This window comes from Ranitomeya imitator, chromosome 6 (assembly GCF_032444005.1).
Source record: "Ranitomeya imitator isolate aRanImi1 chromosome 6, aRanImi1.pri, whole genome shotgun sequence".
Classification (NCBI taxonomy): domain Eukaryota; kingdom Metazoa; phylum Chordata; class Amphibia; order Anura; family Dendrobatidae; genus Ranitomeya; species Ranitomeya imitator.
In genome coordinates this window covers 504,094,043-505,216,040 of record NC_091287.1, presented here as the reverse complement: position 1 = coordinate 505,216,040, position 1,121,998 = coordinate 504,094,043, and the positions used below count along the sequence as shown (strand labels likewise).

At 43.5% G+C, this 1,121,998-nt stretch overlaps 6 protein-coding genes and 1 pseudogene across 27 annotated transcripts; 3 read left to right on the top strand and 4 right to left on the bottom strand.

Moving 5' to 3' along the window:
• The first annotated feature begins 24,167 nt into the window (after positions 1-24,167).
• Positions 24,168-120,675, top strand: DPYS (dihydropyrimidinase). 2 transcript variants are annotated; one of them, XM_069731762.1, is made up of 10 exons: positions 24,168-24,578; positions 45,206-45,364; positions 45,845-46,024; positions 46,245-46,434; positions 65,493-65,649; positions 86,863-87,004; positions 88,130-88,272; positions 109,256-109,463; positions 113,405-113,470; positions 115,361-115,497. In XM_069731762.1, the coding sequence occupies exons 1-9, from the start codon at positions 24,324-24,326 to the stop codon at positions 113,465-113,467; spliced, it is 1,497 nt and encodes a 498-aa protein (XP_069587863.1). In that variant the 5' UTR covers positions 24,168-24,323; the 3' UTR covers positions 113,468-113,470; positions 115,361-115,497. The 2 variants fall into 2 exon arrangements, with proteins under 2 accessions (XP_069587863.1, XP_069587862.1); XM_069731761.1 differs by lacking the exon at positions 24,168-24,578 and adding an exon at positions 38,947-39,251 and having other exon boundaries at positions 115,361-120,675.
• Positions 120,676-134,808: 14,133 nt separating this feature from the next.
• On the top strand, positions 134,809-136,272 carry LOC138643442 (zinc finger MYM-type protein 1-like; annotated as a pseudogene).
• A 3,152-nt stretch (positions 136,273-139,424) lies between these two features.
• Positions 139,425-165,999, bottom strand: DCSTAMP (dendrocyte expressed seven transmembrane protein). Its single transcript, XM_069732351.1, has 3 exons — positions 164,953-165,999; positions 157,440-157,778; positions 139,425-139,514 (listed from the first exon to the last, which is right to left on the bottom strand). The coding sequence occupies exons 1-3, from the start codon at positions 165,997-165,999 to the stop codon at positions 139,425-139,427; spliced, it is 1,476 nt and encodes a 491-aa protein (XP_069588452.1).
• A 41,881-nt stretch (positions 166,000-207,880) lies between these two features.
• On the bottom strand, positions 207,881-944,746 carry RIMS2 (regulating synaptic membrane exocytosis 2). Of its 21 annotated transcripts, XM_069731750.1 has the most exons (35): positions 944,309-944,746; positions 872,020-872,052; positions 871,523-871,609; positions 796,720-796,930; positions 785,669-785,680; positions 721,959-722,269; positions 596,407-597,314; positions 505,053-505,261; positions 491,384-491,503; positions 481,946-482,045; positions 478,931-479,054; positions 477,119-477,165; positions 474,378-474,490; positions 466,765-466,812; positions 453,387-453,517; positions 448,987-449,158; positions 437,966-438,119; positions 432,693-432,719; positions 428,761-428,829; positions 419,393-419,546; positions 412,797-412,913; positions 384,253-384,432; positions 381,252-381,361; positions 330,314-330,403; positions 320,599-320,631; positions 315,589-315,624; positions 311,138-311,244; positions 302,923-303,095; positions 300,678-300,968; positions 289,374-289,615; positions 218,892-219,033; positions 218,537-218,649; positions 217,205-217,306; positions 214,272-214,411; positions 207,881-211,732 (listed from the first exon to the last, which is right to left on the bottom strand). In XM_069731750.1, the coding sequence occupies exons 1-35, from the start codon at positions 944,470-944,472 to the stop codon at positions 211,514-211,516; spliced, it is 5,289 nt and encodes a 1,762-aa protein (XP_069587851.1). In that variant the 5' UTR covers positions 944,473-944,746; the 3' UTR covers positions 207,881-211,513. The 21 variants fall into 21 exon arrangements, with proteins under 21 accessions (XP_069587851.1, XP_069587853.1, XP_069587854.1 ...); XM_069731752.1 differs by lacking the exons at positions 300,678-300,968; positions 320,599-320,631; positions 330,314-330,403; positions 432,693-432,719; positions 505,053-505,261 and adding exons at positions 410,172-410,237; positions 505,417-505,481 and having other exon boundaries at positions 412,797-412,910; XM_069731753.1 differs by lacking the exons at positions 300,678-300,968; positions 315,589-315,624; positions 330,314-330,403; ... (1 more) ...; positions 466,765-466,812; positions 505,053-505,261 and adding an exon at positions 505,417-505,481.
• Positions 944,747-1,023,485: 78,739 nt separating this feature from the next.
• Positions 1,023,486-1,047,133, bottom strand: DCAF13 (DDB1 and CUL4 associated factor 13). Its single transcript, XM_069731738.1, has 11 exons — positions 1,046,994-1,047,133; positions 1,043,199-1,043,398; positions 1,042,103-1,042,210; positions 1,041,615-1,041,704; positions 1,041,106-1,041,261; positions 1,040,504-1,040,581; positions 1,039,846-1,039,928; positions 1,038,432-1,038,596; positions 1,030,198-1,030,333; positions 1,025,385-1,025,548; positions 1,023,486-1,024,263 (listed from the first exon to the last, which is right to left on the bottom strand). The coding sequence occupies exons 1-11, from the start codon at positions 1,047,061-1,047,063 to the stop codon at positions 1,024,176-1,024,178; spliced, it is 1,338 nt and encodes a 445-aa protein (XP_069587839.1). The 5' UTR covers positions 1,047,064-1,047,133; the 3' UTR covers positions 1,023,486-1,024,175.
• Positions 1,047,134-1,047,263: 130 nt separating this feature from the next.
• SLC25A32 (solute carrier family 25 member 32) lies at positions 1,047,264-1,054,754 on the top strand. Its single transcript, XM_069731737.1, has 7 exons — positions 1,047,264-1,047,471; positions 1,048,947-1,049,097; positions 1,050,165-1,050,250; positions 1,051,209-1,051,369; positions 1,051,453-1,051,566; positions 1,052,672-1,052,817; positions 1,053,297-1,054,754. The coding sequence occupies exons 1-7, from the start codon at positions 1,047,315-1,047,317 to the stop codon at positions 1,053,430-1,053,432; spliced, it is 951 nt and encodes a 316-aa protein (XP_069587838.1). The 5' UTR covers positions 1,047,264-1,047,314; the 3' UTR covers positions 1,053,433-1,054,754.
• Positions 1,054,755-1,076,083: 21,329 nt separating this feature from the next.
• On the bottom strand, positions 1,076,084-1,103,146 carry CTHRC1 (collagen triple helix repeat containing 1). The gene is made up of 4 exons (XM_069731736.1): positions 1,102,890-1,103,146; positions 1,088,735-1,088,956; positions 1,077,612-1,077,828; positions 1,076,084-1,076,552 (listed from the first exon to the last, which is right to left on the bottom strand). The coding sequence occupies exons 1-4, from the start codon at positions 1,103,013-1,103,015 to the stop codon at positions 1,076,410-1,076,412; spliced, it is 708 nt and encodes a 235-aa protein (XP_069587837.1). The 5' UTR covers positions 1,103,016-1,103,146; the 3' UTR covers positions 1,076,084-1,076,409.
• Positions 1,103,147-1,121,998: the final 18,852 nt, after the last annotated feature.

Genomic DNA, 1,121,998 nt, shown 5'->3' with positions numbered 1-1,121,998 from the left:
TGTTTCCTGGCCTCTTTACAGCGGCTGAGGAAAAGTGAACAATTACTAATAGATCAATCTGCCGCCATACAGTATTATGTTATCAGCAGCACATTTGCAGTTTTCACCGGGCGATGTGCTTCGTAGAACAATGATTTCTGTTCTAGCATAAACAATATAATCACTCGATGAATAAGTAGAATTTTTCTTGTTTAGTATAGTATATCCCATAGTCCTCCATATAGTATAATACACCCCATAGTCCTCCCCATAGTATAATGCACACCCTATAGGCCTCCATATAGTATAATTCACCCCATACTCCTCCATATAGTATAATGTGCCATTTAGTCCTCCATATAGTATAATGTGCCTCATATCCCTACATATACTTTAATGCACTCCCTATATTCCTCCATATAGTATAATGCATCCCACAGTCCTCCACATTGTGTAATGCACCCCATAAGCCTATAGTATAGTGCATTCCCCATAGTCCTCGATACAGTATAATGCAAGTCCCATATTGTACACATAGTATAATGAAGTCTCATATCCCCACACACAGTATAATGCAGCCCCCCATACGTACAGTATAATGCAGCGCCCAACCCCCACCCACAGTATAATGTAGCTCCAATCCCCTCCCCAACACACAGTATAATGCAGCCCTCAACCCCCCAAACACACAATATAATGAAGCCCCCACCCCCACACAGTTTAATGCAGCTCCAACCCCCCTAAATACATACACAGTATAATGCAGCTCTCAACCTCTGACAACCATACAGTATAATGCAGCTACACACACTATAACACATATACACATACTCACAAAAACACATGATAATGCAGCCCCACAGTCCAGCAGTATTACACACAGCATAATGCAGACATACACACATAATACATACCTCTACCTGTTCCCCCACTGCTCTGGCTTCTGCAGCGCCTCTCATCAGCTCGACTGCTGGCAGTGCGTGGCGCATGATGAAGTGACATCATCGCATGTCCCCTGAGTCAGATACAGAGGGGGACTGATGGGAGAGGAAACGTCATCTGATGCTCTCTACTCCATCACTGCTCTCTTTCAACTGTATTGGCATCAATGATGAAGATAATTTTAATGTGCAATGCTGGTATGGGGGCACGGCGCCGGGCCCCAGAGTGGCTGCGTGGCATGCCGCTATTAGCGGCACCACACTGGCTGTGGGCCCCTGGGGGAGCAAGGGCCCTAGGCACCTGCCTAGTCTTCCTGCCCCGAACGCCGGCCCTGAGGACACCTACGATAAAAAGTACAAACCTCTCCATTTGTAGGTGGGAAAACTTGCAAAATTGGCAGTGTATCAAATACTTAATTACCCTACTGTATTGGTCCTATTAACTCTCACAGTGCCTCCTATACAAGATTATGCCAGCTGCTTGTCTACACCACTCTATTCTTAGCTTCAAAACGGCAAAGCCGCTTACAGTTGCTCTGATTCATTCTCGTCTTGATTGCTGAAATACTCTACTAATCGGTTTCCCTCTTACTAAACAATCCTTTTCCCAATCTATCATGAATGCAGCAGCCAAGATCATACTTTTATTGATATACTATACAGCTATGCTTCCACCTTGTGCCAGTCATTGCACTGGTTGCCCATCCCAGGGGGCCGTAATCAGGGCATTACTACGCTTACTGCTGTATAAGGGCCAGTGAGCAAAAGTAAAGAGGGGGGTCAGACCAAGTCCTCTTGTGCTTCTGCTTACCGAGCCCCAGGGTATAATGAAGCATTGTGTGCCGGCGCTTTGCCATCGGCGGCACACATCTCAGCGCAGGGAATCATCCTGGAGCTCCATAGAACAGCCGCATAGCTACAAGGGAGTCTCTCCACCTCTTATGTGATGCACTGGTGACTGCATGTATGCAATGATGTCATCGCGTACGCACTTCACTTGCCATAACACCAGAAGCTGAGCTGCGCCTGCAGTGGATTGAATGAGAGGTATGAAAAACTTTTTTTTTTTTTTAATAAAATGAATTAAATGAACTTGGGAAGCAAATGATGATGAATTGAGGGTGTAGGATGAGTGTCAGTGAATGATGACTTATTGTGGTAGGTGGAGCGCAAATGGTGAATTGGGGGAGAGAGCAAATGATGAATTGAGGATGGGGAACAGCAAATGTTAATGAATTGTGGTTGGGGGAGCAAATGATGAATTGAGGGTGGAGTCGGAGATAGAGAGGACATGACATAATAAATGTAAATATACTGCTCAAGAAAATAAAGGGAACACTAAAAACCCACATCCTAGATATCACTGAATGAAATATTCCAGTTGTAAATCTTTATTCATTACATAGTAGAATGTGTTGAGAACAATAAAACCTAAAAATGATCAATGTAAATCACAACTAATATCTCACAGAGGTCTAGAGTTGGGATGATGCTCAAAATCAAAGTGGAAAATGAAGTTACAGGCTTATCCAACTTCAGTGGACATGCCTCAAGACAAGGAAATGATGCTCAGTAGTGTGTGTGTGGTTTTCATGTGCCAGTATGATCTCTCTACAACACAGATAAGTCGCTCCACGGGTTAGGGGTTACTCGGTACTGGGTCCTTCAGTTCACAGGGGGATGTCACGGTGGCTGTGACCCGGCCCGTGGCCCTGGGTGCCCATGTAAAAGGGAAAAGTCTTTAAAGGGATAAAGTTTATGTTCATGATGCCACCTGTGGTAGTCAGTCAGGGTGACCACTGCTTTAAGGGGTCCGCTGGGGTGATGTTATGGCAGCTAGATGGTATACCTTCCCACAGGTGAAGTATATCCCCAGGGTTCCCGTTGTGTAGATGGTGGTATGGTGAAAAGTGCAGAGAAGAACGAGGGCACAGAATTGCAATCTCTTTACCTTGTTTTTGGTTTCAGCAGCCACAGTCCAGGGCACCAGACCACAGGGCAGTCAGAGAAGTCCGGGCAGTCCAGAGACAAGCAAGTTCCCCTGGGTAAGTCTGGTGGGAATACTGAGTCGCTTGGGGGCGATAGAAAGCTGGTAACTCAATCTCTTCTAGTGCTTCCGGATCTTCCCCCACCTCTGGTAAGTTGGGCATCCTGGACAGCACATCAGCATTTGCATTCTTTTGCCCTGCACTGTACTTGATGTTGAATTCATAGTTGGAAAACCGAGCAATCCATCGCTGCTCCAATGCACCTAGTTTTGCCGACTCCAGGTGTGTCAGCGGGATGTTTTCCGTGAAAACTGTGAATCCTGCTGAGGCCAGGTAGTGTTTGAAGAGCTCTGTTACCGTCCAGACTATGGCGAGGAACTCCAGCTTAAAGGAACTGTAGTTTTTGGGGTTCCTTTCAGTGGGACGAAGTTTCCTGCTGGCGTACTCTTTCTTTGCCTTTCTGCACCTGGGACCTTACTGCTCCCAATTCCAAGTTGCTAGCGTCCATGTACAGCACAAACGGTTGGTCATAATCAGGGTAGGCCAGTACCTCATCTCCTGTGAGAGCCAACTTCAACTGAGTGAAGGATCCTTCCAGCCTGTCGTTCTACTCAAATGAAGGGCCCTTGCTCTTGGTCTTCTTGGATTGACCCACTAACAGGTCTTGCAAGGGTGCGGCTATCTTCATGAAGTCTTTAACGAACCTTCTGTAGTAGCCTACCAACCCGAGGAACTGCCGGATTTCGTAGATGTTACTGGGTTTCGGCCAGTCCCTGCTAATGGTGACCTTGCCAGGGTCTGGTGCCACACCTTCAGTGCTTACCACATGGCCCAGGTACTGCACTTTGGGCTTTAACAGGTGACACTTGGATGGCTTTACCTTCAGGCCAAAGATAGACAGAGCTTCAATCACCTTGGCCAGGTGCTTCAGGTGGACCTCATAAGCTTGGAGAAGATGATGACATCATCCAGGTACAACAGGACGGTTTCAAAGTTCTTGTGCCCGAGACAGCACTCCATTATCCTCTGGAATGTCCGTGGTACATTGCAAAGTCCGAACGGCATGTAGTTGAATTCAGAGAGGCCCATCGGTGTCGTCAAGGCAGTCTTTTCTTTATCCGCCTCTGCTACGGGTACCTGCCAATACCCACTCTGAGGCCTCTTGCTGCCCGTCACCATATTACCATTTCACTCCTGGGGGGTATTGCAATGGGGATCGGATCACTCACTGTGACACGTCCAATTTCTCCACCAGACAATTCTACCTGTTGTCTCTGCACCAGGGCTCTGATTTCTTTTTGCAGGACACATTGTTCACTGGAACCAGCAGTTTCGGCCACCTTCAGTTTGGCTGATGTCTCTCCTCCTGAGTCTGCAGCGGTTCCTCCTGTGCGCGGTTAGTCACTCTTTCCGGTCCTCCGTCCAGGACTTTGCATCATCTTCACTTGCAGTTCTCCTGCACGGCATCCTCACTTGCGGCTCACTTCAGGCTTCGCCCACAATGGCACACCCCTCTTTTCCTGTGCTCCTCGCAGCGCTCTTTCTGGCGGCTGTTGGCAGTTATTTTGAAAACACAGTGCGCGCACCATGTGACGCAGTTATGGCGGCAGTTATGGTATGATGCAGTTATGCCGATGTTTTGATGGCGATGTTTTAGAAACCCATTAAAGTCTCTGGCACACAACTCAATAAAGTCTCTTAGGTGCACAAGACCTAAGTCAAAGGGTCAGTCAATCCTGTTCGTGATGCCAAAGTTGAGTCACCCATCAGGGCACTGGGGTTACTCGGTACAGGGTCCGGTCGCTCATAAAGGGGATGTCACGGTGGCTGCGACCCGGTCCGTGGCCCTCGGACTCAATTAAAGGGGAACGGTCTTTTAAGAGGTATTGTGAAAGTCTATTTTCGTGACACCACCTGTGGTTCTCGGTCAGTAGGGACCGACGCCGCTTAAAGGGGTCTTCTGGGGTGATGGTATGGCGGCTGGATGGTGTCCCCAGGGCTCCTAAGGTGTATGGCGATGATGGTGTATGCCAGTGAATGAGTAAAGGACACAGCATTGCAGTCTTTACCTGGTTTACTGTAGTTGTAACAGGCCTCAGTCCAGGGTACCAGCAACATGTACATAAGGAGTCCAGGCAGCCTGAAAACAAGTGAAATCCCCTTGGCAAGTCAGGTTGGAGCCTACCACTCTGCGCTTTCTGTCTCTAAGTCCCTGCTGCCACTAAGTGTCTCATCAAGGTCTTTAATTGTTCTGCTGTCCAAGGGCAGGTACCTGTATGGCAGGCAGCTCGAGCCGTGTGAACTGGGGTCTGTTCTCAGTAACTCCAGGCTCCTAGGTGCTGCTGTGCCACAGGTAATTATGGGCAAAGTCTTTGTAGAACAATACCCTCCAGTTCTGCTCTGTGTTTTATAATCCACAAAAGCCTCGGGCTCCCGGTACTCGGATTCTTGCGCTGTAGCTCTTCAGAGGCCTGCTCGTGGCCTCCTGGAGCTCTCACTTTCCTCTGTGCTCAGCTCCTGTCTGTCCTCGCACACAAACTCCTACTTCAGACTGAGCTCTCTCCGCCTCCAAACCAGGATCTTTATTGAGGGAAGCTGCCCTAAAACAGGGCTTTGAGCTCCCCCTCCTGGCCTGTAATTGGAAGGTGTTGTGTGTGTGTGTAAACCTACCAAAGGAAATCCCACTTGTCTCCCAACATAGCACTACCCTCCCCAAGAGGAAGACAGCATAACTGTGATACCCGAACTCCTGGGGTGCCACACCTAGGCATGCTCCTGATGAGGCAGCAGATGGTCTACTGAGGGATCTCCTCCCAGACCTGGACTAAAGCATCCGCCAACTCCTGGACAGTCTGTGGTGCAACATGATGTTGGTGGATGGGGCGAGACATGACGTCCCAGATGTGTTCAATCAGATTCAGGTTTGGTGAACGGGGGGGCCAGTCCATAGCTTCGATGCCTTCATATTGCAGGAACTGCTTACACACTCCAGCCACATGAGGTCTGGCATTGTCCTGCATTAGGAGGAACCCAGGGCCAACCGCACCAGCATATGGTCTCACAAGGGGTCTGAGGATCTCATCTCGGTACCTAATGGCAGTCAGGCTACCTCTGGCAAGCACATGGATGGCTGTGCGGCCCTTCAAACAATGCCACCCCACACCATTACTGACCCACTGCCAAACCGGTCATGCTGAAGGATGTTGCAGGCAGCAGATCACTCTCCACAGCATCTCCAGACTCTGCCACGTCTGTCACATGTGCTCAGTGTGAACCTGCTTTCATCTGTGAAGAGCACAGGGCGCCAGTGGCGAATTTGCCAATCCTGGTGCTCTGTGGCAAATGCCAAGCGTCCTGCGCGGTGTTGGGCTGTGAGCACAACCCCCATCTGTGGATGTCGGGCACTGAGACCATCCTCATGGAGTCGGTATCTAACCCTTTGTGCAGGCACATGCACATTTGTGGCCTGCTGGAGGTCATTTTGCAGGGCTCTAGCAGTGCTCCTCCTGTTCCTCCTTCCACAAAGACTGAGGTAGCGGTCCTGCTGCTGGGTTGTTGCCCTCCTACAGCCCCCTCCACATCTCCTAGTGTACTGGCCTATCTCCTGGTAGCACCTCCAGCCTCTGATCACTACGCTGACAGACACAGCAAACCTTCTTGCCACAGCTCGTATTGATGTGCCATCCTGGATGAGCTGCACTACCTGAGCCACTTGTATGGATTGTAGAGTGCGTCTCATGCTACCACGAGTGTGAAAGCACAACCAACATTCAAAAGTGACCAAAACATCAGCCAGAAAGCATTGGTAATGAGATGTGGTCTGTGGTCCCCACCTGCAGAACCACTCCTTTATTGAGTGTGTCTTGATAATTGCCAATAATTTCTATCTGGTGTCTATTCCATTTGCACAACAGCATGTGAAATTGATTGTCAAACAGTGTTTATTCCTAAGAGGACAGTTTGATTTCACAGAAGTTTGATTTACTTGGCATTAATATTCTGTTGTTTAAGTGTTCCCTTTATTTTTTTGAGCAGTGTATAATGAATCGGGTGAACGGGAGGTACAGAGTGGGGGCGTTGAGGACGCAGGAGTGTTACTGGTAATGAACTGGGGAAAAAAGTACAGGTTGAAATTAATTTATATATGTATTGGGTGAGGAAATTTGCTATTTTTAATTAGTGGGGGGCACAGTGGTAGATTAGAGTTTATATTTGTAATGGTGGGATACATACTAACTAATTTATTAATGGTGAGTGCACATCTGTATTCAGTTCTGTAGTGTACAAGTTGAGGGAAAAGTGGTTAATGTGCTCTGGAAGTGGTGCTCTAGATAACTGTGTGCTATTTTCTGCAGACTTGTCCTGGCTGGAAGAATTGATGCGGTCTGCGCTGGAAGAAGAAGAAAAGTGAAGATGAAGGACTTCAACTAGAGACTTCTCCGCTGAGTCAATGTGTTGTGCTTTTTTTTTTATTAATGATCAGTATTGTATTATTTGGCAACTGTGGTGGTAATAGGTGGTGTGGACATGATGTGGTATTCGTTCCCTGTATGGGGTATTATTCGCTTACTATGTAGTCTGGTAGTGGCATTTCTCACTTGTACATGGTATTATTCAGTCACTATGTGGTGGTAATATGTGGTCCGGCCATGATGTGACAGTATTTGTTCCTTGCATGTGGTATTATTGGGTCACTATGTGGTGGTAATATGTGGTCAGGTCACAGTGTGACGGTGTTTGTCTCTTCTATGTGGTATTATTGGTCTTTTTAAAAAATGTATGTGACTCATACCCTTAAAGAAACATAAATAAAAATATACATAAAAAGAGTATTGGATATTATAAGAAAGGTTTAATAGGTTAGAGTAGATTAGGGCCCTGCCAAAAGAGTAACGTGTCGTGATTGCAGGCTTAAAAAAATCTTTTGCCCAAAATAAAAGCTGATGGCTATGTATGTGTGTTAGTATCTAGTCCTGGAATCTGTTTCTCTTGCCATTAGACTTGCCCTTAGTTAACATGGATCTTGATGTTTCACGTCGGCCATCTTGCTTCCTGCCAAAGTTGTGTATAAGGCCAGCACCTGCTCTGTTTCATTGCTTGTGTATTATGTTTTGGACATTGTTCCTCTACAGTCCCAAGCCTGGACTTACTATCCCTGTTGGTCCTTTCCTAACGGCGGAGTCCTCTGCCAACCTGCACGTCTGGATCCCTGCCTGCTGACCAAGTGATTGCTGGACACCTGACTTCAGAAACCTCTGACTGACCACACCTGCGGTGAAGTAAGAAATCCAGCCAGCTTGTGTGTTCCTCTGCCCTGCAAGAGACTGTCAGTGCTGGACATTCTTGTGCACTCATTGCTCAGTGACTTTGCATGCTGTGTCGCAGAGTATCAGCTCTGCTATTACTGTTTATCAGATTGACTGAACATTTATCTGGACTTACATGCTATATTGCATTCAGATCACAAATACAATTCTGCTTGTTCAAACCAATGTGTCTGCAGTCTCTTTGACCTAGCCACTGGTGTCCAGTTGTATCCACTAGTATCGTGACAGGATACACAAGCCTGAAAAAATGGATGCCGCTGGGTCAGAGACTTTAGAGGTGCGTGTTAAGAAGCTAAATAATATCACTGCCACTGTACACGCTGAAGTGCAGACATGGAAGAGCAGAATGGAAGGCCTAGAGGGGCAGACTAAATATGATATACAAGTGCTCATTCAGACCCTTCAGGAATTGCGTGGTCGAGTTGCGGCTCTGGAGGCACAACCTCAGGCTTCTGTTCCTGCCATCCCCAAACTACCACCATTTAGGTTTGGTGGCGACCGAGACAAATACCGTGGGTTTCTGAACCAATGTCGTTTATACTTTGCTGCACATGTCACACAGTTTACTACGGACCGATCCAAAGTATTGACTATTATCATGTTGCTGACTAACAAGGCTCTTGCCTGGGCAAACCCTCTGATAGAATCGCAGGATGCATGTCTGAATGACTTCAATATGTTTATCGCCGCCATGGGGCAGATGTTTGACGATCCGAACCATGGTCTTACAGCGGAGACGGCCCTGTTAAATTTGCGTCAGGGTAAACGCCCAGTGACTGAGTATGCTATGGACTTTAGAAGGTGGGTTCAGGATACCACCTGGAATAGTGCAGCAAAGTACTCAATATTTAAGAAGGGGTTGTCCAGTTCTATCAAGGACGAGCTTGCACGTGCGGAGGCTCCCACTGCTCTAGGAGATTTCATCAATCACTGTATTCGCCTAGACGCTCGCATCTCCGAACGAAAACTAGAAAGGTGGACTGAGATGAACCGCAGCAATAAATCGCTTCTTCCTTTTCTTCCTAAGGAGATTCCAGACTCGAGTCCTCAGGAGTCCGCACCCAAGCCGATGCAGGTAAATTCCCTACGAAGTCGAGTAAGTGACGAACGGAAGGAATTTCGTTTCAAGGAGAACTTATGTTTTTACTGCGGGAAGTCAGGACATTTTATTATCAACTGCCCTAGTCGTTCTCGCAGGACAACCGCAGCCGTGGTAGAACGCAACTTCTCTGAATCATACTCTGTGACTTCCGAATTAGGGCCACCCGAAATTGCAGCAACTGTTCCGGATTATGACTTTTCAGATATGAACTCTGTAACCTCCGAAACGGTATTACCCATTAATGCTGTTATTCTATCTTCTGCAGTTTCATACCCTGACAATTAAAAAAAAGACTCACATTGTTACCTCCCTATCAAGATCTGGATTGACTCCCATTGGGTGAACAGTTCCGCCATGATAGACTCTGGGGCCAGCGGTAACTTCATGGACACTTCTTTTGCTAAGAAATATGGAATCCGATCACAGAGAAGAGAATCTTCAATTTTGATGGAGACTGTGGATGGATCTCCTTTGACCTCGGGCCCAGTAGACCAGCAGACTGAATCACTGAAGGTCCTCATGGGAGATGATCACCAGGAGAAATTGCCCTTCCTTCTGATTTCCTCTCCACATTTCCCTATTATCTTGGGTTTACCCTGGTTGCAGGCTCAAAATCCCATCATTGACTGGGAGACAAAGAGATTGCGCTTCCCAGCTAAGGAGGTAACTTCTGGGAATTCGATTGATCCATCTCCGGGCGACCCATCATCGGACCTAAGTTTACCGACAGTTTATAAAGAATTTTCGGATGTGTGCGATAAAAAGAATGCAGACAAATTGCCGCCACACCGCTCTTATGACTGCCCAATCGAGCTTCTGCCTGCTGCTACCATTCCTTTTGGAAATATTTATCCATTGTCCGGGCCTGAGCTCAAGACTCTCAAGGAATATATCGACGAGAACCTGTCTAAGGGGTTCATACGCCCCTCATCCTCTCCAGCCGGTGCACCCATCTTTTTCGTTAAAAAGAAGGATGGATCTCTCAGACCCTGTGTTGATTACCGGGAAATTAACAAGGTGACCATCAAGAACCGCTACCCCCTGCCATTAATTCCGGAGCTTCTCGAGAGAGTTCGGCAGGCCAAGGTCTTTTCAAAATTGGACTTACGCGGGGCATACAATCTAGTCCGTATAAGACCTGGAGACGAATGGAAAACAGCATTTAGGTCTCGATATGGACACTTTGAGTATTTAGTCATGCCATTTGGACTTTGCAATGCCCCAGCAACCTTCCAACACCTAGTAAATGATATTTTTAGAGACATTCTTGATCTTTTTGTCGTAATCTATTTGGATGACATTCTGATTTTTTTCTAGCTCCATGGAGGAACATCAGCAACATGTCAAGACTGTCTTGCAGCGTTTGAGGGAACACCATCTGTACATCAAGCTGGGGAAGTGCGAATTTCACAAGTCGGAGATCCAATTCTTAGGTTATGTAATTTCTCCACAGGGTCTGAGTATGGATAACAGCAAGATCAAGGCGATTCAGGAGTGGCCAATCCCCAAGAACGTCAAGGAAGTCCAACGTTTCATTGGATTTGCTAACTTCTACAGACGTTTCATCAAGAACTTCTCTGACATCGTCTCGCCCATCACTCGGTTGACACAGAAGAAGACAGCATTTATTTGGTCCCCTCAAGCCCAAGAAGCATTCTCTCAACTCAAGACCAAGTTCACGTTAGCACCAGTACTGATCCATCCTGACTCAGAACTCGCCTTCATTATTGAAGTAGATGCCTCAAACTGTGCCGTCGGGGCTATACTGTCCCAAAGAACAGGTGAGAAGAATTTACTTCATCCTTGTGCTTTTCTTTCCAAGCGACTGTCTCCTGCCGAAAAGAACTGTGATGTAGGAAATAAAGAATTACTGGCTATCATCGCCGCCTTCAAGGAGTGGAGACATCTTCTGCAAGGAGCTTCACAGCCGATCGTTGTCCTCACGGATCACCGCAACCTTGAGTTCATCAGGTCAGCAAGATGCCTGACCCCACGGCAGGCCCGTTGGAGTCTTTTCCTTAACCAATTCAATTTTACAATCTCTTATAGACCAGGTTCTCGCAATGGAAAAGCAGATGCTCTATCCCGGATGTACTCTACTGACACTGTTCCAGATGCTCCACCTAAGACCATACTTTCTGATTGCAATTTTGTAGGTGTCATTCATAACCAAGATTTGTTGCAGGTCATCAAAGAAGCTTACAATTCTGATCTTTTCCTGTCTCAGCCATCTGATGAGGTAAGCCTTCTTTTTAGGAATGGAGTTTGGACCCGGGAACGGCGCCTCTACATTCCTGAAGCCGTGAGGTTAAGAGTGTTGAAAATGGTTCATGACTCTAAGGTTGCAGGGCACAGAGGAATTCAGAAGACTCAAGAATTCTTATCTCGCTTCTTCTGGTGGCCAGGTCTTCGGAAGGATGTTCAGAAGTATGTTTCATCTTGTGAGGTATGTGCCAAATTCAAGGTCCCACGTGCCCCCCCTACTGGTCTGTTACAGCCTTTGCCGGTGCCGTCTCGCCCATGGGGATCCATTTCTATGGACTTTATTGTAGAACTGCCCCTTTCTGAGGGAAAGAGTACAATTTTGGTGGTGGTCGATCGCTTGACCAAGGCGGCCCATTTCATCCCTTGTTCCGGCTTACCCTCTGCGAAGGACACTGCTGATCTAATTATCCAGAACATCTTTCGTCTGCACGGGGTTCCGGATGAAGTTGTTTCGGACCGTGGAGTTCAATTTACTTCAAAGTTTTGGAGAAGCTTTTGTTCGGCATTAGGCATAGAAGTTAACTTATCTTCTGCTTTCCACCCACAGTCCAATGGGCAGACAGAACGTACCAATCAAACACTGGAGCAATACCTTCGCTGCTACGTTTGCCATTTGCAAGATGATTGGGTAAGGCTACTCCCATTGGCTGAATTTTCTTATAACAACTCTGAGTGCCTCCACCAAGCAGTCTCCATTCTACGCTAACCTGGGATATCACCCTAGCATTCTTCCCAGATTACCGGTAGATACATCTTTACCAGCAGTTGCCGACAGGATCTCTTCACTTCAACAGAACCTTGAACTTCTGAAAGAGACTTTGGGTTCCGCACAAGATAGGTACAAGAATGCAGCTGACAGATTTCGCAAACCAACACCAAAATTTAAGGTAGGAGATTTAGTCTGGTTATCTACAAAGAATTTAAAGATGAAGATCCCTTCTCCTAAATTGGGACAGAAGTACATCGGTCCTTATAGGATCAGTGGTCTGGTAGGTGCTGTTGCTTGTCGCTTAAAACTCCCAAGAACAATGAAGATACATCCTGTCTTTCATACTTCCCTACTAAAGGCTGTAGTACCAAATCCTTTTCCAGGACGTTCATCTCCTCCTCCCGATCCCGTTCTTGTGGATGGTCAAGAGCAGTTCATCGTTGAGAGGATTCTGGATTCAAGAATCTACAGAAATCGATTGGAGTATCTGATTAAATGGCAAGGCTATTCTTCAGAGGAAAATTCCTGGGAACCTGTGAACAATATTAATGCCTCCCGACTGATTGAGCAGTTCCATCAAAGGTACCCTGGCAAACCTGGTTTTGGGTCGTCCGGAGGCCGTTCTTGAGGTGGGAGTAATGTCAGTATCTATTCCTGGAATCTGTTTCTCTTGCCCTTAGTTAACATGGATCTTGATGTTTCACGTCGGCCATCTTGCTTCCTGCCAAAGTTGTGTATAAGGCCAGCACCTGCTCTGTTTCATTGCTTGTGTATTATGTTTTGGGCATTGTTCCTCTGCAGTCCCAAGCCTGGACTTACTATCCCTGTTGGTCCTTTCCTAACGGCGGAGTCCTCTGCCAACCTGCACGTCTGGATCCCTGCCTGCTGACCAAGTGATTGCTGGACACCTGACTTCAGAAACCTCTGACTGACCACACCTGCGGTGAAGTAAGAAATCCAGCCAGCTTGTGTGTTCCTCTGCTCTGCAAGACACTGTCAGTGCTGGACATTCTTGTGCACTCATTGCTCAGTGACTTTGCATGCTGTGTTGCAGAGTATCAGCTCTGCTATTACTGTTTATCAGATTGACTGAACATTTATCTGGACTTACATGCTATATTGCATTCAGATCACAAATACAATTCTGCTTGTTCAAACCAATGTGTCTGCAGTCTCTTTGACCTAGCCACTGGTGTCCAGTTGTATCCACTAGTATCGTGACAATGTGATGTGGTGTTCGATGGGAACTGTTAATGTGTTATTGTTGAGGATGTGGTGCAGTGGAGTTTTTCCAAGAGTGGGCGGTGGGGCTGTGGAAGGTACGAGGGGTGGAGGTGAAGCTGTGCTATAGCCAAGACGGAGTTTCAAGGGGGCCCAAAAATGTTGCCAGTATGGGGCCTTGCAGTTAATGGTGGCAGCCCAGTCCAAAGTGCTACAGAGTGTAAGAGAACAAATAATGGAAAGGACCAGATTCTGAGGAAAATATAGGAAGTTAAACAAATCGTAGTAAGTAATCATACGAATCGAGCATAAACATACAGAAAATCTTAAAATTGCCAATTTTATTCAATATATTTGTCATGATATTGTATGAAATATAATATGATGTTGTAGCTTGTCCCTCAGCCCACACTGGGGGCTAAAAACCCCCTTCTCTTCCTGGCTCTCTTTGTCTCTTTGTGTTGGAATGTATGGTAGAAGAGGGTTTTATTGCCCTAGCCATAAATTCCAGGCTCAAGAAAGTTACTCCTACCCCTCCCAACTGCACTAGTTGTAACTAGTAGAGAAGCTTCCAGAATCCATGAGAGTCTTTGTTCTAATATAATAAGATATTGGGCCAACGACTCGGAATATGAGAATATTGAATATATATTCTTAATGTCCATCGGCGGATCTGTCACCCACTGTAAACATGAGCTTCTAACTCCACCAGGTAGAAAAGTAGGAATTTCTCTGTAATTATGCATCACCCATAGGACACATTTGATCCCATTAGAATGCCAATGTTAATACGAGATGAATGCCGGGTTTGTTATGTATATGACATGTTCTGTAGCGGAGTTACAGGCATTAGACAAATTTGTGTTAAATCTAGTAAGACTGAAGATGTAGGACGGACTGGGTAAACCAACCCCTTTCTGTGATGTCACAGGCTGCAGCTATAAGTTTTTTGGCCTGACCTCAGCAGTGAGTCTGCTGCTGGAGCCTATGTGAACCTGGCGTGAAGAGCTGTTCCTAACCAGTCCTAATACACTGGGACAGATGGAAACTCCACCACTAGCCTGGTTGCCTCACATGATCTGAACGCATGTAAGTGTTATTTTTCATTTAACCCCTGTTTATTTTACAATTACCTTGTACATATTTTCAATTGTCTCATATTGTAACATCTTTATATGACTTTTTATAAACACTGCCTGAAACTTTTGACGGAGTATAATATTTAATAATAGCAAAACTAGGCAACATGTTAGCAGGGAAACTAAAGCACTAAGTAGTGCTGAAAGAACCCGCAACCAAAAAAGCAAGCTAACTCCATATAAACCATAGGGAAACAGGAGTAGAGACGGATCAAGAGAATAGTGCAAAATATAATTTATTAATTCACAGGCAGATAGTGCATAAATACATATTAAACAGTACAAAAGGATGATTAAAAGGGAGTGAGTCACCACCGGTGGACACCCTGCCAAACAGAGGTGCATGTATTGAGCTGCTTCCTTAGTGTTACCTATTAATGGGATATTGATAGATAAGATAAGAGTCGGTCTTCATGCTCTAAAACGTACCCTAAGGGTATGTGCACACGTCAGGATTTCTTGCAGAAATTTTCCTGACAAAAACCGGACATTTCTGCCAGAGATCCGCATGCGTTTTTACCGCGATTTTGACGAGTTTTTGGTGCGTTTTTTGCGCGTTTTTCCCAAATGCGTAGAATTGCGGGAAAAATGCAGAAAATCCGCAAAAATAATGAACATGCTCATTTTTTTACCGCGATGCGTTTTTTTCGCGGAAAAAAACGCATCCATGTGCACATAACATGCAGAATGCATTCTAAATGATAGAATACATAATGTATGCGTTTTTAATGAGTTTTTATAGCGTTTACCGCAAAAAACCGCAAAAAAAGGCGAAAAAACCTGAACGTGTGCACATGGCCTTCTAAGTCTTCTGAAGGGAATTACGCTACTGTTTTGGGTTAGCTTCTGACCCGTTTAATCGAAGCTGGTGGCAGCATACATTTGTACTGGGTAGTTGGGTGTCATTGTAGCGACTGCAGCGTTGATAAGTATTGTTCCTGCCTGAGTGGGAGTAGTTTATCGCGTCGCTGCAGCGTGCCCAATAGCCAGTACATAGCAGGCAGCCTTTCTGGCGACTAATTCCCCTAGGTGCAGTACCTAATCTGACCTGAGAGTAAGGGGGGCGCCAGAGAGCTGCAAGTTTCAAGTGGAACTGTGAGTGGGATATACATAAATCCCTGCAGTTCGTGGTATATTGAAGAGCAGTGGGATACCTAAAATAAGCCCCTGCTGTAAACTAAGAGGTCAATAGCCTTGTGTGTGTTATTTCATCACATTGTGGAGTGGAGGAATAACTAAGAGAATCCCCCCTGCACATGTGATAGCCGTCTGTTGGCCTAAAGTCACCCTGATCTGTGACGGTCACGGTGTGAATCGTGACAATATTTAAAAAATCACTTTTTTAAAATATATCTAATAAAATTGGCAATTTTAAAGTTTTCCGAAAATGTAAGAAGGGAGAACTTAAAAAAAGTTCTTTTAATCAGCCACTATGACACGGTAGAATAAGAGTCAGTGATGAGCGGTCTTATAGGAGCGCTTAGGAAGCAGCCCGGGGGTGGACAGGATGTCTGGTCTCCACCGTAGCTCCAGCAGAGCACCTCAAATGGAGGATGGGAGCAATGAGACCATGAAAAACGGCGTTAGGGTACCGTCACATTAAGCGACGCTGCAGCGATATAGGCAACGATGCCGATCGCTGCAGCGTCGCTGTGTGGTCGCTGGAGAGCTGTCAAACAGAAAAAAAAAACCTAAAAAAAAAAAAACACTACATACTTACATTCCGGTGTCTGTCGCATCCCTCGCAGTCACCGAGTGACGTCACCGCTGTGCTTTACGGCCGGCACTCACAGTCAGTGCGGGAAGCTGACTGCGAGGGATACGACAGACACCGGAATGTAAGTATGTAGTGTTTGTTTTTTTTAGGTAACCAGGGTAAACATCGTGTTACTAAGTGAAGACATCGCTGAATCGGCGTCACACACGCCGATTCAGCGGGTGATCCAGCGACGAAATAAAGTTCTGGCCTTCTAGCTCCGACCAGCAATCTCACAGCAGGATCCTGATCGCTGCTGCGTGTCAAACACAAGGATATCGCTATCCAGGACGCTGCAACGTCACGGATCGCTATCGTTATCGTTCTAAAGTCACTCAGTGTGAAGGTACCTTTAGGAGCGCAGGAAAGAGACTGACGAAAGATGGGGTTAACCACTTGTAGTTTAACCCCATCTCTCGTCTGTCTCTTTCTTGCGCTCCTAAGACCGTTTTTCATTGTTTCACTATGAAAAGGTAGACTATTTTCGCAGAGCCCTAATCTACTGTAACCTATTAAACATTTCTTAAAGGGACTCTGTCACCTGAATTTGGCGGGACTGGTTTTGGGTCATATGGGCGGAGTTTTCGGGTGTTTGATTCACCCTTTCCTTACCCGCTGGCTGCATGCTGGCTGCAATATTGGATTGAAGTTCATTCTCTGTCCTCCATAGTACACACCTGCACAAAGCAATCTTGCCTTGTGCAGGCATGTACTATGGAGGACAGAGAATGAACTTCAATCCAATATTGCAGCCAGCGGGTAAGGAAAGGGTGAATCAAACACCCGAAAACTCCGCCCATATGACCCAAAACCAGTCCCGCCAAATTCAGGTGACAGGTTCCCTTTAAAATACCCAATACTCTTTTCAGGTATATTTTTATTTATTTTTCTTTAAGGTAGTGAGACACATACCGTACATTTTTTTTAAAATTACCAATAATGCCACATACAAAGGACAAATACTGCCACACCATTACCAGATTGCATATTACCACCACACAGTGACCAGATACTACAATACTGATCATTAAAAAAAAAAAAATCCCTTAGCAACCAATGACGGATCTATCCATCATTGGACGCCTCCCACTGTTTGGTGCAGGCTTCGGCAATGAAACCGCACCTTTTCCAGCACATGACAGTTGATCTGATCAGCTGAAATGTGCTGCTGCTGTTAACCCGTTAAATGCCACTGTCAAATGCTGGCAGCAGCATTTAACATGAATTTCCGGCAATAGCACCGGAAATATGCCCACCGGTGACCCCTATCACTTGATCGCAGGTCCCGATGGGTTGGCCTGACAACAAGAGGTCTCCAAGAGACCTCTATAGTTGTCACTGCCAGATTGCTATCAGTGTCATCCGGTGGTCGGCGCTCATAGCAATTGATGTATTCTGCTACATGCAGACCTGATCATCGCCTGCATGTAGCAGAGCTGATCGAGTTATCGCAGCTTCTAGTCTCCCATGGAAACTATTGAAACATGGCAAAAGTGAAAAAAAAAAGTTTTTAAAAATATAAAGAAAAATGAAAGATCAGATCGCCCCCTTCACTTTCAAAAATAATTGTTTGCTGATTTTTGGCTTGTGTAGCATGGGATCAGTGGAGAAGGCTTGTTTTAGGGTCAGAAATGCATTCTCAGCATCCGGAGTTTATACCTTAGGATTGGCACCCATACGGATCAGCACTGAAATGAAGGCAGTTAGAGAGGAGAAATGGGAAATAAACTGGCAGTAATAGTTGGTAAATTCTAGGAACCGCCGAAGGACGCGGCCATTTGACAACTGAATACACCTTCTCCAGATCCATGTTCAACCCCATATTAGACATGATATATCCTAGAAAAGGCAGAGAGGTGTTCTCAAAAACACATTTGTCATTCTTGGCATACAGGCAGGCAGACATTTCTCCTATGAGAAAGCTGGTATGGAGAGAAAACCAAGATATCATCCAGGTACACCACTACATTTAGAATTAGAACAATGGAGTCAAAACTACTGTTTTTTTATGATACAAATATAATATTTATTCAATAACAAAATGAAGTATTAAAGACACCATGTACAACAATGTAAAAAGCATATAATCATTTCAGGGTAACTACAAAAACGAAGGACACTGGTAACATATCCACAACTCCACACTAATATAAAAAAATCCGACCCGAGGTATCAAGTTCTTAAAGTATATAGGCCGTGTAGTAACAGGCACTATATGTCCCAACAGACAATTAATCGCACACATACATGTAAGACTGATCCTCACCGGTCATGGCCGTAGTGTGGGAGTGGAATATCAGCCCCTACGCGCGTTTTGCGTAGGCTTCTTCGGGGGGTACACCACTACGTAGGAGTAAAGGAGATCTCAGAAGATGTCATTCGCAAATTCTTGGAAGAATGTTGGGACATTACTGAGTCCAAATTGCATAACATGGTATTCATAGTGGCTGTTCCAGGTATTAAAAGTAGTATTCCACTCAGCTCCTTGGCGGATGCAGATTAAATTATAGGTTCCTCTCAGATCCCGCTGGGTGAAGATCTGTGCTTCCCCTAAGCAAGAAAACCGTTCTTGGATTAGATGCAGTGGATATTTGTTTTTGATCATCATCTAGTTGAGACCTCTATAGTCGATACATGGTCGTAGAGTACCATCCTTATTTTTAACAAAAAAATGCGAACTCCAGCCAGTGAGGAGGCCTTCTTGATGAATCCCCTAGCCAGATACTCCTTTATATACTCAGACATGGCTAGGGTCTCAGCTTGCCACCAATACATAATAAAATACAACTTTGAACTTCAAGGTTGGAGGCCACTGTTCCTCTAATTGCTTGTAAGGACCAATCTTTCCAGTTATTTAACCTTTTGATTACTGCAGATTTCTGTTGTTACAGGAATAGCATCACAACCCGACAGTCACTGGCACAGTTTCCTGTATCAGGTTCCCTAAATGCCATTAGCCTTGTCATGTTATTATTCCACAAGCTTACACCTCTTAGTTTGTATAAACGTTACTTACTGTATGATTATGTTGTTGTTTGCTATGAGACTTACAAAAACATTTGCAAAACCTATCTTTAAGTGCTAATAGTTTTTTTCAGACATGAGTGGTTTCCACAAACGGCTGCATAAATGACAGATACTTACAATGAGCCCCAAGCAACTCTGGTTCATGTCACCACTTGTTTTGACCAGTAAGTGTAAGGCCATATTCGCACGTTCAGTATTTGGTCAGTATTTTACATCAGTATTTGTAAGCCAAAACCAGGAGTGGAACAATCAGAGGAAAAGTATAATAGAAACAGGTCACCATTTATGTATATTTTACCCACTCCTGGTTTTGGTTTACAAATAGTGATGAAAAATTGTGACCAAATACTGAATGTGTTAACGTGGCCTGTAAGGGGGTGAAAGTGGACTCTAACCACTCTCTTGTCTCTTGGGTCTGTTATTATTATGGTGGAATGTTGCCTTTATAATTTTGCATTGTTCTTTTGCCCTTTATGTTTCTATATGCCATTGTAATTTATGACCAGGCCACAGAATTGTCAGAGGAAAAAGATGACTTCTGAGATGTATATTTTTCAATTTCTCACATGGACTTATGTTCAGTACACTTGTTTGTGTTTTCATTGTTCAGTTCCCAGCAGTGTATTTTGTGTGTGCTGTGTGAATGTGAATCATGATAATGCTGCAACAGTTTAGGAGGTGATGCATGTTGTCCTGAATACGGATAGAGCAGGGATGTCAAACTCAAATACACAGAGGGCCAAAACAAAAAACAGGACAAAGTTGTGGGCCATTCTTGATATATATTGAAAAAAGTCTTCAATTAGTGAAGTTTTTCCTTATCATCAAATATAACCATGAACCTTTCCATATGTCAACAAATTTAACCCCTTCATGACCCAGCCTATTTTAACCTTAATGACCTGGCCGTTTTTTGCAATTCTGACCAGTGTCCCTTTATGAGGTAATAACTCGGGAACGCTTCAACGGATCCAAACGGTTCTGAGATTGTTTTTTCGTGACATATTGGGCTTCATGTTAGTGGTAAATTTAGGTCAATAATTTTTGCGTTTATTTGTGAAAAAAAATGGAAATTTGGCTAAAATGTTGAAAATTTCACAGTTTTCAAATTTGAATTTTTATTCTGTTAAAGCAGAGAGTTATGTGACACAAAACAGTTAATAAATAACATTTCCCACATGTCTACTTTACATCAGCACAATTTTGGAAACAAAAATTTTTTTTGCTAGGAAGTTATAAGGGTTAAAATTCGACCAGCGATTTCTCATTTTTACAACGAAATTTACAAAACCATTTTTTTTTAGGGATCACCTTACATTTGAAGTCAGTTTGAGGGGTCTGTATGCCTGAAAATACCCAAAAGTGACACCATTCTAAAAACTGCACCCCTCAAGGTGCTCAAAACCACATTCAAGAAGTTTATTTACCCTTCAGGTGCTTCACAGCAGCAGAAGCAACATGGAAGGAAAAATAGAACATTTAACTTTTTAGTCACAAAAATGATGTTTTAGCAACAATTTTTTTATTTTCCCAAGAGTAAAAAGAGAAAATGGACACCAAGTGTTATTGTACAATTTGTCCTGAGTACACCGATACCTCATATGTGGGGGGAACCACTGTCTGGGCGCACGACAGGGCTCGGAAGGGAAGGAGCGCCATTTGACTTTTGAATGAAAAATTAGCTCCAATCGTTAGCGGACACCATGTCGCATTTGGAGAGCCCCTGTGTGCCTAAACATTGGAGCTCCCCCACATGTGACCCCATTTTCGAAACTACACCCCCCAAGGAACTTATCTAGATGCGTAGTGAGCACTTTGAACCCCCAGGTGCTTCACAAATTGATCCGAAAAAATGAAAAAGTACTTTTTTTTCCACTAAATTTTTTATTTAGCCTCAATTTGTTCATTTCCACATGGGCAACAGGATAAAATGGATCCTAAAATTTATTGTGCAATGTCTACTGAGTACACTGATACCTCACATGTGGGGGTAAACCACTGTTTGGGCACGCGGCAGGGCTCAGAAGGGAAGGAGCGCCATTTGACTTTTTGAATGAAAAATTAGCTCCAATCGTTAGCGGACACCATGTCTCGTTTGGAGAGCCCCTGTGTGCCTAAACATTGGAGCTTCCCCACATGTGACCCTATTTTGGAAACTAGACCTCCCATGGAACTAACCTAGATGTGCGGTGACCACTTTAAACCCCCAAGTGCTTCACAGAAGTTTATAACGCAGAGGCGGGAAAATAAAAAATCATTTTTCTTTCCTCAAAAATTATTTTTTAGCCTGAATTTTTTTGTTTTCACAAGATTAACAGGAGAAATTGGACCCCAAAAGTTGTTGTCCAGTTTGTCCTGAGTATGCTGATGCCCCATATGTGGGGGGGAACCACTGTTTGGGCACACGTCGGGGCTCAGAAGGGAAGTAGTGACTTTTGAAATGCAGACTTTGATGGAATGCTCTGCGGGCGTCACGTTGTGTTTGCAGAGCCCCTGATGTGCCTAAACAGTAGAAACCCCCACAAGTGACCCCATTTTGGAAACTAGACCCCCCAAGGAACTTATCTAGATATGTGGTGAGCACTTTAAACCCCCAAGTGCTTCACAGAAGTTTACAACGCAGAGCCGTGAAAATAAAAAATCATTTTTTTTCCTCAAAAATGATGTTTTAGCAAGCAATTTTTTATTTTCACAAGGGTAACAGGAGAAATTGGACCCCAATATTTGTTGCCGAGTTTGTCCTGAGTATGCTGGTACCCCATATGTGGGGGTAAACCACTGTTTGGACACATGTCGGGGCTCGGAAGGGAAGTAGTGACGTTTTGAAATGCAGACTTTGATGGAATGGTCTGCGGGCGTCATATTGCATTTGCAGAGCCCCTGATGCACCTAAACAGTAGAAACCCCCCACAAGTGACCCCATTTTGGAAACTAGACCCCCCAAGGAACTTATCTATATGTGTGGTGAGCACTTTCAACCCCCAAGTGCTTCATAGAAGTTTATAACGCAGAGCCGTGAAAATAAAAAATCATTTTTCTTTCCTCAAAAATTATGTTTTAGCAAGCGATTTTTTATTTTCACAAGGGTAACGGGAGAAATTGGACCCCAATAGTTGTTGCCCAGTTTGTCCTGAGTACGCTGGTACCCCATATGTGGGGGTAAACCACTGTTTGGGTGCACGTCGGGGCTCGGAAGGGAGGGAGCACCATTTGACTTTTTGAACGCAAGATTGGCTGGAATCAATGGTGGCGCCATGTTGCGTTTGGAGACCCCTGATGTGCCTAAACAGAGGAAACCCCTCAATTCTAACTTCAACACTAACCCCAACACACACCTAACCCTTATCCCAACTATAGCCATAACCCTAATCACAACCCTAACCCAAACGAGAATTTTTTTTTTTTTTTACAGCTCTTTAAAACGCATGCAGGAAATAAACTGAAAATATGTCTGGTCATGAATGGGGGAAAATGGTCTAGTCGTGAACTGGTAAAGATAACGAAGAAGAACGAGTCCTGGAAGTGATGATCTGACCCCAACAGAGCCCTGATCTCAGCATCATCCAGTCTGTTGTATTACATGAAGAGACAGAAGGATTTGCACAAGGTATATCCACAGAAGATCTGTGGTCAGTTCTCCATGATGTTTGGAACAATCTCCCAGCCAAGTTCCTTAAAAACAGTGTGCTAGAAGAATTGATGCTGTTTTGAATGCAAAAGGTGCAAAGGGTGGTCACTCCAAATATTGATTTGATATAGATTTTTTTTTTTGTTCATTCACTTTGCATTTTCTTTGTTGATTAAAATAAACTATTAACACTTCTTTTTGGGAAAGCATTTACTTGGCAGCATTCTTTCCGCACTTGCCTAAAATATTTTCACATTAATGTATTATTGCACATAATGTATGGACAGAAAAATGAAACCATGACTGATAACTTGCTCAGGTGAACACCATCATGAATAATTTTTAACAAACATTTACATGTAACTTTTTTCTCTTTACAGACTACGAGCAAGCCCAGCCAATCAGTCCCGGTCAAGTCTGCTAGTTGTGCTAGTCCGCCTTTCTCTGGTTTTGAAGTTACAACTTCCTATTGCTGTGCCACAGCTACTGCTAATTATGATGAGCGAGTATACTCGTTGCTCGGGTGACCTCCGAGTATTTGTTAGTATTCGGAGACTTAGTTTTCATCGCAGCAGCTGAATGATTTACAGCTTCTAGCCAGGCTGAGTACATGTGGGGGTTGCCTGGTTGCTAGGGAATCCCCACATATAATCAAGCTGGCTAGTAGCTGTAAATCATTCAGCTGCAGCAAGGAAAAGTAAATCTCCGAGCAGTCACAAATACCCGCAGACCACCCGAGCGTGCTCTGGAAAACCCGAGCAACGAGTACACTCGCTCATCACTACTGCTGATGTATTTATTCAAAAGATCCATTTTTATTTAATAAATAAGACTAGAAGGGCTACAAAAAATGAAAACCCAAATTTTTGTAATACAGTATATTATCGGCGCAAAAACACTATTTTTCGTACTCCACTGTATAAAGGTTAATGTTACGAATTCTGCTGTAAATCATAAACTTTGGTATACAAATGGAGGAATGGTTAATCATACATAGTTGTGCTGAATGAGTGTCCCGTAAAAGGCGGAGGAGTGGTTTGTGAAACCTGGCCGTAATATTTAAAGCTGGCTCTGGTATGTGCTATATCACATAACATACTAGACCAGAGCAGGGACAGAGTCCAGCTAAAAACCTGAGCTGCGAGGAGCAGCAAAGATCCCGGGCACATCTCCTATAGGATTGTACAAGTGGGAACTTTCTGGTTTCTTCTGCAATATTTCAGGTCAAGTCAACCAGGTCCATGGCGTCAAAGAGGATTTTGATCAAAGGTGGGAAAATAGTGAATAGCGACTTTTCCCAGATATCTGATGTTTACATAAACAATGGAATAATCCAAGACATTGGCGAGAACCTGCAACCTGATAACATTGCTGATGTGAAGATCATAGATGCCAGCGGTAAGCTGGTGATACCAGGGGGCATCGATAGCCACACACACTTGGAGTTCACATTCATGAATACATCTTCTGTGGATGATTTCTATATTGGAACAAAGGTAATGACTTGGTTTGTAATTGACTTAAATAATAATTTTAGAATTAAACATTCTGCAGATTTCTAATAAACCTTCTAGCAGATTTAACAATTTCTTAAAATTTGGGCTGAACTCCATAATTATCACCTGTGCCTTGTTGGACAGGACTTCATATTTTCATTTAGCATAATTTTCTATACTTTTAGACTTATGGTCAGAAAACAATACCAAGTCCGACCTGGCGTTGTCCTTAGCCTACAACAGATTCATCACTAGGGCATCGTCGGTTCATCAATCACTTTTTTTTTTTCAAATCCAGAAGATATGAAAGAGCTTTCGTCATGTGTAAATGACTTGTTGACTTTGGATGATTTCCTTTTGTCAAAAGATTGCCCCATCACATATAGGAACGGCAAATATAATCTCCAAGGAAACTGTCAATAAACATTCAGTTCTTCTAGAGCGCCACTACAAATGAAGCACTACAAAGTGTTCATTAAATATCAGTGACCTCTCCACATGATCAATCAATGCTCAAGGTTTCAAAGGAAACATAAGTCTTTTTTGTAGCTGCTCTCAATTCTGCACGTCTTGAACATTTCTATTAAGGTATTAAAACGTACAAAGCCCTGACTCTCCCACTCCCACCCCAATGAAGTAATCCACCCCAGAACATGAGTTCTCTCCCTGCTTAAGTCATCCACCCCAAAACTAATCGCAACTTGCACTATGAAACCGTTAAAGAGAAGGGGCAGTCTTTTCAGTTTGTGTTTCTTACCGGCAATCTACTCCAGCACAGGTGATATTACCGCTAGCCATTTCGCCAAACGATCAGAGGCACCTGTTTTCCTACCTAGCAGTTTTACCATTAACGAACCCCTAAGATTACCTTGGCCTTATGTGTGGGAGACCCATACCCATCAAAACAAACCTGAAGCCACTTAGTGGGTCCAGAACTTTGTTGGCTCTCCCCAACCATACATAATAAAAATCAATATCCAACTTCGAGAAGCGCCCTCAATTGCCATAACCTTTTAGCTGGTATGAAAAAAAATTCTATATCCAACTGTTGAGCATCTCAAATTCCAAACCTCAGCCTCCTTTCAAACTCACCCAACTCCAGTGTTCCCCCAAAGTAGCCAAGCCCAGGGTAGATTGGTGGTGGTTTCGACACCTCCCAACAACCACTCCCCCTTTCTTCTGAAGTCTCATCCATTCTCCTCCTGCCTTCTACTACATTCCTACTTAGACCCTCCCGTTTATGTTCTGCCTCTTTTGCAATTTGCATGGCACGTGTTCTTACTGACTTTGCGTCGGAGATGCAACATTAGAGAGATTGCATGCAAATGACGGCCATACCAAACAAACATTTGATTGTTTTTTTAGGACTGCTGCATCAGTAGCTAAATAGGAGCATTGCTTTTAGAAAAGAACATCTCTGTGATATGATGCCACACTGAGGCACTGCATGGCTGCACACAGAATCCTGTACAGGCTCCCTGCACACTGCTCTTCTATGTAACTGAGCCATAGCTTTGTAAATAATCACAGCTCCCAGATTGCCATGATCTTAGTTAATAGTAGAAAAAAGAATGCAAATTAATTAAAATCAATACCAACTAAATAAATGGTGCAAAGATAGGTAATAGAAAGCCACATACTTACATCAAGTGATGTCCCCAGATGGGAAAATGTATAGCGTGGTTACCAGGCCCCTACGCGCGTTTCACCCAAGCTTCGTCAGGGGCATCACACTTTCCATTTCTATCTGTACACCATCTGTCTAGTTATATTTACAGATGCATTTTGATCTGTTTGCTCTTGTGCACCTTTTGTGTTACTTGTATACTTGTGTGACTTGTGTGTTACTTGTGTGACAGCTCTCCAGCGACCAAACAGCGACGCTGCAGCGATCCGGATCGTTGTCGGTATCGCTGCAGCGTCGCTTAATGTGAAGGGGCCTTTAGTGTAGTCGTAGTCCAACTTTGTAGATACTCTGTACGTATGAGTGATCGTTATCATTGTTTTTAAAAACAATCTTTAATAAAATGGATGTTTTATGAGACTACTTAGCACGATTTATTTAGTTGGCATTGATTTTAATTATGATGTTTCTATGTTTTGTCACATACGCTCACTATTTGTCGGTATTAAAATGACTTAAAATGTAAAACTTTTTTTCAAGCAGAATTTTACTTCAAAGATGTTCTCGTTTTTTGATAAGCCCTACTTGTTACAATGGACCTTTTACAATACGCGGATTACAAAGTGTCCCTCTGCTGGAACGCCCAGTCATCAGCTGTAATGTAGGGGTGGTTCTTGCAGTTTGTTCAAGTGTTCCATTTTCTTGCAGCTCCCCCAGAGGGTAAATTAAGTATTACACGGTGGCCAATTAAATTATTAGGATGTCTGTGTAAAGCAGGACAGTAGAGGTCCTCCAGGCTGAGAGACACTCTTTACAGTTGCTCTTCACTCTGTTCAAAAGAGGAATATCCCGAACAGAGGACTTTTTCCTGGTTCTATTAATCAGAATTCCTTATTAAAGAAAATTAGTTTTCTACACTAGACAAGCACCTTGTGTGCAACATCTTGGCATAATTTAATCATTGCTCTAAAATGACATATGACGCAATTACCATGGGAGTGAGGAGTTAAATTAGGGAACGCAAAAAGAAAGAAAACATAATTCCACCAAGATAATATAAGGCCACCGGCCTCTGACAGCAGAGGGGATGTACGTTATATGGTGATTGACACTTAATGTGTTTCTGCAGTTCGATCTTCTCTATGAAGCTGTTTCTTTAAACAAGATTCTCTTGTCAGTCTACAGAAGTAAAGTAATAAAATATAACAGGAGCAAACGTAATGATGCTTATGGAACAACTCCATGCTTATAGCATGTAATCCATATCTCCCAACCATCTGCTCTGGCCATGTGGTGAACACACAGGAACTCATTAGAACTCAGAGCACTGATGCTGTAATGAGTTTAGCACCTGTGTGACCATCTTACATGAACAGCGCAGATTTTGTATCCTTTTTAAGTAATAAATAAGCAATGAGTGTACCTAGTGATGGGCAAAATATGAAGATTTTTGAAAACTGCAAGAAAATGGTACAGAAAGCACATAAACGTTTTCAGGGTCGGACTGGCCTACCGGAGAATTGGAGGATTCTCCGTTGGGCCCAGGCACTGACACATGCTGGCATACTGGCCAGCAGCTGCCTAGAGCCCCCACTGCTCCAGGGGCCCCAAGCTAGTGGTTTGTCGCTAATAGCGGCACTCCCAGCAGCTACGGGGCCCCTGAGTCAGGGGGGCCCGCCCGGTGTCAGCTGAGCAGGAGCTGGAGACAGGATCCTGTCCCGCTGCTAAAGAGAAATGAATGTTCATGCTTCCCCAAGCCCACACGGGTGTGTAGAGGAGTGAGTATTCATTTCACATGTAAATATGGTGCGGCTGCATTGGGGCCCTGGAGGTGGGCCCCTGCAAGGAGGCTAATCCCTGCAGCTTGGCAGCGAAGTGGAGCTGCAAGGATCCGATGCCATTCTGCTTTCTGTCCACTACCCGGCGTTTCCTGTCTGACACAGCGCGGCTGGATGACGTCATCATTCAACGCGGCTGGTTCAGAGAGAAAGCTGCCGGAGCTGAAGATGCTGCTTCCTGGATATGCTGCAGCTGCGAGGAACGTGCGGATAGGAGTGTTGCTGTGTCTCTGTCTGAATTCGTGAGTGTATGTGGTGCGGTGCTGTGTGTGTGCATATGTGATGCTGTGTGTGTTGTGTGTGTGGTGCTGTGTGTGTTCATATGTGGTGCTGTGTGTGTGGTGATGTGTGTGTTGTGTGTGTGGTGATGTGTGTGTGGTGCTCTGTGTGGTGCTGTGTGTGTCTGGTGCTGTGTGTGTATTGGAGATTGGCAATGATGTGGGTGATGGAAAGAGCAGTGATGGGAATGGTGGGGAAGAAGGCAATGTTGGTGGTGGATAGGATGATGGAGTGGTGGGGGAGGAGGCAATGATGGAGGTGGTGGAATTTGTAATGATGGGGTGGTGGGGGAGAAGGCAATGATGGGTGTGGTGGAAAGGATAATGATGGTGGTGGTGGGGGGAGGCAATGATGGAGGTGTTGGAATGAGCAATGCTTGGGGTGGTGGGGGAGAAAGCAATGATGGGGTGGTGGGAAGGACAGTGATGGTAGTGGTGGAAATGACAATGGTGGCTGTGGGGGAGAAGGCAATGATGGAGGTGGTGGAATGGGCAATGATGGGAGTGGTGGGGAAGAAAGCAATGATGGAGGTGGTGAAATGGGCATTGATAGGTGTTGTGGGTGAGAAGGCAATGATGGAGGTGGTGATGAGGACAATGATGGAGGTGGAGGGGGCTGCATTGTACCCTATGAGGGGAGCTGCGTTATACTTTGAGGGGGCTACATTATATTCTGGGGGGCTGCAACATATTCTGTGTGGGAGTTGCATTATTCTCTCAGGGGGCTACATTATATTCTGGGGGGCTACATAATACTATATGAGGGGGCTGCATTATGCCCTAAGAGGGGGCAGCAGTATATTCTATGGCTGCATTATACTCTGATGGGGCTACATTATATTCTGTGTGGAGGGGCTGCATTATACTGTATGAGGGGGGCTGCACTATATTTCTATGAGGGGCTGCATTATATTCCATGAGGGGGCTGCATTATACTCCATGAGGGGGGCTGCATGATATTTCATGAGGGGGGCTGCATTATATTCCATGGGGGAGGCTACATTATATTCTATGATGGGGCTGCATTATATTCTATGAGCGGGTTACCCCTACCCCTGAATCCATAACTTTTTGTATAGTTCAAAAGCAGGGAGATTCCTTACATTCTGCTCCCCAGTAGGTCAGCATGAAACCGATTATGGCTTAGACTTTAAACCTTAGAGTACGCACATCGTCTGTAAAAACGTAACAGCAAAATGATATAACTTTTTTATATACAGAAAAAAAAACTTTTTCATTATTTCATCTCCCTAGTTGCTAAGTTATTCCAATATTAATGGCCCTTAGATGTGGCTCCTATGCAGAACGAATGAGCAATAAAAGCTTTTTTTTTTATCTGAAACTGTACCCATGACACTTCTTGGCAGAATATACTCAGACTGCAGCTCGGTCATAAGAAATCCTTTCTCTTCAGTAATACGGCTTCAGTGGGTCCAGGGTCAGTGTGAGAAATAATGCCCTGAAGGCCCAGCAGAAGGCAACCTAATTTGGGGGTGACTACAGAGATAGTTAATCAATTATCCATAGGATTCTGTTTCCTGTGGTTTGATTTACAAATATTCTGCTTAGATTCAGAAACTTACAGCAATCTCTTTTAATTTGCACCACAGTTCATTGATTCTCAAGTCAAGAAAGATGTAGAAAATAATGTTTTTGTCCTATGATAACCTTTTTTCCTTTTGTTTCATGGCCAAAAAAAAGCTCTGCTTCTCTACTAGGATGCCTAGCCACCACTAATAAGCTTCATTGAATACATCAAGTATGGCATTCCTGAAAAAATGTATGCATCCAAATGCCCTGAGCTCCCACTAGTGGTGACTGTAGGCAGTCTAATTTTTTACACTCATTAGTGACTAAACATTTGTCATATATAATCAAAAGGATGTAAGGCCTTTGTTACTGCTTGCTGAAAGACCCGCAACAAGAAATCCACAGATCTGGATGTAATATGACCATCTCACCGCACTGGGCTGTACAGTTGGTGGGCAGGGTGGCCAGTTCTGCCCTTCCACTGACCCCACTCTGTCTGTGACTCGTCTTGGCACACAGTGGCTGCTCTTTTTTTCTTTGGGGATATTGTACCTGACTCATTTCTGTTCTGTTCGCTGCTTAGCACTAACACTACACAGGATCACATCTCCCAACTTACCCTTCCAACTTCCTATGCACCATCTAACAACCACCCAAGAACCTCTATGGGATCCATTGTCAGTAAACTGTGTCCTCTACTACAGGTTACACTGATGCTGTTTCCATATTTTGAAGACATGTTCTGACCTATTTTTCCAGCCAGATCCTTTTAAATATTTATCTGAAAAGACAAATATGGAACTTATTATAACAGCCATGGCAATGTGCAGGTCTATCATCTCCAGACCTTGGCGTGACATAAATCATTTTACCAGTCCTGGGGCATGAGTACGATTTTCTCCATATTCCACTTATATTAAAAGCCAAGTCGAATGTTTACATGGGCAAAAAGTACATAGATGTCATAAGATGCATGGTTAATTATTACAATTATTTTATAGAAGACGATAACGACTATTCCTGAATGTGGGCTGACACAGTCAGGAGAGGACCCCTGTGCAAGAACAATATTTGGGTCCTTTGCAGTCCGATAGCTCATCATTGCTTTGAAGGTGGTAGTGGGCTGCTTTACTTCTTGGCCCCTTTGCGGCTGCACAGATTGCACTAATAGTATGTCCGTCTGGGACTGTTTACCCTTAAAGAAATTTGGACAAAAAATTAATATGGGGCAGTGTTTTTATGACTGTCCTTTTTGTGAATGGAGCGGTACTGCATGATCACCATCGCTCCATTAATTTCTGTGGGTTTATGGGAACTCTATTTATTCTGACTCCATAACTAGGCTGTGAGTTTGGGGCGCTTGAGACATCGTTTCTATGGATGTCTCTATGTTCCAGTACTCACAAGAAGAGTTTTCATCAGACAGCTTGACTCGACTACAGAGGCAGAAGAGGTTTTATTTTCAAGCTGAATTCTTGTAGTTATACACAATTACTGTAGGTAAAAAAAAGACTATTCTGAGCCAGAGATGCAAAGACATGAGCTTCATAACATGGCTGACATACTCAGAATGAGGAGGGAGAAGAAGGGAGGAGTTACTGACATAAGAGCTACGGGGCCAGACGGGGAGTCAGTGGAGACAAACTTCTAAAGGGCAAACCTTATTGCATAGCAACATAACAGAAATATACAATACAATACTGTATGATTCCCAAGTCGTGAGACATGACAATATTGCTCATGCGTTACCACTGCACCCGTAGATAGTGATTAATGCAGCGGTGACACATGAGCACTATTGCTCCATTTAAACAAGAGACTCTGTGACCCTGGTTCTTAGGATTGATGAGGTTCCCAGTAGTCAAAGCCACAGCAATCATACAATTATCACCGATCCTGTAATGTAGCCAGGGTTTGGCACCCAGTTTTCCCAGGCTGATGCAAATCTTCCTAGTTATTGTACTTATATATTCTTCTTCCTGATATATCAGAGCAAACTAGACAAGACGTACAATGGGAAAAGTGGACGACAACCCCCTCAGGGACAACAGCATACAATAAGATATTTGGAGAGGGGAAGAAAAAGTCTTGATTGGTCCTCTTCTCTTTGCCATCGGGTGTGCGAGCCTGTATTGGAATCCCTTACCTGAAGGGACTATATTGTTTGCAGCCAACTAGGTCAGAAATTGACCTAAAAGGATGTGTGTGGTAAACCACACTCCAGACCTTTTTCTCCTGGGTGGATAAACCCTGCACTATAATGGTGGGTTCAGTTTGATCTTTGCTAAGAGGTCCCCTTTTTCTGTGTTCGCCACTGTGTTCATAGTGAGGGTACTTTTACACTGCGCTTTGTCGTACTTTAGTTGGTCTCATCCGGGCTTAGGTTCAAACTCCCCACAAAATGGGATTAGTGCGTATGTGCCGACGGGGCCATTGACTATGAAGCTAACGACTTAGTCAACATGTGCTTTGTCGTGCATCATTTTCGGGCGTATACACCTACTGGAAGCAGACATTCAGACACAGTATACTACGTGTGGGTGTCCACCTCCATTATTATATGAAAATGATGCACGACAGAGCGCATGTTGACTTTGTCAGCACCATTATAGTCAATCGCCTCATTGCCCATATCCTGTTTTGCGGAGGGAGGTCAGACGTAAGCCTCGATGGGACCACCAAACATAGCAAAATACGCAGTGTGAAAGTGTCCTTACTAAGGCCGGGTTCACATTTGCGTTTGGGAGCTTTGCGGAGGGCTGCTTGCATCCTCCGTTACATAGTTATTAAGGTTGAAGGAAGACTATATGTTCATCTAGTTCAACCCACAGCCTAACCTAACATGCCCTAACATGTTGATCCAGAGGAAGGCAAAAAAAACCCATGTGGCAAAGAGTAAGCTCCACATTGGGGAAAAAAATTCCTTCCCGACTCCACATACGGCAATCAGACTAGTTCCCTGAATCAACGCCCTATCAAGGAATCTAGTGTATATACCCTGTAACATTATACTTTTCCAGAAAGGTATCCAGTCCCCTCTTAAATTTAAGTAATGAATCACTCATTACAACATCATACGGCAGAGAGTTCCATAGTCTCACTGCTCTTACAGTAAAGAATCCGCGTCTGTTATTATGCTTAAACCTTTTTTCCTCCAACCGCAGAGGATGCCCCCTTGTCCCTGTTTCAGGTCTATGATTAAAAAGATCATCAGAAAGGTCTTTGTACTGTCCCCTCATATATTTATACATTAAAATAAGATCACCCCTTAGTCTTCGTTTTTCCAAACTAAATAGCCCCAAGTGTAATAACCTATCTTGGTATTGCAGACCCCCCAGTCCTATAATAACCTTGGTCGCTCTTCTCTGCACCCGCTCCAGTTCAGCTATGTCTTTCTTAAACACCGGAGACCAGAACTGTGCACAGTATTCTAAGTGTGGTCGAACTAGTGACTTGTATAGAGGTAAAATTATATTCTCCTCATGAGCATCTATGCCTCTTTTAATGCATCCCATTATTTTATTTGCCTTTGTAGCCGCTGCCTGACACCGGCCACTGAATTTAAGTTTGTCATCCACCCATACACCCAGGTCTTTTTCATTGACGGTTTTGCCCAGAGTTTTAGAATTAAGCACATAATTATTATTATTATTATTATTATTTATTATTATAGCGCCATTTATTCCATGGCGCTTTACATGTGAGGAGGGGTATACATAATAAAACAAGTACAATAATCTTGAAAAATACAAGTCACAACTGGTACAGGAGGAGAGAGGACCCTGCCCGCGAGGGCTCACAATCTACAAGGGATGGGTGAGGATACAGTAGGTGAGGGTAGAGCTGGCCGTGCAGCGGTTTGGTCAATCGGTGGTTACTGCAGGTTGTAGGCTTGTCGGAAGAGGTGGGTCTTCAGGTTCTTTTTGAAGGTTTCAATGGTAGGCGAGAGTCTGATATGTTGTGGTAGAGCATTCCAGAGTAGGGGGGATGCACGAGAGAAATCTTGTATGCGATTGTGGGAAGAGGGGATAATAGGGGAGTAGAGAAGGAGATCTTGTGAGGATCGGAGGTTGCGTGCAGGAAAGTACCGGGAGACGAGGTCACAGATGTATGGAGGAGACAGGTTGTGGATGGCTTTATATGTCATGGTTAGGCTTTTGTACTGGAGTCTCTGGGTGATGGGGAGCCAGTGCAGGGATTGACAGAGGGGAGAGGCCGGGGAATAGCGGGGGGACAGGTGGATTAGTCGGGCAGCAGAGTTTAGAATAGATTGGAGGGGTGCAAGAGTGTTAGAGGGGAGGCCACAGAGCAGGAGGTTACAGTAGTCAAGGCGGGAGATGATGAGGGCATGGACTAGGGTTTTTGCAGATTCTTGGTTTAGGAATGTGCGGATCCGTGAAATATTTTTGAGTTGGAGGCGGCAGGAAGTGGAAAGGGTTTGGATATGTGGTTTAAAGGAGAGATCAGTGTCAAGGATTACCCCAAGACAGCGGGCTTGTGGGACTGGGGAGAGTGGGCAGCCGTTTACTGTAATGGATAGGTTCGTTGGGGAGATCGCGTGAGATGGGGGAAAGATAATGAATTCTGTTTTGTCCATGTTAAGTTTTAGAAATCTAGTGGAGAAGAAGGATGAAATAGCAGACAGACATTGAGGGATTCTGGTTAGTAGGGAGGTGATATCTGGTCCAGAGATGTAGATCTGTGTGTCGTCAGCATAGAGATGATACTGAAAGCCGTGAGATTCTATGAGCTGTCCCAGGCTAATTATACATCTTACTACTTCTACCCAAGTGCATGACCTTACATTTATCCCCATTAAAGCTCATTTGCCATTTATCAGCCCAAGCTTCTAGTTTACATAAATCATCCTGTAATATAAAATTGTCCTCCTCTGTATTGATTACCCTGCAGAGTTTAGTGTCATCTGCAAATATTGAAATTCTACTCTGAATGCCCCCTACAAGGTCATTAATAAATATGTTAAAAAGTAGAGGGCCCAATACTGACCCCTGTGGTACCCCACTGCTAACCGCTACCCAGTCCGAGTGTGCTCCATTAATAACCACCCTTTGTTCCCTATCCCTGAGCCAGCTCTCAACCCACTTGCACATATTTTCCCCTATCCCCATTATTCTCATTTTATGTATCAACCTTTTGTGTGGCACCGTATCAAAAGCTTTTGAAAAGTCCATATACACTACATCCACTGGGTTCCCTTGGTCCAATCCGGAACTTACCTCTTCATAGAAACTGATCAAATTAGTCTGACATGAACGGTCCCTAGTAAACCCGTGCTAATACTGGGTCATGAGGTTATTCCTCTTCAGATACTCCAGTATAGCGTCCCTTAGAATGCCCTCCAGGATTTTACCCACAGTAGAGGTTAAGCTTACTGGCCTATAATTTCCGAGTTCAGTTTTTGTTCCCTTTTTGAATATTGGCACCACATTTGCTATACGCCAGTCCTGCGGCACAGACCCTGTTATTATGGAGTCTTTAAAGATTAAAAATAATGGTCTATCAATGACTGTACTTAATTCCTGCAGTACTCGAGGGTGTATCCCATCCGGGCCCGGAGATTTGTCAATTTTAGTGATTTTTAGACGCCGCCGCACTTCCTGCTGGGTTAAGCAGGTGACATTTAATTGGGAATTTTTATCACTAGACATTTTGTCTGCCATGGGATTTTCTTGTGTAAATACTGATGAAAAAAAGTCATTTAGCATATTGGCTTTTTCCTCATCCTCATCCACCATCTCACCCAGACTATTTTTAAGGGGGCCAACACTATCATTTTTTAGTTTCTTACTATTTATGTAGTTAAAGAATATTTTAGGATTATTTTTACTCTCTCTGGCAATGAGTCTCTCTGTCTCAATCTTTGCTGCCTTGATTTGCTTTTTACAGAATTTATTTAATTTTCTGTATTTATTTAATGCCTCCTCACTACCTACTTCCTTTAATTCTCTAAATGCTTTCTTTTTGTCACTTATTGCGCCACCTTACAGCTCTATTTAGCCATATTGGTTTCCTCCTATTTCTAGTATGTTTATTCCCATACGGTATATACTGTGCACAGGTCCTATCCAGGATGCTAATAAACGTCTCCCATTTTCTTTGTGTATTTTTGTGTCTCAGGATATCGTCCCAGTTAATTGCACCAAGATCCTCTCTCATCCGTTGGAAATTTGCCCTCCTGAAGTTTAGTGTCCTTGTAACCCCTCTACTACACATCTTTTTAAAGGATACATGAAAACGTATTATTTTGTGATCGCTATTTCCCAAGTGACCCCCAACCCTTATATTTGATATGCGGTCTGGCCTGTTGGTTAATATTAGGTCTAGCAGTGCCCCCCTTCTTGTTGGGTCCTGAACCAGTTGTGAAAGGTAATTGTCTCTCATAATTGTCAAAAACCGATTACCTTTGCTGGAACTGCAGGTTTCTGTTCCCCAATCTATTTCAGGGTAGTTGAAGTCCCCCATAATAATGACTTCTCCTTGAGTCGCAGCTTCATCTATTTGCTTTACGAGCATATTCTCCATTGCTTCCATTATTTTTGGAGATTTATAACAAACCCCTATCAGTAATTTATTATTTGTTCCCCCTCCCCTTATCTCCACCCACAGGGATTCTACATTTTCATTAAATTCACCTATATTATCGCGCAGGATGGGTTTTAAGGATGATTTTACATATAGACACACCCCTCCCCCTCGCTTATCTGTACGGTCATTTCTGAACAGGCTATAGCCCTGCAAGTTAACAGCCCAGTCATGGCTCTCATCCAGCCACGTTTCAGATATCCCCACCATGTCATAATTATGCTCCAACAACATTAGTTCTAATTCGTCCATTTTGTTGGCGAGGCTTCTGGCATTAGTATACATGCACTTTATGTTCCTCTCTGTACTTCTATTTCTTAAATTATTAACTGTTCTGACCCCACCCCCCATGCCACCGCCACCCCCAACTTCCTTATTTGTGCCCAGGTCTCTGTCTGCACTATCTTCCCCTCCTATAAAATGAATACCCTCCCCCCAATTCCTAGTTTAAACACTCCTCCAACCTTCTAGCCATTCTCTCCCCCAGCACAGCTGCACCCTCCCCATTGAGGTGCAGCCCGTCCCTAGCGTAGAGCCTGTAGCCAACTGAGAAGTCGGCCCAGTTCTGCAGGAACCCAAACCCCTCCTTCCTACACCAATTCTTGAGCCACTTATTAACCTCCCTAATCTCCTGTTGCCTCTCTGGCGTGGCACGTGGTACAGGCAGTATTTCGGAAAGTACCATGTTGGAGGTCCTTGCTTTCAGCTTGCAGCCTAATTCCCTGAAATCATCTTTAAGGACCTTCCACCTACCTCTAACTTTGTCATTAGTGCCAATGTGCACCATGACCGCTGGGTCCTCACCAGCCCCTCCCAATAATCTGTCCACCCGATCAGCGATGTGTCGGACTCGAGCGCCAGGTAGGCTGCACACCGTTCGACGATCCCTGTCTTTGTGACAGATTGCCCTATCTGTTCCCCTAATAATTGAGTCGCCCACTACCAGCACCTGTCTGGCCTGCCCTGCTCTCCTATTTCCCTCCTTACTGGAGCAGTCACTCCTCCGGCTTTCAGAGGACATGCCTGGCTGCAGCAGTGCTACCCCTGTACTGGCACCCCCCTCATCTGCCAACTTAGCAAACTTATTGGGGTGTTCCAGATCAGCACTAGCCTCCCTGGCACTCTTCCCTCTACCCCGCTTCCTAACTGTCACCCAGCTTGCTACTTCATTGTCCTGCAGCTCAATCCTACCATCCCCCCCCCCCTCATCTGTCCCATTGAGCGTCTGCTCCGTGAGCAGAAGACTCCTCTCCATATTGTCTATGGATCTCAGTGTTGCCAGCTGCACATTTAGAGTCAGAATCTGGGTTTCCAAATGCACAACGTGCTCACATCTCGCACAGCAGTATGCACCCTCGACCGGCTGCTCAAGGACTGCATACATGTGGCAAGATGTGCACTGGATGGCATTAACAATCGTGGAGCACATTTCCTAATGGGGATTGCACTAGACAGAACAGTTCAATAAAAAAAATAAAAATAATTACAAAGTATTAATAAAAATCAGACAGCAATTCAGTAATTCCTCCCTTGGAAACTCCCTGACTCCAAAGTCACTGAATCACAAGTCACACTTACCGCTGTCCACACTTACGCTCAGCTCACACTCAGCTCGCTCACACTCACTCTGCTGAAGATTTATAGATTTTTTTTTCTCTAGTTCCCCTCAACAGCAATCAACCTTGCTGTTCAAATGCACTTCCCCACCTACTTCCGCATACTTCTGCATGTGTCCTATCTTTAACATTGGGTACGCAGGACATGCAGATGTATACAGATGTATGCAGATGCGTCGCTTTGACACACCCGCCGTCCGCACAAAACGCAACTTGTTGCTTTCCCGTGCGGTCGGCGGGCACGTTAAAACAACGCATCCGCATACATCCGCATACATCCGCATGTCCTGTGTACCCAATGTTAAAGATAGGTACGGAGGCTTAACGGAGGATGCACGCTGCCCTCCGCAAAGCCCCCGAACGCAAATGTGAACTTAGCCTATGTTTGGGGCAAGATAAAATATTACCATGATAACTTTTAACCTAACCAGCAGCATAGTGACTTGTACTACAATCTGTCCTCTTGGAATTATAAAGGGGAACTCCAGTTTAAATAATCTTATTTTCAGGAAAAAAAACTTCACAAACAATGTAATCTATTTGCCCATAATTAAATAGACTCATTTTAATACACTGTGAACTTTACATTTACATTTCTGTCTTGAGTTTTGCTTTAATGTTTTGGTGGAAGCAAATATTTTGCATCTAAAAATCTGCCCTCAAAACATCCAAATCTGTTACTAATATATAAAGGCAGCTTATGTAACAGTAAAAGGGTCTACTGTTCTCAATCAAGTTGTGTTTATTGGCCTCGTGACATTCCTCCCTCTGGTACTGCTATGGTGCCCATTGCAGTGCCAAAAAATGATCGCCACTCCCTGCCTCTCCTGAGCTTTCACAGTCCACCCCTTATAAAAGTCAGGAGTTGCAGTAACCTGTGAATTCACAAGCCTGTTTGTACGAGCCTCAGCTGATCATTGAAAAAAATGGCATCACCTAATAGGATCTTACTAAGAGGGGGCAAAATAGTTAATGATGATTGCTCCTTTTTTGGGGACCTCTACATTGAAGATGGGCTGATAAAAGATATTGGAATAAATCTACGTCCTTCCAGACCTGATGGTTTAAAAATTATAGATGCCACAGGGAAACTGGTAATTCCTGGAGGCATCGATCCACACACACACTTCCAATTTCCATTCATGGGATCACAGTCTATTGATGACTTCTACCAAGGAACCAGGGTAAGACCTCAGAAAAATCTTCTCTCTCTTTTCGATACATTCCTTCTAATAGTATTTACAGTGTAGAGGACTGGGTAATTAAGATATGGTTGTAATTAGAGCCTATAATGACCCTCACCTACTGTATCCTCACCCATCCCTTGTAGATTGTGAGCCTTCGCGGGCAGGGTCCTCTCTCCTCCTGTACCAGTTATGACTTGTATTGTTTAAGATTATTGTACTTATTTTTATGTATACCCCTCCTCACATGTAAAGCGCCATGGAATAAATGGCGCTATAACAATAAATAATAATAATAATAATAATGAGAATTAGTTAGTCAACAATTATTGGAACTCTTATTGTAGTGAATGGAGGCAGAGGAGCATGAACGGCCACCTCTGTGTTCCCAGTAGCGTAAGATGGGACCCCGATCTCAGAATAGGTGCAGGTCTCAGGACAGGACCCACATCTTTCAGATATCTATGGCAAATGCCAACGAGATACACTGTAATTAGTACATTTTAGATAGATATATTTTAATAACATAACTATTACACAATATTGTGTTTAAAAATAAATCATATGTTACAATGTAAATAATAACCAGAATAAATCTTTTGCTATTTTTTTTCAGGTGAAGACATGCCTTAATACATTGTATATGTAGCACGTTTCTATATTATGAAATCAGACATTTAAGGCTGTGTGCACACGTTGCTGATTTTTCGCGTTTTTTCCAGTTTTTTCGCGATAAAAAACGCAAAAAAAAGCATACAATATGCATCCCATCATTTTGAATGAATTCTGCATGTTTTGTGCACATGATGCGGTTTTTTTTCCACGAAAAAAACACATCGCGGTAAAAAACACAGCATGTTCATTAATTTTGTGGGGTTTTTCCGGATTTCCCACTATAAGGCTATGTGCACACGTTCAGGATTTCTCGCAGAAAATTCCTGAGAAAAACCTGAAATTTTCTGCAAGAAATCTGCAATGCGTTTTTTTTACGCGTTTTTGCTGCGTTTTTGCCGTGTTTTTGATGCGTTTTTTTCTGGACATTTAGTGGGAAATCCGCAAAAAAAAAAAACGCAAAATTAATGAACATGCTGTGTTTTTTACCGCGATGCGTTTTTTTCACGGAAAAAACACAATTTGTGCACAAAACATGCAGAATTCATTCAAAATGATGGGATGCATATTGTATGCTGTTTTTGTGCAGTTTTATAGCGTTTTTATCGCGAAAAAAACACGAAAAAAAGTGAAAAATCTGCAACGTGTGCACACAGCCTAAAATGCATTGGGAAATGTCCGGAAAAAAACGCGCAAAACTATTGCATAACTGATCCAAAGGGAAGCAGAGAGACCCTATTGGTTATTATGGGCTCTGTTTGGGTTCTATTACTTGTCAGTCCTGCAAGATGCACTTTTTCTTGAATTCTAAACACTGACACATAATGGAACCCAGTCGTACCCCATACTTATCAATGGTGCCCCTGTCATTCAGCTTGCATCAGGTATGCAGTGGATCTATTTTGCATATGAAAATGGAACAAACAAGCAGAATGTACAAATAGAAACGAGATTTCCTAAAAAAAAAACGAGATTTCCTAAAAATAGTGTTATATGTGAATCATTTGGTGTAGCAGATAACTTCTAGTAAGAAACAAATACTAATCCTAAATATCGCTGTAACAGAAAGTTCCCACATTCAATGGCTCAAATACTGCACAGCTAATTATGCCATCTAGTGGAAAATTAATTTGTTGCATGCAGTAATAATAGAATTGCAACTATGAAAGATTAGTGATGGGCGGATGCCCATTAAAATGCTCGCATGCTCGTTACTTGAATCGAACAAATCGTAATGCTCGGGTGCTCAACCCAAGTAACGAGTATAATGGAAGTCAATAGAAAAATAATAATCTTTATTTTTATATAGCGCAAACATATTCCGCAGCGCTTTACAGTTTTGCACACATTATCACCTCTTACCATTATCAATCACCAAGAAGTCTGGGGGTCCGGAAAATAGTTGAAATTGTTGAAAACACGGCTGAAATGGAATGGGGACAGAATCGGGAAGACCCCTGGACACATCTATGAATCCTAGGTCGCTGCTGGGAACAATGTTGATGGAATATTACACCACTTGTACAGACTAATAAAACATTCAAAGCTAAAGACAAAATGGGTTTTACAGGAAAAAAAATGTTAGGAAACATTCTTTCCTGTATCATGACTTGTAAATAAGGCAAAATAAAAAAAAGAGAAGAAGAAAAGAAAGCCATCTATCATGGTATTTCCCTGGCGTTTTTAGAGATAAATAGTCCCCCTAATTTTAATAACCAGCTATGGCAAAGCAGACAGCTGTGAGCTGATATTATCAGGCTGGTCAGATACATGATTAATGGCCCCTTCCCAACCTAAAACTTCTAGCCCTCAGCCACCCGAGACCTGTTACATCACAAATTCTGTCTCAGCTGTTCCCGATTGCACTATTGCTGGAGCATTCGATAGAAAGAGATTTGGGATTGATGGCAGCTGTGATTTGTCAAAAAATCGCAGCTACCATCAAGTTCTGGGGTTAGTAATGGAAAGGTGTCAGTTCACACCCCCATTACTAACGTAAAAAACAGCAAAAAAGCAGACACACATAGAAAATGCCTTTATTTTTATTTTTTAAAACACAGACGCACTCTTTCAGCACTTTATTTCCCCCCAAAAAAATCCCACGCCATTCCGCCGTAATGCAATAAATCCACCGTAATCCACATCGATGTCCCACGACAAGCTTCGTCAAAAATCTGTCACACCAGCACTGACTGTCAGAGCTCTGTGCAATAGCGTGGAAACAACATCTGCAACTGGCGATAACCTTACTGATGTCACCGGCGATCACAGACACTGCCAAGTATCGCAGAGCACTGCAAGATCCGGCAGTGTGTGCTGGTGCGACACTCTATGAAGCCCCATTTTCGGAAGGAGGCTCCATATGGTGGAATTTTGGATGGGGCTCAAAGTGGGACATCAATGTAGATTATAAAGGATCCATTGGACTACAACAGATCAACGTGTGATATTTTGGGGGGAGATAGATTGGTGAAAGAGAGTGGGGCTTTTTTTTAAATAAAGAAGTGTGTGTGTGTGTGTGTGTGTGTGTGTGTGTGCGTGTGTGCATGCGTGTGTGCATGCGTGTTGATTTTACTTACAGGGTTAGTAATGGTGGTGTTTGACACTTCTCCATTACTAACCCCAGGGCTAGGTGCCAACGCCAGCTGCTAATATCAACTTCTAATACAGTAACCCCACTTGCCACCGCACCAGGGCAATTGGGAAGAGCTGAAAAAGGCCACCAGAATTGGTGCATCTAATATGATGTGCCATTTCTAGGGTGGCTGAAGGCTGGTATATTTAGGCTGGGAAGGGGCCAAAAACCATGGACCTTCCTAGCCTAATATCAGCCCGCAGCTGTCTACTTTTTCTTTGCTGGCTATTAAAAATAGGGTGACCCCACGCCATTTAAAAAACAAAAAAATGTATTTATTCCTAAAAAGCTGCCAGATATCTCCATCTCTCTGTATCTATCTATCTATCTATCTATCTATCTATCTATCTATCTATCTATCTATCTATCTATCTATCTATCTATCTAATTCCTTTTATCTATCTATCTATCTATCTATCTATCTATCTATCTATCTATCTATCTATCTTCTATCTATCTATTGTATCTATCTATCTGTCTATCTATTCTTCCATCTATCTTTTTAGCTAAGCCTTTTTTCCTTTGCTTTCAACTAGCTTTAAACAACATTCACTGCTATACAAAAACGCAGGTAAAAAATGCAGTAAAAAATGTGATGAAAATGCACACAGCCGGGAGACTTAAAAGTTACCAGAGTTCACAGCTGCCAGGTGTTCAAGCAGCTGGGAACTCCAGTAAGTCTCCCAACTGTGTGCACATGTTACATTTTTACAACATTTTTGCTTTTTTTTATTACATTTTTACCCATGTTTCTGTACAGCAATGAATGGTGTTTAAAGCTAGTTGTAAAAAAGGAAAAAAGGCTTAGATAGATAGATAGATAGATAGATAGATAGATAGATAGATAGATAGATAGCTAGCAGATAAGATAGCTAGCAGATATCCGAAAGCTTTCCAGGAATAAATAAATAAAAATGGCATGGGTTCCCACCTATTTTTAATAACCAGCCAAGGCAAAGCAGACAGCTGAGTGCCGATATAATCAGGTTTGGAAGGGCATGGTTATTGGTCCCTTCCCAGCCTTCAGAGAATGGGGCTTCACAGGCTGTCACACCAGCACACACTGCCGATCTCGCAGCGCTCGACGATAGCGGCAGTGTGTGACCAGCGGTGACACCAGTAAGGTTACAATACTGTAAGTAACCAGGCCCCTCGATCGACTTTCAACAGTATCCACATCTTTGATGCAGATACAGCTGACAGCAATGATGGAGGAGGGAGGGTCAGCTGGAGCTCCTTCTTCCATCATTCTCCCTGTGCGTGTGACGTCTCAGCGACATGATGTAATTGTATCATCTCTGTTGTCACAACCAATGGGGGAACAGGGAGAGGTAAGTATTTCATTTTTTAATGAATCAGTACTTTGTGGGGCCATTATTATATGTGGAGGGCTATTTGTGAGGTCATCATACTATATGAAGGACTATTTATGAAGCCATCATACTATGTAAAGGAGTATTAGTGTGGCTATCAATACTATGTGAAGGACTATTTGTGGGGCCATCATACTATGTGAAGACCTGTTTGTAGGGCCATCATACTATTTGGAGAGCTATTTGTGAGGCAATCATTCTATGTGAATAGCTATTTGTGAGGCCATCATTCTACGCGGAGGGCTATTTGTGAGGCCATATTTCTATATGAAGGGCTATTTGTGGGGCTATCATACTATGTGAAGGGCTATTTGCAGGGCCATCATACTATGTGAAGGACTATTTTTGGGGCCATCATACTATGTGACGAGCTATTTGTGAGGCAATCATACTATGTGAAGAGCTATTTTGGGCCCACCATGCTATGTGGATGACCATTTGCTGGGCCATCATACTATGTGGAGGACAATTTGTGGGGCCATCATATTATGTGGAAGGCTATTTGTGGGACCATCATACTATGTGAAGGACTGTGTGAGGGCAAGCGTGCTATGGTGAGGCCATCATACTATTTAGAGTGCTATGGGGGCCAATATACTGCGTGGAAGGTTGTTCAGGGGCCATTATACTGTGTGGAGGGTTGTGTGGGGGCCATTATACTGTGTGGATGGTTGTGCGGGGGCCATTATACTGTGTGGAGGATTGTGCGGGGGCCATTATACTGTGTGGAGGATTGTGCGGGGGCCATTATACTGTGTGGAGGATTGTGTGAGGGCCATTATACTGTGTGGAGGATTGTACGGGGGGGGCCATTATACTGTGTGGAGGGTTGTGAGGGGGGCCATTATACTGTGTGGAGGATCATGCGGGGCCATTATACTGTGTGGAGGATTGTGCGGAAGCCATTATACTGTATGGAGGGTTGTGCGGGTGCCACTATGCTCTGTGGAGGATAGTGTGGGGGCCAATATACTTTGTGGAGGCGATTATACTGTATGGAGGGTTGTGTGGGGGCCATTATACTGTCCAGACAACTATGTCGGGGGCATTATACTGTTTGGACTTCTTATGGGGGCCATTGGAGTGTGTGGTAACACAAGGGGCTTCAATAGGGGCAAAATTACTTTCTAATGGCTGCAAGATTGTAGTGTACTGTATGTCCGTGCCCCCAATGAATATTCTTCTCTTTTTTTTTTATGGGGGGAAGGCCAATTAGGACTTTTTCTATGGGGTCCTATGATGTACGATCTTCACAGGCCTGTATGTAAATTTGATGGACTGGATCCTCAGTGTCTGATCTTTACCTGATGGTTATTCCCTTCTCATTGTTTTAGGCTGCGGTTGCTGGAGGTACCACCATGATCATTGACTTTGCCATTCCAAAGAAAGGTTGCTCACTGATTGAAGCCTATGACATGTGGCGGAGCTGGGCTGACCCTAAAGTGTGCTGCGATTACTCTCTCCACGTGGCTGTAACTTGGTGGAGTAAAAAGGTAATTATTATATTTAGTGTCTACAGCGTAAATCATCGTATTTTACCGACAAGTCAAATGGAGACTATTGCATATGGTCTGACCCTGTAGTACCAGATCCCTTCCATCATCCCCATGCTTCTTAGTAGTATACAGTATATTGGGTGAGTGTGCAGGACGTAGGAACAGATGTAGGGGAATATAACAGGATCAGACCGCACAGGTTTACTTTGATTCTCTAACTATGGAGTCACATAATTCTGCATAGGAGCTGTGTACACAGAACGGCAGATTTATTTTTATTTATTTTTTAAATCAAGACTAGAAAAAAAATTATGCAAATCCATGAAAGTACCCATAGACGAAAAAAGAATTATAGAACTTTTGGGTACTGCAATGATTTGTCATTCCAAAGTAGGCATGTAATATTGGGGGTTTTACACAATTCATTTTATAAATCCCACAAACTGGCACTGTATTACCTGAAATAATTGTCTACAGGTAAAAGAGGAAATGGCAGTCCTTGCAAGAGATAAAGGAGTCAATTCCTTCAAGATGTTCATGGCCTACAAGGATCTGTACATGGTTAATGACATGGAGCTGTTCCAAGCCTTTTCCTGCTGTAAGGAGATAGGAGCCATCGCTCAGGTCCATGCAGAGAATGGAGATCTTATTGCAGAGGTCAGTGTCATCCTTCCCCTGGCAGATGGAAATGTTTATTGCATCTCCTGTACAATGGTGACATCTAGTGGCAGTTTATGATACTGCATCAAGATTTGGAAATAACTATTTTGATATCCATTGGCTGAAGTGTTACATATCCTACTAATATGTACAATGAAAGTGTCTGTTCATTTACTTGGGCTGCAGATGTATTGTCTGTTTAACTGATATTTTAAAGGGTGCTAAGAAGATGTTGTCCCTGGGAATCACCGGACCGGAAGGCCATGAGCTGTGCCGACCAGAGGAAGTGGAGGCAGAAGCCACACAAAGAGCCATCACTATCGCCAATTCTGTCAACTGTCCTCTATACGTGGTTCATGTGATGAGTAAATCTGCGGCCAAGGTCATTGCCAATGCCAGGAGAGACGGTAATGTCCGAGTAGTTACAATCCTGATTGCATAGTTAAATGGTCACTGTCATTTTAACAAAGTTTACCAAAATCAATAGTACAATAGAATATAGGAAACTTTGTAATATAATTCATTGTAGAAATCTGCTTCTGTCTCCATTTATGAGCCATTTCTTCCCATGCCAACTGATTATCCACTCTGCAAAAGCAGCTTAAATCCTTCTTGGTCAAAGCGAGCTAGACTGGCAGAACAGTGAGAAGGCATTATGACTAGTTATTAGAAAAGAAACAGATACAGGCAGGTCATGCTGCAATTAGTGACTTAGCTTATCTCAGAGCTGGATTCACAGCCACACAGCTCAGTGTTGCATATTATGTGCTTTATACTGTTGATGTTACTTTTGAACATGTTGTAAATAAAGAAAAGTGTGAATCCCCCCTGCTTCTCTGTACAGCAGTCATCATAGCACCTAAACTCCACGACTTGATCGGAGAAAACTGAAAATTGGAGATAAAGCTTTCAGAGTGGAAAACTGGTGACATGCCGGATACCAGTCATATAATGGCCAGAAATTGTGTAACTCCTCATGTACACACACATGATAACTTATTTTTAAAGGCTAACTGAAATGACAGGTATGATTTAGTATAATCCGGCCCCACCGATGTTGTTCCTCTACTTTTTACTATAAGGTGGGAGATCCATGCAATTCTGCCTTCTCTAAAGCACCTGCATTGTTAACAACTAAGCACTGGGAATGAAGACCAAGCGTCCTGAAAAGGATAGAAATCCCTGCTGCCCTGGGAAGTAAAAGCTGGTAATATAATAGGAGGCGGGCATTTTGATTAATAAGTATGGCGCTAAAGTTGCAGTGAGTTCACTTTAACTAAAGCTAATGCTACCTGGCAGCCTTTTGCTCACACTTTAATCATTCACATGTCCCTTTAAGAATACCAGCAGGATCATTGACTAGTATACCGCATACAATAGACATCAACTATTTCCCATTCTACACTCAGACTTCCATCCAGGGCACTGCCGACATCTCCAGAGGTGGCCAACAAGCCATAAAAATAATCCTACAAGACTGATGTGTGTCTATGGCGAGGTCTGCTGTATGAGTGATCAGTCATCAGCTATGTAATGTGTATGGCCAGATATAGACTTATGTCTAGGAAATATTGTACGAAAGTGGCAGCCACAATCACAGAAAGTGGAAACTCTGTCCACAGAAAACAAAAACTCCATCCAGTTAAAATAAGAGCTCTATTCAGAGAAAATGACCACTCCTTCCAGATAATGACCAGTCCTTCCAGATAATGACCACTCCACCCAGATAATGACCACTCCACCCAGATAATGACCACTCCACCCAGATAATGACCACTCCACCCAGATAATGACCACTCCTTCCAGATAATGACCACTCCTTCCAGATAATGACTACTCCTTCCAGATACTGACCACTCCTTCCAGATAATGACCACTCCACCCAGATAATGACCACTCCATCCAGATAATGACCACTCCACCCAGATAATGACCACTCCACCCAGATAATGACCACTCCACCCAGATAATGACCACTTCACCCAGATAATGACCACTCCACCCAGATAATGACCACTCCACCCAGATAATGACCACTCCTTCCAGATAATGACCACTCCTTCCAGATAATGACCACTCCACTCAGATAATGACCACTCCACCCAGATAATGGCCACTCCTTCCAGATAATGACCACTCCTTCCAGATAATGACCACTCCACTCAGATAATGACCACTCCACCCAGATAATGGCCACTTCTTCCAGATAATGACCACCCCTTCCAGGTAATGAGACCACTCCACCCAGATAATGGCCACTCCACCCAGATAATGACCACCCCTTCCAGGTAATGAGACCACTCCACCCAGATAATGACCACCCCTTCCAGGTAATGAGACCACTCCACCCAGATAATGACCACTCCACCCAGATAATGGCCACTCCACCCAGATAATGACCACTCCACCCAGATAATGGCCACTCCACCCAGATAATAACCACTCCATCTAGATAATAACCACTCCATCCAGATAATAACCACTCCACCCAGATAATGGCCACTCCACCCAGATAATAACCACTCCATCCAGATAATGACCACTTCACCCAGATAATGACCACTCCACCCAGATAATGACCACTCCACCCAGATAATGACCACTCTGCCCAGATAATGGCCACTCCACCCAGATAATGGCCACTCCACCCAGATAATGACCACTCCACCCAGATAATGATCACTCCACTCAGATAATGACCACCCCACGCAATGACCACTCCATCCAGATAATGACCACTCCACCCAGAAAATAACCACTCCATCCAGATAATGACCACTCCACCCAGACAATGACCACTCCACCCAGACAATGACCACTTCACCCAGATAATGACCACTCATTCCAGATAATGACCACTCATTCCAGACAATGACCACTTCACCCAGATAATGACCACTCCACCCAGACAATGACCACTCCACCCAGACAATGACCACTTCACCCAGATAATGACCACTCATTCCAGATAATGACCACTCATTCCAGACAATGACCACTTCATCCAGATAATGACCACTCCACCCAGACAATGACCACTTCACCCAGACAATGACCACTTCACCCAGATAATGACCACTCATTCCAGATAATGACCACTCATTCCAGACAATGACCACTTCACCCAGATAATGACCACTCCACCCAGACAATGACCACTTCACCCAGATAATGACCACGCATTCCAGATAATGACCACGCATTCCAGATAATGACCACTCATTCCAGATAATGACCACTCCACCCACATAAAGTGATAGCTTCACCCAATTAAAGTGGGGACTCCATTCAGTAAAGTAATAACCCATTCCAGATACACTGACAACTCCTTCCATATATTAGCCTGCAATTGAATTAACAGTCTTTGTATACTTACAAGGATCTGGATAAGTTGGAAACTTGGGCTGAAAGGTGGCAGATGAGGTTTAACAATGATAAATGTAAGGTTATACACATGGGAAGAAGGAATCAATATCACCATTACACACTGAATGGGAAACCACTGGGTAAATCTGACAGGGAGAAGGACTTGGGGATCCTAGTTAATGATAAACTTACCTGGAGCAGCCAGTGCCAGGCAGCAGCTGCCAAGGCAAACAGGATCATGGGGTGCATTAAAAGAGGTCTGGATCCACATGATGAGAGCATTATACTGCCTCTGTACAAATCCCTAGTTAGACCGCACATGGAGTACTGTGTCCAGTTTTGGGCACCGGTGCTCAGGAAGGATATAATGGAACTAGAGAGAGTACAAAGGAGGGCAACAAAATTAATAAAGGGGATGGGAGAACTACAATACCCAGATAGATTAGCTAAATTAGGATTATTTAGTCTAGAAAAAAGACGACTGAGGGGCGATCTAATAACCATGTATAAGTATATAAGGGGACAATACAAATATCTCGCTGAGGATCTGTTTATACCAAGGAAGGTGACGGGCACAAGGGGGCATTCTTTGCGTCTGGAGGAGAGAAGGTTTTTCCACCAACATAGAAGAGGATTCTTTACTGTTAGGGCAGTGAGAATCTGGAATTGCTTGCCTGAGGAGGTGGTGATGGCGAACTCAGTCGAGGGGTTCAAGAGAGGCCTGGATGTCTTTCTGGAGCAGAACAATATTGTATCATACAATTATTAGGTTCTGTAGAAGGACGTAGATCTGGGGATTTATTATGATGGAATATAGGCTGAACTGGATGGACAAATGTCTTTTTTCGGCCTTACTAACTATGTTACTATGTTACTATGTTACTATGTTACATTGGCTTAAAGACTGACAACAATTTTAACGTAATGTGTATAGGGGTCCTTACGATATTTGCTCCATTTTTTAGAGATATATTCGTAATTGATGATGTTTTTTATATCAGGGCTACATTTTTCTTGAACATTCCTCAGCCTCCTCCCCGCCCCCCCCCCCCCTGTTGTGAGTTCCGTTCTGGAGCTCCCTCCTGTGGTTGCTAATGGTATGTTTGCGAGTTCTGCCCTTGGGCTCCCTCTGGTGGTTTTGAGTGGAACTGCTGCTCCGTTAGGTAGCTGTAGCAGCTGCCTTCACTAATCGCCTTGCCTGGGTTTGTTATTTAAACCTGCTCTGGGCTTTAGTCCATGCCTGCTGTCAATGTTCTTGGTTGGATTTGATTCTTCCCTTGGATTTATCATATGGCCAGTCCTTGTCTGCAAAAGATAAGTTTTGCTAGTTTGTTTGTCCATTTGTTTGGACTCTACTGCTTTGCATTTTGTCTCTTTTGTCCAGCTTGTCACTATGTTTTATTTAGGCTAGCTGGAAGCTCTGGGAAAGCAGATTTGCCCCTCCACACCGTGAGTCGGCATGGAGTTCATTTTTGTACACTCTGCGTGGATTTTGTAGTTTTTAATACTGACCGCACAGTATCCTTTGCTCTCTGTCTATCTAGTTTAGTATTGGCCTCCCCTTTGCTGAATTCTAATTTCATTTCTGTGTTCGTCATTTCCCTCTCCTTTCACAGTCAATATTTGTGGGGGGCTGTCTTTCCTTTTGGGGGTTTCTCTGAGGCAAGATAGCTTTCTATTTCCTTCTTTAGGGGTAGTTATATCTTAGGCTGTGACGAGGTGTCTAGGGAGTGTCAGGAACATCCCACGGCTATTTCTAGTTGTGGTTAGGATTAGGGACTGCGGTCAGTAGAGATACCACCTTCTCAGAGCTCGTTCCATGTTGCGTTTTAGCCACCAGGTCATTTCAGTGTGGCCTCTTAACCACCAGGTCATAACAGTACAGCAGGCCAAGAATGAATTGAATGCATCTCAAAAGAAGGAAAAAAAAGAGTTCTGAACCATTTTTTTTCTGTGCTCTGTTCTGTCTCTTTTTTCCTCTTGATATCTGGGTGGTGCTGGATATATGCTCTGGTATGGAGGTTCAGGGTTTGTTTTCTCGTGTGGATCAACTTGCTGCAAGAGTCCAGAGTATCCAAGATTATATTGTTCAGACTCCGGCTCTAGAGCCAAGAATTCCTACTCCTGATTTGTTTTTTGGGGACAGATCCAAGTTTTTGAACTTTAAAAATAGCTGCAAATTGTTTTTTGCTTTGAAACCCCGTTCTTCTGGTGATCCCATTCAGCAAGTGAAAATCATCATATCCTTACTGCGTGGTGATCCTCAAGACTGGGCATTTGCTCTTGAAACAGGGAATCCGGCATTATTGAATGTAGATGCATTTTTTCAGGCGCTCGGATTGTTGTATGACGGACCTAACTCTGTAGAGCATGCTGAGAAAACACTGTTGGCCCTGTGTCAGGGTCAGGAAGCGGCAGAGTTATATTGCCAGAAATTTAGAAAATGGTCTGTGCTCACTAAATGGAATGAAGAGGCGCTGGCTGCTATTTTCAGAAAAGGTCTTTCTGAAACCATTAAAGATGTTATGGTGGGCTTTCCTGCGCCTGCCGGTTTGAGCGAGTCTATGTCTCTAGCAATTCAGATTGATCGGCGCTTGCGTGAGTGCAAGGCGGTGCACCATATGGCAGTATCCTCTGAGCGAAGTCCTGAGCCTATGCAATGTGATAGGATTTTGACTAGAGCAGAAAGGCAGAAATTCAGACGTCAGAATGGCCTGTGTTTTTACTGTGGTGATTCAGCTCATGCTATTTCTGATTGCCCTAAGCGTACCAGGAGGGTCCCTGGGTCTGTTACCATTAGTACTGTGCAGCCTAAATTTCTCTTGTCTGTTACCCTGATTTGCTCATTGTCGTCCTTTTCTGTTATGGCATTTGTGGATTCTGGCGCTGCCCTGAACTTAATGGATTTAGAGTTTGCCAGGCGCTGTGGTTTTTCCTTGGAACCTTTGCAGAATCCTATTCCCTTAAGGGGGATTGATGCTACACCATTGGCCAAGAATAAACCTCAGTATTGGACACAGTTAACCATGTGCATGGCTCCAGCACATCAGGAAAATATTCGTTTTTTGGTGTTGCATAATTTGCATGATGTTGTTGTGCTGGGTTTTCCATGGTTACAGGTACATAATCCAGTGCTGGATTGGAGATCTATGTCTGTGACTGATTGGGGTTGTCAGGGAATACATAGTGATATTCCTTTGATGTCCATTTCCTCGTCCCCCTCTTCTGAAGTTCCTGAGTTTTTGTCGGATTTCCAGGATGTATTTGATGAGCCCAAGTCCAGTTCCCTGCCTCCTCATAGGGACTGTGATTGTGCCATTAATTTGATTCCTGGCTGTAAGTTCCCTAAGGGCCGACTTTTCAATCTGTCTGTGCCAGAGCATGCCGCTATGCGGAGTTATGTAAAGGAGTCCTTGGAGAAAGGGCATATTCGCCCGTCTTCGTCACCGTTGGGAGCGGGATTTTTTTTTGTTGCCAAGAAGGATGGCTCCTTGAGACCCTGTATAGATTATCGCCTTCTCAATAAGATCACTGTCAAATTCCAGTATCCGTTACCTTTGCTTTCTGATTTGTTTGCTCGGATTAAGGGTGCTAGTTGGTTTACTAAAATCGACCTCCGAGGGGCGTATAATCTTGTGCGTATTAAACAAGGAGATGAATGGAAAACAGCATTTAATACGCCTGAAGGCGATTTTGAATATCTTGTGATGCCATTTGGGCTCTCTAATGCTCCATCGGTATTTCAGTCCTTTATGCATGATATCTTCCGGAATTATCTGGATAAATTTATGATTGTGTATTTGGATGATATTTTGGTTTTCTCCGATGATTGGGAGTCTCATGTGAAGCAGGTTAGGATGGTGTTTCAGGTCCTTCGTACTAATGCGTTGTTTGTGAAGGGGTCTAAGTGCCTCTTTGGAGTTCAGAGGGTTTCTTTTTTGGGTTTCATTTTTTCTCCCTCGGCTATTGAAATGGACCCTGTTAAAGTCCAGGCCATTCTTGATTGGACTCAACCTACATCTGTAAAGAGCCTTCAGAAATTTTTGGGCTTTGCCAATTTTTATCGTCGCTTTATTGCTAATTTTTCTAGTGTGGTGAAGCCTCTGACCGATTTGACGAGGAAGGGCGCTGATGTGGTGAATTGGTCCTCTGCGGTTGTTGGGGCCTTTCAGGAGCTTAAACGTCGTTTTACTTCTGCCCCTGTGTTGCGTCAGCCAGATGTTTCTCTCCCTTTTCAGGTTGAGGTTGATGCTTCTGAGATTGGGGCAGGGGCCGTTTTGTCTCAGAGAAATTCTGATGGCTCTTTGATGAAACCATGTGCCTTCTTCTCCAGAAAATTTTCGTCTTCTGAGCGTAATGATGATGTTGGCAATCGGGAGTTGTCGGCTATGAAGTGGGCATTTGAGGAGTGGCGACATTGGCTTGAGGGAGCCAAGCATCGCATGGTGGTCTTGACTGATCACAAGAATCTGATTTACCTCGAGTCTGCTAAGCGGTTGAATCCTAGACAGGCTCGGTGGTCTTTGTTTTTCTCACGTTTTGATTTTGTGGTCTCGTATATTCCTGGATCTAAGAATGAGAAGGCTGATGCCCTTTCTAGGAGTTTTTTGCCTGATTCTCCGGGAGTTCTTGAGCCGGCTGGGATCCTCAAGGAGGGGATGATTCTTTCTGCCATCTCCCCTGATTTACGGCGGGTACTTCAGGAGTTTCAGGCTGATAAACCTGACCGCTGTCCTGTGGAGAAATTGTTTGTTCCTGATAGATGGACTAGTAGGGTAATTTCTGAGGTTCATTGTTCGGTGTTGGCTGGTCACCCTGGGATTTTTGGTACCAGAGATTTGGTGGCTAGGTCCTTTTGGTGGCCTTCCTTGTCGCGGGATGTGCGTTTGTTTGTGCAGTCCTGTGGGACCTGTGCTCGGGCTAAGCCTTGCTGTTCCCGTGCCAGCGGGTTGCTTTTGCCTTTGCCTATTCCTGAGAGGTCCTGGACGCATATTTCCATGGATTTTATTTCTGATCTTCCTGTTTCTCAGAAGATGTCTGTCATCTGGGTGGTTTGTGACCGGTTTTCTAAGATGGTCCATTTGGTGCCGTTGCCTAAGTTGCCTTCCTCTTCTGGTTTGGTTCCATTATTTTTTCAGCATGTGGTTCGTTTGCATGGTATTCCGGAGAATATTGTGTCTGATAGAGGTTCCCAGTTCGTTTCTAGGTTTTGGCGGTCCTTTTTTGCTAGAATGGGCATTGATTATCTTTTTCTTCTGCATTCCATCCTCAGACAAATGGCCAAACGGAGCGAGCCAATCAGACCTTGGAAACCTATTTGATATGCTTCGTGTCTGCTGATCAGGATGATTGGGTGACCTTTTTGCCATTGGCCGAGCTTGCCCTTAATAATCGGGCTAGTTCGGCTACCTTGGTTTCGCCTTTTTTTTGTAACTTTGGTTTTCATCCTCGTTTTTCTTCAGGGCAGCTTGAGCCTTCTGACTGTCCTGGTGTGGATTCCGTGGTGGACAGGTTGCAGCAAATTTGGACTCATGTGGTGGACAATTTGACGTTGTCTCAGGAGAAGGCTCAGCGTTTTGCTAACCGTTGTCGGTGTGTTGGTCCCCGGCTTCGTGTTGGGGATTTGGTCTGGTTGTCTTCTCGTCATGTTCCTATGAAGGTTTCTTCCCCTAAGTTCAAGCCTCGCTTTATTGGGCCTTATAAGATTTCTGAAATTATCAATCCAGTGTCTTTTCGTTTGGCCCTTCCAGCTTCCTTTTCATAATGTGTTCCATAGATCCTTGTTGCGGAGATATGTGGTACCTATGGTTCCCTCCGTTGATCCTCCTGCTCTGGTGTTGGTTGAGGGGGAATTGGAATATGTGGTAGAGAAGATTTTGGATTCTCGTTTTTCGTGGCGGAAGCTTCAGTATCTGGTCAAGTGGAAGGGTTATGGCCAGGAGGATAATTCTTGGGTTGTTGCCTCCGATGTTCTTGCTCCCGATTTGGTTCATGCTTTCCATTTGGCTCGTCCTGATCGGCCTGGGAGCTCTGGTGAGGGTTCGGTGACCCTTCCTCAAGGGGGGAGTACTGTTGTGATTTCCGTTCTGGAGCTCCCTCCTGTGGTTGCTAATGGTATTTTTGCGAGTTCTGTCCTTGGGCTCCCTCTGGTGGTTTCGAGTGGAACTGCTGCTCCGTTAGGTAGCTGTAGCAGCTGCCTTCACTAATCGCCTTGCCTGGGTTTGTTATTTAAACCTGCTCTGGGCTTTAGTCCATGCCTGCTGTCAATGTTCTTGGTTGGATTTGATTCTTCCCTTGGATTTATCATATGGCCAGTCCTTGTCTGCAAAAGATAAGTTTTGCTAGTTTGTTTGTCCATTTGTTTGGACTCTATTGCTTTGCATTTTGTCTCTTTTGTCCAGCTTGTCACTATGTCTTATTTAGGCTAGCTGGAAGCTCTGGGAAAGCAGATTTGCCCCTCCACACTGTGAGTCGGCGTGGAGTTCATTTTTGTACACTCTGCGTGGATTTTGTAGTTTTTAATACTGACCGCACAGTATCCTTTGCTCTCTGTCTATCTAGTTTAGTATTGGCCTCCCCTTTGCTGAATTCTAATTTCATTTCTGTGTTCGTCATTTCCCTCTCCTTTCACAGTCAATATTTGTGGGGGGCTGTCTTTCCTTTTGGGGGTTTCTCTGAGGCAAGATAGCTTTCTATTTCCTTCTTTAGGGGTAGTTATATCTTAGGCTGTGACGAGGTGTCTAGGGAGTGTCAGGAACATCCCACGGCTATTTCTAGTTGTGTTGTTAGGATTAGGGACTGCGGTCAGTAGAGATACCACCTTCTCAGAGTTCGTTCCATGGTGCGTTTTAGCCACCAGGTCATTTCAGTGTGGCCTCTTAACCACCAGGTCATAACACACCCCCCCCCCCCCCCCCTCCTATGTATGAAAGATTATCATGGGTGTAAAAATATAATTCAGGTAAGTTTATGGACAACCACAAGAGCTGCAATAATGGCTATAATGGTTGTCACCTAGCTTTTTCCAGAAACCACTAAAGACAAGAGCGCAACAATCACTGATGCAGGGATTGCGAATGGGCCCTTTAGGAAAAGATGGACTGTCATGTTACAGCTTTTCTCCTGGCTTTTATACTCACCTTCTGAGATTTTCATAGCTCCTATTCCTTGGGGGCGGGGTTTCTCTCTTCTTAATGCATAAATTATATTGTAGTACTCACCTCTTCTTTCTCCTATGATCGGGTCTCACACGCGCTGTTGCTCTATCACTGAGCTACAGCCCACAATGATGTAGATTTTGGTTATTTTGACCTCTATTGCAGGCAATGAATCCAGAAACAGGTTATAAATATCCATAGAAGTACATTGGGTATAATGGCAGATATGAAGCTTTTTTAATAGTACAGAAAAGCTTTGATTCTGCACTTATACAGCGGGTACGGAAAGTATTCAGACCCCTTTAAATTTTTCACTCTTTGTTTCATTGCAGCCATTTGGTAAATTCAAAAAAGTTCATTTTTTTCTCATTAATGTACACTGCACCTCATCTTGACTGAAAAAAAAACAGAAATGTAGTAATTTTTGCAAATTTATTAAAAAAGAAAACCTGAAATATCACATGGTCATAAGTCTCAGACCCTTTGCTCAGTATTGAGCAGAAGCACATTTTGAGCTGGTACAGCCATGAGTCTTCTTGGGAATGATTCAACAAGTTTTTCACACCGGGATTTGGGGATCCTCTGCCATTCTTCCTTGCAGATCCTCCCCAGTTCCGTCAGGTTCGATGGTGAATGTTGGTGGACGCCATTTTAGGTCTCTCCAGAGATGCTCAATTGGGTTTAGGTCAGGGCTCTGGCTGGACCAGTCAAGAGTGGTCACAGAGTTGTTCTGAAGCCACTCCTTTGTTACTTTATTTGAGTGCATAGGGTCATTGTATTGTTGGAAGGTGAACCTTCGGCAAGTCTGAGGTCCAGAGCACTCTGGAAGAGGTTTTCATCCAGGATATCTCTGTACTTGGCCGCATTCATGTTTCCTTCAATGACAACCAGTCGTCCTGTCCCTGCAGCTGAGAAACACCCCCATAGCATCATGCTGCCACCACCATGTTTCACTGTTGGGATTGTATTGGGCAAGTGCCTGGTTTTCTCCACACATACCGCTTAGAATTATCACCAAAAAGGTCTATCTTCGTCTCATCAGACCAGAGAATCTTATTTCTCATAGTCTGGGAGTCCTTCATGTGTTTTTTAGCAAACTCTATGCAGGTTTCATATTTCTTGCACTGAGGAGAGGCTTCCGTCGGACAACTCTGCCATAAAGGCCCGACTGGTGGAGGGCTGCAGTGATAGTTGATTTTGTGAAACTTTCTCCCATCTCCCTACTGCATCTCTGAAGCTCAGCCACAGTGATCTTGGGGTTCTTCTTTACCTCTCACCAAGGTTATTCTCCCACCATTGCTCAGTTTGGCTGGACGGCCAGGTCTAGGAAGACTTCTGGTGGTCCCAAACTTCTTCCATTTAAGGATTATGAAGGCCACTGTGCTCTTAGGAGCCTTCAGTACTGCAGAAATTCTGTTGTAACCTTGGCCAGATCTGCGCCTTACCACAATTCTGTCTCTGAGCTCCTTGGCCAGTTCCTTTGACCTCATGATTCTCATTTGGTCTGACATGCACTGTGAGCTGTGAGGTCTTATATAGACAGATGTGCGCCTTTCCAAATCAAGTCCTATCAGTTTAATTAAACACAGCTGGCCCCCAAAGAAGGAGTAGAACCATCTCAAGGAGGAACACAAGGAAATGGACAGCACGTGACTTAAATATGAGTGTCTGAGCAAAGGGTCAAAATACTTATGACCATGTGATATTTCAGTTTATCTTTTTTATTAAATTTGCAAAAATTTCTATATTTCTGTTTTTTTCAGTCAAGAACTTTTTTTTATTTTACTATATGGCTGCAATGAAACAAAGAGTGAAACATTTAAAGGGGTCTGAATACTTTCTGTACCCAATGCAAATACAACGGCAATTTTTTCTTAATCCGAATTTTTTTTTTCTTTCAGAAGAAGCCTATAGAGAAAAAAATGCACCAAAACTGCAGAATTCAGCAGCATCTTCAGACCACAAAGAACATAGATTTCATAGAATCCTCTTTACTTTGAAATTTAGACCATGTAGGGTAATGCTACACATTTTCTGCTGCTTTTTTGTACAAATATTGTGCTGTGTTTAACTGTCCAAGCAAAGTGGATGTGATTTCAGTAAAATTGTGCCGCTGCGACACTGCTGATCTGTCCGGTTTTGTTGCTTTTTTTCTCTAGATGCTTTTATGGAGAACCTAAAAACGCATGTAAAAAGTCACAGTTACTTTATTAAGTGCAGAATCAAAGCTTTTCTGTACTATAAAAAACACATTAAAATGTGTATTGATATCTGCACCAAAAACCCATAAAATAAGGGGGAGAAGATTGTTATTGTGTAGTTTGTTGCGGACATCTGCAGAAAACAAAAAATACTGCATTTCTGCAACGTGTGTACACGGCCTTACAGACACCAGAAGCCGGAAGTCGTATCGTGACGCTACATAAAGATGAGAAAGTTCTGGCGGCTCTTACGGGAATGAAGAAACAAAAAATAAATCCCCAGGTCCCAACTAGAGATGAGCAGGACGCACAGATGTCGTCTCACAGCTCTGGGTGATCAAAAGCCGCACCGGGGACGCGGGAAGGTAAGAGATTTGCGGCCTCCTGTCCAGCCGTCAGGTAGCATTGACCTGGACGCTGGACCAGAGACCTGTGAATCCATCCGCTCATCTCTAGTCCCAACTGTCCCGGATACAGCGGACAGTCACAGATGTGGGTCCTACGCCCTGCAGTCTCGGGCGCTTCATGATCTGTCCCTCTTTGTGTTCTTCAAGAGTTGGGAGGAATGCCCTTGGGTAGACAGTGCTTTTAACTGTATTCATGTTTTTATGATACGGATACATTTAGGGTATGTGCACACGTCAGGATTTCTTGCAGAAATTTTCCTGGCAAAAATCGGACATTTCTGCCAGAAATCCGCATGCGTTTTTTTTGCGTTTTTCCATGCGTTTTTGGTGCGTTTTTTGTGCGTTTTTTTCCCAAATGCATGTAATAGCGGGAAAAACGCAGAAAATCTGCAAAATTAATGAACATGCTGCTTTTTTTACAGTGATGCGTTTTTTTTTCACGGAAAAAAAACGCATCATGTGCACAAAACATGCAGAATGCATTCTAAATGATAGGGTGCATAATGTATGTGTTTTTAATGAGTTTTTATTGCATTTTTACGGCGAAAAAAATGCGAAAAAACCTGAACGTGTGCACATAGCCTTAAAGGTAGCCTGTCACCAGAAATAACGTTGTTAGCCTGCAGATATGGGCTTAATCTGAATGTTAACCGCGCTATGATGCTGTCCGGCGCCTCCATGCAACTGAATGCAGCGGAGAGAAAATTATCTTTATTCTCACCCTCAGTAATCAGTAATCAGTCTTGGGAGCGGTGCGGCACCGATTCAGTCACGCTCAGACTATAAAGAGTGACCGCTGCAGCCGCGCCCCCCGGCCCTGACTGACGCTCCCTCTACATTGCAGCCGGTTGTCATTCAGGGCCGGGGATGCGGTTACAGCGGTCACTCTGTATAGTCCGAGCGTGACTGAACCAATGCTGCACCGCCCCGATGAGTGAATACCAAATGCTGGCAGGGAGAATAAAGATAATTTTCTCTCCTCTGCATTCGGCTGTGTGCAGGCATCGGACAGCATCATAACGCTACTAGTCTGCAGTTAAACCCCATAACTGCAGATTCACAGCGTTATTCCAGGTGACAGGTTCTCTTGAACTTGAGAAGCAGTGAGCTCTTGGCTCCCTGCTTCACTACTATCTTTGGTAAGTAACTTATGGCCTGCAACCTATCAGAGCCTATCAGAGCTTAGGAAAGTCAGGCAGACATCACCCCATTGCCATGTACTGCAGAGAGAAGGAGGATTGCGATGCTCCTCGTGGGAGCAGAGGGAGGTGAGATTGACTGTACATAGGTGAGCACAAAGAAGGACATCATCAGTATGCAGATGGCATCAGAGAGGCGCACTGCGCATGATCGGAAGTCTCTGCACGTGTACAGCCAGCTTCAGGGGATCAATGAGAGGGGAAGAAGCGAGGCAAGCATGGCGCTTAAGATGGACATTAAAAATACTTTTTTCTAAAGATCTGTTTATGTGTGTAATGTAATACAGGGATTGTTAGGCAGGGTGTGTACATATGCAGATACAACTGCTGGTGGTTCTGGGGGCAGTGGGGACCTGACAGGTTTAATAATCGCCATTGTTGCACTGCATGGTGTGTGAATAATAGAGATGAGTTGTCATGGGCAGAGCCCAGAAAAGGCCGCTAGAGCACTACCTGCCCACTGCAAGGACTTGAATGTGGAGAGAACTTGTCCATCAGGGGGACGGAACCGCCTCCTGATATGGCTGGCTGGAAAGAAGAAAAGGTACCACCCCAGAAAGAGGAACCACACATGAAGATGGGCATGATGCAGAGAAAGCACGGGAAACTGCGTGGACGGAGCAGCAGACCCGGGCAACGCCTTGGCTGAGGGAGGTGAGCGTGCGCCGGCTCATGGGGAGGAGCAGGAGGACTCCCCCTACCGGGACTCGCAAGAACTGTACCAGTCACCTGCAGTGGACCCAGACCTCTTGGGTGTTGAGGTAGAGAAGCTTACCTGCCAGCTTCTGCAAACTCAGCTTGCGTCAATAGCGGGATGGAAGGAGGCCTTCCTGGAGAAGCTGACCGGGCGGTGGACGGCCTCGCCATCAACAACATTGACCCCAGAGGAGAGGGGATCCAGCACCCAGGAAGTGGAGGTAAGGGGTGCGGTTCTGACCCCGGCAGTTGAGGAATCTGTAATAGGGTCCCTGCCACTTCCGCTGCTCTATACACCCGGCCAGGGTTTTGATCTTCTCGGGGAGCAGTCATCAGGCACCGGGAGCACCCAGGTGGCGGGTAATAACACCGCTTCCACGGCTGAGGAAACCCTGGTAGAGCCTCTAACACCCCCACCAACCCCAACACCAAGACATGCGTCCCAATTGCTCCACTGGGATCAGGGAAGCTGTATCTCAGACGAGATGCCAGCCCCACTGACACCAATGAGTGGGCCTCAGGAGGTGCACGCTGAGCCAGTGGTATTCAAAGGGGGACCCCAGGGGGCTGATATAATCGAGCTCCAAGGGGAAACCCAGGCCATCACGTGTGAAGAATATTGCAGGCAGCTGGCAGCAAAATATGATGCAGAAAGGAGTGCCCGGAAGGAGGCGAGGGAGAGTAGGAACCTGCAGGTTAAGGCCCAAGCCCATCAGAGTAAACGCATTGACCAAGGCCCACTGCGGCAAGGGGTGGTGGTTGCATTTCATCAAAAAAAGGGTGGTATGCTTTGAACGTTCGAAAATGTACCTCCATGTCAGAGAAACCAACAGCTGCGGACCAGGCAGCAGCCCCAACCAATGAAAGCGCAGCCAAGCCAGTCACCCAGCGCACACAAGCCACTCGGACACTCGTGGTGGAGTCAACTATCCTAGCATTATACGATGTAACTGTGGAAAGTTATGATCCAGAGTTTTCCCGGCCAGGGAGTGGCTGTCTTCAGATGCATCCTTGGAAAAGGAAGTAAACTGCTACAGAAATAAGAGAGCAAAATGTAAAAAGTTTGAAAGTTGCAATTATTGCTAACCAGTTTGAAAGACAATAGGATCATGAACAGTGAATGATCAAACTGCCTGTACATGGTTAGCACTTCTTAAAGTGCTTCTTAGTGGTTTTACCTCACATATTCAATGTGAGTAGAACCTTCCTTGTTTAATCTTGTATCACAGAACGAAAACCGTCTGGCGTGACCGAAGACGTGGTCCTATGTGGAGACCAGCTATGCTCTGCAATCACGCCCAGAGCCTACGTGGGTGGTTTGGGACGGTTCCCCCATAGCACACTGACTGGAGAAATGCCCCGGCTTGGGATCCCAAGAAAGCTTGATGAACTCTGTCAAGAATTGCACTTAATAGGAAAATGTTTTACTGATGTTTTACTGTTTTAATTAGGAGTGACCTGGTGAGCTCAAAGAAGAAGAGTTAATTGAAAGCAGTATTGATGTTTATTGAAAGTATGCTAATGTTTTATTGAAAGTAGTAATGCCAATGTTTATGCTTGATAGTTATGTAATGCAACGTTTAAGAGCCTCCTATAAAGGGAATAAATGTTTTTGCCTGTTCCCCTGTTTTACCTGTTGGAATGCATTCTACAAAATGTTTGCATTTGTTCACCAGTTGCCACAGTGGCATTGCCTCCCTCACAGGGGGCGATGCCATACCCGGAAGCAAGAGGGATCCCCTTTGCAGATAACACATCATGCAACACTTTCCTGACTCCAGACCAGAAGGGGGAGCTCTAAACCCAGTTTCAGGGGAGCCGTCCTATGAGTTCTTGTCTGCAGGCTGGGTTAGTTAGTCAGTCTGAGGGAGACAGTGAAGGAGGAAGCAAGTGTGGAGGCCTGGGTGTGGAGCTGCAACTGAGCTCACCCCAGGACTGAGCGCAAAAGACTGGACACCAGAGTCTGTGGTTGTGTGGGGACTGCATGCCCAGCAACCGAATCCGGAGGTCAGGAGATTACAGGTCTCCTGGCCACAACTGACACCCGAAGGCACAGCAGCAGACTAGAGCCCAGAGTCACCACGAGGGAGTGACACCTGGAAAAGGCTCGAGCTGCCTGCCATGGGGGTAGTGTTCCACTTAAGGGACAGACTGAGAGGGACTTGAAGAGAGCTTAAGGCATCAAGGACCTAAAGAACAGCGCAGTAGGAAGGACCCCAACCCCACCTGGCTAGGGGGATTCTAAGCTGCTTCCAGGCTGCCCGGTTCTCCAAGATCACCTGTCACCAGTACCCCGGATTGTACCACAGGTGGCGTCACGAACATTCCCTTTATCCCTTACAAACTTTATTTTCCATCATCCATCCCTTTAAATTGCGCACCCAGGGCCACGGACCGAGTCACCGCTGCCGTGACCACCCCTTTAAGAACCGTCCGACCTGGTTCTGAGTACCCCACGACTCTAGCTGGTGTTGCATTGGCCTAGGCCAGTTTATACCCCTCTGGGGCAGAATATACCTCGTTTATATTATGGCCAAGGCCAATCTATACCCCGCGGTATACATGGGCCTAGGCCAGATTATACCCCTCCAGGGCCAGAATATACCTCAGCTGCTGTAGATCAGATTTTTCACGCTTTTGAGAACCATTGAGTGATATACTTAATAACGGGGCCCCAGTCAGTGCACAGGGGCCTCAGGCAGTGCACAGGGGCGCCTGACATCACACAGGGGCCCCAGAAATTCCACAGGATTGAGTGATATACTCAAGAACGGAGCCCCAGGCAGCGCACAGGGGGCAGAGACAGCGCATAGGGCCCCAGACAGTGCAAGGAGTCCCAGACATGGCACAGGGGACCCAGACATCGCACAGGATTTAGTGATATACTCAAGAATGGGACCCCAGACAGCGCACAGGGGGGCAAAGACATCACACACGGGGGTAGAGATATTGCACAGGGGGCAGAGACAGCGCACGGGGGGGGGGTGTTACTATTAGTGTTAGTAAAATGGGTTTTGTTCAGCGACAGAGTGTTTTTTTACTTGTATGGCTTTATTATTTGCACATTTTAAGCCTATGATGTTAACATATTTGTGTTTATTTATTATGGCGGAGGGTACATATTGCAACGGGGTGCATGACAGAGCAGACAGGGACAGCAGACCAGTAAACAATTGAAAAGACCTTTATTGGGACTGGAAGAATATTCTATCAAATGTAAATACGATTCCTTAGAGTCTGCAATGTGGCCTCAACAAAATGAACAAATCTGGGGACGCTAACCATAATCCGACATCAAGGAAGGTGCAACAGCAGTCCTTAGACTAGTCCCACAAATCCAGCAAGGTGGGCAAGAAATAACAATCCATCAGGGCAACTGATCTCCAATCTTCCATATGCCAGGACCTAGCCACAGCAGCAGATCCTTGCCTTTTACAAGACACAGCACCATCTAACAAACCAAACCTGTGACTTATTGTTCTACCTCTCTTGGGATCAGCCCCAGGTTGGACAGCCCACCTCCTTAAACATTTGCTACAGGTAGATGAAGAAGCTTCCAAAAGGCCAGAGTCTGCCTGTCTGCAGGGTTGTGTGTTAGGGAGGCCCCCTGTTCTCACCAGATGCAGGATAGAAAAAGCTAGTATGGGCCTGATTAAAGTATGGTCCATGAAAACAAGATGGGGGTGACACTGTGTTACACGTTTATCATTATAGTCCTTAGCACTGCCACGGGTACATACGCATCAAAGAAACAACCTGGTGGTTGTCGAGCGATAGAGGGACGGTTTAAATGTTTCCCACTGCCCATAGACGACAAAGTATGCCCCTGAGATTAGGAAAGGTCAACTCAAAGACTTTCTTGGTAGTTTTTCCTTTCGTTATTTTCAGACATGAAGCCTCCTGCTGAAATTTCTTTGTTTAAGCCAGAGGCATGATTATTAACTACTTTCATTATAAATGCCATTTTTCCTATAAAGCTTGTACCGTCAGATATTACTGCGAGCTGAGGGTACGCAGGGCGATGGGGGGGCACCACCTTTAAAAGGCAACGACTGTGTGTATAAACCGCATTAGCATTATTGCACAGTAATCATCTTTTTATCGAGATGCGCTCTGTGTATGAGCCGCTCACACTTTCCATATTTTATACAGCGCGCAGCGCCTCGGCCTCGCTCTCTCGTGTTTAGAGAGCCTTTATTAACTGTAGGAGGCTCACTCTTCGGGGAAACATGTCAGATGAAGATTTATAGTGCGCTGGTAACAAAGCTGCATTTTCAGCATTAAGGAGCTGACGTTATTAGTTTGGGTTTTTTTGGTCACCGGGGGAGTCCTGCTGACATTTCTTTTCAAATTTAATTTTAATATTGGAAAAGGTGATAAGAGACAGAGGCCGATCCCCGATTCACAGCTCGTTAACTGTTTCCGATGGTTTTCTACAGGTAAAGTGGTATACGGGGAACCCATAGCTGCCGGCCTGGGCACTGATGGCACTAATTATTGGCACAAGGATTGGAGTCATGCTGCTGGACACGTGATGGGACCCCCACTTCGTCCAGACCCGAGCACCCCAAAATATCTAATGCAATTACTTGCAAAGTAAGTACACCTATGGCACCTAACATTTCATACCTATCGTCAATGTCATCATAAGTACCTCATTAAAGAAGTACTAAGGATTTATTAAATAATTATTATTACAACTAATTATTCTCCTCAACTTACAATAGCTAAAACTTTTTTTTACTTTGTGTTGGATACTGATTACTATTTTGGGGTCCATATGACTTTCTTATCTCTTTTTATTCTTTTTTTGGAAGGAGAAGTGAACAAAAAACAGCAATTCTACCATGTCTATTTTTTTTTTTAATTTCAAAATTCATTGTTGATAAATATTATACTATTGTTTTTGTTAGCACTTATGCAGGTGACCATACCAAATATGTTTATTTTTGTTTTTATTTTCATTTTGAGAAAAAGGAGGTGATTTGAACTTTTAAATTTTTTTCTACCTATTTTTCTTTTTTCTTTTTCTTTTAGCCCTCTAGTGGATTTGAGCCTATCATGGGAATCGTAATGACTCCTTTCCCAATTTCCAACCTTAAAAAAATGCTGTTGTCACAATTGACAGCGTCATTACAATTTTTTCAGACGGATTTGAAATGGGTCTGAAAACATACAGAAAAAACCTTGGAGCTTTACATTCCCAATGAAAACTAGTAAAGATATAATAATGAATGCCTGAAAAATTGATGCAAAAATATAACACTCTTTTTTTTTAAATTCGTTTATTAATTGCAGAATAAATCATACAATACACACATTTGCATTTGATTCTATCATTATCCATTATGACATACAATGTGAATCGTTACAATGCATAGTATTACAAAAGTAATAAACAGTGCATGTCAATCACAAGTATCTTATTGTAAAACCTTAACTACCTCAACTACTAAAAGAACGAAAAGAACTAAAAAAAAAAAAAAAAAAAACGCCGCCAAAAGAAAGTTCCGTATAGATTTCACCCTGTAAGTAATGTCTCCAAAACCACAGGCCTCACTTCCTATGTATATATTAGAGTATTATAGGTTATAGAGTAAGATGAGAGGAGTTCCATTTACCCCATATTTTCTCAAATTTATCTGGACATCCTCTATTCTGATATAGTGTCCGTTCATACGGGATAATTGAGTTCACTAAATCCACCCAAGCTCTAAGAGATGGGCAAGAACCACCCATCCATCTCAGCGCCAGTACTTTTCGCGCCAGGAACAGTGTCTCTCGCAAAAAAATCCCAGTGTGGTGGTCCCAAACTCCTGCATCCCACACCCCAAATAAGCAGGTCAATGGCTCAAGTGGGACAGGGATCAACAGCAAAGATGTCAACAATGTTGTCACCTCTTTCCAATAATGAGAGATAATGGGACATCTCCATATCATATGAATAAAATCCGCATCACTTAAGTGACATCTCAAACAATCTGACGAATGGAGACGTCCCATCTTGAAAAGACGAGTCGGGGTCAGATAGGATTGATATATTATGTACAGCTGAGTCATCCTATTGTTAATTGATGGGGAAACCTTAGTTGGAGATTCCAAAATGTCTTCCCATTCTTCCCCCAGCGTATCCGGAAGAAGCCCCTCCCACCTTTTCTTAATAGAATCTATAGTAGACCCCTCTCCTATGGATAATAGATAAGTGTATAAAGAGGAGATAAGTCCTTGAGGGCCTTGTGAATTGAGAATACCTATCAGTGGAAGAGATGAAATGGCTCGACCCGTACCCACATTTCGCATGTGTGATTGAAAGGCTGATCTCAACTGCAGATAGCGGAAAAACTGGGATCTTGGGATGTTATAAGTATTTTGTAATTGTTCAAAGGAGGTAAAAAAACCCTGGTTGTGTACATTTCCTACTGAGAGAACACCGTGTGATATCCAAAATTCCGTGGATGGGTGGCCTAACAATCCCGGGAGATAACTGTTATTCCACAGTGGCATTTCAGCCACTATATCAACAAATTTGGTTATTTTTTTTATTTGACTCCATATTGATCTTGCCAACCGAAGCAAAGGAAGCAAACGGGGAACACCGACCCTCTCCATCTCCAAAAACCCCAGTGGACAATCGATCCTAGCAGAGTAAAGCAGATGACTCTCTGAATTAGGAAGAGGATTAGAATTATTGGGCATCCACTTATTTATCATTTTAACCTGCCCGGCTAGATAATATAAGTAGAAGTCTGGCAAAGCCGCTCCTCCCCCCCGTCTCGGTCTCTGTAGAGTAGATAACCTAAGTTTAGGCCTACTTTTCCCCCATATAAAGGACGTGGTTAGGGAATTTAGAGTCGCAAAGAGGGATTTAGGTATTGGGACAGCACTATGTTGAAGGCAGTAGTTTAACTTGGGAAGCAGTATCATTTTGATCAAATTAATGCGGCCAGCCACAGAGAGAGGGAGTTTATCCCAAGTATTAAATTTAGATTTTACCAGATCAATTAATGGGTAAATGTTAAATTGTAAATCAAATCTACTATGTTGAGACATATGTATTCCTAGATATTTGAAATTAGAGACAATGGGTAACGCCGAGAGAGTCCCGAGACGCAACATTGGGACATGAGAAAGAGGCATCAGGGCAGACTTATCCCAATTTATATAAAGACCAGAGAATTTGCTAAATTTGTCAATAATTGTTATTACTTTTGGTAGCGTATCCTCTGTTTGATCCATAAATACCACCATATCATCAGCATAGAGGCCAATAATATCTACCCGATCTGCAATGCGTATCCCCTTGATGTCGCTGGAGGATCTCATCTGTATTGCCAGAGCCTCTATTGCCAATGCAAATAGAGCAGGGGAGAGAGGGCACCCCTGGCGAGTCCCTCTATGTAAAGAAAAAGGCTCGGATATTGAGCCATTCACTATCATACGCGCCCTAGGTTTCGTATATAATGTTCCTATCCCTTTCAGAAATCTGTCCCCAAAACCATACTTCCGCAAACATGCAAACAGAAAGGACCACTCGAGGGAGTCAAAAGCTTTGGCTGCATCCAGCGATGCCAATGCCCACTTATTATCTGGCTCCAAAGAGCTATATTGAATAACCGATTGGACCCGTCTAATATTGATGGAAGTACTTTTCCCAGGCATAAAGCCTGTTTGATCTGGGTGTATGAGATCTAATATAATCGTATTCAGTCTGGTAGCCAGAATTTTAGTAAAAATCTTGTAATCTACGTTCACCAGGGATATAGGTCGGTACGATCCACAATCGAGAGGATCCTTCCCCTCTTTCCTGTGTACTATAATATTGGCATCATAAAACGTTTCAGGGACAGACTCTCCCCTCCATATTCCCCCGAGTACCTTCAATAGAAGTGGTGCCAACTTGTCCCTGTATTTCCTATATAGCTCAATGGGGAACCCATCAGGACCCGGGGCCTTCCCTGTAGCCATGTCCGCTATAGCCTGCTCCACTTCCTCCAAAGTAAACTCCGCATCCATAAAGGTCTGTTGGGATGGGCTCAACGAGGGAAACGTTATATCCGATAAATAATCCAAACATTCATTAGTATCAAAACCGCTACCAGATTTATATAACAAATTATAATAATCGTGAAAACCTTGAAGTACCTCATCAGTAGAGGATACTAATGTACCATCAGGCATACGGATTTGTAATATTGTGTTGGATGTATTGTGTTGGCGCACTAAGAAAGCCAAGAGCGTACTGGCCTGGTTCCCCAGCTCAAAATAGGACTGGCGGGTAAAGAATAATTTACGTTTCGATTTAACGTCTATATGTTGGGCATATAATCTCTGGGAGGTGAGCCACTCAGCCCTGTTACTGCTGGTCTGATTTGCTATATATGTAGCCTCTGAATCCTTTAATCGTTGCTCCATCTCGTCATCCTCCCCCGCCGTCACCCTTTTAATGTAAGAGATTGTAGAGGACAAGCATCCCCTTAAATATGCCTTCAGAGTGTCCCAAAATAAACCAAGATTCTGGGGTTCTGGATGTGCTAAAATAAAACTATTTAATTGTTCGACTGTCCTGTCACTTGAATCTATCAATTTCAACCAGAAAGGGTTTAATTTCCAGGATCTATTGTTATTGGATTGACCATATTTAAGTTTAAGAATTACTGGACTGTGGTCCGAGATCCCCCTGTTACCATGTTCAATATTATCCACCTGCAGTGCCACGCCACTAGATCCAAATATATAATCTATACGAGATAAAGATTGTTTAGTGGATGAGTGGCAGGTATACCCTCTATCCTCTGGATGACTCATTCTCCACAAGTCCAACCAACCGCTGCCATCCATAAACAGCGCCAGCTGGGAGGGCGATTGAGGCAAAGACTCCCCGGATACTGTGTTATCCAACCTCACTCTGTCCTTAGAATGGTCCATTACTAGGTTGAAGTCACCCATGCAGATAACATTGGCATCTGGATATTTTAAGGAGAAACCCAATGCCATACGGAGAACCGACATATTAGCAGGGGGAGGGTTATAAACACAAAGTATCACATATTCACATGAATTGAGAATTGCATGTACAAAAACAAAGCGGCCCTCCGGATCCCGCCGTGCCTCCCTCGCCTCCCACCTAACCCCCCTGTGTATCAATAAGGAGACCCCTCTTGAGTAGCTAGTATGGAATGCATGGAGCGACCACTGTACCCATGGCTTTTGTATACATCGAACCGTATCCCTAGTCAGGTGTGTCTCCATCAATGCCACGACATGAGGATTGTGTTTTTTGATCTGTGAAAATACTTTAACTTTCTTCCGAGGAGTCTTAATACCCCGTATGTTCCAGGTCATATATATAATTTCAGATCCCATATTTATATAAAAAGAGAAAAATAATATATGTCAACAATATTATACGGGCGTGATCCAGAGACACCCCACAGAGCAAAAAAAAAATCAATATTGGCGGCAACCATATACATCAAACAGTCAGAACTAGTGCATAAACTCAAACCCAACATAACTTGAACAATAGAGGAGCATGCTTCCATACTCCCACAGTCAAATAGAAACGGGGATACCCTCACTGAATTCAGTGTCCGGTATTGTTGACTTCTTTCGCACCTATGTAAAGAGCTCTATTTATATTGCCATTTGATAAAGAACCCAAATTAGGAGTTTTTTTGGGCTTTGGACCGTCCGTGAGACCGCAACCATTCGGCCACTTCTGCTGGGTCTGTAAAAAATAAAGAGGATCCATCATGGACAATGCGGAGCCGGGCTGGATAGAGCATGGAATAAATTATATTCTTGTCTCGAAGTAGCTTTTTGACTTCCATAAATCGTGCCCGCTGTTTCTGGAGCTCCATGGAGAAATCCGGAAAAATCGATATGATGGTATTGTTGAGTTTAATGGGGCCCTTCTGCCTTGCCAAGCGAAGAATAGCATCTCTATCTCTGCAATTAAGGAGGCGTGCCAGAAACGGTCGAGGTGGAGTTCCAGGGGGCAGAGGTCTCGTTGGGACCCTATGGGCTCTTTCCACTGAGAATGTTGAGGAGAATCCATCTCCCAGGGTGGACTTAAGCCAGTCTTCCAGGAATTGCTCAGGCTGCTGACCCTCCGATCGCTCCGGGAGACCAATAATTCGAATATTATTGCGACGCAGTCTGTTTTCCAAATCATCCGCCTTTTGTTTCCATGCGTTTACGGAGCCAGCAGCTTTTGTCAGTTTAGCTTCCATGGGAGTAATAGTATCTTCTATATGTGACACTCTTGTTTCCACCTCCGAAATACGCCCTCTCATAGCTTGCATGTCATGTCGCAAACGACCCACCTCAGTATGCACATCCTCTATTTTTTCCGTAAGAGATGATCTAGTGAGGGAGATAGCCTGCATTAACTGCTCGGATGCTTGTTTAAGAGTCAGTTCGTCTTGTTCTCCCTCCTCGTTACTATCAGAAGGACGGCTCTTACGCTGGGTAAGTGCAGGATTATTTCTGAGAGTGCGCACATTGTCCGAGGAATCATCTCTGGCAAATTTCCTCAGTTTATCAGCCGCCCCTGCTCCCCTAGGGTGTTGCATGGTGGGCAAGCAGAGGAACTCCACAAAGTAATCCTGATTGTGATTGCAGATAAACCAAGCTCTAGCTTCAGGTCCTGTATAATATTAGACTGTACGTCAAAGGGGGTCACAGGGCTGGCAGACAGTAATAATGAGGGTCACAGGGTGGTTGTTCAGATGTTTACTCAGGCTCTATATAACTTAACGGGCTCTCAGTCCGCACACAGGGAGGTCAGCAGGAAGGGGGTTAATTCCCAGTTTTATGGTGCTGCTAAACGAAGCGGCTGTATGACAGGGGAGGCACAGGGCCCAATATTTCAGGGCACACACCGCACCACCCCCCCAGTTCCTTATTTGCGTGTTCTCCTTCCAAGCAGCACCGCAGGTATATGAGGCACTGCTCCCTTTGCTGTTAGGGAGCGTGCTATGCCAATGTCCGCCACTCCCGTGGGCACCGCTGTCCCCCTCAGGTCTCCCAACCTCCGTGCACAAGCACAGCTCTCACCGCTGCGATCCTGCTTCCGTTCGCCCCGACGAGAAGAGAGCCCGGCTTCAGCAGGAGACGGCGCCGCGTCCTGTGTCCTGGAGCGCGCGCACCGAAGATGGCCGCCACTGCACGTGGATCCTCCCGGCCTCTCTGTCCCTGCAGCTCCCGCCGCCTCAGATCACTACGGCAGCCGTCCGGAGGGCTCACAAGGTTCCTCTAAGTGTGGGGTCTCAGCCCCTGTCGGTTCTGTTTGCGGGGATGAGATATATGTGGCAGGATTGAATCAGGATGTATGGAGCTCTTACTCAGTGCGTCCTTCTTCTCCGGCTACATAGCCACGCCCCAATATAACACTCTTTATTAATTATATAGCATAAACAAGGCACACAAATATATGAAAAATCACATGAAATATACAAAAAATGACACCACAACTATTGGACAGGTCTGATAGCAAATGATGCACAAAATCTGGCATGGCAGGCTATTCATAACATGAGAGCATTCCCAGGACACACACATATGTGTATGCATAAAGGGGGGAAAAAAAGGAGAACCTCAAGGAATAAACCTGTAAAACTGGGCTAAAGACCATGCAGGTCTTGTCAATATTATGAATGAACCACAAGGCTACAAGTAAAGTGCAAATAGTGCATGTGAAAAAATCGACTAGCCCGTCTTACCCATCGGAAGCTCATCAAGAGAATGCCGAAAGCAGTCATCAAAGCAAAAGGTGGCTACTTTGAAGAACCTAGAACATAAGACATATTTTCAGTTGTTTCACACTTTTTTGTTAAGTACCGTATATAATCGAGTATAAGCCGACCCGAGTATAAGCCGACCCCCCTAATTTTGCCACAAAAAACTGGGAAAACTTATTGACTCGAGTATAAGCCTAGGGTGGAAATGCAGCAGCTACCGGTGAACTTCAAAAATAAAAATAGATGCTCCATACCGTTCATTATGGCCCCATAGCTGTGCCATATAGTGCTCTGCACCGTTCATTATTGCCCCATAGATGTGCCATATAGTGCTCTGCACCGTTCATTATTGCCCCATAGCTGTGCCATATAGTGCTCTGCACCGTTCATTATTGCCCCATAGCTGTGCCATATAGTGCTCTGCACCGTTCATTATTGCCCCATAGCTGTGCCATATAGTGCTCTGCACCGTTCATTATTGCCCCATAGCTGTGCCATATAGTGCTCTGCACCGTTCATTCTTGCCCCATATATGCTCCTTATAAAGCTGTGCACCGTTCATTCTTGCCCCATATATGCTCCTTATAAAGCTGTGCACCGTTCATTCTTGCCCCATATATGCTCCTTATAAAGCTGTGCACCGTTCATTCTTGCCCCATATATGCTCCTTATAAAGCTGTGCACCGTTCATTCTTGCCCCATATATGCTCCTTATAAAGCTGTGCACCGTTCATTCTTGCCCCATATATGCTCCTTATAAAGCTGTGCACCGTTCATCCTTGCCCCATATATGCTCCTTATAAAGCTGTGCACCGTTCATTCTTGCCCCATATATGCTCCTTATAAAGCTCTGCCATTGCTGCTGCTGCAATAATAAAAAAAAGCCATACTCAACCCCCCTTGATTGCAGCTCCCGGCGTCTCGTTCTGGCGTCTCGTCCCGGCGTCTCTTTGCACTGACTGTTCAGGCAGAGGGCGCCGCGCACACTATATGCGTCATCGCGCCCTCTGACCTGCACAGTCAGAGCGCAGAGACGCCGGGAAGACAGAGCGGCGCCGGGAAGATGGAGCGACGCCCGGCGTGTGGAACGCGGACAGGTGAATATAAAATACTTACCTAGTCCTGGCGCTCCTGACGCTGCCCCTGCCTGTCACACTGTCTCCAGGTGCCGCAGCTCTTCCTGTCAGCGGTCACTGGCACCGCTCAGACCCAGAGGAATGAATATGTGGCTCCACCCCCATGGGAGTGGAGTCCATATTCATTTCTCTAATGAGCGGTCCCACGTGACCGCTGACAGGAAGAGCTGCGGCACCCGGAGACAGTGTGACAGGCAGGGGCAGCATCAGGAGCGCCAGGACTAGGTGAGTATGCCTCAGCGCCCCCTCTCACCCTCACCTGCCGACCCTGCCGCCCACCGTGACTCGAGTATAAGCCGAGAGGGGCAATTTCAGCCCAAAAATTTGGGCTGAAAATCTCGGCTTATACTCGAGTATATACGGTATATAATTCCACATGTGTTAATTCATAGTTTTGATGTACATCTTCAGTGTGAATGTACAATTTTCATAGTCATGAAAATACAGAAAAATCTTCAAATGAGAAGGTGTGTGCAAACTTTTGGTCAGTACTGTATAAAAGGCACTCAAAGAGTCTCCTACAGTGGGGAAAATTAATATTTGATATGCAGCGCCCCAGGGTCCTGGTCGTTGCAGTAATGTCATTCTTCCACCAGGGGCAGTGATGTTACATCTGAAGGCAATAAAGGAGATCACTTTACCAGGTATCACAAACCACACAACACACTTCACACTCCAGTCCACCAGGGGTAGCTATGCTCCTATTTAGTAAGGCACTCTTCACAATTAGGTAAAACTGGTGGTCTGGATAGGAAGTTAGGCAGAAGTGAGCTGGGCTTCACCCAGTGAGCTGCTATCTGGGCTCCGCTCAGGTAGTGGGTCCCTGACAGGGGTGGGATCCTGTCAGAGGCCTAGACAGAAGGCCATGGAGCTGCGCCTGCCCACGTGCGGCAGCGTCATAAGAAAGAGACATTGAAGGAGAATTGTGTTGCAGAGAGTGAGAAACGAAGTGATAGCAAGAGGAGAGGAAACCAGAAGGAGTTCTGCCCTGTAAAAGGCTGCCTCCCTTCTAAGGCGCAGGATTCGGTAGCTGGAACACCGAGGGAGTCATCGTCTCCAAGCCTGGCTCCAGAGACCGGCAGGACAGCTAATTCCATATTAGTTGCCCAACCTTTACCCAGGAGGCCAGGAGGCACGGTGGCAACGATGGGAGGCCGGGGTATCTAAGAGCTCCTGTAAAAAGCCTTAAGCCACCAGTCATACGGGTTGTTCCTATCCATTTGGGGGACAGAGAGAAAGACCTAACATCTAGAACACCAACATCAGTTGTGAGGACCTTATGAGAAGCTTAGCAGTAAGGTACTACAACATCCAGGTGCTAGAGGAAGGCTACTGATTTCCACCTGGATAAGGGGACTCTGGATTTGCCTTCATACCGGCCGGACTCTGCCTACCCTTTGATCTGGTGCTCTGGACTGTGGATGCTGAAGCCTTCAGTAAAAAGGTAAAGAGACTGCACCCATGTGTCCTCGTTCTTCACTGCGCCTCACACCATCCATCATCCACACACTGGGAAGCCCTGGGGACATACTTCACCTGTGGGAAGGTATACCATCTAGCTGCCATAACATCACCCCAGCGGACCCCTAGGCAGCGTCGGTCACCCTGACCGAATACCACAGGTGGCGTCACGAACATTATCCTTTTAAAGACCTTTCCCCCATTTACAACGGACGCCCCTAGGGCCACGGACCGGGTCAGCCACCATGACATCCCCCTTGAGAACCGAAGAAGGCTTGGCTCCGAGTAACCCCTAGCCATTGGGGGCGCTCCAGATACACTGCAGATTTTGTAAGTTTTCCACCTACAAAAAATGGAGAGGTCTGTAATTTTTATTGTAGGTAAACTTCAACTATGAGAGACGGAATCTAAAAAAATTCTGGAAAAATCACATTGTATGATTTTTACATAATTAATTGCATTTTATTGCATGAAATAAGTATTTGATACAAGACAAAAGCAGAACTTAATATTTATTACAGAAACCTTTGTTTGCAATTACAGAGGTCAGATGTTTCCTGTATTTCTTGACTAAGGTTGCACACACTGCAGCAGGGATTTTGGCCCACTCCTGCATACAGATTTTCTCTAGATTTTTAAGGTTTCTGGGATGTCACTGGGCAACATTGAGTTTCAGCTCCTTCTAAAGTTTTTCAATTGGGTTCATGTCTAGAGACTGGCTAGCCCACTCCAGGACCTTGAAATGCTTCATACGGAGCACTTCCTTAGTTGCCCTAGCTGTCTGTTTTGGGTCATTGTCTGTTATGATACGGTGGTCTAGGAGCAACATGGAACGAGCTCTGAAGGAAGTGGTAACTGTACTGACCGCAGTCCCTAAGCTCAACACAACACTAGAAGTAGCCGTGGAGTGCTCCTAACTCTCCCTAGGCATCTCGTCACAGCCTAAGAGCTAACTACCCCTAAAGATAGAAGCAGGAAAGCTATCTTGCCTCAGAGAAAATCCCCAAAGGATAGATTAGCCCCCCACAAACAATGACTGTGAGTGGAGAGGGAAAAGACATACACAATGAAACCAGGATGAGCACAGGAGGCCAGTCTAGCTAAATAGATAGGACAGGATGGAATACTGTGCGGTCAGTATAAAACACTACAAAAAATCCACGCAGAGTTTACAAAAAATCTCCACACCTGACTAAAGGTGTGGAGGGTAAATCTGCCTCCCAGAGCTTCCAGAAAGACAGAATTAATTCATACTGATAAGCTGGACAAACATAGAAAGCACTGAATGGATAAGTCCACAATCTATGGACAGAAAAGAGCAAGCAAAAACTTAGCTTTGCTGAACTGGTCAGGATAACAGGGAAATCCAAAGAGATGTGAATCCAACCAGGAACCATTTACAAGTGGCACTGGCTAAAGGAAAGAGCCAGGCCTAAATAGCCGAGAAGAAGAGACGATAAGTGGAGGCAGCTGGAGACAGCTAACTCCAAGGAGCAGCCATACCACTTGAAACCACAAGAGGGAGCCCAAGAGCAGAACTCACAAAAGTGCCACTTACAACCACCGGAGGGAGCCCAAGAGCGGAATTCACAACAGTACCCCCCCCTTGAGGAGGGGTCACCGAACCTTCACCAGAGCCCCCAGGCCGATCAGGACGAGCCAAGTGAAAAGCACGAACCAAATCGGTGGTATGGACATCGGAGGCAACAACCCAAGAATTATCCTCCTGGCCATAACCCTTCCACTTGACAAGATACTGAAGCCTCCACCTCGAAAAACGAGAATCCAAAATCTTCTCAACCTCATATTCCAACTCTCCCTCAACCAACACCGGGGCAGGAGGGTCAACCGAGGGAACAACGGGCACCACATATCTCCGCAACAAAGATCTATGGAAAACATTATGAATGGCAAAAGAGGCTGGAAGAGCCAAACGAAAAGACACTGGATTAATAATTTCAGAAATTTTATAAGGACCAATAAACCGAGGCTTAAACTTAGGGGAAGAAACCTTCATAGGAACATGACGAGAGGACAACCAAACCTAATCCCCCACACGAAGCCGGGGACCAACACACCGACGGCGGTTAGCAAAACGTTGAGCCCTTTCCTGAGACGTCAAATTGTCCACCACATGAGTCCAAATCTGCTGCAGCCTGTCCACCACAGAATCAACACCAGGACAATCAGAAGGCTCAACCTGCCCAGAAGAAAAACGAGGATGAAAACCAAAATTACAAAAGAAAGGTGAAACCAAAGTAGCCGAACTAGCCCGATTATTAAGGGCAAACTCGGCCAACGGCAAGAAAGACACCCAATCATCCTGATCAGCAGACACAAAGCATCTCAAATAGGTCTCCAAGGTCTGATTAGTTCGCTCAGTTTGGCCATTAGTCTGAGGATGAAACGCCGAAGAAAAAGACAATTCGATGCCCATCCTAGCACAAAAGGCCCGCCAAAATCTAGAGACAAACTGAGAACCTCTGTCAGACACAATATTCTCCGGAATGCCATGCAAACGAACCACATGCTGAAAAAATAATGGAACCAGATCTGAGGAGGAAGGCAACTTAGGCAAAGGTACCAGATGGACCATTTTAGAGAACCGGTCACAAACAACCCAGATAACAGACATTTTCTGGGAAACAGGAAGATCTGAAATAAAATCCATGGAAATATGCGTCCAGGGCCTCTCAGGGACCAGCAAAGGCAAAAGCAACCCACTAGCGCGGGAACAGCAAGGCTTGGCCCGGGCGCAATTCCACAGGACTGCACAAAAGCACGCACATCGCGCGACAAGGAAGGCCACCAAAAGGACCTAGCAACCAAATCTCTGGTACCAAAAATCCCAGGATGACCAGCCAACACTGAACAATGAACCTCAGAAATTACCTTACTTGTCCATCTATCAGGAACAAACAGCTTCCCCACTGGACAGCGGTCAGGCCTATCAGCCTGAAATTCCTGAAGCACCCGCCGCAAATCAGGGGAGATAGCAGAAAGAATCACCCCCTCCTTAAGAATGCCAACCGGCTCAAGGACCCCAGGAGAATCAGGCGAAAAACTCCTAGAGAGGGCATCAGCCTTAACATTCTTAGATCCCGGAAGATACGAGACCACAAAATCAAAACGGGAGAAAAACAGGGACCATCGATCCTGTCTAGGATTCAGCCGCTTGGCCGACTCGAGTTAAATCAGATTCTTATGATCGGTCAGGACCACAACGCGGTGTTTAGCTCCCTCAAGCCAATGTCGCCACTCCTCAAACACCCACTTCATAGCCAACAACTCCCGATTGCCGACATCATAATTGCGTTCCGCAGGCGAAAACTTTCTGGAAAAAAAAGCACACGGTTTCATCAAAGAACCATCAGACTCCCTCTGAGACAAAACGGCCCCTGCCCCAATCTCAGAAGCGTCGACCTCAACCTGAAAAGGAAGAGAAACATCCGGCTGACGCAACAAAGGGGCAGAAGTAAATCGGCGTTTAAGCTCCTGAAAGGCCTCAACAGCCTCAGAGGACCAATTCGTCACATCAGCGCCTTTCTTCGTCAAATCAGTAAGGGGCTTAACCACACTGGAAAAGTTGGCAATGAAACGGCGATAGAAATTAGCAAAGCCCAAAAATTTTTGAAAGCCCTTCACAGATGTGGGTTGGATCCAGTCATGAATAGCTTGGACCTTAACAGGATCCATTTCTATAGACGAGGGAGAAAAAATAAATCCCAATAAAGAGACCTTCTGAACTCCGAATAGGCACTTAGACCCCTTCACAAACAAAGCATTATCACGAAGGATCTGGAACACCATCCTGACCTGCTTCACATGAGACTCCCAATCATTGGAAAAAATCAAAATATCATCCAAATATACGACCATGAATTTATCAAGATAATTGCGGAAAATATCATGCATGAAAGACTGGAACACATATGGAGCATTAGAGAGCCCAAATGGCATCACAAGGTATTCAAAATGGCCTTCGGGCGTATTAAATGCAGTTTTCCATTCGTCACCCTGTTTAATACGAACAAGATTATATGCCCCTCGGAGGTCAATCTTAGTAAACCAACAAGTCCCCTTAATCTGAGCAAACAAATCAGTAAGCAAAGGCAAGGGGTATTGGAATTTGACCGTGATCTTATTAAGAAGACGATAATCAATACAGAGTCTCAAGGAGCCATCCTTCTTAGCAACAAAAAAGAAACCCGCTCCCAATGGTGACGAAGAGGGCCGAATATGCCCTTTCTCCAAAGATTCCATAACATAGCTCCGCATGGCGGCATGCTCTGGCACAGACAGATTCAAAAGTCGGCCCTTAGGGAACTTACAACCAGGAATCAAGTTAATAGCACAATCACAGTCCCTATGTGGAGGAAGGGACTGGACTTGGGCTCATCATATACATCCTGGAAATCCGACAAAAACTCAGGGACCTCAGAAGAGGGGGAAGAGGAAATCAAACATCAAAGGAGCGTCACTATGTACTCCTCGACAACCCCAACTAGTCACCGACATAGTTTTCCAATCCAGCACCGGATTATGTTCCTGTAACCATGGAAATCCCAGTACAACAACATCATGCAGGTTATGCAACACCAGAAAACGGCAATCTTCCTGATGTGCAGGAGCCATGTACATAGTCATCTGTGTCCAGTACTGAGGTTTATCTTTGGCCAAGGGTGTAGCATCAATGCCCCTCCAAGGAATAGGGCTCTGCAAAGGCTGCAAAGAAAAACCACAGCGCCTGGCGAATTCTAAGTCCATTAAGTTCAGGGCAGCGCCTGAATCCACAAATGCCATGACAGAAAAGGACGACAATGAACAAATCAGGGTCACAGATAAGAGAAATTTAGGCTGTATAATACTAATGGTAACAGACCTAGCGACTCTCTTAGTACGCTTAGGGCAATCAGAGATAACATGAGCCGAATCACCACAGTAAAAACACAGCCTATTATGACGTCCGAATTCCTGCCGTTCTATTCTAGTCAAAATCCTATCACATTGCATAGGTTCAGGACTATGCTCAGAGGATACTGCCATATGGTGCACAGCTTTGCGCTCGCGCAGACGCCGATCAATCTGAATGGCTAGAGACATAGATTCGCTCAAACCGGCAGGCGTAGGAAAGCCCACCATAACATCTATAAGGGTTTCAGAAAGACCTTTTCTGAAAATAGCAGCCAGAGCCTCTTCATTCCATTTAGTGAGCACAGACCATTTTCTAAATTTCTGGCAGTATAACTCTGCTGCTTCCTGACCTTGACACAAGGCCAACAGGGTTTTTTCTGCATGATCCACAGAATTAGGTTCGTCATACAATAATCCGAGCGCTTGAAAAAATGCATCTACATTCAATAATGCCGGATCCCCTGTTTCAAGAGAAAAAGCCCAGTCTTGAGGGTCACCACGCAGCAAGGATATGATGATTTTCACCTGCTGAATGGGATCACCAGAAGAACGGGGTTTCAAAGCAAAAAACAATTTGCAGTTATTTTTAAAGTTCAAAAACTTGGATCTGTCCCCAAAAAACAAATCAGGAGTAGAAATTCTGGGCTCTAAAGCCGGAGTCTGGACAACATAGTCCTGGATACTCTGTACTCTTGCAGCAAGTTGATCCACACAAGAAAACAAACCCTGAACATCCATGCCAAAGCATATATCCTGAACCACCCAGATATCAAGAGGAAAAAAAAAAAGACAAACCAAAGCACAGAAAAAAAATGGTTCAGAACTTTCTTTTCCTTCTTTTGAGATACATTTAATTCATTTTGGGCCACTTGTACTGTTATGATCTGGTGGTTTAGGAACAACATGAGACAAGCTCTGAAGGAGGTGGTATCTGTACTGACCGCAAACCCTGAACCTAGCAGCGCAACTAAAAATAGCCGTGGGGGGTACCTGACGCTCCCTAGACCCCTCGGCACAGCCTAAGATCTAATTTCCCCTAAAGATGGAAACAGGAAACCTATCTTGCCTCAGAGAAAATCCCCAAAGGAAAGATAGCCCCCCACAAATATTGACGGTGAGAGGAGGGGAAAATAACATACGCAGAAATGAAATCAGATTTTAGCGTAGGAGGCCAGTCTAGCTTGATAGATGGACAGGAAAGGATACTGTGCGGTCAGTATAAAAACTACAAAACAATCCACACAGAGTTTACAAAATCTCCACACCTGACTAAAGGTGTGGAGGGTAAATCTGCTTCCCAGAGCTTCCAGCTAACAGAAATAATCCATACTGACAAGCTGGACAAATATAGAATGCACAGAACAATAAGTCCACAACATGTGGACTGAAATGAGCAAAGCCAGAACTAATATTTGCAGAACTGGTCAGGAAACCAGGAGAATCCAAGCAGAGATGTGAATCCCGCCAGGAAACATTGACAAGTGGCACAGGCTGAAGAAATAGCCAGACTTAAATAGCTGAGCAGAAGAGACGATAAGTGGAGGCAGCTGATGACAGCTAACTCCAAGGAGCAACCATACCACTAGAAACCCCAAGAGGGAGCCCAAGAGCAGAACTCACAAAAGTGCCACTTACAACCACCGGAGGGAGCCCAAGAGCGGAATTCACAACAGTGATGTATATGGATAGCCCCAACCAGGGCAGCGGGGTACTCGGTACCGGGTCCGGTCTTAAAGGGGATGTCACGGTGGCTGCGACCCGGTCCGTGGCCCTGGGCGCCCAATTAAAGGGAAAGGTCTTTAAGGGGATTTGTGAATAAAGTCTATTGTTCGTGATGCCACCTGTGGTGTTCACTCAGTAGGGACCGACGCTGCTTAAAGGGGTCCTCTGGGGTGATGTTGTTGCAGCAAGATGGTAACGCTTCCCACAGGTGAAGCAGGGTCCCCAGGACTCCCAAGGTGTGTGGCAAAGATGGTGTATGCTGAATAATAAGTGGAGGACACAGAGTTTGCTGTCTTTTACCTGGTTTACTGATGGTAGCAGTAGTAGTCCTCAGTCCAGGGTACCAAGTGCAGGGTTGCTGTGGTCCGGCCAGCTTGGAGGCAATAAGAGGTTCCTTTACCAGGTGAGGTCCGCAAGCCTTTCCTGCTAGCGCCGTTTAGTTTGTTAGGTCCCTGCTGCTTGAAGCTCAGTGCAAGTTCCCTCTCTCCTGTCCTAAGACAGATGTCTATACGATAGGCAGTTTGAGCCTGTTTATAGGATCTCTTAGATGACCCGGCACTTACAGTCACTGCTTCACCTCAGACTTGTTACAGGCAATTGACATAAAGTACTATGCCTTCCGTTTCTGTTGCGCGTCCTGGAGAACAACACGACCTCGGGCTCCTGGTACCCGGTTTCTACGCTCTGGCTCCTAAGGTGTCCTTCCACTGTTCCCCTCCTGAGCACTTTCCTCCTCTGTGCTTATTTCCTCTAAGCTCCTCCACAATTCAACTCTCCTTCTGCTTCTCTTTCCAGGGGTAGCAGCTCCCTCGTGGCTGCTCGGTTCCCACATCTTCTCCAGATGTCCTTCTCCACTACTGTCCTCCTTGGTCCCTCTGGACCAACTAACTAGCTCCTCCTCCAGACCAGGATACATAAAGTCTAAGGGAGCTCCCCTGAATCCGGGTCCTGAGCTCCCCCTCCTGGCCTAGATTCAGATGTGTTGAATGCGAGTGCCTTACCAGATAGATAGAATCTCCCTTGCCTCCAAGCGTGACATCACCCTCCCCAAAGGAGGCAACATCATTGCAGCAGCCGATTACCTGGGGGTGCTGCATATACAGCAGACCTCACACTGCTTGAGCTCTGAAAATGTAACATGAGCAGTGATGAAAGTCCCTCTTTGAGGAGATCTACAGTGCAATATACATCTGTGTTTGGAACAACTTGCATTGAGTTCTTTTCAAAAGTTGTCATCTCAAAGAGTTGACTGCGCTCCTGACCACCTCAAACCTAGAAAAGCATTGAAAAGCAGCAATGATGCGAGGGACCCATTACTGTGAGTGCTAGCTGTGTTACACAGCTCTGATGATGGCTCCTTCTCATAGGAGAATGTTAATTTTAGAATTCTTCAATTCTAATGTTTTGCAATATATTGTGCAAGAAATCACAGGTTGAAGTCTCCCATGATAAAACCGACGCAAACACTTTTTTCTTATGAAATAATAAAAAGAAAAAAAACAACTAAAATTTAAAATCATCCACACACAAAACCCCCCAGAAATGCCAGAATTGATTTTTTTTTGTGACACCCCCCTCTAAAAATATAAAATAAAAAGCAATCAGAAAGTTGTGTGTACTGTAACCCAAAATGGTAGCAATAGAAGCTGCAATTCACCTTGCAAAAAAATCAAGCCCTCATACAGCTCCATTATGGGTCTTAGAAAATGGTGGCACAAATCAATAAATGACTGAATTAAAAAAATATATATTATAAAGTAAAAAAAAAACTGCCATTTTGTATTGCTGTAATCATACAGACCAAGAGAATAAAGTTACAGGTTATTTTACTGCAGAATGATCACCATAAAAATGAAATCCCCCAAAACATTGAGAGATCGGCAAATGCACACACCTTTATTATAGCTAATGTCTCCCATTCAATTTTAAGATCCAAAATGCTGCAGGGCAACGCTTTTTTTTTTCTGATTTCATTATATTCCCACCACTAGGGGGAGCAACTACATCAGGATTATAGAACTCAGTGGGTGCTGCATTAACTTGTACGCAGTGAGCTCCCCCTAGTGGAAGCTGCATGTATATTTATGAACAATGTCATAGAAAACTACAATTTGTCCTGCTAAAAAAATACAAGCCCTCTTACAGCTATGTCCAAGGTAAATAAAAAACTGATGGCTTTCTGACGAAGGGAAGCAAAAAATGAAAGTGCATAACCTGAAAAAAAATGTCGTGGCAGAAAAGGGTTCATGACAGCAAACAGAGACCTTGAAAACAATAAGGAATTATTGAAAGTAAATAAAGTATTGTAAGATGTAACATAGTAACATAGTAACATAGTTAGTAAGGCCGAAAAAAGACATTTGTCCATCCAGTTCAGCCTATATTCCATCATAATAAATCCCCAGATCTACGTCCTTCTACAGAACCTAATAATTGTATGATACAATATTGTTCTGCTCCAGGAAGACATCCAGGCCTCTCTTGAACCCCTCGACTGAGTTCGCCATCACCACCTCCTCAGGCAAGCAATTCCAGATTCTCACTGCCCTAACAGTAAAGAATCCTCTTCTATGTTGGTGGAAAAACCTTCTCTCCTCCAGACGCAAAGAATGCCCCCTTGTGCCCGTCACCTTCCTTGGTATAAACAAATCCTCAGCGAGATATTTGTATTGTCCCCTTATATACTTATACATGGTTATTAGATCGCCCCTCAGTCGTCTTTTTTCTAGACTAAATAATCCTAATTTCGCTAATCTATCTGGGTATTGTAGTTCTCCCATCCCCTTTATTAATTTTGTTGCCTTCCTTTGTACTCTCTCTAGTTCCATTATATCCTTCCTGAGCACCGGTGCCCAAAACTGGACACAGTACTCCATGTGCGGTCTAACTAGGGATTTGTACAGAGGCAGTATAATGCTCTCATCATGTGTATCCAGACCTCTTTTAATGCACCCCATGATCCTGTTTGCCTTGGCAGCTGCTGCCTGGCACTGGCTGCTCCAGGTAAGTTTATCATTAACTAGGATCCCCAAGTCCTGCTCCCTGTCAGATTTACCCAGTGGTTTCCCGTTCAGTGTGTAATGGTGATATTGATTCCTTCTTCCCATGTGTATAACCTTACATTTATCATTGTTAAACCTCATCTGCCACCTTTCAGCCCAAGATTCCAACCTATCCAGATCCATCTGTAGCAGAATACTATCCTCTCTTGTATTAACTGCTTTACATAGTTTTGTATCATCTGCAAATATCGATATTTTACTGTGTAAACCTTCTACCAGATCATTAATGAATATGTTGAAGAGAACAGGTCCCAATACTGACCCCTGCGGTACCCCACTGGTCACGGCGACCCAGTTAGAGACTATACCATTTATAACCACCCTCTGCTTTCTATCACTAAGCCAGTTACTAACCCATTTACACACATTTTCCCCCAGACCAAGCATTCTCATTTTGTGTACCAACCTCTTGTGCGGCACGGTATCAAACGCTTTGGAAAAATCGAGATATACCACGTCCAATGACTCACCGTGGTCCAGTCTATAGCTTACCTCTTCATAAAAACTGATTAGATTGGTTTGACAGGAGCGATTTCTCATAAACCCATGCTGATATGGAGTTAAACAGTTATTCTCATTGAGATAATCCAGAATAACATCCCTCAGAAACCCTTCAAATATTTTACCAACAATAGAGGTTAGACTTACTGGCCTATAATTTCCAGGTTCACTTTTCCAGGTTCATGTATAATTATTCGATCCACCAAGAAAGGATGTTTAGTTGCCAGAACATTTTAACCCTTTAAAGTATGTTCTATGACTTAAGGCGTGTTCTGTAACTTAGGGTATGTACTATAACTTAGGGTATATTCTATGACTAAAGGGCATGTTCTATGACTTAGTATATGTTGGACATGTTCTATCATTTAGGGTATGGTCTATGACTTAGGCCGGTTTCACACGTCCAGATACTTCCGACACCAGAAAAATCGGTAGCGGAGATATCCATGTCCGTGTGCTCACGTAGTAGATCCGTGTGGCACACGTGCGGCAGCCATGTGCCACCCGTGTGGCGCATCAGGACCACACGGACGGCCGCCAGGAAGCATCAGGACCACACGAACGGCCACCGGGAAGAATCAGGACCACACGGACGGCTGCCGGGAAGCATCAGGACCACACGGACGGCCGCCGGGAAGCATCAGGACCACACGGACGGCCGCCGGGAAGCATCAGGACCACACGGACGGCTGCCGGAAAAGCATCAGGACCACACGGACGGCTGCTGGAGAAACAACGCCACAGTAAGCGCTGTTCCCCTGCTTGTGGTGCTGAAGCCGGCTGTCATCCATTCTCCTCTGCTCGGCTGAAAGCTGTGCGAGCAGGGGAGCAGGGATCAAAGAAAACCCGATGTGCGGTCCCCCGTACATTTTCCAACCAACCCAGCAAAACTCACAGGTGCGGGCTGCTATTCTCAGGCTGGTAAGGGGCCATGGCTATGGGCCCCCAGCCTTAAAACAGCAGCCCGCAGCTGCCCAGAAAAGGCGCATCTATTAGATCTGTCACTACACGTACCAGAGGTACTGACGTGAGAAACCGGCCTTAGAGTATGCTCTATGACTTAGGCTATGTTGGATATATTCTATAACTTAGGGTATGTTCTATGATGTAGGGCATGTTGGATATGTTCTATAATTTAGGGTATTTTCTGTGACTTAGGCTATGTTCTATGGCTTAGAGTATGTTCTATGATTTAGGGTATGTCCCCCTGTGAGTTCTGTCTATATCTCTATGATTGGAGCTGACCCCTCCTCACTTTCTTGCATGTTGCAGTGATGACCTGAGTGTTACCGGCACAGATAACTGCACATTTGACACTTGTCAGAAGGCGCTCGGCAAAGATGACTTCACTAAGATCCCCAATGGAGTGAACGGCGTGGAGGACAGGATGTCTGTGATCTGGGAAAAAGGGGTGGTAAGAAACTGAAAAAAAAAAACATAGAGAAATGTTTCCATCATGTCATTATCATTTGATTTTTCTATTACTTTTTATTAATCTCAACCTTTCAAATTTTGTCCATTTCAGACAGAGAAACTATAGGGAACCATAGCAAAAGTTAGAATAAGCCCCGCTCATATTGAGATCTGCAAATACACACACCTTTATTATAGCTAATATCTATATTAGGTGCAGTGAGCTCCCCCTAGTGGAGGCTACATGTAGCCATTTTTTTTAGTATTACTGCTAGTAAGGGAAGCAGTTTAACTGAAGATTCCCTTTTACCAGGGGTACCTTAACAGTAAGCTATATTTTAAGGGAAAAATGAATTGATAGTTTGATAGCTCTCAAAGTCTCACAGACAAGCACTAGTAACTTTACATCACACAGGCATATATTGTTAGATACTGAATATAAACGAGTGTTTTGTAATATACATATACTGTATATATTATATATATTCTATGTTTTTATATATATATATATATATATATATATATTATAGAAGACTTATTTAATAATAGTAGTCAGTATCTAATAATATGTCTGCGTGACATTACTAGCGTTTGCTTGTGAGCCTAAAAGTATATATATGTATATATAAATATTTGTTTTAATTTTTTCTGCTTTTGAATTTATCAATCATATATTTATAATATCATTTGTATAAGTTATTTGTGCCTCCTCCTCAATCATGGAACTTTTCCTATGGTGCAGTACCCAATCCTATCCTGTAGATGTCACTGTTGCTATTGAGGTCTATAGAAAGCGGTGGCTAGCTCCTCACTTACACAGCATTGAATGGGCTAGCAAAAGAAAGAATATTTAATTTATTGACAAAATCTTGAAGATAATCTTTCGATTTTGGCAGAAATATAACTTAAAGCTTTGCAGTACCGATATAAAATTAGCAAAAGGCACCCTACCTACCATAAGCCATTTATAACACTGGTGTCTTATGTGGCAGAGGGGTCTTTGGACCCCCTCAGGCACCAGGACCAGGGTAAGAATGCTACCACTTCACCCACTATAACTATATTCATGGGGTTAGGTAATAATATTACAGTCCTGGAGTTTTATACTTTTTCTTTTGCCCTTCAGCACAGTGGTGTTATGGATGAGAACAGATTTGTAGCTGTCACGAGCTCCAATGCCGCGAGGATTTTCAACATGTATCCGAGGAAGGGGAAAATAGCGAAAGGCTCCGATGCAGATGTTGTTATCTGGGATCCGGAAGCTACAAGGTAAAGGCATTAAAAAATATTACTGATATATGAGCGCCATCGCCTGATAACAAGGACCCTTAGAACGGTGTCAGGGACGCGCAGCAGAGACCAAAAGTCAATACTGAAAAGGCATGTGTCTCCAGATGTTACAATATAAATTACATACTTTATTAAATGGATCTCGTAGACCAGAAGAAGCTGGTGTACTAACTTAGCAAATCCACGTAAAAATAACCGTGCAAAGTTTCCCTGTCTAATATTAAATTGAGCACTTTATGGCTCGATCCTATTTTTATTTTAGGATTTTACATCCATTCAAGGATTTTCATAGTAAGAACACCAGCCTCATTAGGTGTAAGAGCTCTATTTAGTACTGTATGCAAAGTTCACCGAAAACTGGACTATTAACCATTAGAACCACAGATATTAGAATCCATATATATATAAATCAAAAGTATAATGTAAGTGGACACAATACATGATAATGGTGATCAAACCCCAAAAATTCACAGCCCAGGGAATCCCCAATACCCCTGACGGTATCCCTAGAAAAAAAACATGCGCTTATGGTGGAACGCAGATTGAAGCGCATGACTAATTCTGGGTCCTGCACAATCGATATGCGATATGCACATTCGCCTGCGTTGGAATAGACACTGAAGCGCCATCAGTTTTTCTCATTTCTGGTAACTAGTTATGTTAACTGGGCGCACTCCATAGTCTATGCACACGATTCTGACGGATATCTTCTCCATGGGCCAAGCGGGGCCTTATCAATGCAGCATGCCTGATGAACCTACCAAAGGCGAAACGCGTCGAGCTTAGCACACGGACAGCTCCTGTACTTGTTTAATGTCTCCTAGACTTTCCTTTTGTGCACCTATGTATGATATGGACTGTGGCTGATCTTCACATTGCTATCTACAGGATGCAGCATCACCTAAAATAGATAAATCTCCGGGTCCGGATGGCATACACCCACGAGTACTAAGAGAACTAAGTAATGTAATAGATAAACCATTATTTCTTATTTTTAGGGACTCTATAGCGACAGGGTCTGTTCCGCAGGATTGGCGCATAGCAAATGTGGTGCCAATATTCAAAAAGGGCTCTAAAAGTGAACCTGGAAAATATAGGCCAGTAAGTCTTACCTCTATTGTTGGTAAAATATTTGAAGGGTTTCTGAGGGATGTTATTCTGGATTATCTCAATGAGAATAACTGTTTAACTCCATATCAGCATGGGTTTATGAGAAATCGCTCCTGTCAAACCAATCTAATCAATTTTTATGAAGAGGTAAGCTATAGACTGGACCACGGTGAGTCATTGGACGTGGTATATCTCGATTTTTCCAAAGCGTTTGATACCGTGCCGCACAAGAGGTTGGTACACAAAATGAGAATGCTTGGCCTGGGGGAAAATGTGTGTAAATGGGTTAGTAACTGGCTTAGTGATAGAAAGCAGAGGGTGGTTATAAATGGTATAGTCTCTAACTGGGTCGCTGTGACCAGTGGGGTACCGCAGGGGTCAGTATTGGGACCTGTTCTCTTCAACATATTCATTAATGATCTGGTAGAAGGTTTACACAGTAAAATATCGATATTTGCAGATGATACAAAACTATGTAAAGCAGTTAATACAAGAGAAGATAGTATTCTGCTACAGATGGATCTGGATAAGTTGGAAACTTGGGCCGAGAGGTGGCAGATGAGGTTTAGCAATGATAAATGTAAGGTTATACACATGGGAAGAGGGAATCAATATCACCATTACACACTGAAAGGGAAACCACTGGGTAAATCTGACAGGGAGAAGGACTTGGGGATCCTAGTTAATGATAAACTTACCTGGAGCAGCCAGTGCCAGGCAGCAGCTGCCAAGGCAAACAGGATCATGGGGTGCATTAAAAGAGGTCTGGATACACATGATGAGAGCATTATACTGCCTCTGTACAAATCCCTAGTTAGACCGCACATGGAGTACTGTGTCCAGTTTTGGTCACCGGTGCTCAGGAAGGATATAATGGAACTAGAGAGAGTACAAAGGAGGGCAACAAAATTAATGAAGGGGATGGGAGAACTACAATACCCAGATAGATTAGCGAAATTAGGATTATTTAGTCTAGAAAAAAGACGACTGAGGGGCGATCTAATAACCATGTATAAGAATATAAGGGGACAATACAAATATCTCGCTGAGGATCTGTTTATACCAAGGAAGGTGACGGGCACAAGGGGGCATTCTTTGCGTCTGGAGGAGAGAAGGTTTTTCCACCAACATAGAAGAGGATTCTTTACTGTTAGGGCAGTGAGAATCTGGAATTGCTTGCCTGAGGAGGTGGTGATGGCGAACTCAGTCAAGGGGTTCAAGAGAGGCCTGGATGTCTTCCTGGAGCAGAACAATATTGTATCATACAATTATTAGGTTCTGTAGAAGGACGTAGATCTGGGGATTTATTATGATGGAATATAGGCTGAACTGGATGGACAAATGTCTTTTTTCGGCCTCACTAACTATGTTACTATGTTACCTTACAGCCTTTTACTTTAAGATGTTCATGCGAATATGTCATCAGATTTCAAAATACCAACTGCACACAGTATAAAAAAAATAACTAAAATAAGGTAAAAGGAGTACAAATACTAATGAAAAGTTCACTGAAAATGTTACTATTAAAACTAAATTTTATTTAAGCCATTTAAAACCACAAATATTAGTATATGTATCAAAACTATACTGTAAGTGGACTCCCTACACGATAATGGGGATCAAACCCAAGCCCAGCCCAGGAAATCCTCAAGATCCCTGATGGTATTCCTAGAAAAAAACCCTTCTGGCGGCGGAAATTGACACCCTAAATATGCAAGTGGCGCCCCACTCACCGATGTCTGGCCCTAGGGCGTCCTAGTAGGCCCTTCTAGTAATTCTTGTTTTATTTCAAGCCAAATGGGCTAGATAGAATAAACCCAGGGAAATTTCACAAAACAATTATGTGTCCAAAAACTACAACCATGTGGATAACAAGGTAGACGCCAGATAATAAACAAAATATGTAAAAAAAAAAAAGTCATAAATAGACTCAAATTATATAAGTATAACCTTATAGATACAGTCATCCCGAAAGTACTGGCACCCTGGGAATAATTCCAGAAAATGAAATATTTCTCCCCAGAAAATTATTGCAATTACACATGATTATTTCCTCTGGGTGTATTGGAGCAACCCCAAAAAAACAGAGAAAAAAAAAGCAAATTTCACACAAAACCCCCAAAATTAGTTTGTTTTTTTCCCCGTAAAGAATATTCCACTTTCGCATTAGTTGGTAAAAATGTTATGTGGTACATTAATAGTTACTTTTCCTGTATTAAAGTGGAGAAGCAGCCTAGACGACCTTTTTCCAAAATGTATAGTGGGCCATAAAATCGCGAGTGAAACAGCATTTGTAACATTACGTACTTCTGCTCGGCAAAGCCGAGGAATCTGATTCACGCCAGGATCTAATCCACTTAAACAAAGTACCGTGTTAAGTCAACAAAATGTCAGCAAAGCATAAATTCAGCATGATTAAATTGAAGAATATTCTGGAGTTGAAATCACTCCACTATTGGAGCATCAATTAGACAATTTGAAAGAAGTGTAAGTCAGCAAAGAATTGAGGCTAGTCTGGGTGTAGCCGTGCCAGACGCCTGGTGTCAGCAACTCAGTCCAACAGTCCAAACATAAATCTTATTTAAAGCTTGATGGAAATTTACCTGCATTAGGCAACACACAGGACACTAAGACTTATACTGTCCTAATTACAGAGGGGCAAAAATGTGTTTGTTTTTTTTTATTTCACGGCACATTGTTATAAAATTCTGTGAAGCACCTGTGTGTTCGAGGTGCTTATCATACATCTAGTTGAATTCCTTGAGAGATTTAGTTTCCAAAATGGGGTAACTTGTGGGGGGTTTCCTCTGTTTACGAACCCCAGGAGCTCTACAAACAGGACAGAGCCAATTTTGCATTCCAAAAGTCAAACAGTGCCTAGCCGTGCACCCAATAAGTAGTTTTCCCCCACATATGGGATATCGGCATACTCAGGAGAAATTTCTCAACAAATGTTATTGTCCATTTTCCCTGTTATCCTTGTGAAAATGCAAAATTTGTAGCTAAAGTACCATTTTTGTGAGAAAGATTTATTTTTTTTCTTCCACGTTGCTTTAATTCCTGTGAAGCACCTGAAGGGTTGTAAACTCCTTGAATGTGTTGTTGAGCAATTTGATGTGTGATAGTTTCACAAATAAATGCAAAAAATATCGACCTAAATGTACCACTATCATAAAGTACAATATGTCACACAAAAACAGTCTCAGAATCAGTGGGATCCATTGAAGCGTTCCAGAGTTATGACCTCATAAAGTGACAGTGACTAGAATTGTAAAAATTGGCCTGGTTAGGAAGGTGAAAACAGGCTCTGACGTGAAAGAGTTAATCACCAATCCTTAGGACAGTTCCTGAATATTGGTTCCCCGGATATTAGAAGAAATCCCGCTCCCCTCCTCTCTGCATACGTTGGGATGTCAATCATGACTTTGTGGGCGTGATACCAGCATGCTGTTGTAATGAGGGACAGCGGTCCCAGATTCGTCCAGGTACACACATGCCTGCATTAAACTTCATTTTAAACATACTACAGCAGCGCTTAGTGATAATGGGGGATCATTCAAAAAAGAATTAGGGGCTGATAAAACACATAGAATACCAACGAGGCAAAACCGGCTGTCAGATTTCTTTTAATTGTGCTTTTTGGCACTGTTTTTTTTGTATGAACATACTGTAGTGCTTTTTCATTTAGCCAGTGTATAACAGTATTATCTGAGTACTGTATCTCATGGTTATTGATGATGTAGTAGTATACAGTACTCAGGGGCGGACACAGACAGCTTGGGGCCCCTGTGCAGGAAATGTGTCTGGGCCCCCTCCTTTTAAGGCAACAATATATATATAGCCACACACACATACATGTTTATATTACATAGTCACCTTTATTATGTATATTGCCATCCCTTATTATACAGTACACACTCTTGTTATATACAGCACCGTCCCTTACATATTGGATTTGATAGAGCCCTGTTTTTTATTAAATACCGTCCTGTCTTGTTAGCTGTATAATGCAATGATGGCTGATGGAGCATGGGAAAGCTTCTTTTCTAAAGGAGGAGCTAATGGACTGGTAGTCTGGTCACCGGCTCCTACATCAGTAGTCATTTTACAGTGCCTTGCGAAAGTATTCAGCCCCCTTGAACTTTTCAACCTTTTCCCACATATCATGCTTCAAACATAAAAATACCAAATGTAAATTTTTGGTGAAGAATTAACAACAAGTGGAACACAATTGTGAAGTTGAACGAAATTTATTGGTTATTTTAAATTTTTGCGGAAATTCAAAAACTGAAAAGTGGGGCGTGCAATATTATTCGGCCCCTTTACTTTCAGTGCAGCAAACTCACTCCAGAAGTTCATTGTGGATTTCTGAATGATCCAATGTTGTCCTAAATGCCTAATGATGATAAATATAATCCACCTGTGTGTCATCAAGTCTCCGTATAAATGCACCTGCTCTGTGATAGTCTCAGGGTTCTGTTTGAAGCACAGAGAGCATCATGAAGACCAAGGAACACAACAGGCAGGTCCTTGATACTGTTGTGGAGAAGTTTAAAGCCGGATTTGGATACAAAATTATTTCCAAAACATTAAACATCCCAAGGAGCACTGTGCAAGCGACATATTGAAATGGAAGGAGTATCATACCACTGCAAATCTACCAAGACCCGGCCGTCCCTCTAAACTTTCATCTCAAAGTAGGAGAAGACTGATCAGAGATGCAGCCAAGAGGCCCGTGATCACTCTGGATGAACTACAGAGATCTACAGCTGAGGTGGGACAGTCTGTCCATAGGACAACAATCAGTCATACACTGCACAAATCTGGCCTTTATGGAAGAGTCGCAAGAAGAAAGCCATTTCTCAAAGATATCCATCAAAAGTGTTGTTTAAAGTTTGCAACAAGCCACCTGGGAGACACCAAACATGTGGAAGAAGGTGCTCTGGTCAGATGAAACCAAAATTCAACTTTTTGGCAACAATGCCAAATGATATGTTTGGTGTAAAGGCAACACAGCTCATCACCCTGAACACACCATCCCCACTGTCAAACATGGTGGTGGCAGCATCATGGTCTGGGCCTGCTTTTCTTCAGCAGGGACAGGGAAGATGGTTAAAATTGATGAGAAGATGGATGGAGCCAAATACAGGACCATTCTTGAAGAAAACCTGTTGGAGTCTGCAAAAGACCTGAGACTGGGACGGAGATTTGTCTTCCAACAAGACAATGATCCCAAACATAAAGCAAAATCAACAATGGAATGGTTCACAAATATACGTATCCAGGTGTTGGACTGGCCAAGTCAAAGTCCAGACCTCAATCCAATCGAGAATCTGTGGAAAGAGCTGAAAACTGCTGTTCACAAACGATCTCCATCAAACCTCACTGAGCTCGAGCTGTTTGCCAAGGAAGAATGGGCAAGAATTTCAGTCTCTCGATGTACAAAACTGATAGAGACATACCCCAAGTGACTTGCAGCTGTAATCGCAGCAAAAGGTGGAGCAACAAAGTATTAAGTTAAAGGGGCCGAATAATATTACACGCCCCACTTTTCAGTTTTTGAATTTCCACAAAAATTTAAAATGCCCAATAAATTTCGTTCAACTTCACAATTGTGTTCCACTTGTTGTTAATTCTTCACCAAAAATTTACATTTGGTATCTTTATATTTGAAGCGTGATATGTGGGAAAAGGTTGAAAAGTTCCAGGGGGCCACATACTTTCGCAAGGCACTGTATATCTAACAAGAGAGGGGACTATGTCATAAAAGAGGGCACTGTGAATGACTAAAATAACAAGAATACACTATGTAAGAGACAGCACTGTACATAACAGCAGAGGAAGCTAGGTAATAAGGGAGGGCATCATATATAACTAGAGAGGATGGTACGTAACAAGGGACGGTGTTATACATAACAAAAGAGGAAAAAATGTAACTAAGGATGGTATTATACATAATAAGTGAGTACACTTTATACTAAGGGACTGTGTTAGGCATAATAATCGATAATAATGTCTTCCTCCACCTCCCCGTTCCTAAATCCATTATATATCCCCCTGCTTCCCATCCAAATCCCCCACACCCCTCATTGTCCTCCTCCCCCCACCCCCATGATTGCCCTCTTCACCACCTCCATTATTGCTTTCTCCCCACCACCCCACTATTGCCCATTCCACCACTTCCATCATTGCCTCCTCCGCACCACCCCCATCATTGTCCTTTCCACCGCCAACATCATTGTCTTCTCCACCACAACCCCCATCTTTATCCATTCCATGACCTCCATCATTTCATCCTCCCCCACCATCCCCATCATTGCCCTTTCCACCACTACCATCATTGTCTTTTCCCCATCATCCTCATCATTGCCGCTGCTGTGTGAGACAGGAAGGGCAGGCAGGAAGCAGGACGGATCACTGCAGCTTCGCTCCGCTGCCATTTTCTCCTGCAGGCAGTGGAGCTTCAGGGATTGTGCCCTGCCCGCTGCACATGAGGGCAATCTGGTCAGGGGCCCCCCAGAGTCTTGGGGCCAGATAAACTGGCCAGATGCCCTCATTATTAGCTGCCCTGCAGGGGTCCCTCGGAGGCTCGGGGTTGGATAAACTGGCCAGATGCCCTCATTTTTAGCCACCCCCCAGGAGCCCCCTGGAGCCTCCAGGCCCCGGTGCAGTCGCATCGGCTGAACAGGTGGTATGTCCACCCATGACAGTACTACTATAGTGGTGTAGTAGTACACTATACCAATATATGTGAACGCTGTGGGCATTTTACATTACTGTTATTAAGTGTTATGTGACAGTATTATTTGGACACTGCATCTACTGTTCATTATGTATTGTATGGTTGTTTTTGGATATTCCTCCATCCTTAACCAAAGTATAGTGGAATTATTTCTACTGTTTATGTCACTGTTATTTTTTACTTTTGGTGATTATATGTGAACATTCTAGGGGACTGTTGTTTAGTGCTGTATGGTGTTGTTATTTGGATTAACAGGGCCAGCGTCAGCACCCGGCGCACCTGGGCAAGTGCCGGGGCCCTGAGCAGGCAGGGGGCCCACTCGCCATCAGGGACCCTGGCGTGCTTTAGTACCGGCCCCCGCGAGTGGACCCCCGCCTGCTCCGGGCCCCGGCACTTGCGATACTTACCTCTCCTGGTTCCAGCACGGAAGCGTCTTCCATCCTCTGACTGTGACGTTCAGGTCAGAGGGCGCAATGACATCACCAGTGCGCGCCCTCTGCCTGAGCAGTCGCAGCACAGAGAGCAGGAAGACGCCGACAGTGAGGAGTCCAGAACAGCGTCAAGCAACAAGAGGTGAGTATTTCATTTTTATTTTTTTTTTAATATTTGGAGCAATATATGGGGACCATCAGAAGGGGCCCATATATGGAGCATTATATGGGGCTAATTCTATATGGAGCATCTTATGGGGCCAATAATATAGGGAGCATCTTATGGGGCCAATTCTATAGGGAGCATTATATGGGGCCAATTTAATATGGAGCAGAATATGGGGACAATTACATATGGAGCTGTATATGGGGACAATAATATATGAAGCATCTTATGGGACTAATTATATATGGAGCATTATATGGGGCCCATTATACATGGAGCATCTTATGGGCCCAATTATTTTTAGAATATTATATGGGACCCATTCTGTATGGAGCATCATATGGGCCCATTCTGTATGGAGCAATATATGGGACTCAGTATACTGTATGGGGCCAATCATATACTGTATGGAGCATAAGGCTATGTGCACACGCTGCGGATTTTGCTGCGGATCCGCAGCGTTTCCGCAGCTGCGGATCCGCAGCAGTTTCCCATGCGTTTACAGTACAATGTAAACCTATGGGAAACGCAATCCGCAGTGCACATGCTGCAGAAAAAAACGCGCGGAAACGCAGCGGTTTACATTCCGCAGCATGTCAATTCTTTGTGCAGAATCCGCAGCGGTTTTACACCTGCTCCAATAGAAAACTGCAGTGGAAACCGCACAAAATCTGCAGTAAATCCGCGATAAATCCGCAGTAAAAAAAGCAGTGTTTTAGCACTGCGGATTTATCAAATACTGCTGCGCAAAAATCCGCAGTGGACCACTTCTACGTGTGCACATACCCTTATATGAGGCCCATTATATATGGAGCAATAGATGGGGCCCATCGTATACTGTATGGAGAATTATATGTGGCTCACTATACTGTATGGAGCATTATATGAGGCTCATTATTCTGTATGGAGCATAATATTGGGCTCATTATTCTGTTTGGAGCAATATATGGAGCTCATTATTCTGTTTGGAGCAATATATGGAGCTCATTATTCTGTATAGAGGACTATGTGGTGCCAATTATACTGTATGGAGCACTATATGGGGCCATTAAACTGTATGGGGCAATATATGGGGCTCATTATTCTGTATAGAGGACTATGTGGTGCCAATTATAATGTATGGAGCACTATATGAGGCCATTAAACTGTATGGGGCAATATATGGGGCTCATTATTCTGTTTGGGCTCATTATTCTGTATAGAGGACTATACTGTCTGGTTTCTGAGCTAATGTAGAATGTACAATAGATATCACTCATGTAATGTAGGAAGTAAGTGAAATCTTTGGCATTGTACTATACCTATATTTCTCTGCCGTATCGGTGCATTATGAATTGTGATATGTGTTAAAGGGGCCCACCGGGACTCTTTCGCCCAGGGCCCATGAAAACCTGGAGCCGGCCCTGTTTGGATACCGCATGTTCCTGTTAATTATCCGCCATGTGATAGTATTTTGATAATGTCCAGTATATAATAATATTACTTGTGCCTTTTGTGTCGCCCGTATTTATGTAATCTTTTACTATAGCACTGTATAGTAGTATTTGGGGGTCACTATACTGTACTGTTGTGTATATGGCGGTATTATTTGGATGCTACATAGTATAGTACTGATATCTATGCATTGTCTGGTAGCTTTTCAAAGATCGTTCTTGTGCTAATGTTTGTAATGTTTCAATATATTGCTGATGTAATGTTTCCAGCATTTTCCATGTATCCTGTTTTTTAGCTGCTGTTTATGTTATGTAATAGAAATATACAATCTAATAATATAATTGCCTAGAATACTACTTCCTGCAATTTGTGCCAACTTCCTGTCCGGAGCTAATGTCCGGAGCTAATGTCCGGAGCTAATGTCCGGAGCTAATGTCCGGAGATAAGTGACGTCAACAGTGTCCAGTGTCTGATTGGTTGCCGCCTGCTGCGATCGACCAATCAGAAACGTGCCGTACTGTGACACACTCCGCCCGCCATTTTGGTGTGATTTTTGAATTTTTACCTCACAGCAAGTTTCTACTGCGTGGAGGCGGGCCCAGTGACGTTGCTCTTCAAGCTCCTGCCGAATTTCGTCAAAAAAATGATAATACCATTTACCAAAACTATATATATTTAGTTGTGAAGTGGTTCAGTGACATTTTCACACCAATTTTGAACTTTTGTTTGGTGTTTTCTCCATATACTGCCTATTATTCACTGACTGTTATACTGAGAGACTGCCGTTTATTAACCTCTTCTTTGCCACATCTAATAATATAATTGCCTAGAATTCTACTTCCTGCCATTCGTGGCAACTTCCGTCCGGAGCTAACGTCCGGAGCTAACGTCCGGAGCTAACGTCCGGAGATAAGTGACGTCAACAGTGTCCAGTGTCTGATTGGTTGCCGCCTGCTGCGAGCGACCAATCAGAAACGTGCCGTACTGTGACACACTGCTGCGGCGCGGTCCCTGCAGTCCCTGGCTTCTCCGGCGCTGCAGATTCTTCCTGCACTGAGCGGTCACATGGCACCGCTCATTACAGAAATGAATAGGCAGCTCCACCCCCATAGGGGAGGAGCCGCATATTCATTGCTGTAAATGATCGGTGCCATGTGACCGCTCAATTACAGGAAGAAGCTGCAGCGCCGGAGAAGCCAGGGACTGCAGGGACCGCGCTGGGAGCAGGTAAGGGGAGCGCAGCGCTATAATTACCTGCTCCTCGCTCCGGCTCCGTCTGCAGCGTCCTCTAGCAGTGACGCTCAGGTTAGAGGGCGCGGTGACGTAGTCAGTGCGCGCCCTCTGCTGAGCGTCAGTGCTGGAGACGGAGCCGCAGAGGAGCAGGTAATTATTGAAAGCGCCGGCGTCCTGAGAAGAGAGGTGAGTATGTGATTTTTTTTTTTTTTATGGCAGCACCAGCAGCATTCTAAGGAGCACCTATGGGGCCATAATGAAAGGTGCAGAGCATATAAGGGGCAGCATTATAAGGAGCACCTATGGGGCCATAATCAAAGGTGCAGAGCATATATGGCACAGCATTCTAAGGAGCACCTATGGGGCCATGATCAAAGGTGCAGAGCATATATGGGGCACAGCATTATAAGGAGCATCTATGGGGCCATAATCAAAGGTGCAGAGCATATAAGGGGCACAACATTATAAGGAGCATCTATGGGGCCATAATCAAAGGTGCAGAGCATATATGGGGCACAACATTATAAGGAGCATCTATGGGGCCATAATCAAAGGTGCAGAGCATATATGGGGCACAACATTATAAGGAGCATCTATGGGGCCATAATCAAAGGTGCAGAGCATTATATATGGCACAGCATTATAAGGAGCATCCAGTGGCGTAACTACAAAGTTATGGGCCCCGGTGCGAACTTTCAAATGGGGCCCCCCCCGCCAAAATATTTTTCACCCAAATCCACATCCTGCCCATGCTCCTGCCCCATCCGACTCCGCACTCTGCCCCATCCGACTCCGCACTCTGCCCCATCCGACTCCGCACTCTGCCCCATCAGACTCCGCACTCTGCCCCATCAGACTCCGCACTCTGCCCCATCCGACTCCTCACTCTGCCCCATCCGACTCCTCACTCTGCCCCATCCGACTCCTCACTCTGCGCCATCCGACTCCTCACTCTGCCCCATCCGACTCCTCACTCTGCCCCATCCGACTCCTCACTCTGCCACTCTGCCCCATCCGACTCCTCACTCTGCCCCATCCGACTCCGCACTCTGCCCCATCCGTCTCCGCACTCTGCCCCATCCGTCTCCGCATTCTGCCCTATCCGACTCCTCACTCTGCCCCATCCGACTCCCCACTCTGCCCCATCCGACTCCGCACTCTGCCCCATCCGACTCCACACTCTGCCCCATCCGACTCCTCATTCTGCCCCATCCGACTCCTCACTCTGCCCCATCCGTCTCCGCACTCTGCCCCATCCGTCTCCGCACTCTGCCCCATCCGTCTCCGCACTCTGCCCCATCCGTCTCCCCACTCTGCCCCATCCGTCTCCACATTCTGCCCCATCCGTCTCCACATTCTGCCCCATCCGTCTCCACATTCTGCCCCATCCGTCTCCACATTCTGCCCCATCCGTCTCCACATTCTGCCCCTGTCTCCACATCTCACCAGAACAGCAGGAACCGGAAATCTGCTGCTGGTTGATACCAGAGAACACGAGCTGCACACAACCAGGACTGAGCTGCTGAGAGCTGAAGGACCTGTGGTGACGTCATCGTCATGTGATCAGGAGGCGGAGCTGATAAATGGTGAAAGCCCTATGATAGTGATGACGTCACCACAGGATCTTCAGCTCTTCCTTTCAGATCAGGCGTCGGCTGCTGATCTGATGTGTGCGCCCGGCAGGTCAGGTGGAGGGCCGGTCTGTCTGTTGCCGTGCGGGAGGAATCACCTGCACGGCAACAGTTTTTAACTTTTTGCTGGTGTCGGCGTGCATCTGACCTGCCGGGGCCCCTGACTTCCCCCGGGCCCGGTCGCAGTGGCGACTGCTGCGACCGTGGTAGTTACGCCACTGGGAGCATCTATGGGGCCATAATCAACGGTGCAGAGCATTCTATATAGCACAGTTGTATATGGAGCATCTATGGGGCAATAATGAACGGTATGGAGCATCTATTTTTATTTTTGAAATTCACCGGTAAATGCTGCATTTTCTACCCTAGGCTTATACTCGAGTCAATAAGTTTTCCCAGTTTTTTGTGGCAAAATTAGGGGGGTCGGCTTATAGTCGGGTCGGCTTATACTCGAGTATATACGGTATATATGGATTCTAGACTCCCGATTCTTTAGAATCGGGCTTCCATCTAGTATAACATAAACATATAAAGGGATTTAGGAACCGAATGATCTCCCCAGAAATGTAACATTCATCATCTATAATGTGGATTTATGAAAACTGCTTTATTTAATGAACACAAGAAAGGCTTAAAATATAACCAAGCAGTGAAATAGGGAATTCTTATTATTTTTATTTCTATCATATTGTAATGATTGTCAATTTTGGAAATCATATCCCTCTATACCGGAATAGAGGTAATATTTTCCACTGACAAGTACAGCAGCACATCCGTCTTCTTGCTGGGTGGTAGGACATACAAATTAATTTTCCTACCTGAATTGAATTTTCCTAACTGTACTGCTTTTATTTTCTTTATTTAACAACTTCCTTTTTTTATGTCACTTTGTTTGAGATTCCTAGTGCATGCTCTGAACAGCAACTGAGTGCACTGTCAGTGTGCGCTGTAAAATGAATACCCGGCATGCAGAGATCGGCACCACCCCATGGCCCTGGTCTGTGCAAGTCAGGTATTTGTCCGAAAACACGAACTTACAGTGCGCTCTGTTGCCGACTAGTTACTACTGGTCTGAGCCAGCAAGAGAGTGCACTGTCACTTTGCACATTGCACAGTGACAGAGCAGGCACAAGCCCAACACCTGAAATCAGCTTCACCAATGATGCTTCATTTCATGGAGGAGGCAATGACTTCAGCCACTGCCCCATAATTCTACTTAATTTACGGTAAGTGTTCCAGCATGCACTGGAATTCTCAAATGAAACATCATAAAAAAAGGTGTAAAAAAAGCAGATCGTGTAGTTAGGAAATGATAGGGAATTAGATTATGACATTAAATAGATTGGGATTTAGGATTAAAATTCATTTGTATTTCAGTTCAACCTGCAAAGTACGGCTTCAATAGGAGGAGATAAGCGAAGCGACGTCTGTGCAAAATCTTTCACGTTCTAAAATCAGTAATGTTTATACTAACATTGTTTTTTGAAAATGTCTTCAAAAATTACTAATATTTACTTACTCCTATCCAATGGAAACACTGGTTTACCATATTATCTTTTCTGATCTCATACGTGGCTGTTTTTTTTTTAACCCCCCCCCCCCCCACACACACACACACACACACACCTCTCTATAGGTTTTACCTGGTATTGCAACTCAACTCTATTGAAATGACACTGGCTAAGCTGCAATACCATAAACAGCCTGCAGATAGGTGTGGCGCTATTTTGCAACGAAGCAGTCTTTTTTTTTTAATCCTATACAAATAACATATTAGATGAAGCTTTTTCTTGACTGGTTCTTGCTGGAATGTTTTTTCCTTGCCTGAGAATAGCGTTGCGGTGGCACAAAGCTGTCATTCACGTCACATGGTTAGATATTTAAAGGATTGACAGTCAGATATAATGAGCGTTATTGTCATGTAGAGACATCTACGCTAATTCAAACAATTACCGACACTGCCGGAGATATTTAGTGTCACATTCACGTCAGTAGAGGTATGATTAGCCTAAGATTCTCGATTCTCGTTATGGAGCGCAATAAGAAATTTCTTTAAATCGTGAAACAGAAGCTTAAACCTTGTGTGTGGCTGCACCGAGGGCGATGACACACGGTCTGCATATTAAATGGACCAAGGTTGTTGTGAGCTCCTTACGAGCTGGTTGTGATGGATTCGGCACGACTGCTAAACCAGCAGAAACATATTGGTTTTGACAGATGGTGGGGAGGTTATGTTTGAGCTTTACTGTTGTGCGGTGCAGGTACGAGGGATGTTGTGCGCGTCTAATAGTCTATTTGTCATGTACAGCGAATCTATCTGTTTGGACATCAGCGCTCAGTGTGACCAGTTATCTTCCTTTGTACTGTTTCTGTCGATTTTTATTGTGTTTTTTTCGTTTGCTTTAAAGTGCATGTATCTGAAAATTACGGGTTTTTTTGCTTAAACATTTTCTCTTTTTAAATTTTTTAGTAATGTAATTTTTTTTTTCAAATGACTATTCTCATAAAAAAATTCTGCAACTTTGCAGTTTTCTGTAATTCTTGCTTCTGCTTCGCTGTATAGGCTGAGACAGAGTTAACAGAGATATCTTTATTATCATTAAAGAGCAAGAGATTTTAGGAGCATCTCCATAGTACTAAAGCTTATCGGGATCACGCTAAGATCATAGTAAGAGATGTCTAATGTACTGTTAGGTCACGTTCTCACAGTCAGTGTTTGGTCAGTATTTTACCTCAGTATTTGTAGCCAAAACCAGGAGTGGGTGATAAATGCAGAAGTGGTGCATATGTTTCTATTATACTTTTCCTCTAATTGTTCCACTCCTGGTTTTGGCTTGAAAATACTGATGTCAAATACTGACCAAATACTGAACATGTGACCATGGCCTCAGAAAGTATATGGAGAGGATGTATACACATGGATATTGACAGATTTACAAATAACGATCCAGGCCGTTAAAAGTCTGCCCCATCGGTTAAAGGCAGGCCGCATTTCTATATTATGTGCACGGAGCAATTGTTCTGTGCACAAAGAATACAATCGCTTTTGGCAGCACATTTCCTCTTTACACACAATATGCTGCCTATAATAATGATTTTCCAGCCTGCTTAGAAATCATTGCACCCTACGAACGAGCGTATGCTCATTAGTCAGGTGATCATGGGCCAATAATCAGGTACAAGCATTCTTAGGTTCGTTCATTACTTACATTTTGGTCCATCTAAATTAGCCTTTAAAGCACCACTCCAGCATTTTTTTACTTTACTGCTGGAGTGGTGCTTCTAATCTTAGGTCACTGCCCTAAGTCTCATGCTTACCTGCCACCGACTTCACCTTCTATCGTAACGCCTCCCATCGGCGTCCAGCAGTTTGTGACCTGCCGGATCACTCCAGTGTTTGCCCCGTTCTGGCTCTCATAGACTTGCATTGAGAGCTTTTGACTATTACTTCTGACTTCGGGCCAATCAGAAGTTGCTATCACAATATGGTGCCATGGGACTGGAGCGGCGCTGCTAAAAGGTGAAGATGCCAGCAGGTAAGTATAAGACTACGGACAGGGACCTTAAATTAGAAGCAGATGTATCCAACCATCAAGGAATGTCTAGAAGCAATTGTCTCTGGTGCTTCGAAAGCTTCCCATCTAACCTGGTCTTCCTTGTATGCATGCTTAAAGGGAACCTGTTATCAGGTTCCTTTCTTGAAGGAATCCGATCTTAATCTGCGCATGCGCTGACTCTGGCACCATTTTGCTGAAGACTCAAAAAACGGACGTGAAATCTCACACTTCGAAATTTCAAAACAGAGGCAGGTCTCTGAAACACAGGAGGCAGGTGGAGAAGCCGGAGCAGATGATGACCCAACCCTCCCCAGGTCCTCCCTGAAGCACAGACGATGTCATTAGAAGAAAATGTAAAACCATGATTAAAAGATAACCACTGATCGGATTCCTTCAATAAAGGTTCAATTTTTGTGCACGGTTTCTTCTCCTCTCATCATTGATCTTCGGAAGTCGGGTGGACGCGTGAAGCCTGAACACATCCACCCGGCTTCCGAAGATCAATGATGAGAGGGGAAGAAGCCGGAACCTGGCCAGAGGAGGCTAAAGGCCCACCTGGACAAGCCAGTTTCGTCTTATTAATATGTGCAGATCAGCTTTAAAAAAGTCGATCTTAGCTTATTTACTGTCCCATTGACATGGAGGACAATGAACACTATTTTTTATGGAGGAGACCATGTAAGCTTATTTATTTTGTAGGTGCAGAGGGGCTAATTTCTTTGCTTTAGGAGACACAGTGTATTGCACCTTTTCTATTGGCACAGTGTACATCATTATATTTAGGGGCACAATATTATATTACAAGGCTTCTCTTGTCCTTTGCAATATTGATTTTTACGGACCCGTAGACTTGTAGTTCAGTAACTGGGTATAAAAAAAAATATAATTTTCCTTATTTAATAAGTAAATAAACATAAACATCTCTCAAGGTTTTCAAAGATTTTACTTGGTTCTCAAATAAAAAATCTACAACTTCCTGAGGAAAAAGCAAGATCTCTCATGTCTACAGAAATTAAAATATAAAAAAAGTCATAAATGTGTGAAATACCGTAATTATACTAGTTTTTTTAAACAAAAAACTACATCTAGAGATATTATGCTCTAAAGAGAACACTAATACTGAGTCAACTACATGTACATAAGAAATAAATGTATACAATAAAAAGAAAAAATTGGGGGGATTGTTTCTGGGTTTTGGGTTTTTTTTTTTTTAGTTTTTCTGGCAGAGAAAGAGTTATTCTTAATATGGCTGCTATGGGTACATTTTGTCAATCTATTTTGTGCCATATAGAGTTAAATTACGATTGTCCAATTTTTCCCACTTTTGCTCAGAAAATAGAACACAGCCTTTACTGTAGACTAATTTGTAGACTGAACGTACTGCAGACTAAAGCCTCATTCAGACGTCTGTTTTTCACATACGTGTTGCATCTGTCATTTTCACAGATCGAGCATTTTCCCGGTATCGTCCATGGCGCTATTCACATGTCTGTATTTTTTGTGGACTATGTGTTTGCATGAAAAAATAATAAAAAATCACAGAGTCATGTACAGTTTTGATCTGAGACTTGGATCAAAATTCCCAATACAACTCAATGGGTCTGTGAAAATGATGGACAGCACACGGAAGTTTTGCAATTTTTTTTGTTCATATGTGAAAAATCACTGATGGTAAAAACACTGACCAAACACTGATAAAATCTGGATCCAAAACTCCGATGTACATCTGTACGCTGAGAATGACGGACGACCGAATGAGGGCTTAGTAATGGTACATGGTGGCCCCTGTTGGAGGTGAATTTTGGACTTGATAAACTTTTGTCTTTTTTCAACCATACTGAGTGTATTCAGACTAAAAGGACTTGTCAGAACTATTTGATCACCGTCCATGAAATGTTTTCGAGGTGTGCAGACAATTGGACGCTGTTGAGTTTGCTCGGTAGACTGTTACGGAAAACATGACTTGAACCTCGTAAAGCCGCTCGCTGCGTTTCCTGCCTCGTTTCATCAGAAGGCTGTCTTCTGAAGTGACAAAGTGCACACAGGAACATCCCGCTGGCATCTTTATCCCGCTCTTGACCATGGCTTATAAATTAGATAATTTAACATTACTAAATGTGTCTGAAGTGGCAATAATCCCCTTCAAACTGTTTGTGCAATCTGAAAAGGTTAAAGGCAAAATTAGAACATTTCAAAGAAGCAGGTAAGCAGAAAAAGCTCACTGACCTAGATTTATCAAGCCTGGACAAAATGTGTTCATTCCCGTCTGGCTGTATTCTGGCCATTTATCAGAGTGTCTGGAAAGTAGTTTGGTCTGAGAAGTTTGCTTTGGGGAATAAGTAACAATGGGGCGTAGTTAATATTTGTCACCGAGCACAAACTTTACTGATTCTCTATTTGAAGCCCCAATTCAGTGTAGCAAGAATACATCACATTAATGGTAATAAGAAAACTTGAGTTCATTGATGTTCGCTTCTTCTGTACATGTAGACATGCTTCCATGAGCATCTTTTCTAAGTTATGAATTTTTGCAATATACGGTACTTCATTATTGTAATTCGTGCCTGTTCCTTCTGTTTCTGCTTCGGGGGACATCTGACTATGTCGGTCCTGTTTTACTCCTGGGAATTTTGGTGAAATTAGATCAGGCAGGTATGGAGTTCATTGTTTGCTTTTGATTACCCCTTTCTGCTATTTAAACCCCTGGGTCTCTGACTTCTACTGCCAGTCAGTGAGTTCTGCTTACCTGGTTTGAAGCTCTAGTCCTTGCTGCTCTGTTGTCTTCCTGATTTCTACTGTTTTCTGGCCTTGACTTGAATACTGAGCATCTGATTGATTTCCGATTTTGTCCCTGATGTGAACACCTTCTATTGGCCCCACGTAGCAACCCTTCTTGACTCTGGTTCACTCTTCCAGCAGGCAGCCCTTCTGTGGAAGCAATCCAGTGGATCCCATTGTAAGGGTACCGTCACACAGTGGCATTTTGATCGCTACGACGGCAGGATTTGTGACGTTCCAGCGATATATCCGTGACGTTCCAGCGATCTCGCTGTGTCTGACACGCTCCTGCGATCAGGGACCCCGCTGAGAATCGTACGTCGTAGCAGATCGTTTGAAACTTTCTTTCGTCGTCTAGTGTCCCGCTGTGGCGGCATGATCGCATGGTGTAACAAAGGTGTGCACGATATTGTATATGATGTGCGCATAGTAACCAACGGCTTCTACATCGCACATACGTCATGAAATTATCGCTCCAGCGTCGTACATTGCAAAGTGTGACAGCAGTCTACGACGCTGGAGCGATATTGTTACGATGCTGGAGCGTCACGGATCGTGCCGTCGTAGCGATCAAAATGCCACTGTGTGACGGTACCCTAAGACTAAATCCCTGTACAGGGATTAAAGGGTGAAGGTCAGGGTTTCCTCTTGAATCTGCCAGAGGGATTGGCTTGTTCTAAGTCTGTTTGAGGTAGCTTTTTTGAATCTGTGGCCTCTGTCAGATGTGACAATTACCTCATTTTGCTTCCTTCTCTCCCAAACACTGTGCTTCAGGATTATTTTACTTCCCAGATCATGCTCCTTTAAAATCTGCTTTTAACTGCAGCTTAGTAAAGATCCATACTCTATAGTCAAATAATCTGTGTACAGGACGTTTGCTGTCTGAGCCAATCTGCTCCCCACTGCTGTACATAGACTGTTTGAACCTAGTATATTGATTTTTGTTGAATAGCAGATAAAAGGAGTTCCTAAAGGAGCAATAATCACTGTTTAAATGGTGTTTTTATCTATCCTCCAAAAGATTTAATGCATTGCTTCAACACTCTTCTGTCTTGATTAGAATTTAATTTATGAGGACCAGGATGATAAATTATAAGGACCACCTACACATATGACAGAAGTTGATCAATCACTCCGGCTCTGACATGTTTAGGGACCTTCCTGCTCACCCAAATATTTCAAGATGAGAAATATCAATGTCTGGTCCTTTTATTTTCAGTCCAGCTAAGCAGATGACAGAGGAGTCTCAAAGTGACTTTCTCCCCTCTGTCCATTAAAAAGGTATGAATGCTCGACCCAGCCTGCATCTCTGGAGATAACTGTTGGCAGAACAGAGTGCCCATTGTAAGACGAGTGCCCATTGTAATGTGTCATTTACAATACTGGTGACTCTTCATGTTTCAGGAGTGTCTTTGGGCCCCTTCAGGCACCAGGTAAACCTCTGCACTATCAAATTATACATCATATGCTCTTTAAACTGCTACTTTTAGCAGCAATAAATATAATTTTACTGATCTTATGATATTTTTATAAGAGTAATATTTAGAGATGAGCAAACCCAAACTTAAAGGTTTGGCGCTCGTACCGGACAGTTAGTGTCTGGTGCTAAACTCCAAATACGGACTTTCCCCGGAACTCCGTTGCAATGTGCGGAGCTCAGAGTGAGGTCCATTGGGGAGAGACCAGTCCCAAAGTTCTCCATTGTTTTCATTGGATTCTGGTTCAAGTTCGGGTACAGTTCTGGTACCCGAACCGTGCTTTGGATCCGATCAATGTTTGGGTAGGGTACCAGAACCCAAAGTTCCACGGGTTCGCTCATCCCTAGTAATATTGAAACATGTTATATACAATGTTTTATATATGGTCTTCTCTTTATGCAGGACCATTTCGGTGAAAACTCATCATCAAGCTGTGAATTTCAATATATTTGAGGGGATGGTTTGCCACGGAGTCCCTCTCGTCACCATTGCTGGTGGAAGAGTTGTATATGAAAATAGAGCCCTGTACACTGTACCCGGCCACGGCAAATTTATCCCAAGAAAACCATTTGCTGACTATGTTTACAGCAGGGTTTTAAAAAGAGATAAGGTAAGCCTATGGAGGGTGATTAAGAGAGAAGATCAATATCAGGAGGGAGGCTTAAAGGGCTTATCTCATTACAGACAACTTTGGATAAACAGTTGTTTCGCCTTGGCGCTCTCCATCTACCATTTTTATTGGATTATATTCCTTGTGATGAATGGTTCCAAAGGGATTCGTCTTATGCCGAAACTCTAAAGCCTGCAATCATACCACAGGATCTTCCGCTGGGTCTAAATGGGGTAACTCCCCTCTGCCCCCTCTCATTATGCACCTAGCTTCTTAAAGGCATACTTACCAACATTTACTATACCTAATTTAAGACCTGAATGCCCCTTCCATGAAAATGCTCCCAAAACCTCCACTTTTGAGCAACTGTCCCCCATTTTGCAGTCCAGTTTATAAAATTTTCAGGACTTTTGGAAAGTATGGGAATGCCCTATGTTTCATTGTTGTACTTCTTTTTATGCATTTATGGCCATCTATTTATTAATATTGAAATCCAAGTAGAAGGAGATACTAGTTACTTCTTCAATCACTGATGTCACCAAATAACTACATTTCTACCCATTTTATTAACCTACTGAAAAACAAGAAATGCTGAGAAGGTAGTGTTCACACAGTGCAGTAAGGAACAAAATGTATTGCTTTCTCTTTTTTTTGGCCAAAATCAGGGTTTTAGTGGCCGAATAATACCACATACGAGGAACAAATACTGCTACATCATGGCGAGACCACATATTACCACCAGTGACATTATACACAGGAGCTCTGTATATAGTATACAGTGTATGGTGTCAGTGTACAGGTAACACACTGACTCACCAGTGACGTCTCTAGCTGAAGTCCTTCATCTTTGCTTTTCTTTTTCATCCAGCACAGATCACCGTCACTTCTTCCAGCCAGGACTTGTTTCTGCATAAAATAACACAGTTACCTAGACCACTTCTTCCAGAGCACATTCCCCTCTTTTTCCCTTTCTTCTACTCTACACATCTGAATACAGAGGTGCACCCACCATTAATATATAATTGGTTATTATGCAACCCACCATTCCAAAAATAAATTATAATCCACCACTGTGCACCCACTAACTATTAGGCTATGTGCACACGTTCAGGAATGTCTGCAGAATTTTCCTGAACAAAAACTTTTTCTGCAAGAAATCCGCATGCGTTTTTTTCACGTTTTTATCACATTTTTGCTTGTTTTTCTCACAGATTTTTCGCTTCTTTTCCGGAGCTTCCCAATGCAATAATATAGTGGCAAAAATGCAAAAAAATCTGCAAAATTAATGAACATGCTGCGTTTTTTACCGGAATGCTTTTTTTGAGGAAAAAAACTCAGCATGTCCACAAAAATTGCGGAAAGCATTTAAAATGATGGGATGCTTATGTATGCTTTTTTTAGCGTTTTTTTCTGCGGAAAATGGCTGAAAAAAACGCAAAAAAATCCTGAATGTGTGCACATAGCCTCAATAGCCACTTCCCCATTTAATAGATAAATTAATTAGCACCTATACTCTTTCCCCCAATTCATTGCCAGTCACTTCATCCTCAACGGCCCCCACTATGTACCTCCTGCTCTAACCCTAACCGATTTATTATATTTATATGCCCCTCCCGCCCCAATTCATTGTGATGTCTTTCTTTCCCACCCTCTATTCATTATCAACTGTTCTATCCCACATTCAATACATAATTTACTCCCCCACCCTCAAAATTCATTATTTGTTCTCCTCCTAGATCATCATTTGCTCTCCCCACCCCCCACCTTCAATTCATCATTTGCTCTCCCCACCCCCACCTTCAATTAAATTGCTGTCCCTCGCTCTCACAGAATTCATCATTTGCAGTCCCCCATCCCCTCCCCCCACTTCATCATTTGCAGTCGACCCACTTTAATTTAATTTGAAGTCCCCTTACTTCATCCATTGCAGTCCCCTATCACCCCTTCACTTCATCTGCAGTGCCCCTTCATCATTTACAGCCCCTATCCCCCTTTTATTTCATCATGGGCAGTCTCCCCTCAGACACACTTCATCATGTGCAGTCCCCTTCCCCCGAACTTCATCATGTGCAGCCCCCTTTCACCCACTTCATCATGTGCAGTCCCCCTTACCCCCATTTCATCATGTGCAGCCCCACTCCCTGCACTTTATCATGTGCAGTCCCCCTTACCCCCCATTTCATCATGTGCAGTCCCCTTCCCCAACTTCATCATGTGCAGTCCCCCTTACCCCCATTTCATCATGTGCAGCCCCCTCTCCCCCACTTCATGTGCAGTCCACCTTACCCCCATTTCATCATGTGCAGCCCCACTCTCCACACTTCATCACGTGCAGTCCCCCTTACCCCCCACTTCATCATGTGCAGTCCCCTTCCCCCAACTTCATATGCAGTCCCGTTCCCCCCACTTCATCATGTGCAGTATCCTTCCCACACTTCATCATGTGCAGTCCCCCTTAACCCCCACTTCATGTGCAGCCCCACTCTCTATTGATCATGTGCAGTTCCCCTTACCCCCCACTCCATCATGTACAGCCCCGGTTCCACTCCCCCCACTTCATCATGTGCAATCTCCTTTAACCCCCAAACACCATCATGTGTAATCTCCTTACACTCCCCACTTCATCACTTGCAGATACCATCTCCCCCTCACCTATTGAATTCATTTTATAAAGAAAACCAAAAAGTTTTTCATACTTACCTCAAAGACGCTCCCCAGCAGCGTAGCTCTGCTTCCAGCGTCCTGTACATGTCGGCACGTGCGCACTGACGTCTTTACGCCGACACTTGACTCGGAAGTACAGAGAACAAGGAGGGAGTGGGAGCTGCGCAGCCATCAAGGTTAGACGGCCATGCACAGCTCCCGGCCCCGACGCAGACATGTGCGCTGATGTGTGTGCTGATGTGTGCGCCACAGGCCCGCAGCGCACAGCACTTGGGGCCCGATGAGTAGAAGCACAGGAGCGGGGCCCTGGACCTGTTGGCACCCTTCTGTACTGCTGCTCACTGGGCCCCATACAACTGTAAGGGCAGTAATGCCCTGATGGCGGCCCTGCACGCGTCAATATGTTTGCAGAGGACATGGCCCCTAGTGGTGACATAAGGCAGCTACAATTTCTACAGATGTTCATATGGAGTAGTAGCGCTCGTCACTGAAGAAACACAATGCAAATGTATTTGATATATTTATATTACTAAAAAGCTCCAAAATAATTCAGCTTGTTTCAACATTATTAAACTAGCATCAGTAGAAATAGAGCTGCTTCCTTAAAAAGTCACCAGTGACTACTATCTCCTTTTTATGCATCATAATATAAAAAATATATCAACAAAAAACAAATTTGTGCAATTTTGTAAAGCAATTTTGGAGAAGTTTATAACTCTGTTTCTAGTGCAGGTTTTTGATATGTAATCTGAGAGCATGATGTAGGGGCAGAGACCCTAGTTCCAGCGATGTGTCACTTACTGGACTGCTTTGGTGCAGTTTTGATAGAACCCCTGTTTTCTCTGCTTTAATTGTAGCAGTGCTCAGAATGCTAAGCTGTCTATAACACCACTGATTGGTAGATTCCTGTATACACTGTCAGCAAACTGCCAATCAGTGGTGGGGGTGGGGTTACAAGATTAGCTGGACTGGCCTGCACATGAGACCTAGTCAGGCTGTGATAATCTCCTGCTGATAAAACACTGATTGTATTAGAACTACAACTCACAGACTTATAAGATATGCTGTTCTAAGATTAAATAGGAAAAACTTGCTGACAGATTCCCTATAAATACAGTTTACAAGAAAAAGCCCTATTGTGAGGCTAACACAGCAAAGGCTCTGGCATAATGAATAACTGTACATCCCAATCGGCTCCAATCTGAGCCCTGATCACCATTCCTTTGTACTCCAGCACTTTGTCTATCAATGTATTTTACCAAGGCCTTCTTTTTCAGGTATGTCAACCAGTCCCAGTGCAGAGAGAGCCATATACAGGAGAAGTCATCCAGATCAAATAAATGGTGCGTCATTTACTATGACATTAATATAAGATGTACATATGACTTCTAGCATGACCAGGAAAGCTAAATGTACTCCTAAATTACACAAGTTTTCTCAAACTTCATAAATTCTGACTGAGTTAACATAAAAATACCTAATATTAGAAGATTGTGATATGACAATTGAGTTTCTTGGTTTAGAGCTGCAGCAGAGCCGATTTTGTCATTTAGCGCGAGGACCTGCCACTTGCCATACAAAAACCTGTCATGATAAAGTTTTAGTTAGGGCTCATTCACACGTCCGACTTTCACATACTAGTGCTATCTGTGTTTTTCATGGAAACCATTTGTGCCTGTGATAGTCTAGGGGTCCATTCACATGTCCATGATTTTTTGAGGACAAAAGAGTCCGTGGAAAATCGCCGAGATGTGTCCAATTTTGATATGAGGGTCAGATAAAAATTGGCAATACAAGTCAATGAGTCTGTGAAAAAAATTGGACCGGACTCAGATGACATCGAGTGGGGTCCGATTTTCACGAATTATCAGAATGGAGAAAGTGTAGAATTTTCTCTTTTTTTTGTATTATTTCTCCACTTACCAAATAAACAGATGACGCTCGGACCACACTCTGATCAAACTCTGATCAACGACCGATCAGAATACTTGTTCCATTTTTGTCGTATGTGGAAAAATCAGACACTTAAACGATCCTTTACAGGCCGGTTTCACACGTCAGTGTCTCCGGTACGTGAGGTGACAGTTTCCTCACGTACCGGAGACACTGACACACGTAGACACATAAAAATCACTGCATCTGTTCAGATGTCAGTGATTTTTTGCGGACCGTGTCTCCGTGTGCCAAACACGGAGACATGTCAGTGTTCGTGGGAGCGCACGAATTACACAAACCCATTAAAGTCAATGGGTCCGTGTAAAACACGTACCGCACACGGACGTTGTCCGTGTGCAGTCTGTGTGCCGTGCAGGAGACAGCGCTACATTAAGCGCTGTCCCCCCCACATGGTGCTGAAGCCGCAATTCATATCTTCCCTGCAGCAGCGTTTGCTGCATAGAAGATATGAATAATAGTGTTTAAAATAAAGATCTATGTTCCCCCCGCCCTCCCACCCCCTGTGCGCCCCCCCACCCTCTGTGCGCCCCCCCCCCCCCCCCCCCCCGCTGTTCTGAAAATACTCACCCGCCTCCCTCGTTGGCTGTCGCTGCTTCCTGGTCTGGCCGCATATTCTCCTGTATGTGGTCACGTGGGGCCGCCGATTACAGTCATGAATATGTGGCTCCACCTCCCATAGGTGAGACCACGTTAAAATGTTCAGTTTCTCTGATTTTTCTCTCTTTATAGGTATATTTTTTGCATAAAATGTACATTGTTGTTTTATTCTGTAAGCTACTGACAACATGTCTCCGAAATTCAAAGTTAAATTTTTTTAATTTTTTTGCAGCAAATGAAAAATCATCAAAATAATAAAAAAAGAAACAGTGCTTTCAGAACTCAAATCATGCAAAGAAAACAAGTTCTTATTAATTTAGAAACAGCATTACTCCTGTTTTAACCTATGAAGAGTTCAGAAATCAAATCAATATTTGGTGGAATAACCATGATTTTTAATCACAGCTTTTATGCATCTTGGCATGCGTCTTGATCACCTAATCAGAAGCACATTAAGTAGAATGAGGTGTACTTTGGTTGGAATTCAGCTGACACTGGAATGGAATGGCTGTCAGACATGTAGAGATGGTGATTTTTTAGAAAACTATGCAGTGGTCTCTTAATTTTTGCCAAAGTTGTACATAGAGCTAAGAAGATGTCATTACGTATTATTGTCTTGAGTTTATCTTTTTTTGCCTATTTAAAGCTTCTGCTTCTTTTCTTTTTTTTTCCTTCCTAAGGACAATACATCCGTGACGCCAATCAAAGCTGGAAACAAAAAAACAAAACAAAGCAAAAGTGGTGCACTGTACCGCACTGGCCATCATTCCTTCATTCCTTGACTCTGCATCTCTTATTTTTCTCAGAGCAACTACTTAAACATTTCCTCGTTTCCCATCAGTCGTCGTTCTTGCTCTTTTAACTAAAGCAACCCTTGCCAGCTAATTTGAAACCTATGGGCAATTTATCATCAAGACACTGAGCATACATTATATCATATTTTATGCAGTTTGAAGCTTTTATCTGCTATAATAACCAACCAGATATGTATGAAATATATCATAAGTATTAATATATCTGCCACATAATATAAGGTTTTTTTTATTTCCTAATCTCCATAGAGCTGGGTAGAAAAGCTAAATGGTATCATTTGCAGCAACTTATTATATATGGCTTTTTAAAAAGTTGGTTATACCTGTTACACCTGTTAAAGAAGCAAGACAGAAGAAGAATCGATGCCTTCGAAATGTGGTGCTGGAGAAGGATGTTATCAATACCATGGATGGCAAGAAGAAGAAACCAATCAATTTTGGAACAAATCAAGCCACACATGTCACTCGAAGCAAGGATCACCAAGCTACGACTTGTCTACTTTGAGCAAATCATACGAAGAGAGAAATCACTGGAGAAGGACATCATGGTCGGAAGAATAGAAAGAACAAGGCGAAGAGGAAGACCAGCAACCCGATGGCTTGATACTATCAAGATAAGACCCTGATGGACCTATCTAGGCTTGCACAAGATCGATTTTCCTACAGGGCGTTCATCCATCAAGTCACCATGGCTCGAGATCGAGCTGAAGGCCGTTAAATAATAATAATAATAATAATATACCTGTTACACAACTGTCAGCTAAACTCTTATACTGTCAGGAGCTATCTCTCCTCACCCTCCATACATATGACTTGGCCAAATGTGCATGTGCTCCAAATGAGGAGGCGGGGTATGCAGACACTGGGGGAAAAGAGGATTGGGTGTGCAAATTCATCATCTCTGATCCCTTTCTCCAAAAAACCATCTTTTGTTGGAGCAGATTCAGGAGGCCTTCTACACTTTAGATGGTCTGCAGCTCCTGTCAAAATCGACAGGTACAGCAAGCATTAATCTAATAAGTATGACTTACAAGTGCTTCTTACTAAATTAGAATATCATCAAAAAGTTAATTTATTTCAGTTCTTTAATACAAAAAGTGAAAATCATATATTATATAGAGTCATTACAAACAGAGTGATCTATTTCAAGTGTTTATTTCTGTTAATGTTGATGATTATGGATTACAGCCAATTAACACCCCAAAGTGATTATCTCAGTAAATTAGAATAATTAACAAAAAACACCTGCAAAGGCTTCCTAAACGTTTAAAATGGTCCCTAAAGGTACCGTCACACTCAGCGACGCTGCAGCGATATAGACAACGAGCCGATCGCTAGAGCGTCGCTGTTTAGGTCGCTGTAGAGACGTCAAACACAGCAGCTCCAGAACGATGCAGGAGCGATCCAGTGACGTAGCAGCGACTCACTTATCGTTCTCGCTGGTTGTTAGCTCCATGTAAAACATTGCTGGCATCATTGCTTTTGCTGTCAAACACGACGATACACGCCGACCAGACAACCAAATAAAGTTCTGGACTTCTAGCTCCGACCAGCGATGGCACAGCGGGATCCAGATCGCTGCTGTGTGTCAAACACAAAGAGATCGCTATCCAGGACGCTGCAACGTCACGGATCATTGTCGTTCTCGTTGTAAAGTTGCTGAGTGTGAAGGTACCTTTAGTCTGTTTCAGTAGGCTCCACAATCATGGAGAAGACTGATGACTTGACAGATGTCCAAAAAGCAGTCATTGACACACTCCACAAGGAGGGTATGCCACAAAAGGTCATTGCTAAAGAAGCTGGCTGTTCACAGAGTGCTGGATCCAATCCTAATAATGGCAAGTTGAGTGGAAGGAAAAAGTGTGGTAGAAAAATTTGCACAAACGACCTGCATAACCGCAGCCTTGAAAGGATTGTTAAGAAAAGGCCATTCAAAAATTTGGGGGAGATTCACAAGGAGTGGACTGCTGCTGGAGTCATTGCTTCAAGAGCCACCACACACAGACGTATCCAGGACATGGACTACAAGTGTCACATTTCTTGTGTCAAGCCACTCATGACCAACAGACAACGCCAGAAGCGCCTTACTTGGGCCAAGGAGAAAAAGAACTGGACTGTTGCTCAGTGGTCCAAGGTGTTGTTTTCATATGCAAGTATATTTTGCATTTAATTTGGAAATCAAGGTCCCAGATTCTGGAGGAAGAGTGGAGAGGCCACAATCCAAGCTGCTGGAGGTCTAGTGTGAAGTTTCCACAATCAGTGATGGTTTGGGGAGTCATGTCATCTGCTGGTGTAGGTCCACTGTGTTTTATCAAGACCAAAGTCAGTGCAGCCGTCCACCAGTAAATTTTACAGCACTTCATGCTTCCCTCTGCTGACAAGCTTTTTGGAGATGGAAATTTCATTCTCCAGCCGGACTTGGTCCCTGTCCACACTGCCAAAAGTACCAATACCTGGTTTACAAACAACAGTATCACTGTGCTTGATTGGCAGCAAACTCGCCTGACCTTAACCCCATAGAGAATCTATGGGGCATTGTCAAGAGGAAGATGAGAGACACCAGACCCAACAATGCAGACGAGCTGAAGGCTGCTATCAAAGCAACCTGGGCTTCCATAACACCTCAGCAGCGACACAGGCTGATCGCCTCCATGACACACCACACTGATGCAGTAATTGATGCAAAAGGATCTCTGACCAAGTATTGAGTGCATTTACTGAACATACATTTCAGTAGGCCAACATTTCGGATTTTAAAATCATTTTTCAAGCTGGTGTTATAAAGTATTCTAATTTACTGACATAATGACTTTTGGGTTTTCATTGTCTGTAAGTCATAATCATCAACATTAACAGAAATAAACACTTGAAATAGATCACTCTGTTTGTAATGACTCTATATAATATGAGTTTCACTTTTTGAATTGAAAAAAAATAATTTTTTGATGATATTCTAATTCAGTGAGATGCACTTGTAGGTCTTCTCGACAGGTAACTTCACTCTAGGCGTTTTTTCAACTTTTTTAATGCATATTTTTAACTGCGCTTTACAGTACCAGCTATGTCTATGAGATTTCAGAAATCTCATGCACACAGCTTGTTTTTTTTTGTCATTAACCCCTTAATGACAGCCAATACGTCTTTTAATTGACCTGACATATAAGAGACTAGCCTCCCCATACAGGGGACAATCCAGTAGCTGTCGGCTGTACACTATAGCTGACAACTTGCTGCATCAGCCACGATCAGTGTTTGCACCGTCCAACTCTGTTTAACCCCTTAGATGCTGCTGTCAATAGTGACTACACCATTATAAATGGTTAACAGAGTGTTGGGGCTTCCTATTTAACCAAATTGGTGCCCTCAGATCATGATTGTATGGTCCTGATGTTTACCATGGCAGTTTATGACCAAATAGCGGCCTTAGAGTCTGACGGCTGTAGTAATCTGTTCAGAAGTTACCGGCATTTAGGTGGTAAAAATACACATTTTCATTCCTGTCATGCCATTTTGCATTAATTCATGTAAAGCACCTGAAGAGTTAATAAACTACCTGACAGCAGTTTTCAATATGTCACGGGGTGCTGTTTTTTAAAATGGTATCACGTTTTGGGAGTTTCCCAATATATGAGACCCCTAAAGTCACTTCAATCATGGATAAGTCCCTAAAAAATTTTTTTGTACATTTCCTTGAAAAAAAATGAAAAATTGCTGCTACATTTTTAATCCTCCAAAAATGCTAACAAAATAAAATAACATTTTACAAATGGTGCTGATGTAAATTAGACATGTGGGAAATGTTATTTATTAATGTTTTGCTGTGGTATGACCATCTGGATTAAAGGGATAATCATTCAAAGTTTGAAAATTGCTAATTTTTTACCATTTTTCTCAAATTTTTGATATTTTTTATAAATAAACACAAAAAATATTGACCTAAATTTACCATTATCATAAAGTATAATGTGTCACGAAAAAACAGTCTCAAAATCACTGGGATTTGTTGAAGCCTTACAGAGTTATTACCACATAAAGTGACACTGGTCAGATTTAAAAAATGTAGCTCCGTCACTAAGGGGTTAATATTTTCGGCTTTGCATGTTTTTTTTTTGCGCAATAGAGCATGTCACTTCTTTCTCTCAAAAAGTCTGATAAATCCACAGGAAAAATGCAGGTATCAGGCTTTGCTGCATTTTTGGGGCCAAAACCGGATTCTGTAGAATAGGACATTTTTTTTTTCTTTTTTGCACTAAACTTTATCAGTATGCACAAGAGCCAAATCTAGCGTGCCAAAACCGCAGCAAAAATGCAGTGAAAAATGCAATGAAAACCTGCTTTTTTATGCAGCTTCTTTCCTGCCAAGAGATCAGGTTTTGCTGCAGAAAATAAAAACGCTGAAAAAACGTCTAGTGTGAAGGTGAAGATAGAATGGCACCAAGTGTTTCATCCACGAATATGGTATAACGTGGGGTATGCCTAGACTGTCAAACAAACAGCGCTGGAAAATGGAGACTCAATTTAGAACCACTGTGGCATGCGGTAATCAAAAGCATTAGGGTGGTGCTCAACGAAAAAGCAATGAAGGTCCAAGGAATGAAGAAAAAATAAAGTGGCACTCACCCAATATTGCTGTATGAAAAATGTCCTTTATTCAGAGTATACACTCACAGACATCGGGTGGAGAGGCGGCTTGGTAGGAAGGGAGGTGCAAGAGGACGACGGCCGTTTCGCGCCTGCGCGCTTCAACGGGTCCGTTCTTCATTCCTTGGAACGTCTAGTGTGAACTTACCCTACTACTTATTAGGAAACTGAGAAAAAAAACAATTAAATGACAATGGCAACTCTGCTACATGGAGGAAGGACTTGTAATGTGTTCTGATTGCTGGGAGCCACAGGCAGCACTAACAAGTCACGTTACCCTAACCGGGAATTTAAATAAAAGCCTATGGCATCAACCATCTTGTTCAGAATGTATATACAAAGGTTTCAGGGTTCACAGCGGTTCTTTATATGCAGGAGCTATGATGTAACAACGCCACAGTACATATTAAATGCTACAACTATATATTTGCTGCACAATATTTCTCACTGTCTTGTCTGATTATTTACTATGGACGTTGCTTTTTTTAAGCTACAATAAAAGTAAAATAATACATCTTCTAATAAAACATTTTATTTACAGATTTGGTGGTTTAGACATTTCAGGGTAATGTATAGAAAAGCTAAAAAAAAATGGCGTAGCATTGCATGGGCACGGCTGCGGGTTCTACCTTCATAATGTCGGCACCATTAACTGTTTTTATTTTTTAATACTATGATAAAAGGACTTCTGTATGGGACCATGGGTGCGGATTCTGTAAATTGGAAACTACTGTGTAGGTGCTAAGTGACCGTCGTGTGAAAACATACTACATGGAGAAAACCAAATTGTACAAAATATCCAGCAACACGTCCAAGAGGAAAGGGTAAGATAAAACTAAAGACTTATTGGATCATATCATATTATAGAGATGTGGATTATATGGAAAAATGTATTCGAGCATCTACATATTACACTTTGAGGACCTTTTACAACATTCTGTTCTAAATCCTTAACTATTGGAGGACTTGGGTCCTATTTTGCAGTTATAACACCTTCTGCTCTTCTGGGAAGATTTTCTGCAAGATTTTGGAGATGTGTGTCGGAATTTTTGCCCATTCATCCAGAAGAGCATTTGTGAAATGAGACACTGATGTTGGAGGAGAGGCCGAGCTCACAATCTACATATTAGTTCATCCCAAAGGTGTTGTATGGGGTTGAGCTCAGGGCTCAGTGCGGAAGGTCATGTTCTTCTACACTTCCAACTTTGATGCCTTGTTTTCATTGGGGTATAGTGATGCTGGAAAAGTGCCTTCTCCAAACCGTTTCCAACAATTTTGGAAGCTACAATTGTCCAAAATGTCCTGGTATGCTGAAGTATTAAGTTTTCCCTTCACTATAACTAAGGAGATAGGACAACTCCTCAAGAAAAACAATACATAGCATTATCCTTACCCCACCAAACTTTACAATTGGAATAATACAGTCAGGTGGGTAAACCCCAGACTCGTCCATTTTACTACCAGATTACCATACAGAACACATTTCCATTGCTCCAAAGTCCAGTGGTGGGGCTATATACCACCCCATCTGACGTCTGACATTGTGCCTGGTGATGTAAGGCTTGTATGTAGCTACTCAGGGTGGATACCCATGCAATGAGGCTCTCAGCACACAGCCTTCATGTGATGTTTGGACTCTGCAGTTATTGAATCAGCAGAGCTTTTATGTCCTTTGACCCTCAACATTCGATGACCCCGGTCTGTCATTATATATGGTGTCCGCTTTGTGACTGAGTTTCTGCGGTTCCAAAATGCAGAAGGAATGTCACAAATTGACTTCAGTAAAGTCCTATTACAGGACCACACTGGTAACCGTGACCTCTTTACCATCAGCCATTTTGTTAGTAAAGGAAGACATCAAGGCGAGGGGCAGGATTTTGTGCACCTGTGGCAATGGGACTGAATGAAAAACTAAAATGTAAAGATTAGGAGGTGTGTCCCAATACTTTTGTCCATGCATCTGTGCGCTTTTACTTGGCATCATCATTGGTATCACTTGTTCAGTGCACACAATTCAAGTAGCAGTATTTTTTTTTAAATGTACATGCACTTTCAAAAAACTTTAACAAAAGTTTACTAAAAGTGGGATCACACTCATGAACAATAATGACATCAGTGGTGTGTCCACATTATTTAGAGAAGTTAGATGATCAAGAAATTAATGACATATGGCTATGATTTTTGAGTGACTTGCATAGACAGCCATTATTGCCGATGGCTATCTATGCTGCCTTCCGTAGGTGGAGTGGCATGGCTTTACTCTTCTGTAGGCACCAGAACAATCCACTGTTACAATTCTATCCAGTCTACACAATTCAATGTGACCTTCTGATTTAAGTGTCAAAGAAAGCAAAATGCTCCCAAAATATTGGCTTGGGTGGGTACAATTATAGCAAACGCTCAGCTGTGGGAAGTATTCTTTTTATTCCTTTTAACAGGGAAAAAAATTAAGCAGAAATATCCAAAATGGTGAAAAATGAAAACCCAAATTAGAATACATCAGGAACATTTTATTACATGGTGATTAAGCTTTTTTTTTTTAAATAAAACTGGAAATGATTTACAATGGTCTCGGCTTTCAACAATCCTTACTTTTTAAATAGTTCACTTGACAATAAGCAGAACACAAAAGCCCAACCTCATTAAGGCTGGCATACAAAATACCATTTATTCTGACTCCATAACTAGGTTGCGAGTGTGATGGCTCTTGAGACACTGTTTCTTGTCTGTGTCTATCTTTGTACCAATACTCACATGAAAAGATTTCATCAGATAGCTTGACTATACTCCAGAGGCACGTAAGAAGATAACAGGAAACATATTGGAACAAATTATTAAACAGCATGCATGTAAGTACTTGGATAGGAATACAGTAATTATCTATAGATCCAGAATGGGATTATGGCAAACAAGTCATGCCAGAATAAACTAATTTCCTTGTATTATGGAACCACTGACTGGGTGGATCAGGGAAATGCGGTAGATATAGTACCATATTTTTCAGACTTTAAGAAGCAATTTTTTTCCTCCAAAAATGTGGAGGAAAATGGGTGGTGCATCTTATAGTCCAGATGTCCCTAATCTGGCTGCGGTGGGGAGGTGGGAGAGTGGCAGTGGCAGAGCTGCGGGTCACAGAGGCAGGAGCCGGCTGCTGCTGCTAACTTCTGTGCCCGCTGCTAAAGAGAAATGAATATTCACTCCATTCCATCCCATGGGAGTGGAAAGGAGTGAATATTAATTTCTCTTTAATAGCAAGCATAGCATTATCCGCAGCAGCTGGTTTCTTGCCGGCTAATTAAGGCAATAAATATTCACTGCATTTCACTCACATAGGCATGGAATGCAATGAATATACTTCCCTCAGCTGCGGCTGACACTGTGCTTGCTAAAGAGCAATTAATACTCACTGTGCTCCACACACACATCCCAGCACGGAGAACAGTGAGTATTCTGGCAGCTGTCCTCAGTGGCTTGTAAGCAGCGTGTGACGTCACTGCCATGCGCTGCTTACAAGCATAAAGCAGCTGCTGGCACCGCAGCAGGATGCTGCAAGGGCATGCAGGGAAGGTAAAAATGTTTTGTTTTCTGCTGTGGCCATGCATACCAGGTTTGGGAAGGTGGACAATCATACCAAGGTAAGGATGGGGCCATGCATACCAGGACGGAGATGGGGGCCCTGCATACCACAATAGGGATTGGGGATAAGGATGGGGCCGTGCATACGAGAATAAGGTTGGGGCCAATCATACCAGGATAAGGATGTGGCCATGCATACCAAAATAAGGATGGGGTCATGCATGCCAGGATAATGATGGGGTCATGCATACCAGGATAATGATGGGGCCATGTATACCAGGATAAGGATGGGGCTATGCATACCAGGACAGAGATGGGGTCCCTGCATACCATGATAGTGATTGGGGCCAATCATACCAGGATAAGGATGGGGCCATATATACCAGGACGGAGATGGGGACCCTACATACTACATACCAGGATAGGGATTGGGGCCATGCATACCAGGACTGAGATGGGGGCCCTGCATACCAGGATGGGGATGAAGGGGCTATGCATACCAAGACAGAGATAAGGGAGCCATGTATACCAGGATGAGGGATATTAAGTATAGAATTGACCACATTTTTTGCTACAATTTTTTTTCCTAATTTCCTCATCTAAAACCTAGGTGCATCTTATGGTCCAGTGTGTCTTATAGACCGAAAAATACGATATATCTCGACTTCAGCAAAGCAGTTAATAAAGGATAGTGAAACGATAGTAAGTGATTACCTGCGCTGTAAGGTGTACCTAAAGTTGAGCTCTAGAGTTGTGCATGGGGGCAACACATTCAATAAAGGCCTAAAAGAATGTAGTTATGCACTTACTAATGCTGCAGTGAACGTAGTCTCCAGGTGAGATGCGTGGATCCTCCCCAAAATAGTGTGACCGACTCCGTGCTGCAGGATAAAGAGGCTGGGGGATGGCGGTAGCGCCCAGATCCCCACACAGCAGCTCAGGCAATCGGATGCCGGGAACAGGTAGACACCGCCAACTTCTAGCGTGCCCCGGCCGGAAGCAACGCTGAAGCAGTGGCGGAGGGTGAGGGGGCGTGGCGGGTAGTGTGACGTCACACGGCAAGTGGGCGGGCGCGTATGGGGATTGTCCAATCCAACGCGTTTCGAAGATTGCGATCCTTCTCCGTCAGGGCTGGAGTTCCCCATGTAACCCTCCCCTTATATAGCAGTTGCCTGCCCGACCCCTTCAAAGGAAAACTACCTGTATACCTGATTGATGGGAGTACTAGTTGGGGAATTGAATGCAGAGTAATCAGTGCACCTGTGAACAGGCTAGATTGCGGCACATAGACCGGTAATAAGTTAGAGACTTGGGGGCATGCATAGATTGAGAACTGTGTAATCAGATGGAGAACATGGTGTTTAAAATTAGGGATACGCTGTACAAAATTCAATGCCCCCAGAATTCATAGGGCATGCATAGAGAGAAGTAGCAAGAGGATATGAAATAAATAAATGGCATTAAAACTAAGAAATTTGAACAAATATGGTTAAAATAAGTAAGAACATATCTAGATGTACAGCATCCAATAATAAGACACATATAATAATAAAAATAAAATCCTATGATTTTAATAAAAGGCAAATTTTGCAATAGATGAATCATGATAAAATTGGAATTGTAGGACTAAAATACGGGAACCCTCCAGGATCCCTAACTCCGACACCTTTTATTCATAGATGGCTGGGTATACATAAATTAATAAAAAATTCAAAAATTGTATTAAAAAGCATATAACTCAATTTCATGATTGAGTCCTTTGGGGGCCAGGCTATCTAGCATAAAAATCCACTTAGATTCAACCCTGGACATTGCTCGTAAAAAGTCCCCAACCCTAGGAATTTGCTGGACTGTTTGAATTCCACAAAAAAGAACAACTGCACACGATCGGTTGTGCTTTTCTAAGAAATGGCGGGATAATGGGTGACCCTTAAAGCCCTTCTGGATGTTGTCTAAGTGCTCCTTAACTCTGACCTTAAGGGGCCTCTTAGTTCGGCCCACATATATTTTATTGCAAGGACACTGTAATATATAGATTATGCTTGCCGTTTCACAGGATATGCTATTTTTGATTAGAAATTTCCTAGTGCCACTTGAGTCCATAAACGTGTTTTGGACAAACTGCTTTAGGGATGTGCGTTTACAACACGAACATCTGCCACATGACCTGAATCCCCACTTATGAGAATCTACTGCTTTGATGGGTGCCCCTTTTGAGAGAACTATTTTGGTTGTTGGCGCTAGAAGCAGGCCCAAATTTTGCGCCCTTGTATAAACAAATCTAGGCTTGATGGGTAATAAACCTCCAATGTTTTTGTCACCTTGCAAAATAGGCCAATGTTTCTTCTTTATATTCATAAACTTATTGTGCCCTGAATGGAATTGTGTGACTATAGGTAATTTTTTTATTTGCTGTTGGATATCTGGGGGGTTGTTTGTCGTCTTGGCTTTATAGATTAGGCTTTCTCTTGGCATATGACCAACTACCTGTCGAGCCACATCAAGGGTTTGTATTGCCCTATGAATTCTAGGGGCATTGAATTTTGTACAGCGTATCCCTAATTTTAAACACCATGATCTCAATCTGATTACACAGTTCTCAATCTATGCATGCCCCCAATTCTCTAACTTATTACTGGTCTAGGTGCCGCAATCTAGCCTGTTCACAGGTGCACTAATTACTCTGCATTCAATTCCCCAACTAGTACTCCCATCAATCAGGTATACAGGTAGTTTTCCTTTGAAGCGGTCAGGCAGGCAACCGCTATATAAGGGGAGGGTTACATGGGGAACTCCAGCCCTGACGAAGAAGGATCGCATCCTTCGAAACGCATTGGATTGGACAATCCCCATACGCGCCCGCCCACTAGCCGTGTGACGTCACACTACCCGCCACGCCCCCCTCACACTCCGCCACTACTTCAGCGTTGCTTCCGGCCGGGGCACGCTAGAAGTTGGCGGTGTCTACCTGTCCCCGGCATCCGATTGCCTGAGCTGCTGTGTGGGGATCTGGGTGCTACCGCCATCCCCCAGCCTCTTTATCCTGCAGCACGGAGCCGGTCACACTATTTTGGGGAGGATCCATGCATCTCACCTGGAGACTACGTTCACTGCAGCATTAGTAAGTGCATAACTACATTCTTTTAGGCCTTTATTGAATGTGTTGCCCACATGCACAACTCTAGAGCTCAACTTTAGGTACACCTTACAGCGCAGGTGATCACTTACTATTGTTTCACTATCTTTCCCATATACAGGGTGCTGCACAGACCCTGTCCACCACCAGCAGCTGTACCTGGTTCCTTTCTTATAACTTTCTCCCACCCATCTTTATTTATTTCAGCAGAGCGCCAGTGTATTTCTACTTGTTTCATCAGTTAATAAAGGATCTCATACGGTCCTTATTGAAAAAATGACCAAGTATGGGATTGACAAGGCTATGGTTAGGTGGATTCATAACTAGCTCAGTGATCGTGCTCAAAGAGTAGTAATAAATGGTTGCACATCCAATTGGATAAGTGTTTCAAGTGGGGTACCACAAGGCTCTGTCCTGGCCTTAGTGTTGTTCAACATTTTCATAAATGATCTGCATAAAAGAACTGAATGTGAAATTATCAAATTTGCAGACAATACAAAACTAGGAGGGATAGCTAACCCTAAAGAAGATGGAGAAAGGATTCAAAGGATCTGGATAAGATTAAACAATTGGCGGCGGCTAATAAAATGGTATTTAACAGGGAGAAATGCAAGATTCTACATCTGGGCAAGAAAAAAATTACATCTGTAGAATGGGAGGAATAGAACTAAGCAACAGCACGTGTGAAAGAGACAGGGGTATACTAATAGATCAGAGACTACACAAGTCAACAGTGTGATGCAGCACCAAAAAAGGCAAACACAGTTCTAGGATGTATTAAGAGAAGCATAGAGTCTAGATCACATGAAATAATAATCCACCTCTACTCCTCCTTGGTCAGGCCTCATCTGTAATACTGTGCCAGTTCTGGGCACATTTTAAATAACTGTGAGGCAGTGACCGGTGTCACATGCAAGGGTGGCTATGTGTTCCCCCCAGGATGCGCACAGAGGTGTATTGAGGCCGTGGGAGTGCATTGCAGTCACAGGCGTAGCTGTGATTGCATTGCAGAATAAAAGTAAATGTTGGTCTTGGGCAAGCTATTGGTTCAAGGCAGATTTAAGAAACCTGCTGGGCTTTTATTTTTTAAATGGACTACAGGATGGTAGTGGGGCAGTCTGTTTTCTTCCCGGTCTGGTTTTCCATGAGGCCTACAGCCACAGGTTCCTTGTTAAAAGTCCTGAAGCAGAAGGTTGGGTGTGTCAGTGTCAGTTTTGGTTTTGCAAGAGTGCAGAGCAGAAGGCTCTGCAGAGATCCACCTGTATGAGGCAATACAGGAAGGCAGAGCAGAAAGGCCTGGCACCCACAGCATACAAGGCGGTACAGTCACCCACGGCAACCGGTCTCGGAGGTAGACTGGAGTGTTTATCGGCTGCAATCTGGAGGATATGTTTCCCGGCTGTGATCCAGAGGATATGGTGTGCGGTGTATTTCTGTGAGTTGGACATTAAAACACATTTTGCTTTGAACTTTGCTGGTTCACTGTCTCATCACTGCGCAGTGTGGATACCGGTGCACTACAATAAGACATTAAAAACTGGAGCAAGTTCACAGATGAGCTACCAGGAATTGTGAGCGGACTGCAAAGTATGTCCTAAGAGGAACGGTTAAAGGATATGGGAATGTTTAGCTTGCAAAAAAGAAGGCTATGAGGAGACTTAATAGCTGTCTACAACTATCTGAAGGGCTGTGACAGTGTAAAAGATCACCATTATTCTTATTTAAACATGGAAACACGAGAAGCAATGGAATGAAATTAAAATGGAGAAAATACAGATTAGATATTAGAAAAAAAAACATTTTGACAGTGAGGGTAATCAATGAGTGGAGCAGCCTGCCACGAGAGGTGGCACTGGCGAGTTCTCCTTCAAAGGAAGTCTTCAAACAGAGGCTGGAGAGACATCTGTCTGAGATGGTTTAGTGAATCCTGCATTGAGCAGGGGGTTGGACATGATGAACCTTGAGGTCCCTTCAAACTATAACATTCTATCATTCTAGGATTCCAGAATATGGCTTATTTTCAAGCTGAGTACTTATAGTTATGCACAATTACAGCAGGTAAAAAGACTAAACTGAACCAGAGATGCAAGACATGAGCCTCATAACATGGCTGACATACTCAGAATGAGGAAGAATATGAAAAGGGTTACTGACATTAGGACAAACTTATAAAAGAGGCAAGCCTTATTGCATAGCAGAGTGACAGCAACAATTCAATGCAATACTGTATGATATCCAAGTCGTAGGACATAACACCATTCTTAGAGAAGTTAGGGCTGGAGTAACATGACAAGTTTATTAAGAAGTGTGCACCTCTTTAATGGTAGTATTTTACTCATATTTTGTGAGTGTAAATTGTGATGAATTTGTGCCTATTTTTCAAATAGTTGGTTCGGCCAGGACTGTCGTAAAAACAAAAATAGTCTACGGACATGGATTTTCTAAAGTGGAAAAAGCCTTAAATATTCACATTAATTCTAAATTATTTCTATTAACTGTGATAGATCGACTCACTCAGCTGTACACGGGGGACACGGGGAACACCGTCTCTATAAGAACTTCCTTTGGTTTATTATATGTGGCATAAACAGAGGTGAAGTAAAACAAACACAGCCCTCAGGGAAAAACAGAAAAACAAAACAAAATGGTAGCACAAAGCACAGTCTTTCTGATAGCAGGGTTCCTCCCTCTCACAGCAGAACACACATGGTGCAAGTTAGGGTACCCTCACATTAAGCGACGCTGCAGCGATATAGCCAACGATGCCGATCGCTGCAGTGTCGCTGTGTGGTCGCTGGAGAGCTGTCACACAGACAGCTCTCCAGCGACCAACGATGCCGAGGTCCCTGGGTAACCAGGGTAAACATCGGGTTACTAAGCACGGCCCTGCGCTTAGTAACCCGATGTTTACCCTGGTTACAAGTGAAGACATCGCTGAATCGGCGTCACACACGCCGATTCAGCGATGTCAGCGGGTGATCCAGTGACAAAATAAAGTTCTGGCCTTCTAGCTCCGACCAACGATGTCACAGCAGGATCCTGATCGCTGCTGCGTGTCAAACACAACGATATCGCTATCCAGGACGCTGCAACGTCACGGATCGCTATCGTTATCGTTCAGAAGTCGCTCAGTGTGAAGGTACCTTTAGTTCCAGCACAACCACTTCTCTGGAGTGTTTCCTCTCCAGATACTGAACACCTACTGCCTCAGGAAGCCAGCCCCTTGTACACAACCCTTAGATAAATTGGCTGTTAACATCTGGCAACACTTAATGTGCTGAAGGAAAAAACTCCTGGGTTTTGCATCACTGAAGCCACTAACCTCAGTTAAACATATCTCCCCTTGCCAGTGATTTTGTCACATAACATTTGAATTTTTTACATTTCATCTAGAATGCAGTGTGTTATGATTAGGTAATTCAGTACCACAATGGACATAGAAGTCAGAGCACATACAGTGACCTGACAATAACCCAAAAACATAGAACGAGCTCTGAGACGTGGGAACTCTGCTGACCGCAATCCCTAATCCTCTCTAACCACACTAAAGGCAGCCGTGGATTGCGCCTAACGCTCCCTATGCAACTCGGCACAGCCTGAGAAACTAGCTAGCCTGAAGATAGAAAATAAGCCTACCTTGCCTCAGAGAAATACCCCAAAGGAAAAGGCAGCCCCCCACATATAATGACTGTGAGTAAGATGAAAAGACAAACGCAGAGATGAAATAGATTTAGCAAAGTGAGGCCCGACTTTCTGAACAGAGCGAGGATAGGAAAGGTAACTTTGCGGTCAACACAAAACCCTACAAACAACCACGCAAAGGGGGCAAAAAGACCCTCCGTACCGACTAACGGTACGGAGGTACACCCTCTGCGTCCCAGAGCTTCCAGCAAGCAAGAAAAAACCAAATAAGCAAGCTGGACAGAAAAAACAGCAAACAAAAATAACAAAAGCGGAACTTAGCTATGCAGAGCAGCAGGTCACAGGAACGATCCAGGAGGAAGCAAGTCCAATACTAGAACATTGACTGGAAGCCAGGATCAAAGCACTAGGTGGAGTTAAATAGAGCAGCACCTAACGACTTCACCACATCACCTGAGGAAGGAAACTCAGAAGCAGCAGTACCACTTTCCTCCACCGACGGAAGCTCATAGAGAGAATCAGCCGAAGTACCACTTGTGACCACAGGAGGGAGCTCTGCCACAGAATTCACAACAGCAGTGCTACAGAAGTATTAAATCTGTAAAAGGACCCCACCCTACATGTGTCATTAATACTACTAGAGTCTTGTCAAGTGGCCTATGAGGTGCTATTTCAACCTCACTGCCTTCTATGTAGCTCTGTACTGTATCAGTGTATCTTTAAAAGCATTATGAAAAAGTATACAAATATTAGCCACTTAAATGGTAGTCCACTGTCAGGAAAGAGGACCCTAAATAATACCTAAAAAGCCAAACTCAGTAGGTGAGTGCAACACCCCAGGGAAACGATTGTTGCAGTGATATTTCCTTCCTTTCAGGGAGGGTGATGTCATGCTTGGAGGCAAGGGAGATTCTCTCTATCAGGTAAGGCAATCGCATTTAACACATCTGAATCTAGGCCAGGGGGGGGGCTCAGGACCCAGATTCAGGGGAGCTTCCTTACACTTTATGTATCCTGGTCTGGAGGAGGAGCCAGTCAGTTTGTAGTGAGTCTGAGAAGAGAGTAGAAAGACATATGGAGCAGACGTAGGAGCCGAGCAGCCACGAGGTAGCTGCTGCCCCTAGAAAGAGTGAGAAGCAGAAGGAGAGTTGAATAGTGGAGGAGCTTAGAGGGAAGAAGTGCAAAGGAGGAAGAGGCTCAGGAGGGGAACAGTGGAAGGACACCGTAGAAGCCAGAGCGTAGAAACTGGGTACTGGGAGTCCGAGGTCGTGTCGTTCTCCAGGACGCACGACAGAACCGGAGGGCATAGGACTGTATGTCAATTGCCTGCATCAAGTCTGAGGTGAAACAGTAACTTTAGAGCCCGGGGCATGATAGAGTCCCTATAAACAGGGTTGAACTGCCTATGACATCTGTCTTAGGACAGGAGAGAGGGGACTGGTACTGAGCTTCAAGTGGTAGGGACCTAACCAACTAAAAAGGGCAAGTAGGAAAGGCTTACGGACCTCACCTGGGAGAGGGATCTCCTATTGCCTCCTAGCCGGCCGGTCTACAGCTACCCTGCACTTGGTACCCTGGACTGAGGACTACTACTACCATCAGTAAACCAGGTAAAAACTTTGCAAACCTGTGTCCTCGTTCTTTGCTCATTTATCGTCTTACACCATCTATCCATACACTTGGGAAGCCCTGGGGACCACGCTTCACCTGTGGGAAGCTGCATACCATCACCCCAGAGGACCACTTTAAGCAGTGCCTGTCCTCACTGACCAAAAACCACAGGTGGCATCACGAACATAAACATTACAAATTCCCTTAAAAGACCTTCCCCTTTAATTGGACGCCCAGGGCCACGGACCAGGTCGCAACCACCGTGACATCCCCTTTAAGACTATACCCGGTACCGAGTACCCCGCTGCCCTGGTAGGGTGACTCATACGCATCCTCACAGGGTCCTGCGCCGGATTCCCACTGCCTCTCCAGTTTCAGGGTTTTGGCTGCAGCAGCAACATCACGTGAACAGCACATGTTACAGCTATAGCCAATCACTAAGCTCAGCAATGGTGTGCCATCAACCTAAGCTTAGAGCTCAGTGGTGTGATGTCACCACTGCAGCCAAAACACTGAGTCCAGAGCACTGGCCGGGAGCCAGTTTAACATGAATGTATATTTGGAAACACGTGTGGCTTAAAAAAAGATCTACTTTTGTCGCCTCATGTAATTTATTGCAGATCCATTTTTCAGAAGAGAAGAGGAAGTGAGATAGATTTGTCAGTCTGAATGTAGAAATGAAGTTCCCTTTTAAAAGCCACAAAAATTTCCAGTTATGATACTCATGAAAAAATAAAACAGATTTCCAATCATGTTACAAGCCTATCGTAGTCACACCAAACTCCTTATGCTAAAATAGCAGCCTGTGCGGGGGACCTTTACAGTAAAACAGCAGCACGTGCGGGGACCCAGGGCTGGCCGAACGTATAGGTGAACTAGGCGGCCGCCTAGGGTGCCGATCCAAAGGGGGCGCCAGAGAAAAAATAGAAAAAAATTGTAAAAAATCTTTCCAAAAGGCAAAAAGTTTTAGGGATGGAAAGAAAAGTGTACATAATTTTTTTAACCATAAATTTAAAAGAAAAACCGTTGAGCTTCAATTTACGCACGGAAAGGAGGCGCTAAACTACGGACGTGAGTCGTTTGCATTGTCTGCTGACAGGTGTTTGATCCCGCGCGTTTATTTTGCTCCTAAGTTTTACACTTAGCACACACTACACTAAGGGGGTGCCCGAGAAAAAAAAATACATATACTTAACCCTCCATCAGGAACAATGGATCTGACAGGCGCAGCTCTTCTACTTTCATTTCTCCCTTCTCACCAGATTTTCAGGAAAGCCCCTCCCTCTAGATAGTCTCCTGGCTCTAGCTGCTGTGTGAAACCTGATACCACAGTTGGTCTGCAGAGCTTCAGGAAGGAAGATATAGCTGTGTACTGGCTTCTCAGGCTCATTGGTCCCGAACCCATCACACTTTATAAGGTTGGTATTTACCGTATTTTCCGGCGTATAAGACGACTGGGCGTATAAGACGACCCCCCAACTTTTCCAGTTAAAATATAAAATCTTAAAAATCGGGGGTCTTCTTATACGCCGTATGTCATCTTATACGGCCGGTGACTAATGTGCCTTTTTTTGGGGGGGGGAGTGGTCCCGATGACGGAGGGGCGTCTCACAGGGAAGTGTGAGTATGCCCCATTACCTCATATTGTAGCTGCAGCGTCAGCGTGGGGTGCTGGGGAGCGGCGGCGGCTGCTCCTTTGTGCCGTGTGGGTGCTGTGGGGCGGCGGTTCCTTTTGGTACAGCGCCGGGGCTCTGTGCTGTGGGGCGGCAGCGGCGGCGTATCTTCAGGGAGAGTCATTTGGGGCTCCTCCGGCACCTCCCGAAATCCCGGAGGCGCCGGCAGCTCCATTGCTGCGATGCGGTGGCCTCCGGGAAAATGGCCGCTGGGGGCGGCGCAGGCTCAGATTCAGATCTCGTCTCCCGAGATCTCGGGACGAGATCTGAATCTGAGCCTGCGCCGCCCCCAGCGGCCATTTTCCCGGAGGCCACCGCATCGCAGCAATGAAGCTGCCGACGCCTCCGGGATTTCGGGAGATGCCGGAGGAGCCCCGACTGACTCTCCCTGAAGATACGCCGCCGCCCCACAGCACAGAGCCTCGGCGCTGTACCAAAAGGAACCGCCGCCCCACAGCACCCACGCGGCACAAAGGAGCAGCCGCCGCCGCTCCCCAGCACCCCACGCTGACGCTGCAGCTACAATATGAGGTAATGGGGCATACTCACACTTCCCTGTGAGACGCCCCCTCCGTCATCGGGACCACTCCCCCCCCACCCACCATAGATACCCGGCGTATAAGACGACCCCCGACTTTTAAGAAGATTTTCAGGGGTTAAAAAGTCGTCTTATACGCCAGAAAATACGGTAATGTTTTTAGTAAAACTCGGCCCCACACAAGTTAAAGATTTCAATTTTCCTTTGGACACTAATCGTAGAAAATTTTCTTGTGTTCACTATAAACGTCGTCTTGTCAATGGTGAAAGTCTTGAACGCAATTGGCTAATGTATTCTATTCAGAAAAATTCATTTTTTTGTGTTTGCTGCACGTTGTTTCCAGACTCATCACTTCAACTAGGAATCATCAAACGCTCAGCCTTAGGTACTGATGGTGTAAATGACTGGAAAAACATCTGCTATTTTAGCTAGCCACGAAAAAAGCAAAGATCACATGATTAGCTTTTAAAAATGGAAGGAACTCGAAAATAGACTTAAGATGAACAAGACCATTGATGAAGAACACTTACGCAAAATTGAAGAGCAAGAAAAATACTGGCATCAAATTTTAGAAAGGGTGATAGCTCTAGTGAGGGTACTAGGTACGCAAAACGTAGTGTTCCGTGGATCAAATGATGCATTGTTTGCATCTAATAATGGGAACTTTTTGAAATTTGTGGAGTATTTGGCTATGTTCGATCCCGTCATGTGTGAGCACATTCGGAAAATCCGGGACAAAGAGATTCATGCACATTATTTGGGAAAAACAATACAGAATGAGATGATTCAACTGCTAAGTAATGGTATTCAGGAAAAGATTCTTGACGATGTCAAAACTGCAAAATACTTTTCTGTAGTGCTGGATTGTACTTCAGACGTGTCTCATGTTGAACAAATGACTATCATTGTTCGGTTTGTTTCCACATCAGAAGATAAAAAGCTTGAAATTAAAGAGCACTTCTTGGGATTCATTCCTGTTTCTGATACAACTGGAGGTGGTTTGACAGCCGCTGTCTTGAACAAATTTGAAGAACTGTCGCTCTCTGTGGACAACTTACGAGGGCAAGGCTACGACAATGGGAGCAACATGAAGGGAAAAAACATTGGACTACAAAGACGAATTTTGGACATAAACCCACATGCATTCTTTGTGCCTTGCAGCTCCCATTCTCTTAACTTAGTCGTCAACGATGCCGCTAAATGTTGTTTTGGAGCGACAACTTTTTCCTGTAAGTTCAAAATCTCTACGTATTTTTCTCTTCGTCAACTCAGCGTTGGGAAGTACTCGTGCGTCATTTGCCATCTCTGACTCTAAAACCTCTAAGCAAAACAAGGTGGGAAAGTGGAATTGATGCTCTGGCCCCCTTCCGTTACCAATTAAGCAAAGTCCATGATGCCCTAATGGACATAGCAGAAAAAATTAGTCTCACAGGAAGCTCTGGAAATGTCTCCTGGCTAGAAGCTCAAGGTCTTGCTAAACAAGTTGGAACCTTTTCTTTTGTTACATCTGTTCTAGTATGGTTCAACATTTTGTACGAAATCAATTTGACAAGTAAGTTACTTCAGTCACAAGAATTCGATTTAGCTGCTGCTTCTCAACACCTTGACAAAACAAAGAAATATCTGCAATCATTAAGAAGCGATGAAGAGTTTGAGAAGCTGTTAGTTGATGCGAGGGAAATCGCAGAAGAGCTTGGCATACCAGCTAATTTTGAGTCAAGTTCTGCGCCAAAACGTTTAAAGAAAAAAAAACAGACAGTTCTCTTATGAAGGGAAAGATGAGCCTATAAGAGATGAGAAACAGAGTTTCAAAATTAACTTTTACGTTGCGATCTTAGATACTGCTATAAATTCAGTTGATGAGCGGTTCACTCAGCTGAAAGAAATGGAATTGAAATTTGGATTTTTGTACCACATCCGTTCACTTGAGGGAAAACCAAGCAAAATGTTCTGGATAGTGTAAAGTGTAAAGCTCTGGAAAAGTCTCTTACACACAACAAAGTAAAAGACATCGATGCCATAGAGCTATGTGGTGAACTGCAGGCAATGTCAAGACGTGTTCCAGAAGATTCATCACCAAAAGACGTTCTTGAACTTTTGCTTAAATCTGACTTGAAAGAAAGTGTCCCCAACCTGGTGGTGGCTCTAAGAATTCTTTTGACTCTGCCTGTGTCCGTGGCCTCAGGAGAGAGAAGCTTCTCAAAACTAAAGCTAATTAAAACATATTTAAGGGCAAATATGACGCAAGAGAGGTTGGTTGGGTTGGCAACAATTTCGATAGAATCTGAAGTTGCTAAACAAATTAATCTCGGTGACTTAGTGTCATCCTTTAAAAAAAAAAAGGCAAGGAAACAAAAATTTTAATTACCTATGGTCGTTTTTGTTTTGTGTTATTGATTACTTTGTATATATTTGTCCTATACAACTTCTCAGAAGATTAAAGAGTTAGGAGAGAGTTAATTAATCATTGTTGTTGTGGTTTATTTTGCTCCTAAATTTATATCCCAAGTTTTCATCTACTGCCAAGAATAGTAGGGGCGCAACAAAATAGTTTCGCCTAGGGCGCCGTAATCTCTCGGGCCGGCCCTGCAGGGACCTTATGGTAACATAGCAGACTGTGCGGGGGACCTTATGGTAAAATAGCAGACTGTGCGGGGGGGACCTTATGGTAAAATAGCAGCCTGTGCGGGGGGGGGGACCTTATGGTAAAATAGCAGCCTGTGCGGGGGGAGCTTATGGTAAAATAGCAGCCTGTGCGGGGGACCTTATGGTAAAATAGCAGACTGTGCGGGGGGGGGACCTTATGGTAAAATAGCAGCCTGTGCGGGGGGGGGGACCTTATGGTAAAATAGCAGCCTGTGCGGGGGGACCTTATGGTAAAATAGCAGCCTGTGCGGGGGGGGGGGATCTTATGGTAAAATAGCAGCCTGTGCGGGGGGACCTTATGGTAAAATAGCAGCCTGTGCGGGGGGACCTTATGGTAAAATAGCAGCCTGTGCGGGGGGGGGGGACCTTATGTTAAAATAGCAGCCTGTGCGGGGGACCTTATGGTAAAATAGCAACCTGTGCTGGTGGCCTTAGTTGCAGTTTTAAGTGATGGTACCTCCTCTTTTCAATGCCAGGATATCTTCCTGAGACATCAACTTTAACCATTGAGTTGCACTGTAAAACATAGTGATACTATGGAAACAAAGCACATTGGGGCATACAGTGGGGCAAAAAAGTATTTAGTCAGTCAGCAATAGTGCAAGTTCCACCACTTAAAAAGATGAGAGGCGTCTGTAATTTACATCATAGGTAGACCTCAACTATGGGAGACAAACTGAGATAAAAAAAATCCAGAAAATCACATTGTCTGTTTTTTTATCATTTTTTTTGCATATTATGGTGGAAAATAAGTATTTGGTCAGAAACAAAAAATCAAGATTTCTGGCTCTCACAGACCTGTAACTTCTTCTTTAAGAGTCTACTCTTTCCTCCACTCATTACCTGTAGTAATGGCACCTGTTTAAACTTGTTATCAGTATAAAAAGACACCTGTGCACACCCTCAAACAGTCTGACTCCAAACTCCACTGTGGTGAAGACCAAAGAGCTGTCAAAGGACACCAGAAACAAAATTGTAGCCCTGCACCAGGCTGGGAAGACTGAATCTGCAATAGCCAACCAGCTTGGAGTGAAGAAATCAACAGTGGGAGCAATAATTAGAAAATGGAAGACATACAAGACCACTGATAATCTCCCTCGATCTGGGGCTCCACGCAAAATCCCACCCCGTGGGGTCAGAATGATCACAAGAACGGTGAGCAAAAATCCCAGAACCACGCGGGGGGACCTAGTGAATGAACTGCAGAGAGCTGGGACCAATGTAACAAGGCCTACCATAAGTAACACACTACGCCACCATGGACTCAGATCCTGCAGTGCCAGACGTGTTCCACTGCTTAAGCCAGTACATGTCCGGGCCCGTCTGAAGTTTGCTAGAGAGCATTTGGATGATCCAGAGGAGTTTTGGGAGAATGTCCTATGGTCTGATGAAACCAAACTGGAACTGTTTGGTAGAAACACAACTTGTCGTGTTTGGAGGAAAAAGAATACTGAGTTGCATCCATCAAACACAATACCTACTGTAAAGCATGGTGGTGGAAACATCATGCTTTGGGGCTGTTTCTCTGCAAAGGGGCCAGGACGACTGATTCGGGTACATGAAAGAATGAATGGGGCCATGTATCGTGAGATTTTGAGTGCAAACCTCCTTCCATCAGCAAGGGCATTGAAGATGAAACGTGGCTGGGTCTTTCAACATGACAATGATCCAAAGCACACCGCCAGGGCAACGAAGGAGTGGCTTCGTAAGAAGCATTTCAAGGTCCTGGAGTGGCCTAGCCAGTCTCCAGATCTCAACCCTATAGAAAACCTTTGGAGGGAGTTGAAAGTCCGTGTTGCCAAGCGAAAAGCCAAAAACATCACTGCTCTAGAGGAGATCTGCATGGAGGAATGGGCCAACATACCAACAACAGTGTGTGGCAACCTTGTGAAGACTTACAGAAAACGTTTGACCTCTGTCATTGCCAACAAAGGATATATTACAAAGTATTGAGATGAAATTTTGTTTCTGACCAAATACTTATTTTCCACCATAATATGCAAATAAAATGTTAAAAAAATAGACAATGTGATTTTCTGGATTTTTTTTTCTCAGTTTGTCTCCCATAGTTGAGGTCTACCTATGATGTAAATTACAGACGCCTCTCATCTTTTTAAGTGGTGGAACTTGCACTATTGCTGACTGACTAAATACTTTTTTGCCCCACTGTATATACCACCACTGACTAATGCTTACACAGACCACACCCATTTTCCTTCAGACCCCACCCATTTCACACAATGCCACATCCTCTTAATTGAAAGGCATAGAAAGGGTCTGAAACACATAGCAAATAAGTTGTAAGTAATGAAAGACAGGCTTTAAAAAAATAATAATAAACTACACTAGAATTCTAGCACTTTTAGCTTGATAAATATGACCCATTGACCGTTTCTCATTGGTTCGATTAAGATAAAAAATTCGACTAATTTACAAATTTCTTTATTTTTTGCCCAGCATTTGAATAATTCACTTTTCATAATTTTTAGCATTGAATAAACTAATCATGAAGTACATTTTAATTGGATCAATTTCCAACAAAAACTTGGCCTCCAGTGACTGAAGAAAAGATGACAAACATTCAAATTACTGATTCTTGATTAAATGCTTTCTTGTGATTATCGGAAACCAGAAATCCACCTATAAGAGACAGAAGAAAGCATTAATCCTAATGAATATGCTTACTGGAAATGCTGGATGAGACACTTGCGATACTGAAAATAGACAAAATTGGGCCACTTTGTAGGGTTTACCCAAAGGGACCCAGTTTCAAGAGTGACCAGTTTTTGCTTTTGTTTTAATCCCGATGCTCCCCCTGAAAATTCATTTTTTTGTGTTTTTTTTATAACTTTACCATACTTTTTCAGAGATAATGGCCTTTTATTTAATGCAGATGTTTTGATCCTAATCAAGGGGTTGGCTGCTCAAGCGGTAATTATGCATAACAGTCTAAAGACATGTCCCCCAAGAATCCTGTGAGCTGCGTTCCCTTGGAAAAGACCATAAAAATTGGCAGAGAAACAAAAAGCCCATAATTCTGAAAAATGTATTGTGAAATTAAAACAAAAATAAATAATAAAAATCACAAAACTGGGCCACTTTTGATCTGATCACAGCTCCTTTTTAAACAACAATTTTAAAATGTGAGTACATGTGAGAAGCTGATCGAAGGATTTTTATTGCATCGGGCAGCCAACGAGTAAATGGCCAAAAAAGAAGCTAAATAGAGGGTAGTGTTCATACATGGCGCCCACGTAAGTCACGGAATGGTGGTCGACCTCTAGAGCCAATGGTTTCCATTTACAGAACTTTCAGCTCTGATTGGTTCAGGAGAATACGGGGTGTGGATCTGTTTGGGAAGAGGAAGTTCTAAACTTCAATCCTGAGAGCCAAAGACATTTAGAGCTCATCTTGTGTAAATTCTATCAATGTCTGTAGTTGCTATACCCCTGTAAGTTAGACATAGACCTAAGATACCTTTCGACTAAACCTCACTGAAAGCCCAAATCGAATGTCTATGGGGAACTTTGCTAAATCATTTATTCTGTAATCTGCAAAACTCATTGGTCCTTTATGTACCCATGACCGATGTATTATAGATGATAATCCAAGGTTTTGACTATCTATTTGGTGTCACTTGAAATTTCATATAAAAGAAGAGAATTAGGGCTAGAAAGTGACCAAACAGGGACCATCTGACAGAATAGAAAGTAAGCAGCTTGCAGTGCATGGAAATCACTTGATTGACAGTTGTCTTGGCATGCACACTCATACTGTCAATCACTAATTAGGACCACCCATTGGACGCATGGAAAAAGTAGGGATTTATATGAATAAATTATGAGTTATACTGAATCTTTTTGCATAAACCTATATATTATTCTGCTCAGCTTGTCTTCCTCTGTTCCCTTCTGCCCACAGGTTGGACTGCAAGTACAACGTGAGAGTTTCTCTTTAACTCCTTAGTAGTGATGAGCGTGTGTGCTCGTTACTCGAGTTTTCCGACCATGCTCAGGTGTTCTCCGAGTATTTTGGGCGTGCTCATAGATTATGTTTGTGTCCCCGCAGCTGCATGATTTGCGGATGTTAAATAACATATGCGTGGATTGCCTGTTTGTTGGGTAATCCCCACATGCATTCAGGCTGTCTAGCAGCCGCAAATCATGCAGCTGCGGGGGCTCAAACATAATCTACGAGCATGCCCAAGATACTCGGAGAACACCTGAACATGCTCGGAAAACTTGAGTAACGAGCACACTCACTCATCACTACTCCTTAGTGACAGAGCCAATCCTCAACTTCCTGACCAGGCCAAATTTTTGGATTTTGACCAGTGTCACTTCCTGGGGTAATAACTCTGGAACAATTCAATGTATCCCAGTGATTTTGAGACTGTTTCTTCGTGATACATTTTACCATTTTACTTTATGTTAGTGGTAAATTTAGGTTGATATGTTTTGTGTTTATTTGTGAAAATATCCGAATTTTGGCAAAAATTTAAAAAAATTCACAATTTTCAAACTTTCAACTTCGATATCCTTCAACTAGGTCGGTGTTAGGAGTCGAGTTTCCTCTGCTGCACAGGGGGAATCTCGATCCGTCTCCGCTGCGGTCTCCCATTCTCCTCCAGCCGCAGTGGAGTCTGCTCAGCAGGGACGTCGATCCCAGCGTCTCGCTCAGTCTGACTCTGTGCGAAGAGTTACTGCTGCTTCTCCAGCTTCTGCCATTGAAGCCAGTGCTGGGCAGCGGCGAGTGGACGTTTCTGGATCTAAGTCCTTATTTGCATACACTGAGCATGCCCAGGGCAAGATCTCCTGTTGGAGATCGAGGGTCACATGCTCAGGTACTGCAGCACATCCCATTGGTCCTTTTGGCAGGTCCTGAAAGGGCAAAACTTCTGTAGCTGTTTCCTGTGCTGCAGCTATATAAACTGCGCATGACCGCACGGCCATGCGCTAGTATTGTCTTGTAAATATGTGTGTGTGTTGTGAGTGAAAGTCGCTCTTTAAATACCCTCCCTATTGAATGTCTGTTCGCGGAAGGTGTATGTTTGCTATCTAGCGCCCGACTTATCCAACAGCACGTAACACACATTACAGCTACCAGTTGCTGTGTCCGCCTGTACGGCGCCGTGCGCTTGCTCTGCGCTTTCCTGACCCAATCCTGGGTGGTTAGTGGCGTCCGTCTGTGCGGCACCGCACGCACTCTTGTGCCTTTATATTATTATTTAGTTTCCTTACACACCCAGTTGCGGTGTTGTGCCAGCAAGTGTCTAATCGGACTTCAATCCTAGTTGGGGTTGAGTTCGCTGACTTATTGCTCGCGCTCTATGTGCGGTACCGCGGTCCTGTGACGCAACAGGGTGCAGTTAACCCGTGCGTGTATACTTGTAGTACCGCCATATAGTCCGTCTTACTAGCAGCAGGGTTTTTACCTGCACGGTGGACCTCGGTGTTGTGAATTCTGTGGCAGAGCTCCCTCCTGTGGTCACAAGTGGTACTTCGGCTGATTCTCTCTGAGCTTCCGTTGGTGGAGGAAAGTGGTACTGCGGCTTCTGAGTTTCCTTCCTCAGGTGAAGTGGTGAAGTCGTTAGGTGCTGCTCTATTTAACTCCACCTAGTGCTTTGATCCTGGCTTCCAGTCTATGTTCTAGTATTGGACTTGCTTCCTCCTGGATCGTTCCTGTGACCTGCTGCTCTGCATAGCTAAGTTCCGCTTTTGTTATTTTTGTTTGCTGTTTTTTCTGTCCAGCTTGCTTATTTGGTTTTTTCTTGCTTGCTGGAAGCTCTGGGACGCAGAGGGTGTACCTCCGTGCCGTTAGTCGGTACGTAGGGTCTTTTTGCCCTCTTTGCGTGGTTGTTTGTAGGGTTTTGTGTTGACCGCAAAGTTGCCTTTTCCTTTGGGGTATTTCTCTGAGGCAAGGTAGGCTTATTTTCTATCTTCAGGCTAGCTAGTTTCTCAGGCTGTGCCGAGTTGCATAGGGAGCGTTAGGCGCAATCCACGGCTGCCTTTAGTGTGGTTGGAGAGGATTAGGGATTGCGGTCAGCAGAGTTCCCACGTCTCAGAGCTCGTTCTATGTTTTTGGGTTATTGTCAGGTCACTGTATGTGCTCTGACTTCTATGTCCATTGTGGTACTGAATTACCTAATCATAACAGTACTGGAAGCCAAAAATACTAATGATTCTCAATAGAGGGAAAAAAGAAGTTCTGAGACCATTTTTTTTTCTCTGCACTGTTTTGCCTTTTTTTTCCCCTAGACATTTGGGTGGTTCAGGACACAGGTGTAGCGATGGACATTAAAGGTCTGTCATCATGTGTGGATCAGCTCACGGCAAGAGTACAAAATATTCAAGACTTTGTGGCTCAGAATTCTATGTTGGAACCAAGAATTCCTATTCCTGATTTGTTTTTTGGAGATAGAACTAAATTTCTGAGTTTCAAAAATAATTGTAAACTATTTCTGGCTTTGAAACCTCGCTCCTCTGGTGACCCAGTTCAACAAGTTAGGATCATTATTTCTTTTTTACGTGGCGACCCTCAGGACTGGGCGTTTTCTCTTGCGCCAGGAGATCCTGCATTGTGTAATATTGATGCGTTTTTCCTGGCGCTCGGATTGCTGTACGATGAACCTAATTCAGTTGATCAGGCAGAGAAAAATTTGCTGGCTCTGTGTCAGGGTCAGGATGAGATAGAGGTATATTGTCAGAAATTTAGAAAGTGGTCCGTACTCACTCAATGGAATGAAGGTGCGCTCGCAGCTATTTTCAGAAAGGGTCTCTCTGAAGCCCTTAAGGATGTCATGGTGGGATTTCCTATGCCTGCTGGTCTGAATGAGTCTATGTCTTTGGCTATTCAGATCGGTCGACGCTTGCGTGAGCGTAAATCTGTGCACCATTTGGCGGTATTATCTGAGCATAAACCTGAGCCTATGCAGTGCGATAGGACTTTGACCAGAGTTGAACGGCAAGAACACAGACGTCAGAATGGGCTGTGTTTCTACTGTGGTGATTCCACTCATGCTATCTCTGATTGTCCTAAGCGCACTAAGCGGTTCGCTAGGTCTGCCACCATTGGTACGGTACAGTCAAAATTTCTTTTGTCCGTTACCTTGATCTGCTCTTTGTCATCTTATTCTGTCATGGCATTTGTGGATTCAGGCGCTGCCCTGAATTTGATGGACTTGGAGTATGCTAGGCGATGTGCGTTTTTCTTGGAGCCCTTGCAGTGTCCTATTCCATTGAGAGGAATTGATGCTACGCCTTTGGCCAAGAATAAGCCTCAGTACTGGACCCAGCTGACCATGTGCATGGCTCCTGCACATCAGGAGGTTATTCGCTTTCTGGTGTTGCATAATCTGCATGATGTGGTCGTGTTGGGGTTGCTATGGCTACAAGTCCATAATCCAGTATTAGATTGGAAATCCATGTCTGTGTCCAGCTGGGGTTGTCAGGGGGTACATGGTGATGTCCCATTTCTGTCTATTTCGTCATCCACCCCTTCTGAGGTCCCAGAGTTCTTGTCTGATTACCGGGATGTATTTGATGAGCCCAAGTCCGATACCCTACCTCCGCATAGGGATTGTGATTGTGCTCTCGATTTGATTCCTGGTAGTAAATTCCCAAAAGGCCGACTGTTTAATTTATCTGTGCCTGAGCACGCCGCTATGCGGAGTTACGTGAAGGAGTTCTTGGAGAAGGGGCACATTCGCCCGTCATCGTCGCCATTAGGAGCGGGGTTCTTTTTTGTGGCCAAGAAGGATGGTTCGCTGAGACCTTGTATAGATTACCGCCTTCTAAATAAGATCACGGTTAAATTTCAGTACCCCTTGCCGCTGTTATCCGATTTGTTTGCTCGGATTAAGGGGGCTAGTTGGTTCACCAAGATAGATCTTCGTGGTGCGTATAATCTTGTGCGTATTAAGCGAGGCGATGAATGGAAAACTGCATTTAATACGCCCGAGGGCCATTTTGAGTACCTAGGAATGCCATTCGGACTTGCCAATGCTCCATCAGTGTTTCAGTCCTTTATGCATGACATCTTCCGAGAGTACCTAGATAAATTCCTGATTGTATACTTGGATGATATTTTGGTCTTCTCGGATGATTGGGAATCTCATGTGAAGCAGGTCAGAACGGTGTTTCAGGTCCTGCGTGCTAATTCTTTGTTTGTGAAGGGATCAAAGTGTCTCTTTGGTGTTCAGAAGATTTCATTTTTGGGGTTCATTTTTTCCCCTTCTACTATCGAGATGGACCCTGTTAAGGTCCAAGCCATCCATGATTGGACTCAGCCGACATCTCTGAAAAGTCTGCAAAAGTTACTGGGCTTTGCTAATTTTTATCGTCGCTTCATCTGCAATTTTTCTAGTATTGCTAAACCATTGACCGATTTGACCAAGAAGGTTGCTGATGTGGTCAATTGGTCTTCTGCTGCTGTGGAAGCTTTTCAAGAGTTGAAGCGTCGTTTTTCTTCTGCCCCTGTGTTGTGTCAACCAGATGTTTCGCTTCCATTCCAGGTCGAGGTTGATGCTTCTGAGATTGGAGCGGGGGCTGTTTTGTCGCAGAGAAGTTCTGATTGCTCGGTGATGAAACCATGCGCCTTCTTTTCCAGGAAGTTTTCGCCTGCTGAGCGAAATTATGATGTTGGCAATCGAGAGTTGCTGGCCATGAAGTGGGCATTCGAGGAGTGGCGTCATTGGCTTGAAGGAGCTAAGCATCGCGTGGTGGTCTTGACTGATCATAAGAACTTGACTTATCTCGAGTCTGCCAAGCGGTTGAATCCCAGACAGGCTCGTTGGTTGCTGTTTTTTGCCCGTTTTGACTTTGTGGTTTCGTACCTTCCGGGCTCTAAAAATGTGAAGGCGGATGCCCTGTCTAGGAGTTTTGTGCCCGACTCTCCGGGTTTATCTGAGCCGGCGGGTATTCTCAAAGAGGGAGTAATTGTGTCTGCCATCTCCCCTGATTTGCGGCGGGTGCTGCAAAAATTTCAGGCTAATAAACCTGATCGTTGCCCAGCGGAGAAACTGTTTGTCCCTGATAGGTGGACGAATAAAGTTATCTCTGAGGTTCATTGTTCGGTGTTGGCTGGTCATCCTGGAATCTTTGGTACCAGAGAGTTAGTGGCTAGATCCTTTTGGTGGCCATCTCTGTCGCGGGATATGCGTTCTTTTGTGCAGTCCTGTGGGATTTGTGCTCGGGCTAAGCCCTGCTGTTCTCGTGCCAGTAGGTTGCTTTTGCCCTTGCCAGTCCCGAAGAGGCCTTGGACACATATCTCTATGGATTTTATTTCAGATCTTCCCGTCTCTCAAAAAATGTCAGTCATTTGGGTGGTTTGTGATCGCTTCTCTAAGATGGTCCATTTGGTGCCCTTGTCTAAATTACCTTCCTCCTCTGATTTGGTGCCATTGTTCTTCCAGCATGTGGTTCGTTTGCATGGCATTCCAGAGAATATCGTTTCTGACAGAGGTTCCCAGTTTGTTTCGAGGTTTTGGCGAGCTTTTTGTGCTAGGATGGGCATTGACTTGTCTTTTTCCTCGGATTTCCATCCTCAGACCAATGGCCAGACCGAACGAACCAATCAGACCTTGGAAACATATCTGAGATGCTTTGTTTCTGCTGATCAGGATGACTGGGTGTCCTTTTTGCCTTTGGCTGAGTTCGCCCTTAATAATCGGGCCAGCTCGGCTACCTTGGTTTCGCCGTTTTTCTGCAACTCTGGGTTCCATCCTCGTTTCTCTTCAGGGCAGGTTGAGTCTTCGGACTGTCCTGGTGTGGATACTGTGGTGGACAGGTTGCAGCAGATTTGGACTCATGTAGTGGACAATTTGACCTTGTCCTAGGAGAAGGCTCAATGTTTCGCTAATCGCAGACGCTGTGTGGGTCCCCGACTTCGTGTTGGGGATTTGGTTTGGTTGTCTTCTCGTCATATTCCTATGAAGGTTTCCTCTCCTAAGTTTAATCCTCGTTTCATTGGTCCGTATAGGATTTCTGAGGTTCTTAATCCTGTGTCTTTTTGTTTGACCCTTCCAGATTCTTTTTCCATCCATAACGTATTCCATAGGTCATTGTTGCGGAGATACGTGGCACCTATGGTTCCATCTGTTGATCCTCCTGCTCCGGTTTTGGTGGAGGGGGAGTTGGAGTATATTGTGGAGAAGATTTTGGATTCTCGTGTTTCAAGACGGAAACTCCAGTATCTGGTTAAGTGGAAGGGTTATGCTCAGGAAGATAATTCCTGGGTCTTTGCCTCTGATGTCCATGCTCCCGATCTTGTTCGTGCCTTTCATATGGCTCATCCTGGTCGTCCTGGGGGCTCTGGTGAGGGTTCGGTTCAAGGGGGGGGGTACTGTTGTGAATTCTGTGTCAGAGCTCCCTCCTGTGGTCACAAGTGGTACTTCGGCTGACTCTCTCTGTGAGCTTCCGTTGGTGGAGGAAAGTGGTACTGCGGCTTCTGAGTTTCCTTCCTCAGGTGAAGTGGTGAAGTCGTTAGGTGCTGCTCTATTTAACTCCACCTAGTGCTTTGATCCTGGCTTCCAGTCTATGTTCTAGTATTGGACTTGCTTCAACCTGGATCATTCCTGTGGCCTGCTGCTCTGCATAGCTAAGTTCCGCTTTTGTTATTTTTGTTTGCTGTTTTTTTCTGTCCAGCTTGCTTATTTGGTTTTTTCTTGCTTGCTGGAAGCTCTGGGACGCAGAGGGTGTACCTCCGTGCCGTTAGTCGGTACGGAGGGTCTTTTTGCCCCCTTTGCGTGGTTGTTTGTAGGGTTTTGTGTTGATCGCAAAGTTGCCTTTTCCTTTGGGGTATTTCTCTGAGGCAAGGTAGGCTTATTTTCTATCTTCAGGCTAGCTAGTTTCTCAGGCTGTGCCGAGTTGCATAGGGAGCGTTAGGCGCAATCCACGGCTGCCTTTAGTGTGGTTGGAGAGGATTAGGGATTGCGGTCAGCAGAGTTCCCACGTCTCAGAGCTCGTTCTATGTTTTTGGGTTATTGTCAGGTCACTGTATGTGCTCTGACTTCTATGTCCATTGTGGTACTGAATTACCTAATCATAACACCTCGGACTGCGAACGCACCTAGTTCCATTTCATCTTGTACTTGGTGCGTTCCGCCAGTCCTAACAGTCGGATACATTCACATTGTGTTTATTGGTCGTGTCAGGGCATACGTTTGTCCCCCTCGCCACTCCTGCAAGACAAAGTCTGGACGCATGCGCAGACAGGGCCATAGACTGTAATGGTGACGGGAGAGGGAACGTGTGCTCTGTAGGGCATTATTTTCGGAACTGTACACGTACAGAAGGCAGACACCCAGACAAAGTCTACAATGTTTGAGCGTCCGCCTCCAGTAGGTGTACACTCCTGAAAACAATGCACAGCACCATTACAGTCTAGTGCCCCATCGGCTCATACAGCCAGACCCCGTATTGGGCTATAGGGGGCAGTCGTATGCCCTGACAGGGCCACTAAACGCAATGTGAAAGTACCCTTAGTCGTGCTATACAATAAAAGTAATAATAATAAACATTTCCTATATGTCTACGTTACATCTGCATCATTTTTCAAAAGTTATTTTATTTTCTTAGGATGCTAGAGAGGTTAAAAGTTTAGCAGCAATTTATCCTTTTTTCAAGAAATGGACAAGACCTGTTTCTTTAGGGACCCATTCAGATTTAAATGGACCTTGATGGGCCTGTATATTGGAACGTTCCCAAAAGTAAGGCCATTTTAAATACTGCACACATCAAATACTTCAAAAATTGTCGGGAATTTTTTTAACCCTTCAGTTGCTCAGTTGCTACACAGGAATTAATTCAAAGTCAAATGAAAAAATAAATAAATAAAATGTTACCTCTAAAATGTTGCTTTAGCCCCAATTTTTGCACTTTTACAATGATTAGGATGACAAAATGAACTACAAAATTTGTTACCCAGTTTATGATATCCCACATGTGGTCAGAAACTTGTGGACAAACTGCAGGGCACAGAAGGGAAGGAGTACCATTTGAATTTTGGAACACAAATTAGGCTGAATTAGATTGAGGGTGTCATGTTGCATTTGCAGAGCCCTGAAACCTCCATTTTGGAAACTACACCCCACAAGATTTTTATCCAGGGGTATAGTGAGCATTTTGAACCCATAGGTACTACACAGAATTTGATAACATTTGGTCGTCATATTGAACATTTTTTTCAAGAAAATGTTGCTTTAGCCCCAAACGTTTCACTTTTGCATGGGATAACATTAAAAAATGGACCCCACAGTTTGTTACCCACTTTTTTCTGGGAGTGACAATATCCCACATGTAGTCAAAAAGTTCTGAGATGGCTCGGATGGGAAGCCGCGACATTTGGTTTAAAATGTAAATTTATCTGGATTAGATTGGAGTCACTATGTGTAATATACAGAGCCCCTGAGGTACCTAAACAGAAGAAACCCCCACACGTGAACCCATTTTGGAAACTAGACCCATCAAGGAATTCATCCTGAGCTATGTTGAGCATGTTGAACCTATTAGGTGCTTCACAGAACATTTTACAATACGGATGTGAAAACGAAAACTAAATTTTTTCAGCTAAAATGTTGCTTTAGCTCCAAATTTGTCAATTTCACAATGCATTACAAGAGAAAATGAACCCATAATTTGTTAAGCAATTTCTTCAGAATGTGATGATACCCAATATTTGTACAAAAACTGCTGTTTGGGCACATGGCAGGGTTCGGAAAGTGCTATCTGATTTTTGTATTGTAAATTTATTTTGTTGAGGTTTTGTTTAAATTGCAGTTTTTGATATTTACATGAAAACCCTAACTTAAGCGCTCAGTGGAGAGCGCAGGATAAATGTAACCTGAGCCTTATTACGATTTTTGGGAGGTAGAATGAACAAATAGACATCAGTACAAGAATAGTTCTTATTTTTATTTTTGCGCTGTTCTCCGTACGTTATAAGTGACAAGAAGACTTTATTCTTCAAGTTGGTGCAAATACAGCGATACCAAATTTATATCTATTTTTGTTTCTATGCTGCTATCATACAGAAAAATGCTTTTTTATTAAAAAAGTCACTATATTCAGAGAACTGTAACTTTTTCATGAACAGAGCTGTGTGAGGGCTTTTTTTTTATTTACATGCCAAGTATCCCTTTGGAGCACATAATGTTTTTTAATCGCTTTTTATTCAGATTTTTCAGGCACAAAATGAATAATAACCAGCAATTCAATTTCTGTTTTTACTTTTTGCACAGTTCACCTTGCTGTAAAAACGATAAGACTTAGCAATGAGCGACTAGTGAAATATTCGAATTCCGGAAAATCGGCACAAATAATTTCTAATATCCGTGTATTCGTACCAAATAACGAATCCAATGCAAGTCAATGGGAAAGCCAAATATTTTTCTGTTGGACCAATCAAACAGGTCTGGTGGCATGGGAAAATGGCTGAAATGGATGGGAAAGAGCTAAAACTAAATGGGAACAGCATGGAAAAGAAGTCGGCATGCCTTTCTGACTCACATATTTTTTGCCTTCATAATTACATGTATATAATGCAAAATGAAAATACATTAATTTATTTTTTTAAATTTTACCTCCCTTTAGCATATGTTCACACAACATTTGTTAGAGCTCTCACGTTTACGTTTGGGAGGTTCCTCCCTCATTCAAAATTGTTAGATAGATAGTGGAATACATATTCCCCATACGCCCATTTGAATTTTTCGCATCGCCCACCACCACCACCAAGTCCACCGCCATGTCATTATGCGGCCCCCGCTTCACATTTTCAGAGGGCCAGGAGGTGCTGTGAGTTTTCTGAGCTCCACAGTTCATTTTGGCCGCCGGATCCCAGTGGAGCCACTGTCATAGCGGGTGAAGGCACTGTAAGGTGAATATAATACAGGAGTTGGGGGAGCTGTATGCTCAATGTCAGTAAATTGGATTCTATGAGACACCAAAAGCATTAGAATTAAATTCTGAATACAATGCAAGCGAGGGTGTGTATTGTGGTCAGTCTGTCAGGTCTGAAACCCATGTCAGGAATATGTACAAGCCTCATTTTACTTGGATGCAGCCTCCTCGAGGAAAAGAGACAGGAGTGCCATTGACCAATCTGCACAAGCCTATGCACTTCTGGAAACTACACAACCAGGCAGAATGTGTCTTTTGCATGTTTTTGAGCAACAATGGAATAATTACAGGATATGTCCCAGAGAGTGTTGAGGTCTGTGGAGTGCATTACTCAGGTGACAGGCAATGCTACAGAGCTCAGGTAGAGGAGTTAGCGTGGCAATGACCATGTTCCAATATGTATAAGGCTGCGGCCCGAATAAGTCTGTCGAGTGTATTAACCCAGTCTCTTAGACGTGCTTAAAATGTACAGACACTGGGCAATACCCCACCAGTATTTTTTTTTTTACCAAAATTTCTAAAAATTTTAGTGAAGCAACAGTTTAATAAAGAGAAACAAGTCTCATTTAGGAGCCTGGAAAAGCTGTCCAGCAGCGGATAATGTAAAGTGCTAACGAATATATATGCATTATCTAACTAACAAGGAACAGACATATATGCTGATAAGGGACAACTGAACGCTACGCTGGGACAACGAACTGGATGTGGTTGCTGACTGTTGTGTCTGTGCAACTGCAGGTTATGGGCAGGAGGCATCAGGGCCTCCTTCCTGGACAGCAGATTGGGAAGGACATGTCCAGTAGCATAGCTACTGGGGGAGCAGAGGTGGTGGTCGCCCCTGGCCCTGCACTCTGATGACATGGCCAGGACCAGATATTGAGGACTTCAATGAGGGAGACCTCTAGTCAAAAATTATCTTTTTACTTAATGATAACTTAATGGGTGCTATATATAATATATATAGTTATACATAAGACAGCGGGTACATATCTTTATGAACGTTTCCTTCACAATACGGAGCATTTCCACACACAGTCGCAACTCAATTCTCGTTACTCATTTGCTCTCTATCTCCACGGCTTCACTTTCCTTCACCACAACCCAGCTCAGTACTACAGTCAAGTTAACAAGGGTCCTATTCTTAACCCGTCGTTCCGTGTCTTCTTTCCACTCAAGGGAACTAAGTTTCTAGTATGGCTGGTACTTATCTTTTCTACTACTGACACCTTGGAACTCCCACCTGGGGCACTCTCTTCGTCTCATGATTACTGTAATGCCCTGGCCCATTACCTCTCTGAGTTATAATCTCTGGGTCGTACTGCTATGCATCCTCTCCCAGGACCCATCTCCGTTCGACAACTCTGTCTTCCTATCAGTTTTCCTCTCCTCGCTACTTTGATTCACTGTAATCACCGTCCTGGTCTCCCCTCACTTTGGGACACCCACGTCATGCGGCACTGCTTACTGTCTAGACCTTAGGTCTGCCCTATCTGACATCCCGTGCCTTCACCTTAGCCCTTTCCACTTTGGGCTAGTCCCAATCATTAATTCTAACTCTCCTTACTGTTGGGCAGAACACAAAACAAACACCACTGATGCATTTCATAGTTCACATTACACAACCTAACAATACACATGTTCTTCAAGAGGGAATGTGGGCAGTATGGCCATCTCCTTACAATTGCATTAAAGGGTTCAGAATGTATTTAATTAGAATTGTGAAATCTGATGACAGATCAACTTAAAAATTGCTTATAATTTTAAAATTCTATTATCATGGAGACAGTATAATTGCGGCTTTACCACTTAGAGCAAGCGCAATATTTTCTATAAAAATAATTAAAAATTTTGAGTTTCTGCTGCAACTTTTCTCTCTAACACTGAGGCAGTGCAAGAGCTCCATTTATCTCTACAGACAGCTCTGGCAAAAATTAAGAGACCACCGCACAGTTTTATAAAAATCAGCTTCTCTACATCTCTGACAGCCATTCCATTCCAGTGTCAGTTGAATTCCAACCAGAGTACACCTCATTCTACTTAATGTGCTTCTGATTAGGTGATCACTAGTGGTGAACAAGTATACTCGTTGCTCGGGTCTCCCCGGGCACGCTCGGGTGATCTCCGAGTATTTGGATGTGCTCGGAGAATTAGTTTTCATCACCTCAGCTGCATGATTTACGGCTGCTAGACAGGCTGAATACATGTGAGGATTGCCTGTTTGTTAGGGAATTCCCACATGTATTCAGGCTGTCCAGAAGCCGTAAATCATGCAGCTAAGAAATCTCCGAGCACATCCAAATACTCGGAGATCACCCGAGCGTGCTCGAGGAGACCCGAGCAACAATGCTAGTCGCTCATCACTAAGGATCAACTGAACCAAATCTTATTTAATGAAGGAAAGTACAGTATAAAAAACACTGCTGTGGTGTTCACAATCCTCTTGCAATAGGCCAAGCTGGATGGCAAAACAAGTGCTAGTTATATCCCAAAAGTAATAGGGATGAAAAAATAACTTTTAACCATGCCAAAGGAGTTGAAAAGAAAAGTATTGAATTAGGAAAAAAAGGGCTCAATTCTGGCTTTACTAGCAGAGGGATACAGTGAGTGTCTCGCTGCCTCCATCCTTAAAATTTCTAAGACGGCAGTCCATTACAACAAGGTCCAACAGCAGACATTGGGGACAACAAAGCTACAGACCGGCAGAGGGTGAAAACAACTCTCCGCTGACCAGGATGACCGTCATCTTATTCGCATGTCACTCAGCAACCGCAGGATGACATCAAGTGACCTACAAAAGGAATGGCAAATGGCAGCTGGAGTGAAGAGCGCGGCAAGAACAGTTCGTAAAAGTCTCCTAGAGGAAGGACTCAAGTCATGTAAATCTAGAAAAAAGCCTTTCAGCAATGAGCAGCAAAGGAGAACCAGGCTGAAGTTTGCAAAGGACCATAAGGATTGGACCATAGAGGACTGGAGTAAGGTAATCTTCTCTGATGAGTCTAATTTTTAGCTTTGCCCAACAATTGGTCATCTAGTGGTTAGACGAAGACCTGGAGAGGCATACAAGGCACAGTGTCTTGCACCCACTGTGAAATATGGTGGAGGATCGGTGATGATCTGGGGATGCTTCAGCAAGGCTGGAATTGGACAGGTTAATCTTTGTGAAGGACATCTGTTGTGGATTCTGTTTTTGGGCTCCCTCTGGTGGTTACAGATGGTACTGGGTGACTTGTGTTCTCTGCGGTCTCTGGTGTCCACCTGTTCTATCAGGATATGGGAGTTTCCTATTTAACCTGGCTTTCTTGTCATTTCCTCGCCGGCTATCAATGTAATCAGTGTGTCTTGTTACCTCTGCTTCCCGCTTCTGTATTCTTCAGGACAAGCTAAGTTTTTGATTTTCCTGTTCCACGTTTTGCTTAATTTTTGTCTTAGTCCAGCTTGCAGATATGTGATTCCTTTTTGCTGGTTGCTCTAGTGGGCTGATATTACTCCTCATGTTCCATGAGTTGGAACATGAGTTCAAGTAATTTCAGGATGGTTTTTTGTAGGGTTTTTCGCTGACCGCGCAGTTCACTTTTGTATCCTCTGCTATCTAGCTTTAGCGGGCCTCATTTTGCTGAATCTGTTTTCATAACTACATATGTGCTTTCCTCTCATTTCACCGTCATTACATGTGGGGGGCTGCTATTTCTGTGGGGTGTTTCTCTGGAGGCAAGAGAGGTCTGTGTTTCTTCTAATAGGGAAAGTTAGTTCTTCGGCTGGCGCGAGACGTCTAGAATCATCGTAGGCACATTCCCCGGCTACAGCTAGTTGTGTGTTGAGGTTCAGGATCGCGGTCAGCTCAGTTTCCATCACCCTAGAGCTTGTTTTGTTTTTTGTGCTTGTCCTTTTGTGATCCCCTGCCATTGGGATCATGACAGTATAGCCGGCCAAAAAGTGGTAATCGTATTGGCTGAAGTAGGAGGAAAAGTAGTCTGAGGAAGTTTTTTTTTTTTTTTTTCTCCCCTCAGAGTTTGCTGCATAGCCTTATTGCAGCCTGGCTGCGTCTTACCTCCTCTGAGTTGGTCCCTCTGTTTTTTCAGAACGTGGTTCGTTTGCATGGGATTCCGGAGAACATTGTTTCTGACAGGGGATCCTAGTTTGTGTCTAGATTTTGGCGGACGTTCTGTGCTAAGATGGGCATTGATTTGTCCTTTTCGTCTGCATTCCATCCTCAGACGAATGGTCAGACGGAACGAACTAATCAGACCTTGGAAACTTATTTAATGTGTTTTGTTTCTGCTGATCAAGATGACTGGGTTACCTTTTTGCCGCTTGCCGAATTTGCCCTTAATAATCGGGCTAGTTCTGCTACCTTGGTTTCTCCTTTCTTTTGTAATTCGGGGTTTCATCCTCGTTTTTCCTCTGGTCAGGTGGAGCCTTCTGATTGTCCTGGAGTGGACATGGTGGTGGATAGGTTGCATCAGATTTGGAGTCATGTGGTGGACAATTTGAAGTTGTCCCAGGAGAGGGCTCAGCAGTTTGCTAATCGCCGTCGCCGCGTGGGTCCTCGACTTCGTGTTGGGGACTTGGTGTGGTTGTCTTCTCGTTTTGTTCCTATGAAGGTCTCTTCTCCTAAGTTCAAGCCTCGGTTCATCGGTCCCTATAGGATCTTGGAAATTCTTAACCCTGTGTCGTTTCGTTTGGATCTCCCGGCATCGTTTGCTATTCATAATGTGTTCCATCGGTTGTTGTTGCGGAAGTATGAGGTACCTGTTGTTCCTTCGCTTGAGCCTCCTGCTCCGGTGCTGGTGGAGGGAGAATTGGAGTATGTTGTGGAGAAGATCTTGGATTCTCGTGTTTCCAGACGGAGACTCCAGTATTTGGTCAAGTGGAAGGGTTATGGTCAGGAGGATAATTCTTGGGTGGTTGCCTCTGATGTTCATGCTGCTGATTTGGTCCGTGCATTTCATAGGGCTCATCCTGGTCGCCCTGGTGGTTCTCGTGAGGGTTCGGTGACCCCTCCTCAAGGGGGGGGTACTGTTGTGGATTCTGTTTTTGGGCTCCCTCTGGTGGTTACAGATGGTACTGGGTGACTTGTGTTCTCTGCGGTCTCTGGTGTCCACCTGTTCTATCAGGATATGGGAGTTTCCTATTTAACCTGGCTTTCTTGTCATTTCCTCGCCGGCTATCAATGTAATCAGTGTGTCTTGTTACCTCTGCTTCCCGCTTCTGTATTCTTCAGGACAAGCTAAGTTTTTGATTTTCCTGTTCCACGTTTTGCTTAATTTTTGTCTTAGTCCAGCTTGCAGATATGTGATTCCTTTTTGCTGGTTGCTCTAGTGGGCTGATATTACTCCTCATGTTCCATGAGTTGGAACATGAGTTCAAGTAATTTCAGGATGGTTTTTTGTAGGGTTTTTCGCTGACCGCGCAGTTCACTTTTGTATCCTTTGCTATCTAGCTTTAGCGGGCCTCATTTTGCTGAATCTGTTTTCATAACTACGTATGTGCTTTCCTCTCATTTCACCGTCATTACATGTGGGGGGCTGCTATTTCTGTGGGGTGTTTCTCTGGAGGCAAGAGAGGTCTGTGTTTCTTCTAATAGGGAAAGTTAGTTCTTCGGCTGGCGCGAGACGTCTAGAATCATCGTAGGCACGTTCCCCGGCTACAGCTAGTTGTGTGTTGAGGTTCAGGATCGCGGTCAGCTCAGTTTCCATCACCCTAGAGCTTGTTTTGTTTTTTGTGCTTGTCCTTTTGTGATCCCCTGCCATTGGGATCATGACAGACATATGAATCAAGCAGCATACAAGGTTATCCTAGAAAAACAGTTGATTCCTTCTGCTCAGGCAATGTTCCCCATCTCTGAGGACTGTTTTTTTCCAGCAGGACAATGCGCCATGCCACACCGCTAGGTCAATCAAGGTGTGGATGAAGGACCACCACATCAAATCCCTGTCATGGACAGCCCAATCTCCAGACCTGAACCCCATTGAAAACCTCTGGAATGTAAACAAGAGGAAGATGGATAGTAACAAGCCATCAAACAAAGAAGAACTGCTTAAATTTTAGTACCAGGAGTGGCATAAGGTCACCCAGAAGCAGTGAGAAAGACTGGTGGAAAGCATGCCAAGACACATGAAAGCTTTGATTAAAAATCATGATTATTCCACAAAGTATTGATTTCTGAACTCTTCCTGAGTTACAACATTGTTGTTTCTAAATGATTATGAACTTGTTTTCTTTGCATTATTTTAGGTCTGCATGCAATGCATTTTTTTGTTATTTGACCATTTCTCGTTTTCAGAAAATAAATACAAAATGTATTGCTTGGAACTTTGGAGACATGTTGTCAGTAGTTTATAGAATAAAAGAACAATTTACATTTTACTCAAAAATATACCTATAAAGAGAAAAATCAGACAAACTGAAAATTTAGCAGTGGTCTCTTATTTTTGTTGCCAGAGCTGTATTGCGATGCACAGTGTTCTGTCTAGGAAGGTTGCCCTTCCATCCGGTTCCCCTATAGGTATAGGCCTACTACTGTGTTTATAGATAAATGCAGATCTGGTCCTCAATAAAAAAAAAAGAATGACTAATGACATCTTACCTTGGAAATAATTTTCTTGAGCTCTCCACTTTTAGAGGGTGATGACAGTAATGTCCGTTCTTGCTGTATCTTGTTATGAAGGTACTTGACCCGCTCTAGGTCTTTGTCAGGGTAGAATTCTGCAATCAGCAGCAACTTGACTTGTAAGAGGAAAGTAGAGATTAAACCAAGAAAAAGTAAAACACTGATTAATATGGCCAAAGGGATCCAGGTGGAGGAAAGAGAGAGCTCTGGTTTAGGGGTGCACTGAGGTTCAAACAGATTGATGTTCAGCTGGTTGTGGTAGATATCCTCTGTCCTTCTGGAATTAAATAAATCCTCAAGGTTTACCTGAATGTGCTTTACAAAGAAAAAAAAATCATGTTAAATTAGTAAATAAAAAAGCACGAGAAAAACTTGACATGACATAGGGCTTACATTGTTATCAGTGGAAGTAATTCAGGTCGGCATTTTTATGGCACTGTATAGCAGCATTATGGCACTGTACAGTATAGCAATATTATGGCACTGTACAGTATAGCAGCATTATGGCACTGTACAGTATAGCAGCATTATGGCACTGTATAGGAGCATTACAGCACTGTACAGCAGCATTATTGCACTATACAGTATAGCAGCATTATGGCACTGCACAGTATAGCATGATGGCACTGTATAGGAGCATTATGGCACTGTACAGTATAGCAGCATTATGGCACTGTATAGCAGCATTATGGCACTGCACAGTATAGCAGCATTATGGCACTGTACAGCAGCATTATGGCACTATACAGCAGAATTATGGCACTGTACAGTATAGCAGCATTATGGCACTGTATAAGAGCATTATGGCACTGCACAGTATAGCAGCATTATGGCACTGTATAGCAGCATTATGGCACTGCACAGCAGCATTATGGCACTGTACAGCAGAATTATGGCACTGTACAGTATAGCAGCATTATGGCACTGTATAGCAGCATTATGACACTGTACAGTATAGCAGCATTATGGCACTGTACAGTATAGCAGCATTATGGCACTGTATAGCAGCATTATGGCACTGTACAGTATAGCAGCATTATGGCACTGTACAGTATAGCAGCATTATGGCACTGTATAGCAGCATTATGGCACTGTATAACAGTTTTATATGTTATGTGAACAATTTTAATAAACAAATTACAATTAGTGTTGAGCATTCCGATACCGCAAGTATCGGGTATCGGCCGATACTTGCGGTATCGGAATTCCGATACCGAGTTCCGATACTTTTGTGGTATCGGGAATCGGTATCGGATCCATAGTGATGTGTAAAATAAAGAATTAAAATAAAAAATATTGATATATTCACCTCTCCGGCGGCCCCTGGACATCACCGCTGGTAACCGGCAGGCTTCTTTGTTTAAAATGAGCGCGTTTAGGACCTGAGAATGACGTCGCGGCTTCTGATTGGTCACGTGCCGCTCATGTGACCGCCACGCGACCAATCACAAGCCGCGACGTCATTCTCAGGCACTAAACTCCTCATTCTAGGAATTTAGGACCTGCGAATGACGTCGCGGCTTCCGATTGGTCGCGTGGCGGTCACATGAGCGGCACGCGACCAATCAGAAGCCGCGACGTCATTCTCAGGTCCTAAACACGCTCATTTTAAACAAAGAAGCCTGCCGGTTACCCGCGGTGATGTCCAGGGGCCGCCGGAGAGGTGAATATATCAATATTTTTTATTTTAATTCTTTATTTTACACATTAATATGGATCCCAGGGCCTGAAGGAGAGTTTCCTCTCCTTCAGACCCTGGGAACCATCAGGATACCTTCCGATACTTGGTGTCCCATTGACTTGTATTGGTATCGGATATCGGTATCGGCGATATCCGATACTTTTCGGGTATCGGCCGATACTATCCGATACCGATACTTTCAAGTATCGGACGGTATCGCTCAACACTAGTTACAATGCAAAATCTTAGTACTATGCAGCACAATCATGTGGCTGCTGTATTGCATTTTTAAATTATTAGATTTTGTGAATTTGTAGACTAGCTCTTTAGGAGAAGGAATTACACACTCTGTGGTGGCAAAATGGTAAAACTTTTTTAACGAAGACTATATCAAGCAATGCTTAATTTTGCATTTAGGAAACAAATGAACAATAACAAATCCACTGCAAAGGTACCATTAGCCTTAAGCCTTTAACCACTGTATTTAAATTGTAGGTTTGGACGGAAGGGCCAAATTTTGAAGAAGTTCTGACTGTGTGGACGATTGCATGGCACTTTTGTGCAGCCTAGGTAGCATGACATCAGCTAGTTTGTGGTTTCTCATAGTCAAGGCAGTGGAAACCTTCAGCTTTTTTGTGAGGAAGCTACAAAACAGTTTTTTTTTGTATTGCAGTTTTTATTTACCGTAATTATGAAACAGATAATGCAAGACTGAAAGTTGTTCTTTTTTTAGTTAAAAGGGTTCTCTGCTTTGGACAATCCCAAATTTTCAGCAAGGGTCATTGACAACAATAAACTAATCACAAAATGTCACCCTGTAGGGACCCCAGTATTCCTTTGCAATCTCTGGGGAAACCTGGTAGTAAGTGCCGAGTACAATGCAGGTCAGGAAGGGTCCTCCAGAGCAAAAAACTCTTTGTAAACGAGCCTAGTGCTGAACAGAGGACCCCCGCTGCTAACTGTGAAATTTCAAACATTTTCTGCAACTGTAAGTTATTTTGTGGGACTATCCTGAATTGTCAATTACAGTCCTGAGAAATTCTGGAATTGTCCCAGGAAATGTTGGGCAGAGTTTATGCAGACCCCGCCTAGAAGTAGATGGCCCTGGATTGGTTGCAAACATTCCCCAAGGAATCATAGAATGATAGAGTTGGAAGTGACCTCCGTGGTCATCTGGTTCAACCACCTGCTCAATGCAGGATTCACTAAATCATCCCAGACAGTTGTCTGTCCAGCCTCTGTCTGAAGGCTTTCATTGAAGGAGAACTCACCACCTCTCGTGGCAGCCTGATCCATTCATTGATCACCCCCACTGTCAATTTTTTTTTCTAATATCTAATCTGTATCTTCTCCCTTTCAGAGTTGGAAGGGACCTCCAGGGTCATCAATGGGACTGGGTGGCAGGACGCAAACTTCCCTTTTTACCCCAACATTAACCCCTAATCCCATATCAAGTACTATCCCTTCGAGGTGATCTGGAACTTAATTCCCAGTGACGGGATAGTACGTCATAGGCAATAGGCCACGCTTACGGGGGGAGCGCGGGCGATCGCCGCCGGCTGTCAGCTGATTATTACACCTGACATTCGGCACTATGTGCCAGAAGCGGTCACAGACCGCTCCCGGCACATTGACCTCCAGCACACTGCGATTAAACATGCACAGCGGCTCCCTGCGTGCTTCCCTGAGACCCTCGGAGCAACGCGACCTTCCGGGTCCTGCAGGGAGGTGGCTTGCTCAGAGCATGCAGCGGGAAGCCTCCCTGCAGTGCCTGTCAGATCGCTGATCTGACACACTGCTTTGCAAAGCGATCTGACACTATAGTATGATGCCCCCCCTGGGACAAAGTAAAGAAAAAATATTTACATGTGTAAAAAAAAAATTCCTAAATAAAGAAAAAATATATATATATTGTTCCAATAAATGTATTTCTTTATCTAAGTAAAAAAAAAAACAATAAAAGTACACATATTTAGTATCGCGGCGTCCGTAACGACCCGACCTATAAAACTGTCCCACTAGTTAACCTATTCAGTGAACACCGTAGTAAAAAAAACGAGGCAAAAAACAACGCTTTATTATCATACCGCTGAACAAAAAATGGAATAACGTGATCAAAAAGACAGATATAAATAACCATGGTACCGCTGAAAACGTCATCTTGTCCCGCAAAAAACGAGCTGCCACACAGCATCATCAGCGTAAAAATAAAAAAGTTATAGTCCTCAGAATAAAGCGATACACAAATAATTATTTTTGATATAAAATAGTTTTTATCGTATAAAAGCGCCAAAACATAGAAAAAGATATAAGTGAGGTATCGCTGTAATCGTACTGACCCGAGGAAAAAACTGCTTTATCCATTTTACCAAACGTGGAACGGTATAAAGGCCCCCCCCAAAGAAATTCATGAATAGCATGGTGGCTCAGTCGATAGCACAGCAGCCTTGCAGCGCTGGAGTCCTGGGTTCTAATCCCACCTTGGACAACATCTGCAAGGAGTTTGTATGTTCTTCCCGTGTTTGCAAGGGTTTCCTCCCACATTCCAAAGACATACTGATAGGGATTTTAGATTGTGAGCCCCATCAGGGACAGCGATGATAATGTGTGCAAAACTGTAAAGCGCTGCAGAATATGTTAGCGCTATATAAAAATAAAGATTATTATGAATAGCTGGTCTTTGGTCATTCTGACTCACAAAAATCAGAATAAAAAGTGATCAAAAAATGTCACATGCCCGAAAATGTTACAAATAAAAATGTCAACTCGTCCTTCAAAAAATATGACCTCACATGACTCTGTGGACCAAAATATGGAAAAATTATAGCTCACAAAATGTGGAGACGCAAAAACTATTTTTTGCAATAAAAAGCGTCTTTTAGTGTGTGACGGCTGCCAATCATAAAAATCCGCTAAAAAAACACTGTAAAAGTAAATCAAACCCCCCTTCATCACCCCCTTAGTTAGGGAAAAATAATAAAATTTAAAAAAAATGTATTTATTTCCATTTTTCCCATTAGGGTTAGGGTTGGGGCTAAAGTTAGGGTAAAGGTTGGGGCTAAAGTTAGGGTTGGGGCTATAGTTAGGGTTAGGGTTGGGGCTAAAGTTAGGGTAAGGGTTGGGGCTACAGTTAAGGTTGGGGCTACAGTTAGGGTTAGGGTAGGGGCTAAAGTTAGGGTTGGGGCTAAAGTTAGGGTTTGGATTACATTTACGGTTGGAATTAGGGTTGGGATTAGGGTTAGGGGTGTGGTTAGAATTAGGGGTGTGTTGGAGTTAGGGGTGTGCTTAGGGTTGGAATTAGGGTTAGGAGTGTGTTGGGGTTTGGGGTGTGTTGGGGTTATGGGTGTGGTTGGGATTAGGGCTAGCGGCATGTTCAAGTTAGGGGTGTGGTTAGGGTTATGGTTGGGATTAGGGTTAGGGGTGTGCTTGCATTAGGGTTTCAGTTATAATTGGGGGATTTCCACTGCTTAGACACATCAGGGGCTCTTCAAGCGCAACATGGCATCCGATCTCAATTGCAACCAATTCTGCTTTGAAAAAGTAAAACAGTGCTCCTTCCCTTCCGAGCTCTCCCGTGCGCCCAAAAAGGGGTTTACCCCAACATATGGGGTATCCGCGTACTCAGGACAAGATGGACAACAATTTTTGGGGTCCAATTTCTCCTGTTACCCATGGGAAAATACAAAACTGGGGGCTAAAAAATAATTTTTGCCGAAAAAAAGGATTTTTTTATTTTCATGGCTCTGCGTTATAAACTGTAGTGAAACACTTAGGGGTTCAAAGTTCTCACAACACATCTAGCCTTGCCTTCCGAGCTCTGCCATTCGCCCAAACGATGGTTCCCCCCCACATATGGGGTATCAGCGTACTCAGAACAAATTGGATAACAACTTTTGGGGTCCAATTTCTCCTATTCCCCTTGGGAAAATACAAAACTGGGGGCTAAAAAATAATTTTTGTGGAAGAAAAAGATTTTTTATTTTCACGGCTCTGCGTTATAAGCTGTAGTGAAACACTTGGGGGTTCACAGTTCTCACAACACATCTACATAAGTTCCTTAGGGGGTCTACTTTCCAAAATGGTGTCACTTGTGGGGTGTTTCCACTGTTTAAGCACATCAGGGGCTCTCCAAACGCGACATGGCATCCTTTCTCAATTCCAGTCAATTTTGCATTGAAAAGTCAAACGGCGCTCCTTCCCTTCCGAGCTCTCCCATGCGCCCAAACAGTGGTTTACCCCCACATATGGGGTATCAGCGTACTCAGGAAAAATTGTACAACAAGTTTTGGGGTCCAATTTCTCCTGCTACCCTTGGTAAAGAAAAACAAATTGGAACTGAAGTAAAACAAAATTTGAAAAAAAGAAAAATGTTCATTTTTTTTAAACATTCCAAAAATTCCTGTGAAACACCTGAAGGGTTAATAAACTTCTTGAATGTGGTTTTGAGCACCATGAGGGGTGCAGTTTTTAGAATGGTGTCACACTTGGGTATTTTCTATCATATAGACCCCTCAAAGTGACTTCAAATGTTATGTGGTCCCTAAAAAAAATAGTGTTGTAAAAATGAGAAATTGCTGATCAACTTTTAGAGAATGCCAAGAGTGTGCAAAGCAGTCATCAAAGCAACAGGTGGCTACTTTGAAGAACCTAGACTATAAGACATATTTTCAGTTTCTTCACACTTTTTTGTTAAGTATATACTGTAATTCCACATGTGTTAATTCATAGTTTTGATGACTTCAGTGTGAATGTACAATTTTCATAGTCATGAAAATACAGAAAAATCTTTAAATGAGGTGTGTCCAAACTTTTGGTCTGTACTGTACCTATAAAGAGAAAAATCAGACAAACTGAACATTTCGCAGTGGTCTTTTAATTTTTGCCAGAGCTGTATGTATGTATGTATGTATATATATATATACATATATATATATATATATATATATATATATATATATATATGTACATACATACATACATACAAAATGCGAAATGTTCAGTTTGTCTGATTTTCCCTTACAGGTACAGTACAGTATATATATATTTCTGGAGGTTATCTAATTATATATATGTATATTATATAGTTGTATATATATACAATATAGTTAGATAACCTCCAGAAACATATGCTCAAAAAAGTATAAGAAGTATAAAACTCTTAAATATGTATTTTCTCATACAGTTTATTAAGACATTAGACTAAATTCCCTCCATGTTGGCCAACTATGTTCATTGGGACCAGTTGACACAGTCCCATCGAGGCCAGCAGAGTTATATAGCTATATGCCTATACAGTTGAATATGACTGCCAAGAAAATTTGTAGTATTCTTTCATACAGTAATGGCTATGTATTTCCAACATTTTCCCAACAAAAGATCACTCTTATGACAGTAGACATTAGCGTTACCAAAAAACTGGATGGACATGTTGACATATACAGTATGTAAGTAGAGTTTCACTTCATATAGTAAGACCTAGTATAAATTCAGCCCTAAGAAGCCCATACATATTATATGCAGTTTAGCTAAACCCACTAATTTTTCACAAATTCAGTTGACCCCCTAATATGCACGGGAGTGCTTGGCTTTCTTCGACACCAGATATCGAAGGACAGAAGGAACGGACATTTTGATCCTCAATATACCCGACCCTCTGTCCTCCACTTCACCACTGAGAACACGGGCACAAAGGTCCCAAGCCAAGTGGGAATGTGAGCTGGAGAGATCCAGAACAATGGAAGTCAGCTGAATGTATGGCAATGTTTAGTTGTGGAAATTGACAGAAGCATATCCGCCTTGAATACTTACTGCATATGTCAATGTGATTGGAATTGTAACTGGCCGCAGATCTTGGAGATTTTTGCTGATTGTAAGAATAAGCCAGTAAAGCATGAGATCCAGGACAGAAATAAAAGTCCAGATAAAAATCTGCATTATCACCGGAATCAAAAACACCACCATTTTTCGCTTCTGTTTTCGTGAAATTTTTAGGCTAGGAATTGTGATGTAGATGTCTTGTTCTGTTTTGTTTAGTGGAAGAACACACAATGCATTTTGCTGCCTCTTGCTTTCATCATACTCTATAAACCTTCTTGTAATATACACATTTTCATACTTTTCGTTGTTGGCGGCCAGGAATTTTTTAAGAAATATTATGGATCCAATAAAAATGATGAAAACTCCAATGAATAGAAATGCTATATGTCCAATTAAAGTTATAATATTTAACTGGGTGGATATAGTGGAGGAAAAGTCTTGGATCTGTTGTTTTGTTTCGTTCAGTACAGTTTTCAGTGTTTCATCGGAGATCTTCACATTGCACTCAAAACTGTCTTTCAATTCTACAACATTGCCAAAAGGATTAAAAAACTGAAGCTTTGCGTGTTGATAGATTGAGTAAAGTGCCCTTATGTAATAGTCAAAGGGTATTATTTTTAGTAGCACACGTTTGGCCTCCAGGTTGCAGACGATACTATCGGCCAGGACTTTCAAATTCCCTAATATATTTTTCACATTATTGAATACAACAATACTAGTTCCAATGGCGATGAGCACATTCCGACCTTCTCTCATGCCGCAACACAAGAGGACCAGGAGCCCAGTAAAACGTACTGACTTAAAAACAAAGGCAAGAACAGATATGATCATCCCAAATGTGATGGCAATCATCGAGTTGACCAGCCCACCACCCACCTTTGACAAGACAAAAACAAGAATCAAACAACTACTTATCATCATCCCAAAAAACCAGCAAAGAAGGGCAAAAACAATCCTGTTCTTCCAGCCATCTTCTTTTCCCGAGACGAACAGCTTCTTACAGTAGGCGAGTACATAGAGAATTCTGAAAGTTTTCATCATTGAGCAGTATTAATCACTAGTGGTAAGGAAAGATCTTCTTTACAGAGGGGAAAATTTCAAAAACGTTCTTAGAGGACAAAAATAATACAAAAACAACACACCAATAAATCCGTGTCTGAGAATCCTTATAAACAGATTCTGAGTTCTGTAAATGCCAGTTTGAGTCCTGGTTCATATGTGGAGTCAATGCTGAGAACTGTGGTTACGAGTCTGCAGTGAATCATTGTGAAATCCCCCAAAATAACTAGTATTTTAAGTACTTATAGGAAGTTCAAAATTAGAGAATTACAAGTGTGATCTTCATATATGTTAAACAAAAATCCCACTTCCAGAAATGCAGCAGATTTAGAGACAACATTTTAAAGAGAGGTTTCCAGATCATTGGCCTACGCAGTCAGTGGCGTAACTACTGTCGTCGCAGCAGTCGCCACTGCGACGGGGCCCGGCAGGTCAGGGGCCCGCCGCCCGGCAGGTCAGACTGGCAGCGATACTACATAGCGGCGCGCACTATCCCTCCAGCCGGCCCTTTAAATGTTCCTGTATGCTCGTGTTTAGTTGCTCGCACTGACAAGGGCTGCCCACGGCGGCCGGCGTCAGTGCGGGTCGCGGGAGCAATGAGCATGGCCGCGGTCTTTGATCCTGCCGCCTGCGTGTGCTCGTCTGCTGCTGCTGCCCTTGCGAGCGCGGGCAAGCAGGAGACCCCGCGTGCACACTGCGATATTTGAAAAGGCTGGCGCGCAGTAGGGCGCGCGCCTCCACCTGTGTCTGACGCTGGCCGGCCCGAACCAGCGTCAGAGAAGACTGCTCTCACCAATGCTGGCTGCCTGCGGGATCCTCTGCCACCGACGCTGGGACCTCCACCTGTGTCTGACGCTGGCCGGCCTGAACCAGCGTCAGAGAAGACTGCGTGCTCGCCAATGCTGCCTGGCTGCGGCCTGGATCCTCTACCGCCGACGCTGGAACCTCCACCTGTGTGTCTGACGCTAGCCGGCCTGAACCAGCGTCAGAGAAGACTGCTCTGCCTCTCACCAATGCTGCCAGCCTGCCTGGGATCCTCTACCGCCGATGCTGGGACCCGACCCACCTCAGCCCTTTATCCTACCTCCCCCCCATCTCAGGGACCTGGGTAAGTCTCACGATGATTTTTTTTTAATGTGTATATACAGCAGTTGCACCTATAGACTGCTATATATACATTATATAGGTGATACTGCTGTACATAATCACTGTATCACCTATATAATGTATGTATAGCAGCCTATATACATTATATAGGGAATGCTGCTACTGATTTATATAGATTGTATAGGTGACACTGTGGTGTGTGTATATATATATATATATATATATATACACACACACCCGTACACATATACACAGCAGTATCACCTATATAACGTATATACACATCAGTAGCAGTATTCACTATATAATGTATATAGACTGCTATACATACATTATAGGTGATACAGTGATTATATACAGCAGTATCACATATATAATGTGTATATATATGTCTATATACATTATATAGGAAATACCGCTATTGATGTGTATATTCGTTATATAGGCCATACTGGTGTGTGTGTATATATACACACACACGTACATATATACACAGCAGTATCACCTATATTTAACGTATATACACATCAGTAGTAGTATTGCCTATAGAATGTATATAGACTGCTGTATATACAATATATAAGTGATACTGGCTGCTTCTGTATATAATGATAGTATCACCTATATAATGTATATACAGCAGTCTATATACATTCTATAGGCAATACTGCTACTGATGTGTATATTCGTTATAGTTGACACTGCGGACGGTGTATTTATATACACACACACACAGCAGTATCACCTATATATAACGTATATACAGTAGCAGTATTTCCTATAGAATGTGTATAGATTGCTGTATATACATTATATAGGTGATACTATCATTATATACAGCAGTAGCAGTATATATAACGTGTATCCAACATTTGCAGTATCATCTGTGTAATGCATAGACTACTTCAGTTTCGTTATATAGGTGATACTGCTGTATATAGTCGCAGTATCTATCTATATAATCGTCTAAGGGTCACTTCCGTCTGTTTGTCTGTCATGGAAAGCCGGCCACGACTAATCATCGACAGGCACAGTCCGGCCACGAATTGGCCCCTCCCTACACCCCTCCAGTCAGTGCCCCCATAGCGGTTTAGCAGTCCGTTAAACGGACTGCGTTACACCGTGGCATAACACGGTGTAATGCAGTCTGTTACCGCTGCTATTAACCCTGTGTGACCAACTTTTTACTATTGATGCTGCCTATGCAGCATCAATAGTAAAAAGATCTAATGTTAAAAATAATTTAAAAAAAAAAAAATCGTGCTATTCTCACCTTCCGGTGCCTTTCCCGCTGCTCCTCGCGACGCTCCGGTCCCAATATATTTAATATATGGAGGACTATGTGGAGTGTATAATACTAAATGGAGGACTGAGGAGTGTATTATACTATATGGAGGATTATGAGCAGTGTATTATACTATATGGAGCACTACGAAGAGTGTATTATGCTATATGGAGCACTATGAGGAGTGTATTTTAATATACGGAGCCTGAGGAGTGTATTATACTATATGGAGGACTGAGGAGTGTACAATACTATATGGGGGACTATGGGTAGTGTATTATACTATAAGGAGGACTATGGGGGTGCATTATACTTCTTATATGTCTCCCCATGACTTCTATGTTAGCTCCTGATGAGTATAATGGTTTATTTTCTTTTATACATTGCATAACAATGGCAGTACGGGGGACAAATATATGCCAGGATGCGGCACTGGATAGTTATGCAACTGAGGTCACACTATACAACTTTGCAATAAAGCTATAGTGTGCAAAATTAATAGGGAAAATGTGAATTTGGGTGGAAAATATTTTGGCATGGTGGGGGGGCCCCATTTGAAAGTTCGCACCGGGGCCCATAACTTTGTAGTTACGCCACTGTACGCAGTTATATACCATACATGCCAGAATCACCACTAAGGCCAATAATTGGCTGCGGGTACTGTTCCATCATGGGTGGATGGCTAGCAAGCAGCATAAATCCTCTCTTGAATCAAGAAATCCCAACTTTATTGTCACAAATGAAAAAAATGTCATAAAAAAAGATTAAAAAGTTTATGTCACCCTTTTGTCGATAGAGAGGGGTGTAACTCGTAAGCAGACACTTTTATTGGCAGCTTATTTCCTTTGAGAACAAAAGGATTGGGCATGTTGGACTCCAATTGCTCCATTCCTCTCTCCTCCAACATCTGCAGTTGTTATCATTGGAACTTGGAAGCTCCCATAGTTGACTGGAGTTCAGCGACATTAATCTAGTGTGCATGCTTATTTCCAAATCTGCAGTCATGCTAAGTGGGCATTAGCAGTAACTAACAGATCTTCTGACCTTCGGTTACATTCCATCTGTGAGCAGTGTTAGACCACATGAACAACATAGAGCACGTGAGTTGAGGGAGCCCAGTGCCAAAAGGTCCACCAAATACCCAGTTGGTATTCCCTTTCCCAAAATCCACTTTATAAGCATGAAAAAAGTTTGGAGCAGTTGCATGGAGTGGGCTCACACACTTAGCCAGCTACATACCTATCAGACATTCTGAGGAAACTGCTGCAATTAGAGCTAGCTCAGACTGCAGCAGTTTAACTCATTAAATCCTGTGGTGATCTGCGACCACATCATTGGGGTCATCGTTGTCATCCCATTTGGGCTCTCGTGACACTTGTGCATGGTTAACCATGTACTGTATATCAGTGGCTGCGGAACTAGAAGGAGCAAGTTCCTAGCTGTCATGAACCGGGAGTGTTTGGTTGCTCCCAGCTCGTTCTGCAGGGATTTATTTATATCCCATTTCCCAGTTCTAGTTTGGAACTTGCAGCTCTCTGGCGCCATCCTTACTTTCAGGTCGGTCCGGGAACTGCACCTAGGATAATTAGTCGCCAGAAAAGCTGCCTGCTATGTACTGGCTATTGGGCATGCTGCCGTGAGAGTGATATAATTATTCCCAGCTGCAGCCAAGCAATAGTCTTATAAACCCCATTCCGTCACTGCCAGCGTTACCCAACAAGCTCAGTATGCTCTGCTGCCACTAGCTCCTATTCCTATGATTAATAGCGGGTCAGTAGCCAACCCAATCAGTAGCGTAATTTACTTCAGAGGACACTGGAGGTACGTTTTAGAGCAAGGAGGACGAGACTAGTAAATATTATAACTTTTACTCCAAAAAAGATTAGGCAGTGTTTACAAAAGGTATGAAAAGATATTACTAAAATAAGACTATTATATATGTACCTGAACGATCACAAAATAAAAGGGATTAAAGATTAAAGTAAACTTACATTTGTCTTATATAAAGGCTGACCATGCGGCGTGGAGGAGAGGTGACATAAAAATGCATCACTGAGTCTCTCTTTAGCTGGCTCCCTGGGCAAAAAACTAGGGCAAAATGAGCTCCCACTATCGTATACCCCCCTGACCCATGACATCACTGAGTGGGCTGAGTTATGAAAGCACTCCTCTTTTCTAAGCAACCAAAACTTCCTTAATTTCATAACTCAGTGGGGCAAGCTTGTGGCACGACGACATGACCACCATTGATCTTGGTTCAAGAGTAGCGTTCTATTAAGTCTAAACATGACTTAGCTATGTATCTCGGGGAAGCAGTAATGTATTTCTCAGTTTCTGCTGGTATGGGACATTAGAAAAACACTGTGCATATTGCTCTACACTGGCATGTCCCAAATATGTAACTTTCACACCTATCTCCCTACCTGGGGTCGAATTATTCCCTCTTGAATAACTCTCATGCACAACAGAAAGCACATGGCTGGCAACAAAAAACTGGTGTCCTGCTAATCCCCGAATTCTTGAGGGAGGGAGAATAGAGTCGCACACTGGAGTTTCACATTATAGCTGTATTGTCAGCAGGGAGAAGGAGCTGGGAGGAAGGGGGGTCAAAAGCCCACAGCGTGTCTGTAACCAGACTTAATGGATGTAGCAGAGCTCAGTGTGCGTGATAATAGAGAATCAAATACATCATATTCCTGACACTAGCAAACTCTACAAAGTCACTCATTTTGGTGGAAATCTATCCGAGTCCATCTCCAGTTCTCATAAAAAAAGTATTGTTCCTTGTTTTATATTTTTACATGTATCACACTCCGCTAGTTGATCAGAAAAGAAAGTACAAAAATCTATTATTCACTATATGGGCCACTTAAAAAACATTTTACGGGCCACTTAAAGCACATTTTATAAATATTGAATTGTAACAAACGTACAATTGTGCGATATTAGTAAGTATTCAATGGACCAGTAGTACCTACCATAATGGTGATAAAGACCCAGGCAGGATTATGATTCCTGGTCATTATGATAAATGATTCACGGGCAATGTCTCAGGGCAATGGGTGACATATAGTGACTAGGGATCATCGAACGTGCTCGGTGATACTCGGATATCACTCTAGTATCTGGGTGCTGGGATGTGCTCGGCGCGCATTAGCCGGAGTAGTGTATAATCGGTATGATTCGTCAAACTCAATCTGACAGGTGCCCTGCCCCTATCAAAGTGTACCAAAGTGTGTAACCCCTCCCTTACCCTTGTCTGACGGCTGGTATCCAGCTGTCCCTCCTTGTTTGATTTCCCCTTTTGATATAGTTTGATATAGTTTGATATTATTCCCGTATTTGTAGCTCGAACTTGATTCTGTAAGCTGTGTTTTATTCACAGTGTACACATATAGTGCAGAACTTTGTTTTATAACACACCCAGCTGTTTATTTGTGTCTCTACTGACCATTAACTAAATGATGGTCACCTTATTTACACAAACAGAAAAGACAGATTTTCTCTTTGGGCCTGTAACTGTTATCTGAGGGTCATTTGCCGGGCAGTGTGTTTTATTTATGTTTTTATAACGCACCATGTTTGATATTGTTAATTTGATTCTGGGATAACACATGTTTAATGTCTCAGGCTTATTTTTGTACAAATCCAGGTTGTTTGCTGATCGATTTTTTGTATTTGCTTTCTCTTTGTGCCTGTAGTTGTTATCTGAGGGACCATTTGTTTTTGTATTCGCTTTCTCTTTGTGCCTGTAGTTGTTATCTGAGGGGTCATTTGTTTTTGTATTCGCTTTCTCTTTGTGGCTGTAGGTGTTATCTGTGGGTCATTTGTTTTTGTATTCGCTTTCTCTTTGTGGCTGTAGGTGTCATCTGAGGGTCAGTGGTTTATAAGTGGTGTGTTTTATACGAATATAAAACCAAAGACACGTTATTGTAAAATTTAAAAAGATTTTATTTCTCACAATAAAACAACATCTAAAAGACATTTCAATACTATAAAAATTCTTACAGAATATAAAAAGTAAAAACATTAAATAGTACAATGAACATACATCATTACACTTCTTACAAAATAAATTAGCTTTTTGATAATCCCCTATTAGATGACCGTGGTATATAATTATATCCTAGGATCTGTACGATTACATACGGCATTCTGTACAGAGGTCTCAGGCTTATTTTTGTACAAAGCCATGCTGTTTGGTGAACCCCTTTTTGTATGGCCTCTGCTTTTTCTTGTTTTTGTGTAAAATCTCGGTCAGGCAGGCACGAACACACACACACAACACAGAACCCACACACAACAAACACACATAACATACAAACACACACAACACATACAACACACACGACAAACATACACACACAACATACAGAACACATACAACACATGCGGCACACACAACACACACAACAAACACACAGAACACACACACACAAGAAATAGACATTTAGGACTTATTTATGTTATTATGTTTTTGCACTTTGCCTGTGCTGTCTATAATTTGACTCCTTTTTATTTTTGTATGGCCTCTGCTTTTTCTTGTTTTTGTGTAAAATCTCGGTCAGGCAGGCACGAACACACACACACAACACAGAACCCACACACAACAAACACACATAACATACAAAACACACACAACACATACAACACACACGACAAACATACACACACAACATACAGAACACATACAACACATGCGGCACACACAACACACACAACAAACACACAGAACACACACACACACACAAGAAATAGACATTTAGGACTTATTTATGTTATTATGTTTTTGCACTTTGCCTGTGCTGTCTATAATTTGACTCCTTTTTATTCAAAGACATGAATATGGCCTCTGCTTTTTCTTGTTTTTGTGTAAAATCTCGGTCAGGCAGGCACGAACACACACACACAACACAGAACCCACACACAACAAACACACATAACATACAAACACACACAACACACACGACAAACATACACACACAACATACAGAACACATACAACACATGCGGCACACACAACACACACAACAAACACACAGAACACACACACACAAGAAATAGACATTTAGGACTTATTTATGTTATTATGTTTTTGCACTTTGCCTGTGCTATCTATAATTTGACTCCTTTTTATTTTTGTATGGCCTCTGCTTTTTCTTGTTTTTGTGTAAAATCTCGGTCAGGCAGGCACGAACACACACACACAACACAGAACCCACACACAACAAACACACATAACATACAAAACACACACAACACATACAACACACACGACAAACATACACACACAACATACAGAACACATACAACTCATGCGGCACACACAACACACACAACAAACACACAGAACACACACACACACGCAAGAAATAGACATTTAGGACTTATTTATGTTATTATGTTTTTGCACTTTGCCTGTGCTGTCTATAATTTGACTCCTTTTTATTCAAAGACAGCTAACATATGCAGACTTTTAAAGTTTTTTTACATTTCTATTGGTGTTACATTTCTATTGGTGTTACTTTTGCACATGTATTACTGGATTCTTTAAAAATATGAATATTATCTAGTTTACTTATGTTGCAGTATTTTATTTTCCTGGTGTTACTTTTGCACATGTATTACTGTTTTTCTTGTTTTTGTGTAAAATCTCGGTCAGGCAGGCACGAACACACACACACACACAACACAGAACCCACACACAACAAACACACATAACATACAAAACACACACAACACATACAACACACACGACAAACATACACACACAACATACAGAACACATACAACACATGCGACACACACAACACACACACAACAAACACACAGAACACACACACACACACAAGAAATAGACATTTATGACTTATTTATGTTATTATGTTTATGCACTTTGCCTGTGCTGTCTATAATTTGACTCCTTTTTATTCAAAGACAGCTAACATATGCAGACTTTTAAAGCTTTTTTACATTTCTATTGGTGTTACATTTCTATTGGTGTTACTTTTGCACATGTATTACTGGATTCTTTAAAAATATGAATATTATCTAGTTTACTTATGTTGCAGTATTTTATTTTCCTGGTGTTACTTTTGCACATGTATTACTGGCGTCTTTAAAAATATGAATATTATTTAGTTTACTTATGTTACAGTATTTTATTTTCCGTGTGTTACTTATGCACATGTATTACTGGGGTCTTCAACAGTTATGATCCATACCTTTTCTATATAAATATGGGTAAATGAATACACCATTATAGAACCATTTCGAATCCATGTTTTGTTGAAAATAACTGGACATACATAAGAAACCGTGCAATATATCTTTATAGAAATAACACTTCTGCACCCACGGGCGCTTCTCAGCAACCCCTGCATCCGGTACTCATCAGGCACTGTGAAATAATGCAAAAATACATCTGTGTGCGGCTGGCGGGATCAACATTTTGCTATTATAAGTTTATGGTTCTGTAAAAGAACACACAACACATACAGAACACACACACACAACACACAACAAGCACATATTATGAAAAAATGACAATCATTGTATGTGATTTAAAAGACTTTAGTCGCTCACACGTATCACAGAAAGATTTAGTTTAAAAACTGCTTAGTCATGGGGATTTAGATTTATCAGCGGTGATTTAGTTTGAAAGCACACAGCTCCGCGATAATGTCGGGGGTTGGGCAGGCATTTAACAGTCTTTCATACAGTTAGGTCCATATATATTTGGACAGAGACAACATTTTTCTAATTTTGGTTATAGACATTACCACAATGAATTTTAAAGAAAACAATTCAGATGCAGTTGAAGTTCAGACTTTCAGCTTTCATTTGAGGGTATCCACATTTAAATTGGATGAAGGGTTTAGGAGTTTCAGCTCCTTAACATGAGCAACCCTGTTTTTAAAGGGACCAAAAGTAATTGGACAGATTTGAATAATTTTAAATAAAATGTTTATTTTAAAGACTTGTTTGAAAACCCTTTGTTGGCAATGACTGCCTGAAGTCTTGAGCTCATGGACATCACCAGACGCCGTGTTTCCTCCTTTTTGATGCTCTGCCAGGCCTTCACTGTGGTGGTTTTCAGTTGCTGTTTGTTTGTGGGCCTTTCTGTCTGAAGTTTAGTCTTTAACAAGTGAAATGCATGCTCAAATGGGTTGAGATCAGATGACTGACTTGGCCATTCAAGAATATTCCACTTCTTTGCTTTAATAAACTCCTGGGTTGCTTTGGCTTTATGTTTTGGGTCATTGTCCATCTGTAGTATGAAACGATGACCAATCAGTTTGGCTGCATTTGGCTGGATCTGAGCACACAGTATGTCTCTGAATACCTCAGAATTCATTTGGCTGCTTCTGTCCTGTGTCACATCATCAATAAACACTAACCATCACACTGCCTCCGCCGTATTTTTCAGATGATGTGGTATTCTTTGGATCATGAGCTGTACCACGCCTTCGCCATACTTTTTCCTTTCCATCATTCTGGTAGAGGTTGATCTTGGTTTCACCTGTCCAAAGAATGTTATTCCAGAACTGTGCTGGCTTTTTTAGATTTTTTTTTAGCAAAGTCCAGTCTAGCCTTTTTATTCTTGATGCTTATGAGTGGCTTGCACCGTGCAGTGAACCCTCTGTATTTCCTTTCATGCAGTCTTCTCTTTATGGTAGATTTGGATATTGATACGCCTACCTCCTGGAGAGTGTTGTTCACTTGGTTGGCTGTTGTGAAAGGGTTTCTCTTCACCATGGAGATTATTCTGCGATCATCCACCACTGTTGCCTTCCGTGGGCGGCCAGGTCTTTTTGCATTGATGAGTTCACCAGTGCTTTCTTTCTTCCTCAGGATGTACCAAACTGTAGATTGTTCCACTCCTAATATTGCAGCAATTTCTTGGATGGTTTTTTTCTGTTTTCTCAGCTTAAAGATGGCTTGTTTCACCTGCATGGAGAGCTCCTTTGACCGACTGTTTACTTCACAGCAAAACCTTCCAAATGCAAGCACCACACCTCAAATCAACTCCAGGCCTTTTATCTGCTTGAGAATGACATAACGAAGGGATTGCCCACACCTGCCCATGAAATAGCCTTGGAGTCAATTGTCCAATTACTTTTGGTCCCTTTAAAAACAGGGTGGCACATGTTAAGGAGCTGAAACTCCTAAACCCTTCATCCAATTTAAATGTGGATACCCTCAAATGAAAGCTGAAAGTCTGAACTTCAACTGCATCTGAATTGTTTTGTTTAAAATTCATTGTGGTAATGTCTATAGCCAAAATTAGAAAAATTTTGTCTCTGTCCAAATATATATGGACTTAACTGTATGTATCACAGAAAGATTTTAGTTCCATCTGTGCGAGTTTGCTTTGAGCGTACTGCGCAGCCATGTCAGTAAACATTTTGACATGGTCATCATCCCACGAAGGACGACCTGTGTAAGGTGTATGTACAGCAACTTTCTGTTTTTTACGTACACGGCGACGGGATACTGCGCGTTTCTTTAGAGGTAATACAGGGGCAAAAACGCTAGAAGAGCCTGCAAGAGCAGTATCTGCAGATTGCACAGTCTGGCACACAGGTATATTGAGGGGGTCTATGGGTGACCACATACCCTCGGAGAGCTGTTCAATTTCTCTGTTTTCAGGAGTAACTTGTGGTATGGCGACTGCGCTATTGGCGTCCCGAGTTATGCAGGGACTAGTGTTCTGCGATGCACGTCTCTCTCTTGAAACGTTCGTATATTTCTGATGGGGAATCTTGGGGCTTGGATTCCTGGGTTGTTTTGGGGCCGCGTAGCATTCATCACGATCCACAACACAGATGGGCAAAAGAGATGTTGTTCTCAACGCCGTATTAGCTCTTTGTGGTTGATTCTCTGCAGCTCCGTAATTACGCCGTTGCAAAACGCGTTGCGGAAGATCCGTCGTATCTAAAAGAAAAGATACAAGCATCGGATAGCCGCGAAACGGGGCAAAATTGGAAAAGCTAAACGGCGACGCATAGCTATGATCCTGCGTAATATTTGAAAAGTTAACGGTGCCAGTTACCCATGAAATCATTGTAACAATATTTACATAAACCTGTATAGAGCAGCCCAGATATATACTTACAAGTATGAAGCGGGAATTGCCCCACAACAGCTCCTGGTTTAACGGTCGGCGCAATGCTCAAACTCGCCGAGATGGGAATATTCTCTTTTTCAAGGTGTATTTTCCGGGCAACTAGATTAGCGGATGTAAGTAAAAATATAACGATTAGCTAACACAGAATTGATTTTCTACACAAAACTGCAGCGTTGAGACGGATATATATATATATATATATATATATATATATATATATATTTTTTCAAAATGAATTTTCTAACAGCTAGTTAGCAGCTGTAAGTAAATATGAGTATTACACAAAAGTGAGAATCGACTGTATTTCAAGTGAACAGATACCTTTTCTATTCTTGAAACACCTGCGTAACGAGCTGCCGCGTCTTTTAGGCGCATCGGGTTTCGATGAAATTGCAGGGTACTTGACATCTATGATCTCCACGTCTGAACCCAGCGTATCGCATGGCTCGGGAACACACCAGTTTTCAAGCATATCGTCAGATGTCTCCGTGTCAGTATCTGTATGAGAAATTGCAGAGTATTGACTCATTCTGATTGTGTCATTATATTATAAGTAATTTATATTAATTATATATTCATGCATTCTTTCTTATTTAAGAGCCGTGTATGTCGCCCGATTGGCGCAATAATTTCATAACGCAGAATTATGAGCACATTGAAGCCGTGGAGCCGCTAGCCGATAATGGGCCTGCTCTTCACCTCATCATGGGTAATTAGGAGCGCCTTTTTGCTTTTAGATAGGGAAAAATGTCATTGTAACACGGTACAAAGATATTTATCTTTCATGTATCACATGTAAGAAAGCTAAATATATATATATATATATATATATATATATATATATATATTATCTATGTTAATATATACTGTTTATGGCGTAAAACTATAGCATCTATTAACTATTGTATTACACAAATTATGTCATAATAAATATATGATTAAATTAATAAAACAAATAATAGCGGTAGCCACCAATATAATACTGAATTATTAAAATATAGCGGCATAAGTCTTGCTATATTAATTTTACACCGCAAATATGTTTATGCCGTAAAACTATATTATACTATGTCAGTTGCTTTAATCCTTTGTATGTAAACACGAACTACGTGCAATTTCTCATACAGATACTGACACGGAGACATCTGACGATATGCCTGAAAACTTGTGTGTTCCCGAGCCATGCGATACGCTGGGTTCAGACGTGGAGATCATAGATGTCAAGAACACTGCAATTTCATCGAAACCCGATGCGCCTAAAAGAAGCGGCAGCTCGTTACGCAGGTGTTTCAAGAATAGAAAAGGTATCTGTTCACTTGAAATACAGTTGATTCTCACTTTTGTGTAATACTCATATTTACTTACAGCTGCTAACTAGCTGTTAGAAAATTAATTTTGAAAAAAAAAAAAAAATATATATATATATATATATATATATACAGTTAGGTCCATATATATTTGGACAGAGACAACATTTTTCTAATTTTGGTTATAGACATTTCCACAATGAATTTTAAACAAAACAATTCAGATGCAGTTGAAGTTCAGACTTTCAGCTTTCATTTGAGGGTATCCACATTAAAATTGGATGAAGGGTTTAGGAGTTTCAGCTCCTTAACATGTGCCACCCTGTTTTAAAAGGGACCAAAAGTAATTGGACAATTGACTCCAAAGCTATTTCATGGACAGGTGTGGGCAATCCCTTCGTTATGACATTCTCAATTAAGCAGATAAAAGGCCTGGAGTTGATTTGAGGTGTGGTGCCTGCATTTGGAAGGTTTTGCTGTGAAGTAAACATGCGGTCAAAGGAGCTCTCCATGCAGGTGAAACAAGCCATCCTTAAGCTGTGAAAACAGAAAAAAACCATCTGAGAAATTGTTACAATATTAGGAGTGGCAAAATCTACAGTTTGGTACATCCTGAGAAAGAAAGAAAGCACTGGTGAACTCATCAATGCAAAAAAAACCTGGGCGCCCACGGAAGACAACAGTGGTGGATGATCGCAGAATAATATCCATGGTGAAGAGAAACCCCTTCACAACAGCCAACAACACTCTCCAGGAGGTCGGCGTATCAATATCCAAATCTACCATAAAGAGAAGACTGCATGAAAATAAATACAGAGGGTTCACTGCACGGTGCAAGCCACTCATAAGCATCAAGAATAAAAAGGCTAGACTGGACTTTGCTAAAAAACATCTAAAAAAGCCAGCACAGTTCTGGAAGAACATTCTTTGGACAGATGAAACCAAGATCAACCTCTAGCAGAATGATGGAAAGAGAAAAGTATGGTGAAGGCTTGGTACAGCTCATGATCCAAAGCATACCACATCATCTGTAAAACACGGCGGAGGCAGTGTGATGGCTTGGGCATGCATGGCTGCCAGTGACACTGGGTCACTAGTGTTTATTGATGATGTGACACAGAACAGAAGCAGCCAAATGAATTCTGAGGTATTCAGAGCCATATTGTGTGCTCAGATCCAGCCAAATGCAGCCAAACTGATTGGTCGTCGTTTCATACTACAGATGGACAATGACCCAAAACATAAAGCCAAAGCAACCCAGGAGTTTATTAAAGCAAAGAAGCAGAATATTCTTGAATGGCCAAGTCAGTCACCTGATCTCAACCCAATTGAGCATGCATTTCACTTGTTAAAGACTAAACTTCAGACAGAAAGGCCACAAACAAACAGCAACTGAAAACCACCGTAGTGAAGGCCTGGCAGAGCATCAAAAAGGACGAAACACAGCGTCTGGTGATGTCCATAAGTTCAAGACTTCAGGCAGTCATTGCCAACAAAGGGTTTTCAACCAAGTATTAGAAATGAACATTTTATTTAAAATTATTTAATCTGTCCAATTACTTTTGGTCCCTTTAAAAACAGGGTGGCACATGTTAAGGAGCTGGAACTCCTAAACCCTTCATCCAATTTTAATGTGGATAACCTCAAATGAAAGCTGAAAGTCCGAATTTCAACTGCATCTGAATTGTTTTCTTTAAAATTAATTGTGGTAATGTCTATAATCAAAATTAGAAAAATGTTGTCTCTGTCCAAATATATATGGACCTAACTGTATATATATATATATATACAGTGGGGCAAAAAAGTATTTAGTCAGTCAGCAATAGTGCAAGTTCCACCACTTAAAAAGATGAGAGGCGTCTGTAATTTACATCATAGGTAGACCTCAACTATGGGAGACAAACTGAGAAAAAAAAATCCAGAAAATCACATTGTCTGTTTTTTTAACATTTTATTTGCATATTATGGTGGAAAATAAGTATTTGGTCAGAAACAAACAATCAAGATTTCTGGCTCTCACAGACCTGTAACTTCTTCTTTAAGAGTCTACTCTTTCCTCCACTGATTACCTGTAGTAATGGCACCTGTTTAAACTTGTTATCAGTATAAAAAGACACCTGTGCACACCCTCAGACAGTCTGACTCCAAACTCCACTATGGTGAAGACCAAAGAGCTGTCAAAGGACACCAGAAACAAAATTGTAGCCCTGCACCAGGCTGGGAAGACTGAATCTGCAATAGCCAACTAGCTTGGAGTGAAGAAATCAACAGTGGCAGCAATAATTAGAAAATGGAAGACATACAAGACCACTGATTTTCTCCCTCGATCTGGGGCTCCACGCAAAATCTCACCCCGTGGGGTCAGAATGATCACAAGAACGGTGAGCAAAAAACCCAGAACCACGCGGGGGGACCTAGTGAATGAACTGCAGAGAGCTGGGACCAATGTAACAAGGCCTACCATAAGTAACACACTACGCCACCATGGACTCAGATCCTGCAGTGCCAGACGTGTCCCACTGCTTAAGCCAGTACATGTCCGGGCCCGTCTGAAGTTTGCTGGATGATCCAGAGGAGTTTTGGGAGAATGTCCTATGGTCTGATGAAACCAAACTGGAACTGTTTGGTAGAAACACAACTTGTCGTGTTTGGAGGAAAAAGAATACTGAGTTGCATCCATCAAACACTATACCTACTGTAAAGCATGGTGGTGGAAACATCATGCTTTGGGGCTGTTTCTCTGCAAAGGGGCCAGGACGACTGATCCGGGTACATGAAAGAATGAATGGGGCCATGTATCGTGAGATTTTGAATGCAAACCTCCTTCCGTCAGCAAGGGCATTGAAGATGAAACGTGGCTGGGTCTTTCAACATGACAATGATCCAAAGCACACCGCCAGGGCAATGAAGGAGTGGCTTCGTCAGAAGCATTTCAAGGTCCTGGAGTGGCCTAGCCAGTCTCCAGATCTCAACCCTATAGAAAACCTTTTGAGGGAGTTGAAAGTCCGTGTTGCCAAGCAAAAAGCCAAAAACATCACTGCTCTAGAGGAGATCTGCATGGAGGAATGGGCCAACAGACCAACAACAGTGTGTGGCAACCTTGTGAAGACTTACAGAAAACGTTTGACCTCTGTCATTGCCAACAAAGGATATATTACAAAGTATTGAGATGAAATTTTGTTTCTGACCAAATACTTATTTTCCACCATAATATGCAAATAAAATGTTAAAAAAACAGACAATGTGATTTTCTGGATTTTTTTTTCTCAGTTTGTCTCCCATAGTTGAGGTCTACCTATGATGTAAATTACAGACGCCTCTCATCTTTTTAAGTGGTGGAACTTGCACTATTGCTGACTGACTAAATACTTTTTTGCCCCACTGTATATCCGTCTCAACGTTGCAGTTTTGTGTAGAAAATCAATTCTGTGTTAGCTAATCGTTATATTTTTACTTACATCCGATAATCTAGTTGCCCGGAAAATACACCTTGAAAAAGAGAATATTCCCATCTCGGCGAGTTTGAGCATTGCGCCGACCGTTAAACCAGGAGCTGTTGTGGGGCAATTACCGCTTCATACTTGTAAGTATATATCTGGGCTGCTCTATACAGGTTTATATAAATATTGTTACAATGATTTCATGGGTAACTGGCACCGTTAACTTTTCAAATATTACGCAGGATCATAGCTATGCGTCGCCGTTTAGCTTTTCCAATTTTGCCCCGTTTCGTGGCTATCCGACGCTTGTATCTTTTCTTTTAGATACGACGGATCTTCAGCAACGCGTTTTGCAACGGTGTAATTACGGAGCTGCAGAGAATCAACCACAAAGAGCTAATATGGCGTTGAGAACAACATCTCTTTCGCCCATCTGTGTTATGGATCGTGATGAATGCTACGCGGCCCCAAAACAACCCAGGAATCCAAGCCCCAAGATTCCCCATCAGAAATATACGAACGTTTCAAGAGAGAGACGTGCATCACAGAATGCTAGTCCCTGCATAACTCGGGACGCCAATAGCGCAGTCGCCATACCACAAGTTACTCCTGAAAACAGAGAAATTGAACAGCTCTCCGAGGGTATGTGGTCACCCATAGACCCCCTCAATATACCTGTGTGCCAGACTGTGCAATCTGCAGATCCTGCTCTTGCAGGCTCTTCTAGCGTTTTTGCCCCTGTATTACCTCTAAAGAAACGTGCAGTATCCCGTTGCCGTGTAGGTAAAAAACAGAAAGTTGCTGTACATACACCTTACACAGGTCGTCCTTCGTGGGATGATGACCATGTCAAAATGTTTACTGACATGGCTGCGCAGTACGCTCAAAGCAAACTCGCACAGATGGAACTAAAATCTTTCTGCGATACATATGAAAGACTGTTAAATGCCTGCACAACCCCCGACATTATCGCGGAGCTGTGTGCTTTCAAACTAAATCACACCTGATAAATCTAAATACCCCATGACTAAACAGTGCTTTAAACTAAATCTTTCTGTGATATGTATGAGCGACTAAAGTCTTTTAAATCACATACAATGATTGTCATTTTTTCATAATATGTGCTTGTTGTGTGTTGTGTGTGTGTGTTCTGTATGTGTTGTGTGTTCTTTTACAGAACCATAAACTTATAATAGCAAAATGTTGATCCCGCCAGCCGCACACAGATGTATTTTTGCATTATTTCACAGTGCCTGATGAGTACCGGATGCAGGGGTTGCTGAGAAGCGCCCGTGGGTGCAGAAGTGTTATTTCTATAAAGATATATTGCACGGTTTCTTATGTATGCCCAGTTATTTTCAACAAAACATGGATTCGAAATGGTTCTATAATGGTGTATTCATTTACCCATATTTATATAGAAAAGGTATGGATCATAACTGTTGAAGACGCCAGTAATACATGTGCATAAGTAACACACGGAAAATAAAATACTGTAACATAAGTAAACTAAATAATATTCATATTTTTTAAAGACGCCAGTAATACATGTGCAAAAGTAACACCAGGAAAATAAAATACTGCAACATAAGTAAACTAGATAATATTCATATTTTTAAAGAATCCAGTAATACATGTGTGTGTTGTGTGTGTCGCATGTGTTGTATGTGTTCTGTATGTTGTGTGTGTATGTTTGTCGTGTGTGTTTGTTGTGTGTGTGGGTTCTGTGTTGTGTGTTTGTGTGTGTTCGTGCCTGCCTGACCGAGATTTTACACAAAAACAAGAAAAACAGTACTACATGTGCAAAAGTAACACCAGGAAAATAAAATACTGCAACAAAAGTAAACTAAATAATATTCATATTTTTAAAGAATCCAGTAATACATGTGCAAAAGTAACACCAATAGAAATGTAACACCAATAGAAATGTAAAAAAACTTTAAAAGTCTGCATATGTTAGCTGTCTTTGAATAAAAGGGAGTCAAATTATAGACAGCACAGGCAAAGTGCAAAAACATAATAACATAAATAAGTCCTAAATGTCTATTTCTTGTGTGTGTGTGTGTTATGTGTGTTTGTTATGTGTGTGTGTGTTGTGTGTGCCGCATGTGTTGTATGTGTTCTGTATGTTGTGTGTGTATGTTTGTCGTGTGTGTTGTATGTGTTGTGTGTGTTTTGTATGTTATGTGTGTTTGTTGTGTGTGGGTTCTGTGTTGTGTGTGTGTTCGTGCCTGCCTGACCGAGATTTTACACAAAAACAAGAAAAAGCAGAGGCCATACAAAAATAAAAAGGAGTCAAATTATAGACAGCACAGGCAAAGTGCAAAAACATAATAACATAAATAAGTCCTAAATGTCTATTTCTTGTGTGTGTGTGTGTGTTCTGTGTGTTTGTTGTGTGTGTGTGTTGTGTGTGCCGCATGTGTTGTGTGTGTATGTTTGTCGTGTGTGTTGTATGTGTTGTGTGTGTTTGTATGTTATGTGTGTTTGTTGTGTGTGGGTTCTGTGTTGTGTGTGTGTGTTCGTGCCTGCCTGACCGAGATTTTACACAAAAACAAGAAAAAGCAGAGGCCATACAAAAAGGGGTTCACCAAACAGCATGGCTTTGTACAAAAATAAGCCTGAGACCTCTGTACAGAATGCCGTATGTAATCGTACAGATCCTAGGATATAATTATATACCACCGTCATCTAATAGGGGATTATCAAAAAGCTAATTTATTTTGTAAGAAGTGTAATGATGTATGTTCATTGTACTATTTAATGTTTTTACTTTTTATATTCTGTAAGAATTTTTATAGTGTTGAAATGTCTTTTAGATGTTGTTTTATTGTGAGAAAATCTTTTTAAATTTTACAATAATGTGTCTTTGGTTTTATATTCGTATAAAACACACCGCTTATAAACCACTGACCCTCAGATGACACCTACAGCCACAAAGAGAAAGCGAATACAAAAACAAATGACCCACAGATAACACCTACAGCCACAAAGAGAAAGCGAATACAAAAACAAATGACCCCTCAGATAACAACTACAGGCACAAAGAGAAAGCGAATACAAAAACAAATGGTCCCTCAGATAACAACTACAGGCACAAAGAGAAAGCAAATACAAAAAATCGATCAGCAAACAACCTGGATTTGTACAAAAATAAGCCTGAGACATTAAACATGTGTTATCCCAGAATCAAATTAACAATATCAAACATGGTGCGTTATAAAAACATAAATAAAACACACTGCCCGGCAAATGACCCTCAGATAACAGCTACAGGCCCAAAGAGAAAATCTGTCTTTTCTGTTTGTGTAAATAAGGTGACCATCATTTAGTTAATGGTCAGTAGAGACACAAATAAACAGCTGGGTGTGTTATAAAACAAAGTTCTGCACTATATGTGTACACTGTGATTAAAACACAGCTTACAGAATCAAGCTTGAGCTACGTATAAAATCTAATATAAAACAAATACGGGAATAATATCAAACTATATCAAAAGGGGAAATCAAACAAGGAGGGACAGCTGGATACCAGCCGTCAGACAAGGGTAGGGGAGGGGTTACACACTTTGATACACTTTGATAGGGGCGGGACACCTGTCAGATTGAGTTTGACGAATCATACCGATTATACACTACTAGCCGGTGTTCAAATTTGAAACTTGAATCCATGCCCCACATGTTTGGCGCCATCTTGTTAGTGGCATTACTGTGATTGGCTAGCCGAATTACATCATCAGGGGTTATAAAAGGAGAGGCGCCGCCACGCTCGGCACACTGACGCCATTGCGCAGCTCAAGGACAGTTTTTATTGGAGGGAGAGTGCTTGTCTGTTATGATAAGGTAATTCAGTACCACAATGGACATAGAAGTCAGAGCACATACAGTGACCTGACAATAACCCAAAAACATAGAACGAGCTCTGAGACGTGGGAACTCTGCTGACCGCATTCCCTAATCCTCTCCAACCACACTAGAGGCAGCCGTGGATTGCGCCTAACGCTCCCTATGCAACTCGGCACAGCCTGAGGATAGAAAATAAGCCTACCTTGCCTCAGAGAAATACCCCAAAGGAAAAGGCAGCCCCCACATATAATGACTGTGAGTTAAGATGAAAAGACAAACGTAGAGATGAAATAGATTTAGCAAAGTGAGGCCCGACTTTCTGAACAGAGCGAGGATAGGAAAGGTAACTTTGCGGTCAACACAAAACCCTACAAAAAACCACGCAAAGGGGGCAAAAAGACCCTCCGTACCGAACTAACGGCACGGAGGTATACCCTCTGCGTCCCAGAGCTTCCAGCAAGCAAGAAAAAAACAAAATAAGCAAGCTGGACAGAAAAAGCAGCAAACAAAATAGCAAAAGCGGAACTTAGCTATGCAGAGCAGCAGGCCACAGGAACGATCCAGGAGGAAACAGGTCCAATACTAGAACATTGACTGGAGGCCAGGATCAAAGCACTAGGTGGAGTTAAATAGAGCAGCACCTAACGACTTCCCCACATCACCTGAGGAAGGAAACTCAGAAGCCGCAGTACCACTCTCCTCCACCAACGGAAGCTCACAGAGAGAATCAGCCGAAGTACCACTTGTGACCACAGGAGGGAGCTCTGCCACAGAATTCACAACACTTGTCCAGGCCTGTATGTCCAAAGTTGAAAGAATCAAAGTACTAGCATTGATACTGGTGCTGATTCTAAACCGTCATACTAACAGCCCTCAAATGAGCTAAATATGTGCTTTGCTGTTTGTATCAGATGCACTCTTCATTTAGCCTAGGGAGGGACATCTGCAGGAGCAGGGAGAGAGGTAGAATACAGTCTCTAGGCAGGGCTTAAGGCTTTGCATTCCGTTACTAAATATATTTCAAAAAGATGTATTGCCAGCACTTACTTCTGTGGTTATCACAGCTGAAATTGAAATCTGCCTGGGAGTAAGCTGTACACCAGACAAATGAGGAAATACGGGTGCACACCAAAAAGATGAATCAATTATAGTCCAAAAAAGAGAAAAAAAGGTGGCACTCATGATCAAGATAAAACAATCCAACAATCAGATGGTGAGTGCCACCTTTTTTCTCTTTTTTGGACTATCGTTGCTAAATATATTGCTGCTGCATGTGAGCACATTATTTTTTTTCTTTGGGGGGGGGGGGGGGGAAAAAATGTACTATATTACATGCTTTGTGGTACATAGAGTATTACTACATGCTTTGTGGTACATTTCTGTGCTATATAACACTACAAAAAAGTGTTCAACATTTTTTGCTGGATTCAATTAGTCATCCATGCAGTTTAATGTGGTTATTTTTACATTACAGTGGTATGTAATGCTCCAAAAAAGCATTCACTTTTTTTCTGGATTCAATTACTCATTCATAGAGTATTAGGTGCTTTGTGATACATTACAATAGTAATACTCAAAAAAGTGTTGAAAAAATTTTCTGGATTCAATTACTCATCCAAGAGTATTACATGATCTGTAATAAATTTCCGTGGAATAAAACGCCAAAAAAAAAAAAAAATTGTCTGGATTAAATTACTCATCCATACAGCATTACATGTTCTTGTGTTACATTTTGGTGGCATATAACACTCCAAAAAAGCTTTGACATTTTTTTCTGCATTCAATTAGTCATCCATGCAGTATTATGTGCTATCTGTTAGTTTGGTGGTATATAACACTCCAAAAAAACGCTGAAAAATGTGTCTTTATTCTATTACACATCCATACAGTTTTACATACGCTGTGTTAAAGTTTGGTGAAATATAACACTCCAAAAAAGCTTTGAAAAATGTGTCTGGATTCAGTTACTCACCCATAGAGTGTTAGGTGCTTTCGGTTACATTTAAATAGTATATAACACTCAAAAAAGCTTTAATACATTTTTTTGATTCAATTACTCTTCCATGGAGTTTTACGTGCTTTGTGGTAAATTTCAGTGGTATATAACACTCAAAAAAAGTGTTTAATTTTTTTTCTGGATTCAATTACTCATCCGTACAGTGTAACATGCTTAGTGGGCGAAAAAATGGTAGAATCCCACCAGACTCCCAAGGGAGCGACCAGGGTAAAATCAAAGTCAGACCAAGCTGGCACGACAGGGGAGGTGGCAGGAGCCTGTGGTCTGGAACCGGCCACTTTACCGGAACCACCAAGGCCCGAACCCATGCAGGGGTTCTTGCAGACTGAGGATGGGAGAGCCAGGATCCAACAATTAGTGAGCGGACTGAGGGGCCTAGGCTGGTTAGAATAGAGAAGGAGTTGAGTTAGGATCAGGGCTGGAAACATGCTGGCGGGCCTGCTAGCCGCAAGTTACCGACAATTTGTATCCTGGGGGAGGTTGTTACGTAAGATGGAAGTGGAGATGGTGGTCCATCGAAGAGTTTGGTACCCGTCATCACATTTCATTCAACCAGTGGGCAGTAGAGACAGAACATTTGTCTCAAAATCTGGAAAAAACTGACAGCTGGAACCAGGGTAATTTCTCACCATAAAGGGGCAACATCGCTGGTATGTGGTGGGTGTGATTCAAGAAGGAAGGATGAACTCTTTTTCGAAATGAATGTGCCTGGTAAGGACTGCTCGAGGCAGCTTGAGATGGGACTACTACCACTGAGAGATCTGTCTGTCTTTGGGGTTCCCCAACAATGTTGTGTGTTCAGGTCTCATACAGGCAAAGCCTATGGCCATCCCTAGGAATGCAGGAGGTCTGTCCACTAGGGAACCATACATTAGATAGGGATACAGTTTGCACTACACTAGGCATTGGATAGTTAATAGGGTTGGAATTAGCCCACAGTTTGGGAGGGAGTAGACCAGTTTTATAAGAAAATGTATTCTGGGTTATAGAGAGACAGATGCAGTCTTGTCAGAGTACAGTACTCGGTCAAGGACAAGGGCAATTCTGGGTTGAGTGGAGAGCAAGGCTAAACATAGCAGAGTTAACAGGTCCCAGTGCAGAAAAAGGTGCAGCAGAGAACGAGTTCAGTCAGTGCAATTTTCCTAGAAGAATGAGGACATATCTGCAGCCACGTCTGGACAGTCTTGGACCTAAGGTCCAGAAGAGGTATAGAGAGTCATGTCTCGGTCTCCCTGATGATGAAACTGTCAGCAGGGTCGCAGAGTGGGGTGAAGATGGTCGGTCTCAGGACAGGACGGAGACACGGACTGTTGGGACAGAAAACCAAGGAAACAGTCCCTGGAACACCTTTTCCTCCTGAAGCCATGCTGCAAATGCTATCTCTGACATGGATTTGCATCAGAGCCCAGATTATAAAGGGGAAGGAATAACCACCATTACAATGAAGAAGTGCTTCTTCTCAGCGCTGTAGTAGGAGCAATCAGACGCTACGGTCTTCTGGCTCCACACTGTCGTAGTAACCCCGTGACACCATTGTTCTCAACAGCGATCTGGGAGTTAGAGATACTTCCAGGGATCTTCCCCATGCTGTCCTCCTTTAATTCAGCATTTTTTCTATCCATTTCTACATTTTCATTGCCCCTCAAACCTCCTCGTAGGGTCTGCTGGAAAAATGCTCGGATTTCCCATCGACTCCCATCATACTCATTACTCGAAACGAGCATTATGAATTGCTTGGTTCGAGTAACGAGCATCCAAGCATTTTAGTGCTCGCTCATCTCTAATAGTGACACTAAACAGTTCACAGGTATGCCCAGCCTCTCCACTACAAGTCAGGTTGACAGATATTGGCTGCATGTCATTTTTATGCATTTGCATTTGCCATAAAAAAAAATGCTAAAGTGCAAAAAAACCTCTATCACAAGACCCAGCACCGATCATTTCCTCTACTACTACTATTATTAAACCTTATTTTCAGTTTGCTGCAATTTTCCTTTGTGGGTTAGTGTCTTATTGTTATTATGTCTTCAATCTGTCACACAATTTTCATTCATTTTATTTAATAGTTGATATTTCTGAGGCTAGAAACACATTTACCTACAATTCAGTATATTCCAACTGCTCCATTCATTCAGCACAAAAGCCCGTATTGTGTGCAACAACCATTGATGCAATGTAAATGTAAAAATAATATATAATGGAACGTGATGTTTCTATGGGAAATGCACGTCAGTTTTATGAATAAATACATACATTATGTGCACTCTACCTGGAAAGTCATCATGTGATTTACAGCAGGCAGCAAGGTAATGGGAGCGAGAAGTACAGCTCTCAACAAGCTGTAATATACCACTACTGCTCCATGTATACAACATAGCACCCTCTAGTGGCCACAACTACTGTATAAGGCTGGTTTCACATTTGCGTTTTTTTTTTTTGCGTTTTTGCGGTAAAAAATGCAAAAGCATGCGTTTTCCCCCTATATTTAACATTAAAAAACGCATGCGTTTTTTGCATGCGTTTTGACTCGTTTTTACAACGCATGCGTTTTTTCTCTGCATGCGTTGTGTTGCAGAAATGCAACATGTAGTAATTTTTGTGGCGTTTTTTTTTGCCGCAAAAAAACCTATTGATGTCTATGTAAACGCATGCGTTTTTAAGCACATGCGTTTGTTTGCGTTAAAAACGCATGAATTTTTATAAAAAAAACAGAAAACACACTGATATGCCACCCCCCACCATAAAGGTGATAAAGGGATCCTAACCCTATCCCTAACCCTACCCCTAAAGGGATCCTAACCCTACCCCTAAAGGGATCCTAACCCTAACCATACCCCCTTTAGGGTTAGGATTCCTTTAGGCTTAGGGTTAGGATCCCTTTAGGGTTAGGGTTAAGATCCCTACCCCTAACCCTACCCTTAACCCTAACTATTTCTGTTTATAGTGGGTTTTTTACTTTATTTTGATGATTGGCCGCTGTCACACATTTCTCAGCATGCGTTTAAAAAACGCAAACGCATGAAAAAACGCATGTAAACACGTCAAAACGCCGCGTTTTTTTCACCACATGCAAAAACGCATGCGTCAAAAAAACGCAGCGTTTGCACACGTTTACATGCGTTTTTTCACCATGAGTTTTTTTTAAAAAAACGAATGCGTTTTGAAACGCAAGTGTGAAACCAGCCTAATGTATGACATTTTATTCTGTTACCTGTTTTATTTTACATTTTACTTTCTCATCTTTAAATGCTGAAAAAATGTATGGCACCATTATAAATAATTCACACGTCATGAAAATAGAAACCCAATTCATCATAATCTGATATTTTGCATGCCCATAATCTTGGGCCTATATTTGACTCAGAACTTTCCTTCACTCCCTAAAAATACAAGTATTTAGGCAGCCCTATCATATCACCTCACTAATCTACTTTTCTCAGTTCTACCTTCCAACATCTTTCCTCCTGGTCCCTTATTTCATCTGTTCTGCTCTTACTCTGTGTACTCGGCAGCACTTCATATCTTTACACACACATATACCGGCTGTTGAATGATTCATGGAGTTTTATATGGATAGCCGTAGTTCTTATAAAAGATGGCTGAAGCCCACAATAAAAGCACTTTTTACATCTTAGATTACCTATCCTTCCTTATAGATTGTCAGGTCTTGTGAGCAGGACTCTCAATCTTCTTGAATTGTTGAATATTACGCCTCATATCGTTTGTACCGGTACCCTCCGAAGTGTAAAGTGCTGCAGGATACGTCGTCTATGTAAATAAAAAGTATATTTTTTTTACTCATATTGTGACGCGTTGATATTAGTTTGGGTTTAGATTGCATTATCTTGAATTTAGTTTCCTCTCTTCGGTCAACAATGTCTTTAAATGTCCGGCTAGTCTCATCGTATCAATAGTGACAGCAGCAGAAGAGGAGGATGCTGATTTTGTTGGAGGCAGTGACTTGTCCATTGATGATTACGTTGGTGAGAGCAGGAGGCACAAGTAATATGACAAGGATAAGGTGACTAACTTGTCACAGACCAGTAGTTAGATCTCGGAAGACTCAAGGATGTTTCGCTTGTAGTAATCATTTTATTGACATCTCGAGGTTAAAAAAAAAATGTTTGGAAATTGTTTGTCTCCGATCTGAGAGACTTTGCCATACACAGTTAATTTTTGAGGGAAAATAATGTATGAAGTTGACCCCAATTTAAAGAGAGCACCCTGCTAATAGGAGGAGTCTCCTGGTCAGGACCCTCATCTATTAACCTTAGTAAACAGCGTCTCTTTCTCTTCTTAGAACTTGAAACAGCTATTATTCGTTTCTCAGAGTTCACGGCGTGGAATACCCTATGATCAGCTTATCACCTCGGGACCTTTCTCCCATAAAATAAGTGATCAAGTCAGTCAAGCCCTATGAGGGGGATTTCCAAGTAAAAAAGTTATCTGGTTGTCTCTCTAATGAGTTCCCAAACCCTCCCTGCTACATTTATTTTCTTTTTTACAGCTACCCCGCAGACCCTATAGCCATCCATATGATCTATTCTTCTTTACAGTCAGAACATCCTGCTAATTCTCCCTCTCTGCATCTAGACTACATTTCCCAGAAGGCAGTGCGTTCTGGCTTCTCTGACAGCACTGCACCCCGGTACCACAGCTCACACACTCCCACCTTCAGTATCTGCCTACTCCACCCACAAAGCACCAAACTGAGACTTATACAGTCTCAAGATGGATAACTCAGTGCCCTATAGAGTTTTTCCCTCCTAATAATCCTCCCCTTCACGTATTATACACTGACTAGACACTGTCCTGCAGTCAGTAATGTTACAGGCGCTGACACTGGCACCACAAAGGTTCAATGTGCTGTAGGGAAGCAATGAGTCATAGAATAAATTCATTTATTATGATATGGTATAATCTAGCACTTTTGAACACTCGGTAAAATCCCATGCGGCCAAAGTCACCAGTTCATAAGACGAGCCTGTACCGTTTCTATGTTTTCTAACCCCTCAGGAAAAATGGCCGATGATCGTTTTCCTCCCATGGCGTCACTATTCGGAGCACTCTGGAGACTGAGTCCCGCCACGTGTATGCACATCTGTGTCTGACTGACAGGCTATGTTCCCTTCAAAGCACAGACAGGAAATCACTTTACTCTGTGCTTTGAAAGGACTGTAGCGGGAAGTAAAGAGCTGAAGGTATCTATTGTTCCTTTTGATAAAACCCAATAAGGAGACTACCACAAGTCTTCTCCATTTAATAGCCCATTTTAAGATGTTTCTTTTTGGTTGACAGGCATTTTTTTTCTTTTTTTTTAACTCCTTTACCCATCATTTGACTTGGTACCTAGTAGAGCTAAAACTATGTTATTATTATTATTTATTTATATAGCACCATGGATTCCATGGTGCTGTACATGAGAAGGGGGTTACATGCAAAAAACAGATATAAGTGACAGCAAACATGCTAACAATGACAGTCTGGTACAGAGGGGAGAGGACCCTGCCCTTGGGGGCTTACATTCTACAGGATGATGGGGAAGGACACAGTAGGACTGGGGTTGCAGTAGCTCCAATGGTGTTGAGGTGGCCGTGTGGTCATTACAGGCTGTAAGCTTCTTTGAAGAGATGGGTTTTCAGGTTCCATCTGAAGGATCCAAATGTGGTGGATAATCGAACATGTTGGGGCACAGAATTCCAGAGGATGGGGGATATTCGGGAGAAGTCTTGGAGGCGATTGGGTGAGGAACCAATAAGTGTGGAGGAGAGAAGGAAATCCTGGGAGGACCGGAGATTACGTAAGGGAAGATATCTGGGGATTAGTTTGGAAATATACAAGGGAGACAGGTTATGCATGGATATGTAGGTCAGTATTAACAGTTTGAACTGGATATACTGGGGAATGTTGTAATCCGTGCAGGAATAGGAAAAATCAAGACGCTGTGGTCTTCTGGCTGTTCCCTTTTGCGGTAAACCTGAGACAGATGATTACTTTCATACTTTTATTTCATAAGCCCATGTCTTCACTGTCTTGTAATCTATCAGCAAAGTCTTATGCAAATGATCTTGGAAGTTTAGAGGCTTGGCCACCACTTTCCATTCTCCAGTTTTTCCATCCTCTTTATCATCCGATCTCCGGGGTCCTGCCAGTGATCGACAGGTCACTCTTCTCTGTGACTTGCTTCCACGGCTGACGCAGGTGCCGTCATTAGTGAGGTAGCACACATGTAGTAACATCTTCATGACATTTCGAGAGCTGGATTATCCATCTGCGTATGCACCGCCCCTGGAAATGACAGCACCTGCGTGAAATGTTGTCCAAGACAGCATGTCTCAGAGAAGAGTGGCTTGTCAATCAATGGCAGGAGGCTGGCGCTCGGAGAAGAAAGAGGTTGAAGAAGCCGAAGAGCTGTAAGTGCAGGCCAAGCCCCTGCATTTGCGAGCTCATTTGCATTAGTATTTGCCTATAGATTACAAGACAATGGACTTCTAAAATAAAGGTATGAATGTAATCATAATTACAGGTACTTTACTGTGAGGACGTTAATTTGGGGGTCTTAAAACCTTGTTACAGTGGTCTTAAACGGAACCTGTTACAAAGTGTACCATCATATTTACCTGACACAAAAGTCCCTTTACAGAATTCTTCTGAACTGCCCTGGCAGGATTCATACAAAATTGCAACTATTGATGTTATTAGTCTGTATACTAGGATCACTCTAATGGAATTAAAGTGGCGAGAAGCTTTCTAGAGAGAGGGGACAAGGATATGGGGTGCATGGATTTTATATGTGAAGAACTCAAACTTGTGTAAAGTGATACTTTTTTTTAAATTTTGGTGACTACTGGTATGCCCATTGCACAGGAACTGCAATGCATATGCCAGAGGCACCTACATTACCTAACCTATTTTCTGCTATTTGGATAGCATGAGGTAGAATCTGAGACACCGATTTCAGCAATGTGTCATTTATTAGGCAATGTGCTGTGGTTTCAATACAATGAGTGTTTTATCAGCAGGAGATCATCACTGCCTGGACTGATGCCCATATGAGATCTAGTCCAATCCCGCCCCCAGCATTGATTCACTGCTTACTGTCAACATACATTGTAAACAGAAGGCTGTGGCGTGGGTGGGGTTAGCTTTGTGAGATCTGTTTCGTGCTCTAAAAACTCTGATTGTATCACAACTGATGCACACAGTAAATTAAGTGATACATCTTTGAAATCAGAGTCTCTTTTCCTACATTATGCCTCTTTTAAATGAGGTAGCAAAAACATGGTGACAGATTCCTTTTAAATACATACAATATTGGACTAGGTTCATAGACAATGTTTTAACTGTTTGGTCAGGCAGGCTTAGAACAAGAATTTGATACATTCTTGTCATATAATAATAGCAATCATAATAATATGCTATTTACGGGTGTATATTTTTAAATCAAATGATTCATTTCTTGGGTGTTCACATTAGAGCAGAGGAGTGTGGGTTGAACACGTGCAGTTCTAGAAAGCAAACCACAACTAACTCCCTGTGGTGACGCTGAGTCGTGAGACAGGGTATTGAGGAGGTCCGAGGTCACATACCAGGAGGGCTCGAAGTACAGAGGGGTAAGTCAAAGACATGGTCAGGTAAAAAAGTCAGGGGTCAAATGCCAGGGAGTACAACAAACAGATAGGCGGAGCCAATTCCAGGGTCAGATACCTAAAGTCAGAGAGCGTCAAAAGCAAAAGGGGGAATCCACAAGAGAAGTCATGGCAAATCTAAGATCCAGCAACAGGGTCAGAGGAAAGAGACACAGAGCTAAGCAAACAAATCCAGCTTAGGAAAAGCTACAACTGACACTGACTACTAACAGCTAGCCAGCTAAATACCTTGCAAACGATTAAAGACAGGAGGCACCTGAGGAAATGCCCGCAGACTAAACCAGATAGAACAGCAGGGCTGTCAATCAACATGCTGACAGCCCAGCACACCCCAGGATCAGATTGGATGACTGGACTGTCACTCACACAACAAACAGTCCAGCACACTTCAGAATCTATAGGGCAGACGAGCTGTCACTCACAGCGTTCCAATGAAACGGTCAGTTATGAAACCGTGACATCTGTTTTATTATACAATTTATCACCTTTTCCATGCTAAAATTTTCCTACCTTACAGCTGATTTTTTCACCTTTCATGTATTAATAGTGAATATAATGTTTTGTTACAGCGGTCACTGGAGTTGGCTCAGAGATTAATTCCGTAGCGATATGATAAACAGTTTGTCCAGGAGGTACTGAATAAAGCAATTTGGCTGGACTGCAGACAATTAATTGTTAAAAAAAAAAGAAAAATGGAAAAGAGATGGAAAAGTCTGTCTTCAGATTTCAATTCAGTCCATTAGCAGATAAAATTAAAAGTACAATAAGGAAATACAGGCTCATTGTTCAATCAGATCAGGAGCCAATTGACAGAACACATACTCCCCCTATTGTTACTTTCGATAGATGTAGAAACCTTAAAGATGAATTAGTAAGAGGTAGATATGTAAAGAAAAAAGAAAATTGGTTAGAACAATTGGTTTCCTAAAGGAAATCATAAATGAGGTTCAAGCTCATTTTGTGGTAAAATGTGTATGGAGACTAATCTAAGGGGTCACTTTTCATGGACTGCCAGGTGGCATGATACAACCGCCGATCAGTAAACTTTTACTGATCAGCGGTCTTTGAGATACCCTTTTACACAGGCAGACCAAAGTAAACGATGTGCACTGAGCGATGGACAGTAGATCGCTCAGTGCCCATAGGCTGCCATTGTTCTCAGCAGCGTGAGTCCTGTTTACATTGGACAATGCACCATCAAGAATGATGACTTTTTTGTGCTGCACAAAAGATCATTTCACTGGATGAACCAGAGTTTTGCTTGTTCCTCAAGTTATCGGTATCTATTTCTATCTTATTTTTACCGTTTCTAGTGGTAATGTTCTTCTACTAGACTGTATATGACAGTATTACTCCTTTAAACGCTACCACTCAAAGACTAAGTATATTCATTGATTTATTTACGTTGCCTAGTCTCTGCGCATGCGCGGATGCCTCTATTTGGGAGCGACACACACTTGCTAACAGAGCGCTTATCCTTTATCACAGGAGGTCCTCCTGTTGCTAATGCGCCGGCGCGCCTCCTAGCGTTTGTGCGCGTGCGCAGTGTTTTCTAGGCTGAGCGCTTGGATACGCTGTACATCTCTGTAAACAGGAAATGCATCTGATGCCATTTTTTTCAGCGTACCGCTAGCTTGCGTTCCAGGCTGGAGCGCAGAACATCGCTGCAGGTATCCGTTCTAAGTATAGATGTTTATAACAATAGTTTGATCCTAATCGGCCGTGTTGGTAGGGGACCAGCATGGTTTTATGGGCTTTTGATTATCTGATAAGTTCTGATCTATGGATTTGATTTATCCTATACCCGGTGCATTCTGGGATTGGGGGCGTGCTTTTGATTGTGGGGCATGATTGGTCTTTTGACTCCCTCCTGCACTATTTAAACTGGCCGCTCTGAGATCTGTACAGGTCTGTCCATTTATCAGGATGCCTGCATCTGCTGACTATCTGGTTCTATTTGCTGCCTCCTGATGAGCCGTGTGACGGGGAAACGCGTCGAGGCTGGGGCTATTGGCTAGAGCTAAGCTTTTTTCTCGGGCTAATACCCGTTTGTGCTTTTGTCTATTTACCATTGAACGTTCACAAGGCTTCGATTGTCCTTAGTCTTTATGTGAACTATGATGTGTTATTTACCTTGAACTGAGCCAGGTTATTCATCATTTTAACCACTTTGGTTTGCTACTTCCCCTTTGCTTATGACATTTGGAGTCCGCTTAGTATGGGCTTTGTGTATCCGTGAAATGATCAGTGTATAGTGCCATCTGGGACTATTAGTACTGTACTATTAGCTATTGTATATGCTATGTCATTTGCAATTATTTGTCTGGGGAATGTCATTTCCGTACCATACCTCCTTTAGCTAATTAAGCTCTCTCTTTTCATTTCTTTATTTTGCTTATTGTTTTCCCACCTTCAGTTTTGTTAGGTGCTAACAGGGATAGTTTGGGACAGCCGCCGCGGAGTGGGGGCGCCAAAAAACCTTTTCTATCAGGGTGCCAACCTCCACTGTTAGGAAGGGATAGCAGCTAAGTGTAGGGATACGGTTAGGTTATTGGTACGGTACAGATTATTTCAGTTTTTTCACTGGGATTTGGTATTTTTAATGTTTATACTAATGAAGTATTTTTAAGGGGATTACATGCTACACAAACACACACAAACAAACATTCCTCTAGTTATCGCCAATCTGTCTACACAGAAAAATAATCGTGAAACGGGCATTTTGAACAACCCTCGTTCATGATTATCTTGCATTGCAATTATCCCTTAAGAAGAGATCCTGTTACTCATATGGTTAAAAAAACTCATTACCTGCAGAACGAATCATATTGCATTTGTAATATTTTGCCCATGTGAATTTTATTAATTTTATTATATAGGGGAAACGATACGACCTTTATTTGTTTGTCTTGTTGGACATGTTAATTCCATTTCAACAGGAAAAGGTTGTCTACACCTAATTAATCTTGCAAAGGAAAAACATAATGGAAACTCATCGTGTCTCTGATTTCCTGGCATATAACATATTTATGTGCCATTTTCTGGTGGAGACAGGCATAAACAATTATTGAGATGTGAGGTTAACTGGATTATTAGAACAGATGCCACAGGTCCATTAGGCCGTAATGACCATAATGAATTCTTTGTGTTCTTCTAAAATTATACTTTATAGGGATTTATGTGTTTTTAAGTAATATTATTAAACTACCGTAATTGTTTTTATTGAATTTATATGTAACAATAGAGTTAATGCCGGAGGGTTCAAAAACGGTGTTTTTACCGTTTCCCAATGTATCTCAAGAAAGCACTCGGAGCGTGAAATGGCTGTAGGCTACTAACCTGCTGAATATTGTTCTTTTTGTGTACATCTCGACCACGTAAAGAAAAAAACATCTGCTTTATTATACTATGTGGTCAGCACCAATCTACTTTTTGGTATGTTACAATTACACCAGTTCACTAAGGCCAAACTGCTCGTTAGTATGAAGCTACCCAACCTCGTCTTCTATAAGCAATTGTTCTAGATCACCATTCCTTCAGACATACCACATACACTGTCCAAGGCACAGGGTTTTTTTTTTCTGGTAGATGGATATGGAATTCAACTAAAAAAAAAAAACCATTTCCGAATGTCAAAGATTGGTCCTGGTTTGATCTGTTTTCCAAATTACGTTCCCTGTGCCCAAAAGGATCTCAAAAATATATAACCATGTGATCTCACCAGCCAACTCTTATAAATCGACGTTTCTTCTTTCATGGGGAAAAGTAATTACCGTAAACTCACACAGTTTCTCCAGATGCATACTTTTGCAACAAAATTCCTATAAATTACAATTATGTTTGTAAAGGACTCATGAACTAGTACACCAACAAGTCCTTCTATGTAGGCCCAGGAAATATTTCAAACCTAAAACGCATGATTTGCTTACTCTTTTGTTAGGAACTGCAAAACCCACAACCTTCCCACACTGGAAACAAGTAACACCTCCTTCCCACTAAGACTGGAAAAATAAAATTCACCTATTACACCATCAGAAGTCTCCAGCTGGGAATCCCACACCCAACCACAATTTCTTAAAATTTGGGCACCATAGACCAGCAAAACCCAAATCCCACCATGCCAAAATTCACCTTCTCCATTACATCCCCAAACCCATATTGATTCCAATTCATCCTCTCTTTTTCCTCTTCTCACTGGATGGTACCATACTTTGACGTCAATTGTTATCCATCTCTTGTTTGTTCAATAGTTTTTATTCTGTGTCGGTCAACTTTTTTATCGTGGACAATCCTGACTATATTACCTACTATTTGTTAATTACTTGTATGAACTGGTATTTTTGTTTGTACTGAGACAGCAGTTGTTTCACCAACGACTGAAATTTTATATTAAAAGCTTCTTATATTGTATGTTGTGCACTATTCAATAGATAATTATTCGAAAAAACAAATGGAACATACAGAAACCAATTACAGCATTACAATATGGCCACACGCAGGAATCCTAAGCAGCCGCTATGACTGCAGTGTGGCCCTGGTGCTTCCTAAGTTTAAACTTAATACACATGAGAATGGCTAACTTATTAAAATCAGCATTTTTTTTACTAAAAAGCGTGCTGGAGTAACGTGCCTAATTTATTAAGAGCTTCTGAACACCTTATGTATACGAGTGCTTGTGTGGCTAGATACCGTTTTGTCAATTGGTTTTTTCATACCATGACCCTCCAGTATATGGTGATTTATTCATACATGACCCCTCCAGTATATGATGACTTATTCATACATGACCCTCCAGTATATGGTGATTTATTCATACATGACCCCTCCAGTATATGATGACTTATTCATACATGACCCTCCAGTATATGGTGATTTATTCATACATGACCCTCCAGTATATAGTGATTTATTCATACATGACCCTCCAGTATATGGTGATTTATTCATACATGACTCTCCAGTATATAGTGATTTATTCATACAATGACCCTCCAGTATATGATTTATTCATACATGACCCTCCAGTATATGGTGATTTATTCATACATGACCCTCCAGTATATGGTGATTTATTCATACATGACCCTCCAGTATATGGTGATTCATTCATACATGACCCTCCAGTATATGGTGATTTATTCATACATGACCCTCCAGTATATGGTGATTTATTCATACATGACCCTCCAGTATATGGTGATTTATTCATACATGACCCTCCAGTATATGGTGATTCATTCATACATGACCCTCCAGTATATGGTGATTTATTCATACATGACCCTCCAGTGTATGGTGATTTATTCATACATGACCCTCCAGTGTATGGTGATTTATTCATACAATGATCCCTCCAGTATATGGTATTTATTCATACATGACCCTCCTGTATATGGTGATTTATTCATACATGACCCTCCAGTATATAGTGATTTATTCATACATGACCCTCCAGTATATGGTGATTTATTCATACAATGATCCCTCCAGTATATGGTGATTTATTCATACATGACCCTCCAGTGTATGGTGATTTATTCATACATGACCCTCCAGTGTATGGTGATTCATTCATACATGACCCTCCAGTATATGGTGATTTATTCATACATGACCCTCCAGTATATGGTGATTTATTCATACATGACCCTCCAGTATATGGTGATTTATTCATACATGACCCTTCCAGTATATGGTGATTTATCCATACATGACCCCTCCAGTATATGGTGATTTATTCATACAATGACCCTCCAGTATATGGCGATTTATTCATACAATGATCCCTCCAGTATATGGTGATTCATTCATACATGACCCTCCAGTATATGGTGATTTATCCATACATGACCCCTCCAGTATATGGTGATTTATCCATACATGACCCTCCAGTTTATGGTGATTTATTCATACATGACCCTCCAGTTTATGGTGATTTATTCATACAATGACCCTCCAGTGTATGGTGATTTATTCATACATGACCCTCCAGTGTATGGTGATTCATTCATACATGACCCTCCAGTATATGGTGATTTATTCATACATGACCCTCCAGTATATGGTGATTTATTCATACATGACCCTCCAGTATATGGTGATTTATTCATACATGACCCTTCCAGTATATGGTGATTTATCCATACATGACCCCTCCAGTATATGGTGATTTATTCATACAATGACCCTCCAGTATATGGCGATTTATTCATACAATGATCCCTCCAGTATATGGTGATTCATTCATACATGACCCTCCAGTATATGGTGATTTATCCATACATGACCCCTCCAGTATATGGTGATTTATCCATACATGACCCTCCAGTTTATGGTGATTTATTCATACATGACCCTCCAGTTTATGGTGATTTATTCATACAATGACCCTCCAGTATATGGTGATTTATTCATACAATGACCCTCCAGTATATGGTGATTTATTCATACAATGATCCCTCCAGTATATGGTGATTCATTCATACGTGACCCTCCAGTATATGGTGATTTATTCATACATGACCCTCCAGTGTATGGTGATTTATTCATACATGACCCTCCAGTGTATGGTGATTTATTCATACAATGATCCCTCCAGTATATGGTATTTATTCATACATGACCCTCCTGTATATGGTGATTTATTCATACATGACCCTCCAGTATATAGTGATTTATTCATACATGACCCTCCAGTATATGGTGATTTATTCATACAATGATCCCTCCAGTATATGGTGATTTATTCATACATGACCCTCCAGTGTATGGTGATTTATTCATACATGACCCTCCAGTGTATGGTGATTTATTCATACATGACCCTCCAGTGTATGGTGATTTATTCATACATGACCCTCCAGTATATGGTGATTTATTCATACATGACCCTCCAGTGTATGGTGATTTATTCATACATGACCCTCCAGTGTATGGTGATTTATTCATACATGACCCTCCAGTATATGGTGATTTATTCATACATGACCCTCCAGTATATGGTGATTTATTCATACATGACCCTCCAGTATATAGTGATTTATTCATACATGACCCTCCAGTATATGGTGATTTATTCATACATGACCCTCCAGTGTATGGTGATTTATTCATACATGACCCTCCAGTATATGGTGATTTATTCAAACAATGATCCCTCCAGTATATGGTGATTTATTCATACATGACCCTCCAGTGTATGGTGATTTATTCATACATGACCCTCCATTGTATGGTGATTTATTCATACATGACCCTCCAGTATATGGTGATTTATTCATACATGACCCTCCAGTATATGGTGATTTATTCATACATGACCCTCCAGTATATAGTGATTTATTCATACAATGACCCTCCAGTATATGGTGATTCATTCATACATGACCCTCCAGTATATAGTGATTTATTCATACATGACCCTCCAGTATATGGTGATTTATTCATACAATGATCCCTCCAGTATATGGTGATTTATTCATACATGACCCTCCAGTGTATGGTGATTTATTCATACATGACCCTCCAGTATATGGTGATTTATTCATACAATGACCCTCCAGTATATGATTTATTCATACATGACCCTCCAGTATATGGTGATTCATTCATACATGACCCTCCAGTATATAGTGATTTATTCATACATGACCCTCCAGTATATGGTGATTTATTCATACATGACCCTCCAGTATATGGTGATTTAGTCATACAATGATCCCTCCAGTATATGATGACTTATTCATACATGACCCTCCAGTATATGGTGATTTATTCATACATGACCCTCCAGTATATGACGACTTATTCATACATGACCCTCCAGTATATGATTTATTCATACATGACCCTCCAGTATATGGTGATTTATTCATACATTACCCTCCAGTATATGGTGATTGATTCATACATGACCCTATATGGTGATTTATCCATACATGACCCTCCAGTATATGGTGATTCATTCATACATGACCCTCCAGTATATGGTGATTTATCCATACATGACCCCTCCAGTATATGGTGATTTATCCATACATGACCCTCCAGTTTATGGTGATTTATTCATACATGACCCTCCAGTTTATGGTGATTTATTCATACAATGACCCTCCAGTATATGGTGATTTATTCATACAATGACCCTCCAGTATATGGTGATTTATTCATACAATGATCCCTCCAGTATATGGTGATTCATTCATACATGACCCTCCAGTATATGGTGATTTATTCATACATGACCCTCCAGTGTATGGTGATTTATTCATACATGACCCTCCAGTGTATGGTGATTTATTCATACATGACCCTCCAGTGTATGGTGATTTATTCATACATGACCCTCCAGTGTATGGTGATTTATTCATACATGACCCTCCAGTGTATGGTGATTTATTCATACATGACCCTCCAGTATATAGTGATTTATTCATACATGACCCTCCAGTATATGGTGATTTATTCATACATGACCCTCCAGTATATGGTGATTTATTCATACATGACCCTCCAGTGTATGGTGATTTATTCATACATGACCCTCCAGTATATGGTGATTTATTCAAACAATGATCCCTCCAGTATATGGTGATTTATTCATACATGACCCTCCAGTATATGGTGATTTATTCATACAATGACCCTCCAGTATATGGTGATTTATTCATACATGACCCTCCAGTATATGGTGATTTATTCATACATGACCCTCCAGTGTATGGTGATTTATTCATACATGACCCTCCAGTGTATGGTGATTTATTCATACATGACCCTCCAGTATATGGTGATTTATTCATACATGACCCTCCAGTGTATGGTGATTTATTCATACATGACCCTCCAGTGTATGGTGATTTATTCATACATGACCCTCCAGTATATGGTGATTTATTCATACATGACCCTCCAGTATATGGTGATTTATTCATACATGACCCTCCAGTATATAGTGATTTATTCATACATGACCCTCCAGTATATGGTGATTTATTCATACATGACCCTCCAGTGTATGGTGATTTATTCATACATGACCCTCCAGTATATGGTGATTTATTCAAACAATGATCCCTCCAGTATATGGTGATTTATTCATACATGACCCTCCAGTGTATGGTGATTTATTCATACATGACCCTCCATTGTATGGTGATTTATTCATACATGACCCTCCAGTATATGGTGATTTATTCATACATGACCCTCCAGTATATGGTGATTTATTCATACATGACCCTCCAGTATATAGTGATTTATTCATACAATGACCCTCCAGTATATGGTGATTTATTCATACAATGATCCCTCCAGTATATGGTGATTTATTCATACATGACCCTCCAGTGTATGGTGATTTATTCATACATGACCCTCCAGTGTATGGTGATTTATTCATACATGACCCTCCAGTGTATGGTGATTTATTCATACATGACCCTCCAGTATATGGTGATTTATTCATACAATGACCCTCCAGTATATGATTTATTCATACATGACCCTCCAGTATATGGTGATTCATTCATACATGACCCTCCAGTATATAGTGATTTATTCATACATGACCCTCCAGTATATGGTGATTTATTCATACATGACCCTCCAGTATATGGTGATTTAGTCATACAATGATCCCTCCAGTATATGATGACTTATTCATACATGACCCTCCAGTATATGGTGATTTATTCATACATGACCCTCCAGTATATGACGACTTATTCATACATGACCCTCCAGTATATGATTTATTCATACATGACCCTCCAGTATATGGTGATTTATTCATACATTACCCTCCAGTATATGGTGATTTATTCATACAATGATCCCTCCAGTATATGGTGACTTATTCATACAATGACCCCTCCAGTATATGGTGATTTATCCATACTTGACCCCTCCAGTATATGGTGATTTATTCATACATGACCCTATATGGTGATTTATCCATACATGACCCTCCAGTATATGGTGATTCATTCATACATGACCCTCCAGTATATGGTGATTTATCCATACATGACCCCTCCAGTATATGGTGATTTATCCATACATGACCCTCCAGTTTATGGTGATTTATTCATACATGACCCTCCAGTTTATGGTGATTTATTCATACAATGACCCTCCAGTATATGGTGATTTATTCATACAATGACCCTCCAGTATATGGTGATTTATTCATACAATGATCCCTCCAGTATATGGTGATTCATTCATACATGACCCTCCAGTATATGGTGATTTATTCATACATGACCCTCCAGTGTATGGTGATTTATTCATACATGACCCTCCAGTGTATGGTGATTTATTCATACATGACCCTCCAGTGTATGGTGATTTATTCATACATGACCCTCCAGTGTATGGTGATTTATTCATACATGACCCTCCAGTATATGGTGATTTATTCATACATGACCCTCCAGTATATAGTGATTTATTCATACATGACCCTCCAGTATATGGTGATTTATTCATACATGACCCTCCAGTATATGGTGATTTATTCATACATGACCCTCCAGTGTATGGTGATTTATTCATACATGACCCTCCAGTATATGGTGATTTATTCAAACAATGATCCCTCCAGTATATGGTGATTTATTCATACATGACCCTCCAGTATATGGTGATTTATTCAAACAATGATCCCTCCAGTATATGGTGATTTATTCATACATGACCCTCCATTGTATGGTGATTTATTCATACATGACCCTCCAGTATATGGTGATTTATTCATACATGACCCTCCAGTATATAGTGATTTATTCATACAATGACCCTCCAGTATATGATTTATTCATACATGACCCTCCAGTATATGGTGATTCATTCATACATGACTCTCCAGTATATGGTGATTTATTCATACATGACTCTCCAGTATATGGTGATTTATTCATACATGACCCTCCAGTATATGGTGATTCATTCATACATGACTCTCCAGTATATGGTGATTTATTCATACATGACCCTCCAGTATATGGTGATTTAGTCATACAATGATCCCTCCAGTATATGATGACTTATTCATACATGACCCTCCAGTATATGGTGATTTATTCATACATGACCCTCCAGTATATGACGACTTATTCATACATGACCCTCCAGTATATGGTGATTTATTCATACATGACCCTCCAGTATATGACGACTTATTCATACATGACCCTCCAGTATATGATTTATTCATACATGACCCTCCAGTATATGATGACTTATTCATACATGACCCTCCAGTATATGGTGATTTATTCATACATGACCCTCCAGTATATGGTGATTTATTCATACATGACCCTCCAGTATATGGTGATTTATTCATACATGACCCTCCAGTATATGGTGATTTATTCATACATGACCCTCCAGTATATGGTGAGTTATTCATACAATGATCCCTCCAGTATATGATGACTTATTCATACATGACGCTTACAGTATATGGTGATTTACTCATATAATGGCCCCTCCAACGTATGGTTATTTATTCATACAATGATCCCTCCAGTATATGGTGATTTATTCATACATGACCCTCTAGTACAGGGGTCCCCAACTCCAGGCCTCGAGGGCCGCCAACAGTGCAGGTTTTCAGGATTTCTTTAGTATTGCATCGGTGGTAATGTGATCATCTGCACAGGTGATGATTCCAACCCCTATGCAATACTAAGGAAATCCTGAAAACCTGCACTGTTGGCGGCCCTCGAGGCCTGGAGTTGGGGACCACTGCTCTAGTATATGGTGATTTATTCATACATGACCCTCCAGTATATGGTGATTTATTCATACATGACCCTCTAGTATATGGTGATTTATTCATACATGACCCCTCCAGTATATGATGACTTATTCATACATGACGCTTACAGTATATGGTGATTTACTCATATAATGGCCCCTCCAACGTATGGTTATTTATTTTTATCCTGACCCATCCAGTCTATGATGATGTGTAATACCTTGAGGTTTGTAATTTCTTTTCAAACCAATATCCCCAAATATTCAAGCAAGATGTCAAACCCTCAAAAAAGAAAACAGCATGACCGCAAACATGTAAAGAAAATGTTTTATTTAAAGTGTTAAATACCACCATCGTAATTAATATGCTTTACATTAGTTGGTGCTCATTTGCAAGGCTAATCTGCCATATCACTCAACTGTAAATTCCTCTTGCTTTTAAAACGTACTATGTACAAGACTGCAGTAGTCACCGGGATAGTGCGGATACATGACTATACCATGGGCACAGCTGCAGACATCATGTGAAATTAAAAAAAAATACATCAACTTTGTTTTCTTTAAAATAAATACTGCATAATGATACTTATGTACAAATCTTATATACGGTCTTGTTCTCCCTATAAAAATTAGAAAGAAAAAAATGCATCTTGGGATTTTTTTATTTTGAGAAAATAACATATTACACTGCATTTTCAATACCAGAAATTGTTATTTATGACATGATACTGTAGATGGTACAGATATATATATATATATATATATATACAGATATATATATATCTTCTTTCTTTTGTTGGTTTACAGCTATCTAAATTAACTGTATTGACTCCATAATTCATATTAGATTTGGTGATCTATCTATATCATTGCTATACAACTACTTTAATTTAAAAGGCAATTATATGGCTAGTAGGCCTCAATTATCAAATCTGTTTAGCGGAAAATCAGGCCTATTAAAAATGTCTAAAACTAAACAAAACAGGCCTCGTGTTGCCTATAGCAACCAATCGGGACTCAGCTTTCATCTCCTAAGACAATATGAAAAATGAAAGCCAAGTTCTGATTGGTTGCTACAGGCCGATTTTCCCATGAGACAGCTTTAAATAAAATGAGGCCTGCTGACAGAAAATCAGGCCTTGTGTTGCCCATAGCAACCAACCAGAACCCAACTTATATCTTTCCATAGCAGCTTAAGAAATGAAAGCTGAGTTCTGATTGGTTGCCATAGGCAACACAAGGCCTGATTTTTATTTAGAGACTTTGAGGCCTACAATATTTTTACATTTTTTTTTGCCAAATGATACCTGCGGTGGGTGGGGGTGGGGAAGGGATAGGATAATGTAAATTACTAATATTTTTCCGTGAGCTGTCACATTCCAATAATCAAAGTCATTGCTGTCTATGTGTGTGCTTACGGATGTGTATCTTCATATACACACATTCTTATGCATAAACACATATATAAATATGCCTATTCACATTTGTGTACGTAAACACAAACTTACATGTAAGTATACCGTATGTCTGCATATAAACAATTTACAGTATATGCACATAAAAAAAAACTAAAATTCTATGTGCATTTTATATCACTGTTCATTATGGGAAGAGGTAGAGAAACTATGACTCTCCAGCCGATGCGGAACTCTACGTTTCTACACGCCTTGACGCCCCATTGCTGATATTCCGGGACTTTTAGTTGTACAAGAGCTGGAGAGCCACAGGCTACCTAAGAATTTGGGAAAATAGGGGGAAAAAAAAGGCAATATTGTACTTCATCGGTGGGAACCAATGAAATATATATTTGAAATTTCAAGTTGCAATACTCTCAACACACCCAAACACATATTTTTGGTATCCATCTTAGGAGGGGATTGAACAGGGATGTCCTACAGAACTCAACAGTTGTGTTCCCAGGATTGCGGGTCCACAAATATGGCAGCCAGAGCCCCGGCGGACAAAATGTTCTATATATTAATATATATTTCTATAACAACCTCACTGTTATTTTTTTTTTCATACTTTAATTTTATGAGTGCCATCAGCCAGCCAGACGATTAAGTCATTTCCAGCCAAGACACCGAGTGAACTGTCCTTAGTAACAAAGCGTTTGAAAAGTTAAGACCTTTGTAGCACTGAAAATTAAAGCGCAAGTAAAAACGTCACCTGGTATGATACAGAACTCTGACAAAGTGCAAAAAAGGGCGTCCGTTCTTTTAAAAATAGTGGATACTACAATGTTCCATGGTGGGAATTTCAGTTTTAACCCTCAAGAGAACAATGCTCGGTGCCGACAAAGAATTATTTTCTTCTTTATTTTTTTTTAATGGCCACGTAATTGTAATATTTCATATTTTTGTCCCGTTAAGACTCATTTGGATGGTGAAAAAAATAGTTACCATGCACTGTACAAGATATTGCAAAAAAGTTCAAATATCTTCTATATCAAATACATGCTGAATTACCTTAGGTATTCTCAAGCCATGTTGCAAAAATAGTTTTCAACATGCTTGAAATAAAGAAAGGTTGCTATGCAATGGAAGCCCGAAGGCAGGACGCTTCCATTCTTGCCAGGTCAAACTAGGTTTTTGTTTTTTTGTCAAAGAATTCAAGAATGCAGGGTAAAAAGTCTGCAAAACCTTTTTCAAATAAAGGCTAAAGGAGCAGTCATGGCACACGATGGGCAGGGTGGGGGGGGGAAGGGAAAAAACGTGTGCGCCATTTTCAAACCCTAAACATTGGGAGTCAGAAAAGAGGTTTGGGGGTCTGGAAGATGCATAGGACTGAAGGGCACAATGCAAAAAATCTGGGATCAGTGGGAGAAGACATGAGAGACATGTACAATTTGCACATAATGTTAAACTTTACAAGGCTTGTACCTTTCACATTTAAATAAATTGTATATGTTACATTTATTTCTTGTCACATAAAGAGAATTTTTTAATATTTGCTAGAAAGATTTTTTTTTTTATATATTTTACCGTTTTAATATATGTCTGCCAAAACACAGACCAGAATTGTTTTTTTTTTTTTTAATTTTTTTGTTGTGGTTTTTTTTTTTTTCGGCGGTTTTCTTTTTTAAGAATGAGAAATGTTGGTTTGTCTTTGTTTCACGCTGTTGCGTTCTCGCCCCATTAAAACCATGCACTAGTGAAATTTTGCTCTGTTTAAAAAGAATACAAATTGTTGAAAATGGCTGTATCTTTTCGGTCATTCTTGTTTTCTTTTTTTTTTGCAAGTTGCAGCTCAAAGAAAATTAAATTTCTATGTTCAATTAGATCCATGTCCATGCAAAATGAAGAGGAAAATAAAATAAAAGAAACAAAAAAAAAAGGTTTAGTTCTTTAAATTATGGATTAACCGCGGACCAAAATCTTCCCTGGAGAAATCGTCGTGTAATGGATCCCTTGGAGGATTACTATAAGCCAACTTCTTCAGACCATGGGGCCTATGTGACCTACCATCATGTTCATCTGGAATAACACTGGTGTTCTATCGTATGCCATCGTCTTCCACCGTCTCGCTGATTACATAGAACTTTTTTCAGTTGGGTTCCCAGTCCTTGGGGGCAAATACAAAAAGAAAATTTTGCAACAACGTGATATGCCACTGACGATGACTTTCGTTGCATGAAGCATTTCTTTTATTTTCTAGTGTCAGTAATCCATGGCTTCAGATTCGACTAGAACCGAGCTTCACCGATCTCCAAACCTGATGGTTAGCTCCACTCCACCTGAGAGCCTTCTATAGCGCACAATGTGTGCGACTTCCGCTGAGAACACAGGATCGCTCCTTATCCCTAGAAACAGGCTCAGAGGACACAACATTAAGCATGCAGTGTTTGCCAGGGTGCGCGACCTGTCAGGTTTTGATTTCTTGTGATTTTGTTTTTTGTTAATTTATTTGAAACGCTGGTTGCAGAAGACAACAGTTCTTCACAGGTGCTATGACCGAGAATAAGAAGGTCCTGTGGAGCTTTCCAGAGATGACTGGGATGCTCTCCGGGTTAAAGGAGCTAATGTTGGGTCTACTAGAGAGGAAGGGGGAAACAGTTTAAACCATCCAATCACCATATTGGACAGGTCCAGTTCATCTAACAGTATCTGTGCTACACCCATAAATGACTTGTGATCCATACGTCCATAGTCGCCCCAAACAATTATCTGTTGAAATAAAAGAGAGATGATGTAGATCAGCTTGGACCTCGAATCTACTTGGCAACACAAGATTTGGACAATGGGTGACATTCAGAGCGCCAACATGTGCATGAGTCCTTTCAATCATGGAGATTCGGCAAGTGTATGGGGTCATAATGTCAGTGGAGTACCCTGGATAATCCCTTTAAGACATTTATTTACGTGCACCAGATTTGCTTTAGAAACGTTCTTCAGAAAATCTGGCAGGGAAATCGGTAGCTAAATTGTGTGGATTTTGGGGCAGATTTTCATGAAGATTTACTATTACAAATCACCTAAAATAACAAATAAAAAAAATTTAACTACTTCCCTTGGAAGTTACGTTTTACCATTAGTTCTTGTACAACTGGTCTCCAGCGTCATCATATGTGACTATTGAAGTATTCGCAGGTCTATACGATAAACCATCGCTGAGGGCCAGGATACAAAGAGCAGTGGAGAACCAGCCAACTATTACCATCGGAGGGGCAGAAGATGAGTATACAGATTTTTTTATTTAAACATTTTTTAATTTTATTTTTGGAGTTTCCCAATTCCCAAACCCGATTTGTTGATATCTCGTATTCCAATACGGATTTTCGGTTACACCTTCCAGATGGAAAATCTGCAGCATTCACGTACAGTGGGGCAAAAAAGTATTTAGTCAGTCAGCAATAGTGCAAGTTCCACCACTTAAAAAGATGAGAGGCGTCTGTAATTTACATCATAGGTAGACCTCAACTATGGGAGACAAACTGAGAAAAAAAAATCCAGAAAATCACATTGTCTGTTTTTTTTACATTTTATTTGCATATTATGGTGGAAAATAAGTATTTGGTCAGAAACAAAATTTCATCTCAATACTTTGTAATATATCCTTTGTTGGCAATGACAGAGGTCAAACGTTTTCTGTAAGTCTTCACAAGGTTGCCACACACTGTTGTTGGTATGTTGGCCCATTCCTCCATGCAGATCTCCTCTAGAGCAGTGATGTTTTTGGCTTTTCGCTTGGCAACACGGACTTTCAACTCCCTCCAAAGGTTTTCTATAGGGTTGAGATCTGGAGACTGGCTAGGCCACTCCAGGACCTTGAAATGCTTCTTACAAAGCCACTCCTTCGTTGCCCTGGCGGTGTGCTTTGGATCATTGTCATGTTGAAAGACCCAGCCACGTTTCATCTTCAATGCCCTTGCTGATGGAAGGAGGTTTGCACTCAAAATCTCACGATACATGGCCCCATTCATTCTTTCATGTACCCGGATCAGTCGTCCTGGCCCCTTTGCAGAGAAACAGCCCCAAAGCATGATGTTTCCACCACCATGCTTTACAGTAGGTATGCTGTTTGATGGATGCAACTCAGTATTCTTTTTCCTCCAAACACGACAAGTTGTGTTTCTACCAAACAGTTCCAGTTTGGTTTCATCAGACCATAGGACATTCTCCCAAAACTCCTCTGGATCATCCAAATGCTCTCTAGCAAACTTCAGACGGGCCCGGACATGTACTGGCTTAAGCAGTGGGACACGTCTGGCACTGCAGGATATGAGTCCATGGTGGCATAGTGTGTTACTTATGGTAGGCCTTGTTACATTGGTCCCAGCTCTCTGCAGTTCATTCACTAGGTCCCCCCACGTGGTTCTGAGATTTTTGCTCACCGTTCTTGTGATCATTCTGACCCCACGGGGTGGGATTTTGCGTGGAGCCCCAGATCGAGGGAGATTATCAGTGGTCTTGTATGTCTTCCATTTTCTAATTATTGCTCCCACTGTTGATTTCTTCACTCCAAGCTGGTTGGCTATTGCAGATTCAGTCTTCCCAGCCTGGTGCAGGGCTACAATTTTGTTTCTGGTGTCCTTTGACAGCTCTTTGGTCTTCACCATAGTGGAGTTTGGAGTCAGACTGTTTGAGGGTGTGCACAGGTGTCTTTTTATACTGATAACAAGTTTAAACAGGTGCCATTACTACAGGTAATGAGTGGAGGAAAGAGGAGACTCTTAAAGAAGAAGTTACAGGTCTGTGAGAGCCAGAAATCTTGATTGTTTGTTTCTGACCAAATACTTATTTTCCACCATAATATGCAAATAAAATGTTAAAAAAACAGACAATGTGATTTTCTGGATTTTTTTTTCTCAGTTTGTCTCCCATAGTTGAGGTCTACCTATGATGTAAATTACAGACGCCTCTCATCTTTTTAGGTGGTGGAACTTGCACTATTGCTGACTGACTAAATACTTTTTTGCCCCACTGTATATGTGATGCTCCCTCCATCTGTTATCCACTCTGGGAAAAAAAGTATAAGGTCTAATGGGGCACTTTATGCCCTTGTGTAACCCCTGGGGGTACATAGTGCAAGATGCCGGGATCACGGATATCATACAGCACCCCCACAGGCCTTCTGTTATACATAATAAGACCCTTTTTCCTATTCTTATGGGCCCCAGGGAGAATAAATTTGGTGAAAGAGAGCACAACCGTAACAGGACAAAAGGTTCAATCCCAATACTCCTCCGGAGAAAAGCCACGTTACCTGTAAGACCTTTCCTTGCGGTGATTCTTCAAAAGATAACTGTTGCTGGTATAAAGGCTCCAGCGTTTTTCTTGCTACTTTTGTTTTCTTTTTGGCTATGCAGACCCCATTTTCCAAGAGATACACCTTTACGTATGGTGCTACAGGAGAGAAAGACCGACGCGGTGTTACACTTGACTTGCGCAGCGTATAACGAGGAGGTGAAAGATGACATTGATCAGGCTGAATAATGACATTATCAAAATTTCTCATTTCCAGTTTGTGTACAAAGCAAATGATGAGATTCATTAGCTGCGTGTATTTATAAAGTGACAGAGGGGAGAGGATAAATGTGGAGATTATCCTAACTAACAACCAAGTCAATCAATTTTGGAGTATTAGACCGCCTTTTAATCCGCTGAGGACTACGTTACTTTGTGTTTTATAGCCATCATTCATATGTTTCATTCTGTATTACTCGTGGTTACACATGTTATTTTGCTGTTCTGTAGCTACAGTATGAAACATTGACAGTCGTTCCTTATTTAAAGGGGTATTCTGATCATATCTCCATAAGATTAAGATCCCTGTCACGGGGCTACCGCGACAGAGAGGTTCCAGAGAACCGCAGCGCTCTGGGCCTCGTTCACACACAGTGAACAGAAGCTCGAACCTGTATTCTGACCTAGCTGCTTTGTACCAGCAGTGCAGGAGTTAACCTTATTGCTAAGTTGCTGAGAGCTGGATCTCTCAGCTGAAGTGGATTTTGTAATCTGATCCTCTATATAGACCCAGTCCTGACTTCAGCTATTGTCAGTGATCAGTTCTACTGCCTGGCTTGGAGGTTGAAGGAGCATAGTGTTGGAGTTGGATGTTTATTTACAGAAATTGGTGTCTACTGTTTTGGTTGCATGTTTAAACCCGTTTTCCTTCCTAGTTTATTCCTTCTCTTCCCTTCTCTGTGTTTCCTCTGTGGTTGTGTGAGCATTTGGTGAGTTTGAGACTTTTAGTTACCTTGTCTGTATACCGTTATTTGTTGTATTGTTACACTAGTGCAGTCCACCTCCTTTGGGGGGAAAGGGGGCCACTGATAGGGCCTGCACAGGAGACAGGGATACGCTGGCGGCTCAGGCCTCCTAACCATCATAGGTACCCCTGAGATAAGGGAAAGCCAGGGCCCCATTATAGTGGCAGGGACAGGTGCGGGTCCCAGTTCGCCATCCTGCCCCTTTATCGCCGCTTACGTAGTCACAATCCCCATACACAGATAGAAGTTAGCCAAACCCACTGACCGGCTGTCAGGGTGGGGGTCTCCAAACTTCTCCCCAACAGTTGATGTCAGGGAAGATACAGATCGGGAAGATATAATTCAGACCACTAATTATTTGTCTATTGATAATGTATGAACGTTCAGCTGAGCTAAGGGTTTATGTGCATGGGGGCATTGGGAGACAGTCTAATTCGACTTCCATTGGGGTAATCAAAAGGACCTAGAAATGAATGGCGTGCTTTGTTAAGTTGTACATTAATATATATACAGTAAATGTGTGCTGGATTGTGATGGATAGCTGGTACATCAATTGAGATTTCCCAAAGGCTTACAATAATTATAATTCCATGTTTCTTCAGCTATTTTTGACACTTCATCTGAAATATGTGTCCAAGGTCTCCATTAGGAGGAACCCCAGATGTGTGTATCTAAAGGTCCCACACAGATTAGGTAAAAGTCTTCTGATTCCGCTGATTTTGTCAGGATTAACCTACTATCTAATAATGTATAGGGGTCTCCCAACAAAAGGATTGAGCTGTTGGAATCCAATCGCATGATCCTTTTGTTGGTGGGTGGGATGATCTTCAGTAACAGAAGCATTTCTGTGCATGGGAGAGAGATATGTGTTAGCTGATAGTTGTCAGATGAGCAACTATCTAATGTGTATGGTCAGTTTAGCACATAAGGAGTTAAGTATTATCTAGGATTTTTTTTTTTTTAAACCAAATAATGTTTATTGAGGAGATGAAAAGGATTACATCCATGTCGGATATGACAATCAAAATAATTCCAAAATGCAACATCGGCATTCACTGTGCATAGTGGTATCATCATTGAAAGAAGAAAGATATAGAGTATTTTAACACCATTACAAATATATGTATTCGTGGGAACAACAAACAAAAAAGGACCCCATATTAATTAGACTAATTCAATTAATAGTCATTGCTGAAAAGAGATCTGTTGTTTAAATCAGGTTTTTATTTTAAATGTATATCTTAAAGTTTTGTATAATGCTTTTTTTTTAGTTTTCCCTATCTCTAGCTATACATGTTGGAATATTCCCACTGACCACTAGGCCTATTTTTCTAATGTTTTTTGAAATTTGCATATAGCACAAAAATAGAGATATTCTGCAAACTAGACTTTTCAGAAAACTCGTTACCATCATAGGCATGATGATCACAATGACAGGTAACACCTATCTACAGTAGATAGCACAGGATCTACCATTGCCAATGGATGATGTTACAGCTCACCTCCTCCCCCTTACTTCACAATGACCTTTGCCCTGATGACAGCATGCTCATGAAATACTTCAGTACAACTTAGTAAGGTCTCAATAAGGACTATGACTTCTAATGTACATGTGTGTTTCCTGTACGAAGTGCGAGTCTAAATTAAGGGTGAAAATTGTAATATTTCAGTTTTTTTTTATTTAATAAAGATTGTGATATGAATACAAAAAAAATGTAAGAATAAAATCAACTTTTTTTTTAACAAAATCATTTAATATAAAAACCTGGTTTAAACAATGGGCCATTTTCTGATTTACGTAATGATGGAGCATCCATTTTATCATCATTTATGGGATGTATAATATAGGATAATGTTGCTGTTCACTATGTAAAAAAACTGTCCAAAATCCGGTATAAATGACAATGTGATGTAATGCTGGTCTCACCTGGCAGTGTCTTTGATCCTGGTTTTACAACGAGACCCCGAGCTCTTATAATCTCCACTTCTAACTGTCCCTTCTTGTCCATCATCCCAACCTGGATGTCACCTACGGAAAAAACAAGAATGACCAGCCGTGTACATAGCCTCACGGATGTATCCGCATTCATACATGCATCCAAATACAAAGATCTACTGAATGACCCCGTGTCCAGTCCGAGGTACCGCCTATCTCTACCGATTCTTCAAAACACTTCACTTATGGGTTATTTAGATGACGTTATCATCAATTTGATGAAACTGTTGGGTGACAACACGGCACTGCAGAGCCCAGTTTGAATGGAGAGGATGGGGTCCACCACTAGGACCTCCATGGACCTCGAGAATGGGAATTGGAAGGGCGGTTGGGAATGAACACCACCGTTCTACTTAATGCTTATGGAACCGCCATAGATAAGCGAGCACCATGTACAATGAATGGAGCGGTGGAGGGCGTGATTGACTATCACCCCACTTAAATGAGACACTGCAGAGTTGGGGGTCTCCAAGATGAGACCCTCAGTGATCAGCAAGTAATCATATACCCTGTGAAAAAGTTGCTAACTTGGCACCATCACTTTAAGATGCCGGATTCTTCTTCTGTCAGTGGAGAATCGGGACAAAGCTCACCCCATTCACATCAGATGGTCATCTGGTGGTTGTTGGCTATCCCTCTATTTTTATACCTCAAGGTCATGCAGAAGAATAATCCGCATGGAGAGTATGGATGCAGAGTACAGAATGACAGGCCGAAGCTATACGTACATCAAACTATCGTATCAGCGTACACATTATTAAAGGGGATTTCTGGGTTCGGAAAACCACTGTACCCTGGCTGCAGTGTTTTTTTTTTCTTCAAAAAGCTGTGCTTTACTCCCCCCTCTCTGGGTCCAGTGTTGAGTGTCTGGCGCTGCTGCCGCTATCTGTAATTGTCTGCAGCGCTGATGTCACATTGACGGCACTGCAGCCAATAAACGAGCTCAGCAACGCTTCCCCGAATGACGGCACGAGCCACCGCGCTCAGATATTGGCTGCAGCGCCGTCGACGTGATGTCAGAGCTGCAGTCAATAACGCACCGTAAGCAGCGGCGGAAACTGGTCTTTTGACCGGGGGAGGGCGAGTAAAGCTCAGTTTGTCTTTTAAAACCATTTAACCTTTGCAATATATAGTATGTAGAAGAAAAAGCTCCAGAGGTTGGGACACAATGCACATTATACCGTCACTGCGAATGTGCGGATTCCGCCTGTAACAATCTCTGGGACTTTCTCTATGAATTCTGAAAATCTAGAAATGACGTACCCATAGAAGGAGTAGCTAAGGTCTGCCGTCCGACTAATTGTGCAGGACCGAGCCCATCGAGGAAGTCACTGAACTGACTGTCAGACCCCAACCGGACGCCGGGAAATATCAGGCTGTAAGAATGACAGAGACCAGGGTTATCATACAGATGTCACTGAGCCGAGCAACCGCAGCGCTGCTGAACGGGTCCTGAAATAATGCCGAGAAACACTTTCTACACTACAGAAGGATCATTTAGGACTTTCATCCCAGAGACGTTTGGATCTACAGGAGTAAACGAGGGCTGTCAGGGTCAAAATGCAAAATGGGTAACAAGCTCTTCGGAGCCATTTATCATCCACTTTCCGACACTTACTTCCCCTCGGAGCTGTAACTGTTCATACTCCCGTCATTAGACTCCCGACTCGCTTGTCTCGTCATCCAGTTCCTCATCTCCACTGCCAGACCCGTTTCCGTACTTCTCTGGATCGTACTTTTCAACTTCTTGCCTCCAACTTCTGTCAAAAAGACAACAACAAAAGAAAGATTAAAGTCTTCATCCTAGAACCTCCTCACCTCGTCTGTGAAAAGCTCTAAAAAAAAAAAAAAAAAAGGAACTCTTGATACCGCTTGTCATGGTAAATGATAGAGGTTCTCCCCATTTTAGACAGTCCCCTTAGGGTAAGTTCACACAGGACTTTTTTGTTGCATTTTTTTTATATGCCAATTTAGGTGCGTTTTTTTTGGTGCGTTTTTTTTTCCCCTCTTTTTCAAGGCTAATGTCCTTGGATTTTTAGCAGCAAAACGCAGCAAATAATGATACCTGCGTTTTTTTTCAACACCCATTCAAGTCAATGGGTGAAAAAACACAGCAAAAACGCTGAAAGGGTACGCTCACACAGGACTTTTTTGCTGCGTATTTTTATGCTTATTTTCATCTGCTTTTTACAGTACCAGCACAGCCTATGAGATTTCAGAAATCTCATGCACACACATTGGTTTTTTGTGTGATCAGTATTTTGTGCTTTGCTGCGTTTTTTTGACATAGAGCATGTCACTTCTTTCAGCGTTTTTGCTGCGTTTTTTCACCCATTGACTTGAATGGGTGTTGAAAAAAACGCAGCAAAAACGCAGGTATCATTATTTGCTGCGTTTTTGCTGCTGCAAATCCAAGGACATTAGCCTGGAAAAAGAGAAAAAATAAGCGCACCAAAAAAAGCAACAAATACGCACCTAAATTAGCATAAAGAAAAGCAGCAAAAATACGCAGCAAAAAAGTCCTGTGTCAACTTACCCAAAAAAGTGACATGCTCTATGTAAAAAAACCGCAGCAAAGCACAAAATACTGATCAAACAAAAAACCAATGTGTGTGCATGAGGTTTATGAAATCTCATAGGCTTTGCTGGTACTGTAAAAAGCAGCTGAAAATTAGCATAAAAAAACGCAGCAAAAAAGTCCTGTGTGAACGTACCCTTAAGTGTCTCTTCTTGCGACCCTCAGCTGTAATTTGTGGGGATATCCGACAGTAGGGCCTCATTCACATACGACCGTTATCCGTTTTATTTCACGGGTAGCACTCCTACCTATGACAATCTAGGTTGTTCACATGTCACAGTGATTTATGCAAAATCGCGTTAAAACATCCGATATTGATCCGAATGTCGGATCAAAGTCGGCAACACAATTGTATGGGACAGTGAAAAAATCTGACAGCGTTCAGATGCCGTCCGTTTTTCACTGACTGATAGATAAGAGATGTTGGAGAAACTTTACTTTTCTCATCAGTTAGAAAACTGATGAAAATCTGACCAAACTGATGAAAATCACTGATGAGTTTTTCTTATACGTAAAAAAACCCTGAAGCCTAAGTGTTCAATTTCCCTGCAGCGCCTCCACAGGGAGCATGAAGAACTACACATTACCCATATGTGTCCTCCACAGAGAGAGATGCCCCTGGTCTGAGAAATGCTATTCCGTTGTTTCATATCATCATGCACATATTTTTTTTTTTAGAAAAGATGGGTGATAACTAAAAGAATGGCTGTTACAGTCTCCATCTAAAGCGAATACAAATGGAGATGAGTGAACCCGAAATTAAAAGTTCAACTGGACAGTAACTTGTGCTTAACACCGAACACGGACTTTCCCCCGAAAGTCCGTTGCGGAGTAAATTTCTCCATTGTTTCAATGGGGTTTGGGTTTTGGCTCAAGTTCAGGTACAGTTCTCGTGCCCAAACTGAACTTGGGACTAAAGTTTGGTTCGGGTACCAGAACCCGAACTTCCACAGGTCCACTCATCCCTACTTTTCAGCAGACTCACCAACATCACAGAGAGGATTACAATTAAAAGTAGCACCTCTGGATACAGAAGAGATAATACAGCATCCATCATTCACAGTAAGCCATGTTACAGCTCACTTCCTCCCCCTCCCTTCACAGTGACCTATGCTCAGAGAGTAGAGCATGCCCAGTTTATCCTTACATTCAAACAAATAGGGTCTGAGTCGGTCTATTCCTTCTAAAGTCCGGGTGAAAAACAGGAAGTAGGAGTCTAATATTAGGCCTTTGGATAGCATGAATTATATATATATACACATGTCAGCAATTTTCTAAGAAAATATATTTCTATAGGTGCTGTGGACATTCTCTGGGCATAATTCGCAACCTAATTGTTGCAAACCATTCCCAAATTTTCCCAAGTCACTAAACATCTGGCTAACACGGTACCAAGATATGTAGCTTTCCTGTATAAACATCTGAGAAAAATTAAATGCGTCCATATTTTGCCAATAAAATAAGGATACCAAAAAATACCGAATTAATAATTTTGGGTCGCATTTATTAATATATATCATACATTACACTGGACCCAGTGTTCTACAATCGGTAGATTTCAAGCCGTTGTGAAATGACGACTGTGAATTGTGACATGTGGCGTAGAAGACACTTGTGTTATGATATCTGCCAGGACGTCTCATGGTTTGTTTGATTCCGGGTCCTTTATTAAAATTGTAATAGACGTAATTGAATATTGCCTGATTTGGAAGCACTGGAGACGTCTGACTGCCGGACGCCGACTCCTCCGAGGAGACGATTCAATTCACGTTTAATCTTGCAATAAAGTTTTCATCCTGATGGAAAACACTAATGTCATATTCTCCTGTGCTGGAGCCATCGGATGCATAGGGTGCATGATCACCAGGGCTGTGGAGTCGGAGCCCATTGTGGTGGAGTCGGAGTCAGTGTCATGAAAATTGAGGAGTCCGAGTCGGAGATTTGGCTTACCAACTCCACAGCCCTGGCAGGGTTGTGGCATTGGAGCCCATTTTGTCGGAGTCGGAGTCAGTGTCATGAAAATTGAGGAGTCCGAGTCGGAGATTTGGCTTATCAACTCCCTGGCAGGACTGTGGCATTGGAGCCCAGTTTGGTGGAATCGGTGTCCTGGAAATTGAGGAGTCGGAGGTTTGGCTTACCGACTCCACAGCCCTGATTGAGCACTGTATACTATATACACGGCATGCTGTTTTATGTAGCCTGTAAGGGTTTGCCTAACTTCAAAGCGCCGAGCATTCTGGTTTGTGCGTGTTTCAAAACAACGGAGTTATATCCAATGTCGTAACTTGAAGCTTGACGTCCCCAATGGAGACTCCCCAACTAATACAGGTCTGGAATAATAATAGTCTTTTATATGATCTTTTGGGTCCCAATAATCTCCAGACTCTTACATGATGGGTACACTGATTAGTAGCCATCTATTAGGACTGGGAAAGAGATTTCCGCTTTTCCATTTAGGTCACCGAAGATTAGATTGGATACACTAAAGAAAATCTACACTCTACGGGAGCAAAACGTGGTGATTTTTCATTCACTGATGGCAAGCAGAGATCTTCAAAGTGGTGAGGAATTGCTATAGTAATAAGGTGGCCAAATAATGATCAGTGAGGGTTGTAGTGCTGAGACAATAGGGGGGTCTCGGCTGAAACATTGGGGCAGAAACGATCAAGCGCCTCTATGGCGGCCATTGGCCATGGAAGAGTCAAGGTTAGCCATGTATGGACTCTCGATATACAACTTTCTGTGAGCCGATAGAGAACTTCAATATACTAGAATGGACTGAAGAAAATACAGAACAAGACCTGGCACGTGCCCCGGAGCGGCATCCCAATCTCTCGTAAAAGGCCGTGAAAGACATAGCTACAGATATATATATATATATATATATATATATATATATATACATATGTGCCCCCCCCCCCCATGTAATTCAGAATATGCTGCAATTTATTTCAATGATGCTAAAAGCACAAGGGGGGAAGGGCTCAAGAACACAAGACGGAGTATCTGGAACATCACATTATTCTCAGTAGTAAGGAAATGACACCATGACCTTTCAGACTGAAGTCTCTGCAATTACATTCATCCCTTTATATCAAGTGCACATAAAAAAAATAAAACCTCCCTGGCAAACACAAGTCCCCAGATAGTCCTCTGCTGTGAAGCTAGTGATGAGGATGTTTGAGGACCCGTCCACCAGAGTGTAGACCTCTCCTCGACCCCCTCAATCTGATCATCTACGGTGCTCGTGGCTTCGAGACGATCCTGCATTCTCCCTGCCTCCACCACTCCAGAGCGGCACAAAAAAACAAAAAACAAAACAAGTTTTTTTTTCACCAGGAAAGCGAGTGCATTTTAAAAAGGGATTTTTCTAATTACACAATCCCTTTAAATAATATGGGAGCACATATAAAACAGACTTTATAAAAGGCGCAAATAGAATCATGAAAATAAAAAAAGAAATCCAAAAAAAAAGGAGCAAAAGCAGTGATAAAATCGGGGCCAACAGGCTGAATCATTATTGGATTTGTGTCCGTTTTTTCCACCTGTTTTTCATTTGCATCTTATTTTTCTTTAAATTTGTGTCTTTTTTAAGGTTTATTTTATAAAGTGTCTTTTTTTTCTTTTTTTATGTTCGGCAAGGTGGGCTTGGGGCTTCCAGATGTTTTTTGGGGGTAATTCATCAATTTTCACAAATTGGCGCAAATGTACTATACCTTCCTTTCCTGAATTGATTTTATATTGTTTTTTATTTTGTTTTCCCTCTTTTAGTCCCGAGACATTTTAACAGAAACTATGACTTTTTGACCTAAAAAAAAGAGGCAAAAGGGATTAAAGATTTATTTTGCGCAGAATTCAAGAACCGCGTGCACCACTTTGATTAATTTGACGCAAACTAATACTAACAAAAAAAAAAAGAATTTTTTTTTCGGTGGTCTGCAGGAGCGTAATTATAGGGTGCAGGGACTATTGTCTCTCCCAGGCCCGGAGCACAGGGGGGCACAAAAGACCCCTCTGGCCCATATGAGAAGACCAATAATATTATAGAACCGTGATAGTTGGGGGCCCTACTGGAAATTTTGCATTGGGGTCCATGAACTTCAGGTTACACCACTGGTGGTCTGCAGCCTGTGAGAACTAGAAGACCTTGGGCTGTCAGGGCATGCTGGGAGTTGTAGTTTTTCAGCATTCACACAGGGGCAGGCATACTATTGGTGCACCGTGTGCAGCCGCACAGGGGCTTAAAAGGTTCGAGGGGGCTACTACCACCCCTAAAGCAGGTGGGATTGTTCACTTTGATGAGCTATTGGACTGCAGAGGGCCCATATATTATTACTGCACAGGGACCCTTTCCTTTCTCTGCCCGTCAGGTCAGCCACAGGTTGCTGACCACTGTCCGAAAGAAATAATGATGACGAGTCTGTCTGAGGGTACGTTAGGGGTTGTAGCTTCTCATCAAAGCCATAGGTTGCAGAATGCGGATATCAATTAATGTACATTATTTAAGGTGCAATCTGACCCAAAAGGGTTGTGCGAGCCTAAAAATTCATGACATATTCCTGGCAAGAAGCGAAAAGTCTGACATCCTAGTATTTCAGGGTGAGGACTATACTTTTATTCTAATGAAAGAAACCTTAGGCTGTGTGCACACGTTGAGCGTTTTTTCGCGGTTTTTTCTGATAAAAACGATATAAAACCGCAAAGAAAACAAACAAAACCACATATAATAAGCATCCCATCATTTAGAATGAATTCCGCATGTTTTGTGCACAAAAAAACACATCGCGGTAAAAACCGCAGCATGTTCATTAATTTTGCGTTTTTTTTTGCGGATTTCCCACTACAAAATGCATTGGGAAGTGTCCGGAAAAAAACGCGGCAAAACCGCATGCAGATTTTTTTCGGATTTCTTGCAGAAGATGTCCGGTTTTTCTCAGGAATTTTCTGCGAGAAATCGTGAACGTGTGCACATAGCCTTACGGAAGTGACTGGGAGAAGCCACTCGTGTCCCGAGGGCCACCCTTCCATCTTCCATGGTCACTTCCCTGCAGCAGCCGAAGCCGTACACCGGCCCCATTATAACGGGGGTGCGCAATAATGGCCACAAAGAGACCAGAAACATGCGTCACAATGGCGACATGATGTCCACAGCCATCGGCCAGCACGAGATAGGACATCCTTGTGGGAAATACAACCATGGAAGAGGATGGGACAGCGCCAGGGACATCGGACTGTCATGGATCCAAATTACATTTACCAGGGAAATCACGGCAGGAGGATGAATGTGCTGCTTGTATTTTATTATCATGAGTTATAGGGGTCTACAGTACATTATACACTTTTTGTATTTAGTTCCTAGTGTGTTATTGTTAATATAAATATATATAATTTATTTAATATTTTTATATTGATGAAAAATAATATATATACTGTATACATACCGTATGTATTTTCATCAATATGAAAACAATTATATTATTAATAATAAGATATATATTTATATTGTATTAATAATCATTATTGTTATTAATATGCTATACTTTTGAAAAATAATATATATACATATATATATATATATATATATATATATATATATATATATATATATATATATATTTCAGCAATATAAAAAATATTAAATATAGCAACAATAATAATATATAATGTAATATATAATATTTATATTAATATAAATTATTATTAATATAAATAGATGGCTGGACCATCATTGTAGATACACACCTGTACTTTGCATCTCCCCCACCTCATTGTAGATTGTAAACTCTCACGAGCAGGGTCGTCTTATTGTTCTTTAATTATTGTATTATTAACGTTGTTACTTATGACTGTTGTGTTTGAAACTGTTAAACTGTAAAGCGCTGCGGAATATGTTGGCGCTATATAAATAAAGATTATTATTATTAATATAATACTTTTATATTGCTGAAAAATTATATATATATACACACACACAGCTGATGGGCCATGCCTACACAGCACAGAATGCTGAAGATGGCAGTGAAATTGCAGAGATGTAGTCAGGTCAGCAGCTTAACAAGTTTTTAATATAAAGTCAAAAATAGCGCCATGTTGTACCTCTCCTCATCCTTTGGTACAATATGCAGGGTAAGGAATTAAGATTTTGGAAGCAGTAAAAAAAAGGATTTGGGGCAATTTTACAGCTCGGATGTTGAGCAGGTGATAGCATTAGCGTGCGGTACAGAGTGTCAGAGTTCTGTATGTGCAGCAGTAACTATGAGCCCCCAAACACTGACGCGTATGCCCCCCGAGTCTGATGGCCTTCAGTACTGTCAGAGAGATCTACCTACAAGCCACACAGCGACTGCCTGCAGCGGTCACATCGCACGCACTGCCCTCCTCCACAATGTCCGATAGCAACAGGACCAGAAACATTTCTTCTCAAAGTAAAGGTAAGAGCAAAAATCATAAATTCCTCATAATACTGCGGATATATGGGGTCATAAGGGCGAAACATCAGAGAGAAAGAAAAATGTGCAGTGATGACATCTCAGTGCTAATATTAATGTCCACCACTACGTGTCCTACTATGGGTGATACATGGAATTAGAGATTTAATAGATAGATAGAAAATTAGATAAATACAGATAGAAGATAGATAGATAGAAGATAGATAATAGATAGATAGATGATAGATAGATGATAGATAATAGATAGATGATAGATAGATAGATAATAGATAGATGATAGATAATAGATAGATGATAGATAATAGATAGATGATAGATAATAGATGATAGATGATATATAGATAGATAGATAGATAATAGATAGATAATAGATAGATAGATAGATGATATATAGATAGATGATAGACAGAAGATAGATAATAGACAGATAGATAATAGTGAGATAGATAGTAGATAGATAATAGATAGATAGATGATAGATAGATAATAGATAGATAGATAGATAATAGATAGATAGATGATAGATAGATAGATGATATATAGATAGATGATAGACAGAAGATAGATAATAGACAGATAGATAATAGTGAGATAGATAGTAGATAGATAATAGATAGATAGATGATAGATAGATAATAGATAGATAGATAATAGATAGATAGATGATAGATAGATAGATGATAGATAGATAATAGATAGATAGATAGATAATAGATAGATAGATGATAGATAGATAATAGATAGATAGATGATATATAGATAGATGATAGACAGAAGATAGATAATAGACAGATAGATAATAGTGAGATAGATAGTAGATAGATAATAGATAGATAGATGATAGATAGATAATAGATAGATAGACAGATAGATAATAGATAGATAGATGATAGATAGATAGATGATAGATAGATAATAGATAGATAGATAGATAATAGATAGATGATAGATAGATAGATGATAGATAGATAATAGATAGATAGATGATAGATAGATGATAGATAGATAATAGATAGATAGATAATAGATAGATAGATGATAGATAGATAGATAATAGATAGATAGATAGATAATAGATAGATGATAGATAGATAGATGATAGATAGATAATAGATAGATAGATGATAGATAGATGATAGATAGATAATAGATAGATAGATAATAGATAGATAGATAGATAATAGATAGATGATAGATAGATAGATGATAGATAGATAATAGATAGATAGATGATAGATAGATGATAGATAGATAATAGATAGATAGATAATAGATAGATAGATGATAGATAGATAGATAATAGATAGATAGATGATAGATAGATGATAGATAGATGATAGATAGATAGATAATAGACAGATAGATAATAGATAGATAGATAATAGATAGATAGATAGATAATAGATAGATAATAGATAGATGATAGATAGATAGATGATAGATAGATAATAGATAGATAGATGATAGATAGATGATAGATAGATAATAGATAGATAGATAATAGATAGATAGATGATAGATAGATAGATAATAGATAGATAGATGATAGATAGATGATAGATAGATGATAGATAGATAGATAATAGACAGATAGATAATAGATAGATAGATAATAGATAGATAGATAGATAATAGATAGATAATAGATAGATAGATGATAGATAGATGATAGATAGATGATAGATAGATAGATAATAGACAGATAGATAATAGATAGATAGATAATAGATAGATGATAGATAGAAGATAGATAATAGATAGATGATAGATAGAAGATAGATAATAGATAATAGACAGATAGATAATAGATAGTGAGATAGATAATAGATAATAGGCAGATAGATAATAGATAGATGATAGATAGATAATAGATAGATAATAGATAGATAATGGATAGATAATATAGATAATTAGATAATAGAGAGATAAATAGATACAGTACATAATAGATGAATAGATAGATAATACACAGACATTGCTAAACACATGAAAATCAATGATCACCACTTAATATCAGTCCGCCCCTTTGCCCCCAGATTTCCAGTTTCTGGGCAGCAGTCTGGTGACGATCACTGACCCCTCACAGGCTGCGGACCCCATTATTCTCTTGGTGCAGCATAAGGTGCTAGTTTTTACCAGACTAGATGCAAATGAAACCCAAATAGTTCCCAGCTTTCCTCAGCTCCTGCAGGTCACAGTGATGTGCGGGCTCCTTCCTCCTGCGCCATCAGTGAATGTCCCCTGACATGGAGAAACAATCAGACCCCACCTGGCTACAAGTGCTGAGGCCGAGCCGCCATCATCTCAGCGCCCGGTGCCGGCAGCTCAGCACAGCCGCCTCCCCAGAGCTCGCCGCCACCTGTCACTGCCCGCTGCCATGTCCGCCCGGTGCCCGCCGCCCTGCCCGTCCTGCTCACCCTCATCCTCCTCCAGAGAGTTCATACAGGGGAAGTATCCGGCCAGAGCCTCGAAGGAGGCGGACAGACTGCTGCGGCTCTGGGAGCGCGGGATGCGGTCGCCCGCTGCAGCCGATCTCTCCCGCTGCCGCTGCTCTCTGACCATCTTGGACGGTCCTCTGTACAATATCCGCGGCGTCTTGGCTGCTGGATGAGCCGCACGTCCAATGAGAACCGGAGCCGATCAGCCGCCACCCGTGCAGCATCCGCCGCGTCCTGGGCATCCACGGGCGGGAGATCCACAGATGGCACCGGCTGGAGATAGGCGGCTCCTGCGGGTCTGTAGCCGGAGCTCACACGGGATCTCACACACACGGGATCTCACACACACTGGATCTCACACACAGGAGCTCACACACTGGATCCTGCACTGCTTTCCTCCCTGTGACACACGTGTATCCTCGGCAGCAGGTCTGATACTGAGCGCTCAGCTCCGGTCTCTTCTCCTCCCTCATGGCTGGCACCAATGAGCGCACAGCGCAGATGTGCCAGCCACAGCCCCCTGCTGGTGATGTGCCAGCCTGCTCCCTCCTTACTGCCCCCTGCTGGTGATGTGCCAGCCGGCTCCCTCCTCACTCTGCCTCCTGCTGGTGATGTGCCAGCCTGCTCCCTCCTCACTGCCCTCTGCTGGTGATGTGCCAGCCTGCTCCCTCCTCACTCTGCCTCCTGCTGGTGATGTGCCTGCCTGCTCCCTCCTCACTCTGCCTCCTGCTGGTGATGTGCCAGCCTGCTCCCTCCTCACTGCCCCCTGCTGGTGATGTGCCAGCCTGCTCCCTCCTCACTGCCCTCTGCTGGTGATGTGCCAGCCTGCTCCCTCCTCACTCTGCCTCCTGCTGGTGATGTGCCTGCCTGCTCCCTCCTCACTCTGCCTCCTGCTGGTGATGTGCCAGCCTGCTCCCTCCTCACTGCCCCCTGCTGGTGATGTGCCAGCCTGCTCCCTCCTCACTCTGCCTCCTGCTGGTGATGTGCCAGCCTGCTCCCTCCTCACTCTGCCTCCTGCTGGTGATGTGCCAGCCTGCTCCCTCCTCACTCTGCCTCCTGCTGGTGATGTGCCAGCCTGCTCCCTCCTCACTCTGCCTCCTGCTGGTGATGTGCCAGCCTGCTCCCTCCTCACTCTGCCTCCTGCTGGTGATGTGCCAGCCTGATCCCTCCTCACTCTGCCTCCTGCTGGTGATGTGCCAGCCTGCTCCCTCCTCACTGCCCCCTGCTGGTGATGTGCCAGCCTGCTCCCTCCTCACTCTGCCTCCTGCTGGTGATGTGCCAGCCTGATCCCTCCTCACTCTGCCTCCTGCTGGTGATGTGCCAGCCTGCTCCCTCCTCACTGCCCCCTGCTGGTGATGTGCCAGCCTGCTCCCTCCTCACTCTGCCCCCTGCTGGTGATGTGCCAGCCTGCTCCCTCCTCACTGCCCCCTGCTGGTGATGTGCCAGCCTGCCCCCTCCTCACTCTGCCTCCTGCTGGTGATGTGCCAGCCTGCTCCCTCCTCACTCTGCCCCCTGCTGGTGATGTGCCAGCCTGCTCCCTTCTCACTCTGCCCCCTGCTGGTGATGTGCCAGCCTGCTCCCTCCTCACGCTGCCTCCTGCTGGTGATGTGCCAGCCTGCTCCCTCCTCACTCTGCCTCCTGCTGGTGATGTGCCAGCCTGCTCCCTCCTCCCTCTGCCTCCTGCTGGTGATGTGCCAGCCTGCTCCCTCCTCACTCTGCCTCCTGCTGGTGATGTGCCAGCCTGCTCCCTCCTCACTCTGCCTCCTGCTGGTGATGTGCCAGCCTGCTTCCTCCTCACTGCCCCCTGCTGGTGATGTGCCAGCCTGCTCCCTCCTCACTCTGCCCCCTGCTGGTGATGTGCCAGCCTGCTCCCTCCTCACTCTGCCTCCTGCTGGTGATGTGCCAGCCTGCTCCCTCCTCACTCTGCCTCCTGCTGGTGATGTGCCAGCCTGCTCCCTCCTCACTGCCCCCTGCTGGTGATGTGCCAGCCTGCTCCCTCCTCACTCTGCCCCCTGCTGATGTGCCAGCCTGCTCCCTCCTCACTGCCCCCTGCTGGTGATGTGCCAGCCTGCCCCCTCCTCACTCTGCCTCCTGCTGGTGATGTGCCAGCCTGCTCCCTCCTCACTCTGCCTCCTGGTGATGTGCCAGCCTGCTCCCTCCTCACTCTGCCCCCTGCTGGTGATGTGCCAGCCTGCTCCCTCCTCACTCTGCCCCTGCTGGTGATGTGCCAGCCTGCTCCCTCCTCACGCTGCCTCCTGCTGGTGATGTGCCAGCCTGCTCCCTCCTCACTCTGCCTCCTGCTGGTGATGTGCCAGCCTGCTCCCTCCTCACTCTGCCTCCTGCTGGTGATGTGCCAGCCTGCTCCCTCCTCACTCTGCCTCCTGCTGGTGATGTGCCAGCCTGCTCCCTCCTCACTGCCCCCTGCTGGTGATGTGCCAGCCTGCTCCCTCCTCACTCTGCCTCCGCTCCTCTGGCTTCTTGTAGTCTCATGTCTCCCTGTGCGTGGAATAGACAGAGCTGACTCCTCTCCAATTACCAGGAGCCCTGCTGTCACTGGGGGGAGACAGGGACTGGTGCATTGTGTCATGGAGTGGAGGATGATGATGATGGGGCAGCTCAAGCAGCAGGTGAGCAGCACTCAGGCTCATGTTTGCTCCCTCCACCCCACAGGCTGACAGCCAGGGACAGTAAACACCACACATGCTCCACTGGCTTTTACCAGGTATAGCTGCCAGCTGTCAGCACATTTACTAGCATCCTGCACAGCTGCAAGAGGTTCTGCAGGGCTGCGTCAATATGGATGGGGAAATATTTTTAAGTAGAGAAAGACAGCCAAAAAATCCAATTCCTTAACCCCTTTACCCCCAAGGGTGGTTCGAACGTTATGGACCGGGCCAATTTTTACAATTCTGACCACTGTCCCTTTATGAGGTTATAACTCTGTAACGCTTCAACGGATCCCGGTGATTCTGACATTGTTTTCTCGTGACATATTGTACTTCATGATAGTGGTAAAATTTCTTTGATATTACCTGCGTTTATTTGTGAAAAAAATTTAAATTTGGCAAAAATTTTGAAAATTTCGCAATTTTCCAACTTTGAATTTTTATGCATTTAAATCAGAGAGATATGTCACACAAAATACTTAATAAGTAACATTTCCCACATGTCTGCTTTACATCAGCACAATTTTGGAATAACATTTTTTTTTTGTTAGTGAGTTATAAGGGTTAAAAGTTGACCAGCAATTTCTCATTTTTCCAACACCATTTTGTTTTAGGGACCACATCTCATTTGAAGTCATTTTGAGGAGTCTATATGATAGAAAATACCCAAGTGTGACACCATTCTAAAAACTACACCCCTCAAGGTGCTCAAAACCATATTCAAGAAGTTTAATAACCCTTCTGGTGCTTCACAGGAATTTTTTTAATGTTTAAATAAAAATTAACATTTAACTTTTTTTCACAAAAATTTATTCAGCTCCAATTTGTTTTATTTTACCAAGGGTTACAGGAGAAAATGGACCGCAAAAGTTGTTGTACAATTTGTCCAGAGTACGCCAATACCCCACATGTGGGGGTAAACCACTGTTTGGGTGCATGACAGAGCTCAGAAGGGAAGGAGCGCTATTTGACTTTTCAATGCAAAATTGACAGGAATTGAGATGGGACGCCATGTTGCGTTTGGAGAGCCACTGATGTGCCTAAACATTGAAACCCCCCACAAGTGACACCATTTTGGAAAGTAGACCCCCTAAGGAACTTATCTAGAGGTGTGGTGAGCACTTTGACCCACCAAGTGCTTTACAGAAGTTTATAATGCAGAACCGTAAAAATAAAAAATCATTTTTTTTCACAAAAATTATCTTTTCGCCCCCAATTTTTTATTTTCCCAATGGTAAGAGAAGAAATTGGACCACAAAAGTTGTTGTACAATTTGTCCTGAGTACGCTGATACCCCATATGTGGGGGTAAACCACTGTTTGGGCGCACGGGAGAGCTCGGAAGGGAAGGAGCGCCGTTTGACTTTTCAATGCAAAATTGACAGGAATTGAGATGGGACGCCATGTTGCGTTTGGAGAGCCCCTGATGTGCCTAAACAGTGGAAACCCCCCAATTATAACTGAAACCCTAATCCAAATACACCCCTAACCCTAATCCCAACGGTAACCCTAACCACACCCCTAACCCTGACACACCCCTAACCCTAATCCCAACCGTAAATGTAATCCAAACCCTAACTGTAGCCTTAACCCTAGCCCCAACCCTAACCCCAACCCTAGCCCTAACCTTAGCCGTAACCCTAACCCTAGCTCTAACCCTAACTTTAGCCCCAACCCTAACTGTAGCCTTAACCCTAACCCTAGCCCTAACCCTAATGGGAAAATGGAAATAAATACATTTTTTAAATTTTTTTATTTTTCCCTAACTAAGGGGGTGATGAAGGGGGGTTTGATTTACTTTTATAGCGGGTTTTTTAGCGGATTTTTATGATTGGCAGTTGTCACACAGTGAAAGACGCTTTTATTGCAAAAAATATTTTTTGCGTTACCACATTTTGAGATACTAAATATGTGTACTTTTATTGTTTTTTTTTATTTAGATAAAGAAATGTATTTATGGGAATAATATATATATATTTTTCTTTATTTAGGAATTATTATTATTTTTTTTTTTTTACACATGTGGGAATTTTTTTTTTTTAACTTTTTTTTAACTTTGTCCCGGGGGGACATCACAGATCACTGATCTGACAGTTTGCACAGCACTCTGTCAGATCAGTGATCTGACTTACAGTGCTGCAGGCTTACCCAGCGCCTGCTCTGAGCAGGCACTTGGTAAGACACATCCCTCCCTGCAGGACCCGGATGCCGCGGCCATCTTAGATCCGGGCCTGGAGCAGGGAGGGAGATAAGGAGACCCTCGCAGCAACGCGATCACATCGCGTTGCTGCGGGGGTCTCAGGGAAGCCCGCAGGGAGCCCCCTCCCTGCGCGATGCTTCCCTATACCGCCGGCACACCGCGATCATGTTTGATCGTGGTGTGCCGGGGGTTAATGTGCCGGGGGCGGTCCGTGACCACTCCTGGCACATAGCGCCGGATGTCAGCTGCGATAGGCAGCTGACACCCGGCCACGATCGTCCGCGCTCCCCCCGTGAGCTGGACGTACTATTCTGTCCTTGGGAATTAGGGCCAACCCCACATGGACGGAATAGTACGTCCGATGGCAGAAAGGGGTTAAAGGGGTTCTCCACTTGATCTCAATTTTAACAGACAGGATTTTGGACATTATTTCATAATGTCATAATTCCCATGACCAATTCTTTTATTTTCTTATGCCTCGATTTAAAAAAAAAACAAAAAAACACTTCATTTTTAACCATCACGTATGGTAATCTTTATTGTAGCCAAAAATGAGCAGAATATTATATATAAAAATGTATTGAACATTCATTCTGCAACTTTTTGGGAAATTAGAGGGGTATTCCTATCTCCAAGATCCTATCCCAATATGTAGTAGGTGTAATAATAATATTAGCTTCATAGCTTCATACCTTTTTTTACCTTTGGACTTGTGTTCAATTGTTAAATTAAACATTTTTTTTTTCAATAAAAACTTACAGTTAAAAAAAAAAGTTAAAATATCAATGTAAATAAAATAAGTATAAAGAAAATACCACTATAATGCAAAAAAAAAAGACATTAAAATATATATACCGGTATATATATATATATTTAGGCTAAGATCACACAAGGGTAAGGTTACTGAATTGTGTATGTCCATACAGGCACTACATCACTTATATCATGGGTGAGATAAATACATCATCTGTGGGGTTTTATGTCATTTTTTTTTCTGCTGGCAAATTTTCATGTTTGATCATTTTGGTGCCTACTGTATGGCGAGAGGTTTTTTGCTGTTCGATTTTTCGCTTTGATCCTTTTTAAGTCGCAGAGTTTCGGTCCGAGTTCCTGGTCTTCTGCTTGGAGAACATTCCTATTGTAACCAGATCCAAGATCTCTCCGGCAATCTTCAGCTCGAGACTTCTTTACTTCCTAAAGAACCTCTTTATGTATCCTTAGTTTGGGGAAGGGGACAAGGCTGGAAATGTCCTTTTTTTTCTCCCCACCATTTATTTTTAGTGAGACCGTGACGCTCTATGGAGATAATTAGATGTAATGTGTTCCTAGAATACGAGAACAGGGACAGTAGGGAGAAAATGAGCCTGTTCTTATGACTTCCTTTAGGAAAATGAGAACATTCCGGAGCCCAACACAAAGCATCTGGTAATGTGCAGCACCCAATTCATTACAGTAATGACTAGATGAATGATGCCTCTGCATTGTACTCGCACATCATCCATTACACCCCGGTACATGCAGGTCCTATTCATTTTAACAAAAGAGAGGGGACCAAACTTCAGGACCCCAATCTATTGGCCAAGGTTGCAGAGAGGAACCGACATGTCTGTACATTACACAAGCAACTAACTGACTTCATAAAACTTTCATTATTAAGTAACTATAAAGTACCGAGCCGCTATATTAAATTATAGACCCCCTCAAAATCAGATCCCAGAACAGACCCCCAAGATACATTTAGACATCACACCCCAAAATTAGTTCACACCCCGAAACAAACCCATGACTTTATTCAGACCCCTAAATTAATCAAACTTTAAGCCAAACCCCCTACATCTCATCCTAAAATGAATGAGACCTCTACACAAGACTCCAGGTACGACCCCAAAATTAATTCAGACCCTCGACCATGCCCCTATATTCATTCTGACTGCAACACAGCGCGAATGGTGCGGGCCCACTGCTCCTTTCAATGACTAATGACTAAGCCAGCCTCCTTTTCTGACCATGTATCAGATGTGACAGACAAGGGGGCTGGCTTAGCTACAGTCACATACCAACACAAGAAACAATGTCCTGTGCTGACACGTGAATGTAAGCACAGAAGTAAGGACCCAGGACTGGATCGGCTTTGGGAGGATCAAGAAGCGAAGCTTAAAAAACCCAAAAACAACTATATTAGGAAAATACAGGTGCTTCTCACTATATTAGAATATCATCAAAAAGTTAATTTATTTCAGTTCTTCAATACAAAAAGTGAAACTCATGTATTATATAGAGTCAGTACAAACTGAGTGATCTATTTCACGGGTTTATTTCTGTTAATGTTGATGATTATGGCTTACAGCCAATGAAAACCCAAAAGTCATTATATCAGTAAATTACAATAATTAACAAAAACACCTGCAAAGGCTTCCTAAGCGTCTAAAAAGGTCTCTTACTCTGTTTCAGACAGTAGGCTCCACAATCATGGGGAAGACTGCTGACTTGACAGCTGTCCAGAAGGCAGTCACTGACACACTCCACAAGGAGGGGAAGCAACAAAAGGTCATTGCTAAAGAGGCTGGCTGTTCATTATAGTCCTCAATATTATTATAGCTCAGATTCTGAATGGCATTTGACCTTTTCATGCCCTTTTTCAGGTCTTTGTACATGGCTGTCATGCTACTGTGGGCGATGGCTTGGTGCTATCACCATACACAGACCCTGAGAATCGTCCGCTGACATCCCACATGTCCGAAAACCTAGCACTTTATTTGCATCCTGGCTAATGATTGACTACATTTGACTTTGGTGCTGGTCGGTGCGCTTTTGTCACAGCAACATGATATAAGAAATCTATAAACAGCAAAGGGTTCACATTTATACAGTGTTTTCCCCTGGATATATACCTGAATTGCAAAAAAAAAAACCCCATTGCATTTCCATAGACTAAAATGGGCAATATGTAGTCAAAAAATGTTTTCTGTCTATGTTTTGATAGATTTACATCATACTGCTATTTTGGGGAGGAGGGGAGGGATGTAAAAAAAAAATTTGACAAATTTTTTTGTTCACAAAAAATAATGTAAGAAAAACAATTTTTCTTATCGAGAATCATCAATGGGAGACATATTGAAATCTACAGCTGTAAGTCTCAATAATGTTTTCATGTCGATACTACTAAAAAAGCTACTTGAGAAAATAATGTAATGGATACATTAAAAGGAATAAACAGTATAGAGTATATTGTTGTAGATGGACGTATATGTCGAAATTCAGAAAACTGTTGGTCGACAGATGGCATCGGCACATGCTTGCACACGTTGTTGACATACGTCGGGATGCATACGTCTGCTGATGTACAGATGTGGACCTAGCCTAAATTCGGCATTCTGGATACAGACATTGGTGGCACAGCTCTAGGACAGTGTTCCCCAACTCCGGTCCTCGAGAGCCACCAACAGGTCATGTTTTCAGGATTTCCTTAGTATTGCACAGGTGATGGAATTATTGCCTGTGCAGATGATGCAATTATCACCTGGGTAATACTAAGGAAATCCTGAAAACATGACCTGTTGGTGGCTCTTGAGGACCGGAGTTGGGGAACACTGCTCTAGGATGACTGAACAGTGCGTTGCAGCTGCTGGGACCCCACCAGTCGTAAAAAAAATATGCCCCAAAAGGATGATGGCTTTCTGCTTTCCCTATGTTTAGCAAATTGCTATACAATCGCTCTCAACAAGGAATATTGCCAAAAATGGTCTGCTACAATCTTGTTTATTATACAGCAGATTCTCAGCTACTCTTCCCTCCCCCCATCCAGACATGGTATATTTACAGAATACATCTTTAATTAGGGCATAGCAGGGTAGAAAGGGTTATTGATGGAGAGTACTAGTGACTGTAGTATTTGTGCAACAATAAGGCTCGGCATAACTTCTGCTGTAACACATTCAGCTATCAGTGTTCGTTCTAGAGTCTAAACCGCTATCACTGTATTTACACATAGATAACAGAGAATTTGAACAAACTCACGGCTACAAACTGTGAGAGCCCCAAGCCATAATTAATAGACCTGCTCTGAAAGCTACAGGGCTGATGATTTTACTAGCTTTATAACAGCAGCACGGTCAGGAGCTGGGAAAGAGCTGCACGGAGGAGAGCTGCCAACTGCTGTATAGATACCAACGGTCTGGTCTGCTAAGAGCTAACTCCTCTTCTAAAATGTAGCTATTGCGCATTCTTGTCCAGGGTCTGGGCAGTCACTAGTGGCCGAGATCAACGGAAACCAGTTGTACACCATGTAAGATAAAAGCTCTCATCGCAGGAGAATGACAACAGATATAAAAAGCGGCAAACTTGCTTATTTTAATATTGTCTAACTAATTAAAAAATGTAACAATTTGAGAAAACCCGTCGTGTGCTGTCATGTAAGACATCATATACAATATATATAGTATATATCATACGCTATACCGTCACATCCTGAATCTATTACTGGCAGTATCATGGCTGTCAATTGATAAACCTTCTTCATTTCACCTTCTGTCCTGACATTTTTGTGGGGTATTTTTAGAAAACAACTCATTAGTATGACATCTGGGAAGATGCAATGAGCAGGGTGATTCATGTTTAGCTGTAATTGAGAATACTTTGAGTAACCGATTTTTGTATGATATTGGTAAGATGTCTGAACTTGGAATAATAATAATGTATGCTATTTTAGAGATGTAATTCTGGATAATGAAATACGTTCTACATAGCTATACCTCCATGGGGCTGCGATAAGACTCAAACTATCCTAGCTATGCAATACCAATGACAAATTCAGTTTTGCAACATCTGGACTTTGCAAAAGCATTTGATACTGGACCACACAGCAGCCTTGTACTGAAGCTCTAGAAGCAAGGACTGGGGGGCACTATAGGCAGATGGGTAAAAGACTGGTTAAGGGACAGGAAACAAAGAGTCGTTGTAAATGGTACATTCCCAAAATGGCATGAAGTCAGCAGTGGGGACCATAAGTATCAGCACTGGGATCAGTGGGAACCACAAGTATCGGCACTGGGAACAATGGGGACCACAAGTATTAGCACTAGGAGCAGTGGGGACCACAAGGATCAGTACTGGGAGAAGTAGGGACCACAAGGATCATACTGGGAACAGTGAGTACTAACGATGGGTGCACCCCTTGATGTTCAGGTCCGGCGGGTTAGGACGAACAGTTAAAAAAGTTTGGTTCGGGAACCAGAACAGTACCCGAACTCGCACTATGAAGGCCTGAACATCCATTGTTTGCCAAGCTGTCATGTGCATGACAGCACGGCAAACACTGCCTATGATGGATAAGCGTTTTATAGACTACTCTCCATTACTAATGTGCTTGATGTCACTAGAACTTGATGTCAAAGGTGACATCAACCCCATAAATATTACCCCATTTGCCACCGCCACAGGGCAAGTGGGAAGAGTCGGGCAAAGTGATAGAATTGACGCCTTTTCTGGGGCAGCTGCTTGTTGCTATTTTTAGGATGGGGGGCCAATATCCATGGCCACTTACCAGCCTGAGAATACCAGCCCCCAGCTGTCCACTTTAGCTTGGATGGTTGTCAAAAATGGGTGGACAACACATCGATTTTTAATTATTTATTTAAATAACCTTAAAAAAAATGGCATGGGGACCCCTCTATTTTTGATAACTAGCCTTGCTAAAGCTGACAGCTGAAGGTTGCAGCCCACAGCTGTCAGTTTTGCTTGGCTGGTTACAAAAAATACCGAGGGAAAAATTATTTATTTATAGCGCAGGAGCAGGCCAATGAATACTCCCATCAGCCACCGCCTACTCTCGCTGTTAGGCTGGGGTCACACTAGAGAGTTTTACGGACGTATGAGAGGTGCAAAAACTACGCATTGCACACGGACCAATGATTTTCTATGGGGCAGCTCCTATCTGCTGTATATTTCTCAGCTGTATTTTACGGGCGTAGAAAATCGCAGCATGCTGCGTTTGTCAACGTATTGTGCATGGGGTGAGAAAAATACGGATTACACACGAACCATCAGTGTGACTTGCGAGAAATATGCACCGGTGTTCTAGGGAAAAGCCGGTAATTCAGTGCGGTGTACAGTAAAATCACACTGACAGGTTAGAATAGAATAGATCAAATTAATGTCTACACATAGTATAGGTGTATATATATATATATATATATATATATATGTCAGTGAGATACACACACACACACACACATATATATATATATATACATACTAGCTGAAGAGCCCGGCGTTGCCTGGGCATAGTAAATATCTGTGGTTAGTTATAGCACCTCACTTTTCTTATTTTCCCATCACGCTTCTCATTTTCCCCCTCACATCTCTCATTTTCTCCCTTACACCTCTCATTTTCCCCCTCACTCCTCTCATTCCCCCCTAACACTTGTCATTTCAACCTCACGTCTGTCATTTTCCGATCACTCCACTATTTTCCCTCACTCCTCTCATTTTGCACTCACACCTTTTTATTTTCACCTCACACCCCTCATTTTCACCTCACACCTCTCATTTTCCCCTTAGTATATACATGTTTGTCATCTCCCTTATATATAGTATACACCTGTATGTCATCTCCTGTATATAGTATATACCTGTATGTCATCTTCCCTGTAAATAGTATATACCTGCTGTATGTCATCTCCTCCTGTATATTGTATATACCTATGTGTCATCTCCTCCTGTATATAGTATATACCTGTATGTCATCTCCCCTGTATATAGTATATACCTGCTGTATGTCATCTCCTCCTGTATATAGTATGTACCTGTGTGTCATCTACTATATATAGTATATACCTGTATGCCATCTCCTGTATATAGTATATACCTGTATGTCATCTCCCCTGTATATAGTATATACCAGTGTGTCATCTCCTCCTGTATATAGTATATACCTGTGTGTCATCTCCCCTGTATATAGTATATATGTGTGTGTCATCTCCTCCTGTATATAGTATATACCTGTATGTCATCTCCTGTATATAGTATATACCTGTATGTCATCTCCCCTGTATATAGTATATACCTGCTGTATGTCATCTCCTCCTCTATATACCTATGTGTCATCTCCTCTTTTATATAGTATATACTTGTATGTCATGTCCTCCTGTATATAGTATATACGTGTGTCATCTCCTCCTGTACATGGTATATACCTGTAAGTCATCTACTCCTGTATATAGTATATACCTGTGTGTCATCTGCTCCTGTATATAGTATATACCTGTGTGTCATCTCCTCCTGTATATAGTATGTACCTGTGTGTCATCTCCTGTATATAGTATATACCTGTGTGTCATCTCCCCTGTATATAGTATATACCTGTCTCATCTCCCCTGTATATGGTATATACCTGTGTGTCATCTGCTCCTGTATATAGTATATGTGTGTGTCATCTCCTTCTGTATTTAGTATATACGTGTGTCATCTCCCCTGTATATAGTATATACGTGTGTCATCTCCCCTGTATATAGTATATACCTGTATGTCATAGTAACATAGTAACATAGTAACATAGTTAGTAAGGCCGAAAAAAGACATTTGTCCATCCAGTTCAGCCTATATTCCATCATAATAAATACCCAGATCTACGTCCTTCTACAGAACCTAATAATTGTATATAGTAACATAGTTAGTAAGGCCGAAAAAAGACAATAATAATCTTTATTTTTATATAGCGCTAACATATTCCGCAGCGCTTTACAGTTTGCACACATTATTATCACTGTCCCCGTTGTGGCTCACAATCTAAATTCCCTATCAGTATGTCTTTGGAATGTGGGAGGAAACCGGAGTACCCGGAGGAAACCCACGCAAACACGGAGAGAACATACAAACTCTTTGCAGATGCTGTCCTTAGTGGGGCTTGAACCCAGGACTCCAGCGCTGCAAGGCTGCTGTGCTAACCACTGTGCCACCGTGCTGCTCCTGTATATAGTATATACATGTGTGTCATCTCCTCCTGTATATAGTATGTACCTGTATGTCATCTCCTCCTGTATATTGTATATACCGGTGTGTCATCTCCTCCTGTATATACCTGTGTGTCATCTCCCCTGTATATAGTACATACCTGTGTGTCATATCCCCTGTATATAGTATATACCTGTGTGTCATCTCCCCTGTATATAGTATGTACCTGTATGTCATCTCCCCTGTATATAGTATATACCAGTGTGTCATCTCCTCCTGTATATAGTATATACCTGTGTGTCATCTCCCCTGTATATAGTATATGTGTGTCATCTCCTCCTGTATATAGTATATACCTGTATGTCATTCCTCCTGTATAGTATACACCTGTGTGTCATCTCCCCTGTATATAGTATATATGTGTGTGTCATCTCCCCTGTATATAGTATATACCTGTGTGTCATCTCCTCCTGTATATAGTATATACATGTGTGTCATCTCCCCTGTATATAGTATAAACCTGTGTGTCATCTCCCCTGTATATAGTATATACCTTTGTGTCATCTCCCCTGTATATAGTATGTACCTGTATGTCATCTCCCCTGTATATAGTATATACCTGTGTGTCATCTCCCCTGTATATAGTACATATGTGTGTGTCATCTCCTCCTGTATATAGTATATATGTGTGTCATCTCCCCTGTATATAGTATATATCTGTGTGTCATCTCCCCTGTATATAGTATATATCTATATGTCATCTCCTCCTGTATTAGACCGCGTTCACACGTTATTTGGTCAGTATTTTTACCTCAGTATTTGTAAGCTAAATTGGCAGCCTGATAAATCCGCAGCCAACTGTTATGACCTGGTGGTTAGGACAATAATGGACCTGATGGTTAAGAGCACCCGGAAAGACCTGATAGCTACAAAAACACAGGACAAGCTCTGGGAAGTGGAAACTCTGCTGACCGCAATCCCTAATCCTATCACACACACTAGAAATAGCCGTGGATTGCTCCTAACGCTCCCTATGCAACTCGTCACAGCCTCAGAACTAGCTAGCCCTAAAGATAGGAAAATAAAGCCTACCTTGCCTCAGAGAAATTCCCCAAAGGAAAAGGCAGCCCCCCACATATATTGACTGTGAGTTAAGATGAAATCACAAACACAGAGATGAAATAGATTTAGCAAAGAGAGGCCCGACTTACTGAACAGACAGAGGATAGGAAAGGTCACTTTGCAGTCAGCAAAAAAACCTACAAAAAGCCACGCAGAGAGTGCAGGGAAAAAAAAACCTTACGCACCGACTCACGGTGCGGAGGCGCCCCACTGCGTCCCAGAGCTTCCAGCAAGCAAGGCAATATTCACAATAGCAAGCTGGACAGAAAAAATAGCAAACAAGAAAGTAGCAAAGAGGAACTTAGCTTCTGCTGGAGTAAACAGGTAACCAGAACGATCCAGGAGCGAACTAGACCAACAGTACAACATTGACAGCTGGCATGGGGCAAAGATCTAAGTGGAGTTAAATAGAGCAGCCCACTAACGAATTAGCCTCGTCACCTGTGGAAGGAAACTCAGAAACACCCACAGCCACCAGAGGAAGTCCATGGACAGAACCAGCCGAAGTACCATTCATGACCACAGGAGGGAGCTCGACAACAGAATTCACAACAGCCAACAGGAAGCCCTCCCTCCTGGCAGTATATATTAGTATATTAGCTCACACATACACATAATAGACAGGTCATGTGACTGACAGCCGCCGTATTTCCTATATGGTACAGTTGTTGCTCTTGTAGTTTGTCTGCTTATTAATCAGATTTTTTTTTTTAAGGATAATACCAGACTTGTGTGTGTTTTAGGGCGAGTTTCATGTGTCAAGTTGTGTGTGTTGAGTTGCATGTGGCGACATGCATGTAGCGAATTTTGTGAGTTGCACGTGGCGAGTTTTATGTGTGGTGCGTTTTGAGTATGTGCAAGTTTTGTGTGAGGCAACTTTTGCATGTGTTGCAACTTTTGTGCATGTGGCAATTTTTCAGCGTGTGCAAGTTTTGCGTGTGGCGAGTTTTCCATGAGGTGAGTTTTGCACGTGTGGGGAGTTTTGCGTGAGCCTAGTTTTGCATGTGGCGAGTTTTGCCCGTGGCGAGTTTTGAGCGGCGACTTTTGTGTTTCGACTTTTATGTGGCGAGGTTGGTGTATTTGTGGTGAAATGTGTCCTGAGGGCGGTATATGTGTTCAAGCACATGGTAGTGTGTGGAGCATTTTGTGTGTGTTCATATCCCCGTGTGTGGTGAGTATCCCATGTCGGGGCCCCACCTTAGCAACTGTACGGTATATACTCTTTGGCGCCGTCGCTCTCATTCTTTAAGTCCCCCTTGTTCACATCTGGCAGCTGTCAATTTGCCTCCAACACTTTTCCTTTCACTTTTTCCCCATTATGTAGATAGGGGCAAAATTGTTTGGTGAATTGGAACACACGGGGTTAAAATTTCACCTCACAACATAGCCTATGACGCTCTCGGGGTCCAGACGTGTGACTGTGCAAAAGTTTGTGGCTGTAGCTGCGACGGTGCAGATGCCAATCCCAGACATACACACACATACATATAGATCTAATATATAAAGCTGAATGTGTGTATGTATATTTCATACAGCGGTAGATAGCAGAAAAGCCGGTAATTCAATTGCCGGCTTTTGCTCTCTCCTTCCCAAGCCAGACAGGATATGAGACATGGTTTACATACAGTAAACCTTTTCATATCCCTTTTTTTTTTGCATATTCCTCACTACTAATGTTAGTAGTGTGTGTGTGTGCAAAATTTGGGGGCTCTAGCTGTTAAAATAAAGGGTTAAATCGCGGAAAAAAATGCCACCCCAGAAGAGGCACATCTGGAAGGTGCACCTATTCTGGCACTTAGCCACTCTCTTCCCTCTCCCCTGTAGTGGTGGGATATGGGGTAATAAAGGGTTAATGCCACCTTGATATTGTAAGGTGACATTAAGCCTGGTTAATAATGAAGAGTGAGGAATATGCAAAAAAAGGGATATGAAAACGTTTACCGCATGTAAGCCATGTCTCATATCATGTCGGGTTTGGGAAGGAGATAGCAAAAGCCGGCAATTGAATTACCGGCTTTTCTGCTATCTAGCGCTGTATGAAATATAAATATATGTATATATATATATATGTGTCTCACTGACATATAGACTGTGTATATGTTTTCACGAATATTTGAGCCCATGGATCCATTCTATGTCCATTTTGCAAGCCGGCGAGAAAATCTCGCTGTACGGACGCCATACGGATTACATACGGAGGATGACATGCGTAAAATACGCTGCCACACCCTGCCTACGGATGACATACGTATCACTGTTTTGGGATCATTTCTGCGTTTTACGCATGTAAAATACATACCGTATTTCCTTACGCTGAGTATGACTCCAGCCTTAGTAACGCCAGCAGGCATAGTCTGATGATAGTAGTATTCCCATCCGTCGACGCCTGTGACCGTAGGTAAACTTTTTAACTCCGGTCACAGTTGCTGGCTCAGATGACAGCATGGGAACCTCAGCGCTCTGACCGGTGGTAATGATCTTACCGCCAATCAGAGCCACCAATGTTTCTTGCTCTGTCATGCAGATGACAGCGCGAGAAACACCCGATGTTCGTGGTGCCGAACCCGAGCAGTAACACAAACTTCCTGGTGAAATCCGTGTTTGGGGTCCGTGCCCGAACAGTAGGTGTTCCCGAACTTTACTGTTCAGGTTTGCCCATCTCTTCAGGGGACCACAAGGATCAGTAATGGGAGTAGTGAGGACTACAAGGATCAGTACTGGGAGCAGTGAGGACCACAAGGATCATACTGGGAACAGTGAAGACTACAAGTATCAGCACTGGGAGCATTGGGGACCACAAGGATCAGTACTGGGAGCATTGGGGACCACAAGGATCAGAACTGGGAGCTGTGAGGACTACAAGGATCAGTACTGGGAGCAGTGGAGACTACTAGGATGTTTTGGGAGGTGTGGGAACCACCAGGTCATTACTACAAGCAGTGGGGTCCGACCAGGATCAGTACTGGGAGCTGTGGGCACCACAAGGATCAGTACCGGGAGCAGTGGGGACCGCAAGAATCAGTACTAGGAGCAGTGAGGACCACAAGGATCTGTACCAAGAGCAGTGGGGACCACAAGGATCTGTACCAAGAGCAGTGAGGACCACAAGGATCAGTACTGGGAGTAATGAGGACCACAATGATCTGTATTAGGATCAATTCTTTTTAATCTCTTTTTTAATGACTTTGTGGATGGGATTGAGAGTAAAGTGTCAGTTTTTGCTGATGACACAAAACGATTGAGAATAATAAAATCTGAACCAGACAGTGTAATATTACAAAACTATCTGGATAAGAAGTCTGCATGGGCAAACACTTGGCCGATGGGCTATAAAATGAAGAGTAAGGCTATGTGCACACGTTCAGGAATTCATGCAGAAAATTCCTGACAATTCCGGACATTTTCTGCATGAAATCCGCAAGAAAACCGCGTGCGTTTTTGCCGCGATTTTGCCGCGGTTTTTTCCGGACACTTCCCAATGCATTTTGGAGTGGGAAATGCGCAAAAAAAACGCAAAAAGATAGAGCATGTCCGGATTTTGTGCCTGATGCGTTTTTTTTGCGGAAAAAAAACGCATCATGTGCACAAAACATGCGGAATTCATTCTAAATGATGGGATGCTTATTGTATGCGGTTTTATAGCGTTTTTATCGGGAAAAAACGCGAAAAAAACGCGAAAAAACCGGAACGTGTGAACACAGCCTAATGCACCTGAGATGGAGTAATCCTATTGCTGCATATACAATAAATGGGAATATACTCGGGAACACAGAACAGGAGAAGGATGAGGGTATTCTGGTTACAAGTAAGCTGAGCGGCAGTACTCAATGTCAGGCAGCAGCCGCAAAAGCAAACAAGATTTTAGGATGTATAAAAAGAAAGATACCATCCTGTGATCCCCATGTAATGTTACCCCTCTATAAATCACTGGTGATGCCACATCTGGAATATGGGATCCAGTTTTGGGCTCCATATTTTAAAAAAGGATATTCAGAAGTTAGAGTAAGTTCAAAGGTGGCAACTAGATTATTACAAGGCATGGAGGCCTGTCATACGATGAGAGGTTGGAAAAGTTGGGCTTGTTTAGCTTGGAAAAAAAAGCTGTTTATACGTATAAATATATGTATGGCCAGTACAGTGGACTGGCACATGATTTATTCCTTCCAAAGACCATACTAAGGCCCAGGGGGCATTCATTACAGGAGGAAGAAAGACGATTACAACAGCTAAATAGGAAAGGGTTCTTTACAGTTAGAGCAGTCAGACTGTGGAATGCCGACCACAAGAGGTAGTAATGGCCAACACTATAACAGGGATGGAGCTTTTCTTACAACAAATGACATTGTGCAATATAAATAATCTAGCACTAGAGAATCTGGAGAGAAACTTGTGGAGAAAGGTAGAACTTGATGGACTGGTGTCTTTTTTCAATCTAATCTATAAAGATGTAACATTCCTATATATATATATATATATATATATATATATACTGTACTGTGCAAAAGTTTTAGGCAGGTGTAGAAAAAATACTGCAAAGTATAAATGCTTTAAAAATTGAAGTGTTAATATATTTTTAGCAGTTAATGCAAAGTGAATGAACAAATTAAAAATCTGAATCAAATCAATATTTGGTGTGACCACCCTTCGTATACAAAACAGCATCAATTCTTCTAGGCACACTTTCGTACGATTACAGTCAGGTGTATGAGAAACCAACTAAACCAAACAGGTGACAATGATCATCATTTTCATATGTAGGTTGAAACACAGTCTATAAGTCAAGCAGTAACGGTTTTGTAGGAGGCATAAAACTGGGTGAGGAACAGACAAACTCTGCTACAAAGGTGAGGTTGTAGAAGACAATTTCACGTCACACACCACTGCAAGAATGAGCAGTCAGTGTTCCAGCGTGTTCACTTTACAGAGAGAGCAGACGAAGATCTTCAAGAAAAATGAGTTAAAAACTATTAGTCACATGCTATTACAGAGTAAATCACAATTAGGCCTCTTTTAGTCATTAGTAATTTATCTAGTATGCCAAAAACAAAATGGTCCAAGTGTCATCAGTGCTTTTGATCTGATTTTCATCAGTGCTTACTCGGTTTCTACCATCAGATATTTTCTCGTATAAGAAAAAAATACATACGGTAAATTAAAAAGCTTCTCCTATCCTTTGCAATGTTAATCTCGGACAGCACACGGACTGTACACTGATGTCATCCGTGTGCTGTCCGTGTTTTTCACAGGCTCATACACTTGAAAGGGTAATTTTGATCTATGACTTGGTTCAAAAGTGGACATGTCTACCCGATTTTTTTTGTGGAACGTGAGGTCTGCAAAATAACATGGACATGTGAATAGCCCCACAGATTATAACTCAGACATGTTCTATGCGTAAAAATCATAGATAGGAAAGTCGTCTGAATTAGGCCTTAGAAAAAAAGAGATGTAAAACAATGCAAAAAAATAAGCCATCTTTTCTTACAATAAGTTAAAGCGAACCGGTCACCGAGTTGGGCTGATATGAGGTAAGGCCACCACCTTCCAGGGCTGATATACAACATTCTATAAGGCTGTATATCAGCCCCCAACCGACCTGAAAGACGAAAATGAGCGTTTATTATACTGACCTGGGGGCGGTCCGGCCTGAGGGGTGTCAATGTTCATGGTCCGGCGCCTCCCTTCTTCTTGTGATACCATCCTCTTGCTTGCTTCGTGTGGATGATGCGTCGCTGCATCATCCACACAGACTCCTCGGCATCGCGCTCCTGCTCAGGCACACTTCTCTGTCCTGTTGAGGGCAGCGCGCAGGTATCGGGAAAGGTCAAAGAGCCCTGGCGCATGTGCAAAGTATGCCTGCGCAGGAGCGCGATGCTGGGGAACATTGTAGATGAGGTAGGGACACGTCATCCACAAGAAGAAAGAAGGAGGACGGCATCGCGAGAAGAAGGGAGGAGCCGGACCAAGACCAGTGACACCCCTCAGACCGGACCGCCCCGCAGGGGAGTATAATATATGCTTTTTCCCCCCTATCTTTCAGGTCAGGTTGGAGATAGCTATACAGTATTATAGAATACTGTATTTCAGACCTGAAAGGTGGTGGCCATATCCCATATTGGCCTAACCATCTAAAGTAAATGTTAACCGATGAGCATAATTGTGTTTTTCAATCCAAGTGGTCCAGAATTTTGTGCTAATTTGTTCAGATCTTTATAAAGCTGTGAGAACCACTTTCTGTATAGACAAAAAAAGACGACACCAGTTTTTGTTTTTTTAAACTTTCTCACAAAAAGTTGGAAATCATACAAAAATGTTGTCACTCATCAAAAGAATTAAAAGGACAACGAAAAATGGTAGAGGCCTCTTAGAAGAGGATGTGGTCTCAAAGGAATGGAAGTTTTGGAGTTTTAGTTACATTTGAAGGTGAAAATTGGGCTAATTTTGGTGCAAATCTACACCAGCTGATAGATTTGGGGCTCAATATATTATTGCATTTGCACCTGTTTTTGTCAAGTTTTTAGTGTTTTGCACCTTTTTTTTGTTAGTGCCAACATTCATCTTTCCATTTGGTCCTTTATTTAAAGTTTACTTTATGTATTCTCGTATTTAGGTTTGGGGTTTCCAGATTTTTTTCGTCTGATTCATCATTTCCAAAGTCACAGAACTTGTCGCTGATGACCTCCAGTCCCCCCCCAGAATGATTTTATGTGTGCCAGATATTTACATGCATTTTCCCAAATCTGTGACTTTTTGCGTTATAGAGTCACGAAAATGTTAACAAAAACAGACAGCATTTTTTTTTCATTTTGCCCAGAAAAAGGCAAAATATATATTAGAAGAAAAAAAGGAAAAGTGAAAAAAACAGCAGATGAATCAGGGCTATGATATTTTCTTACTTTCTGACAGTCCCACATGCGCAATGTGTGTAGACATGCATCGTATATTAAGTTAGGAGCAAATCAATTTAGAAGGAGATCGGAAAGGTAGATCTACTATTGTATTTTTACTATTTTTAAGCATTCTATTTTTTTTTTTATAAATTTTTGACGGTTCTCTGCTTTTGTTTCACAAGAAGCGCCAGTCTTCTACATGGACTGTCTGGTATTCCAGCCCATTGACAAGAGTGGTAATGTTTCTGTAAAATGAAGTATACCATGTTTTCTGATCTTGGAAAATCTCCTATAAATCATCAAAGAACAAACATGTCACCACTGCAGCCAATCACTGGCTGCAGTGGTTACCACATGGTACTGTTGTGGCCACTGATTGGCTACAGCAATCTTGAGATCATCTGACCAGAACAGGAAGTACAGAGACTTGTACTGACCCACCAGAAGAGGTGGAAGAAGAGCATGGTGGTGGGAAGACGGTAAGGTGGAAGAAGAGCATGGTGGTGGGAAGACGGTAAGGTGGAAGAAGAGCATGGTGGTGGGAAGACGGTAAGGTGGAAGAAGAGCATGGTGGTGGGAAGACGGTAAGGTGGAAGAAGAGCATGGTGGTGGAAAGACGGTAAGGTGGAAGAAGAGCATGGTGGTGAGAAGACGGTAAGGTGGAAGAAGAGCATGGTGGTGGGAAGACGGTAAGGTGGAAGAAGAGCATGGTGGTGGGAAGACGGTAAGGTGGAAGAAGAGCATGGTGGTGGGAAGACGGTAAGGTGGAAGAAGAGCATGGTGGTGGGAAGACGGTAAGGTGGAAGAAGAGCATGGTGGTGGGAAGACGGTAAGGTGGAAGAAGAGCATGGTGGTGGGAAGACGGTAAGGTGGAAGAAGAGCATGGTGGTGGGAAGACGGTAAGGTGGAAGAAAAGCATGGTGGTGGGAAGACGGTAAGGTGGAAGAAGAGCATGCTGGTGGGAAGACGGTAAGATGGAAGAAGAGCATGGTGGTGGGAAGACGGTAAGGTGGAAGAAGAGCATGGTGGTGGGAAGACGGTAAGGTGGAAGAAGAACATGGTGGTGGGAAGACGGTAAGGTGGAAGAATAGCATGGTGGTGGGAAGACGTTAAGGTGGAAGAAAAGCATGGTGGTGGGAAGACGGTAAGGTGGAAGAAGAGCATGGTGGTGGGAAGACGGTAAGGTGGAAGAAGAGCATGGTGGTGGGAAGACGGTAAGGTGGAAGAAGAGCATGGTGGTGGGAAGACGGTAAGGTAGATGAAGAGCATGGTGGTGGGAAGACGGTAAGGTGAGTACACTATATTTTTAGCATTCTGGATGGTTTTCAGAATTAATTTTTTGGGGTGGAAAATCTCTTTAAGTTTCACTGGTATTCGGGTGGGGTTTGAAATTGCATTACAGCTGTCGAAATCTGGCTTTCCAGTGAATAAAGCCAGATTCAGCTATCAATCTAGGGCCTTATGGAATTAATTCTGTGTGATGTACCATTATTTCTGAAATGTCTCTTTTATTGTATGGCAGAATAGAACAAAATGACAATAATTAGAAGGTAACATCTCCCTGTACGAGAAGGAACGTGAAGCAATTGCCGCTCTATTAACACTTAATCTTGCTGAGCCGCACCTGTATGATACGGGAGAGCGGGGCGGTGAGTATATACACCCTACATTGTATCCGGGGAGTCATATAATATATACTCAGGAATATATATAATAGGACATATAACCAGTGTCCTGCATACACTTATGTTGCTGCTGTGAAAACACATGAAAGTAAAGTTTTTTTATGGAAGACGAAAAAAGGGGAAAAGTTTCTGATGTTATTTTACCATTGCTGGTCCAGGAAATCCTCTAGGAGCTGAAGCAAGGAGAAGAGCCGTATACATGCCATGTGCTGCTGTATGGAGTCATATGGTGATGCCCCCCAATACTGCTAATTCACAAAATGTATTGCTGCTATATTGTCTTCTGCTTATTGGGGGCCACAATTCCATGACCCCAACTAACAGCAATGAGGCTGTAAATTCAGACCACCGGTCCGGCCAGGAGTGGAAGCTCTAATATGGACGAGTACATATGGCCACCTAAGAGACAAGCACTCCATAATATGGCGTCTGATAAGAGTCTTTTGGAAAGTTGCGACTGCAGTAAAAAATAAATAAAAGGGTTGCACGAGTTTCTTACAAAAACAAAAAAAACACACTTCCCCGAAACGGTGACTGGGACTGTGAGTGGCACAATTGTAGGAAATAAAAGCCCATTTTTTTCTAATCTCGTAAATGTTTTTGTACATGAGACAGGACAATTCATTACCTTCTATCTCCCCACAATGAATGAATGGGGAGCGCAGCACAATACAGAGGCCGGTGCGGTGCATCATGCAGACACGTTCCCCGTACTATTTATCGGACATCATTGCGGTACTTACTGTGCATCGCAGCATATAAAGAAAGACCGAGTGATGCTCCCAGATAAATCTTTATGTGCATCGTATAATCGAGAGCTAAATAAAAGCTTTCCTAGAGAAGACATAAAGAAGCTGCTGCTGCTGCGCGCTCGCTCCTTGAAGTGGAGAGGACCATTGCGGTGTAATAATGAAACACCGGCTTGGCATAATCAGGGCTCTATATCTTTACAAGGGAAATGATCTTGGCAGCTACAAAACTGACTGACTCCAATAATTCTGAAAGTTACTGCAATGTCGTACGGGGAAACAGCTCACAATGGACAGAAACGATGCTCGGGACGGCTGCGGAGAGAACATAGTAACATAGTAACATAGTTAGTAAGGCCGAAAAAAGACATTTGTCCATCCAGTTCAGCCTATATTCCATCATAATAAATACCCAGATCTACGTCCTTCTACAGAACCTAATAATTGTATGATACAATATTGTTCTGCTCCAGGAAGACATCCAGGCCTCTCTTGAACCCCTCAACTGAGTTCGCCATCACCACCTCCTCAGGCAAGCAATTCCAGATTCTCACTGCCCTAACAGTAAAGAATCCTCTTCTATGTTGGTGGAAAAACCTTCTCTCCTCCAGACGCAAAGAATGCCCCCTTGTGCCCGTCACCTTCCTTGGTATAAACAGATCCTCAGCGAGATATTTGTATTGTCCCCTTATATACTTATACATGGTTATTAGATCGCCCCTCAGTCGTCTTTTTTCTAGACTAAATAATCCTAATTTCGCTAATCTATCTGGGTATTGTAGTTCTCCCATCCCCTTTATTAATTTTGTTGCCCTCCTTTGTACTCTCTCTAGTTCCATTATATCCTTCCTGAGCACCGGTGCCCAAAACTGGACACAGTACTCCATGTGCGGTCTAACTAGGGATTTGTACAGAGGCAGTATAATGCTCTCATCATGTGTATCCAGACCTCTTTTAATGCACCCCATGATCCTGTTTGCCTTGGCAGCTGCTGCCTGGCACTGACTGCTCCAGGTAAGTTTATCATTAACTAGGATCCCCAAGTCCTTCTCCCTGTCAGATTTACCCAGTGGTTTCCCGTTCAGTGTGTAATGGTGATATTGATTCCCTCTTCCCATGTGTATAACCTTACATTTATCATTGTTAAACCTCATCTGCCACCTTTCAGCCCAAGTTTCCAACTTATCCAGATCCATCTGTAGCAGAATACTATCTTCTCTTGTATTAACTGCTTTACATAGTTTTGTATCATCTGCAAATATCGATATTTTACTGTGTAAACCTTCTACCAGATCATGAATGAATATGTTGAAGAGAACAGGTCCCAATACTGACCCCTGCGGTACCCCACTGGTCACAGCGACCCAGTTAGAGACTATACCATTTATAACCACCCTCTGCTTTCTATCACTAAGCCAGTTACTAACCCATTTACACACATTTTCCCCCAGACCAAGCATTCTCATTTTGTGTACCAACCTCTTGTGCGGCACGGTATCAAACGCTTTGGAAAAATCGAGATATACCACGTCCAATGACTCACCGTGGTCCAGTCTATAGCTTACCTCTTCATAAAAACTGATTAGATTGGTTTGACAGGAGCGATTTCTCATAAACCCATGCTGATATGGAGTTAAACAGTTATTCTCATTGAGATAATCCAGAATAACATCCCTCAGAAACTCAGAAAGTGTGCTGTAATACCGTATAAATGACTAGTAGCAGCTGATCCCCTATGTTACGGGACCTATTACAGATGCGTGCTGTACGGATGTATAATATGTATGGTGCCCATCCCTTGCTATAGATTCGTGTTGTACCTCCTTGTTCCTCCGGGACGAAACGTATGGCACGCTTTATATTATGGCAGAATAATGGGGTACTCTACCCCAAACAAAAAACTCTACAAAAAGTGTCACCATGTGGCAGCACACACGGCGTACATAGTGTACACAGCTGCTCTAGAGGGTCTGCGCATGTGACCGCACCATGAAAATGAGTCATATGGTCATGGCTGTCACTTACCGGAGGGGTAGGTACATTATCAGCATAACTAGGACCATCCTTCTATTAGGCTATTGGATAGGTGGGTGATGGTGGCCGGTGCCTGGATGGGCACCTTCTTCCTAACTCCCACCCAACAGAAGCATTTCTATATGGGTTTATACAATATTTAAAAAAAAAAAAAAAAAGGCACTTTTAGGTAAAAACAGCGCCACACCTGGTTGTGTATGGTATTAAACCTCATTCCTATTCACTTCATTGGACCTATGCTTCAATACTAGACAAATCTAGAAGAGCCACTAAATAAAATGGAATTTCTCATTCAGAATTCCTTCTAAAGTGTTTGTCCAGTTTCGTGAAAAAAAAATGATGTACTACACACACCTCTCCCGGGGTCCAACGATGGGTCTTCGTCACTGCTCCCGGCGTCTGTTATTGTTTTCAGCTCTGAGGTTAAGTTGACAACGCTGCAGCCAATCGGTTATGCCTGAGATGACAGCACGAGCACAGCAGAATCGGTGACTGGCTGCAGCGCTGTCACAGGAGCAGCGGTGGAGACTCAGCACCGGACCTGGGTAGAGAGTGAAGAACAGTTTGGATTTTTATGTTTTTTTTGTAACTGCATCTTAAACCCCTTATATTAGCTGGATGAGACAACAGCTACAAGGACGTCTCGCTCTCCAGAGGATCCAACAGGTCCATGAATTACGCCATCTTTTAATTTCAGTGTGCCCGATGCAGTGTGGACGGAACTACAGCAGAATTTCATGGCAACTTTACCCAGGGTGGTTTTTACAGTAGGTTTTTATGGCTTTCATTGCAATCGTTACTTGCAGATCTTGTCGTAGATTTGAAGAGTATTTCATCCAATGCATCGAAAATCCGCCACCTATATTAGCATGCTGCTGACTTCAAATTTACGATGGATCTCAGTTTCTGTGTGTATTTTCCTAAGTAGGTTTGTGGATACTATATGTTGCCCATGAATCTAGACAGATTACCCACCCCCGATGAACATCCTGCAAAGAGGCCGTCCCACAATGGACATCTATCTCCTTCCTCAGGGTTTGTCTTCTCACTGCCTAACCCCTTTAAGGAGGAGTGAATAGTTTATCTATGGGACTGATATTAACAGCTGACTATAAGTACAAAAAGTGTAAAAAAAATGTAAATACTGACGTAGTGGTAGGGCTGTCTCCCAATAATAAAAAATATGCCTTTTTTTGTAGAGATACGATATGCCAGTAAGGAGAAATCTGGTGTAGAAGCAATATGCAAATCAGGCTGGCAATGCACTGAAGGTGGGGTCATGTCCAAGTACAGTGACACGCCCACAGTGCACTTCCAGCCTGATTTGCATATGACTTTTACACCAGTTTCTCATGACTGGCACATTGGATAGTTACAAAAAAGGTGTCTTTTTATTGGGGGAGAAGCACCTCTATAGCCATACCACTACTTCCATATAAAACAATGTTTTGGCATGTTGCCTTTAAAAAGTAGCTAAATTCCATGTTAATCAGAATAAATGAGAGCACCACTGTAAGTATCAGTATCTAAATGCTGGTTTTGCTTGCCAAACTAATTTCTCCTAATAATTGAGCATAGAAGGGGGTCACCCGGCACATCATATTCGTATATTTACGTGAACAATAGTCCAAATGTAAATTATTCAATCTGGCATGTCCACGGACACTTACCAGGACTGAAAAATGGGACACTGACACAATTTTATCGGCAACCGAAATGCAGATCCTCTCTCCCATACTGCCAAGCATCGGCTTATTAATACAGAAGGGTGTGGGGACATCTGCCCATGATCATGTATCACTCCAATTAAAATGAATTTCCATGTTACCTAACAGAGGGAGAAATTATTTCAAGACGCGCTTGAAGTGTGCTGTTCATGTGTATTTAGCCGCCATGATATGAATCAATGTGAGAATCGTTTTTTATGCATGTTGTAGCCACGTGGCTATTCAGTTATACTGATGTCCATAAATGTCTCCGATGCTCACATTTCAGTAGCCCAAATTCTGTATAATTCATTCTGCGCCCTTAACTTCTCCTGTCATGCTATGAGATTCTTGTATCGTCTTGCATCCTCTGCTATTTTGAGGTCTTGCCACAGATTTTCAATGATGTTCAGATCAGGGGACTGTGAGGGCCATTGTAAACCCTTCAGCTTGCGCCCTTTGAGGTTGTCTATTGTGGATTTTGACGTGTGTTTAGTATTATTAGCCATTTGTAGAAGCCATCCTCTTTTCACCTTCAGCTTTTTTTTTTTTTTACAGATGTTGTTATTTTTGCATCAAGGACTTGTTGAAATGTCATGGAATCCATTCTTCCCTCTAAATGTGAAATGTTCCCCGTGCCATTGGCTGCAACACAGCCCCAAAGCATGATTGATCCATGCTTAATGGTTGGCAAGATGTTCTTTTTTCTGAAATTATGTGTCCTCTTTTCTTCATACATACCTTTGATCATTGTGGCCAAAAAGTTAATTTTTAACCTCATCAGTCCACGGGACTTGTTTCCAAAATGCATCAGGCTTGTTTAGATTTTTTTTGCATACTTCTAATGCTGAATTTTATGGTGAGGACACTGGAGAGGCTTTCTTCTGGTGACTCTTCTATGAAGGTCATATTTGTGCAGCTGTCTCTGAACAGTAGAATAATGTACCACAACTCCAGAGTCTGCTAAATCTTTCAAGCCGGGGTCCTGATTTGCCTCTGCAGCAATATTACAAGCAGCTCTCACTGAAACTTTGCTTGGTCTTCCACACCTTATATTGACCTCCACTGTTCTTGTTAACTGCCATTTCTTAATTACATTTTGAACTGAGGAGAGGGCAACTTGAAAACACTTTGCTATGTCCTTATAGTCTTCTCCTACTTTGTGGGCCTCCACCATTTTCAGAGCGCTAGGCAGCTAGTTAGGAGAATACATGGCTGCTGTTTTTTTTACACAAAGTTAGAGGAAGCTGGGTATTTATAATGCTGAGAAATTTGCATCACCTGGCCTTTCCCAATGATGCTTATAAACAAGCCATAAACCTAACAGGCTAACTAAGGTCTGAAACCTCAGTCAAAGTTATCTGAGCACACAAATCTCCAAGGGTGCTCAAACCTTTGCATCAGCTCATTTTCCATTTTTTAATTTTTAAAAAGATGAATTTTTTTGTGTGCCTAAAATACAAAGGAAATGTGTCATCTTTAACTTAAGGTCTTTTAGAGATCACTTCATCTTCAGCTTGCTTACCGTAACTATTGACAATAACTAACTTTGACCAGGGTTGCCCAAACTATTACATGGCACTGTATGCCTAACCGTAGATATACGAGCTGCGTTGTCAAAAGGAATAGAAGAACCGTTACCACTGTGTTGACTTTAGGATATCCATTTTTACTAATTTATTAAAATATTCTAATAGTATTTGGAGCATTGTCTTTCTCAAATCGCTTCCATGGAGGAAGATGAAAACTTCTCATTATGTGCAGACACTACTAGGAGGTGCTTAGGTTTACACTACGTACTTTTTAGGTTATGCTCACAACTGCATGCACTTTATGGACGAAAGTATTGAAAGTCATGCCTTAATCACTTAATTCAGGGTCTCCATTCAGTCCCATTGCCCATAGTGCATAAAATCCCCCCCCACCCCCCGCCCCTGGTGGATAATATCCGGCCCCTCACCCCAGTGTATAACATCTGCTCCCTCGCTCCCGGAGTATAACATCTGGCCCCTCGCCCCTGATGTAGAACATCCAGCTTCTCAACCTGGCATATAACATTCGGCTCCTCTCAAGGTGTGGAACCTCCGACCCCTCATCATGCCATCTACCTTTACTAACATGTGACAGAATGGTTGGAGATAAAGAAGAGCTCACTCTTATCACTGCAGTCCTGTAATAGGAGACACTGGTGTAACGAGTCAACTCTTGACATTTCTTCCCTTCTAATATTTCACCATCACTTGTGAGTGATATCATTGAAAAGAGAAAATCAATATATTTTCCAAACACAATAACATCATATTATATCTCTAATTACTCTAATCATATCCCATAATATCAGAAACATGTAAGTGCCACTTAGACGAACAAATACATAAAGCATCAGATAGGGGGGAAGTTTACGATTTCACCCCCAACGCAGGTGATAATATACGAAATGCACAACAGTGGCCAAAGAAGTACAAAATCAGTATTAGCAGTAACGGACCACATACGGACATAAAAAAAAGGACATGTGAAGGGGTTTAATACAGTCATGTGCAGGTTACATGTGTTTTTAGTGCATTTCCGCTGTGTTTTTTTTTTTATACATCTAATGCAAGTCTATGGAGAAAATTTACACATAAAACTCAGCGTACCCGCAAGAGAAATCGACAAGTTTTGGATTTGAAACCCGCACCGCAGGTCATTTTATGCTGAGTAAACACAGAGCACAGAGGACATGAGATTTCTATAAATCCCATCCATTTTGCTGGAACTGTAAGATGCTATATTTTATTTTTTTGCGCTGCAAAAATACACAGTGTCAAAAACTCATTGTGGGAATTAAACCTTAACCTTCCAGTTCCTAAGTGTATGCCGTCCATCTGGGGCTAGGATTCCAGGTTGGATCTATGGGCTGAAGGGAACGGTTCCTGTCCGCTATATACCCTAAATTGAAAAAGGGGAGTAACAATGACCCTTCAGACCTAACCTCAGTTACCCCTTCCTTGTGAAAAAGCCAGGGACTGGAGCCTTGTCCTAATCACCAATCCCTTGTGCGCTTATACAGTAAAGAGAGGTTAAACTGATGAGAGGACCTGACCTTTACGACAGTGGTGCATCCCCCCTCTTTACATGCACATTATTATTATTTATTATTATTGCGCCATTTATTCCATGGCGCTTTACATGTAAGGAGGGGTATACCTAATAAAAACAAGTACAATAATCTTGAACAATACAAGTCACAACTGGTACAGGAGGAGAGAGGACCCTGCCCGCGAAGGCTCACAATCTACATCTAGTTTATTGACAGACGGTCTATAAGGTCAACCAGACATATAAAAGTACAGTTACTTGGGGGCAAGGTTTGTGAGAAATTGTCCTTGTTTTACACCCCGCCATTGCCTGTACTCATTATATGATGTGATCTCGCTGGAGAGCGCTCACAATACAAGACTTTGTTGTCTGGTCCTTCTCAGCGGGAGGTTAATGGTCTCAGTGAGACCGTCTCATTATCTTTTATAGAGCAATTAGTTCTGTAAATTCTACTTCTCCTTATTAAAGTAGGTCCTCCCATCTCCAGCCATGAAAGTTTGAGAACAGTAAAAATAGGCCAAGTCGGGCTATGAATAATTAAAACTATCAAACTGCTAATGGAAGTGAACGGCAGTGAAACATGAAGTATTAACTACAGCACCAGTGTCCTGCTCTAACATGGGGAAGGGGCATTATATCACATCACTAATGAAGTGCCCTTTCTCTACTATTCCCATCTGAAATGTTGTATTTTTATGTTAGGAGATAGACATATTGCCCACGTTCCCCATTGAAGAAACAAGTTTACAGTAATGTTCTGTGGTGTGAAATGCGAAATGTGAATTGTAATGAGTGTTAAAGGTGTTAGTAATAATTGATAGTGTGTGTAGTTTGACAGTAAGGATAGTGAGAGCTAATGTTTGGGACTATTCCAGAGTGGGAGAGGTTAAATAGAAGAGGAAGTGATAATTTTCTGTCAGATAGGGCCTGGAGTGCACGGATAGAGGATCTGAGGTCCAGTGTGAGCAGTGGTGTCTATAAAGATAGGAGACCAAAGGAAAGAGATATCGAGATCCAGAGCAGAAGTGACTAGGAGACAGAGTGATCTACCGGAGAAGGGTCTTTGGCAAGGACCCCTAGCAGAAAGGCCAAGAGTTTACAAGGCAACTGGCCCGGACAGGACTGAGTGCGAGAGATGAAACAAAAGACCCAGGTGGGAGTTCCAGAGTATCAGCATTAGGGACTATAAGTTCGGCCATACTAGCACCCTGAGGAGAGAAAAGATGCAAATCCGCGGGTTGAGTAAAGGGCTCTTGCTCAGCAGGACTGTAGTGTTGAGCTGGGTTGTGGTGAAGTAGTGAGGAACAGTGGGAACAGAGGACAAGTAAAAAGAGTAAAGAGGAAAGGAGAAGAATAGAGAAATTAAGGAAGGAAACGGTGTGGGAAATACTTCGAGATGTAAAGGAAACATTCATAAGACTGTGTACCTGCTATCTCTGTACTGTATATATTCCCTAAAAAAGTTCCCGTTTAGTAAAAAATTTTTTTTTAAAAAGTGGTGTCCCTCATTGATCTGTCCAACAACTGGTCCTGGTGAAGCAGCAACATCGGTTAGCTAGTCAGGACCCACACTTTCATGTAGTGTGCCGGGACATAAGAGACGAGTACCTCGCCCACGGCTACTGCCACATGCCACGTTACATTTACAGCTTATTCCAAATTTACTTTCGTCAAAACTGAATCTAATATGTTATGAACAGGTAATTCAGAACCACAATGGCCCTTGAAGTTCAGAGCACACAAGGTGACCTGACATTTACCAAAAACATAGGACGAGCTCTGAGACGTGGAAACTCTGCTGACCGCAATCCCTAATCCTATCATACCACACTAGAGGTAGCCGTGGATTGCGCCTAACGCTCCCTATGCAACTCGGCACAGCCTGAGAAACTAACTAGCCCTGAAGATAGAAAAATAAGCCTACCTTGCCTCAGAGAAATTCCCCAAAGGAAAAGGCTGCCCCCCACATATAATGACTGTGAGTAAAGATGAAATACAAACACAGAGATGAAATAGATTTAGCAAAGTGAGGCCCGACTTACTGAATAGACCAAGGATAGGAAAGATAGCTTTGCGGTCAACACAAAAACCTACAAACAACCACGCAGAGGGGCAAAAAGACCCTCCGCACCGACTAACGGTACGGAGGTGCTCCCTCTGCGTCTCAGAGCTTCCAGCAAGCAAGAAAAACCAATATAGCAAGCTGGACAGAAAATATAGCAAACAAAAATAACACAAGCAGAACTTAGCTTATGCAGGATAGAGAGGCCACAGGAACGATCCAGGAGGAAGCAAGACCAATACTAGAACATTGACTGGAGGCCAGGATCAAAGCACCAGGTGGAGTTAAATAGAGCAGCACCTAACGACTTAACCTCATCACCTGAGGAAGGAAACTCAGAAGCCGCAGTACCACTCTCATCCACCAAAGGAAGCTTATAGACAGAACCAGCCGCAGTACCACAAACGACCACAGGAGGGAGCTTGGCCACAGAATTCACAACAGTACCCCCCCCTTGAGGAGGGGTCACCGAACCCTCACCAGAGCCCCCAGGCCGACCAGGATGAGCCACATGAAAGGCACGAACCAGATCGGCAGCATGGACTTCAGAGGCAAAGACCCAGGAATTATCTTCCTGACCATAACCTTTCCACTTAACCAGATACTGGAGTTTCCGTCTCGAAACACGAGAATCCAAAATCTTCTCCACAATATACTCCAATTCCCCTTCAACCAAAACCGGAGCAGGAGGATCAATAGATGGAACCACAGGTGCCACGTATCTCCGCAACAATGACCTATGGAACACGTTATGGATGGAAAAAGAAGCCGGAAGAGTCAAACGAAAAGACACAGGATTAAGAACCTCAGAAATCCTATATGGACCAATGAAACGAGGCTTAAATTTAGGAGAGGAAACCTTCATAGGAATATAACGAGATGACAACCAAACCAAATCCCCAACACGAAGTCGGTGACCCACACAGCGCCTGCGGTTAGCGAAACGTTGAGCCTTCTCCTGGGACAAAGTCAGATTGTCCACTACATGAGTCCAAATCTGCTGCAACCTATCCACCACAGTATCCACACCAGGACAGTCCGAAGACTCAACCTGAGTTTCAAAGAGAAACGAGGGTGGAACCCAGAATTGCAGAAAAACGGCGAAACCAAAGTAGCCGAGCTGGCCCGATTATTAAGGGCGAACTCAGCCAAAGGCAAAAAGGACACCCAATCATCCTGATCAGCAGAAACAAAACATCTCAGATATGTTTCCAAGGTCTGATTGGTTCGTTCAGTCTGGCCATTTGTCTGAGGATGGAAAGCCGAGGAAAAAGACAAATCAATGCTCATCCTAGCACAAAAGGCTCGCTAAAACCTCGAAACAAACTGGGAACCTCTGTCAAACGATGTTCTCTGGAATGCCATGTAAACGAACCACATGCTGAAAAAACAATGGCACCAAATCAGAGGAGGAAGGCAATTTAGACAAGGGCACCAAATGGACCATCTTAGAGAAGCGATCACAAACCACCCAAATGACCGACATTCTTTGAGAGACGGGGAGATCTGAAATAAAATCCATAGAGATATGCGTCCAAGGCCTCTTCGGGACCGGCAAGGGCAAAAGCAACCCACTGGCACGAGAACAGCAGGGCTTAGCCCGAGCACAAATCCCACAGGACTGCACAAAAGAACGCACATCCCGCGACAGAGACGGCCACCAGGATGACCAGCCAACATCAAACAATGAACCTCAGAGATAACTTTATTCGTCCACCTATCAGGGACAAACAGTTTCTCCGCTGGGCAACGGTCAGGTCTATTAGCCTGAAATTTTTGCAGCACCCGCCGCAAATCAGGGGAGATGGCAGACAAAATTACCCCCTCTTTGAGAATACCCGCCGGCTCAGACAAACCCGGAGAATCGGGCACAAAACTTCTAGACAGGGCATCCGCCTTCACATTTTTAGAGCCCGGAAGGTACGAAACCACAAAGTCAAAACGGGAGAAAAACAGCGACCAACGAGCCCGTCTAGGATTCAATCGTTTGGCAGACTCGAGATAAGTCAAGTTTTTGTGATCAGTCAAGACCACCACGCGATGCTTGGCTCCTTCAAGCCAATGACGCCACTCCTCGAATGCCCACTTCATGGCTAGCAACTCTCGATTGCCAACATCATAATTTCGCTCAGCAGGCGAAAATTTCCTGGAAAAGAAGGCGCATGGTTTCATCACCGAGCAATCAGAACTTCTCTGCGACAAAACAGCCCCTGCTCCAATTTCGGAAGCATCAACCTCGACCTGGAACGGAAGCGAAACATCTGGTTGGCACAACACAGGGGCAGAAGAAAAACGACGCTTCAACTCCTGTAAAGCTTACACAGCAGCAGAAGACCAATTGACCACATCAGCACCCTTATTGGTTAAATCAGTCAACGGTTTAGCAATGCTAGAAAAATTAGCGATGAAGCGACGATAAAAATTAGCAAAGCCCAGGAACTTCTGCAGACTCTTCAGAGATGTTGGCTGAGTCCAATCATAAATGGCCTGAACTTTAACAGGGTCCATCTCGATAGTAGAAGGAGAAAAAATGAACCCCAAAAATGAAATCTTCTGAACACCAAAGAGACACTTTGACCCCTTCACAAACAAAGAATTAGCACGCAGGACCTGGAACACCATTCTGACCTGCTTCACATGAGACTCCCAATCATCCGAGAAGACCAAAATATCATCCAAGTATACAATCAGGAATTTATCCAGGTACTCTCGGAAGATGTCATGCATAAAGGACTGAAACACTGATGGAGCATTAGAAAGTCCGAATGGCATAACCAGGTACTCAAAATGGCCTTCGGGCGTATTAAATGCTGTTTTCCATTCATCGCCCCGTTTGATACGCACAAGATTATACGCACCACGAAGATCTATCTTGGTGAACCAACTAGCCCCCCTAATCCGAGCAAACAAATCAGACAGCAGCGCCAAGGGGTACTGAAATTTGACCGTAATTTTATTTAGAAGGCGGTAATCAATACAAGGTCTCAGCGAACCATCCTTCTTGGCCACAAAAAAGAAACCCGCTCCCAATGTCGACGATGACGGGCGAACATGACCCTTCTCCAAAGACTCCTTCACGTAACTCCACATAGCGGCGTGCTCAGGTACAGATAAATTAAACAGTCGACCCTTAGGAAACTTACTACCAGGAATCAAATCGATAGCACAATCACAATCCCTATGCAGAGGTAGGGCACTGGACTTGGGCTCATCACATACATCCCGGTAATCCGACAAGAACTCTGGGACCTCAGAAGGGGTGGATGATGAGATAGACAGAAATGGAACATCACCATGTACCCCCTGACAACCCCAGCTGGACACAGACATTGATTTCCAATCTAATACTGGGTTATGGACTTGTAGCCATGGCAACCCCAACACGACCACATCATGCAGATTATGCAACACCAGAAATCGAATATCCTCCTGGTGCGCAGGAGCCATGCACATGGTCAGCTGGGTCCAATACTGAGGCTTATTCTTGGCCAAAGGCGTAGCGTCAATTCCTCTCAATGGAATAGGACACTGCAAGGGCTCCAAGACAAACCCACAGCGCCTAGCAAACTCCAAGTCCATCAAATTCAGGGCAGCGCCTGAATCCACAAATGCCATGACAGAATAGGAAGACAAAGAACAGATCAAAGTAACGGACAAAAGAAATTTCGACTGTACCGTACCAATGGTGGCAGACCTAGCGAACCGCTTAGTGCGCTTGGGACAATCGGAGATAGCATGAGTGGAATCTGTCTGTGTTCTTGCCTTTCAGCTCTGGTCAAAGTCCTATCGCACTGCATAGGCTCAGGTTTATGCTCAGATAATACCGCCAAATGGTGCACAGATTTACGCTCGCGCAAGCGTCGACCGATCTGAATGGCCAAAGACATAGACTCATTCAGACCAGCAGGCATAGGAAATCCCACCATGACATCCTTAAGGGCTTCAGAGAGACCCTTTCTGAAAATAGCTGCCAGCGCACATTCATTCCATTGAGTGAGCACGGACCACTTTCTAAACTTCTGACAATAAATCTCTATCTCATCCTGACCCTGACACAGAGCCAGCAAATTTTTCTCTGCCTGATTCACTGAATTAGGTTCGTCGTACAGCAATCCGAGCGCCAGAAAAAACGCATCAATATTACATAATGCAGGATCTCCTGGCGCAAGGGAAAATGCCCAGTCTTGAGGGTCGCCACGTAATAAAGAAATAATGATTTTAACTTGTTGAACTGGGTCACCAGAGGAGCGGGGTTTCAAAGCCAGAAACAGTTTACAATTATTTTTAAAATTCAAAAACTTAGCTCTATCTCCAGAAAATAACTCAGGAATAGGAATCTTAGGTTCTAACATAGGATTCTGAACCACTAAATCTTGAATGTTCTGTACTCTTATAGTGAGATTATCCATCAAAGAGGACAGACCCTGAATGTCCATGTCCACACCTGTGTTCTGAACCACCCTGATGTAAAGGGGAAAAGAAAGACAGAACACAGTGCAAAAAAAAAAAAATGGTCTCAGAACTTCTCTTTTCCCTCTATTGAGAAGCATTAGTACTTTGGGCCTCCAGTACTGTTATGAACAGGTAATTCAGAACCACAATGGACCTTGAAGTTCAGAGCACACAAGGTGACCTGACATTTACCAAAAACATAGGACGAGCTCTGAGACGTGGAAACTCTGCTGACCGCAATCCCTAATCCTAACACACCACACTAGAGGTAGCCGTGGATTGCGCCTAACGCTCCCTATGCAACTCGGCACAGCCTGAGAAACTAACTAGCCCTGAAGATAGAAAAATAAGCCTACCATGCCTCAGAGAAATTCCCCAAAGGAAAAGGCTGCCCCCCACATATAATGACTGTGAGTAAAGATGAAATACAAACACAGAGATGAAATAGATTTAGCAAAGTGAGGCCCGACTTACTGAATAGACCGAGGATAGGATAGCTATGCGGTCAACACAAAAACCTACAAACAACCACGCAGAGGAGCAAAAAGACCCTCCGCACCGACTAACGGTACGGAGGTGCTCCCTCTGCGTCTCAGAGCTTCCAGCAAGCAAGAAAAACCAATATAGCAAGCTGGACAGAAAATATAGCAAACAAAAATAACACAAGCAGAACTTAGCTTATGCAGGATAGAGAGGCCACAGGAACGATCCAGGAGGAAGCAAGACCAATACTAGAACATTGACTGAAGGCCAGGATCAAAGCACCAGGTGGAGTTAAATAGAGCAGCACCTAACGACTTAACCTCATCACCTGAGGAAGGAAACTCAGAAGCCGCAGTACCACTCTCATCCACCAAAGGAAGCTTATAGACAGAACCAGCCGCAGTACCACTCACGACCACAGGAGGGAGCTTGGCCACAGAATTCACAACACTAATAGTATTCAAAACGCACATCCATAACATTATATAATGGGGTCTGATCTCTAGAACCTGCACTGATCTTCAGAATAATTATTTTTTTTCTTCTGATGCATACCAATGTGAGGAATTGCGATACAGTCTAATTAAAGTGAATTGGTCTATTCTGCAGTGGTGACCCGAGAACAACGCCACGCATGCAAACATTGTGAAAACAGCCCTCATTCTAAGGATCAAGGGGGTAACCAGTGTCATATTTCTACAAAAACTTTCCATGAAGCTTGGCCCCGAGCCTAAAGACCTTTAGCCCTACTGTGGCCTTTGAAATAGAAGCTGCTGCAGCGATCATCTGGTTGTGCCGCAGCCCGGATTTCCTCTTCATATTCAATTCGCAAAAAGGCGGGGACAGTGATGCCAACGCTGATTGGGCGCCAGGCACCACGTGTCACAACAACCGCATGAAAGCTCTGGGACAGCAAGTGCCGACACCGCTAGAACGGCAGTGGCACAAGAGTGTAGGCTATTTTAACGGCGCCAAACATTTAGATCAAGAAAGGGTTTGTCTTAGTAGTGTTCCTATGTATCTGCTCTGTGTATACAGGTGTGAAATGGTGCAAAATGCTGATTATTCATTGTACATTTCCCAGTGAAAATACAGATGGCTGCCGATAACATGATGTGCATGGGGACAGATTGATTTACTAGTAATTGTTCTGTCCCCATCATTCTTTCTCAGCCAGAGTAAACGGTCCGGAAAACTCACAGTGAACGACTTCAAGATTGTCGATCGGCCTGATCTGAGCGCACGTAAATGCAACTGAAATGTTTGAGTGATGGTGCAATATGTGAGCATTTGGGCCCCAACTTTAAACTACTGCCCCTTTTTGTCTAAAACCGGCCCTGATGCCCACAAGATACCTGGACATGTTTTAGAGCGTTTTGTCTGGTTTATTTATGTTAAAAAATGATAGCATCTATCTATATAATCGTCTAAGGATCACTTCCGTCTGTTTATCTGTCACGGAAATCCCGTGTCGGTGATTGGTCGCGAATTCGCACCTTCCTGCTCTCTGTCAGTGCCCCCTCCAGTCAGCGATCACACAGGGTTAATGGCTGCATTACACCGTGTTATGCCGCAGTGTAACGCAGTCCATTAACGCTGCTATTAACCCTGTGTGACCAACTTTTTACTATAGATGCTGCCTATGCAGCATCAATAGTAAAAAGATCTAATGTTATAAATAATAATTTAAAAAAATCATTATATTCTCACCTTCTGGCTCCTTTCCCGCTCCTCGCGACGCTCCTGTCCCAAGAATGCATTGCGGTCTCGCGAGATGATGACGTAGACCGCTACGTCATCATCTCGCGAGACCGCAATGCATTCTTGGGACCGGAGCGTCGTGCGGAGCATCGCTAAATGCCTGGCTTCGAGGGCCGCCGGAAGGTGAGTATATAACTATTTTTTATTTTAATTCTTTTTTTTTTAACAGGGATATGGTGCCCACATTGCTATATACTACGTGGGCTGTGTTATATACTGCATGAGCTGTGTTATATACTGCGTGGGCTGTGTTATATACTACGTCTCTGTGCTATATACTACATGGCTGTGCAATATATTACGTGGCTGTTATATACTGCGTGGGCTGTGCTATATACTACGTGGGCTGTGCTGTATACTACGTGGCTGTGTTATATACTACGTGGGTTGTGCAATATACTACGTGGGCTGTTATATACTGCGTGGGCAGTGCTATATACTACGTAGGCTGTGCTATATACTACATGGCTGTGTTATATACTACGTGGGTTGTGCAATATACTACGTGGGCTGTTATATACTGCGTGGGCAGTGCTATATACTACGTAGGCTGTGCTATATACTACGTGGGTTAAGCTATATACTACGTGGGCTGAGCTATATACTACGTGGCTGTGTAATATACTACGTGGGCTGTGTTATATACTACATGTGCTGTGCTATATACTAAGTAGGCTGTGCTATATACTAGGTGGCTGTGCAATATACGTGGCTGGGCAATATATTATGTGACTGTGCTATATACTACGTGAGCTGTGTTATATACTACGTGGCCTGTGTTATATACTATGTGGGCTGTGTTATATACTGCGTGGGCTGTGTTATATACTACGTGTTAGGAGTCGAGTTCCCGCCGCTGCACAGGGGGAATCTCGATCCATGTCTGCTGCGGTCTCCCATTCTACATCAGCCGCAGTAGAGCCTGCTCAGCGGAGACGTCGGTCCCAGCGTCTCACTCAGTCTGATACCGTGCAAAGGGTTACTGCTGCCTTTCCAAGCTCTGCTGTTGTAGCCTGCACTGGTCAGCGGCGAGCAGGCTTTTCTGGGACTAAGTCCTGCTTTGCACACACAGAGCATGCCCAAGGTAAGACCTTTCATTGGAGGTCAGGGGTCACATGCTCAAGTACTGCTGCAGCTCCCATTGGTCCTCTAGGAAGGTCCTGAAATTGCTCTGGTATTGCAGCAACTTCCATTGGTTCCCTAGGAAGGTCCTGAAGCTGCTGCAGCTATAAAAAGGTTTGCATGGCCGCACGGCCATGTGCTAGTATCACCTCATGTCATGAGCTTGTTATTTGTGGTCACGCCTGTATGTATGTATTCAGGAACCCAGCTGAAATAAGCCCCTAGAATACCGGCACCTCCGGTGAGGAGTTTTGAATGTATGTATTCAGGGACCCGGCTGAAATAAGCCCCTAGAATACCGGCACCTCTGGTGAGGAGTGTTTGTGTGCTTTTCTTGTGCGTGACCACTGGCTGCCATCAGCTAGGCAGGTAGCTGTGTTCCCCTGTGACACTAACAGGGCACAGTATCTTGTTTCTAGCGAATCTGCGGAGTTAGTTTGCTTATACCGCCATTTGCCAGCAGCAGGTTCCCCTCCTGCACAGTGGACCCCGGGTTGCGAGCGCACCCTTTTCTACATATATATTTATATATACTCGGCGCGTTTCGCCAACCCTAACACTAAGTGGCTGTGCTATATACTACGTGGGCTGTTATAAACTACGTGGGCTGTGCTTTATACTACGTGGGCTGTGCTATAAACTACATGGATGTGCAATATACTACGGGGCTGTGCTATATATTACGTGGCTGTGCTATATTTTACATGGCTGTGCTATATACTACGCGGCTGTGTTATATACTATGTGGGCTGTGCTATATACTACATAGCTGTGCAATATACGTGGCTGGCCAATATACCTGGCCGGCCGAATCCTGTGTATAAATTGCATTATTCTGAAAACTTCATAAATAAACTACATATATATTCTAGAATACCCGATGCGTTAGAATCGGGCCACCATCTAGTTTAATATATTGCTTAATGGATATAAAAAAACACTCATTCGAAAATCAGTCAAGAAAATGCTAAAGAACATCCCCCCCAAAAAACAGGCAAAAATGTTTACAAAAGACAGCAACAATGTAAAAAAAAAAATCACAAAATGTTAAATAAAAAAAGGTTAAGGTTAACCCCCCCCCCAACAAAAAAAAAAACCACTGGCATTTCCTGATGCAGTCTCTGCTTGGACACCTCATAGTTTTCCCTTGCCTGAACAAAAAACATTATGTAAACATTCTGTAGGGATTTAACTCTTCAGTAGTTGGCAGAGTTCACACAGGCACAGTTTCTTATCCAAACAGGAAAGTTTATTGACTCCATAAACATCCAGCAGAAAGTAATAACAAAACAAAGAGTCCATAGCGCAGTATTAGAAACACAGCAGTTCAGCTGTTCAATATTCAAAGTTCAATACTTGGCCACTATACAGATACAGACACAAACACAGATACAAACACAGATACAGACACAGATACAGACACAGATACAGACACAGATACAGACACAGATACAGACACAAAAACAGATTACAGACACAGATACACACACAGATACAGACACAAACACAGATACAGACACAGATACAGACACAGATACAGACAGATACAGACACAAACACAGAAACAGACACAGATACAGACACAAACACAGATACAGACACAGATACAGACACAAAAAAACAGATACAGACACAGATACACACACAGATACAGACACAAACACAGATACAGACACAAACACAGATACAAATACAGACACAGATACAGACACAGATACAGACAAAAACACAGACACACAGATACAGACACAGATACAGACACAAACACAGATACAGACACAGATACAGACACAAACACAGATACAGACACAGATACAGACACAGATACAGACAAAAACACAGACACAGATACAGACACAAACACAGATACAGACACAGATACAGACACAAACACAGATACAGATACAAATACAGACACAGATACAGACAAAAACACAGACACAAACACAGATACAGACACAGATACAGACACAAACACAGATACAGACACAGATACAGACACAAAAACAGATACAGACACAGATACAGACAAAAACACAGACACAAACACAGATACAGACACAAACACAGATACAGACACAGATACAGACACAAACACAGATACAGACACAGATACAGACACAGATACAGACACAAACACAGATACAAATACAGACACAGATACAGACACAGATACAGACAAAAACACAGACACAAACACAGATACAGACACAGATACAGACACAAACACAGATACATACACAGATACAGACACAAAAACAGATACAGACACAGATACAGACACAGATACAGACACAAAAACAGATACAGACACAAACACAGATACAGACACAAAAACAGATACAGACACAAGCACAGATACAGACACAAAAACAGATACAGACACAGATACAGACACAGATACAGACACAAACACAGACACAGATACAGACACAGATACAGACACAAACACAGATACAGACACAAATACAGACACAAATACAGACACAGATACAGATACAGACAAAAACACAGACACAAACACAGATACAGACACAGATACAGACACAAACACAGATACAGATACAAATACAGACACAGATACAGACACAGATACAGACAAAAACACAGACACAAACACAGATACAGACACAGATACAGACACAAACACAGATACATACACAGATACAGACACAAAAACAGATACAGACACAGATACAGACACAGATACAGACACAAAAACAGATACAGACACAAACACAGATACAGACACAAAAACAGATACAGACACAAGCACAGATACAGACACAAAAACAGATACAGACACAGATACAGACACAGATACAGACACAAACACAGACACAAATACAGACACAGATACAGACACAGACACAAACACAGATACAGACACAAATACAGACACAAATACAGACACAGATACAGATACAGACAAAAACACAGACACAAACACAGATACAGACACAGATACAGACACAAACACAGATACAGACACAAACACAGACACCAGAGGTGTTTGCACCTCCACTTCCAGACAAAGAATGAACAGCTCAGCTGCCCTTTTAAACCAGCTGCACCTCCTGGATTGGAGGGTGGAGTGACTAGTTAAATCCATCTCATCTAATGATTCCCAACAAACCTGGACCCATATATTGGTCTTATTAACCCTCTGTGCACCTCTATCCAGGATTCTGCCAGCTGCTTCTCTATAATACCCTTTTATGTGGCCATAAAACCAGCTGACAGGAGTTTAGTAAACATGAAATCTATGTGTCAGAAGGAGCTCACTGACAGATTCTCAGTTAAACAATTCTGCAGCCAGCAATAGACAGTGCAGCATTGAAGGCAATTTTTGTTTTACAAAACCCAATTGCGAAAATTGTTTTTAGTCCAAAATGCATGCATGTTAATAAAAAAAAATGTCCCTTATGATGTTCATATCCTATAAGGAAACAAGGAATAAGAAAATAACACAGATTTTATAACTGTGTAACATGCGCTCCCCGTGATGACCGAGTCTTCCCCCTACCGTCTTCCTAAGGGTACATCTATGTTATGTCTGTAGTGTTCGACGTCTCTGCTCTTGAATACTCCTGACTCACGTTGTCGGTGTATTCTGCGCAAGCAGCTATTTTTGATTTCTAACTATCCGCCGGGAAAACGATAGAAAGACGAGAGGAGTACTTGTGTGTGTAAACAAACCGATGAAATTAGATGAAGTGCGTCGAGCAGTCACATCTTCACTACTTTACCTCCCACCCAAGAGCAATGCCAACTGAGTGGGCAGCAGCCGAGATCCAAAACACGCTATCAGGAGCTTTCAAAGCGAAAGCTGAGTCACGGCTCTGAGCATGGCGGAAATAATAGACACCGAAAAGTTCCGAAAAATTAATTTCCCAATGTTGTGATATTTTAAGACTCTGATTCTTAGACTTATGCAAGGTCCACGTGTACGATCATCCACTCCAGGAGACCACCAGGGACGCATCAGACTATTAACATAAATGCTGTAGGCGGCGGGTTTATTTTTAACCAACTCAGAGTAAGAAAAATAAAAAAAATCCATGAAAACTTGTTGTAGCCAATTTCTTCATTTTGACAGTAGTAGGAAAAAAGGTAGAATGATGGCATCGAGATAATTGCTTGCGCCTCGGGGTGTTGAGAATCATTTCTGCTATTCTGTCAGGAGGGGCACGAGGATAATATTAGTAATTCAGAATTAACATAGGAAGAACAACTAAGGAATCAAGTATGCAGAAGAGAAACCCAAAATAGCCTGTACTGTAGATCTGGGCTGCCGCGGCGTAATGTAATGATCTGTATGGACCTAGGTGAACACAACCATTCTTCATGCAGTAATAGCTAGCTTTACTTAGTAATCTAAGAAAAATTAGGAAGAGAAATCAAGAAGAGCCCAAGTCAGCCTGGTGGAGAAGTGGTGGAGCACAGCTTGGATCAGGACTTCACCATAGGTAGTAGATATGACCTAGAGAGGACCTGTCATTAACCACTTGTTACTTGATATAAAGTCAGCCGTTCTCCTGGATCTTTAGAGGTTTTTCTTTTGTTTCTGTGTCTCTCTGTTCCTGAAATATGGCCCCCCATATAAATCTAGTCTTCTTGGCCAACTAGGTGTGATCATCAATGCAGCAGTCCCATCTGCCAGATCCTATCCTCATATGTAGTATAAGGCTATGTTCACATGCTGCGTTTTTGCAGCTTTCTTTATACAAATTTTAAGCTGTGCTTTACAGTACCAGCAAAGTCTATGAGATTTCAGAAATCTCATGCCCACACCTTGGTTTTATTTTCCTGACAGATTTGGAAAACTAGCAATCGTTTTGTCCTATTAGTTTTAAACTACTCTAAACAAATGGGTCATACTTCAACTAAATCGTTAATCACAAAAAAATTACCTAATAGCGAGTTTCATCAAGGTGAAAAGATTAAGTACAATTTTCTTCATAAAAAATAATATTTTATTTAATATAATTATAATAAAAAAAACAATTATCCCGAAGAAACAGAGCAAAACGCGCGTCGGGGCAGAGTTACGCCATTGTATTCATAGCGATCTACACTGACTTTTATGGGAAAGCTTTGGTTGTCATATCAGGTTCTGTGTGTCACTGCTTTAGGGGGGGGGCTCGGAATGGGGCTGACGACCATCTATCAGAGCTGAATGTGGCTCTCATGGTAAGGTCCCCTTCACATGTCCGTGTTTGCAGTACATGTGGTATCCGTTTTCTTTCACGGATGTCACAGTACCCATTAAAATCTATGGTGCTGCACACAGGTCCGTGCTTTTACATGCACCATATGTCCATCCAAACCACACAGAGACACGTGCGTTGTTTACCAGCAGCACAGATGGCAAGGGCCGATACAAGTCTATGGGTCCGAGTAGAACATGTACACCACACGGATGGCATCCGTGTGTCTGCTATGTGCCGTCTGTGTGCTGTACGTGTTTAACACTGTAGAGTACAGAAGAAGCTTTGGAATTCATTTTTCTGAAGCTATACTGGAAAGAAAACGCATGGCACAATGATGACACTGGTACCGGTATTATATGGATGTGTCAAAGGAGCCTAAGAAAGGTTGGGAACCACTGGTCTAGACACTTTAAGGGTAAGTGGAAACTTAGAACTATTAGTCATAAAATCTGTCATAAGGGTATATGCAAGAATATTTTTATTGGTACACAAACATAATATAAGCAGTAATATAGTCAATAAAATACGCCAATTTCTCCGTCTTGTTTGTGGATTGGAGATAGCTATTTCTGATTTATTCAGACGCTGTATATTTTGAACATTTGTTCTGAATTAATTTTTCACTTTAAGGGTAAGTAAGCAAGTAAAGGGTAAAAAAGTGTATAAAGGTCAGTTTTATTTTTCCCCAAAAAATTAACTGACCCGGCACTATCATTAAAATGGTGTGAAGGACCAAACACTGTGGTGCAAACCAAGATCTGGTGGTGCTTAGCTAACAGTTCCAAATGAGGAAAGCATATAAAATGTCCAGAGCAAAGATAATACAGCCGCACTCACCAGTAAAGATAAAACAGGTAAACTTTATTCAAAACCTTAAAACATGTCAGTGAGGAGAGGGTTGGCGGGTACGGCGGAGTAGACAATGGCCGTTTCGCGTCTTAGTACGCCTCCACAGGTCTGCTTTAAGGATTTTAATAAAGTTAACCTGTTTTATCTTTACCGGTGAGTGCGGCTAAACCTTCCGTGCTGTGGACATAGAGATAGTAATATGTCATCTTGGTGACTGTTTTTTATCTAGTTTTGAACCTTTTTTTGCTTGAACCCAATTCATTATTCTATTTGTGCCTTTTTTTAAGTCTATTGTTATTTGCCTTTTTAAATCCGACAGGTGAATTTACTGACATATCCTCCATTTCGACAGGCACAGGAGTTATCAATGATATCTACATTGGTAAAGTCAGAGTGTAGCGTACCAGTCAGTACATGGATTCTGCAAATTGTGTGTGCCTTGTGGCCTAGGAGCTTGGAGCTAACCTTCTGGGAGTAAGGTCGGGCTCACACAAGCATATTCCATGGTCCATATCCTGACCGCAATGCCCGGGACTCACCGGGGGTCTCTAGACCCAAACTCATAGCCTCATATATGTGTGTATGAGGCTTTACGTTTGGGTCAGGAGAATATGGACCCTGAAATACGCAGGTGTGAACTTGAACCTAATACTGAGCACTTTGGATCACGTTTCCTACTGACTTCTCTGCGCTTAATGTGCGATTGTTGTTGTGAAACTGAGTTATGAAGAATAAAGGGGTTGTTGCCTTTTAGAAAAATTCAGGAACCCGGGTGCTGTCTGTTACTAAAAAAGTCTATAGTCACCATCCCCAGGTCCACTGCGGAGTCTCGGCTACTTGCTCCAGATGTCTCATATTATTTGTAGCATCAACGTCACGTTGACAGTGCGGCAGCCCCTCATCGACTCTGAGCGGGGTATTCCACCTACACGGCCAGAGCCTCTGAGCTCATCGAATGGCTGCCGCATTGTTGACGTGACATCGACGCTGCAACCAATATCGGACACCAAGGAGTGATGATGGACCTGGGGAAAGTGAATGAACCCTGTTTGTTTTTCTAACATACTTACCCCAGGGAGCAGGATTTTTGTAAAGATGACGACCCGTAGCATAGAAGAATCAAGAAGAAGAGGAGCCTGCAGGACAGCGAAGTTAATTCTGAAGTCTTTACTGATTCCGATCCTTGTTTTGGCTACAAGATACTTAGAAAAACTGAACGGGACCCAAATTCGTCCTTGGATTGATCCAATCTATAATGAGGTCTCAATTCCAAAACAAATGCTTTCTTCTGGGAATCACGCTGCTAGTAAACAACATGGAGGCATCTAAATGACCCCTTCACCCTGAACACCAAGAACACTTCACCTCCAATGTAACATGAAAAACACTTCAGGTTTATTACAAGTGTTTATCTCTCAATTAGTTATGCTCGGCAATGAGTGTCCCTCAGGACCATGAAGTGATTACTACGGGGGTTATATACCTACTCAATGAGAAGCAATCCTATGCTGCAGCTGCTACTAGATGAGAACTTTATTTAGCATGTGAAGCTGTCAGCACGACTTCACCCTCCAAACTATTTCTATGTTTATGTAGATCTTTCACAGACAAGTCCAGCAATACCTTTACATGGCCGGTCTGTACCTCTGTTAATGAGAAATCAGGGTTTGAATTGATATGTAAATGAGGCTGAAGGACTGCAGTAGATCTGATGCCTCTGTCACTCCAGCTCTATTCCCTGCCCAGCCTTTACTTCCGGCTTGAATGATGGGTCATTTGTATCACCCAACTTTTACAAAGCAGAAAGAGGGATAAACTAGGCGGCCGTGTCCAATTTTGACCATGTCCCTAGCCACACACATTTACCATTTCTTTGCACCCTGGCAGGAGGAGATGTCAGAGCGGGCGATGGTAGTGAGGGACATTCAGCAGATGCCCGAGACTGAAGGGTGTGGAATCAAATCCTGGAGCGTCCCATTGTATCGGGACGGTTGTGGCTAGAGAAAAACAAATCGATTTGTGGGACTCCGATCCAACGTTCAGTTCAGTGGTACCTGGTGGCTAGATGGGAGGCCTGCAAATGTTTGACCTTCTCGGAGTGGCCTTCAATTAGCTAGGGCTGGCGCGATGTCACGATGTCCAGATGAAGCTGCTGTGTTAAAAATTGGTGTTTAATTTTTTTTTTTTTCATTTCAAAATCTCATCACAAGAGAAACGAAAACAGAAGTGCTCCATGGTGTGGATTGGAAAGACATACATCTTTGCGGGGTGGGGATTAGTTAAGATGCTGCTCAGCTGGCCTGATTGTGCTGCAACTGGCCCAACCCTGTGGAACCATGGTGGATGATAAATTTGTGACTGGCTGCAGCTCCAACCACTGACCCCAAGGATCCCAGACCCTAGAGATTGGTTTGGATTGAAAAATGCAGTTATTGGTGAACACTAATGGAGGCTTTATTTAAGGCAACGCGTTTCGGTTTTGATCCCACTCCTTCATCAAGAACATTTCAAACGGGATATTATTAACTATGACCTTTATCGTGGTCAGTGGTGATGTATTTCTCTAGGATCTGTGCATACGATAATCACACAAATCATTAAAAAAAGTTGTTTTTTTTTTAACCTGCATCGATCACTAGGTAGAAATGCTGCATCATTTACATGCATATATACAATTGTCATACCAAACAATAGATCATTTAAAATCCCTTTATGACATCAGGCGTAATAGTACGCCGATGATGGACTGCCCATGTTTGGTGCAGGTTGTGACAGAAATACCTATGGTTGTGAAAGGGTTAAAATAATATATATATAAAAAAGCATTATTAATTAAAAATACCTATAATCTTACATATACTAATGCGTATTTTCAATAGTTTAATTCAAACCTTCTGGTACGAGAGTAGATCGTTTGAAAATCCCCAAAAATTCTCTATTCACAAGTCTCTGAAACCAATTGGGAAGATACGGAGATCTGTTCTAATATACGCAGATTGCTGGGATCCCTTTGGTGTTAAAGGTCTGAAAAAGGCTGTGATTGAGAACTCCATTCCTAATATTGTGCCCATGTTTATTCATTCTATTGAATGGTTGAATGGTTCTCACCAAATGACATATGTGGCACTACAATTAAAAAAAAGGAATCTGCCAGTAGGATCATCCCTCCTATATAGGCATGTACGTCATAAGAAGCTGAGTAAAATGATAGCTTTGTATCTGTAATCCCATGTCTTATTCCAGAGAAATCCACATTTTTCTTAGTATGTAAATTAGCTGTTAAGATCTATGGGCCGGACATAGATCTCCCCGAGAATCTGCCTCCTCTTATTTTAAATGAAAAGGGGCGTTTCTACGGTAATGACTGACAGTCTGCTCTGCTGATTTACATGTCTCACACTGGTAATGCTTCCTTTCATTTACAAAAATAAGCTCTGGAGGCAGATTCTCGGAGAGATCTTCATCCATCCCATAGATCTTAACAGCTCATTTACATATTAAGACAAATGTGGATTTCTAGGGAGTAAAACATCGGATTGCAGATATTAAAGTACACGGCTTATTAGGGTGGATCCTACTGACAGACTTCCTGTACAAATCGCTTGACTGGGAAGTTCTTCTTGGTTATCATTGATTGATGTTTGATAATTTTACAACATTCACAGTTAGAACTACCAAATCAAAAAAAATCCTTTCAATTATGGGGAAAAAAAAATATCTTCCATATTTACCAGCGTGTTTGACTTCTCATATTATTTTTCAGATTCATGTTCAGTCTGAGTATAATATTAGTTTTGTCAAGAAGAATACTGTACTATAGAAAATATAATACGGTCAATAGAATATTTCTAATGTATTTGTGAGACTTACTAAAAGTGGTAATGAAACCGGATTCATATTTATTCTCATTATTGGATTTCCTTTTTAACGATTAAAAAAAAAAAAGTTTAATGTTTTAATTGTGTGATTATGATATGTAAAAATCCCAGAGTAATACATCACCACTGACCACCATAAAGATCAAAGGTAAAATATCCGGTTTTAAATGGAACTGATGACGATGCTGGATCAACTCCAAAACAAAGTTTCTGTTATTCTTTACCCACGTCCGCTCGTGTTCCATCTGGCAGCGCCCGCCAAGAACCGCATTGTTTATCAATCCAAACATATCCTTATCATCACAGGCAGGATTACAGCAACAGATAACACCTCAATGATCCACTGATAACACAGGATCCACCATTCACAATTGGTTTTGTCACAGCTATCCCTTCCCCTACTTTCACAATGGCCTTTGCACACGCTCATTAGATGCTTCAATATAAGATAGGGCAAGGGTCAGTCTATTGCTGCTAATGTACATGTGCATTTCCTCAAAGAGCAGGAGGTAGGAGTCTAGAACAGCCCCAGTGGCCAATGTGAAAATTGCAAGATTTTTTATTTTATTTTAACACAGATCGCTATATGAAAATTAATGATAAAAACATTACCAAAGAGTAAAAATAAATAAACCTTATTTGAAGTATTATAATGTCAGGCGTAGACATTCCTGCCTAGCAGCACAACATCATGTAAGGTCAATCCTCAAATACATAGTACACTTTGGAGCTGCTGATGACGGAGCACTTGAATTCTACTCTTACATGTAATTCTACAGTATTCACATTTCTGTATTTAATGCTCAAAATGCCATGACAGGTCCACATGTAGAGTTCTCCTTCAAGCAATGCTTTGATCAGCGCCACCCACACAAAGTATGTTAGGAGAAACTTAATTGCTCAGGACATGTTTGCAATCATCTGGATCTGAACGTCGGGTGAGAAAACATTCTTAGAACATTCTGCAGTTCTGCGCCAATGTATCAGTTCAGTATGGTCATGTTTTTACAGTAATAATGACCATATGGCTGAGCGTAATTCATCATGTGCTAATGGATGGTGCCTACTTTATACAATGCACGGATATCTAAAGGGATAGTAATCATACAAGGGTTAGAAGATCCTATTGGATCCACTGTATATTGTCACCTACACCTCTAGAGATGGTCTATGATCCCATAATATTATACTCTTGCCTCTAGTACTAAAATGTATTATGCGGCATTACATCGGAGCTTGATGCTCGGCCACAAAGCCGAGGGATGGAGCAGATATCCTTACTAGTAGTGTCGGGGAGCTGTGCGGCCTTTGCTCTGACTGCTTGGTGGCGTCTACTGAGCTCACTGATTGGCTGCAGTGCTGTCAACATACCGTCAGCGCTGCAAACAATAAGACTCCGGGAACAGAGATGGAGAGTCAGTAATAGACCAGGGGAGGGGGAGTAAAACCCAGTTTTCTTTTTAATTAAACTTTGACAGAATCAATCTGTAATAACATGGGTTACTCATATGATGGGACTTTTGCAGAAAATGTATTATGTATGATAATTAACCTATGTGAGTCATATGGGTGGAGCTCTTCTTCTCAACAGTCATGCAGTCCCTGCTGATTGCTGCGCCAGGACTTGTGCAGTAAGTTGGGCGATTGGCTTCATCAGAGCACAGGAAGGAGAGAGATAGGGTGCACGTACACCCGGTTCACTGCACGCACCCCGGAATCTGAACACGTTCGCTAATCACTACCATCTATCAGTCCAAAACAGGAGGGTTTGGACCCATCGTTAGGGATCTTTGGACTCGGACCACCCACTGATCCGCAGCACTGGACAACCCTAATAATAAAGGTTTTCAGAAAGGATAAGAAGACTTTAAGTTTTACATTAGAAAACATTTATTCTGCGCTTGCTCAAGGTATACATGTAATTTTCTGACTTTAGGACACCAACTCTTAGGTGGCACCTATCTTAATAAATGTGGTGCATTATGCTTCGATGTTCTTTTTGAGGCTCGTATATAACACAGGAGTCTTAAAAATCTGCCCAGTGTTTCTCCTTTTTTGATTAGGCCTTGTAAATCATATTCTATTTGGGCCACATGTCAGCGGCTCCATTAGGGCTTCCATGTGAAGCAATGTAAAAAGGGATTGAGGCCAAACCCCACAAGGGAACATTCACTTTAATGAGGAAGATGCTTTGTGTGGCCTCCGCGCAGACGACCACTCTTTTGTGCCTGCTTTAGAAAGGTGGAGACTGTCAAAACAGCAAGCAGGCAGAACAAAAATTTGACTCCAAAGGCCTGATTAAAGTGAATGGCCCTGTGAGGAGCTAGCCTCGGACTAAAGATTATTGGACCCATGGACGTAGAGCGGAGTCCACGGCTCTTAGGGATGCAGACTTTTTCCAGCACGGGACACCAGTTACGTCGATCTTATTGTTGTGTTTTATTAGAGATTTGCTTGCTCGTCAGTTTAAGATGTACAAATCTCCACTGGAAGCTCATCCTCAGGAATTGATGTTTCCATTCAGTGACAGTAAGTAGAGGAAGACATGCGGGTTGGATCTTATGTATACATAACGCCAGACACAAGATTGGTAATCAGGTAAATCAATCCGTCTATTACTCCTGTTAGTGTCTCAGAAGCCTCAATTGAGCCATTGTTTCATATGAAGCTGTACGTTGACTCTTGTGTGTTAATTTGTGGAATACCAGCTGATTATGTATTGCATCAGCCCTCTGCAGTTTAGTAATCTACACAAGTTAGGAAAATATGCAGGTTAATTGAACAATCGAACAATGAAGGATTATCCCCCCCCCCATTCCTGTGGAAGAATGTCTTGAATGGGTATAAAGTCTCTGGCTCCCTCTGCAGAAGGACTCTTCAGGAACAGCCCAAGAAAACCAAGGCTCCATCTGGTGGAATACAGATCTGCTCCAATGCCCATCACTGAACTCATGAAAACATTTGTGAAGCCCAGGTTGGGACAATTAGGTCACCTGGCGATATACCTCACTGTGCTTGGTCAGCCTCCTAAGCTTGTCGCTACCTCTTCTCTGTGGGTGCCCACCAAAAGCGGGGTAATACTGGTTGGGGTAGTTTGATCTTGATGCCCTGAAGTCACAGAAGTTCTAATCCGAGAGCCAGCGGTAGGATGAGACTCTTGACATTTGCACCAACTAATGTAATCGATGCTACTGTACTATAGGTTGATGCTGGCTGGCGCTGGATACATGTGCTACGGTCGTGGCATCCATCATCTAGAGGAGCATGAGCTGTGATAGCGGACTATACCGGCGGGAGATACAAAAGCTGTGGGCCAACCAATAGTTGGGAGACAGTGGATATTACACTACAAGCACCAGATTGGGATTTTGTGGACTGGGGTGTATTGCATTGTGGGCATCTACCCGGAGTTGCTGTAACACCAGGGATGTACAGAAAATAAAATAGTTGCATTGTTAACCTGCCTGGGTGATTAGTACAACCCACAACCTCAGATCTTCCCAGGCCCCATCAGGGGGTTGTGCCCAAATAATTTTTTTCAAGGCTTCAGAAATTGTGCAGCACCATAGATTACAATGAGTATGTGTGGTATCCATGAAAAAAATGGACACAACAAACATGGACACAACAAACACTGCAAACATGGACAAGGGAAGGGGCCTAATGGAGGAGCCATAAATGTTCATTTGAATTGTTTCATCATTATTTGACGTATCTGCACCTCTCGATCCCGGAGAATAGAGCTGTTTAGACTCCATGGAAGACATTAGACATTATAATAGCTGCATGCGCCTCTTAATAAATGTAGATTAAGCATCTGAAGCATCACAAGATTGTGGTTCTTGCACAGATTGATGATCATTATGGGGAATGTAGCCCAGGAATTGCAGTCTGTGTACCACAGAAGATGACAGATCATTATGGGATGTAACTGTGCCAGATGCCAGCTGGGCATCATAGAAGCTATAGTTCTGTACATTTACCCGTGCTTCATCTCGATAAACGTCAGTTCTTAATGAAATGTCCTGAATCTATGAGAAACTGTGGCTACAAAAGGAAATGAAATAGTCATGAGCTGCAGAATATGAAGAAAAATTACACAAATCAGATACTTCCACAGAGATCAAAGGCTCTTATTACAGGAATGCGAATAAATGAAGCATCTACTTATAGCAGAAAGATGTAGATGATGAGACATCTAGTCCAGTCCCTCCATGGGACACATCCCATCTTCACGAGTACTTCTATCCTCTAAAGCCCAGATGTGCCAGATCTGCCAAGACTGTCCCCATATTTCACCAGCAAATATGTCCCATGTCCAATGTTCCTTAGTGGGACCCGAGGCAGGGCTAAAACATCTCAAATAGAGTTGGTAACTATGGTCCTTTAAACGTAAGACATCTAGTGGAGGAAGTATATAGACAGCTCTATAGGTGCCTTTGCACCAACAAAACATCTTCCAGGTCATAACATTTCCATTGCTGAATCCAAAAAGTGCATGTTGCTTCGAGGCGAGTCTCGTTTTCTAATCTTATGCTCATTTGACTCCATAAAAGTGCCCAAAGCCTAAATCAGGCGAAAGTGGGAAGAAGACTCTGCCCAACACCTCTGGTGGAACATTATGTCCCCTGAGAACTAAGGGATAAAAAATAAACCAATACGCCTGATCCTTCTGCTTCCTCCCTACATCTACCCACGCATATTAGATGGTTGGTAGACTTGTTAAAAAAAATACGGTGATTCTCATGAGGACGACGAGTATCAGCCCTCATCCAGACGTCCTATTTTTGGGAAAGAGTGATTTTCACGGATAACAGTCCTATCTGTGATCGTTTATGGGACCATTCACATATCCATGATTGATCTGAGGGACAGATCAAAATTGTCAATGCAAGTCAATGGGACTGTGAAAAACAAAAAAATTGCACCAGACTCGAATATTATCAGAGTGCAGTCTGATTATCACAGACTGTCGGAATGGAGAAGGTGGAATTTTTTTTTTTTTTTTAATTTTTCCACATATGAGAAAATCGGAAGAGACTCGGACCACACTCTGAGGCTGGAGATTTAAGGGGCTTGTCAGGTATAAGATGTCCTTCAAATTGATTACAGTTGTTTGAGCTGGGTTCAGATTTACCTAGGCCTAAAAAAAAATACATATAAATCCGATCAAAGAAATTAATTTGGCACCCTTTCTATTCACACTCCTATGTGATGTCGTGGGTTTTGCACCATTTAAAGCATGCCACGTTTTAGCACAAATTGTGAAAATTTGTGTAAAATCCTGACACTACTAATTCTGTCATAAATCCCATAAGGTTATTTTATATTGATTTGCTGATTGTCTTTAAATTTACAAGTTATGAAAATTATTTCTTGAAGGGTTTGTTCCATTTCAACTTTTTTTAACTCATAAATTAGTGATGTATAAAAAAGTAAGAGACTGAAGCTTTAGTTACTCTCCCTGGGTCTGCCGTTTGCCCCGGTTTTTGTTGATTAGTTGCAGTGGTGACATCACGTGTAGGATGCTGCAGCCAATCACTGAGCTCAGCTGTAGATGGCACAAGTTGTTGAGCTCAGTGATTGGCTGCACCGCTGTGGAAGTGATGTCACCACTGCTGCCAATCAACAAAGAATAGGGCAGAGGTGGAAACAGCAAGTTGGACCTGGAAAGGGCATGTAAAGCTCATATTGTTATTTCACCGATCACGGGGCCTTCGGGCAAAAAATAGGTAACATAGTAACATAGTTAGTAAGGCCGAAAAAAGACATTTGTCCATCCAGTTCAGCCTATATTCCATCATAATAAATCCCCAGATCTACGTCCTTCTACAGAACCTAATAATCGTATGATACAATATTGTTCTGCTCCAGGAAGACATCCAGGCCTCTCTTGAACCCCTCGACTGTGCATCGCAGCATATAAAGAAAGACCGAGTGATGCTCCCAGATAAATCTTTATGTGCATCGTATAATCGAGAGCTAAATAAAAGCTTTCCTAGAGAAGACATAAAGAAGCTGCTGCTGCTGCGCGCTCGCTCCTTGAAGTGGAGAGGACCATTGCGGTGTAATAATGAAACACCGGCTTGGCATAATCAGGGCTCTATATCTTTACAAGGGAAATGATCTTGGCAGCTACAAAACTGACTGACTCCAATAATTCTGAAAGTTACTGCAATGTCGTACGGGGAAACAGCTCACAATGGACAGAAACGATGCTCGGGACGGCTGCGGAGAGAACATAGTAACATAGTAACATAGTTAGTAAGGCCGAAAAAAGACATTTGTCCATCCAGTTCAGCCTATATTCCATCATAATAAATACCCAGATCTACGTCCTTCTACAGAACCTAATAATTGTATGATACAATATTGTTCTGCTCCAGGAAGACATCCAGGCCTCTCTTGAACCCCTCAACTGAGTTCGCCATCACCACCTCCTCAGGCAAGCAATTCCAGATTCTCACTGCCCTAACAGTAAAGAATCCTCTTCTATGTTGGTGGAAAAACCTTCTCTCCTCCAGACGCAAAGAATGCCCCCTTGTGCCCGTCACCTTCCTTGGTATAAACAGATCCTCAGCGAGATATTTGTATTGTCCCCTTATATACTTATACATGGTTATTAGATCGCCCCTCAGTCGTCTTTTTTCTAGACTAAATAATCCTAATTTCGCTAATCTATCTGGGTATTGTAGTTCTCCCATCCCCTTTATTAATTTTGTTGCCCTCCTTTGTACTCTCTCTAGTTCCATTATATCCTTCCTGAGCACCGGTGCCCAAAACTGGACACAGTACTCCATGTGCGGTCTAACTAGGGATTTGTACAGAGGCAGTATAATGCTCTCATCATGTGTATCCAGACCTCTTTTAATGCACCCCATGATCCTGTTTGCCTTGGCAGCTGCTGCCTGGCACTGGCTGCTCCAGGTAAGTTTATCATTAACTAGGATCCCCAAGTCCTTCTCCCTGTCAGATTTACCCAGTGGTTTCCCGTTCAGTGTGTAATGGTGATATTGATTCCTTCTTCCCATGTGTAAAACCTTACATTTATCATTGTTAAACCTCATCTGCCACCTTTCAGCCCAAGTTTCCAACTTATCCAGATCCATCTGTAGCAGAATACTATCTTCTCTTGTATTAACTGCTTTACATAGTTTTGTATCATCTGCAAATATTGATATTTTACTGTGTAAACCTTCTACCAGATCATTAATGAATATGTTGAAGAGAACAGGTCCCAATACTGACCCCTGGTGAAGGTGAAGGTGAAGCGGCACAACCATTTGAGCTGTGTATACACATCATATGACATGTAGAAACAATATGGACGACCATATCCTAGTTTCCTGACACCATCCAATGTCACAGTCTTAAAATCCTGAAATTAGGACACTTTTTTCCATGAACGAAACAAGAGCGCAGCTCATGAAATAATGAGGCCTTGCTAGTGCCATTTATAATCAGCTCCTTAGACAAAGACCATCCAGTTTGATTGTGCAACAAGCCCCCAATTCCCAGCTCTGTTAATGTGTGTGGGACCGAGGGCCGACGCTAGAGTAACTCTTCACCCTTTCAATGTTTCATGGCTTTCATTGGTACAGACTACGCAAAAATATAAAATCAGATGAAGTTTATAAGTTTATCTGAACAAATGAGAGCAATGGGTATGAAACATCTGTTTGAATTTGTGTCTCATGGTTTGGAAAATTTAGGCTACGATAACCCTGGTGTGCACCTTGTAGCCAGGACAACTTGCCCATTTATTTAGCTTCATCACGGTAATTAACAAGAGTATTAACAAATAGGCACCTATTGCAAAGTCAACAATGGTTCCCCACCAATTTGACTGTGCGAATTTGCCCATTATGTCAATATGTCACTACAAACTAAGCTAATTTGCACATTTCATAGCTGTAACACTACCTATACCACCTGGATCTCCGCAGTACCGTCTAAGAGCTCCCTATAACAGTCCTGCACCTGAGTGGTCTCGTCAGCCTCTGGTCAGTCGCTTTAGAAACACGCTGTAAACTGGCCAGGACTTGTCCGCAAGTAACTAAAGGAAATTGGGCATCAATCAAAACTTTGTAACATTGCCTTCATGTGCCACGTGTCATCATAGCATTGATGTCAGAAAGGATATTAGCCCTTCAGGCACCAGGGCATGGGTGTAATTGCATCTCCAACTGGCCTATGTGGCTACAGTCCACCTCTCGGCCTAGGTTTGGATGGTATCTAGATACAAATCACATTATACAAATCTAGTTTCATGGTCCTTCACATCTACAAAGCTCCAAGCTCAATCATCTTGGGACACGGACATAACCACCCCTCTCGGTACTGTTGGACGACTACATGGGGGTACATCGGCATTGTACTTTTTGGAATGGTCTCACCTGCTTAGCGCTTTGTTGTTGCATTTGTTGGTCTCGCCTTCCCTTTATGATGGACGTGTTATTCAGGATCGGGTAAAGGCACATTAGGTCACTGCTTAATTATATAACAGGGTCTGATAGAGGCTCTTCTGCATAAGCGCTAACAATGGCTGTCGTGTAGATCTAATTGTTCTTATTACTGTTTTGTTGGGAGAATTATATCAAGCGTACAGGCACATAAACATATGGCATTTAATGGGGCTTTCAAATGAAAAACATCATATTTTATAAGATGATATCATCTACAGAACGGGTCAGAGAGCATGTCTAAGGCTCACAAGTGCCTTAAGAGACACAACACTGACCTTAGAGACAACCTTACTCGGAGGAGGGGGATGTCGGCTTTTCATTATACCCTATGCGAGTTATGGGAGCGTCCAGTCAAACCTGCTCATAAGAATATAAGGGAGAGAGAACAACACTTGCGTAAACTCTTCAAGTTTTAGAGCAAAACAGAGTCAAACCCTTGTTCTCCCGATTAGGCAGTCAATTACTGCGACTTGTGATGCCTAAGTTGGAAGGGCCGCTTAGCCCAATGATTGGCAGCGGTAACGTGACGTCACCACTGCAACTCTGTAAATAATGACTGGGAGCAGCGGTGGACAGTCGTTGCTAAATCATGGAATGATGATCTTATTTTTTTCATTTGAACTTTTGGAAACATCTGCTAAACAAAATATTAGTGGGAAAACCCATTTTATTGTAACCGGAGATTACTAATCAGTAGGAAAAAAACCAGAATGAGATCAATTCTAATTGAGCTGTAACCGCATCGTAAATGCCTTCTGAAAACGGTGTCTGGAGTACATCCTACACACATTAGTCAGACTGGAGAACATCTACAAAGAAAATCAATTGTCCTGGAGGACCTAACACATTTGTACCTTCAATGGTAACTGTGTAATGCTTCCCTTTCCCTGTGGAGGTGCTGCAGGGAAATAACCACATGGTGCCACGGTACTCCACAGAATATAGCTGACTCCCACTTATTATCAAAAATTATAAAAAGCAAACATTGCATAACAAGTATACAAACAATATAAGCCATGTGGTCTTCAACGTTAACAGTACTACTACTGCATGTGTTTAAAGGGAACCTGTCATCAGGATTTCATACCCCAAACTAGTGGTATGTTTAGACATGCACTTTAATGCTGATTAAACTCTTACCTTTCTTCTAGAAATCCACCACTTTGCTGTTTGAGAGAAATCCATACTTGAAATTATATGCTAATGTGTCGCAAGTGCAGTGGGTGAGAGCTGCACTTACAGCTCCTTATTCTCTCTTTATTCCCCGCCCACTGCCTGCCTCATGTCTCTGACACATAGATCACTCAAAGGAAGGCAGTGGGCAGGGAATAGGGAGAGAAGCAGGAGCTGTAAGTGCAGCGCTCGCCCACTGTGCCGACCCATTAGCATACAATTTCAAGTATGGATTTCTCTCAAACAGCATAGCAGATTTCTAGAAGAAAGGTAAGGATTTAATCAGAACTAAAACGCCTGAGGTAGACTAATGACAGGTTCTCTTGAAATTCAATCAAATCATCACTTTAGGAAATTAATTAAAATGATCGCTTAAAATGTCACCTCTCCCCTCATTCAAGCCCTCAAGTTTACCAACAACAGTGGAATAACATTTCAACCATCAAGAAATATAAAGCATTATACAGTGAAACATTTCAGAGAAATATCCTAAATTGCATTGAAAAGTGGTCTTCAATAGGGGGTGGTCTTCTTACAAATGGCCAGTATATAATATATGGTGGAACTGAAAATCTGGTCTGGATGGATAAGGAGTGGTCTTCCCATACAGGTGTTTTTTTTTTAGATATGTGGACATTCTTAATTAGAGTCAATGACTTCACTAACAGAACAAGTCCAATGTGTAAGTTTGTTTTTCCTTCCTACATTAAAATTTGTTCCGAGCGCTAAACCTAGGGGCCAGAACTATGGACGATGGTCATTATTTACTATACTTGTTTCTATACTGTCATCCATAGCGGCTTATTTAGAGAACTGATCGGTACATAGACCTCTGTTCCAAATCTGGAAATGGCCATATTAAAAAGTGCATGTGAATAACTCAACGCCAACCCTAGAGACAGACACAAACAACTGAGCAAGAACAGGAGATGTGCATCTTGCTCTCCAATGCCCCATCGTAGAGCGACCCTTGATCTCCTGAAGGATTCACCAGTAAATATGAACCATAAAATTAGTTTAGCAGCACAGTACTGCAAAAAAAAAAAAGTTGAAAAACAATTTCTGAATGAAAAAAGTCAAAATTGTAAGCCCTACCTGTTTGGCTGAGCTGTGAGGTACTTCGGCTTTTCCGTGAGAGGCCAACAATAGCCACCATTTTGGCGCCGATGCTGGATCTTCTCTTCTTATTGCCAGCACCCACTGTGCCCACTGCTGTGTCGGACTGGCTGCCATCGTTCTTCTCCAATGTATACATATCCCCTCCGATGCTGGTACTTTTAGTCATGTTCTTCCCCGAGGCGCCCATCTGTCTGCTTTGCATTTTGGATGTAAAAACACTGTCAGCCAATTGGCAGATAATGTTTGCACACAAAACAGGGGGGAAAGGGGGTGAAAAGACAGAAAAGTACAGGTTTTAGTTGATAAAATATGAAAAACTTAAGGAAAACAGACTACAATAAACTGGAGACTTTTAGACTTGAAGACATTATAGTATTGATATAAGAAAACACTGAAGTGTAAGAAAACAATGAAAAAATATTACACAGGACAGACATGACGTCACAAAACTCATCATAAAAGGTACTGGCACCTTCTACCTCGTCTTCAGTCACCGTGACAGTCTTAAAGTGTACTTACAATTAAAAAAAAAGATATCATAATAATATGTCAGTAGATTTAATCGCTGGTGACATAGGTGGTGAACCCTCCACTGATTGCTAAACCTAGGGGTCAGAATGGCTCAGCTGAACATGGTGCCAATTCATTTCTCAACGGACCTGCATGGATCATCTTGGAGAGCGGATGCACTTTAATGAGTAGGAAACCCTGCGGTAACTTTTGAAAAAATGTTTTAATGCTCACAAACAGATATGTGGATGTGGTTCAAGTCCTGAGACTCCCTGAAAAAAATGCTGAAAATTGTGTTATGTTCAGAAGAGATGGGTGGACAACTCCTTCATGAGTGCGCATGTAGAGTGCAGAAAGGATAGACTTTCTGTCTGATCGCCCACGCAGGCCGGATTATGGATGTAATTGAAGCAATTTGTATCCATAGAAAGCAAATTGGACTCCACTCTGTGTGCATGTTCAGGGAGGAGCCTTCATCTTCTCCTCATGGTTTTTGGGTAATTGGTGGGGGGGGTCTCAGAACCTGGACTCCCACTGCTCTGCTTGAAGTTAAAAGGATATCAAAATATATAAAAAAAAAGTTACCAAAGGTTTAGTTACTCTTTATGTGTTGTAACGTCTGCTCCGTTTTTTTTTTCCAAGATGAGTAAGACCAACCATCTAGTAGGACATCAAATTATATGAAATTGTGTATTTCTTGTTGGTAAGATAATTCATTCCACCCCATTAATTCACGGCTGTCGATAGACACTCAGTGTAGAAGTCCTGAGCATAAGCCTTTGTTGTGTGCCAGATATCTGCCTCTTATAGATGACTATCTAAAAGGATGAAGCATTGATGGTTGCTAGCTTCCGCCAGAAAAGTCAGAAGCAGTGGCTACAACCCTTACCAACCACTACACTCTCCTAGGACTACCCTAAGTCTAATGGTGCCCATAAACAATCAGATGAATGCTGGTCAAACCCAGCAGTGGGACCTGACAATTCTGTAAAGGGGAAGTCTCAACTCTTGTCTAAAGGCAGTTGCCCGGAGAAGAGAAAAAGGATTGAGCAGGTTACATTTTTAAATGCTTGATCCTTTTGGTCTCACCTAAAAAGCTGGCATCAGTGTCTGGAAGCATCTTCCTCTCCTATCACTATTTGACGAGACAATTACACTGGGCTGAGCTTTCATGTGTATGGGGCAGACGTTAGCTTTCGGTAGTCCAAAATTAGACATAGGGCCAGCTCAGCTGAGATCAGATGCCTCCAGGGTGCAATGACAGTGGGGAAGTGAGGGCATTCTGAATTTAGCAATGGATGTACAATACCCGGAATGTTCAGAATAAGTTTTCAGTTAGCCATTAAAAGGTATCAACCACTGAGGACTCTCAATTCTAAATATTTTTCAGAATAAGTTCAGAATCAAAGTAATTCTCTTAATTTTTCAATGATTTAGGAGTGAGACTATCTCTATTTCTATGACGGTAAAGTGAATGTCTTGGTCTAAGGGAACACCGCAGGCAAAAAACTGAGACCTTGTTTTACGAGACGGTTACTCTTTATAAGCTCCACCGATGTGAGCTTCCAAATGAGCAAATCAATAGAAAGTGTGGTGATAGCTGTCTACTACAGACTGGGAAACACAGAGCAAAAAAGGATACATGATCTTAGGGTCTCTTGTTGGGGAGGTTCATATTGGGAGAAGCCCTTATCAATGTCTGATAGGTGAATAATGCTTGCCCATTTGGTACATGAGGTCAATAAAAAAACTACTAATTGTGGCCTAACCACAAGATCAATTTTTCAACATACGAGAGAAACGGACTGATTATTCAGACCAGAGTTTGATCAGACTTTGATCAGTGTCTAGTCCTAGTGTCATTCGTTTTTCTCATATATGGAGAGATGAAAAAAAAAAAAGTTTCTCCACCTTCTCCATTCTGACAGTCATTGAGAATGAGGCCATCCAAGTTGGGTCTGATTTTTTTCTTAATAGTTTTATTTTTAATGGAGGAATTTTTTTTATATTTTAAATTTGTTTTTTAATATGCACTTGTTAGACCCCTTAGAGGACTTAAACCTACGATCTGAAGACTTCGGTCATGTTCACACACTCAGTATTTGACATCAGTATTTGTAAGCCAAATCCAGGAGTGGGTGAAAAATACAGAAGTGGTGACGTGTTTCTATTATACTTTTCCACTAACTCTTGCCCTCCTGATTTCGGCTTAAAAATACTGATGTAACATACTTTCCAAATAGTGAAGGTGTGAACGTGGCCTTATACTATATACAGCAATACTTCAGTATTTCTGTATATAGATAAAATCAAGATCTCCTTTGAAGCCAAGCCACAGGCTGGATTTCAGCGGAGTACCAAAATATCAGACAGAATGATATCACTGCAAGGAATGGCGCACCCTGCTCAGGTCCATGTGCTTTAAATGCCACTGTCGCAGATTGATAGCAGCATTTAAGTTGTTAAATCAAAATCAGATACACAAGTAGCATATATCCAAGTGGTTTGATCAGACCTAGCTGAAGCTACTGCAAAACGTACGTCGGGCATGCACATGCAAGGACAATTTAGCTGGTATATGCTACTTTTGTGTTACTAATTGATATTGTTATTTGCTCGGTAGCATCCCCCATTTTTATACTTTAGAAAGACTTTTTTCTTATCATTGTGAGTTAGGGAGTTAACTCATTTTTTGGTGTACCTTGGTATGGATTTATCCACGTAGGAAGTAGTAGTTTAAGCTACTATGGATTTACAGTATGTGACTAACTTGTTGTATTATATCTTATATGATTACATATGCACTTGCACTTTATAAAATGAATTGTATTTCATATATATATATATATATATTATTGACAATCACCACGCAGGATACTAACTGCACTTTTTTGTTATTTTATGACTTGTACGACCATTAACATGGTTACTTTGTGGTATGCTGATAGGTGGTACCATGATCCTTTGAACATAAATCGACAAAATAATTATAATGTATTATTTTAATGTTATTTTTAATGTACCTATTTGATGATAAATAAAGCTATAGTCTTTTTTAATTACTGTTTGATTGTAATCTCTTTGTAATAATGGTAGCACTGATGATAATTCATAAGTTAGATGTATCCTACCTCTCGGTGTCCCTAAGAACATAAGACTACAAGTGTCAAATATATTGAAAATTATTAGTAATACTAGCTGAAGAGCCCGGCATTGCCTGGGCATAGTAAATATCTGTGGTTAGTTATAGCACGTCACTTCTCTTATTTTCCCATCACGCCTCTCATTTCCCCCTCACAACTCTCATTTTCTCCCTTACACCTCTCATTTTCCCCCTCACTCCTTTTATTTCCCCCCTCACTTCTCTCATTCCCCCCTAACACTTGTCATTTTGACCTCACATCTGTCATTTTCCGATCACTCCACTATTTTCCCTCACTCCTCTCATTTTGCACTCACACCTTTTCATTTTCACCTCACACCCCTTATTTTCAACTCACACCTCTCATTTTCCCCTCAGTATATACATGTTTGTCATCTCCCTTATATATATTATACACCTGTATGTCATCTCCTGTATACAGTATATACCTGTATGTCATCTCCCCTGTAAATAGTATATACCTGCTGTATGTCATCTCCTCCTGGATATTGTATATACCTATGTGTCATCTCCTCCTGTATATAGAATATACCTGGATGTTATCTCTTCTGTATATAATATATACATGTATGTCATCTCCTCCTATAAATAGTATATACCTGTATGTCATCAACTGTATATAGTATATACCTGTATGTCATCTCCCCTGTATATACCTGCTGTATGTCATCTCCTCCTCTATACCTATGTGTCAACTCCTCTTTTATATAGTATATACCTGTAAGTCATCTCCTCCTGTATATAGTATATACCTGTGTGTCATCTGCTCCTGTATATAGTATATACCTGTGTGTCATCTCCTCCTGTATATAGTATGTACCTGTATGTCATCTCCTCCTGTATATAGTATATACCTGTGTGTCATCTCCTCCTGTAAATAGTATATACCTGTGTGTCATCTGCTCCTGTATATAGTATATACGTGTGTCATCTCCCCTGTATATAGTATATACCTGTGTGTCATCTTCTCCTGTATATAGTATATACCTGTGTGTCATCTCCTCCTGTATATAGTATATATCTGTGTCATCTCCCCTGTATATAGTATGTACCTGTATGTCATCTCCCCTTTATATAGTATATACCAGTGTGTCATCTCCTCCGGTATATAGTATATACCTGTGTGTCATCTCCCCTGTATATAGTATATATGTGTGTGTCATCTCCTCCTGTATATAGTATATACCTGTGTGTCATCTCCTCCTGTATATAGTATATATCTGTATGTCATCTCCTCCTGTATTAGACCTCGTTCACACGTTATTTGGTCAGTATTTTTACCTCAGTATTTGTAGGCTAAATTGGCAGCCTGATAAATCCTCAGCCAACAGGAAGCCCTCCCCCCTGGCAGTATATATTAGCTCACACATACACATAATAGACGGGTCATGTGACTGACAGCTGCCGTATTTCCTATATGGTACAGTTGTTGCTCTTGTAGTTTGTCTGCTAATTAATCAGATTTTAATTTTTGCAGGATAATACCAGACTTGTGTGTGTTTTAAGGCGAGTTTCATGTGTCAAATTGTGTGTGTTGAGTTGCGTGTGGCGACATGCATGTAGCGACTTTTGTGAAATGAGTTTTGTGTGGTGACATGCGTGTAGCAACTTTTTGTGTCGAGTTGCATGTGACAGGTTAGTGTAGCAAGTTGTGTGCAGCAAGTTTTGCGCATGGCGAGTTTTATGTGTGGTGCGTTTTGAGTATGTGCAAGTTTTGTGTGAGGCAACTTTTGCATGTGTTGCAGCTTTTGTGCATGTGGCAATTTTTCCGCGTGTGCAAGTTTTGCGTCTGGCGAGTTTTCCATGAGGTAAGTTTTGCACGTGTGGCGAGTTTTGCGTGAGCCTAGTTTTGCATGTGGTGAGTTTTGCTCGTGGCGAGTTTTGAGCGGCAACTTTTGTGTTTCGACTTTTATGTGGCGAGGTTGGTGTACGTGTGGTGAAATATGTGCTGAGGGTGGTATATGTGTTCAAGCACGTGGTAGTGTGTGGCCCATTTTGTGTGTGTTCATATCCCCGTGTGTGGTGAGTATCCCATGTCGGGGCCCCACCTTAGCAATTGTACGGTATATACTCTTTGGCGCCATCACTCTCACTTTTTAAGTCCCCCTTGTTCACATCTGGCAGCTGTCAATTTGCCTCCAACACTTTTCCTTTCACTTTTTCCCCATTATGTAAATGGGGCAAAATTGTTTGGTGAATTGGAACGCGCGGGGTTAAAATTTTGCCCAACAACATAGCCTATGATGCTCTCGGGGTCCAGACGTGTGACTGTGCAAAATTTTGTGGCTGTAGCTGCGACGGTGCAGATGCCAATCCCAGACATACACACTACACATACACACACACATTCAGCTTTATATATTAGATAAGAAAGGATTAGGTTGGGGCCACACATGTCGTACGACCATAGCTTGCTAGGTAGCGCTACTACACTGCTACTTGAATGGGGTAGCTTCAAAACCCCAAGGGTACTGTGACCACAATAAGTTGTAAGTAAAACGGCCTCATATTTTTAAGTACAATGGGGGTCTCTATACTATCCCATTCACTTGTTTTGTGCTGTGATGTAGCAGCGACACCTTTGTTTGTGCGACCGGTTTCGCAGCCAAAGTCACGGTGTAGCCCTAGCTTTACGGTTATCATTCATGATCTCCAGGTTTCCTTTGTAACTCTAAAATGAACACATTGACGAGACTCCCACCATCGCTAATGTGCAGCAACCTGACACCCCCAAAGAGACTAGAGTATTCCTCATGACCTAGAACTTAGGGGTGCAAAAGCTGAGCCCCTTTAAATGTGGTATATTGCGGCTGGCTATAGTCATGCATATAAAACAAGCAGATAAGTCAAGAAAGTCATCAGGTCATGCCAGAAAATATTTATGATTTCTCGAGAAGAAAAATGATGAAGTGGACAGGAAACTAGGAAAATATATTAACCATAACTTTGCAGAAAAAGAGTAGAAACATGCTAAGTAAACCCTAAAGAGCCTTATCCTCCCACCATAGCTGTCCCCACGGAGGTCCACGGAGGTCTCCTACAAGAGATAAGAAACATTCCAATATCCAAATCTTCATAAAATCTCTCTTTATTAAGTCAAGTCCGCAACCAACTGATTACATGCAAACACGTTTCCGACGGCTGCCTTTAGTCATTGCAATGCTGGAATTTTTCCTATTAGCAATTTTTGTGGCGCTGCAAGTTTTCACCGCATTGATCTTCGTCACATTTGTCAGCTGACCTTTTCCTTTTTATTTTTGCATTTTTTTCCTACAAGAACGTTCATGTCAGAATGCAGGAAGTAAAAAAAAGCCCTAAATGAGGCTTCTGCACGTACCGATTATTGGCACCCAATGTGGGATCTGTAATGAACTTTTATTGGGACATCAATGCGCAATGTCTTGTCGAGAATACGTGCACTTACAGGTAGACTATCTCTTGGTGACCATTGAAAACAATAAAATCCCGATAAAGCCCCCTCCGATGACTCTTGGCAGTAAGATACACCCTGTGATCAGTTGGCTATAATAATATACTTAATATTTTTTAAATAAAAAATTATTTTGGTCGCTACAGCCAAATGTAAGAATTAGGGGCACAGTATAATCTTCAGGATCATAAAATGCTCGGTCCAGTAGATTGTGTCCTTCATTTATAAGCTTTTATGACATTTGCTTGTTGGGTATATCGTCAGTGTGCTGGGGTTGGAAGGGTTAATCTCATCTTCTGCAACTTTTCTCCTCATTTCTTCTATATTTGTAGAAATAGTGAACAACAGCAGCAGTTTCGGGACGCGTATGATGATGCAAGCCGGCTATGTTACCATGGTAACTAGGCTTCGGGGAGCTGCACCAGTGTGCATCTGTCACTTCACATCGATGGAGGGGGCCACGGTTTTTAAACTATTATGACTACAGCGAACACGACTTTACCAAGACCTAATACACTTCACCGGTATTAATTTACCTATATGATAGAGGAATGTTCTATTATTATTATTACCGCCACTCCATGACGCCTGCCATATGGGTGACCGGTAGTGAGATATTGTACATGCACCCCATATGTCTGAAAGCTAGAGGCTATAGCCGACCAATGTGGAAAGCGGGCAACAGTGATGGGGTCTAAACTATATTATCTTACATTTATCATGAAATGAGTACAGTCCATGGTGTTTGGGGGGGTTATGTCTGTGTCTTGATGGACATCTGATGGAGCCAATACACCATATTGGATCCGTCAAGGTTTGCTAATATCTGTTCCTTCATGGATTTTGCCACGGCTCTTTTAATAATGGACTTAAAGGGTTTTTTATTACGTGAAGTGACCCAAAAAGTGATAAATCCCAGTGCCTCATTATCATCTTGACTGGGCTTGGCTTAGTCTAATGGTGTCTGCTATGCCCAAGCCCTGTTAATAGGTGAGAAGCTGGGTCCCATTTTTGTAGACCAGTCCGACACTACACAACTCCCTAAGAGTGTTCTTGGCTCGACGTCCAATAGTACTAGGCTCTGTGGATACCCTAGAGTTGAGAAAAAGATTTACAGCCACATCTGTGGTCAGTGGCCACCATAGCAGAGCACTGCAAACCTTCTACCACCTGCGGTATTCCCAGTGCATGGTAGGCCCCCGCGACGTCATGCGTGCTTCATTGTAATGACGTCACCAGAGCCTAATAATCGGAAGGGATGTTGGGGACACCACAGACAGTATGTGGTTGACAGTGCTCTGATTTGACGGCAAAGAGAACTATCAATGTGGCCGATAGACCAGATTCCAGCAAAGCTTTTTGCCAAACTCTAATATACACCTTTGTCTTCTAATGAATATTTTTAAGGAACCCAACTTCTCACAACACAAATTTAACACATTATTGAAAAATACTACCAAAATGTTCAACAGGTCCCCATACGCATCCCAACAAATAGGTGGCCACATATTGTACAGTATAAATATCTCCTGACAGAGTATCGTGAAATCATGTTTTTTTCTAAATTTGATCATCTCTTGCCACTCATCTCGGGATATGTTGAGGAAAGAAGAGGAAACGTAAGGAAAGACATCAGTACACTGATGCAGGAGATAATTATAATTCTTTTTGCTATTTAAGAAGGAATAGGGTGTCAATGAACACATTTGAGGGACATAGGAGGTAACTGCAGAGGAGGGACATGATGGTGACATGACCTGAGTACACATTTTTGAGAGGCCTCAGTAAAGCAGCTGTTTTCTGAGGTTGTGGCGATGGGATGTCTCCAAACCACAAAGAAAATCCTCAGCCATCCCACTGCTCAGTCTGACCGGCACATACTATAATATGTATTTTCAGGTCAATAATGTTCTCTTGCAAATCTACACAATCTGCGCCAAGAAACGTAGGAGGCAATTTTAGTTAATAAATTAATTTACATATTGTCTTAGGAAATAATTAGTACGACTAAACACTGGATACAAAATGTACCTGGCTTATTAGGCAGTGCCGGCAAACTACTACCCATCTGTCTGCTGGATAGCGACCAGTTTCCTGTACCAAGATACAGCAGATGAAAGTGGGACATGCAAGGTAAAATCAGGGCGCGGAACTTGATTATTCTGTCTCTGTCTCAAAATGGGTCAGTATTTGTCAGGGGAATAACCTTCACTTAATGGAAAGCTATTTCATGACTATATAACTAATAGTTCTGTATCAGATCTGACTGAGGGGGCATTCTTACAAGTGCTGGATATATGCATTGTTCAGTAGGACCTTCCCCAAAACAAGCAGAAAGCAATACGATGTGTTGTATGATCTATAAGCTTTTAATAAGAGGATTTTGATTTATAAATCCATGCTTATTATTTGTACTTCTATGGTCGTCCACAGGTTTTTCCATAAATGTCTGATAAATAGAATCCCAATTTTTGGAGCCTTCATCTATTGGGAGGACGTTCACCGGAGTCCATATGAACCAATCGAAGGAGATCGGAAGTCAAAAATACAAGAGGAAGATGAACTGTAACCCTACTCTATGCCCTCATGAGGGTGTGGGTATAGGTAATACACATCTGAAGATGTCTACAAAGGACCCCAACACTCTTCAGCTGGCGTGTAATCATACTTCCAACCAAATACTCTTCTTGGGTGAACTGGAAAAGGCTGGCAAAAGCACGGCTCCGTACACGGTTTAATGGCCGCTCCAAGGTACTGCTGCCCTGACTCTATACATTGCCTACATCCAGAGGCGTAACCATAATAGGTGCAGTGATTGAAATCACACCGGGGCCCTGGAAACTACGTGGCCCCAAAGGTCTCTTTGCCCCATATAAAAGACAATTACTATTAAAGACTGGTGTTAGTTGAGGACCCCATTGGAGATTTTGCTTTGGGGCCCACAAACTTCAAGTTATGCCATTGCTTACATCTATCTAATGCCGGAGCAGATAACAGCTGATCGGTGAGAATGCTGGGTGCCAGACCCCCACCGATCTGATATTGATAACCTACCCTTGGGAGTTCATTTATAAGTTAGTCCTGGATGACCCCTTTAACATGTATGTGTCTCATATTCAGTAGGGGGCAAAAAAGAACCATTGCAGGTTTATAGTCAGTTTTATTAATTTATCCAAATTTTGACATGACTCCAAAGATGGGGACCAAGGTATCTTTTAAGGCTCTATATCAGACCTGGGCAACGTCCAACCACTGAGACCAGTAGCAGAATGGGAAACTTATGCGCATCCTCGACCACTGCTGTATTCATTCCCTTCGGGACTGCCGATGCTAATCTCAACCTTTTCCACCAGCTTTAGGAAAAATGAATGGGGGTGGTGGTCTGGCACGCACACTGAAAGTTCATTGTAACTGGGGGAAAAAGTGCCCCGCTCTGCCGATCGCTGTTGATCCAAATAGTTGGACCACCACAGATTTATATGTCATCATGTCTCCGAAACAGTCTTGTAGAAATCCTCCAGAGAACAGAGGTTAGTCTCAGGGTAAGCCACGGAGCCAGGCTTATCAATGCTTTTGTTTTATTGCAGACAGTGCAGTGGGAGTAGGCTTCTGTTGCAGCCAGTTGTCATACAGCCAGACAAATAATAGTGAAGGATAGGAGGAGATATGTCTGATCTCCTGGATTGCATACAAATAAAATGAGATAAAATAGGATTCAGTGAAAAGAGAAGGTTTAAAATGATTTTGCTACTTTAAGAAAAGTGGACCCCATTGGCTTTTATATATGAAACCTAACAAACAGAACAGATACTCACCCTACTCAGATCCAGCACCAGCTCTTTGTTGACAGCGTGCATCACCGCTGCAGCCAGTCACTGACCATCGTCAGAGCTGAGCTCAGTGATTGGCTAATACGGAGATGTGAGCTATCCCCGTTGAGAAGAGTGAGAGCCGGCGCTGGACCTAGGGAGATTGATAGGTATGTAAAGGTGTTTGGGGTCCATTTTTTTTTAAAGTAAGGAAGGAAGGAAGCACCGAGATATTCCTTTTTGGTTTTTTTTTTTGGCAATTTGTATTTTTAGTGGTCCCTTAATTGAAATGCAAAGTTGTGATGAAATACTATGGGAAATGCTATAAACTATCTTGGAGGGTTACTTTGTGAGGAAGAACATGTTACCTGATATCATTCTCTGACAACCTCCTTGGCAGAGCCTCTTTGTGGTTTTCTTCATGTTCATACGTCTCTCCGTCTTTTCCAGCATGCAGGATCTCTTCTTCTATGGAGCCCTTACTTCCTCTCCTGGTTGAGTTCTCGCTGGCTCTCTGGGTCTCCTCCGCTACTTTCTCACTATCCTCCTCTTGCCTGACTTCCTCCTCATCCTCCTCAGGGAAGCCCGTGTCCTTGTGGTTCTCCCCATCCTGCCCTCCCCGTCTCCTATCACTTCTTTCCCCTATTTCTCTTAATCTTCTAATGAGTTCAACACACAGGAAAAGAAGCATGCAAGTAGAAAAGAAAAGATGAGGGTTAGCGCGAGAACATGCAAGACATGCAGGAGACTAAATCTGTGGCTCTGCGCCTACTAGCGTCAGGTCATATGTTTATAATGAAGCCATGGCAGCTATTCTTCCATCAGAAATAAGGAAAGACTCAGATGGAAACTGCATTATACAGTATGAACAGAGCCTCAGGGAAAAAACATGCAAAATAATAGACAGAATGACCGTAAATACCATAAATCAACTGGGAGGAATATGCTGACTCCTGAAAATCTCAGCTCCACGGTCAACAGCAAGGTTATAATCATGTAGTATTTGCTGACTGCCGAGATGCCCCGCGATGTCTGGAGTCCCCTGTTTGAATGGAGCAATGGATCGAGCTCTATTCACAGTCTATGGGAATGCCAGAAATTGTGAAAGGGTGCAATCTGGCAGTATGATCCCATGATCGAGGTCATATGAGGTCCTTACGCCTAGCGAGGCATCTTCTCGTATTGTAGCTCAGCTCCATTTATTTTAAGGGTTATTCCGGTGAACTCATTTTTTTCCCATCAGCTCCATAGACTGATAGTTGAGTGGGGGGGCATGTTCGATTGTCGGTCCATTTAAACTTTTTCCTATCAACAGTCTGGTAACTTGGGGAAAAATGGACAGGGGTCTGCTGTTCTTTCAATGAGTTCTGTTCCTTTGTTCTTTTCAATCACTGTTTATCATTTATTTATTCTTGTATGATGTTTAAATATATGTTCATACGATTAAATAACAATGGTGGGACCCCAATCATGCACCATTGTCACCAATCCACTGGAAACCGCTAAATGCTAGAATACCCATTTGAGACTAAAGCAGATAATAAGATGCTGGCAGTAATCTGGCACTGATAGATATTTATCTGGCCAATGGGTTTGGTTTATAGGTTTACTGATGGCTAAAGAAGGCGCGCAGGTATCAATAAACATGGGTATTCGGTTTCCAGAAACAGCAGCCAGCATTGCAGAGCTTTTGTCTGATACTGGAGCTAAGTGCTATGAATGGGGCACAATGGCGGAGTGGGCTCAGGGCCGATGATGCCCTGATTGTCTTATCCTTTGTAACCCCTATAATACACACTGGGAGGATGTATTATAAGTCATTATTATTGTGCATTAATCCCCAAAACATGTGAGCGAGTATGTGAGAAATGTTGCACAAGTTGTTGTGATCTTCCCCTAACTACACACTCCTGGCACATGTGGGTTGCTGGGTGGAGGGACACGTGGCCGCCCAGCAGATACACATGTAACACTCGCTGTTCCTAATCTTTTGCTATCGTCTGACCTTTTTGAGTCTCTTACATCTATGCGCTTTTTATTCTTTCATTTGCTGTGTTTCAAATACCTATTTGGTGTCCCACTGTTTGTGAGGCATCCTGTGCAATGATATCTAGATATTTATGTTATTTTATGGACTTGCAATAAAATTGGGACTATTAGTGATCAGCAAACGTGCTCTCATAAGGCGTTATCCATATATGCTCGTGTGCTAACTGAGTGACTTCAGCTTTCTCGAAAAATCCCTGTCCCTGCATGTCTCGCGGCTGTTAGACAGCAGCAACATATCCGTGAATTTCCTGTTGTTAGGGAATCCCTGCATGTGTTGCTGCTGTCTAACAGCCGTGAGACATGCAGCTGCGGGGACTCAAATATATTTTTCGAGCATGCTGAAGACACTCCGTTAGCGGGGAACACCTTATCCGAGCACGTTCTCTCATCACTATTTCCTATAAAATGTAATTATTAATTCTCTGAATACCTATGTTATGCTCCTTCACTTTAGGTCCTGCATGAGTCAAAACACAATGTGTTGATTTTCCCTGCAGTGCTCGTTCAGATTTACATGTAGTCACTCCCCGGCCTATGTTCAGAGCACATTATAACACAACTCACCTTATTTTGCTGTTCCCTCGCGGTCGTTCTGACTGCACAGACATGTAGCTGGTACTGCTAAAACGGGAGGCACTGCTAGTCCGGGACACAGCAGACACGTCACTCACATCACTGTCTGAAGACTTGTTGGAGACATTGTCTGATCCTCTCTGTGGATCCCGACCTGATCGATACTGAAAAACAAAGGATGCACGAGACTCAGCGCTTCTGAGAACACGGATACTTATGACCTACGGCATCTAGATTGCAATACATATAAGATGCAAACCCTATGGTATACATACAATGTATTTTTTTTTATGAATGTCTCCTTGAAAATTTGAGTTTATTGCTATTGGATTTTCATCCAATCTTACTTGGAAAAATTGTCCAGTTTTGTGAGACTCCTGAGTCGTCTTACCACACACAGATTTTCAATGATGTTCAGATCAGGGGACTGTGAGGGCCATTGTATAATCTATAATTCTTCTTTATTTAATTAGTCCACAAAAAAGCACATGACAAAAAAAGAGGGTAAAAATCCATGGAAAGCCAACACGTAAAATAACTTGAAGCACGTCAATTTTTCATGGATTTTTAAAAAAAATGTTATTTGGTTTTTGTAGACTAATCACATAAAGAAGAATATTTTATGAGATTTGTTTTGATGACACCTCTACTATCCGATGGTTGCAATAAGTACACAGGTTTTTATTTTTAAGTTTGGAAGCAGATAAGATGCACTGATTTGATCATGGGGCACAAATAAGTTAGCCTTCTTTATGCTGGAACTGCATTTGTGCAGTGCTAGTTGTAATCCCGATAAAATCTTACACCACTAAGTTAGACATTGCAAAGTCACACACTTGCATGGACGACCTGTACCCAACTGTGTGATATATGTAAATATATATGGTTTAGGACGAAACTACCAGGTTGGGAGGTGTAGCAGCGGTTATAGCGTGCAGTCGCTTAGACAGCGCCACCTCAATTCCTAAACGAGGTGAGGGGCAATCACTAAATTGTTTCTGTAGGATGACAGACAACTAGAGAGTACAGGGTGATACACTCGCAACTTCGCCTGAAAAAATTGCTGATGGTCGACTGTACTGAAATTTGGACTGTACTTACTTTGGTTCATGAAAAGTGAGAGTGCAATGAACCTCAGTGACCGTGATGAGAAACATCTTCGCACGGAGTGGTCTCACTGATTTGTCGCCTAGCCAGTTGCCTACAATACGGGATAGACTTGCTGTACACCTTTCTGTAGTTTATATTTGGAGCCGGGATTTCACTCCTGCCGAATTCCTTCTTCAATTGTTAATAATGTACAGATACAGATTGGAGGAGCGCGTTGTCATTGAGAAACTTATTGGAGTCCTTAAAGAAGAGTCAAAGTGAGTTCCTAAAGAAGTTTGGAGGTCAAAATCCGCCATCCAAACCATGTATTCCGTCATTTCTAAATAAGCTGGAACGTACAGGAACATTACTGGATAGGCATGATGGAGGACATCCGAAAAAATCTGCTGCATTTTTTCCTTTGGGGCCATTTGAAAGGTCGGGTATACAGTAACAAGCCACAAACATTACAGCGAGAAATTCAGGCTATGACCCCAGACATCCTGCAGAATCCATTCAACAAGATGGAACGGCACATGCAGCTTGGATGCAATCGGTGGACATTTTCAACACTTGGTTTAAAACATCAGTTTCTCATGAACCAAGGAATGTACAATCCAAATTTCAGTGCTATAGATTATGTCTTTTAGAAGTTACAGCAATTTTTTAGGGTAAGGTAACGAGTGAATCACCCTGTGTAAAGGTGAAAAATGGAATTTGAACGAAAAGTGAAAAGCAAAATAGTATGGAAGGTCCTAAAAGACTCTAGAGAAGAAGCACAATGTAGAAAAAAAAACAGATGGTAAAAAGTAAAACGGAAGACGTAGTAAATACAACTCAAACTTGTAGGATCCATACTTTTGCATGTTAGAGTGGGGTCCTATTCCAGTTTTTATTAAAGGGTCACATCCCTTTTTATTATGATCCTGTATGTGATTTTCCCCACAAAAAAAAGATAGAAAATCACTTTACCCAAAGACAGCAAATATATATTCTGATTCAATTAATAATGTAATTGATTAATAAAATAAATCTATGGTAAAATGTATAGCTGCCCACCCCACCAGCTGCCATCCTCTCTGCCCGACATGCCTAAGCTGAGGTCTCGGAACAGAGTCATGTACAATGCTTTCCTCTCAGGGTGGAGGGGGACTTGCCAGCGCTGAGCATGGTGCCAGGAACTGAAGTTACGTTAATTACGGGCTGGGAAATTATACATTTTAGAGATGTAAATGTGCGTGGAAGAACAACCTGTGCCGATTAGCATAACTTCTACTAATTGCCAACTAAACAGTCAAGAACATTTTGATACGTCTTTCTAAATTTATTTTTGTTTTTCTTTTAGTTTATACACTGTATATTACTGCAATTTCCATGCCATTAGAGGCAATCAGTCAATCAAAGATGAGACTGTCACAGCTAAGACTTATTCTTACTTGTGCTAATCGGGTTCATCCAAGGTTCTGTTTCGATTCATAGTATTCTTGCATGAAAGTGTGTTGCAGTCTGCCATACGGGTATTCGCCTCAAAAATATTGATAAACCCTGTTAAAATGAAAGGGATCTACCAGGATTTATTAATTTTTTTAGGGTTATGTTGTCACAATCCATTTTTGGATTTGTGGCAGCTCTGGTTCCACTTTGTTTTAAATCTAGCTTTTTTCCTTTCAGGATCAGCGGGGGTTAATGTCAGTTTTTCCCTCGCTGGCAATCTACTGTAGTTGCAGAGTTGCTGGGTCAGCTGATGTGGATGGTGACCACTCCCGCCATCCTTTAAATGGTAAAGAGAAAAATCCAGCAACAGGCGAGGGTGAAGTAAAAAAATAACCTTTATTCCATATTGTTAAAAATCGCTCCATATATATACATTTTCGGGCACATAGCTTTATATGAACATATCAACGCGTTTCGACATTAGTCTTTTTCAAGATCTCTTTGAGGGAGGTGACAGCGTGGGACGAGGGTCCTGACGGCAATGGGGGTAAGGACCCGCCTAGGGCATTAGGGGAGTGCAGGGACAGACTCAGGTTTCAGTTTAGGTGGTGACCATCACTCATTCCGTATCGATAGGGCCTTCCTCTCCCCTACATCATCCCGTTGTGTGTTGTGCCGTACGCTGACCGACCCCCGATGGGGTCGTTACATATTTTGTGACATATGTTTAGTAAAGCAAGAATTAACAATATAGAATAACAGAAGGTGTTATACAATCAGCATTGTTTGACCTGCGCACCATGCCCCTGGTCTTTACAGGTGCCGCAAGTCTTCACAGCCAGCCAACTACAAAAGATAGTGGTATGGCTGTAAGGATCCTGGTGCAACAAAAATACCAGTTTCGTAGTAACCTGTAGTAATTTTATAGTAACCAGAGCCACATACAAATTATCCTGGAAGTTCATAGAGAGCATGATATACTCAGACCACATCCTCCCTTCCAGGCTAATTTGATTTTTCAGCTCTGGTACATCGGGTTGCTATATAACTGGTATCATATTTATTATTGTAAGGACCTGTATTGCTATATTACTACTTCTGCAATAAAATCACCACGACAGATTCCCTTTAAAATTCTACATTTGGACTAGACATGGAAATTCTGGTTTTGCTTGGATCCAAATACCAACCATGCTTCACTCAGGACTAGTGGTGAGCCTGGGCTTTTTCCTACCAGTGGAGTACATATGTCAGAAGAGCCGTCATGCACACCGAGACGAGTCCAAGGTCCACAGTGATGATAAACATGGCTCCGATCCATAGAAGTGACTAGATATGACATTTTAATAGAGACAGCTCTATTTAATAGGTAAACAGCTCTAGCATAAGGTCTCCCCTTAACATAACTATGGTTCAGAAAACCAAACTTTCAAATACCCTATTAGTTAAAGAGGTTGTCCAGGACTATTTTTTTCTATGTGCCTAAAAACTAACAGGCAGGTAGTTGGTAACAGAGGCAGAACAGAACAATCACCGACCGCTCTTGCCAGTGATTCAGCTGCCCCACGTCAACAGAGCAGCTGTTCTTCTTCAGGGCTGCCCTGCAGATGGGGTGTGACTGCTGACGTCATGCTGATTGAGCTAGTCGGTTACCCGAAGTTAGGCAGCGAGGAGCAGACGGTCAATCAGCATGACATCGACAGTCATGCCCCATCAGCAGAGCAGAGCGGAAGACGAGCACTGTCTAAGCAGATGAATTACCGGCAGGAGCGGTCTGTAATCGTTCTGTGTCGGCAGAGATCGGTGCTGGGCACAACAGGCAGGTAGTTAGTTAACGATTACCTGCCTGTTAGTTCTTATGCACATTGTTGAAGATAAAAAAAAAAAATAGTCCCGGATAACTTCTTTAATAAAGTGAAGCCCTCTGTCCATGACCCTGTCTAAACCCGGGTGAAAAACAATTACAAAATGTATCTCTAGCTCTGGAAGACTCGACATATCCATGCAAAATGGTGGATCAGTGGTCAGCACTGGGGTCCTGGGTTCAAATCCCAAAAAGGACAACATCTGAAAGGAGTTTGTATATTCTCCCCATGTTCTGGTGGGTTTCCTCCGGGTTCTCCGGTTTCCTCCCACACTCCAAAAGACATACTGATAGGGAATCTAGATTGTGAGCGCTGTGGAATTAATTGTGCTATATAAGTGAGTAAAATAAATAAATTACACTGATAACCCATTAACTTAATAATTGTGTAACACTTCAATTAACCTGCGGGGGTGCTGCAGTAGAACTGAACACTTAGTAAGAGTTCACTTATTGCAGCACGAAGCCATTGGCCGAACTAGACAACAGCCTTTAATGGCTTTCAAACATTGTCACCTTTCTAGGATTTTTTTTTAATCTAGCGCTGTAATAATATATATGTTCTCAGAGAGTGTGCGAGCTTCAATGTATTATTTTTTTTTAGCGAGAATAAATTAGGCAAAATTCATCAGATCTGAATGATAATCTGCAATTACTGCTGAAACTGGGAAAGAAAGATTAAAATATATTCATGCTAGAGACTTGCAGCTGGCATCCTGCAAAACCGAGCCCGGCCCGGCCTGGTGACAGATTGCATTTTGTGCTTTGCTTCAAGGATATGAAAGAATACGTACAGTCTTGTAGCGGAGAGAAAATACTAATTAAAACGCTAAGTAGTCTTTTTCTGAAATGGAGATTATGCACGTTCACATTAAGAAAAGATATAGCGAGTTCTGCTGATGAGCCGTCTGGACCAGGAGAACTAACTACAAACACAAGAGTGCTATACGGAGAGATACAATCCCCCTGTATGTGCAGAAAATACTAAACCGGGCTCACTTACAGGGTATGTCCATTTTGAAATCAACTTATTTTAATGTTTAATAAGTCCTTAAAAAAATTAAAATTAAAGGGGTAGCTCACCTTTGCTGATTTTTTTTTCCCTTAAATGCATGTATTTGGGGTTAAAAAATACATTTTTGCCTTTGTGTTTCATTAAAAATGTAGCACCGTTTGACTTTTACAGGCTGTTTGTTTTCCTGTACTGTAGGTTACACTTTGTTATAAATCAGCTAAGAGGCATCCAGAAAAAGATCTAAAAACTCTGCGGTAAGACTGTCAGAAGGAGCCCACGGATGGATCCTCCTTTATCTTTCTGCAGCCAGCAAAAGACAACAACAGTGCAACATTTTTAATGAAGCCCAAATGCAAAAATATAGGCCCAAATACATACATTTAATAGATAAAATTAAAGGGGTATTCCCATCTCTAAATTCCGATCCCAATACGTATTAGGTGTAATATTAATAATATTAGCAAATACCTCCAATTACAAATTTAGTGTAGTTCTTGTGATTCACTATATCACTTACCCTATGTGCAGTGCATAACAGTAGCTTAGGTATCCATGGTTACGACCACTCATATAGTGACAGTTGTTAGTGGTCGTAACCATGGATACTTAAGCTCCTGCAAAGCCCTGCATGGAGAAAGCGACATAGCGAATCAGATCCTGATAACATGCGTTCAGTAGATCAGCAAGAAGAAAGCGACAAATGTAAGGGAGTATGGATGAAGGATCAGATACACAGGGTTTATCATTAGTCTGGAGCCACATGCATTAGAGGTACAATAAAAAAAATGATTATAGAGGTGGACAACATGTGAATGAATTCCCACCAAGCAGGTAAATAAATGTAATACCTTATGCTGACCTTGTTAGCTCCCAGGGTGCACTACATGGAGGGTAAAGATGTCTTCACATCCATTAATGCTACTTTAGCCATCAAACAAGACTGACTAGTCAAGTGTGCAGAGCCCCCCAAAAAAGATTTTTCAATTCAAGGACACAGGAGCTGAGTCCCCCTTACGGCATAACGGTCTTCGTCATGAACTGCTACATTCCCAAGATGTTCACTTTTGGTTGAACGTAAGGGTCCACTCTCTGGCATAGGTATGTCTCCAGGGCATTCTTGTTTCCTTTGATCAATGTCAACTGCTTTATCAAGTCCCCAGACACACTTTCTTTAGGCATCTGCAACTAAGGCATGTCCTAAATACCCAGTTCCCAGACTTTGGAAATTCCCTCAAATCTTCAGACCCCCTGATTGAGAATCTAAGGAGCCAAGGACCCAAGGGGTTGATCTACTCTTTATACACCCCGTTACTAAGCAGAAGATGCTCCTCATTGCCATTGCTGGCTCAGGCCAAATGGAGGACAGTAATAGCCTCCCTATCAGAGGAGGATTGGAACAAGGCCTTGACGTAGATGTGGGGAAGAGGCGGTAGGTTTTATACACCTGACCTCCTATGGCAGACTTTTGGAAAGAGGTCACAGCTATCCTCATCGAGACCCAACAATCCCCTGTACCACTCTGCCCTAAGGATTGTTTATTATGAATCCTACATGAGTAGACATGTCCTCACCACCCTCGCAGTCTTCTCAGGGAAACATTTTTTTTGGCTCCACAAGGTTATCGCCATGAGATGGATGGATAGTAGACTCTCGAGAATTTCACACTGGGTCAATACTGTAGCTTCCAAGAGAGGGTGATATGTAAAAATAGACACTGTACTGAAAAATGTGATAAGGTATGGAAACCTTGGTTTGATTTCCCTTTGACTCACATTAGCCCCCGGGCGATGAAGAGTATTCTCTCAGGATAAAGTATGTGATATTTGGGGCCTGACATGGGGGTCTTATGGTTTTGGTTACAATATTAGATCCATGGTATGTTATGGGCAAAGTTACCTTTGCCAGGCAGTATGAAAGAGCAATGAGACGTACTGCTTGTTCTTTTGTTCTATGATGTAACCTTTTTATGTTGGATAATCTTCACTAAAGCGAGTTTAGAAAACAAAACAAAAGCATGACTGAATAGCAGATGGAGGCCTCCAACGCAAAACCTTAATTGAGTTGGACCAAAAACATTGTATATCACCTATAAACAAGATTAGTGATAAATGTATGCCAGCCATGCGAACCCCACCGATCTCAAAAGCACGGGGTTCTTGGCCTCCATTCGAGTAGAGGTCATCTGGTGTACTAATGCTGCATTCGGAGGCCATGAGAGAGGCCATGATGGAGAGGTTAGGTTCACACCATAGCTTTCTGAGAAAAACGGTCCCATTATTCTGATCAGAGTTTGATTAGTGTAGCCTCAGTTCAGTTTTTCTTGGACATGCAGAGAAAAAGAAAAAAAAAAGTTTATTCACATTGTCCATTCTGTCAGTCTGTGAAAATCGGATAACACTGGGATGTCATTTTTTTCTTATAGCCTTGCATTGCCGATTTTGATCTGTCACTCTTATCAAAATCGGATATTTCACTGATGTTGAACCACAGATAGCGCTCATCTGAGAAAATCAGAGACCATATAGTGAGCGATGTACTTGGCTATATCGGTCAGTCCCATTGCTCCTTTCTAATGGTGGGACATGGGACCTCTGTCATCAGAAGTGGTAAGACACCCAGAAATCCTACATTTAGCACTTATCTTGTTGATAAATTTTGTGAATGGTCCAACCCTGTTAATAAATAAAGCATAATCAACGCTACAAACGAGGTGTGCATGGCAGTAAGCGCCGGGGTGGCGTGTGCGTGGCAAGTAACCAGGACTAGTCAGAGTCCCAACCCGATACACAAGGTCTCCTCCTCACCTTGGAATGATAATCTTTCTCTAGCCGGGAGTCGGACCCCGCCACCTGCTTGTACTTGTTCATCTTCATTTTCATCTGTCGATTCCTCTCTTCTACATCCATTGAACCTGTGAGGAGCAGAGCACAGCGTTTACCACCAAACTGTTGGCTATCAGTTCTTCAAATATAAAAATAATTTACCTTTAACAACCATAGGAAGCCGCTTATTAAAATGATCACTCACCACCTGTACAGCTGCAGAATTACCAATGGAGGCATAGCACGTCAGCCCCATGGGTACACCAGCTGGACGTGCACTTTGGGGTCTATCTGACATTCTATTATTATTGATGACTGCATAGGATTAGAACAACATGGCTGCTTTCTTCCATAGACAGTGCCACACCTGTCCACAGGATGTGTGCGGTATTGCAGTTATGCTCCATTCACTTCAATACACATAACTGGACAGGTGTGACACAGTTTAGGTTAGAAAGCTGCCATGTTATTCTAAGCCTACACAACAATGCCTCCACTGTGCAATAGACACGTAGACTTCATGGTGATGCTCAGAGCAAACAACAAATGCCTCTACTATTAAAATCTACTACATTGAATTAAGCCCAACCATGCATGAACTGCGGAGAATAAGATGGAAACTGCAGAATATCACCCCATTCAATGCACTGAGAATAATCACCCCGGGTGTTGCATGGTGAATGTGGTCTGCAGCTGATAAGAGTTTGCAATGATCAAATGCCTAGTTGTAAAAGCAATGGAGACCATGAAAGTGTGGAGAGGAAAATCAGTGTTGTAGCATCCCCTGCCAGCCAAGTCCAAGGAATAGAGTATTGTAATAGTCATTAATATTGGATCACCATCAAAGTTGGTGGAGCGTTTACACCGATTTAATAATTACAGATAGATAGATAGATAGAAAGATAATAAATAGATAGAAAGATAATAGATAGATAATAGTTAGATAGATAATTGATAGAAAGATAGATAGATAATAGATAGATAGATGACTGATAAATACATAGATAATAGATGATAGATAATAGATAGATGATAGATAATAAATAGATAGATAGATAACAGATAGATAATAGATAGATGATAGATAATAGATAGATAGATAACAGATAGATAATAGATGATAGATAGATGATAGATAGATGATAGATAGATAATAGATACAGATAATAGATAGATAGATAACAGATAGATAATAGATAGATAATAGATAGATGACATAGATAATAGATAAATAGATAGATAATAGATAATAAATAGATAGATAATAGATAGATGACATAGATAATAGATAAATAGATAGATAATAGATAATAAATAGATAGATAATAGACAGCTAGAAAGCAATAAGAGCACACGTTGCCAGACTTGTACAAACTATAGCTGTTTTCCCAAGTTCCCGTATATTGTGCGTGCTACTTTAGAGACTACTTGATAAATTATATTATAATCACAGCCTGAAATGGAAAATGATATGGCACTATCCCGAGCCGGCTATTTTCCCCTAATGTCCTGCTGACACAGTGCTAATCCTGCATTAATAGGTACAATTACAAAGCAAATATAAAAACTAGCAGTTTTACAATTTACTCCTGATCTAATAAATCCAGTTTATTCTCATAGAGTGAATTTTAATTCCAAGGCGTACATCTTATTGCTTAGGTTACCGGCCACCCTGCAAGGAGTATGCGCTGCTTGCTGGCCGCATTGCTGCACTTCTCCAGGGCTGCGGAGGCTAAGATGCCTTTGCTATCAACATGGAAGAGCCCTCAGTTCGAGGAAGTGGCGCAACCATGATGTTGGTCAATTATCAGTAGCGTAGAGTCAACCATCAAACAGGAACCCAGGAGGCACGGGAGTGGTGCACTCCTACAGACGAAAGGCATAGTCCCTAGACCAGAGACCACCAACGTTTCTGACCTTGAGAGCCACATTCAGCTCTGAGAGAAGGCTGGGAGCCACATCCAGCTCCTGCCCCACTCGCAGTAGTGCCCCCTATTACCGGTGTAATGACAGCCAAAGCTTTTCCACTGAAATCACAAGGCAGTATTCCAAACTCCAGGGTTTCCTATCTTACCCCTATTCAGATCTGCCCTTCAGGGGCTACACACAAAAGTCTCCTTCTAGAGATCTACTCTTAATAGCTGTAATGCACCAAACTGGTAGACAACCATGAGCCACACATCCCGGGCTGGCAGGAAACATGTGGTTTTCGAGCTACAGGTTGGGGATCCCTGCCCTAGATGAAAGCATAGTGCCAAAACCCACAGTAGCAGGAAGTAATGTATAAATAAGGCTATTCCTTGGCTTTACATCGTTATCCATCCTAATTATGTATAATCAGGCATTGTTTTGATGCTGGGTGTTTTCATTGGCTAATATCATAGAATAAGAAGCTGAAAAGGGGCTGCCGGCCCATGTGACTGCAGATTTGTGCACTGTGCGGTCGCGGAACCACGATTGGGGGGTCATGTAACGATATGAATGCGATATGCATAATTCCGGCCACAATCCAACTAGACGAGTCCAACCTCGCTCAGTACACTTGCATTGATAGAGGCCATGCATGTCTAGTTGGCATGTGACGGCATGTATGCAAATTGCTTACTTGCGGTCACGCACCCGCCGCTCCTAGCGCCAGCATTGGAGAATCCTGACAGTGTGCACACTGCAAGGATTCACAAGTCTGCTTTCATGTAGTCTGCAGTCCCACTCCTAAAGAAGGAACATGAGACCAAACCTTTAATTACACCAGTGGGACCGTAATGTATATACTGCTTATGTCACATTACAAACAAGTCTTCACATTTGTGCTGATTAAGAGTAGGAGGAAGTGTAGATTATTAATTTTATAGGAAAATATTTTTTTATAATGTGTATTTTATTCTTTATCCTTTCTCTTTCTATGCTTAAGAGTCCAGTGGGTGATTGTAATCAGTGACTGACAGCCCTATATATATGATGGTGTATACAAAAACTGCAGCTGTCAATCATGGAACAGTCCATCCATTGGACCAAAAAGTCTAGTAAATGTCCAGAAGATTTTGTCAGGACTTGTGAGATTTTCCAAACTTTTCGGGTATTCGGGAGGCCTTCCTTTTGTCTGAGAGAGTTGGGTAACTATGACCATCGTTATCTTTGTTAATTAGGGTGGAATACCCACTGTGTCCTATCTTTTACCTGGACAGACTAAAATGCGTGGGACCTTTTAGGAAAATACGGTAAAGCAATGTAATGAAAATAACAATGTAAACCCTCAAAGTGTACGTGGATCTCACTGACAATCTGATGGTTGCTTTGTCTGCTCAAAATAATTCCTTTGCTAAAAACGAGGGAAACATAGTAATATGGAAATGATACATCTTGTCAAACACAGAACGTAACTGTCCTATAAAGTGTAATGGTGCTTAGAAATTTGGTCTGCAGCAACCCAACGGGTACATTCATCATTTAGCACCATCTTCTCGGATGATCAGTTTTTGGTGCTTTCGGACTGCAGGCAAACCTGCCGTTGTGGCCGACAATCAGGACTACAACTCCCTGCCTCAAGCAATCAGCATACTTGTCAACTCTACCAGAATGTCTGTGAGGATCTCCAAAAAAAGACAAGACCTCTTGGACGGCCATTAAAGTAGGACCTGCACAAACATTCTGGATATCAATGATTTCAGAAGGTTTCTTGTGCTCTAGCGTTTCAGGGAAGTGGGCACCATAGCATTGAGAAGGTGGAAAATGGGCATGGGGTGCAAACTGGCTATGAAGGGTGTGGCCTACAAAGGGGAGCATGGCCTATTGCACCTGTTAGAGCTTGCATTCATTTCAGCAGACATGGAATTTATACATGGAATTACTGAAAAATAAATTGTAATGTTTTAAAAACGCACTGAAAGTCCTTTGTTAAAGGGGCTATCCAAGATTAAATAGTTTTTTTACTATGATCCAAAAAAGCTAGCAGGCAGGTAGTTGCTACCTAGTTATCAACTACCTTCCTTTTCTATCCGGCGCCACCTCGGATCGGTCACTGACGGCTCCTGCAGGCGATTCTACTGCTCCATATTAACAGAGCAGCTCTTGAGGACTGCTCTTTTGACGGGTTGTGAGTGCTGACGCCATGCTGATTGACAGCCGGCTCCTCAGAGTTATGCCAATCAGCAGGACGTTGGCAGTCATGCCCCATCAACAGAGCAGAGATGAAGAGAAGCCACTGCTCCGCTGATGTGACGTCAACGGAAGCAGCAGAATCACTGGCAGGAGCGGTGAGTGAACTCTCTGTTCGGGCAGAGATCTGCGCTGGGCAGAACAGGCAGGTTAGCAACTACCTGTCTGTTAGTTCTTAGGCGCACGGTAAAAATGAATATAGTCCTGGATAACCCCTTTAAAAACACTGATACACGAAAACAAAAATTCCACAACATGCTTCTAACTAAGTCCAATACCTGGATCCCCATTCTCTTGTTCTGCCGTTCTGTCTTCTAGAAACAAAAAATGATAAATGTAATGGAAGACTGAAATTAAAGCGATGATGCAACACAGGGACGCAAGCACATCAGAATTGAATAAAACATGGAAAATGGATGGAATTTGTCTCGTTATCCCTTCTATTACACTAGCAACACCAATGTCGGACTGGGGTAACAAGAGCCCACCAGTAATGTTGACTCTAGGGCCCACTGTTCAGCTACATGTAATATAACCTTACCCCAGTTCACAATTTTTTATGTTTCTATATAATCTGAAACTGAATAGTTTGTATATTGAATCAGTGGATGATGCTTTTCTCTGTAAATAATGAATCAAGTGTATTAGGAATGTTCGTTTTCACAAGGGCCCACCAGGGGATTCATCTGCTAACCGGTGGGCCAGACTAAGGTACACCCTAGAACTTTGCATGACCTTTTTTCCATTATATTTCACAATATATTTTTTTCACTCAGCTATCCCACAAATTTAATCTTTTTGTACTAGTTTTTTTCTCTCCATTTTTAAAGGGACAGTACTGTATCTACAATCTACTAAATTTATCATTACTTTCAATAATTTCTGTTTACTGCTAATCATTGATTGATTTTTCTCATATCTATCTATCTATTTATCTAAAGATTCAAAAGAAGAGGCAGCACTCCATTTCTTCAGTGAAAATTGTGGAAGATTTAATCAACCCACTTGTCTGGGCGACGTTTCGGCTCCATCTGAGCCCTTCTCAAGCAGAGAAAGACCTTGAGAAAAGCTCAGATGGAGCCGAAACGTCACCCAGACAAGTGGGTTGATTAAATCTTCCACAATTTTCACTGAAGAAATGGAGTGCTGCCTCTTCTTTTGAATCTTTATAAACCTGGTGCAATCGTTGGACTGGTTGCCTGGGGCCTTGGACCCGAAGATAAGCAAAAGTGTTGTGCTGTTCCGTTTTTTTGCTCTATCTATCTATCTATCTATCTATCTATCTATCTATCTATCTATCTATCTATCTATCATCTATCTATCTATCTATCTATCTATTATCTATCTATTATCTATCATCTATCTATCTATCATCTATCTATCTATCTATTATCTATCTATTATCTATCTATCTATTATCTATCTATTATCTATCTATCTATCTATCTATTATCTATCTATCTATTATCTATCTATCTGTCTATCTATCTGTCTATCTATCTATCATCTATCTATCTATTATCTATCTATCATCTATCTATCTGATATCTATCTATCTATCTATAATCTATCTATCTGTCTTTATCTATTATCTATCTCTATCTATCTATTATCTATCTATTATCTATCTATATCTGTCATTTTTTATATCTATTTATGTCTATCTATACTATGTCATATCTACCAGTTTATTCTGAATTTAAAGCACGTTAGTCAAATTCAGAAAACAATGTTCTGGTCTGCAAAAAAAAGGCTCGGCTTCTTTTTTTCATAATTTTAGACAACCCTTTTAATGATGTGTGCCTATGATGGCACTGACAGCAATTCTTGTATATTGTCATTTTTTTTCTATAGCATTCACCTTTTGCTATTACATTATCTCAAGAGAAACAGTTAAATGACAAATTCAGCTCTGCTACCTGCGTACCAATACAATAACTCTGCTGCAAACTCTACAATTATCCGTATATAAATGTCATTCATCAAAGCCCAGGCTTGAAATAGCAGCAAGACGTCTTCACTCTGTCACTGCAGTCTTCAAGTCATCTCAAGAGAATGAACGTTGCTGGTAGATTATCTGTATATATACACTGTGCGACATGGATGTCACTACTAGTCAAAAAGGATATTTTTCAGTTTTCCATGGAAGGAACTTTGTGACCTCTAAAATACAGTAAAAGCCTTTTATTCTGGCATTTAAAAGGCAATGACAAAATATGCAGTGTTTCCCAATCAATGGATCAAGAGCCACACGTGGCTCTCAACTCCGCTATGTGTGGCCCCTCCATTGGTGGCATCTACATATGATCGCATCCTAAAGGTACCCGAGATATGATAGTATTGTAAAACATGAAGCTATGGTTATAACTAGAGTTAGGAAATAAAATTTGCAGGACACTGGTCCAACGGCCACGTCACTAGTCCGTGGCTGCCGTACCAGAGAACTGCAAACCTTCTACCAGCAACATTCCCGGCTCCTCTTCTGATTAGCAGGTTGCCAATAAATCATGCGTGGCTTGCAACACAACGTAATGGCGTCCCGGTGGGCTCCTAATCAGAAGAGGCACTGGGGATGTCGTAGGAAGAGGTTTTCAGGGCTATGATCTGGCAGTCATGGACTACCGGCATGGCCATCGGACCAGAAACCTGCAAACCTTTTTGCTCATCTCACTGACAGTTACAGGAGCTGCAGACGGCCAGACATGTTTCCCTGTAGAGGCTGCTGCTTTATATTACATGCCAGCTCAGATAAAGACTTGAAAAGTTTGAATACAACTAAACAGGAGTACCCGAGTGGTGGACCCCCTGTATGACATTCATATGCCCTGGTCGGACATTTGCTTGAGTTTTCCATGCAATTCTGTCATATCTTAATACCTAGTACAGTCAACATAGATAAAGTACCTCTTGAAGTAAAAAAAAACAAAAAAAAAAACAAGAAAAATATATAAAGTATATAATCTATAAAATGTAATAACTTCAGGATTTTGGGCCTCAGTGCAAAAATTTGTGAGTCCATCTGCATTGTGAAGTATTCAATTCTGAAATGTTATCAACGGTATTGAACTTCCATGTATTCCTCCACCTCCGTCAGGTCTATCTATTATAATAATATCTATCTATAAATCTATCTATCAAATATATCCAATATCTATTGTCTATTATCTGTATTATCTATTTATTATCTATCATCTTTTATCTATCTATATCTATCTGCCATATCTATTAGCTATCTATTAAAGGGAACCTGTCACCCCGAAAATTGCAGGTGAGGTAATCCCACCGGCATCAGGGGCTTATCTGCAGCATTCTGTAATGCTGTAGACAAGCCCCCGATGTTACCTGAAAAAGGAGAAAAAGACGTTATATTATACTCACCCAGGGGCGGTCCCGCTGCTGGTCAGGTCAGATGGGCGTCTCCGGTCCGCTCCGGCGCCTCCTATCTTCATTACAAGACGTCCTCTTCTGGTCTTCAGCCACGGCTCCGGCGCAGGCGTACTTTGCTCTGCCCTGTTGAGGGCAGACAAAGTACTGCAGTGCGCAGGCGCCGGGCCTCTGACCTTTCCGGCGCCTGCGCACTGCAGTACTATCCTCTGCCCTCAAGAGGGCAGAGCAAAGTACGCCTGCGCCGGAGCCGTGGCTGAAGATCAGAAGAGGACGTCATGGAAAGAAGATAGGAGGCGCCGGAGCGGACCAGAGACGCCCATCCGACCTGACCAGCAGCGGGACCGCCCCTGGGTGAGAATAAACTAACGTCTTTTTCTCCTTTTTCAGGTAACATCGGGGGCTTATCTACAGCATGACAGAATGCTGCAGATAAGCCCCTGATGCCGGTGGGATTACCTCACCCGCGATTTTCGGGGTGACAGGTTCCCTTTAATATCTATCTATTTATCTACCGTATCTATCTATCTATCTATCTATCTATCTATCTATCTATCTATCTATCTATCTATCTATCTATCTATCTATCTATCGAATATCTACCTATGCATCTAATATGTATCTATCTCATATCTAGAAAAAAAGAGTAAAAAGCAGCACCATAGGGTGCAGAGTCTCATGCCAGCCCTTCAATACAGTCCAAAGAATTGAGGCAGCAAATCATATAAAGATATAATATATTTATTAGCCCATACGGTAATGTTTCGGTCCAGAAGTGTGGACCTTTCTCAAGCCTTGATTATATCTGTATATGGTGTGCTGCCTCAATTCTTTGGACTGCATCTCATATCTATCTATCCATCCATTCATCTATCTATCTACAGTGCCTTGCGAAAGTATTCGGCCCCCCTGGATCTTTTCAAACTTTTCCCACATATAATGCTTCAAACATAAAGATACCAAATGTAAATTTTTGGTGAAGAATCAACAAGTGGAACTCAATTGTGAAGTTGAACGAAATTAATTGGTTATTTTAAATTTTTGTTGAAAATCAAAAACTGAAAAGTGGGACGTGTAATATTATTCGGCCCCTTTAACTTAATACTTTGTTGCGCTACCTTTTGCTGCGATTACAGCTGCAAGTCGCTTGGGGTATGTCTCTATCAGTTTTGTACATCGAGGGACTGAAATTCTTGCCCATTCTTCCTTGGCAAACAGCTCGAGCTCAGTGAGGTTTGATGGAGATCGTTTGTGAACAGCAGTTTTCAGCTCTTTCCACAGATTCTCGATTGGATTGAGGTCTGGACTCCTGCATGATTTGCGGCTGCTGGACAGCCTGAATACATGTGGGGGTTGCCTGTTTTTTAGAGAATCCTCACAGGTATTCAGGCTGTCTAGCAGCTGAAAATCATGCAGCTGCGTCGACAAAAACTAAATCTCCGAGCACTCCAAATACTCGGAGGACACCTGAGCATGCTCGGGAAAACCCGAGTAACTACTATACTCGCTCATCACTAATTAACACATAAAGGGATTCTTTACAGTAAGAGCAGCGAGACTAAGAACCTCTCAGCACGAGCATGATGGCAAATCCAATTCAAACATTACGAAAGGTACCTAGACCTTTCTATTATATTACAGGCAATATTTAAAAAGGTCTGAAGGTGCCCAAGGTGAAGATTTCTGGAGTTTAGCATTGTCCTGCTCTTGTTTCTTTAAGAACCATACCATTTGCATTATGCCCATTCTAAAATAATAGTTTTCACACAGTTGTCATAAAGAGGACAAAAAAAAGTTATGTTTCATATGAAATTATTCCTTAGGAATGAAAAAAGATGCACCACGAAATAGACACAGCAACAATGACAAAGACAAAACAGGAAGCAAAGATTCAAGACACAGACCTGAGTTTCGTCTTCGTGGCAAGTCCAAGTCTTCTGTGGCAACACCATGCAATGACAGACAGAGACAAAGGAGATGGGAGTGAGTGTGAGACTCAGAGAAGAAAGCAATGTGGACACTCAAGGAAAAAAAAGAAACACCTTGTACAAATTGGGAAAAAGCACAGATTGTACGCAGACAGATGGCACAGAATGAACAGGAGCAAAAAGACAAAGAGGACAATAGAAAAGAGACTCCGAGAACACACAAGCTATGAGCGTAAATCATTTGGAAAGCAATTTAACATTCGGCACCCTGTGAATAAGTTGGTCAATCAATAACTATACTAAATGACACAGTTATATAGAAGTATATAAAAAAAACAAAGAAACATAAGTTGGTATACATGGAAAAAGTAAGAGCATGTTCACACTGTGGCCATTTCACAGACAAAGCCCCCCAAAAAACAAAATGAGCATATATACTATAAGTAAATAGTAAAAGTACATGTAAATAACTTGGGGTACTTGGTTAACACAATATTGATCAAAAATTTTGATCAAAAAGCGTTAAAGCCAGCCCACCGCGAAAAGGTCTATCAAGTCGGGTCAGTCTTATCCTGTCTCTAGAGTTAAAATCTTACCTTGTGTGTCAGCAGACCTAGAGACAGGATAGGACTTTTCCCGACTGGATACACCTTGTCGCGGTGGGATGGCTGTTACGCTTTTTTTTTCTATCAAAATAGTGTTAACCAAGTACCCCAAGTTATTTACATGTACTATTACTATCCACTTACTACAGGGTATATGCTCATTTTGTTTTTTTTTTCTTGGGTTTTAGAAGTAAAAAAAGGTCCACACAAAATAATATAAAATAAAATATATAAAGCTGTCTAATATGCATTGTGATGACTTTACCTAGTGTCCTATAAGATATCATGCTATTACTGTACAAATTTATATATATATACGGTATATATTAGTAAATCATGTGTGTGTATATACACACACATACGTACAATTTATAAAAAGATAAAAAGAAAACGTGATATTACCATATTATGAGATTACTATATATATATATATATATATATATATATATATATATATATATATATATATATATATGTATATATATATATATAGCACACATCTATAAAATTTATAAAAAGAAAACATATATATGGAAGTTTGCTTTTTATATATTCTATGTATGTGTGTATATACAGTATATAGATACGCAAAGTAATTTGATATTCTTTAGGGCACCAGGTAAATCTAGTGGGCCAACACAATGCATACATTTGACAGTTTTATATTGTAAGAACCATTGAATATGACTTTATGAGGTAATAACTGGTTTAGTGAAGAGTGGTTGGTTATCAATCAACCTTCATTCAAGTTATACATTTCCACCGTTATGTACAAATTCCATAGATTCACCACTAAAAAAAAATCTCCAAAAATGTTCTTAACATCTTATATACTGAGACAGGATCCCTTAGAGTTACAGGCCTGAAGCCTGAGGCTGCACTACTGGGAGACTCTGAGAACAACATGCCACCTTCTAGTTTCTGTCAGGTACAGTGTTGTCATGGAGATCTTGTTTGGATTAAGATTAAGTACATCAATGTCTACTCCATACATTGACGGTGGCAAATATCCGTACTGTATATGTGTAGCACTGATATACATGGTGATTCCACGCCATATCTTTCAGTAGACATGCTGTACCTCTCAGTAGTGCAGTCTAAGGGCTTGGGCCTGTAATCATTCACTACCATCTGAGGAATTCATTCTCCCTGTACTATTGCCAAAACTAAAACGGACCATAGAGGAATAAAAATGTACATATGACAACATTTAAGAAAAAGAATTCACAATAATGTACAAATCATGAAACGTAAATCATGAAAAAGCATTTTTTTTTTTACATTTACCTTAATAGAGGTAGTTACCCCTCCTTTAATAGCCTGAATTGTATCAATGAACAATGCAGGAAAATTCTAAGAAAAAATAAATCCTTTCTTTTGCTTGTTGCCTCTTATCTGTCCTCAGGCTGAGGGTTGACTTGGCACGAAAAGTCTATTAAGACAACAAACCCTTTTAATGGGAATTTCCTTACGAAAAGGTACAATTTGGCCACACAGTAGTAACCAAAAAGCGAGAGCGTTCGACGAGGTTAGATAATTAAATATGTTTGATTGCGGCAGCCATTTTTAAAAATTGAAAACAGGCAGTGTAGCCAATATGGACGTTCTAATTATCTCCCCAGAAACCTAAGGTAATTTATAAATTTATTGGAATATTCCGAAATAAGAAAGTTCCAATTTTATCATCAGTTTTGTGAGCAAATACAAAGATGCCAACCAATATGACAGCACTTTGTTGACATTTTTGCAGAGACAACTGCCCCTCCCTACCCCAAAAAAAAGACAAAAATAAAAAAAAAATCCTATAAAAGTATTTATAAGCTATTGCTAATTCACTAAAATATGGCAGAGTTGCGATTTTATGTGGAAATCCTTAAAGGTAATGGATCTACAATCTGCTATATGTAATTACGCATGGCTCCCATTGCAGTCATCAAATGGCACCAAGTGGCACAGGCGATTAACATGCTATGGTTCTCAACGAGTGTTGATGAATATGCAATAAACTTAGGAAAAGACCCTTCTGAATATATATGCCTTGGTGGAAATGAAGTCGGCATTCTCTATGAAATGGCTGGACTCATCACAGACCACTCCTGTAAAAAGAAGAAGCCCCTGGGTCCTTATCCAGAGACTTCCCGCAAACAGTTGATCTTGCCTGGTGAAGCTGGGGACAACGAGTTGGTTATGCCAGGGAAAATTTAGTATTATGTGGTGGCCATTCAGATGATTATAGCTCTCCATAGTGACTTATGCAGGTGGGTCCTGAGTGGGAAACGTCCCCCTCTATGCTGTCAATATGCCCTTATCTACTGGGGTGTCTTCATACGACAATGCCTTTTGGAAGAAATTCTATTGGCATATAATGAAACCAGAAAGAAGGAAGATGGTAGGCAATTCACTTATGCTATGAGAAAGAATTTCATGTATAGATGGGACTAGAAAGGATCTGGCGAGTGGTTATCATCTTTTTAACTTTTTTTAAGGAGTGTACCCCAAAAAAGGTATACAATAGAGCCGAGTATTCGTGAAGATAATTCTGGTCAAAACAGTCTACTTAATGGTCCTGTTGGCCCCATGTCAATGATTTCATGCCGTTCATGCCAATTTGGCTCAGCGGTCCTGACCACAGCGATTGGGTCAGGCTTTAAGGATCAGATACTGTATGTAATATAAAATATGACAGTGATCGTCCTGGACAAGTACAAAAAGTCCATGTTCCATAATCTTCCCCATTTAAGTCTATATAAAGGTTGCTGCCCCTGGGAGGTAAAGTCAATATACTTCTGAACTCGTTCAAATATCCCATCAAATGTTCAGTGGTTTAGGTTAATATTTAGTGACTTAATCTTAAAGTTAATGTAAATATAAAAGAATGAGAATATGAATATATCTGAATAGATTTAAACGTGGTTAATATAAATGATTATTCAGGAGAATAATCCAGTCTTCACAAGCCCTGGTTAAAGGAGATGACTGAGTTCTCTTTTTAGGTGTTCAATTTCAATTTGCAGCGCAACGACAGAGCCGGGACTAGTCCAGCGCCGTCCCCACCTGCTTCTGCCTACTCTGCTCCAGTTGATTGACAGGTCTCTCCCAATATATAGACATCAGAGAGAGCTGTCAGTGAGCAAGTGACGGGTCAGAGAGAAGCTAAATGTGGTTTTTAATCTTTGATGACATTTTAAAGAAAGGCGAGTTTCAGCTTTCAGAAGCTTGACTGTTTGAGATTTCCTTTTGTATGAATACCGCTTTTTACAGAATATGTTACCTAGAGAGAGTGACAGATCAATATTTGGAGAGAGAGAGCTGAGGAGCAAAAAAGCGGATCTTATCTGGTGAGAAGTTGGGATTCAATAAAGAAACTTAATCACTTGGTGGAGTTGTGTACTGCACAACAATGTAAATGGCGTAGAAATATTCAGCTGCTGCAGACTCACTGGTTAAAAAACATATAGGGATCCACAGGTTTAATGGAGATCCACACGAATAATACAGTAAACAAGGTAGCAAGAATGCGGTTTATTATGTACATGTTTCAAAGTCATCTGACTTCTTCATCAGGACACAACCACAGTCTGTGGATGTATACTGATGAAGAAGTCGGATGACTGAAAGCCTGTGGTTGTATCCTGATGAAGAAGTCGGATGACTGAAACAGACTGTGGTTGTATCCTGATGAAGAAGTCGGATGACTGAAACAGTCTGTGGTTGTATCCTGATGAAGAAGTCGGATGACTGAAAGCCTGTGGTTGTATCCTGATGAAGACGTCAAATGACTGAAACAGTCTGTGGTTGTATCCTGGTGAAGAAGTCGGATGAGAGAAACAGTCTGTGATTTAATCCTGATGAAGAAGTCGGATTACTGAAACAGTCTGTGGTTTATCCTGATGAAGAAGTCGGATGACTGAAAGTCTGTGGTTGGATCCTGATGAAGAAGTCGGATGACTGAAAGTCTGTGGTTGTATCCTGATGAAGAAGTTGGATGACTGAAAGTCTGTGGTTGGATCCTGATGAAGAAGTCAGATTACTGAAAGTCTGTGGTTGTATCCTGATGAAGAAGTCGGATTACTGAAACAGTCTGTGGTTGTATCCTGATGAAGAAGTCAGATGACTGAAAGTCTGTGGTTGTATCCTGATGAAGAAGTCGGATTACTGAAACAGTCTGTGGTTGTATCCTGATGAAGAAGTCGGATGACTGAAAATCTGTGGTTGTATCCTGTTGAAGAAGTCGGATTACTGAAACAGTCTGTGGTTGTATCCTGTTGAAGAAGTCGGATTACTGAAACAGTCTGTGGTTGTATCCTGATGAAGAAGTCGGATGACTGAAAATCTGTGATTGTATCCTGTTGAAGAAGTCGGATTACTGAAACAGTCTGTGGTTGTATCCTGATGAAGAAGTCGGATTACTGAAACAGTCTGTGGTTGTATCCTGATGAAGAAGTCGGATGACTGAAAGTCTGTGGTTGTATCCTGATGAAGAAGTCGGATTACTGAAACAGTCTGTGGTTGTATCCTGATGAAGAAGTCGGATGACTGAAACAGTCTGTGGTTTTATCCTGATAAAGAAGTCGGATGACTGAAACGCGTAGATAATAAACCGCATTCCTGCAATCATGTTTACTGGATTATTCCTGCAGATCTCCATTCACCCTGAGGGTCCCTATTAGGAACGCAAAGGATCCCCATTTTTGTTCATTCTAAATCAAGATTGTGGACATTATTCTATCTGCAGTCATCTACCATGGAGAAAGAAAAGTAGGACAACACTAGTGAAAGGCACTTGTCCAGGACAATAGTTACACATCTCGCCGTTTGCCGTTTATAATATACCTTTTATATTTAAGTACTGTTGCTTTCGATGTGGGACAATCAATAAAAACAACTACAAAAGAAGACTGAGACCTCATTTCCATATGATGCACAAAAGGAATATGTACTGTTCAAACTCCAAACCAAGTTCAAAGATAGGTGCAGAAGAGAGAGAGGACAGATAGATAGATGGACAGATAGTTAGATAGATGATAGATAGATGGGTAATAGATAGATGTGAGATAGATATGAGATAGCTGATAAGAGTAATAAATACAGCCCAAAATAGAAAGCATGAAAACAGATCTCTCACATGCTCAACACCAAGTGGAGGAGCCAATAGCAGAAAAATCACACCAAAATACCAATTGGACACTCCAAAACATAAATCAACACACCCAAAGAAAGTGGAGTTCAAGTCCAGATTAATTAAAAAGGTATACATTTATTACACATTAAATCATATACAAAGAATAAAGTTTGAATCAAATATCGCAAGGTTTTTACATATTCAACAAGGGAAGCTAAGATAGCACAGAAAAAACAGTGTGACCACCTAATAATACCACATGCAGATACATCAGTAAAGTGCACAGTGCATACTAAGTAGACGTGAGAAAACAGCAGGACAGGGTGGTAGGTATCACTAGTATGTAGGTCCATTTAGGAACCCGGAATCAAATGTTCCATCATTCAGAAGTCCTCCCCAGCCCGAGTTCCTTACCTATTCTGCAGTATCAAGGGGTCCACACCGTGGCCCCAACGCGCGTTTCGAGTCGGCTTCGTTGATACTGCAGAATGGGTAAGGAAGTCGGGCTGGGGAGGACTTCTGAATGATGGAACATTTGATTCCGGGTTCCTAAATGGACCTACATACTAGTGATACCTGCCACCCTGTCCTGCTGTTTTCTCACTTCTACTTAGTATGCACTGTGTACTTTACTGATGTATCTGCATGTGGTATTATTAGGTGGTCACACTGTTTTTCTGTGCTATCTTAGCTTAACTTTATTCTTTGTATATGATTTAATGTGTAATAAATGTATACCTTTTTAATTAATCTGGACTTGAACTCCACATTTTTTGGGTGTGTAGATAGATAAGAGATAGATAAGAGATAGATGATAGATCAGAGATCGATACGATAGATAATAGATAGATAATAGATAATCGATAGATAATAGAGAGATAAGAGATAGATGATAGATAAGAGATAGACAATAGAGACAGAGATAAATAGATATACATTTGCTTTCAGTGTTTAAGAACGGTGACTCCACCTTGCCATCCAATCCTCCTACCTGACCAGTCACCTTGTTGCAGCAGGTGGGCTCATACGTTTTAATCAAATTTCATACTTACCAAAATGCACATTCAAAATTTGGGATATTTTAGCCATGCCCCAAAGACTTGACTACACCCTAACTAAGAACACCCCCAAAACAGGCAACTTGTGGCTTAGTTTGGTTAAGCCCTTCCCTTCAGTAATCCAGTTCCCGTCAGTGTTTTGGATCAGATTTTATCAGTGTTTGGTCAGGTTTTACCATCAGTCTTTCATCAGTTTTTCTTGTATGCAAAAAAAAAAAAGTTCCTCAACAGTCTCCTAGCAAACAATTAAAAAGGACTACTAGGATGCAATTAGGATGGCATCAATGTGCAGTCTAAGTTTTTTAAAGACCCATAGATTAGCATTGACAAGTTTGATCAGTTTTTTTTGTTTGTGGACACGTGGCCTTCCACAAAGAGACATAAGGACAGCCCCACAAACTACAATGAGTACACCCGCTCCTCAATGTATGGAGCTGTGCTACAGTTCCCATGTGATATAGCTTCTTCAAGTCAGACCTGCCCTGATCTGATATACCAAGGATAGGTCATTATTGTCAAAAGGCTGAAACCTTTTTCGGCTGAAACCACCAGTTATCGATATTTATTGGTGGAAATTTTGAATGGCTGATCCTTTTTTTTGCTGAGAAAAAAGCAAAGACTCTTAGAGAGCACACAAGCACTCGGTCGCGTGAACGTTCCTATGCATGGGAGAGTTGGAGGAGATAGCCACCGGCCAAAAGATAGGCCAAACCATCGTTCATCCGACAGATCTCGAACATGTATCGGGGCACTTTACTCTGAAACAATTCAGAGTTTCAAAGGAAATATGAAAAGCCGACCAGCGACTATGTCTCTCAGCTGACTGGTCCAAGATGGGTTCCCAGCTGGTATCTTCCTGCCGTTGAGTGTTTCTAGAAAGGAAACCATAGCTTTTTCTCTAAAGCCGGACAATCCCTTTAATGTATGAGAGCTCTAATCTGTTTCTGTCAGTTCTTCTCCGAATATGAGCGAAGACGTTGTTAGACTGTGGCCTAGGGACCTTTCAGTACCAGCTTGGCATATGTGACTTGCTGTTGAGCTGAGCCTAGTTGCATAGTTCATCTATGGACAGAGTACATGGAAACCCACACAGGTCTACACGTGTCCCCGAGACGGAAATAAATGGGCAGAGAAAAATTCTGAAATAGATTCCAAGAATTTGCTAAATTGTAAAAATGACTTACTTTCATTTATGACCTTGATAGTGAAAGTAAGGTCATAGAGATAGAAGCACACGAGTGAAAAGTCTTCTATTGTGTAAACTTCTCATGTGTCCTAAAGTGAGCTTAGGGTACCGTCACACTATACGATTTACCAACGATCACGACCAGCGATACGACCTGGCCGTGATCGTTGGTAAGTCGTAGTGTGGTCGCTGGAGAGCTGTCACACAGACAGCTCTCCAGCGACCAACGATGCCGAAGTCCCCGGGTAACCAGGGTAAACATCGGGTCACTAAGCGCAGGGCCGCGCTTAGTAACCCGATGTTTACCCTGGTTACCAGCGTAAAAAAAACCAAACAGTATGACGTCACCGCTGTGCTCTGCTTTCACTTTACGGCCGGCAGTCAGTGAGTGCGGGAAGAAGACGGCAAGGGACCTGACGGACACCGGAATGTAAGTATGTACTGTTTTTTTTTTTTACATTTACGCTGGTAACCAGGGTAAACATCGGGTTACTAAGCGCGGCCGTGCGCTTAGTACCTGGTTACCCTGGTTACAAGCGAACGCATCGCTGGATCGGTGTCACACACACCGATCCAGCGATGACAGCGGGAGATCCAGCGACGAAAGAATGTTCCAAACTATCTGCTACGACGTACGATTCTCAGCAGGATCCCTGATCGCTGCTGCGTGTCAGACACAGCGATATTGTAACGATATCGCTGGAACGTCACGAATCGTACCGTCGTAGCGATCAAAATGGCACTGTGTGACGGTACCCTTACACCTTTTAACAAGGTCTAGATTGCCTTCAGATGGCGCTTACTGCATACTGTCAATACATTAAACCTTGAGAGTAACAGTATGCAGTAAACTCTTAAGCTCCCATAAAGGTAAATGCAGGATTCCAAAATCTGAACCCTTAACTGTAATCTGTCAGCAGGTTTTTACTATGGAATCTAAGATCTCCATGATGTAGGGGTAGAAAGCCTGGCTCCAGACTGCTTTTCTCTGCTGTAGGTGTAGCAGTGGTCAGAATGCTGAGTGTATAACCCCGCCCACACTCCTGATTGGCAGCTTTTATGCACACTCTACATAGTCATTGGTGAGGGCGGGGTTACACAGATTTGCTGGACTGGCTTGAATGAGACACCTAGTCCGGCACTGATAATCTCCTGCTGATAAAACACTGATTATATTGAAACTACAGCAAGCTGCTGAGTATGACACATCCCTGGAATAAGACTCTCTCCCCCCAACATTATGCTGCTCTCGGAGTACATAGTAAAAACCTGCTGACAGATTTCACCCTACTTATGCAGGGAGTCTGGAGCTGTGCATAGGAATCAAGCTTCTGTTGATAGAAAGGTATATTAGAAAAAGGAGTCAGAACAGAATTTTAAATTAAGAGTATCAAGGAGATCCTAAATTCTTCCACAATCGAGACAAGTTATCTCCTCCATTTCAGTGATACTTCAAGAATATTGTATAATTATTAAATAAATTCTGGAATGTCAAATTTGGATTTTTTTGTTGTTTTTGTAATGACCAAATATCTGTAAAGGGATGATACACAACACTGAGTTATAGGTCTCACTCTCACAGACTAAGCCTAAACATTTCACACCAAAGTGAGGAGCGCACATGATGAACACACTCGTTACAAAAGCATGAGCTCTCCTGTCCGCCATCCGGGTGCAAGCCTCATGCTTTTTAAGGTGGTTTCCAAAAACCCTGACAAACCTGGCTCAGAATGGGCTTTCTTTCTCGGCAACTGTTTGTCATCAGTTATTGCACCATTCACCTTTCTCTGCTGGTCTTCCCAAGTTACTTCTAGCACAAACCGAGAGAAATTAAAACTTGTCAGAAACACAACAGTAAGTGGACAAAAGACAAAGCCTGAAAACATGGTGGCGGTGGGGGGCAGCTTCATTTGGGAAGGACAAAGAGGGGGGGGCGGGAATGTGGTGCAGACAGATGGATTAGGATGTTTTTGATTTCTTGACAATTGTAAATTATCAAAAAAATTTGGTAAATGTTATCAGAAACGGTCAGTGCAATACCTTACATAGCAATGTGTGCCCAGTGTGGTTACCCTTTCTCTTTACCATACTGTATACAGACCTCCGGTAACTGAAGAATTGGGACTATAAAAACTAATCAAACTCAATAAAATCTAAATGTCAATGTGGCCCCATTATTCAGACCGTAACTCCCTTTTACAGATAGCAAGTCGCTTTTAATCACGCTACAGTGCGCTGGAATGAAGCAACCCTACACTTGCCGAAAAGTACCCCATATTTAGGAGAAGGGCTTCAATTTCAGCCAACCATGTGAATAGTTTTTTAAGTACGGTAGTTTTCTGTAGTTACAAGATTCTGATATGCAGGGTACTGTTTCAGTCAGTCACATGGAAGCCATCAGTTTGTGGAGGTTTAAAAGAAAAGCAGAAACTCACAAAAATATTAATTCATAGATATTTACGGTATATACCGTATTTTTCGGACTATAAGACGCACCGGACCATAAGACGCACCCCAAATTTGGGGTGAAAATTGCAGAAAAAAAGATTTTTTATAACATGGGGGTCCGTCTTATTGTCCGAATTTACAGTATCTTATGGCGGTGGCAGAGCAGGGTCACAGGAGGCAAGGTGGGGTGATGCTGGGATGAGGAGGTGCTGGGATGAGAAGGTGCTGGGATGAGAAGGTGCTGGGATGAGAAGGTGCTGGGATCAGGAGGTGCTGGGATCAGGAGGTGCTGGGATCAGGAGGTGCTGGGATCAGGAGGTGCTGGGATGAGAAGGTGCTGGGATCAGGAGGTGCTGGGATCAGGAGGTGCTGGGATCAGGAGGTGCTGGGATCAGGAGGTGCTGGGATCAGGAGGTGCAGTGAGAGGTATGGCGTGAGAGGGGTCCCTGGCGTACCATGCAGGCTTACCTAGGTGGCAGAGGTGCGGTGGCAGAGGTGCGGTGGCGGGGGTGTGGCAGCAGAGGAGGCGCAGGAAGCGGGGTCCCTTTCCCCGGTATGGTGATGCAGCAGGCCCGGTATGCAGCAGAGCCGGGTGAATCCTCTTGTTATCGGTGGGCGCGGCCATCTTCCTGAGGCCGCGCGTGTGCAGATGAAGCGCTCTGCTCCCGGGGCTTCAGGAAAATGGCCGCGGGAGGCCGCGCGTGCGCAGATGGAGATCGCGGCGGCCATTTTCCTGAAGCCCCGGGAAGCAGAGCGCTCCATCTGCGCACGCGCGGCCTCCGGAAAATGGCCGCCACCACCGATAACAAGAGGATTCACCCGGCTCTGCTGCATACCGGGCCTGCTGCATCACCATACCGGGGAAAGGGACCCCGCTTACTGCGCCTCCTCTGCCGCCACACCCCCGCAACCGCACCTCTGCCACCGGACCTCTGCCACCGCACCTCTGCCACCTAGGTAAGCCTGCATTGCGACTATTAGACGCACCCCCCATTTTCCCCCCTTTTTTGGGGGGGAAAAAGTGCGTCTTTTAGTCCGAAAAATACGGTAGATGCGAGAAAGACAGATAGATAGTATAGATACATAATAGATAGATAGATAAGAGATAGATAGATAAATATAGATAGATGACAGATAATAGATAGATGATCTGTCTATCTAGTATCTATTATTCATCTGTCATCTATTATCTATCATCTATCTATATCTATCTATTATCTATCTATCTATCTATTATTTATCTGTCATCTATTATCTATCATCTATCTATTTATATCTATCTATTGTCTATCTATTGATAGATAGATAATAGGTAGATAATAGAGATAGATAAATAATAGATAGATAATAGATGACAGATAAATGATAGATAGATAGATAGATAGATAGATAAAATATAAGTGCAGCACTAGAGGAGACACAAAATACAAAATTGGGTGCAACAAAGCAAAAAAAATAAATAAATAACGGCAGCACTCTATAGTCCAGTTTTCAATGGTTTATTGACCCATTTATGGCAAGGATACATTTCGTTCCAAGGCTTGAAAAAGTTCCACAACGAAATGTTGCCTTGCCATGATGAGTCAATTAATCATTGAAAATTGGACTGTGGAGTGCTGCCTTTATCTTTTTTCGATAGATAAGATACGGTATATAGATAGATAGATGATAGATAGATGATATATAGATAATAGATAGGATAGACAGACATAGAAAAAAATTAAAACAGAACGCTACATGTGTTTAGAATGAAGGGTGCAAGGCCTTCCAAGCAAACATATCCAATTTTGCAAAATACATAAAGTTGAAAAAAGCAGTCAGCACTCCAATACTACAAAAAAATAGTAGGGCTTTAATTAACCCATGTGGTGTGGCAGGCATGGGTTCATAGATAGATAGATAGATAGATAGATAGATAGATAGATAGATAGATAGAAGATACTATAGATAATAGATAGATAGATGATAGATAGATAGAAGATACGATAGATAGATAGATAGATAGATAGATAGATAGATAGATAGATAGATAGATAGATAGATAGGAGATACTATAGATAATAGATAGGTGGATAATAGATAGATAGATCCCCAATTCCAAAAAAGATGGAACACTGTGTAAAATGTAAAGAGAAGAAGAATGATTTGAAAATCTCATAAAGTCATATATTATTCAGGACATAGAACACAGATCAGATGCTGAACATTAACCCTTTTTCCATTTCATTTGAAAAAACTACGGTAACTTGTTTAAAAATTGATGGCATCAACAAATCTCAAAAAAGTTGGGACAGAGTTGACAAAACGCTGGTAAAGAAAGTGGTGCTAATGAAAAGCATCTGGAAGGTCAATTTTCAACTAAGTCACTGTGTATAAAAAGAGCATGGTAGAGAGTTTCTCTTAGAAACAAAGATGGACACAGTTTCACCAATTTGTGAATAACTGTCTCTAACGATTGTGGAACAATTAAAAAAAGTCTTCCTCAATGTAAAATTGCAAAGAATATGAATATCACACTTTCTACAGAACCATCAAAAGATTCAGAGATTCTGGAGAAATCTACGTGCACAAGGATTCTCATGATCTACAGCCCCCCAGGGGACACTGCACTAAAAACACGAATTGATTTGGTTGTGTACATCACTGTATGGGCTTAGACTTCTAGAAATCATTGTTCTCTGTGCAATCCACAAATGCAGGTTAAATCTCTATCATGTACAGAAGAAGTCATATAGCAACACAATCCAGAAAGCTGCCGCCGGCTGAAGCCCATTGAAATGGAAAACTGTTCTGTAATCGGATGAATCAAAGATTAGAATTTTTTTATGGGAACCTCAAAGCCGTGTCCTGTGGTCTCAAGAGGAGAAGGACCATCCAGCTTGTTATCGGCGAACAGATTAAAAGCCTGCAGTGCATGAATGCCTATGGCATGGGCAGCTAACACATTGTGAAGGCACTACCAATGCTGAGCATTATATTGAGGTTTTAGAACATATGTTCCCATCCAGACAATGTCTATTTCAAGGAAGATCTTGCATATTTCAGCAAGACAATGCTAAACTTCGTAGTGCAACCATCACAACAGCATGGTTCACAGAAGAAGAGTTGGGTGATGAACCAGCCGCCGGTAGTCCGTCCAGACCTTTCCCCAGTAGAAAACAGTTGGCTCATTATCAAATGAAAATTCCGAAGGAAAAAAAAAATATTCAGAACTATTGAGCAGCTACAGTCCGACATCAGACTAGAATGGGACAGCTCCCAAAACTCAATTGGTCTTCTCACTTCCCATTTACAAACTGTTGTAAAAGAAGAGGGGATGCACAACCATGCTGGACCTGCCCGTCTCAACCGTTATGACGTTTTGCTGCCATCAATTTCTAAATGAGTTATTTTTTTAAAAAAATGAAATGGAAAAATGTCCAACATTCAACTTCTGATCTCTGTTTCACTGTGAATAAAATAAGGTGATAACAGATTTGCAAATTATTGGTTTCTTGTTTTCTTTACATTTTAAGCAGCATCCCAACTTTGCTGAATTTGGGTTGTAGTTGTAGATAGAAGTCTTTCAACTCCAGAACACTTGGTTACATAAACATTCAAGTGGTAATGTGAGAGTGAACTAGACTACCGCTATCTTGTGATGATATGTATAAATATACTCACCTGTCTGCGTCAGCTCTCAGTGCCATCACCGCTCTACAGGCTCTCCCGGTCACACTGCGCTCTACGTGACCCAGAGGTGACTTTTACAGTGTATGTCTATGGAGCGTCAAAACAAGGCTCCATGGGCTCTCATTATAAAAGAGACTTCTGACTCATGCATAGCGAACAGAGTGATCCGAATAGTCTGAAGTGTGGTGACATCACTGAGAAGCAGAACGCGGTGCAGGACACCGGAGAGAATGGCGGTGGTTGAGTATATTAACACACTTAGACCGGCGTCACACTGGCATTTTAAATGGCCGAGTGCAATGCGATAAAAAAATCGCATTACACTCGGACCAATGTTAAACTATGGGGCAGCTCCCACCAGCCGGCTTTTTGTTGGCCGTTTTCCTCGGTCCGAGACAATCGCAGCATGCTGCATTTGTCTCGGGCCGAGGAAAACTCTCGGCTCACTCGCAACCATATAAGCCTATGGGTGCGAGTGAGACAGCGCACACCACTCGGATATCATCCGAGTGATGTGCGCTATAAGCGGACCCCAGCAATGGAGGAGATGGAGAAATTCATTCATTCATTCCAAACCGAACTTTGGACTAAAGCTCAGTCGGTTACCAGAACCTAAAGTTTCATGGGTTCACTCATCCCTAGTCAAGATCAAAGTTATCTCCGATTGTGGCCATTACAACAGCACATTGGATGTTAATTAATTACAATTATATTTTATCTGCTAATTACAGTTATCACCTAGTAGTGATGGCACAGACCCAGCGCCAGTGCCTGGCCCATCACTATGACTGTGCTTTGTGCTTCACATCCTTAAGGCTATGTGCACACGTTGCGGATTCTGTGGATCCGCAGCGTTTTTTTGCTGTGCAGAAACGCTGCCGATCCGCAATTGATTTACAGTACAATGTAAATCAATGAGAAAAAAAAATGCTGTGAAAACTTTGCGGAAAATCCGCTGCGGAAACGCTGCGGTTTAAAAGAAGTAGGATGTCACTTCTTTTTTTGTGAATCTGCAGCCTTTTTGTACCCTTTCCATTATAGAAAACCACAGGGGTAAAAAACGCAGCAAATCCGCAAAAAAAACGCACGAAAAACATCCGCAGGTGCGTTTTCTGCCAGGAGAGGCAGAATCCGCACCAGAAATTCCTAAGCCTAATCCGCAACGTGTGCACATAGCCTAAGACTATGTCCACTAATGTTCCTAATTTCCAGATTTTAAAGACTGTTGCAATAATATTCGATGTATCATTATCAGAGAAAAGTGGTGACCCTTAGGAGAAGACGGAAGCGGTTTACCACTATCTTTGCCTTCTCTTTTCCAGGTTGCATATCACTGAATCTCTGCTCAGTAAAACAAATCTGCAGAGTTCTAGCAGATCCAGATCAGTTGTCAGTTACTGTCGGTTTCAATAGCGGTCAATTTCAATAAAATTTTGAAATAGCTTCAGAATTTCTTTTAGTCTTTGCCTGATGAAGAGACCTGTGTAGTATCGAAAGCTTGCAATTTGTTACCATCTTTTCAGTTAGCCATTAAATGGTATCAACCACTGAGGACTCTCAATTCTAAATAGCTACCGTAATTCTTAGAAAAAAATAATTTCATTTCATTCCACGCATGTAACATAAAAAATAGATTTGCATAAAAATATAATAACCTGAAGAATTAAAGGGAATAGGTCATCAGAAAATTACCTATTGTTTAAATCAGGTTTTTATGTTAAATATATTCTTCAGCATTTTTGACAACTTTGTTTTATTTTTCATATGATATGATATGTATACTGTATAAAAAAGAAATCTAAAATCTTGTAATTTTCCCATTGGCCTCTGGTCCCACTGTTAGATATCTACTCCCTGTTGGTCCATTGCGAAGCAACGGTAGGACGTGAGCAGTGGCATCATCTATTGTGAAAGGTGGATCCTGTGTTATCTACTATAGAAAGAGTTTGCAATGAAAATGAGACTGCTGAAAAACCTTCTGCACAGAACAGGAAGTGTTAGTTTAGTCCAGGGGTCCCCAACTCCAGGCCTCGAGGGCCGCCAACAGTGCAGGTTTTCAGGATTTCTTTAGTATTGCATCGGTGGCAGGGCCGGCTCCAGGTTTTTGAGGGCCCCGGGCGAAAGAGTCTCAGTGGGCCCCCCCCCCCCTTTAACACATACGACGATTCATGATGCCCAGATACAGCAGAGAAATATAGGTATAGTCCAATGCCATAATTCACTTCTTACATGAGTGATAGCTATTGTAAATTCTGCAGTGTATATATACAGGACAGGAGGAGTGGTACTGTGCAGTGTATATACAGGACAGGAGGAGCGGTACTGTGCAGTGTATATATACAGGACAGGAGGAGCGGTACTGTGCAGTGTATATATACAGGACAGGAGGAGTGGTACTGTGCGGAGTATATATACAGGACAGGAGGAGTGGTACTGTGCAGTGTATATATACAGGACAGGAGGAGTGGTACTGTGCAGTGTATATATACAGGACAGGAGGAGTGGTACTGTGCAGTGTATATACAGGACAGGAGGAGTGGTACTGTGCAGTGTATATATACAGGACAGGAGGAGTGGTACTGTGCAGTGTATATATACAGGACAGGAGGAGTGGTACTGTGCAGTGTATATATACAGGACAGGAGGAGTGGTACTGTGCAGTGTATATATACAGGACAGGAGGAGTGGTACTGTGCGGAGTATATATACAGGACAGGAGGAGTGGTACTGTGCAGTGTATATACAGGACAGGAGGAGTGGTACTGTGCAGTGTATATATACAGGACAGGAGGAGTGGTACTGTGCAGTGTATATATACAGGACAGGAGGAGTGGTACTGTGCGGAGTATATATACAGGACAGGAGGAGTGGTACTGTGCAGTGTATATACAGGACAGGAGGAGTGGTACTGTGCAGTGTATATATACAGGACAGGAGGAGAGGTACTGTGCAGTGTATATATACAGGACAGGAGGAGTGGTACTGTGCAGTGTATATATACAGGACAGGAGGAGTGGTACTGTGCAGTGTATATATACAGGACAGGAGGAGTGGTACTGTGCAGTGTATATATACAGGATAGGAGGAGTGGTACTGTGCAGTGTATATATACAGGACAGGAGGAGTGGTACTGTGCAGTGTATATATACAGGACAGGAGGAGTGGTACTGTGCAGTGTATATATACAGGACAGGAGGAGTGGTACTGTGCAGTGTATATATACAGGACAGGAGGAGTGGTACTGTGCAGTGTATATATACAGGACAGGAGGAGTGGTACTGTGCAGTGTATATATACAGGATAGGAGGAGTGGTACTGTGCAGTGTATATATACAGGACAGGAGGAGTGGTACTGTGCAGTGTATATATACAGGACAGGAGGAGTGGTACTGTGCAGTGTATATATACAGGACAGGAGGAGTGGTACTGTGCGGAGTATATATACAGGACAGGAGGAGCGGTACTGTGCAGTGTATATACAGGACAGGAGGAGTGGTACTGTGCAGTGTATATATACAGGACAGGAGGAGCGGTACTGTGCAGTGTATATACAGGACAGGAGGAGTGGTACTGTGCGGAGTATATATACAGGACAGGAGGAGCGGTACTGTGCAGTGTATATACAGGACAGGAGGAGTGGTACTGTGCAGTGTATATACAGGACAGGAGGAGTGGTACTGTGCAGTGTATATATACAGGACAGGAGGAGTGGTACTGTGCAGTGTATATATACAGGATAGGAGGAGTGGTACTGTGCGGAGTATATATACAGGACAGGAGGAGCGGTACTGTGCAGTGTATATATACAGGACAGGAGGAGAGGTACTGTGCAGTGTATATACAGGACAGGAGGAGTGGTACTGTGCGGAGTATATATACAGGACAGGAGGAGCGGTACTGTGCAGTGTATATACAGGACAGGAGGAGTGGTACTGTGCAGTGTATATATACAGGACAGGAGGAGCGGTACTGTGCAGTGTATATACAGGACAGGAGGAGTGGTACTGTGCAGTGTATATATACAGGACAGGAGGAGTGGTACTGTGCAGTGTATATATACAGGATAGGAGGAGTGGTACTGTGCGGAGTATATATACAGGACAGGAGGAGCGGTACTGTGCAGTGTATATACACAGGACAGGAGGAGTGGTACTGTGCAGTGTATATATACAGGACAGGAGGAGTGGTACTGTGCAGTGTATATATACAGGTGGAGTGGTACTGTGCAGTGTATATACACAGGACAGGAGGAGAGGTACTGTGCAGTGTATATATACAGGACAGGAGAAGTGGTACTGTGCAGTGTATATATACAGGACAGGAGGAGTGGTACTGTGCAGTGTATATATACAGGACAGGAGGAGTGGTACTGTGCAGTGTATATATACAGGTGGAGTGGTACTGTGCAGTGTATATATACAGGACCGGAGGAGTGGTACTGTGCAGTGTATATATACAGGACAGGAGGAGTGGTACTGTGCAGTGTATATATACAGGACAGGAGGAGTGGTACTGTGCGGTGTATATATACAGGACAGGAGGAGTGGTACTGTGCGGTGTATATATACAGGACAGGAGGAGTGGTACTGTGCAGTATATATGCAGGAGGAGTGGTACTGTGCGGAGTATATATACAGGACAGGAGGAGTGGTACTGTGCAGTGTATATATACAGGACCGGAGGAGTGGTACTGTGCAGTGTATATATACAGGACAGGAGGAGTGGTACTGTGCAGTGTATATATACAGGACAGGAGGAGTGGTACTGTGCGGTGTATATATACAGGACAGGAGGAGTGGTACTGTGCAGTATATATGCAGGAGGAGTGGTACTGTGCGGAGTATATATACAGGACAGGAGGAGAGGTACTGTGCAGTGTATATATACAGGACAGGAGTGGTACTGTGCAGTGTATATATACAGGACCGGAGGAGTGGTACTGTGCAGTGTATATATACAGGACAGGAGGAGTGGTACTGTGCAGTGTATATATACAGGACAGGAGGAGTGGTACTGTGCGGAGTATATATACAGGATAGGAGGAGTGGTACTGTGCAGTGTATATATACAGGACAGGAGGAGTGGTACTGTGCAGTGTATATATACAGGACAGGAGGAGTGGTACTGTGCAGTGTATATATACAGGACAGGAGGAGTGGTACTGTGCAGTGTATATATACAGGACAGGAGGAGTGGTACTGTGCAGTGTATATATACAGGACAGGAGGAGTGGTACTGTGCGGAGTATATATACAGGACAGGAGGAGTGGTACTGTGCAGTATATATGCAGGAGGAGTGGTACTGTGCGGAGTATATATACAGGACAGGAGGAGAGGTACTGTGCAGTGTATATATACAGGACAGGAGGAGTGGTACTGTGCAGTGTATATATACAGGACAGGAGGAGTGGTACTGTGCAGTGTATATATACAGGACAGGAGGAGTGGTACTGTGCAGTGTATATATATAGGACAGGAGGAGTGGTACTGTGCAGTGTATATATACAGGTGGAGTGGTACTGTGCAGTGTATATATACAGGACCGGAGGAGTGGTACTGTGCAGTGTATATGCAGGAGGAGTGGTACTGTGCGGAGTATATATACAGGACAGGAGGAGAGGTACTGTGCAGTGTATATATACAGGACAGGAGGAGTGGTACTGTGCAGTGTATATATACAGGACAGGAGGAGTGGTACTGTGCAGTGTATATATACAGGATAGGAGGAGAGGTACTGTGCAGTGTATATATACAGGACAGGAGGAGTGGTACTGTGCAGTGTATATATACAGGATAGGAGGAGAGGTACTGTGCAGTGTATATATACAGGATAGGAGGAGTGGTACTGTGCAGTGTATATATACAGGACAGGAGGAGTGGTACTGTGCAGTGTATATATACAGGACAGGAGGAGTGGTACTGTGCAGTGTATATATACAGGTGGAGTGGTACTGTGCAGTGTATATATACAGGACCGGAGGAGTGGTACTGTGCAGTGTATATATACAGGACAGGAGGAGTGGTACTGTGCGGAGTATATATACAGGACAGGAGGAGTGGTACTGTGCAGTATATACGCAGGAGGAGTGGTACTGTGCGGAGTATATATACAGGACAGGAGGAGAGGTACTGTGCAGTGTATATATACAGGACAGGAGGAGTGGTACTGTGCAGTGTATATATACAGGACAGGAGGAGTGGTACTGTGCAGTGTATATATACAGGACAGGAGGAGTGGTACTGTGCAGTGTATATATATAGGACAGGAGGAGTGGTACTGTGCAGTGTATATATACAGGTGGAGTGGTACTGTGCAGTGTATATATACAGGACCGGAGGAGTGGTACTGTGCAGTGTATATGCAGGAGGAGTGGTACTGCGCGGAGTATATATACAGGACAGGAGGAGAGGTACTGTGCAGTGTATATATACAGGACAGGAGGAGTGGTACTGTGCAGTGTATATATACAGGACAGGAGGAGTGGTACTGTGCAGTGTATATATACAGGATAGGAGGAGAGGTACTGTGCAGTGTATATATACAGGACAGGAGGAGTGGTACTGTGCAGTGTATATATACAGGATAGGAGGAGAGGTACTGTGCAGTGTATATATACAGGATAGGAGGAGTGGTACTGTGCAGTGTATATATACAGGACAGGAGGAGTGGTACTGTGCAGTGTATATATACAGGACAGGAGGAGTGGTACTGTGCAGTGTATATATACAGGTGGAGTGGTACTGTGCAGTGTATATATACAGGACCGGAGGAGTGGTACTGTGCAGTGTATATATACAGGACAGGAGGAGTGGTACTGTGCGGAGTATATATACAGGACAGGAGGAGTGGTACTGTGCAGTATATATGCAGGAGGAGTGGTACTGTGCGGAGTATATAAACAGGACAGGAGGAGAGGTACTGTGCAGTGTATATATACAGGACAGGAGGAGTAGTACTGTGCAGTGTATATATACAGGACAGGAGGAGTGGTACTGTGCAGTGTATATATACAGGACAGGAGGAGTGGTACTGTGCAGTGTATATATACAGGACAGGAGGAGTGGTACTGTGCAGTGTATATATACAGGACAGGAGGAGTGGTACTGTGCAGTGTATATATACAGGATAGGAGGAGAGGTACTGTGCAGTGTATATATACAGGATAGGAGGAGTGGTACTGTGCAGTGTATATATACAGGACAGGAGGAGTGGTACTGTGCAGTGTATATATACAGGACAGGAGGAGTGGTACTGTGCAGTGTATATATACAGGACAGGAGGAGTGGTACTGTGCAGTGTATATATACAGGACAGGAGGAGTGGTACTGTGCAGTGTATATATACAGGACAGGAGGAGTGGTACTGTGCGGAGTATATATACAGGACAGGAGGAGTGGTACTGTGCAGTATATATGCAGGAGGAGTGGTACTGTGCGGAGTATATATACAGGACAGGAGGAGAGGTACTGTGCAGTGTATATATACAGGATAGGAGGAGTGGTACTGTGCAGTGTATATATACAGGACAGGAGGAGTGGTACTGTGCAGTGTATATATACAGGACAGGAGGAGTGGTACTGTGCGGTGTATATATACAGGACAGGAGGAGTGGTACTGTGCGGAGTATATATACAGGACAGGAGGAGTGGTACTGTGCAGTGTATATATACAGGACAGGAGGAGTGGTACTGTGCGGAGTATATATACAGGACAGGAGGAGTGGTACTGTGCGGTGTATATATACAGGACAGGAGGAGTGGTACTGTGCGGAGTATATATACAGGACAGGAGGAGTGGTACTGTGCGGAGTATATATACAGGACAGGAGGAGTGGTACTGTGCGGTGTATATATACAGGATAGGAGGAGTGGTACTGTGCGGTGTATATATACAGGACAGGAGGAGTGGTACTGTGCGGTGTATATATACAGGATAGGAGGAGTGGTACTGTGCGGTGTATATATACAGGACAGGAGGAGTGGTACTGTGCGGAGTATATATACAGGACAGGAGGAGTGGTACTGTGCAGTGTATATATACAGGACAGGAGGAGTGGTACTGTGCGGAGTATATATACAGGACAGGAGGAGTGGTACTGTGCAGTGTATATATACAGGATAGGAGGAGTGGTACTGTGCGGTGTATATATACAGGACAGGAGGAGTGGTACTGTGCGGTGTATATATACAGGACAGGAGGAGTGGTACTGTGCAGTGTATATATACAGGATAGGAGGAGTGGTACTGTGCGGTGTATATATACAGGGGAGAGGTACTGTGCAGTGTATATATACAGGACAGGAGGAGTGGTACTGTGCAGTATATATGCAGGAGGAGTGGTACTGTGCGGAGTATATATACAGGACAGGAGGAGCGGTACTGTGCAGTGTATATATACAGGATAGGAGGAGTGGTACTGCGCAGTGTATATATACAGGATAGGAGGAGTGGTACTGTGCGGAGTATATATACAGGGGAGAGGTACTGTGCGGAGTATATATAGAGGGGAGTGGTACTGTGCAGTGTATATATACAGGGGAGAGGTACTGTGCGGTGTATATATACAGGGGAGAGGTACTGTGCGGTGTATATATAGAGGGGAGAGGTGCTGTGCAGTGTATGTATACAGGGGAGAGGTACTGTGCAGTGTATATATACAGGGGAGAGGTACTGTGCAGTGTATATATACAGGGGAGAGGTACTGTGCAGTGTATATATACAGGGGAGAGGTACTGTGCAGTGTATATATACAGGGGAGAGGTACTGTGCGGTGTATATATACAGGGGAGAGGTACTGTGCAGTGTATATATACAGGGGAGAGGTACTGTGCGGTGTATATATACAGGACAGGAGGAGAGGTCAGGAGGAGAGGTACTGTGCGGTGTATATATACAGGGGAGAGGTACTGTGCAGTGTATATATACAGGACAGGAGGAGAGGTACTGTGCGGTGTATATATACAGGGGAGAGGTACTGTGCAGTGTATATATACAGGGGAGAGGTACTGTGCGGTGTATATATAGAGGGGAGAGGTACTGTGCGGTGTATATATACAGGGGAGAGGTACTGTGCAGTGTATATATACAGGACAGGAGGAGAGGTACTGTGCGGTGTATATATACAGGGGAGAGGTACTGTGCAGTGTATATATACAGGGGAGAGGTACTGTGCGGTGTATATATAGAGGGGAGAGGTACTGTGCGGTGTATATATACAGGGGAGAGGTACTGTGCAGTGTATATATACAGGGGAGAGGTACTGTGCGGTGTATATATACAGGGGAGAGGTACTGTGCAGTGTATATATACAGGGGAGAGGTACTGTGCAGTGTATATATACAGGTGAGAGGTACTGTGCAGTGTATATATACAGGGGAGAGGTACTGTGCGGTGTATATATACAGAGGAGAGGTACTGTGCGGTGTATATATAGAGGGGAGTGGTACTGTGCAGTGTATATATACAGGGGAGAGGTACTGTGCGGTGTATATATACAGGGGAGAGGTACTGTGCAGTGTATATATACAGGGGAGAGGTACTGTGCGGTGTATATATACAGGAGAGAGGTACTGTGCAGTGTATATATACAGGGGAGAGGTACTGTGCGTTGTATATATACAGGGGAGAGGTACTGTGCGGTGTATATATACAGGGGAGAGGTACTGTGCAGTGTATATATACAGGACAGGAGGAGAGGTACTGTGCGGTGTATATATACAGGGGAGAGGTACTGTGCGGTGTATATATAGAGGGGAGAGGTACTGTGCGGTGTATATCTACAGGGGAGAGGTACTGTGCAGTGTATATATACAGGGGAGAGGTACTGTGTGGTGTATATATACAGGGGAGAGGTACTGTGCAGTGTATATATACAGGACAGGAGGAGAGGTACTGTGCGGTGTATATATACAGGGGAGAGGTACTGTGCAGTGTATATATACAGGACAGGAGGAGAGGTACTGTGCGGTGTATATATACAGGGGAGAGGTACTGTGCAGTGTATATATACAGGGGAGAGGTACTGTGCAGTGTATATATACAGGGGAGAGGTACTGTGCGGTGTATATATACAGGGGAGAGGTACTGTGCAGTGTATATATACAGGGGAGAGGTACTGTGCAGTGTATATATACAGGGGAGAGGTACTGTGCAGTGTATATATAGAGGGGAGTGGTACTGTGCAGTGTATATATACAGGGGAGAGGTACTGTGCGGTGTATATATACAAGGGAGAGGTACTGTGCAGTGTATATATACAGGGGAGAGGTACTGTGCGGTGTATATATACAGAGGAGAGGTACTGTGCAGTGTATATATACAGGGGAGAGGTACTGTGCGGTGTATATATACAGGGGAGAGGTACTGTGCGGTGTATATATACAGAGGAGAGGTACTGTGCAGTGTATATATACAGGGGAGAGGTACTGTGCGGTGTATATATACAGGGGAGAGGTACTGTGCGGTGTATATATACAGGGGAGAGGTACTGTGCGGTGTATATATACAGAGGAGAGGTACTGTGCAGTGTATATATACAGGGGAGAGGTACTGTGCGGTGTATATATACAGGGGAGAGGTACTGTGCAGTGTATATATACAGGGGAGAGGTACTGTGCGGTGTATATATACAGGGGAGAGGTACTGTGCAGTGTATATATACAGGGGAGAGGTACTGTGCAGTGTATATATACAGGGGAGAGGTACTGTGCAGTGTATATATACAGGGGAGAGGTACTGTGCAGTGTATATATACAGGGGAGAGGTACTGTGCAGTGTATATATACAGGGTAAGAGGGTAAGACCCAGAAAGAAATTTCTCAACAAATAGGCTGTTCCCAGAGTGCTGTATCAAGGCACCTCAATGGTAAGTCTGTTGGAAGGAAACAATGTGGCAGAAAACGCTGTACAACGAGAAGAGGAGACCGGACCCTGAGGAAGATTGTGGAGAAGGACCGATTCCAGACCTTGGGGAACCTGAGGAAGCAGTGGACTGAGTCTGGTGTGGAAACATCCAGAGCCACCGTGCACAGGCGTGTGCAGGAAATGGGCTACAGGTGCCGCATTCCCCAGGTAAAGCCACTTTTGAGCTACAGAGAAGCAGCACTGGACTGTTGCTAAGTGGTCCCAAGTACTTTTTTCTGATGAAAGCAAATTTTGCATGTCATTCGGAAATCAAGGTGGCAGAGTCTGGAGGAAGACTGGGAAGAAGGAAATGCCAAAATGCCTGAAGTCCAGTGTCAAGTACCCACAGTCAGTGATGGTGTGGGGTGCCATGTCAGCTGCTGGTGTTGGTCCACTGTGTTTCATCAAGGGCAGGGTCAATGCAGCTAGCTATCAGGAGATTTTGGAGCACTTCATGCTTCCATCGGCTGAAATGCTTTATGAAGATGAAGATTTCATTTTTCAGCACGACCTGGCACCTGCTCACAGTGCCAAAACCACTGGTAAATGGTTTACTGACCATGGTATTACTGTGCTCAATTGGCCTGCCAACTCTCCTGACCTGAACCCCATAGAGAATCTGTGGGATATTGTGAAGAGAAAGTTGAGAGACGCAAGACCCAACACTCTGGATGAGCTTAAGGCCGCTATTGAAGCATCCTGGGCCTCCATAACATCTCAGCAGTGTCACAGGCTGATTGCCTCCATGCCACGCCGCATTGAAGCAGTCATTTCTGCCAAAGGATTCCCGACCAAGTATTGAGTGCATAACTGAACATTATTATTTGATGGTTTTTTTGTTTGTTATTAAAAAACACTTTTATTTGATTGGATGGGTGAAATATGCTAATTTATTGAGACAGGTTTTTTGGGTTATCAGGAGTTGTATGCCAAAATCATCAGTATTAAAACAATAAAAGACCTGACAAATTTCAGTTGGTGGATAATGAATCTATAATATATGAAAGTTTAATTGTAATCATTACATTATGGGAAATAATGAAATTTAACACTATATGCTAATTTTTTGAGAAGGACCTGTACAGGGGAGAGGTACTGTGCAGTGTATATATACAGGAGGAGAGGTACTGTGCAGTGTATATATACAGGAGGAGAGGTACTGTGCAGTGTATATATACAGGGGAGAGGTACTGTGCGGTGTATATATACAGGGGAGAGGTACTGTGCAGTGTATATATACAGGGGAGAGGTACTGTGCGGTGTATATATACAGGGGAGAGGTACTGTGCAGTGTATATATACAGGGGAGAGGTACTGTGCAGTGTATATATACAGGGGAGAGGTACTGTGCAGTGTATATATACAGGGGAGAGGTACTGTGCGGTGTATATATACAGGGGAGAGGTACTGTGCGGTGTATATATACAGGGGAGAGGTACTGTGCGGTGTATATATACAGGGGAGAGGTACTGTGCAGTGTATATATACAGGGGAGAGGTACTGTCTGGTGTATATATACAGGGGAGAGGTACTGTGCGGTGTATATATACAGGGGAGAGGTACTGTGCAGTGTATATATACAGGGGAGAGGTACTGTGCGGTGTATATATACAGGGGAGAGGTACTGTGCAGTGTATATATACAGGGGAGAGGTACTGTGCAGTGTATATATACAGGGGAGAGGTACTGTGCAGTGTATATATACAGGGGAGAGGTACTGTGCGGTGTATATATACAGGGGAGAGGTACTGTGCGGTGTATATACTTCAACAGCCGCCCAGCCCAGGCCCCCAGCACCTGTCCTGTATATATATTATATACACTGTATCTATACAGGCTGTGCTGGGGGCCTGGGCTGGGCGGCTGCTGTAGTATATATATATATATATATATATATATATATATATATGTCAGCTGCAGCCGCCCAGCCCATGGCCGCCCCCCCAGGTCACCCAGACTGTCAGAATATACAGCGATATAGCATGGCACTCACTCAGGTGCCGGTAGCAGCTCCTCCAGTCCGGAATCTGCCTGTGCCTGATTAGTTCAGCACTGCACACAGCCAGGAGAGCAGAGCAGGAGAACTCTCCGCCCACAATGTCACGCTGGCTGTGTCCTTAACCCCTATGTGCCTGGCCCTGCACTGACTAAGAAGATGCTTGTGCCAGGCAGGGCAAATTGAAAGGGTAGAAAGGGTTAAAGCGGCCAGATGGATGTATGACTGCGTGAGTGGGCCCCCCTGTCTTGTCAGGGCCCCGGCACTTGCCCGGGTGCGCCGGGTGCTGACGCCGGCCCTGATCGGTGGTAATGTGATCATCTGCACAGGTGAGGATTCCAACCCCTGTGCAATACTAAGGAAATCCTGAAAACCTGCACTGTTGGCGGCCCTCGAGGCCTGGAGTTGGGGACCACTGGTTTAGTATAAGTTCTGATGGCGTGTATAAGAACGTATGAAGCATTCCTTTATAAAGGGAAAGTGAGTGTGTCATCGGAAAATGACCAACTGCTTAAAACAGGATTTTGTGTTAAGTTTATATATTTTTTAATATTTTAGTAAAAGTCAAAACTCGTAATTTAATAATTTTCGCACTGGCCACCGGAGTTATTTTAGTTACTAAGTTCCTGTAATCACAGGGAGGTTTTACTGCAGTTTCATTATCATCAGAGACAGGATTACAAAGACTGATAACAGCTGTATACACAGGCTCCACCAATCACAAAAGACGATGTCACAGCTCACCCTACTCCCCCTCCCTTCACAATGGCTTTTACACACGCTCGTTAGGTGCATCAATACAGAAAAAATGGGTCAGAGTCTCTTCATTGCTGACAACATACTTTGTAAATTTCCTTAAGCAGCAGGAAGTCAGAATCTAAAAAAAAGTGGCCAGTTTGAAAATTGCAAGATTTCTAATTTTTACATTTTTAAAAAATATCACGAAAAAAAAAAAAACTTTCGCAAAATCAAAAATAAAATACATATAACACAATAACCTGATTTAAATAAAACGTAGTTCTGTTGACACATTTTCTGTAAGTCGTCGGGTGATTTATTGCAAAACAGTCAACATAGGAAATTATAAGAAAAAAGTCAAAAATCCTTTTCTCTATATTTACATTATAGAAAAAGTATAAGAATTACACAATAATTTGCATGTGTTCCCAAACAGCACCTCAAATAATACATTTTCTTCTGTATAAAACGCCTCATACAGCTCATCAGTGAATTTTTTTTTAAAAGTTGTAGTTGCTGAAATGCATAAAGGGCAAAAAAATTCTAGTAATTAAAGGGGTTGTCCACTACACAATGAAGTGTGTATCTATACATTCCAATCAATGCTGACAAGGTCAGAGTTATAGGGCCCCAGCTAATTGGAAGGTAATATAGCAATTTTTGCTACAAATTCACATAAGACGAATGGTGTAATTTAGAACTTAAAGTATTTTAGAGGATTAGAAATACTTAGTCAAAAGCATAATTCCAAAAACAGCAGCACCCTCAGGTCCGAGACGGTAAAGTTGAGATGCAATACCAGACATAACCTGTGGATATGTGAGGCGCTGTATTTGGATGAAAGCAAGCGTGTTTTCGAGTCTTGTGCAACAACTTTTAAGTCATAGTCATATTCTCTGATACTTTGCCAGCTTTTGCCTCACTCCTGGTCGCAAGATAAGCGGGGTTCCATTGTGGACAAACATTTATCCAAAGTCTGTTCTTCATCCTTCCTGTGGATAAGTCATGGAACTCTTGGCAAAGTGCATGTAGTATGATCCTAGAACGGATGTCCCAATGCTGAATATCTGCTGTACAAGAACAGAAGCACATTTTTCTGCCCGAAACCCAAGCCTTGCCCCAACTCTAACCATAACGTCTACATCAACCAAACCAAGCCTAGCTACGATCTCAAGACAACCTGAAGACCAAGCGACAGTGGTACAGATACTGCCCCCCAAAACCATTGAGACTGTAATGTTCACAGCTTTCCTTATCAATAGGTAAAACTTTAACTGGTTATTGCAGTCTCGGACATTTATCCGTAATATTTCTAGCATATGCTATTAATGTATAGCAGATGTTATTCCACTGGAGTTGGTGCAAATCGATTTGCAAGACCAGGACCGGCGGCCAGGTCAGTAGTCTGTGGGCCGTCGGATGGGAGCCTTGAAAGATGCCTCCTACCTCTTGGCATCTGCAGATCTTCTTTTGACTAGACGGTGTGGAATAACATCTTATGTGCATCACATCGCAATGAAGATGTTGCGACGGACCGGCTAATCAAAAAAAGAGCTGCGGGAGCCGGTTCTCAAGGTCCCATCCAATGGCTACAGATTGCTGATCATGATGCTGGACCGGGGTCCTGCAAATTTATAGGCACCAGCTCTAGATCCGGCCAATGGAAGCTGCATTTTTCGGGAGAATGAGGCGCTGACACGTGCCGCTGTGGTGGTCAATATTTTCATTCATTTGTATGGGAATACCGTTGACAGTAGTGTGAAATGGAGCCAATTCTCAAAACAGATATTGGAGGGATCCTCATCTACTAAACCTTTGTATAATATTATCTAGATTTACTTTAGCAATGAGTGAAGTAGCCTTGTAGAAGACGATGACACCAATGCACGGTTATATCTTCTATATTTGGCTATAGTAGTGAGTCAGGTGGAGTCAAGGTGGAAAGTTGTAAGGTTGTGGGACTAAGGGAGTGAAAAATGGAGTAGTCTATAACACTCAAGATTCCAACTTTAGTTTTATATGGTCACGAAAGATGGAACGTTGTTGGTTACCATGGAGAATAACTCCAATGTTCCATTGCCGTCATATTTTCATCAAATCTGCTCTAAAGTGCATTATTACATATATTCTCAAATCCACAATCGCTCACGCACTGACTGGGAAATCTAATGGAGGATATTAGCAATAAGTACTGCAAATTTGCTCTTTTAGTCCGACTCTTTCACAAGCCTTGCAATATGACTAGAGATATAAGACAATCCTGACTAGACAACTTTTGGGGTACAGAGCAGAGAGTTTGAAATGTCTCTGATGCAGCTTTGGAGGTGGCTTCTTGTTCCTACCTTTAGGAGCTCACCGCTCCCCTACTTCCTGAAGGCAGTGTGCTAGAGAAGATTGACATCTCAACCCAGCGGCATAGCTGAGCCTGTGGCCCAAACTGTGTGCTCTCACACACTGCTAGGATAAGCAGCATTGCCTCTGCAGACTGGGAGAAGTGCGAGCACAGAGTTAGCTTCAGAGCAGCGCTTACAAGCTGTAAAAGGGGGTGCCGTATGTTATCGACATCAGTGATGTGTGTCAAATCACCATGTGACACTGAGGCCTGTCACCGGTATCAACGCTGGAGGAACCGAAGTTGAGCATAGAGGACCGGGGAGCTGCTGCAGCAACAGCACTAAGGCTCCTTTCATACTGCATTTTTGCCCATGTTCGTTGACCCCATCAGAGCTCGAGTCCGAACCCCTTGCAAAATGGGATTCGGGGATATGTGATGAAGGGGCCGTAGACTATAATACTGCCGACACAATGAAGTGCACTCAGATGTGTATCAGTTTTGGGCGTATACGCCTACTGGAGGTGGAAATTCAGATGCAGTCTACTACAACTGGGTGTCTGCCTCCAGTAGGCATACACGCCCCAAAATGATGCACGTCTGAGCGCACGTTGACTCTGTCGACAGCATTATTGCCTATGGCCCACATATTCCTGAATCACATTTTGTGGGGGGTTCGGACTGAAGCCCTGATGGGGCCAACCAACATGGGCAAAAATGCAGTGAGAAAGGAGCCTAATCCAGGTGAGAATGTGTTTTATTACTTATTTGCCCCTTCTCTTCATTTATTATACCTTGGGGTCTATAGAGGTCTCAGACCATATTAAATAACAATTGGGCTGCATTTGATACTGACCATATATTTTCAGACCAAATCGAATTTACTGGACGAATTGAGCAAATAGGTCTGAAACGAATTTCAGCAAATTTGCTCATCTCTTGTAAGTTATTAATATGGTCAGGGGTGAAAATGGACTAAGAAAAATAGGTAATAAAGATATATTACATAGTGGGAGATTATAATATTTAGCTTTTGACTCCAACTTGTCTAAAAGGTGAACTTATGCTGAATACAAGTATCTACAGCGTATATCATTACATAGAATAATAACGCTGGAGCACATATAAAGAAAGTGAAACAAGATAAGAAATATGTTGCATTTTTCCCCTACTGATATATGCATATGATCAAAATATACAAGGCATGAATAAAAATAGCATGGCTTCTAGGTGACAGTGATTTGTTTCACTCTACTATTTAGAATCGGTGAATGCTTCCTATCGTTCAGAGCTTTATTTTACCGTATTGTATAATTATATTCGCGTCGGCCCGTGTGTTGAGTCAAAGGGTTAAAGAAAACCTGTCAGGACAGTTTTATTGCAGAAACTGATACTACAGCTGTATGGATCATACGACAAGAATAAAAGTGATACCTGTTTTGCAGAAATCTGATTTACCAGAGCTGAGAAATATATCCTGGAAGAGAGCTTGGAAATGCATTGGGGGAGGAGCATGTTGATGCACTCCGAGTGCAGTGACACACCTCCAATACATTTCTAGACAAATTTGCATGTGGCGAGATTGATATTAGTGATGAGCGAGTATGCCCGGCATGCTCAAAAGTCGACCGAGCATCGCGGTTATTGGGTATGTTCGTTACTCAATCGAGAATCTTGGTACTCTGGCTGTTGTGAATTCTGTTATCGAACTCCCTCCTGTGGTCATGAATGGTACTTCGGCGAGTTCTGTCCACGGACTCCCTCTGGTGGCTGTGAGTGGAGCTGCTGGTTCTGAGGTTCCTTCCACAGGTGACTTAGTTTATTCTTTGGCTGGCTGCTCTATTTAACTCCACTTAGATCGTTACTCCATGCCAGCTGTCAATGTTCTTGTACTGGTTCAGTTCGCTCTTGGATCTTTCTGGTGACCTGTCTACTCCAGCAGAAGCTAAGTCCCTGCTAGTTAATTATTTGTTCATTGTTTTTTTGTCCAGCTTGCTATCATGATTTTGCCTTGCTAGCTGGAAGCTCTGGGATGCAGAGTGGCACCTACGCACCGTGAGTCGGTGCGGGGGTCTTTTTGCACACTCTGCGTGGTCTTTTTGTAGTTTTTTGTGCTGACCGCAAAGATACCTTTCCTATCCTCAGTCTGTTTAGTAAGTCTGGCCTCCTTTGCTGAAACCTGTTTCATTTCTGTGTTTGTGACTTTCATCTTAACTCACAGTCAATATATGTGGGGGGCTGCCTTTTCCTTTGGGGAATTTCTCTGAGGCAAGGTAGGCTTTATTTTCTATCTCTAGGGCTAGTTAGCTCTTAGGCTGTGAAGAGGCGTCTAGGCAGAGTTAGGTACGCTCCACGGCTATTTCTAGTGTGTGTGATAGGATTAGGGGTTGCGGTCAGCAGAGCTTCCACTTCCCAGAGCTTGTCCTGTGTTAGTTTAACCATCAGGTCGTTCCGGGTGCTCCTAACCACCAGGTCCATAACATCTGGCATGCTCCTCACTCGATGGAGCATCGCGGTGATTGGGTATGGCCGTTACTTGATCGAGCATTGCGGTGCTGATATTCTCGTCACTTGATTGAGCATTGCGGTGCGCGGTGTTCTGGTATGCTCGACACTTGATTGAGCATCACGATGCTCAGGTATGTTCGTCATTTGATTGAGCATCACGGTGCTCTGGTATGCTCATCACTCGATAGAGCATTATGGTGATTGGGTATGCTTGTTACTCTATTGAGAACCACGGTGCTCTGGTATGCTCGCCACTTGATCAAGCATCCCGATGCGCGGATATGCTCGTTACTCGGGTGGGCTCATTACTCGATCACGTATCGTGGTGCTCAGGAATGCTCGTTACTCTATCAAGAATCATGGTGATTGGGTATGCTCATTACTTGATCGAGCATCGCAGTGCTTGGATATGCTGGTTACTCAGGTGTGCTCATTACTCGATCGAGCATCGTGGTGCTCAGGAATGCTCGTTGCTTAATCGAGAATCGTAGTGATTGGGCATGCTCGTTACTCGATCGAGCATCGCGGTGCTCTGGTATGCTCGTCACTCAATTAAGCATCGCGGTGCTCGGGTATGCTCGTTACTCAATCGAACATCGTGGTGCTCCGGCATGCACGTTACTTGATCCAGTATCACGATGCTCAGGTATGTTCGTCACTTGATCGAGCATCGCGGTGCTCTGGTATGCTCATCACTCGATCGAGCATTTCTGTGATTGGGTATGCTCGTTACTCTACTGAGAATCACGGTGCTCTGGTATGCTCGTCACTCGATCAAGCATTGCGGTGCTTGAATATGCTCGTTACTGGGGTGGGCTCGTTTTTCGATTGAGCATCGTGGTGCTCAGGAATGCTCGCTACTCCATCGAGAATCGTGGTGATTGGGCATGCTCGTTACCCGATCGAGCATCGCGGTGCTCTGGTATGCTCGTCACTCAATCGAGCATTGTTGAGCTCGGGTATGCTCGTTACTCGATCGAGCATCGTGGTGCTCCGGCATGCTCGTTACTTGATCAAGCATCGCAGTGCTCAGTTATGTCCGTTACTCAATCGAGCACTGCGGTACTCGGATATGCTCGTTACTCGATCGAGCATTGCGGTGCTTGGGAATGCTCGTCACTTGATATAGCATCGTGGTGCTTGGGTATGCTCGTTATTCGCGTATGCTCGTTTCTCGATTGAGCATCGTGGTGATTGGGAATGCTCGTTACTCGATCAAGTGTTGCTGGTGCTCGTGAGCATTTTTGAGTCGCCGGCCTGGGGGAGGGGGGAAGAAAGACTTCCATTATACTCGGTACTCGAGTACAGCCCGTCCGAGGGTCCGACCTGCTCGATTCCATTATCGAGCACTTAAGCATTTCAGTGCTCCATCATCACCACCAAACAGGTATTACTTTTAGGCCTCCTGCAAATGTCAATAAATTTCTCGTATGAGTAAATCGGTCTGAGTTTCATGGGAAGAAGAGTGGGGAAAAGTTTGTTCCCCAGCTCAGCACATTACAGGTGCCTGGAGCAGTCCTGTCCTGCTGTGCCCGACCTCTTTTGTGAGAAGGATACAGTAGAGATAGTTAGTGAATTTGTCACAATCTACAATACCAGTCAAAAGTTTGGATGCACCTGCGACGGTTATCCGTGCTCTTATTGGAATGTGCACATTGTAGTTTCAGACTGAGGGCAGCAAAACCGTGAAGACATGGAAACAACGAATAAAGAAACATGTGAAACAAACTAGAATATGTGTTAAGTTTGATTTCAAAATGTACCCCTCTTTTACTCTGATGTCAGCTTTACACTCCCTTGGTATCCTCTGTAAGTTTTGCTGCTGTTAGTTTGAATCTACTATGTGCACATTCCAATAAGAACAAGAAAAACTATTGCATTGTTAAGACTCACCAGGTGGGGTGGATCCTCCAAGCCTTATGTCCGGGAGGGCACATGGACCTTGGGCATCGGTGCAGCAACCAGGAAGGCATGTGGGCAGTGAAGACTGTAAAGACTTACCAGGAATCTCAGGATCAGGAGAATGGATGAAGTGGAACCCAGCACAAACATAATGCCAGCACAAACATAAAACGCACACAGCACATATGCTGGAGCACACCTAACATAGGACTAGGAGTCTTAATCCCAAGACAGAGGTGTGCGTGTCAATGGGCCATAAATAGGTCTAGGGAGATGATGTCATTGATCAACGATGGGCAACTTGCAAAAACTGATGTGGAGCACAACAGAGGGCAGCGAACAGAGGGGAATGGAGCAGATACCAAGATACCCAGCACAGGTGTGTAACATGCAAGAAGAGCTGTGTTCAAATGTTTCACCGGTACTATATATGTGTGAATCTATGCGTATATCTATATACGTATATATATATATAGATATATATATATATATCTATATATATATATATATAGTATATAATGTGTGTGTCTGTCACAATGTGTTTATGTGTGTGCGTATATTCATCCATTTATATGGGTGTGTGTTCATTTGTGCACGTATGATTTACTACGTAGATATGGTGAACTCACGACTTACCCCTTACAATATTCTACATTCGCCCCTGTACATATTGATTCCGTATCCAATAAGATAGAATAGATAGGCCAACGGTGTTAGAACCTTTAGTGAAAAGATGTTTTTTTTTTTATTGTCAGACTTTTGAGGGCATTTGTAGAATTTCCAATTCTGGGATTTGGGTTAAATCGATAATTAATTAATTGGCCAATGCTCAGGTTTTGCACTAATGAGATATATTGAGATTTGGTCATAGCACTGGTAAAGAGGTTTCTAAGATTTTTCGGCTTATTTATCTGTTGTACCAATCGGTACTATAAAGGGAATATGGTTCTTGCATATCACAACCCCTTCATTGTTAACTCTGGCACATGGCTATACAGATAAGTCAGGTGCAGACATACTATTGGTGCAACCACACAGAACTCAAAAGCTAAGAGGGTCAGATCTACCTCCAAAGCAGGTGGACGTGTGCATAATAATGAGCTATTGGACTGCAAACGGCACCTATATTGTTGCACAGGGGCCCTCTTCTGTCTGCATCAGTCTGTATGTATACACTGCTAAAAAAAATAAAGGGAACACTAAAACAGCACATCCTAGATATCACTGAATGAAATATTCCAGTTGCAAATCTGTGTTCATTACATAGTTGAATGCGTTGAGACCAAAAAATAAAAAAATGATCAATGTAAATCAAAATTAATATCCCTTGAAGGTCTGGAGTTGGAATGATACTCAAAATAAAAAGTGGAAAATCAAATTGCAGGCTTAGCCAACTTCAGTGGAAATGCCTCAAGACAAAGAAATGATGCTCAGTAGTGTGTGTGGCCTCCACGTGCCTGTATGATCTCCCTACAACGCCTGGGCATGCTCCTGATGAGGCGAAGTATGTTCTCTTGAAGGATCTCCTCCCAGACCTGGATTAAAGCATTATCCTGGACAGTCTGTGGAGTAACGTGGTGTTGATGGATGGAACAAGACTTGATGTCCCAGATGTGCGTGATTGGATTCAGGTCTGGTGAATGGGCGGCCCAGTCCATAGCATTAATGCCTTCACCATGCACGAAGTGCTGACATACTTAGCCACATGAGGCCTAGCACTGAATTCATCAGAAGGAACCCAGGGCCCACTGCAGCTGCATATAGTCTAATAAGGGGTCTGAGGATCTCATCCCGGTACCTAATGGCAGTCAGGCTACCTCTGGCGAGCACATGGAAGGTTGTGCGGCCCTCCAAAGAAATGCCTCCCCACACCATTACTGACCCACTTCCAAACTGGTCAAGCTGGAGGATGTTGCAGGCAGCAGTATGTTCTTGACGGCGTCTCCAGACCCTGTCACATGTGTTCAGTGTGAACCTGTTCTCATCCATGAAGAGAACAGGGTGCCAATGTTGAATCTGCCAATTTTGGTGTTCTCTGCATATGCCAATCACCTTGCATGGTGTTGGGCTGTAAACACAACACCCACTGGTGGACGTTGAGCCCTCATAGCACCCTCATGAAGTCTGTTTCTGACAGTTTGAGCAGACACAGATGTTAGTAGCCTGCGGGCTCTGGCACTTCTCCTACATGAGGAGATAGCAATCCTGCTGCTGGGTTGTTGCCCTCCTACGGCCCCCTTCATGTCTCCTGGTATCTGCTCCATACTCTGAACACTGTGCTGACAAACACAGCTACCCTTCTTGCCACCGCTCGCATTGATGTGCCATCTTGGATGAGCTGCACTACCTGAGCAACCATGTGGTTTGTAGACACAACCTCATGCTACTGTATCTCTAGGGGTGAGAGCAATGACAAAATGCAAAGTGACCAAAACAATAGCCAATAAGGATGAGAACAGAGAAATGGTCTGTGGTTCCCCCCCCCCCCCCTCCCCAGCAGAACCACTCCTTTATAGGGATTGTCTTGCTAATTGCCTCTAATTTCTTCCTGTTTTATGTTCCATTTGCACAACAGCAGGATATATTGATTCACAATCAGTGTTGCTTGATAACTGGATAGTTTGATTTCACAGTAGTGATTGACGTTGGAGTTACATTGTGTTAAGTGTTCCTATTATTTTTTCCAGCAGAGAATATTGTCTTATAAACATCAGTGTGCCATCAACTGAAACAATTTCAAAATCCCTTCAAAAAAAGAAAAAAAATGTCCTCACTGCGTCTGAGATGGTATAGGATTGGGTAAAACTGAGAAGGAGCTGTAACCGATTCCAGACAACTGCTGCCAAGGTAAATACAATCCAGAAAGGTGCCAAAAAAGGGGGAAAACATGCTGAAAATAATACTTAACCTTCATATGAGTAGTCATACTGTACACGGAATATTGTGCACATATAGGACAATCTATTTTTAAATTTCTGCTTTTTGAACTTAAAATCCTGTAGGGTTGGATTTTCCTTGTATGGAGGAACGTAGAGTCCCTATGAAGTCGTAGGCACTCTCAGTGACGCCATATGGTGCTCAGTACGGTGTCATATGATATCATGGGATTATTTTGCAGGTCTAATCTGAGGGGAGAATTTTAGAGGTTGTATGAAGTCATGAAATGTTTGCCTGTTCAAAAGCTATGAAAGGGATTTTCAGTTTTAAAAAAAAAATAAGCAAGGGCAGTACCTATGTACTGTATTAAATTCCCTGCTGTTCCAGCACTTACACCAGCGATTGGCCGCCCCAGTCATAGGAGCTGACAGCATGGGATCGCTGCAGCTAACTAAGCAGAGAACGATAGGGAGGGGGATTTAACTGGTATGTACTACACTTTCTATTATTTTAGCCCATCAACCTCGCGCTTTTATCCTTTTTAATACAAAAAAAACCCTTTAAGAATTACTTTGCCAAAACAAGTCTGCTGATAGGATAAAATGTACCATTAAGGGTCTCAGCCCAAAGTGAAAATATTTGACTAAGTGCCCTCATCATTTCCAATACGTAATGTTAGATGAGAGCAAATTTAGCAAAATAATTTTCCGGTTATTACCGTAATATAGAATATTGTTAATATGTTTCATTTTATATTGTGTTATAGTTATTATTATAGAATATTGGTATTATTTATTGTTTTTTATGATGTTATAGTTATTATGATAGATTAATGTCATCTATTGTTTTATGTTGTTCTGTTATTATTATTATTATTATTATTGAACATCGTTGTTATTTGCTTTATATTGTGTTATAGTTAGTGTTGAGCATTCCGATACCGCAAGTATCGGGTATCGGCCGATACTTGCGGTATCGGAATTCCGATACCGAGTTCCGATACTTTTGTGGTATCGGGAATCGGTATCGGATCCATAGTGATGTGTAAAATAAAGAATTAAAATAAAAAATATTGATATATTCACCTCTCCGGCGGCCCCTGGACATCACCGCTGGTAACCGGCAGGCTTCTTTGTTTAAAATGAGCGCGTTTAGGACCTGAGAATGACGTCGCGGCTTCTGATTGGTCACGTGCCGCTCATGTGACCGCCACGCGACCAATCACAAGCTGCGACGTCATTCTCAGGCACTAAACTCCTCATTCTAGGAATTTAGGACCTGCGAATGACGTCGCGGCTTCTGATTGGTCGCGTGGCGGTAACATGAGCGGCACGCGACCAATCAGAAGCCGCGACGTCATTCTCAGGTCCTAAACGCGCTCATTTTAAACAAAGAAGCCTGCCGGTTACCCGCGGTGATGTCCAGGGGCCGCCGGAGAGGTGAATATATCAATATTTTTTATTTTAATTCTTTATTTTACACATTAATATGGATCCCAGGGCCTGAAGGAGAGTTTCCTCTCCTTCAGAACCTGGGAACCATCAGAATACCTTCCGATACTTGGTGTCCCATTGACTTGTATTGGTATCGGATATCGGTATCGGCGATATCCGATACTTTTCGGGTATCGGCCGATACTATCCGATACCGATACTTTCAAGTATCGGACGGTATCGCTCAACACTAGTTATAGTTATCAATGTAGAATATTCTAATTATTTATTGTTTTATGTTGTTGCATTATTATTATTATTATTATTATTATAGAATATTGGTATTATTTATTGCTTTATGTTGTGGCGTTATGGTTATTATTATAGAATTCTGTTATTATTGTATTGTTTTTATGCTGTCATGTTATTGTTGCCGAATTATTGCCTTACATAATTGAAAAGAGAATCTTAAATATTACAAATAAATCTGGTGAATCGTAAATTGTTTGGAAAATCAGTGACTTGCAGTACGAATTGCAGGGAATATTTGCTCCTCTCTATGTGAAGAATAACGTAATAAGAGCCGCGGTGTTTGTCCTCACTCATCTACTGATCAGACATTACACAGCTCGCTGGTGCCCTCTCCTGGGGGATGAGCAGTACTATTTTTTTTTTTTTTTTTTTAAAGTTGGCTGAAAAAACATTGTCAAATTCACATTTTTTGTGCGCAAATTTTCAGTCTTGAAATCAGGTTGGGGAACAAGAATGTAGCATGTTGTCCACTAATAGGAGTAATATCTCTACAGTGGAGAAATTAGAGGATTTTAGAGAATGGGAAGAGAAAAGCTTGATTACATTAATAAACTTATAAGAGGTAGAATTTTTGAAGGAATTTAAAGTTTAATCGAGCTCTCCAGAAAACGCAGTGTTTACTAGTAAACAAATATAAAACAGAGAAGTTTCAGGATTTATAAAATATTAAATAGAGCACATATTTGGAATAAAAGTCAGAAGAGAACTTTAGAAAAGTGCTGGTGAATAGTAGATATTAGTGATGAGCGAACGTGCTCAGATAAGGTGTTATCCAAGCAAACCTGTGTGCTAAACGAGTGTCTTCGGCGTGCTCGAAAAATATGTTCGAGTCCCAGCGGCCGCCTGTCTCGGGGCTGTTAGACAGCCGCAACACATCAGGGATTCCCTGTTTGTTAGGCAATCACTGCATGTGTTGCGGCTGTCATACAGCTCCAAGACATGTAGCCGCGGGGACTCGAACATATTTTTCGAGCATGCCGAAAACACACGTTAGCACCCGAGCATGGCGGATAACACCTTATCTAAGCACGTTCCCTCATCACTAATCTCTACTATTCACCAGCACTTTTCTCAAGTTCTCTTCTGGCTTTTTGAGCACGCCGAAAACACACGTTAGCACCCGAGCATGGCGGATAACACCTTATCCGAGCACGTTCCCTCATCACTAATATCTACTATTCACAAGCACTTTTCTCAAGTTCTCTTCTGGATTTTCGAGCACGCCGAAAACACACATTAGCACCTGAGCATGGCGGATAACACCTTAGCCGAGCACGTTCCCTCATCACTAATCTCTACTATTCACCAGCACTTTTCTCAAGTTCTCTTCTGGATTTTCGAGCACGCCGAAAACACACATTAGCAACTGAGCATGGCGGATAACACCTTAGCCGAGCACGTTCCCTCATCACTAATCTCTACTATTCACCAGCACCTTTGTCAAGTTCTCTTCTGGATTTTCGAGCACGCCGAAAACACACGTTAGCACCTGAGCATGGCGGATAACACCTTATCCAAGCAGGTTCCCTCATCACTAATCTCTACTATTCACCAGCACTTTTCTAAAGTTCTCTTCTGGCTTTTCGAGCACGCTGAAAACACACCCGAGCATGGAGGATAACACCCTTTCTGAGCACGTTCCCTCATCACTAATATCTACTATTCACGAGCACTTTTCTCAAGTTTTCTTCTGGCGTTTTGAGAATGCCGAAACACACGTTAGCACCCGAGCATGGCGGATAACACCTTATCCGAGCACATTGCCAAATCACTAATCTCTACTATTCATCAGCACTTTTCTCAAGTTCTCTTCTGGCGTTTTGAGAATGCCGAAGACACACGTTAGCACCCGAGCATGGCGGATAACACCTTATCCGAGCACATTGCCAAATCACTAATCTCTACTATTCATCAGCACTTTTCTCAAGTTCTCTTCTGGCGTTTTGAGAATGCCGAAGACACACGTTAGCACCCGAGCATGGCGGATAACACCTTATCCGAGCACATTGCCAATCACTAATCTCTACTATTCATCAGCACTTTTCTCAAGTTCTCTTCTGGCGTTTTGAGAATGCCGAAGACAATCTGTTAGCACACGAGCATGCTCGGGTATCATCTTATCTGAGCACGTTCCCTCATCACTAGTAGACATTTCTATGTCTAATATTACCCTAGAGTCACTGTCCAAATTTCGATATAGAGATTCACCTACCTACTATGCCTGGTGAATATAGGATTAGTGATCCACTTGATATGAAAATTTACCCAAAATCTGAAGTTATTGGATAAAAGTTGTGGATAAGATAAATGAGGTTAGAGACAAATATTATCACTTGTTTGCAGGGGGATTATTATTATTACTTTTATTATTTTAATTAAGGAAAAAAGTTGACAACATGGTCAAAAACTAGGAGTTACATGATCAATAAATGCTGTTAGGAAGGTTGTGATAAAAATATGGATTTATCAGAAACAAAATCAGTCTTGCTTTACAGGATATTTGCATTAAGAACCACTATACAAAAATAATTTTCCTTTTCTACGACAGGATAGGCCATGACTAACAGATCGGTGAGAGTCTGCCAACCGGGACCGCCATCATTCAGCTGTTATCAGCTCCAGTAGTGGCATATACTGTGTAGTGGCCATTCCCAGGTACTGCAGTTCACCTCCTGTTGAAGTGAATAGAAGCTGAGCTGCGGTATGTGGAAACGGCAATGGTACAGTGAAGGGAGCGGTGCTGACCGGCTATTCTCACTGTCTACATCTGGCTGCCGCCGGAGCTGCAGACAATAGATAGATGGGGGGCTGGGTGTTGGACCACCCTCTCCAATCCTGTATTGTAAGTATAAGTCAACAATACTGTAGCCCCTTATGGTCTCTGTTCAATGAACTTTAATTACAATCTCCCTAAAAAACTCTAGCAAAGTGCAGGTATTTGTGTGTATCGGACACAAGGCCATGGAATTGTAATCTCTACCGGTTTTACTAGAAATAGCGGTGCGCTGTGCTTGGCTTTCTCCGGCAGCCCGAGGGACAATGGATAGTGTGAAGGTCGAGCATCTTTGCTCCATTTAGGGTTGGGATCTGCAGAGTCCTATTCTTACGATTTATAGGGATCAGCGTGTTACACTCTGTCCTATGGATAAAGGGGTCACTTTAGAGTTTGGGGATAACCCTTTAAGACTGGTATTTTATATGCCAATATTAAATTAAATAATGCTGGACTTTTTAAAAAAAAATTCCTTTACATATTTAAATCTACAAGTTGGCATAGATTTACTCTGTAATTAATGCCAATATCAGACATAAATGATAGTAAGTTATTGGACCAATGGTAGCTCCGCCACTTACCAATGAGAACGAAAAGGATCCCACAGCGATGACGTAGGGTAAGCATAAAACTTCACATTTATTTGTACATGTTAAAATCGAAATAATCACAGGAACCTTGTGTAGAACACGTTCCGGCCTCAATCATGGTCCTTTTCGCTCTAATTTTGCACCTGCAACTCTGACCTGGGCGGCTCCATGCGATGTCTCCACTGTGAGTTCCTGGTGAGCTGACTCTCCCTCCCACCGTCTTTTCCCTGCTTGGCACTTACCGCCTAAGGGTTCATCAAGATGTCCGCACCATTCGGTCCGAGATTGGATCGCTAATGCACGGACTGGCCGCGGCTCTCCTGGCCCAAGTGTGACAGCTTCATATGTTTCAATGAGGCTGAGGAGACCCCGTGGCCAGTCCGTGCATTACAGTCCAGTCTTGGACCGATTTGCATGGACTTCTGAATGAGCCACAACTCTGCCCACTTTTATAAATCAACTAGAGAAATAAAATATCAAATTCGCAACTATGACGTGCTCCAAAATCTGCCACAAAAACTGTGAAAAATTCCCCTCTCTATAGTTTAGTTTCTTGCCAGAAAGTTCTCTGCTTCTTGGCAATAAATGGAAGCATTTTTGTTGGCATTCATTGGCTGAAAACTAATCCTGACCATGTCCGACTAACAGAAGTCCATGGCGATATAGAGGCAAAATATCTGATACACTGGAACGACCTCTGCGCGTGACGAAGACGACAAGGGATCATTAGAGGTTTGCAGACAAAGGATGTGATAAAGAATATTCCTGTCTGCAGTCTGCAAGCAGCGCCAGACGACGGGCCTTGATCTGCTTCTCCAATAAATCTGGCCGTACATTGTACAAAGAGGTGATCGTGTGCTATGGGAGCCATTTTTCTTTAGCGCCTCTGGATTCTGGCTATTATAAGGAGGTCCTAAGTGCAGGACCCTCCTCCTGGACGTCCATATGTTACAAGACTGCAGAATATTGACATGGCTTCCATGTAATTAGACAAGGAGGGGAGGAAACAAGTACATGAAAACATGTCACCACAAACATGCTACATCGAACAGAAAGGTATGATGGGAAGCATTAGATACAATGACCGATTCATTTGAGATATACTTGTAATATCAACTATAAATTAAAAAAAAATGATTAAAGGAAATCTGCCACGTTGGACATTGATCTGCTGACATTATGGTATAGGGTGTGAAGAGATAAGCAGACATATTTATAAATAGACAGATCAGCAGCTTTTTTGCTATGTAATCTCAAGACTGCAGGAGATAGAGGCTGAAACACAGAATTCAGGGATGTGTCACTTGTCAAAGTGCGTTCTGTTGTTTACTAACTGTGAAGGATTTAGTACTATGAGATTAACATTGCTGGACTAATCCGACACGCCCCCTCCTGTGATAGGCAGCTCACTGTCTATGGACTTTGTACAGGGAGAGCCTGGTGTGGGAGGGGTTAGCGGTGGTGTGGGCGGGGTTAGCTTTCTCAGCTGTGCTTCATTCTAAACCTAAAAGCTCTGATTGTGTTAGAACGGCTGCACCCAGTAATCTAAGTGATACATCGTTGGATTCAGCTTCTCTGTGCCTACATCATGCTGCTCTCAGATGAAGTAGCGAAAACCTGCTGACAGATTCCCTTTACATGTAAGTTGTCTTTTCTTCATTTAAATCTCTGCTCATTCTTGGCTTAAAAGTCCAGTGGGAGGTCCTTATCAGCTATGTCTGTATGCACACTCATGGACTCCTCAGCTTAAAATGAACACAGATTTAAGGGAATAAAATATTTTAAAAAAATCTTTAAAATATTTCCGCAGCTCAGATCCTTCTGCTTTATTACATGCTGCCTGCAAAATGAACACCGTACAGCACTATAGCAGAGATATATGCTCGATGCGGGAAAACTTCTATGATAGAATGTGCCACATAGTCAGAAGCATTTGGCGGTATAATATGGTATCATGGGATTCTACGGGTTTATTTATGTCTCGGAACAGTTAAGAGTTGGCACATGATGCATAAAGATAAGAAAACCTCTTGATTAGAGTTTGTGAGAATCGATTCGGCCACGTCAGTAATCTGTGGTCGCGGGATTGGAGTTCTGATGACATCCATGGCTCTTCTTTTGATTAGCCGGCCTAGTGTGACATCAGGCCAAAACGATGACATTTCACCAGGCCAATTAATCAAAAGAAGAGCAACGGATGTCGTCAGATAAAAGGCTCCCGTCCGGCAGCCACAGGTTACTGATGTGGCCGACGGACGGGGCCGTGCAAATCATTTCACACCAGCTCTTCTCTTGATGTAACAGTGTTAGTGAATGCGACATAAAAAGACAGATATATGACCCCTTATGTATTACCAGAACACGTAAGACAATGATGGCAGGACACGCATAAAGCTACAGACTAAAGAGGAACGCATTTCCATCAAGTTCGAAAGAGGAAATGCAAAAATACAAATATATACGGTAGTTTAAGCCTAAAAACTGAAGCATGGGTCGCAGGAAGAAGGATGATTCCAGCAAATGTGGCAAAAATCCAGGGTTATATTTAAGAAAACAGGTGCATATGTGGAAATTAACTAAAAGAAACCATATTGTCCACACGTGATGGAGAAAGATCTGTTTTTATGTTGGGGTGTCTGTACACTGGCAGAGTAGGCTTACAAAATTAGTCACATTTAAAGGGAATCTGGATTTTGATATGTAATCTGACAGCACCATGATATAGGGACAAAACACCAAATTTCAGTAATGTATCACTTAGTATACTGAGTGCAGCAGTTATGATAGAAGCACAGATTTATCTGCTGAAGATTGAGCAAAGCTATGGTGGGGGAGTGGTTGGACTATCCTGCACGTGCCAAATTGTCCTGTAAAGAGCATGTGCCAAGTTGTCCTGCAAGAGCATGTGCCAAGTTGTCCTGTAATGAGCATGTTCCAAGTTGTCCTGCAATGAGCATGTTCCAAGTTGTCCTGCAATGATCATGTGCCAAGTTGTCCTGCAATGAGCATGTTCTAAGTTGTCCTGCAATGATCATGTGCCAAGTTGTCCTGCAATGAGCATGTGCCAAGTTGTCCTGTAATGAGCATGTGCCAAGTTGTCCTGCAATGAGCATGTTCCAAGTTGTCCTGCAATGATCATGTGCCAAGTTGTCCTGCAATGAGCATGTTCCAAGTTGTCCTGCAATGATCATGTGCCAAGTTGTCCTGCAATGAGCATGTGCCAAGTTGTCCTGTAATGAGCATGTGCCAAGTTGTCCTGTAATGAGCATGTGCCAAGTTGTCCTGTAATGAGCATGTGCCAAGTTGTCCTGCAATGATCATGTGCCAAGTTGTCCTGCAATGAGCATGTGCCAAGTTGTCCTGTAATGAGCATGTGCCAAGTTGTCCTGCAATGAGCATGTGCCAAGTTGTCCTGCAATGAGCATGTGCCAAGTTGTCCCGCAATGAGCATGTGCCAAGTTGTCCTGTAATGAGCATGTGCCAAGTTGTCCTGCAATGAGCATGTTCTAAGTTGTCCTGCAATGATCATGTGCCAAGTTGTCCTGCAATGATCATGCGCCAAGTTGTTCTGTAATGAGCATGTTCCAAGTTGTCCTGCAATGACCATGCGCAATTTGTCCTGCAATGATCATGCGCCAAGTTGTCCTGCAATGACCATGTGCCAAAAGTTGTCCTGCAATGAGCATGTGCCAAAAGTTGTTCTGCAATGAGCATGTGCCAAGTTGTCCTGTAATGAGCATGTGCCAAGTTGTCCTGTAATGAGCATGTGCCAAGTTTATCTGTTGCGTTGCAGCATGACAGGGTTAAAGTGCAAGCATTAGAAAAGTGCTTCATGGGAAAGGGAAGACTAGTCACTAAGATAATTTATGGTCGCCATTAGAGTGGGTGTGAATCAATATGCAGGACCAAGTCAGTGATCTGTGACCGCTGGATGGAAGCCCTCCTATCCCCCAACATCTGCTGCTCTTTTGATTACCTGGTCCTGGCACAACGTCACAAGTGCAGCACAATTTATTCTAAATCTTTGTAGGGGATTTGGTGCTCTGTATCAGGAAAATAGAGCTGCTAGTAGTATAAAGATATATTATGAAAGTAATCGGCACAGACCCTGATATGACATGGGGCTAAAAGGTGGGCTGTCACTTTAAATTATGAGTGGCATGGGTTGCTATAGGTTAAACACCTTTCTGCTTCCACCCGTGACCCCGTCATCTGTTTTCTTAAATGGCGCTCAGTGTGATCGATGAACAATGCGGGATGTGGACTCGCACAATCCCTACCTGCACGGATATCTGTAATGTGCCAAGTTAACATGTTGTAAGTAGAAAGAACTATTGAAAATAATTCAATTATATTTTTTTCCCACAGCCAGGGGCGAAGAGCTACAATGCGATAACTTAATCTCATGTCAAGTAATTAAGAGTATGGAAAATTGTGTTATCTCCAGCTATTAAGGAAGGATTTTTAATTAAACATTAAAATATTCGGTGTGGATGTACGATTGTAATGAGGTAGACGAGGTGGTCCCATGGCTTCCTTCACATTACTTACAGATGCACCGGAAATGGGGTTTACAAATGTAGCAGAGCTGAGTTTGCCATTTGCAAGTTTAGATCACAATTTCACCTCTGCTACATCTGTAGTCTGGAAGCCATCACAGTAGCAGTGAATGAGTAATACAACTATTGGAACAAACGTCTAAACCTCTAAGGAGAGACCAACCTGCCTCCACCTCTGAGCCCTGTTCTTCAATATGGTGGCACTCCTCTTCTTCATGGGTACATGCAAAGCAAATGACAGGAGATAAACATGCACATGCAATAAGATAACGGACATTGGGTGAATATAAACATACAATAAATGAAGACAACACGGTGTGACACAACAGGACCGCTTCAGTAGTGCAGACCACCACCTGTGACTCTCCAGTGGTTGGAAAACTACAAGTCCCCATCAATACAAATACCACTGTGCCCCATGAGCCCTTATAATGAGATCTGTTGAGTTTCAGCATAATGTGCATATTTTCAATGGGAATCTGTCTATAATATCAACCACCCCACCAACCGCATATATGGGCGTGCAGGTCTTTTAAATATAAATCCATCAAAACTAGTGATGAGCGAGTGTACGCGTTGCTCGGGTTTTCCCAAGCATGCTCGGGTGATCTCCGAGTATTTGTAACTGCTCGGAGATTTACAGTAGTTTTCATCACAGCAGCTGAATGATTTACAGCTAGTAGATAGCTGGATTAGATATGCGGATTCCCTAGCAACCAAGAAACACCCACATGTACTTATGCTGGCTAGTAGCTGTAAATCATTCAGCTGCTGCGATGAAAACTAAATCTCCAAACACTAACAAATACTCGGAGACCACCCAAGCGTGCTCGGGAAAACCCGAGCAACGAGTACACTCGCTCATCACTAATCAACACCTTTACATCTTCTACTTGTTGCTGCATTCCCCTATCCTGGGCCCTTCATGTATTAATGTCCCTCGTCTAGGCACTGCGATGCGGAGTCACTTCTCACGGCCAAGCTATGAGTCAGGATAGTCAAGGAGTCCAAGGTCAAAAGCTTGGAGGAACAGAATGAAGAGACAAAGGCATAGTCGGGTAAAGTTCCTAGGTCAGAATACCAAAAGGATACCGGATCAGAGCAGAAGGGGTTAAACAGACGGATGGTCAGAACGAGGTCCAAGGCCAGGAAACAAAAGATGTATAAACAGAATGCAAGGCACAGTGAAACAAATCACACAGTAGCTGAATGTATTTCTGGCAGAGGTCTGGGAGAAAGAGCTCAATTAAGTAGCCTGGCAATCACCTCGGAAAATGAACACCTGGAGACAGCTAGTACTTCCCAGTCTCAGATTGGACAGCTGAGCTGTCAATTAACACACTGACAGATCAGCATGCCCCTGCACCAGACTGAATGACTGAGCTGTCAATCAAAGCACTGTCAGCTTCAGCATGCCCCTGTACCACATTGGACAGCTGAGCTGCCAGTAACATCATTCCAGACACACTGAGGGTTGGAACTGTGATAGCACCCCCTCTTCTGGAGGGGCCACCGTACCCTAAGGCTTCCCTAAGGCTTTATCATCAGTTCTTTGGGCAAGGCAACATTTTTTTAGAAGTAAAGCACATGGACGCAGGTAGTCAGATTTGGCCCTGTGATAAAACTGCCCCCACTCTGACCTCCGAAGCATCCACCTCCGCAATGAACGGTTCTTAGAGATCAGGTTGGATCAGAATGGGTGCAGACATAAAACACTCTTAAGTTTCCGAAAGCCATGATACCACCCGATGACTAAATCTTGAGATTTGCCCACTCACCTGTAAGGTCAGTAAAAGTTTAGCAATCGGAGAAAAACTGTTGATAAATTTTCTATAATAGTTGGCAAATCCCAGAAAAAGCCTTAAAATCACGAGGTTGAACTCAATCAATTATGGCCTGCACCTTCCCAGGGTCCATCTTAAACCCTTCTGCTGACAAGATAAACACTAAGAATGAAATTTCCTGAACAGAAAAAACACATTTATCTAATTTAGCAAATAAAGAGTTCTCCCCCAATCCCTGTAACACATTACGTCTGGCCAATATGTTTTTCTTTTTTGCCAATATGGAGCCTGTTCACACGCTTTGTGACCAGGTGCTGAATTTGACGAAGATGACTCAGGATCTGGCTAAGGAATGCCAAAGTCTGGAGTCATCACAATGTCAGTTAGTGGGTCAGATAATTAATTTGATGAAGACCCCCTATAGCCCTCCATTGCTGGCAGTGACCCTCTCATGTACAGTTGGTCTCTTCCCAACCTGTAACTGCCCTCCCTGATAAATTTTTGGGATAAAAAGACCAGTTTAGGGTATTCAGGGAGAGCTGTAGGTTATTTTTTTACCCTCTGTCCCCGGTTGTCTCTGTCCCCGGTTGTCAGGGGAGGAGTTCCAGTGGGTGGGAATAATCATGTCCCTACTGCGAGGGGGTCCTCAGACCTGGGAATATTCTTTGTCCCCACAAACCCCAGAACAGTTTTCTGTTGACGCCATTTTTGACAGTTTAGGTCTAATATATGACGAACATGACAGGATTCAGGTCTCAACGGCTAAAATCATAAACCTGGCACAGGGGGTCGCACAGCTGGGCACTAAAGTACTGAGTTCCGACCGTGGTCCACTGAAGTTCTGTGGAACGATGCAGCTCTCAAGTGCCAGAACCACAAGGTTCTTTCCGATACCCTTAAGGATGCTTTGGTCCTTCATGACGCCCCTTGTTCTATGGTGGAGGCCATGACTTAGGCAACACGAATGGACCGCAGAATCCTTGCGAGACATGGTGAACTTTATACTTCCCTGGGGCAGATTGATTTCCCGGAGGTGGAGCCATTGGAGGTTGGAGTTGCCAGTCTTTGTGTTGTGGAGAAAAGATGTAGACAAGATCTCGGACTCTGTCTGTACTGTGGTCTCTCTGGACATTTTCTTAAGAATTCCCCAACTCGTTCTTAGGCTAGCAAACCTTCAGGAAAACATCTGAGTCTGGGTGATAGCTGAGGAGGTCACCAAGACTCCCTGGTATCTTTTTCATCCAGTACTGATAAATACAGTGTCATCCTTTGAGAACCAGGTATTAGCAGCAGACCCACAGTCAATAAACCCCAATGTTGATATCTTTATTGATTCGTAACTGTTTTTGAAGTTAGGGTTAAGGACAGTTAGTTTAGAAAGACCCCTTCAAATCATCGCGCTTGACAAGACACAGTTAGCCCGGAATTTGGTCAAGAGGGTAACAGTGGATTTCACTCTCCAAGTGGGAGCACTCCACTCTGAATCCATCTCCTGTTTTGTGTTGGGTAATTTATCTGCTGGGGCTTCCATGGTTGCAGATTCACACTGTTATTGATTGTTGTCAGAAGGAGATTGTGAATGGAGCCCCAATTGGTTGCAAGAAATATCTAAAAACTGTACAAATATGCTCAGCTAGTCTGAAGATTCTGCTGAAGTACCTAAAGGACTTCAGAGATGTGTTCTCAGAAAAAGAGGTGGAGATACTACCTCTCCATTGTCCTTCTGATTATACATATGCTATTGATCTTATTCCCAGCACCAAATTGCCTAAAGCTTGTCTTTACAATTTGTCGGGGCCTTAACGGACTGCCATAAGAGAATATGTTAACAAAAGTTTACGGAAGGGTCATATCCGTCCTTCCTCCTCCCCTATAGCTGCCAGATTTTTCCTTGTTAAAAAGAACAATGAGGGTCTCTGTCTTTGAATAAATTTCTGAGAACTAAACAAAATCATTGTTAATACGTCCTTACTTCCACTCATCCCTGACCTATATAATCAGCTTCTGGGAATCGGGATTTACTTCCTGTCAAATTGGCCTTTGAGGATTGGAGGCCTTTTTTGGAGGGGGTGGTTCATCCAGTTACGGTGGCCATTGATCACAAGAACCTAGCTATATTAAATTAACTAAAAGGTTAACTCCTAGACAGGCGAGACATAATGTGATACTGAGTCACTTCTCACGGCCTAGCCTTGAGCTAGGATGCTCAATGAGTCCAAGGTCAGAAGCCAGTACGTCATAAACAGAAGGAAGAGACAAAGGCATAGACAAGTAATGTTCCAAGGTCAGAATACCAGGAGGATAGCAGATTGGAGAAAAGGGTTAAACAGATAGATGGTCAGAATGAGGTCCAAGGTCAGGCAACAAAAGATCTATAAACAGAGAGTAAGGCACAGGGAGACAAACCACACAGTAGCTGAACATACATCTGGCAGAGGACTGGGAGAAACAACTCAGCTAATTAGCCTGGCAATCACCTGATAATCAAAGCATTGACAGCTTCAGCACACCCCTGTACCAGATTGGACAGCTGAGCTGTCAGTAACTGCATCCTAGACACACTGAGGGGTAAAACAGTGACAGGTCCCTTCCTGCAATAATGTCACTCATCATAGCCCCTTCCTGTCATAATGTCTCCTATCATGGCCCCTTCCTGTAATACTGTCCCCTGTCCAGACCCCTCTCTGCAATAATTTCTCCTATCCTCCCCCAATTCTGTAATAATGTCCCATCCTTCTTGTAATAATGTTTCCTATCCTTGCCTCTTCCTGTAATAATGTCCCCTGCCCTGTGCTCTTCCTGTAATAATGTACCTCATCTTGGCCCCTTACTGCAATAAAGTCTCCCATCCTGGCCCCTTCCTGCAATAATGTATCCCTTTCTGGCCCCTTCCTGTAACAATGTTTCTATCCTGGCCCCCTTCCTGTAGTGCCTTCCTCTGTCCTGGCCCCTTCCTGCAATAATGTCTCCCTTTCTGGCTCCTTCCTGTAACAATGTTTCTATCCTGGCCCCCTTCCTGTAGTGCCGTCCCCTGTCCTGGCCCCCTCCTGCAATAATTTCTCCCATACTGTCCCCTTCCAGTAATATCTCCTGTCCTGGGCCCTTTCCTGTAACAATGTACTTCATCTTGGCCACTTCCTGCAAAAATGTCTCCCATCCTGGCCCCCTCCTGTAACACTATCTCTTGTCTTGACCCCCTTCCTCCAAGAATTTCTCCCATCCTTGCCCAATACTGTTATAATGTCCCATCCATCCTGTAATAATGTTTCCTATCCTGGCCACTTCTTGCAAAAATTTCTCTCATCCTGGCACCTTCCTGTAATATTACCTCCTGTCCTGGTCCCTTCCTGTAATAATGTCCCTCATCTTGAACCCTTCCTGCAATAATGTTTCCCATCCTAGCCCCTTCCTGTAATAATTTCTCCCATAATGGCCCCTTCCTGTAATAATGTCCGCCCAGTGCACTTAGTGCCTTATCTGAATATGAGTTAAAACACTTTTTTTTAGGAGTGCAGCAACAGATAAAAGATATAAATGTATAATTGGATTTAGCTTTCAAAGACCTGCGTGCCTATATACAGTACAGACCAAAAATTTGGACACACCTTCTCATTTAAATATTTTTCTGTATTTTCATGACTATGAAAATTGTACATTCACACTGAAGGCATCAAAACTATGAATTAACACATGTGGAATTATATACTTAACAAAAAAGTGTGAAACAATTGAAATTATGCCTTATATTCTAGGTTCTTCAAAGTAGCCACCGTCCGAGGGCAGTGCCAGTCTAAACGATACAGATTATGATTTTAGAAAAAACTTTTTGACAGTGCGGGTGATCAATGAGTGGAACAGGCTGCCACAGGAGGTGGTGAGTTCTCCTTCAATGGAAGTCTTCAAACAGAGGCCGGACAGACATCTGCCTGAGATGGTTTAGTGACTCCTGAATTGAGCAGGGGGTTGGACACGATGACCCCCGATGCCCCTTCTAACTCTACAATTCTAGGATTCTAGTCTCTTCGCTGATCTAAGACCTCGGTGCGTTTCAGAGAAAAACAAAACTAGCTGCAATCGTGCATCCATTGATTGACGGGATTCCTTTAAAGTTTTAGGTGTAAACTATTGTGAAGGGGCATTTGTGAAAAGTAGTACACTGGGAAATGGGGCAATTATGTATACAAGTCAGATGGTGTTTTAGATATTACTGTGTGGTCGTTTCAGTCGGGATAATCAATAGAATACATAGGGGTCGCACAGGAAAAAGGTAGAAAGGGGCTTTAATAATGATGGAAGCTTGGTCCACTACACTCCCTTGGGTGGTTTCAATTATGGACATCGAGGAGAAAAATAGTGCTGTCAAATGCCGATATGTTCTCACTTACTTCTGCTCTTAAAGAATACGGGGTAATACGGGGAATACAAGACACCTTTGGGGTCATTTTTGCAATTCGGGATCCATAAAAATGTCGCCCCATTCAGGCGTTAAAGCATGCAGAATGAATTAACTGATAAAGAAGAATCTGTGAGCTTGCTCCTCTTTTTTCTGTGAGCTCCTCTCTTATTCATGAACACATCAAAGCTCATCTCAACTTTGATGTGGTCTATGGTCATAAATCAGCAGAGAAGAGCGGAGTAAAAGACAAATAAAAAAATAAGTTACCAACTCCGTCAGAACAAGATCACTGATGGACTTAATGTTATCCTGCAATCGGGGAACCAACAGCCAAATAGTGCTACATTTTTAATGGAAATCACATGGAAAAAAATGTTATAATCTAATATATATACATTTCAGTAAAAAAACAAAAACAAAAAAAACCAACGATTTCCCTGTAGGTGTTTATATCGTTTAACTAATATCCCAAGAAGCAAAATGGACAGAATAAAAGAAAAACATTCTATTGTAGTACTCTGTCACAAGATGTTTATGCCACTTGTGTTTCCATGTGGCCACCCAGTGGTTATGAGTTGAATTGCAGCTTGTCAAGGGTTCTACTAGCATGTCTTGACAATGTTTTATGAGAAATTAGTCCTTAAAGGGAATCTGTCAAGTGGTTAAAGCTGCCCGAACGATGGGCAGCAAGCGTCAAAGACTGGCCTCATCATGGTAAATACCTATCTTTCAATCTAAAATGCTGCAGAGTTTCACTGAACAGCTGGGAATGAGGAGTCTGAGATGACTAGACAGTAGGTAGGGCAGTAGGGTGGCTCAGTGGTTAGCACTGTATGGTGGCTCGGTGGTTAGCACTGCAGCCTTGCAGAGCTGGGGTCCAGGGTTCAAATCCCACCAAATACAACATCTGCAACGGGTTTGTATGTTCTCCCCATGTTTGTGTGGGTTTCCTCCGGGTTCTCCGGTTTGCTCCCACATTCCAAAGACATCCTGTATAAAATGAATGGAGCAACAGTGTACATATGCAAAAAGCCACCACCGTGGCAATCAGTGGGGTCTCGGGGCTCCACTCCCACCCATCCTGTGGACCGATGATAAGCTATTCTTGCCAGAATACCCCTTTAATCTTATTATACAGGTTAGATTATGGTTGGGAGAATCTGTCGCTTCTGGCGGGATCAGCCTACCATCTATTAGTTCTTACAGAAGATGGCAGTGCAAGATGAGTCTACCCCAACGGAGAGGATTGGGCAGCTAGAGGTTAATATGCCCGATCCTTTTGTCCTCAAGAGGTGTCTGTCAACAGTTTACTCCAATTTCCCCACTGAGAACATATTCACCCTCTGTAGAGCTGGGGGTGCATGTGATTGTGAGAGGGAGGAGGCAAATAGATTTGGGCCGGACGAGCGCCTGTCTTAGACTGGTCATGTCACAGAAGCTTCACTGTACGCTCCCTTTACTTTCATCCAATATTATGTTAGGACTATAGAATGGAAAATGGAGCCTTATTACACTCTCATATAGCAGGGATGCTTTGTATCTAGGGTTGTACAAGGTGCAATAAATAAAACATAACTCCTATCACACAGGAAACGTATGGAATGGATATGACTGCTGACTCGGCACAAGGCTGGACGCCATCGCAGCTGTTTATAGCAGCTAGAAAATACATTGTATATTTAAATATCCTCCAAATATATATAAATAAATATATATATATATATATATATATATATATATATATATATATATATATATATATATTACTACTTTTCGATCTGGTGCAAGCTGTGCTTCCAGATTTAATACAGAGAAGCGGCTCTTATAGACATTTATTATAATATCTTTACCGCTGCCGCCTTCTGTTTTTAGCAATTGCAGGTGTTTCAGAGGACGGAGAGGAATTAATGAAGTGAAAACAGCACAGAGAGAGGAAAATAACCACGCCATGAATTCTTCTTTGTAACAAATAAACGTAAAACTATTATTATTATTATTGTTATTATTATTATTATTATTAACAAGACCTGGGACTATTGAAAGTGGCAATGTAGTGCTGCACCCAGAAGCACACAGTCGTGGGTTGGAAATGCAGTTCGCAATATTTGGCTGCTTCTTATAGAATTAAAGAGGAGAAGGAATGGCGGGACACATGCCCCGGGTGTGGGCTTCCAGGCAGGGGGTCTAATAAGTGACTCTGCCTTTGCCAGTTTTTTACTTACAGGTTAAGGCCAGTGAACTGAAAATTGTTGCTGAGATGAATCAGCAACTTTGCGCTTTGTACGTAGGAGTGTAACGATCGCAGGCGAAGGATGGGGACATTATACCAGGAAGGAGCCAGGGAAGGGACAATATTGCAGTAAAGAGCTAATGATGGTGGCATTATAACAGGAAGGGGGAAAGGAAAGAGACATTATACCAGAGAGGGGCCAGGAAAGGGACATTTTTACAGGAAGGGGCTTACAATGGGTGACATTGTATCAGGAAGCGGCCAGCAAAGGGACATTATATCAGGAAGGAGCAAGGAAAGGGACATTTTTACAGGAAGAGGCTTACGATGGGTGACATATTAGGAAGCGGCCAGGAAAGGGACATTATACCAGGAAGGGGCAAGGAAAGGGCTTATGATGGGGGACATTATACCAGGAAGGGACCAAGATGTTGTACGTTATTACTGGAAGGGGCCCAGAATGAGGCACATTGTTACTGGAAGGGGCACAGGATGTTGGACATTAATAATGCAAGGAGCCCAGGATGATATTATTACTAGAAAGACCACAGGACAGTGGGCATTATTACAGGAAGTACAGGATGCAGAATAGTGTATCAAGAAGGGGCCAAGGATGGGTGACATTAGTACAGGATGGGGACAATATTAAGGGGTGGTGGGGGTTATGTATATCTTTATAGGATTTAGAACACTAGAAGAGCCCATACATCTAGGAAACATGCAGATATTGACCAGGTCAAAATATTGCCCATTGAACAAAATGTGAATATGACCCTAAAAAGAACCTGTCAAAAGCTTTAGGGTCACCTGGTCCCAAATGAATGTGGAATCACTGAAAAAAAATCAACTTTGAAACTTTCCCTAAATGAAAGCCAACTCCCAAAAAGTGCATAGATCCTCTATATTATTCCCCGCCTAAAATCATCCTTCATGTGCATGATTGATGTCTCTTGTGATCCACTACGTTACTGGCATCACCCATGAAATATCTCGCATGCGCGGTTTGTATCCGCCCTGGCGCATGCGCTCTCCATCCTATGGGCAAAGCCATAGACGTCGCACTGCCCGGAAGGAAGATTACTGCGCTTGTGCTCGGAGAGGTAGGAATCCTATATGACCCCTATTACTAGGAAGTGCCCACCTCTTCTTGTATTTTTAAGAGAGGTATGAATAGCATCTGTCTGAACTTTCATGGGCGTTGCCAGCAACAAAGTTGAGCAGAAGAGACATCAATCAAGCAAATATGAGGGCTCTCGGCGGGGGACAGATGCACTAGCCAAGAACTGTCTCGTCCTCTACACGGTCACAGCCACAAAGTGAATTTTCTCAGTGATCGTACATTCATACAGCGAGGAAGATACGTGTAAACCCGTCTTTTTCTACCCTACCCAGATATGTAATTAGTTTGATGACCCCGAAACAGTCTGACAGGTTCCGTATTACAGCTATGCAGCCGCCTACCAAGCGATTTATTTGCATTTTACATTTTTTCCGCCTCGATGAGCTATTGAGATTTGCTTGCTAAGGCTGCAGCTTTGCACGTCAGATCGGAGACTAGGCTAGAGTAAAAGATCTTTCTGCTCATAAGCGTAGGGTCACCTTTGGTTTCTAAGTTGAACCTACACTGTTCTCTAATATACCGTACTTCTATTGTTGGTATGACTCCTTTTAAATGCAGGAATGATGGGATAATAGAGCAGCGCGGCGGGGAGACTACACTTTAAATGTTGAAGAATCGGTAAAAAAAAAGTGAAGGTTAATGCAAAACCAATTACATTGTTGGCAGAGAGTCCGCAGTGCCACTGCAACACAGCAAGTCATATGAATACATGACCTTTCAACGAGCAAATCAATTAAGAATAACGCCTACCACTATTGAGTTAATCTGGTTAGAGTTAAATGCCTTATAAAGTATGAAAAATAAAATGGCATTGACTGTGATCGTGATGGAAAACCATATTATCGATGCCCATATGCCAACTACCATCAGCATCACGATCCGGCACAATATGTATGGCAGTATGTTAAGGGTTTCCCCATAATAACCATGTCCTAGGAGGTACCGCAATGGGGTTGGCAGCAGGGTGCGGAGGTAACAGTCATTCCTGCGCCCTGGTGCTCTCTGCCATATAAGAAGACACCAGTATTACCAATCCCAAATGACAGGTGGGGGGAAGACCTGTTACTAATTTTGCATTGTGGAGCTTCAAGTTACGCCTGTGGTCCTGGTGCCACGATCATTGTAATAAATTCAGGAAATATGGCTTTCATAGTGTCCAGTAGAGAGGAAGCTGCACCAGGACTCGGACTGACCCACAGGAAAGCGGGAGAATTCCCTGGTAGGCCTCTGTGCTGATAAAAAGTTCTAATACCCTTGATTTAATATTTACAGAGAAAATAATCATCTAATCAACAGCGGGTCCTTCTGGGATTCCATGTTACTGGTGGGCCCTTGCCAGCCCAGTCCGACACTGTTACAAGGCAGGGTTTAGCGAGTTCAGGGGTTACAGTAGTTCTAGGGCCCTGGAGAGTATGGGGGGATCCAAAAGTCAATTTGGCCCATGTGAGAAAACCAGTAGCCTTGATAGTTGGGGCCCTGTTACGGGGGTTGTATTGGGGCCCATGAGGTTACGCTACTGAAGCCCCAATGATGTAATGACGTGGGGTATAGCCCCACTGATGTCACTATTATCACAATAAATAAAAAGTGAGAAAAAAATCTCCGTTATTTCCAAGTGGCCATTCAGCGGCCAGTTGGAGCTTTCTTTCAGCTAACACTACAAACTGGGAATCAGCGATATGTTCAAAGCCTCGAGGAAAAAGCACAACATTACAATAAAAAAATAAAGCCCCTCCAAAAAAGTAGGAAAAAACAACCCAAGTGTAGAAGATATAGCAGACCCCTGCACGAAGTCATCGCCAGGACTCTGGTCAGTAAATGGAGCCAATGGTTGGATGACGCCCAGGGCAATACCGTGTGTTGTTGCCGGTGTTTTGGTGTAAATTGTCCACATAGTACAATTATAGTGATGCAAATTATCCAAACCACACTGTGAGCCTGACTGATCCCGAGAACGGGTGCCCAACATGAAAACTCACTCACTTTTACATTTTTACCACCGTATTCACCATGGATCTGGATTTTCCCCATAAGAATTGACATTGCGTATATTGATCAGGTGACCTCGTTTTAGGATGCCAGTCTTCCCATGTGCAGGACCTCATCAGAGGTGTCTCATTCAAGGGAGCTGGAACCGCTCTCCCTGCTACCGAGCCGTGCAAGGTGTCAGTGGCAGCGTGCAGTTCCGCACATGCTCAGTAGTATTAGGACTCATTGAGCATGCTCGGGCTTGGGCCGTCTCAAACATATAGCACATGTGCTTTAGTTTTGAACCAAACGGAACCTCTTAGCGTTACGGCTCCTGATGTGGAGGTACTGCTATGGGGGATGGAATATGAAGACAAGACTGACTGAGGCTACTGAATAAAACTGTTGCTTTTCTCACCCTCCCCAGGTTCAGTGCTGAGTCTCCATCGGTCAAAGGGTCCGGATTCTGTTATCGTCTGCAACGCTGACGTCACATTGGCAGTGCTGCAGCCAATCAGTGAGCTCAGCGCTAGAGTTGACGACACCAACCGCTCTCAGAGGCTGAGCTCATTGATTGGCTGCAGCGCCGTCAACTTAACGACAGTGCTTCAGACAATAATGTTCCCTCCCGGGGAAAGGCCTGGCTATTCACTGCTTGCGTCGAGAAACACGTGATGGTGTCTCCGCAGCTTCTTTGCATGCATCTGCATATTTCCTATAAGGGATGGGGGCAGTGTTCTGGAATCACTGCGTTGAGAAACACGTGATGGTGTCTCCGCGGTGTTGGATGTTTTGGTCTCCCCGAGGCCAATCATCTGTGCCTTTATAGCCTTTTTACTAGGCACTGCTCCTAATAGCCAGATTCCTACTCCACACTGATGAGGGGCAAAAACCCCGAAACAGCTGTCTGTGGATGGATACCATGCTTGGCATAGGTGGCTTTCCTTCATAGGATGCTGCCCTTCCCGTGGTTGTTCCTTCCCGGGGAAAGGCCTGGCTATTCACTGCTTGCGTCGAGAAACACGTGATGGTGTCTCCGCAGCTTCTTTACATGCTTAAGACAATAACAGACACCAAGAGGCAGCAGCAGAGACTCAACATCGGACCCAAGGAAGGTGGTTAAAATACAGTCCTCTTTTCTTTTTTAACAGGCTGTGCCTTGGGACAGGGGTTTTCCAAAACTGAAAACCCCTTTAAGGCTATCCCTGGCCTTTTAACAATATGTCTCTGTACAGATTTTTCAGTATCTCAATGTGAGGAAACTATAATCCAAAATGGTCATCTCTAAGAGGCAACAGAGGAGAAATATCAGACGATGACTATGGAATCATGAATTACACTACAGAGAGATTTCCTACCATTTATCTCACATTCTCACCTCACTACTAGGTCACTTGTGGTCGCGAAAGATGGGGACGGCCATTTAAGTGATTGAAAATGTAGTATAAGATCTGGTGACATAATGGAAGCAGCAGTACAATGATGTCCCTGATGGTACACTGACTATGGGGACACAATCTTGACTATTACAGGGCCTGTCTCCAGGCATTGGTGGGATGTCCACAGGAGCTGCAAACGAAATCCAAATGGTGGAAGTTACCACCTTCGGACCCTCATCGGTCGAACCTTTGTTACATATCCCAGAGATATACCACCAATGTGTGTCTGGAGACTGTCCCTTAAGTGTAACGGAACTTTCAGAACACTTTTGATATGACATAGAGACATGTCAGAAGTTTTGACCAGTGAAGGTCCAGGTGTTGAGACCTCTCCACCAAAAGCTAAAACGATGAACTGAAGCGATGCTCTCCTCTGAGACTGAAGAAGGCCTTATAGACCTTCTTATTCAGCTTGTTATCAGTCCCAGAGGAGGGACCCTCAGCACCCAGACCTCCGCTGACTAAAACGTCTGTACAAGTCTAAAAAAAACATTCAAAACAATATTCTAGCAAAGCAACAAACTTAGGTCAAAACCACAGTCATTACAGAACGGTGCATGCAGTACCGGGATACACAGACCACGCTTCTGTACTTCACACGACAGTCAGGAACCACAAATTAATGAATCAGATCACATCTGTAACAATGGATTTAGCATTTGGAAAATTTTGCACTTACTTCGGTCCAGCGAACCCTTTGGCGGAAGCTGTGGTAGCTGGCGGCCTCTACGTCCTGATAGTGGGGTGCTCGATGGGCTGGTCTGTACGGAGCCGGTGCGCGGATGTGCCCTAGAAGACATATGTTTAAACAAATTGCACATAGTTAAGATCCATACCACATACGTGATCATGTCATTCTACCAAGTTCTGGTGGAAAATGGGGACTAGCTCCCCGCAAGACAGACTGGACCGTGTCACTTTCTATCACTCAGTGGCGACATTGGCACAATGAAAGCAGAAGACACAGGAGAGAGAAAGCCAATATTCACATGTCAGCGCTCTGTGGACCTGATACATAGAGACAATCTCATCACACAGGTCAATACTCAATATTACAGTAAAGAAGCTGTTATGGGACATGATGATTAACAAAATTACTCAAAAGGTAATTAAGATGGTGAGAACAGAGGTGACACAGAGTAACCATTATATAGAACACCGAGGAATCTACGGAGGGAGAATGCTGCGGTCTAATGCTACGGAGGTGTATGTGCCGGGGAGAAGAGCGAGCGATCTCTCATATCTATCTATTATCTATCTATCTATCATCTATAATAATAATAATATCTATCATCTATCTATTATCTATCCCATATCTATTTATTATCTATCCCATATCTATCTATTATCTATCCCATATCTATCTATCTATCTCTCTCTCATATCTATCTATCTATTATCTTTCTATCTATCCCATATCTATCTATCATCTATCTATTATCTATCCCATATCTATCTATTATTATCTATCTATTATTATCTATCTATCAATCTATCTATCTATTATCTATCTATCTATTATCTATCTACCATCTACTTATTATCTATCTATCATCTATCTATTATGTATCCCATATCTATCTATTATTATCTATTTATCTTTCTATCTATCCCATATCTATCTATTATCTATCTATCTATTATCTATCATATATCTATTATCTATCTATTTATCATCTATTATCTATCGATCTATCTATTATCTATCTATCATCGATCCCATATCTATCTATTATCTATCTATCTATCTATCATCTATCTATTATCTATCTATCTATCCCATATCTATTTATTATCTATCCCATATCTATCATCTATCAATTATCTATCCCATATCTATGTATCTATCATCTATCTATTATGTATCCCATATCTATCTATTATTATCTATATCTATCTATCATCTATCTATCGCATATCTATTTATCTATCTATATTTCTATCTATTATCTATCTATCATCTATCTATTATCTATCGATCTATCTATTATCTATCTATCATCTATCCCATATCTATCTATTATCTATCTATCTATCTATCTATTATCTATCTATCTATCTATCTATCTATCTATCTATCTATCTATCTATCTATCTATCATCTATCTATCTATTATCTATCATCTATCCCATATCTATCTATTATCTATCTATTATCTATCTATCTATCTATCTATCTATCTATCTATCTATCTATCTATCATCTATTATCTATCTATCTATCTATCTATCTATCTATCAATTATCTATCCCATATCTATCTATTATCTATCCCACATCTATCTATCTATTATCTATCTATCTCATATCACAGCGGCTGTGATCCCTGTTATTCCCAGTATTGGGACCCTCTCTGGATGTGGCGGTCTTTCTGGTGGTCTACTTGGTCCCTGTAGGAGGAAACTACCAGGTGTGAAGGGAGAGGTGAGTACCACTCTCATCCGGGGATAGTGATGGCATAAACCAACATCAGGACCTTTTTCTTGTCCCTGTGGAAGGTCCTATGTCTACATCTTACTTCAGTCCAGTCCACTTTTTTCAGAACTGTCTCCCTGGTAATGTTTATTGGTCACCCATTTACCATAGTAATATTATCTCTCACAAAAGTACAGGACACATAATTACCTTTTTTCAAGGTATAGAGTTGATCTATAAGTCGCTGCCCAAGCAATTATTTAAAAGGGCATAAATAAGAATATTTTTTTCTCACCCCAAGCAGCGCCACTCTTACACATAGGCAGCATCTGGCATTTTATTTAGCCGCAGTACCAGACACAGCTACTAGCCAATGATGGCGCTGTTTGTGACTAAAAATCAAATCCTTGCAAAGCATGTATTATGCATTATTGTGACCAAGAAACATTTCCTGATGCCCCTTCTGAATAAATCAAACTTTTGAGAGGTTCCATTTCTCAACTAAGTCTTCGCCTATGCAAAATCCTAGAGAACACAATGGGTTTTGCCAAAATGACGAACCAAGCCCTGCTTCATCTGTGATTGATTTCCAGTGTCCTTGGACATTTCTTACTTCCGTAAATTCCTCTGTGATTTATAATAGGTTAATAAGTGCTGAAAAATATATCTTCTGCTGGAAAAAAGAAAACATCGCATGCAAGCTTGTTCTCCGAAACCAGAAGGGACCCGGGTCTCGTCTTCCAAGCTGTACCAAATGCTTTCTTTAGACAAGATACGACTTTCTGAACTTATTAACTGCTACAATGGAAAAAAAAAGAGCAAGAATCTCAATTATGAAGTCAATTAAAAATAAAACAACATGAAAAAAGGGCGATATGATGACATGGAGCCGCTGCTGGTTAAGCAATGTCTGATGAGGACAAACAAAGTTCTCACTCTGCAAGAGAAGACGTGATTGTTATGGGGTGGGGTGCTCTATGGGTTAAAACCAGGCTTTCCTGAACAATGAGAAATAATCACAAAACGAATGCAGTTAAATACGGTTAGTAAACAACGTACAATGGCATCCACACCATTATATCCAGCAGAGAATATAAGTAGTGTGCCAGCAGTCGGAACGTTAGTATCTACTGTTAAAGACGTGATCAGCCAAGAATGACAAAGAGACTGGAGAGAGCTACTGGGAAAATAAAATGGTGATTCTGTGGGGAGCGGGGAGGGAGAAGGAGAGGAATTAAGACTGAGCCATTGCTGGATTTTTTCACCTCGATAAGGCAGGTGAAGGAGGGGCTGATCTTCCCGTCATTAATGAAGGCATCGACCTCATGAGGTTTGAGTCAGGGCGTTCAGTGGATCGGGAGCGGCAGTTGGTCCGCTCAAGTACAGGCCGTTGTTCTGTGGACCTGGATCTCTGATATGGGTGTCTATCTGCCGCTTCGCAATTCCTGTAACGTTAGTCAAAAAGTCGCTCAGTTGACCGTCTGTTATATTTTCAGGGAGGAGAGATTTACATGTATTCATGTTTCTCTTGACCCAATATTATTCAACAATTAACATTAATCAAAACAGCAAAGAATAAAGAAATCACCTTTTTTACAGAATGATAAGTCATCGTCATTCACAAAAAAACATTGCTTGCAAATATTACTGTACGTTCAGGAGATATCAAGCTGAAATATGAATCGAAAGGGAATGTATCACACCAAAGAACAACATACTTGTGAGGGCCATTGTACCCATTATAATATTCCAAGAGCCATCGTACTATTCCGACAGCCATCGGACTATTCCGAAGGCCATCGTACTATTGCGACAGCCATCGTAGTATTGCGAGGGCCATCGTACTATTCCGAGGGCCATCGTAGTATTCTGAGGGCCATTGTACTATTCCGAGGGCCATCGTACTATTGTGAGGGCCATCGTAGTATTCTGAGGGCCATCGTACTATTGTGAGGGCCATCGTAGTATTCTGAGGGCCATCGTACTATTCTGAGGGCCATCGTACTATTCCGAGGGCCATCGTACTATTCCGAGGGCCATCGTACTATTCCGAGGGCCATCATAGTATTCTGAGGGCCATTGTACTATTCCGAGGGCCATCGTACTATTGTGAGGGCCATCGTAGTATTCTGAGGGCCATCGTACTATTCCGACAGCCATCGTACTATTCCGAGAGCCATCATACTATTCCGAGGGCCATTGTAGTGTTCTGAGGGCCATCGTAGTATTCCGAGGGCCATTGTAGTAATCTGACAGCCATCATACTATTCCGAAGGCCATCATACTACTCCGAGGGCAATCATAGTATTCCGAGGGCCATTGTAGCTTTCTGAAGGCCATCGTACTATTCCAGGGGCCATTGTACTATTCCATGATGAGGGCCATCATAGTAGTCAAAGAGCCATCATAGTAGTCAGAGGGCCATTGTGGTATTTCGAGGGCCATCATATCATTCTGAGGACCATCTTAATATTCTGGGGGCCATCATTGCATTCTGAGGACCATCTTACTATTCTGAGGGCCATCTTAGTATTCCGAAGGCCTTTGCAGTATGGATACTGAACGTAACAACAATCACTGTATGAGTCTTTATAGATTTAAGTTTGATTCAGCTAGTGTAGTGTGGCATCAGCACCAAAAAATTTCCAAACCTGAAATGAATGACTTGTCAATAAAGACAAATTCTCATGCGTAAAAAAAAAAAAAAGCTTGATATTGGCTGATGCTTACCCTGCTGACATTGAGATAACGGTGCAATATATTAATGGAGATAAAAGTTTCTCCACCAAAAGATCAAACTTGTCAAGACCCATTTAGACAAGGCGATCACTCCCAGGAGGAACACTTGTTCCCAATTATTGATAATGTGTGCAACCTGTAAAGCGCTGCAGAATATGTTAGCGCTATATAAAAATAAAGATTATTATTATTATTATTGGCCTGTCTAAAAAATCCGGCAAACACCTGACAAATGAGCAAAGGTTTAATGCATGCTTAAAGGGCATAAAGTGTATCTGTTAGCAGAACCAACCCTCCTAAGGCCTCATTCACATGTCCGTAGTTCTCATACGCTTTGCTCATATGGTTTTCAAGGAGAGAACTTGTATCTGTTAGGCTACTTTCACACTTGCATTGTTTGGCCTCTGTCGCAATGCGTCGTTTTGGGAAAAAAACGCATCCTGCAAATGTGCCCGCAGGATACGTTTTTTTCCCATAGACTTGTACTGCCGACGGATCACAAGGTATGGCATCATAAGTCGCATCCGTCGTGCACTGCATGCGTCGTGTTTTGGCGGACCGTCGTCACGAAAAAAAAAACGTTCAAGGGAACGTTTTTTTCGTACGTCGGATCCTGCATTTCCTACCGCGCATGCGCGGCCAAAACTCCGCCCCCTCCTCCCCAGGACTTTAGAATGGGCAGCGAATGCGTTGAATAACTGCATCCGCTGCCCGTGTTGTGCCGGATTTTCACAACGGCCGTCGGTACATCGCGCCGACGCTTAGCGACGGCTGCGTACCGACGCAAGTGTGAAAGTAGCCTTATAGTCTTTGGGGCCAGTCACATGTCCGTGATTTCTTGCAGACCGAGCGTTCCATGCAAAAATGTAGCGACACATCAGATTTTGATACGCTCAAAATCAGCAACATTAGTCCAGGAAAAAAAAATCGGACCACACTTGGATGACATCGGAGTGCGGTCTGATCGTCTTGAAAGGAGAAGATGGAGAAACTTTTTTTTTTTTTACAACTGATGATACTTGGACCAAATTCTGATTAAAAAAAATTGGTCCGTTTTTTTCGTACGTTGAAAATACTGACGAGTGAATGAGGCCTAAGCCATCTACATGGGCATGCAGATAGTAGAAAGTTGAATCAAAAGATCCATTTAATAACTACAATCTAATGAATGGTTTTGGAGAAATCCACGTTTTTTTTAAATATGTAAATGAGCTGAAATGATCTCTGTTCCAGAGTGCGATCTTTCCTAAAGATTTTTTCAGCTCATTTACATAGTTGAAAAATATGGATTTCTCAGGAACCATTCACTGGATCGCAGATATCAAGGTATCATTTAATTCGTGTTCTATGACCTACATGCCCATGTAGATGGCTTAGGAGGATCGATCCTACTGACAGATTCCCTTTAAAAATCATTGTTCTCGGCAGCACATCATCCTGTGTAAACGGTACATGTGCTGCCGATAACAATGGTTCCGCAGACAACTATCTAAATTGTATGGAGGCTTTCAAATTTGTCAAGAAGAAATTGTAAGACCGGCCATCCTCTGCCCATCAAAAGGGCTGCCATTCTGCACTTGGTAAGGCAGCATTTTCTGACGTCCTTCATTAGAACAGAGGTTCAGAAAGTAAATGTAGTTTTAGTAGGGGGCTCCAGTAAGAATAATGTTTAATATTATGTGACAGATGCACACAAGATGATCTCATTGGTGGTGTCTGATCTTCAGAACCAAAGTCCTCTAAGTATTGGTAGCACCAGACTCTGAAAATACCACTTGGTTGACTGTAGGTGCGGGGTCATTTTCTAGAGAGATGCTCCATTGTTCTTTAAAGGGAACCTGTCACCTGAATTTGGCGGGACCGGTTTTCGGTCATATGGGCGGAGTTTTCGAGTGTTTTATTCACCCTTTCCTTACCCGCTGGCTGCATGCTGGCCGCAATATTGGATTGAAGTTAGTTCTCTGTCCTCCGTAGTACACGCCTGCGCAAGGCAATCTTGCCTTGCGCACGCGCAGTATGCTTTGCCCAACTGCGGGCAAAGCCGAAAAGCATTAGTGCACATGCGCTGGCGGACTATGTCCCGAAACACAGCGACATACGTCCGGGACATAGTGCGCCGGAGCATGCGCACTAATGCTTTTCGGCTTTGCCCGCAGTTGGGCAAAGCATACTGCGCGTGCGCAAGGCAAGATTGCCTTGCGCAGGCGTGTACTACGGAGGACAGAGAACTAACTTCAATCCAATATTGCAGCCAGCATGCAGCCAGCGGGTAAGGAAAGGGTGAATAAAACACCCGAAAACTCCGCCCATATGACCGAAAAATGGTCCCGCCAAATTCAGGTGACAGGTTCCCTTTAAGGATGTAAAAGCTCAAAGCTAAAGAATATACCGTAATCTCATTATAGGGTCTTTCATTTTGTAATCAGTCAAGATATAAGATCAAACATCACCCTTGTGATCTTCTGACACGTACCTACAGCATCACATATCGGAAAATCATCTTCACCCTTGTCGATTTCCTTGGCAATAATATGGGCCTACACATTCGTAGTGATACATTCCTTTTAAAGCGGACGTGTCACCAATCTTGACACATTAGTTTTAGTAAATTCTTATAACCTCGATAAAAGAAAAACAATTCTGGAACATATACTCCTTTGTTTTTTCTGTTCTTCCATTATTTCTCCTAGTGATGTATGAATTAAATTGCCAATTGGGTGTTGCCAGCTGGAGGTCTGTCCGGTCCTACTCTGACACTGGCCAATCACTGCTGAGTGTGGTGACACACCCTTTTCACAAGGTAACATCCAGTTGGCAATTAGTTCATACATTTCTAGGTGAAACAATGGCGGAATGGCACAAAACGGCGTTGGAAGAAAAGATGATCTAGAATTGTTATTTCATGGGGAATACAAGTTTTCGCTAAAATAGACAGGTCAGGAGGGCGGACAGGTTCTCACTAAACAAACAATATGTCACCTTTCTTAACAAATATAAAGCATAAAAGTGGCTGTTCCAAAACCTGGCATGCATGTATTTGTAGTTCTCGCTGCCAATATGCCATTATTGCATTATTGGGGCAGCGTCGGGCGACCTGCTGTATGTTCAGGGAAATTTAACAGTAGAAACAGAATATTACATCTAACCATTCACAGCAAAATCAGCAACGTTGGTAAGTATTAACCTTTTAAGAGCTCATTCAGACATCCGTTTTTCGCGCAAGAATGCTATTCATGTTTTTTACGGACAGCACTTTGTACTCGTGATAATCTATGGATCCGTAATTTCTCGCGGACCGATCAGTTAGCGTAAAATCGCGTAGACATGTTCTGATCTACAATGCAAGCCTATGGGTCCGTGAAAAAATAAAAAAAATCGGACTTAGATGGCATATGAGTGAGGTCCGATTTTCACTGACTCTCACATAGGAGAAGGTGGAGAAACTTTTCTTTTCTCTTCACATACGAGAAAAAACTGTTGACACTCGGCCCACACTGTAATCAAGGTCTGATCAAAATAATCGTTTTTTTGCGTGCGGGAGAAAAAACGAATGTCTGAATGAGGCTTAATTATGGAAGATTACCTAAAGTAGGCTTCTGACGGTAAACACCCCTATCTTACCTTTTATACAGGACAGACTCCACAGACACAAGGCACCAAACAACCAAACACTGCCACAGGGGTACATGCAATACAGGCTCACATGTGCAACAATGGTAGAATCCATCAGCCGGGGAGGGTATGGGTAACAGTCATGTCTCCTTGCTATAAACAGGGGTCTACTCCAGGACGATGCTAGCTTTACGACATGGGGCTGGACAGGACTATGCGCCGTATTAAGCCAATGTGAATTCTGGGTTAAAACAGTAGAAAAACGCAAAAATGATCTTTCCCTCCCTCAACAACTAAGGAAACAAAGAACTGGACTTGTTTCGCTTCGACTTTCAGGACTTATTTTCTCAGGGTAATGGTAGGGGATTTTCCTGTGGTGTGAATTTTAAAGGGAACCTGTCACCTTATTCTTGCTGCCCAAGCCGCGGGCAGTATGAACCAAAGCCTGGCGGGAACCATAGACAGAGGTAAGTCCAACGCTTCACCCAGCGCCACTACATCTATAATTTATCACTCATGGTTAATACCACCATAAAAATGCAATAAGTGCTGGGTAGTTTCCCCACCAAGTCACCAAGAAATGACTGTAGTAAAAATTCTGTCCGGCGCACGAGCGGGGTACGTAAAACGGTTCTAGAAAAAATGGCAGATTCTTCATATTATGTGAATGGAATTTTTTTTTAAATTTTAATAAAAAAAAAATCGCTATAAATCTGTTCTTAGAATGTTTTTCCTAGTCATGTACATTCCTCGGTAAAGACCCCTTGGCGCTTCCGATTGCACCGATCAGCCGTTACCAGCAAGACCATATAGAAAATGTGTCCACTGTGCCCTTTCCTATCTGGGACAAGAAAGACTCAGAGCTTGTCCCCATCCCATCTATGGGCTTGGACTAGTTGGTCCTCTTCATCTGCTAACATTATAGAAGTCGTGAGGAAGTGCAGTATCCATTGTTGGTGGCCACCATTAGCTTGGGCCTCCTTCTTCGTGGGCTCCATAGTAGCATCTGCCTCCAAGTTACTAGTCATTGTAAATTTTCCAAATGTACGGTACACCTTGTCAAGACTTTTCTAAAGGATGTGAAATCAGAAACAGTTAAACATATTCCCTCCTCCAATGGTGCCCATGCATTGGACTGGTTTATAGCTTTAGTTTTTTCCTGGATAAAAGCGGTCTCCTTCACCATTCATGACCCTTCTAGATAATGGGACCCCTCCAATTCATCATGTCAGAGGCCTTCAAGTGAAGCAGTCATGAGGGATAAGTCATTTCGCACATCCCCTTGGCTACGGTACCCTGTCCTGCTAAAGATTTTTACTTAAAGTCGTTGTCCAGCAAGAAAAAAAAACTAAATATGCTTGTGCCAATGGAAAAAAAATGTGCGTAATATATATTTTAGCCCCAGTTTTCCCATTACACTTTTGAATATGTTCAGACACAGAAAGGAAACTCCGCCGACTCTCCATGTTGGAATATGTCTAGTGATACTTTCAATAGTCCACTCTCTACGCATAGTCATGTCAGAGAAGGGGGTTAGGAAGTGTCCAACATCCAGATCCCTGGCTGGAGAACTACTTTTGAGGTGCATCTAAAATCTTCAAGTAATCCCTTGTTACTAAAGACTCCCATACAGATTAAACTAAAGCTGGCCAAACTCTCCAATATCGGGATCGGGCAACAATCTTAAATGAATTTTGGCCTCTCGACTCTTCCCCGACAAATGAGGTAGAGGGAGAAAAGGATCCTGAATTTTATCAGTCTACCTTTGTTCTCCATGAGATAAGTTGCCACCAAGCAATGTCTCTCTCAAGGGGACATAGGTGTTGGCTAAATGATCATATGACGGACGGATAACTAATGTGTATGGCGGTCTTTAGAAGAACAGGACAATTGATTTCACCCGGTAAACAACAGTTTACCATCTCATGAACATTGGTTCTGTTGACAAAATGGCCATGATTCAACATTGATACTTGGAAAAATGTTTTCAAAATTTGCTGCCTTGAAATGATACAATACTACAGTCACAATAAAAAACACAAATCAGAAAGGCATAAAGCAATCTCATATGTGCATGAGACAAACCCTCAGAGGTTCAAAACACAATTCTAAATAGATGACTGAGCAAAATGTACATAGCTGCCCCCTGCCGGTAGTCATAGTGTGTATGGAGCCTACAATAATCGTATTGTGACGGCATACAGGCCCATAGACAACCTAAGTATTAGGCTCTGCTCACAAACGAAAATCATTACGCATTGCCAGATCTTCTACATCAGGGGTCCCCAACTCCAGTCCTCAAGGCCCACCAACAGGTCATGTTTTCAAGATTTCCTTTGCATTGCACAGGTGATGCAATTATTACCTGGGCAAGACTAAGGAAATCCTGAAAACATGACATGTTGGTGGGCCTTGAGGACTGGAGTTGGGGACCCCTGTTCTACATGACTGATACCGCCGGCGCCCAATATAGCCCACAAACTGTGACCGTACTCAAAAAACCCACTTGTAGGTGTCTGTCATTTTAATGGGAAAAATAGCGCGGTATGATACAGAAAAAAGAATGGAGACCCTGAACCTCTTTTACTAGAATCTGGATGAATTCAATACTAACAGTGATGAGCGGACATGCTGGAATAAGGTGTTATCTGAGCATGCTCGGGTGCTAACCGAGAGTCATCGGCGTGCTCGAAAAATATGTTCAAGTCTCCGCGCCTGCAGGCCTCATTGCTGTTCGAGAGCTGCAACACGTGCAGGTCTGTCTGTTTGACTACAATACCAGAAACAGCCAAAGGAAAAGAGTAAACCCCCCTCCCTAATCTTAAACAACCCTTTTAGCGCCCCTATGAGTTACTATTAAAATGGAAAAATTCAAATGGACGGAAAGGTCTGGGATGAAAGCAGAGTCATCCTAAGAGTATACAATTCTAGGAGATGCGTGTGTGCTGCGCTGCTGGTCGGTAGGAAATATATCCAGAGAGTCCGGGGTATTATGAAATAAGTGCGGTTTTATGCTCAACGCGTTTCGCAGTATCTATAGCTTCATCATCAGGAGAAACCACGGAATGAAACCAAGTATCTATAACTTCTTCATCAGGAGAAACCACGGAATGAAACAAAGTATCTATAACTTCATCATCAAGAGAAACCACGGAATGAAACCAAGTATCTATAACTTCATCATCAGGAGAAACCACGGAATGAAACCAAGTATCTATATATTCATCATCAGGAGAAACCACGGAATGAAACCAAGCATCTATATCTTCATCATCAGGAGAAACCATGGAATGAAACCAAGTATCTATAACTTCTTCATCAGGAGGAACCACGGAATGAAACAAAGTATCTATAACTTCATCATCAGGAGAAACCACGGAATGAAACCAAGTATCTATATCTTCATCATCAGGAGAAACCATGGAATGAAACCAAGCATCTATAACTTCATCATCAGGAGAAACCACGGAATGAAACCAAGTATATATATCTTCATCATCAGGAGAAATCATGGAATGAAACCAAGTATCTATAACTTCGTCATCAGGAGAAACCATGGAATGAAACCAAGCATCTATAACTTCATCATCAGGAGAAACCACGGAATGAAACCAAGTATCTATATCTTCATCATCAGGAGAAACCATGGAATGAAACCAAGCATCTATAACTTCATCATCAGGAGAAACCACGGAATGAAACCAAGTATCTATAACTTCATCATCAGGAGAAACCACGGAATGAAACCAAGTATCTATATATTCATCATCAGGAGAAACCACGGAATGAAACCAAGCATCTATAACTTCATCATCAGGAGAAACCACGGAATGAAACCAAGTATCTATAACTTCTTCATCAGGAGGAACCACGGAATGAAACAAAGTATTTATAACTTCATCATCAGGAGAAACTACGGAATGAAACCAAGTATCTATATATTCATCATCAGGAGAAACCACGGAATGAAACCAAGTATCTATAACTTCATCATCAGGAGAAACCACGGAATGAAACCAAGTATCTATAACTTCTTCATCAGGAGAAACCACGGAATGAAACAAAGTATCTATAACTTCATCATCAGGAGAAACCACGGAATGAAACCAAGTATCTATAACTTCATCATCAGGAGAAACCACGGAATGAAACCAAGTATCTATATATTCATCATCAGGAGAAACCACGGAATGAAACCAAGCATCTATAACTTCATCATCAGGAGAAACCACGGAATGAAACCAAGTATCTATAACTTCATCATCAGGAGAAACCACGGAATGAAACCAAGTATCTATAACTTCATCATCAGGAGAAACCACGGAATGAAACCAAGTATCTATAACTTCTTCATCAGGAGAAACCACGGAATGAAACCAAGTATCTATAACTTCTTCATCAGGAGATACCACAGAATGAAACAAAGTATCTATAACTTCTTCATCAGGAGAAACCATGGAATGAAACAAAGTATTTATAACTTCATCATCAGGAGAAACCACGGAATGAAACAAAGTATCTATAACTTCATCATCAGGAGAAACCATGGAATGAAACCAAGTATCTATAACTTCTTCATCAGGAGAAACCACGGAATGAAACAAAGTATTTATAACTTCATCATCAGGAGAAACCACGGAATGAAACAAAGTATCTATAACTTCATCATCAGGAGAAACCACGGAATTAAACAAAGTATCTATAACTTCATCATCAGGAGAAACCACGGAATGAAACAAAGTATCTATAACTTCATCAGGAGATACCACAGAATGAAACCAAGTATCTATAACTTCATCATCAGGAGAAACCACAGAATGAAACCAATTATCTATAACTTCATCATCAGGAGAAACCACGGAATGAAACAAAGTATCTATAACTTCATCAGGAGATACCACAGAATGAAACCAATTATCTATAACTTCATCATCAGGAGAAACCACGGAATGAAACAAAGTATCTATAACTTCATCATCAGGAGAAACCACGGAATGAAACCAAGTATCTATAACTTCATCAGGAGAAACCACGGAATGAAACCAATTATCTATAACTTCATCATCAGGAGAAACCACGGAATCAAACAAAGTATCTATAACTTCGTCATCAGAAGAATCCACAGAAACTTTCTGTGGTTCTTCTACTGAACAGGTTATAGATACTTTGAAACGAGTTGAGACTAAAACCGCAATTATTTCACAATCCTCTGGATTCTCTGTATTTTTCTATTTCCTAGCAGCACAGCACACCTGCATCTCCTACAATTGATTTCTACATTGTATCCCCCGCCCTGCGGAGCAGCAGCAGCTGGATTGATATCTTGAGCCCCCTAAAGTGTAGAGCTTTCCACCAACATCACCAAGTGACCACTTCTGCATCACCATAAAATGTGGATGTCTGGAGTTTGCCCTATTGCGCTTGTTTGTCCTCCAGGTTTCCCTCAGTCTAAAAGATTTAACACTTTACAAAACAGCTGCAAAAGGTTTTACGACACCTAATATTAGCCATTGAATATGAAGACATACGTGAAGAATGGTACACTATGTGCTCTATGCAATTATCACACAAGGGGAAATCCGTGGTCCAGCTGTATAATATGAGGGGTGATTAGCGTACTGGCTGCATCCAGCTTCCCAAATGTTAACATAACTTGTAAGAGCAATCAAAGAGACTACACAAAACAAATGCAACACACGGAGGAAGAAGACAGAGGGGGCTCTATGTGAAACCAGATGCAATTATTAATGGAAGGTCAACTAAAAGCAACCAAGACTTGGTGATTCTTCCGTCTTTACAACATAGGTGCCAACTTCTGCTATTTCAGGAGACACCATGTTTCCATTTGCATCTGTTTCCAAAAAAAAGCCCCAACCCCGCCAGAAAAAAAATATTTCATTATCCACTGCTTTTCTATCACACTACTCTGTACTTACCCTTGAGACTCAGCTGAACCATTGACTACATGATCAGCCCACGCACTTGCACCATTGTATAACCTTTACCATGCAGCCAGAATGAAAAATAAAAAGTGTTAAAACGGCAAACAAAATATGAACACGAAATGGCGTGAAATTATAAAAACTTCTCAAAGCAGCAAAATACTAAATGAAAGTCACATTTCTTGCTTTTTCTAGTGATTGTGGACTTTAATTAAATCTCAACATCATAAATAGGTAAAAGCAATCAACTTTACATTGTACTTCTTATTAAAAATCCTCTCAAGAATGGAGGGATCTTAGGCCCTTAGTTTACAGTGGGCTGTTAGCGGTGGCTGATCTTAGGTAATAAGTGCAGCATTGACAAGCTCTTTGCTATCCAGCTTGTAAGCGCTCCTCTAAAGCCATGAAGATTGCTGGATACTGCCAGCTTCAGTGTCCTGTGCTCCTCAGATGCGGTCTTCTACCCATTGTGAATATTGCAAACTTTGTTAAAGGGTCAGGCACTGACTTATAGAATAGCTGCTTACAATGGGCAGCGCTAGAAATATTGGCCCCGATTCATCAAAGCAATTTTGCAAGAATTCCGTTTTCAATTGCTTTGAAAAGTTGCTAAATGTTTATGCAGCTTGAAGTTGCTCAAAAATGTTGTAAATTTTTGGTGTTTTCATGCCAGTTTCTCCAAGCTCCACCAAAATGGGAGCTGGGGCTGGATTGGGCGTGACATAACTGCTTGACTAATTCATGAAGAGCATTCCTTCTGCCAGGGATCTTACTCCAGTCTATGGCTGGAGTAAGATTTGTGGCTAGTTTTAAGGAGACACACACCATTTGTCAGACCCTTCCGAATATGAATCAGAAGCGTCTGAATCCAATACACCCTCTTATCAAGGCCAATACTAAAAATCACCATTCTTCATGAAACGATGCCAGTGTTCTTCCTTCCAGGAGAGAGTTGAAGAGTTATTTCCATCTTCCTAAATGATGAGTATTGTCAGATAGTGCTTGCAAAAAGAAGTAGTTTTACAATTTACTGCTTATTAAAATTTTCAGCCATTCTTAAGATAAACACTTTTTTTTCCTGTTTACAATTCATTGCCCAGGAGACCGACCACCGCTGTTACTGCTATACTGCATAACATGGGCAGTGCTTAGAAAGTTTTTTTCTATTGAGCTTGTAAGCACAGTCTTGAAGCTGACCACGACTATAGCGCGCTGCTACCTCCTAATCTTTAGCCCAGCTTCAGCACAGGGCTTACAAGCTAAACAGGAGCGGTGGTGGTCGGTGTCCTAGGCAACAACCTGTACACAAAAGAGAAACAAAGTGTCATATCTCAGGAATGGCTTAAAATGTAATAATCAGAAAATTGTAAAATTCCTTGAATTTACAAGCATTATCCAATATCAAATGATGGGAAAAACTCTATAATTTACATGCAATGTTTTCAAAACATTACACACATGCTTCCTATACTAAGCGCTGAATAGGGGACCCCCCCTACATCCCTATATGACTTAACACAGTACAAGGAAATCCTCTAAGTTAGTGATGACACCAATGATCAGGGAGGTATCAGCCCCATCATCATATTCTGTATACACGGTATAGTATGGATTTTGGAATGTTCGTTATTCCACAATATTAAAGAGGTTTTCCACTATTTGGGCAACCCCTTCTCAATCAGTATGTTTGCCTTCCCCCCCCCCCCCAGTAAAATAGAAACACCTATACTCCCCTTTGGTGCCGGAGCTGTTCCAGCAGTATCGGCAGTGTTACTCCCAGGGCTCGCTTGACATTGTTATGTCATACAATCCCTGCGGCCAATCAATGGTGGCGAGCGAAGACAAGCAGCAGTTCTCACTTCCTGATTGGCTGCAGGGATCGTGTGATGTAACAATGTCAAGCGAGCCCCGCGAGGAAGAGTGCCGTCACAGCAGGTGAAGAGGGGCAAACATAGGGACTGGAAAGGGAATCCACTTTAACCCCTTCATGACCGGAGGTATTTTCGTTTTTGTTTTTTGCTCCACTTCTTTCCAGAGCCATAACTTCTTTTTTTTTTTCTGTCAATATGGTCATGTGAGGGCTTGTTTTTTGTGGGACGAGTTGTACTTTTGAACGACACCATTGGTGTTAACATATCGTGTGCTGGAAAAGAAGAAAAAATTCCAAGTGCGGTGAAATTGCAAAAAAAGTGCAATCCCACACTTGTTTTTTTGTTTTGCTTTGTTACTAGGTTCACTAAATGCTAAAACTGACCTGCCATTATGATTCTCCAGGTCATTACAAGTTCATAGACACCAAACATGTCTAGGTTCTTTTTTATTTAAGTGGTGAAAAAAATTACAAAGTTTGTTTTAAAAAAAAAACAACAAAAATTGCGCCATTTTCCGATGATACCCGTAGCGTCTCCATTTTTCATGATCTCAGGTTGGGCGAGGGCTTATTTTTTGCGTGCCGAGCTGATGTTTTTAATGATACTATTTTGGTGCAGATACAATCGTTTTATCAGGGTGACATCAGATCTGTCTAGGTGTCCCTTCGTGTTGCACTTAGCCTTTCCTACCGTAAAAAAAAGCAATCGTGTGCATGAAATTTCTGAAATCTTTTTTTCTGGTACTGTAAAAAGCAGCTTTCAATTTGCATTAAAAAAAACGCTGCAAAAAGGCAACGTGTGAACCTAGCCTTACTCTCCTCTCAATATGGAAGACACGAGTACTTTGTTGAACGGGCGTCGGGAGGAATATAGCATCAGCCCACAGTTATTGAAGGTGCAGGTCCAGATCAGGTGTGACCCTAGTAAAGTAATACACTGTAACCCATGTTTGTTATAGATTATCACATTTAACATAAGCGTCTATAAATCATATCAATCTTCAATGCAAAGTATACAGCGAGCTTATAACTACGTCTGTGGAGCAGGTGCAAATACCTTTCAGGCGAAGGGGAAGGTTCATTGCAATGTGAATTAGGCACTCGTCTCTCTTGTCTAGTTCTCCTAAACAGAGAACAAATGGCAGAGTTTTTTTCAACACGTCTAAATGTATTCCTTAGAGAAATCTATTCCATGCATTTCTTTGAATTGCAGATTGTTAAAGTCAATGTAGCGTTCTGCATCCTATTTACAAAAGCCTTGTAACGCTATATAGTACAAAGCCTGTTACGGGTGGGGCGAGGGGCAACGGAAAGTAGGCGCAGAGAATAGAGAAATAGGTGGGAGTCCAAAAGAGCATAACCAAAACTCTTGGTGACAGCTCAGAATTATCATCCGTAGGGGTCCTTAGGCCACCACCAAGTGCTATAATGACACTGTGGGACTGAGGTACCAAGGGCTCGACAGTGGGGGCACATTGTTCATTACCATTACCTGACCCTTGTTCACAAAATTTGCCTACACTATAATAAACTGGGTAGTTGAATGATGAGACACTGCCCTTGTCTGGACAGGTTTCATTAAAGGGCCACTACTTATTTTTATCGATGGCCATCAATATCTGATCGGTGGGGGTACAACACCCGGCAACCTCAATAACCAGAGGTTACCAGTGCCGGCCAGAAATTCTCGGCTGCTGTTGGAATAGAGCAATTCCATCATTTCTATAGTGATTGCAGCCGGGTATTGCAGATCCCCAACTCATAAGAATGGATCTGGATAAATACAGTATACCCGGCTGCGATCACTATCGTTTTGACAGAGCTGCTGTGCTCCACCAGCATCCGAGAACTTCCAGTCATCTGATAGACAGCAATGTTGGGTGACACAACCCAACCGATCAGATATTGATGGTCTATGATAAGAATAAGCCATTAAAAAAAAGTAGTGGCCTATCTGTTTTAAGTGTACTGTGCCAAACACTGCTCATGTAGAAGAGTAGAGGCCCACTCGTGCACTGGGGCCCACAGGGTGGATTCATCTGCTCCCCTGAGGACAAGCCGAACCTTTATAATGGAGTAGCAGAAGATGTGCCCTTTGATTTTTTTGCCCTGATTTTGCCACTACTACAAACATCAGTGGAAGATGAAGAATGGATGTGGATTATGTCCATTTTTTTGGGCACTTGTATACTGCATGCATGACACATGGCTGTCAGCTAGACACATCGTGGTACATGGTTAGTCCAAAACTGCTCATTAAACCATTCTTTTTGAGGTCTACAGAACTTTGGTGAGCAATTATCATTTTAGACAACAAGGATACGAATCTAGGATCTCAAAAGGGTTGTCCGTGAGTTTACAGTCTTACCAAACTTTTAAATATTGTTTTTAAATCTTATGTATATATATATTTGCGCTGGAGGTCCCAATAAGTTAAAAAAGACAAATAGTAACAAGGCTATCCGCATGAGGTAATATCTCTCATACCATGTCCAAACAATTACCTTATTTACGTCTTATTATCCTTCATCCATGTAGTCCAAACAATTAACAGGTGTTCCCATATATATGCATGTTACTGCAATCTCCCAACTGTATACACAGCAGTAGCTTTTCCTGAAATGTGTGAGGAAAGGGTGTACAACCTGTCCCGGCCGGTGACAGTCACCCCTTACCTCACAGGCGATACTCCCGGTTCTTCAGCGGTAAGACCACACTTCCACAGGCTAGTTCCCGGCGATGATTCCGGATCCACAGGCTAGTTCCCGGCGGTGATTCCGGAACTTCAGCGGTGAAACCGCGCTTCTCCAAGCAAGTTGCCGGCGAGGTGCAGTGAAGCTGCAGGACCTCGCGTGACGTCACATGCACGTGATGATACACGTGATCGGCTGACGGAATGCACCTAGGACCAAAAAGCTCATCCAACGCGTTTCGGAGTCGGCAGACTCCTTCAGGGATGGTCCGGTGCATCATAGAGGTGCTTTTATATCATACAGTGGGTGGAAGCGCTAGGTCTATTTATTAAAAGCAAAAAGTTCAATCTCGCTGTTCAGTCCGTTTGGGATTAGTGTATTCATTTCAAAAATCCACCTGCTCTCCTCTCTTGACATCTGATAAATGTTTTTTTTCACTTTTTTGATGCCAGTAACCACAATATCCTCCACTGAACCCCCATGATATTCCTCAAAATGTTGTGATAGGGGGTGTCCCGCAAACTTTTTACTAATATTGCGTAGATGTTGCCCAATACGTACGCTCATAGGTCTTATAGTACGGCCTATATATAATTTCCCACACGGGCACTTTATGCCATAAATTACTCCTCGAGTAGAGCAAGTTATAAAGTCCTTAATTTCTGCTTCATTATCTTTAGCAGTAATGCTTAATTGTTTTTTCGTGTTTAGTTTCCTACACGGTAGACATTTTTTACATGGAAAAAACCCGGACGGGGCTTTTGATGTAAACGGCAATATGGATGGCACAGGTTTGCGAACCGATGGGGCTATTAAAATGCCCAAAGCCTTGTTAATATTTGTCTTTTTTAACTTATTGGGACCTCCAGCGCAAATATATATATTACATATAGTTGCCTGTGTTTTTTTACACTTTACCCCAGACATTGTGGTAGTTATGTCCGTTTATTTGCAACAGGAGGATAATTAAATAATAACCCTTTGTGCAGCGCCCTTAGTTGTTTCTATATTTTGTTTTTAAATCTTGTAGATTCTCAAAAGGGAATTGACAAAAATGATCTATACATATGTTAGTGGTTACTTTTATGGAGCAGTCAGAAGGTCGCATAAACTTGACCAAGATTGGAACACAATGCTTGGAATTACTGGCGGCTCTCCTGAACCCAGCACGATAGCTTCATGTATTTCTATGCAGTTATGTTCGGGTCAGACAAGCCGCCAAGCAAACCAAGCATTGAATTTCGATCTCAGTCCGATTTATATGGCAGCCTGACTGCACCCTAGTGAAAATAATTGGTGGAGAAATGTTGAGTTTGATGGAGATATGTAACCATTGTGTATACAGTATACTGTTTTGTCTAGTGTGCCCTTAAAGAGATTAAATATATAATTTAACTTTGGACTGCTCTTTTATCTCGAGCCACGAATCCACATGTCAGTGTTCTCGGTTTTAACTTCACATGCTACCAGGGATGGTTGCTGTCCCGATATAATCATGTTAATGGATCGGGCTTATACCTAACGAGGAACTGGTGGCATTCTTGCCGGGATGGCAGAGCTCTGTTTCACTGGTGCTAGTGAAATGAGCCTTTCAGCCTGTCAGGTTTGTGAGAGAGTGTGGTGCCATATCAGCCACAGAGTGGGCCACCTTATCCCACTCCACGTTCCTCCCTGGGCCCATGTGAACAGGAGATGTCTGTGTAAAACTGTGCCAAACTGACCTTACGTGTCTCCACGGAGTGCGGAATGTCAAGTTGGTGCAAGTGAGGAGACCGTACTGTGTGATCCCACCGACGTAATGGTGATGTCAGGTGGGGTGGCGAGGTGCAGGTTCTTCACATGTGGTGGCAGTGGTGGGATCTGGTGTGATCTCTTCAGTGCCATCCTTCACATGTGGGAGCATGGTGGGATTGAGATAATAGTATGAATGTGGTGCCCATACACTCACACACTAAAGATTACCAGAAGCAGCTTTTTGCCGTGGGGGTCTTAAGATAAGCTTGGCACTAGACAGTCCGAGTGCAAATACTGTAAGGTTTTTTGTGTGCATCAGATTGCAGCTCTGTGTCAGTGACCAAAGATTGCATGGATGGCCGGTGGCACCAGGGGCAGAGCCAAGGAGATGGCCAATGCTGTGGATGGTGGGGAGAAGGTGGAAGACGATGTTGCTGAAGCAGAGGGGGAGTTCAGCCCAGGCTCCCCAATGAGCCAGTCACCGGTGGTCAGTCCCAAAGTGGGCCGCTCACGACATGCCCACCCCTACAGCCAGGCAGGCTCGGATACTCTCCTGCAAGCTGCTCAGATTCAAGGCCGGAGACAAGGCCACCTATGAGACCCTCATGGCAGCTGCAGGATGTCGCCAAGAAGCTGCAGAACGTCAGTGTGAACGCAAGCACCAGAGACAAATGCTTCAGCTCCAGCCAGAGACCCCTGCCAGTCGCAAGTTCCCCAAGTTCTGGGTCCTGAAACTGCGAGCGGAAGACTTCCCCCTGCTGGACAAAGGAGGGCACTTGGACACTTTCTTACTGGCATTTGAATAAACTTGCAATCGATACCATCTGCCTGAGGACTAGTGGGTCCGATTCTTAACCCATCGCCTCCGGGGTAATGTCGTGGAAATTTTTGGGTACCCACCCAGAGAGACCACCCTGAGCTATGAGGACATCAAGCAGGCTCTGGTCCGGCAGTACGACGTGACCCCTGAGACACACCAGAAGATGCTCCAGAGGATGTAGCGGGGTCCTGCAGACAGCTGTCCCCATCCCAGAAATTGTCCACTGTTTTGTGGGTAGGTGGGGGCAGTGGGAGGTCCCTTGACAACTTTCAGCCCGTCACAATTTGTCAGGCAGTGACCATGGGACTGTGTGACACTGGAGCGGAGATGACTCTTGTGCGGCAAGAGCTGGTGTCCCCACAGGATTTGCTACCTGGTAAAAGCATCATTGTTTGGGGGATTCGAGAAGTCGATAGGCACTGCCCATTGCCTAATTGCATTTTGAATGGGGCGCTGCGAAGGAAGTGACAAAGTGGGGGAATCCTGGAATATTCCAGCTAGTGTTTTGCTTGTGACAGATTTGGAGCGACTAGTTTCCCAGTATGGTGGTCAGTGAACCCCCAAGGCCTGATCCTCCAAAGACCAACATAATGTCCACCCCTGTTGATGTCAATGTGATTAACATGCGTACTGATGGGGATGTGGGGGTGGGTGATGTACTGTGTCCCTCTCTCCTTGGGGAGGACGATAGCAAGCTGTAATAATGCTCTAAAGGCATACTGCTGGCATACTGGAACCAGTTGTTCTGTGAGGTTGTCATAAAAGGGACAGAGAGGGGGCAGGCAGCTGCGGAGAGGGAGCATGAAATTGAGGGCAGGGATGTCCCAGAAGTGGTAGGGTTCCCAGGTTCCTCCACAATGGGATGTCAGTGGGCCAGCTTAGTCAGTCTGGACCTGCGACTTGATCAGAAGCAGAGGAGAAGCAGGCACTACCTGCGGTTGACGAGGCCGTGACCACTGTCACGTGCAGTATTAGCACCGGGGCCCCTTTGGGGGCTGACCACTTACCCTCTTCCAACCAAAAGGCTGCTGGGTCAGACAGAGACCAGGATACAGGTCCCAGGAAACTGCCAGAAGATGTGGCAGTCTCGTCTATTCTGGCCACGTTCAGTCAGGGGTTTCAGGCGGCGTTGGAAACTGATGACAGCCTGAAAGCTCTCAAGGAGCAGGTGGCACAGGCTCCTTTAGACTCTGACCTCAAGAGGGTTGACTGGGACCAAGTACCGATGTTACAGCTAATAGTCCAGCAGAGTTCACCGGAGGCATGTACTAGGGACTGATAGTGGTACCCTATTCGTTAAGGGTGGAGTTGTTGCGGATTGCACACGAGATTCCAATGGCCAGACATCTATGGATGACTAAGACAAAGGCCAGGCTAGCCCAGCATTTCTACTGACAAAGCCAAGGATAGGGGCCAATGTGGCTGCCTATTGCCGTGCGCGGCACCAGTCAGAGAGTGGGGAAGGCGGGGCAGTGACTCAATGTGAGAGGACAAACCAGGTGGGTCAAAAGAGGTGGGTACTGGTCCCTGTTAAACAGGACAAGCTTCAGGCAGCCTGGTAAGCCCCATACCTTCTGCACCAGCAGCTTAACGTCATATTGTCTCTAGTCACCATGGTCCACGCCCTGGGAAGGACTTCAACGTAAACATGATGAAGACACATCATGAGCAGGAGGCCTGCGCACTTCTCATATGCAACCTGCCAGAAGAGGGAAAGGCGGAGACCCTCCTGGATATGTACGCCCAAGCTAGGGCAGGTGGGACCATCGAGGATGTGGAGGATACAAGAAGCCGCACCAATGGTCCCAGAAGTAGGAAACCCTACATCCTTTCTGGGATTTGTTCAGCAACAAGAGTTGGCCGTCCATCACGTGGACACAGGGGATCACCCCCCAATCTGGCGTTCAGCATATCGGGTCTCCCTGGAGGTGCAGCGGCATATATGCCAGGAGATTGACGAGATGCTGAAGCTGGGGGTCGTCCAAACATCCAGCTGTGTAGTCTGTTCCAAAGAAGGACCGGACAAGCCGGTTCTGCATGGACCAAAGGGGGCTCAACGTTGTCAAAGTCATCGATGCACACCATATGCTGCGCTTCGAAACTTGCTCGACCAGTTGGCGAGGTCCAAGTACCTGACCATCATGGATCTGAGCCGGGGATATTGTCAGAGTCCCCTGACCTATGAGGCGCAGGAACACTCTGTTTTTATCATTCTATTCGGACTGTACGAGTCCACAGTGATACCATTCGGCATGAAGAATGCACCTGCCACTTTTCTGTGGATGGTCAACATACTGCTCAAGGGACTTGAAGTGTACGTGGCTGCTTACCTGGATGACATTGCCATTTTCAGTCCCACCTGGGAGGATCACCTAGAGCATCTGTTGCAGGTTCTCAGGGCAGATCCGCCAGACAGGCTTGACCATTAAACTGGAAAATTGCCAACTGGGCATGAGTGAGGTCCACTACCTGGGACACCGGGTAGGCGGGGTTGTTCTGAAGCCGGAGCCCGAGAAGGTGGATGCCATCGCATCCTGGCTTACCCCCAAGACCAAGAAACAGGTAATGTCATTCCTGGGCACCGCTGGGTACTATAGGAAGTTCGTCCCCCACTATAGTAGATTGGTGAAGCCTCTGACAGACCTCACCAAGAAAAAGCTGCCCTAAGCAGTAGATTGGACAAACGACAGTGATACAGCCTTCCGGGCACCGAAGACTGCCTCTTCCAGCTCCCCAGTACTACAAGCAGCCGACATCACACAGCCGTCTGTAACACAGACCGACGACAGTGACTTTATCCTTGGTGCTGTGCTCAGCAAGGTTTACTCTACGGACCAGGTCTTGAACCTGAGCTGAGAGCTCCTGCTGCGGGAGGTGGCCTACTCCACGATGTAAAAAGAATGTCTGGCAATTGTGTGGGCCCTGCAGCGTCTGCAGCCATGCTTTTACGGGATTTAAGTCATGCCCATCAACTGTATCATATCATACTACAGTCCTCCTTCAGCATATGAAGCTCTAACAGGACACCTGGCTCAGCAACTTGTGCAGCCTTCTCAGCTGCAATGGGAAAACTCAACACCCCACCCCCTCACCTCACTAGCTTTGCTGGTTTCTACACAGTATCATCCTGTGTAACTGCTTCATTCAGTCAGATGGGAATTTCATAAAGAGATTTAAGGAAATATGAAGTTATCGTATGTCCTTGCATTTTTGAGATCCATTCTAGCACGCCAGGGTGGGTAGATACGCAGAACAACTAGTAGAAGTCAGGTAAAGAAGCCGTGTTTGGTTGTAACGGGGCCCGGTCGGATCCGATGGTGCCAGAACCGCTGTCCTATGCCCTTTTCGCTACAAACACCTATAAGACCAACCCGGGGGTGGAACAGGGAGTAACCGACCAAGGGGTTACATGTTTGTGCAAGTCCATGTGCTCTCTCTCTTTGTCATCCTTGCTGTTCATTTTTAAAAGGGGCCACACTGCGTAACGTGCTGGAAGGAACTGAAACCAGCTGGCAGCCTCATGACCCCATGCGGCCCAGCACACATGGTTGAACATCAAACAGGTAACTGACATGATTCATATGCTTATATATTTTGTACTTCACCTGTATTTGCATATCTGATCACTGTATATGTATAACCATTGTGTACAGTTAGGGCCAGAAATATTTGGACAGTGACACAAGTTTTGTTATTTTAGCTGTTTACAAAAACATGTTCAGAAATACAATTATATATATAATATGGGCTGAAAGTGCACACTCCCAGCTGCAATATGATAGTTTCCACATCCAAATCGGAGAAAGGGTTTAGGAATCATAGCTCTGTAATGCATAGCGTCCTCTTTCTCAAGGGACCAAAAGTAATTGGACAATGGACTCTAAGGGCTGCAATTAACTCTGAAGGCGTCTCCCTCGTTAACCTGTAATCAATGAAGTAGTTAAAAGGTCAGGGGTGGATTCCAGGTGTGTGGTTTTGCATTTGGAAGCTGTTGCTGTGAGCAGACAACATGCGGTCAAAGGAACTCTCAATTGAGGTGAAGCAGAACATCCTGAGGCTGAAAAAAAAGAAAAAATCCATCAGAGAGATAGCAGACATGCTTGGAGTAGCAAAATCAACAGTTGGGTACATTCTGAGAAAAAAGGAATTGACTGGTGAGCTTGGGAACTCAAAAAGGCCTGGGCGTCCACGGATGACAACAGTGGTGGATGATCGCCGCATACTTAATTTGGTGAAGAAGAACCCGTTCACAACATCAACTGAAGTCCAGAACACTCTCAGTGAAGTAGGTGTATCTGTCTCTAAGCCAACAGTAAAGAGAAGACTCCATGACAGTAAATACAAAGGGTTCACATCTAGATGCAAACCATTCATCAATACCAAAAATAGACAGGCCAGAGTTAAATTTGCAGAAAAACACATCAAGAAGCCAGCTCAGTTCTGGAAAAGTATTCTATGGACAGATGAGACAAAGATCAACCTGTACCAGAATGATGGGAAGAAAAAAGTTTGGAGAAGAAAGGGAACGGCACATGATCCAAGGCACACCACATCCTCTGTAAAACATGGTGGAGGCAACGTGATGGCATGGGCATGCATGGCTTTCAATGGCACTGGGTCACTTGTGTTTATTGATGACATAAGAGCAGACAAGTGTAGCCGGATGAATTCTGAAGTGTACCGGGATATACTTTCAGCCCAGATTCAGCCAAATGCTGCAAAGTTGATTGGACGGTGCTTCATAGTACAGATGGACAATGACCCCAAGCATACAGCCAAAGCTACCCAGGAGTTCATGAGTGCCAAAAAGTGGCACATTCTGCAATGGCCAAGTCAATCTCCAGATCTAAACCCAATTGAGCATGCATTTCACTTGCTCAAATCCAGACTTAAGACGGAAAGACCCACAAACAAGCAAGACCTGAAGGCTGCGGCTGTAAAGGCCTGGCAAAGCATTAAGAAGGAGGAAACCCAGCGTTTGGTGATGTCCATGGGTTCCAGACTTAAGGCAGTGATTGCCTCCAAAGGATTTGCAACAAAATATTGAAAATAAAAATATTTTGTTTGGGTTATGTTTATTTGTCCAATTACTTTTGACCTCCTAAAATGTGGAGTGTTTGTAAAGAAATGTGTACAATTCCTACATTTTCTATCAGATATTTTTGTTCAACCCTTCAAATTAAACGTTACAATCTGCACTTGAATTCTGTTGTAGAGGTTTCATTTCAAATCCAATGTGGTGGCATGCAGAGCCCAACTCGCGAAAATTGTATCACTGTCCAAATATTTCTGGCCCTAACTGTATATAGTATTTTATCTAGTGTGTCCTTAAGGCAATTAAATATATAATTTAACCTTGGGAAGCGCTTTTATCTCGCTGCACTAATCCACATGTTTGCGTTTTCGGTTTTAACTTCACATGCTATCAGGGCTGGTTTCTGGCATGATATACCGTAATCCCATTAACGGACCGAGCTTATATTTAACGAGGAACTGGTGGCAGTTCTACCAGGCAGGCAGGGCTGTTTACTGGAGCTAGTGAAAGGGTTGTGAGTGTGGTGCTACGTCAACGGCTGTGTGGGACACTTCCCGTGTCTCCCTGGGCCCATGTGTACAGTGGGTGTCTGTGTAAAACTGAGCAAAGCTGACCTTACCTTCCAAAGGGGGGTGCAGAACACCGCGTGATCCCTTCGACGCAATAGCGACGTCAGGCAGGGTGGCGAAATGCGGGTACATCGCATGTGTAAATCACTTACTTGCAGTCACACGACTGCTCTCGGAAAATCCTGATAGTGTGCAGTGTGCACACTATGAGGATTCAAAAGTCTGCAGTCACAGTAACTGCAAACTTTCATCCTAAACCTGAACAACCCCTTTAATTCTTTTATTTTCAGCCCCCCTGACATGCATTTTGCAGTCTGACCCCCTTGAACATGAGCTATTATGTTATAAAGAGACTGGCAGGGGATATGCTGAATGGCAGGGAGGAAGGAGCATCAACAAGCCTTTCTGCCTTCACCAGGATATAATAGTAGATAAAGGGAAATGGATGTGACCTGAATTATTGGCCAGGGTGATGGAAAGCCTAACTAGTATTGTGTGTATATGAAAAGTAGCCTTTCTGCACTTTATTTTTTTCGTCAAAAGTGACGAAAACTCTCATGAAAGCTTCAGCGTGGCCTCAGCGGTCTTGTGAATGTGAACAGAGACTTATTTATCACTTCCTTCAAAGACAAAGCAACAGTAAAATCATCAGGTTGTCAAAAGACAGTGACACCGCTTCTGTACTACAACCCAAAACGCCAATACATATGAAAGCAAAACACACACATACACTCCATGCAGAAGACTACAAGCTACTGTGTGCATAGGCCACATATATATGATGAGCCACATATATGAGCGCACACAGCATGGAGGTGTTGGTCTACGTTTCACACTAAGTATACCTCTCGAGGTCATTGTAAGCACCCTCAGAATAAGTACGGCACATCTTACGGGAGCGCAGCAATCGGATAGCATCTTCACAAAAGATAGGATACATGGGGTGATCCGTGCTGGCAAGAAATGGGACAATAAACTCATTATCCTTGATTGTTAACAATCTGAATAGGAAATCACTGCAAAATCAAACCAGAAACACCACAAAACCACACACAGCGGGAGCGCGTACTGGCAGCTTTTATGCTACTGTACCCACCGGTAGGAATCATGCAATGGGTTAAAGTGCCCTGGATATCTATAGGGTATAGGCAATAATTTTGCCGTCAGAACCAACACTCATGAGAATGCGGCATAGTAAACCACCCCTTCAAGACTTTATAGTAATACAGACATATAGCTTGGGGTAAGACAACAGAGGGTAATTTCGGATTCATGGCTATCAAAAAGGTAAGAGCTACACAGTTACTTGTGCCACGTGAAACAAGATGGGACTTATGTCCTAAAAGAAGACACTAAATAGAACAATCAGTGCTAGGGTTGAGCGAAACGGATCGTTCATTTTCAAAAGTCGCCGACTTTTGGCAAAGTCGGGTTTCATAAAACCCGACCCGATCCCTGTGTGGGGTCGGCCATGCGGTACGCGACTTTCGCGCCAAAGTCGCGTTTCGTATGACGCGCTTGGCGCCATTTTTTCAGCCAATGAAGGAGCGTGGGCAGAGTGATGACATAGGTCTTAGGGGCGTGGACGCCTATCGTCATCCTGTCGCTTGTGCGCTGTAGCGATTTGAAATGTGTAACAGCAGCTTTTCTGTTCAGGGACGGAGGAGGGAGGGAGGGAGGGAGAGAGAGAGAGAGAGAGAGAGAGAGAGAAAAATAAAATAAAATAAAAAAAAAAAAATCCCATTGACTTTGCATTGGGTTTCGTGTTTCGGTCGATCCCCGACTTTTCGCCATAATCGGCCGATTTCACTCGACTCGACTTTAGAGATAGTCGAGTTTCGCGAAACCTGACTCGACCCTAAAAAAGTAAAAGTCGCTCAACCCTAATCAGTGCAATTCAATGCGTCTCTCCACCAACCACTGATGGTGCCAACTCGGAAGAACACTTCCTCCAACAAATTAGAGAAAAACGTAAAAAAATAAATAAAAAGCTCCATCACTTGATATTAGTCTCGTGGCACAAGCTGCCTAGCTCTACCCTGTAGGGGGTCAACCAAGGATAAACCTAACCTTTAAGGGAGGGTGCATCACACAAGACTGGTGTCCTATGTTCCCATACTGGGTCACACGGCACCACATTTGGAAGGTTTGGCATACACACAATTTATACCTTGGTTCTCTTAGATGATGGTCAAAGGACTGACTGAACCTGGTGCGAGGTAGTGTGAGATATTGACTAGAGAGGTGGCAAAAAAAAAAGAGACAAGAACATTTAGATCTTGAAGTGATGGATAGAAGGACACTATATCACAAGAACGGTAGGACCAAGGGGTCGGGAGATCTACATTTCAACTGGTTTTCAAAAGGGTATTCCCAACAGAAGAACTTTTACTCATGGTCTGCATCTGATTACTAGACGTAGTCCAGAGTCTTGGTCTCCAACCTTACCTTTTTCACTAGGACATCCAATCTCTCACCACACAGTTCTATACATTGTCATGCAGCCACGTACAGCATACATTTCTAAGCTGCTCTTTTGACTCATGCGGGAGTAACTTGAAGCTCATGACCCCCAATGCAAAGTCTCCAACAAGACCTCTAACTATCACGGATCTTTAACAGTACTGGTCTTCTCATATGGGCCGCTTAGGCTTCAAGGTGTAAAGTCAAGAAGGTCCGGGCACTGACAACGTTTTTTTTTTTAATTGATTTTTTTTATTTGACAAAACTGGACGCGTTTCGGCCCATCCAAAGCTTTCATCGGACTGCTCATGAAAGCTTTAGGTGGGATGAAACACGTAATAAAAGAATCAAGAAAAAGCCTACGTGAGGGCCGTAACGTTCTTGACTTTGCATTGTCTATCTTTCTACATACACCACAACCACCAGTGAAGTGCTGATGGTTTATGGATCACGCCAAGGCTCAAGGGCAACTACAACGCCTGGGCCCACTGTAGTTACACCACAGGGGTCAATTATCCAGTGCTCCGTCATGTTATGTAATGAACTGCCTCCTTAAGCCACACGTATGTGTAGCTGCCCCTGACTGTCCAAGATGCAGCCGTGAAACAACTACACACCACAGTGATGGTTGACATCTGCACAATTTTTCAGGTGAAGATCACTTTTACCTACAAAAAATGTGCGGGTAGGCTGTATCTTGGCTCTACAGGGCCGTTAGTGCATGTCTGTATCCTTAAAGAGGACCTGTGGCTAGTTATTGCTTTTATTTTAATCCTGCTGATCCCGAGAATTCTATTTTTTTTTATAAATCCACCATACTGTTAAACAGATATTGCCCTTTTATTCAGTGATAATTTTTCTGGTCTATACGAAGGGGAAGTTTCTCACAGGATCCTCTGGGGCGTGTCTTTTGGTTGCTCCGCATAATTATCTTGTGAGCTACGCCTACCTAGTAAAGACCATAAAAAACTGGACACTTTTGACCCTATTCTAAACAGGACCTGTCCCGTCTCATAAAATATGTAAAAATTTTTTTTAGCCTGGTGTAAATGTCGCTGTTCTCTTGAATCTGGCAGTGTTTAATTTTTATTCCTGCACCTTTCTGTACTGAGATATGCCCCCCTGTTCACTGTTTATATATCTAGTCTTTTTAGCCAACTGGGTGTGGTTAAACACCCATAAAGAACAGTGGAAGATAAATAGTTTTGGATTACTGCAGTAATTATAGGGAGCATTTGCGGTAATGATACTGTATTATATTAATGAAATAAGCCCTTATTAATTTTAAATAAGTCCAAAAAATGGAGCTATCAAAACAACATAAAACTTTTCACTCCTGCAGAATAATAAAGACGCTGCTGAACATGTTTTATCGACCCACCATTAGTCTGGCAGGACACCAACCCTAAGAGGGAGCACACCGGTAAGTAAAGGCTTTATCCATGCAAATACAATCTGCCATATTACTGAGCGAGATGACTACAGCTTCCGCCCTACTATCACTCACTATCGCTATCCCTACATAATAAAACCATTAGTAATACATAATACTGGCATAGTACGATCACTGCGCTGCTGCATGCGGAGCAAAATGTACAGATGTAGCAGAACTCACCATGATATAACTGACGGTAGATTAGTTTTACCTGCAGTCCTATGCAAATCTCCATACATGGTATCACAAAATGCGTACCAAAGGACAAACTCAGCTCAGCGACAATTGGTCATCTCGGCTCTGCTACATTTGCATCCAGATATAAATCACAGAACAGTCATTAAATGTTCTAGGTCAGATCCACTAGAATAAAAAGATTATTCCCATCTTCATAGATGGGTATTGTTGGAGAGCGCCAGCACTTTTGCAACTCACTGCTTATTAAAATTTGCAGCCGTTCCCGAGATATTAATACTTTTCTGTTCTTTTGTGTTTTTTGTTTACATTGCGTTGCCTTGGAGACCGACCACAGCTGCAGTCGCTGTCTTGCTTGTCGTTACTGGCTGTGAGTAAGGAGGTAACAGTGCGCTATATCGATCCTTCAAGACTTCAAAACAGAATAGAAAACAGTTTGTAAGCGCTGCCTATATGCTCATCTGTCTAGCAGTGGTGGTCGGTCTCCAAGACAACGAGCTGTAAATAAACAAACAAAAAAGTCTTAATATCTCAAGAACGGCTGAAAATTTTGACAAGCAATAAATTGCAAAATTGCTTGTGTTTACAAGGACTATCCGAAAATATCCATCTAAAATAGATGGGAATAACCCTTTATTCTCTAGCCCTCTCTAGGATATGGTATATGCTCTATTCAAGGCCTCTACTATGTTCTTTAGTTACCTTTCTCTGTCTGGGGAGTAGTGGTTATCTAATACACGATGTCTTTCCACTCTGCCCATGACATTGCATTGTGCAGGGCCAGATCTTGTCGCTCTTGGTCCCTGTTCCAAACTCCTACTGGAAGAAAGGGAAGCTTGTCAGTTCCAGAGTCATGGTCCCTGGGCAGCTTGACAAACTACAGTTAATACCGCACAGCCCTATTAAAGACATCTATATAAGATGCAGCTGATACCTAAACAATACGGAGGACTGCTGTTTTATGCAATATATTGATAACCTGCCTATAAAAAAAGGAACCACAGATGTCAACAATATGGCAATGTAATAGCACCGGGAATAAATGTATGTTTATTAGCGATGGATGACCTATAAAGGGGATGTGAAGCTGCAGCTATCGACTGATTTCATCATCCAAGACTGGCCATTGGCTGCTTGTTTGCTCTGCAGTGGCCGCTACAGGAGAAATGCAGTATTACATGTGACTATTTTAATTATTTTCTGTCCATATAATATATGAATAGACCAAATCTGGTTCATATAGAAGGTCTCAGGCCGGCGTACTGATTCCAATGGGTACTCTGTAAAGCTTCATACGCCTTCAGCAATATCGCAGTAACTATTAGCAAATTAACTTGAAGGATATGGATAGCATCATGGACATTCTTTTTTTACCTGCACTTTACATTTATTTTGAGCTAAAATATCCTTTTTGCAGTTGGGTTTCATATAAACATCATTTGCCTTTTAAAGTCTTGCGCTGTCTATAGACGGCTGTAGAACGAGGTAACTGAGAATCCACCAGTGAGCTCCTTCTCACAGGGAGTATGTGACTGTTATCTTCCTTCTTCACAGCTTCTCTGGGCTGGCTTATGGCCACATGAGAGTCACGTTGGTCATAAATCAGCTGAGAAGACCCGAGAAGAAGAAAGATAAGAGGTATAAGCTCTCCTGTCAGAATGAGAACTGGCTGATGAATTCCCAATAATCCCGTTCTCCAACCAGCAACAAAGATTGCAAAGAAGAAAAAAACGCTATTGGGAGAAAATGGTGAAATTTTTTAGCTAAAAATACATTCATTTAAGTATTAAGGTGACTGTATTCATTAAAGAGTAACTGTAATTAAAATTTGTATGTCATATATCAATAATATACATGAAAAGAAGCAACTTTGCAATAGATCTTTTCAAAGAAATCTGCTCAATTCTCCTCCTGGACCGGACTGATCTGTCATTCACAAAATTCTTGATTCCCAGGTCAAATCTGTATTTAATGAATTCCCATTACGGAGATAGGAAGGATATGACAGTTAGTGCGCATTAAGCTCTACGCAGAGGGGAGGAGCTCTGTCTCTAGCTCCTCCCTCCTACATAGAATCTCATCAGAACCAACCGTCACCTTCCTATCCCGGTAATGGGAAAGTCGGTCTCCACTGTAGACAGGTTTTTACCCGGGAATTGAACATTTTGAGAATAAAATATCAGTCTGAGAGGAAAAAGAAGCAGATTTCTCCAATAAGATATATTACATTGTTTTTTATTTTCATGTGTACTATTGATTTATGGAATAAAAATTAAAACAACGGATACTCTTTAAGCAAGACAGCAGGTTTTCTGATCATTGCCTAATTCAGATAATTCCTTAAGGCTATGTTCACATGTTGCGGATTTTGCTGCGGGTCCGCAGCGGTTTCCCATGCGTTTACAGTACAATGTAAACCTATGGGAAACGCAATCCGCAGTGCACATGCTGCGGGAAAAAAACCGTGCGGAAACGCAGCGGTTTACATTCCGCAGCAGGTCAATTCTTTGTGCGGAAATGCAGCGGTTTACATTCTGCAGCAGGTCAATTCTTTGTGCGGAAACGCAGCGGTTTACATTCCGCAGCATGTCAATTTTTTGTGCGGAATCTGCAGCGGTTTACATTCCGCAGCAGGTCAATTCTTTGTGCGGAAACGCAGCGGTTTACATTCTGCAGCATGTCAATTCTTTGTGCGGAATCTGCAGCGGTTTACATTCCGCAGCAGGTCAATTCTTTGTGCGGAAACGCAGTGGTTTACATTCCGCAGCATGTCAATTCTTTGTGCGGAATCTGCAGCGGTTTACATTCCGCAGCAGGTCAATTCTTTGTGCGGAAACGCAGTGGTTTACATTCCGCAGCATGTCAATTCTTTGTGCGGAAACGCAGTGGATTACATTCCGCAGCATGTCAATTCTTTGTGCGGAATCCGCAGCGGTTTTACACCTGCTCCATAATAGAGAACCGCAGTGGAATCCGCACAAAAACTGCGGTAAATCCGCGGTAATTCCGCAGGTAAAACGAAGTGCCTTTTACTTGCAGTTTTCACAAATCCGCTGCGGAAAAAGCTGAAGAATACGTGTGCACATACCCTTAATCTGTGACAAACCGTCTTAAGTATCCTACGTATATAGCAAGACAAATAACCAGAAAACATGACATTATGCGTGTATTTTACATCTAACTCGTGCACACGCTCGGATCCATCATCCACCAACCATTGCACATGTAACACTCTACACTGCAGACCCCTGTACAGTGCAAACAATATACACATTTGCATAAACCTAAAAAAAAAAAAAATTCTACATCTTAAAACGTATATATAATATATGACACTAATAAAGACATAAAATAGATCAGACATAGCAAAAATACTCACCAGACTCTGCCAGGTTCTCCACACTTGAGCTAATTAATTTTTTTAATTTTTTTAGAGCCCCCTTACAAACAAATCAAACATTTATCAATTTTGTTCTACAAGTTAAGGCATCAGCTAAAATCATGCAAAATATGTAATAAAACATCGTGGACCTGGCAGTAGCTAAAGCACATAGAATGGAATAAAAAATAATAATGATTTTTCACGGCTTGCAGGTCATGTTAGGTATGGGACCTATTTTCCTTTTTCTTATTGTAAGTATTTGGGGCTAAAAATAATTTTTGCAATTAGGTTTCATTAAAAAAGTTTGATTTTACAGGCTCTTTGTCTCCCTTTGCATTCAACTTGGGCATAAATCATCTGAGAAGAGATCAGAAAAAGACTGATAAGAGAGATACCAACTCTCATTGTCAGACCATAAAAATGAGCTCACTGATGGAGCCTCAGTTATCTCACTGTGCAGACAGCAATAGACCGTGCAAGATAGAGGCTATAGAAAAAAAAAGGGTGGAACATTTTTCAGTCAATACAATTTCAAAAATTATTTTTAGCCCTAAATACCATACATGTAACAAAAAAACAACAACTTTGTCCCGCAAAGGTGGGTAAACCCTTTAAACATTAACAGGAATTGAAGAACAGACTAATAAATAACATTCCCATATCTGAGACATATATCTTTAGACTGGACAATTTTTAATTTGACTAATGACTCAAGTTGTCAAGTCTAAAAGTCACAATTATAACTTTTTTTTTTGTAATTTTTGACTGTCTTGGATACCTAAGGATCTATATAAAAATCTTCAATATTCACACTGGCTAATAGTAGACTCTTACTTTCTGTTGGTCACGTGCACATTAGCAGCAAGGGACCGACTCAGACGCTTCTGAATAGTGTTAAAATATGTAATGATTGTGAAGGGAGGGGGAGGAGGTGTGCTGTGACCTCTACTATTGAGAACAGGGATGAGTGGACCCGTGGAAATTTGGGTTCATCTGGGCCGACCAAACTCTAATCCAAAGTTCAGTTCCGGTACCAAAACTGTACCCAAATCCCATAGAAATCAATGGTGACCCAAACTTTGGAGCTGGAAAACCTCTCTCCCTCTCCTCCCTGGACTCTGCACCAGACTTTACAGTTCGGGTTCGCTCATCTCTAATTGTGGTGGATTTTATATATCCTGCTGTTATCTGTCATTATAGTCCTGTCTATGATGATAATGAAATTGCTGAAAAACCTTCTGTTCAGAACAGAAAGTATGAGATAGACATAAGGCCCAGTGGCCCAGTGTGCAAGATTTCAGTTTGTTTTTTTAATATAGGAATTTTTGTTTTTTTTTCAAAATATTTAGCTTTTAATAAGTTATTATTGTTATTAACTTATTTTTTAATGGTTAATTGCTTAAATCTGGGTTTTTTTGCATAAAGAAAAGAAAAAAATATATATATACAGTACAGACCAAAAGTTTGGACACACCTTCTCATTTAAAGATTTTTCTATATTTTCATGACTATGAAAATTGTACATTCACACTGAAGGCATCAAAACTATGAATGAACACATGTGGAATTTTATACTTAACAAAAAAGTGTGAAACAACGGAAATTATGTCTTATATTCTAGGTTCTTCAAAGTAGCCACCTTTTGCTTTGATGACTGCTTTGCACATTCTTGGCATTCTCTTGATGAGCTTCAAGAGGTAGTCACCGGAAATGGTTTTCACTGCACAGGTGTGCCCTGTCAGGTTTAATAAGTGGGATTTCTTGCCTTATAAATGGGGTTGGGACCATCAGTTGTGTTGCGCAGAAATCTGGTGGATACACAGCTGATAGTCCTACTGAATAGACTGTTAGAATTTGTATTATGGCAATAAAAAAGCAGCTAAGTAAAGAAAAACGAGTGGCCATCATTACTTTAAGACATGAAGGTCAGTCAGTCCGAAAAATTGGGAAAACTTTGAAAGTGTCCCCAAGTGCAGTGGCAAAAACCATCAAGCGCTACAAAGAAACTGGCTCACATGAGGACCGCCACAGGAAAGGAAGACCAAGAGTCACCTCTGCTTCTGAGGATAAGTTTATCCGAGTCACCAGACTCAGAAATCGCATGTTAACAGCAGCTCAGATTAGAGACCAGGTCAATGCCACACAGAGTACTAGCAGCAGACACATCTCTACAACAACTGTTAAGAGGAGACTTTGTGCAGCAAGCCTTCATGGTAAAATAGCTGCTAGGAAACCACTGCTAAGGACAGGCAACAAGCAGAAGAGACTTGTTTGAGCTAAAGAACACAAGGAATGAACATTAGACCAGTGGAAATCTGTGCTTTGGTCTGATGAGTTCAAATTTGAGATCTTTGGTTCCAACCACCGTGTCTTTGTGCGACGCAGAAAAGGTGAACGGATGGACTCTACATGCCTGGTTCCCACCGTGAAGCATGGAGGAGGAGGTGTGATGGTGTGGGGGTGCTTTGCTGGTGACACTGTTGGGGATTTATTCAGAATTGAAGGCATACTGAACCAGCATGGCTACCACAGCATCTTGCAGCGGCATGCTATTCTATCCGGTTTGCGTTTAGTTGGACCATCATTTATTTTTCAACAGGAAAATGATCCAAAACACACCTCCAGGCTGTGTAAGGGCTATTTGACCAAGAAGGAGAATGATGGGTGCTAGGCCAGATGACCTGGCCTCCACAGTCACCAGACCTGAACCCAATCGAGATGGTTTGGGGTGAGCTGGACCGCAGAGTGAAGGCAAAAGGGCCAACAAGTGCTAAGCATCTCTGTGAACTCCTTCAAGATTGTTGGAAGACCATTCCCAGTGACTACCTCTTGAAGCTCATCAAGAGAATGCCAAGAGTGTGCAAAGCAGTCATCAAAGCAAAAGGTGGCTACTTTGAAGAACCTAGGATATAAGACATAATTTGAGTTGTTTCACACTTTTTTGTTAAGTATATAATTCCACATGTGTTAATTCATAGTTTTGATGCCCTCATTGTGAATTTACAATTTTCATAGTCATGAAAATACAGAAAAATCTTTAAATGAGAAGGTGTGTCCAAACTTTTGGTCTGTACTGTGTATATATTTATTATCTAATATACCTTAATAAAAATATTTTTTTTTATTTATTCAACATAAAATCAGATTTGAGCAATTCAGCATTTTCTGATGACTCGTACTCTTTAAGTCTCAATTATTCTTCTGACAAATCTTTGTAATAAACTGACAATTGGCTGTTACCATCGAAAGAGGGAATGTCCCAATTTGTCATCTCTTCTTGGACAATTTCAACATTTTTAGGAACACCTCCCCAATTTAGTCACACATTTCGAAGAGGAAAAACTAAGAAACAACACAATGTGCAGAAAAATGGCGCAGAATTGTTCCATTTTACAACTAAGAATTATGGAAGAAAGGACAGGTCCAGACCTTCGTGCATATCCATTTCCAATAACGGACACTGTGAAGTTACTATTGATGACCATTGATGTCCTTGTCGACCTTCCAAGGATCCAACCTTTGATTGTCGCAGAGTTGGTGGGAGTAAGTTGAGGAGCGCGGCTGGAAGGTTGGAAATCATTGGGAGGGCTAACATATTTGTAGAATGGTGACCAAGAGGAGAAATGTAATCTGCAGCGACGTCTCATGCCGTACAATACAGGATATTCAATAATCCCCCTATCGTATATTTTATTTTTTAGCACATTCTGAAGTTCTTTATTGAATTCCAATCCACCTGTAATGATAGAAAATACAGCAACCACAACCATAGAGGCATGCGTAAAAAACAGGGTAAAGGATATATGATTCCAATAGTTAAAAAAAGGGATTCCTGGCAAAGGTATGTTACTAAAAAACAAAAACCAAGGCAAGCAATGAGAGAATAGGTAGATTTTGTTTAAGCCACAGGCAGTACCTTTGAGGAGGTGGAACACTAGGAGACCAGGATCTAGTCCGACCTATACTATCTACATGGAGGGATCCTGTCCGAGAACAGTGATTCGACGACATGACCTGCTCTGGTACGGATAATGTTGAACTTTGCATATCACGACCATTGTGCCGAAAATCTGTGAAAAGTAAAAAAAAAAAAAAAAAATTAAAAAATAAGAGAATTTTGTTAAGGTTGAGTCATTGTAAGTGAAGACACAAGGAGCATAGCACAGGGACGTATGAGAGTGGGAAGCCATGCTTAGATTACGGTCCGGGGCGTGGAGAATGAGGGGACGAGGCTACAGGTTTCACAAACATCTTTTAGGGCCGTTCTTCACAAAGCCATGACTTATTAAAGCTATAAATCGCTGATTGATCAAATCACCTTGCCTGGACTTCATCTGGTACAAATAATATGACAAGTATTGCCAACTATCAACTTATCATCAGACTTCTGTCTGTGCCATCATAGAAAGTTGCATAATATGATACCTGCAATCGGAAACCTTACTCCAGGGAAATTTAAAGGGGTATCCCATCTCCAAAATCCTATCCCAATATGTAGTAGGTGAAATAATAATAATATTAGAAAATGCCTCTGATTAGAAATGTAATATAGTTTTTCTTTTTTGCCATGTCTCTTTCCTCATGTACAGGCATTGCAGGACCTTAGGTATCCATGGTTACGGCCACTGATGAAGTGACAGCTAGTTGCTAGTGGTCATAACTAGGGTTGAGCGAAACGGATCGGCCAATTTCATAAGTCGCCGACTTTCGGCAAAGTCGGGTTTCATGAAACCCGACCCGATCCCACTGTGGGATCGGCCATGCGGTACACGATCTTCGCACCAAAGTCGCATTTCATATGATGCGTTCAGCGCCATTTCTCAGCCAATGAAGGTGGACGCAGAGTGTGGGCAGCGTGATGACATAGGTCTCAGTCCCCACCATCTTAGAGAAGGGCATTACAGTGATTGGCTTGCTTTCTGCGGCGTCACAGGGGCTATAAAGGGGCGTTCCCGCCGACCGCCATCTTACTGCTGCTGATAGGAGCATAGGGAGAGGTTGCTGCCGCGTCGTCAGAAGCAGGGATATTGTTAGGGAGGGAAGATTAACCCCCAAAACGCTTGTGCTGTAGCGATTTCCACTGTCCAACACCACCTTTTCTTTGCAGGGACAGTAGAGGCTAGATTTCTGTGCATCAGCTCTGTAGCTTATAAGGCTCCCTGATAGCTGCATTGCTGTGTGTACGCCGCTGTGCAGACCAACTGCTTTTTTCAAAGCAAAAATCCTGTTGCTCCTTCTTTTCTGCACAGTTCTCTTGTTTCTTTGTCCAAACTGTTGTGTGCAGAAGTCCTTTTTATTGCGGCCATACTTGTCCTTTGATCATTGTAGGGAGATTGAAATTCTACTACAGCCCTTGTATTTTTTTATATATCTGCCAACCACTTTCTGCCACTCAAACTGTGTAGTGTAATACAGTATGCCTGATTTTTTCCTGCATTCTCCCACACATAAAAAAGGGAGATTTATATTGACACTGAGTGCATCTGCGTCAGTCCTGTTTGTGGCATAGATGTCATCCACTTCCTGCCACTCAAACTGTGTAGTGTAATACAGTGGGACTGATTTTCCCAGCAGTCTCACACACCTATAAAGGGAGAGTTAAACTCACAACAAGTTAACGTACACCTTCTAACTGGTTTTACAGTACCATATAATGTTTGTTAGTTTAGTTACATTTTTCCAAGAATGAGGAAGTCTGGTGGAAGAGGTCGTGGCCATGGGCGGTCATTGCCAGCTGGTAATGATGGTAGTGGTGGTAGAGCATCAGGTGGTCGTGGGAAAAGCAATAAAGCACCTAAGTCTCGAGTTGTTGAGCCAGCGTCATTGTCTGGCTACACAAGGCCTCGAACGCTCCCTTTTCTGGGAGTAGGAAAACCGCTTTTAAAGCCGGAGCAGCAGGAACAAGTTTTGGCTTTCCTTGCTGACTCTGCCTCTAGCTCTTTCGCCTCCTCTTCGGAAAGTACAAAATTTAAAAGCAGCGCGTCGTCAGTGGATGCTCCCGGTCAGGAACAAGTCGCTTCCTTGTGTCCTTCACCCAGAACAACAGAGAAGGATGCGTCAGGCGACACAACGGGTTACTCCATGGAGCTCTTTACACATACCGTGCCTGGGTTAGAAAGGGAAATTGTGAAAAGGCCATGCCCATAACAAGATGAATCGGACATGGAGTGCACAGATGCACAGCCACAGCTGAGTTATTATGCTGTTCCATTGACTCACATCACAACATTGCCCTCGCAGTGTACTGAGCCAGAATCTGACCCTGATGAGACTATGGTGCCCTGTCCCGAATGCTATAGCACCGGCTTACACGGTGACACAGAGGAAGGTGCACAAGACATAGAAGAGGTGATAGATGACCCAGTTGTTGACCCCGATTGGCAGCCATTGGGGGAACAGGGTGCAGCTGGCAGTAGCTCTGAAGCGGAGGAGGATGAGCCGCAGCAGGCATCAACATCGCAACAGCTTTCGTCTGGCAGGCCCGTATCTGGCCAAAAACGTGTGTCAAAACCAAAAACAGTTGTAGGACAGCGTGGTCATCCGGTTACAGTAGCTCAGTGTGCAATGCCTGAAAAGGTATTCGATAGTAGGAAGAGTGAAGTCTGGCAATTTTTTACCAAGATCCGAATGATCGGTGCAAAGTGATCTGTAAGAAATGCTCAAGGACCTTTAGCAGAGGTCAGAATGTCAAAAATTTAAATACAAGTTGCATGCGTAGACATTTAACCACCATGCACTTGCAAGCCTGGACTAACTACCAAACGTCCCGTAAAGTTGTTGCACCCGCTCACAATGAAGCTAGTCAGCAACGCTACATTCCTTCCCTCACTGTAAGCCCACCATTTACGACACCACCTGCAGCAAATGTGGAGGTATCGTCGCAAGGCCAAAGCAGTTAGGGAATCACCAGGTTCTTGGTAGGAAACACTGTATGTAGGCCAACAGCAAGAATACTATCACCAACCCTCTCTCAGTCTGCCATGTCCACCACCACCCCCGCTAGTTCCACCATATGCAGCTCTCCAGTCCAGCTCACCCTACAAGAGACTCTCCTTAGGAAAAGGATGTACTCATCCTCTCATCCGCGTACACAGGGTTTGAACGCCCACATTGCTAGACTAATCTCGTTAGAGATGATACCCTACCGGTTGGTTGAAAGCGAAGCTTTCAAAGCCCTGATGGCCTACGCAGTACCACGCTATGACCTACCAAGTCGACACTTCTTTGCGAGAAAAGCCATCCCAGCCCTCCACCAGCATGTCAAAGATCGCATTGTCCATGCACTCAGGCAATCAGTCAGAAGAAAGGTGCACCTCCCAACAGATGCATGGACCAGTAGGCATGGCCAGGGACGTTACGTCTCTATCACGGCGCACTGGGCTAATGTGGTGGATGCAGGGTACACAGGGGACAGCCATAGTGGCACAGTTTTGCCACTGCGGAAGTCCTGTCCCAATTCTTGCAGCAAGAAACTAAGTCAAGGCTGGGCAGTGTACATCTTGAGGCAGGCAAGGTAGTCAGTGATAACGGAAGGAATTTTATGGCTGCCATAGCCCTTTCACAACTGAAACACATTCCTTGCCTGGCTCACACCTTGAACCTGGTGGTGCAGTGCTTCCTGAAAAGTTATCCAGGGTTACCCGCCCTGCTCCTGAAGGTGCGAACACTTTGCTCGCACATCCGCCGTTCGCCCGTACACTCCAGCCGTATGCAAAACCATCAGCGATCTTTGAATCTTCCCCAGCACCGCCTAATAATCGACGTTACAACAAGGTGGAGCTCCACACTGCACATGCTTCAGGGGCTGTGCGAACAGAGGCGTGCTGTTATGTATTTGTGGGAGGATACACATACACGGGCAGGCAGTTGGATGGCAGACATGGAGTTGTCAGGTGTGCAGTGGTCGAAGCCACAAGATCTGTGTCAAGTCCTTCAATGTTTTGAGGAATGCACACGCCTGGTTAGTGCAGACGACGCCATCATAAGCATGAGCATCCCCCTAATGCGTCTGCTGATGCAAAGTTTGATGCACATAAAGGAGCAGGCATCTGCAGCCGAGGACAAGGGTAGCCTTGATGACAGTCAGCCACTGTCTGCTCAGGGAAGTCTTCTGGACGAGGTGGCGGACGAAGAGGAGGAGGACGAAGAGGATGATGGGGATGAATATTTATGGGAGGAGGAAGCTTCTCAGGGGGCAATAGAAACTGGTGGCGTTGCAAGGTCAGGTACAGGGTTTTTGAGGGAGACAAGTGATGTTGATTTGCCAGAAAGTGCTCCTCAACCCAGCACAAGCAGTGAATTGACACTTGGAACATTGGCCTACATGGCGGATTATGCCTTGCGTATCCTAAAAAGGGACCCCCGCATTATCAAAATGATGACGATTACTGGTTGGCCTGCCTCCTGGATCCACGCTATAAAGGGAAATTGCAAAATATTATGCCACATGAGAACCTTGAGCAAATATTGGCTACCAAACAAGCAACTCTTGTAGACCGTTTTGGTTCAGGCATTCCCAGCACACAGCGGAGGTGATGGTTCTCACACAAGCTGCAGGGGGCAACATGGCAGAGGTGTTAGAGGTGCACAAATCAGAAGTGGGGTTGGACAGAGGGGTTTTATGACCAGGTTGTGGAGTGATTTTGCAATGACCGCAGACACGACAGGTACTGCAGCATCAATTCAAAGTGACAGGAGACAACATTTGTCCAGTATGGTTACTAACTATTTTTCCTCCCTTATCGATGTTCTCCCTCACAAGTCATTCCCATTTGATTACTGGGCATCCAAAATAGACACCTGGCCTGAATTGGCCGAATATGCATTGCAGGAGCTTGCTTGCCCGGCAGCTAGTGTGCTATCAGAAAGAGTATTCAGTGCTGCTGGGTCAATACTGACCGAAAAAAGGAGTCGTCTGGCTACCCAAAATGTTGATGATCTAACCTTCATTAAAATGAACCAATCATGGATTTCTAATTATTTTGCCCCACCTCTTCCAAGGTCTTGCTTTTGGACTGGTCTTACTGACTGTTCCAATCTCTTAATTTGCAGCAGCTGTTTGTCCAGCATACGCCATTTTTACACCTCCCTAAATGGGCTGACTCCCCCCACGGGGCCGTGGTCACCACTTGGCGCAAGCACCAGTGTGAGTGCCGTTTGGCTCAAGAGGTGGGTGTGCCCACTTTTGGGCGACGGCACTGGCACAGGGTCCCTTATAGTACAATGAAGTGTCTCTGGCGGTGGTGGTGCGCACCCAACGTCAGACACACCGTTGTAACATGAGGGGCCCTGGGCCAGTACCGCCGGCCACGAGAGAGTGTTCCCCCCCCCCAGCTCAAACAGTGCTCTAGCACTTGCAAAATTATCTCTCACTGCTCCACCACTGTTTAGTCTATGCGGTTAAATCCTACAATGGCACTGCCAATACCAATTTGCTGACATGTATGATGCTACTAAAAATATACTGGGGCCCTGTCCTACATTTACACCAGTTAATACTTTGCGCCAAATACCACTGTCTGCAAGTCAGCAGAGGAGCCCACCCCTGTACCTAGGTATGCCACCTGTTTATTTGTAAATCCAGGAAAAAGATGTGCACACTGTCACTGGGTTGGTGCAGGCATGAACAAAATAGTCCAAGTATAGGAAAAATCAGCCGCACTCAAATGGTTGAAAGTTCAGCAAACTGTGTAGTTTCTTTATTAACATATACAATAAACATCACCAGGTGCTTTTTTAGGAGGTAAATGGGTGGCGGACTATTCAATTCGGGTAACGTTTCGACCCCAGCGGGTCTTTATCAAAACCTCACTTATGCCAAAGAGGTAGAGGAGAGGAGAAAGAGCCGAGTTCCCATAGGGCAGCTCTGGTGGAGTTGTGTGGAAGCGCGTCCACACAACTCCAGTCTGTCTGCAGTCCTTCCTTGCAATCTTCCTCCGCTGACCACACCAATGCTGCCCGTGTACCCCTGTAACCTTTTTTAAACTGCATTGAGCCAACTTTTGTGTTTAAGGCCTACTACCAGTGTCTGTCTGCGCCACTCAATACAGCTGTCCTCCTCTTAAAAAAGCTGAGCTTCAATTGTCTGGTTTTCAGCCTATCGGAATTTGAAAACTGTATTGGGGCTACAAGTTTGATTGGGGCCTACAAACGGTGTCTGCCGCTCCTAGGTGTTCTCCTGGTTTACTTGCCTTAGCTTCAATCTTCAGGCTTTCATTAAGTAGTTTTAATATTAAACTGCATTTGGCCTACTAGTTTGGTTGGGGCCTACTAACGGTGTCTGCCGCTCCTAGGTGTTCTCCTGGTTTCCTTTCCTGAGCTTCTATCTTCAGGCTTTCATTAAGTAGTTTTAATATTAAACTGCATTTGGCCTACTAGTTTTGTTGGGGCCTACTAACGGTGTCTGCCGCTCCTAGGTGTTCACCTGGTTTCCTTTCCTGAGCTTCTATCTTCAGGCTTTCATTAAGTAGTTTTAATATTAAACTGCATTTGGCCTACTAGTTTTGTTGGGGCCTACTAACGGTGTCTGCCGCTCCGAGGTGTTCTCCTGGTTTACTTGCCTTAGCTTCAATCTTCAGGCTTTCATTAAATATTTTTAATATTAAACTGCATTTGGCCTACTAGTTTGTTTGGGCCTACTAACGGTGTCTGCCGCTCCTTGCTGTTCTCCTCCACTGAACAAAGCAGTGCCGCCTGTTTACTACTGTTACCAATTTTGAACTGCATTTAGCCTACTTACTGATTTGGGCCTACTCACTGTGTCAGCCTCTCATTACAGTTGTCCTCCACTGAACAAAGCAATGCCGCCTGGTTAGTCCTGTTACCAATTTTGAACTGCATTTAGCCTACTTTATTATTTGGGCCTATATCTGTGTTTCCTCCTCATCCTGCCCATTGCCCAGCCAGTGCTAGATGAGTCTGCTGGTACATTGACCCATAACGCTACATTCCCCGTGCACGCTACACAGCCAGAATCTAACCCTGCTGAAAGTCAGGTTCCCCTTTCCGCATACTATACCACCTTACACGGGGACAAAGAAGAAGGTGCAGATGAAAGTGCAGGTTCCTTCATCAGGTGGGGGGAGGAATACTCGTTGGCGACGTCACTGGCACAGGGCCCCTCATAGTACGCAAAAGTGTCGCTGCCGGTGGGAGGCGCCACCTGCCGTCAAACACACCGCCGTACTTTGAGGGGCCCTGTGCCAGTGCCAATGCGAACGAGTGGGTTCCCCCTGCTTGCTCAGGATCACAGCATTTGCAAAGTTGAAATACTTACCTCGCCCTGCTCCACTGCCGTGACGTAGTCCACGTTTCCTGGGCCCACTAAAAACTTGAACCAGCCATACCCCCACAACTTTAGCCAACTGACCCCCAATTTCCAATGCCTAACTATTATTATAAGGTAAATTAAGATCGACAAGCTTCAGTAACAAGAATGGATGTTTTTGCCATTAAAATGGGCACTGTAGGTGTTTTCCTGGCCTCGACCCACTGCCGACTATGCTTCCCCATTGACTTGCATTGGGTTTCGCGTTTCAGTCGATCCCCGACTTTTCGCCATAATCGGCCGATTTCACTCGACTCAACTTTTGAGATAGTCGGGTTTCGCGAAACCTGACTCGATCCAAAAAAAGTAAAAGTCGCTCAACCCTAGTCATAACCATGGATACATAAGGAAAGAGACATAGTGAATAAAAAAACTATACTACATTTCTAAATTTCCTAATATTATTTTTACACCATCTACATATTGGGACAGGATCTTGGAGATGGAATACCCCTTTATGTTTTTCTTAATATGTAAATGAGCAGTTAAGATCTCCCTAAAGGTACCTTCACACTGAGCAACTTTACAACGAGAACGACAACGATCCGTGACGTTGCAGCGCCCTGGATAGCGATCTCGTTGTGTTTGACACGCAGCAGCGATCTGGATCCTGCTGTGACATCGCTGGTCGTAGCTGAAAGTCCAGAACTTTATTTGGTCGTCAGGTCGGCGTGATTCGTCATGTTTGACAGCAAAAGCAACGATGCCTGCAATGTTTTTTCACAGAGCTAACAACCAGCGAGAATGATAAGTACGTCACTGGATCGCTCCTGCATCGTTCTGGAGTTGCTGCGTTTGACATCTCTATAGCGACCTAACAGCGACGCTCCAGCGATCTAGTTTAGGTCGGATCGTTGTCTATATCGCTGGAGCGTCGCTAAATGTGACGGTACCTTAAGAATCTGCCTCCAGAGATTTATAGAAATGTTAACGGCTTATCAGTGTGAGACATTTAGATCAGGAGAGCAGACATCACATGTCTCACACTGGTAACGTCCCCTCTCTAGAGGCAGATTCTGAGGGAGATCTATGTCCCGCCCATAGATCTTAACAGCTCATTTACATATTAAGAAAAGTGTGGATTGCTTTAGAATAAAACGTCAGATCGCAGATATCAAGGTATAATTGTATTCAACTTTCTATGACCTACATGCCCATGTAGACATCTTAGGAGGGTTGATTCTACTGACAGATTCCCTTTAATGAATCGGGCCCTTTGTCTTCTGTTTTGATCGCTTTTTAATGGACCCCCTCAAAGACTTCAACTGCCGAGTATGATACACAAATAATAAAAAGTGCTCTGAGTCTGACGGGCCGAACATGAAGCTACTTCTAAAACAGATGTCTGTATGGATCAATAAAGCCTCATGGGTCTGGGTGCTGTCCGTTTGTTTTATAGAGATGTAGAGATTCATGGAACCCCAATAGATTTTAATGGCAGGACGTGCTCTAGACACACAGATCCGTTTTCAAAACAGATGTTTCTATGTTTCAATGAAAGTCCTTTGGAAATCATTTATACCAGTGTACTTCCCATTTAATTCTCTTTTTACTATGATTTTATTTGTACAAGTACCATCGGAATTACAAAGTGCCGCGGATTATGTTGGCGTCAGATACAGAAAAATATAATTACTGTTTATTTGTGCTTGCTAGTTTAGTGAATAAAAAGAAGAATAAATTGTCATTTTGATATCTAGTGCTAGACAAGGCTTCTCGGCAGCACGCGCCAATATTGAATACTCGACATGTTACGTAGGGAGAGCTGCAGATCACAGATTAGATCATTTTCTACAATTTTTGCATTCACCGGCGAACCTGCTCTCCTAAAGCTTACTCTCCTTTACCTCCTCTTATACATGACCTCGCACATATGAAATCTGAAGGGATGAAGCTCCGGCTAAACATCTTGATCATTCAATGCACTTTAAGAAAAGCAGATTAGCAAGAATTCCTACCTGACACAACCCCGACTCCGTCATCGCAGTCATAGTCAGACACTTCACTGTCACTTATTCTCTTGGATCCTGCAAAGAATTTTCAGTGAACAGTTCTTCAAATCTAATTTCCACTTATAGCTGGTAAATCAAAGGCTTTATATATATATATGTATGTATATATATAAAAAGTAACAACAAAAAACCAAAACAATTCAAAACTAAGGACTATGAGAAAATACTAAGGAAAGTAGGGTAGCAATGTAAAAAATTAGTAGGGGAGCAGTCAAAACCTGTTATTAGAGGAAACACATTTAGCAGAAACACCCTGAGCAGAAGTGTTATGTTATGTGTGACCTATAATACTAATTTACGAGATTCAATATAATAGTGTAATACACTCATTATTTATTTATATGAGCTTGTTATAACCTCGCACTCTTTAGTTACATGGAACCATAAAATAACTCCTACTGAAGGTTATAGAGCGTTACGGTACCTATTTATACCTAAAGCCCTATATTACATCTTTAATATGGCACCTTATGTGAGCAACATATGGAGGCACATAAAGTACCTGTAGTATTGAACTATAAGGACTGTATACGGGAAGAGAAGTCGCACCGTAATAGTTATAAATATAATAGTAGATATAATTGAATACTATTAAGTGCTGCATACTTTTGCTATAAATACCAACAAACAACATATGGTGCCCTAAAGTCATATAAAACTAACATTTTTATTAAAATGATTAAAGAAAGATTAAAGGTAAAAAAAAAAAAGCAAAATAACACAAAGACATGTGGTCCTGGCGCCCCAAAGCGTGTTTCACCCTAGCTTCATCAGGAGGACACACCCTCTGACGAAGCTAGGGTGAAACACGGGCTGGAGCACCAGGACTGCACATGTCATACCAGTCTTTCCCACTGTAAAATGTAAGTGCTTTACTATTGTTTATTTTGAACTCTTATGTCTCCACTATGGTATACTTTATAGGCACTGACAAGCATCTGCTATACATAACTATAGTTATTGGAAAAGCATACTTTGTATATTAAATAACAGGTATTAGATTGAATATCTATGTTATACACGTGGTCCTCCATTGTGTTACTCTGCTTGTTCACCTTTAATCTTTTTTTTTATTAATTTCAATAAAAATGATAGTTTTATGAGACTTTAGTGCACCTTTGTTGGTATTTATTGGACTGGGTGTTTCTCAGTCGTTAATACTCTGCATCATGCCATGCTCTGGAGTGTTGGTTCTAACATTTTTGTTATACACCTATTATTTTAACATGATACTAATTAATTAGAAAGGTAATTGTCTAGTATATAGTTTTACAAATGACAAAGGGAAAGTCATTTTGTTTGTGTTTTTTTTCTCCTACAATTGACTCTTTTATTCAGCAGATGGGACACCCGTAATCTTGGGAAGTAATCAGTCCCAAGGAAGAGATGGAATCCACAAAAAGGTATGGAGGCTTGCACACCCAATAGTGGTCTATTTTCCAAACCAATGGGCGCATAGGAAATCTATAACTACTTCTACTTGTAATATTCCAGAACTTCAGCACGATGGTGATTTTAACCGAGATGTTACTGTGCCTGCTCCACCTACCACTTGAATGGCTCCTTGGTTAGTTGAGATAACGATGGCTTGAGTTTTGCACCTCTTTGAGATACAGGTCATTAGATATTTAGATTAGGTCCCTGAATTATGACCCATTTACACCAGCCAATAATCGAGTGTTTCTAGCATGAAAATAGGCCAAACGAGTGAGCGCGCTTTTGTCAGATGCAACGGCTTTCATGCGTGCACAGAAATCAACCATATCGGCAGCACCTTGCCCTGCATAAACAGGAGGTGTGCTGCCGAGAACTAGATACAGTATGGAGACAGAAAGATTGTTTTGTGGTTGTCCTGTCCCCATTTATTGCTTTTTTTTTAGCTTGTGTAAACAGATCGTCCATTGGCGCTCGTTTAACAGTTTGGATCGACCTGTCTAAATGGGCCATTAGGCTCAAAACATAAAAAAATAATCATCTAGTAATAACCGTTGTGACACAGCAGTCATTGGACTATGACTATCCATCTACTCTGTATGTTATTCCCATAGACTCCCAAAATACTGAGAGGCTAATTGACTTCATATTAAAACTGGTTCTGGTGTTTCCTTGTGAGAGGTAAAATTTGGGGTCTAGTTGTTGTCTGTGTCCAAAAGGAATGGATTCCCTGAACATTACTAATATCTATAACATATTGTAATTCATATTGATAAAGACCGGCATGATATGAAAGGGATGAGGGATCAAAGGAAAGAAGGGAAGCCATCAGATACTGCTATTTTATTACAAGATTTTAAAAGATATCCTCATGAGTTTGTATTTTAGATTACTTGCCCTTTAAATGAACACTCTGCATAACTTAGGCATTCTAAGTGGGTGAATAAATTCATGGGCGGGGATACAGTTTCTAAGGGGGTGGATAAATTCATGGGCGGGGATACAAGTTCTAAGGGGGTGGATAAATTCATGGGCGGGGATACAGTTTCTAAGGGGTGGATAAATTCTTGGGCGGTGGATACAGGTTCTAAGGGGGTGGATAAATCTTTGGGCGGGGATACAGATTCTAAGGGGGTGAATAAATGCATGGGCGGGGGATACAGGCTCCAAGGGGGTGGATAAATCCATGGGCGGGAGGTAAAGGTCTAAGGGTGTGGATAAATCCATGGGCGGGAGGTAAAGATCTAAGGGTGTGGATAAATCCATGGGCAGGGGTACAAGTTCTAAGGGGAGGATAAATCCATGGGCAGGGGACAGGTTGTAAGGTGAGTGAATAAATCCAATGGCAGAGGTACAGGTTCTAAGGGAGTAAACGCATGGGTGAGGGGTACAGGTTCTAAAGGGGCAGATAAATTCATAGGTGGGGTCATATGGGTCCTAAGGGGAGGATAAATGCATGGGCAGAGGTACAGGTTCTAAGGGGGTGGATAATTCCATGGGCGGGGGATACAGGTTTTCTGGGGGCGGATAAATGGGGGCAGATAAATGTATGTATGGGAAGCCCAGGTTCTAAGGGAGCAGATAAATGCATGGCCTGTGGGTACAGGTTCTATGGGGGGGATAAAACCATTGGCCGGAGTACAGGTTCTATAGGGGCGAATAAATGCATGGCCTGTGGGTACAGGTTCTATGGGGGGGATAAAACCATTGGCCGGAGTACAGGTTCTATAGGGGCGAATAAATGCATGAGTGGGGGGTACAGGTTCTAAGGGGGTGGATAAATCCATGTGTTATTCCCTGCCTCCTAAGGATAGGTGCACATGGTCAGTAGATGGCAGCACTTTGGACGCAGCACATGTCCGCTTTGTCCAAAGCACTGCTGGCTATTGAAAGCAAATTATTCCGCATGTGTTCATTGAACCATGCGGATTCACCTTGTCCAATACATTGGATGGTAATATTTATCTTGTGGAGGCTCGTGTCTCCGCAAGAGAAATAGACATGTTGCGGTCTGTAGAGACGTGCCGCATGTCCATCTCCGCGGGTGAGCTGCAGGCGTCTCTGAACGCATAGTGGAATATTTCTTGAAATCCCATCCATTAACATCTGGACGCTGCGGGTTGGACGATGGACAAGTACGCAGCATCCAACACGCAGCGTTTACTGATCGTGTGCACCTACCCATAAAGCCTGCCTGAGGATAAGGCAGTGGATTAATTTTACTCCAAGTGTTCCTTTAAAATGCACATTTTAACCTTCTACTTATGTACAGTACTTAGGTAGTATGTAGCATCAAGCAAGCAAGGTGAACTATAGGAAGGAAGGATTCTGACAATAACATAGAACATATGGACACTGTATGATATAAAATGGCAGCTTGCTGAGGTTATACCATACTGTGCATATGATGACATGCATAATGAGCTCTCGCATGCTGGAGTTACCTGAATTATATGAATATGGGCCTCTATCTGGAAAACAAATATTAATATGAACTGATGTCAAGGGAAGATCAATATGAAATCAAATATGTAGAGGAGAGATAACATATCATTTATTAATTATAGCAATATGCAAATTCTATAATTACATTTTTGGATATTATAAAAACATTGGTGCATTTTTGCATTGGTAAATTTAGGAATTTTGGAATAATTTGTGAATATCTCCGCTACATACCATAGCTTTCCTGAAAATGGTAAATAAAATAATAGCACTCTATAAAGCATGCAGTCCCATGTAAGTTTGCTCTACGCAGCAGCTTAGCTGTGCACGTACTAAAACTGTGCAATGGAAAATAAAGCGACGATGGTTGTGATGACAGCTGATCTGGCAAGCTCAGACCAAGTCGATCAACACAGTCAATAGAAGGGATCGAAGGGCAAGAAAACACTCATCTACTGCGGACCAGTCAATGGAACAGAAGTGACCGCAGGTCTCTATAGTAAACGTGCTGACATTGTGCTGCACACTGATACTTCCACGTGATTTACAAACAACAGAGCAAGCACCAGTCTTTACAGCAAGCAGTTATACTATAGGGATCAGTGATCTGACTGTATGGTGCCCGAGATCAGGGGAGTAGCTGTATGGGGTAAAGACTAGTGATGAGCGAGTGTGCTCGTTACTCGGGTTTTCCAAGCATGCTCGGGTGTTCTCCGAGTATCTTGGGCGTGCTCGTAGATTATGTTTGTTTCCCCGCAGCTGCATGATTTGCGGCTGCTAGACAGCCTGAATACATGTGGGGATTCCCTAACAAACAGGCATTCCTCACATGTATTCAGGCTGTCTAGCAGTCGCAAATCATGCAGCTGCGGGGACTCGAACATAATATACGAGCATGCCCAAGATACTCGGAGGCCACCCGAGCATGCTCGGAGAAACTCGAGTAACGAGCACACTCGCTGATCACTAGTAAAGACATAACAGGTAGTGATGAGTGAACATCCTCGGATAACGTCTTATCAGGGCATGCTCGGGTGTTATCCAAGTATCTTGGTCATGCTCGTATATTATGTTCCAGTCTCTGCTGTTGCATGATTTGCTGCTGTTAGACAGCCTGAACAGATGCAGAGATTGCCAGTTTGTTAGGGAATACCCACGTGTTCAGGCTGTCTAGCAGCCACAAATCATGCAGCCACAGGGACTTGAACATAATACACAAGCACGCCCAGATACTCGGACAACACCCGAGCGTGCTCAGATAAGACGCTTTCGATCAACACAGGGTAACCCTCCGACATATAAGAATACATCAGAACTCTCCCATTATGTCCAGGAGGCTTCGAGAAAAAGGGGGACAGCACTCCAGCACCAGATATATTTCCCAGGTGCTGCAAAAACTTTCCAGAAAGTTGTCATCGAAAGGAGATCAACATCCAAACGCACATCCAGGGTATGGAAGAGGCCTAGAGGGAGTGTGGCTATATAAACCACTGTCAATATCCTCCCAGAAGTGCCTCCCTAAATGTTAGAGGAACTAAACTTTCTTTTTAATTTTTTATAATTTTTTCCAGAATGGAAAGTTATGAAGTTTTGCCAATCAGTTTATTAGATTTGTTTTTACTCCGGTAAACTCCAAACCCCTGTTGTTCCCCAGATTATTTGCTTCCAGCTGCATTGATATCAGAACGTAGCCATGGAGCACAGCTGATGGCAGTGATGGGTCAGTGACACACAGGCGCTGAGCTGACCCGTCACTGCCATCAGCTGTACTCCATGTGAGAATGTTCTCATAGAAGGCAAATAGACCGGGGAAAAGCAGGAGCTTACAAGCCACTTACGTTACCTTTTTACCTTTTTTTACTACAATGAAGACAAATCCCATAATAAAGTGATTTGCAAAATTTAATAACTTTTCCATGCATTAATAAATAAATAAATGAATACATTTAGTTATTCTCTAACAAGTATGCATATAAGAGTCCATCTGTTTTATAACTGGCTCCGTTACAGACTTCGGGTCCCAGTTACTCCTCTGCCTGAGAGCACACATTTGATTGGATGATACATGCACAACTGATCACTTATAACAGACCAGACTGCCAATGAGCACTGCGACTGCACGTACGAGATCTTCACATGATCACGAATGGAATTTACAGGCAATTTATATATTGCAGCATTAGAAATATGGTATAATTACCTTTTATATGTTATTTATTCTGTTTCCTTGTCAGTTGATTTGGATTTTTTAGGACTAGAGCGTTCTCCTACTTGTTATTCTTAAAGGCTGTCGATTCAGACCACCCAAACTAGGCAGCAAACATCAGAGCCTGTCTGTGCAGTTGGATTTGTTTTTCTCTGAAGTGCAAGGTCTGATTAATATTCTAATATCTCTTTAGTGATAGGAGTTTGTTTTAAGTTTTCTCTGAAACTCCAGAGGTTTTCAGAGACAAATACCCCTTACAGCCAGGCTCTGATTTATGCTGCCCAAAGTTTGGGCAAAATTAATTGACAGACAGGTTCCCTTTAATCATGAAAGGATCCAGCTCCAAAATTGCCTTTGCGTATGCATGGTATCGTCAGAGAAGCGCGGTGTCAAAAGCAGAGAAAGGACTTGACGTTGTCAAGTGACACTAAAAGCTGCAGAGCACCATCACATCATGCCTGTTAACAGTCCCATATTTTTACAAAACTTTCCCATATGACCTGTATCAAAACAGTGGTGGGAGTTATGCCAATCTGCATAAAAGAAGTTTTTAGTGGGCTGTTTTAAAGAAGCCGTCCTCCTCCTCCAATTAAAGTTTTTATCCTCTTAATACATTGCAATCAATATATTATCTAGCACTGTGTACTTACAATTGCTCATTTTGCCTTTCTACCCATAAAAGTCATCTCTTTTATCTTCTCTGTGAAGAAACAGGAAGTCTCTTGTCCCTGCGTTTATCATCCCCCTGGTCACCTCCTGACCAGCTGCTCCCCTTCTCTCCCCTGCCATAGACCTTTGCAGTGACTGATGACTCATACAGGGAAAATTTACCTACTGTTTCTACATAGAGCTTAGAAGGATTCATAGTCAGTTTTTAATCACGTGATGTCATAGACCTAATGGAAAAGAGAAGAATTAGCTGGGTAGAAAGGCAAAATGAGCAATTGTAAATACGCATTGCTGAATAATATGAAGAGCGCGAGGATACAAATTTCAACAAGAGTGCTTATTTAAGGGCTCTTGTAAATGGAAGCAATTGCTAAAGCGAATGTCCAACTTTTATTAATTTTATACTTTCCTAATATCTCTTTAGTGATCAGAGTTTGTCTAATTCCCCTGCACAGATGCAGATGTAAAAGACAACACACTAGATTCCATCAGCCACCAATAGAGGGAGCGTAGGAATTAAACGTATACTGTGTTATTACTGACTTTAAAGGGAACTTGTCATATCCTCAAATGCTACAAACTTGCAGATATAGAGTTAATCTGCAGGTCAATCGTGTTAAAATGTCATCTTATTGATAGCGTGGCTACTGGGAGAAAATTAACTTATTTCCTCCCAGAAGCCGCTGGCTTTCAGTCATGCGGGTGGGAAAGAAGTGGCTATAGTCATTGCTCAAGACATCATTGTGCATAGATGTGCTACAGAGCAAGCTGTCAATCAAAATGCCTGGGAGAGCTTACAGACACTGTGTACTGAGCAATGATTGTACCCGCTCTGGTGGACCTCTACGACTGAAAGCCGGCAGGAGGAAACATTTTCCCAGTAGCCGTTCTTTCAGTAAGGCAGTCAGACATCATTGTAACCTGCAGAGTAACCCTAAATCTACAGGTTAATTGTGTTACATGACAGCTACAACATAATTGTATACATTAAGCTCCCAGTCTCCTCTAGTGGTGGCTGTATGCAGCCTGTATGTTCTCTTTTACATCTATGTCTATGCAGGGGATTAGTAACTCGGTATCAGAAAAACAAACTTCCAACCTCCCTAAAGATATATTAGGAAAATAGATCTGTCCCTTGATTTAGAAAAACAAGAGAAACAAATAGATGAAGTATAAAAGGTAAATATAATATTCATATACCACTTTCTAAATCTGGTATATGTGTATGAAAAGTGATAGACCTGTTCACACTGGATGATAATGGTGTGGCAGATTAGCACAGTACACCTGAGGAAAATGAGACCATTTTCCCAGTATAACCAGGCCACAAGGTTGTAATTATTCAATGTACTCGTGTAAAGAAAAGCATGCATGAAAGTGTGACACAGACATGATACCCTACGGCACAGCGCACACACGAGGGGAAATGCTGCTGCTTAAAGGGGGTCTTCCACTTTCAAAATTTTATGTTAGACAAAACAAGCGTTGCGTATAGTACATAGGTCCAGCGATGGCTCCCTGCTCTTGCCTACGGTTTTCGTTGACAAGCTGCAGTAGTGATGGCATAACTGCAATGATGTAGGTGGTAAGAGCCTCTGTGTTTGGCTGCAGTGGTCATGTGCACGATACCACCGCTGCAGCCCATCAAGAGGTAGCAGCACAGAGGTAGCGCTGGTCCTTCGGTGGGTGAGTAACTTTGCTTTTATTATTGAAAAATCACTGGAAGATCTACCACCAGGCGAGTGCCCAATAGTCACCGTGCTGACACTGCTGAGAGGGGGTCGGACAGTGATATATAGGGGACTGAACTGGCCTCCATAGGAAAGTTTAAAATATGCCCCTTCTCCTGAGGACTCCCTTCTCCAGAGGACTCTCTTCTCCAGAGGCCGCACAGTAACTACGCGGTCAGCTTTTATGTACGTATGACTTTGAGGTTAGAAGTTGGCGTGCTAAAATAGCCGTCAGCCAAAACAAGCGTTTTGCCAACAGTTATGGCACCCAAACCAACAATCAACAAAAGGGAGAGGGAAACAAGATTCTTCATGACAACTCTCATGATGAGGCATATTAACATCCAACGTGCCCGATTCTTCCTTCATTCTGTTATTGGGGAAGGGATCAACGTCAGGTTGTCAACTAGACGACATCTTCAGACAACATTTATCTGCTTTAGACTTTTAATGTTCAACCACAACATTAAGATGTTTCAATACCCCCTGATTCTTGGATTATACATTTCCCTCCAACGTTTGTTCATTAATTTAGCTCAGAGTAAAAAAAAAAGGTGTAATTAGCATATGAAAGAAAAGCAGGATTTCATTTTTCTTAATCAAAAAAGCAATGTCAAGGATGGGTCTCTAGGTACCAGACATGCACTAATTACTCCTGAAGACCTACTTTGCAATCTTCTGGTTGGGCTCTCCCCGTGCATCTGCCTCCGTTGCATAAATGGGGACGGGTGGGGTAGTGGCAATGAGGACACATCATGCGTCTGAAGCTTGTACCAATGTGGCTCATCATCTAAAAGTGCAGTTTCTAATTCAATTAGAATCTGTGGGAACAATGAAAATAAGCAGTGAGTAGACGCCGGTATGGACGAGAAATACAGCATGGGAACATAAAGAAAATTAGTAAAATATTAAACATGACCATTAATCGTGATGACTTTTCTACCAAATATTAAAAATTACCAAAAACAAAAAAAAGTTCTGGAGTCGTTTTTTTCTTCTACCAAGGATCCATACGCTCTTTTTTATAGTGGTATCTGATTCCTTCAGTGATAAAAAAAAAAAAAAGTTCAAAACCATTCGGTATCAGGCTATGTGCACACGTTCAGGTTTTTTTGTGCTAAAAACGCTATAAAAACTCATTAAAAACGCATACATTATGCATTCTATCATTCAGAATGCATTCTGCATGTTTTGTACACATGGATGCGTTTTTTTCCGTGAAAAAAACGCATCGCGGTAAAAAAATGAGCATGTTCATTATTTTTGCGGAATTTCTGTGTTTTTCCCGCAATTCTATGCATTTGGGAAAAAACGCACAAAAAACGCGTGAAAAATGCGGTAAAATCGCGGTAAAAACGCATGCGGATTTCTGGCAGAAATGTCCGTTTTTTGTCAGGAAAATTTCTGCAAGAAATCCTGACGTGAGCACATACCCTCACAGTGTTCCTCAGCCAGTGGCTCCCAGCTACTGCAAACATGCAACTCTTGTGATACGGAATATTTTTGGACTTTCTCGGGCTGTTTTATTGGTTCTTTATCATATATTTCTGAATTACTGGTGTTGGGGGAGGATCTGGAGTGACCCTTCACGATTGACTCAGTGATTTCCAAATTGATTCACAGGGTGTTGCCGGAAACTGAGAATGACCAGACGGAGACGTATCTCTGTTTGGAAGGATCGAGCAGATCTCTAAGCCCCGTTTATTGTGTCGCACTTTTCATAATCTTAGCAAGTTATACTTCAACCAATAGTATAAAATCACTCTTGCAGCACTTAACCTATAAGAATACAGAAAAACCGGAAACTATATATATGGCCGTGTCTACGTGGCATAGAAAAAAAAAACATAACAGCTTGTACGTCAAGGTCTCGTGGAACAATACACCCTCAGTCTCATATCTTATTCAGGCTAGAACAATCTGGCTTTCATAACAACTATGAACTTTTACCTAATTAAGTAACAGAATTTATCTTATAAACAACAAGATGGAGCCAAAAAGCACAAAATGAAGCCCTTTAGTTTTGATCTTAGTTTAACCCTATACACTGGGAAGATCTGACTTCTGTGGGACTTTGGAGGACTTATCTTTGGCTATATGAGGAACTTGGATCTGTACCTTATACGGCTCCTAATTTTACAAAATTGAACGCTGAGCAACTTAAAAAAAAGGTTTAAAACTTGAATTAATTCAGGATCTTCATTTACAGGTGTTTTTTTAAGGTTTATTGAGAAAAATAACAGACTGGTACTAATTGTAATTCATTGCAGTTCAGGTATAGAGAAAATTTACATTTCTTGGAATCAAGCACCGAAAAAAAAATTAAAAAAAGGAAGCGCAAACAGCCAAGGACAACAATCCTCTACCATTGGTATAAACACTTTGCATTGCTGTGGAGCTGGGGTCCATTTTGGTGGAGTCGGAGTCAGAGATGATATAACATGGACTGACTCCGACAATATATAATAAATTGGGTACAGTACTTCAATGCAGTATGTGCTGAATATTTTTTCATAATTTAGGGATTCTGAAAGTTATGAAATGTCCCATAAATGTCTGTTCTGTTCCTGATCTAAGGATCTCAGCTTTTAGTTGAGATGAATCTGTGCTGCACTTTATGTACAGGCTCAGTAGTGAAGTTTCTTGTCTACAGATACCTGCACCCCTGCCCCTATCCCAGGACGGCTAGAGTGAAAGGGAAAACAGGATAAAGGGAAGTAAATAGCTTGATTATTGATTCATAATAATGATGAAAAGCCTGATGTTACCATTTTACTACAGTAAATTTGTCACTTAAACATGTATGAGCGAGTCGGGGCAATTGAGAAGTTGGAGTCAGAGTCGGAGTGGAATGTTTGGCTTACCGACTACACAATCCTGATCAAATGACATTTACATATCATGTGGCATCGACACTACATCCCCCAACTCCGGGTTGACCCTTCTCCAATCCTACTCAGACTAGTTTATGACCAGTAACAACAAAAACTCCCAATTATTCTACAACCAAAGTAATTGTATTTATCAATGTATTAATCCTTAATACTGCAAGGAAAAACACCAAAAATAAAAAAAAAATAAGATTGGTTAATTAGTAAATACGTTAAGGTAACGAGAGAGAAAGAGTTTCACCTGTCAAAAACTATATACTCGTATTAGTCTGCCGCTAAGGCATAAATTGTATTATACCGTCACATTGCACTTTATAGATTACCCTCCATTCTCCTGAGTATAACTACTGGGTACTACATGGACTTTTCATAATTTTGAGCTATTTTTACTTTCTATTTATCCTGTTTTTGATGGTTCTACAGCAATATTACTGAATTTTGTACATATTTTATTGATATAATTTTCTATGTGTGTGTGTGCTCTCTTTCTGCCACTTGTTATTGAAATAAAGGCATTTTAATCACGATAATTTATGTCTTGACTATTTATTTGGTTCTCTTCATATTGGTTCTTTATTCTTATCCAATTGATCTATTTAATTCACCCAGCAGACATAGAACTCCTGGACAGTCTGTGGTGCCGTTGGTGAATGGTGGGAGACATGATGTCCCAGATGTGTTCAATCAGATTCAGGTCTGGGGAACGGGCGGGCCAGTCCATAGATTCAATGCCTTCATCTTGCAGGAACTGCTGACACTCCAGCCACATAAGGTCTGGCATTGTCCTGCGTTAGGAGGAACCCAGGGCCAACTGCACCAGCATATGGTCTCACAAGGGGTCTGAGAATCTCATCTCGGTACCTAACGGCAGTCAGGCTACCTCTGGTGAGCACAAGGGGGGCTGTGCGGCCCTCCAAAGAAATGCCACCCCACACCATTACTGACCCACTGCCAAACCAGTCATGCTGAAGGATGTTGCAGGCAGCAGATCACTCTGCACGGCGTCTCCAGACTCTGTCACGTCTGTCTCATGTGCTCAGTGTGAACCTGCTTTCATCTGTAAAGAGCACAGGGCACCAGTGGCGAATTTGCCAATCCTGGTGTTCTGTGGCAAATGCCAAGCATCCTGCATCCGGCTGTGAGCACAACCCCCATCTGTGGACGTCGGGCACTCAGACCATCCTCATGGAGTCAGTTTCTAACCATTTGTGCTGTCACATGCACATTTATGCCTACTGGAGATCATTTAGCAGGGCTCTGGCAGTGCTCCTCCTTTTCCTCCTTGCACAAAGGCGGAGGTAGCGGTCCTGCTGCTGGGTTGTTGCCCTCCTACGGCCCCTCCACGTCTCCTGGTGTACTGGCCTGTCTCTTGGTAGCACCTCCAGCCTCTGGACACTACGCTGACAGACACAGCAAATCTTCTTGCCACAGTTCGCATTGATGTGCCATCCTGCATGATCTGCACTACCTGAGCCACTTGTGTGGGTTGTAGAGTAAGTCTCATGCTACCACGAGTGTGAAAGCACAACCAACATTCAAAAGTGACCAAAACATCAGCCAGAAAGCATGGGTACTGAGATGTGGTCTGTGGTCCCCACCTGCAGAACCACTCCTTTATTGAGTGTGTCTTGATCATTGCCAATAGTTTCCATCTGTTGTCTATTCCATTTGCACAACAGCATGTGAAATTGATTATCAAACAGTGTTGCTTCCTAAGTGGACAGTTTGATTTCACAGAAGTTTGATTTAAAGTACAGACCAAAAGTTTGGACACACCTTCTCATTTAAAGATTTTTCTGTATACTTAACAAAAAAGTGTGAAACAACTGAAATTATGGTCTTATATTCTTGGTTCTTCAAAGTAGCCACCTTTTGCTTTGATTACTGCTTTGCACACTCTTGGCATTCTCATGATGAGCTTCAAGAGGTAGTCACCGGGAATGGTCTTCCAACAATCTTGAAGGAGTTCCCAGAGATGCTTAGCACCTGTTGGCCCTTTTGCCTTCACTCTGCGGTCCAGCTCACCCCAAACCATCTCGATTGGGTTCAGGTCTGGTGACTGTGGAGGCCAGGTCATCTGGCGTAGCACCCATCACTCTCCTTCTTGGTCAACTAGCCCTTACACAGCCTGGAGGTGTGTTTGGGGTCATTGTCCTGTTGAAAAATAAATGATGGTCCAACTAAACGCAAACCAGATGGAATAGCATGCCGCTGCAAGATGCTGTGGCAGCCATGCTTGTTCAGTATGCCTTCAATTTTGAATAAATCCCCAACAGTGTCACCAGTAAAGCACCCCCACACCATCACACCTCCTCCTCCATGCTTCACGATGGAAGCCAGGCATGTAGAGTCCATCCGTTCACCTTTTCTGCGTCGCACAAAGACATGGTGGTTGGAACCAAAGATCTCAAATTTGGACTCTTCAGACCAAAGCACAGATTTCCACTGGTCTAATGTCCATTCCTTGTGTTCTTTAGCCCAAACAAGTCTCTTCTGCTTGTTGCCTGTCCTTAGCAGTGGTTTCCTAGCAGCTATTTTACCATGACAGCCTGTTGCTGATGATCTTTTTAATCATAGACCTGAGACAGGGACAAAGGGCATCCTCTACGTCTGGAGGAAAGAAGGTTTAAGGATAATAACAGACGCGGATTCTTTACTGTAAGAGTAGTGAGACTATGGAACTCTCTGCCATATGATGTTGTAATGAGTGATTCATTACTTAAATTTAAGTGGGGACTGGATACCTTTCTTGAAAAGCATAATGTTACAGGTTATATATACTAGATTCCTTGATAGGGCCTTGATCCAGGGAACTAGTCTGATTGCCGTATGTGGAGTCGGGAAGGAATTTTTTCCCCAATGTGGAGCTTACTCTTTGCCACATGGGTTTTTTTTTGCCTTTCTCTGAATCAACATGTTAGGGCATGTTAGGTTAGGCTATGGGTTAAACTAGATGGACTTAAAATCTTCCTTCAACCTTAATAACTATATTACTATGTTACAAAGTCTCATATTAACAGTTGTTGTAGAGATGTGTCTGCTGCTAGTACTCTGTGTGGCATTGACCTGGTCTCTAATCTGAGCTACTGTTAACCTGCGATTTTTGAGGCTGGTGACTCGGATAAACTTATCCTCAGAAGCACAGGTAGTCTTCCTTTCCATTGTAGCGCTTGATGGTTTTTGCCACTGCACTTGGGGACACTTTCAAAGTTTTCCCAATTTTTCGGACTGACTGACCTTCATTTCTTAAAGTAATGATGGCCACTCGTTTTTCTTTACTTAGCTGCTTTTTTCTTGCCATAATACAAATTCTAACAGTCTATTCAGTAGGACTATCAGCTGTGTATCCACCAGACTTCTGCACAACACAACTGTTGGTCCCAACCCCATTTATAAGGCAGGAAATCCCACTTATTAAACCTGACAGGGCACACCTGTGAAGTGAAAACCATTCCCGGTGACTAACTCTTGAAGCTCATCAAGAGAATGCCAAGAGTGTGCAAAGCAGTCATCAAAGCAAAAGGTGGCTACTTTGAAGAACCTAGAATATAAGACATATTTTCAGTTGTTTCACACTTTTTTGTTAAGTATATAATTCCACATGTGTTCATTCATAGTTTTGATGCCTTCGGTGTGAATGTACAATTTTCATAGTCATGAAAATATAGAAAAATCTTTAAAAGAGAAGGTGTGTCCAAACTTTTGGTCTGTACTGTATATATATTTTTTTTCTTTTCTTTATGCAAAAAAACCCAGATTTAAGCAATTAACCATTAAAAAATAAGTTAATAACAATAATAACTTATTAAAAGCTAAATATTTTGAAAAAAAACTAAAATTCCTATATTAAAAAAACAAACTGAAATCTTGCACACTGGGCCACTGGGCCTTATGTCTATCTCATACTTTCTGTTCTGAACAGAAGGTTTTTCAGTCATGAAAATACAGAAAAATCTTTAAATGAGAAGGTGTGTCCAAACTTTTGGTCTGTACTGTACTTGGAGTTATATTCTGTTGTTTAAGTGTTCCTTTTATTTTTTTGAGCAGTGTATATATTTACCCACATATACATATTGTGATGCAGTGACCCCTGTTAGGCTATGTGCACACGTTCAGGATTTCTTGCAGAAAATTCCTGAGAATTCCGGACATTTTCTGCAAGAAATCCGCAAGAAAACCGCATGCGTTTTTGCCGCGATTTTGACACGTTTTTTGCCGCGTTTTTTTCCGGACACTTCCCAATGCATTTTGGAGTGGGAAATCCGCAAAAAAAATGGAAAATTAATGAACATGCTTTTCACGGAATAAAACGCATCATGTGCACAAAACATGCGGAATTCATTCTAAATGATGGGATGCTTATTGTATGCGGTTTTTTTTTGCGGTTTTATAGCGTATTTATCGGGAAAAACCGCGAAAAAACCGGAATGTGTGAACACAGCCTTACAGGTAGGGGGCGCTGTATGGTCTCCCCAGAATACGCATGGCATGCATGGCAGTCGCAGGCATATCTATGGTGATGAGACAAAGTTCGGCATTATTGTGAATGTTTGGTATGTGTGTCGCAGAGGAAGATACTCTGCACTGTGATCCTGAAGTAAGGTTGTTCTGGGACCTGTAGTCCCACAAGTAATTGTGTTGTTTTAGAGGGAGGCTGGCAGGGCTAGTTCTGAGAGCTGGGCGGGTCAAACTAGCCACACACAACCACCCACCTAAGGGAGTGGTTACAAGTATGTATTGTGACCAGGGTGTGGGTCACATGGTTCCTGTGTATGGATCTGAATGGTGTTTGGCTGGAAGGTCCGGTGAGAGGATAGGCCTGGGTGTTGGGAGGTCCAGAGTGGGGATCGGATCCCTGAAGAGCACCTGGTGAGGCCGAGGTCCTGGAAGGCCTCTGCGTTGGGAGGTCCTGGGAGTAGGACCGGATCCCTGAAGAGCACATGGGGAGGCCTTGGACCTGGGGGCCTGTGTGTTGAAAGGTCCCAGGTGGGGACGGACATCCTGAATTGCGCACAGAGAGGCCGTGTGTGCCGAGTCTGTGAAGGCAGTGCATTGGGGGGAGCTACAGCCCATCTGAGGATCTAGACCAGAGGTCCCCAACCTTTTTTGCACCAGGGACCGGCTTTAAGCAAGACCAGTTTTCCATGGCCCGGTGGGGTGGGGGTGGGGCAGGAGTGGGGCTCTGGTCATATGGGGGTGGGGTTATGGAGGGGTGGAGCTTAGTGCATACTTATCATGTAATTATGACATTTATAATGAGAATGTGATTCACACATTCACACACACACATTCTCACACACACATTCACACACACACACATTCACACACACATTCTCACACACACACACTCTCACACACACACTCTCACACACACACATTCACATTCTCACACACACACATTCACATTCACACACACACACATTCTCACACACACACATTCTCGCACACACATTCTCACACACACATTCACACACCCCTCTCACCTCTCCTCGCACTCTACCACAGCATCTCATTGCCTTCCTCTGACACAGCCGGCCGCTGAATGATGACGTCATCTAGCGGCGCGTCTGTGTGAGAGGAAGCAGGAAGACAGATCGCTGGGCAGCGGAGCTGCGGGGATTTCTCCCTGCCCGTCGCAGCCACCCTGCAGGAGCTCCCCTCCACCTCTGCACACGTTGGGAGCCGGCGCTCTGCAGCTTCTCTGTGCCGGCTGTCAGCTTGACAGTCGGCACAGAGAACAGCTGACTCCCTGACCGGGGGCGGCAGAATGCAGCCGCCGGGGGAGACACTGCGGACCGCCGAATGAGGCGGCCCGACTGCGCCCCTCCCTGCCGGCTGCGCCCGGGGCAAATGCCCCGGCTGCCCCCCCCCCCAGATACGCCACTGGGCGGGTCAGTGAGGAGAGCCTGCCGCTCCACCCCATCAGGAACACACCATGCTGCGCAGGAGGGCTGCGTCACTAAGACCCGCCTGACGCCCCGCCCCGTCCTGCATAATGATCTCTGCCGGGAGCTGCGAGCTGTCACAGAGCGTGCTCTGACCAGGCGCAGGGCCGCGAAGCTAGCTGTCAGCGGCGCCGCGGACCGGCTGAAAAACCTCAACGGCCCGGTCCTGGTCCGCGGACCGGCGGTTGGGGACCTCTGATCTAGACTGACTGATGTGTGCCTGCCAGGCAAGTTGGTGATCCCAGTTCGGCAGTTTCCCTGGAGGAGAGAGGACTGACAGGAGGTCAGCGTGTGGAGCAGGAGCTCCAGAAAGGTAACATCCGGGAAGAGGGCTATCTGATCATCCTTTATCTTAATTGTTTTATTTATGAGCTATAATAAATCAAATGTTAGTCATTCCTTCACTAAGTATGTTGTGGGACTTCTCTCAAAAAAAATGTAACAATGACTTGTGTCAGGTACATCATGATAGGTCTTCTTGGAGGAATTTCACCACACTGCTGTCAGACTCTGAGATGAATTTGACTTCTTGTCTACCTTCATCTCTTGAATGTCAATAAAATGTCTAATGCGTTGTAAATCTTGAATGCAAATTTATGATTTTTGGATAGAATGACAACTGAAAACTGAGCAAAATGGGTAAAGGTATATGACAATTTGTATCAGGGGGCTAAAGCATTAGGATTTTCATTTATACAAAAACCCAAGCTTCTGCTTGGGGCTAACAATGAGAGGTTGAGTCTCTAGGCCATGCTCAAAGTTTCTTCATGCACAATAATTAGGCTTGTACCTTGTCATAATTATAGGCTTTAAAACTATAAAAATAAACAAGACTGAAAGTTTCCTTGCACTCAAGTCTTTTTTTTATTGCAAATATTTTTTTTTTAAATAAAAATAGTTTTTCAATATGGTTTTAATAAAAATGTGGGATTGTATGGTTTCTATATCTTCTATGCATCACAGTACATAAGAAACTGAAGAATGAGTTAACAATCGGTCATAAATCATGGTAGAAGAGTCCAGGAGAAGAGAGATAAGGATTACAAACTCTGCCATCAGGATGAGCTCACTGACTAACTGGTTTGCAGTCTGCTATGTACAATGATACAAAGAGGCTGTAGAAGCCAAACAGTCTGAGTTTTTTAATAAAACACTACTTGAAAAGGGATTTTTATAAAAAAAAAAAAAAATTGAACTAGTTAAAGAAAATTATTGTTGTAGGTGTCAATATCCTTTATTTATACACATTAGTAGACATGCAATCAAGTATATGATGTACAGTGGGGTAAATAAGTATTTAATACATTGCCGATTTTGCAAGTTTTCCCATACACAAATAAGGAGAGCTCTGTAATTTTTATAGTAGTAACACTTAAATAAGTATGAAATACTTATTATGCTCACTGTAAACAGTTTTGAATTGATTTGTAAATGAGGCTGAAGCCTCTGTCACTCCAGCTCTATTCCTGATCAGAGCCGCCTCCTGGAATAGAGCTGGAGTGACAGAGGCTTCAGATCTACAAATAGTTCTTCCACTTCATTTGCTTATCAATTTTAAACGTGGAGGAACAGACTGGTCATGTAAAGGAATTGCTGGACTTTGAAAGATCTACATATAAAGAGTTTTGGGATGAAATCCTGATGACTTTCCCTTTCCCCCAGAACAAACCTATGGGCAGGAAACCACAAGGCATATTGTTGTACAAAGAATATGAAAATACGTTGTTAATTAAAAAAAAAATATATGAGTGAGAGATTCTTCTCTAAAAAGAATGCTTCATACATAGAGTCTGTAATGAAGTTAGCGATCGTTTTCTCTCTGTCAGATCCATCCAGAATGTATAAGTAATGTGTGATAAGTAGGTGCTGCACCACTGATTGATGGAGTCCGGGGGGGGGGGATAGTTTATAAGAACCTTTAGTTTGTTCCAAAACTCTTCAGTACATACATCAAATAACCCTTTTCAAGGATTACAATTATGGGTTTCGTTGAGCTCAGCTCTTTTGTGCAATGTTTCGCACACCCTTACTCTTTGTCAGGTGATGTTATTTAGGTTATTGGCTCTTTGCTCGAAAACTCAAAAACATGTAATTAACTCGAAATAAGAGTGCATAAAAATATCACAAATAACAGCCCAATTAATGTGAAGCTTCGGCACGTTCAGCACAGGCACACGTTTTTAACTTTAGGAGTTCTGCCATGGGTGAGTGGTTATACAGCGCAGCAGATTCAGGCCTGGTTCATGGCTGCTGACAATTTCTCATACATTCATTTTACTTGTTAGGCTGGAACCGGTGTTCTTTTCTTCTCCGTTGTCTCTGTCCACTTCCATTTCCACCATCTTTGATGTTAAGATGTGTTGAGAAATGGAAGTCAGAACAGTTCCCATTGATTTCAAGGCAATTCTATTTCCTTTGGAAAATGTCTTCAAATTATTCATTACTTGACATGGTGACAGATATGATGGACAGGAATATGCTGCATGTAATATTTTCCTGTTATTGTAAATGACGTCTGTCATCCAATCTATCATCCCATTCAAGTTTTTTTTTTTTCACATCACACTCTATTGGACAACAGATGCGGTGGATCGAATAACCAGATGTCAGGGACGACATCCATTATTTCCATGCATCACCCCATTGATTTCAATATAAAAGTGATGGATGGAACATTTGACGTTTTTCTGTTTATGTGAGATATACTGTGTATACCCAGAGATCACTGAGCTATACAAGTGAAAAAGAGGGAAACCCAAGAGGGTACAAGTAATTCACTGCCAGCATTAACATATCACAAATATTTTATATTTTCTACTATAAGAAAACTATCAAGAAGTTTGTCTCATTACCTCTCCTAAAAATTCACTTTCTTCCTCTCGAACTCTGGCTTGATCCCAAAGTGTGATTTCCAACATTCTTTCCCTAAACTCTCGTCGGGGAACCGGAGAGTAAATGAACGTTTGGTTCCATTTGGGTTCTAATGTTTTCTTCACAGTCTTTGTTCTCCTTTTGTTCTTGTCACTTTAAAAAAAAAATACCAAGAGGTCATAAATGTACTGTCCTACATTTATAAGTACAGAAGTTCAGTAATCAAAGAAAAGATGTCCACACCTCAGACAGCTGTTGGCCGAATACTACAGTATATCCCCTTAGTCCCCCGTACACATGCAGACTAGACCTGACAGGGAAGAACGTGTTCTGCATGGGGAGAGTGAGCCATCGTCAGACACCACTGGTGGCAGCTTATCTCCAAGAACAAAAAAAGGATCAAGAGTTTAAATAAAAAATGCCCAATCCCACAATGGAGGTCTAGCAGCCCCCGATCTATATCATTCCTTTATCGTGCCACAGCTGGTATACTTCCATTGATGGACTGACTTAGCCATGAGTAATTTTGCCACAGCGTTAGAAGGTGTTACAAAGGTCTAACTTACCTCTTATACAGATATATCTCATCATCACCTGTACCCGTAACAGTGACAACAGTGGCTAGGGTTTGGACGTTGGTGCAAGGTCTAGTTGGGTGCCACCATTGGCCAATCCTGATTTTAGTCATCTATGCTATTTACTTAGTGTGGCTTTTTGGGTCATACAGTATGATCTCAGTTTGGCATTGCACCATTGTCTATTGCTTTTTCGAGGCTTGAAATGGTATTGGGGACTACTGACCTACCCAAGCCCCTTACCCAGGCACATTCGCAATTGGAGACCTCCTTTGTCAAGCCATTTGCTAAAACTTATGTACCTGAATTGCCAGAGGAGAAATGGAAGGAGGAAGAGGACATCTTTTATCTTTCAGTGGTGAGCACTAGGGATTACTCAATTTAATCTAAATTCCTTAATAGGGTTTGCTACACTCCTGAAGCGCTAAAGAAGACAGGTGCGCATTCATGTGACTTGTGTTTTCAGCGCGGGTAAAAGATAGGGTCCTTTTACATTCGGTTTCGTTGGGTCCTGAGGTGCTCCGCTTTTGGTCAGAGGTGCTCTTATTATGAGTTCCCTAGGATCCAGTCACCTCAGGATTTGTACTGCGATTATGTTATGAATGAACATATTATTGGATCTAAAAAAATATATTTTTTAGATTTTTACTCTTTTTGCTCCAGGAAGGTAATTATTATTGCTATTCATTCCCTGTCTCGTCAGATTCAACTAGTGAGTCAATATATTCCAATGTACAAAATATTGTGTGTTAACAGAGGATGCGCCTTTAAAATCAAAAAAGCGTACGGAAGATGGCCAGAGGTTACAGACAGAGCGGCCAAGGCACTGAGTGATGGCCTGCAGTGGTATTGAGAGCTGTAGACTTGATATCACTGCTGCAACCAAAACACTGAGACAGAAGAAGTGGCGGAGGGCCGGTGTTGTATGGCTGAACCACCAAGTGATTGGCTGCAGTGGTCATGGGAGCTATATCTCAGTGCAGCCAAAACACTGAGACAGAAAGAGTGGCAAAGGGCCGATGTTGTATGGCTGAACCACCAAGTGATTGGCTGCAGTGGTGATGGGAGTTATATCTCAGTGCAGCCAAAACACTGAGATAGAAGCAGCGGCTGAGAGCCGGCACTGGGCTCAGAGATACTATCTGTAATTTTAGAAGAGTTTAGCATTTGAGGACCACTTTTTTTAAATAGAAAACCCCTTTAAGCTATACAGGAGAACCCCTTTAAGGCCAGGGTACTGAATTAATAATGAACGAAACCTTTGATCGCCCTGTAGTTTATGTTTTAGATCCTGTGAGCTGACCCTTTTCTTGCACACATAATCCTAGTAATAGCGGGATTTCATTACAAGTATCGACATATTTTACTTATTAGGAGATAGGCATCTCGGCACTTGGCACAGGCTACACGAGAATCCTCTAATGAGAGGAGGGCAAATTTATATTTCTTATCTGCAATTAAAATACCTTAATGACCTTCAATAGGAGATATGAAACCTAATTAAAAGTTAGCTGGCATTTGAGAATATCCCCTTCATTAACAGGGAACTAATGAAATTCTATCGGAAAGAAGCAATAAACACTAGACGTTGGGTGGTACGGGAGTGGGGACTACTCATAGGCTGGAAAACGCCACTGTAGCCAATCACAAAGCCTGGTATTAATAATAACACAGAGATTTCTGTTGGCTGCGGCAAAATTTATGTCGGTTCGAATCAATCGAAAACATATTATGTAGCTCCAAGTCTAAAACAAAGTGATTATATGTAGATGGTTTGGGCGAATAATCCAGGTCATCATTGTGGCTGTCCTACTGTTTGGTCCACTGTGAAGAATACCATTAAAGAATCACTTCCATCGAATGTTTTATTGCCTAAACCCATGTGAATGCATATAAAGTGCAGTATAAGTGCGGTACTATACTTATAGATCGGCATCTTTCCCCGTTTCTAGCGCAGCTCCGGTCCTCTTCTGGGTAACGTGGCGATTATTCTGAATTGTCGGGTCACACTGTAGTCTATGAGTGAGCCGAAGGTCGCTTTTACAATGTAAAGGCTACGTTCACATGTTGCGTTTTTGCAGCATTTTTTTTTTTTTTTTGCTACGTATTTTTTATGCTAACTTTAAGCTGCGCTTTACAGTACCAGCAAAGTCTATGAGATTTCAGAAATCTCATGCCCAAAGATTAGTTTTAATTTCCTGACTGATTTGGAAAACTGCTGCACTTTTGCATGTCACTTCTTTCAGCATTTTTTTTTTCAGCACATTTGCGGCGTTTTTTTTTACCCTTAGGAAACAATGGGTAAGTGCAAAAATGCAGGTATCGGATTTTGCTGAAAAACCCAAAGAAGTTAAATCAGGCTTTTTTGGGGGCCACTCAACCTGCCCAAGAGACAAGAGAATGGAAGCAAAAATGCAGCAAAAACTCAGCAAAACTTGCTTTTTGTAAACAGCTTCTTTACTGCCAAGAGAGCAGGTTTTGTCTGTGGATAAAACGCAACGTGTGAACATAGACTAAGTCTATGGAGCCATGTCCTATCGCTCAGTAGACTTACTGGATAAAAGTAATTTCCAGCACAGTGTGAACCAGCAAATTGGAATGGTAGGGGAACGGAGCAGCGCTGGAAACGGGGGAAGACAGCAATAAAATTTGCTGGGAGGAATGATTTAAAATATTATAAGGCATGGATAACTGAAGAGAACACAGATTCCCAGGATGTAATTCTTATATGTGAACACACTTTCATTTTCCGTGCATCATCACCCACAATCCTAAGATCAGAGAAATCGTCCAATGGACTCCCAGACGGTTCATTATCACACAGACTTACAGCAGGAGGGGATAAAAGTCAGTTCAGAGACAACCATTACTTTCCTGGAATTTGTGCCTCTTCCGCTATCCAGACATTGTAGAAGATCAATTACATTTTTCATAGCCCTAATTATTTACTGATGTTCCTTTGCAGATAACGTAAAGGGGTTGTCAGCTTTTGGTAAGCCATTATCACCCTTCCCCAATGATAAGCAAAGCTGTATTCTGCTGCTGGGAGCACGATGATCATCTGCAATCTTTGGTACAACTGATCAGCAAGTGTTCACCTCTCCTGCAGCACCATCGCAGGAGAAATACGGTATTACACCATGTCCATGTAGGACAGGTCCTCCAGATGAAAAGAATGGCTATTCTAATCTGGACAAAGATCCACTCCTTCACTTATCTATGACTCTCATTAAATGATATTTGAATTGTTTACCCCATAAAGAATCTACTCAACACTTTTCTCATGTACTGCCTTCACCTGGGAACTGGCATGGGATTTTGTACACTGTCTACTAAACAGCCCACAACTCTACTCTGGACTGAATGGTGAGCTGATGTCTACTTTTGTCTCTCTTTCGACGGCAGTCTCGGTAGACAATGAATGGTGGGGAGGTCAAGCATTCACACATATGCTCAATTCAAGATGGTGCTTTGGAAAGATCTAGAGCCCCATTCTCAGGACAGATGAGGGTTGCAGCAGTCGGACCCCCAGGTTGCAGGAAATGTCTTCTATCCTAAGGATAGTGGATAAGTTTCAATTCTCAGAATATCCCTTTAAAGTACAACATTCAGCATTGACGGCAGTTTCTTCAACATGCCCCAAAAGGGTTCATTATAAAGAGTACCTTGACCCATGTGACTCCCTGAATATGAATAGGGCTGATACCAAATATTGGCACGGACAAGGGTAGTGCTAAGTCAAGAAGAAGAAAAAGTCCCATCCATCAAATAGTATTCAACCCCATTAGTTTTTTTTTTTTACATACCTTCGATCCGGAAGAAAATAAATTTTAACATAAGGGTTTCTCGGTCTCCCATCTTCCCTTGATGGCAGGTCCTTAGCTCCTAATATAGTGACAATCAATTGATGACCAACTTTGTCATACCAGAGTTTTATCTGCAGAAGAGAAACGACAAGTGTCATTTCAAGAGAAAGACTGGCTCTTATGCTACATACACACAAAAAGATATAAGATGCTTCATGCTGAATGAAGATACAATGGCAAATGTAGGTCGATCAAAGACCAGAAATATCAGGGTAACTTTATATGGAAATGCTTAGCAAGAAGTCTTCTTCACAAAACCCAATAATACTAATCTGGTGACATGTGGTCCTTACTGCAAGTCTTAGTATTGGCCTCCCTCTCTGGTCCTTACTACAAGTCTTAGTATTGGCCTCCCTCTCTGGTCCTTACTACAAGTCTCAGCATGGGCCTCCCTCTCTGGTCCTTACTACAAGTCTCAGCATGGGCCTCCCTCTCTGGTCCTTACTACAAGTCTCAGCATGGGCCTCCTTCTCTGGTCCTTACTACAAGTCTTAGTATTGGCCTCCTTCTCTGGTCCTTACTACAAGTCTCAGCATGGGCATCCCTCTCTGGTCCTTACTACAAGTCTCAGCATGGGCCTCCCTCTCTGGTCCTTACTACAAGTCTCAGCATGGGCCTCCCTCTCTGGTCCTTACTACAAGTCTCAGCATGGGCCTCCCTCTCTGGTCCTTACTACAAGTCTCAGCATGGGCCTCCCTCTCTGGTCCTTACTACAAGTTTTAGTATTGGCCTCCTTCTCTGGTCCTTACTACAAGTCTTAGTATTTGCCTCCCTCTCTGGTCCTTACTACAAGTCTTAGTATTGGCCTCCCTCTCTGGTCCTTACTACAAGTCTCAGCATGGGCCTCCCTCTCTGGTCCTTACTACAAGTCTTAGTATTGGCCTCCCTCTCTGGTCCTTACTACAAGTCTTAGTATTGGCCTCCCTCTCTGGTCCTTACTACAAGTCTCAGCGTGGGCCTCCCTCTCTGGTCCTCACTTCAAGTCTCAGCGTGGGCCTCCCTCTCTGGTCCTTACTACAAGTCTCAACGTGGGCCTCCCTCTCTGGTCCTTACTACAAGTCTCAGCGTGGGCCTCCCTCTCTGGTCCTTACTACCTTACTACAAGTCTCAGCGTGGGCCTCCCTCTCTGGTCCTTACTACAAGTCTCAGCGTGGGCCTCCCTCTCTGGTCCTTACTACCTTACTACAAGTCTCAGCGTGGGCCTCCCTCTCTGGTCCTTACTACAAGTCTCAGCGTGGGCCTCCCTCTCTGGTCCTTACTACAAGTCTTCGTATTGGCCTCCCTCTCTGGTCCTTACTACAAGTCTTAGTATTGGCCTCCCTCTCTGGTCCTTACTACAAGTCTCAGTGTGGGCCTCCCTCTCTGGTCCTTACTACAAGTCTCAGCGTGGGCCTCCCTCTCTGGTCCTTACTACAAGTCTCAACGTGGGCCTCCCTCTCTGGTCCTTACTACAAGTCTCAGCGTGGGCCTCCCTCTCTGGTCCTTACTACAAGTCTCAGCATGGGCCTCCCTCTCTGGTCCTTACTACAAGTCTCAGCGTGGGCCTCCCTCTCTGGTCCTTACTACAAGTCTCAGCATGGGCCTCCCTCTCTGGTCCTTACTACCTTACTACAAGTCTCAGCGTGGGCCTCCCTCTCTGGTCCTTACTACAAGTCTCAGCGTGGGCCTCCCTCTCTGGTCCTTACTACAAGTCTTAGTATTGGCCTCCCTCTCTGGTCCTTACTACAAGTCTCAGCGTGGGCCTCCCTCTCTGGTCCTTACTACAAGTCTCAGCATGGGCCTCCCTCTCAGGTCCTTACTACAAGTCTTAGTATTGGCCTCCCTCTCTGGTCCTTACTACAAGTCTCAGGGTGGGCCTCCCTCTCTGGTCCTTACTACAAGTCTCAGCGTGGGCCTCCCTCTCTGGTCCTTACTACAAGTCTCAGCGTGGGCCTCCCTCTCTGGTCCTTACTACAAGTCTCAGCGCGGGCCTCCCTCTCTGGTCCTTACTACAAGTCTCAGCGTGGGCCTCTCTCTCTGGTCCTTACTACAAGTCTCAGCGTGGGCCTCCCTCTCTGGTCCTTACTACAAGTCTCAGCGTGGGCCTCCCTCTCTGGATTTCTATAGTGGTGTTGGTCAGCAAGACGCATTCGCAACTGGGTTCAGGGTGAAACAGAAAAAGGAAGTAAAATATGTGCAGGTCACTAGCGATTAGGTGGTAGAGGTAGAGACACGGAGACTGAGAAGTTTCAACGAGGTCTCCAACCAGTTTCCTTCTATGAATTAGGATATTGCACTTATCTTTACTAAAAATGATAATCTTTCTGACCAGATCACTGCTTTCCACAAAATAGTACTTTATGATGTAGGGACCCAACACTTTCCATTACAATCCTCCAATTGTCTCCATTCCTTTATAGCGCATTTAGACAAACCAATAGCGACCGTTAGCTGATTGGCCACAAACAAGCCGACTGGCAGACATTTAATGGCCGACCAAAATTCTATGCACACGGAACGATCATGGTGACATTGATATGATGGCCCTGTGGGCAAAAAGTATCATGGTTATCGGCAGCACATCATCTGGGCAATGCTCAACCAAGAATGAAGATTTTAAGCCTGGGATGAACCATCTAATCACCCGAAGAACGTGCAATTTACTCGTTCATTGGATGAGGATTGCCATTAAGTTTACACAGGACAAGTCACTGCTTCCTGGCAAACCCTCTTCCGCCATTGTCATATCCATGAATTGGCAGGGAATAGATTGTTGAATTTTACCATAGGTTTTTGTTGTAAAAAATGATTTACGGTATATACAGTAATTATACAGAAATAATAACATGTTTGTAAAGTGTGTGAGTAAACCGCACAAGGTGCTAACAAACTGAGTGCATGGTGTCATTTTGTAGTTTCCACAGATATCACATCACTTATCTTCAACTGATCGAGGGGTTTTAATCTGTATTATACTCCAGAGCTGCAATCATAGTTCCCCTTTTAGTTTGTTCTGGCGATTTGCATTCAGATGTCATAAGTGTGATCTTCATCTTTCCTGGAGAAAGGGGTGACTTTCTGAACAAGTTCTCAAGTCTCCCTAGTGCTGCCAAAGCCTCTTGAAACCTCCTGAAAAGCAGCTCGTGCGCACGACCGTAAAAACTGGAAGAGTCCTATTTGAGGAAGAAATCGCGGCGTGCTCGAGTTGCATCCCATATTGGATCGCACTTGGCTATTCACATCTATGAAACTAAGTGCGATCCGATTTTGATGGACTGACAGAATGGAGTAGATGGAGAATTTTCTTTATTCCCCACATCCGAGAAAATGGTCAGAGTTTGATCAGAGTGGGATTACCTTAATCAGGTCGATTTTCTCGGATGAGAGAATACATGGTCGTGTGACCCAAGCCTTATGGTGGAACCCTGGCATCTACACACACATTCAGGATGTGGAAGAAGTATGGTCTGAAAGGAGGCATGGCATGGACATAGAAATTTCAGTGGTATGCTTTGTGTGCCATGATCAATATCCTCCTAGAAAGTTGTCCAGTATGTATTTTAGCATCATACACACAGCAGAACGGTGTGCAGAAGGATCTATGGAGGCACGATGGGTTACTGAGGCTTCGCACTTCATGGTGGCACTTCATGGTGGCACTCCTTATTCTCTTTTATGGTGCACAGATTGAATTATTATACAACTATTACTTGTTTCCGAGACATATAAAGGCCATTAATGGGGTATTCCCTTCTCGAACATTTATGGCACACCCACAGTACAGGGGGTCTCCTGCCACTGCCCCCAGTCAGGTGGTTGCTGTGAATGGAGGGAGCAGCCTACGATCATCCACCAATATTAGGCGTCAGAACAGTCTTATGAGGTCATTTTATTCTTTGACCCAAGGTTGTAGCTAAGATTACTTTATCCTAGGGCAACGTTTCAATTAGCTGCCTTGTATCTAAACACCATGGCCAAGGCAGAGTGGCTTGTTGGGTACCCATGTCACATGTTTCTAGAGTCCACGCCTAGCTTTGCCCCTGTCCTGACGTTTTAGGAAACTTTTCAGAGTCATTTTAATAACATTCTCCTCCGCATACAGGGGAACGGCGTGATAACAGACAAATTACTCGGCGGCTTTATTTCTAGGTGATTTTACCAGTACTGTACAACATATTCCATTTTCATCCTGAAACCAAAATGCTCTCTCTAATTACAGTGTAGAGAATGGGAATGCTCTAAATAAGCAAGACCTTCATATCTAGGGCAGCGCTGAGCATTAGATACTAATTAAGGCTTGTATCTGTACAATTAGATAATACGGAGTGGGAAGAAGCCAGATATCTTGTTAATTATATTTTATAAAATCCTAAGATATTTTTGGAAATAGAATATTTAACAGTTTTGAGAGCAGCAATTACAATTGTTTCTTTCCTTTTTGTTCTGGACAATTTATTTAACAATCATCCAGTTAACATGTTTTCAACAAATACAATGAAAAAACTATATTAAAGATGATACATGTCCATAGATGAAAATACTGATTATAAAGTCGTTTGAGGAATTTACACTTTAAAATTCTATTTACAATCATAATAATCTAGAAAAGCTCTTGGAGCCTTTTAGAAAAGCTCTTCGAGCCTTAAAAGAAAAAAAAAATTCAGAGGTACTTATTTTTTGTCCCAGGACAATGGAAAAGTTAATTTTTACAGACTGTCCAGGAATTGGCAATTATCCCCTGTAATAAATCATATGGTCTTTTAAGTCAACGTTAAAGGGGGTGTTCCTTATATTGATAGCTATGACTTATCATCCTTAGGATAGGTCACCGATATCCCACCGGTGGGCGTCTAACACCCGCCACCTCCACCGATCAGCTGTTACCAGCTCCAGTGGCCAGATGTAATGGAGCAGAACACACCTCTGGACCATGTTTGGAGGCTACTGCGAATTGAATCAGATCCTATTAATTGAATTATGCACAGATGGCCTATTACTAGCATAGACCATCAATGTAGAGTATATACAACCTTATTAATAAAATTATGTCTCATTTAGTTTGCTTGCATAAAGAAAGCTGTCTATCTACAATTCTCCCTTTACACAATTCAAGGGTTAAATCCACAGAAAGTTTACATTTTCTTCCTGCACATATTTAGCTTTTTTTGGTTATAAATTTTAGTACTATTCATTTGCTTTACAAATTCTCCCGCTTGCCCTTAGAAACAGACAACGGTATATCTTTATGTTGTCAGACATGTGACCAAGCAGCAAATCTAAGGATTTATATGCCATAATGCTTTACTCTCCGTAAAAAAAAAATGTACTAGAATTCATAATTTAGCTCTGTATGTGAACATAGAAGGAAAAACTCTGTAATTAAAGATAAGTATAAGTTACTGACATGTAACATGTTAATTAAAAGTGGAATTTACCATTATAAAGGGGGACTGAACGTACAGTGTAAAAGTGTGAGTGTAAAAGAATTGTCTTGCCTATATCAGTCTAATATTTTCAACAACTGTCCACATTTCCATGTTCTGCCACTTTTCATCCACTCTGTTTTCATAAGTAGCAGTATTCTACCAGCACTCCATGTGATGGAAATTCTTTTCATGTACTTCTCAGTATGTATTTTGACTGTCCTTATCCAATGGCTTGCCTGTTCTGAACCGAAGGCCCGCCTCTCTGTTATGTCTGTGAGCAGTTTGTAGACAGGAGAGCAGGAGCTGAGAGACAAAGACTGCCTCTCTGTTATGTATGTGTGCAGTTTGAAGACAGGAGAGCAGGAGCTGAGAGACAAAGACTGCCTCTCTGTTATGTATGTGTGCAGTTTGAAGACAGGAGAGCAGGAGCGGAGAGACAAAGACTGCCTTGTTATGTCTGTGTGCAGTTTGAAGACAGGAGAGCAGGAGCAGAGTGACAAAGACTGACTCTCTGTTATGTCTGTGTGCAGTTGGTAGACAGGAGCGCAGAGTCAAAGACTGCCTCTCTGTCATGCCTGTGTTCAGTTTGAAGACAAGAGAGCAGGAGCAGAGAGACAAAGACTGACTCTTATGTCTGTGTGCAGTTTGAAGACAGGAGATCAGGAGCAGAGAGACAAAGACTGCCTCTCTTACGTCTGTGTGCAGTTTGAAGAAAGGAGAGCAGGAGCTGAGAGACAAAGACTGACTCTTATGTCTGTGTGCAGTTTGGAGACCGGAGAGCAGGAGCAGAGAGACAAAGACTGCCTCTCTTATGTCTGTGTGCAGTTTGAAGACCGGAGAGCAGGAGCGGAGAGACAAAGACTGCCTCTCTTATGTCTGTGTGCAGTTTGAAGACCGGAGAGCAGGAGCAGAGAGACAAAGACTGCCTCGCTTATGTCTGTGTGCAGTTTGAAGACCGGAGAGCAGGAGCGGAGAGACAAAGACTGCCTCTCTTATGTCTGTGTGCAGTTTGAAGAAAGGAGAGCAGGAGCTGAGAGACAAAGACTGACTCTTATGTCTGTGTGCAGTTTGGAGACCGGAGAGCAGGAGCAGAGAGACAAAGACTGCCTCTCTTATGTCTGTGTGCAGTTTGAAGACCGGAGAGCAGGAGCGGAGAGACAAAGACTGCCTCTCTTATGTCTGTAAAGTTTGAAGACCGGAGAGCAGGAGCAGAGAGACAAAGACTGCCTCGCTTATGTCTGTGTGCAGTTTGAAGACCGGAGAGCAGGAGCGGAGAGACAAAGACTGCCTCTCTTATGACTGTGTGCAGTTTGAAGACAGGAGAGCAGGAGCGGAGAGACAAAGACTGCCTCTCTGTTATGTCTGTGTGCAGTTTGAAGACAGGAGAGCAGGAGCAGAGTGACAAAGACTGACTGTGTTATGTCTGTGTGCAGTTTGATTACAGGAGAGCAGGAGCTGAGAGACAAAGACTGCCTCTCTGTTATTTTTTTGAGGATAGGGCAACATAATTTATAAATAAAGTGATGCTCAGATTGTTCATGTATTACAATAACTTTTAAATTAGATCAAATTGTCTAAAAGTACAGGACTTTTTACAAATGAAGGAGGAAATCAAACATAATTAGAACACTTACCTATTTATTCATCTGCATTACTTTTACAAAAATATTTCACAAAGAAAATATATCTCCCTTAACATCTCCTGTAAGGTTTTAGTCCACTGAAAAATGAGAATTAGGTTGTCAGATCCCCAGTAGAGAAAAGCAGCGGTGGAAGGTTTTTACATCAGCAAGTTGCGCCCTCCTTTAGAGAACATGGCAAACCAATTTTTTCCCTAAATTTTTTGTTTCACCATCACAGGAGGAAGAGATGTTACTGTATGTGGATAATATGCATTTTATATTAAAGGGGGTGTCTAATTTGGACTATCCTTTTGTTGGGATCATCACGAGCTCATCACAGGTAGTCCTGCTACTGGAAGCAGGAGCCTTCAGCTGTACAATGGGCAGGAAAGTAACATTTGGATTCCTTTTAGTGCAATCACAGGTATAATATGAAGACATGTCCTGTTTGCTAAATAATCAGGGTCCTGAATGGGGCATCCCTCTAATAACTCTCCGTATTTTCTCCATTAAAATAAATGTGAATGTTAAAATGGTGGACAGTTTGCATGCGTTTCAGAAGTAAAGCCTGAAAGGTGTCTGATAAAGGCATGCAAGGTGTCGTTTTGTAACGGATAAAAACAATCATGTACACAATGTCATGAAAAAGTGGCAAAGCAGGATGCAGTGACCTTATGAGTATTGTGGGGATGAAACCCTTGAGAAATAAAACAAATAATTTGATATATTCAACATTCGTAAATATACTATGTTCCCGACAATTAATCCTATTATATGAAGTCTGACACTAAGCACATAGTCTTACAGGACATGAAGCCCCAATAACTAACACATCTTTATTGTCTAATAGTTGTTTCTTTTCTGCATAAATTGACGTTTCATCAGATATCCTATTTAGGCCGCGCAGTGCACCCTTACGGTGACGAAAAGGCTCAGTGCCCTATTTTGTCCATTGGTTTTGCACGCCTCACCTCCCTCACTGATGACTGACAGTACTGCCCTGAGCTTTCTCTGCACAGTGCTCTATCCAGGTAAACCAGTCCTGTCAATCACCAGTGAGGGATACAGGGACATTCAAAACCAGTGGGCGGATTGGTGCACCGAACCTCTTGGCCACACCAAGGGTGCATCGGTGTTATGCACATTTCCCGGATCTGGGCTTTGCTTCCCTCACCCTGGTTCACTAAACTCTTTTGTGCTCCAAGTCAGCTTTCCAGATGGCCTAGCATGATCCAATCTGACTGGCCTACACCAGGACACACACCTGTGTATTGGTATTAAAACTTTTAGTTTGTCTGTGCATATTTCCCTATCTGAGGTCACAGGATGTCTCCTGGCAGCCTGCAGGTTCCAGTGCCTCAGTTACCTGTCTGACTGCAGCTTTCAGTACCTGTTACCTGTCTGCCTGCAGCTGTCAGTACCTCAGTTAACTGTCTGCCTGTGGCTTCCAGTACATCAGTTACCTGTCAGTTTGTGGCTTCCAGTACCTCAGCTACCTGTTTGCCTGTGGATTGCAGTACTTCAGTTACCTATCTGCCCGCAGCTTCTAGTACCTCAGCTATCTGTCTGCCTGTGGCTTCCAGTACATCAGATACTTGTATACCTTTGGCTTCTAGTACTTCAGCTACCAGTCTTCCTGTGGCTTCCAGCATGTCAGTTACCTGTCTGCCTGCGGCTTCCATTACCTCAGCTATCTGTCTGCGTGCAGATTCCATGAGCTCAGTTACCTGTCTGCCTGCGGCTTCCAGTACCTCTGCTATCTGTCAATAGCTTCTAATATATCAGCTACCCATTTCTCATGTGCCTCTCCAGCCTGCTTCACCAATGTCCTTGGTGGCCTAGGTGCCCACCCGGATTTTGGGTTTGGGGGATCCACTTGACAGGTAAGCCTAACAACCGAGCACACTATTTAACATATTGATTACTTTCAATTGCCACAAAATGGAGGCAGCGATTAGAATACTAAATATGCAATTATTTAAATGGGCTATATATACTAGAAGGCTTAGTTTATACTGTCAGTTTAAGTTGACAGACTCCCTTTAAAATTTTTACATCAGTGTAATCAATACACCATTTCCCATTATATCCCTTTTCACAGCCCTCTTTTGCAACTATTGTTTGTCCTAACACATCTAATAAGAAAAAATCAAACTGCAAACAGTTTTAATTAAATATCTTCCATTATTTTGTGAATACAATTCCAATGTAGATCTATGTGTTACCAAGGTAACAGACTACAAACAAACTATGTGTAGTCTGATCTTACAGTTATATTACCATCAATCTGTCCTCTACTTTTTGTTAGCCAATCAAATGTAAACAAGATGGTAAGAATTAGGTAGCAGATGGAAGAGACTACGACTGCAAGAATAGACTACACAAGTTTTCTTTGTGATCATGGAGACACAAAGATCTAGAGCTATAGACACACATGACTTGATACACACATTTTATTACATTGTGTGCACTAAAAATGTGCGGTGAATTTGACATTCCTATATGTGGCTTAAGCTTGCCAGCTAGGTATGTACTAATAGTTTTTGACCCTCGATGTGTTTTACAGCGTATTGATGTTCTGATGTAAATTCTCCACAGCAGTCGCTATCAATCATTAGCTCTCTATTTAATCTATCCAGTTTATCTATCTATCTATTGTAAATCTATCTATTTCAGTTTTCTATCTAGTTATCTATCATTTATTAATTTTCTATCTATTATCTAGATATTTCATTAACTCATCTATCAAATTCAAAAAAACTTTATTGGCAGGACTAAATACACATTAGTTATGCCAAAGCAAGTGTACATGTCACAAGGGTGTCACATTCCCCTGGAAGACCTGGAGTTAGAAGGTCACGTCGGATAATGAATCTCAGGTTTTCTTTAGAGATGGTGTAATTCATGTCCTATTTTAAACGGCTTTCATTACCTTCAGTGCTGAGAGGGTTAAGGATTCTTTCCAAGCTGGCTGAGACCATAACAGCCTGAAGGTTCTCAGCTGCAACTGCTTATGAATTAGTAACTCTATACATACTGGCTCTGGGTGTTTCTTCCTTGCTGCTGAAAGATTCTTCTTCCTAAGCTGAATAGTTGAAGTGGGAGTTGTACCTGAATATGTTGTTTGCTGCAGTATGTGTTTATCTCTTGGTCCCTATTCACATTTAGTTTATTCCTCCATTTCCCTATCCTGCTCTCTATTGTTGGTTAGTGTTTTTGTATGATAGTGGTTTTCTGCTATCCCTGTTTTGTCTTTGTGCTTTTTTTTTACCTTACATTTCTGTCCCATGCCTCATGGGGTGGGGAAGAGGACAGATTAGGGTTTAACAGGAGCACAGTAAGGTTGGAGACCCAGGCCTCTCTACCTTCAGGAGTACCCCCGGAACAAGGATAGTTAGCGTTTTGGGGACAGTTTGAGGCCCCTCTCCCTAACTTAAGACCGTCCCAGCATGACAGTACATTAGGGAATATGGACTCTGGGGATGGTGGGAGGGGATTGTAGGAACGATGGATGGGGCATAACCAGGGTGGGGGCTATGGAAATCCATGGCATATCATAGTTCTCTTGATATCTTCTATCTCTCTACATATCTATCATTATTTATCTTCCGGTCTATCCATCTATCCCATATCTTCTATCTATCTACGTGTATGTGTATCTGTCACTAGAATAGACTTCCTATACATCTGTAGATTTCCCACCACCTACAGCTGCAGTTTTGATTTGCTGAGGACATTATTGTACAGTATAATAACCTTCCTATGCGAGTCCTATAGAGGAATAATTCACATTAAACTCCAGAACATAGCACAATAAAACAGTGTTCACATACATTCTATATCATAAACCATAGTAATGGCAGTGACGCAGCATGCAGTGGATTAGTACAGACTAGCGGTAGGAGACGTATTACTCAGAAAGAAAGGCAACCAATTTGTACCTTATTCATGTGAAATATACTAACGCCTTATGCGTTTTTTTTTTCCCAAATCATTTTTATTAAACGTTCACATCGAGACATAAATTTTCACTATTTTTGCTACTGAATGTAAAATGTTGACTTTGGTCTAGAATAAGGCACAACTTGATGTGCTAATCTTTTACCACAGGTGCTTGTATATATTGGAAAATGCAGTAGGAAGCATGTTGTGATTGTCGGTAGGTTATCATAAAAGCTTTAAAGAGACTGTGGCTTATTATAAAGATAGGAAAATATTATACTGGGAAAATTTAGTGGGATGGAGGATGAGTTGTAATACCAGGCACCGATATGGACAAGAGGGGGCGCTGTTTCTGGGAGAATTTAAAAAAAAAGAAGCAGACCTTTTTCCCAGCATCTGATCCAAAACCTTTAGGTGGTGCATTAGCCATATACTGTTCTAAAGTTTTCAGGAATATTTGAGACAAAGTAAAGTCTGAATTCACCAAAAACAATATTCCAAATAGTCTAATACACTTCTATGGTTTTGCCTAAAATAAAAATCATCCAAAATGTTTCAGAGTGGAAATGGCCCATTATAAAAAAGATATTTTCTTCAAAATTTAATGGGTGAACGGAATGTGCTATCAGAAAATCACTTATCATTTAAATCAGGTTTTTGTGAGAAATATATTACTTTTTTAATTTTTAATTTATTTATTTTCCATATGCCTATCTTTAGCTAAAAAAAAAAAATACTTGCAAGAAATTGCACAACATTTTCACACTGACCACTAAGCCTAAGTGGTGATTAAAAAAAAAAAACAACCTCCTTCTCTTTACACTATGACGATTGCCCAGATCGGAGCATGTCTAGAAAAATCTCCTGTACAAGTCGGAACCATGCCTGCGTGGCTGCGGAAAAGAACAGTATGGCCTTAATACTAGGCCTATTGGCAAGTGTAAAAATTGCAAGATTTCACCTTTTTTAATATATGGATATGGAAAATAAATTAAAAAAAATGGTCATAATTTTACTAAAAAAAAATCATTTAACATAAAAGCCTTATTTAAGCAACTGGTAATTTTATCATACAACATTCTCAATAAAAAATACCAAAAAGAGAACTCATACCGCACCTTTTCAAGCCCTGCACTGGGGAAATTTATTAAGAGAAATGTACCAAAATTCTGTCTCAAATTTCAAGAAAAAACTGGCACTAATGCCGTGCTTCATAATTATTGTGTGCTATGGGCACTCTTTAGATGCGTCAGTAGACATTTTTGAAACAAAGGGGTTGTCCAGTTTTAATCTACAAGTCTGAAGTCTCTCTATGTGATTTGTGAATCCTTACATCGCACGCACTGCGCACTGTGATGCATATCGCAAATATACATTCTCCTGGCCACATTCCAACTAGAGGGGTTGGAAACAGTCTAGTCGGAATGTGTCCAGGTATATGCATATCGCAGTCACATGACCGCCTCCCCCCAATGCTGACACTGGAGAACATCACAGTGTGCAGTGCGTATGATGCGAGGATTGACAAGTCTGTAGTCACACAGATAATATTGCTTGTCTAAATCAATATATAATACACGTGGACAATCGGCCATTGGATAGACCTAAATATGTGAGAGAGCTGAATTTGTAAGATTTTTCTTTGGTTATTACGCCTCTCCGTTCCTAAGATATGGCCCTCTCTGCCCTGTATGTAAAACTAGTCTTGGTACTCATAGTCCTCAAGAAGATGCCTACAGAGGAGAGTTGGGGAACACGCCCAGATGGCTAAAAAAAGGACAAGATTTACATATAGGGAATAGAGGGCTGTATCTCAGAAACGGAGAGACCCAGAAACAAAAGAAAAAGAATGTCAGATTAAGAAAAATGGGGGTTTAGATCAGCTAAAAATATATCTATATTTATGGCAAATGATAGGTCAACTTTAAGAGAGCTATCAGCCATATATTAAACCGCCACTGTTGAGGATAGCCGGCGTTGTCCATTTAATGGGGTAAAAGTATTGAATCAGAGAGTATTTATCATTTATTTTCATATTTGAAATTTGGTGTGAAAAAAGGCTATGGAAACTGTAATTTCAAGGCCAGAAGTAAATGTTTTTCGGCAGCCACAGAATACCTCGTCTCTTTAAAGTTTCCCTCTGTGCTACTATGTTCATGCACTACCGTGTGGGTTACTGAGGAGAATGCACAATGCTAGCAACACGCTTCAAAAGATAGGGGAAAACAAACCAAATGTGCAGTTTTCCTCCAATGCATTTTCCAAACTAAAACAAAAAAACAAAACAAAACAAAAAAACAAAATATGAACACACAGCTTTAGTTAGTGTCAGGCAGAAAAAGCCTTTACCTGGACCCTAGGAACAAAAGGCGCTGTTCTTCTATTAAGGCTTTGGCTCTGGTAAGCGAAATTAAACAAAAAAAGGGGGAAAAAATAAAAAAGCAATAAAACAAAAACCAAAAAAGACAACAAGCTGAAATTAAAAATAATTCAAAACTAAAACACAAGTATTGAAATCAACATCAAGAGCAACAAAGTACACACCAAAATCACAAAGTTATAGCTGGCTGACAATGTGGTAATATTCCACCGACGCCACATCGACAAACATGAGCGCAATCACCATTGTATTCTTAAAGGAACAGTCCAGCTAAACCGAAGCACGGTGCTGTATTTAGTGCCGAATCAAAGAGGGTGGGGCATAACAGATGTTTTTCTTTGATCTTGCCACGTTCCCACGATGAGTTTTTGGTGAGTTTTCTTTACGCTGCTTATTTTTGAAAAATGCAAGTGACTTTTATTTGGGTGGAGAAAATCTGCAACATCAAAAACTCATCGAAAGCTCACGTTGAAAATGTAGCCTTAGAGTTATAGGTCATGGTCTACCTCTCAGGCCCTGGTCTAAATAGAACACTTTTTATCAGTTTTACCTGGCGTACCCCTTTAACACTCGATTCATCTGTTTTTTTAGGGTGCATTTTAGCACCTGTTCAGTGTCCCCGTCGGGGCTTATGTCCGCAAAATGGGATTCGGGCGCATGTGTCGACAGGCCCATAGACTATAATGGTGCCGACAGAGCGAAGGTGCGCTTCAAAGTGCATCATTTTTGGGTGTATACGCCTACTGGGGCGGACGCCTAAAAGCAGTCTACTACGTCTGGGTTACCGCTGTACGCCCAAAAATAATGCACGACAGGGCTCACGTTTGCTCTGTTGGCACCACTATAGTCTATGGCCTCATCGGCACATATGTCCAAATCTCGTTTTGCAGGGGGTGGAAAGGGGATGGGGTTTGGATGTAAGCCCTGACCGGACCACTGAATGGGTGCTGAAACGCAATGTGGAAGAAAATAACAGGAACGGACCCCAAAGTACACAGACATATAACAACACGGTGATATCTACCTGCTAGTAATACTGCTATGCATTGCACAAATGATTCCTACGTGTAGAGTTTCTAAAGGATTTGTCCATATCTGCAATGGACAGAATTAGTTGTAGGGACTTAGTAAGTCCTCAAGAAGCTGTCCAGTTAAAGGGTTATTGGCAAAATCACAAGTTATTTTCATTCCCTATGGACAGGGAAAATTTTCTGATCTCCGGGGGTCTGACTGCTAGGACCCTCAGCCATCCTGAGCTTGGGGCCCTGTAACTCTCAGGGTAGGTTCACACGAGCATCTAAAACATCATCGTCTAGACCAGTGTTTCCCAAACCCCAGTCATCACGGACCCCACGGGTCATGTTTTCAGGATTTCCTTAGTATTGCGCAATTAGTGGAAGTATCATCAAGGCATCAGGAATTGTCCCACCTATGCAACACTATGGAAATCCTGAAAACATGACCCGTGGGGTCCGTGAGGACTGGAGTTTGGGAAATACTGATCTAGACAATGAAAGAAGCGGAGGAGATCCAGAGTCCCAGGACTGCTTTCTATGAGGTCCAGAGCTGCAATGTCAGGACTGCTGGGGGTCTCAGAGTTAGGGCCCAAGTGATTAGTAATAGTGATGGGCGACTGTGCTCGGATAAGGTGTTATCCTCCATGCTCTGGTGCTAACCGAGTGTCTTCGACGTGTTCTAATATGTTCCAGTCCCCGCGGCTGCACGTCTCGTGGCTGTTCGACAGGCGCAACACATGCAGGGGTTCCCTAACAGACAGATAATCCCTGTATGTATTGTGGCTGTCAAACAGCCGTGAGACACGCACCCGCGGGGACTGGAACATGTTATTCGAGCACGCTGAAGACCCTCGGTTAGCACCTGAGCATGGTGGATAACACCTTATCCCAGAACGTTCGCTCGTCACTAAGTACCAAGTTTGCTCCTACACTATCAGGAATAACTTGTTTTTTTATTAACAACCTTTTAAAGGTCGGACTAATGTTGGATGGCGCCTTGAGCATTACCTTCTGCTGACCCACCAAATGGTGTAGGAACACATGAAGAAATATACCATATAGTGTCACATGGCATGGTAGCCTAATAACAGGGTGTACATTGACCACATAACACTTTCATGCAGTAGCCATAATAACAATGCTATACAAGTGTACTGGACATTAAAAGGTACACACAAAGATAAAGCTAATAATTTTTGACACGGTGTGGTGGCTTTATTTAAAAACAGAGTATGTCACTATTATTAATGAAGTTATATGGCGGTATTACTCTCCATTGATCTTTAATAATGTGAGTGGTCAAGAGCTCTGTGTAAAGACAATGCTCTGAAGAAGCAAAACTGTTTCTTGGTGATTACTTCTAGCCCATTTTTAGTCCATTTCTTCGCAGAAAAGGGTTTTCAATGATGTGTAAATGTCAAATAAGATAATATCTAATTATAGCAACTACACATGGGCGGCGGTGGTGCACTTGGCGTTCTGACATGTTACCTGCTGTTAGAACCATATGGTATCTGTATTTCACATAACCTAAGCACACATCAGTTAGCGGAGATAACATTAGATTGCAATGTCCTAGTTTAGTTCTGAAATTTTAAGGCAATAAATATGCTAGTAAGTCCATGGTAGGGTATACAGCAGAAGGCAAAATACAGAAAAAAATGCAGATAAAAATCTAGAGTGATTTAATTCACCATCTATACTATAGTTAATTCACTATTGGAAACACGAAACTCCTGTGTCATAGATTTACTAATACATTTATAGGAATAGGTGGAAAGACCATCATTAAAGGAATCTATCACCAGGAACAACCTTCTAAGCCATCTATATGGGCAGACAGGTCATAGGAAGCTAAATAAAGGGATACCTTGATATCGTTGTCTTATTTCAGAGAAATCCACAATTTTCACCTAATATTTAAATGAGCTGCTAAGATCGATGGGCTGGACATAGATCTCCCTTAGAATCTGCCTCCAGAGCTTATTTTAAATGGAAGGGGAAGTTGCCAGTGTGAGACATCTAGATCAGGAGAGCAGACTGTCAGTCATTACATGTCTCACACTGGTAACTCCCCCTTCATTTATAGCAATCTCTGGAGGCAGATTCTCAGGGAGATCTAGGTCCGGCCCATAGATCTTAACAGCTCATTTACATATTTAAAAAAATGTGGATTTCTCTTGAATAAGACATCGGATTACAGGTATTAGGGTGTCATTTTATTCAGCTCCCTACGACTTACATGCCCATTTAGACGGCTTAGGAGAGTTCTCTTTCATTTGAGTGATGTCTCTTAATATTAAACATAAAAAGATTGTTTTGAAATGGTAGAAGTTCTGGACTACATCTCACCTTCCATAGATGTACTAAATTTTTCCATCACAAAATATATTTTTTTCCTTTAGATATTATGAAATATGTTCCATGCAACCTGTCCAAGCACACCCTGGTGGTTGGACCCAATGCCCGTTTGACAGAAAATATTCAAAGGTGTCTGAAGTGTCAATGATGGTCCCCAAAATGTCCATTTTCAGCCCTGTGGTATGGCAGTAAACCTATTTTTTTTTTCTTTTTTATATGTATGAAAAAATGGTAAAGAAAAAATTTGTGAAGACCCCTTACGAGATCTTGGGCAGTATGGATATGTCAAAAAAGTAAAGGCAGGAAGAGGTCATTATGTCTTATTTGCAGCAGCAAGATGGGCTCTGGCTACCTTCTTCTGCTGACCAATGAGGGCTCCAGATCCGTAATCTACATGTCGGAGGCAATTATGGCATATTACATATGCTAGAAATGCTTCCGCCTGGGAATTTTGCCATGGATGTGCGTCACCATTTTATCCTCCTGCTCAAGAGCAGAACCGAATCTCTGCTTTATGTTGGTCGCTGTTTATCGTATGTGGGTGATGAAAAATGATACCTTGGCAAGTGATCCTCAAAGGGATTGTCCACCTTTGGAGGTATTTTGTTATTACTTAAATGCATAAAATCAGTCAGCCCGCTATAATGGCCAGATAGAAAGTTTGCACTCTTTTTCTAAGCTCATCTCAGCTGATTTATGACCACAGACTTCATCAAAGTTGAATGTGCAGGGAAACATAAAGGGCCTGTAAAAGCCAATCTGTGCTAAAATTTTTCATAAAATTATTAGTAAAACCAAATGATTTGTGGCCTTAAATATAAGCATTTAAGTCAAATGAATTTAAAGGGGATGTCAACTATTAGGGTAACCACTTCTTGATCTAAAGGTTTAGTGCCAATAAATTAAAAAAGCTTATACTCCTCTCCTGTGTCGGCGCCATTTCAGCAGTGTTGGCACTCGTGGTTTTGGGGCTTTCATGTGATTGTTGTGACACGTGACCCTGGCGCCCAATCAGCGCTGGCGTCACTGTCTCCGCCTTTGGACAAATCAAACATCAAGAGGAAGTGAGAGAGCAGCTGCAGCCCTGACTTCCTCTTGATGTTTTATTTTGTCCGAAGGCGGAGACAGTGACGCCAGCGCTGATTGGGCGCCATGGTCACGTGTCATAACACAGCACACAAGGGCCCTGGGAACTCAAGTGCTGACACGGCGAGAATGGCGCTGGCAGGGTAGGTGAGTATACTTTTTTTTTATTTTATTGGGGTCAAGCATCGGGTATGAGAAGGGGTTGTCTAAAAAGTGGGCAACTTCTTTAAGTTCCCAAAAGGTGGATAACAAGTATCTTGGGGGTCTATTTTAGGCTAGGTAGCCATAATGCTTGGATTTAGGTGTGTGGACTGGCTTCCAGTATAGGATTTGCTTTAGGTTTCGGCTGCACCTAAACTTCTTATCTCTGGCTACAAAAAATGGCAACGATATCACTGTCCATAAAAATGCCCGGACTAGTTGGAAATCTGAAGTCAGTAGCAATGTCTTCTTTCAATTGCTTCTTGAAGGCATTTCTAGGCTTTTTTTTGGCCAGTGTCAGGCATTTATGCCCCGTAATATGGATGCAAATTCCATCCTGACTGCAGGTTCAAGGCCGTGACCTGAAGCTTATAGATCCCTATGAAACTTCAGTTTAGGCTCACTTCCTGCTGTAGGGTTGGGAACACAATTGTGAATGTAATTTACTGGCATTAGAGTTATATGAGAATCACTTGGACAGCTCTTAAAATTGGTTAATGGGGCTGTTTCATACAGGACATATATATCCTCTCCACCAGATAGATGATAAATGTATATCTACTGGAGGTCGGGCTGTTAGAACTCCGACCGATACTGAGAATGGGAGTCCTAAAGTCTCATGAATGAATGGAGTGCTAGTGAGCATGTGTGCCCACCACTCCAATAGACAGTGAATGAAGCCATGGTTGCACATGCTCACTTCCATTTCATTTATACGGAGGGTTTTAGGACCCATGTTCTCATGAACGATCAAAGATTTAACACCTAACAGTGTAGAAATGTCAGATTTGTTTTGCTAATTTATTACTCATTTCCTTTATTCTACAAAGTTTAGTGCACACTTTAAACCCCGCACCGCTATTCCCCCACAAGTGACATGCTCACTCACACTTCTTTTTTTTTTTTTTTAAAGACCACAAAATTTTATTTGATATGTATGTTATGTATCCATGAGTGGAGGTGTCTATTTAACCTTGAATGAGCTCCCTTGGCCAAGTAGTTTCCCATAAATGTAGTCATCGCTTCAGTGTAAGTGATAAACTGCTGCAATTAACGAGAGGCTAAAGAAGCAATGTTTATGAAGGCATATAACATTTCCTAATCTCACCCCATTAGAGTCCCCTAGGAAGAAGCAATGCACTAAAAGTCTGTGGGTGGAAGTCTATGAAGTAATAAATGTACAATGAGCAAACATTACTGAGCAATCTTACACCCTCCCGACACCCTAAGGAAAGTCCGCAATAAAGCAAAGGCGTGACTACCGGAAGGGCGATTATATATCGGCATGGGTTAGTATGTGAAGTATGAATCTAAGGACTATATCGATACACTGTCCCAAACATCAATCCCATCTCATGGGGCAAGGATTCAGTTTGTTACCCTAGCCCTGTATATAAATTCTCCTGCCAAGGTAAAGTGGTTCAATGACACCCCTTAGGTCACTGTTCCCCAACTCCACTCTTCAAGACCCAAGAACAGATCCATGTTTTCAGGATTTCCTTGGTATTGCACAGGTGAAGGATTTATTCCATGGACAATACCAAGTAAGTCCTGAAAACATGGTCTGTTGGTGGCTCTTAAGGATTGGAGTTGAGGAACATTGCCCAGTTGGGGAACTACTCTCCCGGCTATGTCCCTAATGTCCTGTTGGGACCACCAAGTTCTCTAAAGAACTTAATCTACTGCTTCATCAGACTAAACTTCTGTTACAACAATAGGATCTGCAAATCAAGGGTGGATGAGAGGTACTGCAGATTTTTAATGAGGGAGAAGTTACCTCTCGAGGGTGTACATCCCTTAAAAGGCATACCATGCAGTAGATATGGGCCCTTAGAGAGGGGTTCCCAGTTTTGGTTGGCCTAACATGTAAAGTTACCTAGGGCTCTACTCTGCAGAGGAAGAGCTTTCTTAGAAAACAAGTGTGGAGAGAACCAACAAAGGGAAACAACTCAAGGTCCTGGGGTTCTGGTTGACAGCATCATAATGGCGCATAGGGGTGTAAGTATAGTGGGTGTTTTCGTAGGTGTAATCACACCCAGGGTATGGTTTTCCTTTGGCTCAAAAGATAAAACCAATACTATTAAAGACCCCTGACCGTTGAGTGCCCTTTTGGACATTTTGCACTGGGACCCACGAACTTCAAATTATGTCAAATTAATGTCTGCAATGCGTCCCCTCTTTCCTCTATGTGCGTCGTCACTGTTACCTTCTTGGTTGGCTGTAAAGGAAAGCCAGGTAGCGCAACCTTCAGGGTATAATCACTGCCATACTGTTACTGAACAGAGCAGTCATTAAAAGGGTATTTCTGTCTCCAAAATTCTCTCCTAATATGCAGTAGGTGGAATAATAATTTTGTAGAAATGTAGAATAGTTATTCTGAATAGCTAAGTCACTTACCCTATGTGCAGGGCATTGTGGTAAGTTAGGTTTCCATGGTTACAACCACTAACAGCTAAATAATAAACTACGGTAATTGCCACTATATGAGTGGTCGTAACCATGGATACCTTAACTACAGCAATGCCCTGCTCACATAGAGAATCAGAAGAACTATACTACATTTCTAATTGGAGGTATTTGCTAATATTATTGTTATGACACCTACTGCATTTTGGGATAGGATCTTGGAGACGGGAATACCCCTTTAAGCCCTAGTTGAGTCAGCCATGGCTTTATTCAAATAGAGCTCGTTCTCTTATATTTACGGTTTAATTATATAGAGTAAATGTGCTGCGGTTTCATCAGATAGTTTTGAGAATAAAATCTAGGATAATAATACCACATGGCTACTCTACTATGAGGAATGGATCACGAATGCAGAGGTGGATCGGACTGGCCTCAGTCTATGAGGATCACAACACTATGAAATCAAGGAAAATCACAGCAAAGCCTAAATAGAAAATGACAATTGTACATACTGAGAGTTGTCCTGACAGGAACTGGGGAACATCACGCAACATTCCAGGGCTCATGGGGGACGTAACGGATATGGAGGGACGATCCATTTTCTGGGATTCAAAGGAACTAGAACCTTATAATCATAAGTAAAAAAAAAGAAAGAAAGATTGAACAAAAATGCGCTTTCCAAATTTAGACATGTTTTTTTCTAAAGATGAGCTAAAGTAGAATAGGAGCAATATTTGACAAGTGTGGCCTTGGTTTACACTATCAGCAATACATTCGCCATGTCTAACATAAAAGCCCCCTAGACTGGGTCTCCTTTTGCCATACGTTTGGCCTGTATATGTTCATATATAAATAGGATTTAAATGTTTTGAAAAGTGTAATTAACCATGAATTCATTGAATATGAGTGAATAGGCATAAGGTTGGATATGTTGTGGTCGATCCGACCAAACCCAATGACAAATGTTGTAGGAACCTAACCTTAAAGGTGTCGGCTATGCTAGATAATTGGAAATAAAGAGGGAATAGGTAAAAAGAGTTTACATAAAAATCCAATAAAAAAAAAGGTTATATCCCTTAAGAAATACAGTCATGGCCGGAAATGTTGGCACCCTTGAAATTGTTCCAGGACCTGAATTATTTCTCCCCAAAAATTATTGTAATTTCACATGTTTTGTTATACATGCTTATTTCCTTTGTTTGTATTTGATCAACACAAAGGAGGAAAACAGGCAAATGGGACATAATTTCATAGAAAACCACAAAAATGGGCCGGACAAAACTGTTAGCACCCCTCAACTTAATATTTGGTTTTGCACCAATTGGAATAAATAACTGCAATCAATCACTTCCTATAACCATCAACAAGCTTTTTACACATCTGAACTGGAATTTTGGACCACTTTTGCAAACTGCTCCAGCTCTCTCATATTTGAAGGGTGCTTCACCCAACAGAGAGAGTTAAGATCTCTCCACAGGTGTTCAATGGGATTTAGATCCTGACTCACTGCTGGCTACTTAAGAACTCTCCAGCATTATGTTTCCATCAATTTCTGGGTGCTTCTTGAAACATGTTTGGGGTCAGTGTCCTGCTGGAAGACCCATGACCTAGAATGCAAACCCAGCTCTGACACTGGGCACTACATGGCACCCAATGCCAGAGGCAGCCAGATAACCCCAAAACATATTTGAACCTCCACCATATTTGACTGTAGGTACTGTGTTCTTTTCTCAATCTATTTTCGGCAAACAGGAGAATTACCGTATATGCGTTTACCAAATGCTTTATCTTGCTCTCATATTTCCACAAAATAATTTTCCAGAAATATTTTGGTTTATTTACTTACAGTACATTTTGGCAAACTGCAGTCTAGCTTTTTTATGTCTTTGTGTCGTAGTGCGACCCCCACACCCCCAGGGCTCCTGCCATACCATTTCATTTCATTCAAATGTTGATGGATAGTTCGTGCTGATACTGATGCACCCTTTGGAACTTGATTGAGGCTGCATATCCACCATCCAGACTATCCTGCGTTGTGCATTGCAACCTTTCATCAATTTTCTCTGCCAGCCACATCCAGGGAGATTTGTTACAGTGCCATGGGTTGTAAACTTCTTGATTATGTTGGGGACTTTGGACAAAGGGAACATCAAGATCTCTGGAGGTGGACTTGTAACTTTGAGATTGTTGATATTGTTCAACAATTTTGGTTCTCAAGTCCTCAGACAGTGCTCTTCTCCTCTTTCTATTCTCCGTGCTTAGTTAGGCACACACAGACACATAATGCAAATATTGAGTCAACTTCTCCCTTTTTATCTGGTTTAAGGTGTAATTTTCATATTGCCCACACCCGTTACTCACCACAGGCGAGTGTGAACGAGCATCACATGCTTGAAACAAAGTTGTTTACACACAATCTTGGAAAGGTGCCAACAATTTTGTCCGCCCTATTTTGGGGGTTTTGTGTGAAATTATGTTTAATTTTTCTATTTTTCCCTCTGTTTTTTTTTTGTGTTGTTCCAATACACTCAAAGGAAATAAAAATGTGTATAACAAAACATTTGTAATTGCAATAATTTTCTGGGAGAAAATACTTAATTTTCTGAAACAATATCAAGGGTGCCAACACTTTCGGCCATGACTGCATATAACAGGGCTGCTCTTAGTTTACCTTGGGGGTCTCAAGCGCTGCTCTTGAGCCACATGACACTACTGCGGCATACTCGGGCTCTGGAGACCAGAGTTATAACTATAACCAGGCACAGAGAGGAAGGGGCCTGCTGACGCCAGTGCCTTTTTTAGCATGATGTGCGTTCTTCTTCATGTGTAAAAAAAATAAGTATACATTTGGTATTATCAGAACAACCCAAGGTGCAGAACTGCACCATAGCCCATATAATGAACATCATATAAAAAGGGCAAAAATGAAGCTTTTTCATTATACTGACACGCATAAAATGGAATAAAAATTGTTCAAAAAGTCATATTGAGAAAAAAATGGTATCACTGAAAAATTCGTCTCTCCCTGCAAGGAATATGTCCTGTCAATGGCAATTATTTTTTTACCAAGCATTCTGATGGGATCCAATGCATTGAGCAGATTTTTAGCAACAAGCTGTTGTAAATCCATACACGGCCATATTCAGCATTTGGTGTCAATGACAGGATTGTTGAGATTGGTAAATTACTGATTGCATTTCCCAAATACAGGGGCCAAGATCAACGATACAATGAAATGCACCATACGACTTACTGGAATCCTGGGGGGCATGTGTGCTATCAGGTATCCTGGGGATATCTCTGAAAGGAAAAGTTACACCGTGATAACATGTCATGTTCATAATTCCATCAATCAAGCATTGCAGATTTGTACAAGACCACATTTATACAGATATTTTAGTGTAGAAATTAGTAATAACTATAAAATATCAGCAACCCAACTGAATGCCCATCGGACCTGACCTGTAAGTCAGGGGCAAACATATCATTGGTGTAGCCGCACAGGGGCCCAAGAGGTAAGGGGGCCACTACTACCTACAAAGCAGGTGGAATTGTGCATTATGAGGAGTTATGGGACCGCAAAGGGCCTAAATATTGCTCTTGCACAGGGGCCCTTTAAATCTAAGCAAGTAGACAGTAACCTCAGAGGGCTATTTCCTCATACAGTAATGGCTTATTGCTAGGCTATGCTATCATATATTATGATCGGTGGTGGTGATGTCATATCGCCAATTCTCAGTTTAGCCCCCTTCATTGACTTTGAAGTGGCTCTACTAATGTATCTGATCTTTTATATCTCCGTAATAAACTTTATTAGGTTTTTAAAAAAAGGGGGTTTTAGCGTTAAATCAGCTCATGATTGGTGATAGAAGTTGGACCCCAACCAAGCAATAAGATATAGCATATGGTAATATCTTCTTAAAAGGCTATTCTCATGAAGACAAATTTTGGAAATTGCAATGTGCTTGTAGAAAAAAAATCCTTTTCATTCACAAGAATGGAAGGACTTAATTTTATGGCTTACTGTCTGTTGCATAGGATATCAGCAGTGGACGATCTATCAATATGTGTATCACTTACAAGCTTTTTTTTTTTAAAGAGCTTGCAAGCACTGTTCTGAAGCTGCCTGACCATCTTCAGTGTTACCCTGAGAGCACAAACTTCAGGTCAGCGGCACAACGATGCCATTGCTCCGAGCTATCAGTCAGTCAGGAGCACACTGTTCCCCAGCAAGAAAGAAAACATGAGACAGGGGAGCGGTGTACTCCTGAAGAATGACTTTGAGAATACTCCTTCAACTCTGTCCTCATCATTATTCATGAAAAGCTCTGCTGAGTTAAATATGATCGAGGCTGTGTTCACATTTGGGCCACACAGGAGCAGAACGTGATAATAGACCCCAGAAGCGACCAAAGACCCAATTGATTTTAAAGGGTCTGAGAAAATGTACAAAACATAAGGAAAGTTTACACGGATGGATTTCAGTCCACGATACATCCTGATCGACAATATAATAAATCGTTTGTCTCTCGTTTCTGGCACTTTTACACTATGCAAACTGTATGGAATGATTGAGTTTGGTCCATATACAGATTGCATATTGTCGGCAGCACATCTATCACATGCAAATCAAAATAACAACTTAACAAATGTTATTTTAATACATTTATCACATCCTAAACATGAAAAATAAGATGAGATGTAACTGCAGCAAAAGAGAAAAAGACACCAGGGCTACGAATTTCGAGCTTGATGCTCATGATCAAGACTAAGAGCGCCAAGCTTGATAAGCGTAGACCGGGTGTCTTGTGCTCTCTTTTTTCTTCCCTTCAACAAGATTTTAATTTTTACCTGTTTTTAAATATCTGAAATAAACACAACGTTTTAAACTACCCATATTTTTGCGGATGCTGTTATTTTATGTTGTTCTCATTGCCCAGAGGCCGGTCTAGAGTCTCCTTGAACGGTACCTTCATTTAACATTTAAGGTATTTTCCCTTATCTGGAGAGCTGATGTTAGTACTTTTTTTTTCTATGACAAATAATAACTTGTACATTTACTCACCCTATCGGTCTGGAGACCACTAATTCTACTTGTGCCTCAGGTTTGGACTCCAGAATGATATTGTAAACTTCTTCGAATGTGGCGCCTTGTAAAATCCGCCCATTCCATTCTAAAACTTCATCACCTGGAGGGAAATAATTGTATGAAGGTTACTTGAAATGTGTAAATCACATTTTCGGTCTGTGATGAGAGAATCCCATTAAACATCTAAATCCGTGTTCCCCAACTCCGGTCCTCAAGAGCCACCAACAGGTCATGTTTTCAGGAAATCTTGACAAAATGACCTGTTGGTGGCTCTTGAGGACCGAAGTTGGGGAACACTGATCTAAATAGTGATATAGAAAATCAACAGTATAGAGAAATTATTTGCAACCACAAAACTTCGTTTTTAAAATGTCTGGATTAATAGAGCAAGAAAAGTGATCATCGAGACCGGTGGTTGACCACCAGCAAGAAGCACATCGCAGTCTGTATAATACAGTGAGACTTTCATTTAAAATACGTACAGATTCTGCATCTGTACGTAATACTTATGTATCTGGGGTTAATGTAGAGGAGTTAGGTGTTAGAGAGGCTTCACAATATAAAAAAATATATATATGGCTGCTTTTTTCCATAAAGAGTCACATCTGTACATGGACAACAAAGGAGGAAAAAACAGCACCTTGGAATAAACCCCCTCGGACTTTGGCAGGCCTGAAACCATTAACTCTTTCCTTACTCAAAAGAAGTCCAACTCCCTATTTCACCCAGGTCATCGCCAAATTTACCTTAGCAATCCCTTTTAATGTAATACTTTCAACTCATTTTGCAAGTGGGTATCTTTTGGGCGGAGTTCATACAGTGTAGACAAGGGCCTCCAGTCCAAATCGGGAGAACTCGGGCTTGGGATTTGTGGACTCTCTAGGGCCAGACTCATAGAATTTTATTATGGGTGGTTATTTTCAGAGCCACATTATGAACAGGTAACACCTGGGGCTTAGTACTGCTGCTTGCCCTAATTAACCTTAAAAGTTAATGAACAGGTTAGACATGAAGACGTTGGATAATTTTTAGACATTTTTCTAAAAATACAAAATGAGATAATTCTGGTTTTATTGAAACATCTAAAGGTGCTGCAAATTACAACTTCACAAACCGCGGTGCTCGGACGGCTCAGATAAGCTTGGCTACACCTTACAGTAAGAATTGTAAAGGAAATTAGCAACATAAATCATTCCCGCAGACCCAAACTGCTCACTGTTTGAGAATGACATGACTGCGGTAAGGGGCGATAAAGTGATTTATTCAGACTGACAAATGCACATTTTAACCCTCAACTCTGAGCGTTGTGGATCTCTTGAGAGAGAAATAATGACGTGAATGGCTCTTCAATGAACTGACCCCTTAGAAGACAATTTTTTTTTTCAATGACGTTTTGAATTCAGAATATGGTTGTAGCTTTGAATTTACTAAAATAATAGATTGCTAAAACTTCCTTTCTTTGAATATTCTGAACTTCCAGATGATCCCATACAACGATAGAAAGAATCCGGCACTCGAACTCGAAATCAGATGAAAAATGTATTATGTGGACCAAATTGGGTCTTTGATACCTGACGTTTCGTTCCAACACAGACCTATATCAAACATATTAAAATAATATGAATGATAAAGAGTCACATATGGAAAAATACAAAAAAAACCACAATATAGAAGATACTGACATCATTGTATACAGAGGTAAATGATGCTCATGAGAACTACGTACATATAAGCCTATACATGAGAATCAGAGGACAAATCAGCAGATAAATCGTCAAAACCATGGCAGCAATAACATGTGAGGGCACTGACCACCGATGATCCTGGGAGATTCTGATCAGGGTAAATTAAAAGGTATCTTCCAAATGGACATGTTGGAGAGGATTCTGTAATGTTATGGTATGAAATATGTAAGTAGCCAATCTTGCAAATAAATGGGCCAATAGTCCAAAAAGGAACCTGCATTAGATGTAAACCATAGATGAAGTATTATACTCTGGGAAAAGGTGGGATAATCATAGATACCTATAACATGGTACGATCTAAGATCACAAAACCCGGGAGCAATTTGGATAAAGATCACATGCTTATCACCCGGGGCCGACCACCGAGGCATGGGTGAAAGAATTACATAATGCGACCTCAGTCATTTGTGGTGAACGGCGCTGATCTTCTGGGTGTTGGTGAACTTTTTAAAAGCTGGGAGCAGATGACAATTCCGGCTGTGTATACTGGTAGTGACGTCCCTGGCTGGCAATGAATGGTAAATAGAGAGGAACATGGTGGTAATGTCATTTCCGTCATAAGTGACGTCATTGAATGGCAGTGGAGGGTTTACGGAGACCAAGACATGGCCGCAAGGTCACTTCCGGCGTAAGTGACGTCACCAGTTGGCAGTGGATGGCGTGGCAAGAACAAAGCATGTTCATGCCGATACTTCTGGTGGAAGTGACGTCAGTGATTGGCTATTATTATGTTTAAGACACAAAATAAAGAAAACGAAACGTGAACTATAAACAAATACTAATAAAGGTACCGGAAATAAAAATAAAAAAAATTAAAAAAGGGAAGGCAAAATAGTAGGAAACAGAAGAAAAGTAGATTCATTCATTGCCAGCCTGGGAAGACACTTCCGATACACACACCGGAAGTGTCAGGAATATATGTATATAGTTCTAATGAGCATCATTTACCTCTGTATACCATTATATCAATACTTTCTGTGTTTTGTTTTTGTATTTTTCCATATGTGACTCCTTGTCATTCATATTATTTTCAGTGTATGTTTGATCTAGGTCTGTGCTAGACCGAAACGTCACGTATCGTACACACAGTTTGGACCACATAATACATTTTTTATCTGATTTCCCCGGATTCTTTCTATTCGTAGATTTGGGTTGGGGCCATATCCGGACTTATCTTGGAGTGCCTTATTCCTACAGACTTATTATGACCCCATGCATCAGCCAGAAAGGTTAATAAGAGAAATACCTGGCCGTAGTCTTCCAACAGTGTCTGCCAGGCTCCCTTTCTTCACTTTGGTGATATAAGCGCAGAGATGACCAGTCTCTGACATTTTGCCTCCTACAACCTAGGATAAACATAAAGTTATATGTTAAAGGAAAGGTAACATTCATGAAAAAGTTGGATGATAGTTGGAGGACTTGGATGTTCTCTTGGACTCTTAGGTTGACATCTCCTAAGAGATCAGGTTCTGATGATCTAGCTTATTGAGCTCAATGTCTGGGAACAAGGATAGTACATTTAACCTATATCTAAGATGTTAGGGTTGTGGAGTAGACCTTGAAGGCTAGTTGGTAGCAGCTTGTTAGCCTCCTGTCCTTGACCTCAAAAATTGAAAGTCTTCTGCTGTGCTTCCTGGGTTTTATTTCCTATGACGTGTCCATACATGTGACTTTCCAATATCATGCTTTAGGTTTCTTTCGTAACAGCCATAATACGGATATGGACTCCTACATGGATTGTTTCATACCAAGGCTTAGGACGGCAGGGAGTTCATTGTGTCTTTTAAACAACAAATCCTGAATCTTCTAAACTTCTTGAGAAACACAAAGAGCACCGATGTACTGAGGGATATAATTAGATGTATAGGTAGAAATGAAACTTGGAGGTTTACATGATGGCTTGTTTATCAGCATATCAAGGGATTCAATGATTAAAGAGAGTGAACAGATTTCAGAGAGAAACATATTTAGAACAAGAGGTCATGATCCAAAGCTGCAGTGCTGGAGGCTCCGGGACACTTGAGGATGTTCTACTTTTAGACCAGGACTGTTATTCATAAAATACCCTCTCAGCACACAATATGGAAGCATAGACAATAAAAGAACTCAAAATCCTGGGGAGATGCAGGAGGCTATTATGAATAGAAGCAAAGATCAAATAGCAGAAGGTCTGTGGTTCTGCAACAAAGGGAAAAATTGGCAGATTGCATGTGCCAAGCGAAGCTTTTATGTCTTCAAATGCTATGTTTCTAGGTGTTAAATTATTTCTGAGAAGACTGACACATTCATTTGTGCAGCTCAGGACTGAGGACGTGTCTGTTTTAGAACATGTATTTTGTGCTAAAGAAATTCAGAGTGAAGAGAATCCCTGGAATCGTAACAGCTTCACGAGCCAAATCTGGAGGTGCTACACATTGAGAGTGCAGAAAGTCACAGTTCTGATTTTCTCAGAGTAAACTTCATTTCGATAACCATTATTAACGTATTACATGCCGAGTAGTGATGGACAGCAAGTAGGAAGAATAGTTCTCTAACCAGTAACGGAGCAAACGGCCTTTACTGGAATTTTCTGAGCCCTTTCCTGAACTTACAAAAACTCAAGTAAATCCTCTATCCTTTCTCTGAGCTTCACCCAACCTTTACATTTTCGTAATGTTTGCAAATTTTATTCAGATCAGTGGAATAGTCGCAGAAATTTAGGCAAAAAAACTGGCTGCCCTATTTTAGTAGAAATCTGCTACATCAATGTCCTCTACATGATTGGCACTAAAAATCTGACATTTACAGCAGGGTGAAATCTGCAGCACTGCTGAGACAAAATCCAAATGGTTTTGGTGTGAATTTTGCTAAAGAGAATTTTGCTAAGGAAAGTGTACAGCGGATCAGGCCCCTGTGGACATGGCCTGGACAACACACAGCAGCACCACATGGACCGCACTCACTGGGCCACATTTATAACATAACTAGCTGAAGAGCCCGGCGTTGCCTGGGCATAGTAAATATCTGTGGTTAGTTAGAACACCTCACTTCTCTTATTTTCCCATCACGCCTCTCATTTTCTGCCTTACACCTCTCATTTTCTCCCTCACACCTCTCATTTTCCCCCCTCACTCCTCTCATTCCCCCCTAACACTTGTCATTTCGACCTCACATCTGTCATTTTCCGATCACTCAACTATTTTCCCTCACTCCTCTAATTTTGCACTCACACCCCTCATTTTCACCTCAGTATATACATGTTTGTCATCTCCCTTATATATAGTATACACCTGTATGTCATCTCCTGTATATAGTATATACCTGTATGTCATCTCCCCTGTAAACAGTATATACCTGCTGTATGTCATCTCCTCCTGTATATTGTATATACCTATGTGTCATCTCCTCCTGTATATAGCATGTACCTGTATGTCATCTCCTCCTGTATATAGTAAATACCTGTGTGTCATCTCCCCTGTATATAGTATATACCTGTGTCATCTCCCCTGTATATAGTATAAACCTGTGTGTCAGCTCCCCTATAAATAGTATGTACCTGTATGTCATCTCCCCTGTATATAGTATATACCAGTGTGTCATCTCCTCCTGTATATAGTATATACCTGTATGTCATCTCCCCTGTATATAGTATATATGTCATCTCCTCCTGCATATCGAATATACCTGTAGGTCATCTCCTCCTGTATATAGTATATACCTGTGTATCATCTCCCCTGTATATAGTATATATGTGTGTGTCATCTCCCCTGTATATAGTATATACCTGTGTGTCATCTCCTCCTGTATTAGACCTCATTCACATGTTATTTGGTCAGTATTTTTACCTCAGTATTTGCAAGCTAAATTGGCAGCCTGATAAATCCCCAGCCAACAGGAAGCCCTCCCCCCTGGCAGTATATATTAGCTCACACATACAAATAATAGACAGGTCATGTGACTGACAGCTGCCGTATTTCCTATATGGTACAGTTGTTGCTCTTGTAGTTTGTCTGCTTATTAATCAGATTTTAATTTTTGAAGGATAATACCAGACTTGTGTGTGTTTTAGGGCGAGTTTCATGTGTCAAGTTGTGTGTGTTGAGTTTCGTGTGGCGACATGCATGTAGCGACTTTTGTGAGATGAGTTTTGTGTGGCGACATGCGTGTAGCAACTTTTTGTGTCGAGTTGCATGTGACAGGTTAGTGTAGCAAGTTGTGTGCAGCAAGTTTTGCGCATGGCGAGTTTTGTGCGTGGTGAGTTTTATGTGTGGTGCGTTTTGAGTATGTGCAAGTTTTGTGTGAGGCAACTTTTGCATGTGTTGCAACTTTTGTGCATGTGGCAATTTTTCCGCGTGTGCAAGTTTTGCGTGTGGCGAGTTTTCCATGAGGTGAGTTTTGCACGTCTGGCGAGTTTTGCGCGTGGCGAGTTTTGAGCGGCGACTTTTGTGTTTCGACTTTTATGTGGCGAGGTTGGTGTATGTGTGGTGAAATGTGTGCTGAGGGTGATATGTGTTCAAGCACGTGGTAGTGTGTGGCCCATTTTGTGTGTGTTTATATCCCCGTGTGTGGTGAGTATCCCATGTCGGGGCCCCACCTTAGCAACTGTACGGTATATACTCTTTGGCGCCATCGCTCTCATTCTTTAAGTCCCCCTTGTTCACATCTGGCAGCTGTCAATTTGCCTCCAACACCTTTCCTTTCAGTTTTTCCCCATTATGTAGATAGGGGCAAAATTGTTTGGTGAATTGGAATGTGCGGGGTTAAAATTTCGCCTCACAACATAGCCTATGACGCTCTCGGGGTCCAGACGTGTGACTGTGCAAAATTGTGTGGCTGTAGCTGCGACGGTGCAGATGCCAATCCCGGTCATACATACATACATACACACACATTCAGCTTTATATGTTAGATTGGTGCTAGTTTAAGTGTAAGCCATGAAACTAAAATATAGCAAAAAATGACATGCAAAATTTTAGTACCAACATATTCCATTTTTTTTCTGTTGCCTGCCAGATTTGGAAAATTATATAATTTTTGACAGATTTTTTAATTATAATACGAAGAGATGATGCAAATTTGATCTCATTTACTGAATGTTAGACAGGTGACAAATTTGTGAACACTATTAGAAGGCATTCACATTTAATAAACTTGGTGCAAAACAAATGTAGAATAATAAAAGTAATGAAAATAATTGATTGAGCTACTCTTCCAAAAATCAAAGCCCGAAGCATCACAAGGCAACCATTGGAAGGCTGAGGATGGCCATACACAAGAGACGGCTGTCACAAGAACAGCTGAGGGCCATTTCTCCGGACTTCCCTATGTTTTCCAAAGGAAGAAAGACATTCCTTGTATCAACTTGTCTTCCCTAAAAATGAGAGAATTGAACATTGAAATTCCAACGTCAAATCTGTCAGGGAAGAGTTGAGAGGCCTTCATACATATCAGATGGTTGCCCAGTATAGATGATACGAATCGATTTGTAGGACGCAGTCCAGCGACCATGACATTAATCTTTGGCTTCTGAAAGGGAACCTCCTTCTACCTGCCAGCATCTCTGGCTCTTATTCTGATTAGTCGGCCTGGTGGTTGTCACATGTGCATAACGTTGCAACAATGATGTTGCGATAGGCGAGCTACTCAAAAGAGAAGCTGGAGATGCCATCATGAAGGAGGTGGTTCAAAGACCTCCCATCCGGTAACCATGGAATGCCGATGGCCACTGGACCTGGTCCTGCAAATAGAATTGCACCATCTCCATTGGCCAGTCATGTCAAGATCGGTGGGTTAGGCAGACTTTCATCTAATGTGTATGGGCACCTTATAGACCTTCATGTGTCTACATAGCCCACTGTTCAAACCTTACAATGGTTCCATTTTCGTAGAATTATCGTGAGATACATGGGACAAAATAGACTGAGTGTATACAAATGTATCTCAAATGTGGGAGTACCAGATTGCTTTGTGAGCATTTCTGAACAGACAGGGTTAGGGCTTATAAATGGGGAAGCAAATATTGGTAGATATGCTCCTGTTCATTTGGTTTACCAGGTGTATGAGGTCTAACATGATAGAGCAATGAGGGCCTCCTAAATTTTCAATAAATCACACTGTGGAGTAACATAACCATATGTCAATTATGTAGCCCACAATGTCTTAAGGAAAGTCAATATTTAAGGCTCATTATGCATTTTTTGCTGATCTTCTTTTGTCTAAATAACATCATATCTCAATTAAATATAATTTTATTTTTTAATTAAATATTCTACCAAACTGTACAAAGCTGATTAAAAAAGCTCAGAATGAAGTGAGCTTTGATAATCCATGGTATCTTATCGAAAACTAAGCAGTACATCTGAAAAGCAGCCAATGTGTCATATTAGGAAAGTGATAGTGGACGGAACCTACTAATAGTAAATATATATATATATATATATATATATATATATATATATATATATATACAGTATATTATATCATTCTGAGTTCAGCAGTAGGGCCAGGCCAGAGGTTAGGTGCAGTAGGGCATTTGCCTAGGGCGGTATAAGAGGACTCCTTTCTTCTCCCATAACTTAACTTTTATTGGGTGACTGTCATACTGAAAGGATGAAGAGAAAATCCCATCATTGTGGCTGTATAATTTGCAAATAACCTAATAATGAATTCTGAGTGAATGGAGGAGGTTCTCCAGTTCAGGACCTACATCTATAAGAGCGGAGAGCCTTCTCTGCTTTCATTTAGTGAAGACAAAGCACACATATAGATTAGGCAGAGTTCAGACGAGAGTGTGAAAAATCATCCATATAGGGTTCCATATGCCCAAAGAATCTGTTAAAAATGGAAGCCAAACAGGTGTACATTGTATGTACGGTAAAATACTATCAGTAAAAAGAAAAAAAAAACCAAGCCATTAAATAGCTCCACCGACAGAAAAATAAACAAGTTATGGACCTTAGAATATGGTGACACTAACATTGAACTTTTTTTTTTTTTTACAAAGTTCTGAATTTTTGTACCAATCCTATGCAAGTTTGGTATAACTTTAATCGTACTGACCTTAAAAATAATGTTGGCGGAAGAGATTGGGAACACATTACATTGGCCAGATACGGAATGGGCAAGGTCTGTTATCCTTTGGGAAATTACAGGAGACCTATGGGTTACCGGAGGTCTGTAGGTTTCAGTATAGACAGTTTCATCATGCTTACAATGCACAGAGTAAAATGGTTGATATGTCGGTCCAGACGGATATCCTTGTGGGCTACACATGTGTAAAAGGGGGGACAAGAGGAGTTGTGTCGAATATTTACAGGGACCTACTGTTTACCTTCTTACAAAGTTACCCGATCAAAGCAAAAGAGAAATGGGAAGTAGAGGTGGGAAGGATAGAGGAGGATAAATGGGAGGAAATATCGGAATATATGCCCAAACTGTCACTAAGCGAGCCGGCCAGACTCTCACAAATATACGTACTCCATAGAGTATATAGGACGCCAGACAGATTGTACAAAGCCGGTCTGAGACAGACTTCAGAATGTCCTAGGTGTCGGGCTGAGGGGACCGGGATTCTACATATGCTATGGCGATGTCCAAGACTGAATACATTTTGGTTGGAAGTGGGTGATGCCATTGGAAGGGTATATAACTGTAGAATTGAGAGGGATCCTGGGGTGTGTATTTTGGGATACGTGGATGAGATCTGGGTACTTAATTGTCATAAGCTGGTAACAGCCAGGTTATCATATATTGCGAGAAAACTGATGGCTAGATATTGGATAAATGAAGAACCACCGACGGCGTGGGAATCTTATAGACAGTCTGACATTATTGTAGGAATAGAAAAATGTATTTATGCCAAAAGGGAAAAAGGTAATACTTATGAAATACTGTGGAAAACCTGTGTGGAGAGATGATGAACCCAGAAAGTCTGGGTGATATTAATGTATATTACACACGTTAAAATGCTGTGTGTACATTAATAGGGGGGGAGGGGTAGGGAGATCTTTTGTAATATCTGCACTTGTTCACTTTTGACAAACTGACTTTGTCTGGTGTTTTGTATTTTGTTAATTAATAAAAATTTATCTGATTAAAAAAAAAAAAAAAAATAATGTTGGCCGGTCATTTTTACTGCACAATCGAAAGCCATATAAACTAAACCCAAAAACCAATGGCGATATTGTTTATATTTTTATCATTTCAGCCCACTTGGAATTTTTTTTCTTACTGTTTTTCAGTTCATTACATTGTAAAATGAATGGTGCCATTCAAAACTACAACTTGTCCTGAACAAAAAAAAACAAGAAGTGGATGGAAAAATAAAAAAGTTACGGCTCTTGGTAGAGGAGGATTTAAAAAAAAAAAAAAAAAAAAACGATCGCACAAAAGCAAAAAAATTCTGGGTGATGAAGGGGTTACAATAAAAACTTGTTGCCAGCATTGGGACATCCTCTGACCAGTTCGTTGTCAAGGGACTGTTTTAAGAATAGAAGATTGGGCTCTGCCACCCATAGGGATTAGGGTGCTTTCACTTTCGTCGTCCTGTGCCCCCGTCGCTATCCCTCACAAAATGGGGTCTGGACACATGCGCCGACGGGGCCATAGACTCTAATGGTGACAGCAGAGCGAACATGCGCTTTGTCGGGCATCATGTTCGTGAGTGTACACCTACAGGAGGCGGACATCAGACGCAGTAGACCGTGTATAAGCGTCGGCCTCCTGTAGGCGTACACTCCCGAAAAAAGTGCACGGCAGAGCTCATGTTCGCTCTTCCGTCACCATTAGAGTCTATGGCCCCATCAGCGCATGTGTCCAGACCCCATTTTGTGAGGGATATCGGACGTATGCCCCGACGGGGACACAAGGTGAAAGCACCCTAATCCCTATGGGTGGCAGAGTCTAAGACCAGAGACACATCACATATGGAGGACCATTTACATAATCTGCCAAATATATAGTTAGGGCAGCTGAATCCTGACCAAAATTACGCCAAACAATTCACCTTTTGGTATGTGTATATATATATCTTCTGATGTATACAGCAGCTTTTCCGTACTATTAAAAAAGCGTTAAAAACTCTGATTCATATCTGCCCCAAAATCGCATCAAATAAATGAGAAATCGCATTAAAGAAAATCAGCAAACGCACAATAATCAGAGAAGATTGTTATTGTGTTCTGTGGTGCAGACACATGCAGAAAAAAACTAAAAGAAAAATGCAGCATTTACGCTACGTGTGAACACGGCCTCAGCATTATGGTTTTATTACATTTTTTATGGGTTTAATAAAGAAAAAATATTAGTCACGCCAATTTTTTAGCATCATTTACCGATCCTTGTAATTAATCTGATAGCGGTGTTGTGCAGGTCATTACGATTAGAGGGACACCAAATATGTCTGTGTTATTTGCTGCATTAAAAATTAAAAATGCATCAAAAATGTTTTTTTTTTTCCATTATCAAGTGTTTGTCATTATTATTCTTCAGTAATGTTACTGGATGAAAAAAATCTCTTAATCTCCTTCTAGAATACAAATTCATACATTATACATAGCAGTGTATTTCTAATAGTATATTCTGCCTGTAGAGTCAGAACCTGCAATACAGATTAAGTACACAAAATTCTCCCCATTACATTATCAGAGTTTGTGGCTCCGTAGCTTAAGTGCCTGTAATGTTAAGGCTGCGGGTTTGAAACCTGGTTGGACTCTTAAAAAAAAAGTTACATTTTTCTAATTTCTTATTATTTTTACTACTTTTATATGAACAAAAAAAATATTTTTCTTCACCTCAGTATACAGGGACCATAGAAATACATTGTTATATATCCAATGCATCTCTATGGACATGTATCATCTGCTTCTGTATTCACTGCCTGCAATACTGGTCAAGATGACCAAATTCTCATAGCTACATCATCGTAAGTTGTGGCTCCTAGATAGAGCAAACAGCTTGCGCATACGGCAAGGCGAGTTTAATTGCTAGGGACACCCAAATACAGGAAGGAGAAAAAAGTGACTAGTTTAATTTATGCAGAGAGCAGCCCTGCCCTGGGAGGAGGAGGAGCTGTAGAGAGGAGAGTATAGAAGCTGGGACAAAATCTCTGACATGACGGGATGCCGGACTTAGCCTTCGCATCGGGATAGTCTAGCTGAATCTGGGACGGTGATATGACAATGGCGCAAAGGAAAACTGGAGCAGTTGCCGATAGCAACTAATCAGATTCCAGCGCTCATTTCTCAATGAGAAATCATTCGGTGCTCTCCCCAACCCCCCCCCCCCCCCTTCCTTTTTTATGTTTGCAAAATTGATTTTGACTTTTGCACCATTTTTATGCTGGGTTTTTCTGTCCTTGTCATTTTTGGGGTTTGCATGACAATGTTGGCATGGTTTAAGTTATCCAGATGATTTCAGCTAATTAATCATTTGAGACTTTTCAAAATGTCTCAGAGTTTTGGGGCAATTATACTCCAGTAGCCTAGTGGAGTACAAAATCTGTCTTTTTATTTTTGAACAGTTGAAGATGCAACATTTTAAAGATTATTGAAAAGACTGAGCAACTTTTTTTTATGCAAAAAAACAAAGGCAGATTTGCATTGGCTCCAAATTCTTCAAATATTGAGCACTATTTTACAGAAAGAGAAACAAAACAAAGAAATGAGTGATGAATTTAGGTTTAGTGATTATTGCACATGGCTCTTACCTTCAGTCCAAGCATTGCTCCAGAATCTCGGGGAACACTCCCATCTTTTAACCGCTTGTTTAGCAAGACGCGGCCAATTAATCGATCGCCATCTTTGGACGCTTGCCATGTCACCGGGTGCTGAGGTGTCACATAGAAAAAATATCAGAGTTAGATGTTATATTCATAGGTGATAGAAGAAATATGTCTCAGCTTTCCAGCTGTTGTCGAAGTACAGTTGGACCTGAAATAATGCTGCCTGGAATCTGTAGTTCTACAATGGCTGGTAAACTGTAACCTGAACAAGTCTTGTCTAAAGGAAGGGTAATGTCAGTAATAATACGAGTCATTTAAAGACTATGCCAAGGACCTCAAAGGCCACTTATGGAGGGACATTTTTGGACTTTTCTTTAAATCTGGATTTCTCATTCTGTAAAATATTTGCAAGTATAAAATACTGTACATCATCCATGAAGAGATGCAGTCACTCTATTGCAAACATTACATACACGCACACACATTTGTTAATTTTCTAAAAACTAGTTTCTCCAGAACAAATAAACATATATGTACAAAACTGATCAATAAGGAGGGGTTTCAATTCAGGGACAATTTGTTTTTAGAAAAATAAGGGTTCTCCGATGCCTTTTCTTTAAGCTGTGGTGGCAGGCTACATCCACATCCTGGGTGAAGCTGGGAAATGAATGGCCATAATTGTGCGTGCGATTCATACAGGGCCGGACTGGCCATCTGGCCATTCTGGCAAATGCCAGAAGGGCCTGCCTGGTCATGGGCTGCCTTGTCTGCAATGTTGTTAACAGAATTGTTGTTCTCAAGATACACATACTGTTAAAGAGTTGTGAGCACAAAGTCGATGACTCCGTCACTTACCCCACTAAGCCACTGGTGTCATTAGAAATATTGGTCTTGTAGTAAATATTGCTTTCCTCCATCCAGGGTAATATTAGCAATATATCCTATCTAATGCTTGGGGTCAACATGGGCCTGTGTGATTTCAAATGCCAGGGCTGAATTTCAGTCCGAGTCCGTACCTGGATTCATGGAATGGTAGAGTTGGAAGGCACGTACCAGGTTGCCTATTGGTAAAGTCTATGGAAGTGAAGGACGCAGTCGAGTGGGTCAAGAGTGACAATGACTTTCCATTAGTATAATCTAGATACAAGGATGCTAGATATAATCTCAGGGATGCAGAAAGCCTTTTCTATCACTAGGCTGGAGTTACAGAGGTAGAACCCCAATTATATGACAATTACATCATATCCTGATTTCAGTCAGGATAGTAAAAAGTAAACTACAATACAGTTCAGAATCTGTTGCCTGATGGACATTGAGAGTCCTGAGGACCCTATCAACTTATAACGGGATCTCTTGGGTTCCACTCATGTGTCCATTGTTCTGCTAGAATAATAGCTCTTGCATGCTGTGCTATTCTTCCCATAAATAATGGTTGGATCTGCAATGGAGGTTCCTAGTAGATGTGATCATAGTCTCTCAGATCCGGAACATTAAATACTCACAGAATCCTAGAAAGTTAGAGTTAGAAGGGACCTCCAGGGTCATCGTGTCCAACTCCTGCTCAATGCAGGATTCACTAAACCATCCCAGGCAGATGTCTGTCCGGCCTCTGAAGACTTCCATTGAAGGAGAACTCGCCACCTCTCATAGCAGCCTGTTCCACTCGTTGATCACCCTCACTGACAAAACTTTTTTCTATTATCTAATCTGTACTTCTCCGTTTCAGTTTCATCCCATTGCTTCTTGTGTTTCCATGTGCAAATGAGAATAATGATGATCCCTCTATATGGTGACAGCCCTTCAGATATTTGTAGACAGCGATAATCAGGGAATGCAGGGGGACTTCAGCTTTTACAAACCTACAAAATTGTGAATGAGGCTCAACTTTTTTTTTTAGATTTATTCTACATAAAAATTGTAAAATATTACTCAAATCTGGAGATACCCTAAAACATAAGCAAAAGGTATAATATAACATCAATAAACTACGGCAAATCCTTTTATACACCCCAGTGCGACTAAGTCCAGAATGTCAGCGCAGCAGAGGGTTATTTTTTGGGAGAACCTACTGTGATTTTACCGTCATCTGTGGCTGAACTCTGGATAATTCCACTGCACCAAAACGAATATATCACAGAATGTGAAATCCCCCAAAAAAATTATAAAAAAAATAATAATGTATACTTTGAAATATAAACCCTCTCCTGCAGATATTACAGGCGGATAATCTGCATTTTTCGTATCAGACAAACCGCTCCTCCATACATTGCACCCAAATTGCAATACATCATGGCATTCTCATCTTTAATTGACTCTCAAAATGATTTGTAGAAAATGTGGAGAGAAAGAAAAAAGAGCAAAAGTAATGATTACACAAAATATATGAATTTCATCACGAGATTGGGAAATTTCTTTATATCATATATCATACGGTAATTGTATTTATTAAGATATTGACATTTCAATGGATAAAATTGTCGTTAAGAATACGACCATTAGAACCCAACACGGGGAATAGGAACATTCTACCATAGACTGGGTGAGGCTGGGTCAGATACAATCATACAGGACAGAACATGGGTCAGGGCTCAGTATAATTTACTGGAGGCTAGAAAGAAACTGTAGATAATGTGAGGAGTAAAAACCAATATGATGGAAAATCTAAGCAGAAGTGCCACATATAGATATAAAATCACTGCATATCTTTATTGAAAATATTAAAATACATATACCGGTAACTACATAGATAAACACTAGACAAGGTGCCCCAAACAAACTACATGAAAATGAAGTCAGCTAGAGCTGGACAACTAATCAATACACAGGACGTAATTAGTACAAATATTGCACATACTGTGGTATAAGGGGAAATGGAAGTACAGTTTGTTGCCAATAGGCCCTTAAATACAATTACAATTCAAAATTGCTGTTATATAAAAGCAAGGCAAAAAGGTTAAAGGTTGGACCAAAAACATGTACGAAATAGGTGCACACCCCCAGGAAGAAGCACATGAGAAACGCGCGTCGGGGCTAGGAGGTTCAGTGGGCCACCGGGCAGAGCACTTTTTAAGAGCGGCATCGACACAGGTAATATGCACATGGCGGAGGGTGGTTGGAATTCTAATGCCTTTGTGTCCACAAGTGTGTGAATCGTTGAGGACGTTTGAGCTCATAGGCATATTGGTTTGGGCCGTATGTCGGCCTTATTTTCTGCTATTGGTAGGATTGCATTGAATTATATGCACCTATTTCCTACATGTTTTTGGTCCAACCTTTAACCTTTTTGCCTTGCTTTTAAATAACAGCAATTTTGAATTGTAATTGTATTTAATATTTTCAATAAAGATATGCAGTGATTTTATATCTATAAGTGGCACTTCTTTTGACCACATTTTGACAAACTGTGGGACAAGTATGCTATAGTTATATATGAAGTGTTGGGAATATGGGCTTGGGTATTATGCTTACAAATTATGTGGAATATGGAGCTTATGATGATCAGATCAATAGATTGTATGAGATCCAGTGACATAGAATATCTGATGTTATGTATTATAGATGATGGAATAAAAAGGAATATAAATCTGTTCAAACCAAGCAGAGGCGCTCGGTGCACCCTTGGTGTGGCCTAACAGTGCAGTGCACCTTCCGACCTGCTTGATTCCAATCTGTTTCTGAGCGTCTATGACTCCTGTACAGTCAGAGCTGTCAATCAAGGGATAAATGGGGCCAAGATATATGGAAAAAAAAGTAGGCAGCAAGGTGCACTAAACTGGCCACACCAAGGGTGCACTGAGCAGTTGTGCTTGGTTTGAACAGTCATTTTATTCTACTGACAGACTCCCTTTAATAGCTCAGCTCCATTGTAGATTATTTCTAATAGAGAATGTTTTTTTTAACTAAATAGTCCCGCATTAAATAGGTTTCTTTGTGGTAAACCTAGGCCTGTCCAGTTTTTTACTTGTATGTTATTCATTGGTTTTATATGACCATTTAGGAGGGATTAGGAAACCCCTGGGGTATAGCTAATGGATTAGTATTATTATAGATCTATATATCCAACAATTTGGACAATATATAGATTGTGCTCACATGTACAAATTTTCGGCTTCTGATGTAATTCTGTCTGCAGATTTTACCAAATTTTACATCAAAATATGTGACAAAATCCACGTTCCAAGTGGAGTTATTCGGATGTGGAAATGCTGTGGATTTTACCACAAGCACTGCAGCGATTAAATCTGCAGCGAAAATCTACAGCATGTTAATTGCACAGAGCTGGTCAGGTTCTTCTGTGAAATGAGATTTGATAAATTTGAATGTGGATCTTCTGCCGGTGACTCTGGGCTTAGTAATTAGTATATGATATGCGCCACTTGTACAAATACCCTAACAGCAACATACACATCCTCATTACTCAGGGGACACATCCTCGTTACTCAGGGGACACATCCTCGTTACTCAGGGGACACATCCTCGTTACTCAGGGGACACATCCTCGTTACTCAGGGCACACATCCTCGCTACTCAGGGCACACATCCTCGTTACTCAGGGGACACATCCTCGCTACTCAGGGCACACATCCTCGTTACTCAGGGGATACATCCTCGCTACTCAGGGGATACATCCTCGCTACTCAGGGGACTCATCCTCGTTACTCAGGGCACACATCCTCGCTACTCAGGGCACACATCCTCGTTATTAAGGGGACACATCCTCGCTACTCAGGGCACACATCCTCGTTACTCAGGGGATACATCCTCGTTACTCAGGGGATACATCCTCGCTACTCAGGGCACACATCCTCGTTACTCAGGGGACACATCCTCGCTACTCAGGGCACACATCCTCGTTACTCAGGGGACACATCCTCGTTACTCAGGGGATACATCCTCGCTACTCAGGGCACACATCCTCGTTACTCAGGGGACACATCCTCGTTACTCAGGGGATACATCCTCGCTACTCAGGGCACACATCCTCATTACTCAGGGGACACATCCTCGCTATTCAGGGGACACATCCTCGTTACTCAGGGGACACATCCTCATTACTCAGGGGACACATGCTCGTTACTCAGGGGACACATCCTCGTTACTCAGGGCACACATCCTCGTTACTCAGGGGACACATCCTCGTTACTCAGGGGACACATCCTCGTTACTCAGGGCACACATCCTCGTTACTAAGGAGATTCATCCTCCTTACTTGGGGGATACATCCTCGTTACTCAGGGGACACATCCTCGTTACTCAGGGGACACATCCTCGTTACTCAGGGAACATCTCCTCGTTACTCAGGGGGCTCATCCTTGTTCCTCAGAGGGGGCTCATCCTTGTTACTTAGGGGGGCTCATCCTCGTCACTCGGGATTCATCCTCATCATTCAGGGGATTTACCCTCATCATTCAGGAGATTCATCCTCCTTACTGAGGGGATTCGTCCTCCTTATTGAGGGGATACATCCTCCTTACTCAGGGAATACATCCTCCTTACTCAGGGGATACATCCTCCTTACTCAGGGGATACATCCATGTTACTCAGGGGGATATATCCTTGTTACTCACAAAGATACATCCTTGGTGCTCAGGTGTTTCATCCTCGCTACTCAGGGGTATATCCTCGTTACTCAGGGAATTCATCCTTGATTCTCAGGGGATACAACCTCGTTACTCACAGAGATACATCCTTCGCACTCAGTGGACACATCCGCGTTACTCAGGAGATACATCCGCATTACTCAGAGGGATACAACCTCGCTACTCAGGGGGATACATCCTCGTTACTCACAGGGATACATCCTTGGTACTCACGGGTTTCATCCTTGTTACTCAAGGGTTTTATCCTTGTTACTCAGGGGCTTCAGCCTTGTTACTCTGGGGATATATCCTCGTTACTCAGGAAATTCATCCTCGTTACTCAGGGGATTCAGCCTCGCTACTCAGGGGATACATCTGCGTTACTGAGGGGGATACATCCTCATCACTCAGGGGATTCATCCTCCTTATTCAGGAGATACATCCTGGTTCCTCAGGGGATGCATCCTGGTTCCTCAGGGGATACATTCTCATTACTCAGGGGAGACATCCTGGTTACTCAGAGGACACGTCCTGGTTACTCATGGGATTCATCCTCACTACTCAGGGGATACATCCTCCTTACTAAGGGGATTCATCCTCCTTACTCAGGGAATTGATCATTGCTGCTCGGGGGATACACCCTCCTTACTCGGAGGACACATCCTTGTTCCTCAGGGGACACAAACTTGTTACTCAAGGGATTTATCCTCGTTACTCAGGGGATACATCTTCGTTACTCAGGGGATACATCCTCGTTACTCAGGGGTTTCATCCTTGTTACCCAGGGGATATATTCTCATTACTCAGGGAATTCATTCTCACTACTCAGGGGATTCATCCACGTTACCCAGTGGATACATCCACGTTACTCTGGAGATACAACAGCGTTACTCACAGAGATAAATCCGTGGTAATCAGGGGTTTTATCCTGGTTACTCAGAGGATATATCCTCGTTACTCGGTGAATTCATCCTTGCTACTTTGGGGATACATCCTCATTACTCACAAAGATACATCCTTGGTACTCAGGGGACACATGCTCCTTCAGGGTATTAATTCTCGCTACTCAGGGGATTCCCTATCGCTACTCATGGGATTCTTCTGCATTACTCAGGGGGATACACCCTCGCTATTCAGGGGATACATCCTTAGTACTCAGTGTTTCATCCTCATTACTCCGTGGTTTAGTTCTTGTCACTCAGGGGATTAATTCTCGTTACTCAGGGGATTAATTCTCGTTACTCAGGGGTTTCATTCTCGTTACTCAGGGGTTTCATCCTTGTTACTTGGGGGTTTCATCCTCGTTATTTGGGGATACATCCTCGCTACTCAGGGGGTACAGCCTCATAACTCAGGGAATACATCCTCGTTACCCAGGGGATACATCCTCGCTATTCAGGGGACTCATGCTAGTTACTCAGAAGATTAATCCGCGTTACTCAGGGGTTACATCCGCGTTAGTCAAAATTAACTAACTTAAAGGGGTGTTCAGTAGTGATGAGCGAGTGTACTCGTTGCTCGGGTGACCTCCTAGTATTTATGACTGCTCGGAGATTTAGTTTTCATCGCGGCAGTTGAATGATTTACAGCTAGTAGCCAGGCTGAGTACATGTGGGGGTTGCCTGGTTGCTAGGGAATTCCCACATGTACTCAGCCTGGGTAGTATTTGTAAATCATTCAGCTCCCGCAATGAAAACTAAATCTCCGAGCAATCAAATACTCGGAGGACACCTGAGCAACGAGTACACTCGCTCATCACTAGTGTCCATCAGCAGAGTGAGGAGGAAGCATTGCCCCTTTACTGTAGTACCCGGCACAGTAATGTCTGTTAATGGAACTTAGCCCATTAAAGTGAACAAGTTGCAGGACAAGATGATGTAGCATGGATGAGTGGGACAACACTCCAGTCAGAACAGCCTCCACCTCATTCTGCGGATCAGTGGAGTACTCATACATTGATCACTTATCTATGGCCGTCAAAGCTAAGTAATGGAAAAATTATTTAAAGGGGTATTCTTATCTGGAGAAATTTACGGCATATTGACAGGAAACTACTGCTTCAGTTAGTAGAGAGGTGGCCTCGCTTGCAAACAGCCTCCTCCATTGAAATAAGCTAGATCTGCGAAGTTCTAGGGTATTCCGCTCAGCTCCAGTATGGACAGGAGTGATATAAAGTACACTGCCTCTGCTTACTGCACAGACTTGTTCTAGGTCATCCTATTTAGTTTGGTTTGAACAGTCATTTTGTGCTGACAGACTTCCTTTAACTGTGTACTAAGCAGGGTGGTCACCCAAGACGCTGTTTGTCAGGGATGCCTTAAATTATTAAACTTCATCATCTTTTAGGGACTTTTAGGGTCAACTGGGTCCTACTGGGAAGGTATACGTGGCTGCCATTAGAAAGTGAACTACAGGTATAGCAATTACCTGTCATATCCCCGAATGCTAATAACCTGCAGATATGGTGTTAATCTGCAGGATAGTAGTGCGCTAAAGCTGTGTGACCGACGTACTGAAAGTGCGGCTACCGGGAGAAAATTAAGTTTATTCCTCCCAGCAGCCTTTGGCTTTGTGTAGTGCTGGTGAGGCTTCAGTCCCTACTCAGTATACAGGGAACAGCGGCTATAAGCGCATCCTGACACTGACTGACAGCCAATTCTGCAGCATATCAGTGCAAAGCCAGCTGTCAGTCATTGTCGGGGTGTGTTTATAGCCGCCATTCACTATGTACTGAGCTGTGACTGAAGCCGCACTGGTAACACCCCTATAACTGAAAGCCGGAGGCTGCTGGGAAGAATAAAGTTTGTTTTCTCCCAGTAGCTGGGCTTTCAGTGTGCGGCTGCACAGCTTTATAGCGCTATTAATATTAGCAGGGTAAAAGTGTTCGGGACATGATAGGAACTTAAAATTAATGGGAACTGAACCTAAGTAAAGCTACATCATTTGCAATAATGTTTAATTTTCCATAGAAAGATTTATATCCTACACAACCAGGAAACTTCAGAGAGCCACCGTTTATTTCAGCAAGTTAGAGGTAGTAGGCAAACAGAAGAGGCCACGATGATGGTCATTAATCATAGCATAGATGCAAGAGCTTCCTTAGACATGCCACTTCCTTAAAGTGAACCTATCACATGAAAAAAATGATATTAAAGGGAACCTGTCACCCCGAAAATCGTGGGTGAGGTAATCCCACCGGCATCAGGGGCTTATCTGCAGCATTCTGTCATGCTGTAGATAAGCCCCCGATGTTACCTGAAAAAGGAGAAAAAGACGTTAGTTTATACTCACCCAGGGGCAGTCCCGCTGCTGGTCAGGTCGGATGGGCGTCTCCGGTCCGCTCCGGCGCCTCCTATCTTCTTTCCATGACGTCCTCTTCTGATCTTCAGCCACGGCTCCGGCGCAGGCGTACTTTGCTCTGCCCTGTTGAGGGCAGACAAAGTACTGCAGTGCGCAGGCGCCGGGCCTCTGACCTTTCCGGCGCCTGCGCACTGCAGTACTATCCTCTGCCCTCAAGAGGGCAGAGCAAAGTACGCCTGCGCCGGAGCCGTGGCTGAAGATCAGAAGAGGACATCATGGAAAGAAGATAGGAGGCGCCGCAGCGGACCGGAGACGCCCATCCGAACGGACCAGCAGCGGGACCGCCCCTGGGTGAGTATAAACTAACGTCTTTTTCTCCTTTTTCAGGTAACATCGGGGGCTTATCTACAGCATTACAGAATGCTGCAGATAAGCCCCTGATGCCGGTGGGCTTACCTCACCCGCGATTTTCGGGGTGACAGGTTCCCTTTATCCTGCAGATATGGGGTTAATCTGAACCTGCCCAGCGCAGGCACTTAGATCCCCCCGCTGCTGGGAGGAAATGGACATAACTCAGCTGGCAACATTTGGCGTTCAGTCATGGGGATGGCAAAGGCATGGGTTCAGTCAACGCTCTGTGTAACCGTGCCCCCACCACTGACTGATATCCAGCCCCAAAGCTGAGCTGCTGTCAGTCAGTAAGTGCAGGAGGCACAGTTACACAGAGCGGTGACAAACCTGACCACTACCGGGAGTAATGAAGTTCATTTCCTCCCAGCAGAAGGGCTCGAAGTGCCTATCCTGGGAAGATTCAGAACGCTATTAACCTGCAGATTAATGCCATATCCACAGGTTAATAACGTTTTTTCACATGACAGGTTCCCTTTAAGCATATTCCACATAATAATAATTAGTGTCCAGTGTCTTGATCTCACATAATGGCAAACACTCGAGGGTATCCGCACAGCACTGGTGAGGGTGCACAAAGTGATTAGGTGCTCCTGATAAATTAGGATTGCAAACGCCAAAGATACATTCCCCAATGTGTACTCTTAATTTATATGAGGTTCAACTGCTGCAATAAATATACATATACCCCCTGGGAATTACAACTACAATCGTAGATACCCAACACCATATGGACTATTATTAATTGCACTAAATGTACATTACAATATGTGGGGTGCACCACATGGAAATTAAGATTATATATTGGGGAACATATCTCTTGTATTTTTAATCCTAGATTCTGTAATTTATCAGAAGCATTCAAGCACTTTGGGAACTTAAGTGTTTGCTATCGAGAGGACACCCACTAAAGGATGTGACTGGGAAGTCTCTATTAAATAGGGAGGCTTTCTGGATGTTATACTGTATATTGACATTTGATCATCTGATCCCCTTAAATAGAATCTGTCAGCAGGTTTTTGCTATGTAATCTGAGAGTAGCATCAGGTAGGGGCAGAGACCCTGATTCCAGAAATGTGTCACTTACTGGGCTGCTTACTGTACTTTTGATAAAATCACAGTTTTCACCGATGCAGATCTACCAGTTCTCTGATTGCTGAGCTGTGTATAACCCCGCCCACACCACTGATTGGCAGCTTTCTGTGTACACTGTGCATAGGCAGAGAGCTGCCAATCAGTGGTGGGAATGGGGTTACACAGAGCAGGCGGACTACAAGAGAGCAGAAAACTAGTCCTCTAGTGATAATCTACTGCTGATAAAACACTGATTTTATTCAAACTGCGTCAAACAGCCCAGTAAGTGACACATCACTGGAATCAGGGTCTTTGCCCCTATATCATTCTGTTCTCAGATTACATTCTGCTGCCAGATTCCCTTATTTTTGACAAATTTTACATACAAGGAGTTGCAACTGGAGACCATACAATAACTAAGAATGATCATGGTGGTTTGAAACTTGTGATAAACAACCACATGATGTGAAATTTCCTGAACGTGTGGATCAGGTGTCTAAAACTTGTATGGAAATGTATCTACCTGCCCCCAAAAATGGAGTCACTTCCTCCCTGCGCTTCATTGGAGCAGAGTTCATTTACTACGGTGAGATGACTTTCCCTTTCTGCTTATCTTGCAATAATGGGCAAAACCCTAATATGAATAACGAGACCTTACAGGAGAATTCTAGTGGCATTGGAAATACAGACGGAATGTATTAAACATCTGTGTTCTGCAGAGCCCACCATCTGTCAGGTCAGCAGCATGGTCAGGGGAAACCGCTCTCGGTCCTGCCAGAAGATCGACCACAAGGCTCTCAGCAAGTCTCATAATTAACATGTTCCTCACAGACAGTAGGACATTACTTTGTGCCAGTAGGAAAAAAGGCAACATCACCAGATATGGGGAAAACCTCTAGTCGATCAATGCAACAAGAGGAATTAAATAATTACCTATCCATAACAATCAAAGGAGAAATTTACCCAAAAGGATGTTTAAGGATTCAGTGATGACCAACAACTTATTGGTAATATTAGCTTACCTGGTGACTCACGTCTAGGATCGGTAAGGACCTCTTCCTAACGTTCCTCTTTAAAACGGTCTTTTGAGTTTTCAGAATATAACCTATCAGACCAACATTTCATTCCCTACTGCCAAACAGGAACCTAAGCAGCATTGAGCTGGAGAGTCCATCTGACATTGAGAAGGTCCTTCCAACACATGTCCTTCAAGAGTTGACTACACAGATATTCTCAGATTTCTCATTTGTCCTAACTCAAGAAGAACCACATCAAATCTTTACTCTATATATCTGACTATAGCATACTATGGGTAGAACCCAGGGCCGGACTGGCCATCTGACAATTCTGGCAAATGCCAGAAGGGTCTGTCTGGTCATGGGCTGCCTTGTCTGCCACGTTGTTAACAGAATCGGTGTTCTCAAGACACCCATACTGTTAAGAGTTGTGATGGAGCACAAAGACGTTGACTCCATCACTTACCCCAGGAGGTCACAGGTATTATTAGACATATTGGTCTTGTGGAAAATCTTCCTTTCCTCCATCCAGGATAATATTAGTAATATATCCCATCTGGTTCATGGGGACGGGGACAACATGGGCCTGAGTGATTTCAAATGCCAGGACTGAATTTCAGGCCCAGTCCGTACCTGATAGAACCTCTACCCCAACTGTATACTCATATTTCCTACAAAGTCTGATTCCTCCTTTCTTTAGAATTCTTGATCTCCTAGAATAAAGATCTCCATTGGTGGCATACATTTAGGCATGGTCGAATTAGGGGTTCATACAACTTTCAACTTTACCCCCACGTGTCTCAGTTCTTAAACAGAGGCACACAAAGGATTTCAGAAGACACCTGGTGGTACACTCCATCAAGAGCAATATGTATAGATATATTCTCCACTGAAAGCATTGCTACTAGAGAATAGCTTCATACATACGGCACCAGGTGGTGTACAGTATGGCGGCACATTGGTTCCCCGATGGTTCCACGCTCTAAAGGGCCTTATACACAAAGGATTTATGTGACCGAAGGCTATCTCCCAACTTCGCTGAGCACTAATGTGTTTTCAATGGGGAGAAGGGAGAAAGAACCTTTTGACAACAACTTATAGGAGGACAAGAGGCTTGGACATTCAAAGTGCCATCTCCCTCAACATCCATCTATCGTTAGATCGTGAGCCATTTCTGGTAGGTTTTAGATCTTATGCCTAAACAATGTTATTAAACAGCATTTTTTGGGAGTGGAACATCAATTGTATGTTCATTTTTATCTTTATTCTTAAGAGATTCTTCGAATTTTCTTTTTCAAAGTTGGCCAGAAAATGTTGCTTCTTTACTGAGTCCAATGTCGGAATATCATTGAAGGGGCTGATTTGACGGGGCACATATATTTTGTGTAATCACAGCTGCTTCATTAGCTTAAGACTTCATAAGTTCATGCTCCATGCAGATTCCACATACAGAGAGAGAGAAAGAGCAACATTAAGAAGACAAACACGAATGTCATGGCTCCCGACACGCTAAAAAAAAAAAAAAGGCAAAAGAAAGAAACTGAACGGAGACCAAAACACACTACAACTCAAACCACACACAAAAAAAAAACACTATGACAACAAATGAAAAGGACGGACATGACATGAAAGTGAAAGGGAAAAAAGAAAAACAACTTTTCTGTACAAACAGACCCAATTTTTTATGTTTTTCGATTTTTTTTAATATATATATTTATTGACTTGAACCGGTTAATGTGGGTTTAACGCTAAAAATCATCCAAATCAACTGCATCCTTAATGGCAATAAAGTTTGCTGAATGGAGAAGATATCACATTCTAGAATTATAGAAATATGCAGTGAGATGAAAAGGAAAATTTCTCTGAGCCTGACAATTCTCATTCTTGCATTGCCAACATCGACAATACAAGAATGTGTAGTTTTTGTTGTTTGTTTTTGCATTCTTTCTACTTTTTAGGCGATACATTTTTTGTTGTTGTTGTTTTAACATAAATATTTTTTTGTTTTGTTTTTCTTTTCTGCACCTTAAGAAATACTACAGTGTCTAGAAAACAGTCCAGAGCTCATTCAAAGACAGCAGATGCAGCTCTCGGCTGCCAGCTAGGGCCAAAAATGTGCAGAGTGGCTCGATGTTGGCAGATGGCTGCGACATCATACTGCAGTCTTCAAATAAGCCCCCTGTCTGGTTGTAAAAAATGTTTTAATTAAATGAGTGACAGAGAGCAAACGAAGACCAAATGAGCAGATCCAAATGCAGGCTTCCACAATGTCAGTACCTTCTCACTATGGCTATGCTCCTCGTTAAGGGTGGTGCTACTACACGTGTCTACCCCAGAGTCTTTTATCTGAGGCTCTGACCATTCCAAATCCTCTTCCAATGAGTGGGCTCCAAAGCACACCATTTTCTTTTGTCTTTCAGACAAGGTGTTAGAATCCGACAAAACTGCCTGCTCACTAGTTTTTCTTTTTCCCCTTTGACTGTCCCCTACAAGTGTGGGATAAAAAAAAGGATATATATATAAAATAAAGGAAAAAAAAAACATGCATAGGTATAAAATAACAAAAAAAAAAAGAAAAAAAAAAACAAAGGAAGGTGTGGATGGTGAAGGAAACTGAATATTAGGGCCCCACATGTCTCACCAAAGACATTGGGGATGCCTCGCTGCTGTGCCAAGATGTGTGCTCCATCCAATACTCCATGTCACCTGTGAGGATCAGACAGAGAAGACAGAGCGGTAAAGGAAAAATGAGGAAAGATCAAAGGCATAACATGACAGTTCACTTATCATTCTGCCCTGTGTTACGCTTGTCTTTTTTTTTTTTGGAGGTGTGCATCGATTTGTTATTGCCACAATACCCTCTGAGCAAGGCTAAGTATGATAAATACATTAGAGGACCAAAAACATATTGTACATATTAATTAGCACAATATTTTACAGCATTAGTAATAATCTGAATAAAACATAAAAAAATACTAATTATTAAAGTCAAATCATACAGGATCACACCTTAGACAACAGATCAATGGGAAGCTCAGGTTCTCCTCCCTCTCGCAGCGCAGTGACCTCTGCAAATGTGACAGAGCATGCTCACAACACTCCATAAGAAAGCTCAGCTCCTCCTACCTCTCGCAGCGCAAGACCTCACGCTCACAACACTCCATAAGAAAGCTCAGCTCCTCCTCCCTCTCCGAGAGCAGTGACCTCTGCAGATGTGACAGAGCATGCTCACAACACTCCATAAGAAAGTTCAGCTCCTCCTCTCTCTCGCAGCACAGTGACCTCTGCAGATGTGACAGAGCATGCTCACAACACTCCATAAGAAAGCTCAGCTCCTCCTCCCTCTCCGAGAGCAGTGACCTCTGCAGATGTGACAGAGCATGCTCACAACACTCCATAAGAAAGTTCAGCTCCTCCTCTCTCTCGCAGCACAGTGACCTCTGCAGATGTGACAGAGCATGCTCACAACACTCCATAAGAAAGCTCACCTCCTCCTCCCTCTCACAGCGCAAGACCTCACACTCACAACACTCCATAAGAATGCTCAGCTCCTCCTCCCTCTTGCATTGCAGTGACCTCTGCAGATGTGACAGAGCATGCTCACAACACTCCATAAGAATGTCAGCTCTTCCTCCCTCTCGGAGCACAGTGAGCTCTGCAGATGTGACAGCATGTTCACAACTCTCCGTAAGAATGCTTAACTCCTCCTCTCTCTCACAGCGCAGTGACCTCTGCAGATGTGACAGAACATGCTCACAACACACCATAAGAATGCTCAGCTCCTCCTCTCTCTCGCAGTGAAGTGACCTCTGCAGATGTGACAGAACATGCTCACAACACACCATAAGAATGCTCAGCTCCTCCTCTCTCTTGCAGAGCAGGGACCTCTGCAGATGTTGCAGAGCATGCTCACAACACTCCATAAGAATGCTCAGCTCCTCCTCTCTCTTGCAGTGCAGTGACCTCTGCAGATGTGACAGAGCATGCTCACAACACTCCATAAGAATGCTCAGCTCCTCCTCTCTCTCGCAGAGCAGTGACCTCTGCAGATGTGACAGAGCATGCTCACAACACTCCATAAGAATGCTCAGCTCCTCCTCTCTCTCGCAGAGCAGTGACCTCTGCAGATGTGACAGAGCATGCTCACAACTCTCCGTAAGAATGCTTAACTCCTCCTCTCTCTCAGCGCAGTGACCTCTGCAGATGTGACAGAACATGCTCACAACACTCCATGAGAATGCTCAGCTCCTCCTCTCTCTCGCAGTGCAGTGACCTCTGCAGATGTGACAGAGCATGCTCACAACACTCCATAATAGATGCTCAGAACACTGAACAAGGGTTGTTTCTTCATTCAGGTGCCTACTAGAAAACAAATCTGTATTGCCGCTGTTACAGGTCTCCAATATCTTACAAAATTTTTTTTTTTAAAGTTTAAAAATGCATAATACAGACAATTGGTATTAATGCAAAGATTGTGAAACATACAATAAAAGAGATGTTATTATTTATTGCAGTGTGATCATTTTATTTTTTTCTTTGCACATATCGCGCATGCACCATTGACATTTAATGATACTAACGCCCCGATTCATAAAGACCGATGTTGTTCAAGCTGGCATTCATGACGGGGCAGGTTGGAGTCAGAGGCGCCTGATTCATTAAGAGGTGCACACCTCATAATGAATCAGGTGTATCTATAAGGTGGCATGTGACTCTCCATAAATATTACTCCATTCAGTAACTGGAGTAAGACTTCTGGCATAAGGTACGCCACAGCTCGTCATGAGATGCAGTGTCACACCCCAGCTCCGCCCACTAGGTGGCAGTGCTGGGCTGAGATTAGAGCTAGAGTGACCAAGGATTCATGTCTACCATGGTCATTTACATATCAATCTAAATGCAGATCAGAGGAAAAGTCATGTAAAGGTATTGCTGGACCTTGAAAGACCTACATGCGCACATAGTTTTAGGTGAAATCCTGTTTACAGATTCCATTTAAAAGTTTTGGATTTGATGCTCCATTTGCTCCTTGGCCCCTGATGAAGCAAATTAAATTGGTGAAACATGTTGGGAGGGGTTTTATGTCTTCTTTTAAATCATGGACTCACGGTCCTCTTTTCACATAGCTGGATGTGCACTGCAGCTTTCTAACAATTATAGCTAGATATTCAGAACTTGGCACAGTTATAGTCAGGAAATTACAAAGAATTGCATCTATACGGGGCATCTTTTCCTAATTTCTAATACATCAATATATAATTAATGCGCTAGTGGCAATCATTATAATTGTAACCAGTGTGTGTTTTTTAATTTCCAGAGATGAAATAAATCTAAATTTGCTTTTATTCACTAGTGTGCGGTGTACATTACCGAGGTGCAATAGTAGAGCAGTAGAGAGTCAATGGCAAAATGGCGTAGCTTGAAAAAGTAAAGCCTCACAGAGATCTGTTGATGGAAACATAATAATAATAATAATAATAATAATAATAATAAAATAGGGGCTCTTGTAAAGCAGCCAAACAAATAGAAATGTTTTGAATAAGTAGTAAAACATAGCAAAATCTATAATTTTAGTACCGCTGCCATCATACTGACCCACAGAGAAAGTTAACGTGTAATTTATAATGTCGGTCTGTGAAAATCGGATCGCACTCAGCATCCGAGTGTAGGCCGTTGTTTTCTACAGAATAATTGCCGTTAGCTCCATAAATTAACATCTAACTACATTGATTAAGGTAATTTTGGGGCACACTGCTGTATCACTTATATTATGGTACCTTCACTTACATGATACGGATATTGATCTAGGCCACACGGAATGTTGCAATAACTGTATATTGGCAGTGCCTGTGTATTCACATACATCTTGTGTCTGCATTAGCATGGATTAATATTAGTGTGTGATCCCTGAAAGTGTGCCTAATCTTTGTATACGTGCCTGTTTTTACTTCTTCCCCTCTATTCCTGTATCTGATCTTGTTCAAATAAAGTTTTGGTAAATTACACTTACATCTGGGATGTTGAATCGCTTTTTCTTTTTGTTGTTCATAGTATAATAGCACCATATATTCGTCCATACCGCTGCTCCGATCTCAGCACTCTGAAGCTCTTCACTGCTCGGGACAGCGGGTGCGTTGTAGTGACATCATCAGGCCCCCTGTGTTGAGGTGTCAGATGTAAAAGGAGAACAATGGCTGAGGGAGCATCAGCTGATGGCTCCCACTTTCATCATTGCTTTCAACTATATCAGCATCTTGGATGCAGATCCAGTTGAAACTGGGATGCCTGGCGGAAGGGCGGGTTTGGGGGGCCCACTCGGCGTCATGACCAGGGGGCCCACCCGGCATCGCAGGCTAAATACACTCACCCTGTGTGCCTTATGGCATCCTTAGACAGTAGAAGAATCCTATAAGTGATTGATAAAGAACAAGTAAGGCCGGTTTCACATTAGCGTTTTGAGGAGCTGCGGACTTCCTCTGTGAAGCCCCGCCCTAGGCCGCACCTCTGCTGCTAGCTCCACCTACTTCTGCATGCGGCCTGCGTACCTATCTTTAACATTAGGTACGCAGGTCGTACCGCTGTATGCGGATGCAAAAACGACGCATGCGGAAGCATCCGCATACAGCAGCACGACCTGCATACCTAATGTTAAAGATAGGTACGCAGGCCGCATGCAGAAGTAGGCGGAGCTAGCGGTGGAGGTGCGGCTGAGGGCGGGGCTTCACAGAGGAGGTCTGCAGCCCTCCGCAGCTCCTCAAAACGCTAGTGTGAACCTAGCCTAAGCAGCACACATCCAGAACGTCTGTCACGACACAGTTGTCGGGTGACCCAGGACCAGGGGCTCCTTCCCTGTCCCTAACACTAGGTGGTGCCCTAGCTCACCCTATTCCCCGGGATACTTCTGAATGTGAAAATGCTGGGGCCTCTACCCTTGCCCTATCTCCTGAGTCAGCCCTCCATCTTCTCCCACCCAGGAAAGAGGGGCACTACTGTGCACCGTAGTACACCAGCCCGACAAACAAAGCAACACAAACAAGGGTTAACAGAAAACTCCAGGCATACAAAATATTCACTCACAAAAATAGCAGAGGAATGCACCAGGGATTGGAGGTAGGGGAATAAACCAAAATAGAGAAGGATAGAGAATTATCACACTTACAAACCAAGCAACAGTCATAGATAACATCTCCAGCTGTCCTTCTCATATGTACTCCTCTCCCTACTGAAGCCATGCAGCAAATGCTAACTCTGACAAGGATTAGCATCAGAGCCCAGATTATAAAGGGGAAAAGAGTGGTAAAACCGAGCTCAGCTGCGAGCTCAGAGATTTCCATCATGGCTGATTAACCTCTGTTCTGCCAGAAGGAATAAACACCATTAAAATGAAGGAGAAGTGCTTCTTCTCAGCGCTGGAGTAGGAGCAATCAGACGCTGCGGTCTTCTGGCTCCACACTGTCGCGGTAACCCCGTGGCAACGTCTCTGCAGAGGTATTTTAATCCATCAACATTTTATGGCCACTTCTTTTTTCTTTGGTGTTTAATAGTGTGAACGTAATATACAAGCAAACAAAAAAAAATGTCAAATGCTTGTTACAGTTTACAAACTATTGTGATGTCAAAGAAACTTGCACATGGCACAAATTACAGGAACTGCAGGCTTAGAAATCTAATCACGTCACATTAAATTAGAGGAGTATATATGAGGATTGCTGGAATAGATAATTCAGATGATAAAATTCATTAGGAGCTCCTTTCTTGCACTTGGAAATCATGAAGAAGAATCGTCAAACACATCTCCCAATGCCACCATGAAACTTAAATAGCAGTCCTTTGCCATAGTCCTGTTTAGGTCTCCAGCCTACAGATACCCAAACTTTTCCCCCAAATTTCTGTATAGTGCCATTCAGGGTACAGAAATAGGCGGACTCAATGATCGGTGGGGGTGCCGGGTGTCGGGCCCTGACCGATCAGACAATGATGACCTATCCTATGGATAGGTCAGCAATGATAAAGTAATGGAAAACCTCTTTAATTTTGTATCTCTTCTGTGGTTTAGTGGATTTTTACAAAATGTTCCCACTTTTTAAAGAATTTACTTTCATCTAGTTCTTTATATCTCTCTGTATCAAGTCGGTCAACAAAAGTTTGAATTATATAAAGCAATTGATTAAATTATAATATATGATGGCTTCTATATCTTTGGCGCTAACCACTGATAATGTGGGGGCTCATACTGTATATATGGATCTATGTAGGGTCTCATGCGGTATATTGGAGGCTATGTGGGGACTCATGCTGTACAAAGGGAGTCTGTGTGGGGGTTCATGCTGTATATATAGGGTTGTGAGGGGGTACTAACTCAATACACACATATATATATATAGAGAGAGAGAGGCACTATGTTTAGGCTCATACTGTGTATAGGGGGATATATGAGGCACATACCGTACTTTATACAGGTAGACTGTGTGGGGGCTCATGTTGTGTATAAGGAGGCTGCATGGGGGCTCATGCTGTATATGGGGAGGCTGTGTGGGGCTCATGCTGTATATAGGGAGGCTGTGTGGGGCTCATGCTGTATATAGAGAGGCTGTGTGGGGCTCATGTTGTATATAGGGAGGCTGTGTGGGGCTCATACTGTATATAGGGAGGCTGTGTGGGGCTCATGCTGTACATGGGGAGGCTGTGTGGGGCTCATGTTGTATATAGGGAGACTGTGTGGGGGCTCATGTTGTGTATAAGGAGGCTGCATGGGGGCTCATGCTGTATATGGGGAGGCTGTGTGGGGCTCATGCTGTATATAGGGAGGCTGTGTGGGGCTCATGTTGTATATAGGGAGGCTGTGTGGGGCTCATGTTGTATATAGGGAGGCTGTGTGGGGCTCATGCTGTACATGGGGAGGCTGTGTGGGGCTCATGCTGTATATGGGGAGGCTGTGTGGGGCTCACGCTGTATATAGGGAGGCTGTGTGGGGCTCATATTGTATATAGGGAGGCTGTGTGGGGCTCATGCTGTATATAGGGAGGCTGTGTGGCGTCATGCTGTATATAGGGAGGCTGTGAGGGCTCATGCTGTATATAGGGAGGCTGTGTGGTATTATGCTGTATATAGGGAGGCTGTGATTGCTCATGCTGTATATAGGGAGGCTGTGTGGAGCTCATGCTGTATATGGGGAGTTTGTGTGGGGCTCATACTGTATATAGGGAGGTTGTGTGGGGCTCATGCTGTATATAGGGAGGCTGTGTGGGGTTCATGCTGTATATAGGGAGGCTGTGTGGGGTCATGCTGTATATAGGGAGGTTGTGTGGGGTTCATGCTGTATATAGGGAGGCTGTGTGGGGTCATGCTGTATATAGGGAGGTTGTGTGGGGCTCATGCTGTATATAGGGAGGCTGTGTGGGGTTCATGCTGTATATAGGGAGGCTGTGTGAGGTCATGCTGTATATAGGGAGGTTGTGTGGGGTTCATGCTGTATATAGGGAGGCTGTGTGGGGTCATGCTGTATATAGGAAGGTTGTGTGGGGCTCATGCTGTATATAGGGAGGCTGTGTGGGGCTCATGTTGTAAATAGAGAGGCTGTGTGGGGCTCATGCTGTATATAGGGAGGCTGTGTGGGGTCATGCTGTATATGGGGAGGCTGTGTGGGGCTCATGCTGTGTATAGGGAGGCTGTGTGGGGTCATGCTGTATATAGGGAGGCTGTGTGGAGCTCATGCTGTATATAGGGAGGCTGTGTGGGGCTCATGTCGTATATAGGGAGGCTGTGTGGGGCTCATGCTGTATATAGGGAGGCTGTGTGGGGCTCATGCTGTATATAGGGAGGTTGTGTGGGGCTCATCTATATATATAATTGTCTAAGGGTTTTTCCGTCTGTCTGTCTGTCTGTCTGTCTGTCTTTCTGTCTGTCTGTGGGCCTGGCGGCCTCGACCAATCAGCGACGGGCACAGCATCGACGTAGAAATCCCGCGTCTCTGATTGGTCGAGGTCGCCAGGCCTCGACCAATCAGCAACGGGCACAGCGACGATGATGTCATAAAGGACGTAGAAATCCCACGTTTCTGATTCAGCGACGGGCACAGTATCGACGTAGATGTCATAATGGTTGCCATGGCGACGATGATGTCATAAAGGTTGCCTTGACCAATCAGCGACGGGCACAGTCTGCCGCGAATTCTGGAATCATCATTGTCCATTGTCTATATATATAATTGTCTAAGGGTTTTTCCGTCTGTCTGTCTGTCTGTCTTGGAAATCCCACGTCTCTGATTGGTCGAGGCCGCCAGGCCTCGACCAATCAGCGACGGGCACAGTATCGACGTAGAAATCCCGCGTCTCTGATTGGTCGAGGCAGCCAGGCCTCGACCAATCAGTGACGGGCACAGCGACGATGATGTCATAAAGGACGTAGACATCCCGCGTCTGATTGGTCGAGGCCGCCAGGCCTCGACCAATCAGCAACGGGCACAGTATCGACGTAGATGTCATAATGGTTGCCATGGCGACGATGATGTCATAAAGGTTGCCTCGACCAATCAGCGACAGGCACAGTCTGCCGCGAATTCTGGAATCATCATTGTCCATATACTACGGGGACATGCATATTCTAGAATACCCGATGCGTTAGAATCAGGCCACAATCTAGTGCTGTATATAGGGAGGCTGTGTGGGGTTCATGCTGTATATAGGGAGGCTGTGTGGGGTCATGCTGTATATAGGGAGGTTGTGTGGGGCTCATGCTGTATATAGGGAGGTTGTGTGGGGCTCATGCTGTATATAGGGAGGCTGTGTGGGGTTCATGCTGTATATAGGGAGGCTGTGTGGGGTCATGCTGTATATAGGGAGGTTGTGTGGGGTTCATGCTGTATATAGGGAGGCTGTGTGGGGTCATGCTGTATATAGGAAGGTTGTGTGGGGCTCATGCTGTATATAGGGAGGTTGTGTGGGGCTCATGCTGTATATAGGGAGGCTGTGTGAGGTCATGCTGTATATAAGGAGGTTGTGTGGGGTTCATGCTGTATATAGGGAGGCTGTGTGGGGTCATGCTGTATATAGGGAGGTTGTGTGGGGCTCATGCTGTATATAGGGAGGCTGTGTGAGGTCATGCTGTATATAAGGAGGTTGTGTGGGGTTCATGCTGTATATAGGGAGGCTGTGTGGGGTCATGCTGTATATAGGAAGGTTGTGTGGGGCTCATGCTGTATATAGGGAGGTTGTGTGGGGCTCATGCTGTATATAGGGAGGCTGTGTGGGGTTCATGCTGTATATAGGGAGGCTGTGAGGGCTCATGCTGTATATAAGGAGGCTGTGTTGGGCTCATGCTGTATATAGGGAGGCTGTGTGGGGTCATGCTGTATATAGGAAGGTTGTGTGGGGCTCATGCTGTATATAGGGAGGTTGTGTGGGGCTCATGCTGTATATAGGGAGGCTGTGTGGGGTTCATGCTGTATATAGGGAGGCTGTGAGGGCTCATGCTGTATATAAGGAGGCTGTGTTGGGCTCATGTTGTATATAAGGAGGCTGTGTTGGGCTCATGCTGTATATAGGGAGGCTGTGTGGGGATCATGCTGTATATAGGGAGGCTGTGTGGGGTTCATGCTGTATATAGGGAGGCTGTGTGGGATCATGCTGTATATAGCGAGGCTGTGTTGGGCTCATGCTGTATATAGGGAGGCTGTGTGGGGATCATGCTGTATATAGGGAGGCTGTGTGGGGTTCATACTGTATATAGGGAGACTGTGTGGGATCATTCTGTATATAGGGAAGCTGAGTGGAGGCTAATGCTGTATATAGGGGATGTCCGCATACTTAATTCTGCTCAATATTAAGTGATAAATATAAAATTATTATAATTGTAATTAATATGTTAATATTAATATTCAGTATAATGAATTTCAGCCTACTGGTTCGGCCCTCCACAACAGTTACGGTATCTCACGTGGACCCTTTGGAAAATTAATTGCCCACCCCTGCCCAAGACGTAGAAATTGGTGAGAGGAGTCGGACACTTCGGGCATGCTGTAATCCGATCAGGAGGATGCCCATATACCGGTATATTAAAACCATACAAGGTGCGTGGCATGCATCAGTTTAAAGTAGGCTCCATTGTTCATTAATTATGCATTTCCTAACCCTGCTCTTACCATCCAGAATCTTTTCTGTAACGTCTTGATCCCCCGTCCATCTTGCCAAAGCTCTACACTGACTCCTTTTTATTGCGGCCTTAGAGCACATCCCCCGCTTACAGCATAGCATGTTAATGAATAAAACAATTTTGCAGACACGTCCTGTGCGAGTACCACATATTTCTTCTTTCCGAAACACTAACGTCATTTTTACCCTAAAGTGAAATTAATTACAAATTTTAAAAAAAACATGACAAGATTTGCCCAGCAAATTTACAGCAAATGCTAAGCCCCGAGTATGTCAGCCCATCAATGTTTGCATTCACCGGCTGCGAACTTCAAAGTGGTGGCGGCCGATTGAAGTACGAATTATATTAGAACGTTGCAGATCTTTCACTATCCAACAATTAACCTTTCTCTACTTACCTAAATCACTAAAATTTTCCATTATAAAGATGGATTCCGAACATTTACTGTATGATAGATTCCCATGATCAACAGAAATATAGTCAATACATCATACATTGTGACAAACACCAAATTGCCGAATAATTGACATGTGAAATATCAAACAATTTGCAATCGACAGGAGAGCCACAAAAGGTTGGTCAAGGTGGCTTTCTTGTCACTTGTCAAAAGTGGCCACAAAAGTGGGCAAAAGTTTCGTTGAGTGGGAAGTTCTCCTGGTGACCTACAGACTTACTATTAAAGGGAACCTGTCACCCCCAAAATCGATGGTGAGGTAAGCTCACCGTCATCAGGTGCTTAGCTACAGCATTCTGTAATGCTGTAGATAAGCCGCCGATGTTACCTGAAAAAGGAGAAAAAGACGTTATATTATACTCACCCAGGGGCGGTCCCGCTGCGGTCCGGTCAAATGGGTGTCTCAGGTCCGCTCCGGCGCCTCCCATCTTCATTCCATGACGTCCTCTTCTGGTCTTCACGCCGCGGCTCCGGCGCAGGCGTACTTTGTCTGCCCTGTTGAGGGCAGAGCAAAGTACTGCAGTGCGCAGGCGCTGGGCCTCTCTGACCTTTCCTCAACAGGGCAGACGAAGTACGCCTGCGCCGGAGCCGCAGCATTAAGACCAGAAGAGGACGTCATGGAATGAAGATGGGAGGCGCCGTAGTGGACCTGAGACACCCATTTGACCAGACCGCAGCGGGACCGCCCCTGGGTGAGTATAATCTAACCTCTTTTTCAGGTTACATCGGCGGATTATCTACAGCATTACAGAATGCTGTAGATAAGCCCCTGATGACGGTGAGCTTACCTCACCATCGATTTTGGGGGTGACAGGTTCCTTTTAATTACACCAGAGATTGCTATAAATTATAGCTACACGGGGAATTTACGATGAGGTGGCGCTGATTTCTACATTGATTTAATTTCACGCCTATGTCAACTCTTACTTGGAAGAAGATGACTCTTAACTGCCCCAAAAACATGTAGACTTGGTTAGAAGGAGGCCGATTCCTTCCCCGTCCACCCGAATATCTGCCATCAGAAGACAATTAGGAGGCCTTGTGCACCTTGCAATGACTGTCGATTCATCCAAGATTAGAAAATATTTTAGACTACATTAGCCTAGTTTATAGTTTGTGTGGTTTTCTCAGAGGAGCATTGCAAGGCTTAAAAGTCTCCTCACCTTGACATGTCAGTCTCCGCAACAAGAAACGTTACCCCTTGGACTCTGGTCAGGCGCCTCTCTCCCAGCCAGACCCGATCTCACACTTTGCACTGATGAGGGACAGTACCCCAAAACACAGAGTCTGCAAATTGAAATTTTGGCATTGGCTTTTATCCTAAGTCATGTGACAAGGTTCATTAGAGGGTCAATATTGACTTTTAGGACTGCTATTTCCAATAGGTGGCACTAGAGTTCTTAGTGCTCTTCCTCTCTGAAGAGACAAGTTGCATATAAGTTCCCAGAGGAGCATTGCAAGGCTTAAAAGTCTCCTCACCTTGACATGTGAGTCTCCGCAAGGAGAAATGTTACCCCTTGGTTTCCTCATGACACATCAGTTCTCTACCATACTCTAAAAACATAAATGTGAGTTGATTTCTCATTAAAGGGTAATTTAGGCGGCTCCACTCATTTTTGTAGCCAGGATAGTGATGAGACTTCTACTGATACTTCACATGTGACATCGTGCCCTATATATTACCCAGCAGGTATCAATACACATGACGTCCCCAACCCAACTCATCTCCCAATATGAAAGTGAGATGAGCCAGAAAACCCCGTTAAATTAGCCCAGGAATGCAAGTATGAAAGATTAAAAAATATTAAATGGTATGACATCAGAAGCAGTTGAATATATTGACGCTATAAAAAAAGTAAAAATATTAAATGAAAAAAAAAAGTCTCTTACATGCTTCAGCTAATTATTAAAACATGGTACCTGCTCCCTAACGCTGACTTATATCGTGTAATATGGGAGGGCCCCAAACTAAGCGGATTTTGGTAGCAAGTTTTAGACTTAATTGCCAAAGTGTTTAAGTATAGTGTCTCCACGGACCCTATTTGTGTATTAGGACATGCTGGAGACCGGCCACTGAGAATCATCAGATACCTATTCTAAGTCTGTTATACCAAGCTGGGAACAGCTACAATACAGGAAATAATTCTCAAAATTCGTCTTGAAAAATTTGCATTTCAAATTTGAGACTTTATGGACCCAATGGCTGAATTCCCCCAGCCTTGACCCACTAACTCTGACACAGCTGTAACTATTGTTTAATGGGTATTCCAAACTCCAAGATCCCATCCCAATATGTAGTAGGTGTAATAATAATATTAGCAAATACCTCCAATTAGAAATGTAGTATAATTCTTCTGATCACTGTGTTGCTTACCCTATATACAGGGCATTGCAGAAGCTTAGGTATCCATGGTTACAACTGTCACTATATGATTGGTCGTACCCATGGATACCTAAGCTACTGCAATGCCCCGCGTATGGGGGTAAGCAACATAGCGAATCAGAAGAACTATACTACATTTCTAATTGGAGATATTTGCTATTATTATTACACCTATTACATATTGGATCTTGGAGATGGGAATACCTTTTTAAAGGGAACCTGTCACCCCCAAAATCGAGGGTGAGCTAAGCCCATCAACATCAGGGGCTTATCTACAGCATTCTGTAATGCTATAGATAAGCCCCCCATGTATCCTAAAAGATGAGAAAAAGAGGTTAGATTATACTCACCTGGGCGGCAGTCCGATCCGGTGGGCGTCGTGGTCCGGGGCCTCCCATCTTCATGGGATGATGTCTGCTTCTGGTCTTCACGCTGCGGCTCCGGCGTACTTTGTCTGCCCTGTTGAAGGAAGAGCAAAGTACTGCAGTGCGCAGGCGCTGGGAAAGGTCAGAGAGGCCCGGCACCTGCGCACTGAAGTACTTTACTCTGCCCTCAACAGGGCAGACAAAGTATGCCTGTGCTGCAGCGTGAAGACCAGAAGAGGACGTCATCTGATGAAGATGGGAGGCGCCGGACCGCGACACCCATCGGACCGGACCGGGAACGGCCATGGGTGAGTATAATATAACCTCTTTTTCTCATCTTTCAGGATACATCGGGGGCTTATCTACAGCATTCCAGAATGTTGTAGATAAGCCCGATGCTGGTGGGCTTAGCTCACCTTCGATTTTGGGGGTGACAGGTTCCCTTTAACTACAGCCACTAACTGAACTACCACTGTAGTTTGTCCGGTATAGTAGTGGATGACCAAATTCACTCGGGCCAACATTATTTGTATATTCCGGGAACTAGTGTGAAAATTTGTTTTATTTGTGATAAATAAACGTTATGTTTTATTGGGGGGAACTTATTGTATAGTTAGATAATGGTTATATTCCTCATCTAATTTTATCTGCCCCATGAACATAGACTTGGATAGCAGGGAGGTCCATTCATTGGCCACCCACTGTACTGGGAACTGAGGTTCTGGTGAAGGTCCGGTTTTCAGGAGGTGATGCCGGCTAGGTAACATTTAGAAGAGGAAGCAGGATCAGAATCATCTGGGATTTCAAGGGTTGGACCTGCATGGTTCGTAGAGTGATGACCCTACCATCACTTTGCACGGTAGGAAATACCCCTGTAATTCAAAATATCCTAATAAGGCATTTAAAGAAATGGGTTTTCCAAATCAGACAGAGATAAAGATGTGACAGCCAGCATCCGATCATCTTACGAGACATTCGTCAGTCCTGCGGAACGCTTGTGATGATCCAACACCTGAGGCTGTACGATGATTTACTCTGATGTAGTCATTTTCCTGATAATTTCTCTTAATTAATGCTTCCCTCTTCTAGTATATGTTTAATTTCCGCAGCACAGTCAGCACTTGTACGCTGCTATCTCATGGGAGCAATATCTAATATACAAGGAACACGTTTGTGTTAAAAAGCTTTACATGTTCAACATGAAAGTGTTTAGGAATTCAGGAGCGCGGTGCGGGAACGCTAGGTATCAGGGGCGTCTGGGCATTTCTGCAAAATCTACACACAAGTCAGTGAATTACATAAGAACCCTCTGGGACGCGGCAGGTTCTCTCTGTAAACTTTGTTACGCTTACCTAATAGGAAAAAGCAGACGCTAAGAGCTTATTTTCAGCTTTGCAGCAATCACAGCAGACATAAAATAGGCACAATTTTCTCCAATCCTCTCAGTGACTCCATCTTATATTTCCCATGACACGCTCAATGCCTCTCTCTCTGAAGTTAGCGGGAGATTTATCAATATAGAATGATTGTACAAGTCAGCGAAAAGGATTCGGATAGCACCAAAGGTTAGAATAGGGACTGAGTGCCAAGGGCCCACCAGTCACCAACTCCAGGGGCCCGCTTCTCAGCTAAATGCAAATGTGACATTATCCTCAATCACAAATTTATGGAATAATGAACTGGGCAGATTGTTAAATGAACAAGATGCTGAATGTCTGTACATAGTCATTTAAGTACATTGTTCCAAATACTGCTCATATAAGAGGGTGGTTGCCCACTCTTGCACACCGGCCCACCGGAGGATTCTCCTTTTCTCCTGTGGGCCAGTCCAAGCCTGTGCACATGACTCAAAAATATGGCACATTCCCTATTCTTACACCAATAATGGCTACTGTGATGGCCTACTACATCTATACTGAAAACAAAAAATTGTTTGTCCAGGTCCAAAAAGATAAATCACATCTGTATTGAGAATTCAATAATTATGAAAATAACAGGATTGATAGACATGTTAGCTGGAGACAAAAATTTCAAAACATCTTGATTTATTCACTAGGGAGTATGAGGGCATCACCGTACTTACACGTCTTGGCTGCTATCAATTAGGTTAATAATGGCTGTCTGAGGAATGTTCTGCTGCTGAATGCACTTCATAAAAATCATCAAGATCCACTGCTGGCAGCTTCCTTTGCCAACCAATGATGTCCCAGATGTGCTGGACACTGCAGGCCATGCTATCACATTTAGACCATGCAGGCTGCTCACAGTAGCACAAACAACATGCGGAATGGGGTTGTTGTTTTGAAAAAATTATTCTTGGGAGATTTTGGAAAAATGGATGTTGGTTACTATTAGTATATCTTCAATGAAGAGTATAGGGATTTGGCTGAAGTACATTATGTTTACCCTTGCCACAATCTGAGGAATAGGTCTGGTGGGACATTCCCTCATGAAGGCCTCTTCATGGTGTTGCCAACATGGTCTCATTAGATTCGGAGAATCGCTTGCAGTGATCCATTCTGTACAGCAAGTGAAAATGCCGAGCCTAAGGCCTCAATGTCTACACAAACTGTCAGGGGGCATCTGCACGATGCTGAGCTATGAGACAGACATCCAACTACCGGTGTTCTCCTACCTCATGCCACCACTCCCATAATTCCGCAAGTTTCCCTTTCTGAAGTTGCAAGTTCAATGTTGAGTAGTGTACGTTAATCTATCCTATTATGTTACTTGCACTACATTTTATTTCAAGCTCGTAGTAACTGCTGCCCATAACATGATGTAAATATCACATAACACAATGAAAAAGAGGATCCATCCCCTGATTTCATAACAGAAAATACATACTGTCACCAGGAGTGGGGTCAGACGATCACAGCGTCTGCTTACACATACTCCTGCGGTTGGTAGAACACCTTCACTGTCTTATTAGATGTTCTGGCTGTCTTTGCTCTGTTTCTGCAAGGGTTAAACTGCTTAGTGGTATTCCTGGAGTTCTTTGCCTTATTGTATCAGCTGTTCTGAGTTTGTTACTCCCCACAAGTATAAGAACCTAACTCCTTGCTTCTTTCTTTGCCAGTGATAGCTTACCACTTCCTGGTTTGAAGTTGAAGGAGAATTGAGAGTTAGGAGCAGGCGGTTGGTGTTGTTTTCTGGAGATATCTGCATGGAGTTGTTTTTTGTGTGTTTCTCCTAATCCTCTTCCCATTTGGTTTGTCCCACCTACTCCTCCTTTGTTTCCCACTCGGTTGTTTGTGAATGTATTTGTATGATAGTAGTTTTATTTTACCTCTGTCTGTTTTCCCCTGTTTGGTTTGTGTCATTCCATACTCTTCTGTCCCATACCTCTGTGGGTGGGGGAGGAATCTGATAAGCGTTCATATAGGAGCATAGTGAGGTACAAGACCCTGGCATTTCCACCATCAGGGGTTATCTAGGGCAGGGGTCCCCAACTCCAGTCCTCAAGGCCCACCAACATGTCATGTTTTCAGGATTTCCTTAGTCTTGCCCAGGTAATAATTGCATCACCTGTGCAATGCAAAGGAAATCCTGAAAACATGACCTGTTGGTGGGCCTTGAGGACTGGAGTTGGGGACCCCTGATCTAGGGAACAGGGCTAGTCTAGTGTTCTCTAGCTTGAGGAACAGCATAGGAACCAATTGTCACTTGAATTCCTACTGCTAAATTGTGACACATATTGAAAATCTATGTCCGTATGGCTGTATAATCCTGATATTAAAATGAGTCAGCTCTATAAAATGCTTATTTTAATCAGGCAGAAAAGTTTCAACTAGGATTATACAGTCATTCTGCCACTGCCTTTTAGGATACATACATCGGCTTCATTGGGAGTAAAAATAGGTATTTAATAATATATTCTGGTTACCGTATATTGTAAAATCTAGGGACAGATTTAATTGGAACACTTAGTTGGCTGCCGTAAGTTTGACTCCTAAAATCAGCAGTAAATGGCCAATTTTTAAGGCAAAAATGGTAACAAACCGTCTCTGCCTTCTCTATGGGAAGCTCGGCGGTGCCTCTCCACAGCTGCACGATCTCGTGCAGATACTATACTATGCAGTGATGTTTTAGAACGTTACTGCAAAGTATCACACGATCTGAACATATATTCTATGGGTGATAGTTAAAAATATTGTTTCAGCGATTGGGCTTCATTCAAAAATTCACGCCACTTGGCATTTACAGACTCTTTGTTTCACTGCACAATAAAAAAATCAGAAATCAGAAAAGAGAAAAAAGGAATATAAAAAATCAATAAACTCTCACAAAAGAGTATCAGATCAAGCTTACTGCTGGATCCTTAGTTAACTAATTCTGCAGCAAGCAACAGGCAGTACAAAATACAGGCTATAGAAGGAAAATGGTGCAAGATGTTCAAAGAAACCCAATTGCAAAATTGATTTTTAGTCTCAAATACATACATTTAAGTAAAAAAAAAAATAAAATAAAAAAATGAACAACCGCTTTAAGATTTGTTCTGTAAGTGTGGCTAGGCTTGTGCTGCCCAGAGTCCAACGTTACAGTCAGTCCAAGACCTTGGTCACAGCCTCGGGTCCTGGTGGAGTTATGACGGGTCCAGGTTATTAACTATGAGAAAAGTCCGGTGTATAAGGGATCTCCTGCAAAATCTATCAAGTCTCCTGCCTCCTTGGGATCTGATTTGCAACGGAGAGACAACGTAATTGGCTGTAACATTTCTTTTTCTGGGAAGGCAGAATTTTGCGAACACTTCAACTTACATGAAAGGTATTTGGTAGACTGGATTTTGCGGTCTATCATTTCCTGTTCACTTGTGTTGACCTCATTCAGTCAACTTCGCTAAACTAGACACCATTTCACATCTGAAACTGAAAATTAAGAGATATTTTATGAAAATCAGCCTGCTCGTTTTGTGCAAGATTTCTGTAAGGAAAAAAAAAAAAAAAGAGTCGGCAGAAAAATAACATTTTCAACAGGGACGAATGTAAATTATTTTGTCAGCAAATCGGCTAATGCTGTTTTATCATGTATCATAAGTTTATGCTTTATGTACAGTCATGCCACTGTGGACAAAGGAACATCAAGATCTCTGGAAATGGACTTATAACCTTCAGATTGTTGATATTTTTCAACAATTTTGGTTCTCAAGTCCTCAGACAGTTCTCTTCTCCTCTTCCTGTTCTCCATGCTTAGTGTGGCACACAGAGACACACAATGCAAAGATTGAGTCAACTTCCCTATTTATCTGGTTTAAAGTGTGATTTTCATATTTCCCACACCTGTTACTTGCCACAGGTGAGTTTAAACGAGCATCACATGCTTGAAACAAAGGTGTTTACCCACAATTTTGGACAGGAGCCAACAATTTTGTCAAGCCAGTTTTGGGGATTTGTGTGAAATTATGTCCAATTTGCCATTTTTTCAGTTTTTTTTGTGTTGTTCCAATACACACAAAGGAAATAAACATCTGTATAACAAAACATGTGCAATTGCGATAATTGTCTGGGATAAATACGTCATTTTCTGAAACAAATTCAAGGGTGACAACACTTTTGGCCGTGACTGTATATTTCGACCATCATATTTTTGGTTCTACCATCTATTATGATGACTTATTGGGAAGTGAATCTCATAAAAGGAAATTAGGGGAGTGAATCTTCAATGTTCAAAGGGGTTGTGCTCCCACTGGAGAAGATCCCTTAGAAAATGTTGCCCTCAGGGACCTCCTCTTCGCTTCCCCAGCAAATTCAGCAATGGTCCGCTGTAGCCGTACAGGAGGCCACTATACGGAAAATGTACTATTGCATGACAGCCTTTCAATTTAAAGGGACCCAGTCACTAGGTTTTTGCTACCTCATCTGTGAGCAGCATAATGTAGGAAGAGATACTGATTCCAATGATGTTACTTACTTCACTGGGTGCAGCAGATGTGACCCAATCAGAGTTTTTAGATATAGCACAGCACAGCACAGAAAGCTAACCCCATTCGCACCACAGCTTTGTATGTACACTGTCTATTGACAGTGAGCTGCTTATCAAAGGAAGGGGGCGTGGTCAGACTAGAGCTCACATGAGCTATAGTCCAGGCAGTGATAATCTCTTGCTGATAAAACATTCATTGTATTGAAAGCACCAAGCCTTACAAGTGACACATCCCTGAAATCTGTGTCTCATCCCCTATCTCACGCTGCCCTCAGGTTACATAGGAAAAACCTGCTGATGGCTTCTTTTAAATGATCAACCTTGTAATATAAGGATGGTTTGGGTCAGTAAAAATCAAAGGTGCCGAAAAAGACCAATTCTCTGTTTTGGCTTATAAAGGGGAATAGAGGACACTGTTCGTTCTGTCTTCTGCATGCCCATATGGAAAAGACTCGTTTTTATTAGATAGTCTCACTTAAGACAAGGAGATGGTAAATTAGCAAAATTCTGATTGATGAAAGGAAGACGTGACGGTAGAAGAGCTGTATACACAAAACAGTATATTTTGAGCCAGTTTGCATAATTTTTCCTAGTAAGCATTCCTTGTAAAGCATAACCTCCATTGAAGTGAGTTGGGCAAAGATGCAATACCAAGCGATGTGTGAACTAGGACAAGCGAAGCACTGTTTTTTTTTTTACAAAATGCAGCAGTGTTTTCTAACCTCGGACAACCCCTTTAAGTAGTATTATTTGGGCAATAGTGATGATAACGAGGCATTATATATGGATTGCTCATTAATATATATAGTACACCAAGATAAAGGAATGAACTGCACAAGGCACTATAAAACCTAAGGCCGCCCCTGCCCACAGGCTGACAGTCAGACACGATCACAAGGACGGTTGTGTGAGTTGCTTGCCGTTCCCAGCATGTACTGTTACGCGTCTATAAATTTAAATGTACTGAAGGCAAGTGTAAAATAAAGTTATATTATGATCCTGCTCAGTGGTCATGTCGTCTCGGGTTATCTCACTACATCTGTCTGCATTACTGATCCTGGCATGGGGAAAAAGCACATATATTTCAGGCAAACGGCCCAGTATATAACAGTCACTTATTGGCAAATATGGTTTCATCTGTGTAAGCTCCTACAGAATATGTGGAAATTATATACCGGCACATCAACTGCAACCCGTAATTCTTTAGCTGTAGAAGAGTAAAAAAGTCACTTAGAACAAATCATGGCACAATCACAGAGTAAGAAAGTCTCTGTATTGGAGCGTAGACTGCCAGTGCAGTTCGACTGCCTTGTTGAGTCCAATCGTCCTTCTACTTAAGGCCTCATTCAGATATCAGTGGTTGTTCACGAACGCAAAAAAAAAAAAAAAAAACGGTCTGAGAATCAGCAGTGTTTTGGATTTGAATGTCATCAATGTTTCATCTGTGCGTGTCTTTACCATTAGGGATTTTCGCGTATGGAAAAAAATGACTGATGTCATCCGTGTGCTGCCTGTGATTTTGTGACTCTGAGAAACCGATAAAAAAAGTGACATGTCTCCATGATTTTTTAACGGAAACACGGTCCACAAAAAATCATGCCAGTAACCAGTAACCAATTCCTGGGCCCCCTATACGAATGTAACATTATCCTCAATCACAAATTTATACAACAATGCACTGGGTAGATTGGTAAATGAATAAGATGACGCCTTTGTCTGTACTTTGATAATCAAGTATATAGTGCCGAGTACTGCTCCTATTAGAGGGTGGTGGCCCACTCCTTTACAGCGGCCCACCGGAGGATTCTCCTGCTATCCCGTGGGCCAGTCCAAGCCTGGGTACATGTTGTATTTGTCAAAACACTGATAGAACACGGATGTTGGAATGAGATGTAAGAGTGTATATACCTTAGAGGAAAAGCATGCTTCTGCTATAGGGCACTCAGAGAGAGGAGCCTCAGCCCAAATTGGTCCCATCCCTTTTGCTACTGAGTGTCAATCTGTGTAGAGAATCCCTCTCCAAAGGAACTGTAGTTAACAAAAAAAAAGCTGAGAAAATAATTGGCCTAAGGGCTCGCTCACACAAGCAAATACATCGGATGAGTGCTATATGATGTTTTATCGTGTGACCCTGGCCAAAGGGCTTATTCACATGGCCTTATTTTTGATCCGACAAAATACTGGATCACACTCGGGCCAATGTTAGTGTATGGGTCCGTGCACATGTCAGAAAAATCTCTGCAAGCCAGAGTTTGAGCTGAGATTCAGACTGCACTTGGCCATGTAAGTCAATAAGCCCATGGAAAACATAGGACTGCACTCGGATGACACCTGAATGCAGTCTGATTTTCACAGACTGACAGAATGGAGAATATGGAGAATTTTTTTCTCCATCTTCTCATCCGAGAGAATCAAATCATACTGTGATCAAACAATGTGTGATTTGCATAATCGACCCAGTTCTCTCGGATGAGAGAAAACTCGGTTGTCTGTACCTGCCCTAAGTGGCAGTACTGTTAAAGTGAGGTTCTCAAGCCATTACCCTAAATATAGAAGACAATACTAGACCAAGTAAATAGGACAGATCACAGGTACTGAGCACAATTGCAGATACGGTGACACAGAAGACATTTTGCTCTTTTAATGGCAGATTGCGCTTACTAGTTGCAGTACTCCTATGTGGGATATTTCTTGAACGTTGCACAATGAGCCAAAGTGAATAATCCCCGTTCACATAATTCTCTAGCTAAGGTCTCGATTCCATTCACCGAAGTCCACCAACACGCTTACTTCTCACAGTCTCACATCATGCTTTTAGTCTTCGCTGGGAGTCAAATATTGTTAGTCTGTTGTTGGGAAAGGCCATCAATGATTGATTGGGTGGAAAGGTCAGCATGATGAAAAGGCCAATATCCAGCGCCTTCAAAAATTATACAGCAACAAAGGCCACCTACCATATCGCAACCCAGACCCCATCATGTTGTTGACTGGCATTGGTCACAATCATGTATGGAGCCTATTTATTTATTTATTATACTTTGCTTATATAGCGCTAACATATTCCACAGCGCTTTACAGATATTATCATCACTGTCCCCATTGGGGCTCACAATCTAAATTCCCTATCAGTATGTCTTTGGAGTGTGGGAGAAACTGGATGAAACCCACGCAAACAGGGGGAAAACATACAAACTCCTTGCAGATGTTGTCTTTGGTGGGATTTGAACCCAGAACCCCAGCGCTGCACAGCTGCGGTGCTAACCACTGAGCCACCGTACTGCCCATACAAATCAAACATGAATTATTACATTATACTATTGTTGACCGATTTCATTGGGACCATCCAACTATCCTATGTGTTTATGGATTCACTTGTCCCCCAAAATCTACCTGTGACGTTAAGTCACTACTCACGGGCAAGCCGTGAGGCAGAATATTCAGGACGTCTGAGGTCAGATACCAGGAGGCCACGTAGTACAGAGGGGTAAGTCAAAGACGCAGTCAGGAAATAGTTTGGGCTAAATGCCAGAAGGGAATGTCAAAACCAGGGAGTACCACAAACAGATAGTGAGAGGCCAAGCCCAGGGTCAGATACCTGAAGTCAGAGAGTGTCAAAAGCAGAAGGGATAATCCATGAGAATTCTTAGATCAGAAGTCAGAGATGGGGCTAAGCACACACACGTACTAAAGGAAAGCTACAACTGACAAGCTGCTGCCCACGGCAAGTCAGTTAAATACCTAGCAAATCATTTACAGGAGACACCTTGGGAAACGCCTGCAGACCAGAGCAGCTTGAGCAACAAAATGCTGACAGCTCAGCAGACCCCAGGATCAAATTGGATCAAAACCGACAGTCCAGCACACTCCAAATTCCATAGGACGGCTGAGCTGTCACTCACACCATCCCAAGGCCACAGTCATTTATAAAACTGTGATACTATCATCAATGGAGAGTCAGAACTTCACCACCGACATCAGATGGTTGGCTAGTCACACTGAAATCGACTACCAATAATCTAAAGCCCATTACTACTATCGATATTTGATTTGTGAGGGGTTAAGTTGTTCTCAAGAGAGATAAGCAGCCGCCAAAGATGTCTGGCAGCGGCTTACTCTCTTTTTCCAATTAAAAACACGTGCAGATATTGAACGGACAATGAGTAAATTATACGACCACCTTAACGATAGTCTACCAAAGCTTTACTACCAGTAGGCCCCCTATTATTTATATGGCATTTTTAATTAAGGTAAATTTGGAAATCATACAAAATGACTGACAAGTCCAGAAATAAAATAACTGACCAGGGCAGATTAGCTGGTGTGTAATTCATACATCTGTCTTGAGACGCGGTCCTGGGTGTGTGGCCCGGTGTTCAGAGAGGAGACGCTGGCTCTGCTGAAAGAAACATGTCTCCTGCAGCTTTTCTGAAACACTGGCATAAATTAAATTAACCAAAATGCCTGGGGGACTGGTTGATTTTCTGCTCTACCAGCCAGCCACATGCTTTGCCAAGAGCCAAAGGGTTTAAGTGACAGTGCCGGGAAAAGATTTCAGCTGTACAGAATGTTCTGCTATTACAAAGCAAAAGGAAAATGATATGAGATTATGCGCACATAATAAACATCTACATCCAATATGTTCCACAAGAAACAGTTCACAAAACCGGCAGAAGTACAGAAGAGCCTGTAGTTTACTGTATTGTACTCTCTAGCACCCATCTACAATTCAACATACATGAGATAAGTAGTATTTGGTCTGGTGTATGTTGGGAAAACCACATTTTTACAGTCATTTTTGACTGAGCACCATAACAGGTTGTATGATTGTAATGTGAAAACACTTGTGATGAGCGAGCGTGCTCGGAAAAGGTGTTATCGGAGCATAATCGAGTTGCTAGCCGAGAGTCTTCGGCGTGCTCGAAAAATACGTTCGAATTCCCGCAGCTGCATGTCTACAATTTATATTTTTCTGTAATTTCTCCAAAACAAACTGGAAGAAAAGGGGCTAATAACTCTTAGATACTCCAAATATCTGAACAACAATTTGTGCTTTCTGCAAAAATAAAAAAGCCTTCAAGCACATCAATCGAAAGAAACAAAAAGTTATTCATCTCAGAAATTGGTGAACCAAACCAAAATTCAGCATTTTTTAAAAGCAGTAATATATATATATATATATATATATATATATATATATATATATATATATATATACATACACATACATATATATACATATACATACACAGTTGTGCTCAAAAGTTTACATACCCCAGCAGAATTCTTGCAGCCATTTATTGTCAAACTACTGTGTTTTTTCTTTTTAAATCATAATGGTAAGCCAAAACATCCAAATGACCCTGATCAAAAAAGTTTACATACCCCATTTCTTAATACCGTGTATTGCCCCCTCAAACATCAATGACAGCTTGATGTCTTTTGTGGTAGTTGTTCCACAAAAAAGGTTGACAACAAAAAAAGTTATGGCTTCTGGAAAAGAAAAATCTAATGGGCAATAACAAGGTGTTTCTTTAAAGAATAACTAAATATATAAAATTTTTCTCCATGTCTCAGTTGCCCTTATAATTACAAGACGATTACTGAGGGTCCAGGTCTTGAGACCCCCACCATTTGTTTAAACTCCCTCACCCCTAGAGATGCACAGCTCAGCAGACAGGAGCTCAGAGCTCCTGTCTGAGCGTACCCATGGAGCGGAGTATGGATTCTAAAGAAAGCGTAAGCTATGAAGTCTATGCTTTTTATTGAATCCATACTTCGCTCAGCGTGCACCGTGGCCAAGAATTGTGAGGTCCTGTCTGCTGAGTTGCGTACCTCTAGGTGGGGTTTTGAGCGATCAGTTGGGGTTTCAAGACCAGGACCACCACTAATCTGCTTGTAATTATAAAGGCATTGAAATATGAGAAAAATAAACATTGTACAGTAATACCTTGACTAACGAGTGCATCTACTCTCAAATTTTCCTAGATATGAGCCGTCTCACGGTTGATTTGTTGTTTCATGATGCGAGCCAAGATCTGAGTTACGAGTGAGCGACTATGGGTCCGAGGAAAGTGAGAAGCCCGGTCGAAAAAGGCAAAAGTCAGTAAAGAAGATGATTAAGTGAAGATTATTAAGTGAAGTCACTGTATTAAAATAAATAAAAATGATTTTCTGTTAAAAAATACTGTACAAAATTTTATATTTTTATACTGTACATTACTGTATTTGTTATTACTAAAGTTAAATTTTCTTTTAAAAACACCTAGCAAAAAAAAAATGGTGTGGTTTTGGAGGACTGGAAAGGATTAATAGTAATTTAATTCATTTTAATGGGGAATTTTAATTTGATGTACGAGCAAATTGAGTTAAGAGCTTGGTCACAGAATAAATTAAACTCGTAAGTCAAGGTATTAATGTATAGGTTTAGTTCCTCTAACTCTTTCCATACACAGTTCAAGCTTTGGGGACCAGAAAACCTATATCCAACTCTCACCATAAAGCGATGAAACCCACCGCACAGAAAGGACATACGGTAATGCAGTCATATACTGTACATGTTTTAATTTGGTTTTCAACCCTCAAATCATCATTATAAAACAATTTGTTCCGGACTTGACAGTGTTCTAGATAATGGCGATACAAGTCCAGCATGTACTCCATCACATCAACATTGCAAATTAGAATCTGTGAGTTCAGTGAGTACTCCAGGGTTCTTCAGGCTCCAGCGATGCACTCAGGCAGCTCTTCTTTGTTAACAGTCTAATAGCATGCTTTTAATATTGTCATTTGTCACATGTACCACGATCATTGGTCAATGGTCTAACAGTAAAAATGAACTTATCACATCTTTGTAGTTTGCACAAGATTACTATAAAATTTAGATAAAGAATCCCTTCCAATATTCAGCATCTGCTTCCATCTGATCCTCTAAGATTCACTACTCATGAAATCCGCGGCCAAAAAAAATAGTTTTGCCAGAGTAAGCAGTGGCCAGTCATGGCTGTCTACGTAATTCAACGACATCTCGAGTCAGACAGATCGAGAGCTTCTAAGGAATCAGTCATATGGTCACAACAACATTCAAGGTTCTAGGTACCCCAAAATACCCAGAAATCAAGAGTTCAACATAAGCAAATAATTGGACACGTTTTGTAGGAACTTCCAGGAGGAGGAAACTATTTAAAGAAGTTCAACAGAAAAGTTCAACAGTCTTTTGAGTCTCTCTCTTTCCAGCACCACAGGGCTTATTTCCCAGTGGTCTCTCTCAATTCCACAATAACTCAGCTGGGTTATACTCTGTCCACTCCTCTCTGTCCCTCACAGAGGCTGTGTGTCACCTATAGGGTGGTGCCTAAACCACAGGGTAGTGGCTCCCTCGACCCTTCTCTAGCTGGGTGGATGTCACAGGTCATTTCACATCCAGCACCTATGACCTTGTAGCCTCATAGGTCAATGTCACTAGGCCTGATGGATGTGGCACTAACGCCCTTATACCTCTTTCTCACACACAAAATTATTTTCTATGCCCAATAGCAGATCAACAACTTCTGATGCAGGTTATCAACTTTTTCCATGATTTGCACACGCACACACTCTTCTGCAGGTTACAACTCACTTCTAGGGTAGTAACTACTCTGTTGTCGATGACCATCTTCCCTCAGTTTGTTCTTCACTCCAACCTGGTGCTCATGCCTTCTCTGACTAACTCAACGGTGGAAACAGAGGTCTTCATACCCGCTACCATTCTGGAAACCTTCTGATGCCTCACTACATGCACAGCCTCGCCAGTCTAAATCATGTGGAATGCTCAGCTCAGCTCATTTCTCACCCACATATTTGGCACTTTCTACGAGCCACCATAACACACTCACAACAATACTGTCCTGAGACACAAGATCCATCGCCATGCTTGAACACTTCACCATCATCCACAACTCAATGCAAGCTGCCCAAAATGTCATATACCTATGGAATAAGTATAACAAGTCACATATAATCAGTATTCAGGAAGTACGCCGAACATATGAAACACCAACATGGTGAAAACGTTAATCACATGAAAAAGCAATCAGTGAGTGTGGAACGGGCCAACAACAAGGCGTCAACTGTGTCTTTAAGAGGGTTTTGCGTTCAACCCTTCTTCAAGCTGCTCTTACAATGTGGATCTCCTTTCTGGATCATAGAGGAGGCTTACTCATTCATTTGGGCATATGATTAGGGTATTTGATATTTATATGCCTCAACAGGGCATATGACGGAGGTTGTCCCATCAATGGACAATTCCTATTTATATGTCTTTAGATTTTTAGAAAGTCAAATGGCCATCAGACAACCTGAGAAATAGTAATTAAGAGAACACTTTAAAATGTTCTAAGGTGGAAAATTACTTTTTCAAAGATACGTGACTATGTAAGGGGTTGGTGATGTATTAATGGTTTGATGAGGTCATGAAGAAATTAATTGTCTAATAAAGGGATAATGTCATACTGGATTAATGGTGTCACAATGGAACGATGATGTCGTAATACAATGAAAATGATGATGTAATGCAATAACAATGCTATAAGGGTTGACAATGTCATTTTGGTTGATGATGTTATAAAGGGCGGATTAAATCTTAAGGTGTTAATGATGTCATAATGAGATGATCACATAACGGGTTAATGAAGTTATAAGAGATTGATGATTAATGGATGGATGATGTCATGAGGGATGTTATGCTAAAGTATCAGACTATATGGTTAGTATAGCTAATCAATATCATATTGGTTATGGTCCATTTCTCCCCGCATCTCTATTTCTCAGCCTTTTAAAGTAACGAGTGCCGCGCTCCCTTCATTGCTTACCAGGCACAGCTCTGTACTTTTAATTGATGATGTCATAAAGGAATGATGATGTCAAAATTCAATGGCAATGTCATTAGTGGATGTCATTATGAATTAATGAGGTCACAATGTCATCTTTATTTTAGTTGATTACGTTAGAAAAGGCGGACGATGTCTTAAGGGGTTAATGATGTCAAAATAAGCTGATAATGGGTTGAGGAGATTATAAGGGGTTATTGATGTCATAATGAGCTGATGATATTTTAAGGGGCTGATGATGTCATGATGTTGGGGTCATCTCTTAAGGTGAGATCTCAGTGATTGCCTGCCCCTGACCTGATAAATATGAGCCAAGGGCATGCGTAGAAGAATTACATTGGTCAGATGCATGCTCTTCTCTCGGCAAGAGCTGGCACAGCACTGCCTTTATTACTATAAAAGATCATGTAGCAGACAGGAAAGGGTGTAGTACATCTCCTGAGCAACCATCATGTCAGTCTGTGATTGCTCCATGTTAGGTCCATTCCATATATCGTCTTTAGTGTTAACTACTTCCCATTGCCAGGGTTCCTTCCAGGGTGTAGTTCCGGGATGCAGACGCCATCTTGCCACACCACATCTGAACCAGCTTATGTAAGGTTAATAATTGATTTCATTAGGCATTCTCTCCTTCACAATGATAGTTTGATAATGTAATAAGAAATGTTATGCTAATAGGTATGGTTAGCGCAGCTAATCAACATCATATCTCCTTAGGGGTCCGGTTCTCTGCATCTCAATTGATCGCAAATGCAGCACCACCTACATTGCTTACCCGTCACATCTCTGTACTTTTCGAAATGGATGTGCTTGGTATTACAGTTTACACTTGACAAATAGTAAGGTTTTCAATATTAGAGTTAGGACTGTCCGAATTACGGTCACCGTATCAAAAAACACACTAACTACCATATATACTCGAGTATAAGCTGACCCGAGTATAAGCCGAGGCACCTAATTTTGCCATGGAAACTGGGTAAGCTTTTTGACTTGAGTATAAGCCGGGTATGCATTCTCCCCTCATCCCTGTCCTGCTTTGCATGGCTGCCTCATCCTGTCCTGGTATGTGTGGCTTCCCCCGTTTTGTCCTGGTATGTGTGGCTCCCCCCATCCTGTCCTGCTATATGTGGCTTCCCCCGTTTTGTCCTGGTATGTGTGGCTTCCCCTGTTTTGTCCTGGTATGTGTGGCTCCTCCGGTTTTTCCTGGTATTTGTGGCTCCCCCGGTTTTTCCTGGTATGTGTGGCTCCTCCGGTTTTTCCTGGTATGTGTGGCAACCCCGTTTTGTCCTGGTATGTGTCGCTCCCCTTGTTGTATGCATGGCTCCACGGTCCCGCATGGCTCCACGGTCTTGCATGGCGTGGTACCGCTCAGTAAGGTAATGAATATGCGCTCCACGCCTATGGGAGTGGAGACGCGTGCATATTCATTACCTTAATGAGCGGTACCACCTGACCGCTGGGCACAGGAACAGGTAGAGCTGCCGGCGCCGGGACAGAGATGCAGGGACTGAGCTGCAGCAACGGAGGGTGAGTATTGATGTCTTCTGGAAGCCGGCGGCTGCAGCTGTCACTGTGCTACAGCTGCCGGCTCCCCGCTCCCACTTTGGCTTTCTGGACAATGACTCGTGTATTAGCCGAGGGGGTGTTTTCAGCCCCCCCAAAATGTGCTGAAAATCTCAGCTTATACACGACTATATACGGTAAGCACCGTATATTATTTTCATGCACTATGCTATTTATTTATTTACTGCAGGGTATTTAATCGTTATGTTTCGATCTTTGTTTTTTGTTTTTCAGACTCATTCACTTGAATAAGATGAAGCCGTAATAAACTATTTTTATCGGCACAGACAGTATCAAAAGGCGAGAACTGTCCGTCCATGGTAAACAATAAAACGTGGCCCCTTCAATATGATTACTGACATAATGCCAAGAGTTGGATCTTCACCAATATGATATTGATAGCCTATCCCTTGGATAGGTCATCAGTTTTGCAGCCTTCGATAATCGCTTTAAAATAATCCTGAAGACACAAGACCTGAATAGTCTGCCTCTCAGGAAATAGGACATCAAATTTTGCAAAAATCTACAAGGAAAATATATTGAACCATAACCAGGATTGTCAAATTGTTACCGTCCGAGAGGTTTATTGCATCAAATCCTTTAATTCAGCACTTAATTCTGCAGAGCTGCACAAGTTTTGAAGAAGCGCATGATTCTTGGCATCCACAAAGAACAATCCCTAGAGTGGGTATAGATGCCAAGACTACATTTACAACACTTCCCATAACAAGCTAAACCTTCCTTTCATCCAAATATTTTGACTAATACCAGACTACATCGGCACACAGACGTGCCATATGCAGCAGTGACACCGCAGATCCACAACTCTACTGCAGGAAGCGTCGAGAAGACCCAACGCTCTCAACAGAAGATGCTGGCGTGGCTTCATAATAGCTTTTATTCCACCTCCCACATTCACAAAACGCTTGTTCTCAGTTTAGTAAATATTTCTTTACATGTTTCGGAGAAAAACAGATGGTGTGTGTTTGTTTGTAAAGAGAATATTTACATTTTGACTACAAAGGAATCGTACCCTTGACTTGCCTCAACCCAACACGGCACAATCTACACTAGGAGTTTTTGTAATTTATCCTTATTTCTTACCTGTTAGGGATTCAGATATAACAATTGTTCCAGTCTTGGTGCATCACATGCGGCCAGATGCCTCCTCTGCCTCAGAAATGGCAGACGGTAAGTCGGAGGGGGGCAGTTACAGATTATTCATCGGGAAGCCACAGTTCATAGGATCCTAAAATGTTACAGTTGGAAGGGACCTCCAGGGTCATCGTGTCCAACCCCCTGCTCAATGCAGGATTCACTAAACCATCTCAGATAGATGTATGTCCGGCCTCTGATTTAAGACTTCCATTGAAGGAGAACTCACCACCTCTCCTGGTAGCCTGTTCCACTCATTTGTCACATTCACGTCTTCTAATATTTAATCTGTATCTTCTCCCTTTCAGTTTCACGGACAATCCCCTCTACACTGTGATATCCCTTCAGATATTGGTAGACAGCTATTAATTGTCCTCTTTGCCTTCTTTTTTTCCAAGCTAAACATTCCCAGATCCTTTAACCGTTCCCCATAGGACATACATTGCAGTCCGCTCACCATCCTGGTCGCTCTTCTCTGAACTTGCTCCAGTTTTCGATGTCTTTTTAAAATGTGGTGCCCAAAACTGGACACAGTATTCCATATGTGGCCTGACCAGGAAGGAGAAGAGGAGGATGCACTTCGTATGTTATTGGGTTATTCACCACATGAAGTTATTATCTAGTGAAAGAATGTGAGATAACGTGCAGAACTGTGGGGGTTTGACCATGTTGCCCCTACCTATCTTGAAAACGGGGCTCTGGAATGTCCTACCGGAATGGAGCGGTGGATGCGCATGCACACCATTGTTCCAGTCATCCTCAATAGGACTGCCGGAGATCGCCGAGCACTGTACTCAACTATCACTATTCTAATGGGGCATTTTAGAGCCCTGTTCTTGGGTCCAGTGTGGCCCCTGCAATTGGACCTCACCAAACAACAAGTTATAATGTATAATGTTACCAATAATATAACTCAGGATTCTGCCCACCTCTGTGATGGAAAACATTAACGCAAAAAGGCATCCAATAAGGTGAACCTGTCACTTGATTCATGCTGCCCAAACCTTGGGCTACAGGAATTAGAACCGCACGCCTGTTTCTCGCTGAATGATGGAGTGTTTCAGAGAAAATAAAGTTTGGAAAGCCGGCCTGAGACTATCGGAAGAGATGGAACTAGTCTACTGATGTCCATGGATGGCTTCTCCCCGCTTCGCTTCAGATAATTGACAGGTCGCTGCCTGTGTACACACAAGCAAAAGACCAGACAATCAATGACAGCGGCACAAGGAGAAGCCGTCCGGGGCTGGTGATGGACTAGTCTCGTCCTTGGTTCATGGACAGGTTCCCTTTAAATTAACATTGTCCTCATTTGTCACTCACTTCACATTAAGTTGAAGAACATCAGATGTGAAAACAGATGAGTGGATGTCATTAGCCATCATTAGTCGTCATCCGATGCATCTGTTTTCTTCATCTGTCATCCCTTTGGCTACAACATAGCAAAATAGACAAAAAATATAGACTTTGTTTTGCGTCAGTCAGAAAATGTCCCATTCATTGATATCTGTCCGAGCAAGAGAAGACGTGTCCAACTTTATATGGTTATATGTAAAAGAAATACTACAGTAATCAGTCATCGGTTTCCATACATATTTGGGCACAAAAGGAAGGTGGGAATGGAGAATATCTGACAGGCAGGGGCAAATCTACAGACGTTGAGATCCTACCTGGGCTCTGGTGCCCAAGGAAGACCAAAAGCCCAAATGTCACATTTATTGGACGAGCTTTTGCATAGAAGCTATGCTGAAAGATTTGAAAAGCCCATTTATTGTCTCACTTAGACAATGAGAGTCTTAATAAAAGTCACAGAGCCCTTAGAAACATCTGTGGCTGCCACTGGTCAGCTACCAGTTCAGCACAACTCGCTTTCCAAAGATATCCCATAAATCATTTTCATACCACATATCCGGAAAGGATGTAACAGCTGGTTCAAAATAATGTGTAGCAAAAAAAATTCCATTCATAAGCTTTTGCTTCCAAGTATCTTCCTTGGTGCGGCAGAGGGGGAAGGAGACCTCTAGAAAATCAGTCTCCTTCCCCTTCTGTCAGCTGAAAAATATACTCTCTTTTGTCCCACAGGCAGAAGGAGTCTTCTCAGCTATACTGTCATATACTACAGAATCTTTGCCCCTTCCCAATTTACTTTTAAGGATTTGCATTGGTTTTGGGTGGAGGGGACTGTTCTTCCCTGATGAAGGGCAGGTTATCTGAAACAGTAGATGATTGTATGGTTGGCTAATATCCTTTGTTGCAAGGTTTGTTAAAGAGTTACTTCCAAAAAATCATGTCAACCTCTATAGATGGTTGAATACTTGTTGGTTGTTGGGGGCCCGACCACTGGAATCCCAAGTGATCTTGAGAATGGTCATCTGCAGCCCGTCCTGGATTGAGTGGAGATGCCTATGCTACGTTTATCATCTATGAGACTCATGGAAATAGCCGAGACAATGACTAGAACACTTCCATTACATTCAAAGCTCCATTCTCTGGATTCCTGGGGCTCTTCAAGCTCGAATCCCCAGTCCTCATCAAACTATCCCTTATCCTATAATTTTTTTGGAATAACCCTTTATAGGTTCTGACATTGGCTTACATATGGCACTTGGTTGGTGCACTGTAAAGAATCACTAATATGGCACGCTACAAAATCTATGTTCCATACTGTACCTCTGTGCTCCTCCAATCTTTGATATTATTTGTGTTCTAAAATAGGCCATTTTAGGCTCAATGGACTGGGTGCCAGTGTAGCCCCCAAACCTACAAATCTATAGTTACATCCGTCCACGGAGATACGTGTCCCTAAAAGAGGAGAAAGCCTATGGCTCCAAGATGCAGAAGAACCATGTGCCACCGGATAGGCAAAGTACAACACCCGTCCTCTGGATGGCAGATCTTTCCAGGTCTCCTATTTTTACAATATGCGTAGATCTGTACTCGGCGTCATAAATGTCGAACCCTACGTGCCAATTTAACCCGTAGGTCACCCGCTATTCACCATACCGTCTTCCATCTCCCGCACTGAACTATGCAGAGTGAAGACCCTGAGAATTTCCGAGCGAACAGATCACTGTTACTTACTTGAAGGACTTTCACTAAAGTGTATCCATCACCATCAGCTGCAGAATTCTCTGCAGTACACTCAAGATAAATGAGGCGGCAACGAGCGAGGAAGGAAAAAAAACCCGAAGAAGGAGTAATGCTTCAAGGTGGAAGCGTCTATGGCTTTTCTGTATGGCTAGATGTCCCATTTAGTAGGGCGACGATTTTTACCGAACATTAGGAGAAATAAAGCGAGACCCAATACTATATAAGGGAAACTCTTCTGTATGAAGAAAATGCTGAGTAAGCTCGGAATCGAGACCTCGGACGAGGCTGATAAAACCGTCCAATTAAACAAAGCATCGAAGCTTGTTTTCATTCCGCGCTTTGTCATAAAGTGTATATATAGAAAATGGTCCCCAGATGCCCGGCTGACACATTTATAATCACACTTGACAGATCTATGGCGTGTTTATGTAGATCCTGCAGAAAGCCATAAATCTCTGCAAGAAAAATAACCCGTATTCATCTGCGCTTTAAACTAGCAGAGCTGACATTTTTCTTTCTGGAGCAATACCCATTTCCCCTCGGATTTCCACTCACTCACTTTCACCATCGCGGATCACAGTGGCCGTCCAATAAATCATTTTCCTGCCGGAAAGCCGAGACCTATTTGTTAGGGACTGTAGAATGGCGCAAAGTGCCAAGTGCATCATTCTGTTAGCCGCGATTGTACGGCAATCTATCACGGGCGGCTTTGTCCTTTGGTGGTGTCACATGTCACGGTACATCACTTACTGAAATATGTTAATCAATGATGGTGCGGATGCATAGTGTGGGGGAACTAGAAAAAAATGTAAAAATACCATGAAAGTGCCAAAGTATTTAGATACAGCTGGAAAATAATGTTTATGTGGCAACCATATGGCGGTATTATATGAGTTATTTCGCGGATGTATTTTTTAATTGCTGCATACTTTTTCTTAACTATATGGCGATGAAACTATATTGTAACATTATATGAACAATATATGACGGTATTATATTGGCACAATATCGTGATGTTAATTGACCTGTATATGACAGCATTATATTAGCACAATATGGTGGCATTATGTGATCTGTTAATGGCAATAATATTGGCACAATATGGTGGTGGTGTTACGTGGCCTATATATGACAGTAATATATTGCCACTATATACTGATATTAATTGAGCTGTAAATGGCAGCATTATATTGGCAGTGGCATTAAATGGTGGTCTTATGTGAGCTGTATATGACAGTATTTTATCAGCACCATGCAGTGGTATTCTGTGAACCGTATATATGATAGTATTATCAGCACAATATGAGGTTATAATGAAATCTGTATATGAAAGTAATACACTACCTACTTATATTATCTGAATTGTAAATGACAGTATTATATTGACATTATATAGTGGTATTATGTGAGCTGTATATGGCAGTATTATATTGGTGCATTATGGTGGTAGTATATGTGCTGTATATGACAATATTTATATATTATAATACACATAGAAGTATTATAAGAGCTGTATATAGCAATATTTTATTGGTAGTTTATGATAATATCATAAGAGCTGTATATGGCAGTATTATTTGTCTGAAGATGACAAGCTGCTGCCCTCTAAACCTGTCCAGATTCTCATGTGTTCAGTGAGAAGATACTGTCACCTGCACTCTATATGGCATCTCAAAGAACAGAATTTAATTGCCCCCTACTTAATGGAAAAGAAGGAGTATGCATTTGTATAATTTCTGACACACAGAATATATTTAAAAAAAATCAAAAATATAATTTCTCTATGTGGTATAAAAAAAAAGGAAAAATGTTTACATTTTTTATTAATTGCAAAAATACATAAACTATAATCTATGTTTTCGTACTGTTGTAGAATTATATAGTGTCCCATGACCTACTTAGTCTTATTGTGCCAAGGCAAACATTTTTTGTTAGAACGTTTATTTTCTGTTTAAGTCTTGGAATTTTTTTTTTTATGTGACTCAATAGTTTAAAGTGGTTATCCACTACTAGGACAACCTCTTTCTTGATCTAAATGTTTGGCTTATACTCGCCTCCCGATCCCGGGGCTCTTGTGCGGTTGTATGATACCTGATGTCTGGCGCCAAATCAGCGCTGGCGTCACTGTCACCGCCTTCAGATGAATTGAACATGAAGAGGAATCCAAGGCTGCGGCTGATCTCTGACTTTCTCTTCATGTCCAATTCGTACGAGCACTGAACCGATTGTGCGCTGATCACCATGTTTCATGCAACAGCACGAGAGCCCCGGGACCATGAATACCGACACCGCTGGAACGGCGCCAGCATCGGAGGCGAGTATAGGCTTTTTTATTTTATCGGGGCCAAACATTTATATTAAGAAGGGAATGGCACCAGGACCTCACCAACGGATCTTCACCCCTTGGCCTCACTGCAACAACTGCCTCACTAAACGTGTGGTCAATTGTCCACCCTCTCCTGAGATCAGCCCCTTGGATGGGCAGAAGTGTTCACACCCTCTCCCTTAGACATTTGCTTTTATCTCACAGAATGAAGAATGTTCCAGAAGCCGAGTCTCCAGCCTGCCTGCAGGGTTGTGTATTAGGGATACCCCCTGCAGAAAGGAACAAAGACACACATGTCCCCACCAGATTTAGGACAGAAATGCTAATGTAGGTCTTAGGCTACTTTCACACTGGCGTTTTTTGCCAGACGTCGCAATGCGTCGTTTATGGCAAAAAACGCATCCTGCAAAGTTGTTTGCAGGATGGTTTTTTGCCCCATAGATTAACATTAGCGACGCATTGCGACGCTTTGCCACACGTCGCAACCGTCTTGCGACGGTTGCGCCGTGTTGTGGCGGACCGCCGGGAGCAAAAAACGTTACATGTAACGTTTTTTGCTCCTGACAGACCGCTTTTTCCGACCGCGCATGCGCGGCCGGAACTCCGCCCCCACCTCCCCGCACCTCACAATGGGGCAGCGGATGCGCCAGAGAAATGCATCCGCTGCACCCGTTGTGCAGTGCGTCAAACGCTAGCGTCGGAATCTCTGACCGACGCATTGCGACGGGGAGATTCCGACGCTAGTGTGAAAGTAGCCTTACGTATACATGAGATCCAGCCCACATGTCTTTCTCTGCTTACTGTCACTGAATGGAAACATTGATTCTTGAAGTTCAACACTTCCCAGGTGAAATTAGTGCACTTAAACTGATGAGCAAGCAAATCTCTAATAAACACAACAATAAGGTCGGCGTAGCGGTGCTCTGTGCTGGAAAACGTCAGCGGCCAGCTCCTCACACCCGCTATCCCTTGTATATAACCCTTACCAAGTTACGGTCAGTAAATAAAGACTGCTTTTTTGAATGATGGCCACCCTCATTGAACTGTAGAAACCCTGGTCCAACAAACGTTCACCATTGGTTACATGTGGCCTGCACGGGCGTGATGCCCTCACAGCACAAGTCCACACACCCAGCCAAGACCCACACTTTTCACGAAGACGAGTGCCTCGCCAACAGCTACCACTCGAAATGCCTTGCACACCGCGGTAAATATATTGCTGATTGAGGAGAGACGTGACTATAAAAATAAACAGCTGGGGTCATCCTTTAATGTTATAATGGGTTCAGGAGGAAAAAAAACGAAAACAGAGATATTTTAAATTTGAGCATGGACATCCACTACAGGTTGTGAGGTTTGAGACATTATCTTCATTAGTCTGGAGAGGTCCAAGTAGAAAAGGTTTGAGTAGCCCTTCTGTAAAACACAGGATTAAAAATGAAAAAAGGCAATAGAAAGTCTAAAAAGTCATAAGTACGTGATGTGTGAAGAGCTGTCGTCCTGCCCCGTGTGTCTTCCAATTAATATATGTTTCTAATGGATTACACCGCTAAGGTCAAACAAGCCGGGCACTGACATCACGGCCCTCTGCTGTGACTAGTGGCATCTGTATGTCTCATTATATTCCTCCAGCCCTGGGATACAATTATGGAGACGTCATTAGCAGTTCTTCACAATATGCAAACGTGGGCCCTCAGAATAGTTTCCTCTGTCAAAAGAAATAATTTCATTCTGACGTTAGTGTGGGTTCATTTAAAGTAAAATACGAAGGGTTGGGCTATAGAGAAGGCACATAAGGCATCCTTCTCAAGGCACCTTAGTGGCCAAGGGGATCAAATTGGGTCTACCGGTGGATGGAAGCCATATATATGATGAGGATCACTGGGCCACAGGATGTAAATGAAATAATGACATAATCTACGGTAAAAAAAAGGTAGATTGCTCTGTACAGTACAGTTATGTATATACAGTGTCAGATGGGGATGCCCAGGGCCCACCAGGGACCAACTCCAGGATCCCACTTTTCAGCTACATGCAAATGTGACATTATCCTCAATCACAAATTTCTATAACAATGAGCTGGGTAGACTGGTAAATTAATAAGATACCACCTTTGTCTGTACATAGTGATTCAAGTATATTGTGCCATATAAGAGGGTGGTAGCTCACTACTGCATAGAGGCCCACTGGAGGATTCTCTTGTTCTCCGGTGGGCCAGTCCAAGCCTGTGTATATATTATATAGTTATGTGTCTTACTACTGATCTTTTCCAAAGGACGGTAGGTAGGTTGGTAGGTAGGTTGAATAATGCCATGAACACAGGTGGCGCCATCTTGAACACAATAGGACCTTTTCTGAAAACCTGGTAGATCTGGTAGCCAAATGTCATACTGGAGGAAACCATTAGGGTGCAATTCCTATGAAAGCATGTTTAACGATTATTGGCCAATCTAAACAGACCACCAATCACACGGTGAAAGAGCAATCAGGTGCAAGGATTTCTTTTTTAATTACGGTTCTCTGCAGCACTTCCTTCTGTGTAAACTAGTGATGTGCTGCCGAGAACAATTATATTTTTCTATGCGTTGAGTCCTATAATTCCAGCTAAAGGAAGTGTGGAGCTTTATTTACCAGAACAAAGTGACAGCATACAAAATTGTGAATGACGTGTGGGGGGTTTTAGGAATCGTGTGGGCAAGGACCTTCTTTGTTTTAGCATGACATGATCCTGTAGGGATGTGGACTGTCTTACCCTGTTCCTGCCCATGAAGATAACATTACTTCCCTGGGGAGTTTTTTTGATGAGCTTTTCAATTTCCTGAAGCAGCTGTAGGACATGTGCAAAAGCCCCCCATAAAATGAAAATAGTGTACAGCAATGTCAAAATGATATTGCTGTGCGCATGTTCCACCAGGTGTCACTTATTTTACGTCTACAGGGTTCGGAAACCGGGAAATGGCTAAAAAGTGACATGCTTATTTTTCGAGAGGCTTCTGCTGGGCACTTTATACTTCACAGAATAGAGAAAAAGATACCGGCAAGAACGAGGGCACAACTGGGAAAACATGGGGGTTGTGCTTGCATATAGGATACACTATGTGCACATACACTAAAAATTTTCATGTGTTCTTCGAGGTTTTTTTTTCCTGCAGTGTTTTTTGCAGTCTTTTGATTGGACAGTGTCTAGTTTGGAGCAGATTCCACCACAAGGCGCTGAAAAAAAGAAAGGTGACAAGCATTTTTGTTTCTCTCAACAGTTGTTTTTCAAAATCAGAAGCTGAAGAAAATCACTCAAAAGACTGAACATATGAGCCGAAAAGTCGTTTTTAGAATAGAAATGAATAGGAAGAATATGTAACATAGTAACATAGTTAGTAAGGCCGAAAAAAGACATTTGTCCATCCAGTTCAGCCTATATTCCATCATAATAAATCCCCAGATCTACGTCCTTCTACAGAACCTAATAATTGTATGATACAATATTGTTCTGCTCCAGGAAGACATCCAGGCCTCTCTTGAACCCCTCGACTGAGTTCGCCATCACCACCTCCTCAGGCAAGCAATTCCAGATTCTCACTGCCCTAACAGTAAAGAATCCTCTTCTATGTTGGTGGAAAAACCTTCTCTCCTCCAGACGCAAAGAATGCCCCCTTGTGCCCGTCACCTTCCTTGGTATAAACAGATCCTCAGCGAGATATTTGTATTGTCCCCTTATATACTTATACATGGTTATTAGATCGCCCCTCAGTCGTCTTTTTTCTAGACTAAATAATCCTAATTTCGCTAATCTATCTGGGTATTGTAGTTCTCCCATCCCCTTTATTAATTTTGTTGCCCTCCTTTGTACTCTCTCTAGTTCCATTATATCCTTCCTGAGCACCGGTGCCCAAAACTGGACACAGTACTCCATGTGCGGTCTAACTAGGGATTTGTACAGAGGCAGTATAATGCTCTCATCATGTGTATCCAGACCTCTTTTAATGCACCCCATGATCCTGTTTGCCTTGGCAGCTGCTGCCTGGCACTGGCTGCTCCAGGTAAGTTTATCATTAACTAGGATCCCCAAGTCCTTCTCCCTGTCAGATTTACCCAGTGGTTTCCCGTTCAGTGTGTAATGGTGATATTGATTCCCTCTTCCCATGTGTATAACCTTACATTTATCATTGTTAAACCTCATCTGCCACCTTTCAGCCCAAGTTTCCAACTTATCCAGATCCATCTGTAGCAGAATACTATCTTCTCTTGTATTAACTGCTTTACATAGTTTTGTATCATCTGCAAATATCGATATTTTACTGTGTAAACCTTCTACCAGATCATTAATGAATATGTTGAAGAGAACAGGTCCCAATACTGACCCCTGCGGTACCCCACTGGTCACAGCGACCCAGTTAGAGACTATACCATTTATAACCACCCTCTGCTTTCTATCACTAAGCCAGTTACTAACCCATTTACACACATTTTCCCCCAGACCAAGCATTCTCATTTTGTGTACCAACCTCTTGTGCGGCACGGTATCAAACGCTTTGGAAAAATCGAGATATACCACGTCCAATGACTCACCGTGGTCCAGTCTATAGCTTACCTCTTCATAAAAACTGATTAGATTGGTTTGACAGGAGCGATTTCTCATAAACCCATGCTGATATGAAGTTAAACAGTTATTCTCATTGAGATAATCCAGAATAACATCCCTCAGAAACCCTTCAAATATTTTACCAACAATAGAGGTTAGACTTACTGGCCTATAATTTCCAGGTTCACTTTTAGAGCCCTTTTTGAATATTGGCACCACATTTGCTATGCGCCAGTCCTGCGGAACAGACCCTGTCGCTATAGAGTCACTAAAAATAAGAAATAATGGTTTATCTATTACATTACTTAGTTCTCTTAGTACTCGTGGGTGTATGCCATCCGGACCCGGAGATTTATCTATTTTAATCTTATTTAGCCGGTTTCGCACCTCTTCTTGGGTTAGATTGGTGACTCTTAATATAGGGTTTTCATTGTTTCTTGGGATTTCACCTAGCATTTCATTTTCCACCGTGAATACCGTGGAGAAGAAGGTGTTTAATATGTTAGCTTTTTCCTCGTCATCTACAACCATTCTTTCCTCACTATTTTTTAAGGGGCCTACATTTTCAGTTTTTATTCTTTTACTATTGATATAGTTGAAGAACAGTTTGGGATTAGTTTTACTCTCCTTAGCAATGTGCTTCTCTGTTTCCTTTTTGGCAGCTTTAATTAGTTTTTTAGATAAAGTATTTTTCTCCCTATAGTTTTTTAGAGCTTCAATGGTGCCATCCTGCTTTAGTAGTGCAAATGCTTTCTTTTTACTGTTAATTGCCTGTCTTACTTCTTTGTTTAGCCACATTGGGTTTTTCCTATTTCTAGTCCTTTTATTCCCACAAGGTATAAACCGCTTACACTGCCTATTTAGGATGTTCTTAAACATTTCCCATTTATTATCTGTATTCTCATTTCTGAGGATATTGTCCCAGTCTACCAGATTAAGGGCATCTCTAAGCTGTTCAAACTTTGCCTTCCTAAAGTTCAATGTTTTTGTGACTCCCTGACAAGTCCCCCTAGTGAAAGACAGATGAAACTGTACAATATTGTGGTTGCTATTTCCTAGATGCCCGACCACCTGCAGATTTGTTATTCTGTCAGGTCTATTAGATAGTATTAGGTCTAAAAGTGCTGCTCCTCTGGTTGGATTCTGCACCAATTGTGAAAGATAATTTTTCTTGGTTATTAGCAGAAACCTGTTGCCTTTATGGGTTTCACAGGTTTCTGTTTCCCAGTTAATATCCGGGTAGTTAAAGTCCCCCATAACCAGGACCTCATTATGGGTTGCAGCTTCATCTATCTGCTTTAGAAGTAGACTTTCCATGCTTTCTGTTATATTTGGGGGTTTGTAACAGACCCCAATGAGAATTTTGTTACCATTTTTCCCTCCATGAATTTCAACCCATATGGACTCGACATCCTCATTCCCTTCGCTAATATCCTCCCTTAAAGTGGACTTTAGACAAGACTTTACATAGAGACAAACCCCTCCTCCTCTCCGATTTTTACGATCCTTTCTAAACAGACTGTAACCCTGTAAGTTAACTGCCCAGTCATAGCTTTCATCTAACCATGTCTCGGTTATTCCCACTATGTCAAAGTTACCTGTAGATATTTCTGCTTCTAGTTCTTCCATCTTGTTTGTCAGGCTTCTGGCGTTTGCGAGCATGCAGTTTAGAGGATTTTGTTTTGTTCCAATCTCCTCACTGTGGATTGTTTTAGAAATGTTCTTACCTCCCTTCTGAGTATGTTTTCCTGGGTCAAGTGATTTTTTTGTGAATTTTCAGGCATCTCTCCAATTCTTCAACTTTGCAATCAAAACTCGTCATAGTTTTTGAAGAGATTCTGCTCTAAAAACTCAGCAGAAAAACTCGGGTGTGAACACGACCTTGGGCAAACAACCACTGTGTGCACTTACCCTAAAGGCTCATAAAGACCTGCATATTTTTTTATCGGCACACTGACCTATCTTATACCACGTAGTTCTGTTCAGATGAACGATTTATTACTCGGTCTGACTGTACGGGAGAAAAAAAAAAAGTAAAACTCAAGAAAACTCATCATTCAAGTCTATGGGTGCGTAAAAAAAAAAAAAATCAGATCCCACATGGAACATCCAGACGGCATCACCCATGTTTACCGATACATTTCAATTATTAGCCTAGGAAACTGTATTTGATCACGTGGACGGACAAAATTAGAAAAAAAGTGTCAAACATTTTCAGGATGAGACTCGGATGATTTCTCATACGCTCATCTGCAGGGGCCCCAAGAGCCACATTATCTCTTCTCTCTTACAAGTGAATAGGATCTTGCTGCTGGTTCCTTCACACATGTGGTTGGGGGTGTCGCTGTAAAGAGATCCAAATTTTGGGGAGATGCAAGGGTTAAGGCAATAATTCAGTCTCAGGAAAGGTGGGAGTCTCGGCAGTTGTGCTCCTTCAGGTATCTTAAAGTTGCGGTCCACTATACTGTATAATGCCCCCATTGATTTACACCTTTAAGTTTTGCAATGCTTTACAACCGCCGTTGACCTCTGCTAATATCACGTCAACCTCCCGATTTCCTGGATTCACCCAGGCGTGACCCGGTCGCACGCACCCCCCTGATTGGCTGGACTGTGAGGGGGGAAGTGACATCGCAGTTGGGGGGGTCACGTGACGCGGACTGAGCGAGCAGCGACAGCAACAAGAGGTATTAACAAAGATAGCTAAAAGTTGTAAATCGATGGGGGCATGGTACAATGTAGTGGCCCACCCCTTTACGGTATGCCATCACTTTCTGCGATTTGAGCAACCAAAAACGTTTTCAACGTCTCAATCCTGGTACTGACAATCTCTCGTTACATTACATTCATACAATCTATTCACATTCCTGGGGTGTTATTATAAAACATTTACAAAATAGGATTATTCAAACGGCAAAGAATATACCGTATTTAACGAAAATTTCAGTATAAGGCCTCTTTCACACTTCAGTCTTTTGGCGTCAGTCACTACCGACATAGTGACGGATTGACGGATCCGTCACAATTGTTGCGAAAACGGTTCTAACGGATCCGTTTTTTTGACGGATCCGTTACTTGGGGGTTGTCTGGGAGAAGTATCTACTTTTTGGAGCATGCGCAATTGAAAAAACGGATTGGGGCGACGGATCCGCCGAAAAAACGGTTGCGGCGGATCCGTCGCCCATAGGCAGCCATTCTATGGAATGGCGGACGCGACGGATCCGTCGCGATCCGCCATTTCGGCGTTGACAAAAAACGTTGCAATGTCCGTCTATTTTCAGAAAACGTCCGCCAAATTTCGACGGATCCGTCGCATGGCGGATGGAACGGACGACCATCCGTCACAATCCGTCACTAATGCAAGTCTATGGGAAAATAACGGATCCGTCAAAAAAAATGACGGATCCGTTATTTGAGGAAAATGGCGGTTTTAGACTGACGCCAAATAACTGAAGTGTGAAAGAGGCCTAAGGATTGACTTAAACAGTACCGCACATAAAAGGCTTAGATACATCAGCTTAGCTGCAAAAGAAGCACAATTAGAACAGCGGTAATAAACGCACGTTCCGACCTTCATTTGTAATGTAATATTCATTTCAGCTGCCCAGCAAATACACATATCACTAGTGTGACTGGTTGCGCTCATTGTGTATATATATATATATATATATATATATATATATAGTAGTGCGGTGGTGTTCACACCGTGCCATAATGAGGCAGTGACCCAGTAAAGTTCACCGCCGCCTGGAGCTGTTTGATCCGGAGCAGCTTACATAGCTCCCTTGTCATCTTGGACAAAAAAAAAGGAGTCCCTTGATCTGTAAGGCTAGGTTCCCATTGCGTTAATGGGACAGCGCTAACGGACAGCGTTGCACGGCGAAATTAACGCCGTGCAACGCGTCCGTTAGCGCGCCCATTAACAGCAATGGGGACGCGAATCACTAGCACGTGCCATTTTCGGCACGCGCTAGCGATGTGCCAGTGTTTTGTGGCGCGCCGCGGACGATGCTTGCAGCGTCCGAGGTCCGTTCCCCGCTCTCGCAGATCGGAGATCTGCGAGAGCGGGGACGTTTAACGCGACCCCTTTTAAAACATTGCGTTAGCGCAATCCGCTAGCGCTAGGCGCTAAACGGATTGCTCTAACGCAATCTGAACCTAGCCTTAGGCTCTCCTTTGGTAGCCCAAGGCAGGAGAACATTGCAAACAGCTCACAGGCTATAAGTTTTGCCGAGGTGTGACGCAATGGTATCGCCTCTGCATAACGGCTGACATAGTCCACTACGACCAGAATATGTTGGTAGCCACGGGCGAATTCCACTATAGGCCCCACCAGATCCATTGCTATCCGCTCAAATGATACCTGTATAATCGGCAGAGGTGCCAATGGACTCCGGAAATTTGCAGTGGGAGTGGTAAGTTGATACTCGGGATATGCCTCACAACACCTCTGCACCTCGGCATAAATCCCGGGCCAAAAGAACCGCTACAGCATACGTTCTTGGGTTTTCTTTACCCCAAAGTGTCCTCACAGCATGTGTGTGTGTGTGCCATCTCCAGAACGGTCCAATGGTAAAACTGGGGCACCACCAGCTGTTCCACCACTTCATCTCGGATTTTATCAACACTATATAACAATTCCTGGTTGACAACCATGCGGGGAAAAACCGCTACTGCACCCAGTTGCTGAGGAACGTCATTTATTTCAACCACCCTTTCTCGTACCCGGGCCAGAGTGGGATCCTGGAGCTGAGCTGTCCCAACGTACCAGGGAACACTACCAGCTCTGGGATTGACTGGGTCTCCACCTTCGTCTCCTGCCAATACCTCTAGGGGGAACCTATCGGGATTACATTGTGTTCCAAAGTTGGCGACCCCTACTGCACGTATCCCTGACTCAGGATCATAGACGGTGAGGAAAGCTTCCAAGCCGTCTTCCGGACTCAGCTTCCCTCAAAGCAGAACGGACCTTGTCCCGGGCCTCACAACGTTCTGGGGTCGATGACGGAGGGGCCTCACGCAGGGCTGCAATCTGCTGCAGCAACAGGTTATTTGTTGTTGCTGTGTGAGGACCGTCTCAAGATTTCCTCCATTTTTTCCGCAGGCCTGGATTGCAGTGTGGCAGACTTAATGACAGACATGCAGCTGGCGTTTGGGTATGCCTCAGTTCACACTGCCCGCATTCTCCACCATATTGTAGTGCGGTGGTGTTCACAACATGCAGTCATGAGGCAGTGACCCAATAAAGTTCACAGCAAATGTATTTAATGTCCCAAATCTCACAAATGAAAAGCACACGGTATCCTCCGCATCACAGCGTCAAAACAGTCTGTCTTAGAGACCGGTTGTCGTGGGCAACTGCACCACCGTGTCACGCTGAGGGGCGCCAGGCGTTCGCTTCCCTTGACTCTGTGTTACCTCACACAATCAAAATGTTGCAGAGCCACCTGCTCTGAAGCTTGCAAACAAACACTGACTCACCCAACCTTTGCTGCAGAGTTTTTAAATGAGATCTGTGGCCATGGGTCACTTGTAAGACCCGGCTGGAGGGATTAAACTGCCCCACTACCATCCTGTAGTTCACTCCAAAAATAAAAGCCCATGCCGGGTTTTAATAAATCTGCCTTGGCCAAATAGCTTGACCAAGTCCACACTTCCTTTTAGCCTGCACTGTAACCACAACTATATTTGTGACTGCAATGCACTCCAGCGGCCTCAGTACGCCTCTATGCGCACCCTGGGGAATACATACCATCCCCCACATATAATACCCTTCACTGCCTCACAATATACACAGACATACTGTATATATACTGTATATACAGACACAGACACACTGCTACACTCTCTCTTTCACGTTGTGGGGAATCTTTATGGTTTTTCTTTAAATTACGCTTACAGTATAAAACGCTGTCCAATGACATTTAAAACGTCTGGAAGCAAAGTACTGAAGAAACGAAGCGGAAAACCCTGTTCCACCCTTTGTAGTTAAGAAATAATAATATTCTTCATTAGTAACCAGAAATACCAAGATACAAGTCTCAGGCCATCTGAATATTACATCGCGAGCCGAGTGCCCGGTATGCTATGAAACCACTCATCTAACAATGGGGGAAGGGTATTTCTACCTTTCAACACCCCTTTTTGTCCATACATAGACCAGCGGCTCCCCTATGGTTGACAAGCTACATTCAGACTTCTCCAGGTTGTCTTTAGAAACAGTCAACAATCAAGGGTTGCGAAGGGTTCCGAAAGGGTTCCGAAGGGTTGCCATGGCAGCCAGACTGGTGCTCCTGCAAGGCTCGGTCACAGGCTGCACTTCATATATGACTGTGAACATTATTGATTACTGCAATATAAAGTATAAGCGATCAGACACGTTGAAAAAGGGTCGTATGGTGAAAACAAGTTATCTTTCCACAGGAGCGGAGATCACTTATTGATTGGTGGAGGTCTGAACTCGGGGACCTGCAACACTCGAAAAGAAAGGGACAAATTTATCCCAAGTTACAATGGAGAGCAAAGGGGATGGGAGAACTACAATACCCAGATAGATTAGCAAAATTAGGATTATTTAGTCTAGAAAAAAGACGACTGAGGGGCGATCTAATAACCATGTATAAGTATATAAGGGGACAATACAAATATCGCGCTGAGGATCTGTTTATACCAAGGAAGGTGACGGGCACAAGGGGGCATTCTTTGCGTCTGGAGGAGAGAAGGTTTTTCCACCAACATAGAAGAGGATTCTTTACTGTCAGGGCAGTGAGAATCTGGAATTGCTTGCCTGAGGAGGTGGTGTTGGCGAACTCAGTCGAGGGGTTCAAGAGAGGCCTGGATGTCTTCCTGGAGCAGAACAATATTGTATCATACAATTATTAGGTTCTGTAGAAGGACGTAGATCTGGGGATTTATTATGATGGAATATAGGCTGAACTGGATGGACAAATGTCTTTTTTCGGCCTTACTAACTATGTTACTATGTTACTATGTTAGTTCTTATATTGAAACGCCATTTAATGAGGGTGCCATGTGCTTCGCTCCACTTTTACCAGCATCCCCGCACTCAATGAATGGAGTAGCGGTCGGAGATCAAACTTGACGCTACATTTTGTCACGGGGATGAAGGTGCCCCACGGGGTAAAATAAGAACTCCGCAATCAGTGCAGATTCCAACGGTCAGACCCCCCACCACCACTCAGTAAGATTGTGCTATCTTGTATTCACTAGACAATCCCTTTAAGTCCCCTATTGGGGACTGAAAAAAAATTGAAAATAAAAAGTTAAAAATAAAGCATTTAAAAAAAAAAATAATAAGAGCAATATGAAAATTAGAATCACCATCTCTTCCACCCCATCCAAAAATAAAGAAAATCTATAAAAAAATCATATATATATATATATATATATATATATATATATATATATATATATATATTAAAAATAAACACATCAGCAGAATTACCACATCTGTACAACTCAGATCTCATAAAATACAACACCATATAGCCCATAATTAAAAATATTTAGAAGAACCAAAAAAATTAAACACCAGAATTTCTATAGTTTCATCAACACATCTCACCCAAAATATGCAATAAAAAGTCATGAAAACTTGATATGTACCCCAAGAAAATCAGTCTTTGTTGTCCACAGCAACCAATCATAGCACAGTTATCATTGTATCGGAATAGTTAAAGAGAAATTAAAGTATTAAAGTGGAGCTTTGATTGGCTGGTATGGACGACAGTTCTTCTTTTAGAAAATTGAGAAAAATGCTGCAGCCAGATGTCAAATATGATCAGAAAAAAATGAAGCGTACTGCCAACACTTTTTGTGGAGTCTTTTTTTTTCTTCTTTCCTTTAGGTATTTAGGAGGGGGGAGATGGGAGAGGGATTAACTAGCATTTTTTTTCCAAAAGCAGCATGCTCTAGATTTGGCAGCATATGTTTTCCCTTTGGCATCTCTAGATGAAAAAAGTGCATGAAAAAAAAGTGTTTAGCAATAAAAAGGTCACAAAACCCGCTGCATAGACAGTATCACCAAGAGCGATGCTCTGGAACCCAGGAACTATTGCAAACGCTGAATATTTATATCCCTTGACTTGCATGACATCACTAGTAGTAGAAGTCTGTATCTGGGCTTCCAGACATCATGTACAATTTACAAATTACCTAAACTTTTCTTTCTTAATAATTTTCTCCTGTATGGAAAGCTATGAAATTTTGCAAATCACTTTACTAGCGGATCTGTCTTTATTCCTGTACCAATATTACATATAAGTGGCTTCCAAACTCATCCTTCTCCCCAGTCTGTTTGCTTTTAGCAGCACTGGTATCAGAATATAATTATGTGGAGCACAGATGATGGCAGTGATGGGTCGGCCCGTCTCCTCCTCTGATCGTCCTGCTTATCAGAACAATCTCCTGCAGCAGCTTATCCCCATGCTGAGCTGACCCATCACTGCCATCATCTGTACTCCAAATCAGAACACACTAATTTGGAGTACAGATGATGGCACTGATTTCAGCTCAGTACCGGTGTGTCACTCTAGGGATAAGCTGCTGCAGGAGATTGGTCTGATAAGCAGGACGCTCAGAGGAGAAGGCAGAGGCCGACCCATCACTGCCATCATCTGTTCTCCACACGAGTACATTCCGATATCAATGCAGCTAAAGACTGGGGAAATGAAGGAGTTGGAAGTCACTTACATGCAAATTGTTTTTTTGTTTTTTTTTTAATACAGAAATGAAGAAAAATCAGCTAGTAAAGGGATTTGACACATTAATTTGCTAATAAAGGGATTTGTAAAGTTTCAAGACTTTCCATGATGTTTAGTTATTCATTAAAGTACTGGTGCTCTCCTGTGTAGAAGAGGTCTTTATGTAAATCATCAGATAGTAGGATGTATGTATTATACTGGCCTTGGTCACATATAGTATTTTCTGGCAATGGCCACATATAGTATTTTCTGGCACTGGCCACATATAGTATTTTCTGGCACTGGTCACATAGTATTTTCTGGCACTGGCCACATATAGTACTTTCTGGCACTGGGCACATATAGTATTTTCTGGCACTGGCCACATATAGTATTTTCTGGCACTGGCCACATATAGTATTTTCTGGCACTGGCCACATATAGTATTTTCTGGCACTGGCCACATATAGTATTTTCTGGCACTGGCCACATATAGTATTTTCTGGCACTGGCCACATATAGTATTTTCTGGCACTGGCCACATATAGTATTTTCTGGCACTGGCCACATATAGTATTTTCTGGCACTGGCCACATATAGTATTTTCTGGCACTGGTTACATATAGTATTTTCTAACACTGGCCACATATAGTATTTTCTGGCAAAGGCCACATATAGTATTTTTGGCCCTGGTCACATAGTATTTTCTGGCACTGGCCACATATAGTATTTTCTGGCACTGGCCACATAGTACTTTCTGGCACTGGCCACATATAGTATTTTTGGCACTGGCCACATCTAGTATTTTCTGGAACTGGCCATATACAGTATTTTCTGGCACTGGCCACATATAGTATTTTCTGGCACTGGCCACATAGTACTTTCTGGCACTGGCCACATATAGTATTTTTGGCACTGGCCACATATAGTATTTTCTGGCACTGGCCACATTTAGTATTTTCTGGCACTGGTCACATAGTATTTTTGGCACTGGCCACATATAGTATTTTCTGGCACTGGTCACATATAGTATTTTCCGGTACTGGCCACATATAGTACTTTTTGGCACTGGTCACATATAGTATTTTCTGCCACTGGTCACATATAGTATTTTTGGCACTGGCCACATATAGTACTTTCTGGTACTGGCCACATATAGTATTTTCTGGCAAAGGCCACATATAGTATTTTCTGGCACTGGTCACATAGTATTTTTGGCACTGGCCACATATAGTATTTTCTGGCACTGGCCACATATAGTATTTTCCGGTACTGGCCACATATAGTACTTTTTGGCACTGGTCACATATAGTATTTTCTGCCACTGGTCACATATAGTATTTTTGGCACTGGCCACATATAGTACTTTCTGGTACTGGCCACATATAGTATTTTCTGGCAAAGGCCACATATAGTATTTTCTGGCACTGGTCACATAGTATTTTTGGCACTGGCCACATATAGTATTTTCTGGCACTGACCACATAAAGTATTTTTTGGCACTGGACACAGTATTTTTTTGGCACTGGCCACATATAGTATTTTTGGCACTGGACACAGTATTTTTTGGCACTGGACACGTAGTACTTTCTAGCACTGGTCACATATAGTATTTTCTGGCACTGGTCACATAGTATTTTTTGGCACTGGCCACATATAGTATTTTCTGGCACTGGACACAGTACTTTCTGGCACTGGCCACATATAGTATTTTCTGGCACTGGACACATATAGTATTTTTGGCCCTGGTCACATATAGTACTTTCTGGTACTGGCCACATATAGTACTTTTTGGCACTGGTCACATATAGTATTTTCTGGTACTGGTCACATATAGTATTTTCTGGCACTGGTTACATATAGTATTTTTGGCACTGGCCACATATAGTATTTTTGGCACTGGTCACATATAGTATTTTTTGGCACTGGCCACATATAGTATTTTCTGGCACTGGGCACACATAGTATTTTCTGGCACTGGACACAGTACTTTCTGGCACTGGCCACATATAGTATTTTCTGGCACTGGACACATATAGTATTTTTGGCCCTGGTCACATATAGTACTTTCTGGTACTGGCCACATATAGTACTTTTTGGCACTGGTCACATATAGTATTTTCTGGCACTGCCACATATAGTATTTTTGGCCCTGGTCACATATATAGTATTTTCTAACACTGGCCACATATAGTATTTTATGGCACTGGTCACATATAGTATTTTTGGCACTGGCCACATATAGTGCTTTCTGGTACTGGCCACATGTAGTATTTTCTGGCACGGGCCATATACAGTATTTTCTGGCACTGGCCACATATAGTATTTTCTGGCACTGGCCACATATAGTATTCTCTGGCACTGGTCACATATAGTATTTTCTGGCACTGGCCACATATAGTATTTTCTGGCACTGGTCACATATAGTATTTTCTGGCACTGGCCACATATAGTATTTTCTGGCACTGGTCACATATAGTATTATTTTCTGGCACTGGCCACATATAGTATTATTTTCTGGCAGTGGCCGCATATAGTATTATTTTCTGGCACTGGCCACATATAGTATTATTTTCTGGCACTGGCCACATATAGTATTTTCTGGCACTCGTCAGATATAGTATTTTTGGCCCTGGTCACATAGTATTTTTGGCACTGGCTGCATATAGTATTTTCTAGCACTGACCACATATAGTATTTTCTGGCACTAGCCACATATAGTACTTTTTGGCACTGGTCACATATAGTATTTTCTGGCACTGGTCACATATAGTATTTTTTGGCACTGGCCACATATAGTATTTTTTGGCACTGGCCATAGATAGTATTTTCTGGCATTGGCCACATATAGTACTTTCCGGTACTGGCCACATATAGTACTTTTTGGCACTGGTCACATATAGTATTTTCTGCCACTGGTCACATATAGTATTTTTGGCACTGGCCACATATAGTACTTTCTGGTACTGGCCACATATAATAATAATAATAATAATAATAATAATCTTTATTTTTATATAGCGCTAACATATTCCGCAGCGCTTTACATCACATTATCATCACTGTCCCCGATTGGGCTCACAATCTAGAATTCCTATCAGTATGTCTTTGGAATGTGGGAGGAAACCGGAGTGCGCGGAGGAAACCCACGCAAACACGGAGAGAACATACAAACTCTTTGCAGATGTTGTCCTGGGTGGGATTAGAACCCAGGACCCCAGCGCTGCAAGGCTGCTGTGCTAACCACTGCGCCACCGTGCTGCCCAAGGCACTGGTCACATATAGTATTTTTTGGCACTGGCCACATATAGTATTTTCTGGCACTGGTCACATAGTATTTTCTGGCACTGGTCACATAGTATTTTTTGGCACTGGCCACATATAGTATTTTCTGGCACTGGACACAGTACTTTCTGGCACTGGCCACATATAGTATTTTCTGGCACTGGACACATATAGTATTTTTGGCCCTGGTCACATATAGTATTTTCTGGCACTGGCCACATATAGTATTTTCTGGCACTGGCCACATATAGTACTTTCCGGTACTGGCCACATATAGTACTTTTTGGCACTGGTCACATATAGTATTTTCTGCCACTGGTCACATATAGTATTTTTGGCACTGGCCACATATAGTACTTTCTGGTACTGGCCACATATAGTATTTTCTGGCAAAAGCCACATATAGTATTTTCTGGCACTGGTCACATAGTATTTTTGGCACTGGCCACATATAGTATTTTCTGGCACTGGACACATATAGTATTTTTTGGCACTGGACACATAGTATTTTTTGGCACTGGCCACATATAGTATTTTTGGCACTGGACACAGTATTTTTTGGCACTGGACACGTAGTACTTTCTAGCACTGGTCACATATAGTATTTTCTGGCACTGGTCACATATAGTATTTTCTGGCACTGGTCACATATAGTATTTTTTGGCACTGGCCACATATAGTATTTTCTGGCACTGGTCACATAGTATTTTCTGGCACTGGTCACATAGTATTTTTTGGCACTGGCCACATATAGTATTTTCTGGCACTGGACACAGTACTTTCTGGCACTGGCCACATATAGTATTTTCTGGCACTGGACACATATAGTATTTTTGGCCCTGGTCACATATAGTACTTTCTGGTACTGGCCACATATAGTACTTTTTGGCACTGGTCACATACAGTATTTTCTGGCACTGGTTACATATAGTATTTTTGGCACTGGCCACATATAGTACTTTCTGGTACTGGCCACATATAGTATTTTCTGGTACTGGCCACATATAGTATTTTCTGGCACTGGTTACATATAGTATTTTCTGGTACTGGTCACATATAGTATTTTCTGGTACTGGTCACATATAGTATTTTCTGGTACTGGTCACATATAGTATTTTATCGTACTGGTCACATATAGTATTTTCTGGCACTGGTCACATATAGTATTTTTGGCACTGGTCACATATAGTATTTTTTGGCACTGGCCACATATAGTATTTTCTGGCACTGGGCACACATAGTATTTTCTGGCACTGGACACAGTACTTTCTGGCACTGGCCACATATAGTATTTTCTGGCACTGGCCACATATAGTATTTTCTGGCACTGGCCACATATAGTATTTTCTGGCACTGGCCACATATAGTATTTTCTGGCACTGGTTACATATAGTATTTTCTAACACTGGCCACATATAGTATTTTCTGGCAAAGGCCACATATAGTATTTTTGGCACTGGCCACATCTAGTATTTTCTGGCACTGGCCATATACAGTATTTTCTGGCACTGGCCACATATAGTATTTTCTGGCACTGGCCACATAGTACTTTCTGGCACTGGCCACATATAGTATTTTTGGCACTGGCCACATATAGTATTTTCTGGCACTGGCCACATTTAGTATTTTCTGGCACTGGTCACATAGTATTTTTGGCACTGGCCACATAGTATTTTCTGGCACTGGCCACATATAGTATTTTCCGGTACTGGCCACATATAGTACTTTTTGGCACTGGTCACATATAGTATTTTCTGCCACTGGTCACATATAGTATTTTTGGCACTGGCCACATATAGTACTTTCTGGTACTGGCCACATATAGTATTTTCTGGCAAAGGCCACATATAGTATTTTCTGGCACTGGTCACATAGTATTTTTGGCACTGGCCACATATAGTATTTTCTGGCACTGGCCACATATAGTATTTTCCGGTACTGGCCACATATAGTACTTTTTGGCACTGGTCACATATAGTATTTTCTGCCACTGGTCACATATAGTATTTTTGGCACTGGCCACATATAGTACTTTCTGGTACTGGCCACATATAGTATTTTCTGGCAAAGGCCACATATAGTATTTTCTGGCACTGGTCACATAGTATTTTTGGCACTGGCCACATATAGTATTTTCTGGCACTGACCACATAAAGTATTTTTTGGCACTGGACACAGTATTTTTTGGCACTGGCCACATATAGTATTTTTGGCACTGGACACAGTATTTTTTGGCACTGGACACGTAGTACTTTCTAGCACTGGTCACATATAGTATTTTCTGGCACTGGTCACATATAGTATTTTCTGGCACTGGTCACATATAGTATTTTTTGGCACTGGCCACATATAGTATTTTCTGGCACTGGTCACATAGTATTTTCTGGCACTGGTCACATAGTATTTTTTGGCACTGGCCACATATAGTATTTTCTGGCACTGGACACAGTACTTTCTGGCACTGGCCACATATAGTATTTTCTGGCACTGGACACATATAGTATTTTTGGCCCTGGTCACATATAGTACTTTCTGGTACTGGCCACATATAGTACTTTTTGGCACTGGTCACATACAGTATTTTCTGGCACTGGTTACATATAGTATTTTTGGCACTGGCCACATATAGTATTTTTGGCACTGGTCACATATAGTATTTTTTGGCACTGGCCACATATAGTATTTTCTGGCACTGGGCACACATAGTATTTTCTGGCACTGGACACAGTACTTTCTGGCACTGGCCACATATAGTATTTTCTGGCACTGGACACATATAGTATTTTTGGCCCTGGTCACATATAGTACTTTCTGGTACTGGCCACATATAGTACTTTTTGGCACTGGTCACATATAGTATTTTCTGGCACTGCCACATATAGTATTTTTGGCCCTGGTCACATATATAGTATTTTCTAACACTGGCCACATATAGTATTTTATGGCACTGGTCACATATAGTATTTTTGGCACTGGCCACATATAGTGCTTTCTGGTACTGGCCACATGTAGTATTTTCTGGCACGGGCCATATACAGTATTTTCTGGCACTGGCCACATATAGTATTTTCTGGCACTGGCCACATATAGTATTCTCTGGCACTGGTCACATATAGTATTTTCTGGCACTGGCCACATATAGTATTTTCTGGCACTGGTCACATATAGTATTTTCTGGCACTGGCCACATATAGTATTTTCTGGCACTGGTCACATATAGTATTATTTTCTGGCACTGGCCACATATAGTATTATTTTCTGGCAGTGGCCGCATATAGTATTATTTTCTGGCACTGGCCACATATAGTATTATTTTCTGGCACTGGCCACATATAGTATTTTCTGGCACTCGTCAGATATAGTATTTTTGGCCCTGGTCACATAGTATTTTTGGCACTGGCTGCATATAGTATTTTCTAGCACTGACCACATATAGTATTTTCTGGCACTAGCCACATATAGTACTTTTTGGCACTGGTCACATATAGTATTTTCTGGCACTGGTCACATATAGTATTTTTTGGCACTGGCCACATATAGTATTTTTTGGCACTGGCCACATATAGTATTTTTTGGCACTGGCCATAGATAGTATTTTCTGGCATTGGCCACATATAGTACTTTCCGGTACTGGCCACATATAGTACTTTTTGGCACTGGTCACATATAGTATTTTCTGCCACTGGTCACACATAGTATTTTTGGCACTGGCCACATATAGTACTTTCTGGTACTGGCCACATATAGTATTTTCTGGCACTGGCCACATATAGTATTTTCTGGCACTGGCCACATATAGTACTTTCCGGTACTGGCCACATATAGTACTTTTTGGCACTGGTCACATATAGTATTTTCTGCCACTGGTCACATATAGTATTTTTGGCACTGGCCACATATAGTATTTTCTGGCACTGGCCACATATAGTATTTTTTGGCACTGGCCACATATAGTATTTTGGCACTGGACACAGTATTTTTTGGCACTGGACACGTAGTACTTTCTAGCACTGGTCACATATAGTATTTTCTGGCACTGGTCACATATAGTATTTTCTGGCACTGGTCACATATAGTATTTTTGGCACTGGCCACATATAGTATTTTTGGCACTGGTCACATATAGTATTTTTTGGCACTGGCCACATATAGTATTTTCTGGCACTGGTCACATAGTATTTTCTGGCACTGGTCACATAGTATTTTTTGGCACTGGCCACATATAGTATTTTCTGGCACTGGACACAGTACTTTCTGGCACTGGACACATATAGTATTTTCTGGCACTGGACACATAGTATTTTTGGCCCTGGTCACATATAGTACTTTCTGGTACTGGCCACATATAGTACTTTTTGGCACTGGTCACATACAGTATTTTCTGGCACTGGTTACATATAGTATTTTTGGCACTGGCCACATATAGTATTTTCTGGTACTGGTCACATATAGTATTTTCTGGTACTGGCCACATATAGTATTTTCTGGCACTGGTTACATATAGTATTTTCTGGTACTGGTCACATATAGTATTTTCTGGTACTGGTCACATATAGTATTTTCTGGTACTGGTCACATATAGTATTTTATCGTACTGGTCACATAGTATTTTCTGGCACTGGTCACATATAGTATTTTTGGCACTGGTCACATATAGTATTTTTTGGCACTGGCCACATATAGTATTTTCTGGCACTGGGCACACATAGTATTTTCTGGCACTGCCACATATAGTATTTTTGGCCCTGGTCACATATAGTATTTTCTAACACTGGCCACATATAGTATTTTATGGCACTGGTCACATATAGTATTTTTGGCACTGGCCACATATAGTGCTTTCTGGTACTGGCCACATGTAGTATTTTCTGGCACTGGCCATATACAGTATTTTCTGGCACTGGCCACATATAGTATTTTCTGGCACTGGTCACATATAGTATTTTCTGGCACTGGTCACATATAGTATTTTTGGCACTGGTCACATATAGTATTTTTTTGGCACTGGCCACATATAGTATTTTCTGGCACTGGGCACACATAGTATTTTCTGGCACTGGACACAGTACTTTCTGGCACTGGCCACATATAGTATTTTCTGGCACTGGACACATATAGTATTTTTGGCCCTGGTCACATATAGTACTTTCTGGTACTGGCCACATATAGTACTTTTTGGCACTGGTCACATATAGTATTTTCTGGCACTGCCACATATAGTATTTTTGGCCCTGGTCACATATAGTATTTTCTAACACTGGCCACATATAGTATTTTATGGAACTGGTCACATATAGTATTTTTGGCACTGGCCACATATAGTGCTTTCTGGTACTGGCCACATGTAGTATTTTCTGGCACTGGCCATATACAGTATTTTCTGGCACTGGCCACATATAGTATTTTCTGGCACTGGCCACATATAGTATTCTCTGGCACTGGTCACATATAGTATTTTCTGGCACTGGCCACATATAGTATTTTCTGGCACTGGTCACATATAGTATTTTCTGGCACTGGCCACATACAGTATTTTCTGACACTGGCCACATATAGTATTTTCTGGCACTGGTCACATATAGTATTATTTTCTGGCACTGGCCACATATAGTATTATTTTCTGGCAGTGGCCGCATATAGTATTATTTTCTGGCACTGGCCACATATAGTATTATTTTCTGGCACTGGCCACATATAGTATTTTCTGGCACTCGTCAGATATAGTATTTTTGGCCCTGGTCACATAGTATTTTTGGCACTGGCCGCATATAGTATTTTCTAGCACTGACCACATATAGTATTTTCTGGCACTAGCCACATATAGTACTTTTTGGCACTGGTCACATATAGTATTTTCTGGCACTGGTCACATATAGTATTTTTTGGCACTGGCCACAGATAGTATTTTTTGGCACTGGCCATAGATAGTAATTTCTGGCACTGGCCACATATAGTACTTTCCGGTACTGGCCACATATAGTACTTTTTGGCACTGGTCACATATAGTATTTTCTGCCACTGGTCACATATAGTATTTTTGGCACTGGCCACATATAGTACTTTCTGGTACTGGCCACATATAGTATTTTCTGGCACTGGCCACATATAGTATTTTCTGGCACTGGCCACATATAGTACTTTCCGGTACTGGCCACATATAGTACTTTTTGGCACTGGTCACATATAGTATTTTCTGCCACTGGTCACATATAGTATTTTTGGCACTGGCCACATATAGTACTTTCTGGTACTGGCCACATATAGTATTTTCTGGCAAAGGCCACATATAGTATTTTCTGGCACTGGTCACATAGTATTTTTGGCACTGGCCACATATAGTATTTTCTGGCACTGGCCACATATAGTATTTTTTGGCACTGGCCACATATAGTATTTTCTGGCACTGGCCACATATAGTATTTTTTGGCACTGGCCACATATAGTATTTTTGGCACTGGACACAGTATTTTTTGGCACTGGACACGTAGTACTTTCTAGCACTGGTCACATATAGTATTTTCTGGCACTGGTCACATATAGTATTTTCTGGCACTGGTCACATATAGTATTTTTGGCACTGGCCACATATAGTATTTTTGGCACTGGTCACATATAGTATTTTTTGGCACTGGCCACATATAGTATTTTCTGGCACTGGTCACATAGTATTTTCTGGCACTGGTCACATAGTATTTTTTGGCACTGGCCACATATAGTATTTTCTGGCACTGGACACAGTACTTTCTGGCACTGGCCACATATAGTACTTTCTGGTACTGGCCACATATAGTACTTTTTGGCACTGGTCACATATAGTATTTTCTGGCACTGGTTACATATAGTATTTTTGGCACTGGCCACATATAGTATTTTCTGGTACTGGTCACATATAGTATTTTCTGGCACTGGTTACATATAGTATTTTCTGGTACTGGTCACATATAGTATTTTCTGGTACTGGTCACATATAGTATTTTCTGGAACTGGTCACATATAGTATTTTTGGCACTGGTCACATATAGTATTTTTTGGCACTGGCCACATATAGTATTTTCTAACACTGGCCACATATAGTATTTTATGGCACTGGTCACATATAGTATTTTTGGCCCTGGTCACATATAGTACTTTCTGGTACTGGCCACATATAGTACTTTTTGGCACTGGTCACATATAGTATTTTCTGGCACTGCCACATATAGTATTTTTGGCCCTGGTCACATATAGTATTTTCTAACACTGGCCACATATAGTATTTTATGGCACTGGTCACATATAGTATTTTTGGCACTGGCCACATATAGTGCTTTCTGGTACTGGCCACATGTAGTATTTTCTGGCACTGGCCATATACAGTATTTTCTGGCACTGGCCACATATAGTATTTTCTGGCACTGGCCACATATAGTATTTTCTGGCACTGGTCACATATAGTATTTTCTGGCACTGGCCACATACAGTATTTTCTGACACTGGCCACATATAGTATTTTCTGGCACTGGTCATATATAGTATTTTCTGGCACTGGCCACATATAGTATAATTTTCTGGCACTGGCCACATATAGTATTATTTTCTGGCACTGGCCACATATAGTATTATTTTCTGGCACTGGCCACATATAGTATTTTCTGGCACTCGTCAGATATAGTATTTTTGGCCCTGGTCACATAGTATTTTTGGCACTGGCCGCATATAGTATTTTCTAGCACTGACCACATATAGTATTTTCTGCCACTGGTCACATATAGTATTTTTGGCACTGGCCACATATAGTACTTTCTGGTACTGGCCACATATAGTTTTTTCTGGCATTGGCCACATATAGTATTTTCTGGCACTGGCCACATATAGTACTTTCCAGTACTGGCCACATATAGTACTTTTTGGCACTGGTCACATATAGTATTTTCTGCCACTGGTCACATATAGTATTTTTGGCACTGGCCACATATAGTATTTTCTGGCACTGGCCACATATAGTATTTTCTGCCACTGGTCACATATAGTATTTTTGGCACTGGCCACATATAGTACTTTCTGGTACTGGCCACATATAGTATTTTCTGCCACTGGTCACATATAGTATTTTTGGCACTGGCCACATATAGTACTTTCTGGTACTGGCCACATCTAGTATTTTCTGGCAGTGGTCACAAATAGTGTTTTCTGACAATGGCCACATATGATACTTTCTGGCACTGGCCACACATAGTATTTTTTGGCACTGGTCACATATAGTATTTTTTGGCACTGGACACATATAGTATTTTTGGCACTGGCCATATATAGTATTATTTTCTGGCACTGGTCACATATAGTATTTTTGGCCCTGGTCACATATAGTATTTTCTAACACTGGCCACATATAGTATTCTATGGCACTGGTCACATATAGTATTTTTGGCACTGGCCACATATAGTATTTTCTGGCACTGCCACATACTGTATAGTATTTTCTGCCACTGGTCACATATAGTATTTTATGGCACTGGTCACATATAGTATTTTTGGCACTGGCCACATATAGTATTTTCTGGCACTGCCACATACTGTATAGTATTTTCTGCCACTGGTCACATATAGTATTTTCTGGCACTGGCCACATATAGTATTTTCTGGCACTGCCACATACTGTATAGTATTTTCTGCCACTGGTCACATATAGTATTTTTGGCACTGGCCACATATAGTACTTTCTGGTACTGGCCACATATAGTATTTTCTGGCAAAGGCCACATATAGTATTTTCTGGCACTGGTCACATATAGTATTTTTGGCCCTGGTCACATATAGTATTTTCTAACACTGGCCACATATAGTACTTTCTGGTACTGGCCACATATAGTATTTTCTGGCAAAGGCCACATATAGTATTTTCTGGCACTGGTCACATATAGTATTTTTGGCACTGGCCACATATAGTACTTTCTGGTACTGGCCACATATAGTATTTTCTAACACTGGCCACATATAGTATTTTCTGGCAAAGGCCACATATAGTATTTTCTGGTACTGGCCACATATAGTATTTTCTAACACTGGCCACATATAGTATTTTCTGGCAAAGGCCACATATAGTACTTTCTGGTACTGACCACATATAGTATTTTCTGGCATCGGCCACATATAGTATTTTCTGGTACTGGCCACATATAGTATTTTCTGGTACTGGCCACATATAGTACTTTCTGGTACTGGCCACATATAGTATTTTCTAACACTGGCCACATATAGTATTTTCTGGCCCTGGCCACATATAGTATTTTCTGGCCCTGGCTACATATAGTATTTTCTGGCCCTGGCCACATATAGTATTTTTGCAGATATTTACATGAGGTTTGGACTGGACGTTTTCCTAAGCCGCCAGTTGTAGGAACATTTCTATATAAGAACCAAAAGGTGAACAAAGACTTTTAGCTCTAAACCTTATTCACGGTGGACGGGATCAAAGAGCGCGGGGACGAGCGCAGGTAAAAGCTTGTTAGAGACATTCCTGAATAAATCATATCTTATTCATCACTGCTAATAATAGATTTCCGGTATTAGTCCCATCGAACTGAAGAAGTAAAAAAAGGAACAAATCCCTTCCCCCATTCCCCAAAAGAGTTTGGTAAAGGACTCCTAGGACACGTACATACGTGTAAGAAGCCAGAATCCAGGACCCCCGAACATCCTAAGGATGTGACTCAGGGGTCCGTGTCACATCCTGACTCAGCAAAGTGTCACAAATATGGATTGACGCTTCAGTCATGATATAATGTGAGGATGAGAGAACTCCCCGTCCGGATTCCAGCGACGCAGCTTATATGGCTGGATATTAGCCTGGATACCGTGGATACCACAAAATAAAGGTTCACATTTTGTCATTAGGTGACTTTAAGGTCCAATATTATGTGATGATTAATGCCTCATCTTTTTTATCACGGAGGTTACAGTTTAATATTGGTGATACATAGCACCGAATCCCCTCCATAGACCTAGATTTTATAGATAAAATTCTGGCTATCGGCAGCTACCACTAGAGGGAGTACGGGAGCTGACCGCATACTGGATCGTCATTGACTTCAGTGCAAACACAGTACGCAGCTGATGTGCGGCCTCGCTAACACTTCCCTTGGAGAAAACTTGGAAATGGTACATGGTTTTATACGTACTGTAAGAGTATAAAATTGAAAATTGTGACGTGCATTCATATTCTGCCCTCTGAGCCAATACTTTCACTGCAATTACTGCTACAAGACTTTTGGGGTTTGTCGCTACCAGCTTTACACATATAGAGGTGACATTTTTGCCCATTCTTCTTTGCACACTCGCTCAGTGGAGACGTCTGTGAACAGCAATTTTCACGTCTTGCCATAGATTCTCCATGGGATTTACGGTAGGTCAGAACACCAGACATTCACACACATGAATAGGCTTTGATCTAAACTATCCATTATACAGGTATTACAGTGGTAATCTTTTTAGTTCAAGGCAGAAAAGCCATTGAACAAGGGCAGGTGCAATGAATGATGGTTCCTGCACATATAGTGATGGCAGAATGCTGAAACATAAACTGCCCACTGATAAATAATGAATGAAAAATGACAGTATAAAAATTGGGATACCTGCTGGATATATATACGGTAACTGGCATGGACATCACAAAGCAGTTTTGGGAGGATTAAGCAGCAGCACCGTGCGTTACTACAGGTTCTGAGTTCTGATAGACAGGTACACACTAAAAGTAAGGCGCTGGGAATTTGATAACTCTTCTGCTTTGTTATAAGAACAGCATCTACTTATTCTTCGTGACTTGCCAGATGGAGAATATACCTTTTATCTCACATTAAAAAAGGCTTAAAATCCTCCACACACAACCAAGTAAAAAAATAAAGAAATAAAAAAAACAAACAAAATAAAAACCTTTCTCCTGTAGCAATAGTCCATAAATATTAATAAGTTATCAATCAGCGTTATCACAACTCAATCGCTGAGTCCTGACTCCATAGCTATGGGGCGGTGTGTCTCCGTCTTTATACACACTGCTCAGTATATATATATATATATATATATATATATATATATATATATATATATATACTAGCTATTGAACCCGTTCTACGCCCGGGTGGCGAGCATTTATATTGGTATATGGTCTCCATCCTGGTATATATGGTCTCCATCCTGGTATGTGCTGCCCATCCTGCGTCCCCATCCTGTCATGTGCTGCTCCATCCTGCGTCCACATCCTGTCATGTGCTGCTCCATCCTGCGCCCCCATTCTGTCATGTGCTGCTCCCATCCTGCGCCCCCATTCTGTCATGTGCTGCTCCCATCCTGCGCCCCCGTTCTGTCATGTGCTGCTCCCATCCTGTGCCTCCATTCTGTCATTTGCTGCTCCCATCCTGTCATGTGCTACTCCCATCCTGCGCCCCCGTTCTGTCATGTGCTGCTCCCATCCTGTGCCCCCATTCTGTCATGTGCTGCTCCCATCCTGCGACCCCGTTCTGTCATGTGCTGCTCCCATCCTGCGCCCCCGTTCGGTAATGTGCTGCTCCCATCCTGCGCCCCCGTTCTGTCATGTGCTGCTCCCATCCTGCGCCCCCGTTCTGTCTTGTGCTGCTCCCATCCTGCGCCCCCGTTCTGTCATGTGCTGCTCCCATCCTGCGCCTCCGTTCTGTCATGTGCTGCTCCCATCCTGCGCCCCTGTTCTGTCATGTGCTGCTTCCATCCTGCACCCCCGTTGTGTCATGTGCTGCTCCCATCCTGCGCCCCTGTTCTGTCATGTGCTGCTTCCATCCTGCTCCCCCGTTCTGTCATGTGCTGCTCCCATCCTGCGCCTCCGTTCTGTCATGTGCTGCTCCCATCCTGCGCCCCTGTTCTGTCATGTGCTGCTCCCATCCTGTGTCTCCATTCTGTCATTTGCTGCTCCCATCCTGTCATGTGTTTCTCCCATCCTGCGCCCCCGTTCTGTCATGTGCTGCTCCCATCCTGCGCCCCCGTTCTGTCATATGCTGCTCCCATCCTGCGCCCCCGTTCTGTCATGTGCTGCTCCCATCCTGCGCCCCCGTTCTGTCATGTGCTGCTCCCATCCTGCGCCCCCGTTCTGTCATGTGCTGCTCCCATCCTGCGCCCCCGTTCTGTCATTTGCTGCTCCCATCCTGTCATGTCCTGCTCCCATCCTGCGCCCCCGTTCTGTCATGTGCTGCTCCCATCCTGCGCCCCCGTTCTGTCATGTGCTGCTCCCATCCTGCGCCCCCGTTCTGTCATATGCTGCTCCCATCCTGCGCCCCCGTTCTGTCATGTGCTGCTCCCATCCTGCGCCCCCGTTCTGTCATGTGCTGCTCCCATCCTGCGCCCCCGTTCTGTCATGTGCTGCTCCCATCCTGCGCCCCCGTTCTGTCATGTGCTGCTCCCATCCTGCGCCCCCGTTCTGTCATGTGCTGCTCCCATCCTGCGCCCCCGTTCTGTCATGTGCTGCTCCCATCCTGCGCCCCCGTTCTGTCATGTGCTGCCCCCATCCTGCACCTCCGTTCTGTCATGTGCTGCTCCCATCCTGCGCCCCTGTTCTGTCATGTGCTGCTTCCATCCTGCACCCCCGTTGTGTCATGTGCTGCTCCCATCCTGCGCCCCTGTTCTCTCATGTGCTGCTTCCATCCTGCGCCCCCGTTCTGTCATGTGCTGCGCCCATCCTGCGCCCCCGTTCTGTCATATGCTGCTCCCATCCTGTCATGTGCTGCTCCCATCCTGCGCCCCCGTTCTGTCATATGCTGCTCCCATCCTGCGCCCCCGTTCTGTCATGTGCTGCTCCCATCCTGCGCCCCCGTTCTGTCATGTGCTGCTCCCATCCTGCGCCCCCGTTCTGTCATGTGCTGCTCCCATCCTGCGCCCCCGTTCTGTCATTTGCTGCTCCCATCCTGTCATGTCCTGCTCCCATCCTGCGCCCCCGTTCTGTCATGTGCTGCTCCCATCCTGCGCCCCCGTTCTGTCATGTGCTGCTCCCATCCTGCGCCCCCGTTCTGTCATATGCTGCTCCCATCCTGCGCCCCCGTTCTGTCATGTGCTGCTCCCATCCTGCGCCCCCGTTCTGTCATGTGCTGCTCCCATCCTGCGACCCCGTTCTGTCATGTGCTGCTCCCATCCTGCGCCCCCGTTCTGTCATGTGCTGCTCCCATCCTGCGCCCCCGTTCTGTCATGTGCTGCTCCCATCCTGCGCCCCCGTTCTGTCATGTGCTGCTCCCATCCTGCGCCCCCGTTCTGTCATGTGCTGCTCCCATCCTGCACCTCCGTTCTGTCATGTGCTGCTCCCATCATGCGCCCCTGTTCTGTCATGTGCTGCTTCCATCCTGCACCCCCGTTGTGTCATGTGCTGCTCCCATCCTGCGCCCCTGTTCTCTCATGTGCTGCTTCCATCCTGCGCCCCAGTTCTGTCATGTGCTGCGCCCATCCTGCGCCTCCGTTCTGTCATGTGCTGCTCCCATTTTGCGCCCCTGTTCTGTCATGTGCTGCTCCCATCCTGCGCCTCCATTCTGTCATTTGCTGCTCCCATCCTGTCATGTGCTGCTCCCATCCTGCGCCCCCGTTCTGTTATGTGCTGCTCCCATCCTGCGCCCCCGTTCTGTCATATGCTGCTCCCATCCTGCGCCCCCGTTCTGTCATGTGCTGCTCCCATCCTGCGCCCCCGTTCTGTCATTTGCTGCTCCCATCCTGTCATGTGCTGCTCCCTTCCTGCGCCCCCGTTCTGTCATGTGCTGCTGCCATCCTGCACCCCCATTCTGTCATGTGCTGCTCCCATCTTGCGCCCCCGTTCTGTCATGTGCTGCTCCCATCCTGCGGCACCGTTCTTTAATTTGCTGCTCCCATCCATATGCCCCATACGCTGCTCCATAAGATGCTCCATAGTATATGCCCCGTATCACGTGGCGTAAGTAACAAATAGCTGTGGCATGAAGTGCCACGGCCTCATGCCACAGCAATTTGTTACTTGCGCCACCTGATTCCTTTCCACCGCCATTTTCTTGGTCCTCCTGCTGGCGGAATCGGCGCCTGCGCAGTCCGCGCTTTCCGGCACCATTTTCTTGAAGACACACCTGCAGTGTGTCTTCAAGAAAATGGCGCCGGCAGTGTGTCTTCAAGAAAATGGCGCCGGAAAGCGCGGACTGCGCAGGCACCGATTCCGGCAGCAAGACCAAGAAAATGGCGGCGGAAAGGAATCAGGTGGCGTAAATAACAAATTGCTGTGGCATGAATTGCCACAGCTTCATGCCACAGCAATTTGTTACTTACGCCATACCTTTCCGCCCATTTTCTTCATCCTCCTGCTGCTGGAATCGGCGCCTGCGCAGTCCGCGCTTTCCGGCGCCATTTTCTTGAAGACACAACTGCAGTGGAGCCGGAGTGTGTCTTCAAGAAAATGGCGCCGGAAAGCGCGGACTGCGCAGGCGCCGATTCCGGCAGCAGGAATCGGCGCCTGCGCAGTCCGCGCTTTCCGGCGCCATTTTCTTGAAGACACACCTGCAGTGGAGCCGGAGTGTGTCTTCAAGAAAATGGCGCCGGAAAGCGCGGACTGCGCAGGCGCAGATTCCTGCTGCCGGAATCGGCGCCTGCGCAGTCCGCGCTTTCCGGCGCCATTTTCTTGAAGACACACTGCAGTGGAGCCGGAGTGTCTTCAAGAAAATGGCGCCGGAAAGCGCGGACTGCGCAGGCGCTGATTCCGGCAGCAGGAATCGGCGCCTGCGCAGTCCGCGCTTTCCGGCGCCATTTTCTTGAAGACACACTCCGGCTCCTCTGCCTGTGACTGGTAAGTCAGAGGGCGGCGCCGGCGCGCATTAAGCGCGTCATCGCGCCCTCTGAACTGTCGCAGCAGAGGAGCCGGGAGACGGAGCCGCACGCAGCGCTGGAACGGGGAAAGGTGAATATACTTACCCTCCTGGCGGTCCCTGACTCTCCGGTGGAGATCGCGGTATGCGTTCAGTGCTTACGCATACCGCGATCTCCTGGGAGCGTTACTCTGTGGGGGCCAGACTGCGCCGGCGCTTGCGCCTGCGCAGTCTATAAAGGCTTCGGACAGAGTGACGCTCCCAGCGTTATATTATAGATATACACACACATACGGTAATTCATTATGGGTATACAGGATTCCCGGTGAATAATTACAATGGGCTGATCTCGGGGATTAGTAGTTTGATTTGGAGACATTTTTGGCATGGACGAGTCCTGTTAATGAGATAAGACGACAGCGTACCGTGGCCGGAGCAGACATCTTGACGTCTGACTGGGTTCACCATCTATTACAAATATGTAACTATGCTTTATGACCGTCGGCAGTGACTGATGCCGGCAGAAGTGCTGAAGATTTATTTTGTGCCCATAATTAAAGGGATTATACATAGTCAATCTCTTTTTCAGTATATCTTACCATTACGTCTTTCACCATTATAAATTGTTATTACAGAGGTTACGAATCAAAAGTAACTATAGTAATTTGTTATTACCGTATATGCTTGCAGCCACAAAACACCTCCAACAACAAAAAAAACCCACTTTATCTAATCAAAATGATTCTGGTGATCAAATACCGTGCGATCATCAGCGATCGTGTGGGAACCAAAGCTAGATATACACTTTTACTTTGGCGGCCACTGCTGGGCAAATGTAGTATTACAAGTAGTGGTGGGAAAAGCTCTCTTGATGGGTCTGGCCAGGGGTGGATAAACCATTGCTGCAACCTATACAGTCACAGAGAGGCCCAAAAGTGAATGGGACCCACTTTCAACCTAAGAAAAAGGAGGTAGAATTGGGCAGTATGATGAGCTATGGGACTGCAAAGAGCCCATATATTGCTCTTGCACAGGGGCCCTCTTCTGTCTGTGCTCCCAGCACAGGTTTCAGAATTCATCCCTCCATCGGTGACATAACTTGAAGCTTGAGGGTCCAAATGCAAAATATAGAACAGAACCTCCAACTATTACAGGTTTTTAATAGTATTAGTCTTCGCAAACGGGCCCACTAGACCTTTGGGGTCCCCTTAGGCCGCAGAGCCTGTGTACGACTGCATCTCCTACACCTTCTAAAGTTACAACCCAGCCCCAAAATCCTCAAGATTAGAGATGAGCGAACCCGAACTGTAAAGTCCGAACACAGACTTCTCCTGGAAATCCAAGAAAGCCAGAGGGAAAAAAGCGACTATTCCAGCTCCATGGGGTTAAGGCTCAAGTACAGTTTTGGCACGCAAACCAAACTTGGTCAAACTTGACGAACCGGAACATCCACGGGTCCGCTCATTTTTACTCAAGATTCTTCGGATCACAGTAATACAAGACTTTTTATAGTACTGGTTTAAAAAAATTAAGCACTCTCACAAAACAAATTGGTCTGTGTCTAATCTCTGAGCCCCATAACTTTCTTATTTTTGTATTTATTTTGTCACTAGATCTGCATGAAGGCTTGTTTTTTTGCATGTTGAGCTATAGTTGCACCATTTACGATACTTATATTGGTACATAAATGCATTTTTTTGCTTTTTGGGGGGTCGGTGCTTTGACCAAAAAATTTTGCAATTTTTGCATCATAATTTCTTTCTTTACTCTGTTTACTTGTATGGGTTATATAATTTCATATGTTTATAGATCATAAGTGACAATACCAAATATGCTTTTATTTTACTTTTTCTTTATTTTTTGAATTGGGAAAAAGGGAGTGATATACAATTGTATGGGTTTAAAAAAAAAATACTTTTAGTATCTTAATTTTTGTTTCACTATACTGCATTATACTATAAGCTGTTAGGACTGGCGGAACGCACCAAGTTTAAGATGGAATAGTATCAGGTGCGTACGCAGTCTGGGGTCCACCGTGCAGGTGAAAACCTGCTGCTAGTGATGACGGACGATATGGCGGTACATTGTGAATACACACACGGGTTTACTTCACCCTGTGTGAAGGAAGCGAACCCTGTTGCGGTACTGCACCAAGAGCGCAAGCAAGGAGTCTCAGAACTCAATCCCAAGACACAGAAATAGAGTTCATAAAAACCTCATGCGCTCGACACCGCTACTGGGGTGTCAGAGTGACAGAAATAAATGTATTAAAGATGCACGTGAGTGCGTGCGGTGCCGCACTGGCGGACGCCACTAACCATCCAGGCTTGGGTCAGGAAAGCGCTGAGAAAGCACACGGCGCCGCACTGGCGGTCACAGCAACTAGACGCTGTAATGTGTGTTTCGTGCTGATGGCTTAGTCGGGCGCTAGATAGCTACCATCATTCGCGAACAGTCAAAAACACTAGGAATGGGAATGATTTAGGAGCTTTCATCCATCGACATTCATCCATCTACACACACACATTATATCAAGTCAATACTAGCGCATGGCCGTGCGGTCATGCGCAGCTTATATTGTTGCAGCACGTTCAGGACCTTCCAATAAAGGACCGATGGGAAGCTGCTACCGAAGTTTTGCACTTTCAGGACCTTCCTGGAGGACCAATGGGATGTGCTGCAGTACCTTAGCATGTGACCCTCGATCTCCAACGGGAGATCTTGCCCTGGGCATGCTCAGAAAGAGAAAAGCAGGACTTAGTCCCAAAAGCATCTGCTCGCCGCTGCCCAACACTGACTTCAATGGCAGAAGCAAGAAAAGCAGCAGTAACTCTTTGTACAGAGTGAGACTGAGCAAGACGCTGGGACTGATGTCTCCGCTGTGGCAGGAGAAGAATTGGAGACCGCAGTGGAGACGGCCCGAGATTCCCCCTGTGCAGAGGCGGGAACTCGACCCTTAACATAAGCCTGAATCAACATGTTAATATTATGAATCAATAAAGTTTTGTAAATTTTAATAAGCAAAATCTTCTTTTGCGGTTAGACTTATATACTAAATTATTGGGGATGCTTTAAAAGAATACATATTTTTTGCCATTATATTGATTAATTGTTGCATTACATTAGTATATGCTAAAATCAATTAAGGTATCTCTTATTAAATAAAGCCACGGGCTTAGTAAGAGCATCAACATGGCGGCAATAATTCCTTTAGGTAGCCCACAGATACAATAACAATGCATCTGGACCTGGTGATTGGATCACAGCGGGTGAAAGGAGCGATATGTGCCGGAATTGATTCACATGCAATTAGAAACCGCATGTATGAAGCTGTCAGACATTGATAGAGCCATCTAAACAGTTAGATAGCAGCAATCAGAGCAAGTTTTGGTCCCTGCTGTTAGAGGAAGATGCCGGCTGTAAAACACAATGAGCATCTCTCCTCTATGGAACGGAAGCAGCTACTAAGTAGAGATAAGCAAACCTGAACTGCAAAGTTCGGGTGTACCTAGTGTCCGATGCTGAATTCTGAACAATGACTTCTCCGTTTTAGTGTTCGGATGGAGAGAGCGAGATTGGGTCTACGTTGGAATTGATGTTCAAGTTCGGCTAAAGTTCTGGCACCCGAACCGAACTTTGGACTAAAGTTCCGTTGAACCTGATGACCCTAAACATCCATGGGTCCACTCATCTCTACTCCTAAGCACACTTTTTAAACCTAGACTTGATGTAGTTCATACTGGTACCTCATATTAGAATTCATGTTCAAGTTCGTCTAAAGCTCTGGTACCCGAACCAAACTTTGGACTAAGGTTCGGTTGAACCCGATGACCCCAAACATCCATGGGTCCACTCATCTCTACTCCTAAGCCCACTTCTCACACCTAGACTTGATGTAGGACATACTGGTACCTCTTACATTGAGAAGGGACTAAAGCCTCTCACTTTCACATGGGAAGCAAGCACTGTTGTCGCATCCACTGTTACCTTTCTAGTTCTTGCAGAAGACCCCAAGATATTAATTAGAATCAGACGCATAAACGATTTCTGCTGGCTACGCACCATATCTTTCGATAGCTAGCGAGCAGCCGACAGACACCTCTGCCTTTTACCTATAGAAAAGATAACCATATCTTACATGATCCGTATGGATGTATTATATTAAGGGGCAGCAGCGCGGTGGCACAGCGGTTGGCACTGTTTCCTTTCATTGCTGGAATCTGGAGTTCAAATGCGACCACGAGCTTTATATGTTCTCCCTGTGTTTGCAACAATTTCCTCCCACGCACCACAAACCTACTGATAGAATGGGGACAGGGACCGATGTAAGCGATGACATCCTCTGCAAAGTGCTGCAGAATATTTACATATTATATAATAGTATTATATAATACACTGACCCTATAGAACCTTTACAATGTGCTAAGATGAAGGAGAAATCATTATCCGGCATGAAAGCAATTCTTCTCATTTTAGGTTTCTCAGCAGCCGCGTTAATTATAAGCCGGGGTTACTTGTCTGTATCTCATAGTCTCTGGAGCTTAGGTAGTTAATAGAGGCAGCGGGTATAAGGCCAGCGAGATAATGGGCAGGAGCTGATGATCTGGGTTCAGCCAGACTGATCTATTATCTCCTCTGCAGTGGGAGCCCATGCTTTCTGCAGTACTGCAGTTGCAGCAGTCACATCCATGCCCACGCTCAGGAGCTGAGTGGGCGGCTGGGCTGAGTGGGAGGAGGTAGAAGGGCTCTGGGAGAGATACACTGAAATCCAACTTCATATTGATGTATCACGCGAGCGCCGTTCCAGGGATCGCATTCCTTTTCTATGATCGTTATTTGCTGGCATTAATATGGGTTTATTAATACACCTATATAATGACTGATTACACATTTATACTATACGTTCTGTCCATTTTGCAAAGTCAACATTTCAACTACTGGTAATTTTTTTTGTTCTTAAATGTTAGAATATAATGAATTCAGCTCAGTGGGAGATTCCCATAATTTAATATTTAATAGTGATATATAAAAGGATTAATACACATGCAAGCAGGCATGCACTGGCCCTCGGGAGAACAGGAGAATCCTCCGGTGAGCCGCTGTACAAGAGTAGACCACCACCCACATATGAGCAGTACTCGGCACTATATACTCGAATCACTAAGTACAGACAAAGGCGGCATCTTATTCATTTAACAATCTACCCAGTTCATTGTAAGATTAATTTGTGATTAAGGATAATGTCACATTTGCATAAAACTGAAAAGTGGGGCCCTGGGGGTGGTTACTGGTGGGCCCTTGGCACCCCAGTCCGACACTGCATGCAAGGATCATAGACAGGTCAATATTACTGACTTACAGTATTAGTTTAGTGTTCCTTCCTATTACTAATGCAAGCATGGGTCAAACAAATAAAAATGGAGGTGAATAGAGGAACATTAATGAACAGTTTAAAAAAAATGCCGGTGAATATTATGGGTCCATAAAGCAATATCGTAGGTCTGCGTAAACATCTTTCAAATTTGGGATCATGATGCATTTTTGGAATAGCGTTTCATTTACATTGTGCTGAATGACAGCTCAGTCATCCAATGGGGTGCAGGGGCGTGCTGAGCTGTCAGTGTGTTGATAGACAGCTCAGTCATCCAATGGGGTGCGGGGGTGTGCTGAGCTGTCAGTGTGTTGATAGACAGCTCAGTCATCCAATGGGGTGCGGGGGTGTGCTGAGCTGTCAGTGTGTTGATAGACAGCTCAGTCATCCAATGGGGTGCAGGGGCGTGCTGAGCTGTCAGTGTGTTGATTGAAAGCTCAGTCATCCAATGGGGTGCAGGGGTGTGCTGAGCTGTCAGTGTGTTGATAGACAGCTCAGTCATCCAATGGGGTGCAGGGGCGTGCTGAGCTGTCAGTGTGTTGAATGACAGCTCAGTCATCCAATGGGGTGCAGGGGCGTGGTGAGCTGTCAGTGTGTTGATAGACAGCTCAGTCATCCAGTCTGGTGCAGGGCTGTGCTGAGATGTTGATACTTTGATTGACAACTCAGCCGTCCAATCAGAGACTGTGAGGTGCTGGGCCTGTTGCAGGTACTCTCTGTTTCTAATTAATTCCATGCTACTTAGCTCAGCTCTAAGTTCAGATTTTTGCCAATCTTAGCATTCGCTTGGTGTTGCTGTTTGGCTGATTGTCTGCTCTCTATTTGTTGATCTACTGCTGCCGGACTTTGGACCTGTTTCTTACTATCCACCTGCTCAACCCCTTTGCTCTATTCCGCCATTCTCCTAGTATTCAGACTTTGGACCGTGACCTGGCTTTGCATTTATCTTTTCCCTTTTGGTCATTACGTGCTCTCTCGGTACCTGACCTGGAACGTTTGACTATCCTGCCTCCCGGCTTGTCTGTGAATGATGACTAGCGTTACAGAGACTCAACTGTTCAAGTCTATTGGTGAGCAAAAAAAATAAACAATCAAATATCATACAGGGCCACATCACACATTGCAAATCTTATAAATAGAAAAACATAAATGGTCTTGTAAATTATTAATAAATGTTGTATACGGTAATTGACCAAAAGATTGTCCCAAAGGCCGAGCCATAATGGTGCATTTAGACGGTGTGATTTTGTCCTTTTAACGAACTCCGATCGACAATATACAAGACACTCGGCACTGGTTTAGTGGCCTGTTTAAACATTGTAACACGATGGCTCTGTCACCATACAGCATCATGTTATCAGCAGCGTAACTCCTAATTACCAGAGGTGATTCTTGACCGATATTGATCATTTTTATGCCGAAATACACAATCTAACCACCCGATATAAAAGAGCTTTGGCCATTTGGTTTGGTGATCACCGTCATATTTACGGGGGGCCGATAGTTGGGAACAAACGCTCGTTATCCTATTCTCAGACTGTCTTAATTGTTTCTCCTTCTGGGGCAAATACTCAGTTTACCTTTTCTGTCTACACAATTGGCCAAAAGCTGAAATCAATATTATCCAATGGATGAATCGACTGACCGTAATTTTAACATATGTTTGCCCAAATAAAAGATCACACAAGTCCCTTTCATAGGAGAACCCAATATGTGCAGAAAATATACTATGATTTCACCTTTAAAAACTATAGTGAGGGTGCGGAATGGTAGAATTGGGCTTCCGAGGATAGATATTCAGAATCACTTTTCCTTTTTCTGTACTTTGCTTTAGGATTATAATGGTTTTGCTTTCAAACAGAATCACAAAGAACACGACCCACATCGGAGCGGCTATAAATTATCGGGACACGTCCCTATATGACGCAGTACACACAACTCTCTATTGCATATAGAATCAATTAGTCAGAGCATGAAAGGCATTGGGCTTCACCCCTGCAGTGTAAAAACTATCAGAAGTGTTGAATAATGCATCATAATATTTTTCTGTAGTGAGATTGAAAGTTTCTATTGATCGCAGTTATTTGTCTCTGCGGAAACCCTGCCAGGGTGGGCTAGATGCACTCTCCGAAGAGGAGAATACCCACCACTAAACGCAAAAACTTTACACTGGATCCAGTATACGGTATAATAAACAGGAAGTGACGGAATTCTGTAGACTTTAGGAACTAATCACAAGTAACCAGGAGCCTGGCTGTTTTATTAGTCACTCATCTACCAAAAAATAAAACATATTACAAGGCTAAATACACTTTTTTATGTTAAAGAATTGCAATGTATCAGTAACAATCGACTCTGTATGGAATCCGATTTTTTTGGCGTACCGAAGACTTAATGGGCGAGTCTCATCCAACACGCGGAAGAAACTAGTGCATGCTGTGATTTTTTTCACGCGGTCAGTGGAAAAAATTTGTTAATCTACGCTCCCCTATTAAATAAAACTTGATCGAGTGCTGTCGTTTTTACACAAACAGCACTCGGATCTAAAATATAGTCGCGTGAATTTGGCGTTCGGGTACTAAAGGGTCACTGTCATTTTTAATTTTTTTGATTAGTGAAGTGGACTGTGAAAACTTTGACCATAAGATACCGGGTACTGTGGGTGACTTTAACCAATTACTGAAATAAATGGGAAGAAATCAGGTTTGATCAATGCTCATCGGAAAGCCATGCAAAGTGATGTATGGGTTTGTCTGTTTTAAAGGGTCATCGTCATTTTAAAAACATATTTGTTTGAGCATGAGATACAGTTAGGTCCATATATATTTGGACAGAGATAACATTTTTCTAATTTTGGTTATAGACATTACCACAATGAATTTTAAACAAAACAATTCAGATGCAGTTGAAGTTCAGACTTTCAGCTTTCATTTGAGGGTATCCACATTAAAATTGGATGAAGGGTTTAGGAGTTTCAGCTCCTTAACATGTGCCACCCTGTTTTTAAAGGGACCAAAAGTAATTGGACAATTGACTCCAAGGCTATTTCGTGGACAGGTGTGGGCAATCCCTTCGTTATGTCATTCTCAATTAAGCAGATAAAAGGCCTGGAGTTGATTTGAGGTGTGGTGCTTGCATTTGGAAGGTTTTGCTGTGAAGTAAACATGCGGTCGAAGGAGCTTTCCATGCAGGTTAAACAAGCCATCCTTAAGCTACGAAAACAGAAAAAACCCATCCGAGAAATTGCTACAATATTAGGAGTGGCAAAATCTACAGTTTGGTACATCCTGAGAAAGAAAGAAAGTACTGGTGAACTCATCAATGCAAAAAAACCTGGGCGCCCACGGAAGATAGCAGTGGTGGATGATCGCAGAATAATCTCCATGGTGAAGAGAAACCCCTTCACAACAGCCAACCAAGTGACAACACTCTCCAGGAGATCGGTGTATCAATATCCAAATCTACCATAAAGAGAAGACTGCATGAAAGTAAATACAGAGGGTTCACTGCACGGTGCAAGCCACTCATAAGCATCAAGGATAAAAAGGCTAGACTAGACTTTGCTAAAAAAAATCTAAAAAAGCCAGCACAGTTCTGGAAGAACATTCTTTGGACAGATGAAACCAAGATCAACCTCTACCAGAATGATGGAAGAGAAAAGTATGGTGAAGGCGTGGTACAGCTCATGATCCAAAGCATGCCCCATCATCTGTAAAACACGGCGGAGGCAGTGTGATGGCGCGGGCATGCATGGCTGCCAGTGGCACTGGGTCACCAGTATTTATTGATGATGTGACACAGGACAGAAGCAGCCGAATGAATTCTGAGGTATTCAGAGCCATACTGTGTGCTCAGATCCAGCCAAGTGCAGCAAAACTGATTGGTCGTCATTTCATACTACAGATGGACAATGACCCAAAACATAAAGCCAAAGCAACCCAGGAGTTTATTAAAGCAAAGAAGTGGAATATTCTAGAATGGCCAAGGCAGTCACCTGATCTCAACCCAATTGAGCAGCATTTCACTTGTTAAAGACTAAACTTCAGACAGAAAGGCCCACAAACAAACAGCAACTGAAAACCACCGCAGTGAAGGCCTGGCAGAGCATCAAAAAGGAGGAAACACAGCGTCTGGTGATGTCCATGAGTTCAAGACTTCAGGCAGTCATTGCCAACAAAGGGTTTTCAACCAAGTACTAAAAATGAACATTTTATTTAAAATTATTTAACCTGTCCAATTACTTTTGGTCCCTTTAAAAACAGGGTTGCACATGTTAAGGAGCTGAAACTCCTAAACCCTTCATCCAATTTTAATGTGGATACCCTCAAATGAAAGCTGAAAGTCTGAACTTCAGCTGCATCTGAATTGTTTTGTTTATAATTCATTGTGGTAATGTCTATAACCAAAATTAGAAAAATGTTGCCTCTGTCCAAATATATATGGACCTAACTGTATATGGTGCCGAAACCCAAAATGATCACTGAAATTAAGTGACTTAAATGATCAGCAGAGCACTGTATCCCTTCAGCTATAACCAGCTCTGCTCGACTCTACTAGAAGAGCGAAGAAGAAAAATATATAGGCACTTCAGATTTATAAGGTCATTGGTAGTATAAAAAAAATCAAAAATAAAGCCAAAACTTTGACCACGAGAGTCTGGGGCTTGAGAATCCAAACGAACGCTAAAATGAAGGAATAGAAATTATCATCTGAGATTATAAATAAATAAGGATTCGTATCAGTCCGTTATTTTACATGTAAACAGGGTATGCCTCAAAAACTCAAGATGAAACAAAAAACATATGTTAAAGTGAACAACACACGGGCGGTATCTAAGTGCTGTCTGATTTTTTTAATGGCCCCATAGATTTGTTTGGTGAGTTTGGTCCGACGCTCGGACAAGTGCTATTGTTAGGACCAGTCAGCCCAAGTAAAATAATCGGACATGTTAACTACCCCATAGACTATCATAGGCACGAGTGCTATCCGTGAAAAACATGGATCACACTCGTACGACAATAACTGACTAACATCTGAATGAGTCCTTGTAATGAGAGGTTATAAAAGTTGGGCTTGTTTAGTTTAGAAAAAAGTTGTCTCAGAGGGAATCTCATTTATATGTATAATTATATGTGTGGTCCATACAACGGACTGGCACGTGGCTTACTCTTTCCAAAGGACCAGCGGGCATTCATTAAGTGTGGAGGAAAGGCAATTCCGGAAGCTAAATAGGAAAGGGTTCTTTCCAGTTAGAGCAGTCAGACTGTGGAATGCCGACCACAAGAGGTAGTAATGGCCGACACTATAGCAGAATTTATAAAAGTTCTGGAGCTTTTCTCATCACAACAAATGACATCCTGGGCTATAAATAACCTCTTAATAGATAATGTATAATTGGTCAACAAAGGTTGAGCTTGATGGACCTGTGTCTTTTTTCAACCTATGTAAAAAAAATTTGATTGCTTCATTGACTTGTCAAAAGTTTGATTATGAAATTCTGGGTGCTGCACCCCCCAACCAATCACTGAAATAGGTTCAGAAAGTTCAGTTCTGTGTCCCTTTTGGCCATCATTATCTTGTTGAAGAGAAGAGGTTGGTGGTGTGTGAGATCTTACACGAGTAAAGACTTTCTATAAGACTGCCCACTGCTGTTCTCCACCTTCTTGTGGAGGGCCGAGGAAAGTCAATCATAGCTCTTCTGCCCATTAATTTTAGCAAATGGCTACTAAACATTTTCAAAGATCTAAATTTTAACTATAGTTGTGAGAGAATATTTGAGCAAGTAACGGGAAAGTATACTTTGCTCTATGCATGGTCTTGGTACAGCGGCACATAGCGCCCCACCATATGCTGCCTCTGTACAGCACAATATCGCCATTATTAGGTGACACAAAAGGGCGTCAAACAGTGGCACACTGTGCGGCTTGAGGTCCCAGTACACAACTGTAATAAAACCCGCCAGCTTGTTACATGGGACTAAAGATTTCTAGACAAGGCTGAAAACTATTTCCAAGACAGCAATGTTTTTGCCAATTTTGCAAATAAATTAGCCATCAATAACCCTTGAAATGCCACAGCCCACTATGATCGGCAAATGTTCTCAGTGACCCGGAGAACTGCGAGCCTCAGTTTTCTACACATAAATATAATCCCGCCATTTTCTTAAATTTACAAGGTCAATGAAACAAAAGGTATAGCAAAAAAAAGCATTAAGAATTTTGAAATCTGTAATGTACAGCTCAGTGAAGTGAGACAAAAAAATGAAAACTAAATAAGGAGGTTGTGACATTTTCTGCCTCCTTCAGGATATTAACACTGAAGGAAGTGACATGTAGACAAATTATCAAACATTTATTCCGCTATTCCACATCAGTCCTGGTGAGTCACTCAATCAGCGTGCTCTTTGAGAACAGCGGGAAGTGGATTATTTTGCCAACACAGTGTTCTCGTCCTCGTGAATGCCTTCATTAGCTAAAACATGGCAGCTTGGGACCTCGGCCAGTGGGATGTTGTGTGTGACTGACGCTGTAATTGCAATCTTCAGAAGAGTAAAGTATCATTGGTCAGTTCTTTTTCCTTTCCGTGAATGCAGGTTGAAGTCTTGGCCAACCCAGAAGTCTGGAACATTACACCAACATTACCTTCCAATCGCTCACCGAGAGGGAAATGGCACTGACGGCCAAACATGACATATGGCCTTACTTTGAAGCGAACCAGTCACCAGATTTTTCCCAATATAAAGTAAGGCCAGTACCTGTAAGCCATCTTTTACAACATTTTAGTATGCTGTATGTCCAAAATCCCCTCAACAGATCCCAAAGAAAACACTGGTCCGATGGGCGCCTCTGGTTTTGATCCGGCACCTGCTCTCTTCTTACCATCGCCACCCTTCTGCCCTCCTTCATGTGAATGACCCGTCCTACACAATCCACACAGTGTCCCTAAATCACACTCCTGCGCAGGCCCCGGAGAGTACAAAGTACTGTAAAGCGCATGCGCCGGAAAAGGCCAAAATGTGATGATGACTCGGCAGTAAGGCCAGAACATGCACATTACAGTGGTTTGCTTTGCCACCTGCATGGCAGAGAGAAGAGAGGTAGGAGAACAATTGGGTGACACTGTTTAGATGACATAGGACACGTCATACATGTCAAGTAGGGAAGGAGGATGGCGATCATAAGATAGGAGGAACCGGATGATGACCAGAAATGCCGATTGGACCGGACTGTGCCATCCATGGGTATAATAAAATGTATTTTTCGTGATCTGCAGAGAGGATGGCGTACAGTCATGGCCAAAAGTATTGACATCCCTGCAATTCTGTCAGATAATACTCATTTTCTTCCTGAAAATGATTGCAAACCCAAATTCTTTGGTATTATTATCTTCATTTAATTTGTCTTAAATGAAAAAACACAAGAATTGTCCTAAAGCCAAATTGGATATAATTCCACACCTAAACATAAAAAAGGGGGTGGACAAAAGTATTGGCACTGTTCGAAAAATCATGTGATGCTTCTCTAATTTGTGTAATTAACAGCACCTGTAACTTACCTGTGGCACCTAACAGGTGTTGGCAATAACTAAATCACACTTGCAGCCAGTTGACATGGATTAAAGTTGACTCAACCGCTGTCCTGTGTCCTTGTGTGTACCACATTGATCATGGAGAAAAGAAAGAAGACCAAAGAACTGTCTGAGGACTTGAGAAACCAAATTGTGAGGAAGCATGAGCAATCTCAAGGCTACAAGTCCATCTCCAAAGACCTGAATGTTCCTGTGTCTACCGTGAGCAGTGTCATCAAGAAGTTTAAAGCCCATGGCACTGTGGCTGACCTCCCTAGATGTGGACGGAAAAATTGACAAGAGATTTCAACACAAGATTGTGCGGATGTTGGATAAAGAACCTCGACTAACATCCAAACAAGTTCAAGCTGCCCTGCAGTCCGAGGGTACAACAGTGTCAACCCGTACTATCCGTCAGCATCTGAATGAAAAGGGACTGTATGGTAGGAGACCCAGGAAGACCCCACTTCTTACCCCGATACATAAAAAAGCCAGGCTGGAGTTTGCCAAAACTTACCTGAAAAAGCCTAAAACGTTTTGGAAGAATGTTCTCTGGTCAGATGAGACAAAAGTAGAGCTTTTTGGGCAAAGGCATCAACATAGCGTTTACAGGAGAAAAAAAAAGGCATTCAAAGAAAAGAACACGGTCCCTACAGTCAAACATGGCGGAGGTTCCCTGATGTTTTGGGGTTGCTTTGCTGCTTCTGGCACTAGACTGCTTGGCCGTGTGCATGGCATTATGAAGTCTGAAGACTACCAACAAATTTTGCAGCATAATGTAGGGCCCAGTGTGTGAAAGCTGGGTCTCCCTCAGAGGTCATGGGTCTTCCAGCAGGACAATGACCCAAAACACACTTCAAAAAGCACTAGAAAATAGTTTGAGAGAAAGCACTGGAGACTTCCAAGGTGGCCAGCAATGAGCCCAGACCTGAATCCCATAGAACACCTGTGGAGAGGTCTAAAAATGGCAGTTTGGAGAAGGCACCCTTCAAATATCAGGGACCTGGAGCAGTTTGCCAAAGAGGAATGGTCTAAAATTCCAGCAGAGCATTGTAAGAAACTCATTGATGGTTACTGGAAGTGGTTGGTCACAGTTATTTTGGCTAAAGGTTGTGCAACCAAGTATTAGGCTGAGGGTGCCAATACTTTTGTCTGGCCCATTTTTGGAGTTTTGTGTGAAATGATCAATGCTTTGCTTTTTGCTTCATTCTCTTTTGTGTTTTTTCATTTAAGACAAACTAAATGAAGATAATAATACCAAATAATTTGTGTTTGCAATCATTTTCAGGAAGAAACTGAGTAATATCTGACAGAATTGCAGGGGTGTCAATAATTTTGGCCATGACTGTAGATACATATAGCATACTACAATGCTGAAAAAGTGGCCATAAAGTTGATGACCGTAAATAAATCTTATGCACACACTTTTTTTTTTCTTGACGGAATTGGAAAACGTGACATTTTTTTAAAAAACTGCCACGTCAGTTCTTTCAGCGTTTTTGCACCATTTTTCCACCCATATAAAACAATGCGCATGTGCAAAAACGAAGCAAAATACGCAGATATCAGGTTTTCTTACGTCTTTAGTGAAAAAAAGGACATACAGCAGGATGTGAAACTCATTTATTTTTGTGATTTTCCCAAGTTTAAATCATAATGTCTTGGCGTCCTCACCTGAGAATGGCGGTATGGGTTAGTACAGTTTAATTAAATTAGTGATATGTGTAAAGTAAACATTGGCCGACCAAGGTGTAAAATTGAACAATACCTGACCAACATCAAGGGCTGAGCAAATAAACAGTGTCTGACAAAGTCAATTCTCTGCCAATTTCTTAGGTAAACTATTCCCGACCAATTCACCTCCCCACATCTGTTTTTACATTTGTAATTGTGTGTTTTTTCATGAACTCATATGAACGTTTTTAGTTCAGTATAGTCACTATTTTTTCAGACATAAAATCTTTTTCCACTAAATAATTTGATGAAATTGCCCTTTTTTCCCCAAAATGTTTTCATAGTGTCACATATGTCTTGTTTTGGTGACATAACACCTTGCATTGTTCATGCTTCTGTCGTGGAAGCAAAACAAAACTTTGGAATCCTGAAAAACGCAGCAAAAACTGTTTTTCTAAGCATCGTCTTTCTACTCTCAAGAGAGCGGGTTTCGTCTGCAGAAAAAAAAAGCCTAAGATGCCAAAAAAATGTAAGTACCAGCCCTGTTAAACCCATATCTAGTCAATTAATGGATTTACAAGCTTTCAAAAGTTTTTTGAGGCATTCAAAGACTACATAGTTTTCAATCGGAAACCGCTTCTGAAAAAGTTGCCTTTTTAGCGAGTTTTTCTTTCCTTCATACAGTTTTGGAGGAGTTTTTTCCCGAAGCATTTTTTTCTTTTTGCAGCCTTCTGTTTAGAGAATGCCTAGTGTAAAGATAATTCTATCAGGATCCACTTCAAAGAAATGACATGAATTTTTTTTCTGCAGCAAATCCAACCCGAGGGTATCCAATCTAACCGCCACTCATTTTTTTTTTGCTATTTTGTGAAAATGAATCCCTTAAGCAGTGGCAAAATTTTTGGCACACAGCTGTAATTTTTTTTTTGTTTCTATATGTGCAATTTTTAGAATTTTATGTAGATATTTCCCAGATTGCAGTTTTTAACCTAAAGCATCAGTCCCTCAGGGTAACAGTCTGAGTAATTACTGTGGCATTTCTAGGCATAATGAATGGAACTTTATGTTAATAAAAGGTTTCTCCTGAAGCTGGAACCATGTGGGATGCAAATTTTACAATCTCGCCTGTCCTCATTCCATCTTCTCCCTCCTTGCACCAATGACACTACTTGTGGAGGATGGAAAAGCTGGAGGACTGCTGGAGGAGCACGTCATGACCAGACATCCAAGGCTTTCCCTTATTTAGCTTCGTCGTTACCCTACCAAAATTTTAATGATTCTTTCATTAAAAATGTGTACAATATACCCAATTACTGCGTCCAAGGTGCCATTCACTTAACACAGGGGAAGAAGCTTAGAGGGCACCTGCGCAGAATATGTGTCTGCCCCCCGTCCGTGTATGTACATGTGCATATATGTAACAAGCACATAAACTTTACATTTTTAAACTTTACTATATGAAATCTTTTTTTTTTTTTTTTGTCTGTTTCCTTGTTTTTTTGCCAGACATGCTGTATATGTTAGGCTGGTTTGTATATTTTAGTTACTAGTTTGTGAAATTGATTTAAAACTACATATTGCAAAAATCTAACTATTGTATTTTTCTATCGTTATTTTTAGTTTAACTTAATGGAAAAATCTCTGACTTTTACAGTTCAATTCCTTTTTTTTTTTTAATAATGTACTGCCACGTAATGATATATCTTTATATACATATCAATGCATTATTCAAGAAAAAAAAAAGGATTGAGATTTTTAGGCAGAGAAAATTCTCTCACACACAACAGTGTGGAGATTTTTAGGTAGAGAAAATTCTCACACACAACAGTGTGGAGATTTTTAGGTAGAGAAAATTCTCTCACACACAACAATGTGGATATTTTTAGGTAGAGAAAATTCTCTCACACACAACTGTGTGGAGATTTTTAGGTAGAGAAAATTCTCTCACAAACAACAGTGTGGAGATTTTTAGGCAGAGAAAATTCTCTCACACACAACAATGTGGAGATTTTTAAGTAGAGAAAATTCTCTCACACACAACTGTGGAGATTTTTAGGTAGAGAAAATTCTCTCACACACAACAGTGTGGAGATTTTTAGGTAGAGAAAATTCTCTCACACACAAAAGTGTGGAGATTTTTAGGTAGAGAAAATTCTCTCAAACCAAACAGTGCGGCCTGGGGTTCACTGTTAGAACCTGTGGTACGGAAGGCAGAACCTCTGAGTTTGTGTCTGAGCTACCACAATGTACAAAAAAAAAAGAAAAATGTATAAAAATATATGAAGTCATTCAGTGAGCGCAGTCAGATGCTGCAGCTTCTCCTCCAAATGTGAACATAGTAGCATCCCGTGTAAGAAACAGCACAATAGCAGCAGTACTGGCAAACATTGTTCAGAAACCTAATTGCCTCCTACAGGAGATATGTCAGCCCCTGAGTTAAAAAAAAAAAAAATGGAGCCCCATTTTGTTTTTCATTCTTCATACGCCAGAAAAATAGTAAAATGGTGCAAAATCCTGATCGAAAATCTGGGACAGGGTCTTCCAACCTGCAGTGCACCATACTGATTTCTACTTCTGCAGCAGAGGGGTATTTGTCCTGCTGCAAATGCCCCATCTGCACCCCCTAATAGTTATGGCCCTGATATACCCTATTATGTATTTATCTTAAAAAAAAAAAAAACTGAATCTTTTCAATGCAATTTATAGTCATAGTAAAAGCATTCATTGCGGTGAGCTCACTGTAACTGCATGTAACAAGCAGAGGACATTATAGGATCACTGGTCAATAACCTGATTTAAATGTACATCTCGCATTACAAATTAGCAGACAAATATTACATTTGCTTAATGGGGTATAGCACTTTAGCCGCCGTGTTCATTGTGGAAGGAAAAGATTATTTGAAGAGCTCAAAGCACCAAGTGAATCAGCACAAAATCCACATCATGGACGCCGTAATTCATTTCATTTCAGGCTGTCCTAGGACCAGGCTTAGCAGCGTCTGTAGGTTAATGACAACTGGAGAGATTTCTTATTCCAGAATAAGAACAAGTGGATGGATCTTCCCCGTACAATGGATTTATAGACTAGGAATGAGCGAATGTGCTCGGATAGGGTGTTATCCGCCATGGTCGGGTGCTAAGCGAGTGTCTTCGGCGTGCTCGAATACTATGTTCTAATCCCCGCAGCTGCATGGTCGGGTGCTAAGCGAGTGTCTTCGGCGTCCTCGAATACTATGTTCTAATCCCCGCGGCTGCATGGTCGGGTGCTAAGCGAGTGTCTTCGGCGTGCTCGAATACTATGTTCTAATCCCCGCGGCTGCATGGTCGGGTGCTAAGCGAGTGTCTTCGGCGTGCTCGAATACTATGTTCTAATCCCCGCAGCTGCATGGTCGGGTGCTAAGTGAGTGTCTTCGGCGTGCTCGAATACTATGTTCTAATCCCCGCGGCTGCATGGTCGGGTGCTAAGCGAGTGTCTTCGGCGTGCTCGAATACTATGTTCTAGTCCCCGCGGCTGCATGGTCGGGTGCTAAGCGAGTGTCTTCGGCGTGCTCAAATACTATGTTCTAGTCCCCGCGGCTGCATGGTCGGGTGCTAAGCGAGTGTCTTTGGCGTGCTCGAATACTATGTTCTAGTCCCCGTGGCTGCATGGTCGGGTGCTAAGCGAGTGTCTTCGGCGTGCTCGAATACTATGTTCTAGTCCCCGCGGCTGCATGGTCGGGTGCTAAGCGAGTGTCTTCGGCGTGCTCGAATACTATGTTCTAGTCCCCGCGGCTGCATGGTCGGGTGCTAAGCGAGTGTCTTCGGCGTGCTCGAATACTATGTTCTAGTCCCCACATCTGCATGGTCGGGTGCTATGCGAGTGTCTTCGGCGTGCTCGAATACTATGTTCTAGTCCCCACGGCTGCATGGTCGGGTGCTAAGCGAGTGTCTTCGGCGTGCTCGAATACTATGTTCTAGTCCCCACGGCTGCATGGTCGGGTGCTAAGCGAGTGTCTTCGGCGTGCTCGAATACTATGTTCTAGTCCCCGCGGCTGCATGGTCGGGTGCTAAGCGAGTGTCTTCGGCGTGCTCGAATACTATGTTCTAGTCCCCGCGGCTGCATGGTCGGGTGCTAAGCGAGTGTCTTCGGCGTGCTCGAATACTATGTTCTAGTCCCCACGGCTGCATGGTCGGGTGCTATGCGAGTGTCTTCGGCGTGCTCGAATACTATGTTCTAGTCCCCGCGGCTGCATGGTCGGGTGCTAAGCGAGTGTCTTCGGCGTGCTCGAATACTATGTTCTAGTCCCCACGGCTGCATGGTCGGGTGCTAAGCGAGTGTCTTCGGCGTGCTCGAATACTATGTTCTAGTCCCCACGGCTGCATTGTCGGGTGCTAAGCGAGTGTCTTCGGCGTGCTCGAATACTATGTTCTAGTCCCCGCGGCTGCATGATAGCCACAACACATGCACGGATTGAGTGTTTGTTAGGCAATCCCTTCATGTGACGAACAGCCGTCAGACAGGCAGCCGCGGGGACTTGAACATATTTTTTGAAAATACCGAAGTCACTCGGTTAGCTCCCGAGCATGGCAGATAGCACCTTATCACTCATCACTATTATCCGCCCAATTTTCCCTTAATTATCCTTTTTTTTATCATTGACTTTTTCATACACTTATTACACAAAATCACAAATGCAAAAGAAAGAACAAATGCAGATGCAGATAAAACACAATTAAAGAACCATATAAATAAAAAAAAAGACATATGCCTACTAGCCAGACTAAAAATTCACTATCCCACCCATTTCACGTTGCCCGGGGTTCTGGTTACCTGCGTAATAGGAAATGTACTCACATTGCTCCCTGTCCAAATCTGTGATCTAATTTTTGTACCTGAAGTATTTGGGATTACCAAGCTATTAACCCTAGAGTGTATCTAAAAGGTAGAAAGCCATCTATACATTGGGGAAACCCACAATTACCCCCTTTTTATTTATTTTATTTTTTTTAACGAGGGAAAAAAATTGCACGTTCAATACAGAGTATGCTGGAGTCACCTTTATGTGACACTTTTATTGAAAGGCGTAGGTTTCTTGATAAATGTTTGCTTGTTCATGTCCCACAAAGTCATATCAAGTCACCTCGTGCTTACTACTTTTACCCACTTTATTTTTACATTGAAAAGGTCACAAATTTGGGTTCAGACTCATTATTAAAAAAAAAAAAAAAAGATGCTGATGAACTGTGCGCTTTTGGTGCACTTTTTTTTTATACCTTTGGGCTTCTACGGAGAACCCGAAACAAAGACATATAAGATATGCATTTCCATTTTTGTGTGCAGAATCTCAAGTGTTTCTGCGCTGAAAAACACTGCTGCACCAAAAACACAAAAAAGCGGAGAAAATCCTAAAAAAAAAAAAAAAAAAACTCTAGGTAAAAAACATTATTCAGAGCAGACTGATGTGTATGTTGGTGCAGGCACCTGCAGAAAATAAACAAAACATTTTTACAAGCGGGAACACGGGATTTATTCTGTATATGATACAGATTATCTAGGATGGGAATCCCGCTTTAAAGGAGTTGTCCTGTCTAATAAAAAAAAGTGTGATACATACACTGTCACGATTCCCCTGTATTCCCTGTGAATGTGGGCAGTCACTTGACCACATTTAAGCGATTTGCATACTTGCAGTCACATGCCGACTAGACTTTCTTCTGTTGCTTAATGTTCTAACAAAGGAGAGTCTAGTTGGCATGTGACCCAAAGTATACAAATCGCATACATGCGGACATCTGACTGTCCATCCGTACAGGGAACACAGGGGAATTGTGACAAGGTCGCATCACACTCTGTTACCTTTAGGCTGTCTACAGTCACATACAGTAACTGTAGACTATTCTTGGACTGGACAACTCATTCAAAATGATCAACATAAGCCATTTGATCTCCTTCTTCTTCATCGACCACTAACAATCGTAACGGGAATCAATGCATTATATCCTGGAAAGTGACAACGCAATAACTGGATCCAGCCCTCGCTTTGGGCATTGTATGTCACAACAATACAATTTTTTTGGTCTCGCATGATATATCACATAAGAAAATTTAGGCTGCACAAGAAATCATTCAGCTTCAGGATGAAGCACATAACACAAAGAAAAAAAGGTGCATTGTGCATAACACGGAGATATTCTTTAAAAGTCAAACTTTTAAAAACTTCTGAAAGTCTATAGCCACCAGTCAGAAGGGTTCTTGAGTCTTGAGACTCCATCAATAGCTTCAAGGGTGATCAACATTAAAAGTTCTCATGTATCTGAAGGTAAGTGATAACTTGTGGATTGGTGCTGGTTTCACCAATCCTGAAAACAGGACTTAGAAATGACCCACCACTCCATTCAACCTTTAATCCACTCTAGAGCTGGCCATACACATTAAACCTATGTTAGCCGAACCCGCTGATATTCAAGGGTTTGAACGACGTCTAATGTGCATGGGTGCGCCGGCCGAATGATTTCGATCAGGCATGACTTATTTCGGACTGCCAATCACATTGTTCTCCCTTAGATAAGCCACCAGCCAAGAACACTTGGCCAAACGAGCGCTTGTGTGTATGGGAAAGTCGGCTCAGATGGCTGTTGGCCAAACGATCTTTCAGTCGACAGCGATTTAATGTGTATGGCCGGCCTAATTCTTTCTTAGGATTGGCAGGAAACCTAGCAGTTGGCCACCCTTCCGATCCGTGAGTTATCTCCAATCTTGTGGATAGGTGAGAACTTTTAATGATAGACATAACTCCTTAAATGCAGACGTTCATAGGTCTATATACACCTCTGCAAGCCATTCGAAGATTCGATAAGTGCTTCTGTCCCTTGGTTTAAGCAATTGGTGGGGGTCTTGTCCCCCACCAGAAAACTACTATACAATGGCTATAAAATATCACATTTGTTTTGATATGTCGGATTTTGCTTTCTACATTAGTACAATCAGAACGTCTGAAATGATTTCCATTTAGCTTGTTTGAGCTTCTTGTCTTCCATCTTTCATCTTTCAACGTGTTTAATGACCATAAGAATGAATTGTATCAATCTGGAACTAATCATTCCGGTGGATTTGCTGTCATCAATTGTCAGTCACTATGTCGGTTGAAGCTGGGCCAATTGTTGATGTGCCAATCTTATATACAATCAGGCTTGATGTCATTTTATCCAAAATTATGTAGTTCCCAAGTGAACTTAGATACTCACATCCGTCCATCATTATCTTATATTAATACAGTACAGTATATCTATACACAAAATAATTCTCAGTACCCAAATACATAAATCTTCTCACAATTTATAAAACCAACACAAAAGTTATATCTGGGTTAATAATACAGTAATAGCTGGTCAAATATCCAATTCCGAAAAACGTAAAAATGAATTAAAGGGAACCTGACAGCCGATACATGATGTCCGATCCATGGACAACCACATGTATCAGGCACTGGCTGTATGATTCCATCAATGTATGTTCGACTCCGAAACACTGTGGCGTTCTAGGCCAAAACATACTTTAAAAGCCAGCTGCCCACTCCCCTTGAGTGACAGGTCTCTCCCTGTGTGCATGTAAAGGGAAGGACCGGTTATCCTCAGGAGAGCGGGAGGGGAAAAGCCACCAAAGATCCACTTGTCGGTCTAGTCTGTCATGAGGCAGCATCTATCAGCTGTGAGGTTCCCTATAAGTGAACGCCGCATCTAAATTATTCCAGGTATGTGCTAAAGGACCAAATAAAACTGATATTAATTAGAATACACATTGAACATTTGAAGTTGGAGAATACGTCTTCTCATCATTGTATATAGATGTGTCCTTCCATACATTTGCTCCTGGATTGAGCTATAACAAGATGTGTGGCACGATATGACTAAGTTTGAAAAAAACAAAAAACTGATTTGTAATAATTAGTGATGAGTGAGTATACTCGTTGCTCAGGTTTTCCTGAGCACGCTCGGGTGGTCTCCGAGTATTTTTTAGTGTTCGGAGATTTAGTTTTCATTGCAGCGGCTGAATGATTTACAGCTACTAGCCAGGCTGAGTACATGTGGGGGTTGCCTGGTTGCTAGGGAATCCCCACATGTACTCCGGCTGCCTAGTAGCTGTAAATCATTCAGCTGTGGCGATGAAAACTAAATCTCCGAGCAGTCATAAATACTCGGAGACCACCCGAGCAACGAGTACACTCGCTCATCACTAGTAATAATCTGTCGGGATTTGTTTCTGCTATTTATGTCTATGTGTGACCACGCAACAGTTGTGATGTGGATTGCTGCCTGTCAATGGTTTTGCATGTATGTTCTTATAATACATTGAATCTGTGTCATGAAAAATTGGAAACCTTAAAGAGGTGCTCCAGGATTGTAATAAAATGCCCCCCTTCACTTAATTCAAACAGCAGCCCGTCCTAGTCACATGACAGGATGGGCTGGAGTCTCAAGAAGCACAGCTCACGAGTCCTGTCTGACAAAGAAGGTGTATAGTAAGCACAGGGCTGTGATAGAAGAATTAATTCTTCTTTTCACTAACTGAACACAACTTTTTTTTTGCTCCAGACTCAGTGTGCTGTCATCTGAGAAGATTAATTTCTACTCCTGTCACACATTTTTCCGGCAGCTCCATTATGTGTGCTTAAGATACAGCTCTGTCAGTTGGGACACAGGTCTCGGGACCTGTGTTTCTTTAGACTGCAACCAATCATGACGCATGACTAGGACAGGCTGTTGAGTTACATGATGGGGACATTTAATTACTTTTTTGAAGAAACCCCTTTCAAGAAATTTGCAGAAAGGTAAGGATAGACACATCTGTATGAAGGCTTGCTTTTAACCATGCCATGTTACCAATGTAATACCACTGAGTTATTACATCAATAATCCAAAGGGCATTCTTTACATACAACAGAGATGAACAAAATACTGTAGACTATTAGACTCCAATGTAAGGCTCTCTCAACTTGTATTGATTGTATGTAACTGCAGGTTGGAGCTCACCGTGTGTAAACCTTCCAAGCCAGTTAGACTCCATTAATTCTTTTGAATATTTTTGCACCCATCAAAAAAACAGTGTACAGACATAATCAGAAAACAACCTAAAAATTTAGGACTCATTACACATGTTCTAGGAACACTGATTTCAGCAATCTGACCATGAGACATGCAACATGGGCCAATACAAAACCATTTATATAACAGAACCTTTACACTGCTCAGAGGTACATTGGGAATATTGTGGCTTTAACAATGCAGAAGTAAAGTCAATTACATGAATTTGTTCACACAACGTTTGATGGCTACAGCAGAACTAACCAAAAAAAATATTGTGAATTATACACAATCAATAGAGATCCTGTGGACATGCCTTACCTTTTTCACTAACACTTTCACTTTCAATCTCCACATCGTCACAACTCGTGTATTCAGGCGTAGATGCCAACTCTTCCTCTGAACTACTCAATGATATCTGGCGCGTTTTACCTCCCTTTTTTGTTTTATGAGGCTTAGGTGGTGGCGGCCGGACTGATTCAGACTGGTCTGAACTGAGGGAATCGTTCCTTAACATGGTTTCCATTTTTTCCCTTTTAGTTTTCCTTACAGCAGAACTTGGATCCAAGTGGTGTTGCTTTCGCAAAGAATCTGTGCGTCTTAAATCTGGCCTATCGTTTGGAATGGGGCTTCTTCTAGGTGTTGGGGGACTATGATTTGAGTTCCTTTGTCGACCAGGACCTGGTCCTTGCACATCTCTAGTTCTTTCTATAGAATATGAGCGTTGGCTCTCCATGGCCGCTCTGCGCTCAGATGCGGACCTTTGTCTAGACGGCCGATCCAGCCTCAACATAGACATACGAGATTCCTCTAACTCTGTATGAGCTAAAGATACATCACTATGTCTTCTTTCATGACGAGCTCGGGACACCTCTGCATGGATACGCATTTGCTCCTCATAAGGTTGGGGTTTAACGGGATACCTAGCCAAATTAGGGTCACTTCTATACCTAGCCTGATACTCCTCCTCTCGCCTTTGTCTCTCATATTCATCCCTGTCCTGAATGTCCTCCTCATCTACTGAATACTCATTGGAATGCCGCCGACTTCTCCTGTAATCACCATGTTCAGGTTCTTCATAGTGCTGAGGCCCACGTGGCGATCGCCTCTCAGAATAATCCGAAGGTGATCTAGGCATTGCGCTATCTGTTGTAACATACTGGGAATGTTCCCCTATATCTTCGTCGTATTGTCGATTCTGATCTCTGGATATTGACGGGCTTCTTTTCCTGTAATATAAATCAAAATAACACAATCAGTGGCGTAAAATATAGCCTTCTATGACAACAGCAAAACCTTCCAGATTTTTATACGCATTCCTAAAATTTAACATGTGCAGTTAATATCACGACAAAGTGTTGTGACATCAGATCAGAAAAATATTCTGAAAATGGATCACCAAGGTGAGATGGGTGTTCCACTAGAACACTAGAAGTAATAGCATATCGTTAGGATATGTCCTCATCTAATGGTGGACCAAGGATACAGATTTTAGGCAAGGTGATGTTCCAGCGATTTTATGGTACAGTCTAGGTTGACATGTCAATGCAACATCTGTTGGCTAAAAAAAGGTCACAAGGTAACTTACAACTATCTCAAAATTGACAACATTTTATTACAATCACTGTATCGTTGCTTTTGATTTTTTTCTGACCATGGGGTCATGTTGTTTTGCCTTAGTCAAAACTGGTGGACAGTCAAAATTTTGTGTACGATCACATAAGAAGGCAACCAAAACTTGGCTTCTGTGCTCCCATTGCATTTGATTCCTATGTAAGTTATAGCAGAAGCAATCTTTGCTGCAGATATCCATACCATGAATAGTGAGGATGTGCTTGACTGTACCTTATTGACTGAAATGTGTTGTAGCATGCCGTAATCTATCACCAAGCCGGGATTAGATGGGAGTGCAATAATGACTTGTGGTACAATTTTTATCATTTGTCAAATTGGTAGTGAAATGGAACATGGCTTCTAAGACATATACTGACTCCTCTATCACTTTCTTGGAGTAATAATATCTTACAATATTACAAGAAAGGCATTCTTTAGATTATCATTCTTCATACGGTAAATCTTCAGGAGTAGAGATGAGCAGACCTTTTGAAATTTGAATTTGCCAAGTTTACTAAATTTTCCTCAAAAAGTAGTTTTGTATATTTCGAATATTTTGCCATAAATCACAGTACCGAAAAACCACTGGTTGCCCGGAGAAAAGAGGAGAGAGATGGGAGAGAGATGGGAGAGAGATGGGGGAGAGATGGAGAGAGATGGGAGAGAGATGGGAGAGAAATGGGAGAGAGATGGGAGAGAGATGGAAGAGACATGGGGGAGACATGGAGGAGAGATAGGAGAGAGATGGGAGAGAGATGGAGAGAGATGGGAGAGAGATGGGAGAGAGATGGAGAGAGATGGGAGAGACATGGGGGAGAGATGGGAGAGACATGGGGGAGAGATGGGAGAGACATGGGGGAGAGATGGGAGAGACATGGGGAGAGATGGGAGAGAAATGGGGGAGAGATGAGAGAGAGATGGGAGAGACATGGGGGAGAGATGGGAGAGAGATGGGAGAGAGATGGGAGAGAGATGGGAGAGAGATGGGAGAGACATGGGAGAGACATGGGGGAGAGATGGGAGAGACATGGGAGAGACATGGGGGAGAGATGGGAGAGAGATGGGAGAGACATGGGAGTGACATGGGGAGAGATGAGAGATGGGAGAGAGATGGGAGAGAAATGGGAGAGAGATGGGAGAGAGATGGGGGAGAAATAGGAGAGAGATGGGAGAGAGATGGAAGAGACATGGGGGAGACATGGGGGAGAGATAGGAGAGAGATGGGAGAGAGATGGAGAGAGATGGGAGAGAGATGGGAGAGACATGGGGGAGAGATGGGAGAGACATGGGGGAGAGATGGGAGAGACATGGGGAGAGATGGGAGAGAAATGGGGGAGAGATGAGAGAGAGATGGGAGAGACATGGGGGAGAGATGGGAGAGAGATGGGAGAGAGATGGGAGAGAGATGGGAGAGAGATGGGAGAGACATGGGAGAGACATGGGGGAGAGATGGGAGAGACATGGGAGAGACATGGGGGAGAGATGGGAGAGAGATGGGAGAGACATGGGAGTGACATGGGGAGAGATGAGAGATGGGAGAGAGATGGGAGAGAAATGGGAGAGAGATGGGAGAGAGATGGGGGAGAAATAGGAGAGAGATGGGAGAGAGATGGAAGAGACATGGGGGAGACATGGGGGAGAGATAGGAGAGAGATGGGAGAGAGATGGAGAGAGATGGGAGAGAGATGGGAGAGACATGGGGGAGAGATGGGAGAGACATGGGGGAGAGATGGAGAGACATGGGGGAGAGATGGGAGAGACATGGGAGAGACATGGGGAGAGATGGGAGAGAAAAGGGGGAGAGATGAGAGAGAGATGGGAGAGACATGGGGGAGAGATGGAGAGACATGGGGGAGAGATGGGAGAGACATGGGAGAGACATGGGGAGAGATGGGAGAGAAAAGGGGGAGAGATGAGAGAGAGATGGGAGAGACATGGGGGAGAGATGGGAGAGAGATGGGAGAGACATGGGAGAGACATGGGGGAGAGATGGGAGAGACATGGGAGAGACATGGGGGAGAGATGGGAGAGAGATGGGAGAGACATGGGAGTGACATGGGGAGAGATGAGAGATGGGAGAGAGATGGGAGAGACATGGGGGAGATGGGAGAGAGATGGAGAGAGATGGGAGAGACATGGGGGATAGATGAGATAGATGTGAGAGAGATTAAACAGAAGTGATAGGAGAAAGAGATAGCAAAGGGAACATCAAAGAGATAGAGAGGTGAGATATAAAGGAGAGAGATAAGAGAGATAGATAAAAATGGGAAAGAGATAGGAGGGAAAGAAGTTAGCAGAGAGATTAAAGAGACAAGAGATGGGAGATAAAAAATGAGTGAGAGATAGGAGGGATAGATGAAAGAGATAGGAGAGAGATAAGAGATAGGAGATATAGAAAAGAGGAGACAAATAAGAGAGGTAGGAGAGATAAGAGAAAGATAAGAGAGACAGAGGAGCAAAAAGAGAGACATATGAGAGAGAAAGATAGGAAAGAGATGAGAGAGAGATGAGGGAGATAGAAGAGAGATAGAAGACAGAGAATTGAGATATAGAAGATAGAGATAAGAGATAGGAAAGATGAGAGAAATAAGAGAGAGCTAAGAGAGATAAGAGAAATATAAGAGACAGAGGAGTGAGAAGGGAGACATGTATGAGAGAGAAAGATAAGAAAAAGAGATAGGAGACAGATAAGAGATATATAGATAGCTAGAAAGATAGGAGTGAGTTATAGGAGAGAGAGAGAGAGAGAAGTATAGGAGAGAGTATAAAGAAAACTGATTAAGAAATGTAACTCCTTCACCCCTGGGCCATATTTCGTTTTTTGCTCCCCTTCTTCCCAGAGCCATAACTTTTTTATTTTTTTGTCAATATGGCCATATGAGGGCTTGTTTTTTTGCAGGATGAGTTGTACTTTTGAAGGACACCATTGATTTTATCATCATATAGTGTACTGTAAAATAGAAAAAAAAATACAAGTGCGGTAAAAATGCGCAAAATTCATGAACTGCATGAGCCAATTTGATTAAATTGGTGCAATAAACTTCAGCGAATACCACCAGACCCCAAAAAATAAATAATAAAACAAACAAATGATGTATCGGGGTCTTGGTTATATTTTACATCTGTTTTTCTTCTGCTTTTTAATAGATCCGTTTTTACTGGAAATGTCTCTTAACACTTTTATTGTTTTGAGTATGTGCAGTTCTTCAATTTAAAAAAAAAAATTTATATAGTGTCTCCAACTGTCCCTGGAACTGGGACCTTAACTATTCCTGTCATGAGAGTACACTTGAGGTTAGAGAGACCCAAGTCTCTAACTATGCTCCTTTTAAACACTGATCTATTCCTCCCACAAACCATGAGGCATGAGACAGAAATTTAATGTAAGCAAGGCACAAAGACCACATTTATCATGCAAAAGCACTAAGCAATAATAGGGAGGAGGATAGGGACAGGGAAGAATAAACTAAATGGGAACAGGGACCATGAGATAAACACACACGTACTACAGCAAACCAAAGAACACTTCTGCAACAACTCTACTCCAACCACTTAGCTTTAGCACACAGCACAGGAAAATGAATCTTTCACCGGTAGGGACAAGAAGGTCTCACCAGTTTATATAGGAAGAGGCAATGACCAGATCAGAAGCAGCTGAAATGGAGCTGCATGTTTCTGACCAGTATAGAAAGAGTTGTTAACCTCGTTAGCACAAGAAGAAACTAAATCCATTTAATATGGGACACAAATTACACCATCTCTAAAGAAGACCTGCGATTCATTACCCAATGTGACCATCTAACTCCAAGTCTTCCAGGAGGACATGACACTCTCGTGACATCTAGTTGCGATTTGATTTTTTGGCTGGACAAACAAGTTGTGTAGAATACTGCTAAAAAAAAATTTGTCATACAGAAGACATTTTAGGACGTTTCTGACCCCATTCAAACATGGATCCAGTAATGGATCCTTTTATTTCCGTTTCTGTTATTCAAAAACTAAGCTATTAACGTAAGTAACTACTATACATGTGAAGAAGCCCAATAAAATGAATTCCAACATTTAGTTCCACTAAAAGGGAGTAAAATCAAATTAATATAATAACATATTATATGGGGGGTTCATTATGTTTATGTCAAATCAGAATTGACTAAATCATAGAGTAAAATAAACTGTTTCTCCTGTTAGTCAGAAGCAATCATTTACAGACAATGTTCTTTCTATGAAGCTGGGATCCAAAACCTTGAAGTGTCCAGAATGAGGTATGAATTGACAGCCATTGCCCTGCCTGTCAGCTTTAATTGATTAGTTGGTGAAGACAGTTTTTTAAGGCATTTGATCTACGTTACACGAGTCAAGACTAATTTAAGGTTTGCTAGATGAGAAAAGTGGTGGACGGCATATTTCAGATTAAGTACGCAGCTAATATTTTATTCCTTTCTGAATGGCTCGAAGCACAAAGTGACCTCTATAAATGTGGGCTCTGGTTTGGTCCGGCTCGTAGATAGTCACTATACTACATAAAGGAGATCTACATTGCGTTCTAGTCAGTATCGTGATCTCTTAATCGTATATATTTAGTTTTGACATTTACCATTAAATAGTATTTGAAAGAACCTATTCATGACCAAGTAAGGTTTGATTCCTTTCATGCTGGATCCATGACAGATCCCAACAAATCTGATATTGACGTTTACGTCAGGTTTACGTGTTTTTAATGGAAGAATAGCGCTTGAACAGAAGAAGCAGACAAAGCCATAGTTCTGTTGTGATGACTACTACAACTAGTCTAACTGACTTCTAAATGTTTCATTTCTTTAGATACCTAAGAACTTATATTTTCTCACTACTATATTTAAAACCAAACAAACCTGACCTCAAATTGTAGAACATGCAGAGGTCCAGAACAACATTCACACAATCCAAATAAAAAGCCGGACTGACTCATGTTGAGAATTAAGAGCAATTCCATTCTTTAGTAATTTTTCAAAAACTGGGCATTGCATATGTCTTCTCATACATTTGGGTCATAAAACAGTTTGTCTTCTTTGTCTTTTATAATGATAATAATGTTTGGGGCAAAATTCTAAGCCAACGACAGGAACAGGGCTGGCTTATTTTGTGTCTTCAGACTAAGACTGACCTTGGAGGCTCAACCCCACAGCATGTGACTTTACCAACCAAGACTTGACGGATAATGGCTCAACCATACAGCAAATGACTTAACCAACCAACCAAAACATGAAGATTTGGGGGCTCAACCTTGCTGCAAGTGTCTTGAAGAACCAAGACTTGATGATTGGGGACTCCACCACTCAGGAAATTACTTGACCGACCAAGACTTGACAATTTGGGACTCAACCACACAGCAATTGGCTTGATCAACCAAGACTTGATGGTTGGAGGCTGTGACTTGATCAACCAAAATTTGAGAGTTGGGGATTCAACCACACAAGTGACTTGACCAACCAAAATTGACGATTGGTGACTCAACCACACAGCAACACAGCAAATGACAGAAGAACCAAGCCACTGGACTATTAAACCGGATAGCTAAAAAAAAACAAAAAAAACACCTTGCTATCTCTACCTTTTCAAGCCCGTACACCTTCAATAACAGTCGGCCAAACACTAATATGACTGAAAGATATTCCTCTCAGCTCCCCATATACCTTACATGCTCAACTGGGTGAGTGTACAGACCCCCCAAATTCAATACGCCCAACATCCTCCTTGCCCAGACATAATTTGTTTGCGGATGGTCCATTTGTCACCACGTATGAAAGATAGTAGACAAGTCCTGCCGAAATTGCCGAGTTTGGTCTTCTGAAATGCAAGAAGAATCCATTTTGAGGTAGGAATGAGGGAACTGTCTGTAATGGCAATTTTAAGATGACAGCAGGAACAATTGTAGTGCCTTTCTCCTAGATATTTCTATTAGCATTCATGCTTGTCTGAAGAGCTTACCTTCATGAAATCTATCGTGGAGGTCCCTGTTGATGGCAAGGCAAATGAGCGTTCATTTGCGCCAATATTCTGCATATGTGAGATGACAGAATTTCTCTGTCCGTTCCTCAAGACTCGGAGCTCTGCTCTTGTAAGGACCAGGCTGAGGTAAATGAAAATGTGCAGAATCACTCTCATGCTTCAGTAAACCTTATAAGCTGAATTGTGAAAATCGTTTGTTGAGAAGAATGTGTGTTGGTGTTTCACAGAACCATTACTTAAGAAGCTGCTGACACTACTGAATAATGACTTGAAATTAATGGAGAGCCTGAAGGATTACCTATCAAAGTGCAGCCCAGAACAAAGCTAGTTTTTTCCATAGTCCTCCCTTTGCTTCTCCATTGTAATTACTGTGCTAGGACAGCAAACATTTGTGTAGAACTTGTTCTCGGTGATAATTGGTTTTCATTCCAAATGTGTAGGATTTTTTGGACCATATATTATTCAAATGAAAATTTCAACTAAGCATACAATAAACACATGAAAAATATTTCATGATATATACGGTGTAAGGTCACGTTATGCTCTATAATGCCATTGTGTAGAAATGTGAAATCTGCACACCGAAGTACACTACAAATTAGTGAATCCTAAGGGGGAAATTATGGGACCGATTCATCAAGACTGGCATATGTCTTCATCAAGGCTGGCACCAGTCTTGAATGAGTACAAAGAGCTGAAGTTATTAAGGGGCACGCAATTACCTTAATTTGGCACTTTTTCTAACTGGAGTATGCCTCTGTTCACTGCTCCAGCAATGCTACTTCTGGTGTAGAAAATGGCGGCACATTTTATGAATTCAACGGGAAGGGGCTGGCTCCCCAGCTCCACCCACAGAGATGATCCAAAATGGCATGAAAACTCGAAAAATCACTAAATTTTGGCACAGTTTTTGTGGTGCAAAAGCTTTGATGAATCGAACCCTATAATGTACCGTATAATGTGTGTTGTTTTTTTGTTTTTTTAATTTGTAAAATTTTTTATACTGGCAAAACTGTTTGAAAAAGGATGAATAAGAGTACGTGGAGCCCCTGTAATTTTCTATTAAGCAGTAAAGCCCTGCGTGTCTCCTATAGTGCTCCACATAGTGCTATATTGTACCATTACTTCTTGGAGAGAACACCTTCACGATATGTTGACTAACGGAACCTGACAAGATTTCTTGTCTTTTAGACCCATATGGAAATTGCAGAAAAAAAAGCCGTTCTCGTCTTTGAATGAAATTCAAGGCCCAGGGATGTGCAGTCATCCATCGTCTACAGATGACGTATTTAGGGGTTTATAATCATCTTCATAAATGGGTAAAGTTGCAATTTGCTTGAAAAACAAGCAACTTTGCAATTTAGCTCTTATTAAAAACTTCTCCATTCTCAAGAACAGAGCTCTTTGAATAACAGAAGGCAATCAATGCTCTTAAGAAGACAAGATATGACCAGCTTCACTTCCCCTACACTCCTTTGATGCTCCGGAGGCAAAGGGAGAGCGCAGAAATTGAGCCAACGGTCCAGCCATATTGCCGGCCTGAACTGTCAAAAATTAGAAGTGCACCGCCCCCAACAAGTAGGAAGCTGCGAGGCAGGAGAGCGGTGAGCTCCTGAGGATATAAAGCTTGAAAATGCCTTTAAAGCTCCATACAAATTAGAGGCCATAGAGAAACACTGTACCCTGGTGTGCATGAGGTCTTCCAATACCACCACTGGCAGCAGTGGGTTCTCTCTCCTGACTGTCCTTAACACATGCAATCTTGGCTTTTGCATTTTTCTAAAGCACAGAGCAGAGTAAGGGTCATTGGACTGACCGGCATGATATGACCGCTGATTGGTAAACTTGTTTAAATGGGTGTTTACACAGGCTGACCAGAGTAAACTATGCACACTGAGCGTTCTGTAATAGATCGCTCAGTGCCCGTAGGCTGCCATAGTTCTTGGCGGTGCGAGTCCTTTTTACACCAGACGATGCGCAGTTTACACCAGACGATGTGCCGCCGAGAACAATTATTTTTGTGCTGAACAAAGGATCATTTCACCCTCTGATCATTTCGGGATTTGGATGTTTCGCCCCCCAGCAGTTTGCCCCTGGGTACATTTACTTCACCTGTGGTAATTTATACCATCCAGCTGCCATACCATCACCCTAGAGGACCCCTTTAACCCATTATCTACCAATGTCCTTTTTTGGGGACGCCTAATCTTTAGCTTCTAGCAACTAAGATTTTATAATTTTTATAATTAGGTCCAATTTTTTGTGTTGTGTTTGTAAAATGAATGCTTTCAAAATAGGAAATCATGTCATTGTCATTTTTAATTGAATATCGGGACGCCCTTTTCTGAAAAATCCGTACTTGTAAAAATTTTAATTTGGCAAGTAATGGGTTAAGTAGCGTCGGTCCCTACTTACCAAATACCACAGGCGGCGTCACGAACAAACTTTATTCTGAAACTGCCTTTAAAGACCTTTCCCTTTAATTGGGCGCCCAGGGCCACGGACCGGGTCACAGCCACCGTGACATCCCCTTCAAGTACCGGACCCGGTACCCCACTGCCCTAGCGGGCGACTCAACTTGGCGGCACGAACAGGATGTACACGGGGGCGAACTGCTGGGGGCGAAACATCCTAAAACCGATTATTTCACCCTCTGATCATTTCACCCTCTGACCATTTGACCCATTGATCATTTCACCACGCTGGGTGATGGGCAGCCTTTTGACATGCAAACATAATCATGAAATGAGAGTTCTTAAAACCACTTATTCATGGTTAACTTGAAGTGTAAATGTCCCCTAAGCCACTGGCAGACACCTCTGGGGCCAACAACAAATTGATTGAGTATTGTAATTCAACATGCCCGATACTTCTCTCCAACAACATCATTTCTCATAGGAGGGTCTGGAAGCCTCTGAGCACACTAAAATCATTGGGTGCAGAGGACTTTAGCATAATGTCTATGGCAATGTATGTGTGGAAAAAGAGAACTAAAGCTTGTCAGCTAAGGAATATTTTACTGGCACATTTCCCAAATCATCACTCCAATTGACATGGGTAAAAAAGCAAAACAAATGATAAAAATAATTACACTCAATTTATATTGGTGCAACTATATTGGATGACTAGATTAAAAAAATGTGTCTGACGTGTTGATTAGTTAAGCCAAATATATTGTCAATTTTTCAGCATATTTCCATATTATTATTTTTTTTAGGCAAAGCAGGAAAACTTTACCTCCCGACTCCTAGAAATGTTTTCATAGCATCATTCTTTGACATTCACACTTGCAGAATACCACTGTGTGCAATTTGAGTAACTGTAGTAATAAAACTATTCTTCTGTCACGAAGCCATATGTTTTATTTACTGCCTTCTATAGCACAAAATAAAACATGTTTAGGAGCCAGAAGGAGATGAAAACCATTATTCCAAGAGGCCCTGCTTACCGCCACACATGCGGAGGTACCAAGACCAGGAGAATTTCAAGAGATAACATTTTTGCAAGTGCGCGAATAGTTAGGATATGCCATCACTGTATGTTCCACCTTCCGGAACCCCATTGATTCCGAGAATCAAGAGATAGGTTTTGAGCCGTGACCTCTTCACAATTTTCCCATCAACCCTCCAAAAAACTCACTGGGCAAAAAAAACTGTACCACCAAAGCCACATGCAGAGACTGACTAACCCTTTAAGAAGGACCTGTCTCCTTTCCTAAAATGTCGGGTTTAGTAAATTGTGAATATTTTTCCTAGAACTGTTCCTCTAGTTTCACTCCTACAAATTTAAGAATACATTTCAACTGGTAGTTACCATTCTCCAAGCGAAAGGGGTGTGAGCCAAGGTCTGGCACTGATTGGGTAGTAACGACATATAGAGGGACCCCCCAAAATGGTAATGCCCTGTTGTCAATTTATTCATACATATAATGTAGGAATGTGCAAATATAAGAACGGATTATACCGATATTTAATGTGGAATACAAGTATCTGCAAAAACAGACATGTCAGGAAAGTAGACAGGTCGTCATCTTAAGGAATGGACATATTTAACAGTATTTATAGCTCAATCTGAAAAAACGGGGTGACAGGTTCCCTTTAAAGGAGTTTTCCAAGAAAGTGTATAATTGATCGAGAAGAGTTGAAATAGATGAATCTGTGTCTTTTTTCAAACTATATTTAATAGGTAGCGCACCACAAGGAACTTTACATAGATTACAACAATGATGTGATCTGTTTATTGGTCACATGGTCACATGAACATGTGCCTGCGTGGACTATGCTGATTGTCAGGTCTGCGCAAGATCCTTCAAAAAAATGAAATCAACCAATGCAACTAACCAGATTTAAGCTCTTAATGTCCTGAGACTTTTTAGATCTCCAACTCTAAATTATTACCATAGGAAAGTGAATTTGGTCTTGTAAATTTTAATAACTGCTGATGTAGATTCCTTATAGCTAATGACAGATGAAAAACCGTCCGTCTTTTTTCTGGATGAAACTCGGATGAGTTTTTCTTTTTTACACACTCTACTGAGCTTAGCCTCAGCGTATATGCACAAGTTTTCTTTTCTACATGTGTGATCCCACTGAGTTTTTTGGGAGTGTCTTGTCATGAAGCATCTTTTTTTGTGTTTTTTTTTTTTGGTCATCTCCTGAGTGCTTGTTGTGACTTCTTTGGCTGCAGATCATTATTTTTTCCTTGGATTTTATAAACTAGCGAACGGTTTCCAAGCGGAAGCCATGTGAGGAATGGACCACAGTACACGTTTATTCTTGTTGGTGTTTAGTGGTGGGTTGTGACATGTACCTGTCTGAAAGAGATGTTGTGCGCATATCACCTAAGGATAAAAAAGGATGTATAAGAAGTCCACATTGCCCTTTTTTTAGCCCCTTCCTCATCAGTTATCCCCATCTCGGTCAAACATGCTGCCTCCTCCATACCATACCCATAACACACAGCACCACTATAGACATACACCCACACATGATACAGCAGCACATGAGTGAACACATAGTATTAATAGTGGACTTAGTGGTTTAATTCTGGTTTACAAATGCGGGATCTTCAGGCCTCATGAAGAAACGAGACCACATCTACCACAATACCTGACCAACAGCCCACCACATCTCCTCTACGACATTAAAGACGCTGTCCAGTCTCTATATAGGAGATAACTTGTTGATGGATGCAGGTCTGTCAGCGGTCGGGCGTTCAACCTGTGTGCCATTAGGTGAAACATAGGGGATCGGTGATGGACCCTGTGGTGGGACCCCCAAAGATCAGCAAGTTATCACTAATCCTGTAGAAAGGTGATGATTTGTTGTCACCAGACAACTTAACACAACTGCCTTCACATGGTAAAATATTTAGAATTGAGAGTCCTCAATAGTTGATACCTTTTAATGGCTAACTGAAATGATGGTAACAAATTGCAAGCTTTCGAGACTACACAGGTCTCTTCATCAGGCAAGACCTAGTCTTTGCCTGATGAAGAGACCTGAGTAGTTTCGAAACCTTGCAATTTGTTACCATCTTTTCAGTAAAGCTAGGGTTACATTGCGTTCTGTGACCGCGTTTAACGGACTACGTTACACCGCGGCATAACGCGGTGTAACGTAGTCCATTAACGCCGCCATTGCCTGTAATGGCGAACGCATCGCTAGGGCACGTCCACATTGGGCGTGCGCTAGCGATGTGCCGTCATTTGAGTGACGGACCGCGAATGCTGCTTGCAGCATTCGCGGTCCGTTCTTCGCTAGCGCAGATCGGGGATCTGCGCTAGCGGGATCAGCTAACGCGATCCCTTTTGGGACATTGCGTTAGCGCAGTCCGTAGCGCTATGCGCTAAACGGACTGCCCTAACGCAATGTGACCCTAGCCTTAGCCATTAAAAGGTATCAACCACTGAGGACTCTCAATTCTAAATATTTTTCTATCTAATGGCTAACACGGTACCAAGATATATATCTTTCCATTCCCGTGGTAATAAACACATACTAACATTTACAATGAATATTCCAGAATAATCTTAAGGAACACCTGTGGTCCAGTGGAATGCGTATGACTATTGGTAAGAATAGTACGGACGCTGAGCACGGCCGATGTCAGGAGCTAGTGATCCTGGGCTTCAGCCCAGATTTCCATTACCAACATCTATTGTATATATACGGCAGACGTGTGCACTTTGTATGGAGTGGACTCAGCTCTTGAGCCCGCTGATACATAGTGTGGGTGCCTGCTGTGTTATACAGCTGGCACCAGATTCTAACTGCTGCACAATTCCATAATGTTGAAATTTTTTTTTTACTGTTTTTCAGTACATTATAAAAACTTAAATAGATGGTGTGGTCCATACAGCAATGTTGAAAGAAATATATAAAAAAATGTTTAGCTCTTGTAAGACAATAAGAAATCAAAATCAAAGAAAAGTCCACTAGAGGCCCACATAAACCTGGAGTCGGCCCTTACCCCAAGAGCTATGATTGTATTATGGCTGCTGGTCTTAACTGTACTGAAACTATCCATAATTTGAAGGATTTCCAGTTGACGGTCAGGCAGTCGTATTTCAACACGTATCCCTGTTTGCGAAATACTATAAGTGTTGGGTTCCTAAGTTGATCTTGCCAGTAGAATTGCTACGCTTAAGTCGTTTGTCCAAGATTAGAAAAAAGATCTGCTTTTTTTTTATTCCAGGTGCAGTGCCACAGTTGTTCTTGGGCTGTGTTTGGTATTGCAGATCAGCCCCTTTCATTTGAATAGTACCAGTCGGATTACGACTGGAGGATCCCTATTTGTTAAGCATGACCTAACAGAGGAATAGAAAAAAGACTATATTGCAGTAACCTCTCTACATAGCCAAAGAGACCCTTCATCAGGTTCAGTGAATTTTTTACATTTTTTTTTTTTTTAAGTTGTGCTTTAATAAAGGCTCATTTATTCTCGCCCACTGTTGCTGTTAAACGTCCATCCATTGGCTATACAATGGATAAACGGTGGTCATTTAACGGTTCTCAAGATTGTTGGGTGTCCCAGAGGTCAGACCCCCAGGGATTGGGAAGGTATCCCCTATTCGGTGGGTAAGGGATAACTTTCAAATTTGAGAATAGCCCTTTAAAGAAGCACTTCCATCAAAGTTTTTATCCTCTTAATATTCTGGATTCATCATATTATGTGGCACTGTGTACTTACAATTGCTCATTTTGCCTTTCTACCCAGCTAATTCTTCTATTTTCTCTGCTCTATATAGAAACAAAGTCTCTTTTCCCTGCATGAATCATTCTTGTCTTTAACTTCTGACCGTGATGCTCCCTCCTGCCATAGACTTTTGCAATGACTCATGACTTGTGCAGAGAAAATTGACCTCCTGTTTCTACATAGGGCGTAGAAGGATTCAACTAGTCAGTTTTTAATAATGTGAAACCTAATGGAAAAAATAAGAATTATCTGGGAAGAAGGGAAAATGAGCAATTGTAAGTACACTGTATATGATGATTGCAATATATTGAGAGGATACAAATTTTGATGGGAGGAGGGCTTCTTTAATATGATCATTGCGTGCACATAAAATATCATCATTATCGGCTGCAAATCTTCAGTTTTCACAGGACAATATGCTGCCAATAACTAATAATTTTAATGCCAGGCATGAAAAATCCAATCACCTGACAAACATTTGTCAAGTGATTGCCACTAGTGATGAGCTAACGTTCTCGGGTAAATGTCTTATCTGAGAATACTAGGGCTCTAACCAAGTGTCTTGGGCGTGCTCGAAAAATATGAGTTTCCACGGCTGCTCAACAGCCACAACACATGCATGGATTGTCTAACAGCTGTGAGACATGCAGCCTCAGAATCTAACATATTTTTCGAGCATGTCAAAGTCACTCGGTTAGCACCCGAGCATGGCGGATAACACCTTATCTGAGCACGTTCATACATCACCAATTGCCACCAATATTACACAAGTCCACAGTCGGTAAATTATCGCTCTAACGACCACCCATTCTTGATCATATCCTTGTCTATATGGGCCCTAACTGGTCTATATATTCTGTATTAAACAAAAAAAATGTAAAACCAACGTAAAACAAACGTATCACAACCATGCACTAAAATAAATAAGCTTTAAAAAAAACCTGACAAACTAAAATCACTCAGAAAAACAACATATATAGATATTAAATGGCAAACACAAACTCCCCCTCTCCCCCACCAATCTCCCAACAAATTACCCGAGAGATAAACAACAATAATTTAATTAACAAACAGAAAAGAAGAAAACGAAACGATAAAAAGGTCTAAAAGATATGACGGCAGTAATGAAGAAGAATCAGCGTTGGTTTTAGTAGCATTAAGAACTGAACTAAATAAATATTTTAATACCACAAAGGGTTTCATTAAATTGAGACTCGTCAGTTTAATGACTTTATGCAGTCTTTATAGTATATCCCTCTCCTTGGCTAATTAAAGATTATTTAAGGAGAAAAAATTGTAAGTGAAAGGTTTCTAGAATTTAATTAACATTCGTTTAAGCTGGAGAACTTTTAGAAAGCCACGTTACAGGGTTAAAAATGGGAACAAAAGTCAGGATTTAATTAACTTGGTAATATGTTCACATCATATCGAAGAATGGACTATAAAGAGGATAAAGAGGACCTTTGTCTACAGGGAAAACTTTCTGGGCCCAATGCAAAATTTGCAATAGGCCACCCCACCGAGTGCCAGAACTTCTTACTTGGCAGAGTATCTTTCAGGACGCACTGAGGTTCTTGGGCATGGGTATGGCTGATATTTTTACACCCCCTATATAATTAAGCTCCTGTCTTTGGCCAAATAACCGGTGTCGTATACCTTCATAACAGCTGTTTCATTCAATTTTTAAAGGGGGTTTTCCTATCTCAACCATTTATGGAATATCTATGTCATAAATGTCTAATCCCGCCTCTCGGACCCCCGTTTATGATCGGGACTTCCCCGGGGAGGTGGCCGGGCATGCTCAGTTTTCACCACTGACCTCTATGGGAATTCCAAAAATTCTTGAGGAAGCCTGTATACGGTATATACTAGAAATGTGTCAGCACAATACATCAAAAACATGACAACTCTATTTAAGCAGCAGAACGTAATAAACTGCAACTCCTCCTCTACTCTTGCCCTATTCTCCAATATTATGACCCCTGTGCCTATTATGACACCCCCCACGCTGAGGTAGGAAGACCTACATCATAGATATACAGTTAGGTCCATATATATTTGGACAGAGACAACATTTTTCTAATTTTGGTTATAGACATTACCACAATTAATTTTAAACAAAACAATTCAGATGCAGTTGAAGTTCAGACCTTCAGCTTTCATTTGAGGGTATCCACATTAAAATTGGATGAAGGGTTTAGGAGTTTCAGCTCCTTAACATGTGCCACCCTGTTTTTAAAGGGACCCAAAGTAATTGGACAGATTCAATAATTTTAAATAAAATGTTCATTTTTAGTACTTGATTGAAAACCCTTTGTTGGCAATGACTGCCTGAAGTCTTGAACTCATGGACATCACCAGACGCTGTGTTTCCTCCTTTTTGATGCTCTGCCAGGCCTTCACTGCGGTGGTTTTCAGTTGCTGTTTGTTTGTGGGCCTTTCTGTCTGAAATTTAGTCTTTAACAAGTGAAATGCATGCTCAATTGGGTTGAGATCAGGTGACTGACTTGGCCATTCAAGAATATTCCACTTCTTTGCTTTAATAAACTCCTGGGTTGCTTTGGCTTTATATTTTGGGTCATTGTCCATCTGTATTATGAAACGATGACCAATCAGTTTGGCTGCATTTGGCTGGATCTGAGCACACAGTATGTCTCTGAATACCTCAGAATTCATTCGGCTGCTTCTGTCCTGTGTCACATCATCAATAAACACTAGTGACCCAGTGCCACTGGCAGCCATGCATGCCCAAGCCATCACACTGCCTCCACCGTGTTTTACAGATGATGTGGTATGCTTTGGATCATGAGCTGTACCACGCCTTTGCCATACTTTTCTCTTTCCATCATTCTGGTAGAGGTTGATCTTGGTTTCATCTGTCCAAAGAATGTTATTCCAGAACTGTGCTGGCTTTTTTAGATGTTTTTTAGCAAAGTCCAGTCTAGCCTTTTTATTCTTGATGCATATGAGTGGCTGCACCGTGCAGTGAACCCTCTGTATTTACTTTCATGCAGTCTTCTCTTTATGGTAGATTTGGATATTGATACGCCGACCTCCTGGAGAGTGTTGTTCACTTGGTTGGCTGTTGTGAAGGGGTTTCTCTTCACCATGGAGATTATTCTGCGATCATCCACCACTGTTGTCTTCCGTGGGCGCCCAGGTCTTTTTGCATTGATCAGTTCACCAGTGCTTTCTTTCTTTCTCAGGATGTACCAAACTGTAGATTTTGCCACTCCTAATATTGTAGCAATTTCTCGGATGGGTTTTTTCAGTTTTCGCAGCTTAATGATGGCTTGTTTCACCTGCATGGAGAACTCCTTTGACCGCATGTTTACTTCAGAGCAAAACCTTCCAAATGCAAGCACCACAACTCAAATCAACTCCGGGCCTTTTATCTGCTTAATTGAGAATGACATAATGAAGGGATTGCCCACACCTGTCCATGAAATAGCATTGGAGTCAATTGTCCAATTACTTTTGGTCCCTTCAAAAACAGGGTAGCACATGTTAAGGAGCTGAAACTCCTAAACCCTTCATCCAATTTTAATGTTAATACCCTCAAATGAAAGCTGAAAGTCTGAACTTCAACTGCATCTGAATTGTTTTGTTTAAATTTCATCGTGGTAATGTCTATAACCAAAATTAGAAAAATGTTGTCTCTGTCCAAATATATATGGACCTAACTGTAACTGCAGATCACATGTTAGAATATACATTACTTACTGTGCAGGTCTAAATATCACTGGTGGATTAGCCAACCAGTAAGCAGCGGAAACCAAAAAAAACTCTTGCCCAGGGCCTAGGTTGCCGTAAAATCTATCCCTTTTTTTCTTAGGGATCCCATTGATTTCGATGGACCAGAAAATAGGGGAATCATTGTTCTTCACTTAGGAGGATAATCAGGGGAGAATCCGTTAAGAGCAAGTGTCGGAGGTCCGTGATTCTGATGATTGGTGGAGTAGTAGAGGTGCGACACACTTTTCCGAGGCCCCAGAGCAGGAGGCGGACAGATCATTGGTGCGACCTAGGCCCAAGAGGTAAAAGGGCCCATTTCCACCTCCAAAGATGGTGGAATTGTGCATTATGATGAGCAATTGGGCAGCGATGGGCCTCTATACTGGTGTTATTGCACAGGAGCCCTTTACTGTCTGCGTCCGCCAGTGGTCCAGGTAGTGATTTTGGTTAACTGGTCTGGGATACCACGTCCCACTGCAGTCTCCATGTATTTGTTTACCCTGTATACTGACCCTCCATGGATCTAACATGTGCAGTGGGACCCTATTCCACACCTATACCAGAAATTGCATCTATATCTGCCCACCCATCCGCGCGCACAGTAAGTATATATACAAGCACACTCCCAACCAGTCTGAGCGTGTTAATCTGCGGTCCGTATTCCAACGCATTTCAGGAAAGGTTGACTCGTTGTATACGCCGAACTGGATTTCGCATATGGTGCTATAATAAAAATCTTTTTTTTTTTTTCCTTTATTTTCAGCAACGCATTATATTCTAGGACTATAAATTAAAGTTAAGCAGACATCATTTAAAAAAAAAAAAAAAAAAAAAAGAAAGAAAATGAAAAAAAATTCAGAATAAAAGCGTCCTCATTTGAAAGTGAAAGCACTGATTAATTCCGACCGTGGCAGCGTAAGCTTTTCAGCTGTGCAATTATATAATACTCCCTGTTTGTACGCTTCATTTCAAGACAGTCAAAGAATTTTCCCCATACAGCGGCCGCCAAACATTTCATATTAAAGACAATACTGATAAAAGATTAATCTTATAGGAAGACATTTGCAGATTAAACCCGGGGATTAGTAAAATTCTACATGAAGCCAAAACGAGCGGCCGCCTGTTTTTAGTGGGTTCTTACCCCCCTCCTATCTATACCTTTCAATCAGTCGTTGCACATCTGGGAGCGAGGAAATACCGTTTTCATGCAAATGCATCCATCCCCGAGCTGCCTGTAACTTTCATTTAATCCTCCGGTGAAACGGTGCGAGCAGCCTGTTAATCAGCAGCCGCAGCCTCCCTAATTATTAGTAAATTATTGCCTCCTTTCGATGCATAATTACCTGTCAGGCTTGATGCAGGATGTGGGGACGACGAAATGATGCTGGACTTGCTGTCTTGTCCTGACGGAACATCCCCGAGCATCGACGCTGACCCAACGGAGACGTGGGGAAAGCAAAAGAGGAGGGTCACAGCGTAATGCTGTTACCATGTGCCGTATATAGCTGGAGGTCAAGGCAGAATTTACCCTTTAAGGAGGATTACGGTACTTAGCTGATTACTGCTTGGCCGGTAGTGCCTGCAAAATGCATGTTGTAACCCTTGACGATCTGAGGATATTATTTAAAAAAAAAATATGTATTTATAAATTTAAATTATAAGGGGCAATGAATGGATAGAAAGGCAAAGTAGTGAATAAGGCTTGAATTGTCGCAGGCGAATTTACTATTATATTGTAAACTTTCCCCAAAAAAAGTATATAAAAAAAAAAACTCCTTATAAATAGAATAGTAATTGAACGAATAAAATAAAAAAATATATTTATCTATATACACATACATACACACACATATAGAACAAAAAAACAAGTCACTGAACCACCTGGTTACTGTGTATACATATATATATATATATATATACATACACACATATACATATACACAGTATATATATACAGATATATATATATATATATATATATATATATATATACATATATACACACACATGGTATATATATATATATATATATATATATATATACACATACATAAATACACACACACATAGATAACAAAAAAACAAGTCACTGAACCACCTGGTTACTGTGTATACATATATATATATATATATATATACATACACACATATGCATATACACAGTATATATATACAGATATATATATATATATATATATATATATATATATATATATATATATATATATATATATATATATATATATATATACATATATACACACACATGGTATATATATATATATATATATATATACATACATATATACACACACACATATATAACAAAAAAACAAGTCACTGAACCACCTGGTTACTGTGTATATATATATATATATATATATACATACACACATATACATATACACAGTATATATATACAGATATATATATATATATACATATATACACACACATGGTATATATATATATATATATATATATATATATATATATATATATATATATACATACATATATACACACACACATATATAACAAAAAAACAAGTCACTGAACCACCTGGTTACTGAATATATATATATACATAAATATATACATATATACATATACACACACGCACACATTTTTGGGGGTTTTAATGAAGTTAACTATTTTTTTGTTCACAATAAATACTCAACATTATTACTTATCCTAAAAATATGGTGTCAAATTCTGGGAACGTATCAACAGAAAATCACACTTTATTTCAATCAGGCTTTATTTTATTCATTTATTTTATGAGAAGCCTTTTTTTTATTTATGTGTTTTGATTGTATTTTCCATAGGAGAATAGACGTCTTTATTGTCAGACAATGGAGTGATGCCGGAGAAGCTGTCACCTGTCAGCGACCTTGAATGATAATGGATGATAATAATTGAATGACAATATGATGACTGTCGACTCTACCCCAGCCTACACAGTAACAAAAAAAAGTAAGCTACAGAAAACAAAAACAGAAGTCAGCCTGGATTACTTAATTCAGAATTTTCGCCTGGCCACTGAAATTCTGGCTGACTTTTGATTTATGTAGTTTATTTATTTTTCTATACGCCCAAAAAAAAACAAAAAGAGAGAATGAACCGCACCTCCAACAATCATACATTGATCTAATGCTGCTAGGCAAAAATGTACAGCACAGACCAAAAGTTTGGACACATCTTCCCATTTAAAGATTTTTCTGTATTTTCATGATTATGAAAATTGTACATTCACACTGAAGGCATCAAAACTATGAATTAACACATGTGGAATTATATACTTAACAAAAAAGTGTGAAACAACTGAAATTATGTCTTATATTCTAGGTTCTTCAAAGTAGCCACCTTTTGCTTTGATGACTGCTTTACACACTCTTGGCATTCTCTTGATCTGTAGCAGAGAGGATCGGGTTATGGTAGCTTCTAGTCTCCTATGGACACTATTGAAGCATGCCAAAAGTAAAAAAAAGTTTTTTAAAAATATATAAAAAAAATAAAGATCAAATCACCCCCCTTTTGCCCCATTCAAAATAAAACAATAAAAATGAAATCAAACCTACACATATTTGGTATCGCCACGTTCAGAATCGCCCGATCTATCAATAAAAGGATTAACCTGATCGCTAAACAGCGTAGCGACAAAAAAAAAGTCAAAACGACAGAATTAAGTTTTTTTGGTCACTGCGACATTGCATTAAAATGCAATAACGTATCTGCACCAAAACGGTATAATTAAAAAAAGTCAGCTAGGAGAGCAAAAAATAAGCTCTCACCCAACCCAAGATCACTAAAAATGGAGACGCTACGGGTATCGGAAAATTGTGCAAATTTTTTTTTTTTTTTTTTTTTTTTTTACAAAGTTTGAAATTTTTTTCACCACTTAGATAAAAAAGAACCTAGACATGTTTGGTGTCTATGAACTCGTACTGACCTGGAGAATCATAATAGCAGGTCAGTTTTAGCATGTAGTGAACCTATTAAAAAAGCCAAACAAAACAAAATGTAGGATTGTACTTTTTTTTTGCAATTTCACTGCTTTTGGAATTTTTTTTCCCATTTTCTAGTAAATGAAATAGTAAAACCAATGGTGCCATTCAAAAGTACAACTCGTCCCGCAAAAAAACAAGCCCTCACATGGCCATATTGACAAAAAAATAAATAAAAAAGTTATGGCTCTGGGAAGAAGGGGAGCGAAAAACGAAAACGCAAAACCGAAAAAAGCGCAGGGGGTTAAGGGGTTAACATTTTGATCAGACAGTATGAAGCCCACTGCCACTTCACGGCGAACCTCTTGGTGGGTCCCTATTGCCCTAACGGAGTGGAGCCTTGTGCCAACCACCGCCACAGCGGCAATTCCCTGGCAGGGCGGACGGCCTGGTGCCCCACAGCACCCAGCTGCAAAACTGAGTCCCCATGACTGTTGACCGCGCCGCCCCACCAGCACAAATCCGCAGCATGATACCAGCACACTCCAAATACATTCACAGGCCGTGCACCCAACGTAAGCCGATAAGCATTCCCTTTGCATTGGCAAGTGTATCAATAAAGTTTAAATGTCAAAATCAAAGCAATTTATTTAAAACGCGACATACCAAAAATACCAAAACCGCCCGGTAAAAAAATGCACTTAACGTAATTTACATAACAGGTGCAGAAATGGAGCAAAATCAAAAACTCTCCAAATACTCATTGTGGCAATGTAGCGTTGAAGGGGTATTTCCATCTCCAAGATCCTATCCCAGAAAGTAGTAGGTGTAATAATTAATAATAGTAGCAAATACCTCCAATTAGAAATGTTGTATGGTTCTTCTAATTCGCCAAGTCGCTTACCCCAGGTGCAGGGCATTGCAGTAGCTTAGGTATCCATGGTTACGACCACTCACATAATGACAGTTAGTTAGCGCTTAGTGGTCGTAACCATGAATATATAAGCTGTAATGCCCTGCACATTGGGTAAGTGAAATAGCTTACCATAACAACTATACTACATTTCTAATTGCAGGTATTTGCTAATATTATTAGCACCCGATCAGAGCACATTCGCTCATCACTAATCACCATTTTCACAATGATTACCTACAATGTACAACAGAGTAAAATGGTGCCTTAAAGGAATTTAGTTTTGACCAAAAGTCATTTTTGTAATTAGGACACAATAAAAACGATCAACAGTTTGGCTTCTGTGCCTCTATATGTCCCACTATATGTATTGTATTCCTTGTAAGGGTATGTGTCCACGTTCAGGATTGCATCAGGATTTGGTCAGGATTTTTCATCAGTATTTGTAGCCAAAACCAGGAGTGGGTGATAAATACAGAAGTGGTGCTTATGTTTCTATTATACTTTTCCTCTAATTGTTCCACTCCTGGTTTTGGCTACAAATACTGATGAAAAATCCTGACCAGATCCTGATGCAATCCTGAACGTGGACACATACCCTTAGTGGTAACTTCCGCTGTCCTAATATTACCCAATGATTGTGTCTATAAAAAAAAGTAGTAACACTTGATATTTGATCTATGGAATTCCCGAGCAGAGAGAGGCGCACGTCCCCATAGACTATAGTGCAATGTTCTGGACGTACGTCTCCAGAAAATAAATCAAACAATCTCTAATAGCGTTACGCAACGTCAGAAAATTAATGACACCGAGGCTCTAATATCGCCTTGAACGACGAATGCTCGGATATTCGCAGGACAAAATGTATCTGTTTATCTTAAGCTCTGTGGGCTGCAAATATGATCTGCTGCCCACAAAAGGGAAACGTGGAGGTGAGAGACGCCGTATAAACAGCCATTGAGATGTATAATAGATTAGGTGCGGTGTATCTGATTTTACGGCAAAAATCCATTGTGTCTCAAGAAGCTTATCACACGAGGCAAAAGAAAACGTGTCTTGTGGTAGAAGAAGGATAACAGATAGCCCAACAGCCTAATATTCCCCCATGGCGGAAGAAGGCGTTACAATCGGGTTATTCTTGGTGACCAACCCATTAAAGAGGTCTCTCCTACGTGCCAGATATAGTGAAAGGGAATCTGTCAGTAGGACCAACCCTCCTGAGCCGTCTACAGGGGCACATACAGTGGGGCAAAAAAGTATTTAGTCAGTCAGCAATAGTGCAAGTTCCACCACTTAAAAAGATGAGAGGCGTCTGTAATTTACATCATAGGTAGACCTCAACTATGGGAGACAAACTGAGAAAAAAAAATCCAGAAAATCACATTGTCTGTTTTTTTTATCATTTTTTTTGCATATTATGGTGGAAAATAAGTATTTGGTCAGAAACAAACAATCAAGATTTCTGGCTCTCACAGACCTGTAACTTCTTCTTTAAGAGTCTCCTCTTTCCTCCACTCATTACCTGTAGTAATGGCACCTGTTTAAACTTGTTATCAGTACAAAAAGACACCTGTGCACACCCTCAAACAGTCTGACTCCAAACTCCACTATGGTGAAGACCAAAGAGCTGTCAAAGGACACCAGAAACAAAAATTGTAGCCCTGCACCAGGCTGGGAAGACTGAATCTGCAATAACCAACCAGCTTGGAGTGAAGAAATCAACAGTGGGAGCAATAATTAGAAAATGGAAGACATACAAGACCACTGATAATCTCCCTCGATCTGGGGCTCCACGCAAAATCCCACCCCGTGGGGTCAGAATGATCACAAGAACGGTGAGCAAAAATCCCAGAACCACGCGGGGGGACCTAGTTAATGAACTGCAGAGAGCTGGGACCAATGTAACAAGGCCTACCATAAGTAACACACTACGCCACCATGGACTCAGATCCTGCAGTGCCAGACGTGTCCCACTGCTTAAGCCAGTACATGTCCGGGCCCGTCTGAAGTTTGCTAGAGAGCATTTGAATGATCCAGAGGAGTTTTGGGAGAATGTCCTATGGTCTGATGAAACCAAACTGGAACTGTTTGGTAGAAACACAACTTGTCGTGTTTGGAGGAAAAAGAATACTGAGTTGCATCCATCAAACACCATACCTACTGTAAAGAATGGTGGTGGAAACATCATGCTTTGGGGCTGTTTCTCTGCAAAGGGGCCAGGACGACTGATCCGGGTACATGAAAGAATGAATGGGGCCATGTATTGTGAGATTTTGAGTGCAAACCTCCTTCCATCAGCAAGGGCATTGAAGATGAAACGTGGCTGGGTCTTTCAACATGACAATGATCCAAAGCACACCGCCAGGGCAACGAAGGAGTGGCTTCATAAGAAGCATTTCAAGGTCCTGGAGTGGCCTAGCCAGTCTCCAGATCTCAACCCTATAGAAAACCTTTGGAGGGAGTTGAAAGTCCGTGTTGCCAAGCGAAAAGCCAAAAACATCACTGCTCTAGAGGAGATCTGCATGGAGGAATGGGCCAACATACCAACAACAGTGTGTGGCAACCTTGTGAAGACTTACAGAAAACGTTTGACCTCTGTCATTGCCAACAAAGGATATATTACAAAGTATTGAGATGAAATTTTGTTTCTGACCAAATACTTATTTTCCACCATAATATGCAAATAAAATGTTAAAAAAAACAGACAATGTGATTTTCTGGATTTTTTTTTCTCAGTTTGTCTCCCATAGTTGAGGTCTACCTATGATGAAAATTACAGACGCCTCTCATCTTTTTAAGTGGTGGAACTTGCACTATTGCTGACTGACTAAATACTTTTTTGCCCCACTGTAGGTCATAGGAAGCTGAATAAAATGATACCTTGATATCTGCGATCAGATGTCTTATTCCAGAGAATTCCACCTTTTTCATAATATTCAAATGAGCTGTTAAGATCTATGGGCCGGACAGAGATCTTCCCGAGAATCTGCCCCCCACTGAATAATTTAAATGAAAGGGGTCGTTACCAGTGTGAGACATTTAATGACTGACAATCTCCTCTCCTGATCTACATACACTGGGGAAAATAAGTATTTGATACGCTGCCGATTTTGCAAGTTTTCCCCATCTACAAAGAATGGAGAGGTCTGTAATTTTTATGGTAGGTACACTTCAACTGTGAGAGACAGAATCTAAAAAGAAAATACAGAAAATTACATTTCATGATTTTTACATAATTAATTTGCATTTTATTGCATGAAATAAGTATTTGGTACAATAGAAAAACAGAATTTAATATTTGGTACAGAAACCTTTGTTTGCAATTACAGAGGTCAGATGTTTACTGTAGTTCTTCACCAAGTTTGCACACACTGCAGCAGGGATTTTGGCCCACTCCTCCATACAGATCTTCTCCAGATCTTTCAGGGTCATTGTCATGCTGGAAGGCGCAGCCATGATCCATCGTCAATGCTATTACTGAGAGAAGGAGGTTGTTGGCCAAAATGGCATGATACATGACCCCATTTATCCTCCTTTCAATACGGTGCAGTCATCCTGTCCCTTTTACAGAAAAGAACCACCTAAGAATGATGTTTCTCCCACCATGCTTGACGGTTGAGATGGTGTTCTTGGGCTTGTACTCATCCTTCTTCTTCCAAACACGGAGACTGGAGTTGATACCAAAAAGTTCTTTTTTATTCTCATCTGATCACATGACCTTCTACCATGCCTCCTCTGGATCATACAGATGGCCATTGGTGAACTTCAAATGGGCCTGGACATGTTCTGTTGTGAGCAGGGGGACCTTACGTGCCCTGCAGGATTTTAATCTATGACGGCGTACTGTGTTACTAACAGTAATGTTTGAGACTGCAGTCCCAGCTCTCTTCAGGTCATTGACCAGGCCCTACCATGTAGTTCTGGGCTGATTCCTGACCTTACACCACGAGGCAAAATCTTGCACAGTGCCCCAGACCGAGGAAGATTGACAGTGTTTTTTCTATTTTATAATATTTGTGCCAACAGTTCAGGGCCGGTGTCAACACTCTGGGCAAGTGCCGGAGAAGTGGAAGAAAGGAGGGCCCACTCACGGTCAGGGACACTGGCATGCTATAAGGCCCGTGAGTCGGGGGAGCCCTGTGCCAGTGCTAACATCAGTCTCCCTTCTCAAATATTCACCTCTTTCCGCTCCATGCTGCTCTGGTCTCTTTAGCGTCTACAGACTCTGATGTCTCAGGGCAGAGTATGCGATGACGTCACTACAGTGCACCCTCCGCTGTGCAGTGCAGAGAGTCAGAAGACGCTGAAGCTACCGCAGCGGCAGGGTACGAGGAGAGGGGAGTATTGGATTATTTATATATTTATGTATATACAGTGGGGCAAAAAAGTATTTAGTCAGTCAGCAATAGTGCAAGTTCCACCACTTAAAAAGATGAGAGGCGTCTGTAATTTACATCATAGGTAGACCTCAACTATGGGAGACAAACTGAGAAAAAAAAATCCAGAAAATCACATTGTCTGTTTTTTTAACATTTTATTTGCATATTATGGTGGAAAATAAGTATTTGGTCAGAAACAAAATTTCATCTCAATACTTTGTAATATATCCTTTGTTGGCAATGACAGAGGTCAAACGTTTTCTGTAAGTCTTCACAAGGTTGCCACACACTGTTGTTGGTATGTTGGCCCATTCCTCCATGCAGATCTCCTCTAGAGCAGTGATGTTTTTGGCTTTTCGCTTGGCAACACGGACTTTCAACTCCCTCCAAAGATTTTCTATAGGGTTGAGATCTGGAGACTGGCTAGGCCACTCCAGGACCTTGAAATGCTTCTTACGAAGCCACTCCTTCGTTGCCCTGGCGGTGTGCTTTGGATCATTGTCATGTTGAAAGACCCAGCCACGTTTCATCTTCAATGCCCTTGCTGATGGAAGGAGGTTTGCACTCAAAATCTCACGATACATGGCCCCATTCATTCTTTCATGTACCCGGATCAGTCGTCCTGGCCCCTTTGCAGAGAAACAGCCCCAAAGCATGATGTTTCCACCACCATGCTTTACAGTAGGTATGGTGTTTGATGGATGCAACTCAGTATTCTTTTTCCTCCAAACACGACAAGTTGTGTTTCTACCAAACAGTTCCAGTTTGGTTTCATCAGACCATAGGACATTCTCCCAAAACTCCTCTGGATCATCCAAATGCTCTCTAGCAAACTTCAGACGGGCCCGGACATGTACTGGCTTAAGCAGTGGGACACGTCTGGCACTGCAGGATCTGAGTCCATGGTGGCGTAGTGTGTTACTTATGGTAGACCTTGTTACATTGGTCCCAGCTCTCTGCAGTTCATTCACTAGGTCCCCCCGCGTGGTTCTGGGATTTTTGCTCACCGTTCTTGTGATCATTCTGACCCCACGGGGTGGGATTTTGCGTGGAGCCCCAGATCGAGGGAGATTATCAGTGGTCTTGTATGTCTTCCATTTTCTAATTATTGCTCCCACTGTTGATTTCTTCACTCCAAGCTGGTTGGCTATTGCAGATTCAGTCTTCCCAGCCTGGTGCAGGGCTACAATTTTGTTTCTGGTGTCCTTTGACAGCTCTTTGGTCTTCACCATAGTGGAGTTTGGAGTCAGACTGTTTGAGTGTGTGCACAGGTGTCTTTTTATACTGATAACAAGTTTAAACAGGTGCCATTACTACAGGTAATGAGTGGGGGAAAGAGGAGACTCTTAAAGAAGAAGTTACAGGTCTGTGAGAGCCAGAAATCTTGATTGTTTGTTTCTGACCAAATACTTATTTTCCACCATAATATGCAAAAAAAATGATAAAAAAACAGACAATGTGATTTTCTGGATTTTTTTTTCTCAGTTTGTCTCCCATAGTTGAGGTCTACCTATGATGTAAATTACAGACGCCTCTCATCTTTTTAAGTGGTGGAACTTGCACTATTGCTGACTGACTAAATACTTTTTTGCCCCACTGTAGCAATATATGGGACCATTATACTGTATGGAGCAATATACGGAGCCATTATACTGTATGGACCAATATATATTGCTCCATTCAGTATAATGACCCCATATATTGCTCCATACATGGGGCCCATTATAGTGTATGGAGAATAATATGAGGCCATTATATTGTGTGGAGCATTATATGGGGCCCATTATACTGTATGGAGCATTATGTGGAACCCATTATACTGTATGGAGCATTTTATGTGGCCCATAATAGTATATGGAGCAATCTGTGGTGCCCATAATACTGTATAGTGGACTATGTGGTGCCCATAATACTGTAATGAGGACTATGTGGTGCCCATAATACTGTATTGAGGACTATGTGGTGCCCATAATACTGTATGGGGGACAATGTGGTGCCCATAATATTGTATTGAGGACTATGTGGTGCCCATAATACTGTATGGGGGACAATGTGGTGCCCATAATATTGTATTGAGGACTATGTGGTGCCCATAATACTGTATAGAGGATTATACGGTCAGGTAAAATGAAAAGTTTGCTGTCATTCTGTGTGACTGCAGCCCTCTGAATCCCCCCAGCACACGTACTGTGTTTCTGAGCTATTGTAGAATTTACCTATCCCCTAGTAGATTGTGCTCTATTTAAAATCTTTATAATCTATAAAAGACGTGCGAACAACTACAAATAGGGTCCAACATAATATACGTCCCGGTATGTTCATTATTATATACGTCCCGGTATGTTCATTACTGTCGAAGTTCCGGTATGTTCATTACTGTATAAGTTCCGGTATGTTTATTACTTTATGTCGTATATACTCGAGTATAAGCTAAGGTTTTCAGCACATTTTTTTGTGCTGAAAACGCCCCCCTTGACTTATACTCGAGTGAGGTGTCCAGAACATGGAGGGGAAGCAGCAGCAGCGGGTCACAGGAGGCAGGAGCCGGCTGCTGCGGCTAACTCCTGTGCCCGCTGTTAAAGAGAAATGAATATTCACTGCACTGGCACAGTGTCAGCCGCAGCAGCCGGCTCCATCAGCTGCCCAGCGGTCAAGTGTGCCGCTACTTAAGAGATATGAATATTCACCTCTCTCCACTCTCATCGGCATGGAGAGAGGTGAATATTCATTTTTGTTAAGTAGCGGCACACGTGATCGCCCTGCGGCTGACTCTGTGCGCTACTTAATAAGAATGTATAGTCAATGCCCTCCAAGCACATAGTTTCGGAGTGGGGAGCAGTGAGTATTCCGGCAGCTGTGCTCTGCTTGTGAGCAGCGTATGTCGTCCCTGCCAGGCGCTGCCTACAAGCATAAAGTAGCTGCTGGCACCAGAACAAGATGCTGCGAGGGATTGCAGGAAGGTTCATTTTTTTAAATGTTTTTTGATGGGGGGCCAATCATACCAGGATAAGGATGTTGTCATGCATACAAGGATAGGGATGGGGCCAATCAAACCAGGATAAGGATGAGGAGCCAGGCATACAATAATAGGGATGGGGCCATGCATACAATGATAGGGATGGGGCCATGCATACAAGGATAGGAATGGGGCCATGCATACAAGGATAGGGATGGGGTCAATCATACCAGGATAAGGGTGAAGAGCCATGCAATTAAGGATAGGGATGAGGAGCCATGCAGACAAGGATCCATGCAGACAAGGGCAGGGATGAGGAGCCATGCATACCAGGATAGGGACGAGGAGCTATGTATATAAGGATAGGGATAAGGAGCCATGCATACCAGGATAGGGATGAGGAACCATGCATACCAGGATAGGGATGAGGAGCCATATATACTAGGATGGGGATAAGGAACCATGTATACCAGGATGGGGATGAGGAGGTCATGCATATCAGGATAGGGATAAGGAGCCATGTATACCAGGATAGGGATGAGGAACCATGCATACCAGGATAGGGATGAGGAGCCATGTATACCAGGATGAGGATGAGGAGGCCATGCATACCAAGATAGGGATGAGGAGCCATGTATACCAGGATGGGGATGAGGAGGCCATGCATACCAAGATAGGGATAAGGAGGCATGTATACCAGGATAGGGATGAGGAACCATGCATACCAGGATAGGGATGAGGAGCCATGTATATGAGGATGGGAATGAGAAGGCCATGCATACCAGGATAGGGATGAGGAGCCATGTATATCAGGAAAGGAATGAGGAGCCATGCATACCAGGAAGGGGAAGAGGGGACAATGCATACCCGGCTTATACTCGCGTCAATACATTTTCAGTTTTTTGTGGTAAAATTAGGTGCCCCGGCTTATAGTCGGGTCGGCTTATACTCGGGTCGGCTTATATTCAGGTCGGCTTATACTCGGGTCGGCTTATACTCGGTCGGCTTATACTCGAGAATATACGGTATGTCCCGCTATGTAGTCAGCCCATTGGCTTTAGAGGAAACTTCCAGCAATGCCGCTGGTTGTAAATTACGGTATACGCTGCAGTCTCTGAATATCCAACGTGACACTTGTCTTACTGTAGATATAAAAGCCTTCTCTCAGCACATTTACAGTGTTAGGCAGATATCATCCAGTGATCTTCATCTCTGGGATATGAACATTTATTAGACGATATCTCTGCTGCCAGAGAAGACACAAAGAATAGACGTGCAGCAGTTTGGACTGTACAATGTGTTTTCGCAGATTCAGCCCTCTCAGCTTTAAAGAGAGAAGCCACTCACTGGCTCAGAAACACAAATAATGATTTATGAGGGAGTAGGTAAGAACTTGTCGTTATAAATTGCACCAACTGCATGAAGTAGCTATCCTCAGGATCCTGATCACACTGGGCACCCAGATTTACAGTCGTCTTAGCATTCTGCTGTGTGCTTAGAAACTATTATTTGCTTTTCTGTGCTGAGGACAAGGCTCGCATTCACTCTTCTACAATGTATGGATGTTGAGGTTCCTGGCATGCATAAAAATCTAAAATGCAAATTACAATTACAAAAACACAATACAATAAGGACCACACAGACCATAATAAACAGTAATAAAATATAATATAATAATACAAAATAATACTAATATTCCACCCAGCCTACTATAAAAAGATAGATTTGTGGATCGATCTGCAGAGGATCAAGTTTGAGATAAGTTTCCTGAAATTCGTGGTTCCACGTGAAATCAAACACTTTGGGTTTCAATTTGAAAGGACTGCAAAAACCCTAAAAAAATGCTTAGCACCATTTCTCACATTGTCAAAGCATCAGAGAGGGGGCTAATGACATTTTGCGCGGCCCTTTCTTTGTTCTCTTCCACTTCCCATCTCCTCATACTCCTCCTCTCCTTACTATGACTTCTTTAAATCAGAATTTTTACTGATATTTACATTTTTAGAAAAACATTTTTTTTCTATTTTTTTTGTATCACTATCTATATTAAATAAAAATATAGGTAGATGGCTATGGAGCCTCATAGTAGACCGGTACTTGCTGTTCTGTAGAGATTACATTGACAGGTAACGTATATAGATAACACAGGAATAACCATTCAATAGATCCTGGCTATAGCTCACCTCCTCCCCCTTCCTGCACAGTAACGTCTTGACAGGTCACAGAACAAAACTCTCCCAAAGGAGTCAACTAGTCATCTTGACACTAGTTTCCTATATCCATGTGGCTGCTGTAAAGTAAATCTCTCCACGCTATTACTGGCAAAATTATTATCCCCTTAGTCAGGTATAGAAAATAAAACAAAAAAATCTAAATTCAGAAAATAAAACCGGATTTAAAAAAAAAAAAGAAAATGGTATTTTTGAATGGAGAAAACCACTTTAGCAGCTGGAGTGAGAAGTGTTACATATATACTGTACATATATATATATATATATATATATATATATATATATATATATATATATATATATATATATATATATATATATATATAGTTAGCTGCCAGAGGGGGAAGGAGACTTATTTTGTGCAGAAACTGCACATCGCAAAGCAGATTAGCAGCACCAAGAAGTTCTAGAAATACCAAAATTATTTGAAAAATAGCAGTACCCTCTGGTTTGTAAGATGTTTTTCTTTTTACTTATGGACATGCGGTCCACAAATGTTATCATGATATAGGCTTAATGGTCTAATAGTTGCACCATTTCTTATATATGCAAATTGCCTCTTCAGGGAGGAAGAGGACTTGAAATCTAGTGCCACTTATTGGTAGTAGCAATCAAAAGTCAATATCGACTCTTAGATCAGCCTTAAAAGGTCGACATTGGCTTCTAATAGTTGGCACTAGAGTTCAAGTCCTCTTCTTCTCTGAAGAGGCAATTTGCATATTTAATTTCCCAGTGGAGCATTGCATGGCCTATAAGTCTCCTCACTCTGACATGCCAGGCCTGGCTTGTCACTCTTCACAAGGAGAAACGTTACCCCTTAGATACCATTTGTTTCAGAAAGGTATATTTTTTTCCACTTGCACTAATTTTCATAAATCTCCCACTATCGTAAAATAATCTTGCACCCTGACCATTTGTTCTCGACCGTCATACACCGACTATCAAACCAAAGGAACTCTGCAGAACTTTTGTTTTCCCAAACTCATTTTTATTCAGTCTCTTCAATTATTTGACAGGGTTAAAGATTATATGACAGGTATATTCCACCATATCCATCTTCATGACAGAATGACTTTGGAGATCAAGTTACACAAATAATAAAAAAAAAAAGACTGATAAAAGATGGAAAAAAAAGTTTGGTTTAACACTACGCTGTCCAACAGATGGCCTAAAACTGCTACTCCTGTGCCACCACAAATGGATGGGGCTACGGAAACAGCCGAGAAGGTGGTCGGGCTACTCTATGTTGTCTCTATAACTTCTGTTGAAGTGAACGTAGAAACTACTTGTATTGGGGGTATATACATATATTCCATGCGTTGGCATCGGAGGTATATATACCACACGCTCACTGATAGTTTCCCGATAAACGGCCTATTAGTAGAAACAGCCTACGGCCTCCACGTTAATCGCGCAATTGCCCGGACGATAGTGGGCTTTCAGGGGTGTGGTTTACAGAACAAAAGGAACAGAACTCTATGCCGTCTCTATAACTCCTATTGACGTGAACGTAGAAACATATTCTACACTCAACATTGAAATTGCAAAACCGAGAAGGAAAAATCATAGAATTATGGAAATCACGGGACGGATAGACATGTTACTGATCTGCAAGTGATGAAAAATTGGAAACAATATGTTCAAAACATCTTGATCTATCCAGTATTGAGTGTAAGAGCTGCAAGCAAAAATCCCCGCACTTACAGCCTTGGATTATTTAGATTTTGCTATTTAGCTTTTTTTCTCTCCTTTTTTTAGTTTTGAATAAGAGGTCAGATGGCTGCAGGATTTACAATAAAAGTCACCGCTCCATCGCTCCATGCCGTCAGCCGGCAATGCTACAGGCTCTTCTGCTGTATGGATTTGCACATTAAGAAACTCGGCCTGGGATAAATATATGTAAACTAAACATTTGCACATTTCTATTCAGTTCAGTAGATATCGCAGGGAGGACCGTTTTGAGTTTGACGAAGATCTGTCCCATTCGTTATGATCCGTTAATATGTCACAAGGCAAATTAGATAAAAAAAGGTTCAACATGGTCGACCTTTAGGGCTGCTGCTGACGACCGTATTATTATTGCAATCCATTGTTTTGTCCAGACCAATGTTAGTCTATCGGATCATCATATGTCCAGCTGTTTTTCCCACGGACAGTGTCGCAGCATGCCAGAGTTTGATACAAGGTTCGTACGGCACTCGGCCAAGCAAATCAATGAGAACATGGGAAACACTTGGATGACATCCGAGTGCTGTCCGATTTTCACAGACTGACACAATGGAGAAATGTATTTTCAACTTCTCCACATCCGAGAGAATTGGCTAACAATATACTGACTCATTCTGATCATAGTTTTTAACCCCTTCTCATTGTAGCAATTTTTCTTTTTTTGCTCTTCTGATTATTTCTTTTTTTCCATAAACTACGGTATAACTAATTTGCAAGTTTGGAACAACACCATTTATTTTACCACGGTATTCTTTAACAAAAAAAGAGGGAAAAAAAAATCAGAGAAATAATAAGAAAAACCTTAATTCTGCCATTTTTTTTTTGTGTTTCAGTTACGCGTCAGTGTAAAAGACCTTATAATTAAAATTTCCAGATGGGTCCGATTACGTCAGTACTGCATATATATAATTTATACGTGTATATATTGTGTATATATATATATATATATATCTATAATATAACGCTGGGAGCGTCACTCTGTCCGAAGCCTTTATAGACTGCGCAGGCGCAAGCGCCGGCGCAGTCTGGCCCCCACAGAGTGACGCTCCCAGGAGATCGCGGTATGCGTAAGCACTGAATGCACACCGCGATCTCCACCGGAGAGTCAGGGACCGCCAGGAGGGTAAGTATATTCACCTTTCCCCGTTCCAGCACTGCGTGCGGCTCCGTCTCCCGGCTCCTCTGCTGTGACAGTTCAGAGGGCGCGATGACGCGCTTAATGCGCGCCGGCGCCGCAATCTGACTTACCGCAATCTGACTTCTTGAAGACACACTCCGGCTCCACTGCAGGTGTGTCTTCAAGAAAATGGCGCCGGAAAGTGCGGACTGCGCAGGCGCCGATTCCTGCTGCCGGAATCGGCGCCTGCGCAGTCCGCGCTTTCCGGCGCCATTTTCTTGAAGACACACCTGCAGTGGAGCTGGACGATAGGTGAGTATGGTATTTATTTTTTTTTTATATGGCAGCAGCATACGGGGGCATACACACTGGAGCGTCTTATGGGGGGCATATAATACAATGGTGGCGCAGGATGGGAGCAGCACATGACAGAACGGGCGCAGGATGGCAGCAGCACATGACAGAACGGGGGCAGGATGGCAGCAGCACATGACAGAACGGGCGCAGGATGGCAGCAGCACATGACAGAACGGGCGCAGGATGGCAGCAGCACATGACAGAACGGGCGCAGGATGGCAGCAGCACATGACAGAACGGGTGCAGGATGGCAGCAGCACATGACAGAACAGGCACAGGATGGGAGCAGCACATGACAGAACGGGCGCAGGATGTCAGCAGCACATGACAGAACGGGCGCAGGATGGGAGAAGCACATGACAGAACAGGGGAGCAGGATGGGAGCAGCACATGACAGAACGGGCGCAGGATGGCAGCAGCACATGACAGAACGGGCGCAGGATGGCAGCAGCACATGACAGAACGGGCGCAGGATGGGAGCAGCACATGACAGAACGGGGGAGCAGGATGGGAGCAGCACATGACAGAACGGGGGCGCAGGATGGGAGCAGCACATGACAGAACGGGGGCGCAGGATGGGTGCAGCACATGACAGGATGGGAGCAGCAAATGACAGAATGGAGGCGCAGAATGGCAGCAGCACATGACAGAACGGGCGCAGGATGGCAGCAGCACATGACAGAACGGGCGCAGGATGGCAGCAGCACATGACAGAACGGGCGCAGGATGGGAGCAGCACATGACAGAACGGGCGCAGGATGGCAGCAGCACATGACAGAACGGGTGCAGGATGGGAGCAGCACATGACAGAACAGGGGAGCAGGATGGGAGCAGCACATGACAGAACGGGGGCGCAGGATGGGAGCAGCACATGACAGAACGGGGGTGCAGGATGGGAGCAGCACATGACAGAACGGGGGCGCAGGATGGGAGCAGCACATGACAGGATGGGGATGCAGGATGGAGCAGCACATGACAGAATGGGGGCGCAGGATGGAGCAGCACATGACAGGATGGGGACGCAGGATGGAGCAGCACATGACAGGATGGGGACGCAGGATGGAGCAGCACATACCAGGATGGAGACCATATACCAATATAAATGCTCGCCACCCGGGCATAGAACGGGTTCAATAGCTAGTATATATATATATGTACACATATATATCCATGGTTACGATCACTCATATAGGGACAGTTACTAAGAGCTGCTAACCATGGATACCTAAGGCACGTGGCGTCATCATGTTTTTGGTTCTGCAGTCATTTATCTCAATGCCAGAAGTGACATTAGTGTAGTTGGGATTAGTTTCCTCTCACCCTGTCCTTCTCCAAAAAAAAAAAAGTAGCAAATGAAGATGGGTGGCAAATTTGGGCAAAAATTAGCAACTTCTCTCATAACTCACTAAATCTGAAAAGAGGCAAGAAAGTGGATATAGAGTTTAAGGACACATTGTTTTAATCAAATTTATGTTAATTGTCATTAAACGAAGTTTAAGGTTATATTCTCACAATGAGCTTTTGGTGAGTTTTTGATGTTGCAGATTTTCTGCACCTTTTGAGAATATTGGGTTACTGGCAGTTTTTCATTGCGTTTTTTTAGTTTTTTTTTTTTTTTTTGCATGTGTTTTGTCAAAGATTGCAGCCCAGGGTGGGAGTGGTGGGGTTATACCTTAGACCCACCGGCTGTTATCTTTGGAGCGAACAGCTCTCTGCTGCCCACTATCGTCCAAGCAATTTTGTGATTGACCAACAATTAACGGAGGAGGCTGTTTCTACTAATAGGCTGATTATCGGGAAACTAACAAGCAGTGAGAGTATGGCATACACAACTCCAATTCCAAGGCATGGAATATATGTATGTACCCCCGATACAGTCACTGCGAACTCCACGATAACCAGACTACTCACTGCTACCACCAGTCGTTTATACAGGCTGATTGAAGGCCTGGTTCTGGTAGCGTAAAGCTTTCAGGGGTGCGGTTTACAGTAAAAAAGGAACAGAACTAATACATTTTACATTTAATCCAAAATGATAGACGATGTTTATGAAAAATGTACAAAATATTTTACAAAGGGGAGAAAACAATGCAGCATATACAATTACAGAAAGTAGGAAAGAGGGGATTAGAGATTTTAATATTTTCTATCACACATTTTTAAGCAGTTTTTGTCTCTTTTTGGTGTGCCATGTTTTAAACAAAGCTGCTTTGTTTTTTATACTTTCTGGTATTTGACTTTAAAAAACTTTATTCATACACTCATGTGTGGGTTTTATGAACTTTTTACCTGCGGATTTTCCACATGTAACGCAATTCAATAGGGCAAATCTACACATAATTCTCAGTGTACCAAAAAGAGAAATTGACATGTTGCGGACGTGAAACGCGCACCACACGCCTGTTTAGGACACACATCAGGCACGAGATTTATATAAATCCCATCCTCTTTGCTGCAACAGTAAGATGCTGTGTTTTTGATGCAACGAAAATACGCAGGGTCAAAAACTCACCCAAAACTTATCGCGGGCACACCGCTTTAGGATTTTGTGAATCTGTCTGAAACGTGAAGGAGCTGAGATAATGCTCAGCATGACCTTGCTGCTACCTATGGATAGGGTTACTGCTGACAAGATGCATACACTGACAGATAAATATAGAAAGCAGAAGGTTTATATCATTGTTCTATATCCTGGAGGAACCAACAGCAAAGTCTTGACATCCTCTTAATTCTACCTAAATCCCAGTTAATCAAACATGGCAGCACGGGGAGTAACTTTAAGGGGAGAGGACATTGTACCCAGCCCATAAAGCCTAGAAGGGGTCTGAAAATTCCCTATGGGCCCCAAAAATGCTTCTGTTATAAAGGATGCAGATGTAGCAGTCAAACCTGGGCTGTGGTGTCAAATTTTGGCCCAAAGGTTTCGGTGCCACCATTGACCCTAATAATATAATTGGCACATGTCAGGTCTGTTGGAGATTTTCATTTCGGCTCAGAAGCTCAATGATCAGTCACCAGATTTCAAGTGCAAATTGCAGGTTGAAAAGGAGATCTTTTAGACCTGATGAGGCTGGCATGCTTACTGTAAAAAATCCATGTCAGAATGGCAATATACTGTAGTAGAGATGGTCAAATCTAATCGAATTTGCTTCGCACTTTAGGACGTCATGACAAGAGTCACCAGAGTGTTTCTGAGTGCAAGAAGAGAGAAAAGAAACCGGAAGAGACCAGAGCTGAAGAGAAGCAGTGGAGGACCCAGTGGGGATATGCGTTAGAGAGACAGGTCAGTGGTACGGTGAGTTTAGCTTTTTGTCAGTAATCTTTTTTTAAACCCTTCGTTTATTAAGGTTCCCCAGACATAACCGCTCGTTACTTCCGGCTGTTCACACGCTATACTCACTGTGTTCTGGTGGCCATGATGACCGTCACATTACTGAAGTCACGGCTCACCACAGCCTTTGGATGTAGCAGAGCCGGGAATCATCGTGGGACCTACTTATTATGGATTTACGGTGGACCCTTTGGATTACTTTTTTTGTTGATGGTATTAAATGAGTAAAAGAGGATACTTGTTGGGGAGTTATTTTTACAATTAGAGGACTTTTCTCTGTGTATGTTTATTACTTTTCACTACGGGGTTAGTAATGGGGTATCTGATAGCCACCTCTCCATTACTAATCCCTGACCTTGATGTCAGCAGACATTACACAGCTGACATCAACCTCAAAGCAATACCCCGATTGTCAATGAACCAGGACAATCAGGAAGACCCGAAGCTAAGAAGCAGAACTGGGGCATCTAATGGATACCCCATTTCTGGGGCGGCTGAGGGCTAGTGTTATTAGTGTGGGAGGGGGCCAATATCCATGGCTCATTCTGAGTCTATTAGTGGGAGGGGGCCAATATCCATGGCTCCTTCTGAGTCTATTAAGATCAGCCCAGAGCTGTCTGTTTAGCCTTTGCTGGTTATTAAAAAAAAAAAGAGAGGGTCCAAACTTCATTTTTTGGGTCCTCTTTTTTTTTATAACCAGTAAAGGCTAAACAAACATCTGCGAGCTGATAGTAATAGGCTGTGAAGATCCTTGGATATCCGCCCTTTTTTTGACTAATAACACCAGCCCCCAGCTGTCTGCTTTCCCTCAACTGGTTATTAAAAGTAAGGGGGGACTCCCATGCCATTTTTTTAATACATTTATTTACTTTTGTGCTAATTTCAAGTACAGAAAACTACACACACACTGCACTGATTATATATCTCACTGACATATTTCTATCCATCTTTCTTTCTCTTTGCACATCAAACATCTAAACATCTGTCATATGTATTCTTCATTCTATTCCAGTACTTGTCACACTGATGGTGCACACCGATGACGCGCATGGCACACACGGACACGTACACCCGTACATATGCCGTGCGGACGGTGTCACACTGACACACAAACTCAGATCACGGACATCACAGATACTTGTTTTTACAGTATCGGAATCATCAAGATGTTGAAGGCCTAGGGTAGAGCTGGGTTCAAGAAATACAAATTTTATTTTCACGCAGGAAAACTTTTAAAACAGGATTATGCAGTCACTCTGACATGGATTTTCACAGTGAGCACACCAGCCTCATCAGGTCAAACACATGAATTCAATAATCTATGCAGTGTGTACTGTGATATTATATGGGAAAAGAGATGCTTTAAAAATTGCCCCCATATGTGGTGAGTTAACAATGATACTAATGAGAATATTAACCCATAACACAGTGTGAGGCTGACGCGTTTCATAGACAGAGCACATAACATACAGAATGTCAGCAGATAAACTTGCATATATGCAATAACTGAAGAATCACATTTTCCATAAACTAAATTTTTAATTACATTCAAATAGACCGGAAAGATTAAAAAAAAACAAAAAAAAAAAAACATTTTTTCTCCTTTGTGGTTTACAAAAAAAAAATAAAAATCAGATTAGATATGGCAGTCATAGCCTGGATGGCTCAATCATCATTCATCATTCTGTTAGCAGAGCACAGAATAGCATTTCTGTACAATTCAGCAGCGCTTGGCTCGCCATGCACCAATTATGTACAAGAAGCATTTCCTTCCTCCTGTTATTTTTCCAGATTTCTACAAAAAAAAAATCCTCCTTCATAAAAAAATGAACAGCATTGCATTTACTGAATGAAATTCTTCTCTTCAGCATTGGGGCTGAAGAGGTCAATCTTATTATTTTCTCTTTATATGAATATTTTATTGTATTTATTAGTATTTTTTCCTGCAACAATTAATTGGAGTGGAGCGATTACATGAGTTGGCTTGAAGTAAAACACAGTTAATTCACATTTTTTACAGCGTCAAGTCATTGCTGGACAATGGAGCTGCGTCCTCTGAACATGGCTCCATGGCTTGGACGAAGAAGACGGGGATGGTCGGGGGACCACAGCACGGACTTCGGCGGACCCTGTGGATTTTTTTTTTATGGTAGCGGAGTTTTTACAAGAGAGAACAGTCGGACTGTGGATGGTTCGAGGGGTGGAGTCTAAAGGGGGCCCCGAAAATTTTGCCAGTATGGGGCCCCAAAATTCCTAGTGCCATCAGGAATCGGGTACAACAGTGATTTCATCATCCTATAACCTTTGATAATTAGTATAGACTTAGAGATAGATCAGCCTTAAGAGGCTGAGCGTTTTTATTAATGATGTTGCCAGCAATGTAGCAAGGGGGCCCCGAAAATTTTGCCAGTATGGGGCCCCAAAATTCCTAGTGCCATCAGGAAGCGGGTACAACTGTGATTTCTTCACCCTATAGCCTTTGATAATTAGTATAGACTTAGAGATAGATCAGCCTTAAGAGGCTGAGCGTTTTTATTAATGATGTTGCCAGCAATGTATTGGGGCCTCAGTCAGTACTGACGCTGCCGTTCATTATCCACCATCCTATGTGATATCGCAGCGTGCCGACATGGGGAATTCTAATCACCGCCGGCAGCTCTGCCTGTTATCAGCTCCGTCCTGTAGACAGAAGGATCAATTCTGATAATAAAATCATATTAGAAATTGATAATTCGATCAAAAACGTTTCCTATAGGCCGGCCTATGCTTGGGGAAGAACTGGTCTATTATAATACACAGAGAAGGATAGCTATGGATGAGTAGAACCATAAGAAAGAAAAGATTCACAGGCAAAAAAAAAAAAAACCTCAACAGGACACTAATAATAAAAGGGGTTTTCTCATTTTCATGAATAGGTAAAATTAAAAAGTGCTTGCAAAAACAGGTTTCTTCGCAATTTACCTCTTTTCAAAAATCCTATAAATTCACAAGAACAGGGGGATTTGTATTCTATTTTGTACAGTACAGGCCAGCACTGAAACCACGATGCTGCTTCGTACAGTGAATCTTTAGGAGCGCACTGGTCCTCTGGCAAGCAGAGAAGTAGTGTTCTTCTGAACAAAGAAGATGAGAAAAACCCTTTAAAGGGATTCTGTCACAAGGTTTTTCCTACCTCATCTGAGAGCAGAGAAAAGTAGGCCAAGAGAAGCTGAATCCAACGATGTATCACTTAGATTACTGGGTGCAGCCGTTCTGACACATTCAGAGCTTTTAGATTTAAAATGAAGCACAGCTAAGAAAGCTAACCCCGCCCACACCACAGCTAACTCCGCCCACCCCAGGCTTTCCATGTACAAAGTCCATAGACAGTGAGCTACCTATCACAGGAGGGGGCGTGTCGGATTAGTCCGGCAATGTTATTCTCTTTGTGATAAATCCTTCACAGTTAGTAAACAACAGCACACACTTTGACAAGTGACACATCCCTGAATTCTGTGTTTCAGCCTCTATCTCCTGCTGTCTTTAGATTACATAGCAAAAACCTGCTGACAGATTCCCTTTAAGGGTATGTGCACACGGAGTTTTATATTTGTTTCTGAAGCATCTTCTTTGTCGTTTTTTTTTGTCATTTTGAGTCAGTTTTGCCACCTGAGTCTTTTTTTTTTACTTCATATATCAAATAGTGGCAGCTTCCTTCCTGTATAATGGTTAGGACACTTCTTTTAGCAGGTAAAAGAGACGGAACATGTGGCAAATGTTCATTATCTTTCACATTTATTAAAGGCTTTTTCAGGTGGTTCCATGGGGAATCCACCTGAAAAAGATGGTGTTTCGCAAGGCAAAAACTGAACTGATTCTGCAAATAGTTGGCATCTATTAAAGTGGTGGTTTGGGAATCTAAACCTGCAATTAGTTTCAGTCTGGGAAACGCTGAAAGATTGTAATTTTTTATTTCTACTTGAACGCCAGTCATAGGGAACAGTCCATAGGAATGCATGGGCGAGTAAATGCCCTTGGACCCCATACAGTACAGCTCATACAGATCCAATTGCAGAGACAGGTCAAAGCAAACACTCTTGTTTAACTCCTTACATGTCACCATTTCTTCAAGTGTAAATCACCCCTTTTTCCCAATACAATATAAAAAAAAGTAAAACAATTAAAAAAAATAAACTTTTCAGCAATGCCACGTCCGCCGAAGTACAATCTATCAAAAGTTTAAATCATTTAACCCATGACATGAAATCCATAAATAAAAAAAAATATCAAAACCTCTTAAATGTGTCACCTCCCTACAAAGTATGCAATAAAAAAAGCGATCAAACCTCCTATAAACCCCAAAATGATATCAATAAAAACTGCAGCTCTACACACACACACATAAAAAAAAAAACACGCTGTCCGTGTGCAGCCCGTGTGTCGTGCAGGAGACAGCGCTACAGTAAGCGCAGTCCCCCCCACGTGGTGCTGAAGCCGCCATTCATATCTTCTCTCCAGCAGCGTTCTCTGTAGAGAAGATATGAAAAATCCTTTTTTTTTTTTTTTTCCGTGTTAATTATAAAGATCCCTGTCCCCACCCCCCTCCCGCCCCCTGTACGCCCCCCCCCCCCCCCCGCTGTTAATAAAATACTCACCCGGCTCCCTCGCAGCTTCCTCTCAGCGCCAGCTTCTCCTGTATGAGCGGTCACGTGGTGCCGCCGATTACAGTCATGAATATGCAGCTCCACCTCCCATGCTGGAGAGAAGATATGAATGGCAGCTTCAGCAGCAGATGCAGGGGACAGCGCTTATCTCTAGCGCTGTCTCCTGCACGCTCCGTGTGGTACCCAGTCGGCACACGGGCGGCACACAGATGCCGCACGTGTGCCACACGGATGGCCTACGTGAGCTCACGGACACGGATAATTCCAGGACCGATTTTTCCGGTACCGGAATTATCTGGACATGTGAGACTGGCCTTAGAAGAAGGGGAGGAAAAAAACAAAACAAAATGCAAATTTTCCCATAGCGAGAAGGGGTTGATTTTTCACGGTATTATTTCAGCCAAGTTCCTGATAAAACTACAAATCGTCTTGCCAACATATAAAACTCAGACATCTAAATAGACTGTAACAAAAGTTATGGCCTCTTGGAAGAAGAGAAGGAAAAAACAGAAGTGCAAAAGTGAAAATTGGCCATAGTGAGAAGCAGGCTCGGACTGGCCCACAGGAGCGGCGGAGAATCCTCCGGTGGGCCATCACCCTCTTATATGAACAGTACTTGGCACTATGTACTTTAATCACTGTGTATAATGGCGACATCTTATTCATTTAATAATCTACCCAGATCATTGTTCTATAAATTTGTGATTGGGGACAATGTCCCATTTGCATTAGCTGAAAAGTGGGGCCCTGGAGTTGGTTACTGGTGGATCATTGGCTCCCCAGTCCGACACTGGTGAGAAGGGGTTAACCATAAGGTACCAGGACTGTATGAGAACTGCCTTAGAAGTTGCCAGAAGTATTCCCCATTTCTGAGCCTTTTCTCATTTTGCTACCTACGTTCCCGAAGACCTACATCAGGGGCTCTACGACTAGAATGGAGAAGCTGTCCTTGTAATAGGAGGATACATAGGAGGGAATTGCTATCTATGCAGGTTCCCCATCAGTAAATGGTGCATATTATTCCCGCTCCTACCTGTCACCTAATGAGGTAGCCTATGTTCCCCGGGACCTGCATCAGGGGCTCTACGACTAGAATGGAGAAGCTGTCCTTGTAATAGGAGGATACATAGGAGGGAATTGCTATCTATGCAGGTTCCCCATCAGTATATGGTGCATATTATTCCCGCTCCTACCTGTCACCTAATGAGTTAAAAACCCGGCGCGCTGCTTGCAGAACTCATTACCTCTGTACAACTTCTCCAAATCGCCACCGTACAGGCGGCTTCTAACAGCTGAATCTGCAATTGTGTTGCTCCAGCAATTTTTCCAGTAGCCTTGATTATGACGATATCAATAAAGGCTGCAGATTTAAGAGCTCTGGTGGCTTGGGATGGAATAATAGCTTAGTTAACAAATATTTCACGACATTCCTATAGAAATACAACCCCTGGCTCCTCGCAGGATGGCTGATAGAAACATGGCTGGCAATGAAAAAAAAAAAACATTCACATTATTCAGATCGGACTACGTGTATTTCTCCTTCTGCGGTTACAGCTTAGACGCATCACAGTCAGTAATGTCTGATGAGGACAGATATAAAGGAGCATTCATTTTTGCAGACCGTATACACTGACTGCTTTCTTCTAGAAACAGCGCCACTCCTGTCCACAGGTTGTGTCTGTTATTGCAGCTCAACTCTAGAATTAGGGCAGAGCTGCAATACCAGACACAACCAGTGGACATTGTCGGCACTGTTCTTTGTAGGGTCAGCCCTTTTATCACCTATCAGCGCTTACTTAATAAAAGGGATTGTCCAGGATTGTGGTTCAAGCCTGCAGCCTCATAATGTATCTGGAGACTTGTGAATCCTCACAGTGCACTCTCAGGATTCTCCGATTCTGGCGCCTGGAGGCGGCGGTCATGTGACTGCAAGTATGTGATTTGCATACTTCTGGTCACATTCTGACTAGATGTGTGCAACCTGCCTCAATTCACTAGTAGGCATGTGATCCCATGTATGCAAATCGCCTACTTACAGTCACGCACCCTCCACTCCTGAAAGCCGCAATGGAGAATCCTGACAGCGCGCACACTGCAGACTTGAACCCCAAGCCTGTTCAATCCCTTTAAATATGATTTTCTTTTAGAAAATCTGGGTAATAATTAGTATATTGATACATAGGGTACACAGTCCTGGCCTCTTCTTTCAAACCAGACCACAAAATTAGCAAAATTGTGTGAACTGATTCAAAGGAACATTTGAAGTTTATTATGGGGGCATTTATTATGGGGGCATTCCTCCTGTAACATAAACAGGGTTCATTCTTTTTTGTAAGCAGTTATATAGATTGTCACCCACTAGCATATAAAGTGTAGCACCAGATCCCATGGACGTAGCAACAAAGTACATTCTAAAGAATAGTGACAGTCTCTATCCACATTACAGTGTCCTCCGATACATACTCATGAGCAATCTCCTGCAGTCATAGTTCCATCCATTAGTCTCCTCATAACCTGGTAAATATACTGTATATTACTATTAAAGGGGATGTCCGCTATAAACAAGTTATCCCATATGCACCGGACAGGTGATAGCTTGCTGATCAGTGACCGTCCGACCGCAGAAAAACCGCATCGATCAGCAACGGGGGGAACTTTTATGCCTATTAGAATGGGGCAGCAGTGCACATGTCCGACCGCCACAGCTCCAATCATTCCCTATGGGGGTGCCGAGCGCTGCACTCGCTTCTTTCAGCAGCCCCATAGGGAATAAATGGGCGTCTGACCTGGTGTGCCATTTAGTAGCGTAGTTAAAAGTTCCCTAATTTCCGGCAAGGGCCACTTTGAACTTTGTCAGCATCAACATGACGTAGATACATTTCAATCGGTGGTGAAGCAAGGAGCATAAGCTCCCTGCCTTATTACACTGCGCCTGGTAGCCCACGGGCTGCTAAAGGAGGATCACGATTAGGGGAGTATAAGCTTTGTTATTTTATATTATATTTAATGGAACTCAGGGGCATTATTAGTTTTGAAAGGGGCACTCAGGGGGCATTATTGCTTTTAAGGGGGGACTTGGATAATTACTGGTGTCAGTTGGGGCTTTGTTACTTTTTAAGGGGGCGCTTGGGGGATTTGTTACTACTTTTAGGGGAAACTAAAAGGTCATTATTACTTGAAGGAGTCATAATAAGCTTCAAATGAGTATATGGGTCATTATTACTGTCCAGGGGTGTGAAAGGGGGCTTTATTACTTTTAGGTAGCACAGTAATTGCATTGTTGTTTTCTATGGAGCATTATTATTTTTAGGGGCACTATCTATCTGGCACAGTCTCTGTAGTCATTTTTTGTGCTAACACTATACTGTATACAACTGTACTGTAATCTCTTACGACGTTCGTTAGACTGGTACCTACCACTATATGGTCACGGTGTGCGCTCTTTTTAGAGCTTTCTTATTTAGTAACAGTTTGGTTGTATAATGCATCATTATGTAGTTGGAGGCTTATGGCGGTATTGTTGGTAATATCAGTCTGCGTGCATTGTGTGTTCTGTAGAGGTCCCGTCATTTTATGTGGTCACTATGTAGTGGTATTGGTAGTGGTCATTGTGTATCTGTATTAATTGGGTCGTGTATGGTGGTGATTTTTAGTCTCTGTAGATTGTCTTTTAATATATAGATAATATTTAGTCCTGGTATAGCAACAACATGGTTATATTATATATTCCACTGATGTTTTAAGCGGTGGGAAGTGAGATTGGGTTTATGGAGAAACATATGCCTTGGGGCTTGGGCTCCTGATCTTTTAAAAGAAATCTGTCACCAGATTTTTGATACTTTATCTAGGAGCAGCATCATGTAGATAAACACACTGGTTCTAGCGATGTGTCACTTACTGCGCTGCTTGCTGTAGTTTTTAGAAAATCACTGCTTTATCAGCAGGAGATTATCACTAGAGGACTAGTAAACCTGTTGCCATGTAGTCCAACCACGCCCCCAGTACTGATTGGCAGCTTTCTGCCTAAGCAGCCAATCAGTGGTGTGGGCGGGGTTATACACAGCATTCAGAGAACTCGTAGATCTGCAGCAGATAAGAACAGCTTTTAATCAAAACTGCAGCAACCAGTAAGTGATATATAATTAGAAACAGGGTCTCTGTCCTTATATCATACTGCTATCAGATGTGGGAGCAAAAACCAGGTGATAAATTCACTTTAAGACCCAGCAATGCCCCTGGGGGTAACCATCCTTTAAAAATAGATGGATGAGCCATTATTATTAGATCAGTGAGAATAGAACCATCAGTACCCTCTGCAATTAGCTGTTTACAGATCATGGGGTTTTCAGGATATTTCAGCATTGTTCCATTCACTTCAATGATCCAACGATGAAATTTCATAAATGACTGCTATAAAGCAGCGGGTGAGTATGAAGCAGCGTGCTGCCAATGTAAGCACTGAGGAAACAACTGATCATGGGGGCGCCCGTAGTCAGACGCACCACCGATCTAATATTGATGGCTGATCCTGAATGACTGCCTGCCCCCAACTCAAAGTCCTCCCCTATTTTATCAGTTGGCCTTGTCTTTTGGATTAGCTCCACCGTAAGGATTCTGTGTATAAAATTAAGGAGCTTTGTCTGCTAAGTAAGAGCGCGAATAATTAAAAGGGTCTAATCTGAGGTCTAAATAACTGGCGCTTCAACAGTGGGGTCTAGTCTGGGGTCTAAATAATTGGCGTTTGAACAGTAGGGTCTAGTTTTGGGTCTAAATAACTGGCGCCTGAACATTGAGGTCTAAATAACTTGGCGCCTGAACATTGAGGTCTAAATAATTGGCGTTTGAACAGTAGGGTCTAGTCTTGGGTCTAAATAACTGGCGCCTGAACATTGAGGTCTAAATAATTGGCGTTTGAACGGTAGAGTCTAGTTTTGGGTCTAAATAACTGGCACCTGAACATTGAGGTCTAAATAACTGGCGCCTGAACATTGAGGTCTAAATAATTGGCGTTTGAACAGTAGGGTCTAGTCTTGGGTCTAAATAACTGGCGCCTGAACATTGAGGTCTAAATAATTGGCGTTTGAACAGTAGAGTCTAGTTTTGGGTCTAAATAACTGGCACCTGAACATTGAGGTCTAAATAACTGGCGCCTGAACATTGAGGTCTAAATAATTGGCGTTTGAACAGTAGGGTCTAGTCTTGGGTCTAAATAACTGGCGCCTGAACATTGAGGTCTAAATAATTGGCGTTTGAACAGTAGAGTCTAGTTTTGGGTCTAAATAACTGGCACCTGAACATTGAGGTCTAAATAACTGGCACCTGAACATTGAGGTCTAAATAACTGGCGCCTGAACATTGAGGTCTAAATAATTGGCGTTTGAACAGTAGGGTCTAGTCTTGGGTCTAAATAACTGGCGCCTGAACTTTGGGGTCTAAATAATTGGCGTCTGAACCTCAGGGGCTAGTCTTGGGTCTAAATAACTTGCACCTGAACATTGGGGTCTAAATAGTTGGTGTCTGAACCTCGGGGTCTAGTCTTGGGTCTAAATAATTGGAATCTGAACATTAGGGTCTAAATACTTGGCGTCTGAACATTGGGTTTAGTCTTGGGTCTAAATAATTGGAATCTGAACATTAGGGTCTAAATACTTGGCGTCTGAACATTGGGTTTAGTCTGGGGTCTACACAATTGGTCTCTGAACATTGGGGTCTAGTCTGGGGTCTAAATTCTGGTCTGACCAAAATTTAAAGGAATTATATTGGTTTTATAAAAAGTACAACGTTACCTGCAGATAGAGTTTGACATGAATGTTGCGCATAATTGCAGTATCATCATCACCGGAAGGTCTTAAAATTAGGGCGTTATATAGGGAATATTTAGCAAAAAAAACGTTATTCTCAGAAATTCCACCCATGTCAAACCATGTTCAGATGAACGAGCCTAGGAAAAATCCAATCCCGGCCGGAGCAGTTGGCATGCTGTGCCGTAATCCGCTCCTCTGCAGATCTTCGAGGGCAGTATTGCTCCATATAGCACTCACTGTACGGCACTGTAAGACTTCCTGAACAAGCTCAGATACAGAAGATGACACATCAATCCTGGAAACTTTGCACTCTGTTAAAATTGTATAAGCAGCGATCAGGAAGCGCTGCACAGAATCATCTCTCAGAACGTGTTATAATTGATTCCACGATCAATAATTATTCAAATGCTTCACAAATGGCTTAAAAAGACTTTAGGAAAGTGGCGAGTAATCCCTCATGGTTTATACTAGTAGCAGAAGACCTCATATTGTGAAGTTAGGGAGTAAGAGGATTAAAGGAATTGTTCACTATGGACAATCCCTTTTTGTTAAAAGGGTCCAATCGACGATGAGCTGGTGAAAGGGTGTTCTGCTGCTTGGATCCCAATGGCGGAAATGGGCAGCGGGCGTCCAATGTTCCAGGAGTGCCAGGTCATCCGAAATCAGAGGTGATCTGAAGCCAATAGATCGGGCTGCTGGACAGGGGGTATCGGGACTGGCCCACAAGAGTACGGAAAAACCACCGGTGGGCCGCTGTACAGGAGTGAGCCATTACCCTCTTATATGAGCAGTACTCGGCACTATATACTTGATTCACTATGTACAGATAAAGGCGGCATCTTATTCATTTACCAATCTACCCAGATCATTGTTACATAAATGTATAATTTGGGATAATGTCACATTTGCATATAGCTGAAAAGTGGGGTCCTGGAGTTGGTTACTGATGAGCGATTGGCACCCCAGTAGGGTTAGAGCAAATACAGAATATGTGATGAATTACTGAACGGTGGGGATTCTTGCCCATCAAGAGAACGAACTCTGACCCCCGTTAGTGATCGCTTTTACCATTCAAGTCAATACGGATGGCACAGGGACAGCTCTTCCCAGTGAAGTCTATGAGACATTATCCCAATAACTTCACAGCTACCTCTCCATTGTCGGCCTCTTCGCAGTCTAGGGGTCTCAACAGGTGGGACCACCCATCTATTAGTCATTTATCGGGTTATTTTCTTCTCTGAACGGCAATGTGACTTCGTCACAATCTAGGCTTTGTTTTTTCATTAGGCAATGAATGAGTCCGCCTAGGAATATTCATTTCTAGATCAATCTGCAAGGTTTCTGGATTAGAGTACAGCGCATCGGTGGAAGTTTGTGTAAGAAAATAACTTTGTACTTCCGACAGGACATGGCAATTCTGAACCACAAAGTGAATTATCAGAGATTTTATCAAAAACTATGTAGGGGGTATATACCGTATACATATCCCCATTATTTAGTTGCAGGCTGGTTTCGGTCATACAACGTATGAGGAGAAGTCATCTAGGAGAAGTTAGCTACTTCCTGCCTTACCGATGTCACTACTCAACGACACTTTCCGGCATTCTTTGTTTTATCAATTCGACCGATAAAAATGCACAAATCCGTTATATTTTAGGCTACGATATAAGATGAAGGCTCATCTGTTCAACAACCTAGTCATTATACAAAGTCATAACAGCAAAGTAATGCTCACATGCAGACTTGGACTGGCCCACGGGAGAACAGGAGAATCCTCTGGTGGGCCCTCATGTAGGAGTGGTCACCGCCCTCTTATATGAGCTGTACTTGGCACTATATACTTGAATCAAAGGCGACATCTTATTCATTTACCAATCTACCCAGATCATTGTTATATACATTTGTGATTGAGGAAAATGTCACACCTGCATGTAGCAGAGAAGTGGGGTCCTGGAGGTGGTTACTGGTGGTCCCTGGGCAGCCCAGTCCGGCACAGCTCACATGGTAAGATAAGGAGTAATCTCATCCAATAACAGGACAGCAATCGCTTTCACTGGGGTCCTATCTGTGGGACTCTCACACACTTTCCTGACACAGCTACGACCCCACTGAAATCTATAGGGCTGGCGGTAGTTCCCCTGCACAGCTATATGGCCGCTGTGCAGGAAAACCCTAGTTGGGGGACACAGCAATGCGTCCTAGTCATTCTCATGATCGATGGGGGACAGAACGTAAACAAACAGATATACCCCTTAAAATTAGACCAGTACCTAGTAAAAAAAAAAAAGGGGGGGGAATGTGATGTAAAAACAAGAGCACGTCATTGTGAAAAATGGCGCGAAAAAATCAGCCAACCACAGCAGGGCAGGATTACACCGATTCATCCCTACAGTTGTTGCAATTCTACCCCTCTTTGCAAGTGTCATTTGTAATTCGAACACAAACTGCGAAATGTAATAAGGCTTTTTCTTATAAAAAAAAAATTGCTGCATCCGTTCTGCATAGGCGTACAAAAAAATGACAATTTAAACAAACCCCGCCCATTTGTATATTTCACAACATGCAGGAATCAACACTTGATTTTATGAATTCGCCCAGTTCTATCGAGGCGCATCAGTCTGTTTCCAACCTTCCAAAGAATGTTCCTACAGATGTAGCAGAGCGGTGTCAAATGGTCGCTGCCATTGCAACAAACTGCACAAGCACCAGAAGTGAATATCAGAAACTTGTAATATCTCTAGTCAGATCATTATTTTTCCCACTTATGAGCCACTTTCTCTTCTTGTTCACTCTGAAAAACACCCCAACTTCTTCTCGCTCAACATGAGATACACTGACGTTCAGATTACAACTGTATATTCAGTGGAAGGAGGAACGGAAATGGGGAGAGAGGCGCAGAGTGAAAGCTGTTTTATTAAGGAAGTGTTTTATCTCATTCCAGAGCTGGATTCACAGCTGCACTGCTCAATACTGCTGTATAATTTTCTTCATACTGCTGCTGAACATATCCTATATAGATACTGATGAGCAGGAATGGCTCATTTCTCTGTGTGCTATGTATGGGAGCCATAGCAGTTAGTCCCAACCCACTAGCTGAGAGACAACTAAACACTACGTATAGAAACTGCAGAAGGGAAACTAGTGAAAAAAATGAAGGATACAATTCAGAAATACTGTTGTTCCTCATGTACATACAAGACACTTTAGTCTGAAAAGTGACCTGAAACTACAGGTACGCGTTAAAGGGGTTGTTCAGATAAGGGGTCTCTGGAACGTCTTTGTATGACGGACTTAGAAAAAAAACATAGGAAAAGTGAGAGAATCGAAACTCCGAGGCTAGTACGACCCCTAGACCACAAGCTGGGTGTTAACAGTGTGAACTTAGCCAATTAGATGTATGATTGCTAACGCCAGCACATATTTAGAGATAAGAAGAGCCAATTATATTGCTACAATGAATGAATATCGATATCCTAGAAACCCCCTGACCAAGGTATGGAATACAGAGAGATCTGAATAGAGAGTGCGGCTCTTCCGTGCTCTTATTGGAATCTTACAATTACATTTGGAACAGGCCCAACATCTCAGAACGCCCCACAGTATGTGGCGGCGACAGTTTGCATACTTCCGGCCACAATCCGACTAGTCGAATACAGCCTTGCTCAACTCCCTTGTATTGAGAGATGCTGCGCATGTCTAGTTGGCATGTGACCGCACTTATGCAAATCGCATATTTGCAGTCTCGCCCCTGCCAACTCCCAGCACCGTAGATTCCTGACTGTGAGGATTCACAAGTCTGCAGACTAGGACCCCGATCCTGGACAATCCCTTTAAGGTCTACGACACAGTGGCACAATCTGCTCAGCAGACCGGAGCGATGATTGTCTGATGCATCACAGAGAGCCAGACGACGGAGGTGCATAAATTAGATTTATTTATGCCTAGCAGAAGGAATCTGTCTTACTTCTGTACCGTGGACGTCAAACAGGCCAACTCTGCATTTCAGAGAGGGGGAAAAAAAAGTGTAATTGTCGTCTCGCAGTAGCTGCTGGCGAGGGGCATTATTGTAGTTACTGTAAGCCGGGCATTTCCAATGTCTAGAGCTTAATAAGATCTTATTATAAATTCTATACAGATTAAGCTTCCAGGACTGCAGGAGCGTAATCACATCAGACAGGAAAGCATTCTCATTTTATGGAATATTATATCAACAATAATGCAACGTGATTAGTTGCAAATGCTTATGCAGCAGATCGTGGGGAGGACGCAGCGTATTCTGCTAGGTGCCGCTCCTACAGCCCAGATGTTGCCAGCTGCGGCCATGTCATCGGGGTGTTTATAGCATGGCGTCACTCCATTAAGACTTCTGCATTGTGACCTCGGTGATGGCGGTAAATTAGGACCACGCAGACCACCAGCACCGCCGATCATTGACAGCTATATATCTGGACCCCAGGGATCAGCCGATCGCTTCATTTCTAAATCATTTTTTTTTTTTTAAATTGCACTGTTTGCCTTCTGTATCCTCTGTGTGGTGCTTTTTAATGGCTGGCTGCAGAATGAGTTAACTGAGGATCCGTCAGTGAGCTCGTTCTGATTAAATGATGGGAGAGTTTGTACATTTTCGATGTGTTTTTTTTTTTCTGAGCTCCTTAGAGCTGATTTATTACCACAGACCGCATGAATGTTGAATAAGCAATAAAATATAAAGAGCTCGGAAAAGCCAAACAGTGCCAAATGAAAAATCAGTTCATGAAACTCAAATGCAAAAAAATGTTTTATTTTAGCACTACAAATACATGAATTTAAGCAAAAGTAAAAAAAAAATGGTCACCGGAGATGAGCAATCCCCTTTTTTATTATGCTATTTAGTGTTAGACTGATATTTCTTCGTGATGGGTGAAGAAATTGGGACGAGACACAATCGCAATTAACTACGCAAAAGAAACGCGGCAATGACAGGGGAGTAGCGGCAATATTTAGAGTATAGGATCTCAGCACAAGTAAGACTCGCTCACACGGGAATAAATTGGGCGAGTGGAAACAGATAAGAAATCAGATAGGACTCGGCCCGGTGCTATTCTATGGGGCAGCGCACATCTGGGATTACTTCATGCCGATTTGGCATGTGAAAAAACAAGCAAGTTGCAAATGGCTGCTAGAATCAGGCCGCACGCACCCTTACAAGTCTATGAGTGTGTGTGAAACATTGCACTGCACTCGGATGTCACCCGAGTGCAGTTCAATTCCTGCAATGGAAGAGATGGAGAAATTAATTTCTCCGTCTCCTCCGCACCTGTGCATGCGAGAGGATCGCAACACAAAGCGCCGACACCAGTCCAGCCAGCCGGCCAGTCCGGCATTGCGTTCCCACCTCGCTCCGATTTATACAGCTGTCTGACCGGGCCCTTACAGCGACTTCTGCCAGGAAGGGAACAGATGGGCGCGCCATGTCACATGTCCTTCATACAAGGTCTAAGATTCACTTTCTTCTCTACCAAATTTAGTGAGTTTGACAACATCTTCCAGTGCCAGGGGTAAAACCAATTAATACATTTGTTATAACGGAGACGAATGCCGATATATCAGTTTTAGTAAATAACAACAACACATTTGTGCAAAACGGGATTCGGGCGCTGACGGGGCCATAGACTATAATGGTGCCGACAGAGTGACCATGCGCTCTGCCATGCATGATTTTCGGGCATGTTCGCTTACTAGAGGCGGACACCCAGATGCAGTCTACTATGTCAGGGTGTCCGTGCAGATATATACGGTGTTGGATACATAATATACATATTTGTAGTTTATTATTTATATATTAGTTATATTATTTTAATAATTTAATACTCGTTACCCAGCATAGAAGTCCATGATATGGGATACTGTGCTCGTTATGTCAGCCCATTGGTTTTCAGCCCCACAGAAAAGCAGCGAGGCCATTTTCCTTAATCAATGAATTCCAATTATAATATACTGCTCAGGCCGCGAGATAGATTACACACACGGCCAGTGTCCGTCTTATCTCCCCGACACCAGGGGAAAAATCATTAGCAGCAGATAATGGTGGTTGTCAAACAAAGAGTTAAGCGAGATTCTGCAAATCTGCGTGGGAATTGGGAAATTACAATAATCAAGGAAAAGCATTATTGGCGCATAAACACTTTCTTATTTACTCCGTCCAGGATTCCCAGAAATTCTGCACTTTTCCATCTGTGCACAGATTTCTATCGTCAGTTACATGGAACGTTAATTAGGGGTAATGTCCCAGACTAGCCGGATATATCATCAAATCCATAGACTAGGACTATAGCATTCATTGTGTATTACAGTCACTCTCATGGAAATACATTAATAAACATTAGTCTTTGTGGCACTGTCCTTCACCTAGAAACAGCACCATATAACATTATGGGGGATAACAGTCTGGATTGTTTCATACCGACCTCTGATCTCCTGCTTCCCGTCCTATCTGCAAATCATAAAAAGGGGTCTGTTAATAACCACCACTAGGGGGAGCTCAGTGTATACCAAGTCATACACTGCACAATGAGGCATTAATAAAAAAAGGGTCTGCTTATAACCACCACTAGGGGGAGCTCAGTGTATACTAAGTCATACACTGCACAATGAGGCATTAATAAAAAAAGGGTCTGTTAATAACCACCACTAGGGGGAGCTCAGTGTATACTAAGTCATACACTGCACAATATGGCATTAATAAAAAAAAGGGTCTGCTTATAACCACCACTAGGGGGAGCTCAGTGTATACTAAGTCATACACTGCACAATATGGCATTAATAAAAAAAAGGGTCTGCTTATAACCACCACTAGGGGGAGCTCAGTGTATACTAAGTCATACACTGCACAATATGGCATTAATAAAAAAAGGGTCTGCTTATGACCACCACTAGGGGGATCTCAGTGTATACTAAGTCATACACTGCACAATGTGAGGCATTAATAAAAAAGGGTCTGCTTATAACCACCACTAGGGGGAGCTCAGTGTATAACAAGTCATACACTGCACAATGTGGCATTAATAAAAAAAGGGTCTGCTTATGACCACCACTAGGGGGAGCTCAGTGTATACTAAGTCATACACTGCACAATATGGCATTAATAAAAAAAGGGTCTGCTTATGACCACCACTAGGGGGATCTCAGTGTATACTAAGTCATACACTGCACAATGTGAGGCATTAATAAAAAAGAGTCTGCTTATAACCACCACTAGGGGGAGCTCAGTGTATACCAAGTCATACACTGCACAATGTGGCATTAATAAAAAAAAAAGGGTCTGCTTATGACCACCACTAGGGGGATCTCAGTGTATACTAAGTCATACACTGCACAATGTGAGGCATTAATAAAAAAGGGTCTGCTTATAACCACCACTAGGGGGAGCTCAGTGTATACCAAGTCATACACTGCACAATGTGGCATTAATAAAAAAAAGGGTCTGCTTATGACCACCACTAGGGGGAGCTCAGTGTATAATAAGTCATACACTGCACAATATGGCATTAATAAAAAAAGGGTCTGCTTATGACCACCACTAGGGGGATCTCAGTGTATACTAAGTCATACACTGCACAATGAGGCATTAATAAAAAAAAGGGTCTGCTTATAACCACCACTAGGGGGATCTCAGTGTATACTAAGTCATACACTGCACAATGTGGCATTAATAAAAAAAAGGGTCTGCTTATAACCACCACTAGGGGGAGCTCAGTGCATACCAAGTCATACACTGGACAATGTGGCATTAATAAAAAAGGGTCTGCTTATAACCACCACTAGGGGGAGCTCAGTGTATACTAAGTCATACACTGGACAATGTGGCATTAATAAAAAAAGGGTCTGCTTATAACCACCACTAGGGGGAGCTCAGTGCATACCAAGTCATACACTGCACAATGAGACATTAATAAAAAAAGGGTCTGCTTATAACCACCACTAGGGGGAGCTCAGTGTATACCAAGTCATACACTGCACAATATGGCATTAATAAAAAAAGGGTCTGCTTATAACCACCACTAGGGGGAGCTCAGTGTATACTAAGTCATACACTGCACAATGTGAGGCATTAATAAAAAAGGGTCTGCTTATAACCACCACTAGGGGGAGCTCAGTGCATACCAAGTCATACACTGCACACTGAGGCAATAATAAAATTCATGCCAGATCCTGATGTAAATTATTGTGCTTGTGCCTGCTAATACATTTCTCATATTTTACTCCAGACTGATATACGAAATGCTAGTTCTAGTAAATTGCCCTATAGCAGATTAGACTTGATTATTTTAACATAAAATGTGCCGATAAAGGCGCTAATATTTGGATAAATGTGGCTCAACTTTCGGCACGTTAGAACTAGATGGCATAAACCAAAATGTATCACATTCGCTCACACGGTGTAAGAAATTGTGATTTTTGCTTCGAATTTTAGTTAAAGGGAATCTGTCAGTAGGATAATCCCTCAGACCCGTCTATTTGGGCAGGCAGGTCATAGGAAGCTGAATAACGGGATACCTTGATATCTGTGATCCGATGTCTTATTCCACAGGAATCCATGTTTTTCTTAATATGTAAATGAGGCTGTTAAGATCTATGGGCCGGACATAGATCTCGCTGAGAATCTGCCTCCGGGGCTTATTATAAATGAAGTGTGAGACATGTAATGACTGACAGTCTCCTCATCTACAGGTCTCACACTGGTAATGCCCCCACTTTCAATTAAAATAAGACTCAGATTCGGGGGGAGGTCAATGTCCGGCCCATAGATCTTAAGAGCATATTTACATATTAGGAGAAATGTGGATTGATCACAGATATCAAGGTATCATTTTATTCAGCTTCCTCTGACCAACATGCCCATATAGAGGAGGGTTGATTCTACTGACAATTTATTTTTTCCGAAATTTGGCCACAATATGCCGTGCCACATTTTAATTACACCTTTTTCTGTTAAACAACACCTTTGATCATATAATGGCCATGCCACTTTGTCTAGCAAGACCCAAAAAGTGTCTACGCAATTCATGTGACACAAAGCATGTACGTCGGCTTCTTTTGTGGAGATTGTGGCACATTTAGCAGGGTAAATCTGCCCTATAAAGATCATTAAGGCTACGTTCACATTGGCGTTCCGCCAATGTGCGTCGCTGTTGCGCCGGCGACGCAGCGGCGACGCAGCGGCGACGCGCCCCTATGTTTAACATAGGGGACGCGTGCGTCGTTTTGGTGGCGTTTTTCGCCACGTGCGTCGTTTCCGACGCTAGCGTCGGACGCAAGAAAACGCTACATGTAGCATTTTCTGTGCGTCCGATTTTCGTCGGAAAACGACGCACGCGTCGCAAAACGCGCGCGTTTTTGCGCGCGTTTGCGCGCGTTTTAGCGTGCGTCGCGCGTTGCGTCGCCGACGCACGGCGGCGCAACGCTAATGTGAACGTAGCCTTAGAGCTGAGAATAAACATATACTGGGAGCTCCCCATAGTGGCGGCTGGGTGCAGCCATAATTTTTGCACTTGAAAAGGCTCCCTGCCACTATCTCCCTTTTATAACTGTAGCACTGATGACCCCGCAGCCTAGATTTCCACAATTATTCAGAACAGTAGCGTAGCTACCGGGGGGGGGGGGGCAGAGGGGGCCATCGCCCCAATGCTCTGAGAGAGCCCACCAGGAGCTACGCTACTGTAACTGTATTGGCGTGCACAGCGCGCCAATACAGTTAACATTTTGCAGCAGAGCAGGGAGAATCAGGCCGCTACGGGCCCCTGAGCATACTATACTACAGGGTCTGCCTATGGGTGTGCTGCCTTATACTACAGGGTCTGCCTATGGGGGTGCTGCCTTATACTACAGGGTCTGCCTATGGGGGTGCTGCCTTATACTACAGGGTCTGCCTATGGGGGTGCTGCCTTGTACTACAGGGTCTGACTATGGGGTGCTGCCTTATACTACAGGGTCTGCGTATGGGGGTGCTGCCTTATACTACAGGGTCTGCCTATGGGGGTGCTGCCTTATTACAGGGTCTGACTATGGGGGTGCTGCCTTGTACTACAGGGTCTGACTATGGGGGTGCTGCCTTATACTACAGGGTCTGCCTATGGGGGTGCTGCCTTATACTACAGGGTCTGCCTATGGGGGTGCTGCCTTATTACAGGGTCTGACTATGGGGGTGCTGCCTTATTACAGATTCTGACTAAGGGGGTGCTGCCTTATTACAGGGTCTGCCTAAAGGGGTGCTGCCTTATTACAGGGTCTGCCTATGGGGGTGCTGCCTTATACTAGAGGGTCTGCCTATGGGGGTGCTGCCTTACTACAGGGTCTGACTATGGGGTGCTGCCTTATTACAGGATCTGCCTATGGGGGTGCTGCATTATTATAGAGTCTGCCTATAGGGGCTGCCTTGTTACAAAGTCTGCCTATGGGGGCTGCCTTATGCTAGAGTCTGCCTATGGTGGCAGCCTTATGCTATAGAGTCTGCCTATGGGGCTGCCTTATGCTATATTGTCTGCCTATGGGGGCTGCCTTATACTACAAAATCTGCCTATGAGTGCTGCCTTATGCTAGAGTCTGCCTATGGGGAGTGCATTATACCATATTGTGGACTATTTGGTGCATTATGCTATATGGAGGCTATCTAGGGGGCCATCATACAGTGTGAAAATTACAGTGAGGTGGTCATCATACAGTGTTGGAGCCATCAAACAGTTTGGGGGCTACTAAGGGGTCAGTATACTGTGTGGTTGGTGCTATACAGTGAGGGGGCATTATACTGTTTATAAGAGAGAATCATGCTGTGTATAGGGGAACTGTACAGGGGGAGACTCAGGACATTATTAAATGTAAAGTGAGCACTTATTGTTATAGGGGAACTCAGGTTACTGTGACTATCAAAGGGGCACACAGGGCATTATTACTTTATAAAGGGCAAAATATGGGCACTATTTTCTAGGGCACTTGCACCCGGCATGGCTATATTAAAGAGGGATGCTTTAGAATTTAGAGGGCGCAAGAACCACACAGCAGGTGGAGTAATAGGGTCACATACGGCAGCAGCGGCTCAGTATTGGGGTATCAGGTGTAGTAATAGGGACACATACGCAGCAGCGGCTCAGTATTGGGGTATCAGGTGCAGTAATAGGGACACATACGGCAGCAGCGGCTCAGTATTGGGGTATCAGGTGCAGTAATAGGGACACATATGGCAGAGGCTCAGTATTGGGGTATCAGGTGCAGTAATAGGGACGCATACGGCAGCAGCGGCTCAGTATTGGGGTATCAGGTGCAGTAATAAGGACACATACGGCAGAGGCTCAGTATCGGGGTATCAGGTGCAGTAATAGGGACACATACGGCAGCAGCGGCTCAGTATTGGGGTATCAGCTGTAGTAATAGGGACACATACGGCACCAGCGGCTCAGTATTGGGGTATCAGGGGCATTAATAGGGACACATACAGCAGCAGCCGCTCAGTATTGGGGTATCAGGTGGAGTAATAGGGACACATACGACAGCAGCGGCTCAGTATTGGGGTATCAGGTGCAGTAATAGGGACACATACGGCAGCAGTGGCTCAGTATTGGGGTATCAGGGGCAGTAATAGGGTCACATACGGCAGCAGCGGCTCAGTATTGGGGTATCAGGTGGAGTAATAGGGACACATACGGCAACAGCGACTCAGTATTGGGGTATCAGGGGCAGTAATAGGGTCACATACGGCAGCAGCGGCTCAGTATTGGGGTATCAGGTGGAGTAATAGGGACACATACGGCAACAGCGGCTCAGTATTGGGGTATCAGGTGCAGTAATAGGGACACATATGGCAGCAGCGGCTCAGTATTGGGGTATCAGGTGGAGCAATAGGGTCACATACGGCAGCAGTGGCTCAGTATTGGGGTATCAAGTGCAGTAATAGGGACTCATACGGCAGCAGCGGCTCAGTATCGGGGTATATGGGGCAGTAATAGGGTCACATACGGCAGCAGCGGCTCAGTATTGGGGTATCAGGTGCAGTAATAGGGACACATACGGCAGCAGCGGCTCAGTATTGGGGCATCAGGTGCAGTAATAGGGACACATACGGCAGCAGCGGCTCAGTATTGGGGTATCAGGTGCAGTAATAGGGACACATACGGCAGCAGCGGCTCAGTATTGGGGCATCAGGTGCAGTAATAGGGACACATACGGCAGCAGTGGCTCAATATTGGGGTATCGGGTGCAGTAATAGGGACCACATACGGCAGCAGCGGCTCAGTATTGGGGTATCAGGGGCAGTAATAGGGACACATACGGCAGCAGCGGCTCAGTATTGGGGTATCAGGTGCAGTAATAGGGACACATACGGCAGCAGCGGCTCAGTATTGGGGTATCAGGTGCAGTAATAGGGACACATACGGCAGCAGTGGCTCAATATTGGGGTATCGGGTGCAGTAATAGGGACCACATACGGCAGCAGCGGCTCAGTATTGGGGTATCAGGGGCAGTAATAGGGACACATACGGCAGCAGCGGCTCAGTATTGGGGTATCAGGGGCAGTAATAGGGACACATGGCAGCAGCGGCTCAGTATTGGGGTATCAGGGGCAGTAATAGGGACACATACGGCAGCAGCGGCTCAGTATTGGGGTATCAGGTGCAGTAATAGGGTCACATACGGCAGCAGTGGCTCAGTATTGGGGTATCGGGTGCAGTAATAGGGACCACATACGGCAGCAGCGGCTCAGTATTGGGGTATCAGGGGCAGTAATAGGGACACATACGGCAGCAGTGGCTCAATATTGGGGTATCGGGTGCAGTAATAGGGACCACATACGGCAGCAGCGGCTCAGTATTGGGGTATCAGGGGCAGTAATAGGGACACATATGGCAGCATCGGCTCAGTATTGGTGTATCAGGGGCAGTTGTAGGGACACATACGGCAGCAGCGGCTCAGTATTGGGGTATCAGGGGCAGTAATAGGGACACATACGGCAGCAGCGGCTCAGTATTGGGGTATCAGGGGCAGTAATAGGGACACATACGGCAGCAGCTGCTCAGTATTGGGGTATCAGGGTCAGTAATAGGGACACATATGGCAGCAGCGGCTCAGTATTGGGGTATCAGGGGCAGTAATAGGGACACATACGGCAGCAGCGGCTCAGTATTGGGGTATCAGGGGCAGTAATAGGGACACATATGGCAGCAGCGGCTCAGTATTGGGGTATCAGGTGCAGTAATAGGGACACATACGGCAGCAGCGGCTCAGTATTGGGGTATCAGGATGAGGAGTTTGTGCAGGTTGGGAATAGATGGTGATGGGGCTGGAATAAGAGAAGTGAAACTTGTCTTTGTTGTATTCTCTGCAGATGAGTCCTGGCTGGAAGAAGTTGTCATGTCGGTCTGGGCCAGATGGAAAAGATGGGAAAAATGAACGATTCCATCAGAAAGAACGTCAGCGGTAAGAGATTATCTGTAACTGTGCAGTGATCTGTTATTTGTTCTGTAGGACTGGTATCTACCACTGACCATATGGCGGTAATATCCATGTTGGTCTTTATATAGAGATTATCTTCAGTAACAGTGCGGTCATCTGCTGAGGTTCTCCTCCACTATTAGGGTGCATCACCGAGTTGTAATCAAGGTTACCTGGTTAGGGGCCCACTCAGAAGCTTTGCCCTCCTGAACCAAAACCCTAGCTATGCCTCTGAATCAGAACAAATGAAGAAATAATCCACATTACCATGTAAATAGATTATGTAACTATACACAAAGATGAGCTCTCACTTCTCATTAATATGTAAAAAAAAAATTCCAGGTATAAATGCCGGTGTTATTCTGAATCCAGCGTTGATTTTCTCGTGTTCCTGAAGTACAACCATCTGTTTCCTGTATATAAATCTAGTCTCGTTAGCCAAGTGGGCGTGGTCCTCAACTCTCCTCTATGGGCGTCTTCATGAGAATCCCACCTTCTTGGATGACGAGACTAGAACTACACATATGGAAGAGAACAAAAGAGAAACAACGCCCGATTCAGGAGAATGGCGGCGTTTATATCAGATATAACAATTACAGATTTTTGGCAAGTGACATTTCCTCTTTAACTTAAAACCTATGTAAACAGAAGAAGAGGACTCAGGGCTCAGCCTCCATGTCCATCTCATGTCCGGGACTTGTCACAGGCCCTCTCTCTCGGCCACCTATCAGTAATGCACCACTGTAGCTTTTGTAGCCACCTTACCGTGTCCACTTATCAATCATTCACACTCCGGCATCCGTTTCATTGCTGTCTTAGTGGCGAAAATCCACTGCATTCACTTGTATGCAGACTCCCTCTGGTGTGGCCATCTTGCCCCTTGTGGGTGACAATACTTACCGTATCTTCACTCTTCCCCTGGAGCTGGCGTTTCCTGCCTGCTCACCTGTAAGCCTCTTCATAACCCTGGGGCAGAGGTTATAGTGATATTCTCAGCATATTTGCTACTCACCCCTACTTCTAGCTAGCTATAATGCAGACACTGAATGTCTAGTAGGGAACTTGGATGCAGGCAGTTACGGTACTAAGCCCTTGCTGCCTTCTGACCCAACCTTATCACGAGCAACCAACCTTCCAACTACCACTATGGCCATTACTTATTTCTGTCTTTCCCTCACATCTCTCACATTGTTAAAACACCCACACACATAAATGACAGTAACATACTTTACGATGAAATGTATCCCATGTTCATTCCTATAGATGTGGCACTGACATAGGAAATAAGCCCAAGGAAACCAACAAGGGACATGACAGCCCTCGCCAGTCACTGGGTTCCAAGCGGCAGAAGTCTTTCCTTCTTGTAAGAGGTTGGCAGAGCTATTTTACAGATAGATATACTGTCAGAGAGACAGATAAATAGACGGCCATTCCGTCCATAAACACACAATCTGAGCTGAAGGCTTTTAAGTCATTTACAACTTCAGAAATGGGTAAAATAAAATCAATGTGAGTTACGGAAGAATATGAAGAAAAGTCATGTCTCCTGGTGATCACAGATAAATGGCTTCCCTTAGGACTTGCACAATTTTGCACTCATCGTGTGAAATACTGTGCCGTAAGATGGCAAAAAAGCAGTCTAGCATGCAGGATATAAACGAGCTCCAATAGTAGCTGCAAGCCAAACCATAAAACCGGATTACTAGGGCAAACGGGAGTTTTGGAAGTATTAAATGAGTTTTCGCATCCACATCATAAAAAGTAATACACTTATTCAGCACAAGTCATCGGGATTTATTTATTTCTGTGTGTAAGACATCGTAGTCCCGTTCTATAATGGGGTCAGGGTGTAGCCGTGGGGAATGCAGAGGTAGCCGCGGGGAATGCAGAGGTAGCCGCGGCGAATGCAGAGGTAGCCGCGGGGAATGCAGAGGTAGCCGCGGGGAATGCAGAGGTAGCCGCGGGGAATGCAGAGGTAGCCGCGGGGAATGCAGAGGTAGCAGAGGGGAATGCAGAAGTAGCCGCGGGGAATGCAGAGGTAGCTGAGGGGAATGCAGAGGTAGCCGCAGGGAATGCAGAGGTACAGTAGGATGCAGAGGTAGCCGCGGGAAATGCAGAGGTAGCTGAGGGGAATGCAGAGGTAGCCGCAGGGAATGCAGAGGTAGCCGTGGGGAATGCAGAGGTAGCCGCGGGGAACGCAGAGGTAGCCGCGGGGAATGCAGAGGTAGCCGCGGGAAATGCAGAGGTAGCCGCGGGGAATGCAGAGGTAGCTGCGGGGAATGCAGAGGTAGCCGCGGGAAATGCAGAGGTAGCCGCGGGGAATGCAGAGGTAGCCGTGGGGAATGCAGAGGTAGCCGTGGGGAGTGCAGAGGTAGAATGCAGAGGTAACAGAAGGGAATGCAGAGGTAGCCGAGGGGAATGCAGAGGTAGCCGAGGGGAATGGAGAGGTAGCCGTCTGTAATGCAGAGGTAGCCGTGGGGAATGCAGAGGTAGCCGCGGGGAATGCAGAGGTAGCCATGGGAAATGCAGAGGTAGCCGCGGGGAATGCAGAGGTAACATAGTAACATAGTAACATAGTTACATAGTAACATAGTTAGTAAGGCCGAAAAAAGACATTTGTCCATCCAGTTCAGCCTATATTCCATCATAATAAATCCCCAGATCTACGTCCTTCTACAGAACCTAATTGTATGATACAATATTGTTCTGCTCCAGGAAGACATCCAGGCCTCTCTTGAACCCCTCGACTGAGTTCGCCATCACCACCTCCTCAGGCAAGCAATTCCAGATTCTCACTGCCCTAACAGTAAAGAATCCTCTTCTATGTTGGTGGAAAAACCTTCTCTCCTCCAGACGCAAAGAATGCCCCCTTGTGCCCATCACCTTCCTTGGTATAAACAGATCCTCAGCAAGATATTTGTATTGTCCCCTTATATACTTATACATGGTTATTAGATCGCCCCTCAGTCGTCTTTTTTCTAGACTAAATAATCCTAATTTCGCTAATCTATCTGGGTATTGTAGTTCTCCCATCCCCTTTATTAATTTTGTTGCCCTCCTTTGTACTCTCTCTAGTTCCATTATATCCTTCCTGAGCACCGGTGACCAAAACTGGACACAGTACTCCATGTGCGGTCTAACTAGGGATTTGTACAGAGGCAGTATAATGCTCTCATCATGTGTATCCAGACCTCTTTTAATGCACCCCATGATCCTGTTTGCCTTGGCAGCTGCTGCCTGGCACTGGCTGCTCCAGGTAAGTTTATCATTAACTAGGATCCCCAAGTCCTTCTCCCTGTCAGATTTACCCAGTGGTTTCCCATTCAGTGTGTAATGGTGATATTGATTCTTTCTTCCCATGTGTATAACCTTACATTTATCATTGTTAAACCTCATCTGCCGAGGTAGCCGAGGGGAATGCAGAGGTAGCCGCGGGGAATGCAGAGGTAGCCGCGGGGAATGCAGAGGTAGCCGAGGGGAATGCAGAGGTAGCCGTGGGGAATGCAGAGGTAGCCGAGGGCAATGCAGAGGTAGCCACGGGGAATGCAGAGGTAGCCGCGGGGAATGCAGAGGTAGCCGAGGGGAATGCAGAGGTAGCCGTGGGGAATGCAGAGGTAGCCGTGGGCAATGCAGAGGTAGCCACGGGGAATGCAGAGGTAGCCGTGGGGAATGCAGAGGTAGCAGAGGGGAATGCAGAGGTAGCCGCGGGGAATGCAGAGGTAGCCGCTGGGAATGCAGAGGGAGCCTTGGGGAATGCAGAGGCAACCGTGGGGAATGCAAAGGTAGCCGCGGGGAATGCAGAGGTTGCCGTGGGGAATGCAGAGGTTGCCGTGGGGAATGCAGAGGTAGCCGTGGGGAATGCAGAGGTAGCCGCGGGGAATGCAGAGGTAACCGTGGGGAATGCAAAGGTAGCCGCGGGGAATGCAGAGGTAGCCGCGAGGAATGCAGAGGTTGCCGTGGGGAATGCAGAGGTAGCCTTGGGGAATGCAGAGGTAGCCATGGGCAATGCAGAGGTAGCCATGGGAAATGCAGAGGTAGCCGCGGGGAATGCAGAGGTAGCCATGGGAAATGCAGAGGTAGCCGCGGGGAATGCAGAGGTAGCCGAGGGGAATGCAGAGGTAGCCGAGGGGAATGCAGAGGTAGCCGCGGAGAATGCAGAGGTAGCCGAGGGGAATGCAGAGGTAGCCGCGGGGAATGCAGAGGCAGCAATCACACCCGGAGTCTGGTGACTAAGGAGGTCCAAAATCCCTTCTGCGACATAAGAAAACAGTAAGGAGCGCTGGAGTAAGATGCATCAAATTCATTGAGCGGCTCTTAATTGTCTTGTGTTACCACCAGATAGGTTGCTCCAGCCGGCGACTGCCGTACATTGCTGGTGTAATTCACACCATAAAAATGATGATGAATTTGTCAGAAAGGCTTCGCCACACCCCGCCCTGCCCCACTTGGGAAAAGCAATCCAGGACTAGCAGAAAAACGGCAGAAAATTGTGCGACATTTCAAAGTATTTTACACCAGAATTCTGGTGAAAACTGATTGAAGACTCAGAGCCCAAGTTTTAGAGAATCTGTCAGCAGATTTCTCCTATGTAATCTGAATACAGCATAAGGCAGGGGTTAAAACACACATGTCAGAGATGCCTCTTATCAAGGTCTATGGTTTTGTTTGCTTGCAATGATTGTTTTAGGGTCAGGAGCTTAATCATTGCTGGGACACAGCAGCGCGTGCATGCTAGTCTGACACGCCCCCTCCTGTGATAGGCACCTCACTGTCTATGTACATTGTATTTACAAAGCCTGGTGTGGGTGTGGTCAGCTGTAGTGTGGGCGGGGTTAGCTTCCTCAGCTCTGCTGTATTGCTAAATCTAAAAATTGCTAATTGTGTCAGAATGGCTGCACCCAGTAATCAAAGTGATACATTGTTGGATTCAGCTTCTCTTTGCCTACATCAGGCTGCTCTCACATGAGGTAGCAAAAACCTGCTGACAGATTCCCTTTAAGTAACACATGATAGGTGAGATCAAGGATGTTCATTAAAAAGGAAAAAAAAAAGCTATTGATTTGTGTAAACTGCTCTCATGTCAACTGAAGTTTCTCTTTGGTCCTAGTGAGACTATACAGACTTGAACGTTCTGGTTCTACTTTCAACGTCACTGACCCCATCAGAGGTGTGACTTTAAAGGGGGTTGTCTGAGCAAATAATATTGATGACCTATTGTAGTCCGATAGATAGGCGGTGGTCCGACACATCGTCACTTACCAGCTGTTCTTGACTTAATTGGCTGTTGGATATAAACAGTGAATAGAGATGAACAGCACAGCCCTGCTTATTGTATAGTGGCCCCTGCTGAGAACTGCAGATCGGGCCGCAGTCTCTTCAATGGGAGCTTATCCGCAGTGCATGGCAGCCGACTCTACAGACTGACCAGAGGTGTGCTGTATATTTATATCAGGCTGACAGCAGATCTAATAGCAGATGACTGGTGTGGGGTTTGGGTGTCGAACCATCACAGATCTGATATTGATGAGCTTTCTCAAGGACACCTATGATGGAGCCTGTGAGGGTGAAACCACAACCAGAATGTTTCTAGCTTTGTAGCCTGACTGCAGAGTCTGACAGCACAAGCTTTGTTATTAGTCTGTAACCATGAGCGGTATACACAAAGGAATGGAACCCTTAGGCCTCTTTCACATGTCAGTTTCTCCGGTACGTGTACTGACAGTTTTCTCACGTACCGGAGACATTGACACACGTAAACCCATTCAAATGAATGGGTCTATGCACATGTCACCGTGTTTTCACGGACCATGTGTCGGAGACATGTCCGTTTTTCTCCGGCAGCACGGTCCACAAAGCGTCCCGAACACGTGCACACGGAGAACAGTGTGTACTCTCCTCCGTGTGCACGTACCGCCCACAGGAGAGACAGCGCTACAGTAAGCGCTGTCCCCCCCCGTGGTGCTGAAGCCGGAATTCATCCCTTCTTCCCAGCAGCGTTCGCTGGAGAGAAGGAATGAATAATCTTTTTTTTTTTCCCTTTCCCCTTACAAATAAAGTTTGTGCATCCCCTCCCGCCTCCCATCCCCTCATCCCCTGTGCGCCCCCCCCCCCCGCTTGCCAGGAAATACCGACACCCAGCTCCAGCGATGTCTCCTCTCAGCGGCTGCAGCCTGTGCTGTGTGAGCGGTCACGTGGTCCCGCTCATTACAGTGAGGAATATGTGCATATTCCTCACTGTAATGAGCGGGACCACGTGACCGCTCACACAGGGCCTGCTGCTGGCGCTGAGAGGAGACATCGCTGGAGCTGGGTGTCGGTGAGTATTTCCTGGCAAGTGGGGGGGGGGGGGCGCACAGGGGATGGGATGCGGGAGGGAACGCGCAAAATTTATTTTTAAGAGAAAAGAGAAAAAAAAGATTTTTCATTCCTTCTTTCCAGCTGGGAAGAAGGGATGAATACCGGCTTCAGCACCGCATGCAGGGGACAGCGCTTAACTGTAGCGCTGTCTCCTGCACGGTCCGTGTGGTCCTCAGTCGGCACACGGCTGCCGCACGTGTGCCACACTGATGTGCTAAGTGAGCACACGGACACTTCCGGTACCGATTTCTCCGGTACCAGAATTACCTGGACGTGTGAAAGAGGCCTTACATGCAGGTGCCGTGTAACAGATAAAACTATCAGCATCAGTCGACCACATGCAAATTCTGATAAATCCCTTAAAGAACCATTCAGTAGTATTTGTGTAGTTGTTACCACATTGGCGACACATTTATGCTATGTCAGTTCAGGATCGAACAAAGTCTCTCAAGGCTGGAGTCACTCAGACCCTCATAGCTTAAATGAAATTAACTGCAATACCAGACCCAGCCAGAGGACACGTGTGACGCTGTTTTGTAAACAAAATGCAGGCCCTATTTCTTGTATTTTAGAAGATGCAAAAGAGAAAAATAATTTAAATACAATGGAATTATCAGATATTTATTACCATAAAGAGAACACAAAGTAGATGACGAGACCCTGATTCCAGCGATGCATCACTTACGGGCTGTTTGCTGCAGTTATGATAAAATCACTGTTTTATCTGCTAAATATTTACCAGTCCTCTGAATGCTGAGCTTTCTATAACCCCACCCACATCACTGATTGGCAGCTTCTGTTTACACTGTGCATAGGCAGAAAGCTGCCAATCAGTGGTGGGAGGCGGAGTTATATAGCACTTATGAATATGGCAGCAAATTTACTAGTCCCCTAGTGATAATCTCTTGCTGATAAAACACGGATTTTATCAAAACTAGAATTGAAATCAGGGTCTCTTCTCCACATCATGCTGCTGTCAGATTAGGTAGCAGAACCCCGGTTACAGATTTCCTTTAATGTGTGATTTACCCATTTAGAAGACCAATTTAAAGAGGACCTGCTACTAGATTAGAAATTGACAGTTTACCATTTTATTACTGCTGCTTCCTTGAGTATTCTGGGATATTTTTGTTGTTTTGTTGATTATTTTTAATCCACCATACAGTTCCAGAGATATGGGCCTTTTTATTTAGTGCATGGTCTTAACCAGGGAGTGTTGTTCACAAGGTAATAATACAGAGCAGACAAATGCCCTGACCCCGCATAGAATTCTATTAGCCACGCCCTGCATAGAATTCTATTAGTCCCTCCCCACATAGAATTCTATTAGCCACGCCCCGCATATAATTCTATTAGCCACGCCCCGCATATAATTCTATTAGCCACGCCCCGCATAGAATTCTATTAGTCCCTCCCCACATAGAATTCTATTAGCCACGCCCCGCATATAATTCTATTAGCCACGCCCCGCATAGAATTCTATTAGCCACGCCCCGCATAGAATTCTATTAGTCCCTCCCTACATAGAATTCTATTAGCCACGCCCCGCATAGAATTCTATTAGCCACGCCCCGCATAGAATTCTATTAGTCCCTCCCCACATAGAATTCTATTAGCCACGCCCCGCATATAATTCTATTAGTCCCTCCCTACATAGAGTTCTATTAGCCACGCCCCGCATAGAATTCTATTAGCCACGCCCCCTCATAGAATTATATTAGTCCCTCCCCACATAGTTCTATTAGCCATGCCCCGCATAGAATTATATTAGTCCCTCCCCACATAGTTCTATTAGCCACGCCCCGCATAGAATTCTAAGAGCCCCAACCCCTCATAGAATTCTATTAGCCCCTCCCCACAGAGTTCTATTAGCCACGCCCCGCATAGAATTCTATTAGTCCCTCCCTACATAGAGTTCTATTAGCCACGCCCCGCATAGAATTCTAAGAGCCCCGCCCCCTCATAGAATTATATTAGTCCCTCCCCACATAGTTCTATTAGCCATGCCCCGCATAGAATTCTATTAGTCCCTCCCCACATAGTTCTATTAGCCACGCCCCGCATAGAATTCTAAGAGCCCCAACCCCTCATAGAATTCTATTAGCCCCTCCCCACATAGTTCTATTAGCCACGCCCCGCATAGAATTCTAAGAGCCCCAACCCCTCATAGAATTCTATTAGTCCCTCCCCACAGAGTTCTATTAGCCACGCCCCGCATAGAATTCTATTAGTCCCTCCCCACATAGTTCTATTAGCCACACCCCACATAGAATTCTAAGAGCCCCGCCCCCTCATAGAATTATATTAGTCCCTCCCCACATAGTTCTATTAGCCATGCCCCGCATAGAATTCTATTAGTCCCTCCCCACATAGTTCTATTAGCCACGCCCAGCATAGAATTCTAAGAGCCCAAACCCCTCATAGAATTCTATTAGCCCCTCCCCACAGAGTTCTATTAGCCACGCCCTGCATAAAATTCTATTAGTCCCTCCCCACATAGAATTCTATTAGCCACGCCCCGCATATAATTCTATTAGCCACGCCCCGCATATAATTATATTAGCCACGCCCCGCATAGAATTCTATTAGTCCCTCCCCACATAGAGTTCTATTAGCCACGCCCCGCATATAATTCTATTAGCCACGCCCCGCATAGAATTCTATTAGCCACGCCCCGCATAGAATTCTATTAGTCCCTCCCTACATAGAATTCTATTAGCCACGCCCCGAATAGAATTCTATTAGCCACGCCCCGCATAGAATTCTATTAGTCCCTCCCCACATAGAATTCTATTAGCCACGCCCCGCATATAATTCTATTAGTCCCTCCCTACATAGAGTTCTATTAGCCACGCCCCGCATAGAATTCTAAGAGCCCCGCCCCCTCATAGAATTATATTAGTCCCTCCCCACATAGTTCTATTAGCCATGCCCCGCATAGAATTCTATTAGTCCCTCCCCACATAGTTCTATTAGCCACGCCCCGCATAGAATTCTAAGAGCCCCAACCCCTCATAGAATTCTATTAGCCCCTCCCCACAGAGTTCTATTAGCCACGCCCCGCATAGAATTCTATTAGTCCCTCCCTACATAGAGTTCTATTAGCCACGCCCCGCATAGAATTCTAAGAGCCCTGCCCCCTCATAGAATTATATTAGTCCCTCCCCACATAGTTCTATTAGCCATGCCCCGCATAGAATTCTATTAGTCCCTCCCCACATAGTTCTATTAGCCACGCCCAGCATAGAATTCTAAGAGCCCTGCCCCCTCATAGAATTCTATTAGCCCCTCCCCACATAGTTCTATTAGCCACGCCCCGCATAGAATTCTAAGAGCCCCAACCCCTCATAGAATTCTATTAGTCCCTCCCCAGAGTTCTATTAGCCACGCCCCGCATAGAATTCTATTAGTCCCTCCCTACATAGAGTTCTATTAGCCACACCCCACATAGAATTCTAAGAGCCCCGCCCCCTCATAGAATTATATTAGTCCCTCCCCACATAGTTCTATTAGCCATGCCCCGCATAGAATTCTATTAGTCCCTCCCCACATAGTTCTATTAGCCACGCCCAGCATAGAATTCTAAGAGCCCAAGCCCCTCATAGAATTCTATTAGCCCCTCCCCACAGAGTTCTATTAGCCACGCCCCGCATAGAATTCTATTAGTCCCTCCCCACATAGTTCTATTAGCCACGCCCCGCATAGAATTCTATTAGTCCCTCCCCACATAGTTCTATTAGCCACGCCCCGCATAGAATTCTAAGAGCCCCAACCCCTCATAGAATTCTATTAGTCCCTCCCCACAGAGTTCTATTAGCCACGCCCCGCATAGAATTCTATTAGTCCCTCCCCACATAGTTCTATTAGCCACGCCACGCATAGAATTCTAAGAGCCCCGCCCCTGCATAGAATTCTATTAGCCCCTCCCCACAGAGAGCTCTATTAGCCTGCCCCGCATAGAATTCTATGAGCCACACCTCCGCATAGAATGCTAAATGCCACGCCCCTGATAGAATTTTATGAGTCACGTTCTCTTGATAAAGACCATAAAAGGCGTGCACTAAATAAAAAAGGCCCATATCTCTGGAACCATATTGCAGTTTTAAAAGAAAAAAACTACAACAACAACCAAACCACTGCATGACCAGCTCTATCCTCGCCTACTGTATCCTCACCCATCCCTTGTAGATTGTGAGCCCTCGCGGGCAGGGTCCTCTCCTCCTGTACCAGTCGTGACTTGTATTGACTAAGGTTATTGTACTAAATGGAATAAATGGCGCTATAATAATAATAAATAATAACAATAATAATAATTCTGGGAAGTAATGGGAATAAAATGAGAGCAAAAATGTTCCACTTTTGACCTGATGTCAGGGCCTCTTTAAGAGGGGGTCTAAAGGATCCTTCCTTCTGTAGGACTGTGGATAAGTCTGTAACTAGGGCAGACATTCAATAGCAACAAGATGTTCATTTGTTTGTGTTTTCTTTTTATCCTCCGTAATGTGGATTTCCATATGAATTATGTGTAAATTATGGCCAGCAGGGGTAATTAGTGGTAAGGACAAGTGAAGATGAAGTAATTGGCACAATTCTATCCACAGGAAGCTGCGCGTTCAGTACTGGGCACTGTGAGTTTCCATCCTCCTCCTTGGCGTATGACTGGTACGGATTTACAAGGAGGCGTAATTGGGAGATGAGGAGGGTGAGGCTCGCTCTTCGTGATATACACTTTTATTTACTATTATATATAAATATGATTGTTATTAGCTACAGGGATCATCTCCAGAATAATTCATGCAATTATATAAAAGGAATATGTTATAAATTCTATATTCAGACTGTACATAATTTCTATGATCCTCTGGGTTACAAAACATTATATTTGTATCATTCTATATCAAATATGAGATACCACGTATAGGATTTCGGGATGATCTGATGGGTCCTGGGCCCTAATGGGCCCCATAGGTCTATTTGCAGCTATGTTTTTAACTAGGCAGGAGGAGGACACAGACCAGGAGCAAAACCATCTCTACTGGAGTCCATCACAGTGGGACCATGGACAGGAGATCTGGAGAAAGTGCGGCCCACGGGCCACATCCGGCCCTCTTACTGTTCCAAACCGGTCCACAAACGGAGACACCTAATGGGCTAAAAACAGTGCCCGACTGACCGCACCATGCCCTCTCCCACCCACATCTCGTGTCGAGGTACCACCGCTATAAAACATCCTCCCACCAATCAGTGTGTGCAACTGAGACACTATCCCGTCACTACATCACGCCTGTGTGCACCGGAGACCGGGGCAGAGCGCCAGGGGAACGGGAGACAGGTATGGGATGTTTTCTGGGGTCTCACTGTATATAGGGGTTTATTTGGGGCTCACACTGTATATAAGGGTACTGTGTGGGGGCTTATGCTGTATATAGGGGTACTGTGTGAGAGATCGTAATGTATGTAAGGGGGCTGTGTTGGGGGTCATACTGTATATAGATGGCTATGTGGGGGTTTATACTGTATTTAGGGGGAATATGTGGGGTCCCATACTGTATACAGGGGACTGTGTGGGGGCTCAACCTGTATGTAAGGGGGCTGTGTTGGGGCTCATGATGTATATAGGGGGCTGTGTGGAGGCTCATACTGTATTAAGGGGTTCATACTTTATATAGAGGGGCTATGTTGGGATTATACTGTATGTAGGGGGCTATGTGGGAGCTTATACTGTATGTAGGGGGCTCATACAGAATGTAGGGGGCTAATACTGCATTTAAGGGGAATATGTGGGGTCTCGTACTGTATATAGGGGGCTCAAACTGTATGTAAGGGGGCTCTGTTGGGCTCATACTGTACATAGGGGGCTCATACTTTATGTAGGGGTTATGTGGGGTCTCCTACTATACATATATATTGGGGCTGTGTGTGGGCTCATACAGTATATAGGGGGTGTCGGCATACTTAATTTTGCTCAATATTAAGGGATACAATTAACATTCATATAAAATAATGATTATAATTAATATTAAACAGAATTATTGGTTCGGCCCTCCACAACAGTCAAGGTCTCTCATGTGGCCCCTTGGGAAAATTAATTGCCCACCCCTGCCCAATACAGGGGCATTCCCGGGGGGACTGATGGAGTATGGGAGCTGATTAATGGAGCTGGTCCAAAAAGCCACTCTGCATTGCCAGGGTCCTAAATGTGCCCCCATGTGAAGAGAAGCCTAGCCAAGACTCTGCGTTAGAGGATCTGTCTCGTTATTCGTCCCTTGTGCCTTGGTAGATGAAGACCCCGCTCGGGGCGACGTGTTACTCTCCACATTATAGGATATCCATTTCCATCTTACAATCCCCTTGTGGAACGGACACTTTAAAGGCAAAAAAAAACCCCAAACATTTCACAATCAATGCTGCTTATGAAAACAGCGGAGATGTTGGGACAATGTAAGACATGCGAGCAGTTCTGCAGCAGCAGCGCTCTGTGGATAAATGTGAGTGTCCCACACTGAGAGGACAGGTAATAAAGCAGGCCGCGTGGGCGCAGAGGTAACCTTCACCATCCGATCCCTCTCTGCTGGCCGGACGCCAGCATTTCCACGTCACTACCACTTACGGTACTTTACTTGGATTCTAATAGGTTTTTGATATTGTTCTAAAAAAATCTAGGGAAAAAATCAAATCTAGAGCAAAAGTCAGCGATCAATCAGCTTTAGGTGGTGGCTCTCCAGCTTAGGAGCCCCAATTAACCATGCACTCCCCCAGCCCACCAGGGCAAATAAAAATCACCCATCTATTAAGCTCAAAGACCAGCGATTTATCTTGTGGCCCACATACTCATTAGATTGGTGTCCTCCCTGACAGATGATATTGTGGGGGAGGGGGAAGAAGGGATCAGACAAGTTCGATTTAAACATATCCTTTTATTCCCACAAGAGATAAGCCGCCGTGACAGGTGTCCGACAATGGCTTACTACACCGTCCCCACTGGTCACACGTGTCAGAACCGATCATGTGTATTGGTGGTGGTGGGGGTCCGTGGAATTGGTGAATGGGTGCTCAGCCAGACAGGTGAGAATTCACAACTAACCTTTTTCGCTAGGAAACCATACCAAGAAATAGATATCGGAGGGGGAGGGGGTCTTACGTTATATGTCGCCCCACCTACCATAAAAGTATAAAAGCCTCTGCAAAATTTAAGAGCAAAAAGAGATACGGCAGCACTCACCAATCTTCTGTGCAGGTTACTTTATTTATACATCAACTTCATGGCACGGGGGGGGTGTGTCCAAGGTAATGTGAGGGCTGAACGACGGCCGTTTCGCACCTGTCCGGCGCTTCAACGGGTTCAATGTGTGGACGGACGTGACACCTTAAGAGGAGTGCTCGAACCCCGCACCCTCCTCCGGCTACACTCCGCCCACTCACAGTACAAACTATTAAAATCACAATGAAACATACAATTAAAAACAAATGATAGTACGACAAAGTACACATTAGCAAACAATTGTTTGTATGTCGGCCACTAACAAATAGCGAAGAATATTCCATATCTTTGTGCCTTCTATCTGCATGAGCCGACGTTAAGAAGTAACAGACAATCAACTGAAAATCCCTGTATCGCAGAGAGAATATTTAGGTGGAATATATGTGTCTGATTGGTTACAATCTCTCTATCCACCTATAGTGCCAAGGGGCACAAGGGGCATCACCTGTCTACGTCTGTGTGTCAGTGCCAAATAGGACTTAGGTACTCAGATGTATGAACCCAACTTATTATGCATTACATATACAACTATGAAGGGCCAAATTGTTTCTTGACGGGACTCCATAAATCTCATAAAAAAATAGACATGTCTACTTTTTCGTTAGATCTATTTTTTTATGAGATTTATGGAGTCCCATCAAGAAACAATTTGGCCCTTCATAGTTGTATATGTAATGCATAATAAGTTGGGTTCATACATCTGAGTACCTACGTCCTATTTGGCACTGACACACAGACGTAGACAGGTGATGCCCCTTGTGCCCCTTGGCACTATAGGTGGATAGAGAGATTGTAACCAATCAGACACATATATTCCACATAAATATTCTCTCTGCGATACAGGGATTTTCAGTTGATTGTCTGTTACTTCTTAACGTCGGCTCATGCAGATAGAAGGCACAAAGATATGGAATATTCTTCGCTATTTGTTAGTGGCCGACATACAAACAATTGTTTGCTAATGTGTACTTTGTCGTACTATCATTTATTTTTAATTGTATGTTTTATTGTGATTTTAATAGTTTGTACTGTGAGTGGGCGGAGTGTAGCCGGAGGAGGGTGCGGGGTTCGAGCACTCCTCTTAAGGCGTCACGTCCGTCCACACATTGAACCCGTTGAAGCGCCGGACAGGTGCGAAACGGCCGTCGTTCAGCCCTCACATTACCTTGGACACACACCCCCGTGCCGTGAAGTTGATGTATTAATAAAGTAACCTGCACAGAAGATTGGTGAGTGCTGCTGCATCTCTTTTTGCTCATATGCACGTTCGAAGGCTTTCTCGGCTACAGCACCCGATATCTAGCAGACCAGCATAGGTTCATCTACCGGACCGTTCACAGTGAGTTTTACTTTGGTGGTGCGGATCGCTGTTATATTTGCCTCACTATGATCTGCAATATTTAAGACGTTATACGTGGCTCCGTCATGTACTATGCAGATATCCACACCAGGGGCTCCGGAGGTCGGGGGGCAGCCTCTACAGGGGACGATCAGTAATGGCGGCCTCTATAGGGGATGATCGGCAATGGCGGCCTCTATAGGGGATGATCAGCAATGGCAGCCTCTATAGGGGACGATCGGTAATGGCAGCCTCTACAGGGGATGAACAGTAATGGCAGCCTCTATAGGGGATGATCGGCAATGGCAGCCTCTATAAGGGGACGATCGGTAATGGCAGCCTCTACAGGGGATGAACAGTAATGGCAGCCTCTATAGGGGATGATCGGCAATGGCAGCCTCTATAGGGGACGATCGGCAATGGCAGCCTCTATAGGGGACGATCAGTAATGGCAGCCTCTATAGGGGATGATCAATAATGGCAGCTTCTATAGGGGATGATCAGTAATGACAGCCTCTATAGGGGATGATCAATAATGGCAGCTTCTATAGGGGACGATCAGTAATGGCAGCCTCTATAGGGGATGATCAATAATGGCAGCTTCTATAGGGGATGAACAGTAATGGCAGTCTCTATAGGGGATGGTCGGTAATGGCAGCCTCTATAGAGGATGATCGGCAATGGCAGCCTCTATAGGGGATGATCAATAATGGCAGCTTCTATAGGGGATGATCAGTAATGGCAGCCTCTATAGAGGATGATCGGTAATGGCATCCTCTATAGAGGATGATCGGTAATGGCAGCCTCTATAGGGAATCATCAGTAATGGCTGCCTCTATAGGGGGTGATCGGTAATGGCAGCTTCTATAGGGGATGATTGGTAATGGCAGATTCTATGGGGGATGATCAGTAATGGCAGCTTCTATAGGGGGTGATCGGTAATGGCATCCTCTATAGAGGATGATCGGTAGTGGCAGCCTCTATAGAGGATGATCGGTAATGGCAGCCTATATAGGGGATGATTGGTAATGGCAGCCTCTATAGGGGATGATCGGTAATGGCAGCCTCTATAGGGGATGATCGGTAATGGCAACCTCTATAGGGGATGATCGGTAATGGCAGCCTCTATAGAGGATGATCGTAATGGCAGCCTCTATAGAGGATGATCGGTAATGGCAGATTCTATGGGGGATGATCAGTAATGGCAGCTTCTATGGGGATGATCAGTAATGTAACATAGTAACATAGTTAGTAAGGCCGAAAAAAGACATTTGTCCATCCAGTTCAGCCTATATTCCATCATAATAAATCCCCAGATCTACGTCCTTCTACAGAACCTAATAATTGTATGATACAATATTGTTCTGCTCCAGGAAGACATCCAGGCCTCTCTTGAACCCCTCGACTGAGTTCGCCATCACCACCTCCTCAGGCAAGCAATTCCAGATACTCACTGCCCTAACAGTAAAGAATCCTCTTCTACGTTGGTGGAAAAACCTTCTCTCCTCCAGACGCAAAGAATGCCCCCTTGTGCCCGTCACCTTCCTTGGTATAAACAGATCCTCAGCGAGATATTTGTATTGTCCCCTTATATACTTATACATGGTTATTAGATCGCCCCTCAGTCGTCTTTTTTCTAGACTAAATAATCCTAATTTCGCTAATCTATCTGGGTATTGTAGATCTCGCATCCCCTTTATTAATTTTGTTGCCCTCCTTTGTACTCTCTCTAGTTCCATTATATCCTTCCTGAGCACCGGTGCCCAAAACTGGACACAGTACTCCATGTGCGGTCTAACTAGGGATTTGTACAGAGGCAGTATAATGCTCTCATCATGTGTATCCAGACCTCTTTTAATGCACCCCATGATCCTGTTTGCCTTGGCAGCTGCTGCCTGGCACTGGCTGCTCCAGGTAAGTTTATCATTAACTAGGATCCCCAAGTCCTTCTCCCTGTCAGATTTACCCAGTGGTTTCCCGTTCAGTGTGTAATGGTGATATTGATTCCTTCTTCCCATGTGTATAACCTTACATTTATCATTGTTAAACCTCATCTGCCACCTTTCAGCCCAAGTTTCCAACTTATCCAGATCCATCTGTAGCAGAATACTATCTTCTCTTGTATTAACTGCTTTACATAGTTTTGTATCATCTGCAAATATCGATATTTTACTGTGTAAACCTTCTACCAGATCATTAATGAATATGTTGAAGAGAACAGGTCCCAATACTGACCCCTGCGGTACCCCACTGGTCACAGCGACCCAGTTAGAGACTATACCATTTATAACCACCCTCTGCTTTCTATCACTAAGCCAGTTACTAACCCATTTACACACATTTTCCCCCAGACCAAGCATTCTCATTTTGTGTACCAACCTCTTGTGCGGCACGGTATCAAACGCTTTGGATAAATCGAGATATACCACGTCCACTGACTCACCGTGGTCCAGCCTATAGCTTACCTCTTCATAAAAACTGATTAGATTGGTTTGACAGGAGCGATTTCTCATAAACCCATGCTGATATGGAGTTAAACAGTTATTCTCATTGAGATAATCCAGAATAACATCCCTCAGAAACCCTTCAAATATTTTACCAACAATAGAGGTTAGACTTACTGGCCTATAATTTCCAGGTTCACTTTTAGAGCCCTTTTTGAATATTGGCACCACATTTGCTATGCGCCAGTCCTGCGGAACAGACCCTGTCGCTATAGAGTCACTAAAAATAAGAAATAATGGTTTATCTATTATATTACTTAGTTCTCTTAGTACTCGTGGGTGTATGCCATCCGGACCCGGAGATTTATCTATTTTAATCTTATTTAGCCGGTTTCGCACCTCTTCTTGGGTTAGATTGGTGACCCTTAATATAGGGTTTTCATTGTTTCTTGGGATTTCACCTAGCATTTCATTTTCCGTGAAAACCGTGGAGAAGACGGTGTTTAATATGTTAGCTTTTTCCTCGTCATCTACAACCATTCTTTCCTCACTATTTTTTAAGGGGCCTACATTTTCAGTTTTTATTCTTTTACTATTGATATAGTTGAAGAACAGTTTGGGATCAGTTTTACTCTCCTTAGCAATGTGCTTCTCTGTTTCCTTTTTGGCAGCTTTAATTAGTTTTTTAGATAAAGTATTTTTCTCCCTATAGTTTTTTAGAGCTTCAATGGTGCCATCCTGCTTTAGTAGTGCAAATGCTTTCTTTTTACTGTTAATTGCCTGTCTTACTTCTTTGTTTAGCCACATTGGGTTTTTCCTATTTCTAGTCCTTTTATTCCCACAAGGTATAAACCGCTTACACTGCCTATTTAGGATGTTCTTAAACATTTCCCATTTATTATCTGTATTCTCATTTCTGAGGATATTGTCCCAGTCTACCAGATTAAGGGCATCTCTAAGCTGGTCAAACTTTGCCTTCCTAAAGTTCAGTGTTTTTGTGACTCCCTGACAAGTCCCCCTAGTGAAAGACAGGTGAAACTGTACAATATTGGCAGCTTCTATAGGGGATGATTGGTAATGGCAGCCTCTATAGGGGATTATCGGTAATGGCAGCTTCTATAGGGGATGATTGGTAGTGGCAGCTTCTATAGGGGATGATTGGTAATGGCATCCTCTATAGAGGATGATCGGTAATGGCAGATTCTATGGGGGATGATCAGTAATGGCAGCTTCTATAGGGGGTGATCGGTAATGGCAGCCTCTATAGAGGATGATCGGTAATGGCATCCTCTATAGAGGATGATCGGTAATGGCAGCCTCTATAGGGGATTATCGGTAATGGCAGCTTCTATAGGGGGTGATCGGTAACGGCAGCCTCTATAGGGGATGATCAGTAATGGCAGCCTCTATAGGGAATCATCAGTACTGGCTGCCTCTATAGGGGGTGATCGGTAATGGCAGCTTCTATAGGGGATGATTGGTAGTGGCAGCTTCTATAGGGGATGATTGGTAATGGCAGATTCTATGGGGGATGATCAGTAATGACAGCTTCTATAGGGGGTGATCGGTAATGGCAGCCTCTATAGGGGACGATCGGTAATGGCAGCCTCTATAGGGGGTGATCGGTAATGGCAGCCTCTACAGGGGATGAACAGTAATGGCAGCCTCTATAGGGGATGATCGGCAATGGCAGCCTCTATAGGGGACGATCGGTAATGGCAGCCTCTACAGGGGATGAACAGTAATGGCAGCCTCTATAGGGGATGATCGGCAATGGCAGCCTCTATAGGGGACGATCGGCAATGGCAGCCTCTATAGGGGACGATCAGTAATGGCAGCCTCTATAGGGGATGAACAATAATGGCAGCTTCTATAGGGGATGATCAGTAATGACAGCCTCTATAGGGGATGATCAATAATGGCAGCTTCTATAGGGGACGATCAGTAATGGCAGCCTCTATAGGGGATGATCAATAATGGCAGCTTCTATAGGGGATGAACAGTAATGGCAGTCTCTATAGGGGATGGTCGGTAATGGCAGCCTCTATAGAGGATGATCGGCAATGGCAGCCTCTATAGGGGATGATCAATAATGGCAGCTTCTATAGGGGATGATCAGTAATGGCAGCCTCTATAGAGGATGATCGGTAATGGCATCCTCTATAGAGGATGATCGGTAATGGCAGCCTATATAGGGGATGATCGGTAATGGCAGCTTCTATAGGGGGTGATCGGTAATGGCAGCCTCTATAGGGGATGATCAGTAATGGCAGCCTCTATAGGGAATCATCAGTAATGGCTGCCTCTATAGGGGGTGATCGGTAATGGCAGCTTCTATAGGGGATGATTGGTAGTGGCAGCTTCTATAGGGGATGATTGGTAATGGCAGATTCTATGGGGGATGATCAGTAATGACAGCTTCTATAGGGGGTGATCGGTAATGGCAGCCTCTATAGGGGATTATCGGTAATGGCAGCCTCTATAGGGGGTGATCGGTAATGGCAGCTTCTATAGGGGATGATTGGTAGTGGCAGCTTCTATAGGGGATGATTGGTAATGGCAGATTCTATGGGGGATGATCAGTAATGACAGCTTCTATAGGGGGTGATCGGTAATGGCAGCCTCTATAGGGGATTATCGGTAATGGCAGCCTCTATAGGGGGTGATCGGTAATGGCAGATTCTATGGGGGATGATCAGTAATGACAGCTTCTATAGGGGTGATCGGTAATGGCAGCCTCTATAGGGGATTATCGGTAATGGCAGCCTCTATAGGGGGTGATCGGTAATGGCAGCTTCTATAGGGGATGATTGGTAGTGGCAGCTTCTATAGGGGATGATTGGTAATGGCAGATTCTATGGGGGATGATCAGTAATGACAGCTTCTATAGGGGGTGATCGGTAATGGCAGCCTCTATAGGGGATTATCGGTAATGGCAGCCTCTATAGGGGGTGATCGGTAATGGCAGCTTCTATAGGGGGTGATCGCTAATGGCAGTCTCTATAGGGGATGATCAGTAATGGCAGCCTCTATAGGGGATGATCGGTAATGGCAGATTCTATGGGGGATGATCAGTAATGGCAGCCTCTATAGGGGGTGATTGATAATGGCAGCCTCTATAGGGGATGATTAGCCGTGGAGGATATTGCTGCGTCTTGCACATAGTAGGAGCTATCCAGCATTTCTTCGCACAAGAAGCAGCATCTCCACAGCTGCAAGTAATCCCTGACCGCTGCTTATTAATGGGGGATCGCTTAGGAGCAAGGCGTGCGAGGGGGCGACGGAGGGGCAACCATCAATCACTTCCGCGCAATAAAAGTATATGGTGTGAACACATTATGGAATGCACCAAATCCCACCTGATCAATCAATCTTGTGGGGTCAATAGCTACGTCCCCCCTTGTTTATCCTCTCGTCGCCCCCATTGGATGTGATTTCTATCGGTGGGCACAAGTGGGATGCAGCAGAGCCACGTTATTTCGGATTTTTATCTCTCCATACCTTATAGTTTCTATAGTCTCCCTGTATTTTTTTTTTTTTTTTTTTTGGGGGGGGGGGGGGGGGGGGCGGGGGTCTTTTATGTACTAATCCCCTCCCCCACCTCAATAATAAAAAAAATATATTGAAAGGTTAAAAAAAGGAATCTATAAGTGTCTGCAGTGCTTGTACGACGCGGTGGCATATGTTGGCGCTATAGGAATGTGTAGGGGGCACAATGCACACATAGATGGGGGGCGACATTGCCCGCCTTACATACCTGGAGTTGTTCAGGGTCTGGCCGAACAGGTCGTTCTGGAGGATGTTGGGGGGAGTCTGGAGGATGTTGGGGGGAGTGGGGAAAGCCTCGTGAAAATGAGACAGGACGGTGTTGCAGAACTGGCGGAGAGTGTCGAACTGCATGTTCCTCTGTAGAGTCGCCGCCCGGCTACACAGTGGCTGCTGCTACACACGGCTCCCACAGCGGACATGCCGGGCGGGCTCCGCCGGCTCCCCCGGACACAGGAGCGACCACCGGGCCGGCATTAGGACTGAGAAGACTGCGCGTCCTCGCCGCGGTGCCCGGACCGGCAGCAGCGCAGAGAAGGACCGGCTTCCGCGGCACAAGCGTGAAGAAGCCGGGCGGCAGAAACGTGAAGAAGCCGGGCGGCAGAAACGTGAAGCCGGGCGGCACAAGCGTGAAGAAGCCGGGCGGCACAAGCGTGAAGAAGCCGGGCGGCACAAGCGTGAAGAAGCCGGGCGTCAGAAACGGGAAGAAGCCGGGCGTCAGAAACGGGAAGAAGCCGGGTGGCAGAAACGGGAAGAAGCCGGGCGTCAGAAACGGGAAGAAGCCGGGTGGCAGAAACGGGAAGAAGCCGGGTGGCACAAGCGTGAAGAAGCCGGGCGGCAGAAACGGGAAGAAGCCGGGTGGCAGAAACGTGAAGAAGCCGGTCGCCGGCGCGTCCTCCGCTCATATTCCTGTCAGCCGGTGACAGCCGCGCGGTGCAGAGATGCCGGCGTCAGGGGATCCGCCACATCTGGCTGCCGGGAATAACAGCTCACAAGTCAGAAAACATCGGAGGACGCGGCATCTCTCCGGTTACTCCAGTCTGAGAGCGGGGAGGACGCGCAGCTGCTGCAGCACCTCCCACCACCGCCTCCCATTCACAGGGCTGCAGCCAATGGTCGCCGGCACTCAGCCCAGAGAGGGGGCAGCACGGAAGAGGCGCAGAGGGGTTACCTGCCCCAGGACGGGGGCTCCCAAACTACAGGACCGGGCATGGAAATATATGGGAAAAGCCATCATCCATCATCTCTCTATCTATCTATCTATTATCCATCATCTATCTATTATCTATTTATTATCTATCTCTATTATCTATCTATTATCTACCTATTATCTATCTATCTATCATCCATCTATCTATCATCTATTTATCTACTATCTATCTTTCTATTTATTATCTATCTATAAATTATCTATCTATTGATCTATCATCTATCCATTATCTATCTATCTATTAAATCTGTCTCATACCCATCTATACATTATCCATGTCTCTATCTCCAGTCTTTCTGTCTTATATCAAAATATTCTTGAATCTATTTTATAATCTTTTTTCATATCTATTTTCTATCCCTTCTCTTTAACATCGGTCTCAAATCTATCATCCATCCATCTATCCATCCTTTGAGTATTTATGTATCTCTTTATCTATCTTTCTCCAGTCTTTTCATCTCACATTTATTGTTCTTGTCTATTTTCTATCCCTTTCACTCACCATACAACCCATGTCCAACTCCATCTATCTAACGTTCTATCCATTCATCCATCTCATATCTATCTATCTATCTATCTATCTATCTATCTATCTATCTATCTATCTATGTATCAAACTATCTATCCTACCTTCTATTTATCTATCCATCATAGAATGGTAGAGTTGGAAGGGACCTCCAGGGTCATCGTGTCCAACCCCCTGCTCGGTGCAGGATTCACTACACCATCTCAGACAGATGTCTCTCCAGCCTCTGTTTGAAGACGTCCATTGAAGGAGAACTCACCACCTCTTGTGGCAGCCTGTTCCACTCATTGATCGCCCTCACTGTCAAAAAGCTTTTCCTAATATCTAATCTATATCTTCTCCCTTCCAGTTTCATTCCGTCGCTTCTTGTGTTTCCATGTACAAACGAAAAAAATGATGATCATCTATCTATCTATTATCTATCATCTATTATCTATCTATCTATTATCTATCTATCTATCTATCATCTATCTATCTATCTATCATCTATCTATCTATCTATCATCTATCTATCTATCTATTATCTATCTAGCTATCTATCTATCTATCATCTATCTATCTATCTATCTATTATCTATCTATCTATCTATCTATCTATCTATTATCTATCTATCATCTATTATCTATCTATCTATTATCTATCATCTATCTATCATCTATCTATCTATCATCTATTATCTATCTATCATCTATCTATCTAGTATCTATTATCTATCTATCATCTATCTATCTATCTATCTATTATCTATCTATCTATCTATTATCTATCTATCTATCTATTATCTATCATCTATTATCTATCTATCTAGTATCTATTATCTATCTATCATCTATTATCTATCATCTATCTATTATCTATCTATCTATCATCTATTATCTATCATCTATCTATTATCTATCTATCATCTATCTATTATCTATCTATTATCTATCTATCTATCTATCTATCTATCTATCTATCTATCTATCTATCTATCTATCTATCTATCTATCTATCTATCTATTATCTACCGTATATACTCGAGTATAAGCCGAGATTTTCAGCCCAAATTTTAGGGCTGAAAGTGCCCCCCTCGGCTTATACTCGAGTCACGGTAGCGGTGGGGTCGGCAGGTGAGGGGCTGAGGGCGCTGGGGTATACTTACCTAGTCCCAGCGATCCTCGCGCTGTCCCTGCCGTCCCACGGGCTTCGGCGCTGCAGCTTCTTCCCCTCTTCAGCGGTCACGTGGGACCGCTCATTACAGAAATGAATAAGCGGCTCCACCTCCCATAGGGGCGGAGCCGCTTATTCATTTCTCTAATCAGCGGTGCCGGTGACCGCTGATAGAGAAAGAAGCTGCAGCGCCGAAGACAGGAGGGGACAGCGCGAGGATCGCCAGGACTAGGTGAGTATGTTATATTCACCTGTCCTCGTTCCAGCCGCCGGGCGCCGATCCATCTTCCCGGCCGGCGCCTCCATCTTCCCGGCGTCTGCGCTCTCTGACTGATCAGGCAGAGGGCGCGATGACGCATATAGTGTGCGCGGCGCCCTCTACCTGATCAGTCAGAGCAGAGACGCCGGGAAGATGGAGGCGCCGGAACGAGACGCCGGGAGCTGCAATCAAGGGAGGTGAGTATGTTTTTTTTTTTTTTTATTGCAGCAGCAGCAGCTGCAGCACAGATTAATGTGGAGCATCTATGGGGCACAGTGAACGGTGCAGAGCACCGTATATGGCACATCTATGGGGCACAGTGAACGGTGCAGAGCACCGTATAAGGCACAGCTAGGGGGCACAGTGAACGGTGCAGAGCACCGTATAAGGCACAGCTAGGGGGCACAGCGAACGGTGCAGAGCACCGTATAAGGCACAGCTAGGGGGCAAAGCGAACGGTGCAGAGCACCGTATATGGCACAGCTAGGGGGCACAATGAACGGTGCAGAGCACCGTATATGGCACAGCTATGGGGCACAGTGAACGGTGCAGAGCACTGTATATGGCACAGCTAGGGGGCACAGTGAACGGTGCAGAGCACTGTATATGGCACAGCTATGGGGCACAGTGAACGGTGCAGAGCACTATATGGGGCACAGCTATGGGGAAATATGAATGGTGTAGAGCACTATATGGCACAGCTATGGGGAAATAATGATCTATTTTTATTTTTGAAATTCACCGGTAAATGCTGCATTTCCACCCTAGGCTTATACTCGAGTCAATAAGTTTTCCCAGTTTTTTGTGGCAAAATTAGGGGGGTCGGCTTATACTCGGGTCGGCTTATACTTGAGTATATACGGTATCTATTATCTATCTATCATCTATTATCTATCTATCATCTATTATCTATCTATTATCTATCTATCATCTATCTATTATCTATCTATCATCTATCTATCATCTATTATCTATCTATCTATTATCTATCTATCATCTATTATCTATCATCTATCTATTATCTATCTATCATCTATTATCTATCTATTATCTATCTATCTATCTATTATCTATCTATTATCTATCTATCATCTATTATCTATCTATCTATTATCTATCTATCATCTATTATCTATCTATCTATCTATTATCTATCTATTATCTATCTATCATCTATTATCTATCTATCATCTATTATCTATCTATCATCTATTATCTATCTATTATCTATCTATCATCTATCTATCTATCTATTATCTATCTATTATCTATCTATCATCTATTATCTATCTATCTATTATCTATCTATCATCTATTATCTATCTATCTATCTATTATCTATCTATTATCTATCTATCATCTATTATCTATCTATCATCTATTATCTATCTATCTATTATCTATCTATCATCTATTATCTATCTATTATCTATCTATCTATCTATTATCTATCATCTATCTATTATCTATCTATCATCTATTATCTATCATCTATCTATTATCTATCTATCATCTATTATCTATCATCTATCTATTATCTATCTATCATCTATTATCTATCATCTATCTATTATCTATCTATCATCTATTATCTATCTATTATCTATCTATCTATCTATTATCTATCTATTATCTATCTATCATCTATTATCTATCATCTATCTATTATCTATCTATCATCTATTATCTATCTATTATCTATCTATCATCTATCTATTATCTATCTATCTATCATCTATTATCTATCTATCTATTATCTATCTTCTATCTATCCATCCTTCATGTAGTGATAAATAATAATCTTAGAAATCTTAGAACAAATATCCCTGGCTTCTGCCTCATTCAGAATAGCTTACAACTGTTAACCCTCACAGTGCTGGAAGCCTCCAACCACACAGCGCTGCCTGTGCCACTCTGCGCTCAGTCAGCATAAAAGCGGTGATGCGCGCGCCTGCCAGGAGACAAGCAATGGGTTAAGAAAGGCATTAATGTCCCTGCTGATCCAGCTGCCCTGGGATTGGCACGGGGTTTCTTTAATACACATTTTCTCGGCAGTCCTAGTAACCAGGGCAGTATTAGCGATTACACACTGACCGCTGGCACCCGTAATGTGCCGGCCTGATCCTTACTGTTCCAGAGTTGTTGTTTTTTTAATTGTTGGTTTTTTTTTCTGGAGGGGGGTAATTTCCTATCTTGCTGCCGGATCCCTGTGTCCCGACCATGGCGGATTACCATAGCTGGGAAAGGATGCAGGCGTAGTATGGAGAAGCCATTTTAACGAATAATTCTCATTTGTGTTGTGCGTTCCACTAATGCTCCATGGCTGCAGGCAGGAGCAGCGCGGCCCAGCGTTCTCCCTGGTGTGTAAACGGCTATAGCCTGCGCAAGATAATGGGAGATTCAGCAAATTACGCTTTTAATGTCTTCTTCCCCCCTGTTCAATTAAAATGAGCAGCATCCCTCCCATTCCCCAACGTTGTTCTATAATGCAACCGCAATCTAATGAAAGGACGATCATCTATTTTAAGAACACATGGAGGGGGGAAAAAAAAGTCAGTGATTCCAGCCCCGTCAGATGTGATTCTCTGCATTGACATGACACAGCCTGCAGTATTTGTGCCATGGCTAATAGCTACCAGCCGCCATAATCATCCTAATCAAACTCATTCATTTCCAGCGCACCTTGTAAACCAGTGGATAGAAACTTTCCCAATAATCGTGATTTTATGACGCCTTTTTTCCCCCTTTAATATGCTGCCGGGAATGATGGCAAAATCACGTAAGGGGAGAGCTGAAGGCGCACAGGCACATTGTAATCCCCGAACTCCTCCCAGCGGCCTGGAGAGAAAAACAGCCGAGCGCAGGAAAATAATGAGAACATACATTGTGAACTACCCCTGACTAAGCAACCGTGAGACAGCCGGGAAGAGGCGTCATTCATAGGAGGACCGGTAGCCGACAGCACCCGCCGCCACAGTATTGCAGTCTGTGCAACCCAATTATTAGGATTCTGGCACATCTATTGCTGTAACGGTCACTGCTTCCTTTCATAGAGGCCTCAGATAACACTGGAACAAACCAGTGCAACTATAAAGAAGTACAGCAGCCTAGACAACAAGAAATAAGATTGTGTCTTCAACCACATAAAAGGAATCTGTCACCAGGATTTTGTTACTCCATCGGAAACCCTGCCTCAAACTGTCCCTGGAACTGGGGCCCCAACTATCCCTGTGCCGGGGGTACATTTGATGGTAGAGAGGCCCGAGTCTCCAACCTACTACCGTATGCTCCTGATATGCTGTCTTCTCATCATCCCCAGGTGGCCTGGACCAGATATGTTAGTGTATAAACACGTAAGAAAAACAGGGATAACAAAAAACAACTTGCATACAAAACCCCTCATCAAGGGTAGAGAGAAATCAAGGGAAGGATAGGCAGAGGTACTAACCAAATGGGAATAGGATTAAGGAGAAAGCATACACTCAAAACCAGCAGACAACAATCTCCAGCAGCAACTACAAACTCCAACTTCAGCACACCAACTCCAGCAATTCAGGAAGTAAACTTTACCAGGAGAAGATGAGAAGGTCTAGCCAGGTTTTATAGAGAGAGAATATGAGCAGGTCAGAAACAGCTGTGAGATGGATCAGTATGTTTTCAACCAGCATTCAAAGAGTCGTTAACCTCATCAGCGCCAAAAGAAACACAGTCAGTTTAATATGTGGAACAAAACACACAGGGTAAATGGGAGACCTTAAATTCCCAATACTAACTATTGTCTAACCCCAGACCTCCCAAGAGGACATGACACACTGCTGAGCTCTGTGTAACCCAGCCCACGCCACTGATTGGCAGCTTTCCATTTACACTGTGCATAAGCAGAAAGCTGCCAATCAGAGGTAGGGGTGGGGTTATACAGAGCTCATGAAAATGGAGGACTACCTGACAGCAGGCTTACTAGTCCTTTAGTGATAATCAACAGATAAAATTGTGATTTTATCGAAACTACATCAAATAGCCCAGTGAGTGGCACATTCCTGGAATCAGGGTGTCTACGTTGTGCTGGTGTCAAAATGTGCTAACAGATTTTTTTATTTAATTTCTTTTATTATCGTGTTGATTTTCTCTGCACAAAGGTGGCTGCAACATCGACATCATGACAGCTGCAGCCAATCACTTATGTGATATTTATATAGACGGCACTAGTTAGTTCAGCCAAATGATTGACTGAAGTGGTGATGTTGAAGCCACTGCGGCAGCCACATTGTTTTTGTTTTTTTTTTTGCACAGGAAACGAAAGGATTAAAAAAATACAACCCCTTTCAGTGGTTAAAGGAGCAATCTAAGTAGTTGCTATCTATGCTATTCTATTAAGGGACAACCTCTCTAAAGGGACTATGAAGCATTTGATAACTATGGCTGTTTTGTTTTTTTAAACAGTACCAAAAACTTTACATTAGTTCTGGCTGGTATTATAACTCCGCTCTATTGAAGTGAATGGAGCAGAAATACCATGAAAAGGCATGCCACTGTTTTTGAATGAGAACAGCTATGCTTTCCATAATCCTGGACAATCTTCATATCTTATTTCCTAAATCTGTGCCATTGTACAATTTTGTCTGAGTTTTAAAGCAATATTAGCAATCGAAGTATTTGGCACCTAATAGGTTAACTTAGGTATCAGACAGTTTTCACTGGGGGCAGGTACTTCTTCTCCCTGTATGATGCTGACCAATCATAAGCAGGCAGCAACACAAAGGGAAGAAGAACACGCCCCCACCGTAACTTAGAGCAGATTTCTCGGTGTGTCAAATGTAAGTATACAGCCCTGGTGTCCTGGGCTAACCTCCTGCATGATTAGAAAGCACAGATGACTAACACCAATCAGACAAGGTTTGTGTGGGGAAAGTGCAGCATTAGTTCTCCTCCTTTCACAGCATTTTCAGCTCTGCTGTGCTGCCTTCCCCTATATTGTCTGCAAAATATCAGTAATCCCACATATGTCTGCTGTGCTTAAGCAATTTGTAATCTCTCTGCAGTGAGAACAGGGTGTCATTACATCTCATATAGTAGTAGACTGCTCTGGACAACTGATATCTGAGAAGACATACAGAGCAGAGCCATCACAAGCTGACCATGACATACAGAAGTGTGATACCGACACTTTGAGCTCTGATTTCCAGACAGGTAATGTGTAGAAGGGGCAGTGCAGCAGAGAAGACAGTGCTACGAGAGGGGGAAATCTAATAACAGGGTTTGTAATATGACACAGCTAAACTCAGCTGCAGGGATATAATCTAAAAGGTGTTAGCCATCTGTGCTCTCTAATCATGCAGGAGGTCAGACCAGGCGATCACAGCTGTAACGTTACATCTCACACACTGAGAAACCTGCTTTGGATTATTGTAGGGGCGTGTTCTTTTTCCACTGTGTTGCTACCAGCTTATGATTGGTCAGCATGATACAGAAGAAGAAGTTTTTGCCACAGTAAAAACGCGGATAACACCCACATGGAGTTTATTTAAAAAAAGTTAACTAATTGGGTGCTAAATACATTTTAAATATAAATAAAAACATTTTATTCCACTCTATAATCACCATTACATTGTGTGCCCAGTTCAGCAGGAAAACTTTGGTGATAGGTACTCTTTACGCCAGAAGCAAAAAGGACAAAGGATCACAGCAGTGACCAAGGGTGACGTTCCTGGCACAGCTCCTCCTTCCTCCTCCTGCACAATAATATGTTACAGAGAATGACCACAATGTCCTATAGAATCAAACAGGTCATTTTTTACTTCTTATATTTCTGATATCATTAAGCTCAATGTGAAGCAAACTTCTGAAAATCCCTCTAAAATAAGGGAAATAAATAAAGTGACCAGTCGTCCCCTTTAAACTTACCGCCCAAACTACCAGTGTCCAGACCTGATTATACTTGTCAGCGTGAGCAATAAATACAGAATAAAAAAGACTTGACAATAGGCAGAATACATTTAAGTCTATCATGTGGGACAAGTGAATGAAACCACCACTTACTGTATATGATATAAATAATATAGTACCAATTAGTGATGCCAGGAACACCCATTTAATAATACATGTAGCAAACTATTTCTGTGCAGAGTTTAGCTTCTATGCCTCTTGGTGCAGAGATGCTATTCACAATATTGGACATGCCAACATGCTGGGCAATAAACTGGCTGTAGTATGCCAGAGTATAATCATCAGTGGCAGCGATGACTATCTATTGTAGCTGCTTCATTCATTAGGAGGAAACGCCGGTTTGCGGTTACGGAGCGGTGTCAGCTTCCTCACGGTGCGGTTTGTTTCATAGCCAGAACAGAGACAATACAGCTAACATCGTAGCACATCTATTACAGGATCCAATCTATCAATCAGGGGATTTCATGTCACCGTATGTACCCGTGACCGACATGGTGACACTGCCCGGCTGACCTGAAGATACCAGATACCGGACAGAAGTTCTTCAAGTAGCTTGGGGTGGAGTTCTCTACTGGCTCATGAGCATCAGTACATTGCAGTGATGTCTACAAGAGTTGGTGGGAATCAACTTGCACGTCCTAGTTCATCGGTCAAGAAAGTGGTCTATGGTATCTGTCTGCGATCGGGAAAGCCTTCTCTAAACCCAACGGCATTCACACCTCTGCTGGCACTACGTTACTTGTGCGTCATGCCGGGCTGGCTAAATAAACGAATAGCTGCGGATGCCCTCCTCAGGTATGAGATGGTTCTTCTGCTCCCATCTGGACGTGAACGATGGACTGGAATCAATTCGATATTGCCAACTCTAATGTCTACTGTGCAGAAAGTGGATATAAAAGTCAGGGTTTTGTTATAAAAAAAAAAATCATACCAAGAGGAATCATTTCAGAACATTTCCCCCCTTTCATGTTATTCAATTGAAAAATAAACTAAAATCTTTTCGGCTGGAAAAATAAAAATAAAGAACTATAATAATGTGGTTTTATAAATATGCACGCCCTTAAACTGACACTTTGTTGAATTATGACAGTATTTAGTCTTTTTTTAGGGGGTAGGAGCCTATAAGCATGGCACATCTATAATTGGCAATATTTTCCAACTCTTCCTTGCGGTAGCTCCAAATCCTCCAAATCTGTAGGACCGACTCATGAAGACCCCACTTGGCTATTTCCTCTCTTATAGCATATGAGAATCATTAAACCAGAGAACAGCACCACCAGGTAACACCAAATATCACTCTGCTGTACTGGAGCAGTCCCTATATAGCATATCTGGAAACTATGCGGCTAGAAGAAACTTCAGTGGATTGCAGGGTGGTGCGCTTTGTTTTCTACATGTGCATTTTTTCTTGAAATTTTTAAAGTCAATGTCAGGGGCGGATTGTAAAAGTAGAGCAATTATATAGGAATTATTATTATTTTTTTTTAATCATCTCCTATTTTAGCTTTGGCTTCATAAACTGCATGAGCAGACAGCATAAAAATGACACATATAAAGACAACCAAAGAGGTCATTGTCGTGGCCCACGACTTGGGCATCATACAGTATTGTGTTGCCATTGTATTGTTGACGTGTAATCAGGTTTGAATTTTAGAGGTTTGTCCCATCTCTCTCCCTGTCTCACAAGCTCTGATGTCACTAACCCCACCCTTCTTTCTTCCTCCCCAATCAGTGTTTGTCATCCATTTTGCTAGCATCATCTCTACACAGCTCTGGTTTAGAATTGTCTTTTTACCTACTGTAATTGTGCATAACACAAGGATTCAGCTTGAAAATAAACCTTCTTCAGGAATCTTCACATGTGCCTCTGGAATTGAGTTAAATCATCTGATAAAATCACTTTGTGCGAGTACTGGTACATAGGGACATCCAGAGAATAGGTGCCTCAAAAACTCAATACTCGCGAGCTGCTACCTAGTTATATGGAGTCAGAATAGTCTTATTTAAAACTTTTAAATCTGGTCTCTCCTCTCCATCCTTCTCAAGGAGAGCTCATTTGTATACCTGTTTCCCATGAAACATTGCCTAGAGAGTAAGATTCCATTCACCATCAGATGTCTATTTACCTACGGTAATTGTGCATAACACAAGAATTCAGCTTGAACATAAACTTTTTTCTGGAATCTTCACATGTGCCTCTGGAGTCGAGTTAAGCCATCTGATAAAATCACTTTGTGCGAGTACTGGTACATAGTGACATCCATAGAAAAGTTCAAAAGCCCCATACTCGCAGCCTAGTTCTAGAGTCAGAATAGTCTTATTTGAAGCTTTTAAGTACATCCTTCTCAAGGAGAGCTCATTTGTATACCCGATTCCCATGAAACATTGCCTAGCCTGTAAGATTCCATTCACATTGGAGGTCTTTCTACCTGCTGTAATTGTGCATAATCCAAGAATTCTGCTTGAAAATAATCCTTCTTCTAGAATCTTCATATGTGCCTCTGGAGTGGAGTTTGGCCATCTGATGAAATCACTTAGTGTGTGTACTGGTACATAGAGTCATCCATAGAAATAGTGTCTCAAAAGCCCCATACTAGCAGGCTAGATATAGAGTCAGAACAGTCTTAGTTATTTAAAACTTTTAAATCTGGTATCTAGTCTCCATTCTTCTCGAGGAGAGCTAATTTGTCCATCCGTTTCCCATTAAACAATGCCTAGCCTGTGATATTCCATTTACCATCGGTGGTCTTTATAAGAAGAACTACATCAACGTTCTCTCACACAGCTAACCAGTTTCCTTTTCTGTACTGACGGGGGGCAGGAACTCCAGAAAACACAGAAGAGGAGAGCTAATTACGTATCCATCCATAGGAAGTATGCCATTTCTCTGCACTGTAACCCGCCTCCCTCCCAGCTGGGAAGGATCTCTATCATCTAATAAAAAGGCATAAAATACAGCTCAAGTACTGTACGCATAAAACAGATACAAATTTGTGATTTCATAACTATGAAATGTTACTAGATGGCTGTTATATCGAAATGATGTAGAGATGAATAAAATGCCCTCGAACAAGCAGAATCTGAGACATAGTGAAGAAAATACTGCGGGAAACCTACAGAAGCCATGTAATTACTGTAATGTAATGAGCTCGCGACTCTCCGAGCACATCACCGATCTTACAGAACTATGGCTGATTCAGAAAGCCGCATATAACTCATTAGTGCTATTACTAGATGGAGCTCAGTGAGCAATGTCCAGCCTGGAAGATGGCAACGTCCACGTCTAGGGAATATTCACTGCATATAGGAGCAAAAATGCCACCGGGAACTGTATTATGGACCTCTCAACACAAAGCCAAGAAAGGTTACTACAAACGCACTGTACAGGTTTCATTTCACATTGTATATCTGTCTCTTGGTGATAACTCATATGGCCATTATTCCCAAACCTATGAAATGAGGACCCGATAGACTTGCCGGGAAGGAGTTTGGGCGACCTCGGTGAGTAGCCATATGGCTGTCATATTAACACCCAGCCTTTCAAGAAATAGTAATAGGGCTCAATTTCTTAAAAGAAGATGGAGGAGCATAAATGAACTTCCGCCTCTTGACACCGCGTGTATAGGTGCAATATTCTGAGCTAATTCCTTTTCTGATATATTTTTTTTAGAAACGTTAGAGCTACATTTTTTATATACACTGCATAGGGATAAAAAAAACTGAATTCTGGCTACCTGTAGTCACCAATAGGGGGAGCTCACAGTACACTGTGTTCTCCCCAACGTCCATTGGTGGCAGTCGGTACATGGTCCTTAATCTGCAGCCATGTTTTATTGTACTACAGTAGAGGGGGTGAGCACTTCCCTATGTGCTACTGCTCCAAGAACAAACGGTTAATAAGATTCCCTGTTTTTGGAATAATCTCCTGCCCTATAGGCAGAATTGGAAGACTCTACAATCGCAGCCTCTTGAATTGCTTAAAAGGGAATCCGTCAGCAGGATTTCACCTCCCAAACTATTTATATGTGCCTGTAGCTCTTTCAAAGACAAGTCCTGCAATACCTTTACATGACCAGTCCATTCCTCCATTACTGAGAAATCAGTGTTTGAAGTGATATGTAAATCTAGCTGAAGGGCTATGGTAGATCTAAATTCTCCGTCACTCCAGCTCGATTCCCCGCCCAGTGCCATCTCCTCCTCTTTCACTGACAGTGTGACTTCAGACAAAGGAACCTTCAGTCAAGCAGAAGGAGGTGGTGACGGGTGGGAAATAGAGCTGGAGTGACAGAGGCTTCAGATCGACAATAGTCCTATAGCCTGGCCATGTAAAGGTATTGTTGGCATTGTCTGTGAATGAGCTACAAGTGCATTTAACTAGTTTGAGGGGTGAAATCCTGGGTGTGATCACAGTACGTTTATGCTGATGGTGACACCACCTTTCAGTAGAGTGACTGGATTTCCCAATGAAATGATCGGACCATGGGGGACACCTGTCCGTCAACCTCAGAGACCTTGGGGGACACCTGCCTGTTTCGTCAACATCAGAGACCTTGGGGGACACCTGTCCCGTCAACCTCAGAGACCTGGGGGGACACTTGTTTCGTCAACATCAGACCATGGGGAACACCTGTCCGGTCAACCTCAGAGACCTTGGTGGACACCTGTCCCGTCAACCTCAGAGACCTTGCGGGACACCAAATGTCGTATGACCTTTACAATAAGCTTTAAGATGTTGTATGTAGTCTTCAACTCCACAAAAAAACTAGTAGATTTTGTACTCCACTAGGGTTACTAGAACACAATTGCACACTTTTTTAAATCTTCACATATATTACATATTACATGAAAAACTAAATTTAGTAGGTATCCTACGACTAATAAACCACGGAATTAATGTAATGGGTTATTTAGTATAATGCAAACAAACACACACAAAGCTCTCCTTATTCATTACGTAAAAAATTATATACATCGCTACTCTCAAAAAGCACAAAAAAAAAAATCTATGTGAATGAAAAATTAAGGCAGCTTTTTTAAAGTATGGTTATTTTTTTTTTGTATTGTTTTTCTTTTTTTTGCCTTGGAGGATTTTTCAACAAATTAATCAATCAAAAATAACACATAATGTTGATCAATTTTCGGCAGATTCAAAGATGACTTTATTGGAGGCAATCATTTAAAATATAATAATAATAATCTTTATTGCTATACGGCGCTAACATATTCCGCAGCGCTTTACAGTTTGCACACATTATCATCACTGTCCCCAATGGGGCTCACAATCTGAATTCCCTATCAGTATGTCTTTGGAATGTGGGAGGAAACCAGAGAACCCGGAGGAAACCCACGCAAACTCGGGGAGAACATACAAACTCCTTGCAGATGTTGTCATTGGTGGGATTAGAACCCAGGACCCCAGCGCTGCGAGGCTGCAGTGCTAACCACTGAGCCACTGTACTGCCCACAATTGTGGGGAAAAAAAATAATTACAATTGTGCAAAAAATGTGTGACGTTTGAAAAAGATGCAAATGACTAAGGGAAAAAAAAATGGAATTGGCTCCATATTTGTAAACAAAAAAAGTGTCAAAGAGCTTTAAAAAGCCACAAAAAAAAACAAGTGAAAAATAAACAGGCAAAGTGAAAAAATTGCCAAAAATGAGAAAAATAAAACAAGCAAATTCAATGACAAATTAGCCCCTAAGTGTTAATCCAGAAATGGGCAATCCCTATAGTTACTGTGTGCTTAGGGAGGAAATGCCGCCATGTAACTCTCGGACTAACATTATCATGACAAGTCTGGACGTTCTCTGCAGGAACATTGTCAGCCGATACCGAGGAGTCGAAATTCACCAAGGAATTCAGATGGAGCAAAGATACAGAAAATATTCAGGTCAAGCAAAGCAACAAAAGATATTCAGAACGGCCTTCGACATCCATCATTGAGAAAATCATTGTTGCCGTTAAGAAGGGGAACTCTTAGGAAAACTGCTGACTGCCAGCATCTCCGCTAAGTGACAATTTCAGAAGACGATGGATTCACAGATATTGACAGATGATCAATGGTGATGTTGCTTGTAGATATGAACCATCAGTCCGGGCTTATTTCATCCAAATGCAAAAAAAAAAAATATTGGGGCCAAATAGTGATAAAGGATGATTTCATTATATTAATAAATATGGATTAGGAAAATATAATTGGCCTAAGACCATATTTAATGTCTGCACGTCCCCATAGACTAAGATTGGCCCATGTTTTTTTGGATCACACTCGGACCGAAAGAACGCTTGTCTGCACCTGCTCTTATTCTGCTGCTCTCTTGGTGGTTCTGATTTCCCGCAAGGGCTGAGCAATGATCTAGCAGGGTGCAGTTCTGTTGATCCAGTAGGCTGGTACACCACATTTGTGCCAAAACATAGATTTCCGCTAAATAATTATGCTTAGTGCATTTGTCACGTTGGGTAGATTTTAGAACATTTTGACACTTTTGGTAAATATTCCCCATCCTGCTTCCCTCATGCTCTGACCATTATAAAGACTTGTGCTCTGGATTCCTAGTGACGCTCACAAACTACAAGTCCCAGAAGGCTCTGCTTCCTTCTTCACTGTTCAGCTTCGTGTGATACTAAATAAACGTTTTCACACACAGATACCTTGCATCGGTCCTAAGCGTGCTACCAATATTCTTTAAATCCATTAGCTCTTATGTCACTTTGGAGCTAACACTAATGCATGTCCTCGTGTCTCCCAGCCTAACGAGTCTAACCTTCTGCTAATTGACCTTCATGCATCACAGCTCTAAAGAGCATTCAAAATGCTGCGCTAGGAACCATCCTGCGACCGGTCTCTATGCATCCAAATAATCTCCCCTAACTCATGGAGTAACCGCATGGAGCTGCCGTTGTTCCCTCTATGCCAATGTAATGATAATAATAATAATAATAATCATAATTCATAAATGGCAAAATCATATATTTTTAATAAATGTCCCTTTAATGTAGGGGGTTACATTGCATCTTGAAGTGTAACCCTAGTGATCCACCTATCAACTCTCTGGATAAACCCAAAATTAAAAATGGATGCTCTATATTGTTCACCTTCAGGCTACATTCTGCATTCATGAGATAAAGTAGAAGAATTCTAGAATAATTAGAGTCCTTTACTTCCTCCCTGCTCCTAGCTACAGAAATAGAGAGATAATGATGGATGGATGGATAGATAGATACCGTAGATTGATTGATAAATAGTCAAAGAGAAATAAATAAATCAATTTGAATATCTTATTTAATTATGGGAAGAGAGAAAAAGCTTGATTGCTAAAAAGAATCCTGTGATTACTGCAGCCTCAGCGCTGATTCAGACAGGCATTTCTGGTAGAGTGCGCTTAGAGTAGTGTACTAACAGGAGAAAACATTAGTTTAGACATGTTTATTGGGACTGGTACAATAGAAGGCTTAAACCATATAGTAAAAAAACCGTATTAATAACTGCTATGTGTTTTTTTTATAGACAAGACCAATTTTACACGTTTTCTTCACCTGCAAAAACTGTGTGGATTTATATTGCGTCACAAAACTTGCAACTATTATGATGTTGTGGTACATATAGATAGTGAGATAGATAGATAGATAGATAGATAGATAGATAGATAGATAGATAGATAGATAGATAGATAGATAGATAGATAGATAGATAGATATGTGATAGATAATAGATAGAAAATAGATAGATAATAGATAGTAGATAGATAATAGATAGATATATAGTAGATAACAGGTAGATAATAGATAATAGATAGATGATAGATAATAGATAGATAGATATGTGATAGATAATAGATAGATATGTGATAGATAATAGATAGATAGATAGATAGATAATAGATAGATAGTACATAATAGATAGATAATAGATAGTAGATAAAAGATAGATAATATATTGATAGTAGATAGATAATAGATAGATAGTACATAATAGATAGATAACACTGGTCTACAAAAAAAATTTCTGGCATGGACTTTAAGAACAGTTTTAGACTAATTTGATTGTGCTGAATTCAAATCTGATCTTATAATTTCTCTATCACGTTATAGGTAAATAGCCCATTTTCAAGAATTCCATGATAAATATAAGTATTGTATGAAAAGTGCCGGTTTATACAGTTCACTAAGGTAAATTTAGCTTTCATTTGGTCTCCCAATAAATGTGAGAATATCTTTGTTTTCTTTGAACATGCATAATTCCCATTTGTTATGGTAACACCCTTGTTTTCTGTGCTACTGGGACAGTAGAGCTACAGCAGAGCATTGGGTGAAAACTGAATGGCCTCAGCGACAGAGTTTGGCATCTGGCGATAAGAATGTCATCCATGATCCTCTAGTGGATAGGAAGGACATTGTCTTTCCTCCCTTACACATAAAACTTGGATTGATGAAGCAGTTCGTCAAAGCTCTCAATCACAGTGGAGAATGCTTTAACTATATATGTTCAACTTTTCCTGGTCTTAGTGAAGAGAAGAAAAAGGCTGGAATATTTGATGGACCTCAATTAAGAACAATTAGGAGAGACCCAAATTTTATCACATCAATGAATGAGACAGAAGAAAGAGCTTGGAATGCATTTTGTAATGTGGTGCAGAATTTTCTAGGGAATAAGAAAGCAGACAACTATGAAGAGATTGTGGAAGAGCTACTAATGAGTCTGCGAAATCTTGGATGTAGAATGAGGATGAAGATTCACTATTTACACGGCCATTTGGACTTTTTTCCAGAGAACCTTGGGGATGTGAGCGAGGAACAAGGGGAGCGTTTTCATCAGGACATTAAAACAATGGAAGAACGGTATCAAGGCCGGTGGGACTCACATATGATGGCTGACTATTGCTGGAGCTTGATGAGAGACAACCCAGAAGCTGTACATCACAGATCAGCCAAGAAAAGAAAGTTCAAATAACTGCCATTTGTCATTCATCTGTGTGCCATATATATGTCATGTCGGACGCTATTCACTATTCACACTAGGGCGTCCGACAGACAGCGGTAATTCTGCATTCGTCCACTATGCGCTCAGTGGCGCCGGCTAGATTTTATCTAGGTTGTCCGGAGTTAATCTAGCTGGTACTCGGATTGGAGGCTGGGTCACGCCCACGGCCTTTAAATAGTTCTTCTGAAGTTTGGGCAATGCCGATTATAGCTTGTGTCTTGTGCCTGGTGATCTCGGTTCGGAGTGGTGGTCTTGGAGTGGAAATATCATGTCTGGTGGTGTATGATCCTTTGTCATATTTCTCCTTCCTATATTTGTGTTTTGATTTGCCCTGTGCACATTATAGTGTTTTCCTGAGTGTGTTTGCGGCGTGGTGCGTTTTTGGTTTTCCCTGTCTGTGCTTTCTGTAGGGGTTGGTGTCAGGAATTATCACTGGGTGGAGGATGGAGGTTTCAGATTAGTACTGAATCAGGAGTCAGGGTATTATCTGGGCATAATGCTGCCATTAACCCTGTGTGAGCGCTGACTGGAGGGGAGTATGGAGCACGCACTGACTGAGGGGAGGAAGGAGCGGCCATTTTTCCGCTGGACTGTGCCCGCCACTGACTGGTCATGGCAATGGTCGTGGGCGTTTTGCCACGACCAATCAGCGACTTGGATTTCCATGACAGACAGAGGCCGCGACCAATGAATATCTGTGACAGAAAGACGGAAGTGACCCTTAGACAATTATATATAATATATATAATATAGTAGATAGATAGTAGATAACAGATAGATAATGGATAGATAATGGATAGATATATAGATAATAGATAGATAATAGATAGATAGTAGATAATAGATAGTAGATAATAGATAGATAATAGATAGATAGATAATGGATAGATAATAGATATATAGATAATAGATATATAGCCCCCAGGAAAAAGCAACCGCGAAATGCGTGTTGGGGTTCGGAGGCACAGCCTGTCACTTGGCAGTGGATCTTTTGTGGGACACGTTTAACCCCTTAGCGACCGCCGATACGCCTTTTAACGGCGGCCGCTAAGGGTACTTAAACCACAGCGCCGTTAATTAACCGCGCTGTGGAAAAAGTGAATAGCGCCCCCCAGAGGCCGATTTTCTCCGGGGTCTCGGCTGCCGAGGGTAGCCGAGACCCCAGAGAACATGATTCAGGGTTTTTTTAACCCACCCCGCATTTGCGATCGCCGGTAATTAACCGTTTACCGGCGATCGCAAAAAAAAAAAAAAAACGCGATCTCTTTAATTTCTCTGTCCTCCAATGTGATCGCACATCGGAGGACAGAGAAAGGGGGTCCCAGGTAGCCCCCCAATACTCACCTATCTCCCCCGATGCTCCTCGTGTCTCCCGGTGGGCGCCGCCATCTTCAAAATGGCGGGCGCATGCGCAGTGCGCCCGCCCCCGCGAGAATCTTTGGGGTCTCGGCTGCCGGGGGTAGCCGAGACCCCAAAGAGCATGATCGGGGTCGGTTTTACCGACCCCTATTTTGCGATCGCCGGTAATTAACTGTTTACCTGCGACCGCAAAAAAAAAAAAAAAAAAAAGTAAAGTGTAATTCTCTGTCCTCTGATGTAATCGCACATCAGAGGACAGAGAAATAGGGGGATTCGGGGACCCTACAATACTCACCTGTGTCCCTGGATCCTCTTGCTGCTTCTCCTGGCCGCCGGCAGAAGAAAATGGCGGGCGCATGCGCAGTGCGCCCGCCATCTGTCTCCATCTGCCGGCCGGCAGGAGAACAGCAGTTGGGGCTAAAATTAGGGTTAGGGTTAGGGGTAGGGTTAGGGGTGGGGTTAGGGTTAGGGGTAGGGTTAGGGGTGGGGTTAGGGTTAGGGGTAGGGTTAGGGGTAGGGTTAGGGTTAGGGCTAGGGTTACGGCTAGGGTTACGGCTAGGGTTAGGGCTAGGGTTAGGGTTAGGGTGGGGCTAAATTTAGGGTTAGGGCTAAATTTAGGGTTAGGCTTCTTTCACACTTACGTCGGTACGGGGCCGTCGCAATGCGTCGGCCCGACATACCGACGCACGATGTGAAAATTGTGCACAACGTGGGCAGCAGCTGTAGTTTTTCAACGCATCCGCTGCCCAATCTATGTCCTGGGGAGGAGGGGGCGGAGTTACGGCCACGCATGCGCGGTCAGAAATGGCGGATGCGACGTACAAAAAAACGTTTCATTGAACGTTTTTTTGTGCCGACGGTCCACCAAAACACAACTGATCCAGTGCACGACGGACGCAACGTGTGGCCATCCGTCACGATCCGTCGGCAATACAAGTCTATGGGCAAAAAACGCATCCTGCGGGCACATTTGCAGGATCCGTTTCTTGTCCAAAACGACGGATGCCAAACGACGGAAGTGTGAAAGTAGCCTTAGGGCTAGGGTTAGGGTTGGGGCTAAAGTTAGGGCTAGGGTTGGGGCTAAAGTTAGGGTTAGAGCTGGGATTAGGGTTAGGGTTTGGATTAGGGTTGGTATTAGGGTTAGGGTTGGCATTAGGGTTACGCTTGGGATTAGGGTTAGGTTTGGGATTAGGGTTAAGGTTAGGGTTGTGATTAGGGGTGTATTGGGATTAGGGTTAGGTTTGAGGTTAGGGTTGAGATTAGGATTAGGGGTGTGTTGGATTTAGGGTTTTGATTAGGGTTATGGTTAGGGTTGACATTAGGGTTGTTTTGGGGTAAGGGTTGTGATTATGGTTAGGGTTAGTGATTAGGATTATGGATCAGGTTGGGATTAGGGTTAGGGGTGTGTTAGGGTTAGGGTTGGAGCTAGAATTGGGGGGTTTCCACTGTTTAGGTACATCAGGGGGTCTCCAAACACGACAGCCAATTTTGCGCTCAAAAAGTCAAATGGTGCTCCCTCCCTTCTGAGCTCTGCCGTGCGCCCAAACAGTGGGTTACCCCCACATATGGGGCATCAGCGTACTCGGGATAAATTGGACAACAACTTCTGGGGTCCAATTTCTCTTGTTACCCTTGTGAAAATAAAAACTTGGGGGCTACAATATCTTTTTTGTGAAAAAAAATATTTTTTATTTTCACGACTCTGCATTCTAAACTTCTGTGAAGCACTTGGGCATTCAAAGTTCTCACCACACATCTAGATAAGTTCCTTGGGGGGTCTAGTTTCCAAAATGGGGTCACTTGTGGGGGGTTACTACAGTTTAGGTACATCAGGGGCTCTGCAATCGCAACATAATGCCCACAGACCATTCTATCAAAGTCTGCATTCCAAAAAGGCGCTCCTTCCCTTCCGAGCTCTGCCGTGCACCCAAACAGTGGTTTACCCCCACATATGGCGCATCAGCGTACTCAGGATAAATTGGACAACAACTATTGCAGTCCAATTTCTCCTGTTACCCTTGTGAAAATAAAAACTTGGGGGCTACAATATCTTTTTTGTGGAAAAAAAAATATTTTTTATTTTCACGACTCTGCATTCTAAACTTCTGTGAAGCACTTGGGCATTCAAAGTTCTCACCACACATCTAGATAAGTTCCTTGGGGGGTCTAGTTTCCAAAATGGGGTCACTTGTGGAGGGTTTCTACTGGTTAGGTCCATCAGGGGCTCTGCAAACGCAACATAATACCCGCAGACCATTCTATCAAAGTCTGCATTCCAAAACGGCGCTCCTTCCTTCCGAGCTCTGCCGTGCGCCCAAACAGTGGTTTACCCCCACATATGGGGTACCAGCATACTCAGGACAAATTGGACAACAACTTTTGGGGTCCAATTTCTCTAGTTACCCTTGTGAAAATAAAAACTTGGGGGCTAAAAAATCTTTTTTGTGGAAAAAATAAATATTTTTTATTTTCACGGCTCTGCATTATAAACTTCTGTGAAGCACTTGGGCATTCAAGGTTCTCACCACACATCTAGATAAGTTCCATGGGGGGTCTAGTTTCCAAAATGGGGTCACTTGTGGGGGATTTCTACTGTTTAGGCACATCAGGGGCTCTCCAAACGCGACATGGCGTCCGATCTTAATTCCAGCCAATTCTACATTGAAAAAGTAAAACGGCACTCTTTCTCTTCCAAGCTCTGCGGTGCGCCCAAACAGTGGTTTACCCCCACATATTGGGTATCGACGTACTCAGGAGAAATTGCACAACAACTTTAGTGGTCTAATTTCTCCTGTTACCCTTGTGAAAATAAAAATTTGTGGGCAAAAAGATCATTTTTGTAGAAAAAATGCAATTTTTTTTTTCACGGCTCTACGTTATAAACTTCTGTGAAGCACATGGGGGTTCAAAGTGCTCGCCACACATCTAGATATGTTCCTTAAGGGGTCTAGTTTCCAAAATGGTGTCATTTGTGGGGGGTTTCCACTGTTTAGGCACATCAGGGGCTCTCCAAACGCGACATGGCGTCCAATCTCAATTCCAGCCAATTCTACATTGAAAAAGTAAAACGGCGCTCCTTCACTTCCAAGCTCTGCGGTGCGCCCAAACAGTGGTTTACCCCCACATATGGGGTATTGGCGTATTCAGGAGAAATCGCACAACAACTTTTGTGGTCTAATTTCTCCTGTTACCCTTGTGAAAATAAGAATTTGTGGGCGAAAAGATCATTTTTGTGTAAACAAAAGCGATTTTTTATTTTCACGGCTCTACGTTATAAACTTCTGTGAAGCACTTGGGGGTTCAAAGTGCTCACCACACATCTAGATAAGTTCCTTAAGGGGTCTAGTTTCCAAAATGGTGTCACTTGTGGGGAGTTTCCACTGTTTAGGCACATCAGGGGCTCTCCAAATGTGACATGGTGTCCGATCTCAATTCCAGCCAATTCTGCATTGAAAAAGTCAAACGGCGCTCCTTCACTTCTAAGTTCTGCGGTGCGCCCAAAAAGTGGTTTACCCCCACATATGGGGTATTGGCGTATTCAGGAGAAATTGCATAATAAAATTTATGGTTACATTTCTATTTTTACACTTGTGAAAATAAAAAAATGGTTCTGAATTAAGAGGTTTGCAAAAAAAAGTTAAATGTTCATTTTTTCCTTCCACATTGTTTCAGTTCCTGTGAAGCACGTAAAGGGTTAATAAACTTCTTGAATGTGGTTTTGAGAACCTTGAGGGGTGTAGTTTTCAGAATGGTGTCACACTTCATTATTTTCTATCATATAGACCCCTCAAAATGACTTCAAATGTGATGTGGTCCCTAAAAAAAAATGGTGTTGTAAAAATGAGAAATTGCTGGTCAACTTTTAACCCTTATAACTCCCTAACAAAAAAAAATTTTGTTTCCAAAATTGTGCTGATGTAAAGTAGACATGTGGGAAATGTTATTTATTAACTATTTTTCGTGACATATCTCTCTGATTTAAGGGCATAAAAATACAAAGTTTGAAAATTGCAAAATTTTAAAAATTTTCGCCATATTTCCGTTTTTTTCACAAATAATCGCAAGTAATATCGAAGAAATGTTACCACTAACATGAAGAACAATATGTCATGAAAAAACAATCTCAGAATCAGCGGGATCCGTTGAAGCGTTCCAGAGTTATAACCTCATAAAGTGACAGTGGTCAGAATTGCAAAAATTGGCCTGGTCATTAAGTACCAAATTGGCTCTGTCACTAAGGGGTTAAAGGTAATATATTGAGGAACCGATCTTGTGCAATATATATATATATATATATGTGGGGCTTTGAAGGGATGATACAATAGTATTTTGTCAGGGGTGTTCCGCTAAATGGGTTAACTGCGCCCTTAGCACCTGTTCTGAAACTTTGGATATGACTTTTGTCTTTTTTTCCCCTCTGTCCACTGACAGCATTGTTAGTTGCTTGTTGCAAATATTATACTATTAGAGCTCAATTATGAGCATTGCAAACGTGTTATTGATTTTATATATATATATATATATATATATATATCTACTATATAATTGTCTAAGGGTCACTTCCGTCTTTCTGTCCTTCAGTCTGTCTGTCTGTCTGTCACAGATATTCATTGGTCACGGCCTCTGTCTGTCAAGGAAATCCAAGTCGCCACAGGCTGATCGCCTCCATGCAACGCCGCATTGATGCAGTAATTGATGCCAAAGGAGCCCTGACCAAGTATTGAGAGCATTTACTGTACATACATTTCAGTAGGCCAATATTTCGGATTTTAAAATAATTTTTCAAGCTGGTGTTATAAAGTATTTTAATTTACTGAGATAATTACTTTTGGGTTTTCATTGGCTGGAAGCCATAATCATCAACATTAACAGAAATAAACACTTGAAATACATCACTCTAATGACTATATAATATATTAGTTTCACTTTTTGTATTGAAGAACTGAAATAAATTAACTTTTTGATGATGTTCTAATTTTGTGAGAAGCAGCTGTAGCTATTACACACTGGGTAAGATACAGTCAAATGGTTGGGGAATAGCCCACATACTGGGAGGGTTACAGCAAACAAAAAGGGGAAGCACTTCCTGATTGGGCAGTCAAGGTTTCAGACAGGGTTAGTGAAAGGCTCAAGTTCACGTACAAGGTGCGATGGGGCCTAACAGTGCCAAGCTTCCAAACAGCTGGAAGGCGCACCGAGAGTCTAGCATAGATCTCCGGATAGTCCGGGACCTATGGCCCGGAAGAGGCATTGAAGTCCACAATTCTCATATTCTCCTAAGAGAAGGCCGACCGGGGAAGAGCAAGAGGTAAGGGTGGCTAGTCTCAAGAAAGCTGGGTTGCCGAAAGGGGAGTCCCTTGTGCCAACAAGAGCCGTTGAGGTGGGGATAGTTCAGGCAGAGGTAGGACCTTGAAGTGTACTGTTTTATGGGAACATCAACCAGAGGCACTGTATGCCGAATGTATCTGAACTGTACAGTAAAGCCAAAACTGTTGAAGTGGACCCAAGGTCTCCTAGAGTGTGTTACTAATCCCAGTCCCAAGGACACAGATGTAGCAGAGGCTTCTGGCCCACAAGTAAGTGCAGAGCGAGCACAACACACATGGGAAAATGACCCTTTAGAAGTGGGGTGTCAGGGTGAAGAGAAGTCAGAACAGGCCCTGAGCCCCCTTCACATTCACATTAGACTGTCTACTAAACTCATTGGTATTTTAAGGGGTCAGCCTACGTTATCCTAATGTGTATGGAGGCCTTTAGGGCAATTCTCATCTGACCCTGCTCAGCATTAGTTAATAGGAGTGGACATAAGCTAAAATAGGCCCTAAAAGGGCAGTTGAAAAAACTGAACACTTAGCAAGCAAAATAGACATTTCTACAATATGTATGTGACCAATCTTTGTAAATTTACATAAACCACAACTTTATCTGGAGCAAAATTAAATATGTATTTTGTGACTAAGTATCAGATAATTTCTCAGTTATAAACAGTCTTCGGGCATTCACAAGCACCCAGCGTGCATTATTAGTAAATCAATGTGTACACATTTAATAGCCTTTATGGAGAATGCTCGTCAAAGCCCCATGGGAGCAGATTTAGTATAAAGTTGGTTCATTAACTCAAGGAAAGCATCAGTGTCATATACGCAAGACAGTAATGGCCGCAGCAAAGTCAAAGCATGATACTTTAACGTACTACACAGTGTTAGAAATCTAATCATCCTTAGAAGATTAGGAGTTTAATCTTCCTCATAAGACTTTAATATGTCTCCCATTTCAGCCCCAATCTTATCCCTTATTGCTCGCAATTTCTATAATTGAGAAGCTGAGGGATGACTATGACTGCGCCTTTTCGTTACCAAATCATTTTATTTCGTTGAGAGCACACTGAAGATCTCATAAAGCAGGAAGAATATACTGACAGGCACAGTAGGCAGCTGCCTATGGGCAACTTCGGGAATAGGGCAGCTGCTGAAGTTAAATGTACATCTGCTTATGAATAATAGTGTAAATTCACATAGACATCACGTGGGTTTTTGTGTGTAAATTACGTATTTATGGTGCTGTGTGCTTGAGTGGAGGACGCTCAGGAATGGATAAGTGGAAGAACTCCCACTGTGAGAGCAAACTAACTTTTTAAATGTACGGTGTATGTGACTTCACATACACAGAGAGAAAAAAAATTCTATTTGTAGCGCTTGTTTTTTTTCCTTTCACTGCATTTTTTAACTTGATGTTGTCTTTTTTTCTGTGTTTGTGTCTTTTCTTTTCCAGAATTTGCAGAATATGTTGTTAAAAATGCAGCTAACAAAAAAAACAGCATAAAGAGCCCCAGGTACTAAAAACTTATTGATTTAAAAAAGAAAAAAAATACCAGAACCTACTGAAAAATGGAAGAAAAAAATGCATGAATGGGTTTATACATGCGTTTTTATACCAAAATGAGGTACTAAAAAAATGTGTGCTAAGGAAGCCTTAGGCCACGGTCACACGTTCAGTATTTGGTCAGTATTTTACCTCAGTATTTGTAAAAATCAGGAGAGGAAAAGTATCATAGAAACACATCAGCACTTCTGTACTTCTCACCCACTCCTGGTTTTGGCTTACAAATACTGAGGTGAAATACTGACCAAATACTGAACGTGTGAACATGGCCTTTCAGGAATGTTCTCATACCATTCATGACCACTGGAGGTGGAGAACTGAAATATTCGATTGTTTCCAGAATTTCTATTTTTTTTTTTTTATTGGATTATGGAAACCTTTTATCATGATAATGAATCTAGGCCTTTTCTTGATGAAGGGCTGATATTACTGAACATAAACTAAAGTGGCGGTCGCCATGACAGGCATGAGGCCTAGGCAGATAGTCTACTCTGACCACAATTGTTTCTATAAAGAAAAGGTAAATATACAGTCTCTGCCAAGGTATATAACACAAGGTACACTACAGAGTGGCGTTTGGCATTATGAAACAATCTAAACGCAAAATGGTCTCTGTTGCCCATAGCAACCAATCACAGCCAAGCTTCCATTTTTCAAAAGCATAATATAAAATCAAAGCTGAGCTGTGATTGGTTGCCCTGGACAATAAGGATAGTTTGGTTTCTATACAGTTTGATAAATATTTTTTTAAGCTTTTTATCTTATTTTGCACATTTTTTTACAGTAAAAAAAAAATCACTGAGGCCTACCGTTGGCTGTAAGCCAATAGGGACATTTTTTATTGCCTTTAGTCAGTGAGTGTTTTTTTAGTCTTTTATGTCAGTATCTGTTTTTATTTTTTTTTCTCCCGTTAACCTCTACTTATTTTAAATGCTGAGCAAAATATAAATGTGTTAGTATTTATTAGTGGTATTTGTTTTTTAAACCACTGGCTCCCTGCAAATTTCGCATCCAATTCCCCAGATGCGCAGAAAAAAAAAAAAATCGGATCCGATATAGTATCCGATTTTTTCCGTTGTATTGCATCTTAACCCCTTCACGACATGGCCATTTTCTGTTTTTGTGTTTTCCTTTTTTCCTCCCCTTCTTCCCAGAGTCATAACGCCTTTATTTTTCTGACAACATAGACATAGGAGGGCTTTTTTTTTGTGTGGGACAAGTTATAGTTTTGAATGGCACCCTTCATTTTACCACATAGTGTACTGGAAAATGGGAAACATAATTCCAAGTGGAGAAAAATGGTGAAGAAAAATCTACAATTCTGACATTGTTTTTTTGGGAATTGTTTTTATGGTGTACATTTTGCTGTAAAAATGACCTTTCAATATCATTCTGCTCATCAGTATGATTGCGGAGATACCAAACATGTCCCTTTTTTATTATTTTTGTGGTGAAAAAAAATTCATAAGTTTTCAAAAGCAAAATATTCTGGCTTGTGTCCCCATTTTCCATGACCCGTATGTTTTCATTTTTCGGCTGATGGAGCCGTTTTATGGCTTATTTTTTTTGATGGGGCAAGAGGACATTTTTATTTATACCATTTTGGGATGGATGTGACGTTTTGATCACATTTTTAGTGGAACAGCAACCAAATAAACATAATTTTGGCATTCTGAATTTTTTGTTTACAGAGTTTACCGATCGGGTTAATTATTTTCATATTCTGATAGATCGGACTTTTCTGATTAATACATGTTTATTTTTTTTTTAGATCTTTATTTTTAATGGATGAACAAGGGGGTGATTTGAACTTTGTGGGTTTTTTTTTATTTTTTTTATACAACATCGCTGTCTATTGCAAAAATTATGGTCTCCTTTGAAGCCCAGCCACAGGCAGGATTTCAAAAGAGGTCCTGGATCCAAGAAATATCGTTCCTCCTTGCGGAGAGTCACATGATAAGCATGTCGAGATGAGGAGACAAAGCCGCAATGCTCCTCTGGGAAATATGCAAATTGTCTCTTCAGAGAGTAAGAGGACTAGAACTCTAGTGCCACCTACTGGAAGTAGCAATCCTAACAGTCAATGTCGACCCTTTAACGAGCCTTGTCACATGACTTAGGATAAAAGCCAATGTCACTCACCGCAAGGAGAAACGCTACTTCTTGGATCCCGGTCAGACGCCTCTCACACAGCCAAACCAGATCTCCACTTTGCACTGACGAGAGGCAGTACCCCAAAACACAGTGTCTGCAGATTGAGATTCTGGTTTGGCTTTTATCCTAAGTCATGTGACAAGGCTCGTTAAAGGGTCGACATTGACTGTTAGGATTGCTACTTCCAATATGTGGCACTAGAGTTCTAGTCCTTTTCATCTCTGAAGAGACTATTTACAAAAGAGGTCCTGAATGACAAGCACAGTAGTCTTCAATAAGACCCCTCGCTGTCGTGGCGACCAGCGATCGATTGACAGCAGCATTTAACTGGTTAACAATTTAGAGCTACGCTCCACCCGCAATTGTTAGAAGCAGGTCCTGACTGCAGCACACAGCCCTGACCTGCCTGGTAGTATGGCGCGAGCTTAACCCAGGAACCAGCCGCATCCAACTTGCGCCATGCAGATATGGCGGATGTCGTGAAAGGGTTAATATAGGAAATGGATTGTTTTGGACAATTTTACATTTTATTAAATGGAAATATCCAGGACTATTTTTTTTTTTGTTGTGTAGGCCTAGGAACTCACAAGCAACTACCTGCCTGTTGTGCCGGCATATCTGCAGTCACAGGTGAATCCGTGGCTTCCGCTGACATCACATCGACTGAGCAGCGGTTTCTGTTCCATTCTACTCTGTTGACGGGACGGGACTGCCGACGACAACCGGCTCACTGCTGCATAACTCCTACAAGCCGGGTGTCAATCAGAAGAGCTGTTCTGTCGACGGGGAGAAGCTGAATCGCCAGCAGAAGCGATAAATACCGTAATCCTGGACAACCCCTTATATGGCTGATATATAAAACCGGATGCCATACAAATGACAATATACCGGTAGTTGAAATATCATCCCTCTTTTCTGGATGAAAATCATAAAAGTTTTTTTTATATGGTTGTGTGAACTTAGCCTTGATAATGTAGGTACTAATATTCATTACTTGCATAAAAAATAACAATTTGGATGCCTAAATACCCCTTAAAAATGCATTTAACATTAAAAATATATATCAGACAGTTTACATGATGTTTTTAACAAACATAAAATGCTAGAAAAAAATGGGAGTGGGAGGCAAGCCTCCCAGGAACTGCAGTATTTTTGGTCAGCAGGTTCATTTTGACGGCAGCTGGCCCTTGAATTTCTTCTTGCTCTGTGAGAGCGATCACAGTACTGAATGCTGCAGCATGTACAATTAAAGATTACATCATATCCAGTGCCAGCATAAAAATGTACTTCGTGGGTGGAATTAGCTTGATGCGCTCCTGTTCCACAGAAGACCAAAGTGGCAGCTTCCGTGTTGCACCTGTGATGTATAATCTGCAGCCCATGTCTCCTCCTGTGATGTATATGCTCTAGCCCCATGTATCTTTTGTTCTATATACCGAAGCTCCATGTTTCCTGTGATCTATATACCGCAGCCCCATGGCTTCTGTGTATTTTTCCTAGTCCCAAGCCTCATGTGATATATATACTGCATCCCCCATATCTCCTGTGATGTATATACTCCAGCTCCAATGTATCCTACATGATGTACATACTCTAGCCCCAGTGTCTCCTGTGTGATGTATACAGCATTCTCAGTGTTTCCTATGTGATTTATGCACAGTAGTATCGGTGTCGCCTATGTGTTGTATAAGCAGCAGTATTAGTGTCTCCTATGTAATGTATACAGCTTTGTCTCTATCAACTATGTGACGTTTATACAGTAGTCTCGGAGTCTGCACTGTGATGTATATACTGCAGTCTCAGTGTCTCCTGTGCAATGTGTATACAATAGTCTCAGGGTCTCCTATATTGTAGATACACAGCAGTCTTTGTGTCTCCTATGTGATGTAGGTACAGCAGTCTCGGTGTCTCCTATGTTATGCATTGTGAAGCAGTGACCCATGTTACAGCCAGGGGGCGCTGTATGTGCTCCTCAGGATACGCATGGAGGCGTATCTGTACTGATGATAATGAAACAGTGTCCGTAATGATTGTAAATGGCCGATATGTGTCGCAGAGGGAGTCCGCGCTGTAAGCCAGTAATGTTGTTGTTCTGGGACCTGTAGTCCCACAAGTATTTGCACTGTTTAAAAGGGAGGCTTGCAGGGTTAGTTGGAGAGCTGGGCGGGTCTGACTAACCACACATCTCCCACCTATGGGGGTGGTTACAGCTACATAATGTGACCAGGGTTTGGGTCACATGTTCAGAGTGTATGGACCTGAGTGTTCAGAGTGTATGGCCTGTGTGTTGGAATGTCCTGGAGTGGACTGGATTCCTGGAAGCACATGGTGAGACCATGGACTGATGGCCTGTGTGTTGGAAGTGCCTGGGACTGGACTTCCTGAATAGCGCATGGAGAGGCCGTATCTGCAGAGCCTGGGATGGCTACTGTGTTGGGGAAGCTACAGGAGTCAGTGTGTGGACCAGGAGCTCCTGTAAGGTAACTCCAGATAAAGGGGGTTACGGGCAGAGAAGTATCTGCCATTGGATCAGACTGTCGGTAGTTAATGTGTTCCGTTGATGTATATAGTGAACTGTTTGTGACGAGGTTTATGAGTCTAAATAAATCGGATAGACTCTTTTTTTTGTGAGAAACCGCGCCTGAGTGCTTTAAACCCGTTGCCAAGCAAGTGTCCCCCAACCCACTCAGGTAGCGCTATCTCACAGTATACTGCAGATCTCTCACTGCTTGAGTTTTATACATGTTACATGAGTAGTGATAAATTTCCCACTTGTTTGGTACGAGTTACTGCTGCAAGTTCTTTACGAAACTTTTCATCGCAAAGATTATCCTGTGCTTCGGCGCAATCCTGGAAAAGCAGTAATGAGTAGGAACATCATCCATACCACCTAACATCACAGCCAAATCAACCAGAAGTAGTTCCACCCGTCACATTAGGGGTGAGTTAATTAAATATTTGACCAAATATAGTAGGGTAATTTTTAAGTTCAGAATTTTGTACAGCCCCAAGTGATGGTATAAATAACCAACTGGCCCTTGGATGAAAAACGGTTCCCCACCCCTAGTTTTAGGTCTGGGTTTTGACTAGGCCTCTACAAAACATTTACATGTTTCACCTTAAACCACTCGAATGTTGCTTTAGCAGTATGCTTTGGGCCATTGTCTTCTTGGAAGGAGAACCTCCGTCCCAGTATCAAATCACTGACAGACTGAAACAGGTACTGCTCAAGAATATACCCATGTTTTGCACCATCCATGTTCCCCGCGACTTGGACCATTTTCCCTGTTTCTGCTGCCAAAAAACATTCCCACAGCATGATGATAATGGATTTGATGGTGCTCACCCAACCCGGATTTGTACTTCTCAACAACTTCGTCCCTGACTTGTTTGGAGATCTCCTTGGTCTTCATGGTGTTTGGTCAGTGATGACTCTTGTTAATGGTGTTGCAGCCTCTGTGGCCTTTCAGAAAAGGTAAAGTGTATACACTGACAGACCATGGGACACTTAGATTGCACACAGGGGGACGTGCTGTCACTAAGAATGGGACTTATGAAGGGAATTGCCTGTACCATAAATGTTTAGGGACTTCAAAGCAAATGGGGTGAATACATATGCACAAGGCATTTTTTATTTATGTTATCCCAGAAATTTAATTTTTGCCTATATTTTTCTCACTTCACTAACTTAGACTATTTAGTGTTGATGCAACACACACAAATCAGATTATGAAAATACTGAAACACAGGTTGTAATGGAAAAATAGGTAAAAAGCCAAGTGGGTGAATTGACAATTGTCGTCTGAAGGAGCAAAGGGTCTGATTAAGACGGAAGAAAGGCGATCTGAAGACAGATCTGTTTGGCACATGTTTGGTTCATAAATCCTTTAAGTTAATTGTCTTACACATATCTTTGTGTTGAGCCACATGTTTAAACCTGCGTCCAAGTTAATCCCACACGGAGACCCTATAATCATTTTACACGACCTATACAGATAGGAGATGGAATTAAAGGGAACCTGTCAGGTCCCCCATACCCACCAACCCAGCATCATTCACCTATGTATGATTAAACTCCCTCCCTAACCAGCCCTGTATTATGTATTTCAGTAGAAGGTCCCCGTTCCCTATGCTAATGAGGGCTTTGACTAGTTGATGTGACTTCAGTTTCCCCAAACTAGACATACCTGTTTCTATATTATCACGCCCCTATTGATGTGATAACAATTTGCATGAGCCTGCCTCATTGCCAGCTCACGCAAATCTTGCGTGAGGGCCGCTCATTTCGACAGGGACAATATGTCTGGAAAGCCAAGTGTAGGATACCCGGCTTCAGATAAGTACTGTGCATGACCGGAAGCCATCTTTACTTCAGAACTTCCGGTCATGTGCAGTACACAACTAGTACTAGTCAGATATTCATGCAGCTCCTTTAATGTTGTTGTAGGCCTTTTCCCACCCTCGTGGATCAATTTTCTTCTTGTCTTTTCATCAATTTTTGAGCGACATTCAGTTTAATGTAATGGCACTGTTGAGCTAAATTTCAGTCACTTATTGATGATCATCTGCACAATGTTCCTGGTATATCTAATGCCTTGGAAAATTTTTGAACCTTTCTCCTGACTGATAACTTTCAACAATGGAGTTCCCTTTGCTGTGTTGTAAGCTGTTTATGGACCTTAACTTTAGCTCTAAAATACAACTAAGAGAAAGTCAGGAAAATCCTACTAGAATAGCCATGGTGGTAGCTGTGTACTGACTAATTTTTACTAGGAGTTCAAATGTGAATGGCTAATTCTGAACACACCCACATCTGAAACTATAAGAGGGTGTTCACACTTCTGAAACAATGTGTGGTATTTTTATTCCCCCCTCAAAATTATATCAGTGTGTTTCTCGATGGATCTGTGCAGGTTATGGGAGACAATAAAGGTGGAAAGTTCTGAAATGGTTCTTCTTGATGTGATTGTTTTGCATGACAAAAACCTGATATTTTAACAGAGATGTGTAGAATTCTTACATCCGCTGTATGTGACTACACAATGGCCAAATGGGAAGAAAAAAAATGCAAATCTGTTCACTCTTTAGAAGAATAAGGTTCTATATTCAATATTTAGTCTACCATTGAGAAGATTTGGGTGTCATTTTTAGAGAACTCAATGCCAGTCTGCTGCATCACAAGCTGCCAATATATTGATTTGTATTACAAAAGCATGGATTCTAATAAAATTAACAGACTATCTTGCCCCTTAAGAAAACAGTTCCCCTTCGTTCCTTCCACACAGTTTTACACCCCACTGCCTAAGGAATTCCATAGGAAGGAACGACATATAGAAACTTTTGTTCCCCCCCCCTCCCCGGCGTTATTAATTGATGACAGTGACCTTTCTGTGAGGTGTGGATTAGCTGACATACAATTACTAGATGAAGTCGATGGCTGGGTGACATTTACACTTGTTACTGATACACATGTGCTGCAGAGACAAGGATGAGCGGAAAAATATCGCCTTCTACCGGAATGAACAGGCCAGAAAATGAGGCCAAAGCAAAAAAAATAAGGACAGCACAGAGTTTAGTGCAAGAACACTAGACGGCCGATATGGTGCTTAGCGTACAGGTGGTGGCAGCAATATTACAGAAATTGAGTCATTACAAAGATTGATTAGGCTTTCCAATGGTAAACGGTGGTCATCCCAAAATATTGTGGAGGCCTGAAATACGTCCCATGGCTCCCATAATAGACAGCACATCAGATCACTAGCAGAGTTGTATTTTCATGCATTAGGAATTAGTGAGTTTTCCAGTTCATGGGCCGGTATATTATGAATGTCTCAAGTATTAAAGGGGTTGTCCAGCGTTAGGGAAGAAGTTTACAGCTACTCTGGGTAACTGCAGGCTTGTGAGTCCTCACGTCGTGCTCTCCGGGTACTGTGAGGATTCTCTGGTGCCCCTGCAGATTTATACACTTCTGGCCACATTCTGACTAGACGTGTCTGCCCCGGCTCGATACTCTTGCATTGGCACATCTAGTCGGCAGGTGACAGAATGTATGTAAACGACATTCTTGCGGTCACGAGCCCGCTACTTCTGGTGCCAGCACAGTAGAATCCTCACAGCCTGCTGTGCGCACGGTGTGAGGATTTACAAGTTTGCAGTCACAGACTTTTACCCTAAGGCCGGACAACACTCTTAAAGGATTATTCTCATTGTGGGTTTTTTTTTACCCTTTTAAAACAAATTATTTGTAAAATAAAACAACTTTGCAATTTATGCCTTATTAAAAATCCACACCATTCTCAAGAAAGAAGGGATTTGCAACCCTATTGGTTACTGATCTTTGCCTGGATTACCGCCCACTTATGCAGTCTATCAGAGTGGCTGGTTTCCTAGGCAAAGAGTGCAGCATTTCCAAGCTCTTCTCTACAGAGTTCATAACGCTGCTCAGAAGATGGCCAGATCACTGATACTCCGATGCTGCCTCAGAGAGAACACAATGGTGCAACAAGTCCAAACTGTCCATCAATCAGAAGCACAGTGCTCCAGGGCAAACAGGAAGCCGTGAGGTAGGGGAGCAGTGCACTCCTGAAGACAGATCAAAGAGCAGCCATTTTAATTTGCCATAAAGTAACAGTGCAGAGTCATCTTTTCTTACTCATCTTTCCTTCATTGAGAGGACCAATGTTGTTTTATGGTGCCAGGAACTTGCTTGATTGCAGAATGCCCGAGTTTGACCCGATTATTGGATCGCACTTGACTGTGCAACTAAATTACTGCAATCGCATGACATCTGAGTGCAGTCTGATTTCCACAGACTATTAGAACGAAGAAGAATGAGAATTTTGCTTTTCTCCATCTTCTCCTCATGAGAGAAAATTGGATCGCACCCTGATCAGAGTGTGATTTGCATAATCAACGAGATTCTCTCAAAGGAGGGTATACACGATTGTGTGACCGCAGCCTAAACGTTCGTGAAGGCAATAGCATGAAATCCCCTTTTATTCGTTGTCTTACCTAATGAACGCTGAGTGGCTCCCATTCACTTATTTAAAGGGACACTGTCACCCCCTCCAGCCGTTATAAACTAAAAGAGCCACCTTGTGCTGCAGTAATGCTGCATTCTAACAAGGTGGCTCTCTTAGTTTTTGGTGCCGTTATTGCCAAAATAAAGCGTTTTATAACTTTTACAAAATACCTTTCTTTAGACAGGGAGGCAGGTCTTAACCCCCCTGCTGGAAACGCCACACTGCTGTCACTCATATCTTCTGGGGCGCCGGGCGCCGCCCCCTCCGCGCTGTTTTCCCATGAAATCCGGCGCCTGCGCTGTTTAGTACTGGCTGGGGCAGGCGCAGTGAGCTCTTGCAGGTGTCTTGCATGTGAGGTCAGACGGCCAGAGCTCACTGCGCCTGCCCCAGCCAGTACTAAACAGCGCAGGCGCCGGATTTCATGGGAAAACAGCGCGGAGGGGGCGGTGCCCGATACCCCAGAAGATATGAGTGACGGCAGTGTGGCGTTTCCAGCAGGGGGGTTAAGACCTGCCTCCAGGTCTAAAGAAAGGTATTTTGGCAAAATTATAAAACGCTTTATTTTGGCAATAACGGCACCAAAAACTAAAAGAGCCACCTTGTTAGAATGCAGCATTACTGCAGCACAAGGTGGCTCTTTTAGTTTATAACGGCTGGAGGGGGTGACAGTGTCCCTTTAAGGTTAGGAAGAAAGTATACAGAGTCTTAGACTGGTGCGGCAAGTGACTATGTGAAAGCTGAGAGGTGGCACCAGTAGCGAGCATTTATCTAATATAGCGAGACATGTCTCTCAATCACTTCTCTCCGGCACATCTCCTCATGTGGAGGAGGAAAGAAACATGTGAAAATGTCATTATCCGCCGAGAAGACAAACAGACTGTTGCCATCAGCGGAAACCATTAAAATAGTCGTGCTGAAAATTCTATTTCACAGCAAATGTTGAGCAAAAAAATTCATTCGGGCGGCATTGTGCGGCCGCTCATTGTGAAGCTGCATAATTAAAGAGGAGGAGAGCTTTGTGTTTCCTCACCAAGCCGCAGCGGAGTTATTCTACAAATGTTTCATCATTAACTTTCCTCCGTAGCTTTGTAGTTTGGAGGTGAAGAATTGAGAAAATTGCTCAGGCTGTATTCTAATGAGGTGCCGTGCTCTTAATGCCCGAATTGTGATAAAATGAGGTGCCAACTTCTCGCCGCCCTTGCGGTTTTTTTAATGAGTCAACATCTTTTGCCAATGCTCTGTCTTCGGAGGTGAATTAAGGCCGGTGGAGGCCCCTTGGCAAAAGAAATTAAAGGAAGTCTCCAATTTCACCAATGGGACCCAGATTCCTCCAGAACCATTCTTTAATTGTCCATGTGGTATTGTAATAAACCACCATGATCTCATGCTGATTCCAGAAAGACGTACTGTGGTGTTCCTTCAAAATATTCATAGGAGAAAAGTGACGATGAGAACGTTCCAAGACATTGTAATATAGTATGGTCTATTAAAATGAATCATAAGCATTTTAGGACACTTTATACCCTTTCATATTTAAAGGGAACTGAGTGACTCTTGGAGTACTGAGAGTCAGACCCCCCACTGATCTAAAAATGATGACCTATAATAAGGATAAGCCATGAATCCAGACATCTCAGAGAACCCCACAAATTCCATAGTCACAGAGGTCCCCATGAATTCCATAGTCCCAGAGAACCCCATGAATTCCATAGTCTCAGAGAACCCCATAAATTCTATAGTCCCAGAGAACCCCGTGAATTCCATAGACTCAAAGAACCCCATAAATTCCATAGTCCCAGAGAACCCCATAGTTCCAGAGAACCCCGTGAATTCCATAGACTCAAAGAACCTAATGAATTCCATAGTTTCAGAGAGTCCCATGAATTCCATAGTTCCAGCGAACCCCATGAATTCCATTATTCCAGAAAACCCCATGAATTCCATTATTCCAGAGAACCTTATGAATTTTGTATTCCTAGAGAACCCCATGAATTCTGTATTCCCAGAGAATCCCTATAGTTGTAGAGCTCCCATGAATTCCATAGTCCCAGAGAACCTCATGAATTCCATAGTCCCAGAGAACCCCATGAATTCCATAGTCGCAGAGAACCCCATGAATTCCATAGTCCCAGAGAACCCCATGAATTCCATAGTTCCAGAGAACCCCCTGAAATCCGTATTCCCAGAGAATCCCATGAATTCCATAGTCGTAGAGGTCCACATGAATTCCATAGTCCCAGAGAACCCCATGTTTTCCATAGTCCCAGAGAACCTCATGAATTCCATAGTCACAGAGAACACCATGAATTGAGTATTCCCAGAGAACCCCATGAATTCCATATTCCCAGAGATCCCCATGAATTCCATAGACCCAGAGAACCCCATGAATTCCATAGTCCCAGAGAACCCCATGAATTCCATAGTCCCAGAGAACCCCATGAATTCCATAGTCCCAGAGAACCTCATGAATTCCATAGTCCCAGAGAACCCCATGAATTCCATAGTCGCAGAGGTCCCCATGAATTCCATAGTCCCAGAGAACCTCATGAATTCCATAGTTCCACAGAACCCTGTGAATTCCATAGACTCAAAAACCCCATGAATTCCATAATCCCAGAGAACCCAATGAATTCCATAGTTCCAGAGAACCCCATGAATTCCATTATTCCAGAGAACCCCATGAATTCCATAGTTCCAGAGAACCCCATAAATTCCATAGTTCCAGCGAACCCCATGAATTCTGTATTACCAGAGAATCACATGAATTCTGTATTCCCAGAGAATCCCATGAATTCCATAGTCGTAGAGGTCCCCATGAATTCCGTATTCCCAGAGATCCCCATGAATTCCATAGTCCCAGAGAACTCCATGAATTCCATAATCCCAGAGAACCCCATGAATTCCATAGTCCCAGAGAATCCCATGTTTTCCATAGTCCCAGAGAACCTCATGAATTCTATAGTCACAGAGAACACCATGAATTAAGTATTCCCAGAGAACCCCATGAATTCCTTATTCCCAGAGATCCCCATGAATTCCATAGTCCCAGAGAACCCCATGAATTCCATAGACCCAGAGAACCCCATGAATTCCATATTCCCAGAGATCCCCATGAATTCCATAGTCCCAGAGAACCCCATGAATTCCATAGACCCAGAGAACTCCATGAATTCCATAGTCCCAGAGAACCTCATGAATTCCATAGTTCCACAGAACCCCATGAATTCCATAGTCCCAGAGAACCCCATGAATTCCGTATTCCCATAGATCCCCATGCATTCCATAGTCCCAGAGAACCTCATGAATTCCATAGTTCCACAGAACCCCATGAATTCCATAGTCCCAGAGAACCCCATGTTCCATAGTCCCAGAGAACCTCATGAATTCCATAGTCCCAGAGAACCCCATGTTTTCCATAGTCCCAGAGAACCTCATGAATTCCATAGTCACAGAGAACCCCATGAATTCCATAGACCAATAGAACCCCATGAATTCCATAGTCCCAGAGAACCCCATGAATTCCATAGTCCCAGAGAACCCCATGAATTCCATAGTCCCAGAGAACCCCATGAATTCCGTATTCCCAAAGAATCCCATGAATTCCATAGTCGCAGAGGTCCCCATGAATTCCATAGTCCCAGAGAACCCCATGAATTCCATAGTCCCAGAGAACCCCATGAATTCCGTATTCCCAAAGAATCCCATGAATTCCATAGTCGCAGAGGTCCCCATGAATTCCATAGTCCCAGAGAACCTCATGAATTCCATAGTTCCACAGAACCCTGTGAATTCCATAGACTCAAAAACCCCATGAATTCCATAATCCCAGAGAACCCAATGAATTCCATAGTTCCAGAGAACCCCATGAATTCCATTATTCCAGAGAACCCCATGAATTCCATAGTTCCAGAGAACCCCATGAATTCCATAGTTCTAGCGAACCCCATGAAATCTGTATTCCCAGAGAATCCCATGAATTCTGTATTCCCAGAGAATCCCATGAATTCCATAGTTGTAGAGGTCCCCATGAATTCCGTATTCCCAGAGATCCCCATAAATTCCATATTCCCAGAGAACTCCATGAATTCCATAATCCCAGAAAACCCCATGAATTCCATAGTCCCAGAGAATCCCATGTTTTCCATAGTCCCAGAGAACCTCATGAATTCCATAGTCACAGAGAACACCATGAATTGAGTATTCCCAGAGAACCCCATGAATTCCTTATTCCCAGAGATCCCCATGAATTCCATAGTCCCAGAGATCCCCATGAATTCCATAGTCCCAGAGATCCCCATGAATTTCGTAGCACCAGAGAACCTTAGAATACTCACTACTTCATTACACGTTGAAGTAAGTTTATATCCAACACAGAATTTCCAACCGTAATTATAAAAACAGGTTTACACAGCAACAAACGGTATATATCGACATTTTATTATGCAGACTCAAGCCATTAATTAGCTATTGAGCACAGGCTGATCTTCCAAATGTCAAAAGATTAGCTGAATGCTATGTTCTAACCATGGATTCTAGCTATTATAATGAATGCGAAAAAAAACTATAATAATGGAAATGCAAGTGTCAATCAGGTATTTCAGGTAATGGAAGCTCTGATCAATGGCTGCAATTAAAAAGAAAATGTTTGGAAATGCTGCCCCCAACAAGCCAATGCACCACGATGTGGATGCCCCTATGTAATACTGGGGTTGTAGCTAATCCGCTGAATACGGATTGTGATCTCCTCCAAGTCATCATTTATTCTGATGCATCTCATAATTTCTGTGTGTTCTAATAATGTAAAGGAGGGAAGGTATAATAAAAGAAGGCAAGGATGCGAAGAAAGTAGGGAGTGAAGGGAGAATGAAAAAGGAAGAAAGGAAGTAGGGAAAGAAGGATGTAAGGAATGAAGGAAATAAAAAAAAAATAATGGAAAAGAAATTTTTTTAAAAAGGTTAGGAAAATGGGTAAGAAAAGAATTGAGGAAAGAATGATAGGAAATGTGAGAAGGAAAAAAGGAATGAAAAGATGGAGGGAAGGAATAGATAAGGATAAAAGAGGAAAGTGAGTGAGGCAGGGAGAGGAAGAAAGGGAGTAAGTAAGAAAGGAAGGGAAGAGGGAAGAAAGGAAGGAAGGAAGCAAAAGATGGAGGAAAGGAAGAGTTTGAGGGAAGGAAGGGGTAAGGATGAAAAAGGAAAGTGAGTGAAGCAGGGAGAAGAAGGAAGAAAGGACAGAGAGAAGGAAGGATGGAAGGAAGGAAGGAAGGAAGGAAGGAAAAGATGGAGGGAAGGAAGGGGTAAGGATGAAAGAGGAAAGTGAATGAGGCAGGGAGAAGAAGGAAGAAAGGACAGAGAGAAGGAAGGATGGAAGGAAGGAAGGAAGGAAGGAAGGAAGGAAGGAAGGAAGGAAGGAAGGAAGGAAGGAAAAGATGGAGGGAAGGAAGGGGTAAGGATGAAAGAGGAAAGTGAATGAGGCAGGGAGAAGAAGGAAGAAAGGACAGAGAGAAGGAAGGATGGAAGGAAGGAAGGAAGGAAGGAAGGAAGGAAGGAAGGAAGGAAGGAAGGAAGGAAAAGATGGAGGGAAGGAAGGGGTAAGGATGAAAGAGGAAAGTGAATGAGGCAGGGAGAAGAAGGATGAAAGCAAGGAAGGACAGAGAGTAGGAAGGAAGGAAGGAAGGAAAACTACGAGGAGAAGGAAGAGATGAAGTGAGACAGAGTAGGGAAAAGGGTAGACGGAAGGAAAGAAATACAATAGGATGCAAAGAAGAAAGGAAAAAGAAGAGGGAGACAAGGATGGAGGAAAGGAATCTGATATAATACAGTAAATGTTACTAAGGTATTCAGAGTAACACTGCAGCCAATGGATAATAATATGGATAATAATATGGATAATAATATCCTATTTCACACCCCTCTTTTAGTTGTATATATCCAGTGATGCTGGAAAGCTGAAAATACATAAGCAGTAACAAACTTTCCTCTTTTGTCTCTAAGATGATAAGTGAGTAAATGTGAGAGGAAGAAGAGCCAGTATTACCTGTCTGATGGCTGATCACTTGCAGATGAATGCTTCACTCCAGATCCATTTTTAATGGAGTCTTGCCTTACGATCCCTTGTGACCGACTCTTTTCTGAGGCTGGTGTAATTAAGTCCCCTGAGGGTCCCTGGTAATGGGATTGCTCTTGTAGTTTCGCCTTTTTCTCCTGAGGTGCTTCTTCGTTCTGGAGCCCTGTTTGAGCCTCTTCACCGGTTTTCTGTGCTGTATTTGACCCGCTGTTGTAGAACCAGGCTCCTGACTTAGTGAGGATTTCTTGTTGTTTTCGGCACAAATTACATACCCACATTACCTGTAGGCCGAAAAAACACAAATGAGCACAACTTCTGAACAACATCCTATATTGCCCGGCCCCTTTAACAACAAAATGTGAGTAGAATGGATATGGCATGGACAACTCTGCAAAATACGAGAGGAAAAGAAACACTCTGCCCATAACATCATAGCCTCCAAGTAACCACCAAAACAAAATAGGGGAGCCTGTGCTAATACATTATTTTAATGTAAGATAGTAAATTTAAAGGAATAAAGTACTATATATTAAAAAAGAAAAACATTTTTTAACTTTTTGAATTAAAAGTTAAAAATAATCTTAAAAAAAAAAAAAGAAACAGCTGAATAACTAAAAAAAAAGCTGCTTGCTGTGGGACAGTACGCTCCTGATTGATTGACAGTTCAGATAGGAAGCGTAGTTGTATCACTAGCGCACACAATGCTACTGACTCTGCAGCATCAGCGTACAAGAACAAAGCACTTACAAGCTCGATTGAAAAGAACTTGTAAGCACTGTGCTCCTTGCCTTGGAGACATGCCACCTCTTATAGGCTGCAGAAGTGGCCAGTAACCTAGGCAATGAGAAATAAACTATAAAATTAAAAATTACTCTTTTCTTGAGAATGGAGAGGATTTTTAACAACAAGTACATTGCAAACTTACTTAGTTTTGTTTTTACAAGCACTTTGCAATTTTCCCCATTTATCGTGATGTTGTGAAAACCCTTTTCAGGAAGTATTGTTTGAAAACATCATATTATTTGGGCACAAAATTCTTGAACCACATAGACACAAAATGGTTGCACTATTCAGGAACTGAATGGAGGTATGATTTTATCTAGCCGCAGTTATGTGCAAAATTGTTGAAAAATGATCGCTGAGGAGCATTTTGACTAATAGCAAACACATTGTAGGAACTACGGAATATAGCAACGTTATGTGAGCGCGAAGCATTACTAGAAAACTTCGTATTATTTGGGCACTGTACGGTGGTATTATATTGTCACTCAGTGTGAGTATTATTTAGGCATTTTATTTATTTATTATACTTATTTATATAGACAACATATTCGTCAGCGCTTTACAGTCATCATTATCACTGTCCCCATGGGGCTCACAATTTATATTCCCTATCAGGATGTCTTTGGAGTGTCGGAGGAAACTTGAGAACCCGGAGGAAACCCACAGGAACATAGTGAGAACATACAAACTCCTTGCAGATGTTGTCCTTGGTGGGATTCTGAATCCAGGACCCCAGTGCTGCAAATCAACAGTGTGAACCAGGGGCGGACACAGACAAGAACAGTATATATGGGCACTTTGCAGTCCAATACTTCATTATAATGCACCTATTAATGTTGCCTGTTATAGAAACTGATTTGGAGGTGGCTTCTGATCTCTTGGGTCCCTGGGCGATTACACAAGTTGCACCAATGATATATCCAGTATGTGTTGGTAAAAAAGCATATACGGTATGTATGGTAGACTAATTTATTACAATAGTTGTAGAGGTTTTGTTTTTTTTTTTAAGGAGAGTCACAAGCAAACTAGTGTCACCCTACGTCATATGTCAGTGACTTCCATCAGAAAGTACAAGTGCTTCTCACGAAATTAGAATATCATCAAAACATTTATTTCAGTTCTTCAATACAAATAGTGAAATTTATATATTATATAGAGTCATTATAAACAGAGTGATCTATTTCAATTGTTTATTTCTGTTAATGTTGACGATTATGGCTTACAGCCAATGAAAACCCAAAAGTCATCTCAGTAAGTCAGACTAATTAACAAAAAACACCTGCAAAGGCTTCCTAAGCATTTAAAAAGGTCCCTTAGTCTGTTTCAGTAGGCTCCACAATCATGGGGAAGACTGCTGACTTGACAGATGTCCAGAAGGCAGTCATTGACACACTCCACAAGGAGGGGAAGCCACAAAAGGTCATTGCTAAAGAAGCTGGCTGTTCAGAGTTCTGTATTCAAGCATATTAATGGGAAGTTGTTATGATCTGGTGGCCTTGGAGCAGCATGAGACGGACTCTGGAGACGGTGGCACCTGTACTGACCGCAGACCCTGAACTTAGCAGCGCAACTAGAAGTAGCCGTGGGGGGTACCTAACACTCCCTAGACCCCTCGACACAGCCTAAGAACTAACTACCCCTAAAGACAGAAATAGGAAACCTATCTTGCCTCAGAGAAAATCCCCAAAGGATAGACAGCCCCCCACAAATATTGACTGTGAGAGGAGAGGGAAATAACAAACGCAGACCTGAAATCAGGATTTAGCATAGGAGGCCATACTAGCTAAAAAGAAAGAATAGAACAGAGTACTATGCGGTCAGTATTAAAACACTAGAAAATATCCGCCACAGAAAATACAAATCACCACATCTGACTAAAGACATGGAGGGTATATCTGCATCTCCAGAGACACAGCTAGGCTGCAAAAAATCCTTCACAGACAAAGCTGGACAAGACGAAACATGAAAATGCACAGAACTATAAGGTCCACAGCAGGTGGACAGCAAAAACAAAGCCAGGACTTATCTTTGAAGAAAAGCACAGTGAACAGGAGAGACCAGAAGGGATGTGAATCCTCCAAAAACAATGGACAACTGGCACTGACTAAAGGATCAAGCAGGACTAAATAGCTGAGTCCAAATTGAACACACCTGATAAATGCTGCGATCCACAGACAGCAGCACTAAAACTCATAACCACCGGAGGGAGCCCAAGAGCAGAATTCACAACAGGAAGTTTTGTGGAAGGAAAAAGTGTGGTAGAAAAAAGGTGCACAAGCAACCGGGATAACCGCAGTCTTGAAAGGATTGTTAAGAAAAGGCCATTCATAAATTTGGGGGAGATTCACAAGGAGTGGACTGCTGCTAGAATCATTACTTCAAGAGTCACCACACACAGACGTATCCAGGACATGGGCTACAAGTGTTTCTTGTGTCAGGCCACTCATGACCAATAGACATCGCCAGAAGCGACTTACCTGGGCCAAGGAGAAAAAGACTGACTGTGGCTCAGTGGTCCAAGGTGTTGTTTTCAGATGAAAGTCAATTTTGCATTTAACATAGTAACATAGTAACATAGTTAGTAAGGCCGAAAAAAGACATTTGTCCATCCAGTTCAGCCTATATTCCATCATAATAAATCCCCAGATCTACGTCCTTCTACAGAACCTAATAATTGTATGATACAATATTGTTCTGCTCCAGGAAGACATCCAGGCCAGACTTCCATTTCATTTGGAAATCACGGTCCCAGAGTCTGGAGGAAGAGTGGAGAGGCCACAATCCAAGATGCTGGAGGTCTAGTGTGACATCTCCATAATCAGTGATGGTTTAGGGAGCCATGTCATCTGCTGGTGTAGGTCCACTGTGTTTTATCAAGACCAAAGTCAGCACAGCCGTCTACCAGGAAATGCTAGAGCACTTCATGCTTCCTTCTACTGACAAGGATTTTGGAGATGGAAATTTCATTCTCCAGTAGGACTTGGCACCTGTCCACACTGCCAAAAGTACCAATACCTGGTTTACAAACAACAGTATCACTGTGCTTGATTAGCAGCAACCTCGCCTGACCTTAACCCCATAGAGAATCTGTGGGGCATTGTCAAGAGGAAGATGAGAGACACCAGACCCAACAATGCAGATGAGCTGAAGGCTGCTATCAAAGCAACCTGGGCTTCCATAACATCTCACAGGCTGATCGCCTCCATGCAACGCTGCATTGATGCAGTAATTCATGCAAAAGGAGCCCCGACCAAGTATTGAGTGCATTTTTTTGAACATACATTTTAGTAGGCCAACATTTCGGATTTTAGAATCATTTTTCAAGCTGGTGTTATAAAGTATTCTAAATTACTGAGATAACTTTTGGGTTTTCATTGGCTGTAAGCCGTAATCATCAACATTAACAGAAATAAACACTTGAAATAGATCACTCTGTTTGTAATGACTCTATACAATATATGAGTTTCACTTGTTGTATTGAAGAACTTAAAGGGAACCTGTCACCCCGTTTTTTCAGATTGAGATATAAATACTGTTAAATAGGGCCTGCGCTGAGCGTTACTATAGTGTATGTAGTGTACCCTGATTCCCCACCTATGCTGAGAAATACATTACCAAAGTCGCCGTTTTCGCCTGTCAATCAGGCTGGTCTGGTCAGGTGGGCGTGGTGACATCGCTCTTTTGTTCCCCAGCTTTCCGTTGGTGGCGTAGTGGTGTGCGCATGTCCAATTTCCGAATTCCCTGCGCGCACGTGAAGAAACAGCGCGCGATCTGCGCTGTAATCCCTTGCATCGGTGGGGGCGGCCATCTTCCTGGGGCCGCGCGTGCGCAGATGGAGTGCTCTGCTGCACGGGGCTTCAGGAAAATGGCCGCGGGATGCCGCGCGTGCGCAGAAGAGATCGCGGCGGCCATTTTCCCAAAGCCGAGATGCACACCACTACGCCACCAACGGAAAGCTGGGGAAGAAAAGAGCGATGTCACCACGCCTACCTGACCAGACCAGCCTGATTGACAGGCGAAAACGGCGACTTTGGTAATGTATTTCTCAACATAGGTGGGGAATCAGGGTACACTACATACACTATAGTAACGCACAGCGCAGGCCCTATTTAACAGTATTTATATCTCAATCTGAAAAAACGGGGGTGACAGGTTCCCTTTAACTAAATTAACTTTTTGATGATATTCTAATTTAGTGAGAAGCACTTGTATGTACCTCTCAAGTACCTGAATAGGAATTTGTAGATCCAACACATGACTGCAGCTTCAGACTACTCTAAGTCTTCAATTATAGAGACACATAACTATGCATCGGAGCTGTATACACAAAACGACTGTCTAAAAAAATTGTGTCATTCTACATTTTTTTTTATCTCCCCAGTGAGTTATTCCTCCTGTGCCTAAACTTGGCAGAAGGTAGTAAAGCCCTTGATTGTTGGGTACAATTGATTCCAATGTAATTTTTGACACGTTGCTTACATCACCAAAATCACCTCCTACACGAACATCGACATCAATTTCTCCCTGCTTCCTACGCAGCGTACAGGAGCAGTAAATTAGTTTAGAAAGCACTTTACAAATTTTACAATGAAGCACATCTTTTCTTGCAACACTCTTGCAAAAAGCAAAAAAAACAAAACAAGAAAGTCTCTGTTCAGTCGAAATTCAATGACAGCTGCCAAAGACTGTCAGCGAGATTAAAGATGCAGCATCTCTGCTGAGCATTAATCAGTCAACTGCTTTCAGGCCTTTCAGTAAAGACGTATAATAGATAAATGTACAATTATGTTGTCTACATGGGAATAAAAGATTAAAAAAAAAAATGAAATAAAATAAAAGACTAATCAGACATAAAAACAGTTTTATGCAAAAGGGAGAAAGTGTCTCAAGGTGCACGTTAAAAATGGCTCCTATGTATAAGGATAATAGACGAGATCCCTGACTCGGATCCCCGGCCATTCTCTGCTTCCTTCTCTTACTGCCGCCTCCTTTTGCTGTATTCCAAGTCGGGTTTCACACATTGCCTGGTGAACTACAATGGTATCATCACCCAAGAGCTTTTAATGTCGACTTGTATGTCTGAGTATTGACTAAGCTATGTGTTCAATTTCTGTATGTTTTGGAGTTTACTTCTTTCAGCTGGAATCATATGTGCCAACTCCTGTAGTTTCTACTACCTGCATCTACTTCTTGGTACAATGGCTGATTAACCCTTCATCTGCTATAAGAAAATGAACTGTTACCTGGACTTGTTCATACTGCAACATCAGGGTGTTTCTTCTCTATAAACAAGTTTGCCTCTTCATCACTGTTCCAATGTTTGCTAATTAACCCTTTGCTGTAAACTTAAACTCCCCTCTAAACTTATCACATTACACTACAGCAGTTTCTGGACTGACTATTCGTCTTCTGTTTAGAAATCCAACTTTGTCTACTCTTGTGTCCTCCTCCACTTATCCCGTGGTCCTGGTTCTCTTTGTTTTACATGTCATCTGTAAGGAAAGGAGAGCTAGGGGGATACAGATATTCCCCCGCCGTCACCAATCTGTGACGGAGCTTACACCGTCACAGCTCTCTGGCTCCCCCCTTACCCTCAGGTCAGTCAACTGCACCTAGGATAAGTAGTCGCCGGAGAGGCCTCCCTGTTACGTACTGGTTATCAAGGCACTCTGCAGTGAGGGTGGTATATATATATATATATATATATATATATATATCACCAGTCCAGGCCGGGAATATACATATAAACCTCCGGTCCTTCACTGCCAGGATCCAGCAATAACACAAGAACTGTATGCTGCCACCAGTTCCTCATTAGATACAAACCCGGTCTGTTAGCAAGCTTATATCGGGTCAGAAACCAACCCCAGGTAGTAAGTACTAGCCAGACTCACAGATGTGGGAAATCAGGATTCAAGATAAAAGAGCAGCCCAAAATTAATTGATATTTTAATTGCCAAAAGGCGCTCTAGATAATACAAATATATTCAGAGCAATATACAGATTTTACAGCCAGAAGTACAGATAAAGGTAGGGTGCAGGTATAGCACTGCAGTTAGCTGTATGTGTCACATTACCATTCCTTATAACATGTGGGCCTAGGGAAGCGCTCGAGTCCACAGGTACTTTCTTAGTTTCTGGTCCGTCTCCACGCGTGCTGTGACACAGCTTCCATGGCAGAACAATGACACTGGCTAAAAGTGTGTAGCTAGTTTTTAACCCTTAGCGCGCCCCCTCCCATACTTGCCACCACCCCTCTGGGTTAGCCTGAAATCTCCTCCCTTGACCTCCTAACTGAAATAATTCCCCATATCTAGGATGGGTCATAACTTCCTAGTGAGAGGTCCAAACAGGACAACTGACGTCTCAACGGGTTCGTTGAGGCTGGACCGATATGGAGAGTTCAAACTTGGGGCGGCTAAATGGTTCTGGAGAGCCAGTCTCGATAACTCGGTATCTAGGACAGGTAGAGAAGAAAGAGACCCAGGTGTGTGTGCGGAATGCTCCTAGGATTCTGGTGGTATATTGGACTTAAACCTGAGATGCGTATTACACTCATAATTCATCTCTAGGTGTCAGTGCCCAACTGTCTATGCCTTCCATTGATGGCTGATGTTGGCCACCTTGCACAAAAGACAGAAGGGGGTCCCAGCTCTGTTCCTCCTCGCCTTCATTAACATGTGGCCTCCAATTCCCTGGCCATATGGCATGTTCCTGTTCTTTTGGGAATTTGTGTACTTATCCCATGGGTGGGGGCCACAGTTCCAGAAGCACATCTCTGGATAATATATTGGGTCTGAATTAATAAATCCAAAATGGAGTCTCTCTCGTCCCTCACACCATCTGAGAAGTCTTGCCCACTGCACCATCACCTTCAGTCTAAGTGTTCACCCTGACCTCTGGCTCAATGGATCCATCTCAACAGGTGAGCCCTAACAGGTGGCCTTAAACCATCCTAGCATTAAATGTCTGAAAATCATGTGATGCTACAGAGTAAATTCCTGGCTGGCTGCCACCTTCCCATGGCAAAATCAGCTGTTTTCACAAAAGAGGCAGAAACAGGACCCAGGCCGATGAAATGATTGCTGCAGTATTATGAAATAGAGGGTCCGTGATGGTATTACCACTTTAAAGGATTTCACAGAGGAGAAATCAACATATAATAAAGAGTCCTGCAGCTTTCTAATACACTTTGGGGACCATTCATCAAGAGATGTGGCATAAAATGGTTTGAAATGTCACAATATTTTTGCACAAAACTTTTCAACTTTTTTTATGCCAGCACTGCCAACTTTTTTAAAAGACATGAGAAGCTACAACAGAAGAGAATATCAGTCCCGGACTGCACACATTTCGACAGGAGCAGAATTTCTTTCTGCTAAAAGGGTAATGTTTCTTCTTGCGAAGACTGACATGTCAAGGTGAGGAGACTTTTAAGGCTTGCAATGCTCCTCTGTGAAATATGCTAATTGTCTCTTCAGAGAGGAAGAAGACTAGAACTCGAAATCCTAGAAGTCAATATTGACCGTCTAACGAGCCTTGTTGCATGGTTTATGATATAAACCCAAACCAAAATCTCAATTTCCAGACAGTGTGTTTCAGGGTATTGCTCCTCATCAGTACGAAGTGTGAGATCTGGTTTAACTGCTAAAAAGATAAGCCAAAATCCTTAAGAGGTGCATGACAGAGAATTTGTTGCATTTTACTCCAGCGCATCCTCTTTCTCCATGGCAGTCTTGATGAATTGGCTCTTTTTGCATGTCAATTCTTCACTGCCTTCCAAACCTGTGCTTGCTGACAGCGAATGATAATCTAGTCCTGCTTACATCCCATGTTGCTCTATGCAGATTGCATCGCAACAATCTCCTGACATACAGTATGCATGTGAAGTAAAACTCCGCTGATACCATGAATTGGCTTTCATCATCCATAGGCCCCCATGTTAAAAAAATATTCTCTAGTCTAAAGAAATAATTTCAGAAGCAAGCAGAGATCTTAAAAAGGCAAGTAATAACCGTATTTTTCGCTTTGTAAGATGCACTTTTTTCCCCCAAAATTGGGGGGAAATGGGAGTGTGCGTCTTAGAAAGCGAACATGCCTTACCGGGGGGGGGGGGGGGTGTCCAGGTGCCCGGCGGTTGCTGGCCGTTGCTGCTCCGGTGCCCAGCGGTGCTGCGTGGGTGTCCGGCGCTGCCCGAGGCTCTTCCAACATTTTGCGACAGGCCAGTGCCCCGGCACTTCCAGGGTTCCACGTGCGCTGGTCTACGGGAATATGGCCGCCGCGGGCAGCACATGCGCTGATGGTGATCTCGAGATCAAGATCTCGAGAGATGAGATTTCAGCGCTGAAATCTCATCTCGAGATCTTGATCCCGAGACCACCATCAGCGCATGCTGCCGGACGCTCGGAGACACCCAGCAGCAACACAAGAACCCCGCGGCAGCACAAGATCCCCGTAACACATCGGAGCCCCCACTCATCCCTGCCTGCGTCCTGGAGCATCACCCCACTCCTGCCTCCTCCAGCAGCGACCCCGGGACCCTGCTTCACCGCAGCCACCACCCCCCAGTAAGCAATAAGATGCAAGGATTATAAGAAGGACCACCAATTTATTAAAAAAAAAAATTCTTATTTTTCTACTCAAAATTTGTGGTGTGTCTTGTAATCCACAGCATGTTATAATCCGAAAAATACGGTATATTATGCCAAGATATCATTGCACAAACTAAAGTATTATTTCAACGGTCTCTGTACATTGCAGACATTGAGCAATACACAGCTGAAACCAGAAGAACACTGCATGTTTTTCTCAATATCTGACATTAAATCAGAATAAACCTTTCCCGTTTTAGGTCAATTAGGATTACTATAATTATTAATATTTGCCAAATGCCACAATAATGAGAGAGATGTATTAAGGCATTTTTATTTCTTACTTCAAAGTCAAACGTTTACACACACTAGATTACTATGCCTTTACACAATTCTGGACTGCCGATATGATGATGTCATGCATTTGGAAGCTTTTTTGGCAACATCTGAGTTAATTAGAGACACACCTGTGGATGTATTTTAATGCAAACCTGAAACACACTGCTTCTTTGTGTAGCATCATGGGAAAGTCTAAAGATATCAGCCAAGATATCAGGAAGAGAATTGTGGACTTGCACAAGTCTGGCTCATCCTTGGGTACAATTTCAAGATACCTGAAGCTGTCTCGTTCATCTGTACAAACAATTATACGCAAGTACAAATATGATGGGAGTGTCCAGCCATTATACCGATCAGGAAGTAGATGGGTTCTGTGTCCCAGAGATGAACGTGTTTTGGTCCTACATGTGCATATCAACTCAAGGATAAAAACAAAACACCATGTGAAGATGATGGTGGAAGCTGGTAAGATTGTGTCAATATCCACAGTGAAACGAGTACTACATCAACAGGCCTGAAAGGCCACTCTGCCAGGATGAAGCCATTACTCCAAAAGAAACATGAAAAAGCCAGATTATAGTTTGCAAATGCACACAGGAACGTAGTCCTTAATTTTTGGAGACATGTCTTATGATCTGATGAAACTAAAATGTAACTTTTTGGGCATAATGACCATCGTTACGCTTGGAGGAAAAAGGGAGAAGCTTGGAAGCCTAAGAACACCATCCCAACTGTGAAACATGGGGGTGGCAGCATCATGTTGTGGGGTTGTTTTGCTGCAGAAGGGACTGATGCACTTTACAAAACAGATGGCATCATGAGAAAAGAAGATTATGTGTCAATACTGAAGCAACATCTCAAGACATCAGCCAGGAAGTTAAAGATTGGGGGAAATGGGCCTTCCAAATGACAATGACCCGAAGCATACTGCCAAAATGGTCAATATTTTACAGACGTCAATACAAAGCCCTGATCTCAATCCCATTGAAAATTTATGGGCAAAGCTGAAAAGGCCGGTGTGAGCAAGGCGACCTACGAACCTGGATCAGTTACACCAGTGTTGTCAGAAGGAATGGGCCCAAATTCCGACCAACTATTGTGAGAAGCTTGAGGAAGGATATCCCAAACGTTTGACCCAAGTCATTCAGTTTAAGGGCAATGGTACCAAATATTAATGAAATGTATGTAAACTTTTGACTTTGCAGTAAGTAATAAAAATGCCTTAAAACATTCTCTCTCTCATTATTCTGGCATTTGGCAAATATTAATAATTATAGTAATCCTAATTGACCTAAAACGGGAAAGGTTTGTTCTGATTTCATGTCAGATATTGAAAAAAACATGCAGGGTTTATACAGTGTGTGTAAGCTTCTGGTTTCAACTGTATAAATCCTACTTGCCAACTTCCGGAAAAAGGGGAGACGTCCCGAAATCCTGAAAGTCAGAAAATCTCCCAGATCTTTCCCAAACCTTCTAGAAGTCAAAAATTCCAAAAGGTTTCTTGCAGAGCGGCATCTCAGAAAAAGCAGGGATCAAGGTGTCCATGGGTGGAGAATGGGAGTAAAATGGGAAGAGAATTTTCACGGGTGGGGTGTGTTTTTTTAAAAGTAGCCATGGTAAGGTATGAACAGTCCAGCCCTGGATGCCAACTTTCAAAAATTGGTAAATATGATTTAAACATATTTTATATACAGTATCACAAATATTTTTAGGCTGACAGCTCCCAAATCCCTTGCATCATCAAAATCATTTGGTAATATAAGTAGCCACTGGTCCATATGGGGACCCTGGTACCTATTTAGTGTTTGAGTTCAGGGGCGGCAAGCCGCTGGGGTGGGATAGCATTTACCAAATTACTTGTACTTGGGAGTTTTCCAGCCCTCACTTTTAAGGTTTCCCGTTACGCTCGATAAAAGAAAAAAATTATTAAAAAAAAGTGCCCCCTCCTATGTTTTGCTTCCTCTGTACTGTAGATACACAGTAAAATACCTGAAACTAATTCACTAAGTGGCTTCTCCCTAGGCCAGGACCAAAAAATGCAGTCATAGTTAAATCTGGGGTATTTGTTGAGCACATCTAACAGAACTAATCTCATCCTGATAAACACCATGCTGCGCTAGCAATACTCCTAAAAGCAGAAGAAATGTACACGCACAGCAGACTCCATAAATTAAGACACCCGTGTAATCTGCAGCAAGTTCTGCAGTCCAGCCACTTCTGAAACTCAACTTTCCACTAAGAATGTAATTACACCGAAGTGAAGGCTCATTGTTTGCCGAGACTCCACAGAGAGGGACTACTTCTTGCCAAAATAATTGGTGTATGAATAAGGATTAATTAGATTATTAAATACAGGAGTTAGCACCCGGAAGGCGTTCTGAGCCAGATCATCTCTATCATTGCTCAGTTATCCAGAAAACCTTGGCTGTAGCTTGATATCATGATAAAAGTGATCGATCAATAGATAGATAGATAATAGATAGATGTTTGCGAAAGTATTCTCCCCTTGGCTTGTTCCCCATTTTATGACATTGCAACCTAGGTTTCAATATTTTTGCAATCCGATTTGTGTGTGATGCATCACCATTAGTCTAAGTTGGTGAAGTGAGAAAATATGGGCAACAATTACATTTATGGTATCAAATAACTAAAAATTGCCATGGGCGTAAGTATTCACCCCTTTTGTTATGAAGCCCCTAAAAATTTCTGGTGCAAGTAATTCCCTTCATAAGTCTCATGCTTGATGAAAGGAAGTCTGCCTATGAGCAATCTAAGTGTCCCATGGTCTGTCAGTATATACACTTTACCTTTTCTGAAAGGTCACAGAGGCTGCAACACCATTTGGCTACAGGCACCACCAACCAAACACCATGAAGACCAAGGAGATCTCCAAACAAGTCAGGGACAAAGTTGTTGAGCAGTAGAGTCAGGGTTGGGTGATAAGAAAAATATCCCAATCTATGAAGATCCCCTGAAGCACCATCAAATCCATTATCATCAAAAGGAAAGAACAGGGAACCACAAACCTGCCAAGAAAGGGCCACACTCGAAAACGCTCAGCCCGGGCGAGAAGGGCATTAATCAGAGAGGTAGCACAGAGACAAAAGGTAACCCCAAAGGAGTTGCAGAGTTCCCAAGAAGACAGGAGTATCTGTCCACACGATCACAATAAGCAGTACACTCCGTACAGGTGATCTTTATGGAAGAGTGGACAGAAAAAAGCCTTTACTTACGCACAAAAACTGTAAGGCTCATTTTGAGTTTGCAAAAACACATGTGGGAGACTCCCCAAATGAATGGAGGAAGGTGCTGTGGTCAGATGAGACCAAAATTGAACTTTTTGTCCAGCTAAGTAAATACTATGTTTGGCACAAAACCAATACAGCTCATCATCCCAAGACCACCATCCCCACAGTGAAATATGGTGGTAGGAATGTTTTTCGGCAGCAGGGAAAGGGAAAATGTTCTGAGATGAGAGGAAGATGGATGGATGGGAAGATGGATGGTGTGAAATACAGCAATATTCTTGAGGAAAACCTGTTTCAGTCAGTCAGTGATATGAAACTGGGACAGGGGTTCACCTTCCAACAAGACAATGACCCAAAGCATACTGCTAAAGCGACACTCGAGTGGTCTAAGGGGACTTCTTAAAGCCCAGACCTTAAACCAATTGAGAATCTGTGGTCAGACTTGTAGATTGCTGTTCACCAGAGGAAACCATCTAACCTGAAGGAGCTGGGGCAGTTTTGCCTTGAGAAATGGGCAAAATTCCCAGTGGCAAGATGTGAAAAGCTCATAGAGACTTATACTAAATGACTTGGAACTCCAAATGCTGCAAAAGGAGGCTCTACAAAGCACTGACTTTAGGGGGTTGAGTAGTTATGCACACTGAAGTTTTCAGCTATTTTGTCTAATCTGTTTGCTTCACAATAAAAACAACACCAAATGTTCACAGTGGTAGGCATGTTCTTTACATAAACTGATGCAAACCCTGAAAAAAAAAAATATGAAATTCCAGGATGTGAGGTAGCAAAACAAGAAAAATGCCAAGAAGGTGAATACTTTCGTAAGCCGAGACACCATATGTACTGTGTCACCGGATTGAAGACGACGAGGAGACTGGATTAGGTAAGTATAAAGATTTTTATTGATGGGGCCTGTGGTGGACCATCATACTATATAGGTGGCTGTGGGTTGGACCATAAATAATGTTACAGTGCCTACAAGTAGTATTCCACCCCCTGCAGATTTAGCAGGTTTAATAAGATGCAAATAAGTTAGAGCCTTCAAACTTCAAACAAGAGCAGGATTTATTAACAGATGCATAAATCTTACAAACCAAAAAGTTTTGTTGCTCAGTTAAATTTTTATAAATTTTAAACATAAAAGTGTGGGTCAATTATTATTCAACCCCTAGGTTTAATATTTTGTGGAATAACCTTTGTTTGCAATTACAGCTAATAATCGTCTTTTATAAGACCTGATCAGTCCGGCACAGGTCTCTGGAGTTATCTTGGCCCACTCCTCCATGCAGATCTTCTCTAAGTTATCTAGGTTCTTTGGGTGTCTCATGTGGACTTTAATCTTGAGCTCCTTCCACAAGTTTTCAATTGGGTTAAGGTCAGGAAACTGACTAGGCCACTGCAACACCTTGATTTTTTGCCTCTTGAACCAGGCCTTGGTTTTCTTGGCTGTGTGCTTTGGGTCGTTGTCTTGTTGGAAGATGAAATGACGACCCATCTTAAGATCCTTGATGGAGGAGCGGAGGTTCTTGGCCAAAATCTCCAGGTAGGCCGTGCTATCCATCCTCCCATGAATGCGGACCAGATGGCCAGGCCCCTTGGCTGAGAAACAGACCCACAGCATGATGCTGCCACCACCATGCTTGACTGTAGGGATGGTATTCTTGGGGTCGTATGCAGTGCCATCCAGTCTCCAAACGTCACGTGTGTGGTTGGCACCAAAGATCTCGATCTTGGTCTCATCAGACCAGAGAACCTTGAACCAGTCAGTCTCAGAGTCCTCCAAGTAATCATGAGCAAACTGTAGACGAGCCTTGACATGACGCTTTGAAAGTAAAGGTACCTTACGGGCTCGTCTGGAACGGAGACCATTGCGGTGGATAACGTTACTTATGGTATTGACTGAAACCAATGTCCCCACTGCCATGAGATCTTCCCGGAGCTCCTTCCTTGTTGTCCTTGGGTTAGCCTTGACTCTTCGGACAAGCCTGGCCTCGGCACGGGAGGAAACTTTCAAAGGCTGTCCAGGCCGTGGAAGGCTAACAGTAGTTCCATAAGCCTTCCACTTCCGGATGATGCTCCCAACAGTGGAGACAGGTAGGCCCAACTCCTTGGAAAGGGTTTTGTACCCCTTGCCAGCCTTGTGACCCTCCACGATCTTGTCTCTGATGGCCTTGGAATGCTCCTTTGTCTTTCCCATGTTGACCATGTATGAGTGCTGTTCACAAGTTTGGGGAGGGTCTTAAATAGTCAGAAAAGGCTGGAAAAAGAGATAATTAATCCAAACATGTCAAGCTCATTGTTCTTTGTGCCTGAACTACTTCTTAATACTTTAGGGGAACCAAACAGAATTCTGGTGGGTTGAGGGGTTGAATAATAAATGACCCTCTGAAAAGACTTTTCGCAATTTAAAAAAAAAAATAAACAAAGAAATAACATTCTTTTTTGCTGCAGTGCATTTCACACTTCCAGGCTGATCTACAGTCCAAATGTCACAATGCCAAGTTAATTCCAAATGTGTAAACCTGCTAAATCTGCAGGGGGTTGAATACTACTTGTAGGCACTGTACATTGCAATATTATTATTGCGGTATTATTATTTTCCAATCTCATGTATTATTGGTATTATAAACATTGGTCTTGCAGTACATCTCGATTTTCTCGAGGCAGGGTAATTTTAGTAATAGATATCCCAATCTGAGGCTCAGGGACGGGTATAGAATGGGCCTGTGTGCATTCAAATGGCAGGGCTAAATTTCAGTCCCACTCCATCCCTGATCGCGGGTGCTCGAGTGACATGTTCGAGTTCCCACGGTCACATATTTCACAATTGTTAGACAGCCACAAAACATGCGGAGATTGCCTGACATACACAGGAATGGTTTGTGGATGTCTAACAGCCACGACACATGCTTCCTCGGTGACTCGAAAATAACGTATATAGAGAAAATTATAGATTATCTATTTTATCCATGTTCTTCTTTTCTGATAACAGAGCAATAGTATATAATATTTTTCTGGGTATTTCCATAATAGAAAGAATAGGGTCCACATTTGCCTTTCAATTGCATCTATAAAATTAAGAAATATAAAAAAAAGTATCAGGCTAGAAGCGATCTCCACCGTTACAGCCATAATTGTTCATTGCTCCAATGCATCACACATAAAACATTAACTATAGTCTTAGGCTACTTTCATACTTGCGTTTTTAGCAATCCGTCATTTTGGGCAAAAAACGGATCCTGCAACTGTGCTCGCAGGATGCGTTTTTTGCCCATAGACTTGTATTAGCGACGGATCGCGACGGATGGCCACACGTCGCGTCCATCGTGCAACGGATCCGTCGTGTTTTGGCGGACTGTCGTCACGAAAAGGCGTTCAAGGGAACGTTTTTTTGTCTGTCGCGTCCGCCATTTTCTACCGCGCATGTGCGGCCGGAACTCCGCCCCCTCCTCCCCGGACTTCAGAATGGGCAGCGGATGCATTGAAAAACTGCATCCACTGCCCACGTCATGCACAAATTTCACAACGTGCGTTGGTACGTCGGCCCGACGAATAGTGACGGACCCGTACCGACGGAAATGTGAAAGTAGCCTTAACTAGAAAATAATCTAAAAGTTTGGATTCGCAGCCACTTTAGTCCTCTTTCACACTTCAGTCAAAATCCGTCATTTTGTGAAAAAAACAGATCCAGCAAATTTGCCCGCTGGATCCGTCTTTTTCTCATAGACTTGTATTAGCGACGGATTACGACGGATGGCGTCACGTTTCGTCCGTCGTGCGCTGGATCCGTCGGAATTGATTTATCCGTCGTCTGGAGAGGACGGACAAAGTAAGTTTTTTTGTCTGTGTCGAAAAGTCGGACAGCGACGTCCATCGTTGGCTAGAATGGAAGCCTATGGGCGCAGGATCCGTCGCTGTCCGTCAAATTACAGAATCCAGCGACGGGTTCCGTTTTTTTTTTTTACACTGAGCATGCTCCAAATCTGTATTTAGTAGCCAATTGGCCAGACAGACCCAAATCTATATAATCCTGGCCTGTGGCTTCATTCTTCAATGTGCCAGCAAGAAGCCTGCCAGCAACCTGCCTGATGGATAGATGCCACTTGCTCTACAACCTCTCAAAGGTGGGGTGTTAAAACACTCAATATATAAATTTCCATTATTTTCCAGTAGCCAATCACGTTTGGGAACCTCACATTTAGAGATATGGAAAAACGGATCTGTCGAAAAAACAGAAGAAACAGATGCGACGGATACGGTTTTTCGATGGATCTGCTATAACGGATCTGTTGAAAAACCGGATCCGTTGTTTCAATTTTTCACTATTTTTGACGGATCTGTCGCGACAACGGATTTTGACTGACGCCAGAAGATGGAAGTGTGAAAGAGGCCTAACGGATCTTTGTGTCTCCACGGTAACTAAACAAATTCTGCGCAGTCTCATTTTTTTTCTTTGATCTCCTACTTTGTGAACCTTTCGAATGTATGTAAGAAAGTATGTAAAAAAAAAAAAAAAAAAACACACACACAACACCAGGAAAATCTTTTCAAATTATAGCAAAACAAAACTGGAAACCTTCCTCTACTATATATATATATATATATATATATATATATATATATATATATATATATATATATATATATATATATATATATATATATATATATATATATACCAAAAAAGTATTTAGTCAGTCAGCAATAGTGCAAGTTCCACCACTTAAAAAGATGAGAGGCGTCTGTAATTTACATCATAGGTAGACCTCAACTATGGGAGACAAACTGAGAAAAGAAAATCCGGAAAATCACATTGTCAGTTTTTTTATCATTTTATTTGCATATTATGGTGGAAAATAAGTATTTGGTCAGAAACAAACAATCAAGATTTCTGGCTCTCACAGACCTGTAACTTCTTCTTTAAGAGTCTCCTCTTTCCTCCACTCATTACCTGTAGTAATGGCACCTGTTTAAACTTGTTATCAGTATAAAAAGACACCTGTGCACACCCTCAAACAGTCTGACTCCAAACTCCACTATGGTGAAGACCAAAGAGCTGTCAAAGGACACCAGAAACAAAATTGTAGCCCTGCACCAGGCTGGGAAGACTGAATCTGCAATAGCCAACCAGCTTGGAGTGAAGAAATCAACAGTGGGAGCAATAATTAGAAAATGGAAGACATACAAGACCACTGATAATCTCCCTCGATCTGGGGCTCCACGCAAAATCCCACCCCGTGGGGTCAGAATGATCACAAGAACGGTGAGCAAAAATCCCAGAACCACGCGGGGGGACCTAGTGAATGAACTGCAGAGAGCTGGGACCAAGGTAACAAAGCCTACCATAAGTAACACACTACGCCACCATGGACTCAGATCCTGCAGTGCCAGACGTGTCCCACTGCTTAAGCCAGTACATGTCCGGGCCCGTCTGAAGTTTGCTAGAGAGCATTTGGATGATCCAGAGGAGTTTTGGGAGAATGTCCTATGGTCTGATGAAACCAAACTGGAACTGTTTGGTAGAAACACAACTTGTCGTGTTTGGAGGAAAAAGAATACTGAGTTGCATCCATCAAACACCATACCTACTGTAAAGCATGGTGGTGGAAACATCATGCTTTGGGGCTGTGTCTCTGCAAAGGGGCCAGGACGACTGATCCGGGTACATGAAAGAATGAATGGGGCCATGCATCGTGAGATTTTGAGTGCAAACCTCCTTCCATCAGCAAGGGCATTGAAGATGAAACGTGGCTGGGTCTTTCAACATGACAATGATCCAAAGCACACCGCCAGGGCAACGAAAGAGTGGCTTCGTAAGAAGCATTTCAAGGTCCTGGAGTGGCCTAGCCAGTCTCCAGATCTCAACCCTATAGAAAACCTTTGGAGGGAGTTGAAAGTCCGTGTTGCCAAGCGAAAAGCCAAAAACATCACTGCTCTAGAGGAGATCTGCATGGAGGAATGGGCCAACATACCAACAACAGTGTGTGGCAACCTTGTGAAGACTTACAGAAAACGTTTGACCTCTGTCATTGCCAACAAAGGATATATTACAAAGTATTGAGATGAAATTTTGTTTCTGACCAAATACTTATTTTCCACCATAATATGCAAATAAAATGTTAAAAAAACAGACAATGTGATTTTCTGGATTTTTTTTTCTCAGTTTGTCTCCCATAGTTGAGGTCTACCTATGATGTAAATTACAGACGCCTCTCATCTTTTTAAGTGGTGGAACTTGCACTATTGCTGACTGACTAAATACTTTTTTGCCCCACTGTATATATATATATAAAGAAAAAAGAATACTGTGTAAGTCAGAGGTGTCAAACTGCATTCCTCGAGGGTTGCAAACAGGTCATGTTTTCAGGATTTCCTTGTACTGCACAGGTGATAATTTAATCACCAACTCATTATTTGTGTAGGTGATTAAATTATCACCTGTGCAGTACAAGGAAATCCTGAAAACATGACCTGGTTGCAGCCCTCGAGGAATGCAGTTTGACAGCCCTGGTGTATGTGATAAAAGCTCTGACCCTTTAAGAAAGGGAGACTGGAGTCAGCTGAAGTTGGGGCTCTAGTGTGTAAAAAGACGAGATCTGTAGAGTTAGGCTAGGTCATGCTGTTCGTAGCCATCAAAAAATAATGTAAGATGGGTGGCTCCACTTTGCCGTTCAGAAGCGGTGTAGAGTCAGCTCCCCCCCTCACAGTTGGTACGTGCCAGGGAAGAGAATTTCACCAGATTTCGAAAGTGAAAGTACACTTATGTCGCTGTAATAAGACTGGAAATCATCTCATTTGCTAATTATATACATTTAAGAAAAATCTTATAATTACCCTTACTGTCACTTTTTGTGGTATTCTCTGAACCGATAGGTCCACTTTAAATCCACAGTATGGCAATTTATGCTGCAGATTTTTACAGCTGAAATGCAAAGGAATCTGCAGCTGATCCATAGCAAAATTTAGGACAAAAACCTCTCTATTTGGCATGGACTTTACTAGTGAGTGTATCAGTCCCGTTTGGGCTCATCCTTCCATAAAGTCGTGTAAAAGGTGTAATCTGAGCAATGTAGAGTCACAAAAACAGAGCATGCATTTTTAAATGTAACCGATGGACTTCTATAAGCTAAATATGGTCCCCCATAAAACATATTCACCAACAGTCCCAAATTTTCCAGGACTGTCTAAAATTTTGGAAGTAAATTTGGGCATGTCTCGGTCCAAAAAGACACTAAAGACTAGAACGGAGACAAACAAGGGAGGAGAAACTTATCTTGAGCAGACTCAGATAGGTAACACAAAATGTCTTCCAGCAACACCAGAGAGGACGTTAGCTGACTGTTATCGCTCCGAGGCTTCATAAGGGAAAATGTGAATATCACCAGCGGCTCCCTGAAGCAGACTGGGAGTTTATAAACACCCAGGTCCAGGTGTGTTAATTAGAGCCGGAGGGAGGTTGCCACCGGGTCAAAAAGTCAGAAGGATTAAGAAGGGGTCTGCAATGCCAAACGCAGAGACCTCCTGCAGCCAAATGTAGAGCGACTGTAGCATCTGACACACCCGTGACAAAAGCCATTTAAGTGTATTGACATTCCAAAGAAAAAAAAATAAAATAAAAATAGATAAGTAATATACAAGTGTGGATGTGACCTATGGCCCCATGTACACCACACAGAGGACAGCATGTGCCCCTGTACACTACTCCTTCCACCAAGCAGTGCTGCACGTCTTCTCTTTCTATGCTTATTCATTTATTTTACTCACTTATATAGCACCATTATTTCCACAGCGCTTTACAGACATCATCATCTCTGCACCCATGGGTGCTCACAATCTACATTCCCTATCTCTGTCCCCACTGGTGCTCACAATCTACGGTATATTCTCTATCAGGATGTCTTTGGGGAATGGGAGGAAACCAGAGATCCCTGAGGAAATCCATGCAAACACCAGGAGAACATACAAACTTCTTGTAGTTGTTGTACTTGGTGGGTTTTGAACCTGCGAGCCCAGCGCTGCAAGGCTAATGCTAACCACTGAGCCACCGTCTAAGCACGGACCACCACTGAGCCACCGTCTAAGCACAGACCACCACTGAGCCACCGTCTAAGCACGGACCACCACTGAGCCACCGTCTAAGCACAGACCACCACTGAGCCACCGTCTAAGCACAGACCACCACTGAGCCACCGTCTAAGCACGGACCACCACTGAGCCACCGTCTAAGCACAGACCACCACTGAGTCACCGTCTAAGCACAGACCACCACTGAGCCACCGTCTAAGAACAGACCACCACTGAGCCATCGTCTAAGCACAGACCACCACTGAGCCACCGTCTAAGCACAGACCACCACTGAGCCACCGTCTAAGCACGGACCACCACTGAGCCACCGTCTAAGCACAGACCACCACTGAGTCACCGTCTAAGCACAGACCACCACTGAGCCACCGTCTAAGAACAGACCACCACTGAGCCACCGTCTAAGCACAGACCACCACTGAGCCACCGTCTAAGCACAGACCACCACTGAGCCACCGTCTAAGCACAGACCACCACTGAGCCACCGTCTAAGCACAGACCACCACTGAGCCACCGTCTAAGCACAGACCACCACTGAGCCATCGTCTAAGCACAGACCACCACTGAGCCACCGTCTAAGAACAGACCACCACTGAGCCACCGTCTAAGCACAGACCACCACTGAGCCACCGTCTAAGCACAGACCACCACTGAGCCACCGTCTAAGCACAGACCACCACTGAGCCACCGTCTAAGCACAGACCACCACTGAGCCACCGTCTAAGCACAGACCACCACTGAGCCACCGTCTAAGCACAGACCACCACTGAGCCATCGTCTAAGCACAGACCACGTAACATTTTTACTGCTCCAAGCCATCTGTGAACTTTTCATCTTGCCTAGATAACCCTTTTAACTGTTAATCGACATCAATTTTACATAATAAAAAACCAGTAGGCTTCCTGCAGTCCTATGTAACACCAAAGCTAAAAAATAAAAAATTGAATTAGCAAAATTAATTATAAATAAGAAACTTAAAGGAGTACTCCCATCTCCAAGATCCTATCCCAGTACGTAGTAGGTGTAATAATATTAGGAAACACTTCGAATTAGAAAAGTAGTATAGTTCTTCTGATTTGTTATGTCGCTTACCCCATGTGCAGTATCCAAGGGTACGATCACGAACAGCTGTAACTGTCACTAAGTGGTCATAACCACGGATACCTAAACTACTGCAATGCCCTGCACATGGGGTAAGCGACATAGAAAATCAGGAAAACTATACTACATTTCTCACTGGAGGTATTTGCTAATATTATATTATTACGGCTACTATATATTGGTGGAGATGGGAATACCCCTTTAACTATAAAACAAGACATAAGCCCAATTTGAAATACTTTTTTTTGTGCACTTTCTTAAATATTACCAATTATTTTAAAACAAAAATGAATTACGGTAAATATTTCTAATCTGCTTTTATAGGATCAGTCTGCCCTCTACTGGCCAATGGAGGGAAATAGAATTATTCTGTCCATGTGGCGGGATAGGTGTAAAAACTGTACAAAGGAGAAGCACCTGATTAATTCCTACGATTCATTAATTGTGGTTTACCCAGTGTCTGCAAATGCATGAGAATTGTGCTACAGAACTTTCCTTATCATTTCATTTCAATTCTTTACCTTTTCAAGATCTCTACGTACTTACAAGTAAATAAATGGTAAAAAAATAAATTAAAATAAATTGCTTCTCAAGAGTAAGGCCAATAACGATAATAAATTAGATTCTATAGGGAAGGTCACATATAGATTATTCCGACACAGGAGAGTCCGGTCTTTTATCTAAGGATATATTCACACTGGATATTCGTTGTAGAAATTTCTGCGACTATCGTATTCATCTGAATGGAACTTGCAAAACATGTCTCCTTCCTTTTTTTTTTGTACTGTAGCACTGATGACCCCGTTGCTCAGACTTCCATGATTTTTCAAAACAAATGAAGAAATAATCCATATTTTCATGTAACTATATTATGTAAAACTCAATCACTCTGTACTTAAAGCTTAAAGAAGACATATAATATGTTTTTGTTCTGGACTGGTGTAAATGCCGCTGTTCTCCTGAATCTAGAGTAGTTTTTCGTTTGTTCCTGCTCCCCTCCGTTCCTGAGATATGGCCATTTTTTCCCTACATATAAATCTAGGTTTTTTTTAGCCAACTGGGTGTAGTCCTCAAGAACATCTCCATAGAGAAGAGTAAGGACTACACCCACTTGGTTAAAATAACTTTTTATAAATGGAAGAGAGAGCTGTATCTGAGAAATGGAGAGGCGTAAAAACAGAAGCAAAACAACGACGGATTCAGGAAAATGGCGGCATTTACACCAGGTAAAAAAATGCTCGCTGTGATGAGAGCGCTGAGTGTTCACTGTCCAGACGCCATCCCAATGACTGGAAGTGAGCAGCTGCAGGGGGAAACAAAACATTGTTTTCTCCCTGCAACAGCATTTGCTCCCTAACTTTCCATGACGGATATAAACATCATGCACCGTGTCAGGAACGTTGGAAGCCTGTATTCTTTTGATTTCTTATAGAGAGATGTAAGAAATAAAAAAAATACACATATTAGGCAGAAATATAAAGTTACTTAAAGCGGTTGTCCAGTGTTGGGGCTCAGGTCTGCAGTCGCTATGTGACTGCTGACTAGTGATTCCCCACAGTGCGCACAGTGTGCGCTGTCAGGACTCTCTGGAGCACGCAGTCTGGCCGCAAGTGTGTGATTTGCAGAATTCCGGCCACATTCCGACTAGACGTGTTCAGTTGTATTGAGCAAGGCCGAGCACGTCTAGTCAGCATGTGACTGCATGTATGTCCCGGCACTGGAGAATCCTGACAACACACAGTGTGCGCACTGGGAGGATTCACAAGATCTCTGCTTGCTTAGTGAATAGAAACATTGTTTTTTACACCTTGTACAGACCAAATAATTTATGTAATAATGTAACTAGAGTCACACCATGAATTGCAGCAATGATCCCGTTATTTCTATCATTCTACTGCCCTCTAGTGGACATACAGTGGGGCAAAAAAGTATTTAGTCAGTCAGCAATAGTGCAAGTTCCACCACTTAAAAAGATGAGAGGCGTCTGTAATTTACATCATAGGTAGACCTCAACTATGGGAGACAAACTGAGAAAAAAAAATCCAGAAAATCACATTGTCTGTTTTTTTTATCATTTTTTTTGCATTTTATGGTGGAAAATAAGTATTTGGTCAGAAACAAACAATCAAGATTTCTGGCTCTCACAGACCTGTAACTTCTTCTTTAAGAGTCTCCTCTTTCCTCCACTCATTACCTGTAGTAATGGCACCTGTTTAAACTTGTTATCAGTATAAAAAGACACCTGTGCACACCCTCAAACAGTCTGACTCCAAACTCCACTATGGTGAAGACCAAAGAGCTGTCAAAGGACACCAGAAACAAAATTGTAGCCCTGCACCAGGCTGGGAAGACTGAATCTGCAATAGCCAACCAGCTTGGAGTGAAGAAATCAACAGTGGGAGCAATAATTAGAAAATGGAAGACATACAAGACCACTGATAATCTCCCTCGATCTGGGGCTCCATGCGAAATCCCACCCCGTGGGGTCATAATGATCACAAGAATGGTGAGCCAAAATCCCAGAACCACGCGGGGGGACCTAGTGAATGAACTGCAGAGAGCTGGGACCAATGTAACAAGGCCTACCAAAAGTAACACACTATGCCACCATGGACTCAGATCCTGCAGTGCCAGACGTGTCCCACTGCTTAAGCCAGTACATGTCCGGGCCCGTCTGAAGTTTGCTAGAGAGCATTTGGATGATCCAGAGGAGTTTTGGGAGAATGTCCTATGGTCTGATGAAACCAAACTGGAACTGTTTGGTAGAAACACAACTTGTCGTGTTTGGAGGAAAAAGAATACTGAGTTGCATCCATCAAACACCATACCTACTGTAAAGCATGGTGGTGGAAACATCATGCTTTGGGGCTGTTTCTCTGCAAAGGAGCCAGGACGACTGATCCGGGTACATGAAAGAATGAATGGGGCCATGTATCGTGAGATTTTGAGTGCAAACCTCCTTCCATCAGCAAGGGCATTGAAGATGAAACGTGGCTGGGTCTTTCAACATGACAATGATCCAAAGCACACCGCCAGGGCAACGAAGGAGTGGCTTCGTAAGAAACATTTCAAGGTCCTGGAGTGGCCTAGCCAGTCTCCAGAGCTCAACCCTATAGAAAACCTTTGGAGGGAGTTGAAAGTCCGTGTTGCCAAGCGAAAAGCCAAAAACATCACTGCTCTAGAGGAGATCTGCATGGAGGAATGGGCCAACATACCAACAACAGTGTGTGGCAACCTTGTGAAGACTTACAGAAAACGTTTGACCTTTGTCATTGCCAACAAAGGATATATTACAAAGTATTGAGATGAAATTTTGTTTCTGACCAAATACTTATTTTCCACCAAAATATGCAAATAAAATGTTAAAAAAACAGACAATGTGATTTTCTGGATTTTTTCTCCTCAGTTTGTCTCCCATAGTTGAGGTCTACCTATGATGTAAATTACAGACGCCTCTCATCTTTTTAAGTGGTGGAACTTGCACTATTGCTGACTGACTAAATACTTTTTTGCCCCACTGTATGCTTCATTTCCAAACTTTTATAATGACTTGTATCCTTTGCTATATACAGGACAAGTTTAGCATTTACTTATTTATTGTACTCACTGATATAGCGCCATTCATTCCTCAGCACCTTACAGACATCGTCATCGCTGTCCCCATCGGGGCTCACAATCTAGATTCCCTATCAACATGTCATGGGAGAGTGGGAGGAAACCCACGCAAACACGGGGACAACATACAAACTCCTTGCTGTCCTTGGTGGGATTTATACTTTTCTTCAGAGGTATGAAAAAAAAATACCTTCGTCCATCAAATAGCAAGCGATGAAAAAATGTCCCAAATTAAATTGTAAAAAAACAATAATTAAAGAAAAACGGTCAGGACATTGTAGTATTGAATCTAGTCCTATGATTGTAGATTCTAGATACGACAATACAAGTCATAACTGTCTTGTAGTAATCGGATGGGGCAGATATAAGAAATTAACCGTTAAAGCTACATGCAAATTAGAATGAAAGTACAATGGGGGCATGGAAGTGCATGAACACGCCCACAATGCACTTCCAGGCTAATTTGCATGTGGTTTGGAGGCTTGATTTCTCAGCTCTGGTCGACTGGATTACTAGAAGATTACTGTATGATTTGTATTATTATGCTAGGACCTATACAGCCAGAGCATTGGTTTATGTAGTACAATCATCCTTGCAAGTTCCCTTTAAGAAAATCATTATTTTTTTAGCTACATAGTGCAAGGCCTCAAGAGAGCGCAGTAAGACTGGACAAGAGGAGGGGGTGACCACATTTCTATACAAATGCGTCAGAAATCCAAATATAACGCAACAATAATCAATGTTAAGGGAAAAAAACATTAACCCCTTCAAGCTAAAGGACGTTGCATTATACAGTATAAGCGATCAAATGATCAAAGGTTCAAGTCCCCTAAGGGGACTAAATATTGAAGAAAAAAGTTTTTAAAAATATTTTAAAAAAAATATATAAAAATTCAAATATCCACCTTTTTGCTCGTTCCCCTTTCAAAAATAAACATATTTGGTAATTCCGCATTTGTAAAATTCCGTAAAAGAGAAAAAAATAATCAGAAGGACAGAACTGCGGGTTTTGTTTTTTTAGTTACATGACCTCTCCGAAAACTGTAATAAGCAATCAAAGAGTCTTCTGTACAAGCAATTAATACCAATAATAATATCCGCTCACTACGCAAAATATCAAGCCCTCACTCAGGAAAATAAAATGATATGAGGCTCAGAATATGGTGACACACAGCAAAAAAAAAGTATTTATTTGCAATATACCGATTTTTCTTATCACTTAAAAAGAAAAAAAATCCATCCATACAGTAATCAGAATGTCGCCATTTCATGAGTCTTGGAATTTTGTTCCCGTGTTGCAGTAAATTATGCGGTAAAATGAAGGGTGCCATTCAAAACTACAACTAGTCCTCCATAAAAGAAACCTTAATATACAGTTGTGTGAAAAAAGTATTTGTCCCCTTCCTGATTTCCTATTTTTTTGCATGTTCGTCACACTTAAAAGTTTAAAATCACCAAACATATTTAACAGATATTGATAGATCTCAATTACTTTGTTTCTCATTTGTTCCAGAATTCCTTTGGATCGTGGCATGATGTCTAACGTTTGAGGACCTTTTGGTCTACTTCACTTTGTCAGGCAGGTCCTTATTAAGTGATTTCTTGATTGAGAACAGGTGTGGCAGCAATCATGCCTGCATGTGGCTAGGGAATTTGAACTCAGATTCCCAAAGATGTGATAAACCACAATTAATTTATGTTTTAAGGGCGCTTTGGGGGGGCAATCAATTTTTTTTTAACACAGGGCCCTGTAGGTTTGGATTTCTTTTTCCCTTAATAATAAAGACCTTCATCTATAAACTGCATGCTGTGATCTTTGTCTAATATTTACATTTGTTTGTTGATCTGAAACATTTAATCAGGAAGGGGGCAATCACGTTTTCACAGGACGGTATGCTGACGGAAAAATAAAAAAGTTGTGGCTCTTGGAGGAAGGCGAGGGAAACCAAAAAGGAAGACACATGGTAGGCACGGAGGCCCTACTACAAAAGTTTCACTAGGGCCCGGAAACTTTTAGTTATGGCTACATCAATTTGCAAGATCTATCCTTGTAAATTAACGTTAAACATAATTGAAAAATGCCAGAATTCTTGAAAACAATACCGCCAATCTCAGGCATGAGGTGTGATTATGTAGTTCCGGGTGCTCCTCATGGGCGGGACTTTATAGTGTTATTCTAATCTTTATAAATAGGTATTGTTGGATAGTTCTTGTAGATACAATCAATTTTACAACTGACTCTGTATTTTCATACGTTCTTGAGATATTAACACTTTTCTTTTGTTTACAGCTTGTTGCCTTGGAGATCGACCACCGCTGCTAGCCTACATTCCAAGAGCAGTGCTCAGAAGCTCTTCTATTGAGCTTGTAAGCACTGGTTCTGAAGCTTGGAAGGTTCTATTTTTTCCTAATCCCGGCCAGCTTCAGAACAGTGCTTATAATTCTGACAGCAGTAGTAGTCGGTCTCTTAGGCAACAAGCCGTAAACAACAAAAAAAAGTGTTAATATCTGAAGAACGGCTACAAATTTAAATAAGCAGCAAATTTCAAAAGTGCTTGTATTTACAATATCCATCTATAAAGATGGGGATAACCCTTCAATATCACTCATGTGAGATGTTGGTAATAATGTTCTATGTGTTGGGGATATAATAGCTGCAGCTGTGCTATATGGACAGCAGATGGCGCTATGAGAACTGTTACATTTTTTTGTATGACCTATTTGAATTATTCCCTGTAAGGGTGCATCCACACTGCGTTCAGGCACCCGTTCGCTGGTTCTCGTCAGGACTTATGTCCAAACCACCTGCAAAACAAAATTCGGATGTATGCGCCCATAGACATTAATGGTGTCGGCAGAGCGAACATGTGCTCTGATATGAATCATTTTCGGGCGTATAAGTCTACTGGAGGTGGACACCTAGATGTAGTCTACTATGTCTGAGGCCGGTTTCACACGTCCAGATATTTCCGGAGATATCCATGTCCGTGTGCTCACATGGTATATTCCTGTGGCACACGTACGGCGCCGGGAAGCAGCGCTACAGTAAGCCGCTGTTCCCCTGCTTGTGGTGCTGAAGCCGGCTGTCATCCGCTCTCCCCTGCTTGGCTGAAAGCAGTGCGAGCAGGGGAGAAGGGATGAAAGAAAACCCGACGTGCGGCCCCCCCTATATTTTCCAACCAACCCGGTAAAACTCACAGGTGCGGGCTGCTATTCTCAAGCTGGTAAGGGGCCATGGCTATGGGTCCCCCAGCCTTAAAACAGCAGCCCGCAGCTGCCCAGAAAAGGCGCATCCATTAGATGTGCCAATTCTGGAGCTTTGCCAGGTTCTTACCACTGCCTGCTGTGGCATTGGCATATGGGGCAATAAGGGGTTAATGTCACCTTGCTATTGTAAGGTGACATTAAGCCGGCTTAGTAATGGAGAGGTGTCAATAAGACGCCTATCCATTACTAATCCCACAGTTGTGAAAGAGTAAAAAGCACACACACATTAACAATAAAGTCTTTTAACAAAATAAAGAAACACATGTTTTCTTATCTTTATTGTACGCTCAATCCAACCGAAGCCCTTGTTCTCCTGTAAAAAAAATTGCAAAAAAGCAACAATATCCAATACCTGTCCGACATATAGTCATGTCCCACGCTGTAAATCCATCTCAAGGGGTTAAATACATTTACAACCAGGAGAGCTGCAAATGATGCCGCTCCCAGCTGTAAAAGACTGAGGAAAGAATGAAATGCAGGGGGCGGAGCTTCGGTGAACTCATCTGAACTCTGTAGCATGGGAAAATATTCAGAAACTTTCCCAGGCTGAAGAATTCATTTGAGTTCATCCCGCCAGGGGGCGCAGCTTCAGTGACAGCACCGCTAGTCACCGAAGCTCCGCCCCCTGCATTTCATTCATTCCCCAGTCTTTTACAGCTGAGAGCGGTCGCATTAACAGCGCTCCCAGTTGTAAATGTATTTAACTCCTTGAGATGGATTTACAGCGTGGGACTTGACTGTACGACGGACAGGTATGGGACATTGTTGCTTTTTTGGGGGGAATTTTTTACTGGACAACAAGGGCTTCGGTTGGATTGAGCGTACAATAAAGATAATAAAACATGTGTGTTTATTTCTTTCATTAAAATATTTTATTCTTAGTGTGTGTGTATAATTAACTCTTTCACAACTGTGGGTTTAGTAATGGATAGGTGTCTTATTGAGGCCTCTCCATTACTAAGCAGGCTTAATGTCACCTTACAAAGGTGACATTAACCCCTCATTACCCCAAATGCCAATGCTACAGGGCAGTGGGAAGAACCGCGCAAAGCTCCACAATTGGCACATCTAATAGATGCGCCTTTTCTGGGCAGCTGCGGGCTGTTTTAAGGCTGGGGGGCCTATATCCATGGCCGTTTACCAGCCTGAGAATAGCAGCTCGTACCTGTAAGTTTTGCCGGGTTGGTTGGAAAATATAGGGGGGACTCCACGTCGGGTTTTCTTTCATCCCTTCCTGCTTTCAGCCGAGCAGGGGTGAGCGGATGACAGCCGGCTTCAGCACCACAAGCAATGGAACAGCGGCTTACTGTAGCTCTGTTTCTCCCACAGCCGTCCGTGCGCACGGAGGACAGTGTACACTGTTCTCCGTGTGCACGTGTGCGGGGCGTATTAAGGTACGTGCTGCTAACAAATGGACATGTCTCTGTGTTTTGCACACGGACACATGGTCCGTGAAAACCCGCTGACATGTGCATAGACCCATTCATTTGAATGGGTCTACGTGTATCAGTGTCTCCGATACGTGAAAAAACTGTCACTACACGTACCAGAGGCACTGATGTGAGAAACCGGCCTGAGTGTCCACCTCCAGTACGCTCTTGCGCCCGAAAATTAAGCACTATTTTAGTCTATGGCCCCCTCAGTGCATAGGCCCAAATCCCGTTTTGCGGAGGGTCTGGACATAAGCCCTGACGGGGCCACTGAACGGGTGCCTGAACACAATGTGAAAGACTCTAATCTGCCATGTTGCGGTGGTACAGATAATGATGGCTGCATGTCCCAAGCAAAACAGGTCTAACAATTCTGCTGAAAGCTGAAATCTGCAACAGTATGAACAGGTCTTATTGGCAGAGGGGTGATAATATACTAAAAAAAAAGGTCACAAATACCATACAAAATGCCCAGTGTAAGCCCGGCCTCACTGTCAACTATACGTGGACCCTCAGTGGCAGCAATTCATTGTATTAACCCCTTACTCCACCCCTTTCCTTGCTGACCTCCGTGGAGAGGTCTCTACTAGTGATGAGCGAACGTGCTCGAATAAGGTGTTATCTGTGCATGCTCGGTTGATAACCGAGTGACTTCGGCGCGCTCGAAAAATATGTTCGAGCAACTGCATGTCTCGCCGCTGTTCGACAGCCGCAACACATGTATGGATTACCTGTTTGTTAGACAATCCCTCCTCCATGTGTTGCGGGTGTCAAACAGCTACGAGACATGCAGCCGCAGGAACTCGAACATATTTTTCGAGCGCGCCGAATCACTCGGTTAGCACCCAAGCATGCTCAGATAACACCTTATCCGAGCACGTTCACTCATCACTAGTCTCTACATGTTGATGAAAAACTTTCATATGACCACAATGGATTTTCACAAATTTGCCTCCAGGAAGCGCACAATATATATATATATATATCCGGTCTTGCAAAATTCCGAGAACTGGTAAGAATCCTCAGAAGAGATGACACGGTTCAGTGTTGAGAGCAGAACATATGTCGTCGTATCATCGCCGGGAAGGACGACATTGCTGAAACACTAGATTGCATTTTCCACTCATATAAGCGGCCCAGCGACGTGCGAACACTGGATGACTCAAAGGAACATATTTACTGAAACAACCGTGAGGTCAGCGACTCGGGGATCTGACGTTAATGGCCGACACGCTCCTTCATCCAAACAATGTGAGTCACACAAGCGACAACTAAACAGCAATCTGACAGGATTCCTCATCAGAATGGGCCTTAAAAGCAAACTGATCCTTCTGGAACATCTCCTGCCCGACGACCCTCTGTTACACCTCCTGGAAATTGAGTTGAGGATTCGCAACTTGCACTGAATCTATATGCTGTTTAGTTCCCCTTTTTTCGCTATTGCCAAATTGCAGTGAAATAATGTGTCAAAAAGTCACAAATGATTTTAATCGAGTGACTGGTCAGAGAAGTGTTGTCATGTGGCCAGCTTTAGGGCACAGTCAGCGCGAGGATCGCATCGCAATGCTCGGACTGGCCATCGGCTATCCTCACCTGAGCGTGACAGCATGTATTTCTATGCAGCTGTCACGCTTGGGTGAGGATAGCCGACGGTCAGTCCGAGGATTGCAATGCGATCATCGGCCATCTGACTGCGCCCATAGATGACACCTTCATGATGAGAATAGCCATACTCTCAGGCTGTGGAGGGGCCTGCCCTATTGAGAAGGGGCATTGTTATGGCTAGTTATCAATGTAATCACGCAATTACAGGAGGAATAACAGAGGAACAGGATAAAAGACCTACAAAGAGGTTTCCTGTTATTTCACGGGGAATATAAGTATTTGCTGTAAGTGACATGTCTGAAGAATTGACGAATCCTCTTTAAAACAAATTTTATAAGCAAGGGAACATAATATGTCAAGTTATGAAATGGGAGATGGGAGAAAACAGTGGTGAGAGCCTGAGTGGATCCGATTCTCTCGGGAGGTGGAGAGAAGAAAAAAAAATATTTCTTCACTTTCTCTATAATGGAAATCTGTGAAAATCTGTTCGCACTTGGATATCATTCGAATGAGGTCCGATTTCTTTTCCATGGACCCATAGAGTCGAATGGGCGAGTGCTATCTGATTCTCGGAGGCAAATTGTGCATTTTTTCCTCGGACCGAGTTGCTCTAAGGAAGAAAAAAAATCGGACATAGAATAATATGGGGACTAATCCGATCCATGAAAACTACAGACAGCACTTGGCCGAATTTTAGGCACGGAACCATAAGAAGTATGAAGAAAATGCACATATAGACTATAGAAGTGGATGATTAGGTAACTTCCCCGCAGTAATATTTAGGTCAGGGGAGGATACGTTACCGTACCTTTAAGAAATCATCATTCCAGGATCCATTTTTTGATTAGTCAGATATTATAAATATCCATACTGTGACCACGAACTAGTTAACAAGTAAAGATATGTCAGATGTTTCACCTAAAGCTCCTGGGACCCCCGCACATACTGTGACAGAAGACCCCTGCAGCTCCCGTGCCCCCTGATATTACACCCCTGGCACCTACAGCAGATCTCTAGGTGCCTCGGTAATCAGTCCTCTACACTCAGCACCCGATCACAGATTACAAGGACCCAAAATGTTGGGACGATGTAGGGGCCGAGACTCTGATTCCAGCGAAGTGTCACTTACTGGGCTTTGTATTACTGTTTCAATAAGATGAGTGTTTTATCAGCAGGGGATTATCACTACAGGACTAGCTGCCTCGTGCCTCCCGAAGCAACCACACCCCCTGCACTGATTAGTAGCTTTCTGTTAATATACAGTGTACATAGTTTGCAGCCAATCGGTGATGTGGGCGGGGTTATACAGGGCTCAGCATTCTGAGCTCTGCAAGTGATTGTATCACAACTGCTGCACCCAGAAAACTAGGTGATACATCGTTGGAACCAGGGTCTCTGTCCCTGTGTCATGCTGCTGTCAGATTACATAGCAAAAACCTGCTGACAAATTCACTTTAAGTGACTTAAAGCGCTGTTTTATCATTGTGAATAAAGTACAACAGTGAAATTAATAGATCAATCATTAGGCTGTGTGTTTACGTTCAGGATTTTCTGCTGCAAATCCTGATGTGTTGGTAGGAAAAATGCAGCATCAAATGGCTGTTTCTGCATTCGTTTTTGTTGCACTTGTTTCTCCACATTCGTAAGGGTGAATCTGCGGTGGAGTGCATATGCAGAAGGGACATTCTTGAGAGCCCTGTTCTCAGGATCAGCAGGGGTCCCAGAGGCCGGACCCTCACTGATTTGCAAGTTATCTCCTATCATTTGGATAAGCTTTTAATACTGTAGTTGCCCTGCACACGGTGAGGACCCACCTTGCCGGCTGTGATTTGTATACATGCAGTCACATGCCGACTAGACGTGTGCAGCCTTGCTCAGTGCACGTCTAGTTGGAATGTGGCCGTAGGTAAGCAAATCTCATACTAGCGGTCACATAACCGCCCGCTCCCCAACCCCTTCAAGGTCTGTGGCCACAAGTAATGAGAGCTTGTCAGGCTGTGACATTACAAAACTAGGTCCACCTCAGGATACAAGCCTGTGCCATGTGGCCTATCTCTAATCTTAAAGGGGTTCTCCATAATTGTATAAACACTGTCAGCTGCAATTCTGTCAATGCAGTAAGTTTGGCTTTGAAAGCAGAGCCACAACACAGGCACCACTATCACTTTGCACGTGTTAAAGCGCATCGGTCGCACACGTTATTATACAGATCTCTTTGACTTGATGAAGCTGGTTTACTAACTGTAAAAAGTCACATTATAATTGTTGTATAAATCATTTTTGACAGTTTTTCGAGGGAATCTGAGTTACGGTATTATATCAGTACTGTGTGGCGGTATTTATTTAGGCCCGGCACAGTATGTTTTGCTGTAGTGCAAAGTTGTGGCCACACAGAAGTGCGATCTACATGTACCACTGATATTTGGACATCACTCAGCATGGCATACTTGACCTCTAGTGGATTATTGCCCTCTATCAACTACAAATTTACCATGCAACCACGAAACGTGTATCCGTATAATGGTTCAGCTGCATCCGCACTGACAAACTGCATACATTCTAAAATAGATCTCTGAGACCTGATGAAACTGGTGTACTTACTTTACAAAAAAAAAATCCATCAAATGTCAGAATGGTTTTTGAATTTTTGAATATTTTTTTTTTAAATGAACTATTTCTAACTGGACTCATTTTAATAACAGACAGGAAAACATTGCAAATGGATTATAGGGCAAATGGGACATGAATTTGTAAAGTACCGTAAGTACAATCCACCATCAGGTCTTCAAAATCTAATTTAATAAAGAACACAGTTTGTATTGTTTGTATTGTACTTTTACACTACGGGAGAGTTTATCAAAGTTTTTGTGGCAGTTTTATGACATCGAAAAGGTTCACATTTTGGGTCGTCTTTTTAATCAAAAATGGAAGAAATTTTTTTTTGCAATTTTACACCTCTTTTGATTTGTTAGTTTAGATTTATTTGATCTCCTTTCTCACTCTAGAAGGGCAGTGGGGTAAAAAGTGGGAAAACAGATGTGTGATATCTGCAGAGGAGTCAAACACTGAGCGTGGAAGATAACGCACACACAAGAAAAACGGACTAAAAATTCCGTTCATGCTAAATTCCTCCATATTTTCTATTGATCCAATAAATCCGAAATTAAAAAGAAGCAAATTTTCAAATACGGTAATCTGCGTAATAATGTCCCGTCTTCTGTCCCCTCTCCTTAACCCCTTCATGACCCAGCCTATTTTGACCTTAAAGACCTTGCCGTTTTTTGCAATTCTGACCAGTGTCCCTTTATGAGGTAATAACTCAGGAACGCTTCAACGGATCCTAGCGGTTCTGAGATTGTTTTTTCGTGACATATTGGGCTTCATGTCAGTGGTAAATTTAGGTCAATAAATTCTGCGTTTATTTGTGATAAAAACGGAAATTTGGCGAAAATTTTGAAAATTTCGCAATTTTCACATTTTGAATTTTTATTCTGTTAAACCAGAGAGATATGTGACACAAAATAGTTAATAAATAACATTTCCCACATGTTTACTTTACATCAGCACAATTTTGGAAACAAAATTTTTTTTTTGTTAGGAAGTTATAAGGGTTAAAATTTGACCAGCGATTTGTCATTTTTACAACGAAATTTACAAAACCATTTTTTTTAGGGACCACCTCACATTTGAAGTCAGTTTGAGGGGTCTATATGGCTGAAAATACCCAAAAGTGACACCATTCTAAAAACTGCACCCCTCAAGGTACTCAAAACCACATTCAAGAAGTTTATTAACCCTTCAGGTGCTTCACAGCAGCAGAAGCAACATGGAAGGAAAAAATGAACATTTAACTTTTTAGTCACAAAAATTATCTTTTAGCAACAATTTTTTTATTTTCCCAATGGTAAAAGGAGAAACTGAACCACGAAAGTTGTTGTCCAATTTGTCCTGAGTACGCTGATACCTCATATGTGGGGGTAAACCACTGTTTGGGCGCACGGCAGGGCTTGGAAGGGAAGGAGCGCCATTTGACTTTTTGAATCAAAAATTGGCTCCACTCTTTAGCGGACACCATGCCACGTTTGGAGAGCCCCCGTGTGCCTAAAAATTGGAGCTCCCCCACAAGTGACCACATTTTGGAAACTAGACGCCCCAAGGAACTTATCTAGATGCATAGTGAGCACTTTGAACCCCCAGGTGCTTCACAAATTGATCTGTAAAAATGAAAAAGTACTTTTTTTTCACAAAAAAATTCTTTTCGCCTCAATTTTCTCATTTTCACATGGGCAGTAGGATAAAATGGATCATAAAATTTGTTGGGCAATTTCTCCCGAGTACGCCGATACCTCATATGTGGGGGTAAACCACTGTTTGGGCACTCGGCAGGGCTCGGAAGGGAAGGCGCGCCATTTGACTTTTTGAATGGAAAATTAGCTCCAATTGTTAGCGGACACCATGTCGCGTTTGGAGAGCCCCTGTGTGCCTAAACATTGGAGCTTCCCCACAAGTGACCCCATTTTGGAAACTAGACCCCTCAAGGAACTTATCTAAATGCATATTGAGCACTTTAAACCCCCAGGTGCTTCACAGAAGTTTATAACGCAGAGCCATGAAAATAAAAAATAATTTTTCTTTCCTCAAAAATGATTTTTTAGCCTGGAATTTCCTATTTTGCCAAGGATAATAGGAGAAATTGGACCCCAAATATTGTTGTCCAGTTTGTCCTGAGTACGCCGATACCCCATATGTGGGGGTAAACCACTGTTTGGGCGCACGGCAGGGCTCGGAAGGGATGGCACGCCATTTGGCTTTTTAAATGGAAAATTAGCTCCAATCATTAGCGGACACCATGTCACGTTTGGAGAGCCCCTGTGTGCCTAAACATTGGAGATCCCCCAGAAATGACACCATTTTGGAAACTAGACCCCCAAAGGAACTAATCTAGATGTGTGGTGAGGACTTTGAACCCCCAAGTGCTTCACAGAAGTTTATAACGCAGAGCCATGAAAATAAAAAAAAAAAATTATTTTCTCAAAAATGATCTTTTAGCCTGCAATTTTTTATTTTCCCAAGGTTAACAGGAGAAATTTGACCCCAAAAGTTGTTGTCCAGTTTCTCCTGAGTACGCTGATACCCCATATGTGGGGGTAAATCACTGTTTGGGCACATGCCGGGGCTCGGAAGTGAAGTAGTGACGTTTTGAAATGCAGACTTTGATGGAATGCTCTGTGGGCGTCACGTTGCGTTTGCAGAGCCCCTGATGTGGCTTAACAGTAGAAACCCCCCACAAGTGACCCCATTTTGGAAACTAGACCCCCAAAGGAACTTATCTAGATGTGTGGTGAGCACTTTGAACCCCCAAGTGCTTCATAGCAGTTTATAATGCAGAGCCGTGAAAATAATAAATACGTTTTCTTTCCTCAAAAATAATTATTTAGCCCAGAATTTTTTATTTTCCCAAGGGTTACAGAAGAAATTGGACCCCAAAAGTTGTTGTCCAGTTTCTCCTGAGTACGCTGATACCCCATATGTGGGGGTAAACCACTGTTTGGGCACATGCCGGGGCTTGGAATTGAAGTAGTGACGTTTGGAAATGCAGACTTTGATGGAATGCTCTGCGGGCGTCACGTTGCGTTTGCAGAGCCCCTGATGTGCCTAAACAGTAGAAACCCCCCACAAGTGACCCCATTTTGGAAACTAGACCCCGAAAGGAACTTATCTAGATGTGTGGTGAGCACTTTGAACCCCCAAGTGCTTCATAGAAGTTTATAATGCAGAGCCGTGAAAATAATAAATACGTTTTCTTTCCTTAAAAATAATTATTTAGCCCAGAATTTTTTATTTTCCCAAGGGTTACAGGAGAAATTGGACCCCAAAAGTTGTTGTCCAGTTTCTCCTGAGTACGCTGATACCCCATGAGTGGGGGTAAACCACTGTTTGGGCACACGTCGGGGCTCAGAAGGGAAGTAGTGACTTTTGAAATGCAGACTTTGATGTAATGGTCTGCGGGTGTCACGTTGCGTTTGCAGAGCCCCTGGTGTGCCTAAACAGTAGAAACCCCCACAAGTGACCCCATTTTAGAAACTAGACCCCCCAAGGAACTTATCTAGATATGTGGTGAGCACTTTGAACCCCCAAGTGCTTCACAGACGTTTACAACGCAGAGCCGTGAAAATAAAAAATAATTTTTCTTTCCTCAAAAATGATGTTTTAGCAAGCATTTTTTATTTTCACAAGGGTAACAGGAGAAATTGGACCCCAGTAATTGTTGCGCAGTTTGTCCTGAGTATGCTGGTACCCCATATGTGGGGGTAAACCACTGTTTGGGCACACGTCAGGGCTCGGAAGTGAGGGAGCACCATTTGACTTTTTGAATACGAGATTGGCTGGAATCAATGGTGGCGCCATGTTGCGTTTGGAGACCCCTGATGTGCCTAAACAGTGGTAACCCCTCAATTCTAACTCCAACACTAACCCCCCCACACCCCTAACCCTAATCCCAACTGTAGCCATAACCCTAATCACAACCCTAACCGCAACACACCCCTAACCACAACCCTAATTCCAACCCTAACCCTAAGGCTATGTGCCCACGTTGCGGATTCGTGTGAGATATTTCCGCACCATTTTTGAAAAATCGGCGGGTAAAAGGCACTGCGTTTTACCTGCGGATTTTCCGCGGATTTCCAGTGTTTTTTGTGCGGATTTCACCTGCGGATTCCTATTGAGGAACAGGTGTAAAACGCTGCGGAATCCGCACAAAGAATTGACATGCTGCGGAAAATACAACGCAGCGTTTCCGCGCGGTATTTTCCGCACCATGGGCACAGCGGATTTGGTTTTTCATATGTTTACATGGTACTGTAAACCTGATGGAACACTGCTGCGAATCCGCAGCGGCCAATCCGCAGCCAAATCCGCACAGTGTGCACATAGCCTAATTCTAAAGGTATGTGCACACGCTGCGGAAAACGCTGCGGATCCGCAGCAGTTTCCCATGAGTTTACAGTTCAATGTAAACCTACGGGAAACAAAAATCGCTGTACACATGCTGCGGAAAAACTGCACGGAAACGCAGCGGTTTACATTCCGCAGCATGTCACTTTTGTGCGGATTCCGCAGCGGTTTTACAACTGCTCAAATAGAAAATCGCAGTTGTAAAACCGCAGTGAAATGCGCAGAAAAACCGCGGTAAATCCGCAGCGGTTTAGCACTGCGGATTTATCAAATCCGCAGCGGAAAAATCCGCAGAGGACCAGAATACGTGTGCACATACCGAAACCCTAACCCTAGCCCTAACCCTACCCCTAACCCTAACCCTACCCCTACCCCTAACCCTACCCCTAACCCTACCCCTAACCCTACCCCTAACCCTAACCCTACCCCTAACCCTACCCCTAACCCTACCCCTAACCCTACCCCTAACCCTAACCCTACCCCTATTCTAACATTAGTGGAAAAAAAAAATTTCTTTATTTTTTTATTGTCCCTACCTATGGGGGTGACAAAGGGGGGGGGGGGGTCATTTATTATTTTTTTTATTTTGATCACTGAGATATAATCTATCTCAGTGATCAAAATGTACTTTGGAACGAATCTGCCGGCCGGCAGATTCGGCGGGCGCACTGCGCATGCGCCCGCCATTTTGGAAGATGGCGGCGCCCAGGGAGAAGATGGACGGGACCCCGGCTGGATCGGTAAGTATGATGGGGTGGAGGGGGACCACGGGGGGGGGGGGGGGGGATCGGAGCACGGGGGGGGGAATCGGAGCGCGGGAAGGGTGGAACGGAGCACGGGGGGCGTGGAACGGAGCACGGGGGGGCTGGAATGGAGCACGGGGGGGTGGAACGGAGCACCGGGGGGGGGTGGATCGGAGTGGAGGGGGGGTGATTGGAGCACGGGGGGGTGATTGGAGCACGGGGGGAGCGGACAAGAGCACGGGGGGGAGCGGAGCACTGGACCGAGGGGAGCCGGAGCAGTGTACCGGCCAGATCGGAGGGCTGGGGGGGCGATCGGTGGGGTGGGGTGGGGGCACATTAGTATTTCCAGCCATGGCCGATGATATTTCAGCATCGGCCATGGCTGGATTGTAATATTTCACCCGTTATAATAGGTGAAATATTACAAATCGCTCTGATTGGCAGTTTCACTTTCAACAGCCAATCAGAGCGATCGTAGCCACGAGGGGGTGAAGCCACCCCCCCTGGGCTAAACTACCACTCCCCCTGTCCCTGCAGATCGGGTGAAATGGGAGTTAACCCTTTCACCTGGCCTGCAGGGACGCGATCTTTCCATGACGCCACATAGGCGTCATGGGTCGGATTGGCACCGACTTTCATGACGCCTACGTGGCGTCAAAGGTCGGGAAGGGGTTAATATACACCAGGCAGTAGAAGACCACACAGATAAGAGTCATGACTAGTGTAGGGTGATACCTTCCGACATCGGGAAATATCGGTATCGGATATTAATCAGATTAATAAGACGCCTATCCATTATTAATCCAATACTAGTAAATGGTTAATAAAACACGCACACATTAGAAAAAAAGTATTTTAATATTCTTCATTTAACCATACTTACCATACTTCAGCGCCTGCAAAAAACGTAAAATAATAAACCTTATACTACCTGTCTGCCGTAGTCCAATTAATAACGAGTGTCCCATGACGATCTCCCCTATAGAACAGTGACATCGGGTGATGTCACTGCTCTATAGGACCTTCAGTGACACACTGACAGGAGACAATGGCTCCTGCAGTGCATCACTGAACTATAGTAACCTCTCAGAGTCTTACTTTATGGCAATTGCTGCGTGGGAAAATTTTTCATACAGCAATGCCAAAAGTGAGACTAAGGACTATTTTTTTTACAGCGGCGGAGGAATACAGTGCGGAAGGATACCTTCCTCCCGTCATTGTATTCCTGGAGCCCCTAGAGAGCGGTCGCATCTGCTGATGCTGCCGTTCTCCACGGGAGATCGTCGTGGGACACTTGTGGATTTCTGCGGACAGGGAGTATATTGGTTGTTTGTTATTTTAATCTTTTTTACAGATGACTGTTGTGAATTCTGTTATCGAACTCCCTCCTCTTGTCATGAATGGTACTTCCGCGAGTTCTGTCCATGGACTCCCTCTGGTGGCTGTGAGTGGAGCTGCTGGTTCTGAGGTTCCTTCCACAGGTGACATAGTTTATTCTTTGGCTGGCTGCTCTATTTAACTCCACTCAGATCGTTACTCCATGCCAGCTGTCAATGTTCTAGTAGTGGTTCAGTTCGCTCTTGGATCTTTCTGGTTACCTGTCTACTCCAGCAGAAGCTAAGTCCCTGCTAGTTTATTTGTTGTTCATGGTTTTCTTGTCCAGCTTGCTTTCATGATTTTGAAGCTCTGGGATGCAGAGTGGCATCTCCGCACCGTGAGTCGGTGCGGGGGTCTTTCTGCACACTCTGCGTGGTCTTTTTGTAGTTTTTTGTGCTGACCGCAAAGATACCTTTTCTATCCTCAGTCTGTTTAGTAAGTCTGGCCTCCCTTTGCTGAAACTTGTTTCATTCCTGTGTTTGTGACTTTCATCTTAACTCACAGTCAATATTTGTGGGGGGCTGCCTTTTCCTTTGGGGAACTTCTCTGAGGCAAGGTAGGCTTTATTTCCTTTCTCTAGGGGTAGTTAGCTCTTAGGCTGTGAAGAGGCGTCTAGGCAGAGTTAGGTACGCTCCACGGCTATTTCTAGTGTGTGTGATAGGATTAGGGGTTGCGGTCAGCAGAGCTCCCACTTCCCAGAGCTTGTCCTGTGTTAGTTTAACCATCAGGTCATTCCGTGTGCTCCTAACCACCAGGTCCATAACAGATTACACTGGCTTCGGGGAACAAAGTGACAAGTGATGGTGAGTATGTACTCTATGTTATATGTACTGTATGTCTATATGTATGTAATGTATGAATGCATTTTATGTAGTATGTATATATGTAGTATGTTGTATGTACGTTGTATGTATGTTGTATGTACGTTGTATGTATGTATGTAGTATAGTATGTTGTATGTATGTATGTAGTATGTATGTGGTATATATGTATGTATGTAGTATGTATGTTGTATGGATGTATGTAGTATGTACGTTGTATGTATGTAGTATGTATGTTGTATGTATGTAGTGTGTATGTATGTAGTATGTAGTTTGAATGTAGTATGTATGCAGTATGTATGTAGTATGTAGTTTTTTTGTGTTTTTTTTTTACATTCAACACATTAGCCGGATGATGGGACTACTACTGTCCCATCATTGGCTAATGTGTCAATCACTGCCATTGTAGCAGGCATAGCCCGATGAGACTTGTAGTCCCATCGGACGATGCCTGCACACAAGCACAAAGACCCCTGGCAGGCCGCACAGACCCCCGAGAGGCCCGTACAGACCCCCGGCAGGCCGCACAGACCCCCGGCAGGCCCGTACAGACCCCCAGGAGGCGCGCACCAGGCCCCCGGCAGGCCCGTACAGACCCCCCCGCCCACACAGACACGCAGTCTCCACCCACACTCCATTATAGTGCATCATTGCACTATGGGAACTTCTGATTCCGGTATCTTATAAGTATCGGAAGTCAGTATCGGAAATCCGATACAGCGAATATCGGCCAATACCCGATATTTTCAGTATCGGAATGCTCAACACTAGTCATGACTGCAGAATCAGAGTCCATCCCCATTGTCGTCTGTTACATAAGTTTGCAGAACTGCTGCATATACAAAAAAAAAAGGAAAAGGATGTCATCATTGAAGAATGTCGCAAAGTGACTTCACTTTCTAAGCTCTCGAGATCGAAAAAATTAGCAAAAATTCACATCCTTCCAAAGTGATCATGCCTCCTCCAGCAGCCTGCTTCGTATAAAGTTTACAAGAGCACGTAGTGTTAAATAGGACTGTTGACATCCTGTACACGGCCAAGTGAAAGCCACGGCTTATCATTACCCTACATCTAGACATGGTGCCGCTGCAGATCTACACCTTGGGCTAAAGTATCACTGGCCTTACAGACGACCTTTCCCTGCATTTCTCAATTTAATCCGAGTCCCTCCTCCATTTGCCGCTTCTCGACTGATTCTAGAACAGTTTCTCTATTTTTTTTCTGATACCGTACATTTCAAAGTTATTCCCCCCACCCCTGAAAATAATGATGCAATTATTCCATTCAATCAACTAGGGTGGATTCCACTGATCTTCTCTGTAGGCGCTTGCTGCTGGTTGAAAGGAAAATTTGCATACTTGGAAAAAAATCCAGTGAAAAGTCAGGAAACCCCAAATATTATAAACCTATCCATTTCGCCAAGTACAGCTGTCATTTACAGGTACATTAACATCACTGTTCTGACCATTACTCTGGGACATTGGTCATGCACCCCACGGTGATCCTAATGATAGTAAATCATTTTCATGCTGTTGTAAACCCATTTTTTCCTGAATTTTACTTTATCCTCACTGATTATATACTACAGTAATATCATGTAATCATTAAAGGGAACCTGTCATGTCCAGAAACATGGTTTACCTGCAAATATAGGGGTTAATCTGCAGTTAAACACCATTTGGACCTGTGTTTTGTATTTATGTAGCTGGCTTATTGGAGCAGCAGCTACAGGGAGAAAAATAATATTTTTTCTCCCTGCAGCCGCTAACTTCTAGTTGTCGGGGTAGTGCAGGGATCAGTAACAGTCATTGCTCACTACACAATAAGTGCTGTAATTTCTCCCCGGCACTTTGACAGCCCGCTCTTCAGGGTCTGTGTGCAGCATGTGTGTGCAAAGTGGGCTGTTAATTAAAGTGCTAGGGAGAGATTACAGCACTCAACTGGAAGTGAGCAGCTGCAGGGAGGATATAACTTCATTTTCTCCCTGTAGCTGCTGCTCTAGTAAAATACACAGGGTTTAAACACCATTTACCTGCAGATTGTACTTTGGATTAACCCTATATGGACATGACAGCTTCCTTTTAATGACTACAGAGATGTAAAGCATTTCATACATACGTCAGCAAAATCACATGGCCGGGACCACTGGTGACACGCATTTTTTTTAGTCATGTTAACAGTTTAGGGCACGTGAAGTTATTCTAATGATGAATGAATTCTAGATGATGAATGGGTTTATGGTGACCCATGCCAGTCTGCTCTATGGATGTGGTTACCGCTCATTACTGGATGAATACGCAATAGTCTTAGAGCGATAGTGTAATTTTCTGTGCACTTTTGATGACTGACAGCAGTGGTCAATGATTGACAGCCATTGCTGCAGCAGTATCAGAGGCCAACTTGAAAGCGCACACTACTTGCCTAGGAAACCGTCTACCACTGACAGACTGCAGGGTGGCCGGTAACTTAGGCAACGTGCAGTACAACATAAAATGAAAAATCCCTCAGTTCTTGAAAAAGGGGAGAATTTATAATGAGGTAAGTTGCAAAATTCCTTGGTTGTACAAGCACTTAGCAGTTTTATTCATTTAAGAAGTTGCTTCAAAACCATCAATACCAATGGATGCAAAAATCCCATAAAGGTCTGAAGTCTGTTGTGTTGGCCTTGGTAGGAGCTGGATTATAATCCAACTAATCTCCGTGCTTTATGTAAATTCAAGAACTGGATGGTCTGGTATTAAGAGGAAAAATGTGTGACATTATCCATGCATCACTCTATCTGCCCGTCAATCTGTTTTTTAACCCCTTAAGCCCCGAGGGTGGTTTGCACGTTAATGACCGGGCCAATTTTTACAATTCTGACCACTGTCCCTTTATGAGGTTATAACTCTGGAACGCTTCAACGGATCTTGGCGATTCTGACATTGTTTTCTCGTGACATATTGTACTTCATTTTAGTGGTAACATTTATTCGATATAACTTGCGTTTATTTGTGGAAAAAAACGGAAATTTGGCGAAAAATTAGAAAATTTCGCAATTTTCCAACTTTAAATTTTTATGCCCTTAAATCACAGAGATATGTCACGCAAAATACTTAATAAGTAACATTTCCCACATGTCTACTTTACATCAGCACAATTTTGGAACCAAAATTTTTTTTTGTTAGGGAGTTATAAGGGTTAAAAGTTGACCAGCAATTTCTCATTTTTACAACACCATTTTTTTTTAGGGACCACATCTCATTTGATGTTATTTTGAGGGGTCTATATGATAGAAAATACCCAAGTGTGACACCATTCTAAAAACTGCACCCCTCAAGGTGCTCAAAACCACATTCAAGAAGTTTATTAACCCTTCAGGGGTTTCACAGGAAGTTTTGGAATGTTTAAATAAAAATGAATATTTAACTTTTTTTCATACAAAATTTATTTCAGCTCCAATTTGTTTTATTTTACCAAGGGTAACAGGATAAAATGGATGCCAAACATTGTTGTACAATCTGTACTGAGTACGCTGATACCCCATATGTGGGGGTAAACCACTGTTTGGGCGCATGGCAGAGCTCGGAAGGAAAGGAGCGCCATTTTACTTTTCAATGCAAAATTGACTGGAATTGAGATGGGATGCCATGTTGAGTTTGGAGAGCCCCTGATGTGCCTAAACATTGAAATCCCCACAAGTGACACCATTTTGGAAAGTAGACCCCTTAAGGAACTTATCTAGAGGTGTGGTGAGCACTTTGACCCAACAAGTGCTTCACAGAAGTTTATAATGCAGAGCCGTAAAAATAAAAAATCATATTTTTTCACAAAAATGATCTTTTCGCCACCAATTTTTTATTTTCCCAAGGATAAGAGAAGAAATTAGACCACAAAAGTTGTTGTGCAATTTGTCCTGAGTGCGACGATACTCCATATGTGGGGGTAAACCACTTTTTGGGTGCATAGCAGACCTCGGAAGGGAAGGAGCGCCATTTGACTTTTCAATGCAAAATTGACTGGAATTAAGATGGGACGCCATGTTGGTTTGGAGAGCCCCTGATGTGCCTAAACATTAAAACCCCCCACAAGTGACACCATTTTGGAAACTAGACCCCCTAAGGAACTTATCTAGATGTGTTTTGAGAGCTTTGAACCCCCAAGTGTTTCACTACAGTTTATAACGCAGAGCCGTTAAAATAATTTTTTTTTTTTTCGCAAAAATTATTTTTTAGCCCCCAGTTTTGTATTTTCACAAGGGTAACAGAATAAATTGGACCCCAAAAGTTGTTGTCCAATTTGTCCTGAGTACGCTGATACCCAATATGTGGGGGGGAACCACTGTTTGGGCGCATGGCAGAGCTCGGAAGGGAAGGAGCGCCATTTGGAATGCAGACTTAGATGGATTGGTCTGCAGGAGTCACGTTGCATTTGCAGAGCCCCTGATGTACCCAAACAGTACAAACCCCCCACAAGTGACCCCATATTAGAAACTAGACCTCCCAAGGAACTTATCTAGATGTGTTGTGAGAACTTTGAACCCCTAAGTGTTTCACTACAGTTTTCGCCGTGCAACGCTGTCCGTTAGCGTTAACCCATTAACGCAATGTGAACCTAGCCTAACTAAGGGGGTGATGAAGGGGGGATTGATTTACTTTTATAGCGTTTTTTATATCGGATTTTTATGATTGGCAGCCGTCACACACTAAAAGACGCTTTTTATAGCAAAAAAGTTTTTGCATCTCCACATTTTGAGACCTATAATTTTTCCATATTTTGGTCCACAGAGTCATGTGAGGTCTTGTTTTTTGCGGGACGAGTTGACGTTTTTATCGGTTACATTTTCGGACATGTGACAGTTTTTGATCGCTTTTTATTCCGATTTTTTGTGAGGCAGAATGACCAAAAACCAGCTATTCATGAATTTCTTTTGGGGGAGGCGTTTATACCGTTCCGCGTTTGGTAAAATTGATGAAGCAGTTTTATTCTTCGGGTCAGTACGATTACAGCGATACCTCATTTATATAATTTTTTTTATGTTTTGGCGCTTTTATACGATAAAAGCTATTTTATAGAAAAAATTATTATTTTGGCATCGCTTTATTCTGAGGACTATAACTTTTTTATTTTTTTGGTTATGATGCTATATGGCGGCTCGTTTTTTGCAGGACAAGATGACGTTTTCAGAGGTACCATGGTTATTTATATCCGTCTTTTTGATCGCGTGTTATTCCACTTTTTGTTCAGCGTTATGATAATAAAGCGTTGTTTTTTGGCTCTTTTTTTTTTTTTTTTTCTTACGGTGTTCACTGAAGGGGTTAACTAGTGGGCCAGTTTTATAGGTCGGGTCGTTACGGACGCGGCGATACTAAATATGTGTACTTTTATTGTTTTTTGGGGTTTTTTTTAGATAAAGAAATGTATTTATGGGAATAATATATTTTTTTTTTCTGCTTTATTTAGGTTTTTTTTTTTTTTTTTTTTTACACGTGTGGAAATTTTTTTTTTTACTTTTTCACTTTGTCCCAGGGGGGGACATCACAGATCACCGATCTGACAGTGTGCACAGCACTCTGTTAGATCGGTGATCTGACATACAGCCGGGCAGGATTAGAGCTGCAGCTGCAGCCTGATCCTGACCCGGAAGTGCTCCCTGCAGGACCCGCATGCAGCCCGGCGGCCATTTTGGATCCGGGGACTGCAGGGAGAAGACGCTCGGTACACGGTGAGTACATCACCGTGTACCGATCGTCTCAGGGAAGCCCGCAGGGAGCCCCCTCCCTGCGCGATGCTTCCCTGCACCGCCGGCACACCGCGATCATCTTTGATCGCAGTGTGCCGGGGGTTAATGTGCCGGGAGCGGTCCGTGACCGCTCCTGGCACATAGTGCCGGATGTCAGCTGCGATAGGCAGCTGACACCCGGCCGCGATCGGTCGCGCTCCCCCCGTGAGCGCGGCCGATCGCATATGACGTACTATCCCGTCACTGGGAATTAAGTCCCAGGTCACCTGGACGGGATAGTACGTCATATGGGATTAAGGGGTTAATAAATTCTAATTGTTCATTCATTGTAAGCCATTTATCATGTGCTCATCATGTGTCTTGTCAATGAACTTTGACACTGCTGATCAGGTGACTTATTTCAACGGTTTGTCTATGTAAAGAATGGTGTAAACTGTATTGACGTGTTCCTGTGGTGTTTCCTGATTAAGGAGTCTTGAACTGTGAAACGCGTAGAATAATAAAGCCACATGTACTAATAATTCTGGAATTCTAGTGATTCAGCAGCGCAGAAATTTACCACAATGATCCCAATCTGTATCTAACGGCCGATCCTTCCTGGACTCGTGGATCTGCTGCAGCGAATCCTTTCAATGTTTCAACTCCGCTACATCTGGTGAGTGCAATCCTATGGATTAACCTTGTAACCTTCTCAGATAAGACACTATTTTCTGCTCTTTCCTTCAACAGTTTTCATTGAAAAATAGAGGCGACGCTCCAAAATGGCGCAAGGGAACCGGAACTGAAAAACGGCGAAGACGCCTAAGGGTGAGTATATGACCAGGAGCAGGGGACTTATATTTAAAGCGCCACTCAAGGCCTAAAATAAAAATTCTGTTGGTGCTTTAAATCTTGTTCTATTTTCTACATTGGAGTACAGCCTCTATTTTTTGGATATTTTGGAAGAATGGTCGTATCTGGACGACTTTGCACCTTATTATCTAGTCATGGCTGGTGCTACAATTAGATTTTATTTTTATCTATCTAACTTGTCTAAAACAACAAATGAGGCAAATTTTCCAAACTTGGAAGAGCTGAACCATTTCTTAGTTTTTCTTTTGATTTTTCCATCATTCTAGCTAGCTACCGTTTTTCTTTTAATTATAAATATATATATATATATATATATATATATATATATATATATATATATATTAGATGGTGGCCCGATTCTAACGTATCGGGTATTCTAGAATATGTAGGTAGTATATAGCAGAGGCTACGTACTATATTGCACAGTGACGCAGTATATAACACAACCGACGTAGTATATAACAGAGCTACGTAGTATGTATCACAGCCTACGTAGTATATAGCAGAGCTACGTAGTATATAACACAGCGTACGTAGTATAAGCAGAGCTACGTAGTATATAACACAGCCACGTATTATATATAACATAGCCACGTAGTGTATTGCACAGCTACGCAGTGTATTGCACAGGCACATAGTATATTGGTCAGCCACGTAGTATATAGCAGAGCCACGTAGTATATCGTAGTATATTGCACTGCCACGTAGTATATAACAGAGCCACGTAGTATATTGGAGTCAACGTAGTATATTACAGAACCGACACAGCCACATAGTATATTGCACAGCTACGTAGTATATAGCACAGAGCACGTAGTATATTGCACAGCCACGTAGTATATTGGACAGTCACGTTGTATATTGCACAGCCACGTTGTATATTGCCCAGCTACATCGTATATAGCACAGAGATATAGAATATAACACACCCCACGCAGTATGTAACACAGCACACGTAGTATATAGCAATGTGGGCACTATATGCGTGGTTAAAAAAGACTTAAAATAAAAAATAAACATACACTCACCTTACGAAGGCCCCTTTATGTCCTGGCACCTGTGTGCGGTGCACGCGGCAGCTTCCGGTCCCAGGGTTGGTATGAGCGCAGGACCTGTGATGACATCGCGGTCACATGACCGTGACATCATGGCAGGTCCTTCTCGCATACCATCCTTGGCACCGGAACCTACCGCTTGCACTGCCGAGGACAGCGGGCACATCGGAGGGTGAGAATAACCTTTTTATTATTATTATTTGTAACATTAGATCGTTTTACTATTGATGCTGCATACACAGCATCAATAGTAAAAAGTTGGTCACACAGGGTTAATAGCTGCGTTAACGGAGTGCGTTACAATCGTGGTCCATTAACGCTGGCATTAACCCTGTGTGAGCGCTCAGCGCTGACTGCAGGGCAGTAAAGCAGCGGCCATTTCGCTGATATATATATATGTATGTGTGTGTGTGTGTGTGTGTGTGTGTGTGTGTGTGTGTGTGTGTGTGTGTGTGTGTGTGTGTGTGTGTATATATATATATATATATATATATATATATATATATATATATATACACACACACAGATATTCATATATATATCAGGATTAAATACTCTACAAGATAGTCATGGACATGACTTTTGGTAAAATCCACAAGCCTTGAATATGAAAGGAAAGCAAAAAAAAAAAGTTGTAAGGCTTGTTGTAGAGTCAATGTCTATTACAAAACTCATATAACAGTAGAATAAGATCTTAGTATTTGGATTTTTACTTTTTTTTTATAAAATATCATTATTATTATTCTATACAGACAATGTGATACTACTACTACTACTACTACTACTACTACTACTACTAATAATAATTATAATAATAATAGATATACCTGAAATCCAGAATTTTCTTTTAACTCCCTCCATTTTTCAAGTTCAAAAAGTTATCCTGCAAAAGTCTTTTACTGGTTAAATCCAAGGAGTAAAAAAACAAAAAAAATTAAAAAAATCACTATGAAAAAAAAAAAAAAAAAACGTTTTGCAACATAAAACAAAAATCGAAAGTCTGGTAATTCTTCTCCGCGAAGTAGTAGAAAACACAGGAAATGCCACGTGTGCTTCTTAAAGACACATCTTTGGTAGTCGCCGGCTCCCTAGCACTTTCTCACTTGTGATGAGGCAGTCGCCCACAAGAAAGAAAACCCATTAGTGCTTTCTCTACTTCACCCGCAATGTCTTCATTATTTATATATGCAGGCACTGGTTTCCAGCAACTGAAGTTGAATCTAGCTGATGAAATATTCATATCATCCCCCGCTGTGCCATAATGCCTAAATGTACTCAAAGAACCTTAACTGCGCTGTTACACACCTGTGACCGGAACAGGGGATTTGCCAAGACGCACTAGTGCATGAGCCATTATTTAACATCACATTAATTAACGAGATCAATACATTTCTCTGTAGCAAAGGAAGAGAAGAACAATAGGCAAAGTATAACTGGACTCGTGGAGACATTCATCATGGCGCTGTCAAAGAGAATTTTTAGTATTTAGTCAATTAGTGTCCATTATCTGGCACATCATTAGATACATTTTTTTTTATAACGGACTAATTGGACCTAGTTTTGATCCCAGTCTAAGACCAGCATAAATTGTGATGGATTTATTTGTTTTTTCAAACTTTTCTAATCCTCGGTGATCAGCAGTGATCGCCGTTGGAAGCTGCATGAAATAGGCGCAAATGTTTGCTGAACAGCGGCCATAAGAGGGCAAATATAGTATTACATGGCGCACATTAAAAAAATGAAAATAAATAAAAATAGGTGACGATGATTATGTTATATACAGACATACCAAGTCTGCCACGGCGGGAATTTTTCTTTGCTGTGACTTTATAAATAGTATTATAAGTAGGGTTTCCCGTATGACATCTGTAAGTTTTAACAAGACATTGGTAATCATGAGTGAAAATCTTATGAATCATCGCATGCTGTAAATTGAGTAGTATGGGGTATAGGGGTCCTTGAAAGGGAACCTGTCACCAGGTTTTCCCAAAATAAAGTAGGTCCAGCGCCTTTCAGCGGTCTTTGACAGCATACTAGTATGCTCTATTGTCTGTCCCCAATCCCCTCTGCAAGGCACAAAAAAGGCCTTTTCTTACTCACCAACGTCGGAGGACGGTACTATGGGGAACTCTTGTTTTGATCCAACGTCTCCTCTCTTCTTACGATCGCTGTCTTCCTTCACTGCTTCACGTGGATGACGTGTCCTACATCGTCCACAGTGTCCCCCATCGCGCTCGTACACAGTCGCACTTTTCTCTGTCCTGCCGCGGGATGAGCAAAGCACCGTCGGCTTTACTTCCAAGTCATTGGCGCTCTTTGGCTTTTCCTGGCACATGCATAGTACTATACTTTGCTGGGCCCTTGGCAACACAGACAGAAGTGAAGTTTGCACAGGTTATTTATGTGCCTTGCAGAGGGGATTGGGGACATACATATAGCATACTAGAATGCTGTAAAAAAAAACAGCTTAAAGGAGTCGGCTGTAGCATCAGGGGCCCTGCACGCTGCTCCCTCCCCTGCCCTCAATGGCTGGGAGACACTTAACATTTAAGGCATCTCCACCTGATGGGAGGTGCTTGTGGAACGTTGTTAGTCTGTTCCCAAACATGGTTGCTAGTTCTCAGATCCTAATCTGCTAGTTCTCACTAGTGTCTGTCTGTCCCTAACCTCCTTATCAGTTTGTATTACAGCCGGTTCCGCCAGCACTTGCCGTGCCAGCCTGTTCGTCAGCCGAACCTGCCTGTATAAGCCATGTCAATCTGTATATCAGCCAGACCCGTCTGTAGAAGCTCTGCCAATCTGTACATCAGCCGAACCCGCTTGTACCAGCCATGCCAATCTGTACATCAGCCAGACCCAACTGTACATCAGCCATACTATTCCTGCTTTTGCCAGTGCCTGCTTGCATCAGCAGTCCTCTCCCTCCAGGCCATCCAGCTACCAGTCCCTTGGGGGTCAGCTGCCGTGCGTACATGAGTAGCACCTGATGTTCATCAGTAACCAAGCCTAGCCCCACCATTAGAGGCTCTAGTGAAAAGTTAGGTGCTCAACTAGTCACGCCCCCCAGGCTTTCCTCAGACCATGGCACAGTGGTTCCACCACTACCGTTACACTGGCCCTACTTTATGGGAGTTACTGGTGACAGATTCCATTTAAATGTGATAAATCCTGGACAAAGGAAGACTCACATCATTTTATCTGGGGTATATGTTGGGATAAATGCCAAATATATATCTCCAGGTATACAGCACCATACATTGCCTACTTATACCCATTTTACAAAATATAGCTTGTAGTATACCTTTTTTCTGGTTGTTCCATTGATAGCAGTCTGGAAAAAATACCAGCTGTCTTTGAGCTGGTGGGAGAAGACTAGCTTATATGATGTCTCCCATATACAGCACAAAGTGATATGACGGACTCCTGCTCGCCTGTGTCTATGTAGCACACAGACAGGAGCAGCAGTATGGAAGACATTATAAAAAAAGTACTGAGCTGTGTAGATGTGAATACAACACCGGAGTGAGCTGAAAAACTTACTAGAAAGGGCCAACAAGCTATTGGTACTTCTGCCTCTCATCTATGAACTGTACCGCATGTCTAGCAAAATGCTGCCCCCTACAGTCAGCAAAGGGTGCTGCATTAGACGAAGCTCCCAATATGCACAAATTTAAACACAGTGGCTCATGTTGTACAAATGATAAATTTGGTACACTTTTAGATATTTTTGCCTAACTTTACACCAGCTATTGTAATTCTTTGTTGCTCTGACCCACATCAAAGGGTCTCCTTTGTAAACCTCGTCTATGATGTCCAAGTGCCACAATAGGGCACACAGAAACTATACTAAGGAGTTATCTATCTAAAAAGTCATCGTGGGGTCCGGCTTCAGGGACCCCCAGGGAGATTTACATCATTATGGTGTTTTTTTTGTTGACAGGGACATTTGTTACATACAAACCCAATAGGGAATTTGCCCTGAAAATATGAGAATGTAGGACATTAATTTTATCTAAATTCCAGATTACAGAATGATTTATTAGGATGCATTGCGTGCGATTTTTAACAACACTTTGCATCTTCCCTCAGAAAAGAAAAGAAAAAAAAAAAAAAAAATCGGGACGATCAATAAAGCCTCTTCACTAACTAGAATATAGATTTCTAATTAAATCTATGCAAGTTTAAATAGATAAATGATTAAAGCCGAAAACCATTTTCACTTTTTGCCTTTTTCAATAGTTAAGTTCATTTACATCCATTACTCTGCTGGGCTGAGCGCGTTGCGGCACCAGAGACCGGGTCACCAGAGAATAGCAGCCAGAACATACATTAGAAGACAAGGACAATTTTTGTTTCCATGAAATCTCATCTATCTTAAATGCTTTATTAATTATCCAAGTCAAATCCATCATTACAGCAACGTATTCGGCATCAGTGCCTCTGATCGATGATTTCCTTTACAATCTATGCAGATAAATCTGGCATACAGTTGGAGTGAGCGGCTCCTCTTACTGCATCTAAGGAAGATTTTTGTGGTAAGTGCACATAGAGGTGTTTGGAGATGGTCAGCTTCACAAAAAGGCTTTAAAAATGCTCTAAAAAAAAGCTCTATTTATTTCTATTGTAAAAAACCACTTTGCTGGTCAGATCTTCAGTCTTTTGAGCATTTTTTTCCCCACTTCCGGCCTTGTAAACGACGTTGCTGGTGAAGCCTCTGTGAAAATGATGGTAAACCCGCCGGCAAAGCCACTTCAGGATAGAAAGCCAGCCTCTTTTACTTGAGACGGCTTGGTGAAAGAAGGTTTTTAGGCCAATTCCGCTTGAAAATATGTTGTGTGCACACAGTCCAAAGTAAGGATGCAGGCAATTTTTGTGTTTGCGTTTTTAGGGCTTTAGTTCCGCACTAAGCTGTAGTTTTTATTCGTACTATTTTGGGGTATTTTGCTGGTGTTATCATTTTTTTACAATGTTTACTTTATAGGATCAAAAACGTTTCAATTTTGATAGAACGGACCTTTATGGCCACTACAATACTGAATATACCGTACTTTTTTTAAAAACATTTTTAAAAATTTTTTTAGGACGATTGGAATTTTTACGTTTTTTTACTTTTGAAAAAAATTGTAAAACTTTTTTACATTACTTTTTGATTTTTTTTATACAAAACTGAGCATTTGATCCCTTGTTCTATTTACTGTCTCATATGTGCTCAGCCTGTGGTTTGGCTTCACAGGAGGACCAAAATGGTGGTGATGGGGACCTTCAGCTTGCCCCTTCAGCTCATAAAGGAATCCATGGGCACATCAAGATCGCTTTGCAGGGTATGAGACTGGTGCCTGAATATACGCCAGGGCAAGATTGCACTACTTATATACTACTGTTGGAGATTGATAGTGGAACATAAAAAGTTAAAGACCAGCCTCCACCATACACCCACCCCCGCCATACAGAATAAGTGGTATTTCATGGTCCCGAAATGAGTTAAAGGTTTATGCTGGAAAAAAATATATTCCAGCTGGGATAAAGTGGCAGGTTAAAAGAACACTCCAGGCAAAATTAAAACATTACAGCTATCTGTTGTTCCGCAGGGGCGGTACCTGGCACACGATTCTCTCTTTTGTGTCATGCTCCACCCCTTAGGTGCAGAAAAAGATGAAGAAGGGGAGATTTATCAAAACTAGTGCAAAATAAATGTTTTGATTACACAGAGAAAATATACTGAACACCTGTACGCTGTATTCATGGCTGCCCCAACAAACTTTTGGATCTTTCCTATTCAGCAGATTATAACTTTTACTGAGTATATAAAGTAATGAAATAATAACTGAGGCGCTCCTAAGTCACATCATTATTTAATCATGTCCCCCGGAGAGCAGGGAGTGTATTACCTATACCCTAATTGATCAACTCTTCACGGTTATCTCCACAATCAATTACCAGCAGATACAAGTGAAATGTAAGTATCCTAATTATAATAAATAAATCTGACAAGACCATAAATCACAAAGAAGTCATAAGAGAATACAGCATAGCTCGAGAACGTATATAGTATATTATTAGCAAACAATAAGAAAGTAACTTGTTACTCATCTCATCAAAAAGTGGCAGAAATGTTAAACTGGACAGAATTACCCATAGTTTGGCTAAAAAAAAACCTGTACATGTTGATAATAGATGCCAAAATCATCATGTTATCATTCTACACCAAAAGCGATTGTCCAGAACCAGCTTACAGCTCAGCAAAGCAAAGGGATCTCATTGTTGACAGTTATCAGACAGAAGAAGGGTACAAACATTTTTACAAGCCATTAGCTACAACAAGGAACACTGTGAAGACAGTCATCAAGAAGTAGCTTAAATTTGGTACAACATTGACATTACCTAGACCTTGGTGACCCTCAAAAATCGATGAAAAGATGAAAAATTGGTCTAAGAGGCCTACAACATTAAAGGCGCTACAGAATTTCTGGCAAGTACTGGTTGTGTACTGCATGTGACATTAATCTCCTGTATTCTTTTTACGTCAGGCCTGTGGGTAAGGTGGCAAGACAGTAGCCTTTTCGTGCAAAGAAAAACATTCAAGCCTGGCAAGGTTTTTCCAAAACCTATTTCAAGTCTGCCAAAAACAACTAGGCAAAAGTGTTATGGTCTCATGAGTCCAAGTTTGAACTTTTTTGCCATAATTCCAAAAGGTATATTTGGAGCAAAATAAATACTGCACATCACCAAAAGAACATCATACACACAGTGAAGCATGGTGGAGACATCATTATGTTTTGGGGCTGTTTTTCGACATCTGGAACTGGAGTTTATTCAAGGTTGAGGAAATAATGAACAGTTCCAAATATCAGTCATTTTTGCATTAAACCAGTCAGGCCTCTGCTAGAAAGCTGATAAAGAAGAGGAATTTCATCTTTCAGCATGACAACAAGTCTAAGCATTTATTCAAGTTAACAAAAGAATATCTACGCCATAAGAAGAAGAAAGGATTGGATTGGCCCAGCCACAGCCCAGACCTGAATCCAATTGAAAATCTGGTGACCCGAAGAAGGCGCTTCACAGGAGATGCCCTCACAATCAGACAGATATGGAGCTACTGCATGGAAGAGTGGGCAAATACTCCCAATTCTAGATGTGTCATGTAGATTAGACTCTTACCCCAAAAAAGACTTAATGCTGTCATAAATTCAAAGGATATGTCAACAAAGTATTACTTTAGGGGTGTGCATATTTATGCAACCTTTATTTTAGTTCTTTATTTTTCTTTTACCACCGGAAAAGATTTCAGTTAATTTTTTTTTTTTTTTAAATTTTTTATTTTCAAATTTTCAAAAAACATGAACAAAAAAGCATGACACATGAATCTGAGATATACTGTTACAGACTGCTGAATAGGATAAATTATACCATACAGATGTATCAAATTGAGTATATTATTCACCGGAGGTGTCCGTAGCTTGGGTATTTGCATAAATTCCAGTGGCGAAAAGAGAATGCACATTAACATAAGAACAGAGAATGACAAAACCGTAAAAGGGGGAGGGAGGGGGGGGGGGGGGTAGGAGGATGGGATGTACCGGAGGGGATGTAGTGGTCAAGTAGAAGTTACTGAATATCAACTCATTCTTCTGAGAGGGACTGGTATAAGAAGATCCTAAACCACCAAGAAATAGTCAGGTAAATTCGACCAACTAGAAAAGAGTGCTAGTGAGAATATCAAGTAATACTTATACAGTCAGGTAAATGGGCGGTGCCCGGGTCCACAAGATTTCAGTTAATTTTTCAATTGAATTGTACAGATTTTGGGAGATATTAAAGATGATTTTTTTTATATGACAAAAACCAGGTATTTTAACAGGGGTTTGCATGCTTTTTATATATACTGTATCTCTATCTTTGTATCTCATCTTATATATGAAAACAATGAATTCTGACCTGTATTATTGCTGTATCCATGTCACACACATGGATCGTTGACCCACTGTGCCACGGGCTGGGCTTACCCAGGGGGAAGTGGCTAGCGGCTACCTGGTCTCCGATAGAGCTCCTGATGGTGGAGTTAGGTTTGCGCCGCAGGTAGCTGCCAGGTACCACTCCTTTGGCAGTCCCCGATACTGCAGCAGCTGACTCCAAGGATCAGGAGTCACCGACACGGAATAGCAGGTTTAGGTACCGCCGATGCAGTTTCAGGTACCGCCGCTGGGGTTTCTAGTTCAGGTACCTCCAGTAAGGTTTCAGGTTCAGGTACCACCAAACCGGCTTCAGGTTCAGGCACCGCCAGAGTGGGTTCAGGTTCAGGCACTGCCAGAGCAGTTTCACAGACAGCCGATGTGGTTTCAGGCTCAGGCACTGCCAGAGCTATTGCAGGCTCAGGTATTGCTGGAGCGGTTTCAGGCAACAAAGGTAACAGAAACAGGTTCTAGTTTAGACAACACATATAACAAGAACAGGAACAGTGACCTGGCAACTGACTAGTTGTATCAACACTGTCTAACTAAAGGGAAGGTGTTGCTCAGGCACCTCCCTACTGATGCCTCCCAGCTATTGGCTAGAGGCATTTAAAAAATGTGGGTGCTGCCCCTTTAGGAATCTCTGAGAATACACGCGCTCACTAGGCGCACCACTGGGAGACCTGCGTAGCTTACTCAGGCCTAGAGAACCAGGAAGCTAAAACAGCGAGTAGGGACACCGCTGCGGGGCTGGGGCAGTGAGCATGTCCCTGTCGGGAGGAAGGAGAGGCACTATGCAGAAACGATTGCATTGGCATTACAGTACCCCTCCCTTACGCCCCCTCTTTTTCAAGCCCACAAGGAATCTTCACAGAAGAAATGAGACATGATTATTCTTCTTGGGCTTCTACGATCTCTCTTCAGGACCACGTTATCTCCTGTCCACTGGGAAAAAGGTTTCACCTCTCACCTTCTTCCAGGAACAGACTGAAGCAGTTGAGGATCCCGGGAGCAGGTCTATGGAACAACCGTCTGGTCCGCATGGAGGTAACGTCTCCAGTTCTTTCCTACTGGAGAAGTTAGCGTAAGACCAGTAGCAATGGCAAACAAGATGGCGTCACCGGCGGCCAAACTGAATGTACAGGGATCAGACCCCTTTCTTGTCACGACTGTCCCAAACAAAGCACCTCAACAGATCTCCAGCCCAGAGCGGGCTCATGAATTCATAGCCACAGAAGACCCAAGAGAAGTGGATGTAAACTAGACAGCACATAGAAGTCGATCTCCTCTGTATGCAGCATTCCTATCTGGAGTCCCATATGCTTGGTAACAACTTGAAAGACTTAAGATAGGGCTCTTCCCTTGATGGAGGACACCAGCAAAAGGACTCTGGAGGCGTCAGACATGAATCTGATACCAATCCTCCACGGCTTGCTGGAAGAAATTTCACACCAAATAGGAGTTTAGGTAGGCCGTCACGACGAACCTTAAGCCTCCACATGATACAGATGCCGTCAGAGTCAATGGTGGAGAAGAATTACTGTTGCCTATGGTAGCTAATCCTCCAAACCCTAAGCTTTGGAGTTTTTCAGAGCTCTAAGGACAGGAACAAATGAAATATTCCATGCTACCACATCAGTAGCACAATCCCTTGGCACGATGGTGTTCCGGATTTTGCTCGGCCAGCCTAACACAATGGAACTGCATGGGTTCAGAGAAGACAGCTGTCTCAGAAGGCTGGGGAACAAGAGGTCTCTGGAAGGATGAAGCCAGACATGATGGTTTCCTCTCTCCTCTCTGGTCCATTCCTGGAACTTATTGTGAATGCAGATTACCAGGAAAATCAGGTTATCTAGAGTAGCAGGAATGTCTCGACCAGCCAATAAATTATTAATCCTTCCAGACAAACCCTCCCAGAAGGTGGCTACCAACACTTTGTCATTTCACCGAGCTTTGGAAGACAGGGTGCGGAATCGGACAGCATACTGACTTACAGACAAACCACCCTGATGCAGTCTAAGAAGAGGAGATGCCGCTGAAGGCATACAACCCTTAAAGAAGGCCATCAGGAAGGCCTGCAGATGTGAGGTCATACTATCCCCTCTCTCCCACAATGGGTTGAGCCATGCTAGAACCTCTTCTGCTAGGTGGGACATTAGGAATCCCGCTTTAGCCCGATCGGAGGGAAACTCATGGGCCAATAGTTCATAATGCAGTGTGTACTGATATAGGAACCCATGGCACTGCTTAGGATCCTCATCATAACATGGCGGAGAAGACAGAGGAGGATTAGCTCCAGGAGCAAAAGTTGGAGGCTGAGTAGACACGGCCACAGTTACTGCAACTTGGGCTAGAGTGGATGAAGCAGCTGATGTCAGGGCTTCCAAATGGGAATTCAATGTCCGCAGACAGGATAAAAATTTTTCCTGCTGATCTCATGGGACATCTTTTGATATAACTCCAAATACGAAAGGGCATTGGGATCAGCGGGATCCATGGCCTGAGCAAACTGTCAAACACGTGGATCATAGACTCACTGTACCACGGGCTGTGCTTACCCAGAAGGGGCATGGATAAGCAGTTAACTGGTCTTCGCTATAGCGCCTGACGGTGGAGTTAGGCTTGTGCTGCAGGTAGCCGCCAATTATCACTCCTAGGCAGTCCCCAGTACTTCAGCAGCTAACCCCAAGGGTCAGCATAGCAGTTATGGACATGGACTCGGAATCCCAGATTCAGGTACCGCTGGTGCGGTTTCAGGTTCAGGTACCGCGGCTGCGGTCTCGGGTTCAGGTACCCCCGATGCAGTATCAGGCTCAGTTACCACCGGAACTACTTCAGATTCAGGCACTGCCAGACCGGGTTCAGGTACCGCCGGGTTGGTTTCCTGCTGAGAGGAAGGAGAAGGACCACGAAGGGATGCCGGCAATGAAGTAACAATCGATAATACTTATAAAAGTATTGTTGTGACTGGTGGGCACACACAACTTGGCCAATTTGTACACCAAGTAGCTCAATTGCATAAGTAGAGTATGGCCAACATAGAAGTAATGCAGTTCAAAATTGATATATTAATTGTTTGTATACATCTTGGCATACACTCTGCTCTGCTACACTTGTCTGTAGACATCTATGCATCCATCTCTCCATCATTCTCCTATCTTTGATCCCCCTGACTTTCTGAGTGGGTGATCACTCTGTGGGTACATACAGGGCTGCGATCAAGGCATTACTGCCATTACTGGTGTATGGGTCCAGTAAGCGAAGCAAAGAGGGGGACACGGACTGGGTGAGGAATGCACGCAGCCTGCACTGAGGCAGCACAGCGGAGCCACTGTGTAAACGGCCTGGCAGCTTGACGCACGCTGGGGCCCGGGCTAATTACTTTACTTTGCTTTACAATGTCAGACGCTGGTGGCCCGCCCTTTGTTCCTAAGCTGCCGATGCGTCCCGGGCCCTTGCGGCACATTATATGCAGGAGTAGAGGGCCCGAAAGTGATGAGGTGCGTGCGCCCACCTGCCCACTTGCCGGTCCACTCGCCCATCCAACATCCCATTCACCCACCCGCCCGCTACTCGTCTTGTGCACCCCTCCCTGCATGTGCAGTGTGAAGTTGGAGGCTGTCTCTGTTTGCCTGGAAACAACTAAGCACTACTAAGGTCACCCTACTGACTGCTGCCTACCAGCCTGCCTGCCGGCAATAAGGTACAGTTGCCCATCTTACAGTTAATATTCTAGTAGCCTAATACTTATCTCCCATACACAACATATGGGATAATTATTAGGGCCAGTTCACATGGCGGATCTTCAAGCAGAACTGTGGCAGGACAGCCACGCCAATATTCTGCTAAATATCGACGGCGGACGATTTTTTCATGCCTCCTATTCATCTCTATGAGATATAGCGACAAGGATTGCGGAAGGATGGATTTTAGCGGCAGTTCTGCAGAGCGAGAACCTGTCCGCACCAAAATTCTGCCATGTGAGCTGGTCCTTACAATGGAGTGGTTGCACGCATTACATTGATGAATATGCGGCTCCACCTCCCATAGGGGTGGAGCCGCATATTCATTACTGTAATAAGCGGCACCACGTGACCGCTCATACAGGACAAGCAGCGACGCTGAGAGGATGTAAGCACCGAGGGAACTGGGTAAGTATTTTAATGCCAGCGGGGGGGGTTTGTTGGGGGCGCACAGGGGGTGGGATGGGGCAGATTACCGGCATCTTTATTTTAAAAACAAAAATTAAAAAAAGATTATTCATTCCTTCTTTCCAGCGAACGCTGCTGGGAAGAAGGGATGAATACCGGCTTCAGCACCGCACGCAGGGGACAGCGCTTAACTCTAGCGCTGTCTCTGGCACGGTCCATGTGGTCCTCAGTCGACACATGGGCGGCACACGGCTGCCGCACGTGTGCCACACTGATGTTCAATGTAAGCACACGGACACGGATAATTCCGGTACCGATTTTTCCGGTACCGGAATTATCTGGACGTGTGAGACTGGTCTGAGGCTCAGCGTAATTCTCACATGAAACGGCTGCCAGCCACATTTGTCTCCACATTAATGGTCTATGGAAACCATAATAAAGTGATGGGTTCTTTGCATCGTGTATACATATACATAGATTGGTAGCAACATTAAAACAATAGACTTATGAAGTGAAGTTAGATATATTAGGCAGCAAATCTTCTAGTTCTTGAAGTTCATGTGTTGGAAAGGAAGTGGGAATAGTAAGCAAGAGTAAGGATATTAGCAACTTTGATAATGGTGAAACTGAAATGTATAGATCTCCTAAATATCGGGTCTGGTAGGGTGTTCCTCATGTGTGGATATTAGTTCTTACTAAAAGTGGTCCAAGAAAGGACAACCGGTAACCGCTGACATAGTCATAGCTGCCCATAGTCATAAGTACCGCCTTTTCCGAAAACACAGAAGTGGTCCTACAGCAGAAAGATGCTAAAAAAAAATTAATGCAAAGACCTCAATCAGTCCATGCCGGGATGAAAAATTAAAAAATTAAAAAATATTTTTGTGCCACTGAAGAACCTACAAAATATTAGATAATTGATTTTTAATTCTATTGCAGACCTTGTATCTAAATTTTGTTTGATAACATTTTAGACATTTTCTTGTGTTGTTTAGTTTTTGGGTAAGAAGAAGGAACTTCATGTCAATGACAGTCGACCATTATCTCCCACCTGTATTTAAGCATCAGCCAAGATATGGCACGTACTCCATACTGATACAATACCACATATACCACGTTCAAGATTATGTGAAAGCTTAGTGACATCTCTTCGTGATTTAAATGGGTTGTCCGGAACCTTAATATTGATGGCCTATCCTTATGATAAGTCATCAATGTCTGATCGGTGGAGGTGTGACACCCGGAACCCCTGCCAATCAGCTGTTCCCAATTCCGGTGGCGGACAGAGATGCATAGCACAGCTCCATGGACCGTATAGTGGCTATTGATGGGTACTGAACATCCATCACCTACTCAAATCAGCAGGGGTGGATACAGTACCCCATTGCTGTCACTATTCCATCGACAGAGCTATGCAGCTCCGTAACAGAGCGGGCAAAACTGATCGACAGGGGTTCCAGGTGCTGCCCCCCCCACCGATCAGACATTGATGACCTATCCTAAGGATGGACCATCAGCGGTTAAAGTCCTGACAGCACCTTTAATGGCAGCCACATTGTCAACCAGCTTAAAACAAGCAACCCAAAGACTTAAAGGGCTATTTTCATTTCAGACATGTAAACTAATAGTCTGACAGATGTGGGTCCTGCCCTTATCTGCAGAATGGGGTAGGTTTCTCGGATGCCGTCAGTGGAAAGGTGGTTGCGCATAGGCTACTTTATATTGATTTGTACGGTAGTAAAGAAGTATAGGCTTGGCTGTTTTAGGAACTCCAATAGAAGTCAACGGAGAACAGCGCATGCTCAACCACCTCTCCACCGATAGCGGCTACATCATTGGAAGCCACAGGGGATTGCACAATAGGTGAATTAAATATTTGCGATATTCATACACAGACACATGCATCGACATAAAAATAACCCAATATAACAGTGTTAGGAATGGATTGATAATGGTGAAATAGTATGGAAAAATATAATAAGAAATTATTCTAACCACTTTATCCTCCTGCAGCAATATCCGGGGAAGACAGCACAGAGGAAGAAAAGACAGAATAGAGAAGAAAAGAGTGTTAGGTTCAGCATTATACTTACACAATTGTACAAGTACAAGGGTTACATTACTAAAATGAGATATATACCGTATGTAACACTAGGATACATAAGACAAGTAAAAGCAGCACAACATAGGATATTAGTGATTTGCTAACATCATATAGTCACGAGCATAAAGATTAGGCATTGTTATACCCAATAGTCAGAGTTATTCTAAGACTGATATGTGTGGGGTCTGACTGCTTTGACCACCACAGGATGACGTCGGAGTTTGTTGCTTTTTAGATCTGCTCCTATAGCCTACTGACATGGACAATAGTGATGAGCGAACGTGCACTGATAAGCTGTTATCCGAGCATGCTCGTGTGCTAACCGAATGTCTTCGGTGTGCTCAAATAATATGTTGGGAGTCCCCGCAGCTGCATGTCTCACGTATATTCACTTGGCTCATAGTTCAGATTTTTTATTATGCCATTAGTGTTTCCACAAACTTTTAGAGCTATGTACATCTACACACAGGATTTTTACTTTTGCATTTATTTCCTAACTAGAATGTCAAGAAACCTTCTAAATATTCTTCATTAACAGTTTCTACCATTTTGCTTTTGCAGAGACTCCAGGAAGTCCATGTTACTGTTCATGTTTGGCAGCCTGAACAAAAAAAAAAACAGATGTGCAGTTCATACCATTTTCAATAACCAGCGAATGCAAAACTGACAGCTGCAGCCCCCAGTTGTGAGCTTTATCTTGGCTGGTTATAAAAAATAGAGGAGTCTTCATACCATTTTTTTTTTTGTAATTATTTAAATTTGAAATTAAAAAAAAAAAAAAAAAAAAAAAAAAGAGTGGGCCCAAACTAATTTTGACAAACATCCAAGCTAAAGCAGACAGCTGAGGGCTGGTATTCTCAGAATGGGAAGGGGCCATGGATATTGGCCCTCACCAGCCTAAAAATAGCAGCCCACAGCTGCCCCAGAAAAGCCGCATCTATTAGATGCGCCAGCTTTGACACCTTGCCCGAATCTTCCCACTTGCCCTGTTGCTGTGGCAAGCGGGGTAATATTTGTGGGGTTGATGTCAGCTGTTTTATCTATAAGATATCACCATTAATACCCGATAGTCAAATGTATTAAAAAAAACAGACTAATTTATTTGAAATAAAAAAACTCCCCGACCCTCTTTCACCAATTTACTCACAAATAATTAAAAGAAAAAAGCAAAGTTATACTCACTTCTCCAACGATAATCCATTAATAGCCATGTCCCATGATGATCCGGATGGTTTGGAGAGCGACTACTCTCCACGTCTGGCGGCTCATACTGAGCAGAGTGTGAAAAGCTCTGCCTGTGACCTGTGGTGACATCATCAAGGCTACCGCCGATCACATGCAGAACTTTCCATGTTTTACTCATTGTGTTCAGGCTGACATGGAGAGTGGTCACATCACTGATGTGACTGCTCTCTGTAGCGACGGCATCCCTGTATGTTGCCCCTCTTCCCCTGTAGGGACACAAGCTTACTCAGTGCCACAGTCCCAGTCCTGAACTTCTTCCCTCCTCCATGCCTGCTGCTGCCCGGAGTGCGTGCTTGTCGAGCAAATCCCTGGGCACTGTGGTTAGTTTGCATTTGCACGCTCCCTCTTTCTTAAAGGGGCCGCGTGCATCATGCTAAAGTGTCCCCAGCCAATAGCTGGGTGACGTCTTATTTAAGGCATCTCCTCTAGCATGGAGGTGCCTAAGCAACATGGTTAGTTAGCCCTGTTCTGGACCTGTCTGCCTGTACTTGCTTGTATATCTCAGTTTCAGCCAGTCCAGTCCACATCTGTATATCAGCCGGTTTAGTCCGCACCTACTAGAACTCATACGTCTACCAGCCGGTTCAGCCTGCTCCTACCAGTGCTTCTGTATACTAACCGATCCGGTCTATATCCGTGGTCCCTGTGTTCCTTCCATGCCTGCCTTCCTCTGGGCCAGTCCTGCGACCTGTCCCTTGAGGGTCAGCTGCAGTATGTCCATGATCTCTCCTGGAGTAGCACCTGGTGTTTAACGGGAGCCGAGTCTAAACCCACCATCAGGGGTTCTAGTGAAGAGTCAGGTGCTCACATAGTTACGACCCTCCAGGCTTTCCTCGGACCACAGCACTGTAGTTCCACCATTTCCACTACAGTTTGCTCAGGCCTTGGAACCCGCTGATTCTCAGGCCTCCCTTTTCTCAGATTTGTACCAGGAGGTCTCCCGTCAGAAGGAGCAGCAGGATAAAAATACTTTCCTACCTGCAGACAGTCTTCCATCTTGATATGCTGACAACCCCTGCGGTGTCCGCACCTACCCAAGCTGTGATCACTTTGGTTGTCATCCAACAGCCTGCCAGAAATGTGCCCGGCTCCAGACCCCGTCTGTCAGCTCCTCCAAATGGCGATGACCCTGCCATATGTCAGGGGTTTATTATGCTGCACTTCAAACTCTTGGTTCACCAATTCATTTCCGAACGGGCCAAAGTAGCTTTCATCATGTCCCATCTCTCTGGCGAAGCTTTGACCTGGTTCAATCCTCTATGAAAGAAAGGGAACCCTTGTGTCGAACTTCCAGTCCTTTACAGAGGCACTACGGAAGGTCTTGACATCTTTGCTACTCAGGCTGCGTCAGGGTAACCTAACAGTGGGCCAGTACGCTGTTCGTTTTCGCACCCGATTGTCCGAGCTCACCTGGAATAATGAGGCTCTGGTGGTTTACATTCTGGGAAGGCCTTTCTCGGCAAATCAAGGATGAGTTGGCCAGTCGTGATATAGCCACCTTGCTTGATGACCTGGTATCCTTGGCAACCAAGATAGACATCAGGTTTCAGGAGTGATCCAAGGAGGTGATCCGCAAAAGAAGATCTGTGCGCCTAGCTCTCACCTTCAAAAGGCCAATCATACAGCAAGCCTCAGCTTTGGCAACTCCCCTAGACCCCATGCAGATCAACCAGGTGAAGATGGCCAAGTATCATCAGGAAGTTTGCCATGCAGAATTTAAATTTTTCTATTGTGGCAGCCCTGAACATCTTATTCGATTCTGCCCAGAGAAACCGGGAAATTCTAGAGCCTAGGGCCAGTTGGAGAGGTTACCCTGGGCGTGAGACACACCTCTCCATCGCTGACTTTGACGGTATTCTTCTCCTGCAGCAACATTCTTCAGGTAATCTCATCCAACAGGCCGTTGTGGAGCAATATATAATCCCGACACAACGTCTACATGATCCGTTGGTGGTTTCCTCGGTGGAAACATCCTGTTTGTTACCGATCTACTCTACTTCATGTAGAGATGATACACTCAGACAAGATTCCTCTATCTACATGCCTTGTTGTCTGTCTCACACTCTGCTACTAGGTCTGCCTTGGCAGCGGAGACACGAACCTATCTTGGATTGGAGATCCGGAAAAGTACTCCGTTGAGGAGTGCCACGAGACTTGTCTACTTACCATTCGTCCTGCTCGATCTCGGGCTTCTCCATCCAACTTGCCTGGCTAGCCTGTACCATATTAGTATGTCAACGTCTTTGACAAGAAGGAAGCTGAGACATTACCACCTCGTAGGCCAAATGACTGTACTGTTCTTCTTTCAGGCACATCTCCTCTACAAGGTCGAATCTACCTCTTGTCACAGACAGACTCGAGCCATGTTCAAATATGTTAAAGAGAATCTTGCTACGGAATTTATCTGGTAATCTTCCCCTTAACCCCCCTCTTCCCAACCCCCCCCCCCCCCCTTCCCCGAGCTGGAGCAGCATTCTTCTTTGTAAAGCAAAAGAAAAGGATGGCAAAAAACCTGATTTGGATTCACCAGGGAGATCAATGGAGAACGGCCTTTAATTCCAGTGATGGCCACTATGAGTATCGGGTAATGTCGTTTTGATTCTGTAATGCAGTCTTTCAAAAACTGGTGAATGACATCTTCCGGGATCTTCTCTACACGTGTAGTAGTGTACTTGGACGATATCTTGGCGTTTTTCCCTGATCTGTCTTCACACCGAACAGCTGTTCACCAGGTTCTGCAGAGGTTAAGGAAGAACAGTCTGTATGCAAAATATGAAAAGTGTGTCTTTGAGCAAACTTCTCTTCCGTTTCTTGGATACATTACCTCTGAGACTGGCCTGAGGATGGATCTAGAGAAAGTGTCCGCCGTCCTGAAGTGGCCCTGTCCAGATGATTTGAAAGCTATTCAGCAGTTTCTCGGATTTGCAAATTACTACTGCCAGCTCATCCCCCATTTCTCCTCCTGGGCTGCTACCTCTGTCCTGACCCGCAAGGGACTAATCCTAAGATATGAACTCCTGAGGCTGAAAGTGCCTTTGTGCCATTAAAACAGGCCGCCGTCTCCTCTGCTCCTGTGTGCATTGTCCGGACAATAATAAGCAGTTCTTTCTAGAGGCGGATGCATCTTCCTCAGGGGCCGAAGCCGTTCTTACTCTGAAGTCCTCATCCGGCCGCATGGTGACCTACGGTTTCTTTTCCAAAATCTTCTCTGCTCCAGAACATAATCGATTGTCGATCAGGAACTGCTAGTGATAAAACTGCGGCTGCAGGAATGGCGATTCTTGCTGGATGGCACTTTGCAGCCATTGGTTATCGACATGGATCACAAGAATCTAGCCAATCTGCAGTCTGCTGAATGGCTTAATCCACAACAGGCGAGGTGGTCTCTGTTCTTCGCCTGCTTCAACTTTACTCTCCACTTCCAGCCAGCTGATAAAAATGTCAAGGCAGACGCACTCTTCAGATCGTTTCTCTCTTCTGATCACATTATTGAGTACTCCAAAATAATTACGGTCTGTTAGATTTGTCTCACCTCCCCTTCGGTAAGACTTACGTTGCTGAGCCACATTGGAAGCGGGTCCTTCTGTGGGGTCAATCGCCTAAATTGGCTGGCCTTGCCAGAAGAAGACGGCACTCCTCATTTCCCGACATTATTGGAATAATAATAACGATATCATAGATTTTGTCTCTGCCCGTTCCTCTTGTGGCCAAATGAAAACTCTCAAACAGTTTCTGAGCGGTCGGTAACTTTCTTTGCCTGTACCTTCTGACATCAACCCCACAACTATTACCCCGCTTGCCACCGCACCAGGGCATGTAGGAAGAGCTGGGCAAAATGCCAAAATTGGAGCATCTAATAGATGCGGGCTGCTATTTTTAGGCTAGGAGAGCCAATATCCGTGGCCCTTTCTCAGTCTAAGAATACCAGCCTCCAGCTGTCTGCTTTAGCTTGGCTGGTTGTAAAAAATGAAGGGGGACCTCATGTAATTTTTTAAATTATTGAAATAATTTTTTTTAAAAAACAGCGTGGGGACCGCTCTATTTTTGATATCGAGCCAAGATAACGCTGAGGGCTGCAGCCCGCATCGGTCAACTTTACCTGCACAGGTTATCAAGAATAGAGTGGACTGCATACCATTTTTTTTAATTTAATTTATTTATCGCACATACTCCGGCTGGTGAATACTCTTAATATCGTATGCCTAGTCTCGCTGCTATCAGCCACCGGAGGTCGCCTTTTCACCGCATGTCAAAGCTGCTCTCTCACATGCTCTCATCTGTGTGGGAACCGCAGCACTCTAACCGGCAGTAACCAACTTACCGCCAATCAAAACCAGTATTTCTCACGCTCTCATACAGATGACAGTGTGGGAAACGCCAGATGTTTGGACCCCCCATTAATTTGAAAGGGTTCCAGGTTTGGATTTAAGTTCGGGTACTGTTCTGGTACCTGAACCAAACTTTTTTTTAATGTTCGGCAGAACTTGACACACCCAAACATCCATGGGTCTGCCCATCACTAAGAGGCAATCTTATTATAATGTACAAACAAAGGGACAGTACAGAGACCTTTCTAATGATCTTTTTACACCTAAAACTGTGATGGTGACTCTGTGACCGCTACTTGACCTGTGCAGGATGGGACCCTCTGATACCAGTGCCTATTTTAGCTGGTGTCTACTCTCTGCACTGCATTATACGTCGCTGACTAATCAGTGGCCTGCAGCTGACATCGATGTGCCCGTCACCAGCAGAGCAAGGTGGTGACATGTGCCGCCCGTGTCATACAAACTTACATCAGCTGCTGGCCTCTGCGCCGGATATGGAAAAGGACGTGACACATCATGTGAGTGAGTGGGGGAAGGTAACAAGGATCATTTATTTCTTATTTAAATGTGTTGGAAAAGAGCGGCAGAACGAGGACATTACAAGAAAGAGCCCAGGATGAGGGACATTATTACTGGAATGTGTCTAGGATGGGGATATTATTACAGGAAGGGACAAAGGATGGAGGACATTATTACAAGAAGGGGCCAGAATGGGGGCAATATAACAGGAAGGGGCACAGGATAGGGACATTGTTACAGGAAGAGGCCCAGAATGGGGGACATTTTTACAAGAAGGGGCACATGATATGGGACATGAGTACAGGAATAGGAGAGCACAGAAGACAGTTACAGGATGGAGACATTATTACAGGATGAGGGACATTATTACATGGGGGTGAAAACGTATGTCTTTAGAGGATCTAGAATGCTACAAGGGAACATACATCTGACCAACATGAAGGTGGGAACCCAGGTCCAAATCGGACTCTAGTTATGCAACTGGTGATAAGGGAGAATCCTCAAAGTCCTTCAAACAGAAAATGGGCCTCTCATAATCCTCCATACAGAATAATGGGCCCCACATAGGGGTGGTGGTTCTGGTGTCACGGGCCAATAAAACCATCGTGTGGACCAGATTTGGCCCTCGGAATAGAGTTTGACATGTATGGTCTTGAGGAAAGAAGATTTACTCCTAAACAGGTGGCAACCCTTAAGGCTGTGTGCACACGTTGAGGTTTTTTCGCGTTTCCCGATAAAAACGCTATAAAACCGCAAAAAAACGCATACAACAAGCATCCCATCATTTAGAATGAATTCTGCATGTTTTGTGCACATGATGCGTTTTTTTTCCGCAAAAAAAAACGCATCGCGGTAAAAACCGCAACATGTTCATTAATTTTGCGGGTTTTTTTGCGGATTTCCTACTACAAAATGCATTGGGAAGCGTCCGGAAAAAAACACGGCAAAAACGCGTCAAAACCGCGGCAAAAACGTGGCAAAACCGCATGCAGATTTCTTGCAGATTTCTTGCAGAAAATATCCGGTTTTTCTCAGGAATTTTCTGCGAGAAATCCTGAACGTGTGCACATAGCCTTACTGTAAGAGCACTGAGACTATGGAATTCTCTGCCACATGATGTTGGAAGTGTTGATTTACAAAGAAAGTAAATGGAGGGACTGGATGACTTTCTTGATAAATATAATATTACAGTTTATGGGCACTATATTCTGTGATGGGGAGTTGATTCAGGGAATTAGTCTGATTGCTGCAAGTAGAGTCGAAACAAATTTTTCCCCTATTATGGGGCAATTAGCATCTGCCTCATGGGGTTTTTGCCTTCAATCTGTATCCTAACATGCTGAAACAGAGGAACTGTATGGACTTATGTCTATCTTCAACCTTAAATCTATGAAACTATGATTGAGAGCTGGATAGGTAAGTAATGTGTTTTTTTGTTGTTTTCTGCTGTTTTTATTACATTTTTAAGGTCTTATAACCCCTTAAAAGTGGTTAGTTATTGGCAGAACCATACACTTAGTTCAATCTGCTAGACAGGATCTATAATAGCCAATAAACCTTATGGCACTGTATTAATGCCATAATGCGGCACCTATGGAATAAGCAGAGGGGAACAAGCCAGTGCCAGACCCCTTTGGAGCTCGCTTAAGTTTCACCCAATACTTATCTCCCCTTCTCTCTGTGCAATTCGTGGGCTCAGCCATTTTTCGAGATCTTCACATTGTCAGGACATCCGACAATATTGACCGTACCCTCTCAACAAACGATGAGAATCATTATAACACTTGATTATGTCTTATGATTTGATAATTCTAAGAACTCACGTATTTCTGAAATGTTTCCTTCAATCTTGAGGTGTATGATGTGCCTATCGTTATTAGCGATCGCGGCATGGATTCCTTGCCACTATTTTTTATCAGCTCGAGTCAGGGAAGTATTAGAAAATGTCTCCAATCTCGTTATAACGTATGAATATGATACAACCAAAAATATTTAGGAGGGCGACACTCTAGTTAACAAGTCGCTGAGATTGGCGCTGGATAACATTTACGCAGCAGATGCCAGACAAGCTGCAATTTAAGTGCCAAGAACGAGGCTGTGTGCGTCACACGGAAGCGTTAATTTGTTGAACCTTGTGATCGGAGAGATTGTTAATATAGCTGTTAATTGAATTAAATCCCAAACTACGTATTAAGTACAGTAATTTCTCATGTAGTTATTATTCACAAGGCAATACTTAGTATATTGTTATTTCTTTGTGATCATTTATGATTCTCATTAGGTAAATGCTAACATGTGTATCCAATATTGAGGGTGATCAATTAATACATTCGCCAATTTGCCAAGTACCGTAATTTATCTTCTCTCTTCACTTGTGTTTTACCAGCACAGCTATCCTTAGCCATTTGTTTGCAATTGGATAAACCATCGGCTGACATGTACCACTTCCAGTGAGCTTTTCCAGGGGTTAAAATTTCCGTTTTTCAATCAGGAAACTTGTTTTTTTCTGTGTCTGCCTCTTTTATACAGGGAAGATAGATATCGTGGTACTGTGTTAGCCAGGGACTCTTTTATGTAATTTTTTGGTTGTTTCCTTAGCAAATTTTTAACGTTTTTGACCTCTGACTTTTTTTTTTTTTTTTTTTTAACTCCAGTTCAACAATGAAGATTATAAGCAAAAACCAGCCCGGCTCTTCCCACTTGCCCTGTACGGGTTCATATTTGTGGGGTGATGTCACTTTTGTATTGTCCGGTGACCTCAATCTCGGATTAGTAATGGAGAGGCATCTATAAGACACTTATCCATTACTAATCCTATTGTTGTATGGTAAATAAACACACAGCCAGAATAAAGTCCTATATTTGAAATAAAAAAAAACACACTTTTTTATTTAAAAATAACAAACACAGTTATACTTACCTAAACCTCATTCCATTAAAGCCATCGTCTCCTGTAAAAAAACAAACAAACAAAAAAAACGACCATATTCCTCACCTGTCCGACGTTCTGTCCCATGCCGTAATCCATATCTGGAAATAAACAGTTTTCAACCTGGGTGGTGCCAAGATGCGACAGTCCAGGCTGAGAACCACTGAGGAATGAGCTGCTGCGAGCACAGTCAGTGACTAGCATTGACGTCATCGAGGTTACTGCAGGTCACTGAGGCTGCGTTCCCAGCCAGGCCAATGAACTGTGGTGACCACGGTTAGATCACCGCTCGCACAGTGAGAAAAACCCTCACAGTACAGTGGTACTACGGTGAGTTCACCACAGTTCACCTGGAGAAATTTCTCACGGTGAACTCACCGCTGCACCGTGAGACTTTTTCTCACTGTGGTAGCTGTGATCACCATAGTTCAGGAACCCGCTTGTTGCAGCTCATTCTTCCTTGGATTACGACGTGGGACAAAATGAATACTAGCAGTCCCTCCCTTCCAGCCACTCCTCCATCCATCCCTCATCCAGCCATCTCTCATCCATCTATCCATCCCTCATCCAGTCATCCCTCCATTCCCCATCCAGTCATCCCTTCATCCCACGCAGCCTTAATGACCAGTGGTAACCTCGATGATAGCCTCGCTTGCAGCAGCTCATTCCTCAGTGGTTCTCAGCCTGGACGGTAGTATCTTGGCATCGTCCAGGTTAAAAACTGTTTATCTCCAGACAAGGATTGCGGCGTGGGACTGAACGATGGACAGGTGAGGGATATGGTTTTTTAATTTTTGTTTTATTACAAGAGACTATGGCTTCAATGGAATGGGAGTTAGGTGAGTATAATTGAGTTTGTTATTTTTAAATAAAAATGTAAAAGTGTGTTTTGTTTTTACACTTGCTGTGTGTTTATTTACAATACAACAAAAGGACCAGTAACGGATAAGCATCTTATAGACGCCTCTCCATTACTAATCCATGGGCTTGATATCACCGGACAATACAAAGGTTACATCAACCCCACAAATATGAACCCCACTTGTCACTGCCACAGGGCAAATGGAAAGAGCTGGGCAAAGCACCAGAAGTGGAGCATCTAATAGATGTGCCTTCTCTGGGTGACTGCAGGCTGCTATTTTTAGGCTGAGGGGCCAATAGCTAAAGCTCCTTACCAGCCAGAGAATACTAACCCCCAGTTGTCTGCTTTAGCTTAGCTGGATGTCAAAAAAAGGCGGGGCACCCAACATAGTTTTTTTTTTGAGGATTTATTTAAATATTGTAAGAAAACAATTAAAAAACAGCGTGGGAACACCACTATTCTTGATAACCAGCTTTGCTAAAGCTGACAGCAATACTCCAATCTGCTGCTGCCTGTTCTCTCTGTTATTAGCAGCAGGTGTAGGCTGATAGGAGTAGTAGTCCCATCAGCTGATGCCAGTGACCGGAGGTAAACTTTTTACTTCCGATCACAGCTAAGGGCTCAAGCTGTCATTTGACAGCGTGGGAACAGTGGCTATGTGACTGGCGGTAATGATTTTACCACCGGTCAGAGGCAGTGTTTGCCACGCTGTCATGCACATGACAGTGTGAGAAACAACCGGTATTCGGGGAACTGAACCCGAACAGGAACACATGTTTCCTGGTGTTCTGTGATCGGTGTCTGTGCCCAAATAGTAGATAATAGATAAGAGATAGATAATACGTATATATATGATAGATAACAGATATATATGAGATAGATAGATAGATAGATAGATAGATAGATAGATAATAGATAGATAGATAGATCGATAGATAGATATATGATAGATAATAGATAGATATATGATAGATAATAGATAGATATATGATAGATAATAGATAGATAATAGATAGATAGACAGACACCTCTATAGATGAGAATTTCCTGTCGTCTTACCTTGCTTGAGCGCAATGACACTCTCCCTCCGCAACGTGCGCAGAACTTAGTTTGGCAATATGAACAGTTATGGCCGCAGCCATCTGCAAATTTCGTTTTGTGGCAGATCCCGCATGTGGGGGCATCACCCTTTTGCTCCTGCTGCTGCTGAGCTTCTTCACCCATCTTTTTCACTTGCTCTTTATATACTTCAAACTGCTGGTGCAATTTCCTGCACAGAAGAAACAGACACATGAAGAGAAGTGATGAATGCCCGACAGATAAGCAGACAACTAGATAGAAGTGTCTGGTGATAGGAGCATCAGTGGAGCAGGTGTACGGTGCATGCACACACAGGGGGTTTGGCGTGATTTTGTAAAAACATACGTATTTATGCACTTATGGGTTGTAGCAATAGGGGGTGTAGTTAGGGGGTGTAAGTAGGAGCATAAACCTTACCAAAATCAAGTCAAAACGTGGCAAAAACATGCTTTTTGCATTGATTTAAGAGAGATGACATGATGCTATTCCTACCACGCATACCCTATATTCACTAGTTGTACTATTAGCAGTCACTATAGACTTGTCCTAATATATAAAGTCAACAAAATAAACAAGTGTAATCATTGTTATAATTCTTATTTCATAAATCAATAATACAACAGATAACATGATCATGGGTCACCGATGGGTCGACATGAGAACCAGAGGTCTCCAGCAGGCTTATATGGTTGTCATAGTCGGATTGCTATGAGCGCCGCCTTGTGGGTCAGCGCTCATAGGAAGTGAGCATTTATGCTACACACAGGCGATCTGATCATCGCCTCTATGCAGAGCCAATCGAAGTACTGCAGCTTCTAGTCTACCATGGAGACTATTGACGCATGCAAAAAGTATTTAAATAAATTATAAAAGAGATACAAAAATATAGAAGCTCAAATCACCTCCCTTTCGCCCCATTCAAAATAAAACAATAAAAAAAAATCAAATATACACATATTTGGTATAGCCGCATTCAGAATCGTCCGATCTATCAATATAAACAAAAAATTAACCCGATCGCTAAACGGCGTTATGACAAAAAATTCAAAACGCCAGAATTCTATTTTTTTATGGTCACCGCAACATTGCATTAAAATGCAATAACGGGCAATCAAAAGATCACATCTGCACCAAAATGGTATCATTAAAAACGGCAGGTCAGCAAGCAAAAAATAAGCCCTCACTCAAATCACGAAAAATGGAGACGATACGAGTCACAGAAAATGGCACTTTTTTTTTTTTTTTTTTTTTTTTACAAACTTTGGATTTTTTTACACTACTTAAAAAAAAAAAAAAGCTATACATGTTTGGTGTCTATGAACTCGTAATGACCTGGAGAATCATAATGGCAGGTCATTTTTAGCATTTAGTAAACATGATAAACAAAAAAACAAAAACTGTGGAATTGCACTTTTTGCAATTTCACCACACGTGGAATTTTTTTTCCCGTTTTGCAGTGCATGACATGGTAAATCCAATGGTGTCATTCAAAATTACAACTAGCCCTCACATGGCCATATTGCCCAAAAAATAAAAAAGCTAAGGCTCTGGGACGAAGAGGAGCAAATAACGAAAATGCTGGTCGTTAAGGGGTTAATTAGGAATTGAAACATTGGAGAATGAAAGATCAGTCCAGGAGAAGAAAGAAGTGGATTTCTCTGAAGAGATATTTACAAAATGTCTTATTTTCACGTGTATTATTGATTTAGGGGAACAACAAAAAAAAACTGATTTTTAAGTCTATATTAAAATACGATAAATAAAATTCACAAATAAATTAATAGATTAAAATAATAATTAAAACAAATAATCAACTAATTATTCTAATAAAGAATTAACAGATAAAAATGACAATAAAAATACATAATAAACGAATAATAATTAATAAAAAATAAATCATAAATAAAATACAATAAATACAAAAAAAATTAATAGGTAAAAATAACAATAAAAAATAATTAGTAAACTAATACTTAATAATAAAGAATAATGAAAAATAAAGAAAAAAAAGAAAATTAACAAATAAATTAATACATAGAAGTAGCAATAATTAAAAAATAAATGATAAACTAATAAATAAAAAAACAAATACCGTATATACTCGAGTATAAGCCGAGATTTTCAGCCCAAATTTTTGGGCTGAAAGTGCCCCTCTCGGCTTATACTCGAGTCAATGTGGGTGGCAGGGTCGGCGGGTGAGGGGGTGAGGGCGCTGAGGTATACTTACCTAGTCCCAGCGATCCTCGCGCTGTCCCTGCCGTCCCACGGGCTTCTGTGCTGCAGCTTCTTCCTCTCTTCAGCGGTCACGTGGGACCGCTCATTAGAGATATGAATAAGCGGCTCCACCTCCCATAGGGGCGGAGCCGCCTATTCATTCCTCTAATCGGCGGTGCCGGTGACCGCTGACAGGAAGAGCTGCGGCACCGAAGACCAGGCAGAGGGACAGCGCGAGGATCGCCAGGACTAGGTGAGTATGTCATATTCACCTGTCCTCGTTCCAGCCGCCGGGCGCCGCTCCATCTTCCTGGCCGGCGCCTCCATCTTCCCGACGTCTGCGCTCTGACTGTTCAGGCAGAGGGCGCGATGACGCATATAGTGTGCGCGGCGCCCTCTGCCTGATCAGTCAGAGCAGAGACGCCGGGAAGATGGAGGCGCCGGAACGAGACGCCGGGAGCTGCAATCAAGGGAGGTGAGTATGTGGGGTTTTTTTTTATTGCAGCAGCGGCGGCGGCGGCAGAGATTTCTATGGGGCACAATGAACGGTGCAGGGAGCAGAGCTGTGTATATATGTGGGACATGCAGGGAGCAGAGCTGTGTATATATGTGGGACATGCAGGGAGCAGAGCTGTGTATATATGAGGGACATGCAGGCGGCAGAGCTGTGTATATATGTGGGACATGCAGGGAGCAGAGCTGTGTATATATGTGGGACATGCAGGGAGCAGAGCTGTGTATATATGTGGGACATGCAGGGAGCAGAGCTGTGTATATATGTGGGACATGCAGGGAGCAGAGCTGTGTATATATGAGGGACATGCAGGTGGCAGAGCTGTGTATATATGTGGGACATGCAGGGAGCAGAGCTGTGTATATATGTGGGACATGCAGGGAGCAGAGCTGTGTATATATGTGGGACATGCAGGGAGCAGAGCTGTGTATATATGAGGGACATGCAGGTGGCAGAGCTGTGTATATATGTGAGACATGCAGGCGGCAGAGCTGTGTATATATGTGGGACATGCAGGCGGCAGAGCTGTGTATATATGTGGGACATGCAGGGAGCAGAGCTGTGTATATATGAGGGACATGCAGGTGGCAGAGCTGTGTATATATGTGGGACATGCAGGCGGCAGAGCTGTGTATATATGTGGGACATGCAGGGAGCAGAGCTGTGTATATATGAGGGACATGCAGGCGGCAGAGCTGTGTATATATGTGGGACATGCAGGCGGCAGAGCTGTGTATATATGTGGGACATGCAGGGAGCAGAGCTGTGTATATATGAGGGACATGCAGGTGGCAGAGCTGTGTATATATGTGAGACATGCAGGCGGCAGAGCTGTGTATATATGTGGGACATGCAGGGAGCAGAGCTGTGTATATATGAGGGACATGCAGGTGGCAGAGCTGTGTATACATGTGAGACATGCAGGCGGCAGAGCTGTGTATATATGTGGGACATGCAGGCGGCAGAGCTGTGTATATATGTGGGACATGCAGGGAGCAGAGCTGTGTATATATGAGGGACATGCAGGTGGCAGAGCTGTGTATATATGTGAGACATGCAGGCGGCAGAGCTGTGTATATATGTGGGACATGCAGGGAGCATATGGCACCGTATATGGCACAGCAATGGGGCACAATGAACGGTGCAGAGCACCGTATATGGCACAGCAATGGGGCACAATGAACGGTGCAGAGCACCGTATATGGGCACAGCAATGGGGCACAATGAACGGTGCAGAGCACTATATGGGGCACAGCTATGGGGAAATAATGAACGGTGCAGAGCACTATATGGGGCACAGCTATGGGGAAATAATGATCTATTTTTATTTTTGAAATTCACCGGTAAATGCTGCATTTCCACCCTAGGCTTATACTCGAGTCAATAAGTTTTCCCAGTTTTTTGTGGCAAAATTAGGGGGGGTCGGCTTATACTCGAGTATATACGGTACATGATAAATAAAATACAATAAATAAAATTAACAAATAAATTAATAAATAAAAAAAATAAGAAAATAAATACTTATAAATTAATAAATAAAATACAATAAATTAAAAGCAGTGACAAAAATTAAAATAGCCCAATCAGTATCATAAAATTCAGTACAGAAATCAGTCCCCAGTAAGTCGGCTCAGGAACTCTCATTGCAAAGATAAGTGTATTACACGGGTTATGCGCCTATTGTTTTTTCTACACCTGGAACATTTTGATTCTCGCCCAAATGCAGAATTGCGCTCATTTCCTTCATCTATGACTGTGCACTTTCTCCTTTCTCTGTCTTTTCCTTACTGATTCACAGTCAAAAGACTCCTTACTAAATAATCTATCACTTTACTCGCCAGGGAAAAGGTCACAATTAATATGTGGCTTCCTACGTGGTGTTTGATGTATAATTCACGCTTATGCTGCTATTTCATTCACTTCCTTCCATTGCATAATATACAAATTGTAAAGATGATTAGATTAGTTCTGCACAGATGGCCATTTAAAGGGACCAGGTCCATTAAATTTAGTACTAGAACTGGTAAGAACGGGAGCTAAAGATGTCCATACACATTAGATTCCATCAATTTGTGCTACTTAAAGGGAATCGGTCTCGAGTATTTTGCTACCTCATCTGACAACAGTCTGATGTATGCAAAGAGAAGCTGAATCCATGGTGTATCACTTAGATTACTGGGTGCAGCCGTTCTCACACAATCAGAGCTTTTAGATTTAGAATAAAGCAGAGCTGAGAAAGCTAGCCACACCCACCCCAGGCTCTTGTCCATAGACAGTGAGCTGCCTATCACAGGAGGGGGCGTGTCGGATTAGTCTGGCAATGTTATTCTCTTAGTGATAAATCCTTCACAGTTTGTAAACAACAGCACACACTTTGACACGTGACACTTCCCTGAATTCTGCGGTCTTCACATAGTAAAAACCTGCTGGCAAATTCCCTTTAAATAAGCAATTGATGAAAACATATTGGAAATAAATATAATCCATACATTTTTGGTAATTATCATAAAATTACCAATTTAAAGGGAATGTCCACCTTGGGGGATCTTTTTTTTTCTACTTATTTAAAGAGAATCTGTCAGTAGGAACAACATTCCTAAGCCATCTATTTGTGCATGTAGGTCATAGGAAGCTGAATAAAAAGACACATCAATACCTCCAATCCAATGTCTTGTTCGAAAGAAATCCTCATTTTTCTTAATTTGTAAATTACCTGAGAATCTGCCTCCAGAGCTTATTTTGCATGAAAGGAGGAGTTACCAGTGTGAGACATGTAATGACTGACAGGCCGCTCTCCTCATCTACATGTCTCTCAATGGTAACGTCCCCTTTCATTTAATATAATCTCTGAAGGCAGATTCTAAGGGAGATCTATGTCCGGCCCATAGATCTTAAGAGCTCATTTACATATTTAAAAAAATGTGGATCTCTTTGGAATAAAAGATCGAAAGGCCGATATAAAGTTATCATTTTATTCAGCTTCCTATGACCTAAATGTTCAGACAGATGACTTGGGAGGGCTGATCTTACTGGAAAATCCCCTTTAGGTAACAAAAAGGCAGCAGGTACTTTTTAGGCGATTTATGTAAACTGAATTGTAAATTGATCGATTTCGAGGGGATTTGTTAATTTCATAAAATGATAACGTCGAGCCAGACCAGCTACTCAAAAGCCTCGTAGGGGATCCCAGAAAGTAAGAGACTTGCGAGAGTCCCGTCCTATGGCCACTGACCTAGCCGATAGTCCTGAGTCCCGCGAATTGATGAAACCTTCTCTTCACAGTGCACATGATAACTCTGGTGATTCCCTATAACATGAATTCAACTCTAAAAAGGACAATTAAAATGGCATAAAAAATAAATAAAATACATAAATATATAAAAATATGGAAAGCGAAAACAAACAAAAATATTCTTCCTGCCATCTCAACAAGTATATCACCCAAACATTCATCTGTAAATACTAAATGACAAACATTGTGTGTAGAGCCTAATCCACATCTGGTGGGTTCTTTAACCCCTTAGTGACAGAGCCAATTTTGTACTTAATGACCAGGCCAATTTTTACAATTCTGACCACTGTCCTTATGAGATTAAAGCTCTGGAACGCTTCAATGGATCCCACCGATTCTAAAATTATTTTTTCATGACATATTGTACTTCGTGTTAGTGGTAAAATTTCTTCGATATGACTTGTGTTTATTTATGAAAAAAATGGAAATTTGACAAAAATTTAATTTTTGTGCCTTTAACTCCTTCACGACTAGTACTGCGCATGTCATGTCTCCCCCTTTGATGTGGGCTCCGGCGCTAAGACTATTGAAGCATGCCAAAAGGAAAAAAAAAGGTTTTAAAAAATATGGAAAAAATAAAAAAAAATATAAGAGTTTAAGGCTGTGTGCACACGATGCAGATTTGGTGCAGAAAAATCTGCTGCAGTTCTGCACTAAATCTGCATCTCCTGGCAGAATCTTCAGGTGCTTTTTTTATGCGTTTTTGATGCGCTTTTGATGCGTTTTTTATGCGTTTTTGATGCGTTTTTTGAGCACAAATCTGCACAAAAACGCATCAAAAACGCATCAAAAACGCATTAAAAACGCACCTGCAGATTTCTATTATGGAGGGGTGCAGAAACGCTGCAGAACTGCACAAAAGAAGTGACAGGCACTTCTTTGAAATCTGCAGCGTTTCTGTGCAGATTTTTCTGCACCATGTGCACAGCTTTTTTTTTTTCACATTGATTTACATTGTACTGTGATCACAGTGCAGTTCTGCAGCGTTTCTGCTGCAGAAAAATCTGCTGCAGTTCTGCACTAAATCTGCATCGTGTGCACATACCCTAAATCACCCCCCTGTCGCCCCATTCAAAAAAAAAAAACAATGAAAAAAAAAATCAAACATACACATATTTGGTATTGCCCGTGTTCAGAATCTCCCGATCTATCAATAAAAAAAAAAAGGATTAACCTGATCGCTAAACGGTGTAGCGAGAAAAAAAAATTCAAAAAGCCTTAATTACGTTTTTTTGGTTGAACCTAGCAAAAAAGCCAAACTTTCTTTGCAATTTCACCACACTTGGAATTTTTTTCCTGTTTTCTAGTACAAGACATGGTAAAACCAATGATGTCGTTCAAAAGTACAACTCGTCCCGCAAAAAATAAGCCCTCACATGACCATATTGACGGATTGGCTCTGGGAAGAAGGTGAGCAAATAGCGAAAACGCAAAAACGAAAAAGGGCTGCGTCTTGAAGGGGTTAAATCAGTCTCATATCGCACAATCGCATAAAAGTTGACCAGCACTTTCTAATTTTTCCAACAAAATTAACAAAACCATTTTTTTAGGGACCACCTCACATTTGAAGTGAGTTTGGGGGGCAATATAATAGAAAATACCCAAAACTGACACCATTCTAAAAACTGCACCCCTCAAGGTGCGCAAAACCACATTCAAGAAGTTTATTAACCCTTCAGGTGCTTCACGAGAACAAAAGGAATGTGGAAGGAAAAAAATGAACATTCAATTTTTTCACAAAAAATTTACTTTAGAACCGAACTTTATTTTCTCAAGGGTATCAGGAGAAAATGGACCAGAACATTTGTTGTGCAATTTCTCCAGACTATGCAGATACCCTGTATGTGGGGAAAAGCCACTGTTTGGGTGCATGGCAGGGCTCAGAAGGGAGGGAGCACGGTTTGACTTTTTGAACGCAAAATTGGCTAGAATCAATGGCAGGCACCATGTCGCGTTTGGAGACCCCCTGATGTACCTAAACAGTGAAAACGCCCCAAATCTAACTCCAACCCTAACATAGCCCTAACCCTAATCCCAACCCTAACCACAACACAACCCCCCAACACAACCCCAACCTTAGCCCTAACCCTAACCCCAACCCTAGCTCTAACCCCAACCCTAACTCTAGCCCCAACCCTAACTCTAGCCCCAACCCTAACTCTAGCCCCAACCCTAACTCTAGCCCCAACCCTAACTCTAGCCCTAACTCTAGCCCCAACCCTAACTCTAGCCCCAACCCTAACTCTAGCCCCAACCCCAACCCTAGCCCCAATCCAAACCCAAATGGAAATAAATACTTTATTTTATTATTTTTACCCAACAAAGGGGGTGATAAAGGGGGGGTGGTTATCAAAATAAACCAATAGGAAAAAATTTCCTATTGTTGCCGGGTGCTGGCCGGCAGATCTCGCCCGGCGCACTGTGCATGCGCCCACAATTTTCTTCCTGGAAGAAGATGCCGAGGGCCGGAGGACACCAGAGGTACCGGGGGGGGTGGGGGGGTTTGGAGGACTCCATTTCTCTTTCCTCTGATGTGCTAGATCATATCAGAGGAGAGAAAAAGCAATGAGAAATCTGACTTTTTCTGGTCGCTGTTATTCTGAGACCCAAGAGATTTTCCAATGCTGGGGGGCCCTACAACCTTATTTCTCAGTGACTTTAAAAAGCGGAGCTGAGGAATAAGTACCCTTAACTGTCACCGTTAAAAGGAATATCGGCGGTCGATAAGTGGTTAAAGGGAACTATTCTACAGGTTATTACATACAGTGGGGCAAAAAAGTATTTAGTCAGTCAGCAATAGTGCAAGTTCCACCACTTAAAAAGATGAGAGGCGTCTGTAATTTACATCATAGGTAGACCTCAACTATGGGAGACAAACTGAGAAAAAAAAATCCAGAAAATCACATTGTCTGTTTTTTTAACATTTTATTTGCATATTATGGTGAAAAATAAGTATTTGGTCAGAAACAAACAATCAAGATTTCTGGCTCTCACAGACCTGTAACTTCTTCTTTAAGAGTCTCCTCTTTCCTCCACTCATTACCTGTAGTAACGGCACCTGTTTAAACTTGTTATCAGTATAAAAAGACACCTGTGCACACCCTCAAACAGTCTGACTCCAAACTCCACTATGGTGAAGACGAAAGAGCTGTCAAAGGACACCAGAAACAAAATTGTAGCCCTGCACCAGGCTGGGAAGACTGAATCTGCAATAGCCAACCAGCTTGGAGTGAAGAAATCAACAGTGGGAGCAATAATTAGAAAATGGAAGACATACAAGACCACTGATAATCTCCCTCGATCTGGGGCTCCACGCAAAATCCCACCCCGTGGGGTCAGAATGATCACAAGAACGGTGAGCAAAAATCCCAGAACCACACGGGGGGACCTAGTGAATGAACTGCAGAGAGCTGGGACCAATGTAACAAGGCCTACCATAAGTAACACACTACGCCACCATGGACTCAGATCCTGCAGTGCCAGACGTGTCCCACTGCTTAAGCCAGTACATGTCCGGGCCCGTCTGAAGTTTGCTAGAGAGCATTTGGATGATCCAGAGGAGTTTTGGGAGAATGTCCAATTGTCTGATGGAACCAAACTGGAACTGTTTGGTAGAAACACAACTTGTCGTGTTTGGAGGAAAAAGAATACTGAGTTGCATCCATCAAACACCATACCTACTGTAAAGCATGGTGGTGGAAACATCATGCTTTGGGGCTGTTTCTCTGCAAAGGGGCCAGGACGACTGATCCGGGTACATGAAAGAATGAATGGGGCCATGCATCGTGAGATTTTGAGTGCAAACCTCCTTCCATCAGCAAGGGCATTGAAGATGAAACGTGGCTGGGTCTTTCAACATGACAATGATCCAAAGCACACCGCCAGGGCAACGAAGGAGTGGCTTCGTAAGAAGCATTTCAAGGTCCTGGAGTGGCCTAGCCAGTCTCCAGATCTCAACCCTATAGAAAACCTTTGGAGGGAGTTGAAAGTCCGTGTTGCCAAGCGAAAAGCCAAAAACATCACTGCTCTAGAGGAGATCTGCATGGAGGAATGGGCCAACATACCAACAACAGTGTGTGGCAACCTTGTGAAGACTTACAGAAAACGTTTGACCTCTGTCATTGCCAACAAAGGATATATTACAAAGTATTGAGATGAAATTTTGTTTCTGACCAAATACTTATTTTCCACCATAATATGCAAATAAAATGTTAAAAAAACAGACAATGTGATTTTCTGGATTTTTTTTTCTCAGTTTGTCTCCCATAGTTGAGGTCTACCTATGATGTAAATTACAGACGCCTCTCATCTTTTTAAGTGGTGGAACTTGCACTATTGCTGACTGACTAAATACTTTTTTGCCCCACTGTATATATAGTGGTATGGTTGTATAGACGATTGTCCCCTAATAAACAGAACACCTTTTCTTTACAGATTTAAGGTGCGATCATGAGTAGGGATGAGTGAACCCTTTGAAGTCCAGGTTCAGGTTTCCAGACCTTTACCCAAACTTAAACCTGAACCCAAACATCATTGAAATCAATGGGGACCCAAACTTTGAGGCTGGAAAATCTGTCTCTCTCTCTTTCTCTCCTCCCTGGACTCCTAAACTGTAAAACATACTTCCAAGAGAAGTCAGTGTTCAGAGTTTAGCACCAAAAACTAGTTGTCCGGTATGAACCCCGAACTTTACAGTTCGGCTACGCTCATCTATAATCATGAGAAATATATCATGTAAGTCATATGCAAATTAGGATGGAAGTATTCTGGGGGCGTGTCAATGCACTTGGAAAAAGCTGCCTAAGTGCAATGACATGTTCCCAGTGCACTTCCCAGCTGATTTGCATATGGCTCCTATGCTCTAGTCCTTATGGCTGGCACTTCGGATCTCTTTACAAAAAGCGTCATTTTTATTGGGGGGGGACAAGCCATTACTTCTACGTAAAGACGTGCTGACAGGTTCCATTTCATAGTTATATTTTGATATCACTAATAGAAAAAAATGCAGCAGAAAACTTGTAAAAAACAAGACTAGTGCCATTATTGGGGTAGATTATACTGAATGGATAAAACACGTTCAGACATAAGAGGATCCACTGTGACTTTATGGGGAAAGGGGTGCAAGAAAGTAAAGCAGTCCTTTATCCCCGGTGGATGTGCCATGGAGATGATGCCAGCCGCTGTCACCTCCGCCAACATTGGTGCTTATCTCCCGTGGCAAACAGTGGCTGTCGCCTATCAAACAGGACAACCAGACTCGTTGTATAACAGACACTTGTCCTCCGAGTCCTTTTTTTTTTTTTTTTCTTATTAAAAAGGAAAGCCGCAAGGTTACGAAACGGCAGCATCACAACAGTAAAAGGATACAACGGCCTAAATAATGTAAAGTGTTCATAAATGTTGTACACCCTGCAGACTGAACTCACCCTAATCTGAAAATAGTGATGTCACGGGGTCTCCGGTTACGGTGCCAAGCAAGAATGTCACATGCTTAAATTACACCAGAGCCAAAAAATAACACCAACCCCCCAAAAAAATAACGATGACCCCCTATGTCTGATGCATACATCGCTCCACGTAGGAGACGTCGTAGGTGCAGAACATGGAGTCTGCGGATATGTTACGGCAGCATGTTGTACTTTGATGGCTCTTGCAATTAAAGTAATGTGAGTGACTTGTCAGAAACATTATCCCTGCCGGTGAGGATCTTCCTAGGTATAATCATATTTCGATGTACTTAACAGCCAGCTTGGGAAGCAGCTATTTTTAGGAGTCTGTATTGAAAAGACATTGTGCCTTATATATTAGAAAGGTAAAAGAAGGATACATCAAAACGTAAAATCAAGCGATCCAGCGAGGGGCTGCGTCAAGAAAAAGAGCAAATCCAATGGAAAAGGGTTTTATTAGCAGCTCATGGGCACACCCCGATAGAAACAACCTGGGGCCTCTGCGGCCCATTAATGTTGAACCTATTCCAGAGCCAGAAGCTCACCTACGTGTGAGTGCCTCCATCCCAGAGAAACGGGACCATTTTTTTTCTCCGGTGTCATCCTAGTTGCTTCAGTTTCTTTTTTCTCAGCCATTTTTTCCCCGAAGAAGGTAGATTCTGAACTTCTGAACGCTCCTGACGAGCGCATGTTCTCCATCTGAGAAAAATAGTCCGAATGTGTTAATCACACCCTGACCAGAGTTTGATCAGAGTGGGATCCATTTTTCTCGGATGTGGAATTTAAAAAAAAAAGTTCTTCCAACTTCTCAATTCAGTCTGTCCAAGAAAATCGGATCACACTCAGATATATCTTCATGTTTTCCATGGACTCAGACATGAATAGGCGAGTGCCATTTGATTATTGGCGGCAAATTGTCCATCCTTCTATTTGTTTTGCCAGACGAGTGCAATCTGAAGTTTTGAAGGATCACACTTGGACCAAAACTAGGGTTGTCTGTACGAGCCCGGAACCTTAACAATGGATCGGTTAAAAATAGATGAAACTCAGATGAAACTCTGAAGTGCAAAATCTGTCGTCCTAGTTTCATCAGTGTCTCATGGATCCCCACAGACTTTATTGGCCGAGTCTGATCCACAAAGCGGAGTCTCATGGTCCGGACACATAGATCCACTTTTAGTGTGTATGAATCAATGAATGTCTTGTCAGTGTCCGAGAAATAGACGGCCGGCCCTAGGACATGTCACATGGACGTGTGAATATAGCCTGAACAAGATATCCCAAACTGAATTAGAATCTGGAAACTCAGGTAAGATAGGACTCTGGACAATAATGGATCCCAAAAATCCAGAATAAGACAACCCAATTTTGAGATGACTCTGCGGTGAATTACTTGGCACTAACGTTTATTTCTTATGGGATAATTCACAAGCAATTTATGAGGATCTAATTGATGATTTGTGTAAACTTACAAAAATTGCTTCTATATGCCAGGTATATTGTCCCCAGGCCACAAGAATTAGATGACTTGTGAGATCTGTGAGCTTCCAGCGCTCATATGGACTTATGTTCAGTGCACTTGTCTATGTTATAATGATTTGTTCATGCTGGAGCCATGATGGCATGAGACGGTGACTTTAGTGGCTCTACAAATCTAGAAAGTATTCCGAAATCAAATTCTGAACTAACAAAACTAATCATCTTTTCATCTGTAAAGCATCTGTCCATAGATGGATGACCATAGTTAGGTAATTCTTATGGAATGAGTTTAATTTACAGGATAGTCATCTCTATTTGGCAATGCAGGGACAATATTCTTCTTTCCATATCATGTACAGTATTTCTCCTTCCACATAGTAAGTGAATATTGTCCTCCTTTGAATACAATGTTATTTTTTTAAATCCAATATTTCCAGCTCAAAAATTCTATGTTGATTATTTGTTAATATAACTTTAAAGCAACCAGTGCTCCATTTCCAGATACAGAACTATTTTTTATACAGATGCCTTCAGCCACCACTAATGGGAGCTATTGTCTACTGCTGAACGCTTGAACTAGCGCCCTCTAGCTGTTACCACAGGTATCTAAAATGTATTCATTGCAATGATAGTGTTCAAGCATAACCATTGATCAATTTAATTCAAACGTGGAACAAAGAATCCCTGTTCTTGTGATTGGGGGGAAAGAGGTGGAGAGAGACCCTGAGAGATTTCTATTATCTATCCTGTGAACAGGTAAGAACTTCTAATTATGGGACAAACAATTAATGTCATAAATCTGATAATATAATGAATATGAAAGTATAATACACGTGCACTAAACACTAAATTCCATTTTTCCATTCAGTCCCATTGCCTCCTGATGCATAGCATCTAGCCCTTCTCCCCTCATTGTATAACACCGAGCACCTCGCCCCGTGTGTAACATTCGGACTCTCGCCCCCCGGGGTATAACATCTAACCCCTCGCCCCCCGAAGTATAATACCCAGCCCCTCGCCCCCCCAATACCCCCCCCCCCCCCGGGGTATAACATCTGGCCCTTCACACCCGGGGTATAACATCCAACCCCTCGCCCTCCACTGTATAATACCCAGCCCCTCACCCCGTTGTATAACATCCAGCCCCTCGTCCCCCTGGTGTATAACATCAGGTCCCTCGTCCCCCTGGTGTATAACATCAGGTACCTCGCCTCCAGTGTACAACATCCAGCCTCTAGCCCCGGTGTATAACAACCAGCCCCTCACCCGCTGGTGTATAAGGCCCGACCCCTCGCCCCGTTGTGTATAAGACCCGACTCCTCACCCCAGCCCCCCGGTGTTTAAGACATGGCCCCTCGCCCCTCCGATGTATAAATCCAGCCCCTCACCCTTGATGTATAGCATCTGGCCCCTCACCTCTCAGTGTATAACACCGAGCCCCTAACCCCCTGGTGTATAAGACCTGACCCCTCACTGTATAATACCCAGCCCCTCACCCCGTTGTATAACATCTGGCCCCTCACCCGCTGGTGTATAAGACCCGACCCCTCGCCCCATGGTGTATGAGACCAGACTCCTCACACACACCCCCCCCCCCCCCACGGTGTTTAAGACATGGCCCCTCGCCCCTCCGATGTATAAATCCAGCCCCTCACCCTTGATGTATAGCATCTGGCCCCTCACCTCTCAGTGTATAACACCGAGCCCCTAACCCCCTGGTGTATAAGACCTGACCCCTCACTGTATAATACCCAGCCCCTCACCCCGTTGTATAACATCTGGCCCCTCACCCGCTGGTGTATAAGACCCGACCCCTCGCCCCATGGTGTATGAGACCAGACTCCTCACACACCCCCCCCCCCCCCCCACGGTGTTTAAGACATGGCCCCTCGCCCCTCCGATGTATAAATACAGCCCCTCGCCCCCCGATGTATAGCGTCTGGCCCCTCACCCCTCAGTGTATAACACCCAGCCCCTCACCCCCTGGTGTATAAGACCTGACCCCTTGCCCTCTGGTGTATAAGACCCGACCCCTCTCTGTATAATACCCAGCCCCTCACTCCCATTGTATAACATCCGGCCCCTCGCACCCCTGGTGTATAACATCTGGTCCCTCGCCCCCAGTGTATAACATCCAGCCTCTCACCCCGCTGTATAACACCCGGTCCCTCACCCGCTGGTGTATAAGACCTGACCCCTCGCCCCATGGTGTATACAACCCGACCCTTCGCCTCCAGTGTATAAGACCCGGCCCTCGCCCCCCAGTGTATAACATCCAACCCCTCACACCAAGGTGTATAAATCCAGCCCCTCGCCCCCGGCATATAGCATCTGGCACTTCACCCTTTGGTGTACAACACCCGGCTCCTTGCCCCAATGTATAAATCCGACCCCTTGCTATCCAGTGTATGACATCTGGCCCCTCACCTACTGGTGTATAACATCTAGCCCCTAGGCCCCCAGTATATAACATCCAGCCACCTGCCCCCTGATGTATCACATCCGGTCTCTCACCCCGATGTATAACATCTGGCCCCTCGCTATGCCGTCTGCCTTTACTAATGTTTGACACAAATACTGGTGGTAAAAAGCTCATTGATAGCAGCGTGGTCCTGTAATAGGAGCCATTGATGTAACTAGTCAGGTCATGACATTTCTTCGCTCCTAAACATTCCTCCATCACCTGTGAGTGATGTTATTGAGAAGAGGAAGGAACAGGAACTCAGCCACAAATATCCCGAAACGTTACCGTTCTGCTGACCCCATAACTGCAGAGTACACACCTCCTCTTGTATTACCAGCATCTCAAAATCTGTGCCCTGGCAAGAACTCCATGACATGGATTTCCATGACTGAGCAACTGTATATAGCCTTACATTACCAAGCACAATTGTGGCACCCCTGAGGGTCCAGTCGGCACAGAGTACTGCACCTCAGCCAGAGGTGTGGAATTGTTTCTCAGGTAAGGAGGGTGCACAGCATAGAACACAACACCTGCATCCAACACTAGACAATCAGTCAGGGGCAGGCTGGATAGGAAAGGGTGTTGGAGGAGTGTGTAGGGTAGGTAGAGTAGGGGAGGAGCTTGTAGAGACATCAGCTTAGGTGAGTATTGAGAGAGAAGTGGAGCTGAGCAGACATGGGGGTCTGCAGCTCCTGGCAGACAGAAAGACTGAAACAGACAGAAAGGCACTCCCAGAAAGGGAGCTGAAGGAAAGTGAAACTACAGAAAGAACCGAAGGAAGGGGTCCTAGAGGCACGGGTAAAGAGAAGTCCATCTTATGGGATGAACTAGATCGGAGACCGTGAACCCAACCTCTCCCCTAACATCAGTGTCTGACCTCATAAATGCTCTTCTGGATGAAGGGGCAAAAATTCCCACAGATACCTCCGAAATCTTTCAGAAAACCTTCCCAGAAGAGTGGGAGCTGTTATAGTAAAATAGTTAACAAACTCCAAATATTAAGACCTATGGAAGTAGAATGGGACATAATAAAAGCTCTTGTAGATGTAATGTGGAGGGGGCACATATTTTTGTTCATATAGTGTATATTATAAAATCAGGACCAGAAGGAAGTAAAAATATGAAGATTGACAAAGTTTGGGACATCAAATGAGAAACACAGTGGTTGAAAAATCCTCTAGATATATGTGTATGAAAGATTTTTTTTGTGTAAATATATTTTTATTAAAGAGAAGAAAATTTTACAAGAAAAACAGTAGTTAAAAACTACGACAATGAGCTTTTCCTTACTTTTCCTTATAATATACAATTCGAGAAGAGTAACACAAAAAACACTCATTCACAAACCTTGCATAAATCTTACATAAAAGAGAGAAGAAAAAAAGAGGGAGTAAACCCTCCAGAATGATTACGGTAACTTTAACTTATAAGCAAAAACTCCTTGCCCCCGCAACAGGCGAGGACTTTCAAAACCGTAAATAAAAGAAAGCATAACTAAAATCAGATCGCCCATGTCCCCAAGAGCGAGACATGTACGCAAATAGTATTATTATAATTATAAAAGTAACTGGTAAATCATGGTACAGACCTATCACACCGAACTGGTGGAAGGAGAACAGCTCACCCAGGGGGGAGATAGAAAGAGGAGGAAATAGAGGGGGGAGCCCAAGTAGGTGGGGCTCAAGAAAAGAAATATAAAATGAGAATACGAAAAGAAAAGAAAAATAGCTTAGTAATCAACTGTAGAATAGACAGGCGTATCAGGTAAACAGGTCAGGGAAACGAGCAGAATCTTTAAATAAAATCCATTCAGTCCAGATACCTAAAAAGGAGACCCTTGTCTGTGAAATGTCTGCATCAATTTCCTCCAACCTAAAGATGGTTTCAAATTCTGAAAACCACTCCACAACATCGGGGGGAACCGGGCCTCGCCATCGGCGGGGGATCACCGTCCTAGCAGCCGCTAGGCAAAACTTAAGGATATCTGTTGTGAATTCTGTTATCGAACTCCCTCCTGTGGTCATGAATGGTACTTCGGCGAGTTCTGTCCATGGACTCCCTCTGGTGGCTGTGAGTGGAGCTGCTGGTTCTGAGGTTCCTTCCACAGGTGACTTAGTTTATTCTTTGGCTGGCTGCTCTATTTAACTCCACTCAGATCGTTACTCCATGCCAGCTGTCAATGTTCTTGTTCTGGTTCAGTTCGCTCTTGGATCTTTCTGGTGACCTGTCTACTCCAGCAAAAAGCTAAGTCCCTGCTAGTTAATTATTTGTTCATTGTTTTCTTGTCCAGCTTGCTATCATGATTTTGCCTTGCTAGCTGGAAGCTCTGGGATGCAGAGTGGCACCACCGCACCGTGAGTCGGTGCGGGGGTCTTTCTGCACACTCTGCGTGGTCTTTTTGTAGTTTTTGTGCTGACCGCAAAGATACCTTTCCTATCCTCAGTCTGTTTAGTAAGTCTGGCCTACTTTGCTGAAACCTGTTTAATTTCTGTGTTTGTGACTTTCATCTTAACTCACAGTCAATATATGTGGGGGGGCTGCCTTTTCCTTTGGGGAATTTCTCTGAGGCAAGGTAGGCTTTATTTTCTGTCTCTAGGGCTAGTTAGCTCTTAGGCTGTGAAGAAGCGTCTAGGCCGGTTAGGTACGCTCCACGGCTATTTCTAGTTGTGTGATAGGATTAGGGGTTGCGGTCAGCAGAGCTCCCACTTCCCAGAGCTTGTCCTGTGTGAGTTTAACCATCAGGTCGTTCCGGGTGCTCCTAACCACCAGGTCCATAACAGATATCCCTTTTTTGGGATCCCACCGAACCGGGAATCATGGAGAGCAATGCTATCTCCGGAGTACCGGTGATGTGCTTGCCTGTGATCAAACCATAATTTTGGAACACTTGGTCCCAGAATGTTCTAATCAAGGGGCAGTCCCACCAGATATGCAAAAGGTAGCCAATGCCATTTCCACACCTCCAGCAGCAGTTTGAAATTGAGGGAGAAAATTTGTGTAACCTGTCAGGTGTGAGGTACCACCTATATTGCAGTTTATACCCCTTCTCCGAGGCCTCACTGGAACTCGGGAGTTTATGGTTCATCAGGAAGCAGTGTATGAAGGATTTTAGACCCATGTAAAATACCCATGATATACGCAGCGTATATCTCAGGTGCGGTTAGTGGACAGAACTGATAACGTGCAGTGCCTTCACCGATAATTTAACCCACTCCGTGCCTCCCCTACTGAATGATCTTGGCGGGTTTATCATTCTGTATTTCATGTAGCGTATTAATATTTAGTGGCGGATGAAATGTCAGCAGTAAGCCGTTATCCGCGGCGTTCCCCGGCTATGAGGAGTGTAAATGGCACCACTCATTTGTACAATGATGTTGTGTTTAATATTGTCGATTATTTGAGATGGAGACACATTGATTTTCTAGTGATTCGACCTGTGACACTGATTGCTTTTGTTTTCCCTGGCACTGCAGATCTGTTGCATGCAGCACACAGAAATCAATACACAGGAAATGGGATTTTGCGGATATCTGATTTGGTCCACAAAGATTACATTTTACATGTACTATGAACATGGCTTGCCAAATCCGGTATAAATAATTAAAATGCATTTCATTACTTTTTTTTTTGCAGAAGAAATGTATATGCTTAAAGGGACTGTCTTGGCCTGTGCTTCAGGTTTGCAGTCACTGTGTGACTGCAGATTTGTGAATCTTTACAGCACACAGTGCGCACTATCAGGATTCTTTGGTTTTGACTCCAGAGGCGGATCAGCATCTGACGGCAAGTACCGTATATGATTTACATGTGGTCATGGGCCAACTAGACATGAGCGGGCTCACTCAAGCGAATAGAGCGAGGTCGGACACGTCTACTCGGAATGTGGTCACAAGTATGCAAATCAGATACTTGCAATTACATGATCGCCCGCTCTCAACGCTGGCACCGGAGGATCCTGACAGAGCGCACTGTGCACGCTGCGAGGATTCTCATGTCTGCAGTCACAAACAGTAACCGCAAACTTGAGCCACATGCCTGGCTCATGCAGCAAAAGTGTAAAATAAAGAGACCTCTAATGTTGCACATGATATCCTACACCCCACTGTAAACCAAGCACACCACTGTGTACCCCTCTGTATACCAGGCACACCACTGTATACCCCACTATATACCAAGCAAAACACTGTACACCCCACTGTAGAACAAGCACACCACTGTATATCCCACAGTATACCAAGCACACCCCTGTATACCCCACTATATACCAAGCACACCCCTGTATACCCCACTGTAAACCAAGCACACCACTGTGTACCCCACTGTATACCAGGCACACCACTGTATACCCCACTATATACAAAGCAAAACACTGTACACCCCACTGTATACCAAGCAAGCCACTATATACCCCACTGTATACCAAGCACATCACTGTGTACCCCACTGTAGACCAAGCACTCCACTGTAAACCCCACTGTATACCAAGCACACCACTCTGTACCCCATTGTATACCAAGCACACCACTGTATACCCCACTGTATACCAAGCACTCCACTGTAAACCTCACTATATACCAAGCACACGACTGTATACCAAGCAACCCACTGTATACCAAATACATCACTGAATACCCCACTGTATACCAAGCACATCACTGTATATCCTACTGTATACCAATCACACCACTGTATACCCCACTGTATACCAAGCACACCACTGTATACCAAGCACACCACTGTATACCCCACTGTATACCAAGCACACCCCTGTATACCCCACTGTATACCAAGCACGCCACTATATACACCACTGTATACCAAGCACACCACTGTATACTCAACTGTATACCCCATTGTATACCAAGCACACCACTGTATACCCCACTGTATACCAAGCACACCACTGTATACCTCACTGTATACCAAGCACACCACTGTATACCCCACTGTATACAAAGCACACACCTGTATACCCCACTGTATACCAAGCACACCCCTGTATACCCCACTGTATACCAAGCACACCCCTGTATACCCCACTGTATACCAAACACATCACTGAATACCCCACTGTATACCCCACTGTAGAACAAGCACACCACTGTGTACCAAGAACACCACTGTATACCCCACTGTATACCAAGCACGCCACTATATACCCCACTGTATACCAAGCACACCACTGTATACCCCACTGTATACCAAGCACACCCCTGTATACCCCACTGTATACCAAACACATCACTGAATACCCCACTGTATACCCCACTGTAGAACAAGCACACAACTGTGTACCAAGAACACCACTGTATACCCCACTGTATAGCAAGCACCCCACTGTATACTCCACTGTAGAACAAGCACCCCACTGTATACCCCACTGTATACCAAGCACACCACTGTATACCCCACTGTAAAACAAGCACACCCCTATATACCCCACTGTATACCAAGCACACCACTGTATACCCCGCTGTATACCAAGCACACCCCTGTATACCCCACTGTATACCAAGCACACCCCTGTATACCCCGCTGTATACCAAACACATCATTGAATACCCCACTGTATACCAAGCGCACGACTGTATACCCCACTGTAGAACAAGCACACCACTGTGTACCAAGAACACCACTGTATACCCCACTGTATACCAAGCACGCCACTATATACCCCACTGTATACCAAGCACACCACTGTATACCCCACTGTATACCAAGCACATCACTGTATACCTGTTATGATATGGTGGTTTAGGAGCAACATGGAACAAGCTCTGAAGGAAGTGGTAACTGTACTGACCGCAGTCCCTAAGCTCAACACAACACTAGAAGCAGCCGTGGAATGCTCCTAACTCTCCCTAGGCATCTCGTCACAGCCTAAGAGCTAACTACCCCTAAAGATAGAAGCAGGAAAGCTATCTTGCCTCAGAGACAATCCCCAAAGGATAGATTAGCCCCCCACAAATAATGACTGTGAGTGGAGAGGGAAAAGACATACACAGAATTAAACCAGGATGAGCACAGGAGGCCAGTCTAGCTTGATAGATAGGACAGGATGGAATACTGTGCGGTTAGTATAAAACACTACAAAAATCCATGCAGAGTTTACTAAAAATCTCCACACCTGACTAAAGGTGTGGAGGGTAAATCTGCTTCCCAGAGCTTCCAGCAAGACAGAATTAATTCATACTGATAACGCTGGACAAACATAAAAGCACAGAACGGATAAGTCCACAAACTGTGAACAGAAAATAGCAAGCAAAAACTTAGCTTTGCAGAACTGGTCAGGAAAACAGGGAACTCCAAAGAGATGTGAATCCAACCAGGAACATTTACAAGTGGCACTGGCTGAAGGACAGAACCAGGCATAAATAGTCGAGCAGAAAAGACGATCAGTGGAAGCAGCTGAAGACAGCTAACTCCAAGGAGCAGCCATACCACTTGAAACCACAAGAGGGAGCCCAAGAGCAGAACTCACAAAAGTGCCACTTACAACCACCGGAGGGAGCCCAAGAGCGGAATTCACAACAATACCCCACTGTATACCAAGCACACCACTGTATACCCCACTGTATACCAAGCACGCCACTGTATTCCCCACTGTATACCAAGCACACCACTGTATACCCCAATGTATACCAAGCACCACTGTATACCAACACCACTGTATACCCCACTGTATACCAAGCACACCACTGTATACCCCACTGTATACCAAGCACACCCCTGTATACCAAGCACATCACTATATACCCCACTGTATACCAAGCACACCACTGTATATTCCACTGTATACCAAGCACACCACTGTATACCCCACTGTATACCAAGCACATCACTGTATACCCCACTGTATACCAAGCACACCACTGTATACCCCACTATATACCAAGAACACCACTGTATACCGAACTGTATACCAAGCACACAACTTTATACCCCACTGTATACCAAGCACACCCCTGTATACCCCACTGTATACCAAGCACACCACTGTATACCCCACTGTAGAACAACCACACCACTGTATACCCCACTGTAGAACAAGCACACCACTGTATATTCCACTGTATACCAAGCACACCACTGTATACCCCACTGTAGAACAACCACACCACTGTATACCCCACTGTAGAACAAGCACACCACTGTATATTCCAATGTATACCAAGCACACCCCTGTATACCCCTATGTATACCAGGCACACCCATGTATTCCCCACTGTATACCAAGCACACCCCTGTATACCCCACTGTATACCAAGCACGCCACTGTATACCCCACTGTATACCAAGCACCCTACTGTATACTCCACTGTAGACCAAGCACACCCCTGTATACCCCACTGTATACCAAGCACGCCATTATATACCCCACTGTATACCAAGCACCTCACTGTATACTCCACTGTAGAACAAGCACACCACTGTATACCCCACTGTATACCAAGCACACCACTGTACACCCCATTGTATACCAAGCACACCCCTGTATACCCCACTGTAGAACAAGCACACCACTGTATACCCCATTGTATACCAAGCACACCCCTGTATACCCCACTGTATACCAAGCACACCACTGTATACCCCACTGTATACCAAGCACACCACTGTATACCCTACTGTATACCAAGCACGCCACTGTATTCCCCACTGTTGAACAAGCACACCACTGTATACCCCACTGTATACCAAGCACCACTGTATACCAACACCACTGTATACCCCACTGTATACCAAGCACACCACTGTATACCCCACTGTAGAACAAGCACACCACTGTATAGCCCATTGTGTTATGATCTGGTGATTAGGGAGCGACATGCGTCTAGCTCTGAGCAGGTGGCAACTATACTGACCGCAGTCCCTAAGCTCAACACAACACTAGAAGCAGCCGTGTAATGCTCCTAACTCGGCCTAGGCATCTCGTCACAGCCTAGGAGCTAACTACCCCTAAAGATGGAAGCAGGAATTCTATCTTGCCTCAGAGAAAATCCCCAAAGGATAGATTAGCCCCCCACAAATAATGACTGTGAGAGGAGAAGGAAATTACATACGTAGTATGAAAGAAGATTTAGCACAGGAGGCCACTTCTAGCTAAATAGAAATAGTACAGAACAGAACGCTGTGCGGTCAGTAAAAAAAACTAGAAAAAGTCCACCGCAGAGAAATGCAAAAATCTCCACACCTGACTAAAGGTGTGGAGGGCAAACTCTGCTGCCCAGAGCTTCTAGCTTAAATAAATAGATCCATACTGAAAAGCTGGACAAATGAACAAAAACAAAGAAAGTGCTGAACAACAAGTCCACAACAAGAGAACCGCAAAAGGACAAGCAAGGACTTAGCTTTTGCTGAACTCGTCAGAGTGTCAGGAAAGTCCTAAGAGCAATGACTCCAGGCAGGAACAATTGACAACTGGCAGTGAATGAGGGATAAGGCCAGACTAATATAGCCGAGCCAGAAAGACGATCAGTGAAAACAGCTGCTGAAGCTAAATCCAAGAAGCAGCCATACCACTAAAAACCACAGGAGGAGCCCAAGAGCGGAATTAACAACAGTACCCCCCCCCTTAAGGAGGGGTCACCGAACCCTCACCAGAGCCCCCAGGCCGATCAGGATGAGCCAAATGAAAAGCACGAACCAAATCGGCGACATGAGCATCGGAGGCAACAACCCAAGAATTATCCTCCTGGCCATAACCCTTCCACTTGACAAGATACTGAAGCTTCCGCCTCAAAAAACGAGAATCCAAAATTTTCTCAACCACATATTCCAACTCCCCCTCAACCAACACCGGGGCAAGAGGATCAACAGATGGAACAACGGGCACCACATATCTCCGCAACAAAGATCTATGGAAAACATTGTGGATGGCAAAAGAGGCTGGAAGGGCCAAACGAAAAGACACAGGATTGATAATCTCAGAAATCTTATAAGGACCAATAAACCGAGGCTTGAACTTAGGGGAAGAAACCTTCATAGGAACATGACGAGAGGACAACCAAACCAAATCCCCCACACGAAGCCGAGGACCAACACACCGACGGCGGTTAGCAAAACGCTGAGCCTTTTCCTGGGACAACGTCAAATTGTCTACTACATGAGCCCAAATCCGCTGTAACCTGTCCATCACAGAATCAACACCAGGACTATCAGAAGGCTCAACCTGCCCTGAAGAAAAACGAGGATGGAAACCAAAATTACAAAAGAAAGGCGAAACCAAAGTAGCCGAACTGGCCCGATTGTAAAGGGCAAACTCGGCCAACGGCAAGAAAGTCACCCAATCATCCTGATCAGCAGACACAAAGCATCTCAAATAGGTTTCCAAGGTCTAATTAGTTCGCTCAGTTTGGCCATTGGTCTGAGGATGGAACGCCGAAGAAAAAGACAAATCAATACCCATCCTAGCACAAAAGGCCCGCCAAAACCTGGAAACGAACTGGGAACCTCTGTCAGACACAATATTCTCCGGAATGCCATGCAAACAAACCACATGCTGAAAAAACAATGGAACCAAATCAGAGGAGGAAGGCAATTTAGGCAAAGGTACCAAATGGACCATTTTAGAGAACCGGTCACAAACCACCCAGATAACAGACATCCTCTGGGACACAGGAAGATCCGAAATAAAATCCATGGAAATATGCGTCCAAGGACTCTCCGGGACGGGCAAAGGCAAAAGCAACCCACTAGCGCGGGAACAGCAAGGCTTGGCTCGGGCGCAAGTCCCACAGGACTGCACAAAAGCACGGACATCACGTGACAAGGAAGGCCACCAAAAGGACCTAGCAACCAAATCTCTGGTACCAAAAATCCCAGGATGACAAGCCAACACTGAACAATGGACCTCAGAAATCACCTTACTCGTCCATCTATCAGGAACAAACAGCTTCCCCACAGGACATCGGTCAGGCCTATGAGCCTGAAATTCCTGAAGCACCCGCCGCAAATCAGGGGAGATGGCAGAAAGAATCACCCCTTCCTTAAGAATGCCAACCGGCTCAAGGACTTCAGGAGAATCCGGCAAAAAACTCCTAGAGAGGGCATCCGCCTTAACATTCTTAGATCCTGGAAGATATGAGACCACAAAATCAAAACGGGAGAAAAACAGGGACCACCGAGCCTGTCTAGGGTTCAGCCGCTTGGCCGACTCAAGGTAAATCAAATTCTTTTGATCGGTCAAGACCACAATGTGGTGCTTGGCTCCCTCAAGCCAATGTCGCCACTCCTCAAATGCCCACTTCATAGCCAACAACTCCCGATTGCCGACATCATAATTGCGTTCCACAGGCGAAAACTTTCGGGAAAAGAAGGCACATGGCTTCATCAAGGAACCATCAGATTCCTCTGACAAAACGGCCCGTGCCCCCATCTCAGAAGCGTCAACCTCAACCTGAAAAGGAAGAGAAACATCCGGTTGACGCAACACAGGGGCAGAAGTAAATCGGCGTTTAAGCTCCTGAAAGGCCTCAACAGCCTCAGAGGACCAATTCGTCACATCAGCGCCTTTCTTCGTCAAATCGGTCAGGGGTTTAACCACACTAGAGAAGTTGGCAATGAAACGGCGATAAAAATTAGCAAAGCCCAAAAATTTCTGAAGGCTCTTCACAGATGTGGGTTGAATCCAGTCATGAATGGCTTGGACCTTAACAGGATCCATTTCTATAGACGAAGGAGAAAAAATAAACCCCAAAAAAGAGACCTTCTGAACTCCAAATAGGCACTTAGACCCCTTCACAAATAGAGCATTATCACGAAGGATCTGGAATACCATCCTGACCTGCTTCACATGAGACTCCCAATCATCGGAAAAAATCTAAATATCATCCAAATACACAATTAGGAATTTGTCAAGATAATTGCGGAAAATATCATGCATGAAAGACTGGAACACAGATGGAGCATTAGAGAGCCCGAATGGCATCACAATAAATCCAAATGGCCTTCGGGCGTATTAAATGCAGTCTTCCATTCGTCAACCTGTTTAATACGAACAAGATTATATGCCCCTCGAAGGTCAATCTTGGTAAACCAACTAGCCCCCTTAATCCTAGCAAACAAATCAGAGAGCAAAGGTAAACGATATTGGAATTTGACCGTGATCTTATTAAGAAGGTGATAATCAATACAGGGTCTTAAGGAGCCATCCTTCTTGGCAACAAAAAAGAATCCCGCTCCCAATGGTGACGAAGACGGCCGAATATGCTCCTTCTCTAAAGACTCCTTAACATAGCTCCGCATGGCGGCATGCTCTGGCACAGACAGGTTGAAAAGTCGGCCCTTAGGGAACTTACAGCCAGGAATCAAGTCAATAGCACAATCACAGTCCCTGTGTGGTGGAAGGGAACTGGACTTGGGCTCATCGAATACATCCTGGAAATCTAACAAAAATTCAGGAACATCAGAAGAGGGGGAAGAGGAAATTGACATCAAAGGAACGTCACTATGTACCCCTTGACAACCCAAACTAGTCACAGACATTGATTTCCAATCCAGCACTGGATTGTGTACTTGTAACCATGGAAAACCCAGTACAACAACATCATGTAAATTATGCAACACCACAAAACGGCAATCTTCCTGATGTGCTGGAGCCATGTACATAGTCATCTGCGTCCAGTACTGAGGTTTATTCTTGGCCAATGGTGTAGCATCAATACCCCTCAAGGGTATGGGACTCTGCAAAGGCTGCAAAGAAAAACCACAGCGCCTAGCGAATTCTAAGTCCATTAAGTTCAGAGCAGCGCCTGAATCCACAAATGCCATGACAGAAAAAGAGGACAATGAGCAAATCAGGGTCACAGACAGGAGAAACTTAGGCTGCACAGTACTAATGGTAACAGATCTAGCGACCCTCTTAATACGCTTAGGGCAATCAGAAATAGTATGAACAGAATCACCACAGTAAAAACACAGCCCATTCTGACGTCTGTATCCCCTCTGTTCCGCTCTAGTCAAAATCCTATCACATTGCATGGGCTCAGGACTTTGCTTAGAGGACACTGCCATATGGTGCACCACTTTGCGTTCGCGCAGGCGCCGATCAATCTGAATGGCCAGAGACATAGATTCGCTCAAACCAACAGGCGTGGGAAACCCCACCATAACATCTTTAAGGGCTTCAGAAAGACCCTTTCTGAAAATTGCTGCCCGAGCGTCCTCATTCCATTTAGTGAGCACAGACCATTTTCTAAATTTCTGGCAGTACAATTCTGCCGCTTCCTGACACAGGGCCAACAGTGTTTCTTCAGCATGCTCTACAGATTTAGGTTCGTCATACAATAATCCGAGCGATTGAAAAAATGCATCTACATTAAGCAATGCCGGATTCCCTGACTCAAGTGAGATTGCCCAGTCCTGAGGATCGCCACGCAGAAGAGAAATAACTATCTTTACTTGCTGAATGGGGTCACCAGAGGAACGGGGTTTCAGAGCAAAAAACAATTTGCAGTTATTTTTAAAGTTCAAAAACTTAGATCTATCCCCGTAAAACAAATCCGGAGTAGGAATTCTAGGCTCTAAGGCCGGAGTCTGAACCACATAATCTTGAATACTCTGTACTCTTGCAGCAAGCTGATCCACACGAGAAAACAAACCCTGAACATCCATGCCTGCATCCATATCCCGAATCACCCAGAGATCAAGAGGAAGGAAAAAGACAAAACAAACTAAAGAAAAAAAAAATGGCTCAGAACTCTTTTTCTCTTCCTTCTTTTGAGAGGCATTCAGCTCATTGTTGGCCAGTTGTACTGTTATGATCTGGTGATTAGGGAGCGACATGCGTCTAGCTCTGAGCAGGTGGCAACTATACTGACCGCAGTCCCTAAGCTCAACACAACACTAGAAGCAGCCGTGGAATGCTCCTAACTCGGCCTAGGCATCTCGTCACAGCCTAAGAGCTAACTACCCCTAAAGATAGAAGCAGGAAAACTATCTTGCCTCAGAGAAAATCCCCAAAGGATAGATTAGCCCCCCACAAATAATGACTGTGAGAGGAGAAGGAAATGACATACATAGTATGAAACAAGATTTAGCACAGGAGGCCACTTCTAGCTAAATAGAGATAGTACAGAACAGAACGCTGTGCGGTCAGTAAAAAAAACTAGAAAAAGTCCACCGCAGAGAAATGCAAAAATCTCCACACCTGACTAAAGGTGTGGAGGGCAAAATCTGCTGCCCAGAGCTTCCAGCTTAAATAAATAGATCCATACTGAAAAGCTGGACAAATGAACAAAAACAAAGAAAGTGCTGAACAACAAGTCCACAACAAGAGAACCGCAAAGGACAAGCAAGGACTTAGCTTTGATGAACTGGTCAGAGTGTCAGGAAAGTCCTAAGAGCAATGACTCCAGGCAGGAACAATTGACAACTGGCATTGAATGAGGGATAAGGCCAGACTAATACAGCCGAGCCAGAAAAACGATCAGTGAAAACAGCTGCTGAAGCTAAATCCAAGAAGCAGCCATACCACTAAAAACCACAGGAGGAGCCCAAGAGCGGAATTCACAACACCATTGTATACCAAGCACACCCCTGTATACCCCACTGTATACCAACCACACCCCTGTATACCCCACTGTATACCAAGCACACCACTGTATACCACACTGTATACCAAGCACACCACTGTATACCCCACTGTATACCAAGCACGCCACTATATACCCCACTGTATACCAAGCACGCCACTGTATACTCCACTGTATACCAAGCACACCACTGTATACCCCACTGTAGAATAAGCACACCACTGTATACCCCACTGTAGAACAAGCACACCACTGTATACCCCACTGTAGAACAAGCACACCACTGTATACCCCACTATATACCAAGCACACCACTGTATACCCCACTGTATACCAAGCACACCACTGTATACCCCACTGTATACCAAGCATGCCACTATATACCCCACTGTATACCAAGCACCCGACTGTATACTCCACTGTATACCAAAAACACCACTGTATACCCCAGTGTATACCAAGCACACCACTGTATACCCCACTGTATTGTGAGTCATCTGATAAGATATTAACTGGAAAATCCCAGTCGGCATCATTTGCTCTTTATACTCCATGCACATTTACATCACTAGTGCATGATATTAACAATTTTCTGTACAGTAATAAATATTCATAAATATTAATGTGATCTTTGATATTAATGGCCTATCCTAGGGGCTCAAACATTCCCAAGGGTGCTGTTTTTCCATCAGACACAGCTCGGCACTTTTAGTAGTGGCTTTGCGTCCTACTCTAATAATGGAGCTATGTAGCAATAATAGCCCTTTAAATTTTAGTGGCTTCCAAACTCCTGCTTTTCCCTGGTCCAGTTGCCTTCCATTAGTTGCACTGAGAATCTGACTTGTAACTTCCACCCAGTTCTCACCACTAAAATTGAGCGTAGGAGTTATAACGCTATGTGCACACATTCAGGATTTCTCGCAGAAAATTCCTGAGAAAAACCGGACATTTTCTGCAAGAAATCCGCAAGAAATCTGCATGCGGTTTTGCCGCGTTTTTTTCCGGACATTTCCCAAAGCATTTTGTAGTGGGAAATCCGCAAAAAAATGCAAAATTAATGTACATGCTGCGGTTTTTACCTGTGCACAAAACATGCGGAATTCATTCTAAATGATGGCATGCTTATTGTATGCGGTTTTTTTGCGGTTTTATAGCGTTTTTATCGGGAAAAATCGCGAAAAAAAACACGAAAAAAACGCAACGTGTGCACACAGCCTTAAACTTTGCAGCTTTTCCCCAATCTATTTGCCTTCAGTTGCTTTGATATCAGAACATACTCATGTGGAGTACGGATGATGGCAGTGATGGGTCAGCTCAGCATCTGTGTCTCCGGGGATATACTGCGGCAGGAGATTGCTCTGATAAGCACAACACTCAGGGTATGTGCACAGTACACATTGCGGATTTGCCTGCGGATTATTCAGCACTAGTGTTGAGCATTCCGATACCGCAAGTATCGGGTATCGGCCGATATTTGCGGTATCGGAATTCCGATACCGAGTTCCGATATTTTTGTGATATCGGGAATCGGTATCGGGATTAAGATTCATGTGTAAAATAAGGAATAAAAATAAAAAATATTGATATACTTACCCTTGGAGGCGCTCTGGTTGTCACCGCTGCAACCGCCATGCTTCCGTTCCTAAGAATGAGCGCGTTAAGGACCTTCGATGACGTCGCGGCTTGTGATTGGTCGCGTGAGCGGTCACATGACCGCTCAGCGACCAATCACAAGCCGCGACGTCATCGAAGGTCCTTAACGCGCTCATTCTTAGAAAGGGAAGCATGGCGGTTGCAGCGGTGACAACCAGGGCGCGTCCAAGGGTAAGTATATCAATATTTTTTATTTTTATTCTTTATTTTACACATGAATATGGATCCCAGGGCCTGAAGGAGAGTTTCCTCTCCTTCAGACCCTGGGAACCATAGAGGAATACCTTCCGATATTTGTGTCCCATTGACTTGTATTGGTATCGGATATCGGTATCGGCGATATCCGATATTTTTCGGATATCGGCCGATACCATCCGATACTTTCAAATATCGGACGGTATCGCTCAACACTATTCAGCACTAAATCCGCATCTCTTGGCAGAAAACGCAGGTGCAATTTTGATGCGTTTTTTGAGCGGATTTGGTGCGTTTTTGTATGCGTTTTTGAAAGCTAAATAAAGATCTATTATTGAACAAAAAACAGATAGATAGAGAGATAGATAGAAGGAAGGAATGAGATAGATAGATAGATAGATAGATAGATAGATAGATAGATAGATAGAAGGAATGAGATAAATAAATCTATAGAATATATATATATATATATATATATATATATATATATATATATATATATATATATATATATATATATAAAAATCAAGAAAAATTGGAGGCAGCACACCGGTTTGTAGTGAAAAGGAGCTATTTAATCAGCCCAGAAATTCTTTCTCTTAAATATATATATATATATATATATAGATAGATAGATAGATAGATAGATAGATAGATAGATAGATAGATCTATATATACATAGATACAACTATTCATATATCTATCTATGGATATATCTATAGATAGATATATGGATAGTTAGATAGATATATGGATAGATATATCCATAGATATATAATAGCAAGGCCGATGTTTATTAATTAACAATATGGTTAATGTTTAACAAAAATGGGGGGAAAAGAATGGCGTGGGCTCCCGTGCAATTTTCTGCGCCAGAGGGGGAAAGCCGACGGCCAATATTTGTAGCCTGGGAAGGGGGTAATACCCATGGCCCCTTCTCAGGCTATGAATATCAGTCCGCAGCCGTCTGCATAGCCTTTACTGGCTATTAAAATAGGGGGACACCCCAAAAAATGACGTGGGGTCCCCCTATATTATATAGCCAGAAAGGCTACGCAGACAGCTGTGGGCTGATATTCATAGCCTAGGAAGGGACCATGGATATTTGTCCTCCCCCCCCCCCCTTGGCTACAAATACCAGCCTACAGCCGCCCCAGATGCGCCAATTCTGGCACTTAGTCCCTCTCTTCCCACTCCCATGTAGCGGTGAGATATGGGGTAATAATGGGGTTAATGTCACCTTGCTATTGTAAGGTGACATTAAGCCCGGTTAATAATGGAGAGGCTTCAATAAGACGCCTATCCATTATTAATCCTATAGTAGGAAAGGGTTAAAAAAAAGACACAGCCAGAAAACACCATGGTTACTTACTGGTAGCCGGATTTTCCGGAGCCCATGACAGCACACCTGAGAGAGGGATCCGCCCAGTCGGGACAGGAAACCTACTGAAATAAAAGGGCGGTACCTCTCCCTCGCTTCAGTTGGTTTTCAGAGCATGAGAGGCCCCCTTGGTTAGTTCACATGGTAATCTACCACCACATTATAATAATAACAAAAAAACACCCAGCTAAAAGCGCGCACCAAAGGGTGAAAACAGAAGGGAGGGAATATACAGGTAACATAGTAACATAGTTAGTAAGGCCGAAAAAAGACATTTGTCCATCCAGTTCAGCCTATATTCCATCATAATAAATACCCAGATCTACGTCCTTCTACAGAACCTAATAATTGTATGATACAATATTGTTCTGCTCCAGGAAGACATCCAGGCCTCTCTTGAACCCCTCGACTGAGTTCGCCATCACCACCTCCTCAGGCAAGCAATTCCAGATTCTCACTGCCCTAACAGTAAAGAATCCTCTTCTATGTTGGTGGAAAAACCTTCTCTCCTCCAGACGCAAAGAATGCCCCCTTGTGCCCGTCACCTTCCTTGGTATAAACAGATCCTCAGCGAGATATTTGTATTGTCCCCTTATATACTTATACATGGTTATTAGATCGCCCCTCAGTCGTCTTTTTTCTAGACTAAATAATCCTAATTTCGCTAATCTATCTGGGTATTGTAGTTCTCCCATCCCCTTTATTAATTTTGTTGCCCTCCTTTGTACTCTCTCTAGTTCCATTATATCCTTCCTGAGCACCGGTGCCCAAAACTGGACACAGTACTCCATGTGCGGTCTAACTAGGGATTTGTACAGAGGCAGTATAATGCTCTCATCATGTGTATCCAGACCTCTTTTAATGCACCCCATGATCCTGTTTGCCTTGGCAGCTGCTGCCTGGCACTGGCTGCTCCAGGTAAGTTTATCATTAACTAGGATCCCCAAGTCCTTCTCCCTGTCAGATGCTGTCATGGGTTCCGGAAAAAACGGCTACCAGTAAGTAACCATGGTGTTTTCCCGTCTCCTGTTATGACCTGGTGGTTAGGAGCACCCGGAATGACCTGATGGTTAAATTCACAGGACAAGCTCTGGCAATTGGGAACTTTGCTGACCGCAACCCCTAATCCTATCACACACACTAGAAATAGCCGTGGAGCGTACCTAACAGGCCTAGACGCCTCGGCACAGCCTTAAGAACTAGCTAGCCCTAGAGATAGAAAATAAAGCCTACCTTGCCTCAGAGAAATTTCCCCAAAGGAAAAGGCAGCCCACCACAAATATTAACTGTGAGTAAAGATGAAAGTCACAAACACAGAAATGAAACAGGTTTAGCAAAGGGAGGCCAGACTAACTAAATAGACAGAGGATAGGAAAGGTATCTTTGCGGTCAGCACAAAACTACAAAATCACGCAGAGTGTGCAAAAAGACCCCCGCACCGACTCACGGTGCGGAGGCACCACCCTGCATCCCAGAGCTTCCAGCTAGCAAGACAAAATCATGAAAGCAAGCTGGACTAGAAAACCATGAGCAAAAAATAACAAACGGGGACTTAGCTTCTTGCAGGAAGAGACTGGTCTCCAGAAGACCCAAGAGCGAACTGAACCAGCACAGGAACATTGACAGCTGGCATGGAGTAACGATCTGAGTGGAGTTAAATAGAGCAGCCAACCAAAGGATAAACCACGTCACCTGTGTAAGGAACCTCAGAAGCAGCAGCTTCACTCACAGCCACCAGAGGGAGTCCATGGACAGAACTCGCCGAAGTACCATTCACGACCACAGGAGGGAGTTCGATAACAGAATTCACAACAGTCTCCCATGACAGCACACCTGAGAGATTTTTGGAGAAAGAAACACCTTAGGGAGGGACCACCGCTTGTAGCACCCTTCTACCAAAGGTAAGGTCAGTTGAGGAGGATAGATCTAGTCGGTAGTGTCTAAAGAAGGTAGACGGTGAGGACCAGGTAGCGGCCTTACAAATTTGATCAATCGATACCTCTGCTTTTTCTGCCCAGGAAGTAGCCACAGCTCTGGTGGAGTGAGCCTTGATGCCTTCAGGGATCGGGGTACCACGAGAAGCATAGGATAAGGAAATGGCCTCCCAAATCCACCTAGCAATAATACCCTTGGATACCCCATATCCTTTTCTGCTACCCTGGAAAGCTACAAATAAGGACTGATCTTTCCTCCACTGACTAGTCAAAGATATGTACTGCAAAATAGCTCTTCTTACATCCAGTGTATGAAATTTCTCTTCCCCTGGGTTCTTGGGATTATCACAAAAAGAGGGTAACACAATCTTCTGGCTTCTATGGAATTTAAGAACTACTTTCGGCAGATATGCCGGATCTGGTCTGAGTACTACTCTGTCATCAAATATCTGTGTGTAAGGAGGGGAGATAGACAGGGCTTGCAAGTTACTCACCCTACGGGCTGATGTTAACGCTACCAGAAGTACTGTCTTAGGCTGGCGTCACACTCGGCGTAAGACAATACGGTCCGTATTTTACGGCCATAATACGCTGAAAAGTCCCCAAAATAGTGGTCCATATCTCCTCCGTAGGCAGGGTGTGTTAGCGTATTTTGCGCATGGCATCCTCCGTATGTAATCCGTATGGCATCCGTACTGCGAGATTTTCTCGCAGGCTTGCAAAACCGACATACGGATATACAAGGGATCCATGTGCTAAAAAAAATAATAAAAACATATATACTGTATATCTATATATATAATTGTCTAAGGGTTTTTCCGTCTGTCTGTCTGTCTGTCCTGGAAATCCTGCGTCTCTGATTGGTCGAGGCCGCCAGAAATCGACCAATCAGCGACGGGCACAGTATCGACATGGAAATTCCGCGTCTCTGATTGGTCGAGGCCGCCAGGCCTCGACCAATCAGCGACGGGCACAGCGACGATGATGTCATAAAGGACGTAGACATCCCGCGTCTGATTGGTCGAGGCCGCCAGGCCTCGACCAATCAGCAACAGGCACAGTATCGACGTAGATGTCATAATGGTTGCCATGGCGACGATGTGATAAAGGTTGCCTCGACCAATCAGCGACGGGCACAGTCTGCCGCGAATTCTGGAATGATCATTGTCCATATACTACGGGGACATGCATATTCTAGAATACCCGATGCGTTAGAATCAGCCACAATCTAGTATATATATATATATATATATATATATATATATATATATATATATATATATATATATATATATATATTAGTGAGACACATATATATATGTATATATATATTAATATTTCATCCAGCGCGAGATAGCTTAACAGCCGGTAATTCAATTGCCGGCTTTTGCTATCTCCTTCCTAAACCCAACATGATGTGACATGGTTTACATACAGTAAACCATGTCATATCCCCCTTTTTTTTTGCATATTCCACACTACTAATGTTAGTAGTGTGTATGTGCAAAATTTGGCCGTTCTAGCTATTAAATTAAAGGGTTAAATGGCGGAAAAAATTGGCGTGGGCTCCCGCTCAATTTTCTCCACCAGAGTAGTAAAGCCAGTGACTGAGGGCAGATATTAATAGCCTGGAGAGGGTCCACGGTTATTGGCCCCCCCCCTGGCTAAAAACACCTGCCCCCAGCCACCCCAGAAAAGGCACATCTGGAAGATGCGCCTTTTCTGGCACTTCGCCACTCTCTTCCCGTGTAGCGGTGGGATATGGGGTAATGAAGGGTTAATGCCACCTTGCTATTGTAAGGTGACATTAAGCCAGATTAATAATGGAGAAGCGTCAATTCTGACACCTATCCATTATTAATCCAATTGTATGAAAGACTTAAAAAAAAACACACACATTATTAAAAAGTATTTTAATGAAATAAACACAAAGGTTGTTGTAATATTTTATTGTACGCTCAATCCACTCGCTGAAGACCCTCGCTCTGTGACAAAGAAAAAATAATAAACCAACAATATACATACCTACCGAGGATCTGTAACGTCCCACGTTATAGATCCATCTGAAGGGGTTAATTGTTTTTACAGCCAGGAGCTCTGCAATAATGCAGCTATGCTCCTGGCTGTAAAACCCCAGCGAATGAATGGAAACTAGGTCAATGACCTGTAGTTACCTTCATTCGCGGTGAGGTGCCCCCTGCTGGATGTCCTTCGAGCGTGGGAAAAATTCAGAAAAGTTCCCAGGCTCGAGTTCATATGAGGACATCCAGCAGAGGGAGCCTCACCGCGAATGAAGGTAACTACAAGTCATTGACCTAGTTTCCATTCATTCGCTGGGGTTTTACAGCCACAAGCAGCACTGCATTATAGCAGAGCTCCTGGCTGTAAAAAAAAATGAACCCCTTCAGATGGATCTACAACGTTGGACGTTACAGATCCTCGGAAGGTATGTATATTGTTGGTTTATTATTTTTTCTTTGTCACAGAGCGAGGGTCTTCAGCGAGTGGATTGAGCGTACAATAAAATATTACAACAAACGGTGTTTATTTCATTAAAATACTTTTTAATAATGTGTGTGTGTTTTTTTTAACTCTTTCATACAATTGGATTAATAATGGATAGGTGTCACAATTGACGCCTCTCCATTATTAATCTGGCTTAATGTCACCTTACAATAGCAAGGTGGCATTAACCCTTCATTACCCCATATCCCACCGCTACACGGGAAGAGAGTGGCAATAACCGTGGACCCTCTCCAGGCTATTAATATCTGCCCTCAGTCACTGGCTTTGCTACTCTGGCGGAGAAAATTGCACGGGAGCCCTCGACAATTTTTTCCGCCATTTAACCCTTTAATTTAATAGCTAGAACGGCCAAATTTTGCACATACACACTACTAACATTAGTAGTGTGGAATATGCAAAAAAAGGGGGATATGACATGGTTTACTGTATGTAAACCATGTCTCATATCATGTCGGGTTTAGGAAGGAGAAAGCAAAAGCCGGTAATTGAATTACCGGCTTTTAAGCTATATAGCGCTGGATGAAATATTAATATATATACATATATGTGTCTCAATGACATATATATATATATATATATATATATATATATATATATATATATACCTATTCTATGTGTACACATTTATTCTACCTATTCTATTGTAAGCTGTCAGTGTGATTTTACTGTATACCGCACTGAATTGCCGGCTCTTCTCGCTAACACCGCTGCGTATTTCTCGCAAGTCACACTGCTGGTCCGTGTGTAACACGTATTTTTCGGGCCCCCATAGACTTGCATTGGCGATTTTTTTGCGCAAAACGGTGACAAACGCAGCATGCTGCGATTTTCTACGGCCGTAGAAAGCCGTATAATACAGATCAGTAAAATACGGCAGATAGGAGCTGGGGCATAGAGAATAATTGGGCCGCGTGTAATGCGTGTTTTACGGACGTATTTAACCCCTTTCTGACCTTAGACGTACTATCCCGTGGAGGTGCCCTGGGCCTATCTGACCCTCGACGGGATAGTACGTCATATGCGATCGGCAGCGCTCACGGGGGGAGCGCCGCCGATCGCGGCCGGGTGTCAGCTGCTTATCGCAGCTGACATCCGGCACTATGTGCCAGGATCGGTCATGGACCGCCCCCGGCACATTAACCCCCGGCACACCGCGATCAAAGATGATCGCGATGTGCCGGCGGTACAGGGAAGCATCGCGCAGGGAGGGGGCTCCCTGCGGGCTTCCCTGAGCCCCCAGCAGCAACGCGATGTGATCGCGTTGCTGCGAGGGTCTTACCTCCCTCCCTGCTCCAGGCCCGGATCCAAGATGGCCCCGGATCCGGGTCCTGCAGGGAGGGAGGTGGCTTCACAGAGCCTGCTCAGAGCAGGCACTGTGAAGCCTGCAGCACTGTAAGTCAGATCAATGATCTGACAGAGTGCTATGCAAACTGTCAGATCATTAATCTGTAATGTCACCCCCGGGACAAAAAAAAGTTAAAAAAAAATTTCCAAATGTGTAAAAAAAAAAAAAAAAAAAAAATATTCCTAAATAATGAAAAAAAAAAATTATTATTCCCTTAAATACATTTCTTTATCTAAATAAAAAAAAAAAACCAATAAAAGTGCACATATTTAGTATCGCCGCATCCGTAACGACCCGACCTATAAAACTGGCCCACTAGTTAACCCCTTCAGTAAACACCGTAAGAAAAAAAAGAAAAAAAAAAAACGAGGCAAAAAACAACGCTTTATTATCATACCGACGAACAAAAAGTGGAATAACACGCGATCAAAAAGACGGATATAAATAACCATGGTACCGCTGAAAACGTCATCTTGTCCCGCAAAAAACGAGCCGCCATACAGCATCATCAGCAAAAAAATAAAAAAAGTTATAGTCCTGAGAATAAAGCGATGCAAAAATAATTATTTTTTCTGTAAAATAGTTTTTATCGTATAAAAGCGCCAAAACATAAAAAAATGATATAAATGAGGTGTCGCTGTAATCGTACTGACCCGAAGAATAAAACTGATTTATCAATTTTACCAAACACGGAACGGTATAAACGCCTCCCCCAAAAGAAATTCATGAATAGCTGGTTTTTGGTCATTCTTCCTCACAAAAATCGGAATAAAAAGCGATCAAAAAATGTAACGTGCCCGAAAATGTTACCAATAAAAACGTCAACTCGTCCCGCAAAAAACAAGACCTCACATGACTCTGTGGACCAAAATATGGAAAAATTATAGCTCTCAAAATGTGGTAACGCAAAAAATATTTTTGCAATAAAAAGCGTCTTTCAGTGTGTGACGGCTGCCAATCATAAAAATCCGCTAAAAAACTCGCTATAAAAGTAAATCAAACCCCCCCTTCATCACCCCCTTAGTTAGGGAAAAATTAAAAAAATGTATTTATTTCCATTTTCCCATTAGGGCTAGGGTTAGGGCTAGGGTTAGGGCTAGGGCTAGGGTTAGGGCTAGGGTTAGGGCTAGGGTTAGGGCTAGGGTTAGGGTTAGGGCTAGGGTTAGGGTTAGGGCTAGGGTTAGGGCTAGGGTTAGGGCTAGGGTTAGGGCTGGGGCTACAGTTAGGGTTGGGGCTAAAGTTAGGGTTGGGGCTAAAGTTAGGGTTAGGGATTAGATTACATTTACAGTTGGGAATAGGGATGGGATTAGGGTTAGGTGTGTGTCAGGGTTAGAGGTGTGGTTAGGGTTATCGTTGGAATTAGGGTTAGGGGTGTGTTTGGATTAGGGTTTCAGTTATAATTGGGGGGTTTCCACTGTTTAGGCACATCAGGGGCTCTCAAAACACGACATGGCGTCCGATCTCAATTCCAGCCAATTCTGCATTGAAAAAGTAAAACAGTGTCCTTCCCTTCCGAGCTCTCCCGTGTGCCCAAACAGGGGTTTACCCCAACATCTGGGGTATCAGCGTACTCAGGACAAATAGGACAACAACTTTTGGGGTCCAATTTCTCATGTTACCCTTGGGAAAATACAAAACTGGGGGCTAAAAAATAATTTTTGTGGGAAAACAAAAAGATTTTTTATTTTCACGGCTCCGCGTTATAAACTGTAGTGAAACACTTGGGGGTTCAAAGTTCTCACAACACATCTAGATGAGTTCCCTGGGGGGTCTAGTTTCCAATATGGGGTCACTTGTGGGGGGTTTCTACTGTTTAGGTACATTAGGGGCTCTGCAAACGCAATGTGACGCCTGCAGACCATTCCATCTAAGTCTGCATTCCAAATGGCACTCCTTCCCTTCCGAGCCCTCCCATGCGCCCAAACAGTGGTTCCCCCCACATATGGGGTATCAGCGTACTCAGGACAAATTGGACAACAACTTTTGGGGTCGAATTTCTCCTCTTACCCTCGGGAAAATACAAAACTGGGGGCTAAAAAATAATTTTGGGGGGAAAGTTTTTTTTTTTTTTTTCACGGCTCTGCGTTACAAACTGTAGTGAAACACTTGGGGGTTCAAAGCTCTAACAACACATCTAGATGAGTTCCTTAGGGTGTCTAGTTTCCAAAATGGTGTCACTTGTGGGGGGTTTCTACTGTTTAGGTACATTAGGGGCTCTGCAAACGCAATGTGACACCTGCAGACCATTCCATCTAAGTCTGCATTCCAAATGGCGCTCCTTCCCTTCCGAGCCCTCCCATGCGCCCAAACAGTGGTTCCCCCCACATATTGTGTATAATCGCACTCAGGACAAATTGGGCAACAAATTTTGGGGTCCAATTTCTCCTGTTACCCTCGGGAAAATACAAAACTGGGGGCTAAAAAAATAATTTTTTGTGGGAAAAAAACACATCTAGATAAGTTCTTTAGGGGGTCTACTTTCCAAAATGGTGTCACTTGTGGGGGGTTTCAATGTTTAGGCACATCAGTGGCTCTCCAAACGCAACATGGCGTCCCATCTCAATTCCTGTCAATTTTGCATTGAAAAGTCAAACGGTGCTCCTTCCCTTCCAAGCTCTCCCATGCGCCCAAACAGTGGTTTACCCCCACATATGGGGTATCAGCGTACTCAGGACAAATTGTACAACAACTTTTGGGGTCCATATTCTCCTGTTATACTTGGTAAAATAAAACAAATTGGAGCTGAAGTAAATTTTTTGTGAAAAAAAGTTAAATGTTCATTTTTATTTAAACATTCCAAAAATTCCTGTGAAGCACCAGAAGGGTTAATAAACTTCTTGAATATGGGTTTGAGCACCATGAGGGGTGCAGTTTTTAGAATGGTGTCACACTTGGGTATTTTCTATCATATAGACCCCTCAAAATGACTTCAAATGAGATGTGGTCCCTAAAAAAAAATGGTGTTGTAAAAATGAGAAATTGCTGGTCAACTTTTAACCCTTATAACTCCCTAACAAAAAAAAGTTTTCGTTCCAAAATTGTGCTGATGTAAAGTAGACATGTGGGAAATGTTACTTATTAAGAGTTTTGTGTGACATATCTCTGTGATTTAATTGCATAAAAATTCAAAGTTGGAAAATTGCGAAATTTTCATAATTTTCGCCAAATTTCCGTTTTTTTCACAAATAAACGCAGGTACTATCAAAGAATTTTTACCACTATCATGAAGTACAATATGTCACGAGAAAACAATGTCAGAATCACTGGGATCCGTTGAAGCTTTACAGAGTTATAACCTCATAAAGGGACAGTGGTCAGAATTGTAAAAATTGGCCCGGTCATTAACCCCTTAGTGACAGAGCCAATTTGGTACTTAATGACCAGGCCAATTTTTGCAATTCTGACCACTGTCACTTTATGAGGTTATAAATCTGGAACGCTTCAACGGATCCCGCTGATTCTGAGATTGTTTTTTCGTGACATATTGTACTTCATGTTAGTGGTAACATTTCTTCGATATTACTTGCGATTATTTATGAAAAAAACGGAAATATGGCGAAAATTTTAAAATTTTGCAATTTTCAAACTTTGTATTTTTATGCCCTTAAATCAGAGAGATATGTCACAAAAAATAGTTAATAAATAACATTTCCCACATGTCTACTTTACATCAGCACAATTTTGGAAACAAAATTTTTTTTTGTTAGGGAGTTATAAGGGTTAAAAGTTGACCAGCAATTTCTCATTTTTACAACACCATTTTTTTTTAGGGACCACATCACATTTGAAGTCATTTTGAGGGGTCCATATGATAGAAACTAATGAAGTGTGACACCATTCTAAAAACTACACCCCTCAAGGTTCTCAAAACCACATTCAAGAAGTTTATTAACCCTTTACGTGCTTCACAGGAACTGAAACAATGTGGAAGGAAAAAATGAACATTTAACTTTTTTTTGCAAACCTCTTAATTCAGAACCATTTTTTTTATTTTCACAAGTGTAAAAACAGAAATGTAACCATAAATTTTGTTACGCAATTTCTCCTGAATACGCCAATACCCCATATGTGGGGGTAAACCACTTTTTGGGCGCACCGCAGAACTTAGAAGTGAAGGAGCGCCGTTTGACTTTTTCAATGCAGAATTGGCTGGAATTGAGATCGGACGCCATGTCACGTTTAGAGAGCCCCTGATGTATCTAAACAGTGGAAACCCCCCACAAGTGACACTATTTTGGAAACTAGACCCCTTAAGGAACTTATCTAGATGTGTGGTGAGCACTTTGAACCCCCAAGTGCTTCACAGAAGTTTATAACGTAGAGCCGTGAAAATAAAAAATCGCTTTTGTTTACACAAAAATGATCTTTTCGCCCACAAATTCTTATTTTCACAAGGGTAACAGGAGAAATTAGACCACAAAAGTTGTTGTGCGATTTCTCCTGAATACGTCGATACCCCATATGTGAGGGTAAACCACTGTTTGGGCGCACTGCAGAGCTTGGAAGTGAAGGAGCGCCGTTTTACTTTTTCAATGTAGAATTGGCTGGAATTGAGATTGGACGTCATGTCGCGTTTGGAGAGCCCCTGATGTGCCTAAACAGTGGAAACCCCCCACAAGTGACCCCATTTTGGAAACTAGACACCCCATGGAACTTATCTAGATGTGTGGTGAGAACCTTGAATGCCCAAGTGCTTCACAGAAGTTTATAATGCAGAGCCGTGAAAATAAAAAATATTTTTTTTTTCCACAAAAAAGATATTGTAGCCCCCAAGTTTTTATTTTCACAAGGGTAACAAGAGAAATTGGACCCCAAAAGTTGTTGTCCAATTTGTCCTGAGTATGCTGGTACCCCATATGTGGGGGTAAACCACTGTTTGGGCGCACGGCAGAGCTCGGAAGGAAGGAGCGCCGTTTTGGAATGCAGACTTTGATAGAATGGTCTGCGGGTATTATGTTGCGTTTGCAGAGCCCCTGATGTACCTAACCAGTAGAAATCCTCCACAAGTGACCCCATTTTGGAAACTAGACCCCCCAAGGAACTTATCTAGATGTGTGGTGAGAACTTTGAATGCCCAAGTGCTTCACAGAAGTTTAGAATGCAGAGTCGTGAAAATAAAAAATATTTTTTTTTCCACAAAAAAGATATTGTAGCCCCCAAGTTTTTATTTTCACAAGGGTAACAGGAGAAATTGGACTGCAATAGTTGTTGTCCAATTTATCCCGAGTACGCTGATGCACCATATGTGGGGGTAAACCACTGTTTGGGCGCACGGCAGAGCTCGGAAGGGAAGGAGCGCCTTTTTGGAATGCAGACTTTGATAGAATGGTCTGTGGGCATTATGTTGCGATTGCAGAGCCCCTGATATACCTAAACTGTAGTAACCCCCCCACAAGTGACCCCATTTTGGAAACTAGACCCCCCAAGGAACTTATCTAGATGTGTGGTGAGAACTTTGAATGCCCAAGTGCTTCACAGAAGTTTAGAATGCAGAGTCGTGAAAATAAAAAATATTTTTTTTTTCACAAAAAAGATATTGTAGCCCCCAAGTTTTTATTTTCAAAAGGGTAACAAGAGAAATTGAACCACAGAAGTTGTTGTCCAATTTATCCCAAGTACGCTGATGCCCCATATGTGGGGGTAACCCACTGTTTGGGCGCACGGCAGAGCTCAGAAGGGAGGGAGCACCATTTGACTTTTTGAGCCCAAAATTGGCTGTCGTGTTTGGAGACCCCCTGATGTACCTAAACAGTGGAAACCCCCCAATTCTAGCTCCAACCCTAACCCCAACACACCCCTAACCCTAATCCCAACCTGATCCATAATCCTAATCACTAACCATAATCACAACCCTTACCCCAAAACAACCCTAATGTCAACCCTAACCATAACCCTAATCAAAACCCTAAATCCAACACACCCCTAATCCTAATCTCAACCCTAACCTCAAACCTAACCCTAATCCCAATACACCCCTAATCACAACCCTAACCTTAACCCTAATCCCAAACCTAACCCTAATCCCAAGCGTAACCCTAATGCCAACCCTAACCCTAATACCAACCCTAATCCAAACCCTAATCCTAATCCCAGCTCTAACCCTAACTTTAGCCTCAACCCTAACCCTAGCCCTAAGGCTACTTTCACACTTGCGTCGGTTGGCATTCCGTCGCAATCCGTCGTTTTGAACAAGAAACGGATCCTGCAAATGTGCCCGCAGGATGCGTTTTTTGCCCATAGACTTGTATTGCCGACGGATCGTGACGGATGGCCACACGTCGCGTCCGTCGTGCACTGGATCAGTTGTGTTTTGGCGGAGCGTCGGCACAAAAAAACGTTCAATGAAACGTTTTTTTTTGTACGTCGCATCCGCCATTTCTGACCGCGCATGCGTAGCCGTAACTCCGCCCCCTCCTCCCCAGGACATAGATTGGGCAGCGGATGCGTTGAAAAACTACAGCTGCTGCCCACGTTGTGCACAATTTTCACAACGTGCGTCGGTATGTCGGGCCGACGCATTGCGACGGCCCCGTACCGACGTAAGTGTGAAAGAAGCCTAACCCTAAATTTAGCCCCAACCCTAACCCTAAATTTAGCCCCAACCCAAACCCTATATTTAGCCCCAACCCTAGCCCTAACCCTAGCCCTAACCCTACCCCTAACCCTACCCCTAACCTAACCCTACCCCTAACCCTACCCCTAACCTAACCCTATCCCTAACCTAACCCTACCCCTAACCCTACCCCTAACCCTACCCCTAACCTAACCCTACCCCTAACCCTACCCCTAACCCTACCCCTAACCCTACCCCTAACCCTAATTTTAGCCCCAACTGCTGTTCTCCTGCCGGCCGGCAGATGGAGACAGATGGCGGGCGCACTGGGCATGCGCCCGCCATTTTCTTCTGCCGGCGACCAGGAGGAGCAGCAAGAGGATCCAGGGACCTAGGTGAGTATGCTAGGGTCCCCGAATCCCCCTATTTCTCTGTCCTCTGATGTGCGATCACATCAGAGGACAGAGAATTACACTTTACTTTTTTTTTTTTTTTTTTTGCGGTCGCCGGTAAACAGTTAATTACCGGCGATCGCAAAACAGGGGTCGGTAAAACCGACCCCGATCATGCTCTTTGGGGTCTCGGCTACCCCCGGCAGCCGAGACCCCAAAGATTCTCCCGGTGCCGGCCGGCGGGCGCACTGCGCATGCGCCCGCCATTTTAAAGATGGCGGCGCCCACCGGGAGACACGAGGAGCATCGGGGGAGCTAGGTGAGTATTGGGGGGCCACCTGGGACCCCTTTTCTCTGTCCTCCGATGTGCGATCACATCGGAGGATAGAGAAAATAAAAAGAGATCGCTTTTTTTTTTTTTTTGCGATCGCCGGTAAACGGTTAATTACCGGCGATCGCAAATGCGGGGTGGGTTAAAAAAAACCCGAATCATGTTCTCTGGGGTCTCGGCTACCCCCGGCAGCCGAGACCCCGGAGAAAATCGGCCTGTGGGGGGCGCTATTGACTTTTTCCACAGCGCCGTTAATTAACGGCGCTGTGGTACCCTTAGCGGCCGCCGTTAAAAGGCGTATCGGCGGTCGCTAAGGGGTTAACATGCAAACCACCCTTGGGGGTAAAGGGGTTAATGCGCTCATACGTCCGTAAAACTCGCTAGTGTGACGCCGGCCTTAAGAGTGAGCATTTTTATCGATGATTCCTGCAAAGGTTCAAATGGATCACTAGTCAGAGCCTCTAACACCAGATTCAAATCCCATGGAGGAACCCTCTGAATTACTACTGGCCTAGACCTACTACAGGATTTTATAAAGCGGGACACCCATCTATCGGAGGCCAGATTACAATTATACAAGGCTCCTAATGCCGACACTTGTACTTTGAGCGTATTAGTTGCCAACCCTAGTTGTAAACCCGCCTGTAAAAACTCTAAAATAGTACCTACAGGAGCTTTGCCCCCCAAAGGTTGCCCTGAAAAATCCAGAAACTTTTTCCATGTTCTACCATATATCCTCGATGTTACTGGCTTTCTACTTTTCAACAAGGTGGAGACTAACCCTGGTGAAAACCCCTGCCTACTCAATAATGCCCTCTCAAATTCCAGGCTGCAAGATGGAAGCCCTTCACTTGAGAGTGGCATATTGAACCTTGAGTAAGCAGGTCCGGAATTTCTGGCAGAATCCATGGATTGGTTACTGACATTTGTCTCAGGAGGGAAAACCAAGGTCTTTTTGGCCAAAATGGAGCAATCAAAATTACTCTCGCCTGCTCCATTCTGATCTTCCTTACCACTGTCGGAATCATCGCTATCGGTGGAAACACATACGCGAGACTGAAATTCCATTGTATTTGAAGAGCATCCACCGCAAAGGGTTTCTCTCTCGGGTCTAATGAACAGAAATTCTCTACTTTCCTGTTGTTTAGGGTGGCAAATAAATCTATTACAGGTAAGCCCCAAGCCTGCACTATCTGTTGAAACACCTGGGAATTCAAAGACCACTCTCCTTGTTTCAGTGTTTTGCGACTTAGATAGTCTGCTTTCGTATTCTCCACTCCCTTTATGTGGAGAGCCGAGAGGAATAGTAGGTGGCGCTCCGCTAGTTGTAGGAGGACAGACGCTGACTTCATCAGGGAAGGGGATCTCGTCCCCCCTTGGTGGTTGATATACGCAACCACTGCGTGATTGTCTGACATGACCCTGATATGGTGACCCTGAAGGATGGGAAGGAAATGTTTTACAGCTCTCTCTACAGCCCATAACTCTCTTAAATTTGACGCCTGTTGTGATTCTAGTTGGGACCAGGATCCCTGAACTGAGAGAGTCCCTAAATGAGCCCCCCATCCTGAACCGCTTGTGTCTGTGGTGATGATCTGCTCTATCGGAGTTATCCACTGGACCCCCGACGCCAAATGATCTCTCACGGCCCACCATTTTAGGGAATCCGTTACCTCTAACGAAAGGTGTAGCTTCCCCTCTAAATGCCCTTTTAACCACCTCTGTGCTGACAGGACCTCCCACTGTAACTGTCTTAGATGGAACTGTGCCCATCTTACTGCGGGTATACAGGACGTCAGAGAACCCAACAGAGACATTGCCTTTCTCAACGTCATTACGGGGTGATGAATTGCTCACTCCACAAGATTTTGAATTTTGACCAGCTTGTTTTCTGGTAGGAGACAAAGCTGACGCCTGGAGTCCAGAACTAAACCCAGAAAGGACTGAACTAGCTCCGGCGTCAACCTCGACTTGGCGAGATTTATTTAACACCCCAAACGCTCTAGCGTTGTTATAACTTGTTTTATTTGCGCTAGGCAATGTGCTGCTGAGTTCCCTATTATAAGGAAGTCGTCCAGATATGGAACTATAACCACGTTCTGAGAGCAGAGGAAGGACATGACCTCACATTCCTTGTTCTTAGACTTGGTGCTAGCCTTCCTCGGCGCCTGCCAAACAAACAGAAAATGTAGCCCATTACCACCAGGGTGACATTCACGAAGATCACTCACCACCCGCTGACCATGAAGGGTACCGGATTCTGAGGCTGAATAGAAGCATAGACTGCATCCCTCCTAGACGCTGAGGAGTCCTGTGACGTCCGAAGACGATTGCCACTCCTTCCACTGGAGCGGATACTTATTTTAATGCGTTGGTGGGCAGGTGAATCACCCGGCTCATGCTGCTGCTGTAAAGGCTGCTGCTGCTCCATAGTATTCTCCATCTCTGGAGAGCTTTAATGAAGTGAGCAATGGGTTATGCCACTTCACCCTTAAAAAAGGGTGATCCGCCGTGCTCACCGCCTCTTCCGGTACCTGATCTGAGCTTCTTCCACCTCCTGAATCCCGCCGGGAAGTTTGAATCAATGCCGGTGTTCTAAGCGATGGGCGCCGCCATCTTGGATCCGGCGCACAGCTCTGACGTCACGCAGGCACGCCCATACCCAGCGTGCCTTGCGTGCAACGCCAACCGTGCGCCCGGAAGTCACCGATCACAGAGGGGGAGAGCGGCGTGGGAGACACAGAAGGGCCCCAGGACCACGGACTGTGGCTGATCCGACGCCCGCACGTGCGCCAGAGCCCGGAGGATCTGCGGACGGCGCTTCCAGCTTCCTGAAGGCCAGCATACAGGCGCCCTGCCTGTTCTTCCAGTGCCAGGACAGGAGTGGGTGAGTGGAACTTCAATCAACAAATACCGTTGTGATGTTCAGCACAAGGGTTCCCATCAGGACAGGAAACCCAACTGAAGTGAGGGAGAGGTACCGCCCTTTTATTTCAGTAGGTTTCCTGTCCCGACTGGGCGGATCCCTCTCTCAGGTGTGCTGTCATGGGAGACGGGAAAAAAGTATTTTAACCCCTTTACCCCCAAGGGTGGTTTGCACGTTAATGACCGGGCCAATTTTTACAATTCTGACCACTGTCCCTTTGTGAGGTTATAACTCTGGAACGCTTCAACGGATCCCAGTGATTCTGACATTGTTTTCTCATGACATATTGTACTTCATGACAATGGTAAAAATTCTATGATAGTACCAGCGTTTATTTGTGAAAAAAACGGAAATTTGGCGAAAATTATGAAAATTTTGCAATTTTCCAACTTTGAATTTTTATGCAATTAAATCACAGAGATATGTCACACAAAATACTTAATAAGTAACATTTCCCACATGTCTACTTTACATCAGCACAATTTTAGGGAGTTATAAGGGTTAAAAGTTGACCAGCAATTTCTCATTTCTACAACACCATTTTTTTTTAGGGACCACATCTCATTTGAAGTCATTTTGAGGGGTCTATATGATAGAAAATACCCAAGTGTGACACCATTCTAAAAATTACACCCCTCAAGGTGCTCAAAACCATATTCAAGAAGTTTATTAACCCTTCTGGTGCTTCACAGGAATTTTTTGAATGTTTAAATAAAAATGAACATTTAACTTTTTTTCACAAAAAATTTAATTCAGCTCCAATGTTTAATTTTACCAAGGGTAACAGGAGAAAATAGACCCCAAACATTGTTGTACAATTTGTCCTGAGCACGACAATACCCCACCTGTGGGGGTAAACCACTGTTTGGGCGCATGGCAGAGCTCGGAAGTGAAGGAGCGCCATTTGACTTTTCAATGCAAAATTGACTGGAATTGAGATGGGTCGCCATGTTTCGTTTGGAGAGCCCCTGATGTGCCTAAACATTGAAACCCCCCACAAGTGACACCATTTTGGAAAGTAGACCCCTTAAGGAACTTATCTAGATGTGTGGTGAGCACTTTGACCCACCAAGTGCTTCACAGAAGTTTATAATGTAGAACCGTAAAAATAAAAAATCATATTTTTTCACAAAAATTAACTTTCCGCCCCCAATTTTTTATTTTCCCAAGGGTAAGAGAAGAAATTGGACCCCAAAAGTTGTTGTACAATTTGTCCTGAGTACGCTGATACCCCATATGTGGGGGTAAACCACTGTTTGGGCGGATGGGAGAGCTCGGAAGGGAAGGAGCGCTGTTTGACTTTTCAATGCAAAATTGACAGGAATTGAGATGGGACGCCATGTTGCGTTTGGAGAGCCACTGATGTGCCTAAACATTGAAACCCCCCACAAGTGACACCATTTTGGAAAGTAGACCCCCTAAGGAACTAATCTAGAGGTGTGGTGAGCACTTTGACCCACCAAGTGCTTCACAGAAGTTTATAATGCAGAGCCGTAAAAATAAAACAAAAAATTTTTCACACAAAAATTATTTTTTTAGCCCCCAGTTTTGTATTTTCCCGAGGGTAACAGGAGAAAGTGGACCCCAAAATTTGTTGCCCAATTTGTCCTGAGTGCGATGATACACTATATGTGGGGGGAACCACTGTTTGGGCGCATGGGAGGGTTCGGAAGGGAAGGAGTGCCATTTGAATGCAGACTTAGATGGAATGGTCTGCAGGTGTCACATTGCGTTTGCAGAGCCCCTAATGTACCTAAACAGTAGAAACCCCCCACAAGTGACACCATTTTGGAAAGTAGACCCCCTAAGGAACTCATCTAGATGTGTTGTGAGAGCTTTGAACCCCCAAGTGTTTCACTACAGTTTGTAACGCAGAGCCGTGAAAATTGAAAAAAAAAATCTTTCCCCCAAAAATTATTTTTTAGCCCCCAGTTTTGTATTTTCCCGAGGGTAAGAGGAGAAATTTGACCCCAAAAGTTGTTGTCCAATTTGTCCTGAGTACGCTGATACCCCATATGTTGGGGGGAACCACCGTTTGTGCGCATGGGAGGGCTCGGAAGGGAAGGAGTGCCATTTGGAATGCAGACTTAGATGGAATGGTCTGCAGGCGTCACATTGCGTTTGCAGAACCCCTAATGTACCTAAACAGTAGAAATCCCCCACAAGTGACCCCATATTGGAAACTAGACCCCCATGGAACTTATCTAGATGTGTTGTGAGAACTTTGAACCCCCAAGTGTTTCACTACAGTTTATAACGCAGAGCCGTGAAAATAAAAAATCCTTTTTTTTTTCCACAAAAATTATTTTTTAGCCCCCAGTTTTGTATTTTCCCAAGGGTAACAGGAGAAATTGGACCCCAAAAGTTGTTGTCCAATTTGTCCGTAGTACGCTGATACCCCATATGTTGGGGTAAACCCCTGTTTGGGCACACGGGAGAGCTCGGAAGGGAAGAAGCACTGTTTTACTTTTTCAACGCAGAATTGGCTGGAATTGAGATCAGACGCCATGTCGCGTTTGGAGAGCCCCTGATGTGCCTAAACAGTGGAAACTCCCCAATTATAACAAACCCTAAACCAAACACACCCCTAACCCTAATCCCAACAGTAACCCTAACCACACCTCTAACCCTGACACACCCCTAACCCTAATCCCAACCCTATTCCCAACTGTAAATGTAATCTAAACCCTAACCGTAACTTTAGCCCCAACCCTAACTGTAGCCTTAACCCTAGCCCTAACCATAGCCCTAACCCTAGCCCTAACCCTAGCCCTAACCCTAGCCCTAACCCTAACCCTAGCCCTAACCCTAGCCCTAACCCTAGCCCTAACCCTAGCCCAAACCCTAACCCTAGACCTAGCCCTAGCCCTAGCCCTAGCCCTAACCCTAATGGAAAAATGGAAATAAATACATTTTTTTAATTTTTCCCTAACTAAGGGGGTGATGAAGGGGGGTTTGATTTACTTTTATAGCGGGTTATTTAGCGGATTTTTATGATTGGCAGCCGTCACACACTGAAAGACGCTTTTTATTGCAAAAAATATTTTTTGCGTTACCACATTTTGAGAGCTATAATTTTTTCATATTTTGGTTCACAGAGTCATGTGAGGTCTTGTTTTTTGCGGGACGAGTTGACGTTTTTATTGGTAACATTTTCGGGCACGTTACATTTTTTGATCGCTTTTTATTCCGATTTTTGCGAGGCAGAATGACCAAAAACCAGCTATTCATGAATTTCTTTTGGGGGAGGCGTTTATACCGTTCCGCGTTTGGTAAAATTGATAAATCAGTTTTATTCTTCGGGTCAGTACGATTACAGCGACACCTCATTTATATAATTTTTTTATGTTTTGGCGCTTTTATACGATAAAAACTATTTTATAGAAAAAATAATTATTTTTGCATCGCTTTATTCTCAGGACTATAACTTTTTTTTTTTTTTGCTGATGATGCTGTATGGCGGCTCGTTTTTTGCGGGACAAGATGACGCTTTCAGCGGTATCATGGTTATTTATATCTGTCTTTTTAATCGCGTGTTATTCCACTTTTTGTTCGGCGGTATGATAATAAAGCGTTGTTTTTTGCCTCGTTTTTTTTTTTTTTTTCTTACGGTGTTTACTGAAGGGGTTAACTAGTAGGCCAGTTTTATAGGTCGGGCCGTTACGGACGCGGCGATACTAAATATGTGTACTTTTATTGTTTTTTTTTTTTATTTAGATAAAGAAATGTATTTAGGGGAATAATATTTTTTTTTTTTTTTTCATTATTTAGGAATATTTTTTTTATTTTTATTTTTTACACATTTTGAAATTTGTTTTTTTACTTTTTTACATTGTCCCAGGGGGGGACATCACAGATCAGTGATCTGACAGTGTGCACAGCACTCTCTCAGATCACTGATCTGACATGCAGCGCTGCAGCCTTCACAGTGCCTGCTCTGAGCAGGCTCTGTGAAGCCACCTCCCTCCCTGCAGGACCCGGATCCGCAGCCATCTTGGATTCGGGGCTGGAGGAAGCAGGAAGGGAGGTGAGACCCCCGCAGCAACGCGATCACATCGCGTTGCTGCGGGGGGCTCAGGGAAGCCCGCAGGGAGCCCCCTCCCTGCGGGAAGCTTCCCTATACCGCCGGCACATCGCGATCATCTTTGATCGCGGTGTGCCAGGGGTTAATGTGCCGGGGGCGGTCCGTGACCGCTCCTGGCACATAGTGCCGTATGTCAGTTGCGATAAACAGCTGACACCCGGCCGCGATCGTCGGCGCTCCCCCCGTGAGCGCCGCCGATCGCGCTGGACGTACTATCCCGTCCATGGTCATGGGGGCCCACCCCACCTCGACGGGATAGTACGTCCCATGTCAGAAAGGGGTTAATATTCTTAATTTCACCATACTTACAAGCACGCCTAATTCCTGTGTTGCCCTCGATCACCTGCAAAAGATAAAAAATAATAAACAAACTGTATACTCCCTTTCCGCCGTAGTCCAGTTAATAACGAGTGTCCCACAATGATCTCCCCTATAGAACAGTGACATCGGGTGATGTCACCACTCTATAGGGCCCCCAGTGACACACTGACAGGAGACAATGGCTCCTGCAGTGCATCACTGAAGAGGTTACTTGAGTTCATTGCTCTCACTTTATGGCAATGCTGCGTGGGAACTTTCCCATGCAGCAGTGCTGCAAGTGACAGTATGAACTATACTGTACTCACAGCGTAGGGATACAGTGCGAAAGGATACCTTCCGTCATTGTATCACGGAGCCCCTGGAGAGCGGTCGTATCAGCTGATGTGGGAGATCATCGTGGGACACTCGTATTAATTGAATATCTGCAGATCAAGGAATATATTGTTTATTATTTTAATATTTTTTACAGGTGAGTAAGGGCTTCAGGATCAAGGTGATTGGTGAGTATGTACTCTATGTTGTATGTACTGTATGTCTGTATGTATGTACTGTATGTTTATATGTATCTACTGTATATGTGTTTTTTTGTTGCTTTTTTTTTACATTCAACACATTAGCCGGATGATGGGACTATACTGTCCCATCATTGGCTAATGTGTCAATCACTGTCACTGAAGCAGGCATAGCCAGATGGGACTTGTAGTCCCATTGGACGATGCCCACACACACACACACACACACACACACACACACACACACACTGACACAGCCTCGCAGACCCCCGGAGAGCCTCGCAGACCCCTGGACAGCCCCGCAGACCCCAGGACAGCCCTGGCAGACCCTCCGCACAGCCCTGCAGACCCCTGGACAGCCACGGCAGACCCCCGCACATCCACGGACAGCCCCGCCGACCCCGCACACAGCCCCGCAGACTCACACACACAGACCCCGCCTGCACACACAGACCCGCACATTAAAAACGCTGCGGATCCACAGGCAAATCCGCAACGTGTGCACATAGTCTCAGAGGAGGAGACAGGGGCTGATCCATCACTGCCATCATCTGTACTCCATATGAGTAAATTCTGATATCAAAGCAACTTAAGGCAAATACAGTGCCTACAAGTAGTATTCAACCCCCTGTAGCTTTAGCAGGTTTAATAAGATGCAAATAAGTTAGAGCCTTCAAACTTCAAACAAGAGCAGGATTTATTAACAGATGCATAAATCTTACAAATCAAAAAGTTTTGTTGCTCAGTTAAATTTGTATAAATTTTAAACATAAAAGTGTGGGTCAATTATTATTCAACCCCTAGGTTTAATATTTTGTGGAATAACCTTTGTTTGCAATTACAGCTAATAATCGTCTTTTATAAGACCTGATCAGGCCAGCACAGGTCTCTGGAGTTATCTTGGCCCACTCCTCCATGCAGATCTTCTTCAAGTTATCTAGGTTCTTTGGGTGTCTCATGTGGACTTTAATCTTGAGCTCCTTCCACAAGTTTTCAATTGGGTTAAAGTCAGGAGACTGACTAGGCCACTGCAACACCTTGATTTTTTGCCTCTTGAACCAGACCTTGGTTTTCTTGGCTGTATGCTTTGGGTCGTTGTCTTGTTGGAAGATGAAATGACGACCCATCTTAAGATCCTTGATGGAGGAGCGGAGGTTCTTGGCCAAAATCTCCAGGTAGGCCGTGCTATCCATCTTCCCATGGATGCGGACCAGATGGCCAGGCCCCTTGGCTGAGAAACAGCCCCACAGCATGATGCTGCCACCACCATGCTTGACTGTAGGGATGGTATTCTTGGGGTCATATGCAGTGCCATCCAGTCTCCAAATGTCACGTGTGTGGTTGGCACCAAAGATCTCGATCTTTGTCTCATCAGACCAGAGAACCTTGAACCAGTCAGTCTCAGAGTCCTCCAAGTGATCATGAGCAAACTGTAGACGAGCCTTGACATGACGCTTTGAAAGTAAAGGTACCTTACAGGCTCGTCTGGAATGGAGACCATTGCGGTGGAGTACGTTACTTATGGTATTGACTGAAACCAATGTCCCCACTGCCATGAGATGTTCCCGGAGCTCCTTCCTTGTTGTCCGTGGGTTAGCCTTGACTCTTCGGACAAGCCTGGCCTCGGCACGGGAGGAAACTTTCAAAGGCTGTCCAGGCCGTGGAAGGCTAACAGTAGTTCCATAAGCCTTCCACTTCCGGATGATGCTCCCAACAGTGGAGACAGGTAGGCCCAACTCCTTGGAAAGGGTTTTGTACCCCTTGCCAGCCTTGTGACCCTCCACGATCTTGTCTCTGATGGCCTTGGAATGCTCCTTTGTCTTTCCCATGTTGACCATGTATGAGTGCTGTTCACAAGTTTGGGGAGGGTCTTAAATAGTCAGAAAAGGCTGGAAAAAAAGATAATCCAAACATGTGAAGCTCATTGTTCTTTGTGTCTGAACTACTTCTTAATACTTTAGGGGAACCAAACAGAATTCTGGTGGGTTGAGGGGTTGAATAATAAATGACCCTCTGAAAAGACTTTTCACAATTTAAAAAAAAAATAAACAAAGAAATAACATTCTTTTTTGCTGCAGTGCATTTCACACTTCCAGGCTGATCTACAGTCCAAATGTCACAATGCCAAGTTAATTCCAAATGTGTAAACCTGCTAAATCTGCAGGGGGTTGAATACTACTTGTAGGCACTGTAGATTGGGAAAAAGCAGGGATTTGGACTTAATTCACTTCATTTTATTTTACAGGAATGAAGACAAATTCCCTAATAAAGTGATTTTCAAAGTTTTATAACTCCTAAGCTCAGTTTTGGTGGCGAGAACTGGGGGGAAGTTACAAGTCAGATTCTCAGCACCATGAATTATTTAAGCACTTCCTATCATGGAAAAATTTTCTGCTCAAGGTTAGGCTTAAGTTTGATGGAAGAGAAGTGACGTCTGTAATACTGGGGTGGTTAAAAGTTGTGAGAATTATTATCTATATGAAACATCAGGAGCCGGATCAAGGTTGGTGGAGTTATTCTGTGACATACTTACTGGGAAAGGGAACACCTTCATATTTTGTTGCCTGAATGTTTGGCACAGAGCATTAAACTGATCCCGAAAACATAGTTCCCAAAGTCCACCATGTGAATTGCGCAGTAGTGCGTGTGTGACCAGCACACGAATTCACCTCTCTGGCTCTCACACATAGCTGTTCTGGAGCGTTGGTGACTCTTTGCCAAATCCATAATTCAAATAGACGCCCATTCTTAGGACCACTTGGGGTCCCTGAGTTTTAGACCTCAAGCGATCATACATTTATCATCCTGGTTGTGGACCCTTTAAACTTCTACTTCTATCTGCACGTGTCTTGTGAATTAGGAGGCTGGACGCCTCTGTATTGGAGGCTCTGGAGCATTTGCCACATTTGCTCAAATATCTGACAATATCTAAATATGAGTGATGTCTAAAATGCTTATTTTCTATATACCGTATTTACTAAGGAGTGCACCATTTTGTACTATTCTCTTTACATTACTCACTAGTGAGGTATAGTTATATGGCTATGTCTTGGTGGATATTATATAAAGTACACATTATATAGAGTGTGAAGGCCCTCATAAATATTAGACTAACGTCGGAGGAGCCAGCCGATAACAGATTCAGCCAACAGTTTAATGTTTATGAGGCCTCCTGACTGTCCCACCATAGATGATGTTGAAGGACAGAAGAACAATCCTTTGGTTCTCTACGAGATAATTTGGGAGACCGAAGGATTCAGGATGTCTAATTTCAGACTAACAATCCTTTTGCTCCCCAAGAGATAAGCCACCAGAGATGTCGAAGTAGCGCTTGGCAAACAGAGTGCTCCTTTGTAAGGAAAGTCGGGGAAGGTAGCGGCAGATCCATCTAAAGTGTATGGAGTAGCCCAAACTGCTCCACTAAGGGGGTCTCCTCTTCAGGTCCTATTTGGTAGGTACGGCCAGAGAGTACACAGACAACACACTAAAGTGTCTGGTCAATATACGTAGATCTGAGGGAAGTCCCGAGGTCAGCATTTCTTCATCCACAAATGTTCCACAAAATGATATATGTTCTAGTAAATTCCAATAAGTAAGCAAGAATCATTGTCAGGTCAAAAAGTCACGGTCTCTTGGAATACTGTCACCACATCTGCAACTCTGTGGTGTGAATCTATGACGTAAAAAAAACATATCTTATCAAGCATTACAGATTAGCAGATTAATATAACAACGGTAACAATAGATTGAGGACGAACATGGCTGACGTCGTCCCGTCCACGACAGATCATTTTCAGAATAAAAAGACAAAAGCGGTGGTAGAAATAACATCTGCACAAACCTTCAATTTTCTCTGCAAGCCAAGTGAAAGCATTGCTGACACCTACGGTCACAAAAAACATGCAAAACACAACATGCGACACACAGATGGTAATGACAGCAGATGACAAAAGCTTCCTGCCTATAAAAGCTAAATTGTCCCAATATGTGTAGTAAAAGTCATGTTGTGCCCCCTCAAATCATATCCAAGCGGCTGTGGTCTCAGAACATGTCAGAAGATAGCAGAAATAACAATATTGATCACATCCAAACTTTTCTTTGCCTATAAAAAAGCTGTAGGATTTTTCTGCCTAAGAATACTATAGCAAAAGCATAGATATTAAAGGGAACCTGTCACCCCGTTTTTTCAGATTGAGATAAAAATACTGTTAAATAGGGCCTGCGCTGTGCGTTACAATAGTGTATGTAGTGTACCCTGATTCCACCCCTATGCTGCAAAATACATTACCAAAGTCGCCATTTTCGCCTGTCAATCAGGCTGGTCAGGTCAGGTGGGCGTGGTGACATCGCTCTTTTCTTCCCCAGCTTTCCATTGGTGGCGTAGTGGTGTGCGCATGTCCGTGCCGAATCCACTGCGCGCACGTGAAGAAACAGCGCGCGATCTGCGCTATTACCCCTGTCATCCGTGGGGGCAGCCATCTTCCTGGGGCCGCGCGTGCGCAGATGGAGTGCTCTGCTGCACGGGGCTTCAGGAAAATGGCCGCGGGATGCCGCGCGTGCGCAGATGGAGATCGCGGTGGCCATTTTCCCAAAGCCGAGTTTGGAATTTTCCGTGTGGGGAATTTTCCATGGGGGAATTTTCCGTGTGGGGAATTTTCCGTGTGGGGAATTTTCCATGTGGGGAATTTTCCGTGTGGGGAACTTTCCATGTGGGGAATTTTCTGTGTGGGGGAATTTTCATGTGGGCATTTTTCCTGTGGGCATTTTTCCTGTGGGAAATTTTCCTGTGTGCATTTTTCAGGGAACCAGACTTTTGCAATGACTCATGAGTTGCGCAAAGAAAATTGACATCCTGTTTCTACATAGTTTTGAAGGATCCAACTAGTCCATTTTTAATCACGTGATGTCATTGACCTAATGAAGCAGGGAATAATTAACTGGATAAAAATGCAACATGAGCAATTGTAAGTACAGAGTTCTACATAAAATGGTGTGTAATATATTAAGAGGATAAAAACTTTGATGTGAGATCTTCTTTAAAGTTAGCTTGGCACTGTGCTACCATTAGAAAAGGGCTAAAACAGAATAGCAGATGACATCTCATGCCATTACCTATTTCATAGCGTGTTATCAATCTGAATTTTCCAAAAATAAATAATTGGAGAACTACAAAACCGATGTTTGCATAAGGCATCATGCACATGGCAGTGCGAAAGAAAGCAGAACTGAGATTTAAAAGGAGCTGTTCCACAATAACAAGCTTTCACCTATCCGCAGGATAGGAGATGACTTGCCGAACACAGGGGATCAACACACTGAGACCTAGAGGGATCGAAAGAACAGGAGTCCAAAGCGGTGGCCGAGAACCTGCACTACCGCTCCATTCAAAGTCGCCGAGTGCTGTACTCGACAGAAGCGACAGTGTGCACGCAGCATTGCTACACTTCACCCCTGATCTCACGACAGATGGTGGTCCCAGGACTCGTACCCACATAATCAGTAACCGATCATCTACACGATGTGGTGGATATTGGATCTTGGTACAACCCTTTTAAGTTGGCATGATTCAAATGGCGGTGCCAGGGCACGGAGCCCAAATAACGCCGTAAGGACTCCGTGTGCCGATACATGCGGCTCTGTAGTGGAGTAGCGGACGGTTCTTCCAAATATAACCACCGGAGTAATCCTACGTAACATTCCATATCCGGAATCGAAGGCACGGACCTCACATCAATCACCCTTTTGCGATGTCTCCAAGGAATTGCTTTCTGTTGACATTTATGTATATGTTGACTTATTAAATTATTAATTACATTCAATAGCATTTTACTTTATTGCGTGCTCTCCGGCGCGTTCCCAGTCATTATGGAGGTATAGATCTTTGTAGATGGAGTCTTGATATTAGACTTTGTAAAAATCACAATTTTTTTTATTTTTGTGGCTGCAGTTAATTTTGCGTCTCATGAACCTTAGGATTGAGTAAACGCTTCAGATCTTGCATCAATTTCTAGTCTAAATTACCATTCACTCCCCAATATTTATAGCCTTCTTTGCTGCGGTATTAGGCTCTTTGTTATGATAAGGTAATTCAGTACCACAATGGACATAGAGGTCAGAGCACATACAGTGACTTGACAATAACCCAAAAACATAGAACGAGCTCTGAGACGTGGGAACTCTGCTGACCGCAATCCCTAATCCTCTCCAACCACACTAGAGGCAGCCGTGGATTGCGCCTAACGCTCCCTATGCAACTCGGCACAGCCTGAGAAACTAGCCAGCCTGAAGAGAGAAAATAAGCCTACCTTGCCTCAGAGAAATACCCCAAAAGAAAAGGCAGCCCCCACATATAATGACTGTGAGTTAAGATGAAAAGACAAACGTAGAGATGAAATAGATTTAGCAAAGTGAGGCCCGACTTTCTGAACAGAGCGAGGATAGGAAAGGTACTTTGCGGTCAACACAAAACCCTACAAAAACCACGCAAAGGGGGCAAAAAGACCCTCCGTACCGAACTAACGGCATGGAGGTACACCCTCTGCGTCCCAGAGCTTCCAGCAAGCAGAAAAAAACAAATAGACAAGCTGGACAGAAAAAAACAGCAAACAAAATAGCAAAGCAGAACTTAGCTTTGCAGAGCAGCAGGCCACAGGAACGATCCAGGAGGAAACAGGTCCAATACTAGAACATTGACTGGAGGCCAGGATCAAAGCACTAGGTGGAGTTAAATAGAGCAGCACCTAACGACTTCACCACATCACCTGAGGAAGGAAACTCAGAAGCCTCAGTACCACTTTCCTCCACCAACGGAAGCTCACAGAGAGAATCAGCCGAAGTACCACTTGTGACCACAGGAGGGAGCTCTGCCACAAAATTCACAACAGCTCTTTACACTGAACACAATATTTGGTTGGGTTACTAAATACTATCGCGACTCAATCACATGTCTAATACCATCAGGGTGGCATCTTTTATTATCATATACAAAAAAAAAATAAAAAAATAGGACTGAGAATAAAAGATACCATGCTGATCGTATTTCTTCTACCCTTTACAGATAGCACTCGGATGACATTTTTTCCCCTAAGTCCCACTGACTTGAACAGGAGAGTTTGATCTGTGACTCCGATCAAAAATAAAGGTCTGTGTTTTTGATGGTTTCTTTTGTGGACACAGACGTGTGAACAGCCCCACAGACTATAATGCATACATGTCCTATACATTATATACTGTATATATGCACACACATATACAGTGAGGAAAATAAGTATCAGATGTGATTTCATGGATTTTATTCTTAGATTCTGTCTCTCACAGGTGAAGTGTACCTATGATAAAAATGAAATCAGCAGCGTATCAAATACTTATTTTCCCCACTGCATATATAAGCCTCGGCATACTGGAGGTAGAACATTTCACCTTGTGGATAATAAACAGCAGATATTGGGTTTAAAAAGGTAAATGTTCTACTGATATCTCATCAACACATGTAAGGGCAGAGGCAGAATACTGTGTATTCTTCCATCTTTCATCCGAGAGAATTGGGTCGATTAAGCAAATAAAACTTTGATTAGAGTGTGATCAAAGTGTGATCTGCTTGTCTTGGATGGGGAGAAGATGGAGAGTCTCCTTCATTCTGTCTTTGGAATTCGGACTACACTCAGATGTCATCCGAGTGCAGTCTGCTGGCTTCTATAAATGCATTAACTTGCATAGCCAAGTGCGATCTGAATATTAGATCAAACGTCAGCATTCGAAGATTCTTTCCTTGGAACGGCTTGGAATGAAGAAAAAAATCTGACGTGCACGGCCCCATGGAAAAATATTGGTCCGAATGCGATCTGAAGTTTTGTCAGATCGCATTTGGACCAAAAATACAGTCATCTGCACAAAAGCTTAGAAAATTACATTATTCAGTCTGTGATCTCAGGCCATCACTGACTCCCAGAATTAAAGGCTCCATAAATAAAACCTTTTTGTCATCGCTCCAAGATTTCTACTATTTAAGATTCCAAACAAAAGTTCCAATAACAGAATCCTCTGAGCTGTATCAAAGGGGATCTACTGTAAAATAAAGCCCTGACATTTTTAAAAATTAGTTTTGGTTTAAGATTAGAGCGAGTGTGCTCGCCGAGGTGTTCAGGTACGCATCGAGTACACAGGAAATCACTGCTTGTTTATTCCCTCTCTAACAGCCGCATAACATGCAGGGCAGGGATCCAGCATAGCGCCTGAGCATTCACGATACTCAATGCGTGCCCCAGTACCCCGACGCGCACTCGAGTTCCGAGCACGCTAGCTCAATACTATTTAAGATCACAGACTTCTCCAATGTCATCTTCTTACATCGATCGCTTGATATAAGATCATGCTTATCATCATGGTGACAGTAAAGACCTCAGTGTCGAGACCGGGTGCAGGACTCCTGACCCCAACTCATCAGCCTCATTTACGCCTATGCTGAGCTCGGGTCCAAACACCCACACCCTGTCAGCACTCAGATCATGAAGTGGTACCTGCGATACTGACTTACGCCTAACATTTGCCCCTTAGTATGTCACTGTGTCATTTAAAGGGGCTGTTGGTGACCCCATGGCAGCTCCTGATTGTTAATTTCTTAGCCCACCTAGTAAGTGCACATTTTTCCTCTGATGATACCTTAAAGGGTATGCAATAAAAAATGTTGTCTTTGGCTAACTAGACCATTAAATCATCATTGACAGAAGCTCATTGCCCCATGTGTACAAGGGATGTGCTGCTGACAATGTAAATGCCATATGGGGACAGAACGATTTCATTAACAATCGCCCAGTTTGTGTGAATGACGCCATAAACAAGAGACCATCAATATTTACATAGTTGATAGATCCAAGGTCAGGCGTTCAAAATAACCCAAATAAATGATTATTGGGGGTTATGCTTCACATTTTGCACTGGGGCGTAACCCATTCACCTTGTCATACAAGGACATCTATGGATAATGGGAAGCTGGCAGTAACAAACGAGTGGTCCGTGTCCCCTTACTGTCATCTGCAGACAGTCACCTGACCAAAGATTTAGGACTGAAGCTGCCGAACAGATGGCGGATTCTTTGTTATATAGTACGCGGCCCTTATAATACCGCCACTAACAGATGCAGAAACCTTTTTATGAATGACAATAAGGAGCCTGAGTGGGAACGCCTCTCGTCCACTTCTTTAAATAGACCCATGATTGAGCACACTTCTGTAGACGTTCCCTGCTGAGCTGCTGGAAGGTATTAAGAGGTTGAAAATGTGGAGTATATTTATATACATGTCTGGAACAGACTTCGATGGAACGCCATCACACCTCGTACAATGCCGCTCTCTAATTAGTCTTCCGTAGCTGGAATTCTAAGGAAGGGGAGCTTTGTGGAATATCGTCGGTACAGCATACATAGTAATTCCAGAGCTGACTTCTATGGAAATTGCATAAGTAGAAATTCTCTAGAAAAAGTCAAGGCATATTTAGATGGGGAGGATTTCCTGCCCCAAAAAAATTGGGGGTTACAAAATCTGCAGCATATTACGCAAAGTGGATGAGCTTTTACCCAACTAATGTTAAGTCTACAGCATTGCAAATTTTCTCAATTGAATTACGGTAATAGGGAAGTCAAAAGCTGCAAAAAAAACACCCAAAAATATTTTTTCCCCTATTTTGTTGCAGATTAACTGCAGATTTGCAGAAAAACCTGAAACCAAAACTGTTTTTTTTTTTTCAACGTTTCAATTTCATTAAAAAGTTTAAAATACCTTATGACGTGCACCCTGGCATTTACATGGTTCCAGCGTCTGGTCCTCCACCAGGTTCTGCTGCGGTCAATCACAGAGACCAGCAGAGATCTTGGCTAGCATTACCAGGGGAGGACAGTATGGAGTTGTTGTTTTTTTTAGTTGCAAATCTGCAGAAAAATCTGCATCAGAAGCTGAAAAATTTGGTTGTAGATTTCCCATTTGCTTGCCACTAAAGCATCCACAATTTTGTTTAATGGAAGTGAAATTTCAGCAACAAATCGGCCACGCGTCCGTATTCCCTAACATGGATCCTGGATATTTTTCCAGAGATTGGTTCAAAAATAGGAGCGGTATTGATGGAATATTCCTCCTACATCTGCAGGATATGCCATCATTTTCAGATGGGCGCAGGTCCCACCACATGTCTGTGGTTCCCTACAGAACCAAGTTTATAGAAGTAGATGGGTCAAGCACAGAGATCTTTATCCATGAGAGTCATTGGAGGTAAAGTTGTCAACTGAACCCTAGGTCTGATATCGAACGCGGTCCATTATCCAGCTCTCACAGCTAAATAGAACCATTGCTAGTAAAAATAAGTTCTGAAGTTGTTGATTAGCTTTCATAGCCATTTCTGAGTTAAAGTGGCTTCCTAAAGTGTCAAAAAAGTTTATCCATTACGGAATGAATGGTGATACAATTTTCCAGTAGGCTTTCCACGTCATGTGATGATCACATTGGTGCCGAAACCCGGGACAGTACAAAACCTTGTAAAAACATCCTGCACCTGAAGTTGAAAATTTAGTGGAAAACTGTAGCATAACTTTTCATTACATGGTTACATAAGTTGAAAGAAGACATAGATCCATCAAATCCAATCTTTCACCACTATAATAGATTCACTTTTTTTTTTTTTTTGCCAAAACCTATGCAGGGAGCGAATTCTCTCTTTTAATGAAAGAAAGCGGTGATCTTAAAAACAGAGAAATAGCAGAAAATAAATTAGAAAATTAAAACTCAGTGCTTCAGGAGCACATTGCTCCTTTTCCTCCCGGCTTCCTGATTGCTGGGCTATTGCTCGCCTGATGATTGACAGATAAGACCAGTGGCATAACTGAGTCCCTGATCCAAACTGTGTGCTCCGCGGTGCTGCTATATGAGGCACCTTTGCCAGTACAGCATCAGTTGCACTGAATGTGACCGGATCCAGCATTCTGGCCAGCTTCAGAGCAGCACTTGTTAGCTCTGTAGCAAAGAGCTTGTAAGTGCTGAGCTTCTCGCAAAGGAAACCTGTCATCTGTGATAGATTGCTGTGGTGGCCGGTAACCTAGCCAACGAGCGGTACATAATAAGATTAAAAATCCCTTCTTTCTTGAGAATGGAGAGGTTTTCTAATAAGAAGTCTATTACAAAGTTCCTTGGTTTTACAAGCACTCTGAAATATTAGCTAGTTAGAATGTTGAGAAAAACCCTTTATCTTTTACACAGCGAGGACATTCTATTTTCAAAAAAAAACTTCTCTAAGGCCCCATTCACACATGCAATTTTTCCACGTACAAGAAAAATGAACCGATTATTCTGATCAGAGTTTGATCAGAGTGTGGTCTGAGTGTCATCCCTTTTCTCCCACGTGAGAAATGTAAAAAGTTTCTCCGCCTTCTCCATTTTGAAATTGTCCGTGAAATTGTCATCGAGTGCAGTCTGATTTTTTTTTTAATGGGCCCTTGGATCAAAATCGGACATGGTTTACCCGACAGACAGGTGAATGGCCCCATAGAATAACTCGGACAGCACGAGTACATGAAAATCAGACCTGAAGATGATTTTATACACAGCTTTATTTCTGTGGGGTTTTTTTGACTCTCCAAAAACTTATGGCCAGATTTATAATAAACATAAAACAGCGCATTTTATGTGTGTGGAAGGGGGAGGGAATCACGCTTTGGGAGGGATTTAATTTTTCTTTTTTTTTGCAAAAGTCAGCAAGCTCTAGATTTGTTTCGGCTTTTTTTTTTTTTCCCAAAAGTTTTCCTATAGGCTCCTCTATACCGTAAGTCGGGAAAATGCACTGGAAATACTCAGAAAAAAATGCTACATAAAAACTCTACGTGAAGGAAGCCTATGTCCTCTGGTCGGCACAGACAGAAAAGGGCCCCAGTGCAAGAACAATTTATGGGACCTTTTACAGACCAAGAGCTCCTAAAAATGCAAAGTTGCACCTGCTTTGGAGGTATAAATGGGCCCCCCTTAACTCTTGAGCCCCTGGGCTGCTGCACCGGTTGCCCCAATGAGATGTCCGCCCCTGTCTAGGTCTATTTTCTAGAAAATTGGATGACAGCCAACATGGTCTCCATAAAAATTTACCTAACTGCAATGGTACGATACCTTCTATACTCCTGCACTGGATAAGTACAAAATGTACATTCACATGCATATTTTGAATAGATAAATGTATCTAATTAGCCATTTTGGACTAAACCTAGTATTGCAACTCAATGCCTTTCATACGAATAGGAGTAGGTGGCAGCAGCAGCAAAAACAGCTCAAGGACGAAGAGTGGAGAGAGGAGGTTCTGGAAAATACAACCCCTTTTTCTCATCCTGATTAATTAAGCTTCCAGGTAAAAAAAAAAAATACAGTTCGATCTCCATGAATTAGGAACTTATGGAACCATAAAATCTACTTCACATCTGAAAAGTATTCCAAATATCAGCTATAAGCTCCAGTTCATGTCCCAGGAGGTCTTCTTCAGGACGGTGTCCAATGCATATGCAAGTAAAGAAGCTGCGGAGACACCATCACGTGTTTCTCGACGCAAGCAGTGAATAGCCAGGCCTTTCCCCGGGAAGGAACAACCACGGGAAGGGCAGCATCCTATGAAGGAAAGCCACCTATGCCAAGCATGGTATCCATCCACAGACAGCTGTTTCGTGGTTGTTCCTTCCCGGGGAAAGGCCTGGCTATTCACTGCTCGCGTCGAGAAACACGTGATGGTGTCTCCGCAGCTTCTTTACTTGCATCTGCATATTTCCCATAAGGGATGGGGGCAGTGTTCTGGAATCACTGCGTTGAGAAACACGTGATGGTGTCTCCGCGGTGTTGGATGTTTTGGTCTCCCCGAGGCCAATCATCTGTGCCTTTATGGTGTCCAATGCATGACACCAATTCCTTTATCAAGACGTGTGAGTGAATCAGTGAGTGACAGGAGCCGTCCTCCAGCCCCTTTCCTGTACATGACAGGGGCAGGGGCTGTCGTATCTACTAAATTGAGTAGTTCGCCAAATCACTTCACACGAAGCTCTGGTCACACAGCTCTGTGTCCAACATCGGACAAGTATTTTTGAAAAAAAAGCTGCCACAACCCCCTACCGAAGCTTCCATCAATGGGATGTACACCATGTTAATGAGTTGCAAAACTTATTAATTTCAACAGATTTAACTTCAAATTTTTTTTTTTTTTTAGCTGGGTGTGTAACAAGGTTTCACAATACAAACTGCATACATTATTAAATTGATCTCTAAAATCTGGTGAGACTGGTGTATTTACTTTGAAAATCCATGTCAGAATGGCTGCATAATCTATGTATTGAATCAATATTACAGTGAGCACTTTAGGAGTCCAATGTATTGATTCTTCGCCTACCAAACCTGACTGACAGCTGCAACTTATACTGAGCAGTGTGAGATCTCTTCAGCAGCAGGGAAGAGGGACACTGAGAAGCTGTTAATCAGGTTGGGGCGGTCGGTAATCAATAGCAACAGAGAGGAGAGACACTGAGGAGCTGTCAATTAGGCTGGATGGGCAGAGACTCAGCAACAGGGAGGAGGGACACTAAGGTGCTGTCAATGATGGAAACAGGAACACATGGGCTACTTGCACAGTGAACAAGTCTGTATGATCATGTTCACACACCACCAAGAAACCTGAAGACACAAAAGAGAATAGTAAAACCAAAAACACTCAGTTTGAAAAAATGTTGCAGTAATCCGCAAGTGCTAGTAAAAGATGTAAAAAACAGGGTATTTGGTTGATACGTTTTTTGCAAAAAATGTATACTAAGCTGCTCTACCAATCTTCACGGTATACCCTTCACGGATTACTGCAACATTTTTTCAAACTGAGTGTTTTTGGTTTTACTATTCTCTTTTGTGTCTTCAGGTTTCTTGGTGGTGTGTGAACATGATCATACAGACTTGTTCACTGTGCAAGTAGCCCATGTGTTCCTGTTTCCATGATTGTTCTCTTGTGTCTACAAGACTGGGGAGTTCCACCACTCCCAGGGATTCAAACCAGGGATTCAAGCTTCAGGAGGCTAATTTGCATATTCCAGGTGCCTTCTGGGAGAAGCGAAGTCTCCCTAAGCTAGAAGATCGTTGGGTACAGCCGGGAATTTTTGCCTGTAGGACATTATTGCAAGAGAGCTTGGCTGAGTAGATTACACAAGAAGGAAAACACACAGCAAGTCAGCAGGATCTAGGAGCAACATGGCAGATGTGACAACCTACATGGTGAGCTGCAGCATGTGCTACATGTTCACAGATCGACCAGAAGAAGAATCCAATTTCACCTGTCAGAAGTGTAGACTAGTGGCCCTTTTAGAAGAAAAGGTGCGGGGTCTGGAAGAAAGAATAGCAACTTTGAAACTCATCAAAGAGAATGAAGACTTTCTAGACAGAACAGAAGCATCTCTACTGGTCACAGAAGGTGCAAAAAGTGTCAGAGAACCTCCAAAAGCAGATGAGTGGAAGCATGTGACCAAAAGAAGCAAGAAGACCATGGAGAAATCACCAACCACACAACTGAAGAACCGATATCAAATCTTTGTAGAGGATGAAGATGGCACACCTAAGAATGAAGCAATACCAGCAAGCAAAAAAGAAAAGGGCACACAGCAACAAGTGACAGCAAAAAGTACAGCCAAGAAGCAACGAAGAGTGGTGGTGGTGGGAGACTCACTACTGAGAGGCACCGAAGCAGCCATCTGCAGACCGGACATAACTGCAAGAGAAGTATGCTGCCTTCCAGGTGCGATGATCAAGGATGTGACCGATAGGATACCAAAGCTCTTCAGCTCCAAGGACGTCCACCCATTTCTTCTGATACATGTTGGCACCAATGACACGGCAAGGAAGGACCTACCGACAATCTGCAAGGACTTTGAAGAGTTGGGGAAGAAAGTAAAGGAACTGGATGCACAGGTAGTTTTTTCTTCTATCCTTCCAGTAGACGGGCATGGCACCAGGAGATGGAACAGGATCCTTGATGCAAACAACTGGCTAAGACGATGGTGCAGACAACAAGGATTTGGATTCCTGGACCACGGTGTGAATTACTGGTATGATGGACTCCTCGCCAGAGACGGACTACACCTCAACAAACCTGGGAAACACACATTCGCCAGAAGACTCGCTACACTCATCAGGAGGGCGTTAAACTAGAAGAAGAGGGGACGGGAAGAAAAACATTAGACTCGAACAAAGACGACCCAGGAAAACATACTCAGAAGGGAGGTAAGAACATTTCTAAAACAATCCACAGCGAGGAGATTGGAACAAAACAAAATCCTCTAAACTGCATGCTCGCAAACGCCAGAAGCCTGACAAACAAGATGGAAGAACTAGAAGCAGAAATATCTACAGGTAACTTTGACATAGTGGGAATAACCGAGACATGGTTAGATGAAAGCTATGACTGGGCAGTTAACTTACAGGGTTACAGTCTGTTTAGAAAGGATCGTAAAAATCGGAGAGGAGGAGGGGTTTGTCTCTATGTAAAGTCTTGTCTAAAGTCCACTTTAAGGGAGGATATTAGCGAAGGGAATGAGGATGTCGAGTCCATATGGGTTGAAATTCATGGAGGGAAAAATGGTAACAAAATTCTCATTGGGGTCTGTTACAAACCCCCAAATATAACAGAAAGCATGGAAAGTCTACTTCTAAAGCAGATAGATGAAGCTGTAACCCATAATGAGGTCCTGGTTATGGGGGACTTTAACTACCCGGATATTAACTGGGAAACAGAAACCTGTGAAACCCATAAAGGCAACAGGTTTCTGCTAATAACCAAGAAAAATTATCTTTCACAATTGGTGCAGAATCCAACCAGAGGAGCAGCACTTTTAGACCTAATACTATCTAATAGACCTGACAGAATAACAAATCTGCAGGTGGTTGGGCATTTAGGAAATAGCGACCACAATATTGTGCAGTTTCACCTGTCTTTCACTAGGGGGACTTGTCAGGGAGTCACAAAAACATTGAACTTTAGGAAGGCAAAGTTTGAACAGCTTAGAGATGCCCTTAATCTGGTAGACTGGGACAATATCCTCAGAAATGAGAATACAGATAATAAATGGGAAATGTTTAAGAACATCCTAAATAGGCAGTGTAAGCGGTTTATACCTTGTGGGAATAAAAGGACTAGAAATAGGAAAAACCCAATGTGGCTAAACAAAGAAGTAAGACAGGCAATTAACAGTAAAAAGAAAGCATTTGCACTACTAAAGCAGGATGGCACCATTGAAGCTCTAAAAAACTATAGGGAGAAAAATACTTTATCTAAAAAACTAATTAAAGCTGCCAAAAAGGAAACAGAGAAGCACATTGCTAAGGAGAGTAAAACTAATCCCAAACTGTTCTTCAACTATATCAATAGTAAAAGAATAAAAACTGAAAATGTAGGCCCCTTAAAAAATAGTGAGGAAAGAATGGTTGTAGATGACGAGGAAAAAGCTAACATATTAAACACCTTCTTCTCCACGGTATTCACGGTGGAAAATGAAATGCTAGGTGAAATCCCAAGAAACAATGAAAACCCTATATTAAGGGTCACCAATCTAACCCAAGAAGAGGTGCGAAACCGGCTAAATAAGATTAAAATAGATAAATCTCCGGGTCCGGATGGCATACACCCACGAGTACTAAGAGAACTAAGTAATGTAATAGATAAACCATTATTTCTTATTTTTAGTGACTCTATAGCGACAGGGTCTGTTCCGCAGGACTGGCGCATAGCAAATGTGGTGCCAATATTCAAAAAGGGCTCTAAAAGTGAACCTGGAAATTATAGGCCAGTAAGTCTAACCTCTATTGTTGGTAAAATATTTGAAGGGTTTCTGAGGGATGTTATTCTGGATTATCTCAATGAGAATAACTGTTTAACTCCATATCAGCATGGGTTTATGAGAAATCGCTCCTGTCAAACCAATCTAATCAGTTTTTATGAAGAGGTAAGCTATAGACTGGACCACGGTGAGTCATTGGACGTGGTATATCTCGATTTTTCCAAAGCGTTTGATACCGTGCCGCACAAGAGGTTGGTACACAAAATGAGAATGCTTGGTCTGGGGGAAAATGTGTGTAAATGGGTTAGTAACTGGCTTAGTGATAGAAAGCAGAGGGTGGTTATAAATGGTATAGTCTCTAACTGGGTCGCTGTGACCAGTGGGGTACCGCAGGGGTCAGTATTGGGACCTGTTCTCTTCAACATATTCATTAATGATCTGGTAGAAGGTTTACACAGTAAAATATCGATATTTGCAGATGATACAAAACTATGTAAAGCAGTTAATACAAGAGAAGATAGTATTCTGCTACAGATGGATCTGGATAAGTTGGAAACTTGGGCTGAAAGGTGGCAGATGAGGTTTAACAATGATAAATGTAAGGTTATACACATGGGAAGAGGGAATCAATATCACCATTACACACTGAACGGGAAACCACTGGGTAAATCTGACAGGGAGAAGGACTTGGGGATCCTAGTTAATGATAAACTTACCTGGAGCAGCCAGTGCCAGGCAGCAGCTGCCAAGGCAAACAGGATCATGGGGTGCATTAAAAGAGGTCTGGATACACATGATGAGAGCATTATACTGCCTCTGTACAAATCCCTAGTTAGACCGCACATGGAGTACTGTGTCCAGTTTTGGGCACCGGTGCTCAGGAAGGATATAATGGAACTAGAGAGAGTACAAAGGAGGGCAACAAAATTAATAAAGGGGATGGGAGAACTACAATACCCAGATAGATTAGCGAAATTAGGATTATTTAGTCTAGAAAAAAGACGACTGAGGGGCGATCTAATAACCATGTATAAGTATATAAGGGGACAATACAAATATCTCGCTGAGGATCTGTTTATACCAAGGAAGGTGACGGGCACAAGGGGGCATTCTTTGCGTCTGGAGGAGAGAAGGTTTTTCCACCAACATAGAAGAGGATTCTTTACTGTTAGGGCAGTGAGAATCTGGAATTGCTTGCCTGAGGAGGTGGTGATGGCGAACTCAGTCGAGGGGTTCAAGAGAGGCCTGGATGTCTTCCTGGAGCAGAACAATATTGTATCATACAATTATTAGGTTCTGTAGAAGGACGTAGATCTGGGTATTTATTATAATGGAATATAGGCTGAACTGGATGGACAAATGTCTTTTTTCGGCCTTACTAACTATGTTACTATGTTACTATGTTACTCCTCTTGGGCTATCTGCACAAAAGCTGTTCTACCCTGTATGCACACATGGATTTTTCCTCTCTGAACCCTGTTCACACAGGTTATATACAGATGATCAGGTTTTTAAATACATCAGATAGGGATTGCATACATTAGTTAGGACTGCTCTGAGAAGGGTATACCGTGAAGATTGGTAGAGCAGCTTAGTATACATTTTTTGCAAAAAACGTATCAACCAAATACCCTGTTTTTTACATCTTTTACTAGCACTTGCGGATTACTGCAACATTTTTTCAAACTGAGTGTTTTTGGTTTTACTATTCTCTTTTGTGTCTTCAGGTGCTGTCAATGAGACTAGGTTGATAGAGATTCAGCAGCAAGGAGGAGGGACACTGAGGAGCTATCAGTTAGGCTAGATGAGTACAGACTCGGCAACAGGGAGGAGGGACACTAAGGTGCTGTCAATGAGACTAGGTTGATAGAGATTCAGCAGCAAGGAGGAGGGACACTGAGGAGCTATCAGTTAGGCTAGATGAGCACAGACTCGGCAACAGGGAGGAGGGACACTAAGGTGCTGTCAATGAGACTAGGTTGATAGAGATTCAGCAGCAAGGAGGAGGGACACTGAGGAGCTATCAGTTAGGCTAGATGAGCACAGACTCGGCAACAGGGAGGAGGGACACTAAGGTGCTGTCAATGAACTAGGTTGATAGAGATTCAGCAGCAAGGAGGAGGGACACTGAGGAGCTATCAGTTAAGGTACCTTCACACATAACGATATTGTTAACGATATCGTTGCTATTTGTGACGTAGCAACGATATCGTTAATGAAATCGTTATGTGTGACAGCGACCAACGATCAGGCCCCTGCTGGGAGATCGTTGGTCGCTGAATAAAGTCCAGAACTTTATTTCGTCGCTGGACTCCCTGGAGACATCGCTGGATCGGTGTGTGTGACACCGATCCAGCGATGTCTTCACTGGTAACCAGGGTAAACATCGGGTAACTAAGCGCAGGGCCGCGCTTAGTAACCCGATGTTTACCCTGGTTACCATGCTAAAAGTAAAAAAAAACAAACACTAGATACTTACCTACAGCCGTCTGTCCTCCAGCGCTGTGCTCTGCACTCCTCCTGTACTGGCTGTGAGCCGGAAAGCAGAGCGGTGACGTCACCGCTCTGCTTTCCGGCTCACAGCCAGTACAGGAGGAGTACAGAGAAGCAGAGCGCAGCGCTGGAGGACAGACGGCTGTAGGTAAGTATCTAGTGTTTGTTTTTTTCACTTTTAGCATGGTAACCAGGGTAAACATCGGGTTACTAAGCACGGCCCTGCGCTTAGTTACCCGATGTTTACCCTGGTTACCGGCATCGTTGGTCGCTGAAGCGCGGTCTGTGTGACAGCTCTCCAGCGACCAAACAGCGACGCTGCAGCGATCCGGATCGTTGTCGGTATCGCTGCAGCGTCGCTTAATGTGAAGGGGCCTTTAGGCTAGATGAGCACAGACTCAGCAACAGGGAGGAGGGACACTGAGAAGCTGTTAATCAGGTTGGGGGGGTCAGGAATCAATAGCAGCAGGGAGAAGGGACACTGAGGAGCCGTCAATTAGGCTAGATGGGCAGAGACTCAGCAACAGGGAGGAGGGACACTGAGGTGCTGTCAATGAACTAGGTTGATAGAGATTCAGCAGCAAGGAGGAGGGACACTGAGGAGCTATCAGTTAGGCTAGATGAGCACAGACTCAGCAACAGGGAGGTGTGACACTGAGAAGCTGTTAAACAGGTTGGGGGGGGCGGGATTCAATAGCAGCAGGGAGGAGAGACACTGAGGAGCCATCAATTAGGCTAGATGAGCACAGACTCCGCAACAGGGAGGAGGGACACTGAGGTGCTGTCAATGAATTAGGTTGATAGAGATTCAGCAGCAAGGAGCAGGGATACTGAGGAGCTGTCAGTTAGGCTAGGTGGGTAAAGATTCAGCAGCAGGGAGGAGAGACACTGAGGAGATGTCAATGAGGCTAAGTTGACAAAGACTGGGCAGCAGGGAGGAGAGACACTGAGGAGATGTCAATGAGGCTAGGTTGACAAAGACTGGGCAGCAGGGAGGAGAGGGTCACTGAGAAGCTGTCGAACAGGCTAGGCAGGTGGAGATTCAGCAGCAGTGGGGAGGAGTGACAATAAGGAGCTATCAAAGAGGCTAGGTCAACAGATTCAGCAGCAGGGAGGATAGACACTGAGGAGATGTTAATGAGGCTATGTTGACAGAGATTCAGCAGTAGTTAGGAAGGACACTGAGGAACTGTCAATTAGGCTAGATAGACAGATTCAGGAGCAGGGAGGAGGGACACTGAGGGGGTGTTAATAAGGCTTGGTGGGCAGAGACTTAATTTAAACTTTCAAAAACAATTATAGAGCAAATGGATTTCCCAAGCAACAACATCAGCCTCACCAATTTTAAGAGAGCTTTAGTAATGCATGTAATTTGTATTCCATAATTTCTGACAAATCTGCTTTAAATACATCCTATATATCAGTTTTTGTTCTCTGTAATTTGGGCTAATGAAAGACGTAAATAGGAAATTCCTGACTATGTAAAAAATCAAGAGTTAAAATCAGAGCGACTAGCTTGCCCTTAAAGGGAATCTGTCACCCCCTGGGATGTTTTACCTAGTAATATGGGTATACAGGTGATAGAATGGATAAATAATCCTACTTGTATGAGCATATTTGCGGTCTTGATGGGAATTTTATTCGTTTATGGTAATGAGTTGTTCCAGGTCCCTGGAAGAAAACTCGGCCTCTGGTCTTCGTTTGTGTACCACCACCTTCCAATCAGGAAGGGCCCTGTGATGTGTATTGCTGGCCCCGGAATCCAGCGCCTGCACGCTGCAATCACGCCATTATACTTACCTTTTCCGCCCTGCTATGGACATTGGACATGGGCTTCATTGTTCTTCTGCGCAAGCTCAGGCGAGTCACTGCTACTTCAGTAGTAGTGACATGCTGGTGCCTGCACAGAAGCACAAAGAAGCCAATGCCCATATCAGTGCGGAAAAACTAAGTATAATCGTGCTAATGCAGGGCGCAGGCGCGGGATTCCGGAGACAGCAATACACATCACTGTGACGCTGATGGGAGGGTGGTGGTATGGGGTGACATCAAGACTGCAGATATGGGCATACAGGTATGACTATTTTAACCATTCTATCACCTGTATGCCCATATTAATAGGTAAAAAACGTTCCAGGGGGTGACAGTGTCCCTTGAATTCTGCGCATAACATGATAGCCATTTATATACAAGGCCTGCTGTGCTTCCAAGGGTCTCGCTCACTGTATGCACTGGTAAACCGAAAATAGGAGCAAAGAGCAATGCAGTTCTGTAGGGGTAAACAGGTATTGACTAAGCGCATTTCCTAAATGTGATCCTGTTGCAACCAATGCTACATAGTTTGCGCTTAATCTAAGCAAAGCAGCTTACTTACTTCTCAGGCTCCTTCTCATTTTGCTGCTTTGGTTGTGGCAGTAGAACGTTATTAACCAGTTCAGTGATCCCACTAAAGGGAAACCACCTGTTTAAATAAGCAAATAATGCATCTTTATAACCATGAGAACAAGCGACAGGCCCGAAATGTCTCCCCCAAATCACTACAGAAAAGCGGAAAGGAAAAGCTGGAAGCCGATGGAGAAGAATGGCAGCTTCAAAACTCAGCCAGCAAGAGAAGAGGAGTACAGGTCTCACACAGAAAACTAGTCCACAAGCAGGCAGAGGTGTCTACATCCAACGAATGTGGATGGGGTAAGAAAGCTGCATGTAGCCATCTTACAAGCCAGTCAAGAAGCACAAGACATACTAAATGCAGCCTACCAAGGACTACGGTCACCTAACACCACCAAAGTATGCAGGAAGCAAAACACAGCAAAACAAAAACAACAAACATAAAAAAGTGAAGCCTACTGCACCGGGAGAGGCGCTACTTACTGTGATAGTTGAGGTTTTTGTTCTTCTTTCACCCTAAAAAGATAAGTGTGCACAGCTGAGTGCAACATACAGCAAATGCCCCAGCGGGGTGACATTGTGGGGTGCGTTATATCACAAGCAGCGATGAGCGACTGTGCTCGTTATTCGGGTTTTCCGAGCATGCTCGGGTGTTCTCTGAGTATTTTGGGCGTGCTCGTAGATTATGTCCCCGCAGCTGCATGATTTGCGGCTGTGAGACAATCCCTGCATGTGTTCAGGTTGTCTGTTTGTTAGGGAATCCCCACATGCATTCAGGCTGTCTAGCAGCCGCAAATCATGCAGCTGCGGTGACACAAACATAATCTACGAGCATGCCCAAAATACTCGGAGAACAAGCGAGCATGCTCGGAAAACTCGAGTAACGAGCACACTCGCTCATCACTAATCACCAGTTATCAAAGGAGGTAACTGTGGTAGAGGAATAATGAAGAATGGGAGGAAGAAAACTGGAAATCAAAAAACTTTTATGATGCACTAAATGAAATAATTATAAAACTGGCTAAAATGCTGCAACTTTTTGCCTGTATATTAGACTGAAACTACTGAAGGATATAGCAAGCACCGATGAGATAAAAAGCATGAGATAAAAAGGACATCCAATGGACAACCAAACCACAGAATAGGCGGCCACCCATGATTACGCAAATGGGCGTCCTATGTGACCCAGGCGAATGTGACAGTGGTGTGCATGCGTGATCACCGGTATTTTCGTTGAACGTGAGTGGAGGTCAATCATGCACACTTCTACTCCCACAGAAATTAATAAAGGGTTGGTCTCACATGCACGCTACAGCATCATACGTCGGGGTGGGTTGGGGCACAGCACCCCTTGTTCTACTGATCAGTGAGGGTCTCAGCAGTGGAGATGACTGTTAGGGCCAGTATATCGTATATATAGGAGGGGTGAGGCCATCATACGGTGTATTAGGGGCTGGGGGGGACTATCATACTGTGTATAGAGATAATGTGGGGTAATGTAGCAGCACCGCAGAGCGAACTTTGGCTGCGCAATCTCTGTTGCTGCTAAAGTCGCCATGTAGCCTCAGGCTTAACAATGCGGACCACACCCGACCTGGATTTTTCGAAGTGGCCCACTGGAGGACTCAGGAGTCATTATGTACAAGCTATTAACATTGGGTTCTCAGCCCCCCAAGTCCTGCCGATTACACTGCAAATACCTTTCCAATTCAATCACGTCTAATAGTTCATGAAGGCCACGAAAAGGTCACCAGCTGAAGCTGTAGTCAAAGTAAGGACTCCACTCTCTCTGGGTTACGACAACTACGACCATTCTCAGGTTTTGAAAATTGCCGTAATGAAAATTTGCATAAATTACTAAATGCCCTGAAGGTGAATTTCATCATGCCATCGGACAAATATATAGACCTTTATACATAACTACAGGTTATTCACAGATATGAGACATTTTTATTTTACACAGTTTTTTGGGGAAAAAACGCAACAGGAGTCGACATAAAAACCAAACAAACCTTAAAACGTCAAATCAACACTATAAAAGGTCCTTGACGCAGAGGGGCAAACACAAGCAACGACTCCAAAATACATAAACCCCAATTTCCCAAGAAACATTGAGCAAATAGCCTCTTCAGAGAGGAAGAGGAGAGAACCTCTGGTATAATCTATAGGGGGCACCAATCCTAAAAGTCAATATCGACCCTTTATTGAGCTTTGCCACAAGATTTAGGATAGGAAACCAAACCATAGAGAGGTTTTATACAATGTGTTGGTTGGGTTCCCTTACAATAAGCAGATCACAAAGCATCCTTCTGCATGGACCATTATCAATCGACTGTGATCAGGTTTAATACCTGGCAGTAAGTGTTCACTTTCCCTATAGCACCTCCTCAGGAGAAATTAAGCATTACACAGTGTCTATTCAAATCAAAAGGACAGGTTGCAAAAAAAAAAATGGTGTAGATTTTTTTTCTGCTGCATATGAATTGGGATGTGGATTACCACAAATGTAACAATGACTTTGGGGCTGAATCCACACTGAAATCTGCAACAAATCCAACCCCTTTGGATATCAAGAGGTATTGAACATCCTAAATGTTCATGGAAAGAAATACGTGGTTGAATGGGGCCACATGGGCTTAGGAGGGAAGTTATTTCTCTTTAAAGGGAACCTGTCAGAAGGTTTTGTTATGTAATCCGAGAGCAGCATAATGTAGGGGCCAAGAGCTTGATTCCAGTGATGTGTCACTTACTAGGCTGTGTGTTGTTGTTTCTATAAAATCAGTGTTTTACCCACAGGAGATTATCACAACAAGACTAGCTGTCTTGTGCCTCCTGGTCAATTCCTCTGTGTAACCCCACCCTCACCCCAGATTGGCAGCTTTTTGTACAGTCTACACAGAATGCTGCCAATCAGTGGTGTGGGCGGGGTTATTCTTGGCTCAGTATTCTGAGCACTGCTGGAACTGCAGCAGAGAAAACAGTGATTGTATTAAAATGACAGCAAGCAGCTCAGTAAGTGATACATCGCTGGAATCAGGGTCTCAGCCTCCACATTATGCTGTTCTCAGATTACAAAGCAAAAACCTGGCGACGTATTCCCTTTAACAGCAAAGTAGCTCATGCCTCATAGATTTCTTCTTTTTCTGAATCAACAAGAGTAAAAGAAACAGTCTGTATTTTTCCGTTGATGTGCCCTGGGTAAACATCATGGGAATATTACTATTTGCAACTACATTATATAGTTATGCGATACATTAATTGCCCAGTATTTACGGCACAAGCTCAGGTGGCACGATTTATATATACCATGCATTATTCCGCACTTCCCACCAAGACAGGCGATGACAGAAGTCCTGCATACACGGAAGTCCTGCACACACGGAAGTATGGAAGTCCTGCATTCACGGAAGTATGGAAGTCCTGCATTCACGGAAGTCCTGCATACACGGAAGTCCTGCACACATGGAAGTCCTACATATACGGAAATCCTGCATACACGGAAATCCTGCATACACGGAAATCCTGCATACACGGAAATCCTGCACACACGGAAGTCCTGCACACACGGAAGTCCTGCATACACGGAAGTCCTGCATACTCGGAAGTCCTGCATACTCGGAAGTCCTGCACACACGGAAGTCCTGCACACACGGAAGTCCTGCACACACGGAAGTCCTGCATACACGGAAGTATGGAAGTCCTACATTCATGGAAATCCTGTATACACGGAAGTCCTGCATACACGGAAGTCCTGCATACATGGAAGTCCTGCACACACGGAAGTCCTGCAAACATGGAAGTCCTGCATACACGGAAGTCCTGCATACACGGAAGTCCTGCACAGACGGAAGTCCTGCATACATGGAAGTCCTGCACACACGGAAGTCCTGCATACACGGAAATCCTGCACACACGGAAGTCCTGTACACACAGACGTCCTGCACACACGGAAGTCCTGCACACATGGAAGTCCTGCATACTCGGAAGTCCTGCATACTCGGAAGTCCTGCATACTCGGAAGTCCTGCACACATGGAAGTCCTGCATACACGGAAGCCCTGCACAGACGGAAGTCCTGCATACATGGAAGTCCTGCATACACGGAAGTCCTGCATACACGGAAGTCCAGCATTCACGGAAGTCCAGCATTCACGGAAGTCCAGCATTCACGGAAGTCCTGCATACACGGAAGTCCTGCATACACGGAAGTATGGAAGTCCTGCATTCACGGAAATCCTGCATACACGGAAGTCCTGCATACACGGAAGTCCTGCATACATGGAAGTCCTGCATACACGGAAGTATGGAAGTCCTACATTCATGGAAATCCTGTATACACGGAAGTCCTGCATACACGGAAGTCCTGCATACATGGAAGTCCTGCACACACGGAAGTCCTGCAAACATGGAAGTCCTGCATACACGGAAGTCCTGCATACACGGAAGTCCTGCATACACGGAAGTCCGGCATTCACGGAAGTCCTGCATACATGGAAGTCCTGCATACACGGAAGTATGGAAGTCTTGCATACATGGAAGTCCTGCATACACGGAAGTATGGAAGTCCTGCATTCATGGAAATCCTGCATACACGGAAGTCCTGCATACACGGAAGTCCTGCATACACCGGGGCCATGCATACACAGAAGTCCTGCACACATGGAAGTCCTGCACACACGGAAGTATGGAAGTCCTGCATTCACGGAAGTATGGAAGTCCTGCATACATGGAGGTCCTGCACACACGGAAGTCCTGCATACATGGAAGTCCTGCACACACGGAAGTCCTGCACACACGGAAATCCTGCATACACGGAAATCCTGCACACATGGAAGTCCTGCAAACATGGAAGTCCTGCATACTCGGAAGTCCTGCATACTCGGAAGTCCTGCACACATGGAAGTCCTGCATACACGGAAGTCCTCCACAGACGGAAGTCCTGCATACATGGAAGTCCTGCACACACGGAAGTCCTGCATACACGGAAGTCCGGCATTCACGGAAGTCCGGCATTCACGGAAGTCCGGCATTCACGGAAGTCCTGCATACATGGAAGTCCTGCATACACGGAAGTCCTGCATACACGGAAGTCCGGCATTCACGGAAGTCCGGCATTCACGGAAGTCCTGCATACATGGAAGTCCTGCATACACGGAAGTCCTGCATACACGGAAGTCCTGCACAGACGGAAGTCCTGCACACATGGAAGTCCTGCATACACGGAAGTCCTGCATACATGGAAGTCCTGCATACACGGAAGTATGGAAGTCCTGCATTCACGGAAGTATGGAAGTCCTGCATACATGGAGGTCCTGCATACATGGAAGTCCTGCATACACAGAAGTCCTGCATACATGGAGGTCCTGCACACATGGCAGTCCTGCATACACGGAGGTCCTGCATACACAGAAGTCCTGCACACATGGAAGTCCTGCATACACGGAAGTCCAGCATACATGGAAGTATGGAAGTCCTGCATACACGGAAGTCCTGCACACACGGAAGTCCTGCACACACGGAAGTATGGAAGTCCTGCACACACGGAAGTCCTGCACACACGGAAGTATGGAAGTCCTGCATTCACGGAAGTATGGAAGTCCTGCATTCACGGAAATCCTGCATACACGGAAGTCCTGCACACATGGAAGTCCTGGATACACGGAAGTCCTGCATACACGGAAGTCCTGCATATACGGAAATCCTGCATACACGGAAATCCTGCATACACGGAAATCCTGCACACACGGAAGTCCTGCACACACGGAAGTCCTGCACACATGGAAGTCCTGCACAGACGGAAGTCCTGCATACATGGAAGTCCTGCACACACGGAAGTCCTGCACACACGGAAATCCTGCATACACGGAAATCCTGCACACATGGAAGTCCTGCACACATGGAAGTCCTGCATACTCGGAAGTCCTGCATACTCGGAAGTCCTGCACACATGGAAGTCCTGCATACACGGAAGTCCTCCACAGACGGAAGTCCTGCATACATGGAAGTCCTGCACACACGGAAGTCCTGCATACACGGAAGTCCGGCATTCACGGAAGTCCGGCATTCACGGAAGTCCGGCATTCACGGAAGTCCTGCATACATGGAAGTCCTGCACACACGGAAGTCCTGCATACACGGAAGTCCGGCATTCACGGAAGTCCGGCATTCACGGAAGTCCTGCATACATGGAAGTCCTGCATACACGGAAGTCCTGCATACACGGAAGTCCTGCACAGACGGAAGTCCTGCACACATGGAAGTCCTGCATACACGGAAGTCCTGCATACATGGAAGTCCTGCATACACGGAAGTATGGAAGTCCTGCATACATGGAAGTCCTGCATACACGGAAGTATGGAAGTCCTGCATTCATGGAAATCCTGCATACACGGAAGTCCTGCATACACGGAAGTCCTGCATACACGGAAGTCCTGCATACACGGAAGTCCTGCATGCATGGAAGTCCTGCATACACAGAAGTCCTGCATACATGGAGGTCCTGCACACATGGCAGTCCTGCATACACGGAGGTCCTGCATACACAGAAGTCCTGCACACATGGAAGTCCTGCATACACGGAAGTCCTGCATACACGGAAGTCCTGCATACACGGAAGTCCTGCATACATGGAGGTCCTGCATACATGGAGGTCCTGCACACATGGAACAAGGAGAACCCAGGAAGCAGGATTTCACAGGTTCTCATTTTCCCTCATTGATTCGCACAATGTAGCGTAGGATCAGAATTGCCTTATAATCCAATTGAAAATCCTGAATAAATATCTGATCCATTACATACGGGATGGTATTTCTAAAGAAAAAAAACTTAGGGGGTTTTATGAGGTTTATGTGCTAAACCACAGAGGCTGCCACCCATTAATATCAGGCTGACAATATCAGCATTTGCTGGACGTGAAGTCCACTTTAGATGACAAAGGCTCCGGAATAATCCACAAAAATGACTCACATTACAGCCTTTGATTTCTCGGCTTCCAAAATTAGCTCCACGCTCGGATTCTATATTTAAAAGCAGTGAAGTGAAAGTAGGAATTGATTGCCGTTATCTCGTCTAGCCAAATTTGGCCGAGCAACGTTTAAATTTGGAATTATATTTATATAGTGCGAAAGCAGCGAGGATCCAAAGCAAAGGCACAGTAATGCACAGCTAGGCAGCACATGCTGCAGAGTGACAGGTCCCAGAATGCTGAAACCTGTAGTACCATATCAATACCTCTCCTTTTACACAGATCCTGCAGTAAAGAATATTCTTGCTGCCATCCTCGCTCACCTCAAGTTTAAACTGCTCTGGTGCATATAGCAGACTAATATGTTTAGGAACTGTCATGATGTGTAACTTGCCATCCACTCTTTTTGAGTGTGTGGTTCGTTGGCATTCTGTCAGCACTATGAGTGCTGGAACTTACTTTCCAGCATACATTGTGTCTCATAATGGCTTGCCTGTCCCAATCTGAAATTCTGTTTCTTTGCTATGTCTATGAACAGTTTGAAAGACAATAGAGCAGTAGCAGAGAAACAAAGATCCATCAGTCTATTATGTCTAGGAACGGTCATGATTCACATGCCATTCACATATTTTTGAATGGGCAGTTCTTCAGCATTCTGTCAGCACTATGAGTGCTGGAACTTACTTTCCAGCATCCATGGTGCCTGCCAATGGCTTGCCTGCCCCAAACTGAAAGTCTTTATCTTTGTAATGCCTGTTTACAGTTTGACAGACAGGAGAGCAGGAGCCGAGAGACAAAGATCCATCAGTCTGTTATGTCTAGGAATGGTCATTATTCATACTGTATGTCATGTAACTTGCCATTCACTCTTTTAGAGTGGGTGGTTCTTTTGCATTCTGTCAGCACTGTGTGTTCTGGAACTAACTTTCCAGCATACAACGTGCCTGCCAATGGTTTGCCTGCCCCAAACTGAAAGTCTTTATCTTTGTAATGCCTGTATGCAGTTTGACAGACAGGAGAGCAGGAGCATAAAGACAAAGACCCGACTCCGCTTCCTGTAATCCGTCTTGGTGTCTCTGCGGCTAGAGACAGATTAGTTGGGGGCACTAATTGAGTATTTGCATTAGGGTCCGAGAGCTTCAACTTACGCCACTGACTGGCACTGCTGATCTCTTCTTGTAGGAAGTTCACTGATGGACTAGTATGAAGTGTTTTGTCATTCCAGAACAAAAGAGGTTCTTCAGCAGCTGCTGTGCATAGTCTATAGTTCAGCTGCTGCAGAACATCATAATGCTCATTTCAGTTGCAAAAAACATCATAATACAAACGTCAGAGGCTGCAGAACTTTTTTACCAGAAGGGATGATGATGGTTCTAGCACTTGTGGACTGGAATCTGTCCCCTTATTCTTCAAAAAGAAAAACCCTGCGCCGCTCAGGCCTAGAGCAACCAATCAGTGCTCGGCTCTCGTACTGCGATTAACCCTTTCTACAGGACCAGTTCTCAGTGCATTCATACACAGCAGTGCCCATTTCTCCGCATGGTAAGTACTCGGACGGCGAGCACCAGAAGATCATTTCTCTCTCTCTGAATTGCTTATTAAGATCCCGATTCACAGATTCGCTCTATTCAGCTCACAAAGCACAACTGGGAAGCAGGATTTCGAGTTTCCTGTTTCCAGCTAATTACATCTCTCTCCATTCATCTCTAATTGCAGTTGTCATTCATTTCCAGCCTCGGCACCGTCCACATTTCCTTTTTTTAACAGTCACATTTTTAAAGACTCTATTTATAAAGTAAAATTATTCAATGAAAGGCGCAGTAACACGTGCTCCCCCGCCTCGTCTCAGTAATCCCTATTAAATATAGGCTTTTTATAATTTTACCATGAGGTGTTACTTAAAGGGTTATTCCCAACATTGAAAGTTATCATCTATTCATAAGACACAAATATTTGGACCCCCATTGGTCCTGAAAATGGGGCACTGAAATATCCTGCTGAAATGGAGCTGTGACCGCCCATGCGCATTGAGAAAATATACCCACATTGGAGAGGAGGAAATTACATTAAAACTATGTCGAGGGCAGAAACAAAATGGATTTTTACACCGGACACTATCATTCCTAGAGGATTGAACAGTGGAATTGAATTGTTTGGTTTTCAATGATCCAATCTGTGGATGGCGGATATAAGGACTGCCACTAGGGGGTAGGGGCCATCCCTGAAGGAGACAGACGTCTCCGAAACGCATCGGTTGTTTGGTCCCTATCGCCATCCGTACTTCGCCTCTAAGTCACGTACGCGGTTACGCTACTCACTCCGGCACGCAGGTCCTTTGCGAGCGCCGTTCTCAACAATACATCAGGCGGGATCTCGGCCTGCTTGGACGCCGCTACTAGCCAGGCTCAGAGGAGCGATATGCTGCCACCGGCCGGAGCAGCTATCGATTGACATTTTGGATAATTTTTTAGCGAGACCTTCCTCATCTTTCATGGACTTCCGATCGGGGTAAGAACTTTATTTGCATACTAGGGGTCCTTCCCATTTTTCTTGTGCAATTTATAGAGGAGAGATTGTCTCCATGACCGTCCTGGGCATGGAACAACAGTCCCCCATGAGAGAAAGGACCACCATGTAGAGTAAGATGTTGGCTAAGTGAGGGCCACAGAAGAGATTATGCCTGTAAGGAGAAGCAGAATTGAGAGTGAGAGCTGTTGGGAAAAGATGCAAGTGCCATTATCGTGAGGTGAAAGGGCGGACAACCACACAGAAGCAGGTCCGACTGGACAACTCGTGGGCGAGGACATTGTGCGAAGACCCGCTAACTGGTATGTGCTGCGGCTTAGGTAGGTTGCCTGATATTGCTACTTCAAACTTTATCGCCTGCACAAGTGCACCCGGAAGTACGATAAATGGAACTTTGAATTTTGCAAGTAACATTCAAGTTTGTGCCTTCACCCAGAAGTAAAGGAATGACCTATTCAACTGTGACCAGTGTCATGTGCATTAAAGGGCCACTGTCACCCCCCTGCAGCCGTTATAAACTAAAAGAGCCACCTTGTACAGCAGTAATGCCGCATTCTAACAAGGTGGCTCTTTTAGTTTTGTGTTCAGGTATTACTAAAATAAAGCGCTTTGAAACTTTGCAAAAATACCTGTCTTTGTCCACGGAGACGGGTCCTCACTCCCCAGCTTGAACGGTGTTCTGCCGTCACTCACATCTTCAGGGGCTTTCGGCGCCGCCCCCTCCGTGCTGTTTTCTTTTAAAATACGGCGCCTGCGCTGTGTAAATCTTTCCGGGGCAGGCGCAGTAAGCTCTGGCGGTCTGACGTCCCAGCCAGGCTTGCAGACTGCGCCTGTGCTGGCAGTGCGGCCACCCACCTCGGTAATCCCTGCCCCGCACTGTGTTATGCATTGTGCACAGTGCGGGACTAGGATTCCTGGGCATGCGCACTGCGCTTCTCAGCCTGTCACCCAGGTCCCCCGCCCCCCGCCTTACAGCGTCTTTATACTGTAATCAGCTGATCGTGCCTCCTCCTTCTCTCACTAGCAGTCGCCGGGAAAGAACCAACATTGGAAACTTGCCTGCTAGCTGGTGTGTGTTTTTTCTAGGTGTATTCTTTAGGTGTATGGAATCTGTTACTAAATTGGTGGCGAAATTTACCCAGCGAGAATGAAAGTTATATACTGATGTGGACATAACTTATACCGCACTGTGGATGCATATTGGTTGTTGGGGGGCGTTAGACCACACTGCAGCTGAATATACGGCATATGTGCGGCATAATGCTCCCCAATATCTCCGTATATTCTTCTACAGTGTGGTCTAATGCCCCCCAACAACCAATAATCCCTGCCCCGCACTGTGTTATGCATTGTGCACAGTGCGGGGCAGGGATTACCGAGGTGGGTGGCCGCACTGTCAGCACAGGCGCAGTCTCCAAGCCTGGCTGGGACGTCAGACCGCCAGAGCTTACTGCGCCTGCCCCACAAAGATTTACACAGCGCAGGCGCCGGATTTGAAAAGAAAACAGCGCGGAGGGGGCGGCGCCGAAAGCCCCTGAAGATGTGAGTGACGGCAGAATACCGTTCAAACTGGGGAGTGAGGACCCGCCTCCGTGGACAAAGACAGGTATTTTTGCAAAGTTTCAAAGCGCTTTATTTTAGTAATACCTGAACACAAAACTAAAAGAGCCACCTTGTTAGAATGCGGCATTACTGCTGCACAAGGTGGCTCTTTTAGTTTATAACGGCTGCAGGGGGGTGACAGTGGCCCTTTAATGTCAGGGCTCTTGTCTTGCTGCCCATTCCCGAGATTTATAGACAGCATAGCAACATCCAACGCACCTTTGATATACTTTCTGTATGAAGATATTTGCTTACTGTCAATCAATGTTATGACCATGGGATGAAAACCTGTCCTGGTCATTTGCTCAGTGATACAAAACAATTCAAATTTCATTTCCTTTGTCTGACGTCCATTCTGCAGCAGCAAGTCTGCTTCTGCGCACGCATCCTGGTCACCCTTGGACTTATCTAGGTCATGCCATGATGACATGGGGCCAAAGGATTCCAGCCCAAGGATGATGGGCACAGAAGTAAAGACTGGCTGCCATACAGGACTGGACTAGTCATTGGACCAGGGCAGCACTAATTTTTCATCTGCACTTTGCGATAATTGTAGTGCTAAGCCCCCCATACACTGTAGATAGCTGTTAGCCGAACGATGGTTCTATCTCAGATCTGCACAACATATCAATAATACAAAGAGTGTGGTGCGACCCACAGAGCTGTCTGGGAGACGCCGCTACCTTCTTCATACAGTCAAATGTATTTATAAGAGGGTGCCAGAGGAGGGGAGATATGAGTTTGGGCTACTGTGGGCAGCACGGTGGCGCAATGGTTAGCACAGCAGCCTTGCAGCGCTGGAGTCCTGGGATCAAGCCCCACGAAGGACAACATCTGCAAAGAGTTTGTATGTTCTCTCCGTGTTTGCGTGGGTTTCCTCCGGGTTCTTCGGTTTCCTCCCACATTCCAAAGACATACTGATAGGGAATTTAGACTGTGAGCCCCAATGGGGACAGCGATGATAATGTGTGCAACCTGTAAAGCGCTGCGGAATATGTTAGCGCTATATAAAAATAAAGATTATTATTATTATTTCTGTAAGGGTGCGTTATGAAGCAATGAAGCACATTAAGGGCCATTGGAGGATTGTGAAAGGGGGAATAGCGAGGTGCAGTGGGGACATTAGGCAGAGGCATTTTGGGGGAGATATGGAAAGGGGAAGTTTGAAGCGATATAATGGAGAGGAGCACTGTGGGTGAGATATGGAAAGGGGAAGTTTGGGGTGATATTTTGTACTGTAGAGGGGCAGTGTATGGAGGGATATTACAGAGGGGCAGTGTGGGGGGAATATTTTATGCAGGAAGCACAGTGAGGGGCAATTATTTATTCAAGGGCACAGCATTGGAGATATTTTGATTTATGGGGCAGTATAATGATACTTTTATTTTTAAGGGCATCGTGTTGGGAAGTGCGGAGGAAGACAGAGAGGAGGGAAATCTGCAGAGATGAGCTCTGGGCGTGAAATCTCATGCGTCTGGACAAAATGGAGAAGAAAAGAAGGAGAACGACCCCAATCAGAGACAATGTCGTCTATAAAGTACCTGGATGTAAATGTTTATTTGTGATATGGACTACATTTAATCAGTTCTGTGGTTCCTGTGTGGTCCACAGTCTCATGATAACTGATAAAAACGCCCATTATCTCCTTACCATTGTTAAGGTCACATTGGGAATTATGAGTTCATGCGATACAATTGTATATGGGGCTGACCTAAAGGTACCGTCACACATAACGATATCGTTAACGATATCGTTGCTTTTTGTGACGTAGCAACGATATCGTTAACGAAATCGTTATGTGTGACAGCGACCAACGATCAGGCCCCTGCTGGGAGATCGTTGGTCGCTGGGGAAAGTCCAGCACTTTATTTTGTCGCTGGATCTCCTGCTGACATCGCTGAATCGGCGTGTGTGACGCTGATTCAGCGATGTCTTCACTGGTAACCAGGGTAAACATCGGGTTACTAATCGCAGGGCCGCACTTAGTAACCCGATGTTTACCCTGGTTACCGTTGTAAATGTAAAAAAACACTACATACTTACATTCCCGGTGTCTGGTCAGGTCCCTCGCCGTCAGCTTCCCGGACTGACTGGTGAGCGCCGGCCAGCCATAAAGCAAAGCACAGCGGTGACGTCACCGCTGTACTTTACGGCCGGCGCTCAGTCAGTGCGGGAAGCTGAAGGCGAGGGACCTGACCAGACACCGGGAATGTAAGTATGTAGTGTTTATTTTTTTACATTTACAACGGTAACCAGGGTAAACATCGAGTTACTAAGCGCGGCCCTGCGCTTAGTAACCCGATGTTTACCCTGGTTACCCGGGGACTTCGGGATCGTTGGTCGCTGGAGAGCTGTCTGTGTGACAGCTCTCCAGCGACCAAACAGCGACGCTGCAGCGATTGACATAGTTGTCGGTATCGCTGCAGCGTCGCTTAGTGTGACGGTACCTTAACATTGCAATCAATCGCTATACTAAGCTTGGTGCTAAATACATGTACAAATGGTGATCCTGGCAACACATTCATGTACTGATGGTACAGTGCCTTGCGAAAGTATTCGGCCCTCTTGAACTTTTCAACCTTTTCCCACATATCATACTTCAAACATAAAGATACCAAATGTAAATTTTCAGTGAAGAATCAACAACAAGTGGAACACAATTGTGAAGTTGAATGAAATTTATTGGTTATTTTAAATTTTTGTGGAAATTTAAAAACTGAAAAGTGGGGCATGCAATATAATTCGGACCGTTTAACTTAATACTTTGTTGCGCCACCTTTTGCTGCGATTACAGCTGCAAGTCGCTTGGGGTCTGTCTCTATCAGTTTTGTACATTGAGAGACTGAAATTCTTGCCCATTCTTCCTTGGCAAACAGCTCGAGCTCAGTGAGGTTTGATGGAGATCGTTTGTGAACAGCAGTTTTCAGCTCTTTCCACAGATTCTCGATTGGATTGAGGTCTGGACTTTGACTTGGCCAGTCCAACACCTGGATGCGTTTATTTGTGAACCATTCCATTGTAGATTTTGCTTTATGTTTGGGATCATTGTCTTGTTGGAAGACAAATCTCCTTCCCTGTCTCAGGTCTTTTGCAGACTCCAACAGGTTTTCTTCAAGAATGGTCCTGTATTTGGCTCCATCCATCTTCCCATCAATTTTAACCATCTTCCCTGTCCCTGCTGAAGAAAAGCAGGCCCAAACCATGATGCTGCCACCACCATGTTTGACAGTGGGGATGGTGTGCTCAGGGTGATGAGCTGTGTTGCCTTTATGCTAAACATATTGTTTGGCATTGTTGACAAAAAGTTATTTTGGTTTCATCTGACCAGAGCACCTTCTTCCACATGTTTGGTGTATCTCCCAGGTGGCTTGTTGCAAACTTTAAATGACACTTTTTATGGATATCTTTGAGAAATGACTTTCTTGCCACTCTTCCATAAAGGCCAGATTTGTGCAGTGTACGACTGATTGTTGTCCTATGGACAGACTGTCTCACCTCAGCTGTAGATCTCTGCAGTTCATCCAGAGGGATCATGGGCCTCTTGGCTGCATCTCTGATCAGTCTTCTCCTTGTTTGAGATGAAAGTTAAGAGGGGTCTTGGTAGATTTGCAGTGGTATGATACTCCTTCCATTTCAATATGATCGCTTGCACTGTGCTCCTTGGGATGTTTAAAGTTTTGGAAGTCATTTTGTATCCAAATCCGGCTTTAAACTTCTCCACAACAGTATCACGGACCTGTCTGTTGTGATCCTTGGTCTTCATGATGCTCTCTGTGCTTCAAACAGAGCCCTGAAACTATCACAGAGCAGGTGCATTTATACGGAGACTTGATTACACACAGGTGGATAATATTTATCATTAGGCATTTAGGACAACATTGGATCATTCAGAAATCCACAATGAACTTCTGGAGTGAGTTTTCTGCACTGAAAGTAAAGGGGCCGAATAATATTGCACGCCCCACTTTTCAGTTTTTGAATTTCCACAAAAATTTAAAATAACCAATAAATTTCATTCAACTTCACAATTGTGTTCCACTTGTTGATTCTTCACCAAAAATGTACATTTAGTATCTTTATGTTTGAAGCATGGTATGTGGGAAAAGGTTGAAAAGTTCAAGGGGGCCGAATACTTTTGCAAGGCACTGTAGTTTCAGATGCTGCATTCATGTACTGACTGTGGTTGTGCCTCTGCATTCATGTACTGATGGTGGTTCTAGTGCTACATTCATGTACCGACGGTGGTTCTGGTGATGTTCATATACAGATGGCGCTTCTGGTTCTGCATTCATGTACTAATTGTGGTTCTGGCACCACACTCATGTGCTGACAGTGGTTCTGATTTTGTACACATGTAGCAATCCATAACATGCTTCATGATAAAGTTAAAATGTAAAAATCCTCAAAACTTAAAGATTTGAGATTATGAGGAGTATTTGGCAAGTTTCTGCTCCCCAAGACTCAGTTTAAGTTAGTGTGTTTTTTGGGGGAGCCGAAACTCTCTAAATCCTTCTCAAATACTCAAAACATAGTTCTGGTGAAGTGTTAAAGGGCACCTGTCACCCCGAAAATCGAGGGTGAGGTAAGCCCACCGGCATCAGGGGCTTATCTACAGCATTCTGTAATGCTGTAGATAAGCCCCCGATGTTACCTGACAAAGGAGAAAAAGACGTTATATTATACTTACCCAGGGGCGGTCCCGCTGCTGGTCAGGTCGGATGGGCGTCTCCGGTCCGCTGCGGCGCCTCCTATCTTCTTTCCATGACGTCCTCTTCTGATCTTCAGCCACGGCTCCGGCGCAGGCGTACTTTGCTCTGCCCTGTTGAGGGCAGACAAAGTACTGCAGTGCGCAGGCGCCGGGCCTCTGACCTTTCCGGCGCCTGCGCACTGCAGTACTATCCTCTGCCCTCAAGAGGGCAGAGCAAAGTACGCCTGCGCCGGAGCCGTGGCTGAAGATCAGAAGAGGACGTCATGGAAAGAAGATAGGAGGCGCCGCAGCGGACCGGAGACGCCCATCCGACCTGACCAGCAGCGGGACCGCCCCTGGGTAAGTATAATCTAACGTCTTTTTCTCCTTTTTCAGGTAACATCGGGGGCTTATCTACAGCATTACAGAATGCTGTAGATATGCCCCTGATGCCGGTGGGCTTACCTCACCCGCGATTTTCGGGGTGACAGGTTCCCTTTAATCTACTGATGGTGGTTATGATGATGTATTCATGCATGTACTCCTTTACTTTTTTTTTGGGCGGCACTAGGGATTGGTTCAGTATGGCAATATGGCCCTTGGTTCAAAAAATTGTGTGCACCCCTGTTCTATCTCAACCAACTTTTCCATACACTGGAGCACTTGCTCAGCCAAGCGCTCATGTGTTCTCTAAAAGAGAGTTCCACACTGTTAGACATCACTGGCGGAGACCTATCTCTACAGAACAGGATTGGCACTACAAGATCGGAAATGCCAGGTCCATATCTTCGCCAACATCATCTGTCACGGGTCCTCGTACACATTCAACTGTCGGACGAACATGAGGATATCTGCAGATACAACCATTACTCTAATGAAATCTGTATTTGTGTGATCATCACTAGACCCAAACAGATTTTTGTCAATGAAGGTATTCCCTGAATGACAGCAAGCAGACATCTTGAAAAATGTGAGAAATTTAAGTAAAAAATAATATTTATATATTAGAGAATCGTATTTAATTTTTCATTATGAGATGCAAGAGTTTTACTTATGAAATCTAAAATAAATTGCTTTAACCCTGAGGACATAAAAGCAAACCATAGTACGGTAAATGTGAAATAATATATAGGTGACAGCAGCGAAGCTTCGCAAGTGAAAGGGGTCAATTGTAAAGAGAGGATGTCACAGCAAGGGAGGGTCGCAAACACGAACAAAAGCTGATCAGTATAGGAAGGTAGTTATCAGTCTACTAATTGCCCACGTGTAGTTTCCAGGTTTTTTAGTTACTGGGTGACAGTGTGATTGCAGGAAACTAAGAAAAACGAGTCTCAAAAATACAAGCAAATTGTATCATTATTCATATAAGGTACAGTCATGGCCAGAAGTGTGGTTACCCTTGAAATTGTTCCAGAAAATGTATTTCTCCCAAAAATTATTGCACGTACACGTTTTGTTATATTGTACACGTTTATTTCCTTTGTGTGTATTGGAACAACACAAGAAAACAGAATAAAAAATAAATAAATTGGATATCATTTCACAAAGACCCCAGAAATTGGCTGGACAAAATTGTTGGCACCTGTCCAAAATTGTAGGTAAACAACTTTGTTTCAAGCATGTGATGCTCGTTTAAACGCACCTATGGCAAGTAACAGGTGTGGGCAATATGAAAATCACACCCGAAACCAGATAAAAAGGGGAGAAGTTGACTAAATATTTGCACTGTGTGTCTGTGTGTGCCACACTAAGCATGGAGAACAGAAAGAGGGGAAGAGAGCTGTGTGAGGATTTGAGAAACAAAATTGTTGAACAATATCAACAATCTCAAGGTGTAATTGCAATAGATTTTTGGGAGAAATTCCTCAATTTCTGGAACAATTTCAAGTGTGTAACACAGGAGATGAGAAAGTTTCTAATCTTCGTATTTTTGGTCCATGTGCTGCTAGTGTAGAAAATGGACCGCACACAAGACCCAATTTTGTTAGCCAATGTGCTAGTATAGTAGAAAAAAAATTGCACCATGCACTACTCTGGTCCGATTTACCAACCATACTAGTACATGTAAATGACAGCCAACTCCTGAACTCGCCCACAATGCGGAACTTAGCCTAAATGATACAGGAGCAGAAGAAAAAAAAACAATTCCCAGTAGGACACAAAAATTTACAATATAAAGCTGTACAAAGTTTGCCGTTGTTTGTACATTGCTGTGCATTATTTTCGTTTTTTTGTGCGGCTTTTTCTGGCAAATTGCAGGCGGAATCCACCAGACAAAGACAGCTTGTGCATAAAAGATGAGGCCTGAATTTTATCAGTGTTTTGGATGTGACTTTCATCAGTGTTTGTTTTGAGTGTCAGTTTTAACAATCAGTGTTTCATCGATGATTTTTTTGTATGAAAACAAAATTACAGAGTTTTTCCCATACATTGCAATGTTAATCAACGACAGCACGCGGACTGCACACGGATGGCATGCGATAAATACAGCACATCACTGTTATGCCACACTAAGCCGAGCACTGCACAGCACACAGCCGATTCAAGCACAGCACAGCTGAGCTGAGCTGTGCTGGAAGCTAGCTCAGAAATCACTGAGTAAGAGCTGAGCAAGTGCAATTTCCTTACTGAGAGAGGGAGAGAGTGAGGAAATGTGGTATCTGAGTAATGGAGGCCACAACCAGATATACAGGATGGCAAAACCTGCCATTCGAGGGTTATCTGGCAAGCGATACAGTGGCAGTCTATGAATGACAGAGGAGAGGTACTAGGCATGCTCGATCAATGCCATTGGAACTGCAGGAGGCAGATTTCATTGGCAATGGAGGGTATCTAAAGTCATGATGGGGGGGTGAGGGGGGAATATCATTATGGGATAATATCTGCAAAACATTTCAAAATGACTGGGGTTATGTGTGAAATTATGTCCAATTTGCTTATTTTTCTCTGTTTTTTGTGCTGTTCCAAAACACAAAAAGGAAACAAACATGTCTACAACAAAACATGTAATTGCAATAATTTTCTGGGAGAAATACTTCATTTCCTGGAACAATTTTCAAGGGTACACAATATTTGTACATAATTATGAGAAGCTATTATGATATTGGGAATGAGTTAACCCTTTAATATCAAACTTCATAAAGTAATAGTAAAATGCATTTTTTTTTCTTCCAGACATAACGCTAATTTTAACTTCACTATCCTAATCATCCTACATCATCAAGGCAATGAAGTACAGTATTTTTTGGACTATAAGACGTACTTTTGTCCTCCAAAAATGTGAAGGAAAATGGGGGGGGGGTACGTCTTATAGTTCGGATGCACCGGCTGTGGTGGGGAGGTGGTCGAGCGGCAGCAGGTTCACAGAGGCGGGAGCCGGCTGCTGAGGCTAACTTCTGTGCCCGCTGCTAAAGAGAAGTGAATATTCACTGCATTCCACGCCCATGGGAGTGGAAAGCGGTGAATATTCATTTCTCTTAAGTAGCGGCACACGTGACCGTCATAAGCTGCAGGAGGGCTCTGGCTGACACTGTGCTCGCTATTAAAGAGCAATGAATACTCACTGCTCTCCACACAAACAGTCCCGGCATGCAGAGCATTGAGCAGAGCATGAGTATTCCGGCAGCTGACCTTCGGCTTGCAAGCAGCGCATGATGTCCCTGCCAATGCAATGCTTACAAGCAAAAAGCAACTTTTTAGAAAGTCATAAATTTGTCTACAACATGTCAAGCCAATACCTGCCCACTTTCCTTAAAAAAAATAAAAAAGTCCCAGAACTCTTAGTTAAGATGCAAATGAGGTTGAAAATGTTGTAAATGATTAATAAGCCCAAATCAGAAAAATAAATAGTTAAAAAGCAGTTAAAAAAAAAATCGCGTTTGTCCAAATAATTAGAATGAAACGAGTAATAACTAGAACCCTACATGTAATAATAATAATAATGCGTATTAAATTTAATGTTGGTAATGTAACACATGTATGATATGTATTGGATGACATGTTGTAGACCAGGGGTGTCAAAATGCATTCCTCGAGGGCTGCAAACAGGTCATGTTTTCAAGATTTCCTTGTACTGCACAGGTGATAATTTAATCTCCTACACAAATAATGAGTTGGTGATTAAATTATCACCTGTGCAGTACAAGGAAATCCTGAAAACATGACCTGTTTGCAGCCCTCGAGGAATGCAGTTTGACACCCTTGTTGTAGGTTATGTTCGTATGTATGTAATGTAGCTGTATGATTTGTTGTGTGCATATGTAACATAGGTGACATGCATCATATGTATGTAGGGGGCCCACTTGTGTTACATGGAATATAGGTATTATATACGTACGATATATAAATGTGGGAACCAGGGACAGACAGAAGAGGGCCTCTGTACAAGAACAATATATGGGCCCAGATGGTAGTGGCTCTCTGACCTCTTGGGCCCCTGTGCACCTGCAGCGGTTGCACCAATGGTAAGTCCACCCCTAACGGGAATACAAGTGGTGTCGGTAAACACAAAGCGTCACTAATGGTCTGCAATATAAGAACACCGATGTGGTATCTGTCAGATTTCATGAATGAATCAGTGAAAAATTGGACTTTTGATTTTTCACAGATTCATTCATGAAAGAATCAAAGAAAGCGAAGTGCTGCAGTTTTGTTGCTACGGAGCCACAGGTTGGAGACCAATGGTATTTATACATCCATGAGTTCACTTATTCATAGAAAACAAAAAAAAAATCTGCCCCCCACAAAAAAAAAAAAAAATCAGTGTGGTTGATGAAGAGCCCCAAAAATCTTGGCGAGTACTGGGCGAAAGTATTTATCCTTGACAAAATACCATCAGGGAGGCGTCTGATTGTTTCCAAATTTATTCTGAAGCAGGACAATGACCCAAAACATACAGCCAATGTCTAAAGGAGTCTTGGAAGTGATCATCCGGCCCCCACAGAGCCCTGATCTCAGCATCAACCAGTCTGTGTGGTTACATGAAGATAATGTCTTCAAAGGGAGATTTGTAGTTAAAGTTCTGCGCTGCCGCTAAGGCTACTTTCACACTGGCGTTTTTTGCCAGACGTCGCAATGCGTCGTTTATGGCAAAAAACGCATCCTGCAAAGTTGTTTGCAGGATGCGTTTTTGCCCCATAGATTAACATTAGCGACGCATTGCGACGCTTTGCCACACGTTGCAACCGTCGTGCGACGGTTGCGCCGCGTTGTGGCGGACCGCCGGAGCAAAAAACGTTACATGTAACTTTTTTTCTCCTGACGGACCGCTTTTTCCGACCGCGCATGCGCGGCCGGAACTCCGCCCCCACCTCCCCGCACCTCACAATGGGGCAGTGGATGCGCCGGAGAAATGCATCCGCTGCACCCGTTGTGCAGTGCGTTAAACGCTAGCGTCGGAATCTCTGCCCGACGCATTGCGACGGGGAGATTCCGACGCTAGTGTGAAAGTAGCCTAAGATGAATTTCAGGAGAGTATAGGTGATTCACAGTGGTTTTATTCTACACGTTTCAGGGGTCTCATGCCCCCTTCATCAGGAAATACCACCTGATTTCCTGATGAAGGGGGCATGAGACCCCTGAAACGCGTAGAATAAAACCACTGTGAATCAAATATACTCCCCTGAAATTCATCTTAGCGGCAGAGCAGAACTTTAACTACCAATCTCCCTTTGAAGACATTATTTTCTCTGGTCGGTGAAGACCTGTGGATCTGCAGCAGCCGCTATCTATATGCTCTAATCTCATCCTAACCAGGTGAGCAAATTTGGTGTATATTCTCCTCTGTGTAACGTGGATAAGACCCTATTGCGCTCTTTGTCTCCCCATTGTTTTGCAATGGTTACATGAAGAGACAGAAGGATTTGTACACGTGACATCCACAGAAGATCTGTGGTCAGTTCTCCAAGATGTTTGGAACAATCTCCATGCCCAGTTCCTTAAAAACAGTGTGCAAGTACCGAGAAGAAGTGATGCTGTTCTGAAGTTAAAGGCCGGTCACACCAAATATTCATGCGAGTTTAATTTCTCTTTTGTTCATTCACTTTGCTAATTGATAAAAACTAAACTATTAACATTTCTATTTCTGAAAACATTCCAACTTTGCAGCGTTTTTTCCACATCTGCCTAAAACTTTTGCACAAGTCAAGTTATCCGGATACAAACGGGCAGATGCACCCTACATACAGATCTACAAACACATACACATGACCCAGACACGTAGCAACCAGACAGGTGCACCCCGACAGATGTCACCGGTGATTCTTTGTTCCGTACTTAACAGTCGGTTGCCAAGTAACTAATAGAACAAAACAATCCTTTACCTGGCTACTGCCAGAATTTATGACACTCTTATGCTTGTGAGGAAGGAAAATATGTTTTAAAGAGAAGCAATACTCTAAATTTGATGAAAATTCAGTTAATCACCTAAAGAGGACCTGTCAACTCTCCTAACAAGTCTCTATTAGAAAATAGTACTTTTCGGCATGAAATAAACCGGAGCATCCTTCGTAGAATAATACATTGTGATGTCTCCCGACTATTCCTGTGAATGGCAAGTTCCTGTACACGCTGACGCTGTCCAATCAGTGCGGAGAATGCCAGACTGTGCAGGAACACACCTCTTTGACAAGTGGAATGGTAACACCCAGTTGTAAATTTATTAATATGTTTGCAGGAGGCATAAACGAAACTGAAAAACCATTGGCCAACATTTGCCGAGGCTCTACAGCTGTTTTCTAGAATACTTTGCACAAAAATATATACATTTTTAGAAAAATTTATGAAAGGGGTTAGAAAAATATTTAAATATTTAGAATTGAGAGTCCTCAGTGGTTGATACCTTTTAATGGCTAACTGAAAAGATGGTAATAAATTGCAAGCTTTCGAGACTACACAGGTCTCTTCATCAGGCAAAGACTAAAACAAATTCTGAAGAATCACATATTTATGCACAACATAGTATAGAAAAAAAAAAGGGAAAAAACCATGGATAAGACAGGTGACATGAAGCAGAATTACCTTGGGTGATAAACAGTTATGTCCATAAATATTGGGCCAGTTCTTAGATAAGGAATGTTTCATTGTCCTCTGATTAGGGTCTCTGTTGTGATGACCCTTCATGGTCTGAGGGGCAAGTTCCTTAGTTGATGTAAAAAGACATAAATCCGTGCAACACATTCATTCCTGCAGTTAGAGTGTCAAATGTCGTCATCAGTTTATATTCCCAGACTCTTCTGTCTCTCTGAGATTTGAAGTTACCTTTTAATACAAGTAATTTCATGTCCATAATGTTATGGTCCGGGAGACAGAAATGTATTGCCACAGGTAGATCCATTCTTTTTTCTCTTATTGTGTGGCGATGAGAGTTCATCCTTGTTCTCAGTTTCTGCCCCGTCTCCCCCACATACAGACCCCCAGTTGGACATTTAGTACAAATAATTAAGTACACCACATTAGAAGTGACACAGCTGAAATTACCTGGTATCTTGTAGTCCTGATGTGAATTGGGGATCTTTATCTTGTCCGTGGTCATTATAAATGGACAGGTTTTACATTTATTGGTTGCAAGGAAAGGTACCTGCAGCTGTTGGAGATGACAGGGAGCTTCTGACAATGATGCTTCTTAGATTTGGGGGCTGCCTAAAACACAGTAGTGGGGGGTCTGGAAAAATGGATTGTAATCGGGCATCTTTTTGTAGTAAAGGTTGTAATTTCCATGCAGCTCCCCTTAGCACCTCCAGATTTGGATTGTAGGTAACTACTAGAGGTACCCGGTTATTTTCTTTAGCTTTGTAATGTAGCAGGTGATTCCTTGATATTCTGGTGGCTCTTAAAGCCATTAAAAGGTATCAACCACTGAGGACTCTCAATTCTAAATATTTAAATATTTTTCTATCTACTGGCTAACACGGTACCAATATATATTTCTTTCCTGTATTGAAAGGGGTTATTCAGCTTTAGGGTACAAGTCTGCAGTTATTCTATGTGACTGCAGACTTGTGAATCCTAACAGTGCGCTCACTGCACACTGTGAGGATTCTCCAGTGATGGGAGCATGTGACTGTAAGTATGTGATTTGCCTACATGAGGTCCTGTAAGTATGTGATTTGCCTACATGAGGTCCTGTAAGTATGTGATTTGCCTACGTGAGGTCCTGTAACGCAGGGCTGTGGAGTCGGAGTCGTGGAGTCGGAGGTAGTTTTGGTTGGAGTCGGAGTTGGAGTCGGTAGAAATGTACCGACTCCAGCTTTAAAAAAAATGTATTAATATTTCATAATTGAACTTTCATATGAATTTTATAAATGTTACTCAAATATATATGTTCTATCAAACTATGAACAACAGTGATAAGCAGTTCTGCTGGAGATAGAGACATTTCTTAAGGTACCTTCACACATAACGATATTGTTAACGATATCGTTGCTATTTGTGACGTAGCAACGATATCGTTAATGAAATCGTTATGTGTGACAGCGACCAACGATCAGGCCCCTGCTGGGAGATCGTTGGTCGCTGAATAAAGTCCAGAACTTTATTTCGTCGCTGGACTCCCTGGAGACATCGCTGGATCGGCGTGTGTGACACCGATCCAGCGATGTCTTCACTGGTAACCAGGGTAAACATCGGGTAACTAAGCGCAGGGCCGCGCTTAGTAACCCGATGTTTACCCTGGTTACCATGCTAAAAGTAAAAAAAAACAAACACTAGATACTTACCTACCGCTGTCTGTCCTCCAGCGCTGTGCTCTGCTCTCCTCCTGTACTGGCTGTGAGCCGGAAAGCAGAGCGGTGACGTCACCGCTCTGCTTTCCGGCTCACAGCCAGTACAGGAGGAGAGCAGAGAAGCAGAGCGCAGCGCTGGAGGACAGACAGCGGTAGGTAAGTATGTACTGTTTGTTTTTTTTTACTTTTAGCATGGTAACCAGGGTAAACATCGGGTTACTAAGCGCGGCCCTGCGCTTAGTTACCCGATGTTTACCCTGGTTACCGGCATCGTTGGTCGCTGGAGAGCGGTCTGTGTGACAGCTCTCCAGCGACCAAACAGCGACGCTGCAGCGATTCGGATCGTTGTCGGTATCGCTGCAGCGTCGCTAAATGTGAAGGGGCCTTTACTTCTTGTGTGTCACGGTTCTCCACTGCCCTTATCTAATCTTATACTTGGTTAACCTCATGCTGCCACAACCCTTCTTAGTAGTAAAGCTCCTCCTCTAGACTAGATGTTTGGTGTGCGTCTTCCAAGCATCTCACAGCTGCTACTCAGAAGAGGAAGACTGTACAAAGTATTATCCTTTCAACAAACTTTGCATCAGTTAACTGTGAGTACATGGGGAATAACAGAATTTAATTTAAAAAAATATTTGGATCACAAGGACCGTGCAAAGCGTTCCCGCATAGAAGAGTCATCCCCATCAAAGAACACAGCCAGTACATTTCAGCAGAATTTTTCATGTGCATTAAAAGAAATTGAGAAATTTGACCGTTTATCAAAAATAACAGTGCATCAAGTGATTCTTCTGTATCCTGACACTGTCAGAGATGTTTCCCGAGTGGTTACTGCTTTGCCACCAACCCAAGTTAGTGTAGAGAGGTCGTTCTCTGTTCTCAAAATAATTAGATCAGATTTGAGGGCATCCATGAAGGAGGATCTGACAGAGGCAATACTTTTTCTGAGGACAAATTTATAGATTTCTTCTTATTAACTGCATAAGTGTTTATTGCATATTTACTTACAAGAGTTTAGAAAAGTTCATAAAAGTTATTTGCTATATTCCAATTGTATTCTAATAAATATAGTTTTTGCTCTAAGTGGTCTGATTACTTATATGATGGTGAGAAACTGAATAAGCACGATGTTAATATTTGACAACAGTAAATTTATGGTTACGAATTGGCCATTTATGAAGGAGTCGGAGCGGGAGCCGGAGTCGGAGCTGGAGTCGGAACCTGATAAAATCCAGGAGTCGGAGTCGCAACTGTGGCTTACCAACTCCACAGCCCTGCTGGCTGCAAGTATGTGATTTGCCTACGTGAGGTCCTGTAAGTATGTGATTTGCCTATGTAAGGTCCTGTAAGTATGTGATTGCCTACATGAGGTTCTGTAAGTATGTGATTTTCCTACTTGAGGTCCTGTAAGTATGTGATTTGCCTACTTGAGGTTCTGTAAGTATGTGATTTTCCTACTTGAGGTCCTGTAAGTATGTGATTTGCCTACTTGAGGTCCTGTAAGTATGTGATTTGCCTACTTGAGGTCCTGTAAGTATGTGATTTGCCTACTTGAGGTCCAGTAAGTATGTGATTGCCTACATGAGGTCCTGTAAGTATGTGATTTGCCTACATGAGGTCCTGTAAGTATGTGATTTGCCTACATGAGGTCCTGTAAGTATGTGATTTGCCTACTTGAGGTCCTGTAAGTATGTGATTTGCCTACTTGAGGTCCGGTAAGTATGTGATTTGCCTACATGAGGTCCTGTAAGTATGTGATTTGCCTACATGAGGTCCTGTAAGTATGTGATTTGCCTACATGAGGTCCTGTGCCGACTAGATGTGTTCGGCCTCGCTCAATACACTTGCACTGCATAAATATGAAAGAAAAGTAGGAATTTGTTTCAGTAACTATCAGCAAATAATGTGTATTTCCCTCGCAGATACAGACAGAGGTTCACACAATCCGAGATTGCACCTTTACACCATAAAGTTTCTGTGCTAATTCAGCAGTCACTAAGTTGGAACCAAGCCCAAAATGGACTCTGAACCAACCCTGGTGATACTAGTGCCCTCTCATGGCTACTCATAGCCATAACCAAAGTTTCTTTTCCTGTTGTTTTTAGTAGTTGTTTGTTGTACCCACATCTCCGTCTGTGGCGTTAGGCTGTAGTTTCCATTTTGGCTTGATTGGTATGGTAGCAGGTTGCTCTCTTCCTAGATTCTGATGAAGTATTCTGAACCTGTTGCTAACCACCTGTCACTAAATAAATAACATTATCCAAAAGTAGGAAAGATGCCCTTTTCACCTCAAAACAGTTGGATACTTCCTCTACGATTATGTACATTCATGGCCAAAAGTGTTGGCACCCTTGAAATTGTTCCAGAAAATGAATTATTTCTCCCAAAAAATTATTGCAATTACACATGTTTTGTTATACACTTGTTTATTTCATTTGTGTGTATTGAAACACAAAAAAACAGAGATTTAGATCCAGACTTATTGCTGGCCACTTGAGAACTTTCCAGCTCTTTATTTCCATCCATTTCTAGATGCTTCTTGAAGTATGTTTGGGGTCATTTTCCTGCTTAAAGACTAGGGCACAAACCCATCTTTCTGACACTGGGAACTACATTACGACCCAAAACCAGGTACGGACTGAGGCTGAAATTCAGTCCTGGCATTTGAAATCACACAGGCCCACATTGTCCCCATCCACAAGAACCAGATGGGATATACTACAAAAAATTACCCTGGATGGAGGAAAGCAAGATTTACTACAAGACCAATATTTCTAATGATACCCTTGGCCTGCTGGGGTAAGTGACGGAGTCAGCGACTTTGTGCTCCGTCACAACTCTTAACAGAGTGGGTGTATTGAGAACACTGATTCGGTTAATAACGTTGCAGACAAGGCAGCCCACGACCAGACAGGCCCTTCTGGCATTTGCCAGAATTGCCAGATGGCCAGTCCGGCCCTGCCCAAAACCCATTGGTAATCTTCAGATTTCATGATGCCTTGCGCACAGTCAAAGGCTGCAAAACAACCCCAAAACATATTTGAACTGCCACCATATTTGTCTGTAGGTACTGTGTTCTATTCTTTGAAGGTCTAATTCTTCAGTAAACAGTAGAATGATGTGCTTTACCAAAAGCTTTATCTTGGTCTCATCCTTCCACTAGTTGATTTCCCAGTAAGATTTTGGCTTACTCACGTACCAGTGAGTTAGTGAAGCCCTTCAACATCTGTATGTAGAAAAACAAACAAAGAGCAATCCCCAACCCTCCATCTCTATTGGGGAAAAAATGGTGGCACCCATTCAGTGTTAGAAAATTTTTAAAAGGAACTCGTCAGCAAGGTCCTCAAACATCTTGACATCCAGGACAGTGATAACTTTAGATTCAACATGTGTAAGCAAAAATATAAAAAACCTTGATCACAGTTTTGAAAATGGCAATAAGAAGCCTCGGAGGTGGAGCCGCTCTCCCAAACAGTCAAGCTGGCTGGCCATTCTAGTTGCTTGATAGAGATCTCGCTGAGTGGGAGCATCACAACAATCCTCCTCCAGCAACACCCCCTGCAATCCTGACCTTCACCAGAATAAAGACCGTTACTCTGAACCAGCCACCATCCCAGATAGCTGATTGGTGACCAACTGGGTAAATAATTCTTGCTGACAGTTTCCCTTCAAAAGTAGTGTCAGGATTAATGCCCTCATGCAGAGACAGTGGACCAAGATGTGGCCAGCTTCTTATGCAGAAATAATAATAAAAAATCTACATAAGAGGTACCAGAAGCGTGATCCACAGAGAAAATACGGAAATGCAAAAAGTATACTGCACAGTAAGGACTCAGGTACCGTTTCCTGCAACCTAAAGTATGTACGTAGCCATAATATGGCGCCTAGTAGGGGTGTATCTAGGGAACTAGGGCAACTAAGGCATATGATGGTGTCAGAGGCACCAATAAGACACTTTTTTCCAGCAAGGTATTTAGATATATGCTGTACATTGAACCTGTTGGTCGGTGAGAAAGTAAGCTCCCCTAGCTGTTTATGAGGTCCTATCTGTCACGCTGTGACGGTCTTCGATATGGAAGAGGGGCCTCAAACTGTTCCTGGGACCCTAACTATCCCTGTCCCAGGGTACTCTTGAAGGTAGAGAGGCCCGCGTCTCCAACCTTACTATGCTCTTGTTAAATACAATGTGTCCCAGGATATACTTGTTAGATACTTCCAAACATATTCATACAATTGGTCTATTGTGGTATTCCCACTAAACAAGAAGCTATTCCAACTCAAAAGATTGAATTAATAAAACTTACTTTTAATTCTTTCACAAAATCAATCATAATAAAAGTTTTAAAAAGACAGGGCAAAAAAACCTCCAAAAAGAGGAGGAGAAGGCACAGCATACTACTGCCAATAATGCCAGGACTCAAAATATATATATATATATATATATATATATATATATATATATATATATATATATATATATATATATATATATATATACTAGATGGTAGCCCGATTCTAACGCATCGGGTATTCTAGAATATGTATGTAGTTTATTTATGAAGATTTTAGATTAATACATTGAATACACAGGACTCGGCCAACAACGACCAATTAGCGAAGCGTGGTTCAAATCCCACGCCAATTCGCGGCCGGACTGCGCCTGTCGCTGATTGTTCGGGCCGGCCACGTAGTATATAACAGCCCAGTTAGTAAATAGCACAGCCACGTGGTACATAGCACAGCCACGTAGTATATTGCAGAGCCACGTAGTATATTGCCCAGCCACGTAGTACATAGCACAGCCACGTAGTACATAGCACAGCCACGTAGTATATTGCATAGCCACGTAGTATATGGCACAGCCACATAGTATATAGCACAGCCCACGGAGTATATAGCACAGCCCACGGAGTATATAACACAGCCCACGGAGTATATAGCACAGCCCATGGACTGTATAACAGCTCACATAGCATATAACACAGCCACGTAGTTTATAACAGCCCATGTAGCATATAACACAGCTCACATAGTATATAACAGCCCACGCACGCAGAATATAACACAGCCCACGTAGTTTATAACACAGCCCACGTAGTACATAGCACAGCCCATGTAGTATATTGTACAGCCCACGTAGTATATTGCACAGCCCACATAGTATATTGCACAGCCCACGTAGTATATTGCACAGCCCACGTAGTATATTGCACAGCCCACGTAGTATATTGCACAGCCCACGTAGTATATTGCACAGCCCACGTAGTATATTGCACAGCCCACGTAGTATATTGCGCTGCCCACATAGTATATAGCACAGCCCACGTAGTATATTGCACGGCCCACATAATATACAGCACAGCCCACGTAGTATATTGCACAGCCCACGTAGTATATTGCACAGACCACGTAGTATATTGCACAGCCCACGTAGTATATTGCACAGCCCACGTAGTATATAGCACAGCCCACATAGTATATAGCAATAAACAAACTACATAAATAAACTACATACATATTATAGAATACCCGATGCGTTAGAATCGGGCCACCATCTAGTCTACTATATAATTGTCTATGGGTCACTTCCGTCTGTCTGTCTGTAACGGAAATCCCAAGTCACTGATTGGTCGCGGCAAAACAGCCATGACCAATCAGCGACGGGCACAGTCCGGCGGCAAAATGGCCGATCCTTATTCCCTGCAGTCAGTGCCCGCTCCATACTCCCCTCCAGTCAGCGCTCACACAGGGTTAATGGCAGCGTTAACACACCGCGTTATGCCGCGGTGTAACGCACTCCGTTAACGCTGCTATTAACCCTGTGTGACCAACTTTTTACTACTGATGCTGCCTATGCAGCATCAATAGTAAAAAGATCTAATGTTAAAATAAAAAACATAAAAAATTGTTATATACTCACCGTCTGTCAGCCCCTCGGATCCAGAACAGGCCTTTCCCGCTCCTCGCGACGCTCCGGTGACCACTCCATGCATTGCGATCTCACAAGATGATGAAGTAGCGGTCTTGCGAGACCGCTACGTCATCATCTCGCGAGACCACAATGCATTCTTGGGACCGGAGCGTGCGAGGAGCATCGGTAAACGCCTGGGCTGGATCCGGGGGCCAACGGAAGGGAGTATATAACTATTTTTTATTTGAATTCTTTTTTTAACAGGGATATGATGCCCACATTGCTATATACTACGTGGGCTGTGCTATATACTACGTGGGCTGTGCAATATACTACGTGGGCAGTGCAATATACTACGTGGGCAGTGCAATATACTATGTGGGCTGTGCAATATACTACGTGGGCTGTGCAATATACTACGTGGCTGTGCTATATACTACGCGGGCTGTGCTATATACTACGTGGCTGTGTTATACACTACGTGGGCTGTTATATACTACATGGGCTGTGTAATACACTATGTGGGCTGTTATATACTACGTGGGCTGTTATACACTACGTGGGCTGTTATACACTACGTGGGCTGTTATACACTACGTGGGTTGTTATATACTGCGTGAGCTGCGTTATATGCTACGTGGGCTGTTATAAACTACGTGGCTGTGTTATATGCTATGTGGGCTGTTATACACTCCGTGGGCTGTGTTATATACTACGTGGCTGTGCTATATACTCCATGGGCTGTGCTATATACTCCGTGGGCTGTGCTATATACTATGTGGCTGTGCTATATACTATGTGGCTGTGTTATACACTACGTGGCTGTGTTATACACTACGTGGATGTGTTATACACTACGTGGGCTGTTATATACTGCGTGCATGGGCTGTTATATACTACGTGGGCTGTGTTATACACTATGTGGGCCGTGTTATACACTACGTGGGCTGTGTTATACACTACGTGGGCTGTTATATACTGCGTGCATGGGCTGTTATATACTACGTGAGCTGTGTTATATGCTACGTGGGCTTTTATAAACTACGTGGCTGTGTTATATGCTATGTGGGCTGTTATACACTCCGTGGGCTGTGTTATATACTATGTGACTGTGCTATATACTCCGTGGGCTGTGCTATATACTGCGTGGGCTGTGCTATATACTACGTGGCTGTGCTATATACTACGTGGCTGTGCTATATGCTACGTGGCTGTGCTATATACTACGTGGCTGTGCTATGTACTACGTGGGCTGTTATATACTACGTGGCTGTGCTAAATACTATGTGGCCGGCCGCGAACAATCAGCGACAGGCGCAGTCTGGCCGCGAATTGTCGCGGGATTTGAACCACACTTCGCTAATTGGTCGCGGGTGGCCAAATCCTGTGTATTCAATGTATTATTCTAAAATCTTCATAAATAAACTTAAACTACATAAATATTCTAGAATACCCGATGCATTAGAATCGGGCTACCATCTAGTTACTCATATAATAAAGTATAGTAAAGATATTCTTTACCTGAATAGCCGACAAAAACTGAGCCTTATGGCCAAAATGCTGTGCGAAAGGGTGGTGTGGCAGGGCCGTTTCGCTGCTCGCTTCTTCCGGGGCATGTCAAACCCTGATCTGTCCCATCCCCCAACCCATGTGGCATGGGACAGAAATGTGAGAAAGCAAGACACAAAGACAAAACAAGTATAACAGAACAAACACTCAAAGGTAGAGGGGTATATAGGGAAAGATAGGAATGTACCAACCAAATGGGAATCGGACAATGAGGACAGCATACACCCAAAAACAGCACACAACAATCCCCAGTAGCAACTACGATCTCCAATTCAGGACAGCGTCTCCAAGGAGCTAGGAAGGAAAGCTTTCACTGGCAAGAAAGAGAAGGTCTGGCCAGGTTTTATAGGGAGAGGTTATGTCCAGATCAGAAGCAGCTGAGAATGGAGCTGCAAGTTTCTGTTTGGCACAGAATGGGTCGTTAACCTCTTCAGCACCAAAGGAAACCAAATCCATCTCCCAGGTGGACGTGACACACTCGTGACACTATCATACCTTTTTATGATTTTCTTCCTGAATTTTTTCGGATGGATTCCATGTCATATACCATGCTTTCCATGGGAAGTATCTGGCGGCACATGAGGTGCAAGTGTCTTTGCAGCATTCACGGCTCTAGCGTATTCATGAGGCCCCTACTCAACCTTTCAACCCACCATGTAAACTAAAACAAGGAGACGCCATAAAAACGAATCTGTGATGCCAACTTCCAGGATCACCGCTCTTCCTCGATCCTTAGCAGAAACCTCATGTATCCGAGTGAGAAAGTATCTGCTATCACTTTTTCTATGTAACAGATGGCCCAAAAGTAATAGCAGAAGCCCTGAAAAGGGTCATTGCTACTGTACATTAAACATTTATATGACAGGAGGCTGAGGCAGGAAAATAAAGTAAATTTCAAGCAGACGTTCACGTGCTCGAGGGACACGTTACAAAACCCCACTCTCTCCGTATGTGTAGTGTGGATAGAATTCCCGAAGCATGTCGATTGTCAGCAGCATAATAACAGGTAACAAGAATCGAGCGTCAGAACATAACAAAAGTCCACTGATGTGTGAGGTCCTAAAAGATGTTCCGTGTACTTCATTGTGCTTCATTAAATCGGTAATATCAATTTCCACAACACTAGCTGCCTTTTTTTTTCTAAAACTAAGTGTCTCGGAAATCTGAGATGTAACACTGTGTGCCGCTACTTGGAGCGGAATTTTGAGAGAATATTGGCACATGTAAATATTAGTCATGGTTGTGCAACCCTATTATTTACAGTGACAACAGACCTTAAAGGGGACATGAACATTTTTTTTTTTTCAAGTTTGACACTACAGGACACTGACCAGCGCTACTACAAAATTAAAATTCTATTGTTTACAAAAGTAGTATTAGAATTCACCTGACATATTGGTGGTAGTGATGAGCGAACACGCTCGGAAAAGGTGTTATCAGACCATGCTCGTGTGCTAACTGGGTGTATTCGGGGTGCTCAAAAAATATGTTCGAATCCCCACATCTGCGTTAGGAAAGCAGCTGGGAGAGATTCCCTATATACAAAATGTAACTTTTATTTATACCAAGATAACCTTAACTCTGGACCTAAACAGTGATGACACAAAAAATAATATACATAACACACATATAAATAAAGTGCAAGTGCTTCAACCAGTGCTCATATAAAAAATGGTTTGTTCTCACCAATTTGCTGAATTTTCTTCTTTTTTTTTTAGCAGGTTCAGGATACACAGGAGCAAACAAAGTAGTTTAGTGTAAAAAAAAAAAAAAAAAAAAAAAGGGGGGGGGGTTGAGAATTCCCTGTTTTTGCCAGTCGTGCCCCTGCCCTCACAAGGGCAGTCCCCAAGTGTAGGCTGCTACAATGTACCCACCAAATATTCGTTTATCTCCCTACGCGTTTCCTCCCAAAGATTCATCAGGGGAGCCGAAAAAAATGAATGAAAGCGGATTAAGCATATAGGGACCCCGCAGTGGCAGGAGACCCTGTTTCAAGGAGTGACAACAACCCATATGGTGGAAATGTATGGTACAAGTTAGACAGCCGTGAGACATGTAGGGATTGTCCTTTTGTTAGGCAATCCCTGCATGTGTCGCGGATGTCTAACAGCCGTGAGACATGCAGGCGCCGGGACTTGAACATATTTTTCGATCACACAGATGACACTCGGTTAGCGCCCGAGAAAGCTGATAACATTTTATCCACTGTCTCATCACTAAATCGGTAGTCATTGGCCACTTGACCAGAGCACCATGAACCTTCTACTATCTAACCATCGGACCCGGTCCTTTTGTCTGCCCTTATTCACACACTGAGGTCAACTCTGACACATGGTAAGGTTTTTAATTTTAGACAGAGTAGGACCGTCCCGATCAGGGTCACCTTGTCGATGGTGGGATGGCTTTTGTGCCATTTTTTATTTAAAACAGTATTACTAAGAACTCTTATTTAAATGCACTTTTGCTTTTTACTTATTTAGTTACAGCAGGGGTTTTTGATAATTTTGCTTCTTGTAGGTTTTGTTTGATTTAAAAAGGGACTGGATAAAAGTCCTTACCCTTTTCTAGAGACAGTGTCACTCCTGTCAATAAGCTATATCTATTATTGAATGGATCTGGGAGTTAATACCAGTTTATTAAGGAAGAAAGCAGCCATGTTATCTAAAGCATTGGCAGATAAAAACATCTGCCAAATTTGTCCTCAACCGCCCATCTGAATCTTCTTCTTTTACAAATTGCACAGATATATGCCTCGGTGCAGCTATGACATTATTTAGGAAGTGTATATTTTTGCACTGTATAGCGCTATTATTACGGCACTGTTAAAGACTTCCTGTTTATATTTTTTTTTTTTACCTGCTGCTGTTCACCTGAAACTGGTTCTTTCTTTGATTCCTGCTATGGCCAGGTCTTCCCCCTATATCAATCTAATCTTGTTATCCACGTGGGTGTGCTTTTCAACACTTCTCTGTGGGCGTCTTCTTGAAGACCACACCCCTTTGTATACAAAGACTAAATTTATATACAGGGAAAAAGAGGAATGGATGAGTGCAGGGACAAAAGAAAAAACAACGCCGGATTCAGGAGAACAGAGGCGTTAAAAGATTATATATTTATGGAAAGGGACAGATCCTCTTAATATTGTATTATATATTTATTTCATGGCACTGCTATGATGGATTATATGAAAATTAGCGCTGTATGGTGTCATTATTTCCATCTAAAGATATGACGGGGGAAAGGGTGACACGTGTTTTACCTACAATTTTCCATGGACCTTGACCTATTCTTGCGTCAGCGTGAGTACATCTCCAGACACACAAGCCGCACTGATCACTAAGTGAAATTGCTTCAGGCCACTGCATCCTGATATAGTCTGAACTAAGTTCAAAATGGAGATATGACAGCTACGCCATGTGTTTTTAGATGCATGCCTCCCAGCCGTCTGTTTTTTTTTTTTTACTAGACTGTGAGTTAAAATTGGGCTCATAAGTGGGAATAGTGTTCTTAGATGAATTAGGGGAGACTAAACTGCTGTTAAGGTACCTTCACACATAACGATATTGTTAACGATATCGTTGCTATTTGTGACGTAGCAACGATATCGTTAATGAAATCGTTATGTGTGACAGCGACCAACGATCAGGCCCCTGCTGGGAGATCGTTGGTCGCTGAATAAAGTCCAGAACTTTATTTTGTCGCTGGACTCCCTGGAGACATCGCTGGATCGGCGTGTGTGACACCGATCCAGCGATGTCTTCACTGGTAACCAGGGTAAACATCGGGTAACTAAGCGCAGGGCCGCGCTTAGTAACCCGATGTTTACCCTGGTTACCATGCTAAAAGTAAAAAAAACAAACACTAGATACTTACCTACCGCTGTCTGTCCTCCAGCGCTGTGCTCTGCTCTCCTCCTGTACTGTCTGTGAGCCGGAAAGCAGAGCGGTGACGTCACCGCTCTGCTTTCCGGCTCACAGCCAGTACAGGAGGAGAGCAGAGAAGCAGAGCGCAGCGCTGGAGGACAGACAGCGGTAGGTAAGTATGTAGTGTTTGTTTTTTTTTACTTTTAGCATGGTAACCAGGGTAAACATCGGGTTACTAAGCGCGGCCCTGCGCTTAGTTACCCGATGTTTACCCTGGTTACCGGCATCGTTGGTCGCTGGAGAGCGGTCTGTGTGACAGCTCTCCAGCGACCAAACAGCGACGCTGCAGCGATCCGGATCGTTGTCGGTATCGCTGCAGCGTCGCTAAATGTGAAGGGGCCTTTAGAGGCCCAGGCAAAACTGAGCCTAAACTCAACTTTGTGCCACCACCTACCTTCGATCTACTATTCCCTACAAATTTGTCTTGGTTTCTATCACGGTGCCCTTAGTTTCATGTACTCTTAAATACTTAGGCCCCAATTATTACCCGCACCCATAACCAGTCGGTCACTGTGCTTGGAAAGAAGAGTAAAGGTACCGTCACATTTAGCGACGCTGCAGCGATCTAGACAACGATGCCGATCGCTGCAGCGTCGCTGTGTGGTCGCTGGAGAGCTGTCACACAGACAGCTCTCCAGCGAGCAACGATGCCGAAGTCCCCGGGTAACCAGGGTACACATCGGGTTACTAAGCGCAGGGCCGCGCTTAGTAACCCGATGTTTACCCTGGTTACCAGTGTAAATGTAAAAAAAAAAAAAACACTACATACTTACATTCCGGTGTCTGTCCCCCGGCGTTCTGCTTCCCTGCACTGTGTGAGCGCCTGCCGTAAAGCAGAGCGGTGACGTCACCGCTGTAATCTGCTTTACGGCCAGCCGGCGCTCACAGTCCAGGGAAGCAGAACGCCGGGGGACGCGACAGACACCGGAATGTAAGTATGTAGTGTTTGTTTTTTTTTACATTTACACTGGTAACCAGGGTAAACATCGGGTTACTAAGCGCGGCCCTGCTTAGTAACCCGATGTTTACCCTGGTTACCAGTGAAGACATCGCTGAATTGGCGTCACACACGCCGATTCAGCTTTGTCTGCGGGAGATCCAGCGACGAAATAAAGTTCTGGACTTTCTGCTCTGACCAACGATGTCACAGCTGGATCCAGATCGCTGCTGTGTGTCAAACACAACGATATCGCTATCCAGGACGCTGCAACGTCACGGATCGCTAGCGATATCGTTGTTAAGTTGGTCAGTGTGAAGGTACCTTAAGAGTGTGTAATAGAAAAGATGATGGGAGTAGATGGGCCTAATTCTCCCAAAGCATCAGAAAAAGTGGAGACAATCGCAATGTTAACTTTAGGAATCCAGTCCAGTATGTGGTTGGGGGTTTTGTAAACAACATCCATTTTTTGGGCCTGAGACACCTCAAATTTGCCAATGTTACGTTTCCAAATTTTTTCCAAGGCATGTTTCACGCAAAAAATGGGACAGTCACAGCAATGTCAGGACAATTAGTATAGATGGAAAAGAGGGCACATCTCGCTTAAGTTTTCTGAAATGTTTAGAAAAACTGAACTTTCATAAGGACTTTTTCTTTTGCATAACATTGCTGTGATTCTCCCATCATCGGATGAAGCCCCAAGTATCCAAATGAACATTCATGGGGCATAGAAGGGGGAGAGGCATTTAAAAGATGGTGGGGTTGTGTGGGCTACAAAGTTTTGTGCCTCCTGGACAGTTAATATCAAATATTGGCAAGTATGTCAAAAGGGACATTAGGTGCCCTGATCATTTTCCCATAGTGGCGCTAAGTGTATATTCCCTTATTCAAAGAGGAAAAAAACCTGTAAAAATAAGCCAGGTCTAATGAAGAAGCCTCCATGTTAGAACTATTCACTCATTTGGGTTCCGTGCTGTGTGAAATCCGTACAGCGAGTCATAAAGACGACGCACTCTTCCCATCTTGAGGACCTTAATATATTCAGCTTTACAGTGATTCTCCTATCCATTCATGCAATCACCACCCACTGACTCTCATTTACTATGGGAACAATGAGTCCTTTCATTCAGGATACACAGTCACTAGTCAAGTGACTCACATCTGACAGCGCCATCACAACTGATTAGCAAATACAGGTCCTTCTCAAAAAATTAGCATATAGTGTTAAATTTCATTATTTACCATAATGTAATGATTACAATTAAACTTTCATATATTATAGATTCATTATCCACCAACTGAAATTTGTCAGGTCTTTTATTGTTTTAATACTGATGATTTTGGCATACAACTCCTGATAACCCAAAAAACCTGTCTCAATAAATTAGCATATCAAGTAAAGGTTCTCTAAACGACCTATTACCCTAATCTTCTGAATCAACTAATTAACTCTAAACACATGCAAAAGATACCTGAGGCTTTTATAAACTCCCTGCCTGGTTCATTACTCAAAACCCCCATCATGGGTAAAGGTACCGTCACACTAGACGATATCGCTAGCGATCCGTGACGTTGCAGCGTCCTCGCTAGCGATATCGTCCAGTGTGACAGGCAGCAGCGATCAGGCCCCTGCTGTGCTGTCGCTGGTCGGGGAAGAAAGTCCAGAACTTTATTTGGTCGCTGGACTCCCCGCAGACATCGCTGAATCGGCGTGTGTGACACCGATTCAGCGATGTCTTCACTGGTAACCAGGGTAAACATCGGGTAACTAAGCGCAGGGCCGCGCTTAGTAACCCGATGTTTACCCTGGTTACCAGCGTAAAAAAACAAACAGTACATACTTACATTCAGCTGTCTGTCCCTTGCCGTCTGGTTCCTGCACTGACTGCTGGCCGTAAAGTGAAAGTGAAAGCACAGCACAGCAGTGAGTCACACAGCGGTGACTCACCGCTGTGGCTGTGCTCTGCTTTCACTTTACGGCCAGCAGTCAGTGCAGGAACCAGACGGCAAGGGACAGACAGCTGAATGTAAGTATGTACTGTTTGTTTTTTTACGCTGGTAACCAGGGTAAACATCGGGTTACTAAGCGCGGCCCTGCGCTTAGTTACCCGATGTTTACCCTGGTTACCGGGGACCTCGGGATCGTTGGTCGCTGGAGAGCTGTCTGACAGCTCTCCAGCGACCAAACAGCGACGCTGCAGCGATCCGGATCGTTGTCGGTATCACTGCAGCGTCGCTAAGTGTGACGGTACCTTAAGACTAGCGACCTGACAGATGTCAAGAAGGCCATCATTGACACCCTCAAGCAAGAGGGTAAGACCCAGAAAGAAATTTCTCAACAAATAGGCTGTTCCCAGAGTGCTGTATCAAGGCACCTCAATGGTAAGTCTGTTGGAAGGAAACAATGTGGCAGAAAACGCTGTACAACGAGAAGAGGAGACCGGACCCTGAGGAAGATTGTGGAGAAGGACCGATTCCAGACCTTGGGGAACCTGAGGAAGCAGTGGACTGAGTCTGGTGTGGAAACATCCAGAGCCACCGTGCACAGGCGTGTGCAGGAAATGGGCTACAGGTGCCGCATTCCCCAGGTAAAGCCACTTTTGAACCATAAACAGCGGCAGAGGCGCCTGACCTGGGCTACAGAGAAGCAGCACTGGACTGTTGCTAAGTGGTCCCAAGTACTTTTTTCTGATGAAAGCAAATTTTGCATGTCATTCGGAAATCAAGGTGCCAGAGTCTGGGGGAAGACTGGGGAGAAGGAAATGCCAAAATGCCTGAAGTCCAGTGTCAAGTACCCACAGTCAGTGATGGTGTGGGGTGCCATGTCAGCTGCTGGTGTTGGTCCACTGTGTTTCATCAAGGGCAGGGTCAATGCAGCTAGCTATCAGGAGATTTTGGAGCACTTCATGCTTCCATCGGCTGAAATGCTTTATGGAGATGAAGATTTCATTTTTCAGCACGACCTGGCACCTGCTCACAGTGCCAAAACCACTGGTAAATGGTTTACTGACCATGGTATTAGGCTATGTGCACACCTTGCGTCGGGTCCCTGCGGGTTCTCCCGCAGCGGATTTGATAAATCTGCAGGGCAAAACAACTGCGGTTCTCCCTGCAGATTTATCGCGGTTTGTTCCGCGTTTTCCGCTGCGGGTTTCCGCCTATACTATTGATGCTGCATATGCAGCAATATGCAGCATCAATAGTAATGTTAAAAATAATAAAAATTGGTTATACTCACCCTCTGATGTCCGGATCTCCTGGGCGCTGCACCCGGCGGTCCGGTTCCTAAGATGCTGTGGGAGAAGGACCCTTCGTGACGTCACGGTCATGTGACCGCGACGTCACCGCAGGTCCTGGTCGCACAGCAACTCTGACCGGACGGCCGCGTGCAGCGCCCAGGAGCTCCGGACATCAGAGGGTGAGTATAACCAGATTTTTTATTTTTTAACCCCAAATATGGTTCCCAGGGCCTGGAGGAGAGTCTCCTCTCCTCCACCCCGGGTACCACCCGCACATTATCCGCTTACTTCCCGCAACGTGGGCACAGCCCCATGCGGGAAGTAAGCGGTTCAATGTATTCCTATGGGTGCAGAATCGCAGCGATTCTGCACAAAGAAGTGACATGCTGCGGGTTGTAAACCGCTGCGTTCCCGCGCGGTTTTTCCCGCAGCATGTGCACAGCGGTTTCCATAGGGTTTACATGTTACTGTAAACGCTATGGAAACTGCTGCGGACCCGCAGCATCAAAATCGCGGCGGTTCCGCGGTAAAAACCGCTAAGTGTGAATATAGCCTTACTGTGCTCAATTGGCCTGCCAACTCTCCTGACCTGAACCCCATAGAGAATCTGTGGGATATTGTGAAGAGAAAGTTGAGAGACGCAAGACCCAACACTCTGGATGAGCTTAAGGCCGCTATTGAAGCATCCTGGGCCTCCATAACATCTCAGCAGTGTCACAGGCTGATTGCCTCCATGCCACGCCGCATTGAAGCAGTCATTTCTGCAAAAGGATTCCCGACCAAGTATTGAGTGCATAACTGAACATTATTATTTGATGGTTTTTTTGTTTGTTATTAAAAAACACTTTTATTTGATTGGATGGGTGAAATATGCTAATTTATTGAGACAGGTTTTTTGGGTTATCAGGAGTTGTATGCCAAAATCATCAGTATTAAAACAATAAAAGACCTGACAAATTTCAGTTGGTGGATAATGAATCTATAATATATGAAAGTTTAATTGTAATCATTACATTATGGTAAATAATGAAACTTAACACTATATGCTAATTTTTTGAGAAGGACCTGTATATAAGCATAGAGCAAAACACCCTGACAATAAAATGAAGGTATGACTAGCTAGAAACGCGTTAGGGAGAGACAATGTTTATGTTGGTTTTGCACGTCCTCATATGTTTTTCCCATTGAAGTGCATCTGACAGCTACGCGGGTTTGTACTATACCAGTCAGTATTCATGAAGAGAGCTCCCACGTGTCAACAGACTGAGAAGGCACGACTGACAACCCAACATTCATGATGGGCTTTACAACGCATTTGGATGGGCAGATGGAGCAGAGGGGAACAATGGGCGCTAACAGGCAAAACCACCCTAAAACTGAAAAAAGGTCACCGAGGAACAGACTTACTGATAGGCATTTGCCTGACAAACTTAGACACTAGTATGGTGCACTATAAAACAAGGGGTGACCTTATGTGCAGTAACAAAAAGTCTGTACACGTGTCCGAATATAGTCAGTCCAAACTGACCTGTCCTGGGCCTTCATCTGTCCATACTCGACCTCTATCAGCACCACAGCTCTACTGCACCAAACTTTGTCCAGCTGGCCTCCATTTTGCTAGATTCAATCAAATCAAATGTCTAGAATTTCGAATTAGCAGAATTTTGGCGAAATTCGTAACAAATTCAACTTCTTACACATGTATTGGCTCAGCTCTACTTGTTATCGGTACTTCAGAAGATGACAACCGTGTGTGGTTTTCTTGTGAAATGGTTTGGAGAGGATATCGAAAATGCGTGATCGAGGAAGAAAAAAAAAACAGAGAAAGGAGATTCTGCGGATATAAAGTACAGTGTTCACCCACTAAAAAGGACAATGGAAGACGTCAAGAATCATCCTGATGAACAGGTAGCACATAATCAAAGAAACTGTGGCCGAATACAAAGCTGATGTCCAACAGATGTGTCTAAACGTACAACTCGTCGTTCCTTATCACCAATGGGCAATAACAGATGTCCAATTCTAGTGTCATTGATGTCTAAGGAAAAGTCAAAGAAAGTCAAGAGTCCAGTGGGCAAAAGAGCAGAAAAAAATCTGAATAACTGAGGAGTGGAGAAACATTGTCTGCTCAGGTGAATCCTGATTTCTGTTGCACCATGGGAAGATCAGAATCAGGTGCTAGCAGCATGAATCTTCCCGTTAGGTGTCTACCATCCAGGCTGGTTTAGTCAGAATAATGGTTGGGAGAATATTTTCTTGACACATCCTGGTCCTTTTGATACCTGTGGATGGACGTTTGGACAATAGGACTTACTTAAGCATTATGACTGACCAAGTTCATAAGGCATCTGCTTACCCTATGGCAGAAGGACACTTTCAGCAGGACAATGCACCATATCAAAAGAGTGGCAAATCAAGATTCTTGGAAAGCAAATATTTTCCGCTAATACTGTGTCCTGTGTGGACTTTACCCTTTTATTATTTAAGTAACTGCATGGGAAAAGCAATGGTGAGTTGACTTGGGACCTCATTCTAATGATGGTTCCGATACCAGTCGAACACTGGTAGAATTTCCTAAAATTATGCTACAAATATCTTGCAAGTCAATTCTTTCAAATAGGTTGTCAAATGGATTCCAATATTTGTCAAAGGGATGAGTCTGGTTTACAGATGAAAAGACGTGATACCATCACTGATCCCTCAGATCTCCTGTTTCAACACTTCCCCTGACTTCCAGGTCATCCAACACACTGGAAATGGCTGAAAATGCCCATAGTGATTGGAGAAAGGGACATTGATAGAATTTATGGAACCAGAGCTTTAGATATTAGAGGAGTAAGAATTGGAACAGTAGCTGTAAGGGATTGATAAGGTTATTTATTTATTTTTAAGGTCTCTGAGCTTTTTAAAAAATAATTTTTATCCTCTGCACAATCCTTTTAATTGTAGGTAATGTCTAATGTGACTTAAAGACATATAACTACTTTTTGCTTTTCTAATCAGTTTGGTAGTTCTGGCTGTTGAAAAATATGGTGGAAAAATGAAACAAAAGGACCTTATTGTCTTCTTCCTCTTTAAGCACTTTTACATGACCCTTCATAGTCCAATTTCCTTGCAATTCAGTTCCAATGCAAATGGGTCCCATACAGGGATAAAATGACCTAGTGCTGGGCTCCCTTTCCCAAAACGACACCTTGGCACTACGTCACCCGTAGAAGTGGCCATACACCTTACATAACTGCCTACCGACAGGTAGTTCTCCCCATTCACATGCAAGTTGTGCTTGTGGTTTCAATGGGAAGGGCAAGGTAATCTGTCGCCAGACACCCCTGGGGATAACTGAACATCTCTTCCAACATCATCCATTGGGGTAGAGTCAGGAGGCCCTCATACACAATAGAAGGTTCTGACGAGAGTAGGAAGTTTGGCCAACTTTTTGTTAACTTGCTAACTTTCGTTAAGAAATCCGGTTTTCTTAAATAAAAGTGTTTGGATAATTAGGCTAGCCAAAATATCAAGGGGACTCACAAGGTGACTATACACGACGTTCAGGGTGAGGGAAAACATTCCGACCGCTTGACGTGAGCAGCCTGACAGGCAAGAAAAGTGATAAATAATAGTTCTAAACTGCCGTGCAGCACTCCGGCTTCTGGCTGTAAATTATGCTGAAGATATTCAACCTTTCTACCTGATAAATATGCAGATGTGAACTACTGGAGGGACTTCCTGAGACAGATGTAGAGATAGAAAGCAGGAGGTTATTTAATGATTCTCCAGTGGAAATCTATGCAGTCAACAAAAATTTGCAAACGACATCTCGGCAGCTTCAGACAGCAGGTCTTCACTTACATTTCAGTTCTTGGCAGAGACTTGTCAGTGTTTGCAAACGTATTAAGTGTGAACGTGACAAACGCATTTCCTAATAGTTTCATTCACACGTAATAACATAATGAGACAAGCTCTTGCCAGTCAATTTCAATTAAGGGGTATTATCGCCTATGGACCAATCAACTTCCACAAAGGGTCTCTATCTATGGACCAACCAATCAACTTCAATAAAGGTTCTTGTCACCTACAGGCCAACCAGTTTCCATAAAGGGTCTCTTTATCAATGCACCAATCAACTCCAATAAAGGTCCACTTTACCAATGGGCCAAACAACTTTATTAACAAGTTTCTTCACCTATGGGCCAATCCAACTTCTCCATGAAAGGTCTCTTCATCAGTGGGCATACTGTGCACTGGAAGAGCTGGACAACCTTGTGAAGAACAGATATGGCCCATGTATTCCAGGCAACATTGGAATGATGGACTGAAAACAAGGAGAGTGAATAGGCACTGATCTAACACATTGTGGGGCCAATACTTCAAAGTGTTTCCACCAGTTTTCTTTGAAAAGTCGCAAAATTTTGGGGCAATACGAGGTTGCATACAAATTCTACAGCTTTTCACATTTTCGTGCTAGATCCAGTGGGATGGGAGAGTGGCAATGCCTCTAATTCAGCGTTTCCCAAACTCCAATCCTCAGGGTCCCCAACAAATCATGTTTTCAGGATTTACTAAGGAGCGATGCATCAGACAAGGTATCAGAAAATGCCACTTGTCCTCTTGCCTTTGCAATACTAAGGAAATCCTAAAAACTTGATTTTTTTTAGGGGGATCTGTGAGGACTGGAGTTTGGGAGAAACTCATCTTATTCATTACTAGTCCTGGCATACCTTACCACAGAAATCTTACTCCAGTCCATGACTGGAGTAAGATTTAATGGAAAGGCACAAGGAGGCACATGCCACTTTTAAGATGCAGCCAATTAATTAATAGGCATGCGCCTCATAATTTATCAGTCGCCTCTGACTCCAGCAAACCCCCTCATCAAGACTATTGTGAACAATGCCGGCCCATTAATTTCTTCTTGCTCTGTGGGCACACGAGCGCGCAGCATTCACTACTGAACGTTGAGGCGCGTGCAATGAAATATTACGTCCTGATACCAGAGCAAGCGTGAGGATGTACTTTGTGGGCGGAGTTAGTGCTTGATTGTACGGCCCCCGAGGAATGGTATAAATATCTAAATAGCCCTTGGCAGAAAAAAAAAAAAAAGAAAAGATTCCTCACCGGTTATAGTGACTACTTACCTAGAAAAAAACAAATATGTTTTTCAAATTGAAGGTAATTAGTAATTTATTTAGAATGTTATTTTCTTTTTTTTTCTCTATTATTTTCTATTCCCAGAGAACCCAGTTAAGACAACATATTATGCAAGCAGATTTCAGCTTGGAAGCCTGCTGAATTGCATATACAGCTCTGTGTCATAATAGAGACTGTATCTCAGGATTAGTTCATGATAACTAATTCAACGTACCGTCGTGGCCTAGCGTTTTGACACTGGAACAAATTTTGGTTTTCACAAAGTTTTGCCATTTCAGTTTTTATAGAATGAATGTCCGGATTAGGTGAACGCTGCAGTTAGACCTGTATCATGCTAACGGTTAAGCATCCTGAAACCATGTATGTGCGGGGTTGCTTTTCATCAATGGAGGGGGTTCACTCACTATTTTTGAATGCTGTGAATAAAGAATGGAATCTAACCCTCCTCCAAAAGCAAATTCTTTCAACGATCCAGGATGAACAAAGCTTATTCCAGTATGATGGAGGACATTGCCTGAAGACAAAACTGAGAACTACAGGTAAATGGCTCTGTGAACAAAACTTAAATATTGGGTATATGGCAAGAAACCTCCCCACATCTCATCCCCATTGAGAACCTGTGGTGAATCCTCGAAAAGCAGGTTGACAAAAAAAAAAAAAACACAGAAATTGTAATCAAGTAAAAGGACTGATAAAACAAGAATGGGATGTCATCAGTCAGGATTTGGCCCAGATGCTGATATCCATCATGCCAGAGCAAAGGGCAGAAGTCTTGAAAAATAAGGGACAACTCTGGAAAGTTTAGAAACTTATGATATGCTGATAATAATACTTCAGGAATCATAGACACATCCAACTAAAAGATCTAAGACCACTGAAGTAGCAAACTTTGTGTCCGTCTCAAAACTTTTGGCCATGTCCGTGTGTGCAAAGTTACACTTTTTAATTTATTTTTTACAAACTGTACAATGATACGCAATATTTGCCAGACATTTTACAGGACACCGAGTAAAATAATATCTGCATTCCGTAACCAATAAACTGGTTAAAAGACATTTGACTGTGAATGACAAGACGTATATCAACAGCGCAGAACTCCGTGCTGCTGAAAATAGAGGGCATTAAAGTGTATCTGTCACTTATACAAAGCGCAGACAGTAATTTTGTTCTTGGCTAAATAAATATTTATGAGAATTCAACTGATCAATCCGCCGGTAGGTGGTGACATCACAAAGGCACAAAATGCGTAGGTGTTAGTCGGGCTGAATAATGACAGTATCCATTGTGTTTCGACATCAGCTAAACATAAAGTCAACAGCTAAAATGTCTCAAAGATAGCAAATACCGCACTTCTACAGCAAGAGGAAATACTGAAGACAGAAAGCGATCTGCTCCACAGCGAAATTAACTTCTCGCTCAACACTGCTGATAATAAAAATGCAGTGTTGCTAAGAAAATGGCTAAAAGTAGGAGATTAAATGTATAAAAGTAGAAGAAATAAATACAAATATTTTTATTGGCAAATTTACACCTTGCCTTTGTGTATACTCTGGCCATATGTAGGTCCATAAAAGGGCTTGTACCAAAAATGCAAGCAATCATCACGTAGCTCCTGAGCTTTTGAAGACTGGTGGTCATACCACTCACGAAAACACGGCTCTGAAGAGCTCTGAAGAGCCCCGCTAGAAGTGATAGTCTTGCATGTGCACCACTGCTCTATGCATGGGACCACCGAAGATAGTGGAGAACGGCACTCGTCTATCTTCACCACTTCACCACTTGACAATTAATTTGGAGCTATGCTGCACATGCAGGACCATTGCACCGTTCAGATGGGGCACTCCATTCTTGGAAATGGTGACATTGGACCCCCATCTGGTCCCAGAGACTGAATCCCCAGCGATCAGAAAGTTATTACCTCACTGGTGGAAACGCGACATCTTCAACTTGCATTTATCGTACAACCTTTTAATGGGTTTTTGTCATGGTTTGCCCAGGAGTTCTTTGGCAGTACTTCTTGGGTTAATACTATGTGGCCTCTCTTTGGTTGGGGGAGGGCTATATCTACCTGCCCCTGTGCTGTGCAGGTTGTCAGTTATACGTCCGTTCTCGACTGGGCAGCTGACCCCGTATTTCTGTGCGCATTGCCTGTATGTTTGCCTGTGAATGACCCAGTCTGTTCCTCGATTGCTGTCTGCCTATTGACTCTGTACTGTCTGCTACACTCTTGGTTTTGACCTCTGCTACGTCCCCTGACTTCCCTCTTACTTGTCCTTCTGGTACTGCTCAGTCTTCTGAATTCCGACCCTGGCTTGTCTCTGACCACTCTACTCGTCTGCCCCTTTTGGTTACTGCCCTGTTCTCTGGCTTCTGACCTTATCTAGTTTTGACACTCCTACAGTCTTGCCTGTCCCGCTATCGTCCCCGGGAGACTGGGGCCTTGCTCCGCCTCCAGCCACTCCCCCAACGGTCATGTGCTGCAGGTCCTGTTCACCTGCAGCACACTTCCAAGCGCACTCACACGTCTCTGTAGGACTCCTCCCCGGTGTTCCTCAGCACATTCCTGGACACGTGCCTTCTCTGGTAGTGAGTCTGGTACTCTGTCCATCACAGTTTTCTATTTAACACAACTGCCAGCCATATGCTCCATTAGGGTGGAATCAACCTGCTTGGTTCCCCATAAGAAGCCAGAGTGAAGAACTACTTTGGTGGACACTAGACCTCCATGAATTATATGGCCGGCCTTTCATCTAATGTCGGGTGAGAATTTTCAGACATATTAGCCTTAGGCTGTGGGGCTTGGACTTGGACTCATAGCAATCAGTGGGTCTTTTCCTGTGTGAAAGAGGTGTCCTCTCCTTTTAAAACAGCCTTCCATCAGTTGGGGTCTCATTGCTGGGTCCCCCAAAGAGGTTGCAACTTAGAAAAATACATTTCCAGAACATCGCTACTCATGACCTAGCATCGTGCAACAAATCCATGTTAAGGCCAAGCTCAGATGGCCATATTTTACTGTCTATATACAAACCACAATGCCTGGACTGACTGCAAGTCTTCTTATAAGAAAGTGCAACCTCATACAGTAACTATAAGGCTGTAAGTTCAGCTCAGGGGACCCACGGTCAGTGCAGTTATTGAGGTCTGTATATCAGCCATGAAGTACAGCTCAATATCTAATCGTCAGGCCTCTTGTTGCAGGTATCACCACTCATCAGATACTGATGGTATGATATCAATGCATAGAAAAGCAGGCCTCTCTCTGACACAGAAGTCTGAGCTAAGAACTTTCTGTGTTCATGACTCCAGAAAACAGCCCATTGTGGACGACCTTCTAATTCCTCCTGATGAACCAGTATGAATGGTGAAACACGTCGAGGTTCGGCACTTTGGTAGCTATATGAGGTCTCGGAACAGTTTTGTTTACTTCCTATTACCCCATGTGGGTTTAAGGATACAAGTGTGTATATATATATATATATATATATTAGTTGGATTAAGCACAATTTGCATTTTATTATATGCACGGACACTTTCTCCATAAAACATATCTTGTGTTGTGGTTTGAGCACTTATGAATATTGGGGGTTATATATACACCTGACTGTATATTGGGCAGGACCAGACTTTAGCCCCATATTTCTGGATGCTCTTTTCTGGGACACTGCCATTGGGGCCTTATTTTATAGTCAGGACTACCTAGGGTCAGACGTCGATGAGCGTGGGCGCCATCATTTCAGTGCTTTACCTAGAGTGTCATCCTTCACGGTCAGACAGATCTTATCTGCCAGATTGAACTGGTAGATCGGGAACAGTTCAAAATGTAGTAGAAAAGTCAGAATGTGTTTGCACATTGTGCTGCCGCTGGCTGATCACACCCTATATGCAGAGTTTCTGCCAACCAAGATTCCAACCAATCATTTTTGAGAAGGGAATTAATAGGTCCTTTGCGTAAAAATGTTAAAAAATAAATGCACAGAATCAGGCATGGACTGGCCCACAGGAGAATAGGAGAATCCCTGTGAGCCACCACCCTCTTATATGAGCAGTACTTGGCATTATATACTTGTATCACTATGTGCAGACAAAGGCGTCATCTCATTCATTTACCAATCTACTAAGTTCGCTGTTATATAAATTTGTGATTGATGATTATGTTACATTTGCCCTTGGCACCCCAGTCCAACACTGCACGGAATGGTTAAATTGGCCATTTTGGCACAGTTATGTATATCAAATATGTTAGTAACACATTCAGCGTAGATAAGAAATGAATAGGGATACACGTTGTTTGCTGAAACATCTTTCACACACACAAAGGTAAAGCAGAAGAGAAAAACAATGTACAGAAACATGAGAAGGTAAAGCGGAAGAGAAAAACAATGTGTACAGGGACATGAGAAGGTAAAGCGGAAGAGAAAAACAATGTGTACAGGGATATGAGAAGGTAAAGCGGAAGAGAAAAACAATGTGTACAGGGATATGAGAAGGTAAAGCGGAAGAGAAAAACAATGTACAGGGACATGAGAAGGTAAAGCGGAAGAGAAAAACAATGTGCACAGGGACATGAGAAAGTAAGGCTGAAGAAAAAAAAACACTGTACACGGACATGAGAAGGTAAGGATGAAGAAAAAAAACAATGTACAGGGACATGAGAAAGTAAGGCTGAAGAGAAAAACAATGTGTACAGGGACGTGAGAAGGTAAAGCGGAAGAGAAAAACAATGTGTACAGGGACATGAGAAGGTAAAGCAGAAGAGAAAAACAATGAACAGGAACATAAAACGGGAAAGCGGAAGAGAAAAACAATGTACAGGGACATGAGAAGGTAAAGCGGAAGAGAAAAACAATGTGAACAGGGACATGAGAAGGTAAAGCGGAAGAGAAAAACAATGTACAGGAACATGAGACAGTAAAGTGGAAGAGAAAAACAATGTGTACAGGGACATGAGAAGGTAAAGCGGAAGAGAAAAACAATGTGTACAGGGACATGAGAAGGTAAAGCGGAAGAGAAAAACAATGTGCACAGGGACATGAGAAAGTAAGGCTGAAGAAAAAAAAACACTGTACACGGACATGAGAAGGTAAGGATGAAGAAAAAAAACAATGTACAGGGACATGAGAAAGTAAGGCTGAAGAGAAAAACAATGTACAGGAACATGAGACAGTAAAGTGGAAGAGAAAAACAATGTGTACAGGGACATGAGAAGGTAAAGCGGAAGAGAAAAACAATGTGTACAGGGACATGAGAAGGTAAAGCAGAAGAGAAAAACAATGAACAGGAACATAAAACGGGAAAGCGGAAGAGAAAAACAATGTACAGGGACATGAGAAGGTAAAGCGGAAGAGAAAAACAATGTGAACAGGGACATGAGAAGGTAAAGCAGAAGAGAAAAACAATGTACAGGAACATGAGACAGTAAAGTGGAAGAGAAAAACAATGTGTACAGGGACATGAGAAGGTAAAGCGGAAGAGAAAAACAATGTGTACAGGGACATGAGAAGGTAAAGCAGAAGAGAAAAACAATGAACAGGAACATAAAACGGGAAAGCGGAAGAGAAAAACAATGTACAGGGACATGAGAAGGTAAAGCGGAAGAGAAAAACAATGTAAACAGGGACATGAGAAGGTAAAGCAGAAGAGAAAAACAATGTACAGGGACATGAGAATGTAAAGCGGAAGAGAAAATCAATGTACAGGGACATGAGAAGGTAAAGCGGAGGAGAAAAACAATGTACAGGGACATGATAAAGTAAAGCGGAAGAGAAAATCAATGTGCGCAGGGACATGAGAAGGTAAAGCGGAAGAGAAAAACAATGTGTACAGGGACATGAGATTGTAAAGCGGAAGAGAAAAACAATGTGCACAGGAACATGAGAAGGTAAAACGGAAGAGAAAAACAATGTGTACAGGGACATGAAAAGGTAAAGCGGAAGAGAAAAACAATGTACAGGGACATGAGAAGGTAAAGCGGAAGAGAAAAACAATGTGTACAGGGACATGAGAAAGTAAGGCTGAAGAAAAAAAATACTGTGTACACGGACATGAGAAGGTAAGGCTGAAGAAAAAAAAACAATGTGCACAGGGAAATGAGAAGGTAAGGCTGAAGAAAAAAAAAACAATGTACAGGGACATGAGAAGGTAAGGCTGAAGAGAAAAACAATGTGTACAGGGACACGAGAAGGTAAAGCAGAAGAGAAAAACAATGTACAGGAACATGAGATGGTAAAGCGGAAGAGAAAAACAATGTAAAGGAACATGAGGCGGTAAAGTGGAAGAGAAAAACAATGTGTACAGGGACATGAGAAGGTAAAGCGGAAGAGAAAAACAATGTGTACAGAGACATGAGAAGGTAAAGCGGAAGAGAAAAACAATGTACAGGGACATGAGAAGGTAAAGCAGAAGAGAAAAACAATGTGTACAGGGACATGAGAAGGTAAAGCGGAAGAAAAAACAACAACGTGCAAACGGAAAAAAGAAAGAGAACGTGCAAATAGAAATATGAATGTAGCCTTACAGGTCTGATCTAAATCTATCTGTAAAGCAGAAGTCTGAATGTACCCAGAACTACCCCGGACCCCCACGTACACATTAAACCATTTCCAAACTCAGCTCAAAACCCTATCTGCTATATAATTGTCTAAGGGTCACTTCCGTCTTTCTGTCCTTCAGTCTGTCTGTCTGTCTGTCACGGATATTCATTGGTCGCTGCCTCTGTCTGTCAAGGAAATCCAAGTCACTGATTGGTCGCGGAAAAAAAGCCACGACTAATCAGCGACGGGCACAGTCCGGAAGAAAATGGCTGCTCCGTACTCCCCACAGTCACTGCCCGGTGCCCGCATACTCCCCTCCAGCCACCGCTAAGGCCGGCGTCACACACAGCGTAAAACAATACGGTCCGTATATTACGGCCGTAATACGCTGAAAAGTCCCCAAAAAAATGGTCCGTTGCTCCTCCGTAGGCAGGCTGTGTCAGCGTTTTTTGCGCATGGCATCCTCCGTATGTAATCCGTATGGCATCCGTACTGCGTGGTTTTCTCGCAGGCTTGCAAAACCAACATACCGCTATAGAAGTGATCCATGTGTCCCAAAAAGAAAAGAATATATATATATATATATATGTCAGTAGACACATATATGTATATATATTAATACTTATTCCAGCGCTATACAGCTTGAAAGCCGGTAATTCAATTACCGGCTTTTTCTTTCTCCTTCATAAAACCCGACATGATTTGAGACATGGTTTACATACAGTAAACCATGTCTTCTCTCCATTTTTTTTGCAGATTCCACACTACTAATGTCAGTAGTGTGTATCTGCAAAATTTGGCCGTTCTAGCTCTTAAAATAAAGGGTTAACTGGCGGAAAAAATTGGCGTGGGCTCCCGCGCAATTTTCTCCGCCAGAGTAGTAAAGCCAGTGACTGAGGGCAGATATTAATAGCCTGGAGAGGGTCCACGGTTATTGGCCCCCCCCTGGCTAAAAATATCTGCCCCCAGCCACCCCAGAACAGGCACATCTGGAAGATGCGCCTATTCTGGCACTTGGCCACTCTCTTCCCATTCCCGTGTAGCGGTGGGATATGGGGTAATGAAGGGTTAATGCCACCTTGCTATTGTAAGGTGACATTAAGCCTAATTAATAATGGAGAGGCGTCAATTATGACACCTATCCATTATTAATCCAATTGTAGTGAAGGGTTAAATAAAACACAAACACATTCTTTAAAATTATTTTAATGAAATAAAAACAATGGTTGTTGTAGTATTTTATTCAACGCCCAATCCAGTCACTGAAGACCCTCGTTCTGTGAGTAAAGAAACATAATAAACCAACAATATACTTACCCTCCGCAGATCTGTAACGTCCAACGATGTAAATCCTTCTGAAGGGGTTAAAACATTTTGCAGCAAGGAGCTGTGCTAATGCAGGCTGCTCCTCGCTGCAAAACCCCAGGGAATGAGGCTAAAAATAGATCAATGATCTATATTTAGCATCATTTGCGGTGAGGCGCCCTCTGCTGGCTGTTCATAGATCGTGGGAAATTACCTAGAAAGCTCCCTGGCTCCCTGGCTTTCTAGGTAATTTCCCACGATCTATGAACAGCCAGCAGAGGGCGCCTCACCGCAAATGATGCTAAATATAGATCATTGATCTATTTTTAGCCTCATTCCCTGGGGTTTTGCAGCGAGGAGCAGCCTGCATTAGCACAGCTCCTTGCTGCAAAATGTTTTAACCCCTTCAGAAGGATTTACATCGTTGGACGTTACAGATCTGCGGAGGGTAAGTATATTGTTGGTTTATTATGTTTTTTTACTCACAGAACGAGGGTCTTCAGTGACTGGATTGGGCGTTGAATAAAATACTGCAACAACCATTGTTTTTATTTCATTAAAATAATTTTAAATAATGTGTTTGTGTTTTATTTAACCCTTCACTACAATTGGATTAATAATGGATAGGTGTCATAATTGACGCCTCTCCATTATTAATTAGGCTTAATGTCACCTTACAATAGCAAGGTGGCATTAACCCTTCATTACCCCATATCCCACCACTACACGGGAATGGGAAGAGAGTGGCCAAGTGCCAGAATAGGCGCATCTTCCAGATGTGCCTTTTCTGGGGTGGCTGGGGGCAGATATTTTTAGCCAGGGGGGGGCCAATAACCGTGGACCCTCTCCAGGCTATTAATATCTGCCCTCAGTCACTGGCTTTACTACTCTGGCGGAGAAAATTGCGCGGGAGCCCACGCCAATTTTTTCCGCCATTTAACCCTTTATTTTAAGAGCTAGAACGGCCAAATTTTGCAGATACACACTACTGACATTAGTAGTGTGGAATCTGCAAAAAAAATGGAGAGAAGACATGGTTTACTGTATGTAAACCATGTCTCAAATCATGTCGGGTTTTAGGAAGGAGAAGGAAAAAGCCGGTAATTGAATTACCGGCTTTCAAGCTGTCTAGCGCTGGAATAAATATTAATATATATACATATATGTGTCTCACTGACATATATATATATATATACCTATTCTATGTGTACACATTTATTCTACCTATTCTACTGTAAGCTGTCAGTGTGATTTTACTGTACACCGCACTGAATTACCGGCTTTTCTCTCTAACAGCGCTGCGTATTTCTCGCAAGTCACACTGCTTGTCCGTGTGTAATCCGTATTTTTCACGCTTCCATAGACTTTCATTGGCGTATTTCTTGCGCAGTACGGTGACAAACGCAGCATGCTGCGATTTTGTACGGCCGTAGAAAGCCGTATAATACTGATCAGTAAAATACGGCAAATAGGAGCAGGGGCATAGAGAATAATTGTGCCGTATTTTTTGCGAGTTTTACGGACGTAGATTCTGCGCTCTTACGTCCGTAAAACTCGCATGTGTGACGGCGGCCTAACACAGGGTTAATGCCGGCGGTAACGGACCGCGTTATGCCGCGGGTAACGCACTCCGTTACCGCCGCTATTAACCCTGTGTGTCCTCAACTTTTTACTATTGATGCTGCCTATGCGGCATCAATAGTAAAAAATCCAATGTTAAAAATAATAAAAAAACAAAAAACCTACTGTACTCATTCTCCGTTGTACGCCGAACCGCTCGCGGCTGCCGCCATCTTCCGTTCCCGGCGATGCATTGCAAAATTACCCAGAAGACTTACCGGCCTCGCGAGACCACTAAATCATCTGGGTAATTTCGCAATGCATCCTGGGAACGGAAGATGGCGGCAGCCGCGCACACATCGCCTGCGCCAGATCCGAAGGCGAGTATGTTACAACTACAATGGGCCCTCGGATCCGAAGGTGAGTATGTTTCTTTTTTCTTTTTTAACCTGTGACATACGTGGCTGGGCAATATACTACGTGACTGGGCAATATACTACGTGGCTCTGTGCTGTATACTATGTCACTAGGCAATATACTACGTCGCTGTGCAATATACTACGTGGCTCTGTGCTGTATACTACGTAGCTGGGCAATATACTACGTGGCTGGGCAATATACTATGTCACTGGGCAATATAGTACGTGACTGGGCAATATACTACGTGGCTGGGTAATATACTACGTGGCTCTGTGCTGTATACTATGTCACTAGGCAATATACTACGTCGCTGTGCAATATACTACGTGGCTCTGTGCTGTATACTACGTAGCTGGGCAATATACTACGTGGCTGGGCAATATACTATGTCACTGGGCAATATACTACGTGACTGGGCAATATACTACGTGGCTGGGTAATATACTACGTCACTGGGCAATATACTACGCGACTGGGCAATATACTACGTGGCACGGCAATATACTACATGGCTCTGTGCTGTATACTGCGTCACTGGGCAATATACTACGTCGCTGTGCAATATACTACGTGGCTCTGTGCTGTATACTACGTAGCTGGGCAATATACTACGTGGCTGGGCAATATACTACGTCACTGGGCAATATAGTACGTGACTGGGCAATATACTACGTGACTGGGCAATATAGTACGTGGCTGCGCAATATACTCCGTGGCTGGGCAATATACTCCGTGGCTGGGCAATATACTACGTGGCTGGGCAATATACTACGTGGCTGGGCAATATACTACGTGGCTGGGCAATATAGTACGTGACTGGGCAATATACTACGTGACTGGGCAATATACTACGTGACTGGGCAATATACTCCGTGGCTGCGCAATATACTCCGTGGCTGGGCAATATACTCCGTGGCTGGGCAATATACTGCGTGGCTGGGCAATATACTACGTCGCTGGGCAATATACTACGTGGCTGGGCAATATACTACGTGGACATGCATATTCTACAATTCCCGAGGCGTTAGAATCGGGCCACCATCTAGTGTTCTATAGTAATAGTAATATAATATGTATGCAGGGCTACTCCTATCCTACATCAATAGCAGCATTGCTTCATTATTGTGTCCATAGACCGAGAAGAAAAAGAAAGCAGAAATAGAAAGTGTGTGACCTGAGGACGCCGATGCACATGGAGCGGAAGTCTGGCAGATTATAGCATTTGCTGTAAATAGAAAAACAGAGGAAAGGCTGGAGAGACGTTCTTATACATAAGGTGTGGAAAAGCGCCCGCCTGGCACCAGGCCACAGTCTATAGCTCTCATTGTTGGCTAGGCTGCAGCTGATAGCAGGCCGCTGCCGGTTCCCAGGGATATCAGCGTATGTACACATTGCTGCTACTTTTCTGAATTTGCGGCTGATACACAATGGAGGACGTTAGATTTGTGCAGATTGCAGTGGGCCATAAGGGGGATGTCTCTTTTAAATACAGGAAATATAAGGGTTGGTTAGACTCGTATATTCACACTGGACCCACAAGTCTGTCTTCGTCCATGTCACCTTACATATTATTGCATATTAGTGTTATGGATATGAATATATGGCTCTGCTGTTACATGATGTACCATAATCCTTATGATAGGCCATCACTGTGTAAATTGGGGGTCTGATGCCCAGGACCCCCATCTGTGACAATTTTGTATGTTATCCATGCCTGCTGCTGTACTTTTTCTATGTCATCCATGTCTGGGACTTGTGATGCAGTGACCCCTGTAACAGGTAGGGGGCGCTGCATGGTCTCCCCAGTTTACGCACAGAGGCGTATTGAGGCTGTGAGAGTGCATGGCAGTTGCATGCATGGATGTGATTATGTGACAAAGTGGCCGATACGTGTGTCGCAGAGGAGGAGACTCTGCGCTACCAGCCTGAAGCGATGTGGTGTTCTGGGACCTATAGTCCCACAAGTATTTTGTGTTGTATAATAGTCATGGGAGGTTGGCAGGGCTAGTTATGTGAGATGGGCGGGACAAACTAGCCACACACACCCACACTCCCACCCAGGGGAGTGGTTTAAGGGTATATAATGTGACCAGGGTGTGGGTCACATGGTCCTGTGTATGGTCGCTGCGAGTTTCCTGTTTAAAGCCTGTGTTGGAAGACCTGGGAGGAGGTTTCCTGAAGAGCACATGGTGGGGCTTCAGACCTGGTGGCCTGGGGTGTTGGACTAACGTCCTGAACAGCACCTGGACAGGCCATATGCTGGTGTTGGGAGGTCCTGGGAGTAGGACCGGATCCCTAGGGGAAGCTACCGTCCTTCGGTGGGTCTGGACTGACTAAGATATGTCGCACAGGCAAGTTGGTGATTCCCGTGAGGCAGCTTTCCCGGAAGAGAGGACTGACAAGGAGTCAGCAGGTGGAGCAGGAGCTCCCATCAGGTACCTGTACAGACTGTTGGTACTTGTGATATGAACTGTGTGGTAACCCACAGCAACTGGTCAGGGGAGGACCAGCGTGTTTAGTTGCTGCAACCGAAATGTCATATGTTGGTGCCTGTTGTGCTCCATAGACATTAATCAACTGTATGCCGTGCGGTCACCCACGATAACTGGACACAGAGGTTCAGCGTGATTAGTGACCGCGTTTTCAAAGCCGTATACTGTTAATGTGAAGATTGATGCAAAGACTGTTTGCTTATTGTTCATATTTCTGTGGTTTATGGTGCCATAATAAACCATGTGGACTGTTTTGTGTGAAAAACCGTGCCCGTGTGCTTGAATCCCGTGCTAAGCGAGTGTCCACCAATACACTCAGTAAGAGCATTCTCACAGGCTGTACCTCTGCCCCATTCACTTAAGTAATTCTATGCGCACACACAGTTTTTCAATGTGTTTTTGGGACAGAAATTGAGTGTAAACTCTCAAAATCCTCCTCCAAATCTCAAAACTCCTCAACAACTTTAAAATTTCAATTTAGTTTCTGCTCCGAATACTCAGCAAAAACACTCCATGTGCCCATAGTTTAAGGGTGAGCTGCAGTACTACACATAGCTGCTTTTATGGACTCATTGCCATACCTAGTTTTACAGTAAAGAGGTGCAGGAGCTTTTAAAGGGAATCTGTCAGCAGGATTTCACACCCCAAACTATTTATATGAGCATGCAGCTGTGTCAAAGAGAAGTCCAGCAATCCCTTTACATGGCCAGTCCACTCCTCCATTCCTGAGAAATCAGCGTTTGAATTGATAAGCACATTGCTATTATAGATCTGACGCCTCTGTCACTCCAGCTCTATTTCTCGCCCAGCTCCACTTCTTCCTGCTTGATTGTCAGCCTTTATGCTGTGTGACTGTAGGCAGAGGAGCTGGTAGTCTAGGAGAAGAAGGACTGGGTGGGGAATAGAGCTGGAGTGACAAATGCTTTACATCCACCATAGGCATTATATATAAATTTAAACACTGATTTCTCAGTAACAGAGGAACAGACTAGCCATGTAAAGGTATGGCTAGACATGCCTTAAAAAGAGCTGCATGCACATATACAGAGTATACATAGTTGGGGGTGGGAAATTCTGCTGATAGCTTACCTTTAGGTTCTGAGTTTTGGGGAATCAGACCGCCACCCATCAAACATTGTTGACTCAACCCTTAGGATAGGACACTACAACCTGGAATAACCAAGAAGAAAGATTTAGAAGAGATATTCAAATAAAACCACAAATCTACTTAAAAAATAAAAATAACCAAGTTACGAAATTTTTTATGGTTCTTTAGAAACGTAAAAACTAGAAAACATGGAAGCAAAGGAAAAGTATTGGGACTATTTGAAAAGTGGAACAGCTGTTGGGCACACTTTCTGAAAAAAATTTATATTAACTTAATGTATTGAACTGTTTTATATGTAATTTTATATATTATGTGTTGCAAAAGTTAATCAGCCTGTAGGACAGGGTTAACTATCAGCGGGCCCATGGTGGGAGGAGTTAAGTGGCGCCAGTCCCCATAGTGGGAGGAGTTAAGTGTGGCCAGCCTGCATGGGAGGAGTTAAATGGGGGCCAGTCTATGGTGGGAGGAGTTAAGTGGGGCCTGCCCATGGTGAGAGGAGTTAAGTGGGGCCAGCCTATATGGGAGGAGTTAAGTGGGACCAACCTATGTGGGAGGAGTTAAGTGGGGCCAGCCTATGTGGGAGGAGTTAAATGGGGCCAGCCTATGTGGGAGGAGTTAAGTGGGGCCAGCCTGTGGTGGGAGGAGTTAAGTGGGCATGTAGGAACCTAGTTCCTGTTTGTTAGGTGTGCAAGGACAGAGAGTTGGAGAGCAGCTTCTGAAGGAATAGCTAAGGCCTGTACCAAAACTAGCCTCGTCTGTACCTTCAGGAAAAATGCAGGAATAGCTATGGAGGATGTCCACTAAGTTAAAACATAACCTTTAATAAATGTAGCTAAAAGCTCGGATCCTAATAAGACACATACAAAGACAAAACATAAAAGTGCTCAGGTGAACCAGTGCTCGAAATAAAAGATTGGATAGGTCTTACCAATTCAGACGGACATATGGAAACAATCCCTCAAGATCCATGAGGGTGGTGGTTCCAGATTAATAAGGGCCAAAGGTAGGGAAAGGTACACCGCAAATATCTTCCCTGTAAACCCTTAGAAGAACTCCTGTCCTAACAAGGACAGGCCCCGAGTGAGCCCTACTATGGGAATCCACCAAAGTGTAGCCCTAAATGTCTCTCTTCTCCCTACGCGTTTCAACTCCGATGGGGGAGCATCATCAGGGGAGTTAAATGGTCAGAAGAAGGTACCAGTGGGTCCCCTCCGTAGTCCTAGGAGGACAATCCAAAAAGGTCCATACACGTCCGTATGCGTATAAGTCCGTATCAGATGGGTCCCGCAGTGGCTGGGAAATCCCAGGGAGCTCAAGGATTCTAGCTGTGTCTAGCTGTGTCTGAAGCTTGAGTAAGTCCTGACCCGCTGACCAAAGCGCCCCCCTTATATAGGTACTTACTGTGCAGCTGAAGAAAATCCCCCTCTAATTGGTAGGAAAGTATAGCTTCATGTCGGATACCGGCCGCATCGCCAGCCATAGCGTTCCTGAATAGCGAGCGCGCATAACCGGAAGTAAAGCCGCCATCTTGGATGCGTCCCATCTGCCCACCATACTCATGGAGCCCAGTGTCATCACAACCAGCGAATGTGCATTACCGGAAGTGCCGCCGCCATCTTCGACGCGTCACTTCCGCCCAGCGCCCCAGCCACCCCAGCCACTCATGAGAAGGTACAGGCGCCGGCCCCCCCATGACACCATGAATACATCACGGACACCCGCCCAGTACCACACCCATATGAATATGTATAGGGCAATCCTGCCATGTTATGTATGCTATTACTGTCCTAGGTAGCGGGCGCCATATTGAAGGAGTCCAGATGGTTTATGTTAGGTCCAGGCACCATAATGTGTATGCCATATATACCATTCACTGCCATCAGCTACTGTAGGGGTTCACTCACTCAGGTGCGATGGCTGACACTTAGGAGGCAGGTTCCAACAAAAGTTCAAAGGTTTATTGCTCCAAAAACCAGTTAGCATAAACAGAAAACAAATAGCCTTTAGCTCAGGCAAAGGAAAAAAACAAGTGTCCATTCCTTCAGGCTCAGTCCTGGAGCCTTAACACACTCTGGAGGCTAGCACCTCCACACATATCCACTGTGTTAAGCATTAGGCTTTCTTTTATATGTCTAACCCCACCCAGAACCCATCACATGGCCACACATGTGGTTGTGACATCACCACAGGTCCTGAAACACATATAGGTAGCTATGGTTACATCACAGCGGCAAGCCATCTATGTGACACATATCTCCCGTCGATTAGACACCCTTTAGCCACGCTACACTACATTTATTAAAGGTTATGTTTTAACTTAGTGGACATCCTCCATAGCTATTCCTGCAGCTTCTGAAGGAGTAAGAAGCAGTGCTGATAAAGGAAAGGCCACAAGTGGAGAGTGTTTAGCAACAGACGATTTAAAGGATAGCAAGTTCTAGAACAAGTTCTAACAGCAACTGATTTCTGTACATCCAGAATGCTGAGGAGAGCAATAAGAAGGTTCCTTTCCACCTGCAGTGAGTACCGCCATAAGATAACAGAGCTATGGGAGGCGCAATTCCTTTAGGCAGCTAGGAGTGGGCTACAAAGGGCACCATGTTAGCCGGTCCTGGAAGATTAGGGGTTTCTAGTGTTTCCAGGAAGGAATATGAAGACAACTGTTGGTGGAGGAAAAAGGAAGTGAAGGCCAGCGTACTTTGTCACTTGTGCATGACATCAAATGTGCCATCAAAATACCGTGTCTGTTACATTTAAGACGGAGGTCTCTGCATGATGCAGAAGGTGTCTAGTCCGCTACCGATTGTTCTAGTTCTATTTAAGGAATTCCAGTAAAGAAGTTTGTTTTTTTTCTACATCAGATTCATTGCATCTATCAAGGTCCACATACCATCAAGCCACTTGTGACCTGAATAAAGGTCATCAGAAAACCCCCAGTTCGCAGACACACTGGGGTACCGTAACTGGGTGCTTTGGGACTGCGAAGCAAACCTCACCATGAATGGTCGCTTACACTGGTAAAGTCTTAAAAATTCCATAGGGCCAATTCCCATGACCAGATCTGTCCAGTTTATGCAAAAACAATGATCGTCTATGGCTCAAGCTGCACAGCGATTTCCATGTGACGCAGGTCATTCTGCCAGAAATGGCTCTAAGTCCCTGTAAAATGCAAGTGAATGAGGTTGAATTGCAACTCACAGGGTACCACGATTGCAACAAGCAATGTCAGAACCATTTCAATTTTTTTGGTAACTTGCTTGCAGCAGTCACAGCACCATGCGGGATGCGGTGGGTTATTTACCTACATTATGTTGTACCTGCGGCACCGAGCGATCTTTGGCCATAGTCACCGTACAGCCTCATCTTGGCTCTTTAAAACTCAGGATGAGGAATTGTAAGTAAAAAAGCCAGCCATTGACCTCATACATAATTGGAACAAGGTCTCCATTTTTATTTCAGGGGTCCTCACCAATGCTGATCTGACCCTGCCAAGCAACATTAATTGTGGTAAACTGCAGAGAAACGCATTTCTAATATGTGGGCCATGAGGAAACCGATTAAAAAAAAAACAAACAAATACACAGTAGCCCTTTACTTGCGTTGCAGGACTCAACACCACCAGCCAGAGCCCCAAAGCAAATTCTATAGCAATGCCAACCCCCTAACGTGACTTACGCTGTAGAGGTGTCCTTGGGTCCCTTCTGGCACCAGGACTTGCCACCAAACAATAATGAGGTACACACAAGTATACAAATAGCCTTTTCAGAGAGTAAGAGGACAGTACCTTTAGCGCCAACTAAAAGTCAAAATCGACCCTTTAGCAAGCCTTACCACATGACTTAGGAAAAGAACTCAAACCAGACGCTCCATTTGCACACTGGTGTTTTGTGTTGTTTTTGTCCCACCATAAGTGCTAAACAGGAGATCTAATCTGGCTGGGTGAGAGGCCTCTGGAGGTGGGGAGCAAAATAAGGTAACATTTCTCCTTCTCAAGAACGCCAAGCTTGCATAAGGAGACTTATAGGCCATGCAATGCTCCTTTGGGATTTAAAAAATGCAAATATTCTCTTCAGAGGGGAAGAGAACTACAACTTTGGTGCAAGGGTCTATATTGATATCTAGATGCAATGGTTGGCACTAGACCTCCTCTCTGAAGAGGATATTTGCACACTAAAATTCCTAGGGTAGCGTTGCATGGCCAATAAGTCTCTTAACACCGTGTTGTCACTCTTCACAAGTACTGTATATACACACAAAAATGCATATATATATATATATATATATATATATATATATATATATATATATATATATATATATACACATACTGATATATATATATATATGTAAGTGTACCATAAATGTGAAGGGAACTTACTGCAACTGTGATTTCAAGGGGCCTATAGGTACCTAGAATTGGCCCTGTCCTTTGTTTATGATAAGAAAATATATAGATCTCATAGATGGGGCTTTGCTTCAAGTAAAAGACATTTTGCCAGGGTGGGCATTGCTATCAGTATTACATAATAACAACCACATCCGCCCATCAGTATCACAACCACACAGATGACCCACTTAGCTCCACATAGGCTACTCATGGCACCAGATGTTTGCTCTGCCCAGCGAGCAGCCAATGTTCACTTTGTCAATATTTGGCATCGAGGTACATCACTAATATAATAAAGAGCTCAGACAAAACAAAAAGCACACGCTCTGTCCTAGGCAGAAGAAAATGAAGGATAAGCAAGATACAACCTGCCTGGGAAACAGTGACGATGTGCAAAGCATACGTGCACTAATTATCATGGGGGGAGATTTCGAAGGGGGACGTAACCACTGGGTCCCAGAACAAATTCTTAAAAAGCACTTTCCTCCACCTACCATATAATATTGGAATAATCGTCTGGTTTGCTATGAAAGTCTATGTGACTCATGAAACCTCACGGACCACGAGCTGTGACCGCAAGTATGTGATATGCATATTCCCGGCCACATTCCGACTAGACGTGTGCGGGCCTCACTCAATACAAGTGAACGGAGCGAGGTCGTGCACATCTAGTCGGAATGTGGCCATAAGTGTACATATCACATACTTGCAGTCACATGATCACAAGCTCTTGCTGCCGCTGACAGCAGAGGATCCTGATAGCATGCAGTGCGCGTGCTTTGAGGGTTCAGAAGTCTGCAGTCTTTTCGAGGGATTGCAGACTTTCATCTCAGGCCTGGACAACCCCTTTAAAACAGTCCATAAAAACACGATTGGATTGGAGTAGTACCTTTAACAACCAGTAGAGATCAGCAAATCTATTCAATGCAAATCAAATTTACATAAAATTTTAGGGAATTCGCTAGAACGGGCAAATTTGAACAATTCACATGAATCGCCAAAAAAAATGCCTAATGTCATTTTACACAAAGCACAAGAATGCATCAAAATAAGACGGCTCACATGACCTCAGGTGCGGCTGTGTGGACTTCCAAATTGTGCCTTGTAGCGATCACATCACATGGTACAGCACTGCCAATCAGGTAAGATTATCTAAAAGCCAAGGCAGGGAATGCAGCAGCAATTTTGTGGTGAATCTGAATAGTGAGACGAGCTCACAGCTCTCTACTTAGCCAAAAAGTTAGGGAGAGCAAGTTTTAAAACACCGAATAAACATTACAGATAGTGTGTGACAACACAGATATGAAGAACAGCTTTACCCGTAGACATACCGGTATACGTGGTGGTCACTTTGACATTATGAGACTGTGTTTGCATCAAAGAGAATAAAAGGGGTTCAATACAGTCTTCAGAAACCTGCATCTTGCACACTTCGGGTCATTTTTGGGGAAATTGGCATATTCCAAATTCAAAAGGTTCCTTCATTTCTGATAATGAGCTAAACCAAGTAAATAGGGCTAAGCTGAAATACCAGGTATGGCACATGTTCAGACATACCATCTACTGAAGGGGCACTTTGTTCTGCTAATCAGTTGGGGTCCTAATCAGTTGGGGTCCCATTTACATATTGATTGCCCATCCTAAGGACAGGCCAGCAACAATTATTTCAAGAAAGTCCCGTAAACTGAGAGTTTTAGTTCTACAACAGCTAGAATAGGCTTAAGGTTCACTTACTAGATGATGAATTCTCAAGCTTTTTCTATTGGGGCTTCATCAGCCTGAAAATGGTGATATTCGGTGGTTGAGGTTCATGTGAAAAATAAACATAATTGACATTATTGTCCAGGGAATGACATAACGAAACCATTCTTTGGATTCAGGCTATGTTGCAGGGTCCGTCACAGATGCCAGGAAGAATAGCCACTCTTTCAGTTAAAATAAAGGACACTACAATGGAACAGATGGACCCCGGTATAAGTCAATGGGTTGCTGGTGTCCATCCTTGGGGCTCATTCTGAACAAGGCTGTGGAGTCGGGAGTCCATTTTGGTATCATGGGAATTGAGGAGTCGGAGGTTTGGCTTACAGACTCCACAGCCCTCATTCTGAAGTCTATTTTTTTAACGCATGAGAAAAACAGTCCTAGTTTCATCAGTGGTGTTGAGTTTTATCAGAGTTTCTTTCGAGTTTGGTCCAAGTTTCATTAGTTTTTCCTCGGAATGTGAAACAAACAAAAAAAAAAAACGTTTCACTACCTCTCCTCTCCTATTTAGCAGTCTTTAAAAAAAGGACAGCACTCAGATGGCATCCGAGAGCTGTCCGTTTTTTTTTTTTCACAGATCCAAAGATTTACAAGTGTCGGGTCAAAAATCGATAATGCATCAATATCAGACATGTCTCCGAGACCATTCGGTCCGCAAACAAAAATGGAACCGGAGAACAGTTACGGTACACATGGTATCCATGAAAACACAGCTAGAACTCATATGCGAAAAACAGATCTGAGTGAGCCCTTGGGCAGATCCAGGAATTCATCATGGTCTCCATTTGTAAGATACTGTAAGTAGAGCCTAACCCTGCAATATAAACGCTGAACAGAAGTCTAACACGTGTATTTGTAACTCTGCAATTAACAACTGGTAACAAACAAAAAATAAGAAGTAAATGTTTGGAAGGTAAAACAGCGATTGTAAATATTTGATCTTTCATTCTATCACTTTTATGTATCCAGCCTAACATATAATACTTGGGGCACTCATTGTAATACTCCTATGTGGAATAATCCGCCCACCAGCTGAAATCCTCTTAGCCGCTCCCTTTAGATCAAGTTCATTGACTATCTCACTGGTACAACCAGTCAGGTAAAGAGGATCTGTCACATGAGACAGAGTCCCCTCCATGCACCAATCCAAGACCCCTTATGACAAGGAAGCCGAGTTATGGTCTCTAATCTATGATGCAACTTACACAGGTCATAACATATTATCAGCTAGGTCTGGAGATGAACTGTGGGTCCATTAAATTGGACACATTATGCTTTAGGGGTTTTCTGATTTTGGAAAACTCCTGTCCTCCGGTTGCAGTTTGTAACTGATTTGTTCACCCTCCCCGGGTCCAGCGCTGAGTCTCCGCCACTGCTCCTAATGTCTGGTATTGTCTGCAGCACCGACATGTTGATAGCACCGCAGCCAATACTTGAGCTCAGTAGCTCTGCCCGATTTGACGTTACGAGTCACGCAGAGCCGCTAAGCTCACTGATTGGCTGCAGCGCTATTGATGACAGACACCAGGAGCAGTAACTGAGATAACGTGCTGGACCTGGGAAGTGTGAGTAAAGCTCAATTTTTATTTATTTATTTTTTTAAAACAAACTTCACCGGGAGAGAGGGATTTTCTGAAACTGGAAAGCCCTTTAAAGGGTTTATACAAGACGATTTTATTTTACTATGGGCATAAAAAACAACAGGCAGTCAGTTGCTCTACATGGCGACGGCACAGAGGGGTCTTGACCGCTCCTGGTGGCGATCCAGCTGCTCAGCATCAACAGAACAGCTCTTCGTCTTCCGGTCTGACCTGTTGATGGGCCGTGACTGCCAGTCAGTCATACTGATTGTCAGCTGTCCCTCCGCTGGCTAACTGCAATTATTCAGCATGACGCTGGCCATCACGCCCCGTTTTTACTTAAACGCATGTATTTGGAAGGAAAAATAAATGTTTGCAATTGGGTTTCACCTAAATTTTTAGTCCGTATTTCAGTTGCACTATGTTTTTTCCTGGCTGCAAAATGAGTAATCTGAGAATTCGTGCATGCGCTTGTTCTGATTAAGTCTCTAACTTCATCTTAACTTTTTTTCTGACATGTTCGAAGCTGATTTATGACCACGGACCACATCAAAGCTGAAAGAACGTATAAGCAAAGCTTGTGAAAGCCTAACAGTGCAAAATTTGTAATGGAACCCAATTGTACACATTATTTTTAACCCAAAATACATGCAGTTTAGTAAAAAAAAATTTAAAAAAACACTTGACCTCAAAGTGGACAAACCCCAAGCGTTCCACACACATGATATAACTACTGGCCAAGCAGAAAGCTAACTCTCCAAACTCCACCATACACATGACTGCTTGGCTTGACCGAGAGAGATGAAAAAGCTGCTGCCAGACTCCTCTAGCAGTGACTTACCTGTCCTTAAAAAAAGAATAATCGGTTGTTGAAATTCCAAATGCCTGATTCTTCTCTTTCCCCGACATTATCTGTCAAGGGAGAGGAGTTGAAGACCCCAATACACATCACATGGTTTGCCGGTCACACTAAAATCAGTGGCTTCAACTGACTTCTACCTAATGTGTATGGGCCCTTTATTCGGCCCTACACCTTCTTATACATGCGCTCCTGACTTGGCTGAGCATGCATGTTTTGTGAAGATGAAGAAGGATCTCTGGGAACAAAAGGAGAATCAGTCATTCAAATGGAATTGTTCATTTCTTCTCAACCCTGATATCTTTCGCTAGAAGATAATCTAGAGGCCGCATACACATTAGAGGGTTGGCTGTTTTTCCTCCAAAATCATGAATCTTAAGTATATGGCGGTGCCACGTCTGTTGTCCTAGACACGAGAAAAGTCGCTGTAACTAACAGTTAATCTAAATTCCAGCCCTAATTATAAAGGTAGAACTTGTATTACTATGCGTAAGCAACAGGTAAAAAACACCCTCTAAACCTAAAGGGTTAATAAACCCTGCTAGGTCTCAGTGTCGCCTCCTGTAGGCATACGCTCCTGAATATGATGCACATGTTCGCTCTGCCGGCACCATTACAGTCTATGGCTCCATCGGGGCATATGTCCGAGCGTATGCCTCAACCGGGACGCCAAGCGTGTCCCTAAATGCAACTTTATCATCTGCTTCAATCTACCCACTTTTGGGCCTCCGCTCCCTTTCGGCCCAGTCATCCACGGTTAGATCTCCTCTATTTTCTTGTGAATATTCCATAAATTTTCAATATAGGCATATTCCTTTAATAATTTGTAGGATAATGGCTTTTTTTTAAAACCAAAACCCCTTTAATTTTGCAGAATAAATAAAATAAAACTGAATAAAAACAACAAGTAAGGTCCAAGCTTGCTGTCCGTTCATTGTCCAGAACATCAAAGCTCAGGGTCACAGTGCTCGATTCTTCGGAACTGGTATGCCCCCCCCAAAAAATGAAAAAATTTTGGGGGCTTTTGTCGTTTAGAGAGAAGCCAGGATAAGGCTTCTTTCACACTTCCGTTTTTACAATCTGCACAGGATCCGTCAAAATGTTGAAATGACGGATCCAGTGCAGATTGTAAAAAACGGGTGCACTGGGCCCGTTTTTCTGACGGAGCCGTCGAGGCTATGTGCACCTGTTGTGTGTGTGAGTCTTCGCAGTGGTTTTCCGCTGTGAAAACGCATACACAACACAACCCATGTTAAAAAAAAAAAAAATTACTCAAAAAAAAAAAAAAAAAAAAAAAAAAATCGCAATATTCTCACCTTCCGGTGTCCAGCGCAGCGTTACCGATGCTCGCGATGCTCCCGGCAGCTGGCTTTCCCAGTAATGCCTTGCGTTACAATGACCTCTGATGTCGTACAGTCTCGCGAGACCGCGACGTCATCGGGTCATTTCGCAAGGCATTACTGGGAACGGCAGCTGCCGAGAGCATCGGTAACGCTGCGCGGGACGCCGGAAGGTGAGAATATTGCGATTTTTTTTTTTTTTAACATTATATCTTTTTACTATTGATGCTGCATAGGCAGCATCAATAGTATAAAGAGAGCGAGAGAGAGAGAATTTCCCTGACTGGAAATTCTTCCACGCATGCTCAGATTCAAATAACGGCATCCGTCGCTGGATTCCTGCTTTTGACAGTCAGTGACGGATCCTGCATCCATAGGCTTCCATTATAGCCAACGACGGGCAGCGCAGGATCCGTCGCTGAGCGATTTTCCAGCGTACAGAAAAAACGTTCCTCTGTACGTTGTCCCCGCCCGACGGACAGCAATTTTCTGACGGATTCAGCGCATGACGAAGGAAACGGATGGCCATCCGTCACAATCCAAGCCTATGGGAAAAAACAGGATCCTGCAGAAAAAATTGCTGGATCTGTCTTTTTCAAAAATCTACGGATTTAGACGGGAGCTAAAAGACGGAAATGTGAAAGAGGTAAGACGCTGCATGGCTTCGCCCGCCAAATTCAGAAAAAGTGCTGCCATTTCTTGCACCAGAAATGCTACTCTAATTCCTGACTGGAGTAGCATTTCTGGCCAGACCTCTTGATGAATATGGCGCACCATACCTCAGCGAGCCCTTCATTAAAACTGGAGCCAGCCTTAACGAATGGGGCCCGAAATGTTCAACAGAAGTGCCATAATAATCTACACTTTTAGGACTAGGATGACTGACATAGGATCTTGTTAAATGCTTTTTACATTAAATAATGCAATTTTATAATCTATGCTGGGCAGATTTATTAAACCTGGCAGAAAAACTTTAAACTATTGTTGATACTCATTGCGACCAATCACAGCACAGCTTTAAATTTACCAGAGCAATTTATGAAACAAAAGCTCAGCTCTGATTGGTTGTCATGGACAACAGAGTTTTCAGAAATGAGGCCTAGTATGTTATGACTTTTTTCAGGCTCTCGGCTTGCAGCCAGCGAATTAGAGCAGAGGCCACAAATGTCTTCTGGTCATGTGGTAGATACACGGCTGCAGAGCTCGTTACACTTACAGTTATTTCTTGTCGAGATCACCACATGACCAGGACAGATTTTGCATTATTTTATACATATCTATTATACAAGGCCACAACTAGGGGTGAGGTGGATATAGACTCCAGATACTGGGTACATAGGGTGGAGAGAAACCAAAATTCCACATAACTTCATGATCGGTAGCGGCCTGACTGCTGGAACCCCCATAAATACGACAGTCCCCCCCATACGAAAGTCTAGTGTGTATGGGGTCTCCTGACAGATGACGTCGGGGGGGGGGGGCGGGGGGAGATAAGGATCTGGCATGCTCCATTTTGGATTGGCGATCCCACTATTCTCTAAGTGATAAGCCACCGCCAGAGATGTCTGGCAGCGGCCCTCCCATAGAGAACACAGGTTTGGGAGTGAGCGCTCCTGTGAATGGGACAGATGGCTGAGATAGCTCCAGTCATACAATCATTCAGCGACAGCTACGTAACGTGTGTGGGGTGCTTGACATACTCTAGTTATACAATATGAGCGTGAGCGGTCAGACACTGATTATTTTACGACCGCCGTGCACTTTATTAGTAATTGTGTATATGTGTAATGAGTGCGATAACATACTCACAGAGCGCCGTCTTCTGCCGTTTTCAGCGGGACTCCGGCCGCATTTATAACCTGCCAGATCACACAGCGTCTTCTATGTGGATAGCAGTTACTTTTTCAATGTTGGCCTATGAGACTTAGAACGAGACTTACATTGAGAAAAGTGACCTACGCTTCCCAAAAAAAAGACACCATGTGATTCGGCAGATTACAAATGTGGTCAAGTGACACCGGAGCGTGCTAGAGCGCCGCAGAAAACGGCAGAAGACAGTGACCATAATACTGCACACATTACACATACACACGATTACTACCCGAGGGGGAAATGTTAAAAAAAATCGCCGGAGTGCTCCTTTAACTGTGTCCTGAATTAATATCAGACCATTTTAACATGTATCGATGATAATAATTGACGTCCTAAGAGTTCAAGATCCCGAAGAAACAGCATATTTGGTCATTCGCTAACATACATGCTTCGGTTTGAGGTGTTATATCCTTTATTAATGCGGGCGATTAGACGCTGGTTATTTTATGACCGCCGGTGTGTGCTGCACTACATTGTATCGTGTGACATCAATCAGGGCTGTGGAGTCGGAGTCATGGAGTTGGAGCCCATTTTGGTGGAGTCGGAGTCATGGAAATTGAGGAGTCGGAGTCGAAGGTTTGGCTTACCGACTCCACAGCCCTGACATCAATTCTTTGAAAAGTCACTACAGCAAGTCGAATAAATAATTATTTTGCGCAACTTTTTCAGAGATTTGGTCTCTTGTGATACTTGTCGTCGCTACTACAGTCTGAACACATAAATTCTCAGAAAATTTGCCAACAAAACTATTTTGTTCGACTTTTCAGCGACGCAACTTTTTCAGAGCTTTGATTTTGCTGTATATAAAAAACGCCAAGTTGCAGATTAAGTTGCACGCAAGTTGCATGTCGCGTGCGACTTGAATTAAAGCCTATAGTAAGTGCGTTGCACGCAACTTTTGAAAAATCCAACGCATTTGTAAATATTCACGACTGTCGCAGATTGCAATGTGACACCATAGTAAATCATTACAGCCAATGTTGCAGTGTGTCGCTGCGGCGATTTCATTATTGTCGCCGCGCCGCCCAGCCTTGCTGTTGACCTGAACCCTGATGACGATCTCGCCATTATACAGCGACACCGTTCTAAAGAATTTTTTCTTATTTTTGCAATATACTGTACATATTGTGCATGTATAAAGTGTGTGCCGTTGGCCGGTTAAAGGGGCAATTTAACGGTAAAATATGATATATCCTCCCGTGTGTTCTGCTGGCGGACAAAGGTTGGACTTTCCAGCCAGCTCCATATCCACAGCGGCAGCAGCGAGGCAGAATCTGGGAGGCAGAGGACAGGCCCTGCTGCTTGTGGACAGCTACCTGGTGCTGAACTCAAGCACACAGCCATGTAACGAGCGCTGCATTGCCAGCAGCCCTTCTGTCACCACACAAGCGGCACTTCTCGCATTCCGCACCCCTCTCCATCCTAATCTGAGAGTTCCAGCAACATGGGGAAGAGGAATAAGGAGTTTAGATGGGTTTATAGAGAAAGATGGCAGCTGTTATAACCCACCCAAAAGCCTGCACACCATAGGCCGCCTGCAATGGCTGCACATGATAATGCAGGATTTATATTAAAAAAAAAAAAATCACTGAACACTGAAATGGTCAAATAGTTTTACGGCACCCACCAAAAAAAAGATGTACCCCCTGTTAGGTAAGCTAGATATATAGCAGAGAGCAAAATGCTATGCACCTGTATGCAGCCATGTTAGATTTAAAAAAAAAAGAGTACAAATAAAGGGTTAAAATAAATGACTGCCAAGACAATCTCATGACATAGCCACCATCCCTCTTACCCCATATATAACACTGACAGAAACGAAAACACAAATCTGGGGGGGGAGACCAAAAAAAAAAAGGCTCAATTTCCTCTACGCTCCACCGGATAAAATAGACGCACATTAACCTCTTAACTGCCAGGTCATCTGTTTAAAAAAAAAAAAAGACACAAATTTCTGGCTTCTAAAAATCAAATGCACAGAATGGAAAAAAAAAAAAAAGCACCAGCTGGTGAATAATATCAGGGCCTGACTGCTATTGATCTAAGAGATTATTATTACTATGTAAATTTTTGCAAAATATTGCAAATTTGAATTTTTTTGATCCAAGAGGTTTTTTTTATAATTATTATTTTTTTGCAATGATTGCAAATTTGGATTTTTTTTTTTTTTTTTTTTGAACAGATCTGCAGGTAAAAAGGGTGCGATGCTTTGGGAAGCTGTGAATAGACCCCTGCCAAAGATGTATGTGTGAGGGTGGGTGATGCACTTAGGAGGAGCCACGAAGGCTCTGCACCCAAAGGCTCCACACAGGTTAGGAAGGAGACATGCTTACTTGAGGACCGACTGCTCCTTCTCCTCCTCCTTCTTCTGCCGGTCCATCACGGCCAGGATGGTCTTCCTCTCGTCCTCGGTCAGGTGGCTGAGATCCGGCATCTCCGGCAGGAGAGCTTGTGCAGGAGGCAGAGGGCCGCCCCTGGGCCCGAGAGGAGCGGACATGTTGGTGGAGGAGCGACGGCACACCGACTGGGAAACACTGGCTCTCAGGCAGGTCGGTGGGGAGACATAGGACGTAAATCACGCCGATCTGCAGCGATCCGTAGTGACGGGGCGGACAGCCACGGCGGGGCTACAGGCAGCACACCGGGAAGAATGCATTGGTCACACACAGAATGCTACAAATAAAAGCGGCATCAATGCAAAGTATCCGCTCCGATGGGGGCTCTGCGGGGTCTTGGAGGGACATTCCAGCCCGGCGCTATCCAACGCCCCCGGTGGTTTCCCCCCTCCCCCCTGCGCCCCACAGACGGTGCAAGGTGTCCCTGCTCGTGAGCCGAGGGGGCTGGAGAGAGCTGCACGGTGACAGCAGCACGGCAGCAGCTGGAGATGGCCGGGGGAGGAGGCAGCGATGCTGCTGGTAGTGGCCGCCGCTGCGCATGCGTGTGTCACAGCTAGGTGGAAGGGGAGGAGGTGAACCAATATATATATATTTATATCTATCCTCTTCCGGAGACTAAAGAACAGAAGGGCTGAGTGAGTCAGAGATGACCAGACGGCTCCTGCTACAGACAGACAGATGTGTGCACCCTGGATCCCACAATCCCTTATTTCTGTATCACCCACCTATGCCGCAGCGGGGGGGGGGGTTTGGGGGGGGGGAAGAGGGTGGTGTTGGGGTGAGACGACACTCGTCACTTCCACCCTAAAGGATTAACCCATGTCACGCAAGAAAAATCAGCCCTAAACGTCACCGCGAGGTGGACAGAAAAAGCTGCACTCCACGAGATTTTTGTCCAAAAATTCAGAGGCTAGAATTTCACTTTTAGTCCGAATGAAGAGACTCCCGCGATTAATAAATATCGAGCGTATTTTACATCGGGATTTCGTTTTACGTCGATATTTTAGATTTAGCGCCATTCGATAGAATCCGCTCCATGAGCGAGACGTGAGAGTTGACCCTTACCTGACGGCATCCGACGCGAGCCGTGACAGTAGATTCTTACCTGATGGCATCCAACGCGAGCCGTGAGAGTTGACTCTTACTTGACGGCATCCGATGCGAGCCGTGAGAGTTGACTCTTACCTGACGGCATCCGACACGAGTCTTGAGAGTTGATTCTTACCTGACAGCATCTGACGCGAGCCGTGAGAGTTGACTATTACCTGATGGCATCTGACACAAGCCTTGAGAGTTGATTCTTACCTGACGGCATCCAACGCGAGCCGTGAGAGTTGACTATTACCTGACTGCATCCGACGCGAGCCTTGAAAGTTGATTTTTACCTGACGGCATCCGATGCGAGCCGTGAGAGTTGATTCTTATCTGATGGCATCCGACACGAGACGTGAGAATTACCTCTTACCTGACGACATCCGAGCCGTGAGAGTTGACTATTACCTGACGGCATCCGACCCGAGCCAGGAGAGTTGATTCTTACCTGACTGCATCCGACGCGAGCCGTGAGAGTTGACTCTTACCTGATGGCATCCGTCGCGAGCCGTGAGAGTTGACTCTTACCTGACTGCATCCGACGCGAGCTGTGAGAGTTGACTCTTACCTGACAGCATCCAACGCGAGCCTTGAGAGTTGATTCTTACCTGACGGCATCCGATGCGAGCCGGGAGAGTTGACTATTACCTGATGGCATCCGACGCAAGCCATGATAGATGACTCTTACCTGACGGCATCCGACGCGAACCTTGAGAGTTGATTCTTACCTGACTGCATCCGATGCGAGCTGTGAGAGTTGACTCTTACATGACGGCATCCGACGCGAGCCATGACAGTTGATTCTTACCTGACGGCATCCAACTCAAGCCTTGAGAGTTGACTATTACCTGATGGCATCCGATGCAAGCCATGAGAGATGACTCTTACCTGACGGCATCCGACGCGAGCCTTGAGAGTTGATTCTTACCTGACGGCATCCGACGTGAGCCATGAAAATTGATTCTTACCTGACAGCATCCGACGCGAGTCGTGAGAGTTGACTCTTACCTGACGGCATCCAAAGCGAGCCGTGACAGTAGATTCTTACCTGATGGCATCCAACGCGAGCCGTGAGAGTTGACTCTTATCTGACGGCATCCGATGCGAGCCGTGAGAGTTGACTCTTACCTGACGGCATCCGACACGAGTCTTGAGAGTTGATTCTTACCTGACAGCATCTGACGCGAGCCGTGAGAGTTGACTATTACCTGATGGCATCTGACACAAGCCTTGAGAGTTGATTCTTACCTGACGGCATCCAACGCCAGCCGTGAGAGTTGACTATTACCTGATGGCATCTGACGCAAGCCATGAGAGATGACTCTTACCTGACAGCATCCGACGCGAGCTGTGAGAGTTGACTATTACCTGATGGCATCCGACGCGAGCCGTGAAAATTACCTCTTACCTGACGACATCCGACGCGAGCCGTGAGAGTTGACTATTACCTGACGGCATCCGACCCGAGCCGCGAGAGTTGATTCTTACCTGACTGCATCCGACGCGAGCTGTGAGAGTTGACTCTTACCTGACTGCATCCGATGCGAGCTGTGAGAGTTGATTCTTACCTGACGGCATCCAACTCGAGCCTTGAGAGTTGACTATTACCTGATGGCATCCGATGCAAGCCATGAGAGATGACTCTTACCTGACGGCATCCGACGCGAGCCTTGAGAGTTGATTCTTACCTGACGGCATCCGACGTGAGCCATGAAAATTGATTCTTACCTGACAGCATCCGACGCGAGTCGTGAGAGTTGACTCTTACCTGACGGCATCCAAAGCGAGCCGTGACAGTAGATTCTTACCTGATGGCATCCAACGCGAGCCGTGAGAGTTGACTCTTATCTGACGGCATCCGATGCGAGCCGTGAGAGTTGACTCTTACCTGACGGCATCCGACACGAGTCTTGAGAGTTGATTCTTACCTGACAGCATCTGACGCGAGCCGTGAGAGTTGACTATTACCTGATGGCATTTGACACAAGCCTTGAGAGTTGATTCTTACCTGACGGCATCCAACGCGAGCCGTGAGAGTTGACTATTACCTGATGGCATCTGACGCAAGCCATGAGAGATGACTCTTACCTGACGGCATCCGACGCGAGCTGTGAGAGTTGACTATTACCTGATGGCATCCGACGCGAGCCGTGAAAATTACCTCTTACCTGACGACATCCGACGCGAGCCGTGAGAGTTGACTATTACCTGACGGCATCCGACCCGAGCCGCGAGAGTTGATTCTTACCTGACTGCATCCGACGCGAGCTGTGAGAGTTGACTCTTACCTGACTGCATCCGATGCGAGCTGTGAGAGTTGATTCTTACCTGACGGCATCCAACGCGAGCCTTGAGAGTTGATTCTTACCTGACGGCATCCGATGCGAGCCGGGAGAGTTGACTATTACCTGATGGCATCCGACGCAAGCCATGATAGATGACTCTTACCTGACCGCATCCGACGCGAGCCTTGAGAGTTGATTCTTACCTGACTGCATCCGACGCGAGCCGTGAGAGTTGATTCTTACCTGACGGCATTCGACTCGAGCCTTGAGAGTTGACTATTACCTGATGGCATCCGATGCAAGCCATGAGAGATGACTCTTACCTGACGGCATCCGACGTGAGCCATGAGAGTTGATTCTTACCTGACAGCATCCGACGCGAGCCGTGAGAGTTGACTCTTACATGACAGCATCCAACGCGAGCCTTGAGAGTTGATTCTTACCTGACTGCATCCGACGCAAGCCGTGAGAGTTGACTCTTACATGACGGCATCCGACGCGAGCCGTGACAGTTGATTCTTACCTGACGGCGTCCGACGCGAGCCGTGAGAGTTGACTCTTACCTGACGGCATCTGATGCGAGCCGTGAGAGTTGACTATTACCTGATGGCATCCAACGCAAGCCAGGAGAGATGACTCTTCCGTGACGGCATCCGACTTGAGCCTTGAGAGTTGATTCTTACCTGACGTCATCCGACGCGAGCCGTGAGAGTTGATTCTTACCTGACAGCATCCGACACGAGCCGTGAGAGTTGACTATTACCTGATGGCATCCGACGCAAGCCATGAGAGATGACTCTTACCTGACGGCATCCGACGCAAGCCGTGAGAGTTGACTCTTACATGACGGCATCCGACGCGAGCCTTGAGAGTTGATTCTTACCTGACTGCATCCGACGCGAGCCGTGAGAGTTGACTCTTACGTGACGGCATCCGACGTGAGCCGTGAGAGTTGACTCTTACGTGACGGCATCCAACGCGAGCCGTGACAGTTGATTCTTACCTGACGGCATCCGACGGGAGCCGTGACAGTTGATTCTTACCTGACGGCATCCAACGCGAGCCTTGAGAGCTGATTCTTATCCAACGCGAGCCATGAGAGTTGACTATTACCTAATGGTTAATTTTCATGGTCCTATTTCAGACAGGCTGAAGTCACTTCAAATACCAATAACTAACATATTCCTTGGTGAGAGCAATAGCTCCCAAGCCAACTTGGAAGCTATTGCTCTCACCAAGGAATATGTTAGTTATTACCTGATGGCATCCGATGCAAGCCATTATAGATGACTCTTACCTGATGGCATCCGACGCGAGCCGTGAGAGTTGACTTTTACCTGACTGCATCCGACGCGAGCCGTGAGAGTTGACTATTACCTGATGGCATCCGACGCAAGCCATGAGGGATGACTCTTACCTGACGGCATCCGACGTGAGCCTTGAGAGTTGATTCTTACCTGTCGGCATCCTACGCGAGCCATGAGAGTTGACTATTACCTGATGGCTAATTTTCATGGTCCTATTTCAGACAGGCTGAAGTCACTTCAAATACCAATAACTAATATATTCCTTGGTGAGAGCAATAGCTCCCAAGCCAACTTGGGAGCTATTGCTCTCACCAAGGAATATGTTAGTTATTACCTGATGGCATCCGATGCAAGCCATTATAGATGACTCTTACCTGATGGCATCCGACGCGAGCCGTGAGAGTTGACTCTTACCTGACGGCATCCGACGTGAGCCTTGAGAGTTGATTCTTACCTGACGGCATCCGACGCGAGCCGTGAGAGTTGACTATTGCCTGATGGCATCTGACGCAAGCCATGAGAGATGACTCTTACCTGACGGCATCCGACGCGAGCCTTCAGAGTTGATTCTTACCTGACTGCATCCGACGCGAGCCGTGAGAGTTGACTTTTACGTGACGGCATCCGACGCGAGCTGTGAGAGTTGACTCTTACTTGACGGCATCCGAAGCGAGCCGTGAGAGTTGACTCTTACCTGACGGCATCCGACGCGAGCCTTGAGAGTTGATTCTTACCTGACTGCATCCGACGCGAGCCGTGAGAGTTGACTCTTACATGACGGCATCCGACGCGAGCCGTGACAGTTGATTCTTACCTGACGGCATTCGACTCGAGCCTTGAGAGTTGACTATTACCTGATGGCATCCAATGCAAGCCATGAGAGATGACTCTTACCTGATGGCATCCGACGCGAGCCGTGAGAGTTGACTCTTACCTGACGGCATCCGACGTGAGCCTTGAGAGTTGATTCTTACCTGACGGCATCCGACGCGAGCCGTGAGAGTTGACTATTGCCTGATGGCATCTGACGCAAGCCATGAGAGATGACTCTTACCTGACGGCATCCGACGCGAACCTTGAGAGTTGATTCTTACCTGACGGCATTTGACGTGAGCCATGAGAGTTGATTCTTACCTGACGGCATCCGACGCGAGCCGTGACAGTTGATTCTTACCTGACGGCGTCCGACGCGAGCCGTGAGAGTTGACTCTTACCTGACGGCATCTGATGCGAGCCGTGAGAGTTGACTATTACCTGATGGCATCCAACGCAAGCCATGAGAGATGACTCTTACGTGACGGCATCCGACGTGAGCCTTGAGAGTTGATTCTTACCTGACGTCATCCGACGCGAGCCGTGAGAGTTGATTCTTACCTGACAGCATCCGACACGAGCCGTGAGAGTTGACTATTACCTGATGGCATCCGACGCAAGCCATGAGAGATGACTCTTACCTGACGGCATCCGACGCGAGCCGTGAGAGTTGACTCTTACATGACGGCATCCGACGCGAGCCTTGAGAGTTGATTCTTACCTGACTGCATCCGACGCGAGCCGTGAGAGTTGACTCTTAACGTGACGGCATCCGACGTGAGCCGTGAGAGTTGACTCTTACGTGACGGCATCCAACGCGAGCCGTGACAGTTGATTCTTACCTGACGGCATCCGACGGGAGACGTGACAGTTGATTCTTACCTGACGGCATCCAACGCGAGCCTTGAGAGCTGATTCTTATCCAACGCGAGCCATGAGAGTTGACTATTACCTGATGGTTAATTTTCATGGTCCTATTTCAGACAGGCTGAAGTCACTTCAAATACCAATAACTAACATATTCCTTGGTGAGAGCAATAGCTCCCAAGCCAACTTGGGAGCTATTGCTCTCACCAAGGAATATGTTAGTTATTACCTGACGGCATCCGACGCGAGCCGTGAGAGTTGACTATTGCCTGATGGCATCTGACGCAAGCCAAGAGAGATGACTCTTACCTGACGGCATCCAACGCGAGCCTTCAGAGTTGATTCTTACCTGACTGCATCCGACGCGAGCCGTGAGAGTTGACTTTTACGTGACCGCATCCGACGCGAGCTGTGAGAGTTGACTCTTACTTGACGGCATCCGAAGCGAGCCGTGAGAGTTGACTCTTACCTGACTGCATCCGACGCGAGCCGTGAGAGTTGACTATTACCTGATGGCATCCGACGCAAGCCATGAGGGATGACTATTACCTGACGGCATCCGACGCGAGCCTTGAGAGTTGATTCTTACCTGACGGCATCCTACGCGAGCCATGAGAGTTGACTATTACCTGATGGTTAATTTTCATGGTCCTATTTCAGACAGGCTGAAGTCACTTCAAATACCAATAACTAACATATTCCTTGGTGAGAGCAATAGCTCCCAAGCCAACTTGGGAGCTATTGCTCTCACCAAGGAATACGTTAGTTATTACCTGATGGCATCCGATGCAAGCCATTATAGATGACTCTTATCTGATGGCATCCGACGCGAGCCGTGAGAGTTGACTCTTACGTGACGGCATCCAACGCGAGCCGTGACAGTTGATTCTTACCTGACGGCATCCGACGGGAGCCGTGACAGTTGATTCTTACCTGACGGCATCCAACACGAGCCTTGAGAGCTGATTCTTATCCAACGCGAGCCATGAGAGTTGACTATTACCTGATGGTTAATTTTCATGGTCCTATTTCAGACAGGCTGAAGTCACTTCAAATACCAATAACTAACATATTCCTTGGTGAGAGCAATAGCTCCCAAGCCAACTTGGGAGCTATTGCTCTCACCAAGGAATATGTTAGTTATTACCTGATGGCATCCGATGCAAGCCATTATAGATGACTCTTACCTGATGGCATCCGACGCGAGCCGTGAGAGTTGACTCTTACCTGACGGCATCCGACGTGAGCCTTGAGAGTTGATTCTTACCTGACGGCATCCGACGCGAGCCGTGAGAGTTGACTATTGCCTGATGGCATCTGACGCAAGCCATGAGAGATGACTCTTACCTGACGGCATCCGACGCGAGCCTTCAGAGTTGATTCTTACCTGACTGCATCCGACGCGAGCCGTGAGAGTTGACTTTTACGTGACGGCATCTGACGCGAGCTGTGAGAGTTGACTCTTACTTGACGGCATCCGAAGCGAGCCGTGAGAGTTGACTCTTACCTGACTGCATCCGACGCGAGCCGTGAGAGTTGACTATTACCTGATGGCATCCGACGCAAGCCATGAGGGATGACTCTTACCTGACGGCATCCGACGCGAGCCGTGAAAGTTGATTCTTACCTGACGGCATCCGCCGTGAGCCGTGAGAGTTGACCCTTACCTGACGGCATCCGATGCGAGCCTTGAGAGTTGATTCTTACCTGACGACATCCAGCGTGAGCCGTGAGAGTTGATTCTCACCTGACTGCATCAGACGCAAGCCGTGAGAGTTGACTCTTACCTGACTGCATCCGACGAGAGCCGTGAGAGTTGACTCTTACCTGACGGCATCCGACGCGAGTCATGAGAGTTGAATCTTACCTGACGGCACCGTAATGCCACTCTAATGAGCGGTACCACGTGACCGCTCACACACGACAGGCTGCCGGCGCTGAGAGCATACATCGCAGGAGCTGGGTGAGTATTTCTCGGCAAGCGGGCGGGCGCACAGGGGATGGGAGGCGGGAGGTGACCCCAAACTTTATTTTTAACACAAACAAAAAAAACCTTATTTTTTCATTCCTTCTCTCCAGGAAACGCTGCTGGGGAGAAGGAATGAATGCCGGCTTCAGCACCACACGCAGTGGGGACAGCGCTTACTGTAGCTCTGTCTCTCCTGCGGGCGGTACGTGCACACGGAGGAGAGTGCACACTGTTCTCCGTGTGCACGTGTGCGGGACGTATTGCGGTACGTGCTGCCGGAGAAAAGCGGACATGTCTCCGTGTTTTGCACACGGACACACGGTCCGTGAAAACACGGAGACATGTGCATAGACCTATTCATTTGAATGGGTCTACCTGTGTCAGTGTCTCCGGTACGTGAGAAAACTGTCAGTACACATACCGGAGAAACTGACGTGTGAAAGAGGCCTTAGATAGATAGGCAGATAATAGATAGATAATAGATAGATAATAGATAGATGACAGATAATATATAGATAGATAGATAATACATAGATAGATAATGGATAGATGATAGACAGATAATAGGTAGATAATAGATATATAATAGATAGATATGTAGATAATAGATAACAAATGATAGATAATAGATAATACACAGATAGATGATAGATAATAGAAATATATAGATTATAGATAGATAATAAATAGATATATACAGTACAGACCAAAAGTTTAGACACCTTCTCATTTAAAGATTTTTCTGTATTTTCATGACTATGGACATTGTACATTCACACTGAAGGCATCAAAACTATGAATTAACACATGTGGAATTATATACTTAACAAAAAAGTGTGAAACAACTGAAATTATGTCTTATATTCTAGGTTCTTCAAAGTAGCCACCTTTTGCTTTGATGACTGCTTTGCACACTCTTGGCATTCTCTTGATGAGCTTCAAGAGGTAGTCACCGGGAATGGTTTTCACTTCACAGGTGTGCCCTGTCAGGTTTAATAAGTGGGATTTCTTGCCTTATAAATGGGGTTGGGACCATCAATTGTGTTGTGCAGAAGTCTGGTGGATACACAGCTGATAGTCCTACTGAACAGACTGCAAGAATTTGCAAGAAAAAAGCAGCTAAGTAAAGAAAAACGAGTGGCCATCATTACTTTAAGAAATGAAGGTCAGTCAGTCCGAAAAATTGGGAAAAACATTGAAAGTGTCCCCAAGTGCAGTGGCAAAAACCATCAAGCGCTACAAAGAAACTGGCTCACATGAGGACCGCCCCAGGAAAGGAAGACCAAGAGTCACCTCTGCTTCTGAGGATAAGTTTATCCGAGTCACCAGCCTCAGAAATGGCAGGTTAACAGCAGCTCAGATTAGAGACCAGGTCAATGCCACACAGAGTTCTAGCAGCAGACACATCTCTACAACAACTGTTAAGAGGAGACTTTGTGCAGCAGGCATTCATGGTAAAATAGCTGCTATGATACCACTGCTAAGGACAGGCAACAATCAGAAGAGACTTGTTTGGGCTAAAGAACACAAGGAATGGACATTAGACCAGTGGAAATCTGTGCTTTGGTCTGATGAGTCCAAATTTGAGATCTTTGGTTCCAACCACCGTGTCTTTGTGCGACGCAGAAAAGGTGAATGGATGGACTCTACATGTCTGGTTCCCACCGTGAAGCATGGAGGAAGAGGTGTGATGGTGTGGGGGTGCTTTGCTGGTGACACTGTTGGGGATTTATTCAAAATTGAAGGCATACTGAACCAGCATGGCTACCACAGCATCTTGCAGCGGCATGCTATTCCATCCGGTTTGCATTTACTTGGACCATCATTTATTTTTCAACAGGACAATGACCCCAAACACACCTCCAGGCTGTGTAAGGGCTATTTGACCAAGAAGGAGAGTGATGGGTGCTACGCCAGATGACCTGGCCTCCACAGTCACCAGACCTGAACCCAATCGAGATGGTTTGGGGCGAACTGGACCGCAGAGTGAAGGCAAAAGGGCCAACAAGTGCTAAGCATCTCTGGGAACTCCTTCAAGATTGTTGGAAGACCATTCCCGGTGACTACCTCTTGAAGCTCATCAAGAGAATGCCAAGAGTGTGCAAAGCAGTCATCAAAGCAAAAGGTAGCTACTTTGAAGAACCTAGAATATAAGACATATTTTCAGTTGTTTCACACTATTTTGTTAAATATATAATTCAACATGTGTTAATTCATAGTTTTGATGCCTTCAGTGTGAATGCACAGTTTTCATAGTCATGAAAATACAGAAAAATCTTTAGATGAGAAAGTGTGTCCAAACTTTTGGTCTGTACTGTAGATGATACATAGATAACAGATGATAGATAATGGATAGATAGATGATAGACAGATAATAGATAGATGATAGATAACAGATAGATAATAAATAGATAGATAATAGATAGATATATAGATAGATAACAGATGATAGATAATAGATACAGTACCTTGCAAAAGTATTTGGCTCCCAGGAACTTTTCAACCTTTTCCCACATATCATACTTCAAACATAAAGATACCAAATGTAAATTTTTGGTGAAAAATCAACAACAAGTGGAACACAATTGTGAAGTTGAACGAAATTACCGTATATACTCGAGTATAAGCCGAGATTTTCAGCCCAAATTTTTGGGCTGAAAGTGCCCCTCTCGGCTTATACTCGAGTCAAGGTGGGTGGCAGGGTCGGCGGGTGAGGGGGTAAGGGCGCTGAGGCATACTTACCTGCTTCCAGCGATCCTGGCGCTCCCTCTGCCGTCCCACGGTCTTCGGTGCTGCAGCTCTTCCCCTGTTCAGCGGTCACGTGGGACCGCTCATTAGAGAAATGAATAAGCGGCTCCACCTCCCATAGGGGTGGAGCCGCCTATTCATTTCTCTAATCAGCGGTGCCGGTGACCGCTGATAGAGGAAGAAGCTGCGGCACCGAAGACCAGCTGTACGGGGGAAGGAGCCGGACGCCGGGAGCAGGTAAGTATCGCATATTTACCTGTCCCTGTTCCAGCCGCCGGGCGCCGCTCCATCTTCCCGGCGTCTCTCCGCACTGACTGTGCAGGTCAAAGGGCGCGATGACGCATATAGTGTGCGCAGCGCCCTCTGCCTGATCAGTCAGAGCGCAGAGACGCCGGGATCGGACGCTGGGAGCTGTGTTGTGAATTCTGTTATCGAACTCCCTCCTGTGGTCATGAATGGTACTTCGGCGAGTTCTGTCCATGGACTCCCTCTGGTGGCTGTGAGTGGAGCTGCTGCTTCTGAGGTTCCTTCCACAGGTGACGTAGTTTATTCTTTGGCTGGCTGCTCTATTTAACTCCACTCAGATTGTTACTCCATGCCAGCTGTCAATGTTCTTGTACTGGTTCAGTTCGCTCTTGGATCTTTCTAGTGACCTGTCTACTCCAGCAGAAGCTAAGTCCCTGCTAGTTAATTATTTGTTCATTGATTCATTGTCCAGCTTGCTATCATCATTTTGTCTCGCTAGCTGGAAGCTCTGGGATGCAGAGTGGCACCTCCGCACCGTGAGTCAGTGCGGAGGTCTTTTTGCACACTCTGCGTGGTCTTTTTGTACTTTTTTGTGCTGATCGCAAAGATACCTTTCCTATCCTCAGTCTGTTTAGTTAGTCTGGCCTCCCTTTGCTGAAACCTGTTTCATTTCTGTGTTTGTGACTTTCATCTTTACTCACAGTCAATATATGTGGGGGGCTGCCTTTTCCTTTGGGGAATTTCTCTGAGGCAATGTAGGCTTTATTTTCTGTCTCTAGGGCTAGTTAGCTCTTAGGCTGTGAAGAGGCGTCTAGGCCGGTTAGGTACGCTCCACGGCTATTTCTAGTTGTGTGATAGGATTAGGGGTTGCGGTCAGCAGAGCTCCCACTTCCCAGAGCTTGTCCTGTGTGAGTTTAACCATCAGGTCGTTCCGGGTGCTCCTAACCACCAGGTCCATAACAGTACAGCTGGCCCAAAGTATTAATGCATCTCAATAGAGGGATAAGAGAAGTTCTGAGACCATTTTTTTTTTCTCTGCAGTGTGTTTTGTCTTTCTTTTCCCCTTAACCTCTGGGTGGTTCAGGACACAGGTGTAGATATGGACATTCAAGGTCTGTCCTCTTGTGTGGATCATCTCACTGCAAGGGTACAAAACATTCAAGATTTTGTGGTTCAGAATCCGATGTTAGAGCCTAGAATTCCAATTCCTGATTTGTTTTCTGGGGATAGATCTAAGTTCCTGAATTTCAAAAATAATTGTAAACTGTTTCTAGCTTTGAAACCCCGCTCCTCTGGTGACCCCGTTCAACAAGTAAAAATCATTATTTCTTTGTTGCGTGGTGACCCTCAAGACTGGGCATTTTCCCTTGCGCCAGGAGATCCTGCATTGCGTGATGTAGATGCGTTTTTTCTGGCGCTTGGATTGCTTTATGATGAACCTAATTCAGTGGATCAGGCAGAGAAAATCTTGCTGGCTTTGTGTCAGGGTCAGGATGAAGCGGAGGTGTATTGTCAGAAGTTTAGAAAGTGGTCTGTGCTTACTCAGTGGAATGAGTGTGCCCTGGCGGCAATTTTCAGAATGGGTCTTTCTGAAGCCCTTAAGGATGTCATGGTGGGATTTCCCACGCCTGCTGGTCTGAATGAGTCTATGGCCTTGGCCATTCAGATAGATCGGCGCTTGCGTGAGCGCAAAGCTGTGCACCATTTGGCGGTATTCTCTGAGCATAGGCCTGAGCCTAAGCAATGTGATAGGACTTTGACCAGAGCTGAACGGCAAGAACACAGACGTCGGAATGGACTGTGTTTTTACTGTGGTGATTCCACTCATGCGATCTCCGATTGTCCTAAGCGCACTAAGCGGTTCGCTAGGTCTGCCACCATTGGTACGGTACAGTCAAAATTTCTTTTGTCCGTTACTCTGATTTGCTCTTTGTCGTCCTATTCTGTTATGGCATTTGTGGATTCAGGCGCTGCCCTGAATTTGATGGACTTGGAGTTTGCCAGGCGCTGTGGTTTTTTCTTGGAGCCCTTGCAGTATCCTATTCCGTGAGTCGGTGCGGAGGTCTTTTTGCACACTCTGCGTGGTCTTTTTGTACTTTTTTGTGCTGATCGCAAAGATACCTTTCCTATCCTCAGTCTGTTTAGTTAGTCTGGCCTCCCTTTGCTGAAACCTGTTTCATTTCTGTGTTTGTGACTTTCATCTTTACTCACAGTCAATATATGTGGGGGGCTGCCTTTTCCTTTGGGGAATTTCTCTGAGGCAAGGTAGGCTTTATTTTCTGTCTCTAGGGCTAGTTAGCTCTTAGGCTGTGAAGAGGCGTCTAGGCCGGTTAGGTACGCTCCACGGCTATTTCTAGTTGTGTGATAGGATTAGGGGTTGCGGTCAGCAGAGCTCCCACTTCCCAGAGCTTGTCCTGTGTGAGTTTAACCATCAGGTCGTTCCGGGTGCTCCTAACCACCAGGTCCATAACAGAGCTGCAAGCAAGAGAGGTGAGTATGGCGTTTTTTGTTTTTTTATTGCAGCAGCAGCAGTAGCAATGGCACAGATATATGTGGAGCATCTATGGGGAAATATGAACGGTGCAGAGCACTATATGGGGCACAGCTGTGGGGAAATATGAACGGTGCAGAGCACTATATGGCACAGCTATGGGGAAATATGAACGGTCAGGTCACTATATGGCAGCTATGGGGAAATATGAACGGTGCAGAGCACTATATGGCAGCTATGGGGAAATATGAACGGTGCAGAGCACTATATGGCACAGCTATGGGGAAATATCAACGGTGCAGAGCACTATATGGCAGCTATGGGGAAATATGAACGGTGCAGAGCACTATATGGCACAGCTATGGGGCAATATGAACGGTGCAGAGCACTATATGGCACAGCTATGGGGAAATATGAACGGTGCAGAGCACTATATGGCACAGCTATGGGGAAATATGAATGGTGCAGAGCACTATATGGCACAGATATGGGGAAATATGAACGGTGCAGAGCACTATATGGCACAGCTATGGGGAAATATGAACGGTGCAGAGCACTATATGGCAGAGCTATGGGGCAATATGAACGGTGCAGAGCACTATATGGCACAGCTATGGGGCAATATGAACGGTGCAGAGCACTATATGGCACAGCTATGGGGAAATATGAACGGTGCAGAGCACTATATGGCACAGCTATGGGGAAATATGAACGGTGCAGAGCACTATATGGCACAGCTATGGGGAAATATGAACATTGCAGAGCACTATATGGCAGAGCTATGGGGCAATATGAACGGTGCAGAGCACTATATGGCACAGCTATGGGGCAATATGAACAGTGCAGAGCACTATATGGCACAGCTATGGGGAAATATGAACGGTGCAGAGCACTATATGGCACAGCTATGGGGCAATAATGAATGGTGCAGAGCACTATATGGCACAGCTATGGGGCAAGAATGATCTATTTTTATTTTTGAAATTCACCGGTAAATGCTGCATTTCCACCCTAGGCTTATACTCGAGTCAATAAGTTTTCACAGTTTTTTGTGGCAAAATTAGGGGGGTCGGCTTATACTCGGGTCGGCTTATACTCGAGTATATACTTTAATTGGTTATTTTAAATTTTTGTGGAAATTCAAAAACTGAGTACATGAGATCTGAAATGCATTATTGCTAAATAAAATGTACTTGCAAAAATGAAGGTTCTTAGCACATAAATTGGCTAATTCATGTGTGCCTATCAACCACAGCAAGGTGACCTCCCTCTGGGATTTGCCCATTTAAATTGTAGGCTTATAGCCCGAGGTACTTCTCAGAGGGAGGTCACCTTGCCGTGGTTGATGGGCACACATGAATTGGCCAATTTATGCGCTAGGAAACCTTCATTTTTTGTAAGTACATTTTATTTAGCAACAATGCAGTTTAGATCTCATGTATTCAGTGTTTGAAGAAGTATATCTGGCGATCTGTTTGTGACCTCAAGCTGAAGCACATTTGGGTTATATAGCACGACAATGATCCAAAACACACTAGCAAGTCCACCTCTGAATGTCTTAAGAAATAGAAAATTAAAACTTTGGAGTGGCCTAGTCAAAGTCCTGAACTGAATCCGATTGAGATGCTGTGGCATGACCTTAAAATGGAGGTCCATGCTCAGAAACCAGGCTGAATTACAACAATTCTGCAAAGATGAGTGGCCAAAATAACTCCAGAGCGTTGTAAAAGACTGCCAGCTATCGCAAACGCTTGATTGCAGTAGTTGCAGCTGAGGGTGGCCCGACCAGTTATTAGGTTTAGGGGGCAATCACTATTTCACACAGGGCCACGTAGGTTTGGATTTCTTATTTCCTTAATAATAATTTTTCCTTCATTTAAAAACTGAATTTTGTGTTTATTTATGATATCTTAATATTTAAATTTGGTGATCGAAAACATTTGCGTGTGACAAACATGGAAAAGAATAGGAAATCGAGAAGGGGGTAAACATTTTTTTCAAACAACTGTATGTTTGGCATCTGTTTAATGGTACTGACCTGTAGAATCATATTGCCGGATCAATTTTTACCATACAGTGAACATGGTATATAAAAAAAAAACACAAAACCATTGTAAAATTCCACTTTTTTTGCTATTTTATTTCACTTGGATTTTTTTATTACAATTCATCCCACAAAAAGAAGCCCTCGTACGGCTATGTAAAAAAGCTATCGCCCTTGGAAGAAGGGGAGGAAAAAAATGGAAATTGGCCATGGCAAGAAGGGGTTAAATTGGACACAGTGTGGAACAACAAGCCCTATGACTGCGAAGATGGATTAGTTTATTATATTTTTTCTTTTCCTTACCACCTCGGCTGCGGAGCTCCTCACTGTTGTATCCCCTATATTATGAACATGTCCAAAAATATCTGTGGCAAAATCCCAATCACTTATACGTGGATTTATTTTGGATTTTGCTGCAGATTTGACACAAATTCTACTTATGCACCGGAAAGGGGTGAAGTCCGAATCCTAAATTGAGCTGCTGTAAATTCTACAAGTTTTCCATGCAGTTTTCTGTGTGAACATAGACTAAGAAAGCCTCGATTATAACTTTCATTTGGACAAAAGGTGATTTGTACATTGACGTCTGTGACCATATCAGTGCAATGGTGGATGTCTTATGTATGTGTGTTAATTGTATTCCAATTTCATGTGCTTAAATTACATCGCAGGGCACGTCACCACAAGCTGAGGAATAACAAGTGGCAGCGGAAAGTTTTGTAATAGCTTTAGGGGGGGTAGAAAAGGTCACCATACGCATATAATAAGAAAGAGTCCCTGCTACTGGTGAGAATAATATATAATACATCAAACGGATATAATCCAATTACGTAAGAGCGCCTCGTGCTCACATGTCTAGTATTTTCAGAGCCCAGCTCTGTCCTATGGGGAGAAAGGAAAATATCACAGGAGTTGAGATTTGTGCCCTATAACGTCCTAACAATGGAGATGCAGGACAGGACAGAATACAATGTGTCGTGAGACACTATACGTCCCGCTTCATACAATTAGATATAACGACTACAGTGAAAAGCGCCACAAACCTAAACTGTTAGGCCGGGGTCACACTAGAGAGAAATACGGACGAGGGAGAGGCGCAAAAACATTGCACACGGACCATTGTTTCTCTATGGGGCAGCTCCCATCAGCAGAGGCGTAGCTAGAGCTTTTGCCGCCCGGGGCTGTTCCCGAGTTTGGCGCCCCCCCCCCCCCCCCCCCCCCCGGCTCAATACACACAAAGGTTACCAAAAACGGTTTTCCTGTTTTGTAGAACTTAAACTGGGCCTAATGGTGTCACCCCCACATGCCACACCTGTGACTTAATACCACCACACCATGACCAGGCCACATAGTGACCGAATAATACTACATACAAGGGACAAATACCACAACACCATTTCCAGACCACATATTACCACCACATAGTGACTGAATACTACAATACTGATCAGTAATAAAAAAAAACCACAATACTATCACCATAAGTGCCAGTATTCACAGGAGATCTGTACTTAGTATGCAGTGTCTGTGTAGCGGTAATACAGAGATCACTGGTGACATTATACACAGGACCTCTATATAGTATACAGTGTATAGTGTCAGTGTATAGGTAACACTGACTCACCAGTGACGTCTCTAGGTGAAGTCCTTCATCTTTCATCCAGCACAGACCGCCATCATTCCTTCCAGCCAGGACTCGTTTCTGCAGGAAATAACACAGTTATCTCGAGCTCCGCTTGCAGAACACATTACTTAATTTTTCACAACTTCTACATTACATCACACGAAGAAAAAAAGGTGATATAGTGTCACTCTGCACAGTAACAGGACCGCCCCCCCATTTAAAACAGTATACTCAAAAAATAAAATAAATACATCACTGCAGTAATAATATCCCTTAATTAGCCCCTATGGTAATAATATTCCCCACCCTGGCCCCGTTTCTCATTCCTGGCTCCAGCCATATGTTCTCGCATCCTGCCATCATGAGTATCCATTCTACCCCATATGATCTCCACATCCTGCCCAACCAGCCTCCATCGTATCCGTCCTGCCCCATGATCCAATCCTGCCCCGTGTCTCCAATCATGCCCCGTATCTACATTCTGCCCATGCCTCAAGTCCTGCCCCCAGTGTGTCCAGCATATTGCCCCCATGTTGTCCAGCAATCTGCCCCAGTGTGTCCAGCATATTACCCCCATGTTGTCCAGCAATCTGCCCCAGTGTGTCCAGCATATTACCCCCAGTGTGTCCAGCAATCTGCCCCAGTATGTCCAGCACTGCCCCCAGTGTGTCCAGCAATCTGCCCCAGTGTCCAGCCTTTCCCCAGTGTGTCCAGCAGTCTGCCCCAGTGTGTCCAGCATATTACCCCCAGTGTCCAGCATTGCCCCAGTGTGTCCAGCATATTACCCCCAGTGTGTCCAGCAATCTGCCCCAGTGTCCAGCATTGCCCCAGTGTGTCCAGAAGTCTGCCCCAGGGTCTCCAGCATTGCCTCAATGTGTCCAGAAATCTGCCCCAGGGTCTCCAGTATTGCCCCAGTGTGTCCAGCAATCTGCCCCATGGTCTCCTGTATTGCCCCAGTGTGTCCAACATTCTGCCCCATGGTCTCCAGTATTGCCCCGGTGTATCCAGCAATCTGCCCCATGGTCTCCTGTATTGCCCCAGTGTGTCCAGCATTCTGCCCCATGGTCTCCAGTATTGCCCCGGTGTGTCCAGCAATCTGCCCCATGGTCTCCAGTATTGCCCCAGTATGTCCAGAAGTCTGCCCAGGGTCTCCAGCATTGCCTCAATGTGTCCTGAAATCTGCCCCATGGTCTCCAGTATTCAGTGTGTCCAGCAATCTGCCCCATAGTCTCCTGTATTGCCCCAGTGTGTCCAGCATTCTGCCCCATGGTCTCCAGTATTTCCCCAGTGTGTCCAGCATTCTGCCCCATGGTCTCCAGTATTGCCCCAGTGTGTCCAGCAATCTGCCCCATGGTCTCCTGTATTGCCCCAGTGTGTCCAGCATTCTGCCACATGGTCTCCTGTATTGCCCCAGTGTGTCCAGCATTCTGCCCCATGGTCTCCAGTATTGCCCCAGTGTGTCCAGCAATCTGCCCCATGGTCTCCTGTATTGCCCCAGTGTGTCCAGCATTCTGCCACATGGTCTTCTGTATTGCCCCAGTGTGTCCAGCATTCTGCCCCATGGTCTCCAGTATTGCCCCAGTGTGTCCAGCAATCTGCCCCATGGTCTCCTGTATTGCCCCAGTGTGTCCAGCAATCTGCCCCATGGTCTCCTGTATTGCCCCAGTGTGTCCAGCATTCTGCCACATGGTCTCCTGTATTGCCCCAGTGTGTCCAGCAATCTGCCCCATGGTCTCCTGTATTGCCCCAGTGTGTCCAGCATTCTGCCACATGGTCTCCTGTATTGCCCCAGTGTGTCCAGCATTCTGCCCCATGGTCTCCAGTATTGCCCCAGTGTGTCCAGCAATCTGCCCCATGGTCTCCTGTATTGCCCCAGTGTGTCCAGCAATCTGCCCCATGGTCTCCAGTATTGCCCCAGTGTGTCCAGCATTCTGCCACATGGTCTCCTGTATTGCCCCAGTGTGTCCAGCAATCTGCCCCATGGTCTCCAGTATTGCCCCAGTGTGTCCAGCAATCTGCCCCATAGTCTCCCGTATTGCCCCAGTGTGTCCAGCAATCTGCCCCATGGTCTCATGTATTGCCCCAGTGTGTCCAGCAATCTGCCCCATGGTCTCCAGTATTGCCCCAGTGTGTCCAGCATTGCCCCAGCCCCAGACAGAGTCAGACATAAAGAAAAAAAAAAAAAAGTAAAATCCTCACCTCTCCCGTTCCTAGCGCAGGTCTGGTGCAGTCAGCGTCTCTCCGGCTCTGCGACGCTCAGGACAGAGAGGCAGAGCGGCGCGCACAGTAGTGACGTCATCGCGCCCTCTGCTCTGAGACGTCGCAGAGTCAGAGGACGCTGCAGCTGCCGGCGCCGCAGGAACCAGGAGAGGTGAGTATAGAGCGGGGGGCGGGGTCCGGTGGTGGGGGGAGCTGGCCCTGGTCGTGGCGGCGGACGGCGCCGCCCGAAGATTTAAAGGGGCGTCTTTTTTTTTTTTTTCTTGTTTCTTCTCCTGCAGCGCCGGCCGCCCCCCGCATTGTGCCGCCCGGGGCGGACCGCCCCCCCCCGCCCCCCCCTTCCTACGCCACTGCCATCAGCCGTATATTTCTCGGCTGTATTTTACGGGCTGAGAAAATCGCCGCATGCTGCGTTTGTCAGCGTATTCCTCCAAAAATACGCCAAGGAAAGTCTATAGGGGCGAGAAAAATACAGATTACACACATACCATGCGTATGACTTGTGAGAAATAGGCAGCGGTGTTCTAGAGAAAAGCCGGCAATTCAGTGCCTTCTACAGTAAAATCACACTGACAGGTTAGAATAGAATAGATAGAATAAATCTCTACACATAGTATAGGTAGATATCTATCTAATTGTCTAAGGGGCACTTCCGTCTGTCCCGGATATTCATTGGTCGCGGCCTCTGTATGTCATGGAATCCAAGTCGCTGATTGGTCTCACCAGCTGCCTGTCATGGCTGCCGCGACCAATCAGCGACAGCCACAGTCCGATTAGTCCCTCCCTACTCCCCTGCAGTCAGTGCCCGACGCCCGCTCCATACTCCCCGCAGTTACCGCTCACACAGGGTTAATACCAGCGGTAACGGACTGCGTTATGCCGCGGGTAACTAACTCTGTTACCACCGCTATTAACCCTGTGTGACCAAGTTTTTACTATTGATGCTGCCTATGCAGTCTTGTGGTGCCGTCATAGAAGCTGCGCCCCCTGGTGGCATAAACTCATATGAACTGTAGCGTAAGAAAATATTCAGAAAAATTCCCACACTACAGTTCATATGAGTTTATGCCACCAGGGGGCGGGGTGTTCAATTCAGAAAAAAAAAACATTTTGGCCAAATTTTGTGCTAAGCATCTCGTGCATTTTCATAGATTTCACAAGCCATTATGCTATCCACATTTCATGTATCACACATTCATTTGCTTTAGTACAATTGAATGCAACCATTTCTCTATTTGCTATGTAAGTTGTTTTTGGCTAGCACTAATTCAGACTAGGTCTCTGTTCAGTCAGTTTACCATTACTTGCTATGTTCATTTTTACCTCTAGAATGTTGTTTAACCCCAAATTTTTAATTTTCATAAGGGCTAATGGGAAAAAATGGACCTCAGTTTGATGTGCAATTTCTCCTGATTGCACCAATACCCTACATGTAATCGATAAATACTTTTGAGGCACAATGCAGAGCTCAGAAGGGAAGGAGCGCCATATTATACTGCAGATTTTACTGTTATGGTTTGCGGGTGCCATATCCCACTGGAAGAGCCCCTCATGTGCCAAAACAGCAGAACCCCCCCACCACCACCACCGGTGACCCCATTTTACAAACTATACCTCTCAATGAATTCATCTAGGGGTGCATTCATCATATTGATATTGTCACAGAATTGTATAACATTGGGTAGTGTTTTGTGTTTACCACAAAAAATTGGTTTTAGCCCCAGATTTTACATTTTCACACTGGGAAATGGGCAAAAATGGCACCAAAATTTGTTCCACAATTTCTGCTGAACATGGCAATACTCCATATGTGGCTGTAGACTATGGCTTAGCTGCCAGGCTATTTGCCTCCTGGTGCGCAGGTTTTCCAAGAATAGTTTGCGGACTCCATATACAGAGCCTCGAAGTGCTAGAAGAGCAGAATACCCCTTCAAGAGACCTATTTTGCCAAACATGTGGACGCTAAATGTGGTTTAGACACACTGTGGGGCTCAGAAGTGAGGGGGTATTTGGATTTGGGAGTGCAGAATTTGTTGGATTTTTTTGGGGAGGGGGGAAGGAGCCCTTTCGCTTTTCCAGAGTAACATGGAAGCCCCTACATTTCCGTTAACAGAGGATGGACCTGAGTGAGGGCTTGCTTTTTTAGTGTGGATTAAGTTGAAGCTTTTATTGGGAACATTTAGGATCATATTTATCCGGCGCTCTATTCTGAGCACTTATATCGGGGTTTCCATCTAAATCTCCAAGTGGCGTGATTCAGATGAAACCCACGAGGGAACCATTCACTATAAGGCCAGGGTCACATTAGCGTATTGCATTGGATGCGATATGCTAATGACCCTCGGCTCCTGCTCTGCTGTCATACGTCTGTGCTCCGAGCCTCTCGCAGAGAGCGGATCGGAGCACAGCTGCAGAGGAGGCGGAGAAATGACTTTCTCCATCTCCTCCATTGCTGGGGTCAGCGTATAACGCACAGCACTCGGATGATATTTGAGTGATGTGCGTTGTCTCACTCGCACCCATAGGCTTATATGGGTGCGAGTGAGCCGAGACTCGGACGAGTGTCCGTGACAATCGCAGCATGCTGCGATTTCACTCGCACACTGAAAACGCCCGAGGAAATAAACAATGATGGGAGCTGCCCCATAGAAGAATACTGATCCGAGTGCTATACGATTTTCTATTGCATATCACTCGTCCGTATTACGCTGTAGTGTGACCCTGGTCTAATGAGGAAGCAGAGTTACTCTGGACTCTGTCTTGCCTTTGTTCAGTGGTTTCCTTCTTTTCAGAGGTGCGCAAAACTGTGATCAACCGCGCTTTTATGCATGCCTAAAAAGGCGGACACCGCCAGATCACAGGTCAGATGACGTCCACAGTGCCTCCATCTGCCTCATTATAGGGAATTTTCCACCGGGGGTTCCGTTTGAATCATGTATTTCAAAGATTTATATGGAAATCCCAATCCAAACGCTCAACATTGAGTTCAGGATAAATGTGCACCGAGCATTACTGTGATCCTTGGGAGGCAGAATGAACAAATCAACAGCAAGTGAAGAATTGGACCCAGATTATATAGAAGATGGGAGTGGTTAACAGTTCACAGCTGAGCCTTAAAGGGAACCTGTCACCTGAATTTGGCGGGACTGGTTTTGGGTCATATGGGCGGAGTTTTCGGGTGTTTGATTCACCCTTTCCTTACCTGCTGGCTGCATGCTGGCTGCAATATTGGATTGAAGTTCATTCTCTGTCCTCCATAGTACACGCCTGCGCAAAGCAATCTTGCCTTGCGCAGGCGTGTACTACAGAGGACAGAGAATGAACTTCAATCCAATATTGCAGCCAGCATGCAGCCAGCAGGTAAGGAAAGGGTGAATCAAACACCCGAAAACTCCGCCCATATGACCCAAAACCAGTCCCGCCAAATTCAGGTGACAGAGTCCCTTTAAGCAAGAAAGCTTCTATGAGCTCTCAACTGAGCAGATTAATCTCTACACTGTTAAAAGAAATTTACACCATTTAATAAGGTGAAGTTCTTCTAATCAGTGCAGGAGTAGGAGAAATCAGACTCTGCGGTCTTCTGGCTCCTCTCTGTTGCAGTAAACCTGTGATAGATTCCCTTAATACAAAGTGCACAAATTTGAAGTCAATTTGAGCTGAGGTGTGCCAGGGCATAGTGACCCTAATTCATGATGAGCGGTGCCTTTCCTTACACTACAAATCTTACTCCAGTCTCAGACTAGAGAAAGAGTTGTGGCGAGGTGCATGCCTGCGCCTCTTAATAACTCGGTTGTCTCGCCCTCCACCCCACTCCGTCCCCTCATCAAGACCGATGTGAAAAATGTCTTGGTGAATCAGGACCCTTATGTTTTACTTTGCAGGTCCTGTGAGTGGACGGGCCATGGTTCCCTGCAGTACTGTGTGTCTCTGTGATGTTGTTAGTAAGCAAAGGAATGAGAGACAATTTCATATAAGAGTTGACTCATCTAAAAACTGTGAGACCACCTGCTCAGAAACATGCATCCTAGAAGAAGGGGTGGCGGGGTAAGGAGCTGCTTCCATGATGCTTCTAGGACCAATTTGTCAATTGTTAATGGCCACTCTAGGCTGAATGTGCCTGCCCTCGTCAGATCACAGATGCTAAGTAGCTTCAGGTTGGGCAAGTACCAGCATGGGAGACTGGCTGGGAATCCCTGGTACCGTTGACACCTATAAGGAATGCTGGGGCCCCTTGTTACCAAAATCCAACACCTTTTGTAAGAATCTGGAGTATCAAAAGTACCCCCAAATGGGGAGTGAAGAACCTCACTTCACTTATGTTTCTGAGAAGAAAATAAAAGGTGGACAAAATTGGCTAAACAGACTAAAACTGGGCAGGTGGCTATGTGATCGCATGTACTGTATACCCCCCAATAATCACTTTAAAAGAGAGCCACGAGGAGTTCATTATATTGTATGGAGGATCATGGGGGTGCATTATACCCTATGGAGGGTGCATTTTATTGTATGGAGGACTATGGGGAGTGCATTATATTAGGGCAACACGGTGGCTTAATGGTTAGCACAGCATCCTTGCAGCGCCGGAGTCCTGGGTTCAAATCCCAAGGACGACATCTGCAAGGAGTCTGCATGTTTCCTCCCACATTTCAAAGACATACTGATAGGGAATTTAGATAGTGAGCCCAATTGGGGACAGTGATGATAATGTCTGTAAAGCGCTGCGGAATATGTTAGTGCTATATAAAAATTATTACTATTATTATGGTCAACCAAAGGGGAGTGCATTATACTCTGTAGAGGACCATGGGGAGTTCATTATATTGTATGGAGAACCATGGGGGTGCATTATACTGTATGGAGAACCATGGGGTGCATTATACTGTATGGAGAACCATGAGGAGAGCATTATATTGTACTGAGGACGATGGGGGGTGCATTATACTGTATGGCAGGGGTGTCAAACTGCATTCCTCGAGGGTCTCAAATCATGCGTGTTTTCAAGATTTCCTTAGCATTGCACAAGGTGCTGGAATCATTCTCTGCAGGTGATTAAATTATCACCTGTTCAATGCAAGGAAATCCTGAAAACATTACCTGTTTGCAGCCCTCGAGAAATGCAGTTTGACACCCCTGCTGTGTGGCCTTTGGAGTACAGTAGGGTAGGAGTGGGCAATTAATTTTCCCGAGGGGCCACATGAGAGACCGTGACTGTTGTGGAGGGCCGAACAAATAGGCTGAAATTAATTTTTCTCAATATTAATATCAATATATTATAATTATTAGATTATTGATAACTATATTAATATTAATTGTATCACTTATTATTGAGCAGAATTAAGTCTGCTGACATTCCCCTATATATCGTTTGAACCCGAGTACAGCCTCTTCTGTATATCATATGAGCCTCCCCACATCCCCTTATATATTGTAAGATCCCCACACAGCCTCCCTATATACAGCATGAACCCCACACAGCCTCCCTATATACAGCATGAACCCCACAGAGCCTCCCTATATACAGCATGAGCCCCACACAGCCTCCTTATATACAACATGAGCCCCACACAGCCTCCTCCATATGTGGCATGAGCCCCACACAGCCTCCCTATATGTGGCACGAGCCCCACAAAACCTCCCTATATACAGGATGAGCCCCACACTGCCTTCCTATATACACAGCATGAGCCCCACACAGCCTCCCCCATATGCGACATGAGCCCCACACAGCCTCCCTGATATGCAGCATGAGCCCCACACAGCCTCCCCCATATGTGGCTTGAGCCCCACACAGCCTCCCTATATACACAGCATGAGCCCCACACAGCCTCCCCCATATTCGGCATGAGCCCACACAGCCTCCCCCATATGTGGCTTGAGCCCCACACAGCCTCCCCGATATACGGCATGAGCCCCACACAGCCTCCCCCATATGCGGCATGAGCCCACACAGCCTCCCCCATATGTGGCTTGAGCCCCACACAGCCTCCCTATATACACAGCATGAGCCCCACACAGCCTCCCCCATATGCGGCATGAGCCCCACACAGCCTCCCCAATATACAGCATGAGCCCCACACAGCCTCCCCCATATGTGGCTTGAGCCCCACACAGCCTCCCCATGCCCAGGTTGAGGCTCCTATTGCCTCCCCATGTTCTGAATGAGGCCCCTATAGCCTCCCCAAGTTCTGAATGAGGCCCTATAGCCTCCTCATGTCGTGGATGAGGCCCCCATAGCTTCCCCATGTCCAGGATGAGGCCCCCATAGCCTCCCCATGTTCTGGATGAGGCCCCCATAGCCATGCCATGTCCTGGATGAGGCCCCCATAGCCTCCCCATGTCCTGGATGAGGCCCCCATAGCCTCCCCATGTCCTGGATGAGGCCCCCATAGCCTCCCCATGTCCTGGATGAGGCCCCCATTGCCTCCCCATGTTCAAGATGTAGTCCCCATAGCCTCCTCATGTCTAGGATAAGGCCCCTATAGCCTCCCATGTCCAAGATGAGGCCCCAAGAGCCTCCCATGTCCAAGATGAGGCCCCAAGAGCCTTCCATATCCTGGATGAGGCCCCCATAGCCTCCCCATGTCCTGAATGAGGCCCCCATAGCCTCCCCATGTTCAAGATGTAGTCCCCATAGCCTCCTCATGTCCAGGATTAGGCCCCTATAGCCTCCCATGTCCAAAATGAGGCCCCCAGAGCCTCCCATGTCCTGGATGAGGCCCCCATAGCCTCCCCATGTCCAGGATGAGGCCCCCATACCCAAACAAACATCCCATACACATGAAAAAAGAACACCACATACTCACGTTCCCTGGCACTCTGCTTTTGTCTCCGGTGCGCTGACTCTCCGCAGTACACAGCTGACGCGATGAAATTACATCATCCCGTCAGCTGTTTGACAAGCTGATTGGTGGATGAAGTGGCTGCAGACCCTCCTCCAACAATGAAGTCAGCACAGATGGACAAAGCGAGCGAGCGGGCACGGTGTGGCCCTATATTTTCCAGCCCCTTGACTGTCTCGGACCACAGGCCGCACTGAGACAGCCAGAGGCTCGGATGTGTTTGGGGGGCACTTTTGTTGGCATCATACTTTATTAGGTTAATGAAAGCCAAATCTAGGACTTTAGCTGGAGGAAAATTACTATGTAAAGGCTGGAAAGTTGTGAGATATGCTCTTCTGTGACCCCGGCAATTTATTTATTTTTTTGAGGGGGGGAATTAGAATTTCTGCTATGGGGACCCATGACTTCTATGTACACCCTTGTTTCTAGCATATCTCAATGACAATTTAATCTACATTTTACTAGTTTCACAGACAAGTGTTCCACCACGTTTCTAGATGTGGAGCTGACTGTCTGCCATAACTCCTCTATTACCACCAAAACATATAGGAAACAGACCTCCGGTAACACAATATTTCATGCACAAAACATTCACCCGCCTCATACTATTCCGGCCATTCCTGTTGGTGAACTCGTCAGAGCCAAGAATTGCAGCAGTAAAAATGTATTTAGTGAAGACTCCACGATCATCCAGATTGTCACGATATGGTATGAAATATCATATAAGTAGTTTCTCTTGTTAGCAGGCTGCGGGCTAAAAAGCCCCCCTTCCCTTTCACTCAGCCAAGAGCTGCCTTGCCAATGTACAATGGGGAAGAGTGTTTTATTGCCTAAAGGAATTTTTATGACCAGGTTAGAATCTTCCTCCAGCAAGAACTGGATTCTAAGTCTCTAGAATACATGGAAGTTCTTTGTTTTGTTTTTGTAAGATATTACGCAAACCGTTTACGTTAAGAACACGAAAATATATATTCTTAATCTCCCTCGGTGGATCTACCCATCCCTCGAAACACGGGCTTCTAACTCCATCTGGTAAAGAAGTAGGGATTTCTCTGTAAATATGTATCCCAGATAGGACATATTTGATCTCATTAGAATGCCCACGTTAATCCGAGATAAATGCTGGGTTTGGTATGACTACGACATGTTTTGTAGCGGAGTTATAGAAATTAGATATAGGTTAGGGTAAAATTAGTTAACTGAAAAGGTAGGAGGGACGAGGTGATCCAACCCCTTTCTGGGATGTCATAGGCTTAGCTATAACTGTCTGCCCAGATCCCCAGCACAGTCTTCTTGTCTTTTTCCTGGAGAGCCCTGAGCACGTCCCATGAACTGGGACGTATGGAAGCTCCACTAGCCTGGGTGCCTGCAATGCTTTGAACATGTGAGTGTTATCTTTTCTCCTGTAATCCCTTTATGTTATAATTACCTTGTACATATTTGCAATTGTCTCATATTGTAACATCGTTATATGCCTTTTTACAAACACTGCCTTCTTTCGGAGTAAAATATATAAATTACTAGTTCCATTCTTCCTGCTCTAAAATTACCCTAAGTCTCCTGAAGGGAATTAAGCTACTGTTTTTGGGTTAGCTTCGGACCCGTTTAATCGAAGCTGGTGGCAGCTTACCGTGTGCAGGCTTTTGGGTGTTGTTGTAGCGACTGCGGCGTTGATAATTATTGTTCCTGCCTGAGCGGGAGTAGTTGATCGCGTCGCTGCAGCGTGCCCAATAGCCAGTAGATAGCAGGCTGCTTTTCTGGCGACGAATTACCCAGGGTGCAGTACCTAATCTGACCTGAGAGTAAGGGGGGCGCCAGAGAGCTGCAAGTTTTAAGTGGAACTGTAAGCGGGATATACATAAATCCCTGCAGTTCGTGGTATATTGAAGAGCAGTGGGATACCTAGAATAAGCCCCTGCTGTAAACTAAGAGGTCAATAACCTTGTGTGTGTTTTTTCATCACATTGTGGAGTGGAGGGATAACTAAGATAAGCCCCCCTGCACATGTGATAGCCGTCTGTTGGCCTAAAGTCACCTCGACCCGTGACATAGGGGTGACGGTCACGGTGTGAATCGTGACAAATTGGTGGCAAGGCGGTGGGATATTAGAGCATTAGTGATTTGGTTTGAGCAATCATTCCCCTCACTAAAAACTTGCAGAAAGTTCTTGCGAGGACTCTGCGCAAATAAGTTTGGAGAACGAACTCAGTGTTTTTTAGTCTTGAGACAATTGCGTACTGGTAATTATCCCCTCCCTTTCTCTTCGTTTTTCTGTCCTCTTTTATTTGGCAACCATGGTTGTGCTGGGAGAAGTCTTTTATGAACAGCAGACCAGAGACACCCTTATTGCCTTATGCAAGTCACAGCACATTGACTTTGCAAGCAAAAACAAAGCCCAACTGGTCGCAGATCTGGTGCAATGGGAAGCCGCTCTAGACCACTCTCAGAGCTCAGAGTGTTGTGAATTCTGTTGTCAAGCTCCCTCCTGTGGTCATGAATGGTACTTCGGCTGGTTCTGTCCATGGGCTTCCTCTGTTGGTTGTGAGTGGGGCTGCGGCTTCTGAGTTTCCTTCCACAGGTGACGAGGTTAATTCGTTAGCTGGCTGCTCTATTTAACTCCACTTAGATCATTGCTCCATGCCACCTGTCAATGTTCCAGTATTGTTCTTGTTCACTCCTGGATCATTCTTGTGACCTGTCTTCCCAGCAGAAGCTAAGTTCCTGCTTGTTTTTCTTTTGTTTGCTATTTTTCTGTCCAGCTTGCTATTTTGATTTTTGTCTTGCTTGCTGGAAGCTCTGGGACGCAGAGGGAGCGCCTCCGCACCGTGAGTCGATGCGGAGGGTCTTTTGCGCCCTCTGCGTGGTCTTTTTGTAGTTTTTTGTGCTGACCGCAAAGTTACCTTTCCTATCCTCTGTCTGTTCAGTAAGTCGGGCCTCACTTTGCTAAATCTATTTCATCTCTGTGTTTGTATTTTCATCTTTACTCACAGTCATTATATGTGGGGGGCTGCCTTTTCCTTTGGGGAATTTCTCTGAGGCAAGGTAGGCTTTATTTTTCTATCTTCAGGGCTAGCTAGTTCCTTAGGCTGTGTCGAGTTGCATAGGGAGCGTTAGGAGCAATCCACAGCTATTTCTAGTGTGTGTGATAGGATTAGGGATTGCGGTCAGCAGAGTTCCCACGTCTCAGAGCTCGTCCTATATTATTTGTAACTATCAGGTCATTCCGTGTGCTCTTTACCACCAGGTCCATTATTGTCCTAACCACCAGGGCATAACAGTACATGTGGCCAAAAGTATTAATGCATCTCAATAAAGGGATAAGAGAAGTTCTGAGACCATTTTTTTTTCTTTGCAGTGTGTTTTGTCTCTCTTTTCCCCTTTACCTCTGGGTGGTTCAGGATACAGGTGTGGATATGGACATTCAAGGTCTGTCCTTTTGTATGAATAATCTCACTGCAAGGGTACAAAACATTCAAGATTTTGTGGTTCAGAATCCGATGTTAGAGCCTAGAATTCCTATTCCTGATTTGTTTTTTTTGGATAGATCTAAGTTTCTGAATTTCAAAAATAATTGTAAATTGTTTCTTGCTTTGAAACCTCGCTCCTCAGGTGACCCTGTTCAACAAGTGAAAATCATTATTTCTTTGTTATGTGGCGACCCTCAAGACTGGGCATTTTCCCTTGCGCCAGGAGATCCGGCATTGCGTGATGTTGAGGCGTTTTTTTCTGGCGCTCGGATTGCTTTATGATGAACCACATTCAGTGGATCAGGCAGAGAAAATCTTGCTGGCTCTGTGTCAGGGTCAGGATGAGGTAGAGATATATTGTCAGAAGTTTAGGAAGTGGTCTGTACTCACTCAGTGGAATGAATGTGCCCTGGCAGCAATTTTCAGAAAGGGTCTCTCTGAAGCCCTTAAGGATGTCATGGTGGGATTTCCCATGCCTGCTGGTCTGAATGAGTCTATGTCTTTGGCCATTCAGATCGATCGACGCTTGCGTGAGCGTAAAGCTGTGCACCATTTGGCGGTATTATCTGAGCATAGACCTGAGCCTATACAATGTGATGGGACTTTGACCAGAGCTGAACGGCAAGAACACAGACGTCGGAATGGGCTGTGTTTTTACTGTGGTGATTCCACTCATGCTATCTCCGATTGTCCTAAACGCACTAAGCGTTTCGCTAGGTCTGCCACCATTGGTACGGTACAGTCGAAATTTCTTTTGTCCGTTACTCTGATTTGCTCTTTGTCATCCTATTCTGTTATGGCATTTGTGGATTCAGGCGCTGCCCTGAATTTGATGGACTTGGAGTTTGCTAGGCGCTGTGGTTTTTTCTTGGAGCCCTTGCAGTATCCTATTCCATTGAGAGGAATTGATGCTACGCCTTTGGCCAAGAATAAGCCTCAGTACTGGACCCAATTGACCATGTGCATGGCTCCTGCACATCAGGAGGATATTCGCTTTTTGGTGTTGCATAATCTGCATGATGTGGTCGTTTTGGGGTTGCCATGGCTACAGGTCCATAATCCAGTATTGGATTGGAAATCAATGTCTGTGTCCAGCTGGGGTTGTCAGGGGGTACATGGTGATGTTCCATTTTTGTCTATTTCGTCATCCACCCCTTCTGAAGTCCCGGAGTTTTTGTCGGATTACCGGGATGTATTTGATGAGCCCAAATCCGGTGCCCTACCTCCTCATAGGGATTGCGATTGTACTATCAATTTGATTCCTGGTAGTAAGTTTCCTAAGGGCCGACTGTTCAATTTATCTGTGCCAGAGTACGCCGCTATGCGGAGTTATATAAAGGAGTCCTTGGAGAAAGGTCATATTTGCCCGTCGTCGTCACCATTGGGAGCAGGGTTCTTTTTTGTGGCCAAGAAGGATGGTTCTTTGAGACCTTGTATTGATTACCGCCTTCTTAATAAGATCACAGTCAAATTTCAGTACCCTTTGCCGCTGCTGTCTGATTTATTTGCTCGGATTAAGGGGGCTTGTTGGTTCACCAAGATAGATCTTCGTGGTGCGTATAATCTTGTGCGTATTAAACAGGGCGATGAATGGAAAACAGCATTTAATACGCCCGAGGGCCATTTTGAGTACCTGGTTATGCCATTCGGGCTTTCCAATGCTCCATCAGTATTTCAGTCCTTTATGCATGACATCTTCCGAGAGTACCTGGATAAATTCTTGATTGTATATTTGGATGATATTTTGGTCTTTTCGGATGATTGGGAGTCTCACGTGAAGCAGGTCAGAATGGTGTTCCAGGTCCTTCGTGCTAATTCTTTGTTTGTGAAGGGGTCAAAGTGTCTCTTTGGAGTTCAGAAGGTTTCATTTTTGGGTTTCATTTTTTCCCCTTCTACTATCAAGATGGACCCTGTTAAAGTCCAGGCCATTCATGATTGGACTCAGCCGACATCTGTGAAGAGTCTGCAAAAGTTCCTCGGCTTTGCTAATTTTTATCGTCGCTTCATCAGTAATTTTTCTAGTGTTGCTAAACCGTTGACTGATTTGACCAAGAAGGGTGCTGATGTGGTCAATTGGTCTTCTGCGGCTGTGGAAGCTTTTCAGGAGTTGAAGCGTCGTTTTTCTTCTGTCCCTGTGTTGTGCCAGCCAGATGTTTCGCTCCCGTTTCAGGTCGAGGTTGATGCTTCTGAGATTGGAGCAGGGGCTGTTTTGTCGCAAAGAAGTTCTGATGGCTCGGTGATGAAACCATGTGCCTTCTTTTCTAGAAAGTTTTCGCCTGCTGAGCGCAATTATGATGTTGGCAATCGAGAGTTGTTGGCCATGAAGTGGGCATTCGAGGAGTGGCGTCATTGGCTTGAAGGAGCCAAGCATCGCGTGGTGGTCTTGACGGATCACAAGAATTTGACTTATCTCAAGTCTGCCAAACGGTTGAATCCTAGACAGGCTCGTTGGTCGCTATTTTTCTCCCGTTTTGATTTTGTGGTTTCGTACCTTCCAGGCTCTAAGAATGTGAAGGCTGATGCCCTGTCAAGGAGTTTTGTGCCCGACTCTCCGGGTGTTCCTGAGCCGGCGGGTATTCTCAAAGAGGGGGTAATTTTGTCTGCCATCTCCCCTGATTTGCGGCGGGTGCTGCAAAAATTTCAGGCTGATAGACCTGACCGTTGCCCAGCGGAGAAACTGTTTGTCCCTGATAAATGGACTAGTAGAGTTATCTCTGAGGTTCATTGTTCGGTGTTGGCTGGTCATCCTGGAATCTTTGGTACCAGAGATTTGGTGGCTAGATCCTTTTGGTGGCCGTCTTTGTCGCGGGATGTGCGTTCTTTTGTGCAGTCCTGTGGGACTTGTGCTCGGGCTAAGCCCTGCTGTTCTCGTGCCAGTGGGTTGCTTTTGCCCTTGCCGGTCCCGAAGAGGCCCTGGACGCATATCTCTATGGATTTTATTTCGGATCTCCCTGTCTCTCAAAAGATGTCGGTCATTTGGGTGGTTTGTGATCGCTTCTCTAAGATGGTCCATTTGGTACCCTTGTCTAAATTGCCTTCCTCCTCTGATTTGGTGCCATTGTTTTTCCAGCATGTGGTTCGTTTACATGGTATTCCGGAGAACATCGTTTCGGACAGAGGTTCCCAGTTTGTTTCGAGGTTTTGGCGAGCCTTTTGTGCTAGGATGGGCATTGATTTGTCTTTTTCCTCGGCTTTCCATCCTCAGACAAATGGCCAAACCGAACGAACTAATCAGACTTTGGAAACATATCTGAGATGCTTTGTTTCTGCTGATCAGGATGATTGGGTGTCCTTTTTGCCGTTGGCTGAGTTCGCCCTTAATAATCGGGCCAGCTCGGCAACTTTGGTTTCGCCGTTTTTCTGCAATTCTGGTTTCCATCCTCGTTTCTCTTCAGGCAGGTTGAGTCTTCGGACTGTCCTGGTGTAGATACTGTGGTGGATAGGTTGCAGCAGATTTGGACTCATGTGGTGGACAATTTAACATTGTCCCAGGAGAAGGCTCAACGTTTCGCTAACCGCCGGCGCTGTGTGGGTCCCCGACTTCGTGTTGGGGATTTGGTTTGGTTGTCGTCTCGTTATGTTCCTATGAAGGTTTCCTCTCCTAAGTTAAAGCCTCGTTTCATTGGTCCATATAAGGTTTCTGAGGTTCTCAATCCTGTGTCGTTTCGTTTGACCCTTCCAGCTTCTTTTGCCATCCATAATGTATTCCTTAGGTCGTTGTTGCGGAGATACGTGGCGCCTGTGGTTCCATCCGTTGATCCTCCTGCCCCGGTGTTGGTTGAGGGGGAGTTGGAGTATGTGGTGGAGAAGATTTTGGATTGTCGTATTTCAAGACGGAAACTCCAGTACCTGGTCAAGTGTAAGGGTTATGGTCAGAAAGATAATTCCTGGGTCTTTGCCTCCGATGTTCATGCTGCCGATCTGGTTCGTGCCTTTCATTTGGCTCGTGCTGGTCGGCCTGGGGGCTCTGGTGAGGGTTCGGTGACCCCTCCTCAAGGGGGGTACTGTTGTGAATTCTGTTGTCAAGCTCCCTCCTGTGGTCATGAATGGTACTTCGGCTGGTTCTGTCCATGGGCTTCCTCTGTTGGTTGTGAGTGGGGCTGCGGCTTCTGAGTTTCCTTCCACAGGTGATGAGGCTAATTCGTTAGCTGGCTGCTCTATTTAACTCCACTTAGATCATTGCTCCATGCCACCTGTCAATGTTCCAGTATTGGTCTTGTTCACTCCTGGATCGTTCTTGTGACCTGTCTTCCCAGCAGAAGCTAAGTTCCTGCTTGTTTTTCTTTTGTTTGCTATTTTTCTGTCCAGCTTGCTATTTTGATTTTTGTCTTGCTTGCTGGAAGCTCTGGGACGCAGAGGGAGCGCCTCCGCACCGAGAGTCGGTGCGGAGGGTCTTTTGCGCCCTCTGCATGGTCTTTTTGTAGTTTTTTGTGCTGACCGCAAAGTTACCTTTCCTATCCTCTGTCTGTTCAGTAAGTCGGGCCTCACTTTGCTAAATCTATTTAATCTCTGTGTTTGTATTTTCATCTTTACTCACAGTCATTATATGTAGGGGGCTGCCTTTTCCTTTGGGGAATTTCTCTGAGGCAAGGTAGGCTTTATTTTTCTATCTTCAGGGCTAGCTAGTTCCTTAGGCTGTGTCGAGTTGCATAGGGAGCGTTAGGAGCAATCCACGGCTATTTCTAGTGTGTGTGATAGGATTAGGGATTGCGGTCAGCAGAGTTCCCACGTCTCAGAGCTCGTCCTATATTATTTGTAACTATCAGGTCATTCCGTGTGCTCTTTACCACCAGTGTTATGAGAGGCAATTCAGTATCACAATGGACATGGAGGTCAGAGCACATACAGTGATCTGACAATAACCCAAAATAATAGAACGAGCTCTGAGACGTGGGAACTCTGCAGACCGCAATCCCTGATCCTCTCCAAACACAACTAGAGGCAGCCGTGGATTGCGCCTAACGCTACCTATGCAACTCGGCACAGCCTGAGAAACTAACTAGCCTGAAGAAAGAAAAAATAAGCCTACCTTGCCTCAGAGAAATACCCCAAAGGAAAAGGCAGCCCCCCACATATAATGACTGTGAGTAAGATGAAAAGACAAACGTAGGGATGAAATAGATTCAGCAAAGTGAGGCCCGATATTCTAGACAGAACGAGGATAGGAAAGATAACTTTGCGGTCTACACAAAACCCTAAAGAAAACCACGCAAAGGGGCAAAAAGACCCTCCGTACCGAACTAACGGCACGGAGGTACACCCTTTGCGTCCCAGAGCTTCCAGCAAAACAAATAGACAAGCTGGACAGAAAAAATAGCAACAAATAGCAAAGAAGCACTTAGCTATGCAGAGCAGCAGGCCACAGGAATGATCCAGAGAAACACAAGTCCAACACTGGAACATTGACAGGAAGCATGAATCAAAGCATTAGGTGGAGTTAAGTAGAGAAGCACCTAACGACCTCACCAGATCACCTGAGGGAGGAAACTCAGAAGCAGCAGTACCAGTTTCCTCTACAAACGGAAGCTCCCAGAGAGAATCAGCCGAAGTACCACTTGTGACCACAGGAGGGAGCTCTGCCACAGAATTCACAACAGTACCCCCCCCCTTGAGGAGGGGTCACCGAACCCTCACCAGAGCCCCCAGGCCGACCAGGATGAGCCACATGAAAGGCACAAACAAGATCGGGAGCATGGACATCAGAGGCAAAAACCCAGGAATTATCCTCCTGAGCATAACCCTTCCATTTAACCAGATACTGGAGTTTCCGTCTTGAAACACGAGAATCCAAAATCTTCTCCACAATATACTCCAATTCCCCCTCCACCAAAACCGGGGCAGGAGGGTCAACAGATGGAACCATAGGTGCCACGTATCTCCGCAACAATGACCTATGGAAGACGTTATGTATGAAAAAAGAATCTGGGAGGGTCAGACGAAAAGACACAGGATTAATAACCTCAGAAATCCTATAAGGACCAATGAAACGAGGTTTAAACTTCGGAGAGGAAACCTTCATAGGAATATGACGAGAAGATAACCAAACCAGATCCCCAACACGAAGTCGGGGACCCACACGGCGTCTGCGATTAGCGAAACGTTGAGCCTTCTCCTGAGACAAGGTCAAATTGTCCACTACATGAGTCCAAATCTGCTGCAAACTGTCCACCACAGTATCCACACCAGGACAATCCGAAGACTCAACCTGTCCTGAAGAGAAACGAGGATGGAACCCAGAATTGCAGAAAAATGGCGAAACCAAGGTAGCCGAGCTGGCCTGATTATTAAGGGCGAACTCAACCAACGGCAAAAAGGACACCCAGTCATCCTGATCGGCAGAAACAAAGCATCTCAGATAGGTTTCCAAGGTCTGATTGGTTCGTTCGGTCTGGCCATTAGTCTGAGGATGAAAAGCCGAGGAAAAAGACAAGTCAATACCCATCCTACCACAAAAGGCTCGCCAAAACCTCGAAACAAACTGGGAACCTCTGTCAGAAACGATATTCTCTGGAATGCCATGCAAACGAACCACATGCTGGAAGAACAATGGCACCAAATCAGAGGAGGAAGGCAACTTGGACAAGGGTACCAGATGGACCATCTTAGAAAAGCGATCACAGACCACCCAAATGACTGACATCTTTTGAGAGACGGGAAGATCTGAAATAAAATCCATAGAGATATGTGTCCAAGGTCTCTTCGGGACCGGCAAGGGCAAAAGCAACCCACTGGCACGAGAACAGCAGGGCTTAGCCCGAGCACAAATCCCACAGGACTGCACAAAAGAACGCACATCCCGCGACAGAGACGGCCACCAAAAGGATCTAGCCACTAACTCTCTGGTACCAAAGATTCCAGGATGACCAGCCAACACCGAACAATGAACCTCAGAGATCACTTTATTTGTCCACCTATCCGGGACAAACAGTTTCTCCGCTGGACAACGATCAGGTTTATTAGCCTGAAATTTTTGCAGCACCCGCCGCAAATCAGGGGAGATGGCAGACACAATTACTCCTTCCTTGAGGATACCCGCCGGCTCAGATAAACCCGGAGAGTCGGGCACAAAACTCCTAGACAGAGCATCCGCCTTCACATTTTTAGAGCCCGGAAGGTACGAAATCACAAAGTCAAAACGGGCGAAAAACAGCGACCAACGAGCCTGTCTAGGATTCAAACGCTTAGCAGACTCGAGATAAGTCAGGTTCTTATGATCAGTCAATACCACCACGCGATGCTTAGCTCCTTCAAGCCAATGACGCCACTCCTCGAATGCCCACTTCATGGCCAGCAACTCTCGGTTGCCCACATCATAATTCCGCTCAGCAGGCGAAAACTTCCTGGAAAAAAAAGCGCATGGTTTCATCACTGAACAATCAGAACCTCTCTGCGACAAAACAGCCCCTGCTCCAATCTCAGAAGCATCAACCTCGACCTGGAACGGAAGAGAAACATCAGGTTGACACAACACAGGGGCAGAAGAAAAACGACGCTTCAACTCTTGAAAAGCTTCCACAGCAGCAGAAGACCAATTGACCAAATCAGCACCCTTCTTGGTCAAATCGGTCAATGGTTTGGCAATACTAGGAAAATTGCAGATGAAGCGACGATAAAAATTAGCAAAGCCCAGGAACTTTTGCAGACTTTTCAGAGATGTCGGCTGAGTCCAATCATGGATGGCTTGGACCTTAACAGGATCCATCTCGATAGTAGAAGGGGAAAAGATGAACCCCAAAAATGAAACCTTCTGCACACCAAAGAGACACTTTGATCCCTTCACAAACAAAGAATTAGCACGCAGGACCTGAAAAACCGTTCTGACCTGTTTCACATGAGACTCCCAATCATCCGAGAAGATCAAAATGTCATCCAAGTACACAATCAGGAATTTATCCAGGTACTCTCGGAAGATGTCATGCATAAAGGACTGAAACACTGATGGAGCATTGGCAAGTCCGAATGGCATCACTAGATACTCAAAATGACCCTCGGGCGTATTAAATGCAGTTTTCCATTCATCGCCTCGCCTGATTCGCACCAGACTATACGCACCACGAAGATCAATCTTGGTGAACCAACTAGCCCCCTTAATCCGAGCAAATAAATCAGATAACAAAGGCAAGGGGTACTGAAATTTAACAGTGATCTTATTAAGAAGGCGATAATCTAAACAAGGTCTCAGCGAACCATCCTTTTTGGCTACAAAAAAGAACCCTGCTCCTAATGGCGACGATGACGGGCGAATATGCCCCTTCTCCAGGGATTCCTTCACATAACTGCGCATAGCGGTGTGCTCAGGCACGGATAAATTAAACAGTCGACCTTTTGGGAATTTACCACCAGGAATCAAATTGATAGCACAATCACAATCCCTATGCGGAGGTAGGGCATCGGACTTGGGCTCATCAAATACATCCCGGTAATCAGACAAGAACTCTGGAACCTCAGAAGGGGTGGATGACGAAATTGACAAAAATGGAACATCACCATGTACCCCCTGACAACCCCAGCTGGACACCGACATGGATTTCCAATCCAATACTGGATTATGGGCTTGTAGCCATGGCAACCCCAACACGACCACATCATGCAGATTATGCAACACCAGAAAGCGAATATCCTCCTGATGTGCAGGAGCCATGCACATGGTCAGCTGGGTCCAGTATTGAGGCTTATTCTTGGCCAAAGGCGTAGCATCAATACCTCTCAATGGAATAGGACACTGCAAGGGCTCCAAGAAAAACCCACAACGCTTAGCATATTCCAAGTCCATCAAATTCAGAGCAGCGCCTGAATCCACAAACGCCATGACAGAATATGATGACAAAGAGCAGATCAAGGTAACGGACAGAAGAAATTTTGACTGTACCGTACCAATGGTGGCAGACCTAGCGAACCGCTTAGTGCGCTTAGGACAATCAGAGATGGCATGAGTGGAATCACCACAGTAGAAACACAGCCCATTCAGACGTCTGTGTTCTTGCCGTTCAACTCTGGTCAAAGTCCTATCGCACTGCATAGGCTCAGGTTTAAGCTCAGGTAATACCGCCAAATGGTGCACAGATTTACGCTCACGCAAGCGTCGACCGATCTGAATAGCCAAAGACATAGACTCATTCAAACCAGCAGGCATAGGAAATCCCACCATGACATCCTTAAGGGCTTCAGAGAGACCCTTTCTGAACATAGCTGCCAGCGCAGATTAATTCCATTGAGTGAGCACTGACCATTTTCTAAATTTCTGGCAATATACCTCTATCTCATCCTGACCCTGACAAAGAGCCAGCAAATTCTTTTCTGCCTGATCCACTGAATTAGGCTCATCGTACAGCAATCCGAGCGCCAGGAAAAACGCATTGATATTACTCAATGCAGGATCTCCTGGCGCAAGAGAAAATGCTCAGTCCTGAGGGTCGCCGCGCAAAAAAGAAATAATAATCAAAACCTGTTGAACTGGATCACCAGAGGAACGAGGTTTTAAGGCCAGAAATAACTTACAATTATTTTTAAAACTCAGAAACTTAGTTCTATCTCCAAAAAACAAATCAGGAATAGGAATTCTTGGTTCTAACATAGATTTCTGATCAATAGTGTCTTGAATCTTTTGTACTCTTGCCGAGAGCTGATCCACAAATGAAGACAGACTTCTAATGTCCATCGCTACACCTGTGTACTGAACCACCCAAATGTCTAGGGGAAAAAAAAGACAAAACACAAAGCCAAGAAAAAAAAATGGTCTCAGAACTTCTTTTTTCCCTCTATTGAGAATCATTAGTACTTTTGGCTTCCTGTACTGTTATGAGAGGCAATTCAGTATCACAATGGACATGGAGGTCAGAGCACATACAGTGATCTGACAATAACCCAAAATAATAGAACGAGCTCTGAGACGTGGGAACTCTGCAGACCGCAATCTCTGATCCTCTCCAAACACAACTAGAGGCAGCCGTGGATTGCGCCTAACGCTACCTATGCAACTCGGCACAGCCTGAGAAACTAACTAGCCTGAAGAAAGAAAAAATAAGCCTACCTTGCCTCAGAGAAATACCCCAAAGGAAAAGGCAGCCCCCCACATATAATGACTGTGAGTAAGATGAAAAGACAAACGTAGGGATGAAATAGATTCAGCAAAGTGAGGCCCGATATTCTAGACAGAACGAGGATAGGAAAGATAACTTTGCGGTCTACACAAAACCCTAAAGAAAACCACGCAAAGGGGCAAAAAGACCCTCCTTACCGAACTAACGGCACGGAGGTACACCCTTTGCGTCCCAGAGCTTCCAGCAAAACAAATAGACAAGCTGGACAGAAAAAATAGCAACAAATAGCAAAGAAGCACTTAGCTATGCAGAGCAGCAGGCCACAGGAATGATCCAGAGAAACACAAGTCCAACACTGGAACATTGACAGGAAGCATGAATCAAAGCATTAGGTGGAGTTAAGTAGAGAAGCACCTAACGACCTCACCAGATCACCTGAGGGAGGAAACTCAGAAGCAGCAGTACCAGTTTCCTCCACAAACGGAAGCTCCCAGAGAGAATCAGCCGAAGTACCACTTGTGACCACAGGAGGGAGCTCTGCCACAGAATTCACAACACACCAGGTCCATTATTGTCCTAACCACCAGGGCATAACATCAGAGGCCGCAGAAGCCAGCACAAGCGAACATGGTGCTGCAGCAGAGGTCCAACCACTGAATGCTGGCCCTGTTAGCAATCCAGGCGAATTGGACCCCCACCTGCAGGCGGCCTTGAAAGAATTCCCCACTGACGACCATGAGGGACGTCGGCAGCTGATTCAGCAATACCAGGAGCGAGCCGAGCGAGAGGCCCAGGCCCAGCGAGCCGAGCGGGAGGCTGAGCGAGCCGAGCGGGAGGCTGAGAGAGCCGAGCGCCAAGCCCAGCGAGCACATGAACTGGAGATGCTCCAGCAGCGCTCAGATACCTAAGCCCCGGCCTGATCACTTTCCTGTTATGGAGAAGGACGGGGACTTGGACACTTTTCTGCGGGCCTTTGAGAAAGCCTGCAGACAGTATCGGCTGCCTACAGATGAATGGGCATGATGCCTGACACCAGGGCTGAGAGGTAAAGCTCTGGAGGCGTTTGCTGCCCTCCCTCAAGAACAAGATGGTGACTATGAGGCCATCAAGCAGGCCCTGATAGCAAAGTACCAGCTTACACCCGAGGTGTACCGTAGAAAGTTCCGGACCCTCCAACGTGGCCCACACGACAGTTACAGTGATGTGGTGCATGGACTGGGGACCCACTTTGACCAGTGGACCCAAGGACTGTCAGTGACCACCTTTGCACAGCTGCGAGACCTGATGATCAAAGACCAGTTATTTCATCTTTGCCCAGTTGAGGTGCGACAGTTCGTGATGGACAGAGAACCCAAGACGTGACGAAAGCAGCGCAGATTGCCGATGCCTATGAGGCCAACCGTAGATCGGAAGCGCGGAAGCCAGTCACCACCAGCTGGAGAGGGGGTAAGCCTGCATCCAACGCCAGTACCCCTGCCAGCCAACACACCAGAGGTCCTGGCCCTGTGGCCAACAACACCAGACCAACCACCGAACCCCGCAAGTGTTACTTCTGCAATCGGCCTGGTCAGGGCCTAATGCAGCAGTTCTTTTGGTGGGTGGTGTGGTTGGGAGGGTGTGTGACAACGTACAGCACGTCACTGTGGGAGGCCATGTTGCTACAGGCCACAAGGACACCGGGGCTGAACGAACCCTCATCCGACCCAAACTGGCGGCCCCTGAAGAAATCATTAGGGGAAAACCCTAACTGTCACTGGGATTGGGGGCATCAGCTGTCCCTTACCGATGGCCCGGGTTTATATTGATTGGGGTGCTGGGAGCGGGGTGAAGGAAGTGGGGCTGTCTGATAATTTGCCCACTGATGTTTTGTTGGGGACTGATTTGGGGAGGATGGTTGCATACTACGTCCCTGACACCCCTCCCCAATCTACTAATGAGGGTAAAGTTAACCCTGATGATGATGATGATGATGACGGGAAATCGCATGTGTTACCTGACCATGCTTTATCTTGTAATGATGCATCTAATAACCATTTTTTTCCTAGGATTGATGGTGAAAATGTTGTACCTGTACCAACTGAACCTGATAATGATTTTTCTGTGAAGGTTAATGTGTCCATAGGTACAGGCGTACCTAGCCACGTCTCTCTGCGGAGTGAGACGGCTGAGGAACCCCTAACAGGGGCAAGTGTCGGTGCTACAGGAAATGGGGAGATGCATGGGATCTGTGAGGAAGGTGATGCCATGAAAGTGACCGGTGCCACCGAGGAAGGTAACTGGCCCATAAGTAGCACTGCCCCTGGAGTGTTGGGGGTGGATGGGGAGGTAGAGCCCATAGCAGCGCCAGCTGATGGGTCTGTAGAAACCCCCGGGGAGACAGCCTACGTAGCTGCTGTCACCCACAGTCAGAGTGCCCGGAACGCAGATAACTGTCTGCCTTCCGGACCCTCCTCAGTCATCAGTGTGACTGAACCAGAGGTGGACCCAGAGCAGGTCCAAGAGGGTTCCCGTGGGGAAGGGACCCTGACATCGCTTCTGACTTCCCCTAGCCAGAAGTTTCAGGACGCTCTGCGCACAGATGCGAGCCTAGAGAGTTTGAGACAACTCGCAGAGACGCCCACCTCCGGGACTGAGAAGGAGAGGGTGTTCTGGGAACGAGGAAGGTTGTACCGGGAGACAGTACCCGGAGAATCACAAAAGGAGTGGTTGAGGGAAAGACAGGTGGTCGTCCCGCAGCAATTCCAGGGTGAGTTGTTACGGATTGCCCATGAGATCCCGCTAGCTGGACACTTGGGGATCAGCAAAACTAAGGCCCGGCTGTCTCGACACTTCTATTGGCCTAAGATGGGGAAAGATGCGTCAAACTACTGCTGCTCCTGTATCACTTGTCAAAGAGTGGGGAAGGCGGGGCCTGCTGTTAAGGCTCCCCTGATCCCTTTACCAGTGACAGAGGAGCCTTTCCAGAGAATCGCGGTGGACATTGTGGGCCCGCTGGCCATCCCCAGCAGCTCTGGAAAGCGATATATCCTTACTGTGGTAGACTACGCTACCCGGTACCCAGAGGCAGTAGCTCTGTCGTCAACTAGGGCAGATAAGGTGGCGGATGCCCTGTTGGCCATCTTTTCACGTGTAGGGTTTCCCAGGGAAATGCTTACTGATCAAGGGACCCAATTTATGTCTCGCCTAATGGAGGCTCTCTGTGAGAGAATGCAGGTGAAGCACCTGGTATCGAGTGCGTATCACCCACAGACCAATGGCTTGTGTGAACGCTTCAATGGTACCCTCAAACAGATGCTACGCATGCTGGTTGAGACCTAAGGGCGCGACTGGGAGCGGTACCTCCCACACCTGCTATTCGCTTACCGAGAGGTTCCGCAGGCCTCGACGGGGTTCTCCCCCTTCAAGCTCCTGTATGGCAGGTGAGTCCGGGGACCCATTGGGTTGGTAAGAGAATCCTGGGAAGAGGAGCCGAACCCTTCTGAAGTGTCCATAGTATAGTATGTCATGCGCTTCCGTGACAAGATGCAGACCTTGATGCAGTTGGTGCATGACAACATGACGCAGGCTCAGGCTGACCAGAAGCACTGGTACGACCAGAACGCCCGGGAGCGGACCTACCACGTGGGTCAAAAGGTGTGGGTGCTGGTCCCCATACCAACGGATAAGCTTCAGGCAGCCTGGGAGGGCCCGTACATCATCCACCAACAGCTCAACCCGGTCACCTACGTGGTCACACTTGACCACGGTCGGGGTAGGCGAAAGGCCTGTCACGTCAATATGATGAAGGCTCATCACGACCGTGAACCTTTCGTCCTACTGGTCTGCAGCTTGCCCGAAGACGGGGAGGAAGACACCCCTTGGACATGCTGGCCCAAGCCAAGGCCAGTGGGTCCATCGAGGACGTGGAGGTAAGCGCCTCGTTAACTGAACCACAGTGGTTGCAGTTGCAAACCACACTGGAACCCTTCCGGGTCGTGTTCTCCAACCGACCTGGGAGGACTGAGTTAGCAGTCCACGAGGTGGACACCGGGAATCACGCCCCACTACGGCGAACACCCTATCGAATCTCTGACCAGGTGCAGCAGATTATGCGCCAAGAGATCAATGAGATGTTACAGCTGGGGGTGATTCGTCGGTCAAAGAGCGCGTGGGCCTCACCTGTAGTTCTCGTGTCAAAGAAAGACCGGACCACCCGGTTCTGCGTGGACGACAGGGGGCTCAACGCCATCATAGCCTCTGACGCGCACCCAATGCCACGCATCGAGGAGCTGCTGGATAAGTTAGCTGGCGCAGATTACCTAACAATAATGGATCTGAGTAGAGGATACTGGCAGATTCCCCTGAGCCCCGAGGCGCAGGAGAAGTCCGCCTTTATCACGCCCTTCGGACTGTACGAGTCCACGGTCATGCCCTTCAGCATGAAGAATGCCCCTGCCACTTTCCAGCGGATGGTCAACCTCCTGCTTCAGGGACTGGAGAAGTACGCCGTGGCGTACTTGGATGACATTGCCATCTTCAGTTCCTCCTGGGAGGATCACCTGCAGCATCTTGAGGAGGTGCTCAGGCGAATTCACCAAGCAGGACTGACTATCAAGCCGGGAAATTGCCAGATGGGCATGAGGGAGGTTCACTACCTGGGGCACTGGGTAGGCGGGAACACCCTGAAGCCAGAGCCGGAGAAAGTGGGCGCGATCGTGAACTGGCCCACTCCCGTGACCAAGAAACAGGTGATGTCCTTCTTGGGCACTGCAGGGTACTATAGGCGCTTCGTACAGCACTATAGTAGCCTGGCAAAACCTTTGACGGACCTCACCAGGAAGAAGCTACCCCACATTGTCAACTGGACAGATGGCTATGAGGGGGCCTTCCAGGCATTGAAAACCGCACTCTGCAACGCCCCTGTGTTAAAAGCAGTCGACAGCAGTTGACCGTTCTTAGTGAAGACCGACGACAGCGAGTTTGGCCTTGGTGCTGTGCTCAGCCAGGTTGACTCGGAGGACCAAGAGGGAAGTGGCCTACTCCACCATCGAGAAGGAGTGGCTGGCCATAGTCTGGGCCCTGCAGCGCTTGCAGCCCTACTTGTATGGTTGCCCCTTCACTGTGGTGACCGACCACAACCCTCTGCGCTGGCTAAACGCCATGTGTGGAACCAACGGCAGGTTGCTACGCTGGAGCCTTGCCCTTCAGCAGTTTGACTTCACCATTGAACACGAAATGGGCAGAGAGCATGGGAATGCAGATGGACTGTCCCGCCAGGGTAAACACCCTGAGGTGCGCATGGAGGCATATCGTGGGGTTCTACCTCCCTAGCACACCAAAAGGGGGAGGTGTCACGATATGGTATGAAATATCATATAAGTAGTTTCTCTTGTTAGCAGGCTGCAGGCTAAAAAGCCCCTCTTCCCTTTCACTCAGCCAAGAGCTGCCTTGCCAATGTACATGGGGGAAGAGCGTTTTATTGCCTAAAGGAATTTTTATGACCAGGTTAGAATCTTCCTCCAGCAAGAACTGGATTCTAAGTCTCTAGAATACATGGAAGTTCTTTGTTTTGTTTTTGTAAGATATTACGCAAACCGTTTACGTTAAGAACACGAAAATATATATTCTTAATCTCCCTCGGTGGATCTACCCACCCCTCGAAACACAGGCTTCTAACTCCATCTGGTAAAAAAGTAGGGATTTCTCTGTAAATATGTATCTCAGATAGGACATATTTGATCTCATTAGAATGCCCACGTTAATCCGAGATGAATGCTGGGTTTGTTATGACTACGACATGTTTTGTAGCGGAGTTATAGAAATTAGATATAGGTTAGGGTAAAATTAGTTAACTGAAGAGGTAGGAGGGACGAGGTGATCCAACCCCTTTCTGGGATGTTATAGGCTTAGCTATAACTGTCTGCCCAGATCCCCAGTCTCCTGAAGGGAATTACGCTACTGTTTTTGGGTTAGCTTCGGACCCGTTTAATCGAAGCTGGTGGCAGCTTACCGTGTGCAGGCTTTTGGGTGTTGTTGTAGCGACTACGGCGTTGATAATTATTGTTCCTGCCTGAGCGGGAGTAGTTTATCGCGTCGCTGCAGCGTGCCCAATAGCCAGTACATAGCAGGCAGCCTTTCTGGCGACGAATTACCCAGGGTCCAGTACCTAATCTGACCTGAGAGTAAGGGGGGTGCCAGAGAGCTGCAAGTTTTAAGTGGAACTGTAAGCGGGATATACATAAATCCCTGCAGTTCGTGGTATATTGAAGAGCAGTGGGATACCTAGAATAAGCCCCTGCTGTAAACTAAGAGGTCAATAGCCTTGTGTGTGTTTTTTCATCACATTGTGGAGTGGAGAGATAACTAAGATAAGCCCCCCTGCACATGTGATAGCCGTCTGTTGGCCTCAAGTCACCCCGACCCGTGACATAGGGGTGACGGTCACGGTGTGAATCGTGACACATTAACTAATAGAAATGATCCCACTTGGTCTCTGACCTGTGCCGCTAAAATAAAATTGTTCATTCTAAACCAAGAAATACCTTGATCAATAAAACTGTCAAAATGCACAATGTGAACACCACCATGCAAAATAAACCTACTCTAGCGCAGGGGTGTCAAACTGCATTCCTCAAGGGCTGCAAACAGGTCATGTTTTCAGGATTTCCTTGTACTGCACAGGTGATAATTTAATCACCTACACACATCATGATTACAGCACCTTGTGCAATGCTAAGGAAATCTTGAAAACACGCATGGTTTGCGGCCCTCGAGGAATGCAGTTTGACACCCCTGCTCTAGCGCTTGCTTACAATACTCATTCTTCAGCAATTGCTAATATTGTCAATAGGAACCTGCATGTTTTGAGGGAGGAGAACACTATGGATTCCATCTTGGAGAATGGTTTTGGAATTGTTTCACGTAAAGCCCCAACAATTGGTAACCGTCTCACCCAGTCTACAGATTCCTGGTGTGAACAAGAACCATCCTGGCAAATGGTTGTCCATCAACAGTTTCCACAAATGTGGACAAAGCTCCTGCAAAACGTGGCACATGTGAAAACATCTACATTTACCAATCATGACCACTGTAACAGCTTTAATAATAACAGTTTTCTTATCATGTTATCTATATTATTGAGTGTAAGGCGTGTAAACTACAACATATAGGCTTAAATGCAGAATAAGACCGGTTTCACATGTCCTGATATTTCCGGTACCGAAAAAAACAGTACCAGAGATATCAGTGTCCATGTGTCCGTCTGTGTACTATGTGGGGCACACGTGTGGCAACCATGTGCCGCCCGTGTGCCGCATCAGTACCACACAGATGGCTGCCGGGGAAGCAGCGCTACAGTAAGCAGTGTTCCCCTGCGTGTGGTGCTAAAGCCGGCTGTCATCCACTCTCCCCTGTTCTGCCGGCAGCAGCGCAGGGGAGAATGTATGAAAGAAAAACCCGACGTGGGGTCCCCCCTATGTTTTTCAATCAACCTGGCAAAACTCACAGGTGCGGGCTGCTATTCTCAGACTGGTAAGGGGCCATGGATATGTCCCCCCCAGCCTAAAAACAGCAGCCCGCAGCTTCCCAGAAAAGGCGCATCTATTAGATGCGCCTTTTACCCCACTTGCCCTCTAGTGGTGGCAAGTGGGGTAATGAGGGGTTAATGTCACCTTCCTGTTGTAAGGTGACATTAAACCGGCTTAGAAATGGAGAGGTGTCAATAAGACACCTCTACATTACTAATCCTATAGTTGTTAAGGGGTTAATAAAACACCACACAGTAAGAATAAAGTATTTTAACCCTGCTGTTGTCTTCGGTCTGGGGAGACCGATTTTGAACTTTGGTATTTTTTGGGGTGTTCAAGATGCGGTTCTGAAACTTGTGGTTGATTGACTTAAATGAGGATGGGTTGGTCGGCCACGGGTTTCAGAGCCGAATCTTGAATATTTTAAAGAATATTGAAGATCAAGGTCGGTCGTATTTGACCGAAGACAACAGCAGGGTTAATGAAATAATACACACCACAAAGTTTCCCATCTTTATTAGTCTGCCAATCCAAGCGAAGCCCTCGATCTCTTGTAAACAAAATCAAAATAATAAACCAACAATATACCCATACCTGTCCGGCGTACAGTCAGTCCCTTGGTGTAATCCATATCTGGGGAATGTACAGTTTACAGCCGAGAGCGGTGCTAATGCGACCCCTCCTGGCTGTAAACTACTGGGGAATGAATGAGACGCTGCGGGCGCAGGCTCAGTAACTAGCGGTGACGTCACTGAGTCTGTGCTCGCTCAGATGGGAAACTTTGTGGTGTATGATTTCATTTCTTACTGTGTGGTGTTTTATTAACCCTTTAACAACTATAGGATTAGTAGTAATGGAGAGGTGTCTCTATTGACACCTCTGCATTACTAAGCCGGCTTAATGTCACCTTAAAACAGGGAGGTGACATTAACCCCTCATTACCCCACTTGCCACCACTACAGGGCAAGTGGGAAGAATCAGGCAAAGCTCCAGAATTGGTGCATCTAATAGACGCGCCTTTTTTGGGCAGCTGCGGCTGCTGCTTTTAGGCTGGTGGGGGCCTACATCCATGGCCCCTTACCAGCCTGAGAATAGCAGCCCGCACCTGTGAGTTTTGCCAGGTTGGTTGAAAAACATAGGGGGGACTCCACGTCGGGTTTTTCTTTTATTAATTCTCCCCTGCTCGCGAGCAGGGGAGAAGGGATGACAGTCAGCTTCAGCACCACATGCAAGGGAAAAGCGCTTACAGTAGCGCTTCTTCCCTGGCAGCTTTCCGTGCACATGGAGGACAGTGTGCACTGTTCTCTGTGTGCACGTGTGTGGCACGTTTTGCGGCCCGTGTAAAAATGGACATGTCTGTGTGTTTTGGAATCGGACATACGGTCTGTCAAATATGCTGACATATGCATAGACCCATTCATTTGAATGGGTCTACGTGTGTCAGTGTCTCCGGTACGTGAGAAAACTCACTACACGTACCGGAGGCACTGACATGTGAAACAGACCTGAGAGACACCTCTATGTCATCCATACATATCAGCACATATCCAATGCATCATTATTCACAGCTATCACAGACAAATCTCCAGTGTTTCTGTGTATACCATGGTCCCAAAATATTCGAGGGGTGATTGGAAAAGAACGCTTCACAATAGAGAAACATATTGGATTCTTTCTCTAAATACCAGGGTCGCCTCTGGATTCAATCTTAGAAGAGAAGTAATGTTAGATTATTAAACTTTGGTGCTGGGAATTTTCTGATATACTTACATGTTTTTCATGTATTGTTTTTATTTACAATGTTGTCACCAGATTTGCCTCTGTATAATATTGCATATACGGTATTTGGTTTTTGCATTTCACATACTTTGTTTCCTGGTATCCACTCAGCTTTTTTCTTCATTCTCCTGGTGTCCATCCAGCTTTTCTCTTCATTTTCCTGGTATCCACCCAGCTTTTCCATTCCTTGAAGTGTGTATGTGATTTTAGCCTTGACCCTGCACCCCTGCAGTATGGCTAATTAATCCACATTGTTTTCTGAGGTTCCTCCCTGTCCCTGTCCCTCATTCAAACCAAGTCTAAGAGCGCAGGTAGTGCTCGAAACGCGTCCGGTCATGAGACCCCCAAGTCCTCCCATCCTCAGTCACACCTTAGATTATTGTGTGCAACTATTCACCTTTTTGTCAACTATTTTTTAACTTTTCCTAATATAGGAATTTAAATTATACACACCTGGATCGGAAGCTGGATCTTTCCTTTTACTCCTACATATACTGGGCGTTGATCAGTGAGGTCGATCGCGGGCTTCCGTACCTAGTGTTCCTCAAAAAGGGTGAGATGGTCTTTTTTTCCTTCAACAGCCGACAGGATGGACAGGATTTTGCACCCTGGGCAACTGTCTCGGTGCCCTCTCCACCCCTTCATGCTATATCACTGGCTGATCTCTTTAGTGTGGCTTAGGGTATTCAGGACCGTACAGTGAGAACATAATGGGAGCGGATTGCCCACAATAGCGATCACAGGCGACATCTTTATACAGCCCCGATAACCCTTTCAATTCTAAAAAAAAAGGCAATTTGACAATTTTGCTATTAATATAAAATGGGCACCGTTCTGGCAAATTTAGGACTGTTGGCCAATGTGGAAAATGGTTCCCTTTCAAAACTGATATTGTTTATAGTTTTGAATGATGGAACGTTCCATTCCGTGCCGTTGTAGATGTCGCCCTCCAGCCGTCTCCTCTCTGTTTCTAAGACTTCCATGTTTTTCTTTATTTCTTTGCCCTAATTAATAGAGCTGCCCCCTGTTGTCATGTTCCCTTTCCTCCAACTGATTCTATGCGGCCTATGCTGTGAGCTGCGCCCCACGAGCCTTCGCTGCCACTTCTTATTCATTACTCTGATTAAAGGAGAATTGTAGGGAATCAAATTAATGACACAGAACAGTAAAATCTGAAAAGTTAGGTGTGCGGGTGCTGCGGGACAAGGCGGCAGCGCTTCAGTGACAAACTGTTTTAATCAAAGACCTCATTATGTTTATTTCATGCTTACAGGGTGTTATTATATTATAATAGTCTACTGCTTTACTTCTGAATCGCTCTATGTCACACCAGACATAGAGAGGGTCTTCCTTAGTGATTGTGAAGAAGATCATCTTGTAATATTAATCTGTTTTTTTTTTTTTTTTTGCATTTTGTTTGGATTATTAGGTTCTTTGAAAAATTATGTTGTGATTTGAATTTTTCTTTTATTTCAAGGTGGGGGAGGGGCACTCGTAGATCATATGGAAAAGTCTCCAATCGACCTGTAGATGAGCCCCCATTGTGTTGCCACTAGGGTTGAGCGAAACGGGTCAGCCACTTTCAGAAGTCGCCGACTTTTGGCAAAGTCGGGTTTCATGAAACCCGACCCGACCCCTGTGTGGGGTCGGCCATGAAGTCGGCGATCTTCTGAATCTGGAATCGGAATTCCGATACCGATTCCCGATATGTTTAAGATATCGGGAATTGGTATCGGAATTCAGATTTAAGTGTAAAATAAAGAATAAAAATAAAAAATATCACTATACTTACCCTCTGACGCGCCCTGGTACTAACCGGGAACCTTCCTTCCTTCGAATCAGCGCTTTCAGGACCTTGCGGTGACGTCGCGGCTTGTGATTGGTCGCGCGACCGCCCATGTGACCGCCGCGCGATCAATCAGAAGCCGTGACGTCACCGCGACGTCACCGAAGGTCCTGGAAGCGCTGATTCTTAGGAAGGAAGGCTGCCGGAAAGAAGCAGGGCGCGTCCGAGGGTGAGTATATACCTAATAGGAATATACTCACCCTCGGACGCGCCCTGCTTCTTTCCGGCAGCCTTCCTTCCTAAGAATCAGCGCTTCCAGGACCTTCGGTGACGTCGCGGTGACGTCACGGCTTCTGATTGGTCGCGCGGCGGTCACATGGGCCATTGACATGTCCAAATTTTTCCTTGGACAGTTTAGTCCAAGGAAAATATTGGAGACATGACTGATTTAGTGTAAGGATTCCGAAATTCCCTTGTTCCTGTTCGCCCTGATACAAGATGGAGTCTTGGATCTCACCCTGTCATGGAACTTCCTGTCTGTCCTGATTATTTACGTCTGAGTCATGTGTTCTGTGCCTGAGTATTTTGTGCTGCTGGCTCCTGAGCTTCTGCCTGTTTGCTGGAGAACTCCCTGCTTCAGCTGCTCACTACTCGATGGTCTGCCTTTCCCCATTCAGCTGCCTCTCGCCTCTGGAACTGCTGCGACGTGCAGCACACCAATGGAAGGATCTTCTTTGCTAAACTTTTCCCAGTGTTATGCCTCTTTGCACAACCACACCAGGACTTCATACTCAACGAACCACCTGCATATTTTTGAACTTCCACAAACAAGTGCTGTGCGCACGTATGATCAAGTTTTCCTGGACTTCCTCGTTTAAGTACTGTGTGCATTTCTACTACACTTCTGCTGGGTTCCCAAGATTTAGTACTGTGTGCATTTACACTAATAACCTAATGGACTTCCTTGGCATATCTTTGCTGGACTGGTTAATATTAGCGGTCGCGTCCCGCTATTCACTGTGCTCTGATTTACCATATTATGCTGAGCACCTCGTTACAATTGCAGGAATTTCTGTGTTAGTTCTGTTTGCATTTTTGTTTTGTTTAAGTACATCATTTACTGCAGCTTTGCTCTCAGACTGGTTTTATCCCACGCTATCAGATTCCTTAGTACCTATATATTGTTACATTTAGATGCAAGGGTAGGATCAAAATCGGCAATGCAAGTCAATGGGTCCGTGAAAAAATCAAACTGCATCGGATGACATCGACTGCGGTCTTATTTTCACAGACTGTCAGAATCGAGAAGGTGAAGAATTTGTTTTTCTAAATTTCTCCACGTGCGAGAAATTTAGATGCCACTCATAGCACACTCTGATCACACTGATTTGAGTCTAACAGCATTTCCCAGCCTGCTTCTCTCATGCTACCAATAGTGGGAGCCCTAGGACAACAGTGCTCAGTTTAAGGGGAATCTGTCACCCCATTTTTCCCCTATAAGCTAAGGCCACCACCATCAGGGGCTTATCTACAGCATTCTGTAATGCTGTAGATAAGCCCCCCGATGTAACATGAAAGATAAGAAAAACAAGTTAGATTATACTCACCCAGGGGCGGTTCGGGTCCGATGGGCGTTGTGGTCCGGGTCCAGCGCCTCCCATCTTCATACGATGACATCCTCTCCTTTGCTTCCTGTCACAGCTCCTGCGCAGGCGTACTGATTTGCCCTGTTGAGGGCAGCGTAGAGTACTGCAGTGTGCAGGCACCGGGCCTCTCTGACCTTTCCCGGCGTTATAGTCTACATAACATATGATTTTCACTTTTTGTATTGAAGAACTGAAATAAATTAACTTTTTGATGATATTCTAATTTTTCTGAGATGCACCTGTACCTATCCTCAGCTACCAGGACACTGCTCGTGAGGTAAACCCAATTGTTTCTAAGCTAAGGTACAATATTCAAGAAAAGTAGACCACACTTGAGTCAAGGTACAAAAAAAGAAAACCAAGCCTCCTTTTCTCCATTTTCTGACACTGCAATATTTTTTATAAACTCACAGAAGTAAGACTGAACCAAGCTTTTCCTACGGAAAGCCTAGTGATGCTGGTTTATTGTCTCCTAAATATGAAAATCCACATCCTAATAACAGAAACGGCAGAGGTCCAGTGTCAATCAAGAAAACTGATGTTCTTCACACACCTTCGTCATCTCCAGACAAAAGCATCAAAGATAAAAAGGTTGAAAACCCTAATCGACTGTTTCTCATTAATAAGAAGCCACAACCCCTAAAGAAGTACATCGGCTTCAGAAAGAAATGGCTCAAGGCACGCAAAGAGATTCTAAAGAACCTGTGTGTAAGTTACAGATATTATGCTTCTACTGAACACTTCGCTAAAGTCTGTAAATTGCTATTAAGTGTTTGAAGTGCAACATTGAGGACCACGTACAAGCTCTCCATCCATCCCAACCTATCTCAGCAGCTCTTACACCTTCTCCCAATACAAAGCATGGCGGGGAGGATACAGATCCTACCACCATATCTTCATCATGCACAGAAGTCTGCAGATATTACCTCTGAGACAAATTGTGTGCAAAGTTATGGCTGGTGAACATACATCCCAAGGGTCTACCAGAGAAAACTGCAAAGGTGTATGTCATCCTGGATGATCAGAGTAAACGATCACTTGCAAGAACTCTTTCATTTAACTTAAAGGGAAATGCTCACCCCTACACCCTGGGCACCTGGAGTGGTGTTGCGGTGGTCTCTGAGAGAAGGGCCAATGGACTCATAATATCTTCTCTAGAGAACAACGTGAAAATATACCTACCCACTCTTGCGATTGCAATCATATACAGTACCTTCCAACAGAGAGGACACTCCAGCCTCAGAGGTCGCTCTTCATCACCCTCATCTAACGACTATTGTCAACAAGATACCAACTCTTGACAACTGCAAATACCCTGATTCTACTTGGCAAAGACATTCTCCAGCTACACATCATACATCAGCAAATAAAGGACCATACAGTGCTCTATTTGCTCTACGTTTTGTTCTAGGCTGGATTTTCATAGGTCTTGTCTGCATAGATAAGATGAAGAGGAATACAAGGATTTCCTCATTTAAGATGTCTTGCTAAATGGTCGCAGCACTTGAGGGCCATACCCACATCATTACTGGGCGAAAGAGAAACTGAGTGACAGTAAATGGCAGCAAGAAAGCACTGGCAACATGAACATGTTCCCGTCCTGTGATGACAACATCAGGTCAAGATTGTTCAATTCTATAAGTGAAGAAAATAAGCTGGCACCTGCAAGAGAGGAGAAATAATTCATAATGATTATGGGAAAGGAATTTGCCCAGGATGATTCCAACAGCTGGGTAACACCTTTACCCTTTCGTTCTCCAAGAACAAGGTTGCCAAACAATCTGCAGCAGGCAACAGAAAGGTTTTCTTCTTTAAAACATGCCCTAAAGAAAAAACCTTAGATGGAGAAACATTTTGTTGATTTCATGCAGAATGTCTTCATCACAGGTCATGCAGAGCCTGCACCTCCACTGAAGGAAGGAGAAGAATGCTGGTATCTACCATCCTTTGGTGTCTATCACCCTCGCAAACTTAACCAAATCAAAGTGGTGTTTGCCTCCAGTGGTTAGTATGAAGACATCTCTCTCATTAGCCTACTCCTCACAAGGCCTAACCTAAACAGCCTAACATGAGTGCTGATACATTTCAGGCAAGAACCTGTTGCAGTAATGGCCAACATTCAACAAATGTTCCATTGTTTTATCGTGAGAGAAGATAGTAGAACCTACCTCAAGATCCTATGGCGTAAGGACAATGATGTCTACAACGAGGTCATAGACTGGCGGATGAAGGTACATGTCTTCGGGAACAGTCCCTCACCCGCTGTGGCAATCTATGGATTGAGATGATCTGCCCAGGAAGGTGAGTGAAAGTATGGGTCTGATGCTCGTTTATTTGTGGAAAACAACTTCTATGTCAGGGGTGGGGAACCTCAGGCCCCAAGGCCATTTACGGCCCTTAATGAGCTTTTATCAGGCCCACAAGCAGATTTTCAGGGACTGCATTCTTGGGCAGGGAGGTTTATTTTGATTGCCACCAGCTCATTAATTTCTTCTTGCTCTGTTAGCACACACATGCAGTGTTCACTACTGAACACTGAAGGACATGCAATGAAAGATTATGTCCTGAAACCAGTGCCAGAGTCAGGATGCACTTTGTGGGTGGAGTTTGTACGGCCCCCGAAGGATGGTATAAATATCCAAATGGCCCTTGGCAGAAAAAATATTCCCCACCCCTGATCTATGTAGATGATGGGCTTATATCTCTGACCACAAGTGACGAGGCAATTGATCTGCTCTCTAGAACACAGGTAATGCTGTTGGCAGCCAACCTCAGAGTTCACAAGATTATCTCCAACAGCCAGGAGGTAATGAAGGCATTCCCATCTAAGAACCACCTGACGTGCTTAAAGGACCTCAATGTGGTTTCTGACGTTCTTCCTAAGCAACGCAGCCTTGGTCTGCTTTGGGACATTAAACAGGACGTGTTCACATTCCAAGTGTCAGTGCATTATACTATATGGAGAACTATGGGGAGTGCATTATGCTGTATGGATGACTATGGGGGTGCATTATACTATATAGAGGACTATGGGGGTTGTATTATACAATATGGGGGACTACTGGTTGCATTTTACTGTATGAAGAACAAAAAATATCTGTGTTTTCAGCAGCACATTGCCCATTGAAAACTGCTGATAACATTTTGCTGTATGGGGGCAGATTGATCTATTATTAATCATTCTGTGCCCATCATTCTTCCTCAACCTGTGTAAAGAGGCCGGGAAACGAGCAACAAACGACTACAATATTGTCGATCACGCTCAGTTAACGGCCTGGAATGTCATGATCCCAATGGCAGGGGATCACAAAAAGGACAAGCACAGATACAAACAAGCTCTAGGGCGATGGAACCTGAGCTGACCGCGACCCTGAACCTAACACACAAATAAAAGTAGCCGGGGAACGTGCCTACGATGATCCTAGACGTCTCGCTCCAGCCGAAGATCTAACTTCCCCTATCAGAAGAAACACAGACCTCTCTTGCCTCCAGAGAAATACCCCACAGCAAATAGCAGCCCCCCACATATAATGATGGTGAAATGAGAGGAAAGCACATACGTAGTATGAAAACAGTTTCAGCAAAATGAGGCCCGCTAAAGCTAGATAGCAGAGGATACAAAAGTGAACTGCGCGGTCAGCGAAAAACCCTTAAAAAAACCATCCTGAAATTACTTGAACTCATGTGCCAACTCATGGTACATGAAAAGCAATTTCAGCCCACTAGAGCAACCAGCAGCAGAGAATCACATATCTGCAGGCTGGACTAAAAACCAAATTAAGCAAAACACAAAACAGGAAAATCCAAACTTAGCTTGTCCAGAAGGTTCTAGGAGCAGGGAGCAGAGGTAACAAGACACACTGGATACATTGATAACCGGCGAGGAAATGCCAGCAAAGCCAGGTTAAATAGGAAACTCCCATATGCTGATGGAACAGGTGGAACCCAGAAACCCAGGAAAGACAAGTCACCCAGTACCATCAGTAACCACCAGAGGGAGCCCAAAAACAGAACTCACAACAGTACCCCCCCCTTGAGGAGGGGTCACCGAACCCTCACGAGAACCACCAGGGCGACCAGGATGAGCCCTATGAAAAGCGCGAACCAAATCATCAGCATGAACATCCGAGGCAACCACCCAAGAATTATCCTCCTGACCATAACCCTTCCACTTGACCAAATACTGGAGTTTCCGTCTGGAAACACGAGAATCCAAGATCTTCTCCACAACATACTCCAATTCTCCCTCCACCAGCACTGGAGCAGGAGGCTCAAGAGAAGGAACAACAGGTACCTCATACTTCCGCAACAACGACCGATGAAACACATTATGAATAGCAAACGATGCCGGGAGATCCAAACGAAACGACACAGGGTTAAGAATTTCCAAGATCCTATAAGGACCGATGAACCGAGGCTTGAACTTAGGAGAAGAGACCTTCATAGGAACAAAACGAGAAGACAACCACACCAAGTCACCAACAAGAAGTCGAGGACCCACGCGGCGACGGCGATTAGCAAACTGCTGAGCCTTCTCCTGGGACAACTTCAAATTGTCCACCACATGACTCCAAATCCGATGCAACCTATCCACCACCATGTCCACTCCAGGACAATCAGAAGGTTCCACCTGACCAGAGGAAAAACGAGGATGAAATCCCGAATTACAAAAGAAAGGAGAAACCAAGGTAGCAGAACTAGCCCGATTATTAAGCGCAAACTCGGCCAGCGGCAAAAAGGTAACCCAGTCATCCTGATCAGCAGAAACAAAACACCTTAAATAAGTTTCCAAGGTCTGATTAGTTCGTTCAGTCTGGCCATTCATCTGAGGATGGAATGCAGACGAAAAGGACAAATCAATGCCCATCTTAGCACAGAAAGTCCGCCAAAATCTAGACACAAACTGGGATCCCCTGTCAGAAACGATGTTCTCAGGAATCCCATGCAAATGAACCACATTCTGAAAAAACAGAGGGACCAACTCAGAGGAGGAAGGCAACTTAGGCAAGGGTACCAGATGAACCATTTTAGAAAAGCGATCACACACAACCCAGATGACGGACATTTTTTGAGAGACAGGGAGATCCGAAATAAAGTCCATGGAAATGTGCGTCCAAGGCCTCTTCGGGATAGGCAAAGGTGACAACAATCCACTGGCCCGAGAACAGCAAGGCTTAGCCCGAGCACAAACCTCACAAGACTGCACAAAAGAACGCACATCCCTCGACAAGGAAGGCCACCAAAAAAGACCTGGCCACCAAGTCTCTAGTACCAAATATTCCAGGATGACCTGCCAACGCAGAAGAATGGACCTCGGAGATGACTCTACTGGTCCAATTATCCGGAACAAACAGTCTCTCAGGCGGACAACGATCAGGTTTAGCCACCTGAAACTCCTGCAAAGCACGTCGCAAGTCTGGGGAGACAGCAGACAAAATCACCCCATCCCTAAGGATACCAGAGGGCTCAGAATTTCCAAGGGAGTCAGGCACAAAACTCCTAGAAAGAGCATCCGCCTTCACATTCTTTGAACCTGGCAGGTATGAAACCACAAAATTGAAACGAGAGAAAAACAGTGACCAACGAGCCTGTCTAGGATTCAGACGCCTGGCAGACTCAAGGTAAATCAAATTTTTGTGATCAGTCAAGACCACAACACGATGTCTAGCACCCTCTAGCCAATGACGCCACTCCTCAAATGCCCACTTCATGGCCAAAAGTTCCCGATTACCAACATCATAATTCCGCTCAGCCGGCGAAAACTTTCTAGAAAAAAAACGCGCATGGCTTCATCACTGAGCCATCGGAGCTTCTCTGTGACAAAACCGCCCCCGCTCCAATCTCGGAAGCATCAACCTCAACCTGAAAAGGGAGCGAAACATCTGGCTGACGCAACACAGGAGCAGAAGAAAACCGGCGCTTAAGTTCCTGAAAGGCCTCCACAGCCGCAGGAGACCAATTAGCAACATCAGCACCCTTCTTAGTCAAATCCGTCAAAGGCTTAACAACACTAGAAAAATTAGTTATAAAACGACGATAGAAATTAGCAAAGCCCAAGAACTTCTGTAGACTCTTAAGAGATGTAGGCTGCGTCCAGTCACAAATAGCCTGAACCTTGACGGGATCCATCTCAATAGTAGAAGGGGAAAAAATATACCCCAAGAAAGAAATCTTCTGGACTCCAAAGAGACACTTTGAGCCTTTTACAAACAAGGAATTGGCCCGCAGGACCTGAAACACCTTCCTGACCTGCTGAACATGAGACTCCCAGTCATCAGAAAAAAACAAAATATCATCCAAATACACAATCATAAATTTATCCAGATATTCACGGAAAATATCGTGCATAAAGGACTGGAAGACTGAAGGAGCATTAGAAAGTCCAAAAGGCATTACCAAATACTCAAAATGGCCCTCAGGCGTATTAAATGCGGTTTTCCACTCATCACCTTGCTTTATTCGTATAAGATTATACGCACCCCGAAGATCAATGTTAGTGAACCATTTAGCCCTCTTAATGCGAGCAAACAAATCAGTCAACAATGGCAAAGGATACTGATATTTTACGGTAATCTTATTCAAAAGACGATAATCTATACAAGGCCTCAAGGAACCATCTTTCTTGGCCACGAAAAAAAAACCTGCTCCCAAAGGGGACAAAGATGGACGGATATGTCCCTTTTCCAAGGACTCCTTAACATAATCCCGCATAGCAGTATGCTCTGGCACTGACAGATTGAACAAACGACCTTTAGGAAATTTACTGCCCGGAATTAAATTTATAGCACAATCGCAATCCCTGTGAGGAGGAAGCGAACTGAGCTTAGGCTCCTCAAAAACATCCCGATAGTCAGACAAAAACACAGGAATCTCAGAAGGAGTAGATGAAGCGATAGAAATCGGAGGTGCATCATCATGAACCCCCTGACAACCCCAGCTTAACACAGACACTGATTTCCAGTCAAGGACTGGATTATGAGTTTGTAACCATGGCAGACCAAGTACTAGAACATCATGCAAATTATACAGTACCAGGAAGCGAATCACCTCCTGATGAACGGGAGTCATACGCATGGTCACTAGTGTCCAGTACTGAGGTTTATTCATAGCCAAAGGTGTAGAGTCAATTCCCTTCAAAGGAATAGGGACTTCCAGAGGCTCCAGACTAAACCCACAGCGATTGGCAAATGACCAATCCATAAGACTCAGGGCAGCGCCTGAATCCACATAGGCATCGACGGAAATGGATGATAATGAACAAATCAGAGTCACAGACAGAATGAACTTAGACTGTAAAGTACTAATGGCAACAGACTTATCAACCTTTTTTGTGCGTTTAGAGCATGCTGATATAACATGAGCTGAATCACCACAATAAAAGCACAACCCTTTTTTCCGCCTATACTTTTGCCGTTCACTTCTGGACTGAATTCTATCACATTGCATTATCTCAGGTGACGGTTCAGACGACACCGCCAAATGATGCACAGGTTTGCGCTCCCGTAAACGCCGATCAATCTGAACAGCCATAGTCATAGACTCATTCAGACCAGCAGGCGCAGGGAACCCCACCATAACATCTTTAATGGCCTCAGAAAGGCCATCTCTAAACTTTGCAGCCAGAGCGCACTCATTCCACTGAGTAAGTACCGACCACTTCCGAAATTTTTGACAATAAATTTCTGCTTCATCTTGCCCCTGAGAGAGGGCCAACAAAGCTTTTTCAGCCTGAATCTCTTGGTTAGGTTCCTCATAGAGCAAACCCAATGCCAGAAAAAACGCATCTGCATTAAGCAACGCAGGGTCCCCTGGTGCCAATGCAAATGCCCAATCCTGAGGGTCACCCCGCAGGAAAGATATAATTATCTTGACTTGCTGAGCAGGGTCTCCAGAGGAGCGAGATTTCAAAGAAAGAAACAACTTGCAATTGTTCCTAAAATTCAGAAAACGAGATCTATCTCCAGAAAAAAACTCTGGGACAGGAATTCTAGGTTCAGACATAGGAGCATGTACAACAAAATCCTGTATATTTTGAACCTTAGTGGCAAGATTATTCAGGCTGGAAGCCAAACTCTGGACGTCCATGATAAACAGCTGAGATCAGAGCCATTCAAAGATTAAGAGGAGGAGGAAGTAGCCAGGCTGCAATAAGGCTAGGCAGCAAACTCTGAGGGTAAAAAAAAAAAAAAAAAAACTTCCTCAGACTACTTATCCTCCTACTTCAGCCAATACAATTAACACTTTGTGGGCCGGTTATACTGTCATGATCCCAATGGCAGGGGATCACAAAAAGGACAAGCACAGATACAAACAAGCTCTAGGGCGATGGAACCTGAGCTGACCGCGACCCTGAACCTAACACACAAATAAAAGTAGCCGGGGAACGTGCCTACGATGATCCTAGACGTCTCGCTCCAGCCGAAGATCTAACTTCCCCTATCAGAAGAAACACAGACCTCTCTTGCCTCCAGAGAAATACCCCACAGCAAATAGCAGCCCCCCACATATAATGATGGTGAAATGAGAGGAAAGCACATACGTAGTATGAAAACAGTTTCAGCAAAATGAGGCCCGCTAAAGCTAGATAGCAGAGGATACAAAAGTGAACTGCGCGGTCAGCGAAAAACCCTTAAAAAAACCATCCTGAAATTACTTGAACTCATGTGCCAACTCATGGTACATGAAAAGCAATTTCAGCCCACTAGAGCAACCAGCAGCAGAGAATCACATATCTGCAGGCTGGACTAAAAACCAAATTAAGCAAAACACAAAACAGGAAAATCCAAACTTAGCTTGTCCAGAAGGTTCTAGGAGCAGGGAGCAGAGGTAACAAGACACACTGGATACATTGATAACCGGCGAGGAAATGCCAGCAAAGCCAGGTTAAATAGGAAACTCCCATATGCTGATGGAACAGGTGGAACCCAGAAACCCAGGAAAGACAAGTCACCCAGTACCATCAGTAACCACCAGAGGGAGCCCAAAAACAGAACTCACAACACTGGAATCAGCGCATGTAAATATAGCCGAAATGTTTCTGTGTGAGCATTTGGGGCCCCACTTTGTCTAAAACCGGCCCTGTCCTTCTCCCACACATACATCATTTATTTAATAAATCAAAAGTACAAATTAAACTACAAAATGTTGTAATATATCTTATCAGAGATTTTTCTCCTCCTGGACTGATCTTTCTATCTCAATTCATGGGTAAAATTGGTCAAATCTGTATTCAGTAATGGTATGTACACACGTTTTTGTTGCCTTTTTTCCTGCGCAGTTTTGTCACAAAACCCAAAGCATTTCCTAGTACCAGCAAAGTGAAAGAGATTCCTGAAGTCTCATGCTCACTTAGCTTTTTTTCCTTTGCTGAGTTGAAGCAGATTTAAATCTGCAACATGTCGATTCTCTTAGCGTTTTTTCTGCAGATTTCACTCATACTAATGAGTGAGGAAAAATCTGCAGCAAAAACACGTAAAAAAATGCAGCAAAAACGCAGCAAAAAATGCATGTAGAAAAACGCGGCAACACCGAGCGTATTTTTCTCAGCGTTTTCCCTGCCAAGAGATAGAGAAATGGTGCAGATAATTTCTTCTGCAAACACTTAATGTGTGCACATACCCTATGGATGAAAGAGAGGGGAGTAGGGAGAAGGGAGCAGCTAGAGACACACAAGACATTCTACAGCAAGTTCTTTTGAAACAACTGTTACACTTCTGCATAGAACTTTATGAGCACCAACTGTCATTTTGAGGTATGTCATTAATCTGCTTAATTTATGGGGCATGTGTCTACAGAAGCACAATCTGGGCACTATTTATTTAGCACTAAATGGCATACTTGCAAATCTATCTCTGCAGCATTACTGCCCTTACTGGCGTATGGGGTTTGGTGAGCAGAGAGGGTCACCATGTGGTGGTAATATCTGGTCATGGTGTGGCGGTTTTTGTTCCTTGTATGCTTACCAACACATTTTGCCACATGACAGATCTTTTCACTTATCCAACACATCAAGTTCGCTAGCTGCCTAAAACAATTTACCCTTTGTATGGCTCCATAGTCACAATATAATCAATGTTACTTATTTCAGCCATCAGTGCTTCTAATGTTATGGCTGATTGGTGTATATTTCCAAGAAGTAAGGTGATGCAGATGTCTGGAAAGTACAGGATGACTGTGCAGTTATTGTACACCGGTCACGGGCAGACATTGTGACATTGATACACATAGGTTAGGATGATGCGGTCATTAACCCTAGAGGTAAATCTTTAGATTTTCTTTTTCTACATCACTCATTTGCTACTTGGGTTTATGAGCAATTACGGAGTTTCAGAATGTATGACGAATTTTAGTGAACCACCAAAACTACACAGGACATTGTCTGATGCCGTATGATATGTAGTAAGTACTGCACCAGCCATACAGTGCACAATCATTTAACTAAGGTGTGCCCTGGAATTAGCATCACAGGTGTCTACAAACATGTAATCAGTCAGTCTGTGTATGTGAAGGGGGCAAAGTAGTCACTGGGCTGTTTGTTATCATTGTGTGTACCATACCACTAAACATGGAGCAAAGAAAGCGAAGGACAGAGTTGTCTCTGGAGGTCAGAAGGAAAATTATAGACAAACATGTTAATGGCAAAGGGTATAAGATCATCTCCAAACAGCTTGATGTTCCTGTTACTACAGCTACACATTGTTCAGAAGTTTAAGGTCTATGGGACTGTAGCCAACCTCCTTGGACGTAACTGCAAGAGGAAAATTAAATTTAAGAAATGGATCAAATGACTGGTGATCAAAGAGTCCAGAACAACTTCCAAAGAGATTAGAGGTGAACTCCAAGATCAAAGTACATCAGTGTCAGATCATACCATCCTTCCTTGGCTTGGCTAACGTGGACTTCATGGAAAATGACCAAAGAAGAACCCACTGTTGAAAGCAAGTCATAAAAAAATGAGACTGGAATTTGCCAAAATGCATATTGACAAGCCAAAAAGGTTCTGCGAAAATTGCCCTTTGAAAAGATAAGACAAAGCATGAGCTTATTGGCAAGTTACATTGGATCTATATTCAGAGACGCAAAAATGAAGCATATTAAAATAATTGAACATTGTACCTACTGTGAAACATGGAGAAGGCTCTGTTATGATTTGGGGCTGCTTTGCTGCATCTGGCACAGGGTGTCTTGAATCTGTGCAGAGTACAATGAAATCTCAAAACTATCGAGGGATTATGGAATGAAATGTGCTGCCCAGTGTGAAAAAGCTTGGCCTGAGTCTCAGGTCATGGGTCTACAAACAGGATAATGACACAAAACAGACGTAAAAACATCCAAGACTGTCAAAAAAACATAGGCATTGGACTATTCTTAAGTGGCTTCTTTGCGCTCTGATCTAAATACTATTGAACATCTGTGGGAGGAGCCGAAACCTGCAGCCTGGAAAAGGCACCTTCACACCTGAGACAGGGGGAGCGGTTTGCTCCAAGGACTGGCGACAATACCTGTGGACAGGTACTGAAATATCATTGAGAGATAGGGAAGAGTCAGATGACTGTACAACATGGAGGAGGATCGCAACGCACTGCCCAGACTGACCGTCGGATCTCCCAACCAGAGTGTGGCAGCTGCGTAGAAATACATGCTGTCACACTCGTGGTTGGGAGAGCCAACGACCAGTCTGAGAATTGCGATGAGATCCTCGTCCAAGTTATACGACCGTCTGACTGATCCCTTACAGAAATTATTTGTTTACAGTGATTAACTCAAAAGATTATGCAACAAAATATTAAGTTACGGCACCATCATTTTTGTTCAAGCAGTTTTCATCAGTTTTATATATATATTGATAAAACTTAATTTTAGCTAAGTCTAAGTACAGTGGCATGTAAAAGTTTGGGCACCCCTGGTCAAAATTACTATTATTGTGAACAGTTAAGCAAGTTGAAGATGAAATGATCTCTAAAAGGGCTAAAATTAAAAATGACAATTCCTTTGTATTTTAGGCAAAAAAAGATGTGTTCATCTTTAACAATTTAAAAATAACAAAAGGAAAATAGGTTGATGCAAAAGTTTGGGCACTCTTGGAGATTTGTCTGCTCATAACTTTGACCAAGGTTTCAGATCTTAATTAGCCTGTTACGGTTATGGCTTGTATCATCATTAGGAAAGGCCAGGTGATACAAATTTCCCAGCTTTATAAAAACCCAACGTCTTCTAACCATGTGCCAAAAACCAGCAACCATTCATTCTTCTAACCAGCAACCTTTGATTCATCTAAGAACAGAGTGCTTCCTGTACAGCTCCACCCGCGACTGTTAGAGGCAGATGATGGCTGAATAATTCAGCTATCAGCTGCCGGGAAAGCTGTGGTGAACTCAGATATTGAATCTTCACCAATGCAACAATTATCAACTTTACACAGACTAGTTCTTCTTACAGGAATACCTCTAATGTTCTTGTGAATGTATCCACGCCGGCATGCCTCTGACTGATGGCCGATCGCTCTCATGAGAAACAGAATTCATTTTCTCCAAGGTGCGGAACATTTCTAGAGCCATTAACCTGCAGATTAACCCTATAACTGCAGGTTAGTAGCATTATCCAATGTGATTGGTTCCCTTTACGATGTCTTTGTACATGTTGACAAGTTTAGGGCGATAGCACGTGCCTCCGACAGACCAAGAGACTTAGCGGAAAGCAGACTAGGCAGCTGCTTTGGGCTCCCGCTCCTCCAAGGGTCCTCAGCCAGTGGCGACTATGGTGTCCTTGAGTAAGAGGGGACAGGAGCCGCCCCTCCCCGCATCGCAAATTCAATTTATCAGCATCTTAGAGCTGATACAGTTGAAAGCAGTGATGGAGGAGAGAGCGTAAGTAAGCGGATCAATGCATTCCTATGTGTGCGGAATAGCCGCGATTCCGCACAAAGAATGACCATGCTGCGTATTTTTCCGCGATGCGATTCTGCCCCAGAAAAATGCACAGCATTGCGGAATCCCATTGAATTCAATGGGTTGTGTTGTGTATGCGTTTTCGCGGTGAAAAAAGGCGGCAAAAACACTTACAATCTGCAATGTGTGCACATAACCTAAAAGCAAAGTATATGTGATTTCATGAAACCTCCTGCCAATGTTTGTTGACCTGTTGCATTTTTTCTTCTATGGACTTCAATGGGGAGACTGGAAAAAAAAAGCATGTAAAAATGCAATTGTATTTTTAGATGCAGAAACCCAATGTTTCTACACTTACAAAATACATTTAAAACACAGTTAGATCACCAAAGGAAAAAAAAGCAGAAAAGAAAAACAATAATAATCACAGCAGGTCACTATTGCGCATTTTGGTGTGAAAACCTGCAGACAAAAACGATGTGTTTCCGCAAGTATGAAAACAGCCTTAAGACAACTGCATAAACATATAATCTAGAGAACAGGTCGCAATAAAAAAGAAAGTATCATATATAATAAAAATCACTGGTCAACACAAAACAATAATCAGCAAAGGTACCGTAATATGTGTTTTATGGAGTTTGATGTGCCGAAAAAAGTGCTTAGTTTTGCTCTATCACAAAGTTTCTGAGATAGAAGTATTTTCGTTATTACCTTATTTCTGCATTTTCAATGTATATGGTTTTTCTTGTTATTTCCATTTCTTTGCTTGTCTTACTTGTGAATTTTCTTACAGGGACAACATCAGTAAAGGTTTTAGTGAGTTTTATGGGAAGGAGTATTGACAGTGCAGTCAACTAATGACTGCTTCTCGGGGAGGAGCGAACTGTTACGAGGCGGCAAGATTTGAGTCAGTCAGAAAAGGATGGTGATGGCAGCAAGGACTGGTACGTGACACAGGAGACAGGCCTCTACAGGGATCTGAGCCCTGCCTCAGGGACATAGAAGGGAAGGCAGCGGACAGCCGCCATTGTGAGAGGATTTTCACTGCACTTCTGGGAGGGGAAGTCCCCTCAGAGGGAAGAAAACCGCTCAGCCACTGAGGTGTAACTGAGTGAGGGTCTCCACAGAGAGAGAACCTGAAAGCAGCCAATATCACAGGGAAACTGCCTGTCTGCAGAAGTTCATCTGTAAGGAATAAGCTGACCCATTTACCTCACAACTAGTGATGAGCGAGTATACTCGTTGCTTGGGTTTTCCCGAGCATGCTCGGGTGGTCTCCGTGTGTTTGTTAGTAGTGATGAGCGAATATACTCGGTTATTCGAGATTTCCCGAGCACGCTCGGGTGTCCTCTGAGTATTTCTTAGTGCTCGGAGATTTAGTTTTCATCGCCTCAGCTGAATGATTTACAGCTATTAGCCAGGCTAAGTACATGTGGGGGTTGCCTGGTTGCTAGGGAATCCCCACATGTAATCAAGGAGGCTAGTAACTGTAAATCATACAGCTGCGGCGAAGAAAACTCTGAGCACTAAAAAATACTCGGAGGACACCCGAGCGTGCTCGGGAAATCTTGAGTAACGAGTATATTCGCTCATTACTATTTGTTAGTGTTTGGAGATTTAGTTTTCCTTGCCGCAGCTGCATGATTTGCGACTGTTAGACAGCTTGATTACATGTGGGGATTCCCTAGCAACCAGGCAACCCCCACATGTACTCAGGCTGGCTAGCAGCCGTAAATCATGCAGCTGCGTCAACAAAAACTAAATCTCCTACCAGTCACAAATACTCGGAGCCCACCCGAGCGTACTCTGGAAAACCCGAGCAATGAGTATACTCATTCATCACTACTCACAACTGTATATAGTTATCTACCAGATTACCTCCAGTAAAACCAGTTCTAAATACAAGCTGCCTCTGTCATCTCTGGGGAAATATCTACATATAGTCGGTCGGCTCCTCGCATTTTTTTTTTTAGATTGTCACCACCATTGAACTGAACTTACTCTACTGTTTGATCTGATTTAACCCCTTTCTGACATTAGACGTACTATCCCGTCGAGGTGGGGTGGGCCCGTATGACCACCGACGGGATAGTACGTCATACGCGATCGGCCGCGCTCACGGGGGGAGCGCGGCTGATCGCGGCCGGGTGTCAGCTGCCTATCGCAGCTGACATCCGGCACTATGTGCCAGGAGCGGTCACGGACCGCTCCCGGCACATTAACCCCCGGCACAGCGCGATCAAACATGATCGCGATGTGCCGGCGGTACAGGGAAGCATCGCGCAGGGAGGGGGCTCCCTGCGAGCTTCCCTGAGCCCCACGCAGCTACCTCCCTCCCTGTAGCAGGCCCAGATCCAAGATGGCCGCGGCATCTGGGTCCTGCAGGGAGGGAGGTGGCTTCACAGAGCCTGCTGAGAGCAGGCACTGTGAAGCCTGCAGTGCTCTGAGACAGATCGGTGATCTGACAGAGTGCTGTGCAAACTGTCAGATCACCGATCTGTGATGTCCCCCCCGGGACAAAGTAAAAAAGTAAAAAAAAATTTTTCCAAATGTGTAAAAAAAAATATTCCTGAATAATGAAAAAAATATATATATTATTCCCATAAATACATTTATCTAAATAAAAAAACAATAAAAGTACACATATTTAGTATCGCCGCGTCCGTAACGACCCCACCTATAAAACTGGCCCACTAGTTAACCCCTTCAGTAAACACCGTAAGAAAAAAAAAAAAAAGAGGCAAAAAACAACACTTTATTATCATACCGCCGAAAAAAAAGTGGAATAACACGCGATCAAAAAGACAGATATAAATAACCATGGTACCGCTGAAAGCGACATCTTGTCCCGCAAAAAAAGAGCCGCCATACAGCATCATCAGCAAAAAAATAAAAAAGTTATAGTCCTGAGAATAAAGCGATGCAAAAATAATTATTTTTTCTATAAAATAGTTTTTATCGTATAAAAGCGCCAAAACATAAAAAAAAAAAGATATAAATGAGGTATCGCTGTAATTGTACTGACCCGAAGAATAAAACTGCTTTATCAATTTTACCAAACGCGGAACGGTATAAATGCCATTAGGGTTAGGGCTAGGGTTAGGGTTAAGGCTACAGTTAGGGTTGGGGCTAAAGTTACGGTTAGGGTTTAGATTACATTTACAGTTGGGATTAGGGTTGGGATTAGGGTTAGGGGTGTGTCAGGGTTAGGGGTGTGGTTAGGGTTACCGTTGGGATTAGGGTTAGGGGTGTTGTTGAATTAGGGTTTCAGGTAGAATTGGGGAGTTTCCATTGTTTAGGCACATCAGGGGCTCTCCAAACGCGACATGGCGTCCGATCTCAATTCCAGCCAATTCTGCGTTGAAAAAGTAAAACAGTGCTTCTTCCCTTCCGAGCTCTCCCGTGTGCCCAAACAGGGGTTTACCCAAACATATGGGGTATCAGCGAACTCAGGACAAATAGGACAACAACTTTTGGGGTCCAATTTCTGCTGTTACCCTTGGGAAAATACAAAACTGGGGGCTAAAAAATAATTTTTGTGGGAAAAAAAAGATTTTTTATTTTCACGGCTCTGCGTTACAAACTGTAGTGAAACACTTGGGGGTTCAAAGCTCTCACAACACATCTAGATGAGTTCCTTAGGGGGTCTACTTTCCAAAATGGTGTCACTTGTGGGGGGTTTCTACTGTTTAGGTACATTAGGGGCTCTGCAAACGCAATGTGACGCCTGCAGACCATTCCATCTAAGTCTGCATTCCAAATGGAGCTCCTTCCCTTCCGAGCCCTCCCATGCGCCCAAACAGTGGTTTCCCCCACATATGGGGTATCAGCGCACTCATGACAAATTGGACAACAAATTTTGGGGTCCAATTTCTCCTGTTACCCTCGGGAAAATACAAAACTGGGGGTTAAAAAATAATTTTTGTGGGAAAAATTTTTTGTTTTATTTTTACAGCTCTGCATTATAAACTTCTGTGAAGCCCTTGGTGGGTCAAAGCGCTCACCACACATCTAGATAAGTTCCTTAGGGCGTCTACTTTCCAAAATGGTGTCACTTGTGGGGGGTTTCTACTTTTTAGGTACATTAGGGGCTCTCCAAACGCAACATGGCGTCTCATCTCAATTCCTGTCAATTTTGCATTGAAAAGTCAAATGGCGCGCCTTCCCTTCCGAGCTCTCCCATGCACCCAAACAGTGGTTTACCCCCACATATGGGGTATCTGTGTACTCAGGACAAATTGTACAACAACTTTTGGGGTCCATTTTCTCTTGTCACCCTTGGTAAAATAAAACAAATTGGAGCTGAAGTAAATTTTTTGTGAAAAAAAGTTAAATGTTCATTTTTATTTAAACATTCCAAAAATTCATGTGAAGCACCAGAAGGGTTAATAAACTTCTTGAATATGGTTTTGAGCACCTTGAGGGGTGCAGTTTTTAGAATGGTGTCACACTTGGGTATTTTCTATCATATAGACCTCTCAAAATGACTTCAAATGAGATGTGGTCACAAAAAAAAAAGGGTGTTGTAAAAATGAGAAATTGCTGGTCAACTTTTAACCCTTGTAACTCCCTAACAAAAAAAAATTTTGGTTCCAAAATTGTGCTGATGTAAAGTAGACATGTGGGAAATGTTACTTATTAAGTATTTTGTCTGACATATCTCTGTGATTTAATTGCATACAAATTCAAAGTTGGAAAATTGCGAAATTTTCATAATTTTCGCCAAATTTCCGTTTTTTTCACAAATAAACACAGGTAATATCAAAGAATTTTTACCACTATCATGAAGTACAATATGTCACAAGAAAACAATGTCAGAATCACTGGGATCCGTTGAAGCGTTCCAGAGTTATAACCTCATAAAGGCAGTAAATAGTAATAACGGTCCTAGGAGCGCTGGAAATGAGACCAAAACAAGGATTTTAGTGTTGAACCACAACGCGTTTCAACGGTTAAACCGTCTTCATCAGGTGGAAGTTCTTGTTTTGGTCTCATTTCCAGCGCTCCTAGGACTGTTATTACTATTTACTGCATTTTGTATCCTCCTAGAAGGTTAACGGCTGGAGCTGCGGTGGACCTTTTGCTTTCAATTGTAACTGTGACCCTCACAGCGCTCCCTAGTGACCGCTTTCTTTTCCCTTGAATTTCATAACCTCATAAAGGGACAGTGGTCAGAATTGTAAAAATTGGCCCGGTCCATAACGTGCAAACCACCCTTGGGGGTAAAGGCGTTAAAGGAGAAAAATGTCCCAACAGCGTATCAATCATCCGAACAGAGTCTGCTATGTGTGTGGTTCTTTTACACCAAAAGGCCAAGTATGTTCAATCACTCATGATATTAAAAAGATGTACTTTAAGTGTCCGCTGGGTGATCAAGACCAAAGCTGGACCCCTCATGTGATATGCTCAAGTTGTTCACATGGTCTTCGTGATTGGTTGAATATTAGGAAAGTGGCTATGACATTTGCTGTTCCCATGATTTGGAGAACCCAAAAATCATAGTGATGACTGCTACTTTTGTTTTGTTAAACTGAAGGGCTTTTCTACAAAGAACATTAATTACCCTGAACTTGAATCTGTGATTAGGCCAGTTCCTGTACCACCGTTGTCTGAATTGGATGAATATGAAGTAGAATATGAAGATTATGGAGCTGAAGCTACTGGCGAAGACATGGAGACCTCAAGTCAAGATAAGTATATACCTGATGGAGCAGCCAGAACGCTTTACTCAACATGAATTAAATGAACTTATCGGAGACCTTTCATTGTCAAAAAATAAAGCTAAACTTTTTGCATCTAGGTTGAAACAGAAGAATCTTCTTCATGATGATGATGTCAAAGTGTGTTATTACCGAAAAAGAAGTAACACTAACACAATTTTTCAGTTGATGGAACAATGGTGTACTGTAACAATGTGAATGGCCTCTTTGAAGACCTGAATCAGGAGTATTTTGTTGCAGATTGGCGATTGTTTATTGACTCATCCCAGAGAAGCTTGAAAGCAGTGGTGCTTCACAATGGAAACAGGAAACCATCAATCCCTATTGCTCACTCATGTCATCTAAAGGAAAGTTATGAAAATCTGTCAGTTGTTTTGGATGCTATAAAATATAAGCATCATCAATGGAATATCTGTGGAGATTTGAAAGCGATTGGTCTGCTAATGGGAATGCAAGGAGGTTTCACAAAATATTGTTGCTTCTTGTGTTTATGGGACAGTAGAAATACAGTAGAGCATTATGGCAGTCATGATTGGGGAGAGAGAAACATCTATGCTCCAGGTAGAGACAATGTTCAGCATAATCCTTTAGTTGCTCCAGCAAAAATTTTTCTTCCTCCACTACATATGAAGTTGGGATTGATTAAAAACTTTGTGAAAGCCTTGGCAAAAGACAAATTCACAAGGGTTTCAGTACATTTCACAGAAATTCTCCAGCATTTCACCAGCAAATCTGAAGGGAGGGGTGTTTGTTGGTCCTCAGATCAGAGAACTTATGAGAGATGATGAGTTTGAAGGAACTCTAAATGATAAGGAATGGAGATCTTGGAAAAGCTTCAAGTGGATTTGTGAAAACTTCTTAGGAATAAAAAACAAACTCCAGAATATGTTGCAGGTGTCGAGGAACTGCTAAATGCATACCTGTGTCTTGGATGTCGCATGTCTCTGAAAATGCACTTTTTGCATTCACATTTAGATTTATTCCCTCAAAATCTTGGGGATGTAAGCGATGAACAAGGCGAGCGGTTTCACCAGGACATTAAAGTAATGGAACACTGCTACCAGGGTTTTTGGAATGACTCAATGATGGCAGATTACTGTTGGATGTTATATAGGGACAACCCTGAAAAATTGTATCAACCACAGTCTAATGTCAAGCACTTTTAATTTCTGCTCATATTTTGGTTTCTATTTTGCATGTGAAATTATTTTGGTTCAATAAAACAGGATTTTTGGTTGCTTACCGTAAAATCTGTTTCTTGAAGCCTCCATTGGGGGACACAGGAACCATGGGTGTATGCTGCTGCCACTAGGAGGCTGACACTATGCAAATAACAAAATTAGCTCCTCCTCTGCAGTGTACACCCCACCGACTGGCATTAAACTCTTCAGTTAGTGAGAAAGCAGTAGGAGAAAGAACAAGGTTGAAAAACCATAACCACAAACTTGAGAACTGTAAACGTGAGAACAGTCAGAGAACATATAACAAAAACATTGGGAGGGTGCTGTGTCCCCCAATGGAGGCTTCAAGAAACAGATTTTACGGTAAGCAACCAAAAATCCTGTTTTCTTTATCGCCTCTCATTGGGGGACACAGGAACCATGGGACGTCCCAAAGCAGTCCCAAGGGCGGGAAAAACAGACTTCCATCAGGTCAGAGGACTCACCACTGCCGCCTGCAGGATCCTTCTGCCTAGGCTGGCGTCCGCCGATGCGTAGGTATGGACCTTGTAAAATTTGGCGAACGTGTGGATGGAAGACCAAGTTGCCGCTTTGCACAGCTGTAGGGCGGAAGCCCTGTGGTGCACCGCCCAGGAGGCGCCGACTGCCCGGGTAGAGTGAGCCTTAATCCCAGGAGGGGGCACTCTGTTCTTGACCCGGTAAGCCTCCAAGATTGCCATTCTGATCCATCGAGCAATAGTCGCTTTAGAAGCCGGCTGGCCTCTGCGCGTGCCATCAGGAATGACGAAAAAGGAATCCGTCTTCCGGAAAGTGGACGTTCTGTCCAGATAGATCCTCACAGCCCTGACTAGATCCAGCTTGTTCAATGATCGCTCCAGAGGATGAGTCGGAGCTGGACAAAAGGAAGGTAGAACGATGTCCTCGTTGAGGTGGAAGGTGGAAACCACCTTAGGAAGAAAAGAAGGTGGGGGCCGGAAGACCACCTTGTCCTGGTGAATGACCAAAAACGGAGGACGGCAAGACAGGGCCGCCAGCTCGGAAACGCGGCGAATGGACGTGATGGCCACAAGAAAGGCTACCTTCCATGATAAAACTGATAGAGGAATCTCCCTAAGAGGTTCAAAGGGAGAAACCTTCAGAACGTCCAGTACCAGGTTTAGGTCCCATGCCTCCACAGGGGCCCTGTACGGCGGGACGGCGTGGGCTACCCCCTGAAAGAAGGTCTTAACCTGTGGCCGAGAGGCCAAGGTCTTCTGAAAGAGGATGGAAAGCGCAGAGACCTGACCCTTCAGAGAACTAAGAGCCAGGCCCGAATCCAGTCCTGCCTGAAGGAAGGCCAAAAGAGAAGGCAGGGAAAAAACCATAGGCGGAAGGCGGTTGGACTCGCACCACCGGAAGTAGGCCTTCCAGGTGCGGTAGTAGATCCTGGAAGACGAAGGCTTCCGAGCCTGAATCATGGTGTGAATCACCCGGTCCAAAAGGCCAGACGCTCTCAGAACCGCGGTCTCAACAGCCACGCCGTTAAACTGAGCGACCGAGAATTCGGGTGGCAGATCGGACCCTGGGACAGCAGATCGGGCCTGTCTGGAAGGCGCCAGGGAGCGTCCGCGAGAAGGTTGACGAGCTCCGCGAACCAAGCTCTCCTGGGCCAATCCGGGGCGATCAGGATGACCGGCACCCCTTCCGCTTTGATCTTCTTCAACAGTTTGGGAAGTAATGGAAGGGGTGGGAACAGGTAGGGCAGCTCGAACTGTGACCAATGAATGGCCAGAGCATCGACGCCCACTGCGAGAGGATCGCGGGACCTGGAGACGAACTGCGGAACCTTCCTGTTGACTCGGGACGCCGTGAGATCCACATCCGGAGTTCCCCATCGAAGACAAATCTGATGGAAGACCTCCGGATGTAAGGACCATTCCCCTGCCGCGAGGCCCTCGCGGTTGAAAAAGTCGGCGGCCCAGTTTTCCACGCCGGGGATATGCACCGCGGATATCACCGGAACCGTTGCCTCTGCCCAAAGGAGGATCTTGGATACCTCGGCAAGGGCCAAGGAGCTCCGAGTCCCCCCCCTGATGGTTGACATATGCCACAGCCGTGGCGTTGTCCGTCTGGATCCGGACTGGAAGGCCCCTGAGAATCCTTTCCCAGTGGCGGAGGGACAGGAAGATGGCCCGAATTTCGAGGACGTTGATCGGCAGAGATGACTCCTGCAGCGTCCAGCGGCCCTGGACCGTCAGGTGGCGAAAAACCGCACCCCAGCCGAGCAGGCTGGCGTCCGTTGTCACCACCTGCCAGTGAACTGGAAGGAAGGACCTGCCCTGGGAGATGAGAGGTGACGTCAGCCACCAGTTGAGAGACCGCCTGACCCGAAAGGAGAGTTTGATCGGTCGATCCAGGGAGAAGACCGACCTGTCCCACTGAGACAGAATGGCTTGCTGAAGGGGTCGCGAATGGAATTGGGCGAAGGGAATCGCTTCCAATGTAGCTACCATCCTCCCCAGAACCTTCATGGCCGAACGGAGGGAGGGAGGTCGAGGACCCTGGAGCAAGCGTATGTCCCGACAGAGAGTGGATCTCTTGTCTGTGGGAAGGAAGACTCTGCTCTGACGAGTATCGAAAAGCATGCCCAGAAAGATGATGCGCTGAGAAGGAATAAGGCAGGACTTCTTCCGGTTTACCAGCCACCCGAAACGGGCTAAGGTGTCGAGAACAATGGACAGGCTTTCGTGGGCCTGAGCGAAGGACGGAGCCTTGATGAGGATGTCGTCGAGATATGGAAATAGGACCAGGCCTCTGACTCTCAAGATGGCCATCAGCGCCGCCATGATTTTCGTGAACACTCTTGGCGCGGTTGCGAGACCGAACGGCAGGGCGACGAACTGAAAATGATCTCGTTGCACTGCAAAGCGCAGGAAACGGTGATGTCCGGGAAATATCGGGACATGGAGGTAGGCGTCCTGGATATCTATTGAGCATAGAAACTCCTGAGCCTCCATGGAAGCAATTACTGAACGAAGGGATTCCATCCTGAAGTGTCTCAGGCGAACTCTCCTGTTCAGCAATTTGAGGTCCAGAATGGGGCGAACTTTGCCGTCTTTTTTCGGTACCACAAAAAGATTCGAGTAGAAACCCGTGAAGCGTTCCTTTTCTGGGACAGGAACGATTACCCCGGATTTGAGCAGAGAAGCGATGGCTGAGAAGAAGCCCGGAACTAGAGCGGTGTCTCTTGGAGGACGGGATTGGAAGAAACGATCCCGAGGTCGGGAAGCGAACTCTATTTTGTATCCCGAGGATACAACTTCCCTGACCCATGCGTCCTCTACTGCGGAAATCCAGACGTCCCTGAAAAGGAGAAGACGGCCGCCCAATCTGGGAGTTGGGCTGGAGTCTTGCCGAGAGTCATGCCGAGGTCGATCTTCCAGTCCTGGGCCTGGAGGATCTACCCTGGGAGAAACGAGGACGCCAGGACGGAGTGGGCCTAAAGGACACCGCCTTCTTCTCTTGACGTGCCTGTGGCCTCTGTTGCTGCTGGGAAAAGGAGTTTGACGCAGCGAAGCGACGAAAAGGCCGAAACTGTCGTCTAGGAGGAGGGCGACGAGGCTTAGCCTGGGGGAGAAGAGAACTTGTACCCCCGGTGGCGTCCTTAATTATTTGGTCCAGCTGGGAACCAAAGAGGCGAGAGCCCTGGAAGGGCAGACTAGTGAGGGACTTTTTGGAGGACAAGTCCGCCTGCCAGGCCTTGAGCCAAACGGTCCGGCGGATGGCAACGGCATTGCTGGAAGCTTGAGCCGCACAAGACGCGGCATCCAGGGAGGCGGAAACCAGATATTCACCAGCATGGGAAATCTGGTTGGCAAGTTCCGCTAATTGCGCGGGAGGCGCCCCATCCAGGATACCCCGCCGAAGATCCTTGGCCCATTTTGAGATGGATTTTGAAGCCCAAGTGGACGCAAAAGCTGGACATAGAGCCGCTGAAGCCGCTTCAAAAGCAGATTTTGCGAAGGATTCTATAACTCTATCGTTAGAATCCTTCAGAGATGCTCCGCCGGACAGAGGAAGCACCGTGTTGGTGGACAGCCTGGAAACAGGGGGGTCCACCGAGGGAGATGCCGTCCAATTGGCGGCAAGTTCTGGAGGAAAAGGATATAACACACCCAGGCGTTTTCCCCTCTGAAAACGCCTAGTGGGGTTCTCTCTCTCTCTGGACACGATTTCCTCGAATTCAGGATGAGGAGCAAAAAATTTTGAAGGTGGTTTGGCCCGTCTGAACGAAACCGCCTGATCTGCGGGTTCCGTAGAGGGATCCTTGATGCCACATGTTTGGTTTATTGCCCCAATGAGGTTCTGGACTGTCTCACTCATGGTGGCGATTTGGTTAGGATCCAGCTCCGAAGTATCCTCCGAAGGCGCATCAGATAATGCCTCGCCTGACTCAGGGGAGGAGGATCGGTGGGACACCAACCGCGGGGGAGGGCCGAGCGGCGAGATGGAGCGCGAAGAGGACTCAGACCGACGTTCCTGTCTGGACCTTTTGTGGCTAGTCAAGGAGGGCTCGGGCGGCGGTTCCTGCGACCCGCTGGCCACTGCAGGGGTCTGCAGGGGTAACCGATCCAGCGCGGACACTAGGGTTTGAGATACCCGTGTTAAATCGGCCACCGATTGTGACAGAGAGGCGGCCCAGCCTGGGATGGGGGGGATCACTCTCGGGCGGAACAGCCGGGGGATCCTGGGCGGTGGGAACAATCGGGTTGCTGCAGGACTGACACAGCGGGGAGGACTGACCTGAGGGAAGTTTGCCGTTACAGGACGAACATGCAAAGTACGTGACTAAGGCAGAAGATGAAGAGGTAGGGGGACGAGAGCGGCCCCCTTTAGAGGTAGACATTTTTAGGGACCCTGAAGATGCCAGTGGGTTAGGGGACAGTGGGCAGAGGGGGGTGTCAGTCTGCAGTGCAGCTACTCACGGACCCGGTCCTGGAAGATGTCCCACTTGTCCTCGGTGGAGAACTTCCCTGAGGTGCTGATTCTGCGATGCTGAGCCACAGAAGATGCGAGTGAAGGAGCGTGGCGCGCTGCGTGAGGCACTGCGAGGGCGGCTGCTGCTGTGAGAAGCGGTGCACACCGGCCGAGGGACCCACGAGGAAGGGGGTGGAGCCAGACGCAGAGGCGCCGGTGGGCAGGGCGCAGTATGTCGGGCGGGAAAAAAGCCCGCCCGCAGAACCGGAAGTGAGGAGCCGAGAAACCGGAAGTAGGCCCCGGCCTAAGCCGGGACCTAAATTAGAGACCGGCGCCGCTGGAGAAGGGAACCGCGGCGCCGGAGCAGTGCGCCGCAGGGACTGAGAAGAGCGGCAGCCTGCCAAGGCTGTCCGGGAAAAACAGAACTGGCGGGGTCGCGGCGCCAGAAGTAGGCCCCGGCAGAAGCCGGGACCTAAATTAGAGGCCGGCGCCGCCGGAAATTCGCGGAGAAACGCGGCGCTGGAGCGCCGCCGGAAAATCGCGGCGCCGGAGCGCCGGAGAATCGCGCCGCCGGAGAATCGCGGAGCTGGAGCGCCGCCGGAGAATCGCGGCGTCGGAGCGCCGCAGAAAGTAAGTGGCACGGCATCCTGCCAAGGACGCCGTGCAGACACAGGACGCATTGTGGCCCCCGAGCAGAGAGACCGCAGGGGGAAGCGGCGCGGCAGCCTGCTAGGCTGTGACTCTGTAAGGGGCTGTGCGGCTGCAGGGAGAGAACTGCGGCCGCTAAGGAAGAAGAGCTTATGGCTGTCCCTGGGATCCCTCTAAAATAAACGCCATGAGGGAGGACAGGGGAACATCTGGAGAAAAGATCCCGGGGGAATGGAGGGGAAATACTCACCTAAACATCCCACGCCGTTACTAACCTGAGGGGAATGAGACGTCCACGGAGCTGTGATGGACGTCCTCGTCTCCTCCAACCGACAGGCTCTGGTAGGCGAGTGGGTGAGGGACGGAGCCAGGACCGGACTTCTGAGCACGCTTCTGTGCTAGGATCTTGGTCCTGGAGAGGGATCTATGAGGATACGGGGTGGCAGTACACGCCGTACTCATAGTCCGCATTGTGGGAATACAGGTGTGACTGCTCACCCTGTATCCCTCCGGAAAAAACCTGAAAAGAAACGACGCACATTGAGGTAGATAAGGGTCTAATGAAAGACCCGTGTCCACCTCCTACTGACACTAAGCTAAACTGGAGAGTTTAATGCCAGTCGGTGGGGTGTACACTGCAGAGGAGGAGCTAATTTTGTTATTTGCATAGTGTCAGCCTCCTAGTGGCAGCAGCATACACCCCCATGGTTCCTGTGTCCCCCAATGAGAGGCGATAAAGAAAAACTGTTTTGTAAGGTGAAGCATTTTTTTCTGACATGTAGATTACTGTTTTCTTTATGTCGCCAGTATATTTCCTCTACCTTATAATAATGATGCTGCTCCATGGAAACTATACATGCTACAGAAAAACTATATACATTTTTGAAATCAGGACAAAAAGATGATTCAGAAAAGTACAAAGTCACATGCGATGATTACAAAAAATATAGACCTGCGTAATTTATATAATTTTTTTATTACAAAAATCTTAAAGAGATATAAACATTATAAATTCGCTCAACCTCTCATTATATAGTCAGCGAGTGTAAAGTAGAGAAACTTTTTAAGGTCGGGCAATATTCGGTCTGTGCAGCATAATGAAAAAAAAACAAAAAACAAAAAAAAAAAAAACAGAAAAGCTGATTCTGAAAAACTTAAGGTGCTGTCCACTACTTAAACAACTCTGTGTTAAATACTACAGTGCCCCATCCAAAATAAACATGTTAAAAAATATAATCCTCTTCCAGACTGGAGCAATTCCAGTTGACGCTGCGTCTCCCAGTGCTAACATACACATTATGTCCCATGAGCACTGCAGACAATGAGCTGATGGGTGGCAGCAGTGACCGTTCCATCTGGCGGAAGGCTGTGCCCCGTCAGCGACCGCTGGGATAAACACATTTATCAGCAGATGAAGTTGCATTTGTAGCATCCTGCATTGGACAACCCTTTTACACCTCTGCAGGTTCTAGCCTGCCTGCTGATAGTTTCCTGATTTTTTTATTTTTTTTTTCTAACACAATAAATGAGATGTCGTGGAGATTTGCACCTCCCGTTAATCTCATCCATAAATATTCCTGGTGCTATAATACATTAATGGGCCAAGATCTGAGCTCAGAACTGTGCAACATATCAACAGGGCACATTTTATTCCAGCACGGCCACGACATGCTTCTTCTTCTCTGGTACGATGGGCACTGCCCCCTCTTTGCTGTGTTTGCGGCGATTCACATCCCTGGAAGAATAAAAAAAAAAAACAACAAATATTGATTAGCAAGATAGTGTCCATCATCATCATCTAATGATGAAGCTTAAAGGGGTTGTCCACCATGTAGCTTCAACATAAATTACAACAACCCTCTATACTCTCCACCCTGACCAGCGCCGCTCCTCCACATCAAGTCTTGTCCTCCCCTCGCCGGTATTTTAGCAAAAAGTGTCCTGTGACCACTGCAGCCATCATTATTCCCCCAGAACAGAAGAACAGTGTTTCTTCCATCCTCTGAAGGAATAGTGAAGGCTGCAGCTGATCAGGGACTCCTGAATGACTGCAGCGGTCACATGAAATTGTGTCTGGTGACCATCAGGGAACACAGAGCTGAGATTGGAAGGAGAACGACAGTCCAGGACATAAGAATACTAATTATTTCATTATTAAAGATGCACCATAGAACTTTTAATAAAAAGGATCTCCAGTAGTGGACAATGCCTTTATATTGGGCACAAAGTCATCATAGGAGGGGAGACCCCCATTTGGGACGCCCTTCTGAGTGACGGCGAGCACTGCTACGCATCCTTAGTAGACCGAGCTGCCATTGTGCTATAGGTACAGCCACTAATTTGGAAGGCCAGAAAGGAATGGCTCATTTGCTAATCAGTTATAGGAAAAATGGTGGCTTTAATTAATGGTGAGAGAAAGCCCTTTAATCATTGTATAATGAAATGTTAGACTATGGATGACTTTCTATAAAGTACGTGGACCAAAAATACTCTAGCTTAGCCATGGGGTCAGTCAGAGATGCCATCTACTGCTGTCAATCACACAGTGATGGCAAGGGGCAGCACGCTGGCTCAGTGGCTAGCACAGCTACTTTGCAGTGCTGGGGTACTGGGTTCAAATCCCACCTAGGACAACGTCTACAAAGCATCAGGTGTGTAGGAGGAAACCGTAAGAAATCCATACCACGGCATCCTGATAGGGGATTTGGATTATGAGACCCCAATGGGGACAGTGATGTTTGTAAAGCGCTGTCGAATAAGTGGCGCTAAATAAACATACAAGTCTACCCGATGTTAAACTGTACAGAGCGAGCGTATGTGGCCACCAATATGTGGCAGCACATCTAGGGTACGTACTTCTTGCGGCGAGCTTCCCTCATGATGCGCTGCTCCGATATCTGGTTGTATATGGACTTGGGTAAGTGCCGGTGTCGGGCGATTCTTCGAATCTGTGGATGATGCTGGAACTTTTCCTTCACCTTCTGGTTGTAGTTATTGGTGGCCCTCTCTCGGGGAGACAACTGAAAGAGAAAATCACCAGAGTTACCGTCTACCTAAAGGTGGAAAATATATACCAAAAATGAGATCGGATCATTAGCTTAAAGGGTTATTCCCATCTTCCCACATTGGCATTATCGGATTGTGCTTGTAAATACCAGCACTTTTGCAATTTACTGTTTATTAAAATTAGCAGCTTACAGCTCATTGCCTAGGAGACCGACCACCGCTGCTGTCTAGCTTCTAAGCATGTCGCTCAAGCTGGCTGGGATTAGGAGATAACATTGTGCTCCAATGCTCCTGGCCGGCTTCAGAGCAGCGCTCAAAAGCTCAATCGAAAAGAAATTAATCACTGGGCACATTTGGCCTCAGCAGCGGTGGTCGGTCTCCAAGGGAACTAGCGTTAAAACAACAAACAAAAAAAAAAAAGTCAATACCTCAAGAATGGCTATTTTCAAGCACTATTTGACAATATCCGTGTGCTGTAATGGGAATAACCCGTTAAAAGTGTATTTCAGTCCCTGCGAATGTCACAGCTTTCAGGAGTGGAAGCCGGCAGGTAAAACTCCGCAGTTACACCATGCTTTTTATCATTGCATTATCAAGGCATCACATCCCTTTAAGATTAAAAGTGAACTGAAAAAATGAGTAAATATATGATGATTATTGACTAAAGGAGGGGGCAGCGGCACCATCTTTGCCCCTTCCCATGATTATTTTCCCTGATGTAGACTAAAAAGAGCACTAGTTTTTGTATTTTTTCCCCATCGTGCAGCAAGTTGTCGGCAGCCGCCGAATGAGGCTTTTATCCTAATTAAAAGCAATGATTTTCTTTAATTTAATTGTGGAACTGTAATGCGATGTTGCTGATTTGGTACAAGCTAAACACTTTAGTCAACCAAAAGCGGCGTGTGCGCAGAATATTAGAAAGGAAGCAAGATTAACGCTTTCAGCACAGCGGGCAAGGACGCTCGGGTCTTGAAAAGAAAGAGGTCTACAATGAAAAGCCATATTGTCTCCTTACATTTCTGTAGGACCTCCTCAGTGATGGCTACATGTGTCCTTGCCCCCAGCAGAAATCAGCTGCATAGGGTGTGGAGCTTACTCCAAACAAGAACTTAAAGTTGCGGCAGCCCCGACACTAGCAAAAGCACAAGAAACAAGAGCCATCAAAATATCTGCACACCACCAAAGTTATGATAAAAATAATATAAGCTTTATTGGGAACATAATTAAAAACATCTAAAATCACACATAACCTCCGTGCAGACGCCCCTGTGAACACTGTATGCCAAAATATACATAGATATATAAACGTATGAAATCTTCCAGACGTGTCCCTGCCCTCTGCACTTAATATTATTAATGTAACTATATATAGTCAAAATTTGAAATGAACACGCTGTATACAACCATATAACAACAAATATGCACACAGTCAAGTATAATACAAGCCACACAGCATGCAAATAGCATGCAACACCCCACCACAATATGCAGCTTCCAGCAAAAAAACCTATGGACCCAGAGGAGCAGATAAAGTAAACTGCCCTAGATATCCAAAGAAAGGGACAGGGGAAGATGTCCAAATATAAACACTGAAATACCCTGCATAGTCTGATCCTAGGAGTGGTCAAAAGGTGAAGATAGTGCTGGAGAAAGCACCATAGGATAAATCCTGCTGCAGGAGGCTGTGAGGCTGAATAGTCACAGGGCAAATGCGACCGGAGGAGAAGCCCAACGCGTGTCGCTGTTCTAGGACAGCTTCGTCAGGGGAAGTAGTGCAAATACCCCCAATAGCGCTTAAATACCTTATAATCAATTGTGTGGTCAGGTCTGGTGTGTGGCTGGCAGAGCATGGGGGCCGGAAAACCGGAAGTGACTCACCAGGAAGAAGGGAAAATGAAAGTGTCCTGAATAACACACTGCACATGTGCCAATAGAAGGTCAAAACAGCTGAATGGATACAGGCAAAAAGCCTGAAGAAACGTAAGTGTTTATGACAGCGCAGCTCCCGGGAGCAGATGTGGTGACAGTCCTGCGATGCATGACTGTCAGCACATCTATGGGCACAAGAGAGGAAGCATACTTGTACAGTCCATAGAGAGAGGCAGCAAGTACACAGCAAGGAAGAGAAAGCAGAACAAATCCTATAAGATTAATATAGAACCAGAAGATTAAATCCTGAAAAAAGATTTTATGATTATGTACATATATATACCAATAAATAAGCACATATATAGATCATAGTGTTATAACATGAAATAAATATATATATATATGTATTCCGGTGTGCAGACTTCATTAGAACATACAGTACATTGAAGACAGAATTAAATACTATCAAACTATGCTGAATCAGATTATTTCATCAATATATATACAGCATCCTCACAATATATATGGATAACACTTCCATGATATGATATTACACAGGATTACAGGCGGATACTTCAATTGTCCTGTTATGTAGTATATGGTCCAATGGGGAGGAGAAGAATTGGATCCCTCTCCCTTTCCCCCATATAATGTTCCATTTAGGTCCAGAGTCTTTTCCTCTTCTCCGAAGTTTTGTCCCGACACTAGGCGGCAGACTCGACTTTAGGCAAGTAGAAGAATTTAATATGGAGCCCGGGCAACGTGACAATAAGTAAATGCAAAGGGGTCTCCATCACAGTGCTGTTCTCACCCGAGCAATTTTAAAAAAATCCCTCCCGCCTCCTGGACCCCTTTAATTGCCCCCAGTCATTAAATGGTGACATAGTACCGCTCTCCTGGCGATTTGCATTGGCCGCACATTAAGGCTATGTGCACACGTTCAGGATTTCTTGCAGAAAATTCCTGATAAAAACCTGAAATTTTCTGCAAGAAATCTGCATGCGTTTTTTGCGCGTTTTTTCTGCACATTTCCCAATGCATTTTATAGTGGGAAATCCGCAAAAAAAAAAAAAAGCAGAATTAATGAACATGCTGCGTTTTTGTTACCGCGATGCGTTTTTTTCGTGGACAAAAACGCATCATGTGCACAAAACATGCGGAATTCATACTAAATGATGGGATGCATATTGTATGCTGTTTTTATCGCGAAAAAATCACGAAAAATCAGCAACGTGTGCACACAGCCTAAGAGGTGTGAAAATTAGGATTTAATTAGTCGCGTTTGCTTGTCAAAGCGTTAAGCGATGACCTGAACGCCGAAGAATAAATCAGCGATGGCGCAGGAGTCAGTAGTCACAGGAGCCCGACAGTCACCTGCAGCAGTGCAAAAGGCTGGAGAGCGCCTCCATGTGGCCAGAGACATTGACGGATTAACCTGGCATATGGCTGGTAGTAAGAATTAGCACACACACACAAAAAACCATACTAAATTATTCACGGTTGTGAGGTTTACTTGCTCTTGCGGTTTGTTGAACTAGGAACAGACATTTGTAAACTGATTTGCAGCACAATTTCTGGCACCTTAATGGGCTCGGAGGAAGAGAAGGAAGCGGGTTGTTTGGGGATACAAAAGACGTGAGCACGGAGTCTGCGCCTTCCCAGAAAAGACACTACGGGAGGGTTTTTTACTTTTATTTGGGGGGAGTAAGTGGTAGAGAGTAAATGCTACGTCCAGAAGCGGGCCCCTCTTCATGCAAGTTTTCCTCCGCACTTTCCAAGCGCTATAAAAAAATTTATCTTTCTATTAAGAGTTTAGGGCTTTTTTTCTTGTGAGACACACACACACATATATTTTGTCCCCACTAGTCCACCCATGACGATGAATATGATTGAGAGACCATCAAATTTTTGCCTGTGTGAAGTTTGTACAAGTCACAAAAATCATTGCATTTTTTTTTTCTTTTACAACCCAAAATAGAAGCTGCAAGAAGCTTCACTTGGATTTTCAGCTGTGACATCTACCGAGGCTTCATCCCTTAAATTCCACTTTTTTTTTTTTCCAGAATACAGTGTTTCATAATTAGTGGAGATTATTATTTTTTTTTAAACAACATTTTTTTGTTTTCGCACATTTAACTTTTTTTGTGAAATCGTAGAAAAAAAATAAAATGGGGTTAAAATTTTTTAAATTTTTCACATTTTTTTTTTGAATTGCAGATGTATGAAGTTGTGCCCCCTCCCCTGCATTTTTCGATAAGGGATGTATAGTTCTGGGTCCTCAGGGGCGGGCCTATAGCTTTAATTTCTACCTCTGAGGATGTGCTTTAAGTTCTATTTATTTTTTTGCCAGTTCCGGGAATTTATATTGCCAATTTCAACTATAATTGAAAATGACAAATGAATAAAGTCATAAGAGAAATTCAACCCCACCGACACAGACTGCAGAACTTATCAGAGTTTGTGAAAATCTCGCAGCTCCTGCCGCTACCGCTGTGATCACAGCGGGAAGAAGCACAGTTGCGAACCTTCGTATGTGGAGCTTATTGCATGGATCAGGAGGAATAACCTCTACATCATGAAGCCAGAAAACCCCTTTAAAAAGGATTTCTGACAGTAAGCTCTTTGTCAAGTAAGGTACAATTTATAAAAAAAAAAGTCAGTGAAGGTGCTGCTGAGTCGGTGACCTGCGAGTGTGGTGTTGTGCGGTTGAGTGCCAGCTTCGTACTGGGCTGTATATCAGGCCGAAGCTGCAGGATCTCTGCAGTTAGTGTATGGCTTCCTTGGACAATCTTACCAGGCTGAGCTTCTCCGATGCGTTTGCTTTCCAAATACGGATGTTCATTTCATCTGACCCACACAGAATGTACTTGTTGTCGGAAGACCAGCGGACGCAGGTGACGTGCTGCATCCTCTTCGTGTGGTACACCTCCCTGTGATCGACAGTAAAGTAACGGGTTAAATCATTTCTGAATGTGCAATCTATGCAGCAACGGCGAGTCATTCAGTTCTTGTCTGGCTTGCGTGTCAGCTTGCGCGTTGGGGTCCATATTTCCTTGGCTGAGCTTCGGTACACGCCTGCGCATCACTCTGCTTTTGAGCGTCATGACGCTGGCCGGCTCCTGTTATTTCCTACACCGGTAGGCTATTAAGCATGGTCATTTTGTGTGTGTGTATATATATATATATATATATATATCTACATGTTGGCCACAAATCTCAACTTCCCCTGACGAAGCCTCACTTCGGAGGCGATACACGTGGGGCCATGTCCTGTCTGCCATCCTGGGACCTCTGAATCCTGTTTCCTTACAGACAATTTGAGTATATCGGCTAATACTCTCTTCTCCTTTCATTTTGAGTTTATAACATGGACGGATGGTCCATGTAAATGTCTAGTGGTATTGGCTCATTAGTCATTGCATAGGTTATTTTGAGCTTTTGCCTTAAGACTTGGCACTTACTGAGTAAACTTTATTATGTTTTTGCCCCTTTTTATCATCCGGACAGGATATTGTAGGCGCCCCATGAGCCATGTAGGGAGGGACATATCCAATATACTTTTGCATATGTATTTATATATGATAAGTATTATTCTATATCGGGGTATGTATTGAGGTCTATGTTATGCACTTGGGATGGTGACAGTTGTGTGGTTATTTTTAATTATGTTTTAATGTTGTGTATCAATAAAGTGGATAATTTTCATATTATTATAATTGCGGTGGTGTGCATAATTCAGTGTTATCTTTCTCGTTATTGACATTGTTGTTTTTCTACTGATTGCACCCCGGCTTTTTTATCCCTTATATGGCGGTGTGCCGGATTCTTCTAGTTTGAATTCAGTTCTCTCCAGCGCAGCCGATATGTCCGACTGCCATTACAGACATTAAACCAGATCCAGAAGAATCAGCAGCTTATAAGAATCCCCCACTTTGAGCAAGATGTCTGACGTATGACCCCCATATGCCAATAGGGCGTATAGTTGCGGTAATAGCCCCATATTGAATGTCTTCTGGATTGTGTGAAGTCTGATGCAGCCATGTTGCAGACTGGATTCACGTTATAAAGAAGAGCACACTACCGGTAGTCCCGCCGTCCTGACATTACCATCCAGCTCCTACAGCATCTGAAGCATGCACGGTGAGCGGCCGTCACGACTTGCTTTACTTCACAGGCATCGGTGCCCCGTAGCCGGCTTGAGATGCCAGTACCAGGACCACCGACTTGACTCCCTTTATTTTTACCTTTATGCTCCAATGCAAATTTAGGAGGGTGACATCTTTAGAGAAAGCCATTATCATCCTGTAACGTTATGGCAAATCTGGCCTAGTCCAGTCCTCTGTGGCAGTCAGACCAGTCCTCACTTCTGTAAGTGCATTAGGTGCCCAAGATGCTGCCCATAAATGAATACACATCTGTGGCCGCCGGACAACGGAGCAGAGCAGCACGAGTCCATCTACCCAACCCCAGTATCCTGTGTAACCCTAAGTCCTGTCCCACACGTCCAGATAATTCCGGTACCGGGAAAAAAAAAAAAAAAAAAAAAAAAAAAAAAAAAAAAAAATCGGTACCGGAATTATCCGTGTGCTCACGTGGCACATCAGTGTGGCATCCGTGTGCCGCCTGAGCACCACACGGACCGTGCAGGAGAGACAGCGCTACACTAAGCGCTGTCCCCCCTGCGTGGTGCTGAAGCTGGCATTCATCTCTTCTCCCCCGCAGGAGAGAAGAGATGAAAATAGAATTATTCTTACCGTTAATTCGGTTTCTAGGAACCTTCCACGACAGCGGTACTGGAGGATGTCTCCCCGCCCTAATGGGGGACAGGAAACACAAAGAGGTTAAATACCCTCCCCTTCCTGCCATCTCCAGTGTTTTTTCTGGACACAGCAGTATGTATAGTTACCACTTAAGTGCAGGAATCATCCAATAAAATTATCAGATAGGGAGGGAAATTAGTGCTGTCGTGGAAGGTTCCTAGAAACCGAATTAACGGTAAGAATAATTCTATTTTCTCCAGTCACCTTCCACGACAGCGGTACTGGAGTAGTACCAACAAATAATTTCTAGGGGGGGGACAACCGCCTGCAGAACTGTTCTGCCGAAAGTTAAATCCCGGTTGAAATCAAGCCTGTAGTGCCTGGTGAACGTATGGACTGATGACCAGGTGGCAGCTCTGCAAATCTGCTCCGTAGAAGCGTCACCTCTCTCTGCCCATGATGTTGACACCGACCGTGTAGAATGGGCCTTCAGTGATGGAGGAGGTGGTAGATTCTGGGATGAGTATGCCAGAGATATGGCTTGTTTAATCCAGTTGGCGATAGTATTTTTTGTCGCCTTTCTTCCTTTGTTCCTTCCGGAGAGTTGAATGAAGAGATTTTGGTCAATCCTCCAACTCTCTGTTTGTGAAAGATAATATAGAACCATTCTGCGGACATCCAGAGTGTGGAAGGACTCTTCTCTCACATTAGAAGGATCCGGGTAGAATGAGGGCAACACTATGTCCTGACCTCTATGAAAGTCTGATGTTACTTTAGGTAAGAAGGTAGGGTCTAGACGAAGGATTATACTATCCGATGTTACCCTCAAGTAAGGTTCTTGTATGGATAGGGCATGTAGTTCTCCTATCCGTCTGGCAGAGGTAATAGCCACTAAAAAGACCGTTTTCAGGGTAAGAACCTTTAATGAAGATTGAGATAAAGGTTCGAAAGGGTCCCGAGTTAGACTATTAAGGACCAAATTAAGGTCCCAAGGAGGAGTATTGTTGAGAACTCTGGGACGGATTCTACTTGCTGAAGTTATAAAACGCCTGATCCACCGATGTTTGGCTAGTTCTTGGTCAAAATAGGAGCTAAGTGCTGAAATTTGTACTTTCAAGGTATTGGGCCTAAGACCCAACTCTAGACCTTTTTGCAAGAAATCCAGAATCTTGGCAATATTAGGATGAAATGGGTCTGGAATATCTGGAAGATACCATGAGGAAAACTTCTTCCATATCTTGGCATAAATGGCATTCGTCACGGGTTTTCTACTGCTTTGGAGAGTATGAATTACTTCATCCGAGAGGCCTCTTGCCTTTAGTATTTCGGCCTCAGAAGCCATGCTGAAAGATTTAACCTGTGAAGGTTTGGATGCAGCAAAGGTCCTTGATGAAGAAGATTCTCCTTCTGGGGTAGATATACTGGACCTTCTTGAGCCATGTCTAACATGGCGCTGTACCAACTTCTCCCCGGCCATGTTGGCGCGATTAGAATCGCCGTAACTCGCTCCGATCGAATCTTCTGTAGAGTTTTTGACAGCAATGGAATCGGAGGAAAAGCATAGACGAGGTTGAACCTCCACGGGAGAGAGAATGCATCCATGCCCAGTGCTCTGTCTGCCATATTCAGGGAGAAATAAGTTTGCAGCTTGGCATTCTGACTGTTGGCAAAAAGGTCCACTTCCGGAATCCCCCATCTGGAAATCAGGGAGAGGAAGACCTCCTGGTCCAGACACCATTCCCCTGGATGTACATCCTTTCTGTTCAGGAAATCCGCCTGGGTATTGGCTGACCCTTTCAGGTGAACTGCCGAAATAGAGAGGAGGTGCCTCTCTGCCCAGAAAAAAATGTTTGAGGCTAAGGTTTTTAATTTCTTGAATCTTGTGCCTCCCTGATGACGAAGGTATGCTACCGTGGTCATATTGTCGGAATATATCCTGACATGGTGTCCCTGAACAATAAAGGATGCGGCTTTTAACGCCTCTTCCACTGCCTTCAGTTCTCTGAAGTTCGAAGAGCTTGCTCTGATGTCTGGAGCCCAGGTGCCCTGGAAATGGGTTCCATCGACTATAGCACCCCATCCCCTTTGGCTGGCGTCTGAAGTGAGTGTCTTTAGCGGGATCTGGTCCCAACTGACCCCCGGTTGGAGGTTCCGCAGCCGTAGCCACCATGTCAGGGATGTCCTGACATGATTGGGGAGGGAAATCCTTTTGGAAAGAGAACTCTGCTGTCCGTCCCAAGATGATAGGACATGGGTTTGGAGGACTCTCGTGTGGGCTTGGGCCCAAGATACCATCTGGATACAAGATGTTAGAGATCCCAGAATAGACATGGATTGTCGTAGAGTTGGAGTCTTCAGGGTTCTGAATGCTGTTATCTTCTGTACCAGATCGAGTTGACGTTCTCTGGGCAGAAAGGATTTCCTCAACTCCGAGTCCAGAAGGACCCCTAGGAACTTCTTCCTCCTGGAGGGAAGTAGGTCCGATTTCTCTAGATTCGGGATCCACCCCAACGACTTTAGTATTTCTAGAGATTTTGATAAGTCCGCCCTGAGGCGGGAAACTGAAGGAGCGACAATGAGTAGATCGTCTAGATAGGGTACTATGCAGATCCCCTGAAGACGGATGAATATAATGGCTTCTGTCATGATCTTTGTAAAGACCCTGGGAGCTGAGGCGATTCCGAAGGGAAGGGAGTTGAACTGGTAGTGTACTATCCCTTGCTCCTGAGATATTGCGAATCTTAGGTACTTCCGGAATTCTGGATGGATTGGGACGTGGTAATAAGCGTCCCTCAGATCCACTGTAGCCATCGCCCAGTCCTGTCCTATCAGAGGGATCGCTGTTTTGACCGACTCCATCTTGAACCTCCTGTAGGTTATTACTCGATTCAGGGGTTTCAAGTTGATTATTATTCGGTGTTTTCCCGAAGGTTTCTTGATCAGAAACAGGTGGGAATAGTGTCCTCTGCCTCTTTCTTGTTGAGGTACTGGGGAAATTACTCCTTCCTGGAGTAACTCTTGAAGTCCGCAAAGGAATGCGCCCTGAGGGCTGAGACTCTGCAATGAGGTTATCCTTATGTGATGAGGGGGAGGGCTCTCGAACTCTAATTTTAGTCCATTCTGAATAGTGTCGAGTACCCATTGGTTCGACGAAATGGAACTCCACTGGTTGATGAAGCTCGAGAGACGACCCCCAACGCCCTGGGCGTAGTCACTGCTTATCCGGGGTCTGCTGGGGCTGGGAAACCAGGATGTTCCTACCTTTCCCCCCTTTAGGATAGCTCCAGCGTCCTGATTTGCCCTTCCCTTTGAACTCTCGCTGGAAGGGTTGTTCCTTTGAGGGACGAAAAAAACGTTTCTTCGGATTCCTCTGTTCCGGAAGCGCTTTCTTCTTGTCCGTTGCTTTTTCCAGAATATCGTCTAGGGCCTGCCCGAACAGATAGCGGCCCTGAAAGGGAATGGCACAGAGCTTTGTTTTGGACGTTATGTCCCCACTCCAAGACTTTAGCCATAGAGCTCTTCTGGCTGAATTAGAGAGAACTGCAGATTTGGCAGCTACTCTAACGGACTCTGCCGAAGCATCGGCTAGGAAGCCTGTAGCTTTCTGGAGAAGCGGGAGGGAATCTAAGATTACTTCCCTAGATGTTCCCTGGGTAGGGTGGTCTTCAAGTGTGCGGAGCCAACGAAATAGGGATCTAGCCACGCAGGTGGACGCAATATTTGTTTTAAGGAGATTGGTGGAAGTCTCCCAGGATTTTCTTAGCAAGCTCTCCATCTTGCGATCCATAGGGTCTCTGAGTTGGGAAGCATCCTCGAAGGGAAGGGTTGTCTTTTTTGAGACTCTAGAGACCTGCACATCTACCTTAGGGGAATCCCACAGAGAGACGTCTCCATCGAGAGAGAAACGATTCTTTAGCTCAGAGGGAACAGCAAGTCCCTTTTCGGGCGATTCCCATTCATGAAGAATGAGACTCTGTACATTCTCGTGTATAGGGAACCCCTTTCCACCGAACATCTCATCCTGCACTGATGGTTTCTCCTCCTCCTCCTCAACGCCCATTGTCCCCCTGACCATACTAATTAACTCATGTATGTCTTCCGAGGAAAAATAGTATTTCTTACTCTCCTCTTTGGGGGTGGAAGTGGAGCCCTCATTCTCCCACAAATCCTCCGAACCGGAGGAACGAATTTCACCAGAATCTGAATCAGACGTAACCGTAGCCATCTTCCTTTTTTTAGGGGGAGGTGGCGGAGGTAACAGAGACTGGGAAAGGGCCGATACTGAGGACTGAACTTCCTGTTTAATGAGGGATTTAATGCTCTCAAACAAGGATGGCTGTTCTGAGCGTAAAATTTCATCAGTGCAGGGCTGGCACAGTTTCTTCTTGTAAGAAGAAGGAAGCCTTGATGCACAAACACCACATTTCCGATCTTCCGATTTTGTCTTGGAAGATCTGTCCTTCCTAGGGGCAGAGGCCTTGTCTCCCTAAAAGAGAGAGAAGGAGGACTAAGTATATAGCACCCTAAGGAATACAGGGATAAAGGGACCTTAACCCGCTACTCACGGTAGGAGGGAGGACGCAGGGCTCGGCAGAAGCAGAGATAGGTCTGTCACCTTCCATGGTCAGTCAGTACTGAAGTCCAGTCAGACAGGGGGCCTTACCTGGAGGTGACTTCCAGGGTTAAATACCGTGGAAGCTGCGTCCAATCGTGTGCTCCTCCTCCCGGTCCCAGGCATAGGGGAGAGAACCGCCATGCCCCATCAGAATTGCTTTCCGACGCGCGTGCGTTCCACCGCTGGAACGCACATGCCGTGAACCGGAAGTTCGGGTACTTCCGGTTCGCGCGTCCACCGTTTCCGGCCATGCAGGAGAGGAGGAATGCCGGGGAGCCGCGCGGGGACCCCGGCCGCACCATACCGCTCCGCTTTACTCCCGAAGGAGCGCGGGAGGAGCGGAGGAAGGGTCCCGAGTCCACACCAAGTGGGGAGACGGGAGCAGCGCCGCAGGGAGGAGGAACATCCCGACCCAGGCTGCCCGGCTAGGTAAGATCTCGAGTGCTCCGATCGCCGGCCACGGCAGCACTACCGCCCAAAGGGGACACGAAAAACACTGGAGATGGCAGGAAGGGGAGGGTATTTAACCTCTTTGTGTTTCCTGTCCCCCATTAGGGCGGGGAGACATCCTCCAGTACCGCTGTCGTGGAAGGTGACTGGAGAAAGATCAAGTTTTGTTATTTTTTGTTAAAAAGTTTGCTGGTGAGCTCCCGCCTCCCATCCCCCGTGCGCCACCCGGCCCCTTGCATAGAAATACTCACCTAGCTCCTGCGATGTCTCCTCTCTCCTCTCAGCTTCTCCTGTATGAGCGGTCACGTGGTGCCGCTTATTACAGTGATGAATATGCGGCTCCACCCCTATGGGAGGTGGAGCTGCATATTCATCACTGTAATGTGAGGCACCACGTGACCGCTCATACAGGAAGAGCTGCGACGCTGAGAGGATGGAAGCACCGAGGGAGCTGGGTAAGTATTTTAATGCCAGCGGGCGGGCGCACAGGGGGTGGGAGGGGGGAGATTACCGGGAACTTTATTTAAAAAAAAAAAAGAAAAGTTTTTTCATTCCTTCTCTCCAGCGAACGCTGCTGGAGAGAAGAAATGAATGGGGCTTCAGCACCACGCTGGGGGGACAGCGGTTACAGTAGCGGTCTCCTGCACGGCACACGGACTGCACACGGACAGCATCCGTGTGTGGTACGTGTTTTACACGGACCCATTGACTTTAATGGGTCCGTGTGATCCGTGCGTTCCCACAAACACTGACATGTCTCCGTGTTTTCCAAACGGACACACGGTCCGTGGAAACACGCTGACATGTGCAGAGACACATTGATTTTAATGTGTCTACGTGAGTCAGTGTCTCCGGTACGTGAGGAAACTGTCACCTCACGTACCGGAGCCACTGACGTGTGAAACCGGCCTAAGCCATTGGATTAGTAAATTTGACAAGTCCTGTTTTATATTCACTTTTAGTTGACTTTTCGTGACGAATAGCAGATTTAGCACCTACTAACGTGAACTTTGCAAGCTCAAAAATTCTAAACTTTCTTGCACTTTCTCCCCCTAAACAGACAAAAAATAAATAAAAAATCAGTTTTGGCCATTCTGTATATAAGTCGCACCCCACGTCTCATCCCTATGTATCACCAGGCTTTCAGCCCCATAATGACTTTAATGTGCATCTTTTTTTCTGTGTTTCTATGGAAAAACTCACCTACTGTGTCCATTGCTAGAGGGGTAGATGCGGATGGATTTATCAAAGCTGGCGGTCACAAATTCTTTCCCGGTTGGAGAGTAGTCGACATCCAGGACAGCAGATACGTGGTCCATGTGTACAATTACGGGGGCGTCCATGTACCGCATGTCATATGTGTACAGTCTGCAGGATAAGAGTTTATCACAGAGTCAGAAACAACATTGATCTTAAAACAAACTTATGAATGAGATAATGAGCTCTCCCTGCTGTTCGGGAGGACAATCCTTCTTTTAATTTTTAATTTAACAGGGTTTATTAAGCATATAATAATGATGATCTGTCGTTAGGACATGTGATCATTATCAGAGCGGAGGGGGTCTCACTCACAGCACCTGGGCTGCAGAGCCTGGAAGTGGCACAGCTCCATATACTGAGCAATCACTGAATGGTGCGAGCAGCTCTCTCCATATAGGCAAACTGGGACCCTGACAACTTCATACTGAGGATCTCTTTAAAAGATAGGACTATTCCCAATGGATGAGGGATGTCTTATGGACTGTTGTGTGTCTGACCTCTGGGTCCTCCAGCGAACCCAAGAAGGAGCCCCACACTGAGTGGAGAAGAGCCCCGCCCTGAGCGGAGAAGAGCCCCGCCCTGAGCGGAGAAGAGCCCCGCCCTGAGCGGAGAAGAGCCCCGCCCTGAGCGGAGAAGAGCCCCGCCCTGAGCGGAGAAGAGCCCCGCCCTGAGCGGAGAAGAGCCCCGCCCTGAGCGGAGAAGAGCCCCGCCCTGAGCGGAGAAGAGCCCCGCCCTGAGCGGAGAAGAGCCCCGCCCTGAGCGGAGAAGAGCCCCGCCCTGAGCGGAGAAGAGCCCCGCCCTGAGCGGAGAAGAGCCCCGCCCTGAGCGGAGAAGAGCCCCGCCCTGCTCAACTTTGGCTCCATTCATCGTCTATAGGAATATCACTGAAAGCTGGGGTAGAGCATGCGCACCTCCACTTCCTTCAAGATGGGGCTCTGCTTGGGATCATTGGGGTCCCAGCAGTCAGATGCACAGCAATCCTTAAGTTATTCCCTATATATATTTTGGGAATAACAATTTTATTGAAGAAGAAACCCAATTTCAGCTAGCTCACCGATCTTATGCAGCTCCTGCAAACAGATGTGATCAGCAGAGGATGCCGCTCTGTGCAGGGGAGAAGTAGGATTACAAGAAGACATATAAAATCAATGCCCGTCCATGAAATACATGGATGGCCGAGGTGCGCCAGAGTCACTGATACTTAGCAGCTCTTTGCTCGGACTGGGGATATGGATTTTATAGTCTGTCTCCCCAATTTCTCCCTGGATGATGGAGGAGATGACAGGGCGGCTGACACTCTTTGGTCAGGGGAGATCTGTGATGACTGGTAAGCCCCCCCATACAGATTTTTACTTACTTGTAGTTCTCATTAGCGGCTGTAAATATAAAGGCCTCCATAGGGTTCCAGCAGAGAGCATTGGTCCTCATTTCCAGAATCATCTGCCCCATTAAAAGAACAAGAAAAGGATTATTCCACAAATAAAGCAGAAACCACATAAAGGAAGGTTAGCTCCACAGAATAAGATACCTGTGATCTCCAATAGGCATCAGGCAGGTAAAGGCAGTAAGGAGGGCACCATCGCCAATATGCCCAACATTAAAAGCTAACTTTACAAACGATAGGCGACAACTTGCATGGCTCTGACCGTGGGACCCCCATCAATCTCAAGAACGGAGCTCTGAAAGGTTCTCTTGGAATGGAGGTAGCCAGGTACAGCACTTTGTTGTCACTGGAGAAGGTCAGTGCCTTGTTCTTGGGATTGTACGGGGTCCCTAGTGGTCCAATCCCGACCAATTTGCAAGTTATCACCTATCTTTTCCTTATATTTATCTATTTTTTTTTTTGGAATATCCCTATAGGGGACTAAATGTGATTGTTTCTGAACACCATTCAAGGTACCAAACACTTGGAAACCACAATCCCACTGTGTCACGCACATTCCGAAAATAGGCCTCAGTTCAGGGCTATCCTCTCACTAACGCACACGCAGGGGGGCTGTCAGGGTGGGACTTGCCTTTTTCAGTGGTGTAGGCTTCCGCAGGTCATAGAGAACAATACTTCTGTCTGCAGCACAGCTTCCCAAAATCTGTGTCTGAAAAACAAAGCCATTTAAAAGTAATTCACAGAAGAGAAGAATGTAAAAACCGTTAGCAAAGTGCGGTAATTACATTGTTATATTATACAGTTGTTAGCTATAATTACATAGCACAACAAGAAGAGGATGGCATTTTGACTGTGTAATCACACTGCACTTTGATAAAATGCTGGAAATCAGAAGTTTTGACTTTTGGGGTCCAGTTGTGCAGACCGCCACTGATCGCTAAAATGGAGTGGAGGAAGCACGAACCCGACTGCTGCTCTCCACAAGGTCAAAAACAGCCGCAGATTTTCTATCGAGCCCATTTCCAGTCTCAGAGGCGAGCAGCAGCCCCTTCGTTTTAGAAATTACTGGGGGTGCATCATTTGAAGCAATATTGCTGATATACAATCAGTGAGCTGAGCGATTCAGCACAAGTATTTCTCCTGTACAGATCGTTTGCGATGAGCAGCAATGGCACACACAACATGGAAAGCTGGAATTACCAGTAAGTGCCATCAAAAAAGCAAAAGCGTTACCTCGATGGGATTAAATCTGACACCAGAGATGCTGTCAACTCCCCAAGTGTAGGATCGCATGGGACAGGTCCTCTGCTCATCCCAGATATCCACCTGCTGTCCACAGGTAGCAAACACCGCGTCCCTCCAGTGGTGATCCACCCCTGTAAATACCGTCTGCAAAACGAGAGCAAGAAGACTGGAGGTCAGGATTCCACCAAAAGTAAATCGTAAAATCAGAGCTACAATACAAGCACATCCCTCATCACTAGTCATTAACAGGCTGATCCAGGATAGGTCATCAATATTAGATTGGTCAGGGTTCGATATCCCCAGTGTTCAGCTGTTTTATGTGCCAGCAGATCTACATCGGTGCCTGGTCGCCATTACAGTGTGACTATGGCACCAGAACGCTAGTGAAATGGTCTCCGGCCCACCTAAATACCACTATTGACTGCACATGTACAATAAAGGGGTCCACGGTGCTTGTGGGAAAGGTTCAGCTCTTATTTAACCATCCATTATTTTACCTTTCCTAACACTGTATTGATGGGCTCCTCTTTCTCACCATAGCCTGGACTTTCCATCTTCCATTGCTTCACGGTTTTATCATCACCGACCTAATGCAGACGTCAAAAAACTATTAGAATTTCATAATGGCGGCTTGTGTTTGTCCTCCCTGCCATCCCCTTCGGAGAAAGACATTTTCTGAAACCGCGCCACCCAAAAGTTAAGGATCCTGAGGAGAAGACCCCTCCACTACTGACTCCTTATGGTGTACGAGATGAAATGTAAAATGGCACAACCACCTGTGCCGTCTACCTGGGCAGCACCGCTGAGCTCGGCGATTGGCTGCAGCAGCGATGTGCCGCGCAGACACGTCCTCACCACTGCAGCCGGTTAAAGATCGAGGCAGTGCTGGAGAAGCTGGTGCAAGTAACTGGTGCAAGGTGAAAAGTTCTAAAAAATTCATTTAGACAAAACCCCTTTAAGCTTGGCCCTCATCACAGATACGTACTGTTAGAAAAGAAGTCCCACAGAATCGCACGCACATCCCTCGGACAAAGCCTTCGTGCGCCTGTACGGTGCGGGTGCACTTGCGAGTGGTCAGGTTCCATATTTTCACCTGCGGAAATAAAAAAAAAAAAAGATAACTGTATTAAAAGTCATTCACCGACAACCAAAGCAGCCGATATTAATTAAGAGGGGGGCCATGAGGACAACTCCAGATGTGAAACCTTATAGATATATGACCGGGGAGGTCCCTGGCTTAGAAGCCTCCTCTTTGTGCCGGTCACACTGACACGTCCATGCATTACATGTAGTCCTTTGGATAGGACGACTGTCATGGACGGCTTTGTTCACAACTGCACTTTGGTTTCCGTTCTTAGTGGGAAGCACAGCACTGACTAATTAGTGTCATGGTGAACCTCTGACTCTGACCGAATACCCTAGCGGCCGAGCAAGCGTTTCCTTGGGCGCACACAGTAGTGAAACATTGAGAGACCGCTCCTTTCACTTACGCTCTTTAGATGTCTTAAAGTTAATCTGTCAGCAGGTTTTGCTATGTAATCTGAAAGCAGCATGAGGTAGGGGCAGAGACCCTAATTCCAGCGATGTGTCACTTACTGGGCTGTTTTTGTTTTATCAGCAGGAGATTATCAGTATGGGACTAGGCGTCTCGTGCCTCCTGGTCCAACCACATCCCCAGCACTGATTAGCAGCTCTCTGTAATTATACAATGTTCTCAGAAAGCTGCCAATCAGCAGTGTGGGCTGTGCTATTCTGGGGTCAGCATTCAGAGCTCTGCTAGATCTGCAGCAGAGAAAACAGGGATTGTATCACAACTGCTGCCCCAGTAAGTGACACATTGCTGGAACCAGGGTCTCAGCCCCTACATCATCCTGCTGTCAGATTACATAGCAAAAACCTGCTTTACTCATGCACTGATCGGAGCATCTAAGGAAATTAGACAAACAACCCTGAAGACTTCTCAAGTCCAGCTGGTAACTGTAGGAATGGCTGCTTCTGTGATACGTCAGAGGGGTTAATTAAGACTAGAAGAAAACTGGCTGCTAAAGTTTACACACCCTATAGCCGCTGTGGGTCCTTACCTCTCCGTCACAAGCCCCTGACAGCACGGTGGACAAGCTCCTGGGATGTTTGGCCATACAGTTGACCCCATCTCTGTGACCTTCCAGGGCGGCAAGGAAAGGCTTAGCGAACACGCGCTCCAGCTTGGTGGCATTCAGAGCTCTGGTGTATTCACGCGGCACCTCGAACGGGTGGAGCGACGGGTCGTAGTTACGAGGAACTGGAAGAGAAGGAATTTAGAGTTATAGCACCTGTCTTATGGTAAAGTGCCGATGTGACGTGGCGGGAATGATGGTGGGAATGATGGCGGGAATGGTGGCGGCACCGAGTACAGGCTGCTCTTACTGTATACGGGGAATATAGTGATGGAGAAGGGGATGTGCAAGTAGTGGACAGCCCCTATAAAGATCTCTGCTCGCTGCCATAGCGTAGACCTCATGTTTACAGTACATAAAAATCTGTCTTGGTCACGTGATCAGATGGAAATCAATCCTCAATTTCCAGCCGTGATGTGAGCGGGTCCGTGCGACGCTTTAAAGGGAACCTGTCACCCCCAGGCGTTTGTAACTAAAAGAGCCACCTTGTGCCCCACCAATGTTGCATTCTGACAAGGTGGCTCTTTTAGTTCTTGTTCCCGGCACTGCTGAAAGAATCGTTTTTGAAATTTGTTGCTCATACCGTGAAATCGCCACGGGGCAGGTCTTTCCCCCCGAATCCAGACGCCTCACATCCGTCACTCATGGCCTCTGCGCGCCGCCTCCTCTTCCTTCAGTAGCATCCCTGGTGCCTGCGCTGTTATTTTTTTTTTGGGCATGTGCAGTTGCGCTGCCCTTCGAACTTACAGCGCAGGCACCGGGGACGATAATGAAGGAATAGGAGGCGGCACCCGGCACGCAGAGGCCATGAGTGAGGCGTCTGGATTAGGGGTGAACGACCTGCCCCGTGGACGATTTCACGGTATGAGCAACAAATTTCAAAAATGATTAATTTTTTTTATATTTTGACAGATTGGATGTTTCTGAGCGCAGCGATACCAAATGTGGCATTTTTTGATGATTTTATGTTTAATGGGGCAAAAGAAAGGTGATTTGAAATTGTGTTTCGCTTTTTAAAACTTTTTGTTCTCACTTATTTCTACTGTATATTTATTAGTCCTCTCAGGAGACTTGAAGCTGTGATCGCCCAATCGCTTGTACAATGCACAGCTCCAGCATTCATAGCCAAGATCATCACGGAATAACCGTAATAACAGGCACAGGGGTCCTCTGCAGACCCTCGGCTGTCATGACAACCCATCAGTGCCACGCTATCACATGACGCGCTGAACTCCGCTGTGGAGAGATTCTTCTACTGTCTGTAGCATGAATTCAGCAGGAAAAAAGAAAGAAACCAGAACGTATCGTTCCTAATCACGTCTGACCACTTTTAACTAACAACCCAGCATAGCCAGCCACTAGACTCTAAAACTTAACATTTAATATGTATACCTCTAAAATTATGTGTACTTTAAAAACAATTTGGTGCTCATGTTTAAACGTGCACTAGACAAGAAAAATGGCATGATCTCACCCAATTGCTGTCTCTCTTCTTGTTATAGATTCTTGTGCTTATTGAGAGCACGGCATGGGACGGAGACCAATAGACCTTTTCCAATGGGGGGGGGAGGAAAAAAAAAAAAAAAAAAGATATAGATAGGTGGTGGGGGGGGGGGGGGGGGGAGGGTTTGAAGCTATCTTCCCTGTCGTGCCCCGTGTATAAGACTCCAACCCTAACAAGGGCAGTCCCCAAGTTTGAGTCTACTTAGTGAAGCCCTTTAGTTAGTATAACCACCCTGGATGATATGTCCTCTTTCTCTTCCCAACGCGTTTTCCTCCCCGTTACGGGGGTTCATCAGGGGAATAAAATGTCCAGGTTAAATGTCCAGGTTAGTGGAGGTATTCTGCAGTGGCAGACATAACCTCATTCAGCGGCGTCCTCCATGTGAGGATAAGGCAGTCCCTGTCTGTAGCACTTACAGCACAGTGAGCGCCGGAAAAACAAAACAAACAGTGGAATTGGTTTTTCCACTAGATTTTATTTAAGGTGTTTTAGTACATTAATCGCTAAAATTAATGGCGTCATTCACAACTATAACTCGGCCATGAAAACTCAGGTGGAAAACGGCTCCTGGTAAAAGAGGAGCAACAAACTAATGAGCAAAAATGGCCGCGGTCTGCGGTACTGACGCCGTTACCACCCAGGTCCCAAACAGACACACTACCTCTCTTCTAGGACACCAGAGCGCCTCCCCCTACGGGACACTCCGCGATACCAGAGCGCCTCCCCCCCACGGGACACTCCGCGACACCAGAGCGCCTCCCCCACTACGGGACACTCCGCGACACCAGACCACCTCCCCCACTACGGGACACTCCGCGACACCAGACCACCTCCCCCACTACGGGACACTCCGCGACACCAGACCACCTCCCCCACTACGGGACACTCCGCGGCACCAGACCTCCTCCCCCACTACGGGACACTCCGCGACACCAGACCGCCTCCCCCTACAGGACACTCCGCGACACCAGACCGCCTCCCCCCCACGGGACACTCCGCGGCACCAGAGCGCCTCCCTCACTACGGGACACTCTGCGACACCAGACCGCCTCCCCCCCACGGGACACTCCGCGGCACCAGAGCGCCTCCCTCACTACGGGACACTCTGCGACACCAGACCGCCTCCCCCTACAGGACACTCCGCGACACCAGACCGCCTCCCCCCCACGGGACACTCCGCGGCACCAGAGCGCCTCCCTCACTACGGGACACTCCGCGACACCAGACCTCCTCCCCCACTACGGGACACTCCGCGACACCAGACCGCCTCCCCCTACAGGACACTCCGCGACACCAGACCGCCTCCCCCCCACGGGACACTCCGCGGCACCAGACCGCCTCCCCCCCACGGGACACTCCGCGGCACCAGACCGCCTCCCCCCCACGGGACACTCCGCGGCACCAGACCGCCTCCCCCCCACGGGACACTCCGCGACACCAGACCGCCTCCCCCCCACGGGACACTCCGCGGCACCAGACCGCCTCCCCCCCACGGGACACTCCGCGGCACCAGACCGCCTCCCCCCCACGGGACACTCCGCGGCACCAGACCGCCTCCCCCCCACGGGACACTCCGCGGCACCAGAGCGCCTCCCCCCCACGGGACACTCCGCGGCACCAGACCGCCTCCCCCCCACGGGACACTCCGCGACACCAGACCTCCTCCCCCACTACGGGACACTCCGCGGCACCAGACCGCCTCCCCCCCACGGGACACTCCGCGGCACCAGACCGCCTCCCCCCCACGGGACACTCCGCGGCACCAGAGCGCCTCCCTCACTACAGGACACTCCGCGACACCAGACCGCCTCCCCCACTACGGGACACTCCGCGACACCAGACCTCCTCCCCCTACAGGACACTCCGCGACACCAGACCGCCTCCCCCCACTACGGGACACTCCGCGACACCAGACCGCCTCCCCCCACTACGGGACACTCCGCGACACCAGACCGCCTCCCCCACTACGGGACACTCCGCGACACCAGACCACCTCCCCCACGGGACACTCCGCGGCACCAGACCGCCTCCCCCCCACGGGACACTCCGCGACACCAGACCTCCTCCCCCCCACGGGACACTCCGCGACACCACAAACAAGTGACCTGACGGCCGGGATACATAGATGACTACACACAATATGTGCACAGGTCAGGAGTAAATAAAGTTGCGTATCTTGAATCCTCCACGTGACCATCATGGCGGACAGTCCTCACCTCTGGGCAGATCCTTATTTGTCTCCCGCACGTAATCATCAGGATTTCTACACAGCACCTTCACCTTCATGGCGACCACCAGACACAGCTCCTCTCTCTCCCGTGCACCACATGGACCGGAAGCAAAAGGTCAGCGCTTCCTGCATTCACGTCATTCCATCGTGTGGCCGCCATCTTTGCTCCGGGCAGCCTGTACAGTCACTGCTTACAGTAGTTGTTAGCGTCGCCATCTTTATTTTGGGCAGCAGGTGAGCAGGCCGGCTATAGGAGGAATAGTGGGGCGGGGCTGGAGGTCAGCGGAGAGCCTGATGTAACGTACACATGGCCGGACCGGCTGCTGAGCCCGTGCGCCCGGTGACGGTGCTGAGGGACGTGTTCAGACATGTGCAGTACGAGAACCTGGCGGCCGGCCTGAGCGGGGGCGTCATCTCCACCCTGGTGCTGCACCCGCTGGACCTGGTCAAGATCCGCTTCGCAGGTAAAAAACCGAGAACCGGCGCGGGGCATGCTGGGATCTGTAGTCCTCCACGGTGTAACGAGGAGTCCTGCATCCGCCACTCTCACCCCGGACCGTAACCATTAACCCTTCATCACCAGGTCAATTTTTCTTTTTTTGTACTTTATTGCACTTTACTGTTTTGTTTTTTTAATTAGAAGCCCCCCATAATATTGAGATCCATGACCCAGAAATGTTCCCATGGGTTCAGCCGTGCGAGGATTTTTTAATTTTTAATTTTTTACCATTTTGGGACCCGTATGACGGTTTGGTCGCTCTTCTTTGCATTTAGGGGAGATCTGCGCCAACCGGACTATTCTGGGGGTTCTATGTTTTTTTTCTTTTTGGTGTTTAACATCAGGTTTAAACTTTTTTTTATTTTGGTCGAATTTTTGCAGACATGGCTATATATATATAATTTTTTTTTCTTTTTTTGATCCATGAATATGTGAGTCCATTTTTTTTTCACTTTTTTTTAAATTTTTAAACCACAATTTTTTTATTTTTTACATCTCTTAGGCTACGTTCACACTAGCGTTCTGCTAGTGTGCGTCGCCTTAGCGTCGGGCGACGCACGCGTCATGCGCCCCTATGTTTAACATGGGGGACGCATGCGTTTTTGTGTGTTGCGTTTTGCAACACTTGCATCTTTTTTGCCGCTAGCGTCGGACCAAGAAAACGCAGCAAGTTGCATTTTTCTTGCGTCCGATTTTCGGCAAAAAACGACGCACGCGTCGCAAAACGCAGCGTTTTTGCGTGCGTTTTGCCGCGTTTTTGTGTGCGTTGCGTTGCCGACGCAGCGGCGCGCAACGCTAGTCTGAACGTAGCCTTAAGGGACTTGCGCCTGTGCTCATTTGTGATCTAGTGCTTGACAGCAGCATCTAAGTGGTTAAGCAGCTCCCCACTGCTTCTGGAGGCAGGTGCTGCCACCTGCCAGGACTGGTGCTGGCTCCGCTTCTGAGCCCGCTCCACACACCCAGCGTAGGGTTAATCCCTCGCCGTTGTCAGGATCTCTGCTTGCTGTCAGTAGATCTATAAATGTGGGAAGCCGGGTCCCACAGAGTCACTGACAGCAAGCAGAGATCTTGACGTGGTGGAGAATCGCTGCACCCGGTGCCCTAGAACACTTCATTGTAGGGCCCTGGATTAAAGTTCGGCTTTTACGGCTCCTTGTTTTCCTGCACATTCACCTCAAATATTATCTGAGAAGAGCTCAGAAAAAGACAGATAAAAAAAAAGTGAAAAACTCCCCTTCAGAATGAGCTCACTTATGGCTTCTCAGTTAACTCCTTCTGTATGCAGCAATGCACTGTGCAACACAAAGGCTGCAGATAGGAAACTATGTTTTTTTTTTTTTGTTTTTTTTTTTTATGAAACCCAATTACAAAAATGATTTTTAGCCCCACATACATGCTTTTAATGTATATTAATACTCTTTTTGTGTTTTGATTTTTCAGTGAGTGACGGCTTGGAGCTCCGACCGAAGTATAATGGCATCCTGCACTGTATGTCCACTGTGTGGAAACAAGAAGGGCTGCGTGGTCTCTATCAGGGGGTTACCCCGAATATGTGGGGCGCAGGAGCCTCCTGGGGGCTTTATTTCTTCTTGTAAGTGGATACAACATAAGGGTGTGAACTCCAGGGGGATTTATTTATTTATTTATTTTTTTTAACTTTTATAAAATCTCTATCCTCCATCTGCAGCTTGTTTTAAAGAAAACAACAACAAAAAGAACCCCCCTCCCCTGGTCCATCTGAGTTGACGCCGCTGAGCCCGTTGTCTGTTATTGTCTGCAGTTCTGATGTCACGTCGATGGCGCTGCAGCCAATCACTAAGTTCAAAGGCTCTGAACAGCTGGTGCCGTCTCCTCGGGCAGAGCCCATGCGCTCAGTGATCTTTGTACCAGCTTGTGGACCGTTAAAAAAACCCACGGTCATGTGATCTTCCCATAGAATATTATGGGTTGTACCTGTGAAAATCATAGTTACCAACTCGTCGCGAAAAGCCGCTCTCTGACGGATCCTTAGTTGGCTCATTCAGCAATGTGCAGGGAAACCGAGCCGTAATAAACAAACGGTGAAACATATTTAATTAACCCTATTTGCAAAAGTTATTTTTTCCCCCAAAATACATGCATTTAAGTAGAGAAAAAAGGCCCCCAAAGTTGTCCAACCCCTTAAAAAATATTGTCCGCTGGTGATAACTCTTGTATCTGCCAGTACTGATCTCACAGTAGTTGTTACCCAACTGTCCAAGGCTCCTGAAGGACAACCGATCAGGTTGAGGAGAGGGGTCCGCAGTGCATGAAAGCCTGACTGGTCACACTGATTGTCATCTGCGTCTTTCATCTCTTATTTGGGGAACATAAGCCCCTGTTTGTTTCGCCCCATTGCTTGCTACATCAGCTTTCCATTGCACGTTGCCTCTAGTTTGTAGGAAATGGGAGCGCAGCTTCTGCAAATCGTATTAAAGGGGCCACAGCGCCCCCTGGAGCACATCGGCCTCGTTCCCGTACACTCGCCCTTAGGGGTTCATGTTGCTTGATTTGTTGGCCCCTGTATGGGGCCGATGGGGCCGCTGGTATCAGTGATGACCAGTACCAGGACACGGGTCTTAATGGCCGGAGTCTCCCCGATCTTATTCCACCCTGATTGTGTCTCTATCTGTCTACTAGTTATAACGCCATGAAGGCCTACAAGAAGGAAGGCAGAGCGGAGAGCCTGACTGCCACAGAGCACCTCCTGTCCGCCGCCGGAGCCGGTAAGTCACGTCTGTCACGGCCCCTTTAATTCTTGGGATCAGGTGTTGCAGAAGTCGGACCCCCAGAGATTTTGCAGTGATGCCATATTCTCATATTCCTCACCAACCGTTACACCGATGCCTCTACCTTGTGCCAGTCATTACACTGGCTACCCATCCACTCCAGAATCCAGTACAAAACTACTACCCTCATCCACAAAGCACTCCATGGCTCAGCACCACCCTACATCTCCTCTCTGGTCTCAGTCTACCACCCTTCCCGTGCCCTCCGCTCCGCTAATGACCTCAGGTTAGCATCCTCAATAATCAGAACCTCCCACTCCCGTCTCCAAGACTTTACACGTGCTGCGCCAATTCTTTGGAATGCACTACCTAGGTTAATACGATTAATCCCCAATCCCCACAATTTTAAGCGTGCCCTAAAAACTCATTTGTTCAGACTGGCCTACCGCCTCAATGTAGTAACCTAACGATCCCTGTGTGGCCTATTTAAAAAAAAAACAATCAGGTTCCTCGCATCATGTTCTCATTCACTTTATGTAGTTAATAGCCTCTGTGTCTGTACTGCTACATACTTAGGCAGTTAACTGGTTCATGCAGCTTTACATGAACACCTGAGCCTTACACTATGGCCGGTCCGAATAACTAAAGCAATTGTTACCATCCACCTCTCGTGTCTCCCCTTTTCCCCATAGTTTGTAAGCTTGCGAGCAGGGCCCTCATTCCTCCTGGTATCTGTTTTGAACTGTATTTCTGTTATGCTGTAATGTTTATTGTCTGTACAAGTCCCCTCTATAATTTGTAAAGCGCTGCGGAATATGTTGGCGCTATATAAATAAAAATTATTATTATTATTCTAGCCACGTGCCATCTCTACTTATCCACCATATTTAGGCTGATAATATGTTTGTTCTTCTTGCTCTTTACCTTCATTGCTTCCTTCATTTCCGTAATGCAGGCGCTTTAACCCTTTGTTTTACTAACCCAATCTGGGTTACAAAGACTCGCCTCGTCCTTCAGTACGATGCTGGCGTTGATCCTTCAAAACGACAATATAAAGGCATGTTCCACGCTCTGGTGAAAATCTATAGGCAAGAAGGCATTCCCGGACTGTACAAGGTGATCGCCGTCTCCGTAATGTCCCATAATTGTCACTGGAGTCCGGCGTCGCCATTACTGACCATCACGTCTGGTATTTGTAGGGGTTTGTACCGGGCCTGCTGGGAACGTCGCACGGCGCCCTCCAGTTTATGGCTTACGAGCAGCTGAAGATGGATTATAATAAGCATCTAAATCGGCCCAGTGACACAAAACTGGTAATAACCTGCCGCTCTTTGTGTATCTGTGTATTTTTCTTTGTATCCTGCACGAGTCGTGATGGGGTACAGGGAAGAAAGGTGGGTTTCCTCATGGAGGGGGTTCTGATAAAAGAAGAGCAGGCAGTATGGTATGTGCGCCACATATGTCGACAGATCCAGCTGCACAAACTCTTTGCATCATTGTGTGGCAGCAATGTCCTCACCGTGCTGTCCACACCCTGGTGACGGTCTGTTGAGTCCTGACTGGGTGAAGGGAAGAAAGGTGGGTTTCCTCATGGAGGGGGTTCTGATAAAAGGAGAAGAGCAGGCAGTATGGCGTGTGTGTCGATAGATCCAGCTGCACAATCTCTCTGCACCATTGTGTGGCTGCAATGTCGTCACTGTGCTGCCCAGACCCTGGTGATGGCTTGTTGAGTCCTGAAGGGGTTAAGGGAAGAAAGGTGGGTTTCCTCATGGAGGGGGTTCTGATAAAAGAAGAGCAGGCAGTATGGTGTGTGCGCCACATATGTCGACAGATCCAACTGCACAATCTCTTTGCACCATTGTGTGGCAGCAATGTCCTCACCGTGCTGTCCACACCCTGGTGACGGTCTGTTGAGTCCTGATGGGGTTAAGGGAAGAAAGGTGGGTTTCGCATTGGAGGGGGTTCTGATAAAAGGAGAAGAGCAGGCAGTATGGCGTGTGTGTCGATAGATCCAGCTGCACAATCTCTCTGCACCATTGTGTGGCTGCAATGTCCTCACTGTGCTGCCCAGACCCTGGTGATGGCTTGTTGAGTCCTGAAGGGGTGAAGGGAAGAAAGGTGGGTTTCCTCATGGAGGGGGTTCTGATAAAAGAAGAGTGGGGAGTATGGTGTGTGTGTGTCGACAGATCCAGCTGCACAATCTCTTTGCACCAGTGTGTGGCAGCAGAGTCCTCACCGTGCTGCCCAGACCCTGTTGAGAACATTTGCTCTCATTGGATGTCGTGTCTCCGGAGCTGTAGATACTCAGTGATTGGGTTCAGACACTTTTCAGCCAATTCCACAATTTAAGTCACTTAGGGTAATAGACTCCATAACTCGCCCCATTATATCTCACCCATCACTCTGATCCTTTTCCAGAACACCTTGGAATACATCGCAATGGCTGCCTTGTCGAAGATATTCGCTGTGACCGCTACTTATCCCTATCAAGTGGTGCGCGCTCGTCTACAGGATCAGCATAACCAATACTCGGGGGTGATGGATGTCATCAGCAGGACGTGGAGGTAAGTCGGTGCGAGCGGTGTGCTGGGATGTTCATATCTTGAGAATGCCCCTTCCCAGCATTGCAAACTATCGCACAGCTGTGCAAGGAGCTACAGCTGGACTCTGCTTTAACGGGCGGGGTGGAGCACCACCAATCAGGGGCAAACTGAAGATCACAAAACAGCAGCCCTTTCATTCTTAAAGGGGTTTATAGGTGATGGCTTATAGATCTGGGCTCGGCAGAGCAAGGCACTTTTATTTCCTGTTGAATAGATGACCGCCCTCCATTCTTCCCATATGTTGGCACTGCGCTCGGCGCTTTCCAGCGGTCCCATAGAGAAGGAATGGAGTGGCGGACTGGCATGTACACTGCTACGCACTGTGCACTGTATACTCTATTCTGACCGTGAAATGTGGAGCGCCCCTCTAAGAAATGACTGGGAAGGGTCCGAATCCGCAGCCAGAACATGAGCTTACATTTGTCTCTTCTCCCCCAAAGGAAAGAAGGTTTCCACGGCTTCTACAAGGGAATCGTCCCGAACGTAATCCGAGTGACTCCCGCCTGCTGCATCACCTTCGTGGTTTACGAGAACGTCTCTCACTTCCTGCTCGGACTACGGAAGCCCAAGGAGTAAAGAAAGACGTTCTTGGTGGGCAGAAGTGAGGAACGCTGGAGAGCTGATGTCGGTCCGCAGGGACGATGGAGACTGTACCAAATGCTGCTAGCACCGTCCAGGGGTGCGAGCTGGTGCCCGCACAAGAGCAGATTTATGTTTTATTTATTTTTCTATAATATATATTGTGCTCTTCGTGAATAAGAGCCGTCTGTTTCCTTGTGTCACAATCTGGCCGTTGGCTGCTATATTTTTATATAATTCTCTTCTGATTTTATTTCCCCGGAAGAGATTACAGTCCAGAGGTTCTGCCGTAGAGATGACTGTAACAAACTAAAGAGTAAAACTGGAAAAAAGCTGGATTCCGCTAATCATTTATTATATGGACTTTGCCTTGCACAGGATGAGCTTTTGGGTGAGTTTTTGATGCTGCAGCATTTGTGCACCCATTAAATAAGAGGTTATTTGCTTTTTTTTTTTTTTTTTTTTTTCAAAAATATGCAGCGTCAAAAATTCCCCGTGGAAACGTAGCCTTCTGGTCTAAGGTTTGTTCACATGGGGCAGATGCACCAAAAATTCTTCACATGGGTGGAAAATCCACTACGTATTATAGTAACAGAAAAAAATTCTGTGCAATATACACACAAAAAGTGATCTGATTTAACCGCTTCCTGACTGCCCTCTGTAGATAAACGTCGGCGCTTACTGGTCTTTGTGTTGCACAGACGTTTGTTGATGGTCTCGCAGCATTCAGGACACACAGGGTCCTACAACCACTGCGATTGCATCAGGTCCCCATGATGATAGCCCTTAGTTTTCTTCTAGATGCCACGATCAATAGCGAGTCTAACAATCAATCTGGCAGTGTAAAACTGACAGTTCTCATGCATTGCAATAGATATGTATTGCAATGCATGAGATCAGACATCTAAAAGTTGAAATCCCATATTGGGACTAAGTAAAAAATAAAGTTAATAATGCTTTTAAAACTATTGAAAAAATAATAAAAATCACCAATTAATAATTTAAAAAAATTACACCAATTAAATATGTGTATTTATAAAAAAAAAAGTACCCATATTTGCTATCACCGCATCCGGAAGAACCTGATGTATGAAACTGTTGCTATTTAACCCCTTTATTGACCACCGTAAAAAAAAAAAAAATTGGCAAAAAAAACCAATGCTTTTTCATCATCCACCGGAGTAAAACGAGATCAAAAAGACTAATATAAATAAAACTGGTACAGCTGAAAACGTCATCTTGTCCCGCAAAAAAACAAGCCACCATACAGCTCCATAAGTGGAAAAATAAAAAATATAGCTCTCAGAATAAAGTGATGCAAAAATAATTATTTTCTTTATCGCCTCTCATTGGGGGACACAGGAACCATGGGTGTATGCTGCTGCCACTAGGAGGCTGACACTATGCACAAAAAAAGTTAGCTCCTCCTCTGCAGTGTACACCCTACCGACTGGCATTATACGCTTCAGTTTAGCTTAGTATCAGTAGGGGGTGGACACGGGTCTTTCATTAGACCCTTATCTACCTCAATGTGCGTCGTTTTCTTTCATTTTTTTCCGGAGGGATACAGGGTGAACAGTCACACCTGTGCTCCCACAATACGGACTATGAGTACGGTGTGTACTGCCACCCCGTATCCTCATAGATCCTTCTGCAGGACCAAGAGCCTAGCACACCAGCGTGCTTAGAAGTCCGGTCCTGCATCCGTCCCCCACCCACTCGCCCACCAGAGCCTGTCGGTTGCGAAGACGAGGACGTCCATCAGCTCCCTGGACGTCTCATCCCTTCCAGGTTAGTACTGGCGTGGAATGTTTGAGGTAAGTATTTCCCTCCTAGATCCACAAAACGGGGTGCCTTATTTAAGGGGTTTTCAGATGCGGGTCATCTTACCTGCAGGGCAGAGGTAAAGCTTTTTTCCTCGAGCATTGGGTCCCATCTCTTTCAGCTGCCGCACCGCTTCTGTGGCTGCGGCCGCCCTGCCTCCTGTTCCGGCGCGGCTGCCTTTTCTGCCTACCGCGCCTCTTCATACTTTGTGACCGCGCTGTTCCGGCCGCTCTAACAGCGGCCACCTTGCACCAACGCGGCCTTCTCTGGCCGCCGCACCGCCTGCAGCTGCCCGGCTCCGGTCGCTGTATGCGGCAGTTCACTCTTTTCTTCAGTACGGCCCGCTTCGGGTCCCTGCGGCTGCGCTCCTCCGGCCGTTCATCCTGTCTTCAGCACGGCGGCTTGCCAGGCCGCCACACCGCTTTGGGCCTGCAGCGGCGCTGCTCCGGCCGCGTTGTGCGGCCACTCAGCTGCCGTGCCGCTTCCTCCGCGGCCTGTAAGGCTCCCTCTCCGGTCACCTATCTAATTTAGGCCCCGCCTTCTGCCCGGGCCTACTTCCGGTGCCGGACTCCGCCCCCTTTCTTCTCTCATCGGGCGGGCTTTTCTACCCCCCGACATTTTCACTGTGGCCCGCCTTCTCTCCGCCCACCGGCGCCATCTTGGGACTCCTTCACATGCACGACTCCTCCACAGACATCTGTCGCCACATCTCAGGAGCCCATACCACGGTCACATCCGCAGATCGGTCCAATTTGCGGCAGGAGCCCATACCACCCTCCTGCCTAAAGGACTTCTCACCGGAGGCCCATCCCATCAAGCCGAACAGCGTCCTCCGGATTCCGTTTTTCGTCTGCCGTGAGTAGCTCTGCACTGCAGACTGACACTCCCCTCTGGCATTTTCTTCAGGGACCTTTTCACAATGTCTACCTCTAAAGGGGGCCGCTCTCGTCTTCCTACTCCTGCAGCAACCCGATTGTGCCCACTGCCCAGGATCCCCCGGCTGCTCTGCTCGAGAGCAATGCCCCCACCCCTGGCTGGGTTTCCTCTCTGTCACAATCGGTGGCGGATCTGACACGGGTGTCTCAAACTCTGGTGTCAGTGCTGGACCGATTACCCCTGCAGCCCCCCCACAGTAGCCAGCGGGTCGCAGGAAGCTCCGTCCGAGCCCTCCATTGCAAACCGCAAAAAGGTCCAGACAGGAACGCCGGTCTGAGTCCTCTTCCCGCTCCATCTCACCATATGGTCCTTCTCTGCGGTCGACCTCCCCCCGCGGTCCTCCTCTCCTGAGTCAGACGAGGCGTTCTCTGATGCGCCCTCAGAGGATATTTCGGAGCTGGATTCGAACCAAATCGCTACCATGAGGGATATGGTTCAGAATCTCATTGGAGCGATAAATCAAACCTGTGGCATCAAGGCGTCCGCTACGGAACCCGCAGATCAGGCGGTTTACTTTAGACGGGCTAAACCACCTTCCAAGTTTTTCGCTCTTCACCCGGAATTCGAGGAGATTATGACCAGAGAAAGGGAGAACCCGACCAGACGCTTTCAGAGGGGAAAGCGACTTGGCGTTTTATACCCCTTTTCTCCGGAGCTCACCACTAATTGGACGGCTTCCCCTTCGGTGGATCCTCCGGTTTCCAGACTGTCCACCAGCACAGTCCTTCCACTGTCCGGCGGAGCATCTCTAAAGGATTCTAACGATAGTCATAGAATCTTTCGTGAAGTCAGCCTTTGAAGCGGCCTCAGCTAGTCTTTGCCCGGCCTTTGCTTCCACTTGGGTTTCAAAATCCATATTCAAGTGGGCCAAACAACTCCGTCAGGGCATTCTGGACGGGGCTTCTCCCGGACAGCTGGCGGAACTTGCCAATCAGATTTCTCACGCAGGTGAATATCTGGTCTCCGTCTCCCTGGATGCTGCGTCTTGTGCGGCTCAGGCGTCCAGCAACGCGTTTGCCATCCGCCGGACCGTTTGGCTTAAGGCCTGGCAGGCGGATTTGTCTTCTAAAAAGTCCCTTACCAACCTGCCTTTTCAGGGGTCTCGTCTCTTTGGTTCTAAGCTGGACCAAATCATCAAGGACGCCACCGGGGGCACAAGTTCTCTTCTTCCCCAGGCCAAACCTCGTCGTCCTCCCCCTAGACGTCATTTTCGGTCCTTTCGGCCTTTTTGTCGCTTCGTGACGACAAACTTTTCCCCAGCAGCAACAGAGGTCACAGGCACGTCTGGAAAAGAAGACCGTATCCTTTAGGCCCACTCCTTCCTGGCGTCCTCGCTACTCCCATGTTAGATCCTCCAGACCAGGACTGGAAGGTCCACCTCGGCATGACCCTCGGCAAGATCCCAACCCACCTCCCAGGCTGGGCGGCCGTCTCCTCTTCTTCAGGGACGTTTGGATCTCCTCAGTAGAGGACGCATAGGTCAGGGAAGTTGTATCCTCGGGATACAAGATAGAGTTCGTTTCACTTCCCCGGGATCGCTTCTTCGAATCCCGACCTCCAAGAGACTCCGCTCTAGTTCTGGGCTTTTTCACGTCCATCACTTCTCTGCTCAAAGCCGGGGTAATCGTTCCAGTTCCAGAAAAAGAACGGTTCACAGGTTTCTATTCAAACCTTTTGTGGTACCGAAAAAAGACGGCAAGGTGCGTCCCATTCTGGATCTCAAATTACTGAACAGGAGAGTTCATCTGAAGCACTTCAGGATGGAATCCCTTCGTTCAGTAATTGCTTCCATGGAGGCTCAGGAATTTGTGTTCCATAGATATTCAGGACGCCTATCTCCATGTCCCGATATTCACGGGACATCACCGATTCCTGCGCTTTCCGGTGCTCCAGGACCACTTTCAGTTCGTCGCCCTGCCGTTCGGTCTTGCAACCGCCCCAAGAGTTTTCACGAAGATCATGGCGGCGCTGATGGCTTTCTTGAGGGTCAGAGGCCTGGTTCTGTTTCCATACCTCGACGACATCCTCATCAAGGCTCCGTCCTTTTCTCACGCTCCGAAAGCCTATCCATCGTTCTCGACACCCTAGCCCGTTTCAGGTGGCTGGTCAACAGGTAGAAGTCCTGCCTTATTCCTTATCAGTGCATCATCTTTCTGGGCATGCTCTTCGACACTCGTCAGACCAAAGTCTTTCTTCCCAAAGACAAGAGATCCATCCTTCGTCGGGACATACGCTTGCTCCAGGGTCCTCGGCCTCCCTCCTTCCGTTCGGCCATAAAGGTTATGGGGAGGATGGTAGCAACATTGGAAGCGATTCCCTTTGCCCAATTTCATTCACGACCCCTTCAACAAGCCATTCTGTCTCAGTGGGACAGGTCGGTCTTCTCCCTGGGTCGTCCGATCCGACTTTCTGGGTCAAGTGGTCTCTCAACTGGTGGCTGACGTCACCTCTCATCTCCCAGGGCAGGTCCTTCCTTCCAGTTCACTGGCAAGCGGTGACAACGGACGCCAACCTGCTCGGCTGGGGTGCGGTATTTCGCCACCTGACTGTTCAGGCCCATTGGTCGGCGCAGGAGTCAACTCTGCCGATCAATGTCCTCGAGATTCAGGCCATTTTTCTGTCCCTCCGTCACTGGGAAAGGATTCTCAAGGGCCTACCAATCCGAATCTAGACAGACAACGCCACGGCTGTGGCTTATGTCAATCATCAGGGAGGGACTCGGAGCTCCTTGGCCCTTGCCGAGGTATCCAAGATCCTCCTCTGGGCAGAGGCAACAGTTCCGGTGATATCCGAGGTGCATATCCCCGGCGTGGACAATTGGGCTGCCATCTTCCTCAGCCGCGAGGGCCTCACGGCAGGAGAATAGTCCTTGCACCAGGAAGTCTATCAGATTTGTCTTCGATGGTGGACTCCGGATGTGGACCTCACGGCGTCTCGTACGAACAGGAAGGTCCCTCAGTTCGTCTCCAGGTCTCGCGATCATCTTGCAGTGGGCGTCAACGCTCTGGCCATTCCTTGGTCTCAGTTCGTGCTGCCCTACCTGTTCCCACCCCTTCCATTACTTCCCAAACTGTTGAAGAAGATCAAAGCGGAAGGGGTGTCGGTCATTCTGATCGCCCCGGATTGGCCCAGGAGAGCTTGGTTCGCGGAGCTCGTCAATCTTCTCGCGGATGCTCCCTGGCGCCTTCCAGACAGGCCTGATCTGCTGTCTCAGGGTCCGATCTGCCACCCGAATTCTCGGTCGCTCAGTTTAACGGCGTGGCTGTTGAGACCGCAGTTTTAAGAGTGTCCGGCCCTTCGGACCGGGTGATTCACACCATGATTCAGGCTCGGAAGCCTTCGTCTTCCAGGATCTACTATCGTACCTGGAAAGCTTACTTCCATTGGTGCGAGTCCAACCGCGTTTCATCTATGTCCTTTTCCCTGCCTTCCATTTTGGCCTTCCTTCAGGCAGGACTGGATTCGGGCCTGGCTCTTAGTTCCCTGAAGGGCCAGGTCTCTGCGCTTTCCATCCTTTTTCAGAAGACTTTAGCTTCCCGACCACATGTTAAGACCTTCCTTCATTGAGTGGCCCACGCTGTCCTTCCGTACAGGGCCCCTGTAGATTCATGGGTTTTAAACCTGGTACTGGACGTTCTGAGGGTTTCCCCCTTTGAGCCCCTCAGGGAGATTCCCCTGTCAGTCCTATCTTGGAAGGTGGCCTTTCTTGTGGCCATCACTTCTATCCGCCGCGTTTCCGAGTTGATGGCCCTGTCTTGCCGTCCTCCGTTCTTGGTCATCCACCAGGACAAGGTGGTCCTCAGGTCTCCACCTTCCTTCCTTCCTAAGGTGGTTTCCACCTCAACGAGGACATCGTTCTACCGTCCTTTTGTACAGCTCCCACTCATCCTCTGGAGTGATCGTTGAACAAGCTGGACCTCGTCAGGGCAGTGAGGATCTACCTGGATAGAACGTCCACTTTCCGGAAGACGGATTCTCTTTTCGTCATTCCTGATGGCCCGCGCAGAGGCCAACCGGCTTCTAAGGCGACTATTGCTCGCTGGATCAGAACAGCAATTCTGGAGGCTTACCGGGTCAAGAACAGAGTGCCCCCTCCTGGGATCAAGGCTCACTCTACCCAGGCAGTCGGCGCCTCCTGGGCGGTGCACCACAGGGCTTCCGCCCTACAGCTTTGCAAAGCGGCAACTTGGTCTTCCATCCACACGTTCGCCAAATTTTACAAGGTCCATACCTACGCTTCGGCGGACGCCAGCCTAGGCAGAATGATCTTGCAGGCGGCAGTGGTGAGTCCTCTGACCTGATGGAAGTCTGTTTTTCCCGCCCTAGGGACTGCTTTGGGACGTCCCATGGTTCCTGTGTCCCCCAATGAGAGGTGATAAAGAAAACAGGATTTTTGGTTGCTTACCGTAAAATCTGTTTCTTGGAGCCTCCATTGGGGGACACAGCTCCCTCCCAATGTTTCTCAGTTTCTGTTGTTCTATGTTATATGATTGTTCTCACGTTTACAGTTCTCAAGTGTGTGGTTATGGTTTTTCAAACTTATTTATCTCCTACTGCTTTCTCACTAACTGAAGCGTATAATGCCAGTCGGTGGGGTGTACACTGCAGAGGAGGAGCTAACTTTTTTTGTTCATAGTGTCAGCCTCCTAGTGGCAGCAGCATACACCCATGGTTCCTGTGTCCCCCAATGGAGGCTCCAAGAAACAGATTTTACGGTAAGCAACCAAAAATTCAGTTTTTTCTATAAAAGTTTTTATTGTATAAAAGTGTCAAAACATAACAATGAAAACAATATACGGTAAATGTGGTATAATCGCACTGACCCAAAGAATAAAGCTGCTTCATCAATTTTACCATACGTGGAACAGTATATAAAAAAATAAATCCTGAATTTTTTTTTGTTCATTTTGTCTCCCAAAAATCGTAATAGAAAGTGATCAAAAAAAAGTCGTGTCTGAAAATGTTACCAATAAAAACGCTATGGCTGTCTAAATATGGCAAAGTGCAATAAAAAGCGTCTTTTAGTGTGTGATAGCAGCCAAACATAAAAAAAAATATAATCACACTGACCAGAAGAATAAAGTCGTCTAATCGCATACACCGCACGAGGAACGACGTAAAAAATAAATAAAACCAATTCTTCACCTGCTGTAGATTTTTTTTCACCCACAAACCATAAAAACAAAAATCCACTGTAATATGGCGCTTGTTCTCTTCTGAGCCTGAACAGTAGTTTTCGACCAGATATGGGGTATTGGCGTATTCCGGAGAATTGCAGAATAAATTGTACTGTTCTTTTTCTCCTATTATCCCTTTTGAAAACTACAAACTTGGGGTCATAGCAACATTTTAGTGGAAAAAAATTGTAATTGTCCATGTAATCGGCCCAATGTTATACAATTCTGTGAATTGCCTGAGGATTAAAAATACTCGCTACTCCCCTAGATGAATTCCTTGAGCGGTGTAGTTTCCAAAGCGGGATCACGTGTGAAGGTTTCTGTTGTTTTGGCACATCATGGGCTCTCCAAATGTGACATGGCGTCCACAACCTATTCCATCTAAAATAGTGCTCCTTCCCTTGAGCCCTGCTGTGCATACAAACGGTAGTTTTACCCCACATATTTGGTATCACAGTACTCAGAAGAAATTACACAACAAATTGTATGGTCTACTGTCTCCTGTTACCCTTGTGAAAATGAGAAATTTGGGGCTAAAACAACATTTTTGTGGGAAAAATTTGATTTTTTTTTTAAATATATTTTCACGGCTCAACGTTAAAAAAATTAAAATTCTGTGAAGCACCTGGGAGTTTAAGGTGCTTACTACACATCTAGATAAATTCCTCGAGGGGTCTAGTTTCCAAAATGGGGTCACTTGTGGGGAGTTTCCACTGTTTAGGCACATCAGAGACTCTCCAAACGCAACATGGCGTCAGCTATCAATTTCAGCCAATTTTGCTTTCCAGAAGTCAAATGGCGTTTTTGCACCACATATGGGGTATTAGCGTACTCAGGAGAAATTGCACAACAAATGGTGTGGCGCGTTTTCTCCTATTACCCTTGTGAAAATGCAAAATTTGGGGCTAAAGTAACATTTTTGTGAGAAAAAGTAAAACTTTCATTTTTTTCCTTATCACATTGCTCTAGTTCCTTTGAAGCACCTGAAGGGTTAATAAACTTGTTGAATGGTTTTTTTTTTAGCACTTTGAGGGGTGAAGATTTTAGAATGGTGTCACTTTGGGGTATTTTCTGTCATATAGCCCCCCAAAACCACTTCCAATGTGATGTGATGCCTAAAAAAAAAAGGTTTGGTAAATTATGTTTGAAAAATGAGAAATATCTGATCAATTTTTAACCCTTATAACTACCTAACTTTCACCAAATTTCTCATATTTTCAGAAATAAACGCAAGTCATATCGAACACATTTTACCACTATCATGAGGTATAATGTGTCACGAAAAATCAATCTCAGAATCAGTGAGATCCGTTGAAGCGTTCCAGAGTTATTACCAGATAAAGTGACACAGGCTCTGGTGCAAAAGGGTTAAAATACCATGATTTAGTCACGGAATCTACTTGCAGGCACATCTTATTTTTGTTGTCTTTTTAGGTTGGGGTTATAAAGTTGAATTGAATACCCTGGCCATCGTAGCCAGCTATTTCTTTTTCCTCATCCCTCTCCCTTCACCATGGCCTTTGCACATTTGTACACTCTCATTAGATGCTTCAATACAAAAGATAGGGTCGGGGTCTGAGCATTGTGGCTAATGTACATGTGTTGTTTTCCGATACAACAGGGTGTAAAAAAAAATTGCAACCTTTTAATGGAACATGCAAATTTAAAAGATTCAGAAAAAGGTTAAAGACAAAAGTAAAGAACATTTATTATGCGGTATTTTCATGAACCGCACTCGCTACATTGAGAAATTTTGTGCAAAAAGAAAAGTCAACAAATGGCACAAAAGGAAAAAAAGAAATGTGATTTAAAAAAAAATCGCAGATGAAGCAGGCCTTATGAGTGCAGAATAGGCCCCGGCGTGACAATTATAAGAGTTTTAATTTTAATGCTGATTGTTATATTTGAAATAAACTATTTCCAAAATATAAAAAAAATTACATTTATCACAAAAACCTAATAATTCTCTAGCTTTGGACAGTAGATGTTTGCCGATCCAGTTTATCCTGTAGGTGGCAGCATTTCTGCAGATGTTGCAAGCCTGCATTTTACAATCTAGATTACTTCCCTGGAAAACACAAGTTTCAGGCAAATCAAAGTCTCCTCTCAGCGCTGCAAGTTTTGTATTTAGAGGTACCGTCACACTAAGCGACGCTGCAGCGATACCGACAACGATCCGGATCGCTGCAGCGTCGCTGTTTGGTCGCTGGAGAGCTGTCACACAGACAGCTCTCCAGCGACCAACGATGCCGGTAACCAGGGTAAACATCGGGTTACTAAGCGCAGGGCCGCGCTTAGTAACCCGATGTTTACCCTGGTTACCATCCTAAAAGTAAAAAAACAAACGCTACATACTTACCTACCGCTGTCTGTCCTCGGCGCTGTGCTTCTCTGCTCTGGCTGTGAGCACAGCGGCCGGAAAGCAGAGCGGTGACGTCACCGCTCTGCTTTCCGGCTGCCCGGCGCTCACAGCCAGAGCAGAGAAGCAGAGCGCCGAGGACAGACAGCGGTAGGTAAGTATGTAGTGTTTGTTTTTTTACTTTTAGGATGGTAACCAGGGTAAACATCGGGTTACTAAGCGCGGCCCTGCGCTTAGTTACCCGATGTTTACCCTGGTTACCAGCGAAGACATCGCTGAATCGGTGTCACACACGCCGATTCAGCGATGTCTACGGGGAGTCCAGCGACCAAATAAAGTTCTGGACTTTCTTCCCCGACCAGCGACAGCACAGCAGGGGCCTGATCGCTGCTGCCTGTCACACTGGACGATATCGCTAGCCAGGACGCTGCAACATCACGGATCGCTAGCGATATCGTCTAGTGTGACGGTACCTTAACACCACAGTTTACACTGTTGTCCCATTTGTGGACTGTTTCATTAAAGGCCTTCTATGCGGGGGATCGGCCGTAAAACATGTCAAAATTCAGTCAATTTGAGGGTAAGGGGCCAAAGAGCTGCAAGTTTCAAACCGGAACTGGGAAGTGGGATATAGATAAATCCCCTTCAGAAAGAACCAGGGGCAACCAAACAACCCCCGGTTCATGACAAATTGGCGTGAGTGGTGGGGATAATAAAGGTGAAGTTTCCACAATCAGTGATGGTTTAGGGAGCCATGTCATCTGCTGGTGTAGGTCCACTGTGTTTTATCAAGACCAAAGTCAGTGCAGCCGTCTACTAGGAAATTTTAAAGCACTTCATGCTTCCCTCTGCCGACAAGCTTCTTAGAAATGGAAATTTCATTCTCCAGCAGGACTTGGTACCTGTCCACACTGCCAAAAGTAACGATACCTGGTTTACAAACAACAGTATTACTGTGTTTGATTGGCAGCAGACTCGCCTGACCTTAACCCCATAGAGAATCTATAGGATATTGACAAGAGGAAGATGAGAGACACCAGACCCAACAATGCAGACGAGCTGAAGGCTACTATCAAAGCAACCTGGGCTTCCATAACACCTCAGCAGTGCCACAGGCTGATCGCCTCCATGCCACTTTGCATTGATGCAGTAATTGATGCAAAAGGAGCCCCAACCAAGTAATGAGTGCATTTACTGTACATACATTTTAGTAGGCCGACATTTTGGATTTTGAAATCATTTTTCAAGCTGGTGTTATAAAGTATTCTAATTTACTGAGATAATGACTTTTGGGTTTTCATTGTCTGTAAGCCATAATCCTCAACATTAATAGAAATAAACACTTGAAATAGATCACTCTTTTGTAATGACTCTATATAATATACGATTTTCACGTTTTGTATTGAAGAACTAAAATAAATTAACTTTTTGATGATATTCTAATTTTGTGAGAAGAACCTCTAGCTTCCCATTTGCTCTGTTCATATTCAGGACCCGGTCCTGCTCAGCCCTTATTCACACTGACGTCACTATGACACATGGTAAGGTTTTAATACTAGAGGTTAGGAGATCCTGATTTGGGTACACCTTGGCGCTGGTGGGACGGCTTTCATGCTTTTTTTTTTTTTAAATCAGAAATGGTGTTTTACTAAGTACCCCATGTTATTTATATGCATTATTGATTTACTTACAGCCTTTTGCCTTTGTCTTACGTTTTGTCTGTTTATTGGCCAGTGTGGACATGCTCCAATTCAGCATGTATACCAACTTATACTCCAGTTGATGTTTTTCGATAAAGTTGTTGAAAACAACAAGTCACAGTTGGAATCTAAAAAAAATCCCAATCTCTGATGATTCCCCGAAGCACCATCAAATCTAATGTCATCAAATGGAAAGAACATGGTACCACAACAAACCTGCCAACAGAGGGTCACCCACCAAAAATCTCAGCATGGGCGTGGAGGGCATTAAAGGGCTATTCCGGGGAGTTAAAAAAAAAATTGCTCTGCTGTCCCTGCCCTCAAAAACTATATTTTTTGTGGATTTTTCATCCAGAAAGCTTCAATTAACCCCTTAGCGACCGCCGATACGCCTTTTAATGGCGGCCGCTAAGGGTACTTAAACCTCAGCGCCGTTAATTAACGGCGCTGTGGAAAAAGTGAATAGCACCCCCCACAGTCCGATTTTCTCCGGGGTCTCGGCTGCCGGGGGTAGCCGAGACCCCAGAGAACATGATTCGGGTCGTTTTTCACCGACCCGCTTTTGCAATCGCCGGTAATTAACCGTTTACCGGCGATCGCAAACAAAAAAAAATCCGGATTTGCGTTGTGTTTCTCTCCCCTCTAATGTGATCGGACATTAGAGGGGAGAGAAATAGGGTCCCCCGAGCCCCCCACGGTACCTTATGTACCGGAGAAGGTGCCCCCCCGGTCCCCGACCCTCCTCGTTCTCCCGGCTCCAAAATGGCGGGCGCATGTGCAGATGCGCCCGCCAAAACCTAGCTTTCCCCGGTGTGTTGGGGTCGGTTTTTACCGACCCCCGCGGGTGCGATCGCTGCAAATAGTTTGTAAAAAAAAAAAAATGCTTTGCATTTCTCTCCCCTCTGATGTGATCGCACATCAGAAGGGAGAGAAATAGAGCCCCCAAGCCCCCCAACATACCTCTTGTAGTCCTGCGTGCCCCGGTCCCCAGCCCACGGCTCCTGGCCCCCCTTCTTCTCTGCTGGAAGAAAATGGCGGGCGCATGCGCAGTGCACCTGCCATGATCTGCCAGCAGAGACCCAGCAACCTATGAGAATTTTCTCATTGGCTGCTGGGTTTTGATTACTGTAATATGTCCTATTACAGTGATCAAAACCCCTAATATTTAATAAATATGGCAGCTCTTGGGCTGTACCTCTCTCTTCTCTCCTTGTAGTTGTTCTAGGAGAGAAGAGAGAGAGACTACAGTTCAAGTGCTGCCCTGTCAGTTACAAAAAACATAATATCTGCCTCCGCCAGCATCCAATTCACCCACCCCCGTTCTCCGTAATCCCTGCATCATCAGCAGAGGATTATAAAAAAAAAAGAAAAAAAATATATAATTTAAAAAAAAAAAGGGGAGGAATTAGATAAAATGGCCCGCAGAACTTTCAGCGCGGAGCAAGCTTACAGCCTGCTTTGCTCCGGCAGCTCCGGCAGTGAAACAGAATCTGCCTCTGAAGCTGAGCAGCTTTCAGACAGTGATGACGACTCTTCCGCCACGGGATCCCCCAGCCCGGTGGTAGCGGACTCGGTCGTCACTGCTGAAGCTGCAGAGGCAGGACCAAGTACCACAGTCCCCCCACTGCTGTGGTATAATGACACCTCATTTTCCCCTCAAATTCCCCCTTTTTCTGCAGTCCCTGGAATAAGAGAAGATGTCGCCAATTTTACCCCCATTGATTTTTTTGAAATTTTCATTAGCCCCGAAGTCCTGCAATTAATCGTCCACCAAACAAACCTATATGCCCGGTAATATATATTTCCCAAAAACCCACTGCCTTTTGATTCCCATTCCTGGATCCCCACAAATGTCCCCGAAATAAAAAAATTCTTCGGCCTCACCCTGAATATGGGTATAGTAAAAAAAAACACTCTCCGCTCTTACTGGGCAACAAAAACTGTCCACTGCACCCCTGTATTTGCAGCCATCATGTCCCGAGCCCGTTACGAAGCCCTGATGAGATTCCTCCACTTCAGTGACAATTCCCAAGCTCTCCCAAGAACTGACCCCAACTACGATCGGCTAAATAAATTAAGACCCCTAATTTCCCTCCTAAAAACTTCCTTTCTAAATTCCTATACCCCAGAGCAAAATGTGGCAGTCGACGAGTCCTTGATGAGCTACAAGGGCCGTCTGTTATTCCGCCAATTTATTCCCTCCAAGAGAGCCAAATACGGCATAAAATTATACAAAACTTGAGAGAGCTCATCAGGGTACACGTCCACCTTCCTAATTTATGAAGGTAGGGACCGCCAAATAAACCCCCCAAACTGCCCCCAGACAATTGGTATCCCAGGCAAAAATTTTTGGGAGCTAATGACGCCCTTTCTCAATCAAGGGTACCACGTGTATACCGACAACTACTACACGAGCATCCCCTTATACAAATCCCTCCATGCTGCAAATACAGGGGCCTGTGGGACAGTGAGGAAAAACAGAGTGGGGTTTCCGTCACAGTTGGTGACCAGACGTTTGGAGAGGGGGGCATCATTCTCACTTGCAAGCGACCAACTTCTTGCAGTGAAGTGGAAAGACAGGAAGGACGTCTACATGCTTTCCACACTGCATACGGACACCACTGTGACGGTCAGAGAGAGGGGTGCAACTAGGGACAAAGAAAAATCTGTGTGCGTCACAGACTATAACAAAAATATGGGAGGCGTAGACTTGTCAGACCAAGTTCTGCAACCATACCTGGTCAAGAGGAAGACCAGGGCGTGGTATAAAAAGGTGGCAATCTATCTAATTCAAACTGCCACATATAACAGTTTTGTCCTATATAAAAAATCTCAAGGACCACTTACGTTCCTGCACTTTCAGGAAAAAGTAGTAGAGAGCCTCATATTTGAGTCCATGGCACCGGGGGAAGCCTTCGACTCTGAGGATTCCCGGAGACTGTCAGAACGCCATTTTCCTCACCCTGTCCCTGTCACTCCCACCCAAAGGTATCCTCAAAAAAGGTGCCGAGTTTGCAGAAAGCATGGCAGACGGAGTGATTCCCGATTCTATTGCCCCACATGCCCATCCCAACCAGGCCTTTGTATCTCCCCCTGTTTTGAGACCTACCACACCACCTACAATTATTAGTTTGTTTGTTTTTCAATAATTTTTATTTTCTGCTTAGTGGCCCCAGTAGTACAATTTGGAACAACTGATAAATAATATTTTAATTAGTAGATCCCATTTTACCCCATTTCACAATTAATTCCAGAACTTGATCAATCCCATACCAAACTACTATCCCAACAAATTCTCATCCACGTACCCACGTCTGTACGCTCTAGAGTGTGGACCCCACAAATGTTCTTGCAAAGTCAGGTCATCTGAAAATTCTACGACTCGATCAATCCCATACCAAACTACTATTCCAACAAATTCTCGTCCACGTACCCTTGTCAATAAGCGTTAGAATGTGGACCCCAGAAATGATCTTGAAAAGTGAGATAATCTGAAAATGAATTCTAGGACTTGATTACTCACAAACATTTTTGACCATTTATCTAACTTTGACTGTTTTATGACTGTCTTGCTACACAAAACTTTGGCTTCCATTTATATTACTTACCGTATATACTCGAGTATAAGCCGACCCGAGTATAAGCCGACCCCCCTAATTTTGCCACAAAAAACTGGGAAAACTTATTGACTCGAGTATAAGCCTAGGGTGGAAATGCAGCATTTACCGGTGAATTTCAAAAATAAAAATAGATCATTATTTCCCCATAGCTGTGCCATATAGTGCTCTGCACCGTTCATTATTTCCCCATAGCTGTGCCCCATATAGTGCTCTGCACCGTTCATTGTGCCCCATTGCTGTGCCCATATACGGTGCTCTGCACCGTTCATTGTGCCCCATTGCTGTGCCATATACGGTGCTCTGCACCGTTCATTGTGCCCCATTGCTGTGCCATATACGGTGCTCTGCACCGTTCATTGTGCCCCATTGCTGTGCCATATACGGTGCTCTGCACCGTTCATTGTGCCCCATTGCTGTGCCATATACGGTGCTCTGCACCGTTCATTGTGCCCCATTGCTGTGCCATATACGGTGCCATATGCTCCCTGCATGTCCCACATATATACACAGCTCTGCCGCCTGCATGTCCCTCATATATACACAGCTCTGTTCCCTGCATGTCCCACATATATACACAGCTCTGCTCCCTGCATGTCCCACATATATACACAGCTCTGCTCCCTGCATGTCCCACATATATACACAGCTCTGCTCCCTGCATGTCCCTCATATATACACAGCTCTGCCGCCTGCATGTCTCACATATATACACAGCTCTGCTCCCTGCATGTCCCACATATATACACAGCTCTGCTCCCTGCATGTCCCACATATATACACAGCTCTGCTCCCTGCATGTCCCACATATATACACAGCTCTGCTCCCTGCATGTCCCTCATATATACACAGCTCTGCTCCCTGCATGTCCCACATATATACACAGCTCTGCTCCCTGCATGTCCCACATATATACACAGCTCTGCTCCCTGCATGTCCCACATATATACACAGCTCTGCTCCCTGCATGTCCCACATATATACACAGCTCTGCTCCCTGCATGTCCCACATATATACACAGCTCTGCTCCCTGCATGTCCCACATATATACACAGCTCTGCTCCCTGCATGTCCCACATATATACACAGCTCTGCTCCCTGCATGTCCCACATATATACACAGCTCTGCCGCCTGCATGTCCCTCATATATACACAGCTCTGCTCCCTGCATGTCCCACATATATACACAGCTCTGCCGCCTGCATGTCTCACATATATACACAGCTCTGCTCCCTGCATGTCCCACATATATACACAGCTCTGCTCCCTGCATGTCCCACATATATACACAGCTCTGCTCCCTGCATGTCCCACATATATACACAGCTCTGCCGCCTGCATGTCTCACATATATACACAGCTCTGCTCCCTGCATGTCCCACATATATACACAGCTCTGCTCCCTGCATGTCCCACATATATACACAGCTCTGCTCCCTGCATGTCCCACATATATACACAGCTCTGCTCCCTGCATGTCCCACATATATACACAGCTCTGCTCCCTGCATGTCCCTCATATATACACAGCTCTGCTCCCTGCATGTCCCACATATATACACAGCTCTGCTCCCTGCATGTCCCACATATATACACAGCTCTGCTCCCTGCATGTCCCACATATATACACAGCTCTGCTCCCTGCATGTCCCACATATATACACAGCTCTGCTCCCTGCATGTCCCACATATATACACAGCTCTGCTCCCTGCATGTCCCACATATATACACAGCTCTGCTCCCTGCATGTCCCACATATATACACAGCTCTGCTCCCTGCATGTCCCACATATATACACAGCTCTGCTCCCTGCATGTCCCACATATATACACAGCTCTGCTCCCTGCATGTCCCACATATATACACAGCTCTGCTCCCTGCATGTCCCACATATATACACAGCTCTGCTCCCTGCACCGTTCATTGTGCCCCATAGAAATCTCTGCCGCCGCCGCTGCTGCAATAAAAAAAAAAAAACACATACTCACCTCCCTTGATTGCAGCTCCCGGCGTCTCGTTCCGGCGCCTCCATCTTCCCGGCGTCTCTGCTCTGACTGATCAGGCAGAGGGCGCCGCGCACACTATATGCGTCATCGCGCCCTCTGCCTGAACAGTCAGAGCGCAGATGTCGGGAAGATGGAGGCGCCGGCCGGGAAGATGGAGCGACGCCCGGCGGCTGGAACGAGGACAGGTGAATATGCTATACTCACCTAGTCCTGGCGATCCTCGCGCTGTCCCTCTGCCTGGTCTTCGGTGCCGCAGCTCTTCCTGTCAGCGGTCACCGGCACCGCCGATTAGAGGAATGAATAGGCGGCTCCGCCCCTATGGGAGGTGGAGCCGCTTATTCATATCTCTAATGAGCGGTCCCACGTGACCGCTGAAGAGAGGAAGAAGCTGCAGCACAGAAGACGGGGAGGAAGGCAGGGACAGCGCGAGGATCGCTGGGACTAGGTAAGTATACCTCAGCGCCCTCAGCCGCCGACCCTGCCACCCACATTGACTCGAGTATAAGCCGAGAGGGGCACTTTCAGCCCAAAAATTTGGGCTGAAAATCTCGGCTTATACTCGAGTATATACGGTATATTTATGTTGATGATACGGGCATGATCATTTTATTGTAGGATTTCTAAACAAAATTAGGAAGTTCCGTACTTATACACTATGGGCTTTACTTTATGGTTCTTGCCGAACCTCCGGTACCAGACAATACTTTCTATAGACAACTGGTTGTTTTGTGCATATAGCGGTTCCGACCTTGGCGGGTGGGAGCTTGCTATGGTGTACCACGTCTATTGGCACATTCGTCTCTCATATAGGGATTGATGGAGCTAAAAGGACGTTGTACGACCAGTCTCTGAAAGTGTCTGCCATTCTAGCCCTGATGGTGTTCTTTCATCTTTGGAACAAACTCCGCTTTGCCACATAGTTGGCAGCATTTTCCTACACATTTTGCCCTTCATTCCAGTACAGTTTATTCTTCCTGCTACAATATACGCAAATGCGGGACAACTGTTTTGTTAGCAAGACCAATTTTATAGTCAGCCAATGTGTTTTAGGAGCATGCCTCCCTCTGTGAGTAATAATTCCTGGAAGGATTTTCTTTTTTGCTCAATGTCTCTAGAAGCTTTGAATGGGTCCTGGATCTTCAATTTCAAATAAAGCCAAATTTGTCACATTGTGCCCCTTCCTGTCCAAGCCCTGCCATTTGTCCAAACAGAACTTTTTGACTACATATGGGATATCGCTGCGCTCATAATAAAGTGGGTAACGAATTGTGGGGTCCACTTTTTGATGTTATTTCTGAAAAAGTGAGACATTCAGGTCTAAAACAAGATTCTCGTGGAAAAAAAATGAATTTTTTCAATATGACGACCTAATGTTATCAAACTCTGTGTCATACATGTGGGTTCAAATTGCTCAATATACCCCTGATTAAAATCTTTGAGGGGTGTAGTTTCCAAAACGGGGTCAGTTGTGGGGGGTTTCTGCTGTTAGGCACATCTACAAACCCAAAATGGTGTCCGCTCTCACAAGAGATTAAAAAGTCAAACGGCGCTCCTTCCCTTCCAAGCTCCTCAGTGCGCCCAAACAGAGGTTTACCCCCACATACGGAGTATCAACATACTCAGGCCAAATTGCACAACAACTTTTGGGAACCAATTTCTCTTGCTACCCTTGGGAAAATAAAAAATTGGGGGTGAAAAGATCATTTTTGTGAAAAAAAAAAAGATTTTAAATTTTTTCGGCTCTACGTTATAAACTTGCGTGAAGCACTTGGGGGTTCAAAGTGTTGACCACATGCCTAGATAAGTTCCTTAGGGGGTCTAGTTTCCAAAATGGGGTCACTTGTGGGGGGTTTCTGCTGTTAGGCACATCTACAAACCCAAAATGGCGTCCGCTCTCACAATTAAGAGATTAAAAAGTCAAACGGCGCTCCTTCCCTTCCAAGCTCCGCAGTGCACCCAAACAGAGGTTTACCCCCACATACGGGGTATCAACATACTCAGGACAAATTGCACAACAATTTTTGGGGTTCAATTTGTCTTGCTACCCATGGGAAAATAAAAAATTGGGGGTGAAAAATCATTTTTGTGAAAAAAAATGATTTTAAATTTTTTCGGCTCTACGTTATAAACTTGTGTGAAGCACTTGGGGGTTCAAAGTGTTGACCACACACCTAGATAAGTTCCTTAGGGGGTCTAGTTTCCAAAATGGTGTCACTTGTGGGGGGTTTCCACTGTTTAGGCACATCAGCGGCTCTCCAAACGCGACATGGTGTCCGATCTCAATTCCAGAGAATTCTATGTTGAAAAAGTCAAATGGCGCTCCTTCCCTTCTGAGCTCTACTGTGCACCCAAACAGAGGTTTACCCCCACATACGGGGTATCAACATACTCAGGACAAATTGCACAACAACTTTTGGGGTCCAATTTGTCTTGCTACCCTTGGGAAAATAAAAAATTGGGGGTGAAAAGATCATTTTTGTGAAAAAAAAAATGATTTTTAATTTTTCGGCTCTACGTTATAAACTTGTGTGAAGCACTTGGGGGTTCAAAGTGTTGACCACACACCTAGGTAAGTTCCTTAGGGGGTCTAGTTTCCAAAATGGTGTCACTTGTGGGGGGTTTCCACTGTTTAGGCACATCAGCGGCTCTCCAAACGCGACATGGTGTCCGATCTCAATTCCAGAGAATTCTATGTTGAAAAAGTCAAATGGCGCTCCTTCCCTTCTGAGCTCTACTGTGCACCCAAACAGAGGTTTACCCCCACATACGGGGTATCAACATACTCAGGACAAATTGCACAACAACTTTTGGGGTCCAATTTGTCTTGCTACCCTTGGGAAAATAAAAAATTGGGGGTGAAAAGATCATTTTTGTGAAAAAAAAAAATGATTTTTAATTTTTCGGCTCTACGTTATAAACTTGTGTGAAGCACTTGGGGGTTCAAAGTGTTGACCACACACCTAGGTAAGTTCCTTAGGGGGTCTAGTTTCCAAAATGGGGTCACTTGTGAGGGGTTTCCACTGTTTAGGCACATCAGCGGCTCTCCAAACGCGACATGGTGTCCGATCTCAATTCCAGGGAATTCTATGTTGAAAAAGCCAAATGGCACTTCTTCCCTTCTGAGCTCTACTGTGCACCCAAACAGTGGTTTACCCCCACATATGGGGTATCGGCATTCTCCGGACAAATTGCACAACAAATTATGTGGTTCATTTTCTTTTTTTACACTTGTGAAAATAAAAAAAATTGGTTCTGAAGTAAAATGTTTGTGAAAAAAAGTAAAATGTTCATTTTTTTCCTTCCACATTGCTTCAGTTCCTGTGCAGCAACTGAAGGGTTAATAAACTTCTTGAATGTGGTTTTGCGCACCTTGAGGGGTGCAGTTTTTAGAATGGTGTCAATTTTGGGCATTTTCTGCCACATAGACCCCTCAAACTGACTTCAAATGTGAGGTGGTCCCTAAAAAAAATGGTTTTGTAAATTTTGCTGTAAAAATAAGAAATTGCTGGTCAAATTTTAACCCTTATAACTCCCTAATAAAAATTTTTTTTTTCCAAAATTGTGCTGATGTAAAGTAGACATATGGGAAATGTTATTTATTGACCATTTTATGTGACATATCTCTTTGATGTAAGGGAATAAAAATTCAAATTTTGAAAATTGCTAAATTTTCAAAATTTTTGCCATATTTCCGTTTTTTTTTAATAAATAAAAGCAAGTAATATCAAATAAATTTTACCACTAACATGAAGTACAATATATCACGAAAAAACAATCTCAGAATCAGCGGGATCCGTTGAAGCGTTCCAGAGTTATAACCTCATAAAGTGACAGTGGTCAGAATTGTAAAAATTGGCTCGGTCATTAAAGGGCCACTGTCACCCCCTCCAGCCATTATAAACTAAAAGAGCCACCTTGTGCAGCAGTAATGCTGCATTCTAACAAGGTGGCTCTTTTAGTTTTTGTTTCTGTTATTCCCACAATAAATGTATTTATAATTCTGCTGAAATACCTGTCTTTGTCCATGGAGGCAGGACTGAAGCCTCCTCTTAGAAGCGCCCAACTGCCGTCAGTCATCTCTTGTGTAGATTTTCGCCGCCCCCTCAGCACTGTTATTGTGTGAATTCCAGCGCCTGCGGTCTGCTCTTCTGCCTTGCGCAGGCGCATAGAGCATTTGCCGTCCTAGCGCTGGTGCCGGGTTCCGTTCTGCGCCTGTGCGGGCAGTGCGGCCACCCTGTTACTGAATCCCCGCCCCGCACTGTGTTATGCATTATGCACAGTGCAGGGCTGGGATTCCTGGGCATGCGCACTGCGCTTCTCAGACGCTCCGCAGGTCCCCCGCCTTTCAGCGTTGCTGGAATATACAGGTATCCTTGCCGGCGTTTGGAACAGCCGCACAGAACAACACTGGAAGGCGGAGGACCTGTGGAGCGTCTGACAAGCGCAGTGCGCATGCCCAGGAATCCCAGCCCCGCACTGTGCATACTGCATAACAGTGCGGGGCGGGGATTCAGTAACAGGCTGGCCGCATTAACCGCACAGGCGCAGAAAGGAACCCGGCACCAGCGCTCGGACGGATAATGCTCTATGCGCCTGCGCAAGGCAGAAGAGCAGAGCGCAGGCGCCGGAATACAGCGCTGAGGGGGCGGCGAAAATCTACATAAGAGATGACTGACGGCATTGGGCGCTTCTAAGAGGAGGCTTCAGTCCCGCCTCCATGGACAAAGATAGGTATTTCAGCAGAATTATAAATACATTTATTGCGGGAATAACAGAAACAAAAACTAAAAGAGCCACCTTGTTAGAATGCAGCATTACTGGTGCACAAGGTGGCTCTTTTAGTTTATAACGGCTGGAGGGGGTGACAAGGGCCCTTTAAGTACCAAATTGGCTGTCACTAAGGGGTTAAAAAAACATGCATGTGTGAAGACTCCCGTAGACAGCTCTCAATAAAACCAATAGGCTATGCATGTAGTGTAACACCCCAATATGTATATGATAGAATGATCTTATTTTTACTTACGGTAGTTTTATTTTCTATTTTCTTTTATTAAAAACAAAACTTGTAAGAAAGTAAAAAATCCAACCATCAATGATTACAAGATACAAGGATCCCACACTGAGATTCTAACGAGTAAGAGCTGAAAACGTAAAATTGTCCTGCAATTTCCCAGAAGGCAGCTCAGACGCGGGTTTATTAGGTGTAGGAATAATAATATTAGTAAGGAGCACCATATTCATACAGTACGTCGAAAACCCCTCCCCAATGGGCGTCTCTAGAGGTAAGAATTCCTAATAATTGCATTTTCAATATTCTAACAGGAAAAATGTGTGGGTTTTTTAAACGTTTTTATTTGGGCAGTTCCTCTATAATGATCCGTGACACAGAGTTCCATCCCGTCGAGGCGTCTCCTCTGGGGTAGTCTGAACAGGTGCCTACCCAGACGGCGACGTCTATCAGGCCTGCGCCGATCCCCTCACACAGTCCTTCCACTGGAAAGAAAAAGACAAAGGATTAAAAAAATGAAGGCAAAAATAAGAAAAAATTCAGCAAGGTTTGTGTTTTCCAAAGGAAGTGAAAGTATTTTTTTTTTTAATAACCTACAAAACGAGCCACAAATTATAAAACCAAACCTCCCTCCGTTCTCGAGAACGAAGAGGATTTTTCATAAGAAGCACATTTCTTACAAGCGTTTTGCAATTTTAACCATTTAATAGGATGAGATAACCCATTAACTCATTCTGTGGCCAATGGTGAGCAGGGAAACAACCTTAAATTATTGTTTTTATTTTTTTATAAAATCCAATTGCAGAAAATATTTTTTATTCAAATTGCATGCATTTAAGTTAAAAAAATGACCCCAAAAGTGTCCATAGCCTTTAAAGGGAATATGTCAGCAGATTTTTGCTATGTAATCTGGAAGGGGCTGAAACACTGATTCCAGCAATGAACCACTTACTGGGCTGCTTGATGCAGTTTTGATAGAATCACAGTTTTCTCTGTTGCAGATCTAGCAGAGCTCTAAATGCTGAGCTGTGTATAACCCCGCCCACAACACTGATTGGCTTGTTTCTGTGTACACTGTCAGCAAGCTGCCAGTCAGTGGTGGGGGCGGGGCTACACAGATTAGCTGGACTGACTGGCACAGGACACCTAGTCCTGTAGTGATAATCTCCTGCTGATCAAACACTGTATTGAAACTACAGCAAACAGCCTAATAAGTGACACATCCCTGGAATCCAGCTCTCTGTCCCTATATCATGCTGCTCTTAGATTACATGGCAAAACCTGGTCAGGGATTCCTTTTAAGTTATTTGGGATACGATGCAATATCAGACATTTCCTATTGATGTCCAAGATCAATAAATTAACTCATGTGGTTTGCCTAATAATTGATGGGGTCTTATCCAAGGGACCCACAAGACGTGCAGAATCGGCACTCGCCGCTGCCCCTTTTTCATGTACAGTGCTGCAATACCATTCACAGCCACACCTGAATGGATGGCGCTGTATTAATGAGATCTCTTCCTCCAGGACTCATCTCTTCGTACCTGTGGATGTGCGGTGAATGTTTATTGTAGAGTTGAACTCTGCGCTGCCTTGATCCAGATAGATAATGGCCTCGATGGGCAGGGGACCGGCACACTCCGCTCCATTAAAGGTGAAGTACCAGCGCTGGCAGCAGGCGGTCTTACACTTGAGACGCAAAGAGCCACTGAACACGACCCTCAAGGCACTGTGAGAGCGCATCTTGGTGAACGTACATTCCTAGGACGCAGAAAACAGGAAAAATGTAAACTCCATTAGTCTCAAACATTATAGTCCAAAAATTACGATAGTCCAAAAATAGTCTGATTTAAAGGGGACGTCAGATCTCCTGACATGTCCGTGACGTCCGCAAAAAATAAAACATCTCTGGTGCTTTTCTTATTAAAACTGCTGTGCCCTTCCTCTGTTATTCTTCTAAAAATGTATGGGTGTTACCAGCTAGGGGGTGTCCCTATAAAGTCTGACATGGTCCAATCAATGTTGACAGAGTAAGGACACACCCTTTGGCAATTTGGAATGGTAACACCCAGTTGTTTATTCATCAATTTCTAGGAGGCATAAAAGAAGAATGACACAATAAGTAATGAGGCTTCAAAACTGATATTTTAGGGGAAATGCAAATATTATTATACAACAGGCGTATGAGGAGAGACGACCTGCATCATTGTGAATGGAATTATTTTAAAAGAAAAAAATCCTCATATTCCAGTTAGTTCCTTTGTCTGACATTTGCTAATTGTACCAGTAGGGGGCAGCATGATACCCTTTATGGGACCGAGTAGCTGTAATATTTGCGCTAGTGAAGCAATTACTGTAGGAAGGAGTAAAAAACAATATAATATCTGTAATAATCAGTCTAATTACAGCGCTGCGTCTCTGCAGAATTTAGAACTTTCAACTATCATTTCCAGCGTGCACAACATAAAGGGAACCTGTCACAAGGTCAAGAGTGGGCAGTTTTTTGCTCTTATTTTATTCCCGCTTCTCTCCTGTGTATTCAATTCTTTTTTTTTTTCTTTAAATCTGCCATAGTCAGTGTCGGACTGGGCTGGCAAGGGTGCACCAGTAAGATATGACCAAAGGACCCACTGTGGATGATTAGATGGTTGTTTTCTCTATGTATTAAATGAAGTGTATTAGCACTGCTTATCAGCACTCCTTCACAGGGGCCCACCTGAGAATTCTCCTGCTCTCCGGTGTGCCAGTCAGAGTATAGTATTTATTCCTGCTTCTCTCCTGAGTATTCAATTTTTTTAAATTTTTCTTAAATCTCCCGTAGTCAGTGTCAGACTGAGCTGGCAAGGGCCCATCACTAACATATGACCAAAGGACCCACTGTGGATGATTAGATGGTTCTTTTCTCTATATATTAAATGAAGTGTATTAGCACTGCTTATCAGCACTCCTTCACAGGGGCCCACCTGAGAATTCTCCTGCTCTCCGGTGGGCCAGTCCGAGCCTGGCCATAGTATTTATTCCTGTTCCTTTCCTGAGTATTCAATTTTTTACATTTTTCTTTTTCTTAAATCTGCCGTAGTCAGTGTCGGACTAAGCTGGCAAGGGCTCATCAGTAACATAGAGTCTAAGGACCCACTGTGGATGATTAGACGATTTATTTCTCTAAATATTAAATGAAGTGTATTAGCACCGCTTATCAGCACTCCTTCACAGGGGCCCACCTGAGAATTCTCCTGCTCTCCGGTGGGCCAGTCTGAGCCTGGCTAAAGTATACCACATGTAATATTTCTGTTACCCCATTAAATAGGCTATAGTACCCTGATTATGAGTTATCCGGGTTGTCCATTTGCACCCTATTGGCCTAGCGGCAGAAGTTAGAACTAGCGTGACTTTGCTAATGCTAATTCATGGCTTAAAACAAAGGTATCACTAGACTTCTTTCAACCAGATGTTTTCAGCCAAGAGTTAGTTCATTTCCCATGCCCTATAGCAGTGTTCCCCAACTCCGGTCCTCAAGAGCCACCAACAGGTCATGTTTTGAGGATTTCCTTAGTATTGCACAGGTGATTGAATGCTTCACTGTCCAGGTGATGCAATTATCAACTATGCAATACTAAGGAAATCCTGAAAACATGACCTGTTGGTGGCTCTTGTGGACCGGAATTGGGGAACACTGCCCTATAGTAACCTTTTTCATTAAAAAAATATGTTTTTTTTTTTACATGTTAGTGGTTACCTTAAAAAGAAAAGAATAAAAAGGTGTCACTATGCAGTCTCCATTTGTTCATTTTCAGACCCCCTGATATGGCGTTTACAACCTGCTCCTGGCATCAGACTTTCTCATGTAGATGTGCTTGATGTGATATCTGTTTGTGCATAATGCCGCTGTCTTCAATAGCTTTCATGTATTAGCACGGCTTCAGTCCTGTACTAATTTCTCCTTCTACGGCCCAGGAGAGATGTCTTCTTCATTTTGCTGATGCTGAGGAGCGCGTGATCTCCGCTTTGTCAGTCATGACTTCTCTCCTCTCTCTGTACACAGCCTATGTGATTCACCCCCCCACCACCCCTATGTTCTCCTTCCTACGAATAAACTGTGTGATCAGCCCTTCCCGAAAATGTACACCATTCTCTGCCGTGTAAATCCTTTTCCCCTTCCTTGCTTTTATATCTAACACTGTGAGAATAAACAAGGAGAACAGAGGGAACCAGTCACACCAGCAAGCAGTGGTGTTTTCTCAGAGTTATGTCAGAAGAAGCAGAACAGACAGCTATAAAAAGGGTTTACACAGGCTATACAGCAGCAAAATGGTAGGAAATTGTTAATAAGGACTACTTAGAAATTGGCTGGAATTTTGCATTTAGAGTATTAATGAACAATTAAAAAAAATAATTCAAAGGTGTTCTGAGCCTTTACAAACCCAGTAGCCTGTTGATGGCCCCTTCCTTTGGCACGAAGCACGTGGAAGCCACAAGTCCAACCAGGCCTATTTCGGTAACTAAGCCCCTCAGGTGACAGAAACTTCTGTTAGTCTTTGCTTTGGATGTTTTCCCTCCTTGGTTGAGGCTTACACATTGTAGATTATTCCAAGGTACAAAAAAAATATTTTATACTTGGAATCTCCATCCAAAAAAAGCTTAGCCGGCAACCATATGATGATATGTGACTGCCATAATGTGAACATGAAGTTGATGATTTAGCCTTTGGCAACTATGAAATTTGCAGTCTCATTGTGACTCACGAACAATAATTACCACATGTAGTGTAGGATAGACAGAGGAAGGACGACAAATGACAATTATTTTATTCCCGAGGTATACGTATTAGCAGGGCTGTCCCACAGTATTACGGCATCTCAATTAGACATTGGCTGTTTGCATCAGTTCTGGAAAGAAGCCGGTACTGGCCTCTAATGCTTCATCACTCTGGTAACATGACATTATGGGATGCCATCATTAAAGGGTTTTTTACCTATTCTCTGCAGTTACAGTGTACATGGCTAGCCTTTTATGTCCATTATTCCTGTACTATGACATCACTCGCTGTATAATTCAAGTGCTGTAGCATCACTGAGTAGTTAGTCTCTGTATTGTAACATCACGGTGTGTATTACACAGGTATTACTAGTACATTCCTATATATATTATTCTTGTACTGAACATCACTGGTTTTATTTTCTTTGTATTGCAAAATCCCTGTATTTTGTTATTCCTGAACTTTGACATCACTATATACTGTAATTTATCTACTGTGACATCACAGTGTGCATTGTCCTTGTACTGAAAAGGCCTCCATACGTTGTTCATGAAAGTTCATCAAACCGAATGATTTTGACAGGATTGGGCAACTATCTAATGTGTGTGGCAGATCCCGACGACCTAAGAATCGGGGAGTTGGAATTCAATCACCCTATTCTTTTATTCTACCAGTAGATAAACTGTTGCAGGAAGATCATAGAAGAGGCTTATTCCATCACTGTGTATTATCCCTGTACTGTGACATCACTGTGTATATTATCCCTGTACTGTGACATCACTGTGTGTAATATCCCTGTACTGTGACATCACTGTGTGTATTATCCCTGCACTGTGACATCACTGTGTATATTATCCCTGTACTGTGACATCACTGTGTATATTATCCCTGTACTGTGACATCACTGTGTGTATTATCCCTGTACTGTGACATCACTGTGTGTATTATCCCTGTATTGTGACATCACTGTGTGTATTATCCCTGTACTGTGACCTCACTGTGTGTATTATCCCTGCACTGTGACATCACTGTGTATATTATCCCTGTACTGTGACATCACTGTGTATAATATCCCTGTACTGTGACATCACTGTGTGTATTATCCCTGCACTGTGACATCACTGTGTATATTATCCCTGTACTGTGACATCACTGTGTATAATATCCCTGTACTGTGACATCACTGTCTTTATTATCTCTGTACTGTGACATCACTGTGTTTATTATCTCTGTACTGTGACATCACTGTGTGTATTATCCCTGTACTGTGACATCACTGTGTTTATTATCTCTGTACTGTGACATCACTGTGTGTATTATCCCTGTACTGTGACATAGTAACATAGTAACATAGTAACATAGTTAGTAAGGCCGAAAAAAGACATTTGTCCATCCAGTTCAGCCTATATTCCATCATAATAAATCCCCAGATCTACGTCCTTCTACAGAACCTAATAATCGTATGATACAATATTGTTCTGCTCCAGGAAGACATCCAGGCCTCTCTTGAACCCCTCGACTGAGTTCGCCATCACCACCTCCTCAGGCAAGCAATTCCAGATTCTCACTGCCCTAACAGTAAAGAATCCTCTTCTATGTTGGTGGAAAAACCTTCTCTCCTCCAGACGCAAAGAATGCCCCCTTGTGCCCGTCACCTTCCTTGGTATAAACAGATCCTCAGCGAGATATTTGTATTGTCCCCTTATATACTTATACATGGTTATTAGATCGCCCCTCAGTCGTCTTTTTTCTAGACTAAATAATCCTAATTTCGCTAATCTATCTGGGTATTGTAGTTCTCCCATCCCCTTTATTAATTTTGTTGCCCTCCTTTGTACTCTCTCTAGTTCCATTATATCCTTCCTGAGCACCGGTGCCCAAAACTGGACACAGTACTCCATGTGCGGTCTAACTAGGGATTTGTACAGAGGCAGTATAATGCTCTCATCATGTGTATCCAGACCTCTTTTAATGCACCCCATGATCCTGTTTGCCTTGGCAGCTGCTGCCTGGCACTGGCTGCTCCAGGTAAGTTTATCATTAACTAGGATCCCCAAGTCCTTCTCCCTGTCAGATTTACCCAGTGGTTTCCCGTTCAGTGTGTAATGGTGATATTGATTCCCTCTTCCCATGTGTATAACCTTACATTTATCATTGTTAAACCTCATCTGCCACCTTTCAGCCCAAGTTTCCAACTTATCCAGATCCATCTGTAGCAGAATACTATCTTCTCTTGTATTAACTGCTTTACATAGTTTTGTATCATCTGCAAATATCGATATTTTACTGTGTAAACCTTCTACCAGATCATTAATGAATATGTTGAAGAGAACAGGTCCCAATACTGACCCCTGCGGTGACATTACTGTGTATATTATCCCTGTATTGTGACATCACTGTGTGTATTATCCCTGTACTGTGACATCACTGTGTTTATTATCTCTGTACTGTGACATTACTGTGTATATTATCCCTGTACTGTGACCTCACTGTGTGTATTATCACTGTACTGTGACATCACTGTGTATATTATCCCTGTACTGTGACATCACTGTGTGTCTTATCCCTGCACTGTGAAATCACTGTGTATATTATCCCTGTACTGTGACATCACTGTGTGTATTATCCCTGTACTGTGACATCAGTGTGTATATTATCCCTGTACTGTGACATCACTGTGTGTATTATCCCTGTACTGTGACATCACTGTGTATATTATCCCTGTACTGTGACATCACTGTGTATATTATCCCTGCACTGTGACATCACTGTGTATATTATCCCTGTACTGTGACATCACTGTGTATATTATCCCTGTACTATGACATCACTGTGTGTATTATCCCTGTACTGTGACCTCACTGTGTATATTATCCCTGTACTATGACATCACTGTGTGTATTATCCCTGGACTGTGACATCACTGTGTATATTATCCCTGTACTGTGACATCACTGTGTGTATTATCCCTGTACTGTGACATCACTGTGTGTATTATCCCTGTACTGTGACATCACTGTGTGTATTATCCCTGTACTGTGACATCACTGTGTATATCATCCCTGTACTGTGACATCACTGTGTATATTATCCCTGTACTGTGACATCACTGTGTATATCATCCCTGTACTGTGACATCACTGTGTATATTATCCCTGTGCTGTGACATCACTGTGTGTCTTATCCCTGTACCGTGACCTCACTGTGTGTATTATCCCTGCACTGTGAAATCACTGTGTATATTATCCCTGTACTGTGACATCACTGTGTGTATTATCCCTGTAGTGTGACATTACTGTGTATAATATCCCTGTACTGTGACATCACTGTGTGTATTATCTCTGTACTGTGACATCACTGTGTATATTATCCCTGTACTGTGACATCACTGTTTATTATCCATGTACTGTGACATCACTGTGTGCATTATCTCTGTACTGTGACATCACTGTGTGTATTATCCCTGTACTGTGAAATCACTGTGTTTATCTCTGTACTGTGACATCACTGTGTTTATTATCCCTGTACTGTGACATCACTGTGTATATTATCCCTGTACTGTGACATCACTGTTTATTATCCATGTCCTGTGACATCACTGTGTGCATTATCTCTGTACTGTGACATCACTGTGTGTATTATCCCTGTACTGTGACATCACTGTGTTTATTATCCCTGTACTGTGACATCACTGTGTATATTATCCCTGTACTGTGACATCACTGTTTATTATCCATGTACTGTGACATCACTGTGTGTATTATCCCTGTACTGTGACATCACTGTGTTTATTATCCCTGTACTGTGACATCACTGTGTTTATTATCTCTCTACTGTGACATCACTGTGTGTATTATCCCTGTACTGTGACATCACTGTGTTTATCTCTGTACTGTGACATCACTGTGTTTATTATCCCTGTACTGTGACATCACTGTGTGTATTATCCCTGTACTGTGACATCACTGTGTGTATTATCTCTGTACTGTGACATCACTGTGTGTATTATCCCTGTACTGTGACATCACTGTGTGTATTATCCCTGTACTGTGACATCACTGTGTGTATTATCTCTGTACTGTGACATCACTGTGTGTATTATCCCTGTACTGTGACATCACTGTGTGTATTATCCCTGTACTGTGACATCACTGTGTATATTATCCCTGTACTGTGACATCACTGTGTGTAATATCCCTGTACTGTGACATCACTGTGTGTATTATCCCTGCACTGTGACATCACTGTGTATATTATCCCTGTACTGTGACATCACTGTGTATATTATCCCTGTACTGTGACATCACTGTGTGTATTATCCCTGTACTGTGACATCACTGTGTGTATTATCCCTGTATTGTGACATCACTGTGTGTATTATCCCTGTACTGTGACCTCACTGTGTGTATTATCCCTGCACTGTGACATCACTGTGTATATTATCCCTGTACTGTGACATCACTGTGTATAATATCCCTGTACTGTGACATCACTGTGTGTATTATCCCTGCACTGTGACATCACTGTGTATATTATCCCTGCACTGTGACATCACTGTGTATAATATCCCTGTACTGTGACATCACTGTGTTTATTATCTCTGTACTGTGACATCACTGTGTTTATTATCTCTGTACTGTGACATCACTGTGTGTATTATCCCTGTACTGTGACATCACTGTGTTTATTATCTCTGTACTGTGACATCACTGTGTGTATTATCCCTGTACTGTGACATTACTGTGTATATTATCCCTGTATTGTGACATCACTGTGTGTATTATCCCTGTACTGTGACATCACTGTGTTTATTATCTCTGTACTGTGACATTACTGTGTGTCTTATCCCTGTACTGTGACATCACTGTGTATATTATCCCTGTACTGTGACATCACTGTTTATTATCCATGTACTGTGACATCACTGTGTGCATTATCTCTGTACTGTGACATCACTGTGTGTATTATCCCTGTACTGTGACATCACTGTGTTTATTATCCCTGTACTGTGACATCACTGTGTATATTATCCCTGTACTGTGACATCACTGTTTATTATCCATGTACTGTGACATCACTGTGTGTATTATCCCTGTACTGTGACATCACTGTGTTTATTATCCCTGTACTGTGACATCACTGTGTTTATTATCTCTCTACTGTGACATCACTGTGTGTATTATCCCTGTACTGTGACATCACTGTGTTTATCTCTGTACTGTGACATCACTGTGTTTATTATCCCTGTACTGTGACATCACTGTGTGTATTATCTCTGTACTGTGACATCACTGTGTGTATTATCCCTGTACTGTGACATCACTGTGTTTATTATCCCTGTGCTGTGACATTACTGTTTATATTATCCCTGCACTGTGACATCACTGTGTGTATTATCCCTGTACTGTGACATCACTGTGTGTATTATCTCTGTACTGTGACATCACTGTGTGTATTATCCCTGTACTGTGACATCACTGTGTTTATTATCTCTGTACTGTGACATAACTGTGTGTATTATCCCTGTACTGTGACATCACTGTGTTTATTATCCCTGTGCTGTGACATTACTGTTTATATTATCCCTGCACTGTGACATCACTGTGTGTATTATCTCTGTACTGTGACATCACTGTGTGTATTATCCCTGTACTGTGACATCACTGTGTGTATTATCCCTGTACTGTGACATCATTGTGTTTATTATCCCTGTACTGTGATATCATTGTTTATTATCCCTGTACTGTGACATCACTGTGTTTATTATCTCTGTACTGTGACATCACTGTGTGTATTATCCCTGTACTGTGACATCACTATATTTATTATCTCTGTACTGTGACATCACTGTGTTTATTATCCCTGTACTGTGACATCACTATATTTATTATCTCTGTACTGTGACATCACTGTGTGTATTATCCCTGTACTGTGACATCACTGTGTATATTATCCCTGTACTGTGACATCACTGTGTATATTATCCCTGCACTGTGACATCACTGTGTGTATTATCCCTGTACTGTGACATCACTGTGTATATTATCCCTGTACTGTGACATCACTGTGTATATTATCCCTGTACTGTGACATCACTGTGTGTATTATCCCTGTACTGTGACATCACTGTGTGTATTATCCCTGTACTGTGACATCACTGTGTATATTATCCCTGTACTGTGACATCACTGTGTATATTATCCCTGTACTGTGACATCACTGTGTATATTATCCCTGTACTGTGACATCACTGTGTATATTATCCCTGTACTGTGACATCACTGTGTGTATTATACCTGTACTGTGACATCACTGTGTATATTATCCCTGTACTGTGACATCACTGTGTATATTATTCCTGTACTGTGACATCAGTGTGTTTATTATCCCTGTACTGTGACATCACTGTGTGTATTATCCCTGTACTGTGGCATCACTGTGTGTATTATCCCTGTACTGTGGCATCACTGTGTGTATTATCCCTGTACTGTGACATCACTGTGTGTATTATCCCTGTACTGTGACATCACTGTGTGTATTATCCCTGTACTGTGACATCACTGTGTGTATTATCCCTGTACTGTGGCATCACTGTGTGTATTATCCCTGTACTGTGACATCACTGTGTATATTATCCCTGTACTGTGACATCACTGTGTATATTATCCCTGCACTGTGACATCACTGTGTGTATTATCCCTGTACTGTGACATCACTGTGTATATTATCCCTGTACTGTGACATCACTGTGTATATTATCCCTGTACTGTGACATCACTGTGTGTATTATCCCTGTACTGTGATATCACTGTGTGTATTATCCCTGTACTGTGACATCACTGTGTATATTATCCCTGTACTGTGACATCACTGTGTATATTATCCCTGTACTGTGACATCACTGTGTATATTATCCCTGTACTGTGACATCACTGTGTATATTATCCCTGTACTGTGACATCACTGTGTGTATTATACCTGTACTGTGACATCACTGTGTATATTATCCCTGTACTGTGACATCACTGTGTATATTATTCCTGTACTGTGACATCAGTGTGTTTATTATCCCTGTACTGTGACATCACTGTGTGTATTATCCCTGTACTGTGGCATCACTGTGTGTATTATCCCTGTACTGTGACATCACTGTGTGTATTATCCCTGTACTGTGGCATCACTGTGTGTATTATCCCTGTACTGTGACATCACTGTGTGTATTATCCCTGTACTGTGACATCACTGTGTGTATTATCCCTGTACTGTGACATCACTGTGTGTATTATCCCTGTACTGTGACATCACTGTGTGTATTATCCCTGTACTGTGGCATCACTGTGTGTATTATCCCTGTACTGTGACATCACTGTGTGTATTATCCCTGTACTGTGACATCACTGTGTGTATTATCCCTGTACTGTGACATCACTGTGTGTATACTATCCCTGTACTGTGACATCACTGTGTGTATTATCCCTGTACTGTGACATCACTGTGTGTATTATCCCTGTACTGTGACATCACTGTGTATATTATCCCTGTACTGTGACATCACTGTGTATATTATCCCTGTACTGTGACATCACTGTGTATATTATCCCTGTACTGTGACATCACTGTGTATATTATCCCTGTACTGTGACATCACTGTGTATATTATCCCTGTACTGTGACATCACTGTGTATATTATCCCTGTACTGTGACATCACTGTGTGTATTATCCCTGTACTGTGACATCACTGTGTATATTATCCCTGTACTGTGACATCACTGTGTGTATTATCCTGGTACTGTGACATCACTGGGTATATTATCTTTGTATTGTGACATCACTGTTTATAATCCCTGTACTGTGATGTCACTGTTTGTATTATGCATTACATAGTGTTACAACATGAATTACCACATACCGCGATTTTCCCCAGATCGATTCCGTAATTCAGGGCACTCCAGGCACATTGCTTGAAGTTTGGGGTCCAGGCCTCTTCTATACTCTCTCTCGTGCATTCTCCCTTCTCTCCCTTAGTCCCATCACGTCCTGGAATTCCTGGTGTCCCTGGGATGCCATTCACCCCTGGTGTCCCGTCTCGGCCAGGAGGACCCATGCTGCCTTGCATACAGAAACCATTATACTGCAAAAGAATAAAAAATAAAAGATTAGCCCAACAGTATGATATACTATTGTTGGGGAGGCTACTAGGCCGCAGTCCAAGGATGTTCCTTATATCTGGTGAAAGCAAAGTATCAAACACCAGACATATGATGGTGGGTGGTTGCGCTGTACCTACCGCATATACATAAGATTGTCACTGTATCGGGGCTATCTGTGCTATAAATGGAAAGTTATATAAAGTGGAACATTTAGAAACAATGAAGGAATATTTCTCATTGCTCCAACAATGAAACAATAAAATAAACTGCTAAATATCGTCACGAGTCTTGATTAAAAATCTCCTACTGTTTTGTGCCCATAGCTCCCAGGCAAAGTTATGTATCTTCTGGTCTGATCCTCTTTTGTTCACGATGACGTCCATCATTTCCCCGGTACCAATGACAACTTTATAGAAGACTTGTCTCCGGGTCAAAGGTGGCCGGTTTTTACTTCTATTTCATTCCTGCAGATTTCCTAAGTATTTTGAGATTTATTTTATTTTTTTTTTATTAAATCTTCCATACAATTCCAGAAATATGGTCTTTTTGCTTAAGTGCTACTTTTTATGTTTTTTTCCAAGGGGGCGTTGGTCACCTTGGTCATAGCTTAATTATGCAAAGCAGCCTAGAGACACGCCCCCAAAGAACTTTGCCAAATAAATAAAGTAAAAATTCCGATATCTCTAAAACCGAATAGCGGATTTTTAGAAAAGAAAGAAATATACTGTAACGGAATAGTGAAGGGAGCAACGAGAACAAAATATGAGCAAAAACTGGACACTTCTGACCGGGTGACGGGTCCTTTTTAAGAAGTAGGTGGAAGGGAGACTGCAGGATCAGACTGCAGAGGATCAGTTGAAAGTCTGTTTCCATGGAAATAGAATGCTGTGCATAGGAGCTGTGTACACAAACATGTAGGAGGCTTTTAATCAAAACTTTTTTTGTAAAGTGACCTAATTTTTTTCACTTTTAGATGCATTGGAGCAGCATAAATGATGCACACATAAGACTTAGGGACGGTTAATATACAACTTATGGAGACAAATTTGCTCTTTGAGACAGAAATTAATCTTAGCCAGACATTCACACGATTTTTCACACAGTTCACACAATTTGCCTTTAGGATTCTTCATCTTTTCAGAGCTGCAAATGCATTTCCAACATAAATACGAACCCCAAACACAGAAGTCATTATGTCCGTATCTCCCCTCGAAGTTAACACTGATGCAAATTGTTGATTTTTTTTACCATGAAAGTTTGTAGATTTCAGTTTCTGAGCTGGAAAATGTGAGTCAATTAGCTGTGAAATAAGAAATAATGAAAAGAGCAGTAAATCTGCCAGAAGACAGCACAAGAGCAGAAGTCTCTCTCCTGGCCAAAAATCACTTCTGATCCCCTGAGCCAGGATATATGAGTCCTGCTATACAGTCCCGGAGCCAGACGTGGCATTGGCTGTGTGCATTGTGCAGCCGTATAAGTATGTCTGGTCTGAACGTCTGCAGTCCTGCTCGACTTCTCTGCCAAATCCTTTTTTTTTTTGCCTATAACCAATTAGAAAATATGCGGTAATTTGAGGTGAAACTATAAAGGATCTGTCAGATCACAAGCAATCTGCAAAAAAAAAATCTGAGCCTATGAATCGCTGGAAGTCGCCGATGCCTAAAGACGCTCTCCTATATTTATTTTTCAAATTTTATTATAAGGGTAGAACCTCATTTATGGGCTCAGGAAGGTGAAATGAATCTAACCTCCAAGTGCCGATTTCTTGCACGGTGCTTGGATAAAGCGTGAGCCAATGGCACAACTTGAATTTCATGGGCACCGATGTAAGAGTTCCAATGGGGCCCACAATTATTGCAAGTCTTTAATAGTAGTGGTATTTTCATATAAAAGGCCAAAAAGGACTTTTGGGTCCCCTAGGTTCCAGGGCCCGGGTGCGATTGCAATCCATAGTCCTATTGTAGTTACGCCTCTCACAACTCATGACTACAGAAGAGCGGCTCTGGGCTGGGAGGTGACTATCAATGTTTTTATTTTTCTCCCCTCCCTGGGCCGACTACAACAGCCTGAGGTGGGGTAGTCCATGGGTTGACTGCTCTCAAGCGGCTCCTCTCAATATCTGCTCTCACCATGGGGTCCAGGGGCATAGGTAGATGGTAAAAGTGGGCATTGTTATTACCATAGTGTCAGATGCCGATTTCTGAAATAGGTGGCAGGAATTTAATGGACGGAGAAGCTGTTACTCAAATAGGAGGCGGCATCACTGGGTGGAGAGTAGAGCTGGAGTGACAGAGGCGTCAGATTTACAAATAGTTCTTAAGCCTAATTTGCATATCAATTAAAACACTGATTTCTCAGAAACAGAATAACAGACCGGCCATGTAAAGGTATTCGTGGACTGGCCCTTTGAAAGCTATACATACAAGACATATTCTTCAGCACAACAATAAGGCCAGATATGTAGTGAGTGCAATTACTTAACCCATGTTAACACCCTTGCTGGGCAATGTACCGTGAAATGAGAGGAGACCTTAGATAAATTATATAGCATGTTCATGTCAACATACTCTTTGTTGGGTAGGTTAGACTGCCTCTTTAGGGATTATCCTCTCCATAACAATGCAGTTTCCCTGAGTGACAGCCGCACATAGGACTCCAGGTAATAAATATTTAGACATTTTGTGGAGCAGTTTAATTAAAAGAATTGGCTGGCATGTTATCACTGGCTGAATCGCGGGCCTGGAATGTGAGGGGTGGGAGAAGGAGGAGGCACTGACGCTCCAACTGGGTTTTCCCAATAAAGAAGGTGAATATTTGGTGTTGAGTGAGACCCTTGCATTCTACTTATGGAACCACTTCACATTCCTCTACAGCTCACATCAGGAGTGTCAGCAGTGAAGTGGCAGCAGCTCTGCGTTCTTCATATGAGCGCAGGTGCCGAGATTTACCCCACACCTCAATCTTTCATCTCATTTTTCCATTATCGGAACCCTTCCTCCGTAGGTGAGTGGTATGTGCAGAACGCCATGCCAAATCCTACTAAATCCCCGGCTCCAGCCTCACCCCTAGGACGCTTCAGATGAACATAAGCAAAATTCATGCATTTTTCATCAAAATTGTCATTCGTATGCCTGTTTTTTTACGTCCTTTTTTACATCTGTATGGCATCTGTTTTGTACGTGAGCAGTTTACTAAATATTACAAGTTATAACACAGTTTATGATCCTAAAGGGCTTATCCAAGACTATTTTTTTTTTTTTTACCATGGGCCTAAGAACTAACATGTAGAAAAGCCGCGGAGACACCATCACGTGTTTCTCAACGCAAGCGATAAATAGCCAGGTCTTTCCCCGGGAAGGAACAACCACGGGAAGGGCAGCATCCATAAAGGATGGTTGTTCCTTCCCGGTGAATGACCTGACTATTTATCGCTTGCGTTGAGAAACACGTGATGGTGTCTCCACGGTGTTGGATGTTTTGATCTCCCCGAGGTCATTCATCCTTATGTTTATAGTCCTAAGAACTAACAGGCAGGTAGTTGCAGACACCAATTGTCACCGACACTAAGCAGTCACAGACTGCTCCTGGTGACAATTCAATGGCTACCGCTGTTGTCCTGTTGACGGAGCAGCGGCTTAGCTTCTGCTTTGCTCTGTTGAAGGAGAGTGACTGCCAACATCATGCTAATAGACAGCTGGCTCCCCGCTGCCTTACTGCAGGGAGCCGGCGGACAATCAGCATGACACAGGCACTGACGCCGTGTCAATAGAGCAGCCCGGAAGAAGAAGGAACTGATCTGTTGATGTAGAGCAGCTGGTATCACCGGCAGGGGCAGTCAATGACCGCTCTGAGCCGGGGCCAGATAGAACAGGCAGATACTTAGCAACTACCTGATTGTTAGTTTTTACAAAAAAAAAATAGTCTTGGATAACACCTTTAATAATTGTAACAGATTAGGGAAACATGCATGAAATATGGACGGTAACCTGTATGTGATCTTTTTTTACTCACACATTGACTTACAATGGACGTCTTATCCAGAACATAGATCAGAGTAGTGCATGCTGCGACTTTTACACAAAGACCATTGTTAGATGTACAAACCTTCATGTAAACTACCACTATGACTTTTATTGCATTGGTCCATGTGCTGTCTGTACACTTACAGTTTTCATACCGACAGTGTACATACCGATTATACACTCATCTAATCGAGCCCTTAAAGGGACTCTGTCACCTGAATTTGGAGGGAACAATCTTCAGCTATAGGGGCGGGGTTTTTGGGTGTTTGATTCACCCTTTCCTTACCCACTGGCTGCATGCTGGCAATCTTGTCTTGCGCAGGCGTGTACTATGGAGGACAGAGAATGAACTTCAATCCAATATTGCAGCCAGCATGCAGCCAGTGGGTAAGGAAAGGGTGAATCAAAAACCCCAAAACCCCGCCTCCATGGCTGAAGATTGTTCCCTCCAAATTCAGGTGACAGTGTCCCTTTAAAGAGGTCACAAATTTATTAAAATCAGTTTACAATAGACTATTATAACTAAACATGTAAATCTGCACGGGAAATATGCAGTGCAAAAAATTTGCCCCCCAAAAACCCTGGGGAATTTGCCACATTTTTCATCCTTTGCACTGTAGAGTTAAGCCCTTGGTGAAACCTACAATACCAGCCAACGTCTGCTGTGAAACTTCTCCATAGTGAGTGGATGACATTTTGCAAAAATCTTATCCTCGATGCTGTTACTGTAATCCAGAAGAGATTTTCCATCCTGCAAAGCATAATAAAAAATATGCAACATTTACAACCCAAGAACACATACCCTAATAACTTACCAATCCCTTGTCGATTGCAAAACAGTGGTTACTCGGCTGCATGAAAAATGTATGGACCATTTCTGCCCGATTCATTGAGACCGGCGTAGTCTAGATAAAGGGGCGTGATGGAGTTAGATGCTCCCGATTCATAAGAACATGCAGGTCTCTCAGTGAATTAGGAGTGAGTGCCTCCATGCCAAGCCAGAAATCTCACTCCAGTCAGGATCTGGAATGCGATTTTTGGCATAGGAAAAGCCCCAGCTCATCATGGACTAAACGACCTCTGACGTCACCATTATTTTCTGGTGGGCAAATCCGCATTTTTTTTCTGGAATTGTCTTTTTTAGTCTTTTTTGGTCATTTCCTGAGCACTTTTTTGTTGTCTTTGGCCGCCAGCAGATTTTTTTTTTACCGTTTTTCCAGCACCTGGTACTTTCAAGATGTTTTTCAATTCCAAGAAGTGAAGAGACCTCTTGCAATTTTCAAAGCAAAAATGATGGCAAAATGCTCAAAAAGACGCTCCAACATCTTCTGAGCTTCTTTTGAGGCTTACGATTGACTTATATTGTAAAGTACAGCGTAATTTCCGAGCAGAAAAAAACGCTTGAGGAATGGTCTGGTCACTTCTTTTAACCGTTTGGCATCTTTGGGATTTTGAAGTGGTTAAAAGACGGGCAAAAGACTGAGCATGTAAACAGCACTTTGTTTTTGCAAAGAAATACATATGATCTGGGCACTTGTTCATGTGGGTTTTGGAACAGGCCTGAAAAAAATGCCTGAGAAAACATTGTGTGCACATTACCTTATTATTTGGGAAACCAACAGTTTTCAGTCAAAAAATTAATTTTCCAAAAGCGGGCAACCCTTTAACTCTAGTACACATTCAAAACAGCATCAATTCCTCTAAGAACACTTGGACTTGCACACAGTTTTTGAAGGAACTCGGCAGCGAGGTTGTTCCAAATATCTTAGAGAACTAATCACTGTGGGTGTAGACGTGCTTATATCCTTATTTCTCTTTATATACAGTGGCATGTAAAAGTTTGTGCACCCCTGGCCACAATTACTGTTATTGTAAACAGTTACCGTAAGTAAGCAGAAGATGAAATGATCTCTAAAATGCCTGAAGTTAAAGAGGACACATTTCCTTTGTATTTTGGGCAAAAAAAATCTCTATATATTTTCAGCTTTTACATTTTAAGAATTACAAAAAGGAAAATGGGCAGGTGCAAAAGTTTGGGCACCCTGCATGGTGAGTATCTAGTAGCACCCCTTGTGCAAGTATCACAGCATGTAAACATGTTTTGTAGCCAGCTAAGAGTCTTCCAATTCTTGCTTGAAGGATTTTCATCCATTCATCCTAGGAAAATTCTTCCAGTTTCGTGAGATTCCTGGGTCGTCTTGCACACATTGCTATTTTGAGGTCTGGTCCTAAATTTTCAATGATGTTCAGATCAGGGGACTGTGTGGGCCATTGTAAATCAAGAATTTGTTGAAATTTAATTGAATCCATTCTTCCCGTAAAATGTTCCTCATGTCATTGGCGGAAATACAACCCCAAAGCATAATTGATCCACCCCCATGCTTAATGGTTGGCGAGATGTTCTTTTCCTGAAATCCTGTGTCCTTTTTCAACCTTTTTGGCCAAAGAGTTCTATTTTAACCTCATCAGTTCACAGGACTTGTTTTCAAAATGCATCAGGCTTGTTTAGATGTTCTTTTGCAGACTTCTGATGTTGAATTTTATGGTGAGCACGCAGGAGAGGTTTTCTTCTGACGACTGTTCCATAAAGGTCATGTTTGTACAGGTGTCTCCGAACAGTAGAACAATATACCACAACTCCAGAGTCTGCAGTCAAGCGGGGGTTCTGATTTGCCTCTCTAGGAGCAGCTCTCAGTGAAATTTGTTTGGTCTTTCTGACTGTATTTTAACCTCCTCTGTTCCTGTTAACTGACATTTCTTAATTATATTTTGAACTGAGGAAAGGGCAACTTGAAAATGCTTTGCTATCTTCTTCCAGCCTTCTCCTGCTTTGTGGGCCTCCACCATTTTCATTTTCAGAGTGCCAGGCAGCTGCTTAGAAGAACCCATGGCTGCTGTTATTTGGCACTAAGAGGAGGCTGGGTTTTTATAAATCTGGGAAATTTGCATCACCTGGCCTTTCCTAACGATGATAGTGAAAATACCATAACCCTAACAGGCTAATTAAGGTCAGAAACCTTGGTCAAAGTTATCTGAGCACGTAAATCTCCAAGGGTGTCTGAAATTTTGCATCGGCAAAAAAACTTTAAAAAGTAAAAGATGAAAATATATATATTTTTTGCCCAGAGTACAAAGGAAAGTGTTTTAGAGATCATTGGTCAAGTCACTCATGGCCAATAGACAGCACCAGAAGCGTCTTACCTGGGCCAAGGAGAAAAAGAACTGGACTGTTGCTCAGTAGTCTAGGGTGTTGTTTTCAGATTAAAGTGCCTTTTTGAGGGAAAGTTCCTACTTTTGATCCAAATCCCTCTTTATGTCCTACTCATAAATGTTCTTTGTTGACCTACTGATAGTGGAGAACTTCTGTTTTATCCTTATAACAACTCATCAATAATTGTGAGCTATGATATGTATTAAAGGGCTATTCTAGTCTAAACAAGTTATCATCTATCCACTAGATTGGTGATCACTGTTAGGTCGGGGTGGATTTTCTGGAACTCAATGATCAACAGCCTTTATCAAGATGTGCAGAATTATTAGACAGCTTGCTTTCCTCAGGCAAAATGGGCTAAAAAAGAGATTCAACTGACTCCAGAGGCGTAGCTAGGGGTTTGGTTCGGGAAGGGGGGGGGGAGAAGTTTCTGAATGGGCCCCGAATCAGGTAACCCTGATTACAAATATGGTGGCACACCCTAATAGTGGGTATAGAGGAACTTCAGTAGATGACCGCGCTGTTACTAAAAAAGATCTCTATACAAAGACCAACACTGATATTATCGCCATGTGGTGACCATATAGTGGTAGATAGCAGTCCTGCAGATCAGAACATATACGAGATTACAGTACAGTTATAGATGGTGACTTACAGCTGACGTTCTTTCTGGTGCAGTCATTCACTTTTCCTGTCTTTTTCATCTGGCCCAGACCGCCATGTCTACTTCTCCAGTCAGCACTCGTCTGCAGAGATTACAAGGACACATATGACTTCTCACATTTCAGGAAACGTCTCCATCAATCCCCAATCTGCACAAACTCCTCATCCTGCTGATACCCCAATAGTGAGCCGCCACTGCCTTATGTGTCCCTATTACTGCACCTACTGTGTGATACTGCTTGCACTCTGATTTTCCTCCTACTGGAGCCCTAGATTCCTATTTCATTGCACAGAAAGTATGATGTCAACAAAAGTGCCCCACAAACTGTAAGATACCCGATAGTGAATTCCTCCACAGTACCCTGCACAAGCACAGTATGATGACACTACTATGTCCCATTCCTCAACTCCTGTGGAAAAGTATGGTGACCCCAACACAGTATCATCCCCCCACTGTGACCCCCACACAGCCCTCTATGCAGTATAATGTGCCTACATACAGTACATTGGCACCACACCTCTACACACTAAATAATAGCCCCAACACAGCCCTCCATACAGCATGACGGACCCTACACACACGTTCACCCTGTATAATTACTTGCATACAGTTTAATGCACCTCACAGTCCTCTATACAGTATAATGCACTCCCCGTAGTCCTCCATATAGTATAATGCATCCCATAGTCCTCTGTATAGCATAATGCACTCCATAGTCCATTCAGTATATTGTACCCCATTGTCTGCTGTATAGTATAATGAACCCCATAATCCATATAGCATAATGAACCCCATAGTTCTCTGTATAGTATAATGCACACCATAGACCATACAGTATAATGCATCCAATACTCATTTGTATAGTATAATGCATACCATAGTCCATACAGTATGCTGCACCCCATACTCCTCTGTATAGTATAATGCACACCATAGTCCATATATAATTAACCCCATAGTCTTCTGTATAGTATAATGCACCACATACTCCTCTGTATAGTATAATGCACACCATAGTCCATACAGTATAATGCATCCTATACTCCTCTGTATAGTATAATGCACACAACAGTCCATACAGTATGATGCACCCTCTAGTCCTCTGTATAGTATAATGCACCCCATGCTCCACTGTTTAATATAATGCACATCATAGTCCATACAGTATAATGCACCCCATACTCCACTGTTTAATATAATGCACATCATAGTCCATACAGTATAATGCACCCATACTCCTCTGTATAGTATAATGCACACCATAGTCCATACAGTATAATGCACCCATACTTCTCTGTATAGTATAAAGCACCCCATAGTCCATACAGTATGATGCACCCTCTAGTCCTCTGTATAGTATAATGCATCCCATAGTCTATGCAGTATAATGCACCCCATAGTAATCTATACGGTATCCTGTCACACTATTGTAAAAAAAACTACTCACCTCTACGTCTTTTTCCCCCATTGCTCCGGTCTCTGTAGCGAGCGCCCTGAATCTCAGTGTAGCGGGCATCATGTAGTGATATCATCGCACCTGCTTTGCTGAGATGTCAGATGCCGAGGAAGAATGATGAGGGAGGAAGTGTCAGCGGACGCTACCTCCTTTATTATTGCTTTCAACTGTAGCGGCATTTAGGATGCAGATACAGTTGAAGTTTCGATTACTGGGGAGGGGGTCTGTGTCATCTCCGGTACTGGCCCCCCGCTCGTCATTGCAACGTCAAAAGGGTGGCACCGGACCTGTCTCCCATTAGGGCCGGAGACTAATGTGATTACCTATCTGGATGATGATACATGAAGAAACAGAACTCGCAGCCCCCAAAGCTTTGTGATCATGATGACCTAAGAGTTTTCGAGACAGAATATATGAATCATTCAGTAGATATTTAGTCTATGCTATATTTATGTTAAATGTCTAATCCCACTTTAAAGCCCCCACTATGTGGCTGCAGGCGATATGGCGAAACATCATGTTCAATAGACACAATCATTTTGAGTTCTAACGCAGATTCCTGAGAGACTTGTTAGTCCTGGTTACAGTCTTGCAAACACAGACTTACATTCGGCACATCCGCACAGACTGCAGTTTTACCACGGTTGGTGGCCCGCTTTCATTTTTTTTTTAATAAAGAAGTAGTTCTAAGAAAACTTTTTTGGAATTGCTTTTATGAAAAATGATGCCGATGATATGTAAAAAAAAGAAAAAAAAAAAACTCAGTACGAGCTCCCAGGTCTGTACACATTGCCCAAAAGCAACAAGAAACCCACAGAAGATGTGCAAGGATTTGTTATCACCATTAGAGGTCTGTCCTTCAGGACCCCCAGCAATCCCCTTTTGCAGTCTTTCGGCACAGTGTTCCCACTTACTATGAAAGGAACAGCTCTTTACAAGTGGCCCGATTCCTGCACTGCTGGATAACAGCTGTGATATGTAGGACCATCTGTGATCATGGTGGATGAAGGGTATAGGCACATGGAGGCTTTTTTAAAGGGAACCTGTCACCAGAATTTGGCGGGCTCTGTTATCGGTCCGATGGGTGGTGTTTTCTGTTGTTTCAAGCACCCCTTCCTTTCCTGCTGGCCGCAATATGGTCTTGAATTTGATTAGGTTTCCTCCGTAATACACATGTGCGCAATGCAATCTCGCCTTGCGCATGCGCAGTATGCTTTGCTCAACTGCGAGCAAAGCCGAAAAGCATTAGTGTGCATGCGCCGGCGCACTATGTCCCGGAACATAACGAAATACTTCCGGGACATAGTGCGCCGGCGCATGCGCACTAATGCTATTCAGCTTTGCCCGCAGTTGGGCACAGTATACTGCGCGTGCGCAAGGCGAGATTGCATTGCGCACATGTGTATTACGGAGGAAACCTAATCAAATTCAAGACAATATTGCAGCCAGCAGGAAAGGAAGGGGTGCTTGAAACAACAGAAAACACCGCCCATCGGACCGTTAACAGAGCCTGCCAAATTCAGGTGACAGAGTCCCTTTAAGGAGTCTTTTTTTCTGCTCCAAAAATCACCTGAAAAAAAATTGCTCAAAAAAATCTTTGAAGCCCCTTTCTAATTTTTTTTCTTCTGTAAAACAACTTGCTGGTCTTCAGACTTAGAAAAAAAAAAACCCGGTGAGGGAAAATAAAATGCATGTCACGTCGGCAAAGTGGCTCCTGATGGAAAACGCTCCAAACCAAGGCAGCGCCCAACCAGAAGGCTGCAAAAGTCTCTTCAGGACAATACTGTGCACACATTCGTCTTATGTCACTTCTTTGATCCGCTTCAGGGTTTTTAAATCTTAACACAATTAACATATTCGTTCTCCGGGCTAAAAAAGGATTAAAACGCTGATGAAGACGCTTTAGGAAAACAACTGCTGGAGTTTTCCTGAAGCTTTTTTTGCCTGAGAAAACTTGATTCCGCCGGAGTCTTAAAGACGTCTGCACACACCCAAGTAAGGATCATTTCATTAGAAAACTTGATTTTGAATGATTTATAAAAAAAAATGTGTGCAGAAACCAAAAGTGTTATTCCTAACTACTAAATATACCTCCTATCCACATGTGTTAATTTTGTAATTATTGGGGTCTGACTAATGGGACCCTCACCAATCTCGAGAAAGACTCTAATATTCTCCATCAGGATTGAGTGGTGGGTGCATGTGTGCACTACCACTCCAATAATTTTTATGGAATTTTAAAGGGAATGTGCCTCAGGTTTTTGCTATCTGAAAGCAGCATTATGTAGAGGCTGAGACCCTGATTCCAGGGATGTGCTACTCACCAGGCTGTGTGTTGCTGCTTCAATAAAATTAGTGTTTTATCAGCAGGAGATTATCACTACAAGACTAGGTGTCTCGTGCCTCCTGGTCCTTTGTTATGCGTAACCCCGCCCACACCACGGATTGGCCGCTTTTTTGTTACACTGTGGATAGGCAGAAAGCTGCCAATCAGTGGTGTGGGAGGAGTAATACACAGATCAGCACTCAGCACTGCTAGATATGCAGCAGAGAAAACAGGGATTGTATCAAAATGACACCAAGCAGCCCAGCAAGTGACACATCATAGGAATCAGGGTCTCTGCCACTAAATAATATTACTCTCAGATTACATAGCAAAAACTTGCTGACAAATTCCTGGCTCAATCACCTTTCAAAGCAAACACATTTTGAACAAATACTATCACACAATCCCTATACAATACCGCCATACAATGTATAAATGGTAAAGGTTTATCATGTTAGGTGAATTAAACACGTGCACCAAATTATTATAATCTCTGTGTAATTCCATGTCCCACAGGAGATTACAGTCTCATCATGAATTCAATTATCCACTAGAACGAAGATCAGGGAAAATGTGGTAGGAAAATGTACGACCAAGAGAGTGTAAAAAGGGGTTATATGTGAAAATTCCCAAAAATACAGAAAATTTTTACATTTAAAAAAAAAAATTCACAATCTCAGTTTTATAAACAAATTCTAATCTATAATGTTACTTTTATCAGGAGGGGTCAAATCAGCAGATGGATAGAAACGTAGAGACGTACTGAGAAGTGAAAAACCTTCCATAGAGACATACTAAGAAGTGAAAAAACTTCCATAGAGACGTACTAAGAAGTGAAAAAACTTCCATAGAGACGTACTAAGAAGTGAAAAACCTTCCATAGAGACGTACTAAGAAGTGAAAAACCTTCCATAGAGACGTACTAAGAAGTGAAAAAACTTCCAGAGACGTTCTAAGAAGTGAAAAACCTTCCATAGAGACGTACTAAGAAGTGAAAAAACTTCCATAGAGACGTACTAAGAAGTGAAAAAACTTCCATAGAGACGTACTAAGAAGTGAAAAACCTTCCATAGAGACGTACTAAGAAGTGAAAAACCTTCCATAGAGACGTACTAAGAAGTGAAAAACCTTCCATAGAGACGTACTAAGAAGTGAAAAACCTTCCATAGAGACGTACTAAGAAGTGAAAAAACTTCCAGAGACGTTCTAAGAAGTGAAAAACCTTCCAGAGACGTTCTAAGAAGTGAAAAACCTTCCATAGAGACGTACTAAGAAGTGAAAAAACTTCCATAGAGACGTACTAAGAAGTGAAAAACCTTCCATAGAGACGTACTAAGAAGTGAAAAACCTTCCATAGAGACGTACTAAGAAGTGAAAAAACTTCCAGAGACGTTCTAAGAAGTGAAAAACCTTCCATAGAGACGTACTAAGAAGTGAAAAAACTTCCATAGAGACGTACTAAGAAGTGAAAAAACTTCCAGAGACGTTCTAAGAAGTGAAAAACCTTCCAGAGACGTTCTAAGAAGTGAAAAACCTTCCATAGAGACGTACTAAGAAGTGAAAAACCTTCCATAGAGACGTACTAAGAAGTAAAAAACCTTCCATAGAGACGTACTAAGAAGTGAAAAAACTTCCAGAGACGTTCTAAGAAGTGAAAAACCTTCCATAGAGACGTACTAAGAAGTGAAAAAACTTCCATAGAGACGTACTAAGAAGTGAAAAACCTTCCATAGAGACGTACTAAGAAGTGAAAAACCTTCCATAGAGACGTACTAAGAAGTGAAAAACCTTCCAGAGACGTTCTAAGAAGTGAAAAACCTTCCAGAGACGTTCTAAGAAGTGAAAAACCTTCCATAGAGACGTACTAAGAAGTGAAAAACCTTCCATAGAGACGTTCTAAGAAGTGAAAAAACTTCCATAGAGACGTACTAAGAAGTGAAAAAACTTCCATAGCGACGTACTAAGAAGTGAAAAAACTTCCATAGACTGTAAAGAACCAGCAAAAAACATCTGCATCTACTTAAGACGCGTCCCCCACACACATATCACAAACTACACACATAATGTGTATCAAGCATGCGAGGCCACGTTATAGCAGACACAATGAAGACAAAACCTGCCTCGAGGACATCCTATCTTTTGTCTGGCCAAGAACTGTAGACCTTATCAGAACCTTCTAAATGACCATCTAAGGTCCTCCAAGGAGAAACATCCTATAGGGAAGGTTTAACTCACTCTGTCTATGATGTCCAGGTCTTTCTGTCGCAATGTTCTCTGCTTCACCTTTTGGTTGTCAGGCTCAGATTCAGAAAGAAGAAGAAGACATGATGTGACCAGAAGAGCAGCCCAAAGAGAGAACATCTTGGGAGAAGATGGAGAGAAGAAAGGGAACTTTTTGCAGGCACAGGATGAGAAGTGTGCAGCAGTGAATGGAGGTAGTGAGGGCTGCAGCTGAATCACACACTGTCTGCTTCCACTGAAGGACTGTGTTATTACATCTCTGACTGGCCAGTCCCTGGGGGGATAGAGGAATTTTCAGCTCCTGAATTTTAACTCCTCACCGCAGAGAACACGTGCAAACTCTGAAGACCAACAAACCTTTTATTGTCATAAAATAGCATTGATTCCCCCCAAAAGAAATAAATCCAAAAAGTTTTGTTTTTCTTTCCTGAAGGTTCAAAAGAAAGCTACTCATAAAGAAGTGACTGAAGTACCGTGTACACATTTGTGAAAACTCAAACTACCCAATAAGTCAGGGTGCAGTCTGACCCATCAACCAATACTTGATGGTCAAAAAGAAAAAAAGAACAAGATGGAGTGCTATATGGAGGCAGGAGATGTATACAGTCATGGCCAAAAGTATTGACACCCCTGCAATTCTGTCAGATAATATTCATTTTCTTCCTGAAAATGATTGTAAACACAAATTCTTTGTTGTTATTATCTTCATTTAATTTGTCTTAAATGAAAAAACACAAAAAGAATTGTCCTAAAGCCAAATTGGATATAATTCCACAGCAAACATAAAAAAGGGGGTGGACAAAAGTATTGGCACTGTTCGAAAAATCATGTGATGCTTCTCTAATTTGTGTAATTAACAGCACCTGTAACTTACCTGTGGCACCTAACAGGTGTTGGCAATAACTAAATCACAGTTGCAGCCAGTTGACATGGATTAAAGTTGACTCAACCGCTGTCCTGTGTCCTTGTGTGTACCACATTGAGCATGGAGAAAAGAAAGAAGACCAAAGAACTGTCTGAGGACTTGAGAAACCAAATTGTGAGGAAGCATGAGCAATCTCAAGGCTACAAGTCCATCTCCAAAGACCTGAATGTTCCTGTGTCTACCGTGCGCAGTGTCATCAAGAAGTTTAAAGCCCATGGCACTGTGGCTAACCTTCCTAGATGTGGACGGAAAAGAAAAATGGTTTGAGAGAAAGCACTGGAGACTTCTAAGGTGGCCAGCAATGGGTCCAGACCAGAATCACATAGAACACCTGTGGAGAGATCTAAAAATGGCAGTTTGGAGAAGGCACCCTTCAAATATCAGGGACCTGGAGCAGTTTGCCAAGGAAGAATGGTCTAAAATTCCAGCAGAGCATTGTAAGAAACTCATTGATGGTTACCGGAAGCGGTTGGTCGCAGTTATTTTGGCTAAAGGTTGTGCAACCAAGTATTACGCTGAGGGTGCCAATACTTTTGTCTGGCCCATTTTTGGAGTTTTGTGTGAAATGATCAATGTTTTGCTTTTTGCTTCATTCTCTTTTGTGTTTTTTCATTTAAGACAAATTAAATGAAGATAATAATACCAAAGAATTTGTGTTTGCAATCATTTTCAGGAAGAAAATGAGTATTATCTGACAGAACTGCAGGGGTGTCAATACTTTTGGCCATGAGTGTATATACAGTCAGGCTTGGACTGGCCCATAGGGTAACAGGGGAATCTCCCAGGTGGGCCAACCCCACTGTATGGGCAGTATTTGGCATAAGTCAATTGATTCACTCTGTACATAAAAAAGCAGCATCTCATCATTCATTAACCAAACTACCCAGTTTATTATTATTTAGAGATATAGGTACATTTGTGAACAAGGGTAATGTAATATTTGTATGCAGGTGAAAAGTGGGCCCCCACAGTCAGTGTTACTAGTGGGTCCTTAGCACCCCAGTCCGACACTGTTTACAGTGCCTTGCGAAAGTATTCGGCCCCCTGGAACTTTTCAACCTTTTCCCACATATCACGCTTCAAACATAAAAATACCAAATGTTAATTTTTGGTGAAGAATCAACGACAAGTGGAACACAATTTTGAAGTTGAATAAAATTTATTGGTTATTTTACATTTTTGTGGAAATTCAAAAACTGAAAAGTCATTTTCCTTAAGTGACTTCACCGGTGGTTTTTACCTACGTTTTCGGGTGGCTCCGTCGCTGACGTCTTTCACTCTATGGTGAGTAGGACATGGAGATTACATTTACTGAGCAGAAACTGCCCACAGAATGAACATATCACTGCTTTTAACCAATTCAGGGTTCCTGAAGTGGAGAAAGAAGTGACATAAGATGGAACATGTGCACAGCAAGTTCGCTTTGACATTACTGTGTACTATGTTCATTTTATCCGACACCTTTTCAGGTGGATTCTGGGTATAAGCTGCCAGGAAAAGATATCATTTCAAAAACCTGACCTGCACATCCAAACATAGACTCAGTGTGAACAGGTGCTGAACCTAGAGTCGCCAACTCGTATATAGTTAAGTAAATAAGGCAGCACACTGCAGCGCTAGAACATACAGAAAAGATATCATGTCTAAATAGCCTAAGAGTATTCTTAACGTACTACCGACCTATTACTTAATGTACAGTGCGCTACAATCTGACATTTTATTCTATATTTATCATTCAATACTTGACCTTTAAAATTTTGAAAAAGAAACAAAATCAGAACATTCTGATCATTTTAGATGAAAAACCTGCACTTAGAATATCCTGTGGGCCCGCTGTTATAAAGATACAGTACAGACCAAAAGTTTAGACACAGCTGCTCATTAATAGATTTTTCTGTAGTTTCATGACTATGAAAATTGTGCATTCACACTGAAGGCATCAAAACTATGAATTAACACATGTGGAATTATATACTTAACAAAAAAGTGTGAAACAACTGAAATTATGTCTTATATTCTAGGTTCTTCAAAGTAGTCACCTTTTGCTTTGATGACTGCTTCGCACACTCTTGGCATTCTCTTGATGAGCTTCAAGAGGTAGTCACCGGGAATGGTTTTCACTTCACAGGTGTGCCCTGTCAGGTTTAATAAGTGGGATTTCTTGCCTTATAAATGTGGTTGGGACCATCAGTTGTGTTGTGCAGAAGTCTGGTGGATACAGAACTGATCGTCCTACTGAATAGACTGTTAGAATTTGTATTATGGCAAGAAAAAAGCAGCTAAGTAAAGAAAAACGAGTGGCCATCATTACTTTAAGAAATGAAGGTCAGTCAGTCCGAAAAATTGGGAAAACTTTGAAAGTGTCCCCAAGTGCAGTGGCAAAAACCATCAAGCTCTACAAAGAAACTGGCTCACATGAGGACCGGAAAGGAAAGGAAGGCCAAGAGTCACCTCTGCTTCTGAGGATAAGTTTACACAGAAAAACCTTTAAATGATAGGTGTGTCCAAACTTTTGGTCTATACTGTATATATCGAAGTCATGTAATCAAAGATAACTTACAAGCCAACAAAAATAGGCAATATAGATGTCTGGCCCGGACTGGCAATCTACCAAGGCAGGCATATGACCGGTGGGCCAGCGGACCTGAGCTACAAAGTGGGACTCCGGCCTTTTAAAACTTTTGAAAAAAGCCATTTGTCCCTTGCATGCGCTGACAAGGCAAGAGTTTAAAAGAGTCACCGCAAGCGTGCACAGGGCTCTTTATGTTTGATGCTGGCCAGTACCAGAGTCAGAACGTTTTTTGGGGGTAGAGTTCACACTCTGCTCACCAGTCCCAGGGACACGCTCCTCTTCAGTTCTGACGCTTGACATGCTACAGCTCTTATATGGAATAACAAAAAAAGGTTAAGGGCAAACAAGATTTGAAGCCTTAATAGCACCAAATCCACAAAATATCAGAAGTTATCAAGCAAGTAGTTTATAGGAGTGTGTGAAAGAATGAGATTGTAGTCATCCCCTTTAATGTGAAAGCTGTGGACTCACTTATCCCTAAAATCTCCTGTCCTGAGTGCATAACTCGGATGACAGATGATGTTTTCCATGCACTCATTAACTTGCATGGCCGAGTGTGATCCGAATGTCAGATCAAACTGAGACAAGCTGCAATTTTTTTCTTTCGACAGACTCTGACCGAGGAAAGAAATCGGACATGTGCATAGCACCATACACTAACATTGGTCCAAGTACGATTCAATGTTTTTTTCGGATCGCACAAAGACTGAATATACGCTTGTGTGTACCTACCCTAAGACTACAGGATCAGACTACATAGTGCTTGTTTGCGGTCTGTTACTATGGAGACATATAGTTCTGTATGGAGCTACAGACACAAAATAATAAATCTCATGGTCCGTGCTCAGAGAAAATGAATGCAAGTGCTGTATGTACGGAAAATGGAGGGATAGTAAATGCTTTGTGAATAATTGCAACATGCAATATCCACACACGTACTCGCTTCTTCAGCTTCTGTCGCTGCACCTTTGTTGCAGACTGTAAAGTGTGACATGGCAATGCAGCAGGTCGGTTTTGCAGTCTGGGACCTGTGGTGCTATCCTAGCAGGGATTTTGTGGGTTAATGCTTCCCATGGTTTTCTCATTATCTCCCTGACATTATTTAATTGCTGGCCTTGTCTTGATTTCACCTCTGTTCTGCCTGATGATTCTGACTTCTCTGTCTTTGATACGACTTATATGAATCTTTTCTGCTAGCCCGCTCCACAGGCCAGCAGCCACTCAATGGACTCAACCCAGCCGGCTTTTTTTGAGCCCAGATAATAGGGATTAAAGGATGAAGGCCAGAGTTCCCCTGAGACCTGCTAGATGGAGTGGATTGCACAAAGTCATTCCATGGAAGCCCTATTACGGTAAGTGCTGCCAGGCTACCATGAACGGAGCTACTTTACACAACATTGTTCAGTTCTGTAGTGAAGAAAAGGGAAAGGAAAAAGGTATGTCAGTCTTTGTTACTAATTGGGCACAAGAACTAGAAAAATAAATACTTTTACCTAAATTTTAACATATGTATGGTCACTACTGCTCCAGTCATGTTCCATGGCGCATGAAGATAGAATCAAACAGGGGGCTCCATAGCCATCTTCTCACACTGATGGGGTACTAGCAGTCAGATCCCAATGTCAAACAATTACATAATCAAAACTTATTGTGTCTGGTATTGCTTAATTAGGGAACAACTGGATTTCTTTAAAAAAAAAAAAAAAAAAGGATAATTTTAACCTGCAGATACTGGGTTATACTGCACGATAACAGTTTAACAATGCTGTCCAGCCACCATACTGAAAGCTCGGCTACTAGGAGAAAAAGAACTACAGGTCCTTCTCAAAAAATTAGCATATAGTGTTAAATTTCATTATTTACCATAATGTAATGATTACAATTAAACTTTCATATATTATAGATTCATTATCCACCAACTGAAATTTGTCAGGTCTTTTATTGTTTTAATACTGATGATTTTGGCATACAACTCCTGATAACCCAAAAAACCTGTCTCAATAAATTAGCATATTTCACCCATCCAATCAAATAAAAGTGTTTTTTAATAACAAACAAAAAAACCAACAAATAATAATGTTCAGTTATGCACTCAATACTTGGTCGGGAATCCTTTGGCAGAAATGACTGCTTCAATGCGGCGTGGCATGGAGGCAATCAGCCTGTGACACTGCTGAGATGTTATGGAGGCCCAGGATGCTTCAATAGCGGCCTTAAGCTCATCCAGAGTGTTGGGTCTTGCGTCTCTCAACTTTCTCTTCACAATATCCCACAGATTCTCTATGGGGTTCAGGTCAGGAGAGTTGGCAGGCCAATTGAGCACAGTAATACCATGGTCAGTAAACCATTTACCAGTGGTTTTGGCACTGTGAGCAGGTGCCAGGTCGTGCTGAAAAATGAAATCTTCATCTCCATAAAGCATTTCAGCCGATGGAAGCATGAAGTGCTCCAAAATCTCCTGATAGCTAGCTGCATTGACCCTGCCCTTGATGAAACACAGTGGACCAACACCAGCAGCTGACATGGCACCCCACACCATCACTGACTGTGGGTACTTGACACTGGACTTCAGGCATTTTGGCATTTCCTTCTCCCCAGTCTTCCTCCAAACTCTGGCACCTTGATTTCCGAATGACATGCAAAATTTGCTTTCATCAGAAAAAAGTACTTGGGACCACTTAGCAACAGTCCAGTGCTGCTTCTCTGTAGCCCAGGTCAGGCGCCTCTGCCGCTGTTTATGGTTCAAAAGTGGCTTTACCTGGGGAATGCGGCACCTGTAGCCCATTTCCTGCACACACCTGTGCACGGTGGCTCTGGATGTTTCCACACCAGACTCAGTCCACTGCTTCCTCAGGTTCCCCAAGGTCTGGAATCGGTCCTTCTCCACAATCTTCCTCAGGGTCCGGTCTCCTCTTCTCGTTGTACAGCGTTTTCTGCCACATTGTTTCCTTCCAACAGACTTACCATTGAGGTGCCTTGATACAGCACTCTGGGAACAGCCTATTTGTTGAGAAATTTCTTTCTGGGTGTTACCCTCTTGCTTGAGGGTGTCAATGATGGCCTTCTTGACATCTGTCAGGTCGCTAGTCTTACCCATGATGGGGGTTTTGAGTAATGAACCAGGCAGGGAGTTTATAAAAGCCTCAGGTATCTTTTGCATGTGTTTAGAGTTAATTAGTTGATTCAGAAGATTAGGGTAATAGGTCGTTTAGAGAACCTTTTCTTGATATGCTAATTTATTGAGACAGGTTTTTTGGGTTATCAGGAGTTGTATGCCAAAATCATCAGTATTAAAACAATAAAAAACCTGACAAATTTCAGTTGGTGGATAATGAATCTATAATATATGAAAGTTTAATTGTAATCATTACATTATGGTAAATAATGAAATTTAACACTATATGCTAATTTTTTGAGAAGGACCTGTATACTCCTCCTGGGAGCCGCCGGCTTTCAGTCATACAGGCGTGCCTGCTGAAGCAACATCAGTCACCGCTTACTATACTGTGTGCAGAGTCTGTAAGCACAGAATTTTGAGTTCCGTGACCAGGGTCATAACAGTCGCAGAGAGTGTGACCACAACTGGGCAAATGCTGGATGGAACCCACCGATGCCAGCAGCGACTTCAGCTGTATTTGCGTCATGTGAAGAATGGCATCCGGGAGATCACGCAGAATCCCACCGCTGCCACCACATGTGATGAACCCGCACATTACCGGATGTCACAATTACATCAGAAGGATCACGTAAAGTGGTCTCCCCACTTTCAACAAAGTGACGCTCCACACCCCCTAGTGACATGCAAGATCAGCTTGGTACAGTTTTACATAGACAGCCCCTGTCCACACGGGCCCAGGGAGGCACGGGGAGTGAGAGGATGTGGCCCACACAGTCAGTCACTGACATGACACACGCTCACCCCGACAGTCCTCTTTCACTAGCACCAGTGAAACATCCCCTACTTAGACGGGTAGGACTGCCACAAATGCCTCGTTAAATATAAGCCTGGTCTGTATCGGGCCAGAAACCAGCCCCGGTAGCATTGAAAATTAAGCAGAATATGGACATGTGGATTCGTGGATCGAGATAAAAAAAAAAAGCCCAAGTCTAAATTATATATTTAATCAGCTTAAGGGCACACTAGACAAAACACTATATACATAATGGTAATACATATACAATGGTCAGATATGCAAATACAAATAGTGGTAGTAAAAAAGTATGCAGAATATATGGGTTAGTTACCAGCAGATGAAAGGACTGGCTTTTGGGGGAGGGGCTGCCACATGTGAGGCTGGTGGTCTACGCTGTCCTTGACTTCTCCTCGCACAATGTGTCCTCATGACCTCTCCAGAGAAAAAAAAAACACAAAAGGACATGCCTTACACAAGCATTTAACCCCTTTGGGTCATTCCCCTTCTGCCCACTGGGCTGAACCTCAATCCCTTCCCTATGCCTCTAGCAGCTAAAAACTCAAAAACTTAAGATGTGTCATAACTCCTTAATGGACAGGCCTAGGGAGGAGGTTTTGGTACCATTGGATCCGGCCATGCCCCTGCTTCATTCATCTTCCCACCCTAGGGTGCTAGAACGGATTGAGACACTGGAAGGCGTTCGGTCCGTTCTAGAGATCTCGAAAATGTAACCGGTATGTGACCAGGATGTTCGATAAGTCCATATTCTCCTTATGAAATCATATCTGACTCAACAAAGCAGTTAAGGTACCTTCACACATAACGATATTGTTAACGATATCGTTGCTATTTGTGACGTAGCAACGATATCGTTAATGAAATCGTTATGTGTGACAGCGACCAACGATCAGGCCCCTGCTGGGAGATCGTTGGTCGCTGAGGAAAGTCCAGAACTTTATTTCGTCGCTGGACTCCTGCTGACATCGCTGGATCGGCGTGTGTGACACCGATCCAGCGATGTCTTCACTGGTAACCAGGGTAAACATCGGGTAACTAAGCGCAGAGCCGCGCTTAGTAACCCGATGTTTACCCTGGTTACCATGCTAAAAGTAAAAAAAAACAAACACTAGATACTTACCTACCGCTGTCTGTCCTCCAGCGCTGTGCTCTGCTCTCCTCCTGTACTGGCTGTGAGCCGGAAAGCAGAGCGGTGACGTCACCGCTCTGCTTTCCGGCTCCCAGACAGTACAAGAGGAGTGCAGAGAAGCAGAGCGCAGCGCTGGAGGACAGACGGCTGTAGGTAAGTATGTAGTGTTTGTTTTTTTTTACTTTTAGCATGGTAACCAGGGTAAACATCGGGTTACTAAGCGCGGCCCTGCGCTTAGTTACCCGATGTTTACCCTGGTTACCGGCATAGTTGGTCGCTGGAGAGCGGTCTGTGTGACAGCTCTCCAGCGACCAAACAGCGACGCTGCAGCGATTCGGATCGTTGTCGGTATCGCTGCAGCGTCGCTAAATGTGAAGGGGCCTTTAGACTGCATGGTACCCACATGGCAGGCAAGCCAATTGTTCAGAGTTTAGCTGGCTCCAGGTGTGAGATCTGTAACTCACAGCCTTTTGAGGCTTGACCCCCCTGCTGAGCTTGGTATTCTGTTACAGCTGCACATTGAATGGGGTTTTATAATCTCATGCCAAATAACATGCAAATTATATTCTTCACAGCATCTGAGAACGCACATTGAGCTGAAGTGTATTGAGGCTCAGAGACCTGCCAAGTCTCTGCACTGCAATACACACCGCTAGCGAATCAAGGGCAGACAGCTGATGCTGGCGTGCCTGTCACGAGTGGCGCACAATGACTGGCAGCAATTACATCATGTGCTGCCTGTTGATTGCACACTGAAGCCATCTGCTGGCTAATGCGCTGACCTGGGAGCGCAGGGGGTGGGGGTGAGAAGAATCGTTATTTTTTTTATTCTTACATTTGTTGGAGAAGAGATGCAGAACAGAGACATTATTGTTGGAAAGAGCGCAGGATGGAGCACATTACACTAGGATGGGGACATATTACTGGAAGGGTCCTAGGATGGGGGGCATTATACCAGGATGGGGAAGATATATTACTGATAAGGCCCAGGATGGGGGACGTATATTACCGGAAGGGGTCCAGGATGGGGGACATTATACAATGAAACGGCCCAGGATGGAGAAAATTATACCTGGATGTGACCCAGGATGGGGAACATTATTACAGGAAGGGACCAGGATGGGGGATATTATTACAGGAAAGAGGCACAGGATGGGGACCATTATTACAGGAAGGGGCCAGGATCAGAGGCATTATGAAAGGAGGACATTGTTACAAGAAAAGGCAAACACATATGTCATATTCACAGGATCTGGAACACTACAATGGCCCTTACACCTGATGCGCATGAAAGTGGGATCACAGGTCCAAATTTTGCAGCGGGGCCCATCGGCCTCTAGTTGCGCCACTGTTGACAGCTCATGCGGTAGCCCATCTGTGCAGAGTGAGCTGTCAATACAAGTACATGGGCATGATTAAAGCCGCAGCTCACTGTGCTGTGAGGAATGACTGTAGCCGTGCCGCATCATCGCCTGTATGACTGAAAGTGGGCAACTCCCAGGGGGAATAAAGTTCATTTTCTCCCAGTAGCTGCACTTTTAGTAAGGTGGTTGTACAGCTTTAGGATACTATTAACCTTAAGATTGACCTCATATCTGCAAGTAAAATAGCGTTTGGGGATGTGACAAGTCTGGTCAATGTGGTACAATTAGACCCTATATATCCACGTGTACTGTGTATACGGTATTTACCTTACTAGTTAGCATCTAAATATGTTGTTTTCTGCTGCTCAGAGCAACATAAATGAATGCTTGCCGACATCTTGGTATTGTATCCCATAAGACGATTGCTTGTAAACTGGGCGCCTTGTGGCTGACTGATCTTAATAGACATATGGCAGTCATTAGCAGACATGGATTTTATTTATACATGAACGATCGTGAATACAGGCACCAGTGAAAGGAAATTTGGAAAGTTTGGTAGAACGTTTGAAAACCACAGAATTCTGGAAAATCCATCTATCTAATGTAATTACCAACCCCACTAGAACTGTCAATTTGTGGGTAGGGTTTGTGTTAACCATGACCACTTTTGGACAAGGACACCACAAATTTGTCAGTAGAAACAATCCCAGCAAATTTGGCACAGTTGGCATACAGTCATGTGAAAAACTAAGCATACTTAAAATTCGGTAAATACAGTCTGAAATGAACAACACGTGACAATTTATACTGTCATTTATTTTAAAAAAACTAGGCTAAAAAGCACAAGCAGTGTATGAAAAATTATATACACAGTTACTGCTCTCATAGGAATTCAGAGGATATGTAGCAGTCAGGTACGGCAAATCAAATGCTATTGATTCATCAGCAAGTTTGACCACAACTATAAAAGCATAAGTTTTGGCAGTTTGCTGGTCTGCAACAGTGAGGCGTGTGTTAACACATTGTGAAGGAGTAAAGACATCAGCAATGATCTTACAGAAGCAATTATTACTGCCCATCAATCTGGGAAAAGTTGCAAGACCATTTCCAAACAATTTGGAGTACATCATTGTACAGTGAGAAAGTTTATTCACATGTGGAAACCATTTAAGAGAGTTCTTCCCAGGAGTGAATGTCCCCGCAAAATTACGCCACGGTCAGACCATGCAATGAGAAGAGAAATTGCAAAAAATTCCAAGAGCTACTGCTCAGACTCCAAAGGCCTCTGTTGTTAGTATGTTAAATGTTCAAGTTCATGATAGTACAATTAGAAATATTTCATGGGCTATACTTCATTTTTTCCCACCCTGCTTCAGCCTAGTTTTTGGTAAATAATGAAATAAAGACGTGGTGTTATTTGCCATGTGTTATTCAACTGAAGTTGTATTTAGTTAATTTCAAGATCTTTCAAGATCCAAATGTACTTGTGTCCTGCTATGAAAAACTATGATTCAAAAAGGGTGTACTTAGATAAGCATACACAGTCATGAGGAAAACTATCTGCCTAGCGATGTCATTATCATCCATTTGTGTGCTGTATTACATCTGTGAACACATACTGTATATGTTACAACAATCTCTTTCCTGAAAAAGTGCTGGGATACAATGAAATTCTGTCTATTTACGTAGCAGTGCGGTAGAAGAAGAGACATGTCATCCATTTCTTCGGAGACTGAATAGATGGGTGAGGATCTGGAGACAGTAATGACAGGTCTTACATTTATGTTGCCTATAATCCACAGTCATTTTTTTTTTATAGAAGTTGTAATACAAAACGTATCCATAAAACCACATCCCTATCAGATAACATACAATAAACTCATGTATCTGGCCACTTACTAAAGAGCAATTCCACTTTTGCCTGATTTTGGTGCAATTTTTTAAGTCATTTTTTCATAATACAATGACAAATTTGATTCCAAAGGGGCTTCAGGATGCGCAATTTTGGCCGTAAAATCTGTTGACATCACTGAGACTGCAAAACCTATGTCCATCTGCAGTGTGAACAAAACCTTACACAGGACACAAAGGCATAAAAAAAATTCACCAATTGCAAATATTTAGTTCTAGGTCTCACGTACACTAACACACACAAAAAAAAATGAACTGGAGTACAAGTTGGTATTCACGGAAAACAGGAGCATGTTCACACTGGTCATCAAACAGAAAAAAAACAAGACGGAAACAAAATGAACCAATACACTTCTTTAAGTAAGTAAAAGCAATAGTGCATATAACTCACGTTGGGCATTTAGTAATCACCGTTTTTAATTTTTTTTTTAAAAGCGCAACAGCAGCCATCCACCCAACATCAAGGTGTACCCAAATCGGGATGGTCCTGACCTCTAGTATCATAGGTCATAGTGACCATAGATTCTCTCACGTAAGACAATCGGGCCGATTCTATAAATGACACTCTGATCAAACTCTGATCCGAGTGTTACCATAGCATGACCCGATTTTCTCAGATGAGAGATTGGAGCACACTGAAGAGAGAAGATGGAGAACGTACCCAGGTGTTGGAATGGCCAAGTCAAAGTCCAGACGTCAATCCAATCGAGAATCTGTGGAAAGAGCTGAAAACTGCTGTTCACAAACTATCTCCATCAAACCTCACTGAGCTCAAGCTGTTTGCCAAGGAAGAATGGGCAAGAATTTCAGTCTCTCGATGTACAAAACTGATAGAGACATACCCCAAGCGACTTGCAGATGTAATCGCAGCAAAACGTGGCGCAACAAAGTATTAAGTTAAAGGGGCCGAATAATATTGCACGCTCCACTTTTCAGTTTTTGAATTTCCACAAAAATGTAACATAACCAATAAATTTCGTTCAACTTCACAATTGTGTTCCACTTGTTGTTGATTCTTCACCAAAAATTTTCATTTGGTATCTTTATGTTTGAAGCATGATATGTGGGAAAAGGTTGAAAAGTTCCAGGGAGCCGAATACTTTCGCAAGGCACTGTAACGACTTGTGCACATGTTCAGGATTTTTATCATCTTTTAACTGCCTCAGGTTTCCAAAGATGCCAAGCAGCTAAAAGAAGCGACGAGTCCATTCCTCAGGCATTTTTCGCTCAGCAAACGCTATGTATTTTATAATACAACATAAGCAAGAATCAACAAAAATCCGAGTGACATTATATTACAAGGTGTCATTTAGCATTAAATAGTCATATTGTCACTACTAGTCGGACTGGTAAGTGGCCAATCATCAGTAACCAAATAAACAACGGAAGAACAGACGATGATATGGAGGCCGGAGTATGATATAAAAATAAACAACTTTATTGGAAACAATTATTAAATCAAAGTGCCGCAGTGGATGAAACCACAGTGCATATAAACAACACAAACGGGATGGGTGAACCGCGGCTACCACTAATACATATCTTGCATTTGTATATGTGCAAACTTGCACAAAGTATAAATCATTCTATTACCCCCATGCATAGCAAAATAGTGAATGCACCTGCCAATGGCCACGGTTAGGATGGAAATATGGGCTAAGTATTTGGAAAGTAATAAGACATACCCAAGTCAAAAATGCACCAGATCGCCCGTTGCAGCTATGGAGGGGTACAGGAGGAAGCCAGCGGTCACCACATAACCCCGACGCGCGTTTCGGCAAAGCCTTCGTCAGGAAGCCCCATGACGAAGGCTTTGCCGAAACGCGCGTCGGGGTGATGTGGTGACCGCTGGCTTCCTCCTGTACCCCTCCATAGCTGCAACGGGCGATCTGGTGCATTTTTGACTTGGGTATGTCTTATTACTTTACAAATACTTAGCACATATTTCCATCCTAAGCGATTTCTAGTGGAAACTGCTTCAGGAAACGATCATTTCCTATGGAGTTTTTCATTCCCTGAATGAAGAGGGTTTTTTTTCTCCTGAATAGTTTTTTTTTCCTTTTGTTTGGACAGTGCCTGGTTTCGAAAGGTGGATTCCATCAGGAGCCACTTCAAAGAAGTTGCGCACACTTTCTTTTTATTCCCACCATGTGTATTTCGAAACCTCAAGCTGGGGAAAAAAAAAAACGCTAACGAGACTAAACGTACAACCAGCAAAAAGATTGTTACAGTAGAAATGATTGTTTTTCAAGCTTTTTTTTTCTTTTTTTAGACCAGACCTGCTCCAAAAACCTTTGTGCACACTTACTCTAAACTTACAAGTCATTGGACTGAAGAACTCTTCCCAGCAGAATTTTATATGACTGCCTTGTGATCACATGCTACTCATGTTTTGATAGTAGTGTCCTCCAATAAGTTGATTGAAGGGTGATCACTGATCAGTTCTAGTCTGTGGGTAAAGCGGTCATTATTCCTGCAGCGCCACCACAGGGGGAATTAAGCATTACATCTTACTTATTGTAATTAATTACATATCAGTATAAAGCACGGACATGTCGGGTCCTCCAGGACCACAGTCGTTCTTTGTAGCTACTCTCCACTGATCTGATTGCTGCTAATATGGGTTTTGGACATCCCGTGGTTTAGATCAGCGTTAGAATTCTTCCTTGTTTTCTTACACCATGCGTGAAGCGGTTTCTCCACTTGTCTCACTGTTTACCTTCTTACCGGTCCTTATGTCATTGTGTAGTTATTGCTCCCACATTCATCGCAGGACAATGGAGGAACAGGTTTGTGCGCTTTCTGAAAGGAGAAAGATGAAAAGAAACGGAGTGGTGTCCTCACAATGCAGCCGCGGAATCAGGAACGTAACTATGTATACAGCAAAACAATGCTGCAAAAGGCACATTCATACTGTGTCAGTGTTACCCAGGGCTTGACACTCTCCTTTCATACAGTCCAACAATAAATCACTTTACGATAAACGCCCCATACCGGCATAGCGGCCAGGACAGAGCACTGCCAAACATTATGTCACGGAGCATTACCATGATATAAAGGCTGCCCTTACCCTACAACAACAGAAAGACCTAGTTCATACAGTTCTGCACCACGCTGTCTGTTTTTCAACGTATTTTTGCTTACATGGTATAGTTGATTTTTTTTTTCTTTAAGTGGTTGTCTAAGAGTAGAAAAACAGGATTGCTGTCTTTTGGAAACAGATTTAGATCCCAGTTTTAAGCTTATCACGTAGCCAAATCACTTCTCCTGCTTTGCACTGAGGAGGGGCAAAATCCCGAAACATCGTGTCTGCAAATTGAAATTCTGGTTTGGCTTTTATCCTAAGTCATGTGACAAGACTCGTTAAAGTCGATATTGATGTTCATGATTGGTAATTCCAATAGGTGTCGCTAGAGTTCAAGTCCTCTTCTTCTCTGAAGAGACAATTTGCATAATTAATTTCCCAGTGGAGCATTGCATGGCCTACAAGTCTTCTCACTCTGACATGCCAGGCCTGGCTTGTCACTCTCCACAAGGAGAAACGGTACCCCTTAGACAACTGTGAGACATGTTTTGCTTGCAAAAATGCTATAGAGTACAGAGGAGCTTAATCTCCTGCCATGTTCCATCTTTGAGGAGGGGCTAGCTGGGGGCACGGTGTTAAGCAATCCTTTGCCCTGTTGCAGAAAAGGCAGAGGGGGGAGGCTCCTGCTGCAGCCAGGTGTAAGGCAGTGTAGAGGACATGGCTGAGTTCCTGAGAGACACTGACGATTTCTTTGTATAATTTTCCTTTGATTCACTACTAAAATTCAAGAAGAGTCTGGATGACTTTCTTGAAAAAAATATAACATTACAGGTTATGGGAACCAGATTCTGTGATGGGCCGTTGATCCAGGGAACTAGTCCGTTTGCCATATGTGGAGTCGGGAAGGAATTTTTCCCCTAATATGGAGCCATTATTGTCCGCTCCTTGGGAATTTTGAATTCTCCTGGTCAATATGTTAGGCAGACTTAAGTCTACGTTTAACCTTAAAGTATGAAACTATAATTGTAATATAACCGAGCATGCTATGATTTTACCATTAGGGGTGCAAGATTACGGACTGGCATTAAATGGAGAAAAATAAACTCATTTCCTGCGGGAGTTCAGCACTCCCCTGCCTCCCGCCCCGAACTGCGCGCTCTACCATGCTGCAAATAGAGGCAACTTTGTCTCTGCGGAATTGGAAGAGTGCAGTGGCACTAGAGCTGGGCAGATCCAGCAATCAAGCCAGCTTCAGAGCAGCGCTTACAAGCTTTATAGAAAAGAGCTTGTAAGTGCTGTGCTCCTTACCTGGGAGACTGACCGCTGCTGTCTGCTGTGCTGTGAACCCAAGCAACGCAATGAGCTGTAAACAATAAGATTAAAAATCCCTTCGTTCTTAGGCAACCTCCGTCTTTCAGTCATAGAGGTGTGGCCGGCGCGACTTCAGTCACCGCTCAGTATTGAGCAGCGGCTGTAAACGCGTCCCAGCACTGACAGCTGGCTCAGCAATGATGCACTGTTGAGCCAGCTGTTACTCAATGTGGGTGTAATAACAGTCGCTGCCTACAGCGTAAAGAGTAGTGATTGAAACCACGCCAGCCGCACCCCTATGACTGAAAGCCAGAGGCTGCCAGTAGGAATAAAGCTCATTTCCTTCCACTAGCTGCACAGCATTACACTATTAAACTGCAGATTAACAGCGTTTTGGGACAGGTTCCCTTTAATACAATGGCGAGATAGAAATGTTTGGCTGAATGGCTCAGGAATGGCAGACCTCTACTACATCAAAGTGTTACCTCATGCCTCCATTGAGCTGACTGAACACTACTGTACCCATGAGTATGGGGTTATCAGACATTACAGGAATACAGGCGTGTTATCTGACTCCAGCACAATGAGCCCAGTACAAACACATTCTCTTTTATTGTGGGGGCTGTGCTGCTTCTATGAAGTCTGCCTTCTATCCTTATCAGCCTCTGGAGAATAATTAAAGAAAAAAAATTGGAAATGTAGGAACCGATTCACTAAAGCAGGACATAAACAGTGCAACATTCTGGTCCATTTTCACCCATTAATGATCTGCACTCTTATTGTTCGCAATTGTTTACACAAGCCAACAACTGATGAGACCAGTTAATTAATACCAACGTTGCTAATCGTGTAATCGGCAGCACATACGCTGTATACACGAGATGGTGCTGATAATGACGCTGGCATAATGATCTAATCACGAGACAAGGGTTTTGGTCATCTGTCTAGTGAGATTGAACTACATTTGTTTATGGTGGGCAGGACATAGCAGGACATACTGGGGCCTGCCCTTGTGAGGGCAGGAGCAATACAGGGGCACAACAGGGAGTCAGGTGAAACTTTACCCCCCTTCATTTCTCCTCATATGGACAACTGATCCTGGTACTGGTTTAAGGCGAACCTGCTATGGAAATACGTCTGGCATGGTTTTTCTGCCACCTCCATGCAGAGAAGCCAATGTACTCACTGCCCTGGCCGTGCGGTGAGCTCCCCGTCTCCTGCTTCCTGTGTACACCGCCCAGGCTTCCTGAGTGAGCGAACACTCCAATGTTCTTATGGGGCAGCGGGCGCAATTGGAATATGACCCCCACGCATAACTGGGAGGCATCTTGTATAGAAGGCACTTTCCCCAGTTAGTTCTCTCCGGTTAGTGTTGGGGCAACTAGTGAGTTGCCAGGTCCCTGTTCCTACGGTCTTTGTGTTGCCAGGGCCTGAACTTGAAACTGTGTTTGGCGGTCTCTTGAGTCTAAAACCGCACCTGGTGGTCCGTGTAGCTTGAAGCAGCACCTGGCGGTCCCTGTAGCCTGAAGCGGCACCTGGCGGTCCCTGTAGCCTGAAGCGGCACCTGGCGGTCCCTGTAGCGGCACCTGGCGATCCCTGTAGCCTGAGGTGGCACCTGACGGTTCCTGTAGCGGCACCTGGCGGTCCCTGTAGCCTGAAGACGCACCTGGCGGTACCTGAACTCTGAAGCCACTTCGGCAGTACCAGAACCTGTTCCTGTGCCAGTCCTGTTTGGTGTTCCAGAGTTCGTACTGTCTGAGCCTGTTCCAGTATCCAAATCCAGCTCTGTCTGATTTTGTGTCAGTATTGTTCTGTTCGAGGATCCAGAACCTGTGTGGTGAACAGAGTTCATATTCTGTCTTGCCAAGTACTCAAAGCCCAGTCCGTGTCAGCGTATCTGACCGCTGGACACAGCAGCTGCAGTATCGGGGACTGCCTAGGAGTAGTACCTGGCGGCTACCTGCAGCTCAAGCCTGACTCCACCATCAGGAGCTACAGTGATAACCAAGTAGCAGCTTAGTTACTCCCCCCCTAGGTAAGCCTGGCCCATAGCACAGGAGGTCCACGAACTACGTACGCCACCTCCATGTGTGACAGTCGCCAGCACGTTTACATTTATTCACCAGTTATCAACTTGTCTACACTTAAAGAGGATGTGCAACTTTGAAGACAATTTTATATTGTCCTTACGTGAATATAATTGGGGCTGAAAATCATTTTTGCAATTGGATTTTATTAATATTTTTTGCAATTTCCTTCTGTATCCTCAGTGTTATATTGTCTATTACTGGCTGCATAATGAGTTAACTCAGAATTTTTCACTAAGCCCACTTTGAAGATCTGACGGCACATTTTTTGTTTTAATCTGCCTGTTTCTGACCTCCTCTCTGCTTATTTATGACCACAGACAACATAATAACACTTTATGTACTGTCCAAATCTGACCTCTCAACCTACTGTATTAGATTACACAAGAAAAAAACCCTGACATTTTGAAACAAATCATTATCATAACATTGTGGAATAAACCTTTTTTTCTTAACCCCTTCATGACCCAGCCTATTTTGACCTTAATGACCTGGCCGTTTTTTGCAATTCTGACCAGTATCCTTTATGAGGTAATAACTCGGGAACGCTTCAACGGATCCTAGCGGTTCAGTTTGTTTTTTCGTGACATATTGGGCTTCATGTTCTGTGGCCTCCCCTCTAACACTCTCGCACCCCTCCAATCTATTCTAAACTCTGCTGCCCGACTAATCCACTTGTCCCCCCGCTATTCCCCAGCTTCTCCCCTCTGTCAATCCCTTCACTGTCTCCCCATTGCCCAGAGACTCCACTACAAAACTCTAACCATGACGTACAAAGCCATCCACAACCTGTCTCCTCCATACATCTGTGACCTCGTCTCCCGGTACTTACCTACCCGCAACCTCC

What these genes read in the sequence shown, in the direction of transcription:
- DCAF13 (XM_069731738.1), bottom strand. Translation starts at nt 1,047,063, where the DNA reads ATGAAGGTGAAGGTGCTGTGTAGAAATCCTGATGATTACGTGCGGGAG. An exon ending in GCCGCTAATGAGAACTACAA is followed by an intron (nt 1,038,597 to 1,039,845) that starts GTAAGTAAAAAT and finishes CTTATCCTGCAG; the next exon opens with ACTGTACACATATGACATGC. An exon ending in TCTAGCAATGGACACAGTAG is followed by an intron (nt 1,030,334 to 1,038,431) that starts GTGAGTTTTTCC and finishes TGTCGATCACAG; the next exon opens with GGAGGTGTACCACACGAAGA.
- SLC25A32 (XM_069731737.1), top strand. Translation starts at nt 1,047,315, where the DNA reads ATGGCCGGACCGGCTGCTGAGCCCGTGCGCCCGGTGACGGTGCTGAGG. An exon ending in GGTCAAGATCCGCTTCGCAG is followed by an intron (nt 1,047,472 to 1,048,946) that starts GTAAAAAACCGA and finishes TTGATTTTTCAG; the next exon opens with TGAGTGACGGCTTGGAGCTC. An exon ending in GGCCCAGTGACACAAAACTG is followed by an intron (nt 1,051,567 to 1,052,671) that starts GTAATAACCTGC and finishes ATCCTTTTCCAG; the next exon opens with AACACCTTGGAATACATCGC.
- CTHRC1 (XM_069731736.1), bottom strand. Translation starts at nt 1,103,015, where the DNA reads ATGTTCTCTCTTTGGGCTGCTCTTCTGGTCACATCATGTCTTCTTCTT. An exon ending in ACCTGGACATCATAGACAGA is followed by an intron (nt 1,088,957 to 1,102,889) that starts GTGAGTTAAACC and finishes ATTCTTTTGCAG; the next exon opens with TATAATGGTTTCTGTATGCA. An exon ending in TCGATCTGGGGAAAATCGCG is followed by an intron (nt 1,077,829 to 1,088,734) that starts GTATGTGGTAAT and finishes TCTGCGTCCTAG; the next exon opens with GAATGTACGTTCACCAAGAT.
- DCSTAMP (XM_069732351.1), bottom strand. Translation starts at nt 165,999, where the DNA reads ATGAAAACTTTCAGAATTCTCTATGTACTCGCCTACTGTAAGAAGCTG. An exon ending in CAATCACATTGACATATGCA is followed by an intron (nt 157,779 to 164,952) that starts GTAAGTATTCAA and finishes TTCTTTGTAAAG; the next exon opens with CACATTCAGGTAAACCTTGA. An exon ending in TCAAGAAAATTATTTCCAAG is followed by an intron (nt 139,515 to 157,439) that starts GTAAGATGTCAT and finishes TCTTTTCTTCAG; the next exon opens with TCACTGGAGGCCAAGTTTTT.
- RIMS2 (XM_069731750.1), bottom strand. Translation starts at nt 944,472, where the DNA reads ATGTCCGCTCCTCTCGGGCCCAGGGGCGGCCCTCTGCCTCCTGCACAA. An exon ending in AGAAAGATTATCATTCCAAG is followed by an intron (nt 303,096 to 311,137) that starts GTGAGGAGGAGA and finishes TTTGTTTTTCAG; the next exon opens with TATCGATCAGGTCGGGATCC. An exon ending in CTCACAGCTCAGCCAAACAG is followed by an intron (nt 219,034 to 289,373) that starts GTAGGGCTTACA and finishes TCTTTTTGACAG; the next exon opens with AAGTTGGAGGCAAGAAGTTG.
- DPYS (XM_069731761.1), top strand. Translation starts at nt 38,994, where the DNA reads ATGGCATCACCTAATAGGATCTTACTAAGAGGGGGCAAAATAGTTAAT. An exon ending in ACTTCTACCAAGGAACCAGG is followed by an intron (nt 39,252 to 45,205) that starts GTAAGACCTCAG and finishes TCATTGTTTTAG; the next exon opens with GCTGCGGTTGCTGGAGGTAC. An exon ending in TGGGATCCGGAAGCTACAAG is followed by an intron (nt 88,273 to 109,255) that starts GTAAAGGCATTA and finishes CTCTTTATGCAG; the next exon opens with GACCATTTCGGTGAAAACTC.